The sequence below is a fragment of the Periplaneta americana genome, chromosome 11 (assembly GCF_040183065.1).
Source record: "Periplaneta americana isolate PAMFEO1 chromosome 11, P.americana_PAMFEO1_priV1, whole genome shotgun sequence".
Classification (NCBI taxonomy): domain Eukaryota; kingdom Metazoa; phylum Arthropoda; class Insecta; order Blattodea; family Blattidae; genus Periplaneta; species Periplaneta americana.
In genome coordinates this window covers 130987035-132092442 of record NC_091127.1, presented here as the reverse complement: position 1 = coordinate 132092442, position 1105408 = coordinate 130987035, and the positions used below count along the sequence as shown (strand labels likewise).

Below are 1105408 nucleotides of genomic sequence, written 5' to 3'. Positions count from 1 at the left end.
TATCTATCTCATCTATCTATCTCATCTATCTATCTCATCTATCTATCTCATCTATCTATCTCATCTATCTATCTCATCTATCTATCTCATCTATCCCATCCTATCCCATCCTATCCCATCCTATCCCATCCTATCCATCCTATCCATCCTATCCATCCTATCCATCCTATCCATCCTATCCATCCTATCCATCCTATCCTATCTATCTATCTATCTATCTATCTATCTATCTATCTATCTATCTATCTATCTATCTATCTATCTATCTATCTATCTATCTATCTATCTATCTATCTATCTATCTATCTATCTATCTATCTACCTACCTACCTACCTACCTACCTACCTACCTATCTATCTACCTACCTACCTACCTACCTACCTACCTACCTATCTATCTATCTATGTATTTATCTATCTATCTACTCACTTATCTATCTACACTCACTTATCTATCTACTCACTTATCTTTCTACTCACTTATCTATCTACTCACTTATCTATCTACTCACTTAGTTATTTATTTATTTATTTATTTATTTATTTATTTATTTATTTATTTATGTATTTATTTATTTATTCTGCAGGCGTGTTTGGGGCGCTGCTCTCCTGGAAGTGGTTCAGAGTGTTCAGCCGAGTGACCTACAGTCTGTACTTGGTGCAGTTACCCATCTATTTATATAACGTGGGCGTGCGCAGGACTGTACAACACTACAGTCCGCTGCAGATGGTACGTATTCCTCGACTGCAAGATCTGGAAATCAAAAACGTTTTAAGCAATTGAAAATAATAAATTATTACAAGCAATGAATAAGTAATGGAGTGAATGAATCGGTAATTACATGCAAAGGAGTTAATAGCACGTAACGAAATAATAACACTGAATAGAAACATAAAAGAGGAATTAATTAAATGAGGACTGAAAAATGAAGAAATAAACCGGACAGCATTAAGCTAAGTAAAAAGTGGATAACTAGATAAACTCTTGATAAGTTGGATTTTTGAAACTATAGAAATACCAAATACATTCATACATAAATCAGTTATCAAGAGTTCGTCCATTTATCCATATTTTTACTCAGCTGAGAGTCGTCACAATCTTCATCTACTGACTCTTCTACTCTTTCTTTAGGTTATATTAACTTATTGCACCGCACTTTATTATCCCAGATGATTTCATTTTGTAACTTGCGTAACATTTTTGGTGTCCAGAACATAATGTGGTGATACCATCTTAATCATTGCTTTTAATTCTAATTGATAAAACGTGTCCCTTAATTCTCAAATTCATTCTTATTTTTCATCTTTATTTCACCTTGCCGTGAAAAATCTACGAAGGTTAAGAAATTATAATGATTTCCACAGACAGGCCTAATAGTTAATCAATTTTGTATTACAGGGACTATTTTTTTCTGCAAGTTATTATAATAACATATAATAGCAAGTTATAATATTATTTTCATTACAATTAATTTTGTGTTCATATTTAACTAGAATATATCTAGTCCACAAAATCCGTGTTAAATATACTGACTCCTGTTCTTGTTAAACTAAACTTTTTATCAATTTCTGTAACATGAAAAACATTTTAATTTTGATTATTGAATCAATATATGGAGTGTCTCAGGAGAAATGTAAAATATACTTGAGGATAATGTAGTTTTGGTTAATCTACGTCGACATAACCTGATATTTGTATGTTCGAAATGTAACGGTTGGGAATTTAATGATGAGCGAACTTTATAATGGAGAAAGGTATAATAGACATATTTCTACGTTTCAAAACATTGTGATATAAAATTATTGAAAATTCTGCATTTTGTGTTCTTTCAATAAGTTTATTTCATAGTAAAGCAAAAAACTCGGTAAGAAAAAAAAATAATTACACAAGGAAAATTACTAAGGTTCTCTTCTTATGTATTCCATATATTGTAAATTCATATCAGGTACAGGTACCAGTTCTCTTTCCGATCTCAATGAAACACTTGGAAACTTGTCAGTTTCAGATAACATAGGGTAAACACGGCAACATACATAGCTAGATGAAACAGTAAGATTGAGAAAATATCGTCTGAATTCCTTAACAGCAGCCAATGCATTGCTATGAGAAAATCCATAAACAGAAAGCATGTCTGCATATTCACGACGCAGAATTAGTGAATTAAATATTCTATGTGTGTGTTGTTCTGGCGTTGCGGTGCTTAGATGTTGCCGTGTGCAAAGATCTGGCGTAACAAATCAAGTATAAGACAAGGAGCTGCAATACGTTCCAGTGTTTGTCCCCAACCGTTAGACTAGGGACATAGGTAGACCTATATCAGGTTCAATCGATGTAAATTGACCCAAACTGCATTATCCTGAAGTATTTTACATTCCTCCTGAGACACTCTGTTTTTAAATACTGTTTCTCTGTTTTGTATCTTCTGCTAATGTGATAGAGATTTCAATTGCCGTGAATATTCTTCAGCCCATTTTTGCAAGATAATAAATATTTCTACGAGAACTCATTCTGTAATTTAGACTTAACTATTTGCGCATAGTAGAATATTATATACGTCTTATAAAGTATTTCATTCTTAATATGTATAGATCCAACTCTTGTACATTGAGCATGGCAAACGATTGAAAATTGGAAGTAAACAGGGTTGCATGTTTTCAGTAATTATGTAACAATGTGTAAAATGTGCATTGTGCAATAAAATAAATTAGGGTAAGTTTGCCTATATCGCACCACTTTAGAATTTTTATAATTTTTATTGAACAATACAGTTTTTATTTTCTGTATTTATTTACAGTGATACATTCCCAGAACATTTACCTTTCATATAAAAAGAATCCTTGAATTTGATTTAATATTTCTTAATTAAAATGACATTTTCGAAACACATGTCAGTGGTGCCATTTAGGCAACTAGTTTCCTAAATAGCACCTGCGGTTTCTTAAATCGCACCTCTTTATCTACAGGGAACAGCTGGCCTTCTATGCCCAAGGTTGCGGGTTCGATCCCGGGCCAGGTCGATGGCATTTAAGTATGCTTAAATGCGACAGGCTCATGTCAGTAGATTTACTGGCATGTAAAAGAACTCCTGCGGGTCAAAATTCCGGCACATCCGGCGACGCTGATATAACCTCTGCAGTTGCGAGCGTCGTTAAATAAAACATAACATTCTACAGGGAACAGGATGAAGGAAAGCTTTTAATATTGAACATATTGAACAGTATTTAATATGAATAATGTAATAAATGAAAATTACAAGTTTATTGAAATTAATGAAAGAGAGTAATGCATCTTCAAATGAAATTGAAAAAATAAAGCGTAAATTACGTAACATTTAAACTTTCTGAATTCCTTTTTTTATTGTTACACATTTGCCATGCGCTTCATCAGGCAGTTCAGACTGTAAACTGCGTCACCTTTTCTCCACGATTACCTCTAAACCACCTAAGAACTGCTTCATGATATAGCTGTCTGAAATGATTTGAAGACAGAAACATCTAAAGGCTGGGCCTATGAGTATTATGACGAGGAAGCTGAACCAGGAGCATACCATTTTCCCGAGATATCTAGCTTCTAAATTTTTGGAATGGGTCGTATAGGTGGACATATAGAAGCAGCACTTTTTTCTATGGCAGGTTTGAGTGGCAAATAAAATATTTGAGCTATCCGATAAATAGTTCACTGTTGATGTAACCTGACTCAGAGCAAACAAATAACGATCCTGGAGGAGCACCAGCTGACAATGAAGGATGCACTGTTTGACGTTTAAAAGTTATCGCAGATGGCACAAAATACCTGGAGCGCTTGTACAACATACACTTGTTGTATTAACGTCCTTTTCACCACTTGATATTGCACCCACCTGATGCATTCCTAGTTCAGTTAAAATTTTTGGGGCCTTCTTTTGTACGGTTAGAATTGCTACAGTTGCTCATATCGCACCGGTGCGAATTAGGCACCTACAAAGTGGTGCGAATTGAGAAACTACGCCATAAGTTATTATTTCCTTCATTCTAGCCTATAATCACCACATGTTCGAAAATCCTACTAAGTTAAATGTTCTTTATATCTCTTTAAACGAATAAAATCTTAAGATTATGGATTCCTTTGCATACAAATCCGTTATTTAGTTACAAAATGTTAGCTAAATATACATCCACCTGAGCGATTATATTAGATACACTATCACCACGCTGCTGACACAAAGAAGTGGCAGAAATCAAGTGACATGGTAGAAGTTCATATGGTAGATTGTGACAATACCACTAGATGCCACATTACTACAGCAACTTGTTTTAAACTAGCAGTGGTGCGATTTATGCTACTCTACCCTACATATATAGAAATCTGCTTACTTTAATTTACATATAGATTTATGCGGTCTATATTTCACAGGCACTGTGTTAACATTGAACGATGTTACGCGCCAGTGTGACTTACATGTTGTGTCTAGCGCAGGCTCATAGATAAATGTTATTGAACGTTAAAAATTATTCGCACAGACGTAAAATGTTCTTTATATCTCTTTAAACGAATAAAATCTTAAGATTATGGATTCCTTTGCATACAAATCCGTTATTTAGTTACAAAATGTTAGCTAAATATACATCCACCTGAGCGATTATATTAGATACACTATCACCACGCTGCTGACACAAAGAAGTGGCAGAAATCAAGTGACATGGTAGAAGTTCATATGGTAGATTGTGACAATACCACTAGATGCCACATTACTACAGCAACTTGTTTTAAACTAGCAGTGGTGCGATTTATGCTACTCTACCCTACATATATAGAAATCTGCTTACTTTAATTTACATATAGATTTATGCGGTCTATATTTCACAGGCACTGTGTTAACATTGAACGATGTTACGCGCCAGTGTGACTTACATGTTGTGTCTAGCGCAGGCTCATAGATAAATGTTATTGAACGTTAAAAATTATTCGCACAGACGTAAAAACGCGTCGATTGAAAAAGGGGAGTAAGAGGGGATGTTATCTACCGCTGTGGGGCAATGGTTAGTGCGTCCGGGACCCAGGTTCAAATCCTGATTAGGACAAGTTACTTGATTGGATTATTTTCGGCGTTTTCTTTCAACCAATTGAAGCAAAATTGCTGGGTAAATTTCGGTGTTGGACCTCGGACTCATTTAGCCATCATTAATTCACATATCACCATCATCATCATCATCATCACCATCATCATCATCATCATCCATACAATAGCCCGGTTTAAGTTCATTGTGCGGCGTGCTGTACTTGTGCAAGAGCGCGTCTGTTTGGCTACTCAGTCATTCACAGAATAATAATAATAATAATAATAATAATAATAATAATAATAATAATAATAATAATAATAATAATAATGATTTATTTTAGCTGGCAGAGTTAAGGCCGTAAGGCCTTCTCTTCCACTCAACCAGCAAAAAGTGTATATACATATGCATGAACTTACAAAGAATCCAACAATTTGATTTAGATGAGAGTTACATGTATACAAAAGTTATTTACAAATTAAACAACAAAATACTATGAACTATTAATTAAACACTGAAATAAACTGTTTAGCAGAATTAAACTAAAATACGTAGAATGTTAATATATTTCAAATAATATTAGATAATAGAAAGAGATTATTACGAGACAATTAAAATACAGCACAATCAGGATGATGTCTAAAGAAAAAAGTAACAATGTAGTCAGTGATAGTTTAAATCAGTATGATTGGAGTGAAATGCTAATAAGGTTATCTTTTAAGCTGTTCTTAAAGGTGTTTATTGTCTTGCAGCCCCTAATACTTTGTGACAAGGAATTCCATTGACGCGAGGTGGATATTGTAAAAGATGATGAATAACAAGATGTTCTATGAAGAGGTATACTTAGCGTGCCACAGATAAGTGATAGGAGTGGTAAGCACAATAAATCTCAGGCTGTAGTGCAAGCCTTCTGTTCCTTCCTCCGTACAAGGATGTTATTAATTTGAATTACTTCTCGGTTACTTCCGTCCTTTGTGTACACCTTTGCAAGAAAACTCAAAATTATAAAACAGGGATTATTTACATGGAGTTGGAGCGAATAAATACTAGCTAAAACCCCTGCCGTTGGAAATATAGGGTGTTAAAAGGTATCCAATATTTTGGGAGGTGATAGTATGCATCAAAACAAGAAAAAAGTGTTTAATAAACATGGGACCTACAACACATACTTTCTCAGATCTGAACACTTTTTCATAGGAGGTGCTCAATGTGACGTCCACTTATGGAAATGCAGTTCTCTGTCCTACAATACAGCAGACTACCAGGTAATCATACCGTAGTTGATGGAATGCTGATACGCCGCAAGGAATACCGAAAACAAAAGTTTCGTTGCGGATGTGAGCTGGGTTCAGCAGAGATGGTGTTGTGAATTTTTGTAATCAGCATGTGTGGGCTGATGAAAATCCCCATGCAGTTTAAGAAAAAAAGCATCGACACCGATTCTGAATAAACGTATGGGCAGGCATTCTTGGCGATAGATTAAGGGCCATACGTGCTACCACAGAGATTAACTGGGGTTCGTTATCAAACTTTCTTATTAACGTATTGCCTACCTTGCTGGAGTATGTGCCATGTCAGCAAAAACTACAGGTGTGGTCCATGCATGATGGCACACCAGCACATTTTCTCCGCAATGTGCGTGAACACATGACGCTAACATTTCAGGACTGCTCGATTGATCGGGGAAGCCCCACACCTTCGCCTGTTCGTTCTCCAAACCTAAATCCCCTAGACTTTTGGTTATCAAGAACAACCAGGTCAATTTTAAAGAGTGTGTGATTCCTTACGCCGAAGGGCAGAGGAATGCATTGCCATGAATGGACGTCACATTGAGCACCTCTTGCGAACAAGTGTTCAGATCTCAGAAAGTATGTGTTGTAGGACTCATGTTTATGAGATATTATTTTCTTGTTTTGATGCGTACTAACACCTCCTAAAATATTGGATACTTCCTTAACATCTGTGTAACGATACTGATGAAATTGGGCATTTGTGTTACAAAGTTCGTACAGTATACTGAGAATATTCAGTAATAAAGCAAAGATTAATTTATACTTTGAAATAAATAAGAAATGGCAGGATAAGTAAAGGAAACTATTCAGATACAAATATTACGATTATATCACTGTAGGCGAAGGTGATTAGTGATTTAATTGAACACACATATAATTCTCTCGTTTTGTCCTGTTTTTTATTGTCTGAGTTTGTACATCCCTTTGTGCACTTCGTAAATCTTTTAATGCTATTTCTATACTACAGGGACATCATTTTATTTTTACTAACATTCTTAATATTAACCTGGCTATACCTTTAGATAACCGGAAACACAGTTTGCTACCCCCTTCCACCACTGGAGTTCGATGATCCTGGCGTAAAATACAAACAAATCACTTTACTAGATATAGGAGGGAAGAAAAGTAGTTCATCCATTTACGTAAACTAGGAAATATCGCTATTTTGAGTTCGATAATTGTCATGGGATTTTTGTTTAATCAAAATACAGTACTGTATTAAGAATAAGTGTTTTTACTCACGAACTGAGTTATCCATGCGAGCGTATTAATTATGCAGCGTATATTATCCTACTGTCTACAGCACTTTAGCGTACAATATAGAGAATGAAGTTTAAGTGAAAATTAATCATAATATGGGTATTTAAACACATTTTTTAAAAGAGTGGCCGTTCATTTCGATCCAGGCTTCAGTTCTTGTGTGCGTATTATCGCACTGCAGACTATTGCATCTAATTCCAATTACCAGTTTCGTCCTTCGTACTAGTAACTTATGTTGAAATAATTCTGTGTCTACTCTATAAAAGAGTACCTTACGTACTGTAAATTCAATCTTCACTTCCGCCCGACCTGCACAGATAAAATTACTCAGACATGCTATCTACTGTCTGTCCAAGTGGTTATGCCACAGGATCGTAGAAAGGGGCGAAATCACGTGACAGTTAATTACTTAACGAGGCCCTTTTATTTAAGTTATTTTAAGCAGTTGCATAATATTACGTAAACGTCCAATTCCTAACAGAAACTAATGTTTCAGAATAGAGCTAAGACATAATAGAATAAGTATATATAAATTTCAATTATAAGACACATCTGTGTCTTATGATTGAAATTTATATATACTTATTCTATTATATTACTAGGCATATCTGAAAGTATAAAATTAATTGTAAATTAGAGCTAAGACAACCCAGCCACCAGCTTTTAGAGAGGGGCGAGCAGAAGCAGGTGGGGGAAATCGGGATGTGACGTAGCCAAACGGACGTCAGTACCTGTGCGAAAATATGATTCAATATTGAAAGCTCTTTCGTCACTGGAAAACGCGAACATATTTCTGGAAAGTACTATACTCACTAATTCAGTGCTGTTTACTATATGCGGCCTTGGTTTTGTGTGGAGGACAGTTGGAATTTCATTAGTAGAAGGGCTGGGAGTGAAGTAAATTCAAAAACTCAGATACAATAAAAATTGAAGTAAAAATAAAATGATGTTCCTGTGTCTGTATGTATGTATGTATGTATGTATGTATGTATGTATGTATGTATGTATGTATGTATATGTATATATATATATATATATATATATATATATATATATATATATGCGTATCCATATTTCGGAACCATAGAGCAAAACGCGTACAGACATTGTTGTTATAAAATATCATTCCAGATTTTCTTCCTGTTTTATTTGTCGGGGTTCAATGGATAGTACGACACATTATTTGGAATTTTGATAATTTCTTTAATATGTTCTGTCCTCCATTGTTATTTGTATGTAATTTTCAATCAATGGGCGTTTTATCTGCTCAATAGTTGTGTCATTAAGTGGAATTTTTAAACTCACTCTTGATTTTACTCAGGAAGCTATTATTTAGTTTTATTTGTTGACATAATTTAAAAATTAAGACTGAAAATAAAGTAATAATGTTAACATGAACAGTAAACTTGGTTAATTGGTTTGTGCTGTTGCAGTTGGAGGTGGGGGAAGTGTTATGCGTCTTGCTGGCATCAACGGCGCTGACCCTTCTTGTCGATCTTCCCTTCCAGGAGGTGAAGAAAGTCATATGGACCCAGAGTAAGTACAGAATGCTGCCTTGAGAACTTCAGTATATTTTACGACTTTAAAGTATTGAGAGGTGAAAGTATCGTTACTTCCTTACTCAGGGATAAAATATTGCAAAATATATTTTTACTGTTATTCTTTATGTAAAACATATTTCATTTATTTATTTTTTTCATTCTTGGATATACTCTTTTAACACTTATATAATCACTGATGAACTCTTTTCATTCTTGGATATACTCTTTTAACACTTATATAATCACTGATGAACTCTTTTCGTTCTTGGATATACTCTTTCAACACTTATATAATCACTGATGAACTCTTTTCATTCTTGGATATACTTTTTCAACATTTATATAATCACTGATGAACTCTTTTCATTCTTGGATATACTCTTTTAACACTTATATAACCACTGATGAACTCTTTTCATTATTGGATATACTCTTTCAACACTTATATAATCACTGATGAACTCTTTTCATTCTTGTATATACTCTTTCAACACTTATATAAACACTGATGAACTTTTTTCATTCTTGGATATACTCTTTTAACACTTATATAATCACTGATTAACTCTTTTCATTCTTGGATATACTCTTTTAACACTTATATAATCACTGATGAACTCTTTTCATTCTTGGATATACTCTTTCAACACTTATATAATCACTGATGAACTCTTTTCATTCTTGGATAAACTCTTTTAACACTTATATAATCACTGATGAACTCTTTTCATTCTTGTATATACTCTTTCAACACTTATATAATCACTGATGAACTCTTTTCATTCTTGGATATACTCTTTCAACACTTATATAATCACTGATGAACTCTTTTCATTCTTGGATATACTCTTTTAACACTTATATAATCACTGATGAACTCTTTTCATTCTTGGATAAACTCTTTTAACACTTATATAATCACTGATTAACTCTTTTCATTCTTGGATATACTCTTTTAACACTTATATAATCACTGATGAACTCTTTTATTCTTGGATATACTCTTTTAACACTTATATAATCACTGATTAACTCTTTTCATTCTTGGATATACTCTTTTAACACTTATATAATCACTGATGAACTCTTTTCATTCTTGGATATACTCTTTCAACACTTATATAATCACTGATGAACTCTTTTCATTCTTGGATAAACTCTTTTAACACTTATATAATCACTGATGAACTCTTTTCATTCTTGTATATACTCTTTCAACACTTATATAATCACTGATGAACTCTTTTCATTCTTGGATATACTCTTTTAACACTTATATAATCACTGATGAACTCTTTTCATTCTTGGATAAACTCTTTTAACACTTATATAATCACTGATTAACTCTTTTCATTCTTGGATATACTCTTTTAACACTTATATAATCACTGATGAACTCTTTTCATTCTTGGATATACTCTTTCAACACTTATATAATCACTGATGAACTCTTTTCATTCTTGGATAAACTCTTTTAACACTTATATAATCACTGATGACCTCTTTTCATTCTTGGATATACTCTTTCAACACTTATATAATCACTGATGAACTCTTTTCATTCTTAGATATACTCTTTCAACACTTATATAATCACTGATGAACTCTTTTCATTCTTGGTTATACTCTTTTAACACTTATATAATCACTGATGAACTTTTTTCATTCTTGGATATACTCTTTTAACACTTATATAATCACTGATGAACTCTTTTCATTCTTGGATATACTCTTTCAACACTTATATAATCACTGATGAACTCTTTTCATTCTTGGATATACTCTTTCAACACTTATATAATCACTGATGAACTCTTAACTTACTGAACAAATAATAACTACTTCACTGCAATAACATTATAAATTTTAGTGGTCTGTTACATGATTGACTAGTTTCGATGTGGTCTGCGTCATCCTCTGAATCGTAGTGAGTTTCAGCGCTGTCTTCTGGTTTATTGTTGTGGTGGGGTGTGTTCACGATTGTGTTGAAAAGGGCGTGTGTTTTGAAATTCTGTTGAGTGTTCAGGATGTGTTGTGGGTATGTTTTTGTGTGTTTGTAAATGTGATTTCATGTTGTTCTAGAGTGTCAATTTATGGTTTTTTGGTACTTGCCACTCTAAAACAATATGAAAAATAAACACATCCACAGCCCATTCTGAACACATGCCCTTTTCGATATAAACATGAACACACACCACCACAACAAGAAGCCAGAAGATAGCGTTGGCACTTACTAGGATTCTGAGGATGACGCAAACCACGTTGAAACTAGTCGATCAGGTAATATATTACCAAAATTTGTAATATTAACACAGTGAAATAGTTATTACTTGTTCAGTAACTTAACAGTCCATCAGTAATATTTTGTTACCATATAATCTATCTTTGTGCCACGTAAAGATTAATTTTTGGTCCTACAGAATTGATCTGTTATGGTAACAAGGTTATTACAGAAGAAAAATTCTCTCCGGTGGTTATTAGAGGAGACAAATTAGCTCCGATTTTAGAGAAGGAAAAACTCGCTGCTTGTAAAATGGCAATCGACTACTGTGCGTAATGAACTAACTCTCCTTGCACGCAATGTGGCAGCCAGTCAGACAGTAACCACTACGCCAGACATTTTTTATTTTTGATCCTGTGCTCGATACTCAACGGTAAGACGAGCGGAGTTCTGCTTTCAGACATGAGGAGGTCACTTTGAACATTTCATCTGATAAGTGAACAGACCGCTTCAAGTGATAACTCTGTAATTATACATTTCCGGACCCATATTGTAATACACTTTCTTCTCTCTGTATGACGAATCGATTCCTGAAGTTTTGCCGTCGTGTTTTGGTACACCCTGTATAACATGGTTTATATTTTTGCTTTTCAGATCCAAAAAAGGCAGCAAAAAGTGATTAAACTAGACCTACAAGACTATACAAGAAAATAAACATGAGTGTGTTGAAAGAGGACGAAAATTCGTGTCCTATGTGATGATTGAGGTGATTCAGCATCCAAATGCAAACAAATTTGGTCACAGGATTAGTCCAGCAGAACCTCAAATGTACATCATTCAGTTACATTAGAAGTACGAAGGCAACACATAGTATATTTCAGGTGTTAACATTGTACGATCTAGAGTGTCCACCACCAACCATCCACCACCCATCACTATTTTTAGTTATTTTAAATTTTCATACTTATAATATACTTAACGAACCCGGAGGTTCATTGCTGCCCTCACATAAGTCCGCCAGGGGTCCCTATCCTGTGGAAGATTAATCCAGTCTCTACCATCATATCCTACCTCCCTCAAATCCATTTTAATATTATCCTCCAATCTACGTCTCGGCCTCACCAAGATCTTATGCTCTCCGGCCTCCCAACTAACACTCTATATGAATTTCTGGATTCGCCCATACGTGCTACATGCCCTGCCCATCTCATACGTCTGGATTTAATGTTCCTAATAATGTCAGGTGAAGAATAAAATGCATGCAGTTCTGCATTGTGTAACTTTTTCCATTTTCCTGTAACTTCATTCCTCATCATCTTTTGAAAATTTAAAGAGAATGAATATAGGGCTACATAGTGAAATCGATAATTTAGCAGTTTAAAAATTATGCGGAGGTACTTTGTATCTGAAAATACACTACTATTGTAAGAATTTCGACCTAACATTCTGTTCATGGACGACTTGCGATTGAAGTACGTTTACAGATGTGCAAACAAAGCTAGCTTACAAGTTTGTTAGAGTAGTAGTGTTTAAGATTGTTGTGTCAGCATTTAAACAGCGTGAAAATTAAAAAAAATTGTTAAAAGTTAATTCGATGGTGTTTGCATAAAGGGAGATTAGTAATAAAAATAAATTTGAGTTAAATTAAAATTAAACATCGGATCCTTATTGCAAATAATTTTCCACAAAATAATACACATCGAATGGTAGTAGGCTATTCCTTTGCTTTTTTCACATACTTGTAGAATTTAACTTGTATATTCCTCCGGGAGTAAAAATTCACTTGTACAAAAAATGACTTAATCCTCTTTATCCGAATACCACCGAACTTTAGCTCTGAAAATAACTAACGAGTGTATAACGAAGAATGCATGGGTAATAGTGCTTAAAATGACACAAATATTTCTCAGAAGGTGATTATGGTCTGGATGATGTATATGTCATTCGTCAATTGTAATTACAATTGTAATTTCTCTTGTTTCTGAACAGCGTTTTCTGAAGACTTCTTTCAGCAATTATTGTAAACAAGCAGAATGCTGTTATAGTTTAGAGGCGATTATTTGAAAGTGGATGTGTCACAACTCAATTATCGGTGTTTTCACAGCCGTAGTCCATGAAGTTTACTCTGTCAGTTGTCTACGTATTTATGATATGAACTTAAAAAATTACATGCTAGCAGCTATTTCACCTCTTAACCCTTTCTAACCCAAATTAAATTTACAAGCAATCCATGTTGAAACAAATAGCTGTATTAGGACCAATTCAGTGACCAAGTTACGGGAGTGGCAACATTTGAAACAAAACTATATTGATGAAAATGTATTGAAATAGAAGTTATCCAGGAAAATTTACCTTCATATGTAACACACAAGTATATAAATGCTATAAAGTTAATTATTGCCATATGGTATCTATAGGTAAGAAAGGGTTAATTGATTATCATAGTTGCTATGCTACTTGATTATAATTTGTTCCATAAGTCTGACAGGCGATGTAAATGTTGCCGGTACAGGAGGAGAAGTGTATAATTGATATTCAACTATTGACAGAGTTCTCATTCCACGCTTATCTTAAAGTTAGGCTCTGTCATTGGTTCAATAGCAATAACCTTTTCTTTCTGCCAGTAGCGTGCCGTCAATGGACTAGTAGGACTAGCCTAGTCCTCTAAGTATCATCAGCTTATAATAGTACATTATGCAACGAGCCTATAATGATAGTAATTAAGAAGCGAGTATGGATGTTTATGAAACGAGCGCAAGCGAGTTTCATAATTTTCATACGAGCTTCTTAATTACCATTATAGGCGAGTTTCATACGACTTTTTATGCTCGACCGTATTTCTAACTTGAAATTACCGGTATTCAGATGTATACATTTTATTTGTATCTGACAAGATCGGAAGTGACTTTGTTCTAGGTCGTGAATTGTGAGATGTGCGCAGACGCGAAAGTATTGATTTTTTCCGAGGAACAATAATGTCATTGACCTTCATGTAATCCCGTTAAAATTGATAATATTATAATATTATAACCTTGATTATGGAATTCGACATTGAAAAACGAGATGACAAATTGAATTTATTTGAATATTATTTACAATTAACGCTAATTATTATAGTAACAGAACATAACCTTCTGCGACAGTATTGGATTTCCAGCCTCCGTGACTTTTCGCTAATTCTCTTTCGATTGCATATCCGAGAATAATCGATACTTGCGGTTTTATAACGGTACAAAGCTGACTTGTCATTGGCTGAACACATGTAAGCTGAGTTATCATTGGCTGAAGACCTGTGCTTTAATGAGTAGGTGTAATTTAATGACATGCATTAAAGGACTGCTACCAGGTGTATAATTAGTACATTTCGGCATGGTCAAGCATAAAATTTATCACATTTCATGTATGAATTTTAAAACGTTTCAAGATATGACAATTGACGACTTTAATCTGTTCCCTCCCCTCAGCGCAGAAGTCTGTAGAATTGGACTCGTCCAGCCCACGCGAACTAGTCAGCTCGGACTAGACTAGCAGATTTAAAGCTGTTCCATTGCCTACGTGAATAGTAAATACGGTTGGACGATCCCTGGTAAACAATTTCCGTGTTTCCATTCTTGTTATAAAGAATATATTAGTATGTTTATTGTTTTGTGTATTATCAATTAAGTATTGAAAGTATGCTTGTGAAGTGTAACATGGATTAAAACAATACTGTGTGTTTTACGCTGTTTAGTAAACGTGGAAAGGGACTTGTTTCGAAATTCATGTCAAATGCAGCTCTTACCAACTACATCGTCTGATTCGTCGCCATCCGGCAGTGGTACCAGTCACGACTGCCAACAGTCACAGTGTTGTATTTTGGACAGTTTGTTAAGCATCGGTACTTCGTTTGGAAGTTTTATTGTTTTAATCCTGTTGTTTAAGTGAGTTAGTGGCTGTTTATAGGTTGTCAGACTTTTCAGGCAGGACAGTAACTGAGATAGCAAAGTTTTTGAAAGACACCGAGTTAGGAGAAGAGGCATTTCCAGAAGTTTATAAATTATGCTGCCTGACATAGAAAAATTTGCCCGAAAGGAGAGAGGAGGATTCCGTTGATGTACACATGAAGGTGGTAACTGGTAAGCCTTATTTTCGTTGTAATATGCATTACCTAACATATTTTTATATTTTTTTCTGTTTATTATTAAATAGTGTCATGACAGTTCTATTACTGCTGGTCCCCCCTGAAAAATGTCACCGCTCGCTACTCCTTTCTGCCGGCAATATTTATGTCTCCTGTCAGACATTCTGGAATGAAGTATAGAGCAGTAGATATTTGAGGTTATGTTGTTGTTGTCACTAAGTGGTAGCTATTAGTGAACAAGTGTACAATGAATAGAAAGTTATCTACTGAAGAGCGTGTTTTTATACTTCAGAATAGATTGAAACATGACGACAATTACAGTGGTGTTGAGTTATTTTTGGAACTTTTTCAAACACCATACCCCCCATCTCGTCAAGGTATTTAGAACTTGAATAAAATGTTTGAACAGACTGGGTCGGTAGCGCATCTTTTTCTTTCAGGTAGACCTATATCTGTTGCTAGAAATGGTAATTTCATAGAAGACGGGCACTTGGTTGAATGTCGTAAGCATTACCAACTTTTTTTTTTTTACTTCAGAGTTAAATGTTAGTGATCTTTTAGTGACTTTTATATGTTAGTTCTAGGTTTTTATACTAGGTGTCGCCGTGATTTTTTTAATTTGATTGGTTATAGTTGTCATTTGTTAAAAGACTTTTCATTAATTTTGAATGGATAATGACGGTGTCAGTTGTTCTTGGTTATTTAACGCGAGTGGTGTTATGTCGTGTCTGATGGCTAAAGCTACTGAAAGTTTGTCACTTTATGATATTTGTGAAAGATGTGTGAACTTAGAACAAAGTATTAAATTTTGTGTCGATTTTGGTTTAGTTCTTTCGTTGATGAATAAGAATTTTGTTAAATGTTGAGGAGAAAACTGTTTTTATGTGGTTTAAAGGAATTATTTACTGAATTTTCTGTATAAGTTAAGGTGTAATAAGTGTTCGATGAGAATTTCATTTAGTGTAAACACATGGTTTATTTATGCGAAGTTGACTGTACGACAAAGTGTTGGTTCAGTGCTTTATTGCCAGCATAGTTTGTTTAAATTGCCTTAAAGCCTGTGTCATATACTTGAAGTGAAGTGGTTGTCGTTGAAGACGTCAATGAGAAATTAATTTTATTTGGTAAGGTGATAAATTATGATTTGTTTTGTGTTTTAATGATTTTTGGGAATAAAGTGCGGACGAAAAATGCCAGAAAAGTACTGCCAACTATGAAGTTCGAATGCCACAAAACGCCAAAAAAATCAAAAATGAAAAATTAATTATCTTTTAATTTTTTTGGAGGGCTCGTTCCTCTTCAAAAATATGGATATACATTTGATTTTCCATATTTGTTTTTCTGATGTTTGGTGACATTTGAACTTAATAGTTGACAGAACGTTTTTGTAGTTTTCGTCAGCCATGTTGGATTTTGCCCGTCTTCTAGGAAATTACCGAAATCTTGATTGTTACGCAAAGTTTTGTATAGTAATCTAAAAAAATTAACATGAAAAGCTTCTCGTGACGTGAATACAAGAAGCCTACAAAGAATACAGAAAATTTGAAGTTAAGATCATGTAGGCCTCTTTTATTTCAAGGCCTAAATGAAGATAATCCTGGTATTCTGCGACTGATACATAACACGACATGAAGGTGATGTCAACTTTTAGAAAAACCATACTCTGGACTAACGAAGCAATTTGATAGGTAGAACTTATACTGAGAAGGATTCAATGCAGCATCGGAACTAGAATCCGGTGTGGCTTAGTGGATAAAGCGGCAGCACGTAGAGTTGAAAACCTGGGTTCGAGTCCCGGTGTCAGAGAGAATTTTTCTCCGTTCTACCGATTCTTATAATTTTAGGCTTTCCCTGATCGGGGTTCTGGCTGATATATACATATATTATCAGGTAATATATACATCTCACTTGGAGATATGTATCAGAGGAAAAACAATTGAAGGGGTGAGAATGTTTTAGTCCTAAGCCACACAGGCAAAATTTTACAGGAGAGCGTGTTAAAGGTTTAGGGTGCTATTCATAGACATTTCGCAGCACGCGCTACGAGCGTACTAAGCTAGCCCCGGCTATCCACTGGTTACTTGTACAGAATTCAAATCATATCCTATCATTAACATTGGTTTATGAATATGAAAAACGCTGATCATCCGCCGGAAGCCCGCGCTAAAAATGTCTATGAATACGGACCTTAGAGTCCAGTGCTATTAGGTGCGGTATACTTACGTTATTTGTTGACTAATTTTTACAATAATTCACTAGTAGCTTCCTCATATGTGTAAGAAATGAACTCGCAGGAAAAAAAAAACTATTTATATTGTAGATATTATACTTTCTATCCATTTTCATTGCACCAGTACTTAACACACGTGAAAAGAGAGAACTGGCAAATGACAGATGCAACCTCTCAAAGTGCGCGACGCGAGAACCGGTTGATGGGAGGGGATGAACTTCAACCTTGGGTTTTCCAAGCGTATTTATACCATCATTTCAATCCTCATTGACTGATCAAAGGGTGTCCAAAGTTGTGATTTAAGAGGAGGAAATCATGCTAATAAAATAAAATTCTGAAAATATGCCATAAAAGTCTAGGAGGGGGTAAATACGCGAGGGAGACAATTACGCGGATAAATACGGTACATTATATTCAAGGGTAAAAGCAATATACCTTACAAACATCATCTTTAACAGTAGGTTTGTAAGCACCCATTCCAAATCCAAATTATTAATTTTGAAAGTGGACAATGTATTGTGTCTAAAATCGGGGAAGTTGTTTAGTTCTCAATGTTTTTCATCCTGTCACTGCGAGCCACAATTTGATAAACACGGTTTTTTTTTTCTTTGTAGAGGATACGTAGTTCAATAATTCCTCACAAGAGAGCACCATCATTTCTCTGCTCTTTCCTGCCATCTATGAATACTTGAAATCTCTTGTTGGCTGCGTGAGTTCCGAATGCGGCCGCCAGATATCGATTGTGGTTAGGGGTATGAAGGGTACGAGGTTCACTAGAGGTACGACACAGGACGTTTCAATAAGTAAAGTTTTCTGTACAGCTGCTACAGAACACAAGCTATTTTAACAATCGATCACCACATTAAAGTTATATATATATATATATATATATATATATATATATATATATATAAAGATATCAAAGTCAGCTCGAATAGTTTTCCCAGATACCCAATTGTCCAATTTTCACCACTAGGAATACAAGTCGAATTGCACTATCGATGTTAGATTTTTTAAACTAAATAGACGAGATAATTATGTTATACCAGTTTAAGAGAAGAAGATACTGAAAATTTGAAATTTCTTATATTTCTTTCTTTCTGTTATTATTGATTAGGAAGGTGACATTGTGATACATTTTTGAACTCGCCTTAAAGTGTGTAATGAATGTAACATGATTAAAGTATGTAGTGCTATTTGAAAAATTGATGACGTCACGTGTATCTTGTACCATAATGTAGTTACATGCACCAAATCTCCACGTTCATGTTAGCCCCTCGTTCTAACATAACGCTCAAAAACAAAAATTCCAATACCTATCCAAAAAAAAAAAGTTATAATAGGTGCACAAAGTAAATGGGACATCTGTATACGTACAAAAGTAGGTTGCAATAATTTTATTTTTAGTCTGTAATTTAACGACGCTGTCTAGCTATTAGGCTATTTGGTGTCCATGGAATTGGTGATAACATGATAATATCTCCAGAGTTGAGGCCAACATTTCGCATGGTATTACCTAACATTCCCATTAAAGTTGGGAAATTTAGAATAAAAACCCAATCAAGCAATTTGCCCAAACGGAAATCGAACTCGCGCCCCAACGCAGTTCAAGATCACCAGGAAACGCTCTACCGTCTGAGCTACACCGAATTATGTGTTAGTAAGAAAGTTCATTCATATTCTTCACAGTACTTTACATTCAAAACAACCAGTTGAAAACACTTTACTGACAAGGGAAGGGTTTTGGCTCAAACAGGAATTTTTGGTTAAAAATTTGTACATAGGCTTACCTCACAATGGTGATGAAGACCTTAAAAGCATTCATTTGTGTAACTCTCCGTTTGCTTGGTATTGGTCAATACACTTCTTTAAAAATGTACATGAGGATTCTCTACAAAATGCATGAAACATCATGGAGCAGAGCAATAAGCACAACACGCAGAAACAACACCTGAACAATCTTCTGAACCACACTCCAGTGCTGAAAAATCAAATGCTATCTGAATTACATTTTTGAAGTCCGAGACTTTTTCAGGGCTAACGTAACCAGCTGACTGCCAGGAATATTGAAGCATAGGGCGGTATACTGGAGCAGACAACTGGTTACGAACAACAGAGTGCATTTTCATTATAAACACTCGATTTTCCAAGTTAAGTTCTGGATTCTCAGCAAGAGTCCTTATGCAATCTGTTATCCTCTGAGCATATATTTTGTATTGTCTAAGGAAATAGATATCCAGAGGCTGGAAATGTTTAGTTTTTTTTAGGTGGAATGATCATACATTCCATGTCTTAGTCTTGGAATGGTTCATTTATTAAGTTGTGTCCTTGTGCACATTCAATGAATCACACAACAGTGTACATTTTTGAGTAGATGCAATATTTTCAGACAGAGCGTTGGAGAAAAATGTTCTTAAATGAGCTCTAGACATTTTACCACTCGCACTAGCTTCTAGGCTAGGCCAGGCTTACGGGTAAGGTGTCCTATCCTCTTAACTTGTGCAGTGCTCTCCCCACCCCTCAACTTGTACATTGCTATAACAGACAAATCACACATTACACAAACGAATGCTTTTGGGAGCTTTACAGAGATGTAAAGATGGGCCTGTATACAAATTTTGGATAGGAAATTCCTGTTCGAGCCGAAACCCTTCCCTTGTGAGAAGTGTATCTCATATTATGCACTGCAGTCTGCGACTTTGAGCCAACAGGAAGACAGTCCAGAATTTCACTCACTCTATTCATTCGCTTAATGACCTGTAATAATGCAATTATTGATTTGGAGGACCACGACACTGCACGTGCAACGAACAGCTGGTTATACTATCTACTGCAATACTAATAAAGTTTATGCTGTGCACGTCCTTGAGAATTACATCGAGAGTATAATCAGCCTAAAACAAAGTGATGCACTGTATGAACATAAACGGTTTTGATGGCATATAAATTTTGCACATTAAATACAATGTCCTACTTAACAGTTATCCATTACTGCTTAGCTCAACTTCTGTATCTCCTGGAATCCTTTCCTCATTTACCTATTCCACAACTTTTAGAATTGAAATATTGACATAATCTTGGCTTTCAAGGGCCGCATCCGGGACTTAGGCCTACGGCAAGTAATGCAATTAATTTCAGGGGGTTATTCTTTGAGATACTGGAAAAAAAAATTAATATAATTTTGCTCGTTTTTGCTTCCTTTTCGAGGTAAAAATTATTTTATATTAAACATTTGAGCTGTTCAGAGCAGAAGTGGTGTAAGTCAAGAATGGGTAATGAGGGTTAAAGTAAACATTCTGTAAAACACAGCGCAAAGTAGCAATTAATATTCAATTTATTTAGACTATTACTAGTCAGTGGATAGCAAGGATGGCATATTAATTGTTATTTTGCGCTGTATTTTGCAGAATTTTTACTTTAAACCTCATTACCCAATTTTGACTTACACCACTTTTGCTCTGAACGGCTCATTTCATAGCGTATTAATCAATTCTATTTTTCCATTTGCTTCAAAAACTAAAACAGTTACTTCTTCAGTTCCAATTACCATATAATTAGTTTCCTGAATATTTATTAGTCTATTAGTCCCTAGTCATCGTATTCTTCTTTCAGTTTCTTTATCATTTATGCTAAGTCATCATAATCATCGGTTGCAGTTAGTTAATCATTAGCAAATAATAGAGTTTATATAGTATTATCTCTAACATTAAACTCATACTACTATATTTTCTCTTCCATGTTTCATAGCTTTTTAAATATAAATTTTCAATAATGTTACGGAGATACAACAGCCTTGATGTTAAGTTTTAGTAATTCCTTCAGATAAACTTGTTGCTATTTTAATTTTAACACTAACATTATGATATAATTTCGTAATTTATTAATTCTTTGTTTATTGTTGTGTTATCAAGAACTTTTCAATTGTTTTCAATTTATACGCTGTCGTATGTCTTTTCTAAATCTTCAAATATTAAATGTGGAGTTTGATTTTTTACAACTTTTTTTCTCAGTTCTTTGTCTAGTACAGAAAATATGATCAACCGTAGACCTACCAATTCTAAAACACGCTTGATCATCATTTTCCATGTTTTGTATTCCTTTTGAAAATAAGATTTTAATAACTTCCTATAGCCCGATGTATAGTTCCGCCGAGTCCATGGTTCTTGAAGTTCTTGCTGTTTCAAAGAGCCAATATAGAGCAACGTAGCCTACATTGTAGAGCAGCTGTGACCAAAACTCGAACGGCAGTGATTACACGAGAGAGACAGTCTATAAAGTAAGGAGACGGAGGAGAGGTACATGGCATGAAAACTACAACCAGTGGTGATTCGTGCACTAACATTGAGTTCTTCATCAACCTGCTAATAAAAATCGCAAGCTTTGCTGTATCAGTAATGTCACTACTGTCATAAAGAGCCAGTAAAATACATATAAATTTTCTTGCTTTTTTTTTAAATATTCTTCATGAACACAATCAGAAATCTCCTGAATTCTCTTCTGGATATTTAGTCGAGAAAGCGCAGTTTTTCAAAATAAATTAACAACTTTCACTGGACAAATTATTTCAGCCACCTTGATCATTATGCTTTCATAAAACTCTCCTTCGTTGAAGGCCATAAGAGAGCGAGCTATTTCGTTCGCCACTAGATAGCTGGCTTCCTTACATTTATTTAAGTCATCTTTCTCTTCATGAGAACGATTGAAGGCTGATTTCAGTTCTTGGGGTTTAATGGCTCGTTTCATTACTACACTAGCACGGAATATTCAATCAGTATCTCAATAATAATAATAATAATAATAATAATAATAATAATAATAATAATAATAATGCTACAACTACTGCTACTACTACCACTACTACTACTAATATTACTACTACTACTGGTAAAGCTATCGGTATTGTTATTATTATTATTATTATTATTATTATTATTATTATTAAATCAATAACTGATAAATAACTGATAATAGTCATCAAAAGATAAAAAAATAAATTGAAGATATAGCGTAGTCTAGTCTAGTAATTATTTTAACCTTCAAGGGAAGATATAGGCCTATATATATGGAGGCACGTATATACGAATTACACTTGCTGATCAATAATAATAATAATAATAATAATAATAATAATAATAATAATAATAATAATAATAATAATAATGCTACAACTACTGCTACTACTACCACTACTACTACTAATATTACTACTACTACTGGTAAAGCTATCGGTATTGTTATTATTATTATTATTATTATTATTATTATTATTATTATTATTATTATTATTATTAAATCAATAACTGATAAATAACTGATAATAGTAATCAAAAGTTAAAAAAATAAATTGAAGATATAACGTAGTCTAGTCTAGTAATTATTTTAACCTTCAAGGGAAGATATAGGCCTATATATGGAGGCACGTATACGAATTACACTTGCTGATCAATAATAATAATAATAATAATAATAATAATAATAATAATAATATATTAGTATTACCATTATTATTATTATTATTACTATTATTATTATTATTATTATTATTATTATTATTATTAAATCAATAACTAATAAATAACTAATAATAGTCATCAAAGATAAAAAAAATAAAATGAAGAAGTCTAGTCTAGTAATTATTTTAACCTTCAAGGGAAGATATAGACCTATATATTGAGGCACATATGTAAGAATTATGGTAACACTTGCTGATTAATAATAATAATAATAATAATAATAATAGTAATAATAGTAATAATAATAATAACACCTGTTATGCCTGTGTATTCAGTGTAATGCCTTGTAATGTCGCTTCTATTTACTACTACTAATTGAACCGTTAAGCAAAGCAACATATTACATTTTCTCCGACAGAACAGCGAATAAATTCCTCTTTCCATCCTGTACGAAACCTTCTGTTCCTCCTAGAGACAGAGAGTTTGTAGAGCGACATGGTACCGACACTGCTTACCTTCAGTACATAAGCGAGATAGAAAGCAATGTACAAGAAACTCCCCTTACAGTATGAATGTCTTTGATTACATGATGTAGAGTCAAATTTTAATCGCTCTATTATTATATTTATGCTTACTTTCAAATTTACATTTATGTTTGCGCTATAACTAAATATAACACGAACATGTATAAAAAATACCCAATTTTAATACGTCATGCATTTTAATTTGCGAAGACTGCGACAGTTGGCAACAGGAATAGAACTCGGTGCGGAACGAGTTCTCGTCTCGGGTTGTGAAGGCGTGCCCGCGCAGTGGTCAGTGTGCAGCGGTGCGAGTGTTCGCCTCCGGCAGCTTCAGGTATGTTTTCAATGCGGCGTTTGTCGTATCTGTATTCCTAATTCTGTTTGAACGCTGAACTTGCGTGTAATTTATTTGTTAATGGAATATAAACAGATGAACGAGCTCTATTCAGGGAATAAAACAGAACCTTACATTATACCGATTCGTTACTCGGAGAATATGTTATACTGAGCATAAAAAGTTCCAACATTTGTGGAATGCATTTCATTTACCTGAAAATAGTACAGGAATTTTTAGTGTAGTTCAGATAGTAACAAAGCAAATGGGTGTAATAATGATGATAATAATAATAAAGGTAAAAGGTAAAGGTATCCCCGTAACATGCCATGAAGGCATTTGGGGGGCCATGGATAATAATAATAATAATAATAATAATTATTATTATTATTATTATTTATTTATTTATTTATTTATTTATTTATTTATTTATTTATTTAATGTGCTGTACAACAGCCAGTGGCCAATTACAGTTCAGCACAAATATAACAAAAACATAAAACAAAAATAATTATTACACATAAATATAATTACAATTACAATAATGACGATGAATGGATAACTAAGAATACTATGAGAGAATGTTAATTGAGTATAATGCCTAAAAGAATACATAAATGATAAATCGTTGCCAAGAGCAAACAAAGTCTATACATTGAAGGGATCGAATTCGCAGCCATGCATGTTGGCATTTTTAATGCATCTGGAGACTGGTGAAAGAAATTTCGAATTTCTAATATAGAAAAGTTTGTGGGCTCTCATATCTTTTGTTGGAATACGTAAGGTAATATTGTTTAAGAAAGAGTCACAGGATATATCACATTTGAGGACTTTACAAAAGAACAGATAATCTAGCTCATGGCGTCTAGCATATAGATTTTGACAATTAAAATATTCACATTTTCTCTCATAACTATACCCGGAATTAATAATAATAATAATAATAATAATAATAATAATAATAATAATAATAATAATGAAGTATTAATAATCCAGCGTAATGTGATAGGGCCTAATCAATACGATAGGTTAACACAAGTGTTACTATAATAATGAACATAATAAATTATGTTACGTAATAATAATACTTAGGGTAAATATTCTTTGGGCTCGATTGTATACAGACGTAACGACACCTTTCTAATTTAGTGAAATTAATAAATTTTTGTGATAGAATTTCAGACTACTACTACATTCTAGTTCCGATTTCACTATAATAGGTATTGTATTGTATTGCATTTATTTATATTCAATGGTATTCGTACATCGCTTCACAGCTAGAATATGGAACATATCTTAAAATCTCAATAGTACTATAAAGTCTTAATTATAGTCATAGTCACAGAAGAGTTTTACAATTTAGTCTACCAGTATAACACAAAAGTTTAGTATCAGTATTTAATACAAGACAAAAATATTCATGAAGCATTGTTGAATGTTATAAATTCACCTACAGAATAGAAGGCTTGAGAAATTAGGTACTTATTTAATAACAATAATAATAATAATAATAATAATAATAATAATAATAATAATTTTATTTATATCTTTTCTCCTATTTATTATTAAGCTAACCAACATTATGTAGCAAATAACAGGTTAGCACAAAGCCCAGTGTTATATGTTAGTTTGTATTATTTTTACATTGAAAGGGTATCGGCAATACGACTACATGATAACTTCCAGTTTATCACTGTCATTTGTTGCGTTAATTTAAATTTTCTAGGCTGGGGGTTCTGTTGACCCCTACGCGACTACTAATGTCATAAATTAGTCCACAAGTAGTATAGTGTTATTTTTATGATTCTATACGTGAAATCTCTTACTCTAGAAGATTATAGCAACTAATGATGAATATCAGCTAGAAGATTTACATAGAACCATCATATTTCATATTTTAATTCGTGTTTTTAATTGGGGGTCACTCAAACCCAAGCGACTACTAATGTTACAAATCAGTCCACAAGTATTACAGTGTTAGGGCCTACTTTTGTGATGTGTATACATCCAAATTATTATTTCAGAGCTTTTTGGCAAGTAATGACCCATAAGAGCTAGAAAGTTTACGTGGAACTATGAATTTTATATTTTAATTCGTATTTTTGCTTGGGGTCACTTTGACCCCCACGCGAGTACTAATGTCACAAAATAGTTCGCGACTATTTAAGTGTAACAGTTTTGTTTTTCATAACGAGGACAAATGGAATTTAGGCTAATCTATATTTTTAATATTCTCGTCAAGAGGTAACTTCATTTCATAATACCTGTAAATTTGTAGTTTCGACGTCTCTTATCCCGATGAATAGGACCTTTACTCGAGACACAAAAACCAGCATGGTTAAATGATTAGCAGTTACTATTTACTTTACGGCAGCCGTGGCGAAAATGTGACTCACGAGCACATTGTGGCTCGCAATGATAGCTGTGCATTTCTCTTACTTCCTGCCTTCCCCAACACTCACTCACTCACTCACTCACTCACTCACTCACTCACTCACTCACTCACTCACTAACTCACTCACTCACTCACTCACTCACTCACTCACTCACTCACTCACTCACTCACTCACTCACTCACTCACTCACTCACTCACTAGAATCAAACTCCGTTCCATTTGCTTATTTGTCTCTGATCTGCGAGTGGCGTATCGTCCAATGTCTCTCTCGAAACCAATGTACCTTTACAAAAACGAAAATTTGAAGGAGGATGGGAGGACGCATTTTTTTGCTGCCAATGTGATGAGAATATTAAATGTATGATTTGTTCACTAGTATTACGAGGAAACATTTGTATAACACAAAACAGCACTTACTACATGCCACTCATGAAACATTAAAAGGTGAATAATAATAATAATAATAATAATAATAATAATAATAATAATAATAATAATATTATTATTATTATTATTATTATTATTATTATTATTATTATTATTATTATTATTATCATCTCTGTACGTCGATCCTTTTTCAGCAGATGTACGAATAATGCCGTTAGATCTTCAATTTAAACTCACAAATAATTTACAATGTGATGTTAAATGAAAGCTAGATGTAAGGACTTGACAAATGTTGAACTTTTCAAATCTTTGCCAAAAAATAAATATCCGAAGCTTCGTTCTTTCGCTTGCTCTGTTGAAGCCGTGTTCGCTACAACTTACGTTTGTGAAAAATTATTTCCAACAATGAAAATAGTAAAAACCAAATTTAGATCACGACTGACAGACAAATACCTTCGTGATAAACTGCGACCGGCAGTAAATGACATAATTCCTGATTTTGAAACTTTGTCGCAGAGACATTCTGAAGACAGTAGGTTGTGATAATGTGTCCTATGTTTTTTTGTTCATTTCTTTCTTCGTTATACGTACTAAACATTAGTTTGTAACCTTATACTGTATAAAATTATATTTAAGTGCTTGGCATAAGGAAAATGAAATCCGTTAATAATTCAGACAGTTGCTTCACTTCCCCTTCGGGTATCCGCCTCCCTCCATAGGTGTTATGCACGTTGCAGGTTACACAGTGGCTCGGCGCACGATTACATTTTCGCCACGGCTGCTTTACGGTAACGCCATAGAACTTCGCGTTATTGTAATTGTGAATGTGAAAAGTATCTAACGTTTCAGAAAATTACGAAGTTTCCGTAATTATATTATTATTAGTATTATTATACAGACTTTGGGATATGAATATTCAGTATACAGTGTATGTTTTAATTTTTACAGAGTTGTATGTCATAATTAGGGCTAAGAATTGTAAGCCGTTACATTGCGCTCCATGCGCCTCTGACTTTAGGTACCAGTACGTAATTGCGTTGGGGTGGAGGATTTCAGTGTGTTTCGCTCAGCGTGAACTTTAGTTGATCGGTTACATTACGGCCGAATACTGCTATTCGTAACAGGCAACATTCAACGTCCTGTAAAGAAGAATAATAGCAAGATGCCGAGGACGAAATTTGTGACTTAATTTCAAATGAGGAAACTTGTAATAATGATACAGATTTTGAGATAAATAATGTTTGTATAAAATATTTCAAATATTCCCCCATTGTTTCTGCAAAAGTGGAACGAATTTTCTCTAGATACTGTATAAGGCTACGTTTTCTAGCAACAGGCAATCATTCTCCTTTGAAACTTGAAAATGTGGTTTGTTATTTACTACAACAATATATGAAATGAAAAATTATGTAAAACCAAAACGTAATACACTATCATATTAAGATAGTGAAATAATAAGGCTGATACTTGTCAATGTCATATTAGGTGTATTTTCTACAGACATAAAATAGCATGCAGTCAATGATATTGTGACGAACCGAATAGTTGGAACACGAAATAGAAAAAAAAACTGTTCCAAAGAAGATGAAAAAAATACTGGGTAGTTATTATGGATATTTAGCTCTATGTAAAATTTGTGACAATTTCAAATGAGGAAATTATTAATAATGATACATATTTTGAGATAGATAATGTTTGTGTAAAATATTTCAAATATGTCCTCATTGTTTTTGTAGAAGTGGAACAAATTTTTTCTAGATGTAAGGCTGCGTTTTCTAGCAACAATCATTCTCCTTTGATAATTTGAAAAAGTGGTTTGTTATTCACTTCAACATTATATGAAATGAAAATTTATGTAAAAGGAAAAATTAATACACCATCATATGAACATAGTGAAATAATAAGGCTGTTAATTCTGCAATGCTTGGAAAAAGTTGCATAAGTCAGTTTCCACAAACATTTTTTATTAATTTATTGACAACTTACGGAACATCTGCTCGCTTGGGAAAAGAGACATAAGTTTTTCTCACATTAGAATAATTCATACAGAAGAAAATCAAATCGACATAAACCAGTGTGAAGACAGTATTTCTCTTTCTCGTAACATTTTTGACTTGTGCCACTTTTCCCGAGCACTACAGAATTGTCGATGTCATATTTGGTGTATTTTCTACAGACAGAAAATAAAATGATATTCTCCTTTGAAAATTTGAAAAAGTGGTTTGTTATTCACTGCAACATTATATGAGATGAAAATTTATGTAAAAGAAAAAAATTATGTACCATCATATTAACATAGTGAAATAATAAGGCTGTTAATTCTGCAATGCTTGGAAAAAGTGGCATAAGTCAGTTTCCACAAACATTTTTTATTAATTTATTGACAACTTGCGGAACATTTGCTCGCTTGGGAAAAGAGACATAAGTATTTCTCACATTAGAATAATTCATACAGGAGAAAATCAAATCGACATATACCAGTGTGAAGACAGTTTTTCTCATTATCCTGTAAAATTAACATTTTTGAATTGTGCCACTTTCCCCGAGCAGTACAGATTTGTCGATGTCATGTTTGATGTATTTTCTGCAGACAGAAAATAAAATGCCTTAAAATAGTGCAAATGTTCTTTAACAAAGAAAATGATGTCTTAAATTTTTCTTTAGAAGAGAGTTATGTTTCGAAGTCAAAGGAGTGGCTTTCAACCACCCAAATGCTGAGGACTAACTTACCGTGATGATAACGAACGAAAGACACTGCGTTAACTCACCCCAACTCTGAGACGTACTCAAAGTTATAGGCATACGAAGCGCACTGGTAGTACAGGGACATCATTTTATTTTTACTAACATTTCTAATATTAACCTTGCTATACCTTTGGATCAACAATTGAGAACCGGAAACACCGTTTGCTACCTCCTTCCACGACTGGAGTTCGATGATAATGGCGTAAAATAAAAACAACTCACTTTACTAGGTACAGGAGGGAAGAAAAGTAGTTCATCCATTTACGTAAACTAGGAAATATCGCGCTTTTGAGTTTGATAATTTTCATTAGGTTTTTGTTTAATCAAAATACAGTACAGTATTAACAATGAGTGTTTTTACTCACGAACTGAGCTGTCCATGCGGACTAACATTCATTATACAGTGTAATTATATTGTCTACAGCACATTAGCGAGAATGAAGTTAAATTGAAAAGTAATCATAATATGGACATTTAAACACATTTTTGAAAATGGAGGCCGTTCATTTCGATACAGGCTTCAGTTCTAATCTGCATATTATCGCACTAGACTATTGTACGTAATTCCAATTACCAGGTTTGTACTTCATATCAGTAACTCATGTTGAAATAATTCTGTACCTACTCTATAAAAGAGTACCTTACGTACTGTAAATTCAGTCTTCACTTCTGCCTGATCCGAAAAGATAAATTTACTCAGACATGCTACCTACTGTCCGCCCAAATGCTTATGTCGCAGGGTCGTAGAAAGGGAGAGAATCACGTGACAGTTAATTACTTAACGAGATCCTTTTATTTAACTTATTTTAAACAATGTTATGGGTATACGTAGACGTCCAATTCATAACAGAAATTAATGTTCTCAGAAAAGAGCTAAGACAGCCCAGCCACTAGCTTTTACAGAGTGGCGAATAGAAGCAGGTGGGGAAAACCGGGATGCGACGTAGGCAAATGGACAGTACTTGTGCGAAAATGATGCAATATTGAAAGCTCTATCGTCACTGGAAAACGCGAACATATTTTTGGAACGTACTGTTTACTATGACTGTAAGGCTACTATGACTGTATATGCGGTCTTGGATCTGTGTGGAGGGCGGTTGAACGTCATTAGTAGAAAGGGTGGGAGTGAAGTACATTAAAAAAACTCAGGTACAATAAAAATTGAAGTGAAAATAAAATGATGTCCCTGTATAACGGCATATACTTCTCAGGCCTAGTCAAAGTACTCATAATAATAAATCCGAACTATACTTGGTTCCATAATTTCTGTCAGGAGAAATAAACATTGCCGATACCGGAGGAGAGAAGTTGGGTGGAGGCAGAACGCTTCAGACGGTCCTACTTCAAGACAAGCGTGGAAGTGCCATTGGTTGAATAGTAATTGTACAGGGACATCATTTTATTTTTACTAACATTTCTAATATTAACCTGCCTATACCTTTGGCTTAAAGGTTGTGAATCGGAAACACCGTTTGCTAACCTCTTCCACGACTGGAGTTCGATGATACTGGCGTAAGATACAAACAAATCACTTTACTAGGTATAGGAAGGATGAAAAGTAGTTCATCCATTTACGTAAAGTAGGAAAATATTGCGATTTTGAGTTTGATAATTGTCATTAGGTTTTTGTTTAATCAAAAACAGTACTGTATTAACAATAAGCGTTTTTACTCTCGAACTGAGCTGTCCATTCGGGCGTATTCATTATGCAGTGTATATTATACTGTCTACAGCGCATTAGCGTACAATATAGAGAATGAAGTTAAATTGAAAAATAATCATAATATGGTTATTCAAACACATATTTGAAAATGGTGGCCGTTCATTTCTATAAAGGTTTCAGTTCTTTTGTGCATATTATCACACTATAGACTACTGCATCTAATTCCAATTACCAGTTTCGTCTTTCGTACTAGTAACTCATGATGAAATAATTCTGTACCTACTCTATAAAAGAGTACCTTACGTACTGTAAATTCAATCTTCATTTCTGCCCGATCCGAAAAGATAAAATTACTCAGACATGCCATTTACTGTCCGTCCAAGTGGTTTTGTCGCAGGGTCGTAGAAAGGGGGGAAATCACGTAACAGTTAATTACTTAACGAGGCCTTTTTATTTAAGTTATTTTAAACGTTGTATAATATTACGTAGGCGTCCAATTCCTAACAGAAATGAATGTTTTCAGAAAAGAGCTAAGACAGCCCAGCCACAAAGGGACGGGCAGAAATGGGTGGGGGAAAGCGGGATGCGACATAGGCAAACGGACGACAGTACCTGTGCGAGAATATGATTCAATATTGAAAGCGAACATATTTCTGGAACATACTAGCCTATACTCACTAACTCAGTACTGTTTGTGTTTACTATGATCGTAAGGCGACTTTGACTGTATACGCTTGGTTGAAAGTTTACTAGTAGAGAAGGTGAGAGTGAAGTACATTAAAAAACTCAGTTACAATAAAAATTGAAGTAAAAATAAAATGATGTCCCTGTACTTCTCTCTTCTTCTGCCGGCAATATTTACATCTCCTGTCATACATTACGAAACAAAGTATAGATGTGCATATTCGTTTTGATGCAACATAAAATGTTACATTAGTAGTGAATCGATTATTAAAAAATGAATAAGTTACTCTCTGCATTAGATCCAACTTTCTTACTGCGTGCTTATTAATGAAATCAGCATGTTCCTGAAAATAATGTTTACTGTCTATAAGTGCGTCGAGTTTTTTTTTATACGTTTATTTTGTGGTAATTTGGTGTTTACTAAAAGAAACATCAGAACTAGATAAATTGTTATCATAAAGAAAATTAATAACTTTTACTTAATACCTTGCTAATTTCATGCTATTCTCATTATATTACATTACGATAGAATTTACATCTCGTTGAGGTTATATAGATTATAAATCTATAATATTACTGGCTGTAAGAAACATTTTTTAAGCCGCCAGAGAATAATAATCAGTTTGAAGTTAATCTTTTTCAGATGTGGTCAATGAAAGTAATAGATGAAGGGGTTATAAAGTTGAACCCTGCGGCGTTGCAAGCTTGAAGTAGAGAGATTTAAAAACTTTTTAATTAAACAGTCTTAAATAGGATTTTCCATCGCTAAGGAAGTTTGTGAAGACATGCACTTGACTTACAGAAATATCACGCAAGAGGCTATACGGAAGGACATAGAAATATTTGATAAAATTGACGTTTATTGCGTGTATTTTTTTCTTTAGTAGGTACTATTGTATAGAAACAGAAACTGTGTTATATTTATACCGAATAAAATGCTCAAACGGACTTTGTTTATTTTTAATATAGAAGTACATGTTCTTGCGAATAATGATTGAAAGCTGACTGGGCATTTTAGAAAATCCCTATAATTGCGTGTAACGTGTATGCAGGAATTAGGGTAATGGAATTAGGATAAAAAATATAATTTACTATAAGATTTAAGAGTGCTTAATAAACGAAATGAAATAGGCTATGACAACCAATACTGTAACAATTATATTTCATTCTGTATTAATGTATTATGAACAGGACAAGTAAAGAACTCTTTTTGATCTATAAACAATTCATAATTAACTGATACAATGTCACATGGGAATATTCCACAAATAGTGTTATTGTTGTTTATCCATATGAATGTGAGTAATTCCAACCTTGTATTAACTTTCTATGGTTAGGCTTGTGTTATATAAGCGTCCATGTCGAAGCACGACTGAATAACATTATTTTTTTAACTTCCATGGATTATATTAAACTCTACAAAGTGAGTTACGCACGTATGCGATTTCTCCTTATATATAGGAATGGACTCATTAACATTGCTGAATTCATCACATATGACGTAAGCATTTCCAAGGCGACCGGGCTAATGACGACAGCGTCATTTCCGTCCCACCAAATCCTTTACTTTTTTCATTAATATTGGTAGAATATAGACATTAACAAGGCGAAATATCACTATCACTGTCACTACTATTACTAACTAATTCATGGCATTAATAACTTAAAAATGTTTGTGTACCTAATGCCTACCCACTTTACTTGATTCTGCTCCCGCATATTGCGGACAGATGGCAGGACTGTAACCCATTTTCAAGTTGCACACCACTTCGGCGGGCCACGCTATGCATGATGTATATCTGTGGAGAGTTATGTCGTGTACTAGGGTATATGTAAGTGTTCGTGTAAGTGTAGTGAAGAGAATGGGTAAGGATGTTGATGATGATGATGATGATGATGATGATGAAGGGAGAAGGGGAAGCACGGTGCCGGCACGTAGCCTACTCCTATCGAATAGCACCAAGGGAGCCGCCAGGTTTAACGTCCCGGTCCGTTGGACGAATCACTATCAACAGTGACATATGCTCTCTCTTCATATGTACTGCGGAGAGATTTGGGATTTAACCCAGGCATATTGGTGCACAATCTAGTGATTAGAAGTTGTGCAACGCCACCTGTCCTAGTCCTGAAGTAGAAATTTTACACGAAAATGTGGATATCGAGAAGGATGGAGCGTACGGAGTGGACAGACAGAATAGGAAATGAGGCTGTGTTGGAATGAATGGGTGAAGAAAGAATGATGCTGAAACTGATTAGGAAGAGAAAAAGAAATTGATTGAGAAGAAACTGTCTACTGAAGGAATGGTGAACGGGAGAAGAGTTCGGGAAAGAAGAAATCAGATGTTAGATGACATTAAGATATAAATGGATTACATGCAGAGACTAAGAGGAAGGCAGAAAATAGAAAGTATTGGAGAATGCTTGATTTGACCTATCATTTGGCAGAACACAAGGTATGAATATGTTTCTAATTTAGTTCACAACATGTAATTATGAAAATTGTTGCTTTTCGCATACTGTAGCCATGTTGTATAAGGCGTCGTGCTTTGGACTGATGATACTGAATGATTGTTGGTTCGAGTCTTTATGTGGGAAAAAGTTTTCACATTTATTTCTGTATTTTCCTCTCCCTATTGAAAAATAGGTATTTATCGAAACAATTAATTTATTGTATACAGATTTATGCCTCTAATAAAACACTTTACAAATACTTTTATAATATTTATAATATAAGGTCTAATTTTTATAATATTTAAATATCTATATTAATTACTTCGATAATTTATTGATGTAAGCATGCCCCTTTGATGTACAGAGAAATAACATGTTTGAAATTAGGCCATTAAAATACAAGAAACGAGGTGTATAACAATCATATGTTACCCTTAATACTGTATTTCACAATTGTTTCTTTGAGTGAAGTGCGGATATCGAGGAGGCTGCGGCAGTACTGGGTTGATGCTATATCAGCAGTGAAGTAAGAAAGTTTCCTTTTCGTCCTCACTAACATTGCACTTAAAGGGCAAAATATAGCAATTTCCAGCCACAAGTGAAATAACAGAAACAAATTCCATAGATTTCTTACTTGGTTATTTTACGACGCTTTATCAACTGCTCCGGTTATCTAGCGTCTGAGTGAGATGAAAGTGATAATGCTAGCGAGATGAGTTGAGGGTCCGGTGCCGAAAGTTACCCAGCATTTGTTCTTAATAGGTTGAGGGAAAACCCCGGAAAAACCTCAACCAGGTAACTTGTTCCAACCAGGATTTTAACCCGGACCCGCTCGTTTCACGGTCAGGCAGGTTAACCGTTACTTCACAACGCTGGACTCCATAGATTTTATTAGAGTAATATTATACGTGTTCATACAGTCCTTCAGCTGACATGAAATTATGATGTTAATTATTCTCCAGTTCTACGAGTTAACGTATCGTTGCCCGGCGGAAATTTAACATGTTCACTGACGATAAAATTTTCTGTTAATTAGGCCAGAAGGTCGTCTACTGTACCTTCAAGCCTAGTAATATGTTGTATATGGAAAGTGTGAATTTCTTTCTAAACGTTACATATACAGGATGTAAGGGGTACAAGTACCGTTCCTTTCACATTCGTCTGGGACGGTCTACAGGATCAAAAAATGTCCATACAACATAGGATAAAAACTTGATAGTTTTCCAAGAAAAAAAAATTTCTCCTCTTATTTTATTCGCGTTATACTGCTTATATCGTCAGTAAAATTACGAAAACAATTACATCAGTAGCTATAACTAGCAAAGACCTAATATTAGTTTCAATACATATTTGTGTGTTCTATTACGTTTTCGTGAAATTTAAATAAATTTGCATACTTAAAATTGTTAATATTCTGGAGTGAGAAACGTGGCAACGTTCAGCAGGCAGTACTCTGCACAGACGTCCGTACATGTCAGCTGAGTTCAAAATTCCTGTCCATAGCTCTACTGCCGAGCGGATGACAGTTCGGTACCAGGTATTCGATAAACAACTTACAATGTCATTCACAGTTTAGGAATGTCATACATTATTAATTTATGGAGAAAGTCGTCGTAATTCAAGTGAGGCAAGATGATGTGCTGGCAATGTTTTCCGCAATGAAGGTTACCTAATCGGCGAACTTTTGTAGCGGTTTCTCAACGACTATTAGAAACTAGAAGTCTCTTGCCTCGTTTCGAAAATCACACAAACAGAAATTTCTTTAAAAATAGTACTGCTTTATGGAAGCGGGAGAGATTAATTTGCATTTATAAAGAAGTTCGTGTGATTTTGTGCAGTTAACCGTTATTGTTTGTTTTTAGACGTACAGTAAAAAATTATTAATATTTTTTTAGTAGGTTATTTTACGACGCTTTATAAACATCTTAGGTTATTTAGCGTCTGTGGACCAGTATTCCCAATATTGTTAAATAAATGGAAATTTACCATAAAGTTCTATTAATAAGATTGAAAGTTTGTATTTGGTGTTCGTTTTATGTAAACAACGGTCCACCCCTGCATTAGAACAGAGAATCTATTTTGTACCGGTATGTCTGTATCCGCTTGAGCTGTACCGTGTACTTGTAAACTCCCTCCTCCCCATCCAGCAACGTTGGCAAACGCCTAATATTGTAAACTGTTACAATTAGTTAAATATTGCAATTAGAAAAAAACTGTGAGGACTTTTTTCTTCTTTATGACATGAACAATCGTCAGTTAAAATAATGACACTTATACCCCTTACACCCTGTACATCCAAGAGATGTTACCTAATTATTTTCACACAGTTTTCACAAACACTAATTACTTTTAATATCAGCTGGATAATAAATTTGTATGAGACTGGATGTTTCATTTACGTTGCACTGTTTATTTGATCTGGAACTGTAGTTAAAATTATTGTTTTTTATATAATTTCACATTTGATTACTGAACTCACGTACAGACGTTGTTTTGCTTTCGTTTCTTTCCTCCTCGTGAATGACTGCCAGTTTAATATTGTATTTCTGACATAATTTAATAACCTCATAATTTATGTGTTCTTTGCCATTACATAACCGTATTAAGCGATGGTTTACGCGTATGAAATTTAATTGCTGTTCGTGACTACAATATTTAATGCGTGCACAATAAACAAACCCCCCGATGTGTAACGATATTACCGGCCTGCATTTATCAGAACGCAGAATTAAGTTGCTTTGTTGCATTCATTAAACTGGTTAACATTTTGACTGTCATGTTTGATTCATCCTGCAGCAACGGATTGGATTCGAAAGAGTCTCTCTAAAGTGAATTATCGTTCTGTATAGGTTTAAATGGTGGTTTGCCGGTCTGAAGAGCCCTTCTTTGGATGCTTCCCATTGCTGCAAGATTGACTTTACCTCCGTCGTTAGTTGAACTATATATGAGGGGTTAAAATAGGCTACTGACAATTATTAAATAAGTGAAAATACGGAGACATGTCAAAGGAGAAACGAATATTATTAATTGTTCTCCTACAAATTAATGGTAGAAATACTTTTCAAAACAAGTAAACAACATTCCTAGACATTCATACGTACTCTACATACTACGTATAACCATTAGAAGGGAATACACCTTAAAATTACAACTATTTTAACTTACTTAGGAAACATCCGTAAATATGTCTGATTAACAGAAGCGATATTTATTTTAAATGCGTTTTCAAACAAGAAGTTGGTAGAGAATGTACTAAGCAAATAGTTCCAAATAACCTTTAATTAGGAAGTAAACAATACGGGCCATATTCATAGATATTCTTAGCGCGGGCTTCCGGTGGATGATCAGCGAACTAAGTTTTTCCTATTCATAAACCAGTGTTAGCGGTATGACATGATATGAATATTGTAGAAGTAATCACTCGATAGCCGGGGCTAGTTTAGCATGCTTGTAGCGTGGGCTAGCGAAATGTCTATGCATAGCACCCTAAAATGTTAAAAAATTCAAAGGAGAGCAAAATAAACAATATCGTACATACGTACAGTAGGAACTGAAGTAACAGATCTGTCATTCATGCAATAAATAATAAGAAGATGGATGGATGGATGGATAGATGGATGCATGGATAGATGGATACATAGATAGGTAGGTAGGTAGACAGACAGACAGACAGACAGACAGACAGACAGACAGACAGACAGACAGACAGACAGACAGACAGACAGACAGACAGACAGACAGACAGACAGACAGACAGACAGACAGACAGACAGACAGACAGACAGACAGATAGATAGATAGATAGATAGATAGATAGATAGATAGATAGATAGATAGATAGATAGATAGATAGATAGATAGGAGCTGTAAAGTATGTATGTTCAGTACTGAAATTAAATAAATAAATAAGCAAATAAATATGTAAACAAATAAGTTAACAAATAGATACTTTAATAAATAATAAATAAATAAATAAATAAATAAATAAACAAATAAATAAATACATCAATAAGAATGAATAAATGAATTTATACATATTTATGTATATGTTTATAGTAGACTATACAGAATGGTTATGATAAAATATCCAGATATAAGTGTGTAATAGAATACATTAAAATAAGTAAAACATAATATACGTTTTGTAATTAAGTAGGCCTTCATGGGTAATTAGAAAATTAGGCTGAAATTCAGCGTAATTTGGCAACAGTACATCACATGTTCACCTACGAATACATACATGAACTCGGTCTGTATAGCAGCATTCTGTCCCTTAGTCACTTCAGTAGGGTTGCAAGATCTCCTAATGAAAGGAAATAACGAAACGTATTAATATTTTTATTTAATTTGCAAGAAAACCTTTCATTTTATTGGAAAACGTCAAGTAACTAAATCGTTCCATGTGAGTTTCTCTAATTATAAGAATAAAAATTAGAATAATACGGCAAGTAATATCTTACTGAGAAAAGTATTCATTTGGAGCTAATATGGTATTTGAATTTTTGTTGTAATCACCAAAGGAATTAACTGTTAAAATGTGGACATTTGTGTTACTCCCACTCCGTATATGAATGCATGTATATACCTACGTATATTCCTGCAGATATGCGTACTTGCATAGTAAAGAAACAGAAATGGGGACATGTTATTAAAATCGAAGCCAGCTCCCACCCAATACAGGTCTATTTTAAAAGAATTAAACGTGACATTATCTGTAGAAAGAATTTAGAACTATAAAAACAGTTAGTTACAACATGTTTAACAAGTGAATAATAAAATAATTCCTCTACAAGTGATAAATTATAATCCTGCAGGCGATCTAGAAGACAACGAGGAAGACACAGATCTATTTTGGTATAATTCGTGATGGTTAATGCAGCGTATAGGTAATTAAGTATGGACACTTCGCGTCGGTACCTTTGATGTAGCCGGACTGATTCAAATGACCTTCAAGCCAGCTAGAGCGTGAGATTCTGCTTTCTTCCTAGAGTTGGCGCTGACATCACACCAGCTAACAGTCGACACAGCGGAAATATAACACATATAATTAATACATCTAGGTACATTATGTACTCAAATAAAATAAATTGGATCCATAAAATAATAAATTCGTCATTAGACTCTAGAGTTCCTTTATAATGAGAGTTGAGACGTTGACCCCAACAACAACTGAAATATGTAATGATTTGATAGCACTGAAAATGGAAAGACAAAATTCTTATGAGAAGTACTGTAAAACCATATAGGCCTACCTATATTGTATTATATACAAATATTAAACGAATTTGATACTTAATTTTATAATATATTATATATAATATAATTTATGCTCTATCATGCCGAAATGTAGTAATTATACATCTGGTAGCAGCCCTTTAATGGACCTCATTAAAGTACACCTATTCATTAAAGTTCAGGTTTTACACCAATCAGAAAGCAATATGAAAGCGCAAGTATCGATTATTCTCGGATATGCAATCGAAAGACAACTAGCGAAACGTCACGGAGGCTGGAAAATTCAATACTGTCGCAGAAGGTTATGTTCTGTTACTATAATAATTAGCGTTAATTGTAAATAATATTCAAATAAATTCAATTTTTCATCTCGTTTTTCAATGTCTGAATCAATTTCCAGGTTATATCTAGATTAATGTTCATTTTACTCTCTAGATTATATCAAGGTCAATGATATTTGTTCCTCGGAGAAAAATCAATACTTTCGCGTCTGCGCACATCTCACAATTTACGAGATTGCACAAGGACACTTCCGCTCCCAGTCAGATAAGAATAATATGAATACTTATGAATAATTTCTAGTTAGAAATATGGTCGAGCATAAAAAGTCATATGAAACTTGCCTATAAAGGTAATTAAGATGCTCGTATGAAAATTATGAAACTCGCTTGCGCTCGTTTCATAAACATACTCGCGTCTCAATTACTACCATTATGGGCTCGTTGCATAATGTACTATTATTATATCTGAAATATAAAAAAAAAAATATTGTTACAACTGGTTCGTCACTGAGAAATAAGGAAAAGCTGTTAACTTGAATTTATTTGAAGCAAAGCTTTACTGGCTTATGCAAAATGGTAGGCGATGTTTGTATCCAGTGTCTCAACTCTATACTCATTTATTATCTTAGCCTATGCTCGATTACATTAACCTCTAGCGCTTGAAAGTGGAACTAAACGCCGGCGCACAGAGAAACAAAACACAGGAAAATTCGCTCACTGTCCATTCTTTATAATCCCTATTCGCTGGTTAATGACTATGGATGATGTTTTATGTTTTATTGAATAGTGTGATCCAAAACGAGTTCAGTTCATTTTTATGCAAGTACTGGGCAGTTCTTTCAACCACCGACCTACGGACTCGAGAGTTTATAAGTGACATGCACAGTAAAACAAAATTTTCGTCAAGGGTTGGCGTTGTTTTGGAAGAAAACAAGCTTAAAATATATTATATATAATTGATCATGATTTACTACTATCAATTCTACAAATCTCTCCTAAGCCTGCCACTGCTTTCTTGAAAAACGTTCTTTCTTCTTATTCAAGAACTGTGTATGTGACAACGGAAAAAAAAAAAAACTCCTCTTATCCCCACTCTCAATTCGTTGGAAGAATAAATAAAATACCGATAGGAAATTAATTTGAACTGGAATAATTTGAACGCTCGTACGCACGGTCTTCATCTTGTCTCCATCTGACAACAATATTTAGTTTGCAATTTGCTCGCCGAAGAAGTGCGTTCCATTAACGTGGAGATTGCGTCTGCAGCTGACACGTTTTCTCGGCGCGCTCGCTTGATCAATCAAACGCGTCCGCGACACGCGCTAGCTCCGCTCCGATATCCGAAGTGTGCGCATGTCACAGTTTCCCCGTCTGTTATTAACGAACTTGCCAGGTGTCTACGCTCGCTCTATTGTGCAGTTTATCTCCGGTCGTGTAGGGTTGGTTCCCCTGTGTAAACATGACGTTTCATCTATTTTTTACACGCTAGCACATATGCAAATGTCTTATTAAACGGACTCTGAGGACATGGCGGTAAACGTGCATGTAAATAAACAATTTTAAAACAACGAATGAAGGAAGAAAGAGAAAAAAAGACAAACAAATAAGTAGAAGTAGTAGTAATAAATAAGACCTAACATGTAAATAAACAATTTTAAAACTACGAATAAAGCAAATAAGATAAAAAAGGACAAACAAATAAGTAGAAGTAGTAGTAATAAATAAGACCTAACATGTAAATAAAAATTTTAAAACTACGAGTAAAGCAAATAAGAGGAAAAAGGACAAACAAATAAGTAGAAGTAGTAGTAATAAATAAGACCTAACATGTAAATAAACAATTTTAAAACTACGAATAAAGCAAATAAGATAAAAAGGACAAACAAATAAGTAGAAGTAGTAGTAATAAATAAGACCTAACATGTAAATAAACAATTTTAAAACTACGAATAAAGCAAATAAGATAAAAAGGACAAACAAATAAGTAGAAGTAGTAGTAATAAATAAGACCTAACATGTAAATAAACAATTTTAAAACTACGAATAAAGCAAATAAGAGGAAAAAACAAACAAATAAGTAGAAGCAGTAGTAATAAATAAGACCTAATATGTAAATAAACAATTTTAAAACTACGAATAAAGCAAATAAGATAAAAAGGACAAACAAATAAGTAGAAGTAGTAGTAATAAATAAGACCTAACATGTAAATAAACAATTTTAAAACTACGAATAAAGCAAATAAGAGGAAAAAACAAACAAATAAGTAGAAGCAGTAGTAATAAATAAGACCTAATATGTAAATAAACAATTTTAAAACTACGAATAAAGCAAATAAGATAAAAAGGACAAACAAATAAGTAGAAGTAGTAGTAATAAATAAGACCTAACATGTAAATAAACAATTTTAAAACTACGAATAAAGCAAATAAGAGGAAAAAACAAACAAATAAGTAGAAGCAGTAGTAATAAATAAGACCTAATATGTAAATAAACAATTTTAAAACTACGAATAAAGCAAATAAGATAAAAAGGACAAACAAATAAGTAGAAGTAGTAGTAATAAATAAGACCTAACATGTAAATAAACAATTTTAAAACTACGAATAAAGCAAATAAGAGGAAAAAGGACAAACAAATAAGTAGAAGTAGTAGTAATAAATAAGACCTAACATGTAAATAAACAATTTTAAAACTACGAATAAAGCAAATAAGATAAAAAAGGACAAACAAATAAGTAGAAGTAGTAGTAATAAATAAGACCTAACATGTAAATAAACAATTTTAAAACTACGAATAAAGCAAATAAGATAAAAAAGGACAAACAAATAAGTAGAAGTAGTAGTAATAAATAAGACCTAACATGTAAATAAACAATTTTAAAACTACGAATAAAGCAAATAAGAGGAAAAAGGACAAACAAATAAGTAGAAGTAGTAGTAATAAATAAGACCTAACATGTAAATAAACAATTTTAAAACTACGAATAAAGCAAATAAGATAAAAAGGACAAACAAATAAGTAGAAGTAGTAGTAATAAATAAGACCTAACATGTAAATAAACAATTTTAAAACTACGAATAAAGCAAATAAGATAAAAAGGACAAACAACTAAGTAGAAGTAGTAGTAATAAATAAGACCTAACATGTAAATAAACAATTTTAAAACTACGAATAAAGCAAATAAGATAAAAAGGACAAACAACTAAGTAGAAGTAGTAGTAATAAATAAGACCTAACATGTAAATAAACAATTTTAAAACTACGAATAAAGCAAATAAGATAAAAAGGACAAACAACTAAGTAGAAGTAGTAGTAATAAATAAGACCTAACATGTAAATAAACAATTTTAAAACTACGAATAAAGCAAATAAGAGGAAAAAACAAACAAATAAGTAGAAGCAGTAGTAATAAATAAGACCTAATATGTAAATGAACAATTTTAAAACTACGAATAAAGGAAATAAGATAAAAAGGACAAACAAATAAGTAGAAGTAGTAGTAATAAATAAGACCTAACATGTAAATAAACAATTTTAAAACTACGAATAAAGCAAATAAGAGGAAAAAGGACAAACAAATAAGTAGAAGTAGTAGTAATAAATAAGACCTAACATGTAAATAAACAATTTTAAAACTACGAATAAAGCAAATAAGAGGAAAAAACAAACAAATAAGTAGAAGCAGTAGTAATAAATAAGACCTAATATGTAAATAAACAATTTTAAAACTACGAATAAAGCAAATAAGATAAAAAGGACAAACAAATAAGTAGAAGTAGTAGTAATAAATAAGACCTAACATGTAAATAAACAATTTTAAAACTACGAATAAAGCAAATAAGAGGAAAAAGGACAAACAAATAAGTAGAAGTAGTAGTAATAAATAAGACCTAACATGTAAATAAACAATTTTAAAACTACGAATAAAGCAAATAAGATAAAAAAGGACAAACAAATAAGTAGAAGTAGTAGTAATAAATAAGACCTAACATGTAAATAAACAATTTTAAAACTACGAATAAAGCAAATAAGATAAAAAAGGACAAACAAATAAGTAGAAGTAGTAGTAATAAATAAGACCTAACATGTAAATAAACAATTTTAAAACTACGAATAAAGCAAATAAGAGGAAAAAGGACAAACAAATAAGTAGAAGTAGTAGTAATAAATAAGACCTAACATGTAAATAAACAATTTTAAAACTACGAATAAAGCAAATAAGATAAAAAGGACAAACAAATAAGTAGAAGTAGTAGTAATAAATAAGACCTAACATGTAAATAAACAATTTTAAAACTACGAATAAAGCAAATAAGATAAAAAGGACAAACAACTAAGTAGAAGTAGTAGTAATAAATAAGACCTAACATGTAAATAAACAATTTTAAAACTACGAATAAAGCAAATAAGATAAAAAGGACAAACAACTAAGTAGAAGTAGTAGTAATAAATAAGACCTAACATGTAAATAAACAATTTTAAAACTACGAATAAAGCAAATAAGATAAAAAGGACAAACAACTAAGTAGAAGTAGTAGTAATAAATAAGACCTAACATGTAAATAAACAATTTTAAAACTACGAATAAAGCAAATAAGAGGAAAAAACAAACAAATAAGTAGAAGCAGTAGTAATAAATAAGACCTAATATGTAAATGAACAATTTTAAAACTACGAATAAAGGAAATAAGATAAAAAGGACAAACAAATAAGTAGAAGTAGTAGTAATAAATAAGACCTAACATGTAAATAAACAATTTTAAAACTACGAATAAAGCAAATAAGATAAAAAGGACAAACAAATAAGTAGAAGTATTAGTAATAAATAAGACCTAACATGTAAATAAACAATTTTAAAACTACGAATAAAGCAAATAAGAGAAAAAAGGACAAACAAATAAGTAGAAGTAGTAGTAATAAATAAGACCTAACATGTAAATAAACAATTTTAAAACTACGAATAAAGCAAATAAGATAAAAAGGACAAACAAATAAGTAGAAGTAGTAATAATAAATAAGACCTAACATTCTAAACGTGCTAAGTGCCAGTTTTTCAAATTTAATTTTATTCAATCCAAAGGAGGAAAATCCATATGAGAATATCATATTACATTGTCTTTTTCGTAGTTCATCCAAATATCTTACAGCTGTATACTATAGCAGCATTGATGTGAGTGCGAAATATCGTGGACTTGTCTTCTAGCGGAGCGGCGTGGAATTACGTCCACAAATAAAAATATTAATTGAATAGTACCGTATTTAATGTAACATTATTTTATATCAAGCTGCATATTATGAGAAATATTACATGCTTCATGTTATTTTCCGTAATTAATTGTTGCATATTTTTTCTTTGCTTTAGTGACACAAAATTAATTCTGACATTAAGAATGAATTAGAATAATGCTTTATATACCCATTGCTGACAACTGCAAAGATAAAAATGGTAGTAATCTGATGCTTGTAATAATAATTAATAAAGGCATGAGGACAACAATAAAACTTAATTTGCTAAAACAGCACATAATTATACAACCTGACATTTTAACACAGCGCTAATTAATAAAACTATTAACTAGCCCAGCAACAATTTATATTGCAGTTGATTACAGCTTGTTTCGCGAGTATCTCCACACCGGCCACCTAGGTAGCAGCACCAGCGTCTTTGGCGCGCAGAACTGCTAGCTGTCCGGTATTATTATAGTAAGGTATTTGGATTCATTCGTGCGCCAAAGGACGGTGTTGTAGGTATCCCAACATGCATTGCGCAGTGTTTTTTCACCAATATCTCAGAAAGTTGTTTTTGGCACATTTAGCACATCAAGGCCCAGCTGAAGAAACACCGATCAAATATGAATGATGATCAGGAGGGTTTGATTGGCCATCAGTTATATTTCTGTTGCAGAAAGAACAATCAGCATTTAATCGGAGATCAGTCTTCCATCAAATTTGATCAACAGATTTTTGCTGGTTAAGTAACTGATCATTGATCAAGTATTTATGTTATTCTCTTTATAGTGCAGTTGCTGTAATTTATATAGTAAATAGTTATAGCGTAATAACATTGTTTTCCACATAATGTATTATTATAATGAAATTTTCGAACAATATGAAGAAATATTATTAAGAATAAGACATTTCCGTGATAGGCATGAATAGTTTTTTAAGTATAATGACAGAGGATTTTAGCAAAGATTTAGGTTAAGTAGGGATTTGTGTGTTTTGAAATTTAAAAAATTGAAACAAATATATACAGACGCAATCTTTAATTGTTGAGGTGTTTTTGCAATCTCATTAAATTCTGAAGCAATTTTCTTCCAGGCCTCCTCTTTCTGCTTCACCCAAACACTATTCGTCTTCTTATTTTCAATTTTGTCGACCTGGTTGGCGAGTTGGTATAGCGCTGGTCTTCTATGCCCAAGATTGAGGGTTCGATCCCGGGCCTGGTCGATGACATTTAAGTATGCTTAAATGCGACAGGCTCATGCCAGTAGATTTACTGACATGTAAAAGAACTCCTACGGGACAAAATTCCGGCACATCCGGCGACGCTGATATAACCTCTGCAATTGCGAGCGTCGTTAAATAAAACATAACATAACATATTTTCAATTATATGCATAAAGCTCTCTGTGTTGTGTAATATGAGGACTCTATATTATCAGAAAAATTTGACCCCTCACGTTTTTTGTTTGCTTAATTTCTTTTACTATATTGTAGTCTATACAAATAGAATCCGCCTGTTTCACTTCTACAAAATGCAACAAAACAACAAATCATTCACTTGTATTTCAAATCACCGCCCACTTGATACATACGTATCGCGACTCTTAACGAGCATCAAATTGGCTGTGGTTGCTAAATAGCGCTGATGTCAAGTGCATTTCTTTCTCAAATCAGCAACTAGTAAATCGAGATAAGTTGATTGGAGATTCACGTTCCTGCAACGGAATGAACAATAAATTAAATCAGACATCAACTGATTGGCGATCAGGGACTGATTTGATTTGCGTTTGTGCAACCAGGCCTTAGAATATTAGGTCCTCAGTTTTATTATTGAATAAAGAAGTAAGAATTAAGTAATTTCACAAAGAAAAGTATAGGTTTTATGAAATGTTAAATGTTATGTTTTATTTAACGACGCTCACAATTGCCGAGGTTATAACAGCGTCGCCGGCGTGCCGGAATTTTGTCCCGCAGGAGGTCTTTTACATGCCAATAAATCTACTGGCATGAGCTTGTCGCATTTAAGCACACTTAAATACCATCGGACTGGACCGGGATCGAACCCGCAACTTCGGGTATAGGTCAGCGCTCCAACCAGGCCGACTAGTTTTATGAATTATCGTACTTTTTAGAAAGGAACTAAGTCAAAATGTGCCATTTTTATTTTTATAATAAAATGATAAATACTTCCAAGATGTATTAATTGATAAAGAAAGGAACTTTGTCCAAACTTTCTCTGTAGGCCTATACAGTTTCTATGGACGGAACATAATGGGAATTGAACTATGTTCGTCAAGATTTGCACAGAGTGAACAATTTATGTCCTGTCCAGAAAGCGCCATACATTCTTACTGTTAATTCTATCCGCGAACAACGTATGAAGTTCGTCCATAGTCAATCGGCTGTATGTGCTATCGCAGAATCCTGTTGGAAAACGCAATAATTTACTTCCTCTCCGTGAAGGCAGATGACTTCAGAATCTCCTTTTCTCATTTGGGAGAATAAATATGCTTTTAATTTAATATATTTAATAACTAGCCGTACCCGTGCGCTCCGCTGCACCTGTTAGAAATAAATATAAAGTAATTACATAATTAAAATAGGACGTTTGATCCAGGAACATTCGTGTTTGATAGAAGGATAAATAGTTTAATATGTTACTTAATTTAAATTGTATTTGAATAATTAAAATGCGCTCATTTTGGTCCAGACATCAATCATTTGGTGCAATGACAAATCCTTTAACATGTTTCTTAATTATTAAAAAATTGTTACATGCAACCATATTTAATGACGATTGATATATCATTTAGTTTTAATGTGTATACTTTATATTACTTGTTATATGTTTCAGAAGTTACTGTAATAACATTGTAGAATTATGTCCATCTAGAGAAACTACACTATCCATTGGTGAAATAATAATTAAACAATTAATTAGCTTCCGATATTACTTCATACAAACACAGAAACATTTTCTGTACGCTATGTTTAATAGCTTTCGATTGTTGTTGTCCAAGGCCTCTTATAGATGAAGTCATTTGTTTTTATTTCAATACAGCGCCTTAGATGGCGTTGTTATTGTAATTTTAAAACTCATTTATCTCATTAAATATCAGTCCTATCAAAATTGTGTATAGGATAAAACTTATGGAAAATTATTTTTAAAGAAACTTTTGTTATGTAACATTTTTCATTAAATACAATAATAAGCGAGATATTTAGATTTATTTAATTCACCCCCCTTATAACCTCCCTTTTAAATAAAGTATTTTGAATGCCATATAGCCTAAAATCTAAGTTATAACGACCTTAATTTATATCCCAATTTTCATATAAATCGGTTCAGCCATTATCGCGTGAAAAGGTAACAAACATCCAGACAGACAGACATACAAACAAAAATTTCGGTTTCAGAATAGTTAATTATACATGTTAACACCAATTATTTTAGGAAAATCGAAAATTACCAGAAATATTTTGGCTACAGATTTATTATTAGTATAGATGTTAGCATAATATTTTGTAGTTTTCGAATCAGCGATTGTGCGTTGTTTTTATAGCCAAAGTGAAGGAGCACGTCCGTCGGTAGCCAAAGTCACCGCTTTCTGGTCGGAAGATAATTTGCTCACCTGGAATTTAGAGAAGTCTGTAGTGGAAAACGTTATGAATATTCCAATGATAGGCCTAATATTTCAATTAATTCTTGGACGTATGTTCTATATCCCTCATGTTGTTCGTTGGCGAAAAAACAATTGTCATAAAAGAATTTTCTGATATTAACTAAAATAGCGTATGAAATTAATCTCGTCATTTGCTAAGTTATTTACGCAGTAATGTTTACATGTTATTAATTACCGGTATCGTTCCTCCGTAAGTCAATAAATTAACGATTATTTACTCAGTCATTGAAACGTTCATTGAAATGTATCATTTGTTAGTTTTACAAATGTAGGTCAATCCAATATTGAAGATGAGTTTGTTTGTTTCCATTCCTGGGTAACAATTATTTTAGACACGAATCATACATTGATGTTATCAGTGACACTGCAGTACAAATTAAGTTTGAAGTGCGTGACGTAGATTAACCTGTTTCTATGATCAACGACAGTTGCCACACATGTTTTATTGTTTATAACGTGACCTACAACACGCAGATATCGACCAAGGAATATCCGACATTAAATAATAACTGCAAAGCTGACCGACAACATAGTATCTGCATTTTCCAGAACAACATGAGTTAACAACCGCTACACTCTATCTCAAATATATTTACACTCGTGCAGATGAAGATTTCAGAACTATTCAAGTAACAGCATATCTGTCAACCTCTATGGAGTAACGGTTTGCACGTCTGACTGTGTAACGAGCGGGCCAGAGTTCAAATCCTGGTTGGGAATAGTTACCTAGTAAGCAAAATTGTTGGATAACTTTCGGTTTTGGAACTCGGATTCATTTCGCTAACGTAATTATATTTCCTCTCTTCCATTATAATCTTCTTCGTTTCATTCTCAGGTTTCGGACTTCCTCCGATGTAGAGAGTATTGGGGAAATAGTAAGAGGAAAGCGGGAGGACTTCAGCTGTGTCTATCACAAATACACCTTATCTATTGCTGAGTTTTGAACTCGTGTCTGCCGTCATCCTAAGCCAGGGATGAGACGATATTAGTTCCCAATCATGGTAGAAGAGCTCGACCTTGATCATGAGCGCATAGCGCATCCACTACATAGCGTCGTAACGTAGACGTCAGGGATGTACCAGTACATGCACATGCAGCGAATAAAGGCAGCAATTATTACAATAACTTACTTACTTACTTACAAATGGCTTTTAAAGAACCCGAAGGTTCATTGCCGCCCTCACATAAGCCTGCCATCGGTCCCTATCCTGTGCAAGATTAATCCAGCCTCTATCATCATATCCCACCTCCCTCAAATCCATTTTAATATTATCCTCCCATCTACGTCTCGGCCTCCCCAAAGGTCTTTTTCCCTCCGGTCTCCCAACTAACACTCTATATGCATTTCTGGATTCGCCCATACGTGCTACATGCCCTGCCCATCTCAAACGTCTGGATTTAATGTTCCTAATTATGTCAGGTGAAGAATACAATGCGTGCAGTTCTGCGTTGTGTAACTTTCTCCATTCTCCTGTAACTTCATCCCGCTTAGCCCCAAATATTTTCCTAAGCACCTTATTCTCGAAGATCCTTAACCTATGTTCCTCTCTCAGAGTGAGAGTCCAGTTTCACAACCATACAGAACAACCGGTAATATAACTGTTTTATAAATTCTAACTTTCAGATTTTTTGACAGCAGACTAGATGATAAAAGCTTCTCAACCGAATAATAGCACGCATTTCCCATATTTATTCTGCGTTTAATTTCCTCCCGAGTGTCATTTATATTTGTTACTGTTGCTCCAAGATATTTGAATTTTTCCACTCCTTCGAAGGATAAATCTCCAATTTTTATATTTTATTACAATAACTTGCGTTACTAAATTTCTGGCTATGTAATAGGGCTAATTATTCAGTTATTTAATATACATGTACATACATAAACAAATCGCAAAGGGAAGGGTTTTTAGGAACAAAAAGAGAAATAGGAAAAGTTAATTGTATGGAAATCATTTTCTTGTTAACAGCAATTATTTATTATGTAAATACTTCACTTCATTGGTTAGGAGAAACTAATAGGGTCTACCTGCTCCACGTGTGTGATCTCTAAGTACTTTTGACTATTTGTTGAAAAAATAATAATGACAATATTGATTGAAATAGAGTATATTGATTGTGTGATTGTGAAATGTAGTCCTTACTCTCCAATCGTGATTATGTAATGAGTTTTCTTAGAGTGATTTGTGAGATGCACCTAACACGAAAAAACAAATTGATTAAATTAAGATATTGAGAGCCATCGTAATTTTTGGGGTCAATCATTTAAGGGGATATGTATGATTTGTGAAACTTCCACAAGTTTCGGCCGAAATTTGTGAAATTTAAACTCTATAAACAGATCTATAATAATATCATCTGTACATAATTTGGTGCAATTAGGTCTAATAGTTTTGAAATTATATTTTTAATTATATTTTATATTGACGTTACTAAAAAAGCTCCTTGCATCAAAGATTTAAAAATGTTTAGTTCATATTTGCTCAAAATCCTGAAAATAGTTATTGGAATAAAAGTGAATTAGCTCTTTGAGCTTACAAGTAAACCTTCAGGTGCGGTAAAAAAAAAACAAAGTCTTACCTTTATTACCATTCGATTAAGCATTAAAACCAATGCAAAATACGTAAATTTTACAACTCGAACGCAATGAATACCAGAGATCGCGACTAATCAAGATCAAGTTGACATGGACTACTTAGATTGCAAACAACTATATCATGCAGCAATACTAGACCCGAGAGCGTAGACAGTACTGCTATAGGCCTAGACGCGCTGTCAGCTTGTTTGTACCTTGCAGTTTATTGTGTAATGTTATGTGCAGTGAGCTGAAGAAGATGAACCCAGTGAATATAGTGATTAAAATTCTGATAAACTAAAAGAAGAGGGTTATAAGGAGACAGACTGTGAAATGTCGCGGAAGGAACTTGAAATTGTTGATGATATATCTATATATATATATATATATATATATATATATATATATATGACTTATTAAAGAGTTATGAATCGGAAGCAGTTGAAGAAAGTCATACTCTGGACACTGATGAAAATGAACCACGAAATGATGATAATGACGTGCTTCATATACAAGAATGGGAGACTGAAAAAACAAATACTACGTCAGAAGAGGAATTAAGTACTTCACAAATTTCCGGTTCTCAGTACGCTCCGTCCCCTCCCAAAACATCCCGAGTCATTGATTTTGAAGAAAAATGTAAGGTAATAGAGTATTGGATTCTGCTGCCAGGTGTACCGACAAACAAAAAGAAAAAGTTTAACCTTAGGTCATGGAGCAGTATGAAACATAAATTCACATGGCAACTCTACAAAATGAAGCAAGTTGTCGAACAAAACGATGTTATGAAAAAAATGAAAGAAGTGCACCGAAGAACATTTGAAGAATTCTGTCTGCGGCGGTCGACAAATGAAATTGTAAAAGTGACATAAAAGGTATTGCACTGACAACAGTTCGTGATTTATTAGGCATAGATCAGAAATACTTCAACGCAAGTCCTACTTGGTTGCATCGCTTTAAAAAGCATTATAAGATTGTCAGCCACAAAATAACATCGTATTATGTAACAAAGCGTCAGGTACGCGACAAGGCAGCTCTTGAACAATCAATCCAAACCTTCAGACGTGAGTGTACACCACTTATGGACATGTACAATGATGATCAAGTGTTTAATACAGACGTATGTGGGTTTCATAAAGAAATGTCTTTCGGCAGAACATTAGAACGTCAAGGAACCAGTAAAGTGTATGGTGTCGTGCAATCCAAAGGTCTGGAATACGATGCATTAAGTAACATCATGACCACATCATCGTTTTCCTAGTTGAAGGTATGTTTTCTTGCTGCTTGAAGTCTAGTGTTTTGCGCTGTGTATCGCATTTGAGAATTGCAGTCGAGTTACGAAATTTTAGGATTATCCATATTTTAATATGCTGATTCCAAAAATATAAGTTTCATTTTCATTATTTTTTACCTCAGGTGAAGGTTTACTTGTTAGTAATAATATAAGTTAAAGTGCAATCAAAGATAAAATAATTTTTTTGCAAATTAAAGAAACACGTAGTCTAATAAAAGTAAATATCCAGAAACAAGCAACAAATAAAACATCAACAATACATTTAAAATAAAGAAATAAAAGGAATCTAGATACAATGTACTGACCCAAATGTAAATTAATTTACTTTCGATTTCAATTTCGAAATGAATTTATTTCTCTCTTCTCCTGAATAATGCTTGTATATTTTTTTTTCATGGTGCGTCTCATAATGCCGTTTTATGTTGCTTTTTTGCAAATTATATTTTTTTTTACACAACAAACACTGGCCTTCATCACAATGTTCGAAGCATAAATATTGTATCTTCCACTCTGCCTTGAAAGCTTTAAGCGCTTACGTTCCGTCAAGATGCGCTGCGTTCTTAGATCTGTACATCCTTTAGCAATGCTTACAGGTAAAAGAGCTCCGCGCGCGCGCAGCGGGCATAAAAGAGCTCTCGCTCGCAATTATTAGTCACCATCGCAAGACTGTTGTAAACCTTTCAGCTCCGTTCATCGGCAATTGTTCTTCCTTTTCTATTCCTTCCTTCTGATTCAAATTGCATCACTTCTTTCGATATTCTTCCATATTCCATCCTAATTACCTGCACGTACCATTGTAATCTTCTTTAATTCATAATTTCTACAACATTCTTTTCTATATTCATTATCTGCATTATTACTGTATTCATTATTTTTCCCTTCTTGATTTCTAGCTGCTATTCTCCAGAAGTCCATTTCAGTGGCTCTTAATTTTTCTTCTTGTACCCTATTTCTTGTCAAGTCATCGCCCCGTACAGCATTATACTCTTCACTATACTTCCTTACAAATAGCTTTTAAGGAACTCCGAGGTTCATTGCCGCCCTCACACAAGCTCGCCATCGGCCCCTATCCTGAGCAAGACCAATCCAGTCTCCACAATCATATCCCACCTCTCTCAAATCTATTTTAATATTATCCTCCCGTCTACGTCTCGGCTTCCCCAAATGTCTTTTTCCCTCCGGCCTCCCAACTGACACTCTACGAAGGTGGGGAATATGTTGAAAAATAGTCCAGTAATTACTGTGTCTGTTCCAATAAATTTTTCCAATGAAATTGTGTTTTCTTTCTGTTAAAGGTCCCTGGCGAACTTATTTTTACGGCCCTCGTAATTGTGGTAGAATGGTCAAAATTTATATAAGCACTTCTTTTGACGTTATTAACATGTCGAAAGAAAAAAAAAATACTTTTTTATCTGCCCCCAGCAGTATGTTTGCTTGTTAGAGTTTAGCTCATGGTCTTTCTTAAAATATGATTTTTATTTTTAATATTAAATTACCCTATTATTCCTTTGATTCACATTGTTGTAATTATTTGATTCTTAGAATTACGTGTAAATAAACTTGTCTTCTCTTTGCTTTTAGTATATTATTATTATTATTATTATTATTATTATTATTATTATTATTATTATTATTATTATTATTACAGTAGAACCTCTATTATCCGTGGTAATAAAGGGGGTGAACTGAACGGTTAATCGAAAAAAATCGGATAATCCGTATCATAAAAGATTTTTATAAATTAAGTGCATTAATAGTACTTTGGCCTATAGTTTCGTAGTTTCCTTCGTGGTCTTGTGTTTAACATGTTATGTAGTGAATCAGGAGTTCATAAAAAGTTCGGTTGTCAACGACGAGTTTTTAAGGGCCAAGGGTTGATAGTTGATGATTGTCTGCGGAAAGATAGGAATACTTGAAGTCTCATGTTGTAGATTTACATACTTTATGCTCGACCATGCCGAAATGTAGTAATTATACACCTGGTAGCAGTCCTTTAATGCATGTCATTAAAGTACACCTATTCATTAAAGTTCAGGTTTTCGATTATTCTCGGATATGCAATCGAAAGACGAGGGAAACGTCACGGAGGCTGGAAATCCAATACTGTCGCAGAAGGTTATGTCCTCTTACTATAATAATTAGCGTTAATTGTAAATAATATTCAAATAAATTGAATTTGTCATCTCGTTTTTCAATTCTAAATCAATTTCCAGGTTATACATTCTCTGCATTACATCAAGGTCAATGACATTATTGTTCCTCTGAAAAAATCAATACTTTCGCGTCTGCGCCCATCTCACAATTCAAGAGCTATGAACAAGGTCACTTCCGATCTTCTGTCAGATACAAATAAAATGTATACTTCTGAATAATTTAAAGTTAGAAATATGGTCGAGCATAAAAAAGTCGTATGAAACTTGACTATAATGGTAATTAAGACGCTCGTATGAAAATTATGAAACTCGCTTGCGATCGTTTCATAAACAAACATACTTAATTACTATCATTATAGGCTCGTTGCATAGTGTACTATTATGCAATTTATCCTCGTCTTTTTTTTATTAAATCGCGTACAGTTTCTCCTCCCCCAAACCTCTCGATTATTTGTAATTTGTTACGCTAATTAACACAACACGTTTTCTTCTGGCAACTGTGGAAGACATTTTGCATAAAAGTTATACAATACGACTAATCGAATTGTAATGATAAGGAAAGAATGATATACGGGTTTGTGGAAGTTCTTGGGGTAATATCTTTGAAAGAGGTAGTGACTATTTTATAAGTTAGTAGACTAACTATTTTTGTTGCCGACAGTAAAGCATTCCTACTACATACTGTGATACTTGTAAGGGTAAAGGCATGTAATAACCCTCTGTAGAAAAACTACGTAGAAACATAAACTACAGTATTTCATAATTTTTGTGCAGGAGAAAAAGAAAAAAAAAAAGCTAGAAAAAAAGTCGGATAATCCAACAATCGGTTAATAGGGTGACGGATAATCGGGGTTCTACTGTATTATATTATTATTGATATTATTGCGTACTGTTTCTGTATTGCTATTATTTTTATATTTGCTGTGTGTTCTTACACCGGTTGAGTGGAAGAGAAAGCCTTATGGCCTTAACTCTGCCAGTAGTAATAAACGTACTTACTTACTTACTTACAAATGGCTTTTAAGGAACCCGAAGGTTCATTGCCGCCCTCACATAAGCCCGCCATCGGTCCCTATCCTGTGCAAGATTAATGCAGTCTCTATCATCATATCCCACCTCCCTCAAATCCATTTTAATATTATCCTCCCATCTACGTCTCGGCCTCCCTAAAGGTCTTTTTGCCTCCGGTCTCCCAACTAACACTCTATATGCATTTCTGGATTCGCCCATACGTGCTACATGCCCTGCCCCTCTCAAACGTCTGGATTTTGATGTTCCTAATTATGTCAGGTGAAGAATACAATGCGTGCAGTTCTGCGTTGTGTAACTTTCTCCATTCTCCTGTAACTTCATCCCGCTTAGCCCCAAATATTTTCCTAAGCACCTTATTCTCAAACATCCTTAACCTATGTTCCTCTCTCAGAGTGAGAGTCCAAGTTTCACAACCATACAGAACAACCGGTAATATAACTGTTTTATAAATTCTAACTTTCAGATTTTTGGACAGCAGACTGGATGATAAGAGCTTCTCAACCGAATAATAACACGCATTTCCCATATTTATTCTGCGTTTAATTTCCTCCCGAGTGTCATTTATATTTGTTACTGTTGCTCCAAGATATTTGAATTTTTCCACCTCTTCGAAGGATAAATCTCCAATTTTTATATTTCCATTTCGTACAATATTCTGGCCACGAGACATAATCATATACTTAGTCTTTTCGGGATTTACTTCCAAACCGATCGCTTTACTTGCTTCAAGTAAAATTCCCGTGTTTTCCCTAATCGTTTGTGTGTAATAAACGTACTAGTATTAAATAAATAAGTAATAATAATAATAATAATAATAATAATAATAATAATAATAATAATAATAATAGAAAAAGAATTATAATAATAGGCTAGTAATATTGACAACCATTAGAAATTTGTACTTGCAGTATTGTTCATTCGGAATTTTTGTTACCTGCATGTCAAATTTGGTCGAAATGAGTGACTAGGAGTAAAACCTAGTATGTTGTTAGGACACCTCACCGTCTCGTGGGCTTGCTTCAATCAGCCTAACAAGTGGCGACCGAATCTGAGCTAATCCTGCACAGGGCAGCAGGCAATTGGATCAGAATGGAATTCATCACTCCAATTTTCCTCGTTGCCAAGGGCTACCACCACCGAAAATTAAGACGCACTCGCGGCGAATCTGCTCGTGCATGATGCTGGAGCACCAGAATTGACTTCTCCAAAATTCTAGATTGCTAATCAGCAGGAGTTACTGCACTGTAGCACTTTGTTTGAGTTAACACTCCAGCACGTCATATCGTGTATATTATGTAGGAGCTGATGGCACGAGGACAGGAGTAAGGGCGTCCCGCGTCAAATGGGGCCAGTCCGTCGTTTTACTTAGTTGAGTATGAAGTGACGTAACATCCATTGGTCCACAGCTGTGGAGTAACGGTTAGCACGTCTGGAAAACCTCGGAAAAACCTCAACCAAGTAACTTGTCTCAACCAGGATTGGAACCCGGGCCCGCTCGTCACGGTCATTCAAGCTAACCGTTACTTCACAGCGGTGGACTTGATCATATATTATAGAACACTTTTGCACAGAGAATTTCTTCTTCTTTGTTCTGCACTATTAGACAAGAAATCCAATCTTGGTCCCTTGTTCTTTTTACTTTATATCAGTGACTTACCGAAACAGATTTTGCACTCTAAATGTTTACTATATGGTGATGATGTTAAATTGTATAGGGACATCATTTTATTTTTACTAACATTTCTAATATTAATCTGGATATATCTTTTGATCAACGGTTGAAAACCGTAAACATCGTTTGCTACCCCCTTCCACGACTGAAGTTAGATGATACTGGCATAATATACAAACAAATCACTTTTCTAGGTATAGGAGGGAAGAAAAGTAGTTCATTCATTTACGTAAAATAGGAAATATCGCGATTTTCAGTTTGATAATTTTCATTAGGTTTGTATTTAATCAAAATACAGTACAGTATTAACAATGAGTGTTTTTACTCACGAACTGAGCTGTCCATGCGGACGTATTCATTATGCAGTGTATATTATTATACTGTCTGTAGCACATTAGCGTACACTATAGAGAATGAAGTTAAATTGAAAAATAATCAAATATGGATATTTAGGGGAGAGTCGGGTAGTATCAGACAGTGCGTTTCTTTCATCTACCACCATATGGTAGTACCTGAATGACATGGGTACGTTTCTCTATGCGTCAGTCAGGTACTATCATCTTGTGGTAGATGAAAGAAACTCACTGTCCGATATTACCCGTGTCCGATATTACCCGACTCTCCCCTAAACACATTTTTCAAAATGGTGGCCATTCATTTCGATACAGACTTAGTTCTAATGTGCATATTATCGCACTATGGACTATTATACCTAATTCCAATTACCAGTTTCGTCCTTTGTACCAGTAACTCATGTTGAAATAATTCTGTACCTACTCTATAAAAGAGTACCTTACGTACTGTAAATTCAGTCTTCACTTCTACCCGATCCGAAAAGATAAAATTACTCAGACGTGCTATCTACTGTCTGTCCAAGTGGTTATGTCGCAGGGTCGTAGAAAGGGGGAAAATCACGTGACAGTTAATTACTTAAAGAGGCCCTTTTATTTTAGTTATTTTAGACAGTTGTATAATATTACGTAGACGCCCAATTCCTAACAGAAATTAATGTTTTCAGAAAAGAGCTAAGGCAGCCAACCACTAGCCTTTACAGAGGAGCGAGCAGAAAGGGTGGGGGAAACCGGGATGCGACGTAGACAAATAGACGACAGTAGTTTTTACGAAATGATTCAATATTGAAAGCTCTTTCGTCACTGGAAAACGCGAACATATATCTGGAACGTACTGTTTACTATGACCGTAAGACTACTATGACTGTATAATATATGCGGTCTTGGTTCTGTGTGGAGAACGGTTGAACTTCATTAGTAGAAGAGGTGAGAGTGAAGTACATTAAAAAACTTAGGTGCAATAAAAATTGAATTAAAAATAAAATGGTGTCCCTGTATATTTTTCTTCCAATAAACATGGCCTTATTTTCGTTTGCATTTGAAGACCAGAGAGAAAAACTTGGATAAGTCACGTTTTACTGTTTTTACAGGAGAGCAAGTTCAAAGTGTCGAGACCAATTGTTGTTTTTGGTTTATCATTCTTCAAATTTCTTTGAACCCATAAGATTCTTGTTCTCTACAGTTAAACTACACAAATCTACACTACCTAAGCTAGGCCTATCACATGACATCTAAAACAGAAAATCGATAATTTTTAACTTATCACGTTTTTCCCCTGTGGCCTTCATTTATCTTCATCCCATACTGATCACAGCTGTCGCCTGTGTTCCTATATATATTTATAATAATTTAGCTTCAGGTTTATCTTTGTTATATTCGTCAGCCTTTTACCTAATGTGTCACAAGTTCAATTTTATTAAAGTTTTCCACCTATATATATATCTCGTTTTTTGTATGCAATTTCTACCCCAAGATCCTAGCTGAAATGAGCCACCGGCGTAGCTCAGTCGGCTAAAGCGTTTGCCTGCCGATCCGAAGTTGCGTTCGGGAACGGGTTCGGTTTCCGCTTGGGCTCTTTACCTGGTTGGGTTTTTCCGAGGTTTTCCCCAATCGTAAAGCGACTGTCGGGTATTCTTTGGCGAATTCTCAGCCTCATCTCGCCAAATATCATCTCGCTCACAAATATATCGACGCTGAATGACCTAGTAGTTGATACAGCATCGTGAAATAACCAACTAAAAAAAGATAGTTGAAATAGATTACATGTTCCGGAATACAGTTGCCTGTAGCAATTTTTGTTTTGGCTGGAGTTATTCTTGAAATCTAAATATGAATTTATATTTCCATCGGCGAATCCGCTTGATTGAAAACTACAATATTTGTAGAAGGTTCCATAGTCACTTTGCTTGATTAACTAATATCTCGATTCAATACTGATAAAACCCGATAGGTAACTTTTCTATGATGGCGTTGTATATTTAACCCTAGTCATACTGGAGCATGTCTCTATTACTCTGCGACAAAACCACCATAATCGTTGGGGGCAAAATGACTCGTAGTCTCAAATTTTGTAGTTCTTAATGTCCGATGGAAACACTGTAATCTACCGCAATCTATTAAACGAGTAAGGCGTAGATATATTGCCCTAGGCAAGTAGTGATTTTCTGTTCAAGCGCTTCATAGGCTGTGACATGAAAATTTATTGTCAATGTAATGTCCATGTTGTCTTAGGTGGAAGTTATTCTATTCTATTATTGCCCCGTTAGAAGAGGACACAGACTGGGACTTCAGGTTATACAGCAGTGATCGCCAAAAGCTGTGTCGCGACACATGCCCCTGCCTCCACTGAAGCGTAACGATGGCATCATACCCCCACCCTCCTTTTACAGCCATCACTTCGATGTAAGTAAAGACATTTATCAGCAGCGGACGTACGCATGTAATGTTACAAGTGTGTAGGATAATATGTTTCGATGTCTTTTCGAAAACAGATAATAAGTAAAAACTTAATTTTAAGGAGCAGGGAGGAAAAGTACTTATTTTGTGAAGATGGCAAAAATATGAGATATTTAATTTGTTGTAGAATTTTAAATGAAGTATAAAAGAACAATGTACGTTGTCATTATTCTTCTTGATATAAAGACTACCACGCCCTTACCTGTAACTTGAACATTTCATTAATAAACGAATTATAAAAAGTATCGGCTTTTATGTCTCAATCGGGGTAAAATACTTCGACGTTTTTCTCTATGTCTTTATCGGTGTAAAATACTTCCACGTTTTTTTCCAACGTATGTAGTGTAATTTGAATATTTCATTAATAAATAAACAAGAAAAAGTATCGGCTTCTAAGTCTTAATCGGAGTAAAATACTTCAACGTTTTTTTGAAGTACGCAGTGTAATTTATAACTTCATGACGAGCCTGGTACGTTCTTCTAATTTCAAATATCTGCTGATATAAAGTACACGTTCTTTTCATGGTTTGTAAGAAAATAAATTCATTTTATTTTATTAATAATACAAAAATAATGAATAGGAGGATAAAAAATTAACATGGAAAAAAGTGTGTATAGTTAATAAGTAGAAGAATATTATATTGCTTTTGTTTTTTGGTCACAGTCCGTCTCTGCACTGTTATTCACTGCATTACCTGAGGAGATACCCACTCCACCCTTCTCCTTGCGATAGTGGTGTGCGGGTTCCATTTCTATTACGTCACAATTCCGTGGTGTTTGCCAACCACTGTTATACAGTATTTATAATAATTAAAAGGATAAAGTTATTCTTTCACAATCTATAGATAAGAGTGTGAAAGAAAATTTCCGACAGAAGTCTGAATTATTATACCGTTCTAAAAGAGGAAGAAATGTTGCACATCTATTGAAGAGACGGAGAAGCCTGGTAAAAGTCTAATTCTAGACTTCGGTGAAAAAACCGGCCAAGTCCATTTTTTTTTTTTTTTTTTTCAAAATCGACATTTACAGTAATATGCACTACACACATAAATATATGCTGCGTACTCTTGTGCAAGAATCCATCAAGTCTGACTTCTGGGAACGTCTCTACAGTTGAAAAGGATTTGACTGCTTCACTGATTTGCGTCAAAAAACAGATATCTTTCCGTTAGATAGAACGTAGGTCAATATTCTTTTACTACAGTCCGATATTTCAATACCAATTTTATCTGCAGCTTTGGTCCTCCTCCAGATACCAGTAGCGCGTTTGTCTGCTGATCCGGACTTGCACTCGGACAAGGGTTCGATTCCCGCTTGACCTGATTTCCTGGTTAGGTTTTTCCGAGGTTTTCCCCAACCGTGAGGCAAATTTCAGATAATTTGTGGCGAATTCACAGCCTCATCTCGTCAAATACCACCTCGTTATTACTAATTTTATCGATGCTAAATAACCTAGTAGTTGATATGACGTCGTTAAATAACAAAGTTAAAAAACTATTATAAGCTTACTCTTATGGGCTGCACTAAACACTTTAACCTATAAAATATAGTACGGTACAATAATAATTGTTCGAAAATATATAATATACGTAATATGTACAATATATATTCCGGTGAATTTCATTGTTGTGAAGGCCATAACTCGGAAATAAAGCATTTCCGGACACATGTTGTAATGAACTATTTTGATTGTCTACATGTGGGAAATACGTACCTGAAATTATGCCCCGTATTTTTGAAACACCCTGTATATATACATATATATATATATATATATATATATATATATATATATATATATAGACATTGACTAACCCACTGGTTCCTAATCTTTTTTGACTGACGACACTATTCACTGAACGTCCACGATATCGCGACACAGTTATTTGTTATTTTTATTAATAATAATATCAGCCAGTGCTTTTCTTCTCGAGAAAACAGTGGTGGAACTCTATGTAGAATATTTTATAGCGGACGGGCAGATGATTACTGTTCACTGCACGGGAATTTTGTCGTTTTTAACCTCCTTTTCGTCCAAATAGCACTTTCAAGATCTAAGCGGAATTCAAATCAAAATTATATTAAAAATATAGTTAGTCACACATATTTCGGTTCTATGATGAAAAATGCAACGAAAAGGTGCCGGAACACCGTTCCAGCGCGTTCCGCCAGAAAAAAAGCACTGATAACAGTGTAGTGTCGCACATCCAATGTTGTAGATAGGTCGATGTTAACACGCAATAAAAAAAAAAAAACAAGCGGTAACTAGAGTGGCATTAGAGACAACAAAGATACTGTACGATTCAAAAATCGCAACCTAACTCTACTAGATGTCCGATAAGATATTTTTATTATCGTTTTTGAAAACTCTCCTATTTAAATGAATGTGAAGTCTGCGCTTGGTGGGTTGCACAGTTTATCTATACGTGGTCTAATGGTTGACAGGCCAACACGTAGGGCCAACGGGTTTCAGTATGCAACAGTAAATTGATATGCTTACCCGCTCACACCTATATACTGAAACTAACCAATGTGTTCTAACGATTCTAAACTCTGTTTATTACTAATTGGGAGGAGTAAACGAATTACTAATCAATGTTATAGATGTTTATTTTCATTCGAATTATCGCCAGGCAGAAAAATTAAACTGGGTATTGTTGCAGGTGTTAAGTTTCATTGGTAAAGTCATCAAAGGCTTCGTTCTAAGTAAAAATGCGTTGTAAAGAGACTTTCTGGATGGCATAAAATTTATTTTTCAATTCCAAAATTTCGCGTCGCACTCCATGGGGCTGCTCGATACAACGGTTGGGGACCCCTGGATTAACCTCTCAACGGGAACACATCTGAGACTGAAGTAAATTTCGTAGATTTCTTTTCAAACAAGGAATAAATTAAGTTCAAATATGATAAAGAAATCTGTTGTATTTTCGAGACAAAAAACATTGAAATCAAGCATTAAAAAATTCTATTGACTAAAGAAAACTAACAAGAATATTGGTAACCACATAAAACACCTATTAATTTCCTAAATTGAATGGGTTATTTATGAAAGGGCCTAAGTCATTATTCTGTGAAAATGAGTTTGTAATATAATAACTGCTCTTAGGGTGTAGATACATCGATTTAGATATGAAGAGGACTAAGTTTCACACTCTAATGCTTTGTAGAATTTATGATACAATTTTTATTTGAGCCTTCATTTCAAAATTTCGGCCTGTAAGCAGTTTTTCTTAAGTTGCTAACAATGTAGTATTCAAGACCTAGGCCCTTTCATAAATAATCCATTCAATTATCGTGTAAAAATCTATTTAACTCCTATAAAATTTTCATTTCTGGACTTCACCAGTTTTTGCACCGAGGTCTTCAATTCTTGATAGATGATGATTGATGATGATGATGATGATGATGATGATGATGATGATGATGATGATGATGATGATGATGGTGGTGGTGGTGGTGGTGGTAGTGATGAAGGAAGTAGGCTAGAGTTCCTGAAAGGAGAGACGTTCTCACGAATGGTAAAAGATTGAAGTTCACGTAAACTGTTTTAAACGCATTTGGCGCATGTTTATGTGGGACACCGTCTGTAGCTGCTGATGGGAGAAGGACAAATATTTGTTAAACCTCGACAAGGGCCTGGCAGTCTGATGGAATGGAATATTGAAGTCCTCGACACGCAATCCTGCCCCGTGCGCTCCTGGTTTGCAAATGAAGTGCGATCTTCTGTTGTTTACGATCTGACTGACTTCATATTTGTATAATAAAAACGCTAATGTCAGGGACGCGTGGCTGCTGGAGCGCGCTGGCGTCGCTGTTGACAATGGACTTAAGCTCAGAGAGTATCAACTTAACCTCCATACTTTGGTGCCAGAGAAAATATTGGATTCGTCGTCGTATTCACGTGATAACAGTGCTACCAGGCTACTCTCGCGAAAAGTCCTTCAAAGGCACATACAAATCCTACTTTGTTATATTATACAAGATAAACCGTAAGTAATGTCATTAATTTCAGGAAGTTATTCTTTGAGATATTTCAAACAAAGGAGTTAAATGCAATTTCATTCGTTTTTTGCTTCTTTTTCGAGATAAAAATGATTTTATATGAAACATTTCACAGCATGTTTGGAAAAGCCATTGATTGAATTCTCAATATGCTGTAAATTTTATATAACAATATATTATGATAATAAATGATTGAAAGAACTTCAGTTTTGTTTTTTAAATATACAGAAATTTGACTCGAACAAATGTAACATTTCGTTCTGAAATAGTATATTACGCTACAAGATTGAGAAGTGCTTATTACAAAATCGAGAAAAAGTTTGAAAACGAGCAGAGCGACTTTTTCAATATCCGAGATTTTGTAATGCATTTCACAAACGTCTATTGTAGGGTATAACATTTTTTGCAAGGTTGTATTTTTAAAATTACAAATACAATATATTTTGCATTGAAAATTTGGAGCAATATTATTCCAGACTGCCCCCATAGCCTGTTGGTCAGCATGCAGGCTTCCAGATATGGAGGTCCCGAGTTCAATTCCCGGGCTTGGCTCTCGGTGAAGTTTTCTTGAAGAAGAAAAATTCCCTGGGTGTCTAGAGTCTGGAAATTTGTATGAATGTGAATGTGAGTGTGCTGGGTTAATATTAATTAGCAAATTATCAAAATATAAAATACATCAGGACTGTCGCTGGGCAGTAACCTGAACACAAGTTTCAGCGTCACATTGTTGACAAGTAACTCCATCTGCCAGCACAACCATGAAGCATTAATAGATGCTATAGAGTTACCAACAAAGAAAAAAAAAATATTCCATAGCCTCCTCAAAACTGCACTGTAATGGTAACTAAGTAAAAATAAGTGCACTGTAATGGGTTATTTCAGTATAGTTTTACGTTAAGAAGAATAGTTTTCCTAGCAACAAGTTTCTGTGTGGGAATTCTAACTTTCAAGGCCTAACAACAATAGCTGTAAATATAACAAACAAACACGATCGTGCAAGAAAGGGTTTTAAAATATTACATTATTTTTTACGATCAAATTTCTGTCTTTTAAAGGACAGAACTGAAACTATTTCAATAATTTATTATCTAATTTTAAATTGAATTGAATTGAATTATATTGAGAATTTAATCAATGGCTTTCATAAAACACGCTATGAAATTTTCAATATGTAACCATTTTTTTTTCTCCGGAAGCAAAAACGAGCAAATTTGTATTAAACGTTTTGTTTCAAATTTTTCAAAGAATAATCCCTGAAATTAAAGACATTGCTTACGGTTTAATCTGTATATCGGAATTATCCGCTCTGTCACAAGCTTTTGCTTCTGTAACTAAAATGCAGCAAGTCCATGTTGAACTGCTGGCAGATTGTTTGGGTTTATGTTTCTTTTTTTAATTGACATTTTGGTACCGATAAGGCGGATGAATAGAAAATATTTTATACTATATTTCAATCATGTTTCTTAAACTTTATTGTATGAATAATGCATTAACAGGGAAGACGAAGGAAGTAACGGGCCCGGGTTCATATCCTGGTTGGGAAAAGTTACCTGATTGAGTTTTTTCCGTACTTTTCCCTCAAACCATTAAGAGCAAATGCTGGGTAACTTTCGGTGCTGGACACTGCTTTGGAGTTATTTCGCCGGCAATATCACCTTAATGTCATTCAGCCGTTGATAAAGCGTCGTAAAATAACCCACTAAAAAAAGAGGGACATTCATCAGAACTCTGGTTGCCATTGCCGAATCGATAAAATGGTACCAAGCAGTGAATCACTTGCTTGAAGAGTGGTCCTAAGAACTTCATCATTCCAAATAAGAAGATTGCACAATAAGCCTAAGGCTGCGGTGCTTGCCCACTGACCCTCCTCCGGAAAAAAAACAGCGCAGTTGTTAAATAATAATTTTAAAATGGTTCAAACTAACTCGAATAAAAGTAATGTACAGTTCAGCGAGTTCCAAAATGATTACTGCGATTTCACAATACTGTATCTTTGTAACTGTTATTGTTACTGTACCTTGAGAGTTCTCGGTACCGGTATGTGAAGCTCTGGTCACACGACACATCTAGGCAATATTCGAATTCCTCGAAAACACTGTGCAGCATGTCACCATCTATCGCCCGCACCGCAGATGTGGTGGACGATGTAGCTCTTGCAGGTTATTGGCAAAAGGAGAATTTTAAAGATTGTCCTTTACGTACATCCACAAGAAAAATCACAGGAGTTAAGTCAGGTGAGTATGGAGGCAGGCTCTTCAAGTTTTGGTTTTTGGTAGTGTAACGGACAATCCGCCGTTGAGGGAGATGCCCGTTGAGGTACCTACTCACGCACATGATGATGGATGTGACGTGGTGCTCCATCTTACTGAAAAAAAAAAATGAGTTCGTCTTCCTTTTCCTGCAATCACAACAGAACGATGAGTTGGGAAATTCAGGACACAAAAAGCTATCTCAGTTTCGATATCGCCATTTTCTAACACTGACATTTTCCAAAAATATCCAGTGGGTGCGCTTAATATACTAAGAGGTATTGACTGTCTATTGAGATATTGAGACAAACAGCGCTCCTACAGTTTATATACTCTTCGAAATAAACCATATTAAAATCTGAGCAATCATTTTGGAACACTGTATTTGCTCTTCTAGTTAAAATTGTATGTGTAAATTGACCAGGTCAGTAACCAAAGAAATAAGAGCAGAAAAAATCTATCTGATTGGAAATCCTAAAAAGTCCTTAAGGTACGGAGAGACAATGGGCACTGAGTAGCAGTAGGGATGGCAGTTCTACATGTTAGCCGTATTACTCCCCAAGTAAAACCCTGGTACTCATTAATGTTAGAGGCTAAGTCAGTGGTCGACAAAGATTACGTCATATAAAAATGCAGTTTGTGTATAAGGGGAAGGTAGGAGTGGGAGGATTCCTAGACTGCGTAACGTTGAATGAACGAGTTATGGCCAAGGGGAGGGAGATCATGCCTTTCCCCTCCGCCCTGCTTGTGTATTAAGGGGTTGACTCTCGAGTCACGAAATGCTGGTCACTGGGCTAAATGAACCTCGGTGAAATAGTGCGGCCGAAGGGACTAGATCAGAGGTCTCCAAAAAGCGTATCGTCTTTCGTGCTCCGGATGCTGCCCGCCGAACACAGTGTGCTGTAATGCTGGAGTAGGGGAAGAGACTCGTACCTCAACAGATGGAAGCGATGAGTGGGGGATTGCGGCTACAGTCTGCTTATGTTTACAAATAATAACATGAAAAGAATACGAAATAGCATACGTTTGTACATTATATTGACATACTATGAAGCATCCTTTGTAAATAAACAACATTTACATTACCAAGCTCTCAAGATTAGGATTGGTTTCATAGCAGCCAATATTAACTACGCAAGACGACTTTCACCTGTCATATGAGATCTTTTACACGATTTTATATTGGTTACTTTCTAAAAAAAATTGTTCACAAGTATATGTGGAACCAAACATAGCTGAGATTCTCAAAGCAAAGGACCTTAAACACGGCTATTTACATGCATCAATATTTCTAAATATGTCAACACTAACAAAATCTTTACACTTGGCTTTGAACAATATATCACTTTGAATTGTTACAACTCCAAATTTATTTCAGGGCTCACGTCTGTAATGTTCATTATAAAAGAATTCGCGAACAAGGAAAAATCTTTTTCAATGTTTCTGAAATCTCCAAATTGTCTTTCTTTGAAATCTGTTTTGAGACTTTCCATGATTTGGCAATATGCATCTACTTTTGACTGGGGAATATTCGTGAGCGAATGCAAACTTGGAAAATGGAATAATTCATTCTCCCCCACTACCACAAAAAAATCATCTTCCCATTCATCCTTGAATGTACTACGTCCATGATTAGAAAACATTGTGAAACGGTCGAACACGCCGACCAACACAATGTTAATGGCAGTCCGCCACTGCTCTTCGTTTGCGCGTAAACATTGAGTACAGTACAGGTGGGGATGGGTGAGGCGGAGCGGGCTCATTACGTACTAGCTTCAGTTCCGTTCAGGGGCTTACTCGCGAGTACGCTTTTGGAGACGTCTGGACTAGATCAATGGAGAAAATCAATGATCCGTTCGAGAATTTATCTATTGACCTTCATGATTGCAGCGAAACTCCTTAACTCTTTGCAGCACAAATGTAATTTTGTTTTTCTTATCATGAATCATAAATAAGCTTCGATCTTTTTTCTTTAATTTTAATTCTGCACACAATTTTAAACACAGATTGCACTTCTATGTATCCTCAAGAGGTGATTTTATGGTGGAAAATCTGTGCTATAATTGTAGAGAAAGAAAGAAAACTGTGGTACTTTTGAACGACCACTATGTTGCAAAGGATTAACCACGCACCATAAATAGGTAAGAAGGAAAGAAGAAACAGACTTTATAGAAAATCTTACTTTTCACAATTTTTGATTAACTTTCACTCATAATATTAGATAGTTTCAAATGGAATTAGTAGATGACTGATCTGGAACATATTAAAAACGTTAGCTGACATTTAAGAACGTTAGTATTTTTTTCATAAAAGCATTTATTAATTAAATTATTTTTTACCTTCAGTGAAGGCAGTACTTTAAAACATCAATACACAAAAGTTCAAACTATTTAATAAGTGGAATATTTTCGATGAAAGTTTAAGAAAGATTTTCTGTTTGAAAATTTTGCGGAAGATGTTCATCTCTGGAGTTAACTCATTCGAAAATGAGTTGGTAGAGGGCGGAATTAGAGTATAAAGAAAGTTAGCTTCACTTTAATAATATTGGCGCTTTTTCATGAAAACTACTTAATAATTTATCCATTTTGGTACGTTCAGTGGAATTATATTTCCCCCTCCCCTCAATTATGATCAGTAATAACTTGAGCAGCGAGTTGATTGCAGTTTTATCAGTTTGCTTTGCTCGTATATATTAAAAGAGTCTTCATTCTTATATAAGTCGAGCAGTAATTACTGGCTAGACCCGAGCCGCGCCGCGCCGCCCCAGCCCTGATAGCGGGGCGTTTGACAGTCCCTTGTGGAAGCTACATTATACCGATTCCTCCTGCCCTTAAGGCGCCTCCATAGAAATTCAAACATCAGCCCCACCACCCCGTCTCATCCATCCACCGATTACTTTACTCGTGATAAATTGTTTTCATACTCAGGAATGAAATGGTAGAAGCAGAAAACCGCAGAAGAGACACAGCACATTCATTCGAGTCACTTGAGCAAAAGAATTCTGAAATTCTCTCTCAGGCGAACAAGTGATAGGCCTTCATAAGAAATACTGCGAGTTCAGGTGTCTCCAATCACCTCTGATCTTCCGCGATTACCCAATAATTTTAGGCATTTTATAATCAGAGGCGAGAAAATAATTTTTGATAAATGTATGTATGTAGCATATGTGTGTATATGGGTATGTACAAGTATGTATGTATGTATGTATGTATGTATGTATGTATGTATGTATGTATGTATGTATGTATGTACGTACGAGTATGTACTTTATGTATGTACAGGGACATCATTTTATTTTTAGTTCAATTTTTATTGTACTTGTGTTTTTGAATGTACTTCACTCCCACCCCTTCTACTAATGAAGTTCCAACTGTCCTCCACACAGAACTAAGGCTGCATATAGTAAGCAGTACTGAGTTAGTAAGTATAGTACGTTCCAGAAATATGTTCGCGTTTTCCAGTGACGAAAGAACTTTCAATATTGAATCGTATTTTCTCACAGGTACTGTCGTTCGTTTGCCTACGCCGCATCCCGATTTCCCCCACCTGCTTCTGCTCGCACCTCTGTAAAAGCTGGGCTGTCTTAGCTCTTTTCTGAAAACATTAATTTTTGTTAGGAATTGGACGTTTACCTAATATTTTACAACTATTTAAAATAACTTAAATAAAATGGCCTCGTTAAGTAATTAACTGTCACGTTATTTTCTTTCTAAGACCTTACCACATAACCACTTGCACGGACAGTAGATAGCATCTGTGAGTAATTTTATCTGTGCGGGTCGGGCAAAAGTGAAGATTGAATTTACAGTACGTAAGGCACTGTTTATAGAGTAGGTACAGAGTTATTTCAACATGAGTTACTAGTACGAAGGACGAAACTGGTAATTGGAGTTAGATGCAATAGTCTATAGTGCGATAATATGCACAAAACAACTGAAGCCTGTATCGAAATGAACGGCCACCATTTTCAAAAATGTGTTTAATTATTCATATTATGATTATTTTTCAATTTAACTTCTTTCTCTATATTGTACGCTAATGTGCTGTAGACAGTATAATATACGTTGCATAATGAATACGTCCGCATGGATAATTCAGTTCGTGAGTAAAAACACTTATTGTTAATACAGTACTGTATTTTGATTAAACAAAAACCTAATGAAAATTATCGAACTCAAAATCGCGATATTTCCTAGCTTACATAAATGGTTGAACTACTTTTCTTCCCTCCTATGCCTAGTAGAGTGATTTGTTTGTGTTTTACGCCAGTATCATCGAACTCCAGTCGTGGAAGGGGGTAGCAAACTGTGTTTCCGGTTCTCTAAAGGCATAGCCAGGTTAATATTAAAAATATTAGTAAAAATAAAATGATGTCCATGTATGTATGTATGTATGTATGTATGTATGTATGTATGTATGTATGTATGTATGTATGTATGTATGTATGTATGTATGTATGTATGTATGTATGTATATATATGTATGTATGTACTGTATGTGTTACGTATGTATGGTATGTACGTTATGTATATACTGCAATTGGGTATACTCCCGGTGGCTGTGATATATATTATTCAATAACAATATAATAATAAGCAACAAATTAAAATAATTAAGTAATTATTTTCGTTGTTATTGTTGTTATTATTATTGTTATTATTATTATTGTTATTATTATTATTATTATTATTATTATTATTATTATTATTATTATTATTATTGACCGAGGTCAGTGGAGTCCTGCAGCCCGGAGCGACACTTGTACTTTTCCTGCGTTCGTATATCGTCATCGCGATAGTTCACAATACACCCGCTTTCCACTCGCCTCGGTCGAGTTATTACAATAATATCATAAGAGCCATTCTAACGTTTCATAACATCCCTAGTAAGTTTTTCAACATACAAAACTGCCTTTTTTTTTGTAAAAGAATTTGTGAGGCTAATAATGATTTTTTTTTTAATTTTGTTTAATATTGCTTCTTAAAGAGCATAAAATGTACTCAAAAATCACAATTTGAAAAATTTTAAATTTGAGATTTTGATACATTTTAAAGTATGTATCAGATTAGCTCGACTTTTTTTCACTGTACATATTAGCCCTAATTTACCCTATATCCGTAAATGATATAACGAATTAAAAGTGTGTAATACTTACTTACTTACTGGCTTTTAAGGAACCCGGAGGTTCATTGCCGCCCTCACATAAGCCCGCCATTGGTCCCTATCCTGAGCAAGATTAATCCAGTCTCTACCATCATATCCCACCTCCCTCAAATCCATTTTAATATTATCTTCCCACCTACGTCTCGGCCTCCCCAAAGGTCTTTTTCCCTCCGGCCTCCCAACTAACGCTCTATATGCATTTCTGGATTCGCCCATACGTGTTACATGTCCTGCCCATCTCAAACGTATGGATTTAATGTTCCAAACTATGTCAGGTGAAGTATATAATGAGTGCAGTTCTGCGTTGTGTAACTTTCTCCATTCTCCTGTAACTTCATCTCTCTTAGCCCCAAATATTTTCCTAAGAACCTTATTCTCAAACACCCTTTATCTCTATTCCTCTCTCAAAGTGAGAGTCCAATTTTCACAACCATAAAGAACAACTGGTAATATAACTGTTTTATAAATTCTAACTTTCAGAATTTTTGACAGAAGACTAGATGACAAAAGCTTCTCAACCGAATAATAACACGCATTTCCCATATTTATTCTGCGTTTAATTTCCTCCCGAGTGTCATTTATATTTGTTACTGTTGCTCCAAGATATTTGAATTTTTCTACCTCTTCAAAGGATAAATCTCCAATTTTTTAGTTCCATTTCGTAGAATATTCTGGTCACGAGACATAATCATATACTTAGTCTTTTCGGGATTTACTTCCAACCCTATCGCTTTACTTGCTTGAACTAGAATTTCCGTGTTTTCCCTAATCGTTTGTGAATTTTCTGCTAACATATTCACGTCATCCGCATAGACAAGAAGCTGATGTAACCCGTTCAATAATAATAATAATAATAATAATAATAATAATAATAATAATAATAATAATAATAATAACAATAATAATAATAATTTATTCTGGCGAAGTTAAGGCCATCAGGCCTTCTCTTCCACTTTGCAGAAACAAAATAAGCTGATACAATTAGCGGTAATAAAAATTAACGATTAGGCTACAGACCATGAGGTTGTAAGTATGATAATGAACAGAATAATGAAAGCGTATTATTGTAACTAGCCTGAGGTATTCTTTAGGAGTGATTATGTCACGTAATCTTGATATTGTGTCCGGCTGTGAAGGTTGGCATAGGGACCACACAGAAGTCGAGCATTTTCTCCCATGCACACAAATTGTCTCTCCGGCTCCCCCACGTATTAGACAGTCAAACGGTTGTTACCACAGAGGATGTTTGTCTGGTGTGTGTTTGATGGATACCTTAACAGCTAATCTTTCCGTCTCACTCTTGGCTGAGTGACGTGGACAAATCGAAGTCTGGTGGCGAGATAATGAGCCGGAACATTCCCATCTCCTCCTGATTAATCTGCCAAGCAATACACCCCGCGAAGGGAGCAAATCTTCCCTCTTTTCTTTCTTTTCCTTCCCCCTTTTTTGTAGTTGAGCTTGATTCCTGATGTATCGATTAACACAACACGAAGCCTGGATGTGACTTTGATTTGTTCGATTTATTAAAGCCGACTGGCCTAACGTTTCTAGTAAAAAATATACTCTTTTGTGTTTGTGATTCTAATGGAATTTTTTGGAAAAAAATCTGAGTGACTTCACTTAATGTTTTCAGACCAACGCATAAACAGAGTAGAAGAGAACGTTTTATATTCCTTCTCGGATATGATTCCTAGAAGTATAACGAACAAAAAAGTACAATAATATTTTGTTCATTTGCGGACTGTTTCCGAAAAAGAAATATACTTAAATTTTGATTGCAGTGTGCATAAAATTGTTAAAAAATGCAAGTTTATTGCGGGGTAGCTCACAGTAAACAATTTATTACCACGTTTTAGTAGTAATTAGTCATAAAAATTACAGGCTTCCATTAATCGTCTAAAGTGTAATTCCTAATTTCAGTCGTCAGCTGAAGTAATATGACTGTTTAAAGCTGACAACGTTGCAGCCAGATACCTCAGATAGAATAACACTACTAACACTACCCTTCTGTAAATCAGTAAAGTGAAGGAGTGCTGCTATTTTGTGCTTTGCAGCGTTGCCGTATGTTGAATGTAATTTCCTCGAAAAAATAAACTCTCTTTTATATTAATGCTTCCTTTGCCATTTCTGTTCACTTTTTTGTCGGAAATTTCAGAAAATAATTTGCGAGTTGTGTCATTTGATATTTCTATAATAACGAATATTTGTTAGAAATTTCAGAAAATCTGCGAGTTACGTGAATTAATAATTTCAGAACAACGAATATTTTCTGAAAATTTGAGAGATTAATTTGGGAGTTGTCAATATTTTTATAACAAATATTGTTGTTGGAAATTTTAGAAATTAATCTTGAAATGTCATTTAATATTCTACGGTATATACATGGTGGAAGGGAACCTATTACATTAAATTCACAGAGGTAATAGATGAAGTCAATGCGAAAAAGGTTTGTCAATAGTTTGAAGAGTACGAAATGTAACACTGTAACGTCCACATCTGTGGAGTAACGGTCAGCGCGTCTGGCCGCGAAACCAGGTGGCCCGGGTTCGATTCCCGGTCGGGGCAAGTTACCTGGTTGAGGTTTTTTCCGGGGTTTTCCCTCAACCCAATATGAGCAAATGCTGGGTAACTTTCGGTGCTGGACCCCGGACTTATTTCACCGGCATTATTACCTTCATCTCATTAAGACGCTAAATAACCTAAGATGTTGATAAAGCGTCGTAAAATAACCTACTAAAAACACTGTAACGCTACTTGAGGTCATTGCTTCGCAGTGGGGGTCTGTTATCGTCCACTACTCCGCAAGACTTGCGAGAGGAAAATGTGAACAAAAACGTCTCAAGGAGAGTTACAGCGTTGCAACACGTTACATTTCGTACTGTCCAAACAACTGGACGTATCAAAAAACTATGTGAGAAAACTTGTTCGCATTGATTTCATCAGTCATTTTTAAATTTAATATTTTCATATCTACAAATTACAAATATATTCTCGAAACTTTAGAAGCAAATCAGCGTTTTTAAATTTAGTATTTGTATACTTAAAGAATGTGAGTTGGAAGTTTTCTGCACAGCTTAAAACACAGCAAGTTGTCAATAACAGTATCCAATTTTTATAATTAGAACCACAGGAAAATTACCATCTGTTCTTGAAGTGATGCCATCTGCAAAAATGGCATATGAGTGTTCTAGGAAATGTGCGAACTAAATAAAGACTACCGCGTCATGGAGTTAGACCATTCTTGAAACTACGCGCCGTAACTATGCAAGGCATCCATTTCATCTGAGTCTGGTCAGAGGTCGTGGACCAAGTCGTCAAGTGGAATTTTTGATATTCACTTCTGGGTGAAAATTTCTATCATTTAAACCTCTCACAACTCAAGCGAGAATTCATGACCGTTCTCTGAACTCCGCTTGTAGATAGTCCTGCCGTATCGTGAAACTTAATCTACGTTAACTATCTGATATGGGATCATGATAATACGCTGAGTTACACATGGAATCACACTCTTAAGTTCAATGTACTGTGCACTATTAATTGAAATTTAACCTTAGGGTACAAGCAGTGGCGCCAAACTTTTTAAAAACATTGGGTGGGCCCAAATACTTGATCATAATTTTCCAAAAGAATCTCATAAATCTTCCCTTTAATGATATGAATACCAATTTATTCCTCCATACTAGTAACTATATAGAAAAAGTCTCCGCATTATCTTTGCGTGGCTGTTCTGCACAATTATCCATTTTTAATAATCAAATAGAACATTACAATTATATAAACATTTTAGCTTGGGAACTTGAATTCTTTCTAACTATAAATTTATAATATGGAATTGGATTGACTATTATGTAGCACGAAGTGATGCAAATGTGTTTCTCCCTATTAATTCGTCACAAACATCTTCTAAACCTAACTTTTCAGCACTATGGTATATACACATTGTAAATATAAAGGTCTTGGTCTTTTATGGTACGCTGGGAATCCACGCTACAACACATTAAAGGCTTAAGGGTATTACACAAAACTAATGATCCTTACATTACTTCCACTAGGGACTTTATTGAGGAGAGTAAAACATGTTTAAAGAGCCTTAAATTAACTCCTGCTAATTCTTTTTTAAATAATCGTGAAAATTTTGTGGACTCTCGAAAAGTTAGAGACGCTTTAAGAGAAAAAGAATTTGAAAATTGGTGTACATTGCAACAAAAGGGTAAAGGAGTGATTCTTAACAAAGGGTTCCCCCCAGCAAACAGCTGGACAAGAAATCACAAAGGTCTAACCCTCTCGGAATGGATAGATGCTCTTAAAATGGTAAGCTATGTCGCTCCGGTCCGAGCTGTACCGGGTAGAAGTCGGGATGGTACCCGCTGTGGGCGCTGTCTCAGCGAGATTGAAACTCTTCCCCATATCCTTGGCTTCTGCCCCTATGGTGAGGCCCTTCGCAACATCCGTCACCATGAGGTCCTTTCTATGCTGGACGAGGCACTGAAGGAAGTAGGGTTTACAGTCCATCAAGAGGTGCAGGGCTAGCCATACAAGGAAGTGTTCGGCGAATTGATATCATTGCCATTAAGAACAACTCGGCATACATTCTCGATCCCACCATCAGATTTGAGACACATACAGATCAACCGCATGAGGTGGACAGTGAAAAGAAACGGATCTATGAACCAACAATCCCGTTCTATAAAGATAAATATAGTCTGTCCCACATTGATGTAATAGGTCTGACGGTGGGAGCATGAGGTACCATACCCTCCTTCTTTGCCAACAAATGTAAAAACCTGGGCCTAACACACAGCATTGTGAAGGAAATAGCTATTAGTGCCCTCAAAGGATCGGTTCAGATATTGAGAAATCATTTGTATGGGAGTGATAATGGAAATTTCAAGTTATCTTAACCGATGGCTGTTAATTGGTTTAGATATCAATGCCAATAAATCCGTACTATTATTTTTCTCGGGGTATATGGCATTCAAATCATTCTAACCTATCTGATGATATTTTTCCCCCTTTCTTAACTGTAAATGAGCACAAACGCTACTTGGGTGTAAATTTTTCTGACATTTTGTATATTCGATTCCCTAACCGTTTGAAATGTATATCATTTTACCTTTTAGGTGTGTTTCCAAATTATATGTAATACGCTTTGTAAAATCTGGCATCCTTTTCATAAGGAAAGCTAAATTTATATTATTATATATGTGACACCTGACTATCAGTAGGAGAGATAAATAAAATACACACCAACAATGCATCCTTACTTATTGTAATTTACTGATTTAAATAAGCAACCATCACATATCATGTTCTTGTTTAGTCAACTGTTCAAAGACAGGTTTGTACCCCATAAATAACACCAGTAAGGCATCACTCACGAGGTAACGTAGCTAGGAGAGAATGGAAAAGGAAATGATGATGATGATGATTATGATGGTAATAATAATAATAATAATAATAATAATAATAATAATAATAATAATAATAATAATAATAATAAATAAATAAATAAGACGACAAATTATTGGGTGGGATCAGGCCCCACGGGCCCATGTAAGTTGGCGCCACTGGTACAAGAAAACTGTATATTTCTTCTACGAAGAAACGATGGAGTCACGATGATCGAAAAATTCCCGCAATTGAGGAAACAAAATTTAATTCAATCTAAAGTTTATAAATGTGTAACAATCCTTTATTTGCTTGCATGCTTGGGTTACTTACTATATAAAACTGTCGCAGTAAGGTCCTTGTTTTCTGGGGAGATATAATGGTATAGCATTTCCCACTGGTGTCACACCGGTAAGATAGAGAGGGTGGTAATATGGCACAGTCTTTTTCCACAGTCTCTAAATTCAAAACAACGAAGTTAAAAATGGGATTTGACGTGATCCCTTATAGGAATATCATTTCTTCTATTGTATGCAAAATCATAACATGATTATATCGAGGAATCAGGTATTATGTTTTAGAAAGTCCTCACGCCGTATATTTGGACTTCCAGTAAAATAAGGTTACAATATGGGACAGACAAATTTCCTGCGTAAATTCTAAAAATTAAGCCTGGAATCACATACAACGCTTAAGATATGAACACTGGTAATATATTAGACACAGAATTCATATAATAAGTCAATATCTTGATAGTCATGCAAAAAAAATGAAGTTTTCAGTTTTCCATAGGTGAAGGCCCTAGTTTTGTCCTCAGCAACTTTCATGCACGTTTATCAGTACCTTACACACAAATTAGAGGTTCTGAGACTCTAGTTTTGTCCTGAACATCTATTTTTCACACAGGAATTGTAATGCAATATGGAACAACCCGGTCCCATAGTACTACCACTTATATTATAGCACAGTGATGTCAAAGAGAGCGCAAGCGTGCCTCATGGCCCGTATGCGCTGTTCAGAGCACGTACGGAACGCAGGTACAGGTCACTGATGAACTCAAGGGTTGTACATAAGACATTGTGGCAGAAGTCGTTCAGTAAGTTTTAGGCTCACTGTACTCCTGACTTCTTATGAGTGAAAGAAGAGATAATATTCTTTGTCTGATATATGGAAAACATTTAGTTACGAAGAGAAGCAATGTGAAACGCCTAAAATTTTAATTGATGTACATAATGATGTATTCAAATTTTGTTGTTTTATTGACATTAAATAGTAATAAATGTTTCCAGAAATGTGCTGTTCATACAATAAGCGCATTATTAAGTATGTAACAGTTACATAACAATTAATTATGTAGGTCTCATTATCTAAAAGCGTTAAGATAAAGAAAATATAGGCCTGCTATGTTTATTATTTCTTGCAGGTCTATTATTCACTTTTCCGTATGCACAATATCCTAGCTATTATCTGAAACTATTTAAGTTAAGGATAAGCTATGTTTATTCTTTATTGTAGCCTACTATTTTATAAATCATTGCATTTATTAGATAGATACACTCTACAAAACATGTTCTGATTTCTTGTTTCTTGTATGAATGTAACACGTTATCTATTACTTATAAACAGTTTAATTCTGCCGCCTGCAGAATTGATTCATCGCAACCAGTGAGCGCTTGATCGCATGCAGGACGGTCTACGTGCTCTTGACCTTGATATCGCTGTCATATCATAAAATCTTGAATAAATTTAATTTACAATGACATTTGATTTACATGATACTATATTGGGCATTTCAAATCTATACCCATTTAGGTATTAAGATAATTTCTCTACCTTAATTTATAACTGCGTAACAGTCGAGAAAAGCACCCTCTGCAAAAACTTTTAACACTAGCGTAATGAACATGACTCCCTCTCATGCACAACTCTCACTCGATGGATTTACTACATCCCATTGCAGACGAAGATTATCCAAAGAGGAAAATATGCCGCTGGACGTAACAGATAGCGCCACTAACTTCAGAAAAAGAGCCGTGTCCCATTTTACAATCCCGTCCCATATTACTACCTTCTTCTCTATTTCATTGTGAATTAACGAGAAATAGTGCAATGATGAACTCTGACGTCTCAACATTTTATTCACTACAAAATATTCAATTTGGTCTATCCATGATTTGAACTGGAGTCTCCAGCAAGGAACGCCGAAGCGCTGACTACTTGTTTAATTGTATACAGTATTGTTTATACTATGTCTTAGTAATATACAGTCTATTTCATTTATTAATCAATCTCAAAAGATAAATATTCTTGTAGTCGTAGACACCACCACCACCACCACCACCAAAACCACCACCACCACCACCACCAACACCACCACCACCACATACTTTAGACATAATTTTCCGTTCCGATCGGACGTAGGCCTATCTTATCACTTTTTTTCATTCTAGGTCTCTTTTTGGGCTCTTCACCTTTTCATGTGTAGCTGCTGTGCGATCAAAATAGGTCTTTCCAGCTCATCCGACATAGTCTATTATATTACTGATGTTTGTGACTTTTGGTTCTTCTCTGGCATCCTTGTCTATTTCCCTGTATAAAAATGTAGACCTATTATCCGTAATTCTAAGAAATTTCATTCCTGTAGGTTATATTCTTCTTAATTGATCCCCTTCTTTGTACTTCCATTCACATAATTTCACAGGAAGAGCGACTAAAAATATCGAATTTATTGAATAACTCTTCTAATTATTTTTCTAGACATAGACGTATTATATTATATTATTTATTTATTTATTTATTACTTTGCTAATAATTATAACATAACATAAAATATATACAGAAAAAACTTTAGCTCGCCCCTGAAAGAGTAGAACTCGTGCTCAAGGGCGGATTCCTGAATTGAAATTAATAATTACACAATACAATTTGTCTTATGTCTACTATGCAATTATAGTATATAAATTTAAATTTACAATTTTTCAATTTTTATTAAATCCATACATAACTTTTTAAATTTCATAGGCTACTAGAACTATTAGAATTGACAAGATTAGGATATTTAAATATAAATTTGTTATATATTCTTGGGCCTAAATTACTACTATGATTAAATACTGTAACAGTGTTGCATTTTGGTTCAAACAATCTTAAAGAATTCATACCTTTTGTTTCGTAACTATGAGAATACAATTCAAAATTATTTTGATTTTTATGTATGCATTTTATTAATACATTATAATAAATTTGTCTTACGTTAAGTACATTAAAGTCTAAAAACAAATTTTGAGAAGTAAAATCAATAGGTTTAAGAAGACATATTTTAATTATTTTCTTCTGTAATAAATAAAGTGGATTAAAATTGGATTTAAAATTGGATTTTATATAAATATATATTCATTTAAGGAATGACGAACAGGAGAAGAGTTCGGGGCAGAAGAAAATATCAGATGATAGGCGACATTAAGATATATGGATCATATGAGGAGACAAAGAGGAAGGCAGAAAATAGATAAACGTGACGTAAAAATATGATTTTAAAAATATACTACCTTGCAAAAAATACTGTAGAATATACGTTTGTGAAGTGCATTACAAAATCTCGGAAATCTCGATCTGCTCTTTTTTCAAACTCTTCCTCGATTTTGTAAAAAAGCACTTCCCAACCTTGTACCATAATATACTTGTACTATATTATAATACAGTGAGAATGAAAATAGGTGAGGCGTATGGTGGGGGAGCCTAGCTAGGATAGCGATGTATAATGTGTAGAAAATTAGTGAGATCTGAAAATGAAATGTTCACAAGAAACAGACATAATAACGAACATATTGGACAATGGTGTAAAATGATTAGTAATAGTAGACTTCGTTAAATTGCCACACGCAGCATGCAATCAGGTTGCCGATGTACGGTACTATAGAGGAGGTGGGCGACCTCCCGGTCTCGTAGTATAAGCAGTTCATGTTAAGAGTTGTGACCAGTTCAAATAGATAGAGCAGCTACAGCTAATGTATACCTATGTAACACTTGTTTCTGCATTACTGTGGTTGGAATAGCCAAAGCTTAACATTTATTCAGTGCAGACAAGAATTCAATCAAACATACTACAATGAGAGTGTTGCTGTTCCAAATAATTGCCCCTGGAATACCCTTACCCTCGCAGCCAGTCTTGACCCATTGGGAAACGTGGTTGGATGCTGTTAATTATCATGCAGAACATTACGGCAAAAATAATGGAGGTAATTGATGCATTGCGCATTGGATAGCACAGACAGTTCCGCTATTGCAGCTGTAAAATCATTACCTTCTGAACAGCTATTTGAAGATATTCTGTTCATTGATTCTAATTTTAAAATCGTGTCCAAAAGCATCATCCTGTTATAATCGTCTAAACTACAACTCTCAGAAGCCCTTAATATAGTGGATAAAGTATCACAAACCGTTATCGAAAATAACAATTCATTAATTTCAGAAAAAAGTGAAATGTAAGTTGAGAAACGTTATTACTAAAAATTCTGCCTGTTCACAACTTCGTACTATAAATGATGTACCATCAGGTCACGACAAGACATCTAAAGTTTATGTACTAAAAAGTAGTGACTTTCCGTTCTTCAAATATGTACGTATTACATCGTGTGATGTTGGACGTACATTTTCCCAAAATAACAACTGTTTAAGTGACCATCGGAGGAGGTTACTTTGCAGTCGCTCAAAATCTACGTAACTCTTCACTGCACTGCACATATTCAAGGACGATGCGAGTATCTTACATTAAATTTTAAGAGTTACTACAGTATATCTCACTATAAAATAATTGTGTATTCACATGTTTAGACATTTCCTACTTCAATGATCATTCATTATATTTCTTGAATGCAGGATACAGGTTTTATTGTAACCGCAGTATACTGCTCAGTGTTTACATTAGAGGCATACTCCATCCGTTGCACGCCCCATTCTCATACAATCTATACCGCGTGCGCAGTAAACCTTACGATTCTCGTGGCCATTCCACGAATTCTAGTAATAAGTATTAGTAGAAACAGAGTGTGTTCGATATAGTCTAAGTGAACTGAAAATCTAGAACGGAGTGATAAAAGTGTCAATTTTTAATGAATTAGAGGAGTGTAATAGGAAGCTAAGTAAAACGATAGAGATAATGAAAATAGGTGAGGAGTATGGCGGGGGAGGCTAGCCAGTATAGTGAAGTGTAACATATAGAAAATTAGTGAGATCTGAAAATGAAATGTACACAAGAAACAGACATAATAACGAACATATTGGACAATGATGTAGTATGTTTTACTAACAAGTATTATTAGAAACGGTGTGTGTTCGTTATAAGTGTACTGAAAATCAATATCACAATCGTAAAAGTGAATGTTCTAAATGGGGTCGAAAGTTAAATTATAAGAGCGTCTACAAAAGGCATATCTGTAATGAATGTAATTGTGGCACCGGATACAAATTGTGAGGTCCACATTGCATGGACGTAAATGTTGACATCAAATATATATCATATATTATAATACAGAAATATTTTGTGTGTATAGACTTTGAATGCTTAGCTTATGACTTCTGAAAACATAGCTTAAGATATATACCGTTCAACTATGTACTATATTTTAAGATTAATTAGACGTGGTTTTGTGAGTGTTTCTTGAGAACAAACGGAGTTTTAAAACTGCTTCCACTAGCATCATTAGTTTGTAATGACGATAACGATTGTTGGACTCAACAATGGATGGATTTGAGTTGGGATGCACAGAAGCAATGTCGTGATTTGCCAACTTCAGGACAATAATGTTGAGTCCATACAAAGGACTTTTGTTCTCTACTTCTTCATTAGAGACTACCAGAATCTGCGAACTAAAAAAAATCGTGTGTATACATGTTTTATCTTTGCCACTTTTCAACATAACCAACATTAAATTTATTTCTCTCTCCGATGGATGCGTGAGGAAACTTTTAGTTACCAAAACACGTAGCCAAAAGTTTTAAACACTAGAGTCGAATGAGAGCAAATTAGATACTGTAGACGTGTTTTTCAACCGCCGGGTGCCGGGCGCTATTCTCCTCGAATTTGTCATTCTACTTTTCTAGCATTTTTCATGAATGTTATAGTGGAAATATTTTTAGGAGTATAATTTTCGTATTTGTGTCGAAAGGCGCAGAATCAGTTCGTCTCTAAACTCTATATTATAAAATCTATCTAAATAACACCTGTATTGCAAATATCAGTGACCAAGCCACTTACTTTTTAATGATCGGGAATTTTTCAGATTTAGAAATCTTTCAACATATTTTTCCATCACATAGGCCTACCATTTTTCTGAAACTAAATTTTCTGCCATGACCATGCTTAAAACGAAACAGAGGAGCCACCTTCTGCAACTTTATATTCATTCCAGAATTAGCAAACTAACCGACAAAAGACGGCAACAAAATCTAACTAGCCTCGCTAAAACATTCAGGGCCATATTCATAGACATTCTTAGCGCGAGCTTCCGGTGGATGATCAGCGAACTAACGTTTTTCGAATTCATAATCCAGTGTTAGCGATATAATATGATATGAATCCTGTACAAGTAATCAGTCGATAGCCGGGGCTAGTTTAGCACGCTCGTAGCGCGGGCTAGCGAAATGTCTATGCATAGCACCCTAAAAATTCTAACGTGTACTAAAAGATGAAATATATTAAGCACTACGGTTAAGTTTTTCAATATGTTGCAATTATTGCTGTGTCATTGTACTGCATTTTTAAATTCATAATGTTAATTACTGTTGGAAATAGTGTTAAAATTGAGAGATTTATACATTTTTATACATAAATTCCAGGCCAGCCTCATGGGCTAATGGTCAGAGCTTCTGACTACAGTCAATGAGGTCCTAGGTTCGATTCTCGGTTAGAACACAGGAATTTTTCCTTAAAGGAGAATGTTTCTGTGTTCGTACATGGTCTGGAAATTAGGTTACGCTTAGCTTTAGGACCTCCCCTGGTACTTCATAATAATACTTACTTACTTACTGGCTTTTAAGGAACCCGGAGGTTCATTGCCGCCCTCACATAAGCCCGCCATAGGTCCCTATCCTGAGCAAGATCAATCCAGTCTCTACCATTATATCCCACCTCTCTCAAATCCATTTTAATATTGTTTTCCCATCTACGTCTCGGCCTCCCCAAAGGTCTTTTTCCCTCCGGCCTCCCAACTAACACTCTACATGAATTTCTGAATTCGTCCATACGTGCTACATGCCCTGCCCATCTCAAACGTCTGGATTTTATGTTCCTAATTATATCAGGTGAAGAATACAATGCGTGCAGTTCTGTGTTGTGTAACCTATAATAATAATAATAATAATAATAATAATAATAATAATAATAATAATAATAATAATCATCATCATCATAATCGGGGCAGCGTAATTCCGCCTTCCAAGCTCCCCAAGCTTAGGAGTGGGTTACAAATAAGCCATTGCCAGGAGAGACCAGAAATATCAAATGACAACCTGATTGCATTGGATAACAAAAAAAATATATATAAAATTACATACATTCTAAATACGAATATTTGACGTGTGTATATGTTACTACGAGGGTCACTCCAAAAGTAATGAACAACATTTATTTAAAAATTACATTTTTATCCTACAACTTTACTATTTTCACAGAATGTAGATACATCCTTTAGGAAAAATATATCACTTTTCCACATAATCCCGTCCCTTTCAACTGCCTTACGCCACCTTGCAACGAGGGCCTGTATATTTTTGCACGGTAAAAGTCTGGATCAACACTTCTGACGATCTTGAAACCTCTTTCCGCGAAAGGATTCCTTCAGTTTACCAAAGAGATGGTAATCGCATAGTGTCAGATCAGGACTGTAAGACGGATGTCTCCGGCTCAAAATGATGGAGCCATGTTTCATCTCCTGTCATAATTCTCGCAAGAAAGTCACCTCCACCATTCTCATACTGGTCCAAAAGTTTGCTGCACACTGTTTTTCGGGTTTTTTGGTGGAGTTCTGTCGACATCCTCGGAACCCACCTGACACAAACCTTTTTTAACCCCAACTGTCTCAATATTGTGCACACACTTGCTTCTTCTATTCCAACTTGAAGTGACAATTATTTCACTGCTACGCGTGTGTCAACCACAACCATGTTGTTAACGCGCTGCACATTGTCAGGACTTCGTCTAGTGCACGGCCTGGCGCTGCGAGGAGTATTCCGAATATTGGCGTGTCCTCTTTCACCAGATAATCTGCTTGCCCACCGACTACCCGTACTGCGAGCGACATCTTTTTCCACCTCTTTTCGTAAAACAGTAATTGGCCTTATTTGTCTACATGGCCTTACTTGATACACTTACCTTAGAGGACTTGTTTACTAAACACTTGAATCGGTTATTGTTGAAAGGAACTAAGTCCACTTTTTAAAGTTTTGAGATAATCGAAAAAAACTGTTTTGTGGATAATCTATCGAAGATTAAACCAAAATATATTGTACACATATATGTCATGTGCACAATATATTTTGGTTTAATCTTCGATAGATTATTCACAAATCAGTTTTTTTCGATTATCTCAAAACTTTAAAAAGTGGACTTAGTTCCTTTCAACAATAACCGATTCAATTATAAGAACAAAATAGATTATACATGAAGCTAAAGTTTTTATTTAATGAATTAATGCTGAACCTTAGTAATTTCATAATAATTACTCGTCATCATGCTATTGTAAAACATTGAGAACCAATTTTAATATTTTTAAATACTAATAAGGAAATATTAATGATACTCGGGAGGAAATTAAACACAGAATAAATATGGGAAATGCCTGTTATTATTCGGTTCAGAAGCTTTTATCATCCAGTCTGCTGTCAAAAAATCTGAAAGTTAGAATTTATAAAACAGTTATATTACCGGTTGTTCTGTATGGTTGTGAAACTTGGACTCTCACTTTGAGAGAGGAACATAGGTTAAGGGTATTTGAGAATAAGGTGCTTAGGAAAATATTTGGGGCTATGAGGGATGAAGTTACTGCAGAATGGAGAAAGTTACACAAGAGAGAACTGCACGCATTGTATTCTTCACCTGACATAATTAGGAACATCAAAATCCAGACGTTTGAGATGGGCAGGGCATGTAGCACGCATGGGCGAATCCAGAAATGCATATAGAGTGTTAGTTGGGAGGCTGGAGGGAAAAAGACCTTTAGGGAGGCCGAGACATAGATGGGAAAGTAATATTAAAATGGATTTGAGGGATGTGGGATATGATAATAGGGAATGGGTTAATCTTGCTCAGTATAGGGACCAATGGCGAGCTTATGTGAGGGCGGCAATGAACCTCCGGGTTCCTTAAAAGCCAGTAAGTAAGTAATAAGCAAATATTATTTATACACTAGCAGTTTTTATGACTTTATGTACTTTCATTTCCTCAAAAAGTTCATTTGCATAAAAGGAGAATTTTCCTAAAACATACGCTTCATATTAATAATATTGTCAGATGAAAAACATTAATCTAAATAATATTTAAATTATCCCATAACGGTTAAAAATTCCACTGCCAGCTTATAATAGAGGAATTTTAATTGCATGAGAAGTGCAAAAGACTGAAATTCTGGAAGAAAATCTGATAATCTCAAAGGATCGAATAGTGACCTCTTTGGTAAGAAACTGTCAGAAGTTGGTTGTGCAGGTGGGCCACGAATCCAAAGAATCCAAAGCAGATATAATGAAGGGGATGTTATTTTTAAATTGGTAGCCACCTTCCGCGTGTCGCGGTAGTCTCTAGGATATCTGGAAATCTCCATCGATTGGCGGGGTCTCCACGAACTATAAAGTGCTTATCCCACAGTCCTTGTTAGCGGTGATGGGATTACACAGCCCACCAGTGACAAGGCGACATGAGCAAGTCACTGTTCTGCTCTCTGTAGTGTAAATTTGAGGTCCTACTTACCACAAGTTGCATAGAACAGATTAGGGAATTGTAACATCTGAGATGCCTCTGCTTTCCCGTATTGATTAAATCTACTATAAAATGTACATAATATGCACATTTAATAAAAAGAAGACGTTATGGGCTATTGAAACATTCATTTCATTCTTTTAGTTTCTCCGGTCTTTCCTATTTTCTGCCTTCCTCTTTGTCTCCTCATAAGTTTTGTTACAAAGTCATCAAACGTTAAATACAAAGAGCAATCAATAAGTATCCGGACTGCCCTGGATATATGCAACACACGGGACATAAGAAACTGAGAAGTTATCTAGAACCAGAGAAACGCCTGGAATCTATACTAAATGCATCACTTGAAAGGCATAGAAGAAGATTAGCCATAAGGAATATATGGAGAGATTCCAGGAAAAATCTCAATAGGTCCTTCACATCACGCAAGCCATTTATCGAACTTAATTCATAGGCTGCTATTACACTATCGAAGTTTTTTGACAAAGAATATTACAATATATTTTATTAAAACTCCCTGATAAAAGATAGAATTTGAGGGATATTACACTACATAAAATCTTTTATGAAATACTTTATTAAAGATAACCTAAAATTAGGAACAAAAGCTCACCTAACACTTGTTGATACTAATATTTACGCGTTAAGTTTATAACACCGTGAAAGAAGAACATTATTATGCTTGTTTAGCTAAAGTCAGTTCAAATATTACATAAGCATTTTACTACAACGGAAACGCCTGTGGGTTAAACCGTGAATTGCAAAACGTGACAAGAGAAGTATCCATCAGAACTTATTGAAAGAACCACAATGCGAGGACTTTAGAAAAGTTATAAAAATTATTATAAAATATTATATGATATTAATATTATATTATACAAACTGTTTATTTACAACAAATAAGTTTTGTTACAAAGTCATCAAACATTACATACAAGGAGCAATCAATAAGTATCCGGACTGCCCTGAATATACGCAACACACGGGACATAAGAAACGGAGAAGTTATCTAGAACCAGGGAATAGCCTGAAATCTATACTAAATGCATCACTTGAAAGGCATAGAAGAAGATTAGCCATAAGGAATATATAGAGAGATTCCAGGAAAAATTTCAATAGGTCCTTCACGCCACACAAGCTATTTATCGAACTTAATTTATAGGCTGCTATTACACTATCAAAGTTTTTTGACAAAGAATATTGCAAAATATTTTATCAAAACTCTCTTATAAAAGATAGAATTTGGGGTATATTACACTACATAAAATTGTTATAAAATATTTTATCAAGGATAACTTAAAATTAGGGAAAAAAGCTCACCTAACATTTGTTGATACTAATATTTACGCGTTAAGTTTATAAGATCATGAAAGAAGAACAGTATTATGCTTGCTTAGCTACAGTTAGTTCAAATATTACATAAGCATTTTACTGCAAAGGAAACGCCTGTGGGTTAAACCGTGAATTGCAAAACGTGACAAGAGAGGTATCCATCAGAACTTATTGAAAGAGCTACAATGCGAGAACTTGAGAAAAGTTATACAAATTATTATAAAATATTATTATATAATATTAATATTATATTATACAAGCTGTTTAGGCTATTTACAACAAATAATATTTGTTACAAAGTCATAAAACATTAAATACAAGGAGCAATCAATAAGTATCCGGACTGCCCTGAATATATGCAACACACGGGGCATAAGAAACGGAGAAGTTATCTAGAACCAGGAAAACGCCTGGAATCTATACTAAATGCATCACTTGAAAGGCATAGAAGAAGCTTGGCCATAAGGCGTATATGTAGACATTCCAGGGAAAATCTCAATAGGTCCTTCACTTGTAGAAGCTCAGTTCTTAGAAACAATCTGACTCTGGTTGATAAACTGACTCAACAGGCATGGGGGCAATGATCTTCAGTGACACGCGCATGTTTAACGGTACAATAAATACAAGTAGAGTTCGGAAATATATTGATCGTACTTTTTATGGCTGCTATTACACTATCAAAGTTCTTTGACAAAGATTTCTTATAACATATATGACAGTGTAATGGGTTTTCTTTTATAAAAGTTTCTTTGATAAAAAAATATATATGTATATATAATTTGAACTGGTAATGGAAATTACGGGAAAACGGCTGAACGGATTTTAATAAATGACTCCTCATTTTGAAGCTTGGAACCCAAAGTTTTTCAGAAAAATAGTAATTTTTAGTGAAATGTCAATTTTGCTACTTCATTTTCCTATTTTTCAAAGTCCATCTGTTGTCAGTTTTGAGAAATAGATCATGACCCTTTCAGAATAAAACAAAACACAAACACACTACAATAAACAATATCACACGAAGGCTATGACCTGCAGGATTTCTGACATATTTAGAGTTCAGATGACTGACATAATGCCAATATGTCGATCTTCATTTGTGTAACTTTTTCTGAACGTTTCTGTAATATTCCTTATTAAAAACTTCAAGACTTGCTAAAGAGAAGATTCTCTGGTGTGTAATTTTCTGAGTACAGTTGTCTGTGTGTTTTATTATTACCATTAATAATGAATTATTATTGTTATTATTATTATTATTATTATTATTATTATTATTATTATTATTATTATTATTATTATTATTATTATTATAGTGAATGCCATGATGTATTTGTTACCAATTATACAGATTAATGCTTTATTGATAATATGAAAGTGAATTCGTTTGGGTTTATATAAGTAGGCGTAGAGAATATCTGAAGTTAGATCTTCATTTCCATAATATTTACTGAGTGACAGCTATATAGTAGTCTATACGAAAGTTACGTAAGGTAACAATATTGTTATTAAAGTGAAATATTTTTATAGTTATTAATCAAGATGTATGGATATTTTCCATATATTCAATGGAAGTGTGGTATAGATATTTAAACCTGAAAGTTGGAATTTATAAAACAGTTATGCTACCGGTTGTTCTTTATGGTTGTGAAGCTTGGATTTTCACTTTGAGAGAGGAACAGAGATTAAGGGTGTTCGAAAATAAGATGCTTAGGAAAATATTTTGGGCTAAGAGGGATGAAGTCATAGGAGAATGGAGAAAGTTACACAACGCAGAACTACACGCATTGTATTCTTCACCTAACATAATCAGGAACATTCATTCCAGACATTTGAGATGGCAGCGCATGTAGCACGTATGGGTTAATCTAGAAATGGTATAAAGTGTTAATTGGAAGACCTGAAAGGAAAAGACCTTGAGGGAGGCAGACGTAGTTGGGAGGATAATATTAAAATCGATTTGAGAGAGGTAGGATATGATGGTAGAGACTGGAATAATCTTGCTTAGGATAGGGATCGATAGTGCTTATGTGAGAGCGGCAATGAACCTCCGGGTTCCTTAAAAGCTATTTGTAAGTAAGTAATATAGATATTTATTTGTGTGATTCTCTTAAGTATTGTCTAGACTCTAGAACAAGCGCAAAAATTGTAATGCCTAAGGAAAGACCAAAAGGTATTACTTTCTGATAAAATAAGAGGCCTACAAAATGTTGTAGAGTTCCGATCACTTTAGCAAGATCTCTTAGCAGGATAATATGCTTCTACCCTCTACATTTCAAGGTAGTTCACGAAACATGTACCAGCTATACCAAGACGCTGGGCCTAGGTCTATTGTTGGAAAGCATGGCAAACCTGATATTTTCTTAACTCTCACCTACAATCCGCAATGACCTGAAATAGCTACTACATCACTGCCACATGAAAAATCGACTGATCATCCTGACATTGTTACTTGCGTTTTCTCTTTGAAACTCAAGATATGGAGATGTAATAGTATAGGTTCAATAGAAAGTATTTAGCATAAATAAAACCATTCAGATGGGTATGTTTCTTTATTATGGAATCAAATAACTTCCAAAATGTCTGATATTCTTCATTGGAAATAAATTTGAAAAATTTTATTTTGAATTGTAATGAACTTAGTTTGCAGCATTTACTGCACAAGCCACTAGTATATATATAATTTGAACTGGTAATGGAAATTACGGAAAAACGGCTGAACGGATTTTAATAAATGACCCCTCATTTTGAAGCTTGGAACCCAAAGTTTTTCAGAAAAGTAGTAGTTTTCAGTGAAATGTCAATTTTTCAACATATTTTTCCTATTTTATAAAATCCATCTGTCATCACTAATTGCATTTAAGAATAAAACAAAACACACACTACAGTAAACAACATTACACGAAGGCCATGTTCTGCAAGAATGCTGACATATTTAGAGCTCAAATTAAATTGGTTATTAAAAACTTCAAGACTTGCTAAAATAATTTACAGGTCTGATTCTGTGGTGTGTACTTTTCTGAGTACAGCTGTGTATTGGATATTAAAAACTACAAAACTTGAGGTGGTTTGATGACATTATTACCATTAGAAATGAAATATTATTGTAGTTAATACCATGCTGTGAATATTTTTCATTAATTATACAAATTAATGCTATATTGATTATATGAAAGTGAAACGTTTTGGGATTATATAAGTAGATGTAGAGAATATCTTAAATTAGATCTTGATTTCTGTAATTTACTGAGTGGCGGCTGTATAGTATATATAGTCTATCTTACTGAAAACTGTAAAACTTACGTAAGATAATAATATTGTTATTAAAAATCAAATATTTTTATAGTTATCAATCAAGTGGGGTTCGGTCCTTCTCATGTATTTAATGGCGGTGTGGTATAGATAATTATATGCGTGATTCTCTTCAGTATTGACTGGAGAGAGCGCAAAAATTAGAGTTCCTAAGGAAAGACCAAAAAGTATTACTTACTGATAAAATAAGAGGCCTACAAGATTTTATAGTCTCCCGATCATTTCAGCAAGATCTCTTAGCTGGATAAAATGATTTTACTCTCTATATTTCAAGGTAGTCTACGAAACATGCAGCAGCTATGCCAAGATGCTATGTCTATTGTTCGAAAGCATAGCAAACATGACTTTTTTTTAGCTTTCACCTCAATCCACAATGACCTGTAATAGCTACTGCTTTACTCCCTCATAAAAAACCGACTGATCGTCCTGACATTGTTACTTGCGTTTTCGCTTTCAAACTAAAAAACTGAAGGTGTATAGGTTCAAGAAAAAGTATTTGGCATAAAAAACCATTCAGAGGGAGTATGTTTCATTATTATGGAAGCAAATAACTTTCAGAATGTCTGGTATTCTTCATTGAAAATAAATCTGAAAAATGTTTATTTGAACGTCTAATGAACTTAGTTTGCAGGCAAGCCGCTAGTCTTTTATAAAATGTAAGTGCATCTTGTTATCTTTGATAAAAGGTTTCTATACCTTGAACTAAATATGGCGGAACGCAAATATAACTGGACTGTTGCTACCACAAAAGTTCTCATATCGAAGTGTGAAGGAAATTAAATATTGTAAATAAATAATTTCTTCTGTTTCTTTTTCAGTAAAATGCTTATGTTATAATTTAATTGCTTGTAGCTAAACAAGCAGAATACTTTTCTTATTTCATGGTGTTATAAACGTAACGCGTTAATATTAGTATCAGCAAATCATAAGCTTATATAGTAGTATCAACAAATCCTCAGAACACGTGTTAACTGTTGTGGAACAAGTGTTAGGTGAGCTTTTGTTCCTAATTTTAGGTTATCTTTGATAAAATATTTTATATAGTGTAATATACCCCAAATCCTATATTTTATCAAAGATCTTTGATAAAATATTTTATCATATTCTTTGTCAAAGAGCTATGATAGTTTATTAGCAGGCTATAAATTACGTTCGATAAATGGCTTGTATTGTGAAGTATTAATCATCAACATTATTCGCATTACTTCGTACCAATTCTTTAATCATCATACATAAGTGTTCGTTCCTTGCTAATCCTGAAGTTTTAATCTGATTTTTTATTCGTCAATTAAATTTTTTAATTTGTCTTTCAGATTAATAATGAATTGTGTACGACAATATATATTTTTATTATTCAGTGAAATATTCAACATGATTTTGAATAGAAAATTAATTTCTATTGTCGCGTGTTGAAATATAAATCATTAGATATGTTACTTTAAATCGTAAAATATGATTTTATTTGATTGCTTTACTTAACGAGTCTTTAATTATCTAACATATCTCGTGTTCACCAATTGCCTTCACATAAAAACATTAAATAATAATTAAAATGTTAGTGTCAGATAATCAACTTTTACTTACCACATACTGAAAAATCAAACATCATTTTATTCTGTAGTCTTATTAACATTTCTTAACAATGTTTCAATCATCTTGATGTATGTATGTTTGTTAATGAACTCTTCTTAACGAGCTTTGGGAAATAGAACAAGATTTGGACGTACTGTTTGTCAATGAACAAGTTCTAAATGACCATTTCACGCTGAATTAGCGATGTGGGGTGTGCACATCCACCAGGCCAGACTCTTTCAGACTCTGGTTTTGTGATGGCGCTATTTACAAGTTTGTGTTTGACTTTGTCCCTGCTTGATACAAGATTCCTCGTCAGTCAAGCAGTGCAAACAAGACTGGCGACTCCCCCACGTCGTAGATACTGAGATCGAAACCTCTTCAAGGATTTAGACGCGTAGATCGCTGGGTGGTGCTACAAGCTCCATCTCTCCGGAAATTTACTTCTGGTTTTGATGACGTACAATTTGTTCATTGCCTTTGCCAACCACAGTCAACATCCATTATTCATGTAAGATAAGGTGGAGCTTCATTTAACTGCGCTTTTAACCCTTACCTCCCATACTGGTATAATGGATGAACTACTGTAATCAGTGTTAATCCCCTATCATGGAAGAGAAGCGAAAGCGAAAATGCATTTGGAAAGAATCAGCGTTTTCTTCTTATTCATGTTTTAAGACTTCATGAATATCATTTTAGAAATATACTGTATGTATATTTTCGTTTCTAATTTATGTTACAGTGGAACTCCACAAATAGACGCTCACTCTCGTATACTTCACGATACAAGGTAAGTCAACGCACCCTGTCCCGTCCTGCACAGGGCTAACCAGTTGAACCAGTGCAGTAGTGTGCAGATACTCGTACACGTTGGCAGCAAGGCAGGGAACAAAAAATGTGTACTTATGTTGAAGCAGAAGTTACAACTATTGAAACGGTTTAAAAAAGGTGAATCAATCAGAGCCATCCATCAAGAATTTGACATTTCGATCAGAACAGTGCATAGGATAAAACAAAATTCATCTAATTACGAGGCATTCTGTAGTGATTATAAGAAGCTTTGTTATTATCAGTTGATTGTAGGATGAAAACAGCTTATTTTGTGTATCTCCTAAATTTAATCAATAGGGATGATTTATGTTCTCTCTTGAAGGGTATACACCATTTTAAAATAATTTAATACACAAACACAACTATTACAAGAAATGCTCAATAAGTTTTTGTAGCTTTATTCTCTTCGGCTCTAATCAACAATAACAAAAATGCAGGTTACCAGGCGACGATAGAAAAGAAAAGATGCGAAAACAAATTAATGTGGAGTATAAACAATTGAATGCTCTTTCATATTCAAGTATAAAAATATAGGGGTGCCATTTGAAATTTCAAAGTGGGAGTGGCTGGGGATGGGAGCTGAAATCTAAAATGCTATTAAGCCTTGTTTAAGACTTCCCCCTGGATATCTAAATTTACGTGTTTTTTTTTTGGTTTAAATTGAATTCAATTTAATTAACTAGTTTTTTAGAGTGGGTAGTTTTGAAATGAAAGCCCCGTATGTAGCTATATTTATAGAGAGTTTTCCCTCCAGTTTTATGTTCCAGATGTATCACGTATATATTATACTTAATCACTGATTGGTTTTGTTATATTTTTGCATATACTACAATATATTATTTAAAATTATATACGTTAATTATTTTTGTTTCGGTCCGCACGCCATAAAAAACATTGTACAGCCCTTAAGTTTACCAATGTCCGCAGTACTCCGTAGAAAGACAGAGTTCGTACCTCGTCTCGCACACGGGCCATTGCTATGTCTATTTGTGGAGTTCCACTGTAGGATATTCCTGAAATATTTTAAGTCTATTGAATATAATAAATGTTATTGCATTACACCAGTTTTCCTAAAAATGAACGATTCTTTTATATGGGTGACTAATACAGAGCTATTATTATCATACGTCCCAGAAAAGAGCGGCCGGCCGCGCCCTACGTGGTTTCCGCCGAGGGCATAACCATTTCTCCGTCGCTTCTCCGATATATAACAGTACTAATAATAAATGTTCAATAATTTGGACTTACCATGCTCACAGTCGTTGCTGAAAATGGCCGCCACACACAACTGACTTCTTCTGATAAACGAATGAACAACACTGAAGTTTCACATCATTGATATCTTGGATTTCTTTTCGTATGTAGTCTTTTAGTTCATCTATAGGATGAGGATTTTCCCTATGAACCCTACCTTTGTCCACCGTTGTGGCTGAGGAATTAGCGAGTCTAACTCTGAACCCAGCGGTCCCGGGTTCGATTCCCGATCAGGGCGAGTTGCCTGGGTGAGGTTTTTTCGGTTTTTCCCTCACTCCTATGGATGAATATCAGATAACTTTATCAGGAGATTGGAACCCCACTTATCTTCGCCATTTCCTTTCCTTCCCCATCAACCTTTCCTCATCATCCCGTTTCTGGTTTTTCAGATCCCTCTATAGGCGGCCTCCCGAAGCTGCTGACACTCTCGACCGGCCTCCGTGGAATGTAGTTAAGCATTCTGCAATGGTACCCGAGGCGGACCTACTCGGGGGAGGAGTTTCGCCTCGGACAGACAGGGGGGCCTTGGGGGGATTTGCCGAAACAAAAGGAAAATCATCATCCAGCATGCTTGCAGACTATTGATATTAGAGAGAAATATTCGCTCCGGCGCCGGATCCTTGGTTCTACGTACAAAGCGCTCTAACCACTGACCTACGCCGAAGTTCAATCCATAGCATCGGATCGAATCCCTCTCCTCCAGTGTTTTTTCCTTTGTGACCTGACTCCAAGTTCGACATGTATGTTGACATTATTTTATATTAAGTCAACTGCCATTATACAAGGACCGTACTTGATTGAGTGACTTGGTGGCCGGATTCCACAGTAATATGCACTGTTGGGCGAAGAATCTACGTAAAGATTAATTTTTGGTCCTACAGAATATATCTTTTATGATAAGAATTGATTCGATCCGGTGATATGGATTGAATTTCGGCGTAGCTCAATAGCTAGACCGCTTGGTACGTAGAACCAAGGACCCGGGTTCGATCCCCGGCGCCGAAACGAATTTTTCTCCTCTAATATGAATTATTACCATAACAGATATATCCTGTAGGACCGAAAATTAATCTTTACGTAGTTGCAGACTTGTTGGTTCCTTGTAAAAGACAGTCCCGGATCTAGTTATAAATGGAAGTAGTCCAGAAAATTCTTCATATTCCGAAGTTTTTTCTCATTATTCACATGAAATATTTCTTATTGTTGTTGTATTTTAAACTATGTAACATTATTTTTGTATCCAGTACGCATTTTTCAAGTATTATGAGACATCTTTAATCCCTAGTGTGTTCTAATTTTATGAGCAGCAGTGAAAAAAAAAATCTTCATAAAAAATTCAATTCATTTTCCCTGGAAAATGGTACGTGATGGGGCAATTTGGATTTTAAATTCAGATTTAGGGCACACACATTAGTAATATTCACCTATTTTTATTTCGGAGCAAGACAAAAAGTAAAAATTTTTTGTTCAGTGTTATCGGTGAATTATAGAACCCATATTGGTCTCTTACTACATAGCAGAAATAGGGTATCGACAAAGAACTTATACACAGTCAACTTAACTCCAATTTTCTTTAGGAGCTCGAACTCGAGTCTGCTGGATTTAAAGACTGAAAGTCTATCGCTTGAATCACAGTGCAGAATAAATTCTCATAAAATAATTCCTTAACAAATAATGTGCTAAATTACATGCGATATGCTTGTATGTCGCTAGGAACACAGAAAGGCCTCTCTGCTGGGAAACAAATCGCCGTGTCACGTCTTTGTGCCCGGCCGTCGCCGTGGAATGAATGGGCCAGACGGAATTTTAGAACGCGTCTGGGATGAAGTCAAACAAGTGGATAAGTTCCTTAAACTAGGCCAACGTAATTTGTCATCCGTCTCAGTTTTATCGCTGCTCTCTCCTCCCCACACCACTCCGTAACTTTTTATAGCTACTCAGTTGTCCATCTGACGTATTTTCATCTTTCATATTTGGAACAGAGAGGCTTAGTCGTTATTATAACAAAAGAGAATGAAGTTCGACCCTTGGTAAGTTTATCGTAGACAATACTTATTGAACAAGATGCTTATAATTCGTACTAGGTAGCCTAGTTATCATTATGCTTTCATTAGATCTGAAATTCGAGGTTTTAAGCCAGCGGTCGGCATTTCATGCGGCAAGCGGCATCTTACGTCATATTTGTGCAGGGGCAGTTCATTAATGCATACCTTCACACGCACTCACTCCACGTAGGATAGGCAGAGTATATATAGTACGTAACTGGCGATTAGCATGTCTGTTTCCAAACCACTAAAAGTAAAGAGTGCAGTAAAACGAATATTTGTGGAAGAATGGGAAGAGAAATTCTTTTGTTGTTTGTGTGTATGTATACGTATTTATTCACACTGCAAGTGAGTAAATATCCGGTGGGAGTGGTAACTAATTATACTCAATAATAACAATTAATAATAAACACAATAAAATTAATAATAAATACAATTAATAATAATAGTAAATACTAAAAATAAGAAGTAATAATAATAATAATAATAATAATAATAATAATAATAATAAATACTAAATATTTACTTACTTATGGCTCTTTTAAGGAACCCAGAGGTTCATTGCCGCCATCACATAAGCCCGCCATTGGTCCCGAACCTGAGCAAGATTAGTACAGTCTCTATCAACATATCCCACCTCCCTCAAATCAATTTTAATATTATCCTCCCATCTACGTCTCGGCCTCCCCAAAGGTCTTATTCCCTCCGGTCTGCCAACTAACACTCTATATGCATTTCTGGATTCGCCCATACGTGCTAAATGCCCTGCCCATCTCAAACGTCTGGATTTAATGTTCCTAATTATGTCAGGTGAAGAATACAATGAGTGCAGTTCTGCGTTGTGTAACTTTCTCCATTCTCCTGTAACTTCATCCCTCTTAGCCCCAAATATTTTCCTAAGAACTTTATTCTCAAACACCTTCAATCTCTGTTCCTCTCTCAAAGTAAAAGTCCAAGTTTCAGAACCATACAAAACAACCGGTAGTATAATTGTTTTATAAATTCTAACCTTCAGATTTTTTTACAGCACACTAGATGACAAAAGCTTCTCAGCCGAATAATAACATGCATTTCCCATATTTATTCTGCGTTTAATTTCCTCCCGAGTGTCATTTATATTTGTTACTGTTGCTCCCATCACCGTAAAAAACAGCTTGTTACGAAACCAAACACTAAGCATCGGAAAAAATACTAATAAATAAATAAATAAATAAATAAATAAATAAATAAATAAATAAATAAATAAATAAATAAATAAATAATAAAAATATTATAATAATATTAACACGGAGCTTCTTAAATTAAATGAGACACGTTTATTTAAAATAATATTTAAAGTAAATCTAATTTATATCTTAACCCTAATTTCGAACTAAAACCCACGAATATGATATGTTCATACCTGCACAAGTACCTTTCAGCTCTACACTCATTTCGCTGTCAACTCACTCACTGCACTGGAATTACGATACATTTCACTGATACTATCCTATTTCACTAACACTTCATAAACATTTCACTGTTCAATTACTTTGCTCTATTATATAAACTATAAAACTTCACTGACACAACACACTTCACTGACACAATATACTTATTCACTAATATAACACTTCAAATAACAAGACATCAATTACACCCTTTAAATAGTGTGCATAATATACTACCGTCTATTAGTAAAGTCCTTAATAATAACCAGACTTACGGACAGACTAAAAAGTCTCGTCGTAGGAATTCCCCACGTTTTTATATCAGTCCATTGTAATGAAAGTAGAACATCTAGCTATCAACGAAGCTCGTACCTGACTCTGTGTCATATTGTTTTTACTAACTGAAATTGTATGAAATGATGAAAGATAAATAGAAAGGGAAGGAAGAGATTTTGAGGGAATGATATTTATAACTGAAAGAAAATGAGAGATTTCTGAGAAAAACCTTCATTCTCTTGTCTTGTCACAACAAATATCAACGCCGGCATCGAACTTGACCCTCGGATTTAGAAAACTACCCTTTAGCAATGACAATTTATTAGAGTACCGTCATTTCTCATAACTGTGGTCCTGGAACACAAGTATGGTTCATTAAAATATTGTACTCCATAACGTTTGTCAATATTTTTGCTGTAGTATAGTTTGAAGTCAAGTCACTGCAGCTATCTATGAATGGTTACTTCTACAATATTATTTAAATAGTTGTATTGTGAACTATAGTTGTGTTCCAGCACCATAGTTATGGGAAATGATTGTATTATTAGTTTCATATTTCGTCTTCCAGAAATCTGTGTTCTCAGTGTAAACACAGTTGCAGTCTCAATCAAGACTTGAGATCGTAAAGATATTTGTCCGCGAAACAAAGAAAATCAATGGTGCAAGAAAAAGTTGGCTGAAAATATTTTTGGTTACTATTCTGTTAAATCTATGACATGAGACCTCTAAAATCAGGAAACTTGGGAAAGATGGCAATAATTGTCATCTAAGGCAACAATAATATACGACGTCATTAATAAGAAAGCTAGAAATGAAGGAAGAAAGGAAAAGATGAAGTTCGAGAGAAGAAGGAAGAGGGTGATAGAATGAAAAAAGAAAGAGGATAGTTGAGAAAGGAAGGAAGAAAGAAAGAAAGAAAGAAAAAGAGACAGAAAGAAAGGAAGAAAGTCAGGCAGAAAGGCAGAAAGACAAAAAGAAAGAAAGAAATATAGAAAAAAGAAAGAAAGTTAGAAAGAAAGAAAGAAAGAAAGTTAGAAAGGAAGAAAGAAAGGAAAAAGTCAGAAAGAAAGAAAGTTAGACAGGAAGAAAGAAAGAAAGAAAGAAAGTTAGACTGAAAGAAAGAAAGCTAGAAAGAAAGAAAGAAAGAAAGTTAGACAGAAAGAAAGGAAATTAGACAGAAGGAAAGAAAGAAAGTTAGACAGAAAGAAAGAAAGTTAGACAGGAAGAAAGAAAGTTAGACAGAAAGAAAGTTAGAAAGACAGAAAGTTATACAGAAAGGAAGAAAATTGGAAAGAAAGAAAGTTAGACAGACAGAAAGAAAGAAAGAAAGTTAGGCAGAAAGAAAGAAAGAGAGACAGGAAGAAAGAAAGAAAGAAAGATACACAGAAAGAAAGTTAGACAGAAAGAAATAAAAAAGAAAGTTAGACAGGAAGAAATAAAGAAAGGAAGTTAGACAGAAAAAAGAAAGTTAGAAATAAAGAAAGAAAGTTAGAAAGGAAGAAAAAAGGGAAAAAAGTTAGAAAGAAAGAAAGTTAGACAGAAACAAAGAAAGTTAGAAAGGAAGAAAGAAAGTTAGAAAGGAAGAAAGAAAGAAAGAAGGAAATAAATAAAGAAAGAAAGTTAGAAAGAAAGAAAGAGAGTTGAAAAAAAGAAAGAAAGAGAGTTAGACAGAAAGAAAGAAAGTTAGAAAGGAAGAAAGAAAGAAAGTTAGAAAGAAAGAAAGAAAGAAGTAAAGAAAGAAAGTTAGAAAGAAAGAAAGAAAGAAAGAAAGGTAGACAGAAAGAAAGAGTCAGTTTCGTCAGAATTATCCAAAAAAGTTAACTAAGCGAGCAGATAATTTATTATAAACACTTTAAAAGGTATGGAAATTTTCTATATTCATTGTAAAACCGTACAAATACATCGGTGCAGTATTACCGAATTACCGATAAGGATAAAGGGTCGAACATTTCGAGAGAACCGTACAGTTCTTCAGCGCCACTCTACAGTACAACTCTCCAATAAAGGTTCTTCATTTTCTGGTACGCGAACTGCCATTCCGAACAATGAATAGCTGTATCATTCCCCCTCTGAGTGGTGGCACTGCAATGTACTTTCTGCCATCAGACTAAATTGGAAACTCAACAACATGAATCCAGTGCACGTGGCTTTGTGTCCGGTGGAAATAAAACTGAAAGAAACGCTGGATCATTTCTCTCCCAAAAGCTGCTTTTTGTATGGCATATCATCTCCACACAACAGACTGTCAGTTTGTGCCTCATACCCAATGCGTTGTCAGTAATAGCTGTCAATTCAAGAGGATGTTTTGACAAATGTTCGTACAACAGAGTTAGAAACAAAATCTATCATCTTCACAAATAAAAGTTACAGGTAATTGCATTCCAAAGATATAGTCAATTTATTGTCTGGGATTAATCTGTGTTAACTACACGTGGTTGGAAATTATGTGAAGTCGTTATAATAAGAAATATAAAACTGTACATATAAAACTTTAGCATCAGAATATTTGGTTGAAATAAACTAGGACAGAAGTAACAAATGTAGGTTTTGGATAAGTATGTAACATTTCGCCACTACTTACACAGAGTGGAAGGGAACCTATTACATTAATTCACAGAGGTAATAGTAGTATTTATTTTATTTATGTATCTATTTATTTATTTAACCTGGTAGAGATAAGGTCGTCAGTTCTTCTCTGTCCCTCTACCAGGGGATTACGACTACAATATGAAGAATAAAATTACAATTAATATTAAATTTACAAGTATAATTACAATAAAAATCAAAATACGGAAAGATTACCTGATTAATGAAAGCTAGATAATTTATCGTATAAGTTAAGAACAACGAATAATTTTTGTATTTACTGAATTATAAATGAAACCTAGAATAACAAAATTGTATAGATATTTTGTGATAGATTAAAAGAACTATTTACAAGACGCCATGTCTGAACGAGTCTCAATTACTGACCAAGTGTAAGTTTGCGTTTGAATTCAATTTTATTTCGACAGTCCCTGATGCTAGCAGGTAGCGAATTCCAGAGTCTTGGCAGGGCTATTGTGAAAGAGGATGAGTATGAGGAGGTGCGATGGGATGGTATTGTTAGTATTGTTTCATAGCGAGAGCGTGTGTTCAGATTATGGTGGGAAGAAAGGTAAGTGAAGCGAGACGACAGGTATGAAGGAATAGAAGAGTTTAAAATTTCGAAGAGAAAGAGAAGTGAATGTAAATTTCTTTTGATATCTAGTTTAAACCAACCTATTGCTTTCAGGGATGGGTTAATATGATCATATTTTAGAACATTGCTTACAAAACGTACACACAAATTATGAGCACGTTGAAGTTTCGTTTTGCTGTCACTGGAAAGGTCAGTCAGTAAATGTCAGCATAGTCAAAATAGGGAAATACAAGCGTCTGCACAAGGGACTTTTTTTAAGCAGAAGGTAAAATGAACATTTATCCTTTTTAGCATACACTTTTCTGCAGGTTTCTGTGATTTGCATAGAATAGATTAATAGATTAAGCCAATGCGAACAATTTTTGTCAAATAAGTTTTTGATACGTCCAATAGTTTTAAAAATACGAAATGCAGCATGTTGCAACGCTGAAAATAGTAGCAGTGCTCCTGGAGGTCATTGCTTCGCAGTGGACTTGAGACGAACTCTACTTCGCAAGTCTTGCGAGAGGTGGATGTGAACAAAAACGTAAATTGATAAACAAAGTGAATGAGTGAATTTATTGAGCCTTAGTAGGTTTCTTTTTTTTTAATTTTGCTGGCAATAAAACAGTTTATACCAGCTATTGGTTGTTTCTATGTTTTGACATCTCTGTTGCTTCTTGTGATATTTATTACTTACAATAATCTTAGGCCTATAACATAACATGTCGTTCATTCATATAATTAAAAGAATAATATAAACAGTACCGAAAACAATGCAGCAATATAAAAATAGTTCAGATTAATTAATAGTCTACAGCAAGGTTGCCAGATTGAGCGATATTTCGCCGTTTGGGCTACATGAAGAGAGATTTTGCGATCTAGTTTTTAAGAATTGCGACCAATGTCATTTAGGCGACTTTCGCCCAAAATTTTGCGAAATTTGGGCGACATAGGAAAAATCGCTTAATCATTTATTAATTTTATTTTATTGAGTAGTCCATTGCTGGTACATCGCTAATCCAATTCAATGATTGATATAAAATATTAGATTTATCATTGTTGACACGTCGGAACTTGTTTCTTTTTAATCCAAGAAAGCTTCATTATAGTTGTTTATGTTTACTCTCAACATTATAGTTGAGGGCCGGAACTTGTCACCGATTTCTGATATTTGTTTAAACAAACGTATCGCTATTTCTTCCTCGCCCCAGGAAGTAGGCCTACTGCGCTATTTTTTCTTAATCTGAGGACCAATAAACTGATCAATATTGAAATTTATAGATTTGTAGAGAATTTTCTAACAACATGAGAAATAACAATCTAATCGTAGTTTCTACTCCAGCTCCCTAAATATTTAATTTTTTCAAATGTGTTAATATTGAGATTGATTTAATCTGTAGGGGGGTAAAACAGTGACTTGTGTTGTGTAAAATTGGAGAAGTGGGGAAAATATGAGAAGATCGGAACAAAAACAAATGCAAAGCGAATGCCATAACTGCTATAGTTGTAGAATTTATTACATAAATATGACATAAAGTAACGATATTATATTATTATAAAATGGCATACATTGAGATTACTTATTTTTAAAGTGGAAAATTAGCGACATAGGCTACACTAACACCAAGATTTGGCGACTTTAGGTAAAATCAATCTGGCAACCCTTGTCTATAGATAATTATTTTTATACTATTTTAGGTAATGGTCATCTAATTGAGGTTTTGATATGTACATCTATCATTATTATCAGACAGTACATCTCACTTGACGACATGTGTCAGAGAAAGAACAATTGTTTGTATACATCCCAAGTTTGATTAGTGTAATATATAGCTAATCTGCGATGTAGCCTATGCAATAGAGGGGGGAAGGAACTGGCCACCTTTAGCACATTATCTCCTGGCCTAGTTGCCTCATAAATGTTGTCTTGTTAGTATCACTTGTGAGGTTCAGACCTGTCTTCGGATAGTTGACTAAACAAAAACGTTATTTATATTATTCACTTGACTGTTTTAGTAGGTAGGCTATATATTTAAGTATAAATATCATTTATGCAAGTTTACTTTTTCAGGTAAAGCTCCCTGTGAAGTAGATTTGAATAATTTCAAGGGAAAAATTGTTCCGGAGCCGAGTATCGATCCCGGGACCTCTGGTTGAACGTACCAGCGCTCCGCCAACTGATCTACCCAGGAACTACACCCGACACCGTTTCAAAAAAATTATTTAAGTCTGCTTCACAGGGAGATTTTACCTGAAAAACTAGATTTGCATAATATATGTTACTGTAGGTACGTTAACAGAAAACAATTCCAAGTCATACAGAGTCTGTGTGCACTCGATGTGGGTCTCTGGCGTCTTGTCAGGTCACTCGAGTTGTGTGGATATAAGAGAAAAAATTGAAACTATGACGGGTGGAGTTCCTGGGTAGCTCAGTTGGTGGAGCGCTGGTACGTTCAACCAAAGGTTCCGAGATCGATACCCGGCCCCGGAACAATTTTTCCCTTGAAATTATCCATAAATATCAATTATTTCTAGTCATCATATTGAATATGTAAGCTGTTGATGCCGTAGTTCAACAATCAAGGAGACTTGCGGGTGGATAACTTTGCGTTTTGTTATGGAGATAGTGGTGTTATTAAAACGAAGTTATTAATTTATCCTGAAACTATTGTAGTCGTTTTGTACAATCAACATCATTAGGCTTAATTAGCTATTTCTTATATTTTACATACACGTTGACTTGGATTATCCTATGTTTACGCTTAATTTATAGTAGTATTTGTGTGTGTGTCAAATTTTCAATGGTTTCATTGAGTAACACAGCAGTAAGCTTGTTTTTAAATATAATTTTCATTTCGAATGTTATTTTAGTTTTATTTCTCTATTTTGGTTTCATGCCCATTTGGCGAAAGTCTTCGTAACAGCAGGCATCACAAGATCAGGTCTGTAATAGCAACATGTCTCAAGTCCAACGGCTACACTACCTATGAAGAAGTCCATGGAATAGCACATACCAGAAGTCTTCTGCGTATTGATATTATAACATTTAAACCTGGGGAGAAAAGGTTAGGCTATATTCTGGATCTGAACATCAGATTCGAGACGCATTAGAATCAACCAGAGGAGGTTAATCTAGAGAAGGACAATTTAAGAACGAACTATCCCTTATTACAAAACGTCATATAAACTCAGGGATGTAGAAGTCATCGGATTAATGGTGGGCGCTAGAGGGACCATAACAAAACAATTCGTGTCATTCTGTCATAAATTTGGAGTCCCAACAACAACAATTAAGGAAATTTCTATGATAGTTTTTAAGGGTTCTCTGCAGATTTTACGGCGACACTTGCCCTTCAATTCAAATTACAGTTGAATTTTCTCATTATATTTTATTTTTTATCTGTTTTTTATTTTACTGCAAATTTTCATTATTGTAAAACATTATCTATTTTAAATTTCAGTTTATTGTAAACAAAAATCTTGTAATACATTTTTAATGTTAGAGTTTAAATGTTACCGTTTAACATTCTTTGTCTTTGGCAATCTTACCAAGTTGAGGAAGATTGGATATTATTATTATTATTACCATTATTATTATTATTATTATTATTATTATTATTATTATTATTATTATTATTATTATTATTACTTACTGGCTTTTAAGAAACACGCAGGTTCATAGACGCCCTCACATAAGCCCGCCATTGGTCCCTATCCTGAGCAAGATTAATCCAGTCTCTATCATCATATCCCACCTCCCTCAAATCCATTTTATATTATCTTCCCATCTACGTCTCGGCCTCCCTAAAGGTCTTTTTCCCTCCGGCCTTCCAACTAACACTCTATATTCATTTCTGGATTCGCCCATACGTGCTACATGTCCTGCCCATCTCAAACGTCTGGATTTAATGTTCCTAATTATGCCAGGTGAAGAATACAATGCGTGCAGTTCTGTGTTGTGTAACTTTCTCCATTCTCCTGTAACTTCATCCCTCTTAGCCCCAAATATTTTCCTAAGCACCTTTTCTCAAACATCCTTAACCTATGTTCCTCTCTCAAAGTGAGAGTCCAAGTTTCACAACCATAAAGAACAACCGGTAATATAACTGTTTTATAAATTCTAACTTTCAGATTTTTGACAGAAGATTCGATGATAGAAGCTTGTCAACCGAATAATAACAGGCATTTCCCATATTTATTCTGTGTTTAATTTCCTCCCGAGTATCATTTATATTTATTAGAGTTGCTCCAAGATATTTGGACTTCTCCACCTCTTCAAAAGATAAATTTACAATTTTTATATTTCCATTTCGTACAATATTCTCGTCACGAGGCATAATCATATACTTCGCCTTTTCCGGATTTACTTCCAAACCTATCTCTTTACTTGCTTCCAGTAAAATTCCCGTGTTTTCCCTAATCGTTTGTGGATTTTCTCCTAATATATTCACATCATCCGAATAGACAAGCAGCTGATGTAACCCGTTCAATTCCAAACCCTCTCTGTTATCCTGGACTTTCCTAATGGCATACTCTAGAGCAAAATTAAAAAGTAAAGGTGATAGTGCATCTTCTTGCTTTAGCCCGCAGTGAATTGGAAACGCATCTGACAGAAACTGACCTATACGAACTCTGCTGTACGTTTCACTGAGACACATTTTAATTAATCGAACTATTTTCTTGGGAATACCGAATTCAATAAGATTATCATATAAAATTAAAATAATAATTCTTATTATAGGTTATTTAGCACCGATGGAGATGGTATTTGACGAGATAAGGTCGAATTTCGCCATAGAATTATTTGGTATTCGCCTTATACTTGGGGAAAACCTCGGGGAAAAATAAAGTCTAACCCACGTCTGAGTGAAGCTTCGAATCAGCAGATAAACGCACCTACCACCTGAACTAAGCAGTTGGCTTCTTAGTTTTATAATGTGACATTACCAAAATTTATATTTGATGCATTTATGTGTGGTTACTAGGTTAGGAAGACGTTGTTAACTTCATTTAATGCGAATTTTAAATTGCAATTGAACTCCAGAGTATTACAGATACCTGGTGAGCGCAGTGTGTTGGGGCACTGTCCCATCGCCACGCCGTGTCCGCCCGGGGGCTCACTTGTGAGCGATCAGTCAGGCGCTGCATCGAGGGCTCGGACGCATGCAAACCACCCCTCGCCACCCTGCAACTCCGCATTCACAGCACCTCTGTTCGGTTCGACCAACTTGAAGGAGTTTCAAATCGGCTTACACGGATGTCTCCCTGAGCCGCCTCCTCCGCAGAGGTTTGCAAACTGAGCAACACGAATCGTGTGAGGCCCGTCTTCGTTCAACAGATCAAAACTTGCATATGTCATGAGTAAAGCCCGTTTTCTTAGTACCACAGCATTGGAATGAGTATAAGTTTGCACGGAGTATACAATAAGGCACGTGTCCATCAGTACGGACTCTGCTCACACTACAACAAATAACGCGCACCACGAGGTTTCTTTACAACAGGTTCTTTACTCCTAAACAAGTACAGTATATCTTATAATTCATTGTAGTTGTCTTCCGATAACTCTAATGTATATTAACAATTCAATTAATTTAATTTGTGTATTTCCGTCTAATGATTTATCTAATTGTGAAAAAAACAAATTTACAATATACAATCATTTATTTTTAATCTGAATTTCTTTTGCGAACATATTCGTCTCATGGCATTTTCAGACAATGAACTATACATTATGTAAACATTAACATGCACAAATGTTTAGTTCACATCAGTGGAGTAACGGTTAGCGCTTCTAGCCGCGAAACCAGGTGGCCCGGGTTCGATTCCCGGTCGGGGCAAGTTACCTGATTGAGGTTTTTTTCCGGAGTTTTCCCTCAACCCAATATGAGCAAATGCTGGGTAACTTTCGGTGTTGGACCCCGGACTCATTTCACCGGCATTATCACCTTCAGCTCATTCAGACGCAAAATAACTTAAGATGTTGATAAAGCATCGTAAAATAACCTACTGAAATAAAAAATAAATAAAAAACAAATGTTTAGATAATATATAGTTCACTGCTTGAACATTAACCTGCACAAATGTTTAGATATTATATAGTTCATTACCTGAACATTAACAAGACAAATGTTTAGATATTTTATAGTTCATTGCATGAACACTAACATGCACAAATGTTTATATATTGTATAGGTCCTTGCCTGAACATTAACTAGACAAATGTTTAGATATTATATAGTTCATTGCCTGAACATTAACATGCACAAATGTTTAGATATTCTATAGTTCATTGCCTGAACATTAACATATACAAATGTTTAGATATTGTATAGTTCAATGCCTGCATATTAACATGCACATATGTTTAGATATTGTATAGTTCATTGCCTGAACATTAACATATGCAAATGTTTAGATATTGTATAGTTCAATGCCTGAACATTAACATACACAAATGTTTAGATATTGTATAGCTCATTGCCTGAACATTAACATGCACAAATGTTTAGATATTCTATAGTTCATTGCCTGAACATTAACATACACAAATGTTTAGATATTGTATAGTTCATTGCTTGAACATTAACATGCACAAATGTTTAGATATTCTATAGTTCATTGCCTGAACATTAACATATGCAAATGTTTAGATATTGTATAGTTCAATGCCTGAATATTAACATGCACATATGTTTAGATATTGTATAGTTCATTGCCTGAACATTAACATACACAAATTTTTAGATATTGTATAGCTCATTGCCTGAACATTAACATGCACAAATGTTTAGATATTGTATAGTTCATTGCCTGAACATTAACATACACAAATGTTTAGATATTGTATAGCTCATTGCCTGAACATTAACATGCACAAATATTTAGATATTCTATAGTTCATTGCCTGAACATTAACATGCACAAATGTTTAGATATTGTATAGTTCATTGCCTGAACATTAACATACACAAATGTTTAGATATTGTATAGTTCATTGCCTGAAAATTAACATGCACAAATGTTTAGATATTCTATAGTTAATTGCCTGAACATTAACATGCACAAATGTTTAGCTATTCTATAGTTCATTGCCTGAACATTAACATACACAAATGTTTAGATATTGTATAGTTCATTGCCTGAACATTAACATGCACAAATGTTTAGATATTGTATAGTTCATTGCCTGAACATTAACATACACAAATGTTTAGATATTGTATAGTTCATTGCCTGAACATTAACGTACACAATTGTTTAGATATTGTATAGTTCAATGCCTGAATATTAACATGCACATATGTTTAGATATTGTATAGTTCATTGCCTGAACATTAACATACACAAATGTTTAGGTATTGTATAGTTCATTGTTTGCCTGAACATTAACATACACAAATGTTAAATATTGTATAGGTCATTGAATGAAAATTAACGTACACAAATATTGATATTTTATACTGTAGTTCATTGCCTAAAGATCCAATGAGGCGAAAACGTTCGTAAAAGAAATTCAGATTAAAACAAATTATTATATGCTATAATATTTGTCTTTTTATCAGTTAGATAAGTGATTAGACGAAATAAATATATTAAATTAATTGAATTGTTACATTAGACTTAACGGAAGATTATCATTACAGTAAATGATAAGATAATTGGTGTCAGTCACAAAAACCTGCACACAGTATCTAAATTTTGAAATTAAATATTTTTATTGACATGCACAAATACTTAGATATTGTATAGTTCATTGCCTGAAAATTCTAATGATGTGAAAAAATTCGCAAAAGAAATTCAGGTCAAAAACAAATTATTATATGTTGTAATATTTGTCTTTTTATCAATAGTTAAGTCATTAGACATAAATTAAATTAATTCAAATAGGGTAAAGTTGACTAATTCCGTAATACGTTTTCTTCACTGAGTGTCACAAGATTTGGTATCTTGCTAGGAAGTTCACCGATGTCTCAAAAGTAGGCAAAATATGCATTGTTTTGAGAAAAATGTCTGGCGCTATGGTCGAACGGCAAAGCTTTGACTGTCATTCGATTTTAAAAAAGTATCACGGGATTAGAGGTATCACGGAAATAGGCAACCTTTCCCTACAGTATACTTCAGTTTAGCAATGTTTATGATATTATGCACTATTAGTTGAAATGAAGCTGCCTAAAACAAGTACGAAAGTACAGAAGTGGGTAGTGGAATTCGGGAGTCAGTATGTAAATATAGGTCTATAAACCATTTTAAATTGATAGCAAGAAATGTGTCTGACGAACCATCTTCGGCTAGTAATTCAGTGCCAACGGATGAATTTTGCATAAATCTGTGTAAAATGATGGTTCATGTCAGCATTCCCTTCAAAAAGCTTGAGGACTAGTCCTCGTACTTCGAAATATTTATTAAAAAGTACACTTGAATCCTATAGATTCAAAATCCCCTATATCCACTTTCACAAATTAAAGGATTTTGACAGTAACTGGTGGCAAATAGAGGGAATTTTCAACCTTACAGTGACTTTTAACAAACCTTTTGCTTTAAATTTAGTGACTTTTTGAATTAAAACTATATAAATCATTAGAAATCATTCTTACATAGCAATATATGGGCATAACTCAATTATGAACAAAATGGTCTTTAGGGCGGTTTGACTCTAGAGGATTCACTTTCTCTCAAGGGCATTACCTGTTTTACAGTTGTGCCGGTGTTTTAAATTAAATTTTGCAGCAAAAATCATTGTAATATAATGCTTAAACTTTCCATTAAGAGCAGTACCTATGAAACAGCATTTTAAGTTGAAATTTTGCAGCAAAGATTACACTCTATATACAGGCTTAAAGATTTCATTAAGAGCAGTACCTGTGTTACAGCGGTACCGGCATTATATGTAAAAATTTACAGCAAAGATTATTGTAATATAGGCCTAATTTTACAGCAAAAATTATTGTAATGTATGCTTAAACTTTCCATTAAGATCAGTACCTATGAAACAGCATTTTAAGTTAAAATTTTGCAGCAAAGATTACACGCTTATATTGTAATACAGGCTTAAACATTTCATTAAGAACAGAACCTGTGTTACAGCATACCGGCATTTTAAGTAAAAAATTTACAGCAAAGGTTATTGTAATATAGGCTTAATTTTACAGCAAAAATTATTGTAATACAGACTTAAAAATTTAATTAAGAGTAGTGACTGTCAAACGGTAACATTATAAGTTAAACGTTTACAGCAAAGACTGTGTTTATTTTTTGTAATACACAACACAGCCCTACTCTTGAAATCATTTGTTTATGTGTGTATTTGTTTTCTTTGATGCGGAAGTCGTCTGTTTTCATTGTACAGTTCCACGCGCCACTACTTTGCTTCAAGTCTGGCTCATTGCACAAACTCCGTACTCACTTAACTTCAAAGACTAGGGACCAAGATTCCGGTCTCTAATCATGAGCCCCGTCTTCCGTAGTCATATTATTAACTGTCTCATAATCACTCTATCTCTTACTTAGCTTCTTTATGTTGATTTTTCTTCTAGTCCATAAAGTATCTTTCTCACAGTTGTTGTGTAAAGGACAGAGACTGAAGTCATTCTGCATTTAGGCGGATAGGACAGATTCATTATGCATTCATCTCCCGGGGAAGAGAAAACAATACTGTTTAGTTTTCAGCCCTGGAGGTACTTGAGAGATAACTGAAGCATGTACAGCCTTAGTCACAAAAAATGACTGCTCTCCTGTAGCGTAAAATTTGTCTAAATCCACTTCTGCAGCTCCTGGTTCACAAGACTAGGGACAGGATGTTTATTTTGCACTCAATTTACTACTTGAATATATCATCGTCATAGACTATTCCTATCACTTGACCTATAAACAGACAGAAAAAGCAACAGACAAACAAAACAAAGGAAAAACAAAGCGGAGTCGTGCATAAGAAATTTCTTCACGTGTAAACCTAAGCTTTCACGGAATCAACGGAAGTCTTTCGAAGGGGACTTAGCGTATGGTAGCCGGTCATTTTTCTCTAAGACTGTACCTAACGGTCACTAGATAACTCAGACAGCCAACGACGTAGCTTAGACGTTAGCGCGTTTGCCTACTGATCGGGCATTGGTTTGAATTTTGCTTTATCTTATTGCATGGCTGAATTTTTAGACGTTTTGTCTGCAGTATTTATTTATTATTTATTTAAAAAAATTAAATTTACAGAATACAAAATATAATTACAATAATAGAAATAGAAATAAAATAATACAATCAATATAAAAAAGAAGATACAGTAATATTAACAAAATTTGGGGACCGAATGAGCAGCGCTCGTGTTCGGTCGCTGTTCAGATATATTATTAATAGGCATGTAAGAGAATATACAAAATAAAATAAAATAGAAACTAAAAATTAAAATTACAGCTACAGTGAAATTATATAATATAATATATTAATATAAGAGGAATATAGAAAATAAAGTAAAATAAAATGGGAACTAAAATTAAAATTATTGCTGCAATGAAATTATATAATATAAAATTAACATAGAGAAGAATAATATCGTACGTGAATAAAATAGGACAATTTATGGAAAAATATATAATCCAAAATTATAGAATACAAATATAATGTACTTACTTATTTATGGCTTTTAAGGAACCCGGAGGTTCATTTCCGCCCTCACATAAGCCCGCCATTACTTCTTATCCTGAGCAAGATTAATACAGTCTCTATCATCATATCCCACCTCCCTCAAATCCATTTTAATATTATCTTCCCATCTACGTCTCGGCCTCCCCAAAGATCTTTTTTACTCCGGCCTCCCAACACTCTATATGCATTTCTGGATTCGCCCATACGTGCTACATGCCCTGCCCATCTCAAACGTCTGGATTTAGCCTAATGTTCATAATTGTGTCAGGTGAAGAATACAAGCCTACAGTTCTGTGTTGCGTAACTTTCTCCATTCTCCTGTAACTTCATCCCTCTTAGCCCCAAATATTTCCCTAAGCACCTTATTCTCAAACACCCTTACCTCTGTTCCTCTCTCAAAGTGAGAGTTCAAGTTTCACAACCATAAAGAACAACCGGTAATATAACTGTTTTATAAATTCTAACTTTAAGATTTTTTGACAGCAGACTGGATGATGAAAGCTTCTCGACGGAATAGTAACAGGTATTTCCCATATTTATTCTGTGTTTAATTTCCTCCCGAGTATCATTTATATCTGTTACTGTTGCTCCCAGGTATATAAATTTTTCCACCTCTTCAAAGGATAATTTCCAATTTTTATATTTCCATTTCGTACAATATTGGTCACGAGACATAATCATATACTTTGTCTTTTCGGGATTTACTTCCAAACTTATCTCTTTACTTGCTTCAAGTAAAATTCCCGTATTTTCCCTAGTCGTTTGTGGATAGGTCAAATATAATACAAATATAATATAGGCTGAGTAATTCATACACATAGACTAAAAATTTATTTAATCAAATTGAAGACATTAACACGTTCCAATTTTCTTGTTATATGTTAGTGGGTTACATGTTAGAAGTTGTGGGTGTGAATATGAATGTTAGGTAATCGATAATCTCGCGAAATACCATCTTGTTCTCATTAATTCCATTAAAGCTGAATAAACTTGCAGCTGATACAGTGTCGTTAATTAACCGATTAAAAATAACACATACCTACCTTTCCGAATGTCAGAGAGACGATATTGAGGCAGCCTCGACTAGCATGATCATCCATGGCAGGGTAGCCGTAGTCGCAGCAAGGCTGTCCAGTACCGTGATCACATCGCTGTACATCAGTAGTTATCCCCTTAAGTGTCTCCGTCTGCCATTAATGCATGGTCATCAACGATTCACAGATAAACAGTGGAATATCCACTTACTTCCAACTGACATCATCGATGTTCGTAAGTGATCTTTTTAATGAATTAAGGATTCACCTTGAAATATTTTTGCATGAAAAACAGATAATAGGATGAAATTAAAAATCTTGGTGAAATTGAATTTGAAATATTAAGAGAAACCGGACAACTCACAAGAAATCCTCCCCCTTCCCCGATTTTGATATAATTCGAGTCAGTTTCTGGGATCGAGTCCGTATTGACGGATTAATGAGTACTCGGTTTAACATTGAGCTATGAAAGAGAGAGAATTTTCAGGGGTATAGTGGTTATCATGCTCATTTTAATTACAAATATATCAGATTCAAGCTTAACAGTGGCTGCATTTCTAATTCAGTGTTATTAATTCACTAATCACTATAGTGATTTTCACGTGACTTAGTTCATACGTCTCTCATTTTCTTCGAGACTAAAATATTTTGCCTGGATGCATGTAATATTTCACTTAGTATAACTATAAGCGACTGAATCATAGCATTACAACTAGGCAACGTTGCTAAAGCGCGAATGACTCATGCTCTGGGCGGCTAAAACGCCACTACCTCTTTGAACTAAGGAGCATGAAAAAGGATATAGTAGTATCTGAGAGTGGTTAACACTAGAGATGAACAAAACTAACTACCGCTCTCGCTCGCTGTGTTCGTTGCATTTGACTTTCGAGTCTCGGCTCGTCATTCTCGTGCGCTTCGAGTTCTCCCTCGTCATTCTCGAAAAAGCATTTGGTCGGCGTGGAAAGATTTCGTAACTTTGAATAATATACATCATTGATATAAATAACATAAATGTTTAAATGAGACAAAAAGACAAAACAGAACAGTATCTTAGTTATCAAAATGTTCTGGTTCTATTATATTATGATATTGCCTATGGTTATGTAAATAAAAAAAAAAATCTCAAATAAATTTGCATTTCTGAGAAACATAAAACATGACAATAATATATTTTTACTTGAGATTGCACACTTGCTCTAAAACATATGAAAAGAAAATTCATAGTCTTTCAATAAGGTCCTAGTAATTAAATACAGACTGAGGAACGGATTATTATACGCTGAAAGGTAGAGATGTTTCAAATAGGCTACTTGATTGTTTACACATAATGTATATCAGTTGCCAAAGTACATAGATAAAGGTTCAGTCAGGTATAAACAGCTGCTCACTTAGGGACTTCGGAAGATGACCAATATTGAGTCTCGGAACACTCACAACCAGTCTTTACGTCAAGGACGTGACGTAATACAACGCTTTCGTGCGGGTTTTCGGTTTTGTGTGCGCTGTTAGTCTCGTTGTCTCGATCGTTGTTCATCTCTAGTTAACACATTGTTTTTCCATTTAGTGTTTTTAAAGTTATGATAAAACATATTCATGAAACTTCAATTTTAATGTGAGGAGCATAAAACCTAATATTTGTGATATACAAATCATTGGGTAGGACAGGGTTGGGCGAGTAAATTACCTGTACGTATTTTACGTGTAATTTACATGTAAAATACGTAATGTAGAACACTGTTTCATACACGGAGTAATAAACTAACTTTATTGATTTTGACAATCTAAACATCAATTATTTAATTCCTTTTAAGTGCTGATAAGAAAAATGTCTGTTGCAGCAGAAAAAATTAATTTTTTGTTATTTCATACTATAGTTTTTACATATATTATAACAATTGTTCATACTCACTTTCATTCACTCTAATACTTACAATAGCGTGCAAATTAATCCGAACAACGTAATTACTTATGCAAAAACACTCAAACGGGATAAAAAAACCGATCTAAGACATACCTCAGTAATCTATGTGGCCTACCTAGTTCCTAATAACAGCTCTGAGACGATTTGGCATGGATTCCACTAATTTCCCACAAATATTCTTCATTTCTTCATCGCGAAACCATACACCAATGAGGGCAGAAATCATCTTCTCCTTTGTAGAACAATCCATTTTTTGCATTCTTCTTTTGCAAATTGACCACAAGTTCTCAATGGGGTTGATGTCAGGTGAGTTGCCTGGCCAGGGGAGTACCTGAATATTCTTCTTGTTGAAGAATTCTGTAGTTTTTCGAGACGTATGGCATGGTGCCAGGTCTTGTTGGAACATACCTCTGCCATCCGGAAATGATTTTTGCAGCTGGGGTACGATTCTGGTTTCCAATAAGTGAATATATTTGTCAGAATTCATCATTCCCTTGATAGGTATTAATGCTCCAGGCCCTTCATGTGTAAAACAACCCCAAAACATTACTTTAGGGGGGTATTTGGGTGCTTGTTGGAGATGAGCTGCTGTTATTTTTTTCGGATCCTTTCCGTACGTAAGAAACACGGTGGTCGTGGACCTCGAAATGAGACTCATCGGAAAAAAGTACATTCTTCCAGTCATTCACTGTCCAGTGTTGATGTAATTTTGCCCACATTAAGCGTTTTTTGCACATAACAGGGGTTAGCAGTTGCTTCTTAACAGGCTTACGAGCCCTTCGTCCAGCTTCCAAAAGCCTACGCCGCACTGTTGTGACGTGAATATTCGTCCCAGTGGTAGCCATTAACTCGCGGGTTAAGTCGACAGTAGTTAGTCTAGGATTTAATTTACTTTTCCTGACAATTAAACGATCATCTGCAGGTGAAGTCTTCCTTTTCCGACCACAGTTTCCTTTCTTCTGGGGTGTGATGGATGCAGTCTCCCTGTATCGTTTTATGATCGAATTAACAGTAGCCAAACGGATGTGACATTCTGCAGCAATTTGCCTCTGTGTCATAGAAGAATGCTCTGCTAATGTTATAATTTTAGATCGTTTTCGTGGAGTTGTATCCATTTGTGAAGACGACAGAATGTACACAGGATTGCAGTATTAAGTCTTCAACACAACTGAAATGCTTATAAGTACAAAACGACAGGCAAAATGTCACATATTATAAAAAAATAATAACGATAGACCTTCAACAATGGAATTACACGTACTACAGATGTCAATTAAAGCGGTATGAGCAGCTGTGAGGCCAACAATGACAGAAAATGTAAAAATATGTCGTGTTCGGATTAATTTGCACGCTACTGTAGAAAAATAGCAATGCTTTGCTTACTTTCAGTTTGTTTGTTGGAAAAACCCTATAACATTCTAATTTATTTTTTGGGACTTTATATAACAAAACACAAGTAATAGTGAATAAACCTAACATTTAGCAACTAATATTACTTGTTAAATAGATTTTAACAGTTAAATTAAAAATAATTAAACTAAACAGTTTTTATTGATTTCCCGAAAGTTTTTGTTTTTATCACTTGTGGGGTTTTAAAAATAAACGAGTATAGTGATAAAGGTCTATAGTATAACAGTTAAAGATAAATATTATGATTTGAACATAATAACTCATTAAATGTAATAATTTTCGAAAATTTTATCTGGTTAATGACTAATCATCAAAGAATTGGGAAGCATGGCTGAATAGACATTTTGTATGTCAGAACATTAATTAACTTATTATTTCAATCTTCGCTTTCACTGGCATTACTATCTTTGTTGGTCGTAGTCATGTGTGTATTGCAAAATCTTCTTAAAATTTTCCGTTTTTTTTTTTTTTTTTTTTAACATTAGCCCTAATTGGTAGCCTCGAATTATAACCTAGGTTTGTTGGCAGTTCAAACGGTAAATTTTCATCACAAACTGAACAAAGAGAGACTAAAAATAAACGTTCTTGAAGGTTTTTTTTACGTATTTTACATTTATTATATTAGTTACGCATTATTTACGCGTATTTTACTGTAATGTAAATAACGTTTTTTATGCGTAAAGTCCCAACCCTGGATGTGAGGCGGACCCATTCGTGACTGACCTAGGTGGCAGCATCTTAAGTTTTCCCACTAATAATAATAATAATAATAATAATAATAATAATAATAATAATAATAATAATAATAATAATAATCTCAATAATAATAGTAATAGGCCACCGGCGGCGTGGCTCAAGCGGTTAAGGCGCTTGCCTGCCGGTCTGAAGTTGCGCTCGGGCGCGGGTTCGATCTCCGCTTGGGCTGATTACCTGGTTGGGATTTTTCCGAGGTTTTCCCCAACCGTAAGGTGAATGCCAGGTAATTATGGCGAATCCTCGGCCTCATCTCGCCAAATACCATTTCGCTATCACCAATCTCATCGACGCTAAATAACCTCGTAGTTGATAAAGCGTCATTACCTACTAAAAATAATAATACATTATTAAATCTTGACATAATTTAAAACTTTACCCAGTGATTGCAGATAGGTCATTGAAGTTAGGTGAACCGGGTATATTCTTATCATATGTTATAGAGGCGACTCTAGTTTGTGACATACCTCCTCCTTGCACTAAGCAGAACGGCCACTGAAAGGTTTTTGTGCTCTACCGCGGGAGAAACAAAGGAAATAATAATGTCTGGTTATGTAGGAAACGCTACGCTGAGCTCAAACACAAATATCCTCGACTGGTGGACACCAATTTAAATATCCCTCGCTGCGTGTTTTATTTGTCGAGGGAAGTGAGAGTTCTTTGACGAGGGTATGGACAACATTAATGTATTCGACCCTTTGTCCTGTTTAATAAATGCAACTGTGTATATAAGAGACCTGAGCACGGGAGTTAACTGTTACAAAATACGGGTCGAATTATTAATCATTTAACATTTCGATTCATCCTCGTCATATGTAACGAACTAGTGTGGGAGCCTACATAACAATTAAGGTGCATTCACGTTTTCACCTCTTTAGTCTGTTATTTGAACTGGCATAGCTTATGCGCAAGAATTTGCACGACGGAGATCCTGTACAATTTGCGACGAATTTGAGTGGAATTTATGATGGGTAAACATGCTGTTAGAGCAGATTTTAGCGACTTACTACTGTTTCTCATGTGAAATTTCATAGTTAATCTATGAATAACCATTTTCCTCCTAGTGTAACATGAGATCGTCTCCCATTGTACAGTAGTGGGGGAAAAAAAAACCGGACCGACCCTTGTAGCTGATTTCAGAGCCTTGTTCACTCCAGAGCACGATAGACTGGTAACTAAAAGGAGAGGACACGCTCTGTATATCATCGAATGGAATAAGATTGTGTGAGATGGAAGTACAAGACGTACTGTTTAAAGTCATACCTGGTATGGGTGGCCAATGACCCCTCGTTTTGAAAATATTGGCTATTGTTTGTGACATACTTCCGTTAGGTGCTTAATAGGGAAGAATTAGACTGTGTAACAGCGTAGCTGAGTTGTTATCCAGGCAACCTAAGTTCGAATCTTAACTGGTCCTATTTTTTTATTTTAATAATGATTAATATTGTGATCACAGTAATCTATTTATTTATATCATATTTCTCAATGTATTGAACGCTTCATCATGTTTTAAACAAATTATAATTAGCTAACATTGTATTGTAAAGGATAAACAATGAAATATTGCTCATGTAGGCAGGTAAGATGTGTCACTGGTGTCTGTTCTGTTTCTGTAGCAGCTATTCCACTTCATTGTGTCCCGATTCATTATGATAAATGTCATAAAAACACACAAAACATACATATTTCCTGCACCATGCACAGCAAATATGAAAGAAGGTTGTCCACAGTCACACACATTTTTCCGCACTTCTGCTGCGAAACAGATATCATTCACATTCACAAACACTTCTCATTCGTTTATTAATTTTGATGCATACCACGCATATCTCATCATGGCTTTCAATATAGGAGCTGACAACTGAAAGTGAATAAAAAAAATTAATAATAATAATAATAATAATAATAATAATAATAATAATAATAATAATAATAATAATAATATCAAGCTTTAAAACATGAGAAGGCATTACGATTCGAACTCAAGTTGCCTGGATTACAACTCAGCATCCAACCATATGAGCTACGCCGTTACACAGTCTAATGTTTTCCTATTAGACACCAAACGGAAGTATGTCACAAACAATAGCCAATATTTTCAAAACGAGGGGTCATTGACCACCCATACTAGGTATGACTTTAAACAGTACGTCTTATACTTTCATGTCACAAAATCTTATTTAATTCTGTGATATATAGAGAGTGTCCTCTCCTTGTAAGACTTTCGTGGTTCGAATTCTACCTGGGAAGGAAACCTTTTTTTGTTCCTTATTCAAATTTATTCCCAATACTTTTCGATTGCAGCGATATTTTACTGCTTAATTAACATATTATTCCCAGAACATGAATTTTACCAGCTGTCGAAAAGTATTGGGAATAAATTTGAATAAGGAACAAAAAAAGTATCCTTCCCAAGCAGGATTGGAACCAGTCTATAGTGCTCTGGAGTGAACAAGGCTCTGAAATCAGCTCCAAGGGTAGGTTCAGTTTTTTTTGCCACTACTATACAATGCGGTCAAAGTCAACCGAAGTTAAGTAGTTCAGTCTCTCTGTTCCAAGGTACGTACAGTATATGGGGACGTTTAGGTCAAGATGATGTATCAAGTATCCGTCTTTCGGTAAAGAAATTACTAGATGTATAAGACCAGTACAGTGGTATCAAGGTAAACACTACGAGTAAAGCCTTGGTTTTTCTGAACCGACGCCTCGCGCCTCGCATCCTACGGCTTCGTAAACTGCCTGCTCAATCAAAGTTATTTTGCCGCTAGGTGGCAGATAGTGCACACCGTTATTACAGTGACTGTATGAAGTCAAAACAAAAACTCAACAAACACAAAAACACACAAAACACAACACAAACACAAGAACACAAGAAATACATCACACTAACATACGAAAACAAAAACACACACAAGATCGCATTCTCATTCAGAAAACAGAAATACAACATAGCATACAGAACAGAAAACACACCACAAAGACATCTCAACACACAAACAACACAAAAATAAATAAATACAACCACAAAGGCGTATACAAATTCACATGCAATAGTTGCGACAGTTTCTACATTGGAGACAGGCAGATAATTCCAAACTCGATACAAAGAACACATTAAAGCAATAACCAGAGGACACAATACATCTATATAATTATGCCGAACACATAACTAATGCTAACCACACATACAGTAACATAAATACTGACATGGAAATCCTACACATACAACCCAAAAACCAAAAACTCAACACACTGGAACAATATGAAATATACAGACACACTAAAACACATCCTAATCAAATTCTCAACACACAGATCAATTTCAGAACACACACACTATTTGACACAACTCATCACACGAACGCACCCACACAACAGGCAGCAAAGTTGAGATAGCGCCGAGATCTAGTAGGCTCTGAGGATGGTCTCAAGTAACACCGAAACAGCTGTAAGCCACACATGCTTACATAATTAACACGAGTAAGATCACCATTTAATCAATTATTCACTGTTATTTACTTATTCAGTAGGTAATTACTTCTGACCTATTTGATTAGAAAATTATTTAACAGACCTAGTGATAAAGAAGAAAGTAAAATGCATTCCGTATGATCTAAAAGTTCTTCAAAGTATTAAAAATGACCAAAAATGCCGAAAAAAATACAATAATGACCCATTAGTTCAAAAACGTCAAAAAATGCAAAAAATGCACTATAAAGAAAATACTTTTTAACATAGAAAGGATTTCTGTATTAATAGGCATCGCCCGAATGTGAAAAATGAGAAGATGACTTTTCATCAACATCCGCCCCCTATTTATAACAATACTTTAATATTAAAAAATGCTCACACATTACCTTCACTCGTAATACTAACTCTCTGGATTACAGGTATAGCATAAATAACACAAAATTAGAAAGGGTCACTTCAGTAAATGATTTAGGAGTGGTAATCTCTCATGATCTATCCTTTTTAACACATATGAAAGCAATTGCGAATAAAGCCTTCAAACTGGTAGGTTTCATCTGCAGAAACTCAAAAGATTTCAGGAATGTTGAAACTGTCTTAAAAATATATAATAGTTTAATACGAATTAAATTATAGTACGCATCTATAGTTTGGAACCCTCACTATCACTCGCACTCGGTCATTCTAGAGAGAGTACAGAATAAAATCCTAAAACTGCTATATATGAAAAAACATTCATGTTACAACATATTGCAATCTTATGAATCCATGCTGGTTGAATTTAATGTACCATCTCTCAGTAGTCGCAGGATAAGAGCACAACAAATGTATTTGTTCAAAACCATAAATGGCTTAATAGACAACCCTGATCTCCTACTGCTAATTAGTATCAATATTGGTAAATCAAATTTGAGAAAGCGATCTCTCTTATATATACAGACAACAAAAACACTATCTCATAAAATGTCTCCACTTTTATTAATGGTTCGAACTTACAATCTTCTATCAAATAAACAGGATTTAGATTTTTCGTTATCGTACAATATGTACAAGAAAAAGTTATGTAAAGAATTACTTGAAACACATGTTCTGTGTTGGTGAGTTTTTTGAATAAATGAATTGAGCCTATTGGGCCTGCTGTGTAGTGCTGTATATTGAATTTATGAACATGGTGTTGTATTTTCTCTGCAATTCGCCAATTATAGCTACGCCTACATTTTGCATTTTTGGCTGTGATGTCTGTACTTGGCTCTTTTTGATTTGTTTTTATTTGGTGTTTTTCATTTATATCTGTCTGTGTCTTTTATTTAGGTGGTATCTATTTGTTTTTTTTTCTTCTCTTTTCCATTTTTAATTTGTAATTGCACTTGTATCTGTTTTACCTCTTTTTTCGTGTTATATGCAATTCTATGTTTTTTTATATCTGTACTGTCTATTGTAATTGGGGCTTTGCCCTGTTATGGACATAAATAAATAAATAAATAAATAAATAAATAAATAAATAAATAAATAAATAAATAAATAAATAAATAAATAAATAAATAAATAAGTAAATAAGTAAGTAAGTAAATCAGTAAATAAATAATAAATAAGTAAATCAGTAAATAAATAAATACATAAGTAAATAAGTAAATAAATACATAAATAAATAAATAAATAAGTAAATAAATAAATAAATAAATAAATAACTTTCCGAAACATTTATTGCGGTAACTGTATGTGAAACCTCGAGTAGGCAACGTGGAAGAGGACAGACGGTAGCTAAATGAGCAAACATCCATGGAATACATTTCAGAGACAATCGTTAGTATTATGCCTATAGCGATGAGTCTTTAGTATTAATTACCGTGTAGGTGGAAGAGCTCATCGCTGCTGGAGTGTGCGCAGCCCTCTTAGGCGCCGTGCATGCAGAGTAGGTGCGAACGCGAGCGCCACGCGTGTCTCCGTGTTTTTAAGTTCTCGCCTCAGCTGCCATCTTGCAGCGCAGCTTTCCGCTATTCCTCTGTTTTCCCCGCCTTGCTGCTAATTTCGTCTTGTTGCTATAGCAGCAAAGAAATAAGAGGGGGAGGGGGTGAACATGTTCGTGATTTTATCACTCCAGTGACTGCAGAGACCTCTTAAAGAAGTTTTTAATATTTCTTTCTTCATTCAACGGACGAAATTCGGAACTGGCATTAGAGAAAGTGCCATGTACACCTAAGACCCCAGACAAAGACTCTGTCTTCTTAGAATTAAATCCTGGGCAATTTTCCGCACTGAGGGCAACGCGATGGCAACTGAACAGTAAACAAATGGGCTGCTCACTTCCGCAGCAGTGCACAGATCCCGTTACCCAGAGCTCTCCGAGCAGGCCGGCTTAGTATTCGAAAGTTCGCGGTTTTCCTTAGTATCTCCAAGAAATGTCAGTATGGTGCATTAGCCCTTCTTGTTGTGCAGAACTTTAAATTCATATAAAACATTGAAGAGATTAAGGGCGAACTCAACATAGGATGAATATTTTATTGATTTATTTTCGTGAATTACGAGCCATGGAGAGCAATAAAGTGAGACAATTTTAATGAATTCACATTTTTTCCCTTTCGATAATAAGTATTGAAGAAAATCGAGCAAAGATTTTGAGCAATGTGGTTGCGAGTATGAAAACAGAACTCAAAATTCTGTGGCCGGGAGGAAAAAGGTCTTAAGTAAAAAATTTGTACTTTTCAGGAGAGCAGTAGAAAGATTGAAATTGGTGTCAATTATAGAGTTATTAATAATATATATGGATATATATGAATATTATTTGTTTATATTTCTTCTAAAATAAGTAATGTTGCTCATTTAATAAGTACCTTGATTATTTCCAAAAATAGCCGCACTTAAGCCCTTTTAAGATTAGAGCCCAAACTGAATAGAAGGGACTAGTATTTAAACATAAGACCTTTTTCATGTCAAAATAAATGAGAAATGTAAATTATTAGGAATGCAAAATGGGGTCTTAAACAATTATAGGACTGTTTACCCTGGTACTTAAAGTTTTAAACGGAAAGGGCCTCAGTATGTGATAAAATAGCTAAAATAGCTAAAATGCAAGTTAGACCTTTTTAATAGGGAAGCATGGAAAGTAAACATGTGATGTAAGGAATAAAGTATTAAATGTTCTTAAGTCCTTTATTCTGTGTGTACTCGGTTCAAAAAGTACTTAGGACATTTGGTAACGCTCTATAAATCCAGTCAGGAGTCTTATTTGATTTTAACCGTTTTACCAGATTGTAGAGAATTGTTTCCGCTTTCAGAATATATAAAAAACTCATTTTCATAAAAAATTTACTTAAGATCTTTTTCCTCCCGGTGTGTATCGAAAAAGGCCGACAATTGTTTTTTAGAAATTCGAAAACATATATGTGCAAAAGTTGCCAAATAGTATAAATGTAATACATACAAAATTTCAGCTTCATAGAACAATTTTTCGCCGAGCCTCTAATGTCATCTTTCAAGACTATTTTTAATTTATGTTTTATGAATATTGCATTATTTATTTGCAACTCTTTGCTTGGTGCAGACTTTAACTAATGTATTATTTAAAATTACTGTTTACTGTATTGAGAGGGAAAATTTAAGTATTTAAAAAGATAAGACATACCATTTAATTTAAATAGAACTTAACATAGTATAAAATCGTTATACGCTACATTAACCTAGAACTCACCACGTTGTTTAGCGGCCTAGAGGATCATTGAAAAAGATTAATAAAAATTCTAAAAAAAATTACCACTTTCAGTTTAATTAGTAAGGCAAATTTGAAGCGCTATAGTTTTTTGAATTAAAGAAAAATTCGATACATCCTACTCAACAGCTCTCCTCCCCTTATAAGTAAGCGTTTGTGCTGTTTCGATCTTCATTGAAAAATGTCGCACGAAAACATCTTTCGCGTCGTTAGACTCTCACAGGATTTGGTCATGTACTTTGCTTTCCTTCAGAAACAAGTTACCAAAGCTCAACTGATGGGAGCAAAATTTAAAGATCGAATAATCTTCCAATTAATACAGGATTACGAAAAAGAAATTAACATAAACTAAGGATCTACGTAAAGATTGATTTTTTGGTCCTACAGAATATATCTATTACAGTAATATTTGATATTAGATGAGAAAAATTCGCTTCGGTGCCGGGGATCGAACCTAAATCCTTGGTTCTACGTACCAAGCGCTCTAACCATTGAGCTACGCCGAAACTCAATCGACGGCACAGAATCGAATCCCTCTCCTCCAGTGTTTTTCCCTTTGTGGCCAAACATTTGTGAACATTTCATATGTCGGAATACAGGACTAACTTATGTAGAAAGGTAGCCTATAGCTAGAATAAACAGGTGTACATGTACGTAACTCTGGAACTGAATAAATCGTCAAGCTTCATCATGGTCACCCCCCTTATATACTAATAAAGATAACTTCTTTGACATTTTCAGTGGAATTTCATAAGAGTCCCTTTTTTTAGTGACTTTTGTGCAGTTTCTTTTACAGAAATATTAATTTGAACTTTAGAGTAATTGTTGTTTAGATGAATGTTGATCCATACAGTGATGCGGCTGTCGGCTGTTTCAATCACCGATTTGCCACAATCACTGTTCATTTCTGAAAATTGTTAATCCAGAATTTAAAGTATACTAAAGTTTTCAGTCATAATTAAGTTTCGCATAAAGTAGCTTTATAGCAGTATACGATAGGGCTTGACTTGCTTCAGACTAAGTAAACACTAATCTCTTTCACTATCTAAAACTCTACCTGTTGGGAAGAGCGCTACCCACCTCCTGGCTAAAACATCTGTAATGGAGAGTACAGACGATAGGAACTGAATATACGTCATCACTACTGTCGGCTGAGGGTCACGTGACAACTAGTTAACAAAACTCACGGACCAAGAAAGCCTATCCTGATACAGGTGCTTTATCCGAACCTTAGTCATCATGCAATAAAACTTATCTTCTGAATGTTAATTATCCATTCAGAACGTATATATTTATGTTATTAAGAATATAATCTAAATTTGTAATTTTGTCCTCTACCAACCATTGCTCGTATTTTTTCATTTGGCGTTCTACATATGAGACATTGGGAACAGAAGTGATGTATGTCAAAAATGGGTAATGAGAGTTAAAGTAAACATTCCGTAAAATACAGCGCAAAGTAGTAATTAATATTCAATTTATTTAAACTATTAGTAGTCAGTGGATAGCACGAAGGGCATTTATTGCTACTTTGCGCTGTATTTTACAGAATTTTTACTTTAAACCTCATTACCCAATTTTGACTTAAACCATTTCTGCTCTGGACGGCTTATATATACCATTTTTTTCTTCAGGATCTTTACGATAATTCTCCATATTTTTAGTTAGATACTGTGGCAAATCAGGAAATACCTGAGTATGGAAGGAATAGCATCAACATTAAATTCATGTTTTTCACGTCGAAGCTCAAATTCCGAACCTGTGATTGAAGCGGTATTTTAATTTCGATTTCTTTATGAATACTGAAAGAATAATCAAATTATAAATTCATTGAAATGAAATATCCTACATTCTAAATGTTATCACACGTGCCTTCCATCTTACGTTAAATATGTTTTCTATCTAGGTAGACTATAAATGAAAATAACTCACCATCCATCCGTGTTGCCCTAATTTCTCTTAAAATATCACTTTCTTGAAAGTTGTCGATGGAAACAGCAGTGTATTTTCTGACTGTCAACTTTTGCCTTGGTACCGCTTTCATCCACAAACGCTTTCTACCCACCTACGGCGGAAATGAAAAAATTGGGTTATATTTCTCCTTCCCCTTATAATTGGATTTACATCCTGGCACGCAGAAAGTGTTGGAATTCCGAACCACTACTTGCGAAAGTCCGAGAACAATATTAAAGAAAATTATGGAATTATTATTTCAACAAAACATTACATAGAATCTGGCATGATGCACGAGGTAAACATAACTTCACCTCCCTTTAGTTTTATAAACTATGTACACAAACTTTAGTTAGCGCACATAACAATGCTTTAGAAATAGCACATTTTACAAGAGCACATCTCAGCAATAAGAAGATATCACACAAAAATATGTTAACTGCTTACTGTTCCTTCAAGGAAACATGGAGCACATGTGGTAGGACATAAGAGGTAAAACATAACCTCACATTAGTTTTATAAACTATATACTCAAGTTCTACTTAATGTACCGTAGTGGGGAAAAAAAAAAAACCGGATCGACCCTTGTAACTGATTTCAGAGCCTTGTTCACAGTGACAGCACGATAGACTGGTAACTAAGACTTTCGTGGTTCGAATCCTGCCTGGGAAGGAAAATTTTTTTGTTCCTTATTCAAATTTATTCCCAATACTTTTCGATTGCAGCAATATTTTACTCCTCAATTAACTTATTATTCCCAGAACATGAATTTTACCAGCTTATTTTCTAATGGCTTTCGAAATGGGCTACGTCAGCAGTCGAAACTACAACAATTTCAATAGATTACTCGCTATCTTGTGAATGCGGACGTGGCATGCGTAGTGGCTCATTTCGGGGACTTCGATTATTCCGTCGGTCAGGTTTTTTTTCCCATTTCTGTACATATCAATGTTTTAGAAATAACGCATTTCACAAGAGCACTATTTCAACAATAACAACATATCACACAAAAAGTAATGTTAACAATTTATTTTTTGGTAATTACAAGGAACCGCTGGTCTTTTACAATGTATGTGACAATGTTATTGGGTTAGTTGAGGAGATATCTAAGTGAGTGAGGACCAGGATCTTAAATAACTGAAATCTTTTCACATATTTCTCGGTCTCACGTCACTTAGATATCCTGCAACTAACCTACTAACTTTGTTACATACCTTGTAAAAGATCGGGATCCCCCGATAATTACTCATTTTTCTTCAATAAAACATGGCACACACATGGTAGAATGCATTAAGTACTGGCATATGACTTACAGTAGGCCAATTTACTTTTACGGGCAGTGTTCATAACAATAAATTAGAATAACACATATCATAAGAACATATTTCACAAATAATAAAACGTCACAAAAAATGTTAACTGGCATCATATCAGCTCACTTCCAACTTTACCCTGTGAAAATCAGTTGATCTCACTGTAACAGTGGCTAGACTCAGGCATGTGCAGTACATTACGATGGCAGTGCCTCTATTAAGATAAAAGAGAAATAGAGACAACAGCTGAAGAGCGGAATCTCTTAAAAAAGTAACTGAGGTTTACATATAAATAGGGGAACAATGATATCAAATTTCTGTACAAGAACGTTTTACTAGTACACTCTTTAACTCGGAAATTGGTCGCTGTTCAGAGACAAAGCCCCGCGTCGGAATGGCTCGGAAATCATCGTGTGCGCTATATTTGCCTGTGTGATTTTTACTTAGATTCGAAGCTCGGTCTTTGTAACAAGAAGAAAGAGTTCAATACTGCAGACATCTATGTAAAACTAATAATATGTCATAATGGAATTAATGTTTTTAACTCCAAAAATATGTATTTGAGACATATACATTCCTGAAAGATATATCTTTAACATGAGGCAAGAGTGTTAAAAAATCGACTTTTGTACGGTAGCGTGCGAAAAATACTTTTGTGCGAGATCGTGCGTATTTGCTTGGTTTCCACACAAAACCAATCCGCGGAAACTCTAAAATTCCACATTCAGTATTCCCAACCTAACACATATAACAATTTCCCTCTTCTTACCGCTTAAGTGACATATTGATTTTACTGCTTTAGGCGTTTAACATATTTTTAGAGTCGTTCAATATAGTAACAATTATAAATTGGAAACTTACCACTGCAATTTCACCTAAATTGCACTGTTAATTATTGTTTTTAAATATTTGCAAAAATTAAGTAAACTCTACAACTCCACTAAAGTTACTGCATTCGTGATGCAAGTAACATTAAGGAAGCCGTGAAAAAATCAACAAGATTCCAGACTCATCATGGCGGCTACTTTGATCGCAAAATTAAACTTGCCGATGTTACTACTGCAATGTGTTATATAAATAATATTGTTAATATATTAAAATGAAAAATAAATCATTACATAACCTTACCGTTTGTTTCAAGTTCGCATTTATAGGCTGGGGGAAAAAAAAGACAGACGTATATCACAGCCTGCTGGAGTATAGTAAACACAGAAAACATTTTAAAGCAACAATGTTGGAGATGGATTTTTTTTTTTTTTTTTTTTTTTTTTTTTTTTTTGCAAATCTGCCGTCATTGAACAGAAACCAAGATGGAGATGTCATTGCAACTAATTAGAAATTCCTCTTTCAGGTATTTAATAAACTATCTTCGCACAAAATAATGTACGATACACGAGCGGTATGTTTTCTTTCAATTCTCGGAAATTAAAAAAGCTCAACTACGTTTCGCTTTTTCAAACTTTTCCTCGAACATGAAAACTTCAACATACCGCTCTTGTAACGCATATTACTATTAACACTAGTGCGAAAATTATTTTTAACACTGACTCTTTTTGTTCACCGCTGTGGAGCAACGGTTAGCATTTCTGACCTTGAAATGAGCGGGTCCGGATTTATATTCTTGTTGTGACAAGTTACCTTGTTTTTCTGGAGTTTTCTCTCAACCCATTAAGAGCAAATTCTGGGTAACTTTCGGCGCTGGAACCTGAACTCATTTCGCTGGCATTATCACCTTCATTTAACTCAGACGCTAGATAACTACAGCAGTTGATAAAGCGTCTTAAAATAAACCAATTAAAACACTGACCTTCAACTGTTATAATTACCATTTGTTTCCCACTAAAAGTCACAAGCAGCAATTACAATAGATCACAAACAATGCGAGATCTATTAAAAAATGTTTTGATTATGAAACGTACATAAATTAAACAAATTGGCTTACCTATTTTATTGATAATTATATGAAACAATTAAGAATTGAATGTAATTATAATGTATCGCGCTTACACCGGATATAGCAGTAGGAAAGTTAGGAGAATTGCCTCCACACCAGCAGTAACAAACGGCTGCCAAAAGATAAATAAAAACGTGTGTTAAAATGGTTTTATTTTGTTCACAGGTTTACTACACTCAATCTGCGGCCTCGTTTCACAAGGTAAAATTACATCTTTTAATAAATAATATAGTGAATAATATTTTACAGATAGAGAAACTCAAGATTCTTACATTTTTATTCTACAAAGTTTAAAGAGAAATGTTGTGATGCTGTATAAAGATGACTTTGTTAAGTTCCTGAAAATACACGTTTGTAACATCCTGGATTATGATACATAGATTTTCAGAATGCAGCATATCTATCTGTCGCCTCTTTGCAGATATGTGTGCATAGAATTGAACGGATTTTATTCATGTTCATTTTCTACGAGTCAATTTATTCAACAGTATGGATATAGGAAACATTTTGCTATTACAGTATACAAATATCTATTTTATGTCAATATCTGCAGAATTAATTTCATAAAACTACTTAAGGTAGTATTTTAATGTACCGAAGTACATATGATATTTCCATGCAGATATTCTGCGTCATCATACGATGAAAGAGTAATGGAACGGAGAAAAACTCTCTCCGGCGCCGGGATTTGAACCCGGGTTTTCAGCTCTACGTGCTGATGCTTTATCCACTAAGCTTAGTGGATAAAGCATCAGCACGTAGAGCTGAAAACCCGGGTTCAAATCCCGGCGCCGGAGAGAGTTTTTCTCCGTTCCATTACTCTTTCATCGTACTTAAGGTAGGCCTATACATCGATTCTTAGGATAAAAATCCACATTATTTCCTTGATATTTTTCAAACTTTGGTGTTATGATTCTTAGGAGTAAACTAAGCAATTTATATATTTCAAACTTGAAGATCGAATTTGGGGGCCTAAAGAAAGTTAAACAAAAATTAATAACCTAGCGTCAAACTATTATCACCTCAATGGTCTCCTACATGTAGAGAATGTTACATACTAAAATTATGTATTTATCTTGAGTCATTCAAAAAATATGCTACATTATATATGCTAAATGTGTATATTTTTGGAAGAAATAATTATTATAATAGATTAAAGATAATAATTTTAGTTTACAACATAGCCACATGTTTAACATTTAATTTGGTACCTCAATGAAGTGTTTTGCCTAATTGGAAGTCAACTTTTTGTCCGTCGGAAGGGTAACAAATGTCGGAAAATGTGGAATAGTAGAAAACAGACACTGAAGATGGCTTGAGTTATAGAGTGTATAGTGCGCTTATATTATAAATGCCCAAATAATGATGAAATTATTGAGATAATGGATATAAGTTATATACTTTTTAAAACTAGAAGAAGTGACATTTCAGATGAAACGAAACATTATTTACCAACATTTTGAAAAAAATCTAATATTTTTAGAGGCTATGTATACCTTAAAAAGTAACATTTGTAGTTGAAGTGTAAACTTTTTGAGAATTGAAAGAGCGGTTTTTTGTACAGGGTGTCTGACTGACTCGAGCCGTTCATAAATTGTTTTAGGCATCACGCACAACACGACTAATGGTAGACACTTTTCGTCGTTTAAATTATCTAACTCGCAGCGTTTGTGTTTTAGTTTTAATAATGATTGAAAACAGCTGAACTAATAAATAAGTATAAACAGGTTGATTCATACGATGCATTTGAGTAAAGAAACATTCATTTATAATACGCGGATCTCTCAAAGTAGTTAATGGCTCTCAGCTAGAGTAATAGGTTCTATTAAGAACGAAAAGAACATTTAAAAATGGAACTTTTGTTTTTAACTATAAATAATAAAGTAATGTTTCAGTTTTTTAAATCTGTGCTTATTTTAGCCCTATGATAATTTGAAGTCCCCAGAATGAATTTAGTAATAATTGTTACTGGATAACTTGTACAGTGTTAGATAACTTGTGCAATATTTATTTTAGTACTGTGAATTTAAACTGATAGATTAGTTGCAATTTGTATTTGTATTAATTATTACTGTATAACCTGTGCAATAAAATTGATAAATTGTGCAATATATTTTAGGGATATGAATTTAAATTGATAGATTTGGTATAATTTTATTATTACTGGTAAAACTGTGCAGTATTAGATTACTTGTTCAATATAGTTTATGACTATGAAGTTGAATTGATAGGTTTGTTATAATTATATTATTAACTTACTGGTTAACCTGTACAATATTAGAAAACTTGTGCAATATTTAGGACTGTGAATTTAAACCGATAGATTTTTTAATAATTATTACTGGATAACTTGTAGAGTACTAGATAACTTGTTCAATATTTAGGACTGTGAATTTAAACTGGTAGATTTGTAAAAATTACTAGACCTACTGAATGACCTGTAAAGTATTAGACAACTTGTGCAATATATTTTAGGGCTGCGAGTTTAAATACGATAGATTTGTTATTATTATTACTGGTTAATCTGTACAGTATTAGATAACTTGTGCAATATTTAGGACTGTGAATTTAAACTGATAGATTAGTTACAATTTTATTTGTATTAATTATTAATGTATAACCTGTACAATATTAGATAATTTGTGCAATATATTTTAGGGATATGAATTTAGATTAATAGATTTGGCATAATTTTATTATTACTGGTTAAACTCTGCAGTATTAGATTACTTGTTAAATATAGTTTAGGACTATGAAGTTGAACTGATAGGTTGGTTATAATTATAAAATTGCTGGTTAACCTGTACAGTATTAGATAACTTGTGCAATATTTAGGACTGAATTTAAACCGATAGATTTGTAATAATTATTACTGGATAACTTGTATAGCACTAGATAACTTGTTCAATATTTAGGACTGTAAATTTAAACTGATAGATTTGTAAAAATTACTAGGCCTACTGAATAACCTGTACAGTATTAGACAACTTGTGCAATATATTTTAGGGCTATGAGTTTAAACTAATAGATTTGTTATAGTTATTACTGGTTAATCTGTACAGTATTAGATAACTTGTGCAATATTTAGGACTGTGAATTTAAACCGACAGATTTGTAATAATAATTATTAGGTCTACTGGATAATCTGTACAGTACTAGGCAACTTGTGCAATATTTTGGACTGTTTTTAAAGCGATAGTTTGTAATAATAACTGGATAACTGTGCAGTATTAATAGCTCTAAATTTAAACTAATTTGTAATAATTAGACAACTTTCAAAATACTTGCCTTCACCAATTTTGTGAAGCACCTTTAACACAGTCTTGTTACAAATTGTAACTTTTTTTTCGCATAACCTGCATTCTGTACTTTCATACAACATCGCAATTCCCCAGCGAGTTCGATAAAACTTTGTGTTAAGTACGGAATGAACCGAGAGGGCAAGGCAGGGCTTCAGCGCGGGAGCGTTAATTAATGAATTTGAGATTTGGCTCCCCTCGCGGAATATGATAGAGACGACGTCGACGCCGGGCGTCTCAGAATCCGGTGTGGGAACCCGGGGGTAGCGTCCACATGGCCGTGGGAACCTCGCTACTAAGTATCACCCCCCACTCCCACACCCCGCCACCGTCTCCTGCGACGTAATCCCAAAATCTCTTGAAAGGCACTTGCTTGCCCTCACCCTTCAACCCTGCAACCCCCTTGCTGCTTGAATTGCATACCAGTGCTTTCCAATTTTTGCAGAAGCCCTATAATACTAAGGTTTTATACTTTTTTTCATTAGTTATTTCTATTCTTCTCTTCTCTCCCTTCTTAAGGGGGTTGTAGATGATTGAAAAAGAAGCAGAGAGGATTGAAAAACCGGGGATAATGAGCCAAGCCAAGGAAGTAATTAAAGAAAGAATTGGATGCTTAATTAACACGTGGCTACAGTCATCTTAAAGAAGGGGGTAAAAAATCTCGAAGTCCCATGATTCTTATTTTGTTTTCTCCCTTCTTCGTAATCTGTAAGAGACTTAGAAGCAGATTTGCTAAGGAATGGAAATAGGTTTCATTAAAAGTAGCTGGAATTCAGATATTTTAGAACTATACAGAACAAATTACTTTTATAAAGATATGCCACTTGATATATTTTCTTCTTTACATAATCCTACCTTTGCATTCAGTCAAATCAAACCTGTTAATGTTGAAACTTTTTTCCTACAACCCAGTGTTTCAAGTCAAATATAAAGTCTTTTATTAGAGAGCATCATTTCTGGTACCATGGCTGCATCTGAAGTTCATGAGCTCATACCCCACCGGAGGTTATGTATTTTTCAAGAGACTTAGTACATACCAATGGTTTATAAGGAACCCGGAGGTTCGTTGCCCCCCTCACATAACCCCACCATCGTAATTTCCCTCTTTGTGATTTGCGGTCAAAAATTTCAGGGAGAAGGGAGGAAATTGTGTGATAATTTACGATATGCTTCTTCGAAATAGATTTCTTCGTAACTAAATTAATGTCGGATGCACCTTGTCGTAGATTTAGTTAACTTACAAGGACCTTGATTGACAGGACTTTAAACGAAATTTAAAGACAACAGGTTCTCATCACAAAATTCCGTGTTTTCTCAAAAATGGGTTTTCAGCTTAAGCTGTTATTGTACCTAGCGCCTCAATTTTTAGCTGCTAATTCTCAAGATAATTAACATTTCTCAACGTTAGATCTCGTATAATATATGCATGGACGTTTACAAATATTTTCATTGACTTTCGTTAACACTGCATGCTCATGGAGTATTTTAAACATAAAAAATGTAGTTTTGAGGAAAAGATTAATTTGTGAAAAGAGATACAATACTGACATATGAAGCAAGTCTAATATATAAATTGCTCCTGGATCTCAAAAAAGAAGTAGAACCAAAAAACATTTTACTACCAACTTCGTAAGTACCTCAGGAGTATTTTCGTACAGAAAACCGAAAATTGACTGCTTGAGTAATTTTTGTAAAAACTCAGTACTAGTGGACCTAAAGTGAGACAATAATAATGACTAATTATCCAATAATTGATGGAATTACAGCTGTCTCATTTGTTGTCTATTTAATGTAGAAACTACTGGAAATGCGAGATTGCGCGACTTATTTTGCTGTAGTATCCCCCTCCCAAATTATTGCGTAACGATTCATATCTTTGTTTCGTTTTTGTTCCTAATGCTTTCACAAATTATGGCACTATTTTATTACATTTCATTTTTGTTAATTCTTGTTTTAGTTAATGTTCTGTGTAGTGTACACACCTCAATTTTCAGGTGGCAATTTTGAAGTGTCTTGCAGTCTCAAATTGTTTATTAATTATTTATCCGTCCTATTAGCATTCCTTTGAAGTTTTAAAGCGGCTATTTATTTTACATGCTGGCCCGACGTAGAACCTCATACCGGTAGGATAGCGTTTTCTAATCAGAGATATCTTCTCCCAGGCAACACGGAATTAAATGCATTTCATTATTTTATTCCTCACGATAGGGCTCTTTACAGCAGTAAAATAAACAATTCAGAAGACTTATACGAACTGAGGACATACAATATGTAGAAATAAAACTTCAGGATATAGTAACTTGATTGAAAAATGGAAGATCGTCATATAAATTTAGTCCATTATTTACAAAAATTGAGCAATACAGTTTTCAATATAATGGACTTAAACTTCTCCTATTGTACCAAAGTCCTTATAGTACTTTCCGCACTAGAGAAAGTCAAAGAATTGAAAGATTTTGTTACGAGATTCAAGATATAGATGTAGATTAAACTTCTCATTGCGGATCCACACTTTTTCTCTTTTGCTATTAAGTATAACGGACGTAAATGTGGTGACATGCACACATAGGTAACATTGTGGCTTCAAAATAGAGCTATTAGCAATGGCAGCCGCTAATAATCTCATGGGAAGGAAATATGAGAAGGAAAAAGAAACTTCCTGCCCCAATTTCCTGAACTCGCAGTATGAGAAGGAAAAAGACATTTCGTCATAATTTTTTGCACCAATGTTGTGAACTTGTAGTATGAGAAGTAAGAAGGAATATTCCATATTTCTTGCACCAATGTTCTCAACTCGCAGTGTGAGAAAGAAGTAGGAACTTTTTCATATTTCTTGCACCAATGTTCTGAACTCGTAATATGAGAAGGAAGAAGGGACTTTTTGATATTTCTTGCACCAATGTTCTGAACTCGTAATATGAGAAAGAAGTAGGAACTTTTTAATACTTCTTGTACCAATGTTCTGAACTCGTAATATGAGAAGGAAGAAGGAACTTTTTCATATTTCTTGCACCAATGTTCTGAACTCGTAATATGAGAAGGAAGTAGGAACTTTTTTCATATTTCTTGCAACAATGTTCTGAACTCTCATTATGAGATGGAAGTAGGAACTTCTGCATATTTTTTGCACTTATGTTCTGAGCTCGCAATATGAGAAGGAAGTAGGAACTTTTTCATATTTCTTGCACCAATGTTCTGAACTCGTAACATGAGAAGGAAGTAGGAACTTTTTCATATTTCTTGCACCAATGTTCTGAACTCGTAATATGAGAAGGAAGTAGGAACTTTTCATATTTCTTGCACCAATGTTCTGAACTCGTAACATGAGAAGGAAGTAGGAACTTTTTCATATTTCTTGCACCAATGTTCTGAACTCGTAATATGAGAAGGAAGTAGGAACTTTTCATATTTCTTGCATCAATGTTCTGAACTCGCAATATGAGAAGGAAGAAGGAACTTTTTCATATTTCTTGCACCAATGTTCTGAACTCGTAATATGAGAAGGAAATAGGAACTTTTTCATATTTCTTGCACCAATGTTCTGAACTCGCAATATGAGAAGGAAGAAGGAACTTTTGAATTGCATAGAGCCAATCTTCTCCAAACTAATTCTTGAAATTGTTACTATTGAAAATAACGTTAATTTTTAACTGAATTGCATAGAGCTAATCTTCTGCAAAGTAATTCTTGAAGTTGTTATTATTTAAAATAGTGATAATTTTAACTCAATTTGATCGAATCAATCTGCTGCAGACTAATTCTTGAAATTATTGTTATTGAAAAGAATCAGAATTATTAACTCGATTGGATCGAACCAAACTTCTGCAGACTAATTTCTAGTTTTAATCTGTAATGGCTACTTAATATCGATGTGCTTATTGCTTTAGAATGATATTAAATAGTAGAATGACAAGCAGTGGGAATCAAAGTTTTCGAGCACAGCCCATCAACAGCCACTGTACCTACCACAGATCTCGCACGACATGCTAGGATCGAACCACGACTCCTTTCGTGAGAAGTCGTCAGCTGGCTGAGCTTGTGCTGAGCCTGTAATCATATGGAATAAAGTAGGCTACATATCGCCGCGTTCAAACTGGTACGTGTAATTTTGTTAGCAACAATAATGATATCCGTAATTATATCCAGCGGACATGAAAGGTTGCTCTCTGGCAATTAATTACAGCATTCCGGCAGGGAAGCGACCAATTCGTGCAGTTGCAGTGTCAATAGTCCAACAAACTGTGCAGAAATTATTAATATTGAGGCATAACATTTTAATAAAACACTTTGTGGGCGTGGTCGCCTGTCTTTAACGTTCATTATTTTTGCTCGTTGAAATGATGTAAAACGAGCGTTTCCCGTAGCACGGGCCCAAAGGTGAAATGTGATAGTAAAAACCAAACCGACTCTATGTGTGAGTGTAAGAGTGGTATAACCGAATTTTAACTCGGCTTCCTATTTTTTCCCCCGTATGAACAAGTACAGGGTGAAAGGAAATTGAGTGCATTTCTTTTATACTTCTTGATTACACAAATTTTAAGACAATATCACTTAGGAATGACAAATATATTTCTTTGGTGGGCGAGAAAAGGCACATAAGTAAAAAAGCCGATTTTTCTGTTGTACCTAATCACGTAAGTGTAGTATTTTTTCTAATTTTTATATAACATTTCTTGTATTTTAACTTGAAAAGGGTCTTACTTTAGCCAACATACATGAATCTCATTATTATACTTGTATTCAGTTAAGAGTAAATTAAAAAGAAAATCTGTCCTGAAAAAAATGATTTTTATGGCTAATGTGTCTTTTCCCGCCGACCAAAGATATGTAATATTTTCACGTATTACTTTGAACTAAGTTTAAAAATACCTTAGTTGACACGTTGGCCAAGGTGCGCTTTAGGAGGCTGGCCTACGCTACACCCTCGATGAGATGAAGTTGGAAATTTGTTGGGATGTCACAGGAGAAAAAGAACTCCTGGAGAAAACCTCTATGTTACCTGGGCCACGGGTTTGTCTAATACAAGTTATGATTCTGTGGTACGCTAGAGATCGAACATAGATCCACAAGATTATACGAGGGATACTCAAGAAAGACTGAGACATTTTTTTTCACAGATGTTTATTACTCTACTTCAATGTTTACATGAACTTTTTCAAAGTAGTCTCCTTCTACTTGAATGCCCTTGTTACAGCGTTTCTTCCAGTCCACGAACACATGATGCAGGCCATTCTTTGTCAGGTCCTTGAGAATCGTCTCATATTTATGGAATGAGTTATCGCCGGTGATGAATCATGGTGGCATAATTATGATCCTGAAGGAAAGAAGCTAGCATAGTGTGGCCTACTAACTGCCGATCTCGCTCGCTGTGTTCGTTGCACTTGTCTTTCGAGTCTCGTCTCGTCTCGTAACTTTCGTGCGCTTCGAGTCTTGCTCATCATTCTCGAAATAGCATTTGAATCCTATAGATTCAAAATCCTCTATATCTACTTTCACAAATTGAAGGATTTTGATAGAAACTGGTTCCAAATAGAGGGAATTTTCAACGTAACAGTGACTTTTAACAAACCTCTTGCTTTAAATTTAATGGCTCTTTTAATTCAAACTATATAAATCATTAGAATTCATTCTTAGCAAGCAATATGTAGGCATAACTCAATTACGAACAAAATGGTCTTTAGGGGGTTTTGAATCTAGAGGATTCATTTGGTCGGCGCGGAAAGATTTTGTAACTTTGAATAAAATACATCATTGAAATAAATAACATTAGAGATGTTTGACACAAAAAGACAAAACAAAACAGTATCATAGTTATCAAAATGTTCTGGTCCTATTATCAGATATTACCTATGGTTATATAAGTAGAAAAAAATTGTCAAATAAATTTGCATTTCTAAGAAACATAAAACATAACGTTAAATAAAGCGTTAATATTTTTTTACTTGATATGGTACACTTGATCTCAAACATACAAAAAAAATCCTAGCCTTTTAATAAGAGCCTAGTAATTAAATAAACATTTGAAAACGAATTATTATACACAGAAACGTAGAGAAAATTGTTTCAAATAGGCTATTTTATTATTTATACATATCTAACGGTTGCCAAAACAGATAAAAGTTCAGTCTGGTATAAACAACTGTGACGATTCAAGGCTCCGTGACGTTCGAGAATTGGTCACTCCCGAAGTCTCTATGTCTTGAACATTTGACAAGCAGTCAATGATGTGGGCAATACTGTCGTACGGGTTTTCGGCTTTGCGGGCGCTTTAGTCTTGCTTTCTCTATCGTTCAACTCTGGTGGAAATCGTCAGGTACGTCAACACTTAAAAAAGGCGATAGTTGTTCAATCTGTAGGGAAGGTGATGGTGATCAGGTTTTTTGATTGTAAATGAATGATTTACCAGGAAGCAGTTCCCACACACACACTGTTGTTACAGGAGCATACTACACATCAGTATTGGCGACATCGAGGAAGCACGTTGCAAATAAAAGACTACAACTTCTTCGAGATGGGCGGAGACTGCATCATGACAACGCACGACCTCACATCACGAATCAAATCATGCAACTTTAACATTACCTGTGTACCGCATCCGACTTACAGTCCTGATCTCGCTTTCTGTAACTTTGTTATTCCCATCACTAAAGGCAAAGCTCCGGGGCATTTGATTTGAGAACTCTGAAGCAGTGCTCAAGAAATGTGAGGCGATTCTCAAGGACCTGACAAAGATTGACCTGCATCATGTATATATGTATTTATTTACACTGCAAGTGGGCAAGCACCCGGTGGCAGTGGTATACATAATATAAACAATACACAATAAAATTACAATACACAATACAATTATATACACAATACAATTTAACACAATAATTACAATCAATAATAAAGCATAAAATAACCTAATTTTACAATACAACCTACATATGTATAGGCCCTACATAAGTTTCAATAGTATTTCACTTTACTCTCATCTCACTCACTGTAGTGGCACTATGACGCATTTCACTGACACTTTAGGACACATTTCACTGACACTCTGTAACACATTTCACTGACACTATAGAATACATTTCAGTGACGCTGTAAATTATCACTGGTCGGAACTATTCACTGCACTGTAAAACCATAACTTCACTCACTCACCTCGCTTCACTGATACAACAGTTCAAATAAGACAAATAATTACACCCTTATGCATACTTATAAAGAGAACTACATTTAAGCTAAACATTTCTAGTCTAAGGCCCTCTTACACGCTATTTTTAAATAATTTACAATTCAAACCAAGGGAGTAACTCGTCAGGCTATATAAATACATGTCACCTTAAAACATTAAATGTTAAATGCCACCTTAATTTTAATTTACACTTTATACACAACTTTTTAAGTTATTCTTGAATCTCCTTGGGGAAGGACAGCCCTCAAAGACCGCTGCAGGTAGGTCATTCCAATCATTTATAGTTATATTTAAAAATGAGAATTTACCTACATCCGTTTTCTGTTTCCTACATTTGATTTTAAAATCATGATCGTTCCTACCATAGCACGTTGGCTTTTCTAACCGAGCCGTTATGTCTACCCATGCTTTCTGACCTAGATGTGCTCTGTACAATGATGTGTTTGAGGACTGTAAGAAACACTATAACAAGTAGATTCAAGCAGAAGGGGACTACTTTCAAAAGATTATGTACAGATTGAAGTTGTGTAATAAACTTCTGTGAAAAAAAATTAGTCTTTCTTGATCAGTCCTAGTAAGTCCATTAGACTACCGTGGCGGCTAATAACATATTATTTTTTAAAATAATGTTGGGCACTTACGTCATTCACCCAAGTGTTCCTATCTAGTGGGCGACTCGTCGAAGCTTATAGTTCTTTCTGCCGTTATGAAGGTGGTTGCACTTGGTGCATCATAGGGGGCGAACTAGGTAATACCGTATGATGATTAATGAAACAATAGTGGAATTTCGGCAGGGGAAACGGGATTAACCGCGAAAACCTACCACCAAACACGTCTTTGTACATCACAAATTCCAGTTGGACTTACCGGAATTCGAACTCTGGTAATCAGAGCGTAGGAAGCCGACACTCTTGTCGTTCGATTAAATGATGCGTCATCCATTTTATTATAAAGAAAAGAGTTTATTCTTACATATTTTTTTAAAGCAATTAAAATAAGATCACCGTTTTATTCCTCATATATTACTAACCTATGTTCAAACGTCTTTACGTCATTAAGAAGGAAATTATAGAACATGTACTGGACTTCCTGCATTAGTGGTGATTTAAATTCTTCAATATTAGAAGGACAATAAAGAAAAACTCTTTATTTCCGCTTGTTCTCGAATAACTCAACTGCAGATGTTTCGTAATTTTTTCGTACTTTTTGTTCTGTATAAGAAATTTTCACTAACTTTCTGGACTGCCTGTAAAATCACAACAAAATTTAGGTTGTGTTCTGCAGTTATTCTTCTACAAAACGTTTCTATCATGGAACCTTTCTCTTGAAATGTTCCAACAGCTTCCGGCAAGAAGACAAATTACAGAGTTCATACCCCGAGCCATTTACTGTTATAAATCTTCGTAGGATGTTGGACAATTCTCTATTGGATTCATAAACACGGAAAAGACAAGTTCTCACCTGGGGAAAAATGATCAGGAATAAGTATGAGGGAATATTTCAGTAACTCAACACAAGAACGGTTTGCATATCTGTGATATGACATAATTCAAAACGAATGTTGCAAAAAAAAAGTTGTTGCTTCAAATTCCGTTCTATCAGAATGAATTCGCAATTTTATTTTTATTTAAACCATGTTTAAGCATGTTTGAAAAGTTTCCTGATTAACCTGAAAGATATAAATTTCCTCATTATTTAACTCTCCCTCTTTCCCCATTGACATGAAGATCTCTTATATTTCTCATCAGACTGAAATAAAATAACTTAATTTGATTCAGTTTAATTTGTGTTTATCCAAAGACGGAAATCCGTAATAATCATTTTTGCCGACGTTGTCATCAATTTTAAAATCATCAAGCACCATTTAAGACGCATAAGACAAATATGAGACAAAGAACTCAACCCTAGTTGTTATTGGAAGAAGACATATAAGCCTCTGTTCTCTACCGAGAAGAGCTGCAGGGTTTCTTTGACCAGAAATATTATGTCCTGAGTCACATTGTGCACATAAATTATTTATGATTTATAAATTAATACTTTGTTCCTTTCTTAAAAAATTACAATTTTACTATCCAGTAAACGAATAAACAATTACATTTTCCCGTAACTGTCGTCACAGGAGGGCTTTACCTTGTAGGATTCCGCAGGATATTCTAATTTTTATTATTATTCTTGTAAATATGTTAGTAATCGCGACGTTATCTAGCGTCGTTGGAACTCTGAGAGGAAGATGTAACCACAAAGCATCTTGTCATTTACCTTATAATCTACTGTGATACACCGGTGTCCTAGAAGTAGTAGCAGCAGCAATAGTAGTATTAACGGCAGTTGAAGTAGTATTAAGTGGTAGTAACGGAAATAGTAACAGTAGTAAGTAGTATTAACGGAAATAGTAACAGTAGTAAGTAGTATTAACGGTAATAGTAGCAGTAGTAAGTAGTATTAACGGAAATAGTAACAGTAGTAAGTAGTATTAACGGAAATAGTAACAGTAGTAAGTAGTATTAACGGAAATAGTAGCAGTAAGTAGTATTAACGGAAATAATAGCAGTACTAAGTAGTATGAACGGAAATAGTAGCAGTAGTAAGTAATATTAACGGAAATAATAGCAGTAGTAAGTAGTATGAACGGAAATAGTAGCATTAGTAAGTAGTATTAACGGAAATAGTAGCAGTAGTAAGTAATATTAACGGAAATAGTAGCAGTAGTAAGTAGTATTAACGGAAATAGTAGCAGCAGTAAGTAGTATTAACGGAAATAGTAGCAGTAGTAAGTAGTATTACCGGAAATATTAGCTTTAGTAAGTAGTATTAACGGAAATAGTAGCTGTAGTAAGTAGTATTAACGGAAATAGTAGCATTAGTAAGTAGTGTTAACGGCAATAGTAGCAGTAGTAGTGATTCATAAAACTAAGCTTTTAATTGCAAAGTTCTTTCAGTGACGAAAATGAACGTGGACGCGAAATGACGAACAAATTTTTCCCTGAGTCCTCTATCAGCGACAGGTTTATTTTGCGTGGCATAAATCTACGCTTAACTTCCTGAGGAAACCATGCTAAGGATTTTATCTCACACAACGATGGTAAAGCTTTTCCACAGAAGGAAGCCATGTTGCTCAGCTTGTAGCTGGAGAGAACTAGTTAAAAAAATCTAAAAAAAAAAGCTATTGTATCGCGTGTAGTGGGTATTACTACAATGACAATGCTAGAAAACTTCGTGTTCAGTGTGTTGGAAAATGCCTTATATGGTTTCAAAATGCATGTGTGGAAAATGAAACAGTTGAAAAATTCACATTTGTCCAACGCGAGTAAGAGTGTTAAAATATTAAGCTATTATTCAGGAGCAAAGTTTGTGTTGTAAATGTTGTGTTTTAAAGTGTTTCCTATATTTGTCACACTATGTCGAAATCTCCCCCATTGTGGGAGGACTCGACACTTCGGCATCAATTTGTATTTTTGAAGTACAGTGATATAAAATTATCATACTCACACCAGATATATGAAATGTACGGAAAACATATATATATATATATATATATATATATATATTGGTGTCAAATATTTCGAGGATATGTTCCTAACACTAAAACATTACAAAAAGTTCATATGAACATTGGTCTCAAAATAATTTATTTCAGAGTTACAAGACAAAATTTAATGTTACAAAAATTGCTTGGAGTGGCTTCCTCCTACTTCGATGTATCCCCTAAACCTGCGTTACATGCTCTGGTGTACTCTGTTGAAAATTCCTGGAGTGTTTCTTATTTCGTGAAATCCATTTGGATACGCTCTCAGAATATCAACATTAAGTACAGGAGTCGCACAAACCAGGGACTTTAATGTCCCCAGACGAAGAAATCCATTGGATTCAAATCAGGCGATCGAGCAGGCCATGCAATGAATCACCTTCGACCAATACATCTTTGGGGAAATCGATCATTAAAAAAATTACGAACTATCAGACTGAAATGAGCTGGAGCAGCATCGTGTTAAAACATATTCGTTGGATGACGTCCAGAAGCACATCTTCAATTAAATGATGCGAATCATTTCGTTCTGTTCACTCACAGAATAAATTTTCTTCTGATTTCTTCGCTCTACAAAATACAAACAAACAAAAAACCATCAAACAATCAGCGGTCAATGAAGAGACAAAATCCTTTAATAACTCCTTAACGGATGGTTTTCAGACCCATGTTCTTATTAACTTTTTAAGTTGTTTTGATGTTAGGAACACGTCCCCGAAATATTTGACACCAATTTAGATACACCCTGTATATATATATATATATATATATATATATATATATATAGGCTACATTATGGGGAAAATTGGAATAAAATTTACATTAATTTGTAACAAAATTAATATTTCTTCTTAGCGTGTCAAGATGTCCCTAAATAACCCATTAAATAAATAAATAAATAAATAAATAAATAAATATATATATATATATATTGTTCTGCCCAAGGACAGATCTTTTACTGCAAACCCAGCATTCCCTAATCTTTCTTATTTTCTACCTTCCTCTTAGTCTCGGCATATGATTAATATATCATAATGTCGTCTATCATCTGATATCTTCTGCTCTAAACACTTTTCCCGTACACCATTCCTTCCGCTACATACTTCAGTATGCAGTTTCTTCTCAGGCAGTGACATACCCAGTTCCTTTCTTTCAACATTATTCTTTCTTCACCCACTCTTTGCAACACAGCTTTATTTCTTATTCTGTCTGTTCATTTCACAAAATCCATTCTTCTCCATATCCACATTTCAAATGCTTCTAGTCGCTTCTCTTAACTGGTGACATCATTATTCTTTTTAATTATTCAATCGTACCAGTATGAACATAAAATGAAGTTAATTGTGTGTACCTGTAATGAATTCAAATTACAGCGAAAATTCAGAAATGATGATGTTAAAGATATGTAATACTACTACTACTACTACTACTACTACTACTACTACTACTACTACTACTACTACTACTACTACTACTACTACTACTGCTACTACTACTAGTACTACTACTGCTGCTGCTACTACTACTACTAGTACTGCTGCTACTACTACTACTACTACTACTACTACTACTACTACTACTACTACTACTACTACTACTACTACTTACTTACTGGCTTTTAAGGAACCCGGAGGTTCATTGCTGCCCTCACATAAGCCCGCCATTGGTCCCTATCCTGAGCAAGATTAGTCCATTCTCTATCATCATATCCCACCTCTCAAATCCATTTTAATATTATCGTCCAATCTACGTCTCGGCCTCCCTAAAGGTCTTTTTTCCTCCGGCCTCTCAACTAACAATCTATATGCATCTGGATTCGCCCATACGTGCTACATGCCCTACCCATCTCAAACGTCTGGATTTAATGTTCCTAATTATGTCATGTGAAGAATACAGCAACTTTCTCCATTCTCCTGTAACATCATCCCTCTTAGCCCCAAATATTTTCCTATGCACCTTATTCTCAAACACCCTTAAATAATAATAATAATAATAATAATAATAATGATAATAATAATAATAATAATAAATATCCATAATAATTATAATTATTCCTAATCGGATAGTCTGTTTTAAGGGAAAAAGTTATTGCAGTTTCTGAAAAGTTTCTGAAGGTAATTTTAGTCATATTTTCTCCCTCGATCAATAATGAACACATTTGTAGATCCTAAACTAAATAACCTATTCTCATTCTTATAACATGCTATATATAATTTTGCTTGTACGTTTTAAATTTATTTTGTCGGTGATTTAACTTCGAAAGTCGACGACCGGTTAGCTCAACGATGCACGACAACTCATGAAGTATAAGTACAAACACTATTGTATTGTAGCAAAATTTGAAATCTTGGCGGACTATAGTCTCAGTGACGCGGGTTCGAATGACGGTGGGTCCATGTGGATTTTCTTACTTTAAGTAGGTATTTTACCTCGCTTTATCAACATCTTAGGTTATTTAGCGTCTGAATGAGTTGAAGGTAATGATGCCGGTGTTATGAGACCGGGAAACAGCACCGAAAGTTACCCAGCATTTGGTCACATTGGGTTGAGGGAAAACCCTGGAAAAAACCTGAACTTGCCCCGACCGGGAATCGAACCCGGGCCACCTGGTTTCTCGGCCAAACGAGTTACCCATTACTCCACATGTGTGGACAGTGGAATTTTTGGTGGACGAAGCCGATGCTTAAGTTTTTACGGGGTACTTCCATTTGACCCTGCTGAAATTCACTGATTGACATAATCATCACACTAGTGTGCTGAAGGCCATCTCCCATGGTGCACCAAGGGCAAAGCTCTGCGGCGAAACGTCTACATACACGGCGTGTTCCTTTAGACTCTAGAGCAGTCATTTCCAACAGGTCAACCTGTGACGTCGGAGCGCGTTTCTCCTCTCGGAGCAGAGCTGGTAGAGCACGTGAAGGAGGGTAATGTTGTGTCTCTGCTATTTCAATATTTCCATCCCTTCCACTGGCAATGCTCCTACTTTGCTCTTATAGTTATGCTTCCCCTCTCAAGGAGCTATAGAGCTGAGACGTGTGACGTCACAGAGCAGCAGTTGGAAATGTCTGTTGTAGAGTAAGACACTAAGGTGAATGACGCACAAGTCAAGTAAGTGCCCTACATTAGAGAAAAAAAAATAACTTCAGAAGTTGTAGTTTCTTGAACCTGGTTGAACTTGAGAATGTGATTTAATATTTGACAACATTTTCTGGAGTTTTATTTATTTCGTCTGTAAATATCTTCAACTTTCCTGTAAAAAGTGTCATTTGATCAAGATTTTGTGGAAAAAATTTTGATATATGCAGTAGGCCCTAGTGTTATTTAGAAAGAATGTTATCTTACAACTTAATACGTTTATCTTGTATTACATTAAATAAAATGTTAATCGTTGATTAACTTCAGCTGAATTTTCTGTTATTTTAATGATGATTAACAGTATCTGTATAATCACGTTGCCAATCAGTTGAGCATTATGGGAAGAACAATATGTTAATTTCTGAAATATACGTATAAAATTTACGTATTATTATTTATGTTCAACAATGACTTATTGCGAATTTATTTATTGTATCTTTATTTTGTATATAAAATAAGATATAATATAATTAATATGTTCTTAATTTCTGAGATATAATTTCTCAAGTCATATTTAAAAAAAATGGGTATGATATAAATTGGCGTACAGCGGTCAAGGGGTAAAAAATCTTCGAATATAAATTAAATTACATGACGTATAGCCTATATTGATTCTTTGGTATGACCGATAGGGATAAATTTTTGCTGACGATGACACCCCAGTGAGTTAAGACTGGTAACAAGGAAATTCCCTATTTATCGTCAGTTCTCTCTGAGGTTCAAATTAAAGCACACATAGTCATGAAATTACGTGAAATGTGTATCAGGACAGCTTCACATCAATGTACAGATCTTATATCATTTTACCTCAGCCTCTGAGTAACATCACATTTGCGGTGAAGAGAAAAAGAGATGGCAGAAAAGTTGTAATGATTTTTAATATTTTAACGCCCACGAATAAGATAAGCCACTTGAAATTTAACAACCATTGACCACCAGAGATGAAATGTAAGATCTGTAGAACATTGGGTCAACGCTAAGTGGGTGTATAGGGACCAAGGGGTGTGTTTTTGTTTTGCTGAACTTGAAAACAATGCTAACTCATGTAAAGTTCGTGTGACTGTAACCTCTATATATTTTTGTTTATATATTTTTGTTGGATTTACTTTGTTTATAGTTTGATTTTTCTATTATTTTCTTTCTGGTGATGTAAAGAGATGGTCTATGTAGTGTCCTTAACGACACCAGATTAAATAAATGAACAAAAATAAAAACTATATATATATATATATATATATATATATATATATATAATTAAATTAAAAAAGAGTTACACGCAAAGCTCATGATGCAATGTTTTCTTCTTGGTGCCTGATCTACAGATGTTTTAAATTGAGTTAACCCTGGTAGGCATTAATTAATTCACGTAAGTGACGCTATATAAAGTTTGATTTTTATGTCCGAAAAGTCTAACAAGAAGTTTAATTAAAAATAGAAGGAAAAATGAAAACCCGGGCAATGCCGGGTGTTTCCAGCTAATATCAGAATATAAAACCCGGGAATATCTATCCGCTTCTTACGAATTACAGCACTCCGCTGGTCTCCAGGGCAGGAAAAACTGTCCACTTGACAATGTCTGGACTTGTGCCCATGTTGCCTTCAGTGTCGGGCGAGGAGGTTTTAATGAAACTCTGTCGCCAGGCGCTGTAGGAAAACATGACGAGGAATGCATTCTGTAATTAAAACGTGTGTATCAGCACCCCCTCCAACATGGTCGAATTATGCTGCGTGGTGTGAGCTACTTTTTGACTCCCTATCTGAATTTGTATCATTTCACCTGTACTTTCTTCCAGGCCTAAACCTCTGGATCTGAGTTAGATCAATAATCTCTGAACACAAATACGTATGATTCAATACAGAGTTTCTGACCTCCAACTACCAAGCAGTTTCAATACAAATATGTACCGGTCCTGACACGATTTTATTTATCCCCTCGACTTTATTTCCTCTTGTTTCTCTTTTTTATCCTCCTTCCTCTTTTTTATTTATTTACTTATTTTATTGCTAGTAAGTTTGAAATGAATACAAGTTAATACAATGTAAGATAAACTAGCTCACTCCTGAATGAGTAAGACTCGTGCTCAGGAAGGGATTCCAATACGGACGAAAATAAAATTAAAATTGAGAGTGAATACAGATTAAAAAGTGTTTAATATGTTTAAACCCAAACTATAAATCCTATACAATTTATTTATTATTTTTTTTTACTAATTTGAAGAGGACTCGCGGTTAAAATAGTATTAGAATAAAATATATTTAATAATCTGGGACCTTGACTCATGCTATGATAAAAAAAAAAACTGCATTGGTTTTACATTTAGGTTCAGACGAACGCAGAGAATTCGTATTTTTTTTATTCTATGTTTATGTATATACCTTTCAAAGTATTAAAATTTCTGTGAAAATATTTTAATAAAATAAAATAATAAATTTGTTTAATGTTGAAAACTTTGAAATGTTTAAAGAACAATTCAGTTGAGTAATATTTCTGTTTTTTTTTTTTAAACAAAATTTTAGTACTTTTTTCTGTAGTAAAATTAACGTATATAGGTTTTCATATCTTTTTCTTTCAATTTTCTGATTTTCCTTTGGATTACCTTCACAATTTTTATTTTTAACATTTCTCTTTATCATCTTTACTATCTTTATTTCTTTTTATATTATTTCATTTACGAGTATTTTCATTGTGCCTCTCTTTTGTCTAAATTCTTACGAAAATATTTTCTCCTTTTCCTTTCTGTTTTTCTCCCTCTCTATTATAATGTCCTTCTTTTTACTCATCTTTCTCTCCTGATTTATATCTTCCTAGTCTTTCTATTCAACTTTAAGTTTCCTCCTTTATTCCGCCCTACTTAACCTACTTCTCTTTCTACATTTCATTTATTGTTTCTCCCATACTTTATTCTTTGCTTAATTTGTGTCCTTTTGTTCCTTTTTGCCTTAATAATAATAATAATAATAATAATAATAATAATAATAATAATAATAATAATAGTAATTCATGTACATAGCCGCTTAAAGTGCACATTATTTATACCTGATTTCATACTCACACAATTTGTATCCGGCCATGGTAAATTTCTTTCATATTTCAGGAGATTTCATATTCATGTAGAGAACGGAAATGAATGTGTTTGTGGAAGTGAACAAACAGTAGTACATTTGTTATTTCTTTGCCCACTTTATGGATACAGAAAATACAGCATTGAAATGCACCAACATAATTGTAATATGAGCTACAATAAGCCATTGTACAACATTTTCAGTAGAAATTGTTGTCGCAAAATATTCATTAATTTTATTAACCACATCAATAGAAAATTTTAAATGTCAATATTGTTCATGTATTTTGTGTATTATTTAAAAATTTTAACCCTAAACTAATAAGAATTGTCCATCTATGCTAAGCTATAAAAGGGTGTGTGTAAATTACAAATTTACTTGGGTATGAAATATTTATTTGTATGATTATTTCTGTATATTCCACATTGCTCTAGTATGTATAATTATATTTGTTGACTTATGGACGCTATATGTATTATTTCATGCCAAAATATAATTATTCAATATTATGTTTTTTATTTACAGATATCATTTATATATATATATATATATATATATATATATATATATATTGTATAATTAAGCGTTTTCTTTTATGATTGATGTAGACTTCTCATGTGTTTGTGTTGCTAGTTGTAACTGTCCTAAAATTAAGTTTACATTTCTCTTAATCATAACATCGACAAAAAAAAATGTTAAAAATGTATTTATATTATATTATCTCAAGTTGATCGAAAACTTTAACCCTAATATACTCATATATAGGGTTTTTATATGGAAAATGATAATAAAACATAGTAATAATAATAATAATAATAATAATAATAATAATAATAATAATAATAATAATAATGTGTGCTATAATCCATTGAATATCCTCTGATTGAGGTTCTGGCTGATATGTACATCTATTATCAGGCAGTATAGTTCGCACCACCGATTTTGGCATGTGAAATAAGTAATGGGAACCCTAAGTGCGAGCATCTTACATTTGTAGCAGAGTATGGACGATAAAGTTGGCAATTATGATTGGCAGACTGTTGATGTGACGTGTATTTAGTAGGAGGTACCGTTCTCAGCTGCAGTGGCAACAGAAACTCACAGACTGAACACTGTACTCAAGGACACACCGCAGGAACGCTAGCGTAGGGAAAGTTAAGTGCGAGTATCTTACTTTTGCCACAGTCTGGGCAGTAACACTGACAAATGTGGTTGGCAGATTGCTGACGTGACGTGTATAGGAGGTGGTACCATTCTCAGCTACAGTATCAACAGATGCTCGCAGACTGTGCATTGTACTCCAGGACACATGCCAGGAACGCTGGCGTCAGTAATACATCTCACTTGACGATATGTGTCAGAGGAAGAATAATTTGTTTGTATGCATCTGAAATCTGACTAGTGTAATATATAGCTAGTCGGCGTTGTATGCAATGGAGGGGGAAAGGAACTGGCCATCCTACCCATTATCTCCTGGCCTAGTTGCCTCATAAGTAGTGCCTTCTTGGTGTTTCTTGTGAGGTTCAGATCTGTTTTCGGACAGTTGACTAAACAACAACAATCCATTGAAGATCAAGGCCTTCCAGCTGACTGTCAACTGCTGACCTTACATTCATATGCTTCAGACGAGATGAACGATCATCCAACCAGTTCGGGAATAACATGTGGTTAGCATTATAATTGACTCGCGGAAACGGATTTCGCTACCTAGCGTAGTCCCCCAAAGTCATCACGATGCTGGGTACCATCGGTCCCATACACTGGCCGAAATTTAATGAGAAAATTTCTTCTCCATGAAGACTCGAACAAAAGTGCTTTCCGTAATGCTAGTCCATGGCATGACGTTTTAGAACATGACGCTACGGTGTTGCGGAACTGTCCCCATTTTTAGTTGGTCATTTAACGACGCTTATTAACTAGGTCTACTACATTATTTCGTGTTGATGAAATTTGTGATAGTGAGATTTTATTTGCCAGAATGAAGCCGAGAATTCCTCATAGATTACGTAACATTTTCCTTACGATTTGGGAAAATCTTGATGAAAACCCACCAGGTAAATAGCCCAAGCGGGAATCCGGATCAGCAGGCAAATGCGTCTGCCTCCTGAGCTGGGACAGTGGCTTTCTTCTTTATATATTGTGTGTGTGTGTATATATATATATATATATATATATATATATATATATATATATATATATATATATATATATATCCATTCGTTCGTTTGTTCTTTCTTTACCATCGTTGCCGTCATCATCGTCATCATCATCATCATCATCATCATCACATTGAGTCGCCCTCGGTAGCGTAGTTGGTATAGCGCTGGCCTTCTATGCTCGAGGTTACGAGTTCGATCTCGGCCGAGGTCGACGGCATTTAAGTGTGTTTAAATACGTCAGGCTGATGTCAGTAAATTTACTGGCATGTAAAAGAACTCCTGCGGAATAAAACTCCGGCACAACGGCGACGCTGATATAACCTCTGCAGTTGTGAGCGTAGTTAATTAAACCATAATTTGAATTTTTGAATCATCATATTGATATATGTTCAAAGAAGCAATAGAAATTTTATAAAATTATAATAACTATAACTGAATTCACAATTTAGCTATCCTATTTAGCCGCAAAGTTGTACAGGATTTTAAAAAGTGGGGCAATTTGGATATATTGTGGGGCAATATGAATAATATGAAATAAAATCAGAAAATGTTATTTTGAAAATCAGTTTTCCTTCAATACTGCATAATTACTTTCAAATAATTAATCAGACCTAATCATTCACAATAATGAACAGCAAACATAACTGAAAAAATTATCTCTTTTGTCACTGTACTGAAATATTTTATAAATTTTGCAACTCTGACAACGAATCCAGTTCCCCTTTTTGGAAGAAAGTTCAGAATAATATCTTCTATTGCAGAATCCACATTTCCAGTCATTTTCATTGTTCTCATGCCCTCAATCGTTGTCACTGGATTCTTCCATCACAAACTTCCTTATTCGCATCCTCTTGAGTGTGCTCGGTTCTGGATCGTTATTTATTTTTTGCCTAAGATCTTTTTTCCTTTCATTCTGTCTTGAAAAGAAAGACTGAATAATAAATAACTGATTATAAATTACTAATAGTGTTGCAAATATGTTATTCAAATTGCACCGCGAAAGACTATTCAACTTTCTCTGCTCGTCGAGAAAAAAAATTTGATCATAGTACGAAGTTCACATGCTAGAATGCACCACAACTCGGGCTACCAGCTGCTAAGACATCCATGAAATGCTTACAGGTTAAACAAGTATACTATATTATCACAGATTTTGTAAAAGATTGAGTAAATGAAGTAAAATATTATAAGCTGCCAATAGATACGAATTTTGCTACACATCTTTCAACAGAAGAAATATCTATCAATTTGCAATTTGGCTTGAAGGATCTGATTTATAGAGCGAAGGTTCACAAATATCACCTTCTTTTCACTGCCTATCATTTTTCAATATGGCGTACCGCGTTTTGTCTTGTGAGGTTAGGTACAGCTTACAGCAGTAACATTTTGGAAATATTAAACATTTTTTTCCTGCATTACTGTATCTTGTGTAGTAATGTAGTAATGAAAATTAGTAGGCCTACAGTATGTGTAAAACACTGTCCTTCTGCTATAAGAAGAAAATATTTCTAGGATTTAAAAAAATTATTTACATTTTTTTTTTTCAAAATTCAGTTCACTGTGCAGTGATGAAGAGTTTCCCACATAACTCAAAAACTATCCAACATTCTGTAATGAAATTTTTTGTATATATTTATGCATGTCATATTTACAATATGATGCAAGATCACTTCTCTACCTTTGATAGATTGTCTGATAAGAAATAAATTCATTTTAAAAATGGTCAAATATCAGTATTTTCTTCGAACACAAAATAAAAAAAATATTATTTGTTAAGGAATATAGTTGAAAGAGCATGATATTGTAAACATGAATTTCATAAATAAAATAAAAGAGAGAGCATGAAAAGTTAACAAGTTTGAGTTATGAGGGAAACGCTTCATTACTGCACAGTAAACTACCATCATTTTCAATGTAAAAAAATATATATAAATAATTTTTTATATTGTAAAAATATTTTGTTTAATATAGCAGAAGGACAGTGTTTTACACCTACCAATATTCATTATTGTACAAGATTCAGTAATGGAGGAAAAAAAGGTGAATATTTCCAAAACTTTTACTACTGTAAGTTGTACCTAACGCCTTAATGCTGCCAAAGCCTTAGCATTTACCATATTTCCCCGTTATTCAAATTAGCCCACTTTATTCTACTCATTTTTAATTTTCTCTTCCTTCATAAATCCCCACTTTAATTAACTATTTGGAAAATGAAACAAAATTAACTGATTCCTCAATTTGTTAAAAAAAATGTATTTGATTGCGAAAAAAAGAAATGTTGTAGCATGTAATAGCTGTGAAGCAAGTGGTCTCGGAGAGAGTAGGCCTACTGTGCTCTGGGCTGAAAGACTGAACAGAATTTCGCAACCTGAACATGTGAGTAAATATTGAGTTATTCTTCAGGAGGGAAGGGAAGAGAATACATGAATGCATATCGACAGGCGCGAAGTGGAGCGCGGGCTCGTATTGTGATTGCGAGGAAATTGAATTCTGAGTCCAGGCACTGCATATGAATGCAAGACGACAACTAAGTGCGAATTACCGGTGCAGTTTGACGTCCTGGCGGAACAAAGCAACAGTTCGCAAACCGTGGATGTGGAGTCGCTGGCATTGTAACCATTTGTCTACGTACAGGGACATCATTTTATTTTTACTTCAATTTTTATTGTACCTGAGTTTTTGACTGTACTTCACTCCCACCCCTTCTACTAATGAAGTTCAACTGCCCTTCACACAGATCCAAGACCGCATATACAGTCATAGTAGCCTTATGGTCATAGTAAACAGTACGTTCCAAAAATATGTTCTCGTTTTCCAGTGACGAAAGAGCTTTCAATATTGAATCATTTTCGCATAGGTACTGACGTCCATTTGACTACGTCGTATCTCGGTTTCCCCCACCAGTTTTTATTCTCCAGCTAGTGGCTGGGCTGTCTTAGCTCTTTTCTGAGAACATTAATTTCTGTTAGGAATTGGACGTCTACGTAATATTATACAACTGTTTAAAATAAGTTAAATAAAAGGGCCTCGTTAAGTAATTAACTGTCACGTTATTTTCTTTCTAAGACCTTACCACATAACCACTTGCACGGACAGTAGATAGTATGTCTGAGTAATTTTATCTTTTCGGATCGGGCAGAAGTGAAGATTGAATGTACAGTACGTAAGGTACTCTTTTATAGAGTAGGTACAGAATTATTTCAACATGAGTTACTAGTACGAAGGACGAAACTGGTAATTGGGATTAGGTATATTAGTCTATAGTGCGATAATATGCACATTAGAACTGAAGCCTGTATCGAAATGAACTCCACGATTTTAAAAAAATGTGTTTAAATATCCATATTATGATTATTTTCCATTTAACTTCATTCTCTATATTGTACGCTAATGTGCTGTAGATAGTATAATATACCCAACTGCATAATGTATACATCCGAATGAATAGTCCAGTTCGTGAGTAAAAACACTCATTGTTAATACTGTACTGCATTTTGTTTAACAAAAACCTAATGAAAATTATCAAACTCAAAATCGCGATATTTCCTAGCTTACGTAAATGGATGAACTACTTTTCTTCCCTCCTATACCTAGTGAAGTGATTTGTTTGTATATTACGCCAGTATCAACTAACTCCAGTCGTGGAAGGAGGTAGCAAACGGCGTTGATCTAAAGGTATAGCCAGGTTAATATTAAAAATGTTAGTAAAAATAAAATGATGTCCCTGTACATATATAATTTTTATATTGTTTAATCAGCACATTTTATGCTGATATATTTTCATCTAAGTTGACTTTGTACATCCCAATATTGTCACACAGGCAACGTAAACATTGCCGGCAGACAAAGGGAGAGGGGTAATTGTTATTCAACCAATGTAAAAGGTCACAATGCACGCTTGTCTTGAAGTTGGGCGGAGATAGAATGCTTCAGACCGCCCAAATTCAAGACAAGTCTGTGTAGATTCGACTGCGGATATCCTTATTGTAGCCTAGTAAACTTTCACTATAGGCTATGCGCAGGGATGAGACGATATTAGCTCCCAATCACGGTAGAAGAGCTCGAACTTGATCACGAGCGCATAGCGCATCCACTACATAGCGTCGTAACGTAGACACAGGGATGTACAGTACATGCTCATGCAGCGAATAAAGGCAGTAATTATAACAATAACTTGCGTTAGTAAATTTCTGGCTATGTAATAGGACTAATTATTCAGTTGTTTAATATACATGCACATTATATAAACAAATCGCAAAGGGAAGGGTTTTTAGGAACAAAAAGAGAAATAGGAAAAGTTAATTGTATGTAAACCATTTTCTTGTTAAAAGCAATTATTTATTATGTAAATACTTCACTTCATTGGTTAGGAGAAACTAATAGGGTCTACCTGCTCGATGTGTGTGACCTCTAAGTACTTTTGAGTATTTGTTGAAAAAATAATAATGACAATATTGATTGAAATAGAGTATATTGATTGTGTGATTATGAAAATAGTCCTTACTCTCCAGTCGTGATTATATAAAGAGTTTTCTTAGAGTGATTTGTGAGATGCACGTAATACGAAAAAAACAAATTGATTACATTAAGATATTGAGAGCCATCGTAATTTTTGGGGTCAATCATTTAAGAGGATATGTATGATTTTTAAAACTTCTACAATTTTCGGCCAAAGTTTGTGAAATTTAAAGTATGTAAACAAATCTATAATAATATCATCTGTACAAAATTTGGTGCAATTAGGTCTAATAGTTTTGAAATTATATTTTTAAGTATATTTTATATTGACGTTACTAAAAAAGCTCCTTGCATCAAAGTTTTAAAAATGTTTAGTTCATATTTGCTCAAAATCTTGAAAATAGTTATTGGAATAAAAGTGAATTAGCATTTTGAGTTTAGTAATAGTATAAGTTAAAGTACAATCAAAGATAAAATATTATTTCTAAATTAAAGAAACACATAGTCTAATAAAAGTAGATATCCAGAAACAAGAAACAAATAAAACATCAACAATACATTTAAAATAAAGAAATAAATAAAAGGAATCTAGATACAATCTACTGACCCAAATGTAAATTAATTTACGTTCGATGTCAATTCCGAAATCAATTTATTTCTCTCTTCTCCTGAATAATGCATATATATTTTTTTTTTCATGTTGCGTCTCATAATGCCGTTTTGTTGCTTTTTTTTGCAAATTATATTTTTTTTACACAAAAATCACTGAACTTCATCACCGTGTTCGAAGCATAAATATTGTATCTTCTACTCTTCCTTGAAAGCTTTAAGCGCTTCCGTTCCGTCATGATGCGCTGTGTTCTAAGATCTGTACATCCTTTAGCAATGTTTACAGGTAAAAGAGCTCAGCGCGCGCGCAAAGGGCATAAAAGAGCTCTAGCTCGAAAGTACTAGTCACCATGGCAAGACTGGGCTACAGTGTCTCGTTTTACATCTTTTTCAAAGAAAGTTTTGTAGCATTTTAAATTCCCTGTAACATTCATATACTGTGTTTCAAAATGAAATTTATTCCTTGGTATTGTCACATGTGTATTCTTTCTCTATTCACGTATGTAGCTATTAGGCCTATTTATTTACTGTATTTATGAAACCGTTTACAGCCTACTTTGAATAATATTTTAATCATTTTTGAAGACAGATTAAAAATTTCTATGACATTTTAATATGCCTGGAGCATAATTTTTTTATATTAGCTTTAAACATTTTAAGATAGTTACATTTTAAGGATAAATTTTAAAGGTACTTTTATAGTAATATGGAGGCATATTTTTCAAGTGCAACAAAATAACAAATTTCTGTTCCACGAAAAAGTTTCTTAATAGTTTAAAGAATGTATACCAAATATCATGAATGTAGCGTTAATAATTCCGAAGGTATAAGTGTAAGTTTTTGTATTGAATAAAGAAAAAAAAGTTACGGAAGGTTTCAATCAAAGTTTGGTGTCATTTAAAAATCCTGTGAACCAGAGCTTTAAAAATGGCGCCACTGCTCATTAAATATTATATATTATTTGCATATCGAAGAGTACTTTAAAGGGAAATAAATATAAAAAACATAATAAAATAATAGTAAACTGCCCCCCATTGAGGGTAGCCCTTACGGACTCAGTATATCCTCAAAAAATTATTATACATATGTAAACATAGATATTAAATTTTAAAGAAGGGAAACAAAGAAAAGGGCGTGAAAAATTACAATTGCTATTAATGTGGTACCATGTGATTAATTAGGATTTGGCAGGATTTTTTTAACACAATTATCACAATGTCATCCCTCAGAGATGTTGGCAGAGCAAACTGCCGTCGAAATCCTTCGAAAAAAGCTGGTATAGTCCCTCGAGCACCTATGAGCAAGCCGAATACCTCAACGTGAATTAAGGCATATTTCAGCTTCAGTATAGAGTCTCAATTATCTGAGTTAATGTGGACCAAGACTATCTCGGATAAGCAAAAACTCGGATAAAACAGATGATTACTGTAAAACTCTGTTTTTTTTTTGGACAAACTATTTACTTAATAGACTAAATACGAGTAGAATGAACAAATCACATTAATATGAATTCTAGGCATTTACAAATATAGTACGCTCGTACGTGTATATTAAAAAAAAACAACTCACGTGCAATACTGCAATACTTGTACAATATTGATGGAAACGCAACCGTTATTTACAGTATTTTTTTGGATCGGGCTCGGATAACACGGAACCTCGGTTAATCGAAACTCGGTTAATCGAGGCTCTATTGTATCTTATGGAACATTTCAATTAAAGTTTACTGTTATTTAAAATTCATTTACATCAGAGTTTTTTTTTATACGTTTTCCGACTGCCTCCGTGATCTGTTAGTCAGCATGCTGGCTTCCAGATCTGGAGATTCCGGGTTCGATTCCCGGGCTCGGCTAAGCTAATTTTTCTTCAAGAAGGAAAATTTTCTGAGTGTCTAGAGTCTGGAAATTTATATGTATATGAGTATGCCGGGTTAATATTAATTAGCCAATCTTCAAAAATATAAAATACAACATACCAGGACTGTCGCTGGGCAGTAACCTGAACAAAGTTTCAGCGTCACATTGTTGACATGTAACTCCATCTGTTAGCACAACCATAAAGCACTAATAGATGCTACAGAGTTAACAACGAAAAAAAAAAAAAATTCAAATGGCGTGACAACAGCCGACAAGACCATAAATGCATATTAAATTTTGTGTAACGTAACATGTCAAAGATTATTTTAAATACTTTTTAAGATTTACTGCTTTTCATCACATTTAAGTATCTTCTCCTCTTAAAGTGCTCGTAAGCTACCTGTCATTCTGAGATTTATCACCTCTGGCACATATAACGTACCTTATCTTGTTTTCTAAGGTACAGTATGAAACTTCGATACCGTGCAGACGATTTAAACTGTCTCACATATTTTGATTAGTGTTTAAGGTTGACAATTTGGTTTAACATTTTGAATATTAGTTTAAATTTTGTAATCTTGGTATAAAATACCTTTTGACTTATTGAATTAATCGGATATGACATGAAATCTACGTAGGAAAGATGATGAAAACAATGATTGAAAATATGGTAGTAGGAAAAAAGACGACTATATAGTACAAAAATTACGTTTCTTTTAGAATTTGTGCAGTAACTTTATGCATTTGGAAAGTGTACAATTGGAAAGCATACTGTTTAAGTAGAAAAAACTGGTGTAACATTGTTTAATGATAATGATAATAATAATAATAATAATAATTATTATTATTATTATTATTATTATTATTATTATTATTATTATTATTATTATTATTATAAGCAAGAATATTCCAAGTTTCTAATTGTTTAATGATGATAAGGATGATTGTTTTTTATTTTATTGGGTTATTTTACGACGCTGTATCAACATCTAGGTTATTTAGCTTCTGAATGAAATGAAGGTGATAATGCCGGTGCAATGAGTCCGGGGTCCAGCACCGAAAGTTACCCAGCATTTGCTCGTATTGGGTTGAAGAAAACCCCGGAAGAAACCTCAAGCAGGTAACTTGCCCCGACCGGGATTCGAAACCGAGCCACCTGGTTTCTCGGCCAGACACGCTGACCGTTACTCCACAGGTGTGGACGATAAGGATGATGATAAAAAGCAAGAATATTCATAGTTTCTAACTATTGATGATGATAATGATAATAATAATAATAATAATAATAATAATAATAATAATCTTCTTCTACATCACGGTTTAGGCCTTCCATAAGCCTGTTCCGGCTCAAATTGTTGCTGCCTCCATCTTTTCTTAGGTCTTCCTAAGTTTCTTTTTCCTCGTGGTGAGTAATTGTATGCAATAGAACAAGTTTCAAAATTCAATTTCCTAGGTTGCGAAATAACATACACAACAGAAACAGATATAAATAATAAGTTAAACAAGTTTAATTATATAACAGGAACACTAAAAATAACCTTGAAAAATAAAGCTAGAAAAGACTCCTTAATAAAATTATACAAGACGATGGCAGTTCCTACAATTACTTATGGATCCGAAACATGGACAATGACAGCACAACATATAGCTAGAATACAAACTGCTGAAATGAAATTCCTCAGACCAATAGCAGGATATCAAAGAAGAGACAAAAAACACAATACAGAAATAAGACAACTAAACGTAGAGGAACTAAATACAATAATAGTGAAATACAGAAGAAGTTGGGAAAGCTACTTAACAAGGATGACGGAAAATAGAATACCAAAAGCAGCATAATAATAATAATAATAATAATAATAATAATAATAATAATAATAATAGAATTGGAATTGAATGGAATTTACGGGAGGAGGCACTATGGCCCAGTACTCCGACCTGTTACGATCTATTGCACTAAGCCTCAAGCTAGAAATATTCCCAAACCCACACCGGCTGACTACAGTAAGGTTCGCTACGTACAGAGGTGTCGAACAGGCAACCCCACTCGACCCTAGGCCAGCCCCCTCTGCGCGTCGCCAGCCCCCTCTGTGAGTCGCGAGCCGGCGATCGTGGATTGATTACGAAATGGAAAAATGGTGACAGAATGATGTAAATGCCTAATGTGGGGGAAAACGGGAGAACCCCAGGAAAACCTCAACTGCGACCTTGTCCGCCAAAAGTGTCACTATGGATTTTTCAATGAAAAATCCCAGACCTGACCGGGATTGGAACCCGGGCCGGCTGCGTTATAACACCACAGGTGTTATAATAATAATAATAATAATAATAATAATAATAATAATAATAATAATAATAATAGTAATAGTAATAATAATAATATTCACAGTTTATAATTGTTTAATGATGATAGTAATAATAGGAGGCCCTAATAGTAATAATAATAATAATAATAATAATAATAATAATAATAATAATAATAATAATAATTTACATTAGCTCTCCTACACACAAAGTGCCAAATTTGCTGCTACACATTTTTTAGCCAGACTGTTGTACAGTATCTAGTTTTTGAATACTCTTGCTATACCGGCAGTGAGATTGCCTGGAGGGAAGACAGAAACATCCGGACAAAGAAAGAAAAGAGACGGAGAAATATAACCGGGGTTTGAAGTCGGGACACGTCTTGCTCGTCAGCAGGAAGGCAACATCAGGCTCCCCCTCCTCCCGGCGGGCTCCTAACGAGGGGACGCAACACAGCACGACAACTCGGGACAAAAGTTTGTCAAAATTCGTCCACAAACTTCATTACATCGCACAGGCCGTAGCCCGCGGAAAATCGAAAGGTTTTGTGAGTTAAATTTGCTGCGGTCCGCTAACTAGCCAGCCCTGGGGCAGTTGTCGTTCACCAGTGGCGTCGTGTGAGCAAGATTAGGGGGGTTAAATCTGTCCTTGCTCTTCCCTGTAACAACCACAGAGTCAGGTTAGGAAAGTGCATATTATTCATTTTATACAATTATTCAAGCCGCATTTTAATATTAATCACTTGGCTGAATGTCTTTTTTTTCTGTTCAGTTATCAGTTTTGCCTACTCGGTTGCAGGAAATACCTCCCTTCACTTTTTGGTGTTCCCCATCCATAATTCGACATCTTATTAATCGTACAAAGGTATTAGCAAGTTAACGTATTATTGCGGGAGCTGAGTTTTCTCTTTTCAGCATTCGTCTCTTCATTATCAGCAGTTCTTCATAGTGGTCAACGTAAGCATCCTATTATATTCTTGCGTCTTCTTTTTCACATGGAGCAATATTCCGCCAGTAATTTAGGCACTGGGTGCAATAATAGCTTAAATCTACTTAAGTCGTTATTCCGGCGATGGCATTTCCATAATCTTCCATGTTTTTTCTATCGACTGTAAAAGAAGTTGTATTTTATTTCTTTGACTCTAAATGACAGGAGAGTTCATTATGTGAAATGCTGTGCTAAGACCAAATGGTTAAAAATTTGTAATACAAAATACGTTACACTCATGTTTTATACATCAGAGTCTTTGGCAGTATCATATAGTTACAATACCGTTTTCCAGCCATTCAGTTTTTCAGAACATAGGCCTACTATACCTTCAAAGGAAGAGCTTAATCTAAAAAATCCCCCGCGTCCTGGATTAAAATTACCAACAGTAATCTCACTAGATTCGATTTATCTAGAGAAAATCAAAACTTGAGTGGGATTTAATTGACTATTACACGATTAGAAGAAAGTATATAAAGATTATAAGAAGTAAATTACTCTAATACAATAAAATATTAATTGACTTACTGAAATTCTATTTCACTAATGTTAGCTTCACCAAACCTTTGAACGGAGCCGCCGTTTTCAGTTGACTGTCTATGCTGTAAACAAATGATGATCGCAAAGCATGTTTTATAGTACCGTAAAGAATTTTCTGTTTGAAATGTTGGCAAACAAAGAAACAAATGCTAGGGTAGTGATAAAAACAAACAAATGCTAGAGAAGCGATAAAATTAAAGAAATTCTAGGGAAGTGACAAAATTGTGCGATAAGCAGCCATGATTGTTTGAAAGATGTCCATGCGATACCGTTTTATTGGTAAAAAGTAGTATGAAGTAGTAAAATTAGACTATACTAGTCAAAGAAAAACGGCATTAGGCCTATTTCATTATTGAAATTTTTCAAACCAGAAAATGGATGTTCTCTTCAAAACATTTTGGATTCTGAATCAGGACTAGATGGCAATCATCCTGAAAGACAAATCAGTGGACATGAATAAGAATATTTGACACTAAAGTAGAGGGGTTTTCATCTGTAACAGTTTCAGAAGTGATTTTCTTAACACATCTTTTGTTTTTCTCATTAGAAATTTAAAACAAATGTTATTTTCTCGTACAGTGCATTTCCATAAAAATTTGATAAGCTGAAGCCTTAATGTACAGGGACATCATTTTAATTTAACATATATTTTTTTTGTACCTGCATTTCTGAATGTACTTCACTCCGACCCCTTCACTAATGTCCTTGCTCCCGCCAGACACACAAACTTACGGCCGCTGTTGCATTCAAAGTCTTCAAGCAATGAAGTAAACACTGCAGTGTATAGTGTGTTTCAGATATATGGTTGCGTTTTCTATAGAAGAAAGAACCTATATTAATATTGTCGTACTAAAAAAATATATTCAAGAAACGATAAATTCAATTTCAGAGAATATGCTTCAAAATGTTTTTAATAATATGCGTAAAGAATTGAAGCCTGCATTGTAATGAACGGCAATCATTTTCAGCAACTTGTTTAAAAATTCAGATTAGCTTTTTTTGAATTGAGGTGGCTAGAAGCAAAGGAATGCTAGTGACATTTGTAATAACATGAGTTAAGTACATCCAGTGTAAGCTAAAGTATCTAAAATTTTAGTGGCAAAGGGATATTTTAATCTCATCACATATTAAAATTTAAATAAAAATTTCATCGATTTTACGAAAGCTTAAATAGTTAAACCCCATTTTCTCAAAAGTAACGTACAGTCCTTTACTTATGAGCTCCTCAATTTAAATGCACTCTCTATATTGTATGTTAACATCAATAATTAATATGCTAAATAAAGTAGACATTACATAACGAACATAGCCGCCTGAAAAGTAGAGTTTTTGAAAAAAAAAATGATACTACTCTACTGTATTTTGATAAATTCCATAAAAGTGATGATCAAACTGAAAATCGTAATATCGTATTTCCCTACAACATAAATGGATACACTACTTTCCTCCTATAGCTAGTAAAATGATTTGTTTACATATTGCACTAGTAACATCAAACTCCTGTAATGGAAGGGGGTAACAGTGTTTCCGAGTATAGCCAGGTTAATGTTAAAAATGTTGGTAAAAATAAAGTGATGTCCCTGTACTATTATTTCTTATCATTCATTCATTAAAGTTCGTGTAGGTTATGTTAGTGAAATAACACTTTTCTATTGGTTTTAATGCCTAGGCACTGTAATTTAGGAAGTCTCGGACTTTGTATGCAATAACGATTTAAGCTGCCAATACTTTATTTACAAATATTTAAAAATGGGTTGTGTTTAAATTATATCTGATATTTGATTAGAATAATTTATACAGTCTAAAAATATTATACAAAACAAATGATACGGGTATATGTACTATTACAATTTCTACATTTTTTCCTCAAAATATTGATTTTGAACTTAAATTGTTATTGCACCCAACGCCTCAATTATTTTAAGTAGCGGAAAACTCATACATGTGTATCAACACCAGACGAATTTTTCTGTGACCAATGTAGGAGTTATGCACTGGTCTAGCGTTGGTTCGTGTGTTTTCGATAATGACGAAACAATTGTATATGTAAAAAACACCAGGAACTAATATAACTGAATAAAGAAAAATATAAAGAACACTTCGAAATGTTAGTGATTACTGTATTCCGAAATTAGCATTTAATTGTACATCTGTGCGAAAGAGAAATCCTTCATGACTATTGAAGTGCCAACACTTAAGTAATTCAGATGATACCTTAAAGGCCTAATGCCTATGAAAGACGATGATGACGATGATGGACTTGATTATTATCGTTAAATATTAGGGAACAACAGTGAAATGAAATCGACAAAATATTTGAAGTAGACGGAAGAGTCTGCCCTGGATTGTCGTCTTGAGCATGTCCCGCGAGCTCTTGCCGGTATCCGCTGGTAGCCTCGGCTCTGGTTTGCACAAAGGGTTGCAACTGATGTTTGCCGATCGAATAACACATCAGCAAGTCTACCTCACTTTGCATACACAATGACCTCGAGATCAGACAGGCAGTCCACGTCTTGACTTACAAGCTGATTCTGTAAACTGAGAAAATTCTCCTTCTATTTCTCTTTATTTCTGATCGCTCAAATAGCCTTCCCAGAGAAAGCGGTAACTTTGAGATATTCTGTGCGAAACTACGTGGTCTAATAGTGGGCTATAGGTTTCGGATTTCTACGAAATAAAATATCGGGAAATATGCAAAAAATATTATGACATGAAATCTGAAAATATAACATAAAATAAACTACTTAGAAAACTTTTTTATTCACCATTCTACAAAATTGTGTTTGTGAATATTAACTCCTTGTATTGGCTACAGCGGACCAATCAGCCTGTAAAAATAGGAGGAGGTTCACTGGCTGTTTATGATTTACTATATCAACAACAGGATTGGTACTAACAAATGTCGCGTGTTTGGGAGAGGCGAAGAGGATGAAGATGAGACTATTTGCCAGATTTCGACATTATTTTGTCATCTGTGTTTTGACAACTTGAATCCAGTTACATTGAAACTTCATTTAATCACAAGGTATTTCTAAAGATAGGAAATCCAAAATAAATAACCAAAGGTAAACAAAATCTCTTGCTATTGTTAACACAAAAATATGTTAGTAATGCTTGGAGAACTGTTAAAACTATTGTAATATGCAAATAATATAGCTTTCACGTAAAGCTCCCTGTGAAGCAGACTTGGATAATTTCAAGGGAAAAATTATTCCGGGTCCGGGTATCGATCCCGGGACCTTGGGCTGAACGTACCAACACTCTTACCAACTGAACTACCCAGGAACTTCACCCGACACCGGCTCAATTTTTTCCCCTTTATGTCCACATGACTCGAGTGGGCTGACAAGACGCCAGAAACCCATATCGAGTGCATACAAACTCTGTGTGACTTGAAATTGTGGCTTTCTGTTAACGTACCTACAGTAACGTATGTATTTTGCAAATCTACCTTTTCAGGTAAAGCTCCTTGTGAAGCAGACTTGGATAATTTCAAGGGAAAAATTATTCCGGATCCGGGTATCGATCCCGAGACCTTTGACTGAACGTACCAACACTCTTACCAACTGAGCTACCCAGAAACTTCACCCGAAACCGTATCAATTTTTCCCTTTATGTCCACATAACTCGAGTGGGCTGACAAGACACCAGAAACCCACATTGAGTGCAGACAAACTCTTTGTTGTAATAAGACCAAAAATATCCTCTTTTTACCATTTTTGGTTAAATATGAGCTAATATTAATATATAGAAAATATGCATTTATGTGATTAATAAAAACCGTGATATAGTGGTCATAAAAACTAGAAATGTGTTTAAGTTTTGTATAATGAGACCGGGATAAAAGTATGACATATCATAGAAATCCAAACCCTATTCATGACATGAGTGGTTATACGTAATCATTCTTGCCGCCGGATTATAAGTTAAAGGGTTGAAGCTCAGTCGAAAACAATGGATGTTGTAAAACGGTATAGTTCTTTGATAGGAATTTTATTTCCTTTGGAAATGAATGCTTTAATTATTTTTCTTCTTCTGATGTTAAAACGGTGGGGCGGCCAGGATATCCTAGATGATCATTCTGTATTTTGTACATAAGGATAGTTCTGTTATACACTTGCGCCGCCTTCTTTACTGACATCTGGTTATTTCCTACAGCCTTCAAGGTTTTATCGAGATTTTCCCTAGTATAGGTTTTGTATCCTCGATTTCCAGGCTTAGTTTTATAATAGCGAACTATTGTAATTTAGGAAGACGTTTCTATTAACTTGTTTATTTAGTGTAATTCGAACTAAAACTGGCTTGACAATATAATTGAAAACTCAGTATCAAAGCATGCCGACTGGCGATATAATTATGGGCAATAATAAAATACGGGTAGCCTATAAGGTAACAATTACTGCAGATAGTTGATAGTTAACCGTCTACTGCAGCAAACAACACTATATGAACAATACTTACTTACTTACTGGCTTCTAAGGAACCCGGAGGTTAATTGCCGCCCTCACATAAGCCCGCCATAGGTCCCTATCTTGAGCAAGATTAATCCAGTCTTTATCATCATATCCCACCTCCCTGAAATCCATTTTAACATTATCTTCCCATCTACGTCTCGGCCTCCCCAAAGGTCTTTTTCCCTCCGGCCTGCCAACTAACACTCTATATGCATTTCTAGATTCGCCCATACGTGCTACATGCCCTGCCCATCTCAAACGTCTGGTTTTAATGTTCCTAATTATGTCAGGTGAAGAATACAATGCGTGTAGTTCTCTGTTGTGTAACTTTCTCCGTTCTCCTGTAACTTCATCCCTCTTAGCCCAAAATATTTTCCTAAGAACCTTATTCTCAAACACCCTTAATCTCTGTTCCTCTCTCAAAGTGAGAGTCCAAGTTTCACAACCATAAAGAACAACCGGTAATATAACTATTTTATAAATTCTGACTTTCAGATTTTTTGACAGCAGATTGGATGATAAAACTTCTCAACCGAATAATAATAGGCATTACCCATATTTATTCTGTGTTTAATTTCCTCCCGAGTATCATTTATATTTATTACTGTTGCTCCCAAATATTTCAATTTTTTCACCTCTTCAAAGGATAAATTTCCAATTTTTATATTTCCATTTCGTACAATATTCTCGTCGCGAGACATAATCATATACTTTGTCTTTTCGGGATTTACTTCCAAACCTATCGCTTTACTTGCTTCAAGTAAACTTTTCCCTAATCGTTTGTGGATTTTCTCCTAACATATTCACGTCATCCGCCTAGACAAACAGCTGATGTAACCCATTCAATTCCAAACCCTGTCTGCTATCCTGGACTTTCCTAATGGCATACTCTAGAGCAAAGTTAAAAAGTAAATGTGATAGTGCATCTCCTTGCTTTACCCCACAGTGAGTTGGAAACTCATCTGACAGAAACTGACCTATATGGACAATGCTGTACGTTTCACTGAGACACATTTTAATTAATCGAACTAGTTTCTTGGGAATACCAAATTCAATAAGAATATTATATAAAACTTCTCTCTTAACCGAGTCATATGCCTTTTTGAAATCTATGAATAACTGATGCACTGTACCCTTATATTCCCATTTTTCTCCATTATCTGTCGAATACAATAAAAACAATATTATACATTAAAAAACATAATGTCAAAATAACCCTGAAAACTGTCAAAATAACCTGGTAAGTCCATTTAGGCCTAGTCCCAGTTTACTGCACATGCAGTAAATAAGGAAATATAGAAGGAAAGAAGAGTAGTTAGTATCCACTTTTAGATGATATTATGAGATACGAGGCGTTAGCGTTTCTTTCATGGAAATTAATTTACATTCATGGAAAATTACTTAGAATGCTTCTAGCGTGATGACTTGCTTCAAATAGGCCACTCGTATTTATGTTGAGTAGGCTGAATTGTACGAATGTGTTTCCTTGGAGATGGACATAACGATTGAACGATATGTGGACAGGTTTGCTCAACAAGGGTTCGAAAGTTGAGGTTTTGCGTTTGAAGTACTCGCAAATGTGCATTTATGTCATGTTTCCACCTTTACCTTCGTCAAATATCCAATTCTGCGGTTATCAGAGGGGGTCTTGCATGGCGTCTCACCTCGTAGGAGGCAGATTGTGCTTTTGACGTTCTTGATATGTGCAGAGAGCGGCTTGGGGGGTTCCAAATGAAAGCTCATCGGGACTTTTAATGACAGTCAGTATCACCGACTGCTGTGATGCAAGGCGGTTTTAAAAACTGAGCTTCTATTCCCAGAATTAATAACAGTAGAAAGAATTACAAAATTGACGCCTCTGTAAATATTACACTTACACGTAAATAAATAATTTGCAAGTTGAAAAACGTAGACTATATCGGCTACTATATACGTAACGATGGAGACGATCAAATTCAATGCTGCTTGAAGGGTGTTGTAGTGGGTTTGAATCCCGCCAAGTTCATAGGCAAAATCAGTAATGTCAAAGGAGGCGCATTTTTCTGACCTTGACATTGTACGCGGGCATCAAGCGCTAGGTATGGAAGGAGGAAGAATTATGTATATGAATAAGGAGCCTGTTGGATTAAGAAAACAGTGGTGTACAAACTTCAAACGGAACATGAAATTTTATGTCGTTATTTTTATATGGCTTCTTTCTGTTTGATATTATCATTGCCTGTAAAACACAAGCTGTGGACTGAACTTCGGCGTAGCTCTGTAGTTAGAGCATTTGGTACATAGAACCAAGGACCCGGGTTCGATCTCTGGCACCGGAGCGAATTTTCTCCTCTAATGAACGTTGTTACCATAACAGATAAATTCTGTGGGACCAAAAAATTAATATTTAAGTAGATTCTTCGCCCAACAGTGCATATACTGTGGAATCCCGGCCACCAAGTCACTCATTTGAGTGCGCTCCTTGTATAATGACAGTTGACTTAATATAATTATGTCCACATATATGTCGAATATGGCGTAAGGCCACAAAGGGACAAACACTGGAGAAGAGGAATTCGATCCGGTGCTGTGGATTGAACTTCGGCGTAGCTCAGTGGTTAGAGTACTTGGTACGCGGAACCAAAAACCCGGGTTCGATCTCCGGCGCTGGAGTGAATTTTTCTCCTCTAATAAACATAAATCATTATGTTCATGTTACATAGACAATCCGAAAGACAACCGTAAGCAATAGCTCTTTTGCGCATATGGACGAACGCCCTTAGAAATTCCTGCTACTGCGCAAATAGCTGTGTAAGATAGGCAACCAGGACAGACAAAGGCTAAGACAATGTGGTGCAATCTGATTGCGAAATTCAAATCCGAGAAGAGGGTCATTGCAACTAACCTCTTCTTGTAAGCACAGGAAGATCTGTTAGCCTCAATTCCTTGAACACCACTTAAAACTCTTTAAAAATCCCTTAATATTTCTAGAAACACAAAAGAGAGGGTGTTATATAGCGGGGAAGCTTCGAAAGTAATTTCCTGCAATGCACCCCCTTCTATCTGTGTCGCTCCTTCCACCGTCCAAAACTTCACTTTTGCCCCTGGAAATAGGCAAGTTGAAATGAGGGAAGGCATAGAGCCTTCTTCTAATTGAAGACTGCAACGTCTAGAATATGTGTAACAGAGAAGGAAGCGAAAAAGATCTTAAGAACATGTTAACCCAAGAATGAACCTAGACTGCACAATCTCAGTTCTGTCATTTATTTTGGGTAGGTGGACAGTTTTTAATTAATACTACTTAAGCCCCTGAGATGACAGCATCTTTATGTCGTTATTTCTCCTTAGGATTTCATCACATTTAAGAAATCGTCAATTGTTACATTATAACAAACCAAACACTTCAACACATAAACATTCACCAGTGTTAAAAATGTGTTCAAATTTCAATGAAATATGTAAAACATGGGATCTAGATTTCAGTATTTCTTACATGAAATATAAACATTTTCTTTTTAATATTCTGAAGGTAGTTGATTTTAAATAATATTGCTATTTATTTATTACCCTGTAATTTGCCATTTACATTTTACATTTTTGGCTATGATATCTATACTTATCTATTTTTCATTTATTTTTATTTTGTATCTATTTATATCTATATCTGTGTCTTTTATTTAGGTAGTATCTATTTGTCTGTTTCTTTTTTCATTTTTCATTTGTATTTACACTTGTATCTTGTATTTTATCTGTTTTATCTCTTTTTTCACGTTATCTGCAACTCTATATTTTAAACAAATATCTGTACTGTCTACTGTAATTGGGGCTTTGCCCTGTTCTAGACAAATAAATGAATGAATGCAAAAATAAATAAATAAATAAATAAATAAGTAAATAAGTAAGTAAGTAAATAAGTAAGTAAGTAAATAAATAAATAAAGTACGTAAATACGAAAATAAATAAATAAATAAAATTTAACACTCAGGACAGAATTATATTTCTACTAGTCACTTCTCCACGTCATTAACGAAACCAGTTTAAGTTTACGATATTTCCTGTATAATGAATATTAACACTGTTGCTCATATATATTCTAAAGGTCGTATTGAAGAACGTCAATTCAACTTCACCTCGTCTTGTTTTACATCATATAAAGTTCCGGATCCGTATTTCGATACAATACTTATCTTTCCCTTGACAAAGTCAAATAGGTATAGGTATCATTATAAAATTCCTTTGCAGAACGAAGTTACATTTGTTCAAATCAAATTTCTACACATTTAAAGGACGAAACTAAAATTCTTTAAGTCATTTATTATCACAATACACTGCTCTCTTAAATTATGCATCGACTCTTGGAGTAAAAATTTACAATTTCTTCTCAATTTAATTCAGAGTTCACTTAATACTTTATTACAGTTAAATGAAACAGATTCGAAAGGAAACTGGAAAAATAAATAAATTTTTTGGGACACAGGGCAAAAATTTTGTGAAAAAAGTATATTTTTTCTGAAGGCATTTCTTCGGTTCCAATTGACTTAGATCATTAATTTTCTCACCAAATTGATCCCTAAACAGTGAAGAATGTTGTAGTTTAGAATGAACTTAATAGCATTTGCCACTTATTTTTATGTAAATGTTTCTTACTTACGGCTTTTAAGGAACCCGGAGGTTCATTGCCGCCCTTACATAAGCCCGCCATCAGTACCTATCCTGTGCAAGATTACTCCAGTCTCTACCATCATATCCCACCTCCCACAAATACATTTTAATATTATCCTCCCATCTAAGTCTCATTCCCACCGGTCTCCCAACTAACACTCTATATACATTTCTGGATTCGCCTATACGTGCTACATGCCCTGCCCATATCAAACGTTTGGATTTAATGTTCCTAATTATGTCAGGTGAAGAACGAAATGCATTCAGTTCTGCGTTATGTAACTTATTTATCACTGTTGTCAGATTATGAAGCAACTGATATATTATGTATATGTATATTTATGTATACGGGGTGGAAGGTAAGGTAGTATATTAATTGACAGGAGCCATAGAACTCATTATTTAGAGTAAGTTTTGTCAAATAAAACAAATTATAGGACTTACGGATAGTGAGATAATTACAAGTGTTTCGAAAGCGATTTGAAGATAATGGGTTAAGTTCAACTACCTTTCACCATGTATCTTGCAGCAGGTGAGGGGAGGAAGGCAGCAAACAAATGTACTGAGCTTCGCTGCAATACTTCGCGAGCTAATCTGGGGATAAATCTTCGCACAAAAATGACCTACGTACACTCCGGATAGGGACGTAACTGTTATTTATTTAATTTGTGTAATTTAATGTCAGAAAATGTAAATTAATAACCCGAATGAACAAAGTAGCTCGAGTCCGGGCGCAGTTCAACAATGAATGCAGAATTATCAACTTACAATGCAATACTCTAACAATTCAATACTAAGTATGGCGTAATAATTTTAATGTGAGCAAGAAATACGTACAGTAATAACAAAAAATAACGTGAAAATCAGGAAATTATGTTCAAATTAGTGAAAACACTTAGGATTGAAGTTTCAGTCACAATTAATGAAAAAATAGAACTTATGTAACTTTGTGAACAAGATGTAATTAACATTACAGTTTGTTGTTTTACGAATCACTAATTCTGGGCGTTAATAATGAAATAAAGAGTAATAAACTCTGTAAACCACATTCCACTCACATCTTACAGGTACTGTTCGAAATGTCCACCATCAGCGTGCGTGCAGCTTTCACATCTTCTAGTCCAGTTATGACGAACTCTGGCCAGTAGTCCTTCACTGTTCCGAATTTCTTCTGCGGCCTGGATCATGTCCAAGTACTCACGATTTGTGAGCTCTGGCATCTCGTAGTTTTGAAATAAACTAAACTGTATCGCTGTACGTCCAACTGCACACTAATGCAATGTAAACATCACAAAAGCTGATCAGTTGCGAGTAGGCCTACTACGCAAATTTTCTGCCGTCCCGACAGCGATGCCAGATTTTTAGACCTTCTGTACGTCACTCGACAATCAATGATTCCAATTCGAGATATGTGAATTTTCTAATTAAAATACTGCTGCAACGTGAACATAACAAACGTTCTCTTCGTTGTTATACAATAAATTAAACCGTATTTTAAACAGTATTCGTAAAATTTGCGATCGAAATGTCGGCATAAAAGTATTATTTCTTCAAAAAACTCGCAAAAACGAGCAAAATCGTATTATACTTTTCTGTTCGTTATATTTCAAGGAATCACATCCTACAATCAATGTACTACCTTACCTTCCACTCTGTATGTATATTTCACGCACTGCCTGCTGGATCGCATCCTATAGCAGCGTTACCTGCCTGCTCAATCAATTGTTATTTTGTCGCAGGCCCACCGCTATTAACATTAACATTAACATTATCAGTATATGCAAAGTCACTACCTGTCACCTACCGGCTACTCGCGCATAACCGTTGCTTGGGCAGGCAGTGTAAGCAGCCAAAGAATGTGATTCAGCGAGCAGTGATTTCACGTCAGCAATTACATTCATGCAATGTGGACCTCACAATTTAAGCAACTGATACAGGATTTATTGATTAACATTGGAGACAACAATCACATACATCCCTTGGAATTTGTCTTATTTGTTGCCAATGTCGAGATACCAATAATCATAGTCTTCAAATTTTGGATGCGGCAGTACAGGTGAAAACTCTCAGCAATAGTTGCCTGTCTGTATATCGTTGGGGGAAATTAACTGAAAAGGGAAAAGCCCCCAAATAACAATACTTTTCATTACTTGGGTCGTAGTACGCCTTTTAACTACACTTTGTAGAGTGCGCGGAGAAATGGCTGCGGACGAAGAGTGAAAGAGGTTTAAAGGGTGGTGTGAGGGGTGAAACATCCAAAGGCAGATACAATTAAGTTTAAAAAGCGCGAGAGAAAGTGAGATTTTAGGGTGTGAGAGTTATGAGGAGACAGTAGATAAAATCTCGGAATGAATCTAGATAACAGGGACATGAGATTTCTCCTGGGTGTGGAATTGCGAGCGTTCTCCTCGCGACTTGCTACCAGTTAATTCCTAAATAAACAACAACTCATAAAAGGGTCTTTGTGAGGAATAGAAGCGCCGGAGCTTGTATAACCTAAGGTTTGAATATTTCTTTGGCAGGAGAAAAATTTCGCACTCTTTTGTCTTAGTTTTACCCTTGTGTCATGGAATGCTCCCATTACAATGTCGTTGATGTTTTAACAGTCTTAGTAATGCGGTAGATAGGCCGACAAAGATAGACTTTCCCACTTTTCAGTGACTCCCTCTATTTGTCTTTTATTCAGACACCATGATCTCTGCAGATATTATCGTCCAGATGCCTGGACAGGATTGCCTGGTTCTTTCCTATTTTTATGGGTATTTCCAGTACGTGCCCTTTGCATAAAGAAGGAAGTGGAAGCACATTAGTATAAAATAACCAAGAAGTGTAACTCGACTGTAAAATACAGCAGCCCGCAGTCTGCTCTGTATATTATTATCTTTTAAAGCTATCTATTGAAACATTTTAAGACATTAAATAATATATTTAATAAACACACTGTGTATATAAGTACAATTAAGGAAAGTTAGCATCCTATATGTTGAGCCAAAATGTGGGATAGTGTCAATGTTCTTTCTTTGCATTCGATGATGTGATACGTATCGCAAGGTCCTCCACATATGGTGCACTGACATCCGTCGGTGGGGCTGTGGTATCCCTTGGTTAGGCATATTCGGTGATGTAGTCCATGGGCTGCTACTCTCGTGTATAGATGGCGCAGGTGGTAGTTGGCTTCCTTCCATTCGCTGTTTGTCATCGCAGGGGTGCTGAGGAGTCTATGGTTAATGTCTTTTGCTTTTTGTCGCCTGTCTTCCAAGCTTTGTGGTGTTGGTACCAGGCTGTGAGTTGCCATCAGGTCCTCTATGAAGTAAGTTGTGTCTGCTAAAATATATGCAATTCTGCTTTGCGTGTATTTTGAGATGCTGAGCATTCCTTTCAGGTAGACTGCTTTGACTCTCTCCAGCCGTTTGAGATTAGAGTACGTGAGGTGGTTCCATATTAGTTGTATTGTGTATGTGGCAATGGGCGCAATCTTTATGTTGAAAAGCCTTAGGGCTGTCGTGACGGATAGTAGGCTCAGTTTCTTTATCTCGAAGGTCGCTTTCATTGCTCTTACTGCTCTGTCTTCGATGTGTTTGGAAAAGGTGTGGCCTGTCACTTGTAGTGTAAGTCCTAGGTATTTGTAGCTTTTGACTATTTCCAGTTCTTGTTCTCCGCAAGTGAATCTATCGGTGTTTGCCAAGGGTCCTCTTCTGAATTTCATGACTTTCGTCTTGTTCCTGCTTATGACTGGGTCATTTTCCTGAGACCACTCTTCCAGTTTGTTGATGGCTTCTTGCAGGGGTTCTCTTCTTTCCGATATCAGGATCATGTCATCGGCATATAGTCATATCCTCACTTCTTCTGTTTGTATGCTGTGTATCACATCGTGGGTAAGTACGTTAAACATAATGGGGCTTATAGGGTCTCCCTGCAGTACTCCGTTCGTTTGCTGGATTCCTTTGGATTGCTTTAGTCCATCGTGAATTCTGATTGTGTTCTCACGGAGGATGCTTGCTATGAGCTTGAAGATCTGACTTTCTGCGCCGAGTACTGGTTGTAGTTTTGTAGTTTAAGACATATTATAAACATGGATTATGTTGAAGGAGTAATAAGACTGTCTTATATCGATGTAGATTTTGTTACTCTGACAGTGAAAAATTAGAGAATGGGAAAGGATTATGGATACGAAAAAAATACTCGATTCTAAATATGTAATTTTTTTTTTTTCAAAATTTCAAGGAGGCGGGGTTCAAACCCTGTAACCCCCCCCCCCCTTGCTTACGCCCCTGATTCTATACAGCAAGATTGTTTGTAAAACCCATTATTTTTTGTCGTGGTTGCGTATAACATAATCTATAGTTGTTTTCGTGTTCTCAATTTACTTTATTTGACAATAAACTAAAAATTTTGTTATTTGAATAACTTTTTCCGTAATATTTCCGATGTTATGTGAATGAATTTGACTCTGAATTGCGCGATTGCCCCCTGTTTCTCATATATCAGGAGTATCACTCGTTCCAGCGAAGGTACGACACAATGACACTGGTAATGCGTGAAACGAACCGAAAAAAATGATTCCCGGATGGCGGAGAGATCGCCCACCAACACGACTGCGTAATGCCACCCTAGCGCACTACATCAACATCCCTAAGAAGAAACCACAGACGTTTCCATCATTGCAACCCTCCCGCGTGCTGTCCATAATTCTGCGCTATCCAACGATTTGTCATGCACCCCCACCTGACACAGCACGCAATGTCGCGCTGCGTTATCAATGGGTGCACCACCTCCCCGTAAACTAACTGACTTCCATTACATTCCTGTACTTTAAAATAAATTCGAATTATTTGAAACTCGCCCTTGTTTTTTCCGTAGCGGAGTACAAGTATCCCAACTCGCTGGAGGCTTGGGTGTACCATTAACATTATCGGAAGTTCTGAAAGATAACTTTTCAAATATCAACGACTGTCTCTTCTTTTTAATACAAAATATGAATTGTTTAAATTGTTTATCATGTTGTATTATTAAATAAATTTCGTAGTTCAACGACCAAATATAGTTAATATTCTGTATTTTGTGTTAATCCATAAAAGAAAACGGTTTTTTTTTTTACGATTTAATTGTTTAGTTCTATAATTCTGCAGTGCTCGGGAAAAGTGACATACGTCAGTTTCCACAAACCGTTTTTGATAATTTATTGACAACTTACACTGGTTTGTGTCGATTTGATTTTTTTCTGTATGAATTATTGTAATGGGAGAAATATTTATGTATTTTTTTCCAAGCGAGCAGATGTTCCGTAAGTTGTCAATAAATTATACAAAAAAAAAAAAACAAGGTTTGTGGAAACTGACTTATGTCACTTTTCCCGAGCACTGCAGAATTATAATCAGAGATCGGAACTTTGGCAGAATGCCTTTTTAAATGTGTTAAAACTATCTTCATTTTAAAAGTAAATCTGTACGAATTATGCCTTTGTGATTGAAACGTCACAATTTTATGTTGTCCTTTTCTGCCTTTTTAAATATAAATGCCTAATTTACAAAATAAATGCTTTTTTGCCTTTATTTGATTATTTACTATTAGTTATTAATTTATTATTAACATTGCCTAAAGGTATATTTTAATTTATTTCTATAACCGCTACAATGAAAGTGACTTCACAGAATGTATGTTATTGCCTTTCAGTCAGTTCATATTCTCTTTGCAACAATGAGTGCTGCCGTGCAAAAATGTATAACAGTAAGCGTTTTAATTATCGCTTGTGTTTTTTTGACAAGAGAACAATGAGTGCGGGTCTAACGTTACTTTTAACGGTTATTTTTCTTTCAATTTTCATATGACGTTGTTGTAGCTAGCTAAATATTTCATATCGCAAATTATCAGTACAATCAAACACAAAAATGCACTTTGCAAGGCTACTGGGAAGAAGATTTCTTTGCTTCCAACAGTAATTGCAAAATCGAGTCGAAAATCTCAATTTGCATTCGACTTGTGTAAAGTTTTTCTTGCTGCCGAAATCCCTTTGTGGAAACTGCAAGGTTGTGGATCTAGTGCAAGATTTTTGTAATTACCTTTTATTGCGTATTTTAGCTATTTATCATGCCTTTTTGCCTGCCTATTTTAGCTATTTATGATGCCTTTTTGCCTGCCTATTTTAATGATTCATAATGCCTAAACATCCGGTCTCTGATTATAATAAAGTCAATAACACTTTCTTCTTTGTTCTATATACACTTTTAAACTTAGTTAATCACTGATTAACTTTATAACTCTTTACTATGTTAATATGAGAAAATTACCTATCTGACTAGTTTTGAAATGATGTTCATATAAATATGACCTTTGGCTTTGAAAAATGAAGAACATCACTTCCAAACTAGTCAGCCAGGTAATTTCCTCATATTAACACAGTAAAGAATTATAAAGTTAATCAATGACACATTGTTTCATTATAGTACGAACACGATATATCCTTGCATTCATATAACTTAGGGCCTATAGGACCTAATCGTGTGCATGAAATTAAATATACAGTTCGACCCATATTTATATTCAACTTTTATTGCAGCACTGTAATAGTGTAAACAGTACGTTTAGATGACGCATTTCACCGTCAAAATTTACTATGTTCCATACCATTAGACGCACAAATGAAGGTTCATTTACTTGTATTCTCGGTGCACTGATAAGACGGAAATGACTTACCATTGCGTTTCCTGAACTTGTCACTGGGCGTCATGGGAATGTCGAGTGGCCTGCAAGAAGTCCAGACTTAACACCGTTGGACTTTTTTCTATGTGGATACCTTAAAGGCTAGGTATACCGGTACGCTAGGACACCTCGGAATGTGATTACTTTAAAAGCGGTAATTCGAAAGGAGTGTGGTCGGGCGCCAAATTATATGTTTGTGAGGACAGTAAAGAACGTGCAGCCATGCCTGAAAAATGTGCAGGAAATTCTGGTGCTTACATTGAGTTTTAAGTAATGTTAATGACTGTACTACTTTTTTATTCTAATTTGATCCTCTCATAAAGTCATTTATGTGTAATAAATGGATGAAAAGTTGGATATAAATATGGGTCACCTTCTATATTGCTTATCTTATGCCCGATTTAACATGATCACGATTTTGTGTCCTAGCAACTACATATGGTTAACACATTAACGGCACTAAAAGCACTCACTCTAATGCTCAATTCAATTATGTTGTTGTTTTCTAATGCCAGGCGTTTGACAATAAAGTCATTTGACCTCTTGCACTCCACTATTTTTCAAAGATATTATCATGGTCAGCCAATGAAGCACAGATTTTGAGTTGTTCCGAATCCATTGCTTGGTTTGAGTTGCACAATGGGCAGTTAGGGGACTGATATATTACAATTCTATGCAGGTGTTTAGCCTAACAGTCCTGGCCTGTTGCCAATCCAAATGCAGCTACAGACGATTTTCGTGGTAAATCGTGTGTTATCAAATTTTGTTTGTTGAAGTCTAAGTACGTAGATTTAATAAATCTTTTCACAGAGTAACAGGTAGATTCAGTAACAGGTCTGTAAGTAGCAGTGCTGCCCTTCTTTGCTAAAGCATCCGCATTCTCGTTTCCCAGGATTCCACAATGGGATGGTATCCATTGGAATACAATTATTTAATCATACAAATGAAATTAACTTAAGGCGCAGGACCTATATAAAATAACAAATATTGAACCAAATATGACAAATTTTGTATTTTTATGAAAAAAAAAATCGCTTTATCCTTGTAAATAAAATTGAAGAAAATCGCATCATGATATGACACCAAACAGCTTTATTAATGCTATGTATGTATGTATGTATGTATGTATGTATGTATGTATGTATGTATGTATGTATTAACACTACAATTGGATATACACCCGGTGGCAGTGATATATAATATACAATATTACAATTACAGAAATAAAATATAATAAACGTAAATGAAATAAAATAAAATAAACGTAAATCTATAAATATTAGATGCAATAAACCTAGGACTATAAATAAAAACTATTTTATAATAACGCCTACGATAAGCAAAAGTAAATATAACTTATAAGTACTTCTATTTCACCCAACTATTACCAATTTAAATAATTACATATCACCTTAATTAATTACATACCAACTTAATTACATACCATCTTAATTAATTACATATCACCCCAATTTATTTACATATCAACTAAATTACATATCATCTTAATTAATTACATATCAACTTAATTAATTAAATATCAACTCAATTAGTTACACGACACAACTAAAATAATTACACTGCACCTCCAATTAAATTTTCAGTCTAATCTTCTCAACCTTTCCTTAAATGTATTGATTTTAAGAGGACCACCCTGAAAGATTGCCGCAGGTAAGCTGTTCCAGTCTACTATTGTGCGGTTAACAAAGGAAAATTTTGCCACGTCCGTTCTTTGTTTTCTACATTTAAACTTCCTAATATGATCAGCCCTTCCTAAGTATGATGGTGTTGCTAATCTAGCATTGATATCGGTCCATGCTTTGTGTCCCATTTGTCCCTTAAACAATGCGGCGAGTCTGATTTTTCGTCGCCCTAATTTGTGAGGTTCCCACTCTAAATCTTTTACTATCTCCTCACCATGTCCCTTCCCCATTTTGACATATTTTGCTGCCTTGCGTTGGACCTTTTCTATTGAATCGATTTGGTTTTGTCTGTACAGATCCCAACCTACTGCTCCATATTCCATAATACAAGGGTTTTGTACGCTAATTCTTTTGACTTTCGGTTAGATTTCTTCAGAATACGCATAGAGAAATGTAGTGCTTTCCAGGTTTTCCTTGTGGTATTAGTGACTTGTTCCTCCCAACCCAGTTTGTTACTTAAATATATACCTAGGTGTTTACAAGTGTTCACTTGTGGCACCGATGTACCATTCAGCTGATATCCGAGACAAATTTCTTTATGCGTTCTACAGAAGGATATTGACTACTTTTACTGACATTGATTTTCATTTTATTTTCTGTCGTCCAGGTTTCAATAACGTTAAGATAGTTTTGTAAGGCGGCGATATCGGATTCATCATTAATTTGTCTATTATACAGTCGTCCGCGAATAACCTTATCTGAGACATAGTATTTCTATTTATATCGTTTATATATAAGAAACAATAGAGGTGCAAGGACCGCCCCTTGAGGCACGCCTGATGTTACATTTCCTAGTTCCGATATTTCTTTTCCTAGTCTGACCTTTTGGGTCCAGTTTTCTAAGAATTTATTTATCCATCTTACTACTGGATTATCTACTGGAAGCCTGCTTAGTTTCTTTAAAAGTTTTTCGTGAGGCACTACGTCGAAAGCTTTAGTGAAATCGATCACAACTCCGTCTATTCTTCCCCCCCCCCCTATCAACTTCATCGGATAAATCTTGTATTAAGGATGTGATTTGACTTTCGCAAGAGTATCTGGTCTGAAGCCGTGTTGATTTTTGTTCAGCCATTCGTTATTTTCTAAAATGTTGCGAATATATTGTGTTATTAGATGTTCCATTACTTTGCAGATAACTGATGTGAGACTGACAGGTCTGTAATTGTTCGCATCGCATTTATCTCCTGCTTTATATATGGGGATTATGATAGCCGATATCTAGTCGTCTGGGATACTACGATTATTTGTTGATAAATTAAAAATTCGCATTAAGTATGAGATCATGGCTTCACCTCCTAATTTTATAATTTCTGTGGGAATATCGTGTGGAACGCGCGATTTTCGGTTTTGTATTCTCTTTATTCGCTATATCGCTTATCTTATACCCGATTTAACATGGTTACGGTTTTGTGTCCTGGCAACTACATATAGTTAACACATTGTATTATCGGCACTAAAACACTCACTCTAATGCTCAATTAAATTATTTAACCATGCAAATGAAATTAACTTAAGGTGCAGGACCTATATAAAATAAAAAAAATTGAACCAAATATGACAAATTCTGTATTTTGTGTGAAAAAAATTCGCTTCACCTGTGTAAATAAAATTGAAGAAACTCGCATCATGATATGACACAAAACAGCTTTATTAATGCTATGTTCATGAACTTACCATGACTTAAGTGTAAGTCAGTTGCCTTTAACAATGCAGTTTGAATAATGGTCACAGTTTGTCTTGGAACTTAATGTATGAGTGAAAAGCTGTACATTTTACAGCGAAGCCGTTTTGTGGACTTCTGAGATGGGAGATTTATGCTTAATTCTCTGGCAAACACTACACCAACTTTTATAACAAACTTATAAACTTGTGAACGAAGTTGGAAGACTTCTCTTGACTGCTCCGTCTTCAATCCTAAAACAGAATTTTCTTTCTTATTTCGTTTTGTGTTATTAGAATATTTTAAATCTTACTGTGTTCCGTTTCAAACCTCGCTGAGTAATAAACACACTCTTACAATTTTTAAGGGTTGAGTTGGAGAGGGTTGAAGAAGAGAAATGATTACCAAGTCAATTCCTTTGCTTCATTGTTACGTAGGAGATGGAAATTGAATAATTTTCACATACTTAAGCATACTTTCACATTTAGTTCGTAGAGTTGAATATTTTATTATGTCTTTCGAAAGAAGGCTAAGAAACAACTTCTCATCACGGAGCTTTCTCTGATGCTCTATTAATGCCAATTTATTTTTAGACTGGTTTGAGAGATCGAAATGAATTTTATCTGATAATCTGTGTGCGAGTTACCCTCTAACGAAACTGTTATAACATTATATATATATATATATATATATATATATATAATTTATTTCCAAGAAATAGTGTGCCCAGACATCCTGGGTTGCCAAAAACACAGAATAACACACATACAAGAATAATAACGATTACAGTAAAATAGATGAGTCAAATTGAAATGTGAACTAGGAACTTAAATTTAATAAATAATAAATTTGTACATATATTGTAACAATCACACACTAACGAATAGAAAGAGGGAGGGGGGATTACGATGTTCCGTATAAATGATTTTTCAGAATTGACACAGACCCTTTAATGCTAGAAGTAATTATTTTTGCAATGATGTCATGGATTCCAAATGTTTTGATAGTGTTTACAGTTGATCGTGGGATGGTGCCCCTCGCTCCGATCATTAAACCATGTACTTCCCAGGTGCCTTCAATCTGATATTTTTCTCGAAAATACGGAATAGTAGGCTCATAAATTTGTTGTTTCTTTTTGTTGACCTCAGATGGTTGGGTCTGGCTCATCTCAAATCTAACAGTTGGGTCCAATATAAAACCTTTATTATTAGTCTTGTCTAGAGCCACGATGTCCGCTCTTCTAATTCCGCCGCCTTCAGACGCAACGCAGTATACCTCTTCATGGACTTCGAAGGATCTTTTTCTAAGGGCTTGTGCTATTAGTTTTCGGATGTTATGATGGCGTGAATTTCTCAGGAGTTCTCCATGCTGACAGGATCCTAGGACGTGTGCTAAGGTTTCAATCTCGTTGCAGTATCTGCAACGGAAACCGTCCAAAGATCTCCCATGAAGACTTCTCACTGGTGCTACATTAGCATTAATCTTAATTGCGTCCCGCCATTCAGAGGAAGACAGACCTTCCTTAGAAAAAATGCATTTATTTCCGGGAGTTTATTCTTGAAATAAAATAACACCTTTTCCTTTATGTGGAAGCGCACACCATTTGTGGTACTCTTGTTTCCTATGATTTTGTCGTAGTTTATGGACATTGATGTTGAAGAAAGGAATTAAAATCGGTCCATGGACGAAAACTATGTAGAGATAGATCTCCTCCATGAACTTTGGTTGTCCCTACTAATACGTAACTTCCGTTCTGCAAAAAGATTTTTCAATGTTACACTTATTCGGATCAAATTTCTGCACATTTAAACGCTAAAAATAAAATTCTTTTAAACATTTGTTATCATAATACTCTGCCCTCTTAAATTGACGGAGTATATTGGGAATTTAATCAATTGCATTCCCAAAACGGGCTATGAAATATTTCATACAAAACAATTTTTATCTCGGAAAGAAAGTAAAAAGGAGCAAAATAGCATTAAACTTTTTGTCTGTAATATCTCAAAGAATAACCCTATGAAATTAATGATATTATTTACGATTCACCTTACATAGGCCTAATTACTTACATCTTTGGTGAAACAAATTGTCACGTTCTTGTAACATAACGTGATACTTATTCTTAATATTGTTCCAAAATTGAGAGAAGTTATACGTTGATGAGGAGAAGAAATTCATTTATGAGTCCTGCATCTCTTACCTAAGTGAGAAGTATAACATTCCCACTAGTCAGTGGAGTGTTTCTGGTCTTTTGTTTGGTGCATGTGGCACACTTCCTAAATTCACATGTAATATTTTAAAAACACTCGGTCTCCGATTTTTTGAAATTCAAACAATTTTGTTGAATATTCTTAAGAATTCAATCAAAATATTACATTACCATTTATATTTTGGCCATTGATGATACTAGGTAGGGTTGCATTTCTCTGGATTTTTTTACTAAACAATTCCTGTCTTTCTAAATTATTATGTATTAAAATTATAATAATAGTAATAATAATAATAATAATAATAATAATAATAATAATAATAATAATAATGGTTTATTTTAACTGGCAGATTTAAGGCCATTCGGCCTTCTCTTCCACTCAACCAGTATGATAGAAAATTGCTACATTGCTATGAATATAACATAATTGGTACAATACAATACAATACAATACAATTCAAAGCAATACAATACTACAATACAAGACAATATAATACATAATTAATATAATAAAATGACAATTCTTTTCATCTTCACAACACCAATAAAATAATTATGTAATAATAATAATAATAATAATAATAATAATAATAATAATAGTCATACCTAAATTAAATTAAATTATTAAACTCGATCACAATTATAACTTCAATTTGACTGCGCCCGTAAGAAATCGTTTAGCCTTTTCTTGAAAGTGGTTATTGTCTGGCAGCCCCTAATCTTCTGAGGTAGAGAATTCCTTTCACGGGGCACGGGGGACTGAGACAGTAAAAGAGGATGAATAGTGGGATGTTCTATGGGCAGGAATTGCTTGGATTTGGCTCTCCTGTGACCTGGTGTTTAGATTGTGATTGGAGGATAAGTAGTTAAACCGGGAACGAAGATAATTTGGAGTAGAAATGTGGAGAACTCGAAACAGAAGAGAGAGCGAATGAAGTGTTCTACATATTCTGGATCTTTATGGTCACCCTCATTAAGGGCAGATTATTTTGTTTAAAAACATATTTATATGAAGAGCAAAGAAGTTAAAAGCGTAGGAGAAAGTTACCGAAATTGGACAGTTGCCTAAATTGGACCGCAGTTGTATTTCCATATATAGGAGTATTTAAAACAATTCAGTTTGCCCCACTACTTGATAACGCTGCCGAAGGTACTCAACTCGAAGGTCAGTAAGCTGCAGCCATCATAGCTAATAGGATTGCCGTTAATGTGTTCTAGTGTCTTCTCTTACAATTTTTACACTGAAGACCTTAAGCTCCTATATACGTAGGCCTACAGTAGAAGTAAGTAATAACAATTTCTATACTACACATTCCAAGAATTTTTCATTAGCTACTATCTAGTTTTTAATTTCATATGTTTGTTTAGCGTCGTCTGCCTGCATAAGTGAACAAGTTGCCTAGGTTGGAACTCTAAGCGTTGCCTGGATTGGACTGGTCCAACTTAGGAGACTGTTGGTATTTTTTTCAACGTGAATATAAAGCATTATATTAGGGTTAACGTTAAGAAAAAGTAATATATTGGGGATGCTGTGTTTTTATGTTTCCAAGATGTCAAAAAGGGGAATGTACGGGAAATGAAATGAAGATACTTTGAAGATGGCGGTAGCAGCATACAGGAATGGTGACTGTGGACTCAACGAGTGTGCCCGTGTATATGGAGTGCCTTAGGCTACAACACAGAGACATGCTGATTGTAAAAACGCTTTGTCCAATTCAATGAAGTCCTTCAGAAAACAAGCAACCTTCAATTCATATATGAAAAGAATATTATTGCTGACCGCATTCTAATTTAAAACTAATTCATTACAAAGAGAAATATTCTGAGTGTAACAATCAGCTTGAATGCAATAGTGTTTCTGTAATTAATTTATTGTTTTTCTTTAATTTTTCATACAAGTTCAGAGAACTGTGTAACTTCTTTCACCAAATGCTAATATGTGATAAATTCTTAACGTAAAATTTTATGAATTGAAGTTATTTATAATAAATAACCTTGTTCTACTTATTTGTTACTATTACTAATGTATTTTTGTGAGGTCTAAATTGGGACACTATGAGTGGTTTTACTTTTTTATATTTATTAGGAATTGTTTAATTTAAAATATAATATTATAGGACGAAAGTACGTAGAATGTGGAATGTACTAGAACATATTTTGTTTTAATAATCACTCATAGTTAAAGACATGGGCTTAAAAAACAAAAAAACTGGTCCAATATAGGCAACCTTCCTCTATTATTGGAACATTTTATTAAAAGTAAATTGCTAATTTCTCAACTCTTGTAACTTCTATGACTTTCTGAACAACAAAAAATCATATTCTCCAAATTCGAAACCGCTCTTTCTAAGTCATCACAAGCAAAATGCAAATAACGTGGACAATTTGTAATTGCTATTAATTAATTCCCTTGTAACACTATGTAACACTGTCGAAAATCATAAGAGCTACTCACTAGTGGATCTTTTATCTTCTGCAGTTTTATAAGTTACCAGGAGGAATATTACTTCGATATCATCGTTAGCTTTATTGTACTCGAAGAGAAGTAGAGGTAAGATTTCTCGATGCAGTAATAATATTGGAAGTGGTGGTAAGCTGTAGCTTTATTATTTTAATTGAAGACTTTATTAAGCGCCGTATTTCAACGTCTGCGAAAAATGAATAAGAATTTTATAGCTCTTTAAACTCCACCCATCCACCGGTGTACCTCAGGCTGTAGCACGTTTGCTGCTGATCCGGAGTTGCCCTTGGGCGCGGGTTTGATTCCCGCTTGAGCTGATTACATGGTTGGGTTTTTACCAAGGTTTTCCCCAATCGTAAGGCGAATATCAGGTAATCTATGGCGAATCCTCAGCCTCATCTCACGAAACACCATCTCGTTGTCACCAATTCCATCGACGCCAGTACTTGATACAGCGTCGTTGAATAACCAAATAATAAAATGTACCCGAATTTGTACGTACAAATCTCAAATTCCACACTTCCACAGCCGTTTAGCTAATAATGGTAGAAATTTATGTTTCTTATTTGGTGATGAAATGATTAAATGAAAGTGTTAACTTTTCATTTTAATAGTGATGGTTGGTGCCCTAATTTTGATATATTAAATTAATTCGTCACTTTTGTTTTAGAGTAATAATAAATTATCGTCACGTTCTAGGAATTTTTATATTTGTTAACTTATTTGGAACTGTTTTCTGGAATAACTCTGAATTCGAAGAAGCTCAGAAAAGACTTTCAATCTTTCATGATGTCCACTATAGATATTACTACAGCCAACGAATTCGTAGGTTGATAAACCTGCGCTCGTGTTGGTAGGTTATATACAGCCCTTGAGCTCTTTGTCCTCAATCTTTTCCAAGCTACTTCATTGCGAGGGAATACATGGGTGTACAAGCGGTAAACGGACCTGAAGTTCGCTACAGCATTAGGTCCCCAGATACATACCAAGGAAAAGGGATGGCGCGTATATTTCACTTTCTTGTTTCAGCGAGTACATGTAGAGACTGTGTGGAAGGCATAATCGGAAGACGAGAGTATTTCGCGCGAATGTTTATTTTCTCTCAGCATTACAACATCCATTCTCCATTTCATCGTACTATCGTTTCGTGTTATAAAGAATGCGGTTTAACGGTAAGACGTACGATCTTCGGTGATTCCGAATTGAGACGACGGACCAGTTAACTTCTGCTCTGTGAAAATTTAACCACTATGCACCGGTGTCACACATGCTGATTGGGCTAGACTCACTGGCGTACGATGCTGGATGAGGAACGTGGTTTCCCTTGAATAATAAGACAAATGTCGGGATGAGCCCTAAAAGAAATAGGCCACGGACCACTTCCCTTTCTCCACTCTTTCTCTTCTACTATCACAAAGAACTTGCTAATTTCTTAGATAACAATCCTGTATTATGGCTAACGGCTTCGAAGCTGGGTACCTGGTTCTAATGAAGTGCACTGGTAGCAATTTAAAACATGAGGGCATGAGATAGTTACTCTGCCTGCCATAATTCACTTCAATTAAATCCTCAGAGTAAAAAAAAAAAAAAAAAAAAAGGATGAGGAACTCTTTGCGAACCTGCCTGAGTCATTTCTTTCCCATTCATCTTGTCTGTACCTTTTGGAAGCTGTTTGTATAAAGAACCTGTCTGAACAGTCTACTTGCAGAAATAGTTTCTTCTAGGCCTTGTACACGCGCATACACGCATGCAGATAATATATAGTATTCATGTGAAACAAATTTTGTGACTTTTATGGAAAGACACGTGAAAAAAAAAACACGTATACAGGTTTACTCTGCCACATACCTTCACTATGCTACATATCTTTACTTAAAACTACGTGTAGGTGTGAACATTTGTGTATAACTTTGCTATGCTGTACATATTTACGTGAAATTATGTGTGAGCGTGATAATCGCCAAACTGCTGCATTGCTGTACTAATTAATTTGGCTATCTACACGTAGAGCTATGTGTGTCGATAGGTGCATAGATTTGCTATGGTCATAATTTTACGTAGAACTAAGTGTGGGTGGTGCGAGAAATGAAATAAGGGGAATATAAGGACAACAAAAGGGGATTTCTGAAGGCGAAGGGAGATTCGAAGAGAACAAGGGGAATACGAAGAGGACCACCCGGATACAGTAGAAAAAACGGGGATACGAGGAGAACAGAGTGAGTACGACTAGAATAAAGGAAAGGCGAGGAGAACTTAGGATATACAAGCCGAGAAGACAAGGAGAAATAGGCTATGACTAGGAGTACAAGAAGGAATACGAGGAGAAGAAGGAGAAATACGAAGAGATGAAGAGGAAATAAGAGGAGAAGGGAAATATGAGGAGAACAAGGGGAATATGAGGAGAACAAGGAGAATACGAGGAGGGAAGGGACTATGAGGAGAACAAGAGAATACGAGGAGGACACTGGGAATAGGAGGAGAACAAAGGGAATACAAGAACTATGGGGAATGCGAGGAGAACAAGTGGTATAATGAGAAGAACAAGGAAATACGAGGAGAGCAAGGGAAATACGAAGAGAACAAGGGGAATATGAGGAGAACAAGGGAAATATAGGGAGAACAAAGGGAATACGAGGATAACAAGGGAAATACGAAGAGAACAAGAGGAATACGAGGAGAACAAGAGGAATATGAGAAGAACAAGGAGAATAGCATGGGAATAATAGAACACGGGAAATACGAGGGGAAGAAAGGGATTACGAGAACAAATAGAATAAGAGGAAAACAAGGGAAATACGAAAAGGATTAGGGGAATACGAGAAGAAGTGGAATATGAGGAGTACAAGGGGAATATCAGGAGAGCAAGGGGAATACTAGGAAAGCAAGGGCAATACGAAGAGAATGTGAGAATAACAAGAGGAATTTGAGAAGAACAAGAGGAATATGAGAATAGCAAAAGGAATATGAGAATAACCAGGGTAATAGAAAGAGAACAAGAGATATAAGAGGAGAACAAGAGGAATATGAGTAGAACAAGAGGAATATGAGAATAACAAAAGGAATATGAGAATAACTAGGATAATAGAAAGAGAACAAGAGATATAAGAGGACAACAAGAGGAATATGACAAGAACAAGAGGAATATGAGAAGAACAGGGGAATATGAAGAGAACAAGGGGAATAAGAGGAGAACAAATGAGAAAACGAGAACTAGGGGAATATGATGAAAAGAAGGGAATACGAGAACAAGCAGAATAAGAGAAAAACCAGGGAAATACGAAGAGAACAAGGGGAATACGAGAGCAAGTGGAAGAAGAGGAAAATCAAAGAAATACGAAGAGTACAAGGGGAATACGAGAACAAATGAAATAAGAGAAAAACCAGGGAAATACGAAGAGAACAAGGGGAACACAAGAACAAGTGGAAGAAGAGGAAAACCAGAGGAACACGAGGAGAACAAGGGGAATGTGAGAACACTGGAAATAATAGAAGAACGAGGGAAAAACGAAGAGAACATGTTGAATACGAGGAGAATAAGGGAAATTTGAGGAGAACAAGGGGAATAAGAGGATAACAAAGAGAATATGAGATCCAGGAGAATACGAGAAGAAAAAGAGGAATACGATGAAAACAAGGGGAATATGAGGAGAACGAGGAGAATAAGATAAGAACAAGGAAAATACGTAGAGAAGAAGAAGAATTCGAGAACAAGTGGGATATGAAGAGAACAATGGGGAAAGCAAGGTGAAGGCGTGGAGAACTTATTATATACAGGCTGAGGAGACAAGATCGATAAAGAGAAGATAAAGAGAGAGGAGTTATATTTTGATGTGATGATCAATTCCCAAGTTTCCTACCCTAAACCTAGTGAGGAGAAAGACGTGGTTTTTACGTCTAATATAGATTTATGGAAAGTGATCCGTTTGTCAGTCTGTACGATTTTCTTTAAAGTATTGTACGGATATCATACGATACGTATTCAGTATCTACGACTCAATCTATCCGGAAAACATGCATATAGGCCATATAATATATGCTAGTTTATGTAGTAAACAATGTAATGTGTCATTATTTGAAAATAAAAACGGAATGGAGGTTTACTTAGATGTATTCTCTTCCACCGTTACCTCTCGTCACTGTCATTGTCATTAAAGTTTCGTAAGACAAGCATACTATCATGTTTTCTAAAAATCCGCTTGGTGAAATCCCAGTTGTTTGATGTAGATAGACGTATAGACACAAGGAAAGCGTCCAAAAATAACAAAAGCTTCGCGGGTGTGTATCATAACACGTTAAGGGGTCTCATATCGGAGACGATGTGTCTACTGAATTTCTAATTACCCCCACACTCACTCCGACGTCACGCCTCAAGGGTGGAATTGAGATTGCCACCGAAAGTTTGCGTCTCCCCTGTTCCGTTTGACATCACCCATAAGTTAAAATTATCTACTGCAACCCCTCTTATCACGCTCATCCCTTGTTTGTTACCCTCTAAATCGCTTAGTTTTACCCTCCCCATTCTGTAGATTATAACTGCAAAATTGTCAGGAAGAATGTGAATTAAGGAAGGAAACTCTCGTGTTACGCAAAATTCACGATGTAAAGAAAGGCCCTTTTACACAATCTTATTGGAGCGTTAACGTTTCAGATCGCGTTTAAGCAATCACTTAACAGAACTTACAATTTGACTCACCTATTCTTAACAAAATGCTACCCCGCCTAGGAAAGGATGTCTCTAAATAACTGATAAGCCTACTTTACTTTCACTTTGCATAACTTAATTTGATTTATTTAATTTTTATTTTTAGCTAGGCAAAGTGAGTAGGTACAAATTAAAATTGTAAAACAAAAATGTTTCTGGCCACGGTGTGGTCTTAGCCAATAATATAACATAAAATTTACAAAGACAGTTTACTAAATACAGTAATTGACATAATTCAAACCGATAAATAACACACACAAAAGGAAAAAAAGAAGAAAGAGAAAAAGAAAGAAAGAGAGAAAAAAACACATTTAAGTTAACATAAATTGACAATTAGACGGAAAGCAGTGATATAATATAAAAACATGAATAGGCCTATAGTCGGCAGAAATAGGAAGGTAAAATTATACACACATTTGTTAATATTATATATCATGAATAATTTTATAAATATCTTTTTTCAAAAGTTCAATTTTAAAATATTTCAAATTTGGAAAATGGTTTGTAATTTTATTATAAAGTCTTGGACCATGTTTAAGTGCTGCAATTATGTGTATATATATGTATATATATACATATATATGTAACTCCAGTTATATTTTGAATTGAATTTAGGTATATTAAATTGATGAATTTTGGTAGATGCGTAACTTAATTTAAATGGAGTATAGTGTCTTCTCTCATTTTCTTTCAGATTAACGTAAATTCAGCATGAAATTTATCATTATTGTGAACAGCATTCTGTAATTATAAACACCATTTCGAGAAATGAGGTGATGACGAAATAATTCCTTGAGATACAAAAGTATATCTTCCCATGCTACCCAATTTTAAGAGAAAGAAAAAATATGAGCAGGAGACCTGGTAAACGTTAGAGGAAAAGTCAAAATTGGTGACTGGTGTACATGGCATAATGTACCCCATGATCTTATACTTAATGCCCAAGTGTATGGAGGCTAATATTTTCTATTCACGTGTCATTGATTTTCAGGAGAATGCTTCAAAATATGTCAATTACTATCAATAATTTAGAAAATTTATCAGAATAACATTCAGTTATTTACTTTCTAAAATAGTTACTTTCTAAAATAAGATAAGGAAAAGAAAACAAAAGCTTTGAAAAGTCTAGAATTCTTTCCTTCCATTCATAGACGCTCAGTCAAGTTCTTTTGAATTACTTGAATAATTATTAAGTTCTAACCAATGCAATATTATGTCGTGGAACTTCTTGTGTTCATCAGAAATGTACTGCACTGTGTTGGCCACATTCTCAAGTTTCTTCTGGTTGACTGGAACTTCACGATCGTAGGCAAGGGCTGTAGGCAGCATTAGGTTCCCATGACCTTTGTACAGTTTAAAAACATCACAATTCGGTCCTTCATTGAACCGAGATTTTCATCAGACCTTTTCTGATTTTTCCTATAAGCCCAGATCACATATAGATTGCTCATTCCTATGTTAAAATCGGTTGCACATTGAAGAGAACAACAGCCAGGATCACCACCCGTCAGCCGTAAACGATCACGAGATGGCAGTACAGTCACTAATGCAATTCAAATGGGAGTTATGACGTAACTCCTTATGTAACAACTAGATGGCATCGTAGTAAACCTGACAAAAGTTGTTACCGTCAAAGCCTATAACGCCGAGCAATCTGGGTATATATGATGTAGGCTATAAGTAAGGTATTCCTACTAGATAATCTGGAAAAAAAAATCAGTTCGATTCTGAAGACAATTTTTTGCTTTTTGAATGCTTGTAGTTGACTGCTGAATTTGACACATCTCACTTCGAAAGCTATTCTCCTCCTTCTTCTTCTTCTTTTCTTCTTCTTCTTCTTCTTCTTCTTCTTCTTCTCATTTTACATTATTTCATCATACTGTAAGGATGTGTATTTTCGATTATGGAGGCGCACAAGTTTCTCCAGCTTTCAAAGTCTCTCGTTACATGGGAGAAAACATTGCCCGCATACAGGAAAGTATTTGATGAATCACTTGAAACAGGATAGACACTGTAATACTCAAAAGCAACCTGATAAATATATGGTTTCGAATTTCCCTTCCACAAGCTCGCTGAAGACAAGATGATTTTTCGCTTTAGAAGGAATGCAGGTATTCACGAAATCAATTAGGAAACTGCAGACTTCATCACGTCCTTTTTATACTTACCCCAACAATGTGTAAAATGAGTTCAGCTGCAATATTATGGACACAAAACATAATATGCCACAATTTTCGTAAAGAAAATACTGAAGTGCACTTTAATGAAGAAAATCCAAAGTAATTAATGTAATAAAGGACAAATTCTTTACTTTTTCCATGGAATTGGAACTTTAGCAGCTGATTGTGAAGGAATATTTTCCATTTTAGGAGCAATATGCGAGGACTGGATTAAGGAAAACTGGCTATCTTATTTTAAAAGAACCAAAAAGTGGAATGCTTTCCATTTACAGCTCATCGATTCTGTGTACTTGCACTGTGGCTTGTAACATAGTTCTATTGGAATCAATATGCGATTTGTAATTATATTATTAAAAGAGACGCATTTGTTTGAAGCTGTCGCTATTTCTGAATTTTGCTCTTAATAATATCTGGTGGCTACAAATATGAGATACCAAACGATACTGTGAACGTCGGAGAAGGTAAAGACATTTCTTGAGATTTAGACGAATTTTCTGTAGCCCTATATTGTAAATTTTTCATAATAACAATTTCAATATTACAGAGTGCTTTCTAATACAGACGTGGACAAATTATTAGACTAAAACGTTTTCTTGGAAACAATATAATTCGTCATATCAACTATCAGTATAATTCGGAGAGTCTCTATTGTTGTAAATACGATTGTTTACATCTTCTAGTATATTTTTACAATGGTTAAGCATATTTTTTACTGGCTATGTTGGTACTACTTGCGTTTTAATTATATACTGCAGAAGATATTCTCCCATGGCCTGCAAGAAGCCCGGACATAAACGAAATTGAAAATCTGTGATTTATACTGAAGAAGAAAGTGAACAAAAAGAGACTTACAACAAAACATGAACTCATTTAAGCACCGTCTGATATCTGGCTAAATGATGCTGATATTCAAAGAAAGTGTCAAACTTTGGTTTCCAGCATCCCTGACAAAATCAACGTGTTAATAAAGAATGAGGGAATGTTCACAAAATATTAATAACTACAAGACTAAATTTTCTGTTCATTATTTCTGCACAAAATTCATTTTTGTTCGTTATTTCTGCCGATAAATGCAGCTTTGTTGCACATATAATTAATTTAGTCTAACAATTTGTCCACGTCTGTAATATTTTGTTGCTTAGATTTGAAACGGTTAAGTCTTTGCACAAAATTTTAGACAAATTCGTTTATCATAGTCATTTAATTCTTAGACAAGTGTTCTTTGCTAAGTATGGATATTAATTTCTTACACATTTTAAAGAATCATGCACAGAATTTCTAGTAGGCCTATTATCAAAATAGTTACCCCCTTCGCATTGGTTTCAAAGTTTGTCAGATCATTATCGGGCCATAAGATTCGTAATCGTTATGATCTTGCTTTTGACAGAATTAGTTGGAATAAACTGATGGAAATCCTAAAGAAAATTGGCGTAGATTGGAAAGAGAGAAGACTGTTCAGTAATCTTTATATGAAACAACTAGTCAAAATCGGGATAGGAGAAGAAATGTCAAAAGGAACTGAAATTGGGAGAGGAGTACGTCAAGGATGTTCTTTATCACCTACCCTGTTCAACATGTACTTGGAGGATTTGGTGAAGAACTGTTTTCAGAAAATGGGAGGAAGAAGAATAAAGTTCATAAGATTTGCTGATGATATGGCGTTGTTAGCAGAAGAGGAGATGGTACTAAAGGATATGCTACTGGAGCTAAATGACAGCTGTGAGCAGTATGAAAATAAATGCAAATAAAACGAAGAGCATGATGATAGGAAGAAAAATACAGAAGATAAACTTGCGAGTTCTAAATGATGCAGTGGAGGAAGTGGACAGCTTCAAATGCTTGGGGTCTACTATAAGCAGTAATATGAACTGCTGCCAGGAAGTCAAAAGTAGAAAAGCAATGGCAAAGGAAGTTTTAATAGAAAATGGAACGTCTTCTGCGGACCTCTGGAAAAAAGAACTAAGGAAGAGACTAGTGAAGTGCTTTGTATGGAGTGTGACATTGTATGGAGCAGAAACATGGACATTACGACGAAGTGAAGAGGAGCGAATAAAAGCATTTGAAATATGGATATGGAGAAGAATGGAACGTGTGAAATTGAAGCCAGAATAGGAAATGAAGCTGTGTTGGAAAGAGTGGATGAAGAAAGAATAATTCTGAAACTGATCAGGAAGAGGAAAATAAATTGGTTGGGTCACTGGTTGAGAACTGCTTACTGAGGATTCACTGGAAGGAATGGTGAACGGGAGAAGAGTTCGGGGTAGAAGAAGATATCAGATGATAGACGATATTAAGATATATGGATCATATGAGGAAACGAAGAACAAGGCAGAAAATAGGAAAAATTGGAGAAAGCTGGGTTTGCAGTGAAAGATCTATCCTTGAGTAGGACACTGAATGAATGAATGAATGAATGAATGAATGAATGAATGAATGAATGAATGAATGAATGAATGAATGAATGAATGAATGAATGAATGAATGAATGAATGAATGAATGTTGTTCTTAGGAAGTAAAATCAAAATTAATAATCTCTTCGTTCTTAGGTTTACTGTAAGTGAAAGAACTCTGTTCTACAATTTAATTTGCTCCAGGCAAAATTATTAACTAATTCATTTCCATTTCACTGAATTCCTTGCTTATAGACTAGGCCTATATGTTTCTGCAGGCTGACATTCGGATTGGGACTGCTGATATCATTGCAGGGTAACGTCTCAAGAAGTCAATAAGATCTCTGCCATACAAAACAGAGAATGAACAAAATGAGATGGCGTGCACAATAAACCAATAGACTGTTTTATATACGGCACTGGATAAAAACTGAATCTCGGAGTATACAAAAATACTTCGAATTTCTTTTGTATTGATGTTGAAAGAATTGACATAATGCGAAAATCTTGAACTGGAATCATAAATAAACACGCTCCCATCATCACTGACGGATTCTCTCAGAAACAAGAGGCCTATGAATTTTTAACTGTCATTAGCTATAAATTTTTATATCAGGAAAGTTGTAATCAACATCTGACATAGACAAGAAGCTACCTTAACCACAAAAATTCACTGACGCATATACTCTCCACCCCTAATACGAGAACAAACCTTGTCAGTGGCAAATCAGTATGCCTAAGTTGGTTAGTAAAATATATTAACAAATATGCTTTTCTCCCAGAAAATAAATTATATTCTGTTTATTGCATGCTTTCATAATTTTTAGAGAACTAAACCAAAGATTCTTGTAGGTAACTTCGCTGATTCTTGAAAGAAAAATGTCCAGCATGTAGTTAAATGGAGACGATTATAAAAACAATTTAAAAATTAATGACATCCTTCTTAGATTTAAACAAACTAGAATAATTTAAATAATAAAATTAATACATCACATATTCATTTTTTGTATGAGGTCTCGCCCATCTCATGACTATTACACGGCTACTATGAAGTAGCCAATATGTATTATTACTATTTAATACGAGAAAAATTCGTACCGGCACCGGGAATTGAACCCAGGACCTCTCAGCTCTGCGCGCTGAGCGCTCTTTCCAACTGAGCTATGCCGGGACACGATCCACGGCGCCGGCCGAACCCCTCTCGTAATGCTTTTACGGCCTCTCGTGGGTTCGATTCCCGGTGCCGTTACGAATTTTTCACGTATTAAATACTAATAATACATATTGACTACTTCATAGTAGCCGTGTAATATTCAATGAGGTGGGCGAGACCTCATACAAAAATGAATATGTGATGTATTAACTGTTAGCAGTTGTCACAAACTGATGTTGAATATGGCCACAAAGTCGTTTAAATATGCGCTCCTGCATATGTGACTTGTATCGTCTCAAATGCAGGTAGTAAGGCCGTAAAAGCGTTACGAGATGGGTTCGGCCGGCGCCGTGGATCTTGTCTCGGGATAGCTCAGTTGGAAAGAGCGCTCAGCGCGCAGAGCTGAGAGGTCCTGGTTCGATTCCCGGTGCCGGTACGAATTTTTCTCGTATTAAATAGTAATAATGAAATTAATGTATTTTATTTCCAAATAAGTTTATCAAGTTTCTACAATTTGAACTAAAACATGTAATATTATTTTTGAAATACTCAATATGTACAAAAGAAAATCATATTATACTGAATGGAAAACATTCAATCAGAATGGAAAGCAATTATTCAAGAAGTACTACAAGACCGATGTTTATTACCATTGTTGTATACAATAATTTGGATTCTATTATTTAACAAAAAAGTGGAATCATTTATCAACCGAAAATATCTGTAACATAACATAAAAGATTGAGATTTATGTCAGCACAAAATCAAAGCTGTGATATTTAAAGGAGAAAAATTCTTCCGTATCGAAATATATGTGCAATAGAAGCAGCCAACATGTATCTGAATTTAAGTATAATATTTAGGATAATGTAGTGGCTATAAGAAGAAATTTGATATGCTAATAAAACTTCAATTTATAACACTAATGAAACTTATTAACCAAGCGTTCAAAATCCAGATGGTCCAGAAACATACGAAAATCAAAACCTGTTACATTTTGAGAAGACTAATGAATTCTCATGGTAGTGAAGTTTGAGTCATAAAAAGTGCAACAGAAAAAGTAACTACGACCTGTGAAATAAAATTCTTAAGGATTACTTACATTTATATTAGATAAAGTATATGAATATTCTGCAAACCATTATCATCAACGACAGTACAGTGGAAACTCATAAATTCGACAGAAATCAAGTTCGAATCCTATAGTTAGACTGCTTACGTAGGAGAATTAGACACGCCCCTATACGGGCACTAAGAAATGGGTTTGCCATTTGAATAGAAATTGGTTCTGTGTCTTGTAGTGATGCGTTTGTTAAAGATTAACAGAATATTTTATTGGTTAGGGCATCCATATAGATCACTGATTTTAAATTAATGAACTCTTCTTTTTCTATTTGAGAATTGTGCCGTTTGTGAGACGGAACTGTCGAAACCCACTGTGGTACTAGAAGCTCATTCACAATTCTCGGAGCGGGCACGAAATACAAGTACAGTATGTATTCGTTGATAGATAACCAATAAGAATTTGCATTCATTTCACCTGCCACACCCACTACCCTTATTGGTCAGAACTTTCAATTCTGTTCTGTCGAACTTAGAAGAGTCCACTATACTACGGAAAATCCTGAAGGAGAGTTTAATAAATTATTAGATATAATAAGTGCAAGGATTATTAGGAGGAGTAGGTAGTATTAGCGATAGCCAAACCGACATTTGAATACTTAAATTATTACTTTCCAACAGTTCCTGTATGGGTTGCCATGACTTATGAAAGATTTTGTACATAATTCTAGGAATTTAAAAATTAAGCATACAAATTTGTAAGTTTCTATGACTCTAGTTTATTTTAAAATGTTTCATAAAATATATATATATAATGAAAGAGATTGATCATGTAAATGCTCCATTTTCTCATAAACTATCATTGGTTCAGAATAACAATTGTTATACATACATATTCCCATTGCTTTTACCTCTAGTGGCAAGGTTCGTCTTACTTAGCTTAAGCAGTTTAATACAAATTTAACATCTTCAATGTGAAGAATAAAACTACACTTTTTAAATAAAAGTTTATCTACATTATGTACCGTAGTACTTGCTTCATACATGTTTATAAAACTCGATAATTTTAGTTTTCGCTATTTATGAGGTAATTTAAACCTTCCTATAGCTGTTAATTATTAAAAATATGCCAATAAAAATTTCTTATGTGGCATTTAAATGGACGCGGAAAAAAGTATCATGTCCTGGACATACTCGTAATAATAAACACTCACATATTTTAATATACAAAAATTGCCAAATATTTAAGGTCAATGACCGAAAATTTGATTAGGGCTATTGTTATTAATTATCCCGATGATAATTTATTATATCATCAAAAAATTGAAGGTTTACGAAAACTAGGTCACACATTACAGTGTAGGCCTACTGTATTATTGGTCTGTAACAACATATGGATGGATGAGAACCAGAAATAAATCTGTGTTTCTTTGTGTCCAGTTCTTCTCTGCATATATGACTCTAACAAAATTGTAAATATTCCTCTCCATTAGCTTGCTATGAAGCTATTCCAAATTGTTTCATGAAACTTTGAATGTCAGGAGCTTAAAATAGCTCTCTTGAAAAAAAAATAGTAAAATGGATTTGGAACAGTCTGGTTCTGAGCCATTGTTATATTGTATAATGTATATTTATCGTTATTTATTATAAAGAACATTAATACTCGTAGGTGCTACTAACATTTCATTTTCGTAATTTTGTTCCCCAGGCATATTATGACAATGTAAATTACAGAGAATGTCACACAAATTGCACAAATACAGATAGGAGTACGCTAATGAACTTATGTGGCAATAAGATACAAAATAAATAACTAAAAAAAAACTATTCCAGCAGTTGCTTTTGTCTATTGGGATGAAATCCCTATATCTTTGTTTATTAACACTGGAATAACACTATCAGTAGGGAGACATTGCAGCGTCAACTCAATTCTTTTGATAATGAAGACAATATCGGGCCCTGACAAGTTAAGGTTTGGAATTGAAAGCTGAGTATTTTTGTGCATTGGGTTGTGGTTTTGTGTGATATCGCATTTATGCCCACATCGACTCTAAGAAGATTAGAGGGTTTCACCAATGGAGTCGACCGGGTCTTTGTCATTACGAGAATGCTTCATCTCTGCCAGCTTAGAGCTTGCTTTCTGTTCGGCATCCTCATCCATCCCTTTACCGGTTCCTTTTTTTAAACTTGTAAAACAAGGGCGGATAAAAAGAAGTGCAGCGACGGCGAAGGGTGGTTTTCATTCGTTACGGATGCTAAAGGAAAATATAACGCATGGATTCCCTGGAAATGTATTACAAACCGACTGGTGGAGATGCAGTGCACAAAGACCGACAGACAGACAAATTGACTTGCGAATGGTTCGAGTGAGGGTTGAGATTCTGGAGAACGCATTACCACGTTGGAAATGAAAATGGAACGAGAAAATAAAGCGGAGGAAAATAATGCAGAAATGTGAGAAGGAAGGGAGGAATAAGTCTGCGTAGCAGAGAGAGAAGAAGAAGGACAATGGTAAATGGAGGCATGAAATGAACTTGGAGGAATGAACAGAAAAAGGAAGGAAAAGACAACGAAAAGTTATGATAAAATGAAGAGAATAAATGAAATAAAAGAAAAAGAATGAATGAACTAGGAGAGGAAAGAGAGAAAGAAAATAAGACTGGAATATGATATGATATATGATATGATATGATATGATATGATATGATATGATATGATATGATATGATATGATATGATATGATATGATATGATATGATATGATATGATATGATATGATATGATATGATATGATATGATATGACATATTTCGTCACAGCACTTCTTTACATGTAATGGTGTACCTCACATTTCTGTATCCGGTGCCACCATTTACATATTATTACAATAACACATTATTTGCAGTACACGTCTACACAAATACTCCCAATTTCACTATGTACCTTTTTTTGTTATTTGGTCAATCTCCCCTTCAGTATTTCTCCTACATTTCATTTGCTATTCTCTATTTGATCATTAATCCTAAATATCTAAAATTATATACGCCTTTTAAACCCCCTTTTTTCTCTAACTACTATTCACTAAAATTTCAATTTCACTTTTTCTCTATAAATTATCACATTGAATTATTTGTCCTATTTGTTCTTTGACCTTTTCTCCTATCTTTCTCTTATATTCATTTACTGTTCCAACGTTCAAATGTTAGTACTAATTTTATGCTGTAACTTGTTCACTTCTCTTAAAACTTTTTCACTATTTTCACTCATTCCTATTTGCGCTCACTTTCACTTTCTCACTATTCCACTTACACCTAATCCTTTCTCACTATTCTCACTTCCTATAAATACTTATATTTATCTCTACATATCAGCTTCTACACTTTCTTTCTCCCCTATACTTCTCGATTATTTACAATTTCACTTTACTTGCACTTTTTGATCACATCCCCACATTTTTCTAATCATATCAAATATCTTTGCTATATCCTCAGCTGTCGCAGGTTCTGACCTTTCTTTACTGTTCGTCTCTGCAGAATGGAATATATTAAAACAAATATATGACAAGGAGAGAAAGAAAAAAAATTCTGACAGAACATGAATGAAATTTCTATTCTATAATTCCTATTCCTAGTAATTAATTTGCAGTACAACAATTTCGTTTTTCCCTTCACTATTTTTTGAAACCTCTTACATATATACCCCCAAATAATTTCTTCTTCGGAATATCTATTATATATCTTTCTCGTGTTAAATTCTATCGTACCTGGTTAATATGTTTCGGTCTGTTATTGATCGCCTTCAGAACTGGCTGTTGCTGGTCTTGGTGCCATTTGTTTTGTTTTCTGCGGGGGTGTGTTTGTGATGTAGTGTTAAAAATTGTGTAATCAAGATGTATAATTTCTTCTACTCACACCGTCATTACAAACCTAATGACTTAATTTAACCCATTCAAAATTGTCACTTTCATTGCTCCTTTCTTCATCATTTTTACCAGTTTACTTATCACGATCTCATTTTACTTATTACTAATCTTACAGTAACCGTTGCTTTATCTGGGAAATCTCAGACCTCGAGTGATATTTATTAGGACTATTTCGTGAATAAAATAAAAGTGTAAATAATATAACCCAAAAATTCGCTCACAGAATGGTAATAATTGTATATTTATGAATACTTAACCTATTCAGACATTTGAAGTTGAAATAAATTAATATCGACTACTGCAATAAAGAAATTGATTGTTATTCAGTAATGCCAATTGAGAAAAGCGAAATACAATACTGCTCCTATTGATAACACATAATGGAAGTGGGCTACTACATAATAAGTATCATGTAAAACAATATCAATTGATGAATTTGCTAATACGACACCTGTTAAACCTCCAATAGTGAATAAAAATACAAATCCTAATGATCATAAACAAGGTGCTCTATAGGATAATTAACCATTTTAATTAATGTATTACGGTTTTCTCTTGTTATTGTAACAGAAATACATTTTCATTATATGCTGAAATCATAATTTAATTTAAACATTCTGTAATATAATTACAAATAACCTGAGTAATACATTACTACATATATTAAATGAACAATTGTTATGAAGGAATGTCATTTTCTTTAGATACAATGGACATGAAATTAGAAGATGAAGATGTAGAAGTAGGATTTTATTCAGTACAATGGATTCATGCTCATCGATGTACGGGAAAACAGTTGGCGACACTGACTAAACAAAAGAACGACCATGCAATAATTTGACAGTGATAAATCGAGTTGCAATAATTGTCGCGATGTATGACTGTGATTGTTTGGAATTCAAAATTTCATTACACTTAATTGATCGAAATTGAATGACGTCATATATACGAAATAGTTCCTGGATTTGACTCGTCTACATTTTCCTTCCGTCATTACGAAACGGAATGACGTCAGGGCGAGGATTGACAATGAACTCAGCTCTGAGCAATCTGATGGCATCGCGGTGTTCCGAATTCCAACGATGACGTCACTGATGCTCCACCGATGTCGCACCGGTTCCATCAGCTTGCAGAGGTGGTGGCAGAATCCATCAGCCACCATTAGTGAATCTGATTGGTTCTTGCATAAGGCGGGAATTAGCAGACAAATGATATCGTGCACTGCTTTGTCATGGAGGTGTGTTTTGCTTTGGTTCTGCTGTGTTGTTTGTAATGAGCACAGTGTAATGGCTTATGACCGAACATGTCAACGGACCAGTTATTACTACTGGTTCATGAAATAAATTGTTTATGCTCTCTTTTCTTTGAACGAGATGACAGTACGGAAATTTCGCAAAATCTTGCTAGCGTAGCACAGACAACAACTTGTACAGCCGGCATGACAGCCATCGAAACTTCCAGTAGTTTTGTTCCTATTTCGCTGCAGCGTGACGTCATTGTTGTCCACCGGTCCGGTGAGATTCGGAATACGCTGTATGCGGGCAGCATGGGGAGGGCAGCGCGCCATCAATAGGTACTGTAGCGATGGGGATGCAATTGTACTTATGAAAATAAGTAAATTTAATCAAGATTTATTTATCCGACTACACTCTACAAAGCTTCCCCAGTTCATGCGCTGCCCAGATCATAGATAGTATTGTGAGATTAATACGCAAGAATGAAGCTAATCGGCAGTGTATGCAACGGAGGAGGAAAGAAACTGGCCACCCTGCCCCATTATTTCTGGCCTAAATGCCTCATAAGTGGTGCCTTATTAATACCATTTGTGAGGTTCAGACCTGTCTTCGGACAGTTGACTAAACAACAACAATATGCAAGAAAAGGGTAAAAAATCCCGTAAAATTGCATTACAGGAAATCAATAAATATTTTCACTGATGGTTAATTAATTCATTTGGGTCTGTTTCCTCTTGAGTACAACATTAATATCTGTTGATAATAATATAATTATGATAATATACTTGTTAATATAATTATTTATCGTGTTTTATTACAAATTAGCCGTACTCGTGCGCTCCGCTGCACCCGTTAGAAATAAATATAAAGTAATTACGTAATTAAAATAGGACGTTTGATCCAGGGAACATTCGTGTTTGATAGAAGGATAAATCGTTTAATATGTTACTTAATTTAAATTGTATTTAAAATATTAAAATGCGATCATTTTGATCCAGAGACCACTCATTTGGTGCAATGACAATTCCTTTAACATGTTATTAATTGTTATTACCAATTATTTTTGGAAAAGCGAAAATTAACAGAAAAATTTTGGCTACAGATTTATTATTATGTTTATATTATATTATGTAAATAGTGTGTTGATAACGGATGTACTCGAATTAGAAAGTTTTTAATTTGTTGTGGGAGCTCTTGAATCTCAGGAGGAACAGCTTTTACAACAGCGCAACATACTGTAATCTGCTTGGCTCATTACCCAATTTTTTTGCATTGCATTTATTGCATATATATTTTATGTATTTTAACACGATTCAATTGAGCATAGTTAAAATTTGAATTATAAAATAATGGATTGCTAAGCTAACGTACTATTACTGCATACTAAATCAATACACTCTCGTTGTTCGTTAATTCTCTGAGATAAAAATTAATATGTTCATAAATATTATTTTAAGAAATACAGGAAATGAATATACAGAATAATCTATCAAGTTTTCTGCGCATAAGAAGCTATTTTAATCTTACCTGCCCTCAATTCGCTCACAAGTTACTGTAATAACATTATAGCATTATGTCCATCCAGAGAAAAAACACTTTCCAATGATGAAATAATAATTAATTATACAAATCGGTTAATTTAGCTTCCTATATTACTTCATAGAAACACAGAAACATTGTTTGTAAGCTATGTTTCATAGCTTTCGATTGTTGTGTCCAAGGCTCCTTATAGACGAAGTCATTTGTTTTTTTATTTCAATACACCGCCTTAGATGGCAGTTATTTTAATTTTAAAACTCATTTATATCATTAAATATCAGTCCAATCAAAATTTTTCAAGGAATAAAACTCATCAGAAATCATTTTTAAAGAAACTTTTATTATATAACATTTTTCACAAAAAGCAATAATAAGCGAGATATTTCGATTTATTTAATTCAGGCCCCCTTTTAAATAACGTATTTTGAATGCGATATAGCCTAAAATCTAAGTTACAACGAACTTAATTTATATTCCAATTTTCATCGAAATCCGTTCAGCCATTATCGCGTGAAAAGATAACAAACATACAGACATACAGACAGACATACAGACAGACAAACAAAATTTTCAAAAAAAGCTATTTTCGGTTTCAGGATGGTTAATTATACATGTTAACACCAATTATTTTTAGAAAATCGAAAATTACCAGAAAAATTTTGGCTACAGATTTATTATTAGTATAGATTTTTTGATTGGAAGTCAAATTAGATAAATTATATTATCTTGCTCATCAATAAATAGAAATATATAAGAATACCGCGGCCCTTCAAAATTAATCAGTGGGTAGGTCATAGTTTACTGTATATTAAAATACATGTAGTGAAAGACGTAGTACAATTAACTGTAACAGAGTTCAATAGTATCAGTACAGGCTTTCAGTTGTAATGGTTTCTAACTTTTTCTATTACATATTTTGCAATGAAGCACACGTGTGATATACGTTAATTATAGTTAAGTTATATTATATTTTATAATATAATAAACTGAGAGAAAAAAGTAGAATTCTAAAATGCAATATTTAGATTTATTCAGCTTTCAATTCATCCCCAGCCTATCAATCAATTGATTTCATACATGTAAATACCAGTATTAGACATTCACATTCCTTTAAGTTTAGTTTGATCAGTACGAGAAAGAATTATCATAAAAATGAGCTGCTATTGCAAACCTCCGACAGTCTTTTTCGTCTCAGCTCTGCCCTTAAAGCGAAACAAGAGTGCACCGAGCGGCAGGGCAGTGTTGCCATACCTACTGATTTAGCAGGAGATTTCCTGTTTTTCCATTGAATCTACTGCTCCACTGATTTTTTTGTCAAAAGTCCGAATTTCTCCTGCCTTTTTGGCCTGCTGCAGTGACCTAGTTCTATGCCCGGATTTTCAACTCATTACTTTAGTACACATAGGCCTATATTATGTCATCATGTCTTATTTTTGCATCTTATACACATTTGTCTCCTTGCTCACATTGCGTCGCCACAATGATGCTTACAAGAAGCAAGGAGTCGGCTCTCGCCTGGAATCCAGCGGCGGATTATATCAGCACACAGCAGATAAAGACCATGTTTTATACACATGGCTCAGAGTTATGGGTCTCTCCAATCCACTCGATAATCTAAACATAATTACAGAACGATAGAGAACGAATGTTTGAAACCTTACCACGAAAGGATGCAAAAAAACACAAAAAACACACACACACGCACGCACGCACACACACACGCACACACACACACACGAGATGTTCATGCAACGTAAGCATGTGATAACTGTCGTCAATTTGCAAAAGGAGACATTTCGGAAATAAAGTGTTGGAAAATCGCAAAACTATAAGTTAAATTAAAATGTTCATAATTTTTTTCTAATTAGATCACTATGGTTACATACATTCAGGATCCATGAACATTTTAATATTTTAAGTTTATGATTTTTTTTTGTAGGGATTTTCCAACACTTTGTTATTTTGGACGTATCCCCCTTTTGCAAATCGACGACAGAATTAAGTTACTTCATTATTGTTTTGAGGACTCGGGAAACAGAAGAGGAACGAAACTTATTCAGTGTACCGAAGTTTGTTTCTGGTTGTGTGCACGTGAAACAGTGAGAGAGTGAAGTGTAGGTAATGACATTTTTGTGTTACCTATCTTGCACAGTTATCTTTGAAATGAGTGAAAGTGTCCCAGCAAGAAAAAAAAAATTAAATACTCCCAGAATATTAAAAATTATAGTGGGAAAATGGTGAACAGTTTAAAGGATAGTTATGTAAGAGCAAGAAAGGGGATAATTTTTCGTCTGTTATAGTCGCAGCTAATGCAGTACTGTATTTAATATCACCTTTAAAATAAATATTTCGTGAATACATGCAAAATTCCAGATTTAATGCGAAACATTGTCAATAAGACATTACTGTGTAAAAACAAAATTGCATGATATTGAGTAGAGATAAAAGTAGTTATATTTAGCAAAATTGTTCCATTTCATTGGTTAGGGAAGTGCTATATAGTAATACAGCAATATCATCTTTCTTACAGTACAGTGTTTTGTAATTAATATTATAATACAAAGAGGAAATCCATGTTTAATTAATCTACTGTAATCTCCTGTTTTTTTTTCGATGATTTTCTCCTGATTTTTCGTGAGTAGATCGTGGCAATACTGCGGCAGGGTAAGCTGAGATGACGTCACACAGCAACGAGTTGATGATCACTAATCACTGATCACTGTTCTAAATTCTCCGTCCCTGCTATATCTTCCCATTCTTTTTTCTTCTCTAGATGAAGTATAGAAATATTAATCAAAGGAAAAGCGTATGCAAAATATTTGCACCGTGTTTTATATTCGGTGCGTGCTTTCTAGTATGCGTAAATCTTCCAGATTTTTTCATTCTTTTGTGGAATTATATCTCCGATGCTTAACCTCCTCCCTCGTTATAGAGCCTGCATTGCTAGACGTGGCGGTTAGTACTGGTCCGCGCATGTTTTACCAAATCTTTTCACATGTTTGTATAAACCCCGGACGCGTCCCCTACTCCTTTCCACCGTTATTTATGAAGCATCAAAGGGAAATTTCACACCGTAAAATTGATTCAGACATCAAAGTAACTCAACGAGCGAGTTTTAGGTAGCATAGGATAGGCCAATTAAAACTGAACGCTAAAAATTAAGATGAAGGGGTGATTAAAATGTTCAGCTAAGAAAGTGAGTCCGGACTCTAAATTTCAAGTATTTCGAAACAATTGCTAATTCCTTATATCTTTGTAGCAAGAAAAATTATTAAACATAATTACAGTCTCATTTTTTTCAACTCTCACAGAAATAACACGCCATATGAATTCTTAGAATGTTTTGTAAGAAAAGTGATTCAAAATAATTAATGTAAATTCTTAATGCGAGGAGTTATTACATCTCTACCCTACCAAGAATTTATTTTTACTTAAACACAGTGAAGCCTTGGTTTTTCTGAACCGACGCATGCGACGTGCGAGGTGCGAGGCCCGCCTCGCACAAATCCAGGCAATACGAGAGATAGTGAGTGGGTTCTATAGCTGCGAGATATGAGGTCTGCGCTCCTCGCAACTATAGAAACCACTCACTATCTCTCGTGTAGTCCGGATTTGTGCCCTCGCACCTCGCACGTCGCATGCGTCGGTTCAGAAAAACCAAGGCATTAAGAGAAAATACAGACTGCAGTGTACTCAACTGCTAAGAAGAGCAATCTTCCAATGTTGTATGAAGGGTACTAACTTGAATTTTAATAATCCTTGAGACGACAGTAACATCCTATATTGTCTTATGGAGGCAGATAAAATTTTTTTTTCTTCCACCATGTTAATAACGTCAAAAAAGTGCTTACACAAAGTGCCGAGTTAGCTCTGTGGTAGCGTGTCTGCCTCCAGACTAGCCCGGGTTCGATTCCCGGCGGGGTCAGAAATTTTCATGTAAAATTTCTACCTCGAGACTAGGAGAGATGGCGGTGCACAACTTCTAATCACTAGATTGTGAACCAATATGCCTGGGTTGAATCCCAAATCTCTCCGCAGTGCATATGAAGATAAGGCATATGTCACTGTTGATAGTGATTTGTCCGTCGGATGGGGACGTTAAGCCTGGCGGCCCTCTTTGTGCTATTCGACAGGAGTAGGCTACGTGTCGGCACCGGGTTTCCCCTTCTCCCTTCCTCATCTTCATCATCATTACTCATTTCAGACACTACACTTAAACATACACTCACCCTAGTACACGACATAACTCTCCACAGATACACATCATGTACAGCGTGACCCGCCAAAGTGATATACAACTAGAAAATGGGTCACAGTTCTGCCATCTATCCGCAATATGCGAAACCCGAATCACGCAAGTGAAGTGGGTAGGCATTGGACACACACACACACACACACACAAACACACACAAATTTTGGCCACTCGATCACAGTTACGAGGGCTGTGAAAAGTTCACATGCAAAGATTTATTGGAACAGTTACAGTTGAGCTATTTTTCAACGAAATTCAGACATTTGTCATACCGTGTGATCAACTTTTTTTATCCCTGTGTCGTAGAAGTCGAAACCAGTGTGTGATACCCATCTGCACCTCTCTTTCGATCCCAAGATATGAAATATGTCTCAATTTCGGTGAGGAATATTCTTAGCAACCAAATCTATTATAAAGTTTTGTACCAATTTCTAACATCGATGGAATTAGTTGTAGCGAAATGTCAGAGCGGATTTTTCTTCATTAATAACCAATGATAACCATAACAGATAATTCCGTAGGAGCAAAAGATTAATCTTTACTTAGTTTATGTATTATGTTTTGAGTCAATTTATCAAATAATATTGCAAATAAAATATTAACATTTACTAAGAAACTAACACGTCCTTATTTTAAAAAATACACACATGAAATGAAAGTTAACTCGCAAGGGAACCGTTCCAGGTCGTGTAGCTTTAATTTAATGAAAATGCATATTTGAGCTAATTTTAGTTCGTTAAGAAACATGGTGATAGTCGTTCGTTTCGCTATTTCTTCGTTTACGAAATATGACTCGAAAATCGATGCTACTTATCCCGCTTCTTGCGTTCACTCGGATCCTCATAGTTCCACAACACCGTATCACACCTCCCGCATTAATGCTCTAGCCAATTTGTTTTCTCTTAACTTGCATTAATGAAATAGTGGTGCAATCCATGACATCTTTCACTCATTCGTAAACCGTTCAAACCTATAGGTATGCAGCTGGAAGTCTAGGAACATGACTGTACATACTATGCTTTCAAGAACTGAAAGGGGAATTTGGACCTAAAGTAAAACAACGTGTAGACAGTGATAAGCCATTATTGTCGTGGTTGATGCAAATAGTTCCGGTAAACTGACAAAAAATCACGTGAGAAAATGGTTAAGCAGCGATGTATTTCTCCCGGATGTTGAGAAAGGAACACTACTACTTCTGGATTCCTGGAGTTGTCAGATAGATGACACCGTATTTACTTTTCAAGGAGTAAACAAAACTTTACATGTTAAGAAATTAAAACACAAATTATCTCCCCAAAACTACAACATTTTTTCAATCCTTGGATGTGTTAATTTTTAAGCAATATAAAATTGTAATTCGTAGGCTAGAAGAATATGCAAATCTAGTCTTTCAGGTAAAGCTCCCTGTAAAGCAGATTTGAATAATTTGAAGGGAAAAATTGTTCCGGGTCCGGGTATCGATCCTGAGACCTCTGGTTAAACGTACCAGCGCTCTACCAACTGAGCTACCCGGGAACTCCACCCGACACCGTCTCAACTTTTCCCTTTATATCCACACAACTCGCGTGGGCTGACGAAACGCCAGAGACCCAATATTTCAGAAGAATATTTCAGACGCAAAATTATCTGTAAAAACATTCCAAACACATTGAACGGTAGGGGCTTCATAATGATGTTGTATTTTGTTGTATATCAATAGTTTCATTCACCTGTCTTCAAAGACATGCTGAAATACGAGTGGCAGATATGTGGTTATGTGACGGAGAAACATGTGAGAAATTTGATAACGTTCTTGCAACAATGTTGCATGTTGGAAAGAATGTGTGTTACAGTAGAGTGTGAAAAACCAGCCTATATAAAATGTTTGTACTAATCAATGAATCTTTGTTCCGATCACTCCATTTCGAACCCCACTATCATATTTAATATGAGTCACAAAGTTAATACATATTCTAAATTCAAATTTAATTTGTATTTTAGCAAGAGTACTCTATTACTGGTTATGCGCACAAGAAGCGTCATAAGTAGCATCGATTTTTTCGTCATATTTCGTAAACGAGAAAAAAGCGAAACGAACGACTATCATCACGTTTCTTAACGAACGAAAATTAGCTTAAATATGCATTTTCATTAAATTCAAGCCACATGGCCTGGGACAGTTACCTTGTCAGTATCGATTCAAATTTCATCTTTATAAACTTCTCTATGTAAGAGAATATTATGTTAAGTAAAATTACTCACAATATACTGTAGTAATCGTCAGTCTCTTCTCTTCAAAGGCCAACTTGCTGTCACAAATTCTAGTAAATATAACAGTTGATGCAAATAACCGGATAAAAACAAGTCGATGACATACAAAGTATTTCAGAAGTAAGTGGTAAATTTAATTTCACATATCTTTGTTATTTTCTACACAATCTTACAAATTCTGAAACAGCCTTATATACACAAGAAACGATATTTTTAAAGCTGCGTATATTGTTATAATATCGTCGTGAAAGTTGCATGTATCCACAATTTAATTCTTGTACAAGTCATGAATATTGAAAACAGCAGACCTGATCTCATGTTGTGGAATATCTGTTACACGTTGTCTGATGGATCTCTTAAACTAATGAATTGTAAGTCTGCTCAGAAACACTCTTTCCTTCAGATAACCGGTAATATAATCCGCAGAGTTAAAACAGGCAATCTTGCAGATCAAGTTACAAAAATATTGTCAACACATAACAAGGTCACTAAAATTGTTTCGTAAAAATTCTTTTTCCGGCATAAGATTTCCTGCAATACATTTAAGTTCACATTTAAGTTAAGTTCTTCCAGTCAATATTTCTGTTGACTTGCAATACTCCGTTTAAGAAATCGTTCATTTGAAAAATTCAGTCTGTTCAAAAATTGTACGTATTGTGAACGTTGGTTATATGAAATTGGTTCTACATCATTGCAGATGTGCATTCTGTAATAAATTATTTCTGAAAGAAATACAATTAAGTTGACAATGTTTCCGAGTAGTAGAACGTAAAATGCCACTTGCAAATGTACTAAACTGTATTTTAAGTATGCAATATCGGCTTCGTTCACACTCTTCCCCCCATAATCGCCGTCATCTTCCGGAAGTGCACGTCCATCTACTCTCAGATCTGTTAAGAAGTCACTGACCCACTTGTCAAATAATCCTGCCTCGAACATTTGCCTGATAGCTTTGTTTAACTTGTGCAGAAGTGGGTTACCCTTGCTAACATATGTCGATATGCTATACCGTACAACATCATCTTTCAACGAACAAACCGGAAAGTATGCATTGTTGTATTGTAGCCTGGTAGAAAAGTATTCTGCGTGAAATGTGTCAACCATGAAAGCACAATTTCCATGTTTTACAACATACTCTAAGCATTTAAACATTGACGGACATGAAAATTTTTTTTCTACTATAGTTTTGTAAATATTATCTGAAAATTCGTATAATATGAGTCCTTCTCCGAATAACCCAAAAGCAGTTCCAGATATAAGTACATCCTCCAAAATTTCCAAAGCCTTCTCTGATCCAGGATTTACTAGAAAGCCAACAAAAAATGTCTGATAAACTAGTGATAGGATAAAGTAGTACCAAACACAAAATATAAAAATAGTTCTCAGTGCCTGTGAATAAGGCTTTTCCGGAACAGATACTCCACATATTATAGATGTAACATTGTATATACAGTCATTTAATGACATGTATTTCTTTGATTCATGTATATGATACATTTTTGAAGTTCTACCGAATGACCACATTAAAATAACGATTGAAGATCCAATAAGAAGAATACATACCCATACAGGCAAGGAAAATATGTCGATCAGAGCGAACAAACGTGGTTTTGGTTTAGGACACGGAACATACCATTTAATTTTGATGTCCTTGTAAGAGATCGTACTCTCGACTGACCTGTCCACAGCTCCAGCCAGCGGAAGTCCTCCGATACCTATATCGGAGGAGCCTGGCTCCAGCATCCTCGATGTAGTGAAGAAATGCACGCTATACGATTCATCGAAAGAACCTAATATATTGAAATGCGGTGTCAAGTTAAATTTTTCAAATATTACCTTCAGATATTTTACTTCAAGTCCTTCGTAAGTCACACTTGTTCCGTTTCTTACTTCCATTATGCAAGGAGGGACTATGTGTGAATAAATATTTATTGGGCATTGGTGAAGTGTTTCTGGAATATTTTCACGAAATAAATTAACTTCAAACTGGAAGTAGCCTCTTTCTTCCAAGATCCATTTGTTTATGAGAAGTGCCTCTTCAATGTTTGCACAGTGGTTAGAAGATGTGTATGGAATCCAAGAATACAGCTCAAAGTTTCGTACGATTGTATTTGTGTTTAATTGTAACTCTGAAGAAAGCTTATTTGGACTCAGGGACAGCAGTTCAGCACTCAAAGGCTGCGAACTGTTTTGATTATCGATGGATATCAATACAACTGCATGCATGACACCATTGTATTTCCAGATTTCCTCTAGGATGCTAAACGCCACTTGTTTGAAAGGCATAGACATATCAATCGTTGCCACGATAACAAATTTCGCTCTAGAGTTCCAGGAGTAACTGTTAATTAACTGGTACATCTGTTCTCTCAAAGAATCTAATACTTCGCCCATAGTTCTCTGAAGACCTGTGAATAAGATGTAGCTAGTATGCTTCTGATTGTTCTCCATCAGTATAATTAGCTCGGGAGGATCAGGGCCCGAAACTTCCATAGACCACCACATATCCTTGCCCAACTCCTCGAGCAGGACATCTATCATATGAAAATCATCTTCATCGGAGGGTGCATAAGAGAGACCACGTTTGGTAACCTTATGCGGGAGTGCTGGTACGGAGATGACAACAGAGCGCCTTGGCACCAAATGGTACCTGATGATATTCTCCAAACACAAAACAAGATGGTGTTGTTGTGAAGTGAGAAGAGGATGCTCGTTGAAAGCGAAGCTTACGATCTGAGATAACCCCAAACATGACAGCCATGCGAATATCGCCTTTGTAGTCATTTTCCTGTGAGAAAAACAATTGTTGAACATTATCTATGTTAGGTAGAGTGCCGCAGTTTTAGAAATTTTAATACAAATCGAAACTAGGATATAAGGAGAAGGGTAGGCCTCGAGGTGGATGTTGTATATCAGAAAGTAGAGCACTGAAGTGACTTGGCCATATTCTTTGCATAAATGAAAGAACATTGCCAAACGCTATGCACAGCATATCTGTTAATAGATCATGACGCTAAGTTGATTAAAAATGATTATACAGTCAACTCTGGATATAGTGAACTCGGTTATACTGAACATTCGACTATAGTGAACCTAAGTCGTTGGTCCCGACCCGCATACATTAAAAATACATTAATAATTCCTTTTATAGTGATCCCTCGCTTCTTTTATAGTCAACCTTGTATCCAGATAAACTCTTATTTTAAGTAAGGCCTTCTTGTTTAAAATTGAAAGAATCTGTTGAGAACAACATTCTAAGTTTCTTACCCCTTTAGTCAAAGGACAAAGGCAGGATTAGTGATTCCTAAATAATGAGCTGTACTGTAAATCCAGACAACGCGTTACGACCTTGCCTCACTCCACCGTCGAAGGGTTGCCATTCTGTTCTCAGACCTCTACTCTACTGATATTTCTAATCCTCCACCGTCAAAGGGTTCCCTTTTGTTCTCAGTAACATTTCTATTATGACGGATAGCATCCAAACAACGGAAAATGAAATTGTCTTCTTTTATTAAAAGGGGACGAACATTATGTCCAGAGCATAAATGAAGGTAAGATTTCTATAGCTTTCAAACTCCATCAACCCTCTCCCAGTTTCCTTTAAGTTTCCTTTAAGTGACCCGGTAAATTCCAAGGCTGAGTACGCAGTTACACCATAACAGCGTTTGTCATTTCTATCTGATCAGTCTGTTTCTAGTGTTCCAACAGTGAATGTACTGTATAAAAATGCCGATGTGTAAAGTGTTTTCTTTGAAAGATAAGGCGAATAAGTGACATTGAACGTGGTCTTTCGCAAGCAGACGTGGGTCGACAGCATAGTTCAAGTAATTCAACTTGAGTTATATAGTATACAGTGTAATCAAATCTACAAAAATGAAATATTTTATTTTCTTGTTCACAATTTCATTCATTTCTTTCATTTAAGATTAGGGCAGAGACACTTCGGATATAGTGAACTTCGGATATAGTGAACTTCGGATATAGTGAAAGAAATATGCAAGTCCTCAGAGGTTCACTATATCCGGAGTTGACTGTATTTACATTATTTTATTATCGGTCCTTAATATAACCTTGCAATACCACATAATGATAATAAGTTTATACTAGTCCTTCAAAACGTATTAGAATTTCTTTAATTTCAGTTGATTTCTTATATCGCGATCGTCATTAATATTAGTGAATCGCCAATTTTCAAAGAAACGTTCACCTTCGGGAATAGAACATGGCTGTGAGTTTAAAATATGGGTAATCACATATAGAAAAAGTTAGAAATTCTTTTGCTTTAAACGTGTGGTAAATTGCAAACATATGCCTAATCCTGCAACAACAGTAAATTACTTTCCAGCTACTAGTTTTTTCTTTATACGGAGCATGCGTGCTTGTATATTATGTGAGTATATCACTCCTAAAGCGAATGTCCATAGAGAAGCTGTTATGAACGAACTCCAGGTACGTGATCTCGGCAACAGCTGTGACTTCATCCATGAGTTCGATAGTTAAAAGTGAAACTAGATGGCTTGAAGAGTTCAAAATATGCGATCTAACGGAAGACTTATTTATGATCCATTATTAACTTCACGTATTTTCAAGTTGTGGTACAGTTATATGGCAGTATATCAAATATTATCACAGTACTTTTATGCATATCGAAAATTTTGACACACGAAATGAGCAGATAATTCTCTTATCAATTTCTTTGTACTAGTTCAGTTTACACATTTCATGTTCTGTTCATTATACTTCAATTACGACGACAAGAACAACTGAATTATACGAATTAAAATATATGATAGGCTTATATGAGAGTGAAGAAACAATTCTCATGACCAGAACCACCTACTATGCTGATAATCTCTTTCAAGATACTCTGTTAAAATCAGTTTTGTTTATAATTTTGATATTTATCAATGTAGATTATTATATGCGCGGTTATCCAATCTCGATAAAATTTTTAATGACGAGATAACTCATCGAATATGCCATAGGATTACCTAACATTCACATTACAGTTGGAGAAAATATTCAATAAAAATCAACTAAGCAATCGGACCAAATGGAATTCAGAACCACCTTTTATTACCTATTGTGTAAGGCGTTAGATACAGCAGTAAAATTTTTGGAAATATTCAACATTTCTTTCCTCCTTTACTGTATATTGTACAATAATGAAAATTGGTATGTGAAAAACACTGTCCCTGCTATATGAAAAAAAAAATATGTTTACAGTTTAAAAAAATTATTTATATTTTTTAATTCAAAATGGTGGCAGTTTACTATGCAGTGGTGAAGCTTTTCCCTCATAACTCTCACACTTGTTAATATTTTCATGTTCTCTCTCTTTTATTTTATTGCTGAAACTTATATTTACAATAACATGCTCTTTGAACTGCATTCCTTAATAAATAATATATATTTTTTATTTTGTGTTTGAAGAAAATACTGATATTTGATCATTTTTAAAATGAATTTATTTTTTATCAGATAATCCATCAAAGGTAGAGAAGTGATCTTGCATCATATTGTAGGTATGACATGCATATACACACGAAAAATTTCATCACAGAATATTGGATAGTTTTTGAGATATGTAGGAAAAGCTTCATCACTGCACTGTGAACTGAATTATGGAAAAAAAAAAATGTAAATATTTTTTTTAATAGTAAAAATATTTTTTTTAATATAGCAGAAGGACATTTTTTTACACGTACTGATTTTCATTATTGTTCAAGATACAGTAATGGAGGGAAAAATATTGAATATTTCCAAAATTTTACTGCTGTAAGCTGTATCTAATCCCTTAATGTAGGAACTATTTTTACCACTGCTCGACATCATTACGATTCTAGAGATATGAGCGTGGGAATACAGAGGACTATGAAAGAAATTTGATTATAGAAATTTATCATGATTACAGCTTTGCGACTTATGCTAACGAAACTACATTTAAGATATACGATATTCCATTCAAGCACACACATACCTATGTATAAAATGTCATAGATAACGTTTTTGAGCATCTGTTCTGAAATTCAGGTAAGATTATCTCCATTCCTTAAGTAAATAATTATTACCGAAATATTACTTTATTACAGCGAAACGGCAAACATGTTATCCGTGAGAGCCGGCGATATGCTTGCTAGACTATAAGGCCGAGAGACAGAAGGTGACAGTCACTTAAGTTTGACTCACTATGCAGAAATACAAGGCTAGCATAAGAACACAAGCCCTGTGACGAGAGTTACAGAACTTACTAGAAAACGATTGCCTAAAACTGACCACTGCTGTAATTCTTGTGATGCTGACGATGGCGATGATGATGATGATGATGATGATAATAACAACAATAATAATAAAAAATAATGTATTGTAAGGTGCTGCCTGAATACAATTGTAAATATCATTTGCTATCCCTGTCATAATGATAATATTGTTATTACATAAAGGCAAATAGGTCTATATCGTTTTCTTCAAAAAAATTAGAATGGAAAGAATAAATGAATCGGTCATTGCAGAAAGGGGATAAGTCATGAAAAACGCGAAAATGAGTTAAGAATGCCATTGCTTTCTCCAGACCTAGACACACATTTCCATACCAAAATGGGACAAATTTGCTCATTCTGAACCTAAAACAGAGTACCATAAGCAGCGCAGTCATTGCAGAAAGGGGACAAGTCAGCGACTTACCTTCTTTCTGCACTGACCGACGACGTGACGTAACTGAGTGCCGCGGATCTAACAAGTTGCGCGCCCATCAGCTGATAAGGAAAATGACAGATAAGCTAGAAGTGGTAAGTGACCCAGGGGAAGAAAACTATGTTATTAGTGGTAAACGTAAACGCAATGATTTAACTACCGCAGAAATATAAATAAGAAAAATAAACTGAAGGCATTGGAACGTCAATTCCATTGGGAAGTCTGTAGCAGCCCGTACGACAGGAGAACAATTTGGGTAAGAAACTACTCATTGTTTGTTTAGACGCAACTTTGGGTCATCAATTTTCAACATTCACAATTTCAAAGACCATACGGCGCACTTCTATTCCTATCATGAAGGTATAGGCCACAAGTCTTCAAATGAAGTGTGTTCCTTCTGAACTACATTGAAAATAATGTCCCTTCTTCAGTCAAGGAGTTGTATCTTTTCTCTGATAACTATGGAGGGCAAAATAAAAATCATACCTAATTCAATTGTTGCTTGCACTGACCCAAATGGGGAGATTTAACAAAATCGTTCATTATTTTCCAAAAAGAGGCCATTGATTTCTTCCCTGTGACCGCAACTTTGGTGTAGTGAAGTGCAAACTAAGGAAGACAGACAGGGTATATGTACCAGATCAATACAGTACCTTGATCTACCAGGCAAACACAGATAACAGAGTTTCTGTAGAATCAATTACTACTGATGATATTTTGAATTTTAAATATTGATGACCAGAGTATTACAAGAAAACAACCTGCTCATTAGACACACTGAGGAAGAAAGGGAAAGATAAGAATATGTTTTCTTCAGCGACAATTCAATGAATTTGTTTACTCTAAAGATGATCCAGGATGTGTGACTGCCAGTTTGTTCATTGGTAGTGAAATGAGGAAACACAGATTCTGTATGAAAAAAACAGGTTCTGACGCATAGTAATGCCTACACAAAAGCATACAATGGGAAAATTTCCATTAATACGACAAAAACTTGGAGACTATCGAAAGTGAGGCAATACATTCCATTGGAACACACTTTCTTTTACGAAGAGATCCTGAACTGGCCATCTTGTGACAAGGAATCTACAAATGACGTGGCTTTCAACGTTTAAAAATACACTCTATAACAATTGAAGCAAATGATTTTGTGTAGTACTTTAGTGTATTTTTATTGTGCTCTCCAATATGCAGTTTTTAAGCATTAGTTTAAAAGTAGAGTTTTGATTTAAAACTGTGATATAAAATCATATAGGTCTATTGGTACAGTAGTAGTAGGAATAATGATTAAAATGCAAAAATAATTATGTAAATAGTGACAGTGATGCAGTAATTACACACTAAAACACCGTTATCATTGTAATTATTAACATTTAGTTTGTTTTCAAATATTACATTAGCCCAAAATTGTAAATTAAATATTTTTTCCTTTTATATTTAAGAATTCCTTGCAGAAAGGGGATAAGTCATGGTTCGATTAAACAACTTTAAACAAAAATGTTTGAGATATCAAATGTCTAACATGACGTATTATACTTCACTATTCATAAACAAAGTAAGAAAAAATATTTATAATGATTACTCCAGTATTGGAAGTAGAAAACAGTTTTTATTGATTATCTCAAAAGTAAGATTTTATGACTTATCCCCTTTCTGCAATGACCGATTCAAATGAAATAGCTAGAATGGAATGAGAAAAAAAAATTGGATAAGAAAAAAGGTTTAGTTTTTTGAATAGTACTGTCAATAAATAAATAAAACACATATCTTCAAAAGTTTTAAATATACTAGAATAATGGAAGATTTATACACTATCTACCAAAAAGTAATTGGGCACTGTTTTTGCCCCATTAGAACCTGGTGGTACCACCTCTAGTTGCTATAACAGCAGCCACCCTGTCAGGCATGTTCTCCACTAGCTTGTGTAGGATATCCACTGGAATGCGACGCCATTTCTCTTGCAACATGGCACTCAGTTGGACAATGAAAGTTGGCCCCATGTTTCGGCGGCTACTATGCAATGGTATGCAGACAATAATGTTCACCAGTTAGACTGGCCTGCACAGAGTCCTGATCTCAATCTCATTGAGCACCTTTGGGACGAATTGGACCGGCGATTGAGGTCTCGGAAGATGCGGCCAACTTTCATTGTCTGAGTACTATGTTGCGAGAGGAATGGCTACGCATTCCAGTGGATATCCTACACAAACTAGTGGAGAGCATGCCTGACAGGATGGTTGATGTTATAGCAACAAGAGGTGGTACCACCAGGTTCTAAAGTGGCAAAAACAGTGCCCAATTACTTTTTGGTAGATAGTGTATATGATAGTTGCAGATTGGAGATTGAAACGTGAAGTACATCTTAGCCAAGTGAGCAAAGACTAATTGTATCACCATATTAAAATGAGTTGAGTCTTGCACAAAACTAGTCGCAAGTGCAAGATAAAACATCTTATATCAAATATTTAAGTTTAGAAATTATATTAAAATTTGTATATCTATATGAAAATTATAAATTATGTAATGTAAGGCTTCAACGACACTCTATCACAGATGGCTTTATGGTTTGAATCTAATGGTTTCTTGCTTAATCAAGAAAAAACTATCAACTTAACTTTCAGCCTAAACTATCTAATAAATAAGGACAACAGACTCAACTACACAAAATTTCTGGGACTTTTTATAGTCTTCAGTTTAACATGGGATAAGCACATCGAATACATATGCACAAAGCTATCAAGAGTTTTATATTTGCTAAAGAAATTAACTACTTACGTTTCTCAAAATTATTTAAGATGTGCCTACTTTTCTTTCTTTCAGTCGATAATTCGATATGCCCTAATTTTCAGGGGAAATGGAATCAAAATTGGAAGCGTCTTGATTTTACAAAAGAAGGCCATTAGAATGTTATGTAAATCAAACTATCTGGAACATTGTCGGCCACTTTTCAGACAATCACGGATTTTAACAATCATAAATTTGTATATATATATATATGATCTAGTACTTTACACGCGACAAAATATCGCCAATTACTCATTAGTGGCCAATATACATGATCATAAAATTAGAAATAGTGAACAAATTAATATTCCATATTGTAGATTACACAAGAGAACATAAAATTTTTAATTATGGGGTTGACATTATATAATAAGCTCCCAAGTCAATATTACACATTACCAATGAATAGTTTCAAAACTAGATTTTACAATTGGTTATTAAATAATCCTTTTTATTCTGTTGCTGAGTTTTTCAACACAAATTTGTACGAAATTGTATTTTAATAAGTAAGTTTAATTGCAATTTAGTTAGTTTTCTTCAATTTAAAAGTTTCAAATTGTTTCATGTTTTCATTGTATTACTTAAATTTTACTGTTTCTGTTATTAGTGTTTTTAAAATGTATTTATATGTTTTTTCAATGTATTCTGACGAAGCCTAAATTGTATGTCTAATGGCCAAATAAATTGAATTTAATCGAATGATTAGCCTATATGTATGTATGTTTTTCTTTTTCTGTCTGTGAACTATAATAAATAAATATATATATATATATATATATATATATATATATATATATATATATCATATCAGTATTGTTATTAACACCCAAATTAAAATTTGAACTCTTGAGCCTAATCTCACTGTTCAGATAACTAGGAATAAATAATTAATTTACTACTACAAAAAATACATAAATGTCTGATTCCTTGCTGGAAACGAAATAGAAGCGCTGAGTTTTCAGCGATTATATATCAATTGTTAATCTCACCTTTAATAACGTAAACAGCAGATGTACGCTCTCTAAAATGTGTTGAATAAATTTGTGAAAGCGAACGAATGTGCAGAAGAAATCGTTTTCACGTGTTATATATAAAGCGCTGAAGGACATACTTGCGACTTATTTTCAAGTTTTGTGTTTAGTCATATGCGATGTGTATTTGCACCAATAAAGAAACACACGTTGATTAGTCCAACATTTACAACACAGAAGGAATGATGGATGATGATTGTGGTGCCACAAGATCCTTGATGAGTGTACTGAAGGCGTATTTACAGGAAAACAGATAAAATCACCTACGCAGCGGTCTGTTTGATGCTAATCTTGCTCACAATATTCTGCATTTAAACCTACGTAATTATACACAGGGGAAATAAAGTGCGACAACCTGTAAGAGTCGGGACTCGATCGATTTATTCAGAGTTCAAAGTATAAATGTCATCGAAAACTTATCTGTCCAGTTCTGGACCCAAAGTTTGCTATCTAAAAGTTGATAACGACAAAATTGTATTTCTAATTCTGTTTGTGTCCGGCTGAAGATGCTGATTACAAGTGGAGCTCCTACTGTTTACAGCACTTAGGCCTAGTATTAAGATACAGTGAGTAGACCCTACAAATTAAATCACATAAACTGGTCTTTGAAGCCCCAACCATTAATAGTATAACAGAAACGTATTTAAGGAACTTTTTTTTTTGTATTCTTGCTTTTTATAATATTATGGTGGAATTAAGGTTATCAGGCCTTCTCTTCCACACAAACATGAATATGTACGCATACAACATTTGAGTCGTTCAGAGCAGAAGTGGTGTAAGTCAAAATTCGGTAATGAGGTTTAAAGTAAAAATTCTGTAAAATACAGCGCAAAGTAGCAATTAATATGTCCTTCGTGCTATCCACTGACTAGTAATAGTTTCAATAAATTGGATATTAATTGCTACTTTGCGCTGTATTTTACAGAATGTTTACTTTAAACCTCATTATCAATTTTGACTTACACCACTTCTGCTCTGAACGGTTCATTTTTGGACAGCAGCGAAGAAACTAATGACACAAAAACATAGACACAAAACAAGAACGTATACAATTACAATAATACGAAACGAAAGGAAAGAACACAAAAACATTAAAAATATCAAATCTGTATACAATTAAACGAAGCTTAAGATCTATATTAATATTATTAATCTAAATAAATAAACGAGAAAGGGAAAGACAAATAAGAAATACAATTTTATTATAAACGATTAGACAAAGGCTGTAATCAACACATTTTGTAACATATCGTCGTTGTTTTTTTTTTTAATTTCATTAGGTTATTTTACGACGCTGTATCAACATCTAGGTTATTTAGCGTCTGAATGAAATGAAGGTGATAATGCCTGTGAAATGAGTCCGGAATCCAGCACCGAAAGTTACCCAGCATTTGCTCGTATTGGGTTGAGGGAAAACCCCGGAAAAAAACTCAACCAGGTAACTTGTCCCGACCGGAATTCGAATGCGGGCCACCTGGTTTCGCGGCCAGACGCGCTGACCGTTACTCCACAGGTTTGGACTTCGTCGTTGTTCCTGCAATAACTCCTATGTTACATATTTATCGATTTTTAGATTTTTGCTCTATTAAATAACTTATATAGTGATGCAGCAAATAATAAAATCTCCTATATGTAATTATATTTATTTCTTTCGAAAATTTAAGAATTCACAATCTCCTATGTACTATTGCCATAGAATGAATAAATGTGTTTTTCTTCCTACTTATATTTTGTACATAGGAGTTATTGCAGGGACAATGATTATATTAATAATAAATTTTATTAGACAAAAAATACATTTCTAACTTAATTTTGAATGTCGATAGTGTTTAGTATGAAACATGAGAATATGACATGTATGTTTAATATTGTCATAGAAACTTTAATGTTCAGAACAATGATAGATTATTTTCACACAGATACGCATTTAAGGAACTTTCCTTTTTGTATGCTTGCTTTTTGTAGATAGATAGATAGATGGGTTTATTGAGCGATATTATATATACAGATGTACTATGTTATCGTAATTTTCTCTTAAACCCAATGCACGGGTCTTCTGACCGTACGTGCTGTGTACCTAGATTAAAATGAAAATGGAACAACTAACACATTATATAATATATCCTAACCTAAAACAGACATAAAAATATATAATTGAGTAGATACCATTATCCCTTCGTCAGTTCGCATCACAAACTTCAACAGCTGAAGTTCTAATCTGTCTCGCCTTTAAGAGGAATAATCCAGTCTTTTGTTCGTATTCTTTATTCCCCATGAGGTTAAGACATGCAAGCGAACTCCTATTCTGACTTAGCATCGAGGGTGGTAGATATTTTCTCCAGATATGTTCCAATTCGACACATTGCAATAGAGTATGTCTATAGGAGGCCTTTTCACCGCACAGTGGATAAAGGCGCTCTCCTTGTTTTTTTTATAATATTATGGTGGTGTTAAGGTTATAAAGACTTCTCTTCCACACCATCAGGAATTTGTACGCATAGGCTACAACATTTTTGGACAGCAGCGAAGAAACTAATTAGTAATGTTCAATTACACAAAAACGTAGACAAAAAAACAAGAACGTTTACAATTACAGTAATATAAAACGAAAAGAAACGCAAAGCGTGCTAAATAGGATCAAGATCTGTAAAATCAGAACAAGAATTTACTCTCAAACTCATAATTTTAAAAGTCAAAGGGAGACATATTTCTGTAGGTTGACATAGCTTTGACCAAATTTCGGTGCAAGCACCGCTCCAAATAACCCGGAGGAGTTCTCACTCTTTCTGAAATAGCTTTCTCTACTTTATAAGCGATTATTCATCAACATCATCATCATCGTCATCGTCTTCGTCATCGTCATCGTCATCGTCATCAACTGCAGAGATTGGTCTTTTTACACTTTTGTCTTCAAGGATTTAAAACTGTCCTCCCCATAATTTCTGTCGACAGCTTCTGCCTGTCTTTACTGCAGCACTTCAGTTGAAGAATCGTTTGTAGATCATAATGTCCATCGTAGAATTTCCATTACATGAATGTCCAGTCGATATTAGGTCCAGATATTAGTTTGTAACACTTTATGTAGGCCACTCTGTATAATGGTGATCACTGGGTACTGGGTAGGAATATTATATTGAAGAACTAACATTCTAAATGTCCTTGGTTCAAATTTTTCAAAATTGATTTTATTCAATCTAAGGGAAGAACGTACATATGAGAACATCATACTAAATTGTCTTTGTTGTAGCTCAACTGTAAGTGACTCATTCGTGCACCAAAAGACTGTGTTGTAGGTATCTCAACATGCATTGCGCAGTGTGTTTTTCATCAATATTTCAGAAAGTTGTTCTTGACACTTAGCATATTTGGAATGTTACGTCCTCAGTTTCTGTAGAAAATAAATTATGAAAATTCTGCTATATTTCTGTCATTCATATTACAGTTCTTTTGTCACTTTTATTACTTGCTCAGAATTACATAGTACAAAAATTATTTTCAAGTACAACTTATACTATTTATTTATTCTAAACAGACATCAATTTACAGAAATTTAAATGACCACAAGGGTATTGAGATTTAAAAACAGTGGAACCTCTTAAGTTCGACAGAAATCCAGTTCGATATCCTTTAGTTCGACTGCTTACATAGGGGAATTAGACACGCCCCTATACGGGCAATAATAAATGGGTTTGCCATTTGAATGGGAAATGGTTCTGTATCTTGTAGTGATACTTTTGTTAAAGTAAAACAGAATATTTTATTGATTAGGACATCCATATTTAATCACTGATTTTAAATTAATGAACTCTCCTTTCTCTATATGAGAATTGTGCCGTTTATGAGACGAAACTGTCGAAACCGACTGTGGTACAAGAAGCGTATATACAAGTCTCGCGGCGGGCAGGAAATGCAAGTACAGTATTGTATTCGTTGATGGATAACCAATAAGAATTTGTATTCATTTCACCTGCCACACCCACCATCCTTATTGGAATGAAGTTTCAATTCTGTTCAGTCGAACTTAGGAGAGTCCACTGTACATGAATATTATGTTTAGGTAGAGAATTCCAGAGGAGTATAATGTAAATATGATTAAGTAATAGCAAAAATGTACTTAATTGAAATATAAGAACAATAAAATTGAATCAGTTAAAATATAAAATATAAGGATGTGAAATAGATTAACAACGATGTAATTAATTGAAATACAGATGATGATGTAAAATTTTCAGAGAGCCCTTTAAAATATTAGCAACAATATGCATTAGAGTTTTAATATAATGTTCAGCACTCTAAGATGCCTCCATGTTTTTTTGGACAGCTTCTCTATTGTCAAAAAGAAGACTAATGACAGACCACTGTTTTGGAAGTATATGGTATCTTTCGGACAGGAGGGTAGGCCTATACATTACAATATATCATTAGTGCATTATAAAATGAAATGCAAAGGAAAAAAATATACAATTTTTAGTATTAAAAAAAAGTATATAACGCCTGTCTTAATATAAAGATACCGATTGTATTGTATAGCTCAGGGCTTTGGAGAAAATAAATCTTGAAAGAGTGTACTTATATCATTATATAAAATAAGAATATACTGACCTTAAAATCAATGAAAATAGCATGAAAAATCAAGTAGCAAATTGATGATGATTTCTTGAAACTCATTTTCATAAGGAAAACAGTTTCCCACAAAAATATCCTTGTAAATAGGAAGTGCACAGTATTGGAAAATACTAAAATAAAAGTTACACTTTGTCTCATAATTTTAAATCTTTCAAGAAATATTCCACTCCTCATGGAACGATCCTGCAGAGACCTTTATTGCTCAATAGACACTTAAATAAAAATATACTTGTTTGGCATTAATATATAAACACTGTTTTCAAATTATCATAATCATTATTATACATTTTATTCTTCTTCATCCACACCTGTGGAGTAACGGTTAGCACGTCTGGCCGCGAAACCAAGTGGCCCGGGTTCAATTTCCGGTCGGGGTAAGTTACCTGGTTGAGGTTTTTTCCTGGGTTTTCCCTCAACCCAATATGAGCAAATGCTGGGTAACTTTTGGTGCTAGACCCCGGACTCATTTCACCGGCATTATCGCCTTCATCTCATTCAGACGATAAATAACCTAAGATGCTGATAACGTGTCGTAAAAAACCTACTAAAAATACTATTCTTCTTCAAAATTTCTGAAATTGGTTATTTAACGACCTGTATCAACTATGCGGTTATGTAGCGTCGGTGAGATTCGTGATAGATAAATGCTCTTTGGTGGGGTGAGTCCGAGGATTACCTCTATGTTTACCAGACATTTACCTTATAGTTGTGTAAAAGCTTCGAAAAATACACAACCAGATTACCAGCCCAAGCAGGATTCGATCGAATCTACGCCCGCGTGTACGCCGGTTCTTCATTTTTTAAGAATTAGACTAAATCCTCTTCAGATCCATTTGTTAAACAACCTTTTCATATTTTGGTATTACAATTGGGAAACTGTTTCGGTTACCGAATTTTATTGAAACTGAATACTCGTATTGAAATTTTGAAGCACATACAGGATGAATCCAATGTAGGCCTTTTCTAGTTTAAAAAGTAATAACACTGAAAACGTCAGTGAACAATATAAACAAAGAAATAATGTTGTCAATACTACGTTCTAAATGATACATCTTACGAGAAAATTTCCTGTTATAAGTAGCTGCGCTCGACAATTATACAGGGACATCATTTTATTTTTACTTCAATTTTTATTGTACCTGAGTTTTTGAATGTACTTCACTCCCACCCCTTCTACTAATGAAATTCAACCGTTCTCCACACAGATCCAAGACCGCGTATACAGTCATAGTAGCCTCACCGTCACAGTACGTTCCAAAAATATGTTCGCGTTTTCCAATGACGAAAGAGCATTCAATATTGCATCATTTTCGCACAGGTACTGTCGTCCATTTGCCTACGTCGCATTCCGGTTTTCTCCACCAGCTTCTATTCGCCTCTCTGTAAAGGCTAGTGACTGGACTGTCTTATCTCTTTTCTGAGAACATTAATTTCTGTTAGGAATTGGACATCTACGTAATATTATACCCATAAAACTGTTTAAAATAACTTAAATAAAAGGGCCTCGTTAAGTAATTAACTGTCACGTGATTTCCCTCCTTTCTACGATCCTGCGACATAACCACTTGGATGGACAGTAGATAGCATGTCTGAGTAATTTTATCTTTTCGGATCGAGCAGAAGTGAAAATTGAAATTACAGTACGTAAGGTACTCTTTTACAGAGTAGGTACAGAATTATTTCAACATGAGTTACTAGTACGAAGGACGAAACTAGTAATTGGAATTACACACATTAGAACTGGAGTCTGTATCAAAATGAACCGGCACCATTTTGACAAATGTGTTTAAATATCCATATTATGATTATTTTTCAATTTAACTTCATTCTCTATAGTGTACGCTAATGTGCTGTAGACAATATAATATGCACTGCATAATGAATACGTCCGTATGGACAGCTCAGTTCGTGAGTAAAAACACTCATTGTTAATACTGTACTGTATTCTGATTAAACAAAAACTTAACGAAAATTATAAAACTCAAAAGCGTGATATTTCATAGTTTACGTAAATGGATGAACTACTTTTCTTCCCTCCTATACCTAGTAAAGTGATTTGTTTGTATATTACGCCATCGAACTCCAGTCGTGGAAGGGAGTAGCAACCGTTGATCCAAAGGTATAGCCAGGTTAATATCAGAAATGTTAGTAAAAATAAAATGATGTCCCTGTAGATAGCAATGACATTGGAATTGGAATTTAACTGAGGGGGGGGGGCACGGATGGGCCAACACTGCTAGGCTGTTGAGATCTATTGCGATAATCCTCGATATGGAATGGAGTTGCGTGCCACAGATCCCCTACGCGCACCAACCCAACCACATGACTCTCTTAACGACCGGTCCCTGAGCTGACAGAAACCCATATACCATTCCTGCTTTGGCAACTTCCCCCGAGGCCCCCCTGTCTGTCCGAGGCGAAACTCCTCCCCCGAGTAGGTCCGCCTCGGGTGCTCGTTCAGAAGCCATCCAACGTCGCTTAGCTACATTCCAAGGAGGCCGGTCGAGAGAGCCAGTAGTTTCGGGAGGCCGCCTATAGAGTAATCTGAAAAACCAGAAATGGAATGATGGGGGAGGAAAGGAAGTGGCGAAGATCAGTGGGGTTCCAATCACCTGATATTCATCGATAGGAAAAAACCTCACCCGAGCAACTCGTCCTGATCAGGAATCGAACCTGAGACCGCTGGGTTCGGAGTTAGACTCGCTAACCCCTCAGTCACAACGGTGGACTAGCAATGACATTGCAAAACACATTAAGAAAAATAATTTCAGCTGGTAACTGATGTATTGTAGTATTAGATCTCCAATAAGGTCAAAGTAAAAATTTACATGACATTATCAAGCCGGCAATTGTTTTTGTAAGTAAAATTTGAGTACTACTTGAAAGTGCAATTCTAAATACCAGGAAGAGAAAAATATTACAGATAATTTTGGACCAACTTATGGCCAAGGAATTTGAGTTTGAAAATAAACTTAGAATTAAAAAAAAATAGTCAGTATAACGCTGACCTTCTGTGCTCGAGGTTGCGGGTTCGATTCCGGCCCAGGTCGATAGTATTTAAGTGTGCTTAAATGCGACAGGCCCATGTCAGTAGATTTACTGGGATGTAAAAGAACTCCTTTGGGACAAAATTCCGACACATCGTTGACGCTGATATAACCTCAACAGTTGCGAGCGTCGTTAAAATTTAATTTTTAACTTAATTTAATAATTACATTAATATTGTTACTGATATTGAAATAAAAAAAAATTGGAGTGGCCGAGCTACATAATCAAGATGGACAGTAACCCGAAAATCCAGAATATTATTAGATGTAAAACCAGGTGGTAGAATTAGAGTTGGAAGATCTAAGCGACGATGTTTAGATGATGCCCAGGATAATCTTGCTATAGCAGGAATAAAAAGATTGAGACATAAGGATCTGGAAAAAAAATTATTGGCAAAGACTGCACTCAAGAGGCAGTAGTACCACAGGTGATTATGATGATGACTGTATACATCTGCGCATTTACAAAAGCGTTTCATAATCACCGACATCCCTATTTTATTTTCCGCATTGTAGTCGTGTTAGTGTCTCGAAGAATTCCGCACAAATGTAAATTTTTATGAAAAGTGTATGCATATTTGGTTTTTCTGTAACAATTAATACAAAGATATAGAAGTAAAAATGAAATGGTCCACGGGTGTTATTTTTATTTCAATAGAGAATTATTTACTGTATATGATACTGCAATTATAAAATCGTTTGTCTTCAGCAGTTGTTTCATTTCATATAATTTATTGTATTCCATAGATCTTAGCCTACATTAGCAATGAAATTTTAAGATATAGAACAAGTCAACATTTTACAAGATCACAATTTTTTTGGCGAGATGTAGTGGGAAAGGCCGAGGATTCGCCAACAGATTACCTGGCATTTGCCTTATGGTTGGGGAAAACCTCGGAAAAAACCTAACCAGATAATCAGACCAAACGGGGATGAAGTGAGGTGAGGCCGAGGACTCGCCATCCGGCATCCCTCCCACGGCTGTGGAAAATCTCGGAAGAAACCAACCAATCAGACCAAAAGGGGGATCCAACTCAAGTCCGCGCGCAGCTCCGGATCAGCAGGCCAGCGAGTCTGCCGACTGAGCTATATTGGTCGCTCTACTAAAAGTATACAGTACATAGCCAATCAGATTATTAAATTTACAAACGCAAACGAATATTCATCAGTTGAGCTATAAAATATAATACATAGCAAGTAAGTTAATTCAATTTAAAAGCATAAACAATTTAAACAGTTGAGATATACAAAAATTGATAATAACATATTATGCAAATTACTTCAAATTACAAGTATAAACAGTTCATCAGTTGAGCTATACAGATTACTATTCAATTTAAAGCTTATACAATTCATCAGCCAGACTATAAAACATATATAAAACATTGTAAACAGATTAATTCAATTTACAAGCATATTTTCGTTATGCTGTACAAAATTGTACAATTCATATCAAGTAGATTAATTCAATTTATAAGCATAAACAATTCTTCAGTTGAGCTATACAGACTGCTCTTCAATTTACAGCATATACAATTCTTCAGTTAAGCTAAACAAAGATATACAATACATAGTAAAGAGATTAAGTCAATATACATCCATATTTTAGGTTAGCTATACAAAATTGTACATTTGAGATCAAGTAAAATAATTCAATTTACAAGCATAAACAATTCATCAGCTGTGTAGAAAGTTTGAGTATGTTCGATAGGTAATTAAAATGAGAGAAAATTCATGTTCATTTTAATATATTTCTTAGGTGAGAAGCAGATACTGCTAAAACCTTCTATAATGGAAGATTTATTATTTGCAAATAATTTTTTATTCCGAAAACAGAGTACGCATTAACAATAATAATGGGTTATGCGATGATAAGTATTGAAAAAACTGGATGTCAAATCTGGATTGCAAGGCAACAAGACAAGAAAAACTGATTTCTGAAGAAATAAAACGAATCAGGGAAACGGCGGGAGATATATTGATGTACCACAAAAGAACGAAACATACTACAAGAATTACAGGTGACACCGATTGTAACAAAATAAGAAACTGACTACAACACGTTTCAGAAATGATTAATGATGGAGTTCTTTGGAAGATTTTAGAGGTCAAACCCAAAGGTAAAGAAGAATTGGTAGACCGTTGAAGCGACTTAGAAATGAAGTTCAGTTGGAGAACAAGACAGACAACACAGACAACACAGATGTAAATTATTCACAATTCTTGATATAATATTTATATACGGATAAGGGATTTGTACGTGGACGCTTGAAAAATCAAGATAAATTTGTTAACATTTAAACTGTCATCCATTGTGGCTGAGGGGTTAGGGAGTCTAACTCCGAATTCAGCGGTCCCGGGTTTGATTCCCGATGAGGACGTGTTGCCTGAGTGAGGTTTTTTTGGGATTTTTCCCTTACTCCTATGGATGAATATCAGGTAACTTTATCAGGCGATTGGAAAACCTCTCGTCCGGCCTCCGTGGAATGTAGTTCAGCGATGTTGGATGACTTCTACAATAGCACCCGAGGCGGACCTACTCGGAGGAGGAGTTTCGCCTCGGACCGACAGGGGGACCTTAAGTGGGGAAGTTGCCGAAGCAGGAATGGTATATGATTCTGTCGGCTGTAGGGACTGGTCGTTAAGGGAGTCATGTGGTTAGGGTGGTGCGCATAGAGGATCTGTGGCATGCAACTCATTCCATATCGAGGGTTAGCGCAATAGATCTCAATAGGAAGCAGCGCTGGGCCATCCGTGCCCCCCTCAGTTAAATTTCATCCCATTCCATTCCAACATTTAAACTGTAAATGCTAAAAATTTGCAGACATAATTTGGTGTAATTTTTACAGTATTAATAATGCATAATTTATTAATATTTTATGACGTAACATAATCCTGAGATGCATAGTTTCTTTCTTAGCCCTATTGCGGAAGAGTTCCATTTTTCCGAAAACATTCTTCCGAATTCCAAAATTTCGAAAACGATTTAATTCCGAATTCCATTTTTCCTAATACGATTTTCCGATATTAATTTTTTCGAATGCTATTATTATCAGTTCGAAATAAGATTTCGAAAATATGACAATTTTTACAGAATACAAAAGATTTATTTCAGAAAATATGACAATTTTTGCAGAACTCAAAAGATAATATATTTCAGACATGTATTTGCATAAGTGTCTTTACAGGGTGAACAGATGTCCAAGTGTCCGAAGGTAGTGCATGCGCCTCTCGTGGTCCTTGTACTTTTGGTACTGTACTACAATTGTTACACTTGCATTTCATAGCAACATTTTCATTTGCAACAATCACAAATGTTCATTTTTGAAAACCGATTGTATTTAAAAAAAAAACTATCCACTTCGGGTGAGGTAACTAACCAACCAACTATTCGAAAATTTGGTTTCGGAATAATTACATTCGGGAAAGCAGAATTCGGAAACCTGTATTCGGAAATTTGGTTTCGGATTTTTGCATTTCGATTGCAGCGATATTTTACTACTTAATTAATGTATTATTCCCAGAACATGAATTTTACCATCAATCGAAAAGTATTGGGAATAAATTTGAATAAGGAACAAAAAGAAGTTTCCTTCCCAGGCAGGATTCGAACCACGAAAGTCTTAATTACCAGTCTATCGTGCTCTGGAGTGGACAAGGCTCTGAAATCAGCTACAATGGTCGGTCCGGTTTTTTTGCCAATACTGTACATGATGATGATGATGATGATGATGATGATGATGATGATGATTATGATAACACTACTCGACAAGAAATTGTTTATGTTAATTTTTTCATCGTTCCTGAATGAAATTTGTCTGCTGAACACGAATATGGCATTGGTTTTTCTGAAATGATAATATTTTGGAAAATATTTTTTTTTAAATTTATGTTTTCGAAAGAAACAACATAACCAAACACATTCTCTGTTTAGTTTTATTACGAGCCACTAGGTACGAACTAATTGCAGACGTCTCCCTTTTTTCAGGATTGGTAGACATCGGTGAATAGAATTTACTCCCAGTCATCAATATTTTAAGACAAATAAGTCTGTTTCTTCATTTTATGTGAACTGTAGTGTGCAGTTTCTAACTTCTGCCTCTTATTGTAAAAAATGTCGTCTACAAGAAGCTGTAAGCTTCCAACAGACTCTTTTTGTTATGTTTATGGTTTCTATATAAGCTCTAAACAAGTACAACATGCCATTTTACCTGGAACAAAGTTCTGCACAGCGTACAAACATTACTTCGGAGTGCCGGTTGGAGATTTTGATAAAATATGGGCTCCCCACGTCTCCTGTGGTAGTTGTCGTTCAAACTTAGAAGGATGGCTGCGTGGGTCTAGAAAAAGTATGCCTTTTGCCATACCTCGGATCTGGAGAGAACCTTCAAATCACCACAATGACTGTTACTTTTGTATTGTAGACATATCGAAATACAAGTGTCAAGAACAGAAGAAACTTAGATTACCCTAATATACCTTCTTCCATTGCCCCAGTTCCACACAGTAATGACCTGCCAGTTCCTAAACCATCTGATCAGTACTCAACCGATGAAGAATGTGCGATAAAAAGTGATTCAGATGAAACGTTTCTTAGTGAGGATGAAGAAAAAGGACCCCACCTTCTTAGTCAATCAGAACTTGATGATTTTATCAGAGAATTAGAGCTACCAAAATGTAAAGCTGAGCTAGTTGCTTCACGCTTCAAAGAATGGAGGTTTCTCCTTCCTTCATGTAAAATAACATCATACAGAACTCTGAATAAGGAGTTCTCATCCTTTTTCCATACAGTTGAAAAACTGTGCTATTGTTTTAAGATCAATCAGTTGTTTGAAGCTATTGGAGTCCCCTATATTGCAGAAGATTGGCGTATGTTCATAGATAGTTCAACGAGAAGCCTTAAGGCTGTCCTACTTCACAATGGAAATATGTATCCTTCAATTCCTGTTGGTTACTCCACTCATTTGAAGGAGGACTATGAAAATGTAAGGTTCCTGCTAGAGAAGATAAATTACACTAGGTACAAGTGGGATATCTGTGGAGACTTCAAGATGTTGGGATTTATATTAGGTCTACAAGGCGGTTTCACAAAATATTCGTGTTTTCTCTGCCTTCGGGACAGTAGAGCCACTGACCAGCACTGTACTCAGAAAACATGGCCACAAAGGGAACACCTAATTCCAGGTAAACACAATGTTATCCACGAGGCTCTAGTTCCAAGAGAGAAGATCTTACTCCCACCTCTTCACATAAAACTTAGACTAGTCAAGCAATTTGTGAAGGCATTAGAACCCAACTCTGTTGCTTACCTTCATACACGTATAAGGAAAATGTTCCCTCATTTATCAGATGAAAATGTGAAAGGTGGCATATTCACTGGCCCACAGATTCGTTTGATGCTTTCATCCCAAGAACTTGAGCAGAAAATGACTGATATTGAGAGGAAGGCATGGAAGGCCTTCAGAGCAGTGGTGACAGGCTTCCTAGGCAACAAGAAAAGTGACAACTATGAAGAAATAGTTGCATCTTTACTGGAACACTATTGATCACTGGGATGCAGAATGTCAATAAAATTGCATTACTTGCATTCCCACCTAGAATTTTTTCGGCCTAATTTGGGAGACGTTAGCGAAGAACACGGTGAACTCTTCCATCAGGATATCGAAACAATGGAAAAAAGATACCAGAGTCGATGTGATGCTGCTATTATGGGAGACTACATTTGGGGCCTAGTTCTCAGCACTTCAGATCCTCATAAACTGAAATGCACAAGTTCTGTTCATTTTTGAATGACTGTTAACGAAATACTAAGGATAAATATATCCTGTGTCATGCATAGGTATGTATTTCCTTATTATGTTGTATTATTTTTTGTTTAATATCTGTTTTATGAATACTGATACTAGTATATTGCAGAAATGCTAAAATGTATGATTTTTATTTTTCTTGCAAAATATCGACATTTCAGGAAAATGAATATTATTTTCGTGATCAGCAATATCAAATTGATAATATAACACTGAAAAAGTCAGATAAACAAAAAGTCAGTCAAATTTCGTAGAGCAGTGTAATGGCATCGAAAATAATACTATCATCTTGTGTATCATTTTATTTTCTCATGGGTAATTTTACCTTTCTTCTAACAAATTTTAAGTGAAAGTTACAGTAATTAATACCACAATAATAATTCCGTAATGATGATGAGGATGATGATAATAATAATAATAGCAATAATAATAATAATAATAATAATAATAATAATAATAATAATAATAATAATAATAGCCTAATAGAAACTCAATTTGCACTAATATCAATTTACAATTAAACATATCTGTGTGGTACACATTTCACGTGAAGATCCGAGCAAGGAATGCGAGTTATTCCCCCCACTCCCATAACCTATTCCCGATACTGAACCAACCGGCCATTGACTGAACCTTGTATGTCCCAGCCTGCCAATGACACCACCCCATCCACCTGCTCCTTCAAAAACGCTGAGTTACTGGCTTTCTCTCCTCTTACCCCGCAAAGACATACGCCTCTCGCAGGGATACTTCCTGAAATTTGGACAGTATGTAGATGTAGGTAGAGAGTGGGAAAATACCATCCTAACATAATTCAGTGATAAGGACCCGTGGACTACCTCAAAATTAGGACATTGGCAAGAAATGTTCCGTATATTTTTCCTAGATCCATCTAATTTAGGAATAGTGTTCTTTAACGTGCATAGATCTACGATAAGCTACCTATAATTTCGTTCTGATAGAAACCATACTGGCGAGAGCCGAAAGCTATGATACATACCTTAGCATATACAATCCGTCTCTCGGCAATGCTTGCCTTCAGGTCTACTCGTATCGATCCGATACACAACTGTTTCTACCGGGGAATGTGGAGTGGGGATTTAAGGGGTAGTCTGCAGTACCTCAATTGAGGTATTAACGCCCATAGCTGGTATACTATTTATTTATGAGTTTCCAAAAGTTTCATCTAATAGATTTTAAATTAACAATGTAAAATAATGTGTTATGAAAGGCTGTATTAGAAAGATGCTATAGTACATATCGCACTCCCAGTAAAATACTGTTGTATGTAGAAAATTACATTAATTTTTGTAAATTATTTATAACGCTGATTCATTAGTTGGCGGTATGAAATTATATCTGTAAAATAGTACATTATTAAAATGTTTTTGTACCTATTTGTTAAAATATTTTAAAGCAATATTTTACTAGAAAATAACATATCTTTGAGAATCAGAATTTTGGATTTACGACACTATTTCACTGGGAGTACGATATAACATCACACTGAAAACGAACAGCAAAAACACGGAGATGTATTAGAAAGTTGAATGAGTTAAGTTTAGCGATAGAGAATTTTGTTATGATAAAAATGATAAGGATTTTTTAAACCAATTATTTGCGTGACTACGTCCGACAGCAATACTACTGCGCATGCGTTATTACTATATCACAGCATGATGCCACTGCTTCCTGTTACGCATAAAATGTGACCTTTTTTTCGTTCGTACCACCTCCTGCAGAAATTAATCAAATCTGATATGAGCAAGAATCACATACTCAGTTTGCAATCACTATGTTAACCAATCCGGTAGTTACCTACTGTACGAAAAGGATTGCGAAAAATGATACAAAATAAATAAAACACATAATTTATTTAAACCATACATAATTTTTGTTTGAAACATCTCAAAGAATAACACCCTGAAATTAATGACTTTAAAGTAAAAGCTTTGAAAGTTAAAGAAAACTGTTACTCTTCATTCCTATTAATATGTAAATTTTTGTAAAATCATTAAAATATCATATGTATGTACGCATGTTGTGGTCAGATTTTGTGATTTTTCTGTTGAAATTAAGGTTGTTATCGTGTTGTGAGAAAGTGGACTCGGGACCTGTAAAATATTAATGGAGTATTTTTTTCATGTAGGTCTAATTTATTGTTATGAATTCATTTTGCATGAAGAGTGGAACGTTAAGTTTGGAAAAGTAAAAAAACTCCATTTAAGACTTACTTTTACCTATATATTAGAATTATGGAATTTCAATGAGAATGGCAACATGCAGAAAGGACTTCAGTTCGTAATTTATCAGAACCAGAAACCTTTGGAAATGCTATGTGAGGTTATAGTATTTATTTATTTGAATATACAATTTGTTGAACCCTATTTTATGCTAAGTAAGTTACATTAGGGTTATAGTTATAACTGATAGTTTATATCAGGTATGCTCAAAATTGTAAAAGCGCCGATTACACGGATGATGCTGCACTGCATAACACACACAGTGTACGAACTGGGCTCCGCAACTACATTGCAGCACCGCCTGTGGCATCGCTCTCATACTATTATAAATATGGATAATAAACTGAATTTGAAAAAGGAAAGAATATAAACTGTAATATTCAGTTATTACTAGTGTATTATATTTAATATAGTTATGCTATTATTGTTATATCATAGATGATGTTATTTTCATATTCCACCATACACTGCGGTCTGTTCAACATGTGCATTCTTTTCTGCAAGTAATCGGAAATCTATTTCCAACGAACTTACTCAATGCGCAGGTAACTCAAAAGATGCTCATCTGTTAATCGGGATCTATGTTTGGATTTAGCAACTTTCATTCTCTAAAATAATTCTTCCCACACGTATGTGGAGGCAAATGTAGCTAACATAGTTGCAGAGAATAAGCACATCTTGAGATATTTCGTTTTGTCAATTTCTTAATACTTCTAGGCTTGTCAAGTCATATTTTCTGCATTTAGTTCTGAATTCTACGTTATTTTGTAAATAAGTTAACTAGTCCTGGAACTGCACTCTCACAGATTGTACTAAATTTACTATGAAAGGATTAACAAAAATATTAATATCACTTTCCATACGTCTAAAGTCACTAAATCTATGTTCTGTGAATTCAAATTTGAGTTGTTCCAGTACAGAGATATAATTAACTATATTTTGTTCAGGCACAATACATCTGTTTACAAGTTCACCATCCGTGAAGGGTTTTAGTGCCTAAGCTAATTCCCAACACACTACATAACTTGCTCCTAAACATATACTCTAAATTTTTCGACTCTCTTCAATGTTTGGCCTTTCATTAAGTGCTTTCAATTCTTGAAACTGTAGTGCCTCTGAAAAATTATTATATCATAACATGTATTTCTATTGGAATAAAATCACAACAACAACAACAACAACAATAATAATAATAATAATAATAATAATAATAATAATAATAATAATAATAATAAATAACGTTGGTACATGAATACATATTACAGAAAACAGCTTCCCTGTCACTTCGGTATGTTCTGGATGGGAGAGCGTATAATGTCGTTTTATGTTCCTCAGTATTCCTGACAGTACCTTACAACATAATAAACACCTTACCGAACGCAAAACAATTAATAGTCTTCCGCCCACACTGTACGGAATGGTCGTTTGCTTACAGAAGGTTTTGACTCTGTCATTGTCCAGCACTGTTCGTGCGTTTACTAAGTACTTGAACTGCCTTCTGCAGTCATCCGTCGAGCTTCGAACGAGGAACAGCACGTTTTACATTCGAAGATTGTGATTACAGAATGTAATCGGGAGTCAGAGAATGAGCATACCTGGTTTATATTATTACAAGGAGAATTCATTTGACGTGGGTAACCCAGTCTTGCTACTTGAAATTAACACATATCTACTACATTAATTTGAATTAATTACAAATTCTTAAATATACTAAATATAAAATTCAAAACTATTTATAACAGCATGTTTTTCTGAACACATTGAATAATGGTTTGTCATATATTACATTACAAAAATGTAAATGTCCGACCAAAATAAGTCTTGTGTTTTCGAATACTGGATAATGAAACAAAAGGTGATCCACAGTTTGCTGTTCCTCACAGATACATAAATAGCCATTTTCCTTATGTAATTTAAATCGTTCTAAATAAGACTCAAATTTCCCATGGCCCGATAAAAATTGCGTTATTATGAAATCTGATATAATTTTGTTGCCTTTTAAGCGGATGTCGACCCTAGGAAAAAAGATTTCTCTTGTAACTGAACCCTTTGTACTGAATAGGCATTGATTGTTCCACCTATTCATTATGTACTCATTTATTTTCCTTTTCGCATATGAAGAAGGACACAGACTATAGCTCAAATTGAAGTTCGAAACTGCAGCACTTTTTGCCAGTTCATCAGCTCTTTCATTTCCTGTTATTCCACTGTGTCCTCGCACCCATGAGAAGCAAATGTGTTAATAGTACTAACATTCTGTGCAGAAAGTATTTCAGTTATGTGCTTGAGAGAGACTGAATGTCAGGTTAAAATGTATCGTTCCTCGCAGAAAGGACAAAAAAATAAGAGAGACAGTTTATTTTAGTTATCTCAGAATTATTCTTGTGTTCTGAACTAAAGCTCTTTGTACATATAGTGAATAAATTAAAATATTACAACTACAGTATTACAAAAAATAATTAAAATCTTAATTTTTGTATTAAAAATCACAAAAAAATTGATGAGATCAACTTCAGGTAAATTAAAGACAGACATATCGTACAGGAAAAAGTGTTAAACCACAATGACAATCTGCTTTTCAGTACTCTGTCTCCACAACTTGTCCAGCTCAGAAGCGTTTTTCCTGTCTTGTTGGTCAATCTAGTAACGTTTCATAAATGGATTTGATTCCATTAGTGCATACGGGATAAGCTTCTGTATATTTCTAATTTTACCAACTATGGTTCGTCCCAGGAATCTGTGGAGTAGAAAGACGAAACAAGACCTCTGCGCAAGTGGTATTTGGGAGGGGTAGTGCCAATGGCCCATAAGAATAAAATTGAAGGATTTCCTTCGAAGCAAGAGGTTGAAGTACAAGGATGTGCTTCGAAGCAAAAGGTTGAAGTATAAGCATATGCTTCGAATTGTAAGAATAACCTTTACCTTATCCTTTGACCTTCTGCTTCTAAGACAGGAGCATGTGCTCCTGAATGTGTCATGTATATTGTTTGGCGTTTCGTGCTTCACTACTGTGTATTTGTCGGCGCTCTTTGTCAACTGATAACGAGCATTCGGTTTCATAAAGGAAAACGATAAGCTGCAATGGTAAGCCTCTCGATAGCACAGCAACTTTCGTTCTGATGCTAATAAACCATGGTCACTTCCGTCAGTACTGGGTAGGAATTCTGTGTTTTTAAAATGGAGTCTTCCGATTCAGACGACGGTAGCTCTGTCCCTCTTGAAAATACAATGGCCCATAAGAATAAAATTGAAGGATTTCCTTCGAAGCAAGAGGTTGAAGTACAAGGATGTGCTTCGAAGCAAAAGGTTGAAGTATAAGCATATGCTTCGAATTGTAAGAATAACCTTTACCTTATCCTTTGACCTTCTGCTTCTAAGACAGGAGCATGTGCTCCTGAATGTGTCATGTATATTGTTTGGCGTTTCGTGCTTCACTACTGTGTATTTGTCGGTGCTCTTTGTCAACTGATAACGAGCATTCGGTTTCATAAAGGAAAACGATAAGCTGCAATGGTAAGCCTCTCGATAGCACAGCAACTTTCGTTCTGATGCTAATAAACCATGGTCACTTCCGTCAGTACTGGGTAGGAATTCTGTGTTTTTAAAATGGAGTTTTCCGATTCAGACGACGGTAGCTCTGTCCCTCTTGAAAATACAATGATATTTCTAGCGACAACTTTAGGAAAGTATCCAGAAATATTAGAAAAATCACAAGTTCCGGAAATGAAAAGGAAAAAGGAGGCAGCAATTAAGGATATGATCAAATTATTCGAAGAAAATTTCGGCACGCCAATAAATTCTAGGCAACTACTAAAAAAAATTAATAACATGAAAAAAGGCTCAAGAAGAAAACCGACAAGAATAGAACAGGAAACAAGCCAATAATTTTGAATACTTGGGAGAAAGAACTATTCACTCTGCTACAGGGTGACACAAATCCTGTAATCAGCAAAATTCCAGGTAAATGTATACCATCTATTACCATGGTTTTTAAATCTTTGATATAATTATTTTGTAATCTATATATTAAACGCATGTGTATTTAAAGTCAAAATTACATTTTAAATTAAAATTACATGCCGGTAAGTCTACTTATATTTTTTAATTTGTTTTCAGGAGCTGTAAGTGTGGAGCCTTGTCCAGCCACTTCTTCTTCTTCTTCTTCTTCTTCTTCTTCTTCTTCTTCTTCTTCTGTTTCATCAAACACTGAGTTTACATCTTTAAAATTACCAGGTAATTTTAATTACAGTTATTCTGCTGCGAAAGTTGTATTTATTGAAAAGGGCTAATTGGAAGTAATTATGCAATAGGGAACCACTTTATTGCAATTTTACGTCTGTTGGTTTAAGTGAAATTAAATATAGACTAGCAATTAGAATTTGAATTCTGAAACAGCTAATCACATATTTTATTGAAAAATAGCATTGCAATATAATATAACATCAATATGAAGTTTTATTTCATTCTTACATTTTTTTCACATCTCTGTTTGCAGGCGCTACAAATCATCCTCTTGTACCTCTAGATTCAAGGTCATCGTCGCCAATGCCCAGCGAGGTTTCATTTACCAGACCGCTACCCACAAAAAAACCTAAATTAAATTTACCAGAAACAGAGGAAACAAAAATACTCAGCACTAATGATTTACACAGGCTTGTATTGTTGGAGCAGTTAAAACTGACAAGAATTCAAACAGAGAAGGAACGCATGATAATAGACATTCTTAACCAGAAGATTAGCGAGGAAGCCAAGCAACCGCAGGAAGATAGGTCCAAGGATGAAAGTGCCAAAATATACACCATCTTGTAGAAATAGAAACCTACAAGTAGACTATAAAGAAGAAATTCAGCAGTACTGTACCTATTTACGTTTACAATCTTGCTTTGAGAGAAATCACAATTTCCTACAGTAATTGAGTGTTATAACAGTGTAATATTCACCACACAGCGATATTTTCAAGTTCATTTTTTTAATTGTGTTTCTCGTTAAATATGTTATAGTCAGGTTACAGTCTACAACTATATCAGTACCAGTATACTATATTACTAACTACAACTCAGTGATAAACAGTTATTATTTTTTTATATTAAATATGTTGCAAGTGTGAGAAACAGTCATATTTTAAGTTCCTGCGCTAATTTGTGTGAAGTGACATTACATCGATATTATAACAGTGTAATATTCACCACACAGATATATTTTCAAGTTAATTTTTTTAATTGTGTTTCTCGTTAAATATGTTATAGTCAGGTTACAGTCTACAACTATATCAGTACCAGTATACTATATTACTAACTACAACTCAGTGATAAACAGTTATTTTACGTGAATCTCAATTCCTTCTAATATCTACGTATATTGTGTATTAACAGTGTCTATAATACAGTTTTTTTATATTAAATATGTTGCAAGTGTGAGAAACAGTCATATTTTAAGTTCCTACGCTAATTTGTATGCAGTGACATTACATCGATATTATAACAGTGTACTATTCTCCACACAGTGATATTTCAAGTTTATTTTTTTAATTGTGTTTCTCGTAATATATGTTGTAACATATCAGATTACATGTCCACATCTATATCAGTACTGGTGTAATATATTACTAACTACAACACAGTGATAAACAGTCATTATTTTACGTAAATCTAAATTCGTTCTAACATATGTATTGTGTATTAACAGTGTCTATAATACAGTATTTTATATTAAATATATTACGAGTATGAGAAACAGTGATATTTATTTTCTACGTTAATTTTGTGCACAGAGATTACATCAGTGAAATACGTAGTACCGGTACCAGTGCAGTGCAGTGCAGTTCAGTGAACACATTTAAAGTTCATTTCCTATTAGAGTTGCAATTTGTTCCCTTTTCTCACGTCCTCTCATTAAAATTTCCCTTTCAGTGGTACATTCCTCTTGCTCTTCATCACTGTCATCTTCATTTAAATCCTGTGTATCGTCTGTAAAGTCATAATCATGCAGATACTTCGCCACATTGTGCAACACAAAGCAACAAACAATGATGGTTGGAACGTTAGAGGGAGCAACTCTGCAGACGTATTGTAGAATAGGAAACCTCCTTTTAAGTTGACCAAAGCAACGTTCTTTCATAACTCTTTCTTTCTTTAAAAGTCTGTTGAAATTTTTGTGACTATTCTGTACAGCATTTCGATATGGTGTCATGAGCCATGGTTCTAAGCCGTACCCTTCGTCACCCAACAGGACAGTGTTCTTAAAACCACTTAACACATCACGCACTGATGAATTTTTCCATATTCTACAGTCATGAACTGACCCTGGCCAACTAGCTACAACACTCGTAAAACATTCTTTTGCATTGCATGTAGCTTGCACGTTGATACTAGCAAAACCCTTTCTATTAACATACTCATCACCATGCTGTGTTGGTTTAGGGATACGCACATGAGTGCAGTCTATTACACCGATAGCACTCGGAAAATTGAATTTCTGTAACCATTCAGCCTTTGCAGCAGTTATGTCTTGCAATGATGACGGAAACTTGATCCATATGTTAGTTTTTTCCATGATTTTCTTAGATACACTAATAACAGTTTTACTCACAGTTGTCTGATGTATACCCATCTCTTCTGCAATACCTGATTGGAACCCTGGATCAGCCATGTACCGCAGAAAAATCTTCATCTTCATTTCCGATGATAGTGCCCCTCCTCTTCTCTCCTGTGTTTCTTCTAGAAAATGAGATGCAATCCATTGAACATTTTCTTCAGTAAATCTATATAAGCTCTTATAATGCTCACTAGCGGCACACCGACGTAATTTGTAGCACTTTTGACAAACGCAAAAAGACTGGTAATTGAGCCATGTCAGTAAACCACAGAGATGAGTCTGCTACTGACCAGACTTCACTTTTCAGAAGGATGTGCTTCATAATTGAAGGATATGCTACACTTTATTCTTATCTTTTTTCTAATTTTGAAGCACAAGGTTGCGCTCGAAGCAAATGCTTCTTCCCGTGAAGCAAGTGCTCTTTTCCTATTACGTCATCAGTAGCAGAAGGTTGTACTCTGCATTTTATTCTTAAACTCTGAAGCACATCCTTCAAAATAGAGGAGGAAAAGGATATGCTCCACTTTATTCTTACGGCCCAATGATATTTCTAGCGACAACTTCAGGAAAGTATCCAGAAATATTAGAAAAATCACAAGTTCTGGAAATGAAAAGGAAAAAGGAGGCAGCAATTAAGGATATGATCAAATTATTCGAAGAAAATTTCGGCACGCCAATAAATTCTAGGCAACTACTAAAAAAAAATTAATAACATGAAAACAAGGCTCAAGAAGAAAACCGACAAGAATAGAACAGGAAACAAGCCAATAATTTTGAATACTTGGGAGAAAGAACTATTCACTCTGCTACAGGGTGACACAAATCCTGTAATCAGCAAAATTCCAGGTAAATGTATACCATCTATTACCATGGTTTTTAAATCTTTCATATAATTATTTTGTAATCTATATATTAAACGCATGTGTATTTAAAGTCAAAATTACATTTTAAATTAAAATTACATGCCGATAAGTCTACTTATATTTTTTAATTTGTTTTCAGGAGCTGTAAGTGTGGAGCCTTGTCCATCCACTTCTTCTTCTTCTTCTTCTTCTTCTTCTTCTTCTTCTTCTTCTGCCTCATCAAACACTGAGTTTACATCTTTAAAATTACCAGTTAATTTTAATTACAGTTATTCTGTTGCGAAAGTTGTATTTATTGAAAAGGGCTAATTGGAAGTAATTATGCAATAGGGAACCACTTTATTGCAATTTTACGTCTGTTGGTTTAAGTGAAATTAAATATAGACTAGCAATTAGAATTTGAATTCTGAAACAGCTAGTCACATATTTTATTGAAACATGGCATTGCAATATAATATAACATCAATATGAAGTTTTATTTCATTCTTACATTTTTTTCACATCTCTGTTTGCAGGCGCTACAAATCATCCTCTTGTACCTCTAGATTCAAGGTCATCGTCGCCAATGCCCAGCGAGGTTTCATTTACCAGACCGCTACCCACAAAAAAACTAAATTAAATTTACCAGAAACAGAGGAAACAAAAATACTCAGCACTAATGATTTACACAGGCTTGTATTGTTGGAGCAGTTAAAACTGACAAGAATTCAAACAGAGAAGGAACGCATGATAATAGACATTCTTAACCAGAAGATTAGCGAGGAAGCCAAGCAACCGCAGGAAGATAGGTCCAAGGATGAAAGTGCCAAAATATACACCATCTTGTAGAAATAGAAACCTACAAGTAGACTATAAAGAAGAAATTCAGCAGTACTGTACCTATTTACGTTTACAATCTTGCTTTGAGAGAAATCACAATTTCCTACAGTAATTGAGTGTTATAACAGTGTAATATTCACCACACAGCGATATTTTCAAGTTAATTTTTTTAAATTGTGTTTCTCGTTAAATATGTTATAGTCAGGTTACAGTCTACAACTATATCAGTACCAGTATACTATATTACTAACTACAACTCAGTGATAAACAGTTATTTTACGTGAACCTCAATTCCTTCTAATATCTACGTATATTGTGTATTAACAGTGTCTATAATACAGTTTTTTTATATTAAATATGTTGCAAGTGTGAGAAACAGTCATATTTTAAGTTCCTGCGCTAATTTGTGTGAAGTGACATTACATCGATATTATAACAGTGTAATATTCACCACACAGATATATTTTCAAGTTAATTTTTTTCATTGTGTTTCTCGTTAAATATGTTATAGTCAGGTTACAGTCTACAACTATATCAGTACCAGTATACTATATTACTAACTACAACTCAGTGATAAACAGTTATTATTTTACGTGAATCTAAATTCCTTCTAATATCTACGTATATTGTGTATTAACAGTGTCTATAATACAGTATTTTATATTAAATATATTACGAGTATGAGAAACAGTGATATTTTAAGTTTCTACGTTAATTTTGTGCACAGAGATTACATCAGTGAAATACGTAGTACCGGTACCAGTGCAGTGCAGTTCAGTGAACACATTTAAAGTTCATTTTCTATTAGAGTTGCAATTTGTTCCCTTTTCTCACGTCCTCTTATTAAAATTTCCCTTTCAGTGGTACATTCCTCTTGCTCTTCATCACTGTCATCTTCATTTAAATCCTGTGTATCGTCTGTAAAGTCATCATCATGCAGATACTTCGCCACATTGTGCAACACAAAGCAACAAACAATGATGGTTGGAACGTTAGAGGGAGCAACTCTGCAGACGTATTGTAGAATAGGAAACCTCCTTTTAAGTTGACCAAAGCAACGTTCTATTATAACTCTTTCTTTCTTTAAAAGTCTGTTGAAATTTTTGTGACTATTCTGTACAGCATTTCGATATGGTGTCATGAGCCATGGTTCTAAGCCGTACCCTTCGTCACCCAACAGGACAGTGTTCTTAAAACCACTTAACACATCACTCACTGATGAATTTTTCCATATTCTACAGTCATGAACTGACCCTGGCCAACTAGCTACAACACTCATAAAACATTCTTTTGCATTGCATGTAGCTTGCACGTTGATACTAGCAAAACCCTTTCTATTAACATACTCATCACCATGCTGTGTTGGTTTAGGGATACGCACATGAGTGCAGTCTATTACACCGATAGCACTCGGAAAATTGAATTTCTGTAACCATTCAGCCTTTGCAGCAGTTATGTCTTGCAATGATGACGGAAACTTGATCCATATGTTAGCTTTTTCCATGATTTTCTTAGATACACTAATAACAGTTTTACTCACAGTTGTCTGATGTATACCCATCTCTTCTGCAATACCTGATTGGAACCCTGGATCAGCCATGTACCGCAGAAAAATCTTCATCTTCATTTCCGATGATAGTGCCCCTCCTCTACTCTCCTGTGTTTCTTCTAGAAAATGAGATGCAATCCATTGAACATTTTCTTCAGTAAATCTATATAAGCTCTTATAATGCTCACTAGCGGCACACCGACGTAATTTGTAGCACTTTTGACGACGCAAAAAGACTGGTAATTGAGCCATGTCAGTAAACCACAGAGATGAGTCTGCTACTGACCAGACTTCACTTTTCAGAAGGATGTGCTTCATAATTGAAGGATATGCTTCACTTTATTCTTATCTTTTTTCTAATTTTGAAGCAAAAGGTTGCGCTCGAAGCAAATGCTTCTTCCCGTGAAGCAAGTGCTCTTTTCCTATTACGTCATCAGTAGCAGAAGGTTGTGCTCTGCATTTTATTCTTAAACTCTGAAGCACATCCTTCAAAATAGAGGAGGAAAAGGATATGCTCCACTTTATTCTTACGGCCCAATGACTCCTCTAAGGGGAGGTATTGGTTGAACGAAGCGAGAAATCGCTTGCAGGAGGGGGTAATTTCTATCTGAACTCTACTGTACAGATACCTGGGACAGACCGTAGAATCGGTTGCTTCTTTTGGTAGGCCGAAGAAATTGGCAGGCAGACATCTTCACTGGTTGAAATTTGCAAATTTAATGTGTTTTAGCAGTCACTGAAAAGCATATCTCCAAGAGATCGTAGAAGCCAGCAGAAAAACAGAAAGACGATCCTCATCATGTAAAAAAGTTAAAAATCATATAAGATCTTTCCCTTAAAAAAAATCAGTCATACGCATCACGAGAGCTTACATACTTGGACTCAAAGCTAAACGTTAAGCAGAAACAAAACTATGCAAATCTGCTTTCAGGTGACATAGTATTTAAGTCAAAATCTTAAAAAAATCGAAGGAGATCAGGCCGTCCAACAAAGTCAGTAAACGAGCTGAGTCACTGATACTCAGAAAAGTAAAAATAAATCCACATATCAGTGCTCCGAAAATAGCTAGTGAGTTAAATCATGAAATTCACTTAAATGCCAGTCCAACATTAGGAAACTGCCTAAGAAATAACAATTTTCACGGTAGAGTGGCACGTAGAAAATGTTATGTCAATGAAAGAAATAGAAAAAAGAGGATCTTGTTTGCTAAAATGCATGTAAACATGACAAAGAAGTTTTGGGATAGTCATATTTACCGACGAAAGCAAGTTTAATGTGTTTTTGTAGGATGGGAGGACACTGGCATGGAGGGGAAAAACAAAGAGCTACAGAAAAACAACCTGAAACCCGCTGTTAATGTTTGGAGTGTATCAGCTTTGCTGGTGCTGGATCCTTGCATATTATTGATGATAACCAGATATAAATCACATAGAGCATCTGTGGGACTATCTCGACACAAATTCAGAGAAAGGCAACTGAAGAACAAACAGGATCTGAATGGAATAAAATTCCGCCTTCTAAGAGATTTATTTATTCTTATTATTGGTTTAGGTGTATTAATTTAAGTAAAGTTAATAGAAGATTTTAATTCAAATACTTTATATGATTTATAACCCAAAAATAAAGGTATATTACTCATACCATAAGTAGAAATTGGAGATGATCAAATTTATAATGTAATTGTTACTGCTCTAGAAATTTGGTAGCATCAATGTTAAGACGTCTCAAAAGAGTTGTGGAAGCAAAAGGAAATCCCACCAATTATCAATTTATGTTAATTTAATGCAGAATGGGACATTAATTTGTAACTGTACGGGCACTTTTTGCTGTTGGTTCTAGTTTTTTTTTTTTAGAGAGAAAACAATTAGTTTACAGATAGTTAGGTAGACAGACCGAGAGAGACACAGACCGAGAGACAGAACAGAGAGACAGACAGACAGACAGACAGATAGGTAGATTTATTCGTTCTATAATATTCTTACATCTGCTTTATGGCATAGAATAAAGAACATGTCAATTCTTACGTTTAACATGTAAAATGAAAATATGAAATATGTACAGAATTAATACCTTAATAACAATCACATTTTATACATTGCAATATGTTTACCATGTATTAAAATATTTACACAGTATTGTGAAATGTCAAACATTTGTCTATAGAATAGAAAGTGTGAGGTATTAAGTAATTTTTAGTTACCTTAAATAATGCAGAATTTTGGCAATAATTCTTAATGTCTATTGAACATTTTTATCTCCATGTAACGTACTCCCTTTTGATAGATGATAAATTTGATGATGGCGTATGAAAACCATTCTTTCTGCAGGTATTTATACTATGTATGGCTGAATTAGTTGGAAAATTTTCTTTATTACATAAGAGGAAATTTATGAGAGAGTATATGTACTGATTTGTTAAAATAATCTACATGATTCCCTAGCCTTTGTTCCAACTATTATTCTAATGGCTCTTTTTTTGTAACGAGAATATATTTTTACTATATGCAGAATTTCCCCAAAATATTACTCCATAGGACATAATGGAATGAAAAGAGGCAAAATATATTGTCTTTAAGTTACTGCTGTTTATGAATGGTTGTAAAGACCTAATTGCGAAGCATGCTGAACTAAGTTTGGGGGTTATTTCTTTAATGTGATTTTTCCAATTTAATGTATTATTAATATGCAAACCAAGAAATTTGGTTGTTGATGTTTCTAGTAGGAGTATATTGTTGATAGTTGTGTCTAATGTTTCAGAGATTAAATTTGAAGTGGTTTTAAATTTAATTACATTAGTTTTATTAATGTTTAATGCTATAATTAATATTAATTTTAATATTAATAGAATTGGTCCGATTAATCATGTGCTTATAAATTTGTTAGTTATATTTTAGTTGTATAGGAAAAAGTATTTGTCCCTCATATAAATGTATTTAGTTAAAATATTTTGGTATATGAAGACTTTGTATACGCACTGTAAAATGTGAAGGAAATCTTATCGTACAAGGTAATTATGATATACAGAAACTATAATAATTCATGTAAGAAATCACGCTCAAGCTATACTAATCTAGAGAACGTGCTTACTCAATTGCCTTGTTGTAAGCTAATAATTTACAAAATAGTATAAAATCGACGGCCCAGTTCAAAGGGGAAACAACTTAAGTTAAAATTTAAAAAAATTTTAACCCTGCATTTTAAAGATTTATATTGCTGTAAACAATCTAAGGATTGTTGCAACTACTCCAAATTTAGTTAATGATGTTATATATATATATATATATATATATATATATATATATATATATAAAGTTTCAAATTAGAGTGTGTTAATTGAATTTTTCACAGCAATATAAATTTTTAAAATTCAGGCTCTTAAAACTTTAATTTTGGAGTTGTTTCCCTTTTGAACTGGGCCATCGATATGTATTCCAATCGCGAACTTTACCAAAGTGCCAAATTTTCAATGTTTTTCTTTAATTTGACGTTATATTCCTTTTATTTTATAATACTGTATTTCCAACAACAAGACAATGGAACTTAATACATAACCGATTAATAAAATTTTAAAAGCATCTCTGAGATGATATATTGTGAATCTCGCATAGTTATCTGAAGCCTCGGTATAACCATCGTCTTCATATACCAATAAACTATCTATCTTCCACTTGTATATGTATTCCTTCCTCCATTGCCATAATATACCGGACTCTTGAATTTTTCTTATCATTCTGTTAAATCGGTCCAATAAGGGATGTCGTTTTCTAAAATAAGCAACTACACTGTATCGGACAATGTCATCTCTCATTGTGCAGATTGGAAGATAATTGTCCATCCAAGACAAACACGCTTCGTAGTATTCAATGTGAAATGTATCTAACACTGTAGCGAAGTTTCCATATCTAACAACTTGCGACATACAGCTGTAATATCCCACACATGTCTGTCGATTCTGACTCAGAGTTTTGTACTCTGCCTCAGCTATTTTGTGAAGCTGTTCGAAATCGTCTGAGTATCCGTACTTAATTCCCGACTTTATCAATTCATCCACTGTTTGAATTTGTTTATCAAAGCCCGGATTAACTAAGAAGCTAGTGAAAAATACCTGGAAAATCATCACCATAATGAAACTTAACCACAAAGCGTGAGCAAATGCTATCCTGACTCTTGATGTTCGAGGCATTTTAGGAACAGACATTCCAATACTCATGCAAGTAATGCAGTACCAGCAGTTATAAAGCATTGTGTAGTATGGCGATTCTTGCTTATTTCTTGCCAAAATCCAAATGAATATCACTGCTGAAATGTAACACGACAACATTGTCATCCATAGAGATAAAGAGAAGACATTGAATATCGTTCCCCACCGAGCGTTAGGTCTTGAACAAGGAACCACCCATTTTATAGTTGTATCGAAATATGATTCTGTAATATCTACTAACGCAGTTACTTGATCGCTCATAGGAAGTCCACCTATACCAATATCCACTGATCCAAAGTTAATTTCTTTTAATAATAAATAGATGCGATTGATAAAACTTTCGTTACCTACAGATATTATGACATATTCGGGGGTAGCGTTCATGTGGTCCAGAAAAATGGAAAGAAATCTTATTTCTACCCCCTTGACATCTATCTTCGAATTCTCAGTCACCTCTACTGCCGGTGGAAGATGATATGTTACTACTTTCAGAGGACAGCCATGAAAATTTCTAATAGTTGTTCTTGGGAATAGGTCCGTGTTACGAAGAAAGTGTCCATTGCTAATTCTGATCCATCTGTCTGCCACTACGAGCATTTCTTCTTTGGAACAATTTCCTTCTGTTATATATTGTAACCACGTTATTAAATCAACTCCATAGTAATTAGTATTGTTATTTTTATCTAATGATAAATATACGTCTGATGATTTTGTAATAGCAACAATATTATGGATTCCATATATCGAAAATTCTTTGAAAATGTTGGTTAACATATCAGTTTTCTGTTTAAATCCATCGTCCGTTAATATTAACAAGAATTTTGCTCTGAAATTTAGCATATTTCTTTCATACAAAACTGATAAGAATGCAACAAAATAATCTGTAAGATTGCACTCTCTTCCAAAATCTAATAAGAATATATAGTTATGAAAGTCAGTTTGAACATTTTCAGTACTCAGTAAATCTTCCGCATGACAGGAAAATATCTGAATTGGGGAACTTATTTCTTCCCTCATTACTTCTAAAAGTACATCGAACATCTTAAGATTATCTTTCGCAGCATTGAATCCAAAAAGAGAACGATGAATGTAGTCTTTGTCACATAAACACATTGAAACAAGTACAGACCGTCTTTGTTTGAAATCTCGTTGTGCAACATGAACAGCACAAGTCACTAGGTCGTGATGTTCGTCTGCAAGGAATGAAGTATGTTCTCTTCTTACCACAAGTCTATGTTCGTCTGTCAGAGGTGTACTGTGTTCTCTTGTTACCGCTTTCCGATGTTTGTCTGTCAGAGGTGGATTATGTTCTCTTGTTATCAAATTCCTATTTTCGTCTGTCAGAGGTAGACTGTGTTCTCTTGTTACTCCATACTGATGTTCGTCCGTTAGAAGTAGACTGTGTTCTCTTCTTGCCGCATGACGATGTTCGACCGTTAGAGGTAGATTGAGTTCTCTTGTTACTGAATTCCGTTGCTTATCTGTCAGGGGTAGACTGTGTTCTCTTCTTACCGCATAGCGATGTTCGACCGTTAGAGGTAGATTGTGTTCTCTTGTTACTGAATTGCGTTGCTTGTCTGTCAGGGATAGAATGTGTTCTCTTGTTACCGCATACTGATGTTCGTCCGTTAAAGGTAGATTATGTTCTCTTCTTGCCAAGTACCGATGTTCGTCCTTTAGAGGTAGATTCTGTTCTCTTGTTACTGAATTCCGTTGCTTATCTGTCAAAGGTAGACTGTGTTCTCTTGTTACAGCATATCGATGTTCGTCCGTTAGAGGTAGACTGTGTTCTCTTCTTGCCGCATACCGATGTTCGTCCGTTAGAGGTCGATTATGTTCTCTACTTGCAGCATACAGATGTTCGTCCGTTAGAGGTAGATTGTGTTCTCTTCTTGCCGCATACCGATGTTCGTCCGTTAGAGGTAGATTGTGTTCTCTTGTTACTGAATTCCGATGCTTATCTCTCAGGGGTAGACTCTGTTCTCTTGTTGCCGCATGCTCACGATTCTCTTTCGACAATGGTTGCTGGTATTCCTCTGTCGCCAGGAGAGAGTATTCGTTTCTTACTGCATGTACATGTTTCTTTCTTACAAGACCTTCGTGTATATAAACAGGCAGAAGTAGAATAGAAGCGGCAATCAGAATCAACTTCATTTCAATTCGTGTCCTGTTGAATAAAAGAATGGAATTAAGACCAAGAGAATGACATCTGCAGGGTGGAAGGGAACCTATCACATTAATTCACAGAGATAGTAGTTGAAGTCATTGCGAACAAGTTTTGTCAAATTAGTTTTTTGATACTTTTAATAGTTTTGAGAATACGAAATGTAACGTGTTGTAACACTGCAAAGAGTAGCTGTGCTCCTTGAGGTCATATTTCCGCAGTGGGAGTGAGTGTAACTCCAACCAGCCACTCCGCAAGACTTGCGAGAGGAGAATGTAAACAAAAACATCTCTTTACATACGTTCCGATCAAATTATAGAGATCCAAGAGATCCATATGGCTGATGTAAAACGATCTTCCAAAGCATGGAAATTTTTATTCCACTCAGAGCACTAAAAGCCTAGAAATATTGAACTAAACTTTTGTACTGAAATTTTTTAATCACACAGGCATCACTACTCACTCCCATTAGATGCAGAAAATCAAAAAAATTTAGTGAGATGAGATTTGGCTATTTAAATCTCCAATAACTGAAGAAATATTGCTTCATTTTCGTCGTATTATCACAGTTTATAATCTAATTATCGAGTGTAGGTTGAAGTTGAAACGGTTTTTAAATAACCACAAACTCACCTTAGATTTTCTCTTTGATATTCGATCAGTGGAAAGTTATTCCTAATGTGTTGGTAAGTTACCCGCAGGATGAAGTCGTTTAAGACTATTCTCTCGTACCTTCATGTATTTTCGTGTGTCGATTTCCAGGATCGATAATATATGGCGAAAGAAGGTCGAGAAACACTTTCATTAATTATTGGGCTTACGAAATAAGTTACACAGTCACTTCAGTTGTTTTTTATGCAGTCTTTCTAGATATATGATAGAAAAGATTACTAGCATTAGGCATTAGTAGAATTAAATAGATCTATATGATTGATAAAATTTGTCTATAAAATTATGAAGTGGTAAAGCAAATGACATATAGACATATAGCAAATAAATTAATGACCGATACAAATCTCTCTTTTTAATTTTTTTTTATTTTCTGGTCTCGTCCATTATACAGCCTCACTATACACGTTACATCCCATTTAATTATTTTCCAATCACTATTAATTTCTACATTTTTCTGTTTTCCACGCGTAACGTCTATACGCTCTCAAGAAAAGAACTACAAAAACACTTTCTGCTTTAATTGAAACAATTGTCCCTTAGAGATATCCGCATACAAACCATGAACTTTGATGGAACGAAAAGCAGCCAGTCTGCATTCTTGCTCTTTCTATTTCGAATAATATTTTTTAACGTAAATCTACAATAATCTGGATTTAATTTCTATGCGATAGAAGTCGTACCAAGGTTTTTATTGGTCTTCATAACTCTTCTCTCTGCCGACTGAACCCTCTTCGAGTCCAATGGTAAACATGGTAATTCCTCGATCACGCAGGACAACAGATACCATAGGCCCTAGTTCTTCTCATTAAATGTAATTTTTCTCATACCTTCTGCAATTGTCACAAACATAACCAAATCACATAATGCTTCCACCTACGCAGAACACATCACCAATACCAACCACAATTACAGTAACACAGAAACAACCGAAAATCATACATATTGAGCCTAAAAGCCAGAAATTTAACACACTAGAACTCTACGAATTATACTGAAATACAAAAACACAAACACAATGGATTTTGAACACAATTTCAGAACGCACTTCATATTTGGTACAACACTACTGATCATAAACACACCCCCACCAAGGCACAGAAAGAAGAAACCAGACCTCACTAAAATCTGAAGATGGCGGATATCAAGCCGAAAATACTCATTAACTAATGTAAAATAGCATTATAGTTCAAATTAACAAAGGGAAGTTGTTCATGTAAGAAATTCACAATCATAGTGATACATGTGTTAAAAGTGTATAACCAACTGTGTATTACAGAATTATAAAATTATGAACATTTAAGAAAAATAAGAGTACAATTATTAAATCCAGTATTTAAAAATAAATGGCTACAATATATTACCATACCTCTTGGACCAACAGAAAGGAAATAAATATAAAAATGGTAGAAGCAGATGGGATTGTAGATCCAATAAGATAGGCTAATATAAGATTTTTCTTAACAATTTATACTCTCCTGTTATTTGGCATATAGTTGTATGGATATCCTACTGACATACCTGTTTAGAAAAGCCTACGAGCTATGTTGTCTAATTTCTTACTTTATAACATAATTATTTGTCATAATATTTAATAAGATTTATTTGACGTTGGATTAATCTGCCCTGTATTTTGCAACAGTGATCAATTTAGGTCTCATAGATGTTTTATACAGTATTCTAATTTTACGCTTTCTTAAAAATCATGGATTCATGTTGTTTGAAATAATTGTTACGAATTCAGATAGAAAGACTATAATTACAGCTTATTAGTAAAGCTATTCTAATAAATTTCATATAATGACCATTGGAAGAGAGAAAATGCGTAACTTTTAACACATGCTCTGAGAACAGCTTTGCTTATCTGTCTAAATCAGACATGGGCACAGTGTTCCCGCACGGGCACTGTATAGTCTACACCACCTCTCTATTTCTCCCATAACAAATATTCTACCTGACTGAGTGTGCATACTGTAAGCAGAGATTGAATTCGATACCATAGCGTTATAATCAGGGGTGTGTAGAAAGGTGGAATAAATTGTGGATTTCGTTTTAATCTTCAAGAGACATAGGAACAAGTCTATTTTGTTATGGATAAAGTTTAACTTCAATGTCTTAACTGTTCAGTTGAGATTTATATAAAACATTATAACATCAGACAGCACTTCGATCTTGCACATAAGAAGGATTTTGGTGAACATAAATTTGTAGGTAAGAGTTTAAACAGGGTTATTAAAAATGTTTTATTTTAAGATAATAATTGTTACATGCGATAAAGCAATGTGTTATTTTCATGTAATTTGTTGTGAGGGTTGAAATAGTGAGAAAGTTTTCAAGAATCTACAAGAATAATTTGTTAATGGAAAAGCCAACCCACAATCACTGCTAGTTGAAAATGCAGTTCGATCAATTTTTCGCATTTCAAACACATAGGCAAGTCATAAAGAATAATATCTTTTTTTTCAAATATCAGATAAAACCGACAAGAAATTGTATGGATTATTACCTAATGACAAGTATCGTAACTTATATAATTTCACAGCTAAAATGCTGGCAATCTTTGAATCCACTTGTATCTCCGAACATTTTTCTCTAAAATGAACCTGAAGAATGATACTGCGCGTACACGTCTAACAGTCTATTTCTTCTCTGCTCAGAATGCTGACATGGTGTATTTAGCCATTATCACTATAACTTTACACATGTATTTAACCCATCGTTTCGATGCCGTAATATAGGTACCTCCTAACGGAGATTTAGGACCTATAAGGACTTTAGTTACACTTATATGCCGAAAGAAACAGAGGGACAAATGTTATGCTCATAGGCTACAGTTATTCTCTCAAACCATTTACTCGTATGTAGATTAATTTTTTTTCTTCTTCTGATTGATGTTCTGAGTAATATATACAGACCCAGAAGGAGGGTTTGAGCTGCTTGAATTTTCCGGGTTCCAGTTATGACATGTACTGAGCATGCGGAGTGTGTTGTAGCTGGAACTTTGGACTTTCGGGTGGGCCAGGTTTTGTTTCTGGGTCTGTACATCTATTATCGAGCAGTACATCTCACTTGACGGTAGACCTACCGATGTGTCGGAGGAAGAACAATAAATTGTTTGTATGCATTTGAAGTTTGACTAAAGTCTGTGTGATGTATCTTGTCTCACTGTGAAAAGAGAGAGAAAGGAGATATGTCTTACTTCGTCTATATTGTTATGGGGATGGGGGAGTGGAGCGATGCCGTCCATCCATCCATCCAGTGGCGGAAGGGACTAGTTGATACATTCTGTAGCGCAAAATAAAATTACAAAATATTTTTCTTCATACTGTGTAGTTCCGTCACTGAGCTTGTCTTTCAAGAAATTGAGTTCCGGCAGCCTGTACAATAACAAGGTTTTGAAAGGAATCCTGAAAATTTACAACCCTCCTATAATCTCCACCCTCATTTGAAGGGACTTTGTTTTATTGCTACTGAGACAAGATAAACCTTACCAGGTATAGTGTAATATGAATCTAGTCGGCGATGTAGGTAATGGAGGGCAAAGGAACTAGCCATCCTACCTCATTATCTCCTGACCTAATTTCCTCATAAGTGGTGCCTTCTTGGTATCACTCGTTCAGACCTGTCTTCGGACATTGACTTAACAACAATCCTCTTTTACTGTCAGTGTGTAGATGTCATTGCATTTACGAACAATGGATTTTAGAATACAATTAATTATAGTAGAGTCTTAAGTTCCCCAGTACACAGAATTATTGCTTGTATAATATAAAAGTTAGCATCATCTTTATCATTATCAGTAACTTCAAGGTTTAGGCATATTGACCTCTTACCTTTCCAGGTTGAATTGGTCTCTACAGAGTTTCCTTGATCGTCCAGATTTAATTTTTCCAATATTTATATTCCACTTTGTAACACTTACTAATATAAACTATAATGAAACTTTAAATCTTCTATGAATTAAAACAGTTTAAGGAGTTAGGTACAGGTTACAGCAGTAAAATTTTGGAAATATTCAACATTTTTTCCCTCCATTACTGTATCTTGTGCAATAATAAAAATTAGTATGTGTAAACACTGTCCTTCTGCTATATGAAAAAAAAATATTTTTACGATTTAAAAAAATTATTTACATTTTTTTTTTTTTCAAAATTCACTTCACTGTGCAGTGTTGAAGCTTTTCCCACATAACTAAAAAACTATCGAACATCCTGTAATGACATTTTTTGTGTATTTACGCATGTCATATCTACAATAATTCACTTCTCTACTTTTGATAAATTGTCTGGTAAAAAATTAATTCATTTAAAAATGGTCAAATATCAGTATTTTCTTCTAACACAAAATCAAAAACATTATTTATTAAGGAATGTAGTTGAAAGAGCATGATATTGTAAACATGAGTTTCAGCAATAAAATAAAAAGAGAGAGAACATGAAAAAGTAACAAGGTTATGAGTTATGAAGGAAACGCTTCATCACTGTACAGTGAACTGCCACAATTTTGAATTTTGAAAAAATAAATAAATAATTTCTTTTAAATCGTGAACATACATTTTTTCATATAGTAGGAGGATAGTGTTTTAGACATACAAATTTTCATTATTGTAGAAGATACAGTAATAATTGAGGAAAAAATGTTGAATATTTTCACTGCTGTAAGCTGTACCTAACCCCTTAAGCTTTTTAACCATTTTAACACTGTGTTACAGTTTTAAATTTTTATCATAATTTAAGTTAATATCTATTCAAACTGTACTGCCATACTCTTAAAAGGGTTTTTCACTATTCATCCTATTTACATGGTCCAACCAATTTTGTCGGTATCAGTTATTTTGTTACAGTTACTCACTTCATATGCAATTTCAGTCGAATATCATTTCGAATATGGTCTATTATTGTATTTTTATCCTTTCAATGCTCTGAACAGTCGCACCTCAGCAGCTTCTGATCACTTCTGTCATGCTTTAATGGTAGTCCTTGTTTCAGCACCGTATAACAATGCCGGAACTACCATTGTTTTTAAAATATTAAAGTTGTTTCAATTTTGATTTTCTTTAAAAATGTGCGATTTACAGTACCAATTAATTTATGGCATTTACAAATTTTATTTTCAACATTTCTGGAGGTAATGTGAGATAAATTACAGCATAAGGAATCAAAATCATTAACTTACTCCTTGTAAATTACTATTTTTGCTCGAACTGAACTTTGCCCTTCAAAACCAAAAATTTTTGTTCTTGTTAAAGACCTTATAAAAATTGTACTTTTTAATAATATTATTTAGTAAAATTATATCTGTGTTGGTGGTTCTGGTGGTGATGATGTTGGTAGCGATGGTGGTAGTGATAGTGACAGTGATAGTGGTAGTTGTAGTTTATTTGTTATTTTCATACAATAACATACAAATAGATGAATGCCTCAAAATCATTGAATCATAATCATAAATAACATACACAGATTACATAGCCACATCTAATAAACTATACAATCAATAGAAGAAACTACAGAATAATATATTTTGTCCATTAAAACTTCTTTAACCCTCTGAGGACGGGGTGTAGAAAATTACGTTGAAGACTATGTGGGATGTTTTGATACTCTACATAGTGAATAAAACAAAAAAAAAACACTAATACGACGGTTAATGTTTTAATTTTTTAGTAGTTCTGTAATAAATATTTATATAATGTTTTAGAAAATTATAAGAAAGCAACTTTTGTATGCTGGAAACAATATTCAAGCTTTAGTAATCATATAAATCGAATGGAAATTGTAATTTTCATTGCAGTGTCTCACAAAAATATTGAAAATATCTCTAAAAGCAAATATTTTATCATTCACTTTCTTCTCTTCTCGCGTGTTGATATCTTCAAATCTCAGGATGCTAAGCAAAACTTTCTTCATAGCATTTCCTTCTCTCTGATTTGAGTCCACAATTTTCGTCTTCAAAAAATTTTTTCAAAATATTTTCAATGCTGTTATTCTCACATGATGAGCAGGAACACATTTAATACTCACTATGTTAGCAAAACTTCTACGCGTAGGTGGGTAGGGAGACCTCTTCCATTTTCCTTTAGTTAATTCTAAAATTTAATTAGATGTAAAGTACCTAGATGAGTTTTACTCATTCTAAAAATTGGGGGTAGACAAATTCATGAGACTAAAAATTTGTATGTGAGTTTCTTTTAATGAGTTCAAAATATTTTAAGACTCTGATTTCTTTAATGTCACTACCATTAATACATCAACAAAAATGATAGTAGAACGAAATTCGAATGTGATTTATGCGCATCTCAAGATAATGTCACTACATGACACTACTTCAATGCGTCTCTGGGAGCGTGTGTCTACACGGCATAAATATGTAATATTGTTTAACATATTTCTGCAAATGTATATTTTTTTCTTAGCTCTAATGGTTTTCTCATTGCGTGTCTGGGCAATATGTGCTGACTTCTGAATTTTTTTAAATTTTGTCTATCCCTGGTAAAAATTATCTTTTATTGCATATAAACTGCCTTTAAATAAATACTTCATTATTACTGTCATTTAATCAAAATGGCGTTTTGTGCATGAGTACTATTCCTTTGTTCACTGACTTACACACGTAGGTATACGAATAAATAGATGTAAACCAGAGTGCTGCATTAGAGTTAAATCGCTCGCTTGAACTCGGTCGAGTGTCGCACCCTCGAGTGAGATACGATCGGTCGTGATACGCTCGTAATAAATAGAAGCACAGTACCTACAAGGTCATCTCACCTACATGTCTTATCTTGTATGGAAGGCGACAGATAAGACACATATATGTTTTGCTCATATTGTAAAAATAAGGCTTTGTTTTCTGCGTTTATGACAAACGTTTAATGGAACAGTCAATGGAACGTACCAAAACAGGAACATGAAGTTATAAATAAAATAGCATGAAAAACTTCGATATACAGTTATTATTGCTAATTAATAATTATTCAAGGTTTGATTTACCACATATATAATATGATAGGTCCATACATAGTGTTCCGCCTATATACTGCGACAATGTAGAAACGTTTTACAAAATATTATTGATATAGCAGTAGATTAATAACAATATTAGTACAGAGATAACGTCACAGAAAACACAATAAAACGAATAATCATGCTGCACAACTGTTACAGACGCAAAGATTGATACACCAATTATTATATATTATTATTATTATTATTATTATTATTATTATTATTATTATTATTATTATATTGTTATTATTATTATTATTATTATTATTATTATTATTATTAGAAAACTTGATACAGTTCTTGCATTATCGTGATTGTCGTGATTGTGTTCTCCGTTTATAATAATTACATTTACATCCAATAACATCTATCAGATGTGGCAAAAACAAAATCACTCCTGTGTGGAAAAAAAAATACCTACAACATTTACATTACATTTTAAAGCAATTGTTGTAGTTGTACTATGGAGATGTTAGTTAAACACTGCAAAGTTTTGAAATGATAAACATCTATGATGTTACTACACAGTTCATCACTGTAACAAGAACGAATGTCTAACGCTCGGCTTATATCGTTCGAGAATTTATCGCTCGTGACAATTTTACCCATCATGCATGTGCACTACCTATCGGATTATGCTATGAACTACTTGGCGCTCCAGCGAAAACGTCCGATGCAGACCTCTGATGTAAACACACTGTGCAGGAGACTACTTCACTGAAGCGAGAACTGTAGACTCGCAACTTGCTGTCCATAGCAAGCGAAGCTATTTGATCTACGTACATGTAACTTGTATTCAAAGTAACCAAAACGAAGGACTCGTAATAAAACATCAGAAGTAGTTTATTTCTTTCCACGCAACTTAAATATTATTAAAAGGAAATGTTGCATGTTTAATATACAGTATGTAGTCATCTCAAGCAGTTAACTAATTTTAAAGTACCTGATATGAGTAAAGTAATGCAAATGACATAGTAATAATACAAATGTGGGAAAATAAGAGACTCCGGAAAATTTCGTCTCAGTATCCCATATTTCCCCGAAACATTATACTTGAATCTGTCACGTTTTGTACCTGCATCTCATTAAATAAAAATAGAAAAAATATTGACTTATATCTAATGATAATTTAATTAATTCAAGGAGATGAACAAACGCGCGCACCCTTCTTCAGTCTACTAATAGATTTGTGAGATGTACGGTTATGGAATTTCTGTAATTTTCTTGATTCCTTAAGTTTAAATTATGGAGTATTCCATATTAGTTCCACAACAAAGACAATGAATGATATAACATAGCCAAATATCATGATATGAAAAGCTAGCTGCAAGTGGGCGAAGCTGAACACCACGTACTCGCCGACATCGTTTGGACTGTGTGTCGCATCTTTGTGGGTATTGCAACTGTAAAGGTATTCATTTATTGATTTCGCTGCCATTCCGGATTCTACGTTGAGTCTCAATATTTTGTTTATGTATTGCAGGAGGGGATGTCCCTTTGTCATATACATAATTTCGCTATGTCGATAAACAATATCTCGTAGGGTACAAATTGGCATGTGTTTGCTGTACCACGGCATTTGTGATACATGATAAGTTAAAGAATACATATCGCAAACCGTTGCGAAGTTTCCATATTTTACAACTTGTTCCAAACATGTACCAAATCCACTACATTTTATTTTATTTTCGTTGATATCTTTGTAGACAGGCTCCGGTGTCCCAATTATGTCTTCAAGACCGTCTACATATCCATATCTAATTCCAGATTTTACAAGTTCATCTAATGTTTCAAGCTGATTGCCATATCCAGGATCAACCAAGAAACACGTGAAGAAAGCTTGGAATACGGTAGAGGTTGCCCAAGTTACCAAAATCCACAGGGCGAAAAAAACTCTCAGTCTCAACAATTTAGGCAATATTGGTACCGATGTTCCTACAGCTACGGCCCAAACGAAGAGGACACAATTTCGAAATGTCTTGTAATGTTGACACTCCTGCTGATTGTGTGAAAAAATGTGCATAATTTTTATTACCGCGATGAAACTAATAAAAATACAAACCCACACTTTAAGAGAAAACACTCTATACATATTACCCCACCGAGGGGTGGGATTTCGACATGGGACAATCCATTTGACGGTAGTCTCTACATACGAAATTGTAGGGTCTGCAAATTCGACGAGTTGATAATGAAGAGGGAATCCACCCATTATCATATCTGTTTTCCCCGTGACCAGCTCAATCATCATTTGTTTAACTTTATTATATAGGGACACGTTCGCAGAATGAACACGAAACGCGAAAGAAACGTTCAAATGATCTGCAAGGGGAGGAAAATTGCATGTTTCTGGTCCGCTGATTTTTGTATTATTATCGGAAACAATTATGGCTGGAGGAAAGTTATGAGTTAGTACTTGCAGAGTGCAACCGTGAAGATTTTTAAGTTTTGTGTTGTCATAAAAATCAAAACCAGAAGTAAATTCCCCGCCGTTTTCAGTTTTCCATTTATCTACGATAATAATTGTATTATTTTCGAGACATTTTCCAACATTTTTGGAAGGGAACCATGTCAACAAATCTATCGAAGTTTTATCCACTTCGTAAGTTTCATTACTCACCATGACTACAAAGTTGAAAACCATGTATGGCCTGGACATTTCCAAGATTCTATGAGTAATTTCTGGGGAGGATCTACTTTCATGATCTAACACTACAAACAAAAATTTTGCCTTAGAATTCAGCATTCCGCTTCTATGTAAGTAATCTAATTGCTGAGTCACACTGTTCATAATATTATTCATTTGCTCTAAAATAAAGAATATCACATAATTTTTGTAGTTAGTTTCGAGCTCTAAACTTTTGAATATAGCGGAATGAGCATTATAAACGACAATAGGAAACTTTGCTTCTTTATAAATCATGTCTAGAAATATTTCTACCATCTTGAGATTGTCCTTCCGAGGATCCTTTCCAAAAAGAAAGCGTTGAAAGACGTTACTGCTCTGTGGTGGGATTCCAACGACAGTAGTTTTGCTCGGAGTGAAGTGTAGTTGCACAATTTTGAGTGCACACGTTACGAGATGATAATGTTCTCCTTCCAATATTTTGCGATCTGCTGTCACCAGATGATCTACTGCCGTCACATTGGGATGATTTTCAACTGCGACCAAGTGATGACGTTCACCTGCCACTTTTTCGTTGTATGTTATTATATGTAGTAATACCAACATCAACTTGTGTATTACGATTTCCCTATTAAAACAAATAATTGTATTAAATTTTTTCGTTATGTACATATTTGAATAATCACCATAGTAATATTGTTATTTATGTACTTCAATTTGATTACATATACCAGAATCAATAATTTTGTGGAAAAACTGGCGTTTCTTATAACTCAGAATGCGTTTCACTGTTTATCTTTAATAGAGCTATTTGTCTACAAATGTAAAATTGTACAAACTGCATTAAGAATACCGTAGTTTAACATGTCAGTATTTTATCAGTGTTCAGACGTAAAGCTTTATCAAACCTACTACAACAAAATACCATAATGTTGCTAAATTTCCGTACATCTAGGGATAATATTTTTCTACTTCCAGAAGCAAAGCTTCAAGAGCGTGGAATGTTTTTTGTGTAGCAGTACAAGCCAAGCCCTTTGTGTGATTCTAAAGAAATGTTTTACAAGATTGTTGCAAGCAGCTATAGGAAAATAGGCAGATATAATCTTAATATTGTGAAGAGCAAAGAGTATTCATTCTGTGTCCATGATAGAAATAATTAGTCCAGGAAATTATTGATTCTGCTATATATTTGTGTTACATGTTTGTTATAACTTTGATTCAATTTAGTTCAGTTCTTCAATGAAGTTCAAGTTCCAGGATATTTGTGATTCTTGTCATTAGTTTTCCTAGAAATATTAATCATTTTATTGTCATTATCACTCCAACATTCTTATATTATCATAATAATGCCAGCCCCTTGTCTGTGAAAAAACGGTTTAGTTTAAAAGGGTCATGAAAATAAGTAAGCCTACTTAATATAAATGAATTTAATAAAATACAAGCACAGTCTAGTATATACAGTCACGAAGCTCAATACGTAGGAAATATGCATCCATAGATAGTTGCTAAATACTAGGATCGCTACTATCGCCTCATCACAGACAATGCGAAACAGTACTGGCACAGTCTATTGTTCCTAGTACCCTCAAAACTCAAGCTTCGTGACTGTATATACTAAACTGTGATATAAGTATAAAACAAAAGAAAGTAGTAACTTAAATTTTGTCTGATGAAACCCTAAACGGGTAATAACACAGCCGTCTGTACCCCTTCGCCTAGCGCCTCGTTGTTAACTGCCTGCTCTATGTTATAGTTTAACATGGAACCCGCCGTACACATGTATTGATATAATTCTCCGCTATAGACGCCACCCAACGCACACATATCAGTACAATGGTGTGGTGTATAGCAGTGCGTATCCTATACATGTCGGTGTTTGAGCTTCACGCACAGATTTACATAGTCGCAAACGTAGTAATGGTTGAAAATGGTTAATTGTTGTGTGCCTTTTTGTAAATCCAAACAGGGAAAATCTATTTCGGTAGGAATAATATTTCATGACATTCCCTCGGCAGAAGAACTTCGAGAAAGGTGCTAGCTGTCATAAGAAGACAATGTGATGCCAAAGGAAGTAAGTGGATTCCATCCGATTATGCAAGTGTTTGTAGCCTTCATTTTCAAGAATAAAACTATAAGGAAAATTGTAAAAGAAAGATTTTAAAGCCTGGTGTTGTACCAACCATATTTCTTGATTATCCGAGCTATCGTCAGAACAGTAAGAATTCCACGGAAAACACAAGAAAGGACACATCTAGAAGAACGACAAACAATCAACAGTGGAAAGAGAGTCACGTAGAGAGTGGCATCGGAATTCAAGTTGATTTTCCGACAAGACCAAAGGATAATAAATAGTAGGCTTTGATCCAGAATACAGAGACTGCAAAAACAATTGGCAGACGTGAAGTCTGAACCTGAAAATGCACAGAAAAAGCTCGACGAGTGTCCAGAAATTAAGAAAATTAATATAATAAAAGAGGCTGCAAATGAAAAGAATCAGAAAGCGGTATACTTAGTGGACCAAATTCATAATTTCGAAAGGAAAAAACCCGAGTGGTCAGAACAATCTATTCGATACTGTGTTGCGTGGAGAATAGCATCCCCTAAGGGCTATGAACATGGTAGAACTTCCGGATTTATTTCAGCTTCTTCACGAAGTACTCTAGACAGGTACATGGGACATACTGACTGTGATGTGGGCATTTCAAAGTTGGTAAAGAACAGGCTTAAAGCTGAGTGTGAGACCCTGCAATCAACAGAGAAGATTGTCTCAGTTATCGTTGAAGAAATAATGGCAATAAAGGAACTATTTATCTATGATAGGACAACTGATAAAGTCATTGGAGCAGTCAATACTGACGGGTTGTATGACTCAAGCATAGGAAAATATCCTATGTTAGCAAACAAGCTACTCTGTTTTGTGGTAAACGGTTTGTCTACAAAGTACATAATTCCAGCGGCTAATTTCCTAGTTAGAGGTCTGCAGGGCTGCGATCTCTACCTTTTAGTTAAGAAAGTGATAAATTCTGTAGAAGACTGTGGTTTCTATGTACTTAGGGTAGTGACAGATAATCGTAGGACTAATGTTTCTATGTTTAAGCAATTTGGAGGCGGAGAATTCAAGACGTTTGCTCTCATCCATGCGATCATAATCGTAAACTTTACTTCAGTTTCGATTATTGCCATGTACTTAAGAATACCAGATCTCAGTTCCTGGAAAGAGAACTCAAGGACGGCAATGTGTAATTAGTCCTAAATATCTAAATGAAATTTATCGATTACAGAGAGATCTGACTGCGAAGCCAGTTCGCTATTTAACAAAAAAAAACATGTTGAACCCAGCAACTTGGAAAAGATGAATGTCCTGTCCGATGTTCAGATATTCTCTCCTGCTGTAACGGCCACAATAGAATTCATAAAGAACAATCAGTCCTAGTTAAATTGTAAGATTGATTCTTCAGAGGCAGATTCAACAATCCAATTTATGAAGTCAATGTACAGACCTTTTACGTTTCATGATATCAGCGACAGAACTCAACATCTTAGACGAAATAATGAAGACTACATGCATTTTTATTCCGCAGCTGATGAAAGGACACAATGGCTAAACGAAGATTTCAGTGAATATATTATGAAAATTCAAACTGAATGGAAGCGTGCGAAAAGACCGCAGAAGCGCTCTTGTTTACAGTGAAATCTACAGTAGAGTGTGTGATTTTCCTGCTGCAAAACGGATTCTTTTATGTCCTTACTAGGAGATTTTCCGGAGATCCCGTGGAGGCTGTATTTAGCGCAGTCAGAATGGGAGGTGGATCTAATGACATTACATATGCACGTACAGCAGCATGTGCCATAAAAAGGATGCTAAAATCTGGCATCATGATTTCTTCTAAAAGTGCCAACGTCGCTAGCAGGAATCAAAATTAATGTGGCGAAAGCTTGCCAAGCACGATCTCCAGTGCTGAATCTGCTGATGAAAATATTATTCCGGACTACGTAACTATCCTTCTCGATAGAATTCGAGAGCCTGAATTACGGTTTTCATAAAACAGCCACTCAAGCACTGGTTTGTGGATATTTGGTTCGTGTTGTGGATGAAAGACTAAGTTGTGACATATGTGTTAGCAACATTTCAATGTCAAATTCATTAACACTACTCATGGAACTAAGCCATAATCAAGATAGAGGAAGCCTTCGCTATCCTAAACAGGCCTTTGTAGGACTAATAAAACATGTGCAAGAATTTGTTGAAACTTCTGTGCCATACTGTAAGAAATCGAGCCACATATTGAAAACTATGCATAAATACTTGATTTCACCCCTTTCATAGTGTGATTTAAAGCGTAATGTCTCAGGTTATCAAAAGATAGTTAGCGAAATACTCATAGTGAAATTTGTTAGGCCATTGCTAGCAAATATTGGAAAAAAAGAAACAGAAAATGTGTTCCGATATGTCTGCTATAGTAAACCACTGTCTAGAAAGGTCCTGAAACTGTGAATTATGCCAACAGGATGTGTGTTAGTTCAAATTTAGAGGATCAAGTCAAATGTAATTTTCTTGCATGTTCGTAAAATAATATTCAAAACAAAAAAATTGAAATTTTTATGTGTTACCGGATAATTCATACAACTCTTGTACTGTACGTAGTTGCGTAAGGAGGGCGTTAGCTGTTGCCATCTATGATATGCAAAATCGGCAGCATAGAGCAGGCAGTTAACGAGACGCTAGGCGAAGGGATCCAGACGGCAGTTGGTAATAGAATGTCAAAAATGTATCGATTAAAATGCAAATATACAGAATTTGTATTTTGTACATTGTAGGTCCACTTTTGTTTGCGGATAACAAAGTAAAATTTGTGACATAAAATTGACCTATAGAGCAATGCATAGTTTGAATTATAGTTGTGAAGTATTACAATTATTTCAACATTTTCAAATAAGAACAAAGGTGTTTATACTGTATTTGAAGTAAAGTCACATAATTATTATAGTTGATTTAAAATTTCGGATAACATTTTCTGTAAAATCTGCTACATTATTTCATATACGAATTTTCATAATGTTGTAAGTAAAATGTACAAGTACAGAAATCAGTACGAGCTGTTAAAGGAATTAGTTTATTAAACGTGTAGGCAACACAGTTATACAATATTACAATGAAATATTACATTTTTAATAATTCTGTGCTAAACGATGACTCCAAAATTTCTATACTAGTAAATAAATATTATTTTGCAACAGATAGGTCTATCAGAAAAAAATACTTCGCCTTTGAGAGACTGCACTTTAATTTATCATCAAAGAAATTAAGAAATTTTCAAATAGTACAAATAACGTTACGGCCATCGTTATTGACAGGGTTTAATCGAAGGTATGTTTCTGTTACGAAGTGACCGAGGAAATTTAATGCTGCATTTTCAGTATCACATCTTAACTCTAAATTTCCTACCTCCCCTATTCTTGTAGGAATTAAAAAATACACAAAGAGAGCCGTCGAACGCGGCGTTTGTGATACCGTCGAGCGTGGCATTCGTTGGCAAATGGTGGTATCGTAGAGCGGCGGTGTTAAACATTCAGTGTATTATATGAGAACAGTAAAAAAGTTACATATAATTTTCTTTGTACTCCTCACGTTCTTCGTACCTCTTTAAGAAACTGAATTATTTGCTATACTTCTCGTTGAGAAAAGGTAAAAATCTGACCCATATTATGTGAGAAAAGGAATACGTAGGAAAAGAATTTAGGTTTCATATCATTCATCTTCTTCATCTCATTCCATAGACATATTCAGGTCAAGATGCATGTCATCGTCCGCTTAAGGGGAGGGAGTCCTCTCCTCAACCGTTCCTGGGTTCCCAATCTTCCGCTATATCTCTGCCGGGACTCATTCTTTAAGAGCACTTCCAAGGGCGCTTCGACACCTTGGAAGATCCGTTGGAATAGATCCTGTGCTGCTTGGTCACCTTAGCGGATTGAACTTAAGCGGCGGATAGGGGGTCCCCATTGGTGAGCGGGAGAGGGGTCATATGCCGCCGGTGGGCTCGTATACCTCATTCTCATTCATCTCATAAATTCGGAATGCAAAATAGATCTCAGTATGGCCGACGCGCAAAGGGTCGTCCCTAACCCGCCCCTAGCCACCGTTACCTAATCTAACCTAACCTACAGAAACCTTAAATTAGTAGTCTTAACCCAATACATTGCAAGCCTATTTGTTCCTTAACAATAAGAGTTTCAAAAACGATTATTTGTCCAATCTAATTTAGTGATACTCTGTATTTATTTTTCGAGTTTCTGTTAAATTGTGTGGGTATCTATTGAAAATAGAACCTCATCAGTTGTTATCCTATATCCCATAGGTATACAATTACAAAATACTCATAAAAGACAAGAAAATGTTGGCGAATTAGGAAATAATTTGTACACTACATTTTAACCAATCTAAATTTTGTAGAATAGATCTAGGAGTGAAACAGTGACGCTGAGCAGTGTGTTATAGATATTAATGAAAATTATATTTGTACATTTAGGAGCTATATAAATACGTTTTATGAGTTCAATAAAATTGTATGATACTTTTGTAACACACTTTAGTTTTTAAACTTACATATAAAATACTCACATTTTTATGTTCCACAGCGCAATGCTTCACATTCAAATGGTTTTGTTGAAATTCATTTCAACACATTTTAATGTAGGTCAATTTTTCTCTCATTTGGAAGATTTTTTTGCGTTATGTAGCTATTACAAATAATGATTAAAAGATATCTTTGTTGTATTCATTGTTAAGATCAGATATAATTTGTCACTGTCCGAGTTTCATTATTGGAAAGCAATGAGTGCTATAAGTTACTACGTTAACACAATTTATTACATTAGACAAATTAAGTACTACATCCATCTTACAACTGTTGCTGTACGTGATGATGGAGTAGATATCGCGTTGTGTAGGCCTATTGCTTGTTTTTTCTGAATAATCGATACATTATGTGATGTATCTCATTCTCATGATGAAAGAATAATTACGGGATTTAAGCTTCTAAGGTTCCACTTTGTTCGTCAGTCAGTCAGTCAGTCAGACATTGTCCGTCGGTCAGTCAGTCAGACATTGTCCGTCGGTCAGTCAATAAATCTGTCAGTCAGTCATTCAGACATTCAGTCTGTCTGTCAGCCAGTCAGTCAGACATTGTCTGTCGGTCAGTCAGTCAGTCAGACATTGTCTGTCGGTCAGTCAATAAATCTGTCAGTCAGTCATTCAGACATTCAGTCTGTCAATCAGTCAGTCAGACATTGTCTGTCGGTCAGTCAATAAATCTGTCAGTCAGTCATTTAGACATTCAGTCTGCCAGTCAGTCAGTCATTGTCTGTCGGTCAGTCAATAAATCTGTCACTCAGTCATTCAGACATACAGTCTGTCTGTCAGTCAGTCAGTCAGATATTGTCTGTCGGTCAGTCATTCAGACATTCAGTCTGTCTGTCAGTCAGTCAGTCAGTCATGCAGTCTTACAGTGAGTCAGTCAGTCTGTCTGACATTTAGTCAGTTATTCACTCACTCAACCAATCAATCAATCAATCAATCAGCTAGTCAATCAGTCAGTCTGTCATTCAGTCAGCCAGTCAATCAATTAATCAATCAATCAATCCATCAATCTCTCGTTCAGTCAGTCACTCAGTCAATCAGTCTGTCAGTCAGTTTGTCATTCAATCTGTCATTGTCAGTCTGTCATTCAGTCTGTCAGTCATTCAGTCATTCAGTCTGTCATTCAGTTAATCTGTCATTCAGTCAGTCTGTCATTCAGTCAGTCTGTTATTCAGTCTGTCAGTCATTCAGTCAGTCTGTCATTCAGTCTGTCTGTCATTCATTCTGTCTGTCATTCAGTCAGTCATTCTGTCATTCAGTCTGTCAGTCATTCAGTCAATCTGTCATTTAGTCATTCTGTCATTCAGTCAGTCTGTCATTCAGTCAGTCTGTCATTCAGTCAGTCTGTCATTCAGTCTGACTGTCACTCATTCTGTCTGTCATTCAGTCAGTCATTCTGTCTGTCAGTCATTCAGTCAATCTGTCATTTAGTCAGTCAGTCTGTCTGTCATTCAGTCATTCACTTTGTCATTCAGTGTGTCATTCAGTTATTCATTCAGTCAGCCGTCTATCGGTACAAAAACTACAAATTGGTTCTCTTTTCATTAAAAGTCTGGTAAGAATCACTTGAAATACGCTTTTATTTGTAGACTCCATAGTGATGAAAGGTGAACCCAAAAAATCATCCAAAATGACCGTATAACGATTATTTTCCACTGAATATTATGTATCACATTAATGAGAAACGTCAGACAATAGGCCTATAATACCACAGTGGCACGGTGAACGTACGTGCATTTATATACGAATATCACACTGTTCACGACTAAATGTAAATTAGATCCTCTCTTATTTATATGAAAATAAGAATGTATCGAGAACCTTCGAGATGTATCTGGAAGACAGATCACTCGGACGAACTACACCTTCAGTCATAAACCTGCAGCGTTAGTACTAGTACGAGTACACCGCTTGTCACACCGCGTTCGAACTACTAGGAGGGGCTCGCGACAGGAACAGTTTGGCTGTGACGCATGCGCGGACTTCTCATACAGTACCAGCGTGATCCTTACCTGGATTTATTTTCCCGTGCACATTCCAGATCAAATGAAGAAGTTCCTTTCGTGCTCCGGTTACACATTGTAAAGGTTATGTTAAGTTAGTTTAGATTTTTATTAGCCAAGTCCGTGTATGAGCAATTATTATCTCACAACTAAACTGTTCTGTCGAGAACCGCACGTAAATCACTACCTTAGCCACCTACCTGCGATGTTAGTACTAGTATTTATGTAATGCTTCTCGCTGGTAGATGGCTGAAGAAGCATGTCTATTTAATATTTATAGGATTTCTTGTGAAGTATGAAGTACAGTAGTGGCAAAAAAAAACCAGACCAATCCTTGTAGCTCATTTCAGAGCCTTGTTTCACTCAGAGCACGATAGACTGGTAACAAAGACTTTCGTGGTTCGAATTCTGCTTGGGAAGAAAACTTTTTTTTTCCTTATTGAAATTTATTCCCAATAATTTTCGATTGCAGCGATATTTTACTACTTAATTAACTTATTATTTCCAGAACATGAATTTTACCAGCACTCGAAAAGTATTGGGAATAAATTTGAACAAGGAACAAAAAAAAAAGTTCACTTCCCAAACAGGATTCAAACCACGAAAGTCTTAGTTACCAGTCTATCGTGCTCTGGAATGAAGAAGGCTCTGAAATCAGCTACAAGGGTCGGTCCGGTTTTTTTTTGCCACTACTGTACATAGAATTTCCTGTGAAACTGAAAAAGATTTTACAATTCTAAATACCGCAATATAACTTAGTGGCCCAGGGATTCAATGAAATGTTTAATGCTGCCCACACTATATGGAGGGTTTAAGGTCCCTACTATAATCGATGAACCTCTGTCATTTTGTAAGGATAAAAATGCAACTTTTCAGTCCTCTTTATGCTGACCTTTGTGACATGTATTCGTGTGCCAATAGGCGTAGAGATTTCCTAGGACTTAGTTTATTCTTACCTGAATATCTGCAAGTTTATCTGATGTCATTCTTGCATCCAGGATGGTGAGCATCATTTCCAAATTATTACGTTTTGATAAAAGGCAAGATCAATATTACGTCTTCTTATTACAACTTACCGAAACATTATTTGTACGTGGCTGTAGGCATAAATCACCACATTCATCGCCAATTCTTTTTCCTCGTATACGAGAGAGCTGTCGGATCTCCCCGCTAAACTACGATTGGTTATAATGTCGGTAAGCTGTAAATGTCGCGCATTTTGTATCGTTATGCTTACAAATGCCATTTTATTATTATTATTATTATTATTATTATTATTATTACCGTTACTATTGCTATTATTATTATTATTATTATTATTATTATTATTATTATTATTATTATTATTATTATTATTATTATTATTATTAGCTGGTTAGAGTAAATGAGATTTCAGGAAGGAACTCTGAAATTTTGCATAATTTTTAAAAATAAAATAATAATTTTTTCCATATACCTGGTCCTCTCGTACGAAGATATAAAATTAATTATGGATAGAAACCAACATCCGTCAGTGTTAAATAAATTGTAAACATCATCTATAGGAAGAATGAGCTAAAGTAGGAACTCCAGAGCTGTTTGTAACTACAAACTAAGAGATCAAAGATCCGTGGGTAGACTGCAAAACTGTGATATAAAAATTTTATGTGAGACTGTAACAGACTTAGGGTCTAACACTTGTCAGGATGATGATAATGATGATAATTTATTATTATTATTATTATTATTATTATTATTATTATTATTATTATTATTATTATTATTATTATCATCATCATCATCATTATTGTATTTGAGTACAATTTTGACTTACACCACTTTTGCTCTGAACGGCTTATATAAACTAGGCTAATGATTCGGTCGTTATTATACAAATTTAAATGACATGAATATATATTTTTCCTGTAAATGTATATACGAAGAACAGAGAGATTGAGAGAGAGAGAAAAAAAAACAAACAAAGTAGGAATTGTATTTTGTATATTATTTATTTGAGCCGTTCAGAGCAAAAGTGGTGTAAGTCAAAATTGACTTACAACACCTGCTCTGAACGGCTCATTTGATAGTGCAAATTATATTCTCAAGTGCGCTTGAAATAAAAGTATTCTTGCTTACTTTTGCTTTGGGTAGGGGAATGAGTGATAAATGTGGATAATGGAACCTGTCATGGGTAGAAATACGTTGTCGACGGTGCTTCTATTCATTCTAATTGACGTGGCGATCAGAAGGAAATAATATTGACAACACTGCTGTGTAATATCAGCATGAAATAATCGTCTGTCCAAATTATCTTGAATTGAGACCAGGATAGTATGCAATTTTTTTTTTGACATTGGAAGCCCACTGCACACGAGGTTATAAATTCTACTATAACCACAGTCTACTATATACAGTCACGAAGCTTGAGTTTTGAGGATGCTAGAAACAATAGACTGTGACGGTACTATTTTGCATTGCCTGTAATGAGGCGATATTAGCGATCCTAGTGGTGAGCAACTATCTAATATTTGCATATTTACTACGTATTGAGCTTCGCGACTGTATATACTAGACTGTGCTATAACATAAATTTAGCCACAATTTAATATAAGCTCTGTGCTGGTAAGTCGGTATATTTGAGCCGTTGAGAGCAAAGTGGTGTAAGTCAGAAATGGGTAATGAGAGTTAAAGTAAACATTCTGTAAAATACAGTGCAAAGTAGCAATTAATATTCAATTTATTTAAACTATTAGTACTCGGTGGATAGCACGAAGGACGTATTAACTGCTACTTTGCGCTGTATTTTACACAATTTTTATTTACACCACTTTTGCTCTGAACTGCTCATTTAGTAGTGCATAGTGAAAGGAAAAAATGGATATACGAGATTTTGGGATATTTTAACATGTTACCTCGTTATTTGTATTGATATTATAACAGTATTTTATTAACCGTCATTTTGTGATACAGATATAATTTATAGACCTGATTGATTGACATGTTGGTAGTTTAAAATGACTAAAGCAGGAACAGTGTTCTGAGGAAGAGTGGATAGATTTATCAGTAGCATGGAGAGAAAGATAGCACACAATAAGACAGTTTTACTACAGAAAGTTAAAGAAGGAAAACGCATTATATTTATTGGAATTTCGCCACTAGATAAGCTTACGAAAGAAGAAATATTTAAGAATGGGAATGAAAAATTGCATAGGTGACTGCAACTTTAGGAATAATTCATGGAGCACTATAAATTACGTGTACATGAGGGATACAATATGACCTAATGCAGAAATAGGACATCGATACATAAAACTTCCTTATAAAGTGTTCTATGATGTAACTCTTAACAGTAATTAATTTACGGTTACATTCCACTTTAACTAGAGATGGACTCAATATGAAGAGAATTTTGCCAAGATATGAAATTTATTTTGGAAAAATATCAAAATATTGCGTAAGTATTTCAGTACCATAAACCAGGTTACTTTGACTCTCTGAAATACTTTTTTAAATGTTCTTTTGCTGATTTATTGTAAAACTTTCGGAGATAAAGATCCAAATTTCATACGCGAGTACGGGAACATTTTCTAAAAGCATTTCAACATTCATAATAGTCATTGATAATAGTACATGTGATAAAATTTAGTTCAAAACTGTTTGCCAAAATTACCTAGCACATGGGGTTACTTTGACCCACCTATGTTTTCTCATATATAACCATAGAAAAATTAAACTGGGCCAATGTAATACCGCACCTGGGAAATTGAACTACAAACTGGAATAATATTCTTACAAATAAGTCTGTCTGAAACATGAAATATATTTATTCTGAGACAAATATTCAAACCTTTCCAATGATTTATGCCACAAATTATTGTTTATAAGTAATGTTTACAATATAATGTCGAAAATGGTATGGCACAAGGTACACAAAATATACATTATATTGATAAGGCTGCTGCAAAACAAAATAACAAAACAAAACTACAGAATATTCAGTTGACGCCTTGAAGTCTAAGAAAACTCCTCTTCAATTGTTTTAGGGGGGGGAGGTATTTTCTTTTCCACTTGTAAAATAAATTGTTATTCTGCTGGGGTCATACCCAATATTGACCAGTAGGACTTGCACGCATATAGTCAGCATAAATTCCATTTCTTCCATTTTCGTGACAACAATTGGATATAACTGGCTTTTCCAAGTTACACAAAGTTTCCAACAGCCAATGATTGGGTATTTTAATTTCAGTGGTTTGACATGACTTGCAAACAGTTACAACGAAAGAAAATTTAGCGCTAGGAATTACTTTGGTCTGGGCCAATGTAGCCCACATGAGTAGGTGCTTCTCATCCTTAGATAGAAAATACTGACGAGGGGTTTTACAATAATCAAATATTGTTTACATATCTTGTATGCCAATACTTTGAGTTTACAAGAAAGACACTTACTTGATTTTTCCAATCGCCGATATCGGCTGGGAAGGAGGAAGTTTACACAATATTAATTTACTACTTCTACAACAACAAACGCCATGGACATCACAGATGCCCAACAAAGACCGTTATAGACAATCTTAATAGCGGAGTTATTCTTAAAATATCTGACTGTCGTATGGCGCATTGAAATGAATAATGTGGATGAAACTCGCAGTGCGAAAAAAATTTTAAACTTTTCATCGTGTGTGGGCCAATCTAACTCTGGTTTATGGTACTAAAATATCTTCATATTTCAGTACTGAAATATCCTCATTCCTCACTCATTTGGAGGAGTAATATTTGAGGAGAAAAATTCTCTCCGGCGCCGGGGATCGAACCCGGGCCCTTGATTCTACGTGCTAAGCGCTCTGACCACTGAGCTACGCCGAATTCAATCCACAGCACCGGATCGAATTCTCCTCCTTCAATGTTTCCCTTTATGGCTTTCATTACACAGAATAATATCTGTAATATTGACAATTACTATTTGAGGAGAAAAATTCGCTCCTGCGCCGGGGATCGAACCCGGGTCCTTGGTTCTACGTACCAAGCGCTCTGACCACTGAGCTACGCCGAATTCAATCCACAGCACCGGATCGAATTCTCCTCCTTCAATGTTTCCCTTTATGGCCTTCATCACACAGAATAATATCTGTAATATTGACAATTACTATTTGAGGAGAAAAATTCGCTCCGACGCCGGGGATCGAACCCGGGTCCTTGGTTCTACGTACCAAGCGCTCTGACCACTGAGCTACGCCGAATTCAATCCACAGCACCGGATCGAATTCTCCTCATTCAATGTTTCCCTTTCTCTTCAAATATTAATTGTCAAGGTTACAGATATTATTCTGTGTGACAAATTAATTATCTATAATATTCTTCTCATAGCTAGCAGTGCATATGTCTGTACAGATTACTGTGCACTTAACTGCGGAATCCTGGCCAAATAAGTCACTCAGCTGAGTGCTCCTAGTATAATGGCAATTGACATTGGACATGTACGTCAACATATATGCCTAACATGGAGTAAGGCCACAAAGGGAAACATTGAAGGAGGAAAATGCGATCCGGTGCTGTGGATTGAACTCGGCGTAGCTCAGTGGTCAGAGTGTATGGTATGTATAACCAAGGACCCGGGTTGGATCCCCGGCGCCGGTGTGAATTTTTCTCCTCAAATATTAATTGTCAATATTACAGATATTATTCTGTGTGACAAATTAATAAATCTACAACATTTGGAGGAGGTTTACATCATTATTTATAAAATTAGTCTTTAGACATTAATAGTTTTGTCTGTAATTAATCTCTTGCCAAATAAAATACAATAAATGTGTATAATTAAACATTTTTCAAGATTACACTTTCTAACAGTTAGAGTAATATATTTTAGACGATTATATGCTCGTAAAGCAGCAAAGGGAACAAAAATTAAGTAGACGGTGAAATCTATGGTTTAAACACGTTAATTTACGTGTATAAAAGTACACATGACAACGCTGGAAAGATTTTCGTTGAATTAGAAATAGGTACCACTTAATTTGTTTTGGCTTCTCGATTTCATTGGAGCTACGAGCTCAGTGACTAAAAGAGAACTTGGAGATTTTACCTGCCCAGAGGAATTTCCGGAATGTTGGTGGAATGCGTAGCTTGGGTTTTTCAAGTTTTTTTTCTGGAAAATATTTCTGTTGTCTCCTTATAATGTCTGGAAAGTTGGTTCAGTGATTTTTTCTCTCTATGAGGGCGGGAGGGGAACATCCCATGCACCGCGACCTGAGGTCTATTGTGCGCCCCTGAGATGAGTTGCAAGCCCACCACCCCACCTACGCCGAACCGACCTAACCGCTAACACCATAACGACCAGTCCCGCCATTCTTGCAAATCCGTGTACCATTGTACCCCAACAGCCCCTCCACATTCCCCTCTCAAACGGTCTGAGGTGTAAGTCATCTCTCCAGTCTCCTCAACGATCTGAGGTGTAGGCCCCCCTTCCGCCGGCAGGGAAGTGGTTCAGTGTTAGAGAAATATTTACGGAGCGGGGAAAATCGTGCAAAATATTTTTATGAAATATGGAAATTCTACCAAAATATTATGAAATATAAACATTTGTTTGAAATTAATTGCATTCCACACATTCTCAATCTCGATAGGCCTAAGACTAACAGTAGGCCTAATAGTTTAGAATATGAAATATATTCTGTTGGTCTGTACAGAAAGTGAATTACATTTGGAATAATGTTCTTAGATTAAGAATAGAATAGCTTGTTTGATCCAATGAATTTCGGAAATAATCTAGATCAGCATTTTCCAACTTTTTCCAACATGTAGCACACTAAATGTGCAATTTAAAACTTCGAGGCACACTCAAATAAACTAAACTAGAGGTTATTACCAACCAGGAAGAAATTTTTCGCATAATTATGTAATTTGTCAGTTTGAGAAGAATAGAACTTCTGGTCCATTAGGTTCCCTTGAGTGTTATCACTAGATGTATTAACATTCTATTTGGTTTCGCCTTTTTAAGTTGTTCCATAATAACTCTAGAATAAGGATGAAGAAGCTTAACACGTAGCCAAATACTAGGATGCGAAGTGACACTTGTAAGTGGGTAATTGAGAATGCGAGGTAATATATTTTGTCTTTTTCAAGAGCGGATTTGTAACTGTTCGTACTCCGCGAATATATGTAATCTTTTTCCCATTTATTTATTAGACCACTCTCCTTCATCAACATTATTACTTTGTTAAAGTATGGCAGAAGAGGATGCCATTTTGTTAAGTAAAATGCAATATCGTATCTCATTACGTCTTCTAGCAAAGTGCAGACTGGAAGATAACTAGCTTCCTTTGACAAAACGTGTGTTCTGTAGTAGTCAAGATGATGACTGTCAGAGATAGTGGCGAAGTTTCCATGTTTTATGACACGCTCCAAACAATCATAAAAATTAACGCATTTCAGCCCATTCACACTAACATTTTGGTATTCATTTCCCAGGAGAGAAACTGAGTCTATCAAATCGACGGAAAATCCATACGCAATTCCCGATCGAATTAATTCATCAAAAGTTTCCAACTGTCTTTCAAAACCTGGGTCTACTAAAAAGCTAGTGAAGAATGCTTGGAATACTATATTCATAGCGAAGCAGAAACACACCCAAAGTGAGAATACTATTCTTAATTTTGCCGCGTGTGGCATTGTTGGAATTGAAATTCCCAAAGTAACACTCCAAAGTACGTAGATGCAGTTTTTAAACGATTTGAAGTATCGGTATTCATGTGTATTAACTTCTAATGAGAGAGAAGCCCAACACCGCATCAGTAACGCCACCAGAATAAAACAGATAAAACTACCTGACCACACAATTGGAGGAAACATTTTGAATAGATTACCCCACCTAGGTACCGGTTTTGGACAAGGAACATACCATCTGAAAAAGGTTGTGACGTAGCATTCTGTACTATCGGCCATTTGGGATAGGTAGATATGTCGACCTAGACCACCAAGGGCAATTTCCGCATTCCCTGAGTTGAGGCTGAAAAATAATTGCAAGATTCTTTCCATCATATCCACAGTCAATACGGGAATTCTTCTGAAAAGAGGCTTGGCGTTAATACGTTCTAGTATAAGCAATAGTATTTCTACTTCCGCTCCAGTAGGGTTCTCATCTTCGTGCTCTGACAGAACCACTGCGGGTGGAAAAGGGTGGACTATAGCTGTAACAGGACAACCGTGAAGATTCCTCAAGTCTCTACTTTGGTACAAATTTGTGTTGTAAATAAAACTACCTTTATTATGTGGTAGCCATAAATCTAACACAACCACATTTTTGTAGCGATTGCATTTCCCTTCTTTTGCATAAGGGACCCACGTTAAAAAAGTGATTGTGCTTTCATTTACTACACTCCTTTCCAAATAATACTCTTCGATGAACAAATCAGATGAATGTATCATAATGACACTTCTCAAAATCTTAAACTTCCAAATAGAGTCGAACAATTTTTGCAGAACTTCTGTAGTTATTTTAACTCCATTATTGAACACGACAAAAAGATATTTCCCTCCAGTATTTAACACATTATTACTGTACAATTTCTCTAATTGATATACTAGATTAGCATTTGGGTCATTTCCACTTTCAAATAATAAGGGAATAAGATAGTTTTCGTAACAAGGGATCCTCGGTTCCGGAACAAAAGAATAAGAATTTACTATTTGCAAGGGATTTTCAAGTTCCTTCAGCATTATATTAATCATTTGGAAGTTACCTATTTCGATATCCGTGAGATCTATAGAATTTTGGGTGCTATTATGTCTCGGAATTAACACAAATAGAGGACTTTTAGTTGTAAACTGATTATGCACAACTTGTTTCAAGCATGTAATAAACTGTCGTTTCTTCTCTGTTAAAATATGATGGAGTATTCCTTTCAATTTCATAAGATGATCTTTTGCTTCATTACGTTCTTCTTTTTCGTGTTGGTATTCTTCTTTTGTTTCGTGACGACCTTCTTCTCTAATTTTACGTTGGTATTCTTGACATTCTTTTTTAGCTAGGTGTCGATTTTCTTCTCTAAGTGGATGACGTTGAGGGTTTTTCATTTGTTTCTTATTTTCATTTGTTTGATGAAGATAAGCATTCTTCATTTGTTGTTGACCTTCCCCTACTTCGCATCGTTCTTTGTTCACTTGGTGAAGATGCTCAGTTTTTATTTGGTTTTGATTTTCTTTTTTTACTTTTTGATGTTTTGCTCTAACTTCTTTGTCGTAATTTTCTTTCGTTACAGATTGATGTTCTTCTGTAACAAGTCGACTAAGGCCATCCGATTGCAAGTATTGAAGTAATCCCAGAAAGGTAAGACTAAGCAGAATCTTCATCTCGTGTGTCCTTCCGTAAGGAAATACGTGTGTTAATTTACAAGATAATTCTAAAGGTAATATTGATTAACTGTAATATCTGAAGTAATTCAAATCAGAGAAAATGTGTAATAAATTATATCACATTTTAATCATTCATAGACTGAATACTCTTGCAGTATGGTTTTGGGTATGCATTGTTTTAGAAGAAAATACCTTCTGTTCAGTTTGTCTTGTTATGCTATTGATGTCGGATTTTGCTGCTAGAGATAAAGGAACTCAATGAATATCTCAGTGTCAACATCATATCTGAAACAGATGTCTGTGAACCAGCATGTTGGATATCGTGTATGAAGTTACCAAAATTCCATAGTAAACTTCAACTGAAAAATAAAGAAGTAAAAGTTTTTGTAATTGTGGCAGATATATGTTAGTGATAATATTTAATATAACAACTTAATGTCAATTAATTATGTTTGAAGAGATTAAAATTTAAAGCGGCTCTGAAGAATATGTTTTAGAATAAACCAGAAATAATTCAATGCATAACATAAAGGCATACACTAAATAAATTATGCTAACAACTAAATAAAATGAAACCAAATATTAATACAATACTCACAATACGGCTAATCAAATAAAAACGTATTTACTCGATCATACTATACATGTGACGTAACTATATCTTAATTACATAATTAAAGTACTAATATTCATTATGTCATTGCAACTACCGATTTTTAACTAAGCATAATATGCGACATTGATTAATATCGCACCTGCAACATCTCAAAAGCTTTGACAGCACCTATCCAAAATGGCAAGGAGAGTTTTGAATGTGACATTGATCGACTCACTCAAATAAACAATAACCCAACTTCAACATTTCACTGGGAGCCATTCTCCAGATAAATTGTTCAAAACTACACAATCAACAACATGTGTTTAAAATAAAATCAGTTTTGTTCATGTTAATTTTAATATTCTAATAAATTGAGTTCATATCCTGTGTTTAATGTGTGTTTCTCTGAGGTTAAAATCTCCATACAGAGCTCTGCAAAAAAAAAGAATCAATAAATACGAGGTATACCTATGCAGTGTTATCAAAATGGTCAAAGTTAAATTACCTTTCCTCCTGATTAACTATTGTAAGTTAAATTTCAAGTATCTTCCCATTTCACTGATTTTGCAGAATATCAGACCTTCTAGAGAAATGTGAAGTATTGAGCTCTTACTGAATAGAAGACAATGTACGACGGTTGAAGAAAAGTTGAAAGTTGTTAGTAGAAGTAAAATTAAGCTAATGTAATATTCTATTGCCTTTATCAGATTGTTTTTCTTTAATGAGTTGTTTGTTGAATTAAGAAAATTAATACTTGATTTCTATCTCATGAATTGTTTTGTTAAACATACGCGCAGAACAATAACAATGACATCGATTTCATTGCACAGAATTTTAAAAGAAAATATCGTGTTACTTTCTCGTATTCGCAGAATGGATACAATCTTGTTTCGCATAAACTTCTATTAAAGTTTGTTTGTTTATTTTTTTTACAAATCTTCTCCTTGTTCTTTATCATCAAGTTTTAGGCATAACGGCCTGTTGTGGTTGCTATAGTCCCGTCACTCTAATTTCCGGCAGCCAATCATGTTGCAGGTCGGCTACATTTAAACGTGTGCGTCTTGTGATTCGCTGATGAAGACGTTATTCATTTCTTAAGGCTCGATAAATACTTAATATAATCGCCCGCCATTTTGAATCTTTCGTTGGCGTTCGCAGAAAGCACGCGAGGACGTTATTTGCCGCTCAATTATTTGCCCAATTACACTGCGTTTGATTTATTATCATATTAGATACGACATGATAATGTTTAACTGTGTGGCAAATAGATTCCTCGTATGGTAGCTCGGCAACGAAAGAACAAAAATGGCGAACGATACTACCTAGACTTTATAGAGCCTTCATTTCCTAAGACATACGCAAAGAGGAATCACGCCGGAAATAACAGCGTCGCGACTATAGGTCTATAGTTCATAATAAGCTTTGAAATTCTATCGCTGACTCCTTGCACATAGCTTAACCTCCTGAGTGCTGTTGTTTTATTTTTAAAGTTCAATAAAATTCTACACTTCAAAACAAGTCACTAACATGAGGAAAAATACTGAAAAAATTCTGCAGGTTACTACAGTTAGGGCACAAATGCAGGTAGGCTATATTATACTATACTTCGGGTCTCTGCACATACATCTTATATCATAATCATGTATGAAGTGTGATATACTGTAGTTAGTATACAATACTCTCAGGACTCAGGAAGTTAACCATTTAATTTGATAATCGTCAATGTTTGAAAGAATTCTACGTATTTGAAAACTATTTCTTATTATTTCATTCCTTATATGGAACTGTTTTGTAATCTCAGCAACTGCTTTGAAAAAGCGCATTTCTGCAGTCTGTGTTCTGCTTCAATCTGTGGCGTCACTCTCATATAATCCAACTGGTACTGTCATGGATTTATAAAATATTACTTGTCTGTCTTTCTGGTTTATTTTTTTAATGTTTTCTTAATAGTTCCAAGCGTACAGCAGATACTAGCTCTAGAACTGAAGACTTGAATTGACAAACTTCCCATATTTAAATAAGTTTTTTAGGAGAGCAAGAAATAATCCCGTCGCTCTAATTTCCAGCAGCCAATCGCGTTGCAGGTCGGCCACATTTAAACGTGTGTGTCTTATGATTCGCTGATGAAGAAGTTATTCATTTCTTAAGGCTCGATAAATACTTAATATAATCGCCCGCCATTTTGGCTCTTTCGTTGGCGTTCGCAGAAAGCACACGAATACGTTATTTGCCGCTCAATTATTTGCTGAATTACAGTGCGTTTCATTTATTATCATGGGAGCTACGACATGATAATGTTTAACGGTGTGGCAAATAGATCCCTCGTATGGTAGCTCGGCAACGAAAGAACAAAAATGGCGAACGATACTACCTACCTAGACTTTGTAGAGCCTTCACTTCCTAAGACATTAGCAAAGAGGAGCAGTCACGCCGGGATTAACAGCGTCGCGACTATAAATAGGCTGGCCATATAAGAGCACAGACATAAATATTGTATGATTCTGAAACACAGGCTTAAAAGAGAACCGCCCAGGTCGTGGTACTTGAATTTAATGAAAATGCATATTTAAGCTAATTTTTCTTTGGTAAGAAACGTGGTGACAATCGTTCGTTTCGCATTTTCGTCGTTTACGAAATATATTCATTTTTGTTGTATAATTTTAATTTGTACTCGCTTTGCATACTAGCTAAATAAAATGAAATAAAATAAAACAAAACAAAACAACGTGGAAACGCAGCCAGCATTTTGGGAACCTTTCCAGAAGCCACTTCTCTGAATGTTTTTTTTATTTGAATATCTAATGTGATAGCAATTTAAAATTAGAAAAGTATTAAGTGCAAATCTCAATTTTTATATTTAAATCTCCATTAACAGCAAGACAGGAAGTTATTATGTAAACAAGAGCGCAATAACTTCTTCTCGTAACTAGTTCACAGTACTGTATAAACACACCTGAAGTGTAATTTAATTATTTACAGTTAGTGCAGGAAATTCATACACTTTTTACATTTTACTTAATATTATTCTGTGTGACTACTGAATGAATATTAATGTTTAACTTTATGATTTCTCGGATTTAATGATTATACAAATTAATATTAATGTTTAGCATTATAGCATTTCACTATTCTTCCTATAGAAATTCAAATATAAACACATGTGTTAATATTATATATCATAAATAGTTTTATACATTTATTTTTAAAATGTTCAATTTTAAAATCTTTCTAATTTGCAAAATGACTTTTACTGGTATCATGTAAATAAGCAATAAATATAAAATAAAATATAATATATAATAAAGAATGAAATAAAATAAATTAAAAAATTAAGTAAAATAAAATATAAAATAATATAACATATAAAATAAAATAAAACAAAAATAAATATTGACTTTAAATCCATTCCAGCAAATGCTTTCATCTTTTCTATTAGTGTAGGTCAAATATGGGTATTACACGAAAAATAAACACGTTTTTATTAGAAGTAGGAACAATGGGAGAATTTGTGTACAATTTTTTATTTTAAATCTTTGATAGTTTTTGAGAGAAAATGGTTCCTTATGTGTTGATTTATTATTTTTTCTATACTTAGTTACTTACTGGCTTTTAAGGAACCCGGAGGTTCATTGCCGCCCTCACATAAGCCCGCCATTGGTCCCTATCCTGAGCAAGATTAATCCAGTCTCTATCATCATAGCCCACCTCCCTCAAATCCATTTTAATATTATCTTCCCATCTACGTTTCTGCCTCCCTAAAGGTCTTTTTCCCTCCGGCTTTCCAACTAACACTCTATATGCATTTCTGGATTCGCCCATATGTGCTACATGCCTTGCCCATCTCAAACGTCTGGATTTAATGTTCCTAATTATGTCAGGTGAAGAATACAATGCGTGCAATTCTGTGTTGTGTAACTTTCTCCATTCTCCTGCATCTTCATCCCTCTTAATAAATCTATACTAATAATAAATCTGTAGCCGAAATTTTTCTGGTAATTTTCGATTTTCCAAAAATAATTGGTCCTAACATATGTAATTAACCACCCTGAAACCGAAAATCGCATTTTTGAAATTTTTTGTTTGTATGTCTGTCTGTATGTTTGTTACCTTTTCACGCGATAATGGCTGAACCGATTTACATGAAAATTGGACTATAAATTAAGTTCGTTGTAACTTAGATTTTAGGCTATATGGCATTCAAAATACTTTATTTAAAAGGGGGGTTATAAGGGGGCCTGAATTAAATAAATCGAAATGTCTCGCTTATTATTGATTTTACTGAAAAATGTTACATAACAAAAGTTTCTTTAAAACTGATTTCCGATAAGATTTATCATTTGAAAAAGTTTGATAGGACTGATATTTAATGAGATAAATGAGTTTTAAAATTACAGTAACAACGCCATCTAAGACGGTGCAATGAAATAACAAATGACTTCGTCTATAAGGGGCCTTGGACAACAACAATCGAAAAAGGGGCTTTGGACTGCAACAATCGAAAGCTATTAAACTTAGCCTACAGGCAATGTTTCTGTGTTTGTATGAAGTAATATCGGAACCTAAATTAACCGATTTGTATAATTAATTATTATTTCACCATTGGAAAGTGTAGTTTCTCCAGATGGACATACTGCTATAATGTTATTACAGTAACTTCTTAGTAAATCGAGTACAGATAAGATTAAAATATCTTCTTATGCACAGAAAATTAGATAGGCTATTTTGTACATTAGTTTTCTGTATTTCTTAAAATAATATTTATGTACACACTCATTTTAATCTCAGAGAATTAACGAACAACGAGAGTGTATTGATGTAGTATGCAGTAATAGTACGTTAACTTAGCAATCCATTATTTTATAATTCAAATTTTAACTATGCTCAATCGAATACATAAAATAGACTATATATGCAATAAATGCAATGCAAAAAAATTGGGTAATGAGCCAAGCAGATTATGTTGCGCTATTGTAAAAGTTGTTGCTTCTGAGATTCAAGAGCCCCCCACAACAAATTAAAAACTTTCTTATCGGAGTACATCCGTTATCAACGCAGTTTTTATACAATGTAATGTAATATAATATAATATATTATAATATAATATGTACTAATAATAAATATGTAACCAACAATTTTCTGGTAATTTTCGTTTTTCCAAAAATAATTGGTGTTAACATGTATAATTATTCATCTTGAGACCGAAAATCGCTTTTTTGAAATTTTTGTTTGTATGTCTGTCTGTCTGTCTGTCTGGATGTTTGTTACCTTTTCACGCGATAATGGCTGAAAGGATTTCGATGAAAATTGAAATATAAATTAAGTTCGTTGTAATTTAGATTTTAGGCTATATGGCATTCAAAATACTTCAGTTAACGGGGCCTGAATTAAATCGAAATATCTCGCTTATTATTGCTTTCTTGTGAAAAATGTTACATAACAAAAGTTTCTTTAAAAATGATTTCCGATAAGTTTTATTCTATGCAAAATTTGGTAGGTCTGATAGACTTTTAAAATACCTGTAGCAATACAATACGTTTTCACCGCCGCCTCAGATTGTAGCGTTGTTGTTCCTGCAGTAATTCCCATGTGCAAAATGTAAAATTTTTGAGTAGGAAGAAAAAACACATTTATTCATTCCATGGCAATGGTACATAGGAGATCGTGAGTTCTTACATTTTCGAAAGAAAGAAATATAATTACATATCACTGTTATAAGTTATTTGAAGGGTTCAGAACCATAGTGGGCCAAGCGCCATTTAATGAAGACGTAGAAAACAATGGTTAAAATTAAGTTATTACCATGATTCAATGGAACCATATAGCAAGTAATATAAAGTTTACACATTAAAACTAAATGATATGTCAATCTTCATTAAATTATAGTTGCATGTAATAACAAATAAGAAACATGTTAAAGGAATTGTCATTGCACCAAATGAGTGCTCTCTGGACCAAAATGATCGCAATTTAATTATTTAAATACAATTTCAATTAAGTAACATATTAAACGATTTATCCTTCTAACAAACACGAATGTTCCCTGGATCAAACGTCCTATTTTAATTATGTAATTACTTTATATTTATTTCTAACAGGTGCAGCGTAGCGCACGGGTACGGCTATATAATGTAATAATAATAATAATAATAATAATAATAATAATAATAATAATAATAATAATAAATATAATGTATTTAATGTATGTATAATGTATTTAATTTAATGTATAATGTATACAATGTATTTAAAATAGTCAACTGTAGCCACTATAAACTTAAACATGTGCACGCTAAATTTTTATATTCTTAGAAATAAGGATGTGTAAAATATATCGTAAGAATTCATGCAAGGATTTATGCGAGGTAATGATTTAAGTTACAAAAGTCAGTCCAGCACTACTCGTTTCCCTTAAAGTCTAAAGTTGGTTTTAAATTTAAAGTGAAATAAATCTTAAGAAAACGTTTTGGTATGTTACATAATATAGCGTTCCTACTCTCGTGGCTATCTAACAGAGCTTCTTGGTTCTAATGGGAATCCGTCCTAGCAATTCAGCATTTTGAGTAAAGTCGGTCTGTAAGACGCGACTCTATGGCTATCCCAAGTTGTGCCTGCAAATTGAATAAGCTTGTTTGTGGCAAGACCTAATCTGCCAGGCCCGACTTGCTTAACCGAGACCGTCTCTTCATCCCTGCGGATGAGTCAATCTTCGGCAGTGTTCTCCTTCTCTCCGAGTCGGAGCGTGGAGGAGTTACATGCCCTGGGTATTTCATTCAAAATTCATCTTGTTTCTGACTGTTTGAAAAATTGAACCAGAGGAAGGAAAAGTGTCAAGGGATTACACAAGATTACCACGAAATCTTCCTTGCAAAGATGTAGAGTTTTGACAAAGGAAGATGGAAAACAGTTGAAGGTGTACATATGGCGTACGGAGACCACTTGTTGGTTTTATTAGATACAGCTGGGCGCGTTCGGAAGATCAAATAGTGAGAAATCTCCAAGAAGACTAAAGCAGGGCTGCACTCGGGCATGGGTTCGACTCATTGTTGGGCTTATTAACTGCTTGAATTATTTCGGCTTTTCCCTCAACTGTAAGGTGAATGTTAGGTAATATATAGTGAATTGTCGGTCTTATACCAACTCGGTATCATCAATCACGCCGACGTTAAATGACTTAGTAATTGATACAGCATCATTAAATAATCGGATAAAAATATTACCGTATAGAGAATAATTTCATGATTACTCGTCATACGAAAGTGATTATGTTTGTAATAAAGATAATAATAATAATAATAATAATAATACTTATGGCTTTTAAGAAACCCGGAGGTTAATTGCCGCCTCCCATAAGCCCGCCATTGGTCCCTATTCCGTGCAAGATTAATCCAGTCTCTATCATCATATCCCACATTCCTCAAATCCATTTTAATATTATCCTCTCTCTACTCAGAGGTCTTTTTCCTCAGGTCTTCCAACTAACAATCTATATTATGTATTTCTAGATTCACCTATGCCCACATGAAATTTTATTGCTTCCTTACTTTAATCTTTATAGGAGAATTTCTTGAATAATAGTATTGTTTGCATTACTTTCTCTTAACACACATTATCTAGTCAATGACGCGCCACGGAAAATAATTATTGGACTATTGTATCGTAATTATTTCATTTATAGTGTTCTGCCTAAGGGCAAGTCTTTCACTGCAAACCCAGCTTTCTCCACTCTTTCGTATTTTCTGACTTCCTCTTTGCCTCCGCATATGATCCATGGCGTGGCTCAGACGGTTAAGGCACTTGCCTTCCGGTCTGTAGTTGCGTTCGGGCGCGGGTTCGATCCCCGTTTGGGCTGATTACCTGGTTGGGTTTTGTCCGAGGTTTTCCCCAACCGTAATGAGAATGCCAGGTCATCTATGGCGAATCCTGGGCCTCATTTCGCCAAATATTATCTCGCTATCACCAATCTTATCGACGCTAAATAACCTCGTAGTTGATATAAAAAAAAAAAATTTCTTCGTTCATCATTCCTTCCAATGCCTCCTTCAGTAGGCAGTTTCTTCTTAGCCAATGTCCTCCACTCTTTCCAATACAGCTTCATTTCTTATCCTGTCTGTCCACTTCACACGTTCCATTCTTTCCATAGCCAAATTTCAAATGCTTCTAGTCGTTTCTCTTCACTCCATCGTAATGACCATTTCTTCCCCATACAATGCCACATTCCACATAGAGCACTTCAGTAGTCTATTCCTTAGTACTTTCTCCAGAGGTCTCTATTAAAAGCTTCTTTGGCCATTGCTATCTTCCTTTTGACTTCCTGGTAGCAGCTCAGGTTACAACTTACAGTACACTCCAAGTATTTGAAGCTGTCCACTTGCTCTACTGCCTCATTTAGAATTCGCACGTTTACTTTCTTTATTTTTCTTCCTATGAGCATGGTCATCTTCTTATTTGCATTTATCTTCATCCCATACTGCTCACACTGTCATTACAGCATATACCTTAGTATCACCTCTTCAGCTAACAACGCCAAATCATCAGCAAATCTTATGCACTTTATTCTTTTTCCTTCTACTATCACTCTTCTCATGTTCTGAAAACAGTTCTTCACTAAATCCTCCAAGTAGATGTTGAACAGGGTTGGTGATAAAGGGCATCCTTGACGTACTCCTCTTCCTATTTCACTGCCTTCTAACATTTCTTCTCCTATCCTGACTTTGACTCATTTCATGTACAGATTAGTTATTATTATTATTATTATTATTATTATTATTATTATTATTAGAATGTCTAAAATGTAAATTTCTGACGTACAGTAATTCATACTTCATACAATAATAGTACATTATGCAACGAGCCTATAATGATAGTATTTAAGACACAAGTATGTTTGTTTATGAAACGAGCGCAAGCGAGTTTCATAATTTTCATACGAGCGTCTTAATTACCATTATAGGTAAGTTTCATACGACGTTTTATGCTCGACCATATTTCTAACTTGAAATTATTCAGAAATATTCATTTTATTTGTATCTGACAGAAGATCGGAAGTGATCTTGTTCATAGCTCGTGAATTGTGAGATGTGCGCAGACGCGAAAGTATTGATTTCTTCCGAGGAACAATAATGTCATCGACCTTGATGTAATGCAGAGAATCTATAACCTGGAAATTGATTTAGAATTGAGAAACGAGATTACAAATTGAATTTATTTGAATATTATTTACAATTAACGCTAATTATTATAGTAACAGAACATAACCTTCTGCGACAGTATTGGATTTCCAGCCTCCGTGACGTTTCCCTCGTCTTTCGATTGCATATCCGAGAATAATCGAAAACCTGAACTTTAATGAATAGGTGTACTTTAATGACATGCATTAAAGGACTGCTACCAGGTGTATAATTACTACATTTCGGCATGGTCGAGCATAAAATAATTTACGAATGTAATGAAACTACCAAGAAAATTAGTTTCTTAAAAAAAAGAAAAGGAAATGTACGTAGAAACAAGTAAATCGTGCTTATTAAACATGCTGTGTTTAAAAAAATGGACAAAATATTAGGAGATAATATGAAGCGTTCAGAACCATAGTGGGCCAAGCACCATATATTAATGATGTAGAAAACATGGGTTTAAATTAAGTTATTACCATAATTCAATGGAAACATATAGCAAGTAACATAAAGTATGCACATTAAAACTAAATGATATGCCAATCTTCATCAAACTATGGTATTCACTTAACTTTACCCCTTACTTTCTGAATTTTTAATAAATGGCGCTTGGCCCACTATGGCTCTGAACCCTTCATATGTTTCTAGATACAAAGGTTTTAACATCTCCGACAACTCGCTTTTGCCGATATCCTAGCAACCAGAATAATAATACTCGTAGTTTAATCCACTTCGTTTCTTGCTGCGCAGTAGGGAATGTAAGGGATATGTTTAAAAAAATCTATAAAAGTAGTAGGTATCTTTTCAGTTTTGTAGTATGTATGAAATTATGATTACATTTATTAATTTTGTTGAGAATAGCTTTAGATCTATTAGGATTTAATTTTTTTATCCTAATGAAATCTAACTGTTCTTTAAGGATATCATATTTCTGCAGTGCCTGATGTTCTTAAGCATAATTGCCGAAGGATTTACATTTAGTTACAAAACATGTTGCAACTGACAAAGTACTCAGAGATTTGTATGAAAAATCTTTCAACCTTCATGTGTTTTAAAATTATTACCAATATTTTTATTACTGACTCAAGGGGCAACTTATCCGATCGCATATCTATGCTAACCCGGACTCCAATTCAGACAGAGAATTAGAGATCTACTTTTCTTCCATAGGAACTGCATTGTCCTCTTGTGTTTTGCCTAATTCATCTTAGGCGGTGAAAACGTAGAAGGATTTCATGGCTAAGAATTACCGCTACTTGTATACGTATTTCTGAAATTGGTGCACAGTTCTCTGAACAATAAGAAAGAAATTGACAAAGGATGAAGTCCTTAAAAGTAGGTGTTAACATTTATTATTATTCATAATACATTGATTTCATGATTGTAACAGACTGCTATTTTACCATTACAAAGTTGTGCATATGTCTGGAGTAAGACCACAAAATACAGAGTGGAAAGTATTCAATGACATTCCTTTTAAGGGGCGAATCCTTAGCATAGAATGAATGGAAATGTCCTCTGTTACTTGTTCCTTTGTGCTTAGATTTCCCAGAAGTTATTATTTTACATCATAATTTTTGAACCCAGTATCTCTTAAGGACATTTAGAAATACACTTTTATATAAATGTTTTTACTTTAGAGTTCTGAATTCCAGAAAATAATTTTCTGTCACCTTTCTTGTTTAAGAGTATTTTAACACTTTAATTATCAGTTAATAATTAAGTAATAGATGGGCTTTTGTCATCCAGTTTGCTCTCAAAAAATGTGAAACTTGGACTCTCACTTTGAAAGAGGAACAGAGCTTAAGGGTGTTCGAGAATGAGGTGCTTAGGAAAATATTTGGAGCTAAGAGGGATAAAGTTACAGGAGAATGGAGAAAGTTACAGCAATCAGAACTGCACGCATTCTATTCTTCACCTGATATAATTAGGAATATTAAATCCAGATGTTTGAGATGGACAAGGCATGGAGCACGTATGGGTGAATCCAGAAATGTATATAGAGTGTTAGTTGGGAGACCGGAGGGAAAATACCTTTGGGAATACCGAGACGTAGATGGAAGGATAATATAAAAATGGATTTGAGGGAGGTGGGGTACGAGAGTAGGGATTGGATTAATCTTGCTGAGGATAGGGATTGATGGTGGGCTTATGTGAGGGCAGCAATGAACCTCCGTGTTCCTTAAAAGCTATTTATAAGTAAGTATATTTTGTAATGCTGTTACCGAAATGTAGACGTGCGTTTCACTCTAAGACCGGAGTACCGCGTGACGTAGAGTGTTTTGAATATAGGAACGTGCAGTAGGCAATGTTTAATTGCATCATTTCCCCTTACTACTGCGGAGAAGGGGTATTTGTTCCTTTGATAATTACTATGAAATGTACGGGATGTTGGAATTATTTCTAGAAACAAGGTCTATTTCCCACTAAATAAAAAGAGGTAACGCAAAGTGTCAAAGGAAAATTTCATCCTTTTATCTTATGACTCACTCTGTGACATTAATGCCATTCAACACCTTCCACCCTGCATGATAAATAATAATATATACATAAATTTTATTTGCTCAAGTGGGGAAATCGATATAATACCGGATTTCCATATACAAACATATTTATGAGTATTTTTAATATAATTATTAGATGCTGAAAGTAAAAAAAAAAAAACAGGTATAATATTTACTGAATTCACTTCCAAATCACACTTTCATTACTGCAATAAACATTCTGACAAAAAAAAATATAAAAATATGTATATGTATTATAAAATAAAAATATGCAGATTGTTGTACAAATTTTAGTAGTGCTGAAGCATTAAAACTCTACCAAAATAAACTTAGCTCTGAAGAAACACATTAATAATTATTTAATTGAAATTGGATCTAATTTTGGTAAAAGCTGTATCAGTGACAGATTCCCACTCAGATCGTGTGCTAAATTACATTCTCGTCCTGAGAGAGCGGTAAACTACTGCTTGGAAGCTATTCTGTATTTTAGTTTGATGTTATGAATTTCTATTACGTCAGTGGTCGTCAGCACTCCCTGAAATGTGCAAAGGATAAGCGGAGCCGTTCCGTGTGCCCCGTCGTGCAGCAGGAAGAGGTAGAGAGCATACCGCTAGCAGCTACGAGTTCACCATGGTGCACTTGTGTTCTCCGCGGGTAAGGGGCGCTAGTCCCAGGGTGCTCTGTGCTGACGACACCTGTATTACATTGTTCGCTTTTGTACAACAATCACTCGGTTGTAAATCAATTTTGTAACTTCATATATTACCAAATCATAACCACTTTTGATTGTCACCAAAATCCGTATATTTGAAAAAGTTTGATATTTGAATAGCAAAGAGAAAACTTACTGGCACTTCGCATTCGGCATAATAGGATCTCTATATTTTAAGCTTTATTTCGAACTAGCTGATTATTTTTTGTATAATATTATGAAATAAAATGAGAGTACTAAAACTTACTGCTATTTTCAGGTTCATATGTCAATATTTTCTCTATAGTTCTACTTATGCATTACTTTCGAAATCGCATATTTTAGCTTTCTATGCATACAATTCTACCAATTTTATCTATAGTGTTTTATATTTTGTTTAAATTACTTTATTTTCATTTATTATTTTCATGATTATATTAAATTTATAGCCCCCGGCGTGGCTCAGTCGGTTAAGGCGCTAGCTTGCCGGTATAAAGTTGCGCTCGGGAGCGGGTTCGATCCCCGCTTCGGCTGATTACCTAGTTGGGTTTTTTCGAGGTTTCCCCCAACCGTAAGGTGAATGCCAGGTAATCTATGGCGGATCCTCGGACTCATCTCGCCAAATATCATTTCATTATCATAAATCTCATCGACGCTAAATAATCTAGTAGTTGATACAGCGTCGTTAAATAACCAAATAAAAATATATATATATATATATATATATATTAAATTTATGACCTATTAGTCTGTGCCTGTTGGTTTCCTCTTAAGAGTCTCATGTTGAGCAGCATAAAATACACTGCTCCGTCGATTTAGTAGAATGAGTTTGAATCTAAAGAAATCAGAAAACAGCACAACGTGGTCTGTTGTGGTGACGAGAATCCAACCGGTAAGGCATCGTGTCACAAAAACTTTCAAGTCAACACAAAGTAAATATTATTCAACACCTTGAAAATGGCACAAATGTTAAGGATATTGCTGGTGAGAGTAAGATAATATTTAATATTTTTTTTCTTTATTTAATCCTTTATTTATTTCTTCGTTCATTCATTCATTCATTCATTCATTCATTCATTCATTCATTCATTCATTTAGAAATTACATAAAAACGAAATTAATAAAATTGTGTCCCTACAATCTTGAGGATGCACGCATGGGCCCTCGAAATGAATAATGTTTTTTTTTTTATATATGACTTATTTTAAATTAAATTGTAATTGTATATACTTGACCATGTCTATTCATATATTACGCCTTCGACAATAAAGTTCTATCTATCTATCTATCTATCTATCTATCTATCTATCTATCTATCTATCTATCTATCTATCTATCTATCTATCTATCTATCTATCTATCTATCTATCTATCTATCTATCTATCTATCTATCTATCTATCTATCTATCTATCTATCTATCTGTCTGTCTGTCTGTCTGTCTGTCTGTCTGTCTGTCTGTCTGTCTGTCTGTCTGTCTGTCTGTCTGTCTGTCTGTCTGTCTGTCTGTCTGTCTGTCTCTATCTGTCTGTCTCTGTCTGTCTGTCTCTGTCTGTCTCTGTCTGTCTATCTATCTGTCTATCTATCTATCTATCTATCTATCTATCTATCTATCTATCTATCTATCTATCTATCTATCTATCTATCTATCTATCTATCTATCTATCTATCTATCTATCTATCTATCTATCTATCTATCTATCTATCTATCTATCTATCTATCTATCTATCTATCTATCTATCTATCTGTCTGTCTATATGTCTGTCTGTCTATCTACCTATCTGTCTGTCTATGTATGTATGTATGTATGTATGTATGTATGTATGTATGTATGTATGTATGTATGTATGTGTGTATGTATGTGTATATGTGTGTATGTATATATTCTAGGAAACAAAATTAATTTGTATTAACGTTGTATCAGATTCGATTTATATAATGAATTAACAACTTTTAAATATCCATTTCCGTATGATATATTTTTTACTGTCCATAATATTCCTTGGACATTACGACGAAGTGAAGAGAAGCGAAAAGAACCATTTGAAATGTGGATATGGAGAAGGATGGTGCATGTAAAATGGACAGACAGAGTAAAAAACGAAGCTCTGTTGGAAAGAGTGAATGAAGAAACAATGATGCTGAAACTCATCAGAAAGAGGAAAAGGAATTGTCTGGGTCACTGGTTGAGAAGAAACTGCCTACTGAAGAATGCAATGGGTAGTATAGTGAACGGGAGAAGAGTTCGTGGCAGAAGAAAATATTGGATGATAGACGACATTAAGATATATGCATCATATGAGGAGATAAAGAGGAAGACAGAAAATAGGAAAGACTGGAGAATGCTGGGTTTGTAGTGAAAGACCTGCCCTTGGGCACAACACTATGAATGAATGAGCATTCCTTGACTTTCTTGTTCTACCTCAGTGGTGTTCAATCTATTTTGCTAGTGTATCCCCAAAATATATTTGTACTCCCAAACTGCATTGCAATTATATAAGAATTAACAAAAGACTGTGATTGATATTGTAGGTACTAAAATAAATTATTATTATTATTATTATTATTATTATTATTATTATTATTATTATTATTATTATTATTATGCAGTAGTTATTGATGCAATAATAATACTAATGATTTACGTAAAATGATATTCAAGCAAGGAGGAACAAGAGTTGATTATGTGACTCCAGTTATATCTATATCAGTTTTCTTTCGTTCTACCAGTTGAATTAATTATCAAACTAAGTGCTGCTATTTTAATGTACAAAGTTATTAATAGTTTAATATGAAGTAATATTATATTTGGACGAGAGGAATTAAGTATTGTTTAATAACAACTTTTAACCAACTTCCTTTAGAATACAGAATTTTACGGAATTGCCGGTGTTTTAAGAATTGTTTAAAGAAACGTGTTTGGGAAGATTATTTATTTTAAATCTCAGTTGATTTATTTATTTAATGGTTTCAAACTTGCTCTTCTTTCTGCCCAAAACTTTGTTACCTTACTGTTTGTTCTTATTTTGCCTTCTTTCTTTAATTCTTGAGATATTGTTTCTTTTCCACATTGTACAACATACGTATGTGTTCTTGTTTAGTCCCTACATATGAGTTATACTCGTTGGGGCATTCTCAATAAATAAAAAAGTCTTTGCAACTATTGCATGACAGTTTGTATACATCTGTTAAGTTGTATTTGTTTGTGTGTCTTCTCTGTGTGTTAAGATGTTTTATACAGAACGAACACAGAACACAACACATTTCACGGTCGTATATTTGTGTTCGTAAATAAATGATATTGGTGAAAATACAGTTGTAAAAATTAACTAAGAAGGAAACTTTTATATCCTCACTAACATAACCTCACAAACAAAAATATATATGCAGATAGCATAGGAGATTGGCAAAAAAATGAATGCAACTTTCAAATGGTGAAACGAAAATACTACAAAATCGGTTGTACAGTGGATACCGTTTTGTTCATATTCATTTCCCTCCTTTATGGATACGTCTTGGTAATCCTTCATAAGCTTGCCAACTAAACCTGCTTCTATGTATCGCCTTATCAACTGGTTTAGTCTGTCTAATAGGGGATGTCCCTTTGACATGTACAACGTTATACTGAGAGACATCATATTGTCAGCAAGGGAGCATATGGAGTAGTTCAGTCCGCTAGTGCTGTGAGTTGCGAGAACGTACTCCAAAAAAATAGTACTGGAAACTGTGGCAAAGTCTTGTCTGAACAGATGTTCAATGCAACTTAAGTAGCTCTCACAGATCGTACGCTTGCTTCTGATCTCGGCGTATGGCCAGTCGTATATCCCTGCTATCAACTGGTCTACAGAATCTGGATAACCGATTTCTATGCCAGATTCTACGAGATCTTTCATATTGGAAATCTGCTTCCCTAGATCAGGCTCTACCAGAAAACTAGCGAAGAACGCTTGGAAAATGGTAGTCATGGTAAAGCAGTACAGTGTCCACATCAAGAAAAGGATTCTCAGCCGTACAGTTTTGGGAGTTTTTGGAACAGATATACCTACAGTAACAGACAAGAAGATATAGAAACTATTGATAATACTCATGTAGCTCTTGGACTCTCGTGTGTTGTTATATTTAGCTAATAACCAAATAATAATTGCCATTGCTAAGAATGCAACAATAGAACAAATCCATACAGGAATCGAAAATACTCTGAACATTGTACCATACCGATACACAGGTTTGGCGCATGGGACGAACCACTTTAGAGATGTGTGGTAGTAGGAGATCGCGGGTTCGGCATACGTGGCAAGGAGTATATTCAGAGGCAAAGAACCTATCACTATATCAGAAGTTCCAGCAAGCAACCTGGACACGAGTTCCAATTGCAGTTCGATGTCTGACCTATTAGGTTTTGGTTGGAAGTCGTATATGGGTTTGAGATTAAGACTTTTCAGCAAATTTCTTACGATTTTTGATTCTGGCCCAGCAATGCTTGATGGAGTATCACTTTTTGAATTGGGATGCAAGATTATCACAATACTCGGTTCGTAAAGATATCCCGATATCCTTACAGAACAACCTTGTAAATCTTTCGGTATCTTGTCAGGAAACAGGTTACTGTAATTACAGGAACTTCTGTTATGTGAAGAACACGAATAAATTTCCTTGACTTCTTTAACATAATCGCACTGGTGGTTTGGTAAGTATGGAAACCACGAATATATATTCAACTTGCATCTGTTTTCAGCTGACTTCTTATCGATGATTTGTATCAATACAATAACGTTGATTATATTATAGTTTTTGTAGAATAAATTTATGATTTTGATAATCAGAATTTGCGGGGCCTTCGTAAAACAACCCGTCACCACTACTATATACTTAGCTCTTGGGTTCAACAATTCGCTAGAGCGTAGGCTCTGTAACTGGTTCCTCAAATCGACAACTGACTCGCCGTGCTTGTGATCGGGACTAGTGAACATGATGTAGCCGTGAGGTTGGTTGCGACTGCTTTGAGTCGCTTGGAGCGTCTGATGGCCTGCGTGGGATATGTAGAGCGGCCAGTTCGCAGTGCAGCTTATGTCTCTCAAAATGTAATCCAGGGCGCTAGGAGTGTTAGTGACAGTACTCGGCCTAGAGAAGACGAGGGGTGGGCCGGGGGTAAAGTGCCTGCGTATGATGGCTCCCACACACAGCGCGACGTGCTGCTTCTCTGCAGTTAGAAGATTGTTTCTTCCCAGTCCGAGGACGGCCGGCAAAATCACACATGTCCATAATATCCACATCACTGTCATTTTTATATCTGAAAGAAAATGAAAACAACAATGGTTATCATTACAATCTAAGCGAGATAAAATCAGATTAACCCAGATATGTCTACTGTCCTATCAAAAGGACAGTTGTCAATGTTTCAAATTTCCCTCCCTACATCTAAAGCATTTGATTTTTCACAGGTGTCACTATTACTGGTCTTAATTAGAGGCTTGCTAGGTGTGTTAAGACTGGTAATAATGAGACCATTTCCGGAAGAAGGGCACATAAGACAATATGGTGATTCGAGTAATCCTAGTTTAAAGATTTTGTTTTAATTTATTTCAATGAACACTTTATTCTTGCATACAAGAATAAATTAAGTATATGTAGAATATCATTATGAATCCACTTTCACAATACAAAGCATTTTTTATCAATATATTTCATTTTAAAATATTATTTGTTATAAGCCATTATGTGCACTTTTTCCAGAAATCACTCTAACGTCAGTTTTAGGCTGTTTGAAGCTGTAGTTACAGTGTTGTTTGAAATATTTGAAGTTACGTAACTCACTTGGAGCTTTTTACCTGTATCCTCTAAGAATTTCTTCGAGAAAAGATCGTACAGTATTCTGACACTTAGATCCGGATCTTCGAAATAACTCAAAGAAGATTTGTGTCAGCAGTAATGGCTTTCTTGGCTGGGAATTGTGCTTAGGTGTTCTTCTAACATTTGCCAAATATTAGCCTCTATTTTGTGAATGTTTGCCTCTTCCCTCCACAGATGAATCATTGGCCAGTGTTTTATCTTGAATAACTCTGAGTCTTTTAACTGATACGTGACATAGCTTTAATATCAAACCACGACAAACTTTAAATTTAGTGCCATTTGTATGGAGAAAATATTCCCAAATATTTTCCCTGAGCTTCTTTGGATTTAATGTTGCCTTCCGAGTGTGTGTATTTGACTTCTTCAACATATATTGGCTTAAAAATGAATCCTATATTCCTTACCTTGATCACTACAGAACGTTCCAAAAAGCTCTTCTTTCTTACTGATAGGTACTTTGAGATAGCATTGTTCTGGACAACACGATGATACTGCTGAAAATGTTGTTTCTTTTATGTAATTTCCGTTGCTTGAAATAGGTCTGACCGCTCTGCCATTTTCTCTTCTTTTCTTTCTCTTAGAATTGTCGTAAGATAGTCTTTTTTTGCCCATTAGTATGGTAGGAATAGAACGGCTATTGCACTAACAACCGCAGCCTGAACCTACTGTACACTTGCTTTATTAGCAATGAATCTGAACAACTTTACGCTCGCAAAGAAAATGCTCTCCCGACCTCTAGCGTTGAGATAATGAAATACAATTTTGGTGAAATAATCTACCTAATATAGCGGTTATGTTTAAACAATTTCCCGAAAAAGGGCTTATAGGACTATAGGCCTATCTTCCGGAAATCGCCTCAATTAGAGTTCTGGTCACCGTTGAGTTTGAGATATGGACGTGAGAACTGTTCGTTTATTTCAGCTATGGCATCCGAGACGCAAATCAGATAAGAATGTTAAATATTTTTACAGTTCGGAATTATTTTACAAATTGTTGTAGATCAAATGACTCCTAATAAACATCAATATAACGTGAAACACAATGCTTTCGAAATATCTATTCATTGAGACATGACAATGACGAAAACTTATGTGTCCTTTTAAATGGACAGTAGGCGTATCCCCATATATTTTGAAATTTTTTCGCTATTTCAATTTTAGTGGATTTTTCCTGCATGAAATGCTATCTACGTTTGAAAATTATGCTAAGGGCGAAATTTCATCTCAAATACAGACATATCACTACAATGCAGCCTACAAATGCCACACAGAGTTCGTGTGCACTCAAAATTGAGTTTCTGGCGCCTTGTCAGCCCACTGAAGTGTGTGGATTTGAATGGAAAAGTTGAGACAGTGTCGGGTGTAGTTGCTGGGTAGCTAGTCGGCAGAGCGTTGGTTCGCTAAGCCAAAGGTCCCGGGATCGATACCCGGCTCCGGAACAATTTTTCCTTTCAAATTATTCAAGTCTGCTTCACAGGAAGATATACATGAAAGCCAGATTTGCATAGCAAGATCTGTTTACAAGTGGAGGACTGGTGACGTTCTGGAGAGAGGTGTTAAACGGACATAAGTTTCTATTGTTTTTCATTTAGTATTTTTGGAAGAGGTCTCATTTTCTTTCTAAATTGTCATTGCCATAACAATGTAGATTTTAGAAAATGGACTGAAACTGTCTTTCAACATTGCCACAGCAACTGCTTCATTATATGTATCGTCCCTTCTCTCCCAATATAACCTCCCCCTCGAAACTTCAACACTCTTTTCGCCTATTACTTATTTTTACGTATCAATAGCAATACGGTACTATTCAATGACGAAAGCATTCTAGAGTTAAAACCAATTTAGCCACAATGCATCAATCTTCAAAATAATATTAGTAGAGCTGAGACGAGATGTTATGGCACCAACATGCGCGAAGTTTTAAATTGCCGGCCAGCAGGATAGAGGAGTGGGGGTTGTTTGGGTTACGGTTCTCAAGCTCAGAGCGGCAGGCATATCCGTTTCATCTCTTTCTAAAAACATTGGTCTTATCTTAGTATCACCACTTTCCTACTCAAGAGTCTGAAGGTACTTAATGGAATTATGCCCGCTATTCCATCTTTACATTCTTATTCTCCGTCCGAATCAGACGAATGATCTATGCTGGAATCAGATGTTCCTAAGTTTATGGAAATGTTCTAAAAAATACTGTCCATCACGTGCTCAATTTCAATGTAATTATTCTCTACTTTCTTCACATAATCATACACTGATATCCATTTTTGGAAGAAGCGATTGCAGAGTCGACCTCTGCTTATGCGTAGCGTAGAAATTATAAATGAGTCTTCTTAGGACTTCCTCATCAAAACTGTCTAGAGCTGCAACAATTTTCTTCTTCGGCTGTGATTTTTCCGGACTGGAGAAAGATCTGCTGTTCCTGCCTCAATATTTTTCCCTTCTTTCCTGATTCTTGCCAAGGTTCGCTTTGAAATACCAGTGGCAGCCAGTACTCTTGCACACACGCTTTTCAATGGAATTGGTATTCCGTTTACAGCCTCTTCTGACATGAATTTCCATACATTGTATGCTATTTCATGTCCTTGACTATGAACTACTCTATGATTTCACACCTCAGACAATGCCATAATGAGGGCGGTCAGAAGGACAACGTTTTCAGCATTAGCAATAGCGGTAGTAGCAGAACGATCTGAACACTCGGAATGCTAGTAACCAACTAACCCAACACCCCTCCAGTTGAGTGTGAGGGCGAGTCCAAGCAAACGAACTAAAATGCGTCCCTCGCGCCGGTGCCATAACTTCTCGTCCGGGCTCTAGTAATAATAAAGAAACTATAATAAAATAATAACGTAATGATTTGTTAATAGTAATAATAATAATAATAATAATAATAATAATAATAATAATAATAATAATTGTAAATTACAACAATTAGGCTACATTGTTTCCTTTCATGTAAGCATAGTATACAATTATTCCTCAAAATGTATGCTCATATGCCTACTGTCCTTTTAAAAGGACACCTGTTTCTAGCTCAACCAGTTACAACTAGAATGTTTAGACACCATACAAATACTTCAGTTATATACTGCATTAAATGAGATTTGAAAAATACACAAAAATGGCAAAAAAATATTTCAGGCATATCTGGGTTAAGTGACTTATAGAACTGTTTTGATGCTAAGATATGGTTTTGCGTGGCTGGGATATGGGAAAAGGAAATATCTTTCTTTAAAGCAATGGCGGGCATTCCTGCGGCATTACAGCAGTGATGTCAGACCTCAGCGAAGCATCAAACTTACCCCTACCTTCCCCTTCCCCCCCTCCATGAAAATACTGCGCGTCTACGTGGCGGATTATACTGGATTGCTGTACTTCGGGACTTCATTAGTGATCCAATGTCTTCCGCAGAATCATATGAATCGAGAGGATATCACACTTACAAGAAAGACGGTTCTTTCATTTCTCATGTTTAGGATGAGTTACAATTATTCAGGACGCGAACTTAAATATGTGCATTCTTAAAATAGATCACGTGCTACACGAGTTCAAAGAACACAGATTCAGTAATTATCGAAGGATGGAGAAAGATTTCAATATTTCTGCACTCCTTTTCATGTTTAAATTGAAAATGTTATCCCTGAATTGCAGTTAGAAGTACCGTCGACCGGGTATACTTTACACAAGGGGGTTAACTTTACACATTTCTAGGAAAATTATATATAACAGTTTTAATAATGGCACACACTTCAGTCTACCACACATATGTGCTGTTGTCACATAGAATCAGTTCCACGCAGTTGCTACACATTGTCTGTAATGTGCTGCCTTCTAAACATTTTCTAGAAATGTGTAAAGTTACCCCCCCCCTTGTGTAAAGTATACCCGATTGACGGGGATTTGCAGAGTGATAGCCTCTTGAAAGCAGAATGTGAAGGTCTGCTGGGGGTTAAAATTTTTTAAAAGATGTCCAGTACTACATATCCACTGCTGAGATAGTTTGCTTCAAAAATAATGAGTACCGTCATTTCCCATAACTATGGTCCTGGAACATAACTATTGTCCACGATACAACTATTCAAATTTTGTACTTCATAACGTAGTACCTCGTTTATCTATATTTTTGCTGTACTGTAGTTTGAATTCAAGTCACTGCAGCTATCTACGAACGGTCTATGTTACTTCTACAATGATCTTTGAATGGTTGTATCGTGAACTATAGTTGTGTTCCAGGACCATAGTAATGGGAAATGACGGTATGTATTCATTAACCTACCAGTGCGAATAGATGTTTTCTAAAATAAAATATATGAAGTCCAGCCACAGATCCCGCTTAAGCGATGCTCATCTCCTTGCGCAACTGAAAATAGCATGAACAGATATAAATCCCAATTTCGAAGAAATTGCTTTGAAAAATGATTAATTAAATATCACGTGAATGAAGTATTCTAATTACATATGGTAGGTAGGAGTGTAGCGGCGCAACTGTCTATAAATCCGTCACTGCACTGTAGAGTGCAACCCCTCCCACAGTATGTAGTTGCCATTTAAATCCTGTCTTGTGGGTTGCGTTAATTTTGCCCACCACTGGTTTAAAGATAACACATCTTAAACATTTCTTGGACGCAAACGTTTACATGTACTTCTCATGCGCAGAATGATTAGTGTTGGGTAGTGATGAGATAAACTGCTCTTTTGTGATCACTATTCGACACTGCAACTTGTACAATCGATCAGTCCTAGTGAAATGGAGGAGTACACGAGAGCGGAATAAGCAGACCTGATTTTCGAATACGGATGAGCCAATGGGAACAGTAGACAAGCTCACAGATTGTATCGATTGAAGTACCCACGTAGGAGACATCCGGCCCATACCATTTTTCCACTACTGTTCCAAAAGTTAAGGGAAGGAGGGCACGTGGTGCCAAATTACAATTCCATTTCCACACAATTATTTTTGCTTGTAACTTTCGACTCAGTCATTTCCGGACCATGGTTCCTTATCTCAAATTGATACATGTGCCCTTCCCCATCACCCCTAAAAGTTTGTAACACCACCTCGGAAACACCCTGCATATGCTGATATAGGGCGCCCAGAACCCCCATCAAATATTATATATATTATTTTTCGATAAGTATTTAGCAATCATTTCATTCGTTTCAGTGCTCTACAATTTTGTTTGATCTTTAAACACAACGCTTTTGGTTACTTGATTTTAACTTGTCAGTGTTATTTTTTTCATATATATTTCAACTGGTAATGGAAATTACGGGAAAACGGCTGACGGATTTTAATAAATGACCTCTCATTTTGAAATAAAATAGTCGTTTTCAGTGAAATGTCAATTTTTCAACATAATTTTCCTATTTTCCAAAATCCATCTGTCGTCAGTTTTGAGAACTAGCTAAACTAACTAATTGCATTTCAGAATAAAACAAAACACGCACTACAGTAAACAATATTACACGAAGGCAAGAATGCTGACATATTTAGAGCTCAAATTGAATTAGTTATTAAAAACTTAACTTACTAAAAATAATTTACAGGTTCGATTCTGTGGTGTGTATTTTCTGAGTACAGCTGTCTTTTGGACATCGAAATCTACAAACTTTTAGGTGGTTTGATGACATTATTACCATTCGAAATGAAATATTATTATAGTTAATTTCATGATGTGACTATTTTTCATTAATTATATATATATATTAATGCTATAGTGATGATTTGAAAGTGAAACGTTTTGGGATTATGTAAGTAGAAGTAGAGAATATCTTAAATTAGATCTTCATTTCTATAATTTACTGAGTGGCGGCTGTATAGTGTATGTAACTACAAAACGTACGTAAGATAATAATATTGGTATTAAAAATGAAATATTTTTATAGTTATTAATCAAGTGGGGTTGGGTCTTTTTCGTATACTTAATTGCGGTGTGGTGTAGATATTTATGTGCGTCATTCTCTTCAGTATTGGCTCGAGAGAGCGCAGAAATTACAGTTCCTAAGGAAAGACCAAAAGGTATTAATTAATGATAAAATAAGAGGCCTACAAAATTTTGTAGTCTCCCGATCATTTCAGCAAGATCTCTTAGCAGATAAAATGATTTTACCCTCTACCTTTCAAGCTCTACATGTAATATCTATACCAAGATACTATGTCTATTGTTTGGAAGCATAGAAAACCTGATATTTTTTAACTTTCACCTACAATCCACAATGACCTGAAATAGCTATTGCTTTACTCCCACATGAAAAAGCTACGATCGTCCTGACTTGCGTTTTCGAGCTGAAAATCAAAAACTGATTGTGGATAGTTTCAAGAAAAAGTATTTGGCATAAAAAAACATTCAGAGGGAGTATTTTTCATTATTACGGAAGAAAATAACTTTGAAAATGTCTGGTATTCGTCATTCAAAATGCTATAAATAAGAAAAAAAAAATTAATTGACCGTCTAATGAACTTAGTTTGCAGCATTTACTGCACAAGCCACTAGTATTAATATATTTAAACTACTTTCCTGTATTGTAGACAAAGAAGCTATAATAAAATTTGAGGATAGCTAATGGTACGGGGATCATAGTGTGATAAACAAAGATGTATAATCTATATCCCATTTAAATTATCTTGCTTTTAAAAATATATTTTACCAACAGACAGGTGTGCAGTTTTTCTTCTCTACGTTGCAAACTCCTCTACGTCTACTTGCTGACCTAGTCTGTGTCCCTGGACACAGAGCTGGCAATTAAAGTAGGTGCGATAGGTATCGTAATGAATGAACGTTATTCATTAGCATTTGTGTCCTGCGATTCTAAGTGCTGTTGGTGATGACATACCAGATTGGACGACAAAACAACCGTCCATGCATATTGCACTTGGAGATATTTCATCACTCTATTGTTAATTTTTCTTGCCTGTTCCTCTTTTTGTTTGTTGCTGGATTCTCTACAATCAGATCAAGGTTAGGTTCTCAGATATCGTCTTAGAATTTAATAGGTTGGAGTAAATATTTCTCCTACTATTGTTATTCACCTCGCTGTTCACACTTCAATCTTTCCATTATAAATAAATAAATAAATAAATAAATAATAAATAAATAAATAAATAAATGCATGAATGAATGAATGAATAAATGAATGAATGAATGAATAAATAAATGAATAAATGAATAAATAATTGAGTGAATAAGTGAGTGAATAAATAAATAAATGAGTGAATAAATGAATAAAGGAAGGAAAGAAATGAGTAAATGAATAAAGGAAGGAATGCAGGAAGGAAGAAAGAAATATATAAATAAATAAAGGAATAAATAAATAAATAAATATGTATATAGGGTGTTTCAGAAATACTTTGACAAACCTTGGGGGTATGTTCCTCACAACAAATCAAGAAAAAAGTTTATATAAACATATGTCCGAAAATCCTTAGTTGTTTAGTTATTAAAGAAAGAACATAATACAACATCTGTTAGATATTGTCACCTTGGTAGCAAATGTTGACATATGGGTCTACAGGGTGTTAAGAAAATAGTATCCAATATTTTAGGAGGTGATAGTATGCATCAAAACAAGAAAATAATGTTTAATGAACACGGGTCTTAGAACACAAACTTTCTGAGATCTGAACACTTGTTCATAGGGTGCTCAATGAGACGTCCATTTATGGGAATGCATTCCTCTGCCCGTCGGAGTAAGGAATCACGCACTCTTTGAAGTTTGTTTTAATACATTAATAAGAAATTCCTGATAACGATCCCCAGTTAATCTCTGTGGTAGCACGTATGGCCCTATTAATCTATCACCAAGAACGCCTACCCATACGTTGATTGAGAATCGGTGCTGATGCCTTGTTTCCTCAACTGAATGGCAATTTTCATCAGCCCACACATGCTGATTACCGAAATTCACAACACCATCTCTGCTGAACCCCGCTCTTATCCGCAACCAGACTTTTGTTTTCGGTATTCCTTGAGATGTATCATTATTCCATGCCAGAGGTGTCATCTACGGTATGATTATCTAGTAGTCTGCTGTATTGTAGGGCAGAAAAATGCTTTGCCATAAATGGACGTCACATTGAACACCACCTATGAACAAGTGTTCGGATCTCAGAAAGTATGTGACGTAGGACCCATGTTTATTAGACATTATTTTCTTGTTTTGATGCATACTATCACTTCCTAACCACAATCAGATTACAATTAAAATGCTTGTTTCATATAATTTTATAGAATTTATTACAAAAAGCTCAACAAAGATAATTTTTGGGACATGTTTTCATGGTCCGCTCTAAATCCTGTTCTAATCATATGGAGATCATAGGTATATGCAAATAAAAACTAACAAATTGTAGATTTTTTCGCACCATGTAACTCAAATTATAATGGCTTTGAGCTAACAAGACTGCATTATCTGTGAAACACGAGAGCGTGTAGTTATTAAGAGAAAATTCTATAACATTGCACTTCCTCTTTCACATTTTGAGCGTCTGTTCTAAGTAAAGGTGAAAGTCAGCTTCCCTGTAACAAAATTATGGAATGAAACTAATGATGACAATCTTCGTCAACTTTCAGTAACTGGATTCTTTGGCGCTTCCGCACTCACTCTTTTGAGAATTTGAGCCAAAATTATACATTTACACGTATCAAAACCGTCGAGTATTGTGGTTAACACAGGGCATATCCATCGTTTAATAATATACAATATAAAATGCAAGAAATATTCACCTAACCGCCACCGGCGTGGCTCAGTCGATTAAGGCGCTTGCCTGCTGGTCTGAAGTTGCGCTCGGGCGCGGGTTCGATCCCGGGTTCGATCCCCGCTTGGCCTGATTACCTTGTCGGGTTTTTCCCGAGGTTTCCGCCAACCATAAGGTGAATGCCAGGTAATCTATGGGGAATCCTCGGCCTCGGCCAAATACCATCTCGCTATCACCAATCTCATCGACGCTAAATAACCAATAGTTGATACAGCGTCGTTAAATAACCAAGTTAAAAAATATTCACCTAATCCCAGTACGCTATAATTATACATAAATAAAATAAATCATTAATTAATAATATATAATAAACCCAAAAATGTATTAATATAAAATACAGTGGGAGAGGGCTAAATCTCCACTTTACCGGACCTGCTAATATTAGTCGAACTCGCATTCTCCGGATTTATATTACGGTAGTTGGAAGTACTACCACTTTAACCGTCCTGCTACAGATGATTATTAATTATTACAACTTATTAATACCAAGGGGAGTAATACAATTATCCCATCAAAATCACATACCGATCTTTGTTCAGAATTTGAATTATTTAACAATTTATGTATTATTGACAGTAGACCTCCAAATTTTTTTCTCTCTACACGATTGATTGAGCCTAACTTATACAGCGTTAAAACACAAGGAGTTTCTGTTCGTTCCATAGGTAGGGAGTATATTGAATTCAGAAATTCTCACTGTATCCAATTTTAAATATTTTCATTCAGAATGCGGACCTTGAGTTTAACGTTTACATTTACTATGTGCAACTCTGAAGACGGTTTCTTTTGGAGTAATATGCACATACCTAACTGTGGTCCGTTCCAGGTATCTATGGAGTAGTAAGACATACAAGACCTCTACGCAAGTGGTATGTGGGAAGGCTAGGACTAATGACTACTCTGGGGGGAGGCATTGCTTGAACGAAGAGAGCAATTGCTTGCAGGAGGGCATAATTACTATCTGAAGTCTAATCTACCTTCTACTACGAGCATCTTACCCCTTAGCGGACTCGAGCTGATGCTGCCCGCAATACACTCCGGCACAGATGAATTCCGCCCCATATGCGTGAAGTTACTCCACAGACGCCTGGGATGGACCATAGGTACAGTTAATCTCTCGTGTGTGGCTCAATCGTAATTCGAGCAGTACAAATACTGTGGCGTCGAAATTGTGGTCCTGTTAAATATCAGTGTAAAGTATTTTTGGAACATTTTTGGAATTCCGGGCGTTATTTAGCCGGGTTCCTATCGTACTATGGTTATTAATTTTTGTGTTTCTCTCCGAATTTTCTAATAGTTTATTATTTCTTGTTCATATGGGATGGAAGTGATATAACTGTGCGGATTGAAGGGGGGCAATAGAATACATCAAAATAAATTTTAAAAAACCTGTTATTGATTAAAAATGCATTTACAGTGTGACGGAAATTTAATCAGTTAATTTTGTACGTTATTACACAAATGAAACGTTTTTCGAAGAAATGACAAAAGAATATTTTTTCGGCTTGTTCTTCTCGTTGATATCTTACCACTAAAGGCTCGGCGCGTCGAATCGAATCGAAGCGAATCGAACAGAACGGAATTCAGGAGTAGAATATTTATTCCACTGCCGGAATAGAGTTTCTTGTTTCGGGTATGATCGTAAGTTCTCGTGAAGCCTTCGTAAAAAAAAAAAAAACAAACAAATGAACCTCATCCATTCTTGGCGGCTTAATTTGTTTAGATACTATTAAAAGTTATTGCTGAAATAGTACGTATACAAAAATCACAATGTAATATGAACGAAGAAAGATTTATAAATCTTGTGCAGAATAAATTCTCTTTTGCATGACAAAACACGAAAGTACTGTTCGATTCGATTCCACTACATGTGAGTGGCAGTAGACTTTTCGTTACGATTCGAATCGGTTGGATTCTGGCAGCGGTCCTTCATACATCTCAATACCCAATAGTTTTGCCATAATTGGCAGTCAAACCTCAGACAATTTTTTTTTCCGCTAAACAGTTATTCAAATACCAAAATGTTATTTTTTGACTGTTTGGTTACTCATACTTAGGACCTGAAGACACTGTTCTTAAAATTAACGCAGTTACACTTCCTTCACCCTGCATACTGAAAGTAATTAGTCTCTATTTGGAAAACATTTGTGGTATATTTAGCATATTTTACGTTACTATCAAACAGTTTCCAAATTTTTAATACAAGCACCATTATGAAAAAAGATACATGCCAGTAGCTTACATTCAGTGTGTGTATAATAATATTGAGAATTCCATACGATGTAATAGTAATACATTTTGCTTTATTTCGAATTTCCGTTAACATATTCGCTAGGATAGTTCGCTAGGACTATCTGAGTTAGGGGGATTTGCGGGGCACGATGAGAGGACACGTGGGGAAATGAGTGACAGATGACTCAGCATATAAGTGTAATTAATACCACGTCACTCCGTGGCAATGCATGATGTTTAAAATCGCCGTCTGTCCATTGTTGTGGGCAACTATATAAAATGTTAGTTATGAAATATTATTGATTGATATGCGACGCCGGACCCGTAATTTCGCTTATTGCCAGCCATTATGTCCATTAATCTTCGCGCTGAAACGCGTCATACATCACCGAGCTGACACCGCTCACATATGTGCGACGAGACAATAGCGGCCATTGTTCACGGAGAACGTGACAGGTCAGGAGCGTACTGCAACGAATTCGTGTCTAGCAACCGCTTATAGGTAATTCCATATAACAATACTCGTTTTGAAGGTTTAGGTGCATTTAAATTTGCCTATGAAATTAACATGGCAATGATTTCATTATTAAGATTTAATTTATAAGGAAGTACATATACCTACTTACTTACTTACTGGCTTTTAAAGAACCCGGAGGTTCATTGCCGCCCTCACATAAGCCCATCATTGGTCCCTATCCTGAGCAAGATTAATCCAGTCTCTATCATCATATCCCACCTCCCTCAAATCCATTTCAATATTATCTTCCCATCTACGTCTCGGCCTCCCCAAAGGTCTTTTTCCCTCCGGCCTCCAAACCAACACTCTATATGCATTTCTGGATTCGTCCATACGTGCTACATGCCCTGCCCATCTTAAACATCTGGATTTAATGTTCCTAATTATGTCATGTGAAGAATACAATGCGTGCAGTTCTGCATTGTGTAACTTTCTCAATTCTAATGTAACTTCATCCCTCTTAGCCTCAAATATTTTCCTAAGCACCTTATTCTCAAATACCCTTAACCTCTATTCATCTCTCAAACATCAGTTGTTTTAGATTATCTATATCAGTGTTCGTCAGCACCCGCTGAAATGGGTGTCGAATAAGAAGTGTATCGGAATATGCACCGTGGTGCAGAAGGGAAAGGGAGAAAGCAGTCGTAGCTGATGCATGCGATCAGTGTATGTATGTATGTATGTATGTATGTATGTATGTATGTATGTATGTATGTATGTATGTATGTATGTATGTATGTATGTATGTATGTATGTATGTATATGAAGTGTATATACAACAGCACGCTCCACCACTAGTTCCAGCAGTACTACATGCCTTGGTTTACATTTGACAATACGAATATATCTACAGTATATACAATATTAACATGTCATGAATACTTCCTTGCTAACATTTAACGTTATATACTGACTAATCCTGAGCTATCTAGTTATTATTCCTATTTACACTTCATTGAAATATACTGTTCATTGATTATAACATTGACTTATCCTAACAATTTATGGTTGTTATTTGCACTTACTTAAATTATAACGTTCGTTACTCATCCTAACAAGATGTGATTCCTATTTACACTTATAACACTGACTAATCCTGACAAGTTGTTATTAACATTTACACTTATTTAAAATAATATACTGTCCATTACAATCCTCTTAAGTTATTTCCATTTACACTTACATCACTGGCTAATTCTAAAAAGTTGTGATTCCTATTTTATGTCTTTGTTATGTCTTTCTATCGTAGGTTTCCTAGGTCTACACTATTTACAAATTTGATTAATTGTTTTGTATACTAAATAGCTAATTTTCCTTTGTGTATGGGCCACCTTTCACCACTCTTATTTATAAAATTTGCAAGAGTTTTTCTTTCCTGTTTAATGTATGTACGTATGTATGTATGCATGTATGTATGTATGTATGTATGTATGTATGTATGTATGTATGTATGTATGTATGTATGTATGTATGTATGTATGTATGTATGCATGCATGTATGTATATATGTAATTTTTTTTATCGAGGACATCAACTGCATGCCCCATTACATGGTAATATTACATGCATTATACTGAACAATTTACACGTGGTATTACAATATTATGCTACAATTTCCTTTTTTCATAATATGAGAGTTGAATTTACGCATCACCTTAACTAATTTTAATCCTCTACTTATAAGCTTGAAATTTATATATATATATATATATATATATATATATATATATATGCCTTGAGTAATTTACATTTAAAATTACAATATTGTGTCATAATTTGCTTATAATAACTATTCGTGATAATTATCTTACATGTTTCCATAATATGAAAATGAGTACATCTTATCTTTGCAAAACTTTTATCATACCACCTACCTAAAAAAAACTTGAAATATCTACATTATGCCTAAAGTGAGCCGTATGTACAATTTTATTACTCTTTTACCCTTAGTATATATATTTGTTTGTAAGACCGACTACTTGAATTTTATATCTGCTTAACCATCTGTTTTCTTATATTCTATATTTACAGTTTGTTTATTTTATTGTTTTTTTTATAATTGATTCCATTATTGTCTGTCTACAAGTTAATTGAGTATATATATTTACAAAATCATCTCAAATGAAATGTTATGAGCTGTCGGTTGGCAACTGGCCACGTTCCTCCTTTTTTTTTTTTTTTTTTTTTTTTTTTTTTTTTTTTTTTTTTTTTTTTTTTTAAACTGATCTCTCCTGTCGTGTGTCCCGACATTCATAGATTAGATGATTTACAGTTTGCCGGATGTTGTTACAAGTACATCTTGGATCCTCTATGATGTGAAATCTATGTAGGTATTCTTTCGTTTTTCCGTGGCCTGGTGTAAGGGGTAGTTTTATCTTAAGTCTTTCTTTGATGGAAGGGAAAAAGGATTTCGAAAGAGCCCCTTTGTTTGTACTGTTCCATCTGTTCTGCCATTGGTGATATCCTGTTTCTTGTATCTCAGTTTTAATCGTTGATTTTGGGATTTTATTATAAATGCTCTGTAGATCTTCATCTTCCGCAGCTGCTTTTGCCAATTTGTCCGCCAACTCGTTGCCCATAATGCCTACATGGGCTTTCACCCATCTGAAGTGAATTTCCCATTGATTTTCTGTATGTATGTATGTATGTATGTATGTATGTATGTATGTATGTGTGTAAGTATGTATGTGTGTATGTATGTATGTATGTAATGTATGTATGTATGTGTGTATGTACTGTATGTATGTATGTATGTACTGTATGTATGTATGTACTGTATGTATGTATGTATGTGCATGTGTGTATGTATGTATGTAATGTATATGTGTATGCATGTATGTACAGTATGTATGTATGTATATATGTTGTATGTATGCATGTATGTATGTATGTATGTATGTATCTTGGACATATACAGACTTTTAATTTGCGGTGTGAATTAGAAGGAAAGGCTGCTGCTATGCTATTCATGAGGGTCCTGAAATACATTCGTCGCTTGTTGGTGGATGTTTTCCATATTCCCTGTCGGTCATTTCTGTTACTTGTGCAGGGAATGAGCAGACTTTTCGGGTGGGGAAAAGCAATTAACATGCAGATTGAGTAGCTTATCGTTGGTTCTGCGGCTCGGAGTGTATTGTACCCGCGAAAAGTGGGAAGGGACTAAAGGATGGGTTATATCCCTTCCTGGCGTACACAGTGAGTTCGGTGACTTGGCAAATTGAATAGCCCCGTCCCCTCTATCGCCCAGTATTAAATGTAGCAAATCCCTAGCAACCGTGGCCCTGTACGATTTCCACTATGCTGTAAACCGGTGTTGGCTCTGTATGGTCGAATGCAAATCCAAGGCCCTCATAACTCTCCCCAAACAACTTTTCTCTTAGGGGATCCTGGTTTATTCTTTCTAGTTTGTTAAGTTGAACGCCGACTTTGCTGCGAGTTTCATGTGCACATAATCTCTTAAATTCGCGCTCAATCCAATGGATTTTGTTGGTTAAGCTTCAAGGACCTCTATTAAGGCGCCATTACGAGGGAAGGGTGAAAGAAGTGTTTTATTTTGTGTAACTCCACATATACGATACTACGAAAGAGGTTTCTGCTACTATGCTAGCAAATCTGCTATCCTTTACCGTAAAAAAATACATGTTTTCAACATTCTTTCGTCTGCTGTTGAGGTATGGCTTCAAGAGTATTTTGAACTTTTGCTGCTCAGAGTACGACCAGGAGTTAACAGTAAGTCTAATATGTGCATATCATGGATTCCTGTAAAATAATAATAATAATAATAATAATAATAATAATAATAATAATAATATGATTTATTTCCAAGAAATAGTCTGCCCAGGCATCCTGGGTTGCCAAAAACATAGAATAACACACACATAAGAATAATAATGATTACAGTAAATAGATGAATCAAATTGAAATATGAACTTAGATCTTAAATTTAAGAAATAATAATAATAATAATAATAATAATAATAATAATAATAATAATAATAATAACAATAATAATGTAATTTATTTCCAAGAAATAGTCTGCACAGGCATCCTGGGTTGCCAAAAACATAGAATAATACACACATAAGAATAATGATTACAATAAATAGATGAGTCAAATTGAAATGTGAACTTAGATCTTAAATTTAAGAAATAATAATAATAATAATAATAATAATAATAATAATAATAATAATAATAACAATAATAATGTAATTTATTTCCAAGAAATAGTCTGCACAGGCATCCTGGGTTGCCAAAAACATAGAATAATACACACATAAGAATAATGATTACAGTAAATAGATGAGTCAAATTGAAATGTGAACTTAGAGCTTAAACTTAAGAATTAATAATAATAATAATAATAATAATAATAATAATAATAATAATAATAATAATGTAATTTATTTCCAAGAAATAGTCTGCCCAGGCATCCTGGGTTGCCAAAAACATAGAATAATACACACATAAGAATAATGGTTACAGTAAATAGATGAGTCAAATTGAAATGTGAACTTAGAGCTTAAACTTAAGAATTAATAATAATAATAATAATAATAATAATAATAATAATAATAATAATAATAATGTAATTTATTTCCAAGAAATAGTCTGCCCAGGCATCCTGGGTTGCCAAAAACATAGAATAATACACACATAAGAATAATGGTTACAGTAAATAGATGAGTCAAATTGAAATGTGAACTTAGAGCGTAAATTTAAGAATTAATAATAATAATAATAATAATAATAATAATAATAATAATAATAATAATAAAGCTTTGCAAGGTTTATTCTTGACGGTAATTATAGGAATTTATTTCACCGTGATACAGGCATATATATATATATATATATATATATATATATATATATATATATATATATATATATAGGCCTATATGGAATGCAAGTGCCGGGAAATCTTTTGGCAAATCCTCGGGCTTCACCTCATCTCACTACATCTCGCCAAAATATTGTAAAAATTATAGAAAATTGTAAAAATTGTAGAAAATTACAAAATTGTAAAATTGTAAAAATGGTAAAATTGTAAAAATTGTAAAATTGTAAAAATTTGTAAAAGTTGTAATTGTAATATTGTAAAATTTTGACTTGTTCCACATCTTAAAGCTTCATTGCTTATGTCAGATCTATGGAATGTAATAAATGAAATGAAATGAAATAAAAAACACTATTTACCCTTGACGTAGATTTGTAGAACTAGAAAATTTACGGTTCAGTGAATCCAATAAAATTGAATTTTCTAATGCTTTTAAAGTTACATTATGAAACACCATGATTATGGACATAGACCAACCATTTTCAACCGATGTGTCACGAATGACTCGCTGGTGTGTCGCGAGAAAATGAAAAGAATAAATATTGTCGTAGAAAAAATTGTGAAAGTAAAAGTGAAAGGAATTTTGGCCTTAGCAAAGCAAAGGAACTCTGAACAAATATTTGTACATTGTTTTCTCCATAGAGAAGCACCTGTTCCAAAGTCAGTAGTTTCTGAGTTTGCAGAAGTATTGCAGCAAATGATAAAAATGGTTAATTTACATAAAAAGAAGGTCACTTAAAACAAGATTATTTTCATATATTTATTCTGCAATGGATTTTAAGTACATTCAGTTGCTTATTTGCACAGAAGTTAGGCGGTTATTACGTGATCGCATACTGTAAAGGTTTTATGAACTGAAAGAAGAACTTTTACTGTATTTTTTGTGTCAAGAATCTGACGGGGAAGCACGTTTGCGGTAATTTTCTAGAAACGTAATCTTTTTGCGTCAAAAAAAGGCAACCCGTTTGCAGCATGGTTCTGCTAGTTTCAAGGGCATGTTTACGGCGAGACTCAGCAACACGTGGTGACTGACTTAGTGTGTAAATAAATTCTTGTTATAACACATAGTCACATTTTCTTTCCTAATTTTCACACGCTTAGGACTGTCCAGGGCTTGGTTAAAAATATGATTATCCTTCAGTGACAATAATTCCATCTCGTTTGATGTTCATGGAAATCTACAACTTTGTTGCATGGGATTTCATCCCCGACACTTTATTGTACTGCACGTGTCCAAACTCTCCATTCTGATATTTCTCCCATAGGCCTAGAGACAAGATGAAATTACTTTTGCCGGTCGTACTTTTTTTCCTCGTGTAATATTGTCCGGAATTTACAGAGTTGGGTAGAAGGAGTGTTGGTAGGCCAAGGAAGAGATGGATACAACTTTTTAATTGAAATCTATGAGACCGGAACGAGCCTAAATGGCTTAAGCCGTGAAATGTTGATGATGATGATGAATTTACAGAGATTATCTTGGTGCGGGCAGTTTAAGTGTTATTATTATTATTATTATTATTATTATTATTATTATTATTATTATTATTATTATTATTATTATTATTATTTTTACGTTAAGCGAACATTAGGATACCAAGGGTGCCAACTTTAATTTATAAACTTAATGCAGAAATATCAACGTTCTTTTTTATCGATAGTTTGTGTTATTTTTTTGCGTTAAGAGAACATTACGATATCAATGGTGCCAACTTTAATTTATAAGCTTAATGCAGAAATATCAACGTTCTTTTTTATCGATAGTTTGTGTTATTTTTTTTGCGTTAAGAGAACATTACGATATCATTGGTGTCAACTTTAATTTATAAGCTTAGTTATTATCTATAGTTTAAGTGTTATTTTTTTGCGTTAAGTGAACATTATCATATCTGTGATGCTGTTACTTTTTGGACACCCTTTGAGTTTATCAGGCTTAAAAGATTTTTTTTTCGATACACCGCAATCGGTTCCTCCAAAACCAACGCAAACTGGCTGTGATTTAATTCTCTTGATTAGCCGTCCTGCCGCAAACATGCTGTCCCCGAATCTGAATATGTCGATTTTCTGATTAATGATAGATGGTAGATTTATCGGACTTATTTCTATTTTATGATCCTCATTTCGTCCTAAAATCCCTCTGGAGGGGGGGAATTCACCCTGGTTTGAAACCATTGATTTAGATTATATGAGTGTGCCGCCTGATTTTAAATTACTCTTTTATTGTGCCACATGTTGAAAAAGATTAAAAAATGCTGATATAGACGGTCAGCCATTAAGAATATAGTCTATTCTTTTATTAAGATTCCGCCATTAAATTCGTAGACTATTGCATCTCGACTAACATTAACATTATGGATAGGCCTCTCTCACGATTTTATTATGCATTATGTTCTAGGATTGAAACTCTGCATTTCCTGGATTTTATATTTCATTTATATTCAATAACTCATTGTTAATCGAACGGTTAAGACGTCTACTACTTGCTTTAGGCCTACTACTCGAAGTTGGTGTTGAATTATGATAAATTTGAAGTCTCTATCTACTCTGACATAAAGATGATTTTCAATTAAATGTGTTCAGTGAAGGTTAATAAATAATGATGTAGTTTATGCTAAAATATAATCCATAAATTGAAAAGAAAGAAGTATTTCAAAATAACTTTCTGATTGTGAAACTTTGGCCTAAAATTTGGTCCTGGGAGGAGTGGGGGGGGGGGTTTGAAAAATAAAAAAAATGACTATAATACATACAATAAGAAACATTTAATGTGCAATTACTTTATAATTACAGTTTCAATGGAACAGAACTTCTCATTGGACTAAATACTAATACTAAATAAATTGGATGGAAGAGAAGGCCTTATGGCCTTAATCCTGTCAGATTAAGTAAATAAATAGATGGGTGGGTGGGTGGGTGGGTGGGTGGGTAGGTAGATAGATAGATAGATAGATAGATAGATAGATAGATAGATAGATAGATAGATAGATAGATAGATAGATAGATAGATAGATAGATAGATAGATAGATAGATAGATAGATAGATAGATAGATAGATAGATAGATAGATAGATAGATAGATAGATAGATAGATAGATAGATAGATAGATAGATAGATAGATAGATAGATAGATAGATAGATAGATAGATAGATAGATAGATAGATAGATAGATAGATAGATAGATAGATAGATAGATAGATAGATAGATAGATAGATAGATAGATAGATAGATAGATAGATAGACAGACAGACAGACAGACAGACAGACAGACAGACAGACAGACAGACAGACAGACAGACAGACAGACAGACAGATAGATTGATTCCCAACTAAAGTAAACAAAAATGTCATAAAAAATCCTTTTTGAGTTTATCTCTCACACCACATATCACTTATTGATGCCTAAACGTGAAGTGTAAATTTTCTCGCTGCTTATGGTTGTTCGTGAATTAATCATTGAAACTGAATATAGTTCGTCGTTTTCATTTTGCAGTACGAGTTCGCGTGTGCATTTGGAGTGAGAACTTTCTTTTATTAGACTCGTTTGATTTTTGTCTTTTAGCCATTCCAGTTGCGACGGATGTTACATTTTTAATATTTTCAATCTCTATATATTTAAAATGAAATCACGTTTGTCAACTTCGGTATTAGAATTTATCTAGAAGATCAGTATCATTTTACAGAAAAAATTGTTGAATAACTTTTATTATTATTACAGAAAACAAAGAAAATGTTCAGTCACGGATGTTACAAGATTTATGAACTCACTTCACAGCTTATTAACAAAAACTGTAAAACTCAGGTCTCTATCTCAAGCAAAAAGAAATTAATTCACATAGTTTCCATGTGAAAGCTATGAAAATATCATGGCATTCAATTAGTTCACAATAACATAATCGGTAAATAATTTATAGCTGTTTCTTTCATGTCACGGATGTGACACAAATTTTGTCACGGATGTTACAGATGAGTTAATGTCCTTCATTTTTCCAGTTCCGAAACAACAATGACATATCTAAGTCAAAATATTCACTTGAACTGTAAAAGTGCTAAATGGCAGAAAGAATATAGTACAGAGTAAAAAGTTCCTCGATCCTGAAGCTCTGGAATTAATAGTGCAGACTGTCAAATATTTCTTCAACCATAGCTCCTTCGAAAACATACAATAACGGCTGATCTCTCTAAGGGTAAGTGCTGCAAACTTTAGGGAAATAAAACAGTATCTATTACCCAGCTAACATCACTTAGATTCAATGCCCATAAAACTTATAAAATATTTTCGTTTTGAAAATAAAATATTCGAATATTTTAATTAAGAGCCTTATCTATGCCTTATAATAATAAACAAATATTTGTGAGAAAGACTTTGTCATTGGAATTATCAGTTCGCCCGGAATGGCGGCTTTGTGTTTTATTTTAGTAGCATTGATATATGAGCCGTTCAGAGCAAAAGTGGTGTAAGTCAAAATTGGATAATGAGGTTTAAAGTAAAAACTCTGTATAATACAGCGCAAAGTAGCAATTAATATGTCGTTCTTGCTATCCACTGACTACGAATAGTTTAAATATAGCGAATATTAATTGCTACTTTGCGCTGTATTTTACAGAATGTTTACTTCAACCCTCATTACCCATTCTTGACTTACACCACTTCTGCTCTGAACGGCTCATATTATTTTTTTAACCATTATACTATGTCATAATTCAAATGCTGAAGTGTACAGGCACAAATTAAGAAGAGGAAAGCGGAAATAAAATATGTGTAACGTATGCTTTGGACGAATCTCTTTCTTGCTTTGATAAAATATTATTATTATTGTCAGCGTTGCGACGTTTCGTTACTTGTGAGTGTCTGATGTTGATTCATGATCTTTAAAGACGACGAACGGAACGAGTTAAAGATTTGTATTCTTTTATAAAGGTAATAATTCTGGTTGTAAAAATTATTCCGAATACAGAACTGTTATTATTTTATCAAATATTTACGCTAGGCGAGCTGCGAAATTCTTCACACTGGTTATTTAAACATATCTTCGGTTTACAAACAAGACACATTAAGCAAAAAATATTACGTCTGAGAAAAAGTTGTATATAAAATACATCATGGATGTGTAAGAACTTGAAATTCGAAAATAAAATACACACAAAGAGAAACAACTTACTAAAAATGAAAATTTTAGGATTTAGTCTTGTCAAGAAGTTTCAAACGTCTTTTGCTCATTGACTTAATATGTTTTGCTTGTAAACCGACGATATAGCAAACTGCAGCTCATTAAAGTCTCGCACCATGTTCCTAGCGCTTTCTTGAGGAACAAATGAGCATCGTCTGCTCATATTTCGTCTTTAGATTCATTTTCAACACGTGTTAAAATGGTTACCTTAATTGCATCAATTAGAACGCTATTTCATACAGAAGTGGTGTATTATAAATGAATAATTCAACCCCCCTAATTATCATTATCATTATAACTGCTACAATTACTGGAGGTGCCGCTGAATTTCTGCGCCCCAGTTGGGTCGAACAATCTACAACATTCTGGTAGCAATTTACTGATTGTTCCTCTCGCCCTACTGGCTGCTTGGCTGCTATTACAGACGGGTTGGAGGGGGTAACAGCGCATGATGAACAATGCCTGAATCGCCCGATACAATGTAGCACAATTATAACATTTGGCAGGGGGTTGAATCTGAATAGGGGGTGGCTTCGTACTGCTTACATTACTGCGAGATAGAACAATGAAGGGTGCGACAGAAATTGTTGCTATCTAAGATAAGGGCGGCGGAGGGTGTCTCCATCAAGTCGCTAAGGTCCAGCCTTGATGTACCCTTCAACCACCCTTAACACTTTGCGACATAGCGACGTTTTCACATTAGAAGGATGGGGGTTGATTCTGTTAGTTATTTGTAACTTAAGACATCATACGTAATTTTCTATTACAATGAAACATTTTCTCTATATTTCGAACATCCTTAAGTCGTACTTCCATAACTGGACTCTCCCATATTTCGAAGTAATTTTAATTTCTGCGTGGAAACATATAGGCTATAACTTACATGTAATATTTGTTTATATCTCGAAGTTGTATTAATCGATTTTTTCTATATCTCGATGAATATTTCTCTTCCTTCTAGGAAATACCATATGAAGTCGACTTTAAGGTGAAAATGATAGTGATAGATTTATTGATATTAGTTCACAAAAGTACAAACTTACTAATTAAATAAAATGATCTATATACAAAAGTTGTTATACATAATAAATATACAGTTTCCTAAACTAATTAATTTATCGCAAATCTCAATAATTTATTGGTTCAAACTTACACTTACGTCTGGTTTTAGTGCATGTTTAAACCAATCGTGATAACCATTAACACTTTAAACCTTATTTATCTGCTCCTTTTCATAATTTTCTACCATGAACATTTTTAAATTAGTTTTTCTTCTTTTTTCTTTTTCTTTTTACTTTAAACATCTAAATTTATCCTATAACTTTTATATTTATGTTTAATTATAGGTTCACTTATGTATGTTAACTAATTCTTCCATGTCATCAAACTGCATCCAGGTTAGCAGTTGTTGACGTATAGCCAGCACACTGCAATAGCTGAATCGGTATTTCTCAGTGAGTACAGTAGATCAGTCTAAATTCCTGCTACATGCTTGTCAGCAAGTTATTTGCTTATTTATACATAAGGTGAAAATGATAGTTATGTACACTGGCGTTCAAAGATATCTGACCCTACTAATCGATAGTAATCGATAATTTGTTTGTATATGTATTGTTTCTTTAGTTATTACTTCTATGAATAGATGGCGAAGATAATAGTTTTGTCAGTGGTACATAAACATACCCGAATTATAGAATTCAATATTTGATCTCCCTCTGCTGATTGTAAAACAACACTGGGTTGTCAAACTATACATTATGACATCTACAAAAGTGACACAAAATGAATAAAATTCCATGAGATCATACTGGTTCAGAAATAAGAAAGAAACTATTATTAATTTTTTTCTGTGAAATTTGTCGGCTCATACTCTTCCTTCAATACTGCATAGTGCTGTGAGATTTTATATCTAAGCTTAACAAATTGAACACTACAAACTACATCAAATTAGCATTCCATTACTTCTTGTGAGTTTTGAAAGAAAGCTAGAGGAGATTATAGTACAATAAAGAAATGTATTTATTGGCACAATATTAAGTTAGACACTGTCCCGCGCCGTGGCGTCGCGGTCTAAGGCATCCTGCCTAGGACTCGCGTTACGGAATGCGCGCTGTTCGAGTCCTCGTGGGGGAAGAAATTTTCTCATGAAATTTCGGCCAGTGTATGGGACCGGTGCCCACCCAGCATCGTGATGCACTTGGGGAGCTACGATAGGTAGCGAAATCCGGTTGCGAATGCCAGCTATAACGGCTGGGGGGATCATCGTGCTAACCACACGATACCTCCATTCTGGTTGGATGATCATCCACCTTTGCTTCAACATGTGGGCGTGAGGACAGCAGCCGGCTGGTCGGTCTAGGCCCTTCACGGGCTGTAGCGCCACGGATTATTATTATTATTATTATTATTATTATTATTATTATTATTATTATTATTATTATTATTATTATTATTACGTTAGACACTTTTATTTGATTTATTTTTGAATTTACGTACCGTTATGATAAATTTGCTAACATTTTCTAAATTTTAAGATCCGCTGCTTATGTAAATAAATTTAGTGCAATATTTCCTCCATGAAAACAGAACTCTCAGTACTTTAGTACCAATATTTCTGCACTTAAATCATGTAAACATTTCATTCTCAACAACATATCATGTCGTACAGTCCCCATACAGTAACATAGTGTTAAATTATTAGGTCACACTTCATTTTCTAAACGTTATTTGAAACGGAGTATTTCAGGTGAATCAGAACATAAGGCAGAACTCCAGAATAGGAGAAACTTTTCCCATGTGTACACGGTATTGTCTTCTCAACAAACCACTTTTAAGGAAATCTTCATATAATATTTCACTGAGAAAGCGAGCAAAAAAAATCCCTTGCTTTGATGCATACGCCTGAATCTTCTATTGTGATACAAAGAAGAAAGTGTTCCTTTTCGAAAATGATCAATAAGATGGAATGGCTGTGTTCAGTAATCACTTTCATTTCCGTTTTCATATATGTTCAACAAAGTACAGCTCATTATAACAATTTGTCACTTTTATGTGCTGAAAAACACTTTGAAATGTTGTTATGGTTAACGTTTTCAATAGCATCACTTACATTCACAAAATATATTAGTCTCTTTTGTTTCCTTGTATTACAGAGGGTTGTTTCCGATCTCTGGAAACGAATTTTGAATGATGTCATGTGCGTCAGGAGTCACACGACAGCTGAACTGTGGCGACAGGTGACAGACCAGTAGTGAATGATTTCATAGTCAGAGTGCACGGTGTCTCACAGAAGCAACTACCAAGAAAATCGAGCCTTTTTTGGAGGGGTACATTACGACGCTTTCCAATGCTAAGTACAGATACGTGAAAATGAAAGAAACCTACAAAAACTCTGGTTTCGTTATTTCCAAGAAAGGTATCTTCTGTGTACTTAATAAGACTGGTAAAGCTCCTATGGGATTAATTTTTTTATCATTTCGGGGGATACGGCTTGTAGCGAGGAGTGGATTTGATTGTTCCCCCCCTGTGGAATTAATCCCATCCGAGCTTTGCCAGTCTTATTAGGTACACAGAAGATGCCTTTCTTGGCACGTTCAATTTTGAAAACCAGAGCACGCATTGAACTTTTTACTGTACCGTCCACATCACTGTTGACAAGGAACTAGACTGATAAATGCAAATTTTCATTCATGCAACAATAAGCTTGAAACGAAACATTTCACACAGCAATGGTCATCTAACAATAAGCTTGAAACAAAACATTTGACACAACAATGACCATGGAAAAGATATAAAACGGAATCTTGGACAGTTTTTCTATTCATCGAGCTTTATCTTAAGGAATTATAATACACGGTTGTGAAATTATAAGCTATTATTTCTGTATACTCTTAGTGTGGACACGATGTATATCATGCAGATCTAGTTTTCTAGTACCATTTTGACTTTGCGTCTGCTCTTAGTACTTCTGCACAAATCAGATATATTGTCTGCTTCTCGAACCAAAGGAAAGAATTGATTACGAGACAACAAATGTAACGTCGGTGGTGACAGCTGTTGAAGTGTTTCCCCTCGTCCCTCCGTATGATTGGCTTAATAACGGAGGTGACGGTGGCCGCGGACGAGATAATGAATGGGAGCGACTAGCTGATGAAGCGGAATGAAATTACAGTGAGAAGTGAGCCTAAGGCTTTTCCTGTGCAATAAAACAATTGGCTGCCGTCCAGTCACACAGCCAATGCTATAGTGCGCCTTTTCTACTACGGACACCCAAACTGCGCAGATCGATTCTCTCATGATAAGATATGAAAATTATTTTAACAGAACTGCATTTTTTGTGGAATAAACTATTTGAGATCATAAACATATAGATGGGAAATTGAAAATTTAGTCAAGTGTTATATAGTGCGTTGTTGGTTTTCTGTTAGCTCAGTTGGTAGAGCAACTGGTTATGGACTGTAAGGTTAATGAGATTTTTCTCATTGTTACATTTCAGAACAGTCAATAGATCTCCTGTCAGATTGTGTACTGGATTTTTTCGTGGATTAAATTACTTTTCGAGTATCATGGTAATAACACTACCTCATTCTAGTGGCGAAGTCATGAAACTATGAAGCCCTTCCTCCATATCTCCATGCGCCTTCGGAAAAAAAAAACATTTCTTCTCTGGCATGAAGTCTCTTTGTTATTAATTGCATTATTACCGGTTACTTTTGTTTAAAATGTGCATTATTTCTGAGAATATTTAAAGTGTCAAAATATACGGTACCAGTTAGGGATGGCTCGTCATATATCTGTTTTATTTTCATTGTAGTATTACTCGTATATTATACTAGAAAACGTCATAGATTATCGGCTAAACAAATACAAAGGAAATTTCAATTCATTCATTCATTCATTCATTCATTCATAGTGTTCTGCCCAAAGATAAGTATGTCACTGCAAACTCAGCATTCTCCTAACTTTCCTATTTTCCGCCTTCATCTTTGTCTCCGCATATGATTAATACAGAGTGTTAAAAAAAAGTATCCAATATTTTAGGAAGTGATAGTATACATCAAAACAAGAAAATAATGTCTAATATACATGGGTCCTACAACACATACTTTGTGAGATCTGAACACTTGTTCATAGGAGGTGCTCAATGTGACGTCCATTTATGGCAATGCATTTTTCTGCAATTTTCATTACTAATTTTGTATATCCTTTAGTAACTCTCAGGAACTTCATATCAGCTTCTTGTTTGCCGCTTTCCTCTTTCTGACTTAGTACCCAACTTCCGCTATAACATTGCGACTACCGCTACTGTTTTATAAAATTTAATTTTTTCTTCTTTCCTCGTTTTCTTTCTCAAAGTTATGTGTATTGTGCCACACACAAACTGGAACTTCCACTATTTAATCTGTACGTCTTTCTCGCATTCCTAAGATATCACATTTTCTAAATAGTTAAAATTAAGCCATCTGTTATAAAATTGTATCATTTATATTATTTTTGATCGTCTTACGTTTCTGCCTTTCAAAGTCATCACTTTTGTTTTTGTTGTTGACATCTTACAATTATATGTGTGTGCTATTTTATTCAGTAGCTATGTATTATATTGTAATTCGTACTCAGTTTCATTTATTAATAACAGATCGTCAGCAAAGCAGATTGTATTCAGAAATTCTCTTGTAGCAACTAATATTCAGCTCTTAGTACCATTTTTTCCACTCTCTTAGCATCTCGTGTAAATATAGGTTAGAAAGTAATGGTGATGGTTAGTTGTCATAAATTTCTTTAATAACAGATCGTCAGCAAAGCAGATTGTATTCAGAAATTCTCTTGTAGCAACTAATATTCAGCTCTTAGTACCATTTTTCCACTCTCTTAGCATCTCGTGTAAATATAGGTTAGAAAGTAATGGTGATGGTTAGTTGTCATAAATTTCTTACAAACTTTATTCCCTGTACCGATGCATACTCAATCTAAATTTGTTAGTTGGTTTAGTATTGTCGTAAGCATTAAAAATGCTATATATATATATATATATATATATATATATATATATATAAAATGAACGTAATACATTACGTACGAATACATACAAAACATTAAAATACAAAATCCAAAGGAGGTAACTTATGAACTTTGGTAATAATGTAAAAAGTATTTTTGTAAGCTATTTATATAAAACATACGTAAATCTATTGAAAGTCGCTGAATGAGATTCCCATGTTAATCTGTTGAACATAGTAATGCCGATAATAGTATGTAAACATTTCTTATTTTAGTCAAGTTTTATTGATTGAGAGATTTGGTAATAATATATTGCCTTGTGTGATAGTTGTGTGAAATCATTTGGATTATTCTTAACATATATCAAAGAATTAAAAATATACATATTGATCAGTGTTAACATAGTTTCTGTAACCTATAACTGTCTGCAATGAGCATCATAAGCAGAACGAGTTAATATATGTTGTGCCTTATTTTTCTAAGCCATATACTTTAGAAATGTTAGTACCATTATCCCAAACACGATACCACACAGCAAAATACTATTGAAAAATGAATAATAAGCATTGTTGGGTATAATTTAGGTAGAAGACTCCTCGTGTAGTAAATAAACTATTTTGGATTCCTAACACACAGCATCAGTATGTGTTGTCCAAGATAAGTTACTGTCTAAATTAGTACCAAGTAGCTTGACGAAGGACTGTGGAGCAATATTACAAGAATTGCTCAAAGTAAATATTTTATTAGTGAAAAGAAACTGGAGTCATTAGGAAACAATATGGCTTTACATCTGACATTCAGAAATACGTCATTGATCATAATAACATAACAGAGGCTAGAACCAGTCCCATGAGGTACACCAAATTCGACTTGAAAAGCCTCAGAAAGTTGACCATTAAAACACAAATTTCATCGTCATCCAAATATTAGTTCACTGTTATTCTGAATCACCCAGTATAGCTTGTGTCTGCTTTCAGAAACATTTCAGATTGTCATTATTCTATAAAGTATAAAAGTTTATCTTATTTTGCTGTTTCAAGTTGCACCCGTCTCAAAAAACTACAGAATACCTACGCTTATTAATGCCCCGTGTGTTTTGTTAATAGCTAACTTGATATCGTATATAGATTCACTTGGTACACTGCATACTCTACGATATTATATTGACTATGATTGGTCCTTTACTATAGAACCAATTATTTTAGTTTTCGTTAATTAAGTTTGCCTATCTTAACGTTAATATGAACAGATGTGCTAGTCTGGAGCATGTTCTTTATTGCTAAATGATGTGTACAATATTTGCATAGGAAGCGTCGCTGAATTGTAGTATTCTAATCAATGAGACTAATTCAGCTGGAAATCGTTGTTCCTCCATCTTCTGGAAGCTCTCTGAAGCTCCCCTACAGTGTGCCTTCCAGAGAATAATTAAAGTGTTGGGAAACAGATAAGAAATTGTAGGTAATATCAGATTGTATGCTCTCTATCCTTTACGAAAGTTCAAATCAGAGGTAAACTGATTATTTTTTGCATTATGTATTCTCAAAGACCAGGTCGACACAGAAGCATATAGCATACAGCAGGATATATATGACATTTTCCTTACGATTGAGGATAACCTCAGAAAAAATCAAACCAGGTAATCAGCCCAAGCGGGAATCGAACCCGCGTCTGAGCGCAAATCCGGATAGGCAGGCAACCGCCTAAAGCCTTGGTTTTTCTGAACCGATGCAAGCGACGTGCGAGGTGCGAGGCCCGCGTCGCACAAATCCGGACTACACGAGAGATAGTGAGTGGTTTCTATAACTACGAGGTGCGAGGTCTGCGTACCTCTCAGTTATAGAAACCACTCATTATCTCTCGTGTAGTCCGGATTTGTACGAGGCGGGCCTCGCACCTCGCACGGCGCATGCGTTGGTTCAGAAAGCCAAGGCTTTGGTCGACAGAGCTACGCCGGTGGCTTTTAACTATATTAAAATATGACGTTAGTACCCAAGGAACCTTTGGATATGATCGGCAGGAATCTAAGGTTCACCATGAAGGTGAAGAAGAAGAAGAAGAAGAAGAAGAAGAAACTGATTTTCCTAGGAAGAGAGGGACTCAAATACGAGTGCAGGTATAACAGTAGATGTCGTTTGTCTCAGAAAATATTTGGAATGAGGGAAATATATAACTGTATTTATTATGTTTGAATTCCAAAATCTGTCCATACAAACGACGGTTTTAAACCGTCTGCTTATATTAGTCTATTCTATAAAACTTAGGCCTAATAGAAATTGATGGTTTTAAGTGGAGAGTAAGATCTGAAATAATTGCCCAGATCATTTTAATAAAATTTCCAATCAAATGTATTTTATTGTTTACTGTGTTACCGTTTTCCAATGAAATGTTGTATTTACCAGGTCAAATTATTATTATTATTTTTATTATTATTATTATTATTATTATTATTATTTATTATTATTATTATATTTTTTCTGTAATGTAGATAATGAAATTGAAGAATTTATGGATGGGTTAAAGATAGAACACAAAGATAGTGTACGGTATCTAAAAAGAGTAGGCCTATATATTTAATAGAAACATAAAGCAAAAGATTAATTTCAAACTTATTAATAAAGAGAACCATCATTATTATCAGCATCTGTAATCAGGGTTTAATATCTCATGAAGTAGAAGGTTGTTCGAAGAAGCTAAATGTGACAATCACATATGAAATTTTCAGGAAATTTCGTACTTCAAAATAGTTTACCGGAAAAGTGTTTTGCAGCTTCAAAATCAAGTGAGAGTCAAAGTTTTGCTTCTCGCTAATAATTATTTTCTAAGTGAGAGAAAACTGGAAAATGTGCGATGTAGGAGTAGGAAGAAAAAAATGTCAAATGAAGTATACTAAAACTTCAGGCAACTGTGATTCGTAATTATACATCGAATACTGATTGCCATATAAATATTTCAGAGCTGTAACGGATTCTATCCCAAGCAAACGTATATTTCTACCTAGTTCTGACAGGAGCAATTGTAAGCATTAACGTTAAGGGTCGCTAAATAAAAAGGAAGAAATAAAGGATTTTTAAAAATAGAAGGATGTTAGGGAACACAACATTTACAACAGAAGATTATTTCAGTAGCATTTAATTAATCTATAGTAAATTAAAATTAAGGAATATAGGCTATCTTCTGAATTTTAAATCCCTATTTTTTTATAGTGATCACTTACTTCAGATTGCTTCGTTCTCATTATATTTGTATTCACTATGTGTGGTTAAAATTAAAATAAAGAAATGAAGAACTCTTTATTAAGTGACAACTTCAGCAGATTAAGTTTTTCTAGAGGAATATATTGAAACATTTCTTCATCTCACATTACTATCAGAAATAAAGAAAAAAAAAAACATATAAATTACACATGACTAGTACTCACATGTTTCTGTAACGTCAGCACAACACTCCGACCGCCTTATCTACAAAAGAATAAACCATAGCAGTAGGCCTTGTGCACTCGACAGCCGTTATAAGGAGTTGCAACATCGTACCAGCTGAGCTAACTCCGTTTCTGCTTGTAGACACAACCTCATATTGCCCATAACCCTATATTACTTTGCAATTTTTGTGAGGTGCTCCTTCGCCTCGGTGTATTACAGAATTAAGTTGTCGGGCGGGCTCCGTTCACTTGCTCAAATATTGAAACTCGGATTCCTTCACGCTCGTTTGTCGCCCAAGAAAGTTACCAGAGTGTGAGATCAAAGCCAGCCTGCCTGGAATCAATCCACGCATGGCCAGGTCCGTTTCTGCATGGCGTGCCTCTCCTGCTCAATTTCTTCTTCTTTTCCTTCCTACAGACAGTGCTACAGTTTCGAATCCATATTCCACCGTCGGTTTTCTCTCAGTCGAGGGTTCGTTTTTACAGTAAGAAAGACAGCCACACCCTTCGGTTTGTTTTCAACAGGGCGGAACGTAGGTTCGATTTCCGTCGAGGAAAACGAACATCTATTAAATATCAGGCTCTCCCAGTGATGGGCTTCGATGCATATTTTATATTATTTCAACTGTTTACTAGGATTTTTATTAAACGGGTTACATCAGCTTCTTGTCTATGCGGATGACGTGAATATGTTAGGAGAAAATCCATAAACGATTAGGGGAAAACACGGAAATTTTACTTGAAGCAAGTAAAGAGATAGGGTTGGAAGTAAATCCCGAAAAGACTAAGTATATGATTATGTCTCGTGACCAGAATATTGTACGAAATGGAACTATAAAAGTTGGAGATTTATCCTTCGAAAAGGTGGAAAAATTCAAATATCTTGGAGCAACAGTAACAAATATAAATGACACTAGGGAGGAAATTAAACGCAGAATAAATATGGGAAATGCCTGTTATTATTCGGTTGACAAGCTTTTGTCATCTAGTCTGCTGTCAAAAAATCTGAAAGTTACAATTTATAAAACAGTTATAATACCGGTTGTTCTGTATGGCTGTGAAACTTGGACTCTCACTTTGAGAGAGGAACAGAGATTGAGGCTTTTTGAAAATAAGGTTCTTAGGAAAAATTTGGGGCTAAGAGGGATGAAGTTACAGGAGAATGGAGAAAGTTACACAACGCAGAGCTGCAGGCATTGTATCCTTCACCTGACATAATTATGAACATTAAATCCAGACGTTTGAGATGGGCAGGGCATGTAGCACGTATGGGCGAATCCAGAAATGCATATAGAGTGTTAGTTGGGAGGCCAGAGGGGAAAAGATCTTTGGGGAGGCCGAGACGTAGATGGGAAGATAATATTAAAATGGATTTGAGGGAGGTGGGATATGATGATAGAGACTGGATTGGTCTTGCTCAGGATAGGGACCAATGGCGGGCTCATGTGAGGGCGGCAATGAACCTCGGGTTCGTTAAAAGCCAGTAAGTTTACTAGGATTTAATTTGTAACGGATCATTCGAGACCTGAACGGTTCTTTTTGCATGACTGCCAAAAAATATTGTTCCACAGAGGAAAGCAGAGTAAAAGTGCTTTATATAGAGATATAGTTAACCTGACATAACAAAAGAGATCAATTGCATACATAGTACACTTACAATTCAAATACCTGAGAGCAACAATAACAAATATAAATGATACTCGGGAAGAAATTAAACACAGAATATTATTATTCCCTTGAGAAGCTTTTATCATCCAGTCTGCTGTCAAAAAATCTGAAAGTTAGAATTTATAAAACAGTTATATTACCGGTTGTTCTTTATGGTTGTGAAACTTGGACTCTCTCTCACTTTGAGAGAAGAACATAAGTTAAGGGCGTTTGAGAATAAGGTGCTTAGGAAAATATTTGGGGCTAAGAGGGATGAAGTTACAGGAGAATGGAGAAATTTACACAACACAGAGCTGCACTCATTGTATTCTTCACCTGACATAATTAGGAACATTAAATCCAGACGTTTGAGATGGGCAGGGCATGTAGCACGTATGGGCGAATCCAGAAATGCATATAGAGTGTTAGTTGGGAGACCCGAGGCCGAAGCGTAGATGGGAATATAATATTAAAATGGATTTGAGGGAGATGGGATATGATGATAGAGAATGGATTAATCTTGCTCAAGATAGGGACCAATGGCGGGCTTATGTGAGGGTGGCAATGAACCTCCGAGTTCCTTAAAAGCCAGTAAGTAAGTACTCTTACAGATTCTATTCTCTGAACAGTATTTTTTGCGTATAATACATTTGGATTGTTTAGTCAACCGTCTGAGGACAGAACTGAACCTCACAAGTAATACCTTTAAGTCACCACTCGTGAAGTAACTAAGCCAGGAGATAATGGCTTAGCGTTCCCTTTCCTCTTCCATTGCATACACCACAGACTAGCTACATATTACACTAATCAGACTTCAGATGTATACAAACAATTATTCTTTTTCTGACACATTGTCAAGTGAGATGTACTGCCTGATAATAGATGTACAGTTTTAGAAAAAAAATTGTCGCAAAGAAACCTCATAAGTCCCAGAAATGAGGCAATGCGCATGATCAGACATACAACGAAACAGAACTAATTTTATTACCTCAACTAGTCATTCTCTTGTGAACCAGGTCGCTCGTCCTCTGATCATGCGCACTGTCTCCTTTCTGGGACTTAAAAAGTATCAAACACATGGAATTGCTTTTCTTATTTGCGAAGTTCAAACATTTTACTTCGCGATACATTAAATCATATCTTCTTTTTTTCTCTAGATCCTCTACTTCTTTACATTTCTCTTTCACCCAGTCTTCCTTCGTCTGACCAGTTTCCCTTCTTAATTCGTTGTTAAGTTTCCTGTATTTCTTCTACCCTCTTCTGTGTTGATGTTTTTCCATTTTCTCCTTTCCACCATCTACTTCAACATTTTCCCTGTGGCCCAAGGTTTCTTAATTCTCACATCTTCTATGTATCCTATTGTTTCTTCTGCTCTTGTCGTGTATTCAGCTTTTTAGATGAGTCCAGTACTCATTACTATTCTCAGGTATGGATTCTAATGTAGCGGATTTGTCTTGAAAATTTACTTCAAATGTTCCTGTTTTTTTATTCGCAGTTGTTAAATTATAGGTTACATAATTTTCATGGTAGAATACTTTAATATGAATGTATTACTAAAGGAACGAAAAATTTGAATCTTAAATAAAATAAATAAATAATTTCCAATACATGTGATTGAAGTTTTGGCTGATGTGTAGGTACATTTATAATCAGGCAGTATATCTCACTTGACGATATGTGTCAGAGGAAGAACAATTGTTAGTATACATTTGAAGTCTGATTAGTGAAATATGTTGCTAGTCAGAGATGTATGCAATGAAGGAGGAAAGGAACTAGCCACCCTAGTCCATTACCTTCTGGCTTATTTTCCTCATAAGTGATACCTTATTGATGTCACTTATGAAGTTGAAATCGTATTCGGACAGTTGAATAAACAACATCAACAACAATAAACCTACGTAAATTTTGGTATACTTTAGAACAGAAATATCCGACATATTTGCTGTGTTTTCTCCTTCAGAGTAATAATAATTATACTTACTTACTTACAAACGGCTTTTAAGGAACCCGAGATTCATTGCCGCCCTCACATAAGTCCGCCATCGGTCTCTATCCTGTGCAAGATTAATCCAGTCTCTTTCATCATATCTTACCTCCCTCAAATCCATTTTAATATTATCATCCCATCTATGTATTGGCCTCCCCAAAGGTCTTCTTCCCTCCGGTTTCCCAACTAACACTCTATATGCATTTCTGGATTCACCAATATGTGCTGCATGCCCTGCAGAGAAATAATTTTACTGAACAAAAAGTTCGAATTTTAAATTCTCACAAAGATGTCTATATCGAGAATTGTGTCATCCTTAAATCTGATTTGAACTCACAGACTTTAAGATTAATAAACAGTAAGCAGTGAATGCGCCATCTTCTTGGTTGCCTGGCAACGGCGTTTCTGCATCTGTTTCAGGACTAAGCAACAAGCGGGAAGCCTGTCTGATTTTAATCCATCTCATTAATTTTAGAGTTAATTACTTTATGAAGTCGGTCTACCTCTCCATTATGCGGGCTTTTCATTACCGAAGTGGCCGCGCCGTCCTTTAACTTGCCATTCTACTCCAACAAGGAACAGATCTCATACTAAAGAATCGTCAATTTTATTAAGACTAATAATTTTATCCTGAACATCTATTTTTCTCACACGAATAGTAATGTTGTAATATGGGACAACCCTGTCCCATAGGTCTAATACCACCACTCATACCATGACATAAAACCTTGGATAAATTTAATTTACAATGGCATTTGATTTTTCATTATGCTGGGAAATTCAAATCTATACCTCCTACTAGAGTTGAACAACGATCGAGAAAGCAAGACTAATAGCGCCCACAAAGCCGAAAACCCGCACGACAGTGTTGTCTACGTCGCGTCGTTGATGTAAAGACTGCTTGTGGAGTGATCAACTCTCGAACGTCAAGCAACTTTGAATCGTCACAGTTGTTTATACTCATAAACCAGACTGAACTTTTATCTACTTTGGCAACTGTTATATATGAGTATGTATAAACAATCAAGTAACCTATTTGATACAGTGTCTCTATCTTTCAGTGTATAATAATCCTTTCCCCAATATTTATTTTATTACTAGGCCCTTATTAAAAGGCTAGGAATTTTTTTTCATATATTTGAGATCAAGTGTACTATCTAAAACAAAAAAATATATACACAGAGTGTATACGAGGTTCTCCCTCGGTTTATGGAGGTGATATCTAGTGTTATTTGAAACAAAAAAATGTAAATATAGTAATGTGGTGACATTCATAATTAAGGAGTTACAACAGATTTTTGAAACACTCCATGGTGTATGTAGCGATAGACATGTTTGCGCAGGACTAACGATGTGTGGGAGGAAAATTTAACGTTTCACATTCCAAGGTATAGAGAATTCTTTATGAGAACGGACTGTATCCTTTTCATGTGCAAAAAGTGCAGCATTTAGAACCACATGATCATGCTAACCGTTTGCCTGCCAGATCCCCAGATTGAACATCCTAGATTACTGTATCTGTGGGTGGATGAAAGACATCGTGTACCAGATTAGGGTACAAACACGAGAAGAGTTGATTCAACGCATTCTCGATTCCGCAGCGACAATAAGGAACGAACATGTGAAGTTACGAAATGCTACACGCGCGGTTCACAACCGTGCGAATTTTTGCCTTCAGATTCAGTGAGGAAATTTTGAACATTTGCTTTAAATTCACTCTACATGCAAGAGTCTGGTACAAAATGAAGCACTTGTTTGTATTCTAACTATTATTTCCATTTTTGTCAGTGACATCCTCAAATAAATAAGCTTTTCTGCTTTTTTTTCAAATTGCCGCAACTCCTTAATTATGAATGCCACCTCATTACTGTATTTACATTTTTTGTTCCAAATAACACCAGGAATCACCTCCATAAACCGGGGGAAAATTTCGTGATACACCATGTATATTGACGCTTTATTTAACGTTATGCTTATTGTTTCTTAGAAATACAAATTTATTTGAGATTTTTTTTTCTATGTACCTATATAACTATAGGTAATATCTGATAATAGAACCAAAACGTTTTGATAACTAAGATACTATTTTGTTTTGTCTTTTTGCCTCGATTAAACATCTCTAATGTTATTTATTTCAATTATGTAAGTTATTCAAAGTTACGGAATCTTTCCAAGTCGGACAAATGCTATTTCGAGAATGATGAGCAAGACTCGAAGCGCACGAGAGTTACGAGACGAGACTGGAAAGACAAGTGCAACGAACACAGCGAGCGAGAGTGGCAGTTAGTTTTGTTCATCTCTATGTGTTACCTTTTTTTTACGCATAAAGATAATACCTCTACCTTAATTTGTTACTGAGTAACAGCCGAGAAAATCACCCTTTGTAAAATCGTTTAACACTGGCGTAATGAACATGATCCTCTCTCATGCACAGTATCACTCGATGGACTTGCTGCTGCATCCCATTGCAGACAAAGACTACTCGAGGAGGAAAATATGCCGCTGTACGTAGGCCTAATAGATACCGCCACTAATTTCAGACAAACGGCCGTGTCCCATTTTACAACCCCGTCACATATTACCACCTTTTCATAATAATTTTTCTATGACAACACAGCGTTCGTCTGAAAGTTGATTTAACATCAACACATCTGAAGCTGTTGTTCACCGTTACTGCTGCTGCATAGTGATATTTTACTTTTATCCATTTTTATTTTCCTATTTGCTGGATTTAATATTGCATCAATATCAGTAGTTGTAATCTGAATAACACTTCTAATTGTCGCTTCATATAATCACCATTTCGCTGTAAACATTCTTCTTCCGATCACCAGAGCACGCTACCTGTTCTCTTTCTCTCTCTGTTTTCTTTTTTTATTCACTGCATGTCCCATTACTTCTATAGTAATACTGCATGCTGATTTTTTTTTACATTGTCATTAAATCTATTCTTAATTTCCTGTCTTGATGTTACAGAATAATTCTGTACAATTATTGTACCGATGGCTGAATGTTGTTACTTTGCAAAATATAGACTAATTTGTATTACATTCTTTTAATCCCTTAAGTTTCTTATTATATAACACCTATTATTGAGTAGTAATGGAGTTAAAATTCTTTATGCCATCCTAGCATTATAAACAGATTGTTACTACTGTACATCGAAAATCGTGCTTATTATAGCACGCATGAAGGTAGAAGCAATGATGTATTTGCTAAGATTAGAGCCCGGATGTTAGACAAAATGCCTTTTTCAAACTGAGTATGTATGAAAGACCTATTATAGATTGCGTGTTTACGTTTCCACTCTTTTGGGGACGATAGGCCCAATTTTTATTTTGCTTTTTTGCCTAACTCCCGTTGCCTAGTTTAAGGTTAATAGCCTTTTTTGGCCTTTTTACGCCGTTATTGTACATTTTCTATATTTTTAATGCATTTAAAATAAACCGCACGTAAATTATATATATAAAAAAACAAAAAAGAACGGTTGTACAAATTAAAAGTATATATTCACCTCACACAAATATTTCTTAAAATCTTATTCTTCAGCAATACGTATGTTTCCAAGAAATCGTAAACTTTTCTCCCCTACCAATTCCATCTTTTATGTCACGTAACAAAGATGTTTGAACAGTATAACCCTCAGTGCTCAGATCACTTCAGGGTTTACCAGTGAAAGAAAGGGGATGAGGGAAGTATTAAAAGCAAGTCTCTAGGTTGCTTGCACGCACAAGTCACGCGTACTTTGAAATCTCTAATCCCTTCTCACACCTCTCTTTTTGAGACAATACACAGTCGGTTTTTCCCGATCTCTGAAAGAAAGAGACAGTCCTTCTGAAATAAGTTGTTTTAATTTTGCTGCTTCAGTAGAAGTAGAAATATCTTTTTGCACGATGAAAAACGTTCTCTCTGACAGGCGGCTCACTATGACAGTTGACAACTTAAAAAAGCATCTTGTTGTGGCATGTAACGAAGGAAAGTGAGAACCGTATGGGATAATTTATCAAGTATTTGTCTATTTTTTTGTCTGTTTCTATGAATAATAAATACCTATTTCACTGTCTATTTTCACTATTTTAGTGCCTATATTGCTGCCTATTTTAACCAAAATAAATGCCTAAACATCCGGGCTCTAGATATGACTTAATATCGGAACGCTTGCTATCTTGGTAATCGCTTCTATGCGCGACGTAACAAGAAATGAAATGCAGGACAGAAGGTAAAGTATCATTTATTTTCAGCCTTTAACAATTTTGTATCACTTTTGCAATATCACATAAGACAGTTCTGTGGTACAAAGAAACTATATTAACAAAATAAAGGTCATCCATTACTCTTTACTCAATGCCAAGGCCAGGTTATTTCTCACTTTATAGTCGCTTGCTATTCCCTTTCCCATTGCTCTTCACTTCTTTCTCGCCTCTCGTTTACTACGTGGCTTTTGGGTATTCTCTGGTAACAGATTTCTAACGCCGTGTCTACCGCTGCTTTTTATCGCAAGTTTATCTGTCAATTAATTCCCGTGGTATCCTACATGAGCTTTTGTCCAGCTGAACTCTATCGTCCACTTTCCATTTTCCAGAATCTTAATTTTTTTCCTGATGGTGTGTATTAATTCGTTGTGGTTGTTGGGATTTGTGAGTGAGTCCAGTGTTATTTGGCTATCTGTATATAGGTATTGCTGCAGTCCTACATGCCTGTCGAATTGTACTCAGTTCCTTCATCTTTTCTAGAGCTTTTATTATGGCTATTTGCTCAGCCTGATTATTAGAACATTATTTGTGTAACCGAAATTCCATTCTATGTATTACTTCTTGATTCGTAAGTATGGGGATTGCGATTTCCATACCTACTCCATCTTCACTCCTGCTTCCATGAGTGTACACTTCTAGTACATCATCGACTTACTACTTACTTACAAATGGCTTTTAAGGAACCCGGAAGTTCATTGCCACCCTCATATAAACCAACCGTCGGTCCCTATCCTGAGCAAGATTAAGCCAGTCTCTACCATCATATCCCACATTTTTCAAATCCATTTTTATATTATCCTCCCATCTATGTCTCGGCCTCCCCAAAGGTCCTTTTTCCTTCGGCCTCCCAACTAACACTCTAGCCTATATGCATTTTTAGATTCTCCAATACGTGCTACTTGCCCTGTCCATCTCAAACGTCTGGAATTAATGTTTCTAGGAGGAAAGTAACTTGCCACCCTACTCCATTATCTCCTAGTTGCCTCATAAGTGGTGCCTTATTGGTATCACTTGTTAGGTTCAGACCTGTCTTCCAAAAGTTGAATAAACAACAACAATTATGTCAGATGAAGAATACAATGCGTGCAGTTCTATGTTGTGTAACTTTCTCCACCCTCCTGTAATTTCATTTCTTTTAGCCCCAAATATTTTCCTAAACACCTTATTCTCGAACACCCTTAGCCTCTGTTTCTCTCTCAAAGTGAGAGTCCAAGTTTCACAACCGTACAGAAAAACCGGTAAAGTAACGGTTTTATAAATTCTAACTTTCAGTTTTTTTGAGAGCAGACTGGATGACAAAAGCTTCTTAAACGAAAAATAACAGGCATTTCCCATACTTATTCTGCGTTTAATTTCCTCTCGAGTGTCATAAATATATTTGTTACTGTTGCTCCAAGATATTTGCACTTTTCCACCTTTTGAAAGGACAAATTTCCAATTTTTATATTTCCATTTCGTAGTAAGTTCTGACCGCGAGACATAATCATCTTTTACAGTATTCACCTCGCGACAATGGAATTCTTTGTCACAAAGTATTAGGGGCTGCAAGACAATAAACACTTTTAAAAACAGCTTAAAAGATAACCTTCTTAGCATTTCACTCCAATCATACTGACTTAAACTATCACTGTCTACATTGTTACATCTTCCTTTAGACATGCTGTATTTTCAAAATTTTCTCATAATAATCTCTTTCTATTATGTAACATTATTTGAAATATATTAACATTCTATGTATTTTAGCTTAATTCTGCTACACAGTTTGTATTTCATTGTTTAATTAATAGTTCATAGTATTTGCTCTTTAATTCGTAAATAATCTCTTGTATACATGTAACTCTTATCTAAATCAAATTGTTGAATTCTTTGTAACTTAAGTTCATACATATGTATGTATACTTTTTGTTGGTTGAGTAGAAGATAAGGCCTTACGGCCTTAACTCTGCCAGCTAAAATAAATCATCATTATTATTATTATTATTATTATTATTATTATTATTATTATTATTATTATTATTATTATTATTATTATTATTATCATATACTTAGTCTTTTCGGGATTTACTTCCAAACCTATGTCTTTATTTGTTTCAAATACAATTTCCGTGTTTTCCCTAATCGTGTCTGGATTTTCTCCTAACATATTCTCGTCATCCGCATAGACAAGTGTATCATCGATTACTAGGAAGAATATGTATATCCTAGTAACCTAACAGAACATTAAATAATTGAACCTGTTCCGATGAAATAAATTACTTTTCTTAGAAAAAAATAAAAATTTTGACATAAATTGGGAGAACTTTTTTGTAGGTAGGTGCAAGAAAGAAATGAGTTGGGGAATTAAACTATCGGTGTCATTAGGAGACAATTTAAAATTCCGAACATCACAAGCAGATGGAGTGTTATTAGCAGGGAACGGATTTATATGGACTAAAAATATATGATATATGTAAATATATATGTAGTTATTTTTACCAAAATATGGAATTAAATATGGATTTTTACCAAAATATGGAATTAAATATGGACTTAAAATTATAAAAAAATGACTATGTACGTTAAATATTGGTACATTTTAATCAAACTAAACAAAAAATATAATGGACGTACCTTATCTTCCAATGTAGTTTCAACAAAACACAATTTTTATTGTCTGTTACCATAACAATAGGTTACAAACATTTCTTTCAAGTGCTGAAAAGTGAATCTTCTTCTATTGTCTCTGAGGATAGATTTATACTGACTAAAAGAGCGTTCGACGTCACAAGAAGTAACTGGTACATAATTCAATTTCACAATGTCTGCTGGGGATAAGTCCAAGTTAATCTTCACTGTTGATTCACCACTCATCACAGCAACAACCTTTTGTAGCTCTTCATATCCAGGGTTTTTTGAAAGTACAGTGTCCACCTTAGCTCTTACTGCATCTGCAACTTTACCTCTACCACGATTCAGTTGTTCCACAGTACTATTTATAATTTCAAAACTTTCAGATAGTGAAAGGTGCCTATTTTGGAGACTTTTGAGCGTTTTTATGATGCATGAAAATGTATGCTGAATGTGAGCTAAGTCATTCTTCACACTTATGTCACAGGTAACTGTTTTCGCAGTATCAATTGAGACTGCATCTTCAGAGTCCAATGCAAGGAGAACATTGTTAATAGAGTCTATATGTTCGGCATAATATTCAACTGCTTCTAGCCATGTACCCCATCTAGTTAAAATTGGCTTTGGTGGCAATGGAATTTCAGGGTACATTTCTTTCAACACGTTAACTCTACTGGGAGCTTTGAGAAATACTTTTTTCACTGATGAAATCAACAAATCTACTTTAGGGAAATTGTCTCTGACCACTTCTGCCACACGATGAAATGCATGCGCCACACAAGTAAAATGAGTCAATTTAGGATATACAACAGATAATGCTTGTCCAGCTTTGACCATATAAGGGGCAGCATCGCTAATAAAGAATAACACATTATCGTACATAATACCCTTTGGCCACAGGATACCCATAGCTTCGTTGAACAGTTTAACTATAGTTTTGTTATTGCACTTTTCTAGAACATCACAATGTAAAAGAATTCGTTCAGAATATTGTTCACTTAACAAACCGATAACTACATTACCAACAAGTCTACCTTCTTTGTCGGGAGTCTCATCAATGGAAACCCAAATTGAACTATCTTTAATTTCATCTCTTATCTTCTGTATTGTCTCATCGTAGATGGATGGAGCATACGTCTTCCTAAGTGTTGACTCATCCGGGATTGTATGTTGAGTATATTTTTCAAGGAATTCCCTGAAGACCTTATTCTTTAGTTTGTAGAGAGGAATATCAGCAGAGATGAGAGAACGGCACAGGTCGATGTTAAACTCAGATCTTACATTCGATGTTGCTGGTTGTGTTAAAAACAATTGTCTCTGCTTGGAATTTAGTTGTTTGTTGGCCTGATGTTTACTAGTTGTAATGTGTTGTTGCACCAGGAACTTTTGTGTAGATGATACTGCACACTGACACAAATTACAAAATAATATTTTATTGTCAGTTGATAAACCATCTTCTTTAAATTCTGAAATGTAACTTGTTAGTTTTGATTTTAAATTGACTGAATGACGTACTTTTGGCATATTTACCGTCTTTATAGTATGATTTACAAAACTGAACCTATGTGTACTCTGACTGGCATTTAACTGTTGAGCTGCACAACTGAAGTCTGTTAAAAATTTTAAATTAAATTAATACAGTTTTGTAACTTACTTTCCCATTGTTGATAGGACTGCTAATTTTCAAATAACTCTGATGTTAAAGGGATTACTGAACATGTGTTTAAATCTCTATTGTTGAAATGTATTTTTAAAAGTTAATGGAATTTTGTTTTGTTTTATTGTTAAACCTAATATAATATGGACTGTTTTATATGAAATATGGAAAATATATGGAAATTAACGAAAATATGTACTAAACTCTAAAATATGGAAAAATATGGAAAATAAAAGTAGGATTTTTCAACCCTACACATTGTGAAACATAAAGATAATGCAAAATATAAATTATATTAGCTTTATAAGTAAATATGTATTTACATATAAATCCTTTCCCTGGTTATTAGCAAGGTTAGCAACAATGGGAGTGCTGTGTATGACTTGTTCCTTGTCGAACAGATCTGCTTTTAAAACCGCGGGCATCACAATGGAAGCGCACTCTCGCGCAGTTGATCGCCCTCATTTTTCTTCGCCCCAGACAAACACCTTCACGCACCAACACCCTCTCTTTCAGCCCTCTACCAGCTGCTTTTATACTGCGGAAAATTCTGCAGTTGCAGAGGCCGTGAATATATTACATACGACACTAAAAATATGCTTCACTTTTTTCATTCATTCATAGTGTTCTACCCATGGCCAGGTCTTTCACTGCAAACCTAGCATTCTTCAGTCTTTCCTATTTTGTCTTCCTCTTTGTCTCCGCATATGATCCATATATTATCTTAATATTGTCTGTCATCTGATATCTTCTTTTGTCCCGAAATCTTCTCCCGTTCACCGTTTCTTCCAGTGTATCCTTCAGTATGTAGTTACTTCTCAGCCAGTGACCCAACCAATTCATTTTTCTCTTCCTGATCAGTTTCAGCATTATTTTTTTCTTCACCCACTCTTCCCAAAACAACTTCGTTTCTTATTCTGTCTGTCCATTTCACACGCTCCATTCTTCTCCATATCCACATTTCAAATGTTTCTAGTCGCTTCTCTTGACTTCGTCATAATGTTCATGTTTCTACACCCGTACAATGCTACAATCCACACAAAGCACTGCACTAGTCTCTTCCTTTTGGTTCTTTTTCCAGAGGTCCGCAAGAGATGCTTATTTTTCTATTAAAAGCTTATTTTGCTATTACCATTCTCCTTTTGACTTCCTGGCAGCTGTAATGTAATGTAGGCTATTATAATATATAATATAATATAATATAATATAATATAATATAATATAAAATAATATAATATAATATAATTGTAATTTTATTGTTGATATTGTAGTTGGAATCTCCTGGTAGAGGGACAGAGAAGGCCTGACGGCCTTATCTCCACCAGGTTAAATAAATAAATACTAATACTAATACTAATACTAATACTAATACTAATACTATAATATAATATAGCGTAGTGAATAGTGTATTGTAGTGTAGCGTAGTATAATGTAGTATAGTGTAATATGTAATGTAATGCAATGCAATATAATATGCCGGTAATTTAATGGAATATAACATAACATAACATAACATAACATAACATAACATAACATAACATAACATAACATAACATAACATTAACGTAAATACTATAGTTTTATTTTTTTTTTATTTTTTATTGGGTTATTTTACGACGCTGTATCAACATCTAGGTTATTTAGCGTCTGAATGATATGAAGGTGATAATGCCGGTGAAATGAGTCCGGGGTCAAGCACCGAAAGTTACCCAGCATTTGCTCGTATTGGGTTGAGGGAAAACCCCGGAAAAAACCTCAACCAGGTAACTTGCCCCGACCGGGATTCGAACCCGGGTCACTTGGTTTCGCAGCCAGACGCGCTGACCGTTACTCCACAGGTGTGGACAATACTATAGTATAGTACAGTATCTATTATATTGGGTTAGTGCATAAGTACTTAGCGTTTTTTTCATAAGTTTATTGAACACATCAGGTAGGCTTACACATAAGAAAGAAGTTAATTATCAAGAATATGTTCTCCTTCACTATTTTCAGCAGTCTGCAAAAGCTAGAATAGTTTCTCGATTCCACGCCTGTACAAATCGCGTAATTTTGAGTTAAAGAATTCGACAAGCCATATTCGAGCGCATTTTCATCCGGAAAGGAAGTTACTTGAAGGTTGTTCGATGAAGAGCGTAAAAGGTGAAAATCTGAGGGCGCAAGATCAGATGAATAAGGTGGGTGCAGAATGATTTCCCAACCCAACTTCTGGATAGTGTTTTGTGTCAGGTTAGCAGAGTGCGGCCAGTCGTTATTGTGGAGTAACATCACTTCACGCTGTTCGTTTTTCTTGAATTTCGTGTGCAAGACATCTCATTTGGTGGCAATAAAAGTCGGCAGTGATGGTTACACCTCGGGGAAGCAATTCGTAGTACAACAAACTCTCACAGTTTCACCAGATGCATAGCGTTATCTTCTGTGGAAGTTCGCTGACCTTTGTACGAGAATTGCTTTTTTGTTCGGGCTCAACCATTCCTCCCTTTTCCTTATGTTAGCATAAAGACACCATTTCTCGTCACTTGTAACGATATTGGATAGGAATGTTCCATGTTGTTCACGAACCAATCGATGTATGGGTCCCTTATTTTAGAACCTTGCCCAATGAATGCAAATGTCGTACGATGGTGGAATGTTCATCACATTTGCCAGTTCTCTGGTACATTGACGTGCATCATTGTGGATTAATGTGTTTAAACATTCTTCATCAAACCTCGAAGGTCTTCCTGAACTTGGAATGTCACTAATGTCAAAACGACCCTCCTTAAAACGAGAAAACTATTTTCTTGAGTGCTTTCTCCGATAACATTGTCCCCATACACGGCGCAAATGTTTCTGGCCGACTCAGCTACTTTCGCCCCTCTATTGAACTCAAAAAGAAGAATATGTCGAAAATATTCCATTTTTTCCACTGACACTTCATTTTCTAGCGTCTACGGCTCCTCTCACTATCTGCAAAAACGAAAACTTCAATGTGTAAACACAAGCACAACAATTGAACTTCAAATAAAAAACGACAATTGATAAATAAACCCATAGCAATCGGAGTACGAACAAGCGAAACAAAAACGTTACGAATGTATGCACTAACCTAATATAACATAGTACAGTATGTTATATAACATCATATAATAAATAATAATACCGGTATTACATTAAAATATATTACATTGTAGTACGTTTTATAGCATCACAGAACATATGATATGTCACTTGAAAGAAAACTCGGATGGTTTAGCTTAGCAGAAGTTCGGTTGATTCGTTGCTGCAAAGTAATTGGTGCAGAAAGAATTCCGCGTCGTAGAAGGCAGCTTATAGGGAGTCATTGCAGCGAAAATTTGAGCTTTTAGCTTTGATACAGAATCAAAACTCTTCGACGTAACCAGAAATGTGGATTGAATGCATCCTGCCTTTGAGATCGCAATGATACAAACAGTAAAGGAAATCGTGTTTTACCGATACCTTAGTGAATATTTTGAACTTAAATTCCTCTATCCTGCAAGTCTGGATATATTTCCATGACGGTGGGTCCGTGTATTGGCTCTGAAAGGCAACAGACCTTACAGAAATATGAAAAACCAAATGTATAATGATTTTCCATTAAGAAATTGGGATTAGAGCCCAGTAGCTTGCCTACTAAACTCACCCTCCAAGCCTCACAACAAAAGGAAAGCGATTTGAATCGAGGGGTACTATTACATTAATTGATATGGGATATTTCTTCCTATTATATGCTATCTTGTTAATGATAATAAATGTTCGAAATATCTTATGAGATATTTTAAGTCTTCTGAAAAAGAGTGCCTTCATTTAGGCCTATAGCTGTGGTGCAGGTTTCCTACGAATAATTAGGGAACAGCAGCGGCAGGACGGCTAATAGGTGGATTAAATCATAACCAGTTTGCGTTGGTTTTGGAGGGCCCGATTGCGGTAAATCGAAAAAATATTTTAAGCCTGATAAACTGAAAGGGTGTCCAAAAAGTAATAGCACACCGATATCGTAATGTTCGCTTAACCCTAGATCATACTTACCCAGATAGGTCGGCCTTATAGGCTTTGAGGTTAACAACTTTTGTCAGGTTTACTACGCTGCCATCTAGTTGTTACATAAGGAGTCACACCATAATTAACATTTGAATTGCATTAGCTACTGTACTGCCATCTCGTGTTCGTTTACGGCGGACGGGTGGCGATCCTGGCGGTTGTTCTCTTCAAAGTGCTACCGATTTTAACATAGCGATGACCTATCTGTTACATATATGATCTAGGGCTTAACCCCAAAAAATAACACATAAACTATCGATAAAGAAATGAATGTTGATATTTTTGAAGTAAGCTTATAAATTAAAATTGGCACCACTGATATCGTAATGTTCGCTTAACGCAAAAAAATAACAAACTATGGATAAGAAAAAGAATGTTGATATTTCTGAACTATGCTTATAAATTAAAGTTGGCACCATTGGTATCGTAATGCTCATTTGTCTGTTTCAGTACCTACAGCTTGATTAAGGGATTTTGGCCCCTGCAAAAAGTAGAAAGACTAAGAGCGAGTTACTCATCACTACTGGCGGGCTGGGTCACACAGGTCAGGCTGCGCAGTCATAACACCTAACACTCTTCCACACGTCCCGTTGCTAACCACTACGTCTGTTGACTAAACAATGTCATGATAATTTATATCTTCTTGACATGAGTGTCCCTCAGCTTCGAGCATAGACATTATTTTAGTTCTTCCTTTTCCTCTTCCCCTCCTATGCACATTTGTGATTAAATTTCTTTCTTATGACGCAACACACAGCTCGTTCACTAGCCAAGCAACCAAGGACAGGGGCCATGAACGCTGAATCGAGCGTACATCTACTCACAAACGTTTTCTACAGGAATGTTCTTAAAAATTTACAGAGTTATTGAAACCAAAAGGAGAAATAAGTGTTTAATTATCGAAAATTATAAATTTGGCAAAGTGAACTGTTAAAAAATGGCAATATTAGGTGGCATTATTATCACTGAAGTATAGCCATATTTTTAACCATGCCGTGAACAGTCCTAAGCCCTCGAAAATTGGGAAGGAAAATGTGACTATGTGTTATAACAAGAATTTACACACCCCTAAGTCAGTCACCACGTGTTGCTGAGTCTTGCCGCAAACATGCCCTTGAAACTAGTAGAACCATGCTGCAAACGGGTTGCCTTTTTTGACGCAAAAAGATTACGTTTCCAGAAAATGATCGCAAACGTGCTTACCTGAATAATTACTTATCATGATAATATGGACCGGAGTTTTGCCTTCAGCTAAGTTATAGACATACAGATATCTTTGTATTTGAAATAATATATTTGTAATTTTTGGTCTAGAATAAAAATTTTAGGAAGTTAATTAATTAATCTAATCTAATTAATTCATTGGCATTTGGCCATTAATGTAAGTTTTGCATAAGTCAGAATAAAATTATTACGGAAATATATATATTAACTATTTATTAATCTCAGAAATAATATATCATAATAATTTCTAAAACTAAAGATAAGTAACAATCATCAGAGCCAATTCTATTCACACAATAATGTAATCAGATTATAATATCAATTTTATGAAAATAGTCAAAGCAATGAATGAGTGGTTAAATGAAAATACAGAAATAATACAAATAAAATAATACACACTAGATTATAATACGGTCTAATTCATGTTGTTTGTAAGGGTATGAATATTCAATTGAAAAGCGAGTGGTGTCTTCACTATCTTCTGAACTAACACGTACTAACGTCCTAATGTCACCCTATCTTGCGTATTCTGTTCCACTCTGAATGGACACTATCTTCTTGAGAGTACTTAAATTCCTCGTTCTTATTAGCCGAAATATTTCAAATTATGTAGACAATGTAACATCTAAATAATTTTCACATATAAATTTGAATATTTCACATAATACGAGGGTAATTTCATAAATAGTGCACAGAACTGTGAAGACAATAATGCAAAATTAATTAAAATTAAGTTAGTTGCAGTTGAAGGGTTGAGGAAGAAGCACATGTGTTTGTTTCTTCTATAGCATACTCTGTATTTAAGTAACGAGAGCTAGAAATGGAGCCTACACGTATCTCGGGTACTGTGACGATTCAAGAGCAAAGATCGTATGTAAGACGACATTAAGATATATGGATTTTATGTAAAGACAAAGATGAAGGCAGAAAATAGGAAAGACTGGAGAATGTTGGCTTTTCAGTGAAAGACCTGCCCTTGGGCAGAACACTATAAATGAATGAATGAATGAATGAATGTGGCTTACCAAGTCGTAAGTTTCTCGGCTTTGTCAGGTAGTACGTATAGGGAGAGCGCATGTAGCAAAAATTGTAGCTAACGGCTTGTTAGAATTTCATTCAGGAGAGCCTTATTCAATTTATGGCGTAGAAGTTGCTGTGGAGCAGATTTTCTCTGCCTACTTCAATTTCCACTTTTGCCTTATTTTGTAATCGATCGCGAACAGGTTCCACATTAGCTCCATCTCCGATACAATATGATGTGCGTACAATCAGAAAATTGCTGATTGATGCTATATATTGCTGCGTTAACATTATTGACTGTTCCTGGAAACACGTTGAGAATTTTGTTTCTACAGACAACTGATTTATCCGAGTTGAGAGCAAACGTAATGACTGTATCCTTCCTATTACATATCACTTCTAAATCGGTTGTGTTTGCTGTTTACAGTTTCCATGAAATTTGTACTGCATGTAATGGCGGCCTTAAGCCGGTGATATTAAAAAAAAACATTGCTAGTAACTAGGTAGAAGCTAAAATTATCCCCATGTCTCTCGCGCAATAGCCTACACCACATTTACTGGAACATAACACATAATTTTTATAAAGTCTTGTAGTTGGAAAGGGAAGAGAGATTTCTTATTCTTCCTAATGAAAGATTGGGAATATATTTCCCCCGTTCTGAAGCAAACACATTATTGGTCTCATTCATTCATTCATTCATTCATTCATTTATTATATTCCATAGATCTTACATGAGCAATGAAGCTTTAAGATGTGGAACAAGTCAGAATTTTACATTACAATTACAATTTTTACAAATTTTTACAATATTTTACAATTTTTACGGTTTTACAATTTAGTAATTTTCTACAATGTTGAGGTGAGGTCCGAGGATTCGCCAAAAGATTATCCGGCATTTGTCTTTTGGTTGGGGAAAACCTCGGAAAAAACCCAACCAGGTAATCAAATCAAAGGGGTGAAATGAAGTGATGCCATAGACCATTCGGCATCAGTCCCACGGCTGGGGAAAACCTTGGAAGAAACCATTCAGTGAGACCAACGGGGGATCCAACCCAAGCCCGAACGCAGCTCCGGATCAGCAGCCCAGCGAGTCTGCCGACTGAGCTACATCGATGGCTCTACTAAAAATATACAATACATAGCCAATCAGATTATTAAATTTACAAACGCAAACGATCATTCATTAGTTGAGCTATATGTATAATAGAAAACAAGTAGGTTAATTAAATTTAAGGCATAAAAAATTCAATCAGTTGTGATATACAGAAATTGATAATACATATCATGCAAACTACTTCATATTATAAACACAAACAATTTATCAATAGAGCTATACAGATTACTATTCAATTTAAAGCATATACAATTCATCGGCCAAAACTATACAAACATATACAATACAAAGTAAGCGGATTAATTCAATTTACAAGCATACTTTCATTAATTAATATCAAGTAGATTAATTCAATTTATAAACATAAACAATTCATCAGTTGAGCTATACAGACTACTATACAATTTACAGCATATACAATTCATCAATTGTGGTATACAGACTACCATTCAATTTACAGCATATACAATTCATCAGTAGAGCTATACAGACTAGTATTCATTTTAAAAGCTTAAGCACCTTTTGTAGTCTTCAATTGAAGGGTTCAGAACCATAGTGGGCCAAGCGCCATTTATTAAAAACGGAGAAAGAAAGGTTTAAATTTAAGTGAAAATCGTAGTTTAATGAAGATTGACATATCATTTAGTTTTAATGTGTATACTTTATATTATTTGTTATATGTTTCTATTAAATTATGGTAATAACTTCATTTTAACCCTTGTTTTCCATGGCCTACTATAGTTCTGAACCCTTCAATTGGTCTTTATCATATGATTTGTGACGTGCGTATGCCTGCAAACCGGTTTCGCTTACTACAGCTCCGTTCCAATAGTAACTTGGTCAAGTAACAGCTGCGATTCAACGCGTTAACTTTCTACGATAAAGTCTCGCGACTTGAACATTATACATTTACAGAAGTAATTTATTGACTTACCTTACTGTATAATAAATGCTGGAACTCTAGATTGTCCTCTCTATTAAATATTTCACATCTTTAGAAAATATTCCTAGATTTCGATCTCGATAGAATTTAACCCTAGACACATGGACCGTTTCATTAGTTTATGAAAGACTACTATCTGATAAGGCTCTGGTTTCAGGGTAATAATAATATTGTTTCGTCACTTTGCAAGCAATGTCTTAGAATCGTTTGCCTGCTGAGCGCGATTGCATGCAAGGCTGTATTAAACTATGACCTATGTTACGGAGTTTTTTCAGTTATAACAGGATTTATGCACATTCTTTATTTTAAAAGAAATGAGTTGGTTTTCTCATTTTTTTTTCACAAAATTCTGAATTGTTGATCGCATGGTTGTTGACTGCCAGCATATTTCTGTAAAAATATAGTACAACGCTTCTTGTGCTATTTTTTTAGTGTAATGAAGATTCGGTGTTTCAATGTAATTATTAGTGCTGAATTTTATCATATTTTCATGTTTTATTCTTTAGTTGCAAATCATATGCTAACATGTAAATTGCAGCAGTGTTAATCTTTGTAACGAACTCTTCCTGCTTGCTATCTCCGTTTGGTACACTTTCTCCTTTATCCAGCCCCAGAGAAAGAAGTCCAATGGTGTTAGGTCTGGGGAATTGGGCTCGCCAGGCAATGAGAGCATTCCTTCCAATCTATCTACCTGGAAAATGGTGGTCTAACCATTAGCGTACTGGAAGTCTGAAATGTGCTGGAGCACCGTCTAGTTGATACCATAGTTGCCTGGCCAGCCCGGTCCCCAGACCTAACACCATTGGACTTATTTCTCTAAGGCTGCATGAAGGAGAAAGTGTACCAAACGGACATAACAAGAAAGGAAGAACTCGTTGCAATGGCTGCAATAGAGTTACACCAGCACTGATTGAATAATGTGCAGCGAGAAGTCAGACGTGCTGAAGCGTGTGTTCGTGTGAGAGGGGGACATTTTAAGCATCTGCTCTAGACAACTAGCAATTAGCTTACCTTCTTTCAAGCAGACAGGTCCATTAGATGTGGAATCAAATGGGGATAGATACGGTACGTGGTAGTCGTGTAACTCGGAAACGGGGATGAATGTTGAAAAAGTGTATTAGGATTTTTTTTGCAAATAAGGTCCTGAATCACCTACTTAAGGACTGACCTGACCTTTTGATACACTCTGTATAAAATTGTCAATGTGACGGATTGATACTTGCAGAACAGCATTTCCGGTTTAAAGAAAGGATGTTTCCTGTCAATAAAATCTCAGCTAATTAATTAATCGCACATCATAGAGACAAAACTAATATATTTTTGCAAACTAGAAAGTTAAAGTTTTCAGATGGCATAAAATTAAAATAAACAAATTTCTATACTTACTTACTTACTTACTGGCTTTTAGGGAACCCGGAGTTTCATTGCCGCCCTCACATAAGCCCGCCATTGGTCCCTATCCTGAGTAAGATTAATCCATTCTCAATCATCATATCCCACCTCTCTCAAATTCATTTTAATATTATCTTCTCATCTACGTCTCGGCCTCCCTAAAGGTCTTTTTCCCTCCGGCCTCCCAACTAACACTCTATATGCATTTCTGGATTCGCCCATACGTGCTACATGCCCTGCCCATCTCAAACGTCTGGATTTTATGTTCCTAATTATGTCAGATGAAGAATACAATGCGTGCAGTTCTGTGTTGTGTAACTTTCTCCATTCTCCTGTAACTTCATCCCTCTTAGCCCCAAATATTTTCCTAAGAACCTTATTCTCAAACACCCTTAACCTATATTCCTCTCTCAAAGTGAGAGTCCAAGTTTCACAACCATAAAGAACAACCGGTAATATAACTGTTTTATAAATTCTAACTTTCAGATTTTTTGACAGCAGACTAGATGATAAAAGCTTCTCAACCGAATAATAATAGGCATTTCCCTTATTTATTCAGTGTTTAATTTCCTCCCGAGTATCATTTATATTTTTTTACTGTTGCTCCCAGTTATTTGAACTTCTCCACCTCTTCAAAATATAAATTTCCCATTTTTATATTTCCATTTCGTACAATATTCTCGTCACGAGGCATAATCATATACTCTGTCTTTTCGGGATTTACTTCCAAACCTATCTCTGTACTTGCTTCCAGTATAATTCCCGTGTTTTCCCTAATCGTTTGTGGATTTTCTCCTAACATATTCACGTCATCCGCATAGACAAGCAGCTGATGTCACCCGTTCAATTCCAAACCCTCTCTGTTATCCTGGACTTTCCTAATGGCATACTCTAGAGCAAATTTAAAAAGTAAGGGTGATAGTGCATCTCCTTGCTTTAACCCACAGTGAATTGGAAACGCATCTGACAGAAACTGACCTATACGAACTCTGCTGTACGTTTCACTGAGACACATTTTAATTAATCGAACTAGTTTCTTGGGAATACCAAATTCAATAAGAATATCATATAAAACTTCTCTCTTAACCGAGTCATATGCCTTTTTGAAAACTATGAATAAATGATGCACAAATTTCTACAGGAAAATTAAAAATTGTGGGTAGATGAATACCTTAACATTGGAAGCTATTAGTTTATTTTCACACTTTGTACCTTCATCTATAATAATTTTAGTCGATGAAAGAACAAGAGATTTTCACCGTTTTAGGGAAATTTTGGAATTATTCTTTCAGCTGTTTTCTCATAATATGTTCAGTTTCATGACTTCACGGGTACACTATGTAACTGTGGAATTACACCTTTGCTTTTCAATTTCTGCAGTAGAAGAAACTGTGAAGTCTGTTCCGTTCTGTTTTTACCTTGTTATATTGTCCTCTTGTCTGGTACACCAGATAGAATGAAAAGAGAAGGGAGAAAAAAAAAGACGAAAGGATGTGGATGAAGAAAAAGAAGAAGAAACCTCGTCAGCGGAGCGAGACAATAGTGAGGAGCGGAATCGGTGTAATCACACTAAGGAAAACAATAACGAGATTTTCGAGATTTCTACCCCATCCCCTATCCTCACACACCCTCTTTTCTCTTCTGACACCCATCTTTCAACCCCGCCTCAGCTATTCCTCGCCTCAGTATACAAGAGCTGCTGCTGGTGCTGCCATCTAAGGCGTGCAATCATTATTATCGTTAGACAAAAGAAGCGATGTTAGCGCTAAATTGCGAACAGAAGAGGATGGAAAAGTTGGGTGGCAAATGGATTTTGAGAAGTAAATAGGGAAACAGAAATCTTAAAAGAGTTTTCTTCGGTTTCTCTGCCCCCTCCCGTCTGAAGAAACTTCTCTATTCACGCTTGCGTTTACTTTTAAAAGACGTGACGAACCAACTTTGTGCCTACGCTGGGTTGCGTTGCATTTAGATTTGTCCTCAGACAATATTTACACATCTGCGTTATTGAAGAATCGAGCTTCGAAATTAGCGGAGAGAGAGAGATCAACGAGTTTAGTTTTATATATTAAATAATACTGGGCCTATCTACTGTAAGTACTTGAACAATCACTTCTCTTATGTTACTTTGGCATTGACTCGTTGCTAGGATACAAAATCGTGATAGAACTGAAACTGACATAGGACTAGTCTTACAATACCCAGTTATGTAGGAGTGAAGCTAATCTCCAGGAAAATTTCAAGACCAAAGCAAAGTTGCAGCAAACATTACTTCAGTCTTAGGCCTATCATCTATTTACTACGGTTAACATATTGATGCTGAATTTGTAGTAGTTGGTACTACGGACGTTTGTCAGTTGTTTATAATCTATTTGGTCCTATTTTGTTTTTGATATACGTACATTTATTATTATTTATTAGTAATTGATTTACAAAATCACAAATGTGTTTTGTATTCCTATGCAGGTGATACAGTATTTTTGATTGGGAGAAAAACCTTGGCACGACACATATTTCAACGCAAATAATGGTTTAAAATTAATAACGGCATGGTTTGATTGGAATATTCTTTATTTTATTTTTTTTTATTTTATTGGGTTATTTTACGACGCTGTATCAACATCTAGGTTATTTAGCGTCTGAATGAAATTAAGGTGATAATGCTGGTGAAATGAGTCCGGGGTCCAGCACCGAAAGTTACCCAGCATTTGCTTGTATTGGGTTGAGGGAAAACCCAGGAAAAAACCTCAACCAGGTAGCTTGCCCCAACCGGGATTCGAACCCGGGCCACCTGGTTTCGCGGCCAGACGCGCTGACTGTTACTCTACAGGTGTGGACGAATATTCTTTCTCTTAACACTGCTAAAACTACAGTTATTCCTTTTTCATTAAGTAATACATTTTATAAATTGCCTAATCCCCTCCTAAATATTAAACTACACAATTTTCGTTGTTCCGAAATTTTCTGTAATTGTCTAATTATAAAATGAATATTGAAAGGTTAAATATTTAGGAATCGTTATCGATAAACATTTGAAATGGAACAAACAAATAAACTATCTCTGTAACAAATTACGTAGAATTATATAAAACTTTGTTCAGTTACGAAATTACTTACCAATGGATGTACTACGTACAGTTTACCTTGCCTTATTTCAGTCTATAACTCAATATGGAATATTACGATGGGGCAGTACTTATAAAATTAATCTTATTCCATTAAGTTTATTAGAGAGAAGATTATCCTATCGAAAATTTGTTTCTAGAATTTAAAGTCCAGAAAATACATACAATTTATATCAATGCATTAATAAATTTTATAAATAAAAATCACACATATTTCAGATCATATACTCACAAACACAAAATCAAAGGCATGAATACAATACGTATGTTTGGACCCAAGTGTTTAACGAGCACTGCTTTCAACCATAGTACTAATATCGGCCCTAGAATTTATAACAAATGAATAAAGAAATACCCATATCTATTTACTCGTACCTCCAACAGTTTGAAATTTAAAAGTATATGTAAGCAATGTGTAATGAATAATTACTAATTTTTAGATGTTATTTTATTGTAATGTTATTGTAATTTATTCATGTAAATTTATTATGTATCGAATCCTCTCCTGAGCATGAGTACACTTTCTTTCAGGGGAATGGTAGAATTTTGGTAATTTACATTGCATTGCATTCTCTGGCAATAAACAATATTGTTAATAATAATAATAATAATAATAATAATAATAATAATAATAATACATTTTTATTGCTAAAATAAAGATGCATATTGTTTTATGTATATAAAAATCACTGTAGCATCTCCAGAAAGAGTACATACTCGTGTGCAGGGGGCATGCCACAAAATTTTAAAACTAGTATTTAATTACAATAAATAAAAAAGTGAAAAGAGAAAAAGAAAAACACAAATATTACAGTAATTTAAATTTCACATTGCCTCCCTAAACAATATTTTTTTATTGATTTTTGAAATAAGTTACACTAGCAAATTGAATGTTTGGATATTTAGTTGGTTATAGAGCTTTGGACCGGAGTTGCTAGTGTGAGTATAAGCTATAGTTGTGGTACATTTAGGTTCTTTTGAGCATATGTTGTCTGATCTTTAGTTTTATATTTATTACAAATTAAATATATTTCGATTTTTATGTACGAAATTCAATAAGATATTGTTATAAATTTGATGGATATTAAATACATTAAATTCAGAATACAACAGTTCTGAGGGATAATCGAGAGGCTTATTAGGACATATTCATACAAGGCTTTACCCGATTCCAAAGCCTTGTATTATGAAAAGTATGAGACATACATTATTGAAAGTTATACCAATAGAAAGAGAAACTTATCAAGTTTTTGGTCCATCAACTGCTACAAGTGCTCGATGTGACCTCCTCGCGTCACGCGACAAACATCCACTCGGTAGTCTAACTCCTGCCACACCCGCTGGAGCATATCACGATCAACTCTAGCCACTGCCGCACGGATCCGGTTATTAAGTTCTTCAAGATTAACTGGCAAAGGAGGTACATACACTTGATCTTTGACAAACCCCCATAGAAAAAAATCACAGGCGATCTGGCGACCGAGGAGGCCAACGGAGAACACACCGATCGTTGTTAGAAGCCCGTCCACACCAACGTTGTGGTAGAGTGGTAGACATGCTTTAAGATACTCACGCACTTCCAGATGGAAATGTGGTGGAGTCCCATCTTGTTGAAATAAAAACCCTGGTTTATCTTCATGTAACTGAGGCATCAACCACATCAACGGGCTTTTAACAATGGAATCGGGTAAAGCCTTTGTAGTAGCCCTGTATTATTCTGTTCTGTAGTAGTGTTATTGGTATGAGGGAGGTACTGAAAGCTTACAGTAACTCCAGCCTGTAATATCGTATTGTAATGTAGCTTGTACTAATGCGAGGTAAATGAGTCGTAAAGTATGAACCATGTATTCCTGACTTGAGCATCCTTTACGGTGTACCTCTTAAAAACTGGTCAGTCATGGGACTACATTTTGGTATTCAACACCAAACTGTGGAGAAAATTATTATAGGCATCATCAAAGATTTCTTGAAGGTTTAGAATTATAACGTTTATTTTAAATCCTAATTATTTAATTTAATATACATTTTATTTGTTATATACTATTTATTTAACATTGTTATAATAATGTGTAGTGTATCTGATTAATTTTTAGCGGCATAATTCAAATTGTTCAGTTTTAATTAGAAGTTTGCTATCACATTTTTTTAAATTTATACAACACTTATTATTATTATTATTATTATTATTATTATTATTATTAATATTATTATTATTAATATTATTATTAATATTATTATTATTATTACTATTATTATTATTATTATTATTATTATTATTATTATTATTATTATTATTATTATTATTATTATTATTATTCAAACACTCAGAAATGTATGTTTTACAGAATTCAGGATCCGTGTACTCTGCCAGTGTTATTGTTCTGATGTTTAAAATATACCGGTCAAAAGTTTTTGTTCAGCTATGAAAACAATTATATACTTTATCTCAATGTACAAACACATAGGAAAACTAAATAGACCAACAAAATAAATATTTTCTCTCTCTAGCATTATGATGTGATAGAATATTCAAAACGAAATCCCTGTTTTAACGACAAACCCATGTTTGTGATAGGTGATCAAAAACTTTCGACCGGTAGTGTATATATATATATATATATATATATATATATATATATATATATATATACTAGTGTATATATACATATATATACAGTCAAGTAATTTCGTAGGATAACAAAACAGTGAATAATTTTGCTTAATAACTTAATGTTTTCATTTAGGTATTAATTACTTTATTTATATAGGCCATATTGTGTAAGTTAAATTAAACTAGAGAAAACTGACAAACTTGCCAACTCTTTAAATGATTCCAGAAATATTCTTAATTTTATTTGTCCCTATTTCTCTGTAAATGCTTAAGATACCGGTATAGTCTATACACTTTTCTGAAAAATCATCTTATTTTAATATATTCTGTATCATTTAACGATTTAATCTACCGAAAGCTGATTTAGTGTACATAATACGTAAAAAGTGATGCCTTCCTAACAGCAGTCGAACCAAGATCCTAGAATTGGAAATCAGCGAGGCAGGTGGCTTCATGCGCGCTACATGTCCCATCCATTATAAGCGGGGGATATTCGTAATTACATAGTGCCCCGGAACGTACTGATCATCCGGGCAATCGAACAGCGGACCTCCGGATTACGAGGTCAGCGAGGCAAATGATTTCATAGCCTTGTACCGCGTGTCACAAGACCCACCCATCAGATAGGAATAAGCTGTTCGCACACGCGTACTGATCAAAGTGGCTATCTCAGGAATAGTTAATTTAATGGACTACATCGCACTCTACACCACCACCCCATCATCATGCTGATATTTATAAAAAGAGAGATAGTAGATTCTGCAACGTGGCGATCGTCCTCTCTACACAATAAGAACACATGTCACACCGTCTGTCCAGTCAGATAATCGATAAGCGAAGTTCTGCGATAGTGTCCACCCCCTCCCCCACCCCCTAACAATGACCAATCAATCCCTCTCACTCTGAAGCCAGTGGCTAGCAGACCAACTCGACTCAAGAGTTGCCACAACACTCGACACTGCTCTTTTAAAGGAACCACAGCTCTTTTAAAGTTGACCACTCAACCCGCAAGTCGCAAGCAAATCAGGGTTCGAGCTCTAATCCATCAAACTCGAAAGTTTTGTTGTGTAGGTCGTTGAAGTAATCTGCTGCACTAGTGGTTCGCAACGTTTTAAGTGTTGCAGACTCCTTCAGGCTCATATTTCATTTTGATGGACCCCCAAATCATTGACGTGAATACCTACCGTTGGAAGAAGAGCAGTTTGGCTTCAGGAAGGGAAAAGGTACGAGAGATGCAATTGTACTGCTACGAACAATCGGCGAAAAATACCTACAGAAGAATAAAGAAGTTAAGTGTGTCCATCTGACGTATGGAATAATAGTTTGGGGTAATGATCCTAAAATAATAAAGCTATTGAAACTACAAAAGAGGGCAGTAAGAATAATTTGTAATGTTGATAACCGTACACATTTGTAAACCTTTATTTAGGAGACTTGAAATTTTAACTGTACCGTCTTTGTATATTTTAAGTTGTTTAATGTATGTAGAAACAAATATTAATAATTTTACTACAAATAGCTCAGTGCATAGCTATTCTACAAGGCATAAAAATTATTTAAGAAAAGGACAATGTAACTACACTACTACTAATAGCAGCTTTGTAGAGATTTGTAAAAGTTATGCAATGTTTTACCCGGCAATATTAGACAATTAAGCTTGAGGCGTTTTAAGAAAGAAATTAAAAATAAATTAATAGACTTCTCACTATATAATATTGGTGAGTATTTTAACTCTATATAGCTGCATAACTTTTAAGGAGAATAATTGTCCATATGATATTATATAATGTGATTATTTCCTTGTATGTAACTTATGAACATAGTACTCATGACATTTTCCTATGCCGCATTGTACAGTCTTTGGAAATAAATAAATAAGTAAATAAATAAATAAATAAATAGACAGACAGACAGACAGATAGACAGATAGACAGATAGATAGATAGATAGATAGATAGATAGATAGATAGATAGATAGATAGATAGATAGATAGATAGATAGATAGATAGATAGATAGATAGATAGATAGATAGATAGATAGATAGATAGATAGATAGATAGATAGATAGATAGATAGATAGATAGATAGATAGATAGATAGATAGATAGATAGATAGATAGATAGATAGATAGATAGATAGATAGATAGATAGATATTTGTGGGCCTAGAAAAAGCTTTTGACAGAGTGGATTGGAACACACTGATGGGGATACTAAAGAAAATTGGTGTGGATTGAAGAGAGGGAAGCCTATTCATTAATATTTATTTGAAACGAAGAGTCAAAATCGGACTAGGACAAGAAATGTCAGAAGGAGGTCAAATTGGGAGAGGAGTACATCACCTACCATGTTCAACATCTACTTGGAGGATTTAATAAAGAATTCTTTTCAGAACATGGGAGGAGTGATAATAGGAGGAAGATGAGTGAAATGCATAAGATTTTCTGATGATATGGCGTTGTTAACAGAAGAGGATGTGATACTAAGAGCTATGCTACTGGAGCTCACATTTCATTTTGATGGACCCCCAAATCATTGACGTGAATACCTATAGTTGGAAGAAGAGCAGTTTGGCTTCAGGAAGGGAAAAGGTACGACAGATGCAATTGGACTGCTACGAACAATCGGCGAAAGATACCTACAGAAGAATAAAGAAGTGTATGTAGTATTTGTGGATTCAGAAAAGGTTTTTGACAGAGTTAATTGGAATACACTGATAGGGATACTAAAGAAAATTGGTGTGGATTGAAGAGAGAGAAGACTGTTCATTAATTTTTATATGAAACAACCAGTCAAAGTCAGAACAGGAGAAGAAATGTCAGAAGGAAGTGAAATTGGGAGATGAGTACGTCAAGAATGTCATCTATTATCTACCCTGTTCAACATCTACTTGGAGCATTTAATAAAGAACTTTTTCAGAACATGGGAGGAGTGATAATAAGAGGAAGATGAGTAAAATGTATAAAATTTGCAGATGCTATGGCGTTAGCAAAAGAGGACATGATACTAAGAGATATGCTACTGGAGCTAAATGACAGCTGTGAACAGGATGGAATGAAGCATAAATGCCAACAAGACAAGACTATGGTCGTATGAGGTATCTCTTTAGCGGGAAAGCTTCATCCCCAACAAATATGAAAAGCATACTTGGATCATGTGATACCATCTGCAGGTATACTTAAAGTCCTGTCTCCCACTGCCTTCCCGAATTTATTTATTTATTTATTTATTTATTTATTTATTTATTTATTTATTTATTTATTTATTTATTATGGTATAGTTAAGGCCATCAGGTCTTCTCTTCCACACCACCTCAAATACGAATACAATAATAGAAATAAAAAGAAAAAAATCACAGTATAAACAAAGTAAAGCCACACAAAAAATACACAGGTTGCAGTCTCACAAACTTTAAATGAGTGATCAATTATCATAATTAATTGTATCCTAACTAATTAACTAACATAAATAAAAAAACTTGCAATTTTAATCTAGATTAAAAAACACAAATTAACACTTCTAGAAATACCTAAAAAAGCATTAAATAATACAAAATTTTCCAATTTAATTTTGAATTGTGATAAATTCCGGCAGTACCTGACATCATTAGGTAACGAATTCCAGAAGCGAGGTATTTCTACAGTATAGGAGGACGAGTATAAAGACGTTCTTTGATGAGGGATAGAAAGAAGTGCTTGATGCCGGTTTGGAAGAGTTGTATGCTATTTGAGAAAATGCTACCATCACTTCTTCCTTCAGCAGCCACGTCGATCGCTGTAAAACGGTAATTTCACGTATCCAAATCGTCTCCTAGTTCAGTTTCTTTCTCTTTCTTCATTCTCCATGACAGCAGTCAATAAAATTGCTTCCTCTTCAATTATTGTAATTGGACGTAATGCAGCCATCTTAAAACATGTTTTACTTAGTTTAGTTTAGCTTAGCTTAGCTACCGTTTCGTGTCATAGCACATCATAAATTACCATTGGTTAGCGTAGCTTACCTTAGTTTAGTTTACAATTAATATTAGAGGAGAAAAATTCGCTCCGGCGCCGGGCATCGAACCCGGGTCCTTGGTTCTACGTACCAAGCGCTCTCACCATTGAGCTACGCTGAAGTCCAATCCACAGCACCGGATCAAACTCCCCTCCTCCAGCGTTTTTCCCTTTGTGGCCTGACTCCAAGTTGGGCATGTATGTTGATATTTTATTAAGTCAACTGCCATTATACAAGGAGCGCACTCAGTTGAGTGACTTGATGGCCGGGATTTCACAGTAATATGCACAGTAATCTGTGTAGAAATATGCACTGTTGCTAGAAGAATTTTCTAAAGATTATTTTATTTGGCCCTACAGAATATATCTGTTATGGTAACAATTAATTTTGGAGGAGAAAAATTCGCTCCGGCGCCGGGGATCGAACCTGGGTCCTTGGTTCTACGTACGAAGCGCTCTCACCATTGAGCTACGCCGAAGTCCAATCCACAGCACTGGATCGAGCTCCCCTCCTCCAGTTTAGTTTAGCTTAGTTTTCTGTGTGTGGTAGCCTTAAAGAATAAGTAGATTTGAGAGTGGAGAAGAAAATAAATAATTAATGTGAATTATTAAGGAAAGGAATATGCAATATTTAATAGGAAAGCGAGAAATGGAAGGTAGACAGTCTAGGTATGAGAGAGAATAGAAGAGAATAGATTGGGAAGGATAGATAATAATAATAATAATAATAATAATAATAATAATAATAATAATAATAATAATAATAATAACAATGATTTATTTAACCTGGCAGAGTTAAAGCCATACGGCCTTCTCTAACACTCAACCAGGAGTAAAAACTGCGTTACAAAAACACTACAAATTTACAAAGTACACTACAATTTTACACACAAAACTGAATAAGATAATAATAAAATGTAAACAAGTAAGAAGAAATCAGACATAATATATAACATAGAGAAAGAAAGAAAAAAAGCATAATAAAATGTGAACAGCAGGTCAAAAGATAGCAATTCAGTTAAGACACAAGAATAGGAAATAATCAAGAAATACTTGGGGAATGAATGTATTAATAGAAAAGCGTGGTATGTATTAAAGGGATGTTGGGTCTAAAAGCAGATATGTGGAGGTTCACCATAACTGTGAATTGTAAAGTTGGCTGACAAATACCATAAATGTCATATACAAAGCACATTGTCATAAAGTGCATCATAATACTAAGCAACGAAGTCTGGGTCAATATTGTTAGTTTACTTGATGTTAAAGAGATAGACACAATAGAGCCCTTAGAGCTGAAGTGCTCAATATTAAAATAAAGAAAACCCTGAAATCTTATTTAGGAAAGTAGGCCTATATGACGGAGGAACTCTAATCCTACTGAAAATGTATTGCCGACGCAAGGATTAACACCAGGCATTAATACCACAATCACAGAATTAGAGTAATAACGTTGTGACACAGACTGTACGTAGGAGAGCGCTATAGCAAAATACGGAAACTTCATAATTACCACCAACCCTCTTTCGTCTCAATTTAGTCTTGAAAACTCAATTTCAAACTATTTAAAATATTCCCATAGGAGAATAGTGAGAGAGGAATTGGGGGGGGGGGGAGAGTCTGTCAGACGAGTCTTTACAAAAACAATCGATTTTCGTTTCCCTGACACATGCAAGAAAAAGAAAAGGAGGTGAGGTGGGAGCCACAGTAATTGAGCTCGCCGCATATCGCTCGTCCAACTTTTGTCAACAGAATTTGCGAAAACCGAACGTCTGGTTTAAAACGTCATAGACATAAACGCGTGTCTATCAGATCTTAGGAAGAGATAACTTCAGTACCCATAAAGACAAGATTTGCGCAGCAGACATTTGGTTTTGTCGCTTAACACAAGCTTTGATTCACCAGTCATTATAAAGAAATCATTTAGTACGAATGGAAACAATACTTGCGCAGCAAGAACTTTGTCGTTCAACGCAATCTCTAGAAGACTTGCGCAGCAGGGATTTGTTTCTGTCGTTTGAAACAAGTTCTGGTTTATCATTCATTATGAAGAAACCATTCCTGTGTCCATGGAAACAAGATTTCTGCAGTGTCATAGGCGATTATTTCTGTCGTTGAACTTGGCGCCGATTTCACCAACATTTGACTAATACACAGTTAAGTAATTGAAGTGTTTATAGCAAAAACCGGACTAATCCAAAAATTTTAATTTTCAACATAGGACAGTTCTCTTCACTTAATTTCAAGTGGCATCTATTGACATAACAAGTTTCTACAAAAACCGGATTTGTGCCATTGAAATGAGTGTTTGAAAATGTAGCGTTTCTGCAAAAAGCGGATTAGTCAAACGTCTTTCTAGCAAAAGGCTGACAGGTCACAAACTAATCCAGTTCTTATTAGAAAATATCATGAAGAAGGCATTAGTGTTGTCTTCTTTTATTTCATCACTGTTAGCTGTTATTGTCGGTGTTATTGGTTAGATATTTCGTTTTACAAATGAATGATCATCAAAATCAACCAGATAAAAAATAAAAGCAAGTAATCAGAATAAGGAAAATGTTGAGGTGGCAGAAAATGATAATAGCAATGGTGTGATGAGTCACTAGAGGGGGGAGGATTCGATCCGGTGCTATGGATTGAACTTAGTATTACTGTAGTATTAGTATTTATTTATTTAACCTGGTAGAGATAAGGCCGTCAGGCCTTCTCTGCCCCTCTACCAGGAGATTCCAACTACAATATCAACAATAAAATTACAATTAGTGTTAAATTTACAATTACAATTACAAATAATATTACAGTTAGTATTAAATTTACAATTACAATAAAATCGAAGTACAAAAAGATTACCTGAATAATTAAAGCTAGATAATTTATCATAGAGAAACAAAGACTTCGGCGTAGCTCAGTGGTTAGAGGATTTGGTACGTAAAACCAAGGACCCGGGTTCGATCCCCGGCGCCGGAGCGAATTTTTCTTCTCTAATAATCATTAACACTCTATATGCATTTCTAGTTTCACCCGTAAGTGCTATATGGCCTGCCCATCTCAAACGTCTAGATTTAGTGTTACTAATTGAAGAGATGGAAATTGAAGAGGTGGATTCCAAAGTGGCTTAAGTCCAATGAGAAGTTATGGGAAGAATGATAAAAACTGATGAAATACATTTGACTCCCTTACATACGTTTGAAAAAACATATGCAGGCACTAAGACAAGACTTAGGAGAGTCTGTTAAATAAATTTCCAAAGTTATATACAGTATAGGCTTGAAAAGGATAAATTAAAACGTGAATGAAGCAAGTTAAAATCTTAAAAAAAAAGGACTTAGAATACTTGGAATCCACCTCCTCAATTCTTCATCACATAGCCTATGCTATAATTATTATTCTTTGTCACTATATTTAGACCTAAGTAAAATGTTTAGGTGTAAATAAAACACACAACAAAAACGATTATAAACACACTACACAAACCAAATTCAATTTGTAAACAACAACATACCACATGGATTCTCACATGTAATGAACGCCTTCTCAATAACAAAGTGATACCCAATGTGTTTATATAAAAACTGTGGAAACAACTCCAAGGAAAATACATTTGTAAACACAACCGACAACTGACTATCGAAAATGAGTGATATCTATTTGGCGTCGTGGTCTAAGGCATCCTGCCTAGGACTCGCATTACGGAATGCGCGCTAGTTCGAGTCCTCTTGGGGGAAGAAATTTCCTCATGAAATTTCGGCCAGTGTATGGGACCGGTGCTCACCCACCATCTTGATGCTCTTGGGGAACTACGATAGGTAGCAAAATTTGATTGCGAAAGCCAGCTATAACGACTGGGGGGGATCATCGTGCTAACCATACGATATTCTATTCTGGTTGGATGATCGTCCACCTCTGCTTCTGCATGTGAATATGAGGGCAGCAGCTCGCTGGTTGATCTGGACCCTTCAAGCGCTGTGGGGTCACGGATTATTATTATTATTATTATTATTATTATTATTATTATTATTATTATTAATATTAATATTATTATTATTAATATTATTATGTTTTTATTATTATAGAGATATTACTTCAGTAACAAAGGAAACAAAACTTATTTTGTAGGCATTTGTTTCTCCCTTTAGTACGAGGTATAGTATTGTAAGTCATTTTGAAGACATAACCTCATTATCCATATAGACAAGTTATGTGCAGCAGCTATCTCTTTTATGGCAAAACACGCGTGCTGATTTATTAGTCATTATAAATTCACTCGAACCCGAGTCTGATGTATTTGTAGCTGGGACCTCTTCTGCCTTAGCCACAACAAAATATATTACATTTTTTTTAATGATTATTCGAATCCTAATTATTTGCAGCCATGTTTAGATCCAGAATGTTTAGTATTTTATCTTCCACAGTGACTGACATGTAGTGTACAATCTGGCCTGTAAGAAGTCCAGACAGACGAGCATTGCGTCTTTAATCCGGGAGGGATAAGCTAAATAGAATGTATATCCAAGACGAATGAATTCTAATAAACCTGTCATCTACCCGAAACACTGACGCCGTCTGGAAATGGAAAGCTCCCGAAATGCTGCAGGTGATGTCTGAAACGTCGTCATGTGAGATAGGATGACATCTTTATTGCAGAACTCCACATACGAGGACAGTCTCTGCAGAAAGAACTATGACTGCTGGAGTCACGTATTTATTTGCTTATTCTCACAAGATGCTTTCGTTTAAGTATATTCACTCTACAAAATAACAGTGATTTTATTTCCTTCATATACATTTCTATAACATGATTACTGGATCACGGAGGTTTATGCACCAAGAAATCTGAAAATATGCACGCAACTATACAGTAAAAAGTGTTGACATATGCGTTAAAAATTGAAATAATGTAGTCAAAATACACTTTAGTAGTTTATTTGGTTTAATAATATGATATACATGCAAATAAATTAAAATAGCCATCATGTTTATTATTATTTTTCTATAAATGTATTAATTACTCATTTTACATACTTATTTTAATTGGTACATTTTTAACATTCTAACTTTCCAACTTTTTTTAAACTTCCTTCGACTTTCACGTATTAATTATGGTAGTAAACAACCAACGATTTCTCCAGGATCTTTACTGTGAAACTTCTATCTATCAGAATTAGTTTAAATGCTGAGAACGATCACTCAGCATCACAGGATGTGACAAGTGACTTCATTGTCGCAGATGTTTAAATACATTCAATTGTGTTTCCATGAAATCAGGACGCACTAGCAGCATTGTCATCGCAGGAGTTTTATGAACTCCACAATACGCGAATTTAATATCGCATATTTCTAAATACGGAGGGTAGCTGTGAATATATTCAATAAGCAGTCGTGGACAGCCGATAAGGGGTGGTGCTATAGCTTGGGGGTTGGGCGAAGGGCTAACAGCCCATCACCGTAAAAAAACAGTTTGTTACGAACCTCTACAATAAGCCTCGGAATAGGACTGATTCTCTGGCAAGACCACAGCAAAGGAATAAGGTTTTGAGATTTGGCACTTGGAACGTAACTAGTCTTTATAGAACAGGAGGGGTAACATTAGTAGCAAAAGAACTAGCTAGATATAGAATAGACTTCGTGGGAGTACAAGAGGTTAGGTTAGATGGGAATGGCATATCACAAATAGGAGATTACTTGTTGTATTATGGGGAAGGAAACAATAATCACCAATTAGGAACAGGATTCTTTGTTCATAACAGAAGAAAATCAGCAGTAAAAAAGGTCGAATTTATCAGTGACAGGTTATCATATTTAGTAGATGGTGCGACATCATAGTTATAAATGCTCATGCCCCTACAGAAGAGAAAGACGACCATGCAAAGGATAGCTTCTATGAGGAATAGGAACATACTTTTGATCAGTTACCTAGATATCACATGAAAATTTTATTGGGGGATTTCAACGCTAAAGTAGGCCGGGAGGATATTTTTAGACCAACTATTGGAAAAGAGAGCCTACATATAACTAGTAGCGACAATAGACAATAGATTAGTCAACTTTGCCACATCGAAAAATTTAATTGTCAAAAGTACAACATTCCCCCATAAGGATATATATAAATATACTTGGACTTCTCCAGATGGATTGACACACAACCAAATAGATCACACCTTGATAGATAAACGGAGACACACTAGTATAGTAGACATTCGAACTTTCAGGGGTGCAGACTGTAATTCTGACCATTATTTGGTGATTGGAGAATTAAGAGAAAGACTATCAGTAGCCAAGCGAGTAGAGCAACAAGTTAATATTACTAAATTCAATATTTTGAAATTAAAGGACGAGGAAACTAAGCAAAATTATCAAGTCGAAATTTCAAATAGGTTTGCCACTTTAGAAAGTTCCGACGAAGATGAGAAAGAATTAAATGTTAACAGCGTGTGGGAAAATATCAGAGATAGTATCAAAATTGCAGCTGAGCAGAGCATAGGTTATTATGAAACTAAGAAAAAGAAACCGTGATTTGATGAAGATTGTTGCATGGTAGTAGAAAGAAGGAAACAGGCAAAATTGAAATTCTTACAGGATCCAGTTGAGGAGAAGAGAGATAATTATTTCAATGAAAGACGGGAAGCAAGTCGTACACTTAGGAATAAAAAGAGAGAATACTTGAAGGAATAACTGAATGAGGTAGAAACAAATAGTAAGAATAAAAATATTAGAGATATACGAGTATAAGGGTATAAAGGAATTTAAGAACGGATATCAGCCAAGGGTAAACGTGATCAGGGATGAGAATGGTGACTTGCTTGCAGACTCTCCATCAATCCTAAACAGATGGAAAAACTATTTTGCGCAACTATTAAATGTACATAGGCCAAATAGAAACGATGGGACGAAATTGAAATACAAACTGCTGAGCCATTTATACCTGAACCCACGCTTTCAGAAGTCAAAATTGCGATAGAAAATGTGAAAAAGTACAAGTCTCCAGGTATCGATCAAATTCCAGCAGAATTAATACAAGAGGGTGGAAGCGCATTATTTAATGAAATTTATAAGCTTGTACTTGCTATTTGGGAAAAGGATATTGTACCAGAACAATGGAAGGAGTCCATAATCGTACCTATCTTTAAGAAGGGGTACAAGACTGGCTGTAGTATCTTTCGAGGAATATCACTTTCGTTGACGTCGTACAAAATTTTGTCCAATATTATTTTGAGAAGATTAACTCCTTACGTAGATGAAATTATTGGGGATCATCAGTGTGGTTTTAGGCGTAATAGATCGACTATTGATCAGATTTTTTGTATTCGACAGATAATGGAGAAAAAATGGGAGTATAAGGGTACAGTACATCAGTTATTCATATATTTCAAAAAGGCACATGACTCGGTTAAGAGGGACGTTTTATATGATATTCTTGTTAAATTTGGTATTCCCAAGAAACTAGTTCGTTTAATTAAAATGTGTCTTAATGAAAAATACAGCAGAGTCCGTATAGGTCAGTTTCTATCTGATGCTTTTCCAATTCACTGCGGGCTAAAGCAGGGAGATGCACTATCACCTTTACTTTTTAACTTCGCTTTAGAATATGCCATTAGGAATGTTCAGGATAACAGGCAGAGTTTGGAATTGAACGGGTTACATCAGCTTCTTGTCTATGCGGATGACGTGAATATGTTAGGAGAAAATCCACAAACGATTAGGGAAAACACGGAAATTTTACTTGAAGCAAGTAAAGCGATCGGTTTGGAAGTAAATCCCGAAAAGACTAAGTATACTTATGATTATGTCTCGTGACCAGAATATTGTACGAAATGGAAATATAAAAATTGGAGATATATCCTTCGAAGAGGTGGAAAAATTAAAATATCTTGGAGCAACAGTAACAAATATAAATGACACTCGGGAGGAAATTAAAAGCAGAATAAATATGGAAAATGCGTGTTATTATTCGGTTGAGAAGCTCTTTATCATCCAGTCTGCTGTCCAAAAATCTGAAAGTTAGAATTTATAAAACAGTTATATTACCGGTTCTGCTATATGGTTGTGAAACTTGGACTCTCACTTTGAGAGAGGAACATAGGTTAAGGGTGTTTGAGAATAAGGTGCTTAGGAAAATATTTGGGGCTAACAGGGATGAAGTTACAGGAGAATGGAGAAAGTTACACAACGCAGAACTGCACGCATTGTATTCTTCACCTGACATAATTAGGAACATTAAATCCAGACGTTTGAGATGGGCAGGGCATGCAGCACGTATGGGCGAATCCAGGAATGCATATAGAGTGTTAGTTGGGAGACCGGAGGGTAAAAGACCTTTGGGGAGGCCGAGACGTAGATGGGAAGATAATATTAAAATGGATTTGAGGGAGGTGGGATATGATGATAGGGACTGGATTAATCTTGCACAGGATAGGGACCGATGGCGGGCTTATGTGAGGGCGGCAATGAACCTTCGGGTTCCTTAAAAGCCATTTGTAAGTAAGTAAGTAAGTATTTCTAAATACATTAATTCTTGGTTGCACGAAATCAGAGTAAAAGTCTGATGACATTTAGGTGATGCAAATTTTCGCCGTGGCTCTTGAAAGATTACACTTACTGCTAGTATGTATACACAGCTAATCTCATGTTGAAGTGCAAAACGACTCAACTTTTACACATTGCCATCAATGCGGGAGCGAGATAGAAACTCTCCCACACGACCTCGGTTCTTGCCCGCATGGCGAGGCTTTGTGCAATACCAGACATCACAAAGTAAGAAGTGCCATTGCTCAAGCACTACGTAATACTGGGTTTACTGTTTTCGAAGAGATTCATGGTCTATCAACTACCGGCAGCACTCGTAGGACAAGTATGATCGCTTTCCAGGACCATCGGAGATGTTTTATAATTGATCTTACAGTTCGTTTCGAGACTTGCAAGAGCCAACCGCAAGATGTCCATAAGTAAAAATAATTCACCTATGAACCAACAATCCCGTATTATCAAGAGAAATATCAATTACAACTATTAGAAGCAATAGGCTTGATGGTCGGAGCAAGAGGATCCATCACGAAGCAATTTGTTGATTTTTGCGAGGCTTTTTATTTGTCATCACCTATAATTACCAATGTTTGTTTACTTACGTTGGAAGGTTCGATTGCATTGTTAAGAAATCATCTTAGGTAATAAATTGCACTGTAATTTCTTTTTCTCTTTCTTGCATTGCTTTTATATATCCATAACAAAATATCCATGTAATATGTAATATTTAAAATTTTGTTTTGTAAGTGGTATTCTTCGTCTTCTAGGCAATACCTGTTTAAAGAAGGTGTTAAATAAAAAAAATATATTTCTTGAAAATCATTTTTATTTTTATCAGATACAAATTTGAAATTAGATAATAAATCGAGAGAACAAGAAAAGTTGTTAATATATGCATTTAAATATGCGTAATAAAATATGTATATATTTAAAGGGGAAAACTCTCACAATATTCATTATTCGAACGTAAAGCCGTGCTCGGAAAAAATCCATTTTTACTCTTTTAATATGCCAAATCAATAAAAGGACATGCAATTGCATGGAGTGCCTCGGTCATTGATTAATTTATCGATTCGGGTTGATTTTGATTAACTTTCTATAAGAGATGGTTAATAATAGTAGTAGTAATAATAATAATAATAATAATAATAATAATAATAATAATAATGATAATAATAATAATGTTTTATTTTCGCTAGCAGAGTTAAGGCCATAAGGCCTTCTCTTCCACTCAACCAGCCTTAATCAATACAATACATATTTAAATTACGAATATTTACACTACACTGAAAAGGTTCTCCAGCAATATTCTTCAGTTAAGTTTTAACGACTAGTAGACTACATATTTATTTAAATTTAGATAAACCTATAAGGTAAAGTAGTAACTTAATTTATGAGCTAATTTAATTCAATCAATTATAATTAATTTGAGATTTGAGATAGCTAGTAAGTTGACGAAAATTAATTTGATATAAGCTTACTAGAACTATGTTACAGGGAGAAAAAAATATATATATAAATCCAAAATATATTTCTATAATGAGAATATTAATGTAATTGTCATTAGAGGTTTTCTAAATCTATTTAGAGAAATTAATGATAATAATAAGATTGGACAGATGTTAGTTTCATTATATGTAATAAATATTAAACAGCAATTAATTTGTTAAGTAAGAATTTATGTAATTTTGACCTAAAAGAAGTTATTGTCCAACAACCCCTTACATCACTCGGTAGCGTGTTCCAATTTCTAGCAACTGAAACTGTATAGGGTATAATGAGTAAATTGTTATGATGAGATCTTGTGCTTAGCTGATGATATGCGGATAAATTTTGAAAACGAGAAGTCAAATAGTTTGGGGTAGCGGTGCGCCGAATTTGAAATAAGAGAACAGGAGAATACAGGGCTCGTCGATCGCTTAGCCTTAGCCAAGACAGACTTTGGAAAGACGGGGAAACATGATCATAGTTACGAATATTACAAATATAACGGACGCACGCATTATGCACACGTTGTAGCCTGCTGCTCAAATTTGCATTTAAGTTACTTAATATAATATCGCAGTAGTCGAAGTGTGGCATCACGAGTGTTTGTACAAGGATTAATTTTAATTTATCAGGAAGAAAGTGCTTCAGTCGCTTTAATGAGTGAATAATAGAAAATATTTTTTTAAATATTATTATTATTATTATTATTATTATTATTATTATTATTATTATTATTGGAGAGTTTCATACCCTTAGACGGTTTATTCCAATTTACATTCTCAGTTCATTTTGATCTGACACTAATAACAAAAGCGAAGACTCCCTGTATGTAACGGAAACCATATCTCTATTAAAGACAAAATAGGATACCAGATTACAAATTGACAAGTATTCTAAATTACATTGCACCCTATTTGTTTATTTATTTATTTAATTATTTATTTATTTATGTATTTATTTATTTATTTTTCTAAGAAAACCTTGAAATAATATATCTAAAGGTATAAAATAAGCAACTTAGTTACTTACAAATGGCTTTTAAGAAACCCGGAGGTTCATTGCTGTCCTCGCATAAGTCCGCCGTTGGTCTCTACCCTCAGTAAGATTAATTCAGTCCCTATAAATACAACACTAAAAAAAAAACACATCTGAAGTCTGATTAGTGAAATATGTACAGTAGATGAGGCAAGATTTGTCCTGTTACCTTGCCATGTGCCGTGGCTGTATTACCAATGGGTATGATAGAGGTAGTTAGGTTTTAGTCTCAGATGGACTTCCGTGTCGGTAGATTCGTATAATATTAACCATCATGAAACAAACTCTCTTCCTGATAGTTCATTCTTTCCCCTACCGCACAGTTCACATGCCAAGTATCGCCTCCTCATCTGTAGCTAGTCAACGATGTATGCAATGGAGGGGAAAGAAACTAGCTACCATACTCCATTATCTCCTGGCTTACTTGCCTCATAAGTGGTGCCTTGCTGGTATCACTGGTGAGGTTCAGACCTGTCTTCGGACAGTTGACTAAACAACAACATGAAAAAAGTGAAATAAATACCATTCGTTCTTTAGCCTGCTGATGTTAGAAGATATAATATTAATGTATATAAACTATACTGTAAAAGCATTTTTTGTAAATAAGTATTTGAAATCTCAAATCCATGTTCAGTAAATCTTAAATTAAAAAAAAGAAAGTACTCTTATCTACAGAACTTACGACATTCATAAAATAATATTAATAATAATATAATAATAATAATAATAATAATAATAATAATAACAGTAACAGTAATGAACTCGTATTGCAGCCAGTTATTTCAATTTTATCTGTAATATATTTAGTCAGTTGCTAGATCTTCCATTCAAATAATGATGTAATATTCCGTTTTGGTTCATTATGATTAAATAGGATGTCTACATATCTAATTAGGAGAATTCGATTTGTTCTGCTCATTTCTTTTTATTATATCACACCGTTTTGGTTCATTAATGTTTAAATAGGATGTGTACATATCTAATTCGGAGAATTCGATTTGTTGTGCTCTTTTCTTTTCATTATATCAGACCATTTTGGTTCATTATGTTTAAATAGGATGTGTACATATCTAATTCGGAGAATTCGATTTGTTGTGCTCTTTTCTTTTCATTATATCAGACCATTTTGGTTCATTATGTTTAAATAGGATGTGTACATATCTAATTAAGAGAATTCGATTTGTTGTGCTCTTTTCTTTTCATTATATCAGACCATTTTGGTTCATTATGTTTAAATAGGATGTGTACATATCTAATTCGGAGAATTCGATTTGTTGTGCTCTTTTCTTTTCATTATATCAGACCGTATTGATTCATTATGTTTAAATAGGATGTGTATATATGTAATTCGGAGAATTCGATTTGTTGTGCTCTTTTCTTTTCATTATATCCGACCATTTTAGTTCATTATGTTTAAATAGGATGTGTACATATCTAATTCGGAGAATTCGATTTGTTGTCCTCTTTTCTTTTCATTATATCAGACCGTTTTGGTTCATTATGATTAAATAGGATGTGTACATATCTAATTCGGAGAATTCGATTTGTTGTGCTCTTTTCTTTTCATTATATCAGACCGTATTGATTCATTATGTTTAAATAGGATGTGTACATATCTAATTCGGAGAATTCGATTTGTTGTGCTCTTTTCTTTTCATTATATCAGACCGTATTGATTCATTATGTTTAAATAGGATGTGTACATATCTAATTCGGAGAATTCGATTTGTTGTGCTCTTTTCTTTTCATTATATCAGACCGTATTGATTCATTATGTTTAAATAGGATGTGTATATATGTAATTCGGAGAATTCGATTTGTTGTGCTCTTTTCTTTTCATTATATCCGACCATTTTAGTTCATTATGTTTAAATAGGATGTGTACATATCTAATTCGGAGAATTCGATTTGTTGTCCTCTTTTCTTTTCATTATATCAGACCGTTTTGGTTCATTATGATTAAATAGGATGTGTACATATCTAATTCGGAGAATTCGATTTGTTGTGCTCTTTTCTTTTCATTATATCAGACCGTATTGATTCATTATGTTTAAATAGGATGTGTACATATCTAATTCGGAGTATTCGATTAGTTGTGCTCTTTTCTTTTCATTATATCAGACCATTTTAGTTCATTATGTTTAAATAGGATGTGTACATATCTAATTCGGAGAATTCGATTTGTTGTGCTCTTTTCTTTTCATTATATCAGACCGTATTGATTCATTATGTTTAAATAGGATGTGTACATATCTAATTCGGAGTATTCGATTTGTTGTGCTCTTTTCTTTTCATTATATCAGGCCATTTTAGTTCATTATGTTTAAATAGGATGTGTACATATCTAATTCGGAGAATTCGATTTGTTGTGCTCTTTTCTTTTCATTATATCAGATCGTATTGATTCATTATGTTTAAATAGGATGTGTACATATCTAATTCGGAGTATTCGATTTGTTGTGTTCTTTTCTTTTCATTATATCAGACCATTTTAGTTCATTATATTTAAATAGGATGTGTACATATCTAATTCGGAGAATTCGATTTGTTGTGCTCTTTTCTTTTCATTATATCAGACCGTATTGATTCATTATGTTTCAATAGGATGTGTACATATCTAATTCGGAGAATTCGATTTGTTCTGCTCTTTTCTTTTCATTATATCAGACCGTATTGATTCATTATGTTTCAATAGGATGTGTATATATCTAATTCGGAGAATTCGATTTGTTGTGCTCTTTTCTTTTCATTATATCAGACCGTTTTGGTTCATTATGTTTAAATAGGATGTGTACATATCTAATTCGTAGAATTCGATTTGTTGTGCTCTTTTCGTTTCATTATATGTAAGGCCGTTTTGGTTCATTATGATTAAATAGGATGTGTACATATCTAATTCGGAGAATTCGATTTGTTGTCCTCTTTTCTTTTCATTATATCAGACCGTTTTAATTCATTATGATTAAATAGGATGTGTACATATCTAATTCGAAGAATTCGATTTGTTGTGCTCTTTTCTTTTCATTATATCAGACCGTTTTGGTTCATTATGTTTAAATAGGATGTGTACATATCTTATTCGAAGAATTCGATTTGTTGTGCTCTTTTCTTTTCATTATATCAGACCGTTTTGGTTCATTATGTTTAAATAGGATGTGTACATATCTAATTCGAAGAAATCGATTTGTTGTGCTCTTTTCTTTTCATTATATCAGACCGTTTTGGTTCATTATGTTTAAATAGGATATGTACATATCTAATTCGGAGAATTCGATTTGTTGTGCTCTTTTCTTTTCATTATATCAGACCGTTTTGGTTCATTATGTTTAAATAGGATGTGTACATATCTAATTCGAAGAAATCGATTTGTTGTGCTCTTTTCTTTTCATTATATCAGACCGCTTTGGTTCATTACGTTTAAATAGGATGTGTACATATGTAATTCGGAGAATTCGATTTATTGTGCTATTTTCTTTTCATTATATCAGACCGTTTTGGTTCGTTATGATTAAATAGGATGCGTACATATCTAATTCGGAGAATTCGACTTGTTGCGCTCTTTTCTTTTCAATATTTTCGTATTATACCTATCACTTCTAGTTGTCTTGCCCACGTATCGATGCATTTTATACATCGGAGCTCATGAGATAAACCTGTACCTGCTTGTCTGGCTGTCAAGGGTTGTATCATTTCCAGGTTTTCAGTTGAAAATATTTTGCACTTTCTACATTTCATGTTAGCTGAACATTTCGAATTTCCATTGTATGACATTGAAGCGATTGTAGGCTTTTCTTTTACCACACAATGTCACATTGAAAGCTGCCACTTAATAAATTCGACAATAACTTAACTGCGTATGTAGAATGTTACAGGCCTAAATAACAGTGCACAGAACGATTATTTAGTCCTGACAGCTCAGCGAAGCGAAAGAGGGGAAGTAATAGGAGGAGTGGGGAGAGTTCCGGAGTAAAGATAAGAGCGAGCGGTCGGCAAAGGAATGCAGTACAACTTAATTGTACTGGAAACATAACCGCTATACCGCATGCATGACATCCGCTCGCTTCGGAGGCAAGCGAGTGAATAACCCAAACACCCCTTGGCGTAACTAAATGGACTCGCCTGACCAAGGCGCACATCGCCTGCGATTGTCATGACTAAATAATCGTACTGTACTTGTATGTACAAATTCCGTAAGTTTAAAATAATATGTAATCAAATTCAAACACCTTTACCGGCAATCCAAGAAGAGAGGCATAATTTGTTTCTTAAAATAAGAATTCAACAACAACGGTTTTATTTGCAGGCGACCTTCGATTATTTGTGGTTGGCTTCTATCTCTCTTTAGGTTGTGAATAGAGCATATTTTGCCATTCTGGTCACATTTACAATAAAGCGCAAATGTTTTTGTCTTCAAATAAAGACAACCTGTCCGAACAGTATCCTCTCCTCTTGCCTGAATAAATTTCTCTTCACCCTTCATGACCAATAACTATCCAAGTTAAATCCCGTAACTTTCAAAACGAAAGGGGTAGCACATCATCTATTATACAAATTCCGCCCTTGGCAGCATGTTCATTTGTCGACAAATGTATTCTTAGTTGTCACGTGTTACAACCTTGTATACGAGCACAAAACGAGGTTATCATTAAAACGTAGAGGAGTTGATGTAACAATAGAAAATGAAGTTGAAGCAATAAAAATAAATATGTAAATAAATAAATAAATAAATAAATAAATAAATAAATAAATAAATAAATAAATAAATAAATAAATAAATAAATAAATAAATAAATAAATAAATAAATAAGAGAACTCTAAAAGGCAAAGTTAGAAGGAAACATACATGAAATTCTATAAAACAATGGCAATTCCATGCGGATTATATGGCAGTGAAACTTGGACCCTTGATACAAAAACACGTAGTAAAATACAAGCAGCAGAAATGAAATTTCTGAGAGGATGCCTAGGAGTCACAAAAAGGGATAGACTACGTAATGAGGACATCCGAAATTTTCTACGAATATACAAATTGAACAATAAAGTAGATGATTATAGACAAACATGGAAAGACCACGTAAACAGAATGAACAATGAAAGACTACCTAAGAAGATTCTAAATTATAAACCGAAAGGTAAAAGGGACATTAGAAGACCCAAAAGAAGATGATTGGATCAAAGAGACGCAACAGACCGAGAGGTTTAATGCCTGAAGTATAATAAGTAAATAAATAAATAAATAAATAAATAAATAAATAAATAAATAAATAAATAAATAAATAAATAAATAAATAAATAAATAAATAAATAAGTAAGTAAGTAAATAAGTAAATAAGTAAATAAATAAATAAATAAGTGAGTGAGTGAATTAAAGAATGAATGAATGAATAAATGAATGAATGAATAAATGAATGAATAAATGAATAAAGAAATAAGCATTAAAAAAGAAAATAATAAATTCTGGCTAGGTCACAGAAGTGAAGAGTCGACAAAATATACTACAGTCAAAAAAGTAGTGAATATTTTCTTTTATGAAATACAATGAAGGAAAATGTAAAGATGAAAAAAGTGTATTGGTGAAGTGAAAATTTTAAAATGACTGAAACACAACAAATTCGGAAAATATTTTCATACTCTGAACTTGTTCACAGCAAGCCCGCAGAATGATAAGCTCGCGCTTTAATAGTAGGGCTACTTTATGCTGACTTTCTTTGCGGCTGTTACTTGAAATATCCCTCAGCCTCATGTGCGTTGCTTGACGGAGTAATACAGTCGTAGCGATTCTTCATCCCCGAGTCAGTTGTAGTTCTCGAGCACCCGGCATAATTTCTGCACCCATCCCCAAGAAGCAGGCGCTGCATCTCGAATTCTTTATTGTGTCCCCGTCTCTTTCAATAGAGGACGATCATTACCCCCCATTCGAGGGTTGGTAACCACCCCAGGCCACTGTCCGAACATCGCAAATTGGGCTACTCCACCATCACCACCATCCCAATTTAACTCCAACCCCCAACCCTCGCTGTCACGGTTGAACGGTGGATTTAGGCCGGTTCAACGTCATTAGAAAGGAACCACTGGAAAAAACTCAAAAAAGTTTTTTTCTTCTTTCTACTCCTCCTTTGCCCATGTTCCCCACCCACCGCCCCTTCTTCGGTTCCGTCCACTTGTATCTTTTCAGTAGTCTGTTATCTCCTTCCCTTTGCTTGAGCTCCGCTCCTCCCCGTTCTTTCTTCAAAATCCTTCACCCCAACCCCATGCACACCCTTACCGCCCCTCCCATAGATTGTGTCTTTTTAAGAGATAAAAAGGTGCACCTCCCACTGTAATTTAGGAAAAGAAAAACTGTTTTGTTCTCTGGAACAAGTATTTGTTAACCAGCCGTGCACATGGCCAAGCATTGCACAATGCCTCATCTTGTCCTTCCAACCCTGACGAGGGGCTTGGACTTCATACAGACAAGACCAAGTTAATTGAAGGACAACTTGCAAACCAATCCCACTGCCGTACCTTCATACAGCGACCTTTTACTTTGTCTTCGCTGCAGAATAAGTAACATGAAATTGAAAGAAGTTATTTACATATATTATAAGTGCTTTCGTAATGTCTAATTTAAAAACATAGGTACAGCTGTAACCATTAATTATTTCTGCTGCTGAAAATACAGTGGCGTAGCGTCAATGTAAGCTAAAAAGCTTAGCTTCCCCAGTTAATAATAATTTCATAATAAACCTGCAGTGTATGGAGAAAATTATTTATTAATTTTAATAGAATTTATATTTACGCATTAAATATTGTGATGCGGCAGCTCAGGATGATTTGTGATGCAGCAGTAAACAAGAAGCCTGCACACACCAGCTTCCAAGCAGACTGGTTTCTTCTGTGTAATCCACTCCGCAGATTTTCCATCCCTTTCTAACTAAACTACCCTAGTCGCAAGGCTCGCAAGAAGCTAGCTTTAACATTTAAAATAAGTAGTTTCCGAGTTATCCGTTTTCGTCAGTTGTGTTCAGTTGAAGTGTTAGTGTGCATTGTGGCTGATATAATAAATAATGAGCGAAATAACAGTTCCTGACACAAATTTACTTGCATTTTAGGACAATTGTATTATCGAGACTGACTTACGAACAAAAGTGTGATTTAAAAAACAAATGACCGACTCCCTTGCTGTCAATGAAGGACACAACCGAAAGACAGACGCATACTTACGTAATGATACTAATATTGTGATTTCTCTACGTATGACAGGGAGTGAGCTAATGTTATACGTATACGTGTCTGTTTGTTAAGACATATGTGTAAACCGTGAAATCATATTTTACTACGTATCATTTGAGGTCATGCTTTATTGGTGTTACTTACGATATTCCAACCAATCTTCGATTGTATTTTAAGACTGTATTTTTGCAATACGTTTTCTCATATTGCATGAAAGACAACTTGAGTTAGCTTCCCCTGCTCAAAATTTCATGCTACGCCACTGAATTTTTAATAATAATTGTTTAGGATGCTCACTAATGGCGGGCTTATGTGAGGGCGGCAATGAACTTCCGTGTTCCTTAACCGTAAGTAAGTAAAAATTGAAAATCAGGTTAATAATAATAATAATAATAATAATAATAATAATAATAATAATAGTAATAATAATAGTACTTACTTATGGATTTTAGAGAACCCGGAGGTTCACTGCCGCCCTCACATAAGCCCGCCATCGGTCCCTATCCTGAGCAAGATTAATCGTCTCTACCATCATATCCCACTTCCCTCAAATCTATTTTAATATTATTCTCGCATCTACGTATAGGCCTCCACAAAAGCCTTCTTCCCTCCGGCCTTCCAACTAACATTCTAATTGCATTTCTAGATTCGCTCGTACGTACTACATATCCTGTCCATCTCAAACGTCTAGATTTAATGTTCCTAATTATGTCAGGTGAAGAATACAATGCGTGCAGTTCTGCGTTGTGTAACCTTCTCCATTGTCCTGTAATTTAATTCCTCTTAGCCACAGATATTTTCCTAAGCACCTCATTCTCAAACACCCTTAATCTCTTTCCTCTCTCAGAGTAAGGGTGCAAGTTCCACAACCGTACAGAACAACGATAATAGCCTATAACTGTCTTATAAATTCTAACTTTCAGCTTTATTGTGAGCAGGGTGGATAACAAAAGCTTCTCAACCGAAAAATAACAGGCATTTCCCATATTTATCCTTGCGTTTAATTTCCTTCCGAGTGTCATTTAATTTGTGACTGCTGTTCCAAGATATTTGAATTTTTCCACATTTTCAAAAGATAAATTTCCAATTTTTAATTTCCATTTCGTACTATGTTCTGGTCACGAGACATAATCATATAGGCCTACTTCGTCTTTTCGGGATTTACTTCCAAACCCATGTCTTTGGTTGCTTCAAGTAAAATTTCTGTGTATTCTCTAATAGTTTGTGGATTTTCTCTGCATAGACAAGTAACTGATGTAACCCGTTCAATTCCAAATCCTCTTTGTTATCCTGAACTTTTCTAATGGCATAAACTAGAGCAAAGTTAAAAGCAAGGGTAATAGTGCATGATAATAATAATAATAATAATAATAATAATAATAATAATAACATAAAATTTACTTTGTCATACTTTGAAAGTGTTAAAATTGTTAAAAAAAGGTATATACCTTCGACAGACGGCCCGTTTCGACGCTATGTGTCGTCGTCTTCAGTGTCTCTTGAACCACTGGTGATCTTGACTCTGCGATGTGCAGTTGTCGATGGTAGGGATGGGGGTGTGTTGTTCCTATGGTGGGGGTTGGCTGTTTGTATGTTATGATGTATTATGACGTCAAATAATGTGTGCGTATCGAACTGTAGTTGTGTGTTAAGTATATATTGTGGGTATGCTATTGTATTCTTATATATTTCGTACTGTTCTAGGATGTTTAACTGTGAACTTTTTGGTGTGATGTGTAAAATTTCCATATCTGTTTCTATATTATTGTAGTCATGATTATTGTTGATAATGTGATCTGCATAATTTGATGTGATGTAGGGTTTGGTTATAGCTTTAATATGTTCATTATATCTTGTATGAAAGAATCTTCTGTCTGTCCTATGTAAAAATGTGGGCAACTATTGCATTTTAATTTGTAAACTCCAGTTGAATTATATTTATTTGAATGTTTAGTGTTGTTATTTAAGTATTTCTGTGTTGTATTATTTGTTTTGTATGCAATTTTGTACTTTAGTTTTCTGAATGAAGTAGCAATTTTGTGGGTATTGGTATTGTGATATGTTAATGTCACGTATTTATTCTTGCGTGCTGTTTGTGTTGGTTTGTTCTCTTTTTGTTTTGCCTTTTTTATTAGTGTCTATTATGTTAAGGTTGTATCCATTGTCTTGTGCTATATATTTTATTGTGTTTAATTCTTCAGTGTAGTTGTCATTGTTCATTGGTATATTAATTAATCTGTGTGTCATTGTACGGAAAGCTGCATGTTTATGTTGTATGGGATGAAGAATTAAACACAATAAAATATATAGCACAAGACAATGGATACAACCCTAACATAATAGACACTAATAAAAAAGGCAAAACAAAAACAGAACAAACCAACACAAACAGCACGCGAGAATAAATACATAACATTAACATATCACAATACCAATACCCACAAAATTGCTACTTCATTCAGAAAACTAAAGTACAAAATTGCATACAAAACAAATAATACAACACAGAAATACTTAAATAACAACACTAAACATTCAAATAAATATAATTCAACTGGAGTTTACAAATTAAAATGCAATAGTTGCCCACATTTTTACATAGGACAGACAGGAAGATCTTTTCATACAAGATATAATGAACATATTAAAGCTATAACCAAACCTTACATCACATCAAATTATGCAGATCACATTATCAACAATAATCATGACTACAATAATATAGAAACAGATATGGAAATTTTACACATCACACCAAAAAGTTCACAGTTAAACATCCTAGAACAGTACGAAATATATAAGAATACAATAGCATACCCACAATATATACTTAACACACAACTACAGTTCGATACGCACACATTATTTGACGTCATAATACATCATAACATACAAACAGCCAACCCCCACCATAGGAGCAACACACCCCCACCCCTACCATCGACAACTGCACATCGCAGAGTCAAGATCATCAGTGGTTCAAGAGACACTGAAGACGACGACACATAGCGTCGAAACGGGCCGTCTGTCGAAGGTATATATCTTTTTTTAACAATATTAACACTTTTAACGTATGACAAAGTAAATTTTATGTTTTTAACAAAGTGTTAAGGAGAACTTTAATCAATGAATAATAATCATCTTTATTAAACACAATTTGTGCAACTTTGTCACTTATTTGTTGTTTTTGGAGGCCTCACTCGGGACCTTGCAGAGTGAGGGTGATAGTGGAATGATGATAATGGTGAAGGGAAATGGAAAAACTCCGCGAAAAATCCCTCGCGCCCGCTTTACTCATCATAAATTCATAAACTAGATGGGAATCGAATCTTGGTCGTTACGGTCAATGACAGAGCGGCTGACCACTCGGCCAGGGGCGAGGTACCGTGACGCACATAAGATGCAGTATGATTTTCTGTCAGAACCAGTTGTTTTTGTGACTCCATTTGCTACTTGTTACCATCATCAGGTTCACATATGGGGGATAGTGTTAATAGGTCATATTATACTGTAACCTACAGTTCGTACAGGATGTAAATGAATGAGTTACAAATACGAAGGGACTGCGGAGAAGACAAAAAGGGACATATTTTGGTTATATTCATATGGTGTGAAATATCATTTTGTGATCGGAACTTACTTTGATCGAAATAAAAATTTTGCACGCTGGCAGGAATCAAATTCTCGTAGTGATATGATTTCAGTACTTTATTTTTCACATTGTGTTTAAAATATCACAAAAGCCGTTGGAAATGGCGACTACTGACGTCAATTTCAGCAGCTTTTATGTTAGCCACATGAGCAAAATGATGAAATGTAAACTCTAATGGACTGAACATCCTACACTACCAGAATTTGATTTCAGATAATGAATATACAAAATTTGTTTTCGTGGTCAACGTAACTGCATAAAGTATTGCTTTCAGTAGGAAAATGACATTTCAAACTATATGTATACCTATAATGAATGTGTGTTCATTTTTTGCCTTCTCTGTAATACTTCAGGGTCTGCAAAGCTCATTCGTTAATATTACATATCACGAAGGTTAGCAAAACCTTATCCAAAAGGGCAGGACTGGAGATAATGCGGAAAATAAAATATATTGGACTATCGTACAGGCCGGGCCAGGTAACTATGCTATCTAAGGCGCGTTCGGTGCGAAAGTTCGTGGGTTCGAATCCCGCATTGAGCATGGATGGCTGTCTCTGGCTGGTAGGTTGGCTGGCTTTACAAGGGCTGGAGCCGAGACGGGTCTGTACACTTAGGTACTCTTTGGCCCATTGTGCACCCTATACAGGGTGTTTCCGTGCTAGTGTTACAAACTTTCAGGGATGATGGCGAAGGGCACATGTATCAATTTGAGATAAGGAACCCTAATCCGGAAATGATTGAGTCGAAAGTTACAAGCAAAAATAGCTCTGTGGAAATGAAATAATTTTATTCCTCTGTACACCTTATTTATATGTGTTTATCTGCATATATCTTACACATACTGTATTCATCTGACATTGTCTACTTACAGTATTCCATTCAGTGCGCTGTCTGAGGGATGGGGACAGGAAACTACACTAAAGCAATGCAAATGGCGTAATGTGTAACGGACATGGTCGGTCCTAATAGGCACGTCTGTAGACGTGTATATGTGTACAAGTTGCAGTGTCCAGTCGATCAGGCCTAGTGAAATGGAGGAGTACACGAAGAGCGGAATATGCAGACATGATTTTCGAATACGGATGAGCCCATGGGAACAGTAGACAAGTTCACAGATTGTATCGGGACAAGTACCCACGTAGGAGACATCCAACCCATACCATCTTTCCACGACTGTTACAAAGATTAAGGGAAGGAGGGCACGTGGTGTCAAATTACAATTCCATTTCCACACAAATATTTTGCTAATAACTTTCGACTCAGTCATTTCCGGACTAGGGTTCTTTATCTCAAATTGACACATGTGCCCTTCCCCATCATCCCTGAAGGTTTGTAACACTAGCCCGGAAACATTCTGTATATGTGACGACTATCCAAGTAGCCCGGGTGGGATTCGTCAATCCGATGCTGACAGGTGGACCATTCTGCTTCAGCCTTTGATAGGGTCAGGTCCCGTATCGCGGCCTTGTTAGTGATCTCAGTGAAGGGCCTTGCGTTCTGCTGCCCCCAGGCTAGGGCAGGCTCACAAATACATCGATGTGTAGAGTGTGTGTACTTACAGAGTGGGCACAAAGTCTCATTACCCCCTAAAATACCGCAAATATAGACACTATTTATATAATTCCGGTCTTAATGCAGAGATGCATTCACTTTACACTGACTGTATGTATTTTAAAGGGTCAATATGTCCCCCATCATTCTCCTCACACAAAATAATGCGTCGCCAGGTTCGGTGTGACATTCGCCTCAGCATTGCTGGTGTAATCTGTTGGAAAGCGCGTCTTCATCAATGGTGTCGTATTGTTCCTGTGCAACAATGTTTTTGATGAAACCCCCATCGCAACTTCATATGATTCCTCAACGCTGGGTCACCCATCTTATGAGCTTCTCTCGACTGGCCACCTCGCAACCCTGACCTCATAACCTGTGACAATACACTGTGAGGTTTCAGCAAAAGCATTGTTACATAGGAACGGTACGACACCTTTGATGAATTAAAGGACGCCGTGCGACGCGTTTTCCAACAGATTACATCAGAAATGATGAGGCGCATGTCACACCGAGTCTGGCGATGCATTATTTTGTATGTATGTATGTATGTATGTATGTATGTATGTATGTATGTATGTATGTATGTATGTATGTATGTATGTATGTATGTATTCACACTGCAAATGGGTATATACCCGGTGGCAGTGGTAACCAATTACACTCAATAATGACAATTAATAATAAACACAACATTAATAATAATGATTAATAATAATAATAATTATAATAATAATAATAATACCGTAATAATACCGTAATAATAATAATAATAATAATAATAATAATAATAATAACAAGGATCATCCTAAATTAAATGAAGCATGATCACTTAAAATAACATTTAAAGTAAATCTAATTTGTATCTTAATCCTAAGTTCGAACTAAGACCCACGAGTGTGACAGGTTTATACCTGCACAAGTACCTTTCGGCACTACACTTATTTCGCTGTCAACTCACTTACTGCACTGATTCTATCCTGATTTCACTGACACTTCAAAACCATTTCACTGTTCAAATACTTTGCACAGCCACTTCACTGACACTACACACGTCACTGACACAACACACTTCCTCACTGATAGAACACTTCAAATAACAAGATATCAATTACACCCTTCAAATAGTGTGTATAATATACTACCGTCTGTTAGTAAAGTCCTTAAGCCTATTTTTAAATACATTTTTGGTTATTGGTAAAGACTTTAGTAAGTCTGCAGGTAATCTGAGGAGAATGATGGGGAACATAGTGACCCATTGGAAACACTGTTACTGTAAAGTGGATGTACAGTATGTCTGTATTATGATCGGAATTACACAAATAACGTGTATATTTGAGTTATTTATAGGGGTAACGGGACTTTGTGCCCACCCTGTAGAATCGTCCCCACTCCTACAGGCATTGGTATAAAATAGCTATAACAGGAGAGGTTAAATAACCAGTGAAAAAAAATAATCATCGCATAGAGCGAGTCAAATCTAAGTTACCAGCATTTTTATTGAGTCAGGAAGTTGTTTTTAGACAGGTATCGCGTTTGGCTTTACCTATTAGTTATTTCCTCCAAGCTCGGCGCAGGACACAGCGCATAATTTTCCTTGTCAGCTGTTTGCATTAAGCCAGAGTCACAATTCTGCTGTCAATATGTACTGTCTGTCACTGTCAGTGAGTTATCTGAACTGTATTGAGAATGATGTATTTTGAACTAGAGTCGTGCACAACCGGTTATGAAAAATATAAATGATATATTGCTACTGAATGCCTGGCGCTATAGACTGTATGCGAAGCTCTTTCGTCTCGTGGAGTGGTCCGATGGTCGGTTTAACGAATGTCCGAGTATTTCTCGGGTAGACGGCTGTGGATCATGAAAGACAGATCATATTGAGCCATCCAGGAGTTTAAAAAATCTTTGCAAGGACGCGATTATCATCGTGTTCCTTTCAATTCATATTTCCTCTCCATTCATTCGTTTACATGTCAGATTTCATATATGCATTACGCTTATTTCCTTTGTTGTTACCGGTGTTGATTTAAGTTACATACAGGGATATCATTTTATTTTTTCTAACATTTCTAATATTAACCTGGCTATACCTTTGCTTTGGATTAACGGTTGAGAACTGGAAACACCGTTTGCTATCCCCTTCCACGACTGGAGTTCTATGATATTGGCGTAAAATACAAACAAATCACTTTACTAGATAAAGGAGGGAAGAAAAGTAGTTCATCCATTTACGTAAACTAGAAAATATCCCGATTTTGAGTTTGATAATTTTCATTAAGTTTTTGTTTAATCAAAATACAGTACTGTATTAATAATAAGTGTTTTTACTCATGAACTGAGCTATTTATTCGGACGTATTCATTATGCAGTGTATATTATACTGTCTGCAGCATATTAGAGTACAATATAGAAAATGAAGTTAAATTGAAAAATAATCATAATACGGATATTTAAACACATTTTTGAAAATGGTGGTCGTTCACTTCGATACAGGCTTCAGTTCTTTTGTGCATATTATCGCACTATAGACTATTGTACCTAATTCCAATTACCAGTTTCGTCCTTTGTACTAGTAACTCATGTTGAAATAATTCCGTACTTACTCTATAAAAGAGTACCTTATGTACTGTAAATTCAATCTTCACTTCTGCCCAATCCGAAAAGATAAAATTACTCAGACATGCTATCTACTGTCCGTCCAAGTATTTCTGTCTCAGGGTCGTAGAAAGGGGGGAAATCACGTGACAGTTAATTACTTAACGAGGCCCTTTTATTTAAGTTATTTTAAACAGTTGTATAATATTACATAGGCGTCCAATTCCGAACAGAAATTAATGTTTTCAGAAAAGAATTAAGGCAGCTCAGCCACTAGCCAGTAGAGAGAGGTTCGAGCAGAAGCGAGTGGAGGAAACCGGGATTCGTAGGCAAACGGGCGACAGTACCTGTGCGAAACTATGATTCAATATTGAAAGCTCTTTCGTCACTGGAAAACGCGAAAATATTTCTGGAACGTACTATACTTACTAATTCTGCACTGTTTATTTTGACCGTAAGGCGACTTTGACTGCATATCCGGTCTTGGTTCTGTGTGGAGGACGTGTGGAAGTTTACTAGTAGAAGGGGTGGGAGTGAAGTACATTAAAAACTCAGGTACAATAAAATTAGATGTAAAAATAAAATGATGTCCCTGTATCTAACTATGGTTAAAAATATATTTCTGAGCACAGATCAGACAATTCACTAGTGGTGACTAACAGTGCGAAATTCCAACAGAAATTTGTCGCCAGCTTACTGTAGTGCACACAATGGAGAAGTAAAACTCACACGTTGTGTCTTGCATCGGGCGTATTGTTAGAGGAAACAGGTAACCGGGAAACCCCGTCAAAAGCAACCTCGTACATCGGTAAGAAGGTTTGATTCGGTCAGTATTATTTAGCCCTCCTGAAAGCTCAGTTATACTTCGCACGAAAACATGACGACCTTCCCTCATCCCCTTCACCAGTTAACTGCAGGCACGCGCAAGGGATAAACCCTTAGCCGAGTTGCCAATTCTTGAAGTCATTGTGATTTGCGAACGTTTTTCAAACTGTGTTCCGTGAAACCGAGATTTTCAGACAGACTATATTATCTTTGTAAATATATCTTAATTTATAATTACTAAAACAAAATTTGTATAAAAATGAACAAACTTATTTTAAAAACACTTTATATTTATATTTTCACTAACATGTTTTGCCTAAATAAACAAAAAAATGCAGACTTCTATAATAAGTGTCAAATTCTCATGTTATTGAAGTTCCAGAATTTTATACTTAATTAAGAATGTTGCGCTGGTAAAATTTTCTGAAACTGTGATCATTGAATAGTTAGAATTTATAGTACAAAAGAGTAAAATTAGATTTTATCAGCTTCGCCTTGGGTGATAATTTCCACGAACGCATAAAATCTGTTTACTCTAGTATGCTATACAATATTTTATTCATTACTGGTATGTAAATTTAATTTTAAATTGCAGGGCTTTTCTTTGTACTGTGTTGTTGGCGAAGAAGTTCATATATATTCATTTTACTATTGCTAATATGTTGGTTGTCATGTAGAGTGATTTAAAAACATTTAATTCACTGCTGTAAGTTAGAAAAGTTTTAAGCACTGCTGTGAATAACGTTATTATTTAGGTTGCTAAGGACGGTGTTGCTGTTGGCGATATCTCTTTCGCGTACAGTTCACATACTGTTCGGCGAAGTAAATCACGTATAAAATCGTCTATCTCACCGAATTATGTTTTAATTTGTTTATTTTCTCTTTAGTTGGTGAACCGTAATTCTTAATTTCTATGCCCATATATCCAACTCCGCCGGTTGCGTCCGATGTTAAGTGATTAAGATTTATGCTTATTAAAGTGCCTGAACTTTCGATTACTTTATGGATAGAATTTCTAACGTTAGACACAATTTTAACACTTTGTTTTCTTAGCTACGCTCCTCTGCAAATAAGATATTCTGTTTTCTTCGACGATGTTATTTGTTCTTGTGATGGTCCTGGATCTTCAGGTGTATCAGGAGGCCTGGCTACGGATCATCTGCTCCAACACTCATTAATCATGGCCGGAATAAATTAGACATATTGAAGCGCACAACGGTATAAAACAACACGTCGACAAAGACACTGAGAACGGGTGAAACCCAACAGGTAGAGGCAATGACTACTAGATTTGGCAATGCTGGGCTCTATTGTATTTCTGCCACGTGGCTAGAGGTTGAGTAGAGGATGGGGGTTTATGAGGGATTACCAATTCCAAGAAGAGAGGCCGTCATGTTTCCGAGCCAAATATAACAGAGTGCTGGCTTACGTCGACCGCGTATCTGAGTTCAAATATAACATTTTCAGTGTTTCTCCAAATTAGTAAGTTGTACTCTAAGTACGTATAATAGTAATAACATTAGACTTAAAGTAATAATAATAATAATAATAATAATAATAATAATAATAATAATAATAATGCATGTCTATTGAATAGAGTTTTCTGAAGTCGCCATCAGCCGCGACGAGTCTCTGTATTCGAAGTTAAACTTTGGACTTGAACATCCTCCTGCATGAATCTTTGTACAAGAGAGGAAAGCGAAGTAACAGGAAGACCATCATTTTTGGCGCTCAAAAATTGGTTTGAATGGAGTTTTATTTTGTTTCCCTCCTCCCATCCAAGTTGAATGTATTGTTGTTGAAGAATAGCCCGGCCGGGTCTTCAAGACGGCAGGCGGTTTGCGCGGACGCAAATGGACGATGTAGCACATTGACCCTCGTTTACATAGATCGTCTCCTCCATTCGACTGGATGAAAAGTTACTTCACGGATGTTTTCTCTCTTCCCCTCCCTCCAAATTCCCTCCCACTGCCTTCTTCACTTCAGCAGCCAAGACGCTTTCTACAAACTGCATTATCACATTCAACCATTCCGCAAGGAATCGAATTCTGGAATAATCTATGAGACAAAGCGACTATGATACAGGTTTCCTCTAGCTGTTTGAGCTTCGTTTTTATACTCATTCCGCCATTCGTTTCTTATCATCAGGAACCTGCTTTGTCCCGGGAGTCTACAAGAGTATTACCGGAGTTTTTTTTTAATTGGACGAGGCACGTACACTAGCAAGCGAAATACTTGATTGACGGCTCACACGAATATTGTTTCGTCAAATTTAACAGAACAAAACATGTACCACTCTAACAATTACACTAAAATTTACAATTTTCATTATTTACACTAGAATTGAACGTCGAATCTATACAGAGTGATTCATTATTACGTGTAAATACTTTGTGTGTGTATTGTAGAGGTGAAACTAAGACTGAAACGGTCTATACAACTTTTTCTCAAAACCTTTAATTCCAGAGTTCCAGTAGATAGCACCTACGTCGTAGTAACTGCATAAGCATTACTGTTCTCCCACACATTTGGTGTGATATGGTGGGGAATCAGTTACTCGGACCTCGAGTTCTACCTCCGCGGTTGAATGGGGAAATCTACCGCGCATTCTTGGAACGCGAATTGCATGGTCTGCTACATGATATCCCTCTTGCAACGCGAGTGAACTTATGGCTTATGCACGATGGTGCTCCTGCGCATTACCGCGGCAACGTAAGGGCGTATCTCAATGCTTTGTTTCCAGATCAATGGATAGGCCGGGCAGGACCAACTCCTTGGCCAGCCAGATCACCAGACATGAACCCTCTGCCTTTGGGACCGCCTAAAGTCGCTAGTGTATGCATCTGCTATACCTAACGTAGAAGTACTACAACAGCGAATTGAACATGCGTATCGAATTGTTTGTAATGAGTTGAACGGGCTGTGTAACGTTCAGAGATCACTAAGGCGGCGAGCACATTTATGTCTTCAAGTTGAGGAACAGCACTTTGAACATGCATTACACTAAGAATTATGCAAATGTGTAAAGTCTAGAAGAAATTGCTTTACATTCGTTACTGTGTTTGGTTTTAGTTCACAAAACGTGTATAAGTGGACTGCCGAGGATAGGGGTTTAGTGACTTTGATTGTTTTTGTACAGAAGTCCAACTGCACTGTACGAAAGTGATAATTAGTTTACATTTGGTGTGTTATCCTTTCTTTGTTTGGGAGCGCAAGTTCCACGCAAAATGGCGTTAACTCTGTAATTAAAGGTTTTGAGAAAAAGTTGTATAGAACGTTTTAGTTTTAGTTTCACCTTTACATTACACACACAAAGTATTTACACGTAATAATGAATCACTCTATATTAAATTGTCTTAAACTCTATAGAGTTAATTGGAAACAGCATGTCGATATCATGCCAACAGAAAGATGGCCAAAGGCAATGCTGCATTACCGCCCTTCTGAACAACGATCTGGTGGAAGACCATTAAAAAGACGGCATGAGACCATTGAGACTGCACCAGACCACTAGGTCTAGCGATTGAATTGAATGATAATGATGATTTTATTTACACTATGTACACTAGAAATCCGAGGCTTATATTGGGGTTTCATAAAAAGCTCTTTTTTACTGTGATGGGTTGTTAGCACTTCGCGCAACTCCAAGCTAGAGGACCACCTCTTATCTACTGTTCGCAAATGATTATTCAATATAATCGTAGCTATCCCCCATATCTGGAGGCCGTCTCCTCTATTCGCAACCTGAGGACGCGGAGGGAGTTGGGACATGATGCATGGCAGCGGTGACCAAAGCGGGTGTCGTGATTACATCGTGTAATCAGGAGAACTTTTTTGTTGTTCTGTCGGACAAAATGTAATATGTTTACTTTGCTCAACGGTTCCAATAGGAGTAGCTATATAGAAACATTAATTGTCACGCTGAATAATGTATTATTATTATTATTATTATTATTATTATTATTATTATTATTATTATTATTATAACTGACAACTAAGTATGTTTTTCTTTAATTCTTCTGTACGTGCATGAATATTGATATTTTTAGATATTCTCCCTAGAAGAATAAAATTATTGGGTTTTATCTCAATTTTAATCTTCTTAATCTTTAGATGAGGCTAACTTTTTATTAGTTATTAATTTAATAATAATATTGTAGAAAAACTGATTAAATATTATGTGTCAACGAACTGTTAAACGGCAGGAATTGACATGTCTTAAATCAGACCCAGGAAGATAAAGATGAGATAAATAATGTAAGGAAGTCAGCTACCTAATGGGGTTTGAAATATCTCGTGTTCTAAACCTTTTTAATAGAATAGAATTTCTCAAAAGAGTAATGATTTAAATAGCTTAAATAACTTGCCGATAAGAAGTTTATAATTTTGAAAAACTACGAATTTCTAGACCAAGTATCGAGAGAAGAATTTAGAAAATTTCTGATTATATCCGAGAGAAAGGTTAAAAAAAACCAAGAAAAATCGTATATTTTTTACTAGCTCTTGATGACACCAGTGACATTACTGATACAGCAAAGCTTGAGATTTTTATCAGCGGGATTGATCAAGATGTTAGTACAGGAACCACCACTGGTTGTAGTTTTCATGCCAAGTACCGTTCCTCCGTCTCCTTATTTCATAGGCTGTCTGTCGCGTGTAATCACTGCAGCTCGAGTTTTGGTCACCGCTGTGCTAGGGACTGGATTAATCTTGCTCAGGATAGAGACCGATGGGCGGGCTTATGTGAGGGCGAAATGAGCCATTTGTAAGTAAGTATGTACACTAGAATACACTATTTTTACTACTTACACTATAATATAGAATGTAGGCCTACATTGCTCAAATATTATTTACACTATTAAGTTTATGTACAATGTTGTGTATTGTAAAACAAGGTATTTTAATTCATAACACTATGGACTACTCTTGTTTTGTAAACTGTATACAGTAGTGTAAATGAAGATTGATTATTGTAAGCCTTCATTCCTTATGATAGTGTAATAGTCAAAATAATGTATTTTAGTGTAGGCCTACATAGTGTAAAGGGCTGTCAGACATTGTCTACTTTCAAAAGCCGATTGTCAGAGAGACTGCTTTTCGTCTCTAGAATATGATCTTTCTTCAAATATCACATCTTAGAATATAATTTTTAATACATCAATTTTCACTCATTATGTTAATCATTCCTTTGATCCGATTTTGTAAAATATTTTTTATATTGCTTCACATGTCATTAACAAATTTTTAAATGTTATATGTATATCTTTTTTTTTTCAAGATACTGAAATCCATGTAATTATTAATATGTAATACTGGTACTAATATTCTGTGACAGCATTTCGGGATATTTTAGTATAATGTGCAGAGTGTCCCCATTTATCTTGAGCACCTATTATAACTTTTTTGTTTGGATAGGGGGTATTGGAATTTTTGTTTTTGAGGGCCTATGTTATAACGAGGGACTAACATGAGTGTAGAGATTTGGTGCATGTAACTACATTATCGTACAAGATACACGTGACGTAATCAATTTTTGAAATACACCTACATACTTTAGTCATGTTACATTGCTTACACACATTAAGACGAGTTCAAAAATGTATCAAAATGTCACCTTCTCAATCAATAACAACAAAATGCAAAATGAATGCCATCAGAATGTGTCGTTTGTTGTGGTGCCTCATCATCTTATGCATTAACTTACACAAAACGAAAGACGACTAACCTCCGTAGACGTCGTGTGTTGTGTGTTTGCTGTCTAACATGTAAACAAACTACAACAAATGTCGACGCCACAATCCACGTACAGTGGCCTGCACGTTCCCCGGACCAGTCGCCACTCGACTTCCTGTAAGAAACTGTAAAGGACAGTGTGTACCAGAACATTCTGACAACATCAGACGACATGCAGCAACGCATTCGACAGGCTTGTGTGTTAATTCAGCCAGCAACATCCCAGCAACGTCTTTCTGGAAACGCCTTCGAATGTGCAGTAATGTCAATGGTCACCATTTGGAACATCTTATGTGACTCTCAAAGCATAACATTATCACATTGGAAGTACGTTTTTGTTTCGTTTTGTTGTTGTTATTGATTACGAAGGTCACATTGTGATACATTTTTGAACTCGTCTTAATGTGTGTAATTAATGTAACATGATTAAAGAATGTAGTGCTATTTTAAAAATTGATGACGTCACGTGTAAGTATCTTGTACCATAATGTAGTGACATGCACCAAACTCCACACTCATGTTAGCCCCTTATTCTAACATAACGCTCAAAAACAAAAATTCTAATACCTATCCAAACAAAAAAGTTATAATAGGTGCACAAGATAAATGGCACATTCTGTATATTTTCTTAAAAGGTATTTATATAAGTATACTTTTTTCGCTAAATGTGTTGCTAATATTTAAAACAAATCTTATGCTGATACCTGCAAGTAAACCAACTAGTGAAAGTAATAAGAAGAGACTAAATGTTTTCGTGCCGCAAGGTGTCAATTCTTATATATTATTATTATGTTAATATCTTCGTATGCTTTCTAATTTTTGGCATAGTTAAAATTCACTTTAAAAGAACTGTCTCTCAACGATTTCTAAATTTATAATCACACGCTGTCATAGCAACGGTAACAAGTGTCCAGTACATGATGACGCGAGTGCGCAATTGGGAATGTCAAAAATCCATGTAACATGACCCCATCAAGTATTGAACATCTCTAATGTGACACTGTCGATCACACAAGGTTCGAACCTTGAACAATGAATGAGCGTGTCGGAGTCCGACTGTCATTAGAACCGCACGACAAGATGGCAGTTTGATCAGCTGATCGATGTGAATGCGCTCTTGTTTCCTATTGTGGATTTATCTTGCAAGCAATGTCACAGTGCTTATTAAATTGGTAAGTAGGCTTATAGGTCCCAAATTAGGTTTTTATTAGCCAGGATTTTATTTAAATAATACGGTAAATTTGTTTGCATTTGGCTTTTATACATGACACTCAATTTTTAAATAGTTTGAATAAGTATATTGCAGAATAATCTTCCATCAATATCTCGACATCTAATGAGAAATACTTAAGAGTTTATGTAATAAATTCGGGACAAACCCATAAGAAATGGGGATACAATATGGAGATGTAACACGATCCAAAGAATCTAGAACTTAATAATGATAAGAAAAATTATGTTAAGTTACAGTTTCAGTCAACAACTTATCAGATTGGTATAAAAACAAGTTTTTTTTTACAATGATCACATTATAAATCTTGGTAGTATCCACGAATATTTTCGATTTTACAAGAAATCATCAGGCGGAAGCAATATATTAGACAAGTTGAATACAGTGACTTGTTACAAGCCATGTAACCTGTCGATGAGTTGACTTCAGCATCTAACTCTGCTCCATCTTCAACATCATGTCTTAATCACCTCATCGACTCGAGTGACAAAATATTTCATAGAACTTCAGTTACCAACTACCATAAAACATGGCATCATTAAATTTTAACTCCTAGCATACATATAGGTCTGTTTTATGTTTACACTCTATTATTAACAATACAAAGGACATACATGCATATGCTTTACTTATTGAATACATGTCATTATTGAATTGTTATATGCTGTTTTTAATGTTTTGACATATAATAATGTTTTTTATATTGTTTTATTCATTAGGTATGCATTTTAAATTTTGTGTTTCACTTGTGTTCAACTTGTCTAACATATTGCATCCACCTGATGATGATTTCTTGAAAAATCGAAAATATTCGTGGATACTACCAAGAATTATAATGTGATCATTGTAACAAAACTTGTTTTTGTAGTCTACCAATCTGATAAGTTGTTGACTGAAAATGTAACATAATTTTTCTTATATATTACTCAACTTATCTGAACTTTAACCTCAACTTACTTTTAAATCTAAACCTGAATGTTTAAAATTAATACTCGTAATGATATATGTATACTAGCATTACAACAGTCTACGCATTGGTGGCAAACAAAGTAATAATCCTCAAAATATCAATAAAGTAATTACAAGGTTAGCCTTGGAAAATAGTAGACTACTAAATAAAAGACGAATATCAGAACATATGCATAACTACAAAAATTTTATTTATGGCAGTCAGATGTACGTAAAGTAGTGGCAAAAAACCGGGACAGACCCTTGCAGCTAATTTCAGAGCCTTGTTTACTCCAGAGCACGATAGACTGGTAACTAAGACTTTCGTGGTTCGAATCCTGCCTGGGAAGGAAACTTTTTTTGTTCCTTATTCAAATTTATTCCCAATACTTTTCGATTGCTGGTAAAATTCATGTCCTGGAAATAATAAGTTAATTGAGTAGTAAAATATCGCTGCAGTATAATTGTTCTACTTGTCAACGAATTTTAATATTTATTAGAGCATGATTCTAGTGTCTGGACTTAGAAACTTTATAAACGTCGTATTCCTCTTTCACATACATCAAACGTGCATAATCTTTTCTTTTTAATTTCCTTTTCGCTATTTTCATTTGTGTATTGGTTACCGATATCAGATGATGCCTAAACAGGTGCAGTGCGGATTCCCCGATTGTGGTTATGCTGCTGTTTCAAAGATTTAGGTCTTGCCGTCTTACGCCTTTTATTGTTAAGATTCATTTTCATTGCTGTCCTTACGTAGTTAGTACTTAATCTTTCCACGGTACTGAAGTGCTGAAGGTTTTCTTGAAACGTGACGTATCATTGCTACGTTTATCCTTTTACAATTTTAATCCATCTAGGACAGGGCTGGGCAGCAAGAGCGGATTCTACTCTCTCACGGGGAGCCATATGATTTCTCTTCATTCCCCTTTCTTCCCTGCCGAACACCGCGCAGCGTTGATTCCGTGATTGTTAAATATTAAGCGTCCCCGTTTAGAGTCTGGATGCGGTCCCGATGCCCAGCCCTGATCTAGGACATGTTTGCTTCAGAAGACTGTTGCTGCTGAAAAAGCGTAAGTTGCACATACTGTACCTGAGTTATGGTCGATGATCTTGCTGACTTATTCATTTTCTTCTTCATGTTAATAACAAATAATGATGATGATAATAACAAATTAGATTCATTCTCATTGTTATCCTTAAGTAATTAGTGTTTAGTTTTCTTGCAATGCTAAAAGCTTTCTTGAAACGTGACTTATCATTGTTATGTTTATTTTTCTTCAAATTTAATCCTTCTAATACATGTTTGCTCCAGAAGATTGTTTCTACTGAAAAACATAAGCTGCACATTTCTGAGTGATGGACGATGATCTTGTCTGACTTGTTCATTTTCCTTTTCAATTTAATAACAATAATGGTGATGACAATAACAAATTAGATTGCTATTCTTAAGTAGTTAGTGTTTAATCTTCTTATGGTGCTAAAGGGTTTCTTGAAACGTGACGTATCTTTGCTTCGTTTATTTTTCTTCAAATTTAATCCTTCTAATAGACTACATGTTTGCTCCAGAAGGCTTTTTCTACTGAAAAAGCGTACGTTGCACATTTCTGAGTGATGATCGATGATCTTCTCTTACTTATTCATTTTCTTCTTCATCTTAATAACAATAATGATGATAATAACAAATTAGATTCATTCTCATTGCCATCCTTAAGTAATCAGTGTTTAGTTTTCTTACAGTGCTAAAGGTTTTCTTGAAACAGACGTATCATTGCTATGTTTATTTTTCTTCAAATTTAATCCTTCTAATACATCACATATTCATTATATGAGGTCTCATTGAATATTAACATTCTAATACATGTTTGCTCCAGAAGACTGTTTCTACTGCAAAAGCGTAAGTTGCACATTTCTGAGTGATCGTCGATGATCTTGTCTGACTTGTTCATTTTCTTCTTCATCTTAGTAACAATAATGATGATAATAACAAATTAGATTGGTATTCTTAAGTAGTTAGTGTTTAATCTTCTTATGGTGCTAAAGGTTTTCTTGAAACGTGACGTATCTTTGCTACCTTTATTTTTCTTCGAATTTAATCCTTCTAATACATGTTTGCTCCAGAAGACTGTTTCTACTGAAAAAGCGTCAGTTGCACATTTCTGAGTGATCGTCGATGATCATCTTTGACTCGGCCAGGGTGCATGAATGAATTCTGAAAATTAATATTCTAAATAAACTACCTTCTGAAATAAAAAATAATAATAAAAAATTAGAATATTCGAAACGAAAAATTTAATAATTCCATATGTAAGAACTGTATCCGTTAACCGAACTCATGTCAACAGAAAACCGGTTTAACCTAAAAGTGTAAATCATGTATATTAATTTAAAAAATTGAAAGTTATGCTTCTCGTATATATTATAATTACTTACAAATAGCTTTTAGGGAATCCGAAACGTATAATATTCGGCAACTCGTATTATAATATTTATGTTTCATTTCAACACTTTATGGGCAAGACACAAGGACAAGTCGGCCTGGGTAGCGCAGTTGGTATAGCGCTGGTCTTCTATGCTCAAGGTTGCGGGTTCGATCCCGGCCCAGGTCGATGGCATATAAGTGTGCTTAAATGCGACAGGCTCATGTCAGTAGATTTACTGGCATGTAAAAGAACTCTTGCGGGACAAAATTCCGGCACACCGACGACGCTGATATAACCTCTGCAGTTGCGAGCGCCGTTAAGTACACCATAATTTAAATTTTTTACAAGGGCAAAGTGGAAGTAATTTCGAAGACAAGTAGTTATCACAAATCAGGTTAGACCAGCGTTTTTCAACCTTTTTTTAACATACCGCAACTAAATGTGTAATTTTAAATTCCCCGGCGTACTTACATAATGTAAACCAGTGGTTTGAAGGTTTTAGGAGGGAATGAATGTTGACTTGTATCGCGTTCGCTGAATGTTGACTCTTGTGGACTTGTCTTTCTACCACTCTTGTAATTTTTATTTTTCCAATTTACTACAACCACCTTCACTACATTCATTTTCTCGCGGCACACCGGTTGAAAAATGACTAGGTTAGAGGAATGCGTGTGAGGCAATAACATTTCCTATTGCTTACGCTAGGCGGGTTAATCAACCCCTAGAATGGCACTAAAAATAGGCGTGACATTGCTGCCAGAAAAAGATGCGAACAAAAAGGCAGCAGAAGCAAGTTATGCGCTCGCTCTATCGGTAAATAACAACACTGTTAGATGGTCAATTCGGAAATGCAGAGAAGTGAGCGGTACTATAATAAAAATTCTTACGCTCCGAACGAATCTGTTCCGGTTTATGAGCGCTTACGTTTAAACACAACTCACTATTACGTGAACACAATTCCCAGAACTTGATTAGTATCTTTCCTAAAATCAAGTAGTTAATCACACTTATGAACTCGTTTTAATCCCAATTTAATGGTTATAATACCCAATGTAAATTCATCCGAAATTCCTCTTTTTAAATACTATTACACAGTGGGTACTTCTTGATAGATTTGTTTATATGTGTTGCTCTCTTCAATATTACCACAGTCTAGTATATACAGTTACTAAGCTTGAGTTGTGAGGGTACTAGGAAAAAAAATAGATTGTGCAGGTGCTATTTAGCATTGTCTGTGATAAGGCGATAGTAGCGATCATAGTGCTTAGCAACTATCTATGGATGCATATTTACTACGTATTGAGCTTCGTGACTATATATTAGACTGTGATATTACTAAACATGACTTTTAAAACTTTGTAAATGTTCTTCTCGTGTGCTGCCCTCTACAACTCAATATTACGTAAGCACAATTCCCAGACCATGATCAGTGTCATTCCTAAAGTCCAATAGCTAATCTATGATCATATTTGTCAAGTGATCCTAAATCTATTTTAATTACACTAACATGCAATGTAAATTGATATGAATTTTCCTTTCTCAAATGCTATCATATTGTCTACATTTCTTGATCAATGTTGGTCGTGTGTGCTGCCCTCTCCGATATTACGCAACACGACTATTAGAACTGATGAAGGTTCTACGTAAGTGCTGCCCTCTTAGACACAACTAAACATTACGTAAGCGAAATTTTCAGAATGTCATCAGCTTTCCCTGTGTAAGCCGAATAGGACGTTCTCGGTAGTGTTTAATGGATGTGGCGATCGTGAGTGAATATGTCCAACCTGTAAGTCATACGCAGCCATAGCGATAGCTGTGTTATTGATAGACGATTACAAATTCGCTTTCCATTCAAAATCAAAAAGTGTTGAACGCAAGTGAAAGTGTACTACATCGAATTGAACAGCAAATATTTATACCTCAGGAGGAGATAACTTAATATCGAACAGAAACTTGATTCAAAATCATACGCGTATAGTGCTATGAAACAAAAACGACATTCTATCTCTGTGCATCGGCTGAGCTAAAACGCAAAGCAGAGGAAAATGTATGCCGTAGAGTGCTCGTCTGCCAAGGACACAATGACCTTGAAACAAAACTATAGTGTATTAAAACATAATAATTCAATAAGAAAAATATTTCCGTTGCTTTTAGTCTCTCAACATATGGTCCATGAGCCTCTTGAAGAAACAGTATCTACTACTCCTACAGAAACTAGATAAACGATTCACAGACTGTTCTTGTGATAGGAATTTATGCAAAAGTGATACACTTTTAGTGAAGAACTTTGCCTGTCTCATACATTGTGGAGTAAGATCCAATCGTTACGATTATTTGGCGAGTTACCAATTGAACTGAAGTTGGAAATTGAATAGTCTGCTGTTTTGGACTTAATAATTAGTTCCGGAACATCTGGGAGAAGGATTACATTCACTGTGACCAATGGATGACAGGTTAGTGAAATGTATTACTAAGTTGATCTCGTTAGTTTTCAGAAGAGCTACTTCATCTCCACATGTGCTGGTTACTGGTTCAGCTAGTTGAAGTCGCACAACCAATAACTTAAATGCAAATAATTTCACTCGTGATTTGTCGAAAAATTTGGTAATTGTGAATTACAGGAACGCCACTTCTTACCTTTATAAAATCGCTGAAGTAAACTATAAAACGAAAGTATTCAAACAAAAAAATCGTATTATATTTAACTAGGCCTACAGTAAATCCCAAATCCGAAGTGATTATTTTATGAGAAGTGTAAAGTTAACTGTCTCAATATACATGTAAGTAGGAAGGTTGTTCCAATAATTACTTGTAATCCATTTTTTTGTGCAAGCACTGTATCGAAAAAAATTCAGGTAGGCATTATTATTTACTTTAGCGCTACCGCACTTTTCTTGTTTATAGAAGTAATTGAACAAGTGGTGAACGACAAATAACGGGATATGTGGACGTTGTGAACGGTCAGTGAAAGTAAAGGTGAATATTACTTATGTCCCAGCCACTATAGGAACTTGATAAAATACCTTGAAAATGCCTTGAATTTATGGTATTGATTAGTAGAAATTGATGTGATCACTGGGAGAGCTGTAAGCCCACCCAACCCGCCTTGTATCCGAAAATCGTCGTGCGTGAATGATGAATACGGCCATATTTCGTTAATGTAACAGTGGGTTTCAGCGTTGCCAATATAGTAGTAATACTACACACCTAATCAAATCTAACCTAACCTCTCTAATAACTACACACCTAATCAAACCTAAACCTAACCTGTCACAAAATACGCACCTAATCTAATCTAACATGTCACATAATACTACACACCTGTAGTAACATTCCTCACATTTAGTATAATTTCGTTTGCATGTATTTCCGGCCCTGCTACTGGTGTCGGTAGCCATCTAGTGGAAGTGGATCGTAATTCATTGAAAATATGGCGACTTTCATAATTGCATTTAATTCGTTTAGTCTATAGCTTGTGATATATTAAATATGTTAATGTAGTAATAATTCTATATAATATATAGTATAATAAGAATTGAAATGTGTTGTGATAAAAATATTGAAACTTGGTTTATAGCGCCACATTGGCAGTGATAAAAGTGTGCAATATTCGTTCAGTGGCTGGTGGATACTCTATATTGACCGAAGTAAACAAACAGTATATGTATCGAATATGAATGAGGTCTCGCCCACCTCATTGCATATTACATGACTAGTGTGAAGTAGTCAGTTTGTTTTATTACCATTACGATATATATATATATATATATATATATATATATATATATATATATATATATATATAACCGTTTTCAGAAACTGTTCTTGAATATGGCCATAAAGTCATTTAATATGCGCTCCTGTATATATATATATATATGACGTGTATCGTCTTAAATGCAGGTAGTAAGGCCGTAACATAATACTACGAGACGAGTTCGGCCGGCGTCGTGGATCGGGTCTCGGCATGGCTCAGTTGGTTAAGAGCACTCAGCGCGCACAGCTGGGAGGTCCTGGGTTTGATTCCCGGTGCCGGTACGAATTTTTCTCGTACTTAATGGTAATAAACAAACAGTTTTGTTTTTAAATGCGGTAAATATTATACACCACCAAAAAGTAAGTCGAGAAAGTGTAGTTGGAAGGTTTCAGGGCGAAGATAACCCAATCTAACTTCCAGAGAGTTAGAGGTAGTCTAAATTAAAACTGCATGGAAAACACACAGGAAAAAGTAGAGAATTAGTGGATACGAATGGTATCGCTGAAGTACTGGTAAATAGTTACATAAAATTCAAGGTGATTAATTTTATGTACAAAAGCTTGCTAAACTAGAGCTGAGGTAGATTCCTTAGTATTTTGCTTATACAGCTTGCATAAACGAATCTGTGACGGGTTAGATTTGGTCAGTTTAGGCTTTTATTATGTCTTGCATATACGATCAACTGTATCGCTAAAAAAATCTCTAATTCCCTAGAAGACTGGTAAAGTCCAACATGGCTGACGAAAACTACCAAAAACGTTCTGCCAACTATGAAGTTCAAATGCCACCAAACATCACAAATTCAAAGATGGAAAATCAGACATATATATTATATTTTTAAAGAAGAACAAGCCCTTTAAAAGAATGAAAACATCTTTAACACTCAATGTTTGATTTTTTTTGTGTGTGTTTGGTGGCATTTGAACTTCATAGTTAGCAGTACTTTTCTAGCAGTTTTCGCCCACACTTTACCCCCAAAAAATCACTAAAACACAAAACTAAACATAATTTATCACCTTATCAAACAAAATTCAATCCTCATTGACGTCTTCAACAACAACCACTTCACTTCCAGTATGTCACACAGGCTTCAAGACAATCTAAACTTAAACTAGGCTATGCAGACAACATAGAACTAAACCAACACTTTGTTGTATAATCAACTTCGCATACTTAAACCATGTATTTACAGAAAATGAAATTCTGTTCGAACACTTATTACACCTTAACTTATACGGAAAATTCAGTGAATAATTCCTTCAAACCACAGAAACACAGTTTTCTCCTCAACAATCGACACAATTCTTATTCACCAGCGAAAGAACTAAATAAAAATCGACACAAAATGTAATACTCTGTTCTATGTTCACACATCGTTCACAAATATCATAAGATGATAAACTTTCAATAGCTTTACCCATCAGGCACAATATAACACTACTCACGTCAAACAACCAGAAACTGATAACGTCATTACCCATTCAAAATTAGCGAAAATTCTAGAACAAATGACAACTATAACCTATCACGGCGACACCTAGTGCAAAAACCTAGGACTAACATATGTCACAAAAAATCACTAACATTTAACTCAAAAATAAAAAAAGTTGTCAATAGTACGTTCGACCAGTGCCCGTCTTCTATTAAATTACCAAAATCTCTTGTAATTCAATGATATTCACTTTCGAAATCACCGGAAATACCTCAGCGCAAGTTTCACCCGAAAGCATAATACACTCCTCATGTTACAAGTATGATCCGCGGAAAGTGGAACCGTGAACAATATAAAGGCCAATTCACACGGGGATAGTTTCCAGGAGTCTTCAAGCAACTCTACTTTTCTTCGACTTTCCCCTTGTCATATGGTCGAGACAGTCAAGTTGTGACTTGGCGATCAAGTAGAATTTGAGTTGACGACTCGTCAATTTTTGTGTCCACTTTCCCATCACGTGATCGACTTGAACTCTTACCACTTTCCTCGTGTGAATGCTAACTTGTAGCAAGTAGTAACTTGCAAGTAAAGATATTGTGGATAGTGTGTGATTGTTTAAATTAATAGCTGATTAATTTATGTATCGAATTTGATATTAATTTAACTTTCAAACCCCACATTTTAACAATTACTGATTCTGCTTACAAATCACTTGGATTTGTAATTCGAAATTATTCAAGCAATCACCTGTTTTTAGGTTAGGTCTACACCTGGTTAGAAGCAAATGGAATGTGCTACAATAATTTGGAATCCTCGTTGCAAAAACAATTTTTATTCTATCGAGTTGATACAGAATAAATTCCTTTGGTTCCTATATTATAAGATATTCAAAAAACCTTGTCCAGTCCAGATCTAACCTGTTACAGATTCGTATATGCAAGACATACCAAAAACCTAAACTAACTGTGACAGATTCGTTTATACAAGACATACATTAAGCCTAAACTAACCCAACATAACCTAACTTAATCTGTGACAGATTCCCGCATCGGAGAAACTTAGAAAAATTCAAGTTGGAATTATCATTGTCGCCTGGTATAGAAAATCCGCAATAAGAATGCTGGCCTCAAGTCCACATGTAAGAAGCCTGCGCAGATTGGGATTCTTTTTGTTCCACGTTTTTTTTTTTTTTTAAATTCTACGAATTATGCTGCTATAAAACCATTTAAGGAAATTTTCTTCCTGGACTGTCTATTTTTTTTTCGGGAACTATTAATTTTTTCACCACTTTCTTCGCAAATTTTGAATATTTTACAAAAATTATTTATCGTCCATTTGATTTAACAACCATTTTAAGCTAACCTTATAATATTCTTTTAAGAGGTACAATAAGTTTCTATTATTCGTTCTCCTTCTTATAGTAGGCTTGCTTTGTTGCTTTAAATGTGATGTATTCCTCATCAGAGAATGTTACATTCTTGGAAGCTTTGCTCTTTGTGACAGTTTTCATTATAAACACACAGGTTTGCAATTAAAACTGAACATAAATTAATATAATGCGATGGCTGAGTATTTATTTTCACCAAATCCTATCTTCTTCTTCATCATCATAATCATCATCATCATCATCATCATAATCATCCCAAGGTTGCGGGTTCGATCCCGGTCCAGGTCGATGGCATTTAAGTGTGCTTAAATGCGACAGGCTCATGTCAGTAGATTTATAACTATGAAATCTAAATCGACATGGGGAACTATTAATAATGGAATTCCTCAAGGATCAATATTAGGTCCCCTACTTTTTCTAGTGATTATAAATGATCTTGCCCCCCTAATAAAAGATGTAGGTCATCCCATATTATTTGCAGATGACACAAGTAATAATAATAATAATAATAATAATAATGATAATGATTTATTTTAGCTGGCAGAGTTAAGGCCGTAAGGCCTTCTCTTCCACTCAACCAGCAAAAAGTGTATATACATATGCATGAACTTACAAAGAATCCAACAATTTGATTTAGATGAGAGTTACATGTATACGAAAGTTATTTACAAATTAAACAACAAAATACTATGAACTATTAATTAAACACTGAAATAAACTGTGTAGCAGAATTAAACTAAAATACATAGAATGTTAATATATTTCAAATAATATTAGATAATAGAAAGAGATTATTACAAGTATTACAAGTATAGTAATTACAGCCAATAACTCCAACACATTCCAATCTTCAACAGAGGAAATTCTCTTCAAAATATGTGACTGGTTCTCAGTCAATAAATTAGTATTAAATTGTAACAAAACTAACATAATTCAGTTTAAATCTTGTCCAAATTCAACTTCGCAAATTTCTAGCGCAATAATTAACAATAGATCCCTATTAGAAACAACAACAACCAAATTTCTTGGCTTAAAAATCGATAATGTGTTAAATTGGAAAAATCATATTAAAGAAATTACCCCCAAACTAAATTCAGCTTGTTTTGCTATTAGATCTATGCAAAAGATAGTAAATATCAATACCTTAAAAAGAATATACTTTGCATACTTCCACTCGGTAATGAGTTTTGGAATAATATTCTGGGGAAATTCCACAGATAGTAACAATATAATTGTATTACAAAAAAGAGTAATTAGAATAATAGTAGGTGCGAAATCTAGGGAGTCGTGTAGGACTATTTTCAAAAAACTACAAATAATGCCCATGGCTTGTCAGTATATCTTTTCATTAATAGTCTTCCTCGTATGTAATCGTGAAAACTTTGTAACTAATTCAACAGTTCATAGCATAAATACACGTCAAAAAAATGACTTTCATACTCCATCGGTAAGTCTATCGTGCTATCAAAAAGGAGTGCGTTATATGACAGTAAAAATTTTTAATAGCCTCCCTATCGTTATAAAAATTGAAACTCAAAACATAAAATTATTTAGAGCCAAATTAAAGAAGTACCTAATTTCTCACGCCTTCTATTCAGTAGGTGAATTCATGACATTCAATAACACTTCATGAAATTGATACTAAAACTATGTGTTGTACTAGTAGAGTATATTGTAAATCTCGTCTGTATATATTTCATCTAGACTGTGACTATAAATTAAGATTTTATAATAGTATTAAGTTTTTTGACTTGTTCCATATTCTAGCTGTAAGCATGTATGAATACCATGGAATGTTAATAAATACAATACAATACAATACTGGCATGCAAAAGAACTCCTGCGGGACAAAATTCCGGCACATCCGGCGACGCTGATATAACCTCTGCAGTTGCGAGCGTCGTTAAATAAATCATAACATTTTTTCATCATCATCATCATCATCATCATCATCATCATCATCATCTAAAAACTCGTTTACAGAAACCATAATCATGGTGTTTCTGAATAAAACAAATGAAATATCAAATAAAACAACATATCTTTTAAAATAGAATCAATGCGATAAAGCTCATGTTAGTATATTTACTGGAACGTAAAAGAACTCCTGCGGGACAAAATTTTGGCACACCGGCAAAAGCTGATATAAACTCGGCAGTTGCGAGCATCGTTAAATAAAATGTAATTTACAATTTTTTTATTTTCATTAAATCCTATCGTCGTCATCATAAATCTCATTTACTGTCACCATGATATAAAACTATAGGGTGTCGTTTAAAAGTAGGTACTCTCGAAAACTTCATAACTCTGACAATTGTCACAAAAATATTTTGTTTTCATAAAAGCTTTCCTTGTAAATACAAGATTTGACGTAAAAGAAGGTAACTTTTTTTTATGGTTAATACAGTAGATCTATAAGTGAAAGACTGAACGACCCGGTTTGACTTTATTTCGGAGAATTTCTTGACAAATTCTTAGAAAAACGTTTCGTTACACAGATACTTTATAAGTCCCAGAAAGGAGCAGTGCGCATGATCAGACATACAACGAAAAAAAGCAAATTTTAGTACCTCAAGCTCTTGTGAATCAGATCGCATACAACTCCCAGCAGCTAAGTGGAATCTAATCTCTACGGGTGTACTTTCAGTGTCTATATAACACAAAGATGGGTCATCACTAGGGGCCGTATTTTGTCCCAGGGCGTACGGATATAAGGTTAGCTGTTAATAGACTGTATAGAAATCGCCCTCTGATCTCCTTTATGTGCGATAAAACTTTTTTGTAAGACTGCTTAACCTGTCGCCATCAACCGGTTATGAAGCCAGTATAAAACATAGGAACCGCTCGAATACTTTTTAAGCTGATTGCTGGCACTGAGCAGGTTTGAGTTGCTGCGTGTTGGTCAGTGCAGCGGTTGGGCTTTGTTGTAGCTGTACCCGTACAAGCATTGCGCTTCTGTAGCAGGAATGTCAGAGGGACAAAGTTTCCCACGGGAAGCTCTTGTACACTGCCAGTTAGGCTAGCTTCCTCCGTAATTTCGCTATCTCTCTCTCCCATATACCCACTTTGTACTCCTGATACACACATTCACTAACTCATCCACTCAACTTTCAACACTCCCAGTAGCTTTCACTCATTGTCTCTTTTACTTAATCAGACTGAGTTATCTAATCATCCACTCAGCTACTCATTCAACCACTCATTCATCAATCAACCATATACTCCTCTGTGTACACATCCGCTGATTCACTTATTCATCGAACTCGTCCTCACATTCATCTACTCCTTCATTCACTTACCTACACACCCACTTTATATCTACTCTTTCATCCTACCCTCTCTTTTACTCACTCATCCCCAGGGTTGCGGGTTCGATCCCGGGCCAGGTCGATGGCATTTAAGTGTGCTTAAATGCGACAGGCTCATGTCAGTAGATTTACTGGCATGTAAAAGAACTCCTGCGGGACAAAATTCCGGCACATCCAGCGACTCTGATATAACCTCTGCAGTTGCGAGCGTCGTTAAATAAAAACATAACATTTAACATTCCCCAGAGTTGCCAGATTCTCTTATCAGGAATCCAGGACAGATAATGATACTGCGTGCTTTAACGTGACTACACTTTTGAATTTGCAATACAACTGTCTTATTTGAACTATTTATACAGGGACATCATTTTATTTTTACTTCAATTTTTATTGTACCTGAGTTTTTTCCCCACCCCTTCTACTAGTAAACTTCCAACTGTTCACGACACAGAGCCGAGGGCGCGTAAGCAGTACTGAGTTACTGAGTATAGTACGTTCCAGAAATATGTTCGCGTTCTCCAGTGACGAAAGAGCTTTCAATATTGAATCATATTTTCGCACAGGTACTGTCGTCCGTTTGCCTACGTCGCATCCCGGTTTTCCCCACCTGCTTCTGTTCCCCCAATGTAAAGTATAGTAGCTGGGCTGTTTTAGTTCTTTTCTGAATACATTCATTTCTGTTAGGAATTGGACGTCTACGTAATATTATAAAAGTGTTTAAAATAACTTAAATAAAAGGGTCATGTTAAGTAATTAACTGTCCTGTGATTCACATCCCTTTCTACGACCCTGCGACAAAACAACTTGAACGGACAGTAGATAGCATTTCTGAGTAATTTTATCTTTTCGGATCGGGCAGAAGTCAAGATTGAATATACAGTACGTAAGATACGTAATCTGTTATAGAGTAGGTACAGAATTATTTCAACATGAGTTAGGCCTACTCGTACGAAGGACGAAACTGGTAGGCCTAATTGGAATTAGGTACAATAGTCTATAGTGTGATAATATGCACAAAAGAACTGAAGCCTGTATCGAAATGAACGACCACCATTTAAAAAAAAATGTTTTTAAATATCCATATTATGATTACTTTTCAATTTAACTTCATTCTCTATATTGTACGCTAATGTGCTGTAAAGTACAATATACATTGCATAATTAATACGACAGAATGGATAGCTCAGTTGGTGAGTAAAAACACTAAGTGGTAATACAGTACTGTATTTTGATTAAACAAAAGCCTAATGAAAATTATCAAGCACAAAATTGTGATATTTCCTAGTTTACATAATTGGATGAACTACTTTTCTTCCCTCCTATACCTAGTAAAGTGATTTGTATTTTACGCCAGTAGCATCGAACTCCAGTCGTGGAAGGGGTAGCAAACGGTGTTTCCTGTTTCAATCGTTAATAGAAAGGTATAGCCAGATTAATATTAAAAATGTTAGTAAAAATAAAATGATGTCCCTGTATATTATGATGTACCGAAGTACATATGATATTTCTGTGTAGAAATTTTGCGTCATCATATGATGAAAGATGAGTGGAACAGAGAAAAATTCTCTCAGGCACCGGGATTTGAACCCGGATTTTCAGCTCTACGTGCTGACGCTCTATCCACTAAGAGACACCGGATTCCCATCCCGATTTTAGTCGGATTGAATCTTCTCAGTTTAAGTTCCAGCTCTTGGGTTCCATCTAGTGGCCTACCCTCATGCACTGCGTCATATATATGTATGACAGTGGCACAATGTCCATAAATGTGCAGAGGTGCACTCGTTATGAGTGACTAAGTGGTCGGCATCAGACTGAGTAAGCGCCGTCTTTTTAAATCACAAAGTGATTATTTTTCGCATATCATATATTATTATGTTGTACCGAAGTACATATGATGGGAATCCGGTGAGACTTAGTGAATAGAGCGTCAGCACGTAGAGCTGAAAACCCGGATTCAAATCCCGGTGCCGGAGAGAAATTTTCTGTGTTCCACTCATCTTATTTATACATTACCTAAACTTTTAAGTTTATTGCATTATTCTTAGATTATGAAATTTCCTTTGAATTATTGAAAAAGTTGAAAAAATGTCATTACAGACCTATACAGAAAAAAAAAACCATGATACAGCGTTTAAACTCTATTAATAATAAACCAACTTCCAAAGAGAGTGAAGAATAAAGATATTGTATAATATTTAATACATACTATAGCATAATCGTTTTTATTTCAATACAACCCGATAAATGGCGCCAGTGGTGTTTACGACGACGTTGAACATAGGTTGGAGAGGGTCTTAAAATGAATACCGGTAAGGAATTAAAAAAATTATTTTATAGAAATGAGCAAAAATTTATGTTTTTCCCATTTTTTTCATATTCCAGGATAAATAGAACTCTATCCAGGACACACCATTAAAATCCAAAACAATTCTAGGTAGTCCAGGACGTCTGGCAACCCTGCTCATCCTACATCTTTCCATCCACTCATCTCATCTTCACATTCCAGTTTTCTTTCACTTTTCGCTTTTTCTGTTGCTCACCAACTTAATCTCGCTTTCCTTTCACTCACCAACTTCATCTAAGATTGCCATATGCCGCAGATATCACGGACACACTGTGATTTTATAATGTAAGAACAAAGTTCGGGACGAAAGGGATGCCCACGATTTTAATGCAGTGGGGCAGTAATCTGGAAAAATAATTGCAATAATCTGTGGAATAGTGTCGAAATGGAGCTCAAGTGTATCCAAGCTAATAGGTCTATATCTTGCGAACTTAATGAGAGCCTTCTCTTTGACCAGGTGATCAAATTGGAATCTTTCCTATCGGACAACAAAGAGCAAAGTGCCGTCTCTTCTCTCACTAACTCATGCTGTCTCTTCTAACTCGTGTCGCTTCTTCCCTGACTCACTGACTCATCCAGCCTTCCTTTCCACTCACCCGTTCCACATTTTATCTCATTCACACCTATACCACTTTTCCTTTCACTCTCTCACCCACTCCACCCTTTCTTCCACTCACTCACTATCTATTACTTACTTTCACAAACACCCAGTCTCATTCATTCTTTTATCGTTATCCCGCAGAAAATGTACTCTTGTGATGTAACAGTCAGAATACAGTTCACTACAGATATTGTAGAGTTTCGATGGCCCACGGGTAACTGGTAGCAATTTTTTTTATCCGCGCTGTTTGTTGCGATGGAAAGTGGGAGATCAAAATGTATGAGCCACTGCGATATTGTCCGTGAATCAAAGCATCCTGTAGCTCTCAAGATGATTGCGAACCGTGGATAAAATCTCTGTCAGGGTCCACTTCTCCTCGCCTCATGTTTTGGGCATCGCTGTACGTAGAATATCAAGTGTTTCTCATTCTTTACTCTATTGCCATGATGGATTAAACCGCAGAAAGGGTCACAACGTTTGAAGTCGATGGTAGCGACGGTGCCACATTCATTGGACTAAATCGTTGGGATTGAAACTTCCTAAAGCAATGTAAATTCATGTGAATTTGTGTAGATAGTTACTTGGTTATATAATGACTTCTTTGAAATAACAAGGCAATTCAGAGTGGATATTGCTGTATGTGATGTCGGAGTGAGAATAGAGAGATCGAAAGGTGCATGGCTACACAATGTTGCATATCTTTAAGTAGAACTACGTGTGGTGACCATCACCTTTTGACAGGCACATAGATATACTGTATAGTTTTACTATGCTCTATATATTTACGTAGAAGTTTCTGTGGGTTGTAGGAGAAATGAAACTACATATCATCAGTTATTGGGCGACAAATCACGTCATTAAAGATTCATTGGAATCATACAGAATATAGTAGTGATATGACAGACATGTCCATTTAGTGAATTGTGATGCAAACGTGAGTTGCCAGCATTGAGCACTGTAAGATGTAATGTTTCCTCCCTTAACCCCTTCCACTGCCCCCTGCATGACAGAGGAACGATGGTATCAGTGGCGCTTGTACCTTCGAAATACTCATATGTCTATCGAAGTTGTATTGTTTCCTGTCGATTTTGAAGAAACTTCCATTCGCAATGGGAGGAGGAATGTTTGTTTTTGTGTATGAAATAATATTAAATGCATCATTTCCCGGAACGCCATTATACCGCGTGTCACTCCCAATATTTCGATTTAGAGAGTAAGCTTTATCTATATAATAATAATAATAATAATAATAATAATAATAATAATAATAATAATAATAATAATAATTATTATTATTATTATTATTATTATTATTATTTTATTATGCCAATGGCGGGTACTTAATTTCCTATTATTATTATTATTATTATTATTATTATTGTTATTATTATTATTATTATTATTATTAGAGTTCTATCGCTTGCACCATTGAATCTAGGGCCTGTGTATGTATTCGTCAATCTATAAGTGTGAACAATTTTTTTCATAAATTAACATTGTGAAATCAAAATATAGCATGAGGCAAGACAAGAACCTTTTGGCACAATATTGTGACTGTATTATATTAAATAACGCAGGATTTTAAAGTTGCTTTTGCTCGAGTCGATGAAGATAAGGAAACAATACACACACACACACACACACACACACACACACACACACACACACTTCTTTACAGTGAATTATTGATTGAATTGATATAGGAACGACGTAATTTATAATTAGTTAATGACTGTTCATTAGTATATCAAATGCTGTACAAAAGACATACATTGGCTCACTGAACAGCGTAACATGCATTATAGGCCTATTCATTTTCAAACAAATATTGATTGTATTATATTAAAAAAAAAGTAACAGTAGCCTACTTACGGAAATATTTCATGGAATAATTTTGTGTAAATATATATTGTTTATGTTGACTATTTCGTTTATATGACATCATTCCAGTTTTGGCCAATGAAGTGTAATAACATTTTGAATTCCAACCAATCACAGTCATACATCGCGATAATTTCTGCAGCTCGATTTATCACTATCAATTTATCGCATGGTCGTTCTTATGTTTAGTCAGTGTCGCCAACTGTTTCCACGTAAATCGATGGGCATGAATCCATTGTATTAAATAAAGTGCGAAATCCTACTTCTACATCTACATCTTCATCTTCTAATTCCATGTCCATTGTATCTAAAGAAAATGACACTCCTTCATAACAATTTTTCATTTAATTAATGTATTAATCAGGTTATTTGTAATTACAATATAAAATGTTTAAATTAAATTATGATTTCAGTAGATAATAAAAACTTATCTCTGTTACAATAACAAGAGACCTCTTGTGGCATTACTATAGATATTTCGACAATAAACAGTCATTGATAGCAGCTAAATGAAGTAATCCACCACTGCCACACTATGTGATTTGAATCAGTTATCTCTCCATCCACACTTCTCAAACGTAGGCTGAAGTGTTGCGGACTGAATTCAGCAGTAATTCGGCACTACTTATTGCTTTGGACACGCCTGATATAAGAAGTTTGATATGTAGTGAGTGCATCTCAAGCCATTTCACTTCTTACGGAGACCATGTTGATGCACGAGCCTTCAAGTGTCATAGGCGCCGTTGTCGAGGCGAGCCTCAAACCAAACGTCTGGCTTTTAAGTCTAAGAAGGTGGCTTTCTATCTTCTGGACACTAGGCTACTCTATGTTGTACTCGCGACTAGCATGATGATGACCATGTTGTGATATCCTTCTCCGGCTAGAAAGCGATTGATGTGACCAATATTGGGAGTGTATTCGGTGAGGTAGTAGGTACATCTCCTCCAGTCAAGTAGCTTTTTAGTGGGTTATTTTACGATGCTGTATCAACACTTCAGTTTATTTAGCGTCGGAATGGAATGAAGGTGATAATGCCGGTGAAATGAGTCCTGGGCCCAGCATCGATAGTTACCCAGTATTTGCTCACATTGGGTTGAGGAAAAACCCCGGAAAAGCCTCAACCAAGTAACTTGCCCCGACTGGGATTCGAACCCGGTCTACCTGATTTTGCGATCAGACGCGCTAGCCGTTACTCCACAGCTGTGGAGCGCAACTTCAGACCGGTACACAGTGTGCAATAACGCAAATCTAGTGACTACGATTGTGTAAGAGGAACTATCCCTTTATACGGGATGGTTTTAGACAAAAATAGTAACTTCTCTCCTATCTAACAGGCTTTTATGAAAAATTGTACGGAAGTTAAAGATAGAATATATATATATTTTTGTCTACAAACTATATTTACGTTCCAAAAGAGAAAGCATCCCTTTAGAGGGGTGTATTTTCACAAGATTAACTTCTCTCCTACATAACAGATTTTATTAAATTTTGTACAGGAGTTACAGGTAGAATATAAGTTACTTTTTGTGTACAAATTCTGATTACATCTGTATGCTACCTGTAGGCCTAGTAGTTGTACAAAGTTGAATAAAAATATTTTATATAGGAGAGAAGTTGTTAATTGTGTCTAAATGCACCACTATAAAGAGCTAGTTCCTCTTATAAAACATAATCAGACTTTGTAGACAAAAATATATTCTACCTGAAACTTCTGTATAAAGTTTCATAAAAATCTTTTAGATAGAAAATTTATTAATTTTGTTTAAATGCATCCCTAAAAGGAGTAGTTCCACTTATGGAACCGTAAATATAATTCGTGCACAAAATATATATGCTACCTGTAACTTCCGTACAGTATTTCATAAAAATCTTTTACATAGGAGAGAAGTTATTAATTCTTTCTAAATGCACTCTCTATAAAGGGATAGTTTTTCTTGTGCAAACGTAATAAGAGTTTATACACAAATCATATGTGCCACCTGTAAGTCATGTACGAAGTTTCATAACAATACGTTAGACTGCAGAGAAGTTATTAATTTTGTCCAGCTAATGATTTGCGTTCTGCTTCATTGTGCGTTTGTTAAGATTAGATAAAAATGTGTCCAATGTATTTTTTAACTGATATTCCACATCATGTGAATAATTTTATAGGCCTAAAACACTCACAGTGTTTAAAAACTTCCTTAGTCAATGATTATTTTCTGCTGTTAAGCCAAACATGGAACAGTTACAGTATGCCCCACCACTCGCGTACCGCATGTCTCTCTGTCACTCACTCTCAAAATCTTCTTCCTACGACACTCGACGATTCGTGCATCAACATAGTCTTTGTTCAACCATTTTAAAAATTAAAATATACTTTTCAAATATTAAACATGAAATAAATAATTTCTTAGCAAACTATACCATCTAAAAATATGGGATTTTGACAGTCATGAAGAACACAATGAGCTCTTTCTATCTTAAATAGTCTTTCCTATCGGAAGGGATTAAGTATATAGTGGCGTGAGGCTAGATCTGAACTAGGCAACGCTGGGAGGAGGAATGAAGACGTGAATAAAACTACTAGTGTCATCTGACATATGGGTCATTCTGTGTAGTAACAATTTTATGAATGCCTGTGCGTGTGTACATAAATTACACTAAACAACAAATTTTTATTTTTTGTCTTGCTCCTAAATAAAAATTGGTGAATATTACTAATGTGTGCCCTAAATCTGAATTTAAAATTCAAATTTCCCCATCATGTACCATTTGAATTGAATTTTTTTTATGAAAAACTACTCTTTATTATTTTTTCACTGCTACTGACAAAATTATAATACACTAGGGATTCAAAATGCCTCATAATACTTGAAAAATATGTACTGGATACAAAAATGATGTTACATAGCTTAAAACATAAAAAAACACAACAATAAAAATATTTCATACGTATAATGAGAAAAATCTCGGAATTTGAACTTAGCATTTAAAAGAATTTTCTGGATAGCCTAACTTCCGTTTTTAACTAGACCCGGGACGGTCTTCTATACGGAACCAACAATAGTCTCCAAGCAAGTTGGATAATGATCTTTCTATATATCGTCTTTCCATTTCAGATATTTCATCATGAAATCTTTCCCCATGCTCGTCGCTTATCGCTCCAAGGTTATAAGGAAAGAAATCCAAATGAGAATGTAAAAGTGTATTTTGAGACACATAGTAAACTCCACTTTCTCATATGCACTTAACATGGTTTCCACAAATTCAATGTAGTTGTCTGTCCTAGAATTTCCAAGGATATATGAGCAACATCTTTGAAAGCCAGCCATGCCAATTTTTCTCTAATAGAAATTTTTCCTCGAACAAAGGGTCAGCCGAAACTTTGTGAATGAAAATGCCCTGTTTTAATTTGCCTTCACTAAAACTGGTAAACTTTTCTTTTAAATACTGAAAATCAGACCCTTGTTTGTTCACCACACCCTCACTTTGAACTGTTATGAAATTTACTGAATAGAAGGGACCAATATCTGTTTATTTATTAGAAGTACAAAAGAACATGCCAATAACCATAAGAAACCGGACACAGGTCATGAAGTCATAAAGTGCATAAGATTTTGTTTTGGTTTACAACCCCCCAACCCGCGCCAGATGTTTCCTGGGGAGCGCTTATCGAAAAGTTAAATCACAGTATATCTTAAAAACCTTACGTGATACGACGAAAAGAGATGCATTTTCGGATTCAGCGCACACCAAACCATAAGATACATATTGTTTTAAGTCAGAGCAAAATTCTTGTTATTCAGTGTTATTAGTGCGACTCAAACATATATGGTAATGAACGTGTAGGAATTTAATGTACCATATCTTGTTAGTGAAACTGGGCTGTGTATCACGACACACGGGTTGTGATACACTGACAAAATGGTATGTAAGGAATATATTTTGATGTTTTATTCTCGCGAAGATAAACGTTCTACTACTATCATTCGTATTATTTCATTTTGTTCTAGAGGTACCTCTTAGAAAGGCGAAAATATCTCTGTGAAAATGCTTCAGCACTATACTGCAAGTGGGTAGCACAGCAAATGGACTATAATTTTTCTGCTCAGATAAATGGCGTAGATAGTAAGTGAAAACGCAATGCTGTTATGGGAATAGGTTCGCTATTATTTAGAAGAGGTCCCTGATATTTCTTCACGGTTCTGGAATAAGATTTCTTTGAGAGAGCACAACTATGAAATTTAGTGTCCTCCTCTGGAGGCATAGCGCCTGCTGAAGAGACGAGGTTTTCTCTAAGGTCGGGTCCGGATACGTCGCCTAGGAAGCAGAGGGAGAAGGAGAGAGATAATGTCATCTTCCTTTCCAAGAGAAAGCTTGACAAATTCCCTATGAAGAGAGGTTTCCACTGTACCACTTTAGCTTGATGGCATTCTTTCCTTCGACCATTGTAATAACTTGCTGTAATGTGCATAGAGCATCGATGAAGACTCTGCTTAGCACGGCCAGTAAAACCACTCTGTAGGACGGGGGTTATGGATTCAGCATCCGACATGGATTTTTTCTTATGTGTAGATTTATTTAAAAAAACGCAATATGTGATTATCAGCTTCATATTGAGGTACACTACACATTATGGGTAGAAGTTCAACTGCCTCTGAAGTATGATTCCTCAGAGACAAGATAAAAATAAGCCGGATTTGGGTTCGATTTCTGACAGGGAAGTAGAGATTCATGTTACCACCATTAGAATTGGATGAATGTCTTTGTCTTCAGTTTCTCTTATATTTTCTCAAGCTCTGGTCAATATTCATAATTTGACCGGGTAGTTTCACTACATGTGAATGACTAATTTTCATTCATAATGCTCTCATGGGTGGGAACAAATAGGCCTAAGGGTCCAATTATTGAAAGCAAATTATAACGATTGTGATGGTGTTGTTGTTGTTGGTGATGATCATGACATAGTAATAAGAAAGATACTGGTAGGATAAATAGACATTTTATGGAGAAGAACATAGACATTACGATGAAGTGAAGAGAAATATTCGAAAGCTTTTGCAATGTGGACATGGAGAAGAATGGAGCGTGTGAAATGGGCAAAAAGAATAATAAATGAAGCTGTGCTAGAAAGAGTGGATGAAGAAATAAGTGCTGAAGCTAATCAGGAAGAGAAAAAGGAATTGGCTGGGTCAATTTATAAATTTCAAATTTCAAAATTTCAAATTTTTATTCATAATAATTTAACTTACATTTGAAATGGTACATTTGAATAGATACCCGAAATGAGCATATGCTCGTGCTCGGGTACAGTCCAGTAGAGTCTACATAAATTTTACAGACATCAATAATAATGTTGAAGAAAGATATAATAGTAACAATAGCAATAATAATAATAATAATAATAATAATAATAATAATAATAATAATAATAATAATAATAGAATAACAGCGACTGAGATAACACAAAGATAGTAATACACATTAATTAATAATAATAATAATAATAATAATAATAATAATAATAATATTAACAATAATAAAATAACTGAGACTGATAAAATAAAATATAAAACCACTTAGCGAGAGTTAACACAACTTATATAGGCCCTAAGCATATAATAACCAGAAAAAAATAACGAACTCGAAAATCAACAGAAAAGTTCGTCGTATCTCACACGACAGCAACCGCCGTATTGACATTGTGTTATGCATTATTGGTAGGAGGGGGGAGTCGAAGGCCTACATCCTAACGTTCTCTTCGAATCTTCTAACATAGAATCATAGGAAGTTAATGCTGAAAAACAAAGTGTCTACGATTCAAAATAAAATAATAATACTGAAATATTGACTATTAATCAAGTTATTAGTTATAAGTCTCCCCTTTTGTACAAGAGGTATCATGTCAAAAATTGTTTACGGAAGGATGCATTGGAAGGAATGGTGAACGGAAGAAAAGCTCGGGGCAGAAAAAGATATCAGATGATAGACAATAAAAATGTTTTTGACTCTCGATTTTATTTACTTTTTTTTTATTCTTCATTTTTTTTAGAAATAATTTCAAACCCAACTTTTCAGTAGAATATCTCAATTTTTTAAGCTTTTTTTTGTTGCATTCACAAGACATAGAGAAACATTTCTATGTGCTCGTCGACCTGGTTGGCGAGTTGATATAGCGTTGGCCTTCTATGCCCAAGGTTGCGGGTTCGATCCCGGGCCAGGTCGATGGCATTTAAGTGTGCTTAGATGCGACAGGCTCATGTCAGTAGATTTACTGGCATGTAAAAGAACTCCTGCGGGACAAAATTCCGGCACATCCGGCGACGCTGATATAACCTCTGTAGTTGCGAGCGTCGTTAAATAAAACATAACATTCTATGTGCTCATTTTATAAAATATCACATTTATTTGCTTTGAAATTTTCTTGAACTTTTGAAAATGTTATTTTTTCTATACTTAATGAAACAAATACAATGGAACTCCACAAATAGACGCTCACTCTCGTATACTTCACGATACAAAGTAAGTCAACGCATCCTGTCCCGTGCTGCACAAGGCTAACCAGTTGAACCAGTGCAGTAGTGTGCAGATACTCGTACACGTTGGCAGCAAGGCAGGGAACAAAAAATGTGTACTTATGTTGAAGCAGAAGTTACAACTATTGAAACGGTTTTAAAAAGGTGAATCAATCAGAGTCATCCCTCAAGAATTTGACACTTCGATCAGAACAGTGCATAGGATAAAATAAATTCATCTAATTACGAGGCATTCTGTAGTGATTGTAAGAAGCTTTGTTATTATCAGTTGATTGTAGGATGAAAACACAGCTTATTTTGTGTATTTCCTAAATTTAATCAATAGGGATGATTTATGTTCTCTCTTGAAGGGTATACACCATTTTAAAATAATTCAATACACAAACACAACTATTACATGAAATGCTCAATAAGTTTTTGTAGCTTTATTCTCTTCGGCTCTAATCAACGATAACAAAAATGCAGGTTACCAGGCGACGATAGAAAAGAAAAGATGCCAAAACAAATGAATGTGGTGTATAAACAATTGAATGCTCTTTCACATTCAAGTATAAACATATAGGGATGCCATTTGAAATTTCAAAGTGGGAGTGGCTGGGGGTGGGGATGAAATCTAAAGTGCAATTAAGCCTTGTTTAAGACTTCCCCCTTGATATCTAAATTTACGTGTCTTTTTGGTTTAAATTGAATTCAATTTAATTAACTAGTTATTTAGAGAGGGAAGTTTTGAAATGTAGATATATTTAAGGGAGAGTTTTTCCTCCAGAAGTTTTTTTTTTATGTTTCAGATGTACCACGTATGTATTTTACTTAATCACGGATTTGTTTTGTTATATATTTTGCATATACTACAATATATTATTTAAAATTATGTACGTTAATTATTTATGTTTCGGTCCGCACGCCATAAAAAAAATATTGTACAGCCCTTATATTTACCAATGTCCGCAGCACTCCGTAGAAAAACAGAGTTCGTACCTCGTCTCGCACACGGACCACTGCTTTGTCTATTTGTGGAGTTCCACTGTATTAATAGAATAAACTAGCAGCATTTCTTGCAAAATAAATGCATAGAAACATGCAGCTATCTCATAAATACTTGCAGTAAAATTTTCGTCTAGATTGATTAATATTTGATGTTGAAAAAGGGAAATAACTATCGGAAAATTAATTTGAAAGTAAAATGAATATTTATGTAAGACATACCTATTAAAATTCTCTTCCGCTATATTCATATAATAACTTACAACAAGAAGTTACTAGAATTGTAATCAGAAATTTGTAAAATAGAATAAATGAAAAATAATTTTGATAGATTTTCTTCCTTAATTTAAAAAAAAAATAGGCCTTATCGTATTTGTAATCAGAATTGTATTAAATCCATTTGAGGTATAAAAATGTACATTCTAAAAAAAGTTAAATAGTCGATAAAAATATTATGGGAAATTATCATGATTTTCAGTGGATTCTCTTTAAATAGCAAGTATAATAAAAAATTAATAATAGATCTAAGGGTATAATTTTTGCTGTTCCAATATACTAAAAAGGCTGCAAATGGAAGCTACATAAAGACGTATCCTTGCTTAATCATTACCAAAAATTTACAATTCATATTTATTTTAGTCTTCCTGTTGAAACAAGCCACAAGGAGTTGCTACGAAACGACTTTCGACGTTAGATATAGCAGATCTTGTCTACGTTCGACGGTTTAAGTTTTCTTGGCTGTACTGGAAGAAGAGTTCGTCTCTCTTTCAAGTATAAATGCTGAGAAGTGTATAAATAACGAGGTTTGGCTTAACGAGCTGGCCTCGATGATGAAGGAGAGGGGGTAGAGAGGGAGGAGAATTTAAGATGTCCGGAAGAACGTGCAGGTTGCTATTAATTAGGCCGGAATTTCCAGATCTGAAACATTTTGCACATAGAAACTTGGAAACCAGTAGGGAACTGGGTACAGTTTAAATGTAAATCACGTATCTATTCGCCTTTTTCCCCCAATTTTAATTTAAATTCACTCTAGTCATCCCCTGGTATTCGAATCATTTGTTATAAGGGTTGTTAAATTAACCTCGATCTCCTAGGATATAGAAAGCTATCGGAAAATTACGTTTGCTAAATTGAAGATTTTTTTTAACTCGCAGACCCGGTAGCAAGGTAATGGATAGGGAGTTCGGGAAGAGATGGGACGGAAAGTGAGCTTCTTTTTTTTAAATAAAACGGCGTCTTGTTATATTGATGGTCATTGTGGAATTCTAATAGGAAAATTCCTCGTTTAAAAATTATGGCCGGCGTCACTTGGCGAGAATGCGTCAATTTGTGTTGAAACTTAAGCGTCATATGAAAAGGGGGCTGCTTGATGGGGCTTCATACCATAAAATTGTTGATTAAACAGCGCCGTGCTAGCAGGGCAGAAGACTTAAAAATTCCAGATTGATGTGAATTCTTGCAAGATCTTCCTCCTTTCTGATCTGTAATTAAATCAACCTCCCTATAAAGGAGGGATTTTAAAAAACTGGACGTTTAATTACAACTTAATAATGGTGTCATCTTTCAACCTTAGAGACGAAGCGTATAGGTGATCATGATTATTGCTATAGGCCTGTTGATGTGTGTAATGCTTGTCATATATGAGCCGTTCAGAGCAGAAGTGGTGTAAGTCAATATTGGGTAATGAAGTTTAAAGTAAAAATTTCTATTAAATACAGCGCAAAGTAGCAATTAATATGTCCCTCGTGCTATGCACTGACTACTAATAGTTTAAATAAATTGAATATTAATTGCTACTTTGCGCTGTATTTTGCACAATGTTTACTTTAACCCTCATTACCCATTTTTGACTTACACCACTTCTGCTCTCAACGGCTCATATACAGGGACATCATTTTATTTTTACTAACATTTTTAATATTAACTTGCCTATACCTCTGGATCAACGCCGTTTGCTACCCCGTTCCACGAGTGGAGTTCGATGATACTGACGTAATATACAAACAAATCACTTTACTAGGTATAGGAGGGAAGAAAAGTAGTTCATCCATTTACGTGAACTAGGAAATATTGCGCTTTTGAGTTTGATAATTTTCATTAGGTTTTTGTTTAATCAAAATACAGTACAGTATTAACAATGAGTGTTTTTACTCACGAACTGAGCTGTCCATGTGGACGTATTCATTATGCAATGTATATTATACTGTCTACAGCACATTACCGTGCAATATAGAGAATGAAGTTAAATTGAAAAATAATCATAATATGAATATTTAAAGACATTTTTTTAAATGGTGGCCGTTCATTTCGATACAGGCTTCAGTTCTAATGTGCATATTATCGCACTATAGTCTATTGTATTTAATCCCAATTACCAGTTTCGTTCTTCGTACTAGTAACTCATGTTGAAATAATACTGTACCTACTCTATAAAAGAGTACCTTACGTACTGTAAATTCAATCTTCACTTCTGCCCGATCCGAAAATATAAAATTACTCAGACATACTATCTACTATCCGTCCAAGTGGTTATGTCGTAGGGTCGTAGAAAGGGAGGAAATCACGTGACAATTAATTACTTAACAAGGCCCTTCTATTTAAGTTATTTTAAACAATTGTATAATATTACGTAGACGTCCAATTCCTAACAGAAATTAATGTTCTCAGAAAAGAGCTAAGACAGCCCAGCCACTAGCTGGTGAATAATAGCTGGTGGGGGAAATTGGGATACAACGTAGGCAAATGGACAACAGTACCTGTGCGAAAATGATTCAAAATTGAAAGCTATTTCGTCACTGGAAAACGCGAATATATAGTTTTGGAACGTACAGTTTACTATGACCGTAAGGCTACTATGACTGTATATTATGCGGTCTTATTTCTGTGTGGAGGACGGTTGAACTTCATTAGTAGAAGGGGTGGGAGTGAAGTACATAAAAAAACTCGGGTACAATAAAAATTGAAGTAAAAATAAAATGATGTCCCTGTAGTATATCTGCAAGCTTTAAGGGAATGACATATTTCTATAAACAAGTTGGAAGCAAGCAAATACTTCTTATTCTTCTTCTTTCCATCGGATTAAGTCTTAGAGACGAAGTGTGTAGTCGGTCATGATTATTGTTATATTTATGCGTGCAATGCTTGTCATATAAAGAATATCCTAGATCATAATACCCAGATTGCTCTGCGTTATAGGCTTTGACTGTAACAACTTTTTTTCAGGTTTACTATGCTGCCATCTAGTTGTTACATAAGGAGTCACTTCATAACTCCCATTTGAATTACATTAGCGACTATACTGCCATCTCGTGTTCGTTTACGGCGGACGGGTGGCGATCCTGGCGGTTGTTCTCTTCAAAGTGCAACCGATTTTAACATAGGAATGTGCAATTTATATGTGATCTGGGAGTATATAAGTTTTAAGGGAATGACAGAGATTTAAATAAACAGAAATTGAAGGGAAACAAATACTTTCTTCTTCTTCTCCTTCTCCCCATCTGATTAATTAATTTATCCAGTCTTTTTTGGTAAGCAAATGTTTCGTTTTCCCCTGGATGTGTAATATGTGATTAACTTCACTCAGTCCAGAGAGAACAGTGGATCAGTTTACACGTGTGCAGAGGGACGTCGGCAGTGAGGAAACATTGTAGTAAAGACATTGACCCACGACATCGCGTAACAGTGTAATAATGTCTAATATTGCAGAATATAGTCGAGCAGCAGTGAACCTTGAAGCAAACATTGAAGAGATCTACAAGAAGTTGAAAACTTCACAGAGGGAATACGACCAAAGGAAAAGTAAGGTGAAATATCTAGAAGATGATAAGAGAATAAAGAACTTAATATTTTTTTTGGAATCTAGGAAAAGAGAAAGGAACAGACACTGGAAACTTACGACACAATATAACGAAAGTGTGCTGGAATTAGTTCAGGATTGATGTGAGTAATGGGCAAATAAAAGAAGCATAGAGGATCGGGAAAATATAAATATACCTATTTTATTAAAATTCTCAATTATAATGACAAAAGAAAAAAATTTGAGCAAACGGAAGAACTTAAAACTCAAATATTAGACTGGAACACTATTTTGAATATGAAGTAAAATGTTGATCCTTGTGGCATGGGTCGTATAACTGAACCTAAAAAAAAGGGAGAGGTTAAACTAAGGTAAAGAAAGAAAGTAAAATGTAGGAGAAGAATATTGATTCCTTTTATGAAGGTTGCAAAGAAAAATGGTAATTTCACTAGATTATATAGATGGAAATTAAAGATAAATGAGGATATGTTTGATGTTTAATTCTGTTTGGAAAATCTTAATCATAGCAGAGATAGGGACAAATGTTAATGAAAAGAAAGAGACCTGAAAGAAGAGATGAGGAAAATTTTAGTAAAACATACGATGGAAGAAGTAGTTGAAAAATTAGAAGGTGGAGAGATCATCAAACAGGAAAGAATATCAAGTAATCCGCTTCACCCATCCTTCCTCATATGGTAATGTAAACTTTCTGCACGAAAATATCATATGTACTTCGGTACATCACAATAATATGATGCGTAAATAATCACTTAGGGTGCTAGTCATAAACATTTCGTTAGCCCGCGCTACGAGCGTGCTAAACTAGCTCCGGCTAGAGACTGGTTACTTGTACAGGATTCGTATCATATCATATCGCTAACACTTATTTATGAATACGAAAAACGTTAGTTCGCTGACCATCCACCGGAAGCTGGCGCTAAGAATTTCTATGAATACGGCCCTTAATGATTTAAGAAAGCGCAGCGCTCTTTCCGTCGGATCCCGGCCGCTTAGACACTTGCAATGAGTGCACCTCTGCACATAGTGTGTTTGACATTGTGCCACTGTCACACATCTGTGACACAGTGCATGAGGGTTGGCCACCAAAGGGAAACTAAGAGGTGGAACTTAAACTGAGAGGATTCAATCCGGCATCGGAACTGGAATCCGGTGTGGATTAGTGGATAAAGCGTCAGCACATAGAGCTGAAAACCCGGGTTCGAGTACCGGTGCCGGAGAGAATTTTTCTCCGCTCCACCCATCCATCATCTATATAATTGATTTGGAATGCTGCGTTCTTTTCTCTTCTCTTGTTTTGTGTGCTTCGCTCTTTGTTGTATTAGTTGTAGTGTGTTTTCATAAAGTTATGAGAATCTTTTCACTGCCTTGTTCTTCTGTGCTATGATAATGTTATGATTACAGTCAACTGCTAAGATAATTGTATTCTGCTAGTGCATCACATTTGAAAGTATTTATGTTAGTGTCCCCTCAATATCTACACTGTGAAATTACACAAAACAGTAATGCCGCCGAGGTCACAGACAATCCTTGATTTATTCCTCTATTCCTTCTTTTTTATGTTGAATTTTTATTTTATTTAGAACTTAGTTATTTTTTGTGGTGATATAATATTTTATACTATACACCTAAGAGCTTTAATTAGGCGTATATTACCTTTCTGAATGTGTTTATGAATCTTTATATCTGTCTGCCTACATAAGTAGCAAGTAGGTTCGGTGTACAGTACATGTCTACTTATTTGTATTTAAATGCAGTGGCGGCTCGTGGCTGAAAATAAGAGTGTGCTACAATATAGAAAATTCACCTTCAAAAAAGTCGTTAAAATTTGGTTGAACTACTTATTAATGGTGTAGTGTGAAGTCCATGCTGTACTCTTTGTTGCTGCAGAAATTGTCATTTACTTTGGAGTTTAACCTCTCCATGTCGGCAACCAGCAACCGGATTTTAAATAAATACATTGTGTTTTAAATTCGAATAGCATTCCGGTGCATTCAGTACATCTGTCAGAGGTTGAAGGAGTCGAATAGGAGTACAGAATCTTTCAATTAAATTGTATTAAATATAGTACATATAAATAAGCTTATAATAAATGTTATAAACAATACGTTTCAGTTTTAAAGTTAAGTTTAATAATTAGCATAAAATAAAATAGTTGTCCCTACTTCTGTGATTAGGACATGTAAAATAAACACAAACTCACAAATAGTACACTACTGCTCCTCAGAGATGTGACGTCCGTGTAGTTTGTAGATTGTAATCCTTCTACTAGTCACTCAATCCTGATTGGTTGTAGATTTTATAAAACGCCACTGCGAACGAGTCATTTCAAATCGCTCCTTGCTCTTGCAACTCACACTATATATAATGGGAAACCATAGATTACGTCATATATTAAGAGAACGTAAGCTGTGCACATGTGCAAGATTCGTTGCATTTCACTGCTGTTCATTACGATAAGGAAGTCAGCACAGATTATCGACTGGGACTTGCAGACCACGCATAAACTACAGACCGTAGCAGTTCGTGATTCTTCGTATATTGGAGCGCGTAAAACGAATGAAATAAAAAATAAATAAGATTATGCAAGAGACAGAAAATTAACTGTGTGCTGCAGCACATAAAGAGCGACCGCCATTGTGTAAATGTAGTATTATATCTTGAAATGTACAGGGACATCATTTTAATATTTCTAATATTAACTTGGTTATAGGCCTACCTTTGGATTAACGGTTGAGAACCGGAAACACCTTCCACGACTGGAGTTCGATGATACTGGCGTAAAATACAAACAAATCACTTTATTCGGTATAGGAGGGAAGAAAAGTAGTTCATCCATTTACATAAATTAGGAAATATCCCGATTTTGAGTTTGATAATTTTCATTATGTTTTTGTTTGATCAAAATACAGTACAGTAATAACAATAAGTGTTTTTACTCATGAACTGAGTTATCCATTCGGACGTATTCATTATGCAGTGTATATTATACTGTCTACAGCACATTAGCGTACAATTTAGAGAAATAAAGTTAAATTGAAAATTAATCATAATATGGATATGTAAACACATTTTTGAAAATGATGGCCATTCATTTCGATACAGGCTTCAGTTCTTTTGTGCATATTATCGCACTATAGACCATTGTACCTAATTCCAATTAGCAGTTTCGTCCTTTGCACTAGTAACTCATGTTGATATAATTCTGTACATACTCTATAAAAGAGTAGACCTACCTTACATACTGTAAGTTCAATCTTCACTTCTGCCCGATCCGAAAAGATAAAATTACTCAGATATGCTATCTACTGTCCGTCCAAGTAGTTTTGCCGCAGGGTCAGAGAAAAGGGGCACAATTGCTTAACGAGGCCCTTTTATTTAAGTTATTTTAAACAGTTTTATAATATTACGTAGACGTCCAATTTCTAGCAGAAATTAATGTTTTTAGAAAAGAGCTAAGAGAGCCCAGCCACTAGCCTTTACAAGGGGACGAGCAAAAGCGGGTGGTGGAAATAGGGGTGCAACGTAGGTAAACGAACGACAGTATCTGTGCGAATGTACGATTCAATATGAAAGCTCTTTCGTCACTGGAAAACGCGAACAAATTTCTGGAACGTACTATATTCACTAATTCAGTACTGTTTACTAGACCGTAAGGAGACTTTAACTGCATACGCGGCCTTGGTTCTGTGTGGACGACGATTGGAAGTTTACTAGTAGAGGGGTGGGAGTGAAGTATATACAAAAACTCAGGTACAATAAAAATTGAAGTAAAAATAAAATGATGACCCTGTATATTTTTCTCTCCGTCCAGACAAACTATTACAATGTATCTACACATAAATGCAAATTCGACGCAATAATTGTATACAGAAACGCAGAAATAATTGTATAATCTTGTAAACTTGTGCTACATTAAACTTTTCCATGTGAGCTAAAAGGACCCTTCTCTGTGGCAACAACTAAAAGCATAACCTGCTTTGTATTCGCCAGGTCGAATTGAGGGGTTGTATTTTATGGCGATACCGTATAAGGGTAGTTGGGGATGGATGACTGATCCGTAGAGCTATGCTTGTAGTATCAGGGAAGGGAGGAAAAGGGTGTGAACCCAACAAACACCCCCTTCCTGAAACAAATGACATCGTTAGTCCAGCAGCCCTGATGTTGACATTCATCAGTGGGAAACGAACCAACCACCAAGAGCAACAGGGGTGGGCGGGGTGAGATATATATAAAAAGGTGAAACTCTGTGTTTTTTACCCCCGTTGCTCTTATTCTTTATTCCGGCAGCAATCACTCAGGGCGAAGGAATAAGAGTAACTATTCCAGGGGGTGAGTATAGAGGTAGGTAGAGATCGATTTCAAATCCAAGAGTTTCCTCCCCCTAGTAGAATGAATACGGTACCAGGAACATCCTCACACTACCCTTCGCAACCCCCAGCCTTGCTACAATCTTTCTTCGCAACCCCTCATCCCTTAGCTGGCCACAGCCATCACTTTCTACCCCTCAGCTCTTCTTCTTTTTTAATAATAATCTTTAATCCGATCCACTTTATGACGCGAAAGGGAACAGAGCTTTGCTTTTAACGTAGACACTTATGCTAGGGAGTTTGCATATTTGAGAATCTCTCTCTCTTCATGATCTCCTGCTCTCGGTGGTGACAGCTCGCCCGTGAGGTTGGTACCACTGCCTGGGAGCGTTCAATTTGCATTCCTTCAAGAATTCATTACCAACCCCCCCTCTCAAAGAGTAAACCCAGTTCCAACTACGCAATGAAGAGCTGACAGAGTAGCTAATAATGGTTCAGACCCCCCACTTTAATGACTCCTTCAATTCATTACAAATTTATACCATCGTAACAGCTTCCAAGCACAATAATCAGGATCTGGTGCAATAAATCATGGCAGGAGAGAAATATGCTTTCAGAAGACTTAGAGGTTAAATTGTAATTAATAATGCACATAAAATGCGATTTCCTTATATCAATTTTAGCGTCGTAAGCTACCAACCACATGTAGTTAATATAGGACGAGCTCGAGCTACATAACAAGGCTTCTAAGATCTTGTTGTAATTAATAATCCAATTCCAAATTAAATTTCGTAGAACTGTAAATAGAAAAAGACTCGCTGATAAAAAAGAAATACAAATATGCAAAGAAGTGGACAATATTAAACCCTCAGGAAAGATGTTAAGTAGATTGTAGGAAGAACTGTCATGATCTCATTTTAAAAATGAACTATGGATATCTTAGACCTACTTGAATGTTTGGAAAGCTGGCATCACTCACTAAAGCCACAGTAGTTATACGTCAGCGAAAGCTGTAGCAAAATAAAGTGAATATTGCTGACACAAAGTTCGTGCCATTCACTACAATTTTCTACTACTTAAGCAGCATTATTTGTTGTAGCAGTAGCAGTATTGCTTGTTTGTTTGTAAATGTAGTTGGAATATTAAATTCTACGTATTACACAAATATTCGGTATCTATTATATTACACGCTTATTTGAGAATGAGTTTATTTTAACTAAATACCTTAACTTTTGATTTGAATGTTAACATTATCTTAATATAACTTATAATGCGAAATGTAATACGACAACCTAATATTGAAACATATCATCTGTTACAAATGACATCCACAACAACTTTGAATAATTAGGTCTCAAGGCATAACTTCAATTTATACATTATGACGTATATACACCTTTGGACGGTGAAAAGGCGTGTAGCAGTGAAAACAAGAACATGGGAACAAACAAATCAGCTAGTATAGATCAAAGACTGTAATGCATCTCTTCACATAATATAGTATATAGTTTTTATTTATATTATTTTATCAGTGAAGACCTGCAATTTTATATATGTACATGTATTGTAATCACACGTGTGCTTTTTAATCAATTGGCAGTAGGGTGTAGTCACACAAGAAAAGAGATATATTGATGTCCTAGATTATGTTGTTTTTATCATGTTGTATGCTCATTAATATATATTGCATTTTGGTTGTAGAGACATATGCACTTATTAGAGATGATATTTCTGTATAAAATGTTGTATCTGATGATGTTGGTATGAAACCGACGAAAACGTTCATACAATATTAAAATTATGTAATGTAAGGACTCGCACCTCGCATATATAGAAAATAAAAGTAAAGTCATTGACTGAAAATAAATAGTTCGTACTATATATCATAGACTTTTCTGAAAATTAATCAAAATGAATTGCAAAATATTAATATAACTTATTATGTACGAGTAAGTTTATACACTGCTCCGTCGATTCAGTAGAAAACCAATGTTCACCTGTTTAAAAATATAACACACGGAGCAACATCACCTTTTAATAGAACTGTGTTATTCAATCTATATGATGCGCGTACCTCCAGAGGGACGCGGGGTTATGTCAAGGGGCACGCATCCCACTGATTGCGTAGGTAAAAATGTTGACATATTTATTTTATTATACTTGTTGATAATTATTGCATTATATTGTAGTTTATTTTACAATACAAACTTTTGTTTTTCCTTCCTAGAATACCATTTTAGGGAAATTATTATTATTATTATTATTATTATTATTATTATTATTATTATTATTATTATTATTATTATTATTATTGTTATTATTATTGCCTCAATAACTGCTGTGTAATAATAATAATAATAATAATAATAATAATAATAATAATAATAATAATAATAAATAATAATAATAATATAATTATTTACTTGCTTACTTACAAATGGCTTTTAAGGAACCCGCAGGTTCATTGCCGCCCTCACATAAGCCCGCCATCGGTCCCTATCCTGTGCAAGATTAATCCAGTCGCTATCATCATATCCCACCTCCCTCAAATCCATTTTAATATTATCCTCCCATCTACGTCTCGGCCTTCCCAAAGGTCTTTTTCCCTCCGGTATCCCAACTAACACTCTGTATGCATTTCTGGATTCGCCCAAACGTGCTACATGTCCTGCCCATCTAAAAGTCTGGATTTCTTCTTCTTCTTTCTCTCAGTTTAACCTCTCCCTTCTAGGTGCATTTACACGACCCACGCCACCCGGGCCTTACAGGGCCGCGACCTGTCGGGAGAGGTATTAAGCTATGGATCACATACATACGAGCTTTTTTGACCACACAAGGACATGGAGGGCCTCCCCGGATGAAAGTCTGGATTTAATGTTCCTAATTATGTCAGGTGAAGAATACAATAATAATAATAATAATAATAATAATAATAATAATAATAATAATAATAATAATAATAATATTTTTCAGTACAACACTAGTCTTTTGTTAATTCTTATATAATTGCAATGCAGTTTGGGTGTACAAATATATTTTTCGTGTACGCTAGCAAAAAATATTGAATACCACTGAGATAGAATAAGGAAGTGAACGATTATGAACAATAAAAAGTCGATTATACGTGATTGGGTATTTAAGAGAAGTTAATACATTATAAAAAGCGAATCTGATGCAACGTTAATACAAATTAATTTTATTTCTCAAAATAATAAAGAAAATATAATAATAAATGAATGAACGAATAAGTAAATAAATAAATAAATAAATAAATAAATAAATAAATAAATAAATAAATAAATAAATAAATAAATAAATAAATAAATAAATAAATAAATAAATAAATAAATAAATAAATAAATAAATAAATAAATAAATAAATAAATAAATAAATAAATAAATAAATAAATAAATAAATAAATAAATAAATAAATAAATAAATGAAGGAAGGAAGGAAGGAAGGAAGGAAGGAAGGAAGGAAGGAAGGAAGGAAGGAAGGAAGGAATTAGTGAGATCATGATGTTATGGAGGAAGGAAAGAAAAAAAATTAATTAATTAATTAAGGAATGAATTAATGAATTAATGAAGAAATAAGCCAATAAAGAAATAAATCAAGAAATAAAGAAAGATGAGAATGAAAATAAATAATACCGTACTTTCTCCAGCAATATCCTTAACATTTGTGCCGTTTTCAAGGCGTTGAATAATATTTACTTTGCCGGAAATACTCAGAATTGAAAGTGTTTGTGTCACTATGCCTTACCGATATATATGGGTCTTGGATTGTCGTACTGTTTCATACTTTCTTTAGACTCGAACGACGTAACAGTCACTTATTTATTGCGAGGTATTGTAAAATATTGTTTATTTTGCCGGAGTAATGTAAGTAAAACAATTTCCAAAGAAAAAAAGTACAACTGTTCGATCTAGAATAATGGCGATGAAGACGGTTATTATGATGCAGTAACAGCAACATACATTTAGACTCTTAATAAGCGAATATAGATTAGTTAATAATTAATATTGTTGGCTTAAATTCAATATCATTTCAGTGTAAATTATAACGAGTATTTCATGGCATTGGCGGGACATGGGGCATCCCTAGTATTTCTGCTCAATTAGGCCTTTCGTGCACTCGTTATGGAATGAGTTACGTGCCGATTGTGCTGCTCGGATAAGCCGGCTCCATCCGAATATTATAGCCTACATTTGGTGGTGGTCTGCATATATCTGATAGATACCACCTGAGTTGTCTGTCTCCAACAGGTTTGAGATCCTGGAGGGGAAGACTCCAGTTGCTCTCTAAAGATCTAGGAGTCGTCTAGAATTCACCACCACAGCTGTCTAACCAGTCGTTGGAGAATCATGCTCCATGATAGTTAATTTAGCACAAATTTGAATACAAATGGGAAGCAAAGCCGTAGTAAGAAAATGTTTGTAGCAGCTGATATGTTCAATAGAAAAAACACCTGCAAGGGATCGAATCCTGCTCCATTGATTGCGGATTCTTCGGTTGACTTTAAAATGTACGGCTTCAATCAACTCTGTTTAATGCTTAGCTGAATTCGGAGCCACGGCTGTGCAGAACGACTGACTTGCTATGCTCAAGTGCGATGCATACGCTCGTTTAGCTCTGTCCACAAGTAGTGTCGCTCCAGCTGAGCGAGACATGGAGGTTCTAGGCTTCCTTGTCAAATTTTCAAGCGTCATGCTGCAAGCTACCTCATTATGGTTGCAGAATTCATAATAAATTGTTATAGTTTGCTAACAAACTGTAGTGTTAGAGTATAATTTATAGTGCATATACTTGTTATGCTTTTTACTATACATCACAATGTCAGGAAGGATATAATAGACAGTAATGAATATTGCAAGAAGTGGGAATAAGAGGAAAACGATCGAAAAAAGGTACTTGTGTTAAGAGCCAAGCAAGGAAAGCTTATATTTTAATATGCCCACAGTCTAGTATATACAGTCGCTAAGCTTGGGGTGATTTTTTGCATTTCTCGCAATAGTTGCTAGCCGCTTGGAGCGCTGTGTGTACTAGGAACAATTGACTGTGTCACTGCCATCGTGATCTAATACAGGCCGTAAGGCAGACCATGTGACTGGCTTAACCCGATCACGAAGGGCGGCGTTTCAACCATATAAATTAATTGGAATGCATGAAAAGTAACATATATTTCTCTAAAATGTAGTGTAATTACATTAATAAAATTTAAAACAATGATTAGGAGACACTTCAGGCATAATTCCTTGCAAGTTAAGATGTAATATTATTTATAGTGTGAAAATTATGTTGTTCGTATGTGTAATAGACCTACCTGCCTTTATTTCGATTAAATATTGCGAAATTATTGTACATTCATTTATGCACGATTCAATAATTATCAGTTGCACCGCACGAATATTTAGATATGTTGAAATTATAGGTTATATTTACTGTCTCAGTTGCCCCATTCTGTCTAATTTTAGTGGTCTCCAATGTCCTGCCATTCATATGGAAATATTATAGGTTATGTTTACTATATCTTATATTCCTAAATTCGAAATTATACATTATAATTAAGCATAATGTCATGTATGATACTCCGCACATTCAATTTGTCTGTATTTTAATACTACAATTGACTATTGAATTATTGTATTTATGTACTACCTAAGAGACGAAGTAACAATTGTACGTACACTGATTTCATAGGAATGGTATAATAAATTTTCTGTCTTTATCAAGGAAGGTAGATGTGCTATATTAAAATCACAATATAAATTCTTTTTTATTAAACCTCAAAATAGCTTCCATTCTAAACTTAAAATGTTGATGCGAAAAGATTATGTTAACATATAAAATTCTTTTCACATTAAAATAACACAGTTTTGTAATTATTTCTGCAACATATTACGCAACAAGAAGTAAAGGGAACTTATGGAGACATTACACTAAATAAAACTTAGCAATGATACGTAATAAAGTTATAATATAATAATTCACTGAGCTCCATACACTGAAATAGAAAACCCGAACATATATTACGACCTAATCTAGATCGAAAAGGCATTGACTGTGCCGTATTTCGCATTGTTGTGAAAAGTTGTGTAAACTGTGAAATGTTCGTTATCGGTTGTAATAACTGTAAATGGCCAAAATACAATAATTTGAGTAATAATATGGGACAAGGAGACGTTTGTTGCACTATAAATTCTAAGAAAAAGAGGTCAGAGTTATCCTTCTTCCGAAAGATCCAGGAAGGTGAGTTTATAAAATATAATATATACTTTATAAAATAATATATAAACCTTATGTATTTCGTATTTCAATGGTGGAAGGAAGGTGTTAATTTTTCAAAAGAACACGATATCAAAAGTACAATACATTTTATGGTCTGCTAGGGAAAGAGTCTGTGATGAGGCGATAGTAGCGATCCTGGTGGCTAGCAACTATCTATGGATGCATATTTCAACTGTCTATGTTTGCATATTTAGTAAGTATTGAGCTTCGCAACTGTATATACTAAACTGTGATATGCCTGTGAATTTTGAGAGAGCTAGAGATAGAGATAAAGATAGACAGATTTCTCCGTATCTGTAGGGAAATGCACTACTGCCTGAATTACGCCGGTGGCTGCTTAACTGTTGGATCATGGAATTATTTGTTTTAATGCGGAATATCTAAATCCCGTTCTTCTCATATTCCATAGCCACATATCTTGATTGCTGAATTCGATTAGAAATTATATTACTTTCAACTATGTAAGTTACTTCATTATAATTCTTCTTCTTCTTCTTCTTCTTCACGGTTTAGGCCTTTTCATTGTCCTTTCCGGCTCCAAATTGATGCTGCTTCAATCTTTTCTCAGGTCTTCTCAAGTTTCTTCTTCCTCGCGGTGAATAGTTAGTTGTACGCTGCTTTTGGTATTCTATCTTCCGTCATCCTTGTTAAGTGTTGTTTCCAATTCGTTCTGTATTTCACTATTGTTGTGTTAATTTCCTCTACTTTTAGTTGCTGTCTTATTTCTGTATTATGTTTTTGTCTGTTCTTTGATATCTTGCTATTGGTCTGAGGAATTTCATTTCAGCAGCTTGTATTCTAGCAGAGTTGTGCTGTCATTGTCCATGTTTCGAATCCGTAAGTTATAGTAGGAACTTGTATAGTTTCATTATAGAGTCTTTTCTGGCTTTGTTTTCCAAAGTTCTTTTTAGTGTTCCTGTCATATAGTTAAACTTATTTAGTCTATTATTTATATCTGTTTCCGTTGTGCATGATATTTCGCAACCTAGAAAGTTGTACTTTGTCACTTGTTCTATTGGTTTGTTGTGTAATATTATCGTTGTCCAAACTGGATGAGAATCCTTGAACGCCATTGTTTTTTTATTTTTCTGATGTTATTTCCAAATTATATATATATTTTTTATATTCCGTTTAAATTATATAACATTCTTTGTAACTCGTCTTCTGTTTTTGCTATTAAAATCTGGTCATCTGCAAAGGTTAATGTTTTTATTATTAAACTTCCTAAGTTAATTCCCCCAGTTGTTGTTTTTCATGATCTTATCATATCGCCACATTATAATCCTATAGATATAAATTCGTAATCCGCCTTTAGAGTTGATAATCACTTATGTCTCTCTAGTGTTGAATGTGGCATTGTATTGGGCAGGAACATGGCATTACGACGAAGTTAAGAGAAGTGACTAGAAGCATTTTAAATGTGGATATGGAAAGGAATGGAGCGTGTGAAATGGACAGACAGAATAAGAAATGAAGCTGTGTTGGAAAGAGTGGGTGAAGAAAGAATGATGCTGAAATTCATCAGGAAAAGAGAAATAAAGAATTGGTTGGGTTACTGACTGAGAAGAAACTGCCTACTGAAGAATTCACTGGAAGGAATGGTGAACGGGAGAAGAGTTCGTTTCAGAAGGAGATATCAGATGATAGACGACATTAAGATATGTGGATCATATGCTGGGACTAAGAGGAAGACAGGAAATAGGAAAGACTGGAGAATTCTGGGTTTGGAGTGAAAGATCTTCCCTTGGGTAAAACACTGTGAATGAATGAATGAATGAATGAATGAATGAATGAATTTATACTAGCAACTACATTTCTTGGATATCTCTTCCTTGATTATTTACCTGAGTGAAAATCTTCAGGTTGGGGTTTGATCTGATGCTGTATAAGGTGTCCCTTTACATCAGCTAACAAAACATTCTTATTACTTTCACTTACAATTCGCGTACATAAAATAGGTGTGCTATGACACCCAACTATGGTATCGCGCTTTTCTTCAGACGCTCGTCTTTCATCAACTTGGTTGTTCAATGGATGCTCCAAGTTTACGTAAAAATCGCGCTCTCTTTGTAAATTGGAACATCACCGGGATAAGCTTTGATTAATGAATACAGTGTGCAAATGAACACATTCAGTCTTTCTGCAGCTAAACGTGACACAGGACTATGCCACAATTTAAAGATAGGCGAAGAAACGTGTAGTGTTAGTTTAGTTTTACGTGTTTCGAAACTTTAATTTCTTTCGTCACTTTGCACTTATCATATTTTTGGCCTCTAAGACGAACAACAGGTAATCTCATGGTGAATTCTCACAATAATTTCTCAAAGAGCCATTTCGCTATATCCAATTCAGTCAGCGTTCGCTAACCGCGTAGTTAATAGTGTTGTTAAATAACAGATATAATAGTACATTATGCAACGAGCCTATAATGAAGGTAATTGAGAAGTGAGTATGGATATTTATGAAACGAGCGCAAGCGAGTTTCATAATTTTCATACGAGCTTCTTAATTACCATTATAGGCGAGTTTCATACGACTTTTTATGCTCGACCATATTTCTAACTTGATATTATTAATTTTAATGGCATCTGACCTTCAGCAATGTTCCGTATGTTGTGAGATGTGCGCAGACGCGAAAGTATTGATTTTTTCCGAGGAACAGATATCCACATTGACCTTGCTAGGCCATAAGAACCTACAGAGATAACATTGAAGTTAAATTAGACATTGAAAAACGAGATGACAAATTGAATTTATTTGAATATTATTTACAATTAACGCTAATTATTATAGTAACAGAACATAACCTTCTGCGACAGTATTGGATTTCCAGCCTCCGTGACTTTTCGCTAATTCTCTTTCGATTGCATATCCGAGAATAATCGATACTTGCGGTTTTATAACGGTAGAAAGCTGACCTGTCATTGGCTGAACAGTTGTAACCTGAGTCGTCATTGGCTGAAAGACCTGACCTTTAACGAGTAGGTGTACTTTAATGACATGCATTAAAGGTCTGCTACCAGGTATATAATTACTACGTTTCGGCATGGTCGAGCATAAAAATACTTACATACGATACAAGTGTTAAATATGACATTTTATTTTGTGAGTACGGTGTTTGCGAAATGAGGCAGTAGGCTGAGTGGAACAACCCTACGAACAAATTATAACCATTTTTAATGTGTGTGCTGTACACTATTTTTTAGATAATATATTGTCCGTGTTATAATGACGATTACCTAGACTTCTCCATTGCTGTATTTTCCCCATTGTAGTAGTGAAATAGTGAAACTTTCTCACATTACAGTAAACTGTGCTATAGCCCAGTATAAAGAATTCAACTGTAAATCGAGAGATCCCCGGTTCAAAACCGGATGCACACTTATTTTTTATTTGGTCTATTTCCTTTATGTCTTAATTGTTTAATATATTTTTCAATAAAATACAGTGTGCCCCAGACACACGCCACCGCGCATTCCATAACGCGAGTCCAGACATAATGCCTTAGACCACGACGCTACGGCGCAGGTGCATACTCGTATATTCTTCAAGTATCTGAAGATTTTCTGTTATTTTCAGAAAAAAAAAAACTTTGAGGTGTTCTGTACCATCTAAACTTTCGTTAAATTCACGTTATATGATCCCAATGATGATGTTATAAGGATAGGGGTGTGATTTTATGACGATTATTTTACCCTGATTTTTGTGATTAAATGGTTTCATTTCGTGAATATTTCGAAAAAAAAAAAACAAGCAATTTCGTAATAATGTTAGCTGCAAAATCCTAGTACAGAGCATTGTACGCATAAACAGCAATAACTCAGTGAAAGAAAGAAAGAAAGAAATTTCAAAATTGAGTAATTTTTAGAAAATATATGGCATTTTGAAGAAATAGAATAATTTTTAATTAATCATTTTTTTAAGGAATCAAAAAGTAAAATTGAAGTTTCTGATATATGGTTATGTTAGTCTACTTTCATATGTTGTCTGATAAATATCTTAAAAAGGTTGGTTAAAAAATGTAGATTTTCCTCCAAAACGTTAATACATACCTTAACCTTTGGAACAGTCGTGGAAAGATAGTATGGGCCGGATGTCTCCTACGTGGATACTTGGCCCGATACAATCTGTGAGCTTGTCTACTGTTCCCATTGGCTCATCCGTATTCGAAAATCAGATCTGCTTATTCCGCTCTAGTGTACTCCTCCATTTCACTAGGACTGATCGACTGGACACAGCAACTTATACACATACACTGCTGTCTACAGACATGCATATCAGGACCGACCATGTCCGTTACACATTACGCTATCTGCATTGCTTTAGTGTAGTTTCCTGTCCCCATCCCTCATACTGCAAACTGAATGGAATACTGTAAGTAAACAACGTAAACAACGTCATATGAATACAGTATGTGTAAGATGTACAGATAAATACACACAAATAAGGTGTACAGAGGAATAAAATTATTTCATTTCCACACAACTATTTTTGCATGTAAGTTTTCGACTCGGTCATTTCCAGACCAGGGTTCCTTATCTCAAATTGATACATGTGTCCTTCGCTATCATCCCTGAAAGTTTGTAACACCACCTCGGAAACACTCTGTATATTATGTTTGGCCTCATCTTCAGACAGTCGAAAGAAAAATTATTTTTCCTCAACTTTCGAGCCCTACTTATAATATTGACCATTTGCTATATTTTATTTGGAATCAAGACAATATTAACAACTATTGGTAAGTAGAATGAGGGCGAAGAAAATTTAAACGCAATTAAATAACAGTATCAAAATAAATAGGTAATTTTATATAACTGTATTTAAAAAATTAATCTGAAGTGCAATTACATAAGACGACAGCCGAATAGTTCCTGCTTTGTTTCTTGTGTAGTATAGTTGTGGGTTTTAAATTTCATTTTCAACAATTTTGAACAAAATCAAGTGGGCTATGAAAAGGTAATATTTACACGGAAATCCGACGGATGTGAAACGTAGGCAAAAGATATTGTATAAGACTGGTTGAGACCTTTATTAGAAAGAAGAGGGGGTGTCACTAAGAGAACTGAGGGGTTGAAAAAACTTGTCTCTTACACCATCTACAGCTTCAATCTTCCATAAATTAAACAGCTTTTTCCCTCTGCAAGAATTTTTAAAGAGGAGAGATTTCATTTTTTTTAAGGCAAAAAATTTTAAATGCGATTGAAATAATAAAAAAACTGCCTAGGGAAGCATTTCACCTCTGTATTAGATGAAAGCTTGGGTAGCAAGAAATTCCCTTTAGAGCACAAAACAAGTCTGATTAAGGGTAAAGCGGAGAGAAGGGAAGGGTAAAGAGGGATGAATCGTCACCGGAACGACGTCGTTTTGCTCCGGGTTCAAAGTTAACAAAATGTTCCCTATTTCCCACCTCTGATTAGGAAACAGCTTCAACCATCGACGCCTCTCATTTCAACCCGCCCACTTCAACTTTCCACTGCCTTCAGCTGACTACAGTCCGACCAAATGACTCTATAACTGAGAGTATATTCTGTCATTTTCCTGAAGAAAACGCCAGTATTCACAAATGAAACACATTTTCAACTCAACAATTTTAAGATGAAATATTTCACCATATGTACTTTACTAGCTCTTTGCTCAAGAGAATTTATTCCGCACCGAAGATGCTTTAGTTCAGTCTCTGGCAAATCTAGTTATATATTTTTTTACACTTCAGTTGTGACGTATGTTTTCATAGATTACTTCAATTTCTCCCGTCGTTTACATTTAACTGTAGTGCTATTGTTAATATCTCTAAACATCTATGTTTATTTAGGAAAACAGTTAAGGAAGTACAAGTATTAATCTTTTTTGGCTAGTGGTAGGGCTGTTAATCTATCGTTACCCGCCCCTACTCTACGAACGGGATCATAGTGTCGAAAAGCGTTTAATCATAATATTGAAAACGTAGATTCGACTTTCAATACCCAAGGGCAAGCCTTTCTCTGCAAACCCAGCTTTCTCCAGTCTTTCCTATTTTCTGCCTTCCCCTTTGTCCTCTCATATGATCCATATATCTTAATGTTGTCTATCATCTGATATCTTCTTCTGCCTTGAACTTTTCTCCCGTTCACCATTCCTTCTAGTGCATCCTTCAGTAGGCAGTTTCTTCTCAGCCAGTGACTCAACCAATTCCTTTTCTCTTCCTTATTAGTTTCAGTAACGTTCTTTCTTCACCCACTCTTTTCAACACAGCTTAATTTCTTATTCTGTCTGTCCACTTCACACGTTCCATTCTTCTCCAAATCCACATTTCAAATACTTCTATTCGCTTCTCTTCACTTCGTCGTAATGTCCACGTTTCTGCCCCATATAATGCCACACTCCATAAAAAGCACTTCACTAGCCTCTTCCTTAGTTATTTTTTCAGAGGTCCGCACGAGATGTTCCTTTTTCTATTAAAAGGTTCCTTTGCCATTGCTATCCTCATTTTGACTTTCTGGCAGCAGTTCATGTTACTGCTTATAGTACACTGTCGAATTGCTCTACTGCCTCATTTAGAATTCGCAAGTTTATTTTCAATGAAACATAAATAAAAAATTTGGTTTTGAAGAAGTTTTTCTGCAAGTTCTCTCTTCTTTGCACATAAAATTATACATAGGCCTACTGTATAAGGTTAATAATATTTCAACTGGCGAGCATATAGCCCTTCTACTTTTCATAAAATATTAAAAGTACAAAGGTGTCTCAAGTTTGGGAAGATGTGCGTAAAAAATTAACTTCTACACGACGAGTAAAATACGCGTGAAATTCGTAAATTGTCATAAATGTAAACAATATAAAAAATTCAAAACTTGCTGTAATACATTAAATAAACAAGGTGTTAAAATGTTACTAGAGTGTCCAGGCCACCAGAATACATTACTTGCAGTAATTCACTCGATATCTTCATATTAAGTCTTCATTTCTTCTACCCTATGAAACGATAAGTTGCACGTTTCCTCGTGTTGCTTAGCTACTCGCCGCATCGTACAGTAGTCCAGTAGTCATCAAGCCCTTAATATTAATATTAAGTCTTCCGCCGACAGTTTTAGTAATAATTTTGTCGTTGTGTTTTCCATAGTTACCACCGGCATCTTTTATCTTCATAATTTAATTGCCTAACTCCATAAGCCTGTACCATTGTGGTAATGGATAGTATTAGTATCTTCGTCTTTAATGCCGACTTCATTCATCTAAGATTCTCCCCATATCGAAAAAAATTCTATCCAAGATAATTTTGCGCGCGCTGTTCATGAGAACTCTGTTTATCTGACGTTTAATTTCTTAAATTCTTCATAGCTAACATTTCTTTATTTTCATTATTTAGTTTGTTTTTAACTCAATTTTTCTTCATCTCTTTCTCTGCTGTACTTTTTTTCAATATTTTCTTCTCCCTATTCCTTTCTTCTTTTTACATCTAACTTCATTTGTATTATTTTGTTCTTCCCATTTCCTTCTCTTCAATTTTAATTTATTAATATCCTTTTAATTATTTTTCTGTAATTTCTTTTCCATCTTTTTGGCATTCTAATTTTATTTTAAGCTAGTGTTTTCTGTTTTATATGCAGTTCACTGTATGTTTTATTTCCTTTTATATTCTCTCTGTGTGTTTTTATTTCTTATGTTATTCTTTCTTATTATCAACTACGTCTATTCGATGTGTTTTTTCTTTGTTTACTACTTTTTTCTTGTCTTTTTGCATATTGTATTAGTTATTTAATGACGCTGTATCAGTTACTAGGTTATTTAACGTCGATGAGATTGATGATAGCGAGATGATATTTGTCGAGATGAGGCCGAGGATTCCCCATAGATTACCTGGAATTTACCTTACAGTTGGGGAAAACCTCGAAAAAAACCGAACCAGGTAATCAGCCCAAGCGGGGATCGAACCAGCGCCCGAGCGCAACTTCAGACCAGCATGCAAGCGCCTTAACAGCCTGAGCCACATCGGTGGCTAATATTTTTTATTACTTACTTTATTTCATAGCTCTAATAACTTGAATAATCCCTTGTTCCTTCTTCTGTTACTTTTTGCGACGCATTCATTTTGTTCTGTAATTATCTAAATATTTGCAAGTCCGGCTTTCAGGTAAAGCTCCCTGTGATGCAGACTTGAATAATTACAAGGGAAATAATTGTTCTGGGGCCGGGTATCGATGCCGGAACCCTTCGCTTAGCGCCCGAATGCTATACCGACTGAGCTACTCAGGAACTACACCCGACACCGTCCCAACTTTTCCCTTTATATCCACACTTGAGTTGACAGTGTCGGGTGTAGTTTCTGGGTAGCTCAGTCGTTGGAGCATCCGTGGGCTAAGCGAAGTGTCTCGGGATCGATACCCGGTTCCAGAACAATTTTTCCTTGTAATTATTCATATTTAAATGTTTATTTCGTACTTTCGAAATCAATAATTCTGCAACTGTATTTGTTCGTGATTTTTTATTTCTTTCTTTCTTTGTCTTTCTTTTTGTCTTTCTCTCTTTCTTTCTTTTTCTTTCTTTTTCTTTCTCTTTTCTTTCTCTTTCTTTCTTTTTCTTTTTCTTTCTTTCTCTTTTTCTTTTTTCCTTTCATCTACATTTTCAATATTGTTCACTTCATGTCCGATGACCGTTAACTGCGTATTCCATGTTAAATCTTAATCTGTCCACTGTAGTTCATATAATAATTAGTAACGGAGCTTTAGTTTTGATTACTCAAGCTAATTTTTGTTGTTCTTTGTGGTGTAAAATTAATTTTGCTATTGATCTGCTGAGTCAGTTCTCGTACTAATCTGGAGTGGTATCAAGATTGTTCCACCCGCACTCTGGCGTCTTCGGAACGAGAAGGAAGTTGACTGCATAAAGACCGCCATTACTTACAGTTATACCTATAATGAAGTCGCAGAGAGAGTTCCATATACATATTAATCTGAGGAAGTGACTCAGTCTGGCCATTCAATGTGATAACCCGCCCCCCTCCTTCTCTTTTGTACTCACAAATCCGCTTTCTGGAGAAAAGCCGAAATTCCGAATACTAGGCTAACGTAGTAACGTAATTTCCTGTATGTTCCCAACCCTCTTCCACCCCCTTTCAACCGTCTGTACCTACTAAAGAAACTTATTTAACACTTAAAGTAAAAAGAAAACGCTTCCAAAGGGGAATGGGTTCGCAGACTCCGGCGATAGTTTGAATATTCTCTTTGCTGGAGGAAATTACGTAATAAGGGGGTAGGATTTCGGGTATTTGATTTTACCTGACTCTCTCTTCCTTATCTCCGACTCCTATCTCCTACTTTCTACCCTGTTTGCTCTCTGTCTTCTCTTCTCCTTTGCTATTCTGCCGACTTGGAAATGGATCAGTGGAGACTATATCCAATTTCTGGACTTCCATGTTGCGCATTACATCTTAACAATGATGTTGGTGCCTGATATTATTACAAATATATGTCTGTGTACTTTAAAACACCGTCAACTTTACCCAAGAGTTAAGTGTTATTTAAGAAATTAGTACACTGCTCTGCTGGTTTAGTACAGGGACATCATTTCATTTTTACTAACATTTCTAATATTAACCTGGCTATACCTTTGGATCAACGATTAAGAACCGGAAACACCATTTGCTACCCCCTTCCACGACTCGAGTTCGATGATACTGGCGTAATATACAAACAAATAACTTTACTAGGTATAGGAGGGAAGAAAAGTAGTTCATCCATTTACGTAAACTAGGAAATATCGTGATTTTGAGTTTGATAATTTTCATTAGGATATTGTTTAATCAAAATACAGTACAGTATTAACAATAAGTGTTTTTACTCACGAACTGAGCTGTCCATGCGAACGTATTCATTATGCAGTGTATATTATACTGTCTACAGCACATTAGCGTACAATATAGAAAATGAAGTTAAATTGAAAAATAATCATAATATGGATATTTAAACACATTTTTGAAAATGGTGGCCGTTCATTTCGATACAGGCTTCAGTTCTAATGTGCATATTATCGCACTATAGACTATTGTACGTAATTCCAATTACCAGGTTCGTACTTCGTATCAGTAACTCATGTTGAAATAATTCTGTACCTACTCTATAAAAAGAGACCTTACGTACTGTAAATTCAATCTTCACTTCTACCCGATGCGAAAAGATAAAATTATTCAGTCATTCTATCTACTGTCCGTCCAAGTGGTTACGTCGCAGCGCCGTAGAAAGGCGGGGGGGGGATCACGTGACAGTTAATTATTAACGAGCCCCTTTTATTTAAGTTATTTTAAACAACTGTATGGGTATAATATTACGTAGACGTCCAATTCCTAACAGAAATTAATGTTCTCAGAAAAGAGCTAAAACAGTCCAGTCACTAGCATTTATAGAGAGGCGAATAGAACCAGGTGGGGAAAACCGGCATGCGACGTAGGCAAATGGAAACTGATGCAATATTGAAAGCTCTTTCGTCACTGGGAAATGCGAACATATTTTTGGAACGTACTGTTTACTATGACCGTAAGGCTACTATGACTGTATATGCGGTCTTTCATCTGTGTGGAGGACGGTTGAACATCATTAGTAGAAGAGGTGGGAGTGAAGTACAATCAAAAACTCAGGTACAATAAAAATTGAAGTAAAAATAAAATGATGTCCCTGTAGAATGCTTTTGTTGTGTCGGGAATCCAAGCCCCCGCATACCGGTAAAGCATCATGTCACAAACGTTTTCAAGTCTGAGTATTTCTGACAAAATAAATATTATTCAACGCCTTGAAAACGGCTCAAATGTTAAGGATATTGTTTCAGAAAGTAAGGTAATATATTTTTTTCTTTAATTATTTAATCCTTTCCTTATTTAATCCTTTATTTATTGATTTATTTCTTCATTTATTCCATAATTAATTAATTAATTAATTCATTCATTCATTCATTCATTCATTCATTCATTCATTCATTCATTCATTCATTCATTCATTCATTCCTTCTTTCCTTCCTTAATTCACTCACTCACTCACCCACCTTCCGGAAGTACAGGCTTAGAAAACAGTTTTGTCGCATAGATACTTTATAAGTTCCAGAAAGAAGGCAGTGCGCGTGATCATACAACGAAACAAAACTAGTTTTATGCTCGACCATGCCGAAATGTAGTAATTATACACCTGGTAGGAGCCCTTTAATGGACCTCATTAAAGTACACCTATTCATTAAAGTTCAGGTGTTCCACCAATCAGAAAACATTATTGTAGCAATATAGATTATTCTCGGATATGCAATCGAAAGACAACTAGCGAAACGTCACGGAGGCTGGAAATCCAATACTGTCGCAGAAGGTTATGTTCTGTTACTATAATAATTAGCGTTAATTGTAAATAATATTCAAATAAATTCAATTTGTCATCACGTTTTTCAATGTCTAAATCAATTTCAAGGTTATATCAAGATTAATCTTTATTTTACTCTCTAGATTATATCAAGGTCAATGACATTTGTTTCTAGGAAAAAATCAATACTTCCGCGTCTGCGCACATCTCACAATTTACGAGATATTGCACAAGGTCAGTTCCGCTCCCCAGTCAGATAAGAATAACATGAATACTTAGGAATAATTTCAAGTTAGAAATATGGTCGAGCATAAAAAGTCGTATGAAATTTGCCTATAATGGCAATTAAGACGCTCGTATGAAAATTATGAAACTCGCTTGCGCTCGTTTCATAAACATACTCGCTTCTTAATTACTACCATTATAAGCTCGTTGCATAATGTACTATTATAACTCGTCCTCTGATCATGCGCTCTGTCTCCTTTCTGGGACTTACAAAGTATCCTTGCGACAAAAAGTTTTTTTAAGACTATACGTACATACAGTTTCCATACATCAGGGAAGATAGGATATATATATGACAAGGATCGCCTTCTCTGTTGAGCTTTTTACTCTGGCTACTCCAGGCAACTAAGTACTAAATTATAATTACATAATAATTCCCTATAGGACTTGTGATGCACGTGTGGTTTCGTAGTTTCTTGTTGCTAGAAACAAATTCTGTATTCTACTCATCGTCAGAAACAAAATTTCCGTATTGTCATATAGGCCTACATGAATTCTCATAATGTTTTGCGTATAGGAAACTAGCTGAAAGCACCCAACGTTGCACGGGTTTTCCTTTCTGCTTCTATTTTTAATTAAACTGGTTATTTCATTTTCCGAAATATCGGAAACTAGTTAAGGCCATTAGGCCTTCTCTTCCACACCGCCAGAAGTACAAATAAAATAATAGTAAAATCAAACTATTAACAAAGTAAAAGCCAACGATAATATGATTCCTTTTCCTCTTTCTGATCAGTTTCAGCATCGAATCAATATGTACATATATTGGAATTTATATTGGAAGATTTTTACCCCTTGACTACTGTACACCCACTTATATCATAACCAGGTTTTTTAATATGACTTGGAAAACTATATCTCATAAATTCAGAACATATTATATTAATTCTTATTTTATACACAGAATACAAATACAATATAAACTTGCAATAAGCCATTTTTTAACATAAGGACTAATATTTTGAGAGATGTATAGGCTTAACAGTATTTTAGAAATTAAGAGATTATTATTTCCACAACGCATAACATACTACATTTGCAACGTCATTATACAGATAGAATTTCGCAGTAACATATTTTCGGACGTGAACAACAATATTTTGAGAGACATATATTTTATAATTAATACAATGTTATTTTCAGTCGCCTTACAGTATGTACATTTACGTAGTTAGCAACATGACAGAAATATCATTGAATTGCTTTTTTATGTGTGTAATTTTTTTTTCCACTCATTTTTTATAAAGTATAGTCAAGGATGTGAAAAACACGCTGTTTTTAAGTCAATGTCTGCAACTTTGAACTACTGTCCTAGTGCTTCATTTTAATATGGCCATTACAAATGCTAGTCGCACTGAAATTGGAGTTGCTTAAAATCGAATCAGTATCATAGCAATAAGTGAGATAAAAACATCTTCTCCTTCCGTTTTTCCAGTTAATATTGCCACTTCTATTACGTTTCGCATAAGTTCTTCACACCAATTCTTGTTGGTGCATAATTTTGGTGGATCAATATTTCGCAATATTACTTCTGGTTATTCAATATGAAGTAAATTATGTGGTAGCAATCCTTGTAGTTTCAAAGAATTCTAGAATTCAGTTGGATAAAACACAGTCTGCTCACTATATACAACTGCATCGAGAAATTCATAATGCTGTCCTGGACTGGGTAAAGATACTTATTGCACAAATTATCTAGTTTTAGCCTTCATGGTGTGTATCAACAATGTTATTTAATTTCGTGTTATAATTTCCAAGGCCTCGTGAAAGTCGATGTTGAATACAACAGACAATAATAAAAAAACAATTTACTATAGCAGATTGCATTTTAGTATTACACATGAATGTTTGATCGTACTTATTTTTATTTTTTACTTTTTTAAATTAATTTAGCGTCCATTTTAACAATTTTAATATAGCCTATGTTCGTCTCCTGGTTATGAAGGTTAAATGTGCAAACTTTGGCACATATCGGCCAAAGCGTGTAGATTTTTATTGAGAACATACACACATACCCACATTCACTTTTATATATTAGATGGAACTGACCTAAATTGTTACTCTAAGAACATTCTTTGTATAGCTATTCGATGAGAAATCCGTATGAATAAAATTGCATTGGAACCTTGCTTTATCTCTTGCATTAAAATGAGCTTGAAACAAAAGACATGCGAATGTATTCTCTTCCGGCCTGCTGGCACTTTTAAACGTATGCAGAGGTCACAATTTTGTCTGCAGAGATTTCATCAGGAGATAATTTTTGCGCAATCGTGTTCTTAAATGCCCTCTGAAAATTCGCAGATAAATGTAATGAGGGTGCACTAAGAAGAAACTGGATTGATCCTGTAATGACGATAAAAGCTAATACTCCCATCCCCAAGACAAGAATTGGTTAATTTCGCTCGTTCCCCAATCTTCCCTCTTTGCTTTTATTTCCCGAGACGAAGCTCTTAGTTGGCTTGGCTCTCTCTTCCTTTATGTCTATCAATATGATTTACTGGTTATCTACAATTCTTAACTTCAGAATTATTACATTTCCTCCTCTCCTCAACAATATCATGCTGGAACAACAGCCTCCGGGCATAATTACTTCCCTAGATAGATAGCACGAGGCTCGCCGTAAGGGTTTATCTGGCAAAGAGGTCTTCTTTTATACTTCCTAACAAATTACCCTAATTACAAAGGCGGCATTATCTTAAAGAGTCTTTTATCTATTCTCCGTCAATTTTTCCACCATGTAATTGTACATTTTGAGCTTTTTATATAAAAATAAAAAGCCGCGATTCTCTGATGCTATCACCCAATGTTACGAATTCCTATTCCGGATAACTTGGTATTAAAGCGGATTTCTGCTTCATTCAAGAAACAAAAGAATATCGCTGTCTAGACGAAGAACATTACAGATTCCATCCGGGAGTTTGTTATTAGGTTACTTTAGTCTTGTCCTGATACAGTATTTAAGAATTAATGTAGTCTGAAAGAAAATATACTATGTCTATGTATTTTACACTCCTAATTATTTAACAAATGCTGTAGTTGTAATAATATAACTTACATAATCAGAAAGCAATCATTCGATAATACCACAATGGAAGACGTGGATTCCAAAGTGTCCTAAGTCATTTTCTTTTCAGCTTTTAACTGAATGTAGCATCAGGATTATGGTTTCACATTTTATCAAAGAGACAAAAAACGTATATCTTAAAATGCTATAAATATTTCATTATAAGAACTATGTAATGGAAAAATATTAAATTTATTCCAAACTGTCCTAAGTATTCCGTTTATTGCTTTCAAACTAACCTAAGTTGGCATACATGCACTACACGCAGTATAAATTATACACAAAAGTAATGTCACCTGTACTGTTGACTAGGACGCACATTATATCCGTACAATATGAATGAAATTAATATTGAAAAATAGTGATGCTGTCTTGTAGTCTCGAAGGAAACTTTAGAGAATAAAAATAATTTTTACTTGTGTACAATTCGCCATAAATATGCCAGAAATGGTTCAGTTTCAGATACAAGAGGAACACTTACTGTATCATAACCTGTTCTTATAAAACACACATTGTTGTAATGCTAGTAATTTGACAACGTGGCAAACGAGAAAAACAGGCTACGGCGCGAATCGGAGTCACGTGTTCATCGTGGTCTAGTCATGGCCGTCGTGACAATCACCTAATATAAATACATGTTCAAAGTTCTATAAAGCAAACGAATTACTATATGAAACTCATGTTAAACGTGCATTATATACAAGATGGTTATAATTAAACTGACGGTGTTCAGCGTGGCACAGCACGGACACTATTGGTCGAACTTTTCCTTGTGAAACAGAATGGCGATTGAGAAGAGAGACCGTGCAGTGCTAGTGAAGTTGTTTTACCAGAATGACAGCAATAGTAACGCTACATTGCGGGAATATCGCCGAAAGAAACAGTTGAGAAGAGGTCCCATGTCAATTAATGGGGTGAAGAAAATGACGAAACAATTCGAGGAAACAGGTGAATTAGGTGTCGCACCAGAGAGAGGACGGCCTGACCTAAAGGCTAGCATACAAAGACATGTCGCTCTGATTTCACCAGATATACTACGAGCAACTGTCCACCATGCCGTGTTTCAGATGCAACATCTTGCTGAGGTGGGAGGCCATATTGAACAGTGTTTGTAACCATAGTTACTAATAAACGTGCCGTTATCATGTCTCTCATCTTTCCCGCCTTTTTCCTGCACCCATACCACGTTCTCACTGGTTATAGCGCCATATCTTCACCTGGTGGCAAGATGTGGAACTAATTAATTTTTTGGAATAATTCGCGAGCTCATTTTTTAATTAGCATATCTACGAGGTTTCACACTTCTCCTATCATTGAGAGGTGTACGAGGTGTACGATCATCCTCTCCTCCTCTACTACTTCTGGCTGTTATTCGCCAGGTGGATGATACATTGGAAGATTAGATGTGCGCAGTGGAAGACTTTTAGAAATAAATAGTGTGAATTTGTATAACAGATATAATTAACAATAATAGATAACAATATACATGAATGATAAATGAAATAACATATAAGTATGAAATTAAATGAATGTGAATATAACAAGTTAATCTGAATAAGTACCAAAACAATGACTGAATCGTGGAGAGTTCAACTACACTGGGCAAACATACTTAGAGCTCGTAATAGAATCTAATACGCCCATCTCTCAATAATCAATTACTGGCCCATTAATCATTTAGCCATTAAAACATTCTCTCAATAAATATATATATATATATCCGTATATCCAACTAGATATAAACCTCAACATGAACGCCCAGTCAGTACACTAACTCATAACACAAGGCCCATTCAATTATAGATAACATAACATCTGATTAACCAAACTCAAAGTACACATAAACTCATTATGACACAAAGAATTTACTCAGTACGAACCGTCACATGACTGATCACAATATACATTACCAATTCCACATACGTCTCACATAAACTATGCAGATAGCACTAACAACAACCTCTGTACTTTACAATTAAACAATGCCCAAGAGAGAGAGAGAGAGAGAGAGAGAGAGAGAGAGAGAGAGAGAGAGAGAGAGATACGATATGTGATAAGTAACTGACAATAATTTCAAATACCAATCATCATTTGAATAGCAACGGAAAGTCAATGCACTCGATTCCTGAAAACCGGCGTGGAAAGAAATAATAATCAAAATGGTGTAGGAAATACTAGAATAGATAAATGAGGCCCATACTTTCTATTTCATTACAGCGTCAAATACGATGTAAGCCAAGAGAAAGTAAACACTACGCTATCACCCAAACCGTCTTGGAACATCAAAACCTCACATATAAAATTATATTTCCTCACATAATCCCCTAATACAGAGACATCATTTTATTTTTACCCTAACATTTTTAATATTAACCTGTCTATACCTTTAGAGAACCGGAAACAACGCTTGCTCCCCCCTCCAAGACTGGAGTTCGATGATACTGGCGTAAAACACAATTCACTCTATTAGGTATAGGATGGAAGAAAAGTAGTTCATCCATTTACGTAAACTAGGAAATATCGCGATTTTGAGTTTGATAATTTTCATTAGGTTTTTCTTTAATCAAAGTACAGTACTGTATTAAGAATAAGTGTTTTTACTCACGAAGTGAGTTATCCATGCGAACGTATTCATTATGCAGTGTATATTATACTGTCTACAGCACATTAGCGTACAATATAGAGAAAGAAGTTAAATGGAAAAATAATCATAATATGAATATTTAAACACAATTTTGAAAATGGTGGCCGTTCATTTCGATACAGGCTTCAGTTCTTTTGTGCATATTATCGCACTATAGACTATTGCATCTAATTCCAATTGCCAGTTTCGTCCTTCGTACTAGTAACTCATGTTGAAATAATTCTGTACCTACTCTACGTACTGTGAATTCAATCTTCACTTTGCCCGACCCGAAAATATAAAATTACTCAGACATGCTATCTACTGTCCGTCCAAGTGGTTATGCCGCAGGATTGTAGAAAGGGGGGAAATCACGTGACAGTTAATTACTTAACGAGGCCCTTTTATTTAAGTTAAATTAAACAGCTGTATAATATTACGTAAACGTCCAATTCCTAAGAGAAATTAATGTTTTCAGAAAAGAGCTAAGACAGCCCAGCTTTTATAGAGGGGCGAGCAGAAGCAGGTGGGGGAAATCGGGATGCGACGTAGGCAAACGGACAGTACCTGTGAGAAAATATCAATATTGAAAGCTCTTTCGTCACTGGAAAAAGCGAACATATTTCTGTAACGTACTATACTCAGGAACTCAGTACTGCTTACTATCTGCGGTCTTGGTTCTGTGTGGAGTTGGAACTTCCTTAGTAGAAGGGGTGGGAGTGAAGTACATTCAAAAACTCAGGTACAATAAAAATTGAAGTAAAAATAAAATGATGTCCCTGTACAATGCAGCCTCTAATATCACAATACATCACTTCACGTAATCGCAATTACTTAACCCAAGACGTTTCATCAGCGAATGATTTCCAATACACGATCCCGCACAATATCTCAAACACATATAACCAAAAATCAGAATATCACAACCCAAATTTGCCTACTCCAATGATTACACATCAGAGACAACTAATGCCGCGCTAAATCCCAAAATATATTCATTTTAAACAAGGTTCCATATAGTCCATAAATACTCAAGTGAAATATAATGACACGCTATACTCGAACAATCTACCAGGATGAACTTAAGTTACCAAAGCAGAATACAGTTCAAGCTCCATTTCCCGAGTGCACGTCGATTGCCTAAATGAAACTCTCGATACGGGCTCCGACTCCTGAGTGATATTATCCCTACGGCCTCCGGCTGCTGAGTGTTGTTATCCCTATTGCCTCCGGCTCCTGAGTGAAGTAACATATGACTGCACGTAATCAAGTAATCTCGCTTTCCCTCTCTCCTCGTCTGGCGCAATCAACCGGCCCATAGGATAATTTGGATAAGAAAATGAAGGGATTCATAGCGCTATCTATAATATGACGTCTGAGAGCACTCTGTCGAACGAAGTGACGTACTAGATGAACAGCTACGATGTCGGGCACGGCTCACATTACAGTCCGTGCTGTGCCAAGCTGAACATCATCAAGGTGGTTATAATTAAACTGACGGGGTTTCAATTGATACACGGTATGAATTTTGTAGGGATACTAGTGTAAAATGCACCGCAAAATCTTGCGAACTCTTGACCAGGAGAGCGACAATTCACGTGACACAGCTCGAGCACTGGTTGCAGAATTTGAGTCATGTGTTGCACGGCCAGCTATAGCTACAGAAACTTCACCAACGACTTCTATGGGGATGGCCCGCCATCTTCTCCCCGGTGCGACATCTAATTCACCTGTTTCCTCGAATTTTCTAATAATTTTCTTCAGCCCGTTAATTGACATGTACCTCTTCTCAACTGTTTCTGTCGGCGATATTCCCGCAATGGAGAGTTGCTATTGCTGTCATTCTGGTAAAACAACTTCACTAGCAGTGCACTGTCTCTCTTCGCAATAGCCATTGCGTTTCACAAGGAAAAGTCCAACCTTCTAAATTTTCAACGAACATCCACTTCATTAACGGAATCAACACGCGTCACCAAGCAACAGGGAACTGACACAATTCAATGCAACCGGAAGAACATACTGCCGTCAGAGTTACAGGCAATTGCACGTTTTGACTGCTTACAATGCTATATTTACACCAGGCGGCGAGATTGGAACTAATTGTTTGGCATAATTCGCGAGCGGATTGGCTAATTAGCACATGTACGAAGTTTCACATTCCTACGACCATTAGATTCCGTGCTGTACCACGCTGAACACCGTCAGTTTAATTATAACCACCCTGTATAAACTTGTTCTATGTTGGTCTTCTTAAGACTAAGGTTACGGTGCGACGTCACATTTTATCTTTCTCGTTAGCCACGTTTGACAACTGGTGACGTAGACTAAATTATTTTTAAAATGAATCTACAGTTACAAAAACAATGTCTGTAATGCTTTAGTTCAGTGGTTCTCAAAGTGATGGTCGTGTAAAGAACTGAGGGGAGGGCTCGCGAGATATAAAAAAAACGCTTTGTTAATATAAATTTATGTTGCATTTAGAAACATAAATAACTTTGAATACAAAAATAAAACAAATGTTCCTTTAGTTATAAAGAAGAAAAATAATAAGTTGCAATAAATGTGCCTATTTTTATAAGAAAATAACTTCTTATTATGAACTCTATAATCAGAAAATGTTATAATTTTCAATTTCTCGCTTTTGTTTTAATGGCAATCATGCACTAGAAACTTACTTACATAAATAATAAATAAAATTTAGTTGCTTCTTTTGCAAGCTAATAGTATTCTTGCATTCTTTAGATCCAAAACTGGTTTACACTATGCGAAAAAGAAGTATAATTTCAACATTCCATCTCTTCATATAATTTTTCAATGAGTCTTCGCTTAATACATTTTTTTTTTTTAATTCCAGCTAGTTGAACGCAACTCTCTAAAAAAGGATTCAGTATCCATCTGTGACTGCCATAATTGTTTTGCGTTTCTTCCAGAAAATATTGAAAAAGCTGTTGTTTAAAACTGTGCAAACTTAATTGCTTGTCCACAAGAATGAATTAAGTATTTGTCATATACGATACATTGCTAAACTTTTTTGAGTTTTTTAATGCGATGAATGAATGAAATTTCTCAAGTGCTGTCGAACGAAAATCAAGTTTCGTTATAAATCCGTCGATTTTATCTTTGACTATTTTTATGTAAGTAAGACATGCCAGAAATCAGAGTCTAAATGTGCAGTTATGTGCGCGGATCGCCGGTCTGTGCAGACTGCATCATTCAAGGGTTGCTCTTACCAGTTCTTAGCTGGAGGAGTGTACAATAATCTATTCTGCGCTTCTAGGGTTGGATTAAATAGGCATTTGGACATTATAAACACACATGGTAGAAGGAGAAAAAACACAGTTATTATCAGTGTCTATATTTGACAATTTTAATACAAGAAACTTTAGGCTTACTTAGAGATAATTTGTAGAAACAAAAGCCGCCCTAAATAAGGGTTCGATAGATCGGCCTACTAATCAATTCATAAAGAATAATAAGTAAACAAAACAATTTTGTGACACTTGGAAAGAAAAAGAAAAAACATTAAGATAAGAAAACGTAGGAAATCATTTACAATAAAAATTTTGTTGGGTACAAATGATTACTAATTATAGCTAAGGATGATTTTAACACGTGAGATCCTATGACATCAATCGTTGCATCAGAAATTTTATATTGTTTAAGTTGATTTAAAGTTTCACGTGGGATCGTGCCACGGGCACCGAACATGACAAAGTAGTGGTTTGTAAAGCAGAATTTATTAATATGATTTTTATATAGTATTTGAAGAAAAAAAAAATATTGCAGTAATTTCGAAACAACAAAAAACGAACAAGTATTTCATTTTACGTAGTAGGTAAGTTACTAATTATTTTAAAGTAATAGACCCTACTCTTTCATTATTCGTCAAACATTATTATATTTTATAGGGACTATTGGTACACAAATGTTGAAGAAAATATACTCCCAATTAATTACATGCAGTAGGACATTGTGAAGTTTTTACACTGAAATAATTTCCTTGCTTATGTCAGTATAAATTAACATTAATATTCATAAATAATATAAAGTAAACTTAGAATTTAAATTCGCATATAGTTTATTTGAAAAATATTTAGAGCAAGTATCGACAAGTTGGGAGCGTTACTGAGAGAAATTAAAAGTGTAGTTTACAAGCTGTGAAGCGACGATATTCTATTTATGTCAGGTTTAAAGATTTATTCATGTAAGTATATTAGCATAATATAATGACGTGAGATAGATAATTTGCCATTATATATTTTTCGAGAAAAATTTTCCGCCTTGCAAATAGTTGCTTCTTTCGCTCCTTACAACCTCAAGAGCCTCACATTTTATTCCTCACTATATTCTCATCACTTACCAGCTTAGGAAATGAAAGTCATAAGTCGTCTAATCTTTGATAGCTATGTTAGTACAGACTCCAAAACAACACCATTGTCAAGTTCGTTTTGCCGTGAGTACTGATTAAGAAATGAGCGCTGGTAATATATTTTGAGAACTTTACTAATCTGATCTAAACTGTCACAACACTATTACCTTGACATGGACTGATGAAAGCCTTTCGTTTTAAAACAATTATTGTTGGCTGAGGAAAACATTATAACAATTATGTTATATGATTCGTAATTCCTCTTCTTCGTTATCTGTGAACTCTTCACTTTATTTATCATAACTCATTCACAGACACAGCCAAGTCAGTACCCGTATTGAAACTGCGTTACTGAAACAAAAGCTGATATGCTGTTGCAGGTCTGTATAGCCCTGTCGATTTCCCCTCCAAGGCGATTCACTCCCTCCAGGTATGGGAATAGAAAGTTCACATCGCACAGAGACTACTGCACAATGTGCAGGGTTTTGGCATGCCTAATGTAAGCTAATATTCAAATTATTTAAATGTTCGAAAAATATATCAGCGAGATTGGCCAGTGTTTCCTCTAAAGATATGAAAGCCAAACTGCAACAATTGGAAAAGGAAGCACAGAAAGTGGGTCTTCAAATCAATATTAATAAAACCAAAGAATTGCGCATAGGTACCATCAACCTACTCTTCTAACTCTAAGCAGCGGCGTAATTGAAAATGTGAAGGAATTCTCATATCTTGGCAGTATAGTCTCCCAGAATGGTGGTGCAGATAACGATGTGAGAGTAAGAATAAAGAAGGCAAGATATGCCTTTGGGCTGCTAAAGCCTATATGGAAGAGTGCTGCCTATACAATAAATACTAAACTGAGAATTTTTAACACAAATGTCAAATCCGTGCTTTTATATGGCTGTGAAACCTGGAAAATAACTAAAACTTTATCAATCAACTACAAGTTTTTATTAATAGATTTTTGAGAAACATATTAAAAATATTCTGGCCGGTCCAGATATCCAACGAAAGCCTATGGTTAAAAAGTAAACAAAAACCAGTTGAACTTGAAATTCGGCATAGGAAGTGGGGATGGCTGGGACATACACTTCGCCGACCTCCAGATGATCCCGCCAGGAAGGCATTGGATTGGAATCCGCAGGGCAGCAGAGGAATTGGCAGACCCAAGGTAACATGGAAACGAACTGTTCTCACAGAAGCAAAAAGGATGGTGAAGACATGGATTGAGATCAAGGAGTTGGCCACGAATAGATTAAGATGCAGAAGCTTTCTGAGAGCCCTATGCTCCACCTAGGAATGATGGGAATATTGATTGATTGATTGATTGATTGATTGGCCAGTGTAAAAAGCCAAAGAGAATAATTTAGGAAATAGGTTTGCATAATCCAATATTTTTCGTCTTGCAGGTACGGTACTTTTGGCCCCAAGTACTTTCAAGGACAGGAAGTTAACTCAGGTGATATGTAGATTCGAGTCTTTGATGATTTTCAACATGATGCGATATTTTTGGGTATTTGCAACTTTTTATAAATACGAACATTGAACATTTTGAAGCTATCCATGGGCTTCGTCATCATGAAACACAGGAGCAGAAGTAATTCTGTCTGAAAAGGACGCAACAGATACCCTTTCATGTACTTCGAGAATAATTTTCAGAGCTGTTTTCGACGTCTGCACCGACCGCGGAAGAAGTAAACCGTCACTGAAAGTGATTAATTTGGAAGTAATAAACAACCTTGTCATCTGTATTCCCATTATCCGCAGTCCACATTATTTTTGTCTGTACAGTGTATGGAAATTACCATACAGAGACACAGATTCAAGCTGTTTGCATTAACCTGTGAATGTGCCATTAACAGCACATCACGACACAGTTTCGCCCCCACACCGCGACTTAAAAAAACCTCGGGGAGGAATTTTTATTCATAACCATCTGACTACGTATCTTTTTGTGGATGAGTTACTCGCCCTGTGTTGACAATTAACGCGAGCTGAGCTAACGCGATAGTGACCAGCCACCCCTATCACATTAAGGGTCAGGAGGGTAGCGGGATTAAAACGTATATTTCAACCGTAACTAAGTGCGTCTTAAACGCGTATGGATAGGAATTAATGAGGACACACAGATGAGGGCTATAAAAGGTGGATGCGAGATAGCTCCACGTGACACTGGCAGTTAATTGCTAACAAATGAGCCTATTAGAGTTAAAGAGCCCCCGGGGGAGGGGGTGGAACGTGTGTACATTAGCTGTAGATATCAGTCATTGAGAGGGGCGCGGCACGCAGAATTAATTTTAAGGAGAGTCATGAGCTTTGCTTTCATTCCGCATTGCTATGCCAAATAGAAGTTACGTATCGAAAATTAAGCAGAATAAACACATGCCAATTTTTTTTTTTAGTATAATATATTAAAAGAGATTAATTAAAATGTGTCTTAGTGAAACTTACTGTAGAGTCAGTATAGGCCAGTTTCTATCTGATGCTTTTCCAATTCACTGCGGGCTAAAGCAGGGAGATGCACTATCACCTTTACTTTTTAACTTCGCTCTAGAATATGCCATTAGGAAAGTTCAGGATAATAGACAGGGTTTGGAGTTGACTGGGTTACATCAGCTTCTTGTCTATGCGGATGACGTGAATATGTTAGGAGAAAATCCACAAACGATTAGGGAAAAGGCGGAAATTCTAGTTGAAGCAAGTAAAGCGATAGGGTTGGAAGTAAATCCCGAAAAGACTAAGTATATGATTATGTCTCGTGACCAGAATATTGTACGAAATGGAACTATAAAAATTGGCGATTTATCTTTCGAAGAGGTGGAAAAATTCAAATATCTTGGAGCAACAGTAACAAATATAAATGACACTCGGGAAGAAATTAAACGCAGAATAAATATGGGGAATGCGTGTTATTCGGTTGAGAAGCTTTTGTCATCTAGTCTTCTGTCAAAAAATCTGAAAGTTAGAATTTATAAAACAGTTATATTACCGGTTGTTCTGTATGGTTGTGAAACTTGGACTCTCACTCTGAGAGAGGAACAGAGATTAAGGGTGTTTGAGAATAAGGTACTTAGGAAAATATTTGGGGCTAAGAGGGATGAAGTTACAGGAGAATGGAGGAAGTTACACAACACAGAACTGCACGCATTGTATTCTTCACCTGACATAATTAGGAACATAAAATCCAGACGTTTGAGATGGGCAGGACATGTAGCACGTATGAGCGAATCCAGAAATGCATATAGAGTGTTAGTTGGGAGGCCGGAGGGAAAAAGACCTTTGGGGAGGCCGAGACGTAGGTGGGAAGACAATATTAGAATGGATTTGAGAGAGGTGGGATATGATGGTAGAGACTGGATTAATCTTACTCAGGATAGGGACCAATGGCGGGCTTATGTGAGGGCGGCAATGAACCTCCGGGTTCCTTAAAAGATAGTAAGTAAGTAAGTAAGTAAGTATATTAAAAGAGAATGCCATTGCAACACGAAAGTGATGTGCCGGTGTAAAACGTGTCTTAACAACCATTTTGTTATACACTGTTATTCATAGTTTCTTCGGATAATTGAAATTTAATTAAGAAATCAAACACCGGATCTCAGGTATAGATTTCGTACAAAATTGTGGCACAATCTATCTAAAATCATGACTGCGAAAGGACAAGAAGTCGCACAGTTTCCAAAAATACAAATTTAGCTGGAGAAAATTAATAACTTCTCTGCGTTGTAAAGGAATGTTACAAAATATTGTACAGACATTACAGGTAGCATATTTTTTGTGTACAAACTCTGATTACATATGTGTAAGAGTAACTATAAGTAAAGTTGGGAGGATTATGGTTGTAGTTTCGCGATACTAGGAATTTTCTAAAATAGTTGTGGTGTGGAAGAGATAGTATATTTCGTTCTACGGAGTTTAAACGTGTTAATCCTACACAACGGTGAATTTGTTAGAAGCATCGTTTTATGTTTTGTGGACTGATAGAATTGAGCGCGAGTAACGTGACAAAGTCTTTGCTGGTGACCGATGGCACTCCTTACATGTTGGAGATAGATAAGGAAATGGCTACAGAAACCACAGGGTGGTTAATTTAACGAGTCTTCCCCATGGAGTCCACAGAGTGTAGAAATAATAAGAGCATGTTGTACAGATTTGGACTAGTTCATATCTCATATAATATTGACGATTTTCAATTAAAATTTTAGTTTTCTCTCGTGTATCACATATTTGAGATGACTTTCGAAGCGATTTATATTTAAAAGTTTGTGTTTCGGGAAAAACGAAAAAAAAAAAATCCTACTCTAAGGCATTTTCAAATGTTCAACGTTTGAAGTTATGTAAGTACACAAACATCCGTCAAATCATGATACAATCATTTACAGAATATACGGATAGGGTAAAACATCGAATTAAATCGTAATACACTTCCCAAAATGTATGTACTTTTGTGGCTTTTTGTGTGTGGGTTTTCCGAAAGACGACTCTTCACTTGTAGATCAATTATATACATAATTTATTTACATTATTCATATGTTGATCTCTAAATATGTAGATGTGTAAGTAAGGTATGTAGATATATATATATATATATATATATCTATCTCTGTAAATATGTAGATATATATGTAAATTTAGCTACATAATGTTAGGGAAATAACATACTGACATGAGCGTGTCGCATTTAAATACACTTAAATGCCATCGCCTGGGTCGGGATCGAACCCGCAACCTCGGGCATAGAAGGCCAGCGCTATACTAACAGGGCCAACCAGGCCGACGACGTAATTCAATACTGACTTCTCCGAAAAAGGATATTTTATGAAAGTGGTCCTTATGAAACGCAGGCCATTTTAGTATGTTTGACCTTGTAGGCCGGGAAATTACAACTGCAGGACCTTTTGAACAATGGACATTTTTAACATGGACATTACCAAACGTGGGACTTTTTTGCGTATTGATTCTTGCAGGAAGGGACCATATCTCTGACAATGGTATTACAACCATACCACTGCTGTAAAGGGGTAGGCCTAGTTCCTCTTACTGAAACGTAATCAGATTTTGTACACAAAAAATATGTGCTACCTTTAAAGTCTTTACAATGTGTCGTAACAATGCGTTAGGAAGCAGAGAAGTTACTAATTTTGTTCATCTAGGCTTGCAATTTTGGACACTTTGCGGTTGCTTGTTCTTTCGAAGTCGTGCGAAATGTTTTTCTTATTTTACTTTTATTTTCCAATTCCACCTACGTTACTATACAGAGTAATTTAGGAGCAAAAGTAAATTTTTCTGGTGGTGATAGTATGGACTATTCTGAATAAAAACAAGTTCACATAAACATATAACCAAATTTCAGTGGTTGTGGAGATATATACAGCTATTCGAATATTACTATGGACGAACTGCACTTTTCGAAATGTCCAGAATTACCGAAAATATTATTGGGAAGTAAGACTGTGAATGATGGAACATCAATATCCAGAGCACTACTACTACTACTACTACTACTACTACTACTACTACTACTACTACTACTACTACTACTGCTACTGCTACTGCTACTGCTACTGCTACTGCTACTACTGCTCTTTATTTGTTACATATTTCTTACACGAAAATATCAGTTATACCAGGGTGATTCAAAATATAAGGTAACAAGAGCTTTCACGTGTGATACATTCCCCATATTTTTCTTATTTTTCGTCTGGGCAGCAGCAGCAGCAGACCATAGCTTTATCACGCAGCCATTAGATGGCGCGTCAGACCCTCACAATATCAGTCGTAAGATTGCTGTGCCCACGAAAATTTAGTCAAACGTGGAAGTGCTTAGTGTGATCCGGCTTTTGCGTGTGAAGAGTACCTCACCAGCAAAAATTCATGATCAACATATTGAAGAGTGCGATGCGAAACGGCGCTTCCAGTGGGAGGTACTGAACTATCCTCCCTACAGCCCCGATCTGTCACCAAGTGATTTCAATCTCTTCAAACCTTTCATGAAACACTGGGTGTTAAGCTATGCATCGCTAACACTCCTGTTCAACAAAACGTAATCACGACGTGACTTCAAGGACTTGATGCAGATTTCTTCTATGCCGGCATCGATGCCTTGATCTACCGTTGGACAAACATGGTGACTATGTTGGAAAGTAATACATACCAGTACTCTTGTACTGTGTATCAGTATATCTGGCTGTGAAGTGAAGTTTATCCATGAGAGCTCTTGTTACCTTACTTTTTGAAACACCTTCGCACATAACATTTTGCTAGAGATTTTTCTGCCTCTTATACACATGTTCATGAGGTCAGCGTTGCAGAAGATCATATTCAAGAGAAGATGGAAAAAATTCAAGACACGTACACTCATTCGTTATGGGAGAGGCGTAAATGAAATTATTATTATTATTATTATTATTATTATTATTATTATTATTATTATTATTATTATTATTATTATTATTATTGAAAGGTCACATGTCCACTTTTTTAACAAATTCAGTTATGACCACCACCATATTCTGCTTAGTGTAGCGCACCATTTGCTGCAGAAAAGACACAAGTATGTGCACTTTACCGGGTGTTACATTGCAAAGAAGTTTCCGTTTATTGAAAGGGCATGTGTCCAGGACTTGTGATCTATCAATAACAAACTTTCTTCTTCTCCAATCATTCTGTGCATGATGTACAATATAAAGCCCCATGATTCCATTCTTTGTTTACAACAGTTAAAAATAGCGAGTAGTTGAATCATTAGGGAAAAGAATGCCTAAAAGTCAGAAAGTATTCAAGTATGGTTTTTGATGCTAAGTCCTCGGACAAAGTGGATGCATATGAATATGACATCAATATATGAGTATATTGATGTAGTAATGACACACACACTCACACTCACACTCACTCTCACTCTCACTCTCTCACTCACTCTCACTCTCACACTCTCACTCACTCACACTCTCTCTCTCACTCTCTCACTGTCTCACTCTCTCATACTCTGACACTCACTCTCTCACACTCACTCTCTCACACTCACACTCTCACACTCACACTCTCTCACTCTTTCACACACTCACACTCTCTCTCAAACTCTCACTCTCTCACTCTATCTCTCACTCTCTCACACTCACTGTCTCTCTCTCTCTCTCTCTCTCAAGTTACTGCTTAGAAGCAATGCAATGTATCCTAATGACTTGAAACTACCTGAAAATAAACCATATTATGGAAAGTACCAGTAAATAAGAAGAAAGTTGAAGACGTCAGCAAAGTTATGCCGTATGTAGGCCTACTTCCTGAATATCTTCAATTTTATGAAGAAATTCTCTAGTCGTCGACGGAAGAAAGAAACAATAAAATGACTGAAAAGTTCAAAGGAAGTGTTTCATGAAGAAACTTAAAAGTTATTTTGCTTTTAAATTGCTTTATTACAGAAATAAGATTTCTTGCCTCAGCAAAATGATGTTCTTAACAGTTATATTCTTAAGTGTTTGTTAGTCAATAATAGTTAAGACACATTTAAGAACACAAAAATTTATTTCATTAATTTTACTTACTGTTTATTATTAAAAGCACACAAGTCCATCATAAATATTATTTTTTTACAATTAAGTTTTAGTGATGCTACCATTAGTTCAGGCATGTAAATGTAAAATTACATCTCTGTCGTCGAATAAAAAATATCTGATTACACTACAAAGCACCATTTGCAAAATAAACAGTTTTTTTGCATCTCCTGCAAAATTGACGAAAGTGGACATGTGATCTTTAAAAAAAAATAAGCGATTCAAATATCCACTTTCATACCTGAAATTGGACCCGGATCTGTTGGAATAGCAGCTAGGAAAGCCAATTAAGGTACTTCTTTAGTGGAGATGAAGAGAGCGATTGAACGAAATAGATACTTTGCCATTAAAGCTATTTTGTCGGTAAATGTTGGAGAAGTACGAACTTCGAACGTAATTCTGGTGTCGTTAAATCTCACTTGAAATGCTGTTGACGGGGAGTCAGTTAAGTCCAGATTGCGTTCAGTGATGAAGCACTACATATAATTATGCCAAGGGTAGGGAAGGTTTGTATTGGCATTTCAAACAGAGATCTGTATTATCGATATTGCATTTCCCATTAGTGTGCACAAATTTACTCATCGTCAGCAAAGTATGGAATGCTGTATTGCGTCTTAGCCTCAACCCTTCCTTTATCAAGGAAACTTCCTCCGAGAAGGGGTGCGTTCACAAATCTTAATCAACTCTCAATTAAAACTAATGGTAACGTGTAATATGTGACAGATAACAAAGTTCGCAGGAAGCGAATCCCACGCTGAAGCCAACGTTTCATTTCCTCTTGAGTTGTATATGATACATTTGTTCCCCTAGTTGATATCTCTCCATCTAAAAGTAATTGTGTGACTAACTGTTTTGTATATGTAAGGGAAATATAACGTTGCTCTTTTTCATATTAATAAGATGATGATTATGGTCATGATGATGATTATAATGATGAAAGTAATTGAAGACCTCCCCGGAAAAAGGATGTAACATCAAATTATTGAAATATGTGATTTATGTGGAAAAAAGTGACTTTGAAAAATTTATTTATAACATAAATAATTTCAAAATACATGAACATAGAAAGCAAGATCAGAATATATAAAACGTGTATAAGCCAGTATTAACATATGCAACGGAAACTCGAGCAGAAACAAAAAAAAAAAACTGCAAAAATGACATATACGAAGTATAGCTGGCGTTACGTTATATGACAGACAGACGAGTGATGAGATTAGGGAAAAATGTGGAGTGCACGATGTAACAAAATGGATCAAGAACAGAAGAAATGAGTGGCGGGACCATGTATTAAGGATGACGGAAGACCGACTCCCGAAAATCGCAATGAAAGGAAAGTTGGGCACCCCAAGACCTTTGGGACGACCCCCTAAACGGTGGAAGTAAAGTTGGACACCAACGTCGGTTTAAGACAGCAAAGTTTGAAAATACAGGATTTATCCTAAAACAAGAGGAGGAAGAAGAAGAATAAATAATTTCATTCGATAGCATGAATAAACATGGATCATTAATTAGTCAAATGATAGTGCTAATAAATATAGGTTGAATGAAATATGCGCTTGAATTTATTCTCCTTTCTCCTGAATCACAAATTGTTATGTTGATTGCAACCTTATTGCGGAGAGATCTTCAATTATAATAATGTCATCGTTATCACATTTGATTCCTAGTTACATTGTCGTTGATTCTTAAATTATATCCAAAAACTGACTCTTCCTTACATCAATTAAGGAGGTCAAAAGCAAAGGGGTACAAGTAACATTTCTAAAAACATGAGTTAAATGCATCCAGGGAAAGCTAAAACATTTAAAATTTTAGTGGCAAAGGGATACATCTTTTAACCACATCATATACTAAAATTGAAATAAAAAATTTCACGGAATTTACGAAAACTTAAGTATAGTCCGGGTCAGCTTACTTCATACCCTAAGGGTGAAACCTTACTACATATGTCATTTTTCCCCCAGCTGCTAGTGGATTGTGGTGATTTTCTAGTTTGCAGGTTGAATTTTCTTTTGTCAACTTCGTTTCGAATTTCGATACTGACAAATACTACAAATGGTAGTAATTTTGTAACTAGTATATTGGCAGCTGAGACAAATATCGACAATATTTGTCTCTACTGGAGTTCCATGAAATTGAAATTGTACTAGATTTCTGAGCCGGTTACTGGAAGCTAGAGAAATTTGAACATACAAATAATTAATTAATATCATTATTAATATTAATACATAATAGTTATTTTATATGTTGCGTTGTGGTTATAATTTAAGACTATAGTCAGGTAAGTTTTCGGAGTTAGTACTAATGATTTCATGTGGTCAAACAAAATACAGTTTTAGTTTAGGTCTCGTGAGTTAATTGTTTAGTCAAACCAATGAATTTCGTACTGCCAGGCAAAATACTTGACATGTTGATCCCTTTCTCGTATAGTTTGCCTACGAAAATATGTTACAAATAATTGAATTGTTTAGAATAACCTTCCAACATAAAGTACGGTAAGTAAATAAGTCATTTAGTACGAAGGATCGTGTGATACCTGGTAACAGTTGGCAACACTGACAAGACGGCAATATTTGCTGTTTAGGAACTGTTCTTATGTGACCCTCACTATACTTTCAACTACATTTTCTCACAAATAACTTAAGTGCACTTATACCCCTTTGCTTCTGATTCCCTCAATTGCGACTCATTCGTCCTGTCCTGAAACGTCTCTGTGCTCCGGCTTTTCCGACCAGTCGGATTCTGCCCTAACCTTTCTACCATGTAAACTGACCTTTATTGACTTCTCTATTTTACTGCCCTATTTTACTTTTAACTGGGGACTATTTCACAAAGGTATGGTGTTGTATATTACAAATTACTGGTGGAAGATGTAAAATATGGAGTTGTATCTTTCTGTTCCACGAAACAATTAGTGTTTTGTGCACCAATGAATAGCTGCAAGTGAAATCATATCAATAAACATACCACGTCATAACATGAAACCCGTGGCTAACGTCACATTTTTAGTCAAACATGGCCAACATTGAACAAGTTTATGTTCAAATATTTATGAGTTACCTGAGGGTATTAAGGCCCAGCATGTTATAAGGCCCACTGCCTAGTTTTGCCATTAGTTATAAACTTTTGCAAAAGAGAGCAACAGCTCTTAAGACCTATTTCTTCTTGCATTCGAGTGAAGTATAAAGAAATTAGATTCTCGTTCTTGTTTGTAGCTGACTGGTGGCAACAAGTTGTGTGTGATTATTTCTGCTTTCATTATAAAATTTAGCAAAATTTAAGTTGATATTTAATCGTTTTACTGTGTGTCATTAGTATAATATTAAATGCACGTTATTGTGTAAACATTAAGAAGTTTGGGGCTACCGTGAAACTTTAGCTAATGAGCATATGAGCACTCCATAAATTAAAATTGGCGCGAAGTAACAGAGCAGTAAATAAAGCCCGTGAAATAAACACGTAGAAACGCCCATAAGTTCATAGAAGTGTCTGAGCTATAAACTTCAAACTCTGAAGCACAATCTTTTTTGCAAGAAATTAAACAAATTTTAATGAAAAATTGACAATTCCTCATGCAGAAAGAGCATTGGATGTACCATCAACTTCAGGATTTGTAAACATCCAGGGGACGCGGATGTGTTCTGTCTGCGAAGAGAATTGTTGTAGATATACATGTGTGTGTGTCTCTTGTGAAAGTTGGGTGCACGATGAATGTGTAGTCTCACTGAGGAAAAAACTGAAGCCTTTATATGCCCATATTGTGTTCAACACTTATATTCTTTATTGTGGGCCTTATTATCTGTCACAGCAGGATATAAGGTCCAGTGACATAATATTAATTTTCATTGCTCACAGCATTTGTGTGTCTGCTTGAATATTCATTTGAATAGGATAACTATAAATGTATGCTATTCCATTATTTAAAAATAGCTAAACGTCTCCATTTCAAAGAAAGAACGTTTTATTCCTTAGGTGGGCCTTATTACCCCCGGTTACCTTATTAGGAGATTGTCACTATGGCCATGACTAGACAAACATAACAATGTGACTCTTATTCGAGCCATGAAACAGCTGTTTGTCTTCGTATTTATTCTTGTCTTAAATATTCTCCACCTACCGTATGTATGAATTATTATTCACTGTCAATTCGTGTTATTTCCACTCTCTTAAGAAAGTTTATAAAGAACAAAGGATTGGTAAAAAACGTGCTCGCGATTCTGTTTTACAGATAATAAATTTTTATGCAACAATTCGTTGCTAAAAGAAATTAAACTGTTTGTAAAAATTACTAGTCAGTTATGAAAAATTTACCAAAAAAAGGTTATTTATGTAACGGAAATGACTGGTTTTCACTTATTTAATAATTTGTCGGTAGTAAAATAGAAATTTTAGCTTTATGCAACAGCCCCCAGATGTCACCAGCGTAGCTCAAGCGGTAGTTAAGACTTGTGATCCGTGGCTGCGTTCGATCATGGGTTCGAATCACGCTTGTTCTAATTACCAGGTTTTTCTTTTTCCAAATTTTATGTGAGGCAAATGGTAGATGATTTCATAGCGAATTCTTGATCCCATCTCGCCAAATGCCATTTTACCACCACCATTTTCTGACGCTGTATAACCTTAAACATAAACTGTTTTGTAATTATTATTTATTATGTTTGATTATTTTACTGAACTTGTGCTTGTATGGCTATATCATTTTTTTAGTATTCTTTAAATATTAGTCTGTAATTATTAACGTGTATTACTTCAAATTGTATCAGCTTCTTTTGTTTCTCGCTAAGTAGAAGAGAAGGCCAGAATAAATAAATAGATAGATAGACAGACAGACAGACAGACAGACAGAGAGATAGAGAAATAACGAAATAGATATATAAATATATAAATAAATATTATTATTATTTATTATTATAATTATTATTATTATGATTATTATTATGATTATTATTATGATTATTATTATAATTATAATTATTATTATAATTATTATTATTATAATTATTATTATTATAATTATTATTATTATTATTATTATTATATAATATCATTAACTAAAAAATTAAAAATCGAAATCTTCATGCTATTACCACAGTCTAGTATATACAGTCACGAAGCTTGAGGTGTGATGCTGCTAGGAACAATAGACTGTGCCGGTACTATTTCGCATTGTCTGTAATTAGGCGTTAGCAGCGATCCTAGTGGTCAGCAACTATCTATGGATGCATATTTGCTACGTATTGAGCTTCGTGACTATATACTAGATTGTTCTATTACGTCCTCGCAATCGAATAGTTGATAGGATGTTTAAGGAGTACCTAAATAATTTAGAATAATCGACTCTAGGAAAACTGGTTCAGTTATTCTGAAACCCCTCTACTCTGTAGTCGTAGAAGCACACTGTTTACTGCTGCATGTTTTAACACAGTGATCGAGAATGAACGAAAATTTCGCCTTTCGATGCGGGAATATTCCATTACTCAATTCGCCCACTTTGCGACTTTAATAACAGCGCTTCCGGTTAATGTTTCCAGCAGTTAATACTTTTAATTATACGGGTTTTTAATTTGACCAGAGTACGGAACCAAATTCCTGCCCATATTAGTGGCTTTCAGCTACAAATTTTCCCCCCTTTTCAGCAATAAATATCAACATTGCAGATAATAAAACCCCGTGCTGTGGAATTTTGTATTGTTAGCGGGATGTTAGGGGGAAACAGATGCCCATTAAGATGCAATGCATCAAGTATTTAATCACCAATTCACAGGCATGGCTTGCCGGTAACAATATTTACTGATGTATATCTACCTATACGCGTCTTGCATGAGACGAGATACAAGCTGAAGGCACAAATTATTTAAATAATTGTACCTTCTGATTCTATTAGTTAAAATTACAGTAATCATAAAATGTAAGTAATAAAGTTTATTATTTATTTATTTATTTTGCTAATAATTGTAACATAAAATATAAATAAACAGAAAAACTTTAGCTCGTCCCTGAAAGAGTAGAACTCGTGCTCAGGGGCGGGTTTCTGAAGTGAAATTAATAAATATGTAATACAATTTGTCTTATGTCTGCTACGCAGTAAGAATATATAAATTTAAATTTATAATTTTTCAATTTTTATCAAATCCATACATAACTTTTTAAATTTAATAATAGATCTATTAGAATTGACAAGATTCGGATATATAAATATAAATTTGTTATATATTCTTTTGCCTAACTTAGTACTATGATAAAATACTATAGCAGTGTTGCATTTTGGTTCAAACAATCGTAAAGAATTCATACATTTTGTTTCATAACTATGCGAATATTTCGATTTTTATGTATGAATTTTATTAATACAATATAATAAATTTGTTTTATATTAAGAACATTAAAGTCTAAAAACAATTTTTGAGATGGAAAATCAATAGGTTTATAAAGACATTTTAATTATTTTCTTCTGTAAAAAATGAAGTGGATTAAAATTGGATTTAAATAAGCGATCCCATCCTATAATTCCATACATAATTACCGATTGAAATAAAGTTAAGTATATTGTGCGCAATAAACTTATTAACAAGTAATTCCTCAATAAAACAAAATAATATATTATTTTACGTAATTTATTACAAAGGTAATTGATGTTTTGGTTCCATTTTAAATGATTATCAAAAATTATGCCTAAATACTTAACTTCAGAGGACTCCTTAATAATTGGACATTTACACTGTATAAGGTAACAATTAGAGTTATGTAATTTAATACTTAATATAGATGTAGGTGGTTTGTTACATTTTTAAAATAATGAGAATGTAATAACTATCAACTTCGTTGATAGAAAGATTTATTTATGTCAAATCATTTTTTTATGAATTTAAGTTCATTATTTGAATTATTATATGCATCATACCAGATTTTTCTACCAATAAGTAAAACTGTTTCATCTGCATAAGAATAATGAACATCATTGCATTGTTGTAAGTCAATTTTTAATAAGTCATTAATATATAGTAAAAATAAAATAGGGCCTAGAACTGTGCCTTGGGGAACACCTATATTAATAATTGAAGGTTCACTTGAATAATTATCGATTTTCTTTACTTGAATTCTGTCGTTCAGATACGATTTTATTAAGTTTAAGTTTACCTTTGATTCCTAATAAGTCTAATTATTGCTCAATTAAGATATCATTTTTCACTGTATTAAATATATTTTCTTATGTCCAGGAAAATACCGATACATTTGTTACCCTGATAAAATTCTCTGACAATTTTTTTAGTAACTCGATATATTGCATTATCTGTACTGAAATTAAAACTAAATTGATTATCACTTAATATATCATGTTTATCAAGATAATTCATTAATCGAACTCCAATACATTTTTCTAGTAATTTTGAAATACATGAAAGTAATGATATTGATCTATAATTGTTCATATTTGTTTTGTCTCCTGTTTCAAAAATAGGTTTCACAATTTGGAATAACCACTAGGCTATACTAGGTAAACGTTTGTCAAATTATACTAGATTAAATCTTAAAGAATATCTTTATTTTTAATATCACAAAATTTCCATTGTTACTTATTTTTGGAGAAAAATATGTTCCAGCACCGGGAATCGAAACCAGTACCTCTCAGCTTTGCGCGGTGAGCGCTCTTTCCATCTGAGCTATGCTCAGACCCAATTCACGGTGCCGGCCGAACTCTCCTTCTTTGTATCATCAATGGTTCGGCCGGCACCTTGAATTGGGTCTGGTCGTAGCTCAGATGGAAAGAGCGCTCAGCGCGCAAAACTGAGAGGGTCCGATTCCCGGTGCCGGAACGAATTTTTCTCCAATAATAGGAATCTACATGTATGACTACATATAGTCATTGATTATTGAATGAAGACAGAGAGGTTCTCATGTATGAATATAAATTATATTTCCATTGTTAGTTTTATAAAGTCTTACCTCCCTAGTATATGGAACTCATGAATTAGCATCTCTAAAACTACTCAAAAAACCTCACACCATATATCAACAATAAGCGTACTCATGCAGCCCAATCAATACTATAAAACACCTTCTCTGCTAACCTACGAGTGTATAAAGTAGTGGTAATAAAATGAACTTGCAAGAACATGTATCACTTCTTGCCCTATATTAAATAACAAAAATTACAACAATTTTTGGAAATAATTCCTGTAGTATTAATGTCTAATTCTTAATTTCTCGCTAAAGGCAACAGTTCTGTACATAATATCACTTACGAAAACACTTTCAGAAACACAGCTTAGGTCTTACATAGTTTTTTTTTTAATTTTGAACCTATTTAACTATGTAAGTAGAAAATCAGTAGATCTATAATGAATCGTCAGTTATTTCTTTTCACAATAACGTAACCTTTTGTAAAACTTTAAATATAAAAGTTAAAAATTGAATAACTTGTTTATAAACAGTGTAGACAAACATTTTACTAACACTGTCAGAAGAATAACACGCAGTCTAACGTCAACACAACGACTCCTACAAATGCTGAATCGCACAAAAATTCCCCAGTTTTCCAAATGTTAAAATTATACTGTACAATAAATTACTTCATCTGAATGTTGATATTTTGAATATTAATTTTTCTAAATACAGAATTATTTGTTATATTTTACAGAATATTTTTGTTAATTAATTTTAAGCTACTTTCATACCTTATTTTCAATTTCTCTTTTTTTCTGTTTTGTTTTAGTTTTTAATAAGAGTATGTTTCCTTTTCCTTGTTTTATAAATTACATTCTCAGTCTTGAACATTGTATTTGGGCTTTGCCTGTTATGTTCAAAAACAAATAAATACAAAAAATACTCTACTGTATCTTGTTTATTCACAAACTTTACTCTTATTCAAACAAAAACATTTCTTTTGTGTATGTTCAATCACATTTCTGTGGTGTTTAAGCCAAAATTATGAATTTCATCGTTTCGTAATTGATAAATGAAATAAAAACAAACTTGTCCGTAGCAAAGTTGTTGCGTCATCAATCTGAGGTAGCCGGAGGTCTCCGATTGAAAGAGTACAAACAACTGCTCCGGAAACTACCAAATTATGCGCAGCACTAATTGACGATATGTGTCAGAGGAAGAGCATTTGTTTGTATACATCTTAAGTATGATTAGTGATGTAGTCGGCGATGTATGCAGTGCAGGAAGAAAGTAACTGGCCACCCTACCCCATTATCTCCTGGCTTAGTTGCCTTGTTGGTGTCACTTATGACTTATGAGGTTCAGACCTATTTTCGGACAGTTGATTAAAGAACAACTGGACAATAAACAAAGAATCTTTACAAAAGATTGATAAAACAGCCTAAGAATTTTTATTAATGCATTGCCAGCTCGCTCCTGTATTACTATTTGTCTTTAAGAGATTCCATGCTACAAAATGTCTACGGTGACGGTTATATTCTCAAGAGCAACTACCAAGCCAGCATAATGTTAATAAATATTTTAGGATATGAAATTCAGAATTGATCTTGCTATGCAATTACAGTAGTTAGTTGGTTATCTTGAGAGTTGGTGTAACTAAGATAAGACACGGGGCATGTTCTGTACTTAATATGAATAATAGGTTAAGTTATACAAGAAGTGAAGTAGAAGAAATGAATTTTTACCTCCTATTTCATTCTAGAAAATGTTCGCTATTTAACGACGCCATTAAAGGATATGGGAGGCATTAAACAAGTGAGGAATAAATTTATTTCGGCGAGAGTGGGGGGGGACTCTGCATAAGAAGGCTACTTTGATAAAGATCGTATGTACACATATTTCACGCTTGAATTTCTATTAAGTAAAAACTTGGCTCTTTTATCGTTTCCTTTTATTTCTTTCTTTCTTATTATATGTGCCCCACGCATCTCCGTATGAATGCATGCATGCATCCCCCAGGGAAATCACCTCCACTGTTGGAGTCGTTCCTACAACGAAGCATTGAAAGGCAAGCTACTTGAATTAGTCTCTGAGTTGGACGAATATTCCCTTTATTAATGCGAATGACGGAGAATAAGACAAACCTCAACACATGGTTATGCGTGTGTCATACATAAATGCATACATTCATAAATACATTCACGCGTACATTATATACATGGGCACCTGTCTATATACATGTGAACAGGTAGACCTACTGTACGTATGTGTGTGCGTGTCTTTGTGTGCGAAATTTATATCGTGTTTAATGGTTTGTTTTCATCCACTTTGTTGTTGTAATGTATGTTATGTATGTATGTATGTATGTGTGTGTGTGTGTGTATGTGTGTGTGTATTTTTTTATTGAACAACATGCTCCATTGCATAGTAATACTACATGTTTTTAGGGCTTTCCCTTTCCTACAATAATTATACATTTATATGTATGTATTTTTTTAATACTGTATGCTCCGTTACATCGTAACAATACATACAATTCTTGAACTACTTTAAACTATTTGAATTACAATTAGGATTGCGAATGAACTATTTCGATTACAATTATCATTATAATTCCTCTAGTTATAATAAAAACTAGTAATGCCATTTTGCCTTAAAGTTTGTCAAAATCAATTCTGGTTACAAATATTACAAATTCTTTTAAGTACACATTGACGAGATCACAGTTAATTGTCGGCCACTGACCTCCATGTATGTATGTATGTGCTCGTATGTATGTATGTGCTCGTATGTATGTATGTATGTATGATGCATGCATGTATTCACACTGCAAATGTGTAAATACCCGGTGGCAGTGGTAACTAATTGCACTCAATAATGACAATAATAAACACAATTAATAAAAAATACAATTTTATTAATAATAATAATAATAATAATAATAATAATAATAATAATAATCTCAAATTAAATGAAGCACGATCACTTAAAATAACATTTAAAATAAATTTAATTAATTTGTATCTCAACCCTAAGTCCCACAGTAAAACCCACAAGTATACTTATTTCACCGGCATTATCACCTTCATCTCATTCAGATGCTAAATAACCTAAAGCGTCGTAAAATAACAACTAAAAAGAAACTATGAATTGTAAAGTTGGCTTACAAATAAATATATAATATCATATTAGAAAATTAAATAATGAAGCGGTACCGTATTTTGAATGTGTAGGATTCTTAAGTCGTGCAAGTCGTTATACAGAAAGTCTTGGAATGGTCGTAATGCTGATTTCCGCTCTGAAGTACATGCTCAGATTCCACAGAAACATAGGGGCCACGTGTTGGAATCCCAGTCGAGGCATTGATGTATGCCCTTGTTTAAATGTGTTGTGTGCAGTCTAACCACCCTCCCGTTCAAACTATGTTAAACTACACTAGACTAGACTGCTGTGTAACAGTGATGGATACGCGTGCCAACGTTGAGTCTGGTGTTCCGGGACCCAAACAATATTTTATCACAAATTTTAGTACTAACAGAGCCTTAATTTCGCAACTAAATAATTCGTATTACGTCCCTTAAATACTTCGGTCACTGAAGTGTATTGCCAATCATGTTTATAGTTTTGGTCTTTATGGTTCCTCCTTTCTTAGTTCATAGTGTAATTGGGAGTATTTGTGTAGACGTGTACTGCAAATAATGTGTTATTGTAATAATATGTTAATGGTGGCACCGGATACAGAAATGTGAGGTACACCAGTACATGTAAAGAAGTGCTGTGAAGAAATATATCATATATCATATCATATCATATCATATATATCATATATCATATATCATATCATATCATATCATATATGATATCATATCATATATGATATCATATCATATATCATATATCATATCATATATCATATATCATATCATATATCATATCATATCATGTCATATATCATATATCATATCATACATCATATTATCATATATCATATCATATCATATATCATATATCATATCATATCATCAAACATATCATATGGTTCCTTCTTTATCTCTCACAGTATGGTTTTCTGACAGATACATCTGTAGTCTCAGTCGAGACGCTTGCCCCTAGAGGCATCTGTTCACAGAATAGGAAATTTGGTGATGCTATCTTCTTATTCCTTATTAGAGGAAAATCAAGCTTCCTGACCTATTTCTAGCCGTTGTTTTCAGGTCGTCACATATCTCTTAAACTTTGGTCTATATTGTACTCGTATAATGATATGTCTGTTGGTTAAATTTCAAATAACTGATATTCTGAACGGGAGATTTGCGTTTGAATCGTTTATTGTAAAAACATCACAACCGACATTTTTTACAAAATGCGTTTTTGTGGATTTTTGATTGCCAGCATGAATGCGCATTTTTTGATATAAAACCTTATATCTAGCATGACTGTAACATGCAAAAATTGGGCAAGAAATATGCATTTATTGTAAAAACCCCACAACTAACATCACACATGGTGTTTTTCAAATAAACTAGTCTGCCACACTAGCTGACAGCAGCACTGTCGCACCCAACACCTGATTTCAGTCACAGCCGGATCAGTGTTTTGTTTTGTCTATTGCTGATTAGGGGAGAGTCGGGTAGTATCGGACATCGGGTAATATCGGACAGTGCGTTTCTTTCATCTCCCACTATATGGTAGTACCTGAATGACATGGTTACGTTTTTCTATGCGACATCACAAAAAAGTAACCATGTCAATCAGGTACTATCATCATGTGGTAGATGAAAGAAACTCACTGTCCGATATTACCCAATGTCCGATACTATCCGACTCTCCCCTAAGTGTTGCCCTTGCTAATATTATCTGTTTTGAGTATTTTGCTACAAAATGGTTAGTTCAAGTGATGAAAATGTTGCTAATGAGGATTATTGAGAACTCGTCTAAGCTCAAGGTAAAACGTGTCACAGATAATGATGTGGTTAACTTCAAAGCCTGATGGCGAACATTTTATAAGCTTCTAGCATGTCTGATTCATCTTATGGCCGTGGTGTACCAAAGGATAAAAAAGGTACATTTTAAAATTTCGAAGGTGAATGAGTTTTTTCACTGCAATGAACAAAAACGTGAAGTTCTTTGTAAAGAATTCATTGACAGCATTGTACCGGCAGAAGTATTCACAATTCGAATTCCTGAGAAAAGTGTTTGTGCTGAAAATTTACAGTTTGGACTGCCAACAGACCTAGCTTATAACAGCTGGAGGCTACCAATCAATGTTAAAAAATGGAGGACCTTAAGAAGATTTTGCAATACATACCGGATGAAGTAAAAGGATCTTCACAGAACTGTACACATGGCCTACCATCAACAAAGATAGTAATGGCAGTGGAAGCGAAGACTAAAAGAATAATAAGTCCTGATAAGAAAAATGTCTGTTGCAACAGAAAAAACTTCAATTTTTTGTGATTTTATACTGTAGTTTTTACATAGATTATAAAGTTTGTTCATACTTACTTTCGTTCGCTCTTATACTTGGAAAAAGGCAATGCTTTGCTTAGTTTCAGTTTGTTTGTTAGAAAAACCTCATAACATTCTGATTAATTTAATTTCTTTTGGGGACTTTATATATATTATAAAACAGAACTAATGGTGAATAAATCTCATATTTATTAACTAATATCATTTGTTAAATACATTTTGACAAAAATAATGAAACTAAACCGTTTTTATTGGGTTCCCAAAGTTTTGTTTTTGTCACTCGTGGGGTTTTAGAAATAAACGATTCATATATATATATATATATATATATATATATTTATATTTAGTATTAGTAGTATTTATATATATTTAGTATCTTTCACTATATTACTTATTCATAAGTCTTCTATAATTTTTTTTTGCAAATTTTATCCCTGTACGTTACGCCAATTAGTGCGCTGAGAAATCGCATTTCTTGAGCCCTCGGTATTTTTTTTTTCATTATTTTTCCTTAATTATAGAGGAATTATTTTCTTCAATGCAGGATACAAAATGTAGGCCTATGATAGAATTATCACTGGAAAACATAAAACAATATCTGAAAAAATAATAATGGAAGAACAAAGTGACTTTACGCGTGGTCGCTCTACAACCGATAATATTTTCATCCTTCGACAACTAATTGGAAAAAGAAGAGAATTTTAATTAGAAACTCATCTTGCCTTCGTTGATTTCGAGAAGACTTTTGACAGTCAAAAGAGACAAATTATGGCCTATTATGGAAAAATATGGCTAATTCTTAAATCTAATAAATGTTCTTAAAAACTTGTACGATATTATAATAATAATGATGATAATGATAATGATAATAATAATAATATAATAATAATAATAAATACTGCACAAGCTAAAACTGCATAAATTTTAATAAATCGAGTCGTTAGACAAGGGTGTAGCATCTCACTCAATTTTTAATGTATTAATGGCATCATCCAAACATAGAAATGAACAATTAAGCCAGAATACATTTTAAATATTTTATTATATATCGATGATTTAGTAAAAAAATTCAAAACAATGAAGATTTGCATTATTCTTTACACCACTTAAATAATTTTTGTTCAGAATACAATTTTTAAATATCAAAAGAAAAACCAAAGTTATGACATTCTCGGAGAAATCGGCTGTTAGATCAAAAATAATCTTGGAAGATAAACCTGTAGAACAAGTTTCAAACTTTAATTATTTGGGATGTGAAATGAATTTACATAAAGAAAGTATAAAAGACATACAAACAAAATTGAATAAATTTCAGAAATTGAATATAATTCAACAGGAGTTTACAAACTAAAATGCAATAGTTGCCCACATTTTTACATAGGACAGACAGAAAGATCCTTTCACACAAGATATAATGAACATATTAAAGCTATAATCAAACCCTACATCACATAAAATCATGCAGACCACATTATCAACAATAATCATGACTACAGTAATATAGAAACAGATATGGAAATTTTACACATCACACCAAAAAGTTCACAGTTAATCATCTTAGAACAATACGAAATATATAAACATGCAATAACATACCCACAACATATACTTAACACACAAAATTTACAGTTCAATACCCACACAAACAACCAGCCCCCACCATAAGAGAAACATACCCCCACCCCTACAATCGACAAACGCACATCGCAGAATTCAAGATAACCAGTAGTTCAGGAGACACTGAAGAAGATGTGGCATCACGTCGAAACGGGCCGTCTGTCGAAGGTATATACCTTTTTTAAAATTTAAACACTTTTTAACGTATGACTAAGTAATTTTATGCTTTTAAATTTCAGAAGATTGAAAAATAAAACGTGAAAAGAAACAAGAATAAGAAATTTATAAAACATTGGCCACACCAGTCCTCTTGTATGGTAGTGAGTTTCGAGTTCCTACAACAAAAATTCAATCTAGAATGCAGAGAACTGAAATGAGTTTCTTGAGGAGAAGGAAAGTTTGCAATAGATTGGATTTAATTAGAAATTACCATATTATTAGAACTGAAATGAATGTTTATGCAGTAAATGACCGGATTCAAGAATGTAAAGATAAATATGAATGCAACACTTGTGAAGAATGGAATCGACATGAATACCTAAAACAATACATACCTGTATTCCTATAGGTATCAGAGATATCGGCAGATCAAAGACGAGATGGATAAGACCGGAACAGGCCTGAAACCTAATCCATGAAGAAGAAGAATAAATTCTTTCTTAAGCTTCATGATTAATGATAATTCATTTTGCTACAGTCTTATGCAGTCCTAAGTTGGACATCATGACATATTCCAACAAGAATGTCTTCTGTTAACCCCATTGCCGTTATTGTACTTAAATTTTCTTATTAAAATAATCCGTCCCGAAAGTTTCAATTGTTTCACAATGTAAAAGTACAAACTTCCTCAAGTATTTCGTTGTTAATCACAGTAATTGTTGTTATTGGTTCTTTCCTGCCTTTCTTTTGGATTTTGTACATTCAGTAAATATGATCGTACCACATTTCGTGGTATTGAAAAGACTGTGCTGATTGTCCTCAGAATTACTAATACCCAAGCGTCGAAACATTATTTATTTCTTGAGTAACCTTGATTCCCTCAAAGTAATATTTTTATATTCTTCTAGTACAACAGAACATCGTTAAACTGGGCTAATTGGGGGGATAAGTTGACCGGTTTAACGAAAATGAGGATTAACTGAAATTAATAACCTAAAAGAACAGTAGAAAGTGCATTAAAACTCCGTTTATAGCAACAAAACACGTTTATTATGATGTATTTAAAGGGCATAGGCCTAAATACACTATACAGTACAGTAAAATGTAAAGCAATACATACAATGCAGTATATATGTGATGCCCACAATTATAATGATGTACCCTACGGACCTGCCTCTGCATCACTCGAATCTCTTGCTGCGTAAGTTGATTTGAAGTACTTGTCTATATTCTTTTGGGACAGTTTGAAATCTATTTCCTTCACTAATAATGGCTCTAAATGTAATAGAGCACATCTAGGTCAGAAAGCATGGGTAGACATAACGGCTCGGTTAGAAAAGCCAACGTACTATGGTAGGAACGATGATAATAATAATAATAATAATAATAATAATAATGTTTTATTTTCGCTGGCAGAGTTAAGGCCATAAGGCCTTCTCTTCCACTCAACCAGCCTTAATCAATACAATACATAAATTTAAATTACAAATATTTTCACTACACTTAAAAGGTTCTCCAGCAATAATCTTCACTACACATTTATTTAAATTTAGATAAATCTATAAGGTAAAGTAGTAACTTAATTTATGAGCTAATTTAATTCAATGAATTATAATTAATTTAATATTTGAGATAGCTAGTAAAATGATGAAAATTAATTTAATATAAGCTTACTAGGACTATGTTACAGGGAGAATATATATATATATATATATATATATATATATATATATATATATATATATATATATATTTCTATAATGAGAATATTAATGTAATTGCCATTAGAGGTTTTGTAAATCTATTTAGAGAAATTAAAGATAATAATAATAAGAATGGACAGATGTTAGTTTCATTATAAGTAACAAATATTAATCAGCAATTCATCTGTTAAGTAAGAATTTATGTAATTTTGACCTAAATGAAGCTATTGTCCAACAACCCCTTATATCACTCGGAAGCGAGTTCCAATTTCTAGCAACTGAAACTGTATAGGATGAAGAATATAAAGATGTCTTGTGGTAGGGTATAATGAGTAAATTGTTTGATTTTAAAATCAAATGTAGGAACAGAAAACGGATGTAGGTAAATTCTCATTTTTAAATAGAACTATAAATGATTGGAATGACCTACGTGCAGCGGTCTTTGAGGGCTGTCCTTCCTTAAGGTATATGTACACCTTTACATACAAAAAATTTGTTTTGTATAATTTCGCTCTGTAAAATTTTTATGCAATTGAGAATGGTACCAGAAAGAGAATGAAGTGAACAGATCCCTTGAAATTATATCTAAATTGTTTATAAAAATTATTTTGTTTATAATTTTGACATGCAACTTGAAACATGATAGCTCATGCAGTTTTTAAGATAGAACCACAGTTTTTTCACTGTTTTATAGCTAAAAGTATTCTTTAGTGCCTGACATAGAGCTATTTTTTATTTTCATTTACATTAATTAAATATTACCATATATGTAACTTACAATAATATTTTATGTTGCATAAATCATGTAAAAAATCCATAGATAATTATTAATTATATTAATGTTATTTTACTCATTGTCAGGCACTGGGGGACATTTCAAGCTTCAAAATGACACCAATATCTTCTTGGTATCACCATATTTGACTGAGATATCATGTTTGAAAGAATTAAACATTCTAAAATTACTATTTACAGGAAATGCGCCACAAACTTTCAGAGCCTAGAAGACTCCATCATATGTTACCCCTTAAGCAGCTTCATGACGGTCCAGTTTCAGCTTCTTTCTGCCTCTCAAATACCTCCTCCTTCTTTTAACATTCAGGTGTTGAATGTCTTTTTGACATTTTTGTCCTTATTTTCCATTGATGCAACAAATCCTGCGATGGTGTTTGTCCCGGGTTTATGCTCATCCTCCTCAGAATTGCAATTTCTACTTTTGGACTCTTATTAAAATGACGTACAACATCATTGACACACAAATTTACAGTTTTATGACTAACAGTAAAACATTATAAATTAGTTCATTATGTAAAAAAGTTTTTTTCAATCTAATGATCATGCCCAGATATCTATGCATCTATTTCGGGACTAGAAATAAGTTTATTTTACAAGCAATGCTGGACGAGGGGATTGACTGCTACGAAAATCACTCCAAAAGTAATGCACTCCAAAAGTAGCCTAAGTGACCTTGGCTGACGACGCAGCATTTTGAAAAAGGGGACTTATCTGAAAAACCATAAGGCATAAATCGAAAATTCTTATATCAAATTAAAGAGGAGAAAATTCTCTATTAAAATAGTGATATTTTCAAAATTCTAATTTTTCATCATTTTTTGCATTTTGTGAGTGTAGGCCTACATACACCTTAAGGAGATTCAAGAATAACTTAAAAAGTTGTATATAAAGTGCAAATTAAAATTAAGGTGACATTTAACATTTAATTTTTTAAGATGACATGTATTTATTTAGCCTGACGAGTTACCTCCTTGGTTTGAATTGTAAATTATTTAACAATAGCGTGTAAGAGGGCCTTAGACTAGATATGTTTAGTTTAAATGTAGTTCTGTTTATAAGTATGCATAAGGGTGTAATTATTTGACTTATTTGAACTGTTTTATCAGTGAAGCCAGGTGAGTCAGTGAAGTTATGGTTTTACAGTGCAGTGAATAGTTCCGACCAGTGATAATTTATAGCGTCAATGAAATGTGTGCTAAAGTGTCAGTGAAATTCCTCATAGTGCCACTACAGTGAGTGAGATGAGAGTAAAGTGAAAGACTATTGAAACTTACGTAGGGCATATACATAATTATGTAGTTTGTATTGTAAAATTAGGTATTTTATCTATGTGTTGTTATTATTAAATTGTATTGTGTATTCTTATTCTATTGTGTATAAAATTGTATATGTATTGTAAAATTGTATTGTGTATTGTAAATTTTAATGTGTATTGTTTATCATTTTATTGTGTATTGTTTATATTGTGTATACCACAGCACCGGGTGCTTGCCCACTTGCAGTGTAAATAAATACGTACATAAAACAAGGTTCTTTAGTTTTTCCAAACGCTTAGCTTTTTAGCCTGTCCGGATTAAGCGAAGTCCGACTTATCGGGGTCCGGATTAACGAGGATTTACTGTACTTTATATTCAAGTTGAATAGCAATGATGACAGCCCGCAATCTTGTCTCACTTCAGTTATGGTACTCATTCACTCACTCACTCACTCACTCACTCACAGTTCTCTGTCCAATAACAGGGCCTCCACTGCAAACTCAGCATCCTCCAGTCTTTCCTATTTGTCGCATTTCTCTTAGTCTTCGAATACGGAAAAGTTTGAGGTGTAAGAAATCAGATGAAAGAAAACATTAAGAAGGTACTTGCCAAATAACCAACAGTAACTTACTATAAATCCATAATCTGCTCCAATCCTAAGAGCGTAATATAATATCGTATAGGAACGGGCTATGGTAAATGACACCATTGAATGGAAAGCAGAAGAAAAACTATGTTTATGCTCGACCATGCCGAAATGTAATAATTATACACCTGCTAGCAGCCCTTTAATTGATCTCATTAAAGTACATCTATTCATAAAATTCAGGTGTTCCACCAATCAGAAAATACCATTGTAGCAATATGAAAGCGCAAGTATCGATTATTCTCGGATATACAATCGAAAGACAACTAGCCCGAGATTAGACAAAGTAAAAATGGCGGACACTAGTGATAACGAGCTGCAACTTACACCGCCGGAAATTTCGGCAAAAGCACTCGATGTGACTAATAACTTATTGCCACAAAAATCAAGAAAGATGTACGAAAAATTCTATGTACAATTCATAGATTGGAGAATATCAAAATCCATAAACTCACCTATATTTGAAATAAAAGTTAGTTCTGTTATTATAATAATTAGCGTTATTGTAAATAATATTCAAATAAATTCAATTTGTCATCTCGTTTTTCAATGTATAATTCAATTTCAAGGTTATATCAAGATTAATGTTTATTTTACTCTCTAGATTATATCAAGGTCAATGTCGACATTTGTTTCTCGGAAAAAATCAATACTTTCGCTTCTGCGCACATCTCACAATTTACGAGGTATTGCACAAGGTCAGTTCCGCTCCTCAGTCAGATAAGAATAACACGAATACTTATGAATAATTTCAAGGTAGAAATATGGTCGAGCATAAAAAGTCGTATGAAACTTGACTATAATGGTAATTAAGACGCTCGTATGAAAATTATGAAACGAGCGCAAGCGAGTTTCATAAATATACTCTCATCTTAATTACTACTATTATAGGCTCGTTGCATAATGTACTATTTGGACATTGACCCAATTGTAACAAAGGGGCTATTAGAACTTTGAGAAATTAATTTCTTAAGAAAGGGGGATGTTGATGGTTCTTAGACATTTGTTGCTCAAAATAAACTACAATATTTGACCACGTCTTCGCCAACAACCTCTGTTACCTGTTCTGCGGCACCTGTTCAGGATATTTGTTTAATTACTCGTACTTGAGGATAAAATAGATCAACAAAGATTGTAGGACCGTTAGAATTGTGAGCAGTGCATGAATCTCTCAGTGCAGGGTATAATTTTGTGGCTAGGTAAAGCGGTATTAAATGAGAATGTAATAGAGCGGCTAAGTCATAATAGTTACGTCACAAATCATCAAAGGCGTAATATAAGGTAGGAATATGAACACGATGTGGGGAATAAACTTAAGACTGCAGGGACGACTGTGTTATGTAGATCGAGGAGAATAGGAGATGGAGAGTCCAATTACCTTTTGCTTCAATATATAAACAGGTCATCGGCATAACTCGGTCGGTTAAGGCGCTTGCCTGCCGATCTGGAGTTGCTCTCGGGTGCAGGTTCGATTCTCGCTTTGGCTGATTGTCTGGTTAGGTTTTTTCTGAGATTTTCCCCAACCGTAAGGCAAGTGTCAGGTAATCTATGGCGAATCCTCGGCCTCATCTGGCTATCACCAATCCCATCGACGTTAAATAACCTAGTAGTTAATACAGCGTCGTTAAATAACTAAGTAAAAAAAACATGTAAACATCACAGTGAACACAACATATTCACGTTTAGAGAAGTTATAATATATGCAATGCGTATTTAGTACAGAAAATAATTGCCTAACATTACATGATTCATTTTACACTATATCCATATTATACATGTTTTAACAATATAAGATAACAGTTGTGTGTGAGAAGAAAAGGAAAAATATACAGGTTTGAAGGTAAGGTAGTACATTAATTGTAGGATGTGATTCCTTAAAATATAACGAACAAAACAGTCTAATATAATTTTGCTCGTTTTTACGAGGTTTTTGAAGAAATAATATTTCTATGCCGACATTTCGATCGCGAATTTTACGAATACTTTTTAAAATACGGTTTAATATCTTGTATAACAACGAAGAGAAAGTTTATTATGTTCACGTTGCAGCAGTATTTTAATTAGAAAATTCACAGATTTCGAATTAATCGATTGAAGAAACGTTGGAAATATTGATTGTCGAGTCACGTACAGAAGGTCTAAAAATCTGGCATCGCTGTCGCGACGGCAGACGGTTCGCGTAGTACTCACAACTGATCAGCTGTTGTGATGTTTACATTGGATTAATGTGCAGTTGGACGTACAGCGTATTTTAAACAGTATTCGTAAAATTCGCGATCGAAATGTCGGCATAAAAGTATTATGTCTTCAAAAACCTCGCAATACTTTTTTTTTTGTTAGTTATATTTTAAGGAATCACATCCTACAATTAATGTACTATCTTACTTTCCACCCTGTATAGTACACAAGAAAATATTTCTTCACAATTCATTGCACCGAATTACAAGGCACATTCGCAATATATCAAAAGAAAAACATCTAGGTCTATATTTTCACTCAAAATAAGTTTGTTCAAGAAACTAGTTGAAATATTTATTTTATGAAATGGATGTTGGCATGTACAAACATTATACACAAATTTCAATTATTTTTTTTATTTTCTATGTCTGATATTGATGCTGAAGGCCTGTTTAGACTGTGTAATTTAATATTTTTCATATGCATTTTGCTATTACGATGCTTTAAAAGAATCGAGTTAAATCTGTTCTTATATCTTTTGCACAATTGCAAAATTCAGTGTTTTTTTTTTTCTTTATAAGAAAATATTCCTTTCCGTAAGTTCGTTCTGAAGGAGACGCTTGGTGCTCTTAATTTCTAACATGTTCCTCAGTACAGTGAATTATAAAACAGCGTAATTAACATTAACACAAATTTGGATACATAAATAATTACATAAATAAATAAATGAAGTAAGATAAAATGTACTTGTCACAGGATGTCAGGTACGTATTGTGATCGCAAGGACCCATGTCAAGCAAAAATAATAAAGACGTTAATGCACTTCGTTACGAAACCATTGGTACTCTCGCAGTGCCATCCCACCCCACGTGTCATGGCGTCATATATACTCCGTGCGTTCCAAACTTCATTCTGATGATACGGTGATTCTAGACTAAGGCCTGATTATGATAATGTAGAGCATAGATGGGCATCGTGCCTCACTTGAGAAATAATGCCCCACTGACCTTCACAGAGCTTATCGCTCTGAGTGACATCATCTTCACAGTCCCCGTTCCTCCCTCACGCAGCTCCTAGGCGTGGGCAGGTTCTATATCAGTTTCATAAGCAATATCAGTGGTGGCATAATGGCATTATCAAAGCAGTGTGTATGCGTTAGAAAACGATTATTTCATGAGAAATGGGAGGAAGAGTTTTTTTTTGCTGTTTAGAAGGGGAGAACATACGATGTATGTTATGATCAAAAATCCTATTAGGCATTAATAAATATAATATACAACGACAATACTCCTTATGTCATAAAGAACATGCTGAATTAGAAGGTAAGATAAATTAAATGTTATTTTTCGCACTATTCGAAGAAAATTTATGATCTTAACATTTGCATAGCATACTAAATACATTATACCTTAAACACGCTGCATTAAAAGGTACGAGGAATTAAATGTTGTTTGTACGTATTATTTTCAAAAGAAATTTATAAAAAGAAATATCAAATGTGCGTAGAAAATGAAATATGATTTTCTGAAATTATTTTAGGTCGAGAACGTGCAAATCTATTAAGTAACCTTGATAAACGCCAGAATATTCAAGAAAATAAACGTAAACAACGTGATGGAATATTATTGGCTAGTTACGCAATTTCTTGCCTGTGATTTAAATCAATTCAATGATGGAGAAATAGTAAAGAGGTTTATGATTAAAGCTGCCGAATTAATTTGCCAAATTGAATCAAAGTTTTCGAGTCTCTCACGTTAACCAAGCGCTTTCCTAATAATTCGCCACTGACCGCCTTAGCGATTACGATAAGGTGACGCAGGTCACAGCAGTTTATATTTCCTATCCTACTCTGCAGTCTCCTCTCCTAGTAAACAAACTATTTCAAATCGAGTGTCTCACGTAACCGAAAATTGTGCCCATGTATGATGCAGAGAATATGAACGATGATCACGAAAAGGAAAAATTGTTACAATATACGGGCTATTCCATCTCAAATCGACCGAAATATAGATAAAATTGACCTTGCAATTTTTAAATACAATGAAACTTTTTCTGTCCGTAGACAACTGTGATACAATGCGTTGTGCAAAGTTTGGGACATCAGAACTTAATAGTGTTTAAATTAATAATATTTAAATTTATCGTATTTTCATAAAATTAGTAACTTTAAACTGTTGTGGCTCTGAAACCCTTTCACCCAATCATCAAAATCATGGTTTATTTTGATGCTGAGAAGTTAAAGTTTATATAAACAGTTTTTCTTGCTTTTTATGGAAATGAAGAAATTGAGACTTTTCTTCATTACGACGCCTTTGGCAACGAAAAAATATTTTTAAAATATATGGTTAGATTCCGAATTGAAAGTACAAATAAAGACATATTTTTTACTGGTGGTACGTTGATAAGAAAGTATTGAAAATATCAAATAAAGAAAATAAATAGTACGCGCGTGAACTAACCAGCTGACTGCGAGACGGGAGGTAGTCGAGACAAGCAACGTCAGGAGACATAAACACGTGATGTTTCCTCTAGCAGTCGCTAGCTTTATCACAAGTTTTCATAAACACAGGAGAAAAATGACGCCCAATGCTCGCTTATCTACAGCTCTCGGCCACTGCGCCGTTCAAGTCTAGGCGTGTGAAAATATCTATTTAATACTCTCGAAACTTATTGCCGTACCACTAAGCAAACAATGCCGAATCCCTCTTAATAATGCAAGGTTTTTTCTCAATATTTTTTTTTTTACATTTTTACAAATGATCAAAAAGCCTAGAAACAAGTAAAATCAGATTATCTGTCTCTGTTTGTACAATAAAAATAAGGATTACTTCTTAACATAACCTACCAAATGTCAGCTTCAAAATAAGCTCTCGTTCAATGTTCTGCAGTAAATGGATCCAGAGTTCTGAGCGCTGAAAGAGGCTTGTTTTTATAAAATACGCTAAATTTGTCGCTCAGTAATACGAAAACCGTTTGACTTTCGATAGTAAGTTATGTTTTTGAAAATGAACTCCCCTCAGCACCTTGTATAAGTAATGAAAAAATTAGAGTATAAAAAATGCGAGGTTTTTTACTGATCGATTTCATATGGAATAGCCCATACGTAAGTTCTTGTGTAGTTGTGGCAAAAAGAACAGAAAAATGTAGCTGTAGTAAAAATCAATAGCTAGATAGGAAGAATAAGAGGAAAGTAGAAAAATCTAAGTTTGAAATCGGGCGTTTTAGCCTTATAATGAGCTGATTTTTATGTCTTGTTAGTTGTCATCACTAATAGCAGACTTGAAATGCTCAAATTAACAGGCTACGTTGTTTGAGAATGAAATTAAAATTAAATGTATTCAGTTTCATGCTCCGATATAAACGTCTTTGGTGTCTCGCTCACTAAAAATGCCGGAGTACCGGAGTCTGACAAGCGCAAGACTGAACATTCTCATATTTGTGGAACAGTTGACTGTTAAAAAGCATAAGTACAACACCTTAATTAAATAAAACGTCAGATCCCTTTAGCGCCAGTTTTATCATACAGCTGTTACCAGGGCAACAGAAAAGATATTTCTATAGAAAGCGAATGTGATATTTAATACGCTAAGAAAAAAAACAGCCTTTGGCTCCGTGGCAAGTCTTTGAAGATCTCTAGAACCGGAGTTCACCGTATCCAAGACACTTGAGAGGTAACAAGTGATGGTGGTAAGGGGCGGTTTGGGGGTAGATGATTATACTAGAACATGTAACACGACATTTAATTAGTTGCAGATTAAACGGCCTCTTGCACCCCTCCCTGCCTTCTCCCCTTGTCGTTAATTGGTAGATAATAATTTAACGTTGGCATGGTATGTACGGTATCAGTGGTGGGTGGGCCCAGTAATTATTGAGGTATGCAATTACGGCCGTACTCTCACTTGAGAGTGGTTTAGCATTCCGTCCATTCTACACGAGCCCTCCTACAACTTGCGACTTCGTTTTCGAGTGCTGCTCGTCTGTCTGGCCCACAGGTTTGGAAATATTTGACTATTATGATTTATTGATTAACGCGAAAATTTTTAAAATAAAACTAAAATTATATTAAAGGCAAGAAAGTTCATATATGCCCACACTTGAAATGCTCCTCATTGGAATTTGTATCTAGTTACATGTATTACCATTTTACGAGATTTCATTTTCGTAATATATAGGCCTATATTTTATATTATTTCCATTATTATTCGTACTTAAGAAGACGGAAGTTCTGATATGATCGTATTGTCACACTAATCAATTACTAATTGTAATATGCAGGTTTATCTGCATTGAGTGGTCCGTTTGGTATGTAGACTATTTGGAGGTTGAGTAGGGAAGTATATGGATGGGTGGCTGGGTAGATGGGTAGGTAGGTAGGCATGTAGATGATAATTAGCTGTAGACCATTCGATACATCGTGAAACCTACCTGCACGTGAGGGGAAGAAGATGGACTGAGAAGCTTCTCTTCCTTGCTATGCTTCGACTTGCATCTAACTAGCTCACTTACCCCCACCATAAGGCACTTACTATGAGCTACGGCGCACGCATACATATAGTTTCACGAGATACCGAATGACCTATGTTCGTAAGACTGATAGAAATTGCTGTATAATTTTCTGACGTCAGTAGTGAGCTACAGAATGCACACAAATAATATCATAGTATTAATAAACTTGGCTACAAACTTACTCGTTACAAGTCATAGTAATCCTTAATGAGTTGCTTCTCATAATATATAAAAATTTGGGACTGACGTGAAAAGGTAATTCAATTAGTAACCCAATATATTATTATGATGTACGTACCGAAGTACATATGATATTTCCATATTTTCTCCGCTCCACCATTCTTCATCATATGATGACGCAGAATTTCTTCATGGAAATATCATATTATGTACTTCGGTACATCATAATAATATATGATATGCGAAAATAATCACTTAGCGATTTAAGACGGCGCTCATTCCGTCGGATCCCGGCCACTTAGTCACTCGTAATGAGTGCACCTCTGCACATTAGTATGTTGGACATCGTGCCACTGTCACACATCTGTGACGCAGTGCATGAGGGTTGGCCACAAAAGGGAAACTAAGAGGTGGAACTTAAACTGAGAGGATTCAACCCGGCATCGGAATGTGAATCCGGTGTGTATTAGTGGATAGAGCGTCAGCACATAGAGCTGAAAACCCGGGTTCAAATCCCGATGCCGGAGTGAATTTTTCTCCGCTCCACCTATCCTTCATAGTAACCCAATAGCTTACTTGGATTATTGTTGTTTAGTGAACTGTCTGAAGACAATCTGAACCTCACAAGTGATACCAACAAGGCATCACTTATGAGGCAACTAGGCCAGGAGATAATGGAGTAGGGTGGCCAGTTTCTTTCCCTTCCATTGCTTACATAGCCGATTAGCTACATATTACACTAATCAGTAGACTTCGTGGAATTGCCACGAGAATCGCAAGGTTTACTGCGCACGCGGTATAGACTGTATGAGAAAGGGGCGTGCAAAGGATTGAGTATGCCTCTGATGTAAACACTGAACAGTATACTGCGGTTACAATAAAACCTGTATCCTGCATTCAAGAAATATAATGAATGATCATTGAAGTAGGAAATGTCTAAATATGTAAATACACAATTATTTTATAGTGAGATATATTAACTCTTAAAATTTAATGTAAGATACTCGCATCGTTCTTGAATATGTGCATTACAGTGAAGAGTTACATACATTTTGAGCGACTGCAAAGTAATCTTCTCCGATGGTCACTTAAACAGTTTTTATATTGGGGAAATGTACGTTCAACATCACACGATGTAATACGTGCATATTTTAAGAACGGAAAGTCACTACTTTTTAGTACACCAACTTCAGACGTCTTATCGTGACCTGATAGTACATCATTTATAATACGAAGTTGTGAATAGGCAGAATTATTAGCAATAATGTTTCTCAACTTACATTTCACTTTTTCCGAAATTAGTGAATTGTTATTTTGGATAACGGTTTGTGATACTTTATTCACTATATTAAGGGCTTCTGAGAGTTGTAGTTTAGACAGGATGATGCTTTTGGACACGATTTTAAAATTAGAATCAATGAACAGACTATCTTCCAACAGCTGTTCAGAAGGCAATGATTTTACAGTTGCAACAGCGGAACTGTCTGTGCTATCCAATGCATCAATTACCTCCATTATTTTGCCGTAATGTTCTGCATAATAATTAACAGCATCCAACCACGTTCCCCAATGGGTCAAGACTGGCTGCGAGGTAAGGGTATTCCAGGGGCAATTGTTTAGAACTGCAACACACTCACTGTAGTATGTTTGATTGAATTCTTTTCTGCACTGAACAAATGTTAAGCTTTGACTATTCCAACCACAATAATGCAAAAACAAGTGCTTACATAGGTATACATTAGCTGTAGCTGCTCTATCTATTTGGACCGGTCACAACTCTTAGCATGAACTGCTTATACTACGAGACCGGGCGGTCGCTCACCTCCTCTATACTACCGTACATCAGCAACGTGATAGCATGCTGCGTGTGGCAATTCAACGAAGTCTACTAATCAGACTTCAAATGCATACAAACAAATTGTTCTTCCTTTGACACATATTGTCAAGTAAGATGTACTGCCTGATAATAGATGTACAATAAGGTTAAAAAAGAATGGTCCGACGACAAATGTCTAAGTTCCAAAAACATAACAGTGGGCATGCCCCTCTCCTTTAAGCTCCAGTTCACAAGATGACACAATTAAACCATGTAAATGTGCTGTATTTTGTTCTAAAATATGTTATAAAATAAATCGAAGGGTCGTTAAATAGACTGCGATATGTTCTTCTGGTTAAGAATGTAGCAGATTCAGGCATAATAAAATTACCATTGACCAAGGAAGCCGCAGAACATCACAGAAAGGCGGAGGATCAGGTCTCCAGTCAGAACTAGGTGCTGTGGCTGAATCGATACAATAACAATAATAACAATAACATTAATAATAATAATAATAATAATAATAATCACTCGATTGAGTATTTGTGTTTGAAATTTGTTCACTCTTTGCTGTATTCCGATAATGTTTTTTTCCTGCTCTTCCACTTCAGGAGATGATATGTCACATTTGTCGTTACACAAACTACACACGCAGTTCTCCTCTGGGTTGTGTAATCCTGTCGTTGCACAGATCTTGTGGTGGAATCCATGGATCGCGTATCTGGTGATTGCATGTCTCTGCTGTTGGTTTTCTTTGGTCCAGTTTCTTTCTATCATTGCGCCGACTCCATAGAAGTCCAGGTCTATATCTGCTCCTCCCGCAGTGTTTGGAAAGCTTTGGTGATTGGTAGTGTCATTCTCAAGTCTTCGATGTAGTAGTTCTCTCTCGCTAGGACGTATACCAGTCGACTTGGAGCTTGAATCAATACAATGGCACCATACAGTGAATCATGCGCTTGAAGATCCTAAATAGACTTCAACAATCATTCCAATATAAGAAGGTTGCACAATAAGCCTAAGGCTTCGGTGCTTGCCTGCGAGAGAAAAAAAACTCGCTTATCTGTTAAGTGCACTCTACTAAAATTTCAATTGAGATTATAAATTTCTCTATAGGTTAAAGTAGAAATACAGCAAGTAATATAAATTTCAACAGTATATTCAGAACAGCATGGTGAACGTATTCTGAAATCTACATGAAGAAGCTCTTGGTAATACTTGTGATCACGAGTTTCAGGCAAACGTAGATGATGAGGAAAGTAAATATAATTTTCTGAATTAATTGTAGTTCGGAAATGCCTATGTGAGTCCAGACGTGGACTGTGTTGCCCTGCTGCGGTGTAACACATTTCAAGTGCTGCGGGTATGCTCGCCCGAGAGCTATCAAAACAGCGCTGCGGGTTGCAGGATCCCGCCGGTGTTTAGTTGCGGTCTACATTTTAAGTGCTCTGTAAATATGAATATGACTACAAATGCAGTTGAAACTACCGCATAATGTGCATACTATTCGATTCAATTACGTTGCAAGTGTACCCGCCTCCTAAACAAAGCAGGCTTAGTCATCGAGAGTCTGAGGTTCCAAATTTGTGTAGACACAGCTGCTGTGTGGCAGGTTCTCTGAGAGTTCTTCGGTTTTCCCTGTAACTAACATTTTTTTATTCAGTCATATACTGTACGGTAAAGCTGAGAATGCGTAACTGAGCAATTATTTAGGAACAATTTCGAAAACGAACACGTGATCGGAGCATATAGTAAGTTCAAACAAAAGTTTTCTGAACAAGCAGGGAAATGGTTTCTGGAGTTAGACTCCCTCTCGATTGCAGTTCCACAGTCAGATACATACGTTCTTTCGACCTATATTATTCTGGCTAAAGTGTAATTTTCGATAATATTTCCACAGTAATATTAACATAAATGTCCACTGCTATGGAGTAAGGGTTAGCCTTCTTGACCGTGAAACGAACGGACCCGGGTTAAAGTACTGGTTGGGGCAATTTAACATGAGGTTTTCCCACAACGACTTGAAGCAGGGCCCGTAGGCAAGCACCGCAGCCTTGGCCTTGTCGTGCAACCTCCTTTATTTGGATGATATTTAAGACCTCGTGAAGCATGTGATTCACTGTGTGATGCCATTTTATCGATTCAGCCACAACATCCAGGTCTGACGGAGTCTACGTGAACAAGAACTTGATGCAATAACAATTTCCTTTTTGCGTTTTATTTCGAAAGTCATAATTAGACAGCGGAAAAAAGGCATTCGGATGTGAAGATAACTACAACGCGACTAGTTTGTCTCGTCAGAAGGTTGTCGTCAGGTACACTACTGGATGTTCATTTCAAAGTGTGTCTTGACGTCACTGTTGTTGGGTCACAGATTTGAAGCGAGTTTCAGCTTATATGTTAGAGAAGTTGCCTATTATTTAAGGCGTTCTTTAATCTGAACTTGAGAACGTGTACGGTATAACTTGAACATCGTAGCAACAGATGGCGGTCTGTACGGTCTGTGTGCCACCATAACCTCTTTCGAACTGTTTTTTTGCGCCGGAAAGTCGTACGCAGGGTATTTGTTATCATCGGTTGCGTACGGTAACATTCCACAACACAAATCAAATGCTCGGTGTCCATGTTGACCGTCGAAGTTAATGTCAACAAATACGTAAGTAATCGTCTTAACCCTCTCCCCATATCCCGACAGTACGTATTTCCAAACAGTTCACATTCCTGCCACTACCGGCGTTACCGTACGTATCGGTACGTACTCTTCAGAATGAACGCCGTACTTGGTAGGCAACTTCTCTACCTCATAGGTTATACACCTCTGCGGAAGTGTAGGAAGACTGAATTCTCTAGGCTCATCGGCTAACCACATGACGACATATAGCGAGCCATGACACACTTTGAACTGAACACTCAGTAGAGGCGCGTGCAGCTGTAGATCGGGAGAAACTTAAATTGACACACGGAATAATCACTGAATATTGGTTGTACGTTGATGTAACTATTGTAATGGCATATTTTGTGTACTTTTCTATAAACCCTTTAAAGTGAGGATTGTTCAACGTTTTGAATGGAATATTGCAACCTATCATCAGTCGACACAAATCCTGGCAAAGTCATATTTCATATTTGGGGCGGAATTTCAACTTGAACCCTTATTTTCTTCTAACATTTTTCATATGTTTCTGTGTATTACAGTGATGTTCTATCTATTGTTTCGTTACATTTCTTAATGGTTATATTACAGACTTTACAGACTTTATAATGATTATCCTACCTATGAGAGTTATGCTACAATGCTTCAACATTTTCTTTTTACTAGTTTGCAAATTCGACGAAATTGTCAATCTTTAAACTTTCTATATAAAATTATGAACAATAAGTTGGACTGTGTTGGTTTATTTTATTATATAACATTATATGCACCTAAGCTTAAAACGAAATTTCGAAATTTGTTTTACATACCAAGGACAAATACTGAATCCCACAAAAATTCCCCAGTTTTCCAAATGTTACAGTTATACAATAAATTACATCCTCATCCGAATGTTGATATTTTCAATATGAATTTCTCTAGATACAGAATTATTTGTTATCATATTTTACAGAATATTGTTGTTAGTTAATTTGGAGCTACTTTCACACCTTATTTCAATTTCTCTTTTTTTCTTTCCCTTTGTTCTATTATGTTTTTTAGTTTTTAATAAGTGTATGTTTCCTTTTCCTTGTTTATGTTTTATAAATTAATTTGTTAGTCTTGAACATTGTAATTGGGCTTTGCCTGTTACGTTCATCAACAAATGAATAAATAAAATAAAATAAAATACATAACTGACACTTAATTGTTTCATCAGTATCACAACTAAAAATGTGGACACCATATTCTTGTATTAAAGCAGGGCCGGGCATGAAAGCGGCTCCATATAGCCGGCCAGAGCTGCTCTCGCTCCAGAAGGCAATCTGGAGCAGAACGCTCACGCAGTGGCGGACTCGCATTACAGCTACCTTCCCTGCATTAATATAACAAGAGCCACGGTTGTTCTAGTCATTCAGTCTGTCAGTACATAATAGTTAATAAGGATATTACATAAATCCATTGTACATTACAGACTTTATAACACTCTTATTAATTTAATGAAATAAACTTCGCTCTATGCACACACACAAATCATTAGGCTTATTTACATAACCCTTACGTACATACTGCAATCTCCTCACCACGGTTTTACGAGACAGTCGTATATCTTCCACTTCCCCTACTTGCTGTGGACAGAGTTCATCTGCCAATATAATTAAACTGCTTTACAGGGAGCCTTACCTGAAAGACTAGATTTGCATAATATATACGTCACTGTGTACATTAACATAAAACCACAATTTCAAGTCACACAGAGATTGTGTGCACTCGATGTGGGTCTCTGGCGTTTCGTCAGCCCACGCGAGTTCTGTGGATATAAAGGGAAAAGTTGAGACGGTGTCGGGTGGAGTTCCCGGGTAGCTCAGTTGGCAGAGCACTGGTACGTTCAACCAGAGATTCCGAGATCGATACTCGGCTCTGGAACAATTTTTCCCTTGAAATTGTTCATAATTAAACATCGCTTGATGAATTCACCTTCATTGAATGTTCTAAATTCTTTTGCAGTTTCGTGGCAAATTTTGTAGCTAATTCTCATAGCCGATTCACTAAATGCATTATTGTCATCCTGTTAATACATAATATATGATATGATATATTATGGTAAGATATGATATATATGATATGATATGGTATATGATATGATATGATATAATATAATATAATTTATGATATTATATCATGAACTTTAATATTCTATATTATGATATATCATAATACTTGTATAATTTAAAATTATATATTACTAAATGTGTAATAACTTATAATTCAATGTAAATATCAAATAGATACTCTAATATAATGTATCTGAGAAACATTTTCTTTAAGTTGTATTAATTTATGGCGTTCATTACCAACATATTTGTCATATTCAGTAGCATGTTGTAAACAATAATGCCGTTGGATATTGACCATCTTAATCAGTTGGAGTGTTTTATGACAAATTAAACACTTTGCTAATCCACTGCTCTCTACGAAAAAGAACTCCTCCTCCCATGATACATTAAAAAGCATTGGGAGTAGCGGGCTGCTTTAATGTATCAGCGGAAGCTCCATCTTCACTGCAGAGTCACCACTGCACCGACACTAAATGACGTACAGTATGCATACGTCACAGCGCTCGCAATACCGGCTCTTTAAAGCACACAGCGCTCATTTCTCAGAATCACGTAACGTGCCCAGCCCTGTATTAAAGAATACACCCTATGTTCTTTAACATCTGTCTTCGGCATTGAACATAAATGAAGAATATGTTTATGTATCTCAATATTCACTGTTCACGTACGGAAGAGGACTGACTGAGAACGCAGAGTGGCAGTTGTTTTCGGTGTTCGCGTGGTGCTCTCTGCGGACGGTACCGTGTTGTAGCTACTTGGGATGCGTGAACACCTCATGCCATAGTCTATGCGAACAATACTTGTAAACCGTAACCATGACTTTTATTTGACTTTTTTCCGCTGTCTAGTCATAATTAAATACAGAAATTATGCTTGCGGTAAAAAGATCCAGATAAGTAGCATAAATTCTAGAGCAGCTAAGTGCGAGAGTTAAGTGGTTAGGTACAGCTTACAGCAGTAAACGTTTGGAAACATTCAACATTTCTTTCCTATATTACTGTATCTTGTACAATAATGAAAATTAGTATGTGTAAAACACTATCCTTCTGCTATACGAAAACAAAAAATATTTTTACGATTTAAAAAACTTGTTTACATTTTTTTTTTTTCAAATTCAGTTCACTGTGCAGTGATGATGCGTTTCCTACATAACTCAAAAACTATCCATCTATGATGAAATATATTATGTGTATTTATGTATGTCATATGTACAATATTGTGCAAGATCACTTCTCTACCTTTGATAGATTGTATGATAAAAAATAAACCCATTTTAAAAACTAGTCAAATATCGGTATTTTCTGTTACACAAAAAAAAAATATTTATTAAGGAAGAGGTGGAGAAGTTCAAATATCTGGGAGCAACAGTAACAAATATAAATGATACTCGGCAGGAAATTAAACACAGAATAAATATGGAAAATGCCTGTTATTATTCGGTTGAGAAACTTTTATCATCCAGTCTGCTGTAGAAAAATCTGAAAGTTAGAATTTATAAAACAGTTACATTACCGGTTGTTCTGTATGGTTGTGAAACTTGGACTTTCACTTTGAGAGAGGAACAGAAATTAAGGGTGTTTGAGAATAAGGTGCTAAGGAAAATATTTGGTGCTAAGAGGGATGAAGTTACAGGAGAATGGAGAAAGTTACACAACACAGAACTGCATGCATTGTATCCTTCACCTGACATAATTAGGAACATTAAATCCAGACGTTTGAGATGGGCAGGGCATGTAACACGTATGGGCGAATCCAGAAATGCATATAGAGTGTTAGCTGGGAGGCCGGAGGGAAAAAGACCTGTAGGGAGGCCGAGACGTAGATGGGAAGATAATATTAAAATGGATTTGAGGGAGGTGGGATATGATGATAGAGAATGGATTAATTTTGCTCAGGATAGGGACCAATGGCGGGCTTATGTGAGGGCGGCAATGCACCTGCGGGTTCTTTAAAAGCCAGCCAGTAAGTAAGTATTTATTAAGGAATGTAGTTGAAAGAGCAAGATATTGTAAACATGAGTTTCAGCAGTAAAATAAAAGAGAGAGGACATGAAAAAGTTAACAAGTTTTTGAGTTGTGAGGGAAAAGCTTCATCTCTGCACAGTGAACTCTAACATTTTGAATTTTGAAAAAAAAAAAAAAAAATTAATCATAAAAATATTATCATAGCAGGAGGACAGTGTTTTATACATACCAATTTTCATTATTGTACAAGATACAGTAATGGAGGAAATAAAGTTGACTATTTAAAAAATTTTACTGCTCTAAACTGTACCTAACCCCATAAATGTGAAAGTCAATATGCGGAATTTATCAAACATACTATACTTTAATTTCATTTTATATCTTTGTCTGCTTCACATGTTTTAAATTTATATTTTATGACATGAAAATAACGCAGTTAGTACAAATTACTTTTCTATTAAGGATTATGTAACACACTCTTTCCATGTTATTCATTCTACTGCTAAGAACAGTTTCGCTTGTATTTTAATCATAAGAATGAATCGAATTGAATTTACATATTCTGATTTTATAGAAACGAAGTTTATTTAAGAAATTCTAATACTTTTCCTTATAACTAGGTCGAAGTTTAATCTAAATTACGATCTTTGTGGAAAGAAAGTAAAATAATCTTTGGAGAGAAATTAGCCAACGAAGATATTACTCTTTAATTTTTCGATATATTTAAGATAGCGATGATGAAAATACGTTCCGAAGAGATGTACGTAAGCATATTTCAATTAAAACAGGTTAGATATAAAGTTAAGAGCGGAAAATTAATTTTGTACAATATTACATAACTTCATTAGTTAACTGAAATACACTCGGAAGAGAGAGTGTGTGTCTTTTATTAGAAACGTTTTCATTGTTATAAACCAGGGATGTCAAAACTCTGTATTACGTGCTCATACTAAAAGCAATACAAATACAAGAAGGTTAACTTTTGAGCAAGACAATTATACTTTTATTATGTAATATTACTTTTGACCAATAAAACGGTATGGAACGACGTATTTCAACCAATCATGGCTGCTTATTCTAAAATTTTTATTACCTCTCTAGCATTTGTTTCATCACCTCCTTAGCATTTGTTTCTTGGAATAATTTTTAGGGAAAAATTGTTCCGGGGCCGGGTATCGATCCCGGGACCCTTCGCTTAGCGCACGAATGCTGTACCGGCTGAGCTACCCAGGAACTACACCAGACACCGTCTCAATTTTTCCCCTTATATCCACAAAACAAGTGGGCTGACAAGGCGCCAGAAACCCAACTTTGAGCGCACTCTAACTCTGTGGTTTTCTGTTAACTTACCTATAGTGACGTATATATTATGCAAATTTGGCTTTCAGGAATAGCTCCATGTGAAGCAGATTTGAATAATTTCACGGGAAAAAGTAAAAATTTCAATTCTCAAGCTAAAAAAGTTGTGGAATTTAGAAATTTCAGTAGCGAACCTTCTTCCAGATGATCGCACCTTATACTTGACTCCATTTATTTAAAATATTGCAAGCTTTAATCAATAGTTCATGGAATTAATATTCATTGCGTGATTTGAATTATGCATTAATTTGGTAATAATTTTATTGCTTTAAGTTTCTACTTTCTTAATGTTTTGTAGCACAGTCTATTATCAAAACTTCTTCACCATTAGTTACGGTATTTTTCTATATAGTTAATGAGGCCGAAACAAACAATATTGCCTGACCTTTAGACTGGAGAATAAGAAAGTGTAGATTTTGTCTTTTAGCATCGTATTCCTTTAAAGCCCGAAAGTTTTGCATGTTAATAAACTTGTGACAATGCTTTCCAAGATAAAAAGTTGGAGGAGTCCTGTTTTGTATAAACCACTTAAGTCTGAGTTTGAAGCGGTCTGGTAACCGAGTCTCGAGTCAATCAATAAGGAATAAGAAGACTGCAGCGTTTGAGAGTCTAGCAAGTTCAGGGGGCGGTGTGACGTCATCAAAGTTAACGAGCGACGTCCTCGTATCTTTATTACTGATCCAATAAATTACTGGTACCAAGTTATAATGAGTAGAAATTCAATGTGTAAGCATTACGTGCTTAATTTCCTAGCAAATTACTAGCTAACGAGGGACTAAAAGGCAGCGAAATTTGCAGACAGAGGAAAGGATCAGAAACCATAAAGGAGTTACCATCTTTTCTTTTTAATAACTTCCGAAAAGACTTTGAGTCGTGCAGAAGAGGATTTCAGAAGTAAAATACTGGAGTGAGGATCCTTTGTGCGTCTCAATCCACTCTCGACGATAATTGCTCAGAAAGTCACTTGAAGGCCCGACCTATTCTAAGTCAGCAGATGACTTATCAGAGCTCGATTACCGGCAGCCTTTCTGCGAGTACTTCGAATTTTCTGTCTTTCACTTTACTGTTTTACTATAGCATATGAAATTGATCTTCATTTACCGTGGTCTCTTTGTGTTTGTGTCTTTAATATTAATTCCTGACTTTCTAAATAAGCTAACAATTATACAGGCCTGCGATGAAAAAAAATATATAGCCTATATATAAATTAGCTCTCTTTTATATATATTTTTGTGTGCTGAAGCAAGAAATGACCTAAAATAGCATATCACGCACCGTTTTTACACAAAACTACATTTTATGTTCAATATTATTAATAGTCCTGCATTTGGTTCTCTAAAGCCTCCTAGCAGCCCGCAACAGTGAAGGTATGCATAGGAATAGCTTGACGTCATCCAACGTTACTTAGTTCCGCTTTGCTGCTCAGTGAACATACGAAAACAAAACACGGCCATGTATTTTATCAGAAAGAAGGGAAATTTTTTCATTTGAAAGACTCAAAATATTTACAGTCATTGTAAAGCACGCAATCATTTTAGGCCATAGTGCTATAGAAGAAGAAGAAGAAGAAGAAGAAGAAGAAGAAGAAGAAGAAATTTTTCTTAGTCTCATACTTTTCCTTTGTACTTAGTATATTGAGGAAGTATATAGGGTGTTTAAAAAAGTATCCCGTATTTTAGGAGGTAATGATATGCATAAAAATAAAAGAAAATAATGTATAATAAACATGGGTCCTACAACACATACTTTCTGAGATCTGAACACTTGTTCATAGGAGGTGCTCAATGTGACGTCCATTTATGCCAATGCATTTCTCTGCCCTACAATACAGCAGACTACCAGATAATTATACTGTAGTTGACACCTCTGGCATGGAATAATGATACGTCGCAAGGAATACTGAAAACAAAAGTCTGGTTGCGGATATGAGCGGCGTGGTTCAGCAGAGATGGTGTTGTGAATTTTCGTAATCTGCATGTGTGGGGTGATGAAAATCCCCATGCAATTGAAGAAACAAGGCATCAGCACCGATTCTCAATCAACTTACTGGCAGGCATTCTTGGTGATAGATTAATAGGGCCATACGTGCTACCACAGAGATTAACTGGGGATCGTTATCATGACTTTCTTATTAACGTATTAAAACAAATTTCAAAGAGAGCGTGATTCCTTATGCCGAAGGGCAGAAGAATGCATTGCCATGAATGGACGTCACATTGAGCACCTCCTATGAACAAGTTTTCAGATCTCAGAAAGTATGTGTTGTAGGACCTATTCAATTCAATTTATTTGACCATTAGACATCCAGTTTTAGGCTCCGTCAGAATACATTGAAAAACATATAAATACATTTAAAAAAAACACTAATAAAAGAAACAGTAAAATTTAAATAATACAATGAAAACATGAAATAATTTGAAACTTTTAAATTAAGGAAAACTAACTAAATTGCAATTAAACTTATTTATTAAAATACAATTTCATACAAATTTGAGTTGAAAAACTCAGCAACAGAATAAAAAGGATTACTTAATAACCAATTGTAAAATATAGTTTTGAAGCTATTGATTGGTAATTTATAATATTCATTGGGGAGCTTATTATATAATTGCATCCCCATAATTAAAAAGTTTGTGTTGCTCTTGTGTAATCTATAATATGGAATATTAATTTGTTTACTATTTCTAAATTCATGAACATGTATATTGGCCACTAATGAGTAATTGTCGATATTTTGTCGAGGGTAAAGTATTAGATCGTATATATATACAAATTTACGATTGTTAAAATCCGTGATTGTCTGAAAAGTGGCCGACAGTGTTCCAGATAGTTTGATTTACATGAAATTCTAATAGCTTTCTTTTGTAAAATCAAGACGCTTCCAGTTTTGGTTCCATTTCCCCAGAAAATTAGGGCATATCGGATTATCGACTGAAAGAAAGAAAAGTAGGCACATCTTAAATAATGTTTGTGTATTAGATATTATTTTCTTGTTTTGATGCATACTAGCACCTCCTAAAATATTGGATACTTTTTTTTAACACTCTGTAGATTGGTTCACAATGATCAATTTCTAAAAATAGGAATAAAAGTAACTGCGAATATGTTTATAAATTCAATTCATGTTAATTTTAACTTATTCATTCATATTTAGCTCAGAAATAATCCAAGTTCTACAATAACTTTATAAATTACCATTTGTAAAATTCATGTATGTTATATTATGTACCTATTACATCGACTTTTATTTAATAACGTAACCAAAGTCGTGTAAGAATTCTATTGCGTGCAGGGGCAGGAACTTAACACCAAATTCATTTCTGACGATGCGTGTAGTAGGCATGGAATATTCCAGCTCTGGTTGTAAGACGAAACAAAATTACGTATTTTGAGAAGAAACAAGTTTCTTACATCGAGTTACGTGCACCCCGCATGGCGGGTTAGATGGCAGTGACACACAAATGCACATAGCAGCATCAGATTTCCAACGAGCGGGTCTAGAAATCCGCTTACATGGAGTACAATTTTCCACTTCTTTTGGCAAAGGATGCGCACTAACAACATAGCGAAAAGAGACGAATATAGGTGAAGGGGAAGAAAAGACACACTGAAGGGAGGAACCTCGTTTACAGGCCTTGCGAATGGCACAGGGAAATAAAAAGAAATCAATTCCTGAAAAGAACCTTATTGAATAGGAAGCAGTTATAGCAACTTTTTTTTCTTCCACTACAGAACATGAAGAGAGACATAAACCAAAATTAAATTAAAAGGAAACACACTTTGGAATTCTTTTCACAAAAAACTGTAATTATTTACTTCGTATGAAATCTTCTCCTTCAGCAAGAGAAGTGTTGTAATTGGTACTGGATTTCAAGTCGTATCTAAAGTAAGTTTACTACACTTTCGGGCATTCAACTTATTTAATTGACAACCATGTTTAATTCAACAACACACATTTCTTTGTTCCGTTCTCCTTTTATGTGGTTACTTTACAATGATTCAACTCATTCCACAGTAACTTATAATTACCACATCATTGAGTATTATTAATTAAAACGGATCTTATTTCAGTCCTGTTAAACGAAGGTACCAAAAGTAAGAGAATTATGAAGTGTTCTCGAGATCTGAAACATTCCTGAATCCTAAAGATGAGAGGTGTATAATAAATTAATTAATTTTATGCTCGACCATTCTGAAATGTAGTAATTATACACCTGGTAGCAGACTTTAATGCATGGTCAGGTCTTTCAGCCAATGACGATTCAGGTTACAACTGTTCTGCCAATAACAGGTCAGCTTTCTACCGTTATAAAACCGCAAGTATCGATTATTCTCGGATATGCAATCGAAAGAGAATTAGCGAAAAGTCACGGAGGCTGGAAATCCAATACTGTCGCAGAAGGTTATGTTCTGTTACTATAGTAATTAGCGTTAATTGTAAATAATATTCAAATAAATTCAATTTGTCATCTCGTTTTTCAATGTCTAATTTAATTTGAATGTTATCTCTATAGGTTCTTATGGCCTAGCAAGGTCAATGTGAACATCTGTTCCTCGGAAAAAATCAATACTTTCGCGTCTGCCAACATCTTACAACATACGGGACATTGGTCAAGGTCAGATACAAAGAAAATTAATAATATCAAGTTAGAAATATGGTCGGGCATAAAAAGTCGTATGAAATTCGCCTATAATGGTAATTAAGAAGCTCGAATGAAAATTATGAAACTCGCTTGCGCTCGTTTCATAAATATCCATACTCGCTTCTTAATTACCTTCATTATAGGCTCGTTGCATATTGTACTATTAAAACATACCGTTCCTTAGACAATAATAGATTCTGTACACCAGAATTTTAAACGGCTTTATTGTTATTCAAAATCGTGCATCATACGACACATTATTTTTTCCAGTGCCGTAAGATATTACCATGCCAATTAAGACATAATTTGTGCCCTAAAGTTTATATTATTAAAACGATTTTACATGCAAACAATTCTTTCTTCTTATACCATGATTTCAAACGACCATAATTACAAATTTCATCTGTTATTTCTTTATGAATTACATTATAGTGCTGCCATACAAAAAATAGCCTGTAGAACACGTTTATAATATTGCAAAGTTATTGCTTTTGTCAAAAATTAGGAATTGCATGTAATAAAGTAGAGCGTTATATTCAGAAGAAAGTGAAATAGGGAAAGGAGTACAACATGGACTCCCTTTATCACTGCTCAATATTTACTTTGAGGATTTATTGAAGAATTATTTTCAGAACAACGGAGGTGTGATAATAGGAGGAAGAAGAGTAAAGTGGATAATATTTGCTTATGATATGGCGTTGTTAGAAGAGGAGACGATAGTAAAGAATATGCTACTAAACCCTTTTCGCTGTAAGGAAAATCCTAATGTAAACACAAGCACGTGGCTGTCATACCTACCCATGATTGGCTCCCAGTCGGAACACTCGCACGACGCAGGAAAATATAGTTCCGTATTTGGAAATCATAACCTTGTATTATTTGAAAATAAAAATTGAATTCTAGCATGGCTCTCTTAAAGAGATTCTAGTTATTAAATACGACGAAACACATAAATTTCACTCATATGTAAAACGTCATGTAAAAGAAAAGCTGCTTTTATATTTTGTTATTTACGTTGTAAGCGGATGAATACTAAGAGTAATACCAAGGTAGTCTGTTCTTATAATATGCTGGAGCCACTTGAGCTTGTTCCCGTAAGCTCATGTTAGTGTGGTTTCTGCATACTCAACGTACGTGGTTATTAGAGTGGAAACCCTCTTAAAATTGGAGAGAAAGAAATAGTGTTGAATGTATATAGTAAGTTACAATTAATAAAATATAAAGTAACAGTTTCCTATGCAAACGAATGCATAGGAGTGAGGTTAGGTCTACTTAGACCACTAACGGGAAATGTTTAACATGAAACAGAATGTATAGGATTGGGCGAGATCACTTACTGAGGATATCTGGCGCCAAACTGCGGCCAATCAATTCTCACTTTAGTCACGTGCCAGTGTTTACTGTAGGATTATTCTTACAACGAAAAGATTTTTATAGAGCTAAACGACAGTTCTGAACAGTATGGGATGCACATAAATGCAAGCAAGACGAAGACCAATGGTTATAGGAAGAAAATTGAAGAAGGTAAGCGTACGAAATCTAAATGAGGCAGTAGAGCAAGTGGACAGCTTCAAATACTTTGGGTGTACTAAAAGAAGTAACATGGGCTGTTGTCAGGAAGTCAAAAGGAGAATATCAATAGTAAAAGAAGTTTTAAATACAATAAAGAGAATCCTATGCGGACATCTGGAAAAATAACGAAGGAAGAGATTGGTGAAATGCTTTGTGTGGTGTATGGCATAGTATAGGGCGAAACATGGAAATTACGACGAAGTCAAGAGAAACGACTGGAAGCATCTGAAATCTGGATATAGAGAAGAATGGAGTGCTTGAAATGGACAGACAAAATAAGAAACGAAGCTGTGCTGAAAAGAGTGTGTGAAGGAAGAATTATCAGGAAGAGGAAAAGAAATTAGTTGGGCCACTGACTTAGAAGAAACTGCATACTGAAGGATACACTGGAAAGGATGGTGAATGGGAGGAAAGTTCAAGGGAAGAAGATATCAGACGATGGACTATATTCAGACATATAGATCATATGCGGAGACTAAGAGGAAGGCACAAAATAGGAAAGACTGGAGAACGCTGGGTTTGCAGCGAAAGACCTGGTCTTGGGCAGAAAACTATAAAATAATGAATATATATATTTTTCTTTTTGCTAAATTTACAACCAATGTTAACTATGATATTATATTTTCTTTTGTTAGGAGGGAGAGAGGGAACATCCCACGCACTACGACATGAGGTCTATTGTACACCCCCCGATATGGGATGACTTGCGTGTCCACCGATCCTCTACGCTCATTGATCTAACCACTTGACCTCCTACCGGTCCCTACAGCCAACAGAGTCCATGTACCACTTCTGCTTCAGAACCCCCCCAAGGCTCCCTTAACGGTCCGAGGCGGAAGTCCTCCCCCCGAGAAGATCTACCCCGGGTTCCTTACAGAAGCTATACATCATCGCATGAATACAATCCACGCAGGCCGGTCGAGAGAGCCAGCAGCTTCGGAGGGCCGCCTGTAGAGCGATCTGAAAACCAGAAGAAGTAACGGGATGATGAATGAAAGGATGATAGGGGAGGAAAGGAAGTGGTGAAGATGAGTGGGGTTCCAATCGCCTGCTAAAGTTACCTGATATTCATCCATAGGAGTGAGGGGGGGAAAAACCCCGAAAAACTTTACCCAGGCAACTCGTCCCGACAGGGATTCGAACCCGGGCCCGCTGGGTTCGGAGTTAGATATGCTAACCCTTCAGCCACAACGGTGGACTATGATATATAGTTACTAGTGCACAAAAGTTATATAAATAAAGTTTACTATTCATCATTATCGCCACCGGCGTGACTCAGTCGGTTAAGGCGCTTGTCTGCCGGTCTGAAGTTCCGTTCGGGCGCGGGTTCGATCCCCGCTTGGGCTGATTACCTAGTTGGGTTTTTTCTAAGGTTTTTCCCAACCGTAACGTGAATGCAAGGTAATCTATGGCGAATCCTCGGCCTCATCTCGCTATCACCAATCTCATCAACGCTAAATAACCTAGTAGTTAACACAGCTTCGTTAAATAACTAACTAAAATAAAAATTCATCACTATCATCATCACCATTACTTAAGTATTAGGCTCACATTTGCCTGTAGCAATTTACATACCTTAATAAAACTTACGAGAGAGAGTCAAAAAATAACCTTAATAATTGTTTTATTAATTGAATATGTACAATAAGACTACAAACACTTTATCACTTTCGAAAATAGTATAACTTGCATTGCAAGTGTTCGTGTTATACTATGTTGAAAAGTAATAAAGTGTTTGTAGTCTTATTGTACATATTAAATTAATGAAACAGTTATTAAGGTTACTTCTTGACTCTCCCTCGTAAATAAGGATATTTCTGAATGGTTTATGATGTGCGCGAAGTTAATTATAATTACGTATACGAGTTAATGTTGTCAGTCTACTATCCTCCTGAGTCCTGAGAGTATAGTATACTATATCATACTTCATACTGATTATGATATAAGATGTATGTGTAGAGATCCGAAGTATAGTGCAATATATCTGTATTTGTGTCCTAACTCTTACTTGCATAATTTTTCCAGCATTTTTCCTCATGTCAGTGACTTTTTATATGTAGAATTATATTTATCTTCATAAATAAAACAACAAATAACTCAGGACTCAGGAGGCTATACAATAATTTGGAGTATGTATCTTTGCTAAGAGATGAAATTATTTTGTTGTAATTCGTATAAATAAACTATTGCTTCTACCATATTTGATAAACATTATTAATTACATTATTATTTCATGGATTGTTCGAAATGTATATTAAGTTTAGGTGGATTAAAAAGTGAGAAGGTGAAAACTGAATAATATTATCGCCGTTAAGAAATGCATTATCAATATTTACAACTCATCTCTTAACGGGAGTGGGTAGTGATATCTGAGCGATTAAAGAATTTCAGTACAAAAGTGTTTAGTTCAATATTTCTAGGATTTCAATATTCAGAGTGTAATAAACATTTGCATGGTTATACAATCAATAATTCTGAATGCAGTGGTATAAAAGACAACTTATTAGTTTCGTATCCAAGTGGAAAAGAAAGGCCCTAACTGATAACCTATTTTCACAATTTTCTAAATGTACCTCAATCTTCAGGTACACATTACTTGCTATAATGTTCACTCATATGCCTTGTATTTTTTAAGTTGGCAAGTAATATATATATTGCAAATGATAAAGTAAAATTTAGTTAAACATTTCACCCTTAGCGAAAGAGAAAAAAAAATTTGAACTGCGTTTAACATTTTTGCAATTTCTTTCAATGAATATATATTTTTTCTCACGTGTTATGTGTACGATATTCTTAAACCCGTAGGTCTACTTTGTAGAACACAGGCTGCAGAAAACACTGTAAAAATTTCACGTAAATTGATTCAGTAGTTTGAGAGAAAAATGCACTTAAGTTTGAAAAATATAAACTTACGGAAAACTTCATCAAAAAAAGAAGGATCTATGAATTACATGCACCTCCAAATTTAAGGTCTTATCTGCAGAGATACACCTCACAATATATATTGTTTTAAAAAGCAAGTTTTGTACTTTTTTTTAAAACACAAAATAAAAATTCGGAATTTTGACCCCTAATCACTAATCGGTTCCCTTAAAGTCTGTCTTTTCACGCTTCATTTTTAATAATTACAGGTTTCAAAAAGTAATTTACTAAAATCTCAATTGAATTTTACCCGTGTGAATTTTCTACCCAGCATAATTTTCCTAACGCACAGAATGACTGTGTTCTACTACTAATGTATTAATTTGTTATGTTGTGTTTCCACTATTTACTCCACTGTATTAACATAGTGAGCGCTTTACATTCTTTGGAGAATTCTGTTAGCCGTGTTTTTCACGCATGCACGCATTTCTTTCAATTCATTCCAACATACAACGTCAATAGAACATTTTTTTTTTTCAAGCAGGAAAACTTTTCATTGACTTGTTCACGAAGTTTTGAAATATCACACACGAATGAATTTATTTAGAAATCTCGGTACAATGGCTTTACAAAACTTTTTAAAGCCTTCGTATATTTCACCGTAATTTGTAAAATCCTGGGTTCGGGTTAGTAGTTTGTATACCCACTCTTCAAACCACAAACGTGTACCAATTTGCACTTAAGAATCCTTTTCCAGCGTCGGAGGATGATATGATATGCGTTCCATTCCTGACATACCATTTAATATTACAGCAGAATGAAGAGTCAACCGTACATGAAATTCCAAAAAATTAAATCTAATTAAACTGCTCGCTTCCTTTCGGCATCACTTGACGTCATAAAGGGTCGGAAACAAGTGAGAATATGAGAGCGAAATGCGACGAATGCTTTCAACATGGAGGGAGACCTGGGGGGGAACAAGACAGAGTTTTTTGTTAGAGAAGGGATACGTGTTTATGTAGATATGCGACGGATTTTATTTAATTGTATATAGAGGGATGCGGAAAATAATCTTTTTAATTCCTAAGCAAAAACAACGTTAGCAACCGCTAATTATGAAAACATTTTATCCAATTGAAAAGATTCTAGCTTGTAATTATTGTGATATTTTGTTTGCAGTCAAAGTGAAATGTTTATGAATTTTATTTGTTGGCTGCGTCCATTGTGGCGAAATTCTTTCGCGCGCACGTACACACATGCACGCACATACAGTGTTTTAAAGGAACGGGGTTTTAATGTAAATCTATTTATGCCAATAGCTTCACCTAACTTTGATAAACAAACACAGGGTCATGAAAACTAATTTCAGAATAAAATAAAACATCCAAATCCTCCATTACGGCACTAACGATAGCATAATATATAAATGCGAAACAGAGTTCGACTGCATTAGGGAGTGAAGATTTGCATTCCTTTTGTAAGTATTGTCTCTATCCCTTCTCTTGTTTTGTCCCATGTTGCCCCCAAGCAGTAAATCTTCGCCATTCTCACATACGATCAGGGAGATTCACCACTTACTGGAGATTAACAAAACTAACTGCCGCTCTCGCTCGCTGTGTTCGTTGCATTTGTCTTTCGAGTCTCGTCTCGTCATTCTCGTGCGCTTCAAGTCTCGCTCATCATTCTCGAAATAGCGTTTGGTCGGCGTGGAAAGATTTCGTAATTTTGAATAACATACATCATTGAAATAAATAACATTGTAAATGTTTAAATGAGACAAAAAGACAAAATAGAACACTATCTCATTTATCAAAGTGTTCTGGTTCTATTATATCAGGGCTGGGCAGCAAGAGCGGATTCTACTATCTCACGGGGAGCCATATGATTTCTCTTCATCCCCTTTCTTCCCCGCCGAATACCGTGCAGCGTTGATTCAGGGCCGGATGAATATTATGCGTCCCTGTTTAGAATTTAGTTCCGCTCCCGATGCCCAGCCCTATATTATATGATATTACCTATGGTTATATAAATAGAAAAAAAATTCACAAATAAACATGCATTTCTAAGAAACACAAAACATAACGTTGATATCTTTTTACTTGAGATTGCACACTTGATCTCAAACATATGAAAAGAAAATTTCTAGCTTTATAATAAGGGCCTAGTAATTAAATAAAGAGTGGAGAATGGATTACTATATACCGAAAGGTAGAGATGGTGATTCAAACAGGCTACTTGATTGTTTATACATAGGGTAAACATTGGTAATTTCGTGATAATTTCATGAAAATTAATTTAAAGTGCAAATGTGTAAATATATCCTTATTCCGATTTCTTTATCTATAAGACGATAATTTGCTGTACAAATCTGGAGACATAAAAGATTGGACACGTTCTTGAACAAGTGCCAAAAACCACTTTTACAACTTAAGCTGAAAGGTTGGTTATTTCGTGATAACCTTGGTAATTTCGTGATATTACATTGATAATTTCGTGAGAGGTAGAAGAATTGTGGAAAAATTCATTAAAGTCAAATGAAATTCTCATTTATTGTTACAAGACTTCAAACATAGTAATTCCATCTAATATTCATAGCAAGAAAACATAGAAATACATATCAACACATAATAAGAATGAAATCAAAGTAAAAATTGAAATTGAAAAGGGATTTTCTTTGCCATGAAAGGGTGAACATTTTTATTACGGACTTTACTATAGCCTATATTACTAGGGTAACTCCAAAAGTAATGCATAGCATTTGTTTAAAAATTATATTTTTATCCTACAGCTTTGCTATTTTCACAGATTGTAGATACATTCTTTAGGAACAAAATGTCACTTTTCCACATAATCCCCGTCCCTTTCAACTGCCTCACGTAACCTAGGAACGAGGGCCTGTAGACCAGCACGGTAAATGTCTGGACCAACACGTCTGAGCCACTCTTTAGCAGCGTGCACAAGGGAGTCATCTTCTAACCTCGTTCCACGAAGGGATCCTTCAGTTTACCAAAGAGATGGTAATCGCACGGTGCCAGTTCAGGACTGTAAGGCGACTGTTTCAGTGTTGTCTAATTCGAATTTTCTGAGCTGGTCTGTGACTGACATATGGCTGTGCGTTGTCGTGAAATAGCAGAACATCCTGCTTCTCCCGATGTTGTCGAACGCGACTCAGTCGAGCTTGAAGTTTATTAATGGTGGTTCCGTGTGGCATGATGTCCACAAGCAAGAGTCCTTCTGAATCGAAAACCACAGTAGCCATAACTTTTCCTGCCGAAGGTGCACTTTTGAATTTCTATTTCTTTGGTGAATTTGCATGATGCCACTCCATTGTCTTCCTCTGTCTCCGGTCCAAAATGGTGGAGCCATATTTCATCTTCTGTCACAATTCTTGCAAGTAAGTCATCTAGCACTTATCATTGGCACTTAGCATGATAACAAATCAAACAGAAGCTATACTGAATCCATTGCGTCCCCCTTTTCTTTTTTGTTATCACATCTTATAATCAGATTTCTAAAATTCGTATTGTAATACAATTTTTAAAATAGTATAGAATGTAACGCGTAATTCTCAACAAAATTTCGCCTCATACAGCTAAAATTTATGCCAGTAAAGCTAAGCCTATATAGCGACTACAGCTGAATCTAAAATTCCGAAAAATTTCCTAAAATTTCATTAAAATATAATAAATCATTGTACCAAATATCATATGCTTACCTTTAGTAATAAGCCTGTAATGTAATTACAAACATCTACAAAATTTGTACGCCTGAGAAGTCGACGCTAACTTGCTCTCTCCAAACATAAAAGCTCACTGAAGCGGCTACAATAGTGACACAAAGCGTAGCTGTATGTTTCTGGAAACCGGACAACATATGCAATCCCTTGGCGGAAATTTGAATCTCGTAACACCATTGGTTAGTTCACGAAAGAGCAAAGAAAAAGTATCACGAAATAACCACTGCCACGAAATTACCAATGTTTACCCTATATAACAGTTGCCAAAGTAGATGAAAGTTCAGTCAGGTATAAACAACTATGGCGATTCAAGGCTGATAGACGTTCGGGACTTCGGGAGTAATCAATCTCGACGTCTCGAAGCAGTATTTACGTCAACGACACGACGTATAGAACACTGTCGTGCGGGTTTTCGGCTTTGCGAGCGCTGTTAGTCTTGCTTTCTCGATCGTAGTTCATCTCTACTACTTATCGTGTCTAATCTTCATTCATAGCCTTGAAAAGAATAAAAATGGAGTAAGCCTAAGCACCCAATGATTGAAGATTTGATATTCAAAATGACGGACAGTGTGGTGGTGCTTTCGTTGAGTTATATCTTGACTTGATAATTACTTACTCAGAAATTAAAAATGAGTTCAGAAGTTTAGATTCAAATTCGGTGACCGCCTTAAAACGCAAACATTGTTTCTTTTATGCAAATCTAGTTTTTCAGGTAAAGCTCCCTGTGAAGCAGACTTCGATAATTTCAAGGGAAAAATTGTTTCGAGGCCGGATATCGATCCCGGGAGCTCTGGTTGAACGTACCAACTCTCTAACAACTGATCTACCCGGGAACTCAACCCAACACCGTCCCATCCCACCTTCGTTCTGACCGCCTTCTGCTGGAACAAGAGAACTATATCCAATCCTAACTGTCCCTTCCTGTCGGTTTACATGTTTCTCGCAAGCAAGTGCCATGAGTTTGCAGCTATTATGTAACTTTAATTATTGTAAAAATTACATTAATAAATTATGAGAATGTTACAAGAATAAACTATGATTTAAGGCTGGTTCACAATAAACCGGAAACGAGAATCGGAACGAAAACGAAAACGGTAAAATTGTTAAAATGTGTACATTTAAATGATAGCAATCGCAATTAACGAAAAGCTTGCCGGAGCCCGGGATCGGGAACTGAGAGTTTGCCAAGTTTCAACTTTGGCGTTCACGTTTCCGATCATAGCCCAATAGATACATTCTATTGCCATCTAAAAGCTATTTTGTCGTCGTATATTTTGTAGAAAGGAGACCGTGACATAACCTATGCATTATTTTGTTCTGTGCTGTGCATCATGGAACAAGTTTTATTTGATGAGATTCTAATATTGAGTGTTGTGGAAAATCCTCACGTTTACGATAAGCGGCGCGCCTCGTATAAAGATGATAAAATGAATGAGAATACGTGGCTTTCAATAGCTGCATCTTTGAACACCGATCGTAAGTGAATCATATTTTATTACTTTATTGGTTGTATTACACACTACATAATCACGCTTCACTTCAATAAGTACCGTTGTGTTCATTTTTGTTCTATTACAAATGTTTCTTCTCTAATTATTTTACGTTATGGTAGACTTAAAATAGGTTGTGATAATAACGATGCAGGGGCATATTCATAGTACCGTACATAATGAAATGTTTCCGTTTTAATTTCGAAGTTTGTTTACCTGTGTTTATGTTGGCTGTCTTGTACTCATGAGAGAATGCCTTTGGTCAATTATACACAAATAACATCAGAATGGGTAATATCGGCTTTACATATCGTTATTGACATGCATATCGATGCATAGTCGTCTATGTTCTCGATTTATTGTGAATCAAAAATTTTCATATTCACGTCCTCTGCTTCTCGTTTTCATTCTGGTTCTCGTTCCCCGTTTATTGTGAACCAGCCTTAATTAATTATATTTATCGACTACATTCTGATTTATATTAACCAATCTGAGATTTAAATTTATGTTACATCTGAATTATAATTGTGATGACGAAAAAAGTGATTGAATGAACTAGAATATCTGCCGAAAACACCGTAGGGATACTTTTATACCCCATATTCCGTTTTTCACATTTAGGTACACGAGTTTCATTTTCCGGTTTGAAGAACTAATGCGTTGGCTCTTCGAATGAAGCTGAATCTGTGATGATTATCACAAATTTGGCGTATTTTAAAATATCTGCAAAAAGTGTAAACTACGAATAATGTTACCAGAATCTATCGGTAATACCGTCTACGATTGTAATTTGCATTATTCTATAAGTTTAGCAGACTTTATAAACGAGATTTATCAGAAAATTGATTATAAACTACTTTAACTTTATTTAAAACTAGTTAGGTGGATAGTGAGACGTCTCCACGCACTGCAAGCTCGTCACCCTCTCTTCGCTCAAAATGTAGTTACTGCAAGTACGAATTTAATTACAGTTTGACTGTGTCATCACGCCTGGAATTAGATAAGAACAGACACGTAGACATGTGAGCGACGAAATCTATTTTAAATTGCATTAAAAGAAATAAATTATCGCGTCAAAGTGTACGTGATATAACCGAATTATTGCCTTCATGGAATAAGCTTCTCTCTCAGTAGCTGATGGTTAAGATGCGAGAAATTGCTCCAGATATATCTTTAGTGGAGGTGTTATCCAAAATGTCAGTAGGCATATGTCTTCTTCATACAGCAGTTTTTCTAAAAACTTTTAGTACTAACGTACATTTTTTTTATTTTAGCAACACCCGCTTAGTAACTCTCAGCCAACGGATAATTGAGAGAGTAGTAATGTATCACTTAAAAATAATAAAGCATTGCATGGTTAACATTTGCATTATAATTAATTATAAATGTGTGTGATATTTTAGTTATAACTTATTTCAATTTCCAAGCACTTGGCAATTGAATCATTGGATCTTCTCAGCTGATTTTCAATATACTGATCAATTGCGAATTTTCAATATGTACTGTACGTCGAATGATATAATTACATTAAAGTAGTGACATATTGAATTGATGTGTTTTCACTTAATACCAGAATTTTTGTCATTATATAAACGCTATAGACCGCCAAGAAATCTGGCGGTAGAGCAAAAATAACTAAAGAAAAAAGTCAAAAGGTAAAATTAATTGTCAAGACTTTCCCAGAAAAAAAAAAATGTTTTTTGAGTCTAACTTTCTTGAAAATGAGAATAAATAACTTTGCTTGATAAGTGCGCTGAAACAGTCGTTTTTTACTCCGTTGTGTAATTGTATGTTTGGACGCAAAGTCATTGGCAATGACATTGACGTTCAGTCGAAATGTACACGAACAAATAATAGACTACGATCAATCTTAAAAACAAGGTATGCTACAAATTAAAAATAAAACTGTACCCTAAGACATAACTAAATTTCACTAGACGTTTTGTTTAGAACGCCGATATACAGGGTGTTTCCGAATTGGTGTTACAAACTTTCAGAGATGGTGGCGAAGGTTACATGTATCAATTTGAGATAAGGAACCATGGTCCGGAAATGACTGAGTCGACAGTTATAAGCAAAAATAGTTGTCGTGGAAAAATGGTATGGATGTCTCCTACGTGGGTACTTGCCCGATACAATCTGTGAGTTTGTCTATTGTTCCCATTGGCTCATCCATATTCGAAAATCAGGTCTGCTTATTCCGCTCTCGTGTACTCCTCCATTTCACTAGTACTGATCGACTGGACACCGCACATACACTGCTGTCTCCAGACGCGCATATCAGGACCGACCATGTCCGTTACACATTACGCTATGTGCGTTGCTTTAGTTTCCTGTCCCCATCCCTCAGACAGCGCACTGAATGGAATACTGTAAGTAGACAACGTAAACAACGTCAGATGAATACAGTATGTGTAAGATGTACAGATGAATACACATAAATAAGGTGTACAGAGGAATAAAATTATTCCAGTTCCACACAATTATTTTCGCTTGTAACTTTCGACACAGTCTTTTCCGGACCAGGATTCCTTATCTCAAATTGATACATGTGCCCTTCGCCTTCATCCCTGAAAGTTTGTAACACCACCTCGGAAACACCCTGTATACACCTATGTATGCACGTATGATTAGATTCCTATGTATGAATGCTTGCATGTATGCCTATGTATATATGTATATGCATGCTTGCATGTATGCCTATGGATATAGGTACATAGGCATGCTTGCATGTATGCCTACGGATATAGGTACATTGGCATGCTTGCATGTATGCCTACGGATATAGGTACAATGGCATGCTTGCATGTATGCCTACGTATATAGGTACATTGGCATGCTTGCATGTATGCCTACGGATATAGGTACATAGGCATGCTTGCATGTATGCCTACGGATATAGGTACATAGGCATGCTTGCATGTATGCCTACGGATATAGGTACATAGGCATGCTTGCTTGTATGTCTACGGATATAGGTACATAGGCATGCTTGCATGTATGCCTACGGATATAGGTACATAGGCATGCTTGTTTGTATGCCTACGGATATAGGTACATAGGCATGTTTGCCTGTATGCCTACGGATATAGGTACATAGGCATGCTTGCATGTATGTCTACGGATATAGGTACATAGGCATGCTTGCATGTATGCCTACGGATATAGGTACATAGGCATGCTTGCATGTATGCCTACGGATATAGGTACATAGGCATGCTTGCATGTATGCCTACGGATATAGGTACATTGGCATGCTTGCATGTATGCCTATGTAGCCTATATATGTATATGTGAATTGATGTGTAAATTTGTGTGTTTTGTACTATGTGCAAGCATAAGTTTTTGTCCATGTGCGTATATTAATTTTATACATGGTTATATGTGCACGTGCATGCTTATGTAATGTTATATCCTCACTTCTGTATGAGTGTTAGCATAATGCTTGTTGCTATTTGTATATTTTTTCCCGTAACATCTCGATTACTCAGGTCAATCGGAGACAACATGACGATAATGAAATGATAATAGAAAGGTAAAGGTGTACTATGAATAAATTCAATTGAAAGCATTTACTAGTAAGAAAGCCTGACTCATTCTTGTTTCACCGAAAGTTATATAGCATATACGCCTATAAAACCGCGCTTATTTTCTGAAAGCTACTTGCGACTAAGTAACTCTTGGCATGTAGAGGCTATGCATGACTTCTCGGGAGCTTTGAGTAAGATAATTATCCCTAGTTCTCATTCGATAGGGAGACTCAGTCATTCTGAAAGTTATGTCGAAAAGAAATCCCTCGCCTATAACACGGAATATGCGACGGCTGGCATTAATTTTTATACTATAATTCAGAGTAACACAATCAGTGCCAGTGGTTATTCCACCCTCGCTGAAGGAATATTCGTTATTGTGTGGGGGTGGGACTGCCTCCACCCTCGGACGTGCCGGGACTGGCCCTCGCCCTCTGGCGGTGACAGTAGGAGGACACGTCCTCCCAATTTGTGGATCCAAGACGGACGCAGCAATAGAATGTAATCCGTGGAGTAGAACTGCCTAGTAATTGGAAAATCGTGAAGTAGAATTTTGTATTGAAGGAATCAATACCGGGATGATATGAGCGAGGGTTTTGTTCGCCTCTATTGAAAGAGAGCCCTCGGCCAGTTTCTTTGTGCACCTGGCCGGGCGCAGGATTCAATTTACAGATAACATCAATTACTAGATTACATTTCCGCTTACCATTGCTATCGACATTTCACATTTGAGATATTGGTTCAACAGCAATACCGAAAAGGAGAAGAGAAATCGTTTTGATGTTTTAGGCGCGTTCCATTCATACACATAGTTATGTCGTTTGTCTGTCAGTCTGCGTAGTCCTGACTACATGGAATGTTACTAAACTTAATACCTACGAAACTAAATAACATATTATATGGACAATCAAATACGTAGAAGTAAATATAATAATAATAATAATAATAATAATAATAATAATAATAATAATAATAATAATAATAGTGATTTATTTTAGCTGGCAGAGTTAAGGTCGTAAGGCCTTCTCTTCCACTCAACCAGCAAAAAGTGTATATACATATGCATGAACTTACAAAGAATTCAACAATTTGATTTAGATGAGAGTTACATGTATACAAGAGTTATTTACGAATTAAACAACAAAATACTATGAACTATTAATTAAACACTGAAATAAACTGTGTAGCAGAATTAAGCTAAAATACATACTATGTGTTAATATATTTCAAATAATATTAGATAATAGAAAGAGATTATTATGAGACAATTTTGAAAATATAGCACCATCAGGATGATGTCTAAAGAAAGAAGTAACAATGTAGTCAGTGATAGTTTAAATCAGTATGATTGGAGTGAAATGCTAATAAGGTTATCTTTTAAGCTGTTGTTAAAGGTGTTTATTGTCTTACAGCCCCTAATACTTTGTGACAAGGAATTCCAATGACGCGAGGTGGATACTGTAAAAGATGATGAATATGAAGAGGTATACTTAGCGTGCCACAGATAAGTGATCTGGTATGTATTTACGTCGTGGTTAGAGTATAGATAAGAGAAACGAGACGAAAGGTAATTTGGTGTTAAGGTGTGCAGAATTCGAAAGAGTAAAGACAAAGAGTGTAAAGTTCTGCGTTCTTTAAGTCGGAGCCACGAAAGATATGCGAAGGATGGTGATATGTGATCATATCGTCGTATGTTGCACACGTATCTGACGCACATATTCTCATCTCGCTGTAACTTGACTGACAGTTCAGAACTTAGGTCACTTAACAAAACGTCACAATAATCGAAGTGCGGCAATATAGGGTAAAGATTGATAATATTGTGATACAAGTAATATTGTGATAGTTAAGTGACACACCGTCAACACTGATGAAGTTGGCGGATTCTACCGAGGCAGATGAAGTTGAGGACGATCACTTAATTAGAGGTAAAAGGCCATATAGAAACACTAGCAGAAATAATTATGAACAATCAAATACAAATAATGATAGAAGTACTGAAAAAAACTATTTACTAAGAGGTAGACAACAACAAAACCTTAACTTTCCTAGAATCAGGAAATCCAAAAAAAATTAATCTGAACAAGAAATATGTATTTAGTAGTACAAATTAATTGGTATATTTCAAGATTTTAAATTTCAATAAGATTACACATAAAATAAATTTAATAAAAAGTAGAATATTATTAAACGAAAATGTGACCATGGAAAACAATGTTGTAACTGTGATTGATATTGATTTACGTAATTAATATGTCAAGTATTTTTACATGTGTGATGCAAGATGTATAAATAAGCAAATAACTTGCTGACTAGCATGTAGCAGGAATTTAGACTGACCTACTGTACTCACTGAGAAATACCGATTCAGCCATTGCAGTGTGCTGGCTATATGTCAACTGCTAACCTGGATGCAGCATGATGACATGGAAGAATTAGTTAATAGGCACAAGTGAACCTGTAATTAAACATAAATATGAAAGCTATAGAATAAATTTAGATGTTTAAAGTAAAATAAAAGAAGAAAAATTAATTTTAAAATGTTCATGGTAGAAAATCATGAAAAAGAGCAGATAAATAAGTTTTAAAGTTTTAATAGTTATCACGATTGGTTTAAACATGTCCTAAAACTAGACGTAAGTGCAAGTATGAACAATTAATTACTGAGATTTGCGATAAATTAATTAGTTTAGGAAATTGTATATTTATTATGTATAACTACTTTTGTATATAGATCATTTTTTGATTAAGTTTGTGCTTTTGTGAACTAATATCACTAAATCTATAAGAAAATATTGTGATAGTTCTTTTTGAGAATTTATTACAATTTGACTGAGCGGGAGGAGGAACGGTTTTTTGCGTCAACGTATTAAGGGAATGTTCGTGGACAAGTTGCTGCACAAAACCGGTCCTTCTTTCACTCAGTAAAATTGTAACTAATAAAGTTTGAAAAAGAACTATCACAATATTAGTCGTATTACAGTATTACCAATCTTTACCCTATGCAGCATATAATTATAATATATCGTTTTAACGTTGGCGTCGTTGCAAAAAATTTTGGAAGTTACGGGTTCGATTTCCGGTAGAGATATTAATACTGATTTTATTCCCATAACGAGTTGGAAATGTGGATTTGGAGTAGAATGGACCGTGTGAAGTGGACAGACATACTAAAACAGTGATGTCAAAGCAAGCGCATTTTTCTGACCTTCACGTCGTGCGCGGGCATCAAGCGCTAAGTATGGAAAGAGGAAGGGTTTTGTGTATGAATAAGCAGCCTGTTGGATTAAGAAAACAGTAGTGCACAAACTTCAGACGGAACGTGAAATTTTATGTCGTTATTTTTATATGGCTTCTTTCTGTTTGATATTATCTATATTGTCTGTAAAACAAAAGTACTAATACAAATTTCTTAATATTGCACTTGTGTTTTAAATGTTATTAACATAATAAAGAATTAAGAAGGAATATTCACTTAAATTCCATAGTAGTACAACTATACTGTACTAAATGGATGAAACACGTCATTCATAAAGAAAGTAATATCTCAAAAAAAGAGATTGAGTATGACATGATAAGTTGTGGAATTGATATTGATGGTATTTTTAGCCTTACAAAAGTAATCAATAAACTAATCAAAACATATTACAGTACAAAGCAAAGTTACCTAGGTGCTGTATGTGTTTTATATGTAACTAATATTCCATAACAAAACTCTTATCGCATTATGTTTTTAAGGTGATATTGGTGAGCAACTTCCTATCATCAGAATATTAAATTATTTTCTCGAACTGTGCTGAAGCTATAGAGCTGACAGTTTTACAGCACATAGGCACGTATCTTTTGCTTATGTTGTAACAGCAGTTGCTTTGTTAATTCATTTCCTTACAAATAATTTCCATGCGAATATTTTCAATATTTTCAATACACTATCTTCAGCAATACATATTTACGGTATATTAGATTTACGAAAACATTCTGTAAGGCTACTAAATAAATAGGCCTATATCTGAGAATTTCACTTTTCTATTTAAAAAAAGTTGAAAAAAATATTTCTTTTGAATAAAAAAATTAAACTTTTGAAAAATGAGAATTAAAATTAAAACTTACATTCTTATAATGCACTTATACTTCTCAGACAAATTTAAAAATTAACATGGATACAGTTTTAATAAGTTATCTTCCCTTTATCTATTGAATCAGTGCTGGCCATCCCTGAATATAGCTCGACCAAGCGGTATATACTACCTGTTTCTTCTGTCTCTTTCCTTTCCGCTGTAAAGCGCTCAGGATCTCCTGAGCTCTAAAGCGCGCGCTTGCTCCTATGGGCATCAATTGACATGACTGTATTAAAGGAATGTTCGTGGACTAGTTGCTGCAAAAAACCGGTCCTTCTTTCGCTCAGTAATATTGTAACTTATAAATTCTGAAAATAATAATAATAATAATAATAATAATAATAACACAATAATAATAACACAATAATAATAACAACAAGGAGCATCCTAAATTAAAATGAAGCATGGTCACTTAAAATAACATTTAAAGTAAATCTAATTTGCATCTTAACCCTAAGCTCAAATTAAGACCCACGGGTCTGACAGGTTCATATCTGCACAAGTACCTTTCGGCTCTACACTTATTTCGCTGTCAACTCACTCATTGCACTGATTCTACCTGATTTCACTAACACTTCTAACAATTTCGCTGTTCGAATACTTTGCACAGCCACTTCACTGACACCAACACACTTCACTTACACAATGGACTTCACTGACACTACACACTTCACTGACACAACACACTTCCTCACTGATAGAACACTTCAAATAAGAAGATATCAATTACACCCTTTAACTAGTGTGTATAATATACTACCGTCTATTAGTAAAGTCCTTAAGCCTATTTTTAAATATATTTTTGGTTATTGGTAAAGCCTTTAGTAAGTCTGCAGGTAAAGCATTCCAGCCCTTGATAGTACGATTGAGAAAATAAAACTTTCAATGTCCGTCCTCTGTCTTCTTTCCCTCAATTTATATGAGTGGTCGTTCCTTGAAGAGTAATTTGGCGGCTGCAACCTATTTTATTATTTCGCTCCAGGCAGGCTCACCTCTATATATTTTGAACATTGCGCATAATCGAATTCGCGTTGTCCGGTCCGTGAGTGTGTCCCATTTTAATGGTGAATGTGGATGTGGAGTAGAATAGACCGTGTGAAATGGAAAGACATACTAAAGGATGCACTAGAAGATATGATGAACGGTATGAAAGCTCGGAGCAGAAGAAGGTATCGTATGAGACAACATTATAATACTTTGATCGTATGCGGAGATGAAGAAGAAGGCGGTGAAGAGAGAAGATTGGAGAATGCTGAGTTTGCAGTAAAGGACCTATCCTTGGACAGAAAACTATGAGTGAATGAAAAAATTATAGAGTTATTCTCTCCATTTGTAAACCGAAATAAAAATAAAACACTCAACCCAACTAGTTTCATTTCCGAAACTGGGTGACGTATTCTACTTGACGAGGTAGCTATCCCTGATAACAGCTCAAAAATACTTTTTTGCGAAATGGTGGAGCTAGTATAAATAAAATTCGTTTTGGCAAAAGAAATGCATTATAATATACTATAGGCTGGAATATTCTCCCATGATATTGGCAGGTATAGCCAAGACGACATTCTAGAAAGCAACAAAGTTGTTGAAATTAAAGCCTTATAAGACAACAGTCGTCCATAATTTGAATAAAACGGGCAATGTACTTACGATTCAAATCTACATATCAATGGACTAAATCCGGCGTGAGCCTAGACATTTTTTAAAGTTGTGAAATGTGGATTAGAGAGGATGGTCGACAGTTCCAGGACTTACTAAGCTAATAAATTACATCTGTAATATAATGTATAAGTAGCAAGATTATTTTTTGCCGAGAGGTGACTTCCCACTAATCGGGGTATTATTTTCCATGTCACTTTTCGAACTGTAATGTATTAAATGGAACCCTTTCTAGGTGTAAGTTACATCCAGTAAAAAAATAAAAAAGGAAGTTCAATGAAGGCACTTCAGGGTTTTGTTATGAGAGACGAAATCTGCCAGTAAGAGTCCCAATACCGCGATACTTATTCTTAGTTGCTTTCATAGGTGCGTCTGAAGGAACGAAGAACAATGCATTCACTGTCTCTTGTATTTAGAATCATGCATACGCGCTATTCCATCTCAAATCGACCGAAATATAGAGAAAATTGGCCTTGCAATTTTTAAATACAATTAAATTTTTTCTGTCCGTAGACAACTGTGATAGGCCCTATAATGCTTTGTGCAAAGTTTGAGGCATCAGAACTTAATAGTGTTTAAATTAATAATATTTAAATTTATCGTATTTTCATAAAATTAGCAACTTCAAACTGTTGTAGCTCAGAAACCCTTTCACCCAATGATCAAACTCATGGTTTATTTTGATGCTGAGAAATTAAAGTTTATATTGACATGATAACAGTTTTTCTTACTTTTTATGGAAATGGAGAAATTTAGATTTTTCTTCATTAAGATGCCTTTGGCAACGAAAAAATATTTTTAAAATATATGGTTAGATTCCGCATTGAAAGTACAAATAAACACATATTTTTTACTGATGGCATGTTGATAAGAAAGTATTGAAAATATCAAATAAAGAAAATAAATAGTAGGCGCGTGAACTAACCAGCTGACTGTGAGGCGGGAGATAGCCGAGGGAAGCAAGGCCAGTAGACATAAACACGTGATGTGTCGTCTAGCAGTCATGGCTGTGGTAGCTTTATCATAGGTTTTCATAAACACAGGAGTAAAATGACGCCCAACGCTCGCTTATTTTCAGCTCTCGGCCAGTGCATGCGGTACTGCGCCGTTCAAGTCTAGGCGTGTGAAAATAATCTATTTAATACCCTCGAAACTTATTGCCGAGCCACTAAGCAAACAATGCCGAATCCCTCTTAATAATGTAAGGTTTTTTCTCAATATTTTTTTACATATTTATAAATGGCCAAAAAGCCTAAAAGCAAGTAAAATCAGATTATCTGTCTCTCTGTGTACAGTAAAAATAAGTATTACTTCTTAACATAACCTACCAAATGTCAGCTTCAAAATAAGCTCTCGTTCAATGTTCTGCAATAAATGGTTCCAGAGTTCTGAGTGCTGAAAGAGGCTTGTTTTTATAAAATACACTAAATTTGTCGCTCAATAATACGAAAACAGTTTGACTTTCGATAGTATATTTATGAAAATGCACTCCCCTCAGCACCTTGTATAAGTAGAGAAAAAATTAGAGTATAAAAAATGCGAGGTTTTTTACTGATCGATTTCTTATGGAATAGCCCATACTTCTACTCCGAATTATCTGCTATCGCACTCTCAATTTCTTACAACGCTATGAAACCAACATCTATCCCTCATCACAGAACGTCTTTATATTCATCCTCCTACATTGTAAAAATACCTCTCCTCTGGAATTCCTTACCTAAGGACGTCGGGGATTGCCGGATATTATCAGAATACAAAATTAAATTGAAAAAAACATGTCTATTCTATGATGTTTAGGTATTGCTAAAAATGCTTATTTGTATTTGTTTCTAGATAAAAATTGGAAGTTTCTTGTTTCATTCATTTAGTGTTCTAACTAAAGGCAAGTCTTTCCCTGCAAACCCAGCTTTCTCCAATCTTTTCTAATTTCTGCCTTCCTCTTCGTTTCCTCATATGATCCATATATATTAATGTCGTCTATGATTTGATACTTGTATCCCGAACTCTTCTCCCGTTCACCATTCCTTCCAGTGCATCCCTCAGAAGGTAGTTTCTTCTCAGCCAGGGACCCAACCAATTCCTTTTCTTCTTCCTGATCAGTTTCAGCATCATTCTTCCTTCACCCACTCTTTCCAACGCAGCTTCATTTCTTATTCTCTCACTCTACTTCACACGCTCCATTCTTCTCCATATCCACCTTTCAAATGCTTCTATTCCCTTCTCTTCATTTCGTCGCAATGTCCATGTTTCTGCCCCATACAATGCCACATGTTTGTTAATTAACTTTACTTAATTATGGTACTTAATCACTCATTTAAAGTTTGTGTAACGTGTGTAGGCCTATATTTTTGTGGGGCTTTATTTTGTTTATATTGTGATTATTTCATTCCTATTATTGTATTTGCATTTCTGGTGGTGCGGAAGAGAAGGCTTGATGACCTTAACTACACCAGGATAAATAAATTAATAAGTTACAAATTACAAATCTTATATAATGTGGGTGGTGGTGGTGGTGGTGGTGATGTGGTTAACTAAGTTATTGTGTAGATGAAAAATATTTATTTCAATTATCACATCCGTAGTCGTCTTATCTATAGGCCTATATTTTTATCTTGCTTTGAAACTATCTCAATTAGAATTTGTGGATAAAGTTATTTTGGAAGCTCTCGCTGTTAACTAAAACAACACATTCCTCGATCTATAAAAGAATGCATCGTATGTAATCAGCTATTTGAACGGAGTAGAAGACAGAAATGTAAATGTTTTGCTTAAATTGATGGATTTCAGAGATTAGAATATGTCCTCGGTAAATATTGGGAAAAGGGAGATAGAAACGCTGAAGGATGGAGAACGAAGGAAGGAGAAATGACTGGCCAGCTGAGGAAGGGAAGAATTGAAGGATGAGAGGGAGGGAGAGAGAAGTTGGGAAAAACTTGTGGTTTTGTCACATTATCCGATAAACGTCCTGCCTCGTTACATAGAGGTAAAATCTCCTGCAAGTGATTTATCTATCGTTAAAAGATATCGGAAAAGGAAGGGGTGAGGGAAACTGAAGCTACCCCATGCTGTGAAAATGTAACAGAGCTTTATGTTGACCTATGCAGTTCCAACATTCAAATTCATTTATATTTCCTAATTTTATTGATAATATTTTTAAAAAATAATATTTCTCTTATACTTTCTTTAATATAGTACTGTTTAGTATTTTTTTTTCTTTTAACGTTATTTCGCTTGCTAATTTTGTCGATTTACGAGCAAAACATGTTAAGTTAAAAATATTACTTCTGAGAAAAAGGCGTATATAATGTGCATAATACATGTGTATAAACTTAGAACCTTAAATCTTACACATAGAGAGCAGCACATTACTAAAAATAATTATTTTCGGGATTCAGTTTTGTCAAAAGCTTTCAAAATTCCTTTTTCTCAGATGTAATATTTTTTACTTAATGTGTTTTGCTTATAAGCCGACGATTTATTCCTTTATTTTTTTAATTTTAGTTGGTTATTTAACGACGCTGTATCAACTACTAGGTTATTTAGCGTCGATGAGATTGGTGATAGCGAGATGATATTTGGCGAGATGAGGCAGAGGATTCGCCATAGATTACCTTGTATTCACATTACGGTTGGGGAAAACCTCGGAAAAAACCCAACCAGGTAATCAGCCCAAGCGGGGATCGAACCCGCGCCCGAACGCAACTTCAGATCGGCAGGCAAGCGCCTTAACCGACTGAGCCACGCCGGTGGCTTTATTCCTTTATTTCTGTGTATTTCTGTAGTTAGTTAATGTCACTTCTTTCACTGTTTATTTTATTTTAATCACATCTGTAGTTATCTTTCTTTCAGTCTATCTATTTCGTTCTATATTTCTATTTCTTCACTCTTCCGCTTATTTATTTATTTAATAATTTATGTATTTACTTATACACTTATTTATTTATGTGGTTATTTATTTGTTTACTTACTTCGTTGGAATATTTGTCTTTGCCTGAAATCAATAAAATTAGCTAATTCAATAAAATACATCGAATTCAGTGTAAGTAACCAACGTAGCAGAGATATTGAGGTTTGATTTGATTTAAGTGACACAATTAAGATAATTCTTTCTGAAAAAAAAAAACACGAACAATTTGTACTTGAACTCGAATATTGAAGAGCCAGTGACAGGCAAGAAAATTATATGAAGAGAGATTTTTAAGACCAATTGGAAGATACAGACAGTATGATAAAGTCATATGAATAGGAATTAATATGCCGCTAATGTTAATATTAATAAAGCAGTATAAAATTACGTTTGTTTGTTTTATCGAAAGTCACTGTTGTAACCATTATTAATATGTGAAAATATGAAACAGCGGAAATAGAAAATGGTTGCCAAAGTTTCCCTAGCATATGCCAATGTTACACCGGCTTGCCATAGTTCCTCCATTTTACAAAACGTCTTCCGTCCTTTTAATTATAGAGCGAATGTAACATCAAATTAGGCCAACTACGAGCGATGAAATGAGGAAAATGGGAATAATCTGCTATCGGATAGCTTTTATAATAATAATAATAATAATAATAATAATAATAATAATAATAATAATAATAATAGTGGTGGTGGTGTTAGTAAACGAAAGTTACAAAATTCCCCTCTAAATCCGGGAGATTAAATCGTTGGTACAGACCGATTATTTAGTCCTCACAGCTCAGCGACGCAAAAGAGGGGAAGTAATCGGAGGAGTGGGGAGAGTTCCGCAGTAGAGATAAGGGCGAACAGTCGGTAAAGGCAAGCGAGTGAATAAACCAAACACCCCTTGGCGTAACTAAATGGACTCGCCTGTCCCACGCGCACATCTCCGGCGACTATCAGGACTAAATAATCGTACTGTAAGTGGCGTATTATGCAAGGAAATTGACAGGTATGTAATTTAAACAAAATGTAACGATAACAACCGACAGCAGTGACTGCTTGCAGTATAGCTTGTGCCTTGGATGCATAATTCACGTTTATTTCCCCTCAGTTTTTTGCTTCTTTCATTTATACCTTTTTAAAAATCATTTGTCCCTTTTCACTTTCTTCTGCTGTTCTTTTTTCGTCCTCGTGTTTATGTTATTAATTAATTTCGTGTTTCTTAGTTCTGTGGCCGGGAGGAAAAAGGTCTTAAGTAAAAATTTTGTACTTTTCAGGAGAGCAGTAGAAAGATTGAAATTGGTATCAATTATAGAGTTTTTTAATGAAGATATTTTTCCTGGATATTATTTGTTTATATTTCTTCTAAAATAAGTAATGTTGCTCATTTAACAATTTCCTTGATTATTTCCACTAGCCGCACTTAAGCCCTTTTAAGATTAGAGCCCAAACTGAGAAGAAGGGACTATTTAAATATAAGACCTTTTGCATGTCAAAATAAATGAGAAATGTAAATTATTAGGAATGCAAAATGGGTCTTAAACAATTATAGGACTGTTTACCCTGGTGCTTAAAGTTTTAAAAGAAAAGGGCATCAGTATGTGATAAAATAGCTAAAATACAAGTTAGACCTTTTTAATAGGGAAGCGTGGAAAGTAAACATGTCATGGTTTGTAAGGAATAAAGTATTAAATATTCTTAAGTCCATTATTCTGTGTGTGCTCGATTCAAAAAGTACTTAGGACACTTGGTAACGCTCTATAAATTCAGCCAGAAGTCTTATTTGACTTTAGCCATTTTACCAGATTGTAGAGAATTGTTTTCACTTTCAGAATATATAAAAAAAACTCATTTTCATAAAAAAATGATTTAAGATCTTTTTCCTTCCGGTCACAGAGTTAATTTTTTATTTTGGCTTGTTTCTCTGTAAGAACATAACTTTAAGGGGACACTCAACTTTAAAAATTGGAGAAAAAGTGTCATAGAAATGAAAAATTAAATTTCTACACTAATTTACGTGGCAAAACTAAATCAATACGCAGATTCTTCCCCTATTCATTGAGAAGTCACAGTCAAATGCACAAAGCCAAACAATAAAAAAATGATAATTAAAAGTGATATTTCAATTAATGATTGATTAAAAATTGAAATATTTTTCATTTTGAAAAGTATTGGATCTAATGAGCTGAAATTTTGCATGTTACTTTCCATGTGTATATTAAACTTTTTCTCCAAATTTGAAAAAGATAGGGTCAAATAGGAAAAAAAGTTCCAAAATATAGTTGAGTGTCCCCTTAATTCTTTTATTTATCTTTTTGTCATTCTCTTCTTTCTTGTTTTATTTCTGTTCCTCTTGTCTAATTTCTTTCTTGCATTTATTTCCGAACGTCTATTGTTTCATCCATTTCCTTAAGTACTCTGTCCTTCAAGATCTTCCTATTTGGTTTTTACTTTACCTTTTACTTTTCTCCTATTATTACATTTTTAAAAGAGAATATCTTCGCTTTCGGACTTCTATTCTACTCCAATCGTGAACACTACGCATAAAGAACCAACCACATCACACGAAATCGCAATTCAATACATTGACGCAGTTTGCATGTGAAGTCGAATCATTCAGCAGCCCCCAAGGTACGCCGTGGCGTGTGACGTCACGTAGGGCACTTAACATGGAGGGGAATGCAGAGCAAAGAAATTCATTGATTGCGAAGAGATTTTGTGTGTCATGTCAAACAAGCTCTCGATGTTGGTGTTCTAATAACAGATCGCACGTTATTATAGGGGTTTAATAATTTATTAAAACAACTCCCCTTCCCTTTCCTCTTGCAGCCAGATTTTATTACATTTACGTGTCGTGCGGTTGTAAATATTACCCAGCAGTCAGCACGGGCCATTTGTTAAACAGACATAATGTTCCATGTACACTTTATCGTGTCATGCACATGTAGAGGCAGCATATAGATTCATTTGATTTTGAATATATCACCTGTCATATGCCATTCTTTGATAATATTGTGGGCTTCAACAGCATATTTTGTACAAGTGTATTAATTATTATATTCCGTTATATACGCGCATTTTAAACAACCAGATTAGGCATTCATTCCAGCGTTCATGTGCAAAATTGTAATTGGGTTCATAATTTGTCAGTTTTGCTCAGACTTTTTTTAGAAGTAACCTTACATTTTGAAATATACACTACTAAGGAATAATAATAATAATAATAATAATAATAATAATAATAATAATAATAATAATAATAACAATAATACTTACTTACTTACTGGCTTTTAAGGAACCCGGAGGTTCATTGCCACCCTCACATAAGCCCGCCGTTGGTCCCTATCCTGAGCAAGACTAATCCAGTCTCTATCATCATATCCCACCTCCCTCAAATTCATTTTAATATTATCTTCCCATCTACGTCTCGGCCTCCCCAAAGATCTTTTTCCCTCCGGCCTCCCAACTAACACTCTATATGCATTTCTGGATTCACCCATACGTCCTACATGCCCTACCCATCTCAAACGTCTGGATTTAACGTTCCTAAGTACGTCAGGTGAAGAATACAATGCGTGCTGTTCTGTGTTGTGTAACTTTCTCTATTCTCCTATAACTTCATCCCTCTTAGTCCCAAATATTTTCCTAAGCACCTTATTCTCAAACATCCGTAACCTATGTTCCTCTCTCACAGTGAGAGACCAAGTTTCACAACCATATAGAACAACCGGTAATATAACTGTTTTATAAATTCTAACTTTCAGATTTTTTGACATCAGACTGGATGATAAAAGCTTCTCAACCGAATAATAACAGGCATTTCCCATATTCATACTGTGTTTTTCTCCCGAGTATCATTTATATTTGTTAATGTTACTCCCAGGTATTTGAATTTTTCAACCACTTCAAAAGATAAATTTCCAGTATTTGCCTATATTTCCATTTCGTACAATATTCTCGTCATGAGACATAATCATATACTTTTTCTTTTCGCGATTTACTTCCAAACCTATTTCTTTATTTGCTTCAAGTAAAATTCCCGTATTTTCGCTAATCGTTTGTGGATTTTCTCCTACCATATTCACGTCATCCGCATAGACAAGTAACAGTGTATAAACACTTAAAATTATTAAATTCTAGAAGTGAATTCCCAATGATTTGGAACATGTTTTTAAAGAAAACATTATTTTTTGTTAGAGCCTATTTTCAATTCTTTACAGACTATTTTCTACACTTCAAAGCCTATTTTAGGCACCTAAAATTACACTTGTGCGAGATCGTGCGTATTGCTTTGTTTCCGCACAAAACCAATCCGCGGAAAATGTGAAATTCCACATTGAGTATTCTCAACCTTAACACACAGAACAATTTCCCTCTTCTGACCGCTTAAGTGACATTATTGATTTTACTGCTTTAGGCTTTTAACATATTATTTTTAGAGATGTTCAATATAGTAATAATTATAAATTGGGGAACTTACCATTGCAATTTCACCTAAATTGCACTGTTAATTATTGTTTTTAAATATTTGCAAACATTAAGTAAACTCTAAAACTCCACTAAAGTTACTGCATTCGATTAAGATAGTCGTGAAAAAATCAACAAGATTCCAGATGTCGATGTTATTACTGCAATATGTTATATAAAGAATAATGTTAAAATATTAAAATGAAAAATAAATCATTACATAACCTTACCGTTTGTTTTAAGTTCGCAGTTATAGCCTGGGGGGGAAGACAGACATATCACGGCCTGCTGGAGTATAGTAAACACAGAAAACATTTTAAAGCAACAATGTTGAAGATAGATATTTTTTTTTCCAAATTTGCCGTCATTGAACAGAAACCAACATGGAGATTTCATTGTAACTAATTAGACATTCCTCTTTCAGGTATGCAATAAACGATCTTCGCACAAATTAATGTACGATACACGAGCGATATGTTTTCTTTCAATTCTCGGAAATTGAAAAAGCTCAAGTACGTTTCGCTTTTTCAAACTTTTCCTCGAACATGAAAACTTCAACATACCGCTCTTGTAACGCATATTACTATTTAACGACCTAAAAATTCGTACCCTACTTAGGCCTATTATAGTTTAATTTTCACTCTTTCATTAATTGAATGGAATAATGAATGTAGTAAAAAAATGAATAATGGGGAACGTGTAATGTTCTATGTAGTCGATGGAATCCCAGCAACACTTTCCTTCATAGAATTTCTACCATGTGCTGTTTAGTGCGAAGGTGAAAACAGTTTAAATGTGGGGTAAAACCCAACCAGTGATTTAAGTTACAACATTTCTGGAAGAACCAATGGGTATACAGTTTGTGACGGGAGAGTTTTTTAACGTCGACTGGCTCCGAATCGAGCCGTTTCATCTGCCCCTCTCCCGTGGCACTAGTTAGAAAGAACTGTCTAGTTCACAAAAATGATATTACTGCTGTAACAATTTGATCACCAGGTGGCAGAGCTGTCAACGCGCGAGTAACGAGCTCTAATTGCAGTTTTCCCTTTCCAATTTTTTATGTAAAAAAGATATCCTTTGTCTCTTCATTTGTAACATTTCCGCAATTTTCTTCTTTTTTAGCTGTGTCCGCATTGAGGACTAGTTAACCCCCATTCAGTGACAATCACACGCGTGATTTACCTAATGGTGCGGTGCTGGGGGTGGAATATGTAATGGACGGGGCTCGCCCCTCGCTGGACCGCACAAATTCACTTGTTCAGTTAATAATTCCGACCGATGCGATGGTAGTATTTTCTTTTGTGCTCCTCCTCTTTCTCTCTGTCTTTAAGGCTACCAGCGATTGTTAAATGTATAGGAAGTTAATGTTATTATCTTGTAAAAAAAAAGACTATGCAATCTAAAGGAATTGTATTGAAAATAATTTAAAAAATGATCTTCGATGGCACCATAATTCATAGAAAGGAATAAAATGTATTAATTGAAAAACGTAATAAGTAAAACCAATCTTAAACTCGGTATTCTGCACAAAATAAATAAATCAATAAATAATTTATTTATGAAAAAAGAGTAGTTTAATTTTAACAATTTCTATTACAAGTGAACAGAATATGTTAATTAATATTTGAGGAGAAAAATTCGCTCCGGCGCCGGGGATCGAACCCGGGTCCTTGGTTCTACGTGCTAAGAGCTCTGACCACTGAGCTACGCCGAACTCAATCCACAGCACCGGATCGAACCTTCCTGCTTCAGTGTTTCCTTTGTGGCCTGACTCCAAGTTAGGCATATATGTTGACGTGTATGTCTAGTGTCAACTGCCATTATACTAGGAGCGCACTCAGTTGAGTGACTTATTTGGCCGGGATTTCCCCGGCGCCGGAACGAATTTTTCTCCTCAAATATTAATTGTTAACATTACAGAGATTATTCTGTAGGACAAATTAATAAATCCATAATAGAATATGTTAAGTCCCGTATCTATTCGACGTAAATGTCAAATACAGAGGATTGTTTCCTATCTCTGGAAACGAATTTTGAATGACGACATATGCGTCAGGAGTCACAGGACAGCTGAACTGTGGTGAGAGTGACAGACCAGTAGTGAGTGATTTCATAGTCAGAGTGCACGGTGTATCACAGCAGCAATGCCCAAGAAAATCGAGGCTTTTGGGAGGGGTACATTTCGACCCTTTCTAGTGCCAAGTATAGTTTAGTGAAAATAAAATAAGCCTGCAAAAAACGAGGTTTCGTTATTTCAAAGAAAGTCATCTTCATTGTACCAATTAGACTGGTAAAGCTCGGTTGGGATTAATTCGTGTCTTTTCGGGGGGTACGGTTTGTGGCGGGGGGGTGTGGATTTGCTTGCTTTTCCCCTCTGGAATTAAATATTAACACCAATTAAATTGAACATACAATATACTGTATATACCTGAATCTAAATGTCATGGAAAAAATCACACCTCTTTTTTAATTTGTTTCGGACAATTCTTTTCACGTCTGGTTCAGTATTTTCTATTTTTAGCTCTAAATCAGGTTCAACATCGAGGCGATTTTTACGTTTGTTTTTCAGGAATAAAAGTATTTAAAATGTCTGTTCACAAAGATATGTGCTACAAAATGGAACTAGATGTTTCAATGCCTTTTCACCTATTTTCTTATACTCAGAAAATACTTTCACCCAAAACTGATCAAGTGTACATCCTTCGAAAAATATTTTAAATGAGCCATTACAAGTAACATCAATAAGTTCATCTTGCTCCTTCTAAGATAAAGTTTTTAATTGTACCACACCATACTGGAAAGGATTTTTTATCATGAGTTTTCACAATCTGATGGAGGAAAATAATCTCTGAAGCTAATTGCTAAATCATTCAGATGCTCAACGATAACATGTTGAACTTCTAGTGGCAATTCTTCATTAGTGGATTTCAGAAATAACTTCAATGTTGGTAAGATGCTGAGACTGCCACAGTCAGTTCGGCTTACCCACGGCCGTATTTTTATAATTGCTGCTTAATCCTGTCTACAACGTTAAAAATGTTCATACCACTACCTTGAAGATTCAAACCATATAATCTAGACACACGATCACAACACTCCTCAATATTATCCATTCCCTCCCACCGAAAATCCTCATATTCATCTTCTTTCACTGTGGCTGTTTCTTGGCTTTGGAATTCCGTACCGAGTAATGTCAGGGACTGTCAGACATCAAACCAATTTAAGAATAGACTAACGAAATATTGTTCTAACAATTCTTGTTAACAATAATAGCTGTTTCAGGTTTCTCAATGTTTAATGTTTATATATATTACAGAATAAATATTTAAATGATCTCATTATTATTATTATTACTACTATTATTATTATTATTACTATTATTATTATTATTATTATTATTGCTATTATTATTATTATTGCTATTATTATTATTATTGCTATTATTATTATTATTATTATTATCATCACTATTTCTTACCACTGTTTATTATTGTCACACTAACATTACTTTCATTATTTACTTTCATGTTGTTTTATGGTCTAGATATTAACCCTTTCCAGCCCAAATTAAATTTATATATATATATATATATATATATATATATTGATATTTTTTGACATGAAGGAGAAACGCTGCCCGATAGTGTCCCGTTTGTGGATTTCAGGGGTGCCAGCTATCTTAAAAATAACTAAGAATATGGCTATGATAGCATATGGAGTCATTTGACATTTTACATGCATTCCCAGAGCAGGTAAAGTGTATGATGCCATATGGAATCATTGGGCTGGAAAGGGTTAATGTAATAATTATGTAAGCAATTGTATTCAATTTGAATTAGAGTCTGGCTGGGCGGAAGAGAAGGCCTACTGGCCTTAGCTCTGCCAGATTAAATAAATTATTATTATTAAAATTATTATTATTATTATTATTATTATTATTATTATTATTATTATTATTATTATTATTATTATTATTATTATTAAGTACGCAAAAATATCTGCTAAGTAAGCTGCATTAGACAACCAAGAGAAGTTATTCAACTGATAACATGGAAATTTAGTATCACTCAGAAATAGTCGTACTTCATCACTTCTGCATACAGAATTGCATTGGTTATCCAGAGGAAAAATTTTGCAGCGATTCTTTGCAAGATTGAGAGGGTTATAAATTATGAGATGTAAATAATGCCCGAACATCCTAAATTTGTATTACGGACCCTCGGGGATCCGCGGACCACTAATACACTTTCCTAGTGTATCGTATGTCTCTTTTTAAGTTGTCTTATGAATTAGGTTCAATTATTTTGTGATGTCAAGCTGTGAATTTCGCTCATATTCAAATCTTTATTTTGTTACATTTAATAATAAGCAATGAATTAACGAATATATGAACGACTATTTTCTTTTGCTCACTACAGACATTTTATGCTACTGGAATCCAAGAAAAGTATTTCCTGAAGACTGAAAGAAGCTGTAAGGGCGCCATATGTTATTTCTAGACAGTATTCCTGTCGAATATTTATGTCCAAACTTATAGTTAATTTCCTCCATCACAGAGGATCTGGAACGTGAGATGCAGTCCTAAATACAATTCCTAGGTAGTAACTTATTTCGGAAGAAGTAATTGGATGGGGATATTGTCTTATCCGAGTTGGGTTGCGGTCCACTGTTGACAACAGAGCTTCATCAGTCTGTGGGTAGAGTAATTCAGAGGACATGGATCGTTGAGTGCGCACACAATGACGCAGCTGACACAGCACAATGAGCCTCTCCTTGTTTATCGACGCTCAATCGATGGTACAAGTTAATGCCAGCCATACGGAAACCCTAACTACTAATCATTGCTCGAGGAAAGAAAATAAATATTACTTAATTTAAAGGTATTGAACCAAGTGCTTTGGTTATTAATTATTTACAGTAATTTCTGGAGAGACAAGGTAATTTTTCTGTTCATTTTGTAGAATAAAAAGGACTACCTAATTTGTCAGCAGTAGCTATAGCTTTCTACTACATGGATCTGATTTCGATTTTTGGAGGTACTGTGATACATTTTTAAACAAAAATTATCTGCTTTTGTTCAATTTAATGGTTTTCCATAATGGTTTCATAATTTAAATTATGTATGTATGTATTTTTACGACGCTGTGTCAACATCTAGGTTATTTAGCTTCTGAATGAAATGAAGGTGATAATGCCGGTGAAATGAGTCCGGGGTCCAGCACCGGAAGTTATCCAGCATTTCGCATTGGGTTGAGGGAAAACCCCGGAAAAAACCCTCAACCAGGTAACTTGCCCCGACCGGGATTCGAACCCGGACCACCTGGTTTCGCAGCCAGACGCACTGACCGTTACTCCACAAGTGTGGACTGTATGTATGTATGTATGTATGTATGTATGTATGTATGTATGTATGTATGTATGCATGTATGTATATGTATTCGAACCCGGGCCACCTGGTTTCGCGGCCATACGCGCTGACCGTTACTCCACAGGTGTGGACTGTATGTATGTATGTATGTATGTATGTATGTATGTATGTATGTATGTATATATAGGTGTGTGTATGTATGTACTCACACTGCAAATGGGTAAATACCCGGTGGCAATGGTAATTACACACGATAATGACAATTAATAATAATAATCTAATAAAAATAGGCCTAATAATAATAATAATAATAATAACAACAATAATATAATAATAATAGTTATTTTTATATTATTATTATCATTATCATTATCACCAGCATCATCATTATTAAATGCAAAATTTCAGTAAGTAGTCGAAGTAATAAATGTAAATATAAGAGATGAAAGTCCACACCTGTGGAGTAACGGCTAGCACGTCTGGCCGCGAAACCAGGTGGCCCGGGTTCGATTCCCGGTCGGGGCAAGTTACCTGGTTGAGGTTTTTTCCGGGGTTTTCCCTCAACCCAATATGAGCAAATGCTGGGTAACTTTCGGTGCTGGACCCCGGACTCATTTCACCGTCATTATCACCTTCATATCATTCAGACGCTAAATAACCTGAAATGTTGATACAGCGTCGTAAAATAACCTACTTAAAAAAATAAGAGATGAAAGAACATAGGTGAAACACATTAAGAATAAAGTGAAACAAAAGAGCAAATGACTATGCACACTTTAAAATATAAAAACAAAAAAAAAATATTGAATCCAACTTTTTACAAAAATTTCAGTAAGAAATGCAAATAAGAAATATAATGCAAGATATAAAAAAAATAGAAGCAATTAGTAAACACAGTGAAACGAAAAAACATTAACCCCTATTATACTTTATTTGTATCCAATGAGAGTGTATAAATCTTACTATGGGTGTTATACCTGGGCAGTCTCTCGCAAGGATTTTACTTTTACGAACGCGAAGATTAAACTATGTTGATCATCTACCTTAATATTTTCATTGTCGAGGTTTCCTTCTTGAAACAGATCTAGACTATCATGTAATTATTTTGTTGGGGTTTGCCTCTTATTCAAGAATATGAGCATGATTGAAACGAATTCTCGCAATGTTTTGTTTACGAGCCAGACCAACAAAACGAGACTGTCGCCTGTCGAAATGTTTCGTGACACCTGGTAAGCCCACAGCTCTACATATTTATTATCCGTTCACGCATTCCCTTTTATGCTAATTTCCATTCTTTCGGTCAGTGGTTTCTCCCGCCTGTTCCTTTACGCAGACTTCTTATGACGTCAGTCTCATGTTCGCTGTAGCGATTCCTCTGTTGAAAATACTCATCCACCCATAAAACCAACTACGCAATCAAATTAAGCCATGCGCATGCGCGTCAAGATATGAGATAGGTGACTTGTGTGTAACAAGAGGAATCAAAATCTGCACTTACATAATTCTCTGTTCATTTCCATCGTTCCACAATGGCGGTCGTAATGATGTAACTATCTGACGGGGAAGTTGGTTACTGTTTTCGGGTTCAGTGGAGCAGGAAATACTCCCAAGGGTGTTCCCATTTTTCCTCGTCCTAGCATCTCGGAAATATCCGCAGCACGTGTTAGTCCCCCACAAACTTCGAACCGCTATTCGTAATAATGATTTGTTGCACAAGTATAATGCTGCCAGCTTCCAGGTAATTTAATGTTTCTGTCATTGTCCACCATTCTGTGCTGGACATCGCGTCGTTGTTAGTTCAGCAGCGTATGAATTTACTTCACTCCATCAATCCGTGTCTGTAGCTGGGCAGTGAAGGAACATAAATCCGTGTACTTCAGTCTATTCATTCTTGATGGAACGTATCTTCAACAGAATTTGAATTAAAGTTGGTCTTATTGCTGTTATTTCCATTTATTCAGTGTTATAATTTTTCACACTAGAACAATAATTTTACAATGTCACAAAATACAAGGACATCATTTTATTTTTACTTCAATTTTTATCGTACCTGAGTTTTTGTATGTACTTCACTCCCATTCCTTCTACTAATGAAGTTCCAACTATCCGCCACACAGAACCAAGGTCGCTTATAGTGAGTATACTGAGTTAGTGAGTACAGTACGTTTCAGAAATATGTTCGCATTTTCCAGTGACGAAAGAGCTTTCAATATTGAATCATATTTTCGCACAGGTACTGTCCTCCGTTTGCCTACGTCGCATCCCGATTTCCCCCACCAACTTTTACTCGCCCGTAAAGCTAGTGGCTGGGCTGTCTTGGCTCTTTTCCGAAAACATTAATTTCTGTTGTAATATTATACAACTGTTTAAAATAACTTAAATAAAAGGGCCTCGTTAAGTATTAACTGTCACGTGATTTCCCCTCTTTGTACGATCCTGCGACATAACTACTTGAACGTACAGTAGATAGCATGTCTGAATAATTTTATCTTTTCGGATTGGGCGGAAGTGAAGATTGAATTTACAGTACGTAAGGTACTCTTTTATAGATTAGGTACAGAATTAGTTCAACACGAGTTACTAGTACGAAGGACGAAACTGGTAATTGGAATTAGATGCAATGATCTATATTGCGATAATATGCACAAAAAAAACTGAAGCCTGTATCGAAATGAACTGCCACCATTTTCAAAAATGTGTTTAAATATCCATATTATGATTATTTTTCAATTTAACTTCATTCTCTACATTGTACGCTAATATGCTGTAGACAGTATAATATACACTGAATAATGAATACGTTCGCATGGATAACTCAGTTCGTGAGTAAAAACACTTATTATTAATACAGTACTGTATTTTGATTAAACAAAAATCTAATGAGAATTATCAAACTCAGACTTGCGACATTTCCTAGTTTAGGTAAATGGACGAACTATTTTGCTCCCCTCCTATACCTAGTAAAGTGATTTGTTTGTATTTTACGTCAGTATCATCGAACTTCAGCCGTGGAAGGGGGTAGCAAACGGTGTTTTGTGTTTTCAACCATTAAACCAAAGGTATAGCCAAGTTAATATTAAAAATATTAGTAAAAATAAAATGATGCCCCTGTATGTGACAGCATGATAAAAATTGTAAACAAAATGTGAAATTATTAAGGATAGGCCTACTTTATTTATTTCTGTATTTATTTATTTTTATTTATGTACTAGCCGTACCCGTGCGCGCCGCTGCACCCGTTAGAAACAAATATAAAGTAATTACATAATTAAAATAGGACATTTGATCCAGGGAACATTCGTGTTTGATAGAAGGATAAAGCGTTTAATATGTCAAATTATTAAAATTGTGTTTTAAAAAAAAATTAAAATGCGATCATTTTGATCCAGAGACCGCTCATTTGGTGCAATGACAATTCCTTTAACATGTTTACACGCAACCTTAGTTTAATGAAGATTGACATATCATTTAATTGTAATGTGTAAACTTTATATTACTTGCTATATGTTTCCATTGAATTATGGTAATAACTTAATTTTAACCCTTGTTTTCTACCTCTTCAGTAAATGGCGCTTGGCCCACTATGGTTCTGAAACCTTCAAATAACTTATATAGTGATACAGCATATATAGTGATATGTAATTATATTTCTTTCTTTAAAAAATATAAGAATTCACGATCTCCTATGTACCATTGCAATGGAATTAATAAATGTGTTTTTTCTTCCTACTCAAATTTTTATATGTTGCACATAGGAGTTATTGCAGGAGCAACAACGCTATAATCTGAGGCGGCGGTGAAAATGTATTGTATTGTTATTTTAAAAATCTTGTATATCCTTACATATCAATCCTACCAAAATTTTGCATAGAATAAAGCTTATCGGAAATAATTTTTGAAGAAACTTTTGTTATGTAACATTTTTCACAAAAGCAATAATAAGCGATATATTTCGATTTATTTAATTCAGGTTTTTTTTTAATGCCACATAGCCTGAAATCTAAGTTGTAACGAACTAAATTTATATTTCAATTTTCATCGAAATCCGTTCAGCTATTATCGTGTGAAAAGGTAACAAACATCCAGAAAAAAAAAAAAAAAAAAATCGGTCTCAGGATGAATAATTATACATGTCAACACCAAAGATTTTTGGAAAAGCGAAAATTGCCACAAAAATTTCGGTTACAGATTTATTATTAGTATAGATCAATTTAATTATTTATATTTATTTACTTAATCTGACAGGATTAAGGCCATAGGGTAGGGGTGGCCAGATTCATATCGATAGAAAAGAGGACACAGAGCTTCAAAAAGGAGGACATTGTTCGAAAAAAGAGGACAAAAACATGTATACAGTAGATTTAGGCTTAGGCCTAGGCCTACTTTATACTTTAAATTACGTCAATATCTATTTTATCACAAAATATCAATAGTGCAGATTTAGGCTTATAATTATCATACTCAAAAATATGTTAATATCTATTTTATTACAAAATGATTATGAAAAAAATAATTATTATTATTATTTTACAGTTAGCTACTTATGAAAGTCAAGAGAACTCTTTATTATAGAGGACAGAAAATATCTATTTAGATTCACGTTCGCACCTCGATCTCTCGATTTACTAGCTACCTCTGAGCAACGACCGTAACAAGAAAGAGCAAAAAGAGTTATGATCGTTGGAAAAGAGTATATTCCGTCGACGCTGCTGCCACCTACTTGGCAAATTACTTGAAAAAGACGTCAAATGAGATAGTTTCAAAATATCAGGCATACAAGTTACGAAAATGAGGACGTTTCTTGATTTTTTTTTTAATGCGCCCGGACCCCGGACAAAGGCCTAAAAGGGAGGACATGTCCGGACAAAAGAGGACGTCTGGTCACCCTACCATAGGGCATTCTCTTCCTACCTACCAGACAGCACATATAAATACAAAAAAAAAAAAAAAATACAAAGAGTGACAATGAATAATACAAATTACATTTATTTATTTTCTGTTCTTGATTTGATTATCTACTTTTATCTTCGTAATTATTCCTGTTTTGTAATAATTGCATTGGTTTTATAATCTTATTGAATTTTCGTTATGTTCCATTTAGTACAAAATAGTTATTTATAGAAACCGCCCGCGAACGCGAACTTGCTCAAACGCGTTTGCGCTACGTTCATAATTTGTAATTATTTTGTATTGTACTCGTATATGTATAGCAATTAATACAAAATACTAAGTTTTTATATAATTGTATATTTGTAATATATATTACACACATTTTTCGTAAATTAGGTCTTTATCTGCTAGATGTGTACAGTACGATTATTTAGTCCTTACAGTCGCCGACAATGTGCGCCTGGGTCAGGCGAGTCCATTAAGTTACGCCAGGGGGTGTTCAGGTTAGTCAGTCGTTTGCCTTCGGAGCGATCGGATGTTACACGTGCGGTAGAGCGGTGTGTTTCCAGTACAGTTAAGCTGTACTGCATTTCTTTACAGACCGGTCGCCCTTATCTCTACTCCTGAGTTCTCCCCATTACTCCTATTACTTCCCCTCTTACGTGTCGCCGAGCTGTCAGGACTAAATATTCGGTCTTGTACAATCTCGTCAATGTGTATATTTAAAAGAATTGTGTTAGCGAGAATTCTTTTCTCATTCCAGGATTTATTACTCTTGGTATTTTAAACATTTCTTGAGCCTATTTCAATCCCCATTTTGTTATCTATAGAGATTCCTTTTTGTTGGTTTATACTCACATTACCACCAACATATTTCACTGAAGTTCTTTACCTACAGATATCAATCAATATTTTTCTTTGACTCCTACTAGATTCTCTTCATTGACGTTGTTACAAATATGTCTTCCTCTTCAATTTGAGTTTTCTCTTGAAGATATGAAATGAAAATATGCGACTGGGTTTCGTTTTGTGACTGCTTATGCCTAGTTTGTAATTTTATGACGTAATGGATTTGGATGAGTCTTGATTGATTCTGTGAACTCTCGTTGAATGTTGAGAGAGGATTCTTATATGGATTCAATATTTAGTACAGAATATAAAAACTTCTTAGATCTTCTATAATCTGCTCCAGTAATTTCGCGTAGAACTGATCTATGTACGCCACGCAATTTACTGAACAGAGATTCACTGTGAGATGAGTTATCATCAGGCTGGGTATCCATATAGTATACTGGCTGTAATTAACATTATGTAGAAGGTTTTTGCTCCATATACTGAGTGATTGCAACTTTAATAGAGGATATAGTTTCAGGAATTTTGCATATCCTTCGGCTGCTGTTATATTTATGTCATATTTAAAAGATAGCCTGTGATCTAGGCTAACGCCCAAATATATTGTTTCTGCTTTCCTTGGAATAATTTTATTCAGAAGTTTTACTTTAAATGATTCTTGAGGACGTTTCCTATTGTATTTATTTATGGTATTCGTACATCGCTTCACAGTTAGAATATGGAACATGTCAAAATATCGTAATAATACTGGAAAGTCTTAATTATAGTCACAATCCAGTTGAAATATATACAAAAGAGTTTTGCAATATAAAGTGACATCAAAAACTTTTTCCTTCCATTTTTAACGTATGTTCTCATTGTACCTATGCAGTGTAAAATATTACCATGGCAACTAAAACTTACGATTAAGCAAAGTCTGCATGATATAGTCAAAAAACAAGGTACAATACAAATGTAAGGAAAAAGTTTTTGATGTTGCTGTACTAGTAAAACGTAAGTAAGGGATTAGTATCGATACTTAATAGAAGACAGAAATATTCATGCAGCGTTGTTGAATGTCATAAATTTATCTACAGAATAGAAGGCGTGAGAAATGAGGTATTTCTTCAATTTGGTCCTTGTTTTGAGTTTGATTTTTATATTCTTAGGTAGGCTATTAAAATGTTCGGTGTCATGAAACGTACTCATTTTTTATAGCACTACAGACTTGCCGATGGAGTATGAAAGTCATTTTTTCACGATTGTTTATGCTATGAAGTACATCTTTTTATTGGGGGAGACAAGATCATTTCTGAGCACTAGAAAAAAGTAGGGGACCTAAAATTGATCCTTGGGGAATTCCATTATTAATAGTTCCCCGTGTCGAGACAGATTTCAAATTGGTACCGATTTCGACTTTGTATCTTTTGAATATTGATGTGCTTTTTGTAGGGTTTATTTCAATTTTCCAATCTCTTAGCCAGATCTATATTTTATTTAAATAGTTTTGAGTTTTCGTACATGTAGCCTATATTAGATATATACAGTATATGTAATGTAAATATAACCATCGCCAGCATTCACATGACATAAAGTTATATACGTTATACTGCCATCTTGTGAGAGAAGACGAAACTTAGATTCGGTTACGATGGCTTAGTCGGCCAAGTGTTGTGTATAAATTGATATTCTAGCGAGCTGTTGAAGTCTCGTCTAATAAGATAGTGTATGGACTTCAGCAAGACATAAGACGAGTTTAAAGTTCTGGCGTCCGCTTGAAAGGATCCGCTTACAGTACTTCTGAAATTCAGTTGAAGTATGCACATTTTATTTCAGAATGACGGAGTGTTCGCTAGAGCTCGAGACGAAGAGATATAATTGTTACGAAATTATGTATTAGTGATTGTTAGCATTTTGTACTATAAAGCAAAGGGATCCAAGTTTGATTCTCGGTGAGAAAAATAAATATTTCCTTTTGGCTGCAACTAAAGCTGTGTACCATGTCTTTTTCTTGTTGTTTAGTCAACTGTCCGAAGACAGGTATGAACCTTACAAGTGATACCAACATGGCACCACTTACGAGGCAACCAGGTCAGGAGTTAATGGGGTAGAGAGGCCAGTTCCTTTCCCCCTCCATTGCATATATCGCCGATTAGCTACATATTACACTAATCGGACTTCAGATGTATGCAAACAATATTCTTCTTACTCTGACACATGGTCAAGTGAGATGTACTGCTTCATAATAGATGTACACTGACGTTCAAAGATATGACCAACGACTTTATGATCGTGTAAGCGAACTTTCCAGTCACGGAGTAAGTCTGAACTAAAGATATAAAAAATAGACTAACTTTGAAAAAATTCCGCTAGTTCTGAATAGGTGGCACCATTATTGGGCCAGTTAAAAAGTGTCAGGGAAAATTATTATGTAGATTAAACACAAATAATTATTCTCATAACTGACAATGTCAGCAGTTTCCAGCTAAACCCATTGTTGTTTTACAATCAGTAGTGTGGGATGAAAAATTGAATTCTATATTGCGGGTATATTTATGTAAGATTAGCAACATTGGGTATTATTTTCGCCTTCTATTTATAGAAGAAATAACTAAAGAAGCCAAACTTACACCAACAAATGTCCACTGTTGTGGCGAAGGGGTTAGCGAGTCTAACTCCGAACCCAGCGGTCCCGGGTTCGATTCCCGGTCAGGACGAGTTGCCTGGGTGAGCTTTTTATCGAGGTTTTTCCCTCACTCCTATGTATGAATATCAGTTAACTTTATCAGGAGATTGGAACCCCACTCATCTTCGCCACTTCCTTTCCTTCCCCATCATCCTTACCTCATCATCCCGTTTCTGGTTTTTCAGATCACTCTACAGGCGGCCTTCCGGAACTACTGGCTCTCTCGACCGACCTCCGTGGAATGTAGTTAAGCGACGTTGGATGGCTTCTGCAACGAACAACCGAGGTGGACCTACTCGGTGGAGGAGTTTCGCCTCGGACCGACAGGGGGGCCTTGGGAGAAGTTGCCGAAGCAGGAATGGTATATGGATTTCTGTCGGCTGTAGGGACCGGTCGTTAAGGGAGTCATGTGGTTAGTCGGTGCGCGTAGGGAAGGTGTGGCACGCAACTCATTCCATATCGAAAGTTAGCGCAATAGATCTCAACAGGTCGCAGTGCTGGGCCATTCGTGCCTCCCTCAATTAAATTCCATTCCATTCATACACCAACAAATTATCGATCATTATCGATTAGTAAGTTCAGATATCTTTGACCGTCAGTGTACATATCAGCCAGAACCTCAGAGATACTTTTTTTTTCTTATGTTGTCTAAATTAGTACCTTTTGCACTATGCTGACCATATGGTAGGGAGTCCCACTACGTATAATTATCTAAATTTTGTTATGCTGGCTGAAGAGTGGTAGTGGATAAGGTTAAGAAGCCCATTACTTATAAGTAATTGATGATGATGAAATTATTTGCTAATTAAAGTTGTTAATCCTTTCGGACCCCATGCAGCTCGCGAACCATGCATTGAAACCGCTGCCACATCCCATTACTCGGGTCCTTTCATACGCTCCCCCACAAGTTCCCAATACCCTCCATAAAGGACATCACCCTCTCACCCCATCCGTCCAAACTGTGGGCTTGCTATAATTCCGTGAGACCAGTAATGAATTTCCAATAAGAACGATCGGATACATACCCCGACTGGGGTCCCTTTCATCCCTCCTCCACCCCTTTTTTGCGACTTCACCCCATCTCACTGTCCTTTTCGCAGCAAAGCTCTAATAAATCGCAGAGTGACTTTCACTTCAGCGCCACACCCTGCCCAGACAACCCAAGTACTAAATGTAAAAATCGTGTTTCTGTCCACTTAAAGAACTTCTCCCCCCCTCTCAGCTTTCTCACGCTTTGTGAAATGTAAGTTGTATCATTGATAGAGATTGCCTCTCTGGCTACAAAACTGGACCAAACGTCTAGATTGAAAGTCGATGTAATTCGATACCGCTGTGTCGGGCGCTAATGTGTTGGAGCTTGTCTTTTATTGTGGCTTGGACATTGGACCTGACCCACTCAACGGTTTAATCTTTGTACACTGGGCATTGCAGTCAGTTGGCAGTCATATTTGTTCCTCCAGCACTCACAAAAATGTCTTCTGTTAACAAATATATACTTCTCCTGCTCGTCTTACTTCTTTCTTTGCTACTTCATCCTTTCTTCTACAACCTGTGTTATTTGTATTGGCAGCCTCGTTTTTTTACTTCTTCTGTACTTCATTCCTGCATCTTCCTGTCCTTTTTCATCGTAGCTTACTTCTCCCGCTATACTCATTTTTACTCCCTTTTGTCCTACTTCCTCGTATTTTACTTTTTTTCTACATTTCATTTGTGTTTCTACTTCCTCTTATTTTACCTTTTTTCTACGTTTCACTTTTGTTCCTACTTCCTCGTACTTTACATTTTTTCTACATTTCATTTTTGTTTCTGCTTCCTCGTATATTACTTTTTTCTACATTTCACTTTTGTTTCTACTTCCTCTTATTTTACTCCTTTTCTACATTTCACTTTTGTTCCTACTTCCTCTTATTTTACTTTTTTTCTACATTTCACTTTTGTTCCTACTTCCTCGTACTTTACATTTTTCTACATTTCACTTTTGTTTCTAATTCTTCGTATTTTACTTTTTTTCATTTCATTTTTGTTTCTCCTTCCTCGTATATTACTTTTTTCTATATTTCACTTTTGTTTCTACTTTCTCGCATTTTACTTTTTTCTAAATTTCACTTTTGTTTCTCCTTTCTCGTATATTACTTTTTTCTACATTTCACTTTTGTTTCTACTTTCTCGCATTTTACTTTTTTCTACATTTCACTTTTGTTTCTACTTCCTCGTATTTTACTTTTTTCTACATTTCACTTTTATTTATACTTCCTCGTATTTTACTTTTTTACATCTCACTTTTGTTTCTACTTCCTCGTATTTTACTTTTTTCTACATTTCACTTTTGTTTCTACTTCCTCGTATTTTAGCCTACTTTTTTCTATATTTCACTTTTGTTTCTAGTTCCTCGTATTTTACTTTCTTTCTACATTTCACTTTTGTTTCTACTTCCTAGTATTTTACTTTTTTCTACATTTCACTTTTGTTTCTACTTCCTCGTATTTTACTTTTTTCTACATTTCACTTTTGTTTCTATTTCCTCACATTTTACTTTTTTTCTACATTTCACTTTTGTTTCTACTTCCTCGTATTTTACTTTTTCCTACCTTTCACTTTTCTACTTCCTCGTATTTTACTTTTTTCTATATTTCATTTTTGTTTCTACTTCCTCGTATTTTACTTTTTTCTACATTTCACTTTTGTTTCTACTTCCTCGTATTTTACTTCTTTTCTACATATCATTTTTGTTTCTACTTCCTTGTATTTTACTTTTTTCTACATTTCATTTTTGATTCTAATTCCTCGTATTTTACTTTTTCTACATTTCATTTTTTGTTTCTACTTCCTCGCATTTTGCTTTTTTTCTACATTTCACTTTTGTTTCTACTTCCTCGTATTTTACTTTTTCCTACCTTTCACTTTTCTACTTCCTCGTATTTTACTTTTTTTCTGCATTTCACTTTTGTTTCTACTTACTCGTATTTCATTTTTTTCTACTTTTCGCTTTTGTTTCTACTTCCTCGTATTTTACTTATTTTCTGCATTTCACTTTTGTTTCTACTTCCTCGTATTTTACTTTTTTCTACATTTCATTTTTATTTATACTTCCTCGTATTTTACTTTTTTTTTCTACATTTCATTTTTCTTTCTACTTCCTTGTATTTTATTTCTCCTGCTACACTTCATTTTTTTTCTTCCTGTCCTACTTCTTCTTGTTTTATTTTTGCCATACTTCATTTCTACTTTCTGCCTTACTTTCTCGAATTTTATTTTTCGTTCTGTACTTCGTTTTTACTTCCTCATATTCTACTCCCTCGCATTTTACTTCTGCTACATTTCATTTCTACTTCTTCCTCTCCTACTTCATCATAGCTTACTTCACCTGCCATACTCATTTTTACTTCCTCGTATTTTACCTTCCTTTCTACATTTAATTTTTCCTTTTGCGTCTTCGTATTTTACTTCTCCTGCTATACTTACTTCTTTCTTCCTGTTATACTTCCATGTGTTTTATGTCTAGAGACTGATTATTTAGAACTGACAGCTCGGCGATGCGAAAGAGGGGAAGTAATAAGAGTAGTGGGGAGAACTCTGGAGTAGAGATAAGAGCCAGCGGTCGGTAAAGGAATGCAGTACAACTTAACTGTACTGGAAACATACCGCTTTACCGCATGCGTGACATCCGATTGCTCCGAAGGCAAGCGAGTGACTAACCCAAACACCCCTTGTCGTAACTAAATGGACTCGCCTGACCCAGGCGCACATTTCCGGCGACTGTCATGACTAAATAATCGTACCATACTTTGTACTTCCTTCCTCGAATTTTATTTTTCCTTGTGTACTTCGCTTTTACTTCATATCCTACTACCTCGTATGTTACTTCTCCTGCTACACTTCATTTCTACTTCTTTCTGTTCTAATTTATCTTATTTTACTTCTCCTGCCGAATACTCGAATTTAATTTTCAGATATTTCCTCACAAACGATTTCTGCCAGGGGTCCTTCATTACATCTAGCAGAGGGCACTTGGCAACATACGATGTATTAAATAACACTAAATTCTGTGAGAGTGTGGGAAAATTTATGGCAAAAGTTCGACAGCTGAGGATGGAACTGGCCGAGAGGGAGAGGGCCGAGGAAATAAAGGGAAGAGTTATTTATTAGTGTTGCAATGAGTAGTATTAACACTGAGCGAATAACGTAATTAGGGGATAATGTTCTTTTTCTATTTATTTTGTTTCTTTTTCTATTTGTTTTTTTTATTACATGTGTATATCATCGTTGTTGCGGCAATAACTCCTATATGACATATTTAAAGATTTTCAGATTTTTGCTCTATTAAATAACTTAAAGAGTGATACAGCAAATAATGAAATATCCTATATGTAATTATATTTCCTTCTTTCCTTCTTTCCTTCTTTCTTTCTTTCTTTCGTTCGTTCGTTCTTTCCTTTCTTTCTTTCAAAAATGTAAGAATTCACCACAATCTCCTTGCACTGCTGCCATAGAAGAACAATAATGTGCTTTTTCTTCCTACTGAAAAATTTCAAATTTTGCACATAGGAGTTATTGCAGGAACAACGACGGTATGTTTTATGTGTCTTACCTTTATATTTATTATTTGGATTATTTATTTCAATTTTAATAAGAAATTGAATTGTTTATATATATATATATATATATATATATATATATGTTTCATTGTTTTTTTTCTTTCATACCTTACATTTATTTTATTTTTATTATTTTTGTGAAATTTTATATGAAGTTAGATTAGTTGTAATTATGATTATTAATGATGACAGTAGTAATAATAACAAGTATTGTTGTTTTACTATTTTATTATAGTAGTATTCTTTTTGTTTTCTTTGAAAATGCAGATTGTGCATAGTTATAGCACGAATGGCCTTATAAACTCGTGCGAAGGATCTTGTATACATGAGTTTGTATAATTGTGTATCATTCGGTCGGTCGGTCGGTCGGCCAGTCGGCCAGCCAGCCAGCCAGGTTACTGACATGTCGAGGCTACATCTTAAGCACCGTACGCATTATTTTACGTAGAATCTTTCACAACTAATTCCAAACATGTCATCTATCCGTACACATTTCCAGGAATTTACTGAAAATGAAATATATTGTACAAAGCCTTTAATTTTAACTACATAATGTTCATGATATTAACAATAAACACCACAAAGAAAATCAGGTCCTGAACTTACACTTTTGTGGCATTAGTGATTTATGACTATTATGCTACCTGTATTGGGGTTGTATGTAAAGTTTGAAACAATAAGATGATTAATAACATTTGACGCTAGCCATATCATGTGAAGTAGGCCTAATACTTGTCGTACCGCGCACATCAACAATTAGATTAATATTATGATCGAATTTTTTTTATTTTATACATAGAAATAATATTTATTTAAAGAATAATATCATTCAATTTCAGTGAGGAAGTATAGTAATTTAAAAACCTTTGAGAAGACCGAGACGCAGATGAGAGGATAATATTAAAATGGATTGGAGGGAGGTGGGATATCATGATAGAGACTGGATTAATCTTGCACAGGATAGGGACCAATGACGGGCTTATGTGAGGGCAGCAATGAACCTCCGGTTCCTTAAAAGCCATTTGTAAGTGAGAAAGAATTTTATGTATAAATATATTTTGTTTGAGAGTACATATGTTGTTAATTTTTAATATACCTTCAGAATATGACATTTTAAAGGCATATAGATGCATATTTCAGGGTTCGAGGAATATTTGATGTTAGATCAGGGGTACAGAAATGGCGACAGAGGGGTGGAAAGCATGGGGAAAGCATTGGTTCCCCGTCCACAGTCCACCGGCGTTGAATGGCGTATCTGTGGCCCATACGCAATCACATAAGACACACTGAATACAAATCCCCTCCCCTATCACGTCAATGACGCGGGGATGCAAGGAAGGGGTGAGTGACGTATTCGATGAGTGACGTAACGCCACAATTGTCGCCCAGTTCTCCAAGCCTGTGTTAGATAATGTAAGTGCATATTTCAAATTGTTTTGTCTATGTGTTTGTTAATGTATTAATTAATGTATTTATTACCTAATTTTCATTCGATTGCTCATATGGTTATTTGAGTGGTGAATTTAATGTCCATGCTACACACGTGTAATGTTACATTTAAACATATTACGCCATATTATGCTTCTGGTATCTCTCTTCTGAGCGTAAGTGAAGTGAGCACGTATGGAAGGAAAGGAAAAATAATGCAATCTGAATTTTACGAGGTATTTTCTATAAATAAGGAATTACCAGAGCTCCAAAAGGTATCACAGGAGTTACATAGAGAGCAGGTTGAAGTTGTGTTAGCAACAAATTGAGCCTACAGGCTATCTTCCATTTTACAAAATGCCCAATGACATGACATCATGTGATATGGGGTGGACTTTCTCAACTTTCACATTCATATTAAATGACAGAAGATTGAGAATCTTAGAAGAGAATATGGAGAAGACAATTTATTGCATCACAATGGTTTTTATTTAACGATGCTGTATCTACTACTGGGTTATTTAGCGTCGATGGAATTGGTTATAGCGAGATGGTATTTGACAATATGAGGCCGAGGATTCGCCATAGATTGCGTGACATTCCCCTTACGGTTGGAGTAACATCGGGAAAAACCAAACCAGGTAATCAACCAAACGGGAATCGAGTTCAAATCCTGGTTGGGACAAATTACCTGGTTAGTGTTCTTTACGGGATTTTTCCTCAAACAATTGAAGGAGAATTGATGGGTAATTTTCGGCGTTGGACTTCGGACTCATTTCGCCATCATTAATTCACATATCATCATCAATACAATAGCCCGTGTTAAGTTCACTGTGGGGCGTACTGTATTTGTATAAGATCGCGGCTGTTCGGTTACCCACTCATTCACAAGAATATGAGTGGTAAGCACAATAAGCCTCAGACTGCAGTATAAGCCTTTGAGTTCCTCCTCCGTGCAAGAGAAAAAAGAAACTCCAGATCAGCAGGCAAATACTCTACCGCCTGAGCTTCGCCGATGACTATAACAATGTTATTTCAAGTAAATTTTGTACAAAAAATTGAAAGGAATACGATTCATGAACACTAATTCCATATATGAAGGGTTCAGAACCATAGTGGGCCAAGTGCCATTTATTAAAACAGTAGAAAACAACAGTTAAAATGAGGTTATTACCATAATTCAATGCAAACATATAGCAAGTAATATAAAGTATACACATTAAAATCAAATGATATGTCAATCTTCATTAAACTATAGCATTTACTTTAATCCTTGCATTCTCCGTTTTTAATAAATGGCGCTTGGCCCACTATGGCTCTGAAACTTTCATATAGACCTACGAGTATTATTAATTCGCTTATTACATTAATTAATTTAATCTTAAGATAATATCTGCAGTGCTTGGGGAAAAGTGACACAAGTCAGTTTCCACAAACCTTTTTTGGCAATTTGACAACTTACGGAACATCTGCTCGCTTGGAAAAAAAAATACATAAGTGTTCCTCCCATTACAATAATTCATACAGAAAAAAATCAAATCGACATAAACCAGTGTAAGTTGTCAATTAATTATCAAGAAAGGTTTGTGGAAACTGACTTATGTCACTTTTCCCGAGCACTGCAGATATTTATACTTAAGATATTTGGAACATAAAATTGTCATCCCTAATAATAACAAGTCATTGCTGAAATGGACTACCAAAAGAAACGGGATAAGCAAAAGAAAACTTACTCAACAGCCATTGCGTCTAACAAAATTCGACACAATCTCATGAAAATGTAATTTTGCCTAATGTGACGTAAACTAGAGAAGAGTAGAATTAAAGTTTATTGGTACAAGATGATGTCCGTAAACTACAATTGAAGCGAATTTTGCGTCTAAAGATCTCGTATGTGAGGACGTCGCAATTGCGGTCGTCATCTTTTCTAGATCACGAACCGTAACCAGGCAACGCTTCCTACTAATGTAGGAGTAAAACTTAATCCCCGTGTTTTATAGAGTCTTGCGGAAGTTGTTTGGAAGCTGATTGACCAGTAACGACACTTTTACTGCCTCGTCTGGCTCGCGGCTGATTACCTCGACCTCATCTCATGTGCAATCTTCGCCTCCTCCCCAGAGTTTGTTACAGGAACTGGGGAAGTATTACTACACACTCTCACTCAACATTTTTCTTCTCGCCCGCTTCAGATAGAGGAGTAAATTGTGTGAATTTACCGAAGAAAATATGAAGAAAGAAATGCGTACCAGAAAAGGAGGGCCGGAAAGTATTAAATAGGAATAAAGAGACATAAAATATAAAGACGAAAAAGGAAGGAATACAAAAAGAAACAAAAATAAAGTGATGAAAATAAAACAAGGCAGACGGAGAAGGGAATATAAAATAGAAAAAGAGAGAAAGGAAGGGGAAAGAAATTAAGTGTGGAGTCAAAAGATCGAATCAGAAAGGGAAAATAAATAAAATAATAAATGAAATACAGAAGACCACATGAATGTAGAATATAAAAGAAAAGAATTAAATAAAGTGAAGAAAGAGAAAATGAATGAATGAAAGCTAATTAAAGTAATAGGCCTAAAGAGAAATGAAAATGAGAATGAACGTGGAAAGCTGAGAGGAAAAAAATGTAAGAAATGAAATGTTAAAAAATTTGCAGGAAATTCATCGAATCTCTCTAATTGCATAATAGGGTGATATGGGCATATTTATAGTACCGTACCTAATGAAATGTTTCAGTTGAAATTTCGAAGTTGGTTAATCTGTGTTTATGTTGGCTGCCTTGTACTCATGAGAGAACGCCATTGGTCAATTTTACACAAATAACATCAGAATGCGTAATATCGACTTTACATATCGTTATTGACATGCATATCGATATGCATAGTCGTCTATGTTCTCGGTTTATTGTGAATCAAAAATTTTCATATTCACGTCCTCTGCTTCTCGTTTTCATTCTGGTTCTCGTTCCCGGTTTATTGTGAACCAGCCTTAACGAGAGAATAGACGAGCAGAGTTTTTTTACAAGTGTGCTTTATTTGGTAATCCCAACTCAATTCGTTATCAAAATATTAGTATATACCTAAATTTTTAACGATAGATGAGTAAGGAATTTCAATATTAGTAAGCTTAATGGCCGAAATTTGATTATCGTTCAAAGTGTTCAGCAGTATTTTGGCTCCGATGATTAAGGCCTGCGTCTTAGCTGCGTTAAGTCTAAGACCGAGTCTGTTGGCTCATATCGAGACTGAAATGAGATCGCTGTTTAATTTGTCGATAGAATCATTTAATGTATCAGGTCGGAAATGTATATAGAGTTGGAGACCATCAGCATACAGATGGTAGCGACAATGTAGGGTAAAGGTGCCTAATTCCGTGATACCCCTAATCTCGTGACAACATTTCAATTGACTGCCATGGATTTGTGGTCTTTGACTTTTAAGTTTTTGAAATACCTAACAGATGCCAGGAGATGTCTTATTTTCAATTCTATTGATTACCCGCCTTTTGAATAGAAGCAATCGACTGCAGAAGCTTTTGTTCAGTGAAAGGTGGATGACCAGTAAGTTTTTCTTTCTCTTGTGACCGCTCCTGAAGAAACGTTTTATATTTGAGGTAAGAATTAATATAGTATTATAAAACTGATACATTACTGTAGATTATAGTCGGCTGAATCAATGTGTATGATTATTTAAACATTGTGAGACAATGACAATGCTACAGGAGCTTTCCCATTTTCGTATTTATTTTCAGACAGTTTTTGAGTTATGTGGGAAACGCTTCATCACTGTAGAGTGAACTGAATTTTGGAAAAAAAAAAAAAGTGTAAATAATTTTTTTAATTCGTAAAAATATCTTTATGCTCGACCATGCCGAAATGTAGTAATTATACACCTGGTAGCAGCCCTTTAATGCAGGTCATTAAAGTACACCTACTCATTAAAGTACAGGTCTTCAGCCAATCACAAGTCAGCTTTGTACCGTTATATCGATTATTCTCGGATATGCAATCGACAGACAATTGGAGAAAAGTCACGGAGGCTGGAAATCCAATGCTGTCGCAGAAGGTTATGTTCTGTTACTATAGTAATTAGCGTTAATTGTAAATAATATTCAAATAAATTCAATTTGTCATCTCGTTTTTCAATTCTAAATCAATTTCCAGGTTATATCAAACTAATGTTCATTCTTATTCTGTGCCAAGGTCAATGACATTCGGCCTCGGAAAAAATCAATACTTTCGCGTCTGCGCACATGTCACAATTCAGGTCAGTTCCATAACCATAAAAAGACCTAATTTTCAATACTTTCAAGTTATAAATATGGTCGAGCATAAAAAGTCGTATGAAACTTGCCTATAATGGTAATTAAGACGCTTGCGCTCGTTTCATAAACAATCATACTTGCGTCTTAATTACTACCATTATAGGCTCGTTGCATAATGTACTATCTTCATATAGCAGAAGGACAGTGTTTTACACATACTAATTTTTATTATTGTACAAGATGCAATAATGGAGGAAAAAATGTTTAATATTTCCAAAATTTTACTGCTGTAAAATGTAGCCTACATAATCCCTTAATAAGTAACAAAATTCAGAGAGCTACAATTCTCAAAACACAATATAATTTTGTGTGGAAGTTTTAGAAATTTAGTGAAATAAATTTCTTGGCAGCTATTACTCATAAAATAAGGACCGTGTTCCAATAGTAATAGAGATAGGGATGTTTGTAATAATATAACTATAATAAATTAATGAAAGATATGAATTTATATGTAAGTTTGTAAAATTAAAAAAAGTAAAGAAAAGTGATGAAAAGGGAAATGGACTGAAGAAGAAGAGAGAGAGAGACGAGATGAAGAGGGAGAGGGGTGAAGAGGGTGTGAAAGGGGGAAGAGAGATAGTTGCAGTGATTGTGAACAATATTTTATCTGGCTGTCATCGCCCTGGCTCCATCAACGCCTGCAATAAATACCGGCCCGTCGCACCTGCAATTTCCCGCTGCGAAGAATGAAGCAGCATCTTCATGAATATGGGCCCGTGTTTGGGAATGATGTAGCTTTGTTGCCTCGAGCTCTTTCAATGGGGGAGTATCCCGCATTTCTGTTTTGATGGATCATTATGGGTTTTCGCTCGGAACACCACCTACCTTTTCTTCTTTTTCTACTTCTTTTCATATGGTATGTTTCTTGTTGTGTATGTCAGTGATTCATCCAAACCTTAAAGGAAGAAGCGCATCTCTGAATCAGCTCTAGAATGTAAACATGTTATTTAAAATAATTCCTGGAAGAAGTGAGAGCTTCATCTGAGATTACAGTTACTTATTTCTCTGAAACGTTAATATCTTCCGGGCTTCAAAATCCTCAGTTCATATTATCTTAGAATGCTTAAGTTAGTTTAGTCACCATCGGATACACCAGGGCCGGGCATGAGAGCGGCTCCATTTACCCGGCCAGAGCTGCTCTCGCTCCGCAAGGCAAGCAAGAGCCACGGTTGTTCTATTCATTCAGTCTGTCAATACATAATAGTTTATAAGGATATTACATCAATCCATTGTAGAGTACACTTATTAATTTAATGAAATAAACTTCGCTCTATGCACACACACACACAAATCATTAGGCTTATTTACATAATCCATACGCACAGTGCTGTAACAATTACATAATGGTAGGCTATAAATAATATAAACATAATGGATTACAATAATATAATATATAATATAATATAATATAATATAATATAATATAATATAATATAATATAATATAACATGTAACTTTATATGATATGATATGCTATGATATGATATCATAAACTGTAATACACTATACTATGATATAACATAATACTTGTATAATTTAAAATTATATATTACTAAATGTATAACTTACAATGCAATATAAAAAAACAAATAGATACTCCAATATAATGTACCTGAGAAACATTTTCTTTAAGTTGTATTAATTACAAGATATTTGTCATATTCAGTAGCATGTTGTAAAGAATAATGCCGTTGGATATTGAACTTCTTAATCAGTTGGAGTGTTTTATGCCAAATTAAACACTATGCTAACCCACTGCTCTCTACCAAAAAGAACTCCTCCTCCCATGTTACATTAAAAGCATTGGGAGTAGCGGGCCGCTTTAGTGTATGAGCGGAAGCTCCGACTTCATAGTTCATCATACTGCAGAGTCAACCACTGCATCGACACTGAATGACGTACAGTATGCATACGTCATAGCGCTCGGAAGAACCGCTCTTTAAAGCACACAGCGCTCATTTCTCAGAATCACGTAATGTGCCCAGCCCTGGGATACACGAACGCCAGTCAGGTCATCTGTCGGTTTGGGACAATAATCACATATTATACAGGGTGATTCAGGACCTGTGCAATAAAGTCTGGGGATCGATAGATCTCGCAATGAGGATCATTTTTCATAAAATAACCCATGTTCTCCGATGCCTCGTTTAGGTGGTAAACGACATCGAAAAAAGACAGGTTTTAGTGAAGTTAACAAATGAAGATAATTATTTTTAAATATGTTTGCTGACAAGTTAAAGGTGTTCAAAGTGTCTACTAATGTCTTGCATTTAAAGGGCTATGTTCGGTTCAAGATGTCTAGCGTGACAAGAACCAAAGTCTGCTTTGAAGAAGCGCATCTATCCAGCTCGCTCGAATCTGCCTCTTTAGCTCGCTGGCTTCTCCTACAATCCCATCCCTTCATAATGTTAGCTGCGTATAGATTTTAGAACAAATCTTGTGAAGTTTTATTTAGGTGTAAAGATAGATAATTTTAATTAAAAATCATTATTAAACATCCACAGAAATAGACGTACAGCTCGATTCAGCGTTAATGGCCCCTGCCCTTTGTTATTTGGCTAGTGAGAGAGCTGTGTGTTGCGTCATAAGAAAGAAATTTAATTATGAATGTGCATAGGAGGGGAAGAGGGAAAGATTTAGAAAGAAAATAGGCCTAATATCTATGCTCGAAGCTGAGAGACACTCATGTCAAGAAAATATGCCATCAAGACATTGTTTAGTGAACAGACGTAGTGGTTAGTAACGGGACGTGTGAAGAATATTGTGTTTTAAGACGGAGTGTACCTCGACTAGATAAGAAGGAAGTGTTAGGTGTTATGACTGCGCGGCCTGACCTGTGTGACCCAGCCCGCCAGTAGTGATGAGTAACTCTCTCTTCTGTTCTCCAATCAGGAAATAAACAGTGAAAGGTATGTGCTTACTATTGCGTCATCTATTGGAGCGAAGTAGATAGATAATATTAGAATTATAACGTCAATTTAAAAATCATGCGCTCTTCTCCATATGTTATTTCCTGTATGGAGGGATTAAAAGACCGAGATTAACAGTGATCTAATTTTGTAACTAGGGTAGTATAAAAATGTGTTATGGTTTGTGCTTTGAGAGATAGCCAATAGAGATATGAGTACCCACGTGTGTGACCTTACGACATCTTATGACGTCAACATTCATTCACAGCATCACCCCGCTTCCCTTCATCCCCTGGAGACTTTCTCGTGGTTGGAGTACAGTACTTACTTTTTGCAGGGACCAAAATCCCTGAATCAAGCTATACATATGAGCCGTTGAGAGCAGAAGTGGTGTAAGTAAAAAATGGGAAATTATGAACATTCTGTAAAATACAGCGCAAAGTAGCATTCAATTTATTTAAAATATTAGTAGTCGGTGGATAGCACGAAGGACATATTAATTGCTACTTTGCGCGATATTTTACAGAACTTTTACTTTAAACCTCATTACCCAATTTTGACCTACCGGTATACCAGTTCTGCTCTCAACGGCTCATTTAGGTAAATCACATTTTATTTTAAAAATATATGACAGTTTTTACTATACCAATTACCCACAGAAAGTAGCTATAATTACATTCTTCCTATAATATTTAAATAAATCAGTTGTTCGGTAACAATATGTGGACAATGAAAGTATTATAACATGCACACAAATGTTAAATAAATTGTGTAAGTCCATAAAAATAAACGATTTCATTTTCATGCTACCTAACATTATAACTTATCCAACCTGTTAATAAATAAAATATATGATTTCATTTTCATACTGCACAAAATTCCTTGTAGCTTGCAATATTCAACCTGAGAATAAATAAGATTATTTCATTTTCGTATTACACATAATAAACTTAGAGTACCCTACCTGTTAATAAATATAAAAAAAAATTCACTTTCAAACTATATAAAAATTTAAATTATGGTTTATTTAAAGACCCTCGCAACTGCCGAGGTTATATCAGCGTTGCCGGTGTGCCAATTTTGTCCCGCAGGAATTCTTTTACATGCCAGTAAATCTACTGACATGAGCCTGTCACATTTAAGCACACTTAAATGCAATCGACCTGGGCAGAAGGAACTAAGGAGAAAGGGGGAAAATTCAACAAACGCAAAGGGAGTTTCGGTTCTACAGAGACTCGGTAAACTTGAACCGAACATAAGGCCTCTGACCGTTTTTCGACAGACTCGGTTGTTTAATTTACATGCTTCATTTCCACGTACTGTTGGGATGTCTATGGAGTAGGGCGAAGTTCGTGGTATCTTGATATCCCCTCTCACGTTGGAACATTGCACGACACTAATGTATACTCTGAACCTGATTACATTCATTACACCGTCGCAGCAGTGGGTATCGGCCTGTGTCGAATTTGACCAAAAGCAGCTAATACTCGCATAATCGGTTCCAAAGTGACGTGTTTGTTAATAATAATAATAATAATCATACAAATTTGTTATTATTATTATTATTATTATTATTATTATTATTATTATTATTATTATTATTATTATTATTATTATATTTATTAACACTACACTTGGGTATACAACCGGTGGCAGTGATATATAATATGCAATAATACGATTACAATAATACAAGAATTATAGCAATAAAAAAATAAACGTAAATTTACTTGTAACTATAACTAAATAGATGCAATAAACCTAGGACTGTAAATAAAAAAAAACTATTCTATAATAAAGCCTACAATAAGCGAAAATAAACCTAACTTTTAAGTACTTCTATTTCACCCAACTATTACCAACTTAAGTAATTCCTTACTTTATTACATATCAACTTAATTACATACCATCTTAATTACATATCACCTTAATTTATTTATATATCAACTTAATTACATATCATTTTAATTAATTACGTATCAACTTAATTAATTACATGACACACCTTAGATAATTACACTGCACCTACAAATACATTTTCAGTCTACCCTTCTCAATCTTTCCTTAAAAATGTATTGATTTTGAGAGGACCACCCTGAAGGATTGCCGCCAGGTAAGCTGTTCCAGTCTACTATTGTGAGGTTAACAAAGGAAAATTTTTCCACGTCCGTTCTTTGTTTTCTGCATTTAAACTTCCTAATATGATCAGCCCTGCCTAAGTATGATGGAGTTACTAATCTAGCATTCATGTCTGTCCATGCTTTGTCCCCTATTTGTGCCTTAAACAATGCGTTGAATCTGGTTTTTCTTCGCCTTGATTTGAGAAATTCACACCCTAAGTCTTTACTATCTCTTCACCATGTCCCTTTCCCATTTTGACGTATTTTGCTGCCTTGCGTTGGACCTTTTCTATTGAATCGATTTGGTTTTGTCTGTATGGATCCCAACCTACTGCTCCATATTCCCTAATTGGGTGAACAAGGGTTTTGTACGCTAATTGTTTTGACCTTCGTTTAGATTTTTCAGAATAAGCATAGATAAATGTAGTGCTTTTCAGGCTTTCCTAGTGGTATTAGTGACTTGTTCCTCCCAAACCATTTTGTTACTTAAATATATACCTAGGTACTTGCAAGTATTCACTTGTGGTACCGATGTACCATTCAGCTGATATGAGACAAATTTCTTTATGCATTATTATTATTATTATTATTATTATTATTATTATTATTTATTATTATCTCATTCACACTTTAAAACATTCATTCCAGACGTGAATAGATTTTTGAATATGTCAAATCAATCTAAAGAAGAAAGAAATTGTGTTTGAATCTTAGTAACAACAGATGGAATCCCTGGATTAATTCCATGCATTAGAAGCTGCATGAGGGCGGACAATGTGCAAGCACTCAATGTCCCATGGTTATCCATCTTCAGTTAATGAGGAGGAATGGTTTAGGCACATTACTTGTCGTACACAGAGTACAGAAAGCTTGTAGGGGGCTAAATCAAGCAAATGGGTGACGAGTGGTACCGCTCTCAAGATTTGTAGGCTCTATCTATGATATTATAAAACTTGCAGACATCATCATACAACCCCTTGCCGGTAGTGGCCATATATTGCGATCCTCTCCCTACTTAGTTTCAAAACTACCCCCCACTGTTGTATAAGATACATTCGGCATTACTTTGTTACGCATGGGATGATAGCTGATCACGGTCTCTGCATGATGTCCCCCTCTCCTTCAAGGGGTTTCGGATTTAGGGGGAGTGGCTGTGTGGGAAAAATAACATTGCATACTGTTGCGTGTTCGGAAGTACAGTGAGAAGATAGTGTATTCATTTTGTATGCATTATTAATTGCAATTGAACCCCAGAGCCAGACTTGTTTACGAGTACGTAACGGTCGTATATTTTGAATTGAATCCATTTGATTCTTAGGATACGAGAGCTCAGTTTTACTAAAATCAATGGAATGCCTTGTTAAAGTAATCTTAACTTACGTATATTATTATAAACCATTATATACCTACTATATGGCATCCGTTCGCATGCCAATGTGTACTATATGTTAAGGGGTTAGATACAACTTACAGCAGTAATTTTTTTTTGGAAATATTCAGCATTTTTTTTCCTCCATTACTGTAACTTGTACAATAATGAAAATTGGTATGTGTAAAACACTGTCCTGCTATATGAAAAAAAATGTTTTTCCGATTTTCAAAAAATTATATCTTTTCTTCAAAATTCAAAATGTTGGCAGTTCACTGTCCAATGATGAAGCGTTTCCCTCATATTCCTAAATAAATAATATATTTTTTTTATTTTGTGTAATAGAAAATATTGGTATTTGACCATAATGTATTTATTTTTTGTCATTCTGTTGAAGGTAGAGAAGTGATCTTGCATCATATTGTAGATATGACATGCATAAATACATACAAAATATTTCATCATGGAATGTTGGATAATAATCAACTTTACAGGGAGTTATACCTGAAATCTTGATTTGCATAATACACGTCACTGTTCGTTACCAGAAAACCACAATTTAAGTCACACAGAGTTAGTGTGGACTCGAAGTTGGTTGCTTGACGTTTGTCAGCCCACTTTGAGGTCTGTGGATATAGAGGGAAAAATTGGATCGGTGTCGGGTAGAGTTCCCGGGTAGCTCAGTTGGTAGAGCGTTGGTACGTTAAATCAAAGGTCCCGGGTTCGATGCCCGGCCCCGGAACAATTTTTCCCTCGAAATTATTCAAATCAACTTTACAGGGAGTTATACCTGAAATCTTGATTTGCGGAATGTTGGATAGTTTTTGAGTTATGTGTAAAACGCTTCATCACTGCACAGTGAACTGAATTTTGAAAAAAAAAAAAAAATGTAAATAATTTTTTTTTAATTGTAAAATTTTTTTATACAGCTGAAGGACAGCGTTTTACACACACTAATTTTCATTTTTGTACAAGATGCAGTAATGGAGGAAAAAATGTTGAATATTTCCAAAAATTTTACGCTGTAAGCTGTACCTAACCCCTAAAGATAAATTGAAGATACCTTTTGATGCCATACTGCGAATGGGGGCATGGAGGTGCACTGACAATTTCTTGACCTCGGCGTCACGTTCCGGCTATCCCTAGAGGTTGGGTGTACTCCGGAGCCGTATTGAAAATTATGATGACTGTTACACTTCTACTACGTCATACTACTTTTGACGAATAAAACGGTACGAAAGGACGTCTTTCAACCAATCATAGCTGCTTATCGCACAATTTTATCGCTTACTGCAAATTCTTTACGGTACTATAAAACATGATTTGCGATCGCAATTTGTTTACCGTATAGATAGTCGACTGAAAATGGCGGCTGCGTTCAAAAATTTTGGTGAAGATAACATTAGTGAAAGTCCACCCAGCGGGCCGGGGTTCGATTCTCCACATACAACGAATTGCTTGGGTGAGGTTTTTTCGGGGTTTTCCCCTCACTCCTATGGATGAATATCAGGTAACTTTATCAGGCGTATGGAACCCCACTCATTCTCGCCACTTCCTTTCCTCCCCTGTTCTCCCTGACTTCCTTGGTTTTGAGATCGCGCCTGCGGCGGCCCTCCGAAGCTCCTGACGCGCTCGGCCGGTCTCCATGGATATAGTTGGTGACCCAGCAGTGGAACCCACTCCCCTCCCGACAGAAGAGAACATTAGTGAAATAAAATTTTACTAACTCAATTAATATCTATTTTATTGTATTAAAGTACTTTATTTCTTCTAATTTTTATATACTTCCTCCTCTTCTTATTATCTTCCTACCATTCGTTTCTTTGTTTGCCAACATTTCAAACTGCAAATTCTTTACGGTACTATAAAACATGCTTTGCAATCATAATTTGTTTACAGCATAGACAGTCAACTGAAAATGGCGCCTCCGTTCTAACGTTTTGGTGAAGTTAACATTAGTTAAATAGAATTTCAGTAAGTCAATATTTTATTGTATTAGAGTACTTAATTTTTTCTAATCTTTATATACTTTCTTCCAATCGTGTAATAGTCAATTAAATCCCACTCGAGTTATGATTTTCTCTAGATAAATCAAAACCTCTAGTGAGATTACTGTTGATAAAAACACCATCACCGTCAGAGCGTGGATCCGAGACGTTCAAGTCTGAAGTCCGTTTAAATGTTGTTGCAATAACATGGAACATTGGTACTTCATAATACCTGTATGAATATTAATTGCAGTAAGCTATTGTACTTAGAGCGAATCTTGTTACGCGGCGTAAGTGTTAGCTATATTTTATTAAATTAATACGAAAAATGATTTTTTCCAGTGTCGCCTACTTGACTCTGCTTCATTCACCCAAGCGTCCCCATCTAGGAGTGATGCGACGCAGCTGTAGTACTTTTTGCCACTTCCTAGGTTGCCCTCGATGGTCTGTGGGAAACGAACTACATAGTACCGCATAATAATTACATTATTAAATGAAGCAATGGTTGAGTTCTGATAGGGGAATTGGGAATGACATTAAATAGGCTATATATAAAATAAGGAAATACATATAAGGTAAAGTACCCAAATAAGAGACAATTTTTTTAACTGCTTATAAATGAGGATGGGAATAAAAATTTTAATCTGAATGAGTGGAATACATACAGTATTTCGTCTATCTCCAGAATTGACAATACAAAGATTAGTTAGTTTTTATTGTTATATAAGGAAATAAATATGTTATATTTATTTATTTAAAATTATATGCATTATTAATTCAAATCGAGAGTCAGTCTTGTTGTATTGTCTTAGAAAAATTTATGTTAACTATATGCGTTTGTATGTATGTATTTATTTACACTGCAAGTGGGCAAGCACTCGGTGGCAGTGGTATACACAATAAAATGATAAGCAATACACAGTAAATTTACAATACACAATACAGTTTTATACACAATACAATAAGAATACACAATATAATTTAACGCAATAATAATAATAATAATAATAATAATAATAATAAAACATAAATAAAATACCTAATTTAACATTACAACCTACATAATTATGTATAGGTGCTACATTAGTTTCAATAGTCTTTCACTTTACTCTCATCTCACTCACTGTAGTGGCACTAGGACGCATTTCACTGACACTTTAGCACACATTTCACTGACACTATAGAACACATTTCCTTGACGCTATAAATTATCACTGATCGGAACTATTCACTGCACTGTAAAACCATAACTTCACTGACTCACCTCGCTTCACTGATACAACAGTTCAAATAAGTCAAATAATTACATCCTTATGCATACTTATAAACAGAACTACATTTAAACTAAACATTTCTAGTCTACGGCCCTCTTACACGCTATTTTTAAATAATTTACAATTCAAACCAAGGAAGTAACTCGTCAGGCTAAATAAATACATGTCACCTTAAAAAATTAAATGTTAAATGTCACCTTAATTTTAATTTGCACTTTATACACAACTTTTTAAATTATTCTTGAATCTCCTTAAGGGAGGACAGCCCTCAAAGACCGCTGCAGGTAGGTCATTCCAATAATTTATAGTTCTATTTAAAAATGAGAATTTACCTACATCCGTTTTCTATTTCCTACATTTGATTTTAAAATCATGATCGTTCCTACCATAGTACGTTGGCTTTTCTAACCGAGCCGTTATGTCTACCCATGCTTTCTGACCTAGATGTGCTCTATACAATGATGTTATTCTAGTTTTCCTACGTCTGTTTTCCAAAGTTTCCCATTTAAGTTCTTTTATCGTATAGTTTCCATCTTCTCTTTTACCTTTAACAAATTTAGCTGCCCTATACTGGATTCTTTCTAAGGAATTTATCTGATATATTCTATAGGGATCCCAACATGTAGTTCCGTATTCCATTAACGGTCGCACTAACGTTAGATATGCTATTTCCCTCGATTTGGGGCTAGCCTTTCTGAAGATTCTCATAATAAAGTGAAGTGCCCTGCATGCTTTACCCGTACGGTAACATTATCAACATGCTCTCCCCAAGAAAGTTTGTAGTTTAAATACACTCCTAGGTATTTATAACATTGTACTTGCGGAATTACAACACCACTGAAGTAATTAAGACTAGTTTCCTCTCGGGTTTTACAAAATGTTATAGATTTACTTTTAGAACCATTTATTTTCATCCTATGCATTAACCCCAGTTATAAATTTTATTCAAGTCTGTTTGAATAGCACCTACATCTGAATTATTTCTAATCTTTCTATAGATAATGCAGTCATCTGCAAATAGCCTCACATTGATGTAATATTCTGGCATAGGTCATTTACGTATATTATAAAGAGTAATGGACCCAGAACGCTGCCCTGTGGCACCCATGAACTTTTATTTCAAATTTCCGATATTTCATGACCTACTCTAACTCTCTGGGTTCTACCTTTTAAGAATTCTTGGATCCATAGCACCATTCTTTTATCTATTCCTAGCCTACTTAACTTATCTATTAATATGTCATGTGGCACCAAATCAAATGCTTTCGAAAAATCAATCACAACTGCATCGATTCTTCCGCCTCTATCTACCTCTTCAGCTAGATCCTGAACCAGCGACATAATTTGACTATCACATGAAAAGCCTTCCCTAAAACCATACTGGCGGTTGTAAAACCAGTCTTTCGCTTTAGAACATGACGAATATAATCCGATATCAAATGCTCCATGACTTTACATACGACAGATGTAAGGCTAATCGATCTGTAGTTTCCGACATCTAATTTATTTCCACCTTTATGTATGGGTACCACTATAGCTGATTTCCAGTCACATGGAATAGCTGCATTGTTTATGGAAACATGAAATGTACGCATTAAGTATGGAATTATGGCCTCGGAACCTAATTTAAGAATCTCTGTAGCAATACTATCTGGTCCTCTAGACTTCCGACTTTTTAATTTCGTTATTCTCTCTCTAACCCCTTTGGAAGTTATTTTGAAAGTCGAATTTGATTCACATTCACTGTCTGTGTTCAACCAATCCTATCAGCGGGATTATTATTATTATTATTATTATTATTATTATTATTATTATTATTATTATTATTATTATTATTATTATTGAAAACCGAAATGAAATAGGAATTTAATAAGTCAACCTTTTCTTTGTTATCAGTTATACTTTCTCTTCATTTTTTTTCCTTTTCTCCTGCGTACATAATTATAAAACTGTCTCCAATTGTTACTTTCATCTTCTTTTAAAATAGTTTTTAGAAAATTTTCCTGAGCTACTATCCTTTTTTCACACTCTAGTTTCTTAATTAAATCGACATATTTTTCCCAATGCTCATGGCTTCGTTTGCTAGATTACAAAATCCCAGTAAAACTAAAATTGATATCAAGATATGAATATTATTTGCTGCGTTTAAGCTTGCAAAGTATTCTTATGTGGTGATAGGACAATTTTTGTAGCTATAAAATAATAATAATAATAATAATAATAATAGTAATAGTAATAGTAATAGTAATAGTAATAGTAATAGTAATAGTAATAGTAATAGTAATAGTAATAGTAATAGTAATAATAATAATAATAACTGACATAAGGTAATCGTTACAAACTTTGTGTGTGTTATTAATTGCCATTAATATTTCAAATTAGCTATATGTTATGTAGCATAAGTTCATAGGCCTAATGTTTCAAACTAATTGTGATTATACATCTTGATTACACAACTTTTAACACTGTATCACTTCGGAAAATGTATGGCAAGTCTTTCCTGTGTTAAATTTTAACGTACCTCGTTTACATGTTTCGACCTATTTATGGGTCATCTTCAGAATTGGTCGTTGTTGGTCTTGGCGCCACTTGTTCTGTTTCCTGTGAGGGTGTGTTCCTGTGGTATAGTGTACAGTCAAAGCGTGTGTGTGTTTTGACGTTGAGTTGTGTGTTGAGAATTTCGTTGTACACACCCCACTAATTAAAAATTGTTAGTAAAATACCTTTTTTTGTTTAGTTTTAATGGTAAAAGAATATTACAAATAAACTATTCAGAAGTATAATTTCTTTAATTGGCTAGTGTTCTGAAGCTAAAAATGTGTTGTTAATTACTTCGTACAGATCTTGTTGAAGCCTTAGAAGTAGGTAAAAGAATACTTCCAGTAGTATTGAGCTTTGGTTGTGCAATGTTTGCCTGTTATTGTGTAGTTACTATGTTAGAGGAAAGTAAATTTTCCTAAAAGAAAACTAATACTTGGTTTGGAATAGCCTATTTGCTTTCCAGTGATCGGTCACACACGACTTATGAGTATTTTCGTGTAGTTCACTTAATTTTCCTCAGGACGATGCAGTTATAAGACAATTATGAGTATTTTCCTGTAGTTCACTTAATTTTCCTGAGGACGATACAGTCATAAGACAATTATGAGTATTTTCGTGCAGTTCACTTAATTTTCCTCAGGACGATGCAGTTATAAGACAATTATGAGTATTTTCGTGTAGTTGACTTAATTTTCCTCAGGGCGATACAGATATAAGACATGAGTATTTTCGTGCAGTTCACTTAATTTTCCTCAGGACGATGCAGTTATAAGACAATTATGAGTATTTTCGTGTAGTTCACTTAATTTTCCTCAGGACGATACAGTCATAAGACAATTATGAGTATTTTCGTGCAGTTCACTTAATTTTCCTCAGGACGATACAGTCATAAGACAATTATGAGTATTTTCGTGTAGTTCACTTAATTTTCTTCAGGACGATACAGTTATAAGACAATTATGAGTATTTTCGTGGAGTTCACTTAATTTTCCTCAGGACGATACAGTTATAAGACAATATTTCCGAATAGCAGATGAGGTTGAGGTTATGATAAAAGATGGCTTAGGAGCATACTATGAGTGTTCTTGTCACTGAAAAATGAAATTTGCGCGTGGAGGTGCGCTCTAGGTGACGGTCAAAGACGATGGTAGAATTGTAAGGCAGTATTTGCGAATAGCAGAACAAGTTGAAGTTACGGTTAAATGATCTGTTATATTACGAGTTTTTCGTGCTTGTGAAATGAAATTTACGTCTAAAATTACACGAACGGTTGTAGTAGGTACGACGATAGATTTCCAACACAATATTTACGAATACTAGATTTAGTTGAAGTTATAGTTAAAAAGATGCTTTATATTATGTGATTTTCTTGCTTGTAAAATGAAATTCACGTTTAAAATACGCAGAAGATTGTGGTCAAGGACGACTATAGACTATAGACTCTCAACAAAATATTTACGAAGACTAGATGAAGTTAAGGTTATTGTTAAAAAAATTTCTTTTATTGCGAGTTATTCGTCCTTAGGACATGAAATTAGCGTATGAAATTGCACACGTACTGAAGTTATGGTCAAATACGACTTATAGATATTTCACTGTACACGAAATGAACACTGCACATAGTCACTTGTATATCACATATTATGAGTATAATGCGTGAGAAGTGAAGATACTTACCAATAAAAAGAGAAGAAAAGGAAGACAAAAATCCAGTTATGTTCCCATGGAAATGGAGGTACAAGGCCGCAGGAACAGAGGGGGGACCCGTATCTGTCCTCCGCTGGTCTGGTTTAAGTATCTGTAATAACCCACTACAACCCAAAAGTTATCCTTTTCATTCGGGCTTAAAGACACTTGGGTAGAGGGTCTTGTTTTGTTTTTCAATGTTTAACTAAAACTTACATTATTATTAGGCACTTAACACAAAAATTGTTAAAAATCATATAACTTTAGGAACTTTATTATTTACAGTTCAATCATGCATCCTAATGTAGAGTCTTGGGGAATTCACACAGATAGCTACTTTGTAAGTGTGAGAAAGGAAGCAGTGCGCATGATCAGAGGATGAGCGACCTGGTTCACAAGAGGAGAACTAGTTAAGGTAATAAAATTACAGTAGTTTCGTTTCGTTGTATGTCTGATCATGCGCACTGCCTCCTTTCTGGGACTTATAAAGTATCTGTGCGACAAAACGTTTTTGTAAGATTGTACTTTGAAGGAACTTATGTTGCTGATCGCGAGGCACTCAAGGACAAATCGTTTTTCATTGACTATTACACTCTTACTACGTCATACTACTTTTGACCAATAAAACGGTACGAAAGGACGTATTTCAACCAATCATGGCTGCTTATCGCACAATTTTATCGCGTCCCTAGCATTTGTTTAATTTTATCGCGTCCCTAGCATTTGTTTCTTTGTTTGCCAACATTTGAAACTGCGCTGGTCTGGACGCCAAAAAAAAAAATATATATATATATATATATATATATATATATATATATATATATATATATAATTACAAACCACTCCAGTCGATGCACAGCAGTTTCAAATATGACTCGCATTGGCATTCAAGAACAAGAATTAATAAAAATCACTGATCATACCTATGCATCTTCTGAAATCCGATTTACAAATAAATGAAGTACACCATTCTGAAATCCTGAATAAGTTGAATACACCATGTAGGCCTAAATCAACGAGTTCCACTTCTATTACGCACACGTCCAATATAACATCAATTGAACCACCAACCACATTCAAATTTGAAAATTGTACATTCAATAATTATTCCTTTTAAAATTATTCATGTTTATTTTTTATGTCATCGTCGTTAATTAAACCTTTTCTAACACTTGTGTACAGTATATTAGTTAGGTTATGTTATAGCTTCTGCTATATGATATTATGGATAGTCAAGTATCAGAGATTGTTTAATATTAAGATTTATTGAAAATCATCTGTCAAGTGACGTTGATTACTGGGATTCGGATAATTGAAGTGGAATCCAACTGTTTTAATAATAAAAATGAAACTGAATCAACAAAGCCTTCTTGACTAGTAACATTGCCATCGTGTATAATAGATCGAGAACTTCTCGACGAGAAGGCATTGCTCACTACTGCCATCTAGCATGCATCTAGCGTAATATTTGTAATGTTGAGATGGTACAATAATACATTTGAAGACAGTTGTATTTTCGTAAGTCAATTAATATTTTATTGTATTGGAGTACTTCGTTACTTCTAATCTTTATATACTTTATTCTAATCGTGTAATAGTCAATTAAATCCCACTCGAGTTTTGATTTTCTCTAGATAAATCAAAACGTCTAGTGAGATTACTGTTGAAAAATCGCGGTTTTTTAGCATAAGAACCAGAGTTAAATCGCTCGTTTGAACTCTGTCGAATGTCGCACACTCGAGTGAGATAAGATATGCTCGTAATAAATAGAAGCACAGTACAAGGCCATCTCACCGACATGTCTTATCTTGTATGGAAGGCGACAGATAAGATACACATATGTTTTGCTCACAAGGTAAAAATAAGGCATGAAAAACGTCTAATGAAACGTATCAAACAGTAACATGAAGTTATAAATAAAATAGTATGAAAAACTTCGATATACAGTTATTATTCCTAATTAATAATTATTCAGTATTTGATTTACCACATATATAATATGATAGGTCCATACATAGTGTTCCGCCTATATACTGCGACAATGTAGAAACGTTTTACAAAATATTATTATATAGCACTAAATTAATAAGAATATTAGTACAGAGATAACGTCACAGAAAATATAATAAAACCAATAATCATGCTGCACAACTGTTACAGACGCAAAGATTGATACACTGATTATTAGAGATTATTATTATTATTATTATTATTATTATTATTATTATTATTACTAGAAAACTTGATACATTTCTTGCATTATCGTGATTGTGTTCTCCGTTTATAATAATTATATTTACATCCAACAACATCTATCAGATATGGCAAAAACAAAATCACTCCTGTGTGTGTGTGTATGTGTGTGTGTGTGTGTGTGTGTGTGTGTGTGTGTGTGTGTGGGGGGGGGATAAATTTACCTACAGCATTTATATTACATTTTAAAGCAAGTTTTGTAGTTGTGTTATGGAGAGGTTAGTTTAACACTGCAAAGTTTTGAAATGATAAACATCTATGATATTACTACACAGTACATCACTGTAACAAGAACGAATGTCTAACGCTCGGCTTATACCGTTCGAGGATTTATCGCTGGCGACAATTTTATCCATCATGCATGTGCGCTACCTATCGGATTATGCTATGAACTACTTGGCGCTCGAGCGAAAGCGTCCGATGTAGACCTCTGATAAGAACCGAAGCCTTTTGGTTGATTACGTAGAAATCATTCCAATGATTTTCTTTACATTTCGAATATTTCGAATGATTTTAACAATTGAATAAATCAAATGAAGTCATTCGAATAGTTTCCAACACTATGAATTACTCTTCCCTGGCGACGTATAATCCTATTGTTGAATGTGTACAACAGATCTCTACTTACAAACATCTCCTGTTGAAATTAGGTGCAGAAGAAGGACGAGCACGGAGGATGGGGTGAATGGTAGCAATACGGGATTGAAGATGTAATGAGATGTCGTCTCATTAGCGACGAGGGGGTGTGACGACGGGAAGAAAGCTGAGACGAATCTCGCCGGCTAGCCATCAGAAAAGCACGCACCGGGGGGTGAACGTCTTGGAGAAGGGGTGGGAGATGTAATGATGGTCAATGGCATGATAGGGAACATTCGAAACTAAGCTAAATGGAGGGATGTAGCTGGGGCGGCGAAATCACTTCCTCCCCTTTGTGCTACTGTCACGTGCAGAGATGCCTGTGACAGGGCGCACAAGTCTGAAGACGTCGTCAGAACTACAAGAAGGTAGATTTGGGGAATTAAGAAAGCAGCAAGCCGGTCGAGATATCTTCACTTCTGCTAATTTATGTCTCTTGGGCCGTGAACTGGACTCCACTTGCACGTTCATAATTATCTACCTAAGTTTCTAAATACAGTAGATACATTCCGAAATGTATGTTTGTAACAAATGAGCTTTGTTCTCATGGTGATAAACTATATTTCTATACAAATGACATAAATTGCAGTTTTAAAACTTAATTTATTACTATTTTATTCTAAAAAAAAAAAAAGAAAAATAGAAAAAGACTTTAAAAAATTTCATTGCCTCACAGTAATGAAACAGACGATTGGTGTGCAGCTTCAACTTGGTATGGAAACCCCGTCCATGGTTTCAAATTCCTTCTAGAGAATTTATTTTTGTCTATAGTATTTTTGTGTATATAGTTTGGATAGTTTATTTATTTAGTTGGTATTATTTATCTGTTTAATTTGTATAATTTTTTGTGTGTGTTTAGTTTGGATAGTTTGTGTGTTTAGTTGGTATAATTTATCTGTTCAGTTTGTATAGTTTCTTGTCTGTGTTCAGTTTGTATAGTTTTTTGTGTGTGATTAGTTTGGATAGTTTGTTGTGTGTGTTTAGTTTGGATGGATTGTTTATGTGTTTAGTTTGGATGGATTGTTTGTGTTTAGTTTGGATAGTTTGTTTGTGTGTTTAGTTTAGATATTTTTTTGTTTGTTTAGTTGTATAATTTGTGTATTTATTTATTTATTATTTTGCTAATAATTGTAACATAAAATATAATATATACAGAAAAACTTTAGGTCGCCCCTGAAAGAGTAGAACTCGTGCTCAGGGGCGGATTCCTGAATTGAAATTAATAATTATACAATACAATTTGTCCTATGTCTACTATGCAATAAGAATATATAAATTAAAATTTACAATTTTTCAATTTTTATAAAATCCATACATAACTTTTTAAATTTAATACTACAACTATCAGAATTGACAAGATTAGGATATTTAAATATAAATTTGTTATAAATTCTTGGGCCTAAATTACTACTATGATTAAATACTGTAACAGTTTTGCATTTTGGTTCAAATAATCTTAAAGAATTCATACCTTTTGTTTCATAACTATGAGAATACAATTCAAAATTATAAATTGTCTTTAGTTCGGATATTTTGTTTGTTTAGTTTGTATAGTTTTTTGTGTGTTTAGTTTGGATAGTTTGTTTGTTCATATAACTGTATTAAATTACTTCTATTGTATATAACTATCCTACTCATGAACACTGTTGCATCTGACCTAACTTATACAATTTAATCATTGTTTACTTTAGTTTAGATAGTTTGTTTGTTTGTTTAGTTTGTATAATTTGTGTGTTTAGTTTGGATATTTTGTTTCTTTATTTTGGATATTTTGTTTGTTTATTTTGCATAATTTTTGTGTGTTTAGTTTGGATAATTTATTTGTGTGTTTAGATATTTTGTTTGTTTGCTTAGTTTGTATAATTTGTGTGTTTAGTTTGGCTATTTTATTTATTTAGTTTGTGTGGTTAGCTTGGATAGTTTGTGTGTTTAATTTGCATATTTTGTTTGTTTAGATTGTATAAAAATTGTTTAGTTTGGATATTTTGTTTGTTTAGTTTGCATAGTTTGTGTTTAGTTTGTATAGTTTTTGTGTGTTTAGTTTGTATAGTTTGTTTGTTTAGTGTAGATATTTTGTTTGTTTGTTTAGTTTAGATATTTTGTTTGTTTGTTTAGTTTAGATATTTTGTTTGTTTGTTTAGTGTAGATATTTTGTTTGTTTAGTTTGCATTTTTTGTTTAGTTTGTATAGTTTTTGTGTGTTTAGTTTCGATAGTTTGTTTGTGTGTTTAGTTTAGATATTTTGTTTGTTTGCTTAGTTTGTATAATTTGTGTGTTTAGTTTGGCTATTTTATTTATTTAGTTTGTATAATTTGTGTCGTTAGCTTGAATAGTTTGTTTGTGTTTAATTTGCATATTTTGTTTGTTTGTTTAGTTTGTATAATTTGTGTGTGTAGCTTGAATATTTTGTTTGTTTAGTCAGCATAATTTGTGTGTTTAGTTTGGATAGTTTGTTTGTTTGTTTGTTTAGTTTAGATATTTTTGTTTGTTTAGTTTGGATATTCTGTTTGTTTAGTTTGCATTTTTTTGTTTAGTTTGTATAGTTTTTGTGTGTTTAGTTTGGATAGTTTGTTTGTGTGTTTAGTTTAGATATTTTCTTTGTTTGCTTAGTTTGTATAATTTGTGTGTTCAGTTTGGCTATTTTATTAATTTAGTTTGTATAATTTGTGTGGTTAGCTTGGATAGTTTGTGTGTTTAATTTGCATATTTTGTTTATTTGTTTAGTTTGTATAATTTGTGTGTGTAGCTTGGGTATTTTGTTTGTTTATTTAACATAATTTGTGTGTTTAGTTTGTTCATTACTTCCATTTTGCACATTTCAGTTTGGTAAATGAATAAAAGAAGTAATGATGGAATAGAATTTGAATAGCAAACCCATTTGAAAACCTGCGAAATGTATTAGTGAATAGGGACCATGTGGTCCATTTTGGAGAAAAAAAAATTTCTTAAACGTTTTACCGGTCCATCCAGTCTTTAGACCAGTACTTCAAAATTTAGAGACGTATTCAAAATTTAAAAGACTATTTCAATTAATCCTTAATTAATTCTTCATAGTCATCATCGTTCAGAGTTTGAGCCCATTATGTCATTCCGGCAAAATCAACTCTGATGTCTATCCAGCGTTTACCAATTCACTCACAAATCTTTCAATTTTCCTTGAGCAGTGAACTGACCGTGCAAAATGGAGGGCCTGACTTTAGTTTCGGAGTTCTTTTTGAAGACGAGTTGGTAGTATAAAATTGTGTTAATATAGCCTATTTTTTTATTTTGTTGATGAAGAATTTGAATTGTAGTTTCTATAATATTGTATTATTTCATTCGTGATATCAAAGTGTCGGGTAAATTCAATCTCAATAGACGATTAAATAATATAAAATTCTCTTCACAATTTAAGTAGATCGGAAGTGTTAAATCTCATTAATTGTGCATATATTTCATAATGTTTTATGAAATGTGTTTTCTCCATTATTCCGGGCTGTAGTCTCAAACATTTAAAGAAAAATCCAGTGGCTTTCTGCTTGAGTGTTTCGAAACACCCTGTCGTTGTTCATGTCGTTAGATAATGTTAGATTTTTTAGTCATAAAAGATATTCATGTTGTGGCTTAGAAAACATTTTGTTACTTCTATTGTGTGGCTCAAATCCTAAAATCCCAAAGTGACAATGGTAGAAAATAAGTTTTCTTTCAGACGGTGGAAAATCCCCTATTTCATATTATAAAGAATACAAAGACATTATTCCTCTTCGACTGAAGAGCGGGATGACTGTCTGATGCCACCACACACATGGCTTTATCCCAGCTTCAATATTTTGTTTTGTGACGTCGGATCATTAGGGCGGAATATATTGAAGGGAAAGGTTGTGTTGTGTGGCTTCTTGGACTTCTGTGCTAGCCGTATAATGCGAGAAATTCCATTTCTGAGAAGGTAACTAAAGTCACTATTTTCTGTATTAAAAGAGTGGACAATAGACAAGTACATTTTGTTTGTAGCGTCATCAGCCAGAGACTAGGTTACGTTCATTCCTCATAATTATGATTTTATTAGGAAGCATATACTCTGCTCCGTCGATATAGGAGGACGCCAGTGTCTACCTACTTAGATATAACACAAGGAGCAAGTTCCCTGAAATCGGCAAGCATTATGGTTAGATACAGTATGGAAGTCCAGGAATATTGTGGACAGTAAAAAATCAATTACGTGAGAATGGGTATTTAAGAACTGTTAATTCATTATGAAAAGTGAATGTGATGTAACGTTAATACAGATTAATTATTTCCTATATTATTTAGATTTAAAATGTAATAATAAATAAATAAATAAATAAATAAATAAATAAACAATTGAATAAATGAATATATGAATAAATAAGTAAATAAATAATATAGTAAATAAGTTGGTAAATAATAAACAAAGAGGTAACAAAATAAATAAACACATAACAATAAAGAAATAATAAGTAGATAAATAAGAAAATAAAAAAAAGAATTAAATAAATAAAGAATTAATAATAATAATACTTTATTACCAGAACAAAGATACACATTGATTTATTTTTATATAAGAACTCTCTAGCACCCCCAGAAAGAGTAAGTTACATATTCGTGCTGAGGGGGCATTCCATATAAGTTAATGTTAAGATATTTTATTGAATAACAGAGTAAAAAGTAATTAAAGAAAAAAAAAATAAGAAGAAAAACATATATCACAATAATTGGACTTTAAATGTTCTCTGTTAACAGCAATTTTAATAGATTTTTCTTTTAAATAAGGAACATTAGCAAATTGTATGTTTGAGAATTTATCTATTGTAACTTTTATACAAAACAATAATGTAGTTTTATTCTCACAACAATAATTACTTTCTATAATTGAATGTAAACACTCCCGTCAACAATGGGATTTCCACTCCACACAGCAACACAGTATTCGTTATTGCATTCCACAGACGACAATGATAATTTACTTGGATTATTGAGAACAACAATGTACTGCTAATCTTAACTAATGTTCACAAAGCACTATTTACAACACAAAACTGGCAGTTCTCAGTTCACAGTTCGTTTGCCTTGGCTAGTTCTTCTAGCTCAGTCACACGAGTTCACAGTATATCGAACCCCAGACCTTCAGAGACAGTCCACTGAACTTCGAACTCAGGTCCCCCAACTGCGGTCCACTGCACTCACACAGCTGCGGACACACTCACACAAGTCGAACTCCGGTCTCGAAGCTGGCTTCACTGCTACACTGACTGGCTGCTGACCAAAAACTAGCAACGACTGCAACTGCAACTAACTAACTAACTAACTAACTAACTAACTAACTAACTAACTTACTTCCTTCGAAGGCTGCTCGCTTTTTATAAGTTAAGCCATACTTTCCAGAAACCACGATTTCGGGATCATTCTCATCGATACAACAATCAGTTCGCCTGGCTTCCAGCTCCCCCCTTTTCCTCGCACAGCGCATGCCCTAGGAAGTAAATGCGTGCGCAACTTCATTTGCCGCGTCGCCCGATCCTTCCACGCGCGCCCTCCTTCTGCCGGTCGCGAGATCGAATCTCACGTGGCTGTCACACTATTATCATGTCATAAAGCCTTGGACTGTGATTATATGCTACAGTTGTAGTACATTTAGGAATTGTCAAGCATATCGTCGTTGTTCCTGCAATAACTCCTATGTGACATATTTATTGATTTTCAGATTTTTACTCTATTAAATAACTTAAATAGTGATACAGCAAATAATACAATCTCCTATGCAATTATATTTCTTTGTTTCGAAAATGTAAGAATTTTGTAGTCTCCTATATACTGCTACCATAGGATGAATAAATATGTTTTTTCTTCCTACTGAAAAAGTTTATATTTTGCACATAGCAGTTATTGCAGGAACAACGACGATATGTTTTCTGATCTTTTGGTTTTATATTTATGTGAATGTAAATTAAATATGAAATTAAATGGAATGAATGATTAAATAAATAAATGAATGAATAAATAAATAAATAAATAAATAAATACATACATAAAATAAATGTTTAAATTAATAGATAAACATTTAAGTACATAAACATTTAAATAAATAAACAAAGGGGAAAGAAAGAAAGAATACTTCAAACTATCCAGCAATATCCTTAATATTTGCGTCGTTTTCAAGGCGTTGAATAATATTTACTTTGTGAGAAATACTCAGACTTGAAAGTGTTCCTGACACGATGCCTTACCGGTGTACGGGGTCTTGGATTCTCGTTACAACACACCACGTTGTACTGTTTTCTGGTTTCTTTAGACTCAAACGCATTCTACCAAATCGGCGGAGCAGTGTAGAAGGTACCGTTCCACGCCGTATCTCGTCGACTAAATCATCACGGACTCGCGTTATGGAATGAGCGCTTGTTCGAGTCCTCGTGAAGAAGGAACTTTTTCATGAAATTTTGGCAAGCGTATGAGATCAATATCCATCCTGCATTGTGACGAATTGGAAAGCTACGATAGGAGCGAAATCCGGTTACGGAAACCAGCTATAACGGATGGGTGGGGCACACGGTACTCCCGTATTAGTTTGATGATCGTTCATCTCTGCAGAGACATGCAGACAAGAGATTATCGAAAAAAACTTCCGAAATTTAAAACGTAAGGATGTACAAAAGTTGCCTTGTAGTCTCTATTATAAACAGTAAAAAATACTAGGTGTCTGATTACATTTTTCACCGAGTCGCAGGACGTCTAAAGATTAGCGTATAAAGTAAATTTGTTATTTATTTATTTTTGTTTTCATAATTCTTCGGTGCATGGTCAATGGGGCTTAAGTAATTTATTTTACAATTATTAATTTCTGAAAAGCTATTAAAAAGGAAAACTTAAGTTTTCATTTGGTATTACGGATTTGTGTTGTAGTAGGCTATTTAAACTAACAGATGCCGACACCGTATTAAGGAGGAAGCTGTAAGATTTATATTTCCACTGTTGTGACATTCTAGAACAGGCCTGCACAAGGTTTGCGCTCTCCGAGCCGGCTCACAGCTCATGAGCGGAATGCAGATATTAGCTGCGCTCTGTGTAAGGGTGGACTGGAAGAAGGGGTGATCTCGTACAAAATATGTACAAAAGGAAGTACTATTACGAGTGTTTATGAAATGAATTCCCTTTCGGTGTTTGAAAAACTATCTTGGACTATTATTAATTAATAAAGAAATATTTATTTTACAGAAATAATAGAAATTCAATAGCTACCTAAATGTACAATACCATTTTGTTATATTTTTATTTATCAGTACATCAAAACGAGGTTTTATGCTCTTGACAGCTGAAAGGAACAGTAGCCTACTGATCGTAATGAAACATCAGTTACAGAAGTTCGATGTCTGCCTTTTTAAAGTTGATTATAGAAAACAGTTGCTCACAAATATAAATGTTGAGCCAAACATAGCAATCATTTTCACAGCCGTCCACACCGCGTCTAGCCGCGAAACCAGGTGCCTGGGTTCGATTCCCGGTCGGGGCAAGTTACCTGGTTGAGGTCTTTTCCTGGGTTTTCCCTCAACCCAATATGAGCAAATGCTCGGTAACTTTCGGTGTTGCACCCCGAACTCATTTCACCGGCATTATCAACTTCATCTCATTCAGACCTTAAATAGCCTAAGATGTTGATAAAGCGTCGTAAAATAACCTACTAAATGAATACAAAAATTCACAGTCAGCCTGTGTAGTCGTGGATATTATTGCTAATGTTTAGTCTTGTAAATCTCAACCAGGCTAGTACTATTATTCAAACGGTCTTTAGCCCTTAGTTATAATATCAATTTTATAATATCAATTTTTGTTTTCCACCTGTGCTTATCTTAATATTTGGATTTATATGAACGTTTTCGACACTCGGTGTGTGTCATCTTCAGATATGGGGTCTATGTCATTGTGTGTTGTGAAGACCTAGCTTCTTAATTATGTTGTGGGTTGTTCACTTGTGTATGACCTTTCATGATTTCTTAATTTAGCTAAAATTACTATAAGCAGTGTGTGGTTGGTTGTTATGATTCTGTTAAATTCTATCTTTTGAAAACCCATGTAGGACAATAGAAAATTATGTTAAAACCATTATTACACATAAATATAAACAAGTAAAATATATACACTATAAAAACACTGTAAAACACTGTATACACTATATCACTTTTATCACATATATGGTTGGCTGTGTTGGCCTGTTATATCGTTAAAAAATGGGGTTGTTTTACTGTTCTTGGTAAAAACTGTCTTTTTGACGCACTTTCACTGAATTTTCCATAGTATTGTATGTTGGAGTTTTTGATGTTGTTCAAGTTGACTACTGTGAATCGTGGATGCTGTTATTGAGTACTTAGACGTATATAATACAAGCTAAACTTTAGCCCTTAGGTCACATTGAAGATCAATAAGTTCGAGCTGTAAATCGTTAAATGTTAAATGTTATGTTCCGTCTTTTAGATTCCTCCATACTGTACTGTAGCAGTAGATAAGCAACGTGAAACAGTTACTGAGAATAGGCCTACACACTGCACTCCACTAAATAAATGAGTGGTGTTTCTCTCTCCTCTACCTAAGGCAAGTCTATATCATTGTGACGTATCTTCCTCTCCATTTCGGTGAGCGGTAAACACAGCTCTCCCGCTCCGAATGAGCGCGCGCGCTCGTTGAGCGCTGTTTGTGCAGGTATGTTCTAGAATATGAAACTGTCCTTCTATCTAGAATATAAACGCCGACTCAGAGTTGATATTTAATTCTTGCGATGAATTTCGGTGAAGTTCAGAGAGCCTCTGACTCTTCTGATCTCCATGATGGGGCGTTCCTGGGATCTTTTGAAATGCGAAAAAGAGAGTGATGTGCGGAAAGCAACGGGATGCAGAGTCTTTCCATGGTAAAAGATTCCGGACGTGAAACGTATTTATAAATAATAAAATTTCTTATTACATGAAATAAGAAATATATTGTTATGATGGGTGAATTACTGGATTTTCATGAAAATATAGGCCTACAAATTGGCTTTTAGCATTTCTTCTGTTCTTTTATTTAGAATTCTCTTTCTTCATACCCAATGATAGAATTTCGTTCACATTTAGTATGCAAGCGTTAATTTATCTGGGAATTGAGCCAGTGAATTAACACATTTTTCTGAATAGCAGTACCTACTATTGAAATATTCTCTCTCTCTCTCTCTCTCTCTCTGTCTTTACTTTCTGTGTTTGGTGGTGAACCTAGCACGTAAAGTTCTTTATCATTATCTTTAGCTTCATTGCGTGGATATAGCTATTTATAACGATTCGAAAGAATAGAATCCCTCCCTCCACTCTCGTCTAACAGTGAAGCGTTTCAACATCGAAACGTTGTCTGTTCTTTTCGTCAACGGAGGAAAAATCCAGTCAAACTGTCTTGAATATACCATCAGTGTACCTTCTCGTCAGTAAAAACAGGCATAAGATTATTTACAACACGTCCAACTATAAGTGGAGTGCGGCGAAATGCAGTCAGATTTATGGCTTACAAACAAACATTCTCCTGGGGGCAGATAAAGTTTTTTTTCTTCCAAAATGTTAATAATGTCAAAACAAGTGTTTATACAAATTTTGGCCACTCTAGCGCAATTACGAGGGTCCTCCAGAAAGAAAGTTTCCCTGGGGTCGTTTACAGAAAGGAAATACAATTTCAATGCAACAGATACAATTCTTGAGCTATTTTTAACATTTTCCCCACCAGAATTGAAACATTTTCCATACCGTGGGATCAACAGAGAAGTGCAGACGGCTGTAAAACACTGGTTCCGATCCCAGGAGGCAAATTTCTACGACACAGGGATACAAAAGTTGATTCCACGTTATGACAAATGTGGAGAATATGTTCAGAAATAGTTCAACAATATCTGTATCTATTCTAATAATTTTTTCCATGAAATTGTGCTTTCTTTATGTACACTACTTCAGGGAAACTCACTTTTTGGAGGGCCCTCGTAATTGCACTCGGAGTGGCCAAAATTTATATAAGCACTTGTTTTGACATTTTTAACATGGTGAAAGAAAAAAATCAACTTTATCTGTCCCCATAAGAATGTTTGCTTGCCAGCAGTAGGGGAGAGTCGGGTATTATCGGACATCGGGTAATATCGGACAGTCAGTTTCTTTAACCTACCACACGATGATAGTACCTGATTGACATGGTTACGTTTCTGTGATGTCGCATAGAGAAACGTAACCATGTCATTCAGGTACTACCATATGGTGGTAGATGAAAGAAACGCACTGTCCGATACTACCCGATGTCCGATACTACCCGACTCTCCCCTAACACTTACATATAGAGGGCCAGGGTTCGATCTCAGGCGTGGTCGTGATGAAATTTTTGTTGGACAAAGTAGACACTGCAGAGGGTTTTTCTCAGGATGCTTCCGTTTCTCGCTTTCATTCTACCAACGCTATTCACCTTATTTCTTCCATCTATTATAATTAAGAATAGACTTGGAAATAGTCTAGGTTTCCATTGCAGACACAGGAAGGGCATTGGGTTAGAGGCCCTGGTGTTTATCGGTAACTCGTTTGTGGATTGGACATTGCTGTCTAAGAGCTGAGGCAGGATGACCCATCTGTCAACATTGGATTCACGGATACCACCTAGCCACCAGTCACATTAGAAAAATGATTGCAATAGGAGGCACAATGGCCCAATGTGAATTTAAATGCACATGTCATTTTCGACTCCTGCCCAAGAAAAGCCAGGAGAGTAAGACAGCTTACTAAGAAGTATATTACCTGTAAAGGCTGGTTCACAATAAATCGGGAATGAAAACGACAACGAGAACGAGAACGGAAGTAATGTTGAAATGTATTTAGATGTGATCATTCAAAATAGTTAATTGTAAATGCTCACATTTCAATAGCTTTATTTTAGCAATATTTCCGTTCTCGTTCTCGTTTCCGTCCCCGGTTTATTGTGAACCAGCCTTAACTCTTTCAATTATACACATGACACTTTCTTTACTCTAAGTCTGGGCCGAGATCTCGAGCTTTATTTTCTTTTAAAAGAAAGGTACGCTAAGGATTCCCCCCCCCCCCCTTCAAAGGTTCAAAGCCACGAACCTCGAATCTAATAGTAATCCAAGTATCACTCAGAAATATTGACTTCTTCCCTAAAGCATTACTCACAGGAGTATTTTCGTTGCAAACTTTGAAAGTTCTCGGTAAATATAGTTGTTAGTTTCGACTATATAAACCTGGATATTTCGACTAGCAAACCTTTACTTTATTCCAGAATACAAGACATGTAGTTTATCATAATGTACATTCCTAAGTTTTATCGTTTCATCCATAGATATTGAGATTTACTTAAGGAAAGCAATGTAGGAAACTTTGTACCTGAGTTTCAAAATGGTGGACGTGTTCTTTCACGTAGATGTGTCGCCAAGGTTTAAGATTTCTCAGAGATAAAAAAAATACTTGATGCGATTTTTGTTTGCTGGGCTTACCGTTGCTTGCAAGATCTTTGCAACTCTCTTCAAGTTTGCTCTCCCTTCCACTCTTAAGTTTCTTTACTTTGGACTCCTCTTTTCGTCTTTTGTTTTACGACTTTCCTCGCTCACCTCTTTGGCTTCTAGTATGGCCGTCAGGTCTTTTCTTTCTATATCTATTGTACCGGAGAAACAAATGTGGGAGAAAGAAAATAAAATTCTATACCGAGGCCTAAAATATCAGATATGCTTTCAGTTTTACCTCCCTCTCCATTTTTTTATTTTCTTACTCCATACACAGTAGAATCTTCGCCTCTTTATTTCTCTCAACGTCACATTGAAAGGAAAGTGTTGTAAATGTAACAACGGATATCATTATTTCGCACACACTTTTACATATTTATTACGATGAAATTGATATAGATTCTAAGTACAGTTTTAAAATTATTCATGACCACATTTCTTTACATTAGACTTACTCACAAAATTCAAAGTGCTGAATTTATTTTCGTCCTATGAATCTGCATAACACAATAACATTTATCTCAAACTCCATTCTTAACATTAATTATAACTTCGTTCATTTGGTTGCAATCGAAACTTCATAAACTTATACAGTAACAAGCAAGTAAATGTCAATTTATACAGAGACATCATTTTATTTTTACTTCAATTTTTATTGTACCTGAGTTTTTGAATGTACTTCACTCTCTCCTCTTCTACTAATGAAGTTCAACCGTCCTCCACACAGATCCAAGACCGCATATACAGTCATAGTAGCCGTACGGTCATAGTAAATAGTACGTTCCAAAAATATGTTCACGTTTTCCAGTGACGAAAGAGCTTTCAATATTGCATCATTTTCCATTTGCCTACATCGCATCCCGGTTTTTCCTAACTGCTTCTATTCGCCTCTCTGTAAATGCTAGTGGCTGGAATGTCTTAGCTCTTTTCTGTGAACATTAATTTCTGTTAGGAATTGGACGTCTACGTAATATTATATCCATACAATTCTTTAAAATAACTTAAATAAAAGGGCCTCGTTAAGTAATTAACTGTCACGTGATTTCCTCCCTTTCTACGACGCTGCGACGTAACCACTTGGACGGATAGTAGATAGCATGTCTGAGTAATTTTATCTTTTCTTATCGGGCAGAAGTGAAGATTGAATTTACAGTACGTAAGGTCTCTTTTATAGAGTAGGTACAGAATTATTTCAACATGACTTACTGATACGAAGTACGAACCTGGTACTTGGAATTACGTACAATAGTCTAAAGTCCGATATGCACATTAGAACTGAAGCCTGTATCGAAATGAATGGCCATCATTTTCAAAAATGTGTTTAAATATCCATATTATGATTATTTTTAAATTTAACTTCATTCTCTATAGTGTACGCTAATGTGTTGTAGACAGTATAATATACACTGCATAGGCCTAAGGAATACGTTATAGCCAGGTAATATTAAAAATGTTAGTAAAAATAAAATGATGTCCCTGTAGAAGCAATAAGGTGTAGCACAAAAGTAATGCTAGTATTTGTGACACTTTAACTTCCTCCGTATGTTTAAGTTAATTTAATTTTTAAAATAGTGCTGTTCCTCTCGTGAAGCTTAAAGATTATTTTAGAAGAAATTTCAAATTTGTACCGTATTGCTGTTGAAAGCAACTAATTTATCTCTAACGAAAACATTTGAAGACACAAACCACCAGTCCATTTCATCATTTTGCTTATTTTTAGACTTCGTATTCCAACTACCTAAAGACTGAAGTTAAATAACACACTGGATATATAGTACTCCTAACACAGGTGATGCAACAGATAAGGATATAAACAAACAGGTCTTCCCTTCGTGTTCGCGGAGTACACTCAACTCCCGACAATGTGAAGCTATAGGCCTACTAGTAAAGACATGCTTGAGCCGTAACCTTCATTTTCGTCGTGATCTTTGCAATGAATAATAACGTGCATTCGTAAGTTACAGAATTTGAACACATGCTAATGTCACTTGAAATGATTTTATATTGCAAGAAATTATTTCAGTAACACATGAAGTTATTGGTGCATGATGTAATACAAGATATTTCTATTGTCTGATATTTTTTCATGTTTTATTAGGATATTGCATACCGGTATGTCGCTCATCAATGAAAACCCACTAATTTGCTATGTATTTTTCTAGAAATCTCCTGAAATGTAGACTACGTAATTTATTAATTGGGATGTTGTCTACAGAAATCCACTCTAAACGTCGAATTAATATCCTAATAATTTTCAGATTTTGATGGTAGGACCTACTGGTTCTTTTGGATTATGTTCAACACACTTTCGTATCTTTTGATATAATTGCAGTGTCTTTCAGTGCATTGTTTTTTTGTTACTTTTAGGTTTATTTTACATAATGTATATGTAATAGTGTCTATATTGACAGTGAAAATATTAGTTCAAATATCCTCAACTATGCCCAGCAATATTACACACTTGGGCGTCTTACCAAAGGCATGTTACCTCTTCAATGAACCTTCAATCAGCCACAAAGATGTAGTTATTTAAATAATACGACTAGTAAGAGCAGTGATCGATAAGACTACTCACTATGACTGCGTTCCGGCTTCGACTTCTTAGAGCGAAAGGCAGAGCGTGCATAACTATTTTGTATACGAACATAACTATACCTGCGCTGTGACGTCAGATATACTTGGAATCAAGCAACTTCATTCCAGCTTATAGGTAGCTGAATTACGAAGCCTGCTTATTGTAAAGAAAAGCTCAAGAGAAAAAGTAATTAGGTCTATTCAGTTTTAATAAGTCACTTTTTTGGTTTACTTAGCTACATCCTCGAATGTCCCCCGCGGATATTCAACATAAATTAAATGCAGCGAATAAAATATACGAAATTGCAGTAAACAACTATCCTCGTTATAACTTGTTACTCATTTATTTATTTTTTATTTATTTATTTATTTATTATTTATTTATTATTTAATTATCTATTTAATTATATATTTAATTCTTTATTTATTTCTCTATTTCTTTCTTTATTTCTTTCGTTCTTTCTTTCTTTCTTTCTTTCTTTCTATTTCTGTTTTCTTTCTTTATTTCTTTCTTATTTCTTCCTTTTCTATTTCTTTCTTTCTTCATTTCTTTCTTTCTTCATTTTTTCTTTCTTTCTTTCTTAATTTCTTTCTTTATTTGCTTCTTTCTTCATTTCTTTCTTTATTTCTTTTTTAATTCTTCCTTTCCTATTTCTTTCTTCATTTCTTTCTTTCTTTCTTTCTTTCTTTCTTTCTCTCTTTATTTGTTTGTTTGTTTGCTTATTTCTTTCTTTTTTCTTTCTTTATTTCTTTTTTCTTTCTTTTTTTCTTTCTTATTTCTTCCTTTCCTATTTCTTTCTTCGTTTCTTTCTTTCTCTCTTTTCTTACTTATTTCTTTATTTCTTTCTTCCTTTCTTTCTTGATTTCTTTATTTCTTTCTTTCTTTCTTTCTTTCTTTCTTTCTTTCTTTCTTGATGTCTTCATTTATTTATTTATTTTTTATTTCTTCCTTTTCTATTTCTTTCTTTCTTTCTTTCTTGATCTATTTCTTTCTTTCTTTCTTTCTTTCTTGATCTCTTTATTTATTTATTTATTTATTTATTTATTTATTTATTTATTTATTTATTTATTTATTTATTTATTTATTTATTTATTTATTTATTTATTTCTTTCTTTCTTTCTTTCTTGATCCTGAAGCTCTGGAATTAACAAGCAGACTCTCAAAATATATCTTCTACAGTAGCTCTTGAAAAACATACATTACGGGAACAAAACAGTATCTATTACTCAGCTAAGACCATTTAGATTCAATGCCCATAAAACTTGTAAAATATTTTCCTTTTGAAAATAGAACATTATAATATTTAAATTTAGAGTCATATCTATGTCTTAATCTAATAATAAACAAATATTTATTTTCTGGGAAAGACTTTTACATCGCAATTTCCAGTTTGTCCAGAATGGCTGTTTAATAAAATATGGAAAGATCAAACTAAGATGTAATAGGGTTCAGAAAACTTAATACTCGGTGTTTTTTTGTTGTTGATGATGATAATGACGATGAAAACAAGACTCATAAGTTCAATACATTCATGATGGCTTCATTAGTCCTCAATCTGAAGGCCGTATTAGGACCTTGTTTTGAGCATAGTGACAGCACATTGCCAGGGTAGAAAAGAAGCATCAGTTTGCAGCCAGATATTAACCTCATTACTTGATAGAGCGTCCTGTTATGAGCAAAGTTACTAGTCCTCTAGCAATTAGCGGGGCAGTGAAAAATGTTGCTGAGACTGGCGCATTCTATCGATTCAAAGCCCGTGGGAGATGTTTGTGCGTTTTCATGTTCATCCCCCTCTCACCCCCATTTCCAATTCATGCTCGTAGCTGGCAACTACTCCTAATGATGGTCTAAAACAAACCTCCCGTCTTATTGAGGAGCTGCGGCTCTGTATGGGGTGGAGTGGGTCGACGTCCCATGGAAACATTTATTCCGTATAGATAGAAGTGGTTAGGGGGTGGGGTGGATTCCTGGGAGTTTGAGGGTGCAGCAAGAGCTAGAACAAACACAGTGTGGTGCAGTGGCGTAACGCGGTACTATTCAGGCTCTACCTACAGGATTTATACAGAGTTCTCGTAGTGAAAGAGTAATATAAAACTTACAAACAGATATTTTATTACTGTTACCAGTAACAGTCATTATATAACATCCAGAATTACTTCACGAAGTGTTAATACAATACAGTTCCTATTATCATGAATGTAAACCAAGATTTTTGGATTAAAAATTTGGTTTACTCCAGTAATAATCCAATAATAACAGATAATATAATAACAGTTGAAGTGTAAATTATTTCTTATTTAAAATTACTGACTTCTACAAAAATTCAGTATAGAGAAATATTACAGCGTAGTTTTGATAAAATAACCGAAGATTTATTATCAGATTCGCAACACAAACACAAAATAAATATTTACATAAATAAATCATTAAATAACCAAATAAATAAGTTATAAATGAGTAGCTAAATGAGTAAGTAATTAATAACAAAATAAGTAAATAATGAGTAAATAATAAATGCGTGAATAAGTAAATAATAAACAAATGAGTAAATAATAAATGCGTACGCACGTTAATAATAGGTAAATAAGAAAATAAGTAAATGAGTAAATAATAAGTGGGTACGTACGTTAATAATAAGGAAATAAGAAAATAATAAGTAAATGAGTAAATAATAAGTGCGTACGTACGTTAATAATAGGTATATAAGTAAGAAAATAATAAGTAAATTAGTAAGTAATAAGTGCGTACGTACGTTAATAAAGGGTAAATAAGTAAGAAAATAATAAGTAAATGAGTAAATAATAAGTGCGTAAGTACATTAATAATACAGTAGGTAAATAAGTAAGAAACTAATAAGTAAATGTGTAATTAATAAGTGCTTAAGTACGTTAATAATGGGTAAATAAGTAAGAAAATAATAAGTAAATGAGTAAATAATAAGTGCGTAAGTACGTCAATAATGGGTATATAAGTAAGAAACTAATAAGTAAATGTGTAAATAGTAAGTACGTAAGTACGTTAATAATGGGTAAATAAGTAAGAAACTAATAAGTAAATGTGTTAATAATAAGTACGTAAGTACGTTAATAATGGGTAAATAAGTAAGAAAATAATAAGTAAATGAGTAAATAATAAGTGCGTAAGTACGTTAATAATGGGTATATAAGTAAGAAACTAATAAGTAAATGTGTAAATAATAAGTACGTAAGTACGTTAATAATGGGTAAATAAGTAAGAAACTAATAAGTAAATGTGTAAATAATAAGTACGTAAGTACGTTAATAATGGGTATATAAGTAAGAAAATAATAAGTAAATGAGTAAATAATAAGTGCTTAAGTACGTTAATAAAGGGTAAATAAGTAAGAAACTAATAAGTAAATGTGTAAATAATAAGTACGTAAGTACGTTAATAATGGGTAAATAAGTAAGAAAATAATAAGTAAACGAGTAAATAAAAAGTGCGTAAGTACGTTAATAATGGGTATATAAGTAAGAAAATAATAACTAAATTAGTAAATAATAAGTGCGTAAGTACGTTAGTAATAGGTAAATAAGTAAGAAACTAATAATTAAATGTGTAAATAAATAAGTAAAAAATGAGTAAACAAGTAAGTAAAAAATGAGTAAATGAGTAAGTAAAAAATAAGTAAACGAGCAAGTCAATAATAAGTAAATAATGAGTAAATATTAAGTGCGAAAGTAAACTTATAAGTAAATGAGTGTGTTAATAAGTATATAATAATTAAATGAGTAAGTAAATACGTAAATAGTGAGTAAATAAGTAAGCAAAATAATATTAAGCAAATGAGTAAGTAAATAAGTAAATAATGAATGATTGCGTAAGTTAATAAGTAAAAAGTAAATAAGAAAATAATTAGTAAATAATAAGTGCGTAGGTACGTTAATAATAGGTAAATATTTAAAGAAATAATAAGTAAATGAAACATGTTAACCAGATAAGATACAATTTAACACGAAAAAGACATGTAATACATATTCCGAATTGTTAAAAGTTGTGTACTCAAGATGGAAAATATGTATAAAGATTGTAAAAATATTTTGTTTCAATATTACAAAATGTTAAGTATGTATTCTAAAAAAAACACGAGTCATTCATTTTGAGACAGTGGGGCGAGTTCAAATAGTTCGCTATTGCATTGAACAATAAAGACTTTCTCTAAGTTTTACATCACAAACCGTTGTCTGTCTCAGAACAATGCACTATACCGAGAGAAGGACCGTTCAACATCACAAGAACTTGCATATTTCATGAAACAAATGTCACCGACAAAAACGTCTTCTTGCCCTTCTAAAACTTTGGCAATTTTATGCATAGTATGGAATCAATAATTATTTTCAAATATATTTTAAATATCTGTTTAATTAGTTCTGCTTTCCGACCTGTGAGTGAATGAATTTTTTTCTTAATGCCGTGCACCTCATTCATTTTCTCGTCAATAAGTTAGTTGATTTCTTCAATTTGTTTATAGCGTGACACACAAAAATTAAATTTGCAGATATGTAAGATGATTCATTTTTAAAGAACTGTCCTTACATAAATTCTGAAGAATTTCAGTTGATGAAGCGTCATCTTTATTTAGTTCATGTATCACTGATTTAAAATCTTCAAAATTGTCTACATAATACACTACTGCTTCTAACCACGTCCCTCAATGAGTAACTATGGGTCTAGGTGGAAGTGCAAGATCTGGATGTTTGGCTGTAAACAAATCAGTTCCTGTTGGGGCTATCACAATCACTTTTTTGCTGTTTTAAATTAATTTGTCCACTTCGGAATAGCCTATAAGATTCGTACCTGCTCACATACTCTGTGTAAACCAGCGAATAGGGATTATAAAGAATGGACACTGAGCGAATTTTCCTGTGTTTTGTTTCTCTGTGCGCTGGCGTTTAGTTCCACTTTCAAGCGCTAGAGGTTAGTGTAATCGAGCATACGCTAAGATAAGAATTGAGTATAGAGTTGAGACACAGGATCCAAACATCGCCTGCCTTATTGCATAATCCAGTGACGCTTTGCTTCAAATAAATTCAAGTTAACAGCTTTTCCTTATTTCTCAGTGACGAACTAGTTGTAATAATAATTTTTTATATTTCAGATATAATAAATTTTATTATCAAATAATATAATACATTATAAAATTAAGTATCAAATTCGTTTAATATTTGTATATAATAATCAATATAGGTATATGGTTTTACTTCTCATAAGGGTTTTGTTTTTCCATTTTCAGTGCTATCAAATCATTACACATTTTAATAATTGTTGTTGGGATCAACGCCTCAACTCTCGTTATGAAGGAACACTTAGAGTCTAAAAATTACAGTTAATGACGGATTTATTATTTTATGGATCCAATTTATTTTATTTGAGTACATAATGTACCTAGATGTATTAATTATATGTGTTATATTTCTGCTATATCGACTGCTAGCTGGTGTGATGTCAGCGCCAACTCTAGGGAGAAAGCAGAATCTCACGCTCTAGCTGGCTTGAAGGTCATTGAAATTAGTCCGGCTACATCAAAGGTACCGACTCGAAGTGCCCATACTTAATTACCTATACGCAGGTGTAAACCATATACTACACAAGTTATGTGTATTGGCCTATGTTTGGAAAGATTATAGCTACTTTCTTCATAGCTATACGAAGCAGCATCCGTAAGACGGTAAGAGTAAAACATGATCAATTTTGACTCCATTCGGCCATAAAAACTGCAAAGATTCATTAAATAAGCGAGGGGAGAGAGGGAGTGTGTTTATTTACTTGGTTATTTAACGACATTGTATAAACTACGAGTTCATTTAGAGTCGAGGGAATTGGTGATGTGAAATTATATTTGGCGAGATGAGGCCGAGGATTCGCTATAGATTACCTGACATTTGTCCTACGATTGGGGAAAACCTCAGAAAAAACCAGCCAGATAATCAGCTCAAGCGGGAATCGAACCCGCGCCCGAGCGCAATTCTGGATCGGCACGCAAGCGCCTTAGCCGACAGAGCTACGCCGTGGCGAGTATGTTTATTAGAGATGAACAAAACTAACTGCCGCTCTCGCTCGCTATGTTCGTTGCACTTGTCTTTCGAATCTCGTCTCGTCTCGTCTCGTCTCGTCTCGTCTCGTCTCGTCTCGTCTCGTCTCGTCATTTTCGTGCGCTTCGAGTCTCGCTCATCATTCTCGAAATAGCATTTGGTCGGCGTGGAAAGATTTCGTAACTTTGAATAACATAAATCATTGAAATAAATAACATAAATGTTTAAATGAGACAAAAAGACAAAACAGAACAATATCTTAGTTATCAAAAGTTCTGGTTCTATTATATGATGGCTATATAAATAGACAAAAAACAATTCTCAAATAAATTTGCATTTCTAAGAAACGTAAAACATAACATTAATAGCTTTTTACTTGAGATTGCACACTTAATCTCAAACATAAGAAAAGAAAATGCATAGGCTTTTAATAAGGGCATAGTAATTAAATAAAAACTGGGGAACGGATTATTATAACTGAAAGGTAGAGATGATGTTTCAAATACGATACTTGATTATTTAGCGTATAGCCTACTATATAACAGTTGCCAAAGTAGATAAAAAAAAACGGTGGCAATTCAAGGCTGCTTGACGTTCGGGACTTAGGGAGTGATCAATCTCGACGTCTCGAAACACTCACAAGCAGTCTTTACGTCAATTACAACGCATATAACATTGTCGTGCGGGTTTTCGACTTTGCGGGCGCTGTTGGTCTTGCTTTCTCGATAGTTGTTCATCTCTAGCGTTCATAAAGCGATATTGTCATTAAGTTACTGTAAAGAAATAGCAAGTGAATCCTTCGAACAACGATCACAAATAAAGTGACAAGAGTATTGGAAAAAAAATCTAATAGGCTTATGTAGTTACAGATACATAAATAAAATTTAGCGCTCCCTGATTTTGTTTCGTTTACAACACACTGCGTATATGCAGTAAACAAGAGCCCCTGTCTATATGCTACTTGTGGACAGTCGTGCGAAATTGTTGCCTACATACATGTGGACTCCCATCAAGACTCGCTGGAAATTTTAATTGCGTTTCTGTACATTATTGCTGTAAGCAACTGTTATGAATAAAGTGATATGTAGATCGAATAAATATCCAGTACATTAATGCAGTGATCAATTATTATAAAATAAAGTGAAAAGTGGATACCTAGGCCTACATATTGCGTTCTTTATATAGTGATATTTTAATATTTATTTACTCGTAATATCTGGAACATTTTATGCTATTTTATTGTTGATTGATTTTTTAAATGTATTTACTCAAAATATATAGAACATCCTTTAATTTTTTAATTATTAATTTAGTTTGTTTTGGATTTATCTACTTAAAAATCTAGTACATTATGTCATTTAATGTACAGTCTTTGTTTTTTGTTTTTTTTTCTACTCAACATGTAGCAAGCTACATTATTTTATTTTTTTGTGTATTAATTTTGTTCATTTTCGTTTTGTATAGTACTTAGTTGTTTATTCATTGTTATCGATGAATAAACCAAATGATTCCCTTTAGCGTACCTATACTGATTTACCCATTCAGATAATTACTAGTTTTAGTTAATTTGTAAACTATTTAACCGCAAGATGTTATCTCATATTTGGAATAATTGTAGCCGCGGTGCAACAACGGCTAAGAGCGAAGCTTTGGCTTTGTGGTGGGTTACATTTGAAGGGTTCAGAGCCATATCCTACTAATTGGAACACATGTTTTGTAGTAGTGAATTTCTTAAATAAATAAATTAAGCCTATTAGGCCTACTATATAATACTCTAATTTATTAACATAGTGTTATATTTACTCTGTAATTTGTCAATTATAGCTACATTTTACATTTTTGGCTATGATATCTATACTTAACTATTTTTCATTTATTTTTATTTGGTATTTTAATTTATATCTATATCTGTGCCTTTTATTTAGGTAGTATCTACTTGTTTTTTTTTTCATTTTCAATTTTTAATTTGTAATTACACTTGTATCTTGCATTTGTATCTGTTTTCTCTTTTTTTCATCTTACATGTAATTCTATGAATTTTTAAACGAATATCTGTACTAACTATTGTAATTGGCGCTTTGCACTCTTATAGACATAAATAAATAAATAAATAAATAAATAAATATATAAATAAATGGATAAATGGATAAATAAATGGATAAATGGATAAATAAATGGATAAATGGATAAATAAATGTATAAATGGATAAATAAATAAATGGATAAATACATAAATAAATAAATAAATAAATCTATAATAATAATAAATCTGTAGCCGAAATTTTTCTGGTAATTTTCGATTTTCCAAAAATAATTGGTCCTAACATATATAATTAACCACCCTGAAACCGAAAATCGCTTTTTTGAAATTTTTGTTTGTATGTCTGTCTGTGTCTGTATGTTTGTTACCTTTTCACGCAATAATGGCTGAACGGATTTCGATGAAAATTGGAATATAAATTAAGTTCGTTGTAACTTAGATTTTAGGCTATATGACATTCAAAATACGTTATTTAAAAGGGGGGTTATAAGGGGGCCAGAATTATAAATCGAAATATCTCGCTTATTATTGATTTTTATGAAAAATGTTACATAACAAAAGTTTCTTTAAAAATAATGTGCGATAAGTTTTATTCCTTGAAACATTTTGATATAACTGATATTTAATGAGATAAATGAGTTTTAAAATTAAAATAACTGCCATCTAAGGCCGTGTAATGAAATAAAAAACAAATGACTTCGTATATAAGGGGCCTTGGACAGCAACAATCGAAAGCTATGAAAGATAGTTTACAGAGAATGTTTCTGTGTTTGTATGAAGCAATATCGGAAGCTAAATTAACCGATTTGTATAATTAATTATTATTTCACCATTGGAAAGTGTAGTTTCTCTAGATGGACATAATGCTATAATGTTATTACAGTAACTTCTGATATAATATAATATAATATAATATAATATAATATAATATAATATAATATAATATAATATAATATAATATAATATATAATATAAGTTAATTTATTTGAAGGGTTCAGAACCATAGTGGGCCAAACGCCATTTACTGAATACGTAGAAAAGAAGGGTTAAAATTAAGTTATTACCATAATTCAATGGAAACATATAGCAAGTAAAATAAAGTATAGACATTAAATCTAAATGATGTCAGTGTTCATTAAACTATGGTTGCATGTAATAACAAATTAAGAAACATATTAAAGGAATTGTCATTGCACGGAATGAGTGCTCTCTAGAACGAAATGATCGCATTTTAATTATTTAAACACAATTTAAATTAAGTAACATATTAAACTATTTATCCTTCTATCAAACACGAATGTTCCCTGGATCAAATGTCCTATTTTAATTATGTAATTACTTTATATTTATTTCTAACGGGTGCAGCGGAGCGTACGGGTACGGCTAGTAAATAAATAAATGAATAAACGAATAAATGAATACATTAATACATGAATAAATGAATACATGAATACATATTTACACAAATGAATAAATAGTGGACCAAGTGCCATTTATTAAAAACCGAGAAAGCAATGGTTAAAGTTAAGTGAATACCGAAGTTTAATGAAGATTGACATATTATTTAGTTTTAATGTGTATTTACATATTATTTAGTTTTAATGTGCATACCTTATATTACGTGCTATATGTTTCATCGAATTATGGCATTCACTTAATTTTAATCCTTGTTTTCTGCGTTTATAATATATGGCGCTTGGCCCACTGTGGCTCTGAAACCCTTTTAATTCTTCTATGGAATGGATGTTCGTCAGTTGACAATGTAAGAGCCTGGCCATGTGTCTTCATAGTTTTAGGCTAATAATTAAGCTGTAACCTTGATTTTGTTACAAACTTTTTTGTAGTAAAAGTTTTTATTACGAACAACTTTCATACAGGAACCTCTGTCAGCAAACTTTCCATTAGGTAGTTAGCCTTGAGGTGTTTGAGCCGGTCTAGGAAACATTGTAGAGTAATAGCCCAAACCTTTGATTATGTCATTATGATTAAATAATGCGTAATAAAATAATGTAATATATAAAAAAAATATTTATATCATCAGTATGAATTCATACGAAACGGACCTGCTACATTTTCGTTTCTACAAGTTTGTCTTGATACTAACAGTTACATTCTTTGTCTACGTAAAGATTAATTTTTTCTCCTCTAATAATCATTGTTACATTCTTTGTGCCAAGTACATCTCATTTTGGCTGTTCTCGTTGATTCTGGTGAAACCAGTTCCACTTTATAATTAATGCGTAGTAAGTAGAGCCCGGAAGTTCAAGCATTTATTTTGGTTAAAATATGCAAGTTAATAGGCACGTAAAGTTAAGATATAGACCGATAGTTAATAAGATCATTCTTACTTCCCTTTTTAAAAATAGGAATTACTTTGGAAATTTTCAGTAAATCTGCAAACTTATCCTTCACTAAGCAGAACAGTATTAATTAAAAGAAACGTAAATAAAATTTGTTTTCCCCTTACCTTATGTATTAATAACATTTATTAATAAATAAGGTAAGAGGAAAACAAATTGTATGATTCTTTTTCATTGTGTTGTTCGTCTTATTATAATAATAATCCCTGGCATTAGAAGTTTTCAAGTTCTTTACATTGTTTATCACTTCTTGGACAGAAACCTGTCTTCAATTAAAGTGCACCGTTGACTGGCTACTCCTAGATAAGTAATCGATCGGTGATGTTTCAGTGTAAGGCAGTTGATGTTTTGTGTGTTAGCATTTTGAGCAAAATTTTTATTAAAACAATTAGGCGAGATAGTGATATATTCTTTAACACTGAGACTCGAAAAGGATTTTATGAGCTTCCAACCGTTCTACATTTTGTTTGCTGAAGTCTCAGTAATATTTACGTTTGTGTTGTGTTTAGCCTTCCTGATGGCTATTGTATATTCTTTACTAGCCTTCTTGTACATAAATTTAGTTTTGGGATTGCTTGAACTTTTAGATAGCCTGTATCATAAATATAAAAAAAAAAAACATCAGTCGCTTTTTAATTTTGTGTACAATTTAACCTTAATTTTATGTGATGCGGTATAATATTTCGTTACAGATACAGAAAAACATACAAAATAGTTCATTGAACTAAATAATAAAGTCCTGAAATAAACAGTGGTGGCAATTAAAACTGTAAAAGAGTGTGTTCCAATTTATATAAGCCAATTTATCAATGAAAATGATGATTGAAGTAGAAGATACATTTCATACAAGTCTAAAATAATAAGGTTGACTAGATTTACAGTTTATTAAAGACTACTGTAATTTACAAATAATGCCTTTATGGTCAGAGAAACCTGGGTCAATAACCTTTATATGATTGAACTGAGATTGCGAATTAGTAAATGCGTTGTCCAAACAGATCTTATGTCTGATTGGATCAAATATAATGGGATAGTAATCATAAGATCTAAACACATTGTACATACAACATACAACTTTAACTGAGCAGAATAGTATTAATAAAAAGAAGCATAAATACAATTTGTTTTCCTCTTATCTTATGTATTAATAACAGTTATTAATAAATAAGGTAAGAGGAAAACAAATTGTATGTCATAAGGAAGAATAAATGTCCTTATAATTTTTTCTAATTGCAATATTTAACTAATTATTAAAGTTTACAATATTAGACGGTTTGCAACGTTGCTGGATAGAGAGGAGGGGTTTATAAATACACAGTACATACAGCTCAAGCGGGTACAGACATACCGGTACAGATACTCTGTTCTAATTCAGCAACGGACCATGATAATACTGTTTTTACATAAAACGAGCAGCAAGTACAAACTTTCAATCTCATTAATGGAACATTACGGAAAATTTACATTTTATGTAACAATATTGCTCCATTTTTATTGCATGTCTAAAAATAAACAATAATGGTTTTCTGCACAAAATCACACGAAGTTTTTCTAATGCAAAACTTTAATCTCTCTCGCTTTCGTAAAGCAGTATCATTTTTAAACAAATTTCTGGTTGTGTGATTTTCGAAACGGGGTAAGAGACTCCTAATTTAAAAAAAATCGTTGCTACAAAAGTTCGCCGATTAAGTAAGCCTTCTTTGATGAAAACTTTGATGGTACATACTTCTTGTCTCGCTTGAATTACGACGACTTTCTCCATAAATTAATAACATATGATATTCCTAAACTGTAAATGACATTGTAAGTTGTTTATTGTATACCCTGTACTGAACTGTCACCCGCTCGGCAGTAGAGCTGTGGACAGGGAGCTTGAACTCAGCTGACTCGTACTTACGCCTGTGCAGAGTACTGCCTGCTGAACACGGTGCCACGTCTCTCACGCCAGAATATTAACAAATTTATGCATGCATTTTTATTTAATTTCACGAAAACGTAATAGAACAGACAAATATTTATTTAAATTAATATTAACTCTTTGCTAGATATACCTACTGATGTAATTGTATAACGCAAATAAAATAAGAAAAGAAATATTTTTTTCTGGGAAAAGTATCAAGTTTTGATGTTGTATGGAAATTTTTTGATCTTGTAGACCAGCGGTCATCAAAACACTACACGCTCGGTCTAGCGTCCCTTAATCGAACAAGACACTGCCCTAGCGTGTATTCGTGGCTGCTGGCGGGTATGCTGTCTCTCTATCCCTTGTGCACGACGGAGTATAATTTCTTACTCCCCATGCACTCTAACCATTTCAGCGAGTGCTGACGACCACTGCTGTAGACCGTCCCCGACGACTATGAAAAGGACGGCACTTATATCCCTGACATCTGTAGAGATTATCTTTGTCCTTGGAATTAGGACAAAAATCACCAAAAAAAAATTTAGCTTTAAATCTCAAATTCAAATTCAAATTCATTCATAATTTACATTTGAAATGGTACATTTGAATAGATACCCGAAATGAGCATATGCTCGTGCTCGGGTACAGTCTAGTAGAGTCTACATAAATTTTACAGACATCAATAATAATGTTGATGATAGAAATAATAGTAACAATAATAGCCTAATAATAATAATAATAATAATAATAATAATAATAATAATAGTAATAGTAATAATAATAATAGTAATAATAATAATAATAATAATGATAGTAATAATAGAATAACAGTGACGGAGATAATACAAAGATAGTAATACAAATTAATTAATTAATAATAATAATAATAAAACATAAATATTAACAATAATAAAATAATAACTAAGACTGATAAAATAAAATATAAAACCACTTAGCGATAGTCAACACAACTTATATAAGCATATAATAATCAGGGAAAAAAAAATAACGAACTCGAAAATCAACAAAAAAGTTCGTTGTATCTCAGACGACAGTAACCGCTGTATTGATATTGTGTTATGCATTATTGGTAAGAGGGGGTGCCGTAGGTCTACATCCTGACGTTCTCTTCGAATCTTCTCATACAATCATAGGAAGTTAATGCTGAAAAACGAAGTGTCTACGAGTCAAACTGTACATTATTACCAGGATAACTACAAATAATACTGAAATATATTAATCAAGTTTCAGTTATAGATCTCCCCTTTGGTGCAAGAGGTATCATATCAAAATATTTTATGAAAGACTGAGAAAATATAAATTTTAAGAACTCTCTAGTGACAGAGATAGTGACAAGTAGAATAAAGTTTATCTGTGGCGATGCTAAGAAAATCATTTATGTGGACACATACACTGTTATTAAGAAAATGATCTATTTATATTTATTGCAATGTTTTATCTAATAGCTTACATGCATCAGATAAATACAATAAATTTTAGTAACATATAATGCTAGTAACGCTTAAAATAATAATAATAAAATTAAACAAATATCATAGAAACATTTTCACTTTATTTTTAAACTTGAGAATGTGTAAGTTGCTTAGGTTTGGATTATTTTTCAATACTGAATTGTATAATCTTGGTCCATAATTCCTACTGTGTCTTAATCCAGCTGTAGTGTGGCTTCTATTTAAGAAGTTTAAATAAAATAAGTATTTGACAGCGTTCCGAAGAACCTACTTCTTGTTGTAAATTATTTTATTTTCTGATAATGAAATGTTCATATTGAAGTCTCCTGTGACGATGTGAAAATTATAGCCCTTTTTAAATCCATCTGCGTTGCTCAGCAGTAGCGTGCTCTCAGTTTTTGCTTGAGCGTAGAATGATTAGCTGCTGACATTTTTGTTCAACCGTAAGCCTAATGCTGGTTGCTTTCATGGTAAATTCTCTGACTAGTCTCACGAAACACCATCATTTCGTACACACATAATGAAATAGAGCCATTCATTACTATTTTTTCTTTTTGTATTTCTCTGTTTAGAAGCTACATTAGTTAAAGGGTGTAATTGATATCTTGTTATTTGAAGTGTTCTATCAGTGAGGAAGTGTGTTGTGCCAGTGAAGTGTGTAGTGTCAGTGAAGTCTATTGTGTAAGTGAAGTGTGTTGGTGTCAGTGAAGTGGCTGTGCAAAGTATTCGAACAGTGAAATGGTTAGAAGTGTTAGTGAAATCAGGTAGAATCAGTGCAGTGAGTGAGTTGGCAGCGAAATAAGTGTAGTGCCGAAAGGTACTTGTGCAGATATAAACCTGTCAGACTCGTGGGTCGTATTTCGAGCTTAGGGTTAAGATGCAAATTAGATTTACTTTAATTGTTATTTTAAGTGACCATGCTTCATTTTAATTTAGGATGCTCATTATTATTATTATTATTATTATTATTATTATTATTATTATTATTATAGTTATTGTTAATTATTTTTTTATTAGTTGTGTTCATTATTAATTGTCATTATTGAGTGTAATTAGTTACCATTGCCACCGGGTATATACCCATTTGCATTGTGAATAAATACATACATACACATACTCATGTTACTTCTATCGTGTTCTGGGAAATTTAATTTTCGAAGTTGTATGTTTTATGTAGGTCTAACACCTTTTCCAGCTCGGTAAATTAGGTCTCACTATATGATATAAAGTCTGTTCACTTGCTTCAGGATCTTGTCTGATAGGTGGACATAATTTTGACAAATATTGGGCAATGTTAGGAAACAAAGTTAGAACTGCACCAGGAAGCAGTACAGCTTTATTTCGAGGAAAAGTTTTCTCCAAGTCATCTTTGTGTTTTCTAGGATTCCACCTTCGACTCTAGTGGGGGGTCAAAATCCCTTTCATAAACTACAACTCTTTTCCTGGGTGCCAGTCTTCCCTAGGTATGTTTCTTAGCTACACAGTTCTTAAACAGTCAGTTGTATGCATTTCTCTGCTGGATCATTATTTCATCTTTCTTCTGCTCCAGTAAACTCTTCCTTTCTTTTCTCATCAGACGGTATATTTGTTGGATCATTATAGAAGCTGCTGCTGCAGAGTATCTTAGATCTCTAATATCTTACAATAATTTTCCACCTAAAATGAAGAAAATACATATATTATTGAACGAGTAATATATGTGCTCATTATGAATGAACTATAATGTTGCTTTTAGGTTAGACATTGGTATACAGTATGTAAGGGGTATAAGTGCCGTCCTTTTCGGGGATGGTATACAGTGTACAGGAAACAACATTGGGTCAAGGCTTGATACTTTTCCCGGAAAAAAGTATTTATTCTCTTATTTTATTCGAGTTATACTGCTTATATCGTTAGTAAAATAACTAAAACAATTACATCAGTAGGTATAGCTAGCAAAGAGTTAATATTAGTTTAAATATTTGTGTGTTCTATTACGTTTTCGTAAAATTAAATAAAATTGCATACTTAAATCTGTTAATATTCTGGAGTGAGAGACGTGGCAACGTGTTTAGCAGGCAGTACTCTGCACAGACGTACGTATATGTCAGCTGACTTCGAGCTCTCTGTCCATAGGTCTACTACCGAGCGGATGACAGTTCGGTATCAAATATTCGATAAACAACTTACAATGTCATTCATAGTTTAGGAATATCATATGTTATTTAATTTATGGAGAAAGTCGTCGTAATTCAAGTGAGGCAAGAAGATATACTATCAGTGTTTTCCGCAATGAAGGTTTACCTAATCGACGAACTTTTGTAGTGGTTTCTCAACGATTATTAGAAACTAGGAGTCTATTACCTCGTTTCGAAAATCACACAAACAAATTAAAAAAAAATGGTACTGCTTTATGGAAACGGGAGAGATTAAAATGTTGCATTTAAAAAAAAGTTCGTGTGATTTTGTGTAGTAAACAATTATTGTTTATTTTTAGACGTACAATTAAAACATGGACCAATATTCCCAATATTGTTAAATAAAATGGAAATTTACAATAAAGTTCTATTAATGAGATTGAAAGTTTGTATTTACTGTTCGTTTTATGTAAACAACAGTCCGCCCCTGCATTAGAACAGAGCATCTGTTTTGTACCGGTATGTCTGTATCCGCTTGAGCTGTACCGTGTACTTGTAAACTCCCTCTTCCCCATCCAGCAACGTTGCCAAACGCCTAATTTTGTAAACTTTAATAATTAGTTAAATATTTTAATTATAAAAAAATTGACTTTTTTCTTCCTTATGACATGAATAATCATCAGTTAAAATAATGACACATACCCCTTAAACTCTGTATAGACAGTTACAGTTTTTGTATCATTTATAGGCATTTACGTTTCGTAAATTCATTTAAACATGTATAGTAGATGTATATCCTATCTAATGAAAAATTGAACAGCTATGGAACATGAGAAACGACCATTTTACTCATCTTTCTTTCAATAAAACAAATGCAAACTCGTGCAGTAGTTTGATGGCACAACATGTTGCCGATTCTCTACCTCCACGGCCTGCAAATCAAGAGAGCTGTGCCTCACGTAGTCCAACATCATCTTGCTATGACTAATTCCATATACCCTAAATAACGTAATAGTTGATACACAATCGTTAAATAATCGACTAGAAGACTTTTGAAGTTATGGTGATTTTTGAAATGGAGAGTAAGGATGGAATAATGGAGAAAAACATTTAGGAACCTTGGCTTCGTCTAAAACGTCAAAACTTACTGGAGAGTGTAAGTCAGAGTGAAAGTGTACTGAGAAGATTTGGCCGTGATACGGATGAGTGAGTAGATTGCAGTGGCGGTACCGTTCACACGTTTCAATGGCCGAGGGTAGAATGAGATATGGACTGTTTATGTCCTTAAAGATGTGTATGTTATTAAGTTTCTTATACCATTAGTAATAAATTATACAAAAATGAGAAGAATAATACGCATTATAAGTAGAGAGGAAAAATTAAGAAACGAATTAAAACATAGAGATACTGAATGCGGAAAATAAAATCAAGAACTGAAGAATGATCAAATTGTTATTCATTCATTCATTCATTCATTCATTCATTCATTCATTCATTCATTCATTCATAGTTTTTTCTCCAAAGGCGGGTTTTTCACTACAAATTCAGCATTCTCTAATCTTTCCTATTTTCTGCCTTCCTCTTACTCTCCGCATATGACTCATACATCTTAATGTCTTTTATCAACTGGTAGGCTATCTTGTTCTACCCCGAACTTTTTTCTCGTTCACCATTCATTCTACTGCATCCTTCAGTAGGCAATTTTTTTCTCAACTAGTCACCCAACCATTTTCTATTTCTCTTTCTGATCAGTTTCATCATCATTCTTTCTCCATCCGCTCTTTCCAATACGGCTTCATTTCCTATTTTTTAGGTCCATTTTACACGCTCCATTCTTCTCCATAACCGCATTTCAAATGCTTCTAGCCGCTTCTCTTCACTTCGTCGTGATGTCCACGTTTCTGCCCAATACAATGCCACTTCATTAGTTTCTTTCTCAGTTCTTTTCCCAGAGGCTGCAGAAGATGCTCCTTTTTTATTAAAAGCTTTCTTTGCCATTGCTGTCGCCTTTTAGACTTTCTATTAATTGGTTAGTTTACGATGCTGTGGTTATTTAGCGTCTGAATGAGATGGTGATAATTCCATCGAAATGAGTACAGGATCCACAGCCTAAAGTTACCCATCATTTGCTCTTAATAGGTTGAGGGAAAATCCCGGAAAACTTCATCTAGGTAACTTGTCCCAATCAGAATTTGAACTCGAGTCCACACGTCTCACGTCAGGCAAGCTAATCGTTACTTCAAAGCGGTGGACAGCAGCTCATGTTACTGCTTATAGTACATCCCAAGTATTTGAAGTTGACCATTTTCTCTACTGCCTCTTTTCGAATTCGCATGTTTATCTTCCTTCTTTCTTCTTCCATGGTCTTCGTCTTGCTTGCATTTCTTCTCATCCCATGCTGCTCATAGCTGTCATTTAGCTCCAGTAGCATATCCCTTAGTACAGTCTCCTCATCTGCTAACAATGCCATATCAGCAGTAAATTTTATGCACTTTATTCCTCTTCCTCCTACTATCACTCCTCCTATGTTCTGAAATAGGCCTAGTTCTTCCCTAAATCCTCCAAGTAGATATTTAACAGGGTAGGTCAGCCGCGGCGAAAATGCGACTCACGAGCTCATTGTGGCTCGCAGTGCTTTTCTCTCTCTTCCTACCTACAACCCCCACCCTCTTACTCACTGGAGTCAAACTCCGTTCTATTTCTATTTGTCTCGGACCTGCGACTGGCGTATCGTCGCAATATCTCTCTCGAAACCATGTACCTCTATAAAAAACGAAAGTTTCAAGTAGGATGGGAGGATGCATTCTTTTGGTTACAATATGATGAAAATATTAAATGTATGATTTGTTCACAAATATTACTAGGAAAACGGTTGTATAATATAAAACGGCATTATAAGTTACTACATGTTACTGATGAAACATTAAAAGGTTAAGTGTTATTATTATTATTATTATTATTATTATTATTATTATTATTATTATCATCATCATCATCATCATCATCATCATTATCATCGTTATCTCTGTACGTCGATTCTTTTACAGCAAATGTACGAATAATGCGGTTAGAGTTTCAATTTAAACTCTCAGATTTACAATGTGACTTTAAATGAAAGCTAGATGTAAGGACTTGACAGATATTGAACTTTTCAAATCTTTGGAAAAAAATAAATATTTGAAGCTTCGTTCTTTCGCTTGCTCTGTTGAAGCCATGTTCGCTGTAACTTACGTTTGTGAAAAATTATTTTCAACAATGAAAATAGTAAAAATCAAATTTAGATCACGACTGACAGACAAATACCTTCGTGATCAACTACGACTGGCAATAAGTGACATAATTCCTGATTTTGAAACTTTGTCGCAGAGACATTCTGAAGACAGTTAATTTTAGGTTGTGATAATGTGTCCTATGTTTTCTTGTTCATTTCTTTCTTCGTTACACGTCCTAAACATTAACTTCCCCTTCCGTTGTCTGCCTCCCTCCATAGGTGCTATGCACGTTGCAGCTTACACAGTGGCTCGGCGCACCATGGCCTTTTCGCCACGGCTGGGGTAGGTGATAAAGGCATCCTGTCGTACTCCTCTCCCTGTATAACTTCTTTCTGATATTTCTTCTCCTGTTCTGACTTTGACTCGTTTCACATAAAGATAATTTGTTATTAACATAATTGAATATCCGACATCAATCCTAAAAACCACTTGGGAGTATACATCGGACATCTAGTAACTTACTATCGTAAGACAAAAATCACATATTACTTTCGTAGATTATTACTTCCAACGCTGTTTTACTAGTTTGAGGTATGAAATTCTAATAATAAAGTAGTAAATTATCAATGGTTTGGTACGGTACTTGTTGTTTAGTATACTGTCCGAAGACAAGTCTGAACCTCACAAGTGATACCAACAAGGCATCACTTATGAGGTAACTAGGCCAGAAGGTAATGAGGTAGGACGACTAGTTCCTTTCCCCTTCCATTGTATACATCGCCGATTAGCTACATATTCCACTAATAAGACTTTAGATGCATACAAACAATTGTTCTTCCTCTGACAAATATCGTCAAGTGAGATGTACTGCCTGCTAATAGCCTATATGTACATATCAGTCAGAATCTCAACCAGTATCTGTTTATTAAAATATTTTCGCAGTATATTTAATTAGGAAATGGTATATATTTACAAATCACAGTTTTCAAGTTAAGACACTGTTTTACTGGGGGTGTGGTATGGAGTAAACAACAATTTATTCAAAATGTAATTCCAACACATTATATATTCTATTATTTAATATTATTGTTAAAAATATCATTTTACTTTTACAAATGTTGAACTTGTTTGTATGCATCTGAAGTCTGACTAGTGTAATATGTAGCTAGTCGGCGATGCAGTCGACCTGGTTGGCGAGTTGGTATAGCGCTGGTCTTCTATGCCCAATGTTGCGGGGCCAGGTCGATGGCATTTAAGTGTGCTTAAATGCGACAGGCTCATGTCAGTAGATTTACTGGCATGTAAAAGAACTCCTGCGGGACAAAATTCCAGCACATCCGGCGACGCTGATATAACCTCTGCAGTTGCAACATAACATAACATAACATAACATAACATAACATAACATAACATAACATAACATAACATCGGCGATGCATACAATGGAGGGGGAAAGAAACTGGCCACCCTACTCCGTTATCTTCTGGCCTAGTTGCCTCATAAGTAGTGTCTTCTTGGTATCACTTGTGAGGTTCAGACCTGTCTTCGGACAGTTCACCAACATCAACAAAATGTTGAACTAAATATACACGCATCCGTGACCGTGTGGCTTAACATGTAACTTGTACAGGGACATCATTTTATTTTTACTAACATTTTTTATATTAACCTGGCTATACCTTTGGATCAATGATTGAGACCCGGAAACACCGTTTTCTACCTCCTTCCACGACTTGAGGTCGATGATACTGGCGTAAAATACAAACAAATCACTTTACTATGTACAGGAGGGAAGAAAAGAAGTTCATCCATTTACGTAAAGTAGGAAATATCGCGATTTTGAGTGTGATAATTTTCATTAGGTTTTGTTTAATCAAAATACAGTAAGTGTCCACACCTGTGGAGTAACGGTTAGCACGTCTGGCCGCGAAACCAGGTGGCCCGGGTTCGATTCCTGGTCGGGGCAAGTTATCTGGTTGAGGTTTTTCCGGGGTTTTCCCTCAACCCATTACGAGCAAATGCTGGGTAACTATCGGTGCTGGACCCCGGACTCATTTCACCGGCATTATCACCTTCATCTCATTCAGACGCTAAATAACCTAAGCTGTTGATAAAGCGTCGTAAAATAACCTACTAAAATAAAAAATACAGTACAGTATTAACAATGAGTGTTTTTACTCAGGAACTGAGCTATCCATGCGAACGTGTTCATTATGCAGTGTATACTCGTATTATACTGTCTACAGCACATTAGCGTACGATATAGAGAATGAAATTAAAATGAAAAATAATCATAATATGGATATTTAAACACATTTTTGAAAATGGTGGCCGTTCATTTCGATACAGGCTTAAGTTCTTTTGCGCCTATTATCGCACTATAGACTATTGCATCTAATTCCAATTACCAGTTTCGTCCTGTTGAAATAATTCTGTACCTACTCTATAAAAGAGTACCTTACGTACTGTAAATTCAGTCTTCAATTCTGCCCGACCCGCACAGATAAAATTACTCAGACATGCTATCTACTGTCTGTCCAAGTGGTTATGTCGCAGGATCGTAGAAAGGGGGGGGGGTGGAATTACGTGATAGTTAATTACTTAACGAGGCCCTTTTGTTTAAGTTATTTTAAACAGTTGCAAGCTTTGTTAAATAAAAACATAACATGACATGACATGACATGACATAACGTCCAATTAATTCCTAACAGAAACTAATGTTTTCAGAAAATAGCTAAGAAAGCCCAGCCACTAGTCTTTACAGTGGAGCGAACAGAAGCAGGTGGGGGAAATCGGGATGCGACATAGGCAAACGGACGACAGTACCTGTGCGAAAATATGATTCAATATAGGAAGTTTTCGTCACTGGAAAACGCGAACATATTTCTGAAACGTACTATAATCACTAACTCAGTACTGCGGCCTTGGTTCTGTGTGGAGGACAGTTGGAACTTCGTTAGTAGAAGGAGTGGGAGTGAAGTACATTAAAAAACTCAGGTACAATAAAAGTTGAAGTAAAAATAAAATGATGTCCCTGTATCATTTTTCAGTGAGATCCTACCTTATTTTGTATAATATTCTGCATTGTTTGCAAACTCAATGTGAGTCAGATTTGTGAAATAAAATGAAATAAAATAAAATTAATGAAAATGAGAAATAGGCTATAGAATAAGAGAGTAGAAGAGAAATGCCGGTAACACATACAATAAGAAATAAAAGAAATTAAGAATTGAAAATGACATAAAAGGACGAAGAGTAAAAGAAGATAGTAAAAACAAAAATAAATGAAGATAGAATGGAAATCTGTACGACAAGAAGCGACTAGGGGATATAAGTCGCTTCTTTCTAGTCTGATGTGCAATCAAATGAAGTCGACGCCACTGGGTGCCTAGCAACGGAGCGCTGCTGCTTGTCTTCTCTCATTCTTGTTGCTGTTACTCCTGTAAACAAACTAATCCATCGGACAAACTTCATCCGCGGGATCGACTGACGGGAGGCAGACAAAGTGGTTTCCAGCTAGAGATGCTGTGTGCTAAACACTGTTTGTCTTGCCTCCGCAGCATCTTGGAGTCGATATCTCTGTTTGTTTCCCGGATGGAATTGATTGTAACTTAAATAAAAACAGGCAGGCTGTTAGCTCATTGCCTAATGCATCGAGTTTCACTTCATAGCCTCGGGTTCGAGTCCAACGTACCACTAACAGTTTTCAGTGATCGTATAGGATGATTGAGGAGGACTATTGCCGTTTATTTAACGACGCTGTATCAACTACTAGGGTATTTAGCGCCGATGAGATTGGTGACAGCAAGATGGTATTTGGCGAGATGAGCCCGAGGATTCGCCATAGATTACCTGGAATTAACCTTACGGTTGGGAAAAAGCTCGGAAAAAACCCATCCAGGTAATCAGCCCAAGTGGGGATCGAACCCGCGCCCGAACGCAATTTCAGACCGGCAGGCAAGCGCCTTAACCGACTGAGCCACGCCGGTGGCTAATACGTTTATACAGACGTAATTTCAATTGAAGTCTTCGATTTAATCTTCTGCTAGCCTTTGTCACCTAAGAGTCACATCTATGGCCAGTTTGTCCAAGTAATGTTTAATTTTGCTTAACGAATGTTAAATTAACAATCTGTTTATTTTTAACGCTTTGTTAACGTATTTTTCCATTTTTTCAACATAATTTTGTTTAAGATAACCAACACTTAACTATAACGTCTGTTAGCACTATTTTAACTACTACTCAACAGCAGTTGGTAATGATTTTACACATATAAGGCAATTTCTTATGGCTGGAAATGTTATTTAAATTCTGTACTGTATAAAATCATAACCTGTTACAGTAGGCCTTGATTCATATGTAGTACACTGAGTTGATAAATGAAAGTTGTATTGACCACTATTGAATAATAATTATTATAAGTAAGGTTATAGTTGTAATGGTAAATATGAATTTCTGTTAGGAAAATCTCAGCATTATGACCATCAGGTGACAGTAATTACAGGAATGTGTGTGAAGTCAACTGTACACAAAACCCCGAGGAGAATTCCGTATCATATAAAATTCTCTAATCACTCTCTCTGCTTCAGGTCCATGTAGAAATTATATGTAATTTCGTCTTAAAGAAGCAATTGCTACTGAAACATTTTATTATTTACTCACTGCGTATTTTGAAGCACTATTGACATCGGCTATAGTTGAAAAATCCCAGTAACATAGAATCTAGAGTTAATAGTAGCTGGTGAATTGGAACAAGTAGCCTATTTCTGTTTGTAGGATATTCTCAATTTCTTGCCACGTTGAGATAGCACAAATTTCTAATTATTAAATAGATAATAGCTCAGCATTGAAATAAGCGGTATGATAATCAGTTTACTTATAAAGATTATCTTCTCTACATTAATATTCAAAAATATCTTTTAAACTATATGTTACCAGTCTTAGGACCGGTTTCACAGAGCTTCACTAAGGTTTTAATGATTCATTAATTTATTTACTGGTTCATTAAATCATTTTTATATCTCACCAAGCATCTTTAGCCTAACGAACCAATAAAACTATCATTAAATTTAGTGATAGAAATTTCCGTCTTTAAATTTTTAATGGTTCATTAGTCTCAATATAACTACTATTGCCAAAGAAAATAGCTGAACCTACAAAAATAATAATAATAATGATGATGATGATGATGATGATGATGATGATCAATAATTAGGAATTGGCTGGTTCACTAGCTGAGAAGAATCTACCTTCTGAAGGATGCACTGGAAGAAATGGTCAACGGGAGAAGAGTTCGGGGCAGAAGAAGATATCAGGTTATAGACAACATTAAGATATATGTGGATCAAATGGGAGACTAACAAACAAATATTCTGATGGGGGCAGATAGAGTTAAATTCTTTTCTTCCACCATGTTAATGATTTCAAAAGAAGAGCTTATACAAATTTTGGCCACTCGACCGCAATTACGAGGTCGTCCAGAAAGTGATTTTCCCTGGAGCCATTTACAGAAAAAAAAACACAGTTGTATGGAAAGATTTATTGAAACAGGTACAGCAATTGTTGCGCTATTTGTCAACATATCCCCCACTGGAATTGAGACATTTGTCATTACCACGCGATCAATTTTTGTATCCTTGTGTCGTAGAAGTCAGCCGCCTGAGATCAGAACCAGCTTTTGACAGCCGTTTGCACCTCTCTGTCGATCCCATGATACGACAAATGTCTCAATTCTGGTGGGGAATATGTTGAAAAATAACTCAACAATTGCTTTGTCTGTCCCATTAAATTTTTCTAGTGAAATCGTGTTTTATTTCAGTTAACGGCTCTTAGCGAATTAATTTTTTTACGGCCCTCATAATTGCGGTCGAGTGGCCAAAATTTGTATAAACACTTCTTTTGACATTATTAACATGGTGAAAGAAAAGAATGTAACTTTTTTATCTGCCCCCATCAGAATGTTTGTAAGAGGAAGGCAGAAAATAGGAAAGACTGGAGAATCCTGGGTTTGCAGTGAAAGACCTGCCCTTGAGCAGAACATGTGAATAATAGTAATAATAATAATAATAATAATAATATAATAATAATATAAAAGTAATAGTAATATATTACTTGTAATAAGTCCACACCTGTGGAGTAACGGTCAGCGCGTCTGGCTGCGAAACCAGGTGGCCCGGGCTCGAATCCCGGTCGGGACAAGTTACCTGGTTGAGGTTTTTTCCTGGGTTTTCGCTCAACCCAATACGAGCATATGCTGGGTAACTTTCGGTGCTGGACCCCGGACTCATTTCACCGGCATTATCACCTTCATATCATTCAGACGCTAAATAACCTAGATGTTGATAAAGCGTCGTAAAATAACCCAATAAAATAAATAAATTACTAGTAATAATATATATAATAGTAATAATAACAGTAATAATCAGGGAACGGATTTATATGGACTAAAAATATATGAAATATGTAAATATATATGTAGTTATTTTTACCAAAATATGGAATTAAATATGGATTTTTACCAAAATATGGAATTAAATATGGACTTAAAATTATAAAAAAAATGACTATGTACGTTAAATATTGGTACATTTTAATCAAACTAAACAAAAAATATAATGGACGTACCTTATCTTCCAATGTAGTTTCAACAAAACACAATTTTTATTGTCTGTTACCATAACAATAGGTTACAAACATTTCTTTCAAGTGCTGAAAAGTGAATCTTCTTCTATTGTCTCTGAGGATAGATTTATACTGACTAAAAGAGCGTTCGACGTCACAAGAAGTAACTGGTACATAATTCAATTTCACAATGTCTGCTGGGGATAAGTCCAAGTTAATCTTCACTGTTGATTCACCACTCATCACAGCAACAACCTTTTGTAGTTCTTCATATCCAGGGTTTTTTGAAAGTACAGTGTCCACCTTAGCTCTTACTGCATCTGCAACTTTACCTCTACCACGATTCAGTTGTTCCACAGTACTATTTATAATTTCAAAACTTTCAGATAGTGAAAGGTGCCTATTTTGGAGACTTTTGAGCGTTTTTATGATGCATGAAAATGTATGCTGAATGTGAGCTAAGTCATTCTTCACACTTATGTCACAGGTAACTGTTTTCGCAGTATCAATTGAGACTGCATCTTCAGAGTCCAATGCAAGGAGAACATTGTTAATAGAGTCTATATGTTCGGCATAATATTCAACTGCTTCTAGCCATGTACCCCATCTAGTTAAAATTGGCTTTGGTGGCAATGGAATTTCAGGGTACATTTCTTTCAACACGTTAACTCTACTGGGAGCTTTGAGAAATACTTTTTTCACTGATGAAATCAACAAATATACTTTAGGGAAATTGTCTCTGACCACTTCTGCCACACGATGAAATGCATGCGCCACACAAGTAAAATGAGTCAATTTAGGATATACAACAGATAATGCTTGTCCAGCTTTGACCATATAAGGGGCAGCATCGCTAATAAAGAATAACACATTATCGTACATAATACCCTTTGGCCACTGGATACCCATAGCTTCGTTGAACAGTTTAACTATAGTTTTGTTATTGCACTTTTCTAGAACTTCACAATGTAAAAGAATTCGTTCAGAATATTGTTCACTTAACAAACCGATAACTACATTACCAACAAGTCTACCTTCTTTGTCGGGAGTCTCATCAATGGAAACCCAAATTGAACTATCTTTAATTTCATCTCTTATCTTCTGTATTGTCTCATCGTAGATGGATGGAGCATACGTCTTCCTAAGTGTTGACTCATCCGGGATTGTATGTTGAGTATATTTTTCAAGGAATTCCCTGAAGACCTTATTCTTTAGTTTGTAGAGAGGAATATCAGCAGAGATGAGAGAACGGCACAGGTCGATGTTAAACTCAGATCTTACATTCGATGTTGTTGGTTGTGTTAAAAACAATTGTCTCTGCTTGGAATTTAGTTGTTTGTTGGCCTGATGTTTACTAGTTGTAATGTGTTGTTGCACCAGGAACTTTTGTGTAGATGATACTGCACACTGACACAAATTACAAAATAATATTTTATTGTCAGTTGATAAACCATCTTCTTTAAATTCTGAAATGTAACTTGTTAGTTTTGATTTTAAATTGACTGAATGACGTACTTTTGGCATATTTACCGTCTTTATAGTATGATTTACAAAACTGAACCTATGTGTACTCTGACTGGCATTTAACTGTTGAGCTGCACAACTGAAGTCTGTTAAAAATTTTAAATTAAATTAATACAGTTTTGTAACTTACTTTCCCATTGTTGATAGGACTGCTAATTTTCAAATAACTCTGATGTTAAAGGGATTACTGAACATGTGTTTAAATCTCTATTGTTGAAATGTATTTTTAAAAGTTAATGGAATTTTGTTTTGTTTTATTGTTAAACCTAATATAATATGGACTGTTTTACATGAAATATGGAAAATATATGGAAATTAACGAAAATATGTACTAAACTCTAAAATATGGAAAAATATGGAAAATAAAAGTAGGATTTTTCAACCCTACACATTGTGAAACATAAAGATAATGCAAAATATAAATTATATTAGCTTTATAAGTAAATATGTATTTACATATAAATCCTTTCCCTGGTAATAATAGTAGTGGCAATGTGAGTGATGATAGTGTAGTTAATTTTCCACGTGTTTGTGAATAAAAGGTGTTAATCCTATGGGTTTTAAAGTTTCGTAAGACAAAGTGTTTCTGCCCTCCTATTTTCACACAGCCGTCGACTTGCATATGAAATGAAACGAAAAGACTTTCCAGGAGATGTAAATACTTGAGAAGTATTACAGGACGTATAAGGCTTTCCAAGCTCTGCTTTAAGCAGTCGGAACACATTCGCAAAGATATAAATTTTTGCGTTCCTTTCAGACTCAGTGTCATCTTTGTTTCCAGTCCACTAATGGCGAAGCTTCCATCTTTTAAGAGTTATCATTCAACATGCAATCCTGTCAGGCGTGTGATGGAAGCGCTCGCTGACGTCACAGCGACGTATCAGGCGTCTTGTACGTTTTCAAAAGCAGACACCATAATGTAGGAGCGTTCAAAAAAAGTTGAGTGGGATTGTGATTGCTGCTTTACGTTCCTGCTTGCTACTCATTACATTCAGAAACAACAAGATTGTGTGGCGATAATATGGCAGTAGTGATCGAGAAAGCAGAGGCTTTGTCCAATATAATTGGATCTAATTGTGATCTGCGGACATTGAACTTCGATAAGTTTTATGAATTCATCAATTGATAACTGCGTCTGGTTAAAATAACAAATTAAATAACGACTTCAATATAGTAAATAACAAAAATATTGTGGCGCTATGCTGGAATGTTCTGGTCGCGTCAGGAGGTTGCGCGCGCATCTAGCGAGATGGAAGGCGCGGGGAAACGGAAACTCGTGCTTCGGTAGGGGTTGTAGCACAGTAGGGAGCAAGCGGAGAAGGCTACGGTAACAGCGCGAAGCGGAGAGAGCAAGCGAAGCATCTCGAAGCGAATTTCTCTCGAAGATTCTAAAAGCCACGCGAATCGAAGATTCCAGAACATGTGGTGTAATAAATAACACCGTGAGTGGCCGACAGGAGTCAATCTTGAGTCTTCAAGTCTTGTCTTGGACAGCAGTGAGCAAGGGGGACCTGAGTTCGACGTGTAGTAGACTGCAACTGGGAAGACCTGAGTTCGACGTGCAGCGGACCGTAGCCGGAAGACCTGAGTTCGACGTGCAGTGAACTTTAGTGAGTCCGTAACTGTGGCAGTGTCTAGGCGAGTGCGACGTAGCTCGGAAGAACTTGAACAGTGAGCTAGAAGAACTAGCCAAGGCAAACGAACTGTGAACTGAGAACTGACAGTTTTGTTCTGCACATAGTTCATTGTGAACATTAATTGAAATGAGGAGTACATTGTTGTTCTTGTCAATAATATACGTCGTGTACTGTCATTGTCGCAATAACGACTATCGTGTTTCTGTGTGAATGGAATAGCCATTGTTGTAGGGTGAATTATTAAAAATAAAGTCACATTGTGCTCGAGTGTGTGATGGTTAAAGGAGAATAAAAGTCACAATATATTCAAGTGAAGGAAAGAGGAAATCGAGAAGGTGTGTTATACCTAACATAGTAGTTAATTTTTTTATTCATTGGAAATGTTTTAAAATTATTCTTAATTGTTTCACTAGGTATTTTATCAATTCTTGTTACATGTAATATATTTCTTGACCTGACGATATAGGCCCGTATCTGTAGTTCACCGACGGTGCCAGACTCCAGCTGGTACTAGGTTTTGAGCAGTACCGGCGCAGGTATGCGTGATCGGGAGGAACGCATGCGTGTAAGTTAAAACCAAATACTTTTTAACTGTTAAGGAGAGTATTTGCTAAAACGTTATTGGGCCCGATGGAATTTTCAAATATTCATACCAGAGCACAAATAAATCAAATATGCATTACATTGACCACATTACCTCCTTGTAAGATGTCTAGAAAATATGTTATCTAGAATATATGTTCTTATTTGACTCGGATGTTTCCGCGTTGGAATTTACGTTTAAAAATATTAGAAATTCATTTAATCGTATGGCCCAGTAGTGTCAGAGTTATAAGCTCCAAAACCGATTGTGGAGCTAGAGAGTGCAGTCGGAGCGTGAACTTGCTTATGCCTGTGGAAACACCGGAGCACGCAAAGAGTCATAGTGGAGCGTTCCGCTCCCTTTAGTCTCTATCTGACAATGCTGGTATGGCCTATCACTGTTACATTATGTCCTGTCATCTCTATCAGTGGTGGAAAAAAACAATTGGAAAACCATACATTTCTTCGACGATATATCAATAATGGGACAATTATAGTGGTAATGAATAAGGTGAAGAATACGAGCTATACGTGAGAAATCTAATGTATTCACATATATTCTCCATGAGTTTCATAGACTCGTTTGAAGAATTTCATCTAATTTCCTTTATATGAATAATTAATTTTTTATTCCGTCTACACTTATCAAATTAATTTCCTTTCTTAAAAAACTAAAAAATCAATTAATTATATTTCATCACACTAACATACTAAAGTTATCTTCTTCTCTGTTCCAGGCAAGCACAAAAGGAATACGTTGCAAGCAGTTTCATGAAAGTTTGGATTGTTCTGTGGTAAGTACATGAAGAAGTCATAACAGTATTTTTAATCACTGTACTCGAACATTGGCATTAATACAGGGACATCATTTTATTTTTACTTCAACTTTTATTGTACCTGAGTTTTGGAATGTACTTCACTCCCACCCCTTCTACTAGTAAACTTCCAACCGTTCACGACACAGAGCCGAGGGCGCGTAAGCAGTACTGAGTTACTGAGTATAGTACGTTTCAGAAATATGTTCGCGTTTTCCAGTGACGAAAGAGCTTTCAATATTGAATCATATTTTCGTACGGGTACTTCGTCCGTTTCTCTATGTCGCATCCCGGTTTCCCCCACCTGCTTCTGTTCGCCCCTTTGTAAAGTCTAGTAGCTGGGCTATCTTAGCTCTTTTCTGAAAACATTAATTTGTGTTAGGAATTGGACGTCTACGTAATATTATTAAAGTGTTTAAAATAACTTAAATAAAAGAGCCTCCTTAAGTAATTAACTGTCACGTGATTTCCCCCCCCCTTTCTACAACCCTGCGACAAAACCACTTGAACGGACAGTAGATAGCATTTCTGAGTGAGTTTATCTTTTCGGATCGGGCAGAAGTGAAGATTGAATTTACAGTACGTAAGGTATTCTTTTTATAGAGTAGGTACAGAATTATTTCAGCATGAGTTACTCGTACGAAGGACGAAACTGGTAATTGGAATTAGGTACAATTGTCTATAGTGCGATAATATGGACAAAAGAACTGAAGCCTGTATCGAAATGAACGGCCACCATTTTCTAAAATGTGTTTAAATATCCATATTATAATTACTTTTCAATTTAACTTCATTCTCTACATAGTACGCTAATGTGCTGTAACAGTACAATATACACTGCATAATTAATACTTCCGAATGGATAGCTCAATTCGTGTATAAAACACTAAGTGTTAATACAGTACTGTATTTTGATTAAACAAAAACCTAATGAATATGATCAAACTCAAAATCGCGATATCTCCTAGTTTACATAAATGGATGAACCACTTTTCTTCCCTCCTATACCTAGTAAAGTGATTTGTATTTTACGCCAGTATCATCGAACTCCGTCGTGGAAAGGGTAGCAAACGGTGTTTCCTGTTTCAATCGTTAATAGAAAGGTATAGCCAGGTTAATATTAAAAATGTAAGTAAAAATAAAATGATGTCCCTATATAATCTGGAAAATGAAAGAACTTATTCGGACCAGTATTTCTTGAAACTGACCTTAGAACTATTAAGCTTATCTTCAGCAGTTACATTTACACATTCTTAAAAAATAATTTCGATTTAACTATTTTCAAATTAGCAGACTATTCAAACAGTATAAATGTATAAATTTCAGTCCAGTGCATCCTCTTCAGCAGAATATTGGATATTATTGCGTTGTACTGAAGTACATAAATTTTGTCCAATATTCTTTTGAGAAGATTAGCCCCGTACGTAGATGAAATTATTGGGGATCATCAGTGCGGTTTTAGGCGTAATAGATAGACTATTGATCAGATTTTTTGTATTCGACAGATAATGGAGAAAAAATGGGAGTATAAGAGTACAGTACATCAGTTATTAATAGATTTCAAAAAGGCATATGACTCGATTAAGAGGGAAGTATTATATGATATTCTTATTGAATTTGGTATTCCCAAGAAACTAGTTCGATTAATTAAAACATGTCTCAGTGTAACATACAGCAGAGTCCGTATAGGTCAGTTTCTATCTGATGCTTTTCCAATTCACTGCGGGCTAAAGCATGTAGGTGCACTATCACCTTTACTTTTTAACTTCGCTTTAGAATATGCCATTAGGAAAGTTCAGGATAAAGGCAGGGTTTGGGATTGAACGGGTTACATCAGCTTCTTGTCTAAGAGGATGACGTGAATATGTTAGGAGAAAATCCACAAACGATTAGGAAAAACACGGGATTTTTACTTGAAGGAAGTAAAGCGATCGGTTTGGAAGTAAATCCCGAAAAGACAAAGTATATGATTATGTCTCGTAACCAGAATATTGTACGAAATGGAAATATAAAAATTGGAGATTTATCCTTCGAAGGGGTGGAAAAATTCAAATATCTTGGAGCAACAGTAACAAATATAAATGACACTCGGGAGGAAATTAAACGCAGAATAAATATGGGAAATGCGTATTATTATTCGGTTGAGAAGCTTTTATCGGCTAGTCTGCTGTCAAAAAATCTGAAAGTTAGAATTTATAAAGCAGTTATATTACCGGTTGTTCTGTATGGTTATAAAACTTGGACTCTCACTCTGAGAGAGGAACATAGGTTAAGGGTGTTTGAGAATAAGGTGCTTAGGAAAGTATTTGGGGCTAAGTGGGATGAAGTTACAGGAGAATGGAGTAAGTTACACAACGCAGAACTGTAGGCATTGTATTCTTCACCTGACATAATTAGGAACATTAAATCCAGACGTTTGAGATGGGCAGGGCATATAGCACGTATGGACGAATCCAGAAATGCATATAGAGTGTTAGTTGGGAGACCGGAGGGAAAAATACCTTTAGGGAGGCCGAGACGTAGATGGGAGGATAATATTAAAATGGATTTGAGGGAGGTGGGATATGATGATAGAGACTGGATTAATCTTGCACAGGATAGGGACCGATGGCGGGCTTACGCGAGGGCGGCAATGAACCTTCAGGTTCCTTAAAAGCTATTTGTAAGTAAGTAAGTAAGTAAGTACTGAAGTACATATGATATTTCCATGCAGGATCAGCGTTATCATATTCGTATATAATCACCAGGCTTCGAGACTTTGGACCCGATACAATAAGTTTACTGTGCATGCACTATAGGTTGTTGATTCGCTGCAGGTAGGCAGAGATGTATTGAGGTAACAACGTTGCTATTTAGAGTAGAGTACGGTAGTATGGGGAAACACACCTCTGTACATTCTGAAAATAAATATACATTACACAATGACAATTTCAAAATAATGTGAAAATCATTTATTCTCCTGTCTTTTATAAGCATTTGTGTTTCATTATACACAGTGTTAATGGTGGAAATAAGCATGTAGCAATTTTAATTTTTTTTTTTCATTTATCCTATTGGTCGTCTTTAGGAAGTGCAGTTACAGTACCGAATTGCTATGTACCTACTACAAGATACATTCTTAGTGTCTCAAACGTAAATCTTTTTCGGTTATCTGCCAAAATTTGCACTGTGGAAAGCTGCGCTCTATGTCGCATGACGTGATAGGAGAAAAGGAAAAAAACCTAACATCATTGCAGTCTCTAAGAGACAGTCCTTTATTCTCGGGTGACTTATGCCCACTAATTTACTGTTTATGTTACACAATGTTCCATATCCGTTATTTTTACATAAAATTAATTTCCACATCTGTTTTACACGTTCAGTAACCGGTGTATTTGGTGTCATTAATTTTCTGCGTCATTTTCTAAATTAATTTGAGGGCTTCCGGCATTTCTTGCCCTGACTTTTCCAACTGTGTAATAGTTTCAGACACAGTTTGAAAATGGGTTTGTATGAAAACCAAATTATTCGTCAGAACCTTCAAATCCTGAGTGTTTTCCTTTGCGTATTTGTTGGCATTCTTTCTACAGTACTCTCAACCACAGTACGCTTTACTACTATACTCAGCACGCCGTTATGCGGATTTCCCAATGAACTGCTCTATTGGATCCGAAGTTTCGAAGCCTCATAATCACTTAGTGATTTAAGACGGCACTCATTCCGTCGGATCCCGGCCACTTAGTCACTCGTAATGAGTGCACCTCTGCACATTAGTGTCGTAGACATTGTGCCACTGTCACACATCTGTGACACAGTGCATGAGGGTTGGACACTAAAGGGAAACTAAGAGGTGGAACTTAAACTCAGAGAATTCAATCTTGCATCGGAATTGCAATCCAGTGTGGATTAGTGGATAGAGCGTCAGCACGTAGAGCTGAAAACCCGCGTTCGAATCCCGGTACCGAAGATAATTTTTCTCCGCTCCACCGATCCTTCATCATAGAATATTGAATGGTTAACTGGTTTGTTTCAAATATTGATCAAGTAATAGATAAATATCTTATCGTTTCGGGCTGTTCTTGATTTAACTTTTATTTTTTAATAATAGTAATAATAATAATAATAATAATAATAATAATAATAATAATAATAATACTTTACTACCACAACAAGGAGACATATTGCTTTTTTATATAAAAACACCCCAGCACCACCAGAACGAGTAAGTTGCATACTCGTGCTCAGGGGGCATTCCACTTAATGATAAGGCATTTTATTAAATAGCAGAGTAAAAAGTAAAAAGAAGAAGAAAAAACATAGATATTACAATAATTGAATTTTACATTTTCTCTCTAAACAGCAATTTTTTAATTAATTGATTTTTTAAAATAAGAAGCATTAGCAAATTGTATGTTTGGGAATTTAGCAACGAGTATTACCTTGTCATAAAGCTCTGGTCCGAAGTTGTTACTGTGATTATAAGCTACAGTTGTGGTACATTTAGGTTCTGTCAAGCATATGTTGTCTGATCTTTTGGTTTTATATTTACATGAATATAAATGAAATGTATTTCGGTTTTTGTGTACGAAATTCAATAATAAATTGTTATGAATTTGATTAAAGTCAAATACTTCAAATTCTGAATACAGCAGCTCTGAAGAATAATCAAGAAGTTTATTAAGACTTATTTGTATTATTCTTTTCTGTAGCAGAGTTATTGGCATGAGGCAGGTACTATAAGCACTACCCCATCCTATAAAACCGTATTGTGATATAGCTTGTACTAATGCGAGGTAAATCAGTTGTGAAGTATGTACAGTCAAGTAATTTTGTAGGATGACAATATAGTGAATACTTTTTCTTATTCTATTGCACAGAAAAATAACGTGTTTATTCCAACTTGAGTGTTGGTCGATTACACCGTTCTGCATTTCAGAACTTATTTTCTCTTGTTTACAATCTGATAGGCGATTCTAAACGGATTTTTTGTGCTGAATTCGAAAATAATCTTCATTTTTTCCCACCACGTCAGGTTTTCAGACAATTCATGAATAACTAGAAATGAAATAGCTTTGTGAAACGTCATAACAATTATTTTCAACAAGAATTTTCTGAGAAAAACTAGGCCACAATTTGCTATTTGTAATTAATTAATCATTAATTAATAATTATAAGCACTTTCATAACCTTACCTCAATATTGCACTTCAAATTTTTTCTTCCTTGACCTCCTTGCATGTTGTGCAGAGGAGTCCCTTTTTAACATCCAGCAATAGTCCGCAATGTTTCCATTATGAAGAAAAACACGTTTAAGACTTTTCTGAGAAGAATCTATGAAGAACCTCCACTCTTTGGAATTATAGTTTATGTTATAAAATTTTAAGAAAATACACTAAATTTTCTTCTTCAGTAAAAAAAAAGGAGGGGGCAAGTTCCTTCTGACGATGCCAATACCATGAAAAATATGTACCTTGAGCCAATACTTTCTTTTCTTTTAACCTAGAACCTAATAGTTCTGCTGATTCTTTAGGCAAATTTAAATGCCTCACAAAATCATTAAGCTCACTTTGATTAAAACATTTATCATCACCAGTATTGTCTGGTTCATAAGTATGATCCACTGGAGATTCAGTTTCAGTGCTTCTGGATCCAGATGGCAATGTATCTGATTCAGGGGTAGCAGAACGGGAATATCAGGACAATAAAGTATGGGCCGAATGGCAGAGGGAATGTTAGGATATAGAATATCTTTCTTGTTTTTAGCAGTATATTCAGCTACCTTAACAATACAAAAATAACAATTGTCTCCATGATTTGTAGGTTCCCTCCAAATCATAGGGATACCAAAGGGTAATGACTTCCTTTTGCCATTTTTCCAACTCCTCAACTTTTCAACACAACTACGACATACTTTGTGGGGACACTAGGATTTGTCCTGGTCTCCTAACTTAATGCCAAAATATTGAAAGTAAGTATTCTTTACAAAAGCTGTTATATTCTGTCTCTGTTTTACTGACGTATATGACCCATATATATATAGTAAAAAAATTTTGGATCATTTACACAACCACGTTTCGACACTTATAAAACAACACTATTATGTTGTACTCTCGCATAAAAATGAGAACTTACACACTTCACTTTTACACGACAACCAACAACACAAAACTGAACCTCTAATTTTAAAACAACTTTTAAAAGGGGATAGGTTTATTATCTCAGGAAGGAAATCTGTAGCCTCATAAGCTGGATTGCACTTCCATAAATAAATATATATACAGGGACTCTATGTCATTTCTCTAATTCATTGTTAGTTTTAATAGCAATCTCTAAGAGTAAATATTTCCTTCATAATTTTTATGACCTGAGATACTAAATATTTCAACTTCCTGTTTATAGATAACGTTGGGTGCAGACAGATAAAAATATCCAAGAATAAACAACGGATGTCTTAACCTCGGTTCATTTTAAGGAGAAGGGTACAATTTGTACATCCGCTAAGGGCGGATACATTCAGTAGATTTTAATAAATATCAAATACAAACATAATTACCAGGGAAAGGATTTATATGTAAATACATATTTACTTATAAAGCTAATATAATTTATATTTTGCATTATCTTTATGTTTCACAATGTGTAGGGTTGAAAAATCCTACTTTTATTTTCCATATTTTTCCATATTTTAGAGTTTAGTACATATTTTCGTTAATTTCCATATATTTTCCATATTTCATATAAAACAGTCCATATTATATTAGGTTTAACAATAAAACAAAACAAAATTCCATTAACTTTTAAAAATACATTTCAACAATAGAGATTTAAACACATGTTCAGTAATCCCTTTAACATCAGAGTTATTTGAAAATTAGCAGTCCTATCAACAATGGGAAAGTAAGTTACAAAACTGTATTAATTTAATTTAAAATTTTTAACAGACTTCAGTTGTGCAGCTCAACAGTTAAATGCCAGTCAGAGTACACATAGGTTCAGTTTTGTAAATCATACTATAAAGACGGTAAATATGCCAAAAGTACGTCATTCAGTCAATTTAAAATCAAAACTAACAAGTTACATTTCAGAATTTAAAGAAGATGGTTTATCAACTGACAATAAAATATTATTTTGTAATTTGTGTCAGTGTGCAGTATCATCTACACAAAAGTTCCTGGTGCAACAACACATTACAACTAGTAAACATCAGGCCAACAAACAACTAAATTCCAAGCAGAGACAATTGTTTTTAACACAACCAACAACATCGAATGTAAGATCTGAGTTTAACATCGACCTGTGCCGTTCTCTCATCTCTGCTGATATTCCTCTCTACAAACTAAAGAATAAGGTCTTCAGGGAATTCCTTGAAAAATATACTCAACATACAATCCCGGATGAGTCAACACTTAGGAAGACGTATGCTCCATCCATCTACGATGAGACAATACAGAAGATAAGAGATGAAATTAAAGATAGTTCAATTTGGGTTTCCATTGATGAGACTCCCGACAAAGAAGGTAGACTTGTTGGTAATGTAGTTATCGGTTTGTTAAGTGAACAATATTCTGAACGAATTCTTTTACATTGTGATGTTCTAGAAAAGTGCAATAACAAAACTATAGTTAAACTGTTCAACGAAGCTATGGGTATCCTGTGGCCAAAGGGTATTATGTACGATAATGTGTTATTCTTTATTAGCGATGCTGCCCCTTATATGGTCAAAGCTGGACAAGCATTATCTGTTGTATATCCTAAATTGACTCATTTTACTTGTGTGGCGCATGCATTTCATCGTGTGGCAGAAGTGGTCAGAGACAATTTCCCTAAAGTATATTTGTTGATTTCATCAGTGAAAAAAGTATTTCTCAAAGCTCCCAGTAGAGTTAACGTGTTGAAAGAAATGTACCCTGAAATTCCATTGCCACCAAAGCCAATTTTAACTAGATGGGGTACATGGCTAGAAGCAGTTGAATATTATGCCGAACATATAGACTCTATTAACAATGTTCTCCTTGCATTGGACTCTGAAGATGCAGTCTCAATTGATACTGCGAAAACAGTTACCTGTGACATAAGTGTGAAGAATGACTTAGCTCACATTCAGCATACATTTTCATGCATCATAAAAACGCTCAAAAGTCTCCAAAATAGGCACCTTTCACTATCTGAAAGTTTTGAAATTATAAATAGTACTGTGGAACAACTGAATCGTGGTAGAGGTAAAGTTGCAGATGCAGTAAGAGCTAAGGTGGACACTGTACTTTCAAAAAACCCTGGATATGAAGAACTACAAAAGGTTGTTGCTGTGATGAGTGGTGAATCAACAGTGAAGATTAACTTGGACTTATCCCCAGCAGACATTGTGAAATTGAATTATGTACCAGTTACTACTTGTGACGTCGAACGCTCTTTTAGTCAGTATAAATCTATCCTCAGAGACAATAGAAGAAGATTCACTTTTCAGCACTTGAAAGAAATGTTTGTAACCTATTGTTATGGTAACAGACAATAAAAATTGTGTTTTGTTGAAACTACATTGGAAGATAAGGTACGTCCATTATATTTTTTGTTTAGTTTGATTAAAATGTACCAATATTTAACGTACATAGTCATTTTTTTATAATTTTAAGTCCATATTTAATTCCATATTTTGGTAAAAATCCATATTTAATTCCATATTTTGGTAAAAATAACTACATATATATTTACATATTTCATATATTTTTAGTCCATATAAATCCGTTCCCTGATAATTACATATATTATGATACATTTTAAGTAATAAAGTTTAAATTATAAGCTGTCGTGCCTTTTTAACAAACAACAAGCACGCTGTAATATTACCATATTACGAAAAATATTGAAAACATAAAAGTTTGAATTGTAAAAAAAATTCTGACGTGGTACGCGAAAACGGATTTCATTTTTGCAATCAGTGTAAAATTGTGAATCAGAAACGCTCATTTATTTCAAAACAACAAAATCCATGCAGAACGGTGTTATTATTCCGAGATGCTTAACATGAGGAGAGTCATTTAGAATAGGACAGTTACAACTATTAGAAGAACAATTGGATGTATGAATTTTTAAATACTAGAGCGAATCAGGAGATGTCATACTAACAGATGTTAACGAAAATGGTACAACCGTTGTTTTAGAATGATTCAAGACAAGTATGTTGGAATCAAAGCTAGCTAACCCATTTGCTAGAATGCTAGTCCAATTACAGGAATGTGAAAGACAAGCATGACCTGAATGTTGTGAGACAGTAAACCATATCCATATCATTAAACTCAGTTACTCCACACCTGTGGAGTAACGGTCAGCGCGTCTGGCCGCGAAACCAGGTGGCCCGGGTTCGATTCCCGGTGGGGCAAGTTACCTGGTTGAGGTTTTTTCCGGGGTTTTCCCTCAACCCAATATGAGCAAATGCTGGGTAACTTTCGGTGCTGGACCCCGGACTCATTTCACCGGCATTATCACCTTCATCTCATTCAGACGCTAAATAACCTAAGCTGTTGATAAAGCGTCGTAAAATAACCTACTAAAATAAACTCAGTTCAATTCGGAAAAGCTAGCCACTTGTTAAAATCTTTGTACTGTAAAGCAGTTACGAAGTGGACCTGACCAGGTATACATTCTGTTTTATTAATTATGCTTCCTTGTCTATTTTTTTAAATTCCTGATTGATATAATACGGGCAGTAAGACCTGCAGTATTTTAAGTAGGCTATAGCAATTGTAAACTTTGTTTTGCAATATTCCCTAGATTGGTTTTTAGTTTGGTTTATTTTATTTAACATTGAGGTAACATATTACAGGAGACTGTCGAAACAATGAGACTATTTAAGTTTGGCACTATGCCTGCATATCAGTATGTGGCGAGTCGAAACACCGCTATGTAGAGAAGTTCATAGCCTTCAGTCGATATAGAGTATTTGTAGCGAAAACACAGTGTGTTAATGTGAAACTATTTCTTTAAGCAAGGATTTCGCAGCTACAGCACAGTGTATTTTCAGGCAACATTTTGCTGTGGAAAGAAATGGCGAGGTTCCAACACGCCAACTATATTGAATTTGGTTAAAGTGTTTTGGAATACTGCATCTGTTGTCAACAAAATCCTTCTGCTAGTCCTCGAACAGCACGAACTCTAGAAAATATTCAACAACCAAGACTCGCATTACAGTAGAGTCTTCAGCGTCACTCAATCCCCCAAGTTTATCGCCTAGAACTGTTCGTAACATCTTACACGAGGGTTTAAAATTCAATTTCTTCAAAATTCAAGTAGTGCAACGAGTTTATTGATCTGAAACTACGAATTTAATTTTTCCAAAAACCATTACAAAATGATCGATACTAACGTCAGAAATCCTTAATCACCTAATAATGACAGATTAGAGGCATTTTGACTTAAATGGATGCTTCAGTGAACAGAACTTCAGATTCTGGGCACGTCTGTTGCATCAAACACCTTTACAGAGTAAAACAATAACAGTAAGTATGGAGTTTTTTTTCTTCTTAGGAGGGAGGAAATATCCCACGCACTACGACCTTGAGGTCTATTGTACACCCTCTATATGGGATGAGTTGCGTGCCCACCGATCCTCTACGCGCACCGACCTAACCACTTGACCCCCTTAACGACCGGTCCCTACAGCCAACAGAGTCAATATATCACTCCTGCTTCGGTAACCCCCCCCCCATGGCTCCCTTAACGACTCCAGGCGGAAGTCCTCCCCCGAGAATGTCTGCCCCGGGTTCCGTTGCAGAAGCTGTCCATCATCACTTGAATACAATCCACGGAGGCCGGCCGAGAGAGCCAGCAGCTTCGGAGGGCCGCGATCTGAAAACCAGAAGAAGTAACGGGATGATGAATGAAAGGGTGATAGGGGAGGAAAGGAAGTGACGAAGATGAGTGGGGTTCCAATCGCCTGATAAAATTACCTGATATTCATTCATAGGAGTGAGGGGAAAAAAACCCGAAAAAACCTCACCCAGGCAACTCGTCCCGCTGGGTTCGGTGTTAGATTCGTTAACCACTAGGTGAACCTCTGTCTCTCCCTGGCATTGTTGCAATCTGTTCGCATAGTCCAGTGGCTTAAAATTAGTGGTTTTTAATTAAAATGGAAACATGCCAGAGGAATAAACGATTCATTAGTTTACTACATTTTCGATCGATATGGACAAAAATCTCGATCCTGCTCGCAATAACTATCGAATAAGAAGGTGTTAAACATATGGGGAAAAAACATTTTATTCTGAGAAAACTATGAACTTTCTACCAATATCGTATTACATTTTTTTTACAAACAACATGAGCTATTCGCTCTGGAAATCTGCACTCTGTGTATGAGAATGCATACCAAAATTAATGTGATTTTTTTAGACTTTTTCAAGTTATGTGATACAAGTGAACTGGAACTGTAAGAATTTCCATTCTAATTATATAGAAATTATTTGTAATATAAATTTTCATGATTTTTCGTGTTTTGCACTTTCAGCGTTTTCCCCTTCCAGTCTTTAATTTACACAGAAAAATGTAAGAAACGATAGCAGAGGATGTCAAAAATGGCGGTCTGATCAATATGAAGTTATGAAGCAATCGGAAGGAGATTTTTAAAAAGTAGAAAAATAAAGATGGATGTCTGACTGGTGTGATGTGTAGCTAGTCGGCGATGTATGCAATGGGGAGGGAAAAGAACTGGCCACCCTACCCTATTATCTCCTGGTCTAGTTGCCTCATAAGTGGTGACTTATTGGTATCACTTGTGAGGTTCAGACCTGTCTTCATTCATTCATTTATTATATTCCATAGATCTTACATGAGCAATGAAGCTTTAAAATGTGGAACAAGTCAAAATTTTATAATATTCCAATTACAGTTTTTAAAAATTTTTACGATATTATACAATTTTTACAGTTTTACAATTTAGTAATTTTCTACAAATTTTACAATTTTTTTACAATATTTTGGCGAGACGTAGTGAGATGAGATGAGGTGAGGTCCGAGGATTCGCCAAAAGATTACCCGGCATTTGCCTTTTGGTTGGGGAAAACCTCGAAAAAAATCCAACCAGGTAATCAGATCAAAGGGGTGAATTGAAGTGATGCCGAGGATTCGCCATAGTTGACAGCAACAACAACAACCTATGAAGACATAATAGGCACAGTGCCTATTGCGTGTAATCGCTGATCACGTAAATAACAGATTGGCCATCGCAATGTTAAAACGGTAGCATGTGAAAGAGAACAACCACCAGGATCGCCGCCGTCCACTGGAAACGAACGCTAGATGGAAGTACAGTTGCTCCATACAATTCAAATGAGAGTTATGACGTGACTTCTCGTACTGTCGCTAGATGGCAGTATAGTAAACTTGATAAAAGTTGTTGCCGTCGAAGCCTATAAGGCTGAGCAATCTGTGATATAGCGAACCGGGTGTAATGAAGGTAGTTTTATTAAAAGTTGGGATTTGCATGTCTTAATTAGAATAATTGTGTGTGCTAAATATTACTTGTTAGGTCACCAAAAGAAAATTAGTAAAGCTGGAAACAGCATTCCTATCAGACCATGACTATGAAAAGTATATGCGTCGTTCGTGACATTAACTGTAAGATGTGTCCAGCTGTCGCTCGTCCAGGTTTCAGTAGCGCTGAGCAAAAGTTCCCTCCGCAATAAAGCTGTTACCTCAGGTGGAATTGAGTAACAAAGTGTTGGAATAGCACAAATGGAGCGACTGTGGAGATCGATAATTCCACATCGCTATTAGCGTTTGTAGAGCCGAAGTCAAGCTTCACCAGCCACTGCACTCACTCACCCACCCACCAACAATTACACCTGCACGGGGAAGTTGCTGTGCGTAAGCACTGGAACCGTGCACTGAAATGGCTGTTAATTACGCCCTGATTCAGCTGGCATCGTGGAATACTAATTGCGATTGTAGTGCACTTTTAAAGCAGTACAATGTTGAAATTAACTGTGTGTGGTTGCTAGGATACGAAATCGCGTTATTACTGAAACTGATATTAGGGACTACTTGTTAAGATTAATTTCTAATATGTATTATTAATAACAATTGCATATTGTTGTTGTTAAACTATTTTACGTCATCTAGTACGTGATTGTTAGAATACTGAATGGTATTAATACTAAAGCTCGATGAGGGAAATCATTATTAAGCTCATTTAACTTGAATTGCTTTATTCACTGTAATATTTATAATTAATTAGAATTGCATATGTTTATTGTTAAACTATTGTACGTTATCTAATACGTGATTGTTAGAATACTGAATAGTATTAATACTGAAGCTCGATGAGGGAAATCATTATTAAGCTCATTTAACTTAAATCGCTTCATTCACTGTAATATGTATTATTAATTAGAATGGCATATAGTTATTGTTAAATTATTTTACGTTATCTAGTACGTGATTGTTAGAATACTGCATAGTATTAATACTGAAGCTCGATGAGGGAAATCATTATTAAGCTCATTTAACTTAAATCGCTTCATCCACTGTAATATGTATTATTAATTAGAATTGCATATGGTTATCGTTAAACTATTTTACGTTATCTAATACGTGATTGTTAGAATATTGAAGAGTATTAATACTAAAGCTCGATTAGGGAAATCATTATTAAGCTCATTTAACTTAAATCGTTTCATTCATTGTAATATGTACTATTAATTAGAATTGCATATTTTTATTGTTAAACTATTTTACGTTATCTAGTACGTGATTGTTAGAATACTGAATAGTGTTAATACTAAAGCTCGTTGAGGGAAATCATTATTAAGCTCATTACATTATTAAGGAAAGTCTGTGTAATTTGTTCCACTTAACTTAAATCGCTTCATTCACTGTAATGAAAACTCTATAAATTTTATATACATAAATTGGTATAGTGCACTGAATGCTTTGGTGAAACTAAAGATTAGTATAAATTTCTTAAATACCGGTATTGTTTAAAAACAATATTTATAACAAAATGTGTTTCTGTGTAAGTTAGATCGGTCGTGTAATTTGGACCGGGAAATCGTGTAATTTGGTATAGTGGATATAAGCTCCAGTAATGAATTTTAAGTTATTTAAGTTATTCTAAACAACAAAATGGAACGTCCAATTGCACACGAGGTATAAGAATACAGTTCATCTCGAATTTCGGCACACTCTTCATGGGCTCGCTTTTTATAACTATTGCATTGAATCCAACCATCAATATAGCATTCTTCGTATCAAGACAAATCATTCTCAATTTGTAAGGTTCCGAGCCAGGCTTCCAGAACAAATAAAAAATGGGGAAAAGTTTTATACTTTCGTATTTATTAGATACTATTTTAATATGAGAAACTTTTCTTTCTTTCTTTCTTTCTTTACCTTAGTTTAACCTCACCCTTTTAAGTTCATTTATACGACCCACGCCACACGGGTTTTACAGAGCCCCGACCTGTCGGGAGAGGAATTAATCTGTGGATCACATACATACTTTTTGATCACACAAGGACATGGAGGGCCTCCCGGATGAAGGATCAGCTCAATGCCAGGGCCACCTCCGATACAACACAAACATTTAAGACATTACACAGCATTCACTCACACATATGAAAGGATTAAGGGGAGGGAGAGGTGAATATTTCAAACTCCACAAAATTTATCCGATTTGTTTGAAATTGATCATGGATACTAAGTATGTTATTAGTAATGGATATACCAAGTTTCAACTTTCTAAGTACAGTAGTTCTGTAAACATTAATAACTTTACAAAACTTTATAACGTTTGATATAAAATGCTCCATGCACCATATTGTAAGAAATTTTCAATATTTCTTTTCATTTATATGTTCAGAGAAGGTATATAAATAATGATAAGTATTAGTTTATTATGGGAATAATATAGTGATACAGTTATCTTGGTTTTAGTTTCATACTTTTAAGGGCACAAAATCAAAAACTAACATCGGAATATGAAAATAAAGATAATAAAAATGGAAAAAACCTAATTTTCATTTTTTCTTCAGTTTTGTTCGAAAATTTCACCTTTGCCTCCCCTTAAGGGAAGGATCGCCGTCCATGGCTGGACTTTCAAGCGCTACAATTCCGTCATTTGTATTCTAATCGTTATATACTTTCTTCTAATTGTCTAATAGACAATTAAATCCCACTCGAGTTTTGATTTTCTCTAGATAAATCAAAACCTCTAGTGAGATTACTGTTGATGAAATGTCTCTTCTCCAAAAGTGGACGTTTATTAATAAGTAATACATTTTCCCAATTATAATAATCATAATATAACTTAAAACGCGATTTCCTGGGAACAGCAGTTTTCTTATGTGCCCTTTTTTACGTAGAAGTCCAAAATTGATCTATATTACTAACGTTTCTGCTGTGTTTCTTCAACACCAATGTTTAACTAGCATTTTATCTCCAGAACTTTATGCTTTGCAATACAATTTGAACCTTGCGTATAAATCTGAACTGCTATCAGTGTGTCATTTTTATTACGCCCCTTGGGAGTGTCAGACATCCCGAATACTGATGATCTGGTCTCTTGGTGACGGATGTGGTGATACAACGGCCTGTGGATGCAACTACTGCAACGCTACGCAATAACTCAGTCTTTTGTTTGTGTTGCCATGGTAACCAGCATGTGCTATCACAAGCGAAAGCCACTTCCTGTTGTCAGTTAGAAAACGCCGCATGGGCGATATATGTAGGTTTTACCATATTGCATAATCATAACGGCATAGGGACACGTGGTGGGATTCTCGTGACCTTGAATCAGCACGACAGCTGGTGTTCTCCCGAGGTTATAGCGAATGCCATATTGACAGTGAAAATGAATGGAGGCAAAATGAAGTGTCATAGTGTACCATTACTCAAATCTCAATCATTATGCATAACCAAGATAACGATTTTCAAGTTCTCTATTAGAAAAAGAGTAGGAATGCGACTGAAAATTCTGTAGAAATGTACGATGTACAAAAATCACAATGAGTATCTGTTAAATCGAGACTATTCGACAACAGCCAATGATTTAGTTGTCAACTACTCGTTGTTGTAAGCTAACAAACATTAAGAATTTATTAGTAAATACCCGTGATCATAATAGGACTCGGGCAACACAGTCGCGGATTTCAAGCAGTAATTATTTTTAAAGAGAGTAGAAGCACAGTCTACTATATACAGTCACGAAGCTTGGAATGATTTTTTGCAATTCTCGAGATAGTTGCTAGCCGCTTGGAGCGCTGTGAGTACTAGGAATAATAGACTGTGCCATAGCCATCGTGATCTAATACAGGCCCTAAGGCAGACCATGTAACTCGCTTAACCCGATCACGAAGGGTGGCGTTTCAACCATATAAATTAGTTGGAATGCATAAACAGTAACATATGTTTCTCTAAAATGTAGTGTAATTCCATTAATAAAATTTAAAACAATGATTATGAGACACTTCAGACATAATTCGCTTACGAGTTAAGATGTAATATTATTTATGGTGTGAAAATTACGTTGTTCGTATGTGTAATACCTGCCTTTATTTCGATTAAATATTGCGAAAATCTTGTACATTCATTTATACACGATTCAATAATTTTCAATTGCACTGCACGGATATTTAGATATGTTGAAATTATAGGTTATCTTTACTGTACCAGTTTCCCCTTTTAGTGATCTCCAATGCCTTGCCATTCATATGAAAATTATACGTTATGTTTACTTTAATTAACTTATATTCCTAAATTCGCAATCATACATTATAATTAAGCATAATGTCAGGTATGGTACCCCGGACATTCAATTTGTCTGTATTTTAATACTACAATTGAGTACTGAATTGTTGTATTTATCTACTACTTAAGAGACGAAATAACACAATTGTACGTACACTAATTTCATAGGAGTGGTATGGTAAATGTTTTGTCTAAAATTAAGGAAGGTAGTTGTGCTAAATTGAAATCACAATATAAATTCTCTTTTATTAAACCTCAAAATAGCTTCCATTCTAAACTTGAAATGTTGACGCGAACAGATTATGTTAACATGTAAAATTCTCTTCACATTAAAATAACACAGTTTTGTAATTATTTCTGCAACATATTATGCACAAGAAGTAAACGGAACTTATGGACACATTACACTAAATAAAGCTTAGCAATGGTAAGCAATAAAGTTATAATATAATATTTCACTGAGCTCCATACACTGAAATAGAAAACCGAACAAATATTACGGCCTGGTCTAGATCGAAAAAGCATTGACTGTGCCGTATTTCGCATTTTTGTGAAAAGCTATGTAAACTGTGAAATGTTCGTTATCGGTTGTAATAACTGTAAATGGCTAAAATACAATAATTTGAATAATAATATGGGACAAGGAGATGTTTGTAGTACAAAAATTGCAAGAAAAATAGGTTAGAGTTATCCTTCTTCCGAAAGATCCAGGAAGGTGAGTTTATAGAATATAATATATATTATGAAAATAATGTATAAACCTTATGTATTTCATATTTCAATAGTGGAAGGAAGGTGTTAATTTTTTCAAAAGAACACGATATCGAAAGTACAATACATTTTATGGTCTGCTAGGGAAAGAGTCTGTGATGAGGCGATAGTAGCGATCCTGGTGGTGAGCAACTATCTATGGATGCATATTTCAACTGTTTGTTTGCATATTTAGTAAGTATTAAGCTTCGTGACTGTATATACTAGGTTGTGGTAGAAGACTACTTCTAATGCATGCTCATATCCGTTTAAATGTGCAATATTTGAACCATTATTATGAGATATTGACTGTAGTATCTTAACTATTTCGGATGAATAAATTTAATCTCTTATTTGAGAAGTTCAATGAAAGAATGAGCTACCACACACAAGTGGAATTTTTGTAGGTCAATTTTTCTGAGAACACCTGCAGGCGTTACATATATACAGAGCGAATCGTAGGTAATGCCATTAACTTAGAGGATTATTCTTTGAGATACTTCAAACGAAAAAGTTTAATACTCTTTTGCTCGTTTTTGCTTCCTTTTCGAGATAAAAATGGTTTTATATTAAACATTTTATACAGAATGACCGGTAAATATAACCGTTTTATAATTCTAACTTTCAGATTTTTTGACAGCAAACTAGATGACAAAATTTTACAATTCATTTTGGTTTTCAGATAAATCTATTCAATATAATACATTTATTTTAAAGCTCAATCAATATGATTGATCTATTTGCAAATTTTATTATTTGCTTTACATCTTAAATAGATATGAACTTTTCGCCTGTACGGAATCATCAGATATTTAAAAATTGACGAAATCTAAACTTAATCCATTAAATTGTACAAAGTAATATGCATAACAAAGTTGACTGATTTTATTATAAGTTTTATGTAGCAGAAAACTTATTGGTAGAATTGTTCAATTTTGAATTTGTGTAATTTGTTTTGCCGAAAAATAAAGTATGAAATTTAAGATTGTGGATATGAATATTAATACATATAACTTATGTTACATTATTTGTTAAATGCCATACTTATTATAAAGGTAAAATAGTTAAAATTGATCAAATTTATAAAATATTATACTTTGTGTCTAGATAAGAACAGATCACATAGTGCTATGCAATTGTTATGATGTAGTCAAATGGTGTATGTTTATGTAATACATTTGGATCTTCTATAATGATCGATCGTCGAGTTTTTGGGTTCTGTAACATATTTATTTTAAATAAATTTCATCATAGTAAAACTGTCAGTTACTTCAACATTTCTAGATATAAAATTTATTTAAAATAAGTATGTTACAGAACCCAAGAACTCGACGATCGATAACTTCAGAAGATCAATTTTAACTATTTTATCTTTATAATAAGTGGCATTTAACAAATAATGTAACATGAGTTATATGTATTAATATTCATATCCACAATCTTAAATTTCATACTGTATTTTTTGGCAAAACAAATTACAGAAATTCAAAATTGAATAAGTTTTGCACTACATAAAACTTATGATAAAATCAATCAACTTTGTTATGCACATTACTTTGTACAATTCAATGGATTAAGTTTAGATTTCGTCAAGTTTTAAATATCTGATGATGCCGTATAGACGAAAACGTTCATATCTATTTAAAATGTAATAGCAAATAATAAAATTTGCAAATAGATAAATCATATTGATTGAGCTTGAAAATAAATTTATCATATAGATGACAAAAGCTTCTCAACCGAATAATAAAATAAGAGGCATTTTCCATATTCATTCTGCGTTTAATTTCTTCCCGAGTGTCATTTATATTTGTTATTGTTCCTCCAAGATATTTGAATTTTTGCACCTGTTCGAAGAATAAATTTCCAATTTTTATATTTCCATTTCGTACACTATTCTGGTCACGAGACATAATCATACACTTTGTCTTCGCGGGATTTACTCAGGAAAAGAAATATAGCCTAAAAGTCTTGTTTTTTTTTTTTAGAAAGAATTAATTATAAACCGAAAATGTAAATGTTTTTGACGTATTAAATACCTAATGGAAAATATACTACTGTCCACGAAAGTTGTAATTAAATAATAAAATGAGGGTTATCCTAGTAGTAGTAGTAGTAGTAGTAGTAGTAGTAGTAGTAGTGGTAGTGGTGGTAGTGGTAGTGGTAGTGGTAGTGGTAGTGGTAGTGGTAGTGGTAGCACTACTGCTTATGATGATATGAAGATGTTATATTTTATTTAACGACGCTCGCAACTGCCGAGGTTATATCAGCGTCGCCGGATGTACCGGAATTTTGTCCCGAAGGAGTTCTTTTACATACCAGTAAATCTACTGACATGAGCCTGTCGCATTGAAGCACACTTAAGTGCCATCGACCTGGCCCGGGATCGAACCAGCAACTTGGGCATAGAAGGCCAGCGCTATACCAACTCGCCAACCAGGTCGACTGATATGAAGATGATGAGGATATGATAATGATAACGATAGTAATGAAAATAAAATAATGATAATAATAATAATAATAATAATAATAATAATAATAATAAATTTTTTCGTGATGCGTTCTGGTCCTATTTTATTTACGACCATACCCCTGCTAGAGTATGAAGAGCGGAGACAAAAAACACTAGGTAGGAAACACTGGGCCGGTATTGTAAGGGAGGCTAAGACTAATCTGCAAAGGTCATAAAGCCAAAGAAGAATGGAGATAGACATCCTGGCTTGAAGAGTTCCTTCTTTATGAAATCTTATTTTTACTACTTTTTCGATTGGCAACTAGACCAAAAATAATATAACGATCAATTAAACTAGATTGAAGTAGAAGCCTTGAACCTCCATTCCGCTGGGTGGTTGTGGAACGGAACTCTTGTCTGATCATGACTGACTAATTTTGTGGTACATGGGAATACGCAGCTCTTCTCCGAATCATCACAACCCTCTTTCTGCTAGCGGTATGGTAACACTGACTGAATTGGGCGGCAAGTGCGATATTAGTCTCCATGTAGCTTAATTTTTCCCCCCCAAGGCCTGACGTCGGTACATCAGCAGAGACCTCTATAATTTGATTCTGAATTTCCTGTTCTATATGAATTGAAATGGAGCGCATTGGCAAATGTCCAGAATGTGATATGTGTACTTCAATGAACCCCTTTTTTATTCGCTTTTCACGTCTGAATTTTGATGTTGTGATTATAGATTTAGCTTTCATTTCATGCGGTTCACCGTTATTCGAATGTTGTATTTCCATGTTGTAGAACCGCTTTCGAATCCCATTAATTCCGAGAGCGTTTGTGTTGGAGGAAAATAATGACTCGCAGATCTTTTCTTAAGCTTTGTTTCGTCAACAATAATATTAGCATTTTTAATTATTCATTGTTATTATCATATTCATCACTATGTACTATCACGAATTTAAATTATGAGCCAACTTTCCTGTGTTCCAAATTAATTTCGACCAGCAGCCTTCTTATGGGAAGTTTTAATACTACAGGGCGTTTGAGCAAAGATGTCCACTCATTACCGCTGGCCGCGCGGACTCTTCATGCTGTACGTGTCGCCCGTCTCCCGCCAAACAATGACCGTAATTTGCGACAAAATAAAACTCATAATACTGAAATAAAAGGCTTACCTTATTGTAGTGATTGCTGGAAATGGTGACCTTCGGCATGCAAGCAAGCAAGCAAGCTTGACATTGCTTCAGCACATTTTCGGACACTTATCTGATGCACTACAGGAGTTTTTCACGGTTTTAACTTTAACAATAAAGTGGCGTATATTACGATGTACCGAAGTACATACGATATTTCCTTGCAGAAACTCTGCGTCATCATATGATGAGTGGAACGGAGAAAAATTCTCTCCGGTACCGAGATTTGAACCCGGGAACCTAAGAGGTGGAATTTAAAACTGAGAGGATTCTGTCCGGCATCGGAATGTGACTCCGGTGTGGCTTAGTGGATAGAGCATTAGCACATAGAGCTGAAAACCCGGATTCAAATCCCGGTGCCGGAGAGAATTTTTCTCCGTTCCACTCATTCTTCATCATATAAAGTGGCGTGTTGTAGTGAGGTTTTTTCCTGTGCTGATCTGTGCAAAGATTTCTGAGAACTTCGTACTAATCGGAAACCTATTTAATCTAATGTTTGCTCTGTTAAGACTCGACGCTTCTTATTTTGAACCAAGCCTGTCTCTTTAAATTTCTTTATGCTCGACCATGCCGAAATGTAGTAATTATACACCTGGTAGCAGCCCTTTATTGGACCTCATTATAGTACACCTATTCATTAAAGTTCAAGTGTTCCACCAATCAGAAAACACCATTGTAGCAGTATGAAAGCGCAAGTATCGATTATTCTCGGATATGCAATAGAAAGACAACTAGCGAAACGTCACGGAGGCTGGAAATCCAATACTGTCGCAGAAAGTTATGTACTGTTACTATAATAATTAGCGTTAATTGTAAATGATATTCAAATAAATTCAATTTGTCTCTCGTTTTTCAATGTCTAAATCAATTTCAAGGTTATATCAAGATTAATGTTTATTTTACTCTCTAGATTATATCAAGATCAATGACATTTGTTTCTCGGAAAAAATCAATACTTTCGCGTCTGCGCACATCTCACAATTCCGCTCCCCAGTCAGATAAGAATAACAGGAATACTTATGAATAATTTCAAGTTAGAAATATGGTCGAGCATAAAGAGTCGTATGAAACTTGCCTATAATAATTAAGAAGCTCGTATGAAAATTATGAAACTCGCTTGCGCTCGTTTCATAAACATACTCGCGTCTTAATTACCACTATTATAGGCTCGTTGCATAATGTACTATTACGAGTCTGTATATTATTTTATTATTTGGCACAGGGCCATCGGGCAAATGACATGAATTTACGGCAACACGTTCTCCACGTATATTTCACGAAAGCCTCACATATAAAAATGCGTTGTTCTATACCAGGCTTGCAGAACCCGTAAGTAGGGGAAATATGACGTCCACTCTATTGGGGATGATCGACTTCCGCGTAAAGTTGTTCACATTCTCTGTCCGTGCATGGTCCATCAGTGGCGGCACAGTAATTTTCAAAAAGGATTGTAATAAGTTAATTGTATTTATAATGCGTTATCTCATTTCAATGTTTACAATTATGCTAGATTTCCTGTCTGTAGTTTCTTTGAGATTTCTTTGCACCTAACCTGCTTTAGATTTTTGAAAACTTTCCCCCTTTCATCACCTACGGAGACATACATTTATAGCATTTAAGTACTGAACCTTGAAACTCACTATTAATTTCAATTCAAAATGAACACAAAGAGTGACGTCCTTAATTTAACAGTATATAGGGCTATACAGTTCGTAATAATGAACTTACCCGAAAGTTTGTGCATTCCATAATTCTTAATATAGGCTTTGTTGAAATGTGGTTTAATATTGAAATGACGAGTAGCAATAAATTGCACGGGACACAGTAAATAAGGATTTCTTTCGTCTTCAGCAACAAAATAATCAGATTCCAATTTCCTTTGGCAGTAGTATTTCTTGACGGATTTAGATTTTGCCAGGTTCCAGTTCTCTTTAAACTGCAGTACTCGGATTGTATATTTATTTATTTATTTTATTTATTTACTTATTTGTTTATTTATTTATTTGCCTGCAGTGCGTTACAGTGTTGAATGACAGCATTGACATCCGGTCATATAGCTATCATTCACTTATCAACGTACAATTTATTTATCGTCCTATTACTAGTAAAACCAGTTAAGACCTGTAATACAAGTTTTGTAAAAGCAGGAATTAAAACTTTATTAATGGAGGAAAAATCATAATAAATTCTTCAAAAAAAGTAATTGGTTTGTTGCCTGCATGCAACATTTCAGATTTATTTCGGGGACTTACTTTACACAAAAAGTGAACTTGATCGACTTTACTAGTAATAGGACGATATACACATAGGTAGACCTTCTTACATTATATGCACACATACATTTTAAAATTCATTTTACATGCCTTTCAACTTATTTATTTCCCTTATTCATTTTTCTCTTACTTTCTAAAGGTATGTTCCTAAGGATTTTATTATCTGTTCATTTGTAATTCTTGATAGCGTATTGTATACTGTTGTCACGCCAGGAGAAGGCGGCTGAAGTACTTAGACAGGGCGGAGGGGAAACAGTCGCGCATGCGCACCGCGCTGTTCACTGCAATATTCCTGTTTCATAAACATCTACTGCACGTGTCTATGAATCTTTGCGACTTTGTGAAAATAATAGTGGAGTTTTTACTGCAGTGTTTTATTAGTTTCAACAAGACAATTGTTTTCAGTATACCACAAATCTTGTATTGCTTTAGTTATCCTTTGCTTTTCGTGTTAATAGGGTTGATAATAATATAGTTAATAGAATTTATGTTATTGTATACTGTTATTTAGGTTTATAGCAGTTTTTTGTTTATTGTAAATATGTCGATAAAGAGGAAACAAGGATTGACAATCTATAGTGAAGAAAGGAATATTATTAGAAGTGCAAAATAATTCTGTGATGAAGAAAAAGAACAACTGTGCCTTTGCATTCCTCTTACGAAACCTACAGCAAAGGTAGAAAAGTACTCTAATCTATCCACAAGAACAATACAGCGTATAAGGAATGAAATGAAAGACTGCACAGAAGAAAGTGCGTTGTCGACACCTGAGGGAGAATAAAAATGTAAACGTCCAGACTACCGAAACGGAAATGTAGATGACTTCGACGGGAGATTGACAAAAAAGATATAATTGAGAATTTTTATTTGAAAAAGAAAGAGGGCCACCGGCGTAGCTCAGGAGGTAGCGCGTAGCCTGCTGATCTGCAGTTGTGCTCGGGAGTGAGTTCGATTCCCGTTTGCGCTGACTACCTGGTTGGGTTTTTTCCGAGGTTTTCCCAAGCGGAAGGCGAATGTCAGGTAATCTATGGCGAATCCTTGGTTTCATTTCGCCAAATACCATCTCGCCATCATCAATTCAATCGACACTGAAGAAGCTAGTAGTTATTACAGTGTCGTTAAATAACAAGTAAAAACAATAGTACCAAGCTGCAACAAACGTCTATCCTTTTACAAGAGAAAATTGATTTGAAATGAAAGACAACATTAAGACGAATACTGAAGAAAAAGGATTTCAGGTGGAAGAAGTGTGCAGCAAAAAAAAAAAAAAATAGGAAAACACTGTAAATTAGAATACGTGAAGATATCTACAGCAAATAAGAAAGCTTAGGAAAGTGGAAAACCCGATTTTGTATCTGGACGAAATGCGGATAGATAGGTCTACAAATTTAACGTTTCCCAAGTTCTGGCACGATAAAAATGTTACGGGAGTTTTGACTACCGTAAATGTGTCCAAAACACTCATTGTTGTTCATCAGGATGGGGGCGGTGGGGCTAATGGCTTTGTTGAGAGATTCGAATTTATATACACGGCTGGAACATAAACAGACGATTATCATGGACAGATCATACTCCAGCAATTTTGAAAAATGTGATAATGATAGTCATAGTGACAGCACCAAAGATGCGGAATCTTTTATGTCTGACTCCGTTCCCGTGTAGCCAAGTAAGTGGACGAAGTTTTCAGGTCAGAGTGTAGCGTAAAGTTCCCCCGTTCCGCCTATCTACTCCCCTCGCCAACTCGTAGCGCGAAGACAGTACTTGCCGCCGCGGGAATGAATGTTGTTGCAGCCGAGTGTAACTACGCTACGACTGCACTGGTAGAAAAGGTGGGTGGGTAAGAAGGGTTGGTAAGGCAGTCGCTCTGAGGAGCTACAGTTCTGCAGGTCTGTTCTATACTGTACATCACAACACAAACGCGCACAGCAGAGATGCACTGAATATTGACTTGATAGCCGTGGGAATCTGTCGTAACTAGCGAGGGGCATTGTGCCGGGACTCGCATTATTCCCGCCTGCCAACCAGTTTTCATGGTAGTGGGCGACATCTTGGCTCGAACGCTCGGTATTTTTTCGTGATTTACTGTATACGACAAATATATCGACATAGCTTCTTACGATCTCATGCCGTCGGCCTGGGTAGCTAGTCAGTATAGCGCTGGCCTTCTGTGCCCGAGGTTGCTGGTTCGATCCCGGCTCAGGTCGATGGCATTTAAGTGTGCTTAAATGCGACTGGCTCATGTCACTAGATTTAGTGACATGTCAAAGAACTTCTGCGGCACAAAATTCCGGCACACCGGCGACGCTGATATAACCTCGGCAATTGCGAGCGTCGTTAAATAAAATATAATTTAAATTTTAATTTTAATTTCTCAAGAATATCTGTATAGCCTATATAGGCCTATATATTTTTCTCTATTCTGGCGTTTCCTTCTGTTTTTCTTCGGAAGTTCATTTTATTAATTACAAGACTTTCCTGTCTTTTTCGCGAATCGTCTGGGCTTCACTATCTTACGTCATCATAGCTGAGACAATGCTTATAGACTTAGGTGAAGAAGGAATAATGCTGAAACTGATCAGGAAGAGGGAAGGGAATTGGTTGGGTCACTGGCTGAGAAGACACTGCATGCTGAAGGATGTACTGGAAGGAATTGTGAACGGGAGAAGATTTCGGAGCAGATGTAGATATCAAATGATAGACGACATTAAGATATATGGATAATATGCGGAGACTATGAGAAAGGCAGAAAATAGGAAAGATTGAAGAATGCTGGGTTTGCAGTGAAAGACCTGTCTTTGGACAGAATACTATTAATGAATTAATTCTAATAAGTCTTTGTAAGAAGTTGAATTTGAACATCTGTTAATTATATCAATAAATAAAATTTATATTTCCATTAAAATTGAAATTTTTCATTTTGTTTTATCTTAAGTATTCGGTGGATGATGTGATCTTGGTAAATCATGTGTTAATTTTATATTGCTTTGCCGCTTTATTGACAATTTCTTCTTTCTGAACTATTACATGTCTGGTGTTTGTGTAGAAACTGTAGATAAATAATTTCAATTAGTTATATTCATGGCTATATTAACTTTTACTTCAAACTTTTAATTAAAATATTACTCTCAAATTGCATATGAATATTGCATGAAATGAAAGATATGTGGTGTACATTATACACTTTCTTTGCTGTAAAAACCAGACGCGTTATATTATCGTCGTTCTGCGTGGTACAGAGTTTCCATCGGATTTTCGGTCTTCGTTGTTTAAGCAGTGCTATTCTGTAGTACAAAAGTTAGTGTGGCAGATTCTAGCAGTAAATGCAGCCGAGGGAATGAAGATTATGACAGAGTAATAACCAAGGACGGGGACTCACAGATGTCACAGTCTAAATTAAACACCTGTGGCCCGTTCCTTTTTCACCCCCAACCAAAAGATACCGTCGACTGGAAGATACAACAATGCATGGTAATACAGGGGGATGGGAGGCTGAAAAAGACAGAAACTCATTCCACTTCAGAACAGAATTTATCCCACAAGTTGGGGATGATGATTTTCACCCCCTAAATACGGGATTAATTCTGCCGGACTTTGTGGTTGTATCTGTATTTGGAGAATTACTCCTCTCTCACTTGGGAATTCCAAACGTCGAGTAATTGCAGTTGGGACCCGGAGTGAATGAGGGAATGCCTTGAATGACAGATCCAGTCTGCAAGTTTGGAGCGTCTCCTGATTCAAATGTCAGAGTCTCGGCAACTAATCTACCGAGCGGAACAAAGTGGAAGGGCTTTCCACGCGTAAGTCACCTCTTCAGATCACGACGAGTCTAGGAGCATTTTGTGGTGGACAAACATGATTTAGGGACTGGTTCTGTCGAAATATTTTAATTTTTCTTGCCACACTCTTATTAATTTCCTAAAATTCAACAATAACTCTCATTATTGTGCAATAGAGAAGGGAATATATTGAAAGTACCTTCATCTGCAAATGAGCAAACCCATATATATATATATATATATATATATATATATATATATATATTTTTTTTTTTTCGGAGAACTTGCCAGAAACGAAGTAAGCTGGGAAATCCCTTGAAACGGTTTATTGCCGTATTACTAGTGGTTTAGAAGCTCTAATGAATTCTTACACTTCGGGATATGCAGTTTGCATCAAATCTTTATTTTTTCACTCGGTAAATGCAACCTTAGACCAACAATTCTCTTTAAACCTAAAAACCTTTGATTAAACCAATCCCATAATATTATATATTACGATGTACCGAAGCATCTATGATGACGCAGAATTTCTGCATGGAAATATCATATGTACTTCGGTACATCCTAATATATGATATGATAAAATAATCACTAAGGGCCATATTCATAGACATTCTTAGCGCGGGCTTCCGGTTGATGATCAGCGAACCAACGTTTTTCGTATTCATAAACCAGTGTTAGCGATATGATATGAATCCTGTACAAGTAACCAGTCGACAGCCGGGGTTAGTTTAGCACGCCCGTAGCGCGGACTAGCGAAATGTCTATGAATAGCACCTTTATCGATTTAAGACGGCGCTTAATCCGTCGGATCCCGGCCGCTTAGTCACTCGTAAAGAGTGCATCTCTGCACATTAATGTGTTGGACATTGTGCCACTGTCACATATTTGTGACGCAGTGCATGAGGTTGGCCACTAGAGGGAACCTAAGAAGTGGAAGTTAAACTAAGAGGATTCAATCCGGCATTGGAATGGGAATCCGGTGTGGCTTAATGGAGAGAGCGTCAGCAAGTAGAGCTGAAAACCCGGGTTCAAATCCCGGTGCCGGGGAGATTTTTTTTCTCCGTTCTACCCATTCTTCATCAGTCTCATAATGTTTGAAAATCAGACAAGCTAAATATACAAGATTATATTTGTTTTGAGCAACATTAAACTGACACTGGAATTTGCTTTAACAGTAACAGTAAAATTAAAATTCAGTTATTTAACATTATTCATCCCCTATCTATAAACAATCCGCTCATGATCTTAGTTACTCTATCAGAATAAATCACAACCTTAATTAATCATTGCAACGTGCAGATTTACGATGTGGATTCGTTTCAGTCCACCCTAATCTTTAAGTGCCACGGCCGTTCTTGAAAGGGAAAAGGAAAACATCTTTAGAATTTAAATAATTTCACCAAATCCCAATATATGCCAAAAGAAAAACTCGACGGGCTATAATTTAATTATTTTTAGAGGAAAACCCAATAATAATTATCTAGTTCACCTTCACATCATAGGTAGAGACATATATGGTTCCTAAACAAGGACACCAGGCCTTTGCCGTCTCAGCTGATGGCTCCGGCTCTAGTCAACAACTACCGACTGACCTAGCCTACACCATCGAGCTGGCGGCCAAAGGGCCATCGCCGCATGCGCATAGAAACGAAAAAACATATCACAATTTGCCACATCGAAAATCCTTTTTTCTGAACGCACATGCTCTAAGATTATAAAGAAACACCACTCATTACATCCTGCCGGGTTACAAAGACAAACCACTAATACACATACCGTTACGCCCTGCAGATGGTGCCAATTTCACGTTATACAGGGCGATTCATGAGAAATGGTAAATATTTAAGGGGTGGTAGTAGGTATAATTCTGAGTAAATTGTTCATATAAACATGTGTCCAATTTTCAATGGGTGTGGAGATATAGTAGTTTGAATGTTACGTATAATAATCGTTACAAGTGGCAAGAAGAAAATAAAAACGGTTTTACGATTACATTATTATTCATACATCTTGATTATACAACTTTTAACACTATATCACTTCGGAATATGTAGTTTTATGCTTTCGCGTGTTAAATACTAGGTACGGTACCTTGTTGACTAGTTTCAGCCAGTTGTGGGCTATCCTCAGAGCTGGGTGGTTCCTGGTTTTCGCGCTTTCTGTTTTCGTTTCTTGTAGGGGTGTGTTTGAGTAGTGTAATGTGAAGTCAAAAGTGTGTGTATTCTGAAATTGAGTTGTGTGTTGAGGATTTCAATTGGGCGTGTTTTATGTGTTAACCACACCTACAGTAACATAAACACAGACATGGAAATTCTACATATTTAACCGAAAACCCATAAACTAAACACATTAGAACAACACGAAATATACAGGCACACAATGTATTATAAAACCTAAAAAGGTTAAATGACTAATGAAACTTAAAAGGGGCTAAATTATGCTTAAAATTCAAGAAAAGTTTAATAGTTCTGAAAAAACAAAAATCAGTAGATAATAATAATAATAATAATAATAATAATAATAATCTTTTTTTCTCCTTCTTCCCTTCAAGTATTAGGCCAAATGGCCTGTTACTATCCCTCAGTTGAATTTTCAATCCAGCGCTTCTTTGGACTATCGAGAGATCTCTTCCCGTTTGGACGATAGTGGAGCATGAATTTTGGGATTCTATCTCTATGCATGCGATGCAGATGATTTATCCAGTTGTTCTGATAATATTTTACGTGATTAATTACAGGTTCTAGTTGTAATTCTTCCATTACATCTTCATTGCGTTTGTGATCCCATTTCGTATATCCCGCTGTATATCTCATAAATTTCATTTCATTAGCCGTTATTCTGCTTTCGTCTTTCTTCCTCAATGTCCATGCCTCACTGCCGTAACAAAGTACAGGTCTCGCCAAGGTCTTGTATAGGCGAATTCTAGTATGCCTTTGTACTAGGGAAGGTTTCATGATATTCTTAATTATTCCCATTGCTTTGGTGTATTTAGAAATTTTCTTTGAATTGTCTACTTGATCGAAAAAAAGATAATGTGTATCCGAGATATGTAAAATAATTTACCCTTTCTAATATTTTTTAATCTAAACATAATTTGCTAGGCACAGGGTATTTTCCGCAGAAGGCCATAATTTTTATTTTTTCTTGATTGATTTTCATAACATATTTAATTCCAATTTGGTTAAAATTAAAAATTGAACGTTATAATTCATCTTCTGAGGATGCCGCCAGAGCTAAATCGTCTGCAAAAAGTAATGAATCTAGTTGTAAATGTCTATTGAGTTGTATATATCCATGAGGCAATTGTTTCCATTCTCTAATTAGTTCATTCATATATATGAAAGGCCGCAGCGTTGTCTTACTCTTGTATGAATGTCTGTCAAATGCGATAATTTGTCACGCTTTACTGCAATTAGATTTGTTTTATAGATGTTATAATATGTTTGCTATAAGTTGTTGTGGAACATGGTCTGTGGCTAATAGGTACATTTAATAATTTATTTCTGTTCACCATATCAAATAATAATAATAATAATAATAATAATAATAATAATAATAATAATAATAATATTGACTATATCACGGCCTATGACTTTAATCAACATCAGGCACTCGTTAGTTGGGAAACTCCCTATCATGTGGTCGACATCATGTAGGGCCACAGTTTAGGACAACATAAGACGAAAATTTGAGAAACACACGGGCAGGTTTCAACTTCTGTCAAAAATCGAGACCATATCTACTCATAGAATTTATGAATATAGTACATGTTATTGTTGTTTAGTCAACTGTCCGAAGACAGGTTTGAACCTCACAAGTGATACCAACATGGCACCACTTATGAGGCAATTAGGCCAGGAGATAATGGGGTAGGGCGGCCAGTTTCTTTCCCCCTTATGAGGCCCTAATATCCAAGCTTCGATTAACCGAGGTTCCGTGTTATCCGAATCCGATCTAAAAAAAATCTGTAAATACTGTACAGTATTACATGTCAGTTTCTTTTTTTAAATATAGGCCTACCATACGTACTGTATTTTTAAAAACTAGAGTTCATATTATTAACTTACATTCATTCTATTTACCTTAGAGCAGCGTTTCTCAAAGTATGGTCCGCGGGCCACCTGTGGTCCTCGAGGTCTGTCCTTCAAAAAAGACAGAAGAAAAAATAAAATTCAAACGAATTGCGTATCACACTATAGCTTAAAATCTGAGAGTTTGGAAATGACACATGGCAATCGAATTTCACTTTTTCTCCCAGTAGGTGACATTTTATGAAATTTATTACCCTACTCATCTATCGACTTCTAAATCTATTCTAGCAACAAAAGAGGGATTTAAAGCACTATACACGTGATGTTTCTCGCTATCTTTTCCCTGCACATCTGGCGCCGCGCCTGTAACCCAGCCAGGGACCACCCGAATCCATAACAGAGGATCAAAGTATCGAACCTTAATTCAGTTTTAAAATATAAGTACTGTATACTGATATCAAAATATGTTACGAAAATGATAAATTTGCTTTCGAAGGGAACAAGAGTAAGGTGGTCCGCGGAACTGTTCTGACTTTAAAAAGTGGTCCTCACTTCAGGAAAGTTTGAGAAACGCTGCATTAGAGGACTTCGCCAATACAAAGGAGGAGAGTTCGGCCGACATTGTGGATCGGATCTCGGCATAGCTCAGATGGTAAGAGCACTCAGCGCGCCAAGCTGAGGGTCCTGAGTTCGATTCCCGGTGTCGTAACGAATTTTTCTCCATTAATAAGTATCATATTTTGTCCATTAAGTAAATAATTTTCCTAATTTCTAATGGAAGCACAGTTTCTCAGTAACCTTCCGTTTTATCCGAAGTAGTCTTGGTCCACATTAACTCGGATAATCAAGACTCTATCGTATTTAGAATTTATTTGTGCACTTTTACCTCTGAGAATCATTCTGGAATCGATGTGATTCGTCGTGCAACAATACCTGTTACAGAGTTCGCAGGCAGATAGCGGCGGGATTAAAGTGGATGCCCAAGAGGTTCTGAATCATGACAAACGGGGAGTTAAACGCAATTCAGAATTAATTCACACTTTTCTGCCCCGATACAAAGCGCCCATTTGGTTTATCGATAGCTGCTGCCGGAATCAAGAGTTTTCCTACCAGGGGGTGGAATTAAGCCGGGGATGGGAGGAGGTTAACACTGGAGGTAGTTGCTAGGTTGAAATGGCTTTTTTAGTGTGAGGGGGTGTAGGAGGGATGGGGTTGCGACGTCTAATTACCTCCCGCGAGATTCATTAATCACAAACTCCAGTAATTACATTCAGCAAGTTTATATGTAGCAGCAGGGTAGGGGGCTGAAGAGAGAGGGGGTAAAAGATCTCACGAAGAAAAGCTCAGCAAATCCTATATAATCAGGGGAGGCTCGTCTTCTATTACGAATAATTTGGTTTTTATGTTCCTCCTACTAAGTGTATGTTGGCCACACTTTGCTCGGTACTCGTATAGACTCCTTTCCCGCCTTATGAAAACGTTCTTTTCGTAGCTGAAAGCACTTGCGGCTAAATTAGATAAGAGGTCAGGAAAGTTTCCCACGGTTTTAATCTGGTGCATCTCGTTCGTAACAAGCTGTTATCCCCACCGCCATGTTCTTGCCTTGACTGCTCTTTCTATTAATTTAACATTTCTTCCTTTACTGGAGTTGAAAGGATCTCTAGGGGTTACATCAGAGTTCGACTCTCTGCGGAAGAAGTGGAGATGTAGTTTCATACTGTGTAACTCGATGAATAGCACTTTCTTTCTATATTTGTAAGGGGTACGACCGGGCACACAGAGTTCCTCGAGAAATAAAATAAATTTGTACCGGTTTTTGAACTTACGGTTTGTAACATATTGCTCTGACAAGTTAAAATATACGAAATATAAATTTATTTGGATATTCCTTTAATAACTGTTGCAAATTCATAGTTTACAACTTCCACATTGATGATAAACTACAATATATTAAAACCTTAAAAGACTAGCCCTTTCGTCCCTTAGGGCATCATTAGATCTCTCTGTGTGTTTAATATATTATTCCATTTGAACGTTAACAATGTTTTCAACATTAATAATTGTAATTAACCTCTCTTTTAATGACATTTAGCATGAATAATATAAAAATATCTGAAAATAACAATCATGACAAAAGTAGTGTAAAATAATGTGGGATAAAATCCAAAACAGGGACATATAAAATGCATAAAAATTACTATTACTGTTATCTACAAAATATATAGGTTTAGAAAATTGTATTATTGTTTACAGTATGCTTGTCGTTTGAAGTCTCTTATCTGAATAAAACAATGTGAAAGACGTTAATCAATGTGTGGGAAAAATCTACTTTATTCAGATAAGTGTCTTTAAACGACGAAGACCTACATACTACTGTAAACATTAGTGCAATTTTCTAAACCTGTGTACATATTTCCTCTTTATGTAACAGACCTCGTAAGAAAGAAGATCATCCTGCAACACGATAACGCGCGATCTCACATTGCTCGGACATTTGGTTGGGAAACTCTTCTGCATCCTCCCTACAGTCCCGACTTGGAACCCTCCGACTACCAACTTTTCGATTCTGTAAAGGAACAGCTACAAGGTCAACGCTACGAGACTGTGGAGGACATGTGGTAAGCAGCGCGTTAATGTTTTCATTAAGCTGGAACGAACTTCTACTGAAAGGAAATCTTCGAAGTTACAGAACGGTGGGAAAAATGTGTCCAAAGAAATGGATACTATATTGAAAAGTGACAGAAAAGTCTGTAGATTAAGATGGTACACTCTGGTTTGTCTAAAAAATAAACATTAAGATTTTGGGGTAAAGGAAGTTCGAAAAACAATCACGTGATCAGCAGAAAGCAAAGCGGAGGTCTGGTTAAACCAGCTGATATTGTCAGACCATCGGATCTGTGCCCCTTCAGCGCTGTCGTCGTTCTTGGAAAAGTTGACGCCTGTACTCACTCCATTCCACCCGCTTTCCTTCCATCACATCAAACAGCAGGCCACGAACCTTGCCGAATAGGGATGTTGCCAAACTTCCGTCAAACAGTGTCTTAAATAACTGGTCCTCCATACTACAATATCATTTCTTTCAATCAAAATACATCTTGTATTTCTACATTTTTAAACCTAAATCCCATGTCTCGAATCACTTGCCGTAGCGTTTCTCTCCAACCTTGGAAATTATTGCTTCTCTCGCAACCTTCAATAATTTCTTCAATGTTGGAACTTCTTTCTGCATGGTATAAAATTCTTGTATCTTTCTTCTTAAAATACATCGGTTCATATCATCTACAAGAATTAAAGGTTCCCTTGATCTGTTCTTCCCTGGTGATTATAGCTTTTCATCTCCTGCACAGACTCCCTCTCTCCTGATTTTCTTTATTAGGTGCTCTGACCTCCCTTATAAAGTATATAAAAATGTTGTATTATTAGTATTTGTTAAATAAGTAATTTTAATACGTAATCAGTTGAAATAAAATAAGCGTCACCTGTGATCGCAGCTGCTCTTTTCGTTGCCTGATTTATAGGAAACAGATATTGACCTGTTTGTTTCTCTTCATCTCAAAATGCTATTACGTACTTGATTAATAATATTTCTTTCGCCACTCCGTGCTAGTGTTCATGTTGAGTTGACAACACTGGACTGCAAGTGCAAATAAACTCCCCCTCAAGAAGGCCCAAAATTGTGAATAGTGGGGGACAGAAAGGGAGAGAGATGGAAAAGAGAGAGAAAGGAATGCAGGGAGAGAAATGAATTACCGAGGCTGAGAAGGAATTATGGTTCAGTTCGCATATCTTACGGGGGCATAGATCCGATGGTCCGACAATGTTGTGTAGATGTGCGAGAAGGCATATTAGGTTATTACGTGTCAAGTATGAATAGTAGCGCAACGTCATGGGAAACACGGTAAGCATCGTCTACTCGAAATCACGAATAATTCATGCTACATGTATCTATTATAAGTTTCTTATTTATATTTTTTTTTTTACATTTCTGAACAGATTTCTTTTAACTTCTGATGAAGTTAATAAAGTTCCGAGTAATCTACGTATTTTAGCAACCTCAGAAATGTTTTCTGCAGCCATGGAGGATACTACATGTGGGGTAGACAGAACACGATTTGTATCTCACGTCTGCTTCAGTCTGTCGTAGCTGCACCGGAGTACCCTCTCTGGCTACGCTTTAAAAGCGTGAGCGCGCAAAACCACCTTTTTCCTTCCTACTCATAGATGGCTAGACGTATCTACCCCGGTTTGTACACTGCAGCGATACGAGTGTTTACTTCCCGTGAGTGTCGTCTCTGTGCAAGAGTTTTTAATTATCTCTATGAAGCATGGAGAGCGATCAGGTGATGATCGGCGTGAAAAATGTGGCTTGGTTCTGTTAGTTTCCTATAAAGAAATTCTTTGTGTCTTTAACATTGAGCAGATGCTGAACTTAAGTCTAAAATAAATAGACAGTCCTCAATTAAATTTGTCCAAGAAAGACGGTAGTGTGACTGTAAAATGTCAGAGTACTTGGTACTTTAATACAGGTGGCTATGTGGTTCTGAGCAGATGAAGAACTTTGGAGTCGTACTGGTATTTTCGCAGTATAAAACTTTGAAGTAAAAGCTATAAAGTATGCAAGGAAAAAAAACTTATTTAAATAAGAAATGTTCCACACGTTGGGAAGAAACAATAGAACTCTGGCGGAAACATCATGCTTAGAATCTGTTAGACATAATAAAAATGTGACACGGGATAGACAAATATTTGGTCACATTGTTGATATTGTATGACACCTCGGACGGTAAAAATAAATAAAATTATTGGTCTTTAGAGGAAATCAAGAAGCCCAGGAATCAATAAGTAACTACAGTTATTTACAAACCCCATGAAAGACCAACTTGAAAACAGTTCTGTTTTTAAAAGCACATCTCCAGGTATTCAGAACGAATTGATCCAGTCTGTCACTAATACTTTAAGGGAAAATTTATTATTATTCTCAGAATGATTTAGATATTTTTTTGCGTCTACCCATACTTTTTGTTAGGCTTCGTCATTGAGTATGAAAATAATACACCATTATTAAAAAAATAACTTTAAATAGACAAATCAAGATTTTAAATTTTGTAAAAGATGACATGAGGGGTTCAGGAGTAATAAATGACATTTTGTTTTGAAGTTATAGGTAGATAAACATTTATATATGCATCAGTTTTTATAGTTACCAGAAAAGTAAACTCTGTATACCTCTGTCATTTGTTGAGATGTTGGAAAACTAATTATTCCATTGGGTCGTCAGCACAGAGCACGCTGGGGCTAGTCTCTCTTACCCGCGGAAAACGCAGTGCACTAGGGTGCACTCCGTAGCTGCTAGCGGGTATGCTCTCTATCTCTCCCTGTTGCACGACAGTGCACGGGGGACAGCACCGCGTACTCATTGCACATTTCAGCGAGTGCTGACGACCACTGCACTAGATGTAGAATGTAAGATTCCATATTATACGGTACATATCTCATTTTTAACCAAAATGCCATTTACCATTTTTTACTCCGAGCCCCTCACATGCTTTTTTTAGTAGGTTATTTTACGACGCTTTATCAACATCATACGTTATTTAGCGTCGGAATGAGATGAAGGTGATACTGCCGGTGAATTGAGTCCGGGGTCCAGAACCGATAGTTACCCAGCATTTGCTCATATATTTGGTTGAGGGAAACCCCCGTAAAAAACCTCAACCAGATAACTTGCCCCGACCGGGAATCGAACCCGGGCCATCTGGTTTCGCGTTGCTCCACAGGTGTGGACCCCTCACATGTTCCTAACAATTAAATCTTATCTTAGACAGTGAGTGTCCAGGAAATCATGTTCTCAAGTGAGTTGTAATATCTGTGGAGCTGTACACGTTTATAGGAATGCATTAAATTTCAAAGACACGGATAAGGTAAATGTTAGAAATAAAGCGAGTATAACTAACAGGAAGAAAAAAAAATGTTAGAAATAAACTGAAAAATAATCTAATGAGTAACAAAAGAGCGGAGTTTCTTCTTTCGAAGGTTTTTATGACTACTTTGTTTTTTTCCTTGGGCTATTCTTGGTTTATTTCAAACTGATAGGACATATAACAGAACTCAGTGACTTGATATCAGAACAACAACGAGTTTTAATACATGTAACTTAAGAAAACGTAATGACAACAGATAAACATGTAGTGATTTTGTGGGATTCATTCTCATGGCCGTACGTACGAGTTTAAAATTGTTTTCCTTACCCGTTGTGTAAAATTCCGCTCCACTCTGCTGTAATAGTACAGTCATGTTTTATGTCTTCGTTATAGTAGCATTAATAAAATAAATTTGTCACAATCATTGAGCTCAATTTTTTATTTTCACTCCAAAGTTGTATTAGATAATAATAATAATAATAATAATAATAATAATAATAGTTAGAACAAAGATAAGTTACTTTATTTTATTACATATAAAATCGCTCTACCACTCCCAGAAAGAGTACAAGCTCGTGCTCAGCAGGAATTTCACAAAATTGTAAAACATTTTGTTAATTAAAATGATAAAAAGTAAAAAGAGAAAAATAAATACACAGATGTTACAGTAATTGATGCTATTTTATATTTTCTCCCTAAACAGTAATATTTAATTGATTATTTAAAATAATTTAAAAATAAATATAATGTTTACGAGATATGTGTAACAATCTAAAAATATTAAATCCGTGCAATAATCCAAGATAGTCTATCGGCCGATTGCTCAGCTCACGCCCATATGCCTCAGCAAAGCCGATTATCCAGCAACCAATATGGGGTAAAGTATTGTCAAAAAATGATCCCCATCAGTTATAGCAGACTTACATGTCAATGATCAATGGGTGGCGTTCCCATACACTTACTGAAATTTCACAAAAAAAAAAAAACGCTTTTCTCTCATCAGGACTCTTCGGGTGCTATGCATAGACATTTTGCTATCCCGCGCTACGAGCGTGCTAAACTAGCCCCGGCTATCGAGTGATTACTTGTACAGGATTCGTATCATATCAAATCTCTAACACTGGTTTATGAATACGAAAAACCTTAGTTCGCTGATCACCTACCGGAAGCCCGCGCTAAGAATGTCTATGAATATGGCCCTTCGTGTCTATGGATATGGTGCCAGCGCGCTAGTCTTCTATTCAGACGGCCCTGGATCGATCCTCGATCATGTCGTGATGCAATTTGTGGGAAAATAAAATATTTCAGAGAGTGTTTCTCAGGGTACTCCCGTTTTCTTCTATCATTTCACCAACACACTCCACCTCCTCTTCATTTCATCTTACTTACTTACTGGCTTTTAAGGAACCCGGAGGTTCATTGCCGTCCTCACACAAGCCCGTCATCGGTCCCCATCCTGAGCAAGACCAATCCAGTCTCCACCATCACATCCTACCTCCCTCAAATCCATTTTAATATTATCTTTCCAACTACGTCTCGGCCTCCCCAAAGGTATTTTTCCCTCCGGCCTCCCAACTAACACTCTATATGCATTTCTGGATTCGCCCATACGTGCTACATGCCCTGCCCATCTCAAACGTTTGGATTTTATGTTCCTAATTATGTCAGGTGAAGTATACAATGCGTGCAGCTCTGCGTTATGTAACTTTCTCCATTCTCCTGTAACTTCATCCCTCTTAGCCCCAAATATTTTCCTAAGAAACGTATTCTCAAACACCCTTAATCTCTGTTCCTCTCTCAGAGTGAGAGTCAAAGTTTCGCAACCATAAAGAACAACTGGTAGTATAACTGATTTATAAATTGTAATTTTCAGATTTTTTGACAGCAGAGTAGATGACAAAAGCTTCTCAACCTAATAATAACAGGCATTTCCCATATTTATTCTGCGTTTAATTTCCTCCCGAGTGTCATTCATATTTGTTACTGTTGCTCCAAGATATTTGAATTTTTCCACCTCTTCGAAGGATAAATCTCAAATTTTTATAGTTCCATTTCGTACAATATTCTGCTCACGAGACATAATGATGTTATATTGGACGTATGTATGTATTTATTTACACTGCAAGTGGGCAAGCACCCGGTGGCAGTGGTATACACAATAAAATGATAAGCAATACACAATAAATTAGAATGTGTGCGTAAAAGAAGTGAACTCGTTGGTGTACATGGCGTATCCCTCAACTTATTCAGAATTTCCGAATGGTGCTCTTCATATGTGACCAGTGATCTTTAATTAATTCTTGTTCTTGAATGCCAATGCGAGTCATATTTGAAAGGGCTGTGCAACGACTGGAGTGGTTTGTAATTTTCTGTTTTTTGACGTCCAGACCAGTGCAGTTTGAAATGTTGGCAAACAAAGAAACAAATGCTAGGGTAGTGATAAAAATAAACAAATGCTAGGAAAGTAATTAAGTTGTGCGATAAGCAGCCATGATTGGTTCAAAGATGTCCTTTCGTACCGGTTTATTGGTCAAAAGTAGTATGACTAGTAAAAGTGTAATAGTCACGCTTAAAAATTAATCTAAACAACCTTCTAGACTAGAGTCATATGGACTTTTGCCCATTGGGCGCTTTACATTTTATTATTATTAAAAATTAATCGCGTTTGAAAAGGTTTTAACTTAAAATTATCGGTTAAATTTCCAAGTATTTTAAGCACGACTAGCATAGCAAGTTCAGCTTTTCGCTTCAGTAATTTATTTGAACGAAATATTAGCGCTTAAAGAGAGATATGGTGTTTGCCGTAAATGTCTTTGTGGTTGTCATTTAATTTGTATATGCAGTTTAAATTCCACTAATTACGCGAAGGTGACGCATTTCGAGCATTTAAACATCGCGTTGCGTGATGGAAGGGTGGAGCTGGGGGGTCGCCACTGAAGCCGGCAATATTAAGAAATTGTTTTCGTGAATGAGGCGGAAGTTTGAAGCGGGGCGAGGGCTGCTGGCAATTGAACGACCTTAATTAACAAATCCCTTTCCTTTACCCTTACGAGTATTTATTAAATTTGCAACCCCAATTGACACGGCTAATGAATACAGGCCGTACAATTACCGCTCTGAACAGAAAATGGAGTACATTTACGCAGTAGAGGAGATGATGATGATGATGATGATGATGATGATGATGATGATGATAATAATAACAAGTAGCTCACTATAACAATAGTGGAAAGTAATAATTAATAACACGCATGTGGTTAGCGACAGCGGCACACCAATGCCATCTAGCGGCTCACTATGAGAACGAATATATAGGCCTAGGCTATATTATTTAAATCTTAAAAAGAAATGTTAGTTTGATATTTAAGAAATATAATAACTAAAGAAGTTCAAAGCATTTCCTTTTTGTTCTTGTACTCTTGCCTTCTATGAGCGTATTCCGAATCTCTCCGGACCGGTGGACAACAATGACGTCATGCTGCAGCGAAATAGAAACAAAACTGCTGGAAGGATCGATGGCTGTCATGGCAACTGTAGAAGTTGCTGTTTGTGCTTCGCTAGCAAAATTTTGCGAAATTTCCGAACTGCCATCTCGTTAAAAAAAGAAATAAAAAATAAAAATAAAATAAAAAAGAGCATAAACAATTTATTTCTTGAACCAGTAGTAATAACTGGTCCGTTGACATGTTCGCTCATAAGCCATTAACATATTGTTTTTACTTTGTGCTCATTAGAAACAATACAGCAGAACACACCGCCATGACACAACAGTGCACGATGTCATTCGTCTGCTAATTCCCGCCCTATACAAGAACCAATCAGATTCACTGATGGCGGCTGATGGAGACCGCCACCACCTCTGCAAGCTGATGTCACCGGTGCGACACCGGTGGAGCATCAGTGACTCCATCGGTGAAATTCGGAACACTGTGATGCCATCAGATTGCTCAGCGCTGAGATTCGGAATAGCTGTTTATGAATTGTAAAATAAAATCTTAATTCTAATGAGGAAATAGGCAGGAGGGAAAATTACTAGAAAAATTAATTAATATTACCTAGTCATTAGAAAGAAATCATTTATTTAATTTGTGCAATAAATTTATACTGCATTCACATAGGCTAATATATTAGTTGTGTATTATCTTCTTCAATTTTATATTTTTGCTGCTTTCGAAAGTCACAAATGAATTGTTTTCTGGATTTTTTTTTTTAAATGTGCGTTTATAAGGACACTGAAATGCTTGTCTACGAGCAATTTCATACAGATATTACTAACACCATTGCGTTTTAGAAAGCAATTAGTTACCTTGTTTCTAAGTCCATGAGTACATTCTGACAAAAATTTGTGACAGTTATTTTCAAATATTTATGACATCTCAGCTTTCCATATTCATTTGGAAATAACATTCTAGAGTTATCTTTATATTTTTTTTATTTCTATTTGAGATTTGTAAGTAAAGAGATGAAAATGCATCCCTACAGTTATGGGTTAAGGTTGCCATCTTTATCATCTACAAAACCGGAACAAAGTTTTATGTCCCTAAACAGAGAGAATGGATATTATCAAAATTTTGAACACGAGAAAAAAAAAGTATTTATAAGCAACAAAATTTCCTTATTAATAAACCGGAAAGTGCATATATTTTAAAATAAAATCCAGTCTATTAAACTGGTAGCATTCTATATTACATTGTTTATTACAATAGTTTAGGTTTTATTATACCAATCATACTTTTCCTTTTACTTGGTCAAGTTACTTTGATTTCTTTTCACTGCACATTAGTTTGTAAAATTCAGTACAACTTACATGGACCATAGTATACTGAAATTCAAGAATAGCTTTAATGGATGAGAGAGTTCATGTATTACTCTCATCATTAGCTATAGTACCCAAATCATTCATAACCTGGTACTGATCCCTACGATTCTCCCCACACTGCAGAATTCCTCGGCCTCATATCACTTAAATTTAATAACCCCCTTAACTAACCCACTACCGGTAACCTTGTCACATATCTCGGCTTTATTTTACATTCCTCTGATTTAACCCATCTAACCACAAAGAAAATTAAATCAGACGTCAGTTTTGTGTGTGGTGTGGAGCGATATCAATTTTTCCTTAATTTTGGGAAACCCTTAAAATGATTTCCGTTCACTTCGAGTCCTGTAATTAAAACGGCCGTAAATGACACTAATAACACCTCTACCAGCCATTTACAGAAATTGTAAGACATAAGAAATAAAGAGGAATAAAACATGGTTTTTACCAAAACATATCGTAACTCCCATGGACGTTGCTGTCAGTTATCGAACCGCTTTAGCAAGACAAAAAACGGTAATGTTTTATTGTTATTATGATTTTGGTAAATTCACAATTTCCATTATTATTATTATTATTATTATTATTATTATTATTATTATTATTATTATTATTATTATTATTATTATAGTGATGACAAACAATTTTGTTTATATGAAATCATCTTAACACATTTGTCAATATTACTCGCCGAAACGAGATATTCATTCGGATTATTTCATCATTATCGTCGCCACAGTTTATCATTTGAGAGTATAACTGTTAGCTTCTGTCAGTAGGCAGACCAGCTAATCACTCTTATTGAGTCAACCGGATAGAGAACCATCCAGATTGTTAACGATTTAGTTAGTCACCTTACCTTTCTCTCAGATATATACACAGAGACCCAGAGCCTAAGTCAGTAAGACATTATGTCAGTTAATGTAGCATCTCGATATCCAGCTAATCAAGCAGACAGACAACCAATAACTCAGTGACTCGGGCATAACTCTGCCATTCAGCGGTTGCAGTAACCAGTACTAAGGAAATAAATCAACCAAAAAGTCAGCCAGTGACTCATTCAATGTGTCAACCAGTAACTTACGTTACTTGCTGAAACAGGCAGATAATCAATCACTAAGTCAATAACTCAACTAGACTATCAGCAAGTCAACCAGTCATTTTCAATTCAGTCAACCGGTCACTCATTCAATGTGTCAACAGTCATTTATGTTACTCACTTATTCAGGCAGATAATCAATCACTAAGTCAATAACTCAACTAGAATATCAGCAAGTCAACCAGTCATTTTTAATTCAGTCAACTGATCACTCATTCAGTGTATCAACAATCATTTATGTCAGTGATTGATTCAAGCAATAGACTATCAGCAAGTCAACCAGTCATTTTTTAATTCAGTCAACCGGTCACTCATTCAGTGTGTCAATAGTAATTTATGTTAGTCACTGATTCAGGCAGATAATCACTAAATCAATAACTCAAATAGACTATCAGCAACTTAACCAGTCATTTTTAATTAAGTCAACCGGTCACTCATTCAATGTGTCAATAGTCATTTAGTAGTCACTGATTCAGACAGATAATCACCAATTCGAAAACTCAACTAGACTATCAGCAAGTGAACCAGTCATTTTTAATTCAATCAAACGATCACTCATTCAATGTGTCAGCAGTCATTAATGTTAATCACTGATTCAGGCAGATAATCAATCACTAAGTAAATAACTCAACTAGACTATCAACAAGTCAATCAGTCATTTTTTAATTCAGTCAACCGGTCACTCATTCACTGTATTCACAGTCATTATGTTAATCACTGATTCAGGCAGATAATCAATCACTAAGTCAATAACTGAACCAGACAGTAACTCAACTAAACTATCAGCAAGTTAACCAGTCATTTTTAATTGAGTTAAACGATTACTCATTCAATGTGTCAACCAGTAATTTACGTTAGCCGCTACTCACCTAGACTATCAGCAAGTCAACCCGTCATTTTAATTCAGTCAACAGTTATTCATTCAATGTGTCAACTAGTAATTTACGTTAGTCGCTGATTCAGGCAGATAATCAATCACTGAGTAGTCAATAACTCAACTAGACCATCAGCAAGTCAACCCGTCATTTTTAATTAAGTCAACCGTTCACTCATTCAATGTGTCAAGAGTCCTTTATGTTAGTCATTGATTTAAACAGATAATCAGTCACTAAGTCAATAACTCAAATAGGCCATCAGCAAGTCAACCAGTCATTTTTAATTCAATCAACCGATTACTCATTCAATGTGTCAACAGTCGTCATTTATGTTAATCACTGATTCAGGCAGATAATCACTAATTCAATAACTCAACTAGAATATCAGCAAGTCAACCAGTCATTTTTTAATTCAGTCAACTGGTCACTCATCCAATGTGTCAACAGTCTTTATGTTAATCACTGATTGAGGCAGATAATCAATCACTAAGTCTATAACTCAACTAGACTATCAGCAAGTCAACCAGTCATTTTTTAATTCAGTCAACCGATCACTCATTCAGTGTGTCAACAGTCATTTATGTTAGTCACTGATTCAGGCAGATAATCACTAACTCAATAACTCTACTACTGTAGACTATCAACAAGTCAACCAGTCATTTTTTAATTCAGTCAACCGATCACTCATTCAGTGTGTCAACAGTCATTTATGTTAGTCACTGATTCAGGCAGATAATCACTAACTCAATAACTCTACTACTGTAGACTATCAGCAAGTCAACCAGTCATTTTTAATTCAATCAACCGATCACTCATTCAATGTATCCACAGTCATTTATGTTAATCACTGATTCAGGCAGATAATAAATCACTAATTCAGTAACTCAACTAGACTATCAGCAAGTCAACAGTCATTTTTAATTCAGTCAACCGGTCACTCATTCAATGCGTCAAGAGTCATTTATGTTAGTCACTGATTCAAGCAGATAATCAATCACTAAGTCAATAAGTCAACTGGACTATCAAGAAGTCAACAGTCATTTGTAATTCAGTCAATCGGTCACTAATTCAGTGTGTCAACAGTCATTTATGTCAATCACTTATTCCAGCAGATAATCAATCATTAAGTCAATAACTCAACTAGACTATCAGCAAGTCACCCATTCTTTTTTTAATTCAGTCAACCGATCACTCATTCAGTATGTCAACAGTCATTTATGTAATTCACTGGTTCAGGTAGATAATCGCTAATTCAATAACTCAACTAGACTATCAGCAAGTCAACCAATCATTGTTTAAATTATTCAACCGGTCACTCATTCAATGTATCCACAGTCATGTATGTTAGTCACTGATTCAGGCAGATAATCACTAATTCAATAACTCAACTAGACTATCAGCAAGTCAACAGTCATTTTTCAATTCAGTCAACCGATCACTCGTTCATTGTGTCAACAGTCGTCATTTATGTTAATCACTGATTCAGGCAGATAATCACTAATTCAATAACTCAACTAGACTATCAACAAGTCAACCAGTCATTTTTAATTCAGTCAACTGATCACTCATTCAGTGTTTCAACAGTCATTTATGTCAGTCATTGATTCAGGCAGATAATCACTAATTCAATAACTCAACTAGACTATCAGCAAGTCAACCAGTTATTTTTTAATTCAGTCAACCGATCACTCATTCAGTGTGTCGACAGTCATTTATGTTAGTCACTGATTCAGGCAGATAATCACTAATTCAATAACTCAACTAGACTATCAGCAAGTTGAGTCATTTTTAATTCAGTCAACCGATCACTCATTCAATGTATCCACAATCATTTATGTTAATCACTGATTCAGGCAGATAATCACTAAGTCAATAATTCAACTAAGCTATCAGCAAGTCAGCCAGTCATTTTTTAATTCAGTCAACCAGACCCTCAGGCATTGAGTCAGTCAGTTATTATCGTTTAGTCGAGGTATTATTCTCTCGCTGTATCATTTTTATACATTTATTTTCCTCTCTTCCTCTATTCGCCTCTTGTGTATCTGGTTCTGTCTTTTATCATAGGGAGAAAATGCATTTAAAATTGAGTCTGCAAGCCTCCATCCCAGCTGCAGCCCCCAACCACACAATTTCCACACTTAACAATTACATCTTACGGCTGTGCTACGTATCCATATTTAAAACAGTTGGTGCCGGATTAGCTTTTGCGATATTCTTACTCCAATTAGAATCGCAAAACAAAATTTCACATGCAAGAAGAGCTGATGCGTGAAAAATTGTGCTTTTCAATTAATCAATTGTCGAAGGATTTTTTTATTTAAAATTCATTTAAATTTTTTATAAATGTGGTGTTGGGGGATATTTATGCATGAGGTGTTTTTTTCTCAGTGGTATCAGTAGTAGTGGATTTTCAGACCTGGTAAAATCCAGTACAGCGTTAAATTGACTCGGTAGACCTGATTTCACACGTGCCATGGTTTCGAATTTCGAAATATATTCAACCGTGAAATTGAGTGAATAAATATGAACACCCTCGATTCTTTACCCCCGCGCTCCTGCACGCGATATTGTTACGCGAAAGGGCCCATCCGGCCAATACGTACGTGTAGAATACCTTATTGTGCGAGGGATGATATTCCGAGAGTGCTAAACAGTCCACGCAACTTGGCGTCGAGGGCGCCCTATGCAAAGAAATACTTACTTGACTTTGTTCATTGCATGAAAATCCAAAAGTATCCTTTGTTTTGCATTTAAGCTACTTTCGTTCCAAGTTGACTTGTGAAGCAGTCCTGCAGAGGTTTATAACAATTCGAAGGGTGTAATTTATTCGTTTTATATCTATAAGTTGTTCTAATAACACTCAACAACAACAATTTTGGTCCGAGTTAAAACAATGTGCCCTTATGTTTTGGTGACTGCCTCCGTGGTCTGTTGGTCAGCATGCTGGGTTCCAGATCGGGAGGTCCCGGGTTCGATTCCCGGACTCGGCTCCCGGTGAATTTTTCTTGAAGAAGAAGAATTCCCTGGGTGTCTAGAGTCTGGAAATTTGTATGATTGTGAGTGTGCCGGGTTAATATTAATTAACCAATCATCACATATATAAAAAATACATCAGGACTGTCGCTGGGCATAACCTGAACACACGTTTCAGCGTCACATTGTTGACAAATAACTCCATCTATTACCACAACCATAAAGCATCTAATAGATGCTTTAGAGTTACCAACAACGAAAAAAAATATGTTTTGGTGTGCGCTGAATCCGAAAATGCATATCTTTTCTTCGTATCATGTAAGGATTTTAAGATATATTATGATTTCACTTTTCGATAAGCGCTCTAGCGCGGGTCGGGGATTGTAAACAAAAACAAAAGATAAAGCATTTTATGAGTTTATGACCTATTTCCGGTTTCTTATGGTTGTTTGGCATGTTCTTTCGTACTTCTAATAAATAAACAGATATTGGTCCCTTCTATTCAGTAAATTTTATAACGGTTCAAAGCGAGGTCTACGCAATGAAGAAACAAGGCTGTGGTTTTCAGTATTTAAAAGAAAAGTTTACAAGTCAAGCTTGTCGCGTAAGTTATTACTAATAAACATTTAAAATAAACACAAATGCGTACTTAAAAATAAACACTTAAAAGCAAAGTAAAAGTAATTGACTCACTCATGTCAAGAAAGGAGATTTTGGAACTGCTCTCCTTCATTTTCCAACATTTCTGACATCTGCTTAGGAAATTAACCATTCGTCTCTGCAGTTTCTTCTGAGAAATGGAAGGAATTTCTTCAGGGATGTTATTTTTCAGTTCTAATCTAAAGTGTGTGTACTTGTCTTGTACACTTTACCTTTTAATGACCCGAAAGATAATAATCGAATCAAATAACTGAGTTGACCCATATAAACTTAATTAACACACTGTATTACGTCGCCTAAAGAACACGTGCTTATCTTGCAAGAGTACAACTCATACTGACACCTGACGCCACCTTCAGCTCTGTGGAGGCGGGAGGCTTAGCAGCTGTTTCCGTCGGGTAGTCATTAAGCCTTGAAAGTGAAGGTGCGCGAAGGATAATATTGTTCACTCATGTCTATATATAGAAGGAACTTTCTAGACACACTGTAGGTTCTGCCAACTCTATGCAAGAAGAATGATTCTAAGATTACATTGTTTATTAATAACATGCACGAAAATAACTCAGTAGTAATATTCTGTCTTAGTATGAGCATGATCTCATATCGCTAGGCTTATAACTCGAGTATAGAGTGTTGTTTTAAGCGGCAACCTGTGGCTAGGCGAGATAAATGGGAGATATTGAATAAGTTTGGAGATCTGGAACATATAGGAGTCGTTTGAAATTTTGGGGGTGGACGTGGAGATAGGGCAGGGCGCCCCTATATTACATCCCGCGGTAATATGAACTCCGCGGAGCATGGCTTCGTTTCCACGCATGGCCGGTGAAGGTGAACGCTAATATCAGGTGGAAGCTCATAAGAAAGGTATGGTTCAGCTCAAACTTTTCTTTCGCGTATTCCACCCTCCACCCTTCTTGCCAAACTTACAACCCTTATTCTAACTTTAATAAATATGTTCCGATACGGCTTAGGTTTGCGTATCCAGTGAAATGTGTTCCATGTCTTTTGAAGCTATGAAATGATTGGCTAAGGCAAAGAGGGTGAGGTGATATTTTAGAAAATCAGTTTTTCCCCTCTCTCTACTACTTCTTGGAGGAAATATAATCTTCATAAAAGTGAATATTCATAATACTTTAACTCACGTCACGTTTGAAAATCGGCAGTGTTCGGAGTGAAGTGTATGTGTGCCTGTAATGCACGCGACACCTCAACCACTAATTAACTTATAGGGAATCGAATTAAAATGTATACTTATATACTATGTAATATATGAGCTATATTGGATTTGGTATGGAAAACTGGCTAACTATTGTCAAATTTTCAGGTCTCTTTGGAAAAACAAATATTAATCAAGCTGAAATTTTCCTTTTAAGTTATGTGTTGGAAAATGTAATGCAAATGTCTGAGTAAAATTTACCTTCAAAATTTATTCTGTTTTTGAAAAAGGTTTTCTTCTACAGATAAATTAAATCTGTTGTGATGTAATATGTGTGTATGCTATGTAATGTGTATATAAATGTGGATATAATTTGTGTGAATTTGTGTGTATGAATGTGTACATTTCTATGTGATCTCTTAGTTGCTATTTAACGACACTGTATTAACTACTAGGTTATTTTTAATCTGTGGAACTAGTTATAGCGAGATGGATTTGGCAAGAAGACTCTGAGGAATCGCCATGTGATTACCTGAAATTTGCTTTATAGTTGGCGAAAAACATTTAAAAACACAACCAAGTGATAAAATTCAAATGCGGGTCGAACCCAAGCCCAAACGTAGCACCGGATCAGCAGGTAAAAACGCGCCACTCTAAGCTATGCCAGTAGTCTAGAGTGTATGAATGTGTAATGTTTCTGTGTATGAATATCTGTTTGTATGTATGAAGTCAGCCGGTGTGGGTTTGGGAATGCGTCTAGCTTAAGAGTTAATACAATATACCTTAACAGGACACAGTGCTTAACCATAGTGATCCCCTCGTGTATTATGTTCGTGCATTAATGTATAATGTTCGTGCATTAATGTACAATGTTCGTGCATGAATGTATAATGTTCGTGCATGAACGTATAATATTCGTGCATGAATGTATAATGTTCGTGCATGAACGTATAATATTTGTGAATGAATGTATAATATTTGTGAATAAATGCATAATGGCTTGTGCATTAATGTATGATGTTCGTGCATGAATGTATAATTGAATGTATAATGTTCGTGCATGAAAGTTTAATATTTGTGCATGAAAGTATAATATTTGTGAATGAATGCATAATGACTTGTGCATGAATGTATAATGTTTGTGTATGAATATGTTTGTGTATGAATGTATAATGTTTTTGTATGAATATGTTTGTGTATGAATGTCTGTTGTTTATATGTATATGTGTATGGTTGTGTAATGTTTGTATGTCTGAATGTAGGTTATAATATTTGTCTGTGTGAATATATAGTGTTTGTATGCATGAATGCATTTCTTGTTTATGTAAGAATTGTATGCTTTTGTGTGCTTGTGCGTATATAAATGTAGGGCTATATGTTTTTATGTTTATTTTTGTGTGTGAATGTGTGTATTTGCTTTTGTGTGTGAGTGTGTATATTTACTTGCGTGTATGTTTACTTGCGTGTGGATGTGTATGTTTATGTATGTAGGAATATGTATGTTCATGTGTATGAATGTTAGTTTGTGTGTACGTATGAATATATATAAAGTGCGTGTGCGTGTGCGTGCGTGTGTGATGGCATCGCACATCGTTGTTTGTATGTTTGTAAGAGAGTGGTACAGTAGAGGAGGCAAGACCTGTCCTGTGACTTTTATCATGTGCCATGGCTATGTCATCAATTGCTATGGAGAGGTAAGGAAGGTTTTAGTCTGAGATGAACTTCCATGTCAGTAGATTCGTATAATATTAACCATCATGAAACAAACCCTTTTTCTGATAGCAGATAGTTTATCCTTCCTCCTCTCACACACTCACATGCCAGATCTCGCCTCCTCATCTATACATATGGCCATGAATTATATTTATACTTGCTGCGTCTAAACCCATCACTTCATTTACTGTGTTAAAGTGTTATATTCAACAAAGCAAGAAAGAAAATTACAGGATTATTATTGTTATGTGTTCTTTAGCATAAAGTTTATTTTTCAGATTGTAGAACTCAAGTGTCTGAAACGAATTTCGCTCACTAATACGAAGGCATACAAGAACTTATAGTATAGAAATATAGACATGAGTCCACACTTTTTGAGTAACGGTCAGCGCGTCTGGCTGCGAAACCAGGTGGCCCGGGTTCGATTCCCGGTCGGGGAAAGTTACCTGGTTGAGGTTTTTTCCGGGGTTTTCCCTCAACCCAAGATGAGCAAATGCTGGGTAACTTTCGGTGCTGGACCCCGGACTCATTTCACCGGCATTATCACCTTCATCTCATTCAGACGCTAAATAACCTAAGCTGTTGATAAAGCGTCGTAAAATAACCTACTAAAATATAGATATGAACGTATTTAATTCATTATTCTAATTGGAAAACTGAAGACCATTGGTTTACGTTTTCATAAACGCAAATAAGTAAATTATAATTATTATCATTGAACCATAAAGCTGTAGGGTGCATATCTATATGGAGTCTTCAGAAATAAGGACCAGGCAAACGTCTAATGCCTGAATGTAAGAAATAGTAGGCAAATTGTGTGTGTTATATTCATATATTATCCTTACTGATTTCAGTACTTATTTCTGGTCCCAAGGAGAATTGAACGAATCTCGAGCGAAGAATTCTGGTTAGAACAATTTTAAAGTAGGCCTACCTCCCGCAAAGAATAAGGAAACAATAGATCTACAGTGTGTATAAGATACCTTTGTATATTAATAAACCTGACAGATGTGTAATTCTGGTTTAAATTCTCGTTAATACATTTTTCACGACGATAACGATTGTGGGGTCTCTTGAAGTTAAGCCTGGAAACATGATTGTTCAAATTGTGGCTCTCTCACAATATTCTAAACATAGCGATATTCGCCAAAGTATGCATACAATATTCAGAAATGAAGATGACTGTGAAACAAGTCGACACCAGTAGAAAAAAACTCCAGTGATATAGTTGTAAAATGCTATTCATTGAAACTAACACTTCATATATTTTCCCCCACTTTATTCCAAATGCGAATAGCTGGTTTGTGAGACGTGATGAAGTTGAGTTGGGGTGACTTTCTCAAGAGACCTCCCTTCCATTGCAACAGTCTTGACGTGATATCAACAAAACGCTTTTAAAAATACTGTATTTGAGTTAATCATAATTACATTAGCATATTTTAATAAAATAAGAGTTGATAATAATGATGTTAACGAAGTCGAGGGGATGCTGTGTCGTGGCGCGGAGGGTGGCACGCGAATCCCGTGGAATCCTCTCTGTGTCGCCACATTTCATACTTAGCGGCCTATCTCCCCCCGACGTCACCTATCTTGGAGCCCCACGCGGCATTCGTATCGATTATTGAAAATGTGCAAGAATAGAGAGGCGAGCCGGAGTGAGTTATGTGCCGCCATATTTATTGTATTTAAATTCGCTTGGGGATGCAATCGGTTTATACGTAATCTGAAATAATCGTCGTCATCCTCATCATCATCACACCAAGATAATGTCCAAAGGATATTAAGAATGTTAAATGGAACTTCCAAGTGTGACGAAACTAAAAGAATGCAAAATTACAAACATTTTTAAACTAAAAAAAAAAACAGCCTTTGATAGCGAAATATGTATTCTTCGGAATCTAAATTTATTATTATTATTATTATTATTATTATTATTATTATTATTATTATTATTGTTATTAGAGACAGGATTTCTATGCAAATGCATGTATTTATATAAGCTTGCTACAGTTCTCAAACTTTGTAAATATCCGTTTCATGGCTTAGTGATTCGAAATATGTATACTTTTTCCGTGCATATTTGCATGTTTTGGTCTTTTTAGTGGTAAATTCATGCGCAATGCATGTTTTTTTAGATATTAAGTTTAATAATGCATATTTTGATGTTTATGCTGCATATTACATCCATTTTTATAGTTTCATTGCATATTTTATATTAAATCGCATGATACTGCATTTTATAAATGTTGCCTCGTAGAGTTTGGTATTTCTTAGCTTACAAGATTTGAGTATATGTACTGAAAAATATAAGTGAAATGCTAACGGTTTGCAGGGTTTCTACCCGAGGACTTTGAACCTTACCAGCCAATCCTCTCACTGTATTGTCACACTGGAATTCCACACTCCTGTTCTATACAAGTCTTACCCTGAGGCTAAAATTATTATTAGAAGGATGCCTCTTCTGCTCCCTCCTATACTTCGAGTTTGGCGACAATAGCACTAACATACTTCCCCTAACATGCCTTTAATTTGGACAGTCAGATAGGTAGAAGGTCTGTAGTAGGCTACATGTACAGGTGTTTTGTGAATCAGCTACTGTATTTGTGTTCTGTGCTGATCTGTGAAGTGTTGTAATGCCCCAGATTAAATGTTCGAGAAGAGATCTTGTGGCACAGTGGATCAAGGGGAAAGAATATCTTAAAAATTTGGAAAGACTGTTAGTAGTACATTGTGCCATTCGAAAATAAAATGTAAGTTTCAATTTTGATAGTGCATATTTTCAGTGTTTTCTTCCTTCATTGTGCATATTTGGCCATTTGATAATACATGGATGCATGCATTTTTACGATTTGATAGTGCATGAAAATCATGTCTCTAATTATTATTATTATTATTATTATTATTATTATTATTATTATTATTATTATTATAATTATTATCATTATTATTATTATTATTATTATAACTAATCTTTGAAAAACAATACTGGTAAAAACCAAACAATGTTACAAGTACTCCATCCGTTCCAAAATATGGTATAGTAACAAACAAAAAAAGTTTGATTATTGCGCATGCGTGCACGAAATGTTTCGCGGTGTGGTATTCTGTTCAGTAGTTGAAGGACTATCAGACAGTACAGTTGTGAATGTCTATAATCTTCTGCAGTGCATCGAACTATAACATTTAAATAGTTAATTATGAACAGAAATTAAATGGGCACCTGCTGTGGTATTCCTGTTGCAGAAAATGTAATACCAACCCAGTCAATTTTGAATAGAACATCTAAGGCTCAACAGTCGTAAAAAAGGCTTGTAATTTATTGAAGTTTTTATGTTAATTGGGCTATCTCAAAACAAATTTTGCTTTATACTTTTATTAATTTTACATCACACGGAATGAAATGTACCTAATTTTTATGATTTTCTTACCTTAATTGAACAAATAAATATCTAGAAGGTGTATTAAAGTTACATTGTATTACTGAGAATTTTAACAAATGTATACCTTATATTGTAACAGAATTAATTACATCTTTTTATACCATATTTTGGAACAGAGGGAGTATAAATCATTGTTGGTTTGTTGGTTCCTTTATTGCAGCCTATACAGCAGTGACCTGCAAACAAGACAGAATAAAAGGTAAAGAATCGTAATTGCTGGAGAATACTTTATTATGTCTGTTCTTGGAGTAGACAACTTTATCAAAAGATAGTAAAGGGATCAGAGAGAGAGAGAGAGAGAGAGAGAGAGAGAGAGAGAATTTTAATATTTATTATAAGTGGAAAAAAATAGCATATGGATCTAGTAATACAGTGGACTCTCCTAAGTTCGACTGAACAGAATTGAAAGTTCAGTCCAATAAGGGTAGTGAGTGTGGCAGGTGAAATGATATTCTTATTGGTTGTCCATCAACGAATATAGTACTGTACTTGTATTTCCTGCCCGCCCCGAGACTTGTGTATGCGCTTCTAGTACCACAGTGGGTTTCGACAGTTCCGTCTCACAAACTGCACAATTCTCAAATAGAAGAAGAAGAGTTCATTAATTTAAAATCAGTGATTAAATATGGATGTCCTAATCAATAAAGTATTCTGTTTTCCTTCAACAAAAGTATCACTACAAGACACAGAACCAATTCCCATTCAAATAACAAACCTTTTTGTTAGTGCCCGTATAGGGGCGTGTCTAATTCTCCTACGTAAGCAGTTGAACTCTAGGATGTGGAACTTGTTTTCTGTCGAACTGAGCTTCCACCGTACTTACAAATGAATGTCCCCAGCATTAAACAGAACGCACCACCTGAAGACATTACTTAACTACATATTTCTAAGTATAGTTATATAATTGTGTATTTATAAGTGCAGTTATATACGTGTATTTATTTATTATTTGGCTTAATTAATTGAGTTTACTCTATCCTCTTGGTACTCCTTGGAAAAACGTTTTAAATCTGGTCCGCTTTCCGTCAGGATTCTCAGGGAACAGCACGAATTCTTATTAGTCAGTAATATGCTAAGCTTGAATCGTAGTTTGCTAATCAGTTAATCAGAGTAGTCTGTTCGTAGCTAACATTGGTGCTTCTTCTGTGCGAGAAGTGATTTGAAGTAAAGTTTTGACAGTATGACATTATTACTATTATTATTATTATTATTATTATTATTATTATTATTATTATTATTGTCCACCGTTGTGGCTGAGGGGTTAGCGAGCCTAACTCCGAACCCAGCGGTCCCGGTTCGATTGCAGGTCAGGACGAGTTGCCTGGGTGACACTTCTTAGGGGGTTTTCCCTCACTCCTATGGATGAATATCAGGCAATTGGAACCCCACTCATCTTCGCCACTTCCTTTCCTCCCCCATCATCCTTTCCTCATCATCCCGTTTCTGGTTTTTCAGATCACGGCGTCCTCCCGAAGCTGATGACTCTCTCGACCGGTCTCCGTGGATTGTAGTACAGCGATGTTGGATAGCTTCTTCAATGGCACCCGAGGCGGGGGAGGAGTTTCGCCTCGGACCGACAGGGGGGTCTTGGGGGAATTTGACGAAGCAGGAATGGTATATGGATTCTGTCGGCTGTAGGGACCAGTCGTTAAGGGAGTCATGTGGTTAGAGGAGGATCTGTGACACGCAACTCATTCCATATTAGGGTTAGCGCAATAGATCTCAATAGGTCGCAGTGTTGGGCCATCCATGCCCCCCCCCAGTTAAATTCCATTATTATTATTATTATTATTATTATTATTATTATTTTATTTTGTGAAAAATACGATAATTTTTATACCACAATTCCATAATTTTGTGTTTGAAGATTTGGAAAGCTGATCCCAGCAATCAATTTGAAAGGCGAGCAAGTAAATAATGGGGATATTTTGAAAGTTTCGCAACCAAAAAAATCCTCGATACTACCCGAGATTGAACCCAAGATTTTTCTGTCCGTAGTAAATTGCTCTATCAACTGAGTTACTTGCCTGTCAAGTGATGTGTGCATATAAATAAACAAATGCCCAGTCTTTAGTCAGTAAGCGAATAAATATATTAACTAAATACTGCAATGAATGACGCAATACAAAATATATGAATAATCCAATGATATTATTAAATGAATGGTGAAATTAATATGCCAAAAAGTAAGTGAACAAATATTACAATCAGCACGTATACATCCCTATTGGGCAAGGATCTCTTTCGTTTGAAAGGGTGCTAGTTTCTGCTGTCCAAGGTAGCTAGTCCGGGAAAGATCAGCCTAATTTATTGTCCTGATAGCTGTTTGCACTAGTTGGTCCTAGGTTCTCTTCTCTTTCGCTATCGTGGTCCGCCTGCTGCCGAAAGTCCTCCTGAGTTCTTCTGCCCAGCGAGTTCTCTGTCTGCCGGCTTTCCTCCGTCCGGTCCTGGAGTTGCAAACAATGACTCTGTGTATCCATCTGCTGGGGTATTGTCTCATGATGTGTCCTGGTAGCCTCCATTTTAAGCAGCTTCCTGTAGTCGCGACGTCTTTTATCCCTGTTCTCTTCCTTATTTCGTGGTTCTGCATTCTGTCTTTCAATGTTATACCCAAAAGTTTTCTTTGCTTTTTTTTTTCTTACAAACTCTTATTGCTTGCCTGTGCTTCTATGCCGGTACACAGCAAGTGTTCATTATTTGGCATTTCAAATTTATATTGTAGGATTTGTTAGAGAGTATAAATCCTAGAGACCAGAATTTGGACCATGCTGTTGTGATGCGTCGTGCAATTAATTTTTCCATCGTATTCTTAAAGGAAATGGTTTGACACAAGTATGCAATATCTTGGACTTATTCCAGAAGTTCGTTATCTACTAATGTAATGTCTACTTCTTTGCTATTTGTCATCTACTTAGTTTTTGTTGGGTGCATTTTTGGGCGCCGGAGAGAATTTTTCTCCGTTCCATTACTCTTTCATCGTATGATACACAGAATATCTGCATGGAAATATCATATGTACTTCGGTACATTATAATAATATATATGATATGCGTAAATCACTTCGTGATTTAAGACGGCGCTTATTCCGTCGGATCCCGGCCAACTAGTCACTCATTACGAGTGCCCCTCAGCACATGTGTGGACTTCGGTCCTAGGTTCATAGATATCTATGACGTAGTGCAGAGGGCGGCCACTAGAGGGAACCCAAGAGTTTGGAACTTAAAAGTGAGACGATTCTTCCGACGCCGGGGTGGAATCCGGTGCGGCTTAGTGGATACAGCGTCAGCATGTAGAGCTGAAAACCCGGGTTCAAATCCCGGCGCCGGAGAGAATTTTTCTCCGTTCCATTACTCTTTCATCGTATGATGCACAGAATATCTGCATGGAAATATCATATGTACTTCGGTACATTATATCTATCCACTAAGCCAGACCGGATTTCAGTTTCGATGCCGGAATAAATCCTCTCAGTTTAAGGTCCACCTCTTAGTTTTCCTTTAGTGGCCAACCCTAATGCACTGTGGCACAGATGTGTGACAGTGACAAAATGTCCAACACACTATGTGCAGAGGTGCACTCATTACGAGTGACTAGGTGGCCTGGATTCGATTTACCCTTATCATAATATTATTATAATAAACCGAAGTACATATCGTCGGCTTAGAATGTAAACCTGCTAACCGCCAAAAATAAAATTTTACAAGGAAAACTGAGTTTATGTTAACTCTGAAACTTTAGGGCCAAATGCAAAGTACAGGTACAAATGCCAGCTGTATTTTGAATTTGGTCCTAAAGTTTCAGAGTTAATTTAAACTTAGTTTTTTGCTTCCCTTGTAAAATTTTCTTTTTGGCGGTTAGCAGGTTTACACTCTAAGCCGACGATATGATATTTTCGTGCAGAAATGAGTGCACCTCTGCATATAATTTGTTGGACATTGTGCCACTGTCACACATCTGTGACCCAGTGCATGAAGGTTGGCCACTAAAGGAAACTAAGAGGTGGAACTTAAGCTGAGAGGATTCAATCCGACATCGGAACTGGAATCCGGTATGGCATAGTGGATAAAGAGTCAGCACGTAGAGCTGAAAACCCGGGTTCGAGTACCCAGTGCTGGAGAGAAGTGTTCTCCGCTACACTCATCCTTCATCAAATTTTTTAGCTCTGTAATATGAGTCTTCAATAATTCATCTGGTGTTGTGGCTATGAGTACTACTGTCCAGATTTCACGAGAGGATCCCTGCGAGTGGAGTACGGTCCTTGCGGGGTAAGAGGAGAGAGTAAGCCAGTAACTCGGCGTCCTTGAAGGAGCAGGTGGATGGGGGTGATGTCATTGGCCGGCTGGGACAAACAAGACTCAGTCAATGGCCGGTCGGTTCCGTGTTGGGGTTAGGTTATAAGAGTGGGGGAAAAACTCGCATTCCTTTCTCGGATCTTCTCGTGAAATGCGGACAGTACGTCATCTGCAAACTTCAAGTGAGACAATTTTTGGGCAGGGTATAGTTGCGCCCCACGGTCAGATAAGATGCAGCAGATAAAAAAGGATCCCTGTTTTGTGGGCATAGTTGCGCCCCGTTCCCATCAGGTAGAGAAAAGGGGATGGCATAGTTGCGCCCCGATGAAATAGGTAGAGAAAAAGACACTACGGAAACTCGAGCCTCGTAATCAATCAACCTTATTGATTTCTTATTCGATTTAATATTCATTAACGATACCGTTAAAATGAACACAATGAAGTTGGCAGTACTTTATTAACTGACATATTCAAATGAATCAGTCGTTGGAATATGGGACCTTAGCAGTCTTTGACATTTTATTAGTGATATTCTCACCGTCTGCGGCGTATAGTGAGGTTAATTTAAAATGAATGTTAAGTTTAGTGAAAAGGGTAAAGAGTTAATAATTCACAATGGTTCTAAGTTTCAATTTTCGAAACCCTGCACCGTATGGTTAAGATATCGATGTACAAACAAAAAATGCAGTTCATTTATTGTGTGTGATCGATAAAAAAGTGTTATTTTAAATAGCAAAATTGTTCATATGCTAGGCCTATCTGATTTCAATGCAGCTATCACTGTAATATATTTAAGTAATTTATTTATTTTATGACAATCACTTTCGTGTGTACTATGCCCATCGGGGCGCAACTATGTCATGTCCATCCTGCTACCTGATTTATTCGGGGCGCAACTATGCCATGTCCCATCTGCTACCTGGTTTCTTCGGGGCGCAATTATGCCATGCCTAGGCCTCCCAATTGACCGCGGGGCGCAACTATGCCATACCGACAATTTTGTCTCGTCTATGCATATTCTGCAGTCTTCTGTGGTATTCCGAAATATATCTTCTAGTATACATACGAAGAATTTGGGGATATTGAGTCTCCTTGTCTTACTACTCTCTGTAGCTTGAATTTCTTCCCTTGTTTGTCTTGTTGCACTCTCGCTGTTGTGTTTGAGTATAATTTTGTTAAGATGCTGATGTATTTGTTCTCTGTTCCTTGGTTGTGTAGTGCTGCTATTAATGGGACCTGTTTTTGGTGCACCTTGTGAGTGGACAGTGCATAAAACAATCGATTATGGAAATCGCTTCTTCATATTCTGCGGGGATCGTAATATATTGCGACAGCCCAACAATCTTGGGCCCGCGCTTAAGATTTCTTTCGTATGAGGGAGGAATCGCAGAAATATATGGTGCTCTCAGATATTCGTTTTACTTGTTGGTAAGAGACGCCATGGCTGATCAGATACAGAAAATATGGGGTATAGGACCCCAGTCTTTCGTCCGAACTGATTTAGTGTCCCATTACGCATGGAGGGGCCAGCGAATTTATTCGCCATTAAAAAGAAAAGAGCCGTGTGGTCGCAGCAAAGAGAAAGTGAAGAAAATCCTTTATAAATAATAAAATATCAATAGAAGGAGAATTCATGTCCTTCAAAGTTTTAAAAGTTTAGAATGTGTAAAATAAGTAGATTTCCTTTCTATTCTAGACTACAGCACTTGATACGAAACAGTGTAAAAACTATTTTAGAAGGAATTTCTTTGTCACCATTCATATTGTAAATATGTATAAAATCCAAATGTTCCGAAAGTTCAGTCTTGTTTCCATCAACAAGTGATTGAAGAGAGATTTTTTCCGGCCATTAAAGGACACTAGACTGAGTTTTTGACGTTTTTACAATTTTAATCAGATTTATTTAATTTTTAACTATTTCTTAGATGCATTAAGATGTCTACACCTGTGGAGTAACGGTCAGCGCGTCTGGCCGCGAAACCAGGTGGCCCGGGTTCGAATCCTGGTCGGGACAAGTTACCTGGTTGAGGTTTTTTCCGGGGTTTTCCCTCAACCCAATATGAGCAAATCCTGGGTAACTTTCCGTGCTGGACCCTGGACTCATTTCACCGCCATTATCACCTTCATCTCATTCAGACCTAAATAACCTAAGATGCTGATAAGGCGTCGTAAAATAACCCACTAAAATAAAAAATTCATACATACATACATACATACATACATACATACATACATACATACATACATACATACATACATACATACATACATACATACATACATACATACATACATACATACATGCATGCATGCATGCATGCATGCGTACTATATATTCCATTCAATTCAATTTATTTGGTCATTAGACATACAGTTTTAGGCTTCGTCAGAATGCATTGAAAAACATATAAATACATTAAAAAACACTAATAAAAGAAACGGTAAAATTTAAATAATACAATGAAAACATGAAATAATTTGAAAATTTTAAATTAAAGAAAACTAACTAAATTGCAATTAAACTTATTTATTAAAATACAACATCATACAAATTTGTGTTGAAAAACTCAGCATTGGAATAAAGAGGATTATTTAATAACCAATTGTAAAATCTGGTTTTGAAGCTATTGATTGGTAATTTATAATATTGACTTGGGAGCTTATTATATAATTTCATTCTCATAATTAAAAAGTTTGTGTTGGGTTGTGTAATCTACAAAATGGAATATTAATTTGTTCACTATTTATAATTTCATGATCATGTATATTGGCCACTAATGAGTAATTGTCGATATTTTGTCGAGTGTAAAGTACTAGATCATATATATACACATTTATGACTGTTAAAATCCGTGATTGTATGAAAAGTGGCCGACAATGTTCAGATAGTTTGATTTACATAAAATTCTAATGGCTTTCTTTTGTAAAATCAAGACCCTTCCAATTTTGGTTCCATTTCCCCAGAAAATTAGGGCATATCGGATTATCGACTGAAAGAAAGAAAAGTAGGCACATCTTAAATAATTTTGAGAAACGCAAGTCGTTAATTTCTTTAACAAATATAAAACTCTTGATAGCTTTGTGTTTATGTATTCGATGTGCTTATCCATGTTAAACTGGAGTCTACATTATATATTAAGAACTGTGCATGACAGGTTACCACAATCGTTCGCTACATTTTACGATACAAATATTTCTGTAAATTAGCTCGGTTTGCACGTAGTTTTAGGTGCTTGTTGCCTTAATCTCAAAAGGAAAACTCTGTCATTCATTTGTGTTAGAGGAAGAGTCGTGCAAGGGTTAGGCCCATCCATGACCCCAACGAGAATCGATCCCCCTACATTCTCTTTGTAATACAACGTCTTAATGACTACGTTAAAGCGTATTATCAGTAATTTTGTTTAGCCGCTTAATGTGCTTATTTCATCTGCACATAAAATACATCAAGAAGTATTTTTAAAATATGGGTTTCCTTAATAAAAATCGTGAGATATTTCCTGGAAATGTTGTGAACATTATCGCTTCATATACATTTATTAATAAGTTAATTTAATACCTTACCAAGAATTGACAAGCGTGCATTCACGGAGATGATAGATTTATTCCTCGAAGTTGGTTTGCTATGTTACGTAGTCGTTCAAATTAAATTGTGCAGGAAAAGTGTATGAGAATTTAAATCCGCGCTCTACGTAGAAATTTCTGGACAACCTTACAAAGGAAAAAATCAGTCTCTTTTCAGTTCACTAAATCGAACGTTTCCGTCCATCTATTGCATTTTCGGAAGGGTAAAAAAGGAGAGAAGGAAAAATTGAATAAATTTCACGCAGGTTACCGTGTTCCGTCCAGGTAGACAGACAGATGGACAGACGGACAGAAAGTCTGGATTGAAAAAGAGATCACGAGATTCGCTCATTGAATCGTAACGAACCCAGTGGGGCATAGATGCATCCTGTTTAGATAATTTGGCTTGTTTACTTGGCTGGTCAACATTTTTCAACCTCCTGTGTGTGTTAACGTCCTAAAATGTTTATTAGATACTCAAATATTTGTTTAAAACATTTGCTTTGCAGTGTTTACCGACTTTTTTGTAACTTTAGTTCTACACGCTGTTAATATAGAGTGTTATTTACTATACCGTGCACACGTTTTCATGCGCGTGATACAAATAGTGCATATGTGATTCTACACGGAGCAAATAAAAATACCGTTCGAATAGAAGGGATCACTCAACCAATTCATTCGACATGTGCTGTTAAACTATGTTGTATTGTTTGTTACTGTGTGGTTATTCTTATGTGCTTACTAAAGGTTTGAATGTCATTGGACAGCAACAAACAGAAATACAAATGTGATGACCAGGGTTAGAGACTTTCTTTAGACCCAATAGACGAAAACAGTGACCCTTCAAGTTAGAAAGCAGGACGGTAGTGGATGGGAACAGTAAAGGCCCATTCACAATGAAAATTAAACATAAACGTAACGTAAGCATAAAACCTTGTGTCCATGTTATTTAATGAAAGCATTCATAATGAATTACATAAGCATAAACTTAATCTTAATCATAAGACGTTAACATGAAAGTTTGCAAACTCCAAATTTTCATGGTTATGTTTATGCGATTTGGAAACAGTACACAAGTGGAAAGCGTGTTTTCGCTTTTGTTTAACATCTCATGGGCTTTGCCTACAGGCAATATTGGCCGTGATGATAGCTAGGCGCGCAACATGGAATCATATGACGAAAAGTTGATTATTTTACATCTCCGTTTCTTTGATTTCAAGTATTGAAAGCAATATACTGATGCCATTGTAGTTATTAGAAACATAAATTGAATAGCTACATCGTCAGTCATTGTGCAATTCTCCATTTTTATGTAATAGATTCTGTAGTTTTGTTGATTCGGTATGTTTGTTTCCACACACGTGTTATGTTTACGTTATGTTTAATTTTCATTGTGAATGGGCCTTAAGGGTAGCGACCTACCTGTTATCCCATGTGCTTTATTTACTCAGTCATACTCATAAGACAGGGAGAGGAGGTACTGTTCTGACAATAAAAACAGTCCCGTACACCTAGTTCACTTTGTCGGAAGAGAGGGCAGGAGGTAGTAGTCTAGTTTTCATGGGTGCATGCAGTTATCTATCTGATTAGTCGAAGAATATGGTTAACAGTAAGTAGGTATGCCAAAAGCGAAAGGCTCTAAGACGCATTTATTTGCGCATAGTTCGGAAGTGATTATTTTGAAGTTAATGGGGAGACAAAACACGATACATTCTGACTCATTGCAACTCCCCACAGCACATTTCACAAGTAAATATTTTGTCTCTTAAGTGGGAAGAAATTCCGCCTGTGTCAGATTCGTTTACAAATAAAGAATCTGAGTTGTTCTTAGATCTATGTAAAATCATGGTAGCTATAAACAACCGTTTAATAAAGTAAAAAACACTAATTTCAAAGCTTTCATGGAAAAATATACCAAGAGACTTAGTGTTTTCTCTTTTTTTTCGTTTTGCACCCATTACATCATGTGATGTAGAGCGGAACTTCTCCCAATATAAACTTTGTCTTGCCAACAACCGAAGAAAATTTAGTTTTGAGACTTTGAGAGTGTGTATTGTAGTACATTGTAACAGTTAAAATAATATTCTAGAAGAGAAAACTGGAAAATAAACAAGTTGAACAGAACATAAATAATTCTGATTACATTATATTGACTATTACATTCTTACTACGTCACACTACTTTTGACCAATAAAACGGTGCGAAAGGAAGTATTTCAACCAATCATGGCTGCTTATTGCACAATTTTATCGCGTCCCTAGCATTTGTTTAATTTTATCGCGTCCCTAGCATTTGTTTCTTTGTTTGCCAACATTTGAAACTGCGCTGGTCTAGACGTCAAAAAAAATATATATATATATATATATATATATATATATATATATAATTACAAACCACTCCAGTTGATGCACAGCAGTTTCAAATATGACTCTCATTGGCATTCAAGAACAATAATTAATAAAAATCACTGATCATACCTATGCATCTTCTGAAATCCGATTTATAAATAAATGAAGAGCACCATTCGGTAATCCTGAATAAGTTGAATACACCATGTAGGCCTAAATCAACGAGTTCCACTTCTATTACGCACACGTCCAATATAACATCAATTGAACCACCAACCACATTCAAATTTGAAAATTGTGCCTTCAATAATTATTCCTTTTAAAATTATTCATGTTTATTTTTATGTCATCGTCGTTAATTAAAACTTTTCTAACACTTATGTACAGTATATTAGTTAGGTTATGTTATAGCTTCTGCTATATGATATTATGGATAGTCACGTATCAGAGATTGTTTAATATTAAGATTTATTGAAAATCATCTGTCAAGTGACGTTGATTACTGGGATTCGGATAATTGAAGTGGAATCCAACTGTTTTAATAATAAAAATGAAACTGAATCAACAAAGCCTTCTTGACTAGTAACATTGCCATCGTGTATAATAGATCGAGAACTTCTCGACGAGAAGGCATTGCTCACTACTGCCATCTAGCATGCATCTAGCGTAATATTTGTAATGTTGAGATGGTACAATAATACATTTGAAGACAGTTGTATTTTCGTAAGTAAATTAATATTTTATTGTATTGGAGTACTTCGTTACTTCTAATCTTTATATACTTTCTTCTAATCGTGTAATAGTCAATTAAATCCCACTCGAGTTTTGATTTTCTCTAGATAAATCAAAACGTCTAGTGAGATTACTGTTGATAATATATTGTATATATTGTGAAAATGTTGGATAATTTACGTATATTGCATACAGTGTGGGGATATCACGTATTGTGCATCATAAGTTGTGTCTATTGTGTATGATTATTATGTATATTGTGTAAGTATTGCATATGTATTTATGAAAGAAGCCGAAAGGAAATGTATATTACTTTATTTTGAAAATTTCGCATAATAGGTTTTTATTTTAATGTTTGATAAATTAATTGTCTTTCTTTGGAACGTCACTGTACAGCACCAGCAGACTGGACTGGACTTGGTTTCATGTACACATGTCTCTCCCTCTACCGACTTCCATCCACCCCAAACACAGAGACAAAGTTGCCTATAGTATGGACTTAGTAAACTTATTCTATCGGGTCCAAAATCTCGATGTCTGGTGATGACAGTTAAGAAGTATAACATTAAGATAATTTTTTCATCGTGTTTACTAGACCATTACACCAAGGTGAGCCAGTCAAACTGAAAGATTTCAAGTCGCAGAAAAAGAATGAAAAGTTTCTATTATATCAAGAAAAAAAAATGTTCTTAAAAATTACATGAGCCAAGTGACCTCCATTGAAACGCACACATTCTTCGAGTTTGGCCACGAACTGTTGCATAACCCCTCTCAGCATGTTGACAGGTATCGCAGCAACCTCTTCTCGTATTATCGCCGCGGTCTCATGCTTAACATTTCGGCATCATACAATAACGTGCGGTGTGCTTCTAAAACCTAATTTTGCCGACCGACTGTTGCTCTGTAGGTTTCACTCTAAGCGTCACGTTGTCACGTCTACTTCCTCGATAAGAATGAGCACTAGTTTGTTATATTGTTAAATGGCTATTATTATTATTATTATTATTATTATTATTATTATTATTATTATTATTATTGTTATTGTTATTATACGAGTACGTTGACATTCTTAGCTCTTAGTAACAACTCTTTAATAATAATTTTTAAGCACATACCTTAATGTTCGTCCTCAGCACAAGACATTGCAACCTCGGTTTTAGTTCACGTGGATTGGACAAGTAGGTGACATTTAATAATGGAAGCAGCTTATTAGTTGCAGTATTGACATTGAGGCGAGTGATTGGAGCGGCGACACAAGAAATTGAAACAATAATACAATTAAATTTCAAAGACCTGCCGAACGTTATGCACGAGGCCGCTCAAAGACCTGTCGAATGTTAACAATGACAGCGCGGCGATAATATACGTTGTTTTAGGGATGAAATTGTTCGGGGTGGATTGCCCTCAAACACTTTCGTTTTGAGGCATCCCCACTGGAAGAAATCACATATCGTTAAATCAGGTGACCTAGGAGGCCAAGCGATATCCCCTTTCCGAGAAATGACGCGGCCCACGAACAAAGCATTCACAGCATCCATCGAAATTCTTGCGGTGTGGCTTGTTACTCCGTCCTGTTGAAACAGTGTGTTTGCATTCACTGGAAAATGGGCGAGTTGTGGTGTAAAAAAATTCTGTATCATTTCAACACTGAATTAACAGTCACTGCATTTCTGGCCTTATTCTCAAAAAAGAATGGGCCGATTATTCCAGTTGATGAAACCGTGCACCATATCGTTACCTTTTGGGCATGGAGAGGTTTCTCATGATTAATGAAATCAATTAATATTACAGTTTGCAGTAACGATGAGCACCATTTAAGAAAACATGGTAGAGACAAACAACTTGGTTACTAGGGAACGCGAAGATAGTGACGTCACCGCCTAAGGAGTCATAAATTGTAAAGTAAGTAGGCAGAGAAGAGACGGTTATATTCACTCTCACCCTATGAGTATACTCCTGTCAAATCTTTCCGTTTGACTGGTCCACTTATATTTGTCTGAATTTCATTTCTGTTAGAAAACTTGAAACCTTATGAGTTCATTTATTCATTTCGTGTGACATTTTGGTGACGAATTGAGGGCTTACAAGCAAAAAACAGTTATTTTTTCTTCTGCCATATTAATGATGTCAAAACAAGTGCTTATAACAAATTTTGGCCACTCAAACGCAATTACGAGGGCCCCCCTCCCCAGAAAGTAAGTTTTCCCGACGCCGTTTACAGAAAGAAAACACAGTTTCCTGGAAAGATTTATTGGACCAGATACATTCAGTTTTGTTCAGATATTTTTCAACATATTCCCACCCAAAATGAGACATTTCAAATACCGTGAGATTAAGAGCTAGGTGTAGACTGCTGTCATATTGGTTCCGATTCCAGACGGCAGACTTCTACAGCACTGCGATACAAACGTTGATCCCACGGTAAGACAAATGTGTCATTTCCGACGGAGAAGTGACGAAAAATAGTTCAACAATATCTGTATCTGTAAATCTCTCCATAAAATTATGTTTTCTTGATATCTTTGTCGTGGTCCTTATCGTTGTCTTTGTTGTCTTCCTAATGTCCTTTTCGTTCTGGACCTTGACGTAATTCTTATCGTGATTCATGTCGTGGTATTTATCGTAGACCTTAGCGTGATGTTTGTCGTGTTTCTCGACGTAATATATTATCGTGGTCCTTGTTGTCTTTCTAATAGTCCTTTTCGTGGTTCTGATCCTTGTAATTCTTATCGTGGTCCATATCGTGGTATTTATCAAATCCTTGTCATGGTGTTTATCGCATTTCTTTTAATATGTTATCACGGTCCTGATCTTTGTCCTTGTCACGGTTCTTGTTGTCTTTGTCGTGGTCCTTACAATGTTCCTTGCTGTCTTTGCCGTGGGTCTACATTTGTCATTTCAAAATTAATATTGTTCTCCCAATTTGTCGAATGACTTTCGTGTTACAAGGTATATTTCAAACTTTCAATATAAAAAGAGACCTACATGAGAAATGACAGACAATAGATAACATTTTGCACTGGTGTGTACTTTGGGGTAGGATTGAAAATAGGCCTAAGCATGCATGACCAGATGTCTTCCTGGCTACGTCGGTATCGCGTGAATCGCGCTATATAACTTCAACTTTCGATGACCAAGAGTCGTCTCATTCCTTTTTTCGGAAACTGTACAGTAGTGCCAAAAAAAAAAAACGGACCGACCCTTGTAGCTGATTTCAGAGCCTTGTTCACTTCACAGCATGATAGATTGGTAACTAAGACTTTCGTAGTTCGAATCCTGCCTGGGAAGGAAACTTTATTTTGTTCCTTATTCAAATTTATTCCCAATACATTTCCGATTGCTGGTAAAATTCATGTTCTGGGAATAATAACTTAATTAAGTAGTAAAATATCGCTGCAATCGGAAAGTATTACTCTGTTTACCTTTTCACTGTGCCTAAACGAGACGCTCTACTGTACACTAGAATAAGGTATTTTTAATATTTACACTATGATAAAGAATGTAGGTAGGCTTACATTGATCAGGCATTATTTACACTATTAAATGTACTGTTGTTTATTGTAAAACTAAATTAAGAAATAATTTAAATTGTAGGAAACATGATCTTAGTGTGAGTCTTCATCACTATAATGCATTGTAAACAGTCTGTGAGGTCTAGTTTTGAATCATGAATAGAAAGTCAACTTCAGCACAAATGAGAAGCTGTGGCATGCGTCAAATATGACGTCACGTCAATATAGTCTATGTACAGCTAACCTTATCTCCGTACGCCTTGGGACAATATACTGTCCCTACTAATAAAACAACAGATTTTTGCGTATCAGGGCTATAAAATCATCTCTCTACATCAGAGGTCTCCAAAAAGCGTATCGTCATTCGTGCTCTCGATGCTGCCCGCCGAACACAGTGTGCTGTAAGGCTAGAGAAGGGGGAGAGACTCGTACCTCAACAGATGGGAGCGATCAGTGGTTGATCGCGGCAACGGTCTGCTTTTGTTTACAAATAATAATAATAATATCAAAAGAATAAGAAATATTATCATACGTTTGTATATTATTTTGACATACTATGAAGCTGGAGCCCCGTCTGTTGCTATTGGCCATTGAAAATTAAACCTCTTCTGTTGTATGGTGCCTTTCAGTGCCTGGAAAAGATCTCCAGTTGTATTTTGTAATTACATCTAGAAGACATTCAGACACAGTAAAATGTTCATTAACTCCTCGGATGAAAATGGCTAGGTGATCTTTCGCCCAATGCAATTGAGTAAGCTACAAACTGGTTAATTGTGGTTTCTACTTCAGATTGAATTACATTTACAATCTTAAAATTCCTTCTCTGAACTGTAGGTTAATTGGAAACAATTTAATTTTCTTAAACTTTGACTCCGTTCTGGGCACATTATTATAGTAACGTCCTGTGTACACGATTTTACAAATGATGCTTCTGTAAAGGGCTTCAATGATTTTCCAATATTCCAAGCTAGAACATAGCTAGCAAGAAGCTTTTTTTGTTTAAGACTGAGGACACGTGTGTGGTTTGTGTTTGTATTTTCTTGTTTTATATTTATCAAAATATTTGTAGGCCTACGCATTTCACCTAAAATTAAACGAAAAACTATAAGTTTGTCATGCGTAACTGAGTGTAAACGTATTATGATACACTGATTATTATGTATAACCAACAGTTATACAGATGCCCCAAAATAAATTATTTTCACATGTCCAGCATGCCTGTAATTGTATGATATTCATTGTGAAGAGTCGAGTAGTGTCGTCGCATCACACCCTTAAGAATTTTCGAACAAATTGAACATTTCACATTCTCCCCACTAACACAAAAAAAAGCCTCTTCTTATTCATCCTTGAATGTACTACGTCCATGATTAGAAGACATTGTGAAACGGTGATAATGGCAGTCCGCCACTGCTCTTCGTTTGCGCATAAACATTGAATATGGTACAGGTGGAAATGGGTGAGGCCGAGCGCGCTCATTACGTACTGGCTTCGGTTCCGTTCAGGGGCTTACTCGCGAGTAGGCTTTTGGAGACGTCTGCTCTACATAATACTCTATTGCCTTGGAAACCAGTCTGTTCCAAGTCGTGAGAACTCCATATCTGGCCAGCTCCTTGAACTGTAACTGTTTGGGAGACGATTATTGTAAAGATAGCGCTTTGGAATATTTGCTCTATACTTGCTATAATGAGAGAATACAATTCATGGCGAAATATTACATTGTATTATTCCTCTGTGTCATGCACTAAACAGACATCACATTATATCTACACGCTTGCTGTATCAGAACTAGTTAAAAGAGTGGACTACGAGATACGTGTTTGTGTCGCTAGAGACCGCTGGCGTGCTGGATTGACTTGCAGGCATTGTGTACACACAGGCTGGCTGGTCACAGACAATAATGTGATGGCTGGGGTAGTGGAGGGGGAGCGCCCTGATCCATATCAAACGTCGTTGTTCGCCCGATCTGGCTTCATGTAGGATTAGAGGGGATCAATTTTGCATATTAATAATGGTGCGACCCCGGGATGGGAATTCCTCTCGCAACATTCTGCCACACTTTTTATTCACGTTTACCGTCTCACGAGGTTTTAATCCACTGCATTTGATGCAACGTTTTACAACATAAAGCCGGTCTCATCATTATCATAAGGGTTGTATAATAAAACATACATATAATGCTGTACAAGGAGGCTTTCATCTCTGAATTGATATAATGTTTCCAATATTTGTTTAGCCCCATAACAATACATGGTGATAGTTTTTAGGAAATTGCAATTTTTTGTCGGATAGAGGGGTGGTGTCTCGATATGGGGTGTGCCAATCACTACCCTTTTTTAATATAGCAAACAATGCTTAGATTTAGGTGAGATAAATAAATATAATTACGCGCCGAAAATAAAATCGTATAACAAGTAGATTGTAACTGTCGATTCATGATCAATTAGTGGTTAGATTCCAGAACTGCCAACTTCTCTGCGTAACGCTCGACTCGCCCGAAATTAGTTCACATTTCGCAGATTGACACGTTAAACTCTGGGATTTAAAGGTGAGCCCATAACTCTCATTTTTATATATCTTGATTACACAACTTTTAACACTATATCACTTCGGAATATGTACACAATCATGTATGTAGTAGGCCTTATAGTATAGACTACAGTTGAACAACGATCGAGAAAGCAAGACTAACAGCGCCCGCAAAGCCGAAAACCCGTACGACAATATTGCCTACGTCGTTGACTGCTTGTGTATGTATGTATGTATGTAAGTATGTATGTATGTATGTATGTATGTATGTATGTATGTAAGTATGTATGTAAGTATGTATGTATGTATGTATGTATGTATGTATGTATGTATGTATGTATGTATGTATGTATGTATGTATGTATGTATGTAATGTATGTATTATGTATTTATTTATTCACACTGCAATGGGTATATACCCGGTGGCAGTGGTAACTAATTACACTCAATAAAGACAATAATAAACACAATTAATAAAAAATATAATTAATAATAATACTAATAATTAATACTAACAATAATTAATAATAATAATAATAATAGGGAACATCCTAAATTAAATGAACCACGATCGGTTAAAATAACATTTGAAATAAATCTAAATTTGTACCTTAAACCTATGTTCGAACTAAAACCCACGAGTATGATATGTTCATATCTGCACAAGTACCTTTCAACACTACACTCATTTCACTATTCAAATACTTTGTACTGCCACTATAAACTATAAAGCTTCACTCACAGGAACACGTTTCACTGACACAACACACTTCACTGACACAACACATTTCACTGACACAACATAATTCTTCACTGATAGAACACTTCAATAACAAAATATCAATTACACCCTATAGATACTGTGTATAATTATCGTCTATTAGTAAAGTCCTTAAGCCTATTTTTAAATACATTTTTGGTTGTTGGTAAAGCCTTTAGTAAGTCTGCAGGTAAAGCATTCCAGTCCCTGATAGTACGTTTGAGAAAAGAAAACTTGTGAGTGAATCAAGTGAACGTTCAAGACATCTCGAACGTCAAGCAATCTTGAATTGCCACAGTTGTTTCTACGGAACTGAACTTTTATCTGTTTTGTCAATTGTTATATATGTATAAACAATCAACTGGCCTATTTGAAGCATTATCTCTACCTTTGTGTATAATAATTCGTTCTCCAATCTTGATTTAATTACTAGGCCCTTATTAAAAGGCTAGGAATTTTTGTTTTCGTATGTTTGAGATCAAGTGTACACTCTAAAGTAAAAACTATTAATTCTTTATTTAACATTATGTCTTACGTTTCTTAGAAATATAAATTCGAGAATTTTTTTTTTCTTTTTACACAACCATAGGTAAGAGAACCAGAACATTTTGATAACTATGATACTTTCTTGTTTTGTCTTTTTGTATCAATTAAACATCTCTAATGTTATTTATTTCAATTATGTATGTTATTCAAAGTTACGAAATCTTTCTACGCCGAGAATGATGAGCAGATGTCCACACCTGTGGAGTAACGGTTAGCGCGTCTAGCCGCAAAACCAGGTGGCCCGGGTTCGATTATCGGTCGGGGCAAGTTACCTAGTTGAGGTTATTTCCGGGGTTTTCCCTCAACCCAATATGAGCAAATACTGGGTAACTTTCGGTGCTGGACCACGGACTCATTTCACCGGCATTATCACCTTCATTTCATTCAGACGCTAAATAACCTAAGATGTTGATAAAGCGTCGTAAAATAACCTACTAAAATAAAAAAAAAATGATTAGCAGGACTCGAAGCGCACGAGAGTTACGAGACGAGACTAGAAAGAGAAGTACAGCGAACACAGCGAGCGAGAGCGGCAGTTAGTTTTGTTCATCTCTAGTAGGCTATAGACACAGGAGTATTATAGATTTATTAATTTGTCCTACAGAATGATATCTGTAATATTGACAATTAATATTACAGATATCATTCTGTAGGACAAATTAATAAATCTATAATATTCTCATAGCTGCAGTGCATATGTCTGTACAGATTACTGTGCAGTTAACTGCGGATTCCCGGCCAAACAAGTCACTCAACAGAGTGCGCTCCTAGTATAATGACCAAAGCTCGGATCTTGGGGACTTGTGTGTCGTGTGCTTGAGTAAGGTTACAGGCATAACGTACACAAAGCTCACGCTGCAAGTGCTCAGGGACAGTCGTTTGTACTAAGAAAGTGGTCACATCGAATGGCAAGAAGACGAAAGAATAAACTGTGTCACGTCGAAGCCAATGACATTAAGAGAATTACAGGTAAACGGTCTGTTTGAGGAAATAGAAAATACGTGTTATTCGAATGGTGTTATGGAAGTTCGAAAATGCATTTCTTAAATTTTAGGTACAGATTTTCGTGGAGGAATTCTGAGGAGATACATTATTTTCTTCTAATGCAGAGTTTATATCTTGTAAGATGTACCACACATAAACTAGAGCTGGAAACGGGCATTCATTGAAAGACATTGCAGTCCTTTAAATTGATGGAGAATTTGTCCATAGCCATGGATCAAGTCGTAGAGGGACCTTCCCTAGTAGTGATACACTAATTGAAAACTATTTGCGAGAAAAATTTAGGATATACTTATCTTTCTCAGATACGAGATCTGGTGAAAATCGAACAGGAAACAGTGACAGTGAAATATTCAGTATTTTATTTAGGCTCAAGACTTTATAATAAAATTTCAAACCATTTTCCAAATTTGAAATTTTTAAAATTGAAACTTTTAAAAAAGAATTTTGTAAAATTATCCATGATATATAATAGTAGCAAATGTACTTTTTTTACCTTTTATTTCTATCGACTATATTCATGTTTTTATCGAATATCACTGGTTTCTGTCGGATTGTCAATTTATATTAAATGTGTATTTTTCTCTCGTTTTCCCTTTCTTCTTTATTCTTGCTCTTGTGTTGTACTTATTGGTTTGAATTAAGTTAATTACTGTATTTAGTAAACTGTCCTTGTAAATTTTATGTTATATTATTCACTAAGACCACACCGTACACGAGCCTGACTCTTACGGTAGTGGCTAGAAACATTTTTATTTTATAAATGCAATTTGTACTCACTAGGTAGCTAGTTAAAATAAATAAAATAAAAAAATTAATGTTTGCTCCCGTCACTTCATGTGACGTGGAAATAAGTTTCCTTCGTTTCAAATCATGTTTAACTAACAGACGAAGAATTTATGGGTTCGAAAATCTTCGAATGCATGTAGTCATACACTGTAATGAAATGTACAGAGTAGAACTGTAAATTTGATGTATTTTGCATGTTTATTTATATATATGCTATAAAATTAGATGTTTCAACCTGTCATAATATTATCATTATGTTGTTCCAGCCAGGAACCACTTTTATAGCAGACCTGACAGTACCTCCGTGCTGGAAGCGGGAGTTTGTTGACATTGAAGTCCGGTCGCTTAGCCACGTTCAAAGACACAAGTCCCCAACTTCCGAGCTTTGATAATGACAGTTGACATTGGACATATACGTCAACATATATGCCTAACTTGGAGTCAGGTCACAAAGGGAAACATTGAAGGAGGAGAATTCGATCCGGTGCTGTGGATTGAATTCGGCGTAGCTCAGTGGTCAGAGCGCTTGGTACGTAGAACCAAGGACCCGGGTTCGATCCCCGGGGCCGGAGCGAATTTTTTTCCTCAAATATTAATAGACACAGGAGGTTAAACAAAGAGTGGAACAACAAAAGAAGATAGAATCATCTAGGAAGAGATCAATAATGAAATTCATTATGAAATTAAATAGTAAATTAGGACAAAGTAAATAAAAATACTAAGCAAATAACAGTTATGAATTTAAAAAGAGGAAAAATTATGGAAGGAATGGTAATAGAATAAGTAAATAATGTTATGAAATTTATAGATCTATTTAATTCTTAGCGTATAATTTAATGTAATTTACGTTGCCATGCAGTTGTGTTCTCTGGCTCTTATATGACAACCTGAACATTATGAAATACTAATTGAAAAAATGACAATGTCACTTCAACGTTCACTGTTTGACTCGTAATTAACTTATGTGCATTACTGTGTCAGAAGCTAGTTGCGACGTGACAGATATAAAACAGTAACGTAACTTAACATTGTTTAAGATGACGGTATGGGCAGGATTGCAGCAGATATCCATGCAATTGAACTGAAATAGCGTCATAGCGACACTGTGCATGTCAGCTGATGAGATTACGCTGGGAACATCTGACAAGCGTGTGCCGTGTATTGAACAAAGTAGCTCCCAGCGTCGGGGCTCTGAATAAAACAGAGATGCAATTATTTCCTTTGCTATACTCGTATTGGAAAATCTCTTGAAAGGGTATGATGAACTAACGCAAACAATCTCTCTCTCTCTTTTTTTTTCGCACACCGTAGTCCTGGCAACACCCTTATATGGGAACCAAAAAAAAAAAATGAAGCAAGCTCCAAACAAAAGACAGACGACATCCGCGTTGTCGCTATTGAAAACAAATTTTCCACGAATATATTGTCAATGCTACACAAAGATGGATGATCCACGTCTAGAATTCGCTTTTTATTATGGAGGGAAAATTGAAATAAGGGGCAAGCAGAAAAGGCATCGAAAAGGGGGAGTGAACATAAAAAAGGAATTCAGATGCTATCAGAAATGAGAAACTTAACATGCCATCGTAGGTTCCATTATTATGCTCTCCTCGCCCGTGACTCTGGAGTTCTTGACGCGTATAGAAGAACTGTGGCACTGACATCATTAAAATTTTTCTTGGTGTTGCATTGAATAAACGTCTATAGTGAAGTTAGAAAATCCTTATGTCCCAATTCCTATTCCACATCATTATACTTTTTTTTTTCTTTCTCGAGTGTGTTTTTAATAAACCTAGCGTCATATTTTTTAATGAGGTACGAAGTTCACAACTAAAAGTAACCTACATCTCTAAGGAACAATTGGAAGCAATTGGGCACCTGACTTTTACTGTAATTAAAGACTTCTTTAACACAAAGATACTTGAATAACTACCACAGCAGTAGAATAATGTAATTTTTAAAATCTTAGAGTGAAATAATAAATTGTCTTGGATTTCTCATTATAACTTGTCGCAAGGAATTATTTTCTTCACATTTTTAGCAAGTAAACCACATGAAATGTCTGGTCCACACCTGTGGAGTAACGGTCAGCGCGTCTGGCCGCGAAACTAGGTGGCCCGGGTTCGAATCCCGGTCGGGGCAAGTTACCTGGTTGAGGTTTTTCCGGGGTTTTCCCTCAACCCAAAACGAGCAAATGCTGGGTAACTTTCGGTGTTGGACCCCGGACTCATTTCACCGGCATTATCACCATCATATCATTGAGACGCTAAATAACCTAAGATGTTGATACAGCGTCGTAAAATAACCCAATAAAATAAAAATGAAATGTCTGATGCTATGATGTGCTCGTATTAATATTTCAGTTTCAGTACACCTATTAGCGCGATTTATTATGGTACCATCACATATCTTTATTTATTTATTTACATATAACAGGGCAAAGCCCCAATTACAACAGACAGTACGGATAATTGTTTAAAACATAGAATTGCAGATAACATGAAAAAGGAGATAAAACAGATACAAATGCAAGATACAGGTGTAAATAGCATCGTTGTATAACATGTGCTCATATCATATGAGAATTGATTAAGAGGTTTGTTTTCAACTTGATATATGTATATGTATTTATTACACTGCAAGTGGGCAAGCACCCGGTGGCAGTGGTACAAACAATATAAACAATGCACAATAGAATTACAATACACAATACAATTAGATACACAATATAATTAGAATACAGAATACAATAATAGACAATAAATACAATTAATAATAATACATAAAATAACCTAATTTTATTGATAAGTGAACCTAATTTTACATTACAACCTTCATATACATATATATACATATATATATATATATATATATATATATATATATATATAGGCCCTACATAAGTTTCACATTGGTACTAGTAATAATCTTTCACTTTACTGTCATCTCACTCACTGACACTATATAACACATTTCACAGACACCATAGAACACATTTCATTGACACTAAATTATCACTGATCGAAACTATTCACTGATTGTAAAACCTTAACTTCATTGACTCATGACGCTTCACTGATACAACAGTTCAATTAAGACAATTACACCCTTATTCATACTTATAAACAGAACTACGTTTAAACTGAACATTTCTAATCTAAGACCCTCTTACAAGCTATTTTTAAATAATTTACATGTCAAACCAAGGGAGTAACTCGTCAGGCTAAATAAATATATGTCACCTTAAAAAATAAATGTCACCTTAATTTTAATTTACACTTTATACACAACTTTTTAAATATATGATATATGATATGATATATATATCATATGATATGACATATGATATATATATGATATGATATGATATGTTATGATATGATATGATATGATATGATATGATATGATATATGATATGATATGATATGATATGATATGATATGATATGATATGATATGATATATGATGCTGGGTTTGTAGTTACAGAACTGCCCATGGGCAGAACACATATATGATAATTATGATATATGATGTGATAAATGATGATATGAGATATGATATATGATATGGTATGATTGATATGATATGATATGGTATATGAAAATTTTAAATTATGGTTTATTTAACGACGCTCGCAACTGCCGAGGTTATATTAGCGTTGTTGGTGTACCGGAATTTTCACTCAGCAATGAATAAATCTGTAACCTTGAAATTTTACGTGCTCCGTATGTGTATGTCATTTCTGCAATTGTATACTATTTTGAGATTTATTGTATGCCTATTACCGTTACGATTAATTTCCAATTCAAAATGACAAATGCATTTTGTGCATTGAAATGCTGTTTCCTTTGTAATTTCCACAAATATCAGTATTTCTGAGTATTTTTTCTATTTATTCCTGAATGTCGTATGACCAACATGACCTAGAATCTTTGAAATATCTTTACTAGAAATATTTTTTATTTTAATTTTTATTTTCAATTCAACGTTTTTTTTTTTTTTAAATATTATTAGGTCAATAATTTATATATTTTTTAAATCTTATACAAATAGGTCTAAGTAGGTTTTCTCACAAGTATAAAATTCAATTCCACCCAGATTTTCACTGCAATATCTTAAAAACTCTTTGAGTTATCAGGAAAACCGTCTGAATAAACAAAGCGCCATTTTATATTTCTAATAATCCGTAACGGTAATAATTTAACTAAATCTGAGAATACTATACAGTTGCAAAATTAGTGTATATTCAGTATATAAATTTCAAAATTTCAGATTTATTCACTTCTGAGAAAAAAAAAAATGAATTTGACTAATTTTTCAGTACGTACAGTAAAAGTATATATTTGAAGGTGTATATTCTACCTTAACTAAGCCTGAGACATATTATTTTTACGAGTTCCTGAAAGCTTAAAATTGAAGCATCACTTAAACTATAAGGGATAATGTGTGGTACGGCATCCCACTATTTTTTTAGATGTGTGTATAATGACGTTAAAGAAATCGACATACTGTAAAATGATAAGTGAGCTGGTGGGGTTGGGGGCAAGATCTGACTCTCTCATGGCATCGTCAAGGAGTGTGGTGGTAGTTGTAAAGTTTGGTTCTTGGTTGCAGACCATAAATTTGGGGGAGGATCTAGTGCGCGGCAAGTTGACTTGAGGTTGGGGCTGAGGTTAGGAACTGCGTAAGCCACTGCCTCCGATACACCGCGACGGAATTTACACGCGCACTTCCAACTAATACAACTGCAGGCAGTAAATCCACTTGCAAGCTGAACTCATGGCCCACCGCCCACAACAGTCCCATTATTATTATTATTATTATTATTATTATTATTATTATTATTATTATTATTATTATTATTATTATTATTGGCCAACGGCGTAGCTTGGTCGGTTAAGGCGCTTGTTTGCCGATCCGGAGTTCCGCTCGGGCGCGGGTTCGATTCCCGCTTAGGCCGATTACCTGGTTGGGTTTTTCCGTAAGGCAAATGTCAGGTAATCTATGGCGAATCTTCGGCCTCATCTCGCCAAATATCATCTCGCTATCACCAATTCTATCGACGCTAAATTACCTCGTAGTCGATACAGCGTCGTTAAATAACCAAGTAAAAATTATTATTATTATTATTATTATTATTATTTTTATTGGCCACCGGCGTAGCTCGGTCGGTTAAGGCGCTTGTGTGCCGATCCGGAGTTGCGCTCGGGCGCAAGTTCGATTCCCGCTTATGCAGATTACCTGGTTGGGTTTTTTCCGTAAGGCAAATGTCAGGTAATCTATGGCGAATCCTCGGCCTCATCTCGCCAAATATCTCGCTATCACCAATTCCACCGACGCTAAATTACCTCGTCGATACAGCGTCGTTAAATAACCAAGTAAAAATTATTATTATTATTATTATTATTATTATTATTATTATTATTATTATTATTATTATTATTACCACTCACTAGTTTCGCAGGATAACTACCAGCCACCGTTAACAATAACTTTTGAAGACACACTAAATTTTTCTCCACAAAATCAACAAAATTCTTTCCTAAATCATTCACAAGGAGTCCAAACTCATTTTTATGACTTATCTCTCTTTACCAAAACAACATAGATATATTAATTGTGTGTTATCTTCTTTAATTTTACATTTTTGCAGCTTTCGAAAGTCACAAATTAGTTGTTTGCTTTTTTTTATGCATGTGCGTTTATAGGGACACTGAAATACTTGTCTATGAGCAATCTCGTACATATATTTCAGGGAGAGAATTAACGGGGGAATGGGGGGATCTTCCCCCTATTGGAAAGTTATCTACCTCTTTTTCATTCATATTAACATCCCTGCCAGAGATAACTTTTATTCCTCTCACAAAATATAATTGTTTTAATACGAGTATACTTTATAAAGTATAAAGTAAGCAAAGAAAATAATATTGATTTATTATCATCACCGGAAAGCTGACAACAATAATTAACTTTAGGAATTATACATATTATATTAGGCTTGGCCAAGGACGAGATAAGCAGTTCAGTGTGACCAAACGTTGAGTCGTATCGAATCAGGTTGTCATCAGTTTGTGTATTAAGATAAGTGATGTAAATGATGCAGTACGTAAATACGATTGTTTGGGATAAAATTCCGATATGGTTGGAAGTTTGTAATGATCTGCACGCCGCACCGTGAACTTACTGTAAAGCCTTGGATTTTCTGAACCGACGCATGCGATATGCGAGGTGCGAGGCCCGCCTCGCACAAATCCGGACTATACGAGATGTAGTGAGTTGTTTCTATGGCTGCGAGATGCGAGGTCTGCGCACCTCGCAACTATAGAAACCACTGACTATCTCTCGTTTAGTCCAGATTTGTGCGAGGCGGGCCTCGTACCTCGCATATTGCATGCGTCAGTTCAGAAAATCCAAGGCTTAACCCAAGCATGTGCATGTGAATTAATTATGACGAAATGAGTCCTGTCACTAAAATCAAAAGATCTAGTTATCCACAATGGTTTTCTAACCTTACGTAAACTTATCTGAAAAATGTCCATACACATAAAAATTATCGAAAACTTGTTACATCTAAAATTTGAAATGTCCAAACCAAAAATGTCCAAATGAAAATGTCCGAAGCAAAAATGTCCAAAGTGTAAAATGTCCAAACACAAAAATGTCCGATACAAATTTTGATACCAAAAATGTCCAAACTTAGAAATTTCCAAAGCATAAACGTCTAAAATGTAAAATGTCCAAATTAAAAACATGCGACAAAAAATGGTGCAAATAAAGAAACGTGAGAAATTACTTACGATACGTACCGACTTTCATAGCAATCAGGTCAGTCATTAAATAGCCTATCAATAAAATGAGGTTGTAATAGTAAGTGTTTCACAAAAATGTTCAAATATAATAAAATGATTTCCAATACAAAATGGTCGAAACGAAAATTTACGGTGTAATGTTAAAATACTAACACAAGAATTCAACACCAACTGTGAATTGAAATTCCTGAGGCAATTCCTCAACAATATTTTAAAATTTTAACAGTATTAGTTGACTCTTGACTCTTAATAGAGTAAGATTAGCAGTGAAACATGGCTCAAATAATTGTCTCAATACGGTCAATCACTACCGTAGATATTTATATCACAAGCATTATCATTATAATAACAAAATTTACTGGCGTTGTAAATAAGGAAATGAATGCAATGCCTATGTACAACTGATAACAATTATTTTGAGGCGATAACTATTTTACACGATGGAACTGGGGCATATTTTCATGTTCTTCATATCACACGTATTTATTTATTTATTTATTATTTATTTATTTATTTATTTATTTATTTATTTACTTATTTATTATTTTTTGCTAATAATTATAACATAACATATAATATATACAGTAAAAAACATTAGCTCGCCCCTGAAAGAGGAGAACTCGTGCTCAGGGGCGGATTCCTGAATTGAAATTAATAAGTATACAATACAATTTGTCTTTTGTCTACTATGCAATTATAGTATATAAATTTAAATTTACAATTTTTCAATTTTTATAAAATCCATACATAACTTTTTAAATTAATACTACAACTATTAGAATTGACAAGATTAGGATATTTAAATATAAATTTGTTATATATTCTTGGGCCTAAATTACTACTATGATTAAATACTGTAACAGTGTTGCATTTTGGTTCAAACAATCTTAAAGAATTCATACCTTTTGTTTCATAACTATGAGAATACAATTCAAAATTATTTCGATTTTTATCTATGAATTTTATTAATAGAATATAATAAACTTGTCTTACGTTAAGTACATTGATCACCAAAATGTAGTAGGAGCAGCAGCAGCAGTACTATGCATACATTTTATCTTTCCACACTCATTGGAAGTAAAGTAAAATCGGAAGTGCCAGCGCAGTTGTCCACGTACGAGCGTGGGAAGATAAAATGTATGTACTTTTGATTAAAATTAAGTATCGCAAGCTATAGTTAATAAATCAATCCAATGTTTCTTTCTTTATTGTAAGTTCCATTACTTATGTCTTCCAGGTATCTCTGAATTTTATTATATATATATATATATATATATATATATATATATATATATATATATATATGACTTTTTGATTTTTTTCTTTCAATTTTTGGTAATACTGTATTTACCTTGGAAATTAAATTTCTTAAATTCGTAAGTACCAGTTGGATTTAAATTTTTTCTTCTAATAATATAGCAACCTTACCATTTTTATCTTAAGGTTACTGACATTTAAACAAACAGGGGTGCAAAGTTTCAGCATGTAAAGCTTTATTGCAGAAAATTCCAGAAATGAATAAATGGCTGTTGAAACGCGAACTCATGTCGAAGCGATCCCAGAAATTTTCCCACCTTTCAAAGAAAGTCGTCCAGGTTTTGTGTAGGGGAGAAGCTCTGTGTATCTTCCGTTTCTTCGTTAGACGTAAATGATTACGCAGAAAATGTGGCCTCTTTCCCTTCTTAACGCGCCCGGCAGCAATTAACGTAGCGAAAATTCCAAGAATTCCTTTTGAAAGACTTGCATGCACAAGAAGTCCTTGTGGCCTGGCCCATTACTTAGCAGGCAAAGTCTCATTATAGCGAGTTAAGTGATCGATGCCCACCCGTGATGTATTTCTCACGCTTATTGCTGCAGCACACTCAGTGCTTAGCGTTGTTTCCCTTGCTTTTCATATAAAATACAGCAGAACAAAGGTGCTCGGAATTTTACAATTTCTTAATTCACAAAAAGAAATAATAGAGAAAGTAACGTGATTTTGCAATTGCACTGTCGTTTGTATCTGATATGATATTTGAAAACTTTCTATTTCACATTAGGCGGCATATAGAGGAAGTACTGCGACATGGGTTCGGGTAAAGGGAAGTAATAAAGCAATCATGTCAAGGACACGGGCAAGGTTACGAACTGTTGTGCATCAGAGTGCACTTTGCGAATGTTATGATTTGAGTGACAATAAGAAAATCCTGAGTCAGGAGTTTACATTGTACAGGTACTTAATAAATTACTAAAGCAATGTGAAGTAAATACTAGGATTAATTGATTAACTAGCGGACTTACTCGTGTTAATTATGTAAGATTTGTGCGGCTTACAGCTGTTTCAGTGCTTCACGCACCATCTTCAGAGCCTACTAGATCACGGCGTCATCTCGAACTTCTCTGCCTGTTATGTGGGTGTGTTTGATTGTTGAAAAGTGTTGAAGAGTGGAGTCAAATAGTGTGTGTGTGCTGAAATTGATCTGTATGTTGAGAATTTTATCTGGAAGTGTTTTAGTGTGTTTGTATATTTCGTATTGTTCTAGTGTGTGGAGTTTTTGGTTCTTGGGTTTTGTGTGTAGGATTTCCATGTTCGTATTTATGTTAACTTCAACACCTTTCAACAATCAAACACACCCACATAACAGGCAGAGAAGTTCGAGATGACGCCGTGATCTAGTAGGCTCTGAAGATGGTGCGTGAAGCACTGAAACAGCTGTAAGCCGCACAAATCTTACATAATTAACACGAGTAAGTCCACTAGTTAATCAATTAATTATATTCAAGTGTTAAAAGTAGTGTACGCAAGATTCAAAATGGATTAAATACTAGGCTTTACACAGTCCTACTAGGATAATTTATTTAGGACATTTATGTTTCGACAATCGTGTTAAATAATATTTCTTTGGAGGTATACTTGACAATATTTGACTAGTCAACAAAATTTAACATTTGAAACACATGTTGGTTCAGAAAAGTGTGAATACAATTAATAATTATATATAATAAATTTTCAGTCAAATACACTTTTCAATTTGTGAGGTCAGATAATCTGTTACATCACAATATTTAATACGAAGTCACTAATATTTTTTTAATATTGTTTGCATCTCATGCACCTGAAGATGACTTTTTAAAGTCGAAAATATTAGTGACTTCGTATTAAAATATTGTGATGTAACAGATTATCTGACCTCACAAATTGAAAAGTGTATTTGACTGAAAATTTATTATATATAATTATTAAAATTGAACATATTTTTTTTAAGATAAAGAATGAATGATTATTATAGCATTTTTCGTGCCGATTTCAAGTCTGTTTTCACAATTTTTCTATCACCCAGGATTTTTTTTCTAGTATTGATGCCTTGTAGCTTTTTACCTAAAATCATATTTATTTACCTAAAATGTGTGTGAAATAGATTTTAGGGTGTACTTCGCTTGAGAAACATATCTCTTGAGTATCCAGCAGTAGTCCGACAGAATATTTGGGCTACATTTTTCCTGGTAGCGCCTTTCCATTTCAGAAAATCCTGACGAAAACGCTCCCCATGTTCGTCGCTCACTACCCGAAGGTTTTGAGGAAAGAAAAAATATACGAGAATCAAAGAAGTTATTTGAGAGATATGAAACCCCACCACGTTATAGTTCTGAATCAGCTCGCTGACAAGTTCTCTGTAATCTTCTGATCTGTGGTTCCTAGAGAGTAATAGTCTGTTGAATGATCCTTAGGTTCCCGGCATATCATTTGAACTGGAAAAGGCATATGATTCTTAACTGTGAACTTTTTGGTGTGATGTGTAAAATTTCCATATCTGTTTCTATATTATTGTAGTCATGATTATTGTTGACAATGTGTTCTGCGTAATTTGATGTGATGTAGGGTTTGGTTATAGCTTTAATATGTTCATTATATCTTGTATGAAAGGATCTTCCTGTCTGTCGTACGTAAAAATGTGGGCAACTAATGCATTTTAGTTTGTAAACTCCAGTTGAATTATATTTATTTGAATGTTTAATTTGATTATTTAGTTAAACACCTTAGAACAATACGAAATATATAAACATACAATAACATACCAACAACATATACTTAATACACAATTACAGTTCAATTCCCACACATTATTCGATATCATGATAAGTCATAACCAGGGAAAGGATTTATATGTAAATACATATTTACTTATAAAGCTAATATAATTTATATTTTGCATTATCTTTATGTTTCACAATGTGTAGGGTTGAAAAATCCTACTTTTATTTTCCATATTTTTCCATATTTTAGAGTTTAGTACATATTTTCGTTAATTTCCATATATTTTCCATATTTCATATAAAACAGTCCATATTATATTAGGTTTAACAATAAAACAAAACAAAATTCCATTAACTTTTAAAAATACATTTCAACAATAGAGATTTAAACACATGTTCAGTAATCCCTTTAACATCAGAGTTATTTGAAAATTAGCAGTCCTATCAACAATGGGAAAGTAAGTTACAAAACTGTATTAATTTAATTTAAAATTTTTAACAGACTTCAGTTGTGCAGCTCAACAGTTAAATGCCAGTCAGAGTACACATAGGTTCAGTTTTGTAAATCATACTATAAAGACGGTAAATATGCCAAAAGTACGTCATTCAGTCAATTTAAAATCAAAACTAACAAGTTACATTTCAGAATTTAAAGAAGATGGTTTATCAACTGACAATAAAATATTATTTTGTAATTTGTGTCAGTGTGCAGTATCATCTACACAAAAGTTCCTGGTGCAACAACACATTACAACTAGTAAACATCAGGTCAACAAACAACTAAATTCCAAGCAGAGACAATTGTTTTTAACACAACCAACAACATCGAATGTAAGATCTGAGTTTAAGATCTGAGACCTGTGCCGTTCTCTCATCTCTGCTGATATTCCTCTCTACAAACTAAAGAATAAGGTCTTCAGGGAATTCCTTGAAAAATATACTCAACATACAATCCCGGATGAGTCAACACTTAGGAAGACGTATGCTCCATCCATCTACGATGAGACAATACAGAAGATAAGAGATGAAATTAAAGATAGTTCAATTTGGGTTTCCATTGATGAGACTCCCGACAAAGAAGGTAGACTTGTTGGTAATGTAGTTATCGGTTTGTTAAGTGAACAATATTCTGAACGAATTCTTTTACATTGTGATGTTCTAGAAAAGTGCAATAACAAAACTATAGTTAAACTGTTCAACGAAGCTATGGGTATCCTGTGGCCAAAGGGTATTATGTACGATAATGTGTTATTCTTTATTAGCGATGCTGCTCCTTATATGGTCAAAGCTGGACAAGCATTATCTGTTGTATATCCTAAATTGACTCATTTTACTTGTGTGGCGCATGCATTTCATCGTGTGGCAGAAGTGGTCAGAGACAATTTCCCTAAAGTAGATTTGTTGATTTCATCAGTGAAAAAAGTATTTCTCAAAGCTCCCAGTAGAGTTAACGTGTTGAAAGAAATGTACCCTGAAATTCCATTGCCACCAAAGCCAATTTTAACTAGATGGGGTACATGGCTAGAAGCAGTTGAATATTATGCCGAACATATAGACTCTATTAACAATGTTCTCCTTGCATTGGACTCTGAAGATGCAGTCTCAATTGATACTGCGAAAACAGTTACCTGTGACATAAGTGTGAAGAATGACTTAGCTCACATTCAGCATACATTTTCATGCATCATAAAAACGCTCAAAAGTCTCCAAAATAGGCACCTTTCACTATCTGAAAGTTTTGAAATTATAAATAGTACTGTGGAACAACTGAATCGTGGTAGAGGTAAAGTTGCAGATGCAGTAAGAGCTAAGGTGGACACTGTACTTTCAAAAAACCCTGGATATGAAGAACTACAAAAGGTTGTTGCTGTGATGAGTGGTGAATCAACAGTGAAGATTAACTTGGACTTATCCCCAGCAGACATTGTGAAATTGAATTATGTACCAGTTACTTCTTGTGACGTCGAACGCTCTTTTAGTCAGTATAAATCTATCCTCAGAGACAATAGAAGAAGATTCACTTTTCAGCACTTGAAAGAAATGTTTGTAACCTATTGTTATGGTAACAGACAATAAAAATTGTGTTTTGTTGAAACTACATTGGAAGATAAGGTACGTCCATTATATTTTTTGTTTAGTTTGATTAAAATGTACCAATATTTAACGTACATAGTCATTTTTTTATAATTTTAAGTCCATATTTAATTCCATATTTTGGTAAAAATCCATATTTAATTCCATATTTTGGTAAAAATAACTACATATATATTTACATATTTCATATATTTTTAGTCCATATAAATCCGTTCCCTGGTCATAACACACAAACAACCAGCCCCCATTATAAGAGCAACACACCCCCACCCCTACAACCGACAAATGCACATCGCAGAATTCAAGATCACCAGTAGTTCAGGAGACACTGATGAAGACGTAACATCACGTCGAAACGGGCCTTCTTTTAACGTGTGACTAAACAATTTTATGTTTTTAATAAAACAATGTTAACATCAACTATAATCAACGGTATAATTATAATTGTGAATTATCTTAAGCAACATAATAATTTAATAAAACAGGATGAAAATTTCACGTTTACTCAAGAGATTTTCGTTTTCACTCAAGAATTTTTACCTTCCTAACCAAGAATTTAGGCCCTTTTATTCAAGAATTTTGATTGTCTCTAGTCATATGATTGAACATTTTAAGTAAATATATTTCATAATCTTGTAATTGACTTATTGAAAAACTAAAAATGTATTTTGAAATGCATACGTATATAAAAAAAACATATCCATATTGAATGCAGTTTACAAGAAAGAATCAATGTATTTGGATAGAAAGGAAACTAGAACCAAATAAGTAAGACTGTGAATGTAAACAAGAAGAGCTGAATGTGGGAAGAAAAGAGAAGTGGAGACGAAGTATATACAATTCTTGGTAGAGTAAAGCAAGTTGTTGGCCGAATAACACACCTCGGACTGCCTCCTTTATTACTGGGAGGTGGATAAGGAAGAATTGATGGCTGCAGTTGATACGGATCACCCCTTTTTAAGGGGGTTTTGAGGGTAAATAGGAAGGGCGTCTGGGTTGAATGCTAGAACACTAATCTCCTACTAGAGTTTGTTGAGTAGGGTAGCGACAAAGACATCGACTTGATGTTCAGGGGGTGAGATCTTTATCGCCTTAACTTGGCTTCACCCCGAAGCCTCACCAAGAGGACAACAGCTGACTCTGGTCCCCAGGTTCTCACACAGCCCTCGCCAGCACTTTGACGTCACGGACAAAGCGAGCACACAAACGCGCTGTATTGCCATCTAACAAATCGGTTTTATCAACAAAATCCATTTCGGGTTGAAATCCTTATTATTATTATCATTATTATACTCCTCCAGCTTGCTTTGGTCTTTGCTTTTTAAAAAGTCTTCATCTTTTTCATAGGTCACTTTATGTCGGTTGACCTTAGAAACTTTTAAAGAGAAGTTGTTCTGAAGTAATGATACTAAAGGATATGCTACCTACTGAAGCTAATGGGAAATGTATGTAATCTTCTGGCTTTGGAATTTATAATGAAATTGATTAGCTTCAATTAATTTGTTTACTACTACTACTACTTCTTCTTCTTCTTCTTCTTCTTCTTCTTCTTCTTCTTCTTCTTCTCCTTCTTCTTCTTCAGTCCGTTCTGCTGCTAAGCGTCGGGTTCGCCTCTCTCCGTCCATTTCATCCATTTTTCCCGGTCTCTACACATTCTCTTCATCTCTACCATTGTTTTTCCTTTCTGTTGGCCTATTCTTTCTGTTGTATCCTCCCATTTAATCCTTGGTCTTCCTCTTCTCTTTCTTCCTTCCACTCTCATTTCCATCACCGAAATATTAAAAATATTCAAATTACACTTAACAACAAGAATTTTGCTCCGACTTAAAACAATGTGTCCCTTATGGTTTTATGTGCGCTGAATCCGAAAATGCATCTCTTTTCTTCTTATCATGTCTTATTTTTACTTCAATTTTTATTGTACCTGAGTTTTTGAATGTACTTCACTCCCATCCCTTCTACTAATGAACTTCAACCGTCCTCCACACAGATCCAAGACCTCATATACAGTCACAGTAGCCTTACGGTCATAGTAAATAGTGTGTTCCAAAAATATGTTCGCGTTTTCCAGTGACGAAAGAGCTTTCAGTATTGAATCATTTTCGCACAGGTACTGATGTCCATTTGCCTACGTCGTATCCCGGCTTCCCCCACCAGCTTTTATTCGCCAGATAGTGGCTGTACTGTCTTAGCTCTTTTCTGAGAACATTAATTTCTGTTAGGAACTGGACGTCTACGTAATATTATACAACTGTTTAAAATAACTTAAATAAAATGGCCTCGTTAAGTAATTAACTGTCACGTGATTTCCTCCTTTTCTACAACCCTACGACATAACCACTTGGACAGACAGTAGATAGCATGTCTGAGTAATTTTATCTTTTCGGATCGGACAGAAGTGAAGATTGAATTTACAGTACGTAAGGTACTCTTTTATAGAGTAGGTACAGAATTATTTCAGCATGAGTTACTAGTACGAAGAACGAAACTGGTAATTGGGATTAGGTACATAGTCTATAGTGCGATAATATGCACATTAGAACTGAAGCCTGTATCGAAATGAGCGGCCACTATTTAAAAAAAATGTGTTTAAATATCCATATTATGATTATTTTTCAATTTAACTTCATTCTCTATATTGTACGCTAATGTGCTGTAGACACTATAATATACACTGCGTAATGAATACGTCCACATGGACAGCTCAGTTAGTGAGTAAAAACACTCATTGTTAATACTGTACTGTATTTTGATTAAACAAAAACGTAATGAAAATAATCAAACTCAAAAGCGCAATATTTCCTAATTTACGTAAATGGATGAACTACTTTTCTTCCCTCCTACACATAGTAAAGTGATTTGTTTGTATATTACGCCAGTATCATCGAACTCGAGTCGTGGAAGGGGGTAGCAAACGGCGTTGATCCAGAGGTATAGGCAAGTTAATATTAAAAATATTAGTGAAAATAAAATGATGTCCCTGTACTATGAGTTCACTTTTCTAAAAGCGTTCCCCTACGAAAAATCTGGCGCGGGTTGGGGGTAGCGAAACCGTAACAAAAGATAATGCATTTTATGAGTTTATGACTTATTTCCGGTTTCTTATTGTTGTGGGCATGTTCTTTTGTACTTCTAAGAAATAAACAGATATTGGTCCTTTCTATTAAATAAATTTCATAAGAGTTCAAAGTAAGGTATATGCAATGAACAAACAAGGACGTGGTTTTCAGTATTTAAAGGAAAAGTTTACCAATTTGAGTGAAGGCATATTAAAAGAGGGCATTTTAATCGCTCGACAAATTCACAAAGTTATGGCTGACCCTTTTATTTTAGGAAAAACTTTCCGTTACAGAAAGAATGGCATGGCGCGCTTTCAAAGACGTTTGCTCAAATTTAATTGGAAATTCTAGAGCAGAGAACTACATAAATCTTGTTGTGGAAACCATGTCAAGTGCATATGACAAATAAGTCTTTCAAAATACACTTTTTACATTCTCATTTGAATTTATTTCCTCCTAGCTTTGGAGCAGTAAGCGATGAGCATGGGGAAAGAGTTCATCAAGAAATATCTGAAATGAAAAGGCGATATAAAAGAAGATCATTATCCAGCATGCGTGCACAATATAATACAGTCCCGGGTCTAGTTATAAACAGAAGTCATCCAGAAAATTATTTCAAATATAAGTTCAAATTTCGATATTTTTCTCATTATGCAACTCATGAAGTATTTTTATTGTTGTTGCGTTTTAAACTATGTAATATCATTTTTGCACAAATCAAGCTTTCAGGTAAAGTTGATTTGAATCATTTCGAGGGAAAAATTGCCGCGGGGCAGGGCATGGAACCCTGGATCTTTGGTTAAACGTACCAACACTCTACTATCTGAGCTACCCGGGAACTCTACCAGGCACAGATCCAATTTTTCCCTCTATATCCACAGACGTCAAAGTGGGCTGACAACCGTCAAGCAACCAACATTGAGTGTACACTAACGCTGTGTGACTTAAATTGTGGTTTTCTGTTAACGAACAGTGACGTGTATTATGCAAATCAAGCTTTCAGGTATAACTCCCTGTAAAGTTGATTTAAATAATTTCGAGGGAAAAATTGTTCCGGGGCCGGGCATCGAACCTGGGACCTTAGGTTAAACGTACCAACACTCTACCATATCCATATCCATACACATTTTTTCAAGTATTATGAGGAATTTTGAATCCCTAGTGTGCTGTAATTTTATCTGTAGCAGTGAAAAATTAAGAAAGAAACAAGTTTTGTCACAAAAACATTCAATTCATTTTCTCCGAAAAATTGTACGTGACGGGGCAATTTGAATTTTAAATTCAGACTTAGGCCACACATATTAGTAATATTCACCTATTTTTATTTCGGAGCAAGACAAAAAGTAAAAACTTGTTGTTCAGTGTTACTAATAAAAAAAATAGGTTCCAGCCACAAAATTACTCTTCAAGGAACGACCACTCATATACATTGAGGAAAAGAAGACAGAGGACGGACACTGGAAAGTTTTCTTTTCTCAATCGTACTATCAGGGACTGGAATGCTTTACCTATAGACTTACTAAAGGCTTTACCAATAACCAAAAATGTATTTAAAAATAGGCTTAAGGACTTTACTAATAGACGGTAGTATATTACACACACTACTTAAAGGGTGTAATTGATATCTTGTTATTTGAAATGTTCTATCAGTGAGGAAGTGTTTTGTGTCAGTGAAGTGTGTAGTGTCAGTGAAGTCTATTGTGTAAGTGAAGTGTGTTGGTGTCAGTGAAGTGGCTGTGCAAAGTATTTGAACAGTGAAATGGTTAAAAGTGTTAGTGAAATCAGGTAGAATCCGTGCAGTGAGTGAGTTGACAGCGAAATAAGTGTAGTGCAGAAAGGTACTTTTGCAGGTATGAACCTATCACACCCGTGGGTCCTAGTTCGAACTTAGGGTTAAGATACAAATTAGATTTACTTTAAATGTTATTTTAAGTGACCATGCTTCATTTAGTTTAGGATGCTCCTTGTTATTATCATTATATTATTATTTTATTATTATTATCATTATTATTATTATTATTATTATTACTATTATTATTACTATTATTAATTATTGTTTTTATTAGTTGTGTTTATTATTAATTGTCATTATTGAGTGTAATTAGTTACCACTGCCACCGGGTATATACCCATTTGCAGTATGAATAAATACATACATAACCAAAATTTTAAATTGTCGAAAAAACTAACTTTATCGATACGTGATAAGTATTAAACTTATTTAAACTCGAACCTATGGACACACAAGATGGTCTTCACGTAATATATACGCGAACCCACAAAAAATTCTAAACCAACGTGCAGTGCTTCTCGCTGGAGTATTCTCTATTGCGGAATTCCTGTGCTGAACGCTTGAATTGCAATTGTTCGCAATCGAGATGCCCGAGCTGATTACACACTTTCGTGCTGCCAACTTTGCACAACACTTATATCAATTTTCCTCTAATTTGCAACGTTTTAACATGCGTGCATGTAACTGGTCTTTATTGAATTGGTTTAACATCAGGAATTCACCTGGAATGCTACAAGGGCCAGTAATGTGTGTATTTAATTATCAGATATCCGTCGATCCAGTGTTACGATCTGTTCCTCTGGAGTGCTTCATCGTGAATAATTGTGGTAATAGGGAACTCCTGTAAATAGATTCTTTTGTATTTCGACCTAATAACGTCGTTTAATCTCTGTATAAAGGTGAAATTAATATTAGCCTATATTCCTGTTGTGAGTTAAAAGTGTGTTTCATAATATAGGATGTATACGAAAACAACTTTTGCTGTCTTTGTGTTGTCTGTCTCCATCGACTGCGTGTAGTTATCTATGAGGATTTGGCGAAATTTTACGTGTGTAACAATAAAATTAGACGAGAAACTCGGAACTTTATTCTCTTCCTACATAAACAAAGATGGAAATGAATGAATGAAATGGAAAACTGTAAGAAATGTACAATAATAGAGGAATAAATGGAAATAATGTTAAGAATAAGTTAAAGAACTAATTAAAATTGAAGCAGTGTCTCAACGAATGGAAAAATAATAGATTAAAAGAGAAAAGAATGAAGGAGTGAAATAAAGGAAAGTATGACAGAAGCGATAAAGTAACTATAGATAAAGTATAAGATTCTTAAAAAAGGCTAAACATTAACAAATAATTTGGCTAAATATAAGAAGAAAATAAATAGAAAGGAAAAAATAGAACATACTCGTAAAAGAACAACTTATAAGAGGGTTGATCCTTATGCTGTAGTCATGATCTATTTCTAGTTCAACTAAAAAATTTTTTGTGCCACACAAATGATTGAAACTTTTATGGCTTCATGCCAAGTTGCAAGTCTGTAGGGTAAGGTGCCTAATTCCGTGATATCCCTAATCCCGTGATAAAATTTCAATTGACTGCCATGGAGCTGTAGTCTCTGAATTTTAAGTTTATGAAATACCTAACAGATATCAGGAGATGTCTTCTTTTCAATTCTATTGATTACCCGCCTTTTCAATAGAAGCAGTCGACTGCAGAAGCTTTTGTTCAGTGAAAGGTGGTTGACCAATAAGTTGTTCTTTCTCTTGTGACCGCTCCTGAAGAAATATTTTATATTTGAGGTAAGAATTAATATATCATTGTAAATATGATATACTACAGTAGATTAAAGTCAGTTGAATCAATTTTTATGATTAATTAAACATTGTAGGACAATAAGAATGCTACAGGAGCTTTCCCATTTTCGGATTTATTTTCATATTACTCCTTCCTGGCTCACTCGACCAGTGATGTGAACGTTAAATTGTGAAAATTAATGTCTATGAAAGAAAATAGTTCGTGGGAATAAGTTATAGAGAACATCAATTTATAATTGTAATAAAATAAAAGGGCATATATTTAACTTAATTACAGCTGTTGTTAGGAATATAAATAATTATAAATAATTGTGTTATAATTCAATTTATTCAAGTTCAATTTTTTTATTGAACTTAACTTTCAGTTTATTTTGTTTTTATAATATATTAATATGTAATATTTATTCCTGTAGTTATATAAGTAATTTGTATGAAATTTGTCACTTAGGCCCTTTTTCTAAATTGTAATTTCTTGCTTAATCCATGTTAAAATAATATACCATGACTTTAATGTTTTTTCCAAATACACGTTTGTTTACTGAACAATTAATGAGGATTATTTTGGTATCACGGAATTAGGATATCACTCACGGAATTAGGAAACCCTATTAAGGAATTTGGTTCCCTGTCACGGATTTAGAAGCCACTGTATAACAATGAAGAATCATATATTTTATACCAAACTTGTGAAACTGTTGACACTGAATGTTGTAAAAAATGTAGCTAAAGGTCCAAATAACGTTATTTAGGTGTTATTTGAAAATTTGTCTTACAATTTTGGCATAAATATGGATTTTATTAAATATGTCACGGAATTGGCAACCTTACCCTACATGTCTGCGTTGGCTCATACCAGATGTTCGAGTGGCCGGAGGTGCTGCGTCAGTATTGAAATGGATCCTGTCGAGCAAAGAACTGTGATTAAATACCTGCAAAAGAAGGAAGTGTCTCCATTTCAAAATCACGAAGATTTAACAGATACCTTGGGAGAATCTACTGTATTTTGTAGTAATACAGTAAAAATTGGTGTCATGTTTAAATGTGGAAGAAAATCGTGTGGAGATGGACATGGTAGCGGCTCTTCGAGTACTGCCAAAACACCAGAAAACATCTCTGAAGTGTATGATTTAGTACTGCAAGATCGAAGAGTCACCATCAGGGATGTAGTATAAGAAAAAGGCTTCTCAGATCATAGTGTGCACAATAATTTAGTAAACGAATTGGGGGGGGGGAACTCCAAGGCGGCTAACTCGAATGTTGACGTCGAAGCAAAAATGACAAAAGCCCAATTCCTTTCCGAGCAGCATTTAACTAATTTTAGAGCAAACAAGAAAAATATTCCTTGAAAGATATGTGACTATGGAAGAGACATGGGTTCACCACTGTTGACTCTGAAACCAAAATTTAAATTATGGAGTGGAATAAATAGGGTTCATTGACCCCTTAAATTTCTAGGTGCAGCGATAGGCAGGCAAGGTTGAACTCTCTGTTTCTTTGGATGCACAAAGTATTATTTTGACAGACTACTTGCAAAAAAGAGCCACAATAAAAATAAAATGAGCCGTTCAGAGCAAAAGTGGTGTAAGTCAAAATTGGGTAACTAAGTTTAAAGTAAAAATTCTGTCAAATACAGCGCAAAGTAGCAGTTAATATGTCTGTCGTGCTATCCACTGACTACTAATAGTTTAAGTAAATTGAATATTAATAGCTACTTTGCACTGTATTTTACAGAATGTTTACTTTAACCCTCATTACCCATTTTTGACTTACACCACTTCTGCTCGGAAAGGCTCAAATAATGATAATGGATTAAATGTAATAATTTTAGTTTACAATATAATCATATGTTTGAGGTTTAATTTGGTATCTCAAAGAAGTATTACCCAATTGGAAGTCTACTTTTTCTCCGTCGGAAGGATAATAAATGTCGAAAAGTGTGAAATAGGAGAAAACAGACACTGAAGATGGCACAAGGCTTAGAAAGTATAGTGCGCTTATATTATAAATGTCCAAATAATTATGAAATTATTGAGATGAGTGCAAGTTACATATTTTTAAAACTAGAAGACATGAGCTTCCAGTTGAGGTAAAAACATTATTTTCCAAAATTTTGAAGAAATCTGACATGTCTAAAGTCGATGTATACCTCGGTGGAGAACAAAATAGGAAGTAAGTAGAAATAAAAAATTGCTGAAATACAAAGGAATATAATGAAATAAGCAACCAAATAAGTATTTAGGAAAGTAAATTAATAAATAAGGCAAGAGTTAATAAAAATAACAGAATGAGGAAAAAACTACTTAACTGTAAAGTGCATGAAAAGGAATTAGAGAAAGGAAGACGTAAATATGGAAGGAAAGAGAGAAGTGAGGAAGAAATAATAAATGAATAAGTGAATTGAGAGAGGATATAATAAAGAAGGAAACAAGTAAATGAACAAGAAATTCAAAGAAAGAGTGAAGTGATAGTGATAGTGATATATTTATTGATACTAGTTGACAAAAGTACAATCTTAATAATTAAAAAAAAAAAAAAGATCTGTATACAAAAGTAGCTATACATAATAAATATACAATTTCCTAAACTAATTAATTTATCGCAAATCTCAATAATTTATTGGTTCAAGCTAGCACTTACGTCTGGTTTTAGTGCATGTTTAAACCAATCGTGATGACTATTAAAACGTTAAAACTTATTTATCTGCTCCTTTTCACAATTTTCTACCATGAACATTTTTTAATTAATTTTTCTTCTTCTTTTTTCTTTTTTGTTTACTTTAAACATCTAAATTTATTCTATAACTTTCATATTTATGTTTAATTATAGGTTCACTTATGCTTATTAACTAATTCTTCCATGTCACCATACTGCAACCAGGTTAGCAGTTGTTGACATATAGCCAGCATACTGCAATAGCTGAATCGGTATTTCTCAGTGAGTACAGTAGATCAGTCTAAATTCCTGCTACATGCTTGTCAGCAAGTTATTTGCTTATTTATAAATCTTGCAGCATACATGTAAAAATACTTGACATATTAATTACGTAAATCAATATCAATTACAGTTACAACATTCTTTTTCATGCTCACGTTTTCGTTTAATACTATTCTACTTTTTATTAAATTCATTTTATGTGTAATCTTATTGAAATTTAACATCTTGAAATATACAAATGAATTTGATGTTGTCTTTATAAACAAAGAATTTTACTACTAAATACATCTTTCTTGTTCAGATTAATTTTTTTATTTATTTTTATTTTTTTATTTTCTGATTATAGGAAAGGTAAGTTTTTTTTGTTGCCTACCTCTTAGTAAATAGTTTTGTAAAAGTATGAAGTATGTGAAGTGGATGTATAGAAAGACAGAAAATGAAAGAATTAAGTAATGAAATTATTAAGGAAGTGAGAAAGTTAATAAGCACACAGTAGTGGAGTGAATAAAGAAAATGAAATCAGAACATTAGAAACAAAGACGGAAGAAAAAGGGAAAATCGAAAACGAAATTTAACACTGAAAAGGAGCGAAAATATTTAGAAAAGAATGGAGTACGTAACAATATTAAAGGAGGAATAAGAAAACGTAAAAGGGAGAAATGTGGGACAAATTGGAGAAAAATGCTAGGAACTAAAATGTGTATAAGTTGTTGTGATATTAGAGAAAAAAAAGTGGTAATATAATCTCGTCAAGCAGTGTTATTGCTCCAATAGTTTCATCAGCCTATTCATGTCTGGGCTTGAAGAGAGATAATTAAGAATTAATAAATCATTTATAAGATCTGTTATCGACTCTCGGACACGCAGTGTTGCCAACACCTCATCGATCACTACGCTTCGTGTATCAATAACCCATTAGCAGCAGAGAAATAAAATGGCGGCGCGCGCGTGTGTATTAACTAAGCAATCTGGACGTAATTAATCTTGGCTCCATTTGGACGACAGACGATCAAGCTGGCTTGTTACTGCGGGTCGATTAATGGAAGTGATAAATACTGGATCACATTCGCAAAGTTGAGGCTGTGAGCTTGTTAAGTAATTTTCGTTATAGGCCTAAATTTACTTGCTTTTCATCACTGAACGCAGGAATGACCATTGTAATTATTTATTTAACGCCATTATTAAACCGTAGAGGCTGTTTTAGGATGAGGAAATCGTGATAAAACAATAAAGGAGGGATGGTGGAATGTAATGCAGAAAAAGTCGGAAGTATTCGGAAATAATTGTCACTTTGTTCACTCACAAGGCCACAAGAGTGGCTGGAATCGAACTCTGGATCCTATTGGTAACTAGCTATACCCGTAAGCTTCGCTGCACTTGTTAGAAATGAATATAAGGTAATTACATAATTAAAATAGGACATATGATTCAGGGAACATCCGTGTTTGATAGAAGGATAAATCGTTTGATTTGTTACTTAATTTAAATTGTCATTAAATAATTAAAATACGACCATTTTGGTTCAAAGAGCACTCATTTGGTGGAAGGATAATTCCTTTAATATGTTTCCTAATTGTTATTATATACAGATAATTAAAATAGGATCATTTTGTTCAAAGAACATCCATTTTTTGTGCCAGGATAATTCGTTTAACATTTTTCTAAATTAGTATTGAATGCATCCTTTAACAAATCACTCCAAATTAATGTCAATATAGAGTGGTTGTGTACGAAGATAATTTTTTGTGTTGACTTCACTATGTCTTTTTTTATTTTGTTAAGTTTATTTATACTCGCCTAAACATTGTCAACATGTCGCGTGTTTAGAATGTGTGGGTATACCAGTAGGCCGTTTTCTCTTGTTGAGTTCCTGTTTCTATAGTGTGTTATAGATGGCTTGTGTTCATGTAACTGATTATAGATTTTGATTAATGTTTATCCTATCTAGGCTGTGATGAATCATGACGTGTAAATTTCCAATCTGGTATTTGCCTTTATGACTAAGGGAAACCATGGAAAAACCCCAGTCAGGTTGGTCGGCCACAGAGTTTGAACCGTGACCTCCCGAATGCGAGTCTCATATTCTACCGCCTGTGCCAACTCGCTCGGTTGTGCATCATTGTTAATATAAATGATAAATGAAAATGAATATAGTACATAAATATTATTTTAAGAAACACAGGAAACGAATATAGGTAAATTATGAGCGCAGGAACGCCATTTCGTGATACTTTGTAAAATAACTGAGCTCCAGTGAGCTCAACGGTAAAATACTAATTTTTACTCCATACGCATGTGCTATATTTCTTATACAGTAAAAATACCCATCTTTACGACAAAACTCTGAATGCTTAAACTTCTTACCTTCCCATTCCCCTATGCTGTACGATTTTCGCTATTATTCAATGTAAATTCATGGCTGAACGGTTTAATTTGCAAAAAAATATTCAAGACATTACCTGTTCAGATTATTTTTACCTATCTGCTTGTATAGCAATTAGCCATTTCTCTCTGGCTATTACCGCAATAGAGCGCTACAAACATTTGGCTAAGACTATTTCTTTTCCTGCTTAACGGTGCTTCATCGAAGGAAAAGTGCAATAAAAATTTTGTCATAGTTAACATGTAGATTCACCTCTTAAATTTTGGTGCAAAAGTTACCATCCACTCTGTAAAAATAATAGGGCCTACCTATTTCAAAATCTGAATAGATGACTTAAGGGGTTAGGTGCAGCTTACGGAAGTAAAATTTTTGGAAATATTCAACATTTTTTTCCTCCATTACCGTATCTTGTACAATAATGAAAAGTGGTATGTGTAAAATACTGTCCTTCTGCTATATGAAAAAAAATATTTTTACGATTTAAAAAAATTATTTACATATATATTTTTTTCAAAATTGAAAAATTTTGGCAGTTCACTGTGCAGTGATGAAGCGTTTTCCTCATAACTCATAAACTTGTTAACTTATTCATATTCTCTCTTTTTATTTTATTGCTGAGACTCATGTTTACAATATCATGCTCTTTCAACTACATTCCTTAATAAATGATATATATTTTTATTTTGTGTTAGAAGAAAATACTGATATTTGACCATTTTTCAAAATGAATTTATTTTTTATTAGACAATCTATCAAATGTAGAGACATGATCTTGCATCATATTGTAGATATGACATGCATAAATACGTACAAAACAATTCATCACAGAATGTTGAATAGTTTTGGAGTTATGTCGGAAACGCTTCATCACTGCACAGTGAACTGAATTTTGAAAAAAAAAAAAAAAAAGTGAATAAATATTTTTAAATCGTAAATTTTTTTCCATATAGCAGAAGGACAGTGTTTTACATATACTAATTTTTATTGTTGTACAAGATAGAGTAATGGAGGAAAAAAGTGTTGAATATTTCCATAAATTTTACCTAACTCCTTAAAGGCCATGAAGATAATGCCTTTACAGATTGTTCTCAGTAAATTAAATCGTTCACAGAAATTGAAATATATCTTATATTTTGTTACAGTTTTCTGGGTTTCAATGAATAGGCCCACAATCTTGATTATCTCCAGATGATAACAGTTTTTTTTAAAGAAGTCAGATGTTGGTTTATAAATTTGCTTCTTCTTGTTGTCTATTCCCAAAGTCTTGTCACTGTAGGTCTCAAATCGTATGGTGGAATTTAAAAAGTATATAGCCCTATTATGGTGGTACTATACTATAAGGAATCATAATGCCAATATCCTATTCAATAGGATGAGGCAGCAGGGTATGCAAACATTTTGGCGTGAGCTTTAATAATGTGTGAAAGTACCGGGAAGCAGGTTCGAATCTAAACTATGATATGGATAATTATACATTACTAATGGAATGTATCCAGTTGCCTTAGATGAAGACACAATATCGTGCTCAATTCACAACACGGGAACTCTATCTCGCATTCTTCAATTGTTTGTATGAAGTCGATATATGAAATTCTCGAAGCCGCAAGATACTGGTAAAAGCGTGCGAAGAACAAATGTGACACTGATTTGTGGTCATGACCACGATTTAAACATAAAGCGTATAAAGTCGACCTAGAGTTCGTTACTGAGCTGTTGCAGAGCAATTGAAAAGGTAGCAATTCCCATCAGAATCTGAAACAGAGGAAATTCTTCTTGGTACTGGGAGTAGTGTGGTTAACTTTAATGCTTCTAAGAAAGGAGTAATGATTCCTTTGTCAAGTTAGTGACTTCCAGCAAGAAATACCAACTACGTTTCTTTAAGTGAATGAAAGCTGTACCTTCTTTCTCTCATTATGTTTACATGTTGTTTTTATGCATAGTATTAACTTTTGACACTCACTGAGATGTTCAAATGTTTATTGATGTTGCAGAATCCAGCTGCAGACACTCTCATTTCCTTTGCCATGATCTGATTCAGAAACATGTCCACCTGAAATATTTAATATAAATTAAATTAATATTATATTATATAGATTAAGAATATACAAATTTTGAATTCGGTGGCAACACCCGAGCTTACTGTCGGGTTCAAATTCGACCGAAAAAGATGTAATCTGTGTATAAGAGCAATGCTATGATTACAATTACTTATTTAAAAAAAATGATAATGGTGGAGACTTGCCATATACAGTATTTACGTTAAATAATATTTTAAATTTCTAGTCATCTACTCTTCTTTCATCCTATCATGAGGAATTACAAATTTTGTCTTGCAAGTATTCTCTTCTCAAACTATATATCTTTACTCTTGAGAATTAATATACTCCAGAAAGGTTTTCATTATCGTATCTGTAGGTATTAGAAAGCAACAAGGCGTTTACAGAAAGAAAACATAATTTCATGGAAAGATTAATTGGAAGAGATACGGCAATTGTTGAATTATTTTTCAACACATTCTCCACCCAAATTGAGACATTTGTCATGCTGTGGGATCAACAGAGAGGTGCAAACGGGTGTCACACTGGTTCCGATCCCAGGCTACAGACTTCTACGACAAAAGTTGATCCCACGGTATGAAATGTCTCATTTACGGTATAGAATGTGTTGGAAAATAGTTCAACAATATCTGTGTCTTTAATAATTTCAAGAGAAAAATTGTTCCAGGGCCGGGTATCGAACCCGAGATTTTTGGCTGAGCGCGCCAACGCTCTACGACTGAGCTACCCAGGAAATATATCAGATCCCGGCTTGCCTGCCGATCTGAAGTTACGTTCGGGCGCAGGTTCGATCCCCGCTTGGTCTGATTACCTGGTTGGGTTTTTTCCGAGGTTTTCCCCAACCGTAAGGTGAATGCCAGGTAATCTATGGCGAATCCTCGGCCTCATCTCGCCAAATACCATCTAGCTATCACAAATCTTATCGACGATAAATAACCTAGTAGTTGGTACAGCGTCGTTAAATAACAAACTAAAAAAATATCAGATCCCGGCCTAATTATTGCACTTATATCACTACACCTCAAGTGGGTTGACAGAATGTCAGAGTCCAGCATTGAGAGCACACTTTCTGTGTGACTTAAATTTGAGGTTTTCCGATAACGAATAGTAGTGTGTATTATACAAGTCTGGCTTTCAAGTATAGCTCTTTGTATTATTTAAGTCAGCTTTACAGGGAGCTATATCTGATATCTGTAGCTGTTTCAATAAAACTTTCCATGAAATTGTGTTTTCTTTCTTTCTAAACTTACTTTCTGTGGGGCCCTCGTAATTGCGTTCGAGTGCCCAGAATTTGTATAAGCACTTGTATCGACATTATTAACATGGTGGAAGAAATAATTAACTTTTTTATCTGCTCCTTTGAGAATATTTACTTGTTAGCCGACTGAGGTATGCCCATGACTACCATGGTGTGATTTTCGTTAGTATGGTAGGCCTAATTATTATGTTTTATGGGTTTGAAGGATGAAATGCGTTTTTAAAGGCGATATAATTTTTAGTTTGAATTTCTGAATTAGAAGTATAAATCTGGGATCTCATGCCGTGGGATTACGATTCGTAATCCAATCCTACTTCCCAAAGCTCCTCTAAGGGAGAAGTACATCTAAGAATTTTCCACCTCTACTTTCCAAGAAGCTCATTAGAGACAATGTAAAGTTTCTTGCACAGATTTCGCTTTCTCATAAATGTATTTTTTTTTTCACCTCAAAGAACATGATTAATGAAACGACAAGACTGTGGCATTTCGAATGGTATACACATTTTTCACAGTTTTAAACGAGTACAATAGTTGCATGTTAACCTGTTGTTGACACTCTGTAGTCAGCGTTGAAATTTGTACGTCTGAGACATCCTTTGCCAGTTCATGTCCCTGTAAGAAGATAATTAATATGTTTCAATATGTCACTATCAATATTTGCACTTGATACTAATGGCGAGAAGATGATTTGGAAGAAAAGTTGAGATACACTTACTGAAGAGAGAAAGGATGGACAGGGAGAAATGAAACAGAATATATTTGAAAAGAAGAGATAGGAAGGAAGAATATAGTACATTCTTACTCATTTTTCTCTTTCTCTAAGAACAGACAATCTAAAAAAGATGAATACGAGACATATGAAGCTTAAAGAGTAAATTAAAATGAGGGGAGAAAGAATTACAAATAAATATTAAAAAAAGCAAAAAGTGTAATGATAAAACGCAGAAAGAAACAAGCAATAAACGACAGTACCAGAAATGGAAAGGAGGAAAAAAGAAAGAAAGTATGAGCGGAAAAAGATAAAATAAGGATGAAAGAGACGAGGGTGAAGGATGAATTAATACAGTACGAGAAACAGGAGGGAAGGGAAGAAGAAATAAAATTGAAATATTGAAATAAAAGGTAGGAAAAATACATCGAAAGAATGTTTAGCAATACAAATCATAACAGACCTGTTGTTAACAATACATTATTGTTCAAATATTGAAATAGCATTTTCAAGAGTAACACACATTTGGTTTAACAATATTTATAGCCAGTTTAGGGACTCACTTTGAGAATGATCTAAAAAAAAGATTGTTGCTGTATTAACTTTAAGACAGAAATGAATGACGTATGACAAATGAATATTTGGCGATAAATAACGAATGAACTAGTGACTGATGAGTGGTGAATGAACAGATTGCTACTGAGTGGCATGTAAATGAATAGCTCACGAGTGGAGAATATTCAGAGCCTTCGCCTCGAAACAGGTTTCGCTCAGCTAAATGCCGTCGGACCTTTACGGTTATAGATCGAACGCGACTACATTATCCATGAATCGAAATTGGGAAGATTTTGTATCTTACAATATGGACAGATAACACAGGCTGAAGGGACGTCGAGGTTAGAGAGTTAGTATACTGCTAACTTCAGTTCAGTGGAGTTCAGTTTAGCTCGTGGGAGAATAATAATAATATTATTAATATTAATAATAGTATTATTGTTATTATTATTATTATTATTATTATTATTATTATTATTATTATTATTATTATTGTTACTGTTATAGTAAACGAATCAATGAATTAATTACGATATAATTAATAGATCAAAATTGTAAATTAATGTTGAACAAATAAGAAACTTTGAATAAAATTAGCAAATATTTGGTACTCAGCTTGTAATAAATAAATAACTATAAACTAATAATATTGATGGTTGAGCACTGACCTATGAATGAATAATAGAGAATGAACAGTTAATTAACCGAGCGGGCTAGTGGCGTAGTAGAGGGCTGGCCTCGCATTCGGGAGGTCCGGGATTCGATCCCAGGGGCCGGCAATCCTAACTGTGGTTTTTCATGGTTCCCTCAGTTATTTCCAGGCAAATGCCGGGATTGTACCTCTTAAAAGTCCGGTCATGGACGGCGATCCTTCCCTTAATCCTTTCATATGTGTGAGTGAATGCTGTGTAATGTCTTAAATGTTTGTGTTGTATCGGAGGTGGCCCTGGCACTGAGCTGATCCCTCATCCGGGGAGGCCCTCCATGTCCTTGTGTGGTCAAAAAAGTATTTATGTGATCCATAGATTAATTCCTCTCTCGACAGGTCGCGGCCTTGTAAGGCCCGGGTGGCGTGGGTCGTGTAAATGCACCTAAAAGGGAGAGAGTAAACTAAGAGAAAGAAGAATAAGAAGAATAACGAACAAGGTAATGAAGAAAGATAATTAATAAATTGATATATTTTGAGTAACGAGACATTCTATGAATGGTGAAGAACGAATGAATTAATGCATTATAAATACACAGTGAGTGAACTAAATTATAGATTGAATATTCTACGAATAAATATGTGGGGGAAATCGGTGAATTATTGAATGAATAATAAATAATAAGTGAGGATTTTTAAATTATATATGAATGGATGAATATATTAATCTAGAAAATTAAAGAAAATTCTATTCAAATCAGTAATTTCTTACCAAAATGGTAAGGTCTTCAGTAAACTTAGTAATAGCAAACAGGGTGACGGCGCTAAGGACATTCAAATTAAACTTGAGGCTGGCGTGTCCCGACCAGTACCCATACAGCTCTGAAAGCACCTCCAGACAAAACACTGTCACGTATACTAGCAGTCTGACGCCGTATGCAGAATTGAGCAGTTCTACTGTCTCGACGACTTGGGCGTGCAGGACTCGTATCGACTCCAGCTGCCACTCGCTGTCCTTCCTTGCTGCACGCCACATTGCAGCAACTGAAACGATGACCGTCTTGATATTGTGGGCCAAGTTTATATACACCAGAAAACATAACTGCCTGGGAAGATAGCTGACAATGCGTGACGTCTGCTTTAAGACGTTCTCAATATTATAACTCATTACTAAAGCGTCAGTTATCAGTTCTATACTGATGATAACAATAAGACCTCCGAACCCAACGTAGAGAATATACTTTCCATGGTATAGGCCGCAGCTACGAACTCTCTTGTCATTCTTAAATGACCTCATTTTGAATTTAAATTCTTCGACTCTCTGTATTATATCAGGCAAAAACTTATCGTAATAACAGCAGAATAACACAGTCGAAAATCCTCTTATAAAACTTAATGAGGCCATGAAAGTCATAAAGTTGCCTTTCTCTAAGAAGACGCCCATGATTGATATAGTTCCCACAAATAGAAGTCCCCAAACTGATTGAAATGATAATAAGTTATGCTTAAGTGAATATGCGTCGCTTTGAAGAACGTTTTGGACGTTAAATGCCCCCATAAATTTGCATATCACTGCAGTCGGTTTAAGAGTGCTGTAGAAACTAGTCCTTCCTTCTTGAGTCTCATCCTTTCCACTATGGAAAGAAGTTTCTTCAACTTGATTGAAACTTGTAGTACTAAAATATTTTCCAGACATCTGGTTTATGTCTAGCGTAGATAATGGCTTCGCAACACTCTTGCTCTGTAACAAAAATGGAAATGGAAATGGAAATGAAAATGCATTTCTGATATTGACATGATTTCATTTCCTAGTGACTACACATCCGCGTAATTAAAAGATTCTGCAAACGCGAGAAAAAAACTGAAATGGATTGCATAAAGAATTGCATGTAATAAGCTCAATGAGTAATATTTTCTGTTAGTTTTAGGTAAGTAAATATAAGCAGAAAATGTGATCATATCGTTAGCCTGCGATAGATAAATAGAGAGACAGATTTATTCGTTCCATAGTATTCTTACACTTACTGCACAGCATAAAATAAGGAGCATGTCCACTCCTTCTTTAACATATAAAATTGCAAATATGAAATATATATGGAATTAACACCTTAATAACATATTACACAATGCGACATATCTAATACTTAATAATGTATTAAATATACACATGATTGTTACATTAGTATTTACACATATTGTGAAATATCAAGAATTCGTCTATAAAATAGAAATTGTGAGATATTAACTAATTTTTTGGTTTTACCTGAAATAATGCAGGGTTTTGGTTATGATTCTTATTGTCCTCAGGAAGACTATTGTCATGTAATGTACTCCCTCTTATAACGTGATAAATTTGATGATGGTGTATGAAAATCATTATTTCTGCGGGTATTTTATACTATAGTATGTATGGCTGAATTTTTTGGAAATTTTATTCATTACATAAGGGAAAGTTTACTAAAGAATATGTACTGATTTCTTAAGGTCAGAATTTATAATGTATTCCACCTATTCTTCTTATATTCCACCTATTCTATTTGTATCTGCTTGTATTCCACCTGTTCTCTTTGTATTTCTGTTCTCTTCTGCTTGTATTACACTTGTTTTGCTTGTATTTCCCTTGTTCTCTTTGTATTTTCATCGTTCTGTTTCTATTCCCACCGTTCTTCTTGTATACCACATGTTCTGCTTGTATTCCACCTGTTCTGCTTGTATTCCACCTGTTCTGCTTGTATTCCACCACTTCTGCTTGTATTCCACCTGTTCTGCTTGTATTCCACTTGTTCTGCTTGTATTCCACCTGTTCTGCTTGTATTTCACCTGTTCTGCTTGTATTTCACCTGTTCTGCTTGTATTTCACCTGTTCTGCTTGTATTTCACCTGTTCTGCTTGTATTTCACCTGTCCTGCTTGTATTTCACCTGTTCTGCTTGTATTTCACCTGTCCTGCTTGTATTCCACCTGTCCTGCTTGTATTCCACCTGTTCTGCTTGTATTCCACCTGTTCTGCTGGAATTTCACCTGTTCTGCTTGTATTTCACCGGTTCTGCTTGTATTTCACCTGTTCTGCTTGTATTTCAACTGTTCTGCTTGTATTCCACGTGTTCTGCTTGTATTCCACGTGTTCTGCTTGTATTTCACCTGTTCTGCTTGTATTTCACCTGTTCTGCTTGTATTCCACCTGTTCTGCTTGTATTCCACCTGTTCTGCTTGTATTCCACCTGTTCTGCTTGTATTCCACCTGTTCTGCTTGTATTACACCTGTTCTGCTTGTATTCCACCTGTTCTGCTTGTATTTCACCTGTTCTGCTAGAATTTCACCTGTTCTGCTTGTATTTCACCTGTTCTGCTTGTATTTCACCTGTTCTGCTTGTATTCCACCTGTTCTTCTTGTATTCCACCTGTTCTTCTTGTATTCCACCTGTTCTGCTTGTATTTCACCTGTTCTGCTTGTATTTCACCTGTTCTGCTTGTATTTCACCTGTTCTGCTTGTATTTCACCTGTTCTGCTTGTATTTCACCTGTTCTGCTTGTGTTCCACCTGTTTAGCTTGTGTTCCACCTGTTATGCTTGTATTCCACTTGTTCTGCTTGTATTTCTGCTTGTATTCCACCTGTTCTGCTTGTATTTCAACTGTTCTGCTTGTATTTCACCTGTTCTGCTTGTATTTCACCTGTTCTTCTTGTATTTCAACTGTTCTGCTTGTATTTCAACTGTTCTGCTTGTATTCCACCTATTCTGCTTGCATTCTACCTGTTCTGCTTGTATTTCACCTGTTCAGCTTGTATTACACCTGTTCTGCTTGTATTCCACCTGTTCTGCTTGTATTCCACTTGTTCTGCTTGTATTCCACCTGTTCTGCTTGTATTTCACCTGTTCTGCTTGTATTTCACCTGTTCTGCTTGTATTTTACCTGTTCTGCTTGTATTTCACCTGTTCTGCTTGTATTTCACCTGTCCTGCTTGTATTCCACCTGTCCTGCTTGTATTTTACCTGTTCTGCTTGTATTCCACCTGTTCTGCTTGTATTTCACCTGTTCTGCTTGTATTTCACCTGTCCTGCTTGTATTCCACCTGTCCTGCTTGTATTCCACCTGTCCTGCTTGTATTCCACCTGTTCTGCTTGTATTCCACCTGTTCTGCTGGAATTTCACCTGTTCTGCTTGTATTTCACCTGTTCTGCTTGTATTTCACATGTTCTGCTTGTATTTCAACTGTTCTGCTTGTATTCCACGTGTTCTGCTTGTATTTCACCTGTTCTGCTTGTATTTCACCTGTTCTGCTTGTATTTCACCTGTTCTGCTTGTATTTCACCTGTTCTGCTTGTATTCCACCTGTTTAGCTTGTGTTCCACCTGTTATGCTTGTATTCCACCTGTTCTGCTTGTATTTCTGCTTGTATTCCACCTGTTCTGCTTGTATTTCAACTGTTCTGCTTGTATTTCACCTGTTCTGCTTGTATTTCAACTGTTCTGCTTGTATTTCAACTGTTCTGCTTGTATTCCACCTATTCTGCTTGCATTCTACCTGTTCTGCTTGTATTTTACCTGTTCTGCTTGTATTCCACCTGTTCTGCTTGTATTCCACCTGTTCTTGTATTTCACCTGTTCAGCTTGTATTACACCTGTTCTGCTTGTATTTCACCTGTTCAGCTTGTATTCCACCTGTTCTGCTTGTATTCCACCTGTTCTGTTTGTATTGCACCTGTTCTGCTTGTATTTCACCTGTTCTGCTTGTATTTCACCTGTTCTGCTTGTATTCTACCTGTTCTGCTTGTAGTTCCCCCGTTCTCTTTGTATTTCCACACTTTTTCTTGTATTCCCACTGTTCATCTTGCGTTCCCATAGTTCTTCTTGTATTCCTACTGTTCTCCTTGTGTTCCCACTGTTCTCCTTGTATTCCGACTGTTCGTCTGGTATTCTCATTTTCTCTCCGTATTTTCACTTTATCCTTGTATTCCGGTTGTCATTGTATTTCCATTGATCTTCTTGTATAACCATTGTTCTATCCAACACCGCTAAGTCGGGGCGTTTAGTCTTCTTAATCTTATTTAGTCACCAAATTGATTTTCAAAGCATATTTATTTTTATCCCTTTAAAGCATGTTTATTTTGTATTAGTCAACGTCATACTGAATGAAGAAAAGTTGTCTAGAAAGAGACGAATAAACAGTTAATTTCATTTTAATTATAGACAAACATTATAACTTCCAAAATAATTTTGTCCCTTCAGTAAAAAAGTCGTACAAAATAATTGCGTACGACATAGAGTTCGGTCGTACCTAGTATAATTAGTCAAAATAGTCAACCCTGAAGCCAGATAACTAAAGTGATTCTTAGAGTAAATAGTATATGTTAGCAGGGTTGCCAGATTGATTTTACCGTAAGTCGCCAAATCTTGGTGCTAGTGTAGTCCAATGTCGCCAATTTTCTACTTTAAATATAAGTAATCTCATTGTATGCGTTTTTACAATAATATAATATCGTTACTTGATGTCATATTTATGTAACAAATTCTATAACTTTAGTATTTATGGCATACGCTTTGTATTGGGTTTTCTGCCGACCTTCTCAAATTTACCCCACTTCTGCAATTTTGCACAACGCAAGTCACTCTTATATCCCACTACAAATTAAACCAATCTCAATATTAACACCTTTGAAAGAATTAAATATTTAGGGAGCTTGAATAGAAACTAGCGTTAGATTTCTATTTTTCACGTTGTTAGAAAATTCTCTACAATGCTTCGTCTATAAGGTTCAGTATTGATCAGTTTATTGGTCCTCAGATTGAGAAAAAATAGCGCAGTAGGCCTACTTCCTGGGGCAAGGAAGAAACAGCGATGTGTTTGTTTAAACAAGTGTCAACGATCGGTGACAAATTCCGGCGCTCAGCTATAATGTTTAGAATAAACATAAACAACTAGCCTATAATAAAGTTTTCTTGGATTAAAAAATCAAGTTCTGGCGTGTCAACAATGATAAGTGTAATATTTCATGTCAGTCTTTGGATTTGATTTGAGATCTATCAGCAAGGGACTACTCAATAAAATAAAATTAACGAACTCTTAAGTGATTTTTTTTCTATGTCGCCCAAATTTCGCAAAATTCGGGAAAAAGCTGCCCAAATGGCTTTAGTCGCAATTCTTATAAAAATGGCTTTAGTCGCAATTCTTATAAAATAGTTCGCAAAATCTCTGTTTATGTAGCCCTACCGGTGAAACATCGTCCAATCTGGCAACCCTGCATGTTAGTACTATAGTCCCGTCGTCGCTCTAATTTCCGGCAGCCAATCACGTTGCAGGTCGGTTACATTTAAACGTGTGCGTCTTGTGATTCGCTGATGAAGATGTAAAGCATTTCCTAAGGCTGGATAAATACTTAATATATAATCGCCGGCCATTTTGGCTCTTTCGTTGGCATTCGCAGAAAGCACACGAGGATGTTATTTGCCGCTCAATTATTTGCTGAATTACAGTGCGTTTGATTTATTATCATAGGAGCTACGACATGATAATGTTTAATGGTATGGCAAATAGATCCCTCGTCTGATAGCTCGGCAACGAAAGAACAAAAATGGCGAACGATACTACCTACCTAGACTTTATAGAGCCTTCACTTCCTAAGACGTAAGCAAAGTGGAGGAGTCACGCCGGAAATAACAGCGTCGCGACTATAGTCTACAACAATGTAAATTTTGTACAAATGGAATGATTCAAAATAACGGTTACTTCACTTGCAACACTCACAGTCAATCCGCGAACGGTTCCACGTCTGCAGGCTTGAGGGCACATGCTTGCTGCGTGTTCAACAGGACAGCGCCCAACTCTTTATTGATGGGTTTTAGGACATATTTATTTATTTGTTTCCCACGAAAACAATTTCATTAGCATATATCAAGTCAAAGGTGTCACGATAAATTATTCAGAACAACATATTAATAATCGTGTGCCTATAGAAGAGAAGACGTAAACAAAACGAATAACAATATCTGAACTCTGAGAATACAGTAATGGTAATTTATTATTTAAGACTCTCCAGTACGACGTTCCTGACATGTTTAAATTATAAAGCGAAGTTGTTATAGGAAACATGGCCACTGTCTCTTTTTTGCATATTAGCTTTTTCAATTTGTGCAGGAGAATTACCTCAGAACGTGAAGTTGGCTGTGAATTATCAGGCAATCTATTCTTAATATTTGTGAGTTCCGAATTGTTTATTGTTTGCAGTAAAATATAAATGTATAATACGAGGAAATAGCATAGTTTTACACTAGCTTTACTTTCGGCACTGTGCTCATTAGAAATTGTCTTTTCTGTCTTATTACTTACTTACAATTAGCTTTTAGAGAACCCGAACGTTCATGGCCGGCCTCACATAAGCCCACCGTCGGTCACTATCCTGAACAAACAATCCAGTCTCTACCATCACTTCTCACCTCCCTCCAATCCATTTTAATATTATTCTCCCAACTAGGTCTCAGTCTCCCCAAAGGCCTTCTTTCCTCAGTTGTTCCAACTAACACACTATATGCATTTCTGGATTCACCCGTACGTGCTAAATGCCCTGCCCATCTCAAACGTCTGGATTTAACGTTCCAAATTATGTTAGGTGAGGAATGCAATATGTGCAGTTTCTCAATTCCCCTGTAACTTCATCCTCTTAGCCCCAGTTATTTTCCTAAGCACCTAATTCTCGAATATCCTTAGCCTCTGCTCCGCTCTCAAAGTTAAAGTCCAAGTTTCACAACCATACAGAACAACCGGTAATACAGGGTGTTTCAAAAATACGGGACATAATTTCAGGTATGTATTTCCCACATGTAGACAATCAAAATAATTCATTACAACATGTGTCCGGAAATGCTTCATTTCCGAGTTATGGCCTTCACAACATTGAAATTCACCGGAACGTTTTTCTTTCAGCGGGTCGTTGTCATTACAGAAGATGTTCAAAATGTCCACCTCCTGCTTGAATACAGACCTCACATCGATGTCTCATTGACCTGTGAACACGATCCCAAACTCCAGGAGTATTGCAATGTCCTCAGATAAGATAAGGATACAATTGATACTCTTTCAACAGTCTCCAGACAGTCGTAAGAGGAACATTGACTTGCAACGCTACCCTTCGTGTGCTGATAGGAGTCATGTTCACATCCTCCAGAATCTCCTCCTGTACTTCTGGAGTTGTAGATCTTGGTCGTCCCCTTCCCAAACCAGGAGAGTTAAATTTTCCATACTCGCACAGACGGTAATGGAGACGTACAAATGTCTTCCGATCTGGACATTGTCGCTGTGGGTACCTCTCCTGGTACAAACGACGAGCCAGCGCAGCATTGCCGTCCGCCTTACCGTACATGAAGTGTATCTCTGCCAGCTCTTGATTTGAATACATGTCGCACAGTCTAACGCCTACACAACACTGAATGTAACCTTCGCCTCGGAATGAACTGTCAGAGTGCCCTCTTAATGTCTCCTTTACGGCAACGACCTACGGAAAGAAAAACGTTCCGGTGAATTTCAATGTTGTGAAGGCCATAACTCGGAAATAAAGTATTTAAGGACACATGTTGTAATGAACTATTTTGATTGTCTACATGTGGGAAATACATATCTGAAATTATGCCCCGTATTTTTTAAACACCCTGTATAACTGTTTCCTAAATTCTAACTTTTAATTTTTTTGAAAGCAGACTGGATATCAAATGCTTCTCAACCGAAAAATAGTAGCATTTCTCATATTTATTCAGCGTTTAATTTCCTCTCGACTGTTATTTATATTTATTACTTTTGCTTTAAGGTATCTGATCTTTTCAACCTCTTCAAAGGATAAATTTCCAATTTTTATATTTCCATTTCGTACTATGTTCTGGTTACGAGACATAATCATATACTTTGTTCTTTCGGCGTTTACTTCATAATCTATCTCATTACTTACTTCAAGTGAAATTCCCGTGTTTTCCCTAATACTTTTTGGATTTTCTCCTAACATATTCACATCATCCGCATAAATAAGCAGCTGATGTAATCTGTTCAATTCCAAAGCCTGTCTGTTTTCCTGGACTTCTTAATGGCATACTTATGTCTCTTCAGTGTTAGAATACTTTTGAAAAGTTTTTTTAAATGCTATGATGCTTTCTTTTATTACATTATGTATTGATGTACAGTTTTAAATAACCAAGTTTCTTGTATTCGTAATTAGTGGTTTTTCAAATGTCTCTGGATTTACACGTAGATTATGCTAATTTTGCTGTCTGTGTTGAAGCACCATTTAAAGAACTGCTCTCCTACTATAATGGTAATTTTAAATCTAACCTCCTACTACACGGATGTGACACCTGAATAGTGACTCAAGAGTTGAACTACAAATTACAACATAAAAATGTAAGTCCGGAGATATCAGCTCGTCTGTTTAAAGTGGGTGGTGGAAAGGAATTATGGAAAACGAATCAGATCACTGAATAAATTTGGAGACGGAAATTGAACAGGATAAGACATATTCTTAAAACGATATCAACTCAAGAAATAGAAATAGAAGAGCTAGACTGTAACCCAAAAGAGAAAAGAAAGTGGGGTTGCTGAGAAAACTTTGAAAAGGCCATGCAGGAAGAATTACGAGTAGCAAAGATAGGGGAACCATGGAACGAGGTGAAACGCATGAGCAGAGACGAAGTTCGATGGCAATATCTTGTTGATATCCTACGTTCCGGAATTTAAGTACTACTCCTATTGCTACTAATATTAACTTATTAGGCCTACTATTACTGCTGAAACAAGTAATAATAATAATAATAATAATAATGATGATAATGATAATGATAATAATAATAATAATAATAATAATAATAATAATAATTTTAGGGCTAGGATTTTGATGAAATTGCATCTTTTTTCTAGTAAGCCAGAAACATTGCTGCTTTAGTATTTATATGTTATGTGATAAACTGAGTGTTTTAAAACATATGTATTAGGGCATTTTTTGTTTGCAGTTTTTACTTCTTACAACTCATAAGAGCATTTTTGTTTTATTCGATGGTTTTTTGGGTATTTTCATTTAATTTTGGCCATAAATCCCCATTATTAATGTAAAATATTATTTATTTCCTTCGATATTTTCTCTACATATTTTGTCCATTAATACCTATAATATTATATATTATTTTAATCATTTTTCTACAAAAATATTGTCATTTTAACATAGTACACCCCCACGTAATGGGTCAGTCCAACCACCCCTTAAATATAGACTCCTCTATACCTGCTAGTTCCGGATAAGAGTGGCCTTGTGGTGGACTACATAGAACTACGTCAGATAAAATAATCAATTAAAGTGTACTACTTAGAAAAATTATGTAAAATTAAATAAACTTGATTGTTGGTACTAGAATGTAATTCAATTACTAGTCTAAATATTAATATTTCTATTAAGCCAATTATATAAGATCAATTTTTAGGGCATTTTAAGGGCATTTTTTAAAGATTTTTATGTCATAAATGCATTGTTTTAGGACATTTTTTCGTGATTTATAGGTCATCAAAATCCTAGCCCTAATGATAATGATAATGATAATGATAATATATTTTCTCTCTGATTGAGGTTCTGGGTGATATGTAAATCCATTTTCAGGCCGTACATCTCACTTGACTATGTGTGTCAGAGAAAGAACAATTATTGTTTGTATGCATCAGAAGTCTGACTAGAATAATATGTAGCTAGTAGGTGATGTATGCAATGGAGGGGGAAAGGAACTGGCCATCCTACCCCATTATCTCTCCTGGCTTAGTTGTCGCATAAGTGATGTCTTCTTGGTTTCACTTCTGAGGTTCAGACCTGTCTGAAGGCAGTTGACTAAATAATAACATGGCGATATTCGAGTAACCATTATTTTATATAATTTTATTGACCTTTTTTTTAAACATTATTTCTAAATGTGTATTTTGAAGTTTCTATAGATTTGAGGGAGGTGGGATATGATGATAGAGACTGGATTAATCTTGCTCAGGACAGGGATCAATGGCGGGCTTATATGAGGGCGGCAATGAACCTCCGGGTTCCTTAAAAGCCAATAAGTAAGTAAGTAAGTAAGTAAGTAAGTATTTTGAAGTTTCTGGATACATCAAAATTACTAATTTTGTCGCAGTCATTTTTGTCACCTGTAAAAGAGACCTCGAACTTTAAATATTTAAAACTGTTTCTTTATTTCATTGTTTTCTGTTTATTATTTTTCTTCTATGAAATAGGTGTCAAAGGATGACGTCACTCCTTACCTTGTATTTTTTTAAATTATGAACTGGTTTGCAATGCTCAAGCATCTTCCTCTGGCCAAATGTTTCCTCTCCACTCTTTTCTATTTTCCGACTCACCTTGTGATAAAAGTCTTTCTTGAATTTCTTAATCAATTTCCACTATTTTCAAAATATTTTTGTCACAAGTGATCCCACTTAACCCTAATATCATTGTTCTTTCCTTTCACTATTCTTCCTTCAATTTCGTTTCAAGTCGACCACCTTTTATAATGCCTCACATTCTTTAATCAATTCTTCAGTTCCTTCTAACAATTAAGCACTTACTTCTTAATTACCAATTGCATAATTAGTTTTAGCCATATTTATTTTTAGTTCCCAGTCATTACACTATTCTTTGAATTTTCTCATAATATAGGCTAAGTTTGTGTAAATCATTATAACTTCTCCGTATATATTTTCATTTTAGTATACAGTATACCTTTTATATTTGCATATGATAGATATAAATCTTTACTTGATCATCTGCATAAGAAATAAAACGTTAAAAAAAATGCACTAATTTCAATAGTGTGTTCGGAACAGCTGGATAATACGCACGGTAGACCAACGTCGGTAATAGACGTTGCTCGCTGGCCACTAGTCATCGGGCAGCACCGAGCCATGTTTAACAAAAAACATTCGAAATGGTAGTAGTAAAATTGGCGACTATATTCTTAAATAATTCACTCCATTAGTCAAGTGCTAGGTATATGTAGTGCTACGGCAATGTTTTGAATGCACCAAAAGAAACTGTAGATGTAGTAAGATCTTAAAGTAGGTTATCACGAAATGAAGGGGAGGGGGAACGGTGTGTTTCAGGTAATATCATTCAATTGAAGGAAAGTAAATTTCCGGTTAATGTTCACCAAAGCGTTAAGTACGTAATTATAACCGCATTGCCGTTTTATTTTTGGTCTAGAGCAAATACATTTTTTTTACGAAGAAAACTTTTAGCGCCCATGAAATTATTCACCGCTTTCATCATATTATTGTTTACCAATATTACGAAAGAAAAACTATTTTAAGGGTCATGACCGACAGGATTATCTTAGCTGTCTGCACATGCGCGGACTTGGTTAATAAAAACTTTAGCTAACCGAACCTAACCTTCGTATAATATGCAAGATGTATAACCGGAGCAAGAAGAGATCTTCTTGATGTGATCTGGAATTTTGGGTATACACGAAAATATATTAAAGTAAGGATCATGCATCCAGGAATGCATATAGAGCGTTAGTTGGGAGGTCGGTGGGAAACAGACCTTTGGGGAGGCCTAGACATAGATGGGAGAATAATATTAAAATGGATTTGAGGGAGATGGGATATGATGATAGAGACTGGATTAATCTTGTACAGTATAGGGACCAATAGCGGGCTTTTGTGAGGGCGGTAATGAAACTCCGGGTTCCTTAAAAGCTGTAAGTAAGTAGGTAAGTAAGTAGGTAGGTAAGGATCACACTGCCACTGCATGATAGTTCAGCAAAACTGTTCCTGTCGCGAGCCCTTCATCGAAGCCACTTAATCTACTCGCAATATTTACACAAATACATCTTCTCGCTAACAGTGGTGCTATCTCTCAGTAATGTTCAGAACGAAGGAGGAAGAGAGAAAAAAAAATTCTCTATCTAACGGCACTAGAGACCAACGTCATGTCTTTATGTTGGCGACATTGGTATTTATTTCAATTTGGTACTAACCGTAATGGTACGTTTCAAATCTGTGTTAAAACCTACCGTAGCAAATTCTCCAGTTTAGCGGTATGTTCTTTTACGAATCCGGGATTTTCTATAGCACGCGAACTGAAGGTTTTTTTGACGAAAAAAGTGGAAACATGGTCTAATTTTCAGAGTGAAGGTAGTTTTGAATGTGAAGAATTCGTATAGGTCGTCAGTTGATTTAAAAACATATCAGAAAATAGCTACAATTTGGAAATAATTGATCGGTGATAATTTAACACGTGAAATAAACAGATAGAACACTTCAAAACGAATGCGAAACGCACATTTCACTTCACTTAGTATATGCAAGGCATACTAAAGACCTAAAATAATCTAACCTAACCTAACCTAACCCACAGATTTATATATGCAAGGCATACTTGAAACCTAAACTAACCTAAGCTAACTTGACACAGATTCGTAGGTATATGCAAGGCATACAGACGGCCTAAACTAATCGAACTCAACTAATCTGCCACAGATTTCCGCACCATAGAACTTAGAACATGCAAGTTGAAAGTTTCAGTGTCACGTGCTACAGAAAACCAGAATCCGTCCACTGTTCAACAAATCACAAAAATCGAATTGACGATGCACAAATTATTATAATTCATACGACAGCGATATTAGAATAATACTCGTGCTGTTGTTTTAATTTTCATCTAGCCTATAGCAGTAGATAGCACTGAGGCTGTGATTTGCCCGCCGCACGAAGTCCTGCCTCTATCTCTTCTTTTCCACCACAAATTTTACTGTGGCCAAACGGGATTTTGACCAAATGCTGTATTTCGATTTATGTTGAAGTTCTTCACATCAGTCTTTATTTTTCAGTTTTTCGTAGTTTTATGGTTTACGTGTTGCCGTGTAGCCTAATGTATTTCTCTAACGTATTTCTGTTGAATCACTATTCTATATAATTCTACACCGTAGCAATTGTGAAAGTAGTTGTGTTTGGTGATCAAAGTCGCTACCATGCTGGTCACTGAACCGAAGCTTGCGGTTCCAAATCTACAAGGATGGATTTTTCACAGCGATAAATTATATTGAGCTTCCTTGAGAAGGGAAATTGAACTGAGGCACTTGTACCGTAGATGTAAAAGAATAATTTTGTCATTCCATAAGAGTACTTGAGACAAATTTTCCAGACATTTTTCGCCAGCACCAAAATTCACATTTTCATAATCCTCGCCTATGAATTTTGCTCCAGGGGTATCTCAATATTAGAAATGGAGTTCTCCGTATTGCCAGGACCAAGGAAGGTCTGTACCATATATGTCTGAATGTGTTAGCTACTGATCAATCGAACAACAATTATAGGTCTATATATATGGTCGAGTGATCATCATGTTTGACACTGGATACCAAATTCGCTGGTGTAATCACGGTTTAGAACGATGAAATTCTAGCGGGTTCAGTATTAAATTACAGTCACATGGCTTACTTCTGTTACAGAACGAAAAGACGATAAGCAAAATTTACCAATCCTTTTCTGTGCCAGCTTCAAAATATAATTGTTAACCATCAATCTCATTTAACATTTTGTCATTACGGTAGTCAATTACATCTTACAGTAGTTTTTCCAGTCTCGGACATGAAATACTTCACACTGCCTCACTAAGCAGAGGCCAAAAAGTAGAAAAATACTACATGACCCAATAAATCAGACGACAGACCGATCCACTGATCAGTTAATCGCTTTATATAATCAAGCACTCAAGTAATCAAACAAATATTGAGAATAATCAATCATTCAGTCACACAATGATCTCCAACAAACCAATTAAACAATAATCCATGCAGAAAGTCATGGATATGAAACAAGATCAAACAGACAGATGTTTAAAACACCAAATACAGCAAAATTTGGAATTAAATAATTTTTATGTAGTATTCTGTAGTAATGTCACGAGAGGTCTGAGATTTGCCGATAAATCCACTAGCGAAGCGAGTGGATTTATCTGGGAAATCTCAGACCTCGAGTGGCATTTATTAGGACTATTTCGTGAATAAAATAAAAATGTTAATAATATATCCCTAAAATTCGATCACAAAATCTTAATAATTGTTTATTAACGAATACTTAACCTATTCAGGCAATGTGAAGTTGAAATACTCGTAGATGAATATCGATTACTGCAATAAAGAAATTCGATGTTATTATTCAGCAATGCCAATTGCGAAATACAGGTTTAACAATGTTAATTACATGTACTGCACTTTTCTCTTATTATTATAACATAAACACATTTCCATTATCTCCTGAAATCATAATTTAATCCAACAGTAACAGTGGAGACAGCTATATACCAATGCTTATGTATTCACAGCGAGATATGTTGCTACACAGTGAAGCCATCTCTGTATAGATAAGCCTAATTAAAACACGTATTTTATTACACCATACGGAAGGCAGTTTGATGAAAAGACCTTATTATTAATATGCAAGGTCATTGGGTTTGATATGCGAAGACGTTACATAAATTTGAACATCTGACTTTCAATTAATTGTTTCATTTCATTCACAAAATACAAATTTTATAGGCTACTTATAGGTTATGTTACCTGTGGGAGCAGGACCAATGTCAGCTGTGTCTTATTTCGACCGTTACAATCAGTGCTACACGAAAGCATTTTCATAGCTCGACAAACGCATTCTCGCTGTAGTGTGTAACGGAACTGAAGCTGCATCTAGACAGTTCAATATTCCAATCGCGTATGCGTGCAATCTGAGAAGAATATTGAAAGAATAAAGTTTAAAAGGTACGTTCAATTAAGATGCATGAAGATTTTGTGTCTACATGGTGCGCCGTTTTGAACGTCGTCTTCACTGCGTAAATATATTAATATTAAATATCAATCTTGCATTCATAGCTTTAAAGTTGAAAGAAAAGTTTAACCGTGTAGTTGCATCTTATTGTATTCATTATCATCAATTCACGGGGAAACAGTTGGCGACAATGACTAAACAAAAGAATGGCCATGCGATAAATTGATAGCGATAAATCTAGCTGCAAAAATTATCGCAAAGTCTGGCTGTGATTGATTGGAATTCAAAATTTCATTACACTTCATTGGTCGAAAATGGAATGACGTCATATAGACGAAATAGTCAAAATAATATAATTCATCATCAGATTCGTGAGATAGATATTTTATCGCCGTCCCAACCAGGATTTAATAATCGGCATCCTAATCAGTTCTAAATGAATATATATTTAATTCAATTTTTAAAAGTAGAAACCCTAGTTAGGTAGGCTATCACTGAAAAATTTAGAGAACAACTTGTTAAGTAAGGCTGGAAGCAATATAATCAAAATAATTTATACAGATGATAATTTAGTTTAATGTTTTATTTAAAGTTATATTGTTTATGCATGGTAAATTAGTAGTAATCAAATTCTTTATGATATTGCAGTAGTTTATAGATATTTTATATAGGTCTACCTCTATATTCAAATTGTGTTTATTAATTACGGCTTTTAAGGAACCTGGAGGTTTATTGCCGCCCTCACATAAGTCCGCTATCGGTCCCTATTCTGAGCAAGATTAATCCAGTCTCTACAATCATTATTCACAATGTGTAGCCGCTAAAAATAATTATAAGTAGCCTAGTATCCTAATTACTGTATGAGCGCTATTCAAGTACCTTAAAATACATAAATATATAAATAAATAATAAATAAATAAATAAATAAAGACAAAGAAAGAAAGAAAGAAACAAATAAATAAATAAATAAATAAATAAATAAATAAACAAGTAAAAAAAGAAACAAATAAATAAAGAAATAAATAAGTAAATAAATAAATAAATAAGTTATGAAACAGCCTAGGAAGTAATATATATGTTCAATACTGATATAAGATTTAACGGTTAGGAATTATAGGCTATGGGATTTAATAAATTACTGGTTTGGGGATTGAGACTTTGCTCTGTCGGGGGTTGAGGCAAGATGGTCCACTTGTTGGAATCGGATCTACAAATTCCACACGGCAATATGTCGAATTGGGACAATTATCGCATGTAGATGGCACTAGGGTCGCTGTAAGCCTAGTGCATAGGTACATCCCCAGTCCGCCCTCGAAAATCCAGCCAGCCACTAACCATAATAGACGACGTAATAAGTATTTGAACTTTTGTTGTAATAAATAGATTTGAGTGCACTTATATTTATTCGCTGAACTTACAAAACACAGAAAATAAGGAAATGCTAGCATGGTAACTGCCCGCGAAATCAGCAGGAGCAGGGGCACTCCATCAACAAAGCTGTCGACCTATGAACTGGACCAACACGACCAAAACAATGTATCGTAAGTGAAATCCGTTAAAGGGAATAAAATGTTAACAACTTGCATGAGCAGTCATGTGATAAGTACTGAACGTGCAATTGGTTTGAAGTTGTGGTTCCATTCCTCATTTCCTCCCACAACTTGAAGATGTAAGAGTGAAATCAAACGATGAGACGTAATTTACTGGTTGGAAGAAAGCGGGGATATGGAAGAAAGGGGATTTGTAAAAGAATGGGGGACAATGATAGGGAAGAAGGGATGATAAATATGGAAAATGGTGATGTAAGAATGGGGTTGTTCTTCGTTTGTTAAGCAATGGAATACTTCGAGTACGCAGGAAACATCACACACCAGTACATTGCTGAATTTGAACTTTATTTGACATGTTAGTAGTTATGTCCGTTTATGTTGAGTGATATGTGCCGTGTACATGTTGATATATCACTATAGAGTATGTCACCAGGGCTACCAAAATCTGAAAATTAAAACAAAAAGTGATTGTTCAAGTCAGAGTATTGGCTTCGATTTTATTACGGTTATGAAGACTGAGTTCAGCAATATTGCTATCGTTCCTATTTATTTTATTTTGTCACAGTATAAATCATTACCCATAGTAATGAATTTACGATTTTGGTATATCCTTTAGTGTAACTATATAACTACTGGGTGTTCATTTCAAAGTATGTTATGACGTCACTGTTGTGAGTCAGTGATTTGAAGCGAGTTTCAGCTTTCATGTCAGAGAAGTTGCCTTTTTGACTTTTTCAAGTTGACTTTTAAAAACAGCTTAAAAGATAACCTTCTTAGCATTTCACTCCAATCATACTGACTTAAACTATCACTGTCTACATTGTTACTCCTTCCTTTAGACATGCATCCTGATAGTGCTGTATTTTCAAAATTGTCTCATAATAATCTCTTTCTATTATCTAACATTATTTGAAATATATTAACATTCTATATATTTTAGCTTAATTCTGCTACATAGTTTGTATTTCAGTTTAATTAATAGTTCATAGTATTTTGTTGTTTAATTCGTAAATAACTCTTGTATACATGTAGCTCTTATCTAAATAAAATTGTTGAATTCTTTGTAAGTTGATACATATGTATGTATGTATACTTTTTCCTGGTTGAGTGGAAGAGAAGGCCTTACGGCCTTAACTCTGCCAGCTAAAATAAATTATTATTATTATTATTATTATTATTATTATTCAAGGCGTTCAATCTGAACTTGAGAACGTGCAGGGTATAACTTGAACGTCGTAGCACCAGATGGCGGTCTGTACGACCTGTGTGCTACCATAACCTCTTTCGAACTGTGTTTTGCGCGGGCAAATCGTACGCAGGGTATTTGTTATCATCGGTTGCGTACGGCAACATTCCACAACACAAATCAAATGCTTCGTGTCCATATTGACTGTCGAAGTTAATGTCAACAAATACGTAAGTAATCGTCTTAACCCTCTCCCCATATCCCGACAGTAAGAAAAAACTCACCTCAGTACATGTTTCGAAACAGTTCAATTTCTGCCACTACCGGCGTTACCGTACGTATCGGTAAGTACTCTTCAGAATGAACGCCGTACTTGCTAGACAACTTCTCTGGCAGATAAGTAATACACCTCTGCGGAAGTGTAGGAAGATTGAATTCTCCAGGCTCATCGACTAGCCAAGTGACGGCATACAGCGAGCCATGACACACTTTGAACTGAACACCCAGTATAACTACTGGGTGTTCATTTCAAAGCGTTATGACGTCACTGTTGTGAATCAGCGATTTGAAGCGAGTTTCAACTTTTATGTCAGAGAAGTTGCCTATTATTCAAGGCGTTCAATCTGAACTTGGGTATAACTTGAATGTCGTAGCACCAGATGGCGGTCTGTACGGTCTGTGTGCTACCATAACCTCTTTCGAACTGTATTTTGCGCGGGCAAATCTTACGCAGGGTATTTGTTATCTTCGGTAACGGCAACATTCCACAACACAAATCAAGTCCTCCGTGTTCATGTTGACCGTTGGAGTTGTCAACAAATACGTAAGTAATCGTCTTAACCGTCTCCCCATAAAGAAAAAAAAAAACTCACCTCAGTACGTGTTTCCAAACAGTTCACGTTCCTGCCACTACTGGCGTTACCGTACGTATAGGTAAGTACTCTTTGGAATGAACGCCGTACTTTCCAGGCAACTTCTCTGGCATATAGGTAATACCCCTCTGCGCGGAAGTATAGGAAGATTGAAATTCTCTAGGCTCATCGGCTAGCCATATGATTGCATACAGCGAGCCATGACACACTTTGAACTGAACACGCAGTATTTCTTCTGTTAATGAATGTAAGAATCTTCGCCACATTGTAATCAGAGAGAGAAAGAGACATAAAATCCTGAAATAATACATACAGAAGATAACAATTTCTACTAAAAATTAATCATCATTAAAGAAAACAAAATGACTATTTGCTTATGTGAACTTTATAGATCTTTTCTTGAATTACTTTCTTGTTGTGTAATATAAAGCAACAAATTAAACTGTGTAAATCATATTTATTCAAAGCCATTAGTACCACAAAAAATTAATTTTAATTTGTATACTGTTTTTTTCTACGAAATTGAAAAATCTAGAAAACTCCTATGCATATAATCTCTACCGATATCAGTTGATGAAGATCTCAGAAATACATTTTGTCTTCAAGTTTCTTATTTAATTTCACAACAGCCATCGATCTTTCAATTAGTAGCCTACCTACTAACAATTGACTAACATGAAGACTTAGGCTACCAATCCTTGAGTTGAATACCTTGGCCGAAGATACATTTTTAAAGTTTCACAGCGTTTCTGAAAAATTTCTCTGTAATTTCCAGGCTACTTGAAATTACTATTTTCTGGCTCTTTAATGGTGTACCTTATAAACAGACAGAGCATTTTCAGTACTGATCTGAACGTTAGGTATACGTCAGCTGCAGAGAGGTAATTGAATTCATTGCTAAACTCCCTGTGTAGGCCTACGCCAAAGGCGAAAATGTAATTTATATATAATCGCGAATAAATATATTAACTCTGATATCCTGTGGTTTAAGAAATATAGGCATATTTCTATTATAATTATGATACCTTCCACGTTAAGTTCTTTTCTTAAAAAAAAAATCAGAATTGAACTGCACGTAACAGAATCTTTTAGGTATACTATATAAAGTTGATTCAGTATTTTATATAAATTTTAAGAATTCTAAATAACAGTTTTTCTAGATACTTTGAATATAGTATATTTTCATACAAGACATACTGTAGTTAGTAAGTTAGTATGGATTCACACTTAAATAATGGGTATTAATAAATAAATTTTAAATATTTGTATATAAATATGACGTAAAAATTTACTGTAAATTACTACTACATTAAAGTAAGCATTCTCAAATTATGCACTGTGATATTCGTCCTGATAACTTAATTTGCAGTCACAACAACGACACACTTTCCTTGTCTGCTTATTCTAAGGTCCAAATCTGAGTCAATCAAATTTTAAGACAATGGTTTTAAGTTAGCCTACATATTTAAAAAACATACAAATAGGATGAAATTCCTAGTTGCTAGGCTAATGACTTTTAATGAAATTTGAATAGCAAATTTCAAAGAATATTGCATAGAATACGACGGTAGAACGAAGAGACAAACAGTAGGTTAAAAGCTATCTTTTCAGAATCAGAAATAATGAAAAAGTGTCCTTCAAGGAAAGTACCTAAGTAATGTATTTTTGTAGTGACGAAATATTTTCTTCATGAAGTTTTACAGTTAATTGTAGAACCTAGTTTTCATGCATGTTCACCGTGTAAACGACATAAATAAAATGAAATATGGTGAATTTCATTTAATATAAACCAAAGGAATATTTTTCATGTTTCCATGAGATGGGAACAACAAAATTATCCTAAGATCATTTTCATGACGTGGAAAATAATATTTTCGATGCAGAATTTTCTATTTCTATACTCATAATCTTATCTTGATCGACAATTCTGTATAATGTAGGGTGTGTAAGACAGATTCACGTCAATTCTGTAACCATTCACTTAAAGATATTAGTTTTTCTTCTGTCGTAAGTTTAAAATTACATTTGAAAGTCTAACTCACCGACTCAGTAATTCCTTTTCTAATTACACAGAATCCTCCAGCAGTCACTTCGACTTTGTTCGCCGTTACTTGTCGTAGAAACATTTGAACCTAAATAGAGACACGTGTATTATATTTCAGTTACACTATGGTTAGTTATTGGGGGATATGTTACATAAAAATATTATTTGCATTCTTCTCTTTCCTACGAGTAATTTTGAATACACCCTAGTATGCAAAATATAAAACAGAAAAGAACCTTGATCATTAACCACATACCTGGGAACATTTTTTTGTTTGATCTAATACTTTATTAATACTTTGGACATGTACTCTAGTCTCCTTGCTTATTGTTGAAATGGCAACGACATTTACAAGAACTGCATATTTCTGGCATGTTATTTCTTAGGCTTTAACGAAGGAGAGTCAGTAAGTAAGTAACAAATTGAAGTAGCGCCCTACATTTTTAATTAGACGCCTGAAGCTATCATCGCTAGATGGAGTATTATCGGTGTGTGTACAAGAGAAACAAAGAAGCAGTAGTTGCAATATGGTGGTATTTCTGCACGAGTGTAGGCCTACCATTGGCGACTTGATCCGAGCATTGATGCTCGCTTTGCCTCGGGCTGGTAACGATGCACCCATGATTCATTACTTGGGACTATCCGGGATAGAATGTCGTCCCATTCATCCTGTCTGCTCGTATCTAGTCACCAACCTGTTGCACACTTGCCCCCGTAACAATCTTCATTGACAAACCAGCTCGGTGTTTGATAATTGTCCAGCCTTCAAAGATCTCCCTCCAGTCGTAAACGGCTTGACATGACAGGCAGTGCCACCATTCACGGGCAACGTTTCTTTATGAATATCTTTTGCCAACAGAAATTTTTTCCAGAAAAACCGCAGAACAGTCGACAATGAGACATTCGTGGAGAAGTGCCGCCATATTAGCAATTGCTGCTTCTTTGTTTCACATGTTCCGCTTGTGCTCATATGGAGCATTTTGACACTGGAAATACTGCCATCTAGCAGTGATAGCTTCATGCGCCTCATTCAGTGACATTGTTCGCTAGGTCTTCTTAGATTTGTAACCTACTGACTCGCCTGTATAAATGAAGCAATAGTGTCTTGTCATGAAGTTGACATACTACACTTCTATATTTATAAGCATTTCGCAAGAATTAAGTTCTTCTATTATTTTGTGAATTATTTTACTGTTCCTAGTTTAATATGCGCCAAAGTAGGAAGATGGACTTTAGTTATTTGGATTGTAGATGATAAGTTTCGTTTTTATTAATCTAGAAGGAAAACATCTGACTTAATTTATATACCTTATAGATTAAGTACATGTACTGTACGTAATTAATTTTTCACAAATTTCCATAAAATATATTTTTCTTATTTATAAATGAGAAATTAAACATTGTTTAATTATTGAAAAAAAAATACTTGGCTTCAGGGTTTACTCACGCGTAATAAATTATTTCAGCAGGAGCCATAATAATAATCTAAATCTTTTAAAAGTGAGGTATTACCTTCTCATACTGTGTTCACATTTAATACGGCGTTGACTTTTACGAAAATCAGTAAGCCTAATCAAAATGAAATATTAGTCCTTATTATGACATTTTGTGTTAGGCCTACTTTCGAAAACAGACAATCCCTCAACTGAAAATAAGTTATGGACAAACATTCCTCAGTACAAAGCAGACTTTTACAAATGACCGTGAAGACCAGATAAATATTTGTGGGGGAGGAAAAAAAAAAAAAAAAAAACGATTTCTGACTAGCCTATACGAGTTGAGACTTTGAACTCAAAGGGTTGGCAAGAACACCAGCTTTTACATCTGTAGCCTGTAAACCCCATTTTCGTTGCTCTATTTTCGTAATTGCTAGAGTTATGTTACTTTTAAAACTTAATAATGAAGTAGGTTATAATTGAACGTGAGAAAATACTCTGCTATAATTAAACCGGAGACCAGAGCAAAAAAAGTCTGTTATCATAGTACACCAAAAAATTTATTAATTTTAAATATACGTAACGCTAAATTAATATTAATAAGCACATAATTTTCAGAAGAGTTAATTGTTGAATTCTTCTCTGTTCGTTCTCCGTACTTGTTGGATCCAGTCCGTATTTTATTCATTATTATTATTTTTTTTTTGTAAAAGGGGTTCAATTTTTAATTCGTTATGAATGTCTTCCTTATCTATTATTATTATTATTATTATTATTATTATTATTATTATTATTATTATTATTATTTGAGAAAATTTTGTTTCAGCACCGGGAATCGAACCCAGGATCTCTCTTTCCATCTGAACTATGCCGGGACCAGACTCACGCGCCGGCCGAACTCTCCTCCTTTGTATCATCAATGGCCTACTACCTGCATTTTATACTTGTAAGTCTTATGTGTGTTCCTTACATTGTGATCCAGCCTTATTTTGTATTGAGCTGTTTTTCTTAAAAATGTTAATTTTTACTGCTCTGACTCTTGATTTGCCTCGTTTCAAAATTAAGTTTTCGCATCCATACAAAAGCGTTGGTATTACTGACGCCAGCGTTTCTGGTGCGTGTCCTTGAGTACAATGCACAGTCTGCGAGCATCTGTTGATAGAGTAGCTGAGAATGATACCAGCTCCTATACACGTCACGTCAGCAATCTGCCAACCAAAGTTGTCAGTCTTGCTGCCCAGACTGCGGCAAAAGTAAGTTACTCGCACTTCACTTTCCCTATGCTAGCGTCCCTGCGGTGTGTCCTTGAGTACAGTGTCCAGTCAATGAGTTTCTGTTGCCACTGCAGCTGAGAACGGTACCGCCTCCTAAATACACGTCACATCAACAATCTGCCAATCGCAATTGTCAGCTTTATCGCCCATAGACTGCTACAAAGGTAAAACACTCGCACTTAAGGTTTCCATGCAAAGGTTCACATGCTAAAAACGGTGGCGCGGTGGGAGTTCAAACGAGCACAGATAGGGAGGAATTTCCGAAGTATAAATTGCAATTTGTGATATCATAAAACTTAACACCTGTAATTTTCTTTCATATCAATATTTTGTTTTGGGAAATATACTGACTGCTTCATATAATGATAAAGTATATATGGATCTATATGTTGATATTCAGTGATATGTTACCTGCAAACGATTTTCTGGAGTCAGTGCTATAATTCTTGTGTTCATGATTTCTACAGCTATCGAGTCAGCCTGAAAAATAACAATAGTTTAAGTAGAGGTCTTTTAAATGTCACATTTACAGTGCAGTATGTTTGTTTAGAGTTTGCACAAGGTAGAAATTGAGATGAATTTATAAAGCAGTTTAAATTAGTATTTATATTAACTTATGAAGTTGGACTGGGTTTCGTACTTTGGGAGAAGAAAAAGAGAGACATAAAAATTTTCATCAGGAAAATATCTTAAAGTTAAGTGCTACACAAGTCGCAGTTAATAGGAGCGTATTCTAATTGCTCATGGCGCAACTTTTAGAAACCAGTAATTCTATATCAGATATTAATTCAATGTTTTATCCTCTAATTTAACCAGAAGGCAATCTTTATCTCACTGTCCTCTAGATTTGTGTTGTTTTGGTAATACTCTGTTGGGAACCATAATATTTGTACTAGCTCGTTTTGTTTTTATTCTGCTATAATTTTGAAAATAACTGGGATGTTATTCGCAAATCTAACACTTTTTGCACTAAAAAGTATATATTCTTTCTCCAAACGTAAGAATTGCAACTCTATTGAAATAATATATCAGTCGTTAAATTGAACGTTCTAATTATAATATCGCATTTTTTTTTTACTTTGTTATTTAACATGCAATGTGCGAGGATCGCCTCGCACAAATCCAGACTAGGCCTACACGAGAGATAGTGAGTGGTTTCTATGGCTGCGAGGTGCGCAGACCTCTCACCTTGCAGTTATAGAAACCACTCGCTATCTCTCGTGTAGTTCGGATTTGTGCGAGGCTGGTCTCGCAAGTCGCATGCGTCGGTGCAGAAAAACCAAGGCTTAAAAGCGCTACTACCTGAGCTACGCCGGTGGCTACTGTCATTAGTTTTCATAGAGCATGTGATGTATTGTAGGCTATGTTTTATGTGATTTTTTAATTTATTTTTTCTCCATTATTCTTATTACGGGAGAGTCGGGTAGTATCGGACATCGGGTAATATCGGACAGTGCGTTTCTTTCATCTACTACCATATGGTAGTACTTGAATAACATGGTTACGTTTCTCTATGCGACATCACAGAAACGTAACCATGTCAATCAGGTACTATCATCGTGTGGTAGATGAAAGAAACTCACTGTCCGATATTACCCGATGTCCGATACTACCCGACTCTCCCCTACTGTTTCATGCATTCCTTCAAACATTCTCCATTTTTCATTTATGCCTTCTTTGACGTAATGTATTGGAATAAATGTAATAAAATTTAATATATTTTATATTATAGTGTTTCTTAGTTTATTTTAAACGTTGTGCGTTTTATTGTACAATATCTCAAATAATAATATTTGCATTATGAAATAACATGCTATATTATAAATGTTATTAACTGCTGTTCCAAAGACATTTCGGACTGACTACAATGACCTTATTATAAATTAATTAGATGACATTTAAAACTATAAGTTACTACAAATTTAAGTTCTAAATTAAATATAATTGTAGTTATTTACTGGGTTATTAAAAATTAGTTTTGGGAGAACTGCACTCATTTCGCTGTCAACTCACTCACTGCACTGGAACTACGACACATTTCACTGACACTATCCTGATTTTACTGATACTTCAAAAACATTTCAGTGTTCAGATACTTTGCACTACCATTAAAAACTATAAAACTTCATTGACACAACACACTTCTTCACTGATACAACACTTCAATTACATTTTTTAAACAGTGTGCATAATATACTACTGTCTATTAGTAAAGTCCTGAAGTCTATTTTTAAATACATTTTTGGTTATTGGTAAAGCCTTTAGTAAGTCTGCAGGTAAAGAATTCCAGTCCCTGATAGTACGATTGAGAAAAGAAAACTTCCTGGTGTCCATACTGTTTGTCTTCTTTCCCTCAATTTATGTGAGTGGTCGTTCCTTGAAGAATAATTTGGCGACTGAAAGCTATTTTTTATGTCTCTCCAATGAGGCTCACATCTGTATGTTTTGAACATTGCGCATAATCGAATTCACGTTCTCTTGTCCGTGAGTGTGTTCCATTTTAATGTTGAAATATTACGACAATACTTGAGAGCCCATTTTTGAATCTTTTCCAATGTCTTAATATAACCTAATCTTTAAGGATCTCAACATGCAGCACCATATTCCATTACTGGACGAACTAGTGACATATGCAATTTCTTTGGATTTATCAGAGCCTTTCCTTAGTACCCAAGGGGAGACTGTACTGAGCCGGTACTCCTATCTCTGCTATGTTAAATTGGTGATGTTCAAGTGCACATTACTAAAGAAATATTGGAGATAGACTTCTGAATTTTTTATATGGTATTATCTAAGATTCTGTGAGCAAAAGCAAGCAAAAACCAATACTCATTTCATTTATTTTGAATTAATATGATTTTTTTAAACTTTAAATTTTGTGTGAAATTTTCAACAGAATTTTTGCTTGCGATTGAAGAGCTCTGTCTAGGGAAGGAGCTTTCAAAATTTCAGCTTCCTAACTTTAGTAATTTCTTAGTAAAGTGTACTTACATATTGAAAAAATTAAAAATGAGAAAATTGCATTTAAAGTTTACATATAACTTTCAAAATTTTCCAGCTCCATAATCTGGATTGTTGGCCTCCTCATCTTCTCTTCTTCTTTTGAGGTTTCTCTTCTTCTGTCTTGCTGCCTTGGACATCAATTCAACTGCCTGATCTGCCTTTGCCACTCGAATATCATCCAACTCTCTGAGAAATGTCAATGTATTATAACCCGGTGCTATACCTAAATTTTGTAACACTTTAGCTCGTCCTGTGTTGCCTACATTAAAACTGATTACTGCGTCATAAACTCCTGCTTTCAAAGTTTTCAAGCCCACAAATGTAGTTTTTGGAAACCCTCAACCACACCAAATTGTTGAAGGATTCATTTGGATTTTGTGTCAATCCGTGTACACACTTCTTCAGGAGGTCTGGATGAGCAAGGTCTCTGTACTCTCTCTACTGGTAATCCATGATGTTTATATGTTGATTTATCCACATTGTATTTACACCAAGAGTCTGATCCCTTAGGGCAGAGCTGGTGGTGAGGTTGCTCGTAGGTTGACAACTTGTGGAAATACATTGCCCACACAGCCTGCTTCATTTTATTTATATCATCTGTACTATTTCTGATAGTATTGCCATAATACAGCTGCAATAAATCAATTGCGTCTTTTGTCAATCTATTTCTACCCCCAATGATCTTACCATCAGCTAGTTTTTGCCCTTTCATATCTTTCACTAATTTTCTCAGTCGATTGCCCATCCTCTTCTGTACATGTCCTAAACATTCCCATTTTTCAATTTTAAAATGTTCACCATATGGTTTCTCATGCACAACTTGTTGGAAACCTCTACTGTCTCCATCTCCGAGGTAAGTGGAATATCTTCTCTTCTATAGATCTCTTGAAAATCTTCACCGCTCCTTCAACCTCCATCGTTCCACTTACTCCATCAAAGTTTTTAACGCAGTTACTAGTGTGATGAACTTTGTTCTTTGTCACTATACAGCCATGACAATATTTAGTTAGGCATAACACATCTACAACCTTACCATTGTCTATGCTAGTTGCTGTGACCACACCGTTCAGTGAAGTGTGGCCACGCTTTTGCCAGCTCCCATCTATAGCAATAGCAATATCTGTTGAACCAGCATTTTATTGAACTGCTTCCTTTGCTGCCTCAACCATGCACTCTGTTGCCACTTCTCCAAGAGACCTTTCTATAACTTCAGTTACTTTCTGGAATCTTGTAGGTGGTTTAGGAAGATTCAATACAAAGCACAAAACTTTACTAGCAGCACTTCCCTTTCCTATGCAACGCATACTATATACAAATCTCAAATTCACCTCATACCCATTGTTTGTATATTTAGAGGAAGGAAACGTATGTTCTTCTCCAAAGTTTTTGCACACTAGCACTAATCTACAAGCTAAACCCCTACGACAATTACTATTTTCTAAAACTGAAATACAGTTTGTGCTGCTAGAATATTTACACTGTACAAAACTAGATATAGCTTCAGACAGAAGTTCCATATCAATAAGAAGGTAACCAGTTTTTTGTTTGCCTGCCACGAAACTATTGTCAGACTCCTCTTTACACAGATCATCAAACAGTTTCTTCGATGAAGCAAGTTTTTTATTAGAAGCACTAGCTGGTGTTGTTTCACAATCCTTAGGCCTACTATCTACATGTGGTGTTGCACTTACACTACTATTTACATTTTCTACACTAGTATTTACAGTTTCTACACTAATATTTACACTGTTCACGGACTCACTCACTTTGTTTTTACACTTATTTACAGTATTTACACTACCATCTATATTTCTCCATTGGTTTCCAAGAAATTTTCTCTTCCCAAACTTTTTCAGACGACCCATGTTGCATTCAAACAAATAACCATGTGTTGTTTTGATCTGAACTTAGGCACGAAGTCAGCAGAGTCGCCAATGGTACAAATATTCAATTCCCTACACGACTGGAGTACGTTCATAAATTCTTTTCTCATAGTTCCAAAGATATATCGCATTATATCAGTGACAGCAGAGAAGAAACGAAAGGGGGAGTGGCTCGACCTATGCACAGCTGTCAAAAATCCTCAAAAAGGGACAACTTACAGCCAAAAATTAGGTTTTATTTTTACATATTTATATTCTTAACATATTAAAGTATTTAATACAGCTAAAATCTCATTTTCGAAATTTTCACCAAAATTCAGTACAGTCTCCCCTTTCAACATAAAGTATAACGCTCTCCATGCTTTTCCTGCTGTGTCAGTAACGTTTTCCTCCAAGCCGAGATCGCTACTAAAAGTTATTCCTATAGTCGCGTCGCTGTTATTTCCGGCGTGACTCCTCCTCTTTGCTTAAGCCTTAGGAAGTGAAGATTCTATGAAGTCTCATAGAAGAGTCGATATAATTGCCATCAATAGAAGAACCCAGAAAGCGATGGTCTTACATCCTACGATTTGTTTTGAACGAGACACAAATCAAGCACTGCAGATAAATGATGACAAGCGAGCTAAATATATACCTTGTCTTCCATGCCTCAGTCAAAAATATGGCATTTCGCTTTACAACTGGGATGTTACAGGATTACTAGTTGGAGCGAGGGGTTGTTTACTAAAATTTACATGTAATATCCCTTAAAGCCTTTCAAATTCCCATTTATGAGGTTCAGAAGATCGTAATGGAAATTCTGAAGGCCTCTCTTCAAATTCTACACTATCATATATATGTTAACACGTAAATTTTTGTTTTAATGTACAAATCGAATCATTATTTTGCACGTTTCATTTCCCTTTATCTTTTATGTTTGTTAATTCCGGATCCCAGTGGTCAACCTCACTTGAGGACGGATGATTTGAAATACATCTTAGCAGTAGGTAGTATTGTTCGTCATTTTTGTTCTTTCGCTGCCTAGCTACCAGACGATAAATCTATTTGCCGCACCGTTAAACATTATCATGTCGTAGCTCCTATGATAGTAAATCAAACGCACTGTAATTGAGCGGCAAATAACGTTCTCGTGTGCTTTCTGTGAATGTCAACGAAAGAGTCAAAATGGCGGGCGATTATATTAAGTATTTATCGAGCCTTAGGAAGTGCATAACGTCATCAGTAGCGAATCACAAGACGCACATGTTTAATTGTAGCCGACCTGCAACGTGATTGGCTGCCGGAAATAAGAGCGACGGACTAAAGTATAGGTATTTACATTTGTTAACTTCCGGGATGGTTTCACTTCCTAACGTATGCGATGCGATTATTTCTTTTTCTTCTCCATACATTTTAACCAACTTAATTCAACGTTCACTTTAGTTCTTTTACATTTCAGTTGTTTTCGTATTTCATTAAATCAATATAACCGAAAGAGTGAAAATCACATTTTTTTCTTTTTACTCAAATTCAATATTAAAAAGAGTTAAGACATTCATACTTACGACATTCTTGAGTTGGTCTGTGACAGTTATAAGGCTGAAGAACGTTATTATATTGAACATGTAGTATTCAAGCTGTATGTAACTGTAATTGTTTTTAAAGAAGAATATGTAGAAGTCCATCAGGAATTCTGAGAATACTGTGGCAAGATAGAAAGCCAACCTCACTCCATATGTCTTGTTCAGTAGTTCAACCACTCTCAATATCTCGAGGTGGACAAGACGAATAACCTCGAGCTGTCCAACCACCGGGGATGGGTTCCTATAATCTTTCTGGATGATGCAATGCAAATGTTGCTTCCAGCAACCTTTGAGATATCGTAATAACAGCACAGTATTGTAACAGAAGAAAATGTATACGACAACAGATAGCTGACGAGGAAGTAGATTAAAGGCTCCAAGAAGAGCTCGGAATATATTAAGCAAAGTTTTGTGGAAATTGTCAATAACGATGGTAATTACACAGAAAAGTGTCGAACCAACTACTCCTACATACGCTATGATTCTTGCATGTCTATTGATGTCCTTTTCTGATACTCTGTTCATGCTCAAATGCTTCAAGCTTTCTTCTATATTCTCTAATTTGCTGATCATTTCAGGCAGAAAGGCATCAAAGTACGAATTGATCAGCAACATTACAAGACCCCTCAAAGTCTGCGACAGTGTGACATATTGTGTGAAGGTATCTCTGCCGAAATAAACACCACACATTGGAAGCAGTCCTATGAATATTGGACCCCAAAAAGTGTGAATTGAGAATGGCTCGTATCTGAGACTTTTGCCATCAGTCTGTGTAGAATTTTTTAGACAGAAAGACCCAAAAAACTTGCATATGATAGCCATCGAACGAAAGTCGCGATACAGCAATACTTTATTTGTGTGCCTTGCATTATGAATGCCGATTGGTTGTACTCTCACTGTCTTCACTCCGAAGATTTGTCTGTGCATTGAGCCATCACTCCATCTTGACATTTTGTTGATCTGTAAGAAATAAGCATTTCAGTTTAGACTCAAGGTTTTGTTTCACAAGCACGGGGTAGTTAGAAAATGTATGCGTATAAAGTGATTTGTAAGTTATGCGGAGACCTATAGAGGGGATTACAATCTGAGAATAATTCCATTTGAAAATGAATCGTTATGAGCAGTAAATGCAGTTACGTCCCATGTTTTGAAGTTCATAATTTTCATTATGTTTAGAGATATACAGGATGTTTCAGAATTAAGCCAAAGAAATTTATTTGGTTATAGAGGGGTTGTAGACGAGCAATTTGATGTAAGAAAACCAGGTTCTACGAAAAAAAATATCTGAGTTATCAGTTGTTAACGTTGTTTGCATTTGGTACTCATATTGCAGCATTAAAATGAAATAGAGGCGTGGAATGGCATGCGATACTTTCAGACCTCATTAGAGCTTACGCGAAGCCCAACTGTAAGACCAAACATGAGACAAACGAGAATTAAGAAAAAAGAGTGATGAGGCCAGAGGAAATGAGACGGAACAAGAGCGAAGAAAAGAGAAGGTGTAAGATCAAAATTGATGAGACGAAACAACAAAAAATAAAAGAGAGATGAAGCCAATGAAACCGAGATAGACCGAGAGAAAATGAAAGGGACGGTAATGAGAGCAAAGTGGTGAGAGGAATCGACAAAATGGATAAATTAGAAAACAAAGCAATTTCTCTTTTCGTCTTCCTTAGAAGAGGAAGTAAGCACCTCAGGAATTACTGTACAGTATAATACATACAGTACGTATAATGTAATAAAGGAAAATAAATTATTCTTCCACTACTCACTGTCAATTGGAAAACAAGTTACAGGAATTGTTCAAAGTAACGACTTCTGCCTTAAGTAGAATATTTTTATGCAACAAATCGAGTACTTTGCGAACGTTGCTATATTTGCATCTCAACTTCTTTTGCCTCATCTCTCAGTTTTCTTTATTGTTGTTTCCTCTCATCACTTTGGTCTCATTACAGTCTCTTTCCTTTTCACTCAATCTATCTAATTTTCCTTGGCTTCATGTCTTTTCTTTTTCCTCGTTTCGTCTCATAAATTTTGACTTTTTGTCATTTCTTTACTTTGCTGTCGTTTCGTCTCTACAATTTTAATCTTATACCATCTTCTCTTTTTTTTCTGTTGTCCTTCTCATCAATTTTGATCTCATACATCTCTTTTCTTTGTTGTCGTTTCGTCTCATCGGTTTTGATCTTTTGCCATCTTTTCTTTGGTTTCGTTTCATCTCATCAATTTTGAACTTGGGCCATCCCTTTTCTTTGCTGTCGTTTTTTCTCTTCAATTTTGATCTTATACCATCTCTTTTCTTTGGTTTCGTTTCGTCTCATCAATTTTGATCTTATACCACCTCTTTTCTTTGTTGTCGTTTGCTCTCATCAATTTTGGTCTTAGGCCATCTCTTTTCTTTGCTGTCGTTTCGTCTCATCAATTTTGATTTTAGACCATCTCTTTTCTTTGCTGTCGTTTTTTCTCTTCAATTTTGATCTTATACCATCTCTTTTCTTTGGTTTCGTTTCATCTTAATTTTGATCTTAGGCTATCTCTTTTCTTTGCTGTCGTTTCATCTCATAAAGTTAGATCTTATACCATCTCTTTTCTTTGGTTTCGTTTTATCTCATCAATTTTGATTTCATACCATTCTCTTTTCTTTGCTGTCGTTTCATCTCATCATTTTTGATCTTAGGACTCTCTTTTCTTTGCTGTCGTTTCGTCTCATCAATTTTGATCTTATACCACATCTTTTCTTTGTTGTCGTTTCGTCTTCTCAATTTTAATCTTAGCCCATCTCTTTCCTTTGCTGTCGTTTTTTCCTCATCAATTTTGATCTTATACCACCTCTTTTCTTTGGTTTCGTTTCATCTCATCAATTTTGATCTTAGGCTATCTCTTTTGTTTGCTGTCGCTTCATCTCATCATTTTTGATCTTAGGACATATATTTTCTTTGCTGTTGTTTCTTCTCATCAATTTTGAACTTATACTATCTTTTCTTTGTTGTCGTTTCGTTTCATCAATTTTGATCTTAAGCCATCTTTTTTCTTTGCTGCCGTTTTTTCTCCTCAATTTTGATCTTAGAGCATCTCTTTTCTTTGGTTTTGTTTCATCTCATCTATTTTGATCTTATGCCATCATTTTTTATTTGATGTCATATTATCTTTTCTTCTATGGACTCATCCTTTTATTTGCACTCTCATTTCGTCTCTTAATTTTTTTCCTTTAGGGGAGAGTCGGGTAGTATCGGACATCGGGTAATATCGGACAGTGAGTTTCTTTCATCTACCACACGATGATAGTACCTGATTGACATGGTTACGTTTCTGTGATGTCGCATAGAGAAACGTAACCATGTCATTCAGGTACTACCATATGGTGGTAGATGAAAGAAACGCACTGTCCGATACTACCCGATGTCCGATACTATCCGACTCTCCCCTATAATGGGAATGAAAACTTAGGACATGAATGATAGTTAACAAAATGCAAGCTCATTGTTATGCTCCTCACTCTGCTTAGTGGAAAAAGTAATCATTAAGGTTATAGACTAAGAAGTAAGTTCATAAATTACAAAAGAATGGTATGTTTAAAAATAAAACACTACCCGATGTCCGATACTACCCGACTCTCCCCTATACCATCTCCTTTTTTTTTTTTGCTGTCTTCTCATCTCATCTTCTTTGATCCCATCTCTCTCTTTTCTTTACTCTAGTCCCATTTTATTCTCTTTCATCTCATACCGTCTCTTTTCTCTGCTTCATTTCATCTCCTCCCTTATGTGGTCTTTATTGTCTTGTATTTCTGTCCCATCTACTTTTATTTCCTCTTTTCTATATTCTCTCTTCTCTTTTACTCTTATTCTAATCTATTTCCCTATCATTGCTTTATTTTTATACTTCGTACTAATTTTATCTAACTTCGATCTCCTACCTCTGGGCTCTTAAGTGTTGTCGGAAAAATTCACCATTAAAATGGGACACACTCACGGACAGGAGAACGCGAATTCGATTATGCGCACTGTTCAAAACATACAGAGGTGAGCCTGCCTGGAAAGAAATAAAAAATAGGTTGCAGCCGCCAAATTACTCTTCAAGGAACGACCACTCATATAAATTGAGGGAAAGAAGGCAGAGGACGGACACTGGAAAGTTTTCTTTTTTCATCGTACTATCAGGGACTGGAATGCTTTACCTGCAGACTTACTAAAGGCTTTACCAACAACCAAAAATGTATTTAAAAATAGGCTTAAGGACCTTACTAATAGACGGTAATTATACACAGTACTTAAAGGGTGTAAACGATATGTTGTTATTGAAGTGTTGTATCAGTGAAGAATTATGTTGTCAGTGAAGTGTGTTGTATCAGTGAAGAAGTATGTCGTGTCAGTGAAGTGTGCTGTGTAAGTGAAACGTGTTCCTGTCAGTGAAGCTGTATAGGTTATAGTGGCAGTGCAAAGTATTTGAACAGTGAAATGTTTTTGAAGTGTTAGTGAAATCAGGATAGAATCAGTGAAATGTGTCGTAGTTCCAGTGCAGTGAGTGAGTTGACAGCGAAATGAGTGTAATGTTGAAAGGTACTTGTGCAGATATGAACATATACTCGTGAGTTTTAGTTCGATCTTAGTTTTAAGATACAAACTAGAATATTTCAAATGTTATTTTAAGTGATCGTTTCATTTAATTTAGTATATTCCCTGTTGTTGTTGTTATTATTATTATTATTATTATTATTATTAATATTAATTATTAGTATTATCATTAATTGTATTTTTAATTAATAAGTTTATTATTGTCATTATTGAGTGTAATTAGTTACCACTGCCACCGGGTATATACCCATTGGAGTGTGAATAAATACATACATACATACATACATACCTTTCTCCATTGTACCTTTCTTAAACATGAACTATGTTCTATAATACTACTAAATACTTTCAGATCCCTGACAACAGCAATAAATAATAATGATGATAATAATAATAATGATGATAATAGTGATCATGTGCGAGTGGACGGGTGGTTGGACTGATGGATCAGTAATTGAGTTGCAGGCTAGCAATTAGCATCAAAGCGAGCGTTATGAAGCGCTGCACGATTAGCGAGATGAACCGCATACAGAGCTGGCCGGAGTGAAACAACAACTATAGGCCTAATACTAGCAACAGTCTCTGTCTTTCAATGTCTTTGCATGCCACTGTCGAGGTTCAGCCTGTACATATATTTTGGAATATTCTGAGCCTATTACCAGGCACATATCATCGTTGATACTCGTATTATGAAACTCCTATGCGACTTCACAGAAAATGATTCTTCAGAAGGAAAAAAAAATTAATTATAAATAAATGGGCCTACATAAGAATACGAAGTAATTCGGTAGAATATGTCGGTGATATGATGAACATAAATGATATCATCGAGGATCGGGGTAGGTCTATTTATTTTTAATGTTTTCTTCCCTCTGAAAAATTATTTTCTGCAAAGTCACATAGGAAGTTTCATAAAATTAACGACGATATGTTGTACGACTCTAAAGATGTCGAACTCCTTGAAGGAGTTACAGATTTAGAATTTCAAAATCATAGTCCAGAGACATTATTCCAAACTCGACCATTTGAGCATTGCAACTACCGCATTTAAAACTCCTGATTCAAGTTCTTGAAGAACTTGTGGGTCTAATACTTGGTATTTACCACATGCTGAGAAAATTCGAACACGTTGAAAATTTATAGTTTCTTTACAAATTATTACAGAATTGATTACGATGAATATTGTTTCATAACGAAACAAATATAATAGTTATCATCGTCATCATCGGCTTCGTCATCATCAACATTGTCTTTATCATCGGCATCGTCGTCATCATCATCATCATCATCACCATCACCATAGAACTTGAAATGTTTAGGTTATTTTAGTCCTATTAATGAAATGGACTGTTACTTGCTCATGTCACTTTTCAAGCTGCACAGTACTAAGAGAAACATATTTCCATTTCTCCATCATGCTATAAATTAAATAGAACACCAAATGAAATAAAAATATTAATTTATGTGACATAAGAACGTAAACGCAATTTAATTGAATATACATAGCATAAAGAACCAAGAATTGCAAAAATAATTTTAATCTCAGATTATTAATATTATATTAGTTGTAATAGCTCATGAAACGTACAGCAGAGTCCGTATAATTAGGCCAGTTTCTGTCTGACGTTTTTTCAATTCACTGCAGGCTGAAACAAGAATATGCACTGTCACCTTTACTTTTTAACTTTGATCTAGAATATGTCATTAGGTAAAGCCAGGAAAACAGAGAGGGTTTGCAATTGGTCAGGTTACATCAGCTGCTTGTTTATGCGGGTGACGTGATTATGTAGGAAAAAATCCAAAAACTATTAAGCCTTGGTTTTTCTGAACAGTCGCAGGCGACTTGCGAGGTGCGAGGCCCACCTCGCACAAATCCGGACTAAACGAGAGATAGTGAGCAGCTTCTATAGTTGCGAGGTGCGCAGACCTCGCATCTCGCAGTTATAGAAACCACTCACTATTTCTCGTGTAGTCCGGATCTGTGCGGGCCTCGCATCTCGCATGTCGCATGCGTCGGTTTAGAAAAACCAAGGCTTTAGGGAAAACATGGGAATTTTACTCGAAGTAAGTAATGAAGTAATGAGATAGATTTCGAAGTACATCTCGAAAAAAATACAAACTATATGATTGTCTCGTGACCAGAATATTGTACGAACTGGAAATATAAAATTTGTAGATTTATCCTTGGTAAAGGTAGAAAAATTCGAACACCTTGGAATAACAGTAAAAAATTATAATTGACACTGGAGAGGAAATTAAGCGCAAAATAAATATGGGAAATGTCTGCTATTATTCGATTGAGAACCGTTTGTTATTCAATCTGTTTTCAAAGAAACTGAAAGTTAGAATTCATAAAACAGTTATATTACCTTTTTTTGTATGGTTGTGCAACTTGGACTGTCATTGAGAGAGTAACAGAGGTTAAGAGTGTTTTAGAATAAGGTGCTTAGGAAAATATTTGGAGCTAAGAGGGATGAAGTTACAGGAGAATGGAGGAAGTTACACAACGCAGAACTGGACGTTTGAGATGGGCAGGACATGTAGCACGTATGGTTTAATCCAGAAATACGTACAGAGTGTTAGTTTGAAGACCTTTGGAGAGGCCGAGACGTAGATGGGAGGATAATATTAAAATGGATTAGAGGGTGGTGGGATATGATGGTAGGGATTGGATTAGTCTTGCTCAGGAAGGGACCGATGGTGGGCTTATGTGAGGGCAGCAGTGAACCTTCGGGTTCTTTAAAAGTTATTTGTAATCAAGTACCTAACAATTATCTCATAATCATTGCTTCTGTAATAATTAGCCAGTAAATGTAATATAAATCCTTGTCTTCTGTTCAAAACAAAATTAATGTAAGAACGTGCCTTACCTCTTTCTCTAATTACAGTAAACACAAAACACGTTCTATAATTACAGGTACTGCAGTAACACGCACGATTTAAGATCTGTTGATATGCCTCATAAAGCCGCTTTTCAATCTCTTGGTAGCAGACTGAATGCAAGATTGTATTCACACTTACACACATGCTTTATTGATTACAATGTGCGATACACAGACAGGATGAATAATAAGAGAAACGCCTTTGACAATCAGCTATGAATCATCATGTCTCTTTGCTCTTGGTACAGCACAGGGCTTCAATAAAGCTACGCCAGCGAATACTGTATAATGCTAGAACCTTCAGCTCACTCATAGTTTTTCCCTTCTCTTCCATCTCCTATTCAGTGCTCCTGTTTCATGAATTTTTTAATCATATATGCACAACAAGGTAATTTGTCATGGTTAGCACCTAATATTACAATATAGGAGTATCTATTAACTGAAGCGTCATAATTTCAGAAATATTGTAATACATCATGGTATTCGACAATACAATTATAGTAATGTGAATCGAAGTAATTGTTAAAATAATAAAGAAAATTTATATGTTAAAAATAAAAATCATATATTAGAAAAAAATATATTTTAGGAAAGCTCACAGTCTAAACAGTCTATTTGACTGTTTTGAAATTAGTAAATGTCTGACAGCCCCTTAATGTATTAGGTTGGGAGTTCCAATGACGAGAAATTGAAACGTTGAATGATGAAGAGTATCGAGAAATGTTATGATCAGACTTCGGCCTAGGGACACTGAGTAACCAGTATGAGGTTTAGAGTACACGGAGTATAAATGACGTCATGACCCGTGTGGAAGGGTGACTGCAACAGCACAGCTGGGTCCGTAATGTACATTACCGTTGTGTGTAGGCCTATTGCTGCTTGGCTGCGGTACGTGTAACAGGCTTCAGCGTAGAGACACCTGATTGAAGGTTACAACTCACGTTAATACTTTAATGGTAGACATTTATTGTCTACACTAGGAATGTACTGTATATACTGCATCTGTACAGGGTGAAATATATTTTGTGCCGTACTGTGACGGACTGTTGTGGAGGGCGGCGAGGGGGTACGATCATCCACTCCTCCTCTTTATCTTCCTTATATTGGCTGCTTTCGCCAGGTGGAGGGGACATTGGAAGGATTGGATGTGCGCAGTGGAAGACTTTTAGAAATGAATAGTGTGGATTTGTAAAACAAATATAATTAACAATAATGTATGTATGTATTTATTCACACTGCAATGGGTATATACCCGGTGGCAGTGGTAACTAATTACACTCAATAATGACAATAATAAACTTATTAATTAAAAATACAATTAATGATAATACTAATAATTAATACTAATAATAATAATAATAACAATAATAATAACAACAACAACAGGGAATATACTAAATTAAATGAAACGATCACTTAAAATAACATTTGAAATATTCTAATTTGTATCTTAAAACTAAGATCGAACTAAAACCCACGAGTATATGTTCATATCTGCACAAGTACCTTTCAACATTACACTCATTTCGCTGTCAACTCACTCACTGCACTGGAACTACGACACATTTCACTGATTCTATCCTGATTTCACTAACACTTCAAAAACATTTCACTGTTCAAATACTTTGCACTGCCACTATAACCTATACAGCTTCACTGACAGGAACACGTTTCACTTACACAGCACACTTCACTGACACGACATACTTCTTCACTGATACAACACACTTCACTGACACAACATAATTCTTCACTGATACAACACTTCAATAACAACATATCATTTACACCCTTTAAGTACTGTGTATAATTACCGTCTATTAGTAAGGTCCTTAAGCCTATTTTTAAATACATTTTTGGTTGTTGGTAAAGCCTTTAGTAAGTCTGCAGGTAAAGCATTCCAGTCCCTGATAGTACGATTGAGAAAAGAAAACTTTCCAGTGTCCGTCCTCTGCCTTCTTTCCCTCAATTTATATGAGTGGTCGTTCCTTGAAGAGTAATTTGGCGGCTGCAACCTATTTTTTATTTCTTTCCAGGCAGGCTCACCTCTGTATGTTTTGAACAGTGCACATAATCGAATTCGCGTTCTCCTGTCCGTGAGTGTGTCCCATTTTAATGGTGAATTTTTCCAACAACACTTAAGAGCCCGTTTTTGAATCTTATATGAATTAACAATATACATAAATGGAAAATGAAATAACAATAATATGAAATAGGTGAATGAAAGTAGAACAAACTAATCTGAAATGGTATCCCCAGAATATGTAAATCATGAAAGTATCACAAGGCTGGGGCCAACACACTTATAAGTGATAAACATCTAATATGGCCGTCTCTCGATAATCAGTAACTGACCTATAAACCATATGTTCATGAACCACTCTCTAAATATATATAAATATTAACTATCTGAGTACGAATCTGAACACAACACCCAGCCAGCACTTTAACTTAATACATGGTCCATTCGACCATAGATACCACTCAATCTGACTAAGCAAACTAAAGGCACATGTAAACTCAATAACAGAGAAACTGTACCCAGCATAAGGCATCACATGACTGATCACTATACATTACCCATAGCACATATTGCTCACATAACCTGTGCCATTGCACTAACACAAATCTCTGCACTTTACAAAATGAATACCCAACGGAGAGAGAGAGGGATGGAGACAGATACACGTAATAAGTAAACGGACGATAATTCCAACCTCAACGATCATTTAAATAGCAATGAACTCGACGCATATAACAAAATAGCGGCGAAGGAAACCAATAATCAAATGGAGCAGGGATAACACTAAAACCATATGTGAGACCGTAATCGCTGCCTTATCACTCTAACCGTCTCGGAACATGAACACACGTTTCAAATCAAATCTCCTTACATAATCCCCAAATACAATTTACCTCAAACACATATGTATCTCACAAATATATTACTCGATGCAAATACAAAACTTGCCCCCAAGACGTATCACTAGCAAGCGATGTTTCAAACTACGATCCACTAAAATCCCAAACACACACGACGCAATTTAACTACTCCACTGATCTATCTCCAGCACGTACAAAGCGCGAATCACGTTGTCTATATCTGCCGCGTACTGAAATGCTAAGTCTTATTAAATGTTTATGTCGCGTACGAGAGCCTAAGTCTTGCTAAGTGTATCTGCCGTACCCAAGTGTCGCTCCGTGTATCTCCGTTAGACAGGTAAACTCACTCCCCCTCTATCCTCGTGAGACGTAATGAACCGGCCAATAGGGTTATTTGGGAAAGAACAAATGAAGGGATTGATAGCGCTATCTATGCTTTGACGTGTGAGAGCGCTCTGACGGATGAAGTGACGTACTAGATGAACGGCTGTGGTAGTAGGCACGGCTCACTGTTTACATGTTGAGACACGAAGTAACGGCGCGCTTCATCTCCCACCCCACCCCACTCGACCAACACGTCCGTGCGTTCTGAACATCATGCGTTTCTGTGCCCAAGATCGAAGCCTGGTTATGATGAGGTATACTCATTGTACCGGTGTTCTGAGATCGAGTATTTAGGTTATGGTTGGAGCATAAATACACAAGTCGAGACGATAGATAACTTGGGGTTGAGGTGCGTAGAATTTGAAATAGAAGATAAAGACAATGTAAAGTTCTGCGATCGTTGAGCCGGAGCCAAGATAAAGATTCGAAAAATGGTGAAATATCGTATCGTCAGACATTGCACACATATCTTACACACATATTATGAACACGTTGTAACTTGTTAGAACATTCTGTGTTTAAGTCAGTGAACAACACGTCACAATAGTCAAAGTGCGGCATTATGAATGTTTGAACTAATGTTTGTTTCAGTGATGCGGGAAAGAAATGCTTGAACCCGCTTAAAGGGTGGTTCACAATAAACCGGAAACGAGAATCGGAACGAAAACGAAAACGCTAAAATTGTTAAAATGTGTACATTTAAATGTGAGCATTCACAATTAACGAAAAGATTGCCGGAGCCCGGGATCGGGAACGGAGAGTTGGCCAAGTTTAACTTTGGCGTTCACATTTCCGATCACAGCCCACTAGATTCATTCTATTGCCATCTAAAAGGTATTTTGTCGTATATTTTGTAGCAAGAAGACCGTGACATAACCTATGCATTATTTTGTTCTGTGCTGTGCATCATGGAGCTAGTTTTATTTGATGAGATTCTAATATTGAGTGTTGAGGAAAATCCTCACGTTCACGATAAGCGGCGCGCCTCGTATAAAGATGAGAAAATGAAGAAGAATACGTGGCTTTCAATAGCTGCATCTTGGAACACCGATCGTAAGTGAATCATATTTTATTACTGTATTGGTTGTACAGGGACATTATTTTATTTTTACTTCAAATTCTGTTGTACCTGAGTTTTTGAATGTACTTCACTCCCACCCCTTCTACTAACCAAGTTCCAACTGTCCACACAGAACTAAGGCCGCAGTACTGAGTTAGAGATTATAGTACGTTTCAGAAATATGTTCGCGTTTTCCAGTGACGAAAATTTCCAATATTGAATCATATTTTCGCACAGGTACTGTCGTCCGTTTGCCTACGTCGCATCCCGATTTCCCCCCACCTGCTTCTGCTCGCTCCACTGTAAAGACTAGTGGCTGGGCTTTCTTAGCTCTTTTCTGAAAACATTAATTTCTGTTAGAAATTAATTGGACCTCTACGTAAGATTATGCAACTTAAATAAAAAGGCCTCGTTAAGTAATTAACTATCACATGATTCCCCCCCCCTTTCTACGATCCTGCGACATAACCACTTGGACGGACAGTAGATAGCATGTCTGAGTAATTTTATCTGTGCGGCTCGGGCAGAAGTGAAGACTGAATTTACAGTACGTAAGGTACTCTTTTATAGAGTAGGTACAGAATTATTTCAACATGAGTTACTAAGTATGGACGAAACTGGTAATTGGAATTAGATGCATTAGTCTATAGTGCGATAATAGGCAAAAAAGACCTGTATCGAAATGAACGGCCACCATTTTAAAAAATGTGTTTAAATATCCATATTATGATTATTTTTAATTTTAACTTCATTCTCTATATCGTACGCTAATGTGCTGTAGACAGTATAATATACACTGCATAATGAATACGTTCGCATGGATAACTCAGTTTGTGAGTAAAAACACTTATTGTTAATAATGTACTGTATTTTGATTAAACAAAACCTAATGAAAATTATCACAGTCAAAATCGCGATATTTCCTACTTTACGTAAATGGATGAACTACTTTTCTTTCCTCCTGTACCCAGTAAAGTTATCTGTTTGTATTTTACGCCAGTATCATCGAACTCCAGTCGTGGAAGGAGGTAACAAACGGTGTTTCCGGGTCTCAATCATTAATCCAAAGGTATAGCCAGGTTAATATTAAAAATGTTAGTAAAAATAAAATGCTGTCCCTGTATTACACATTACATATTCATTCTTCAATTCAATAACTACTCTTATGTTCATTTTTGTTCTATTACAAATGTTTCTTCTCTAATTATTTTACGTTATGGTAGACTTAAAATAGGTTGTGATAATAAAGATGCATGGGCATATTTATAGTACCGTACCTAATGAAATGTTTCAGTTGAAATTTCGAAGTTGGTTAATCTGTGTTTATGTTGGCTGCCTTGTACTCATGAGAGAACGCCATTGGTCAATTTTTCACAAATAACATCAGAATGCGTAATATCGACTTTACATATCGTTATTGACATGCATATCGATATGCATAGTCGTCTACGTTCTCGGATTATTGTGAATCAAAAATTTTCATATTCACGTCCTCTGCTTCTCGTTTTCATTCTGGTTCTCGTTCCCGGTTTATTGTGAACCAGCCTTAACGAGAGAATAGACGAGCAGAGTTTTTTTACAAGTGTGCTTTATTTGGTAATTCCAACTCAATTCGTTATCAAAATATTAGTATATTCCTACATTTTTAACGATAGATGAGTAAGGAATTTCAATATTACTAAGCTTAATGGCCGAAATTTGATTATCGTTGAAAGTGTTCAGCAGTCTTTTGGCTCCGATGATTAAGGCCTGCGTCTTAGCTGCGTTAAGTCTAAGACCGAATCTGTTGGCTCATATCGAGACTGAAATGAGATCGCTGTTTAATTTGTCGATAGAATCATTTAATGTATCAGGTCGGAAATGTATATAGAGTTGGAGACCATCAGCATACAGATGGTAGCGAGAATGTAGGGTAAAGGTGCCTAATTCCGTGATACCCCTAATCTCGTGATAACATTTCAATTGACTGCCATGGAGTTGTGGACTCTGACTTTTAAGGTTTTGAAATATCTAACAGATGCCAGGAGATGTCTTCTTTTAAATTCTATTGACTACCCGCCTTTTGAATAAAAGCAGTCGACTGCAGAAGCTTTTGTTCAGTGAAAGGTGGTTGACCAGTAAGTTTTTCTTTCTCTTGTGACCACTCCTGAAGAAACATTTTATATTTGAGGTAAAAATTAATATAGCATTATAGAAATGAAATATTACTGTAGATTACAGTCAGCTGAATCAATGTGTATGATTATTTAAACATTGTGAAACAATAACAACGATACAGGAGTTTTCCCATTTTCGGATTTATTTTCATATTTCTCCTTCCTGGCTCACTCGGCCAGTGATGCCAACGATAAATTGTGAAAATTAATGTCTATGAAAGAAAACAGTTCGTGGAAATAATAATAGAAATAAGTTATAGAAAACATCAATTATAATTATAATAAAATAAAAGGGCATATATTTAACTTAATTACTGCTATTGTTAGGAATATAAATAATGAGAAATAATTATGTTACAATTCAATTTATTGAAATTTGATTTTGTATTGAATTTAACTTTCAGTTTATTTAGTTTTTATAATATATTAATATGTAATATGTATTCATGTAGTTACACAAGTATTTTCTATTAAATTTGTCACTTAGGCCCTTTTTCTATGTTGTAATATCTTGCTTAATCCATATTAAAACAATATACCATGACTTTAAAGTGTTTTTCCAAATACACGTTTGTTTTCTGAGCAGATAATGAGGATTATTTTAATATCACGGAATTAGGAAACCACTATCACGGAATATGGATCCCTGTCACGGATTTAGGAGCCACTGTATAACAATGGATAATCATATATTATATATAAAACTTGTGAAACTGTTGACACTGAATGTTGTAAAAACTGTAGCTGAAGGTCCAAATAACGTCATTTATATGTTGTTTGAAAATTTTTAGTGCAAGTTTGGCATAAATATAGACTTTATTATTAGGGAGCAGATTTTTATGTGCTAAAAAATTTAAATAGATTTATTTTTTATGTGCTAAAAGGTACGAAAATATTTGCTAAAAATAAATATATGTATATATTTTAAATATGACAAAAATACCTTACTTAGCTTGAACAAAAAAACTGTTACTAGGTACTCACCAACTACACCTGAGTGCTAGTAATTGGCCGAAAATTTCAGTGACCAACAAAGGTCATCTCCAAATTCTCCATCACAAATACATGCCGATTATCTCTGAACAACGACTTATACTGTGAAAACGATCTTTCCACATCACATGACGTCAGAAGTGCCTATTTAAAGAGAGGAATGTCACGAACACAAACACCGTCAATTTCACTTACAGGAACACCCTCCAATACTTGTGCAACTTTACACATTTTTTTTATATCCACTGTTTTTCCCAAACACATTCTGGAATTTGTCTCTTAGTACTTGTACTTCTGAACCTGGTAGCGAGTCTAGTTTAATTTCCACGGCACGCACCTTCCTGTTTCAGACAACAGGTTTTCGATGTTTCGAGTTTTTTTGGAAAGCCAAATTGTTTTTTAAACAACCATCTTTCAGTATATCTTGAAGGATACCGATTGACGAAGCCCGATAACATGGAATTACAACAAGATAAATTGCCTTACTTTATAGACATGAGCGGGAGGCGAGAGATTTGTCTAAATTAAATAATTTTCATATTCGAGCTCTTATCTGTTGTGTTTCACAAACAAAGCGTGGAATGAAATCATCTTCAGCAATAATAAATATTCCTAATTATGTGTTGCAAGATCTCTCCTCCTTGTCGATGTTAATTTATTCTCTAACATTGATATGCTGCCTAGCAGTTCTCAGAACTTGAAGCGATACTATTACAAAAATGGATCATGGATACACCACACAGCGCTTAAAAACACGAAGCAACCAAGAATTCTTAGAAAGATAACGTACTTCTGACTGATATAATTGATTTAGTTTTAAAATATTTAAAAGTTCTTGTAAAAAAATTATTTAATTAAAACACTCCAAGATTTATGTGTTTATAACAGATTTCCTGAAAATGTGTATTTACATAATTTTTTTTGTGAAAATATGTGTTTTTATGTGAAATAAAATTCAGGTTTTAAGCTTGAAACTTCATGTTCGGAATTTTTAACTTTGTTAATTGTGTTTTGTCACACTCAAAAAGAATATTTAATTACATAGGAATCCGGTCCTTATTCATTATATATGTCACGGAATTAGGCAACCTTATCCTACTGTGTTTGTTGATACGTCATTTATTGTATTGTATTGTATTGTGTTGTATCAACTACAAAATTATCTAGCGTGGATGGAGTTAGTTATACCGAGATAGTAGGCTTATTTTGCGAGATGAGTTCATGGTATCCTTGGGCTTACCTGACATTCGACTTACAGAACGGGATACCTCTGAGAAACAATTAAGTAATCACATAAGCTGTCCCGCGCCGTGACGTCGTGGTCTAAGGCATCCTGCCTAGAACTCGCGTTACGGAATACGCGCTGGTTCGAGTCCTCATGGGGGAAGAAATTTTCTCATGAAATTTCGGCCAGTGTATGTGACCGGTGCCCACCCAGCAGCGTGATGCGCTTGGGGAGCTACGATAGGCAGCGAAATCCGGTTGCGAAAGCCAGCTATAACGGCTGGGAGATCACCGTGCTAACCATACGATACCTCCATTCTGGTTAGATGATCGTCCACCTCTGCTTCGGCATGTGAACGTGAGGCCAGCAGCCGGCTGGTCGGTCTGGGCCCTTTAAGGGCAGTGGCACCATGGATTATTATTATTGTTATTATTATTATTATTATTATTATTATTATTATTATTATTATTATTATTATCATTATTATTATTATGATTTAGAATTTATGGTCAAAAGATTAAACAAATTTTATGAATCCTGGGGTCTCTCTATAAATTATAAGAAAACAGAATATTTGGCCATTAATACTAAAAGTAGTGATAATATTGTTATAGATGATGAAATTGAAATTAAACAAGTTAACAAGGCGAAATATCTAGGTACAATTATAACTAAAGCAGAAGGTATTGGCGAAGAGGAAATAAAAAACCGAATTCAACAAAGTAAAAAAATTATAACATGTTTAAATTCTATATGGTGGGATAAACGTCTTTGGAAGGATACCAAAAAATATATTGGCAAAATGTTAGTTGAATCTGTATTAAACTACGGAAGTGAAATATGGGTAACGAATGCTTATTATAGAAAAATAATTTTGGCCGTAGAAATGGATTATTTGAGACGAAGTGCTAGAGTCTCCCGCTTGGACCATATTAAAATGAAGAATTTAGGCATAGAATGGATGCTGAAGAGACAGTGTTAAATAGAATAGAAAATAAGAGTTTGAAGTGGTTTGGTCATCTGATGAGAATGGGTGAAGATAGCTGGCCTAAAGAAATTTACCAGTGGAAACCTCCAGGAAGAAGAGGAAGAGGTAGACCAAAAAGAACTTGGGACAACGAAGTAATGGAGGTCATGAACAAGAGGGGGTTGAGGACTGAAGACGTACAAGATAGAAGGCTTTGGAGGATTGGCACAGGAAGACTGCAGTAGCTGTAGAATCCTGAATTAATATAGCCTATATATATGATTATTATTATTACTATTATTTTATTATTATTATTATTATTATTATTATTAGTATTATTATTATTAATCACGTAAGCTGGATTCGAATACACGTCAAACACTGCTTCTTTAATTGGTGGCCACGACGAATTTTATTTGGAGTTCTCTACCAGGAACAGGATTCCTTTATGTGCAGTAAATTGACGACGCCACAGCCAATACTCACTTTCCGGTTGAAGCCACGGTAAAGGTATTAACGATCACCCTTAAGAATCTACTACCCTCGACCGGTTTTGAACTCGCCAACCTCGAGACTAACGGCTGGAATGGTAACCACAGGACCACCAAGAATGATGAAACAAAAATAAAGTTAATCAGTAAAAATAATAATTTTGACAACTGAACAAAAGCGGTAGAAGAACGATCATGAACAGGTTTCCGAACGAAAGAAAAGAAAAATTCATGTTGCTGGAATCCAGACATGATTATTTTGTTGCTTAAAGCTGGAATCATCAAACTCTCATGTACGTTTTGAAGAATACGCAAATTGTCTCTTGAAGTTTTTAAAGTTTTAACGATACTGATTATAAGCTTACAGAAAAAATAAGGTTAAAAACTGTTATGATATATTCTATTGAATGTAGAATTAAAAATTGAACTCGAATGCGTTGTTATAAACGTTTTGTAGTACAAACAATGCGTGTTGTGTACGTGATGTTTATGGCTCTTTCAGTATAATTGAGTTCATCTGTCAATCATGAAAAAGGTGAGTGATTTATCAGTTATTAAACATGGCCAGGTCAATAAATTAAATGTAAACATCCATAGCATATAAAAACAATTTTTGTTTCAAAATTTTACGTAAAATTATTAATCCCTCGTTGAGTTTATTTTTAACTTTTGTACCTGCGTGTGTTAACAACGGCTTTCATTGCTTTCCGAGCGTGCAATATTTAACAGTGCCATTGCTAACCTTGAGATAGGACACTACCACATGTTGAGACTCAGAGTAAATATTTTATAAGCCTTTCAGTTGATTAAAGTGTTGGTTGGACATGTTTACTAATTTTGTGACGTAAGTAGGTATGTACTCAATTTTGATATTTTATCATTACAAACATGTCGACCTGAGTAATCACATCAGTCACAAAGGTGTCAAAATGCAACATGAAAAAATATATAAAAAATCATATACCATCTGTATACCAACAACCGTCAGGTAAATAATGACCAATTTTATGCCGTCTGTCGAAAGACGAGCGGTAGATGTGGCTATTCTCTCAGAATACGTGGAATTCTAAAGGAAAAGATATTACCACAGTCTAGTATATACAGTCACGAAGCTGAAGTTGTGAGGGTACTAGGAACAATAGACTGTGCCGGTACTATTTGGCATTGTCTGTAATGAGGCGATAGTAGCGATCCTAGTGGTTAGCAACTATCTACGGATGCATATTCCCTACGTATTGAGCTTCGTGACTGTATATACTAGACTGTGATATTACGGTTATTCCACACCTGTGGAGTAACGATCAGCGGTCTGGCCGCTAAACCAGGTGGCCCGGGTTCGAATCGCGGTCGGGGCAAGTTACCTGGTTGAGGTTTATTCCGGGGTTTTTCCTCGACCCAATACGAGCAAATGCTGGTTAACTTTCGGTGCTGGACCCCGGACTCATTTCACCGGCATTATCACCTTCATTTCATTCAGATGCTAAATAACCTAGATGTTGATACAGCGTCGTAAAATAACCCAATAAAATAAAAAATAAATATTACGATTATTTGTGTTCGTTTTCTCAACAAGATTTCTTTTGACTATATAAATTTATGATGAAGGATGGATTTGATCCGGCATCGGAACTGGAATCCGGTGTGGCTTAGTAGATAAAGCGTCAACACGTAGAGCCGAAAACCCGGGTTCGAGTCCGGGTGCAGGAGATTTTTTCTCTGTTCTATCCATCCTTCATCATGGTAACGCAGAATTCCTGCACGGAAATATCATATGTACTTCGGTACATCATAATAATATACAAATTTAGCTTGAACAATTCCGTCGGCCTCGATAGCGCAGTTGGTATAGCACTGGCCTTCTGTGCTCGAGATTGCGAGTTCCATCCCGACCCAGGCCGATGGCATTTAAGTGTGCTTAAATGCGACAGGCTCATGTCAGTAGATTTACTGGCATGGAAAAGAACTCGTGCGGGACAAAATTCCGTCAGAATGGCGACGTTGATATAACCTCGGCAGTTGCAAGCGTCGTTAAATAAACCATAATGTAATTATTTTTAACAACTCCTTATCTTCACAGTAAGTTTGAAAATTAACTACAATTCATATTAGATATACAGTAGGCTATATCGCTATATGTGGATGTCTAGTATGAGTGTTAAATCTTACAAAAATGAAAGCAAAATTGAATAAAAATGCAATTTTAACGAAGAATTTAGTTATTGTAGTCATCTGTACGTATAATTCTTAGTTATATTTTAGAAGAGGAAACAACATTAATAACGTAACTTCTATTTAATGTTCGTGTCCTAATGTGTAGCAGATGAACAAAAGATAAAACTTACACCTGATTATAAACTCGATCGAAATATGAATTCCATAATTTATTAATTACGTAGGAGTTCGTCTACTGTTAGTTTTATTTTGCGCTTTTCTCAGTGAATAATAGCATTTCCGTAATATGTTCAAGAGATGATTAATAATCACTGGATAAAATTTGTATATATATATATATATATATATATATATATATATAGTATTTCAAAAGTCAGTTCAAATATTAAACCGCTATAAGTTATTATAATATTTGAGATAGGAAAAAAAAAAAAAAAAACAAAAACATCACAGTGTTGTGCAAACAACGGGGTTTACAAAACATTGGGAAGATATCCACCGTTCTCTTGTTCAACGTACAGCATTCTGTCTGCGACACCATGCACAGCATTTTGCAGATAATGTCTTGGAATATTGGCAATTTCTTGCGAGATAGCATCTTTCAGTTGCAGTTGGATTGTTGGATGTGTCAGGAAAACTCGATCTTTAAGGTAACCCCACAACCAAAAGTCGATGGAATGAAATCTGGAGATCGCGGAGGCCACATTGTTGGAAAGTGCCTACTGATGACTTTGGTCCGAAAACGAACCTCAATTACGCGTGTTAACTCTACAATTAATTTTAGTAGGTTATTTTACGACGCTTTATCAGCGTCTGAATGAGATGGTGATAATGCCGGTGAAATGAGTCCGGGGCCAGCACCGAAAGTTACCCAGCATTTTTTCATATTGGGTTGAAGGAACTGCAGAAAAAACCTCAACCAGGAACTTTCCCCGACCGGGTATCGAACCCGGGCCACCTGGTATCTCGGCCAGACGCGCAGAGTTGTGGAAAATAATGGAATAAGAGAGTTACAGTAAACGGGGAGCGCTACTACAGCATGTTACAGAACTTCGTCATCCTTAGACTGAGCAATCTCGATATGGAAAACAACCTACATGCAAGTTGGCGCTCCAACCTACATCTTTATCCCTGTAAAACAATTAATTACGCTGATGTTTGGCGATCGTGTCATCAGTAGGCACTTTCCAACAATGTGACCTCCGCGCTCTCCAAATTTCAATTCGGCCACCTTTTGGTTGTGGGGTTACCTTAAAGAACGAGTTTTCCTGACACATCCAAAAATCCTACTGCAACTGAAAGATGCCATCTCGCAAGAAATTGCCAATAATATTCCAATGTATTGCAAAATGCTCTACGTTGAACAAGAGAACGGAGGACATCTTCCCAATGTTTTCTAAACCCCGTTGTTTGCCCAACACTGTGATGTTTTTGTTTTTTCCCTATCTCAAATATTATAATATTTATAGGGGTTTAATGTTTGAACTGACTTTTGAAATATCCTATATAGTTCATTCCTCTGGTGATCTATTTATAGCGGATGCGAGACCAATAATAATTATAGTGTTGCGAAAATGGGCACGCTCGCCCGATAGTCAGCTGCACACTTTTTATTTGTTTCTCCTGTTTGAACAGAGATCTGCAGGCAGTATTAGATAATTGAATTTGTCTTCACAAAACGGCAGCACAATTATGAAGTCTCGTGAACTATAACTTAAATCTTTAAAGCCTCGAACATTACATTCTGCATGATACTGCTTTATGCCGGCATTGCAGTTTTACTAGTACCGGTAGATTATTAGTTTTGAGTCAGTATTTCTTAAAAGAATAAGAACGTAAGAGGACGAGTACAATCCTTCAACTAGATTAAGAACTCATGTCGGCTGTTGAAAAATTACAAGTCTCTGTGTAGTTTCTTTCATTTGTGGCGACACAAATGTAGAATTATTTGTGTAAAGCTTTGTTCTTCTTTGTTTTGCCTCGAGTCTGGGATCGAAGTTCACGCCTCGTACATGGCATACGTCACTTAAACACGGGTCTGACAGCTGTAACAATGTACAATGCGACATGGCACACAACAGAGATCGATGACGGAATCGCCAGGCATTCAAATATATGCAGTGGAAACGAGCCCCGTGAGGTGCATGAAACCTACCCTCATTAACAGAGAGATTGAGAGCCGGGTCAAGAGAAATGATCGAATTGTGTCGAGGTTACTGTATTTCTTTTCGCGATAAAATTTGAAGATTTGAAAAAAAAGGAATTCTTTGGGTCTTTAGGACACTTTTCTCCCTTTGACTTAAAGAGTTTTCTTTGCGTCTGGTTAACCACTATTGGTGGAAGGAGGAACACAGCAAAAGAAACTAATTAAAATTGTATTTAAATATTTATGCTCGACCATGCCGAAATGTAGTAATTATACACCTGGTAGTAGCCCTTTAATGCACCTCATTAAAGTGCACCTATTCATTATAATTCAGTTGTTCAGCCAATGAGAAATCACCATTGTACCATTATAAAACCGCAAGTATCGATTATTCTCGGATATTTAATCGAAAGACAATTAGCGAAAAGTCACGGAGGCTGGAAATCCAATACTGTCGCAGAAGATTATGTTCTGTTACTATAATAATTAGCGTTAATTGTAAATAATATTCAAACAAATTCAATTTGTCATCTCGTTTTTCAATTCTAAATCAATTTCCAGATTATATCAAGCCTAATGTTCATGTCATTCTCTAGATTATATCAAGGTCAATGACATTCGTGCCTCGGAAAAAATCAATACTTTCGCGTTTGCGCACATCTCACAATTCAGGTCAGTTCCGCTCCCACTTACATAACCATAACATGAGTACTTATGAATAATTTCAAGTTAGAAATATGGTCGAGCATAAAAAGTCGTATGAAACTTGCCTATAGTGGTAATTAAGACGCTCGTATGAAAATTATGAAACGAGCGCAAGCGAGTTTCATAAACAAACATACTCGCGTCTTAATTACTACCATTATAGGCTCGTTGCATAATGTACTATTTGGATTTCAGTAATAGGTCTACTCTATACTTCAGAGTCCTGGACACAAAGAACAAGACAGAATAGCTCCTGTGGCGATAGCGGTGGTAGTTAAATGTTTCAAAATTTGAGTTTTATCCATGATTTCTTTTGTATCTCTGATGTAAATTATTATTACGTTTGGAATGCCAAATTTTCAAAATATGAAAGCGGAACAATTCTGTATTATTGGGGTAAAGGGAGATAAGTCATAAAAATGAGTTTGGAGATAAATGAAAATTAAACATTGGACTCTTATTGCAAATAATTTTATACACAAATTTACACACATGAACTAATTCTAATTCTAATTTATTCACAATTTACATTTGAAATGATACATATGAATTGATACCCGAAGTGAGCATATGCTCGTGCTCGGGTACAGTTCAGTAGGCTACATAAATTTTACAGATATCAATAATAATGTTGATAATAGAAATAATAGTATAATAATAATAATAATAATAATAATAATAATAATAATAGAATAACCGCGACGGAGATGATACAAAGATAGTAATACAAATTAATTCATTAATAATAGGCTAATAATAATAATAATAATAATAATAATAGTAATAAAACAAAATATTTACAATAATAAAATAAATACCAAGACAGATAAAATAAAATATAAAACCACTTAGCGAGGGTTAACACAATTTAAATAAGCATATAATAGCCAGGAAAAAAAATGAACTCGAAAATCAACAGTAAAGTTCGTTGTCGCCGTATTGACATTGTGCTATGCATTATTGGTAGTAGGGGGGAGCCGAAAGTCTACGTAACTGCCGTTCTCTTCGAATCTTCTCAGACAATCATGGGAAGTTAATGCTGAAAAACAAAATGTCTTCGAGTCAAACTGTTCATTATTACCACGATAAATACAAATAATAGGCTACTGAAATATATTAATCAAGTTTCAGTTATAGATCTCCCCTTTTGTGCGATTGGACTAATATCAAAATATTTTATGAATGGCGGGGAAAATATAAATTTCAAGAACTCTCTAGTGACAGAGATAGTGACAAGTACAATAAAGTGTATCTGTGGCGATGCTAAGAAATCATTTATTGGAGATATGTACTGTAATTAATTAAGAAAGTGATCTATTTGTATTTATTACAATGTTTTATCTTATAGACTACATGCATCAGATAAATACAATAAATTAGAATCCCAAATTTTCAAAATATGAAACCGCTAGTATTCTTTTGATTTTTGCATTCACCTGTATAATTTAACTTGTGTGTTCATCTGGGGAACAAAATTCCATCTCCACAAAAAATGACTCGTCCCCTTTACGCGAACATCACAGAAGATCTTATGTACAAAAAATATTTTTAATACCACTACAGTTCCATACAATGTGGACTTACATTTAAATGTTTGGGGTTTTAAGATGGACTATATTGCTTAAGTTTATTTTATAAATTGTCTAATGATTACATGTAGCCCTCATAATTGGCCACGACATGTGAGTTATCTATGAGCCAGTCACAGTCTTCAGTTTCAGATAAATTTGTTGAGGGTACACATGGTCCACGATACAAACATACAAAGAACACTGTAGAAGTAACATAGACCGTTCGTAGATAGCTGCAGTAACTTGACTTCAAACTTCCAATACAGCAAAAATATAGATAAACGAGGTACAACGTTATGGAGTAGAAAAATTTTAATTGACCATAGTTGTGCTTCAGGACCATAATTATGGAAAATTACGGTACTTCTCAAAAGAATGAAGAGCGTTCAACGGAATGATACCAGAATATATAATTTCAAAGAACTTTAGAAAAGTGAGATGCTTGTAAAATGTTTCGACAAAAAAATCGTTTTGGCGGTATTTACTGTTTTTTCCTTAGTCCACCTAGGCCAGCTCCCTCAGTGCGTGTCGCCAGCCGGCATTCGGGAATGTAATGGAATGGGGAAATGTTGATGGAATGATGTACATGCCTAATATGGGAAAACTGGAGAACCCTGAGAAAAACCTCAACCGCGATCTGCCATCTTGTCCGCCACAAGTGTCACTATAGACTTTTCAATGAAAAATCCAGAATGGGACTCGAACTCGGACCGCCTATGGGCATGCTGAAAGTCTAATCACTGAGCCACCGCAGGGTTGAGCATAGGTAATACCACAGTCTTGTATATATAGAAACGAAGCTCAATATGTAGTAAATATGCATCCATAGATAATTGCTAACCACTAGGATCGCTAATATCGCCTCATTACAGACAATGCGAAATAGTACCGGCACAGTCAATTGTTCCTTGCACCCTCACAACTCAAGCTCGTGAATGTATATACTAGACTGTGGTAATACTTCGCTCTTGTTTACATAGAGAAACTAATTTCTGGAGTCAAATGGAACCACAGTCTAGTATATACAGTCACGAAGCTCAATACGTAGTAAATATGCAAACATTAGGAGTTGCTCACCACTAGGATCGCTAATATCGGCTCATTATAGGCAATGCAAAATAATCCCGGCACAGTCTATTGTTTCTAGCACCCTCAAAACTCAAGCTTCGTGACTGTATATAGTAGACTGTGATGGAAATATTCAATAACATGAACGTGTAGGGCTATTGTGATACAAATATATGTGAAACAAGACTGTAAATAATTCATTCTGAGTTAATACAAATTTATTTTTTAATTCATCTTTTATTTTTAATAAGTTCTACTGTCCCTAGTTTATTTACTCTGCAAGGAAACCAACATAAAAACAAAATTTCTCAGTATAGCAAATACTGAGAAGGGAAGCAAAGACTGGAAGGGTATATGTACTTGAACGACCGCAAATATTATCAGAAAATGCAGGCTCTAAACTTCTAAAATTTTATAAGTAAATGAACTCACAATTGGACAAATATTACAAGATACCACAACAAGACTTATTATTAGAACTTAAATATCTGATAAAAGTATAAAAAAGGTTAGACCTACTAATATTTTTCAAACCAGTTTTATCAAAGTATGTAAAACAAAAACAAAAAAAAAATATGCAGTTAAATCATTTGGTGACCATAACATTGTTATGATATCTCCGATATCTTTAATATTTTTTTCTGCATGTGACAAGCACTTATTTCTGAAAAGTAGACTACTTTGACATGTAGAGTTCTTTATTTTAATACAATTAATTTTTTATTTGTCCTATATAAAATATATTAAAATTTACATAATGTTTTGTGACCCAATTTTTCTTTTTTCAAAGAAATGGGCATTATTGTACTCTACCTTTTCCATAAATGCATGTTAAATCAGTGTACAAAATTTCAGAATTCTATCTCTAATGGTTGTGGAGTTATGAAATAATATGTGTGAACATTTTCAAAATTTGGAAAATTTAATTTAAAGTTAAAAGTGAATTCTAAACGTTATTATTAGTAACCTTTTTATATTTTTATCAGATATTTAAGTTCTATTAAGTCTTGTTGTGGTACATTCTAATTTTTTGTCCAATTGTGAGTTCATTTCCTTATAAAATTTTAGAAATTTATAACCTGCATTTTCTGATAATATTTGTGGTCGTTCACGTACATATAATCTTTTAAGATATTAAACATTAAACTTAATCTATTTATAGAGATTGTATAAGGTAACAATTGTTTGTTGGATTACGGTTTGGTGAGCGTTTCGTAGGAGGTGGAGCATGCTGTATTCAAATCCGTAACCCCGGTATGTTCATTATGAGATTGTTTCCGATTGTCCGATACTTTCTTTTGATCCATAAGATATCGGATCAGAAAACAAAAAGGTATCAGAGGAGGCAATATATAAAGGTCCCCATCCTGTCCATGATCTTTGAGAGAACTTTTGTGTACTAAAGAAATATCGGGCAGAGAGATTTTTTTTTTTTGTCCTTTATGGAGGAGAAGATTCGATTGAACTGGACACAGAAGAAGAATAATGCATTGAGAATGTCAGTGTGTGTGGGAGGAGATAAAATAAAGTTTAAAGTAGGAAATAACAGAAGATGTAGCAAAGTGGAAGATGAAATACTCCACACAAGAAGAAAAAGTCGGTCAGTTCCAGAATACACGACAGTGGAAAGCTAGCGCCTATTGATACTACTGCAGTGTACAGTTGCACATTCTTCTTGTATATGGCACTTACAAGCAGAGCTGCTATTTGATAACGCGGTATATGTCCGTATTAATGAAAACTGGCCCAAATTGGGGGGTTAATAGAGGAGATACGGTATAGGCTACTATCAACCGTGATTCAAAATGAATCTGGTAAAGATAGTCCTTAAATACCTTCACTGTATGTCGATTGTGTTGATGTCTTATCTAACAGTATGCGCAGTGTCTTAGTGCATGTTTAAGGTTTGAGTTTAATTGAATTTTAAGGGACGAGGCACTATGACCCAGAACTGCGACCTTATTGGATATATTCCGCTTACCCTCAATCTAGGCGCTTTGCCAAACCCACACCAGCTGACTACACTAAGGTTCGCTGTGTACAAATGTTCCTAGCAGGTATCCCCACACGTCCGTAGGCAAACCCCCTCCGTGCGTCTCCAGCCTGTGGCGCACAGTGTGCAAAAACGCAAATCTTACTTACTTACTTACTTACTTACTGGATTTTAAGGAACCCGGAGGTTCATTGCCGCCCTAACATAAGCCCACCATTGGTCCCTATCCTGAGCAAGATTAATCCATTCTCTATCATCATATCCCACCTCCCTCAAATCCATTTTAATATTATCTTCCCATCTACGTCTCGGCCTCCCTAAAGGTCTTTTTTCCTCCGGCCTCCCAACTAACACTCTATATGCATTTCTGGATTCGCTCTTAAGTGGTACATGCCCTGCCCATCTCAAACATCTGGATTTAATGTTTCTAATTATGTCAGGTGAAGAATACAATGCGTGCAGTTCTGTATTGTGTAACTTTCTCCATTCTCCTGTAACTTCATCCCTCTTAGCCCCAAATATTTACCTAAGTACCTTATTCTCAAACACCCTTAATCTCTGTTCCTCTCTCAAAGTGAGAGTCCAAGTTTCACAACAATACAGAACAACCGGTAACATAACTGTTTTATAAATTCTAACTTTCAGATTTTTCGACAGCAGACTGGATGATAAAATTTCTCAACCGAATAATAACAGGCATTTCCCATATTTATTCTGTGTTTAATTCCTCCCGAATATTATTTATATTTGTTACTGTTGCTCCCAGATATTTGAACTTCTCCACCTCTTCAAAAGATAAATTTCCAAATTTTATATTTCCATTTCGTACAATATTCTCGTCACGAGACCTTGTCTTTTCGGGATTTACTTCCAAGCCTATCTCTTTACTTGCTTCCAGTAAAATTCCCGTGTTTCCCCTAATCGTTTGTGGATTTTCTCCTAATATATTCACGTCATCCGCATAGACAAGCAGCTGATGTAACCCGTTCAATTCCAAACCCTCTCTGTTATCTTGGACTTTCCTAATGGCATACTCTAGAGCAAAGTTAAAAAGTAAAGGTGATAGTGCATCTCCTTGCTTTAGCGCACAACATTCCCCCATAAGGATATACATAAATACACTTGGACTTCTCCAGATGGAAAAACGCAAATCTAGAAGGACAAAATGATTAACTTTTCTGGATTTCAACGAATTTTTATGAAAATTTGTACATATCTTATTGGTAGCACATATTGTTTGTGTACAAACTCTGATTACGTTTGAGTAAGAGGAACTACTCCTTTATAGAGGGTGATTTTAGACAAAATTAACTACTTCTCTACTATCTAACAGATTTTTATGGAACATTGTATAGATAGCTCAAGCTAGGAAGCTGGCTGAAGAGGAGAGAGTTAGTACAGTTAAAGAATGGGGCCTACCTACGCTCCGATACCCGTGTATAGTCATTATCTGAAAAGTTGACTTCCTGGCAATGTTTCCAATTTGCATCCTCCCTGTAATATATTGAGCAGTGTTGTAATACATAATAATTCGTTTAATGTTATTGGTGTTAATGATTTATTTTCTAATTACAAAGGTATATTCATTAGTATAATATATGACTGACCTAAATGTTCCAACATTGTTCTAGTTATATGTACCCAAATTATAGATTATAGCGTTTGACTATGGAGAACTTTGCCCGATAATGTACTACTCATCATAATAGAAAAAAATACTTCTATCACAAATGACAGTCACATATACAAACGTTCTTACACAGAATACAGCCTTCTCAACTGTTATTAGAACTGAACTGTACCGTTCTGGTCCACAGTGCACAGCAGTAGCCGGACAGTGGTAGGGGAGATATGCTCTATGCGTCTGCGAGAACGAGACAGCTTGCTAGTTTGAGGCATCTGTACGGAAGTTACAGGTAGAAAATATTTTTTTGTACAAACTACAGTATATTTACGGTTGGTCCACCGTTTTGGCTGAGAGATTAGCGAGTCTAACTCCAAACCCAGCGGTCCCGGTTCGAGTCCCTGTCAGAACGAGTTACCTGGGTGAAGTTTTTTCGAGGGTTTTCCCTCACTCCTATGGATGAATATCAGGTAACTTCATCAGGGGATTGGAACTCCACACATCTTCGCCACTTCTTTTTCTCCCCCATCATCCTTTCCTCATCATCCCGTTTTTGGCTTTTCAGATCACTCTGCAGGCGGCCTCCCGAAGCTGCTGGCTCTCTCGACCGGCCTCCGTGGATTGTAGTTAAGCGATGTTGGATGGCTTCTGCAACGAGCACCCGAGGCGGACCTTCTCGGGGGAGGAGTTTCGCCTCCGACCGACGCGGGGAAGTTGCCGATGTAGGAATGGTATATGGATTTCTGTCGGCTGTAGGGACCGGTCGTTAAGAATGTCATGTGGTTAGGGCGGTGCGCGTAGGGGATCTGTGGCATGCAACTCATTCCATATCGAGGGTTAGCGCAATACATCTCAACAGGTCGCAGTGCTGGGCCATCCGTGTCCCCCTCAGTTAAATTCCATTCCATTCCATATTTACGGTTCCATAAGAAGAACTACCCCTTTATAGGAGATGCATTTACATGAAATTAAACTTCTCTCCTACTTAATATATTTTTATGAAACTTCGTACACGAGTTACAGGTAACATATATTTTTCGTGTACAAACTCTGATTACATCTGTATTCTACCTGTAGACCTAATTGTTATATAAAGTTTCACAGAAATATATTATGTAGGAGAGATGTTATTAATTTTATCTGAATTCACGTCTATAAATGGACAAATTAGGCATTTACATCATTCCGTCACCATTTCTTCATTTCGTCATCATTCCGTAGCATCCGCCGAACGCCGACTGGCGATGCACGAAGAGGGCTGGCCTAGGGACGAGTGGGGTTGCCTGCTCAAAGTTGAGTACGAATCGAACCTTGGTGTAGTCAGCCGGTATGGGATTGGGAATGCGCCTATCTTGAGGGTTAGCGCAATAGATCTTGAAAGGTCACAGTGCTGGGTAGTAGTGACCTCCTATCGAAATACCATTCCATTCATTAATTGGAAGTCCAACAGTTTCGCGCAGTATACATTTTTACCTGATATGAATGCACCAATTGCGCGCTGCGGTCAGGTTTGGGTATACATCAGTTGTGTTCGGCGGTCAGTTTGGGTATATCCTACATCATTTGCGGGCGGCAGCATTTCACTTTCCATTTTATAGAAACTTACGATTATCTGTACAGCAGTACGATATTGACAGGTGTGGTTGAAATGCTGCTTATCATGCTCGTACTGGTAACTTGGCCTCGTCGAAGCATTTGAAGTTCTTGTCAAGGTTTAAAATCTATGTAGGCTGTTTTATACAATATAAAAACGCCACTAATGTTAATATGTATTTTTATAATAAATAAATAAATAAATAAATAAATAAATAAATAAATAAATAAGATCTAAATATATATTTTTTGTACAAAAAAATCTGCCCTCAATGAGGGTGACCATATAGATCCAGAATAAAAGCACTACAGAATAATTTAGAAAGACAGAAATTGTATAGTGAAAATCCAGAGAAATGCGAATCCAATAGAATCATCAATGGACAAAATGTAAATGGTAATATAATATTTGGATTGAATCTTTAAGAATATTCAACAAAATTTTTTTAATTTCAAAAAATCGGAGACAGAGTGCTTTTAAAATATCACATGTGAATTTAGGAACTGTGCCACGTGCACCAAACAAAAGCCCAGAAACACTCCACTGACTAGTGGGAATGTTATATTTCTCACTTACGTAAGGGATGCAGGATTCATAAATGGATTTCTTCTCCTCATCAACGTGTTCTGCCTGCAGGGCATCCCTCTCAAATCGGATTGTAGGATCAAGAACTATTCCCTTAGATTGAGTTCTGTGGATGGCTACAATATCTGTTCTTCTGTTCGAATCTAAGGATGAAACGCAGTGGATCTCCTCGTATACTTCTCATCCACGACGGTTGAGGACATCAGCAATACCAGTTCTGGCCTTATGGTGTCGATTATTGCGCAGCAGCTCCATTTTTCGACAGAATCCCAACACGTGACCAAGATCCTCTTGAGAAAATGCAGTCTACAAATATATCGGTGTTTATATTAAGAAACCAGATCTGCAATTTGTTTGTCTTTTAATATATGTGGCATTGACCATAGGAACATTATATCTATCATTTAATTTAATATATACAGAGTGTCTCATATTGATGTATACATACTTTGAAATACTACTTCACAGCAAAGAAATGAGATAGAAATAAGATTTTTGCGGTTTATAATTCAGAAGACAGTGGAAAGTATGGAAACATGTTCAAACACGGCGGTGCAATTATCGTTCGATGAAAGTAAATGGATACTGAAATGTTAGATAGTGGAGAATGTTGTTGAGGTTCAACGACGTTTCAGGGTTGAATTTGGAACACAACCACCAACAAGCTTAACTATCACAAGAATCCGAGACCAGTTTGAAGTCGACGGAACGTTGCAAGATGTCTTCAAAGGGCGTTGCGGAAGAAAAAGAAGTTCCACCGATAACGAGAGTGTTGGTGCAGTCATGCAGGCTTTTGCACAATCCCCAAAGAAGTCGCTGAGGCAACGTTCTCTTGGGATTGGTATCAGCAAATCCAGTGTTCATCGAATTTTGCGAGTTCAAAAATGGAAGCCTTACATTCCGAGACTTTTCCAAGCACTAAATGAGGACGACCCAGAGATGGATAGGACGAAGAGGAAGTGCTGCGGAGTTCCCGCCTCGATCTCCGGATTTAACCCCTCCAGAGGAGCTCTAAAGCACACAGTGTACGCTACAAAACCACAAACACTGAAGAAACTGAGAGTTCAGATTGAACATGACTGTAATGACATTCCCTTGGCAGCGATCCAGTTGTACGTCGTTATTGGGAATGTACTGTGGCGGAAGGGGACCATTTTGAACAAATGTACGGGCTTAAGGAATACAAAACCGCAAAAATCCTATTTCTGACTCATCTCGTTGCTGAGAAATAGTGTTTCAAAATGTTTATACATTTCCTAAGCAATTTACACATTCTTAAGTTTAAAAATAAAGTGAAAATATTTGTATGATATTTGATAAATTGTATTATTATTATTATTTTAAGTGTTACTAGCATTATCTTCTACATATATAATTTGAACTGGTAATAGAAATTACGGGAAAACGGCTGAACGGATTTTAATAAATGGCCCCTCATTTTGAAGCTTGGAACCCAAAGTTTTTCGGAAAAGTAGTAGTTTTCAGTGAAATGTCAATTTTCCTGCATAATTTTCCTATTTTCCAAAATCCATCTGTTGTCAGTTTTGAGAACTAATTTTGTTGAATCACGGCCGACTTGATTGAATTTCAGAACAAAACACACACTACAATAAACAATAGGCTATTACACGAAGGCCATTACCTGCAGGATTGCCGACATATTTAGAGCTCAAATCAATTTGTTATTAAAAACTGATTCTGCAGTGTATAATTTTCTGAGTACAGCTGTGTATTGGATATTCAAATCTACGAAACTTGAGGTGGTTTGATGACATTATTACCACTAGAAATTAAATATTATTATAATTAATATCATGATGCGTCTATTTTTCATTAATTGTACATAATATTGATGCTACATTGATGACATGAAAGTGAAACGTTTTGAGGTTATGTAAGTAAATGTAGAGAATATCTTAATTTAGATCTTCATTTCTATAATTTACTGAGTGACTGCTATATATAACTACAAAACTTAAGTAAGATAATAATATTGTTATTAAAAATAAAATATTTTTATACTTATTAACCCAGTGGGGTTGGGTCTTTTTCATATACTTAATGGCGGTGTAATGTATATATTGATATGTGTCATTGTCTTCAGTATTGGCTCGAGAGAGCGCAAAAATTACAGTTCCTAAGGAAAGATCAAAAGGTATTACTTACTGATAAAATAAGAGGCTTAGAAAATTTTGTAGTCTCCAGATCATTTCAGCAAGATCTCTTAGTAGGATAAAATGATTTTACGCTCTACATTTCAAGTTCTACATGCAGCAGCTATACGAAAATGCTATTTTTCGAAAGCTTAGCAAACCTGGCATTTTTTTAACTTTTTCGTACAATCCACAATGACCTGAAATAGCTACTGCTATCGTCCTCACATTGATACTTGCGTTTTCGCGTTGAAACTCAAAAACTGAAGTTGGATAGGTTCAAGAAAAAGTATTTGGCCTAAAAAAATCCATTCAGAGGGAGTATGTTTCATTATTATGGAAGCAAATAACTATCAAAAAGACAAGTATTCTTCATTGAAAATAAATCTGAAAAATTTTTATTTGAACGTCTAACGAACTTAGTTTGCAGCAGCATTTGCTGCACAAGCCACTAGTATGGTACTAATTTTTATTGTATTTATCTGATGCATGTAACTTATAAGATAAAATATTGTAATAAATATAAATTAGATCATTTTTAATTAATAACAGTGTATATCTTCAATAAATGATTCCTTAGCATCGCCACAGATACAGTTGATTTTACTTGTCTCTATATCTTGTCACTAGAAAGTTCTTGAAATTTATATTTTCCCCGCCATTCATAAAATATTTTGATATGATACCTCTTGCACAATAGGAGAGATCTATAACTGAAACTAGATTAATATATTTCAGCATTATTTGTATTTATCCTGGTAATAATGAACAGTTAGACTCGTAGACATTTTGTTTTTGCAGCATTAACTTCCTTCCCATGATTGTACGAGAAGATTCGAAGTGAACGGCAGTTACGTAGACTTTCAGCTCCCCCCTACAACACAATGTCAGTACGGCGGTTGCTGTCGTCTGCGATACAACGAACTTTTCTGTTGATTTTCGAGTTCGTCATTTTTCCGGTTATTATATGCTTATTTAAGTTGTGTTAACTCTCGCTAGTGGTTTTATATTTTATTTTATCCGTTTTAGTATTTATTTTTATTATTGTAAATATTTTTGTTTTATCACTGTTATTATTATTATTAATGAATTATTTTGTATTACAATCTTTGTATCATTTCTGTCACGATTATTCTATTATTATTATTATTATCATTATTATTATTATTATTGTTACTATTATTTATATCATCAGCATTATTATTTGAATCCTGTAAAATTTATGTAGACTACTGGACTGTACCCGAGCACGAGCATATGCTCATTTCGGGTATCTATTCATATGTATTCAATTCTAATGTAAATTGTAAATAAATTTGTATAAATTTGTATTTGTATAACAGTAAATTAGAAATGGCCTGAGACTCTTAACTGAAATAATATCAATTTGAGACACTCTGTATTTACACATCGTTTGTGTTTAAATGGTAACATTAACATAATCGCAAATATGTGCGTGTATAGTGTTAAATTTAAGCGAAGAAGCTTTATTAAACTTCTCGAATATATTTATCTTTATTTCAGATGTAATTGTATTGAAGCCCAAATCTCAGGAGAAAGTAATGCATCAGTTTCTATAAAGTTTGTTACTAAAACGGCAAAAATTTCTTTGATTTTAACGATCGTTGTGGTGCTTGCCAAAACTTCAATAAAAGCAATTCTGACTTCTCGAGTATCGAGGAATTATAAATAAAACAGCCGGTGGAACTATTATCCAAATTCTGTGATTAACTTATACGCGGAAGAAAGAACCAAAGTTCGAATTTTCCTGTCTAAGCCCTAATTTAAACGAAATCTGCTTACTGGGATTGATGAGGATGGCCACACATTATTCAAGGCTTTATTAATGGCTACTTCGAAATCCGCTATAATAAATTCGTGTCGGTTGGAACTTGCTATCCATATTATCACTAATTCTGATTAATTCAGGGAATATATTATCGTACGTGTTTGCTCGTTTTGTTTGGCAACAGGCAGAACACTAGTGGAACATACTGATTGTTTCCTTGTAGATGAATAATAAAAAACTGAAATAATAAAAACAGAGTCCACCAAAAAATGCATACTCTCTTTAAGGAAGGAAAACTATTTATTATGTGTGTGTTTACATCTGAATACGGATCGCACTTGTAGTACTGTCTTCAGTTAAGCTCATAATTACTTTAATGTTCAAAATGTTCGCCGTTCGCCGACGAAGCAGGACTTGTAGCTGTACGCAGTCTTCCCGATCTTCATTTGTGAATATCAGAGATCGCTCCATGCGCCTCAAACTTGTCAATAATGCGTTTAATTGTTAGGCGGTTTGGGGTTCTGTTTCGTATTCTCGACTCCGCTGACGCTGCACTTCAAAGGCATTATTGAACGTCATAAACCACTTCAGAATGCTTTTTCAGAATTTTTTATCCAACACCATGTTTCGCTGCTCGAACGTGAAGCGTGCACCAGCCATTGTTTTCTCACTATCATGATGAAAGGAAAACAGGAATAACAATGATGATGATGATGATGATAATAATAATAGTAATAATAATAAATACATCACATAGCCTATTAATTGTCAATTTTACAACAGCAGAGTTAGAATACTTATTATATGTCATGGGTTAAGCCGAAGTTGTGCAACCTGACAGATGTTCAACAAGCAATTCCATGAACTAGAATGTGATTTTTAAATTTAAATTTGAATTTTGATATTGTCCGACAGTCTCTGACATGGTCAGGGAGAGAATTACACAGGCGTGGAATCGATATGCTGAAAGATGACGAGTAGAAAGATGTTCTGTGCAGAGGAATAGAGAGAAGGTACATGTTCCGGCTTCGAGGTAGTGAAAGATATACAAAACGAGATGCTAGGTAAGAGGGTGTGGAGGTGTGGATGATTTTAAATAGTAATAGGAGGGAGTTGAAGAATCTTCAGGAGGGAGTTGAAGAATCTTCTTTCTTTAATTGGATTCCAAGACAACAATTCTAGTGACGGTGTTACACGATCGAATTTTCTAACGTTACAAACGAAACGAACGCAGATATTGTGAACACGCTGTAGTATGTGGACAAGATCAGTATTTAGATTCGTGCATTCAGTATTTAACCGTGCATTTAATTACAGAGAGTAATATAGGTGTTCTATTAATTTCAGCTTACCTTATCGTCCCTTTCAAACTGCGAGGTTATTTCACTTCCACCCTATATACAAACACAGCGACACGAGCGTTCCCAAACCCACTGTGACAAATAGGGCTATTATTGGTCTTATTCCTTGATATTTACCTTAAGAGACCAAAAAAATAAATACATAACTCAGAGAGCAACCTATTAATATAAGAACAACATAAACCACCTCTTCTGTGTCGGGAATCTCATTTGTATCTTTTGGATTTGTGCATTGCGTATATCCACAACGCTTCATTGCTCTTAGACTGGACATAAATAATTGGCTATCCGTATAGACTAATCTACAATAAACTTCAGTGAATTGTACTACAGGGTTCTGCATTATCGATGCTTATTGTTAGGGCGACACTGAATGAATGCAGGTGATTTAATGGGACATTCCCCTAGGGCGCAGCGATTGATATAGCAGCCTTCTGCGTTGATAATTTGATTTGTGGCAGCCCTCAAGCTGAAAATTGAAGATTAACGAGAGATGGGAGAGATGTGGGGTAGATTATTGTGTGCGCAGAGGTGTTCTAATTTACAGCTTCTTATCATGGTCACTAACAGTTTGTAGTGTTGATTAGTGACTTTAGAATTGAAATATTGTGCTAGGGAGATACGATAACATCACAGCTGCTGTTAACGTACTACCACAATGCTTTGTCTACATGATGGTACTGTAGCCCAATAGTGATTTCCTTGTGTCAGATTTAATATTAATTAGCTTTTATATACTAGCAATCAAATGCCATTAATATAGATTTTACTAACTCGTTGAGATTCAATTAAAATTAATAATACAAATAATAATGTAGAAGAGGTAAGTGAGTACCCAGTCTAATTTGTTGCAGCTTTGAAAGGAGCTTATAACAAACACTAAGGAATACGAATAACAGAACATTTTAACTATTCACAACTTTACTACCTAAATGTTCGATTATTTCTAAAATGGGTAGCCTGTTGTTATTAGACAGAGCTAACGCAACTTTTGCAACACAAAAAAGTTGGTTTTCATATAAAAATATAGGCCTAAAGTTAACTCTAATATCTTGAAAAATATTTCATGTACAAAAAATATATTACGTGTATTAGATGTTCCCTTCGATGTAATTTAACTTGTAATTGAAGGGTTTAGAGCCATAGTGGGCCAAGCGCCAATTATTAAAAGCGAAGAAAGCAAGGATTAAAGTTAAGTGAATAACATAGTTTAATGAAGATTGACATATGAAGAGTCCACTGCAAGAATGATGGATGTCATTTGGAATATATTTTGCAGGAGAATCAATTGAAAGTTTGAAATGCTTAGCGCTCAAAGCTTAACTGTGATTTTCCGATCATTACTGGACAATGACTATCAGTGTTAATGTCATATAACTCTGTATGTACATTCTATATGTCTTAAGCTATGCATTGACAGTCTTGGTTCATTTTCGACAAGAAAGTGACATCCATCATTCTTGCAGTGGTATCTTCATATCATTTAATTTTAAAGTGCATATTTTATATTACTTGGTATTTATTTCATTAAATTGTGGCATTCACTTAATTTGAACCCTTGTTTTCTTCATTTTTGACATATGGCGCTTGGCCCACTATGGCTCTGAACCCTTCAATTGTCGGTCTGTGTTTATCTTAAATATTTCACATGCTATCGGAGGTGAAAGAGGTAAGTGGGCCATCTTGTATATATATAGGTCGTAATGGAAAATTAGGTTTACTTATTAATTAGATTATTTTAATTATTATTATTGTTATTGTTATTAATTTTATTGTAATTATTGTGTGCAATTAAGTTACCACTTCGACTAGGTATTTGTCCATTTTCAGTGTAAATACATACATACATACATACATACATACATACATACATACATACATACATACATACATACATACATACATACATACATACATACATACATACATACATACATACATACATACATACATACATGTTGTTGTTTTCTAATGCCAGGCGTTTGACAATAGTCATTTGACCTCTTACACTTAAATAGTTTTCAAAGATATTATCATGGTCAGCCTCTGAAGCACAGATTTTGAGGTTTTTCGAATCCGTTTCTTGGTTTGAGTTGCACAATGGGCAGTTAGGGGACTGATATATTCCAATTCTATGCAGATGTTTGGCCAAACAATCATGGCCTGTTGCCAATCTAAATACAGCTACAGACGATTTTCGTGGTAAATCGGGAATTAACTGTGGATTATGATGCAGAGAGTTACATTTTTTCCCTTGAGATTGTTTTATCAAATTTTATTTGTTGAAGTCTAAGTACGTATGTAGATTTAATAAATCTTTTCACAGAATAATACGTAGATTTAGTAACAGGTCTGTAAGTAGCAGTGCTGCCCTTCTTTGCTAAAGCATCCGCATTCTCGTTTCCCAGAATTCCACAATGGGATGGTATCCATTGGAATACAATTCTTGTATTGAGTGATACTAATTGAGAGAGCATTTTAGTTACTTCTGCTGTTTGAGATGAAGGTGTGTGTTTAAAGACTATTGATAGAATAGCTGCTTTGGAGTCTGACGATATAACTGCATTCTTAAATTTATTGATGTGGCATAGAAGATTCCTGAGACTTTCACTTATTGCAATGATTTCATACATACATACATACATACATACATACATACATACATGCATGCATGCATGCATGCATGCATGCATACATGCATACATACTGTACACATACATACATACATGCATACATACATATATATATATATATATATATATATATATATATATATATATATATATAAAAATTCATATTTCAGTGAACATCATATACGTAGGACCGCACTTTATTAATACATTATTTCATTTAGTTTTTATGCTTAATCTGATCTGAATTTAATTTAGTTTATTTAAGATACATTTTAATATAACTGAAACCATGGTTGTCGTATCTAGATAAAATTTAGATTTACTGGAGGCTTCGAAAATAATAATGTTGGTTCCATACCTTAGTAATAAAATTTAATGACATATATGTAATCAGCATAAAATTAGGTAATCTAAGAGAGTCTTTAATGTTTTTTCTTCCACCTCATGGTAGTCTCAACAACCTCTACACTTCCTAACTTAAAATAGCTATTAAAGTTTCCTGTGAAAGCGCACAACTCCTTGAATCACAATGCAGTAAGGGGTGGTTTTTATTTTATAATTATTGCACCCCACATTTATTTGATACATTATTCAGCATGCGAAGGTGTAACTGCTGCAATATCCCAGATTCCCCGGCTTCTCTACTTTATTAATCTGCAGGGAGAGGAATGCAAATAAAATGGCTTTTGCATCACTAATCCCGGCGAAAGCATCATTTTCGTGTACCGCACTTGAACAATCTTTCATGGCAACGTAAAATATTACGACTCGACGAGGCGCTGGTGACAAATTACTGGGCCATATAAGTCTTCCCTTAGAACTTAATTGCCAAGCATAAAGGAGCAGCTGTGCTGCGGGACTGCATCGCTCTAAAGAAGTGGCTGAATGCGGGTGCGGATGCTCTGAAAGGATTTGAAGCCGATCCGCTACGTGGTAAGCCTGCCAGGAAAGTATTTGCGGACATTCAATTTGGTAGCTCAGTTAACTTGGAACAACCGCGGACACGAGTTCAAATCTCATTAGTGGCAAATTTATATTTTTGGTCACTAAAGTCAAGGTACATGACCGCCACTTCGAAGTCAGTAAGGTCCATCGCTGTGGAGTAACGGTTAGCATGCTTGAACGTTAAACGAGCGGGCCTGTTTCAAATTCTGGTTGGGAAAAGTTACCTGATTGAGATTTTTTCCGTGGATTTCCCTCAACCCATTTAAAAGTAATTGCTCGGCGTTGAACCGCGGATTCATTTCGCTAACATTATCACCTCCATCTCATTCAGACGCTACATAAACACAGCAAATGATAAAGCGTCGTAAAATAACCAACAAAAAAGTCAGTACGAATGTTCAAACGATATGGAATGAATTTAGCTTTATAGAAATGGATTAATTTTAAGGGGAGTTCCTTGTTATCGCATGAATAAAAATAGACATCTTAAAGCAGCCATAAATGTAATGCAATTTATCAGACCTCTTTCATTGTTTTAGTGGTGTGCGTAACATTAAGCTTCAAAATACAAAAGGAATGGTTACTCTAGAGTAAATCTTTCAGTCGGCCTGAGTAGCGTAGTCGGTATAGCGCTGGCCTTCTGTGCTCGAGGTTGCGGGTTCGAGCCTGATTCAGGTCGATGGCATTTAAGTGTGCTTAAATGCGACATGCTCATGTAAGTATATTTACTGACATGTAAAAGAAATCTTGCGGGACAAAATTCCGGCACACCGGCGACGCTGATAACCTCGGCAGTTGCGAGCGTCGTTAAATAAACCATAATTTTTGTTTTAATCTTTCACCTTAAAATATTTTTTGATTTTAAATATATGTACACGCCTGTGATTAGGTACACTCCATTCACTTATTACAGCTCACATTGACTTCAATTTTTAGCCACTTACTGTAAATGGATAATAAAACACACCCTATCAAAATTATTAATATATATGCAATACTATGGCCATAGGGCTTATACCAACCATCACCGTCAAAAAACCTTTTTTTATTTTTTACGGTAAAGATTGGTATAAGCCCTACGCCCATAATAGTGCAGATATATTAATAATTTTGGTAGGGTGTGTTTCAGTATCAATTTAGCATTAAGTGGCTAACATTTTAATTCAAAGTGTGCTATAATAAGGGCATAGAGGGTACCTAATCAGAGACATGTAGTGAATTTATAAGAAAATTATGTTTAAATTTAAAAATTATTTTAAGTTGGAAGATTTACTCCAGTGCAATCATTCTTTTTGTATTTTAAAGCTTAAAGTATATACAAACATAACTTAAAAAATGAAAGAGCTCTGATAATTAGTGTCATATTTGTGACTACTTGAAAATAGGCTAATCGACATAATTGCATTTAAACCCCTTTCTCTCTTGAATGTTACATCATATACCCTATTGTGAGATTCGAATCGCATGAACACCAGCCAGTAGAAGTATACGAGGAAAAAAGGAATATATATGAACCTTCCATCAGTTTTCATAAGGACAAATACCATCTGGAATCCATCGCCATTACGGGACTAATGACAGGAGCCCGTGGGACCATACCCCGGCTCCTAGTTGACTTCTGTAAATCTTTTGGCCTGCATAAAAATATTTTAAGAGATCTAACAATTGCAGCACTCAAAGGCTCAATAGCTATTTTCGGGCATCATACATATGGACCATGACTAATTCGCATCTCCTTGACGTTACTTCGTTGAATATCGTGTTTCAATATAGTTCAAATTGTAATTTTTCACACTAACAACAATGTATCACTAAGCCTCAAGGCATTTACTCTATTGTATTATGGTACTCTTTGTCGATGGCAACCTGTAGTGGTTACAGGAAGAAATTGAATTAAAAATTAAATAATACCATTACTTTTCATGTGATCAGAAAGAACTCCTGCGAAATTAGAAAAAATCGTCGATGGGAATATTAATTCCATAACATAAATTTTCCTGTGGAAGTGTTTTCTCGTTAGTTTTGTTCACAGTGATTTTGCGTTTATTATGCCGTTTATTGCACCCGATTTTCGCAGAAGGTACAAACCCAGCCGAGGAAAAAGGATTTTTAAAGAGTGGTAAAACCTTCAGTACTGCTTCCTCCAGTACGGAAGAAAAACAGGGACTCCTTCAGTGGAGCGGCGAAACCCGAAGTGAGACAAGTGGCCAATAAACTTGGAGCTCACATATTCAGTCTCACAGCCCAAGTCCCTTGCAAGGACGTGTTATCACGTACCTTTAAAGTTTCTCCTCCCATTTCCCTCTAATTCATTCATTCACTTTCAGTACCAGTCGTCCTTGATACACACAGCAGGTCTCTCCGTTCACGTGTACAGACCTATTATTCAGTCCTGACAGCTCATTCACGCGAAAGAGGGGAAGTAATAGGAGGAGTGGGGAGAGTTCCGGAGTAGAGATAAGGGCGAGCGGTCTGTAAAGGAATGCATTACAGCTTAATTGTACTGGAAACACACCGCTCTACCGCACGAATGACATCCGATTGCTTCGAAGGCAAGCGAGTGAATAACCCAAACACCCCTTGACGTAACTAAATGGACTCGCCTGACTCAGGCGCACATCACCGGGAACTGTCAGGACTAAATAATTGTACTGTACCACGACACTGAAGATGTCCACCGGAGTAGTGGACGAAACGTTTGGTTATATTACCGACAGACCATGACCCTCTAGCCCGGAAATATTAATCCTAGTTTGGGTATGTTACAGTTTATTTAATGAAACTTACCTAATCTTCAAACACATGTCAATTTAATACATATTGCTTATTTCACAACTGTCTATCATGGAGTGTTAACAATAATTATTTATGATGGTCACACTGATACTGCCTGGTAAAAAACCCGTTTATTTACCAGTGTATGATATGATGCATCACATTCAAAGCAATATTGTTGGGAAACAAACTGTGATACAGTACTCAAATACATGCATGTGTACATTACACATGTTTAGAACGTGTTTTAATAAATATATTAATACAGTATATTATTAATAGATAGTAAATTGCAGTTTACAAACTTGGGATAATTCGGGTATAATTATAGGTTAATTAGTAACTAACTTTGTTTTTGTTCCAGATCAATCCACGTACGAAAATTATGTAGGCTATTGGTGAAAGACAAATAAATATCTGAAGTGTTTTCTGTCCCTGATTTTAATTGGAGATATTTTAAATTTACAAAATAAGCCCTATCAAGAACTTAAGTATTGGTTGAAATTTTTTTTATCTTGTTAGGTCTCATTAAATTTTTAATACCTAATCTTTGCATTTTGTTCTAGGATAATACACTATCCAATGTTTGGGATAATTTGATTTTATAAGGACTTTAAAACATGTTTTACTTCAATAATACACATTATACCCAATCTAATGGTTTCTTGCTTCATCAAGAAAAAAGTATCAACATAACTTTTAGCCTAAATTATTTAATAAATAAGAATTCAACTATACAAAGTTTCTAGGACTTTTTATAGACTCCAATTTAACGTTGGATAACCACATCGAATACATACGCACAATGCTATCAAGAGTTTTATATTTGTTAAACAAATTAACGAATTGCGTTTCACAAAATTATTTAAGGTTTGCCAACTTTTCTTTCTTTCAGTCGATAATTCGATATGTCCTAATTTCCCGGGGAAATGGAACCAAAATTGGAAGTGTCTTGATTTTGCAAAAGAAAGCCATTAGAATTTTATGTAAAGCAAACTATCTTAAACATTTTTGGCCAGTTTTGGGACAATCACAGATTTTAACAATCATAAATTTGTATATATACGATCTAGTACTTTACACTCGACAAAATATCGACAGTTACTCATTAGTGGCCAATATGCATGATCATGAAATTAGAAATAGCGACAATTAATATTTAATATTATAGATTCCAAAAACGATTAGGGAAAACACGGGAATTTTACTTGAAGCAAGTAAAGCGATAGGTTTGGAAGTAAATCTCGAAATGACAAAGTATATGATTATGTCTCGTGACCAGAATATTGTACGAAATCGAAATATAAAAGTTGGAGATTTATCCTTCGAAGAGGTTGAAAATTTCAAATATCTTGGATCAACAGTAACAATTATAAATGACACTCGGGGGAAAATTAAACGCAGAATAAATATGGAAAATGCCTGTTATTATTCGGGTGAGAAGCTTTTTTCATCTAGTCTTCTGTCAAAAAATCTGGAAGTTAGAATTTATAAAACAGTTGTATTACCGGTTGTTCTGTATTGTTGTGAAACTTGGACTCTAACTTTGAGAGAGGAACAGATATTAAGGTGTTTGAGAATAAGGTTTTTAGGAAAATATTTGGGGCCAAAAGGGGTGAAGCTATAGGAGAATGGAGAAAGTTACACAACGCAGAACTGAACGCATTGGTTTCTTCACTTGACACAATTAGGAACATTAAATCCAGACGTTTGAGATGGGCAGGGCATGTAGCACGTATGGGCGAATCTAGAAATGCATATACAGTGTTAGTTGGGAGACCGGAGGCCGAACCGTAGATGGGAGGATAATATTAAAATGGATTTGAGGGAGGTAGAATATGATGATAGAGACTGTGTTAATCTTGTACAGGATAGGGACCGATTGCGGGCTTATGTGAGGGCGGCAATGAACCTCGGGTTCCTTGAAAACCATTTGTAAGTCAGTTGAAAGTAAGTAGATTACACAAGATCAACACAAACTTTTCAATTATGGAGATAAAATTATACAATAAGATCCCCAGTCAATACTATAAATTACCAATCAATAGCTTCAAAACTAGAATTTAAAATTGGTTATTAAATAATCCTTTTTATTCTCTTGGTGAGTTTTTCAACACAAACTTGTATGAAGTTGTTTTTTAATAAATATATTTAATTGCTATTAGATACAATTAATACATTAAGAGTGAACTGTTTCCTTTCATTTAAAAGTTTCAAATTATTTCATGTTGTCATTGTATTATTTAAATTTTACTGTCTCTTTTATTAGTGTTTTTTTTTAATGTATTGTATGTTTTTCAATGTATTCTGACGTATCCTAAAACTGTATGTCTAATGACCAAAATGAATTGAATTGAATTGAATTGAATTGAATTGAATACCCCAACCTACCCTATAGACCAATAAATATTTATACATTGTGAACTCAATAATTGTAATAGAAAAGAAAATAATATACATTGTAAACTTTTATAGCTGTCCAAACTACTTCTCAGAAGATGTTTAAGTTTCTAGATCTGTAAGGTTTGTGCCACTGATTTTCGTTTTGATTCCGGGATATGAAGGAGAGAGCGTCGAGTGGTAGTGGATATTTCAGGGATTATTACCCCGCACTTGAGATGAATTCGCTCCGACTCCTCTGGTTATTCTCTTGAGGCGCAGTAATTAATTTCTTAGCCGAGACTTAATTGATATTGTGTCCTGCTGCTCTTTCTGCCTCGGGCAGTTATATCGCTCGCAGAGCACAAGTGTCTTAATGTTACAAAGAAGTGAGATTTTCTTCATTTCCGTTTATCTACCTACTTATGTCTCTCCGTCCATTCTTCCATCTACCCGTCTATCTCTCCGTTTGTCTCTGTTCGTACTTCTATCTGCCTGCCTGTCTCTCCCTTTGTCCATCCGTCCCTCCCTTTACGCATTCATCCGTATTCCACCCAATGTATATTGGTCCGTATCTGTTTTCTGCTTTTTATTTCGCTCTCATTTACCTCTCATTTATTCTGCTTTTTGTCTCATTCTTATTCTCTGTTCTTCTTCCATTCCTTTTCCTAGATATTTCTTATTTCTCTAGTATATTTCATATCTTAATGTGTTTATTGCACGATCGTATTTTTTGGTTATTTACAGCTATTGTTGTTAGGCCTTGAATGTTACGTTTCCCACACAGAAATTGTTGCTAGAGAAACCGTACTTCATAACATAAAACCACAGCCTAGTCTAGTATATACAGTCACGAAGCTTGAGTTGATGAGGTTGCTAGGAATAATAGACTGTGCAGGTACTATTTCGCATTGTATGTAATGAGGCGATAGTAGCGATCCCAGTGGTTACCAACTATCTATGGATGAATATTTATTACATATTGAGCTTCGTGACTGTATATACCAGACTGTGATAAAGCTATATTGAAAGAGTTGTTACTTAGTTACCATTACAGTGCAGTTTTGAGAAGGCTTTGGAATAATATTGCTCTAAATTTTCAATGTGAAATTGTATTTGCAATTCTTAAAAATGATAGTGCAAAAATTTTTGTACAATACACGTTTGTGAAGTGCATTACAAAATGTCAGAAAATGAAAAACTCGCTCCGCTGGTTTTTCAAACTTTTACTCCATTTTGTAAAACCAGTTTCCAACCTTGTATCGTAATATACAGTCTGATCCGTTTGGGTATGGATAATATTAATTTATTATTACAAAGCTATTATGATAGTAGGAAAAATTTGTTGCGGGTTATATTACGATTAAAAGATGGGAGTTTCCATATAATTATGACAACCAACAATGCATAATCTGAAAGAACAAATGGAAATCGCAGATGATTAAAATGCCTACTGCAAATCAACAGCGGGCACAATGTGTTCTTTGGTATGCTGAATGTGAGTGTGTTAGAAGAGTTCAAATGGAATTTCGATGTGAGTATGGTGTGTGTAATGTATCTAAATACGATTCTATAATGTTGTGGTATCGAACATTTGTAGAAACAGGTTCTGTGTTGAAAAAACATGCAGGAGGTTGCAGGCGAAACCCAGTACGAGAAGCAGCTATCTCTTGGCTTGGTCCCCAAACTCCCCAGATCTCACCCCTCCTGACTTCTTCGTGTATGGTGTTGTTAAAAACATTGCCTATTCACAGAAACCCAGGAACATTGATGATCTGAGAGTAAAAATTACTCAAGCTTTTCAACAAATCACCCCTCTTATGTTACAACGGACATGGGCTGAATTGCATCACCGTTATGAGTTGTGCAGGGTGCGCAATGGGGGATCATGTTGAGCTCTGAGGAATCTCCCATCTTTTAGTGTTATATACACAAAGTTTTTACAAATAAAGTTCAGTAGTAAATGTTTTACGATGTTTTTATTTTATCTATACCCAAACGGATCACTCTGTATTGCAGTAATTCTACTTTCTTCTCCCTATATCATTCCATCTCTCTCTCTCTCTCTCTCTCTCTCAATTCCCATTACTTTTCATTCTTTTTTCTCCTTTCCTTTCTTCTTCCGTTCTGTATTTCGGATTTCTACTTCTTTTTTTCTTACAATAGCATGTATCTATCTCCATCCTAAACTCATACATACGTTCCTTTTCTAACTTTTTATCTTTTCACTTTTATAATTCATATGGTAATTTCTTGGTGGCCATAGGTATTTCACTTGTTTTGTTGTGCTCTTACTTCCAAGAGACTTTTAATCTGTCTTATTAATTTGCTATTGTACTGTTGCGTAATTATGGTTTCTGTTATTTTATATAAAATGCTGCTTGTTGATGTAATGTAGATGTTCAGTATTTCATTATTTCTACTATGAATATATATAAAAATGGTAACTCCATAGCCATGAAAAATAAGTATTCCACTGTCCACTCTGCGGTGACTGAGTAATCACTTTATTGTAGCAAAAGATGACATGGATATCTCTATTATTTTTCTCTCTAACCCGTTGTTATGAAACATGACTACAATGATTTTATACAGTCGTTCAAATTTTAAATCTTCGGTCCTCAAAAATTTCAAGAATTAAGGGGAGAGGACGGTATTTTTTAAAACTTTTTTTCCTATTTGGTGTAAAATATTAATTTTTTGTATGTAGAGAGCTCATAGCTGTAGCAACTCAGCCAAATATAAATATTAAAAAAATATGTATATATATATTTGGGGGCCCAAATTTGAAAAAAAACTATACCCAATGTAGGATTCTACGAAAAACCGATATATCTCAACCGTTTTTAAAAATAGATTCAAACAGCTTTTTGCAATGTATTTGCAAAAGCATGTTCTACAAACTGTCTGTAACATAATTTTGATATTAGTCCCTACGTTTGTAAAATAAACAATTAAAATTTAATAACAATTTTCTGATTTCCTTTCTTGCAAACAAACGGACGTATTTTTAAAATGAAATCAATTAAAAAAATTCTGTTACATAGAAAAGTTTCCTAATAGTCTAAAGAATGTGTGTTCTAAATTTCATGCATGTATCTTTAATAGTTCAGAAATTATATCCATTTTTGTCTGGCAATGTAGTAAAAAAAATGAAGTTATTGGAAACCGATAAATTCCATAGCGCATGAAGTTTAAAAATGACGTCTCAACATCCGATAAGGGCACAAATATCCACGAAATGTTATGCAATGCATTCCACATATATCTAAGGGTATTTTAAAGAGAAACATTTTTTTTATTTAATTTACCGTAAACAACAATAAAAATGGGCGAGTGATTTAAAAATCCATAATGCAGGAAGTTTGAAAATGGCGACTCAACATCCGATAAGGGCACAAATACCCACAAAACGTTATCCTATGCATTCCACACATATCATAGAGTATTTTAAAGAAAAAATTTTTTTTTTGAAAATTTACTCATTTTTCACCAAAAAATACCATCCTCTCCTCTTAACATCACATGTTGCCTTGGAGCAGCGCTGGGGGTAAGACTCTCTCTGAGCGCGTTCGAGCTCACAGAGAAACCAGCTGCGGACAGGTGGATAGAAACGATGAGCAACGCAGAGGTTAAGTGACATACTATTCAAAATGAGTGGAAGACGTGCTTCTGTACATAAATACTAACATTTAATTTTAAAGCAAATGTAAATGTAGCTTACTTATTGCATACCACTGATCGATTCTTATGTCACGAGGAACACAATTACGAGATTCGGAGAAGACCGCTATCTGAAGATTGCTCAAGCTACCGCATAAATCCCTCAGTCCTGCCGTGGAGCCACAGAATTAAGAATATACAAAGTTGTATCATAAATAAACAAATAGTGAGGTTTACTACACCATAGCCTGTAAACTGTTTGTCATTAAAAAACAGAAAAGTAAACTTTTATGAAAATGCTAGAAAAACCAAGTTAGGTCTATACATTTTGGTAGCAGGATAGGATAGTTATGGATGCAAGAACAAGAAATTTGGCTGTCCTTGATCTGCATTATACTTTACAACAGGGTTTAAGCTAGAAAATAAATAAATATCGCAAAAATGCACAAATGAAAAATTATATTTGTGCAAATTGCGAAATGCTTGTGCAGTATTATAAATAATTGTGCAGAAAGATGAAATTAATAAAGTATACAGAAACAAAAAGTTAGTAATTTGTTTCTTCCAGTTTTATTACTTTCAATCCATTTTGTCACACAAACTAGCTATACTTATGTAAGTAAATCATTACTAAGCTTCGAGACTTCGGACCTAATAGAGTTGTTCAGTGGGAAATCCGCATAACGACGTACTGATTATAGTGGCAAAGCGTACAGTGGATGGGGGTACTGTAGAATGGATGCCTACAAATACGCAAAGAAAAAAGCTCTGGATTTGAAGGTTCTGACGAATAATTTGGTTTTCATACAAACCTATTTTCAAACCGTGTCTGAAACTATTACACGGTTAGAAAAGTCAGAGCAAGAGATGCCGGGAGCCCTCAAATTAATTGAGGAAATGATACAGAGAATTAATGAGACACCAAGTACACGAGTTATTGATTGTGTAAAACAGAAGTGGAAATCAATTTTATGTAAAAATAACGGATATGGAACATTGTGTAATATAAACAGCAAATTAGTAGACATAGTCACCCGAGAATAAAGAACTGTCTTTTGGAGACTGCAATGATGTTAGGTTTTTTCGTTTTGCTCCTATCACGTCATGCGACGTAGAGCGCAGCTTTTCACAGTACAAACTGTGTTTGGCAGATAAGCGAAAACGATTTACGTTTGAGACACTGAAAATTTATCTTGTAGTAACTTACATTGCAATTCGGTACTGTAACTGCACTTCCTAAATACGACCAGTGGGATAAGTGAAGAAACTAAAATTGCTACACGTTTATTTCCACCGTTAACACTGTGTTTAACTAAACAGAAATGCTTATAAAATACAGGAGAATAAATGTTTTTCATATTCTCTTGACATTGTCATTGTGTAATGTATATTTACTTTCAGAATGTACATATATGTGTGTTCCCCATACTACCGTACTCTACTCTAAATACCAACGTTGTTACCTCAACACATCTCTACCTTTCACTACCTGCAGCGAGTCAACAACCTATAGTACCTGCACAGTAAACTTATTGTATCGGGTCCAAAGTCTCGAAGACTGATCATTACACTTAGGTATGTTAGGATCAATTACTTATGAATTTACATCACATTAAAATACGTTATTTTATGGGCACTCTAAACATTGAAATTCTTTATTAGTAGGCCCTTCAAGATTTATTGTTAGCAGAGTGCTAACTCTTTTTACTAAAAGGCGGTTTCTAATTCCAGTTTTTACAAGATTCATGCAACTATTCCTCACTCACAATTTACAGTACGTGATGGAATTATATAAATCAATTAGAAGAAATTCTTCACTTAACTTACATGAATTGCATCAACTCTTTGAAATCAATTCCTGAAAATCTATTGCTCAATTCCTTTTTGAACATTGGCCATGCCATTAGCATTTCATTTAAATTCATAAACACATCTCTGATTTCATTTTCTCCATAATCATCTTCGTTTCTGAAGTCCAATGTGGTTGTCGCATTTTTGCAAATTTACATTCAAAGTTTGTTGCATTTTTAGAAGTCGAGTAGCAAAATGCGACAAATGTGACAGTGGCTTAAACACTGCTTCACAACCACGTTCCCAGAAAACGCAGAAATGAACTTCAGTAGGCCTTGCTTTAGCGTTAGACTTCGCTACCACACTGAGCGTTTGAAAAAGAGACATCTTTGGAAAGACTTGGCATACCAGCCCGTGTGAGGAAAACGGCGCGCAAGAAGGGACTGCGTTCAACTTGCAGCATCATACTCGCAAATTTATAACCGCACGTACTCACAGGGGCTGCTTCGTCAGGCATTTCTCATTACAGGGCTGGTTTTTCCCGCCCCCGACCCCTCAACCGCGGCACTTGAGACGTTGGGATGAAATTGCGTTATATTACACTGCACGGCGGCTCCTGTAACGCGATATTAGTTACGTTTTTACCGGGATCATGTATTAATTATGCCTCGCAAAGTGCGGCATCGTGCTAAACCTTGTCGTAAAAATTACTCAAGAATTTTAACCTCAAGAAGCTTTAGCCAAATCTTCGTTGCGTAGCGTAAAGGCGGCTTATCTTATCGGAGAATTAAATTATCGAGCTGTAGGCTCCATTTCAGATCTCAGCGAGAGTCAGTGTAATTTTTGGTGAAGAATGGCAGATTGTTGTAGATTCTCTCTCAGTATTTTGCGATTTTCGTGATGTTACTTCACTGTTTCTGCAAAAATCATGAAAATTCCTGTCACTGGAGGAGAAAGAAATAGATGAATACTCCATCTGCTCTCGACACATCGTCATGGAATTTAAGTTGGACGTGCCTTGATCTCCGGAACTGTAGTAAGTTCCTATAGTTCGCATTGCTCTTGTTTTCATTTATTTGAACTGAAGATAATAGCGAATAGTTTTGAAGCCATTAGTTCTGTGGCCTTGCAGTTAATTTAGTCCCTCTTAAGGCTGATTCACAAACCGGGAACGAAAACGACAGCGACAACGAGAGCGGAAATAATGATAAAATACATATATATAAATTGAGCATTCACAATAATTAGTTGTATTTAAATGCATTTATTTTAACTTTATTTCCGTTCTCGTTCTCGCTGTCGTTTCCGTTCCCTGTTTATTGTGAACCACTCTTTATTGTGCCTAAACTTCAACTTCTCTACAAGAAAGAAATTAATGTAAGTTGAATTCACACAAATATGACCAAAATTTTATTATATTACTGAAAACAATTTATTATAATACACTGGCGGACAAAAAATTTGGGACACTTGGATTTTACTTTGTAAATGTATTTAATAGATCACCAATATGTTTTAAATAGTGATTAATAAGATTATAATCTTAATATAGAAAAAAAGAAAATGAACATGACTCCATAACACCATCAATTACCAACAATAATGACCACTGTTGCCACAATCTGCATAAGCAAAATTTTCTTCAGTTCTAGATTGTGATGTTATTGTTCGTAATTGTTGGTGGTCATTCATTCATTCATTCATTTAGTGTTCTGCCCAAGGCCAGATCTTTCACTGCAAACCCAGCTGTCTCCAATCTTTCCTATTTTCTGCCTTCCTTTTTGTCTCCGCATATGATCCACATATCTTAATGTCGTCTATCATCTGATATCTTCTTCTGCCACGAACTCTTCTCCCGTTCACCATTTCTTCTTCCACTACATTAAATCCAGACGTTTGAGATGGGCAGGGCATGTAGCACGTATGGGCGAATCCAGAAATGCATATAGAGTGTTAGTTGGGAGGCCGGAGGGAAAAAGACCTTTAGGGAGGCCGAGACGTAGATGGGAAGATAATATTAAAATGGATTTGAGGGAGGTGAGATATGATGATAGAGACTGGATTAATCTTGCTCAGGATAGGGACCAATGGCGGGCTTACGTGAGGGAGGCAATGAACCTCCGGGTTCCTTAAAAGCCAGTAAGTAAGTACTACATCCTTCAGTAGGCAGTTTCTTCTCAGCCAGTGACCTAACCAATTCCTTTTTCCTCTTCCTGATTAGTTTCGGTATCATTCTTTCTTCACCCACTCTTTCCCGCACAGCTTCATTTCTTATATTGCCTGTCCACTTCACGCGTTCCATTCTTCACCATATCCACATTTCAAATGCTTCTTTTCGCTTCTCTTCACTTTGTCGTAATGTCCATGTTTCTGGTCCATAAAGAAATGTCACACTTCACGCAAAGCACTTCACTAGTCTCTTCCTTAGTTCTTTTTCTAGAGGTCCGCAGAAGATGCTCCTTTTTCTATTAAAAGCTTCCTTTGCCATTGCTATTCTCCTTCTGACTTCCTGGCAGCAAAAGTATCTGAAGCTGTCCACTTGCTCTAGGGTAAGCAAGGGTGAATAGGGTCAAAATTCATATTTACTCTAATAACTCGCATAACTTAACATCAAACCTAAAGTGTGATACTTAATCAGAAAGATTGAAGTTTTAGCTACACGTTTAAATGTCTATATTAGAATTAAGTCTGCAACAATTTAGCATATTTAGAAATTAAACAAAGTACTGCATGACCCTTTTCACCCTAAGCAGCCAGGGTGAATAGGGTCATCAAGAAGGGCGAATGGAAACATTCTTATATATCATTTTTATTCATAAACTTGTACTTATGAAGATTCAGATCCAGACAACTTGTACAAGTGAGTCATAAGTATGTTTGGAAAACTCGTGAGCATGCTCCTCGATCGAAAATAGGAACAATTCCTTACATGAAAATCTAGCAGAAAATGCTTATTTATTGGAGAAATGGTCATACTTTCTTTTTGTTCTTTTTTCGTTGTGTCACAAGTAGACTACATGTTGAGAAACTTGTCATTTAACGTTTACAAAAGGCGTTCACATGCTGAGCACGACGTACACACGACTGGCGAGTTCGCTCAAACACCATGTTGTCATCACGGATCAATTGGCATGCATTTTCAACACGTTGCAATAGTTCCTCTGCATTATTCACTGGTGTTGAATAGACAACAGCCTTCAAGTGACCCCAAAGGTAAAAATCTAATGGGGCGAAGTCGGGTGATCTGGGTGGCCAAGGCACTGGACCACCGCGTTCAATCAAAACAAAAAAACAATGTACTGTTACTGTGTTGTTTGTAAACAAACACTGGTACAAAATCAAAAGAAAAACACAGTAATATGATCAGATGCTTATGAAAACGAAAATCACTATTTCCGTCAAATTTTCATATAAAGAATTGTTCTTATTTTTTATCCAGGAGGACGCTCACAAGTTTTAAAAACATACTTATGGCTCACCTTGTATATTTAATACTAATTCTTCATCACAAACAACAAATCGTCGCTTAAGAACCAATACCGCGTAACTGACAAAATGTAAATTTTACAGGAGAAGGAAAAAACCGAATAAAAACCATAAAAATAACGCAATAGTCTTGAAAAGTGGTGTATGGCTATGAAATAGCATAACTAATTTGTAACTAAGTGAAAATGGATGATCATGGCCGTAGACATTTGGCCATGTCACTTACGCGGTATTGGAACTCTGCCGTTGACTACATTTTGTTAGTTACGCAGTATGTGAGGCAACTTTAGCAGCTTCAGAACACATGCTGACAAGCGTTTTCTTTGCGTGAAAACTGCCTTCTGGAAATATTATTCGTGCTCTTGTATATGTCAATGTGTTATCTGAATTGTTGTCCTACCGTCTGACTTGAGGTCAAGGTCGGTAGACTGTAGCTTGAATCAGCACTAGATTACGTTCCAGACAATGATTGCTGCATTCTTAGTCAATCAAATGCTGAAACTATGGGAAAGGAAGAAGAAAACACAGTTCAATGTTTATTGTAATAATAATAATAATAATAATAATAATAATAATAATAATAATAATAATAATAGTAATAGGGACCGATGGCGGGCTTATGTGAGGGCTGCAATGAACCTTCGGTTTCCTTAAAAGCCATTTGTAAGTAAGTAAATAATAATAATAATAATAATAATAATAATAATAATAATAATAAGTTAATAATAATAATGACAATCTGATACCAGGTACTTTATTTTCACACTACGTATATGAATAGATAAGTAGAATTGTTGCTAAAACGTTGCTGACAAATATAATTTTATAATAAAATAATTAATAATAATAACAATATTATTATTATTATTATTATTATTATTATTATTATTATTATTATTATTGACAATGGACTTGACTGACTTGCGAATAATGAAAAGAAAATCATATAAAAATATAATAATGATGATAATTTTTCAGGCACAATATTCGTTAAACACAATAAAGAAATAATTATAGGCCTATGCTGAAATCACAAAAACTAATCCTTGAGTAACCCTAGTGTGGAATTCTATCATAATAACTATGGCACAATCGGTTCTATATACAGTAATGTGACGGTAATTTAGGCAGGCTACTAATGCTCTTTTTTTTTCTGTGCTTTTGCACGAGAACATGACTTTTTTTACGGAAGGGACGTCATCAGTACTATTAGCTAACCAATATTGCACAGTTCATTCTTTAATTCCCAATGTACACAGAAACATCTTTTTGCAAACCTGAATTTTTTTCTCGTCAACTTTTAGGTTGTAGACAAATGTTCTCTTTCTTCTCGATTGAGAATTTGTACTGTCAGGTCTTTTCGTAGATTTGATACGTAAACGGTCCTCTGTTCCCAAGTCATAGATTTACAGAATGCCTGAAAGATGTCTTCTCTTATTAGAAATTAAATTACAGGCCATTACTTTCGAATTTTGGCACATTTTATAACTACACTCTGGCCCCAAATTCCTTGCATCTCTTTCCGTATCATGTGTTACTTTGCCATCTTTCGATCTCTTGTAGCTAAGATAAGCTTCCTCTTCCATTCTAAGTTTTCTATTTTTCATTTTCTTCCACTTACCCTTGTGTGGCTTTGAACTTCTTTTTCTTTTCTGTCAAATTTCCATGAAACGCTTGTAGATTCTTCTCTTTACCTTTTTCTGACGAATGTAAAGATGTAGAATAAGTAGCACTCACAAATTCTTCGGGGTCGTCTACATATGAAGACGCTTCCGAAATTTGGTGTAGATCCTTCATTGACATGGTATTGTCTTCAGTTTCTGTCCTATCCTATTTCTAGCTGTATTATTTTAATAGCGTTGCTTTAAATCATACTAGACTGCATAATACGATCATAACATTACCGGTAACACTGGACGGATAATCCCTGATCTGCAGCAGCCCATTTCCAGAAGGACTGTTTTCTTTTGCATTTGAATTATCAGGCAGTACACCTACGAATAAGATGAGATTACTAGTGTTTATAAATGTGATATAAATGGCTTAAAAACATGTGCAGTAAATATTATCATCAATTTAGATCTTCCTCTTACTGGAGGAAATGGAAGGAACCAAGCTCAGCACCACTAAATGTAGCGCAAATTATTTCAGCGGCCCATTCATGATTATTTATATTAAGTACTTAAATTAAGTTTGCTGTTATGATTCCGTAACTGAAGAAAAATAAACGTTTAATAACTGTGATACTTCTTATGCCATACCTTTGTTAATGCTCAAAGAATTTTCTCCCGTCTTGAATGCAGAACATAGCACAGATAGAATTTCGTTCTCGCTAAACTGACTATCGTCTGATTTATTGTTCATTTCTTTTCTTGTATCTGTAGGCCTATATAATAATAAAATATTAAATGTACTATAGTTCAGTGAATGAACTTGGAGATTCTGCGGCAATTCAGCTCAACTAACATTCAATTGACATTAGTGAAATAATTCTATTATATTTATCTTTTAAATAATTGAAACTGAACACTTCTTTAATCTTCTCAGAATATTACACACTGTTGATACAATTTTACAAGGCAGTAACGAGAACCAGCTTCCGTACTGAGGGCGCGCAGGGAATACACATAATATCTGTTGTCAGATACGCGGTATTTCCTACAGACTTCTCGTGACTTCAGATACGCGGTATTGTACCCCCCTCCTTCGCACGCAGGCCATTCATGCAATCAAATTCCCGCGCTTGTCAATGCATGCAGATGACAGTGGAGGTACCATCTGTGCAAAAAAACAGTTTTGACCAAAAATGTCAGTTACGCGGTATTGGTTCTTAAGCGACGAAATGTCCTGTTTTAATTATTCAATGAACATCTTCCACAAATAAATCTCTTCTTACTCTCAGCTCCAATTCAATTTTCATGGTATCACTCATTCCCCTTTCCCATGCATTGTACACAGTTTCCGAGCTTTAAAGAAACAGGATCACTCTATTTAACATCGCATAAACCACATGTAGTTTCATATTCATCTGATGATTCATCTCCTGACGATGATGATGATTATGGGCATCTTTTCGAACATCGAACATTCAATTCAAACCCACAAGCTGAAAGTTTAGGCCTAAGTATTCTCTTTGCAAATTGCTTTTATTGGTCAACTGAGAACACGGTTTATCCTCCCCTATTCTTTACCTGTTGGTTGATCTCACTTTCCAGACGTCTTTGTAGGCAGTAATGTGGTACACTAAAGAGCGCCGCAGCGTGGCGCTAGCTTCGTACTTCACGATAAGCTTTTATTGCCCTCTGCATATACTCCTCCAATCATGAAGACTGCGTCTTCCTTCTGTATTTCCCCATTTAGAACAAAAATAAACCCTATTTCAATGAAATCAGTTAAAAATATTCTGACCCTTTTCACCCTTAAAATAGTGACCCGAATCACCCAAAGAGCAGTAATATTTTTAATCGTAAGGTTTGCCGTACTGATTGGTCTTAGAAGCTCAACATATGGATAACCTGTCCTTTAAGAGTCCACTTTCAACTTAATTACTAAATCATATAAGTATCACAATAATAACTGGTAAAACGCAGATTAAATAAACACTACAATTCAAGAAATTAAAAAAAATATTGCTACTTATCGTTACAATAACAATTTTCTACTTCAAACACCGCACCGAAAACAAAGCAGTTATATTGCTTTCCCGCCTTTCTGCATTGAAGAAGTTCACAACTTCAACGCTAGCTAGCGCACAATCCCGCAGTCTTTGCTCTTTGGCTTACAGAGCGGTGTTTTCAAAACTGACCCGATTCATCTGGTGACCCGTTTCACCCTTGTTTACCCTACTGCCTCATTTAGAATTCGCAAGTTTACCTTCTTTATTTTTCTTCCTATGGCCATGGTCTTCGTCTTTTTTGTCATTTAGCTCCCATAGCATATGCCTTAGTATTATCTCCTCTTCTGCTAACACAGCCATATCATCGGCAAATCTTATGAATTTTATTCTTCCGCCTCCTATCACTCCTCCCATGTTCTGAAAACAGTTTTTCACTAAACCCTCCAAGTTGGTGGTATGAAGTCGTAATCATTTTCGTTTTCAGTTTATGTTACGTTTGTAATCGTATAATTAAATTAATCACCATTCAAGACATATTGATGGCACATTAAATACAAAGTAAACTTGAAGTGTTCCAGATTTTTGTTCGCCAGTGTATTTATTATTATGGATACATTTTTAATATTTAAGTTTACATTGTGGGCACAATTAAGAGATCGGAGAGGGTTGGCCGCTCGGAAAACCAAGATTGATGGTAGAGGTACGGCGGGGAAGCAAATTTTCTAATAAAAAAAATGACTAAGAAATATGAAGACCACACCGTACATTCTTGGTAGTGGCTAGAAACATTTTTGTTTTATAATCTTAATTTGTACTCTCTAGCTAGCTAGTTGACTAAATTAAATAAATTGAAAGTTTTGAAGAAAGGGATTACGTTGGTGACCCATTTCTTTAGTGTCATCCCGACATTTGTCTTAGTACCCGACGGAAAACAAGAAAAACCTAGGCCAGTATAAGTTCTCATACTGATGACTAACAAGTAAACATTCCAATTGCGGCAGATGAAAATGTTAACATTTTTCCTTCCACCATGCTAATATTGTCAAAAGAAGTGCTTGTACAAATTTTGGATACTCGACCACAATTACGAGGCCGTCCAGAAAGTTATTTTCCTTGGGGCCGTTTACAAAATAAAGCACAATTGCATGGAAAGATTTATTGGAACAGATACAGCAATTGTTGCGCTATTTTTCGACATATTCCCCACCAGAATTAAGACATTTGTCATACCGTGGGATCAACAGAGAGGTACTCAACACGACACAATGTTACAAATATTGATTCCATGGTATGACAAATGTCGTATGATTTGTAACATTTTTTGTGATAAGTGCCTAAGAATAATGTTTTTTTTTGTTAAAAATTGGAAAACAGAATCTGTACAAAGTAATTAACAACACATTTTTAGCTTCAGAACTCAAGCCAATTAAAGAAATGATACTTCTGAATAGTTAATTTTTTGTTGTAATATTCTTTTATCCTTAAAACTAAAGAAAAAAATGTATTTTACTAACAATTTCAAATTAGTTTAACTTTGAAAATATTGAGATCAGGACACATCTTTATATGACATTTTTTGCTCAGAATGTCCTTGGAAATAAGCTCCGTGTGGCGGTAAATCTTCGTGAATCACCCTGTATGTGGAGAAAAGTGATCTAAAACGAAATTATGCCTAAGTGAACGAAAGCATGAGCGGCTGCATTACGGATGATAAATTAATTACTTTTATTAATGAAAATGGCAAATAAAACTGGAAGAAAGAAATAAAAGAAGAAAACTGGGAATAAACTAATAATGAGCGAAAGAGAGGAAGAAGAGGAAGAGGAAAATAGAGGGAAAATGAGGAAATTAAGCGAGCGAGATAGGAAAAATAATTCAAATAAAAATGAAGCTTGGAGATAGGTAAATGTAGAAACAGAACTGAATGAAGGAAGGAGAATAATGAATGAGGAAATTAATTCACAAATGAAATAATAAATAAGCGAATGAATTGATGAGTAGGCAAATTAAATTAATCAATAAAATAAAGAATACAAACGTAGTAGAAAGTAAGAAATAGAGATATATGGAAAAGCCATGTGATCTGTCTTGGCTAAGGCTAAGCGATCGACGAGTCCTGCATTCTCTTGATCTCTTATTTCAAATTCTGCGCACCGCTACTCCAATCTATTTGGCTTCTCGTTTTCAAAATTTATCCCCATATCATCAGCTAAGTACATGATCTCATCATAACAATTTACTCATTATACCCTACAACAAGACATCTTTGTATTCTTCATCTTACACAGTTTCAGTTGCTAGAAATTGGAACTCGCTGCCGAGTGATGTAAGAGGTTGTTGGACAATAACTTCATTTAGGTCAAAATTACATAAATTCATACTTAACAAATTAATTGCTGATTAATATTTATTACTTATAATGAAACTAACATCTGTCCATTCTTATTATTATCATTAATTTCTCTAAATAGATTTGCAAAACTTCTAATGGAAATTACATTAATATTCTCATTAAAGAAATATATTTTAGATTTACATAGATATATATTTTTTCTCCCTGTAACATAGTTCTAGTATGCTTACATTAAATTAATTTTCATCATTTTACTAGGTATCTCAAATCTCAAATTAATTGTAATTCATTGAATTAAATTAGCTCATAAATTAAGTTACTACTTTACCTTATAGGTGTATCTAAATTTAAATAAATATGTAGTCTACTAGTCGTTAAAACTTAACTGAAGAATATTGCTGGAGAACCTTTTAAGTGTAGTGTAAATATTCGTAATTTAAATATGTATTGTATTGATTAAGGCTAGTTGAGTGGAAGAGAAGGCCTTATGGCCTTAACTCTGCCAGCGAAAATAAAACATTATTATTATTATTATTATTATTATTATTATTATTATTATTATTATTATTATTATTATTATAAAGGAAGGGAAGTTGACGAAAACGGAAAGAAATAGTGAATACGAAGGTAGAAAAATGAATTGCAAAAAAAAAAAAATACAATTTCAATGAAAAGGAGAAAGAAAATAGGGTTCTTACAGAAACTGTATTGAAATATTGGTTAGTAATACATTTACGAGCGTAACTAGTGGGAACATACAACTGTCACGTGAAGTATTCTCTGCACGTTGGAAATCCCCGGCCAGGCTGCGGACTGTTGTCAAATTGTTATCAAACGGGGGTTGAGGGCAAACAAATTGTGTTAAGGGTTGTATTGAAACTCCCGTTAATTATATTGATGAATTGTTCGTTTTGTAAAATTGAATTGACAATAATTATTTCTTTTTATTCTTTGCATCTGTCAGTCTGCATTAAACGCATGTTGACTCTCCGCGTTTCTGCTTGTTATCGCTTCATATCGGGCAAGTGGAAGCTTGCTTATTGCCAATATAGCAGACTGAAAATCAATTCTGCACTGGACAGTCAAGTCCAACATTACAAATTTAGACCGAGAGGAAGGGAAAGCTTTATGGAATGGTTAACCTAAGCAATGCAATATTTAATATGTTGTTATGATTTCTATGTACTGTAACGTTACGTTATGCAATTTATGCAACGTAATGTAGTGTATTAATCGTAATGTAATATGTGCAATACGTTTTAAAAACAATCGTTCCGTGATAACCCATGGAGTGCCAAAGCCTATCACCCTACTGCTGGCCCTAGTCCACCTACAACAGCAGAAATGAACGATGAACACTGGCTAAAATCAAGGCTAAAATAAAAAGCAACATAATACGTAACAAACGTAAAATAATTTATCCAGTTCTTATGTAAGAGTTTTATTTTTTGCTGTTTCTCGCATTTAGTATGGACGGGGATATATTATGTTTCAAACATTAATTATCAGAATGGATATTTATCGGTTTACCATACAACAGTGAGCGCCCGTTCGTCCGTCCGTCCGTCCATCAATCAGTCATTAAATCATTCAGTCCATCCATTCCCAAACTGACTTCCATTGGAGGTAGACCTAAGACTCGGTATACTCACTAGAGCTGTGCAATGAGCGAGTACGGGGCAATAATTGAGCTCATTCTCCGCTTTGGACACGAATGGGCCTAGCTTTTAAATGAACTGCGCTCGAAAAAATGAAAACACAGCTTATACATTGGCTTTCAAATTGACTGGATAGTTTCGAGTCCCACTCACCCGCTCACTCAAACAGCCAGTGAGTGAATTGAATTGAATTGAAAGAGGAGAATTGGGAGAAGAAATTTAAACGCGTCCTTGGAAGGGTTTCGGGGCTGTAAGAAACTAAATATGTGAGCTCCAAGCCTGTTGGACACTTGTTTCATTCCGGGTTACGCTGCTCCACTGAAGGAGCTCTAGAAAATTTTGAAGGGGAAAACCGAAAATGGACGTAACCTCTTAAGTACCACATTCGCAAGGGGACGGAAATGTGATAAAAGTGATCACGGGACGGGACGAGGAAGAAATGGCTGGTGTAAACAGCGAATAGGGATTATAAAGAATGGACACTGAGCGAATTTTCCTGTGTTTTGTTTCTCTGTGCGCCAGCGGCTAGTTCCACTTTCAAGCGCTAGAGGTAGTGTAATCGAGCATACGCTAAGATAATTAATTGAGAATAGAGTTAAGGCACAGGATCCAAACATCGCCTACCTTATTGCATAATCCAGTAACGCTTTGCTTCAAATAAATTAAAGTTAACAGCTTTTCCTTATTTCTCAGTGACAGACTAGTTGTAATAATAATATTTTATATTTCAGATATCATAAATTATATTATAAAATAATATAATACATTATAAAATTAATTATCGAATTCGTTTAATATTTGTATATAATATAATATAGGTATATGGTTTTACTTCTCGTAAGAGTTTTGTTTTTCCATTTTCAGCGCTATCAAATCATTACATATTTTAATTGTTGTTGGGGTCAACGTCTGAACTCTAATTATAAAGGAGCTCTAGAGTCTAGACATTAGAGTTAATGAAGGATTTATTATTTTATGGATCCAATTTATTTTATTTGAGTACATAATGTACCTAGATGTATTAATTATATGTGTTATATTTCCGCTGTGTCGACTGCTAGCTGGTGTGATGTCAGCGCCAACTCTAGGGAGAAAGCAGAATCTGACGCTCTAGCTGGCTTGAAAGTCATTGAAATCGGTCCGGCTACATCAAAGGTACCGACGCGAAGTGTCAGAGCCTTCTTTACTTACAAGCCGGGGCCATACGTCGGCAACACTGTAATTATCTGTCACCCGGAGGCTGACCGTACAGTACACGTGTTTGTGCTAATGCCGATTTCCAATGTAAATTAATGTTACAATATAAGTGTGTGTCGATGGAATTATGTTTGCGGTCGTACCAAACGTTAATTGTTGATGTATTATAAACTAAATGCGTGTTGGTGATAAAAAAAACAAGACAATAAATGAAAATAAAGTGGTTGCAGTCTTTGGGAATTTTTTACGGTTATGGATGACAAAGTAATTGACTATTCTATTAAATATTTATAACCACATTTTTATATTCTTATTTGTGATTTGTGTGTATCAGAATTCTAGTCAAATTGTTGGGTCTCGTCTGCTATATCAATAAAGTTACGCCGTTGGTTTTCAAATTCATTGTAAACAGCTGTTTTGTGATCCCATAAATGTTGCAGTTTTGTTGAAGATTCGGAATGCCTGCTATACGTCAGAACTATCTATAATTTGTACATGCATATAATCACTTTGTTGGTTTGGTCAATGTTACTTATGTCCCGCCCACTATAGAGACATAGGCCAATTTTACACATATTTAGTATAACTTGTTGCTTCTTTGACAGGTTAGGTTTGGTTGGTTTAGGTTTTTGTTATAGCCTAACTTGCATATACGATTATAGCGCAACATTGGTAGTGATAAAAGTGAAATATTCGTTCAGTGGGCGTTGGATACTCTACATTCACCCACTTCACTTGGTATTTACAGGATTTAAAGTCCACTGAGTTTACACTAATTGATACATACATGTACTTAATAGATAATTTTGCGTTTTGTTACGTATTATGTTGATGGGATGTGTTTCCATTTTTTCATAGATTGTTTCACTTGGCTTAACTGTATTTACATCCTCATACTTTTATTGTAATAGGAATGTCAATAGTTTCTTCTGTTTACATTTTATTTTAGGCCTATTTGCATAATTCACATTCTTAGCTTGTTTTCTGTAGTTATATTTATTTAAAATTACATTTTAAAAAGTTTATAACAAATAATTTAGGATAACAGTATTGTTATGGTGACTGGCCAGGTTCAAACTAAAACTGGCTTCCTGGACATCTAAAATATTTATAGAAAAGCACGACATAATCACATGAAATTAAAATGCATATGATATCCTACACCTTTCATGTCAGAGGTGAAACAACATTAAGCGGCAAAACATTGTCAATTTACTGGCCACATAATGGTTAATTGATTGGAATATGGTATTGCGAAAGTACGTCATTATTTTATTTATTTTTGGTACAAGTAACATTTCTTCAAGTATTTATTTATTTTCTCTTGTACCATCAATAAAAAAACAAGTATGTTTTTATTTTTTTTTAATTATAAGTGTAGTTGCTACGACACATAGGCACACAGCACTTACTAGGCATCTGAAATATTTGTAGAAAAACACGATAGATAATCGCAGAAGATAATATTAAAATATATCCTAAACCTTTCACAGATGAAACACCATTAAGTCGCAAAACATTGTCAATTTGCTAGCCACAAATTTGTTAACTGAATGGAAGTTAAGAATACTGCGTAGGAACTTACGTCTTTATTGCATTATTGATTTTATTATTTTCGGTGCAAGGAATATCTTTTTTATTTATTTATTTACCTTCGTACTATCAATAAAAGCATGTTTTTTTGTAATTATTTTAAGTGGCAGCCTTTGTATGTAAGTAGCCTACTTACGCCGTATTCTGAAGTATAGCTAATTGATTGCAATAAAACACTATTTTCGAACCCGTAATAATTTACATCACTACTCTGAATCTTGATCTTACCTTTGTGCATGAAATAATATTGAAAAAATACGCGTTACGTATAACGAAAGCAATGAGCAAACACAATATCACTCTAAAATCTCCCGCCTCCACTCTGCGTTGCCAAACCTACCCATGCCCCGGCTTGTAACTAAAGAAGGCTCTGGAAGTGTCCATTCTTTATAATCCCTATTCGCTGGTGTAAATCTGTATATTGAAATTAACTGTGTCATTTCGCAGTGTAGGAGGAGTTGAGAAGACTCGTTTGTTTGCCGTTAGGATGGCAGATGTTATTTTGCACACTGAAAGGGGCTTTGCCATTTCGCAGTGCAAGTGAAGTCGAGAAGACTCTAGTTACGAGGTATAACTTCTTAGCCACTGATATAATTATAGGTAAACCTATAGACGGCATGCAAGAAACAACTTTTATTAATTTAAACACTGAAAACATGTATTTCTGACTTCTGTCAACGTAGGAATAGCCGACTTTCTCTCTATTATTTGTATAGCCTAATGATAAAATTAAAATTCTATGCTAATTTTTCATTATAGAAGCAGGAAATTTCACCTTCGAAACATCAGATTGGGAAGAAATTCCACCAAACTACAGTTCACTTTCTTTTTCCAGGCTATCATACTATATGACGCTTATTTATGGAACACGCTGTATGCATGACGTCAGCTTTTGAAGTCGCCATATTGGGAAGCGACAATAAAAGAGGGCAGATATGGAATATGCGCACGGCCCAGTAGACATAGTTCGAATGTCACCGATTCCAATAACAATTCTGGTGGTAAAATTGGTGGTGACGAGGGAGACTATGTTAGAGTGCTGGGGGGTGATTTATGGTTGATTTGTGCCCCTATGTCACCACTACGGGGCGCGGTCGGCAGCGGTGTGACCGCAACGCTTTGCTGGAGGCTCGCGGTCGCAACATGATAGCGCCGCTCCATCATTTGTCAACTCTACAACAATAGTAACACGCGCCGGTCAGCAGTTCGGACCCCACAGTGTATAGTATGTTACAACTGGCTATCCCAATTGAATGGTCGACTTGTAGAAATTATGAAGCTGGATACAAGGGATCGCTATAATTTAATAATCAAGAGTGATACATCAAGTGACATGTATTTCCTTTGAAAAGCGCTATTTTTAGTCTCTGTGTGACAAATGAATTACTTACAAACCCTTTAAATATTCAATTTATTCATTATCTGCGCAAGAATTATGTATGCACAAAATCATTATTTTTTTCAAACTTTAACATCATAATTGTTAGGAACCGTACTCTGTCCCAGGAGACGTATTGCTTGGAGTTTTTAAGTATACGACGTACGTGCTCTAGCAAGCAAAGTACTTGACTGACTGTTCACGATACTCTTGTTTCGTCAAGTGGGGCAGAACAAACACGGACCATTAGTAGCTATACACAATTTAAATCAGCGGTGCCCAAAGCGGGTGTCGTGATTACATCTTGTAATTGCAGACATTCGAACGGGTACGATAAGATTTTTATTTTATCTTATTTTAAATCCACCACCAACAGAAGCAGGCTTCCAATTACAGGTGGCTTACACAGATATGTACACAAAATACATAATAAGAGAAAAAAAAAACAACAAAGCAAACAACACAAACGAAAGAAAGAAAATACTTAATGGTAATAGATACTAGAATATAATATTACAGTTAATATAGTGCCAAATGTCAATATAATGATGCAAAATTATTTAAAAACTAGAGTAAAAACATTTCTTCATAATTTAAATATCTAAGGAAATACAATGCTTTTTAATAGTGTATGAAATTTTTCAATTGTTAAACTGAAATCCAATAGAGAATCACAGTTTAAAGACAGAGAGTTGTAAGTATTGCACATAACAAACAATGAAGAGTTCTTTGTAGAAAACAGTTCTAGGAATAGGAACAATAAAAGGTTGCCTATGACATAATTCTGTTCTTTTTACATTGAACTGAAGGAATTTAAGAAAATCACAGTTATTCAATATACCGTTAACAGTCTTATAGAGTAAAATTTGACTATTTATTAATCGTCGAGATTTTAAAGTTTTATAATTAGCCTAAATTCAAAAAGTAACTGATTATATGAAATTTTCTTGTCATAAGACGACACGTGATGTATGTGTATGTTGTGCTACAAACTCTGTCTCTACAAGCATTAAGAGTTGGTTTCGTAAAAATGAGAAGAACTTTTATGTTGTTCTGTCGGACAAAATGTAATATGTTTACTTTGCTCAACGGTTCAATTAGGGCTATATAGAAACATTAATTGCCACGCTGAATAATGTATTATTAGACTATTATTATGACTATTATTATTATTATTATTATTATTATTATTATTATTATTATTATTGATCACTAAGTATGTGTTTCTATAATTTTTCTGTACGTGCAAGAATACTAATATTTTTAGATCTTCTCCCTAGAAGGATAAAATTATTAGATTTTATCTCAATTTTAATCTTCTTCATCTGTAGATAAGGGTAAATATTTATTAATTATTCATTTAAAAATAATATTGTTGAAAACTGATTAATATTATGTGCCAACGAACTGTTAAACGCCAGGAATTGACATGTCGTAAATCAGGGCCAGGAAGAGGAAGATGTAAGGAAGTCAGCTACTTAATGGGATTTGAAATATCTCTTGCTCTAAAGCCTTTTAATAGAATAGAACTTCTCAAAAGAGTAATAATTAAAATAGCTTAAATAACTTGTCCATAAGAAGTTTTTAATTTTTAAAAATTACGAATTTCTCGACCAAGTATCGAGAGAAGAATTTAGAAAATTCCTGATTATATTCAAGAGGAAGGTTAAAATAAGAAGCAAGAAAAATCTTATATTATTCACTGGCTCTTGATGACAGCAGTGACATTACTGATACAGCAAAGCTTGAGATTTCTATCAGCGGGATTGATCAAGATGTTAGTACAGGAACCACCACTGGTTGTAGTTTTCATGCCAAGTACCGTTCCTCCGTCTCCTTACTTCATAGGCTGTCTGTCGAATGTAATCACTGCAGCTCGAGTTTTGGTCGCCGCTGATTTAAATTATTGACACTATGTACACTATAACACGCTATTTTTACTATTTACACTATATTGACGTAAAACTACATGTGGGTGCAATTACTTGTCGACAGGTGCAATTCTTTACGTAGAACTACGTGCAGATGCGATCACCTGTTAGCAGATGCATTGTAAGGGGAATATAAGAAGAATCAGGTGAATACATGGGGAACAAGGGGAAGATAGGAAGGGGGCTGACAAGAGCAAGAAGAATACAAGGACAGTAATAGGAATACAAGGAAAACGAATGGAATAGGTGGATAATAAAGGGAACAGGAGAATATAAGAAGAATAAGGGAAACAAGAGAGTTTAAGCAGAACAAGGGGAACAAGAATGCAAGTAAAATGGGGAGACTGCAATGGGAATGAGGGTAATACAAGAATAACGAGGTTGCAAGAGAACTACAGTAAGAGAAGGAGAACGAGGGGAAGACAAAGATAACAAGGTGAATAAAAAGATCAGGGTTCAAAAGAATTGGTATGAAATATTAATCTCTCTTGTTAAGGAGTCCCTTCAGTCATCTTTTTCTTCAGATACAGATCGTGCTCGTTTTTTGGCTCTCCAACAAAATCTTTCAGGATCTTGGCTTCACGCAATTCCTTCCCCTAACATTGGTACCCTTATGGATCCCAGATCCTTTAAAGTTTCCGTGGCTTTATACCTCGGTTGCAAAATCTGTCACATTCATAAATGTGTCTGTGGCAATATTGTAGATTCTTATGGCCACCATGCCTTAAGTAGTGTTATGAGTAAGGGGAATCTCTCTCGTCATTCATCGCTCAATGACATCATTAAAAGAGCATTAACATCCTCAGGGGTTCCATCCATCTTATAACCTACCGGGATCAGCCGTTCAGACGGCAAGAGACCCGATGGTCTGACTCTAGTCCCGTGGCGAGTAGGCTAATCCTTAATTTGAGATTCCACATGTGTGGATACACTGGCTCCTTCTCATCTGTCTTCAACCTCTAAGACACCAGGATCTGCAGCAGAAAGTGCCGCTGTCAGTAAACACCATAAATATAAACATCTCGCAGATAATTATAATTTTGTCCCTTTTGCGGTTAAAACGTTTGGATCATGGTGTAGTGAAGCCAAAGCACTCATCTCCACCATAGGCAGAAGTTTAGTGTAGCTTTCTGGGGACCCTCGAAGCAGTCATACGTCAGCGCATTGGTATCGCCATTCAGCGCTGTAATGCCACAAGTATTCTTGCATCCTTCCCCGAGTCCTCTTTACTTAGATGAAATTTTCTTCCTTTAATTAATCAATTAATTTGTATTCTACAGAGGTGTGAAAATTATTAGAATAATCTTAATTTTAAAGGTTTTTTTAATAGTTCCTTCACAAATATTAATTGAATTGATGAATATTGATATATATTACTATACTGATGTAGGATATATTTACTACTAACAATGCCGGAAAGCATTGTTGTACATTGGTATTTTTCTTATTTTACAATTGTTACGGGAATTCAGAAATTATTATATTATGTTGGCGGAATTGGAAACATAAAAAATTATATGCACAAAACAGATGTATACGTTCATTTGAACCTTCACAACAATGTAAACGCAAAGAACAATTTGTTTAAAGCATTTCTTTTAATTTTTTATGTTTCCAATTCCGCCAACATAGTATAATAATTTCTGAATTCCCATAACAATTGTATCATCATCATCATCATCATCATCATCATCATCATCATCATCATCCTTCACGAATTAGGCCTCTGTAGACCTGTTTCGGCCCTATCTAGCAGTCTTCTTAAAGGTCTTCCTGGTCGACGATGTCCTCTAGGTTTATATTGCATCATAATTTTTGGGATTCTTGAATTTTCCATTCTTCTTAAATGATCTAGCCAATTGAATTTGTATCTGCTGATTTTTTCTTCTACTGACTCTACTATAACAATTGTAAAATAAGAAAAATACCAATGTACAACAATGCTTTCCGGCATTGTTAGTAGTAAATATATCCTACATAAGTATAGTAATATTATATACGAATATTCATCAATTCAATGAATATTTGTGAAGGAACTATTAAAAAACCTTTAAAAATTAAGATTATTCTAATAATTTTCACACCTCTGTATTATAGTATACATGTTAATCGGAAATGAAATGAAAACGAGGGAAATAAAAGGACAAGGAAAAGATGTGGAGGGTAAGGGGAAGACATGGACAACAAGGGAAAGACAAGGACAACGAGAAAATAGAAAGAGAAGGAGAGGGATATAAGAAGAACGAGAGGAATACAAGAAAAAAAATTGGAAATTAAAGCCTAGTTCAGTCGGTGCTAGTTTCTGTGATGGATTCCAAGGTGGCTGCACTTATGGCTCCCCTGCGTGCTCACTTGCTGGCTCCCGTGTTGGCTACGGTGATGGTAGTTGTTCACATGGAGCTCGCCCTTTTCACAGTTCAAATTGGAGCATCATCTGCTGTTTTATCTGTTGCCAACACTCATGGTCAAAAAGAAACTAAACCGTGAGTGGAAAACAACTGAAGTTCTACATTAACAGTAGTAAATGTCGTAATAAAGTAATTAAGCCATAAGTGCAAAACAGCTAAAGTCCGATATTTGATTGTTGTTTCTTAGAAACTAAAGAATATAAAGAAAAGCAGGTTTAGTTGGAAAACAACGAACATGGCGACATGGTTTCAGTGGTGATATTATATGATCATCTTTGAATCCAGCCTGCAAACCATCACGAAAAATAGCAAGGAACCTACCCTCGAAATCCAGCAAGCTAGCCATCCAAGGAGCCACCAGAGCGCATTACTTCTGGCAAGTGAGCACGCAGGCTACCCATCAGCGCAGCCACCTTGGAATCCAACACAGAAACACGCACCGTCTGAACCAGGCTTAAGTGATTACGTCCACACCTGTGGAGTGACGGTTAGCCCGTCTGGCCAGAAGCCAGGTGGCCCGAGTTCGATTCCCGGTCGGGGAAAGTTATCTGGTTGAGGTTTCTTCCGGGGTTTTCCCTCAACCCAATATGAGTAAATGCTGGGAAACTTTCGGTGCTGGACCCCGGATTCATTTCACCGGCATTATCACCTTCATCTCATTCAGACGCTAAATAACCTAAGATGTTGATAAATCGTCGTAAAATAACCTAGTACTAACTTAAGTGATAACAGAGAGAATACGAGAGGTATAAGGGGAAGATAGGAGAAGAAGGGGAAGAAAAGGAGAATAAGGAATGACTCATTTTTATGTCCCTGCCAATTTCCAAGTTACCCGCCCCCCACAACCAGTTAGGAGAAAGACGTACTAGTTCTAAATCAATATATATAATATTGTTTTTGGTGAGGATGACACTCGAGAATCCTTATCTTATCCTAAGTACTGTACTCCAACCACGAGAAAGTCTTCGGGGACTGAGACGAAGCGGGATAATGCTGTGAATGAATGTTGATGTCATAAGATGTCATGAGGTCACGCACGTGGGTACTCTTATCTCTATTGGCTTGCTTTCACAGCACAAACCGTAACATTGATCACACATAATGATACTACCCTAGTTACAAAATTAGATCACTGTTAATCTCTTGGTCTTTTGATCTCTCCATGCAGGAAATAACATTTAGAGAAGAGCGCATGGTTTTTAAACTGACGTTGTAACGGTAATATCGTCTATCTACTTCGTTCCAATAGATGACGCAGTAGTAAGCACATTCCTTTCACGTTTGATCTCCTGGTTGGAGAACAGTATGGAAACCACTGCCACCGGCGTAGCTCAGTAGGTTAAGGCGCTTGTCTGCCGGTCTGAATTTGCGTTCGGGCGCGGGTTCGATTCCCGCTTGGACTGATTACCTGGTTGGGTTTTTTCCGAGGTTTTCTCCAACCGTAAGGTGAATGCCAGGTAATCTATGGCGAATCTTCGGCCACATTTCCCCAAATACCATCTCGCTATCACCAATCTCATCGACGCTAAATAATCTCGTAGTTGATACAGCGTCGTTAAATAACCAACTAAAAAAATGGCAACCACTAGGCCACGGAGAACGTCGCATTGCCCACTTTTACTCACGTCTTAAATGCTTGTCTCTGAGTGCGGAGAGAGAGGCCTAAGTGAATACAGCAGGGACTCTGTCTTGCGCCCGCAGACTGGCCTCGTGCTTATTACCCGCGGCTTATCCTGGCGGTTTGACCCCCCAGACAGACTGACGCAAATCCTCTTTCTGTTCACCTAATAAGGACTCTGCACACAATCCTGAAGGCTTTGGAACTCGCAAATTGAAACGTGAGGTAGACTCAAATTCATTTCATATCAAGACTCCTAGAGAAGCTGCAATTTGTGTATAGTGCAGGGGTTAGTCAATTAACGTGGTGACGTACTTTCAGAACCAATCAGCATCAACGGATTACTGCGATGAGGGAGTGAATAATTGTCATATTTGTTTCTTTAACATATGATATATACGAGAAGGACACTCATTGATTCCACAGCTTTTTCTAATCTAATGAATAAAATACAAATGTTAATAAGGAATTGGCCTACAGGATGAGTACTAAAGAGATAAATACAGGGTGAAAGGGGTATAATTACATTAATTTTAAGAACAGAATCCTTAGGTACCCAAAAAATCGGATATCATTTTATTTCAATAGCGGTTTAGCCATTACCGGATTTAGGCTTAGGAACCTAGGCAGTTGCCTAAGGCGGCAATTTCCAGACAGAGCCGCATTTTCTCTCTCTCTCTCTCTCTTCCTTTTTTTTTCTTTTCTTTTATTTTACAGTGAAATTTCTTCTTAAAACACTTGTTGGTAAATCTTTACTGAAGTTTCTTTTTGAACACCTTATGGAAGTCGAATATTGTTTTGTTATCACATTGTTCCGGTCGCGGCGAGAGTAAAAGGAAAGTGTGGGCTGCATTTATTTTACTGTAATACCGTATCACATTATACTATGGAACTGCTTGAATTTAAAGTCCCGTCGCTCTAATTTCCGGCAGCCAATCGCGTTGCAGGCCGGCTACATTTAAACGTGTACATCTTGTGATTTGCTTATGAAGACGTTATTCATTTCTTAAGGCGCGATAAATAAGGTAAAGTACCCAAATAAGAGACAGGTTCCTAATAAGAGATACATTGTTAACTTCTCCGGTATAATTTACCATCTCTCGACAACTAAAGAAAATCAATGTGTATGCTTCTAAGACATCGTGTTCTTTGTCTAACCTCAGTTGAAAGTAAGCAACGAAGCTGAGAGCAAGCAAAGTAATTTTTCACATTTTGAACTTTTTGATGGTTTCTGTTGAGGAAGTGAACAGCAGTTAATGTAACCTACAACAAATTTATTATTAATTTTATAAAATTTCTGGCAAAATGTTGCATATAATAAGGTAGATTGCTAATAAGGAAGATAATAATTTATGTCCTTGGGTAGCTATTTCATTTTTATTTATTCCGTTCCCTAATAAGAGATACCTAGGGGTCCTATTAAGAGATAGTATCTCTTATTTAGAACCCTTATTTGGTTTTATTATGATGCCCACCTTTGAGAATTTACGAAAGGCGTTAATGCTTCTAGTCGTGTCCAGTTTGTCTGCCATAAACTACATAAGAACCAATGAAAGATTAATTGAACTATTAATTAAAATTAATTACAAATTAGATCAATCATTAATTATTCATTGTCCTCAATTATTCATTACAAAAATTACTAATTAAAATTATTGTTATCATTATTAATGACTAAAATTAATTATTCATTGAGATGACAATAATATCAATAGCTAAAATCAATTAAAATTGGCTAGTCCGACAATATTTACCTTACTTAAAGATCAAAACGTAAGTGCGTAATTCGTGAAATATTCTCTACATATTTCAAATAAAAATCTTGTGTAATTATTAAAACTATTAAATTTAATTGTGATTCCAGGTTTCGAAAATTTCGTTGGACCTGTGTAAATATCGCCACTACAGCCAGTTCCAGCGTTTGTGGCGCTTGTCCTTGAGTAAAAAGCTAGTCAATGAGCACTTGTTGCCAGTATAACTGAGAGCGGTAATACCCAACACGTCATGCAAGCAATCTGCCAATCACAGTTGTCAGTCTTATTGGCCACTGATTGCTTCAAAAGCAAGACACTCGCACTTTGCGTTTCTCGAATGTGTCCTTGAGTACACTGTCTAGTCAGTGGCATCTGTTACCACTTCGGCTGAGAGTGGTACCACCTCCTAAACAGATGTGACGTCAATCTGCCAATCACAGTTGTCAGCTTTCATGCCCACAGACTGTGGCAAAGATAAGTTATTCGCTCTCAACGTTCCCATTACTTATTTCACGTGCCAGAAACGGTGACTTTAGTTGTATCACAGTTACAGAAGCAGCAACAACCACCTCAAGACCCGCAAGTTTGAACCAGTGAGGAGTCGCATGTAAAGTATTCAGGGTAGAAAAGGGAACTATCATAATATCAACTATTTATCAGAAACAAATGAGAAAGAGTTTAGATGAGGAAAAACAAAGAAAAGATGGAGCTCGCAAGAAGTTGTTCGAAAAACAACAACACCTACAGAAAAACTCAGTCCAAGAAGGACTGCTTGAGTTCGTCCAGTGATGAAGAATGCGATCAGGAAATGCAATTAATTGACTCTAGTGACTCGGAATATGGAGAAAATTATGATGGAGGATGCTTGTTTTGCACTGGATTTTTTTCAGAGGACACCAGAGCCCAGAGGGGAGAAATAGACTCAGTGTTCAAAATGTCGTCTTAGGGCACACGAAGACTGCGGCTCTGATGAAGAACTTTTTATTTGTCCAACTTGCTCAATACAGCGAAATAAGAATTGTGTCAATTAAAGGGGTCGCAAAATAAGTGCAATCAACTTAAATTTAAAATATGGAGATCGAAATTTAATATTCTATCATTTTTTCTTTCTCTAGCAAAATATTGACGTTAGCAATAGTAGCCTAAGTAAGATTAGTACATTCACGTCCGATTTGACCGACTTTTCGTAAACCATCTTAATTTCACTTGGAAAGATATCAAATAAACAACAGAATTTCTGTTGAGAGGAGTTAGATCACTGTTGCACTGATCACTTCAATTTTAAAATGTTCCTGAATTTATTAAAGTATCTACATGATTTAACAATGTTATATCGTCGCTTAAGAACCAATACCGCGTAACTGACATTTTTGGTCAAAACTGTTTTTTTGCACAGAAGGTATCTCCACTGTCATCTGCATGCACTGACAAGCGCGGGAATTTGATTGCGTGAATGGCCTGCGTGCGAAGGAGGGGGGTACAATACCGCGTATCTGAAGTCACGAGAAGTCTGTAGGAAATACCGCGTATCTGACAACAGATAGGCTGTTATGTCTACTCCCTGCGCGCCCTCAGTACGGAAGCTGGTTCTCGTTACTGCCTTGTAAAATTGTATCAACAGTGTGTAATATTCTGAGAAGATGAAAGAAGTGTTCAGTTTCAATTATTTAAAAGGTAAATATAATAGAATTATTTCACTAATGTCAATTGAATGTTAGTTGAGCTGAATTGCCGCAGAATCTCCAAGTTCATTCACTGAAATATAGTACATTTAATATTTTATTATTATATAGGCCTACAGATACAAGAAAAGAAATGGACAATGAATCAGACGACAGTCAGTTTAGCGAGAACGAAATCCTATCTGTGCTATGTTCTGCATTCAAGACGGGAGAAACTTCTGTGAACATTAACAAAGGTATGGCATAAGAAGTATCACAGTTATTAAACGTTTATTTTTCTTCAGTTACGGAATCATAACAGCAAACTTAATTTAAGTACTTAATATAAATAATAATGAATGGGGCCGCTAAAATAATTTGCGCTACATTTAGTGGTGCTGAGCTTGGTTCCTTCCATTTCCTCCGGTAGGAGGAAGATCTAAATTGATGATAATATTTACTACACATGTTTTTAAGCCATTTATATCACATTTATAAACACTAGTAATCTCTTCTTATTCGTAGGTGTACTGCCTGATAATTCAAATGCAAAATAAAACCGTCCTTCTGGAAATGGGCTGCTGCAGATCAGGGATTTTCCGTCCAGTGTTACCGGTAATGTTATGATCGTATTATGCAGTCTGGTATGATTTAAAGCAACGCTATTAAAATAATACAGCTAGAAATAGGATAGGACAGAAACTGAAGACAATACCATGTCAATGAAGGATCTACACCAAATTTCGGAAGCGTCTTCAGATGTAGACGACCCCGAAGAATTTGTGAGTGCTACTTATTCTACATCTTTACATTCGTCAGAAAAAGGTAAAGAGAAGAATCTACAAGCGTTTCATGGAAATTTGACAGAAAAGAAAAAGAAGTTCAAAGCCACAAAAGGGTAAGTGGAAGAAAATGAAAAATAGAAAACTTAGAATGGAAGAGGAAGCTTATCTTAGCTACAAGAGATCGAAAGATGGCAAAGTAACTCATGATACGGAGAGAGATGCAAGGAATTTGGGGCCAGAGTGTAGTTATAAAATGTGCCAAAATTCGAAAGTAAAGGGCTGTAATTTAATTTCTAATGAGAGAAGACATCTTTCAGGCATTCTGGAAATCTATGACTTGGGAACAGAGGACCGTTTACGTATCAAATCTACGAAAAGACCTGACAGTACAAATTCTGAATCGAGAAGAAAGAGAACATTTGTGTACAACCTAAAAGTTGATGAGAAAAAAATTCAGGTTTGCAAAAAGATGTTTCTGTGTACATTGGGAATTAAAGAATGAACTGTGCAATATTGGTTAGCTAATAGTACAGATGGCGTCCCTTCAGTAAAAACAAAGTCATGTTCTCGTGCAAAAGCACAGAAAAAAAAGAGCATTAGTAGCCTGCCTAAATTACCGTCACATTATTGTATATAGAACCGATTGTGCCATAGTTTTTATGATAGTATTCCACACTAGGGTTACTCAAGGATTAGTTTTTGTGATTTCAGCATAGGCCTATAATTATTTCTTTATTGTGTTTAACGACTATTGTGCCTGAAAAATTATCATCATTATTATATTTCTATATGATTTTCTTTTCATTATTCGCAAGTCAGTCAAGTCCATTGTCAATAATAATAATAATAATAATAATAATAATAATAATAATAATAATAATAATAATAATAATAATAATAATATTATTATTATTATTATTATTATTATTATTAATTATTTTGTTATAAAATTATATTTGTCAGCAACGTTTTAGCAACAATTCTACTTATCTATTCATATACGTAGTGTGAAAATAAAGTACCTGGTATCAGATTGTCATTATTATTATTATTATTATTATTATTATTATTATTATTATTATTATTATAACAATAAACATTGAACTGTGTCTTCTTTTTCCTTTCCCATAGTTTCAGCATTTGATTGACTAAGAATGCAGCAATCATTGTCTGGAACGTAATCTAGTGTGATTCAAGCTACAGCCTACCGACCTTGACCTAAGTCAGACGGTAGGACAACAATTCAGATAACACATTGACATATACAAGAGCACGAATAATATTTCCAGAAGGCAGTTTTCACGCAAAGAAAACGCTTGTCAGCATGTGTCCTGAAGCTGCTAAAGTTGCCTCACAATACCGCGTAACTAACAAAATGTAGTCAACGGCAGAGTTCCAATACCGCGTAAGTGACATGGCCAAATTTCTACGGCCATGATTATCCATTTTCACTTAGTTACAAATTAGTTATGCTATTTCATAGCCATACACCACTTTTCAAGACTATTGCGTTATTTTTATGGTTTTTATTCGGTTTTTTCCTTCTCCTGTAAAATTTACATTTTGTCAGTTACGCGGTATTGGTTCTTAAGCGACGATATATTGCTTCAATTTTCACCCAATGATGATAATTTTTGTCCATGTTAAAAAATAAAGTTAAATAACACACGTATCTCTTATTTGTATCATCTTTCCAAAACATCATTATTTCCCAGTTTTACTTCTTTTTATAATTTAAAATAATAATAAAAACTGACTAAAATTTGTATTGTCAATTCTAAAAATAGACGAATTGCTGTATGTATTCCACTCATTGAGATTAAAAATGTCTATTCCCATCCTCATTTATAAGCAGTTAAACAAAAGTGTCTCTTATTTCGGTACTTTACCTTACTTAATATAATCGCCCGCCATTTTCGCTCTTTCGTTGGCGTTCGCAGAAAGCACACGAAGACGTTATTTGCCGCTCAATTATTTACTGAATTACAGTGGGTTTGATTTATTATCATAGGAGCTACGACATGATAATGTTTAACGGTGTGGCAAATAGATTCCTCGTATGGTAGCTCGGCAACGAAAGAACAAAAATGGCGAACGATACTACCTACCTAGACTTTATAGAGCCTTCGCTTCCTAAGACGTAAGCAAAGAAGAGGAGTCACGCCGGGAATAACAGCGTCGCGACTATAACTGCTTATATAAAAAAGAATGCATTGCTAAAAATCAAATAGGATGTGTTTGTTATTTATCGCTATGAATAGTAACTGCTACTCTCCCAATCATTCATATAATAGGACTGGTAAGCACAATAAGCCTCAGGCTGAAGTGCAAGTCTTCGGGTTCCTCCTCCATACAATAGAAACAAACTCTTAGTTATATTATGAATATAATATATCGTCAACAATACTATTTAATCACTGTCCAGCATGTGCACTATATAATTTGATATGAAAGATTTATTCCGCAAGGAGTTGGAGTTTAATTTTCAGTTTACTTTATACTTCCTGTTGAAGTAAGAAATTTTTGTAATAATTATTATATCACCAACACAAAAAAATGCTTAAAAAACCACAGCCTGCCTTTCACAAATCAATTTTGTTTCAACAATGAAAATTTTGAATTTATGTTTCTTTTTATCTAGTCTGATGTACATCGTCAGATTGATTTTATGACATTATCAATGATTTCTCTGTGAAGAAAATGCGAAGGATATTCACAAGTAAGAAGAAGGCTAATTTAAACTAAACATGACCTGTATAATAGCTGCTCATAAACTGTTTGATTAAGTTGGGGGGGCGGCAAATTTTAGCACTGCGTAGGGGCGGCACTATACCTAAATCCAGCCCAGGGTTTAGCTCAGGGCAGGGCACCAAGAGCGGATTCTACTCTCACGGGGAGCCATATGATTTCTCTTCATCCCCTTTCTTCCCCGCCGAACACCGCGCAGTGTCGAGTCAGTGATATATGAATATTAAGCGTCCCCGTTTAGAGTCTGGATCCGCTCCCAATGCCCAGCCCTGGTTTAGCTGAAAAAAATCATTGGTATCTGAAGTTTGAATCTCATTTATAGTTAAACTAGTGGGTATTGCGATCTATGAGTGATAAGTTAACAACACGAATAACAAGACGAAATAAGTATTCCTTTGTCATTTCTTCGAAAAACGCTTCATTAGTGTGTGTAATAATGTACAAAATTAACTGATTAAAAACGTGTTTACAGTGTGATGAAACCTTCAGGAAAATCTAACATCGCTGCAATTTAGGGTTGCTCCGGCACATGTAGGCCTACACTGTTTATCTGCATTCTTATGTTTTACCTCAGCAGTAGCAAATCTTATGCAAATATTTTCGTAGAATTCTAAAGTCAATTAAGATCAACGCCAAAATGCAATAGTCGTGAGTACCTAGATATGCTTTTAATTTATCGGGATGAATCAGTAAGGCTGTATCAGATGAGATTTCCTAACAGAAGAATGCCATATCCAAAGAGTTTGTTTGCTGTGTTACGAGTGTTAGAGACTGGATGTGTAATTTCAGCCTTTAGAAATCGAGGCCTACAGTTACTAGCCTACCTTTATGTGTTATAAAGTTTATTTTGTTTTCTAATTTTTCTGCAATGAATTGATAACTAGCCAAGTTCAAATGCAATTTGTTTTTATATATTGCAGTGTAATTCGGCTAAAAAGTATGGATATGTTAAAAAATTTTATCGTTTATTTTTTGTTATTCTCAAACTCTTAATGAGATAGGCCTATGATGTTGAGAATTAGCCTAATTACATACGTTTGTTCGTTATGAATTGTAAGGCTATCTTCAAATTTTTCTTGGAAAAAACCTCAACCAGGTATCTTGCCCCGAACGAGAATCGAACCCGGGCCACCTGGTTTCCCGGCCAGACGCGCTAACCGTCGCGCATAACAAAACCGGTGTTCACAAGTGGGATATCACAACAATTTGGTGTCGAAGCAACGCGACACAACAATAATAAAGTCAACAATAATAAAGTCATTTCAAAATTATAGCTCTTTTGCCGTTATTTTTTTTTATCCAGCCATAGAATTAAAAATATTTTGTGGCTTATAAGGGATTCTGATTTTAGCTACTATTTCTAGAGATCGTGAAAATCACGACATAATAGATATACAATAGATTTTTACTAATCTTTACGAATCAAGTGATTCTGATTAATAATATGTGGATAAAACAATCGCGACAAATCGCGAAATAGACTTCTAATAGCGAAATGTGAACACATTCGCGCATTATTTCTATTGCCTCGTTTTATAGCGAATTCCATATTCTTGAGTTATTTTTCGGATTTTTTTTTTCGCTTGAATTTGTTATATATCCAATTAGGCTACATTACACGGTATCCCAGGTGTTCTGATTACATTAGTGAACTCGAAAGTCGGAGAATTCAACATTTCACTAATAATTTGAAAGTGTTAATTTGAGGGCTGCAAGTTCTTTCATTTTTAATTTTTATTGACTAAGACCATACCGTACACGAGCGTGGCTCTTACTGTAGTGGCTAGAAACATTTTGTTTTATAATTTTAATTTGTACTCGCTAACTAGTTAGTTAAATAAATAAATTAAATAGTTAAAATTAATGAATGTGTGTTAAATACAGTCTCAATCCAACAAATATTGTCTATTGGCCATACCGCATCTTTACCAGAATCCAACGAACCATTAATGTTAATTGTTTGGAAAGTAATATTCATACTTAGTTAGTACTCAAATTTCAAAATAATTCCATTAATCTTCGCCAAGAGTACAAATCAATCTCCAACAATCTCCACCGACACCAATATTAAAAACACAAATGATAGACACTAAAAAAATCTCCATAAATACCTGCCCCTGCAAATAATTAACGATATGCCTACTTTGATGTAAATTCCCAAATCTAATGTTTAGACATCGGATTTTTAGGCACTAAAAATTGCAGTTTTAGGCGCCTAAAATAAGCTCAAAATTTGTAAAATTAGGCTCTATTTTAATTAAAATAGGCATTTTAGGCACATCAAGGTATCATACTTATTTCTTTCACTGAAATTTTTAGTTATACACTAAAATAGGCACAAAAAAGTATGTTTAAACATTAAAAAATAATACTATATTATATTTATAAACAGAGCTGCACAAATTTAATATATTGAAACTAATGAAATAATGATTATTGATATCAAGATTACTCATTTTAAGTTATTGAAATTCAGTTCCATGCTCAGACTTTATTATAATTATCTGCACAGTACACCACCAGAATTTTTTCTAAATTCTCCACAGTTAACCTTTGCCTTTTGTCACTGAGAATCATTTTGAAAGCAGAAAAACTTCTTTCAACCGAAACTGATGTGAGAGGCGCAAATTTTAAATTAGGTACAATAGAAACATCAATACTTACTGGAACATTTACACTTTCCCCCGATATCACTCTTGATACTTTTTCCAACAATGAAAATCCTACATTCTTATTTAATACGTTGTCCCACTTATTTTTAACTTTTTTCCCAGTTTCGCCCAAAGCAGAATGTATGTTCACTTGAGCTTCCTTTACTATTGCTATTTGGCTACAAAGAGATTGTTTTTCACGTTCTAATTGTTCAATGCTTGCAGGTATGAAAGAAAAGTTTGATGTTATGTAGGCAATATCGTTTTTCACTCGTGAGTCATTCAGACAATCTTTCACTGCTTTCACACACGCTGCACTGTCAGTTTCAGGTAATTTGACCACTTCTTTAAAATACTTAGAATAATACACCACTGACTGAATCCAGGTTCCCCATCGTGTAACAACCGGCTGAGGTGGGAGTGGGATATCTGGAAAGTTCTCTCTGAATATTGAAATCCTGGATGGGGCTTTACAAAAACATTTTTTGTGTTAGAAATAAACGAATTGACAAGAGGAAATTCATTCCGGATTGTTTCAGAAACCCTGTGAAGGCCATGTGCTAGACAGGTTACATGAGTAAGGTTAAGATAAAATGTTTTAAGAAGTGGAGCTGCAGCAACCATGTATGAGGCAGCATCAGTACAAAACAACAGAACTTTAGAATCGTCTATATTACCTGAGTATGAAGACTGTAGGCCTTTATTTACAAAATAAGCAATGGCTTGGCTATTCACTTTCGAAAGTTCCTTAACACATATGAGGTGTTGAATCGAAGGTCCATCAGGACTAAGTTTTCTTACTACCATATTTGCTATATACCTATTCATAGGATCTGAGGTTTCATCCACAGAGACCCATATGTAAGAATCACCTATATCCTCCCGAATGGAAGCTAAAGTTTCATTGTATATTCTGTCTAAGTAATTTTTTCTTAGGGTCGACTCAGATGGGATATTTTGTTTGCAGTATTTTTGTAAAAACTGTCTTAAAACCGGATTTTCAATTGCATTCCAGGGAATGTTAGCAGCAACAAACGCTCTGGTTAAATCAGCATAGAAATTGCTGCTGAGATTGGATGAAGTAGGCTGTGTTAGTAAAGTTTGTTGCAGTTGATTTTTCTGCTGAGCTTTAGCCTTATGAGCCGCTCCTTGCACATGCTGCTTTAGGTGGCACTTCTTTTCTTGCGAAATCTAAAAATGTAAAGTAAACTGAATTAAAATAAAATCCTAATTGTTGTATTGCCGTATTTCTATCACAAAGTTAGTGGGTTCGAACAATCAAAATTTTAATGACCTGCAAATACTTTAACTATCGGAATTTAAAAGGTTAAAGTGTAGTGGTCTTGAAAAGAATTATACCTCAGGATAGCTCAGTCAATGTATAAATATTATAGGCCTACTCATTAAAATTAATAGAATTTATATATTTCAACTATTGTTACATACCTGTTTGCTACAAATCTTGCAGAATATTATTTTTCCATCATAAGTGAATTATGAATATTCTGTTAGCCATTGCCGGATCAATGTAGATTTTGCACTTATATTTTTCGGCATTATCGCGTTAAACTTCACAGGAAAACGTCCTACCGCTCAAAACTTCTCAACACAAATAAGGTGAGGGGAAAGAGCAACTGTTAACGAGCATTCAAATGAACCGTTGTTATTGAGATTCAATTAGACAAAAATACAAAGTTCCACTTATTGTTGCATTTCCTGATAGTGTTAACACTAGGAGGGCCATTCTTTTAAATATTTTGTGACGGTTTACCCTACTAATTCGCAGTTTTACGACTTTTCATAAATATTTCAAAAACACTCTTTCTCCAAAAATTGTGATTTTATGACACTCTGAAGGACAGTACAGCTAATCGGTTTCAGACCGAAAACAGTCATTTTTATAGTATAGTATATCTCTGAATCGGTAGCAGCACATGTTGTGATTGTTGCCTGCTTCAAAACTAAGGTTGGTTCTTTGTCGGCATTTATGCCTCCAAACATGTTAAATTCGGTGAAATCTATTGCGAGTGTCGTGAGATTCAAAACATTTTGTTTCCTTTATCAATGGTTTCATGGCCGGTGTGAAGCAAACTTTCCACTTTTTAAATGCCTTAAATTTCGCAGTGAATGCATGTATAAATTATAAAAAGTAAGAGTAAAATGCGAAACTTTACAGTGAGTTAGGAATTTTTAGGCGAATATTAACAAATTAGGCTCTAATAACCGTTTTAGGGCATTTTAGGGCACTATAAAACTCTTTGAATACCTTTCGATTTCCATGAAACACAAATATTAATAATTATTTTTACTTTTCTCCTAAAGAAACAAAATAGGCATTTGCCCTAGAATCCGATGTCTGCTAATGTTGAATGGGAAAATTATATCATGACAGGTAAGTTAGAGTCCTTCTACTTCGTTAGACTTTATTGTTTCTGCGATTTGGAAATAAAGCGTCGTTGTTCCGGCAATAACTTCTATGTGACATATTTATCGATTTTGAAATTTTTGCTCTATTAAATAACTTAAATAGTGATATAGCAAATATTAAAATGTCCTATATGTAATTATATTTCTTTCTTTCGGAAATGTAAGAATTCACAATCTCGTATGCACTAGCTGCCATATAAGAATAAACGTGTTTTTCTTCCTACTGAAAATTTTCATATTTTGTACATAGGCATTATTGCAGGAACAACGACGAAATATTACCACAGTCTAGTACAGTCATGTCAACTGATGCTATATCCAGGTCGAGCTATATAAAGGGATGGCCAGTACTGATTCAATGGATAAAGGGAAGAGAACTTATTAAAACTATATCGATGTTAATTTTTAGATTTATCTGAGAAGTAAAAGTGCATTATAAGAATTAAAGTTTCAATTTTAATGCTCATTTTTCACGAGTTTCCTTTTTATTCAAAAACAGTATTTTCTCAACTTTTTACAGAAAGGTGAAATTTTCAGATATGTTTATTTAGTAGCCTTACGGGTACTGAAACAACGTTTTCGTAAATCTAATAAATCGTAAATATGTATTAGTGAAGATACGTATTGAAAATTTTGAAAATTAACAAAGGAACTACTGTTACATCATAAACAAAGATATGTGCCCATATGTTGTAAAAGCGTCCACTCTATAGCCTCAGCAGATTTCGGGGAAACAATTAATATTCTGATGATAGTAAGTTCAGCACCAATATCACCTTAAAAGCATAATGCGATAAGTGTTTTGTTATGTCATATTAGTTACAGTTGAAACATATACCTAGGTAACTTTGCTTTGTACTGTAATATTGTTTTTATTAGTTTATTGACTACTTTTATAACGCTAAAGATACACATTTTTGTTTGATTGAATGTCTTTAATGTTTATAGGTTTTTTTTATTTCTTCTCTAGTTATTTTATATAGTGATGATTATATAGATGGTGACATAAATATTAATCGATTTATTTTATTGGTTTTTATATTTGTGATACCTATAATATTTTTGATTATTAGACAATAACTAACAAAATAAAAATAATAAATAAACCAAAAACCTCCTTAAACATAAATACTATTTATAGAATAAATCAATATAAGGACTTTACTAATAGACGATAATTATACACAGTATGTAAAGGATATAAATGATATTTTGTTATTGAAGTGTTGTATCAGTGAAGAATTATGTTGTGTCAGTGAAGTGTGTTGAGTAAGTGAAACGTGTTCCTGTCAGTGAAGCTTTATAGTTTATAGTGGCAGTGCAAAGTATTTGAACAATGAAATGTTTTTGAAGTGTTAGTGAAATCAGGATAGAATCAGTGAAATGTGTCGTAGTTCCAGTGCAGTGAGTGAGTTGACAGCGAAATGAGTGTAATGTGGAAAGGTACTTGTGCAGATATGAACATATCATACTTGTGGGTTTTAGTTCGAACTTAGATTTAAGATACAAATTAGATTTATTTTAAATGTTATTTTAAGTGATCGTGCTTCATTTAATTTAGGATATTCCCTATTATTATTATTATTATTATTATTATTATTATTATTATTATTATTATTATTATTATTATAAATTATTGTTAGTATTAATTATTGGTACTGTTATTAAGTGTATTTTTAATTATCAAGTTTATTATTGTCATTATTGAGTGTAATTAGTTACCACTGCCACCGGGTATATACCCATTGCAGTGTGAATAAATACATACACATACATACATACATACATACATACATACATACATACATACATACATACATACATACATACATACAATTCCAACTCACCATGTCATACTTAATCTCTTTCTTTGGGATATCACTTTCTTTATGAATGATATTTCATTTACTTAATATAGTATAATTTTACTAATATGAAATTTATGTGAATATTTCTTCTTAACCCTTTATTATGTTATTAACTGCAATATTAATAAATTGGTGTTAGTACTTTTGTTTTACAGACAACATAGATAATATCAAACAGCAAATAGCCATGCAAAATAACGACATAAAATTTCACGTTCTGTTTGAAGTTTGTACACCATTGTTTTCTTAATCCAACGGGCTTCTTATTCACATACATAATCTTTGCTCCTTCCATACCTAGCGCTTGATGCCCGCGCAAGACGTAGTCAGAAAAATACGCTTGTTTTGATATCACTGGTCTAGTATATACAGTCACGAAGCTTGAGTTGTGAGGGTGCTAGGAACAATAGACTGTGCCGGTACTATTTCGCATTGTCTGTAATGAGTCGATATTAGCGATCCTAGTGGTTAGCAACTATCTATGGATGCATATTTACTACGTATTGAGCTTCGTGACTATATACTAGATTGTGATATTACTCCATTAGCTCATCTACATTAAGACCACTCGATTATTATAATTCATCCAGTGTATGTGCTCATAATTCTTAACGATTCACTCCCTAGGTAGTGGTAATGTTTAGACCTTGTGTAGAATATGGATTAACATAGAGGACCATCGCCTTGGGCGGAGTCTGCTTCTTTGTTTCGCGGGATTATGCAGACGAGGAGATGCTTATACAGTACTTGTGGGTCGGGATGTGAAAGGTTGGACCGCTAAGACCCGAAGTGCTCAGGTACATAAACTAAGAATGCACCATAAAGAAACTCATCTAAAAAAATTGAATGCTGTTTAAAGATAAGATCTCAGTCATTTCTGAGGACTCGTCTTCTAGTTAGAATCACAAAGACCAGATGGATGCTGACTTTTTTATGATCTTCAACCCGAGATGGCTTTGTTACCTCGGGGCAAATGATACGTTAGGGTGCTTTTACAGTATACTTGACATGACGTGAATATCGGAATATGTGTAAGTTGAAGTAGCCGGGAATTTTCTTGAGATTTAGAGTGCAGCGTGGAAACGAAGACGCTAAAATTTACATGCACAAGGACTGTCTTTGACTGATTCTGCTAAGTAACAATAATCATAACCATCATAATCATAATTGTCACCACTAACGTCACCACTCCATTATAATCTCTACCATTACCATCATTACAACCATAATCACAATGACCATCACAACCATCACTACCAACTTTCACTTCATTATCAGTAATCATAATCATTTAACATCATTACTGTGTTCCTCATCGCAATTTTCACCACCATAATACTATCATATCTTCCGTGAACGTTATTTCCATATGTTAAGTCACATCTGTTAGGATCTCATATCGATAAATCTGGTGACCGTGGTGGCCACAAGCCTCTTCTCACAGTCCTCTCATCAGTAAACTTCTAATGAACACGGATAAGTGACCTCTCAGATGTGTAACATGTTGCCTCATCCTGCTGAAAGAAGCAGTAAACTACGCTCCTCTTCTGTTAGTTGGGGGTAGAATTCGTCCAAGAAGGCAAAGTAAATGTTTGGACTTAACCCGGCATATTGGTGCACAGTCTAGTGATTAGAAATTGTGCACCGCCATCTCTCGTAGTACCGAGGTATAAATTTTAAACGAAAATTTCCCCGTCGGCATAGTATGTCACTGTTGATGGTGATTCGTCCGTCGGACGGGGACGTTAAGGGGTTAGGTACAGATTACAGCAGTAAAATTTTGAAAATATTCAACATTTCCCCCCCCCCCATTACTGTATACAATTATAAAAATTAGTATGTGTAAAACACTGTCTTTCTGTTGTATGATAAAATGTTTACAATAAAAATTATATATATATATACATATATATTTTTTTAATTCAAAATGGTGACAGTTAACTGTGCAGTGATGGAGCGTTTCCTACACAACTCAAAAAAACTATCGAACATTCTGGGATTAAATTTTTTGTGTGTATTTATGCATATCGTTTTTACAATGCAAAATCACTTCTCTACATTTCCTAGATTGTCTGATAAAAAATAAATTCATTTAAAAAATGGTCAACTGTCAGTATTTTCTTCTAACACGAAATAAAAACAATTATTTATTAGGGAATGTAGTTGAAAGAGCATGATATTGTAAACATCAGTTTCAGCAATAAAATAAGAGAGAGAGAGAGAGAGAGAGAGAGAGAGAGAGAGAGAAATGAAAAAGTTAACAAGATTATGATTTATGAGAGAAACGCTTCATCACTGCACAGTGAACTGCTACCGTTTTGAATTTTGAAAGAAAAAATATATATAAATAATTTTTTTTTTAATCTTAAAAATATTTCTTTTTTAATATAGCAGAAGGGGAATGTTTTACATATACCAATTTCCATGGTACTGTACAAGATACAGTAATGGAAGAAAAAATAGTTGAATATCTCCAAAAATTTTACTGCTGTAAGCTGTACCTAACCCCTTAAGCCTGGCGCCCTCTTGGTGCTATTCGACAGGAGTAGGGTACGTGCTGGCACCTGGTTTCCCCTTCTCCCTTCATCTTCATCATCACCCATTTCCTACACTACACTTACAAGAACAATTACACATACATTCACCTAGTACATAATATAACTCTCAACAGAGATACACATCATGCATAGCGTGACCCGCCGAAGTGGTGTGCAACTTGAAAAATGGGTTACAATCCTGCCATCTATCCGCACTAAAATCCGGGTCGGCTAGTCTGGAGGCAGACGGGCTACCACAGAGCTATATCGGCGGATTTCATTTTTACTTATCTCAAAATATATATTGTATTCATTCAATCTACGCATAATTACATAGTTACTTCTATGTCTCAATTATTTTGTAATTATCATTATATATCTTCGGAATATGTATGATAAGAACTTTCTTGTGTTAAATTTTAACGTACCTTGTTAACATGTTTCGATCTATTTTGGGTCATCTTCAGAACCCAGCCTATATTTGTGTATTAATGACTTCTATTGTCTTGATTATACATCTTGATTACACAACTTTTAACACTGTATCACTTCGGAATATGTATGATAAGAACTTTCTTGTGTTAAATTTTAATGTACCTTGTTAACATGTTTCGATCTATTTTGGGTCATCTTCAGAACCCGACCTATAGGCTATTTGTGTATTAAATTACTTGTATTGTCTTGATTATACAACTTTTAACACTGTATCACTTCGGAATATGTATGATAAGAACTTTCTTGTGTTAAATTTTAATGTACCTTGTTAACATGTTTCGATCTATTTTGGGTCATCTTCAGAACCCGACCTATAGGCTATTTGTGTATTAAATGACTTGTATTGTCTTGATTATACATCTTGATTACACAACTTTTAACACTGTATCACTTCGGAATATGTATGATAAGAACTTTCTTGTGTTAAATTTTAACGTACTTTGTTAAGATTTTATTTTATTTTAGTAGTTTATTTTACGACGCTTTATCAACAGCTTAGGTTATTTAGCGTCTGAATGAGATGAAGGTGATAATGCCGGTGAAATGAGTCCGGGGTCCAGCACCGAAAGTTACCCAGCTTTTGCTCATATTGGGTTGAGGGAAAACCCCGGAAAAAACCTCAACCAGGTAACTTGTCCCGACAGGGAATCGAACCCGGGACACCTGGTTTCGCGGCCAGACGGTGCTAACCGTTACTCCACAGGTGTGGACACCTTGTTAACAAGTTTTGACCTATTTTGGGTCATCTTCAGAACCCGACCTATATTTGTGTATTAAATGACTTGTAATGTCTTGATTATACATCTTGATTACACAACTTTTAACACTGTATCACTTCGGAACATGTATGATAAGAACTTTCTTGTGTTAAATTTTAACGTACCTTGTTAACATGTTTCGATCTATTTTGGGTCATCTTCAGAACCCGACCTATATTTGTGTATTAAATGATTTGTATTGTCTTGATTATAATCTTGATTAACAACTTTTAACACTGTATCACTTCGGAATATGTATAAGAACTTTCATGTGTTAAATTTTAACGTACCTTGTTAACATGTTTCGATCTATTTTGGGTCATCTTCAGAACCCGACCTATATTTGTGTATCAAATGACTTGTATTGTCTTGATTATAATCTTGATTAACAACTTTTAACACTGTATCGCTTCGGAATATGTATGATAAGAACTTTCTTGTGTTAAATTTTAACGTACCTTGTTAACATGTTTCGACCTATTTTGGGTGATCTTTAGAACCCGACCTATATTTGTGTATTAAATGACTTGTATTGTCTTGATTATATATATCTAGGAACTCTTTCATCAGCATCAAACGCATCTCTTTTCCGATTACTCAAGGTATAAATTTATGCATATGATTTTCAGAGAGATATTTAAGGATGCTGTTATGCATTGCATGAAAAAATCTCTATAAAACTTGTTCTCAATCCCACAGACTGCGAATATTTTACAAGGATTCCTGCTCGTACTGAAGTGCAGGCGAGTTTGTGACTCTGTGTTGCGCTCGAATTGTGCACGGCAGCGAACTCAACTATATTTTAAAATAATTATGTCTGCACCGTGGTTAAGTGTAATAGCTTTACAGAAAAAGAACTCAAAACTAGAAAATAGTGAAATAGAGTTGCTGTAGAGGGTTGAGCGATGCAAAGAACCTGGAATGTATGTGAGAATCTGATGAAAGAACTCGACAAGAGGGGGAAGGGGCGAGAAAAAAGTCCCCGATAAGCCACTTTACAATTGAATAGGAGATGATATGTATATCCAGTGCAGAATCCCTCGAATGCAGACCGTGTTTGTTTAAAAACAGAGGTAATACATTTTCACTTGGCAATAGCGTATACGAGTACATGCGTAAGAACTATTGCATGACAAAGCAAGAGTAAGAGCGTCCGCAAATCCTAAAATCCGCACGACAGTACTGCCTACGTTGTTGACTGTTTAAGCGAACTACAGACATCGGGAGTGGTCAACTCTCGAACGTCAAGCAGCCTAGAATCGCCACAGTTGTTTATACCGGACTGAACTTTTATCTATTTTGACATCTGTTATATATGTATAAACAATCAAGTAGCCTATTTGAAACATGATCTCTACCTTTCAGTGTATAATAATCAGTTCCCCTATCTTTACTTAATTACTAGACCCTTATTAAAAGGCTAGGATTCTTTTTTTTCGTATGTTTGAGATCAAGTGTACAGTTTCGAGTAAAAAAAAAATATATATACAGGGTGATTCAAAATTCGCGCGACATAGGACATCTCCGTTATTAGTGTAAGTACAAAAAATAGTTTCAAATAAATGTTTTAGATATTGATACGTGTAGTTCTTGTACAAAATTTAAAGAAAATCGTAAGAGCCATTTTTGAGAAAATTGCAACAAACATGTTCGCGTTTCAAGTAAAGTACCAGTTTGGTTAGGGAAAACGCATCCAAAACTGAGGTGTCACATCTCTGGAGCGTATGAAACTTAAATTAGAAATGTGGTTTGGATCGCGCGCCGTAATTAATAAATTGTGTTTTTTGTGTAGACAGGTGAGTAAGTGCTAGTTTCACCAGTGAACCGGGTAGTAACAGACGATGTACACAATTCCTGAGAGGGTGGAAATGGTTCTCATCCATGCGGGAGGCCTGAGTCTACGGGAAGCAGCAGAAGAATATCACAGACGGCATCCAGATCACGGAAGCATTGGTCGTTTAATAGAACAGTTCAAGACAGCAGGCAGTATCCATGACAAAAAACGTTCAGGGTGGCCTCGTTCAGCAACAGGAGATGCAAACGCAGCTAGTGTACTAGCTAAGCTGTTAGTCAGGCCATATACATATATTGTATATAGTAACGCTTTATTTAACGTTATGTTTTATGTTTCTTAGAAATTCAAATTTATTTGAGGTTTAGTTTATCTCTATTTATAACACCATAGATCAGTGATGTCAACTGATGCCCATAGAAGCAAGCGCGCGCTTTATAGCTGAGAAGAGCCTGAGCGCTTTAGAGCGGAAAGGAAAGAGATAGACGAAAGAGATAGTATATGCCGCTTGGTCGAGCTATATACAGGGATGGCCAGCACTGATTCAATGGGTAAAGGGAAGAGAACTTATTAAAACTGTATCCATGTTAATTTTTAGATTTGTCTGAGAAGTATAAGTGCATTATAAGATTGTAAGTTTTAATTTTAATGTTCATTTTTCACAAGTTTGCTTTTTTATTCAAAAGCAATATTTTCTCAACTTTTTTTTACAGAAAAGTGAAATTTTCAGATATGTTTGTTTAGTAGCCTTACAGGTACTGAAATAATGTTTGTAAGTCTATTATATCGTAAATACGTATTACTGAAGTTAATGTATGAAAATATTCGCATGGAAAATGTTTGTAAGAAAATGAATTAACAAAGCAAATACTGTTATATCACAAACAAAAGATATGTGCCTATGTGTTGGTAAAACGTCAGTACTATAGCTTCAGCAGATTTCGAGATAATTTAATATTCTGATAACAGAAAGTTGCGTACCAATATCACTTAAAGCATAATGCGATAAGACTTTTATTAAGTAATATTAGTTATCGTTAAAACGCATACCTAGGGAACTTTGCTTTGTACTATAATATTGTTTTGATTACTTTTATAAGGCTAAAGATACCATCAATATCAATTTCAACTTATCATGTCATATTCAGTGTTTTTCTTTGGGATAACTCTTTCTTTATGAATGATGTGTTTAATTCACTTAGTACAGTATAGTTGTAGGTATTACGGAATTTGTGTGAATATTCCTTCTTTACTCTTTATTATGTTATTAACGTTTGAAACACAACCGCAATATTAGGCTAAGAAATAAGTGTTAGTACTTTTGTTTTACAGACAATATAGAAAATAACAAACAGAAAGGAGCCATATAAAAATAACGACATAAAATTTCACGTTCCGTTTGAAGTTTGTGTACCACTGTTTTCTTAATCCAACAGGCTGCTTATTTCTCTTTTCATACCCAGCGCTTAATGCCCGCGCACGACGTCAAGGTCAGAAAAATGCACTTGCATTGACATCACTGCCATAGATAATAGCTGATAATAGAACCATAACATTTTGATAACTATCATACAGTAGAGCATCTCGTTTAGGCACAGTGAAAACGTAAGCAAAGTGCAGGTAACGTGTGGGGGAGGACGAGCCGTACGATAAACACAAGGGATGCACAAGGTTTTATTTACAACATTTATGGCGGAGTATTAAGTGAAATTATATTTTACAAAAACACACAAAACAAAAGAACACAAATTGTATAACGTTATCATATACACATTTTAACAAACAAGCAATTGTAACGTTGAAATAATTGAATATAACAAATCAAATTTTGCTACTTAGGGGAGAGTCTGGTAGTATCGGACATCGGGTAATATCGGACATGTGTTTCTTTCATCTACCACACGATGATAGTACCTGATTGACATGGTTATGTTTCTGTGATGTCGCATAGAGAAACGTAACCTTGTCATTCAGGTACTACCACAGTCTACTATATACAGTCGCGAAGCTCAATATGTAGTAAAAATGCAAAATGGGTAGTTGCTCACCACTAGGATCGCTACTATCGCCTCATCATCGCAGATCTCTCTCCTAGCAGACGAGAAAATATGTTAAACTTTCGTTGTCGTGTTCCTTTGGAAAAATTAACACTTTCCTTCCATTATTGAAATATTAAATGCATAAAGTTAATTTATTATTTTAATGAAGTACATTAAATTCCACCATAAACTCGAATATACCTGCAAGAAATATGTTAATATTATTTTTGTTTGTGCAAAACGAACTGAAATTTACTATAATCGCTTCACTCATTCAAGATTATAGCTATAATTAACTATGAAACCAATAAATATTAATTTGCATTTCCCTTTACAATAATAATGGAAATATGAATTAATGGAGTAACTTACGTGTACCGGTACTTGTAGTGTAGGCTTACGTAGTTAACAAAGTGGGATGAGGTTAAGCAATAATAATCACGCCAGAATTGGAAATAAAACGTGATCAGTAAATTTTATTGTAACAGACTTTTTCTACGTCTCTAGTAAAGTAACAGCTATAATTGAAAACATATCCTTTGAAAAAAATGTAGGCCTAAGCAACAATAATCCCACCAGAATTGCAATAAAATGTGATCAATAAATTTCATTGAAACAAACTTAATTTTTCTATGTCTCTAGTAAAATATTATTATTCCAATTATTGCATTTTAGCCATTAACATTTTCATTACAACCAATAACGAACATTTCACAAGCATCAATGTGAAATACGCAACGAGCTAGCACTCGATGGAAATACGACACAGTCCAAAGTCGACCGTGGACAGTCTATTGTTTCTAGTTGCTAACCGCTTGGAGCGCTTTATCACGAGATTTGCAAAAAATCACCTCAAGCTTCGCGACTGTATATAGTAGACTGTGGTACTACCATATGGTGGTAGATGAAAGAAACGCACTGTCCGATAGTACCCGATGTCCGATACTACTCGACTCTCCCCTATATATATATATATATATATATATATATATATATATATATATATATAATGTTGCTTTAAAGCAGCACATCTTACGGTCAAGAATTTAATTCTCTGTCTAACATAAAATTACCGTCTTCTGTGGCCGAATTAACAAATCTACAGTATATTGATCTGAAGTGGAACACTATTTCCTAAACATAATTATCTCTTCTCAAAGTTCTATTTATTCAGGTAATGTACCTAAATCAATTGAACTTTGAGAAGGGATAATTATGTTTAGGATATAGTGTCGTCACTACCTGAATAAATTCAACTTTGACTTACTAAAATTTTATTTCACTAATGTTACTGTACCTTCACCAAAATGTTTGAACAGAGCCCCTATTTTCAGTCGACTGTCTATGCGGGAAGCAAATGACGATCGCAAAGCATGTTTTATAGTACCATAAAGAATGTGCAGTATGAAATGTTGGCAAACAAAGAAACAAATACTAGGGAAATGATAAAAATAAGCAAATGGTAGGGAAGCGATAAAATTATGCGCTAAGCAGCCATGATTGGTTGAAAGACGTCCTTTCGTACCGTTTTATTGGTCGAAAAGAGTATGACGTAGTAAAAGTGTAATAGTAAAAGAAAAATTATATTATTTGATATTGAAATTTTTAAAAGAAGAAAATGCAAGTTGTCTTCAAAATATTTTGGATTCAGAAGCAGTGCTGGATGAAAATCATCCTTAAAATGAAATCAGTGATCATGAATAAGAATATTTGACACTATCTTAGAGGAGTTTTCAACTGCAGCATAGTTGAGAATTGATTTTATTAATACATCTTTTGTTTTTCTTATTAGAAATTTAAAACAAACGTCATTTTGTTTGTACAATATATTTTCATTAAAAATATAAGGGCTTATCGGCTAAAATTCTTATTCTATATTATTTTGATAATGTGAAATTTTAATGTACTATTATTTGTGGTTATTCATACAATAAATTTCGTGTATGTTAGTGAAATAACACATTTCTACTGGTTTTAATACTCTAATTTAAGAGATCTCAGACTTTCTATGCAATAACGACTTAAGTTTTCCATACTTTGTTTACAAATATTTGAAAATGGATTGTATTTAAATTATAACTGATATTTGGTTTGAAAAATTTATGCGAGTATATGTACTATTAAAATCTCTACGTTGTTCTAAAACTTTGACATTGTTTTTCTCAAAACATAGTATTCAACTCAAGCTGGTATTGCATCCAGCGCCACAATTAATAATAATGTTATTAATATAAATTCTTACAGGCAGTATAACAAGGAAATAAAAGTTGAAAAATTATAAAATGAAATGGTAGTAGGGCTATATATTTAGTTATAATACTTGAAGAGCAGCTTTCAGGCAAACGAACTGAGAAAACCCGATATTTTGATGATCTTCAGAAGTGAAAGTTCACTACACTTTTCTGAGGTAGCCTGACGTCGCATAGGCTACTCTTTAATGCTGTAGACTTAGTAAATTATGCAGAACTCGATAGAACTGAAAAATATTGATCATAATGTTCAAATAGGGAGAAAGTAGCAGAGGGATTTTCAATTATTAGTTTGATTATATAATAACCGGCCAAAATATCTGCACGCTTTTCACTAACAGTCTGTATACTGATATCATCACAGGGTTATTTCAAAACTTCCCAGCCTAAATATCTATTTTTTTTATCTTGTTAGGAGGGAGGAAGGAAACATCCCACGCACTACGACCTGAGATCTATTGTACACCCCTATATGGGATGAGTTGCATGCCCACCGATCCTCTACGCTCACCGACCTAACCACTTGACCTCCTTAACGACCGGTTCCTACAGCCAACAGAGTCCATGTACCACTCCTGCTTCGGAAACCCCCCCCCAAGGCTCCCTTAACGGTCCGAGGCGGAAGTCCTGCCTCGAGAATGTCTGCCCCGGGTTCCGTTGCAGAAGCTATCCATCATCACTTGAATACAATCCACGGAGGCCGGTCGAGAGAGCCAACAGCTTCGGAGGGCCGCCTGTAGAGCGATCTGAAAACCAGAAAAAGTAACGGGATGGTGAATGAAAGGATGGTAGGGGGGAAAGAAAGTGGGGAAGATGAGTGGGGTTCCAATCGCCTGATAAAATTACCTGGTATTCATCCACACTTGTGGAGTAACGGTTAGCACGGCTGGCCGCGAAACCAAGTGGCCCGGGTTCGAATCCCGGTCGGGGAAAGTTACCTGGTTGAGGTTTTTTCCGGGGTTTTCCTCAACCTAATGTGAGCAAATGCTGGGTAACTTTCGGTGCAGGACCCCGGACTCATTTCACCGGCATTATCATCTTCATATCATTCAGATGCTAAATAATCTAAGATGTTGTTACAGCGTCGTAAAATAACCTATTTAAATAAATCCTTAGGAGTGAGGGAAAAATCCCGAAGGCAACTCGTCCCGACCGGGAATCGAACCCGGTCCCGCTGGGTTCAGAGTTAGACTCGCTAATCCCTCAGCTACAACGGTGGACAAATAACTATTTCCTTCAAGTAAATTTAATTTACACAAAAAAACCCTCAATTTAAATATTGAGGAAGAAGTTTAAAATCAGTGTTAATTGAATTTTAGGTTCCATCCCATTACTACAGCCTCCTAAACCCCGTTACATCACCCACCGCCTTTGAAATTTCGTGTCTTACGCTGTATTTATCTAATAGGTTCCACGGCAAAAAAAAAGCCTTTAGATATTATGGTGGTTATCGAGGTGGTGGCATAGCGATGATTCAATGTCGGAATGAACATGGCGGGGATGTAATAGTAATATACGTTACAAGAGCGGTATGTTGATGTTCGAGGAAAAGATTGAAAAAGCGAAACATAGTTGAGCTTTTTTAATTTTCGAGAATATGAAAACAAACATACCGCTCGTGTATCGTACATTATTTTGTGCGAAGATCGTTTATTTCATACCTGAAAGACGAATTTCTAATTAGTTGCAATGAAATCTCCATGTTGGTTTTTGTTTAATGACGGCAACTTCGGAAAACCAAAATACCTTTCTTCAACATTGTTGCTATAAAATGTTTTCTGTGTTTACTATACTCCAGCAGGCCGTGATATACGTCTGTCTTTTTTCCTCCAGTCTATAAATGCGAACTTAAAACAAACGGTAAGGTTATGTAATAATTTATTTTTCATTTTAATATTTTAACAATATTATTTATATAACATATTGCAGTAATAACATCGGCATCTGGAATCTTGTTGATTTTTTCACGGCTTAATGTTACTTGCATCACGAATGCAGTAACTTTAGTGGAGTTGTAGAGTTTACTTAATTTTTGCAAATATTTAAAAACAATAATTAACATTGCAATTTAAGTGAAATTGCAGTGGTAAGTTTCCAATTTATAATTATTACTATGTGAAACGTCTCTAAAAATAATATGTAAAAGCCTAAAGCAGTAATATGAATGTCGCGCTTAATCGGTAAGAAGAGGGGAATTGTTATGTGTGTTACGTTGGGAATACTGAATGTGGTATTTCACACTTACCGCGTATTGGTTCTGTGCGGAAAACAAGCAAATACGCACGATCTCGCACAAAAATAATCGCATGCAGCCTTTCTCTCTGCCAGAAACTTTACAGGGTCAGTTAAGAATAGAACCAGGGTTCGTTTGGTGAGAAAGTATCAGCTGTTAGAACTCCACAACGAAATATCACATGTTGTGAAATGCATTCCTTCAGTGTAGGCAACCCGTCTGATTTGGCAAGCTAATGTACCGCGGCTTAGCAAGTAGCAGGATTTGGAGGCGACCCCCGGGCGCGTGTGTGTCCCAGAAGACTTGCCCCAGATGGAAAGAAGGCAAGAGATTCCGCGTGAAGCCGGCAAGGTGCTAAAAAAGAGATAGGGGTGAAGGGGAAACTCGATCAAACAGGGCTGCCATCATGTAGCGAAGTAAACTTGTTTACACGAGACTAAAGTCCGACAGAGACATCTGGAGAGGCAGGTCGGGAGTTGAAGTGGTGGGCTCTTAGTCTGACAGACAATCTACAATCTACTGTCATTTCAAAGATTTGTAATATTTTGCATTTTGAGTCATATTAAACAATTAAAGTTTTTCTGATTTCTGAAGCCTATTTAAAATCATTTAGGTTCTCTGCTTTCTACACTGAATGCAAATAATTGAGTTAACGTACGAATTATAACCATTTAACACTAGAAAGCCTGTACTTTGTAACTTTCTAGAAGGCCGGATGCGACAAAAAGTCTCATTTTGTATAAATCACGTAATTTACATGATTAAAGTATAAAATAGTACATTATGCAACGAGCCTATAATGGTAGTAATTAAGACGCGAGTATGTTTATGAAACGAGCGCAAGCGAGTTTCATAATTTCCATACGAGCGTATTAATTACCACTATAGGCAAGTTTCATACGACTTTTTATGCTCGACCATATTTCTAACTTGAAATTATTCATAAGTATTCATGTTATTCTTATCTGACTGGGGAGCGGAACTGACCTTGTGCAATATCTCGTAAATTGTGAGATGTGCGTAGACGCGAAAGTATTGATTTTTTCCGAGAAAAAAAATGTCATTTACTTTGATATAATCTAGAGAGTAAAATAAACATTAATCTTGATATAACCTTGAAATTGATTTAGACATTGAAAAACGAGATGACAAATTGAATTTATTTGAATATTATTTACAATTAACGCTAATTATTACAGTAACAGAACATAACCTTCTGCGACAGTATTGGATTTCCAGCCTCCTTGACGTTTCGCTAGTTGTCTTTCTATTGAATATCTGAGAATAATCGATACTTTCGCTTTCATATTGCTACAATGGTGTTTTCTGATTGGTGGAACACCTGAACTTTAATGAATATGTGTTCTTTAATGAGGTCCATTAAAGGGCTGCTACCAGGTATATAATAACTACATTCCGCATGTTCGAGCATAAACTTCATTAATGCATAAATGCAGCTTACTTACAATTATATAATACAAATATGAAATATTCCGAAGGATCGGTGGAGCGGAAAAAAAATATCTCAGGCACCGGGATTTGAACCCGGGTTTTCAGCTCTACGTTGTGAGGCTCTAGCCACTAGACCACACCGGATTCCAATTCCGATGCCGGATTGAATCCTCTCACAAACAAATATTCTGATGGGGGCGGATAAAAGAAGTTAATTTTTTTTCTTTCACCACGTTAATAATGTCAAAAGAAGTGCTTATACAAATTTTGGCTACTCGACCGCAATTACGTGGGCCGTAAAAAATAAGTTTTCCAGGAGCCGTTAACAGAAATAAAACACAATTTCATTGGAAAAATTTATTGAACAGACACAGCAATTCTTGGGCTATTTTTCCAACATATTCCCCACCGGAATTGAGATATTTATCACATCATGGGATCGACAGAGAGGTGCAGACGGTTGTCAAACGCTGGTTCCGATCCCAGGCGGCTGACTTCTACGACACAAGGATACAAAAATTGATCCCACGGTATGACAAATGTCTCAAATCCAGTGAGGGATATGTTGAAAAATAGCGCAACAATTGCTGTATTTATTTCAATAATTCGTTCCATGCAATTGTGCTTTTTTTCTGTAAACGGCCCCAGGAAAAAATCACTTTCTGGACGTCCTCGTCATTGCGGTCGAGTGGTCAGAACTTGTATAAGCACTTCATTTGACATTATTAACGTGGATGAAGGTAAAAATTTAACTTTTTTATCTGCCCCCATCAGAATGTTTGCTTGTTTAAGTTCCACCTCTTAGTTTCCCTTTATTGGCCAACCCTCATGCACTGTGTCACAGTGGGGTGACATACTTCCGCACTATACCATAATTAACCTTCATTTTTGGTTGTGAAGTAAATTCCTAACTCTTCCTCGAAGATTCGAGCTCGGGCCCTATAAATCCACGGTCCCTTTGCCCTGTCTCTCGACTAGCAGTTTGTTTCAAAATATTTTTGTTCTACTATAGTCGCAACAATGCACGAGACACGTGTCTGGTTCCCATGTGCAGATACTTCGTTGCCTATGTAAGAGCCGGAAGGGGTGGGAGAGATTCACACTCACAAGTAGCACAAGAGATCGCGTCACCTTCTTGTTTATCACGTTAAACAAAACTCTGGCTGATGGACTGGCAAAGTTACATTATTTCGTGACTATCGCTTATATAAATTAAATATCGTAATTCGCAATGCTTTATATGTCAGAATACAACTTGTATAAACACTTCGAATTATTATTATTATTATTATTATTATTATTATTATTATTATTATTATTATTATTATTATTATTGTTATTATTATTACTTACTTATTGGCATTTAAGGAACCCGGAGGTTCATTGCCGCCCTCACATAAGCCCGCCATTGATCCCTATCCTGAGCAAGATTAATCCAGTCTCTACCATCATATCCCACCTCCCTCAAATCCATTTTAATATTATCTTCCCATCTATGGCTCGGCCACCCCAAAGGTCTTTTTCCCGCCGGCCTCCCAACTAACACTCTATATGCATTTCTGGATTCGCCCATACGTGCTACATGCCATGCCCATCTCAAGCGTTTGGATTTAATGTTCCTAATTATGTCAGATGAAGAATACAATGCGTGCAGCTCTGCGTTGTGTAACTTTCTCCATTCTCCTGTAACTTCATCCCTCTTAGCCCCAAATACTTACCTAAGAACCTTATTCTCAAACACCCCTAATCTCTGTTCCTCTCTCAAAGTGAGAGTCCAAGCTTCACAACCATATAGAACAACCGGTAATATAATTGTTTTATAAATTCTAACTTTCATATTTTTTGACAGCAGACTAGATGACAAATGCTTCTCAACCGAATAATAACTGGCATTTCCCATATTTATTCTGCTTTTAATTTCCTCTTGAGTGTCATTTATATTTGTTACTGTTGTTCCAAGATATTTGAATTTTTCCACCTCTTCGAAGGATAAATCTCCAATTTTTATATTTCCATTTCGTACAATATTCTGGTCACGAGACATAATCATATACTTAGTCTTTTTGGGATTTACTTCCAACCCTAACGCTTTACTTGCTTCAAGTAGAATTTCCGTGTTTTCCCTAATCGTTTGTGGATTTTCTCGTAATATATTCACGTCATAAGTACGCATAGACAAGAAGCTGATGTAACCCGTTCAATTCCAAACCCTCTGTGTTATCCTGAACTTTCCTAATGGCATATTCTAGAGCAAAGTGAAAAAGTAGAGGTGACAATGCATCTCCCTGCTTCAGCCCGCAGTGAATTGGAAAAGCATCAGATAGAATCTGGCCCATACGGACCCTGCTGTAAGTTTCACTAAGACACATTTTAATTAATCGAACTAGTTTCTTCGGAATACCAAATTCAATAAGAATATCATATAAAACTTCTCTCTTAACCGAGTCGTACGCCTTTTTGAAATCTATGAATAACTGATGTAATGTACCCTTATACTCCCATTTTTTCTCCAATATCTGTCGAATACAAAAAATCTGATCAATAGTCGATCTATTACGCCTAAAACCACACTGATGATCCCCAATAATTTCATCATTGTTGTTATTATTATTATTATTATTATTATTATTATTATTATATACTATATATACAGAATGATTGTCTATGTCCAGCGATTTTTAAGAAGTGGTGAACTAGTTGTTATAAGACATTGTCAATTGAATAACAAGGAAGACACGTACAAAAAAAAACTCTGTAGATTTACAGTTCAATCATCTTAAGTTTAGAAAATATATAATAGTCTTGACCTCCAAAAGAAACATACATAGGTGAGTGAGATGTTCACACATTCATATTAGCCACTTCCCTTATTATCCCGAGTTAACTTGGGTTGCTAACATGTGTCAAAATTTATTAACCCGAGTTAACTCGTTTGAGTCCCATTGTCTACTTCATAGTGATTTTTTAAGTATGTAAGAAAATTAGTGATGTACAGTGATTCTGTAATATTAAATGACCTCTTTACGAAAATAAAAAATATGACACTTTTTTTTCACAAAACTGGTAAAATAAATAGTAAGGGAAGAGGTTAAAGACAGAGAATTCAGTAACATCATTTCCTACATATAAAACTTATGTAAATAAGTGCATTGCTATCACGTAGAAGAAAATTAAGGACTTGAGGAAGAAGACTAAAGTGCATAAGATTTGCTGATGATATGGCGTTGTTAGCAGAAAAGGACATGATACTAAAGGCTATGCTAGGCCTACTGGAGTTAAATGACAGCTGTGAGAAATGTGGGATGAAGATAAATGTACGTAAGACTAAGAGCATGGTCATAGGAAGAAAAATACAGAAGATAAACTTGAGAATTATAAATGAGACAGTAGAGCAAGTGGACAGCTTCAAATACTTGGGGTGTACTATAAGCAGTAACATGAGCTGCTTCCAGGAAGTCAAAAGAAGGATAGCAATGGCCAAGGAAGCTTTTAATAGAAAAAGGAGCATCATCTTCGGACCTCTGGAAAAAGAACTGAGGAAGAGACTAGTGAAGTGCTTGTATAGAGTGTGGCATTGTATGGGGCAGAAACGTGACATTACGACGAAGTGAAGAGAAGCGAATGGAAACATTTGAAATGTGGATATGGAGGAGAATGGAATATGTGAAGTGGACAGAGAGAATAAGAAATGAAGCTGTGCTGGAAAGAGCGAGTGAAGAAAGAATGATACTGGAACTTATCAGGAAGAGGAAAAGGAATTGGTTGGGTCACTGGCTGAGAAGAAAGTGCCTATTGAAGGATGCACTGGAAAGAATGGGGAACGGGAGAAGAGTTCGAGGCAGAAGAAGATATCGGATGTTAGACGACATTAGGATATATGGATCATATGTGAGGAAACAAAGAGGAAGGCAGAAAATAGGAAAGATTGGAAAGCTGGATTTGTAGTGAAAGATCTGTCCTTGGGCAGAACACTAAATGAAATGACAGAAAATTATTAAGTACTTACCTGCAGGTAATGAGATTCAGGTGTTTTACAATAGATATTTTCATTACCCAAAGTGGTCAAGAAAACAAATGAAGAAAATTAGTGATAAGGTGATAATTATTTCTGTAAGTTAGGCCTATATTCAAGCTAAAATCACTACAGTGTCTTATTAATTTTTTTATTGTTGCCGAACACACGAAAATAAATGCAATTTTTTAAAAAATAATATGTATATGTATAACAAGCGATACTTATACTCAAGTTATTTTAAAATTTAGTAATTATTAGAGCTAGGACATGTATCCAGTGAAGAAGAAATTAAGTTACCTGTGAAGTCATACGTCACAAACTGACTCGGGGCTGTAAAGTCTCTGGTACGACAGCAGTACGGACAGGTTAACGTTGTTTTGTAGTCGTTCAGTGTTTATACTCTATTCTAGGCTACGTGAACTTCAAGCATGTTATAAACATCACTCGCTGCCACATTAAATACATTATTGGAGAAATTTAATAGACGAAATTCCATTGTAAATTTGGGGATTGTAATTGTTAAAGAAATACTGTAATACTGAAGATAGCTCCTCCATAAGAAATGCACAAACCCTTGTTTCAATAAAACCATGTCAAAATATGTTACTCATAAAAACAAAATTTGCAAGTGTACCAAAAACCATCAAGAGTTAAGAAACGACAAATATTCAAATGCCTGGTGATCTGCGACTTGTAGAAGAACTTCATCATAAAAACTTACAGAGCAGCTCTTGGGACTAACACACAAAACCCGTTCTTGAGACAAATTCTGATTATGCTATAACGGTTATAAGTAATAATTGTTTGCTAGAGTCTCACAAAACACCATCTACTTTTGAACATGATCTACAATATTTTCTGTTCGTTCCATGACATGTGTTATGGGACGGAGTTTTTCACGTTATAAACATTGTTTAAACAACTGGAGGATTAGCTTCATTTTTAAATGTTATGAAATATTATATATATATATATATAATTCATTATTAATCATTGTAATGGTCTGCCTAGGTGGCGCAGTCGGTAGATTGCATGTCTTCTATCCCCAAGATTGCGGGTTCGATCCCGGCCCAGGTCGATAGGATTTAAGAGTGCTTAAATGCGGCAGGCTCGTGTCAGTAGATTTAATGACATGTAAAAGAGCTCCTGCGGGACAAAATTCTTGCGCACCGGCGATGCTGATATAACCTCGGGAGTTGCGATCATCGTTAAATAAAACATGTTAAAAAAACATATTTGCAATATCTTTGGCGAACAAAGATGACGATACAAATGAATTTCTGTATATTTTGCATTCCACAAAGTATTTTTATTTATTGGTATATTCATATATTGTAATTTATTACGTTTTCAAATATACAGAACTAATTATTATTACAATATAAACTACATTTATTTACTGTAGTCTATATTGCAAATATGTTTCATATCACTAGTTAATACTTGTACTCTATATTCTTGTTAGGAGGAAGGGAGGGAACATCCCACGCACTACGACCTTGACGTCTATTGTACATCCCCCTATATGGGATGAGTTACGTGACCACTGAACCTCTACGCGCACCGATGTAACCACTTGACCCCCTTAACGACCGGTCCCTACAGCCAACAGAGTCCATATACCACTCCTGCTTCAAGAACCCCCCCCCCCAAGGCTCCCTTAACGGTCCGAGGCGGAAGTCCTTCCCGAGAAGGTCTGCCCCGGGTTCCGTTGCAGGAGCCATCCATCATCGCATGAATGCAATCCACGGAGGCCGGTCGAGAGAGCCAGCAGCTTCGGAGGGCCGCCTGTAGAATGATCTGAAAACCAGAAGAAGTAACGGGATGATGAATTAAAGGATGATATTTACTCTGTATTTAGCTAGTACATACCCCTGTCCCTATTTTTTACAGTTACAGCCCTGATCACATATAGATGGCTCATTCCTATGTTAAAATCGGTTGCACTTTGAAGAGAACAACCGCCAGGATCGCCACCCGTCCGCCGTAAATGAACACGAGATGGTAGTACAGTCGCTAATGCAATTCAAATGGGAGTTGTGACGTGACGTGTAATAACTATATGGCAGCATAGTAAACCTGACAAAAGTTGTTACCGTCAAAGCAATCTGGGTAAATTATGATCTAGGGTTACAGTTTACCTGAATTGCGTCCTCCACCACTCCTCCCAAACAGTTATATTCGCCACGCGCACATATTGCAAGCAGCGGGATACTTGTCGGGGCTCTAGTGATTATATACTATTATATTTATGGAGGTTATACATGTGCCATAAAAGTAATTTTGCAACGATTATAGTCATTAAAAGTCTTGAAAAAAAAAAGTATTGATTTCATGTTTGTTTGAAAAATAAGACAAGTCCAAGTAAAACATGGGCTTATATTTTTAAAACCAACAAGAACTGAATTGTTAAAAATTGCGGTGTAAGTTTCCTGTAGGTATAAGTTAATTTAAATAGATATGTGAGTTGTATTCGACTTTTGGTTGAAACATATTTTATGCTCGACCATGCCGAAATGTAGTAATTATACACCTGGTAGCAGTACTTTAATGCATGTCATTAAAGTACACCTATTCATTAAAGTTCAGGTTTTCGATTATTCTCGGATATGCAATCGAAAAACAATGAGGGAAAAGTCACGGAGGCTGGAAATCCAATACTGTCGCAGAAGGTTATGTTCTGTTATTATAATAATTAGCGTTAATTGTAAATAATATTCAAATAAATTCAATTTGTCATCTCGTTTTTCAATTCTAAATCAATTTCCACGCTATATCAAAATTAGTTCATGTTATTCTCTAGTTTATATCAAGGTCAATAACATTATTGTTCCTCGGAAAAAATCAATACTTTCGCGTCTGCGCACATCTCATAATTTCCGAGCTATGCACAAGGTCACTTCCTCTCTTCAGTCAGATAGGAATAAAATGAATACTTCTGAATAATTTCAAGTTAGAAATATGGTCGAGCACAAAAAGTCGTATGAAACTTGTCTATAATGGTAATTAAGACGCTCGTATGAAAATTATGAAACGAGCGCAAGCGAGTTTCATAAACAAACATGCTCGCGTCTTAATTACTATCATTATAGGCTCGTTGCATAATGTACTATTATATGAACACGAAGTGTTTGAGGAAGTTCAATGTCTTTCTACGGAAGGATCTACACGGCGTGCTGACATCATAATAATTGACCGAGATAAAAAAAACTGGTCTCATTCTTGACTCCACTGTAAGGTTCGAAATTAATGAAGATCAACCAATAGCAGGTACATGAAGAGAAACGCGCTATTTACCTTCCATGCTGTGATGATCTCAGTCATAAATATAATATTCAAGATTGGAATGCCATTGGACTTATGTTTGGTGCTCAAGGAACAATTCCCAAATTTACATTGGATATCTTCAGACAATTGTATCAACCATTTTAAAATCTTCATTGAACATCATCAATCATCATCTCTATTCATCTTTATAATATTCAATGTATATTATTTATTTTCAATAATTTTTTATCGTTTTGATAGCTACCAAATCTTATCTGAGAATAGTCTTTTTTTTAAATTTCATTATGTATTTTTTATCATTAATTTAGATTTTCTTTTTTGTTCATTTGAATTGATTAGGTTGCCGATATTTTAAATCCAAGATTTGGACGGCTATCATTTCGATGCTATTCTCTCTATTCATGAAAAGTGTAGGACTACTGTACTTCCTTTCAGTTGTGTAGTTTCTCAAACAAGTGATTCTTTTACTATACACAACTCGGGCTCAAATCTCCGCCATGGAAAATTAATAACATTGTGGACAGAAGTATTGAATTGCGCTATGTAACTATATGATCCATCTTCATCTGTCGATAGCTTGACAAGAGTTCGATTAATTAAGGAGGAAGCAGGGAGGAGGTAGGGAAAGTGGGAGAGTGGGCAGACAAATAGACTTGTTAGACAATGAGGGGCCTCTTGTCTCCTGGAGCAACGGTCTGCGGTCCCGGGGAAGTTGCAGCACACCGCAAAGTGAATAAACAATTGCAACTATAAATCGGGCCTAGACAAACAATATGCGGTTACAGGCAGAGAGCGACTCGACCGCCAGGACAAAGTTTGTGTCGGGATGGCACACAGGACAGGAGTACCTGGCCACTCTGAAGCTAAGACCGACACAAGTGCCTTATTAATACAATTAAGTTTCACAGTGACAGTTTTTACTTCTTGTTAGTACAGTCTATATTACCTATATTCAATTGCTGAGTTACAAATCTGTAATACTATTGAAAGTAACATGAAGAAATAACTGTTCTCTTTACTTGATACAAGTGTAATTGAAGGACTCAGAGCCAAAGGCGACCAACCCACAATTTTGTATTGTTCATTATTAAGCCTTTTTTCAAAACTATACATTGTCGTTATAGATTCATGATATTTTTTTGTATTTATTCAATGTAGTTCAAATAAAATAAATTGTGAAACCAATAATTTTTATCAGGATCCTCTTAATATCAACTCTTATTTACTCATTTTGTAATTGTGGGTTAGTCGCCTTTGAGTCTGAGCCCTTCAATTGTTCTCAGATTTAGTTAACACAATGTACAGCATATTAAATAGTTACTGTTTGGGGTGTATACGAGGGTGGATTGGAGAGTACGCACACTATTTTTTACAGTAAACTTTTAAAAGTTAAACAAAAAAAAAATGCGGCTAATGAAATGAAATTTATGAGATATATAGCGGAATATACGAAATGGGATCACAAACGCAATGAAGATGTAATGGAAGAATTACAACTAGAACCTGTAATAATTAATCACGTAAAACATTATCAGAACTGGATAAATCATCTGCATCGCATGCATAGATATAGAATCCCAAAAGTCATGCTCCACTATCGTCCAAACGGGAAGAGATCTCTCGGTCGTCCAAAGAAGCGCTGGATTGAAAATTCAACTGTGAGATCGTAACAGGCCATTCGGCCTAATACTTGAAGGGAAGAAGAAGAAGAAGAAGAAGAATAAAAATAGCAAATGAACTCGCATCTTTTAGCTACTTTTCTACATAGGCGCTACGTTTCTTAACACATTTCTCCTATCGTGGTACCAGTTTCACTATTCCCTGTTCATAGAAGTCCGTTCGGTTGCATTATAGCCATCTGTGGACAGTTGATTGCACTTCTGCATCGGTTGCAAAGCGGTGGCCGGCCAGGAATTTCTTCATGGGACCGAACAGATGAAAGGCTGACAGTGTAAGGTCTGGACTGTACGGTGGTTCTGGAGCACCTCCCAACAAAATGTGTTGATTTTCTCACGAACAGAAGCCGCAATATGAGGTCGAGCATTGTCATGAAGAAGTTTGACATCGTCAGCATTAATGTTTCGGCGTTTGTCTCGAAGGGCAGGACGTAACTTTACCAACGTTTGAATGTAGGCTACAGCATTCACAGTGGTTCCGAGTTTACCGGCAACCACAGTTAACACAATATGGCGACTACCTGATAGTCATAACAAGTGATACTGGTAATGTACCTTGCATATTCAACGAAGTTCTAACTTATCATGCTTCAAGTTCCTGCTGTCAATATTTTTCCAAATATCGTATCTTAACGAAAATGACGAGTGGCGAACTTTTGACACCTGACGAACTGAGGAATACCTACCTTACATTGGAAATTAAGTTCAATTTCAAAGTACAATAATATCTGTAGACTAGTTTCTAGCGTCGCGCATTACAGGTTCTATATTCGGTCCAAGTTTGTCGTGTATGGCGAAGTTCGATATTCACCGATGTTCGCTCTATAGGAGGAGGCCTGTCGTGTTTGTTCCAACTTGTTATAAAAATATTCGCTGTCCTGCGCTCGCATAATTTCATATTTTAACCGCTTTAAAATTTGAACACACATCTTGCGATTAGCCCGTCATATGAAATAAGACGAAGTTTATAATGCCTCGGTTGCCTCTCTCATGTTCGACTATTGCAGGACACTACTGGATTCCATTAATGCCGTCTCGTTCTTTAGTCCAAGGTTTAAACCATAGTCGCATTTGTCGCATTTTGATACTCGACTTCTAAAAATGCAACAAACTTTCAATGTAAATGTGCAAACATGCGACAACCACATTGGACTTCAGAAACGAAGATGGTAATGAAGAAAATGAAATCAAGGATGTGTTTGAACTAATCTGAATTTAAATGAAGTGATAATGGCATGGGCAATGTTCAGAAAGGTATTGAGCAATAGATGTTCAGGAATTGATTTAAAAGAATTGGTACAATTCATGAAAATTAAGTGAAAAATATATTCTAATAAGCTTTATATATTTCCATGGCATACTGTAAATTGTGAGCGAGGATTTAGTTGAATGTATCTTGTGAAAGATGAAATTACAAACCGCCTTTAAATCTTAAAGGGTCTACTAGTAAAGAATTTCAATGTTTAGAGTGCCCATAAAATAATGTATTTTAATGTGATGTAAAGGCAGCAGAAATTGATTCTAAACAAACCTACGCCTAATGATTTACTTACATAAGTATATCTAGAGTGTGATAAGATGGATTGAAAATAATAAAACACAAAGAAACAAATTACATAACTGTTTGTTTCTGCATACTTTATTAATTTTACCTTTCTGCACAATTATTTATAATATTACACAAGCATTTCGCAATTTGCACAAATATAATTTTTCATTTGTGCATTTTTGCGACAATTATTTATTTTCTAGCTTTAGTCGTACTGATAGCGAAACTACGTCTTCTACTCTACCCTACCGTGCACGTGCGACTTGACTCAACTGTCTCGAATATTCCGGTTTTCAGTAGTGTTCATGCTAGAGTAGTAGCTACACAATTAGAACTAGTTTGCGATGTGTGCTACATTTCAGAGGTGCAGTGGCATGTCATGCTCACAGGAATGGCTATCTGTGTGTCTGTTGTATACATATTTACTAGCATAGCAGTGAGAGGGGAATGACTGTAATCACGACTTCAAAACTTGACGGCATTAATGGAACTGACTATACCAAGTTTACTCTATAGAAGTGAACATGGACTATGAGGCAAATAGGGCTAGACTCAGAGCAAATTAAATGAATTGCCTTGGATACGTAGATTAGAGTTAAACGAAAAATTGGTCGATTATTATAGAAACAACTGTATATACTATGTAAGCAGAGTGAAACCTACTGAACTGCCAGATGAATTCGAGTTCCGCATACTGTGGATAGGTGGCAGGATTGTTACCCATTATCAAGTTGCATACAACTTTGGCGGTTCACGTTATGGATGTGCTTTTTTGGTATTAACGATATAAGCGAAATGTGTTAAAACTTAATTTTATCTATTGAAAATGCAAATACCTTAATGAAAATCGAAAATTAAGTGAAATACATACTTGAGTTTTCGTGAATTTTATAGTTATTCACGAAATTACTTCAAAATCACGTAAATTAATTTTGAATAAAAACATATTTCAGGGAGGATTCGCACGATTTTTTTTTCCAAATAAAAAGTAAAAATTTTCTTCGTTTTAATATATACATGAACATTTGTGCATATTTGATCGTTCAGCATTACGTACTTGTATCTGGCAACGTGTATGCATAGTTTCAGGGACTGCTTCCAGGGAGTAGTGCAAGCAGACAACGTTCATTTTTCTTTCCCGCAAAAACTGCCTTTGTGTGATCAAGAACGCAGTACCGTCACCATCTCACAGTAATGAAATTGAATTCATTCATTCATTTAGTGTTCTGCCTAAGGACAGATCTTTCACTGCAAACCCAGCCTTCTCCAACCTTTAATATTTTCTGCCTTGCTCTTTGTTCCCTCATATGATCCATATATCTTAATGTCGTCTATCATTTGATATCTTTTTCTGTCCTGAACTCTTCTCCCGTTCACCCTTTCTCCCAGTACTTCCTTCAGTAGACAGTTCTTCTCAGCCAGTGACCCAAGCAATTCCTTTTCCTCTTCCTAATCAGTTCCAGCATCACTCTTTCTTTACCCACTCTTTCCAACACAGCTTTATTTCTTATTCTGTCCACTTCACACGCTTCATTCTTCTCCAGATCCACATTTCAAATGCTTCTATTCGCTTCTCTTCACTTCGTCGTAATGTCCATGTTTCTGTCCCAAACAATGCCACACTCCATACAGAGCCTTCACTAGTTTCTTCCTTAGTTATTTTTCCAGAGGTCCACAGAAATAGCTCCTTTTTCTATTAAAAGCTTCCTTTACCATTGCTATTCTCCTTTTGACTTCCTGGCTGTAGCTCATGTTACTGCTTATAGTACACCCCAAGTGAAATAGAATTATGAAATTATTAATAATGGAAATATTCTGTCTGTTTCAAAGGAATTGTTTCATTAATAATTTTAAAAAGTATTAGTTTATTATGCACGAAATTGCCTGCCATTTTTATTTTATTAAATATTTCAATCATAGATGTCAGGGTAAAATAATCATCATAAAATCACACCCTATTCATCAATTATACTTTATATATAATTCCTGTTATATTAGTTAAATCTATGTACCTAAGTTAGCTGTAAGCCTGTGTGGTTTTTAGATTTAAAACGGTGGTAGTAGTAAAAATAGCATAAGAAAATTGTACTGGCGTCCAACTCCTTTAACTGCAAACCATTGCGCATTGGTTTGATCTCGCAAAGCGTACTTGATTTCGCCTCATCATGTGCCGGCTTAAGGCTGGTTCACAATAAACCGGGAACGGGAATAACGAGAACGGAAATATTGTTAAAATAAATGTATTTAAATGTGAGCATTCACAATTAACTGTTGTGAATGCCCACACTTAGATACATTTATTTTAACATTATTTCCCTTCTCGTTCTCGTTGTCGTTACCATTCCCAGTTTATTGTGAGCCAACCTTTACACTATCTTCTCAATATGTTCCCGGACCCAGGAGTAGTCTGTCAGCATGAAATAAGTGTCTGATTTTCCCCACAGCTGAAAATGTTTCTTGAAAACAATTTTATATCTTTAATTTAACAGTTTCATCCGTTTTGTCTATCACTTAGCACTCCATGTGTGTATTATCCGAATTTCTAGTGAGTTTTTACAGCGAATATATTTTTTGTTGATGGACTGCGTTTTGGCATCTTTTCGAGTTCTTCCGTTTCCCCTGCCATTATCACCCTACCTTTGCGCCTTTATCATCTTGCCATCATCCCTCGGCTCTGAAAATATTTATAGTTGAAGAGGGTCTTAAAATGGAAAGGAAGTACAAGCAAGGATGAGCATTTCTATCGTAGGAGGGTGACGAAGATTCTTTCACAGCAGGGTTAGCTGGCTACAGAATATAAGAGCTATCACTAGCACGAGTAGGGGACTTTCTCCCTTAGTCATAACTCTCAGGTCCTCGTGGTCTTAATAAAGAGTGTCAGATTTCGTACAGAGCACGGCGACGTAGTGGCCATCGCTTCCTGCGTATATTCTGGAGGGCCAACGTTCGATATCAGGGGTCGGCAATTCTGATTTGGGCTTTAAGAGGGTTTCCCAGTCCCTCGAGGTTTGGATAGTAGCAAATAAGGTAGCCACTGGAAAAGCACAGGTGGTAGCGCGTTTGTCTGCTGATCGAGAGTTGCGTTCGGGCGCGGGTTCGATTCCCGCACGGACTGATTATCTGGTTTCTTCAACGTAAGACCAATGCCAGGTAATCTATGGCGAATTCTCGGTCTCAACTCGCCAAATACCACCTCGCTATCACTAAATTCATCGATGCTAAATAACCCAGCTTTTGTTACAGCGTCGTTAAATAACCATGTAAAAAGTGCCAATTACAAAGGACTACGGACTACCCTCTTCAAACTCTTAAATAATGCCTTCTCATAGATTTATATTACATACAACAAAGAATATAATTATTCTGGGCTTTGATCTTATTCTCTAGGTTATTCTCGGGAGCATTTATAGTTTATTTTAATTTATTTCCATTAAATTTGTTAATTTATCAATTTATAGCAATAACTCAGTCTGGAAGGTCATGAGTTCTATTGGGTAAATACAGGGTTTTGTCTTTGCCATAACTTCTAGAAAGAACCCGAAGTTCAGTCAGCCTCTATCAAATTGAAAACTGGGTCATTCCGGAGAGTAAACGGTCGGAGCGTGGTACCGACCACACCACCTCATTCTAGTGACGAGGTTAAAAAAGCATGGGACTCTACCGCCATGTCACCCAAGAGCCTTCATGGCCTATATTGGGGATACTTTTACCTATTTCTTTTCATGTATATCGGAATATCTTTAGTGATAGGCTTTCCACCTATCTATACTGTACCGCTCCGTCAAACATACTCTCTAGTAGGTATGACTTAAGAATCACAATATCCTGGAAAAGATCTGGATAACTTGAGATTTGTTTCTGTTGATCTGCATATTAGCGGCTAGTTTGTCAAATAGTAAACAAAACTTCCTTCTACTGCATTACCAGGAACCTAGTAATGGTATCAAGAGATAAAGAAAAAAATGCCAAGTGAAATGTCAGTGTTGCAGGTACAACAAAAAAAAAAGTGTTAGTGCTTTGTTAAAGATATACACTGATGTCACTTGTGATGCCATGGAAACAGAAGTGTAAGATTAGTGTTGTGCTTCATGGCTTCCCATGCGGTCCGTCTCAATCTGTTCTGTATTTATTGTGCTTCGAGATTTTTTCACAATCATTGTAAGGATGAGCAATAATGCTGGAAACATACTGCATCGGATATTCTGTCTCAGACAGGACGGTTTTGTCTCAGACCGTTCTATAATAATTATGACGGTGATAACATGCATTCTTATGAGGCTGCAGCATACCGCATCGGAGGAATGTCTCGGGACGAAGGTCCGATTCAAGATTCTCATAAATTTCTTCAACTAAACTGTGAAAAACATAGACTAGTAGTCAATAGGCTTGGAACTCTCATATTTTCTTCCTCACAGCCCCAAATTCCCTTTCAAGGACGCCGATCGCGTACCTTTTCATTATATTTCTTTACATTTCCCTCGTTACCATTGTCTTGTAGAAATTTTAGGTATATGGTTTAGTATGCGGAATGAACCGTAGGCCTAAGTAATGTCATTAATTTGAGGGTGTTATTCTCTGAGATATTTTAAACAAAACGAAAGCTAAATAATATTTTTCTCGTTTTTGCTTCCTTTCCGATATAAAAATTGTTTTAAATTAAACATTTCATTGTGAATTTTGTGAAAGTCATTGATTTAATTCCCAATATGCTCAGTCAGTTTTAGAGAGCAGTGTATTGTGATAATTACAGTGGTGACACGTGATATTTTTTGTATTTAGGATATGAGATTGTTGACTGACGACCAAGACAGAAACTAATAATAATAATAATAATAATAATAATAATAATAATAATAATAATAATAATAATAATAATAGAGCATACGCAATTAATTTCTTGCTACAGTTAAATTCTTCTAAATGAGTAAATAGAACTTCAGATATTCTTTCGACAGTCAAGTCATTTGAAAGTCCTGTTAATTCTTGTGTTTTATTATAGTTTATTTTATTTATTTTCATGTAATTTTGGTTTTTATTCATTTTATTTTTTATATTATATAATTTTAAATTATTTATTATTTCGATTATTCTGTTCTTTTAAAATGACCAATGAACTGCATTTAAGGAGGTTGCAAGGGTACTTGAAAATTCGTATTGTAGTCTCTGACAAGGTCTCCACCACCCAGAAAGACGGGTCGTAGTATTAGGATATACGGTCATATCCTCAAACACTGTTAAAGTTAAGCCATACCCTGTTCTCCACACCCTCACCTGTCCATAACTTCACTGCTAGAAAAAACCGTTTGCTGTAAGATATTTGGATAGTTCCTCGGAAAGTATTTCTAAGGTCTGAGATGTGCAGTGGCGACAACTCTTAACAGAAAGTGGAAAGTTTGAAGAAAATTATTACGTCGGGACGCATTGAAAATCAAAATCTGTAATTAAAATGTTTTCTATCCTCAGAGGCACGAAATTACACTGTAGGATCATCCTCATATCCTTCATGGAGGAATCGTCGCTGGATAATCAATGATTGAAATAATTTTAGTTTTGTCCTTTAAATGTAAAGAAACTTGATCCGAACAAATATAACATCGTAAAATTCCTTTCCAGAATGAAAAGTTACATTTGTTCGGGTCAAATTTGTGCATATTTAACGAAAAAAAAACTAAAATTCTTTCAATAATTTTTTATCATACTACACTGCTCTCTTAAATTGACTTACCATACTGGGAATTAATTCGGTGGCTTTCCCAAAACACGTTACGAAATGGTTAACATAAAACAATTTTTATCTCGGAAAAGAAGCAAAAACGAGAAAAATTTTATTAATTTTTTTGTTTGAAATTTCTAAAGAATAATCCTCTGAAATTAATGACATTACTTACGGTTCATTATGAATACATTAATATCAAATAAAATATACTACATTTTTAAAGGAAATATATATTGCATTTTATTACTTTAATTCCACTATAGGCGTCTCACATAAACACTGGGATTTCCTGATATCCCCTCTCAGTTTCTGACCAGCTCGAAGATACCACTTAACGTCAGATGTAAATTAGAAAATTAAAATAGAAAAAAGAGGTATACGATTGCAACTAATAGAAGTAATTAAAATATTATATCGAAGAAAAAAAAATAAAATAAAATAAATGAATGAGTACCTGTATTGATTTCTGGAGGGGTTAGACAAGGTTGCCCATTTATCAACCACTCTATTAAATTTATATGTGTACGACATGATACGAATATGAAAACAACAGATAATCGGAGGAATAACTTGGGAAATTTAATAGTGAAAACATTGGCCTTCGCAGATGACTAGGTACTGTTGGCAAAAAATGAGAATGAACTGCAAATAATGGCGTATACATTAAATATAATTGCAAAAACATGTAGCATGGAAATTTCGCCGGAAAAACAAAAGTAATGGCTTTTAATGGCCCCATCCATTTCGGTCTAAAATAATCTTAGGAAATAAAATTATTGGACATGTGTCAACATTTAACTTTCTTAGTTGTGAAATAACATTAATTACAAACGAAATAGACATTAACAATAAACTAAATAAGTTTAGGTATATAAGAGGTACATTAAAACGAACACAAAAAACAAGGCCAGAAAGAACTCCATAATAAAACTGTACCTATAAGACAATAGCAGTACCCATTATTACCTATGGTTCAGAAACATGGACGATGAAGGCCTAACATACAGCAAGAATACAAACAGCTGAAATAAATTTCCTTAGACCTATTGCAGGATACCAAAGAATAGATAGAAAACAGAGTAAAAAAATTAGACATATTGAAGAACTGAACAATACTACAATAGAATATAGGACAAATTGGAAACAACATTTAAATAGGATGACAGAAAATAGAATGCCCATGGCAATCTTAAATTATAAAGGAAGACGGAACCTAGGAAGACCGAAGAAAAGATGGGTACAACAACAATTTGGAGCCGCAACAGGTTGAAACGGCCTAAACCGCGATGAAAAAGAAAATAGTTGTTTAGCAGGTGATAAATTTTTAACTACATTGGTACCGAAGCATTTTATAAACAACATTTTGTGCAGGCGAAAAAATGAGGTAGGCTATAAAGAGGGCTCTTTTATTTAGATTATTGAATTCTTCGAAGTCCGAAAAACGTATTATTTGTCTTTCTTGGGTTAAATTTTATATTACCTCGTTCACATATTTCAACCTGCTATCGGCCATCTTCAGAACTGGTTGTTGCTGGTCTTGGCTCCTTTTGTTTTTGTTTCCTTGGGGAGTGTGTTTGTATAGTGTACTGTGGAGTCAAAAAGTGTGTGTGTTCTGAACTTGAGTTGTGTGTTGAGAATTTCATTTGGATGTGTTTTTGTGTGTGTCTATATTTCGTATTGTTCTAGTGTGTTTAGTTTCTGGCTTTTCGGTTGGATGTGTAGAATTTCCATGTCTGTGTTGATGTCTCTGTAGGTGTGGTTATCATTTGTGATGTGTTCTGCATATGTGGAATTGTTTTGTAATTTTGTTACAGCTGTGATATGTTGTTTGCAACGTGTTTGAAATAAATTAATGTTCTTCGAAGTGTTGTAATAAATAGGTAAATGCCTTCTGACATTAAAGATAGAATAGATCAATAATTTGTAAAAAAAAAACAACTGACACCAAAATCTTCTGGTAATTTAAATGAAATTTATAAGGAAAATTCACGGTGTGATGAACTATAAATAATGAGACAAGAAAAGAAACTAATAACTATGTATTGCCAAGTGGTTCAATGTAGGAAGACATGAATCTTATAATCTTAATTTTAAATTGCCCAAATTCGTTGACTAAGATGGACAATGATGAGACAACTAATTGGTCTATACCTCTCGGCTAGTCGCTTCCACAGCAAGGCCTTTGAAATCAATTGGTAGGATTCCAAGTATACGCCTTCGAATAAAACTAAGAAAGATATTGAGAAACTGTTCGTCTAAATGGAGAGGGTATTCAGTATGCAGGCAGACGAATGAAAGTAGCTATGTAAACCTACCAAACGTTTCCAGTTCTGCAGTTTGTAGTATTCCACTGTTGCAGGCTGGGAATAGAGCGAGTAATTTAAGATTTGTTGGGGTGCAACATCAATGTGATTCTGCTATAGGGTGCGCAAGTGCTACCCCTAAGTTCCCCAACTGTCACTTTATTTATTTAACACAATTTTCTCTAAATTAAACTTTTCTCCCTATACACTCAATCTGTTTAAAACTTTAACAATTAATATAGGCCTATACATTGCTGATTTTCCGCCTACACTTTATACGTTCACTGCATCGAACGTCGCGGAACAGAATGGTGGAACTCAAATATAAGAAGTTCGCCATTTTAATGCAGGCCTTGTAAATGTCATTTCAGATTGTGACATTTTTAAGTTCCGGAAATATCTTTATTTTCCTGGAGATCACAGACGCTTAATAAGGTATAGTAAGATGCTAAGTAAAATACTGGGCACCACGCTACGAGACAGAATGACTAACGAAACACTACAAAGACTGACGAACACTATTGACGCAGCAGAACGAGCCACGGCTACGAAGTGGACCTGGGGTGGACCTCTGGCGAGACTACATCAGGCAAGATGGACCCATGCAGTCACGATGTGGGACCCCTACGTCGGAAAGAGAGGACAGGGAAGACCACGGCTCAGATGGTCTGACATGTTTACCAGAGTGGCGGGGAAACAATGGTCGAGGACAGCAAAGAACAGAGTTTTGTGGAAAGAACTAGGGAAGGTCATTGTAAATACATAACGTAATCAGTGTTAATATATTGTAAATAGTAAAGTCAGTATTAGTGAAAATGCAAGACAAGTTTTGTAAATAGTAAAGTCAGTGTTGAGAAAGTGTCAGGTAAATAGTGTAAATAGCAAACAGTGTTTGTCAAAGTGCCAGTGTCAGTATAATGTGTGTAGTGCAAGAAAAAAAATGAACAAAGAAGAGAGTGCTGAGACTAGTTAAAGTTGAACAGGGTTATTAACCATGTTACAAAAGTAGTATACACGACAAGCTCACTTGGATTGGCTCACCAAGCGAGTACACTTGAGCCATCCCTGTCGAGGGGGTTCTAACCTCATCACAGGAGGCCTGTGCCCAACATGGGACATCATGGCTAACATTCATTCATTCATTCAAGAGAACGCCAGTCACAATTGTTTGGCACCAAGAGACGGAACAGACGAAAACACTAACATCTCTCTCGTTAGACTATGCATTTTATCTAAATTATAAAAACAGGCATGGAAAGAGGAAACACACTCTCGGGATTTCTCAACTAACCAGTTCCTTATCATGTTGTCAAGATATTAGAATTTATAGTTAATTTTCTTGGACTGTTATTTAAAACACATACCTAAAATAAACATGTGTGTGTCTAATTCCTACCCACTTCATATTACGTGATTCGGGTTCCACATACTGCGGATAGATGGCAGGACTGGGACACATTTTCAAATTGCACACCACTTGGCGGGCCACGTTATGCATGATGTGAATGTGTGAAGAGTTATGTTGTGTACTAGGATGAGTTTAAATTAGGGCTGGGGACGGAGCTGTTCGGTTCGGAGCAGTTACTGTGACGTCATTACTCGGTTGAACCGAGTACAGTACCGAGTACAAATTTGTCGCGGCAGATTTAAAATTGAGATAGAATGAGTCGATTTTAGAACGTACTTTGAAAGTGGAACCAAGCGTGTTTCAAAAGCGTTGTAGTAAAGCGCTTTCGCTTTGCCAATTGACGAGAAAAAAGTGCTTCACTTGATTGCAAAATGGCGGTTGCAAATTTCATTTGCGTGATTACATGCGGAGTTATTTTGTATGAAAGACCTATTTATCTTTCAGTGTTGTTTCATATGACAGACGATATAAAATTGATAAAATAATTTATAATACTAACAGCTAATAAATTAACGTGTGAGGTAAACGTTAAACATCGCAGCTAAGTAAAAAAGAAGATAGAAATAAACGGGTTCCATGAAGCGCTGCCTAAAATACTTAAAAATAACAATAAAAATAAATTTGTCGAGGCAGATTTGAGTCGATTTTAGAACGTACTTTGAAAGTGGAACCAAGCGTGTTTCAAAAGCGTTGTAGTAAAGCGCTTTCGCTTTGCCAATTGACGAGAAAAAAGTGCTTCTCTTCATTGCAAAATGGCGGTTGCAAATTTCATTTGCGTGATTACATGCTGAGTTATTTTGTATGAAAGGCCTATTTAACTTTCAGTGTTGTTTCATATGACAGACGATATAAAATTGATAAAATAATTTATAATACTAACAGCTAATAAATTAACGTATGAGGTAAACGTTAAACATCGCAGCTAAGTAAAAAAAAGAAGATAGAAAGAAACGGGTTCCATGAAGCGCTGCCTAAAACACTTAAAAATAACACACAGATTTACTATTATGGAAAGTGGATAAAATAATCAATAAAACGTGGAATCTTAAACTGAAGAACGTAATGTTTATTTTATATCATTACTAGCCTTCAGTACAACCATGTTCTCTTTGGCGAAGAGTAATATCATTGATAAATTGAAGTAATTAGGTAACATAATCCGTAGAAATAAATTTCCAACTTTTATATTTCCATTTCATACAATATTCTGGTCACGAGACATAATCATATACTTTATCTTTTCGGAATTTACTTTCACACCTATCTCTTTACTTGCCTCAAGTAAAATTTCCGTGTTTTTCCATATTTTTTGTGGATATTCTCCTAATATAGTCACGTCATCCGCATAAACAAGCAGCTGATGTAACCCATTCAATTCCGTACTTTCTCTGTTATCCTAGACTTTAATATTAGTAATAATAATAATAATAATAATAGCCTATTATTATTATTATTATTATTATTATTATTATTATTATTATTATTATTATTATTATTTACAGTAATATGTTCAGACTGTCAGTGTTCATTAGGCCCACTTGACAGGTCATATAATAGGATGAACTATTCTTCAATACTAGAGGCCTTTCAGCCCGCATTGGGGATAAGGAAATAATTTGTCCTGCAGCAGAAAATATTTAAATGCAACGGTACCTACGTTGTTGTTTGCTAGAATTAAGTAAAATACGTGAACTCTGTTTGAACGTTTGAACTGACCGCTAATGGCTACGGTTAAACGAGTATCTTCGGTGCTCCGCTGCCAAGCACATAAACCGATAGAACCGAGTAACTCAACAGTTCTACTCGCTCCGTCCCCAGCTTTAGTTTAAATGTTCGTGTAAGTGTAGTGTAGGGAATGAGCGAGAATGAAGATAGTGAGGAAGGGAGAAGGAGAAACCTGGTGTCGGCACGTAGTCTACTTCCGTTGAATAGCACCAAGGGGGCCGCCAGTCTTAACGTCCCCATCCGACGGACGAATCACTATCAACAGTGACATATTCCTTCCCTTCATATGCACTGCGGAGAGATTTGGGGTTTAATCCAGGCATATTGGTGCACAATTTAGTGATTAGAAGTTGTGCACCGCTGTCTCTCCTAGTCGCGAGGTACAAATTTTACAAGAAAATATCTGACTCCGCCGGAATGCATCAAAATAATAATGAGAACTTTTTTTGCCTAATCCAGGCGTATCCAAAGCAATAGCTAGTGCCGAATCACTGCTGAATGCTGCCCGCGACACTAAGTCTATGTTTGAGGAGTGGAATAAGAGATTTAGCTGATACTAATCCAAAGTGTGGCAGTGGTGAATTACTTGAGTTAGCTGTTACCAATGGCTGTTTATTTATCGAATCATCAACAGTAATCTCACTTGAGGTTTTGATTTATCTAGAGAAAATCAAAACTCGAGTGCGATTTAATTCACTATTAGAAGAAAGTATATTAAGATTAGAAGAAATAAAGTACTCTAATACAATAAAATATTAATTGACTTACTAAAACTCTCCAGGCATATTACGCGGATTCCGACAAGCTAAGATACAGAAATTAAATTTGTATGTGTTTGCCGTCTAATATAACTTATCATTTGATAAACTATTAGACGGCAATCACATAATAATTTCTACTAAAATTATATTTCCCTAATGTTAGCTTCACCATACGTTTGAACAGAGCCGGCATTTTCAGTTGATTATCTATGCGGCAAACAAATGATGATCGCAAAACATGTTTTATAGTACCGTGAAGAATTTGCATAAAATTTAATATAATAAGTCTACTCATAATATAGCCATTTCGCTGATGCGGGATTTATGGGTATTTGCACTATTATCTCTCCTGCATAAATGCTAGAAATATGGGGGCCAAAACTATTAGCAATGAAAAGCTTTAGGAAATAACAAAACTTCCTTGAATAGGCCGAGAAATGAAGAGAAGGAAACTGAACTGGATAGAACATACGTTAAGAAAAGAACCAGAAAATATAGCTAGACGAGGACTGGAATGGACCCCGCAAGAAGAAAGAGTAGGAAGACCAAAAATAAACTGAAAAAGGACAACAGAAAGAGAGCTTAAACAAGGGAATCACTGAATACAGAAACGGTCATGGAATGGCTAAGAAAAGACTATAGTTCGATAGCGAATATTTGTTGTGATGTCACAATAATTGATTAATTTTCGCAGAAATACTGAAGTTTCCTGTCCAGGTAAAAGTGGTTTTGGGATTTTTTTTTTTAATTTCATTGTCCCTCCTAACACATCAAGAAGTCACATCATAGTTTTAATCCCTCCACTCTCTTCTCAAACCTTCCTTGTCCTACGATAATACGAAGCACTCTCAACTCACTGAAAACTGAAGTTTTCTTCGGAATATGTATGATAAGACTTTCTTGTGGTAAATTCTAACGTACCTTGTTTACATATTTCGACTATTTATAAGTCATCTTCAGAACTGGTCGTTACTGGTCTTGACGCCTGTATGAGGGTGTATTCGTGTGGTGTAAAGTGGAGTCAAAGAGTGTGTGTGTGTCTGAAATTGAGTTGTGTGTTGAGAATTTCATTGGGGTGTGTTTTTGTGTGTCTGTATATTTCATATTGTTCTAGTGTGTTTAGTTTCTGGCTTTTTGGTTGGATGTGTAGTATTTCCATGTCTGTGTTGTTGTCTCTGTAGGTGTGGTTAGCATTTGTGATGTGTTCTGCATATGTGGAGGTGTTTTGTAATTTTGTTATGGTTGTGATGTGTTCTTTGTAACGTGTTTGAAGTTTTCTACTCAAAAATAGTCCACCTTCTAAAGTATTTACTATTCCCCCTGTACCGGCATGTATAATTAAAGCGTACAATTGAAGACATTATTACAAAAACAACCCTTGTCGAAATTAGTGTTTTTAGGGAGAACAATAAAAATAAATAAAACTACACATGTCAGCTGTTTCCGTACAACTGGTGTTTATCCTTGTCACTATTGCACCTGACATGAGTCGTTTTTGGAGTCTATAAACCTTGAAATAGTAGCAAATGTGTCCTTAACTCAATTTCATAAAAAATGACTAGGGCTGTTTTTGTAATACTGTCTTCAATTATTGATTAAACATAACTTTTTTCTATCTTTTCGTGATAAACCGTTCCTTTTATCCGTCTTCCACTCTACTGCGGGTTGGAAGGAGATTCATTTGATCGTACTTTAGGCATCTTGCAAATACGAAGTTTTCTGGTCATGTGTTAGGTCATACGTGTCCATTTAGTGAGTTATAATGCAAATGTAAGTTACGAGCATTAAGCAACCCTTCCACTACCCCTTGCATGACATTAATTTGTTTTACACCATTCTCTGTTATATTGATTACTAATGTGGCATATTCTAGTTTTACCTGTAAAATTTTTATTTTATTTTTTTATTTTATTTATTTTGCTAATAATTGTAACATAAAATATAATATATACAGAAAAACATTAGCTCGCCTCTGAAAGAGTAGAACTCGTGCTCAGGGGCGGATTCCTGAATTGAAATTAATAAGTATACAATTCAATTTGTCTTATGTCTACTATGCAATTAGAATATATAAATTTAAATTTACAATTTTTCAATTTTTATAAAATCCATAAATAACTTTTTAAATTTAATGCTAGAACTATTAAAATTGACAATATTAGGATATTTAAACATAAATTTGTTATATATTTTGGCCCAAATTACTACTATGATTACATACTGTAACAGTGTTGCATTTTGGTTCAAACAATCTTAAAAAATTCATACCTTTTGTTTCATAACTATGAGAATACAATTCAAAATTATTTCGAATTTTATGTATGAATTTAATTAATACAATATAATAAATTTGTCTTATGTTAAGTACATTAAAGTCTAAAAACAATTTTTGAGATGGAAAATCAGTAGGGTTATGATGACATATTTTAATTATTTTCTTCTGTAATAAATAAAGTGGATTAAAATTGGATTCAAATGAGCTATCCCATCCTATAATTTCATACATAATTACCGATTGAAATAAAGTTAAATATATTGTGCGTAATAAACTTATCGACAAGTAATTCCTCAATATAACAAAATAATATGTATTAGCATTTTCATTCCAGTCGTTTCTGTTACGGCATTTATTTTGTTTTGCTTAATAATTTGATATACAGTGGAATCTTGCTAATCCAGCCATCCCTTGCATAGAAGGTTGCCGGATTAGCGAGAATGCCGGATTACTGACAGTGCTTAAAAATTTAATTAAAAGTAATGTTATCTGTGCCAACCACTCCACTTACACTTCCAAATCGAAACTAGAACGACCCACACGTGGACGTGTATAAACATTACAGTATAACACACGGTCCCGGTATAAATTTCCCAGAAAACTATAAAGGGTGATCCACAATAAACCGGGAACGGAAACGAGAACGGAAAAATTGTTAAAATAAATGTATTTAAATGTGATCATTAAAAATTAAGGATAAATATGCCGTAGCCCGGAAGCGGGAACGTGAAAGTTAAATGTGGATGTTCACATTTAAATACACTTATTTTAACAATATTTCTGTTCTCGTTGTCGTTTACGTTCCCGATTTATTGTGAATCAGCCTTTACAGTAGAAGTGATAGAAAGTACACTAGAAGGAGGCAGGATAATTGAGAGGCCGGATTACTGAGGGTCGGATTAGCGAGAATCTACTGTATATTATCGTTTCTGCCCGCTTTTGTCAGAATGAAACGTGCAACTGTCTTGTACATTTTAGTTCCTCTTTTAATTTTTAATGTTTATTCATCCAGGTATTATTTCTTAAAATTCGTGACATGCTGAGAATTTTATTAATTGAATTATATCCTTTAATCACTAAAGCCTTTTTACTTAAGTCTAGCCATTTAAAAATAATTAAATAACATACGCAAGATTTTCACTTCAATTTCATTAGGTATAATATTTGAGGAGAAAAATTCTCTCCGGCGCCGGGGATCTAACCCTGGTCCTTGGTTCTACGTACCAAGCGCTCTCACCATTGAGCTACGTCGAAGTCCAACCCACAGCTCCGGATCGAACTCCCCTCCTCCAGTGTTGTTTCCCTAAGTGGCCTGGGCATATATGTTGACGTTTACATTGAAGTCAACTGCCATTATAGCCTACTAGGAGCGCACTCAGCTGAGTGACTAATGGCCGGGATTCCACAGTAAAGTGCACAGTAATCTGTACAGAAACATGCACTGCAGCTAGAAGAATTTACTAAAGATTTTATTTCTTTTGGCCCTACAGAATAATATCTGTTATGGTAACAATTAATATTTGAGGAGAAAAATTCGCTTAATTGTTACCATAACATATATTATTCTGTAGGACCAAAAATAATAAAATATTTATTAAATTCATTAGGTTTTTTTCGAGAACAATAAAGAGAGGCAAAATTGGTTAAGTCGTCATTTATTAATTAATTTATGAAACAGCGAAACAAAAATAAGAGTGTTAGACTACACTGAAAGTCTGAGGGCCGATTGTATAAACCATTTAATCTTAGATTAGAGGTTAAATTGATCCTCGTTCTAGCTGAACTTGGAATTTTGTGTTGTATAAAGTCTAATCTGAGATTAATTTGTCTCAAACTAAAGTCAACTTTGACTGAAGAAATTTCTCCTATTAAGTTAGATGATCCAAGTTCAGTTATTTATTTTCCGTTTGAAATATACGAGTGATAGATTGTGCAAATAAAATATCCATTATTTTTATTATTATTAATATTAATAAATATGGTAGGTATATATATATATACTGTATATATATATATATATATATATATATATATATATATATATATATATATTTTAATTTCTTGCCTTAATACACAAACATTCTCATATTTTATAAGGCTCTATCGTGTTCAGCAGTATCAAATAACATAATCTATAATTATATTATGTTTATAACAACCATTAATTGTTAATGGATATGATAGGTACATTCATAAATTTTTAATTAAGTGCATTACTAAACGAAAATGGTCGTTTTATAAAGGTTTATTATGTTTAGCAGTATCAAACAACATAACATGATAACAATTTGGAGAACAGTCAACCTTCTTCTTATTGTCCGTCATTATTTACAATGCTTAAAACAAACCAGTGTCTCCAACAGAGTATACGGAAAGTCGCCAAAAATTAGTTCGAAAGTCGCTAGATTTCTCATTATCAACAAAGAAAGATTATATTTTGTCATTATGGGGTGCTAAAAAGGTCGCTAAATCCCTATTTAAGCAATATAAAAATTAAAAGAAATTGTCGTTGAAAAAGAGTTCAAGTCGCTAGCTTGGCAACACTGAACAAACCTGTACAACATGGTCCGCGCATCACATACTTCACCTGTTCATGCGATATTGCCAAATCCTTTTCATGTGAACTTAGATTGCATTTGAACCAAGGTAATTTGATCGCAGAAAAGTTTTATACAATAGAAAAAGTGTCTGAACTCGGTTCACTTTCCGATCTTCGATCAAAGTAGACTTTTAGTCAGGGAGTTTTATACAATTGGGCCTCAAAGAGCTGTGTATGGTATGATTACGAACAGAGCTACTACCATTTAGAACTTAATGCATGAACTGTTCTAATCATTCTTCCTTATATTACAGGCGAATACTGTAGTTATTCAGACAGAACGTCCGTATAGAATATTAATTTAATTTGATTATTGAAATATGAATCCACTTTGTGAGTAATTATGTAAGCTTTACGGCCAATTTTCATTTTCTCTCTAGTTGCTGATTTGGAAAGGTGACTTAGGCCTAGTCGTTATGTGCCTGACGTTCCTGATAAGAGTCTCTTCAGGCATAAGTTATTACTCTGAATTACCTACATGAAGCATACAGTTAATTCGCCACAATTTACGCGTCACATAATTTAGAGGAAATAGAGTTTAATTTCAAAGCTGTTCTGGACGTTGTGAATAAGAAAACCAATTTCTTCCGTCCGGAAACAAACCGACTCTCTTCCATTTCGTAATCACTCGCCCTAACAACTAAAGCAACACGGCTCTCCGACTACAGTTCATGACAATATACAAGGCATAAGGGATATAAGTGGCGTTCTTTTCACAGTCGTCGGGAACGGTCTACAGGATCAAAAAATGTCCATACAACATAGGGCAAAAACTTGATAGTTTTCCCAGAAAAAATAATATATTTTCTTATTTTAATTGCGTTGTACTGCTTATGTCGTAAGTAAAATTACGAAAACAATTACATCTATAGGTATGTCTAGCAAAGAGTTAATATTAGTTCAAATAAATATTTGTGCGTTATATTACGTTGTCGTGAAATTAAATAAAATTTCATGCTTAAATTTGTTAATATTCTGGCGTGAGAGATGTGGCAACGTGTTCAGCAGGCAGTACTCTGCACAGACGTAAGTACGAGTCAGCTGAGTTCAAGCTCTCTGTCCACAGGTCTACTGCAGAGCGGATGACAGTTCAGAACAGGGTATACAATAAACAACTTACAATGCCATTTACAGTTTAGGAATACCATATGTTATTAATTTATGGAGAAAGTCGTCGTAATTCAAGTGAGACAAGAAAGATGTACCTCAACGTTTTTCTCAAAGAAGGTTACCTAATCGGCGAACTTTTGTAGCAGTTTCTCAACGATTTTTAGATTACGTACTGCTTTACGAAAGCGGGAGAGATAAAAGTTTTGCGTTAGAAAAAAAAGTTCTTGTGATTTTGTGCAGAAAACTATTATTGTTTATTTTTAAGACATACAATAAAAATGGAGCAATATTGTTACATAAAATGTAAATTTACCGTAATGTTCTATTAATGAGATTGAAAATTTGTATGTGCTGCTCGTTTTATGTAAACAACAGTATTATCATGGTCCGCTCCTGCATTAGAACAAAGCATCTGTACCGGTATGTACCCACTGTACCTGTATGTACCCGATTGAGCTGTACTGTATACTTATAAACCCACTCCTCCCCATCCAGCAACGTTACAAAACGTCTAATATTGTAAACTTTAATAATTAGTTAAATATTGCAATTACAAAAAATTGTAAGAACATATTTTCTTCCTTATGGATGAATAATCATCATTTAAAACACTTATCCCCCTTACCCTCTGTATAGTTTACTGCAATTTACCCAAAACCAAAACGATGATCGTAGTAACAATTATTCACAGGTAACAAATAGTGATTCTGTTATCGTTTTTATTATTGTATTTACTAGGAATTCGATATAAGAATTCTCGTATCTCACGTAACTTAAAAAAGATTTGAGGTTTGAAAATTCGAATCTTCGCGCTTTTTTTCTTCATTGGAATATGTCGAAAACTAATCTAAAAAAACTGTTTCAACTATTGAAAGATTAGTTCTAACTCCATTGACATCCAATAGAAGCATTCATTAACAAAAAGCTGCTATTGTTGTAATTTCTGTGGTACCTAGGTCAAGTAAAATTTCCGTGTTTTCACTAATCGTTTGTGGATTTTCTCCTAACATATTCACGTCATCCGCATAGACTAGAAGCTGATGTAACCCTTTCAATTCTTAACTCTCTCTGTTATCTTGAATTGTCCTAATGGCATATTCTAGAACGAAGTTAAAAAGTAAAGGTGATAGTGCATTTCCTTGCTCTTAGCTCGCAGTGAATTGGAAAAGCATCAGACGGAAACTGGCCCACACGGACTCTGCTGTACGTTTCATCATTTAAAAATACATTGATATAAATTGTTAATATAAATTCGTAGGAATTTGAAATTAAAAAAGTCTCTATTAGCTTAAAAATATTTGTATCATTAGCAGAAAGTAAATATTTAGAATATGTATTTAATTACTGTAGGCAGATCGCTAATATAGGTCACAATAATAGTGGACCAAGATTTGAGCCTGGTAGTATTCCGAAATTAACAACGTCAATGTGTGACACACAGATGATTTTTAATGTATTGCTGCCTTTATCTTACATATGAACTCGTTAATTTTATATATTTGCTTTGAAAATGTGTAATAATTTTTTGCATCATCGTATTTTTTGTTGTATTTATAGCTATTGTTGTTAGGCCTTGAAAGTTAGAATTCCTACACAGACACTTATTGCTAGGAAAACAATTCTTTATAAGATGAAACTATACTGTAATAGATCCATTACAGTACACTTATTAATAGTTAGTTATCATTGCAATATAGTTTTGCGAAGGCTTTGGAATATTATTGCTCTAAATTTTCAATGCAAAATATATTGTATTTGAAATTTAAAGAATGTGATCGTGCAAAAAATGTTGTACAATACTCGTTTGTGCAGTGCATTACAAGATCTCTATTTTGTAAAAAGCACTTCGTAACCTTGTATCGTAATATACCATATCTACTTTGTGATTAATATTGTTGAGTGCTTTAGTAATATTAGTATTAATAGTGTCAACTTCACATTCGCAATTTCGCAATCTAAACTATTTGATACATACTATACAAAATTAGTTAAATTTGTTAAGGTAGATGTACCTGGAATGAAACCATGTTGATATTAAGATAAATAACATTTGACATAATTAAAACTGTAGTGTATAATGTTTGTTTAAACATTTTAGCAGATGTAAAGTAATAAGGCATGATATATATATATATATATATATATATATATATATATATATATAAGAAAAATAAATCATCCGACCTTAATTAAGGATGACCACGAGGATCCGGAAATTAACATAATAATATAATTAATTAAATATCAATATTGTTGTGAAATAAATTGTAAGTAATTATAATAAAACATATTTAAAAAACAAATATTTCAGGTATATGCGTTATTGTGTATAATTGAATCGCACTTCTTATAAAGGAACTAAGTCAAAATTTTCTGCTTTTCAGGAGAGCAAAGAACTTATTTTCATGAATAAATACCAGTGTACCAGTGCCATACTATAAACATCAACTTGATGTTAGAGATGCAGGAAAAGGTTTGATTAAGTTTCTTTCTTTGCCAGTCAATGCGTTTTGGAGGTTTAAATCATTTCATCAGTAAAAATAAAAATGGAAAATTTTGGCTTAGTTCCTTGTATTTTTAGCTATAAATATTTTCAGGAAAAATTGTAAATTTTACAGCTAACCTTAGCTATAATATATTTTGTAAAACGAAGCGGAGGAAACCATGTTTTTATGTACGAAAATAATTAGTCGTTATCTTTACTCTGAAAACTTTTGAGAAGAAAATGTTACATCTTCAAGATACTAACATTAATTTCTTTTTAAAATCAAATTGATCCTGGTCATTTCTATAATGGAATAAGTTAAAACAGCAAAGTCGAATTTCTGCTCTCAAAGTCCATATTATGTACTTTCTCATCACAAATATTTGGGTTGCAAACTAATTTAACTTTGTATATGCTACTTTCGTCCCGCGCCGTGGCGTTGCGGTCTAAGGCATCCTGCCTAGGATGCTGGTTCGAGTCCTCGTGGGAGAAGAAATTTTCTCATGAAATTTCGGCCAGTGTATGGGACCGGTGCCCACCTAGCATCGTGATGCACTTGGGGAGCTACGATAGGTTGCGAAATCCGGTTGCGAATGCCAGCTATAACGGCTAGGGGGATCATCGTGCTAACCACACGATACCTCCATTCTGGTTGGATGATCGTCCACCTCTGCTTCGGCATGTGGGCGTGAGGCCAGCAGCCGGCTGGTCGGTCTAGGCCCTTCACGGACTGTAACGCCACGGATTTTTATATGCTACTTTCACCTGTGAATGTCGTTAGAATGGCCTGTTTATTCTTGCATAACACATTATATCGTACAAATTTTGTAGCGGTTTGCTTTCACGCTACTGATGATTAATTCACTGTTATTGTAAACCACTAATAGCTTTTAACGTGAATGTCATTATTAACATGATAAAGAATTATTCTGAAACAACCATATTATGTAGACGAACTTCGTGACACTGGTTATTTTCATTTTTATTAAAAAATATACGTGACGAATTGAAATGGTAGTGATTTATAATTTGAAACTTTTGAAATTGGCGACTTTATAAAATAATTTTATTTTGTTCTGTGGACAAAAAAAAAACACAGTATTTTTAGTTTCTGGAATTATAATACGATTCTGATCATTCTTTAATATAGATTTTCGATTTTGTTTTCTCTACATGTAAAATAATTAAATTGAAAGCAAATATACTTTTTCTGCTGCTGAGTTACGTACGTCCTTTAATGGCTACCATAAAGATCTCAAGCACTTGGTATTAATGAAAATGTCTTCCTCAACAGCTGACGAGCTTTTAGCTTTTGTCCCAGTTTTCGACGATAAATTTACTGATATTGCCGGTAATCTGGAGACTTGAAATAAATCATTATCTACCTTCTGGTGTAAGATTCTGGAAGCTAATGAATCTATGATTTCTCTGAACCAACCGTTTTCCAGAAGGTACGGTTTGAATTGTACCGTGTGTTCTTTCCATATAAAAAGAGGTCACCTATAAAGTTTTTGGGCCGATTTTGTGTGATTCACTTTTTGTTGAAATTTGATATATAGCCTATAGTCGTGTCACTGTTATTCCCGAGTGACTCCTCCTCTTTGGTTACACCTTAGGAAGTGAAGGCTCTAAAGTCTAGGTAGGTAGTATCGTTCGCCATTTTTGTTCTTTCGTTGCCGAGCTACCAGACGGCAAATCTATTTGCCATACCGTTAGATATTATCATGTCGTAGCTTCTATGATATTAAATAAAACGCACTGTAATTGAGCAAATAATTGAGTGGCAAATAACGTCCTCGTGTGCTTTCTGAGAACGCCAACGAAAGAGCCAAAATGGCGGGCGATTAGCTTATTAAGTATTTATCGAGGAAATGCATAACGTGATCAGGAGCGAATCACAAGACGTACACATTTAAATGTAGCCGACTTGCAACGTGATTGGCTGCCGGAAATAAGAGCGACGGGACTATAGAATTTTTTAATATTACCTGTGATTTCTGGTGTAAAAGTTGTCAAGTGCATGTTTCTGTTCATTATGTACTTCAGGCAAGGAACAGAAAGACTGTGCAAAATTATTTGTAGTATGTTGGATGTGATAGAAAGATATATTAATGAAAACAGTGAAATCGAGTTTTCATATCATTACAATACTGTAATATCAATTCGGATATTAAATAAAGATATGTTATGAATATCAAAAGAAACACTTCTGAAATTTGTCTCTACCTATGTTAATAATTTAACCAGTCCGCCTGTGATACCAAGCATCCCTTAAGCTGCAGTTGGTAAAGCCTGCTTACTTGCTACTGCCTTCCTCTTGTTTCTTGCAACGCACGCAGAAAACTACCCCTCCAAGGCACATAAAATAACTTATAACACTTCGTTGTAACTTATGGCGCCCGGGTACAACAACTAGTACCACCCCTCGCCCAACCCCCCAACCCCTCAGACTCATTCTGTTCTTATACTGCGAAAACGCAAATTATTGAGGGAACATTTCCAGCATCCGTTGCTATATAAAAAGGAGGAAGAGGGAGAAGTTTTGGTGACGATGTATAAAGACTTGCGAGGTGTAAAATATGTTGAGCACAGGTAACAGAAGTCTCTAACTGCTTGTCCCACAGTTTGCCAACCGCACCAGGATGTGAGCAAGCCCTCAGCATACCCAATTAACAACATGACTGGGGTTGAATTGAAATCTTTTTGGGTATTCAAACCATGTTGTGGATGAAGCTGTATTATAAGTAGAACTCAGACTTCTTTTATCTAAAATTATGGAAACATGCATGCATTGATGCCCTGAAAAATACCAAAATTTGACATGAAAATTTGGAAATATGTTACAAAATAAATTAAATATTGTCCAAAAATTACTTGGAAAACGTTTTTCTCGCCACTCTATAAAGCATTGTTTTTGACAAAATTGTTATTTTTTTTTAATATTAACTTCTTAAGGTAAGCGTTCACTACATCGTATCGCATTCATCGGAAGAATCGCACGGATAGGAAAAAGTCAATATTTGCTGTGATTATTATGTAACCGTCTTCACTACATCGTATCGCACGCATCGACTCTCGGTAAATCCATCCACGTTTCTCGGATGAGCAACTTTTCCGATGTGTGCGATCATGGCCTTCTTTAATAAATCAATTTTAATTGCTCAACTGTTACTATTATGTTTTGCCATGTTCAGTGTCGCGCCAAAATGGCAGACGGAAAACTTATTTTGCTTGTAGAAAATTGCGAAGAATTATATGATTTGAGGCATTCCCATTACAGTAATCAAGTCGTTTCTTACATATATATTATGTAACCAATATCTCTTTCATTTCTTCCTCTTCAATTAAGAAGCATGAAACAATTACAAATTCTTACACTCATTAATATACCTAACCTCAAACTCCTCTGCTTTCAGCAATGTCAATATCGTATGTCATATGTTTTAAACAGCTGATAGAGAATCCGGGGATTCGATGAGGTAGAGCCGTTACAGTGAACGCACTCCACTTTTAAAATATCTGTTGCGTACGATTCGTGCGAGGAGTGCGATAGAAGTAGTGAATGCTTACCTTTATACTCACCATAGCGGATTGTTCAGTTTATAAAAGTAAAAGGCGGAAAAGAGAGGTCAAAAACGTCCAACGTCTGTTCTCTGCGTGATATAATTCGTTTACAGCTGTATCAACAGAGTCCCTGAGTGTTTATGCAGTACTACCTGGCAACAGCGCAGTTTGGACCATTTAAGTGTCACATATTTTGGAGGGGTGAAGATGAGACCGACCAGCAACAATCTGGCCATATTCCTAGCATTCTTTTGTCATTTGTGTTTTGATGACTTATTGCTGGAGACTCCAATTACCTTCGAACTTCATTTAATCACAAAATATTTGAGTGAAAAGGAAATACAAAATAAATAAACAAACACAAATCAAATCTCCTGTCATTATTGACCTGTGACCTAAATCACATTATATACCCAGATAGCTCGGCTTATAGACTTTAACGGTAACAACTTTTGTCAGGTTTACTATGATCCATCTAGTTGTTACATAAGGAGTCACGTCATAATTCCCATTTGAATTCCATTAGCGACTGTACTGCCATCTCGTGTTCATTTACGGCGGACGGGTGGCGATCCTGGCGGTAGTTCTCTTCAAAGTGCTGCCGATTTTAACGTAGGGATGAGCTATCTGTTACGTATATGATCTAGGCCTGTGAATAACACTTGGAGTACTTTTTAAAACTATTGTAAAAGTAATTAAATGTGGCCCCTTCACATGCCATGAAGACACTTGGGGGACATGGAAGTAGAACCTCATAATTTGTTGACCTTAACACTAGAATGAGATGGTGTGATCGGCACCACGCTCCGACTGCCTTATACCCCCGGGAAAGACGCGGCACTCAATTTGATAAGAACCCGAGTGAACCTCGTGGCCGTTCTGGAAGTTTGGCAACGAGAAAATTCAATGATTACACTGTATCGAACCCCCGAATTGTTTTTGTAACTTTCCAGTTCGTAGACAACTGATCTACCACCTGAGTTTACCCGGCCGCAAAACTATTGTAATATAACAAAAAAAATTAATCACTTTTTGTCAAATATAACTTGATGTTAGAATGTGGTAAAATATGCATTTATGTTTTTCCGAGGAATTTCAGTTCATGTACTCTAGCACAGAAATAGAATGAGACTTGTCTATGTAGTAACACATAGATAATGCAAAGTTGTATATTCCGTTTTTGCACAGAACACAGAAATGATGTTTAATGCTCTGTTGTCAGAATATTATATGACATCAGTAACTGTACTCGGTAAGTCATGAGGGGTAGTGGGTTCGAATCCTTATTGCATTAATAATAGGCTCTGTAATTACATGGATAGGGTGCAAGCTCACATCATCTTGATGAGGAACATTTGTCAATGTTATATTTGCACTGCTGCCTCTTTTTTTATCATTAATACTTTTTGAATAACAAATGCATTGTACTATGTCAGTTCAATTTGTAACTTACGAGCAGATTAAGTTAGACATATTATTGATAATCGATGTGAATAATTTACAACTTCTGCAAAAATTTCATTGGCTAGTAACATTTACGACGGCTTAGATAATCTTAATTTTGTTTGTTTGTGTCAAGATATAGATTCATTTAATTCTCTTCTGAAGACTAACATGTTTCGTTGCTTTTTTTAATTAATTGAAAGTATATTGAAATATTTAACACGAGGAATGACATTTGTAAGAGAAAAGAGAATATGAAACGTATTATTTTCGATGATGGCACAGTTTTCAATAGAAAACCAGAAAATTATTTAATATTTGTGGGTTATATAGCACAAACAGACAGAGAGAAATAACTTCCAGAAGTTAATTAAGCATCTTCATGGATTTCCAGTTCAGTGATGCGTGAATGAAAATGTATCAAGTTACGCGAGAAATATGAAGTTAATTAATAAACCATTTAAAATATGGATCTCTTGAATGCATGAGAATATTTTATTTTATGGAGCCTAATTCCCTACGAATAATAATAATAATAAAGACAAGGATAATAATTGATAAGTTGTAACTGACAAACTTCGCTATAAAGAACAAAAGTTACAGCTCTTTGCGGCAAACATCAGTACAGAATATTATAATAATTGTATTAACCAATAAAATCATTCAACAGGTACTACTACTACTACTACTACTACTACTACTACTACTACTACTACTACTACTACTACTACTACTACTACTACTACTGCTACTACTACTCCTACTACTACTACTACCACCACTACTGCTATTATTACTACTGCTATTACTATTACTACTACTACTATTGCTGCTGCTGCTACTACTACTACTACTACTACTACTACTACTAGGCCTACTACTATTACTACTGATACTGATGCTGCTACTATTACTACTGCTACTACAACTACTACTTCTGCTGCTACTATTACTACTGCTGTTACTACTACTACTTCTGCTGCTACTATTACTGCTGCTACTACTACTGCTGCTACTACTACTGCTGCTACTACTACTGCTGCTGCTACAACTACTGCTGCTGCTACTACTACTGCTGCTGCTGCTGCTACTACTACTGCTGCTGCTGCTGCTACTACTGCTGCTGCTGCTACTACTACTGCTGCTGCTACTATTACTACTGCTACTACTACTGCTACTACTACTGCTGCTACTATTACTACTGCTGCTGCTACTATTACTACTGCTACTACTATTACTGCTACTACTACTACTGCTGCTGCTACTATTACTACTACTACTACTACTGCTACTGCTGCTGCTACTACTATTACTACTGCTGCTGCTAATATTACTACTGCTACTACTATTACTACTGCTACTATTATTACTACTACTACTACTACTACTAGTGCTGCTACTACTACTACTACTACTACTACTACTATTGCTACTACTGCTGCTACTATTGCTACTACTACTGCTACTACTGCTGCTGCTACTACTACTGCTGCTGCTACTACTATTACTACTACTGCTGCTGCTACTATTACTACTACTGCTGCTGCTACTACTACTATCACTACTGCTGCTACTACTACTACTGCTGCTGCTACTACTACTACTGCTGCTACTACTACTGCTGCTACTATTACTACTGCTGCTACTACTACTTCTGCTGCTACTATTACTACTGCTTCTTGCTGCTACTATTACTACTGCTGCTACTACTACTATTGCTGCTGCTGCTACTACTACTACTACTACTACTACTACTACCACCACACTACTATTACTGTTACTATTCCTACTACTGATAATAATAATAATAATAATAATAATAATAATAATAATAATAATAATAATAATGGTAATGGCAGTAAAATTATTTGAATAATGAACAAAGATGAGTAAAGATATTCATGGATGAAATTAAATGAAATTAATGAACATAAGCTAAACCAATGTAAACAAGGGAATATAAGCAATCAAGACAATTTTGGAATCTATGTATAAATGTGAATATAGAAGTATGTGATTATAAAATGAAAAATATTCAATTTCGTATTCATCGATAATCTAATGGCCATCGTGCTGGCGAGGCAAGGATTTCCGCTGTAATAAAATAAAACTGTGCGTTTAATGTTGTAGATTTACGGTGCGAAGAACTTCATGTTTCTGGTAGACGACTCTAGGCGAGATGTCTTCGTTGAATTTCTAGGCTGAATAACTTCCTATATTGAATGAGTTGTTACATAAAGTATTGATAATAGTGCTACTCTACTAGAAGTAGTAATGGTGCTGGTTGTGGTGATGGTGGTAGTAGTACTATACTTCTTTCCATAATGTCTGGCAACCGAAGTAAATATTGCCGGCAAAGGAGGGGAGAAAGATAGTTGTCAATCATCCAATGGCAGAGGTCACATTCCACGCATGTCTTGAAACTGGATAGTCTGAAGTGTTCTATCTCCGCCCAACTTCAAGGTTGATTGACTTATTTGCCGGCAATATTTACTTCGAGTGTCAGACATTATGGAACGCAAAATAGTAGTACGCGGAATGTTGCATTTCGATCGGAGTTTAGGAAGTAGAGTCATGCACAGGCTTCGAGACTTCGGACCCAAAAGAGCAGTTCAGTGGGAAATGCGCATAACGGCGTACTGAGTATAGTAGTAAAGCGTACAGTGGGTAGGGATACTGTAGAATGAATGCCAACAAATACGCAAAGGACAACGCTCTGAATTTGAAGTTTCTGATGAATAATTTGGTTTTCATACAAACCTATTTTCAAACTGCGTCTGAAACTATTACACTGTTAGAAAAGTCAGAGCAAGAGATGCCGGAAGCCCTCAAATTAGCTGAGGAAATGAAACAGAGAATTAAATGATACACCAAGTACACCGATTACTGAACGTGTAAAACAGAAGTGGAAATCAATTTTATGTAAAAATAACGGATATGAAACATTGTGTAATATAAACAGCAAATTTGTGGACATAGAGTCACCCGAGAATGGACTGTCTCTTAGAGACTGCAATGATGTTAGTTTTCTTCGTTTTGCTCCTATCACGTCATGCGACGTAGGGCGCCGGTTTTTACAGTACAAACTGTGTTTGGCAGATAAAAGAAAAAGATATACGTTTGAGACACTGAGAATGTATCTTGTAGTACATTACAATTCGGTACTGTGACTGCACTTCTTAAGTCGACCAATTGGATAATGAAGAAATTAAAATTGAAATAGGTTAATTTCCACCTTTAACACTGTGTATAATTAAACACAAATGCTTATAAAATACAGGAGAATAAATGTTTTTCACATTCTTTTGACATTGTCATTGTGTAATGTATATTTACTTTCAGAATGTACATAAGTGTGTATTCCCCCATACTACCGTACTCTACTCTAAATACCAACGTTGTTACCTCAACACATCTCTACCTTTCACTACCTGCAGCGAGTCAACAACCTATAGTATTTGGACCGTAAACTTATTATATATCGGGTCCCAAGTTTCGAAGCCTGGTCATGCTCAACCGGTTATAAAAAATGGAAATTATATATTGCTATTAAACGCCTGGATCAGGTACTTTATCCAGTTTCCTACTCCTTTTTCAAAGCAGTACTATATTTGTTTCACGAATCATCCGTGTAGTATGTGGTTTCCATATTCATTAATACATTAATCTGTCCATTTTTCCTCTCATCTTAGTTAACAGAATATAGTAGAAACAAAGCTTCACACCAACTGATAACCAATAACCAACTGATATTGGGCGGCAATAGACAGTAAAAATTAGCGCAAAATCATTCAGTGTAAAGAACTTTACGCAAAGAAATTGCCCTTTTTCTATTGACGAGGACTTAATATGGTTTGATATTGACGAAGAGGTGGTCAAAATACGTTTGAAGTGAACGCTATATTTCAAGCCTTGTTTGCTTGGGACCTAATACAGTTAGACGCGAATTTACTTCACCATTGGTTAGATTGTGTTCAGTATATGCGGAAATGATATAAAACGTAATCACATGAAAAAGTGGACTTAATATGATTTGAAAAGTACCTCCTCATATTTGGTCTAGAATGATGTTGTTCCTTTAATTTAGGTTGAAATGTATAGTACTACTTATGAAAATAGGCATGCGTAATAACTGTAAGATCATGTGAACAAATTGATTGACTAATGCCACACGAACATGTAATTTTGTATTAAGATATAGAAACGACATTATATTTGCCTCTGAAAAAGCTCAGAGAGAGATTCTACTAACAAACATTCAAAATCTGTAGTCTTCACAAGGAAAGCAAAGATAGAAATCTTTTTTATGATAGCCTACATCGCTGTGAAAGAATTGTTAGTATTAAAATTACGTATTATTATTATTATTATTATTATTATTATTATTATTATTGTTATTATTATTATTATTATTATTATTATTATTATTAAAGTAATATCTTAACAATCATCATCTTTGTCAACATTTCCATTAATTTTATAATTCTTCCTAAATTACTGAAGTTTCGTAGAATAATAAAGACTTATTTTTTTATAATAACTGTCTCCCATTGGAGGTAGCCCAGAAGGACTCAGTATACTCTCCTACATGAATTTTACAATATTAAATGTTTACATAAATTTTGTAGAAAGAAAATTAAAATAAACATATGAATTATAAAGTGAAAAAGAGAAGAAAAATTAAACAGAGTGAATATGATGACTCAGAATTTGGCAAGAGCGTTTCAAAAGTGAAGTTATGATGTCAGCAGTAAGTGTCTGTGGTAGTTCAAAAGTCTTCCTGAAGCTTTCAAACAACTTGAGAATCACACCATGAGCTCCAATAAGAAGACCAATCACCTCAATGTCTTCAAGCTGGTATTTTGCTTTGAAGTAATCAACTGTTGGCAGATAAATGTTGATCTTTTCTTTATTGACATCCTGGCTGGCTAGTCCCCGTTTCAATCCTTATGGTAGGATCAATTATATATCCTTTCTTGGTAGTTTGGGAATATGCTATGATGTCAATACGTCTAGAGGAGCCATTAGTAGCAAGGCAAAAAACTTCCTCTTCTACTACTTCTACTAGTAAAAGAATTCAACACAGATTATTAATATGACCAGTTCTTACCACTTCTATGTTATTGTTATTGTATATTCCATATAATTATCCGCGACTAGTTGTTTCCGCAAAAGGTTCCGAATTACGTTTAAATTATCTTTCTAGTAATGTTATAATATTATAGTGACTTATATTGATTTGTTAATTCTCTTTACTTCAATCCTTAGTTAATGGAATCATAGCTATTTTGGAACGTTCCAAAATTGATAAAACTCCTATATTTTAAAATATTTAGGAAAATCGATATCTTAAACTTTTGTAGAAGTTCAGTTTTTATATCCGTCCAGGCTTAAGGAGAGTTAAATAGTTTAACAATAATTTACGAAATAGTATTTCTTCCAAATTAATTTCTAGAATGTAGTCTTTCTACTATTTATTCTCCCTTATTTACAATATCATGAATTAGCTATATATTACGCACGCAATTATGATACTGAAATTAAATTAATGAGTGTCTAACAGTTTAGAACAACAAAGGAAAATTTGAACTTCTACTGAAAGAGCCGCAAACATATAATATACAAATGTGCGTAAATATGTAAATATTATGAAATTGATCGATTACTCGGAACGTTGAAGTTGAATAACAACATTAACTTTATGTTATAACTTTTATAACACTAAATGTGGTATGTAATTCTGTCCATAAAATTTTGGAAGTCCGAAAAATGTACGAAAGCAAGAAAACATTCGGTATGTGTAAGTGGTAAAATGGAAGTAGTCTCCCGTACGAGTTATGATCCCGTATCCCGTGGCATTAAACTGCTCTTACGGACAATCATTAACTATAACAATTATTAATGATAGACAAATTATGATGGAAAAGACTCATCCGAGCGTTAATACCCGGCTTAAATTTACATGGGTAGAACACTGACACATGCCATATATCCAGTTACCATGGTAATTATTCCGTCCATGTGCGATATAAGCCATACAGGTAGAAGGGGAGTTTATGGACACTTTTTTCCAGTCCCCCTTACTATAATTATTTTCTAGTACAAACTATATTACCATTCTCAGCGCAGTACTTTTTCAGTCTTTGAAATGTTACGTAACGAAGTGTCCTGTAGTTAACTCTTTTATCCCTTATCCCAAATGGAAGGGGGAGGTATCATAATGGTAGTTATGTTAGCAGTAACGTTACATATGGGGATGAGGGACGGCATAGCGTTTCTGGTAGTTAAACCCCTCCCATACGTGGCTTAGTCCCTTATCTGGCGCTGTTGAGCGTTTGCACTGCACTCTGCCGATAGCCAGGCCCAGCTCGAACAATGCAGGCATCCCACTGCTGCCACCAAATGTGTGCTGCAGATATCGCTTGCTGCAACAAATAGCTAAATCCGTCTTTTGCCGCGCTACACGCAGATGCTGGTTTGTGCGTTCTCAGCATTCAGCTTATTCGCAATAGAAGTTAAATTTTGGCAGAGGTATACCTTTCAAGTCACTTGACTAACATTGACTTATCTAGCCACTCTTGGAGTGAGAATGTTTACAGAGACTTGGAGATTTGTAGTCTATAAAGCGATTGTGAATAGGCATTTTGACTACACTATTGTTGAGTCTTCTGAAAAACAGAATATGAAATAAAACGAGGATTCTAGGATACGGCAGTTGTCTGTGCTTATGTATGGGATGAAAATATGACTCGCCTAAAAAATCAGAAATAGATTTGAGTATAACATATGATGGTCAGAATTGGATAAAACAAAAGAATTTAAAAAAATGTGAGGAATTGCAGTATTTATATAGGCTACACCATTATGCGGATAAAGTGGAGAAAACAGTACTGTCAGTTTTAACATTTCAGTGTAGACAATCGGGAACAGATGTAAATGAACATCGGAAAAGATTTATAGGCCTAAATGTACAGTAGTTATAGAATTGGAAGATAATTTTAATATAAATAGTAACTGCTAGATTTTAGTATACATTCTCATTATTAGTTTACTTTTTAAAAATTTGTATTTATAAAATATAAATTGGCATTAAGTGACGTAGTAATACCAATATTTAATTTATCTTTTTATAAATATTTAATATTTTCTTAGTTTTTTTTTAATTATAAATATAAATTTACGGATACCAACAGATTTACAACACTATTTTGTATACCAAAATAAAACCTAGTTAAGTAGTCTGTTCTAAGCCTTGAAAACTTAAGAATCACGGTTTACCAAATGGTACAGTAAGTATCATTTAGCAGAACAGTCAGGTCAATTTATTTTTAAAATTATAAATATTTTTATTATAAACTTTTCTCATTAGAGGATTGCCACTAGAACAAAATACACTCTAACAATTTGTGTGATTGTATAACAGAAAATTAATATTACACATGTAAGCCTTATCGAAAACTAACAAGAGCGTGACAAAGATTTATACAAATTATACAAATACAGAAATATAGAAACTTATAGCTGTAATTTAGAACAATGTTTCTTAGAAGAGGTATGAAGCCTTTAAGAGCCAACAACAGAAATTTAATTATTTATGGATTTTTAGGTGCTTTTGCAAAAATAATTTTACAAAATAAGAAACAGTTCCACTGGTCCTATCACAGGGTCTTTTACGCTCATTTCTCTAAGTTAAATTTTTTAAATAATAGGGAAAGTTGAGCTCATCAGTATGTTTCTTTTCTTTGTCAACATCATCAGATTGACCTCTGTAACATTCAAAGCGAACAGATGGGTCGATCACTAAACCTATATTAGAATTGATTTTGTAGGTCAATTTCTATTGCTTCCATTTTCTGCCAAATTAAGTAGTTCCTCATGTACTGTGAATCCTACGTCTTTAAATGCACTGGCAATTTCAGATCTAATTTTATTATGTCTATACGCATAACTTCTCCATATGAGCAGGATCTCAGGACGTGCGCAAGAGTTTTGATCTCTCTAATATTATATTTGTACTGCGACCGAACACGAGCGCTGCTCATTCGGTCTCAAGTTTTGTTAATACTACTGTATCTCCTTTTTTATATTGATTGTATTATTTAATTTTATTTCTCTTGTTTGTAATTATATTCTTTATTCTGTATTATTTCTATTTCTCTGTGACAGTATTTTATTTCATATACTTAACAGTATTTTGTTTCTGAATATTACTAAACAAATTTTGAGATACTTTGAGAGAAAGAAACAAACTTACAACAATTAATAACATGTGAGTTGTTTTAAATTGTGAATATCATTTATTAACACACTTCTGGAAATTGGAAACTGTTATGTTGGAGGCACAATAATATCTTAAATACATTGCATGTAATGTGCAATTATTTTCATTTGTTGTACTTCATATACATAAATTCAGAAACTCATTTATTTACACACTAAACCACCCACTTAGATAGACATCTCACACATTCACACATTATTTAGCCATTTACACACTTACAGTACATATTCACATTCTTAGTCATGCATTTCCGTACTCAGCCATTTACACACCAACTTGTCCACAGATATTTTAGGTCAACCACATTTACAAATGCTTATCTATTCACACAGGGAGTAGCCCATCCGTACACCAAGTCAATATTAACTCGCAAATTCATATACTCATACAAAGAGTCATTCAGGTATACTGTACACTCTAACACTCATAAGCAAACATTCTAGTAGGGACAGATAATTTTTTTTTCTTTCATCATATTAATAATATCAAAACAAATGTTAATACAAATTTTGGTTACTCGAACGCAATTACGAGGGCCGTTTACAGAAAGAAAATACAATTTCATGGAAAAATGTATTGGAACAGATACAGCAATTGTTGAGCTATTTTAGAACATATTCCCAACAGTAAATGTGACATTTGCCATACCGTGCGATCAACAGAGAGATGCAGACGGCTATCACGCACTGATTCCGATCCCAGGGGGCAGACTTCTACGACACAGGGTTACAAATTTGATCCCACGGTATGAAAAAATGTCTCAATTGTGGTGGGGGAATATGTTGAAAAATAGCTAAAAAATTGCTGTATCTGTTACAATGTATCTTTACATGAAATTGTGTTTTATTTCTGTAAACGGCCACAAGGAATCTTACTTTCTGGATGGCCCTCGTAATTGCGCTCGAGTTGTCAAAATTGGTATAAGCATTTGTCCTGAAATTATTAATACGGTGGAAGAAAATATTACTTACTCGGTGACTCACTGACTCAATCAGTCACTACCGTACCCTGTTTCACTCACTCACTCACTCACTCACTCACTCACTCACTCACTCACTCGTCCAGTCTACTTCTTTATCCACACTATATTTAATTACCACTAATTCGAATAACTACCGAATCATGCTATTTCACTCACTCACTTACTCACTCACTCACAGGTCCATTCTACTTCCTTATCCACACTATATTTAATTACCACTAATTCGGATAACTACCGAATCATGCTGTTTCACTCACTCACTCACTCACTCACTCACTCACTCACTCACTCACTCACTCACTCACTCACTCACTCACTCACTCACTCACTCACTCACTCACTCACTCACTCACTCACTCACTCACTCACTCACTCACTCAATCACTCACTCACTCACTCACACGTCCATTCTACTTATCCACACTATATTTAATTACTACTAATTCTAATAACTAACGAATCATGCTGCCTCACTCACTCACTCACTCACTCACTCACTCACTCACTCACTCACTCACTCACTCACTCACTCACCTATTCTACTTCGCATTGAACACTCAGTCGCATACCTACAGACAGACCCACCGACATATTCACTCACCCCATCCCCCAGTTTTGAATATCGGTACAACATAGTGTGAGGTATCTGCAACTGATTTATCCCAGTTCTTCGTTGCCAAACCGAAACTTGTTCGCGCAGCCTGGCTGGTTTTAATATTGCATAGCATGTGAATATCTACAATTCTGTGTTTCTCATTCCGCTTTGGGTTCTAAATTATAAAAAATGTCGTGCGCCGTGCATTGATATTCTCTGCTCCATTATAAGTGCTAACTATAAAATATCATGTCCCGCTTTTTGCACTAAATTCCGCCTCTCCGAACTGGCGGCAACTCGCTGGTCTAATTTCAGCATCAATTTATCGCCTACTTGGTTATTCAGTCGAAACACGTTCGGCTGCTTCATCCCCCACCCAACCCTCCAGCGAGGCACGAGGGTAACCGTTGTGCTCTAATATATAAATATTCTCGAATAACGCTTCGGATCACGGCCACCGGAGTGAATCATTAACAACAATACAGTAAAACCTGGCGAACCTGTCACTCTTACCTCATGCCCTATATTACTCTCCATTATACCATTTAATATTTTTCTCTGACTTCAGAATAAAACTACAACTTCTCTTCTCTTCTCTTCTCTTCTCTTCTCTTCTCTTCTCTTCTCTTCTCTTCTCTTCTCTTCTCTTCTCTTCTCTTCTCTTCTCTTCTCTTCTCTTCTCTTCTCTTCTCTTCTCTTCTCTTCTCTTCTCTTCTCTATTTATACCATTTAATATTCTTATCTAACTGAGAATAAAACCACAACTCTTCTCTTCTCTTCTCTCTCTCTCTCTCTTCTCTTCTCTTCTCTTCTCTTCTCTTCTCTTCTCTTCTCTTCTCTTCTCTTCTCTTCTCTTCCTCCTTCCTCTTCTCTTCTCTTCTCTTCTCTTCTCTTCTCTATTATACCATTTAATATTCTTATCTAACTTGAGAATAACACCACAACTCTTCTCTTCTCTTCTCTTCCTCTTCTCTTCTCTTCTCTCTATTCTCTCTTCTCTTCTCTTTCTCTTCTCTTCTCTTCTCTTCTCTCTCTCTCCTTCTCTTCTCTTCTCTTCTCTTCTCTTCTCTTCTCTGTATTATACCATTTAATATTCTTCTTTAACTTCAGAATAAAACCACAACTCCTCTCCTCTCTCTCCTCTCCTCTCCTCTCTCCTCTCCTCTCCTCTCCTCTCCTCTCCTCTCCTCTCCTCTCCTCTCCTCTCCTCTCCTCTCCAACGGGAATACCCTTAAGAGCTGCAATATAAATATTGCAGAATAGAGCGCTCTGTTAATACAGATTAAACCACATTCGTCGGTCACGCTTGCTTTTGTTCCGCTAAGATTCATCACCCAAATGAAGCCCTGACTGCAACAATTGTGCTAAACGGTCGCTGTTTTTCTGCCGGTTTAAATGTAACTTCGTTTTCGTTTGAGATATGCTCGCTCTACTGTTTGTGAAACAGGGGTTGCCACCAGTCAGACTACGATACTTCTTTTATATCTTTTACCGCCCAAGTCTTATTCTTCTTTGTTCAGTTCCATGGTACATCTCGTGTTTTCTCTCTTTCAGTGTACCTTTCTTTCGTGCTTTAGTTATGTTTTCATTTTATTACTTTACTTCTATTATCCATTCTCCTTTATATCTTTCTTTGCTATAACTTCCATACCTTTTTTAAATTTGTTTTACTTTCCTTTTTGTTACCTTCGATTATCATGTCTCATAAATAATAACTAATAACTAATAATAACTTGGTATAAAAATAAATGAATGAATGGATTTTTTTTTATTTTAGTAGATTTTACGACGCTTTATCAACATCTTAGGTTTTTTAGCGTCTGAATGAGATGAAGGTGATAATGCCGGTGAAATGAGTCCGGGGTCTAGCACCGAAAGTTACCCAGCATTTGCTCATAGTGATTGAGGGAAAACCCCGGAAAAACCTCAACCAGGTAACTTGTAAGTATGACACTAAAATATACTGAAACTTGTAATTCAAGCGTTGGGCCGAATAACGGTCTATGTCACAAAATTATTTTTCAATATCTGTATCAGAGGCGCTTTTATACGAGTTACAACTGTGAATTTCTTGATTGGAACAATGGTCTATGTCACTAGTCACTTACAGCGTATCCAGTATATCGGGACTTATTGCACGGGAGTTTGTTCTTTTTACGAATACTGGGTACTTGAACTCTGTGTATCAGGTTTCGGTTGATGTGTTACGTGAAATGGACGATTGCAAAGCATTGACGATTTCTAGTGTAGATACTGACCGGCTAAATAAATCTACAAAATAAATAAATAAATAAATAAATAAATAAATGAATGAATGAATGAATGAATGAATGAATGAATGAATGAATGAATAAAAAAAATAGGGAAAGATGTGTCACGAAAGTCGCTGAAGAGTTATTGGTCTTCAATATACGTACAACAAGGAAGACGAAGTCGCAAGTTAGTACGAAAGATTCTACAAGTAATGTAAGTTCCTGTCTGTTATTTTTGCAGTATTTTATTGCTTATGTTTTAATTTACACTTTACCTAGTGTTAGTTTGTCTATGTTATGTTTTGCCACTATAGTTTATCTTAGAATTTTATCGAGGTAGCTTATTTTGTTTCAGAAACATATTTGGGGAAATTCTTGTAAGGAGATGTGCTCACAGCTTGCTCTTAATGTCAGAAAGGAGCTTTTAATAGTACATTATGCAACGAGCCTATAATGATAGTAATTAAGACGCGAGGATTTTTATGAAACGAGCGCAAGTGAGTTTCATAATTTTCATACGAGCGTCTTAATTACCATTATAGGCAAGTTTCATACGACTTTTTATGCTCGGCCATATTTCTAACTTGAAATTATTCATAAGTATTCATTTTGTTCTTATGTGACTGGGGAGCGAACTGACCTTGTGCAATCTCGTAAATTGTGAGATGTGCGCAGACGCGAAAGTGTTGATTTTTTCCGGGCAACGAATGTCGACGATTTTGATATAGGCTAACCTAGAGAGTAAATTTGATATAACCTTGAAATTGAATTCCACATTGAAAAACGAGATGACAAATTGAAGTTATTTGAATATTATTTACAATTAACAGTATTGGATTTCCAGCCTGCGTGACGTTTTGCTAGTTGTCTTTCGATTGCATATCCGAGAATAATCGAAAACCTGAACTTTAATGAATAGGTGTACTTTAATGACATGCATTGAAGGACTGCTACCAGGTGTATAATTACTACATTTCGGCATGGTCGAGCATAAAATGTATTACTCTCTTACAGTCAGCATTTAAAAACTGTGATTGTTATTGTCTTCATTGTTAATTAAATTTATACTTAACACGAAAGCCATCTGTTGGGATGGACACTGAATTTTCTGGACTGATTCAAATTCCATTTCCCAACAATTTCTCAACTGTAATATTTAATTTTCTTTATTCATTTGTTATTGTTACAACTTTTATTAATTTAATGGTGTCCCAACATCGCATTATTGCAGTTATCTATACTAATAATAAATCTGTAGCCGAAATTTTTCTGGTAATTTTCGATTTAAAAAGAAAATTGGTCCTAACAAATGTATATAATTAACCACCCTGAAACCGAAAATCGCTTTTTTGAAATTTTTGTTTGTATGTCTGTCTGTCTGTCTGTAAGTTTGTTACCTTTTCACGCGATAATGAATGAACGGATTTCGATGAAAATTGGAATATAAATTATGTTCGTTGTAACTTAGATTTTAGGCTATATGGCATTCAAAATATATTATTTAAAAGGGTGGGTTATAAGGGGGCCTGAATTAAATAAATCGAAATATCTCGCTTATTATTCATTTTTGTGAAAAATGTTACATAACAAACGTTTCTTTAAAAATAATTATCGGTAAGTTTTATTCCTTGAAAAAATTTGATAGGACTGATATTTAATGAGATAAATGAGTTTTAAAATTAAAATAACTGCCATCTAAGGCCGTATAATGAAATAAAAAACAAATGACTTCGTCTATAAGGGGCCTTGGACAGCAACAATCGAAAGCTATGAAAGATAGCCTACAGAGAATGTTTCTGTGTTTGTATGAAGTATTATAGGAAGCTAAATTAACCGATTTGTATAATTAATTATTATTTCACCATTGGAAAGTGTAGTTTCTCTAGATGGACATAATGTTATAATGTTATTACAGTAACTTCTGATATAATATAATGTAATGCAATACAATACAATATAATATATAATATAATATAATATAATATAATATAATATAATATAATATAATATAATATAATATAATATAATATAATATAATATAATATAATATAATATAATATAATATAATATAATATAATATAATATAATATAATATAATATAATATAATATAATATAATATAATATAAAGTAATGTAATGTAATACAATATAATATAAGTTATTTGAAGGGTTCAGAACCATAGTGGGCCAAACGCCATTTACTGAATACGTAGAAAACAAGGGTTAAAATTAAGTTAGTATCATAATTCAATGGAAACCTATAACAAGTAAAATAAAGTATACACATTAAATCTAAATGATGTCAATGCTCATTGAACTATGGTTGCATGTAATAAAAATTAGAAACATGTTAAAGGAATTGTCATTGCACCAAATGAGTGTCTCTGGACCAAAATGATCGCATTTTAATTATTTGGATGCAATTTAAATTAAGTAACATATTAAACGATTTATCCTTCTATCAAACACGAATGTTCCATGGATCAAATGTCCTATTTTAATTATGTAATTACTTTATATTTACTTCTAACGGGTGCAGCGGAGCGCACGGGTACGGCTAGTTTTCTAATAATAGTGTTATAATTTTATCAATATTTTCTGTTTTATTTTTATTAAAATAAAACTGATCACCCCTACACAGAACAAATCAATAATTGTCAAAAAATACTTCCAACTTTAAAAGAACGGGGCAAAACAGTTGTGTTACAGTGGATCCCAGGACATTGTAATCTACATGGGAATGAACAGGCTGACACATTAGCTAAGAAGGGTGCCAATCTCAAAATAAACCCACGGAAACCTTTGTCATTTATCTCAGTAAGGCAATATATCAAACAACTACAAAAAAATAATCACCAACAAGAACTGGACATAAACATTTCGCAACAACGTAGGAAATTACTGAAGGATATACCTCCTGAACCCAGAAGACTAGCAGTTGCAAGCTTTCGTCTTAACACTGAACATGACATCCTGGGTAAATACCTCAATCCTGCCATCAGCATCCTGCATTTTGTGCCATCAACAGGAAGACATGGATAGACAACATCTTGCAAAATGCCCTGCTCTGAAATCCTCCAAGGAAGTCGACCGCTACTGGGAAGCCAGAGCCCGAATGTTTTTAATTACTTAATCCGTAGTTTTGTTCATCACTTTCTTGTTTTTCCCCAGTCAATGATAGTAAATATCATGTACTGGCCATTAGACAAATAAATATTTTCTGTTTATTCTTTAATATGACATTGAGTGTAACTTTAATATAATTACATGGTGTTAGTTCCTATTAATGTATAGCATTTAAAAATAAATGTCATAATCATTTTATTCATAATTTAACTTTTTATTGATTTTGTATATTTCATAATATTCAGGTTGTATAAAACTGTTTATTGTCCGTATTCCCGAGTAGCATTTATGGGGAGTTAAAAATGTTACAAGCTTCTATGATGTGTAATATGACTTTCAATAACATACAATCGCATTCTTCGCTTAGTGTACAAAACATATTGATGGAATAACGGTCTATGTTACCCGTCCGATAGTAAATTTATGAGCGGGATTACGATGTAAAATTGTTTGTTCCTCCTGAACATTTAGCAGATTGTAACATAGACCGTTATTCGGCCCAACGCTCAATTGTGAAACATCTGTGTGGCTGTATTTTATATTCATTTATTTACTTTATTTAATATTTTATTTTCTTGTGTAACAAGCTAGGAGCGTGCAGGCATAAGAGGTAACAGCTACCACTCTGTCCTCGGTTGACTCAGGTCAATTAGAAAGGTAAATAAATGCATTCGCATCCTCTCAATTTGTATGAAATATCGTTTAGATCGATTCAGTTTTAGTGAGGTCTCTTTAAGACTCCATTTACCCAAGTTATATTTTATTACTTACAATAGTATTGCCTTCTTCATTGTTTTGAGTATGTATCTGATTAGCTTCTAGTCAAGAATATTTTGCATGAGTACATAATGTAATTTTACGATAATTTATTAACTGACATGCCTCTAGCTTCAAAGAGAATTTGAGCTATGCAGAACAATCTAAAGGATATTTGCATGATAGCTGTTTATATCAAGCACCGACGAAGAACAGAAGAGTAATATTGTATAAACTGTGGAAACTTCTTATTATGCTCTTCCAGAGATATCTAGATTTTACATTTCAGAATTCCTTCCATATACACAATGCATCTTGTAACAATATCTTGGCAAGAGAAAAGGAAAGGAGAGGAAATGTAAGTGGAATTAAAAGATAGAATAGAGGAGAAAGATCATTATAGTTAGACTATTATCATCCTCATTACCTGCAACAGTAACGTGATTGAAAACCGATCTCATGTAAGATTAAATTATTTAATCCACCTTCCAGTAAACTTATATTTAATCTGCTTGCAGACTTATATAATACCAGTTCTCTTTCATTCCTTTGGCATTCTTTGGTCTGTTACTTTTCTGTGTTGTTTTATTTTGTATATTAAACTTGAATACTTTCATTTCCTCTCAAATGTCTTCGTTGCGTTTTTCTCCTTAAGCCCCATAATCTCATTTATTATAATTCAAGTCTTTGTTACTTTCTATATCGGTTAACACTTCCGCCTTGTAATTGGAAGATCCGGGATTCAATCCCAGAGGCATACTAACCTGACTTGAGTTTTTAGTGTTTCACAACACTCTCCAGGCGAATGCCGGTTATCATCAATTATAAACGCCACTATCGACTCCCTTCCGAATCCTGCAAGTCTTCAAAATAAAATTTCGTATGTCATCTTCTCACCTTCCACGATAGGCGGACCATATGATTGAGGAAATATCACAACTGGCTGAATGCGTCCCATCTATTTGGTGAACAATCCTTCGCGCGTCCGCCATATCACGACTTACGGCTAGCCGGCGGAACCAGCTGCTAAGTTATAAATTCCCCGCCACCACCCCGCTTAAGATCGCGTCAGGCGTCAGCGTGAGTTGTACTCTCGCAAGATAAATAGTGTTCTTTAGGCGACGTAATACAGTGTGTTAATTAAGTTAATATGGCTGAATTCAAATATTCTATTCCCCAATGAATATTCAAATACGAATCTTATGTGTGTCCAGAATCGGATCGAACTGTAAGGAGATCATTTCAAGAGAGATCCTCTGGTGTCCAAGTTCCAAATCGAAGTTCGATTTAAAGTTTGGTAAATAAATATCGTGAAACGGGAAGTGTTCTTGATAAGAAGAGTAGACAGCTACGTACACTACAGTGTTCGCAGAAGAAATTTTAGATAACATTGAACACGATTTGAAAAATTTTCCTAGAAAATAACTTCTCAGCAAATGGGAATTTCCTATGGCTCTGTTCGAATAGCTACAAAGTTACTGAAGTTAAAACCCTTGCTTGATGTGGGTGAGTAAATTACTTTTCTTTTACTGTTTAAGCATATGTTTTTAGATGTTTATTAGCAATAACTTACTTGACAAACTGTAGGTAGATTTATTGCGGACTTCCTGACACCAATTCACCGCGGTTATCTTCTTGATTCGTGTAGTAGTGGAAGCGGTCGCACGGAGGATTGTTCACCCAGTATCAACATAAAAGGGTACTAGAGGTAACTGCTGAAAACCGGAAACGCCAATGAAAAAGGGAAAAAATGTAATGTTTAGAATTAAAAAGAATTTCTGAATTGCAAGAATGCTTTACATATTCTAATAGGCTTACTAGTAGCTTAATTAGAAATCTAAGTGCACCTATGTTTATTTTGTTACACGGATCTTTATTTTGTTTATGATATATTTTAACCAGACAGTCTTCTGCTGTAGAGCTTTTAAACTGTAATTCCAAAAGACTTTTGTTCGATTTCCCAAGAAGCTAAAATACATTTCCATCCGGTTCAAACTCAGTGTGCTTGTGTCTTTTATTGTTTTTTTATTTAGATACTTTATTCAAAGTTGTGCTCTTGCAGCATGTTGACTATACCAGTCATTGTTTGATATTTGGATATGTTCATTGTTTTGTTCAAGATCTCACAATGTTCGAAGAGTAGACATCAGGACTCATCACTTAAAAATAATAATGATTAGGATGATGATGATATTGAAGATGGTGATAAAACTAAAACATTAAATGTGGTGTTATTAATTTTTCCTACAGTGTTCTCTTCTGTCACAATAATTTTTTCTAACTAGTTGGAGTTCTTCTAAACATCAATTTTTTTTTTAGATATTGGTATCTTTGTATTACATAATTCATTTCGTTCAGCAGCATTTGAGGTGGGATCAAAATAATTCTTCTTTATGTAACAGACTTCATGAAACAATTTATAAATTTGTAATTCTTCGCTCTTATAATCCTACAAATATTCTGCTACCAGTTTATTTAGATTTGGTTCAATCTGTAATCCAGTATGGTTTAATCGGATGGGGAGGGGCAACAAAATTTACACTTTCTCCGCGCTTATTGCTTCAAAAGCTAATAATTAAAATTTGCATAAACAAGACAATTGATTATCCCACAAATTTGATTTATTCCCATTTTAATATTTTCCAAATTCAACAAAAATAGAAATATATAAATTATTAAAATATTATCGTAAATCGTCTGAAATATAAAGAAGTACATCATGTTTATCCTACCAGAAGAAATTTGACGTGTTCTTTAGCTGAAACTAAATGTTGGACAACCGCTGGAATAAATCATGGCCACAGTTACGGTCCAAGGTTGATAATAATACTGACCTAGGTTATTTTGAATTTAAGGAATTTAAGAAAAAATTTAAGAAAATTTAATTGGCTTGTAATTTTATTGAAACTTTGTTATGCTGTATTTAGTACAAAATAGCTATTTATAGGAACCACCACCTAAAACGAGCTTGCTCAAACAGGTGTGCGTAACATAAGTAATATTTATTTCATACATCTTGATTACACAACTTTTAACACTATATCCCTTCGGAAAAAGTATTAGTGTCTTTGACGTGCTAAATTTTATGTTACTTTGTTAACATGTTTCGGCCTGCTATTGACAATCTTCAGAACTGGTTGTTGTTGGTCTTGGCGTCTTTTGTTTTGCTTTATGTGGGGACGTGTTTGTGCAGTGTAATGTGGAGTCAAGGAGTGTGTGTGTTCTGAAATTGAGTTGTGTGTTGCGAATTTCATTTAGATGTGTTTTTGTGTGTCTGTATATTTCGTATTCTTCTAGTGTATTTAGTTTCTGTACATTACACTACACAAACACACCCCCACAGGAAACAAAACAAAAGGCGCCAAGACCAGCAACAACCAGTTCTGAAGATGGCCAATAGCAGGCCGAAACATGTTAACAAGGTAATATAAAATTTAACACGGGAAGGAAACTAATACGTTTTCCGAAATATTTATTTATTACTGATGTTGCAATAAATACTGAATATCAATGTTGAATCTTTCGTACACTACTTTTAACACTTGAATATAAATAATGCAAACTCACATGCAATAGTTGCGACAGTTTCTACATTGGACAGACAGGCAGATAATTCCAAACTCGATACAAAGAACACATTAAAGCAATAACCAGAGGACACAATACTTCTACATATGCCGAACATATAACTAATGCTAACCACACATACAGTAACATAAATACGGATATGGAAATCCTACACATACAACCCAAAAGCCAAAAACTCAACTAACTAGAACAATATGAAATATACACTAAAACACACCCGGATCAAATTCTCAACACACAGATCAATTTCAGAACACACACACACTATTTGACACCGCATTTCAACACTTTTCAACAATCGAACGCATCCACACAACAGGCAGCGAAGTTCGAGATGACGCCGAGATCTAGTAGGCCCTGAGGATGGTGTGAAGAAGCACCGAAACAGCTGTAAGCCGCACATGCTTACACAATTAACACGAGTAAGATCGCCATTTAATCAACTATTTAAATACTAATACTAATTAAAAGTTTTTGTTCATACGCTATGCTGTGAGGGATGCATGATAGCATGATGGTCTGCGAATATGATTGTGTTAATTGTTAATACACAAACAATAAATTAACAAAGACATAGAACAAGATACGAAAAAAAGAACATGCATAACACGCAGGTCTTGAATTTTATGAAGATCCGTACATCCAAGTGAAACTCTGAGACTGGAGACCCCTGTTGTAAAACCTCTAAAACCCGCATTTGCAACCCTGTCAACTCCCGTGATTTACGCTTGAAATATAATCGAGAGCCAACATTTTGTGGCACCTGACTTAATCTTGTTTAGAGAGATTCATTGAGGGAAATTTTTTACCCAACATCGAAAAAAAAATAGAGTGAGATAGAAAAAATGAAAAGAATAAAGGGTAAAGAAGAGGAATGCTGTGCAACAGCCATATTCGACTGATATATATGCTAGATACTGTATTTATGTGGAGGTTTGAGGGTGCAGATGAGCTGTCAAATGCCATGAGCTTCCACCCCCTCGCAGCTGGTGTAACCCCCTCCTACCCCCATGTCAGTACAGGTCTAACCTCCACCCTCTCTGCCTGTTGTGGTCAGTGTAGGGAGCAGTAAATCACGGGGTAATTTAGGGCTTCGATGCATATGTGTGCCTAACAAATGCGATACTTGCTGCTACAGCGGTAATGCTTCCAGAAGCTGTCATCTGCCCTGGCATTATATTCCGATATTCTATATTTTTCATGCGTAGCTGGTGTCCATCTAAAGTGTTACCACTGAATCATTGATTCATGGGTTGCTGTTTTGAATTAAATATCACTGAAACCACAAAGTCGCGTCGAAGTGACATTAACACAGACGATTATTTTGCCATCGCTTCAAGATTTGAATTGTTACAACGCATAAAGCAATAGTACTGAACCTCATTCCTAAACCAATAGATTTTATAATAGAAGCAATATATTTGTATATGTATTACCGTGTAAAATAAAATCATAGACTACAGCCAAAAAACAAAGTCCACCTTTAAAAAAAATAGTTATGGATTTATTATACAGGGTGTTTCCGGGATAGTGCTACAAACTTTCAGGGATGATGGGGAAGGACACATGTATCATTTTGAGATAAGGAACTCTGGTCCGGAAATGACTGAGTCGAAAATTACAAGCAAAAATATTTGTGTGGAAATGAAATAATGTACACCTTATTTGTGTGTATCTATCTGTACATCGTACACATACTGTATTCATCTGACGTTGTTTACGTTGTCTACTTACAGCAGTGGTTGCCAAACATCACGAAATTGTGACGTCATAGAAATGCAACCCGCACATCACTGTCGCAGGGAGAGGGGTGGAGTGGGTATATCCTCAGGTAATGCAGTGAATAACAGTGCAGAGACGGACTGTGACCAAAAAAAAAAAGCAATATAATATTATTTTACGTATTAATTACTATACACACTTTTTTCCACGTTAATTTTTTATAATCCTATTTATTATTTTTGTATTATTAATCAAATAACGTAAATTTATTTTCTTATTTACCATAAAAAGAACGTGTACTTTACATCAGCAGATATTTGAAATTAGAAAAATCTACCAGGCTGGTCACGAAGTTGTAAATTACACTACATACTTAAAAAAAAAGTCGAAGTGTTTTACTCCGATTAAGATAAAGAAGCCGATACTTTTTATTGTTTATTTATTAATGGAATATTCAAATTACACTACATACGTCGAAAAAAACGTCGAAGTATATTACCCGAATAAGACATAGAAACCGATACTGTTTATTGTTCGTGTATTAATGAAATATTCAAGTTACAGGTAAGGATGTGGTAGTCTTCACAACAAGAAGAATAATGACAACGTTCTTTTATACGCCATTTAAAATTTTACAACAAATTAGTATCTCATATTTTTGCCATCTGCACAAAATAAATACTCTTTAAAATTAAGTTTTTACTTATCTGTTTTCGAAAAGACATCGAAACATATTATTCTACACACTTGTAACATTACATGCGTACGTCCGCTGCTGATAAATGTCTTTACTTATATCAAAGTGAAGGCTGTAAACAGAGGGTGGGGGTACGATGCCATGATTATGGTTGAGTGGAGACAGGGGCATGTGTCGCGACACAGCTTTTGGCAATCACTGACTTACAGTATTCCATTCAGTGCGCTGTCTGAGGGGTGGGGAAAGGAAACTACACTAAAGCAATGCAGATAGCGTAATGTGTAACGGACATGGTCGGTCCTGATATGCACGTCTGTAGACAGCAGTGTATGTGTACAAGTTGCACTGTCCAGTCGATCAGTCCTAGTGAAATGGAGGAGTACACGAGAGCGGAATATGCAGACTTATTTTCGAATAGGGATGAGCCAATAGGAACAGTAGACAAGGTCACAGATTGTATCGTGTCAAGTACCCACGTAGGAGATATCCGGCCCATACCATCTTTCCACGACTGTTCCAAAAGTTAAGGGAAGGAGGGCACGTGGTGCGAAATTACAATTCCATTTCCACACAACTGTTTTTGTTTATAACTTTCGACTCAGTCATTTCCGGACCATGGTTCCTTATCTCAAATTGATACATGTGCCCTTCGCCATCATCCCTGAAAGTTTGTAACACCAGCCCGGAAACACCCTGTATTTCTTGACATAGAGCACTTCTATTCTGAGTGTCATTCCACGGAAAAAAGTAACATGTACACTGGAAGATCAAACAAAGTCTCACAGTTGAATATTAAAATAAGAGTCCACCCCTGATAAACAGGTCTCTTTTCTAACTTGGTTATTTAATGACCCTGTATCAACTACTCTGTTATTTTGCGTCGATGGAATTGATGGTAGTGAGATGGTATTTGGTTAGTTGAGGCCGAGAATTCGCTATAGATTACCTGATATTCGCCTTACATTTGGGAAAAACCTCGGGGAAAATACCCAACCAGGTAACGAACCAAGGCCTGAATCGAACCCACGCCCGAGCACAACTCCGGATCATCAGTCAAGCACGCTAACTGGAATTTAGTTTTCAATATTATTTTAACAAACTTTTCTCACCCGAAGTTATTTCTGATGAGAAAATTTGGTTAAAAAAACAGCTTGTTAAGAATTATTTTGTTGGTTCTTATATTTGTAATATCTATAAAATTTTTAATTGTTAGTCCTAATTTCATTAGAATTTTGTTAGAAACTATTTTTCGTTATAGTTATTGTAGTATTTTATGTGTAATAATAATAATAATAATAATAATAACAGTAATAATGATAATAATAATAATGATAATGATAATATATAATAATAACAGTAATAATGATAATAATAATGATAATGATAATAATATATAATAATAATAACAACAATAATAATAATAATAATAATAATACCTTGAATAAAACTGCCGTACATTCGGTTCTAATCATCGTTGTTGTTTTATTGTATTGTGATGAATAAGGAAACTTTCGGCTGTTGAATTAACCTAGAAGATTTCCATCGACTGTATTGTAAGCTAGAAATTATTTTTTAAATTTAAAGATATTTTTTTTATATTATTATTACATCACGGAACATTCGTACACTTCGTTCATTTTCTACACTTCTGATGGTAATGAAATTTCAACCACTTATAGCCAGAGTACATTAAGTAAAACCATGCAATATCATTTTTAATATGTCCATTACGTTTGTACTAGAGTTCAAAATAATATCCTTTGTTAAAAATTAATTATTTTTCTTTCGTCTAGAGACATGAACAGAAATCAGATATTTTTCGAGGTATTTTAACATAATTTCATCATTAAGACTGTCGTATAGATGCGGAATTGAAAAATGGACCGAGTCTTGGTAAGTAGTCCCTTTCTATATAGACAACAAGCTTTGCAAGACTGTCCACAAGTAGCATACATTTAGACTCTCTTGTTTACTGCACATGCGCAATGTGTTGTATCTGGAACAAATTTTGTTTCTGGTTCTATACATATATTAACATGCCCTGAAAATTTCATAACCCCTAAATTACATAGATTCTGAAGAAAAAAATTACCAATGAAATGCATCTAAAAATATCTTTAAAATTAAAAAAATAAAAAATTCCAGTTTTCAATGATGTCATTCAATAGCCAAACGTTCCCTTATTCAACAGAAAAGACTAAAAAAAAAGTCGCCATCATTAGGACCAAATCTAGAGATTTTATTTTTCTAATTTTTTATAGGCCTACACCAAAGCAAACATCATCGCTTAACATTCCAATCGGCCACCGGCATAGCTCAGTCGTCTGAAGCGCTTGTCTACCGATCTGAAATTGCGCTTGATCGTGGGTTCGATTCCCGCTTGTGCTGATTACTTGGTTGAGTTTTTTCCGAGATCTTCCCGAACCGCAAGGAAAATGTCGGGTAAACTATGGCGAAACCTTGGCCTCATCTCGCCAAATACCATCTCACTATCACCAATCCCATCGACGCTAAATGATCTAGTAGTTGATACAGCGTCGTTAAATAACCAAGCAATAAAACATTCAAATCCAAATGACATCGGTGTTGGACCCCGGACTCATTTCACCGGCATTATCACCTTCATCTCATTCGGACACTAAATAACCTAAGCTGTTGATAAAGCGTCGTAAAATAACCTAAAAAAATACAAATGACAATCGAACTCGAGTCCTTCAAATTTGTGGGTATATACGTTACTTCTTAAGCCAAAAGAAAAATAGTATGAAGCAGTCGACATCTAAACTAAATGCATTATTTATGAGAATTTAACACAATCTTAGCCAATAATATGATAGAAGAAATTGCAATCGAAAGAGATTGTATAAGAAATTAGGTGATGTTCGAGAACTCATTCAGAATTTCATATAATATATTAATTAATTTTGTTTCTGAGTTTGTTGTGCCTGAAAGCATTGCGGAGAGTTTCTACTTTAAGACTCGAGAGAAAGAACACCCTCTATTGTAATGTATAAATGTATTTTTTCCTGTCTTGATGCCGAAGTATTTTCTCATTTCAAGCAAGGGGGGGAATAGTCTGTCCCTCCTTCCAATTCTCCCTCTACCATTACTGTGTACCGCTGTTATTCTTTCTTTTTGCCATCAGGATTCTAGTGTCGTTTGTTGTTTGCAAAATCAAATCTTTTCCGGGCCATTTGCCTTCGAATATGGCCCATCGAGTCGCTTTTGTTTCTGTTGATGTTGCACTATGGAACCAAGCACTTCCCCTCTCTTCCCAGTGCCCACTTGATGTCTTCTTGAAGTTAAACGCTTTTGAAAAGTTCTACGGGGTGGAATCATGTTTGAGGTGTAGTTTTGTTAGAATAAATTTGTACAAATGCAGAGTAACGTAAAAACTCAGTCCACTTTAATTTTACACTGTAGTCTAATAATTATATTTAATTTTATGACATAAGCAATATGTTAGTGCTGGTAGTACTAATAATATAATACATTTCCATTCGATGAAATAGTATAATGTAGTCTAAAGAAAGTCTGATATTATGTTTTTTTTTTTTTTTTGTATTTTATTTCTGTCGACTATATTCATGCTTTTATTGAATATCACTGGCTTCTGTCTGATTCTCAATTTATATTAAATATGTTTTTTCTCTATTTTTCTCTTTCTTTTTTTGCTCTTTTGTGTTATTTATTGGTTTCAATTAAGTTACTTGTTGTATTTAGTAAACTATCTATGTAAATTTTATGTTATATTATTGGCTAAGACCACACCTACAGGAGCCTGGCTCTTACGATAGTGGCTAGAAACATTTTTGTTCAATAATTTTAATTTGTACTCACTAGCTAGTTAAATAAATAAAATAAAATAAATTAAATTAAATGAAAATCAAAGTACAGTGCGGGCATAAAGTCCCGTTAGCCCTCATAAACACCACAAATATACACACTATTTATGTAATTTCGGTCATAATGGAGACATACATCCACTTTACATTAACTGTGTGTCCTAAATGTCCAAAGGGTCATTATGTCTCCCATCATTCTCCTCACACAAAATAATGCGTCATCAGAATCTGTATGCATTCGCTCCAGCATTGCTGATGAAATCTGTTGGAAAGCGCATCTCAAGGCGCCCTTCAATTCATCAATGGTGTCGTACCATTCCTGTGCAACAATGCTCCTGATGGAACTCCACAGCGCATTTTCACACGTTTTCAAAACGCTGGATTGGTCGTGGATCACCCATCTTACCAGCTCCTCTCCACTGGCCACTTCGCAGTCCTGACCTCACAACCTGTGACAATGCGCTGTGGAGTTTCATCAAGAATATTGTTGCACAGGAATGATACGACACCATTGATGATTTGAAGGAAGACGTGCGACGCGCTTTTCAACAGATTACATCTGCAATGCTGAGGCGAATGTCACACTGAACTTGGCGACACATTATTTTGTGAGAGCAGAATGTTAGGGGACATACTGATCTTTTTGACATCTAAGACATACAGTTAATGTAAAATTGATTTATATTTGCATTATGACAGAAATTACTTAAATAGTGTGTATATTTGAGGTATTTATGGGAGCTAACGTGACTTCCTGCTCATCCTGTAGAATGTAATATCTGACTGTTACAGCAATAACATTATTGTAAGTGATTGCGATATACGATATGTGATCAAAACAAAAATAGTAAAAAGCAATATATTTAACCAATTTATTATTCAGTGAGAGTACTATTTAAATGGCAAACAATTATCAGGGCTAAGTACAGATGATAATAACTATTATCATATTTGTGCTGTTTAGTGTTTGTTTTGAATGTGAATGAAATTTTTATGACGGGGAAAATGTCATTAAAGTTCCCTCTGCACCACTCGCGATTACAGTAATGCTAATTATTAACAGTGAACTTAATATAGCAGAATAAATTTCGCATACGCTTACCTATATACAGTACCATAAAATTGCATACAAAACAACTCTCTCTACTGAAAACACTATATGCGTCTGTACTTTGAATACAATTGTCGAAAGATTGTTCGTTCTTCTTCAACAACAGAATGGACTGAAGTCCAGTTGTACGGACACGGAATAAAGCCTTGTTAAAATTAACTCCATGATTACACGAGAAATATGTTCTAAATCCTAAAACATCGGTTGAAAACCCTAATTTTAGTTTTTTAAAACCTAAAAATCTGGAGCTTATTTATAATATTAGGCCTACACACAGGAAATGCGTCGACTGATAAAATATGAGTAACTTGTGTAACAGTGAACTATTTTCTTACTTTATAGGTCGTAGTAATTTCTGTTTTTGCGGTCAAATATTTCGATAACACAGCTGACAAATAAGTTCCAGTTTCAGCTGAAATCATTCTTCACTAAAATATCTGACTACGAAAATTCGCGTTTATTTGGGAGAGAATTTTGTGTTTGATTCACCAGACGCCTATAAATTCTTTAGATTTCAATTCGCTACATACCGATAACGCCAAGTCTAGTGGCAAGACTTTGCCACATTTTATTTCCCTTTCTGTACAGGGCAGCAAGCAAGGCGAGTGTAAAGTCAACCTGTTGCAAAATGGAGGCTGAAGCAGACAGACAATCTCGTTGTTGAGCTGTTAATCTGAAATAGAGGTACTTGGTTTGTAGTAGTCAGTTAAAATCCAGTACCTCACTTACTTGCACTTCAGCAATAATTTGCTCCGTTTCGATTTCAGAGTCTGTGTGATGAGAAGACGTCTCGGATTCCTGTGGATGCGGGCTCGAACTTGGGGCGGGGCAAAATCTCATAACCTCTCTGTGTGTGGCCGCAGACTGTTTTGAAAACTTGCGGCTCATAAGACTGCAGAAATAGTTGCTCCGATAACTCGGCGAGCAGTCTTCAAAGCGACCGCGGCCGACAGGAATTTCAATAAGCGACCATTTCATAATGATGTGCTGCAAGATCGATGACCATTCAGATTCTTGCGCAACTTCATGTTAGAAAACCAACGAATAACAAGTCCTTGGCAGTTACTGTGAAGCTGCTGTAGGATGGAATTTCACTGAATGCGTTACCTAGCATTCCTGATCCAGCATTTCAGCTCGTTTATACTCTTGTCTATTCTATGACAAAGCTACCCTAATCTACTGTCTTTCACTGTACTATGTCACTTATTCTATTTATACTATTTACCACAATAGAATTTGAATTTATGGAATGGGGCACTACGGCACAATACTGCGATCTGTTACGTTCTATTGCGCTAATCCTCAAGCTACGCACATTCCCAAATCCACATCGACTGACTACACTAAGGTTCGCTGCGTTCGAGCAGCCCACCCCACTCGTCCCTAGGTCAGCTTTCTCCGTGAGTCGCCAGCCGGCGATCGGGAAATGTTATGGAATGATGACGAAATGGAGAAATGGTGACGAAATGATTTATAGTGACATCAAAAACATTTTTATTGCACCTTTTTTTTTTACTTATACCATGCAAGCACGTGGTTGTATACTTATAAACTGAGGTAACCGTCGGAACACTCTCGCTATGCTGTGTGCAGACTGAAGAGACACAGCATTCAGTTGCTGTGTGTCTGTTGCCGACGTAACATAGTGATATAGTGTGTTTCGAAGACATGGTTACTTTTTCTGTACAACAGAGAGCTTCTCTTATTGAAGTGTACTTCAAGGATGGAGATGGAAACTGGAAGTACAGCGACATCATTTTATTTTTACTAATATGTCTAATATTAACCTGGCTGTACCTTTGAATTAACGGTTGAGGATCGAAAACACTGTTTCTTACCCCTTCCACGATCGGAGTTTGATGACACTAGCGTAAAATAAAAACAAATCACTTTACTAGGTATAGGAGGGAAGAAAAGTAGTACATTTATTTACGTAAACTAGTAAATATTATGATTTTGATTTTTATAATTTTCGTTCGGTTTCTATTTACTCTAAATATAGTACAGTACTAACAATAAGTGTTTTTTTTATTCACTAACTGAAATACCCAGGCGGACGTATTCATTACACAATATATAGTATACTGTGTACAGCACATTAATATACAATATAGAGAGTGCATTTAAATTGAAAAATAATCAAAATCTGGATATTTAAACAAACTGTTGAAAATGGTGACTGTTCATTTCGGTACAGGCTTCAATTCTTTTGTGCATAATATTGAAGACTTTTTAAGCATATCTTTGGAAATTGAATGCATTGTTTCTTGAATGTAATTCTTTAATTCTTCTGTTGTAGGATGTCTAGCAATATAACTGTTTTACAATAACCCCAAAAGAAATAATGCAAAGCACTCAAATCAGGCGACATGGGGAGCCATAATCCTGCTCATTTTGAAATAGTTTTCTACCTACTCTATAACACAGTACCTTACGTACTGTAAATTCAATCTTCACTTCTGTCCGATCCGCGCAGATAAATTTACTCAGATATGCTATCTATTTTCCATCCAAGTGGTTATGTCGCAGGGTCTACAAAGGGGGAAAATCACGTGACAGTTGCTTAACGAGGACCTTTTATTTAAATTATTTTAAATATTTTTGTGTAATATTACGTAGTCACTAGCCGTTACAGAGAGGCCAGTAAAAATGTGTAAGGGAAACCGGGATGCGACGTAACCAAACGACGTAACAGTACCTGTACGAAAATACCTATGATTCAATAACGAATGCTCTTCCTTCACTGGAAAATGCGACCATATTTCTGGAACAAACTGTTTAGGCCGACTATGACTGAACGTTTCTGACTGCATATGTGGCCTTGGTTCTGTGTGAGGACGGGTGGAAGTTTACTAGTAGAAGGGGTGGGAGGAAAGTACATTCAGAAACTCAGGTACAATAAAAATTGAAGTAAAAATAAAATGATGTCTCTGTATAATATTGAAGACTGTGAACAACAGTTTGTTCTCGTTTTCCTGATTATGTAATCATTTAAAACTTCCGCAGAAATCTTAATAATTTGGTTAGTAAATTTAGAGAAACCGGATGTACAGAACGGAAAAGGTATTTTATGAAGACTACAAAACTAACAGAAGATTTAGTTGCAGATGTAAAAGAAAATCGAGAGATTCATTTTATTTGTTCATGTAGCCTAATTATGTTAAACTTCTATTTCATACCCACATGCCGGTTTTAGGTGGGATGAGTTGCAAGCCTACCGACCCCACCTATGCCGAACCGAACTAACTGCTAACACCCTGACGCCCAGTCTCGCCAGCCTTCCAAATTCGTGTACCATTCCACGCCAACAGCCCCCAAATTTCCCCCCAAACTGAGTTGTAAGCCTCCTTTCCCTTCGGGAGGGAAGTAGTTCCGCTGCTGGACATAAACTACCATTGCTTAATATATCCATGGAGGTCGGCCGAGAGAGTCGGCAGCTTCGGAGGAACGGCACAGACGCATCTGAAAACCAAGTAAGACAACCAAAATGATAAGGAAATGATGATAGGGCAGGAAAGAAAGTGGCGAGAATGAATGTGGGGTCCATACGCCTGATAAAGTTACCTGATATTCATCCATAGGGGTGAGGGAAAAGCGCCGAAAGAACCTCACCAAGGCAACTCTTCCCAAGCGGGGGAATCGAACCCCGACTCGCTGGTTTCGGGAGCGAAGACGCGACCATGAGACCACAGCGGTGGACCCTCTCAGGTTTAAAAATGTTATGTTTTATTTAACGACGCTCACAACTGCAGAAGTTAGATCAGCATCGCTGGATGTGCCAGAACTTTGTCCCGCAGGAGTTCTTTTACATGCAGTAAATCTACTGACATAAGCCTGTCGCATTTAAGCACATTTAAATGCCATCGACCTGGCCCGGGATCGAACTCGCAACCTTGAGCATAGAAGTCCAGCGCGATACCAACTCGCTAACCAGGTCGACTCTCAGGTTTGGTAGCATTACTTTCAACTACAGATATTTCCAGCGTCGAAATTCTATGTGAGCTATAAATGTCGATACATTTTTCTTGAGTCCTTACCAAAATATTAACAGTTCTAAGTGCTTGTTGCGTTTATTCCTAAGGAAAATTGGCTAGTTCAATTTAAAGATTCAGTAATGGAACGCGCGTCCTTCGGCTATACAGAGTGTTAAAAAGTATCCAATATTTTAGGAGGTGATAGTATGCATCAAAACAAGAAAATAATGTCTAATAAACATGAGTCCTACAACACATACTTTGTGAGATCTGAACACTTGTTCATTGGAGGTGCTCAATGTGACGTCCATTCATGACAATGCATTCCTCCTCGGCGTAAGGCATCACGCACTCTTTGAAATTTGTTTTAATATGTCATTAAGAAATTCCTGATAACGATTCCCAGTTAATCTCTGTGGTAGCACATGACCCTATTAATCTATCACCAAGAACGCCTGGCCATAAGTTGAATGATAATCGGTGTAATGCTTTGTTTCTTCAACTGCATGGGATTTTCATCAGCCCACACATGCTGATTACGAAAATTCGCAACACCATCTCTGTTGAACCCCGCTCATATCCGTAACCAGATTTTTGTTTTCAGTATTCCTTGCGACGTATCATTATTCCATGCCAAGGTTGTCAACTACGGTATGATTATCTGGTAGTCTGCTGTATTGTAGGGCAGAGAAATGCATTGCCATGAATGGACGTCACATTAAGGATCTCCTATGAACAAGTGTTCAGATCTCAGAAAGTATGTGTTGTAGGACCCATGTTTATTAGACATTATTTTCTTGCAAATCTAGTCTTTCAGGTAAAGCTCTCTGTAAAGCAGATTTGAATAATTTCAAGGGAAAAATTGTTCCGGGGCCGGGTATCGATCCCGGGACCTCTGGTTGAACGTACCAGCGCTCTACCAACTGAACTACCCGGGAACTCCATCCAACACCGTCTCAACCTTTCCCTTTATATCCACACAACTCGCGTGGGCTGACGAAACGCCAGAGACCCACATCGAGTGCACACAATCTCTGTGTGACTTGGAATTCTTGTTTTGATGCATATTACCACCTCCTAAAATATTGGATACTTTTGCTTAACACCCTGTATAGTGTAGTGTCTTAGCCGCTGTTACAGTGTACTTTAAATCTACTGCACGTAACTCCAGCTTATATCCCTCCCGGAGGAAGTAATGCTAAATCCATTAGTAGCCCCAATTCATATTCCACCAGAATGATATTTCCTGCTTATTTGCATATTATGATATTTTAAGATCAATTCCTCCTATTTTGTTACGAATTGAGGAGTTTATCGCTCTTCAAATACGATTTCTTCTGCCGGATTCAGACTCGTGCCAGAATAGAATCCGAAAGAAAGCAGCAATGACATCATCAATTTGGAGCATCTGTACAATAGAGACGAATGCGCAGTCGTTCATGTTGGAGTCATAAAATAAGTTGGATTACATTCATATCGCTCCAGCGTATAGACTGCACCCAGAGCTTTATGACAATGATTCACATAATATATAAACAAACATGTATTAAAATATTAAACAACGTATTTTTATTTTCAGGAAGGACGTTCATATTCAGAAATAAGGTCATCATACCGTTATGAGGTAAGCTTAATAATTTTCTGTAATTATGGTAGTATTGTACACTTAATTACGGGCTTAAGTCTGTACCTAGGGAAAGCGGAGTGAATTCAATAATAGTAAATACGTTGAAAACACACGTGGTTACAATTTACTTGGTGAAAAATATAGTGAGAATCCATTCTCCATGGCGTCTCGGAGACCAATCTTCAGGGTGTTTAACCCTAGCAACTTAACTGCTATAGAATTTCATGCTACTTATATGGGGTCGTTTTGACCCCAAGAATATTTGTTGTTAATAATTAGGATATTTTAGAGCTAATGCATTTTTATATACAGTATAAGCGAATTGGAAGTTTTTATTGCTACTAGATTTACTCACTATGTGTAATCAATGAATGAATGAATTAAATTAGTATAATGGCAGACTGTACTGTATTTGGGTTTTTATTTTTTCACTTATCAGGGAACACATTCACTTTTCTTGAAATAAGCAAAATAAAAAAAGGAAATTGTTATTGCATCAAGTGTTAATAGACAATTAATTAATTAACTTAATCACATCACCTGCTGCAGCAGAAAAAACGAGAAGTTAATTTTACACATAAAAATATATTCAATCTTGAACTTACAACATTTTATACATAGTCTACATGGTAGTTTGTGCTTTATTTTTTATACTTGTTCACTTTTAAAAGTACCGGTACATGTTCACTTTGCTTACAACAAAACACCATCACTGTAAAATAACTCTAACTAGAAAATAAATACGTGTTTTATAGATGGGGCTATCCACGAACCCAAGCAGTAAACATGAAAGAAATCAATATATTGTGAATTTTATTAGTTACAACAATGTAATTTATTCGTCACAACAATAATTCTTTTCTACAATTCACCTTAAACGCTCTCGTCAACAATTGGATCTTCACTCAACACAGTATTCGTTATAGCACTCCACCGATGACAATGACAGTTTGCTTGGACTATTACGCACAACAATGAACTGTTAATCTTAATTAATATTTACAAAGCACTATTTACAAATCAGAACTACCAGTTCTCAGTTCACAGTTCTTCTATCTCAGTCACTCGAGTTCACAGTATCTCGAACCACAGACCTTCAGAGACAGTTCACTGTACTCGAACTCGGGTCCCTCCAACTGCGGTCCACTGCACTCGAACTCAGGTCCCTCCAACTGCGATCCACTGCACTCGAACTCAGGCCTTCGGATGCTGACGCAGATGCGGACGCACACTCGAGTCGAACTCCGGTTGGCTTGACTGGCTCGCTCTGGCTTACTCACTGACAGAATAACTGAAAACTCTGAAACTCTAGTTCGCTGGCGCCTGCTCTTTTATAGCAAAATCATAGTTGCGAGAACCTTCTACAGTTGTGTAGAGAATTATCTCGATATCTCTACATCGACAGACTCCTGGAATAATCGAGAAGGTCGTTCCACATTCACTGCGTTAAGTAGCAGCTGCGCGCAGACTCGTTGCGTTGACGTAATACACCCTCTCTCTTCTCTCCACCGCGCGACGTCACTCAATGTTCCGTGGAGCCTGTGCGATCTGCTTTCTTGCGGGACGCTGGTCGTGAGTTCGATTCTCACGTCGCTGTCACAATATAATTGAATCACTAAATAAGTCACCTTCAGTTAGTTTGGAGAAAAATACAAATAACTCCTGCACACAACGAAATATAAACAAATTGCATCGAAAATATTTCTATGAATCAATCATGACTGTACGAGATATTTATGTAAAAAACGTGTATTTCTTAATTTATCATGCCCTGTAGAAATAATTTTGTGTATAGACTTGTTTCCCTTTCATATCTAACGAAATATATTCTACAAATATTAAACAAAATGTATCGTTACCTCCATTATTGAAATCAAAAGCTTTATTGTATACCAATTTATTAACAACAGTAGAGTGTAACACATTGAAACATTGAAAGCTTTCGGTTATTACATAAACCATTTGTACACCCCTGGCTTTATTCATTTTTATTCGATTGTGCTTGTAGCGATCGCTGTTTACAACACCTTTCTTGCGTTTCGCAGGATTTGAAGAAGTACTGTTTTCGTCGTTTGACGCCATTTTACTCATGATACATATTTTTCCTCTAGATGGCAGGAAGAACAAATTTGAATTCCTTATGAGAAGGGAACAAGTCGTGGACTAAGCTCCTTTTCAAAGTAAACATGAAGACTAAAGTGTTGAAATCTAGAAAAAGGAGATGCAGGACCTTTTCCCTTTTCATGCAGAATGAAAGAGTATATCGAAATTAGTATGACTACAGTCTTAACTCATTTTTGCCAAAACTGGGGTAGCTTTCATTATTCTTAACTGCAATTGGATCCACTGAACAGAAAGAGAATTGTAGAATTTAAATATTGTTAAAACTATAATTCTGTAAGATTTTTGCTTATTAACGCACTTTGTAGCATGTATCAGATCTATACAACTTCTTCAGCTCCTCCAATATTTTACTTATACTGAAGCAAATATTTCGTTAATAGTACATTAGCCTATGCAACGAGCCTATAATGATAGTAATTAAGACGCGAGGATGTTTGTTTATGAAACTCGCTTGCGCTCGTTTCATAATTTTCATACGAGCTTCTTAATTACCATTATAGGTACGTTTCATACGACTTTTTATGCTCGACCATATTTCTAACTTGAAATTATTCAGAAGTATTCATTTTATTTGTATCTGACAGAAGATCGGAAGTGACCTTGTTCATAGCTCGTGAATTGTGAGATGTGTGCAGACGCGAAAGTATTCATTTTTTCCGAGGAACAATAATGTCATTGACCTTGATGTAATGTAGAGAATGTATAACCTGGAAATTGATTTAGAATTGAAAAACGAAATGACAAATTGAATTTATTTGAATAGTATTTACAATTAACGCTAATTATTATAGTAACAGAACATAACCTTCTGCGACAGTATTGGATTTCCAGCCTCCGTGACGTTTCCCTCATTGTCTTTCGATTGCATATCCGAGAATAATCGAAAACCTGAACTTTAATGAATAGGTGTACTTTAATGATATGCATTAAATGACTGCTACCAGGTGTATAATTACTACATTTCGGCATGGTCGAGCATAAATATATTAAAGGCTGGGAGGTAGAAATTCCATGCTTGCTGTATCTTACAAAAAATGGTCATAATCAGAACCACATTTCGGCTGCTTATTCTTAAATTTTTCTTCCTATGGAAAGAATCAGAGCTCAATTTTGTATGAAACTCTACCCAAAATAGTTGTGGCAGTTACTGGGAGAAGGAAAATCCCATCTCTGTCTGGAATTCAACTCGGACTCATGTCCGTAGTCTGTCACTCTTTCAGAGTAAAGGTAGTCTAACTAAGTCTACTTCCTGCAATTAAGAATGCCTACATTCTAATTTAAGACGTATTATGTATGTGTTTATTCACACTGCAAATGGGTATATACCCGGTGGCAGTGGTAACTAATAACACTCAATAGTGACAATAATAAACACAATTGATAAAATATACAATTAATAATAGATTAATAATAATAATTATAATAATAATTAATACTAATAATAATGAATAATAATAACAGGGACCATCCTAAATTAAATGAAGCACGATCACTTAAAATAAAAATTTAAGGAAATTTAATTTGTATCTTAACCCTAAGTTCGAACTAAAACCCACGCGTATGATATGTTCATACCTGCACAAGTACCTTTCAGCACTATAATCATTTCCATGTCAACTCACTCATTTCACTGGGAACTACGACATATTTCACTGATTCTGTCCTGATTTCACTAACACTTCAAAAACATTTCACTGTTCAAATACTTTGCACTGCCACTATAAACTATAAAGCTTCAATGACACAACACACTTATTCACTGATACAACACTTCAATAATAAAATATCAATTACACCCTTTAAATAGTGTGTATAATACACTACCGTCTATTAGCAAAAGTCGTTAAGCCTATTTTTAAATATATTTTTGGTTATTGGTAAAGCCTTTAGTAAGTCTGCAGTAAAGTATTCCAGTCCCTGATAGTACGATTGAGAAAAGAAAATTTTCCAGTGTCCGTCCTCTATCTTCTTTCCCTCAATTTATATGAGTGGTCGTTCCTTGAAGAGTAATTTGGCGGCTGCAACCTATTTTTTATTTCTCTCCAAGCAGGTATGAAGGGATTTAAGTTGAATATTTGTCTCCTGTATTGCGAACAAATTGTAATCACGTGTTACTGAATAGTTATTTATGTAACTTGTGTGTGAAGTGAAAACTTTTTGCACGTGTGGAAAGATACTCGGCTTGAGCAATAATAAATGGGTGATAAAATTACACGAGTGCAAAAAGTCCACGACCATAATTTTCACACACAATTTTACTTAACTAAATGACATATTTTGTAGTATGTAGTAGAAATTTTACTGCTCGATTAATAGAAAAATATTCTGTGATGTGCAAAGATAGTAGAATCTTTGGTAGGTTATAATAGATCATAGATCGATTTTTAACATTAATGGTCAAAGAATTCTGTTCATACTCGTACGGTGAGAAGTGATATTATATAATAGAGTAGCTCATGATTTGTGCGATTAAGTTACTTGACTGTACAAGTGCGAAGAAGTAAATTAATTTAGAAAGGCATTAATTTTCCTATGAAAAACTGTTTCGAAAACGCCTACTTCTTGTAGAAGTAACATAATAGAATAGACCATGATGTATGCGATAAAGTTGTCTTATTGCATAAGTGCGATAAAGTAAATTAATTTAACGCTGTTCAGAAGAGGCCTATTTTTCTACGACAAACTGTTCAGAAAACACTTACTCCTTACAAAAGTGTGATGTTATGTAATAGACCAGGCCATAATGACGTGTGCGATAAAGTTGCTTCGCTGCAGAAATGTGACAACGTACAGTAAATTAATTTAACAGTATTCAGAAAAGGTCTACTTTTCCTATGCAAACTGTTTAGAAAACACTTACTCCTTATAAAATTGTGATGTTATGCAATAGACCAGGCCACGATGACGTGTGCAATAAAGTTTCTTCGATGCAGAAATGCGACAACGTACAGTAAATTAATTTAACAGTATTCAGAAAAGGTCTACTTTTACTATGCAAAACTGTTTAGAAAACACTTACTCCTTATAAAAGTGTGATGTTATGTAATAGACCAGGCCACGATGACGTATGCAATAAAGTTTCTTCGCTGCAGAAATGCGACAACGTACAGTACATTAATTTAACAGTATTCAGAAAATGTCTACTTTTCCTATGCAAAACTGTTTAGAAAACACTCACTCCTTATAAAAGTGTGATGTTATGTAATAGACCAGGCCATGATGACGTGTGCAATAAAGTTTCTTCGCTGCAGAAATGCGACAACATATAGTACATTAATTTGACAGTATTCAGAACAGGTCTACTTTTCCTAAGCAAAACTGTTTAGAAAACACTTACTCCTTATAAAAGTGTGATATTATGTAATAGACCAGGCCATGATGACGTGTGCAATAAAGTTTCTTCGATGCAGAAATGCGACAACGTATAGTACATTAATTTAACAGTATTCAGAACAGGTCTACTTTTCCTATGCAAAACTGTTTAGAAAACACTTACTCCTTATAAAAGTGTGATGTTATGTAATAGACCAGGCCATGATGACGTGTGCAATAAAGTTTCTTCGCTGCAGAAATGCGACAATGTATAGTACATTAATTTAACAGTATTCAGAACAGGTCTACTTTTCCTATGCAAAACTGTTTAGAAAACACTTACTCCTTATAAAAGTGTGATGTTATGTAATAGACCAGGCCATGATGACGTGTGCAATAAAGTTTCTTCGCTGCAGAAGTGGAACAACGTACAGTACATTAATTTAACAGTATTCAGAAAAGGTCTACTTTTCCTATGCAAAACTCTTTAGAAAACACTTACTTTTTACAATAGTAAATAAAATATTGTACACGCCTATTAAAATTTACAAATGCTTGAAGGAACGCAAAATATTTCTAAAAATAATATAGTTCAAGGAATATGGATGATGAAATACCTCATGAAACTAGAATAAGTTACGTATTTATGAGCATTTATTGTATATAAAAACGTGAACTTTATGTTTCTTATACATGGAATTGGAAGCATTATGGCAGGGCTGGGCAGCAAGAGCGAATTCTACTCTCTCACGGGGACACATATGACTTCTCTTCATCCACTTTCTTCCCCGCCGAACACCGCGCAGTGTTGATTTAGTAACGGATGAATATTAAGCGTCCCCGTTTAGAGTCTCGATTCGCTCCCGATGCCCAGCTCTGCTTTATGAGATGACTGTAGCACATACATATTCGAAAAATCTCTTAATTATGAGAAAATAATGTATATGAGATAAGAATTGAGTTTGTCTGAATAATAATTTAGAAATTCTACCTTAAAACAAATTATCACTATGAAAACGGAATTAGTATTCCTTTGCTTCTTTCTATTGGATAAGCTGGTTTCATAATTCGTGGTAATGGGAACACAAAACACTTTGAAACTGTATTAGAACATGAGAACAGTGTCTTTAACGACCGCCATTAATTCTGAGACCAAATCAGAGGAATTGGAATGGTTGCACAAATGAATGACCCGGCCAGCTTTTCTGTTCCTCAGTCATTAGGCTGGTGAGAAAATGCAAAGCCTTGGCTTGGTGATAATTCGTTGGTGTAACGGACTTGAACAAATACAATAAATATTCCTTCATTTGGGTTTAGGAGAAAATCAATCTCTACTTACAATTTCATTCTTCGAAATAAAATCCATACTTAGGCATATATTTTGGTGTTAATTTCTTAATCTTATATCATACTTTAAATATGAAGATTCAGTTCTCGTATTAATAATTAGTTTTCTATCGCTGTTATTATATTATATTAAGAATTAGATTTCTGACTGTAAAATAAACATATCTTATGCTTAATCATTATAAGATGTACTGCAACATTTTAAGAAAAGTTTTATAATAGGCAGGAAGGATAGATACGAATAGAAATCCACAAAATAAAAAAAATAAAAAACAATAGTAACAGAATTTGGAATATTATTAAAAATTAACTTGGCCTATATCCAAAGATTGAAAATATCAATTCTTTCATAGAAATCAATGATCATAAAGTAGAGAATCCAAGTTCTATTGCAAATTTGTTCAACGACTTCTATATACATATAATTGACAAACTAAACATTCATGTTTCTGCATAAGATACTGTAATTGGTAATTAATTAGCAGATATATTTTACATTGAATTTTTACTAAATGTAGGCCTAAGTAAATGTTTGAAGAATACGTAATCATGAAACTTATTATTTTCACTCATATGCTTTAACGATAAAAGTAATTTCACCTCAAATTTTATCTTACCGTAATATGCCATCTTACCCCAATGTACCATTTTACCCCATCTTCATTCGTTGCATCATGTCTCCTTTGACCGATATCGGTTGCCATAATATTATTGTGACCAGGAATTTTGTTTAATCCACTTTCATATTCCTAACGTCAAATAATAGAAAATTTTAACAAAATCTGTAATTGTTATTACAAATATTCTTTCTTTTCTCGCTACATTTTTATTGAAATTCATTACTTTTGAACTTGTATTTTGATCGTCCTCATTATAATTTTAACTCTATACTTGCTCAACCGCTTGCTATTCAAAACTGTTTGTAACTGTAATATTGTTTTTAATTCACATTTTCGTGTCAGTTTTCATACTTTCAGTATTTCATGAAAATGAAGAATTACTAAACAAAATAAAAAATTCCATACCGAAAATTGAGTTAAAACACAGTAAACAGCACGTCAAAAAAAAACTCAATCGACATGTTTTTAATAACGTATACGGTGGTACTTTATTAAAGACATCTTCTTTCATATTACCTTCTATTAGCGGAAAATAGGTTTCATAGCGTTCCACATTGTGGAGTGATCAATTAACAGTCAATCTCCAGAGCCAGTCAACACATAATTTATTTCTTAGAAAATAACTTCAATCCGCTGATTTGTCTCTGTGGATAGCGTGTGTGCTTCCTATCCTTTCGGTCCATGGTTGGAATTTCAGCTTGGGTAATGGAATATATTTATCTTCCATCCATTGGACTGGACATATGTCCCTTGTCATGAGGTGCATTGTGTTGTCTCAATTTTGTCGTGCGCCATGCTGACTACACGGCTAGGGAAGCCCGCGAAGTATGCTTGTCAAGTGTTGATGAAAAGTAGACGGACAGAGATAGATAGATAGATAGATAGATAGATAGATAGATAGATAGATAGATAGATAGATAGATAGATAGATAGATAGATAGATAGATAGATAGATAGATGGATGGATGGATGGATGGATGGATGGATGGATGGATGGATGGATGGATGGATGGATGGATGGATGGATGGGTGGATGGGTGGATGGGTGGATGGGTGGATGGATGGGTGGGTGGGTGGGTGGATGGATGGATGGATGGACGGACGGACGGACGGACGGACGGGTGGGTGGGTGGGTGGGTGGGTAGCATCATGGATGAAGGAAAGAAAAATCCCATATAATGTATTGTATTTACTTAGATTCCATGGTATTCGTACATTGCTTCCAGGCTAGAATATGGAATATGTATAAAAAATATCTTAATCACACTGTAAAGTCTCAATTTTATCAAAGTCACAGTCTAATTGAAATGTAAATAGAAGGGGTCCTATTCATAGACATTTCGCTAGCCCGCGCTACGAGCGTGCTAAACTAGCCCCGGCTATCGACTGGTTACTTGTACAGGATTCATATCATATCATATCGCTAACACTGGTTTATGAATACGAAAAACATTAGTTCGCTGATCATCCATCGGAAGCCCGCGCTAAGAATGTCTATGAATAAAGCCCAAGAGGTTTAGAATATAGTCTACTAGTACAACACAAAGGTTTAGTATCAATACTTAAAACAGGACAGAAATATTCATGAAGCGTTGTTGAATGTCATAAATTGACTTACAGAATAGAAGGTGTGAGAAATTAGGTACTTCTTTAATTTGAATCTAAATAATCTGTAGTTTTGAGTTCGATTTTTTATATCCATAGACAGACTATTAAAAATATTTACTTCCATATGATGCACTCCTCTTTGAGAGTACGATAGACTTGCCGATGAAGTATGAAAGTCATTTTTGACGTGTATTTATGCTATGAATTGTTGCGTGGGTTACAAAGTTTTCACGATTACATACGAGGAAGTTTATTAATGGAAAAAAATATACTGACAAGCCATGGTCATTATTTGAAGGATTCAGAGCCATGGTGGGCCAAGCGCCATTTATTAAAAACGCAGAAAACAACAGTTAAAATTAAGTGATTACCATAATTTAACGAGACATATAGCAAGTAAGATCAAGTATTCAGATTAAAATTAAATGATATGTCAATCTTCATTAAATTATGGTATTTACTTAAATTTAACCCTTGTTTTCTCCGTTTTTAATAAATGGCACTTGGCCCGCTATGGCTCTGAGCCCTTCATTTGTAGTTTTCTTAAAATGTGCCTACACGATTCCATAGATTTGGCACATATTCTTTTCGAAATTATTATTTTTTTTAATAGGAATATACTGTTACTATCTGTAGAATTTCCCCAGAATATTATTACAAAACTCATTACCGAGTGAAAGTATGCAAAGTATATAGTTTTAAGGTATTAATATTTACTATCTCTTGCATAGGTCTAATAGCAAAACATGCTAAATTTAGTTTGGGGTAATTTCTTTAATGTGCATTTTACAGTTTAACACATTATCGTTTTGTAAGCCAAGAAATTTGGTTGTTGTTTCTATTAGAGACCTGTTGTTAATTATTAGGCTTGAAATTTTCGAGGTTGAATCTTGCCAGGATTAAAATTGAATTGTGTTAGTTCTATATGGTTGTGAAACTTGGACTCTCACTTTGAAAGAGGAACAGAGATTAAGAGTGTTTGAGAATAAGGTTCTTAGGAAAATATTTGGGGTTAAGAGGGATGAAGTTACAGGAGAATGGAGAAAGTTACACAACGCAGAGCTGCACGCATTGTATTCTTCACCTGACATAATTAGGAACATAAAGTCCAGACGTTTCAGAAGGGCAGGACATGTAGCACGTATGGGCAAATCCAGAAATGCATATAGAGTGTTAGTTGGGAGGCCGGAGGGAAAAATACCTTTGGGGAGGCCGAGGCGTAGGTGGGAAGGTAATATTAAAATGGACCTGAGGGTGGTGGGATATGATGGTAGAGACTGGATTAATCTTGCTCAGGATAGGGACCAATGGCGGGCTTATGTGAGGGCGGCAATGAACCTCCGGGTTCCTTAAAAGCCAGTAAGTAAGTAAGTAAGTAAGTAAGTAAGTAAGTAAGTTAGTAAGTAAGTAAGTAAGTTAGTTAGTTTTGTTACAATTTAATACTAATTTATTGGTTGAGAACCAAACACATCTCTCGCACCATAAGCACCTCTAAACCTGTAATATACTCGGTTCGAAAGGAATAGTGAGTTTAGACGTAAATTTTGAACCCAATTTTGATAAATCCTTCCCGATTAACGAACTCAATACTGTAATGAATAGGCAAGCCTATACTAACATAATTTATTCACATTATTCCCTGTATAATGTAAAATAGCAACTTCTATAGACACTCTGTAAGTGAAATTTTAAACCATATATTTCTAAAGTAAGGAGCTCAGTATGCAGAAAAAGGATTCTGAATTTTGTTTCTATACTACTTATCGATGTTATCAGAGCATCTGAGACCGTACTGGAGTACGTTGTAGCTTCTATGTCTTACTGCCATCGTAGACAATACAGGACAGCTCGTAGAGCAGCGGTGACCAAAACTCGAGCTGCAGTGATTACATGCGACAGACAGCCTATGAAGTAAGGAGACGGAGGAAAGGTACTTGGCATGAAAACTACAAACAGTGGTGTTTCCTGTACTAACTTTTTGATCAATCCCGCGGATAAAAATCTCAAGCTTTGCTGTATCAGTAATGTCACTACTGTCATCAGGAGCCAGTGAATAATATACGATTTTCCTTGCTTCCTTTTTTAACCTTCCTCTCAAACATAATCAGGAATTTTCTAAATTCTTCTTCGGCAATTCGTAGTTTTTCAAAATAAAAACTTCCTATGGACAAGTTATTTAAGCTATTTTAATCATTACTCTTTTGAGAAATTCTGTCCTATTAAAAGGCTTTAGAGCACGAGATACTGTATTTCAAACCCCATTAGGTAGCTGAATTCCTTACATTTATTTATGTCATCTTTCTCTTCCTGGCTATGATTTAAGACATGTCAATTCCTGACGTTTAACAGTTCGTTGGCACATAATATTGAATCAGTTTTTTTTACAATATTATTATTAAATGAATAACTAATAAATAGTTACCCTCATTTAAGGGGAGGCAGAGGTGAAATTTTCGAACGAAACTGAAAAAAAAAATGAAAATTTGGTTTTTTCCATTTTTATTATCTTTATTTTCATATTCCGATGTTAGTTTTTGATTTTGTGCCCTTAAAAGTATGAAATTAAAACCAAGATAACTGTATTACTATATTATTCCCATAATAAATTAATACTTATCATTATTTATATACCTTCTCTGAACATATAAATAAAAAGAAATATTGAAAAATTCTTAGAATATGGTGCATGGAGCATTTTATAATCAAACGATATAAAGTTTTATAAAATTATTAATATTTACAGAACTATTGTACTTAGAACGTTGAAACTTGGTATGTCCATTACTAATAACATACTTAGTATTCATGATCAATTTGAAACAAATCGGATAAATTTTGTGGATTTTGAATATTCACCTCTGCCTCCCCTTAAAGATTAAGAACATTAAAATTGAGATAAAACCTAATAATTTTATCCTTCTAGGGAGAAGATCTAAAAATATCAATATTCATGCACGTACAGAAGAATTATAGAAACACATAGGCCTACTTAGTGGTCAATAATAATAATAATAATAATAATAATAATAATAATAATAATAATAATAATAATAATAATAATAATACATTATTCAGCGTGGCAATTAATGTTTCTATATACTCCTAATTGAACCGTTGAACAAAGTAAACGTGTTACATTTTGTCCGACAGAACAACAAAGAAGTTCTCCTTCTCATTCTTTACGAAACCACCTCTTACTGCTTGTAGAGACAGAGTTTATAGAGCGACATGATACCGCCACTGCTTGCCTACAGTACGTGAATGAAACACACAGCAATGTACAGGAAACTCCTCGTACCTGTTTGAATGTCTGCGATTACACGATATAATCATGACACCCGCTTTGGTCACCGCTGCCCTAGAATGTCAATAGATAGCAGATAGCTTCAATAATCTGAATCACTTTCCACTCCATGTCAACCTCCACGATCAAGCAAGGAAATAAACAAAAGCAGATCTTATGTTCGGGATTCCAATATGAAATAACTGATCCCTGTATAACATATGTGCATCCTATTTACCCTCTTCTTCTTTCATCTACAACCCCCAATTCTATTTTGTACCGCTATCCCAAAGCATACTCTGTTTTTATTAGTATCTTCTCTTCTCTCTCATATTCTGATTCTTCCCGAACGGACTTATCTTAACTGCGTGTTCTTTTTTGTTTTGCAATAGATTCCCTTTTTATCGTTGAGTGAATAGTAATTGCGAATCCAGCCAAGAAATTCTGTTCTTCTCCACAGCTGACGTCATCCCATCCCCAAGTCCTAACTCTTAACTTTGCTACAAACTTTTTTACAAAGAATATCTTCGTGCGCTCACATTCCACATTCCGGAGAAGAAAATATACATGTTACAAAAAAGTCCCAAAACATTAACATAACTGACGTTAAAAACTTGTACGTTGTACAGATTACACCACAGCTTTCTGCACACCACAGTTCCAGCTAAAAATGATATTGTGGCTAAATTATGATTAGCATAGAGATTTTTCACGTTATTATATTGTTAATAATGAATTCTTAAGTTATACGATACATCAGCGTTAATTCAATCATAAAAATAGACTGAAGTTTCATCTGCACAGATATTTAAAATATTCCTAGATAATTATTTCCCAGAAGTTAGCTGCAGTTATATAGGTAAAATACACAAGAACATAGACAACAGCTGAAATAAATTGAAGATCTCTGTGCAAAAACCCGTCATGTCCCGAAATGAAAATTTTACACGAGAAAAAAGAAAAACTCTCCACAAAAATTGAATGTGCATTAATTTCAAACTGATTTTTTCATGATAATTTAGGAAATTAGTAGGTTTTTACGTGGTTATCAGTATTCGTTGTTAGTTCTCTTTCGGCGGTAGATTATTTTTAATTGTGGACTTGTATGTTTTTGCCTCGAAAATACAACAGATTTCTATGTCATGTTTCATTTATTTCTTGTTTGAAACCAAATCTACGAACCTTACTTCAGTCTCAGGTGAGTTCCCATTGAGGGGTTAATCATTGCATATATATATATATATATATATATATATATATATATATATATATATATGAAATATAAATTAAATTAAATTGAATTAAATTATGATTTGTTTAACGACGCTCGCAACTGCAGAGCTTATATCAGCGTCGCCGGTGTGCCGGGATTTTGTTCCGCAGGAGTTCTTTTCCATGCCAGGAAATCTACTGACATGAGCCTCTCGCATTTAAGCACACTTAAATGCCATCGACTCAGGCCGGGATCGAACCCGCAACCTCGAGCATAGAGGGCCAATATAATATACAGTCTATATATTTATGTATATATATATGTATGTATATAGGGACATCACTTTATTTTTACCAACATTTTTAACATTAACTTGGCTATACTCGGAAACACTGTTGTCCCCTTCCATTACAGGAGTTTGGAGTTACTAGTGCAATATGTAAACAAATCATTTTACTAGCTATAGGAGGGGAGGAAAGTAGTGTATCCATTTATGTTGTAGGGAAATACGATATTACGATTTTCAGTTTTATCATCACTTTTACGGAATTTATCAAAATACAGTAGAGTAGTAACATTTCTTTTTTTTTTTTTAAACTCAACTTTTCAGGCGGCTATGTTCGTTATGTAATGTCTACTTTATTTAGAATATTAATTATTGGTGTTAATATACAATATAGAGAGTCCACACCTGTGGAGTAACGGTCAGCGCGTCTGGCCGCGAAACCAGGTGGCCCGGGTTCGATTCCCGGTCGGGGCAAGTTACATGGTTGAGGTTTTTTTCCGGGGTTTTCCCTCAACCCAATACGAACAAATGCTGGGTAACTTTCGGTGCTGGACCCTGGCATTATCACCTTCATTTCATTCAGACGCTAAATAACCTAGATGTTGATACAGCGTCGTAAAATAACCCAATAAAATAAAAAAAATACAATATAGACAGTGCATTTAAATTGAGGGGGTCATAAGTAAAGGGCTGTAAGTGCACTTAAGTTACTTTCGAGAAAATGGGGTTTAAATATTTAAACTTTCGTAAAATCGGTGAAATTTTTATTTAAATTTTAATGTGTGATGCGATTAAAATTGCCACTAAAATTTTAGATACTTTTTCTTACAGTGGGTGCACTTAACTCATGTTATTACAAATGTCACTACCATTCCTTTGCTTCTAGCCACCTCAATTCAAAAAAAGCTAATCTGAATTTTTAAAGAAGTTGCTGAAAATGGTTGCCGTTCATTACAATGCAGGCTTCAATTCAGTACGCATATTATTAAAAACATTTTGAAGCATATTCTCTGAAATTGACTTTATCGTTTCTTGAATATAATTTTTTAGTACGATATTATTAATATAGGTTCTTTCTTCTATAGAAAACGCAATCATATTTATGAAACACACTATACACTGCAGTGTTTACTTCACTGCTTGAAGACTTCGAATGCAACAGCGGCCGTAAGTTTGTGTGCGTCTGACGGGAGCAAGGACATTAGTGAAGGGGTGAGAGTGAAGTACATTCAGAAATGCAGGTGCAATAAAAATGCAAGTAGAAATAAAATGATGTCCCTGTGTATATATATATATATATATATATATATATATATATATATATATATATACTCTGTACATATAGTATATATTACGTATATTAGGGCTATATATTGTCAAACAACTATTATTGTACTATATTTTAAAGGTTAAAGTGTTTAGTGCAGCCAGTAAGAGTAAGCTTATAATAGTTATTTTTAACTTGGTTATTTAACGACGCCGTACCAACTACTGGGTTAGTTAGCATCGATGAATTTCATGAAAGGCAGAGGGTATTTGACGAGATGAGGCTGAGGATTCGTAAAAGATTATTTATATGGCATTTGCCTTACTATTGGGAAAAACTTCGGAAAAATCCAATCAGGTGATCAGCACAAGCGGGAATCGAACCCGCGCCCGAGTGTAATTCCAGACCATAAGGCAAACGCGCTACTAGTATCAGATCTTGGGGGACCAAAACTGCAGTTAAAACTGGTACTGAAATACAGGACTGTAGGGAAATAATACTGATCTACCTTCTATCTAGCGGGAAGATGTCTGCTTTTTGACGCAGATCAGTGAAACTGTCAAGTCCTTTTCAGCTGTGGAGACGTTACTAAAAGTCAGAATTGTCAGATTCTTGCACAAAAGTAGAATATATTTATCTATGCAGTGCATAATAATATTGATTTTGAAAAAAAATTGTACTTGACTGGTTTTTGCACAGTCGTTCTTTCTGATGATGCTTTGGTGCTGGGTGCTTTTATGATTGGTAGTTTTGTGTCAAATACAGTATGTTCTCTAATTTAATTGTATATTGAGGATATATTTCGTACTGTTCTAGTGTATTTAATTATTTATTTTTTGGTTCAGATATAGGAGATAATTTAAAACACTATACAAGAAACACATCATAGCAAAATACAGATCGCACAATGCTTACTCATACGCAGAACACATCACAAACACCAACCACAATTACAGGAACATAGAAACAGATATGGAAACTATAAATCTGCAGTGCCTGGGAAAAGTGACATAAGTCAGTTTCCACAAACCTTTTTTGATAATTTATTGACAACTTACACTGGTTTATGTCGATTTGATTTTTTTCTGTATGAATTATTGTAATGGGAGAAATACTTATGTATTTTTTTCCAAGCGAGCAGATGTTCCGTATGTTGTCAATAAATTATCAAAAGAGGTTTGCGGAAACTGACTTATGTCACTTTTCCCGAGCACTGCAGAAATATTGAACCGAAAAAACAAGAAATAAAAAATGCACTAGAAAAGTACGAACTATACAGACAGACGATACATCAACAACATGTCCTCAATACACAACTAAATTTCAGAACCCACTTCCTATTTGCTACAACACTACTGACCATAAACGCACTCACCATTAAAGCACCTTCAGAAGAAACACGAAGCAAGCAAAGACCGCACTAGTATCTGAAGATGGCTACAAATGGAGGCAAAAATAGTCAACTTAGTTTCGCATTAACACAGGAAAATTTTTTATATAACAAATTTTAATGCATCTTGATCACACAACTTTTAACACTATATCACTTCGGAAAATGTATTATTTGTATTTCTTGTGTTAAATTTTACATTACCTTGTTAACATGTTTCAGCCTGCTATTGGCCTGCTATTCCACATATGCAGAACACATCACAAATGCTAACCACACCTACAGAGACATCAACACAGACATGGAAATTCTACACATCCAACCAAAAAGCCAGAAACTAAACACATTAGAACAATACGGAATATACAGACACAAAAAAACACATTCAAATCAAATTCTCAATACACAACTTAATTTCAGAACACACACACTCTTTGACTCCACATTACACTACACAAACACACCCCCACAGGAAACAAAACATAAGGCTATTATAGATTTATTAATTTGTCCTACAGAATAATATCTGAAATGTTCACAATTAATATCTGAGGAGAAAAATTCGCTCCGGCGCCGGGGATCGAACCCGGGTCCTTGGTTCTACTTACCAAGCGTTCTGACCACTGAGTTATGCCCAATTCAATCCACAGTACCGGATCGAACCTCCCTCCTTCAATGTTTCCCTTTGTGGCCTGACTCCAAGTTAGGCATATATGTTGATGTATATGTCCAATGTCAACTGCCATTATATTAGAAGCGCACCCATTTGAGCGACTTGTTTGGCCGGGATTCCGCAGTTAAGTGCACAGTAATCTTTACAGACATATGCACTGAAGCTATGAGAATATTATAGATTTATTAATTTGTCCTACAGAATAAACTCTGTAATATTGACAATTAATATTTTAGGAGAAAAATTCGCTCCGGCGCCGGGGATCGAACCCGGGTGCGCTCCTAATATAATGGCAGTTGACATTGGACATATACATCAACGTATATGCCTAACTTGGAGTCAGGCCACAAAGGGAAACATTGAAGGAGGAAGATTCGATCCGGTGCTGTGGATTGAATTCGGCGTAGCTCAGTGGTCAGAGCGCTTGGCACGTAGAACCAAGGACCTGGGTTCGATCCCCGGCGCCGGAGCGAATTTTTCTCCTCAAATATTAAAAAACAAGGCACCAAGACCAGCAACAACCAGTTCTGATGATGGCTAATAGCAGGCTGAAACATGTTAACAAGGTAACATAAAATTTAACACAAAAAAGACAAATAATACGTTTTACGAAAAAAAATCGAAATATAATGTAATATAAGGATTACTTAGCAACCCAAAATTATTATTATACTTCCATGGGTTCTCATGCAAAAATAATGATTAAGGGAAAATTTTCCTTTCGGAAAGATGTACATTAGGAATAACTGTTTCGGAAAATATGTTTTTGAAGAAGGAATTGGGAAAAAGTGCAATTCTAAAATCGGACTTTGGAAAAAAAGGATTCGGAAATATTGTCGGAAATAAATAGTCCTGCTCACTACCCCTGAATTACCCCAGCGGCTATTTGATTAAACATTTAAATGATGGCTAAACATTCTTTTGTAATATAGTAGCAAATAATAATAATCATAATAGCAACGAATTTCTGCGAGAATTTCTCTTTTTATAAATCAGTTTCATCCTTTCTCCACGTCGTCTTCGAACATATAATGTTCCCGACTCGAATGATCTTTGTAGTTGATTAGCGTTATTAAATGGATCACTAAAAGATCCCGAGAAGAGTGTTGAGGAGGAGGGATTCTTCCCACCAACTCTTCCTTTCTGACACGCTTTTAATTCCGGAGATATACGACCTTTATTATTTTTGCTGTATTATTATTTTTACTTGTTTTTCGTGCCGACTTCGATGAAGGATCTTTCAATTAGGTTAGTGCAGGCGCTTATCCTCGTCTCTCTCTTTCAATCTGGCCAGAAGAACATCTCGTTCCATTTTGTTTTTTTTTTTATTTTCTTTCTATTACTCTTTCTTCCGTAATTCGTTCTTTCTATTTCCGAAGCGCAAAAAAATTGAGTCGATAGTGAGGAGCGAGTTTATTATGACACAGATCCTCGGATGTAATGGCTTAACTTATATACAGACAAATTAAAGCTCCTTTCACACGTTTGTTGTTGCTTTGCCTGAGATTTTCTTTACGAAATATTAGAGAAGAAGTAACAGTTTGATGATTTAACGGTTCGCGTTTTTCCTGTTTATTTTCAGATTTCATTTTTAATTATAATTTAAGTAGCACTTACTTCAAATAGAGAATTTTGAATGCACACACAATAATAATAATAATAATAATAATAATAATAATAATAATAATAATAAGACACTTACTTACTTACTTACTTACTTACTTACTTACTTACTTACTTACTTACTTACTGGCTTTTAAGGTTCATTGCCGCCCTCACATAAGCCCGCCATTGGTCCCTATCCTGAGCAAGATTAATACAGTCTCTATCATCATATCCCACCTCCCTCAAATCTATTTTAATATTATCTTCCCATCTACGTCTCGGCCTCCCCAAAGGTCTTTTTCCCTCAGGCCTCCCAACTAACACTCTAAATGCATTTCTGGATTCGTCCATACGTGCTACATGCCCTGCCCATCTCAAACGCCTGGATTTAATGTTCCTAATTATGTCAGGTGAAGAATACAATGCGTGCAGTTCTGTGTTATGTAACTTTCTCCATTTTACTGTAACTTCATCCCTCTTAGCCCCAAATATTTTCCTAAGCACCTTATCCTCAAACACCTTTAACCTATGTTCCTCTCTCAAAGTGAGAATCCAAGTTTCACAACCATTCAGAACAACCGGTAATATAACTGTTTTATAAATTCTAACTTTCAGATTTTTTGACAACAGACTGGATGATAAAAGCTTCTCAACCGAATAATAACAGTCAATTCCCATGTTTATTCTGTGTTTAATTTCCTCCCGAGTAGCATTTATATTGCTAATGTTGCTGTTATAATAATAACAATGTTAATAATAATAATAATAATAATAATAATAATAATAATAATAATAATTAAAGACAGGATTTCCATGCAAATGCATGTTTTTATCTAAGCTTGTTACAATTCTCAAACTTTGTAAATATCTGTTTCATGGCTTAGTGATTCGAAATATGCATACTTTTTCCGTTCATGTTTGCATATTTTGTTCTTTTTAGTGGTAAATTCATGCATAATGCATGTTTTTCTAAATTTTAAGTTTAATAATGCATATTTTGAGGTTTATGTTGCATATTACGTCCATTTTTATAGTTTCATTCCATATTTTATATTAAATCGCATGATACTGCATTTTATAAATGTTGCCTCTTAGAGTTGTGTATTTCTGAGCTTACAATATTTGAGTGTATGTACTGAAAAATATATGTGAACTGCTAAGGTCTGCAAAGTTTCTACCTGAGAACTTCAAATCTTACCAGCTAATCCTCTCATTCAGCGTATTCCGAATCTCACCGGTCCGGTGGCATCAATGACGTCACGTTGCAGCGAAATAAGGAACAAAACTGCTGGAAGGATCGACGGCTGTCATGGCGACTGTACAAGTTGTTGTCTGTGCTACGCTAGCAAAATTTTGCGAAATTTTCGTACTCGCATCTCGTTCAAAGAAAAGAGAGCATAAACAATTTATTTCTTGAACCGGTAGTAATAACGGGTCCGTTGACATGTTCGCTCATAAGCCATTAACATATTGTTTTTACGTTGTGCTCATTACAAACAATACAGCAGAACTAAAGCAGAACACACCGCCATGACATAACAGTGCACGATGTTATTCGTCTGCTAATTCCCGCCCTATACAAGAACCAATCAGATTCACTGATGGCGGCTGATGGAGACTGCCACCACCTCTGCAAGTTGATGGCACCGGTGCGACACCGGTGGAGCATCAATGACGTCATCGGTGGAATTCGGAACACCGTGATGCCATCGGATTGCTCACCGGTGAGATTCGGAATACGCTCATTGTATTGTCACACTGGAATTCCACACTCCTGTTCTATACAAGTCTTACCCTGAGGCTAAAATTATTATTAGAAAGATGCCTCTTCTGCTCCCTCCCATACTTTGTAGTTTGGCGACAATAGCACTAACATGCTTCCCCTAACATGCCTTTAATTTGGACAGGCAGATAGGTAGGAGGTCTGTAGTAGGCTACATGTACAGGATTTTTTGGGAATTAGGTACTGTATTCGTGTTCTGTGGTGATCTGTGAAGTGTTGTAATGCCCCAGATTAAATGTTCGAGAAGAGATCTTGTGGCACAATGGATCAAGGGAAAAGAATATCTTAGAAATTTGGAAATAGAATACTGTTAGTAGTACATTGTGTCATTCGAAAATATATATTGTCAGTGTTTTTTTTTTTCCTTCATTGTACATATTTTGTCATTTGATAGTGCATGGATGCATGCATATTTTACGATGTGATAGTGCATGAAAATCCTATCTCTAATAATAATAATGCTAATAATAATAATAATAATAATAATAATAATAATAATTTATTGGTAGCACAACATTAATCATGGTATTTTGTTAATTATTAAATCATTGCAATGCTGTTTTTGGGGGTACGATAGCAAAGACAGATTGAATACCACTGCACTAGAGTAAACATAGAGTTAATTTGATTACTTCTAACGTTTCTGGAAATTAGTCTATAACATTCAATACGGGTCGTTTCAATTTTCATTAGCAAGGACTGTACGACACGTAGCAGGTGCTGCCACGATGAATGTATGTGGTTGCGATAGGAAACAGCTGGTTTGAAGGTGGCTGTGGCAATAAATTGTCGAATTCCGAAGTAACTAACGCAGGCGACTTTGGAATTTTATCTGCCTTGGTTTGTTTCGTCCCCGTATTGCCCTGGCCACATCCGGCAGAGTAATTTAAAACCTCCACCATGGCCACACTTCTTCGTGGGGAATTCTGGGTAAATACAAGTTGGAGACAATCGGCTTTGTAGGGAATTCCAGGAAAGTTTCGTTTTTGTAGACTAAGGGTTTATTCTAGTATTTTAAAAATTCAAATTAGTGTCGCTACCTGCAAGTTAGAGTGGTCAAACCTTGTGAAATGTCCACTTCTATTGGAAGAGTAATTCGTAAAGTGATATGTGTGTGGAAATTATCAACATTATTATTTGTTTATCTACTCATTTATTTAAGATATCACATTTACATACTCTGAATATTAGTTATTGCGTTGAAATTATAAATCCAGATCTAAACATGGATCTGTACATTCTCGATTCGTACTTTCGCTGCAAACTTAGGTTATTAGCCTGTTCCGTCTCAAAGATTATCCATCTCAATCTAGATCTTTCAACAGAACGTTGTCAACGTGATATAATATATTGCAAAATCTGTTTTGTCATTCTAGATGGATCCACGTATGTTGAAACCACTTCTGCTAAATTTTATCAATTCGTTTTCTAAGTTAAAGATGGATAATTCAGCTTATGAAACACATGTAGATACATTTTCGAATTTATGTAGGCCTATTATAATTCAGTAATATCGGCAAAAGATACCTGGAGAAGAATGAAGAAGTGTGTGTAGTATTTGTGGATCTAGAAAAAGCTTTTGATAGAGTGGATTGGAATAAAGTGATGGGGATCCTAAAGAAAATTGGTGTGGATTGATAAAGAGAGAAGAATGTTCAATAATCTTTATATGAAACAACGAGTTAAAGTCAGACTAGGAGAAAAAATGTCAAAAGGAAGTAAAACTGGGAGAGAAGTACGTCAAGAATGTCCTTTATCACCTACCCTGTTCAACATCTACTTGGAGGATGTAGTAAAGAACTGTTTTCAGAACATGAGAGGAGTGATAGTAGGAGGAAGAAGAATAAAGTGCGTAAGATTTGTTGATATTGGGTTGTTAGCAGAAGAGGAAATGATGCTAAAGGATATGCTACTGGATCTAAACGACAGCTTTGAGCAGTATAGGATGAAGATAAATGCAAATAAGACGAAGAGCATGGTCATAGGAAGAAAAATACAGTTGATAGACTTGCGAATTCTAAATGAGGCAGTAGAGCAAGTGGACACCTTCAAATACTAGGGGTGTACTATTAGCAGTAACCTGAGCTGCAGCCAGGAAATCAAAAGGAGAATAGCAATGTCCAAGGAAGCTTTTAATAGAAAAAGGAGCATCTTCTGTGGACTTCTGGAAAAAAAAAACTAAGGAAGAAACTAGTGAAGTGCTTTGTATGGAATGTGGCATTGTATGGGCAGAAATATGGACATTACGACGAAGTGAAGAGAAACAAATAGAAGTATTTGAAATGTGGATATGGAGAAGAATGGAACGTGTGAAGTGGACAGATGGATTAAGAAATGAAACTGTGTTGGAAAGAGTGAGTGAAGAAAGAATGATGCTGAAACTGATCAGGAAGAGGAAAATAAATTAGTTGGGTCACTGACTGAGAAGAAACTGCCTACAGAAGGATGCACTAGAAGGAATGGTGAACGGGAGAAGAGTTCGGGGTAGAAGAAGATGTCAGATGATAGACGACATTAAGATATATGGATCATATGAGGAAACGAAGAGGAAGGGAGAAAATAGGAAAGATTGTAGAAAGCTAGGTTTGCAGTAAAAGATCTGCCATTGGGCAGAACGCTGAATGAATGAATGAATCCAGTAATTTAGAATAATTGTGTTTGCCTCTTTTATTGGTTGAAAGAGTTCTCTGATTCTTTTGGCAATTTACACAAGATAGGACTTCAATGCTTTTATGATTATTTCCAAGTCAAGCCCACTTATTCTGAACTTCAGTAATGCACACAGAAAATGATCCCTTCTGCTCATATGGCTATGAGAATTACGGTTAAATATTAATTCCAAAGCAGTTTCGTATTTTTCTCTGTGGATTTGTCCATGTGTGCCACTCTGACGCTATGGATAGTTTACACGTTTCTCAATTCAGCGGTCTAGCTTCGATTCGTAGGGAAGGTGGAGATTTATCATCATTCCATGGAACTGGGTAAGCCTATTTATACCTGGACTTGTGACTGTCTAGTTACAGTATGTCTCCACAGTGGTCCTACTTGGCGTGTGGTCTTTTATGCCGGAATTGTTTTTAAGATGGCATAAAAGGGGAGGTAACGCAGAAAGAAAGAAAAAAAGAAAGAAAGAAGGAAAGCAATGGAAACTTTTTCAATACACAATAATAAATTTTACATTTTATGTTTAATTTATTGTTATTAAATTGACTTTATTATGTGCTATTTTGATACCTACCACAATGTTTAGATAAGAGGTAAAGAAATTTATGTCTTTATAGGCGGATTTATGTTGTTTTCAACTTATTCTGCGGTCATTTTGGGAAGTTTTTGTATTTTTTTTACGTATGAAATAATATGGTTGTTAAAATATACATATACTGTTATCAGAGAACTACCGTACTGTTGAATATGTGGATAGATAGGTGGAAATGATTAGTGCAATAAAATAGTAAGTAACGTTTGTGTCCATAATTTTTACTTACGAAAGTTGTCAAGCCTAGTTATCGCACATCGTCCTGGTAAGTACAAAAGACCATGATTGTTTACAACGGTGTATTGAAAAGACTTAAAAAGAGGTACACAAATAAAGGACAAATTTTAAAATTGCTTTAATATGTTTGAATATCACTCTCTCAAGATACAAAACGAAGAAAATTTAATCATAGTTAGAGGAAAATGTAAAGAATAGAGTGATAAAAAAAGGACTATCAAGAAGCAAGAATATTTTCGATACTTCACAAAGCACACCATATTTAATTATTATTTATGCATGAGTAATCTAATGATAAGGGTAAGAAGGAAAAGATAGCAAGTTAATAACCAACCATCTCCTTCATTCTAAATATATGTTGCCCTTACAGGAAAAATTGAGATATGTCGTGGAAAAACGACTTAACGCACGTTATGTCGTTTTTACGTTTCCAACATATCGAATCCTTAAAAACACATGTTCCTCCTCACAAAATATAATTTCCCTTAAAAAAAACACACACATACAAAACGCTCCCTAAAACATTTGAATGTCGTTCTGCACAATATTGTTAAACGAGATCTAAAATGTTTGATACTCTGTCTCAAATTCAAGATTTTATAAAATTAAATTCTAGTTCCAGAGAACGCCTCAGCTATATTTAATATGCTTATCTTCATTTACACTTCAGTCTTCCAGACAAATTTTACAATTGAGGGGTTTGGGGCAAAAACCAGGTAGCTCCAATTTTTTTTTTTTTTCATTTTTGAACTATTTATGCACAGAGGAAGAAAAAAATACGCTCTCTCGTTTGGTCGAAGAACCAGGTAGTTCCAAGAATTACATTCACAGTGATAATGCATTTTGAACCTGCCTCTTCTGTACATGCTTATTGTTTGGCGGTAAGTTTTTCTTCATTATCTCGAGAAGTACTGAATTGAAACTGCCTGGTTTTTCCCCCAAACCCCTCAATTCTAGAATTTAGCGGCCTATACTAGGGACTACAGACTTCCTGGCTACAACTTACAGTTTCGGAATATCTCCAGGTGATATTAAGGTTAACGCGTATAGGAATAAAGAAAGCAAGAAAAGAAAATTTAAGCAAAACAGACAAAATATCAGTTCTTATATATCCGCTACATAGAATTTTCCTTGAAGCAGAGAAGACCTTGAAAGAGAAGAAAGAAGTTTCCATGTAAACCTCATGCGTTCTGTCTATATTTAAAAGATCAAAGAATGGCTCTGAAGTGCCGCTAGCTGAACGTTTAGTGGGACGAACTTCCACGTGACGGAACGGAATTCAGTTCCCGACCACGAACAGATATCTTGTAAGGAAAAGGTTTTCACTGGATATGTGTCTTTCCAATGATAGAATTTCACATTAATCAACTTCATACTGCTCATGTAACATAGATTTAAAGTAGACTTTTTGCATAACACCATACACAAAAATTTAAGGGTTTTAAATCCAGTAATCTAGGTACAGGCCCTCCTTTACCATATCTCACACTTAGAAGGAAATGGGATGGGAAGAGTACGGCATTCATACGAAGCATGAATGTTGTCGCTTTACATATCCAAGCGTACGGTTCACAGGCGGCCCCAATCAGCAAAAATACCGTAGTCATTATCTCGTAAACGGTTAATTTTCGGACCCATGTTTACTGGAACTTTTATGCTTCTCTTCGTTTTTACGTCCCATCCTTAAATTTTGGCCATCACTTCTGAAACACCCTGTGTACTTAACTTCCTGTCTACGTACTTAACTTCCTGCGAGCCTGTTACTTAACATTATATATTTAACTTCATATTTATGTACTTAACTTCCTGTCTTTTTACGTGTCTAACTCCTTACCTGTCTACGTACTTAACTCCCTGCGTACCTGTTACTTAACATTATAAATTTAACTTCATATTTATGTACTTAACTTCCCGGCTTTTACGTGCCTAACTTCCTGCTTATCTACGTACTTAACTTCCTGCATGCCTGATACTTAACTTTATATATTTAACTTCATATTTATGTAGTTAATTTCCTACATTTTTACTTGCCTAACTTCCCACCTGTTTACTTAACTTCCTGCGTGCTTGATACTTGACTTCATATATTTAACTTCATATTTATGTACTTAACTTCCTGCTTTTTCACGTGCCTAACTTCCTACCTGTCTACTTACTTAACTTCCTGAGTGCCTGGTACTTAACTTCATATATTTAACTTCATATTTATGTACTTAACTTCCTGCCTTTTCACGTGCCTAACTTCCTGCTTGTCTACGTAATTAACTTCCCGCGTGCCTGCTAGTTTATATATTTAACTTCATATTTTTGTACTTAACTTCCTGCCTTTTTACGTGCCTAACTTCCTACCTGTCTACATACTTAACTTCCTGTGTGCCTGGTACTTAACTTTATATATTTAATTTCATATTTATGTACTTCCCGCCTTTTAAGTGCCTAACTTCCTGCTTGTCTATGTACTTAACTTCCTGCGTGCCTAGTACTTAACTTTATATATTTAACTTCGTATTTATGTACTTAACTTCCTGCCTTTTCACGTGTCTAACTTCCTACCTTTTTACGTGCCTAACTTCCTGCTTGTCTACGTGTGTAATTCCTGTTTACGTGCCTAACTTGCTGCTTGCCTACGTGCCTAACTTCCTACCTATTTACACACCATACTTGACATATTATCTATTTTTCTCCCTACTGTCTATCTACGTACTTCCCTGCCTGTCCTCTTCACTTGTTATATCTCTGCTTTCCTGTCTAATAAGAGAGGTACGTGCAATGTCCAGTCTGAAAATTGTTAGTTTGCTGGAGGGAAAGGAAAGCTGATTATGGAAGCTTTCGGGCAGTGCGTTGTGCGGCATGTGGCTTAACCAGAAAAATCAGAATCTTCTTTCCTAAAAGCTACCGCTGCAGTATTCACCTTATACAAGAAAGAGTGAAACAAATTTGATAGCAATCTGGCAGATTTGCGAGTGAGCTAATAAAAACAGTTATATAAATGGAAATGAAACAGGCGGCATGGCGCTGCCGGGATGCGAGTGTTTTTCCTTGCATATGTGTCATTTGCATTTCAGATTAGCGTTGTGTATGTACACCTGCTGGGGTTAAAACATCTCGAATCCCGGCTTATGTTGTGAAGACCTCCTCTCACTGGTCGGCTCTGGGATGCAAACCAAATGTTTGGTGGAATGAGAGATCGCTAGGATGCACAGAACAATTTCATGTGCCATCTTGGTTGTCTGTACCCCATCCAAATGAGCAAACTGCCTGCATATACATATAAAGTTGACGCTAATAAAATGAGAAGGAAAAATAAAAATTAAGAAAATGGAGAATTTAAAAACATTACATCAAATAGTACATGAACACCTAAAGGGGCCACCGCTGTAGCCTATTAGTCTGTAATTGCGTTTGGCCATGATTGCGTTTCCAGTTTCAGCAGATTGCTTAGTTATTATTCTTTTCTAGGTTTTCTCCAACTGCGAATGTCAGGAATAGTCTTCACCACGTTATAAAGTCCAAAAACTTTGTAAGGCAAACATTTGATACTTCTTATCGCATCTGATGCAACTTCACAGAAAGGATTTGTAAATAAGGTGGGTGCTCCTGTTATGGCCATGTTCCTGATATGGCCACCCCGCTATTGTGAGTTAGTTAACCAAAAAATCTGCTAAATTGCAGCAGCATCCAGCGAAAGGGCATCCTGGTATGTCACTTGATCGTTTTCCATCCAGTCAGGTTGAGCAATATGGCGTCAGTTACCTGGTTTGCGGTTTTCATGTGATTTCTTCTTATTTTTCTCTGGTAATTCTCCTTTGTTTTAAGCATGTTTTTCAAAGACTTGTTTCATGAAAACCATCGTACTCCACTCAGTTTTTTATGTTCTGTTGATTGGTGTTGTCGTTGATAGCGTATCTTTTACGAGTTGTTCATAATCAAACGATTTTCGTGAAAGCTTACCTGCTCCTGATATGGCCATATCAAATGCACCATGGCCATATCAAACGCACCATGGCCATATCAAGTTCATTTCACTTTTATTTTTTCACCTGACAAATTTACATGCCTTATAGCTGGGATTACGCAAAAATTTTCTATTTTAAGAAAAAGAACTTAATTTTTTATGGAAAAACCTGTGTTTACTACACTTTTGAATTATAAAAAAGATTATTGTCATATTTATTCATTTTATATCAAAATTATTTAATTTTAGCACAACTGCGCTATCAAACTGAAAACAATCACGATTTATAGAACATGGAACAAGGGTGGCCATATCATGTGCACGTGTTCCTGATATGGCCAGTAGGTAGACTTTTGGAATTTGGCACTTTTTGGACAATTAAGCTATTTTTATGGGGAAAGGAAATTGTTTTAAGAAAGTCCATTAGACTGAGAACGAGTAAGAAAAAAGTGGTTTACATTTTTTTTCAAAATGGCGTCTATAAAAATTCTCAAACCTTAGCATGGCCATATCAGAGACACCTACCTTATATCTGGGCTGTCAGATAATTGACTACACTTTGCGTTTAATTACTTTCAGTGACTAGTCAAATGATATAATGATCGGACATTCTAGTGAATTGTTTCGAAGAATGTCAAAATTGTTCTTGTTGCACTTGGCGAAGAAACTGCTGAGAACTCCTATCAAGAAATTGAATTGTTTTTTGTTAGGAATTTTGGAATAATATTTCTTAAATACAGTTTCAGTATCGAGTCACTACCGTCAAATGAAGTTATTAGGAAATTGCAACACTTATGTTTCAAACACAACAAACGAGTGAGAGTTATATACGTTATAACATGACAAAGACTTCAGTCCAATGGCGAATCCTCAGCCCCATCTCGCCAAATGCTATCTCGCTAACACTAAATAAACGTCGTTAAATAACAGACTAAAAAACTAAGGACTTATATTCCTCTAATGGGAGTTATTATTCTGAACTAATAATTTGAAAAAAAAAAAATCAACTACACTACAAGACAAGCACGTGGTGAGACACCTGATACTTGGGTGAACACAAAACCGAGTCTCAAATAAGACAGAGTACTGTAGGCCTATATCATATTAAGAGCGGACAAATAAATCTGCTTTATAGACTTCCTCTTAACGTTTAAGGTGCTAACCTTCATCTTAGCGTGTATCACGACCTGCATAAATAACACTGGTCAACAAAATTAAACATATTTTTTGTTGAAAGAAAAATAATGGGTAGTTATTATTGCAATTTTCGTGCTGATTTCGAATCTATTTTCAAAATTTTTCTATCACTCAGGGTTTTGAGTAATTATGTGTAATGTAATTCAAACTTTTCTAGTATTGAACTTTGAAACATTTTACCTCTTTAGGCCTATTTACTTACCTAAAATGTGTGTAAAATAGATTTTAGTCTACACTTGCCTTGACATATATCTCTTTTGAGTGTCCAGCAGTAGTCTGCCAGAATATTTGGGCTCTATTTTTCCTGGTAGCGCCTTTCCAGTTCAGAAAAATCTCGATGAAAACGCTCCTCACTTTCGTCGCTCACTACCCGAAGGTTTTGAGGGAAAAAAATATGATGAGAACCCAAGAAGTTATTTTAAGAGACATATTACACCCCACCACGTTATAGGCTAGTTAGGAATCAGCTCGCTGACAAGTTCTCTGTAATTTTGTGATCTGTGGTTCCTAGAAAGTACCAGTTTGTTGAATTGTTTTATAGGTTCCCGGCATATCATTGAAACTGTAAAAGACATATGACGAGATCCTTTCAGCCAACCAGTTAATACAATTACATGTAGCAAAACAAATTTTAGAGGCCCACTTGCTGTCCTCATCTATTTTGTAATCAAATAACACTCGTAACACTTTTTAACTAGCGTAATAAAAATTCGATGTCCACACCTGTGGAGTAACGGTCAGCGCATCTGATCGCGAAACCAGGTGGCCCGAGTTCGAATCCCGATTGGGGCAAGTTACCTGGTTGAGGTTTTCCCTGAGTTTTTCCTCAATTAATTACGAGCAAATGCTGGGTAACTTTCGGTGTTGGACCCCGGATTCATTTCACCGGCAATATAACCTTCTTATCATTCAGATACTAAATAACCTAGGTGTTATTACAGCGTCATGAAATAATCGAATAAAATTAAAAAATAAAAATTCGCCTGTGTGCCACAAAAGTAACAAAAATTGTTTGCGATTTATATAATATTTCGAAGTATGTTTCACTTAATAAGATACTTTTACCACATTGAAAATTAGGAAAAGAAAACACAGGTTGTGAAATTTATGTCATGAATGTACGTTCCAACTCAACTGAGAATTAATACTAACTCTGACAGTCTTAAGGCCCACTCCCACTTAGCGGAATCGAACCGAAACGAAAAGTCTGCTGCCGTTCACATCTAATGGAATCGAACCGAACAGTACTTTTGTGTTTTGTAGTACAAAAGTGGATAATTCTACACAAGATTTATTAATTGTTCTTCGTTCATATTAAATTGTGATTTTTGTATACGTAGGCCTACTATTTCAGTAATAACTTTCAAAAGTAAATGAATTAAGCCGCCAAGAGTGGATATGGTTCATTCGTTTTTTCACGAATCCTTCACGAGAATTTACGATCATACCCGAAACAAGAAATTATGTTCCGGCAGTGTGTAGCTTCTGAATTCTGTTCTGTTCTGTTCGATTCGATTCGAATCGCAGCTTTCTGCTATCTTCCATTTAAATGCATTGTGAAGAGAAATTCTGTTCGTTTCGATTCCGCTAAGTGGGAGCGGGCCCTTATGAGGAATAAAATTGATTTTTATTGTGAATTCTGACTTCATAGGTAACAATGATCTAAAGTTATAGGCCAATTTTTTAAGCAATAAAATGAAATATTTGAAATATTTTCTTGTCATTAGCATGTTAAGGATTGTATACAGCAACAAAAATAAGTCAATTTTTCTAAAATTAAGAAAAAATGGTGAATGGTGTTATTATTATTATCATTATTATTATTATTATTATTATTATTATTATTATTATTATTATTATTATTATTATTATTATTATTACTACTGCTATTATTCTTAAATATCCGCGGAAAAGAACTCTAATTCACCAAGCGGTATGCTAGGGTTTTAGTTTTTGTTATACGGTATACTACTTATCTATACTACTTATTTTTACACAGATAATGGTGAAATATGTATCTACAGTCTTTTAAAGATAAAGTTTAGCAAGTATATAAATTGTCTGTAGCAACAAGGTTTTTTGATTACTTCACATAGTGGAGTCCTGTATTGTAGAAAAATTTTAACTTCATTTTTGGAATCAGCAGATGAAATTACATAAGAAACAGCAGAAATTTTACATTTAACAAAATCACTGTGAGCAGTGTAATTAATAATAATAATAATAATAATAATAATAATAATAATAATAATAATAATAATAATAATAATAAAATAGTAATAATAATCAGTTAATTAACGATGAATCAGATGTAAATGTTGAAAATAATTAACTTATAATGGATTGTCGTTGAAAGAAAGAATTACAATTACAATAAGGAGAAAAAAGAGAGTAAAGCAGAAAAAAACAAAATAGGATGAAAAATTAAAGAGATAAGTGCAATAAATTAAAGAAATAAAATAAATCACTGAAGGAAAACAAAAAAAAAGAATGAAAATTAAATGAAGTAGTTAAATGATAAATAAGATAGAAAACCTGAAGAGAGAATTGAAAGTACCGATACATTAGCATGAAAGTAACGGTCCCGAACATTAGCGTCATGCTACAAGGCAGTTTTTCTCAGTCTTTTTGATGACGAGGTCCACTTTCCCTTGCTTTACTTTAGTGTGGCCCCCCCATGGTAGGCCTATAAGATATATAGTAGGATAGTTACACTCAACCGGGGGACAAAGACCTATTAAGGGATAACATGGATGGAAATTCTATGTTATATTTTGTAATTCGGGTTCCGTATATTGCGGATAGATGGCAGGACTGTGATCCATTTTGAAGTTGCACACCACTTTGGCGGACCGCGCTATGCATAATGTGTATCTGTGGAGAGTTATGTCGTATTCTAAGTTGACTGTATGTGTAAGTGTTCGTGTAAGTGTAGTATAGGGAATGGATGAGGATGATGAGAAAGAGAGAAGGGGAACCCAGGTGCCGCTACGGAGCCTACTCCTGTCGAATAAAAAAGGGGGCCGCCAGGCTTAACGTCCCCATCGGACGGACGAATCACTATCAACAGTGACATATGCCTTCTCTTCGTATGCACTTCGGAGACATTTGGAATTTAACTCAGGCATATTGATACATAATCTAGTGATTATTTATCAGGCTGCAGTGTAAACCTACGAGTCTCTTCTCCGTAAAATATGGAGAAGGAAAAACATGTGAATGGAGCAGAGAAACATAGAAAGATTGGACCCTGCATTTATAAGACGTTCTTACTTAGCTAGTTATGGTAGTATAAATCTGTTAAGATTTATCGAGAATCGAACGAGGGGTCCGATCATAGAATTCGCTTACGTTTATTTTACATATCTTGGTTAAAATGCATTCGTGAAGTACTTTCTGTGTAGTTCGTTACTTCATCATCTTCTCTCCTTTAGAATGTTGCGTTTTGATCATCCCTTCAAGTCGAAGGTCTTCACAATGAGATATATATTTAAATATTTTCTCCCTCTAAACCAATATATCACCATGAATAATTCAAAACCACTTTGAAATCAGAAAGTGATGTCTCTGTAAAAATGGTCACAAAAATCTAAAATTATTAGCGTCGACTTTCTCGAGAACAGTCATTGTTATTGGCAGATATTGAGTGGGGAGGGTTGGAAAGATTGTTAGGCGTGGGTGGAGGAGACGATTCGCAATATAGAGGAGAAGAAGAAGCAAAATGAAGGGATCTTATTATTTCCTCTCACCTTTGACATGACAATGAGCCCCGTCTGTTTATACATGTAGAAGTGCAGCGAAGTCTACCTCGCAGGTTCCAATATAGATAAGACGGCATTCTTGATGAATATTTCAGAGAGACGGTGGAATCCCTTTCTACAACTCCACCCCTCCCCGTCTGTTCTACCTTTACAATCCCTCATCTTCATTGAGTAAATACAAGCTACTTGGGATTGAGTAGCAGGCAAAGATATCATCCTCGTCTCATTCTTACTGAAGGAAACCTTGCAAAGTTTCTAAGGTATAAAGAAAATATTATTGGATGGTGGCTAACGTTGGATTAAGACTCCTTCGTAGACAGCGGATTTTAGTCGAAAAGGTCATTTTCTTGAGTTCGTACCTGTTTAGAAAACTGCCTAAAAAATTTATGCATATTTAGTAGTAAATACATAACCTGTCAATGGCTGAGAACCACACTGTTCTAAGTCCAACTTTTTATAAGAAAGAAATCTGTGTTTCAAATATGTATTCATAAACCTATTGATTTTCCATCTCAAAAATTATTTTTGGACTTTAATGTTCTTAACATAAGACAAATTTATTACATTGCATTAATAAAATTCATACATAAAAACAGAATTAATTTTGAATTGTATTCTCATAGTTATGAAACAAAAGGTATGAATTCTTTAATATTGTTTGAACCAAAATGCAACACTGCTACAGTATTTAATCACAGTAGTAATTCAGGCCCAAGAATATATAACAAATTTATGTTTAAATATCCTAATATTGTCAATTCTAATAGTTATAGTATTAAATTTAAAAAGTTATGTATGGATTTCATAAAAATTGAAAAATTGTAAATTTGAATTTATATATTCTTATTGTGTAGTAGACATAAAACAAATTTGATCATATACTTATTAATTTCAATTCAGGAATCCGCCCCTGAGCACGAATTCTACTCTTTCAGGGGCGAGCTAAAGTTTTTTTCTGTATATAGGGTGACTGCACCATTAGTTAGCCTGTTAACAGTACTGTAATACACTAGAGTAGTTTCTGATAAGAAAACCATTTAACATTATTTCCTTTATTAATCACCATTACAAACAAATAGTCTAGTTTTGAAATTTCACATAACATAACATTATAACTACACTTTTTGGACTAAAAATAATACATTTTCCTAGTAGTAACAAATTCTCCAGTATTCGGCCACATAAATCCAGTGTCCAGCCAGTTTGAAATTAGTACTCAGCCTCTAAACCAAATTTAGGTTGAATTCAACTTTACTGTTAGAATATGATAAAATAAACATTATACATGTACTTTCATTATACAGTATTACAAAAAAAAATTAGAAGGAATGACAGAAGGCATTTCTGAGGTAGACGCTATTGAAACAATATTCCTTTTACAAAAAAAATCAGCAAAATATAATATAAATTTAGCTTCCCTTAAGAAAAGGTTGCCAGATTTGACAAAGTGTATTAGGCCTACATATAATTTGGAAACACAATTAAAAGGTAAAATGATATACATTTGAAACGCTTAGGGAATCGAATATACAAAATGTCAGAAAAATTTACACCTAAGTAGCGTTTGTGCTCATTTACAGTTAAGAAAGGTGGGGGGGGGGGGAATCATCAGATAGGTTAGAATGATTGGAATGCCATATACCGCGAGAAAAATAATAGTACGTATTTATTGGCATTGATATCTAAACCAATGAACAGCCATCGGTTAAGATAACTTGAAATTTCCATTATCACTCCCATACAAATGATTTCTCAATGTCTGAACCTATCCTTTGAGGGCACTAATGGCTATTTCCTTCACAATGCTGTGTGTTAGGCCCAGTTGACAGTGAAATTCTTTACTCTCTGCAATATCATATGGCAATGAATTAAGCTCAGTACATTTGAAATGAAACCAGTGTGAACAGTTATCACACTCAATATTTTTCAAATCTTCATCTTCAACGTCACTAATTAGTTCATCATTACAAGCAGTACACAGTTGTCTTAAATAATTGTTCTCTTTCTGAGATTCATCATCTGGATCAGCATTTGCATCTGAGATGAATGTAGATTTCCTTTCTTTGTCTTTGCTATTTTTCATAAGAGATTTTCGATTCTCCCTCTCCTCTTTTCTCTGTCGTTTTAATTTTGTTTCCTAGATTTTGGTCAAGTTCTTCTTATGGAAGAACTCACGTCATGCTGCTGATGAAGTAGTACATGGAACTCTCTCTTTAACGTATTGTTCCTTTTTTGTATTTGATAAGGGACCTGGCCAGAACAGATGCTCTTCAAAATTTTGTCCCTCTTGCAATGTCCCTTACCAATGTTTAAATTATTTTGCCGAATCTCAAGCAAAGCTTCCACTAACGCCCTCTCTTCATATTAGTGAATCGGTCGTTTCACCCTTTTAGTCGAAAATATTTTTATTTATAGGTCTATGTGTAAAATGTATATTTAGGGAGCAAGTTGTAGGTAACTTCTCATGAGTTCTACCACTATTATTATTACATTATTTTATTTAGATTTTAATATTTGAGATGGTGGCTGACTATAGGTTAATCAAGATACCAATAGTCAGCCTATGTGTCTTACTAGGCTGACTTTTTTTTTTACCTTGGGGATTTAGTGAAGTGAATTTTAAATGGCAGGCAGAGTAACTATCTCATGCCCCCATGTTTTAGATTGCTACCAGTGCACTTCATTAGAACCAGGTACCCAGCTTCGAAGCCGTTAGCCCTGTGAACTTACAATATATTTATGTTCCCCTATTATCATAATTCAGGGTTTGTATCTAAGAAATTAGCAAGTTCTTTGTGATAGTAGAAGAGAAAGAGTGGGGGGAAGGGAAGTGGTCCGTGGCCCATTTCTGTTAGGGCTCATCCCGACATTTGTCTTATTGCTCAAGGGAAACCACGGAAAAACCTAGAGCAGGATGAGATGTCGTGCTGACGACAAGCCAATTGGCTATAGTGTGGTCGGAATATGTTCAGGTGGGAGGTTTTGATTTAATCATTATTCAATATACAAATACATTTAAGGTCCATATAAAGTGTTAACAATTAGAACAATGCATCTATGCTGCCAATAACGTGATGACCCTGAAACAGAGAAATAACATTATTAGTGCATTAATAGCCTTGTCTGTGTGTAGAGTCAAGTGGTTATTTAGTGTTGAAGTTGGTATTCGTCTTGTACGTTGTCGTTCCAAGCTAGAGGGTGGAGTACGCTCTTAGGTCTTTTATGTTTGTCTAACGCAGGGTTGTAATTTCCTAGTGAAGAAATTAGTGGGTTTGTGCTGCTGTACGACTTTGTGTACGTGCAGAAGGCTTGATTTGAAATATATTCTTGAATTGTCGAAATTTCTAGTTCTTCATGAATCAATATAACAGGAGTTACTCTAGGAAGTCCTGTGATGAATCTTAAAATTTTGTTTTGGAAAACTTGTAATTTTTTACGGACTGTAATAGGTGCATGTCCCCAAGCAGGACAAGCATATAATATTACTGACCTAATTAATGTTTTATACAAAGTTAGGGCTGTGTGTATATTTAGGTTTCTGCTTTTATTTAATATTGGGAAAAGCTCCACCATTCTAACATTGGCAAGTCTGAGTTTTTGAAGTATATGTTCTGAAAATGTGAGCCGTCTGTCTAGTGTTACTCCGAGATAGGCTGACTACTGGGTTTTATGTATTTAAACCAAAATACCATGGTCTGACATTAAAGGCCAGGCTTTAAGCTTGCATATGACAGAAAATGATCTATAAACTCAGTGTGAGCCATAGTTCCAGTAGTCAGCCGCCTAGGCTGATTACTGGCTTCTCTGTCTTACTGAAGTCTCCTATAGTCAGCTCCATTGAAATACTTAATTTAACACTTTTAAAACACAAATTCAGTGCTCATTTAACTATTCTAGAATATTTAAAGTCACTCAATCACTGTTTCAAGTGGCTATGACTTATAATAACGAAATATACTGACCTCATAAAAATGGCACTGCACGTTGTTGAACGCACAAGAATATCCCACAACAACAACATGGTGCTCTCCACAACATGTTTAGAGGCTAATTATTGCTTTATATTTCTCACATCAGAGGTTACTAGAGGTTCGAGGGCAGGACAAAGAATGGCAGAATACTGGTGAGCCAACAGAATATGTACATATTCTTTGATGTACTTATTTTTTCATAATTATGCCAAGATGGCTGACTACTGGGAGGTGGCTGACAATAGGGTGAACTACCCTATTATATCTTATGTTACATTTATTAGCAAAATAAATAAATAAAATAAAGAAATTGTGTTCCACTTCTTGTCTGCATATATGAATCAAACAAAATTGTAAATATTCCTCTCCATAAGGTTGCTATGAAGCTGTTCCAAATTGTTTCATGAAGCTTTGAATGTCAGGAGCTTAAAGTAGGTCTCCTGAAAAATAATAGTAAAATGGACTTGGAACAGCCTGGTTCTGAGCCATCGATTTCTTAAGAGTGTTTAAAAATTAATGAAATTACGTCAGGCCGTAGTTTTGGCTATTTTCACAGGCTGTATCAACGCATGAACGTACCGATAGACATATATAGAGACCATACTTTGTCCCAGGAGGCTGAAAGATTAAGTATTACTGGAGTTTTAAGTGGACGACGCACGTGCATCTAGCAAGCGAAGTACTTGACTGAAGGCTCATGCGAGTCTTGTTTCTTAAAGTAGGGAAGAACAAATATGGACTACTTTAACAATTACAAAAATATTTACAATTTACATCATTTACATTATGTACATTAGAATTATCTACGTTTACTATTTTTACACTATAATAAAGAATGTAGGCCTACAGTGATCAAACAATATTTACACTATTAAGTTTATCTACAGTCTTGTGTATTGCACGCAAAGTATTTTATATCGTGACACTAATGGCCTACTTATTTTTGTAAATTGTGTACAATAATGTAAATAATGCTTGATCAATGTAAGCCTACATTCTTTATGATAGTGTAAATAGTGAAAATGGTATGTTTTAGTGTAAGTAGTGTAAAGGGTTCTGAAATATTGACTATTTTCCAAGTCGACTGTAATAATAATAATAATAATAATAATAATAATAATAATAATAATAATAATAATAATAATAATAGGCTAATAAATTTAGCTTCCCTTATGAAAAGATTGCCAGATTTAACAAAGCGTATTACATATACTTTGGAAACACACCTAAATGTAAAATGACGTACATTTGAAACGGTTAGGGAATCGAATATACAAATGTCAGAAAAATTTACACAAGTAGCGTTTGTGCTCATTTACAGTTAGGAAAGGGGGGAAAAAATTATCATCAGATATACCTCGAGAAAAATAATAGCACGGATTTATTGGGATTGATATCTAAACCAATTAACAGCCATCGGTTAAGATAACTTGCAATTTCCATTATCACTCCCAAACAAATGATTTCTCTCCGATATCTTCTCTTCTCTGCAAAATGATCCTTCTTCATATATTGCATTTGTAGAATATCTATTTTTAACGTATTAATTTTTTTTCATTATGTTAATCATTCCTTAGATCCAAATTGTCTTATGTAACACTAAATTGAAATTGCTTGACTCTTAGTATTACCTGTAACTAAACACACACACGCTCACACACACAGATATATATATATATATATATATATATATATATATATATATATATATATATTGTGATCTTGCTATTATTATTATTATTATTATTATTATTATTATTATTATTATTATTATTATTATTCCAATGTTTTCTGTATTCCTGTTCTTTGTAGCTGTTATATACATTCTTTTACACTCGTTGAGTGGAAGAGAAGGCCTTATGGCCTTAACTCTGTCAGTATTATACCAGTAAAATAAATCAAATAAATGAACAAATAATTTAAATACTGTAGTAGGAAATCATTGTAGTATTAATCTTTTCAGTCCGCACCTGTGGAGTAACGGTCAGCGCGTCTGGCCGCGAAAGCAGGTGGCCCGGGTTCGAATCCCGGTCGGGGCAAGTTACCTGGTTGAGGTTTTTTCCGGGGTTTCCCCTCAACCCAATACGAGCAAATGCTGGATAACTTTCGGTGCTGGATCCCGGACTCATTTCACCGGCATTATCACCTTCATCTCATTCAAACACTAAATAACCTAGATGTTGATACAGCGTCGTAAAATAACCCAATAAAATAAATAAATTAATCTTTTCAACAGTGTTCGATGTCTAGTTTCGAATTATCATGTGCCAATCATGAGACAAAACACATACAAAAGAATGTATGAATGTTCATTTGTCTTGCCAAGTGTATACCACAAACGCTACTCCAAATTAGAAATTCGACGACTGTAAGTAATACGGAAATAAAATTTGGTGCTCCCTTATTGTGTAAGTTTCGCTTACAACACACTGCACATGTACAGTAGACAAGAGCCTTTATATATACAGGGTGGAAGTGAAATAGCCTTGAGGATTTTCAGAGTGAATAGCTCATGTTGTATGTGACAGAAAACTATAATATCATATTGGTGAAAAGTTCATAGATTTTTTTTGAGAAAAAAATGTCCCCCCCCCCCGCAAATGTTTAACAACTTCTTTTTCTGTATCTATTGGGAGTGGGATCGTGATTTTTGTCCTTACCGGTAAGAAAACTAATGAAGAATAATCTTCGAATATAGGCTTTCACGGCCGGCGTCAATGGGGTTAGAATTATCTGAGCTAATAGGTTGTGTTCTACAGGCGATGTTACGATCAGATGTTTCGTCTACAGCTGCGGTAGACATCATCCGTGGCGAGGCACTCCGGGGAGCTGTGATCTCTTCAGCGTTCCAGGGGCAACTGTTACTCTGATACAGGGATGTCAAGGTCAGAAGCACGTACTCGATTCTCCGTGCTGTAAACAGTGAACTCTTTTAGTATAGAGCTCACTGGCTATAAAATACTGAGTGGTTGCAATGAATCTATTCTGCAGGCAGTAGCGGTGATCAAGAATGGCTGAGCAAAATGAACTCTACTGGCCTACCACTGCAAGATGAATTAAACTGCTTTTAACCAATAGATAATGTGTTAGATTTATACAAGGCAAGAAGAAATCAAAGCATGTTTTGCAGCATGTGCCTCTCTATTAAATGCAATTAATTATAAAATAGTACAGTTTAATAATAAATATAGACTCTTCTTAACTTACATAGTTTCAGATAATAATTAGGATCTAATTAATTGCTATATAGTAATTGAATAATGCAATTATCACATAAACGCTGCGTTTCTGTTTTAAACTAATAAAAGAGGAAAAGAAATCGCAGGACATTCTGCATATGGTAAAATGAAATAATAGGCCTATACCAAATAATAAACATACTTACGCATATTCTTTTTAACTTAAGCAGTTTTAGATTATAAGACCTATCTAATTAATTATTATACAGTTATCGAATAATGCAATTATCACATAAACGCTGCGTTTCTGTTTTAAACTAATAAAAGAGGAAAAGAAATCGCAGGACATTCTGCATATGGTAAAATGAAATAATAGGCCTATACCAAATAATAAACATACTTACGCATATTCTTTTTAAATTAAGCAGTTTTAGATTATGAGACCTATCTAATTAATTATTATACAGTTATCGAATAATGCAATTAGCACATAAACGCTGCGTTTCTGTTTTAAACTATTAAAAAAGAAAACGAAATCGCAGGACATTCTGCATATGGTAAAATGAAATAATAGACCTGCAGCAAATAATAAACACACGCATATTCTCTTTAGTTGTCAGAGACTAAACGGAGCGCAGCGCTCCACTAGACTAGTTGCGTGCTCCGGTGTTTCCACAGAGATGAGCAAGTTCACGCTCCTACTCTAGCTCCACAACCGGTTTTGGAGCTTACAACTCTGACACTACTGACTTAAGCAGTTTTAGATTATGAGACCTATCTAATTGATTTCTATGTAATTATTACATAATCGTGTACTTATTATATGAAAATCACACTTCTAGAAATAAGTTTAAATTTCTGAATTCTCACCTAATTCAGATGTTCATTTTTTGCTTTTTGCGGACACCAGCCTCCTTAGGTCGGGCGCATATTATCATCTGATAATCCTGATCTTAGTCTTTGTTTTTTTAGGTTTACAAGTGAAAAAAATTGCTCACATACGTATGTACAGCCAAATACAGAAACAAATTGCGCCGAAAATCTTTGTACCCCCGAATATAGTATATTAGGATTTAAAGCTTTGTAAAATCTGAGAAGAATTTTACGATCATAGAGTGTCTTTGCTGGTTCATTATTGATGAAGTCAATACTTTCTAAGGCAAGACCTGAATTGGCAAACATCCCAAGTCCATTGAAGTATTTTTTTCAGAACAGCGAAGAAACTATATATTATAGATTTGCAATATAAGAATATCTATTGAAATGAAATACTTGTATAATTAAAAAACACAGACCTGGACACGCACTTGGGATATTCTTCTTTACAAGATGGTAGTCTATGCAAAACACAGCATGTCAGGTAAAAAGTCGAATTCGATAAATTTTGGACTTGCAACTCGTAACTGATATGTAACGAATCTACGCTATTAGCAAGATACCCTTTTGTTTTTACTTCATTCTGTAAACTAAATGCAATACATTGAGAAAGAAGCTCTGCATACATCTACACATATATTTACTAGTATTTAATGTTCATAAAAACCACATGTGAATACATCATTCTGTAGATCAACTAATAATTTCAGGCGTTTGACACTGCTTCTTTTTGTAACTAAATAATTTCCACATACCAAACAAAGAGCATCACCTCATATTTCACTCGCATAAGAAGTCGACAGTCCAGTCAGCCTGGAATTTACTGTACGATTTCTTCGTCAGTGTGTAATGTACAACCCTTGTGTTCAGCAGTGGCTTGTACCTGCGTGCCCTACGTGCTCTGAACAGCGCATACGGGCTCTGAGAAACGTTTGCGCTCTCGTTGACATCACTGCTCTAATAGATAGACTAACGACTGAACATCGGCTTTTCTTGATGCTCTGGATTCAAAACTCAAATAGTTCTAAGTATCATTTTTTTACATCTTCATTACACAACTTTTAAAACTATATCACTTCGGAATATGTATTATATACCTTTCGCGTGTTAAATATTAGGCCTATAGCACCTGGTTGAATAGTTTCAGCCTATATTATTACGATGTACCGAAGTACATTACAATATTTCCGTGCAGAAATTCTGCGTCATCATATGATGAAGGATAAGTGGAACGGAGAAAAATTCTCTCCGGAACCAGGATTTGAACCCGGGTTTTCAGCTCTACGTGCTGACGCTCTATCCACTAAGTCACACCGGTACATTGTAATAATATATGATAGGGCTATGCGAAAAATAATCAGTGATTTAAGACGGCTCTTATTCCGTCGGATCCCGGCCACTTAGTGACTCATAACGAGTGTACCTCTGCACATGTATGGACATTGTGCCACTGTCATACATCTATGACGTAGTGCATGAGGGTAGGTCACTAGAGGGAACACAAGAGGTGGAACTTAAACTGAGAGGATTCGATCCGATTTCGGGATGGGAATCCGGTGTGGCTTAGTGGATAGAGCGTCAGCACGTAGAGCTGGATACCCGGGTTCAAATCCCGGTGCCGGAGAGAATTTTTCTCCTTTCCACTCATCCTTCATCATAGTTTCAGCTCGTTATGGGCCATCTCTAGAACTGGTTGGTGCTGGTCTTAGTCCCTTTTGTTTGCGTTTCCTGTGGGGGTGTGTTTGTGTCCACATTACCCTACACAAACACACTGGGTTTCAGTGTAAGAAGTTCGGATATATTGACAAGGCTGGTAACTACAAGATTACTACAGACTGCAAAATGATACTACTTCAATTTCCTGTGTTATTTTTGTTCCATTGTTGCTCCAAAACTTACGCCCCACCTGTATTTGTGAGGAGCTCCGTCAGGAAATTTCTGCAGTACAATATAGAGGCAGTTTGATAGGGAAGGAACGTCACTGGTATTGCTACCGAAGAGGTGTGTTTAGTGTAGGTCGGACTTCCTTCATATATTGCCTGCTAGCATATATAAGAACCCTCCCCACGGTTCGGCTTCCACGATACTTTCACAGGTCACTGATTTCGCAATGAGATACGGTGAAGTAGATTAAAACCCAAGAGGGCATTCTCCATTCTCTTCCTTTCCACTGCACTGTCTTTTTTTCCTTTTTCTTTTATTTTATCTTTTCTTGGCACCTCCAGTGGCGGATCTATTGATGTAAAGGTGCGACTGTCGTCCCTTTGAACATTTTAGATACAAATCCCTCATTGAAATTGTAATTAACATTTTACCACTGACTTTATTATATGAAGTTACTTGCGATGTTTGCATTAAACAATATTTACTTTCACTTTATAACGATATTCTAACATTTTTAGGAAATAAATATCACGTTAAGATTTTTTTTAATTCTGTAGCCAACCAGGAACAATAATTGAACTGATATTTCTTATGTAGTAGGCTATTTACAATTTTTCTTACTATTACACTTTTACTACGTCATACTACTATTGACCAATAAAACGATATGGAACGGCATGTTTCAACCAATCATGCCTGCTTATCCTACAGTTCTTGTCTTCTCCCTAGAATTTGGTTTTTATCACCTCCCTAGCATTTGTTTTTATCACCTCCCTAGCACTTGTTTCTTTGTTTGCCAACATTGTACTTTCAATAAATATACCTTTTAAAATGATTCATGTTTATTTCATCATTCTTAATTAAAACTTTTCTATCGTTTGTCTTGTTTATATTATTTAGTTTATGTATAGATTTATTCACTCTGCAAATGGGTAAACACCCGGTGGCAGAAGTAACCAGTTACACCCAATAATGACAATTAATAATAAACACAATTAATAATAGATTAGTAATAATACTAATAATTATTAACAATAATATAATAAAATTAACAAGGAACATCCTAAATTAAATAAAGCACGATCACTTAAAATAACATTTAAAGTAAATCTAATAATATTACAGCTTCTGCTGTATGAGATTATGGATAGTCACATATCAGAGATTGTTTAATATATATTGATAAATAATTGAAATGGAATGCAACTGTTTTAATGAAAATGAAACTGAATCAACGAAAATTTCTTGACTAGTAATCGTCCAGAGAGTTCAATGAAGATTGTATAGTTGGCACAACTAACAACCAGAGAACAGCTAATCATAACACACTACTGCCATCTAGCGGATTATTTGTAATGATGAGATAGTACAATAATACACAAGCCAATTAGTAAGTCAGTTAATATTTTATTGTATTGAAGTACTTTATTTCTTCTAATCTTTATATACTTTCTTCTAACTGTGTAATAGTCAATGAAATCCAACTCGAGTTTTTTATTTCCTCTAGAAATTATTTTCAAAAGTCGTCTTCTTCATCATCATCATCATCATTATCATCATCTTCCTGACAAGTATTAGTTCTAGTAGCCAGTTACGGTTTTGTTTTGTGTTTAACTCTTTTGAGGCTTGGTCATTGATTTTTTTTCTTCCGGTCGATAATGTACAATTCTCTTTGCAAATCTGTTCTTGCTCATTCTAATGACGCGTTTTTTTTCTCCAGTTTTCTTGATATCGCCAAATTTATTCCGTCACTGGTAGAGCCTTGAATTCCTTCATGATATTATCATTGTGCTTGTCGAATTAGTGCATTCCGCATTAAAATAATGTTAAATCACTGAGAAAGCAAACGCAAGGTAATAAAACATATCATTACAGGAAATGATACTTCAATAAGCCCTATATTACGAACATACAGTATTTATGCAATGTGTTTTCCACGCTCTTTACCACAGATGTTGTTATTATTACCATCATATTAACTTGAGAAATTTTGTACTTGGATTTAGATCGCTGTGAGAGTTAACAGAAGAGTAAAAGAGTAATATGAGTTCAGTTTCCTTCAGTCCCTCTCTTCGAAAGTAATTTGGCATTCTCTTCTTAAGCACAATATACGAAAATAAAAAGTAGAATACGATTTTTTTAGGTCTTTATTTTGACAGAAGATTCACAAATATCTCTCAACATATTTTCAAATGCTTACCGATAACATGAATAATTATACTGATTTGCAAGTGTCATGCAATAAATGCTCGAGGACTTAGAGAAAGCAGCATTGTTATTGCTGGCGCCAGCGTTTCTGGCGCTTGTCCTTGAGTACAATGCAGAGTCTGCAAGCATCTGTTGATAGTGTAGCTGAGAATGGTACCACTTCCTATACACGTCACGCCTGCATCTGCCAACCACGGTTAACAGTCTTGCTGCCCAGACTGCGGAAAAAGTATGATACTCGCACTTAACTTTTGCGGTGTGTCCTTGATTACAGTGTCCAGTCAGTCAGTTTCTGTTGGCACTGCAGCTGAGAACGGTACCTCCTCCTAAATACACGTCGCAACAATCTACCAATCACAATTGTCAGTTTTATTGCCCATAAACTGCTAAAAAAGTAAGACACTAGTACTTAAGGTTCCCATTACTTATTTCACATGCCAAAAACTGTAGTGCTGCATATATACAATTTTGGCCATAAGAAATTGTTCTCAGATTAGCAATGTCACGTTTTATGCCAGCAGATCGTGACACTTCACCCATGTTAAATTAAATATCTAATTGAAATATCTATGGTGAGTGGCAAGAAGGGTATAAGTCAGAAATTTGTTGTTGTGACTTATGACCTCCAGGTGAATACAAAAAATATACTTCAGATAGTATACAGGACATTTGTCTAGCTTCTCCGATAATGATGTTGAGTGTCAGATTTCCAGCTCATCAAAATGATATTTGTTCTCATTTCAAACTTTGCTTTCGCTCTACTAAAAACTTTTAATTTATGACTTGTTTCCCTGTTTACCATAGATGTATTCCTAAAATATATTATTTTTTAAAAATTATTAGTTTTGTTCTCTGGACCATCAAGGTAATCTCAGAAACCATATTTTTTGTCATGAACCATAATTTCAGAAATGTTGTTTTTCATTACAATGAGTTTTCTATAAGATGAAAATTAATCCAAATATCTGTTTAATTTTGAACAACACTAAATTTTTAATTGGAGAAATCCCAATGTGTAAGATATCGTGATGTGTTTATCAATATTCATTTGAAAAATTAATACATAGTTCTATTAAAGCTGAAAATTTCCGTATAGAGATACATGCATATGAAAAATTACATTTCGACAATTAATTATTTTTCATACACATTAATTAGTAAATTTGAAAACCATTGTGCAATGTACTGTCACATGGAACATGACTCAATGTAAAAAGGAAGAATTTAAATAGATATCTTCTCACGTATAGAGGATAGAAGTGAAATAACCCTGCCGATTTTCAGAGCGAATAGCTCATGTTGTATGTAACAAAAATGTGTAATATTATAATGGTGGGAAGCTCATAATTTTCTCAGAAGAAATTTCTTATCCCAAAGTGTTTAAAATTCTCTTATTCGGTAACTGTTGCGAGTAGGATCTTGATTTTTGTCCATATCGACAGAAGATCTAATAAAGAATCATTTATCCCCGGGCATATTTAAATAGCATGGGCGGTTTAGTGTAAATTTAATGTCGGGATGAGCCCTAAAAGAAATGGGCCACGGACCACTTCCCTTCCCCCCCATTCTTTTCTCTTCTACTATCACAAAGAAATTGCTAATTTCTTAGATAATCCTATAATATGATAATAGGGGAAAATAAATATTCTGTAAGTTCACAGGGCTAACGGCTTCGAAGCTGGGTACCTGGTTCTAATGAAGTGCATAGGTAGCAATACAACATGGGGGCATGAGATAGTCACTCTGCCTGCCATAATAAATTCACTTCAATTCCCCAATGTAAAAAAAAGTGTAAATTTAATTAAAATACCAGTAATTTGAAGCCACTGAACGGTGCGACAAGGTTGCAAAATAAGAAAATGTCGAATTCCTGTCTTGTAAGTATCTGTTCATTCTGCACGTCGGATATAATGCACGTATATTTTGGCTGTTAGGTACATATACCTACGCTCTCCCCTATGTAATTTGTGCCCGACCTCAACATTCTGTCTGTTTACGATCTCGACAAGCCTAACATGAACAATAAATAACCTCTGAAAAGGGAAAACATCTATGCTACATATTCTTAACATGTTTTTGTAATTTTATATTAAATTATACCACTAACTAAAAGCTACTGTTGTCCCGCGCCGTAGCGTAGTATTCTAAGGCACCATGCTAAGGTCTCGCGTTACGAAACACTCGTTGGTTCGATTCCTCATTACGGAAGACATCTTCTCATGAAATTTCGGCCGATATATGAGATTGGATCTCATCCAGTTTCGTCAAGAGTTTGAAGAGCTAAGCTAGGTATCAAAATTTGATTTTGAAAACCATCTATAACGGCTGGAGTATCATCGTGCTTGCCACACGTTATTACCGCACTGGTTGGATGATCGTTCATCTCTGCCGAAGCACGTGGATTCAAAGCCATTAGGCGGTTCCTCTGCCTTGCTCCTTCATGGGCTGTCGTGCCACGGATTACTTAGTGGCTATTGTTCTGTCCTAGTTACATTGTTATCAAAGAAGACCTATATCCCTTCACCTGTACCCTACATTTATGCCTAGTATAATGGGAATTAAAACTTAGGAAATGAATGATAGTTGACAAAATGCAAGCTCATTCTTATGCTTCTCATTCTGCTTAGTGGAAAAAGTAATCATTAAGTTTATAGACGAAGAAGTAAGTTCATAAATTACAAAGGAATGGTATGTTTAAAAATAAAACAATCGTCGTCTGTGGTCTTACTTGCAAAGAGATCCCAAGTTTTCCGATTACAACCCGACCGAGGGTAATAAATTTTTAAGGCCAGTAAAATCCTTTCTTTCTTCGGAACGGAAATAATACCAGAAACCCTGTCGTACAGTGAAGTCACATGGAAGAATCTTGACCCAGGCAAAATTTCCGATCAGTTGAGCTCCATTTGTCTCCTTATGACAGTGTCTTGTGACGTTGCAGGAATATTTGAAGGAAGAAGTACGTAAGGAAGTGGAAATAATGAAGGGAAAAGCCAAGAAAACCTCTAAACTGAGACAAACAATATAAATGAAAATTTTATGTTATTTTGACTCTAAAATGTTCTTATATGTATTATCTTACTAATACATTTTATTTGGTACACGTAACTAAATTTTAAGTATTATTAGAGTTCTGTGATTCTTAATTAATTTTCTTTCTCCCCTTGCTATCCTAAGGAATAAGGAAAAATAACGAATAAAAACAGGAGTGGAAAAATATTTTGGACAGACAATCACCAATAGAACATCTTAATATATAATATATATTACGGTTTGAATCTAAAAGGCAGTGACTGTATATATTATAATTAAGCATAATGTCATGTATGATACCCCGCACGTTCAGTTTGTATTTTAATACTACAATTGAGTACTGAATTATTGTATTTATCTACTACTTAAGAGACGAAGTAACACAATTGTACGTACACTAATTTCATAGGAGTGGTATGGTAATTTTTTGTCTCAAATTAAGGAAGGTAGATGTGCTAAACTGAAATCACGATATAAATTCGTTTTTTATTAAACCTCAAAATAGCTTCCATTCTAAACTTAAAATGTTGACGGGAACAGATTATGTTAACAAGTAAAATTCTCTTCACATTAAAATAACACAGTTTTGTAATTATTTCTGCAACATATTATGCACAAGAAGTAAACGGAACTTATGGACACATTACACTAAATAAATCTTAGCAATGATACGCAATAAAGTTATAATATTTCACTGAGTTCCATACACTGAAATAGAAAACTCGAACATATGGTATATTACAGTTTGGATCGAAAGGCATTGACTGTGCCGTATTTCGCATTGTTGTGAAAAGTTGTGTAAACTGTGAAATGTTCGTTATCGGTTGTAATAACTGTACTGTAAATAGCTAAAATACAATCATTTCAATAATAGTATAGGACAAGGAGAAGTTTGTAGCACTATACATTGTAAGAAAAAGAGGTCAGAGTTATCCTTCTTCCGAAAGATCCAGGAAGGTGAGTTTATAGAATATAATATATTTTTTATAAAAATAATATGTATTTCATATTTAAATAGTGGAAGGAAGGTGTTAATGTTTTCAAAAGAACACGATATCGAAAGTACAATACATTTTATCGTCTGCTAAGGAAAGAGTCTGTGATGAGGCGATACTAGAGAACCTGGTCATGAGCAACTATCTATGTTTGCATATTTAGTAAGTATTGAGCTTCGTGACTATATTAAATTAGACTGTGGTTGTCGTGAGAATACGGTTCGAGGACTTTGGCCCGATCACTTAACCGTCATTGAGCCCACATATGATGATGCCGTAAAAAGCGAAAATGTTTATACATTATTTATATTAAACATGTATTAACAAATCTTAATATTAAATTGGTAAGTCATACTATTGAAAAATTTACTATTATTTATTGTATTGAATTTAGAGGTTTTTCAATTAAATTTATATGAAAACCGTCCACACTATTGAAATACGCCAGAGGGATAAATTATTCTTTAGTAGTTTTTCTAACTATATGGACAAAAATCACGATGCTGCTCCAAATAATTACCGAATAAGACGGTGTTAAACATTAGAGAAAAATATTTTTTTTTCTGAAAAAAACTGTTAACTCTCCACCAATATGAGGTTATAGTTTTTTGTTACATATAACATGAGCTATTCCCTCTGAAAATCTACAAGGCTATTTCACTTTCAACCTGTATTTTTATTTTATTTACTTATTTCCTTATTTGTCCATAAAATAATACCATATAACTTGTCAAAGAAAGGAAGGAAAAATTACATTAGAACAGTAAACAATAATTTATCTTAGAAAGCATGATGAAAGATATTCAGATAGTCAATACAAAATGATAAAATATAATACTGTTTTATTTGATGTTCAGTCTAATTGATATATCACAATTTAAAAAAAATAATGACATTTACATATGTAAATGATCATTGGTATTATGAAACTTAAGCAAACGTGAATAATTTCGAGGGAAAAATTGTTCCGGAGCCGGGTATCGAACCCGGGACCTTTGGTTTAACGTACCACTGAGCTACCCGGGAACTCTAACCGACACCGATCCAATCTTTCCCTCTATATCCACAGACCTCAAAGTGAGCTGACAACCGTCAAGCAACCAACTTCGAGTGCACACTAACTCCGTGTGACTTAAATTGTGGTTTTCTGTTAACGAACAGTGACGTGTATTATGCAAATCAAGATTTCAGGTATAACTCCCTGTAAAGTTGATTTGAATAATTTCGAGGGAAAAATTGTTCCGGAGCCGGGTATCGAACCCGGGATTGGATCGGTGTCGGTTAGAATTCCCGGGTAGCTCAGTGGTAGAGCGTTGGTACGTTAAACCAAAGGTCCCGGGTTCGATACCCGGCTCCGGAACAATTTTTCCCTCGAAATTATTCAAATCAACTTTACAGGGAGTTATACCTGAAATCTTGATTTGCTTAAGCAAACATTTTCGCCCTTCGGGCATCATCAGGCATTTTTTTATACAATATCTTGTGCATTTTATGTCTTGTTGTGGAATCTGTACAAACTGATTAAAACACAACCTATAATATAATGTTGAACCAACTATTTGAGATAAACTTGTAATGATTAAAGATCTAAAATATAAAATACAGGTATAAAATTAATGTATAAATAAAATTGTAGCTGACCTGACTGTCTTATATTTAAATTATGACATATGAAATTGCAAACATGATAAAACTATTTGGTTCCTCTTTAAAATTCATAATAGCTTCAATTAGTTGAATATTTGTTGCGAGTCTTGGTCTCAATGAGTCTTCACTCGTTTTTTAGTGAAGTATTAGGCCTATTTATCATGTTTGCAATTTCATATGTCATAATTTAAATATAAGACAGACAGGTCAGCTACAATTTTATTTATACATTAATTTTTTACCTGTAATATATATTTTAGATCGTTAATCATGACAAGTTTATCTCAAATAGTTGGTTCAACATTATATTATAGGTTGTGTTTTAATTAGTTTGTACAGATTCTACAACAAGACATAAAATGTACAAGATATTGTATAAAAATGCCTGATGATGCCCGAAGGGCGAAAACGTTTGCTTAAGTTTCATAATACCAATTATCATTTACATATGTAAATGTCGTTAATTTTTTAAAATTGTGATATGTCAATTAGACTGAACATCAAATAAAACAATATTATATTATATCAAACAATAATTTGTTAAAACGGACAAAATTACAATAAATCAGCACCAAGATTGCCAGTACAATTGTTGTATATACTCTAATTTTAAGGTTTCTGTATATATATATATATATATATATATATATATATACATACATACATACATACATACATACATACATACATACATACATACATACATACATACATACATACATACATACATACATACATATAACTCTTACCGCCATATTACCAGGTCGATTGTTCATACATCTGGACTTCTCTGGTGAACTCGCTGTATTAACCGCACATTACTGATGTAAACCCTCGATCCACTACTGACTCCACAGGGTACCGACTGCTACTTCATTTCGCTCAGTTCCCTTCCCAGGAATCTCCTCTGTTTTCTTTATCATCTCTTTGTTGGTCTTCTCTGTTCTATGAAATCGCCTACCTTCTCTTCCTTCTTATTGCTTTCTCTTAGTTTTAATTTGCATTCGGGTTCTGCAAGTTTATTGTCACCATTATCACTGTCTGCTCTTCCATGCAAGAATGGATGATGGCATCGCTCCAAACCTTTCCGGGGTCTTCTCTGAGGTGCGCTTAAAACGTAATAACGTAGGCACGTTCTACTTTGCCCTGGAGTTTATAAACCATAAACTTATTCTTCAGATTTTGATTTATAGTGAGTTTTTAATTTTTCTTCGTTACTTTAAAAACATTGTTTTAGTTTTATTCCCTAAAGAAATATTCGTGCTCTAATCTTGAGTGTACTGTCTACATGCAGAAGAAATTTACTGAATTCTTTAAATCAGATAAGGTAAATTAAGATAGTTATATTTAATATATTATTAGTAAAAAAGTTAATGTGTGCAATAATTCCAGTAATGATGTTCCCTAAGAATTTGAAGTACAGACTTTAGGGATAGTTTTAAAATATAATTTGTTAGTATAAATGACTTATTATAAGTAATTCAGACTGAAAACAAACTTAATTTTAAATATATTAATCATAGAGTTATCTGAGACAAATCTCAAAATGAATTGTAAAATAGCTACTTAATTAGGGATAATTTAAGGAAATTTGTACTGGTATACGCGTAGTGAAAATTTTTCTAGAGTTCAATTTTTTGTGTAAATTTTGAACATAATATATCTTCACATTCTAGAAAGTCTTATATATGTAGATTAGGCCAACATCTGTAAAATGAAGTAGAATCCTTGCCTTATTTTAAACCTGCCGTCAGAGTAGATTTTCTGTTCTTCATTTTGCATCTTCTCCTTTTCCAAAAACACACCAATTTCTTAAGCACTTGATAGCTTGTAACCAAAAGGAATATACAAATCTAACTTTTCAGGAATAGCTCTCTGTAAAGCTGGCTTGAATTGTTTCCAGGGAAGAATTGTTCCGGGCCGGGTATCGAACCCGAGACATCTGTCTGAGCGCGCCAACGCTCTACCGACTGAGCTACCCAGGAGTAATTCCTGAAACGGTACGTACGGTTAGTTAACAGAAAACCAAAATTTAAAGTCACACAGAAAAAGTTGCAATCAATTTTGGGTCTTTGTCGTCTTGTCAACCCATTTGAGGTATGGGATACAAAAGGGAATAATTGAGCCGAGATCTGTTAGAGTTTCTGGATAGCTCAGTCGGTAGAACACAGTGAATCAGAACGCAAATCACTAGCTGGACAAATTTAATAACTTCTCTGCATTCCAACGGATTGTTATGAAACTTTATACATGTCTCACAGGTGGCAAACATGATTTGTGTACATACTCTGATTACGTTTTCACAAGAAAAACTACCCCTTTATAGCGGGTGCATTTAAACAAGATAAATAAAGACAACACATTCTGTCTGTCCACTTCACATGTCCCATTCCTCTCCATACCCATATTTAAAATATTTATATTCGTTTCTTTTCACTACGTCGTAATGTCCATTTTTCTGCCTCATACAATGCCACACTCCACACAAAGCACTTCACTAGTCTCTTTCTTAGTTCGTTTTCCAGAGGTCTGCAGAAGATGCTCCTTATGCCCCAGCTGTCAAGTTTATTCCAATTTACAGTATGAAAAATAGTACATTTCAGACAAAATAAGGGAAGAGTATATCAAGTGGTATACCCTATAAGAACTCCCCTGCCTCCCCCAAGGAATAACTATGTATAAATGACTCACTGGTACTGCACCAAGAAATGTCTAGAACACAATAGAACAGATAAAAACACGCATCTACTATCTACAAATATAGCACTAAACTGGCGAGCGAGTGTTCACTTTGGTGCAGCAGGGATACTAGTGCTGGGTTCGTGGGGTAAATATAGTGGCTTTGCAAGTGATAAGTGTCTAGCCTAGGTTTCTATCAACTTTTATGTCCTGATAACTTGTGCTAGTACTGATACAATTAGTACTTTCCCATGTGGTTTCCGCAAGGTTAGTATCGGTTATCTAATACTCCCTCTTTAGGGGAGGAGCACGGGCTGGGGTCAGCCCTCCCACGTAGGCCACTTGGATGGGCCCGTTGTTCTACCCGGAATGGAACGGTCTCCCGAGTTACAGATTCCCCTGCCGACCGCCTCGAAACTCACCTACAGCCTACAGAAATATTTTGTCTATCTACGTAGGCCTCACCGCAATTCCAGTCCCACGAACCACCATGAGTCCAGGGGAGAGTCCGCGGTACATAGCACTACCACCAATAACTATTGACCACATACACTGGCTACAAGTTCAGCGGAGGCCTGCAGACGACTCTACATCGGAGCAAGCCGGAAATATGTAAAGAAACGAAGATGATGATGAAAGAGGAGAAGTTGATTATGAGACGAAATGAGTCAAGTCCAACGACGAAAGTTTCGCAGCAATTCTGCTTGAATAGGTTGAGTAACGTATTCTAAATAGGATTTGAACTCGAGCCCCCTCGTTTCATAGTCACACATGCTAACCGTTTACTCCACAGCGGTGGACCACAAGGTTAGTAGCTATCTTACAAGTAAATGGTACAAGCATCTAACCCAAATACTATACCAATGTAAACTCACTTTAAGGGGTTAGGTAGAGCTTAAAGGAGTAAAATTTTGGAAATATTCAACATTTGTTTCCTCCATTACTGTATCTTGTACAACAATGAAAATTGGTATGTGTAAAACACTGTCCTTCTGCTATACGATAAAAATATTTTTACGATTTAAAAAAATTATTTAGGCCTATATTTTTTTCAAAATTCAAAATTTACTGTACAGTGATGAAACGTTTCCCTCATAACTCAAAAAGCATCCAACATTCTGTGATGAATTTTTTTATGTGTATTTATGCATGTCATATCTACAGTTAGTTAGTTAGTTAGTTAGTTAGTTAGTTAGTTAGTTAGTTAGTTAGTTAGTTAGTTAGTTGTGTTTAAAAAAGGGCGCGTCAGCTACTATGCCTATTTGCGCCCTTATCTAAAATCCTTCACAAACCAGAAACACAATACAATAATCAGAATTCTTAAAATGACTAAAAAGCGTTGTCACGCTTAAAACGAGGTTCACAAATGCAGTTTCAACAAGCCGGCGCATAAAAAACATAATACTCAGCAATCCTCAGACCCTAGCTATTATTTAAAAAGGAACAATAAAATAATAAAACAAATGCCAGCAGAAATAAATTATCTGGCGAACTTCTAAAATGCTTGGATGTAAAAGGTCCGAATGTTTAGTTTGTTAAAAACATATACTAGACAACAAATGTAACCTCCGGATGTAAAAGGTCTGGATGATAAGTAAAACGGGTCAATAAAAAACTAAATGTAAGATCTATGGAATAAAATAAATAAATGAAAAAATGAAAAAATAAATCACCCTGTCAAGTCCTGTATTCGATAAAAATCTCAGAATTGCAATTGTACAATTAAAATCATTTCCAAGAGCGTCAAGTAGAGTCGTCATATCTACGATATGATGCAAAATCAATTCTTTACCTTCGATAGATTCTCTGATAAAAAAATTAATTCATTTTAAAAATGGTCAAATATCAGTATTTTCTTCTAATATAAAATAAAAATGATATCATTTATTAAGGAATGTAGTTCAAAGAGAATGACATTGTAAACATGAGTTCCAGCAAAAGAAATAAAAGAGAGAGAACATGAAAAAGTTAACAAGTTTATGTGTCATGAGGGAAACTCTTCATCACTGCATAGTGAACTGCTACCATTTTTAATTTTGAAAAAAAAAAAAAAAATAGAAATAATTTTTTCAATCCTAAATTTTTTTTTTTTCATATAGCAGAAGGACAGTGTTTTACACATACCAATTTTCATTATTGTACAAGATACAGTAATGGAGGAAAAAATGTTGAATTTTTCCAAAATTTTACTGCTGTAAGCTGTACCTAACCCCTTAAGATAATCTGACCTGTCTTCATACAGTAATGTGTTTCATTTAGCAGCAATAAAATCCCTAAATCTCACAGCTTTTCGTTTGTTCACGTAGCACAGTTTGGGAAGCACTGACTTAGAGGCGTATCTAATTGTTGTTCAATGACACTTAGCAAGAAAATTCGATTGACACGAATGTACAACGAACACTCGCCCTCAATTATCCTCACCCACCAGTTGGAGTGAATTAATTTCAGTATCTGTTGCTCGAGGTGATAGCGAATTTCTCGCCGCAAAGTTTTCAACACCGTATGGGAGATGACGGTGGTGATGATGCGATGAAAGGGTGACGAGAAACGGGAAGGAATCTTTTTTACGGAAAATCTGATTTCATTCTCTCCGAACCCCCAACTCCGCTTCTTTCTTCCTTACCCTTAGCTGTGGAAATGGGAAGATGGGTGTCGAAGACGGAAGCGGCATCCAGACGCGTGCCTACTTGTCTTCCCAAAAATATGCGATTCTTTGTCATCGGTCAGCAGCTGCACTTTGAGCACGAACGATTATTACGTCTGACGTAGGTCGTCAGGTCAGTGAATACCTCAGGGAGTCCGTACACTTTAGTTCTACTAAAGTGTTAAGTCATTGCTAATAAATTAAGAGTTAATGAAACATGATTATTATCTCCATAATTTACAGAGAGGAATAAAAACACAATATATTGACGATAATACTTAAAATATAATTCAGTAACTACTTTCCTTTTCACAAATAACCAAATAAATTATTTCAGAATATTAATTACAAATTATATTTACATCACAAACTAAATAAATTTGCTAAATTTACAACAAAATAATAGAAACATTAATTTTACATCTTAATTACATAACTTTTAATACTATATCACATCGGAATATGTATTATATGCCTTTCTTGTGTTAGGTTTTACCGTACCTGATTAACATGTTTCGGCCTTTTATTGGCCTTCTTCAGAACTGGTTGTTGTTGATCTTTGCGCCTTGCCCACAGATCCGAAACCTGCATCAACACATAAACGAAAGACACTCAAAGCTACACTACATTAGAAACTGAAAACAACAAATTCATCAATTTTCTAGACATCACAATAACAAAAGTCGACAACAAGTACACATTCAAAGTCTACAGAAAACCCACAACAACAACAACATACAACATACATTCACAACACATCCAACCACCCAACACAACACAAATAAGCTGCATTCCGAACAATGGTACACAGACTACTCAATATGCCAATGAACCAACATGATTACGAAGAAGAGCTAAACACAATCAAATACATAGCACAAGAAAACCGATAAAACACCAACATAATGGACAACATAATACGAAAGACAAAACATAATCACAAAAAACATAAGAATACAACACAAACACAAGAACACACAAAATACATCCTACTAACATACGAAAACAAAAACATACACAAGCTTGTAACCTCATTCACGAAATGAAATTACAACATCGGATTCAGAACAAATAGTACTCTGCAAAAACATCTCAAAACACAAACAAACAAATACAACCACACAGGCATATACAAACTCAAACGTAACATCTGCAACAACTTCTACATAGGACAGACAGGCAGATCATGTCAAAGAACACATCACAGCCATAACAAAATTACAAAACACTTCCACATATGCAGAACACATCGCAAATGCTAACCACACCTACAAAGACATGAACACAGACATGGAAATTCTACACATGCAACCAAAAAGCCAGAAACTAAACACACTAGAACAATACGAAATATACAGAGACACAAAAACACATCCAAATGAAATTCTCAACACACAACTCAATTTCAGAACACACACAATATTTGACTCCACATTACACTACACAAACACACCCCTACAGGAAACAAAACAAAAACGTCAAGACCAGCAACAACCAGTTCTGAAGAAGGAAAATAACAGGCCGAAACATGTTAACCAGGTACAGTAAAATCTAACACAAGAAAGACATAATACATATTCCGAAACATGAATTTGTTGTGCGATAGTCTGTGGACGGCCTTCACCGTCTGTTGACCTCACGTTCACGTGCCTCAGCTACTCACTATAGGCACCCTCTTTCATCATGATACTTGGTGGACACCTGTTCCATACACTGAAGAAATTCATTAGAAAATTTTTCCTCAATGAAGAATGTAGCCATTACTCATTTCGTAATGCTAATCTAAGGCAATGACGTTTTCCGCGCACGTGCAATTTTTAGGCCTTATACGAAGTAAAACGTTCACCGCTGTGTAGTAACGGTTACTATACCTGGCCGTGAAACGAGCAGGCCCGGGTTCAAAGCCTGGTTGGGATAAGTTATTTGGTTGAGGTTTTTTTCCCCAAGGTTTTCAATCAAATCATTAACATAAAACGCTGGGTAGCTTTCGGAGCTAGAACCTGGATTGATTTCGCTGGCATTATCACCTCCATCTCATTCAGACGCTAGATAACCGTAGTAGTTGATGTGTCGTAAAAATCTATACTAATAATAAATCTGTAGCCGAAATTTTTCTGGTAATTTTCGATTTTCCAAAAATAATTGGTCCTAACATATATAATTAACCATCCTGAAACCGAAAATCGCTTTTTTGAAAATTTTGTTTGTATGTCTGTCTGTCTGTCTGTCTGTCTGTCTGTCTGTCTGTATGTTTGTTACCATTTCACGCAATAATGGCTGAACGGATTTCGATGAAAATTGGAATATGAATTAAGTTCGTTGTAACTTAGATTTTAGGCTATATGACATTCAAAATACACTATTTAAAGGGGGGTTATAAGGGGGCCTGAATTGAGTAAATCGAAATATCTCGCTTATTATTGATTTTTGTGAAAAATGTTACATAACAAATCTTTCTTTAACAATCATTTCCGATAAGTTTTATTATTTCAAAAAGTTTGATAGGACTGATATTTAATGAGATAAATGAGTTCCAAAATTAAAATAACTGCCATCTAAGGCGGTGTAATGAAATAAACAAATGAATTCGTCTATAAGGGGCCTTGGTCAACAACAATCGAAAGCTATGAATCATAGCCTACAGAGAATATTTCTGTGTTTGTATGAAGTAATATCGGAAGCTAATTAATTGTTTAATTATTATTTCACCATTGGAAAGTGTAGATTCTCAAGATGGACATAACTCTACAATGTTATTACAGTAACTTCTGAAACAAGCTAATATAAAGTATGCACATTAAAACTAAATGATACGTCAATCTTCATTAAACTATGGTTGCATGTAATAACAATTAAGAAACATGTTAAAGGAATTGTCATTGCACCAAATGATTGCTCTCTGTACCAAAATGATCGCATTTTAATTATTTAAATACAATTTAAATTAAGTAACATATTAAACGATTTACCCTTCTATCAAACACGAATGTTCCCTGGATCAAACGTCCTATTTTAATTGTAATTACTTTATATTTATTTCTAACAGGTGCAGCGGAGCGCAAGCGTACGGCTAGTTTAATAATATTCTGTCAAACTACACTGTTATCCAGCACTGATAGAATTACTGATCTGATAAGAAAATAATTATATTCTTTATTGACTTACCTGGAAATGTCCTCAAAGTTGGGGAATACTTAAAAAAAATACTCAAAAAGTAGTCATTGTAGGTGAAGTTCGAACCCAGACCTGAGCACAATTTCGAAGGACGAGTCCTTCTCAGTATCCCGAGGATATGTCGAGAGCTCGTGTCGATTTTTGGAAATGCATGGCTGTTGGCTTGTAAAAAGAGTTTTTAGATTCCACAAAAATAAAAACATCAATTTGTTCGTAAAGAAATGGAATTTTATTAAAACACGAAGAAATTAAATATGACCACCACCGCGTTAATCAATAAGAAATAGCCTTTCTTCTATGCTATAAAAGGCTTTAGTAAGCACATTACTAGGGATGTTTTCAATAACATCCAATATTGACTGTTTGAGTTTCTCACGTGTAGTTGGTTATTTAACGACGCTGTATCAACTACGAGTTTATTTAGAATCGATTCTCACGTGTAGTAAGTCTACTAAGAAATACATTTTCTTTTAAATAACCCCATAACCAGTAGTCAGCTGGATTTATGTCTGGTGATCTAGAAGGCCAACTGTTCGGAAAATGCCTACTAATTACACGATCATCAAATGTGTTGCGCAATAGTGATTTTACATTATTGTGTATGTGAGGTGGAGCGCGTCTTGCATGAAAACAATGTTTTCGATTTCATGATTCTGTAACGCTGATATTACGAAGTCTTCCAGCATTTGAAAATATCGCTACCCGGTTACCGTCGCAGTTTTCGTTTGTCCATTTTCAATTTCTTCATAGAAATATGATCCTATTAAGAAATGTGACGTAAACCACACCAGACAGTAACCTTGATATCATCTAATCCTTGCTGTTTATTGTGTTCGGATTATCTTCAGCACATATCCTGTAATTATGAGTGTTAACACCTCCGTTCAGTTCGAAATATGCCTCATCTGTCCATTTCTCAATCCATGTAACGTTCTATATCTTCTCAATGCATATGTGTATTATCTAGTGCATTCGTTATAGCACTGAAGGAGGCTAATTCGAACTCTTAAAGGTAAAATCATTGTAAAATTATTAAAATTACCGTCAACGCGGGCTACTTTGACCCTTAAGGTGTTACTTGAACCCAGAAGAAAAAAAATGTTTTCGTCGATATAAAATAACAGTTTGGTGTCGATAGTTGTGGTCTTTTTTTTCTCTACAAACTTTCATCTGCACAAATATTTTCACCTAAGTTACTCTAATGGTAAGTAAACATTTTTTTCTTCTGGGTTCAAGTAACACCTTAAGGGTCCAAGTAGCCCGCGTTGACGGTACTCTTCTACAACTTCCGTCTGAATTCTGAACAACAATTATTTTTATACAAACGTGACACGGTCACCATAGCAACGAAACATACATCTATAAAAAAAAAATCAAACCTTCTAGACAGTAATGGTATCTATGTGAAACCAAAGTGCAGATATGTACAGAAGCTACAGCTGTTTCAAAATGAGAACTTACTTTTGAATAATCCTATATACGAGATACATTGAATTATTAAGTTCTGAATTATTAAACAAGATTACACTAATACTATACACTTACAGCCGCACGTTTTGTTTGATTTCTCTGTGGACAGCACTTCATGGTATTAGCTAGTAGTTTCAACAAAGGCTGCCTTCACGAGTATGCTAGCCATAATCAACGATGCCATATGATTGTAGAGTGAAGGTTTGTTCGCTCTGTGTTATGTAATGTCATAAAGAGCTATTGAACAGTTTTACGTCTTAAACTGAGTTTTATTTGACTTCTTCCTCAACTTTTCACGGGAGAGAAATACAAACTGGAGTTTTTTGAAAGATATAAGCATATCTTGTACGCGTATAGCAGGCCTATAGTCGACAAGGGAGCTCAAATATAACAATATTTTCAAAATGTGCAACGTTTCCGTATACAGTTCTGTAATTCCCCATTGAGGGGAGGGTACGAGCTGGGGACTGCTAATTCTACTACCCGAAATGGAATAGTATGTATGCGATAAGGTTCCCTCGCTTCAGATCCCCCTGCAGACCACCTCCGAACATTCTTAAAGTCTACAGAATCCCCTTACTTTTCGGCGTAGACATCACCACGGTCCCTTAACCCCAGGTCCCACGAGCACTGTGAGCCTCAGGAAGAGCCCATGGTACATAGCACTACCACCAGCAACTGATCACCACTCTCCACGGGGTCTATAATGGAGCAAGCCCGAAATGCGGAGGAAAAAGGGAGATGATGATGATGATGATGATGATGATGATGATGATGATGATGATGATGATGATGATGATGAAAGAGAGAAGTGTAACGAGTCCGAAGTCCAACGCCGAAAATTACCTAACAATTCAGCTTCCATTTTACAAAATAAAAGAAATTATTAAGGGAACTTAACATAGGGTTAGATAATTAATTGCTAAATGTTAATCGTATGTACTTGCAAATATTGGTTGTAAACTTTTTCAATTGTGATTGCTTTTTATCATATAGGCTCTTGTTTTTGTAATTATGTGCTTTTTTAATGCTTATTTGATTGTTTATTTTGTCTCCTTTCTGCTTATCTACAGTGCAGTTTTGAACTCCTGTCCACGAGTGTTTGATCATACGGGGGTAAATTCTTTAATTTTATTCATGCTTTTGTTTAAATATTTAACATGTTCATTTTTGTTTGATATACAGTCTGATCCGTTTCGGTATGGATAATATTAATTTATTATTATTATGCTATTATGATTGCAGGATAAATTTCTTGCTAGTTATATTATGATTAAAAGACAAGAGTTTCCATATATGACAATCAAAAATGCATAATCTGAAAGGACAAATGAAAATTGTAGATGATTAAAATGGCTACTACATATCAACAGCGGGCACAATGTGTTCTTTGGTAGGCTAAATATGAGTGTTAAAATAGTTCAAAGGGAATTTCAACGTGAGTATGGTGTGCGTAATGTACTAAATACGATTCCATGATTTTGTGGTACCGGTCGCCCTGGTTGGCAAGTTGGTATAGCGCTGGCCTTCTATGCCCAAGGTTGCGGGTTCGATCCCGGGCCAGGTCGATGGCATTTAAGTGTGCTTAAATGTGACAGGCTCATGTCAGTAGATTTATTGGCATGTAAAAGAACTCCTGCGGGACAAAATTCCGGCACATCCGGCGACGCTGATATAACCTCTGCAGTTGCGAGCGTCGTTAAATAAAACATAACATTTAACATTTTTTTGTGGTACCGAACATTTGTAGAAACGAGTCCTGCGTTAAAAAAAAAAAAAAAACATGCAGGAGGTCGCAGGCGAGATCCAGTACGAGAAACAGCTATCTCTTGGCTTGGTCCTCAAGCTCCCCAGATCTAACCCCTCCTGATTTCGTGTAGGGTTTTGTTAAAGACATTGTCTATTCACAGAAACCCAGAAACATTGATGATCTGAGAGTAAAAATTACTCAAGCTTTTCAACAAATAACCCCCCTTATGTTACAAAGGACTTGGGCTGAATTGGATCATCATTATGAGTTGTGCAGGGTGCGCAATGGGGGTCATGTTGAACTCTGAGGAATCTCCCACCTTTCAGTGTTGTATGCACAAAGTTTCAACAAATAAAGTTCAGTAGTAAATATTTTACGATGTTTTTATTTTATCCATATCCAAACGGATCACCCTGTATATAAAATGGGTTTTTGGCTTTTAAGGAACCCGGAGGTTCATTGCCGCCCTCATATAAGCCTGCCATTAGTCCCTATCCTGAGAAAGATTAATCCATTCTCTATCATCATATCCCACCTCCCTCAAATCCATTTTAATATCATCTTCCCATCTACGTCTCGGCCTCCCTAAAGGTATTTTTCCCTCCGGTCTCCCAACTAACACTCTATATGCATTTCTGGATTCGCCCATCCAAGCATATTTATGTATATCTTTATGGGGGAATGTTGTACTTTTGACAATTAAATTTTTTGATGTGGCAAAGTTGACTAACCTAACTCCATTGTCATTACTAGTTATGTGTAGGCTCTCTTTTCCAATAGTCGGTTTAAAAATATCCTCCCGTCCTACTTTAGCATTGAAATCCCCCAATAAAATTTTCATGCTATATCTAGGTAACTGATCAAAAGACTGTTCCAATTCCTCATAGAAGCTATCCTTTATATGGTCGTCTTTCTCTTCTGTAGTGGCATGAGTATTTATAACTATGATATCGCGCTATCTACCCTTAAGTACTAAATACGATAACCTAAGACTGATAAATTCGACCTTTTTTACTGCTGATTTTATTCTTTTATGAACAAAGAATCCTGTTCCTAATTAGTTTTTTAAATTCATTTTTGTTTCTATTATATTTAATATCTATATTTGTAGTTTCCTGGTTGTGATAATTGTAATAATAAATAATAAAAAAAATGTTTGCAAAAAATTGTTTGAGGGAAAATCTCAGACAAAAGCTCAACCAGGTAACTTGTCATCACCAGGATTTGAACCCGGGCCTGCTCGCTTCACGGTGAAACATGCGAACCGTTACTCCACAGCAGTGGACACTATAGAGTTATATTTTTGATACCGTAAGAGTAAAAGATAATTTGGGTTAACTTTCATATCGGAGTTATTCGCTAATCTTGTTTCTCTAACATCGTATATAACGTAGTTACACTGCAGGTAATTCTGTGTAGGCCTATCAGTGGGCATTTAGGAGAGATTAAGTGAAAATACAGCAAACATTTTCAAAAAATTGCATTATAAATAAAGCCCCCGAACTGTGTTCATGCAAGGATACATATTTACATTGTTGCTGAATACTTGGGTGTGTGTTTGTGTATGTTTCAAATTATGGGAAGCGAGAGCTTAAAGAACTTTATGCCTGAATAAACCTTACCGTAGTCGCTGGCTTCACTCCGTCTATCTCGCTCAGTCGTAAAGATAGTAGTTTTCTCTCGGACTTCATGTTACAGCTCTAGTTAGCGCCCCATTCTTTAATTAAAGTAGTAAAAATATGAGAGATTTATGTGACAGAGTAGGAATTAAAATACGAGACTCCATCATAATATCGTTATATAAGAATAAGACATAAGGCATAATTTCTTATAATTAAATCTTTCCTATATTAATACATTATAATTTTATAAGCACTTCGAAGGCAGAGATTTAGAGCATTTGGAAATTAAAATTTCAATGATACATTTTTATTTACAATGAAGAAAATTAGACAGTAATTAGCACCGTAGATTTTACTTAAACTTTTGTGCTAAACGAGGAAGGTTATGCTAGATAAAACTATAAAATGAATACAAAAATCACACCGGATATATTCTTAATGACGTTGCAACTGGAATAAGCATATTAGGCCCGTAACACATTACAGCGATAAATATGTACTATGCTTTCATTTAGCACGGAGTAACGCTCGAAATAAGGCATAGCTGACACTGGTCGGGTAGCTATTTTTTAAAACATAGCTACATATTTCCCGCTTTCTCAAGTAACCTAACCTAATTGTAGCCTATAAAATTTAGATTACGTGAATTAAATTGAACAATTAATAAAAAGTTAGATATTCAAATTTATGTAACTTTATTTCTATCATCGCATATCAAACCCAAAGACCTTATATAGTATTATATGCAAGGTCATTGATCAAAATACCTTCCGTATGCCATATGACGTAATAAAATTCGTGTTTTAATTATCTATACAGAGATGTCTCCACTGTGTAGCAACATATTTCTCGCTGTAGTGTGAAGACATTAGGCTAAGCTAAGCCGTGTCCACACAGTCTAGTACAGGGACATCATTTTATTTTTACTACCATTTTTAATATTAACCTGGCAATACCTTTAGAGAACCGGAAAACCCGTTCGCTACCCCCTTCCACAACTGGAGTTCGATGATACTGGCGTAAAACACAAACAAATCACTTTACTAGGTATAGGAGGGAAGAAAAGTACTTCATCCATTACGTAAACTAGGAAATATCGCGATTTTGAGTTCGATAATTTTCATTAGAATTTTTATTTAATCAAAATGCAGTACTGTATTAAGAATAAGTGTTTTTACTCACGAACTAAGCTATCCATGCGAACGTATTCATTATGCACTGTATATTAAACTGTCTATAGCACATTAGCGTACAATATAGAGAATAATGAAGTTCAATTGAAAAATAATCATAATATGGATATTTAAACACATTTTTGAAGATGGTAGCCATTCATTTCGATAGCCTATAGGCTTCAGTTTTTTTGTGCATATTATCGCACTATAGACTATTGCATCTAATTCCAATTACCAGTTTCGTCCTTCGTACTAGTAACTCATGTTGAAATAATTCTGTACCTACTCTATAAAAGAGTACCTTATGTAATGTAAATTCAATCTTCACTTCTGTCCTACCCGCATAGATAAAATTACTCAGACATGTTATCTACTGTCCGTCCAAGTGGTTATTCCGCAGGATCGTAGAAAGGAGGGAAATCACGTGACAGTTAATTACTTAACGAGGCCCTTTTATTTAAGTTATTTTAAACAGTTGTATAATATTATGTAAACGTCCAATTCCTAACAGAAATTAATGTTTTCAGAAAAGAGCTAAGACAGCCCTGCTTTTACAGAAGGCCGTGCAGAAGCAGGTGGGGGAAATCGGGATGCCACGTAGGCAAACGGACAGTACCTTTGCGAAAATATGATTCAATATTAAAAGTTCTTTCGTCACTGGAAAACGCGAGCATATTTTTGGAACGTACTGTACTCTGTAACTCAGTGCTGTTTACTATAAGCAGCCTTGATTCTGTCTGGAAAACAGTTGAAACTTAATTAGTAGAAGGGGTGGGAGTGAAGTACATTCAAAAACTCAGGTACAATAAAAATTGAAGTAAAAATAAAATGATGTCCCTGTATATACAGTCACTAAGCTTGAGTTTTGAGGGTGCTAGAAACAATAGATTGTGACGGTACTATTTTGCATTTCCTGTAATGAGGCGATATTAGCGATCCTAGTGGTGAGCAACTATCTAATGTTCGCATATTTACTACGTATTGAGCTTCGCGACTGTATATAGTAGACTGTGGTGTCCACACATTACAAAGTTCATATTTCTCGCTGTAGTGTGTTACGGGCCTTACTACAATTTATTGATATCTCTCAAGTAATGCTAATCCTCGTGTAAACTTTTATTTGAAATCCATGTTATTGATATTTCTGGAAATGAAACAGCAGATTCATTAGCAAAGAAAAATCCGTGACTTGAAAACTATATAACTATTATAACCATGAATTATTTATTTAGATATCGGATAAGAATTCAAATTATTTATCGAAGATATTGAAACCCTACTACAACAGAACTGGTATAAAAGAAAGCACTAAGGAGATTCACTTAGTATAATACGAAAAAAAGCGCAAACAATGATTCAAGATGTTGATATTTTATCCAGTGTATATGCACTTATTAACATTAAATTGAAGAGATTCTATAGAATGTGCGACACCATTCATTGAATTCTGAGAAACAAAACAATGCAGAACAAACGGTTAAAGTTCTATTTGTAGTGCCTCCTGTAAGATATGGTTGTGACAATTGGGTTACATGTACATCAGATAAAGAAATTAGAAACAGGTTAAATTAAATTCTAAAAATACCTTTAGCATGATATGCTCCTATTATCCGAAAATAAATATGAAGATTAAAGAGGATTTTAATGTAATTCATTTTAGAAAATGTTTGCTCACAAACGTATTTATGAGGCGTTCCGTAAGAGAAGGGCGAACCCGCCAAATGTACCTTTAGAGGTAATCGATGTTCAAAGTATTATACCTGTAAACGAGATAAGGGCGAAGCCGCCAAGGACACGTCTGTAAATAATAATTGCAATTAAATGTCCAATTTAATATTCCAACTTAATAGTGATGATTGATGACATGAATTCATCAATATTATGGGAATAATTTGAAAACAGTATATTAGAAAAAGCAAAGGGCGTATAATGAACTCAGTATTGGCAGACATTAATGGCAATATAATAATAATAATAATAATAATAATAATAATAATAATAATAAATAAAAACACTTAATCGCACTGTGATGTGATATTTACAAAGTGTCTGTAATTATTAATAAACAAAAATAAGTAGATGCCTGTCATGTTATTACACTTGCTATCAAAAGTGGTCTCACTTGTTCTGGGAACAGAGGTGCTAATAATCCATTAATTAGCATCATGAAGATGTTCCTCTAAGTCGGTCACTGCTAGTTGCGCGTTTTGGTTGCTGATCACGTCATCCAGAAACGTTCTGTGTTACATAGATAAGGAGAGCCTACAGATCCTTTACTTTATCAGAAGTGAGCTTTATTGACGTGACATACAGTACCTCTTTGGCAAAACCAGCTGAGAGAGGTCGGCATGTTCTTAATGCGACATCTGTTCACATCAACACTGGTTACGAGCTTAGAAATATAGGCATTCTGGAGGTCATAATCACCCAACTCCCAGAAATTACGAAATACAGGTTGTATTTTCTCCATACCTAATGCGTTGAAGCACCCACAAGTACATGGCGGGCCTATACCATGAGTTTGCACATGTCGAGATGTTTTCGTACTAATGTACGATTCACCTTTTGTTTCTTTTAATCTTTGCTTGTACGTTTATCCATTTTTCGACATGCATCTGACGTTTCCTACAATAACCAGATATGCTTGGTTGATTATCACTGTCACTATTACTCATACTAAGCTATTACAATGTCCATAAATACACGTAATTCCTCACTCAGGATGGCGCGCGCCTTCGGCGTAGTGGCTTATTCGCGCTTCTCGTACGGAGTAATATGAATATTATGAACCTGTCACAGACTACGCAGTTTCTCCAACCTTACAAACAGTGATAATTTCGATGTAGCAAGGGAGAGCCCGCCAACGTCTGCCAGGCTTAAGTTGTGGATATGTCTCTTAAATATTCGGAGGAGTAAAAAAAAATTCGACCCTTGGCGGGTTCGCCCTTCTCGTTCGGAACGCCTCATATAGATCCGAAGATTGTCATGTCATTTACTGCGAACATACAACCATGGAAATCTATCACAGGGCGTGATTTAAATAGTTTCCAGCTTTCATTGTTAGAATATTTAATTGCAGTAGAAGTCTGTAATTCAATTAGTTCCATTTGGAGATTATGTGTAGCTTCACTGCATATTTAGAACAAATGAGACACTTTACTTGGTTGATTTCTTTGACACAAAAATATTGAAATTCCCACGATTCGTGAAATAAATATCTGAACGTGAATAAGCCATTGAAAATTTCAATAATTCACAAGGCGCCGCCACTGCGAATGAACTAATGTGAATGTCATATTAAGGGACGGACAGCTGGCAAGTCCTTTCCCTTCAAGTCAAGGAGGTGGGGGTACTCATAGCTCAAATGTCACTAACACGTACGAGTTACAGTTGAACTTGGCTGCTGTGTAGGCTAGTATCACTAACAAAAACGAAAATACTATAAAGCAAATACGAACTCATACTAAGAATGCCAGAATCTATACTTTCTAAAATGATCCCATATTACAAACTAATAGAAACTGGATTACAAGACGGGAAGATGAATTCAACTTTTGGAATCTGAACACGTCACAATGGCCTACCAATAATAAGTATATGCATTCAGCATCGATGTTTTGTGCATTTGGTATAATGTAATGTTGCAGATACTTTTGAAGATAGAATAGAGAAAAGCGTCTGAGTTAAAGTGGAGTGATGAACTGTCTGTTTATATAGGAAATCAATTCAGGCACCACCAAAAAACCCTAAGAAACATGAGGGGAGATTTTCCATTCTTGTATCGCAAGAAGGGAAATAATTAACTCAACTTGCATCAATGCCAGCTGAGGGGATTTCTTTCAAAGAATAAGCTACTGTTGCTCAATCGATTTCTGAGAAAGAAAATGGAAGAGAAGTTGATAAAAAGTGTTTTAAAATAGCCTATGTATTTGTAATTCTTTCCCCTTAGAGTTAATATTTTGATTTAATCTTTAACGGGTAGGAAAGTATTCATGATACATATTAAAATATCCATTGTATTAAGTTATATTTCGTCAGCTCCCTTGGTAGCTTAGTTAAAAGACTTCTGCCTTAAAGTATGCCAGTTCGATCAGGAAACCGGAATTGTCGTTTAGATCGGATTAAGGTAGATCTAACAGGCATATGTGACTAACAAAAGTCTCTTTTCCATTTCGACTTAATGTTTCACTTGCTTTCTGCTTTGCTTATCGTTCAGTCAATATTAAGTGACAAAGGGAAGAAACGATTAAATCTGTGGTAAGGTAACACTGAACAACAGTGAAAATTTTTTTACATGAAATAAGGTGCTTCTAATTCATATTTTAGCACTGAATTTAATAGTGCAAACCATTTTTCTCTTGCAAACTCAATTTTTTAAAACGTCTAGCTTAATTTTTTTTGGGTCGGCTATGAATGCTAATATTTTTTGATACTAAATGATGCAATAATGAAAAGGTAATAGTGCCAATTTAATAAATTTATTTTATTAGTTTACTGCTTTAGTGGACAAGGACCCTACTATGATGATATTTCTTTCCCTACATAAAATTCAGTAAAGATAACACTTTCAAAAAGGTCTAGTTTGTTTCCTTTTCCTCGGACAACGCAATCTGGCGGTGTCATCCCTTACAGCAACCGTGGCGAAAATGTGATCGTGCGCCGAGCCACTTTGTAATCTGCAACTTTCATAGCACCTATGGAGGGAGGCGGGCACCCGAAGGGGAAGTGAAGCAACTGTCAGACTTATTAACGGATTTTCATTTTCCTTACATCAAGCACTTAAATATCATTTTCTACACTATAAGGTTACAAACTAATGTTTAGTACGTGTAACGATGAAAGAAATAAATAAGAAAACATAAGACACATTGTCACAATCTAAAATTAACTATCTTCAGAATTTCTCTGTGACACAGTTTAAAAATCAGGAATTATGTCACTTACTGCCAGTCGTAATTGATCTGTCAGTCGTGATCTAATTTGGTTTTACTATTTTCATTGTTGAAAAATTTTTCACAAAGATAAAGTGTAGCGAACATGGCTTCAATAGAGCAAGCGAAAGAACGAAGCTTCGGATATTTATTTTTTGGCAAAGATTTGAAAAGTTCAACATTTGTCAAGTCCTTACATCTAGCTTCCATTTAACATCACATTGTAAATCTGTAAGTTTAAATTGAAGATCTAACCGCATTATTCGTACATCTGCTGAAAAAGAATCGACGTACAGAGATAATAATAATAATAATAATAATAATAATAATAATAATAATAATAATAATAATAATAATACTTAACCTTTTAATGTTTCATGAGTGACATGTAGTATAATGCCGTTTCATGTTTTGCAATAATTTTCCTCGTAATACTTGTGAACAAATCATACATTTAATATTCTCATCATATTGGCAGCAAAAAAAAAAAATCGTCCTCCCATCCTACTTGAAACTTTCGTTTTTGTAGGGGTACGTGGTTTCGAGAGAGACATTGCGATGATACGCCACTCGCAGGTCAGAGACAAATACATATGGAACGGAGTTTGTCTCAGTGAGTGAGAGGGTGGGGGTTGTCGGAGGTAGGAAGCAAGAGAAATGAATAGCTATCATTTCGAGCCACAATGTGCTCGCGAGTCACATTTTCGCCACGGCTGCCTTACAGTATACAACATGTTTTGAAACGTATATACTGAACTAATCGCATTTTCGGTTATTCGGAAGCTATAACATTTAAGAAATGACTCGCTTATTTAATAAATTTCAACGTGAAACGTTTATGGTCGAGGATCAAATTAATATATTATAGAAGTTTCAACATCTGACGTCACTTTTAGCAACGGCAATAAATTACGTCACATTTCTAACGTCACTTGCTTAGCAACGAATCAGGCTCTTATATTGTTGCGATCTTTGCTAGAGATGAAAACTTAATTTCGTGCATCAATTATTGTAATTCTTATTTCTATTATGATATACTGTACTTAGGGTTGCTAACCCTCCAGGGATCTCCCGTATTTAGCCCTAATTTTTAACAATCTCGCGACTCCCGTATTTTCCTTCTCTTCTAGTCTTTCTCTCCCTTATTTTTGAATAATGTAAAATTATATTTGAAACATTTAATTTTTACGTGATTGAAGGTGATTTATATGCTGAATTCTGTTGTTCCAGAGATGCTCTGAAATTTTCAGTTTCTGCCAGAAATAGAATTACAAATTAAAAAAAAAATAGTGTGATGTGTTGTAAACACACCAGGCAGCAAAACTAATGCAAAGAGTGTTCCTCTTATGAATAACCTCGTAGTTGATACAGCGTCGTTAAATAACCAACTAAAAAAATTCCTCTTATGAACAATAAGTGAAAAGATGTTTGAAACAAGAGCGCGACACATCTAATAAAATAAGAACTACGAATCACAGTCAACTTGAACTACTCATGTAGGGAATTTGTTTGAAAGTATTACGCGAGGAAAAAGTCACAAAATACTCTTAATTTAAGCCTACTTGACAAAATGTAGAATAAAGTTGTTTTAGTACCGCTAACTGAAATGAATAATTGGCCAATTTTCATGTGAAATATTGTAGACCACTTAGTCTCCCGGATTTTCTTCAGAAATAGTTGGCTCTTCGACAAACAAATTCCCTTCGGAATATGTATGATAAGAACTTTCTTGTGTTAAATTTTAACGTACCTTGTTAATATGTTACGACCTATTTTGAGTCATCTTCAGAACTGGTCGTTGTTGGTCTTGGCGCCTCTTGTTTCCTGTGAGGATGCGTTCGTAGTGTAGAGTCAATGAGTGTACGAACGCACCCTCACAGGAAACGAGAGGCGCCAAGACCAACAACGACCAGTTCTGAAGATGACCCAAAATAGGTCGAAACATGTTAACAAGGTACGTTAAAATTTAACGCAAGAAAGTTCTTATCATACATATTCCGAAGTGATACCGTGTTAAAAGTTGTGTAATCAAGATGTATAAACACATTCTGGTGAAACATATTAATTCCATTGTACAGTATGTACTTGTACAGACATGGGTACATAGGCCCTAATCAATAAATACATGAATAAATGAATGAAAAATAATTATTAAAATACATAATTTATTTCGTCCAATTTATTTCAACCTCAGTCATATTGACAATCTTTAATATCTTTAAAAATCAAATATCGCAATAATATTTAACCGAGAGCATAAAACTTTCACTCAAATATAGGGATCCTATTAACTTTCTGTCAATTTTAATTCGTTTTCTTCTGAAATGAAACAGATAAACGTAAGTTTTAAAGTGAAATTACAAGATTTACTCTTAAACTATACAATAAACTCAGAAACAAATTTTTTTAAGTAATTTGGTTAGATTCAGAATAACAAAATAATAAGAAGAATGCGTGAAAAATTTCCAGTTATAAAAATGAACTATTCAAGGAAAAAGTTGTCTATTGTTTGGAATGCAGCTTAGGAATTACATTAAATATTTCAAGATAAAAATATATTTAAAACTGATTATTAACGTGAGCACATTAATCAGAACAGAAATATTTAAACATTTAAATGTCTCAGTTTTTACTAATTTTAATCAAGTAAAAGTTTTCGTTGTAATGACATTGTTCATAAAACTATAATATGATACATCAGTAGCACGTAACTGGAGTTGATATTTATGAAATGTCATTTGAAAGTAATATTTGTAAATAATAAAAGACAATAGTATCCGTTACTAAAGTGACGTCACATTTGCGTGCGAACTCCACTGCATAACAGTTAAAATCAGACTGTCCGTTACTAAAGTGAAATTCACACCATTTGTGTGCGAACGTGACTGCATAACAATCGTGATAATAAAAAAATCAGAGTATTCGCGTCTAAAGTGGCAGTCACAAAATCTGTGTGCGAACATGACTGCATAACAGTCGCAATAATAGGATAAAAATCAGAATATTCGTTACTAAAGTGACATTCACAAAATTTATGTGCGAACATGACTGCATACCAATCGCAATAATAAGATAAAAATCAGAATATTCGTTACTAAAGTGACATTCACAAAATTTGTGTGCGAACATGACTGCATAACAATCGCAATAATAAGATAAAAATCAGAATATTCGATACTAAAGTGACATTCACAAAATTTGTGTGCGAACATGACTGCATAACAATCGCAATAATAAGATAAAAATCAGAGTATTCGTTACTAAAGTGACATTCACAAAATTTGTGTGCGAACTTGAATGCGTAACAGTCATAATAATAAGATAAAAATCAGAGTATTCATTACTAAAGTGACACTCAAAAAATTTGTGTGCGAACTTGACTGCAAAACAGTCATAATCAAAGCTCGGAAGTTGGGGACTTGTGTCTTTGAACGTGGCTAAGCGACCGGACTTCAATGTCAACAAACTCCCGCTTCCAGCACGGAGGTACTGTCAGGTCTCCTATAAAAGTGGTTCCTGGCTGGAACAACATAATGATAATATTACGATAGGTTGAAACATCTAATTTTATAGCATATATATATAAATAAACATGCAAAATACATCAAATTTACAGTTCTGCTCTGTACATTTCATTACAGTGTATGACTACATGCATTCGAAGATTTTCGAACCCATAAATTCTTCGTCTGTTAGTTAAACATGATTTGAAACGAAGGAAACTTATTTCCACGTCACATGAAGTGACGGGAGTAAACTTTAATTTTTTTATTTTATTTGTTTTAACTAGCTACCTAGTGAGTACAAATTGCATTTATAAAATAAAAATGTTTCTAGCCACTACCGTAAGAGTCAGGCTCGTGTACGGTGTGGTCTTAGTGAATAATATAACATAAAATTTACAAGGACAGTTTACTAAGTACAATAATTAACTTAATTCAAACCAATAAGTACAATACAAGAGCAAGAATAAAGAAGAAAGGGAAAACGAGAGAAAAATACACATTTAATATAAATTGACAATCCGACAGAAGCCAGTGATATTCAATAAAAACATGAATATAGTCGATAGAAATAAAAGGTAAAAAAAGTACATTTGTTACTATTATATATCATGGATAATTTTACAAAATTCTTTTTTAAAAGTTTCAATTTTTAAAAATTTCAAATTTGGAAAATGGTTTGAAATTTTATTATAAAGTCTTGGGCCTAAATAAAATACTGAATATTTCACTGTCACTGTTTCCTGTTCGATTTTCAGCAGATCTCGTATTTGAGAAAGATAAGTATATCCTAAATTTTTCTCGCAAATAGTTTTCAATTAGTGTATCACTACTAGGGAAGGTCCCTCTACGACTTGATCCATGGCTATGGACAAATTCTCCATCAATTTAAAGGACTGCAATGTCTTTCAATGAATGCCCGTTTCCAGCTCTAGTTTATGTGTGGTACAACTTACAAGATATAAACTCTGCATTAGAAGAAAATAATGTATCCCCTCAGAATTCCTCCACGAAATTCTGTACCTAAAATTTAAGAAATGTATTTTCAAACTTCCATAACACCCATTCGAATAACACGTATTTTCTAATTCCTCAAACAGACCGTTTACCTGTAATTCTCTTAATGTCATTGGCTTCGACGTGACACAGTTTATTCGTTCGTCTTCTTGCCATTCGATGTGACCACTTTCTTAGTACAAACGACTGTCCCTGAGCACTTGCAGCGTGAGCTTTGTGTACGTTATGCCTGTAACCTTACTCAAGCACACGACACACAAGTCCCCAAGATCCGAGCTTTGGTCATAATAATAAGATAAAAATCAGAGTATTCGTTACTAAAGTGACATTCACAAAATTTATGTGCGAACATGACTGCATAACATTCGCAATAATAAGATAAAAAATCAGAGTATTCGTTACTAAAGTGACACTCAAAAAATTTTTGTGTGCGAACTTGACTGCATAACAGTCATAACAATAAGATGAAAATCAGAGTATTCGTTACTAAAGTGACATTCACAAAATTTATGTGCGAACATGACTGAATAACATTGGCAATAATAAAATAAAAATCAGAGTATTCGTTACTAAAGTGACATTCACAATATTTGTGTGCGAGCTTGACTGCATAACAGTCTTAATAATAAAAAAAATCGGTATATTCTTTTCTAAAGAGGCATTTACATTTGTGTACTATCGTGCTGCATAACAGTTGCAATAATAAAAAAAAAAATCAGAGTATTCGTTACTAAAATGACATTCATAACATTTCTATGCGAACTTGATTGCATGAGAGTTGTAATAATAATTATTAAAAAATTGAGAATCCGTTCTGAAGTCATATTCACAACATTTGTTTGAAAACTTGACTGCATTTCAGTCGTAATAATAATAATAATAATAATAATAATAATAATAATAATAATAATAATAATAATAATAATAATATCCATTACTAAAATGGCATTCACAATATTTGTGTGCGAATTTGATTGCTTAAGAAGTCCAAGTTACCGTTAGTGTAGGAATGTTCACCGACTTTTAGAATTATAATTTTGGCATCCCTAGCGACATTTAATTCTAATGTCTGGAATAATAAACATTCAATTTCTCATTATTTTAGTGCCGTTCAAGGTACTCGTATATTCTATTTGGAAAGAAGAAACTACATTTGGTACTTTTATGGTTAAATTTACAACAAGTAACAGTAAAATGTTTGGCAGCTAGAACTGATTCTCTAATAAAGCAGTCCACTTTCTGTCATTGTGAATGTACTTTGAAGCTAGTACGCTATGAGTGTTTGATGTTTTCTTGACGGGTTGTAGCTACGTATCGAGAATGGATTTGCTCCATGTCTATATGTAGCGAAGGTGATGAGGAGTTTGGGGCGGGGAGAAGATGTCTCCAACAGGAAATAGGAAACGAGGATTTGATTGGGGGATGTGTGTGGGTGGGGCGATGCCCTAGAGACGCCGTCCTCGCGCTATTACCCTCCGCGGAGCTCCGTCTTAATCCCCCTCACCCATCTGCATCCATTTGCGACGCTTCTTTGCTCCGCTAGGTGTCACTAGCTACTCTTTAAATCGTTTCTAAATTAATCCTCGATACTCACGTATTGTGTGTACAACGAAGCTGCATTTAGGTTCACCTGGGAACGTCTTCTCTCAGGAGTCTTTCTTTCAAGACTTTTATCAGTGGTATTTATCACTGTTCGTTTTTGGAGCTGTGATAAGAAATGTTTCTAGGAAACTGGGATCGATGCTTACCAAAGAAAATGAGGAAATATTTCTGTGGCCGGGAGGAAAAAGATCTTAAGTAAAAATGTTATACTTTTCAGGACAGCAATAGAAAGATTGAAATTGGTGTCAATTATAGCGGTTTTTTAATTAAGAGATTTTTCCTGGATATTAATTCTTTATATTTGTTATAAAATAGGTGATGTTGCTCATTTAACAATTTTCTAGATTATTTCCAAAAATAGCCGCACTTTTAAGACTAGAAGTCAAAATCAGTAGAAGGGACTATCTAACATAAGACCTTTTTAATATCAAAATAAATGAGAAATGTAAATTATTAGGAATTCAAAATGGGTCTTAAACAATTATAGGACTGTTTACCCTGGTGCTTAAAGTTTTAAAAGGAAAGAGCATCAGTATGTGATAAATGGCTAAAATACAAGTTACACCTTTATAATAGGGAAGAATGGAAAGTAAACATGTGATGGTTTGTAAGGAATAAAGTATTAAAAAGTCCTTTATTCTGTGTGTACTCGATTCAAAAAGTACTTAGGACATTTGGTAACGCTCTATAAATCCAGTCAGGAGTCTTATTTGACTTTAGCCGTTTTACCAGATTGTAGAGAATTGTTTCCGCTTTCAGAACATGTAAAAATCTTAAGACCTTTTTCCTCCTGATCACATCATCACAATCATTATCCCCTGCATGATTTGGTCTTAGCATATCGTTTCATTTTGAAAGATTGTTAAAATTTTTCACTTAAATGCTTCATTGATCTTTTTCTTTCTCTTATGTCTACAGCTTTTTCTGAAAAATAACATAATACATTTTCAAAATTATAATATTTACAAGTCGTTTTGCCGTAATTGGTTATTTATTATTTAAGGTAAGTAAAGGCATTAACGCCATCAATTAAAAAAATGGCATACAACTGATCAGAAATACGGAAAATAGTATTGATTTTTTAAATATTTATCATTTGTAGCCTCTCCTGTGAAATGTATGTTCCAGAAGTTGTAATTGTGACAAGAGTTTACAACAATACAAGTAAATAAAAATATGTATGTATGTATTTATTTACACTGCAAGTGGGCAAGCACCCGGTGGCAGTGGTATATACAATATTAACAATACACAGTTAAAATGATAAGCGATACACAATAAAATTTACAATACATAATACAATTTACAACACATATACAATTTTATACACAATACAATAAGAATACACAATACAATTTAACACAATAATAATAAAACATAAAATAAAACACCTAATTTTACAACACAACCTACATAATTATGTATAGGTCCTACATAAGTTTCAATAGTCTTTCACTTTACTCTCATCTCATTCCCTGTAGTGGCACTATGACGCATTTCACTCACACTTTAGCACACATTTCACTGACACTATAGAACAAATTTCACTGACGCTATAAATTATCACTGATCGGAACTGTTCACTGCACTGTAAAACCATAACTTCACTGACTCACCTCGCTTCACTGTTCAAATAAGTCAAATAATTACACCCTTATGTATACTTATAAACAGAACTACATTTAAACTAAACATTTCTAGTCTAAGGCCCTCTTACACGCTATTATTAAATAATTTACAATTCAAACCAAGGAAGTAAACTCGTCAGGCTAGATAAATACATGTCACCTTAAAAAATTAAATGTTGAATGTCACCTTAATTTTAATTTTCACTTTATACACAACCCTTTAAATTATTCTTGAATCTCCTTAAGGAAGGACAGCCCTCAAAGACCGCTGCAGATAGGTCATTCCAATCATTTATAGTTCTATTTAAAAATGAGAATTTACCTACATCCGTTTTCTGTTTCCTACATTTGATTTTAAAATCATGATCGTTCCTACCATAGTACGTTGGCTTTTCTAACCGAGCCGTTATGTCTACCCATGCTTTCTGACCTAGATGTGCTCTATACAATGATGTTATTCTAGTTTTCCTACGTCTGTTTTCCAAAGTTTCCCATTTAAGTTCTTTTATCGTATCGTTTCCATCTTCTCTTTTACCTTTAACAAATTTAGCTGCCCTATACTGGATTCTTTCTAAGGAATTTATCTGATATATTCTATAGGGATCCCAACACGTAGTTCCGTATTCCATTAACGGTCACACTAACGTTAGATTTGCAGTGAAGATAATAACGCCACCTATTCTTTTTAGAATAAAGAGACAAGTTTATAAGCAAAAGGGACAAATATAAGATAATATTATATAATTAAATAACTGTAAATGATTAGGGACAACAAAATGGTCCACACCTGTAGAGTAACGGCTAGCGCGTCTGGTCGCGAAACCAGGTGGCCTGGGTTCGATTCCCTGTCGGGGCAAGTTACCTGGTTGAGGTTTTATCTGGGGTTTTCCCTCAACCCAACACGAGCAAATGCTTGGTAACTTTCGGTGCTGGACCCCGGACTCAATTCACCGGCATTATCACCTTGATATCATTCAGACGCTAAAGAACCTGAGATGTTGATACAGCGTCGTAAAATAACTTACTAAAATAGCAACAAAAAGTCTCAATACTCATTACCACAAAATTTTAAATAATTCAATCAATGTCATTGTCACAATTGTCTTCACATAGTGAACAGAGTCCAGTTCCCTTTGTGCTACTAATGTCGCAGGTTTCGTGGTGCCATGTCCGGTCGATTACCCTTAGGCCTAAGTTAGAGACGATTCAACTAACAGCTATTATTACATGTTAAATCAAAGCTTATTCTCGCAGCGAGATGGCGTTATTACCTGCAGTCGCAAATTCAATTTAAAATGGGTAATTACCATAATATAATAATATACAAGGACATCATTTTATTTTACTAACATTTCTAATATTAACTTGGCTATAACTTTGGATTAACGATTGAGAACCGAAAGCACCGTTTGCTACCCCTTTCCACGACTAGAGTTCGATTATACTGGCATAAAATACAAACAAATCAATTTACTAGGTATAGGAGGGAAGAAAAGTAGTTCATCCATTAACGTAAAGTAGGAAATATCGCGATTTTGAGTTTTATAATTTTCATTACATTTTTCTTTAATCAAAATACAGTATTGCATAAATAGCAAGTGTTTCTACTCACGAACTGAGCTATCCAAGCGGACGTATTCATTATGCAGTGTACATTATATTGTCTACAGCACATTAGGGTACAGTATAGAGAATGACGTTAAATTGAAAAATTATCATAATATGGATATTTAAACACAATTTTGAAAATGGTGGCCGTTCATTTCGATACAGGCTTCAGTTCTTTTTTGCATATTATCGCACTATAGACTGTCGTACCTAATTCCAATTACCAGTTTCGTCCTTCATACTAGTAACTCATGTTGAAATAGTTCTGTACCTACTCTATAAACGAATACTTTACGTACTGTAAATTCAATCTTCACTTCTGCCCGATCCGAAAAGATAAAATTACTCAGACATACTATCTACTGTTCGTCCAGGTGGTTTTGTCGCAGGGTCGTAGAAAGGAGGGAACTCACGTGACAGTTAATTAATTAACGAGACTCTTTTATTTAAGTTATTTTAAACAGTTGTATAATATTACGTAGACGTTCAATTCCTAACAGAAATTAAAGTTTTCAGAAAAGAGCTGAGACACCCCAGCCACGAGCCTTTATAGAGGGGCGAGCAGAAGCGGGTGGGGAAAACCGGGTTGCGACATAGGCAAACGGACGACAGTACCTGTGCGAGAACATGATTCAATATTGAAAGCTCTTTCGTCACTGGAAAACGAAAAATAGGCTACTTCGGGAACGTACTATACTTACTAACTCAGTATTGTTTGTGGTTACTATGACTGTAAAGTGACTTTGACTGCATATCCTTGGTTCTGTGTGGAGAACAGTTGAAAGTTCACTAAGAGTAAAGTACATTAAAAAACTCAGGTACAATAAAAATTGAAGTAAAATAAAATTATGTCCCTGTACATTTTAAAACAACACCACTCCACTAAACTTAAGAGAACATATAAACCAATTTCTCATAACATTTCATCATTAACTACATTTTAATTTCAATTATCTGTACTTATATGCAGAATACAATATTCACGTCACTCGACAATCAGCTCAAGCGCGCACTTCACTTAAAGCTTGTTAAACTCAAAGTAAAGACAGAAATCCGTTTAATTGTTGGTTCGAGATGTTTAAGAATGGTTCCTCAAACACCACATTTCTCTAACTAGGGCTGCCAACACAGATTTTCACGTAGATAATTATAAAATATTAGATGGCGTTATATCTTCACCTGATATAATTAGGAACATTGAATCCAGACGTTTTTTATGGGTAGGGCATGTAACAGGTATGGACGAATCCAGAAATCCATATAGTGTTTTACAGTAGTTGGGAGGCTATGAGAGAAAAATATCTTTGGGGAGACCGAGACGTAGATGGAAGGATAATATAAAAATGGATTTGAGGGAGGCGGGATGTGATGGTAAAGAGTGGATTAATCTTACTCTGGATAGGGACCGATCGGGCTTATGTGAGGGCGGCAATGAACTGGATCATATTTTATTGTTTTTTCTTTCCAATTCTTAGTTTAATAATTCTACAAAGTTACCTTCAAAATGACCATGAGCCATTTCTAAGTAAGTGGCATTGTATGCAGCAGAAACATGAGCATTACGACGAAGTGAAGAGAAGAAACTAGCAGCATTTGAAATGTGGATGTGGAGAAGAATGGAAGTGTGAAGTGGACAGACAGAATAAGAAATAAAGCTGAAGGTATCAGATGATAGACGACATTAAAACATATATGTCATAGGTGGAGACTAAGGGGAGGGCAGAAAATAGGATAAATTGGATAATGCTGGTTGTGCAGTGGAAGACTTGTCTTTTTTTTTATTCTTGGGAGGGAGGGAGGGAGGGAACATCTCACACACTTCGACCTGAAGTCTATTATACACCCCCTGTATAGGATGAGTTGCGTGCCCACCGTTTCTCTACGCGCACCGATCTAACCACTTGACCCCCTTAACGACCGGTCCCTACAGCCAACAGATTCCATGTACCACTTCTGCTTCGGCAATACACCCCCCCAAGTCACCCTTAAAGTTCCGAGGCGGAAGTCCTCCCCCGAGAAGGTCTGTCCCGGGTTCCGTTGCAGAAGCTACCCATTATCATATGAATACAATCCACGAGAGAGCCAGAAGCTTCGGAGGGCCGCCTGTAGAGCGATCTGAAAACCAGAAGAAGTAACGAGATGATGAATGGAAGGATGATAGGGGAGGAAAGTAAGTGGCGAAGATGAGTGGGGTTCCAATCGCCTGATAAAGTTACCTGATATTCATTCATAGGAGTGAGGGAGAAAACCCCCAAAAAATCACTCAGGCAACTCGTTCCGACCGGGAATCGAACCTGGGCCTGCTGATTCGGAGTTAGACTCGCTAGCCCCTCAGCCACAACGGTAGACAAGATCTGACCTTAGGCAGAAAACTATGAATGGGTTTGAGCTCAACGGAAGAAGATCAATAGTTGGTAAGACCATAGGGCCTAATTCCTGTTTGTGGATGATGATGGAGATGTTGATGATATGAAGTGTCTAAATTCGACGCTGTGGTTATTTAAGTGTGCTCTTGAAATGAAGTAGGGAATATCGAAATGTTAATTTCCTTCAAAATCTGGAAATTGGTTTGTTATTGTACGCTCTGAAATGTAGTCTAGTGACGAGAGTAGGCCTGTAATAATAAAACATGTTCAGTAGCAAGTACACACGATTCAAAATGTTGTGGATGAAGAGAAGTGTAATAATGAAATTAGCAAGTCCTACCCTTTCTTTGTACAGATTAGCGCGAGATTTGTAGAGATTATGTTCACATTACTGTAATTACCAGTAACTGCGTAAAAATGGGGCGAGTAAGCTTGTGGCGCTTTCGATACATTATTTCAAAATTTGCCTGGGATTATCAGGAAAACCGCTAAATCCCCCATTGACGACCGCCAACCCTCGGAGGTGGGGGGGGTGCAGATTACGCGTCGTGGGTATACCAGCCCGCAACAAATGCAATTATTCTGATGCCCATATCGATCTACTCGCTTTAAATTGAACATTTTATGCTTTGAGAGTTTATGAACCCGGGTCAGCTGACTTGAAGCATGTTTAAATCTTTAAATAAATCATGAACTGGAGGTATTAACGTAACTTTACCGCTGTTTGTTGTAGGATATAATTCCTAACACTTCAGTTAAAAAGTTATATTTAGTAATAATAATAATAATAATAATAATAATAATAATAATAATAATAATAATAATAATCTATACTAATAATAAATCTGCAGCCGAAATTTTTGTGGTAATTTTCGATTTTCCAAAAATAATTGGTCCTAACATATATAATTAACCACCCTGAAACCGAAAATCGCTTTTTTGAAATTTTTGTTTGTATGTCTGTCTGTCTATCTGTTTGTTACCTTTTCACGCGATAATGGCTGAACGGATTTCGATGAAAATTGGAATATAAATTAAGTTCGTTGTAACTTAGATTTTAGGCTATATGGCATTCAAAATACATCATTTAAAGGGGGGGGGGTTATAAGGGGGCCTGAATTAAATCGAAATATCACGCTTATTATTGATTTTCATGAAAAATGTTACATAACAAGCGTTTCTTGAAAAATTATTTGCGATAAGTTTTATTCCTTGAAAAATTTTGATAGGACTGATATTTAATGAGATAAATGTGTTTTAAAATTAAAATAACTGACATCTAAGGTCGTGTAACGAATTAAAAAACAAATGACTTCGTCTATAAGGGGCCTTGGACAGCAACAATCGAAAGCTATGAAAGATAGCCTACAGAGAATGTTTCTGTGTTTGTCTGAAGTAATATCGGAAGCTAAATTAATCGATTTGTATAATTAATTATTTCACCATTGGAAAGTGTAGTTTCTCTAGATGGACATAATGCTATAATGTTATTACAGTAACTTCTGATATAATATAATGTAATATAATATAATATAATATAATATAATATAATATAATATAATATAATATAATATAATATAATATGTAATATTATATAATATAATTTAAGTTATTTGAAGAGTTCAGAACCATAGTGGGCCAAGCGCCATTTACTGAATACGTGGAAAACAAGGGTTAAAATTAAGTTATTACCATAATTCATTGGAAACCTATAACGCGTAAAATAAAATATACACATTAAATCTAAATGATGTCAATCTTCATTAAACTATGGTTGCGTGTAATAAAAATTAAGAAACAGGTTAAAGGAATTGTCATTGCACCAAATGAGTGTCTGTGGAAGAAAATTATCGCATTTTAATTATTTGGATGCAATTTAAATTAAGTAACATATTAAATGATTTATCCTTCTACCAAACACGAATGTTCCCTGGATCAAACGTCCTATTTTAATTATGTAATTACTTTATATTTATTTCTAACGGGTGCAGCGGAGCGCACGGGTACGGCTAGTAATAATAATAACCATAATAATAATAATAATAATAATAATAATAATAATAATAATAATAATAATAATAAAATTAAAGCCGTTCACGGTTGAAGAGTAGATGAATTAAAGCATGGAAGAAGAAACCATATAGACAGAGATAGGTATTTACGTACATATACAGTACATACGCTACATACATACATACATACATACATACATACATACATACATACATACATACATACATACATACATACATACATACATACATACATACCTATACGAAACCATTCTTGAAGTTCACAAAAACTATTAATTTTGACATATTGTAAATAGTAAATTCAAGGAAAATAGGTTAATTTGTTAAACAGTATTCTCCTAGACATAGTTTTTAAAAGTATTAAGAATGGTGTAGATTTTTTTAAATTTGTAAACAGAAAAACAGAATAGGCTCCAAAATAGTGTTGCATAATGAATTTAAAAGATTCAACAATGTTGATACGTTGTAAATAGTAAATTTAAGGATAATAGGTTAATTTGTTAAATAGTATCTATTTCTAAACATAGATTGTAAAAGGATTAACAATAGTATTCATTGTTTTTTTTAATTTGTATATAGAAAAACAGAACAGGTTCTAAAATAGTGATGTACAATGTATTTAAAAGATTCAACAGTACCATACAGTAGATGTTGACACGTTGTAATAGTAAATTTAAGGAACGTAGGTTAATTTGTTAAATAGTATTCTTCTAAACATAGTTTTTAAAAGTATTAGCAATAGTATAGATTTTTTTTAATTTGTAAGCAGAAAAACAGAATAGACTCTAAATAGTATTGTATAATGTATTTGAAAGATCCAACAGTAGCATAGATGTTAACACTTTGTAATAGTAAATTTAGGGAAAGTAGGTTAATTTGTTAAATAGTATATTTCTAAACATAGTTTTTAAAATGATTAGCAATAGTATTGATTTTTTATCTGTAAATAGAAAAAGGGAATAGGTACTAAAATAGTGTTGTACAAAGTATTTAAAAGATTCAACAGTAGCATAGATGTTAACATGTTGTAAATAGTATATTTAGGGAAAGTAGAATAGGCTAGCAATAATGTGTATACATTCTATTCGGAAGAGTTAGCAATATTGTAATGTGTAGTCTATTAGCATGTAGTATTGCATTTTTGTAATGGAACATGCTTGTAAAGAAGGATTACATACATACATACATACATACATACATACATACATACATACATACATACGTGCATACATACATACATACGTAATTTACGGGAGGGGGCACTATGGCTCAGCACTGAGATCTGTTGCGATAACCCTCAAGCTAGGCGCATTTACAAAGCCACACCGGCTGACTACACTAAGGTTCGCTGCGTATCCAGAATTCGACCAGGCAACCCCGTCCGTGCGTAGCCATTCGGCGATCGGGGAATACGACGGAATGATGTAAATGCGTAATATGGGAAAAAAGGGACAATTCCGAAAAAAATCACAACTGCGATCTTGACCGCTGCAAGTTTTACTACGGATTTTTCAAGTCTTGACTGGGACTCGAACCCAGACCTGCTTGACAGGCCGGAGGTCTGACCACTCAGCCACAGCAGAGGTGACATAATAATAATAATAATAATAATAATAATAATAATAATAATAATAGTTTATTGCTAGAACAAAGGTAAGTTACATATTTGTATACATACCCCAGAAAGAGTAGATACTCGTGCTCAGCGAGCATTTCACAAAATTTTAAGAGATTTTATTGATTGATACAATAAGAAGTAAAAAGAAAAATAAAAACACAGATATTATAGTAATTGAAACTTGTATATTTTGTCCTTAAATAATCAATTTTAATTGATTTTTTAAATAAGGAACATTATAGCAAATTGAATGTGTGGTAATTCTTTTTATAGAGCTTTAGATCGAAGTTGCTACTGTGATTATAAGCTACAGTTGTGTACATTTAGGTTCTGTGAATACAAATTAAATATATTTCGGTTTTTATGAAGGAAATTCAATAAGGTATTGTTAAGTTTGATGGATATCAAACACTTTAAATTCAGAATACAACAGTTCTAAAGGATAATCATACATACGTAATTTACAGTATAGCATGCGAATAGGTTTGTTATATGGGTATAGGGGGTGGATGGATGACTCATTGATAGATTAGTATAGTACATAAATGGACTTTCACATATACTGTATGAGAATGGGTAAGCATGAAAATGTTTGTAGCTCACTGGAAGAAAATATCCTACACCTGTATGTTATTCTTTGAATATTAAGAATACTACAATGGAGGGAAGAAATGTTATACAAAATGTCGACAATTTTAATTTGTCCCTAAAAGTGATTTATATAATTTTGTTAAAAACATACAAGTCGGCCTATGTGTAACATTTCAGAATCCATTCAGGAAGTTCTTGCACTGCCTTCAGAGTTGAGTGTTGATACAGTCTCATGATATATGATTGAATTTACTACTGTTACAATTTCACAGAAATTTAATAACAGACTGGCTGGGTCACTGCTGGTCTCTAGTGGCCATCAGTGTAACTATTAACTACAAGTGACCCTCGCCTCGCTCTTTATTTCTTGGAAATCTCTCCATACGACGTGAGTGCGGTTCGACAGAGACGTTGCAGCTTTATGGCGGCTTAAATTTATAAGACAGCCGGAGTAATTATCGGGTCAGTTCGTCAGCTCAGTAGAAATGGGTGCTAACTCCTTATCGAACTAATACCATGTGGAGAAACATCTCGTCCGCATTGTTTTAGTCTTGGTACGCGAGGCTTTATTTGGTTAAAAAGTAGCTGGACAGACCATTTCAATTTAGTAGCAATCCCACTTACTGTTGTCATGCTCTATTATTATTATTATTATTATTATTATTATTATTATTATTATTATTATTATTATTATTATTATTATGTACCGAAGCTAGGTTATAGAGGGATATCATTTTATTTTACTAACATTTCTAATATCAACCTGGCTATACCTTTGGATCAACGATTAAGAACCGGAAACACAGTTTGCTACCCCCTTCCACGACTGGAGGTCGATGATACTGGCGTAATATACAAACAAATCACTTTACTAGGTATAGGAGGGAAGAAAAGTAGTTCATCCATTTATGTAAACTAGGATATATCGCGCTTTTGAGTTTGATAATTTTCATTAGGTTTTTGTTTAATCAAAATACAGAACTGTATTAACAAGTGTTTTTACTCACGAATTGAGCTATCCATTCGGACGTATTAATTATTCAGTGTATATTGTACTGTTACAGTACATAAGCGTACAATATAGAGAATGAAGTTAAATTGAAAAATAATCATAATATGGATATTTAAACACATTTTTAAAAAAATGGCCGTTCATTTCGATACAGGCTTCAGTTCTTTTGTGCATATTATCGCACTATAGACAATTGTACCTAATTCCAGTTACCAGTTTCGTCCTTCGTACTAGTAACTCATGTTGAAATAATTTTGTACCTACTCTATAAAAGAGCACCTTACGTACTGTAAATTTAATCTTCACTTCTGCCCGATCCGAAAAGATAAAATTACTCAGAAATGCTATCTAATGTCCGATCAAGTGGTTTTGTCGCAGGGTCGTAGAATGGGGGGGGGGAAATCACGTGATAGTTAATTACTTAACGAGACCCTTCTATTTAAGTTATTTTAAATAGTTGAATAATATTTCGTAGACGTCCAATTCCTAACAGAAATTAATGTTTCCAGAAAAGAGCTAAGACAACCCAGCTACTAGACTTTACAGAGGGGCGAACAGAAGAAGGTGGGAGAAACCGGGATGCGACGTAGGCAAACGGACGACAGTACCTGTGCGAAAATATGATTCATTATTGAAAGCTCTTTCGTCACTGCAAAACGCGAACATATTTCTGGAACGTAGTATACTTACTTAGTACTGCATACGCGGCCTTGGTTCTGTGTGGAGGATGGTTGGAAGTTTACTAGTAGAGGGGGTGGGAGTGAAGTACCTTCAAAAACTCAGGTACAATAAAAATTGAAGTAAAAATAAAATGATGTCCCTGTACTTTTCGTAGCGTCCTGACGTAAGTATTTAGGGTCACAGTTTGAACCAGGATATACTAACCGATAACTTTCCTAACTTGTTGGGGAACGAAAATTCGCTGCCTGCTTCTTAAGAATCATTAAGAATCCGAAAATAGAAAAAATGGACATTCGACCTTAGTGAAATAAGGTACGGCGGCTACAGTGGTATAAAAATACGTGGACACTTGTAATTTACGCACTATTCACTAGAAACCACTGAGTACATTAGGATGAATATAACATAATTATACACTTTTGAAGTTGTGATTTGTTTTTTGTTCGCCTTTAGTAAGTTAACGACGTTATATTTTTGTAGTTGATGTTACTACCGGTATGTGAAACATTTCGATGTTTTTGAAACAGGGCATTTTTTCTTTACGTCTTCGAATAGAACAGCTCTTCATTAGTTTTTCTTCTGTTCTGAAATAATTTGCTCCTTTTTTCTGAAATAATTATTGCTTTATTATTATTATTATTATTATTATTATTATTATTATTATTATTATTATTATTATTACTACCGGTATTATTCAGCTCTGTTCACTAAGCCAGGCTTAGGTGTGGCGTGGTACACGCAGATCGCAGCCCGACTCTACGTTATGATGGCCAGGAGACCCATCGCGGCTCGCGACGCAAGTCCTTATCGCCGAGACATTGTCGTCTTCAGATATGAGAGGCTCTGGTCCATGACCTCGCGGTCACCAGGTGCGGGCAGCACGTGTATAAGTGACATAACGGATTCCTGCCCTGGTGAAACGCTCATTATGGATTTCGACGCTGATTTAACGTAGCCTATTATCCAGATGAAAGCGTCGTTAAACAAAATACTGCTTCATCAATTGTGTTAGCGAATAGTAATATAATTATTACTCTTGCTGTTGTTGTATGTCCGAATGTACATTAGAATTCGAGTTTATTAAGAAGATGCGCTACTGGAAATAGTCGAATTTTAACAAAGGTTAGTTTCATGTTAAAATGTACGGTTTCATGAAAATTTTATCTCAGTATCTTAATTATAAGTGTAATTTGTAGACGTTGTGTTAATGTACGAATTATGTATAATCGAAACTTTATATTTAATTGACTTACACTTATTGTGCTTATCACTCCTAATCTGTAAATGACATTTGTAGCCGAACGGCGCTCTTGTACGGGTATAGCACGGTGAACCGTGAACTTAACCTGTGCTATGGATAGGATGATGATGGTGACAAGAACTTATGTGAATTAATGATAGTAAGATGAGTCCGAGTTTCAACAGCGAAAGTTTGTTGAGGAAAAACCTTGGGAAAAAAAAACCCAACAAGTTAACTCGTTCCAACCAGGATTTCAACCCGGGTCCAATCGTTTCACTGTCAGGCGTACTAACCGTTACTGCACAGTGGTGAATTGGCAGGTATTTCACTTCTTACGCCATTCACCCTAGAGGCCCCTTCTAATAGCAACACGCCGCATTTACAGACACTTTGCCGCAGAACGTTGCCCTTGGTACACTATGGGAGTGGTGTATAGCTGACCAGTGTGGTGCTTATAATGATTAATGGAGCAATGATGAATTATATGTAGGGGAAATTGAAGTACTCCGTGAAGACTTACCACTTTCTTTCTCCATGACAAATTCCAAGTGGATCCACCGATACTCTACCCCAGCCGTGACGAGAACGTGACTCGCGAGACATTGTGGCTCGCAGTGATAGCTGTGCAATTCGCTTGCTTCCTCCGCCAAACTCCACCCTCTCACTCACTGGAGTCAAACTCCGTTCCATTTGTATTTGTCTCTGATCTGCGAGTGGCATATGTCTCTCTCGAAACCATGTACGAAAGTTCCAAGTAGGATGGGAGGAAGCATTTTTTTGCTGTCAATATGATGAGAATATTAAATGTATGATTTGTTCACAAGTATTACGAGGATAACGGTTGTATAACATAAAACGGCATTATACTACACGTTACTGATGAAACCTTAAAAGATGAAGTGTTATTGTTATCATCATCATCATCATCATCATCATCATCTCTGTACGTCGACCCTTTTTCAACAGATGTTTGAATAATGCGGTTAGCTCTTCAATTTAAACTCACTGATTTACTATGTGATGTCAAATGAAAGCTAGATGTAAGGACTTGACAAATGTTGAACTTTCAAATCTTTGCCAAAAAATAAATATCCGAAGCTTCGTTCTTTCGCTTGCTCTTTTGAAGCCATGTTTGCTACAACTTACGTTTGTGAAAAATTATTTTCAACAATTAAAATAGTAAAAACTAAATTTAGATCACGACTGACAGACAAATACCTTCGTGATCAACTACGACTGGCAGTAAGTGACATAATTCATGATTTTGAAACTTTGTCGCAGAGACATTCTGATGACAGTTAATTTTAGGTTGTGATATTGTTCATTTCTTTCTTCATTACACGTAATAAACATTAGTTTGTAGCCTTGTACTGTATAAAATTATATTTAAGTGCTTGACGTAAGGAAAATGAAAATCCGTTAGCAAATCAGATAGTTGCTTCACATCCCCTTCGGGTGTCCGCCTCCCTCCATAGGTGCTATGCACGTTGCAGGTTACTCAGTGGCTCGGCGCACGATTACATTTTCGCCACCGCTGCTCTAGCCGTTTGATTTACGTTGTATCTCAGAGAAAAGTAGAACTATTAAATTTATACTGGTGATTAAATAAAAGAACGATTTGCAATTCATATTGTTCATGAAGTCAAAGAACGACAAAATAAATAATATTATTTGCAACATTTATAAAACGATTTTACAGTATAACCTTTGGTAACGTTAAAGAACGATTTATAGACCCACTGTTGGTAACGTCAAACAACGTTTCATACGTACCCAATTTATACTGTCTGTAAAGTCAAGAACGATTATATAATTCTTATAGGCTATTCGGTATCTCGTGAAACCTAACTGTGCGTCAGTGGAAGAGAAAAGTGGACTGAGAAGCTTCCCTCCCTCTCTATGCTTCTACTCGTAGCAAACGAGCTCGCTTACTCCTACCGTAAGGTTCTCACTACATAATCTTAATATGCTACAACGGCATTTGGTTTCACGAAATAACGAATGACCTATGTCCTATACTGTTAGTAAATTCAAAAAACGACTGTAATTTGTAGGCCTACCTTCTTTTACAGTTGGTACGGCAATGTCAAAGAATGACTATACCTTTTGTGATGTTGGTAACGTCAAAGAACGATTATTTGTTGTTACACGGCGGGTGGTCAGTCATCATTGCAGTGCGGCAAGTGGGATTTTTTGTGATTCTAGTTCAGAAAGTCTTACTCTCATTCTAAATAAAGTGCTGTTAAGTGACTAAGGAGAAGTGCTTGAATTACTGTAGATGGTTGTAAGTTGCAATTTCGTAGAAATATAAAGACCAATATGAATCGATGAAACTTTTCTATAAATAAATGTAGTGTTTTATCGAAATAAATTCTAGTGGATTATTTGTAATTAAAAGTAATGCGGAAGATAATCACTAAAGAGATCAAGACTATTTTAATTTGTGAAATAATTCGTAACTCTCTGAAGTATAAGAGGACATTAACTCAACGATCTAGACATTTAATCTACAAGGAAGTTAAAGGTAAGGACTTTTTATCAGTTTAATAAAATATGCAACTCATTGTTTCGGGTGCTCAGTTTTCATTGTTAAGGACACACAAATTCCACAATTTGGGACATCTGGCCGAAATCTACGGCTGACCACTAGGGTCCAGAATACAAAGCAGAGTCCACACCTGTGGAGTAACGGTCAGCGCGTCTGGCCGCGAAACCAGGTGGCCCGCGTTCGAATCCCGGTCGGGGCAAGGTACCAGGTTGAGGTTTTTTCCGGTGTTTTCCCTCAACCCAATAAGGGCAAATGCTGGGTAACTTTCGGTGCTGGACCCCGGACTCATTTCACCGGCATTATCACCTTCATATCATTCAGACGCTAAATAACCTAGATGTTGATACAGCGTCGTAAAATAACCCAATAATAAATAAATAATACAAAGCAGAGGTTAAATTAAAAATACAATATGATTGCGGAGAGAATACGGAACAACGATAAATTTAAAAATAAAGTACAATTTGATTTCGGAGAAACATGAGATGAAAATACATTGAAGAGTAATGAAATGAAGTAAAAAAATTGCATAGTATTATACAAATGATTGTGTAAATTGGATAATGAATCTCTCAATACCATTAGACAAATTTTGTTAATATCCTCATTAGAAAATATAAGAGAAAGGAGAATGGTTTTGGTTAACTTGAAGTTCCCCTAGCGCCAAAAAGAAGTCCTTTCACTTCCCATGTATTAATATTCACTTTGTATCTCTCACTGAAGTGAGGAATACATGGGTTGTAAATAGACTTCTTTTCATCGTTAACGTTATTGGCTTGTTGATCATCCTTCTCAAAACGCAGATTGGGGTCAAGAATGAGGCTTCTTTGATTCCGGCGATCGATCGCTATAATGTCTGCTCTTTTCGTTGACCCATTCTCAGCCAATTTTATTAAAGACACGGTGACGAAGAGTTCATGCCGGTTAATAATAAAGATAAGAATGTGATTATACTTTCATATGACAACTTAAATCTTTTTGTGACTTTTACACTTTTATTACGTCATACTACTTTTGATGAATAAAACTGTACGAAAGGACGTCTTTCAACCAATCATGGCTGATTATGGTACAATTTTATCGCTTCCCTAGCATTTGCTTAATTTTATAGCTTCCCTAGCATTTCTTTATTTTTATCACTACCCTAGCATTTGTTTCATTGTTTGCCATCATTTCAAACTGCAAATTTTTTACGGTACTATCAAATATGCTTTGCGATCGTAATTTGTTTCCCGCATATATAGTCGATTGAAAATGGCGGCTCCATTCAAACATTTTAGTGAATGTAACATTAGTGAAATAGAATTTAGTAAGTCAATTAATATCTATTTTAATGTATTAGAGTACTTTATTTCTTCTAATCATTATATATTTTCCCCTGTTTTTATCACATTCCTACCATTTGTTTCTTTGTTTGCCAACATTTCAAACTGTAAATTCTTTACGGTACTATAAAACATGCTTTGCGATCGTCATTTGTTTACAGCATAGACAGTCGTCTGAAAATGGCGGCTCCGTTCAAACGTTTTGGTGAAGCTAACATTAGTGAAATAGATTTTCAGTAAGTCAGTTAATAATTTATTATATCAGAATCCTTTATTTGGTCTTATCTTTATATACAGTACAGTACTTTCTTATAATCGTATAATAGTCAATTAAATCTCACTCGTTGTGATTTTCTCTAGATAAATCAGAACCTCTAGTAAGATTACTCTTGATGAAATTGTTAAAAGATATATGGGCTATTCCATATGAAATTGATCAGTAAAAAACCTCGCATTTTTATATCTAATTTTTTCCCTATTTATACAAGGTGCTGAGGACAATGCATTTTCAAAAATATACTATCGAAAGTCAAACGGTTTTCGTATAGTTGAGCGACAAATTTAGCGTATTTTATGAAAACAAGCCTCTTTCAGCGCTCAGAACTCTGGAACCATTTACTGCAGAACATTGAACGGGAGCTCATTTTGAAGCTGACATTTGATAGGTTATGTTAAGAAGAAATCCTTATTTTTATTATACACAGAGAGACAGATAATCTGATTTTACTTACTTTTAGGCTTCTTGTCAATTTGTAAAAATGTAAAAAATATTGAGAAAAAACCTTGCATTATTAAGAGGGATTCGGCATTGTTTGCTTAGTGGCTCGGCAATAAGTTTCGAGGGTATTAAATAGATTATTTTCACACGCCTGGACTTGAACGGCGCAGTGCCGCACGCACTGGCCGAGAGCTGAAGATAAGCGAGCGTTGGGCGTCATTTGACTCCTGTGTTTATGAAAGCTTGTGATAAAGCTAGCTCAGCTATGCGCTACTAGACGAAACATCACGTGTTTGTCTCCTGGCCTTGCTTGTCTCGGCTAGCTCCCGTCTCACAGTCATCTGGATAGTTCACGCGCGTACTATTTATTTTCTTTATTTGATATTTTCAATACTTTCTTATCAACATACCATCAGTAAAAAATATGTATTTATTTGTACTTTCAATGCGGAATCTAACCATATATTTAAAAAATATTTTTTTTCGTGGCCAAAGGCGTCTTAATGAAGAAAAATCTAAATTCCTCCATTTCCATAAAAAGTAAGAAACACTGTTTACATGTCAATATAAACTTTAACTTCTCAGCATCAAAATAAACCATGGTTTTGATCATTGGGTGAAAGGGTTTCGGAGCCACAACAGTTTAAATTTGCTAATTTTATGAAAATACGATAAATTTAAATATTATTAATTTAAACACTATGAAGTTCTGATGCCTCAAACTTTGCACAAAGCATTGTATCACAGTTCTCTACGTCCAATAAAAGTTTTTATATTTAGAAATTGTAAGATCAATTTTCTCTATATTTTGGTCGATTTGAGATGGAATAGCTCATATATATGGTATATGCAATTTTTAAGTAATTAATTGGTAATTTTTCAGAATGTGTCGATCCGACTTTTCCTACCTTGCAGTTGCGTGACGTCATAATGTTGAGTAATTTGTGGCGGAACACGTGTTCTAATTATGTGTTGTGTGATGGCGGTCCTGTTTTGTCATGTCATGTTAAACGCATAAGTGGATGACTAGTATACGGTGCTCTAAGTGATGATGAATTTAGGGGGTTATCAGGGGATTCTGTACGACATGGATACGTGGTGTTTTTGAATAGGTCGAAAATAGGAAAAAAGGACGCTGTAATATCTCACTTATCTATCTACTCCTTTAACCCCTGATCACATATATGAATTCAGCCATTACCTGTTATGAAATGGCAACATAAAATGATAACAACGACCAGAGCCTTCACCGTCGAAAAGACATTTTTTGACAACTATTCCTAGATGGAAGTACAGTTGCTCCATTCAATTCCATAAGGGTTTTAAAGTGACTTCCTTTCCAGTCGCTAGATGGCAGCAGAGTGACATTGATAAAAGTGATTGCCTTGAAAGTCTATTAGGCTGATCAATCTGTTATATGTGATCAGGAATTTAACCCACTCTAATATAATTCTTTGGTCGGCGGGAAAAGGCACATAAGTAAAAAAAGTCGATTTTTCTGTTTTACCTAATCACATAAGTCTAGTATGTTTTCTAATTTTTGAAATAATAAAGTTTCTTGTACTTTAAATTGAAAAAGGTCTTACTTTAACCAATATATATGAATTTCATTATTATACTCATACACATTGAAAGACACTCTTTCAGCTTTCCCAATGACGGGACTGCCTCATTGGACAAAGCATAATAAACATATTGAGTGAAAACAAAAAAACAAACCACAAAAGAGAAAGGAGGGGAACGTACAAAAGGGAAAATTAAGTACAGGAAATATAATAACATGCATATAACAGGCCTAAACATAGTAAACAAACAGATTAGATATTCGAGCAAAATTCTCCCTTTTTAGGAAACAAAGTACAGATGGTATTTTAAAATGGCAAGTGATCCTCTGATAGCGGCAAGGGAAACATCACGAATGAAGTCGTTGTTCAGCTGGAACTTCTTGCAGAAACTGACAAAGAGGCGAGGTATTGTGCCCCTAGCGCCAACCATTAGCCCAAGTACTTCAATGGAGGTGAGGTGATATTTCTCCAAATAGAATGGAACTGTGGGCTCATAAATTCTGCATTTTTCTGAGTGGACTTCAGCGGGCTGTTTAGTTAAGAATAAATTAAAAAGAAAGTATCTCCTGAAAATTTATTTCTTTTTTTTTTACTTATGTGCCTTTTCCCGCCGACCAAAGAATATATCCAAGTCAAGAACTATATTATTGTATCACTTCGCCGTACTAAAGAGAAAAAATCAAGTAAACATTAGGCCTAATGTATACAATAGGTACATTAGGTTTTTTAAAATAGTATAATTCCACCGCCGTGGAGTAACTCTTAGCATGCCTGACCGTGAAACATAAATAAAAAAGAATAAATAATTTAATTCATGAATCAATGAATAAATTAATATATAAAAATAAATAAACAAAAAATAAGTGTGTATGAGAGTGCATACTTCATACTAGCAACCTCACTGATCTCTGTTTTGCTGTTTATAAAATAATGTTTTAATTCATATTTAATACTTGTTTTGTTGGTATTATTATATGTTGATTGTATTAAGTTCCACTTCAACCTTATCCAGTGCGCCTGTACTTGTGCCGTTGTCGCCCGGCGGACTTACATGTCTGTGTTACTCCCTCATATAATCAGGCCTCTCTCCTCCGTGTATAAAGAAATATAACAACGTGGCTTTCTTATTCCTTCTTTTCCTGTTTTGTCCAGCGGTCCGGAAAATTCGGAAATCCGGGCGGGGGAGTTGGGATCTGCAGGCTTTTGTATAGGCAAAAGGAGCGGGAAGACGGAATTATCTGTGGATCTGAAATGAACTGCAGATGGCTTTGCAGGTCTGAGAATTGAATCAGCGGCTGGTCATCCGTGCGAGGATGACAATGTCGTCAAGGTATGACGAGTCTCTGGAAACAAGGGGTGCAGACGACGACAGACGGTTGCGCGTTTCGTAGTCACATGCAGCAGGAGTGCTCCTACAATTATCCCTACAAACTTGTAATATTATTCTCGCAATTACCGTTAAATTTAAGTTCGTGAGCTTAAATCTGGCCGAGAAGATTATTTATTTATTTATTTATTTATCTGTCTGTCTGTCTATTATTTACTTATGTATTCATTCATTCTTTCATTCATTTATTCTTTCATTCACCTGTTCATTCATTTATTCTTTCGTTCATTTTTTCGTCTATTCGTTCATTTATCTATTAATTTACTCACTTATTTATGAATTTATTTGAAGAGTACAGAGGAAAAACAATCAGCCACAATACTCTTAAGGGTGATGTGATCTTCTAATTTAGTATATTACTGTAACATTTATTACTGTTCCTAATGAAAAAGTAGAAAAGGATAACTGTACGTGGTGATTGATAATTTTCTTTTACCAGGTTTTATAAGAAAAACACTAAAGTTGCAGTAATACTGTACTGAATTAGATGATATCGGCCTTATGAGAATTGTGACTTCCATTGTTTTTTCCCTATAATCTTTATTTATTTACTTAAATAAAAATATGACTTAATAAACCTCTAGATTATCCTTCAAAACTGTTGTATTCAGAATTTAAAGTATTTGATTTACATAAAATTTATAACAATGTATTTGCTTATCTGTAAACTGATGTCTGTGTAGGAATAAATAAACGTACGTAAGTATTACTTGACCGAGGCGAGTGGAGCCGCGGACGTAATGTGAACTATCGCGATGCGGTATTGCGAACGCAGGAGCAGTAGCGCCACGGCTCCTGGCTGCAGGACTCCACTGGCCTTGGCCCAGTAATAAGCACAAATAAATAAATGAATAGATAAATGAGGAAATTACAAATAAAATAAATTGACATGGAATAATAGCAAATAAATTAATATAACCAAAGGCTAAATAATAATAATAATAATAATAATAATAATAATAATAATAATAATTATTATTATTATTATAATTATAATGATAATAATAATAATAATAATAATAATAATAATAAGTAAACGACTGAATTAATCATTCATTAATCATGTATTTAACATGATTAATGACCAAATAAGTCAGCAAATAATAAAAAGATGGTAACTTCTTATTTCTTTATATGCAATCATAATTTTATTGATTTGATAATTATATCCATTTCAAATTAATTTAATTAATAAATTCAATTGGATTTAATGGGTATAGGATAGCTTTCTGGGGACCATTGAAATGAATGCATTATAAATAGAGGAATATTCGTAATAAAGATGCGAACTATTTACATTTCAGTTACAAGCAGGTACTGTAGAATTCTGTTTTGGGGACCATTGAACAGAGTACGCTGTAATTAGAGAAATACTCGTAATAAAGGTAGACCTACAAGCTATTTACATTTCAGTTACAAATACTGTAGAATGCTCTTTTGGGGACCATTGAGTAGAGTACGCTGTAAATAGAGGAATACTCGTAATAAAGGTAGACCTATAAGCTATTTACATTTCAGTTACAAATACTGTAGAATGCTCTTTTGGGGACCATTGAGTAGAGTATGCTGTAAATAGAGGAATACTCGTAATAAAGGCAGACCTACGAGCTATTTACATTTCAGTTACAAATACTGTAGAATGCTCTTTTGGGGACCATTGAGTAGAGTACGCTGTAAATAGAGGAATACTCGTAATAAAGGTAGACCTACGAGCTATTTACATTTCAGTTACAAATACTGTAGAATGCTCTTTTGGGGACCATTGAGTAGAGTACGCCGTAAATAGAGAAATACTCGTAATAAAGGTAAACCTACAAGCTATATACATTTCAGTTACAAGTACTATACAATGCAGTTTTGGGGACCATTAAATAGAGTACGCTGTAAATGGAGGAATACTCGTAATAAAGGTAGACCTACGAGCTATTTACATTTCAGTTACAAATACTGTAGAATGCTCTTTTGGGGACCATTGAGTAGAGTACGCTGTAAATAGAGGAATACTCGTAATAAAGGTAGACCTACGAGCTATTTACATTTCAGTTACAAATACTGTAGAATGCTCTTTTAGGGACCATTGAGTAGAGTACGCTGTAAATAGAGAAATACTCGTAATAAAGGTAAACCTACAAGCTATATACATTTCAGTTACAAGTACTATACAATGCAGTTTTGGGGACCATTAAATAGAGTACGCTGTAAATAGAGGAATACTCGTAATAAAGGAAGACCTACGAGCTATTTACATTTCAGTTACAAGTACTGTAGAATGCTGTTATGGGGACCATTGAATAGAGTACGCTGTAAATAGGGGAATACTCGTAATAAAGGAAGACCTACGAGCTATTTACATTTCAATTACAAATACTGTAGAATGCTGTTATGGGGACCATTGAATAGAGTACGCTGTAAATAGGGGAATACTCGTAATAAAGGTAGACATACGAGCTATTTACATTTCTGTTACAAGTACTGTAGAATGCTGTTTTGGGGACCATTGAATAGAGTACGCTGTAATTAGAGGAATACTCGTAATAAAGGCAGATCTACGAGCTATTTACATTTCAGTTACAAGTACTATAGAATGCTGTTTTGGGGACCATTGAGTAGAGTACGTTGTAAATAGAGGAATACTCGTAATAAAGGTAGACCTATAAGCTATTTACATTTCAGTTACAAGTAGATTGGTACCTGCAAATCTGGCTAAAGAATGACACCTTCTCCTTCCACATTAAAGTCAATTCCTGATCCCGGTAATACAACGTGCCTGAATTGTGTCTGCCACATGATCAATAACTGCAGAACACGTGGTTATGCAGGAAGGGTTAATATTAGTAATGGAAGTAAAAGGAACAGTCTGCGTCGTAAATCTTTCTCGCAGTTGTATTGAGAAGGTGGAAGGAGGCTGTCGACTCAACCTGCTTCAGTTTGAGGGGAGGGGGTCATAGTCATAATTTCATTCAACAGCCCCGGGAACTCTTGATGTGGCTCGCTTCCAAGCAACCCCCCAGCCCCTTGGCACACGTCGGCATTCAAAAGGGACTCCATCCGCACCGCCACCGATTTTTTATGTCGTAACATCTGTTGCGTTTAGGTTAAAGTGGGGATATTGAGACAATGGGTGACTTGACCCTTGTTTAAATACTGATAGTTCATAAAGACACCTCCACCCTTCTAATATTGCTCGCGACCCTTTCGTATGTGGTCACTTGAAGCCTCCCCATGATTGACTGTTATGTCTTCTTGAATACATTGGGTAACAAGCTGAACTCCTTCGAAATAGTAATTTAAGGGGTAGGAGGAATGTACAGTGAACAGGATGCGAATATGTGCAGACGTATACATGTAGGCTATGCAACAGTAGATTGAATGTTGCTTCAAAATTATTTGCACAGTGATTTAAACTGATTCATGGCAGGTTTCTGGTACACGTCAGTTAACTCTAAGTTACTTAGCTCCTGTTATAAATTTAACTGCACTGATAACTTTCACGAGTTTCCGGAAAGTTAAATGTAGATTTATCAGCACTTGTAACTAACAGTTGAAGTAACTTCAAGTTCAGTATCTATTGTCGTCCATATATGTCATCATCATAATCATCATTGGCATTACGGCCCTTGCAGTTTATCCTTAGCCTCCCTCAGAACATCCGACCAATCACTCCTGTCTAATGCTCGTGTTCTCCATCTTCTAATTCCAACTTTTGTTAGGTCAGCCTGAACATCATCCAGCCATCTCAATTTAGGTCGTCCGACTTTCCTTCTTCCTACTGGCAATGCATCTAGTAGAGCTTTGGGTGTGCGATTGTTCTCCATCCTGGCTACGTGTCCCAGCCACTCTAAACTTCTGAGTTTTATGTCAACAACAGTGTTAATATCTTTATAATATAATTCATATAACTCAGCATTTGTTCTGGTTCGCCAAAACCCTGGTTCATAAGTAGTCCCAAAGATTTTTCGTAATACTTTCCTTTCCCAGGCATTTAAGATCTTTATTGACCTTTCAGGTAGAGTCCAGGTTTCACTTCCATATACTTACTACTATTGGCTTAATTATAGTTTTATATATTCTTATTTTGGCTTTTCTTGAGATACACCTGGACTTCAAAGTTTTATTCAATGCCCAAAGACCTCGATTCCCAGCTGCAATCTCCTCTTTTATATCAGTCATAACATCATTATTGTCTTTCACCGTGGAACCCAGATACTTAAAACAGGAAACTCTATCAAAATTAGTATCATTTAAATTAATCTTATTAGTATTGTCATTATTCATATTATACATGTATTTAGTTTCATCATTGTTAATTTCCAGACCGGCTTTGATTGCTTCAGCTTCTATTTGTTTGAGTATTTCATCCATTGTACTTACATTGCGTGATAAGATAACAATATCCTCCGCATATGCCATATATTGTGTCGTTCTATTGATGATTGTACCTCCTGGGTTTATGGTTATCTTTTGAACAATTCTATGTAATCCAACATTAAACAACATAGTTGATAAGCATCACTTTGTCTAATGCCATTAAAAGTTGTAAAGCTTTCAGAGCGTTTATTTTGCATTTTAACTTTATTTTGAGTTTGTGTTGAAGTTATTTTAGTTAAATTGATCAGTTTATTGGGAACTCCAATTTCACCTAAAGTTTCAAGAATATACTGTAATCTCTGCTAATGCAGTCAAAGGTTTTTTAAAGTCAATGTCCATAGATGTCTCCAGTAGGATTTTGTTAGTGATCTTTTAGTTATTTATATTTACTTTTGTTTGCAGAAGTTTTCAGTAGTAATATGACTGATAGGTAGGCCTACACAGTGAGGTCTGCACTAGTAGGTGCAAGACTTTTTAATTAAAGAACCATGTGATAAACGATAGTGTACATGTACACTTCCAACTCAATTGTAATATGATTAAAAACAATAATTTTTGGTATTTGACGTGATTATCGAGGTAAATAATACTAGTGGAGAGAGAGCTAAATGTAACTTCTGCTTCAAAACTGCAACTGTTTTCAGCTATGGTGGATATGACAGCCATATTGGTAAACATATTAAAATATTTTACATTCACCCATATGAATGTTTTCATGTATTCAAATGAACTTTTCAGAGCCCGAAATGCCATTGGCATTGGTAGAACACCCAAAAATAAAATATTTCTTGACCGACAACATACAATCTGAAGTTGATGACGAATATTAAGCTTGTGATATTCGAAATTGTCTTTATAAACACATTATTATCATAATATATCATAGAAAGTAAAACATTTACCGTAAGGTACGTAAATACAACGTCAATTTTTTAAAACTATATAGAGATAATATAATAAATTAATTTATTATGATCTATATTATTATTTAATATCGGTTATTATAGTTTACGAAACAGTAATGGAGTAGCGTCGCATGTCGGTATTTGTTCGAATCAGTACTAACAGGCAGGTAACTACAGGCCGATATATAGTTATCAGTTGAAGCACAGATAACTGTAAAGATAATGATAACTGTTGTTTCGGAAACTCATTTTAAACATATAAGCATGTTAAATTATAGATAACTCTTTTGTACAGTTAACTGTCTTTCCAGAAACCGGACATCAGTGTTGTTACACAATTACCGAGATGACACTTCATGCCTCTTTGAAAGTGCAGGAATGCGTTCTGAACTCTCTGCATTAAAATTCTCTTATACATTGCCGTAAAAATTGAAAAAAAAAATAAACTTACATTGTTTATTGTTTCTTTCATGTAGTGACTTTTAAACAAAACAGATGAAGAACATTTATTATTACACATTTCATATCTATTGTAAATCTACATCACATCCTTAAACTTTTTGTACTTAGGAACGAATCTGTGTGTGCATATAATATAATATACAGGGACATCATTTTATTTTTACTAGCATTTTTAATATTAACCTGGCTATACCTTTAGAGCATCGGAAACACAGATTGCTATCCCCTTCCACGACTGTAGTTCGATAATACTGACGTAAAACACAAACAAATCACTCTACTAGATATAGGAGGGAAGAAAAGTAGTTCATCCATTTACGTAAACTAGGAAATATCGCGATTTTGAATTCGATAATTTTCATTAGGTTTTTGTTTAATCTTAATACAGTATTGTATTAGGAATAAGTGTTTTTACTCACGAACTGAGTTAGCCATGCGAACGTATTCATTATGCAGTGTATATTATACTGTCTACAGACATTAGCGTACAATATAGAGAATGAATTTAAATTGAAAAATAATCATAATATGGATATTTAAACACATTTCTGAAAATGGTTGCCGTTAATTTCGATACAGGCTTCAGTTCTTTTGTGCATATTATCGCACTATAGACTTCGTACTAGTAACTCATGTCGAAATAATTTTGTACCTAGTCTATAAAAGAGTACCTTACGTACTGTAAATTCAATCTTCACTTCTGCCCGACCCGCACAGATAAAATTACTCAGACATGCTATCTACTGTCCGTCCAAGTGGTTATGCCGCAGGATCGTAGAAAGGGGGGAAACCACGTGACAATTAATTACTTAACGAGGCCCTTTTATTTAAGTTATTTTAAACAGTTGTATAATATTACGTTAAAGTCGAATTCCTAACAGAAATTAATGTTTTCAGAAAAGAGCTAAGACAGCCCTGTTTTTACAGAGGGGCGAATAGAAGTAGGTGGAGGAAATAGGGATGCGACGTAGGGAAACGGACAGTACCTGTGTGAAAATATGATTCAATATTGAAAGCTCTTTCGTCACTGGAAAACGCGAACATATTTCTGGAACGTACTATACTCAGTAACTCAGTGCTGTTTACTATATGTGGTCTTGGATCTGTGTATAGAGGACAGTTGGAACTTCATTAGTAGAAGGGGTGGGAGTGAAGTACATTAAAAAAGTCAGGTACATTAAAAATTGAAGTAAAAATAAAATGATGTCCCTGTACTACTGTATTTCAAATGGGCACAAGGTCATTGGCAGTGACATTCACGTTCATTCAAAATATAAACAAATAATAAGACTACATGCAGCTCACACACACACGCACACGCACACGCACACGCACACGCACACGCGCACGCACACGCACACGCACACGCGCACGCACACGCGCACGCGCACGCGCGCTCGCTTACATCTACACAACTTAATCCCGATCGTCAATATATCTCCAAATATGAGCATACGGTGGTTACGAGATAACTTGCTATACTACAATATCATCCAAGCTTCTATTCTTATGTACCATTCAACTTAGTGAAAAGAGTGACTCTATATTTAACAATATGAGACATTTGCGTCGTGTGTATAAATAACATACAACAGCCAAGTTGTTATTCACTATAACTTACATCAAGTTTTAACATTTTAATATTGAATACACCTATATTTGATTTATATTTGTGGAACATATGGTTCGTGCACACAATTCAGTGTTTTAAAGTAGACACACTAACAACACAGTCTACTATAAACAGTCACGAAGCTTGAGTTTTGAGGGTGCTAGAAACAATAGACTGTGACGGTACTATTTTGCATTGCCTGTAATGAGGCGATATTAGCCATCCAAGTGGTGAGCAACTATCTAATGTTTGCATATTTACTACGTATTGAGCTTCGCGACTGTATATACTAGACTGTGCTAACAAGAAGTACGTTTCATTTTCTTCACATCATAGTATGCTATCCAATAGTTAATTTTAATTCATTTTAATATTTATGTATTGACATTTTATTCATAATTGTAGAACACTAGATTCTCACATATACCACAGTGTTTAAAGTAGGTATTCCTATTAGGAAGTACTTTACATCCTTTTACATCACGCAAATATAATGATAATCAACAGCAAACAATACTTCGACCTACATCTAGCCTAATATACAACAGTTCTAATATTCATTTATCAATGTTTTTATTCACATAAGCTTTCACACACAATATAGTGTTTGTGTATTTTATACTATATAGATAAGTTTAATGCGAAACACACTTCATCTTTTCAATAAAATCCAATTCTATCACATACATTGACATCACATATTTATTTTAACTTTTAATTTTGATATTGATATTGTTATTTGAGCCTGATGATGCCCCTGGAGGGCGAAAACGTTTGCACTTGTAATAAAAGTCATATAAATTTTACGTGAACGTATATTTAAAACGGTTATAATGTAACTTGTTTTGTATATTTCTTGTTATGTCATTAAGATTGATCATTGCAAATTATTGACATAAGTCAAAGGTATGTTATTTGGAGCGAGAGGTTCCCTTCCACAGTCTACCTACCAACTATTAGTGAAATTAAAATTCCAAGTCTTTCAAGTACAAAACATCTTATTACAAATTCTTAGGGACTCTTTACATATCATTCAATATCATTCAATATCATCTATAGTTCCAAGAAAGGTAATTTTATCAATATGACACTTTAGCATCCCAAATCCAAAATTTAGTATTTTTTAATTAATCGATTTAAAAACATAACTGTTCTGTATTCTGGATCCTTGTGGTCACCCTCACTGGAGGGCTGATGATTTAATCAAATCCTTCTCTCTAAAACAGATTAAGACCCAGAAAAATAGAACGTAGGCCTAGTACAATTTAAATTGAGCGTACATCATAAAGATATTGGCGAAATATCGCTATAGAAAATTTGGCATTTTGAATATCTCTCTTCAGCTTCTATTTAATTTTTTAATTAAAAAAATTAATTAAGTAACAGAGACTACAACGTGTTCATAATATGTGCGTCCGTTTCGTCTGCAATATTCGCCGGGCTGATCACGTAACACCATCCCTCGAAATGTCGTCCTGGCTCCGTCTAGAAGATCGTAGGAAAATCCACTGTCTTTCCCTTCTCTTTCATATATTCCATTTCTCCACTCCTGTCTATCTTGCGTCTCGTTTTCAAAATTTATCCACCCATCATAACCTAGACACACGATCACAACACTCCTCAATTTTATCCATTCCCTCCCACCGAACATCCTCATATTCATCTTCTTTCACTGTGGCTGTTCCTCGACTTTGGAATTCCATGCCGAGTAATGTCAGGGACTGTCATACATCAAACCAATTTAAGAATAGACTAACGAAATATTTTTCTAACAATTCTTGTTAACAATAATAGCTGTTTCAGGTTTCTCAATGTTTAATGGTTATATATATATATATGTATATATATATATATATATATATATATCACAGATAAATATCTAAATTATCTCATTATTATTATTATTTTTATTATTTTTATTATTATTATTATTATTATTATTATTATTATTATTATTATTATTATTATTATAACTATTTCTTACCAATGTTTATTATTGTCACACTAACATTACTTATCCAACTTTCATTATTTACTTTCATGTTGCTTTATGGTCTAGATATTAATGTAATAACTATGTAAGCAATTGTATTCTATTAGAATTAGAGTCCGGCTGGGCGGAAGAGAAGCCCACTGGCCTTAGCTCTGCCAGATTAAATAAATAAATTATTATTATTATAAATAAATGAATGAATAAATATTACCTTAAACTCTCCAGCAATATCCTTAATATTTCCGCAGTTTTCTAGACGTTTAATAATACTTACGTTGTCAAAAATAGAATTTATTTATTTAATCTGACAGAATAGGTGTGGACATTTTGTGACTCGATGCCTTATCGATATGCGGAGGCTTGGATTCTCGTCACAACAACAGACCACGTTGCACAGTTTTCTGCTTGCTTTAGACTCAAACGCATTCTACTACATCGGCAGTGTAATCCGTCTCAAGAGCGGGTTTATCATCTGTAACAGTTGTCTGACATTGGAGTAGTCTTCATACAGGAGACTATTCCGTATATTATTATTAAACTTAGATGTATACTCGTCTATCCTAAGCTAAACTAGCGTAATGAGGAATTATACTTCGTATGGATTTTGTCACTACTCTAGAGTTCTGCAATTTTCTCACTGCACGTTTGTCTTAGAAGTTATCTTAATCAAATCTAACTGCTGCAACTGCACTTAACGGTACGAAGATGCTGACTGTAGCAAAATGGAAGACTGTTGAATCACTCTGTTTACTCTTCCTTACGCGCGCACATCTTGAAGATTTCTTGCATCTGAGTAAATGTTATGATTTAAAGATCCGAATTTCGTGTGAAAGTTAAATCCTACTTTCCTGAAATTCGGTGCACAATATTGAATTATTATGGTAGTGTGACAAGAATTAAATGTACTATGCCTTGGCTTTATATGTTGCAGAACTCACTCCAAATTTTTATTTTTCCAAGTGAAAATTTGCGTCTACCTCCGCAGAAAAATTCTGAAGCAGTAGATTTTCTTCCCATATTCCTCTCTGCTACCGTTTCACTATTATTTCATTCTGCATTATAATTACATTAGTTAATAGCTAGATTTATATTTCTTGCCTATTTGCAAACTTTTACTGCAGTGGAACTCCACAAATAGACGTTCACTCTCGTATACTTCACGATACAAGGTAAGTCAACGCATCCTGTCCCGTGCTGCACAGGGCTAACCAGTTGAACCAGTGCAGTAGTGTGCAGATACTCGTACACGTTGGCAGCAAGGCAGGGAACAAAAAAATGTGTACTTATGTTGAAGCGGAAGTTACAAATATTGGAACGGTTTAAAAAAGGTGAATCAATCAGAGCCATCCCTCAAGAATTTGACATTTCGATCAGAACAGTACATTGGATAAAACAAAATTCATCTAATTACGAGGCATTCTGTAGTGATTATAAGAAGCTTTGTTATTATCAGTTGATTGTAGGATGAAAACAGCTTATTTTGTGTATCTCCTAAATTTAATCAATAGGGATGATTTATGTTCTCTCTTGAAGGGTATACACCATTTTAAAATAATTTAATACACAAACACAACTGTTACAAGAAATGCTCAATAAGTTTTTGTAGCTTTATTCTCTTCGGCTCTAATCAACGATAACAAAAATGCAGGTTGCCAGGCGACGATAGAAAAGAAAAGATGCGAAAACGAATGTGGTGTATAAACAATTGAATGCTCTTTCACATTCAAGTATAAAAATATAGGGGTGCCATTTGAAATTTCAAAATGGGAGTGGCTGGGGGTGGGAGGTGAAATCTAAAATGCAATTAAGCCTTGTTTAAGACTTCCCCCTTCATATCTAAATTTACGTGTTTCTTGGTTTACATTGAATTCAATTTAATCAACTAGTTATTTAGAGTGGGAAGTTTTGAAATGAAAGCCCCGTATGTAGATATATTTAGAGAGTTTTTCCTCCAGAAGTTTGTTTTATGTTTCAGATGTATCACGTATGTATTATACTTAATCACGGATTTGTTTTGTTATATATTTTGCATATGCTACAATATATTATTTAAAATTATATACGTCAATTATTTATGTTTCGGTTCGCACGCCATAAAAAAAAACATTGTACAGCCCTTATTTTTACCAATGCCCGCAGCACTCCGTAGAAAGACAGCGTTCGTACCTCGCCTCACACACGGACCATTGCTGTGTCTATTTGTGGAGTTCCACTGTATATCGATCATATTTATTATGAAAATTTTAATGAAATTATTTACAATGTAACATCATTTTGGTAGACGCTAAATAACCTGTGATGTTGAAACAGCGTCGTAAAGTAACCCAATAAAATGAATAAATATACATCATTTTGTAATAAAATAGAGGATATTTTGATCAATAAGTGATATTTATACACTCCTAAACTACTTACAGCAAAAAGTAAATACTCGAACTTCGGAATTTATACAGGTGAGGGAAGTAAAACTTCGGTACTCCATTTATGACACTTAGGCCCAGTTGTACGATCGCAGAATAAACCTTACAAAGTACATCCACGAAGCGCCTGCCTGATAGTGGTATAAAATCAAATAGAATGGAAAGTTCAGCTGTAATCAATGCTTATGGTACCAACTGTAGCTGCCCATAGTGGTAATTATACAGGGATATCATTTTATTTTTACTTCAATTTTTATTGCACCTGAGTTTTTTAATGTACTTCACTCCCACCGCCTCTAGTAGCAAACTTCCAACCGTCCTCCACACAGAACCAAGGCCGCGTATACAATCAAAGTCACCTTACGGTCATAGACAGTAAACAGTACTGAGTTAGTGAGTATAGTAGCCTACGTTCCAGAAATATGTTCCCGTTTTCCAGTGACGAAAGAGCTTTCAATAATGAATAATATTTTTGCACAGGTAATGTTGTTCGTTTGCCTACGTCGCATCCCGGTTTCCCCCACCCGCTTCTACTCGCACCTCTGTAAAGGCTAGTGGCTGAGCTGGCTTAGCTCTTTTCTCAAAACATTAATTTCTGTTAGGAATTGGACGTCTACGTAATATTATACAATCGTTTAAAATAACTTAAATAAAAGGACCTCGTTAAGTAATTAACTGTCACGTGATTTCGCCCCTCATTTTCATTTCATTTATTTATTATCTTCCATCGATCTTGCATGAGCAATGAAGCTTTAAGCTATGGAACAAGTCAAAATTTTACAATATTACAATTACAATTTTTACAAATTTTTACAATATTTTACAATTTTTACAGTTTTACAATGTAGTAATTTTCTACAATGATGAGGTAAGGTCCGAGGATTCGCCAAAAGATTACCCGGCATTTGCCTTTTTGTTGGGGAAAACCTCGGAAAAACCCATCCAGGTAATCAAATCAAAGGGGGAAATGAAGTGATGCCGACGACTCGCCATAGACCATCCGGCTTCAGTCCCACGGCTGGGGAAAACCTCGGAAGAAACCATTCGATGAGACCAAAGGGGGGTCCAACCCAAGCCCGAACGCAGCTCCGGATCAGCAGCCCAGCGAGTCTGCCGACTGAGCTACATCGATGGCTCTACTAAAAATATACAATACATATCCAATGAGATTATTAAATTTAGAACGCAAACGATCATTCATCAGTTGACCTATATGTATAATACAAAACAAGTAGGTTAATTAAATTTAAGGCATAAACAATTCAATGAGTTGTGAAATACAGAAATTGATAATACATATCATGCAAACTACTTCAAATTACAAACACAAACAATTTATCAATAGAGCTATACAGATTACTATTCAATTTAAAGCATATACAATTCATCGGCCAAAACTATACGACCCTGCGACAAAACCACTTGGACGGACAGTAGATGGCAAATCCGACTAATTTTATCTTTTTGGATCGGGCAGAAGTAAGATTGAATTTACAGTACGTAAGGTACTCTTTTATAGAGTAGGTACAGAATTATTTCAACATGAGTTACTAGTACTAAGGACGAAACTGGTAATTGGAATTAGGTACAATAGTCTATAGTGCGATAATATGCACCAAAGAACTAAAGCCTGTATGTGTATCGAAATGAACGGCCACCATTTTGAAAAATGTGTTTAAATATCCACATTATGATTATTTTTAAATTTAACTTCATTCTCCACATTGTACGCTAATGTGCTTAGACAGTATAATATAGGCCTACACTGCATAATGAATACGTCCGCATGGATAGTCAGTTCGTGAGTAAAAACACTTTTTGTTAATACAGTACTGTGTTTTGATTAAACAAAAACCTAATGAAAATTATCGAACTCAAAATCGCGATATTTCCTAGTTTACGTAAATGAACTACTTTTCTTCCCTCCTATACCTAGTAAAGTGATCTGTTTGTATTTTACGCCAGTATCATCGAACTCCAGTCGTGAAAGGGAGTAGCAAACGGTGTTTCCGATTCTCAACAGTTAATTCAAAGATATAGCCAGGTTAATATTAGAAATGTTAGTAAAAAAAATGATCTCCCTGTACAATGTTTATGAGCCTAGATAGATAGCTGTTTGTATAATAATGAATACGGAAGGAAACTCAACTATAAATAGGCCTAATGATTATTCTACTAATTCTAGACGTCCTTACATACAGACTACTTAAACATGTATGTGAGTTTTGATGTAGAATTCCGTTAAGCACAATTAATGTAAACGACAATAAGCACATAGGATGAATGATGCATTTCTGCAGTTGGGAATTGAGCAACTCGAATCTTCAGAGTCCCAGATAACATTGGCAGCAGCTTCAAAGGCCATCACATCCACCTGGAAAAGTAGCAATCTTCCAGGCATGCTTAATCATGTTCATGAATATACATTCGTACAACAAGAAATATCCATGAAGCGTTGTTGAATGTCATGAATTCATCTATAGAAGAGAAAGGTTGGGAAATTAGATACTTCTTTAATTTGGTGCCAAATAATCTTATGTTTTGAGTTTCATTTTTTATATCTATAGGGAGGCTATTAAAAAATACTGCCATATAACGCACTTCTTTTTCATAGCACTATAGACTTTCCGATGGAGTATGAAAGTCATTTTTGATGCGTATTTATGCTATGAACTGTTGAATTAGTTACAACATTTTCACTATTATATATGATGAAGTCCACACCTGTGGAGTAACGGTCAGCGCGTCTGGCTGCGAAACCAGGTGGCCCGGGTTCGAATCCTGGTCGGGCAAGTTACCTGGTTGAGGTTTATTCCGGGGTTTTCCCTCAACCCAATACGAGAAAATGCTGGGTAACCTTAGGTGCCGGACCCCGGACTCATTTCACCGGCATTATCACCTTCATATCATTCAGACGCTAAATAACCTAGATGTTGATACAGCGTCGTAAAATAACCCAATAAAATAAAAAAATATATATGATGAAGATTATCAACAGTAAACTCACTAGAGGGTTTGATTTATCTAGAGAAAATCAAAACTCGAGTGAGATTTAATTGACTTTTACACGATTAGAAGAAAGTATATAAAGATTAGAAGTAACGAAGTACTCCAATACAATAAAATATTGACTTACGAAAATACAACTGTCTTCAAATGTATTATTGTACCGTCTCAACATTACAAATATTACGCTAGATGCATGCTAGATGGCAGTAGTGTGTTATGATTAGCTGTTATCTTGTTATCAGTTGTGCCAACTATGGATTCTTCATTGAACTATGTAGACGATTACTACCCATGCCTTCTAGATCAAAATACAATGGCAGTGTTACTATTCAAGAAGGCTTTGTTGATTCAGTTTCATTTTTATTAAAACATTTGCATTCCACTTCAATTATCCGGATCCCAATAATCAACGTCACTTGACAGATGATATTCAATAAATCTTAATATTAAACAATTTCTGATGCGTGACTATCCATAATAACATATAGCAGAAGCTATAACATAACCTAAATAATATAATATACAAGTGTTAGAAAAGTTTTAATTAACGACGATGACATAAAAAATAAACATGAATAATTTTAAAAGAAATAGTTATTGAATCCACAATTTTCAAATTTGAATGTTTTAGTGGTTGGTGGTTCAGTTGATGTTATATTGGACGTTTGCGTAAAAGAAGTGGAACTCATTGATTTAGGCCTACATGATGTATTCCTCAACTTATTCAGGATTTCCGAATGGTGCTCATTTATTTGTAAATAGGATTTTAGGGAAGATGCATGACCGTGATTTTTATTAATTTTTGTTCTTGAATGCCAATGCAAGTCATATTTGAAACTGCTGTGCATCGACTGGAGTGGTTTGTAATTTTCTGTTTTTTTTTTTTTTGTTTTTTTTTTTTTTTTTTTTTTTTTGACATCCAGACCAGCGCAGTTTGAAATGTTGGCAAACAAAGAAACAAATGCTAGGGACGCGATAAAATCAAACAAATGCTAGGGACGCGATAAAATTAATCAAATGCTAGGGACGCGATAAAATTGTACGATAAGCAGCCATGATTGGTTGAAATACTTCCTTTCGTACCGTTTCATTTGTCAAAAGTAGTATGACGTAGTAAAAATGTAATAGTCAAGGAAAAAATATACTGACAAGCCATTGGTAATATTTGTACTTTTTTGGAAGTAGATTGCGTAGATTTGGCACATACTATTATTCTAATTAGTCTTTTTTTGTATGTAGGAATATACTGTTACTATCTGTGGAATTTCCCCAGAATATTATTCCAAAACTCATTATTGAGTGAAAGTTTGCAAAGTATATTGTTTTTAAGGTACTGATATTTACTATCTCATGCATAAATCTAATAGCAAAACATGTGTAATGTAATGAATACAGAATTCAATTAAGTAAAGATTTTCATTGCGTCACTGACATATTGCATATCGCGTTATTGCTAATAGATGATAAAACTGAAACTTACAGCGCACGTTGTAACAGAATTTCACTTTGCCTTAGTCGTAAATCCGTGTTTTAAGCGACGCAAAGAGAAAATTAAGGAGTTGTGGAATGGGGTGAAACAAGTGGAGGTGAGTGACAGGACAAAGAAGGAAATGTTAAAACTGGTGAAAAGGGAAAGGTGTCCGGAAACAAGGCCCACTATTCTCCTGCAACAATGGCGGTTCACACACTGGGTGACAAATGACGGCAGCAGGGCGCGCTACCAACCAAGTCAATACAAGGAAGTGGGAGGGGGTTGCGCCTTGTAGACATGCAACTGACTTCGCACGTCAAACTCGATTCAGCTACGAGCGTCGGGAACAATTAGGCGGTTGCGTAATGGGGTCATTACTCCGCAGACCGTTCTTTATTTAAACAACATACTGCGAGCAATTTTAAAACCTAACACTAAGTATAGGCTATTAGGAAAGTCCAGGACAATAGAGAGAGTTTTGGAATTGAACGGGTTACATCAGCTGCTTGTGTATGCGGATGACGTGAATATGTTAGGACAAAATCCGCGAACTGCTAGGGAAAACACGGGAATCTTACTTGAAGCAAGTAAAGAGATAGGTTTGAAGTACACCTTCAAAGGACAAACTGTGTGATTATGTCTCGTGACCAGAACATAGTACAAAATGGAAATATAGATTCCCAAGCGGGAATCGAATCCACGCCCTAGCGTAACTCCGGATCGGCAGACACGCGACTCGGCCGACCGATTTATGCCAGTGGCTATTAAGGATGAAAATGGCAATGATATGGACTGAAGAAGAATGATGTAGTAATAATAGTTATATACCTAATAATAATAATAATAATAATAATAATAATAATAATAATAATAATAATAAAGGTAAAGGTAAAAGGTAAAGATATCCCCGTAACATGCCATGAAGGCACTTGGGAGGCATGGAGGTAGAGCCCCATGCTTTCATGACCTCGGCACTAGAATGAGGTGATGTGGTCGGCACCACGCTCTGACCGCCTTTTACCCCCGGGAAAGACCCGGTACTCAATTTTATAGAAGGCTGAGGGAACCTTGGGGCCGTTCTGAAAGTTTGACAACGAGAAAAAATCCTGTCACCACCTGGGATCGAATATTAATAATAATAATAATAATAATAATAATAATAATAATAATAATAATAATAATAATAATAATAATAATAATAATTTTTAATGATAATCTTCTTCTTCTTCTTCCCTTCAAGTATTAAGCCATATGGTCTATTACGATCTCACAGTTGAATTTTCAATCCAGCGCTTCTTTGGACGACCGAGATATCTTTTCCCGTTTGGACGATAATGGAGCATGACTTTTGGGATTCTATCTCTGCGCATGCTATTCATATGATGTATAATGATATTAATTACAATGATAGTGATATTACTGATAATGATGATAATCATATAATCACAATAATAGTGATATTAAATATAAGTTAATAATGTAAATAAAAATATTAATACTAATAATAATAATATTTACTTACTAACTTACTTACTTACAAATGGCTTTTAAGGAACCAGAAGGTTCATTGCCGCCCTCACATAAGCCCGCCATCGGTCCCTATCCTGTGCAAGATTAATCCAGTCTCTATCATCATATCCTACCTCCCTCAAATCCATTTTAATATTATCCTCCCATCTACGTCTCGGCCTCCCAAAGGTCTTTTTCCCTCCGGTCTCCCAACTTACACTCTATATGCATTTCTGGATTCGCCCATACGTGCTACATAATAATAATAATAATAATAATAATAATAATAATAATAATAATAATAATAATAATAATAATGATAATGATAAATATAAAAATTGGAAATTTATCCTTTGAAGAGGTGGAAAATTTCAAATACCTGGGAGCAACAGTAACAAATGTAAATGATACTGGGGAGGAAATTAAACACAGAATAAATTGGGAAATGCCTGTTATTATTCGGTTGAGAAGCTTTTATTATCCAGTCTGTTGTCAAAAAATCTGAAAGTTAGTATTTATAAAAAATGTTATATTACCGGTTGTTCTATATGGTTGTGAAACTTGGACTCTCAATTTGAGAGAGGAATATAGGTTAAGGGTGTTTGAGAATAAGGTGCTTAGGAAAATACTTGGGGCTAAGTGGGATGAAGTTATAGGAGAATGGAGAAAGTTACACATCACAGAACTGCACACATTGTATTCTATATCTGACATAATTAGGAACATTAAATCCAGACGTTTGAGATGGGCAGGGCAAGTAGCACGTATGGGCGAATCCAGAAATGTATATAGAGTGTTAGTAGGGAGGCCGGAAGGAAAAAGACCTTTGGGGAGGCCGAGACGTAAATGGGATGATAATATTAAAATGGATTTGAGGGAGGCGGGAAATGATGATAGAGACTGGATTAATCTTGCTCAGGATAGGGACCAATGGCGGGCTTATGTGAGGGCGGCAATGAACCTCCGGGTTCCTTAAAAGCCAGTAAATAATAATAATAATAATAATAATAATAATAATAATAATGATAATAATAATTTTTGGCTATTTATCAACGCTATATCAAATAGTGGATTATTTAGCGTTGATGGGATTGGTGATAGCGAGATTGTATTTTGCGAGATGAAGCCGAGGATTCGACATAGATCACCTGGCATTCGCTTTACAAATCAGCCCAAGAGGGAATCGAATTCACGCCCCAGTGGAAATCCTGATCGGCAGGGAAGCGACTCGACCAACTGATCTACGGCAGTGGCTATTGAGGACAATAATTGTAATGATATCGACTAAAGAATAATGGTAATGATATGGTAATAATAAACATCCAGCTTATTTCGGTTACAAGAGGTGAATATTTTGACTAGTCGCTCCAATTTTATATTTCCTTTTGGTATACTACTTACTTACTTTCTTACTGGCTTTTAAGGAACCCGGAGGTTCATTGCCGCCCTCACATAAGCCCGCCATTGGTCCCTATCCTGAGCAAGATTAATCCAGTCTCTATCATCATATCCCACCTCCCTCAAATCCATTTTAATATTATCTTCCCATCTACGTCTCGGCCTCCCCAAAGGTCTTTTCCCCTCTGGCCTCCCAACTAACACTCTATATGCATTTCTGGATTCGCCCATACGTGCTACATGCCCTGCCCATCTCAAACGTCTGGATTTAATGTTCCTAATTATGTCAGGTGAAGGATACAATGCGTGGAGCTCTGCGTTGTGTAATTTTCTCCATTCTCCTGTAACGTCATCCCTTTTAGCCTCAAATATTTTCCTAAGAACCTTATTCTCAAAACCCTCAATCTCTGTTCCTTTCTCAAAGTGAGAGTCCAAGTTTCACAGCCATACAGAACAATCGGTAATATAACTGTTTTATAAATTCTAACTTTCAGATTTTTTGACAACAGACTAGATGACAAAAGCTTCTCAACCGAATAATAACTGGCATTTCCCATATTTATTCTTCGTTTAATTTCCTCCCGAGTGTTATTTATATTTGTTACTGTTGTTCCAAGATACTTGAATTTTTCCACCTCTTCGAAGTATAAAGCTCCAACTTCTATAGTTCCATTTCGTACAATATTCTGATCACGAGACATAATCATATACTTAGTTTTTTCGGGATTTACTTCCAACCCTATCTCTTTACTTGCTTCAAGTAGAATTTCCGCATTTTCCTTAATCGTTTGTGGATTTTCTCCTAACATATTCACGTCATCTGCATAGACAAGAAGCTGTTGTAACCCGTTCAATTCCAAACCCTCTGTGTTATCCTGAACTTTCCTAATGGCATATTCTAGACATCTAGAGCGAAGTTAAAAAGTAAAGGTGATAGTGCATCTCCCTGCTTTAGCCCGCAGTGAATTGGAAGAGCATCAGATAGAAACTGGCCTATACGGACTCTGCTGTAGGTTTCACTAAGACACATTTTAATCAATCGAACTAGTTTCTTGGGAATACCAAATTCAATAAGAATATTATATAAAACGTCTCTCTTAACCGGGTCATACGCCTTTTTGAAATCCATGAATAACTGATGTACTGTACCCTTATACTCCCATTTTTTCTCCAATATCTGTCGAATGCAAAAAATCTGATCAATAGTCTATCTGTTACGCCTGAAACCACACTGATGATCTCCAATAATTTCATCTACATAATGAGTTAATCTTCTCAAAAAGATATTCGACAAAATTTCCGTCTGGTATAAAGTATGAAATAATTATAGAAAATGTTCTTCGTTCAATCTTTGTAGATACCATGCCACCGATTTTATCAATAGGCCTATGTAAAGTTACAAATATTTAATTGTCTCAAAATTTTTTTGTTTAACTAAAAGTTAATATAGTTGCCGGTGTCTGGAATATTTTCCAAGCTAATTATTTCGTTTTTATCCTCTTCTATGTTTATGGCCAATTTCTACAAAGATAACTGAGAATATGAACTACAGTTTTTTTTTTAACTATTTATGGTCAATTTACACAAGGATAACTGAGAATATGAACTACAGTTTCTTTAAAGTATTTATGGCCAATTTCCACAAAGATAACTGAGAATATGAACTAGTTTCTTTAAAGTATTTATGGCCAATTTCCACAAAGATAACTGAGAATATGAACTACAGTTTCTTTAAAGTATTTATGGCCAATTTCCACAAAGCTAACTGAGAATATGAACTACAGTTTATTTGAACTATTTATGGTCAATTTCCACAAGGGTAACTGAGAATATGAACTACAGTTTCTTTAAAGTATTTATGGCCAATTTCCACAAAGATAACTGAGAATATGAACTACAGTTTCTTTAAAATATTTATGGCCAATTTCCACAAGGATAACTTAAAATATGAACTACAGTTTCTTTAAAGTATTTATGGCCAATTTCCACAAAGCTAACTGAGAATATGAACTACAGTTTCTTTAAACTATTTATGGTCAATTTCCACAAGGGTAACTGAGAATATGAACTGCAGCTTCTTTAACGTATTGTTGGCCAATTTCCACAAGGATAACTGTGCTTAAATGCGACAGGCTCATGTCAGTAGATTTACTGGCATGTAAAAGAACTCCTGCGGGACAAAATTCCGGCACATCCGGATACGCTGATATAACCTCTGCAGTTGCGAGCGTCGTTAAATAAAACATAACATAACACAAGGATAACTGAGAATATGTACTACAGTTTCTTTAAAGAATTTATGGCCAATTTGCACGAAGATAACTGAGGATTTGAACTAAAGTCTCATTAAAGTGTCTCTTGGGTAACGTGTCTTCTTATTATATTAATCAATAATTGTCTTGATTTAACATTTCAAGATGTGAAATATACCTCCTCAGTAGTCAAAATTCTGTATTTTTTCAGTGTAATATTTAATCGTGTTTATTATAGGTTTCGTTGTTTCGTAATACCTTTTTACGTAGAAGACAGTGTCATTCAATAAGTAATTACCTCTTTCATAGTCATTATTAGGGAGGTGGAATAAATTGAAAAAACATGTTCGGTATGCTATAGTGTTGTGTTGCCGTGTGAACTGCGGAATTATATTCGAAGAAAATAGCTGCTTGTTCGAAACGCAACACAGCTTGCATTAATTGCAGTCGACTTAAAAAATTGAAGAGCATTTGTTAAACACTCGATGCCAGTCCTTGAATGTGTAATTATTAACCCTGGATTTGTAACTCGATCGCGCCATTAATCTGAAAGAATGACTTCAAGCTTTTTGCCTTTCATGACATAAAAAAGAGATCCATATTGTCTCATTCTGACCGGAAAGGGGTTGGGGCAGCACACCTGTCGTCTTTGTAAAAATAATATGCTGTCAAAACTAGTTTCAATCCCGCTGCGATCCTTATTTTCGTCACCCTTGTCGCTGGCGTAATTTGCGTGGCAAGATATCCCCGCGAGATATCGCTGCACAGAACATCAAATATTCAGAGATCCTGATATAAATCTCGCATTCCTTCCCTCCCCTACCTCTACGAATTTTAAATGTGAGTTGTAAGCTATCCATTAGTCATAACCTCCTAGGGGTGGGTACTTCATTAGCTGTCGGTTCTTTTTCTCCCTTTTCCTATAATTTTTTATGGTTTCAGTGTTGAGTTTTGACTTGCTCGCCTCGTGGTAGTGTTAATTATATTTGTGAATTATTATTGAAGTGATTTAGGGGTCATTTTTGGTGACAAATCGTATTCCTTCGATTCAGGTGTGTGTTTCGTGTGAATTACAGCTCTCTGTTTTTTAAATTTACATTTCGTTTATATGCTGACTTCTCATAACAAACAGTTGCATGCATTAGTGCCGTCAAGTCTTTTTGTTTAGGCTTTTATCTTTTAACATTATACAAAGTAAAGAGAAAAAATATAATTATTTTGTTACTAATCGATTTCGGGGTTTTGATGGAAATGTATATTGTGCGCAACAGTAAAGTGTCATTTTATACAGCGTGTTTCAATGCCCACATTTTATATTTAAGTCTGTTGACTAAATAAAACAACGTAACCAAGAATAAATGAGATATTATCTCTGGGAAAATAACTCATTCCACCGCTGTGGAGTAACGGTTAACCTACCTGACCGTGAACGAGCGGACCCGGGTTCAAATCCTGGTTGGGATTTGCTAGGTAACTTTCGGCGCTGGACCCTGGACTCATCTCGCTAGCATTATCATCTTCATCTCACTCAGACCCTAGATCAGCGTTTCTCAAACTGTGGTCCGCGGACCACGTGTGGTCCTCGAGGTCTGCCCTTGTGGTCCTTCAAAAAAGGTAGAAGAAGTAATAAAATTCAAACGAATTGCTTATCACTCTATAGCTGAAAATCTCAAAGTTTGGAAATGACACATGGCAATCGTCTTTCACTTTTTCTCTTAGTACTGACATTTTATGAAATTTATTACCCTACCCGTCTACTGACTTCCCACTCTTCTCTCAACAACAAAAGAGGGATTTAAAGCACTACGAATGTGGTGTTTCTCGCCATATTTTCCCTGCACATCTGGCACTGCCCTGTAACCCAGCCAGGGACCACCCAAATTCACAACAGAGGACCAAAGTACCGAACTTTTTCAGGTATTTATAACTTTCTTAATAGTTTTGCCGACATCCAGTCTGCACATTGAAATAGTCACTTACTTTACATCGTACACTACTAATATAGCTTTGAAGTCACAATTTGAAAACTTATTTTCCAAGTAAACATGACGAATTTTCATAGGTTCGTGATCACTTTCATTGCGATATTAAAACTAACAAACTTTCATTGAGTGAAAGAGAACAGTTAATTGAACTCTCGAATGAAACCGGACTTGAAATGAAATTCGAAGCGGAAGATATGGTTAATTCCTGGACTACATCACAAGTGAAAAGAGAATATAGTGAACTGTACTATGGTGCTTTAAAGATTATAATTCAGTTTGTTTCTGCGTATCTGTGTGAGAAAGGGTTTTCATTACTAACTCTAATAAACGCAAAGTAGGCTACCGAAATCGACTCGATGTATATGACGATCTCCAACTTCAGCTTACCAGCATACGTCCAAATATACTTAGTACAACTGTGCAAGAATCGGCGGGCTCATCCATCTCATTAATGTGAGTACCAACATCTATTTATATATATTTTTAGTTAATTTAAAGATTATCCAAACTCTAATAGCCTTCAATTAAATATTTATTAAAGAAAAAAAAAAGAATTTTCTTCTATAAATATTAGCTTAATTAGTTAATACTAATATTAAATTAATTAATGATTTCCATTTTAAAATATAAGTAAATTGGTATTAAAATATGCTATAAAAATGATAAATTTGCTTTCGAAGGGAACAAGAGTAAGGTGGTCCGCGGAACTGTTCTGACTTAAAGTGGTCCTCCAACAAAGTTTGAGAAAAGCTGCCCTAGATGACCAGAGCAGTAGATAAAGCATCGTAATATAATGAACTATAAATTAATTTAGCTTTAGGATGCGGTGGAAGTGTTATTCCTTCTCCTTGAGACGCATTTTTGCACGTTTCACCATATTGTCAGATACATGCCTCAACATCTACATAATAATATTGTTTATTTCGGCTGTGATGGTTTTTTTTCCGGAGATCCTGGATGGTTCGTGATCTGTTTGTGCGAACGCATTCCTTTAGATGTCCTCACATATAATAATGCGCTGGTGTCAAGTCTGGTGACCTTGGAGGCCACAAATTTCATAGATACTACAGTTCTCAAATAAGCTACTGATGTATGCTATTAATTCGTTAGAGGTATAGCATGTGGCGCCTTTCTGTTGAAAATATCCCTATGTAAGTTTGATGCTCCACAAAGTCCGTGAAGATATTGTCTAACATCGTATTTACAGTTTATTTAAAGAAAATTTGTCTAATCATTCTGTGACCGAATAATGCACACCACATCCCAAATTCTTCTGGATGAAATGTGCCTATTTATTTATTTAGTTATTTAGTCATTCATTTCGTTATTTATTTACTTAGTTATTTAATTAATGTTTATTTATTTTTCTTATTTATTTATTAGTTGTTTACTTTTTTATTTGTTTAGTTATTTATTTGCTTGTTTAGTTGTTGGTTTAGTAGTTCCTTTGTTCGTTTGTTCTCTTGCTATGCTTAGTTTATATTTTGATGATGTTCATAAGTGTAGGCAAAAAGAACCCTTTCTTCAATCCTTGCTGCTATCCACTACTGAAATCGATTTTTTCGATAGCCATAGAGCTTGTAAAATTGTGTGTACACAATAACTTAGAGGAAATATAGAAATATTGACATATTTCGCACAATTATTCAAATTTTGCGCAATTTCGCGAGTTTGTTTTGCTTACTTCGATGGTGTTCGTGTAAAGTGAGATAAGTCATATAATTAGTTTTGATGTAAATGAAAATTAAGGTTCTGATCCTTATTGTAAATAACTTTGTACACACCTAAAACACATCAAATCCTAGTATTGTTTTTCTTTCTTTTCACATCCACTTGTAGATTTTAACTTATGTTCGTACCTGGGGAACGAAACTCCATTTGCATAAAAAATGACTTAACCCCCTTTACCCGAACATCTTCGAAATATGGTATTTTATGCTTTTAGAAGTGTCAATATAACAAAGAAAGTAATTGTAGCAAATTTCCTGCCTATCTTTATTACCAAAAAATACTGTCCCTAGATATCATAGGTGTTTAACGCAAATGACAATGATGAATTGATGAAAACCTTTATGACGAATATTCTAAGAATATATATTAATCGATGATTGCAGAAAGTAGCTACTTAAGTTCAGAAAATCTGCTTTTGAGAAAACTGAGAAAAAGTGTTCAGAATTTTCTGGGTCACTTAGTGTTATTTTTTTTAAGTATACATATACGGTATACTCAGTGATTAAACATTAAATAAAACAAATTTCACTGGTAGTTTGTACGTTATTAATTTTTAAATGTGTTTGATCTAAGTCATTTCTGCAATCAACAGACATTAATAGTTATAACTGCTTAGTTAATTACTTATATTAGTAATTTACTTGAAATATGAAATAGAATAGTACATTATGCAACGACCCTATAAGAGTAGTAATTAAGACGCGAGTATGTTTGTTTATGAAACGAGCGCAAGCGAGTTTCATAATTTTCATACGAGCGTCTTAATTACCATTATAGGCAAGTTTCATACGACTTTTTATGCCAGACCATATTTGTAACTTGAAATTATTCATAAGTATTCATGTTATGGTTATGTAAGTGAGGAGCGGAACTGACCTTCTAAATTGTGAGATGTGCGCAGACGCGAAAGTATTGATGTTTTCCGAGGGACGAATGTCATTGACCTTGAAATAATCTAGAGAATAACATGAACATTAGTCTTCATATAACCTGGAAATTGATTTAGAATTGAAAAACGAGATGAAAAATTGAATTTATTTGAATATTATTTACAATTAACGCTAATTATTATAGTAGCAGAACATAACCTTCTGCGACAGTACTGGATTTCCAGCCTCCGTGACTTTTCGCTAGTTGTCTTTCGATTGCATATCCGAGAATAATCGATACTTGCGCTTTTAAAATGCTACAATGGTGATTTCTCATTGGCTGAACAACTGAACTGTAATGAATAGGTGTACTTTAATGAGGTACATTAAAGGGCTACTACCAGGTGTATAATTACTACATTTTGGCATGGTCGAGCATAAAGTGTATTGTAGTATGTTCTTCAACATAATTCACGACTTATGTTAAATAACAAAAATATTAATAATGAAATAGAATAGGCCCTATTAATTCTAATTGGTTCTTAATACTACATCATAGGTACACATGAGGTCTCTAGAATCAAATACCTTTGTAATAATACCGGACAGCTAGCAGTTCTGCGCGCGAACGGCCCAGGTGCTGCTACCTAGCGGCAGGGTGTGCTGAAACCCACGAAGCAAGCTGTAATGTGCTATAATGTATATTGTTGCTGGGCTAGTAAATAGATTTATTAATTAGTGCTGTGTTAAAATATCAGGGTGTATGTGTGCTATTTATAACTGCTACAATAATTACACAATTACAAAATGCTTCAAATCGTACTTTCGATTTCCGAGGGATCATAAAACGTGAGTCAACAAAATTCTTTAGAAGGCCTAATGCCTTCCTCTCTGTGTTGATAGAACAATAAAAGTTAGCTTTTTTAAACTTAAGCCTCATAAATGAATAGAAGTTAAAATGTATTGGAAATTTTAAGGTTTTATTAAATTACCACCAATTTTATTTTGCAGTTGTCAGCAATGGATATGTAAATTCACTCTTAATATCAGAATTAATTTTGTCTCACTAAGGCAAAGAAAAAATATGTAACAATTAATTACGAAAAGTAGTACGAAGTATGCAGTATTTCTCATAATATGCAGCTTTGATATAAAATAATAATGTTACATTAAATACGAGTACTATTCAACATTTCTTAAGTGTATAATATATTATTCCACATTAGTACCGCACTTTTTAAACAATAGTCCGATTCCCGCCATGTTAATATGTATATTTGTATTTGTGATCGTAATACCACACCTCTCCGCTAGACGTCAGCTCCGCGACATTTAGTACTCAGTCAATGCTGCTAATTTACAGATGTCCACAGATAATACAATACCCATATGATGCTAAGAAAGTTTAACTTCAAAAGTGACTCATTAATTTAGCATTATAATATATGGCATATTTAAAATAATTACTGCCAAAGAGTATTAGTGAGATATAAGCTTTTGGTTAATTGTCAAAAAACATGTTTTCAGTTAATGTGAGTAGTGACTTAGGCCGGGTGCACACAGAATCAGACGCGAAGCGACGCGGCGCGGCGCGACGCTACGTTTTGCTTTACAACGCCTCGCGACAGCTTAAAACTGTCTGCTCGCGACAACTGATTTGCTGGCTGTGGGATTGGAAAACTGGCCTAGGCTAGAAAATGGCGTCAATAATAGAGGACTGTCTATATGAAAAATTCTATTGTAGTTGCTTATTATTTCCTAAGGACGCAAGCTCCTAAAAATCTATACGATTGAAAGAGTCTTAAAATTAAAACGTCATTTTTTATGTTATGACCAGACATCCGATTCTAGGGCAAATGCCTATTTTGTTTCTTTAGGAGAAAAGTAAAAATAATTATTAATATTTGTGTTTCATGGAAATTGAAAGGTATTCAAAGAGTTTTATAGTGCCCTAAAATGCCCTAAAACGGTTATTAGAGCCTAATTTGTTAATATTCGCCTAAAAATGCCTAACTCACTGTAAAGTTTCGCATTTTACTCTTACTTTCTATAATTTATACATGCATTCACTGCGAAATTTAAGGCATTTAAAAAGTGGAAAGTTTGCTTCACACCGGCCATGAAACCATTGATAAAGGAAACAAAATGTTTTGAATCTCACGACACTCGCAATAGATTTCACCGAATTTAACATGTTTGGAGGCATAAATGCCGACAAAGAACCAACCTTAGTTTTGAAGCAGGCAATAATCACAACATGTGCTGCTACCGATTCAGAGATATACTATACTATAAAAATGACTGTTTTCGGTCTGAAACCGATTAGCTGTACTGCCCTTCAGAGTGTCATAAAATCACAATTTTTGGAGAAAGAGTGTTTTTGAAATATTTATGAAAAGTCGTAAAACTGCGAATTAGTAGGGTAAACCGTTACAAAATATTTAAAAGAATGACCCTCCTAGTGTTAACACTACTAGGAAATGCAACAATACGTGGAACTTTGTATTTTTGTCCAATTGAATCTCAATAACAACGGTTCATTTGAATGCTCGTTAACAGTTGCTCTTTCCCTCACCTTATTTGTGTTGAGAAGTTTTGAGCGGTAGGACGTTTTCCTGTGAAGTTTAACCCCATAATGCCGAAAAATATAAGTGCAAAATCTACATTGATCCGGCAATGGATAACAGAATATTCAGAATTCACTTATGATGGAAAAATAATATTCTGCAAGATTTGTAGCAAACAGGTATGTAACAATAGTTGAAATATATAAATTCTATTAATTTTAATGAGTAGGCCTATAATATTTATACATTGACTGAGCTATCCTGAGGTATAATTCTTTTTAAGACCACTACACTTTAACCTTTTAAATTCCGATAGTTAAAGTATTTGCAGGTCATTAAAATTTTGATTGTTCGAACCCACTAACTTTGTGATAGAAATACGGCAATACAACAATTAGGATTTTATTTTAATTCAGTTTACTTTACATTTTTAGATTTCGCAAGAAAAGAAGTGCCACCTAAAGCAGCATGTGCAAGGAGCGGCTCATAAGGCTAAAGCTCAGCAGAAAAATCAACTGCAACAAACTTTACTAACACAGCCTACTTCATCCAATCTCAGCAGCAATTTCTATGCTGATTTAACCAGAGCGTTTGTTGCTGCTAACATTCCCTGAAATGTATTGAAAATCCGGTTTTAAGACAGTTTTTACAAAAATACTGCAAACAAAATATCCCATCTGAGTCGACCCTAAGAAAAAATTACTTAGACAGAATATACAATGAAACTTTAGCTTCCATTCGGGAGGATATAGGTGATTCTTACATATGGGTCTCTGTGGATGAAACCTCAGATCCTATGAATAGGTATATAGCAAATATGGTAGTAGGAAAACTTAGTCCTGATGGACCTTCGATTCCACACCTCTTATGTGTTAAGGAACTTTCGAAAGTGAATAGCCAAGCCATTGCTTATTTTGTAAATAAAGGCCTACAGTCTTTATACTCAGGTGATATAGACGATTCTAAAGTTCTGTTGTTTTGTACTGATGCTGCCTCATACATGGTTGCTGCAGCTCCACTTCTTAAAACATTTTATCCTAACCTCACGCATGTAACCTGTCTAGCACATGTCCTTCACAGGGTTTCTGAAACAATCCGAAATGAATTTCCTCTTGTCAATTCGTTTATTTCTAACACAAAAAAAATGTTTTTGTAAAGCCCCATCCAGGATTTCAATATTCAGAGAGAACTTTCCAGATATCCCACTCCCACCTCAACCGGTTGTTACACGATGGGGAACCTGGATTCAGTCAGTGGTGTATTATTCTGAGTATTTTAAAGAAGTGGTCACAGTTATTGATAAATTACCTGAAACTGATAGTGCAGCGTGTGTGAAAGCAGTGAAAGATTGTCTGAATGACTCACGAGTGAAAAACGATATTGCCTACATAACATCAAACTTTTCTTTCATACCTGCAAGCATTGAACAATTAGAACGTGAAAAACAATCTCTTTGTAGCCAAATAGCAATAGTAAAGGAAGCTCAAGTGAACATACATTCTGCTGAACATACATACAAACTGGGAAAAAAGGTAAAAATAAGTGGGACAACGTATTAAATAAGAATGTAGGATTTTCATTGTTGGAAAAAGTATCAAGAGTGATATCGGGGGAAAGTGTAAATGTTCCAGTAAGTATTGATGTTTCTATTGTACCTAATTTAAAATTTGCGCCTCTCACATCAGTTTCGGTTGAAAGAAGTTTTTCTGCTTTCAAAATGATTCTCAGTGACAAAAGGCAAAGGTTAACTGTGGAGAATTTAGAAAAAATTCTGGTGGTGTACTGTGCAGATAATTATAATAAAGTCTGAGCATGGAACTGAATTTCAATAACTTAAAATGAGTATTCTTGATATCAATAATCATTATTTCATTAGTTTCAATATATTAAATTTGTGCAGCTCTGTTTATAAATATAATATAGTATTCTTTTTTAATGTTTGAACATACTTTTTTGTGCGTATTTTAGTGTATAACTAAAAATTTCAGTGAAAGAAATAAGTATGATACCTTGATGTGCCTAAAATGCCTATTTTCATTAAAATAGAGCCTAATTTTACAAATTTTGAGCTTATTTTAGGCGCCTGAAACTGCAATTTTAGTGCCTAAAAATCCGATGTCTAGTTATGACTACTTCATGACTCACAATAAAGAAAAATAATATATTAAATCAATAATGAGTGATAGTTTAGAGCAGAGAATTAGGCTTACTACAAATTACACTGGTCGTCAGTCATTTTGCGCCAGACATAAAACTAACAAATTCTTAATAATTTAGACCTCCTGAATTAAAAAAGAACAAGCAAAATGTTCCATCACTTCGGGTTTTCGAGATGCACAATATAATTAAATTTTTATGCATTTAATTTAAAAATCACCGTATTTCGTGTGTAACTATTTTGTTTTACAAATGTGAAGACCCATTATGTGAAAACAAATGTAGTATATGTAGGGCACCATGATAGAAGCACTTGTAGAAAGGGAAATTATTTTATTGCCCTTCTACGAGTCTATTTGGAGGGAGTGAAACAGGTTCGCGGTATAAATTCACTTGAGTTTACCTGATTTTACTTGAGATGTGCATTTTTTACACAGTGAGCTTAATTACATTACTGTAGTTTATATCTTGCAATATATCACCATGTCAAATCCACTTCTAGAAGCGGAAATTGTTTTATTGTCCTTTTCGGTTCCATTTGGAGGGGAAGAAACAGGTTCGCCGTATGAAAACGCTTCAGTTTACCAGGATATTTCTGTGGTGTTAGTATTCTGTGTAGGACGTGTAGGCTATTTCTTTAAAGTGTGCTTTAATGATAATATTCAAAGTATGAATGGTTTATATGTGCGGATTTGAAGGTTTTAGCAATGCTTTTTGGAATGCAATTAGGCTACACAAAATTTTGTTGCTTTCTGTACGAATTGGACAGTCGCGCTCCAGATATTTTATTTTTATTTTATTTTATTGGGTTATTTTACGACGCTTTTTCACCATCTAGGTTATTTAGCGTCCGAATGAAATGAAGGTGATAATGCCGGTGAAATGAGCCCGGGGTCCAGCACCGAAAGTTACCCAGCATTTTCTCGTATTGGGTTGAGGGAAAACCCGGGAAAAAACCTCAACCAGGTAAGTTTTCCCAACCGGGATTCGAACCGGGCCACCTGGTTTCGCAGCCAGACGCGCTGACCGTTACTCCACAGGTGTGGACTCGCGCTCGAGATATGCATTATAAAATAAAACGACAATCACTAGAGCCAGGGAAGAAAAATGTTATACATCAACCCCTTGTACCTCAAAGCGAAGTAATTTTACCCCTTTTACACAATAAGTTAGGGTTAATGAAGAATTTTGTTAAAGGGATAAATTATAAAACTGAAGCATTTAAAAATATCCAGGAAAAATTTCCTGCTATTAATAATCGGTGGCGCTACACCCCGTGAAGAGCCCAGACCGACCAGCCGGCTGCTGGCCTCACGTCCACATGCCAAAACAGAGGTGGACGATCATCCAACTAGAATGGAGGTATTGTGTGGTTAGCACGGTGATCCCCCCCAGTCCTTATATCTGGCTTTCGCTACCTATCGTAGCTCCCCAAGTGCATCACGATGCTAGGTGGGCACCGGTCCCATACATTGGCCGAAATTTCATGAGAAAATGTCTTCCCCCATGAGGACTCGGACCAGCGCGCATTCCTTAACATTTCCTGCTATTAGTGGTTCAAAATTAAAAGAGGGAGTTCTCAATGGACCACAAATTAGAGAAATAATGGACAATCACTTCGAATCTTTGCTGGAAGGAAAAGAGACAGCCGTCTGGATTGCATTCAAGGAGGTTGAATTAATTTTCTGGATAACTGTAGAAGTGAGAACTATGAAGAACTAGTGAAAAATTTACTGTTGGCGTATTAAACTAGGGGTTGTAAAATTTCCCTGAAAATTCACTTCCTTCACTCACATCTTGACTTTTTTTTCCCGAGAATTGTGCGATTTCAGTGATGAGCATGATGAGCGCTTCCATCAAGAAATTTCAACTATGGAAAAAAGATACCAAGGACAGTGGAGTACCAATATGCTAGCAGACTATTGTTGGACTTTAGCTCATGATGTACCTGATGCCCAGTGTAAAAGAAAATGGAGAAAAAGAAAGCTGTAATCTTCTGAACACCCTTATTGTCATTATATAAAACAATATTTTGAATAGATATAAATTCCAAAATTTCTCAAAAACCGTAACCAACAACTGTTTTTATTGTCATATTCGTATTCAGGAGGCTCAAATTATGTAGAAAACATATATCACATGTCTAGCGCAAAAAAAAAGTTAACATTTGTTACGCAGTGTTATTATTATAAATTATGATTCACCTGGTGCTTTCATCTCATTTGCAATTTTTCACATATTTTCAGAAACCACATTATTCTCGTGATATTGTTTCAAAGATTGTACAGAATATATCTTTCCTGTACTAAATCAACTAATTTATCCGCATCGAGCTCCATTATGAATAATGTGCACTACACAACAATAGTATTTTTTGTAGATAATGAAAGCGTGCAATCATAGCCACTACTAACGCATGCGCAGTACACTGCCGCTATCAGACTGTCTCCTCGCGACGAACTTCTAGCAGTCATTCGAAGCTGTCTCTTCGTGTCGCCTTGTGTCTCCTCGCGACCGTCGCGCCGCGTCTGATTCTGTGTGCACCCGGCCTTAGGATTCTAGAGGACTCCCATGTTCGCCAACTTTTGATTGCAGAAGGGTACCTCAGTCCTGGACTTGCAGGCCTTTCTGCACTCAACGGGGAAGAAAAGACTAGAATTTCACACATAACGCATGCGCAGTACACTGCAGCTATCAGACAGTTTCCTCGCGACGAACTTCTAGCAGTCATTCGATGTCGTCTCTTCGTGTCGCCTTGTGTCTGCTCGCGACCGTCACGCCGCGTCTGATTCTGTGTGCACCACATCATAAGAAATCAATGGGAGACAAGTACCATGAGACAAAATGTCGCGTCGCGTCTGATTCTGTGTGCACCACATCATAAGAAATCAATGGGAGACAAGTACCACGAGACAAAATGTCGCACCGCGTCTGATTCTGTGTGCACCACATCATAAGAAATCAATGGGAGACAAGTACCACGGGACAAAATGTCGCGTCGCGTCTGATTCTGTGTGCACCACATCATAAGAAATCAATGGGAGACAAGTACCACGAGACAAAATGTCGCGCCGCGTCTGATTCCGTGTGCACCACATCATAAGAAATCAATGGGAGACAAGTACCACGAGACAAAATGTCGCGTCGCGTCTGATTCTGTGTGCACCCGGCCTTAGAAATACTAGACCGAGTTTCCTTTCTGTGTTCATCGAGAGGTCTATCTTCAGGGGTTATTGAAACCGATCTTAACTCGTTTTCGTAAGAAAGTGGATTTGAGTCCTTTCTGCAATCACCGATTCATATGTGATCTGCTACTTTTTAATTATCAATTAATTACATGCAATTTTCTTATTAACTTATTCTGTTGTAGAGAGTTGTTTTACTCCCTTGATATCCTAGTAAATGTTTACATTTGTGTCACCTTTGCTCTAATTACTTTCTTTATTTTACTTATATTAATATACTAGCCGTACCCGTGCGCTCCGCTGCACCTGTTAGAAATAAATATAAAGTAATTACATAATTAAAATAGGACATTTGATCCAGGGAAGATTCGTGTTTGATAGAAGGATAAATCGTTTAATATGTTACTTAATTTAAATTGTATTTAAATAATTAAAATGCGGTCATTTTGGTCCAGAGAGCAATCATTTGGTGCAATGACAATTCCTTTAAACATGTTTCCTAATTGTTATAACACGCAACTATAGTTTAATGAAGATTGACATATCATTTAGTTTTAATGTGTATATTTTATATTACTTGTTGTATGTTTCAGAAGTTACTGTAATAACATTGTAGAATTATGTCCATCTAGAGACTCTACACTTTCCAATAGTGAAATAATAATTAAACAATTAATTAGCTTCCGATATTACTTCATACAAACACAGAAACATTCTCTGTAGGCTATGATTCATAGCTTTCGATTGTTGTTGTCCAAGGCCCCTTATAGACGAAGTCATCGATTGTTGTTGTCCAAGGCCCCTTATAGACGAAGTCATTTGTTTTTATTTCAGTACAGCGCCTTACATGGCGTTGTTATCGTAATTTTAAAACTCATTTATCTCATTAAGTCCGCACCTGTGGAGTAACGGTCAGCGCGTCTGGCCGCGAAACGAGGTGGCCCGGGTTCGAATCCCGGTCGGGGCAAGTTACCTGGTTGAGGTTTTTTCCGGGATTTTCCCTCAACCCAATACGAGCAAATACTGGGTAACTTTCGGTGTTGGACCCCGGACTCATTTCACCGGCATTATCACCTTCATTTCATTCAGACGCTAAATAACCTAGATGTTGATAAAGCGTCGTAAAATAACCCAATATTAGTACATTATGCAACGAGCCTATAATGATAGTAATTAAGAAGCGAGTATGGATGTTTATGAAACGAACGCAAGCGAGTTTCATAATTTTCATACGAGCTTCTTAATTACCATTATAGGCGAGTTTCATACGACTTTTTATGCTCGACCATATTTCTAACTTGAAATTATTCAGATGTATACATTTTATTTGTATCTGACAAGATCGGAAGTGACCTTGTTCTAGGTCGTGAATTGTGACATGTGCGCAGACGCGAAAGTATTGATTTTTCCCGAGACACAAAAATGTCATTGACCTTGATGTAATCCCGTTAAATTTGATATAACCTTGATTATTGAATTCGAATGGAAAAACGAGATGACAAATTGAATTTATTTGAATATTATTTACAATTAACGCTAATTATTATAGTAACAGAACATAACCTTCTGCGACAGTACTGGATTTCCAGCCTCCGAGACTTTTCGCTAATTGTCTTTCGATTGCATATCCGAGAATAATCGATACTTGCGGTTTTATAACGGTACAAAGCTGACTTGTCATTGGCTGAACACCTGTAAGCTGAGTTGTCATTGGTTGAACACCTGTACTTTAATGAGTAGGTGCACTTTAATGACATGCATTAAAGGACTGTTATCAGGTGTATAATTACTACATTTCGGCATGGTCGAGCATAGAATAAAATAAAAAAATTTATCACATTAAATATCAGTCCTATCAAACTTTTGTATAGAATGAAACTTATCGGAAAATATTTTTAAAGAAACTTTTGTTATGTAACATTTTTCATTAAAATCAATATTTCGATTTATTTAATTCAGGCCCCCTTATAACCCCCCTTTAAAATAAATTATTTTGAATGTAATATAGCCTAAAATCTAAGTTACAACGAACTTAATTTATATTCCAATTTTCATATAAATCGCTTCAGCCATTATCGCGTGAAAAGGTAACAGACAGACAGAAATAAAAAACGCGATTTTCGTTTTCAGGATGGTTAATTATACATGTTAACACCAATTATTTTTGGAAAATCGAAAATTACCAGAAAAATCTGGCTACAGATTTATTATTAGTATAGGTTATTTACAGTGACTGTGATACAAGCAGAAGAGTGTAATGGTACATAGTATAACTTATTGGGGGTGATCTGCGTAAATTTTGCTCCACAGAATTGCAGTACTTGTACAATGTTCTTATGTTAAATTGCACATGAATCTCTGCCCTACTTCACTAATCACGGGGATAATGTGAGCAACAACAAAAAGAACACGACTCAACACAAGCACGTTCATAGTTTAACAACTTCCATAAACAGTATGCCTTGCTACACATCCGCTTTGTATTTAGTACAGAGGTGAGAAGGTCGTTAAGTCTGAATTGCTTGTGCATACAAAAACTCTCACATGAATTAACTATTACAAACAAGTAGTCCAGATCCGGACTCACAGACTGTTTCCGAACTATCGTACATAGAAGTTCAAATTTTATTTCATCCGGATTTTATTTATCTACGAACATTACATCTACGAACATTACAGAACACACAAAAAAATTCGAACACTAATTAAATTTTAAAATCTATTTCCTATCTTATTGATCACTTCTACCAACAACTAGGGAGCATCTTTATTCTTTTTTGAAACAAATTAAAACCCTGACCCCCTGAGTACCATAGTCATCTCATATATAAAAGGCACCTCCGAAAAATTCAAGAAAATCACCAAGAAATATAACATCAGAGCGGTCTTCAAATCAGAGAATACACTCAGCCCGAATCCTGTCCAACAACAAACCCAAACCTAATTGCATGGATACCAGAGACTGCATGTATAACATTCCGTGTGAATGCGGTCGCGTGTAAATAGGTGAAACGAGCAGACCTCTGTTCACAAGAATTAAGGAGCACAAGTGCAACTTGAAGCAATGCCTAATAGATAAATCAAGAATAGTACAACACAGCTTTGAATCTGGACACAAGATAAAGTGGGAAAATACTTCAATTCTAAAAACTGAGCGTTCTCTGACACAGAGGAAATACAAGGAAGCCTCTCATATGAGTTTTCCGGACAATGCCATTAGTCAACCTATTCTAATTCTTCCGGATATTTGGTTACCCATAGTTGAACAAGACATCAGAAATATTCAATACAAGGGGAAGAATGCTGTCACCAACACCACGTAGACCATCGGGGGTCATCTCCACCATCAGACAACCGCAACCTAGTGTTGCAGCTTAGTAGTTAGTAGTAATGTCTGCTACCGCTATGTGGCAGTAGTAGTTTTTATCATGTCCTTTGTCACTAGTTTTTTTCCTTTTTATCTTCCTTTTATTTTCAATCGCGGTATCATAACACTTGTTTATTTTTTTAGTTCCCCACCCTCTTTCTGTGTGCCTTTCATCAATTTTTTAGCCACTTCACGCCCATCTTCTTCTTTCCGTTTGGTTTAGTGCCAACATATTGCTAGTGACTTCGGGTCTTTCTTAATTATAATCTCCACCGAAGCCAGGAATCAACGATCAGTCATACAGAATAGCTGTACGTAACGATCCCAACACAGGTTTTTTTCTCTTCTCTCTTTCCTTCCACCTGAAGACGAAGGGAGAACCACCCTTCGAAACGCTGTGTCTTAATTTTTTATTGTGACAACCAGCAATGGAAAAGGTCCAAACCCCTCACCTAAACATTAAATTAAAACAAATTTCGTGATTTTCTTGTGGAGATATTTCCACAATTATTTCATTACTAGGTCATTTGTTGCAAACATTTTATCCCCTAAGCCAGTCAGGGAAAAATGATATTCAATGTATTATCATCACCGGCAAGCTGACAACAATTAATAACTTTGGAATAACACATCTTATCTTAATGCTCATGTACACCTATACATACAAAAAAAAATTGTTTTGTATAATTTTGCTCTGTAAAATTTTTATGCAATTGAGAATGGTACCAAAAAGAGAATGAAGTGAACAGATCCCTTGAAATTATGTCTAAATTGTTTTTAAAAATTATTTTGTTTATAATTTTGACATGCAACTTAAAACATGATAGCTCATGCAGTTTTTAAGATAGAGCCACAGTTTTTTCACTGTTTTATAGCTACAACTATTTTTAGTGCCTGACATAGGGCTATTTTTTATGTTTATTTACATTAATTAAATATTACCATATATGTAAATTACAATAATATTTTATGTTGCATAAACCATGTAAAAATCCGTAGATAATTATTAATTATATTAATGTTATTTTACTCATTGTCAGGCACTGGGGGACATTTCAAGCTTCAAAATGACACCAATATCTTCTTGGTATCACCATATTTGACTGAGGTATCATGTTTGAAAGAATTAAATATTCTAAAATTACTATTTACAGGAAATGAGCCACAAACTTTCAGAGCCTAGAAGACTCCATCATCATATGTCACCCCTTAAGCAGCTTCATGTCGGTCCAGTTTCAGCTTCTTTTTGCCTCTCAAATACCTCCGCCTTGTTTTAACTTCAGTGAGGGACTATATGCCACTTGGGAGAGCTATATATATAGATGACCATCACTGATTCAATTGATAAAGTGAAGAGAACTTATTAGAACTGTATCCATGTTAATTTTTTATTTGTCTGAGAAGTATAAGTAAATTTCAATTTTAATGCTCATTTTTCATAAGCTTGTTTTTTTTTATCCAAAAGGAATATTTTTTCAACTTTATTTTATAGAAAAGTGAAATTTTCAGATATAGGCCTATTTATTTAGTAGCCTTACAGATACTGAAACAATGTTTTGGTAAATCTAATATACCGTAAATACTGTACGTATTACTGAAGATAGTGTATTAAAAATGTTGAAAATATTCGCATGGAAAATTAATGCTTGTAAGGAAATGAATTAACAAAGTAACTACTATTAGACCTACATCATAACCAAAATATATGTATCCTTGTGTTGTAAAAATGTCAGCTCTATAGCTACAGCAGGTTTCGAGAACATAATTTAATATTCTGATGATATTAAGTTGCTCACCAATATCACCTCAAAAGCATAATGCGATAAGAGTTTGTTATGGAATATTAGTTACACTTAAAACATATACAGTACCTAGATAACTTTGCTTTGTAGTATAAAATAATATTGTTTTGTTTAGTTCATTGATTACTTTTATAAGGTTATAAATACCATCAATATAAATTCCAACTGAAGTCATACTCAATCTCTTTTTTTGGGATACCACTTTCTTTATGAATGATGTGTTTCATTCACTTAGTACACTATAGTTGTACTGCTATGGAATTTATGTGAATATTTCTTCTTAACTCTTTATTATGTTATTAACGTTTAAAAAACAAGTGCAGTAATAAGAAATTTGGTGTAAATACTTTTGTTTTACAGACAATATAGATATCAAATAGAAAGAAGCTATAAAAAATGACATAAAATTTCATGTTCCGTTTGAAGTTTGTGCACCACTGTTTCCTTAGTCCAACAGGCTGCTTATTCCTCCTTCCATACGTAGCGCTTGATGCCCGCGCACGACGTCAAGGTCAGAAAAATGCGCTTGCTTTGTCATCACTTCCCTAAGCTTTCTTTCCAGCTATCGAGACAGGTGATGTTTTCACAGGGATAAATCTGGGCTGTATGGAGCCTATAACATCATTTCCTAGCTAGGTTCTTGTTCAGTTTTTGTACAGAAAGGGCTGGTTTTATCATGAAATAGGAACTCGACTTCATGATTTCTTACGTATTCTGAATATCATGGCTTTTTTCAAATTTCCTTTCAAAACACTGCATTTATTTTATTAATCTGATACAAAATGGTCCTTCCAAGTTTCAGGAGGCCACAGTCATTAACATTTCCTCAGTTAATTTCTGTTCTACCGATTTGGTAGTGACAAATCCATACCTTGCTAATAATAATGGATTCTGGAGTGTACTGACACATCCAATTCTCACCAGTCTCAAAATTCTATTCAGAAGCTGTAAAGGTATTGGCTGTAGAGCTGAATATGTTGGGAAAAGAGTTAAACTCGTTATGCGTCGTTTCCTTCAGTCAAATTTCTAGGCACTCATCTTGCACAAAATTATGAAAACTTCAGGTGTTGGTTAATAATTTAGCTTGGTTCTAGTGAAGCTGAAAAAATTACTTTTTAGGCGAATTCACAGATATTTGTCGATTGTTTTTTCCAAATACTTTTCACCAGGGTGCGAATTAACTGCGGGAGGGGATTTCCCCCTGTTGGAAAGTTATCCTCCTCTCGTAAATTGATATTATCATCCCTGACAGGGATAACTTCCATCCCCTTTCACAAAATATAATTGTTTTAATTCGAGTATACTTTATAAAGTAGGCCTACGTATAAAGTAAATAAATAAAATAATATTTAATGTATTATCATCACCGGCAAGCTGATAACAATTAATAATTAATTTGGAATTACACATCTTATCTTGTTAAATGTTATGTTTTATTTAACGACGCTGGCAACTGCAGAGGTTATATCAGCGTCGCGGGATGTGCCGGAATTTTGTCCCGCAGGAGTTCTTTTGCATGCCAATAAATCTACTGACATAAGCCTGTCGCATTTAAGCACACTTAAATGCCATCGACCTGGCCCTGGATCGAACCCGCAACCTTGGGCATAGAAGACCAGCGCTATACCAACTCGCCAACTAGGTCGACCATCTTATCTTAAGCCTGCTCATGGATGTAATATAATTATTATAATCAAGATGCAAGACAAGCAACTCAGTGCGACCAAACGTTGAGCCGTATCGAATGAGGATAATAATAATTTTATTTTCGGTATTCTCTATCTAGGATTCTATCCACCCTAATCAGAAATCCTAATTCGCAGGACTTTTTTTTGTCTAAGACTGTACATATCTTCTTCTCCAAGTTTGGGGTTAGGAGAAGGCACTTCACCAATATCATGTCTTCCCTATCTTCTGTTTATTTCTAGTCGTTTCTCCTTAAACAAGTGATGTGGAGTAGAGGATACTCAAACTTATCAGGCTTTCTAACAACACCATTTTTGTATAATGGAAAAAAGGAACGATTGTACTGAATGAGCTGGTTCTCTCAGGGTATTATAGGAAAACTACTTGGTTTCTCAGCTCATGTTCAAGATTGAATTAATTATGAACAAAACTTTATTTGATTTATTTAATTTACAAACTATCATGACATATTACTTACATGATATATCCCTAGAAGGAGATGACACCATAAAAATCTGTTTCCTTCCTTCAGCCTTTTTCTTCATTATGACTGCCCTCTAATCTTCTAACGTTTTTTATGTTCTCCTACCGGCTTCCCGGCAGTGGCATCAACCACGATACCCAGCACGTGAGATGGGCATCAGGACCTTTTTCGTTTATACGTACTTTAGGATGCCATCTTAATCATCTACGAATATTACAATTAAATAGATTCTGTGAAATACGGTAATAAGTCGCTTTGTAGGGACTACGCGTAAGAGAAGAGTTCGGACCATGGCGGTTTTTAATTTAACCAATTAAAATGTGTGCTTAATTTCAATGGACGAATGTGATTAGTCCAGCTGTGATTCGTGGCGTAAGAATACTTTTATCGCAGTTGGTGATCGAAAGCACGCGCGACATGTCTCTTATCGAGACATCAGTTCGCTGCTCTCTTGGTGCTCAGTAGAGAAACGCTGGTTAAGCACATACTTCGTAAGCTGGGACTACCTTGCGTATCTTGCTTAATACAAATACGATGCATTCACCTTTCATGAAACTTTTCCTGGTTTGCCTAGAAATTAATGCCCAAATTGAATCTTGCTGCAGGGCTTGCTTAAGCCCTGGGGCATAACGGTATTATGCACTGAAAGTTCATGTTACGTAACTTTCTTTTCCTTCAATTCTGGAATGTGTCACTCTGTATCCCATTGCCCATATTATTATTATAAAAGATTGAAATAACGAAAATTTCCTTCGTTCTCTGTGGTTATAGAACTTACTGCTAAAGTCATTCTTCCTTTTGGTTCTCTACTAAAGTTAGTGACAAGTTGCTGATGTGCGTAGGGAGAAGCCATCCACTTATTCTTATTCGCATTGTCTTCTTCAATCAGCTCCGAACCCAATCAAAGCTACTCTTCCTACTTGACTAATTCTCCCGCGGTTAGAAGCAAAGGGCCCTAGATCAAATTCCACGCTTCGGTTGTTCAGATCTGATCGATCTAGCGCGCGTGGTTGCCGGACATTTCCCCGCCTCGGAGAGATTTTGTAAACAATCGTCTTCGAGTGACTGTGACTTGAAAAATGTCAATGTGGCAACAGTGCATTTGGGGATAAATAGAGATTAGAAAGAAAAGAATAAACATTGTATAAGAACTAAGAGGGAAACATTTCCTTCCACCAATCGGACGTGCATAACCCTTTCGTCAAAAGTACGTGCGTTGTGTTGGCCTTAAGACTCGTTCCGAGACTTAATTGTAGAGATGAACAAAACTAACTGCCGCTCTCGCTCGCTGTGTTCGTTGCATTTGTCTTTCGAATCTCGTCTTGTCATTCTCGTCGATTAGTCGACTGCTGTCTCATGTCCACCTGCCGGTTACTGGTCTTATAAACTGGCTGAAATTTCATGAGAAAATTTCTTCCTTATGAGGACTAATTCTCTAACGCGAGTCCAGGCACAATGCCTTACACCACGACGCTACGGCGCGAGACTTCAGTTGTCTTAGACGTCTCGAGTAGTAGTAGTAGTAGGGTTTAAGAAGGGCGCGTCAGCTACTATGGCTATTTGCGCCCTTATCTAAAATTCTTAATATAACAAATACATAAATAATATAATAATCAGAGTGCTAAAAGAACTAAAAAGCGTTGTCACGGTAAAACGAGGCACACAAATGCAGTATACATAAGGTGATTTCTACAGAATCATAGAAGTTAGCAATTCTACCACACTAAGTTGTATTCAAGACGAACAAATAAAACAATAAAGCTAAGGCCACCAGAGATAACTTGTGAATCATATTTTAAAACCATAAAATTTTATAAAATATTCGGATGTATAAAGTCTGAAATGTCAACAATGTAAAATCAAATATAAAACAACAAATGTAACCTCCGGATGTAAAGGGTCCGGAGGATAAGTGAAACGGATAGATAAAAAACTAAATCACCTTATCCAAACCTGTATTTGATAAAAATCTCAGAACTGCATTTGTACAATTAAAATCATTTCCAAGAGCGTCACGTAATGTCGGCCGAATTCCATATTGCCTCCGTGCATGGTCATATTTCCTGCAACGCAATAAAAAGTGTTCCACCGTAAGTGGAACATGGCACATACCGCACTCCGGCTGAGGTTCGCCACGTAGGAGATGGCCGTGTGTCAGATGACAATGGCCAATCCTCAACCGGGTGAGTAAAACCTCCTCGTGTCGCGACGCTCTTGTAGACGAATCCCAAACTCGAACAGTATTCCTTATATTTCGTAATTTGTTTCCCTCTTGTGCAGACTTGTCTGTATGAACTGTCTGAACCCTGACGCACCGGACACATAAACATATTGTAAGTTCACAGGGCTAACGGCTTCGAAGCTGGGTACCTGGTTCTAATGAAGTGCACTGGTAGCAATCTAAAACATGGGGGCATGAGATAGTTACTCTGCCTGCCATTAAAAAATTCACTTCACTAAATCCCCAAGGTAAAAAAAAAAAAAAAACCTCTTGTGCAGACCATTCTCCTTCTAGACGTCTCGAAATATTTCAATAATACTATCTATCATAATGGAATTGCTTTTCATCATAAATGATATAATTTAATTTTTGTAAATGTATTACCATTAGGCTTTACTTAATTGTATTAAACTGTTCTGATAATTCATATACATGGTGGACGGGAAATAACACTGCAGATTTTCAGAGCGAATAGCTAATGTATGTAATAAAAAGCTGTAATACATATTGGTGGAAACTTCATAATTTTTTTTCAGGAACAAATGTTTTTCTTTTCCGATATGTTTAAAACCCTCTTATTCGGTAACTACTACAAATAGAATCGTAATTATTCTTCATATCGACAGAAAATCTAATAAGAATCATTTATCCTTCTGGCATATTTCAATAGTGTGGACCGTTTTCATGTAAATTTAATTTAAAAACTACTAATTTCAATATTATAGATTTATTAATTTGTCCTACAGAATAATATCTGATATATTGACAATTAATATTTGAGGAGAAAAATTCGGTCCGGCGCCGGGGATCGAACCCGGGTCCTTGGTTCTACGTACCAAGCGCTCTGACCACTGAGCTACGCCGAATTCAATCCACAGTACCGGACCGAATCCTCCTCCTTCAATGTTTCCCTGACTCCAAGTTAGGCATATATGTTGACGTATATGTCCAATGTCAACTGCCGTTATACTAGGAGCGCACTGTACAAATATATGCGCTGCACCTATGAGAATATTATAGATTTATTAATTTGTCCTACAGAATAATATCTGTAATATTGACAATTAATATTTGAAGAGTTTGAATTCGGCGTAGCTCAGTGGTCAGAGCGCTTGGTACGTAGAACCAAGAACCCGGGTTCGATCGCCGGCGCCGGAGCGAATTTTTCTCCTTAAATATTAATTACTAATTTCAAGTTGCTGAATGATGCAAACAGATCGCAACGTCGTAGTCAGAGAGGGAGGTGGAATGTAGTTCACCTACGAAGACAGACCTGAGTTCGTTGACCTCTTACATCTGTATTACGAGAAGAGACAAGAATGTGTTAGCGGCGATGTTACCAGACTGCTGGAAGTTGCAATTTAATTTTGTATTTAACCGTGCATTTAATCACAAAACGTAATAGGCCTATAGGTTTTGTGTTAATTTAAGTGTATCCTATTGTCCCTTTCAATCTACAGGGTTATTTCACTTCCACTCTGTATTACTATTTTGGGGCGCATATCAGAATCTAAATATAGGGCGTATATGTTCGATTGCATCCACTGCAACTAATACAGTATTTCTTAACCATGTATTGAAAGGGAGATTTATGTATTTTAATTTTATGCAGTGAAATCAGCAATTTAAGGATAGTGAGTAGTGATGCCTATGCGATTAAAGAATTTCAGTATAGAAGTTTAGTTGAATATTTCTAGGAATTTAGTGTTCAGATTAGAATAAAAACTTCCATGATTAAACAATAAATCATTCTGAATTCAGTGGTATGAAACACAACTAATTAGTTTCGGATATAAGTGCAAAAGAAAGGCCGTAACTGATAACCTGTTTTCCCGTTTTGCTAAATGTACTTCTATCTTCAGGTGCACATTACTTGCTACGATCTTCACTTATATACCTTGTATTTTTTTAAGTTATCAAGTGATGTATATTGTAAATTATAAAGCAAAATTTAGTGAAATATTTTACCCTCAGTGAAGCAGAAAAATAATATTGAATATTGATTAACAATTTTTGCCATTTATTTCAAAGCATATAATTTTTTTCTCGTGTTATGTGTAAGATATTCACAAACCAATAGGTCTACTTTGTAGAACAAAGGCTGCAGAAAATACTTTAAAAATTTCATATAAATAGATTTAGTAGTTTCAGAGAAAAATGCACTTAAGTTTGAAATACATCAACTTACTGAAAACTGCATTAAATAAAAGGTATGTGTGAATTACATGAGCCGCCAAATTTAAAGAGGACATTCAAGGGGCTTACCTGCAGAGATACCACCAAAATATATATAATAGAGTATTGTTTAAATGAGCATCTTTTGAACTTTTTAAATCACAAAATAAAAGATGGGATTTTTTACCCCTAATCACTACCTAGTTCCCTTAAATGTACTGTTTATGTTGCTATTTGGAGGTCACTACGACCCAGTAATGTAACTTTTTACATATCTTGTGCTAACAACCCAAGCTGGGTGCATTACTAACCCACACTATGATGAAGGATGGGTGGAGCGGAGAAATATTTTCTCCGGGAACGGGACTCTAACCCGAGTTTTCAGCTCTACTTGCTCACGCTTTATTCACTAAGCCACACCGGATTTCAGTTCCGATCCTGGATTGAATCCCCTCAGTTTAAGTTCCACCTCTTAGTTTTCCTTTAGTGGCCAACCCTCATGTACTGTGTCACAGATGAGTGACAGTGGCACAATGTCCAACACACTATGTGCAGAGGTGCACTCATTACGAGTGACTAAGTAGCCAGGATCCGACGGAATGAGCGCCGTCTTAAACCACGCATATCATATTATTGTGATGTACTCAAGTATGTATGATAATTCCGTGCAGGAATTCTGCATTATATGATTGATGGGTGGAGCGGAGAAAAATTCTCTCCGTATGGTAATGCAGAATTCCTGCACGAAAATATAAGTACTTCGGTACATCACAGTAATAGAATAATATACAATAGCCTACACTAGCTGACAACTCTACAGTTCGATGCGTCTTCAGGTTTCAAGTAAACAACTCCATCCTGTCACCAGACCCCACAGCGCGTTGCCAACCGGCGCGCCGCGATCGGAGAATGTTATGAATAAGGCTAGGATTTTGACGAAATTGCATCTTTTTTCTAGTAAGCCAGAAACATATCTGCTTTAGTATTTATACAGGGACATCATTTTATTTTTACTAACATTTTTAATATTAACCTGGCTATACCTTTAGAGAACCGGAAAACCCGTTCGCTACCCCCTTCCACAACTGGAGTTCGATGATACTGGCGTAAAACACAAACACATCACTTTATTAGGTATAGGAGGGAAGAAAAGTACTTCATCCATTTACGTAAACAAGGAAATATCGCGATTTTGAGTTCGATAATTTTCATTAGGATTTTTATTTAATCAAAATGCAGTACTGTATTAAGAATAAGTGTTTTTACTCACGAACTGAGCTATCCATGCGAACGTATTCATTATGCAGTGTATATTATACTGTCTATAGCACATTAGCGTACAATATAGAGAATAATGAAGTTCAATTGAAAAATAATCATAATATGGATATTTAAACACATTTTTGAAGATGGTAGCCGTTCATTTCGATAGCCTACAGGCTTCAGTTCTTTTGCGCATATTATCGCACTATAGACTATTGCATCTAATTCCAATTACCAGTTTCGTCCTTCGTACTAGTAACTCATGTTGAAATAATTCTGTACCTACTCTATAAAAGAGTACCTTATGTAATGTAAATTCAATCTTCACTTCTGCCCGACCCGCATAGATAAAATTACTCGGACATGCTATCTACTCTCCGTCCAAGTGGTTATGCCGCAGGATCGTAGAAAGAAGGGAAATCACGTGACAGTTAATTACTTAACGAGGCCCTTTTATTTAAGTTATTTTAAACAGTTGTATAATATTACGTAAACGTCCAATTCCTAAGAGAAATTAATGTTTTCAGAAAAGAGCTAAGATAGCCCTGCTTTTACAGAGGGCCGTGCAGAAGCAGGTGGGGGAAATCGGGATGTGACGTAGGCAAACGGACAGTACCTGTGCGAAAATATGATTCAATATTAAAAGTTCTTTCGTCACTGGAAAACGCGAACATATTTCTAGAACGTACTATACTCAGTAACTCAGTGCCGTTTACTATAAGCGGCCTTGATTCTGAATGGAAAACAGTTGAAACTTCATTAGTAGAAGGGGTGGGAGTGAAGTACATTCAAAAACTCAGGTACAATAAAAATTGAAGTAAAAATAAAATGATGCCCCTGTATGTTAAACTGTTTTAAGACATATTTGTTACGGCATTTGTTTTGCATTTTTTGCCTGTTTCAACTCATAAAAGCATCTTTTGTTTTTTTGTTTTTTCGGACATTTTTGAGGCATTTTCATTTAATTTTGGCCACTATTCCCCATTATTAATATAAATTAATGTTTATTTCCTTTGATATTTTGTCTACATATTTTGTCCATTAATACCCATTATTGTTTACTTGGTTATTTAACGACGCTATATGAACTACGAGGTTATTTAGCGTCGATGGAACTGGTGATAGCGATATGATATTTTCGCGAGATAAGGCCGAGGATTCGCCATAGATTACCTGATATTTGTCTTACGGTTGGAAAAACCTCGGAAAAAACCCAACCAGATAATCAGCTCAAGCGGGAATCGAACCCGCGACCGAGCGCAACTCCGGATCGGCAGGCAAGCGCCGTAACCGACCAAGCTACGCTGGTGGCTAATACCCATTATTTTGTGTAATATTTTTATCGTTTTTCTACACAAATATTGCCATTTTAACGTAGTACACTCCAACCACCCCTTCAATATAGACTCCTATTGGTATACCTGCTAATTCCTGATAAGAGTGGTCTTGTGGTGGACTACATGGAAACTACATCAGGTACCAATTAGAAAAAATTATGTAAAATTAAATAAACTTAAATGTAGGTACTAGAATATATATATATATATATATATATATATATATATATATATATAAAATTTGAACTGGTAATGGAAATTACGGAAAAACGGCTGAACGGATTTTAATGAATGGTTCGTCATTTTGAAGCTTGGCATCCAAGGATTTTCAGAAAAATAGTAACTTTCAATGAAGCGTTAGTTTTCCTACATAATTTTCCTGTTTTCCAAAATCCATCTGTCGTCAGTTTTGAGAATTCAGAACAAAACAGAACACACACTACAATAAACAATATTATATGAAGGCCGTGACCTGCAGGATTGCTGACATATTTAGAGCTCAAATTCAAATGGTTATTAAAAACCTCTAGGCTTACTAAAAATAATTTACAGATCTAATTCTGTAGTCTGTAATTTTCTGAGTACAGCTGTGTATTGGATATTAAAAACTACAAAACATGAGGTGGTTTGATGACATTATTACCATTAGAAATGAAATATTATTATGCCATGATGCGACTATTTTTCATTAATTATATTATATATTATTAATGCTATATAGATGATATGAAAGTGAAACGTTTTCGGGTTATATAAGTGGATGTAGAGAATAACTTAAGTTAGATCTTCATTTCTATAATTTACTGAGTGACTGCTATATAGTATAGTACATGTTACTGAAAAATACAAAGCTTACGTAAGATAATAATATTATTAAATATAAAATATTTTATAGTTATTAATCAAGTGGTGTTGGGTCTTTTTTATATATTTAATGGCGGTGTGGTGTAGATAATTAGATGCGTGATTTTCTTCAGTATTGGCTCCAGAGAGCGCAAAACTAACAGTTCCTAAGGAAAAACCAAAAGATATTACTTACCTGTAAAATAAGAGACCTACAAGATTTTGTAGTCTCCCGATCATTTCAGCAAGATCTATTAGCAGGATAAAATGATTTTACCCTCTACATTTCAAAGTAGTTCACGAAACATGCAGCAGCTATACCAACATGCTATGTCTATTGTTCGAAAGCATGGCAAACCTGACATTTTTTTTAACTTTTAACTACAATCCACAATGACCTGAATTATCTATTGCTTTACTCCCACATGATTAACTCACTGTTCGTCCTGACATTATTATTTGCGTTTTCGCGTTCAAACTCAAAAACTGAACATGTACATAGGTTCAAGAAAATGTATTTGGGAAAAAAAAAACATTTAGAGGGAGTATGTTTCATTATTATGGAAGCAAATAACTTTCACAATATCTGGTATTTTTCATTGAAAATAAATCTGAAAAATGTTTATTTGAACGTCTAATGAACGTAGTTTGCAGCAGTTGCTGCACAAACCACTAGTTTAATTTAATTACTAGTCTAAATATGAAGTAGTACAAAACCTCTTTTGCTACTAAGCCAATTATGTAAGATCAATTTTGGGGCATTTTAAGGACATTTTTGAAAGAGTTTTAGGTCATAAATACATTGTTTTTAGGATATTTTTTCATGATTTATATAAGTCATAAAATCCTAGCCCTAGTTACGAGATGCTGATGGAATGAAGAACGGACTGAATGACATTCGTGCCTAACATGGGAAACGGGAGAACCTAGAACAAAACTGCAATAGTAACACAGTCAACTACAAATTCACTATAGTTTTTTCACTTTTTACGGAACCCGGGCTACCTACGTGATACCTGTTGCACAGTGGTTAATTTAAAAGTAACAAACAGCTTGTAACAAATAAAGTACATTCCGTATATATAGCTAATAGCGCATTCCCTTCAAGAGACGGTTTGCACTTGACACTGTACTAGGACGCGCTTCTGGAGAGTGTATTTCCCCGACCTCGTATAATGACGGCCCGCGCATGCGTCGACGATCCGTCGCGTCGCTGGGAAGTGACAGAGCCGTGTGCACTCAACTGTCACGCGGGTTGCCTAATTAATTGTGCGGTCGCTCCAAGTGGCTCGAATCCCCTCCCCACCCCCGACCGCCATGAGGGCCAGAGTCCTACGAGGGATGCGATGATTATCATGTTACTGCGTGTTATAGTGCATCCAGTTTTAATAGACAGGCGCGGGCTGGACGTCTTGCCGCAAATGTGTTTCCAGATTTCATGGACGTAAAATAGACGTTCCCTTTCTGATGGTGGATTGCTCCAAGTAACTTTGAAACTTCTGAGCTATTGATATTAAATATTACAATAAGCCCTATGTTTTCTAAGTCAGTGTTTGAAAATCCTAACATATATGAGTTACTTTGTTAAAAATTTATAGAATTCATCATCAATAGGCTTAACAGTCTTGGATTAGGACTCCTGGTCTATTCCGCTTCCAGAATAAAGTTGATATTTCCATTTCTTCCTTGGTCTTCTGATATCTCGTTTTCCATGAGGTGTATAGTCCAATTGTCTCTTGGGTAACCTATTGTTGGGCATTCTTAATACATGTTCATACCAGTTGTTGCGGTAAGATTCTATAGCATCCGTAATGGCGGTGATATTCAATTCTGTTCGGATGTCAGCGTTCCTTTCATGGTCGTAAAGAGTATATCCTGCAAGATGTCTTAGCAATCGCATTTCAGCAGCTTCTATTCTTCGAAGTTGTCCTTTCGTTAATGACCATGTCTCTGATCCATATAATAATGCCGGGACTGCCATAACCTTATAGAATTTCAGTAGGCCTATAGAATTAAAATATAAAATACAGTAGAACCTCGATTATCGGTCGTAATGAAGGAGAAGGAAGAATATGTTAATCAGAAAAGACGGATAGGCCGTTTTGCTTGTCCTTGCTTTAATTTTATGTTCTTTTAAGAAGATTTGTCAATTTTCCTTAACTTTACTAGAATTAGCCCGTATAATCCCTGTAGGGCAAGGGCCTCTTGGCTGGCAAGATGGGTATTCTGGCATTCCCGCATAGCCAGTTCGGGAAAGATCCTCATTCTTTTGATGCTGCATCTATCAGTAGTCTCCACTCTCGGCGGTCCTTGACTGTTGTCGTCCAGTTGGATCCAAAGTGAAGTTTCAGATCGTCCGCCCATCTTTTTTCTGTTGGCCTACGTTCCTTTGTCCGGTTCTTGGGTCCCAGGCTATTGTTTTGTACGCCCATCTGTTGTGGTCCATCCTCATGACGTGGCCCGCCCACTTCCATTTGATGTATGTGGCTGATGTCGCTGCGTCTTTGATGCCTGTCATCTTCCTCAGGTCTTCGTTGCGGATTCCGACATGGAAGCTGACGCCAAGAATCTTTCTCTCCAACTTTCCTTGGCATGTTCCTAACATTTTTCTTTATCTGTCTGTTAGAGCCCAGTTTTGGGCTCCATATAGTAGGAGAGGAGGATGCAGCTGTCCAGTATATCTTTTTTCATTCTTATACTGTATTCTTGGCTTGTGAGGATACATCTCAACTCCAGAATTTTTACCATGCTGCCGAAATGCGTCTCTGGACTTCTTTGCGGGTGGCATTGTTGAATGTCACTATTTGTCCTAGGTAGGTGTATTCGGTGACGTATTCTAGTTCTCTGTTGTTTATTTGAATAATTTCCTCGTTGTTGTTGTTCATGAGTTTTGTTTTCTGGAGATTTAGTTCCAGTCCAGCTTTCTTACTCTGCTGGGCTAATTCTTGTATGCCTCGACTTAATTCATCCGCGGAAGTTGCAAACAGGATGATGTCGTCTGCTAACCTTAGGTCTCGGAGTTTCTGCCCATCTATCAGATTCTTATTGCTGTTAACTAATTCTATACTGCCACTTTAAAAATACACCATCTTCCATAAATCCGTGAAATATTAAAAAAAAAAAACACCACAAATCAAGTATACAACAGATGATGGTAATTCATAAGCCTATAGAGCAGCGGTGACCAAAGAGGGTGTCGTGATTACATCGTGTAATCACAGACATTCAAACGGGTACGAGGAGTTTCCTGTAAATTGCTGTCCGTTTCATTCACGTACTGAAGACAAGCAGTGGAGGTATCATGTCGCTCCACAAACTCTGTCTCTACAAGCAGTAAGAGATGGTTTCGTAAAGAATGAGAAGAACTTTTTTGTTGTTCTGTCGGAGAAAATTTAATATGTTTACTTTGCTCAACCGTTTAATTAGGAGTACATAGAAACATTGTCACGCTGAATAATGTATTATTATTATTATTATTATTATTATTATTATTATTATTATTATTATTACTACCATCGTCATCATTATTATTCCATCATCCTCGAATGTGTTGTGCCCGTTAACCACTAGATCAGACGAAGACGATAATAGTTCATACAGTGGCCAGTTGTATCTTGTTTCTTGGATCCTGATTATACTTGCGTCCATTTTGCCGACATCATCAATGTGCAGAAGAAGCAGTGGTGTGTTGATGCAATTGAATCGCCCGACCAATTCTTCAAGTTGCGTTGCAATCATAACATGATTGTAACGAAGGGAGGGGCTTTGCTTTCACGTCTGTTGACAAAGCTGACCTCATCGTCCGCTCATTTCCATTAGATCTAGACAGACCGGCAGAGCGCAGCTGTGCGAGATGCAGCAAAGACCGTCACCGTTTTCTATAAAGTAGCCTAGTCTGTGAAATATGCTTGTATAATTCTAAAATTTCAGTTAGAACGGTCAAATAGCATAAAAAGAGGAATTAATTAATTCCACAAAATGTATATCATCTACGATAGATCTTTGCTGCTCGTCCTTGATTTTAATAAAAAAAACTTCCTCACTGCTCGCAACCGAAACTACGTTAATCGAAATGTTAAAATTAATTTCAAAGTGATAAACATAAAAACATCGTGCTATTATGTACAAAATACAGAGGTCGCACAAAAACATTTCAGGTTTTGAACAAATGAAGGTTCACTGTTACCAACATGTCGCCCTACAATCTCGCAAACTTTTCAGAAAAAAGGAGCTGAATCTCTCCAAAGTTTGTTTAAAAAATCTCCAGAAATATCGCTAAAAATTAATAACAAATATCACTAAATAAAAATAAGAAAAACATACATATGCAGAGAAAAATATTATTTTCTCGGCGTCACTCTCTTCTGCAGAGTCAGGTTGTGTTGTTGACGGCTGTGATGTTGAGGTGGAAGATGTGGGAACAGCTGATTGTGAATATACTGCACTTGATTTAATCATTGATACTACATTTTCTGACAAATTGTAACACTTTTTAAATATATATTAAATATATTAAAATTAGCAGAAATTACAATCTCATTTGCTTCACACGAACTGTCGGCACAAAATTCCAAAAACTCATTTGCCTCGGGTCATTTGGAGTGGAAAATCTCCGCGTTGCGGGGAAGAACCAAGATTATATTCATTAGCTGCAGCTCGCGACACGTCACGTGTCAATCAAAGTTGCCACCGTTTATGAGTGTTGGAGCAATAGCATTGACAGACAGACCTAACCCGTGAGAATCACTGAATCAGCATCTTTCAACCCTGATCACAGACAGTAGCGGCTCGTCGTAAAGAAAATAGGTGAAGTGCTGTTCACATACACAAATGCACGAACAGTTTTGCTAATATGAGTAGGCCTACTATTCGTAAACTACGTACAATTTTACTAGTTCTAGAACACATGCAAACAGGAAAATTAATTTATTTCAGGACACCCAATTTCTTGCATACAAAGTCAATCCTCCTATCTTTTAAAGCAGCAAACCTGTCAATGATATCTTCATAAAATGTCTCAGTTCAACTAAGGGTGGACAGTATATCTCTAATGATGAAAGTCTCTCCTTTTACGTGGCATTCCAAATGCAATTTTCAATCTTTCCAAAGAGAAAAGCTTCTTTCATCGGAATAATTTGTTTATGTTATTTTATACAACTTCTCTATTTTTAGCACTTTTTAAAAACAAAGAACAAATGGAACTGTAGGACGTCCAGAATTTGAAACATCTTTTCCATCCTCATATTTAAGTCTGCAAAATGGCATTTCTAATATATTACAAACCGTGTCATTTTCGGGATACATATTTTGCACTCATTTATTAATATTTTCTATGTACTGGTACCTATGTACTTGTATAATAGCACTATAGTGATTAAACATACAATATACACTATGATGTAGGATTAATACACTATATATACTTATCAATAATATACTCTAAATACATTAAATAATAAGTTAATAAATACTAAACTACCGGTACATGTGTACATTTACGCGCTTTAAACTTTCAAGTAAAAGAGCTAGAACAAAACTGGCAAACTCATGAAAAGAAATAATACACGCGGCGGAAAACAACTTTTAAACTTTACGAATGTATGTGGCGTGCATTCCTGATTAAATAACATATAGACAGCTAATTTACCGCTGCAGGGCTGGCTGCTTAGACACAAGGAATGAGGATACTTTTCTCGAGTCAGGTAGTAGACCTACATACTATAAAATTTCACAGCCCTTCAACAAAAGCCCCCTGCCTTGGAGACCAACTTCAACCCTTCTCTACCGTTAGATATGCAAACTGGTTACTCCACCTGCAACAAGTCTGACAGTTCTCCGTAACTGAAAGGCTCAGAAACGCACTTCACTCATACAATCTTTCTGTAGTGCGTGACGTCACGTTACCATGGAAAGCAAGTGCTGTATGAGAATGAGAGCCCAAATATTTTCACCTCTACAGTAATATAGGTTTCAACAGACATCGCTCGGCACTCGTAACAATTGACATTCTATTCAGCGGACGGTTACAGGTAATATTTATATAACTAAACACTGTTAATAACGACTGAAAATAAAACTTTTTTTTTATTTTAGAAATACGGAACGGGTAATAACTAGAATTAATTCTTAATACGAGATAAAATTGTGTTTTACACGTAAATAGGTGAAATGGTACTTCACCTACTTCACTGAATAACCGCCCCTGATCACAGATCACAAATATATGAGAGCAGGACTTTCACGTATGAATCATTAGACTACTCAGCATGCACCCGTGCCTCTTCTAAAACTAAAAAATCCATTACTTCAGTTGAATATTTTAACTTAATAGAAAGAAAAAAGTGGGAAAATATAAAAACTCGCAGAAAAGTCACCAATCGTATTTTACAAAATTTGTCGCCGAGACTGATTAAAAATTCCCTAGATTTAGCGACTTATCGCTAAATATGGCAACACTGTGTAGCTTACGTTTAATGAAACTTGTGTACATAAAACTGATAACGATGGAAAGAAAAACTCGAAACGTTTTAGTACTTTACCTCAAAGATATGTGAGCCCCTCTGGTAATGTCACTCATCAACACTATACAGAGTTTGTCTCATAAGCAAACATTCTCTTGGGAGCAAATAATTTTTTTTTTCTTCCACCATATTGATGTCAATACAAGAGCTTATACAAATTCTGGCCACTAAAACGCAATTACGAGGGCCGTCCAAAATGTAAATTTTCTTGGTCTGTTAACAGAAAGAAAACACTTTTCATGGAAAGATTTATTGGAACAGAAGAAACAACGAGCCAAAGTCAGGATAGGAGAAGAAATGTCTGAAGGAAATGAAATAGGGAGAGGAGTACGACAAGGATGCCCTTTATCATCTGCCCTGTGCAACATCTACTTGGACGATAAAGTGAAGAATTATTTTCAGAACATGAGAGGGATGAACGTAGGAGGAAGAAGAATAAAGAGCACAAGATTAGCTGATGATACGGCGTTGTTAGCAGAAGAGGAGACGATACTACGAGATATGCTATTGGAACTACTAAATGACAGCTGTGAGCAGTACCGGATGAAGATAAATGCCAACAAGACGAAGACCATGATTGTCGAAAAAAAAATAAAGAAAATAGCCTAAACTTGCGACTTCTAAATGAGGTAGTAGAGCAAGTGGACAGTTTCAAATACTTGGAGTGTACTATAAGCAGTAACATGAGCTGCAGCCAAAAAATCAAAAGAAGAATAGCAATGGCCAAGGAAGCTTTTAATAGAAAAAGGAGCATCTTCTGCGAACCTCTGGAAAAAGAACTAAGAAAGAGAGTAGTGAAGTGTTTTGTGTGGAGTGTGGCATTGCATGGGGCAAACACATGGGCATTACGACGAAGTGAAGAGAAACGAATAGAAGCATTTCAAATGTGGATATGGAGAAGAATGGAGCGTGTGAAGTGGACAGACAGAATAGGAAACGAAGCTGTGTTGGAAAGAGTGGATGAAGAAAGAATGATACTGAACCTGATCAGGAAGAGAAAAAGGAATTGGTTAGGTCACTGACTGAGTAGAAACTGCCTACTGAAGGATGCACTGGAAGGAATGGTAAACGGGAGAAGAGTTCGGGGCAATAGAAGATATCAAATGATAGACGATATTAAGATATATTGATCATATGAGGAGACTATGAGGAAGGCAGAAAATAGGAAAGATTCTAGAATGTTGAGCTTGCAGTGAAAGACTTACCCTTGGTCAGAACATGTATGCATATACAGGGTGTTTCAAAAATAGAGGGCATAATTTCAGGTATGTATTCCCCATATCTAGACAATACAAAAAGTTCATTACAACATGTGTCCGGAAATGCTTGGTTTCCGAGTTATGGCCTTCAAAGCAATGATATTCATCAGAACGTTTTTCTTCCCGCATGCAGTTGCCTTTAAAGCAGATGTTCAAAATGTCCACCCTCTGCTTGAATACAGGCCTCACATCGATGTCTCATGGCCCTGCGAACACGATTCTAAATTCCAGGAGTATTGCGTATTTCCTCACAACCTGCCACAATTCGATTCCGAAGGGATTTCATATCAGGCACCGGAGACGAATACACCAAAATGGTCCCACAAGTATAAATCGATAGGGTTCAAATCAGGTGAGCATGGAGGCCAAGCAATTGGGCCACTGCTACTTATCCATCGATCAGGGTACCTCTCCTGGTACAAACGACGAGCCAGCGCAGCATTGCCGTCCGCCTTACCGTACATGAAATGCACTTCTGCCAGCTCCTGATTTGAGTACATGTCGCACAATACAACGCCAAACACAACACTCAGTGTACCCTTTGCCTTGGAATTAACTGTCAGAGTGTCCTCTGTTAATATTTTCTGTCATGGCACCTACCTTCGGGAAGAAAAACGTTCCAGTGAATATCACTGTTTTGAAGGCCATAACTCCGAAACCAAGCATTTCCGGACCCATGTTGTAATGAACTTTTTGTATTGTCTACATGTGGGGAATACATACCTGAAATTATGCCCTCTATTTTTTAAACACCCTGCATGTATGTATGTATGAAAGCTTATGTATACAACAATATTTAAGCTATTTTTCAACTTATTCCCCACGGAATTTAGGCACTGCATGAGAGTTCCGCGCTTGCGCCACAGCCTTACTCTTTCTGTGCGATCCCCTCCTCTACAAACTGACTACTGGCCTCATGGCACGTACATCAACACAGTGAATGATCTTTCAACCAGAACGGGAGTAACCTATGGTTAACAGGGTGATCCCTCCCAAAAGAAGGTCTTTCACTGCAAATCCAGAATTCTACAATCTTTCCTATTTTCTGCCTTTCTCTTAGTCTCCTCATATGATCCGTATATCCTAAGGTCATCTATTATCTGATATCTTCTTCTGTCCCAGTCTATTTTTCCGTTCACCATTCCTTCCAGTGCATCCTTAAGTAGGCAGTTTCTTCTCATCCAGTGACCCAAACAATTCCTTTTCCTCTTCCTGATCAGTTTCAACATAGTTCTTTCTTCAACCTCTCTTTCCAACACAAGCTTCATATCTTGGATATTTATTGTGGCTTAAAAATACATCCTAGTCATTGGCCAAAATAAAATGCAAACTTAATCCACAATAGCTCACATAATTGCACTGTATTGAGTCTAATGTAGTCTATCCTTTACCGTAAAACATTTAAAATAATACATCTTGAGAAAGGCTAGCCCCAAATCGAGGGAAATAGCATATCTAACGTTAGTGCGACCGTTAATGGAATACGGAACTACATGTTGGGATCCCTATAGAATATATCAGATAAATTCCTTAGAAAGAATCCAGTATAGGGCAGCTAAATTTGTTAAAGGTAAAAGAGAAGATGGAAACGATACGATAAAAGAACTTAAATGGGAAACTTTGGAAAACAGACGTAGGAAAACTAGAATAACATCTCGGTCAGAAAGCATGGGTAGACATAACGGCTCGGTTAGAGAAGCCAACGTACTACGGTAGGAACGATCATGATTTTAAAATCAAATGTAGGAAACAGAAAACGGATGTAGGTAAATTCTCATTTTTAAATAGAACTATAAATGATTGGAATGACCTACCTGCAGCTGTCTTTGAGGGCTGTCCTTCCTTAAGGAGATTCAAGAATAATTTAAAAAGTTGTGTATAAAGTGCAAATTAAAATTAAGATGACATTTAACATTTAATTTTTTTAAGTTGACATGTATTTATCTAGCCTGACGAGTTTACTTCCTTGGTTTGAATTGTAAATTATTTAAAAATAGCGTGTAAGAGGGCCTTAGACTAGAAATGTTTAGTTTAAATGTAGTTCTGTTAAAAGTATGCATAAGGATGTAATTATTTGACTTATTTGAACTGTTGTATCAGTGAAGCGAGGTGAGTCAGTGAAGTTATGGTTTTACAGTGCAGTGAATAGTTCCGACCAGTGATAAATTATAGCGTCAATGAAATGTGTTCTATAGTGTCAGTGAAATGTGTTACAGAGTGTCAGTGAAATGCGTCATAGTGCCACTACAGGGAATGAGATGAGAGTAAAGTGAAAGACTATTGAAACTTATGTAGGGCCTATACATAATTATGTAGGTTGTATTGTAAAATTAGGTATTTTATTTATGTTTTATTATTATTGTGTTAAATTGTATTGTGTATTCTTATTGTATTGTGTGTAGAATTGTATATGTGTTGTAAAATTGTATTGTTTATTGTAAATTTTATTGTGTATTGCTTATCATTTTATTGTGTATTGTTAATATTGTATATACCACTGCCACCGGGTGCTTGCCCACTAGCAGTGTAAATAAATACATACATACATACATACATACATACATACATACATACATACATACATACATACATACATACATACATACATACATACATACATACATACATACATACATACATTTCAATTTATATGCTCTTGTAATTAAATCCCTATAACGCACTGATGTTCAACTAAATCCAGTTATTTGAACATACAGTAGCTATTTAAATACTAGTCTTAAGTCTTCAGTTTAAAAACATGTATAAGCCTATTAGTTACTATTTCAGTTATCGTAGCGACAGAAAGAGGCAGTGAGAAAATACTAATAGCCCTACCGTTACGTTCGTCCGAAGACAGAATCAAGCGTATTCTCTGTAATTGGGAGTAATAGTTATTGTTTATTATTATTATTATTATTATTATTATTATTATTATTATTACTATTTTATTATTGACCAATCAACCAAGCTATTTAATAGTCTAATTTCACCTAATAAATTTAATGGAGGTGGAGCAGCTATATGCAATAAAACGATAGATAAAATTGATGAAATGGTAGTGTAACTCGCTGTGCATCCAAAACACCACGCTTCCTTTTCCGCCAGGGGAATGATCTTATTTTTATGTTTTTTTTTTAATTTTATTGGGTTATTTTACGACGCTGTATCAACGTCTAGGTTATTTAGCGTCTGAATGATATGAAGGTGATAATGCCGGTGAAATGAGTCCGGGGTCCAGCACCGAAAGTTACCCAGCATTTGCTCGTATTGGGTTGAGGGAAAACCCCGGAAAAACCTCAACCAGGTAACTTGCCCCGACCGGGAATCGAACCTGGGCCACCTGGTTTCGCAGCCAGACGCGCTGACCGTTACTCCACAGGTGTGGACTTTTTTTATGGTTATTGATGATGATTGTATGTGGTGATGTCGAATAAGTAGATTACAGATCCAAGTGCATAGCAATCTCTTTCTTTTAACGTTAGTTTTCTTTCTTTGTTTGTTTCCTTGTTTCTTTCATTATACTCTCTTACTTTCTTTATCTTTCTTCCTTTTGTAATTTTTTGGCGATTTCCTACCATATCTTGTAAGTTTTTTTCAAGCTATAGAGCAACTACAACAACGTGCAGGTACACGTACCTAGTAGTTCACTCTTTTAAAAGTACAGTAGAACCTTGATTATATCGATCTCTCGATTAACCGGTCATCGGATTATCCGATGGTATCTGAATTGCATGTTGCACTATAAACTGCACTTGAATCAGCTGAGACACTCGTGAGATTTTTGGAGCAAGATGATGATACTTTTCCCGAAATTGTTTTATTTCAAAGAATTAGACTGGAGATCATAAAAATTTTGCTAGTAGGCCTACTAAAGTTACACCTACCTAGGACAAATAGTGATATTCAACAATGCCACCCGCAAAGAAGTCCAGAGACGCATTTCGGCAGCATGGTCAAAATTCTGGAGTCTGAGATTTATCCTCAAAAGCCAAGAATACAGTATAAGAATGAAAAAAGATATACTGGACAGCTGCATCCTTCCTCTCCTACTATATGGAGCCCAAACCTGGGCTCTAACAGACAGATAAAGAAAAATGTTAGGAACATGCCAAAGAAAGTTGGAGAGAAAGATTCTTGGCGTCAGTTTCCGTGTCAGAATCCGCAACGAAGACCTGAGGAAGATGACAGGCATCAAAGACGCAGCAACATCAGCCACATACATCAAATGGAAGTGGGCGGGCCACGTCATGAGGATGGACCACAACAGATAGGCGTACAAAACAACAGCCTGGGACCCAAGAACCGGACAAAGGAGCGTAGGCCGACAGACAAAAAGATGGGCGGAGGATCTGAAACTTCACTTTGGATCCAACTGGACGACAACAGCCAAGGACCGCCGAGAGTGGAGACTACTGATAGATGCAGCATCAAAAGAATGAGGATCTTTCCCGAACTGGCTACGCGGGAATGCCAGAATAGCCACCTTGCCAGTCAACCAAGAGGCCTTTGCCCTACAGGGATTCTACCGGCTAATTCTAATTCTAATAAGAATCTGAAGACAGTCATTATAGAGGAACGGAATTAATAATAATAATAATAATAATAATAATAATAATAATAATAATAATAATGATTTATTTTAGCTGGCAGAGTTAAGGCCGTAAGGCCTTCTCTTCCACTCAACCAGCAAAAAGAGTATATACATATGCATGAACTTACATGAATTCAACAATTTGATTTAGATTAGAGTTACATGTATACAAGAGTTATTTACGAATTAAACAACAAAATACTATGAACTATTAATTAAACACTGAAATAAACTGTGTAGCAGAATTAAGCTAAAATACTTAGAATGTTAAGATATTTCAAATAATATTAGATAATAGAAAGAGATTATTATGAGACAATTTTGAAAATACAGCACAATCAGGATGATGTCTAAAAGAAAGAAGTAACAATGTAGGCAGTGATAGTTTAAATCAGTATGATTGGAGTGAAATGCTAATAAGGTTACCTTTTAAGCTGTTCTTAAAGGTGTTTATTGTCTTGCAGCCCCTAATACTTTGTGACAAGGAATTCCATTGACGCGAGGTGGATACTGTAAAAGATGATGAATAACAAGATGTTCTATGAAGAGGTATACTTAGCGTGCCACAGATAAGTGATCTGGTATTTACGTCGTGGCTAGAGTATAGATAAGAGAAACGAGACGAAAGGTAATTTGGTGTTAAGGTGTGCAGAATTCGAAAGGGTAAAGACAAAGAGTGTAAAGTTCTGCGTTCTTTAAGTCGGAGCCACGAAAGACTTGCGAAGGACGGTGATATGTGGTCATATCGTCGGATGTTGCACACGTATCTGACGCACATATTCTGAGCTCGCTGTAACTTGACTGACAGTTCAGAACTTAGATCACTTAACAAAACGTCACAATAATCGAAGTGCGGCATTACTAGGGTTTGTACTAGGGTAAGTTTTAAGGAATTGTTCCGAGACACGTAATTCCCATGAAGTGAAATTATAATCATTATGACATTGAGTTTTATTTTATTATTGTATTGTCATAAACTATTGTGATATCATAGCCTAGCAGCCAATTGAAGTGTTTAACTGGACTCTTATTTTTCCTTTTGATATCATTTAACAGTTATTTTGTATTGGACAGCGTGCTTTCGTTTTCAATAGATTATTTAACAATTATATTAGCTACAAACATTATTTAATTACAAACATTTTTATGCATCATTACAGAAATTAAAAGTGTGCAATTCCATTAAATTTTGTGAAACCTCTCAACCGTAGCCAACCTTCCTTTGTTATTTTTTAAGCAGCAGTTTTCCTTCCCTATACTGTCGACCGTCTGCACTATTCCTGCAGAAAAGAATTCTTTGCTTCGCTCTCCCCTTATTCATCTGATGTGTAACTGCCTCTCGAATCTGTCTGGACAGACGGACGGACGGTCAGTTCGGTTGGTCGCTCAGCAGAGCGCTGCAATTTTTCACCCAGAGAGGGGGGAGCCAGTACCGGAGGCCTCCGCCCGGACCCTACTAGACATCCAACCTAACCTAACCTAGGCTGCCGGCCCGGCGGTATATGGCCTACATAAATATCACGCCTACTGTGGCAGTGTTAATTATTAGGAGGGGCTGCCGGGGGTTGGGGCTGCCTTCTCTCCCCCCAGCGTGGGTAATTGCGCCCTGACGTATTGCTTTAACATGCTAATGGCCACGACTTAACTTCTCTAGGACAAAGACAGAGAATGTCCGTTCCTGGATTTTAACTCTCCAACAAAGCTAGGACCGTCCTCCATTGCTCAGTGTATTGTCTGTGTGTCCCCTGATTACTCTTTTGTGAGTTCTTCTCCAGGTTCATGCAGTTACAGCCCCGCGTGTATGAAAATGCTTCGCTGACGTGGCGCAGTAAATGCGTTAGTCTAAAATCCTTTTCACACTTGATGAAGGATGTTGTGGCCGAAACGTTTAAATTCTTTTGTTTCTGCTACATGAATAAGCGAAGTGTTTTATACAAATTCATTTCAGTCTGTGTTGGACCAAGTTATAAATTGAGTTGTTCACTGGAAGTTACTCATAGCTCATATTTCTCATTTCAGTTCAGAATATTTGTGAGTTACCATAAAAACAAAACATCATAACACTCATGAACAGTATGTTTCGTTATTCTATGTATTTGACAATGTTAATACAAATATCAGAGGCGGCTCTGAAACTTACGACATAGACAGCGGGGACAGCATGTTTGCGGCGGCTAATCAGGAGGATTAAATCACAGCCAGTTTGCGTTGGTTTTAGAGGACCCAATTGCGGTGCATCGAAAAACATCTTTTAAGCCTGATAAACTGAAAAGGTATCCAAAAAGTAACAGCACCACTGATATCGTTATGTTCGCTTAATGCAGAAAATTAACACTTAAACTATCGATAAAAAAGAATGTTGGTATTTCTGAACTAAACTTATAAATTAAAGTTGGCACCACTGATATCATAATGCTCATTTGTCTGTTTCAGTACCTACATCTACTCACGAACGTTTTTGAAGCAACATGGACATAAAAATTGACAGAGTTAATGAAATTAAAAGAATAAATAAGTGTTTAATTATGGAAAATTATAAATTTGGCAAATTAAACTGTTTAAAAATGGCAATATAAGGTTTTGTTGCGTAAATAAGTGTTGCAATGCATACGTTTTTGTCGACGAACGTCTCTGTTATGTGATTGAGTGTAAAACACACCCCTAAGTCAGTCACCACGTGTTGCTGAGTCTTGACCTTGAAACTAGCAGAACCATGCTGCAAACAGGTTGCCTTTTTTGACGCAAAAAGTTTACGTTTTTAGAAAATTACCGCAAACGTAATTCCCCGGCATTTGCAGATTTGGATTTAGAAACGGTTTCGATTCGACCGGCCTGACATCCGGTCAGTTTGAGCATTCGATCGAATGTTCGAATTTAAAGCGGTTGACTATTATGTTTTGCATGCTCAGACGCGCTTCATTAGACATGTAACTGACATTTTCTGAGCATGAAACGGAGTAACAACGGAAGTAAATTTATTTTGCTGCATTAAAAAAAAGTGTTTGCAAGTACGCTTACAATTGATTCGACACATTTTTAATACGACGTAGTAAGAACTACATCCAAAATTACCAAAAAAATTGGCAGAACCATCTTAATAGGATAACTATAACACGGATTACACGGATTCCTAAAGCCATCATGCAATATCACTCACGAACGTTTATCTCAGTCTAAAACTTACAGTACAATAATTTCTACCTTAATATATATTGGTGAAATAGCCAGGGCACATGATAAGGTCACAAGACAGGTCTTGCCTCCTCTACCGTATATTCTTATCACTATTAGGCCCCACATGTAATAATCTAATTTTAAAAACTGTTATAACATAATATTTAATATTAATTGTTATTTATGCATGAAAATTATAACAAACAATAAGGTTATTAAATACTAACTGTATCTTTTTAGAGATTCATGAGGCCTACTTCTACATGATAGTGCAGCTCCAGAACAAATCCTTTAGTTTTCAAAAAATAAATAAATAAATAAAATAAAAAATATAATAATAATAATAATAATAATAATAATAATAATAATAATAATAATTTATGTAAGGTTAGAAAAGGTGGAAAAATTAAAATACCTGGGAGCAACAGTAACAAATATAAATGAAACTCGGGAGGAAATAAAACACAGAATAAATATGGGAAATGCCTGTTATTATTGGGTTGAGAAGCTTTTATCATCCAGTCTGCTGTCAAAAATCTGAAAGTTAGAATTTATAAAACAGTTATATTACCGGTTGTTCTTTATGGCTGTCAAACTTGGACTCGCACTTTGAGAGAGGAACATAGGTTAAGGGTGTTTGAGAATAAGGTGCTTAGGAAAATATTTGGGGCTAAGAGGGACGAAGTTACAGGAGAATGGAGAAAGGTACACAACACAGAACTGCACTCATTGTATTCTTCACCTGACATAATTAGGAACAGTAAATCCAGACGTTTGAGATGGGCAGGGCATGTAACACGTATGGGCGAATCCAGAAATGGATATAGAGTGTTAGTTGGGAGGCCGGAGGGAAAAATACCTTTGGGGTGGCCGAGACGTAGATGGGAAGATAATATTAAAATGGATTTGAGGGAGGTGGGATATGATGGTAGAGACTGGATTAATCTTGCTCAGGATAGGGACCAATGGCGGGCTTGTGTGAGGACGGCAATGAATCTCCGCGTTCCTTAATAGCGAGTAAGGTTAGATCAAGACGTGACTATATTATGATAGTGGCTTCTGTACTTCCATTGAAAACGCAGTTCATCACAGATGAAACATTGTAAAGAAATCATGGCGCTTCATAAAATTCTCACTTTTATCACTAAATTATCTCGCGTAACGTTTTATCAAAAATCAGCAATAAATTATGCATTAATATACCAAAATAATTAGGGTAAATATTATAAATTATAGGCTAACATATAATTTATTCAGAGTACTGTCTATTGCTGCTGTCCAAAGCGACGGTCTCTTTTCCTGTCTGGTACAGCCGCCTCTGAACACAATAAAAAAAGCGAAAATGTGAGTTAGTCCACTCTCTCACTAACCCATTCAATATACTGTATTTTGTAAGCAGATCTAATTTGCGATACCGCAGGACTAATGCGGGCAGTTTCATGAAATGATTTTTATGCGTCATTTTGTGGAATAATTTGCGCATTTCATAGCAACAGTTTCAAACGTTGTACAGTAATTGCTGCCTGCACGTTGAATGAAGTTGAAATTTAGTCTGCACAGTTCTACACCTACAAAAGCTTTACTAGTTTTGCATCCGCTGAAAATCACATTTATAAATGTAATGGTCAACTTGAAGCAAGCTGTATTCCGAGAGTGAGGTACGATTATCACTAGTATTCTATCATTAATCATTACGTCAACCATCTATGGGCAGATCTATTATAGTATCTCTCTTCCCCTTACCACCGTCACCTCATCTTCCTCCACATTATATTGCTACAGCAGCTATTCTATATCTTTGTATCTTCTACTACTACTTACTTACTTGCTTACTTACTTACTTACTTACTTACTTACTTACTGGATTTTAAGGAACCCGGAGGTTCATTGCGCTCTCACATAAGCCCGCCATTGGTCCCTATCCTGAGCAAGATTAATCCATTCTCTACCATCATATCCCACCTCCCTCAAATCCATTGTAATATTATCTTCCCATCTACGTCTCGGCCTCCCTCAAGGTCTTTTTCCCTCCGGCCTCCCAACTAACACTCTATATGCATTTCTGGATTCGCCCATACTTGATACATGCCCTGCCCATCTCAAACGTCTGGATTTAATGTTCCTAATTATGTCAGGTGAAGAATACAATGCGTGCAGTTCTGTGTTGTGTAACTTTCTCCATTCTCCTGTAACTTTATCCCTAAGCACCTTATTCTCAAACACTCTTAATCTCTGTTCCTCTCTCAAAGTGAGAGTCCAAGTTTCACAACAATACAGAACAATCGGTAATATAACTGTTTTATAAATTCTAACTTTCAGATTTTTCGGCAGTAGACTGGATGATAAAAGTTTCTCAACCGAATAATAACAGGCATTTCCCATATTTATTTTGTTTGATTTCCTCCCGAATATCATTTATATTTGTTACTGTTGCTCCCAGATATTTGAACTTCTCCACCTCTTTAAAAGATAAATTTCCAATTTTTATATTTCCATTTCGTACAATATTCTGGTCACGAGACATAATCATATACTTTGTCTTTTCGGGATTTACTTCCAAATCTATCTCTTTACTTGCTTCCAGTAAAATTCCCGTGTTTTCCCTAATCGTTTGTGGCTTTTCTCCTAACATATTCACGTCATCCGCATAGACAAGCAGCTGATGTAACCCGTTTAATTCCAAACCCTCTCTGTTATCCTGGACTTTCCTAATGGCATACTCTAGAGCAAAGTTAAAAAGTAAAGGTGATAGTGCATCTCTTTGCTTTAGTCCACAGTGAATTGGAACCGCATCTGACAGAAACTGACCTATACGAACTTTACTAAATCTCAAAACCTTATTCCTTTGCTGTGGTCGTGCCAGAGAATCAGTCCCATTCCGAGGCTTATTTGAAGGATTCGTAACAAGCTGTTTTTTTACGGTGATGGGTTGTTAGCCCTTCGCCCAACCCCCAAGCTGGAGGACCACCACTCATCGGCTGTCCGCGACTGCTTATTCAATATATTCACAGCTACCCTCCATATCTGGAGGCCGTCTCCTAGATCCGCAACCTGAGGACGCGCCATGCCGTGGTGATAGGGACCCACAGTACATTGCTCCTACTACTACTATTTGAAATTATAGTGCTTCTGATATTACGATGTATGCTATTGATATTACTACCGAATCTATATATATATATATATATATATATATATATATATATATATATATATTGATACTATTATTGATAATATTGTTCAAAATTTTCTAGAACTCCTTCAGTGGAGCAGCGTAACCCGGAGTGAGACAAGTGACCAACAGGCTTGGAGCTCACATATTTAGTTCCTTACAGCCCCGAAACCCTGGCAAGGACGCGTTTTGCGTACCTTTTTAGTTTGTCCTTCCAATTCTCCTCTTTCAGTTCAATTGATAATATTGCCAGTAATGATAGTAGTATTTATAATACTAGTGCTCATACCACTTATACTATTGATAGTAATATTGATAGTAATCCTGCAAATACCACTATTAATAATATTACTTTTAATACTACTGATGTTACATAAATGATAATGGTGCAATTGATATTACTGTTGATATTGCTATTGTTAATACTAATACTACTGACCATACTAATGCTGAAAATACTAATACTATTGCTATTGATAATACGAGGGTGCGAATTAAGGTTCCTGATGAGGGGAGGATAGAATCCTAGATAGAGAAAACCATATATAGAATTATTTTGATGCTCATTCGATACGGCTCAACGCTTGGTCGCAACGAATTGCTTGTCTTGCATCTTGATCATAAAAATAAGGCTTAAGATAAGATGTGTAATCCTAAGTTATTGATTGTTGTCAGCTTGTCGGTGATGATAATACATCAATATTATTTTCTTTGCTTACTTTATACTTTAAAAAGTATATTCGTATTAAAATAATATTATATTTTGTGAGGGGGGATATAGTTATTCCTGGCAAGAATGTTAATATGAATTCATGAAAGGGGGATAACATTTCAACAGGGAGGAAATCCCACCATTCCACCGTTAATTCGCACCCTGGGTAATACTGTTACTGTTGACACTAATATTATTGCTACTAATCATAATACTAATGAAGATACTAATTTTGTTCCTACTAATCATTTTATTTCCGAAGCCACTAATACTATAGCTGCTGAAGATACTAGTACTGTTACTACTACTATGGAAGATACCAATATTATTGCTACTTATGATAATACTGCTGAAGATATCAATAAGCCTACTATTGCTGCTGAGTATATCACTTCTGAAGATTCTAATACTATAGTCATAATAGTACTATTAGTACCCACGATACTATACTGAAGACAATATTAGGCTACTATTGCTACTGGTCTTACTACTACGAAGATAGTAGGCCTAATACTATTGTTCCTCATCATACTACAACTGAAGATACTAATACTATTACTACTAATCATACTACTGGGTGTTCAGTTCAAAGTGTGTCATGGCTCGCTGTATGCCGTCATGTGGCAAGCCGATGAGCCTAGAGAATTCAATCTTCCTACACTTCCACAGAGGCGTATTACCTATGTGTGGCAGAGAAGTTGCCTAGCAAGTACGGCGTTCATTCTGAAGAGTACTTACCAATACGTACGGTAACGACGGTAGTGGCAGGAATGTGAACTGTTTAGAAACACTTACTGAGTTTTTTTCTTACAATCGGGATATGGGGAGAGGGTTAAGACGATTACTTACGTATTCGTTGACATTAACTTCGACGGTCAACATGGACACGGAGCATTAGATTTGTGCTGTGGAATGTTGCCGTACGCAACCGATGATAACAAATACCCTGCGTACGACTTGCCCGCACAAAACACAGTTCGAAAGAGGTTATGGTAGCACACAGACCGTACAGACTGCCATCTGTTGCTACGACGTTCAAGTTATACCGTACACGTTCTCAAGTTCAGATTGAACGCCTTGAATAATAGGCAACTTTTCTGACATAAAAGCTGAAACTCGCTTCATATCGCTGACTCACAACAGTGACGTCATGACACACTTTGAAATGAACACCCAGTACTATTGAAGGCAATTTTTTTTACTTCGGACAATGAGGTACACCACCTCGAAACTAGTCAGCCAGGTAAAGAAGTTATTGTTAATCAGTGATAATTTTTTGTGGTTTATTTTACGACTCTTTATTAACATCTACGGTTACCTAGCATCTGAATGAGAAGATGATAATGCCATCGAAATGAATCTAGGATCTAGCGCTGAAAGTTACCCAGCATTTGCTCTTAATGACTTGAGGGAAAATCCGAATAAACCTCAACCAGGTAACTTGTTCCAACCAGGATTTGAAAGTGGACCCGCTCGTTTCACGTTAAGGCATGCTAACCGTTACTCCACAGCGGTGGACATGAAGATAATTGTACTATTTCTACTCATCATACTATACTGAGGAACTATTATTATTGCTACAGATCATACTATTACAGAAGATACTAATACTATTGCTACTGACAATACTAATCGTACTGCTATGAGTATACTAATATTATTGCTACCCACCATATTACAACTGAAGATATTAATACTACTGCTAATGATAATACTACTACTGTAGATATAAATATTATTTCTACCCATAATACTACTGAAGATGCTCTCGATACAGATAGAACTATTTTTATTAACGTTTTGTTAATAATACTGTTGGCCTACTAATAATAATTTTTACTACCTCACCCTTACTGATACTGTTCCTATTGTATTGGTGTTTTACGATTTTTGTGCTATTATTGCTGCCAATAATGAAATTAGCATTTAATTATATAAAAGTAAGCCTACTTCTACTAATAATAACACAAATATCACTACCAGTAACTCATCACTCGTAACATCACAACTGCATGGAAGTTTTGTGAAATCTTCAATGAACTTTCTGCAGACCGCAGTAGGAATTAATATATTATCAGTTGATTTTATCTGTTGGCTACATTTTATATGGAATACCAATTAGATCGGCCATTTTTCTTTTCTGTCTCGGATCGAATAATCGTATTTCCTGCACCTCGCTCCTTCCATGCATAAAAATGTTGCCTCCTTGGGAGCAGATACCCGGGCTCCATGCTAAATAGTTTCAAATTGCTGCGAGAACACTCGGTGTTACTGTAAACTGGCGAGGATGCATTGGATACTGGCTGGTTTGCGAACCAAGATGAGTTGATGCGATTATGTTAAACTAGTAAGGGTTGTCGGCCAGCGCGTGACAGAGTAAATAAACAATCAAGAACATTTTAATTTTGCATTACGTATTTTCGTTTTGTCATCCATGTTTTCTCTTTGTTTTATCCTGAAATTTTGGTCCCAATTTCGAAAAGTTAAATCTTAGAAAATGTGCTAGGAATTGTAGATTTTTTGAACATAATCTCTTGTACATTTATAAGAAGACAGGATGTTAGTTTTAAGAAAGAATGTCATTACAAAAAAGTACTTCCAGGTTCCTGATGGATGTACTTTTACGCTGCATGTTGTTGCTCTTGAAGATAGTTAATTGTAATACCTGGGTGGCTCAATGATTTGATCAGCCTTTCATATCCCAAAATCGCAGCCTTCTTCCCACAAAGACAGCGAAACAAAATTTGGGCAGACTTTTGAATATCCTTAGAGAGCGCGATTCACAACGTTTCCTATTAGTATAACATTGGCCCCGGACTGTAGCAGGTGTCGTAACAAAAATTCATTATTTTGTCTTGTTCTCTGCGAGGTCAAGCGAAATAAAATCGCACAAGAGATGGATATCATTATTTCACACATGAAAACAAACAAAATTGACGTAAAAAAATCCTGCCGCCAATGTGACTGAACCCATACTCTTCTTCACTACAGTCGGACAACGTAACAGCCTGAGCTATTACAACAAGGTAGAAGCCCTCTCTTCCGCATGGCAAGTCGATCTCCCCACGATCGACGATGAAAATATCGTTTACCGTCGTATATTTTACTGCAAAATTTACAAATGTTTATCTACTGTTAGGAATGGATTACTGTTCTTAGAATTTTTTCTACTTTTACAGTCAGTGTGTATATTTTTCTGTCTGCATTTGAGAACTGTGCTCAATTTGATGACTGGTTTCGAAAGAGCTAATTATCAGTTTCCTTGTAAGCTTAAGTTGGAAGCAATTTCTTTCTAAAAACGAGACTTTCATAACTGATGGCTTCATTAAAACTTCTAGGCCTATTATCAGGGTGCGAATTAAGATATCTAATGAGGGAGGCTAGAATCCTAGATAGAGAATACCATACATAAAATAATTATTATCCTCATTCGATACGGTGTACTTTTACGCTGTATGTTGTTGCTCTTGAAGATAGTTTATTGTAATTGTAAATTTGTAGTGTTTTTTGTAACGTGGTTTTACTCCTGGTTGAGTGTTAGAGAAGGCCGTATGGCCTTAACTCTGCCAGGTTAAATAAACCATTATTATTATTATTATTATTATTATTATTATTATTATTATTATTATTTCAACCACATTGATTATATTTTTAACCATACAATAAGAATGTTAGGAATAATTCGGTCAATTACTTATTCTTTTTCAACACTGACTCTCTTTTAATACTATACTATACATTAGTAAGATCGAAACTCGAATATGCATCTGTAGTTTGGAACTCTATTACTAGTTCTGATTCGGCAAAACTAGAACATATTCAAAGAAAATTTATTTCATTATGTTCGTACCGAATCCTGCCTAATAACTCTGAGTATAACTATGATAAAAACTGCGAGCACTTTAAATGTCGAAGCCTGTATGCCAGACGTCATGATCTCGATTATTTATTCTTATGTGAGGTCCTTAAAGGTGACATTGTCAATCTTTCTTAAACAGTGTCAGCCTTCGTATTCCATTGAAGGACATGAGACATCACAAACTCTTCTATATTAGAAATTCTAAATCTTCTTCGCCGGTCTCCAGATGTATTAAACATACTAACTTACATGTAAGTTAGACGATTTCGATCCATTCAGTGTATAGAAGTATTAGAATATGGCAATGTCTTTGCTAATATTATTTGCATAATCCTTTTACACAAATTGGTAGTACGAATCAACTCCTTCCCTAATAACTTATAGTATTCATTCTTGTAAATTAATTATTGTAATATATGTTCTTTATTTTGTTGTTAACACTAGTATTTAATTTGTACCATAGTTGTTAATTTTAATGTATTAATTGTATCACTGTGCTGGATTTTTATTGGCCAATGGCTGTTGTCCAGCACATAAATATCAATAAATAAATAAAATTAAAATAAATAAAATTATTATACGATTTAACGCTTGGTCGCAGTGAGTTGCTTGTCTTGCATCTTGATCATATAATACTTATATTCATGAGCAGGCTTAAGATTATATGTGTAATTCTTAAATTATTGATTGTTGTCAACATGCTGGTGGTGATAATACATCAATATTATTGTTTTCTTTGCTTACTTTATACTTTGTAAAATACATATACTTGTATTAAAACAATTATACTTTGTGAGGGCTGATAGAAGTTATCCCTGGCAGGGATGTTATGAATTTATGAGAAGGTGATAACTTTCCAACAGGGGAGGAAATCCTCCATGCCCCCGCTAATTTGCACCCTGCCTATTATATTTTTTCCATATAGATCGATTTGGATTGTCGACATGAATTCATACGCGGAAGACCAGTTTCGTCCTCAAGTGTGTGTGACTATTGGTAATCACGAACTTTGGGCTGGATACGAACTGAAATTGTATCTCCAGCACTAACAATTAGTGACGTCACATGTCCTCAAGCTCCGTTGACTTGGGTTCGTTATTTGTAGTTTGTCGGAATCGGCCCATTTGGCGCCTAACTACTTCACGTCATGGCTGGAGACCTGTACACGGTATTTATCAGACCGAGGTAAACTTGTCTGTGACAACTTCAGTTAACCTGGTATAACATGTACTAATTTGCTTTACTCGATTATATTAGTCTTGTTTCTTTCCAATAGACCTACATCAATTTATTCTTTTTTTCTTTTGCTTTAGTATCTTCCATTTCATTCTAAGTTTTCATTCCATTCTGCTTTAATATTGTATTCCGATTTTTATAACCCATCATGTTCTCTGTTCCATTAGGTTTATGATCTTCCATTTCACTCCATTTTTCTATCTAATTATAAATTGATTATATTTATTTATATTCAAATTAAACATATTATATTATTCTATTTAACTTTGCTTAGTCTATTGCAATATCTTTATATTACATTATTGTTGTCAACCTGGGTGGCGCAGTCGGTAGAGCGCTGACCTTATGTGTCCGAAGTTGCGGATTCGATCCAGGCCCAGGTCGATGGCATTTAAGTGTACTTAAATGCGACAGGCTCATGTCAGTAGATTTACTGATATGTAAAAAAACGCCTGCAGCAAAAATTCCGGCACACCGGCGACACTGATATAACCTCGGCAGTTGCGAGCGTCGTTAAATAAACCATAATTTACAACATTACAGTTACTCTATTTTATTCAACTTCTATTTCATTGTGCATTTGCCAGCCAATTATATTCTCACGTTTTCTTATAATTTTACAGAGCCTTCTGCATTACTTACTATATTCTGTACTTTCTATTCCACGACGCTTCATGTATTCCATGATGCGTCTCCTATTCCATTCTGCATCTTCTTTTCCACTTTGGTTCTTCTATTCCATTCCTCATCTTGTATTCCATTCTGCTATTTGTATTCCATTCTGCTACTTGTATTCCAATCTGATTCTTGTATTCCAATCTGATTCTTGTTTTCCATTCTGCTATTTGTATTCTATTCTGATTCTTGTATTTCATTCTGATTCCATCCCTCATCTTGTATTCCATTCTGCTATTTGTATTCCATTCTGCTATTTGTATTCTATTCTGCTACTTATATTTCAATCTGATACTTGTATTTCAATCTGATTCAATCTGATTCTTGTATTCCATTCTGATTCCTGTTTTCCATTCTGCTATTTGTATTCCATTTTGATTGATCTTTTCCATTCTGCTATTTGTATTCCATTTTGCTACTTGTATTCCAATCTGATTCTTGTATTTCAATCTGATTCTTGTATTCTATTCTGATTCCTGTAATCCATTCCTCATCTTGTATTCCATTCTGCTATTTGTATTTCATTTTGCTATTGGTATTCCATTTTGATACTTGTATTCCAATCTGATTCTTGTATTCTATTCTGATATCTGTAATCCATTCCTCATCTTGTATTCCATTCTGCTATTTGTATTTCATTCTGCTATTTGTATTTCATTCTGCTACTGGTATTCCATTCTGCTACTTGTATTCCAATCTGATTCTTGTATTCCATTCTGAATCTTATATTCCGTTCTGCTACTTGTATTGCATTCTTATTCTTGTATTCCATTCAGGCTCTTGATTACATTCTGCCTTTTCTATTCCATTCTTCTTTTTGTGTTTCATTCTTCTTCTTCTTGTGTTCCACTCTGCTTCTTCTGTTCGATTCTGCTTTCTGTATTGCATTTTGCTTCTTGTATTCCATTCTGCCCCTTGTGTTCCAGTTCTCTTATTGTGTTCTATTCTACTTATTTTGTTGCATTTTCTTTCTTGTATTCCATTCTGATTTTTGTATTCTATTCTGCTTCTTTTTATTCCATGCTCAGTGGCTCAGTGGTAAAGCATTCAGTGCGTAGAATTGAAGATCCTGAATTGTCCCTAGAGCCGGAGAGATATTTTCTCTGTTAATAATTAATAATAAACATAACAGATAATTCTGCTGATTTAAAACATTTATACGCTGTTCTCTTAAATTGAATGAGCATATTGCGAATTAATTCAATAGCTTTTCTAAAACATGCTATGAAATGTTTAATATAAATAAAATTTTTATGTCGGAAAAAAAGGAAAAACTTGCAAAATTGTTTTAAAATTTTTTGTTTGAAATACCTCAAAGAATAAACCCAAGATATTAATGACACTTAGGATTTACTCTGTATACTTTATGGGCAGTCTGTCTCTTGAAATATGTGATATTTTATAAATACTGGTCTTTAGTGGATGCCGTCCGCCACGCGATCCCATGTCTGATGGTAGGGCGCCTCCTTCCAGGTTGGTCTGATTTCTTGCAACCCGCTACTGCATCAACTGCGTCGCGCGGTTTAAATAGATTGTAGTGGGAATTGAGTAATCGAGGCGGGACCGAGTATGAGCGCCCCTCCTACAATTGCTTTGTTACATAAATCCTCCATTTAGACTCTGCGTGAACTCGCATCGATTGTTGTGTTGCATACTCTAACGAGGACGGCACGCTCTGGTCCGATGTTGCGCATTTTGCTTGTTTTGAGTTGACAAAATTTGACATTAATCCGAAAGACGAAAAAGAGTCGAGACCTCCGAAAAGATGGTTGACACAGGCCTTAATCCTATATACTTTGACTATGACTGTAATGATGGTGCTTATTATTATTATTATTATTATTATTATTATTATTATTATTATTATTATTATTATTATTATTATTATTTCAAGGAACTAGTTGGATAAAATAAAACGAGTCTCAGTGAAACTTACAGCAGAGTCCGTATAGGCCAGTTTCTATCTGATGCTTTTCCAATTCACTGCGGGCTAAATCAAAGAGATTCACTATTACCTTTAATCTTTAACTTTGCTCTAGGATATGCCATTAGGAAAGTTCAGGATAACAGACAGGGTTTGGAATTGAACGGGTTACATCAGCTTCTTGTCTTTGCGGATGACGTGAATATGTTAGGAGAAAATCCACAAACGATTAGGGAATTTTACTTCGTAAAGCTATAGGTTTGGAAATAAATCCCGAAAAGACAGAGTATATGATTATGTGTCGTGACCAGAATATTGTACGAAATGGAAACATACAAATTGGAGATTTACCATTCGAAGAGGTTGAAAAATTCAAATATCTTGGAGCAACAGTAACAAATATATATGACACTCGGGAGGAAATTAAACGCAGAATAAATATGGGAAATGAGTGTTATTATTCGGTTGAGAAGCTCTTTATCATCCAGTCTGCTGTCCAAAAATCTGAAAGTTAGAATTTATAAAACAGTTATATTACCTGTTGTTCTGTATGGTTGTAAAACTTTGACTCTCACTTTGAGAGAGGAACAGAGATTAAGGATGTTTGAGAATAAGATCCTTTGAAAAATATTTGGGGCTAAAAGTGATGAAGTTACAGGTGAATGCAGAAAGTTACACAACGCAGAACTGCACGCATTGTATTCTTCACCTGACATAATTAGAAACATTAAATCCAGACGTTTGAGGTGGGCAGGGTATGTAGCACGTATGGGCGAATCCTGAAATGCATACAGTGTGTTAGCTGAGAGGCCGGAGGGAAAAAGACCTTTGGGGGGGGGGGGCTGAGACGTAGATGAGAGAATAATATTAAAATGGATTTGAGGGAGGTGGGATATGATGATAGGGAATGGATTAATCTTGCACAGGATAGGGACCAATGTCGGGCTTATGTGAGGGCGGCAATGAACCTGCGGGTTCCTTAAAAGCCATTTGTAAGTAAGTAGGTATAATAATAATAATAATAATAATAATAATAATAATAATAATAATAATAATAATAATAATAATAATAATAATTATTATTATTATTATTATTATTATTATTATTATTATTATTATTATTATTATTATTATTATTATTATTATTAGGTAATAGAAGTTATAGGAAATCTAGAATGTAATTCAACCATCTATAATAATGGACCATCATTGAAAACCATGCAATGTGTAACCAGCGAATAGGAATTGTAAAGAATGGACACTGAGCGTATTTCCCTGGTCTGTTTTTCTGCGCGTATTCGTTACGTTAACGTATAATTCCACTTTCAAACGCTAGAGGTCAGTATAATAGAGAACCCGCAATAACAATGCTTATTCGCTGGCAAGTCTGCTGAAAAATGCTTCTGCTGTCGACTGCTGGTGCGATATCAGCGCCAAATCTAGGGAAAAAGGCAGAATCTCCAACTGATGCAGATAGAGCTGGTTTGAAGGTCATTGAAATAAGGCACTACTACATCAAAGGTACCGATGCGCAGAATCCACACTTACAGTATAATTCCCTATACGCTAGTGTAAACATATACACTGATGTATACATAAGTACTCTGCGTATCATAAGTCTCTCCGCAGCGAGATAGTTGTGCTAGCACACTCAGTTATACTCAGTTAACTTGGCAGCCACATATTACAAGCAAAATCTCCACACTAAGCTGAAATGAGCGTATCCCGAATCTCAGCGGTGAGCAATCTGACGGCATCACAGTGTTCCGAATTTCACCGATGGCTTCACTGATGCTCCACCGGTGTCGCACCGGTGCCATCAGCTTACATAGGTGATGGCAGTCTCCATCAGCCGCCATCAGTAAATCTGATTGGTTCTAGTATAGGGCGGGAATTAGCAGACGAATGACATAGTGCACTGTTGTGTCATGGCGGTGTGTTCTGCTTTGGTTCTGTTGTATTGTTTGTAATGAGCACAACGTAAAAACAATAGTATGTTAATGGGTTATGAGCAAACATATCAACGGACCAGTTATTACTACCGGCTGAAGAAATAAATTCTTTATGCTCTCTTTTCTTTGAACGAGATGGCAGTACGGAAATTTCGCAAAATTTTGCTAGCGTAGCACAGACAACAACTTGTACAGTCGCCATGACAGCCATCGATCCTTCCAGCAGTTTTGTTCCTATTTCGCTGCAGCGTGACGTCATTGTTGTCCGCCGGTCCGGTGAGATTCGTAATACGCTGAATGCTATCCAGTTCAAGAGTACTACCTGCCCAAGGTCAATGCTCCGTTGCCTTGCCTTAGTGTTGCCAACTTAAGCGCACCCACGCGGAGACAATTTTGCTACGCACTGTAACAAATGCACAAATTGAAAATTGTCATCGATGGAGCTGAGATTAACTTGAAAGCATGAAATGTCATTCTAATCAATGCCTACTTGAGATGACAGATTATGAATAATATTAACTTTAATCCATGATAATCTGGAATTTAGGCTGCAGGTTTGCACATGAACTTCTTGTTTGTTTTTCTGGACTGTGTAGGCTATATCAGCCTCAGTTATTCCGGAAACGAGGGAAAGTTATACCGCTGAGAGAGCAAGTGGAAAATAAACACACAAATAACACAAGCTTTGTGGTGTGATCATGCTGGGCCCATAAATAGGCAGCGACAAGCCTAATTTTTCCTAATGCTTCACAATTCGCCATTAATCAGCATAAGCACCGCGATCCCGCAAAGTGCTCTGGCCGTCACTATTAAATAGAACGATCAGTCACTCTGACTGATGCTTTGGTTTCAGCTCTGGTCGCAGACATAACATGTTTCACTTTCTCGCTGAACGAAGTACAGAGAAAGTTTTCCTTTTTGTGAATGCCAAAAATTAATAATAATAATAATAATAATAATAATAATAATAATAATAATAATAATAATAATAATAACGTATATGTATCAAACAAGGCCCATCTAAAGTTCGGGATCATCTATGTTTTTAATGGTTAAATATGGAAAATCGTTATTTCTTATGTTCAGAATTGAGTTAGTCTACTCTCTTCGAAAAAAAAAAATGTTCTAAATGTATGTTTTTAAAATTTTGGCCATGGTAATTATTTCAAAATTAGTTATTATGTGGGCCGTATTGATAGCATGGTTTCTAAATAAGGCCCAGGACTGTCATCATCGTTGTTGATTACAGGGATGTTTGGAGATTCTTCACTGTTAATGATTGCTGATCTTAGATCAGTGATATCATCAGGATTATCAACTTCTGCCTCTTCGTTGGATGTCAGATCTAGTACCTACATCTGCATTTGAACCTGAGTTTCCTTCAACAGGTCGCAGATTCAGGAATAGCTAAGGAAAAATTCCTGTTCTTCGAAACCTTGGAATCAAATTACTTGGAGTCATTGCTCTGAGCCAAGCAGATGAAAACAGCTCACCAAATCTTGAACGTGTAATCGTTCTGACACTTATGCATCAAACAAGGCCCACCCGGGCCTTATTAGAGACCTGCAGTTTTTCTTCAGTCTTTTCCTCGTTATTTCCGTGCCAGAATTATATCTTAAATCTAATTATATTATCTTCAAAATGAATAAAACAGCTCTCCAAAATTGTATAATACCTGAAATATTAGTTAAAAATGACTGTAGAGATACGTAAAACAACACTTTCCCTAATTATCCACACAAACAACTCAAACACAGCAACATACGATAACGACAAACCAGTTATAGCCGATATGTGATATTAGCACTGTTAATTGAGCACTAGTAGAGAGTCCAATCACTGTTGTTATTTAGCAGATATCGCATATGCTTTTAACACAAGAAGGGATGGATTTTGTAAGAGCTGGGCCTTCTTTGATACAACAACCTTACTTCAACATACCTGTAACTTCAATGCCTGATATTTACTCTGTATGCCTCTCTTTTTACAGTCGTTATTCATAATTTTTAACGTGTTGTCATTATCGTTATTGTCACCAATTAAGAGTTATTCCAAATGTTGGTTCATGGGTTTGTTGCTTTTCGTTTCTGGAGAGTTGTATCTTCTTATCTGGTCTCTGCTTAAACCAATATCATTATCTGTGCACCTCGTGTACGTACATCAACTTTCGCGCTGCTATAGATGACTATGATTTCGACATGCTCCCATTATTCTCTATCGGTTACCTCCAATATATCTGCCATGTTGGCAAATATCCTCAAGAGTTGAGAAAAGGTCAACGAGAGTAGAGTCTTACCTTTATTCGTCTTCATTTATGAATAATTGGATGTATTACATCAGCGGTGACCAAAACTCGAAAAGCAGTGATTACACGCGAGAGACAGTCTAAGAAGTAAGGAGACGGGGGAGAGGTACATGGCATGAAAGTACAACCAGTGGTGGTTTGTGCACTTAAATTGATTTCTTCATAAACCCTGTGAATAAAAATAGCAAGCTTTGCTGTATCAGTAATGTCACTACTGTCGTCTAGAACCAATAAAAAGTATACAAATTTTCTTTCTTTCTTTTTTTTTTTTTTAAATATTCTCAATGAATACAATTAGAAATTTCTTGAATTCTCTTTTGGATATTTAGTCGAGAAATGCGCAGTTTTTTTCAAAATTAATTAACAAATTTCATTGGAAAAATTATTTCAGCCGTCTTGATCATTACGCTTTTATAAAACTCTCCTTCGTTGGAAGACTTAAGAGAACGAGCTATTTCGTTCGCCACTAGATAGCTGGCTTCCTTACATTCATTTATGTCATCTTTCTCTTCATGACGATGATTGAAGGCTGATTTTAGTTCTTGAAGTTTAATAGCTCACTTCATTACTATACTAGCACGTAATATTCAGTCAGTTTCTCTATATAATAATAATAATAATAATAATAATAATAATTATTATTATTATTATTATTATTATTATTATTATTATTATTATTATTATTATTATTATTATTAAATCAGTAACCAGTAAATAACTGATAATAGCACTAGTCTACAAATTTTAACTTTGAAAATTGTGCCGAAATGAAACATTGTTACTATCCACATATTTGCCATGCTGAATCCAAAAATGGAACCCATTTTTCAACAGCACCCTCAGATTTTCAGTTATTACCCTTATTACACTTCTGAAAAGTTCGATACTAACTAAGCAGTTCCACATTTTTAATATCTAATGCAGACTGCACAAACATAGTCTTCCACTATTATAGTGGTGTTAGTATTAAAAATAAAGTATCCTTCATGTTATAATGATGTAAATGGCTATTTACATTTACGTAGTGGAAGGCAGGCATCGCTTTAAAACACTTTTTTGTGTATGTTGTAGTATTCTCTCTTTGTATGAACCAGCAGTAATCACTCATCATAGATTGATCCATCTCCCTTTATAACGCTGTTCCATCTGTAAAATGTCTTGATGAAAGCGTTCCCTTTGCTTGTCACGCACTGCACCCAAGTTTTTAGGAAAGAAATCTAAATGAGAATGTAGGAAGTGAATTTGACAGATATCCTGTATCCAAAATTCTTATAATTTTGAAAGAGATTCTGAACTAATTCGTCATGATTTTCTTCCTTCTTGTTGCCGAGGGACCCATTGACAACACTTTTAAATGAGTCCCATGCTGCACGTTCGTTTGGAGTTAATTTTTTTCTAAAAAAAAATTGGTCACCCATTACTTTTTTAATCTGAGGTCCAATGAATATTCCTTCTTTTAATTTTGTATCACTCAAACTAGGGAATATTCTTCTTAGATATTTCAGACCTTCGCCTGTTGTGTCCATACCTTTCATAAAGTTCTTCATGAGCCCTAATTTAATGTGTAAAGGATGGAGATATATTTTTTGAGGGTCCACTAAAGGTTTAAATTTTACATTGTGTTTTCCAGGAGTGAAATCTTCCCTTCTTGGCCATTCCTTGACTGTATAGTGATGTTGAGTATCTCGGCTGTCCCAAAGGATATTTAGTGAATCCACTCTGCATTCCATGTAGAAGACTTTAAGATCCCGCAAATAAGCCAACAATGGTTTTCATATTTTAATGGCTTCAAGAATACGACACATGTTTTTGTACTGTATGTTTCTTTCATTGCTGCGCTGTATGCTACAGATATGGAGGGAAGTTTATTGCAATTGTGTAACAAAATGGCTTTCAGACTAATTTTAGAAGCATCTTTAAATAAGCGCCGCTCTTCAGCATTATGTGTAATACCTAGTTTTAATCTGTCCATTTACATCGCTGCATGCTCAAACTCCAGAACCTGTAGACTAACTATGAAAAATGGTAGATCCTTATTTATGTTTCTAAATACTGAAACATTAGCATCTTTATCCAGCACCTTCCATTCCTGAAGACGAGATCCTAGAAGCTCAGTCAGCTGTTTAGTTAAGTACAAATCACGTATACCAACTATTGAGTTATACCTATGTTATTAAATGTGGCTTTTCTTCTCTCTCTTCATCTGGGATGTAGACGTCATCCCTTGGTGTAGAGGGCTGCACATCATCAGATGACGTTATGTCAGATTCCGATTCTTATTGGTATGTAGAAGGTGGAATGGGAACAGGTAAATTTTCTCCGTGAGGTATTAGTCTTATAGCTGACGGGAGATTAGGATACTGAATGAGTCTCTTATTTTTTTAAGAAAATCCAGTAACATTGATTAAGCAGAAATAACAATCATCTTAGTGGTTTTTTTTGCTCACACCATACCATTGGTTCGGAAAGTTTTTAAAACTACGCCTTTGCTTCTTCATTTCATTTCACACAGAATAGCTCACACTACTAACAAAACCTCTACACTCGAACTAAACAAAGTACAGCCTGTCTCTGTTTTCATTACCAGGTACCCTATAAGTCTGTCTTACCTTTCAAATATCAACAAACCATGATTCAGATGTGTCAAGTGAAGAGGGTCTTGGCATAATGGATAGAAACCAAAGAAGCGCTGCTACATATATACTAGGTATTGAAAAATGTGTATAAATTCTATATTTACAACATTAAATTATTGAAATTTATTTCATGTGTACCTTGCTAAATGGGAATACGTATGCATATATCAAAATTAAACGTAGGCATCTGTGGCTTCCACCAATTTCCTCAAGCGGCCGGTAATGGAATCCACAGTCTTCTGGAGGAAGTTGCGTGGGGCATTGGTGATAATGCCCCGAATCCGTGATTCCAATTCTTTATCGTCTCTGGACGGATTATGGCATTCCTTCCTTTCTCCATATGGCACCATCTCGAACGAAAACAACGGAAATGCACACTTCATAGCGAGCAGCAATCTGCGCACTCTCGCGAACACATAGGTGATCGACCATCTTTGCTATTGTTGCGCGAACTGCCCCTCACGGCAGTCATCTATACTACGGACGAACAAAAGTTCAAATTCTATTAAATGATTTGTATATACACACAATTTTCATTATGGTTCCATCGATATTAAAAATTCTACAGCCAATTAATAATACCTAGTTACTTCCCGCCCGCACTGTATTTATGGCTATTCATAAAATATAACATTGTTGCAGTGCTCTGAAACCTGACGTGATGGGCAAAATCTGATTACATATTCGTAATCAGCGCATCAGACTTGGTAATAATCAGCATTCTGTTTGTCGGTACAAAAAATGTTGTAGACTAGTGTAGTCATCAAACGATTTAAAAAAGTAATTAAGATGGAGATATAGTAATTCTATCAATAATAATAATAATAATAATAATAATAATAATAATAATAATAATAATAATAATAATACCTGTTATGCCTGTGTATTCAGCGTAATGCTCTGTAATGTCGCTTCTACATACTACTATTAATTGAACCATTGAGCAAAGCAACATACTACATTTTCTCCGACAAACAGCGAATAAATTCCTCTTCCCATTCTGTACGAAACCTTCTGTTCCTGATCTTAGAGACAGAAGGTTTGTAGAGCGACATGGTACCGACACTGCTTACCATCAGTACGTGAGTGAGACAGAGAGCAATGTACAGGAAAATCCCCTTACCACTATGAATGCCTTTGATTGCACGATGTAATCTCGATACCCAGTTTGGTCACCGCTGTATTACGTGGATGAAACCTACTGCTTTGGGCAATGGTTTTACTTTGTCATTCGAATTCGCATTTAGAATTTTTCCATTGACAAATACATCGCATTGTCACAATAGCTATGTACGGAAAAAAGCAATCAAGATTAATATGAAGGTTTTCGGAAGTAAAGTAAAGAAGGTAAACGTGCGAATTCGTAAAGAGGTAGTGGATCTAATGGACAGCTTAAAAAACTTGGAATGTACAATAAGTAGGAACGTGAGTTGTTGTCAGGAAGTGAAAAGGAGAACAGTAATGGCAAAGAAAGTTTTTAATAGAAAAAAGAACTAAGGAAGAGACTAGTGATGTGATTTGTGTAGAGTATGACACTGTATGGGATAGAAACATGGATATTACAATGAAGTGAAGAGAAACAACTAGAAGCATTTGAAATGTAGATGTGGAGATTAATAGAGAGTGTGAAATGGACAGACGGAATAAGAAATGAAGCTGTTCGAAGTCTAAGCTGTCTCCTTGCTTAACTGCACTCTGCAGTCTAAAAGTCTCCCCTTCATTTTATGCTCTTACTTTGGATAAGATTTCTTTAAGGATTCTGACATAGTCTACTTAACTTTCGATGCCTTGATGTTCTCTTTGTATTCCCATTTTTCTGCTCATATTCCCCTTGTTATCCTTGCATTCCCCTTGTTATCCTTGCATTCCTCTTGTATCTTGCATTCGTCTTGCTGTCCTTGCATTCTCCTTGCTATCATTGTATTCCACTTGTTTTCCTTGCATTCCCCTTGTTCTCCTTGCATTCCTCTTGTATCTTGCATTCGCCTTGCTGTCCTTGCATTCTCCTTGCTGTCATTGTATTCCACTTGTTTTCCTTGCATTCCCCTTGTTATCCTTGCATTCCTCTTGTTATCCTTGCATTCCTCTTGTATCTTGCATTCGCCTTGCTGTCCTTGCATTCTCCTTGCTATCATTGTATTCCACTTGTTTTCCTTGCATTCCCCTTGTTATCCTTGCATTCCTCTTATATCTTGCATTCGCCTTGCTGTCCTTGCATTCTCCTTGCTATCATTGTATTCCCCTTGTTATCCTTGCATTCCCCTTGTTATCCTTGCATTCCTCTTGTATCTTGCATTCGCCTTGCTGTCCTTGCATTCTCCTTGCTATCATTGTATTCCACTTGTTTTCCTTGCATTCCCCTTGTTATCCTTGCATTCCTCTTGTATCTTGCATTCGCCTTGCTGTCCTTGCATTCTCCTTGCTGTCATTGTATTCCACTTGTTTTCCTTGCATTCCCCTTGTTATCCTTGCATTCCTCTTGTATCTTGCATTCGCCTTGCTGTCCTTGCATTCTCCTTGCTATCATTGTATTCCACTTGTTTTCCTTGCATTCTCCTTGTTATCCTTGCATTCCTCTTGTATCTTGCATTCGCCTTGCTGTCCTTGCATTCTCCTTGCTATCATTGTATTCCACTTGTTTTCCTTGCATTCCCCTTGTTATCCTTGCATTCCTCTTGTATCTTGCATTCGCCTTGCTGTCCTTGCATTC

General features: G+C 35.0%; 1 protein-coding gene, 1 long non-coding RNA gene and 2 other non-coding genes across 5 annotated transcripts in view; 3 read left to right on the top strand and 1 right to left on the bottom strand.

The window, feature by feature from the left end:
- Window positions 1-12884, top strand: part of LOC138709339 (nose resistant to fluoxetine protein 6-like) — a 61785-nt gene extending 48901 nt beyond the window's left edge. The window contains exons 12-15 of one of the 2 annotated variants that reach the window (XR_011334914.1): window positions 588-730; window positions 5790-5910; window positions 9023-9125; window positions 12006-12022. Coding sequence is in view for 1 of the 2 variants with exons in the window: in XM_069840039.1 (XP_069696140.1) it covers window positions 588-730; window positions 9023-9125; window positions 12006-12034 (275 nt within the window). In the remaining variant the exon portion in view is untranslated. Of the gene's footprint in view, window positions 1-587; window positions 731-5789; window positions 5911-9022; window positions 9126-12005 lie in introns of both variants that reach the window. The other variant, XM_069840039.1, reaches the window with a different exon arrangement.
- A 117697-nt stretch (window positions 12885-130581) lies between these two features.
- On the top strand, window positions 130582-725184 carry LOC138708636 (uncharacterized). The gene is made up of 3 exons (XR_011334743.1): window positions 130582-130620; window positions 282643-282710; window positions 725117-725184. It is a non-coding gene; the product is annotated as an uncharacterized lncRNA (long non-coding RNA).
- Window positions 278176-278248, bottom strand: TRNAL-UAG (transfer RNA leucine (anticodon UAG)). The gene has a single exon. It is a non-coding gene; the product is annotated as a tRNA-Leu (tRNA).
- A 215353-nt stretch (window positions 725185-940537) lies between the features above and the next one.
- TRNAT-CGU (transfer RNA threonine (anticodon CGU)) lies at window positions 940538-940610 on the top strand. The gene has a single exon. It is a non-coding gene; the product is annotated as a tRNA-Thr (tRNA).
- Window positions 940611-1105408: the final 164798 nt, after the last annotated feature.